The sequence below is a fragment of the Tachyglossus aculeatus genome, chromosome X1 (genome assembly GCF_015852505.1).
Source record: "Tachyglossus aculeatus isolate mTacAcu1 chromosome X1, mTacAcu1.pri, whole genome shotgun sequence".
Classification (NCBI taxonomy): domain Eukaryota; kingdom Metazoa; phylum Chordata; class Mammalia; order Monotremata; family Tachyglossidae; genus Tachyglossus; species Tachyglossus aculeatus.
The window spans coordinates 103,302,156-104,455,588 of record NC_052101.1 but is presented as its reverse complement, the minus strand read 5'-3'; the positions used below and the strand labels follow the sequence as shown (position 1 = coordinate 104,455,588).

The following is a 1,153,433-nucleotide window of genomic DNA, read 5'->3' as shown; positions in this document are numbered from 1 at the left end:
ATGCAATTCTATTCACTGTGAACACTGGTTAAGAATATAAGCCATAACATGCAACAAAAAAGTTTTGGATTTAGGGGATAAACTCAGCTCTCCCATAACATAGTGACTATGTTCCTAATTAACATTGTGTTGTGGAAAACTAGCCTGTCAGTCAATGGCATTTGAGTGCTTACTGTGTGCAGAGCGTTGTACTAAGCACTTGGGAGAGTACGATATAATAGTATGACAGAGTTGACAGACACATGCCCTCCCCCTAATATCTTGATTGGCATAAGCATGCACCCAATTGCTTCTTCCAAAACTCTTATTTTGCTCTATCCAGAGAACTGTGCCTTGTCAGAAGAATGTGCCCTGATCCCTAGTGGCATTCCGTCCTAAATGTGCAGTGAAAACACAGATTATGAGAGAGCTGGGTATATATAGTTTGCTAACCCTCTGTTAGGGCATGAATGGCCCTCTTAGTTGTGTAGGGCAAGCCACCAGTTTAATGGAAAGAGCATGGAAGCGTGTCAGGGTGACACCCTGCATGTCAAGAGACCTGAGTTCTCGTCTCAGCTTTGTCACTGGCCTGTTGTGTGACCTTGGACAATTCACTTAACCTTTCTGGGCCTCTGTTTCCTCATCTATATTATCCATGGGAATAATATACCTACACTACGTCTTAAACTGTGAGACAAGGACTAATCTGTACCTAATCTGATTATCTTCTCTCAACTTTTAATTTATTTTAATGCCTCTCTCTTCTGTTAAGCTCCTCAAGGGGAGAGAGCAGTTCTATCAACTATTTTGTACACTCCCGAGTGCTTAGTACAGTGATGTGCACAGAGTAAGCACTCAATAAATACTACTGAATGATTATTAATAAACTCTGCCTCCTCCTCCCTGTTATTTAATGTCTGTCTCACTCAGGGATCATGTCTATTAACTCTAGTACACTTCTACAATCATATTGAATCCAACATTATAAAATAAGCATCAACAATGTCATGGTTGACTCTTTAAATACAACCTAATTTACTCACTAATCACCACAGTAGTTTTCCCTAAAAATTTCCAGATCTTTGTTCATTTGCTAATTTTGAACTCTTGACCTGAAGAATGATATAGAGTCCTGATATAAATGGACTGGTCCCACTGGTCTTAGTTTGTCTTGTTCATTTTCTCTCTCTCTCTCTCTCTCACTCATATATATATATAGATATAGATATAGATCTATCTATATAACTACAATCAATGTTATTTATGGAGACACTGAATAAGGCACTGTACTAAGTGCTTGGGAAAGTATCAATCAGTCATATTTATTAAGCATGCACTGTTTGCAAAGCACTGTATTGAGCACTTGGGAGAGAGAATACAATACCACAGAGTCGGGAGATATGTCCCCAGCCCATAACAAGCTTACAGTAAAGAGGGGGAGGCAGATATTAATATAAGTAAGTTACAGATATGTACTTAAGTGCTGTGTGGCTGAGGGTGGGGTGAATAAAGGGTGCAAGGGCTGTGTAGAAAAGAGAAGAAGAAATGAGGGAAGGCTTAGAAAAGACCTCTTGGAGTTATGCCTTGAATAAGGCTTTGAAGGGAGGTAGAGTTATCGTCTGTCAGATATGAAGAGGGAGGGTGTTCCAGGCCAGAGACAGGATTTGCGAGAGATGTCAGCAATGAGATAGAAAGATCAAGGTTGTCATTAGCAGAGTGAAGTGTACGGACTGGGTTGTAGTAGAGAACACTGAGGCGAAGTGGAAGGGGGCAAGCTGATTGAGTGCTTCAAAGCCAAGGATAAGGAGTTTCTGTTTGATGCGGAGTTGGATGGTCGACCACAGGAGTGGGGAAACATGGACTGAGTGTAATTGAAAAATGATCTGGGCAGCAGAGTGAAGTATGGACTGGAGTAAGGAGAGACAGGAGGCAGGGAGGTCAGAAAGGAGGCTGTTAACAGTAATCAAGATGGGTTAGGATAAGTGCTTGAATTGACATGACAGACCCAGTGCCCCTGTGCCTCCACCCGTGGATTAATAGGGTGGTCGTGGGGGGAAGCCCCCTAACAGGACGGGGCGACCCTTCTCCCCCCTACACACACACAGCTCACACCCCCCTCTCCTGTCCAGAGCCCCCACGGGCCCGGCTCCCGCCCAGGTCCAGGACTCGCCGTTCCCAACCGCTCGCCACCTAGTGGCGCTATTCGGAATTGCTCTGGTGCCCCATTTTCATTCATTCATCCAATCGTATTTATTGAGCGCTTACTGTGTGCAGAGCACTGTACTAAGCGCTTGGGAAGTCCAAGTTGGTAACATACAGAGACGGTCCCTCCCCAACAACGGGCTCGCAGTCTAGAAGGGGGAGACAGACAACAAAAAATGATTTCTCTGCTGTTGGGCAGGCTGTGTGCCCCCGGGGAGGGAGGGGGTTGGGGGGAAGCGAGTGGCCTCATTAATCAATCAATCAATCAATCAATCAATCGTATTTATTGAGCGCTTACTGTGTGCAGAGCACTGTACTAAGCGCTTGGGAAGTACAAGTTGGCAACATATAGAGACAGTCCCTACGCAACAGTGGGCTCACAGTCTAAAAGGGGGAGACAGAGAACAAAACCAAACATACTAACAAAATAAAATAGAATAGATATGTACAAGTAAAATAAATAAATAAATAGAGCAATAAATATGTACAAACATATATGCATATATACAGGTGCTGTGGGGAAGGGAAGGAGGTAAGATGGGGGGTATGGAGAGGGGGACGAGGGGGAGAGAAAGGAAGGGGCTCAGTCTGGGAAGGCCTCCTGGAGGAGGTGAGCTCTCAGTAGGGCCTTGAAGGGAGGAAGAGAGCTAGCTTGGCGGGTGGGCAGAGGGAGGGCATTCCAGGCCCGGGGGATGACGTGGGCCGGGGGTCGATGGCGGGACAGGCGAGAACGAGGCCTAACGGTGAGGAGATTAGCAGCAGAGGAGCAGAGGGTGCAGGCTGGGCTGTAGAAGGAGAGAAGGGAGGTGAGGTAGAAGGGGGCGAGGTGATGGACAGCCTTGAAGCCCAGGGTGAGGAGTTTCTGCCTGATGCGCAGATTGGTAGCCACTGGAGATTTTTGAGGACTCATGTCATGTCCCCCCGTGCCCCCACCTCCCTATTTCTGGTCGGGGGGCGGTGGTGGTGGTGAAGTGTGTGTACCCTGCCCAGTGGCAGGGGTATGGGGGAGGTACCTTGCCCTGCCCTGCCCTGTGGCAGGGGGCTGGATCTCCAGTGGTTGCCTGTCAACCTTCGAATCAAGCAAATCTTCTCCCTCTCGGCTTTAAAACTCTCCATCACCTCGCCCCTTCCTACCTCACCTCCCTCCTTCCTACCTCACCTCCCTTCTCTCCTTCTCCAACCCAGCCCGCACTCTCCGCTCCTCTGCCACCGCTCACCTCCTCACTGGGCCTCCTTCTCGCCTGTCCCGCCGTCGACCCCTGGCTCACATCCCACCTCTGGCCTGGAATAGCCTCCCTCCACACAGCCGCAGAACTAGCTCCTTCCCTTCAAAGCCCTACTGAGAGTTCACCTCCTCCAGGAGGCTTTCCCACACTGAGCCCCCCCCCTTTTCCTCTTCTCCTCCCCTCCCCATTGCCCCCCTCCCTCCCTCTGCTCTGCTTCCTTCCCCGCCCCACAGCACTTGTGTATATTTGTACATATTTATTACTCTGTTATTAATGATGTGTACATAGCTATAATTCTATTTATTTTGATGGCATTGACACCTGTCTATGTGTTGCCAACTTGTACTTCCCAAGCGCTTAGTACAGTGCTCTGCACACAGTAAGCGCTCAATAAATATGATTGATTGATATTGATTGATCTGTTGTCTGTCTCCCTGCTTCTAGACTGTAAGCCCGTTGTTGGGTAGGGACTGTCTTGCTTTTTCCAGGTCAATCTGGACTTCCCCTGAAACAATGTCCCACGTTCAGGGTACATTTTCAAACTGCAATAAAGAATGATTCAAAGACTTCATGGTTAAAACTCAATTTAATGCCTTAGAGGAAAAAAAATGGTTAAGGGGATGTTAGTACCTTAAACTAAACTTCAGAGCATCTATTTAGCTACTGCGCCATTATACAGCTTGTCTTAGTGGAAAGAGCCCGGGCTTTGGAGGCAGAGGTCATGGGTTTGAATCCCGGCTCCACCACATGTCTGCTGTGTGACCTTGGGCAAGTCGTGTCACTTCTCTGAGCCTCAGTTCCCTCATCTGTAAAATGGGGATGAAGACTGTGAGCCCCACGTGGGACAACCTGATCACTTTGTAACCCCCCAGTGCTTAGAACAGTGCTTTGCACATAGTAAGCGCTTAACAAATGCCAACATTATTATTATTAAGAGCCCAGGCTTGGGAGTCAGCGGTCATGGGTTCTAATCCCAGCTCTGCTACTTGTCAGCTGTGTGACTTTGGGCAAGTCACTTAACTTCTCTGGGCCTCAGTTACCTCATCTGTAAAATGGGGATTAAGACTGTGAGCCCCACGTGGGACAACCTGATTATCTTGTGTCTACCCCAGCACTTAGAACAGTGCTTGACACATAGTAAGTGCTTAACAAATACCATCATTATTTAATATATGTTGCTGAATTGTACTTTCTAAGCACTTAGTACAGTGCAGAGCACCCAGTAAGCGCTCAATAAATGTGATTGAATGAATGAATGGAGATGAAAGGGTGGATTTTAGCGGTGTTGTGAAGGTTGAACTGACAGGATTTAGTCATAGATTGAATATACAGGTTGCCTGAGAGAGATGAGTCAAGAATAACACCAAGGTTACGGGCTTGTGAGATAGGAAGGATTGTGGTGCTGTCTACAGCGATGGGAAAATCAGGGGGAGCATGGGGTTGGTGTTGAAAGGTAAAGAGTTAAGAAGATAAGTACAATACAAAAAGATTGGCAGACTTGATCCCTGCCACAAAGATGTTACAGTCTTCGGGGGGGACAGACATTAAAATAAACTACAGCCAGGGGAAATAGTAGAGTATGAGTATATGTGCATAAGTGCTGTGGGAATGGGATAAGTATCAAAGTTCTTAAGGGGTACTAACCAACTGCAAATATGATGCAGAGGGGTGTGCAGATGGGGGAAATGAGGGCTAATGGAAGATTAATTATTTTGGTAAAAAGTGGGTTGGTCGGTTGCACTAAACCAAGAAACTGTAAACCTGGATCTTATTATCAGAGGAAATTAATACCATACCAAGTGTGGTGGTGGAGTTTTTTCTTCCGTGGTGTACTTGATACATTGTTCAATGTGCCAGCAGAGATAAAGCACAATTTACATGTCCCTTGAGTCTTGTTGTCTGTAGTAAATAATACTGATTGGACTATTCATCAAAAAAATCAAGGTTTATAACCTCTTGGCATTCATGCAGCTTGCTATGAATGAAAGATGAAAGGTTTTAAATCACAGATAACCACATTGAAAAATAAAATATGCAAGACCTATTTTCATTGGACAAAAGTGTACCCTATTTTGTTGTTTGGCCTTTTCTTAGCTTTCATCTTTATTGTGCAGTTGATAGGTGGCTCATGAATATCCTAATTTTCAAATGCATATTAATGATTTATTTTTGTCAGTGCTCTCGTATTTTTATCTACATATTTGGATATTTCTGCAAACCTTAAAAATCCAAATTTTGAAGTATATAGTAGGACAGTGATTTTTGCCTGGAAAAAATAGGAGTTTGTTCCTATATTATTAAAATCTATGAAGTATATTAAACCACATTAAAAATGAATACATTGGTTGACCGTTGCTCTGGACTCCAGATGAATTTTGATTTCCATTAAGGGAGTATCACTAGCTGTGCCTGGAATCCTCATGGATCCTCAAGGACTTTGGCCTGAGCATGAGCTGGGGTTTCCAGCAGTGCAAGTGCATTTTTTCCCAGTGCTCAATAAAGTGCTCTGCACACAATAAGCACTTAATAAATACTATTAGCATTACTACTACTACTGTCAACTTTTCTTTTTGAGCATGGGGCAGACTTGGAGATGGAGCTTTGAGAGTGCAGGACATTGAGGAGACTTGGGAGGAAGAAGTGGAAGGGAAGGGAGGGACTAGCAGAGGGAGGAAGAAAAGGGAAAGAGGAAGAAAGAGGGGAAGAGGCAATATAATATTAGAGAGGCAGCGTGGCTCAGTGGAAAGAGCCCGGGCTTTGGAGGCAGAGGTCATGGGTTCAAACCCCGGCTCTGCCAATTGTCAGCTGTGTGACTTTGGGCAAGTCACTTAACTTCTCTGTGCCTCAGTTACCCCATCTGTAAAATGGGGATTAAGACTGTGAGCCCCACGTGGGACAACCTGATCACCTTGTATCTACCCCAGCGCTTAGAACAGTGCTTTGCACATAGTAAGTGCTTAACAAATACCAACATTATTATTATTAATATAGGGTTCAAGAGGAGGTCCTCCTCCTTCACTACCACCTGGCCCAAGGTGGGAGATAGACATAGTCCCTGTCCCTTGGGAGGATTGAGGGGGCTCACAATCTAAAAATAAAAAAGAGGTAGGTGCAGAGGAAGACACCCTGAGAGCCACAATGGGGGATGGTCAGTACCTGGAGAGGGTCATGCAACTGTAGACTGTAAGCTCATTGTGGGCAGGGAACGTGCCTGCTATAGTCATATTGTACTCTCCCAGGCACTTAATACAGTGCTCTGCAAACAGTAAGCACCCAATAAATATGATTGTCTGTCCGGTGGGGAGGTCCAACCCGTGATCAGTCGCAGTTTAAGTCCATATGGGCAGCCTGTAGTGGGCAGAACATATTGGCAGCAGAGCCCCTAGAGCTGCGATGGAGAGCCAGCAAGCACTGGGAGGATGTCGGATGAAAGCTCCAAAATAGGGGAATGTTAGGGAATGTCAGAAGTACACTTGAATATTTATTCAAGCCACCTTGCACTTCACAGCACAAGAAATAAGTAATGTGGGGAATGCTTAGTTGAAAACTAGACAGTGATAATTAATAATGAAATCTATAAAATTAGATGAAATTCAAGTATCGTTTTTCACAGTTCATAATCTGTTGTCATGGTTCCCAGACTCATGCCAGACACCATACTGATGACCCTAATTAGGGAAAATGATAACTAAAGGCCTTATATGAGAATTTGGAGAGTGAAGTTATTTTCTAGATGAAAGAAAAATGAAAAGTTTAAATCACAAATAACCACATTGATAAAAAATATGCTAAGTCTAGTTTGTTGTTTGTCCTTATCTTTATTAATAATAATAATAATAATAATGTTGGTGCTTGCTAAGCGCTTACTATGTGCCAAGCACTGTTCTAAGTGCTGGGGTAGATACAAGTTAATCAGGTTCTACCACATGGGGCTCACAGTCTTCATCCTCATTTTACAGATGAGGTAACTGAAGCACAGAGAACTAAGTGACTTGCCCAAGGTCACACAGCTGATAAGCGGCGGAGCTGGGATTAGAGCCCATGACCTCTGACTCCCAAGCCCGGGCTCTTTCCACGAATCCATGCTGCTTCTATTATGTAGTTGATAGGTTACTCATGAATATCCTAAACTCCAAATGCATATTAATGATTTATTTATTAATGCTCCCACGTTTTTCTCTGCATATTTGGAAATTCCTATACACTTTAAAATCCATGTTTTGAAGTCAATCATGACAGAGATTTTGAGTGGGAGGAACTCACTACAGTGATTTCAAAGAGATAATTAAATGACTTCAAGTAGCATGCTAGGAACAGGAAAAACTATTCTGGGTTTGATTTTTCAGTCTGGGAGCAAATTGGAGTGCCTGATGTCTTGTCCATCTCAAACTTATCCACACCTGCTATAACTCTGCCCTCCTCCATCCAACAACAATACTTTTCAGTCCTTATTGACTCACATGCCCATTGCCCGTGCCTGCTGTTTGAGACTTCTAACACCCCTCCCCAAATGCCCTGTCCCCTGCCTCTAATTTCTCTTGCCACAATGACCTCACCATCTATTGCACAGATAAAATTGAAATCATCAGACATGATCACCCTAAATCTCCTCTGTACTCTTCGGTCCCACCCCGCTCCTGCCCTCTCCTCGATTCTCCCTTCCTTCCCAAGAATATGTCAAGAGGAGATCTCCTGCCTCTTATCAAAATCTACCCCCCCACACTTGTATGCTGACCCCATTTTTTCTCACTTTATTAAAATATTGGCTCCCTCCCTTCTTCTTTCCCTAACAGTCATCTTCAACCACTCATTTTCAAATAGCTCCTTCCCCACTGCTTTCATGTAACCTCTATCCTAAAAAATCCTCCTTTGACTCCATGGTTCCAGCCAGTTATCACTCCATCTCACTCCTACTATTCCTCTCTAAACTCCTTGAGCGAGTTGTCTACACCCGCTGTCTCCACTCTCTCTCATCCAATTTTCGCCTTGACTTCATCCAGTTCTTCTCCGAGTTCTCCACCTATCTCTCCGGCTGCTCCTTCTCCATCTCTTTTGCAGACTTCTCTTCTTCCTCCCACCCCCTAACTATGAAAGTGCCCCTTCACATCTGATAGACCACCATTCTTGCCACCTTCAAAAACCTTACTAAAATCCTGCCTCCTCCAAAAGGGCTTCCCTAACTAAGCCCTCGTTTCCCCATCTATTTTCCCTCCGTTCTGCTTCACCCATTTACTTGGGTTCGAAGTACTTTGATTCTCTCCCCACCCAACCCCCATAGTATTTAGGTATATATCACTGTACTCTGCTGTTTCCCCCATCTGTAATTTTAGTGTCCATTTCTCACGTGAGACTATAAGCCCCTTGAATGGAGGAATCATGTCTACCAACTCTGTTGTATTTTACTCTACCAAGCGCTTATTGCTCCTTACAGTAAGTGCTCAATAAGTACCATTGATTGCTTGATTGATTCATGAAAATAGCAAGTGGCTCTGGAAGTCAGGATTCCCAGGTTCTAATCCCATCTCTGCCACTGACCCGCTGTGTAAACTAAGACAAGATCAGAAAAAAGTTTTGTTATGCTCAAGGTAAACACAAATAATTAATTCACAATATTTTTCAAAAGCCTGCAAATATTGCCCTGAATTTGACCCTGTTGCTTTAGTAAAAAAAAAAAAAAAATGTTTTTAAAACTGTCCTCCATTTAAGTAACCACTTCAAAGTGAAGTTTCTGGGCACAGAGAAATGGAAAAATCATTTCAATCTTAAAAGTTTTCTTACTGCGGCCTGTACTTTTCCATGTAATAAAATACAAGCACCCATGAAAGAAAACATTCATTTTCTTTACTTCATTTTGCCCAAGTTGTAGGCACTTAATTCAGGAACTGAACCAAAATTCATCAAGTTATCTGGAAAATGTGTTTTGTGACCAGGAAATCTCAAATTGAAAGCTACAAGCTTTTAATTTATTTCAAAAATTGCTTGCCTCCTTAATCTTTCAATTACATGTGCCATTCTTTTTTGTGGTTTATGACATTGTTTTCCCTTCAAGCATTCTTTAGAACTTTTGCCTTCAACTTATTACAACTCACTGTTAAAACCAATGTTACTGCATGAAGTTCAACAGACAACTTATCATTCTTTCCTTTCTCGGGATTAGTTTATCACATCATAAATTTCATTCAATTTTGTAATTTGAAATCCTGCTGCAGTGGAAAGAACACTGCTCTGGCAATTGGGAGATTTGGGTTCTAATCCCTTTTCTGCCTCTGACTAGGGTGAGCAAAGATTGCACCTGCACTTCACAAAGCGCTGCACCCTTCCCCACCCATTTGTTCATTGTAAACCATGACCCACTGTGGTCAAGACCCCCTAGGGACAAAACAGTGTGCGTGGCACTGCACAAATCACTAGCACTGTAATCAATTCCTTCACACGGGTTCTTGATCCTGAATCCTTAAAATGGAAGCTCATTCATCATTTCTGAGGGGACACTACATCCACTCCTGACAAAATGCTATCCTTTGTCTGAAGTGCCTGTTGCCCAGAAGTTAACTCATCATTTACCCTGGGTATGGGTTTGCACTACTCCATCACCCTACCCCATTTAAACAGGGAGGTCAACAGCAGGATATAATGCAATCCCATCTCTCTTGATATGGAAACTTTGATAAAGTCTGTAATCCCAGTATTGGCAGGCACTTCCTGCAAAGCCCTCTGGGCTCAATTGTTTCCCTTTCTACTACCAATGAGAAAAGCAGGAATTTGGTGAATAATTGCTGGCCTGAAATAAATACAAGGTGAGCTAGAGGGTGGAAATGATTTTTTTTCCTCTTTCATGGCTTTACATTCAGAAACATGACTGCTACTTGGTAAACCTTGAGAGTAAACCTTGACACATTATTGGCAGGGTCTCTGGTTGTGTAAATGTTTAGGCCCCTACTGGAGGTAGAACTGAGGTGAAAGGACAGAGGAGGAAGTAGAAAACTTATTCTTGAAGGACATGCTGCCTGCTTATTACATTTACCAGAATTACCTGGAAGTGAGACCCAATCAACAAGCCAGGCAGTGCCTTCAAATTCAGAAGAGGGAAATTCCTTTCCCTTCTTTTTTTTTTCTCTCTCTCTCTCTCTCTCTCTCTTCCTCCCCCACCCCCCTTTACCACTCACGTCCTCCTCCCCTCCCCATCCTGGGAAACACGAGTAGTTTAGCTGTTCTTGTGCTTTTTGAATACACATGTTCAGAACTTTGTGTATATAAGGATGCTTGCTTATAGTCCCATCTAGACTCTATACTCCTCGTGAGCAGGAAACATGTAGTACAACTCTGTTGTACTATAGTCTCCCAAGTGTTTAGCGCAGTGCTCTGTACACCATAAGCACTCAATAAATACCATTAACTGATTGATTTCAAAGAGTTCCATATATATAGTAAATGGAGTCCTGTGGTTTGGAGTCATGATCCAAGTTATCTTAAAGAACTCTGAGAACAAAACACAAAAATCCTTTTGGAGGTGTGACTGTGATCAGGTCTAGTATTACACACAGCTGGTCATTCTCCCAAATCACAAAGGAACTGCTGCTAATCCCAAAAACATCAATTCACCTGTGTTCATAAGGGAGTGTTCTTCACAAGTGCCAAGAGGTGGGGGGGGGGGCAGGAATGAAATAGAAAGAATTTCATAAAATAGCATTTCTCAGCATTTCTTTGGACATATTGTTGGAGGAATTGACCTAGTGAAGGTAGAAAGCTATAAACATTTTCCCCAGAAAGGCAGCAGCCTAGAGCAGCCTCCAATAAACATTTTAGATGAATTGTAAAATAGGGGACATAAAGGTTGGATAAACTTCTAAAATGATAAAGGTCAGATGCAAGTTGCACAGAAAAGAGGTTTATATTTGAATGTGTTTCGATATGTTCAAATTCATCTGGAGATGCAAATAAAAATAATAAATGATATACCCACATTTAAATTCACTCCAAAAGTATTTTTTGGTGAAAACTAATGTTGCATAAAAATTATGCTTACAATTTTGGAAGCTGTCTGAGATCCTACAAAACAAGTGCATCCTAAATCTTAGCACTTGATTCTGAAATAGGGGTGAGAAATCTTATTAAAAGTAGCAAACCGCAATAGAGACTTTAAGCAAAGATAATTTCAGCTGCTTATAGAGGAATGACATAAAACTAGGTTACCAATTGATTTTATAAAAGGAGTACTTAATGAATAGCTGAATGTCTACTGCAACTGTGTAAAAGTAATCTATGCTTAACATGCACTAAGCAATAATGATGTTTGTCTTTAGGAAATTTTTTTCTGGCATTGATGCATTCAAAATGACATTCCCAACTGTGAATTGTTATTACCAACAAATGTAAAACAACCTTGGAAGTGTTTGCAGCATTAGGGAAAATAGTATCTGTCATTATGGTATATTATAAGCAAATCAATTATCTATGCTAGTTGAAGGGAGAAGGGCAAAGGAGTGGCATAGAAAACCCAAAATCTCTTGCTATGTTCAGATTCCATCTCTTGCCTGACCTGTCTTCACATGAGTGGCTAACATTCCTGAAATTGAATGAGTAGAATTACAGCCTTTATATCCTTTCCCTAATCCCTCTCTTTCCTATGTTCTCTGATGGGGGTGCTAACTAATCTTTGAAGGCTTCTCTCAAGGGCTGACACCAAAAGGAAAACAGAACAATTGTATAATAGATTAATCATCCTCCTCCTTCTCGATGGTATTTATTGAGCATTTACCATGTGCAGAGCACTGTACTAAGAACTTGGGAGAGTACAGTAAAACTGAGTTGGTAGACATGTTCCCTGCCCACAATGAGTTTACAGTCTGGAAGGTGAGAGACATAAATAGAAATGAATAATTTCTAATAACAGAATAACTCACTCCCTTGGTGACCTCATTTGCTCCCACGGCTTCAACTATCAACTCTACGCTGATGACACCCAAATCTATATCTCTGCCCCTGCTCTCTCTCCCTCCAGGCTTGCATCTCCTTCTGCCTTCAGGACATCTCCATCTGGATGTCTGCCTGCCACCTAAAACTCAACATGTCCAAGACTGAACTCCTTGTCTTCCCTCCCAAACCCTGCCCTCTCCCTGACTTTCCCATCACTGTTGATGGCACTACCATCCTTCCCATCTCACAAGGCCGCAATCTTGGTGTCATCCTCGACTCCGCTCTCTCATTCACCCCTCACATCCAAGCCGTCACCAAAACCTGCGGTCTCACCTCCGCAACATCGCCAAGATCTGCCCTTTCCTTTCCATCGAAACCGCTACCCTGCTCATTCAAGCTCTCATCCTATCCCATCTGGATTACTATATCAGCCTCCTCTCCCATCTCCCATCCTCCTGTCTCTCCCCTCTTCAATCCATACTTCACACCTCTGCCCACATACTTCACACCTCTGCCCAGATGGTCTTTGTCCAGAAATGCTCTGGGCATGTTACTCCCCTCCTCAAAAATCTCCAGTGGCTACCAATCAACCTACGCATCAGGCAGAAACTCCTCACCCTCGGCTTCAAGGCTGTCCATCACCTCGCCCCCTCCTACCTCACCTCCCTTCTCTCCTTCTACAGCCTAGCCTGCACCCTCTGCTCTTCTGCCGCTAATCTCCTCACTGTGCCTCGTTATCGCCTGTCCCGCCATCAACCCCCGGCCCACAACATCCCCCTGGCCTGGAATGCCCTCCCCCCGCACATCCGCCAAGCTAGCTCTCTTTCTCCCTTCAAGGCCCTACTGAAAGCTCACCTCCTCCAGGAGGCCTTCCCAGACTGAGCCCCCTCCTTCCTCTCCCCCTCTTCCCCCTCCCCATCCCCCCGCCTTACCTCCTTCCCTTCCCCACAGCACCTGTATATATGTCTGTATGTGTTTATTACTCTATTTTATTTGTACATATTTATTCTATTTATTTTATTTTGTTAACATGTTTTGTTTTGTTCTCTGTCTCCCCCTTCTAGACTGTGAGCCCACTGTTGGGTAGGGACCGTCTCTATATGTTGCCAACTTGTACTTCCCAAGCGCTTAGTACAGTGCTCTGCACACAGTAAGCACTCAATAAATACGATTGAATGAATGAATAATCAGCACCCAGATCATTGAAAATTGACTGTACAACTTTATCTTTCACTCCCTTGATCGTAGAAATTCTGGGACTTATCTGAGTCCATCAATCATGATATCGGTGGATATCAATTTGAAAATGAATACTTGCCACTAACAGTATTCATGGGGGATTAGGTAAAGAGAGTCCTGTTGCCTGACAGGAACAGCAGTGAGGTCTAGTGGATAGAGCATGGGCCTGGGAGTAAAAAGGACCTGGGTTCTTATCCTGGCTCCTCCACCTTCTGCTGTGTGACCTTGGGCAAATCACTTAACTTCTCTGGGCCTCAGTTCCTTCATCTGTAAAATGGGGATTAAGACTGAACCCCATGTGGGATAGGGACTGTGTCCAAATCACTTTGCTTGTATCTATCCCAGTGCTTAGTACAGTGCCTGGCACATAGTAAGCATTTAAAATATCATATTTATTATTATTATTGACAGCAGCTGCATTTAGAGCCCTAGAAAGTTTATCCAACTCACTGCTATCTGACTTTCCAGGATAGGGGTGAGGATAGTAGAGGGAAAGAAGGGGGATATGACCACTGAAGATATTGGGCAGTGGATGCCAGTGACTAAAGAGACAATATGCAGCAGGGATGGGTGGGGGGGCGGGGGGTTACCCAAAGGGCCATATATATGGGTAGAGCTATACAATAGCAGCAGGCACAATAGCAGCAAATTCCAATCATGAATATTTCTGACATCAAATCAATGAATTCATTCAGTTGTACTTATTGAGTGCTTACTGTGTGCAGAGCACTGTACTAAGTGCTTGAGAGACCACATGTATTTGCATCCTGTGGGAGTAACCTTGGGGGCTTACCCAAGAGCACTGATTGATTGGTTGAGAGGGACATTTGAAATGGGGTCTGGGGCAAAGAGGAAGAAGGAAGTGAAATAAAAAGGTAAAGAGGAGCGAGGGAGGAGGAAGAGGAAGAAATGGTACTCTACAGTGCTTCTCCCCTTCTTCCACAGCTGCTTTTGGGTCTTTGTTCTGTGCCGGGATTGGGAGCGGGTGGTATGGGGGAGAAGGATTGGAGGATGGGGCTCTGGGGCTGCCAGCACAAACCCAACTAAAAAACAGCCAGTTCTCATTCCCTGCTCTACGAATTCCAGTGTCCAGTTGTCAACATTCAGCCTGAAAGAACTGAAAAGAATTAAACTTAGGTTACGTTATGATAGTGGTGAATGCTTCCTGACTGGACCAGAGGGCTACCAAACTGACAACTGCTGCCAAGGATGCTGTCTCAAATTCCTCTCCTTCAATTCTCTCCTTGATCCCCTCCAATCTGGCTTCGGTCCCCTTCACTTCACAGAAACCGCCCTCTCAAAGGTCACCAATGATCTACTTCTTGCCAAATCCAACAGCGTCTATTCCATCCTAATCCTCTGACCTCTCAGCTGCCTTCGACAGTGTCGAACACCCTCTTCTCCTGGAAACATTATCCAAATTGGCTTCGCTAACTCTCTCTTCTCCTGATTCTCCTCTTACCTCTCTGGCTGTTCATTCTCAGTCTCTTCATGGGCTCCTCTTCTGTCTCCTATCCCCTAACTGGGGGGAACCCTCAAGGTTCAGTTCTGGGGCCCCTTCTATTCTCCATCTACACCAACTCCCTTGGAGAACTCATTTGCTCCCTTGGCTTCAACTACCCTCTCTACACAGATGACCCCCAAATCTATATCTCCAGCCCTGATCTCTCTCCCTCTCTCCAGTCTTGAATCTCCTCCTGCCTTCAAGACATCTCTACTTGGATGTCCTCCCATCAGCTCAAACTTAACATGTCCAAAACAAAGCTCGTTTTCTTCCCTCCCAAACCCTGTCCTCCCCATGACTTTCCCATCACCGTGGATGGCACCACTACCCTTGCTGACTCACAAGCCCGTAACCTTGGTGTTATCCTTGACTCGTCTCTCTCATTCAACCCACATATTCAATCTGTCACCAAATCCTGTCGCTCCCACCTTTACAATGTCACTAAAATCTGGCCTTTCTTCTCATTCACTCATTCATTCAATTGTATTTATTGAGCACTTACTGTGTGCAGAGCACTGTACTAAGCACTTGGAAAGTACAATTCAGCAACAGAGACAATCCCTACCCACCAACAGGCTCACAGTCTAGAAGGGGGAGACAGACAACAAAACAAAACAAGTAAACAGGCATCAATAGCATCAAAATAGATAAATGGAATTATAGATATATACACATCATTAATAAAATAAATAGAATAATACGTATGTACAAATATACACCATCCTAACTGCTACCATGTTAATACAATCACTCCCCCTATTCCACCTGGATTACTGCATCAGCCTCCTTGCTGACCTCCCAGTCTCCTGTCTCTCCCCACTCCAGTCCTTACTTCACTCTGCTGCCAGGATCATTTTTCTACAAAAGCATTCAAGACATGTCACCCTACTCCTCAAAAAACTCCAGGGGTTGCCCATCTACCTCGATATCAAACAAAAACTCCTCACCATTGGCTTTAAAGCACTCCATCATCTTGTCCCCTCCTACCTCACCTCACTCAGGCCACACACTTCGCTCCTCTAGTGCTAACCTTCTCATTGTACCTTGATCTTGCCTGTCTCATCACCTACCCCTGGCCCATGTCCTGCCTCTGGCCTGAAATGCCCTCCTTCCTCATATCCAACAGACAATTACTCTCCCCGCCCTCAAAGCTTTACTGAAGGCACAGCTCCTTCAAAGAGGCCTTCCCAGACTAAACCCCACTTTTCCTCATCTCTCACTCCCTTCTGTGTTGCCCTGACTTGCTCCATTTGCTCTTCCCCCTCTCAGCCCCACAGCACTTATGTACATATCTGTAATTTTTCTTATTTGTATTGATGTCTGTCTTTCCCCTTCTAGACTGTAAGGTCGTTGTGGGCAGGGAATGTCATTTTTTATTGTTGTATGTTCCCTAGCGATTAGTACAGTGCTCTGCATGTCTGCCTCCCCCTTCTAGACTGTGAGCCCGTTGTTGGGTAGGGAACGTCTCTATATGTTGCCGATTTGTACTTCCCAAGCACTTAGTACAGTGCTCTGCACACCGTAAGTGCTCAATAAATACGATAGATTGAATGAATGAAATACAATTGAATGAATGAATGAGTGCAGGAATTCTGCATTTCTCCTACCCCTCCCTCTTCCTGTCCACTTCCAGTGTTGGATAGACTCCCAGCAACTTGACAGTGAGATCCAAATCCATCCCATTAACACCCTCCCCACCATGACCAGAACTGTCAAGTCACAATCTCTCTTTGACTCAAGTCTTCCAACTACACAGAATGATGCTTTTCACATTTGAAGATGATGTTTGAAGACCTAATCAACTCGTATCTACCCCAGTGCTTAGAAAGGTGCTTGTCACATAGTAATCACTTGACAAAAAGCGGCATGACCCAATGGAAAGAACATAGGGCTGGGAGTCTGAGGACCTGGGTTCCAATCACAGCTCTGCCACTTGTCCGCTGTGTGACCATGGGCAAATCACACCACCTCTCTGGGGCTATGCTACCTCATCTGCAAAATGGGCATTAATACTGGGAGCCCCATGTGGGATATGCACTATGTCTAACCCGACCATCCTGTATCTAGCCCAGTTCTTAGAACAGTGCCTGCCACATAGTAAACAGAGTACCTGTAAAAAAAATCTAAAATAATTATTTTTCCATTGCTTTTTAAAATTACTTACAGATCGGTAAATTTGGTTGCAAATCACTAAACACCTAAAGGCATCTCACTGTTCCTAGGAATTTATAGGCATATATGCATTAAATACTGTATTTTTGAATATATGTTTGGATTTTTCATCATATTTTGGAAATAGATTTTGTTGCTAGATTTTTGTTATATTCATAAAAGCCTATGAAACAGGTCTTTCCTTCACAATTTTCCTCTTCCTCTGAGTAATTAACATCAATTACCATCCACCACATTGTCAATTAAGACTATTTCTTGCTGCTGTTCAAGTACTAATTATCTAATTGCCATCAATTTACTGCTCCAATTATATGGTCACATATTTGCCTTAAGGTATACCGAATTCATATGTTGATGTGAGGGGAAAGCAGATTTTACAGTTTTTTAATGATAAATATAAAAAGATGAATTGGTGTTATTGGGTCACACTTTTCGGTATGTTCCCAAATGCTGAAGTTCTTTTAAAGCTATGAAAAAACTTGCTGTAAAATGAGAAGCCATAAAACATTTCCATAAGAGGCTTCAAATCATAATTTACAGGCATTTAATGCTGATCATTGTTCCTCTCCACTCTCGAAGAGTGGGGAAAGGGAAGCGAGAGGAAGGAGAGAGAATCATAAATGACCCTTCAGCCCAGGATTCTAGGTTGTCTGGAGTAGGGAAGAATAGACCACCACATGCCTCTGGTCTCTCCTCAGTTTTGGAGGGCATGGAGGGCTAGGGAGTTGAGATTCTGCCGAAGTCCAGCCCTCAGGGAAACCAGCAACTTCATCCATTCACTTAAGAGAAAGCCCAAGAGGAGGAAAGTATTGGGTGGGTGGAGGTCGAGACTCCTGGGAATAATCAAATGTGGCCTAGTAGATAGAGCACAGGCCTGGGAGACAGAAGGACCCGAGTTCTAATCCCCGCTCCACCACTTGTCTGCTGTGTGGCTTTGGGCAACATACCTTCTCTGTGCCTCAGTTACCTCATCTGTAAAATGGGCATTAAGACTCAGTCCCAAGTGGGACAGGGACTGTGTCCAACCTGATTAGCTTGCATCTATCCCAATGCTTAGTACAGTGCCTGGCACATAAGTGCTTAACAAATACCACAATTATTATCATTATTATTATCATTTAATATTGCCGGTCTCTTTCTGAAGGAGGTAACTTTTATCATCCGTTATATTAGCTTGTAAACAGAAACATGAAGGCAAGTCTCAGGTTCCAAAATCCACCGTTGAAGTGATTACCTTTGCTGGTTTGTTTTATTCCATTATTTTGTTACCAACCTTTGATCAAGCAGCCTAGACCTTTTCTTTACTCAACCTCCTTTGGGAACTACAATGTTGCAAACCCCTAGAGTGGTAGTAAATCCCCTCATCAAATTTTCATCTACCATTTAGTCTGTGGATTTAACAGGAGAGCTACCATAGAAAGCACATAGTTTGATTTAAAAAAATGAACAGGCTTGCCTCTAGCCACCTGATAAATCCAACGGAGAAGCAGTGTGGCTTAGTGGAAAGAGCCTAGGCTTGGGAGGTCATGGGTCATGGGTTCTAATCCCACTCCTGCCACTTGTCAGCTGTGTGACTTTGGGAAAGTCACTTCACTTCTCTGGGCCTCAGTTCTCTCATCTGTAAAATGGGGATGAAGTCTGTGAGCCCTACTTGGAACACCCTGATTACCTTGTATCCCCCCAGTGCTTAGAACAGTGCTTTGCACATAGTAAGCACATAAAAAATGCCATTATTATTATTATTATTATTATTAACAGAGCTGGGAATAGAGTGTATAAAGTTACTGAATCCCAAAATTGTGGTAAAATCTCAATCTTGCAACAACAGTATGAAGTCAAGCATCTTTTGGAATCATTTAGCCATTAAGCTAAATGATTAAAGAGAAGCAGCTGTCAGTGTTCTAGTGGGTAGAACAGGGGCCTTGGAGTCAGAAGGACCTGGCTAATCCTGGCTTTTGTACTTGTCTGCTGTGTGACCTTGGGCAAGTTACTTCACTTCTCTGTGCCTCAGTTACCTCATTTGTAAAACGGGGATTAAGACCGTGAGACCCTTTGGAACAGGGACTGTGCCCAACCTGATTAACCTATATCTACCCCAGTTCTTAGAACAGTACTTGGCACATACTAAGCGCTCAACAAGTACAATAATAATAATAATTAGAATGTATCTACCCCAGCACTTAGAACAGTGCCTGGCACATAATAAGGACTCAACAAACACCGTAACAATACATTAAGAATCAGTAGTCAAAAAAAATGAAGCTCACTGTTGGCCTTCTCCATGGAAGTGGGTTATGCATTATTAGGATTTTTCTTCAACAGCTATTTAAGTGATGGAATCTTTTCTAGGAATTGTTCAAAGCAGCATACCCAGGAGATTCCACTCCTACAAGATTGTCCTGCAAGATGCCTGCTCTCACCAATGAGATTCCAAAGTCCCATCAGCTTTTTAGGTCAGTTTGAGCTGACCTTTGGCATAATGTGCAGACAAAATTACACAGATCAAGTGACTGAATGGAATCTGGGCAATTTAGCAGGCTTCCGTGTTGTTCCTCTCCAATGGCCCCTGTGCTTAGGTATAAAGCAGTACCAGCACTCCAGAGAGAACAGAGTGTAAGAGTGTGTGTTTGTGTGTAATAATGATGGTTTTTGTTAAGCACTTACTATGTGCCAAGCACTGTTCTAAGCGCTGGGGTAGAGACAAGGTAAACAACCAGGTTGTCCCACGTGGGGCTCACAGTCTTAATCCCCATTTTCCAGATGAAGTAACTGAGGCACAGAGAAGTTAAGTGACTTGCCCAAGGCCACACAGCAGACAAATGGCAGAGCAGGATTAGAATCCACATCCTCTACCTCCCAAACCCATGCACTTTCCACTGAGCAATGCTGTGTGTGTGTGTGTAGTAATTAATAATTGCATTTGTTAAGTGCTTCTAGACTATGAGCCCGTTGTGGCCAGGGATTGTCTCCATTTGTGGCTGAATTGTACTTTCCAAGTGCTAAGTACAGGGCTCTGCACACAGAAAGGGCTCAATAAATACAATTTAACTGAATGAAAGTGCTTACTATGTGCCCGTCACTGTGCTAAGCACCGGGGTAGGTACAAGATAATCAGGTTGGACACAGTCCCTGTTCTACATGGGGCTCACAGTCTTAATCCTCATTATACAGATGAGGAAACTGAGGCACAGAGAAGTGAAGTGACTTGCCCTAGGTCACACAGCAGACATGTGGCAGGGCTAGGATTAGAACCCAGATCCTTCTGACTCCCAGGCCTGCGCTGTTTCCACTAGGCCACACTGCTTCTCTAATGTGTGTGTGTGTGTGTGTGTGTGTGTGTGTGTGTACATACACATATGTGCGTACACACAACGCTCTGGGGCCTATAGCCAGTTTTGTGTTTCTCATTCCACCCCTGTAGCCTGTGAAGATATGCTCATATATGAAAATTATGCATAATATACCATTAAGCCCACTTACTATATCTGGCTATACTATTCTGTGTCTGCTCTGCTGACATTTTTGTAAGAGAGTGCATGTCCCATTAATCAACTCTTACAGTAGTAAATGATTCCTCTACTTCAGGGACTGCTTGAGGGAGAGAATATTAACAGACCTTTCAGTATTTGAAGTTTCCTTGTTGCCTGTTGATGGATCAAGAGCTAATTCCCAAGCTTTTTTCAAGGTAACCTGATAAGTAAACTGTGTTGACTCAACTGACATGAAACCGCTTGGCCTGGTTTCAAACAAGGAGGAAGCAGTAATGAAGAGGTTTTGTAATAAATTATGTTTTCTCCTAGTTCTTTAGGTCATTTCTATTTATCAACTGATAGAGGATAGGAAATAATTCTTTTCGAGAAGCACATGGGCTACTATTGGTTGTCTGGAATCTCTGCAAAACCAAAGAGAATCAGGCCTAAAAAACCTGCTTATTCCCACCATCCACTAGACTGTAAGTTCCTTGAGGGCAGGGATCATGTCTACCAGCTCTGTTGTATTGTACTCTACCAAGCACTTAGTACAGTGCTCTGCACTCAGCAAATGCTCAATAAATACCATCCAGTTGATAGATTCTTCCTCTCCACTCTCCCTATACCATGAAAAGAGTGACACGAGGCCTTTAACCATGAGCTTTCAGGGGCCCCTGGAGAGTGTTAATAATAATAATAATAATAGCATTTATTAAGCACTTTCTATGTGCAAAGCACTGTTAACTGCTTGAACTGAATTATTTCTGATGTTCTTTATTAGTTATTTTCTTATCATGGAATTTAGCAGTATTTGCTGAGGTTTGGACTTTTTTTGTTATGTGTGGTGTCCCGTCCCCCCCCGCCCCACTGTAGATTTTTTTTTCAGGACAGGGGCCGGTTCTACTAATCTTTGCTGTATTTTAAACAATGCCTAGTACTGTGCTAGATACATTATAGCATGCTTGATTAGTAGTAATTGTGATGTTGATGATGATTCTCCTTACAAGCCATGATTCTGGAACAGAATGGCAACGTAATCAGACAGAATTAATGCATGCTGCCTAGGAAAAATAATCTTCTGAGGCCATGTAAATAAGTCATAGAAGGTCTTTGTCTCACCAAGAAAGATAGGGGGAAAAGAGAGAGCTATGATTCTTTTGCAATTTAGTAGCTCTCTCTTGTGTGTGAACATGTTACCCTTCCATTTATTTAAAAAAATCCAAATCCATTTTCATGTATTACTAGGGAAAAATGTTGAACACTGGAACTCCCAACAGTTTCTGGTATTGATCTTTGCCTTAAAACTTCATTTGAATTTTTATTTTTTATGGTATTTGTTAAGTACTTACTAGGTGACAGCATTGTTCTGAGTGCTGGGGTAGATACCAGCTAATCAGCTTGGATGCAGTCCATTTCCCACAGAGGAGGTAATTGAGACAAAGAGCAGTTAAGTGATGTGTCTGAGGTCACAGAGAAAAGTTGCAGAGCTGGGATTAGAAAGCAGGTGCTCTGATTCCCAGGCCCATGGTCTTTCCACTAGGCCACACTGCTTCAAATTAACCCCAACTGTGCTTCATCTTCATCTTTATCATCATTAATATTTATTGAGGGCTTACTCTGATCAAAGCACTGCATTAGGTGCTTTGGAGACTGCACTTTTAGTGGAAGACAGTTTCTGCCCAGGAGGTGTTCACAATTTAATAGTATCTATTAAAAATGCTTAATAGAAAAATAGAAGAAAGGGTAAACGTAACCTTAAATGTGTGTCCCTCTGTTGTTGGCCCAGTGGAAAAAGCATGACTCTGGGAATGAGGAGAGATAGGTTTCTTTACAGCTCTGCGGGTAGAAGAATGTCTTTCATGGAGAGGATGCTAGTACCCTCATCTCCCCTCCCCCCGCCCCACACAAACTTCCTTAACCTTCCCATCTGCTTCCCCAGTCTATGCACCGGGGACTTGGGACTGCTATACGAGGATTCCCCCGCACCCCTTCATACCTGGTGAGCCCTGGGCCCCTTTAAAGAAGCAGGACTGTGATCTGAACTGGGGATGACCACGGAGAAAGCAGCTAGTTACACACCCATTAACAACTCAAGACTTGTTAGCCCACCCATTCACTTTGGACAGACACTATAATGACTGGCTAACATTTGCCCATTAGCAGGTAATGACTAGCTAACTTCACCCATTCCCTCTGGTGATCCCTCCTAGGTGGGAACTGCTGAGTCTCCACTTACTAGAGAAACCTGCTTTGGTCCTGGACTCTTTAGAGAAGCAGTGTGGCTCAGTGGAAAGAGCATGGGCTTTGGAGTCAGAGGTCATGGGTTCAAATCCCAGCTCCGCCAATTGTCAGCTGGGTGACTTTGGGCATGCCACTTAATTTCTCTGTGCCTTAGTTACCTAATCTGTAAAATGGGGATTAATACTGTGAGCCCCACATGGGACAACCTGATCACCTTGTAACCTCCCCAGCGCTTAGAACAGTGCTTTGCACATAGTACGTGCTTAACAAATACCATCATTATTATTATTTAAGTCAGCTGCTGCAGCGCTGGGATTTCTTTCTTGAATGCTCTAGTCCCCCCATGTCCCTTAGTCCCCCCCACATGTTTGCCCTGCCCCTGCCATCCCTGCCCAGCACCATTCATTCATTCAATCGTATTTATTGAGCACTAACTGTGTGCAGAGCATTGTACTAAGCGTTTGGGAAGTACAAGTCTGCAACACGTAGAGACGGTCCCTAACCAACAGTGGGCTCACAGTCTAGAAGGGGGAGACAGACAACAAAACAAAACATGTAGACAGGTGTCAAAACCATCAGAATAAATAGAATTATAGCTATATGCACATCATTAAGAAAATACATAGAATAGTAAATATGTACAAGTAAAATAGAGCAATAAATCTGTACAAACATATATAATCAATCAATCGTATTTATTGAGCGCTTACTGTGTGCAGAGCACTGTACTAAGCACTTGGGAAGTACAAGTTGGCAACATATAGAGACGGTCCCTACCCAACAGCGGGCTCACAGTCTAGAAGAGGGAGACAGAGAACAAAACAAAACATATTAACAAAATAAAATAAACAGAATAGATATGTACAAGTAAAATAGAGTAATAAATACGTACAAACATATACATTTATACAGGTGCTGAAGGGAAGGAGGTAAGGCGGGGGGTGGAGAGGGGGAGGAGGGGGAGAGGAAAAAGGGAGCTCAGTCTGGGAAGGCCTCCTGGAGAAGGTGAGCTCTCAGTAGGGCTTTGAAGGGAGGAAGAGCGCTAGTTTGGTGGATGTGTGGGGAGAGGGCATTCCAGCCAGGGGGATGACGTGGGCCGGGGGTCGACGGCTGGACAGGCGAGAACGAGGCAAAGTGAGGAGGTTAGCGGCAGAGGAGTGGAGGGTGCCGGCTGGGCTGTAGAAGTAGAGAAGGGAGGTGAGGTAGGAAGGGGCAAGGTGATGGACAGCCTTGAAGCCGAGAGTGAGGAGTCTTTGCTTGACTCGTAAGTTGACAGGCAACCACTGGAGATTTTCGAGGAGGGGAGTGACATGTCCAGAGCGTTTCTGTACAAAGATAATCCGGGCATTAGAGTGAAGTATAGACTGAAGCGGGGAGAGACAGGAGGATGGGAGAGCAGGGAGGAGGCTGATGCAGTAATCACCCTTCATTCTCCTCTCCACATGCTAACCCCCCCTCAGCTCACTCCCACCCAAACCCTCCCCATCCCTGTTATCCTATCCCAGCAATGTCCTTCATACACCTCCCCCACACCTGCCCCATCAACTCACTTCCATCCAATCCCTTCCTATCCCATTCGCTGTCCCCACCACCCACCCTATCCCCACAGCCTCAGCCAAATACAGCCTGTGGAACCCCCACTCCATCATGGGAAAGCTTATCTTCATCATTGACCTATTCCTGACCCAATCACTGCTCCTCCTTGCCATTATTTTTTTCTTTTCCCACTCCCTTATGTGTCACCCTTGCACGTGGATTTGCAACTTTTATTCACCCCCCCCTCAATCCCACAGTACTTATGTACATATCTGTAATTTATTTACATTAATGTCTGTCTTCCCCTTTAGACTGAAAGTTTGTTGTGGGCAGGGAGCATGTTTACCAACTCTGTTATATTGTACTCTCACAGAGTAAGCTCTCAAATACCACTGATTGATTTCTGAAACCTTGCTTGACCCAAATGATACCATCTCCCCTGCCCTCTCATCAGGGTTGGTGGTGGTGGAGGAGGGGGACTCATCTTCTCCCACTCCCCAAAACTCACTTGGAAATGGGGAGGAGTAGGCTTCCTTCTCATTCTCCAATTTAGCTTTCACACCATCTCTCCTCCCCCATCCCTCTCCTTCCCTTCCTTTGAAGCCTGTATCACCCACTTCAATTACTAGTAATGGTCATCTATCACTCCCCAGGTTCCTCCTAACTTTCTGAAACATTTTAATCTCTTTCTCACTTGCTTCTTATTCTCCATCCCTACATTGATTCTTGGGGACTTTAATATCCATGTAGATGTTCCTGATGATCCTTCCACTGTCCACCTCTTTACAATCCTCAACACTCATGACCTCCTGCTCCACCCCACGCCACACACTCACCAACGTGGGCACATACTTGTCTCATCATTTCTAATCATTATACAATCTCTACCCTCACTAACTCTGAAATTCCTCTATAAGACCACAGCCTACTCACCTGTTCTTTCCCCCCCACACACACCCCCACTCAAATCTGTCCCATTCCCCCACAGGGACCACTAATCTTTTGACCCTCCCTTTAATATTCTAAAGCTATCATGTCCCATTGGTCTCTATACCCAAATTACTTTCTCTTGACCCACAAATCAACATCCTCAACACCACCCTCACTACTGAACTGAATTCCCTCACTTCTCTGTCCCTCTGTTGATCTCATTTCACTAAGTCACAACCCTGGATCACCTCCTCAGTATACTTCCTCCTCTCCTGTGCTCGAGCTGCAGAGTACAGCTGGCAAAAATCCAGACATCTGTCTGACTTCATCTAAAATTCAGCCTCATGTGCCTTAATTCTGCCCTCCCCTCCACATGACAATACTTATCTTTCCCAATTAACTCCTATACCCACTGCCCCCACAGGCAGCTCCAGGCATTTAACTCCCTCCTCAAAGTTCTTGTCCTCCCATCCCCTGCTGCCCACCATCTGTTTCCCCTAATGACCTGACAATTTTTTTTTGTTGACAAAATAGAAGTCATCTAGCATGATCTCCCTAAAATCTCCCCTGCTTCTCTCAAGCCTCCCTGCCTCTACCCACTTCGATTCTCCCAGTATTCCCAGCAGTATCTCAAGAGATCTCTTGCCTCTTATCAAAATCCAACCCCTGACCCTATCCCTTCCTATCTTTTTAAAGCACTTTCCCCTTCTTTCTCCCTCCCTGACCACCATCTTCGAAAGTTCACTCCCCAATGACTTCCTCCCCACTGTTTTCAAATATGCTCACTTAACCCCTTATTCTAAAAAGAAACTTCCCTTGACCCCACTGCTCCCTCCAGTTATTGCCCCATTTCCCTCCTACCATTTCTCTCCAACCTCCTTGAGAGAGTTCTCTACACCTGCTGTCCCTACTGCCTCTCCTCCAACTTGGTTTCAAAGCTCTCCATCACCTTGCCCCTTCCTACCTCACCTCCCTTTTCTCCTTCTACAGCCCAGCCCACACACTCTGCTCCTCTACCGCCGCTTACCTCCTCACTGTGCCTCGTTCTCACCTGTCCCACCATCGACCCCTGGCCCACATCCTACCTGGGGAAGCAGCGTGGCTTAGTGGAAAGAGCCCAGGCTTGGGAGTCAGAGGTCATGAGTTCTAATCCCGGCACCACCACTTGTCAGCTGTGTGACTTTGGGCAAGTCACTTAACTTCTTTGTGCCTCAAATGCCTCATCTGTAAGACTGTGAGCCCCATGTGGGGCAACCTTGATTACCTTGTATCCCCCCAGCGCTTAGAACAGTGCTTGGCACATAGTAAGCACCTAACAAATACCAACATTATTATTATTATTACCTCTGGCCTGGAATGCCCTATCTCCTCACATCTGCCAAACTAGCTCGCTTCCCCCCTTCAAAGCCCTACTGAGAGCTCACCTCCTCCAGGAGGCATGCCTTCCAGGTCAAACCATCATTATTCTGTGGTCACTTCAGCTGGAAATGAGTCATTATGAAAACATCTTTCACTTGCACTTCAAAATGTGCTGCCCCCTCTGCTCATCTACTTACTAGCTGAACTCTGTGACTGAGAGGGATGAGAAAGTGCCAGTGGTGCTGCTCAAATCACAAGCATTATAATCAATTCCTCAGTGCAGATTCCTGGTTTAGGCTAAAGTCTGAGGACCAAAGCCGATCCATCAACCTTGATGGGAGACTCCATCAGCATCATCATACATAATATGCAACTTGAGAACTGTAAGCAGTATATCTTGGTTATGGTCCACTAGTTGATAGTACCTGGCATTGCTTGGAAATTCCAAGAAACCAAAAAGCTAAATTGATTTGTTACTGCTAACACATCTGCTCATTTGATAGTTCTGAATTTCATTAATAATAATAATGATGGCATTTATTAAGCACTTACTATGTGCAAAGCACTGCTGTAAGTGCTGGGAGGATACAAGGTGATCAGGTTGTCCCACGTGGGGTTTACAATCTTAATCCCCATTTTACAGATGAAGGAACTGAGGCACAGGGAAGTTAAGTGATTTGCCCAAGGTCACACAGCTGACAGCTGGCAGAGCCAGGATTTGAACCCCTGACCTCTGACTCCAAAGCCCGTGCTCTTTCCACTGAGCTATGCTGCTTCTCATTAGCTAGTGTTCCTCTTTCTAAACCCAGTACAGCCTGATCACTACCCTTATTTACATATTGGCAAGATGTGCTGATTAGATCTCACTGAAATTCAGTACTCAACATTAGCATATCCATGAAAAATCCATGAAAGCAATGGACACTATGCCACAAACTATCCATTTTCATTACAGTGTCTCTAAGTGTTAGTAATTGTCATCTTGATCAGACAAGTAGCATGGCTCAGTGGAAAGAGCACGGACTTGGGAGTCAGAGGTTATGGGTTCTAATCCCGGCTCTGCCATTTGTCTGCTGTGTGACTTTGGGCAAGTCATTTAACTTCCCTCGCCTTAGTTACCTCATCTGTAAAATGGGGATTAAGACTGTGAGCCCCATGTGGGACAACCTGATTACCTTGTATCCTCCCTAGCGCTTAGAGCAGCACCACTGGCACTTTCTCATCCCTCTCAGTCACAGAGTTCAGCTAGTAAGTAGATGGGCAGGGGGGCAGCACATTTTGAAGTGCAAGTGAAAGATTTTTTCATAATGACTCATTTCCAGCTGAAGTGACCACAGAATAATGATGGTACTGTGCCATACTACATTGACCTGGAAGGCACGCCTCCTGGAGGAGATGAGCTCTCAGTGGCTACCAATCAGTCTGCGCATCAGGCAGAAACTCCTCACCCTTGGCTTCAAGGCTGTCCATCACCTTGCCCCCTCCTACCTCACCTCCCTTCTCTCCTTCTACAGCCCAGCCTGCACCCTCCACTCCTCTGCCGCTAATCTCCTCACTGTGCCTCGTTCTCGCCTGTCCCGCCGTCGACCCCTGGCCCATGTCATCCCCCTGGCCTGGAATGCCCTCCTTCTGCCCATCCGCCAAGCTAGCTCTCTTCCTCCCTTCAAGGCCCTACTGAGAACTCACCTCCTCCAGGAGGCCTTCCCAGACTGAGCCCCCTCCTTCCTCTCCCCCTCGTCCCCCTCTCCATCCCCCCGGTCTTACCTCCTTCCCTTCCCCACAGCACCTGTATATATGTATACATGTTTGTACATATTTATTGCTCTATTTATTTACTTATTTTACTTGTACATATCTATTCTATTTATGTTATTTTGTTAATATGTTTGGTTTTGTTCTCTGTCTCCCCCTTTTAGACTGTGAGCCCACTGTTGGGTAGGGACTGTCTCTATATGTTGCCAACTTGTACTTCCCAAGTGCTTAGTACAGTGCTCTGCACACAGTAATTGCTCAATAAATACAATTGATTGATTGATTGATTAGAACAGTGCTTGGAACAGAGTAAGCGCTTAAGAAAAGCCATTATTATTATTATTCGAGTTTAAATACACCCACCCTCAAGTGTTTTCTTCCTGTGGGGAGGGTACCCATCTTCTCCAATCTGAGTTTCTGCTGGATTTTTGTAGGGTTTTTTTTTTGCCTGTTTTTCTTCCTACAAATAGAACTTAGATTGTCATCTCCTGTGGGAAGGGTCATGTCTATCGTGCTCTCCCAAGCACATAATACACTGCTCTGTACACAATAAGGCCTCAATAAATACCATTGATTGATTGGCTTTATGAGAACATATTTTTGACTGTCCCACTGAAAGATTCAGGAGCTTTATCAGGATCTGACAATTCTGGGCTGATAATAGTGTCAATTTGATTAGGTGTCATTTTTCTCTAAAAGCAGTTGAAAACATGTTTTCATGGCAGTCTTCTTTTTGACTGTGAATTAATTCCATCTTACCGCTGGTTGGTCTGGCACCTTGCCTTTTGTTATTGTATTCCTGAAATTAACCACCTTTAACTTGAAAACACTTACCATTAGATTGTGGTGATTATAATATTTTTGACCCAGAATTAGTTCTGTTTGAAATTTTGGCCAATTTGGATTGCAAGTAAATGTCACTAAAAAGCCAGACCTGCCATGGTTTCTGATGCATATCACGCTATCCTGTGTGTACTTGTGCAACTAGCGAAGCAGCGTGGCTCAGTGGAAAGAGCACGAATGTTAGAGTCAGAGGTCCTGGGTTCAAATCCCAGCTCTACCAATTGTCAGCTGTGTGACTTTGGACAAGTCACTTAACTTCTCTGTGCCTCAGTTACCTCATCTGTAAAATGGGGACTAAGACTGTGAGCCCCGCGTGGGACAACCTGATCACCTTGTAACCTCCCCAGCGCTTAGAACAGTGCTTTGCACATAGTAAGCGCTTAATAAATGCTATGAAAAAAACCAAAACTAGCATAGACTTCCATAGAGTAACGTGGAAGTCATGTGGCCTAGAGGAAAGAGCATTCATTCATTCATTGTCGTATTTATTGAGTGCTTACTGTGTGCAGAGCACTATACTAAGTGCTTGGGAAGTACAAGTGGGCAACATATAGAGATGGTCCCTACCCAACAACGGGCTCACAGTCTAGAAGGGGGAGACAGACAACAAAACAAAACATGTGGACAGGTGTCAAGTCACCAGAATAAATAGAAGTAAAGCTAGATGCACATCATTAACAAAATGAATAGAATAGTAAATATGTACAAGTAAAATAAATAGAGTAATAAATCTGTACAAACATATATACAGGTGCTGTGGGGAGGGGAAGGAGGTAGGACGGGGTGATGGGGAGGGGGAAAGGAAAGAGGGGGCTCAGTTTGGGAAGGCCTCCTGGAGGAGGTGAGCTCTCAGTAGGGCTTTGAAGGGAGGAAGAGAGCTAGCTTGGCAGATGTGCGGAGGGAGGGCAGTCCAGGCCAGGGGGAGGACGTGGGCCGGGGTCGATGGTGGGACAGGCGAGAACGAGGCACAGTGAGGAGGTTAGCGGCAGAGGAGCGGAGGGTGTGGGCTGGGCTGTGGAAGGAAAGAAGGGAGGTAAGGTAGGAGGGGGCGAGGTGATGGAGAACCTTGAAGCTGAGAATGAGGAGTTTTTGCCTGATGCGTAGGTTGACTGGTAGCCACTGGAGATTTTTGAGGAGGGGAGTAACATGTCCAGAGCGTTTCTGTAGAATGATGATCTGGGCAGCAGCATGAAGTATAGACTGAAGTGGGGAGAGACAGGAGGATGGGAGATCAGAGAGGAGGCTGATGCAGTAATCCAGTCAGGATAGGATGAGAGATTGAACCAGCAGGGTAGCTGTTTGGATGGAGAGGAAAGGGCGGATCTTGGTGATGTTGCAGAGGTGAGACCGGCAGGTTTTGGTGACGGATTGGATGTGAGGGGTGAACGAGAGAGCAGAGTCGAGGATGACACCAAGGTTGCGGGCTTGTGAGATGGGAAGGATGGTAGTGCCATCAAAAGTGATGGGAAAGTCAAGGAGAGGGCAGGATTTGGGAGGGAAGATAAGGAGTTCAGTCTTGGACATAGTGAGTTTTAGATGGCGGGCAGACATCCAGATGGAGATGTCCTGAAGGCAGGAGGAGACCCGAGCCTGAAGGGAGGGAGAGAGAGCAGGGGCAGAGATGGAGATTTGGGTGTCATCAGCGTAGAGATGATAGTTGAAGCCTTGGGAGCGAATGAGTTGTTGGGCCTGGAAATCAGAGGACCAAGGTTCTACTACTGACTCTGCCACTTTACTGCTGTGGGACTTTGGACAAGATACATAACTTCTCTCTGCCTTAGTTTCCTCATCTGTAAAATGGGAATTCAATACCTGTTCTCCCTTATACTTAGACTGCAAGCCACATTGTGGGGGCAGAGACTGTCTATTACTTGATTATTTTATATCTACCTTAGTGCTTAGCACATACTAAATGCTTAACAGATAACCCAGTTATTATTACTATATAGATGAGTGGAAGTATAACTAATTTTCTGTGGTTTCTTGCATCAGTCAGTTGAATGCAGTCACCCACTCTGTGTTACTTCTGGTTCTGATGTACAAACAGCAATCACTCACTTTAGATTTTGGCATACACATCCACTAAAATGGGTGACAGAGTTGATGGCATCAAAATCTGATTGAAGGTTTCATTTTGCAGTATCACCCTACATGCACAAACACTCATGCCAGAAACTTTCTTGTTTGCATTCCTATCACTGAATCAATCTGCCTGTTTATGAACTGATAACCATCTTCACCTTGCCAAAAGATGAGAGGGTATAATAATGCATCATAAGATCTGGGTCTCTCTGCTACTTTATGCAAGTGATTGTTTCTTTTTTTTTCAAACTTACACCACACCTTTCAAATTCATTACCGATAATGACCATGGCTACCTCATTTGTCACAGCTGAATTCAACTTTTCCCATGCTCTCCACTGGGTACTCTATCAGGTTAAATGACCACCAGGTACTTCTGAGGGCACATTTTTGAGAGCAGTCTTGACATTTTGGACACCTCAATTGTGAATAAGAAACATCCATTGCAATTCTACAATGATGTCTTCACAAAACCAGCCCTTTCCTCTCCATCTAAACAACTACCACGTTAATCCAAGCATTTATCCTATCCTACCTGATTACTGTGTCAGCCTCCTGGTTGACCTCCCTGTCTCCTGTCTCTCTCCCCTCTAGTCCATACTTCACTCTGCCGCCCAGATCATTTTTCACAAAAACATTCGGTCCATGTTTCTACACTCCTCAAAAACCTCCAGTGGTTGTTCATCCCCTCCACATCAAATTCCTTACCATAGACTTTAAAGCCCTCAATCACCTTGCTCTCCCCTAACTAACCTCCCTGATTTCTCTTCACTTCACTCCTCTAATGCCAACCTACTCACTGTACCTCAATCTCATCTATCTCACCACCTCTGGCCTGGAATGCCCTCCCTCTTCATATCTGACAGACGATTGTTCTCCCCACATCCAAAGCCTTATTGAACGGCTTCAAGAGGCCTTCCCCAACTAAGCCCTCATTTCCTCTTCTCTCACTCCTTTCCGAGTTGCCCTTGCAGTTGGATTTGCATTCTTTATCCACCCCTCCTTCAGCCCCACAGCACTTAGGAACATATCCTTAATTTAGTTATTCATAGTAATGTCTGTCTCTCCCTCTAGACTGTAAGCTCACTGTGGCCAGGGAACGTGTCTACCAACTCTGTTATATTGTACTCTCCCAAGTGCTTAGTCCAGTGCTCTGCACAGTAAGCACTTAATAAATATGGTCGATCTATTGATTTATACCAAAAATGTTGTTGGATTGTTGTGCTGCTGCTTGTTGTTTGGTGCCCATGAAATACATATGAAGGATCTCATGTTTTTCACTTGGAAGCAGTAGCAAGGAGCCAGCATGATGAGAGGCCTGTCTCTATACCTTAAACTTTGTTCTAAAGCACTAGAGATCTGTCATTATCTAATGCTGAATTGTAACAGGCTTTAAAGTCAGTTGAAATACTTGAGAGGTTGAGAAGGAAGGAAAGGGAGGTTAAACAACCAAGTTAATCTTTACAGTATTCTATCAAAGTGAGAAGGTGCTATAAGAAATCCTGGTGTTAAAATTCAGTAGCATTATTTCAAAAGGGCTATAAAAAAGAAATTTGTTATAATGGGAGAATTTTTGAACAGCTGTCCTCAGCACTTAAGTACATAATGATGACTGTCCTCTATTTATTTGCTTATTTAATCACCTAGCCCTTTCATTCATTCATTCAATCATATTTACTGAGTGCTTACTTTGTGCAGAACACTGTACTAAGCGCTTGGAAAGTACAATTCAGCAAGAAAGAGAGACAATCCTTGCCCACAGTGGGCTTACAGCCTAGAAGGAGGGGAGACAGACATCAAAACAAGTAAACGGGCATCAATAGCATCAATATAAACAAATAGAATTATAGATATATATACATAAGAACAAGTAAACAGATATTAATTAAATAGAATTATAGATATGTACATATATACACAGGTGCAGTGCGGGGGCCGGGGGCGGGGGAGGGTAGAGCAAAGGGAGCCAGTCGGGGAGGTGGGGAAGGGGAGGGAGAGCTGAGGAAAAGGGAGGCTTAGTCTGGGAAGGCCTCTTGGAGGAGGTGAGCCTTCAGTAGGGCTTTGAAGGAGGGGAAATGTGACCGTTTGGTGGGTTTGAGGAGGAAGGGCATTCCAGGCCAGAGGTAGGGCGTGGGCCAGGGGTTGATGGTGGGACAGGCAAGAACGAGGCACAGTGAAGAGATTAGCACCAGAGGAGCGGAGTGTGTGGGCTGGGCTCTAGAAGGAGAACAGGAGGGTGAGGTAAGAGGGGGCAAGGTGATGGAGAGCTTTGACACCAGTAGTGAGGAGTGTTTGCTTCATGCGAAGGTTGATAGGCAACCACTGGAGATTTTTGAGGAGGGAAGGGTGGCATGCCAAGAGCATTTCTGTAGAAAGATAATCCGGGCAGCAGAGTGAACTATAGACTGAAGTGGAGAGAGACAGGAGGTTAGGCGATCAAAAAGGAGGCTGATGCAGTAATCCAGGCGGGATAGGATGAGTGATTGTACCATCGCGGTAGCCCTGCTGTTGGTCCATTGGAAACATCAGTGTTCTGAGTTCTAATCCAGGTTCTGTCTGCCAACTCTGTTGTATTGTAGTAATAATAATAATAATAACAACAATGATGGTATTTGTTAAGCGCTTACTACGTGCCAAGCACTGTTCTAAGCAGTAGGGCAGATACAAGGTAATCAGGCTGTCCCATGTGGGGCTCACAGTCTTAATCCCCATTTTCCAGGTGAGGTAACTGAGGCACAGAGAAGTTGTGACTTGCCCAAGGTCACACAGCAGACAAGTGGCAGAGTCGGGATTAGAACCCACGACCTGACTCCCAAACCCGTGCTCTTCCCACTAAGCCATGCTGCTTCTCAGCATGTACTTTTCCAAGTGTTTAGTACAGTGCTCTGCACACAGTAGGTGCTCAATAAGCAGCAATGATGAGGATGATCAGGCCAACCTCAACTAAGTCTCCAAATGCACTTTGCAGTGTGCTACTCCTTGCCCCAATGGTAACCTGATTGACAGGGGTGAGAATGCATGAATAGCCTTGCTCAGTCCACTAGCACTATAATCAATTCCTCTGGGCAACTTCTTGGTCCTGAAGTCTCAAAGCTGAGGTATCATCATTAATAATGATGATGGTGGCGTTAAGACCTTACTATCTGCCAAGCACTGTACCAAGTGTTGGTGTAGATATAAACCAATCAAGTGGGACACAGTCTTTTCCCACACAGAGCTCACAACCTAAGTAGGAGGGAGAACAATAACAACAGTTTTACAGTTGAGGACACTGAGGCCCAGAGACATTAATGGACTTGCCCAAGGTCACACAGCAGGCAAATAGTGGAGGTGGGATTAGAACCTAGGTCCTCTGACTCCCAAATCTGTGCTCTTTACACTAGGCCCAACTGTCATTCCTGATAAGAGACTCCATCATCAGTCACTTATCCTTCTTTCCTGCTCCTGCTAATTGTAATCACTGGTGTCTATATTTAACATTATATTGATCCCTTCAAGGGCAGGGACCATGCTTCTTTTTTTAATTTTTTTTGCATCCATTGTACTGTCCCAACCCCTTAATATAGTGTTCTGCAAATAGTAGACTGTGAGCCCACTGTTGGGTAGGGACTGTCTCTATATGTTGCCAATTTGTACTTCCCAAGCGCTTAGTACAGTGCTCTGCACATAGTAAGTGCTCAATAAATACGATTGATGATGATGATAGTAGGTGCTCAAAAAATAACTGAATGATGGACTGATCAATACACTTTTAAACCCTCCCCTGTACCCATGGCTCCCTCCAGTTATCACCCCATCTCCCTCATACCATTCCTCTCCAAACTCCTTGAGCGAGTTGTCTACACCCACTGTCTCAAATTCCTCTCCTCCAGTTCTCTCCTTGACCCCCTCCAATCTGGCTTCTGTCCCCTTTACTCCACAGAAGCCGCCCTCTCAAAGATCACAAATAATCTCTTTCTACCCAAATTCAATAGCCTCTACTGTATCCTAATCCTCCTCGACCTCTCAGCTGCCTTGAACAGTGTCAACCACACCCTTCTCCTGGAAACCTTATCCAGCCATGGCTTCACTGGCTCTGTCCTCTCCTGGTTCTCATTTTATCTCTCTGGCTAGTCACTCTCAGTCTCCTTCATGGGCTCCTCCTCTGCCTCCCATCCCTTAACTGTGGGGATCCCTCAAGGTTCAGTTCTGGGTCCCCTTCTAGTCTCCAACTACACCCACTCCCTTGGAGAACTCATTCGCTGTCATAGCTTCAACTACATCTATGTGGATGATACCCAAATCTACATCTCCAAGCCCTGGTCTCTCTCCCTTTCTGCAGTCTCACATTTCCTCTTGCATTCAAAACATCTCTACCTGGATGTCCTCCTGTCACCACAAGCCTAACATATCCAAAACAGAACTCCTTATCTTCCCACCCAAACCCTCTCCTCCCTCTGACTAAACCATCATCGTAGACGGCACTGCCATCCTTCCAGTTTCACAAGCCCATAACCTTGGAGTTATCCTTGACTCCTCTCTCTCATTCAAACCACATATTCGAGCCATCATTAAATCCTGTCAGACCCAGCTTTACAACATCACTAAAATCTGGCCTTTCCTCTCCATCCAAACTGCTACCACATTAATAAAATCACTTATCTTAACCCTCCTGGATTACTGCATCAGCCTCCTTGCTGACCTCCCAGCCTCCTGTCTCTCCCTACTCCAATCCATACTTCACTCTACTGCCTGGATCATTTTTCCACAAAAGAGTTGAGGACATGTCCCTTCACTCCTCAAAAAACTCCAGTGGTTGCCCATCCACCTCCACATAAAACAAAAACTCCTCACCTTTGGCTTTAAAGCATTCCATCACCTTGCCTTCTCCTACCTTACCTCGCTACTCTCCTACAACCCAGCCCACACACTTCGCTCCTCTAATGATTACCTTCTCACAGTGCCTCGATCTGGCCTGCCTAGTCTCTGACCCCTAGCCCGTGTCCTGCCTCTGGCCTGGAATACCCTCCCTCCCCAAATCTGACAATTACCCTACCCCACTTCAAAGCCTTATTGAAGGCACATCTCCTTCAAAAGGCCTTCCCAGACTAGGCCCCGCTTTCCTCTTCTCCCAGTCACTTCTGCATCACCCTGACTTGCTCCCATTGTTTTCCCCCCTTCCCAGCACCACAGAACATATGTACATATCTGTAATTTCTTTATTTGTATTGATGTCTGTCTCCCCAACTGTAGAGTGTAAGTCTGTTGTGGACAGGGAATGTGTTTCTTTATTGTTGTACTTTCCCAAGCACTTAGTACAGTGCTCTGCACACAGTAAATGCTCAGTAAATAAGACTGAATGAATGAAACCCTTCTTCAATCCCCTATGATCATGCTGCTCTTCCCTAGGAAGTAGTGTGCTCAGTGATGCAAATGTTTACCACACCAATGGTGTTAATGCTACTTTTTTTAATAAACCAGACCTTTGTTTATAGAAAAAAGCCAGTGTCACCCCATCTCTTCCTAGTCATAGCTAACTCAGAAAAATCACTATTGAAATTACACATATAACAAGATAGAAAAAAATGAATTAATCTCTGATCATTATAAAGAACATCACTCCATTTACTAATCAGTTGGGGTGAACTTAGAGGATCCCAGGCATTGTGGGCAAGGAATGTGTCTGTTTATTGTTGTACTCTCCCAAGCACTTAGTACAGTGCTCTGCACAGAGTAAGCACTCAATAAATACATTTGAATGAAGGTAGGGAATTGCTACTAGTGCTGCGGCTGGGCTGTACTGACACAAGACTCTAGACTGTGAGCTTGTCATGGGCAGGGAACATTCTATCAACCAATAAATCAACGGTATTTATTGAGCACCTTTTATGTGTACAGCACTGTTCTAAACACTTGGGAGAATACAATACAAGAAAAATTAGCAGATACGTCCCCTGCCCATAATGAGCATACAGTCTAGAGTAAGACTATCAACTCTATTACATTGTACTCTCCCAATTGCTTAGTACACTGGTCTGAAATCAATCAATTAATTGTATTTATCAAGCGCTTACTGTGTGCATGGCACTGTACTAAGCGCTTGGGATAATAGAACACAACAATATAACAGTCACAGTCCTGTCTGCACACAGTAAGTTCTCAATAAATATGATTGATTGGTTGAGAGCATATTTTTTAATAACCATGAAAGTAATCATCCTTTGACCAATAGCAAACTCTCACTACATTTAAAAGCTCATTGGTTTTCAAACAGAATAACTAAACCACTTTCCTTTTGTTGGTTTTTTTTTTTGGTTTTTGGTATTTCTTACCCTTCCACTGAAATTCTTATCTGAATCCCATTTAAAAATCAGATTAACAAAACTAACATTGAAAGTGATACCCTCCCTCGTTGATGGATTAAGAATTAAAAAGCAGCTAGGCAAACCTGCCACTGACACAAATAGAGTTATGTGGTACAGTCCAGTGAGGACAGAGGTAATAATAATAATTACGGTATTTGTTAAGCACTTACTATGTGCCAGGAAAGCAGTGTGGCCTTGTGGAAAGAGCCGGGCCCGGAAGTCAGAAGTATCTGGTTTCTAATCCAGTCTGCCATTTGTCTGCTGTATGACCTTGGCAAGTCACTTCACTTCTCTGTGACTCAGTTTCCTCATTGGTGAAATGAGGATTAAAATTGTGAGCCCCATGTGGGACATGGACTTTGCCCAACCTGATTAGCTTGTACCTAACCCAATGCTTAGTACAGTACCTGGCACATGGTAAACACTTAATACCACAATTATTATCATTATTATTATTATTATTATTTTTACCTGACAGCAGTTGAATCCCCCCCACCCTCGCAAATATGGAAGCCTAGGTGGGTGAAAAACACTGTCCCAAAGTAAATTTTTTCACATGTGAAAACAAATGTTAATGCACTTGAGGAACAGGAATTTGAAAACTGGGTATTCAGATGGAGAGAGATCATAAAACTATCATAGTACTGAAGAGAATCTTTAGGTGATAATCAATTAATAGTATTTATTGATTGCTTACTCTTTGCAGAGCACTGTACTAAACACTTAGCACTGTGCAGGCACTGAATTGATAAAATGGCTACTTATCCTCCCCCACCAAATTCTCCTCATGGCCCAACTTCTTTGTAGCATGAGAAATAATATCTCCTGTTCCCTGAGGAAGAAATCTCAGTGAAGCAGCATGGTCTAGTGGAAAGAGCATGGGCCTGAGACTCAGAGGACCTGGGTTCTAATCCTGGCTCCACCACTTGTCTTTTGTGTGACTTTGGGCAAATCACTTAACTTCTCTGTACCTCAGTTCCCTCATTTGCAAAATGGGGATTCAGTACCTATTTTCCCTCCCACTTAGACTGTGAGCCCCATGTGGTACCTGATTATTTTGTATCTACCCCATCGCTTAGGACAGTGCTTGGCAGATAGTAAGTGCTTAACAAATGCCACAATCATTATTAGTAGTAGTATGATTGCTACTAATATTATTATTATTACTATTATCATTATGTTATACATATTTCCTTCAGACTGTCACCAGAACTGGACACCTCTTCTTTCCTAGCAGTTCTCTGTTATTTCATAGACAAAGTGTGCATAGAGATTCTCTCTCAAAGACACATCCATGGATGCAGTGTCATCTTGGAAATGAAGAAAAAGGCTGCTTTTAGAGAAGCAGCGTGGCTCAGTGGAAAGAGCACGGGCTTTGGAGTCAGAGGTCACGAGTTCAAACCCCTGCTCCGCCAATTGTCAGCTGTGTGACTTTGGGCAAGTCACTTCACTTCTTTGGGCCTCAGTTCCCTCATCTGTAAAATGGGAATTAAGACTGTGAGCCCTCTGCGGGACAACCTGATCACCTTGTAACCTCCCCAGCACTTAGAACAGTGCTTTGCACATAGTAAGCATTTAATAAATGCCATTATTATTATTATAAGAACAGCTCTACTCTTACATTTCCACCGACAACTTTCTTCCCTGGCTCTCAGTGAATACTAGTGCAAGTCCTAGTTAGCTTCCTAGTATATTCGAGTATCCACGCTACTGTCGGCTCAAGGTATGCATTCAGAATGCGAAAAATAAATAATGCAAGTACATAGGCCTTATTTATCTATGTTCTACCTTTGTACGTCTGCCTGTCTTGCTCTACTTAAAAATGAGCCGGACGTCCCAGTGCATTAGTGTCCTGCTGTTCTGGGAAACTTAATGCACCTCTCTGAACCCCCTATGTCTTCCAGGAAGGGATGTGAGCACTAGGGAGAGAAAAGCTCATTCATTTTTAACTTGTTCTCCTGCTGAAGTTTGTTTCTTGGGGAATTGTACATGTTTGTGCTTTTTTTTTTCTTTAAATGTGTAACTCTTGTTACTACCGGTCTGTGCTCATTCCACGAGGCCACACTGTTTGTCTCCTCTAGTAATGATCTATTTGGGATTGGAAATCCATAGTCTACAGACACTGTATTTGCACAATTTATACAACTCTGAGCACAGTGTTATATATAGGTGGGGATTTCCACATAGTAAGCGCTTAACAAATACCAACATTATTATTATTATTATTTAACACATCTAATTTGACGATGATGGTCTCAGGAAAAATTTGTAAATATTCAATGGCAACTAAAAATCCATAATACATTTTTCACAAATGAATAAGGAACACACATAGGGATGCACCTTCCCAAGTGGGTCTAGGAGGAAGGAGGCAGGATTGTAAACTCTTTATGGTCAGGGAATGTGTCTACTAACTCTATTGTATTGGACTCTCCCATATGCTTAGTACAGTGCTCTGCACCCAGGAAGCACTCAATATATACCATTGATAGACTGAGCCATGGACTCCAGGGAGAAAATATATTCTGCTCCTCTGGAGCGGGATACCAGGGAGGAAGTGGCAGGCTAACAGGTAGGGAGATGGCCAGAAGAGCAACGGGAGCTGTTGCTCTTTTTGTGACTTGCTGTAGCTGCTACTGCTAAGGAGAGCTTATCCTGAAACCTGGCTAGTCTTGGCCAACCCTTAAGGAGGGAACGTCTTTCTGCCCTGTAGTAGTGTTCTACTTGAATTAAAAATTTTGGTTTGCAGAATTTATGTTTACATTTAATTTGGCCTCAGTCATAATTTTTTCCTTGATTGCTGTTCACACATCCAAATGTATTCACCTATTGCTAATGAGTTACAGGAATGTGACTTAAGTGAGTATCTCAGTGTGCTAATGGGGTTTGCACCTCCTCCTTTATTCCAAGGGAAATCCAAGAAGCAGCATAGTCTACTGGAAAGAGCACCGGTCTGGGAATCAGAGGAACTGGGTTTTAGTCCTGGCTCTGCCACTTGTCTTCTGTGAGACTTTGGGCAAGTCAATTCATTCCTCTGTGCCTCAGTTACCTCATCCATAAAATGGGAATTAAGACTGTTAGCCCTATGTGGGATAGGGACTGTGTCCAACCCGATTATCTTGCATCTTATCCCAGCCTTTGGTACAGTATCTGGCACATAGTAAGTGCTTAACAAATAGCACAATTATTATTATTATTACTACCTTACTGCAGTTGAATACCCAAAATGAACCCAAGTCCCATAACATGCCTCTTCCAAAGAAGAAGGTTTCACGTAGGCAGCTGGGGGTGGGGGGTGGGGGGGCAGTGTACTGGATTGAAGTAATTGCTTAAAAGTGTTTGAAAGACACACTCCAAACTTCCAAGAAGTGATCCAAGTTGTTTCTCAGCTGTTTGCATTGTTATTACTAATTGGTGAATGGCATGTGGCTTGTTACCAACCCATCTATCCCATTGTTAAGGTAAATTGCTTCAGGTTGTAACAAACTCCATGGCTTTGTTTTGGAAGAGAATATTCATAATCTATGAAAAATATTTGACAGTATGCACTGAAGAAGTTTGATATGCAGATCCAGAGAAAATATGTGAAGATAGGAAATGAAATTGTATAGATTATGAACAGCTCAGCTTTGATTAAATGGAATGGAAATGCATTTTCTCTTTCATATTGAAAGAGGCTTAACATTAAAAAACTAATCTTTTCTAAGATAAAGTTCATTAACACAATGATTATTCATTTGCCTTTTATAATGATATTGCTGCTTAATCACCAGAACATTGCTTTCCGTGCTCTATGGGAGTCAGCAGGAAGTATTTGAAGAGCTAGAGATGGTGCTAATGTGACGGAGAGGGAATCCAGTCCTCACTGATCTTCATTTCCAAAGTACAGCACATTCCCATTCAGGAGGCTAAAACCACTCGTCAAACAGCGTGAGCTTTAAACTCCACATTAAACACAGGATAAAGTTATACAACCCTGTAGGCTGAATCTCTGCCTCAGGTTTCCTGGCTAGCTTACATATAATTTTTCTCATGGGTGTATTTCCATGTTAAACTAAAATTTGAGGGGATTTAATCTTGACTGTTGGAGATAATATTGAGCCTTGTTTGATGTCCGGTTTCGTGGCAGCTTAGATATTTTTCTTTATAGAGACGTGGTTGAAATGGATGGAGTTAATTCATGAATCTGTAAAAGCCCTTCTTTCTGGTGCAAAAGCATCACCTACAAGCTAAAGACATAGACCGACTGGTGCAACATACAGAACACATAAGAAATGAGATCAAGTTTTGTTACCAAATGAAGGATTTATTCAAAGATGGTAACTGAAATTCCTTTCATCATTAAGAAGGCAGAAAACATCACCGCTTAAAATGTGTTGTTCATCCCTGGTCACTCTACAGTCAGCCACTGGTATTTGTTGAGCACTTACTGTGTGCAGAGCACTGTATTAAGCAATCAATCAGTCAGTGATGTTTATTAAGTGCTTACTGTGTGCAGAGCACTGGACTGAGCATCTGGGAGAGTACGATACAACATAGTGGGTAGAACCATTCCCTGCCCACTAGGAGCTTACAATCTATAGGGGTAGGCAGATATTAAAATCAATTATGGATGTATTCGCAAGTGCTGCGAGGCTGAAGGTTGGGTAAATATCAAATGTTTAAAGGGAATAGATCCAAGTGCATAGGCAACACAGAGGGAGAGGGAGAAAGGGATATGAGGACTTAGGGAAGGCCCCTTGAAGAGGACGTGATTTTAGTAAGGCTCTGAAGGTGGGGGAGAGTGATAATCTGTCATACGTATGAAGGGAAAGGGAGTTCCAGGCCAGAGGGATGACACGGGCAAGGGTTCGGCAATGAGATAGATGAGATTGAGGTAGAATGAGTAGGTTGGTTTTGGAGGAGTGAAGGATTTGGACTGGGTTGCAGTAGGAAATCAGCAAGATAAGATGAGTGGGTGAGTTGATATAATGTTTGAAGGCCAATGGTAAGGAGTTTTTGTTTGATGTGGAGGTGGATGGGCAATTGCTGGAGATTTTTGAAAAGTGGGGAGTCAGAGCCTGAATGATTTTTTTTGAAAAATGATCTGGGCAGCAGAATGAAGTTAGGACTGGAGTGGGGAGGTCAGCTAGGAGGCTGATGTAGTAGTCAAAGCAAGATATGATAAGTGTTTGGATCAGCATAGTAGCAGTTTGGATGGGGAGGAAAGGGCAGATTTTAGTGATGGTGTGAAGGTAGAACTGACAAGATTTGGTAACAGATTGAATATGTGGGTTGGATGAGAGATATGAGTTAAGAGTAAAGGCAAGATTACGGGCTTGTGAGCCAGGGAGGATAGCTACATTCTCTCCAGGGGTGGGAAAGATATGGGGAGGATAGAGTTTTGGAGGAAAGATGAACTTGGCTTTGGACATGTTACATTTGAGGTGTCAAGGGGACATCCAAGTAGAGATGCCCTAAAGTTCAGGGGGAAATGCAAGACTGAGGCCAGAGCTGGAGAGGTAGATTTAGGAATCATCCATGAAGAGATGGTAGTAGAAGCTGTGGGAGAGCAAATGAGTTCTCCAAGGGTGTGGGTTTAGATGAAGAATAGAAGGGAACCAAAAGTGAGCCTTGAGAGCCTCCCACAAATAAATAATGGGAGGCACAGGAGGAACCTGCAAAATAGATTGAGAAGGAATGGCCAGAGAGATAGGAGGAGAACCAGGAGAAGACAGTTTTAGTGAAGCCAAGGTTGGAAACTGCGAGAAGGATTAGGATGGAATAGAGGCCATTGGGTTTGGCAAGAAGGATGTCACTGATGACCGTAGGGAGGACAGTTTCTGTGGAGTGAATGGGGCAGAAGACAGATTCAAGAGAGTTATGGAGAGAATTGGAGAAGAGGAAGTGGAGGCAGTAAGTGTACATAACTCACTCAAGGAGTCTGGAGAGGAATGGTAGGAGGAAGTTATGGGGTCAAAGGAATTTTTTTTAAGATAGGAGATACATTAGTGTGTTTGATAGCAATGGGGAAGAAGCTATTAGAAAGCGGGTAGTTGAAGATGGCCATCAGGGAAGAAAGAAGGGAGGGGACAATTTTTTTTGCTAAGGTGTGAAAGGATGTCTCCCCCTCTAGGCCGTGAGCTCTTTGTGGGAAGGGATTGTCACTATTGCTATTACTTTTACTACACTATTACTACACTATTACATGTATTGTACTTTCCCAAGTGTTTAGTACAGTGCTCTGCACACAGTAAGTGCTCAATAAATATGATTGAATGATGGGGTCAGAGGTGCAAGTAGAAGGAGTAGATTTTGAGAGGAGGCTGCAGGTCTCTTGAGATACTGCTAGGAAAAATAGGAGAGTCAAAGAAGGGGCAGGAGTAGTTGGGGACTGGAGAGGATCTGGGGGGATTTTAGGGAAATCACATCTGATGGTTTTAATTTCATAATTAAAGTACATGGTAAGATCATTAAGGAGCAAAAAAAAATGCAGGATGGAGGGACAGGGGTTTGAGAAGGGAGTTATACATCTGAACAGCTGGCATGGCCAACAGGCATGAGAGTTAATAAGGTTGGAGAAGAGTGTACAGAAACAAAACAGGCGAGGATGAAATTGGAATAGACAAGATCAGCCTAATGTCTGAATTTCTGTCTGCAGTGCTCTGCAGTTTGTACACAGGAGCAGAGGAAGCAGACTATGGAGGTAATCCAGGGCTGCAGGTTAGTGGTATGAAATCAATGGAGGAACAGAGGGTCAGATAGAGGGATTTCAGATTTGGTTAGCATAGAGACTTTACAGGGACTAAAGCTGATGAGATTGAGCATCTGTCAAAACTGGTAAGTGGTTGAAATGAGTTGGAGTGGTAGATCACTGACGTTGAGGACTGAGAGGAATTGGGCAGTGGAAGAGTCATCGGGAGCATCTACATGGATATTAAAGTCCCCAAGGATGGAGAAAGAAGGAATGTGAGAATCAAAATGGTTATATTTAAGGAATAGCAAGGGGAAGCTAAGGTAGAGAAATGGACCAGAAATGGATGGCACAGTTGGAAATGAAAGACTTAGAGAGCTCATCTGTGCCTCATAGAGGAAATTTTTGTTCTAGTCAGGAAAAAAGGAAAGTGCAAGGTTTCTGAAGGAAAGAGTCTAAGGAGAACATCAAAAGCTGAAGTCCAGAGACAGTAAGCTAGGCTTTCTGGATTTGATTAAAATCAAGGTGCTTCCACATTGCTCTCCTTGAGCCTCAACACATTTTGAATTTTGTACACAATAGAACACCAGGGAAATGTCCTTTCATTATGGTTTTCAATTTCATTATTTTATAAAACTCTGGTGAATATACCTGCCTCTCACAGAGACAGGATCTGAACATTCTGAGAGCTGGAAAATGAGATATAGCTTTGTCTAAATGGAGTTTACTGTTAGAATATGAGAAGCAATGTCAAAAATTTCTAAAATGTGCATGAAAATGATTTGTCATCATTTTTAAACCACAGTCTCTCAAAATATTTTGAAAGAAAGCACTAAAGCATACACCCCTAAATTATTTCTTTCATTTGTTATTCTTCATGTCTCCCTTTTCTTCTAAAGAGCACCTTTAAGCAAGAAACATTGTTCTAAAAAAACACAGTCACAGAGGTTTGGGAGCATCCAGTAGAGACTATACATTCTAAAGACTGGCTCAGATTTCCTAGAGGTAAATATTTTTGAATGGAAGTGTTGTCAAGAGAATGAAATGGCTGATTAGTGGTGGTAATACCAATCAATCAATCAATTGTATTTATTGAGCGCTTACTGTGTGCAGAGCACTGTACTAAGCGCTTGGGAAGTACAAGTCGGCAACATACAGAGATGGTCCCTACCCAACGGTGGGCTCACAGTCTAGAAGGGGGAGACAGAGAACAAAACCAAACATATTAACAAAATAAAATAGAATAGATATGTACAAGTAAAATAGAGTAACACATCCAATACCAATCCAAAATGTAGCATAGCCTAGCAAAAAGAGCATGGCCTGGGAGTCAGAGAACTTGGGTTTTCATATCCAGGCTCTGCCAGTTGCCTGTTGTGTGATCTTGGGCAAGTCACTAGACTTCTCTGTGACTCAGTATCCTCATCTGTAAAATGTTCTCCCTCCTACTTAGACTAGGAGCCCCATGTGGAACAGACACTGTGTCCAACCTGATTATCTTGTATCTACACCACTCTTAGAACAGTGCTAGACACATAGTAAGTGCTTAACAAATACCGTGATAATTAATATTATTAATAATAATAATAATAATCCAATTCAGTAGCTTAGCTAGCAGTCCTTCACTGCCTCCTGCCAACATTCCATCTCCATAGAGGTGCAATAAGCAATCTATCAATGGTATTTATTGAGTGCTTACTGTGTGCAGAGCATTGTACCAAGCACTTCGGAGAGTACATTATAACAGAGCTGGTAGACACGTACCCTGCCCACAAAGATATGCTGAGGTTAACATTTCCCGTTAGGAGTAGCCCGAGGGGTGTGAGACTGGGAAACTAAGTCAATGAGGGATATATTGTTCCAGAGGTGGGGAGGTGTTTACAGAGCAGGCATTCTGCCCTTAATATACCCCAACCCCAGACAACAATCCATAGTTGCCTCCTTACCACTCCTGATAGAATGCCCAACAGCCTCAGGAGCCGTGGAAAAGCACATCAGTACATGCAGCACTGAGTACAGACACAAAGTTGAGTTGCATGCCCGAGTCACTCCAGCCAGCATTCCATCTCCCTGTTTGCTGCCCTGGGCAACAATAGCTATCTGTAGAGACTCTCCCCAGGAGGACCAGCGGTTCCTAAAATTCTGTGGTCCAGGACAATTGCCCTCTTCTTCCAGCTCATTTAGGATTCATCAGCATTTCTCTCTATCTAATAGCATCCCAAATGGCAAGACAAGACTCGAAGCGATAAAACCTTGGAGCAATGCCAGTTTTCCAGTGTTGAAGTTATAGAGTTACAATTTAGCTCTTCTTGTCAGGATATATGAAAGGTTAGCTTCTGGGCAGATATCTAAGTAGCTTTATGGAGAGAGCTAAGGTAAGCAAAAGTTTAACAGGATGAACAGAAAATAATGTCAGAATGCATAGCTAGTGTCTTCTGAGAATTAATAGTGACAGACAAATTGACCTAGAATGAAGTACAGAGATAGGGTAAGTTAGGCCCGATGAGCCGAGACACATATGGAGGCAAGCCAGGTCATGGCTCAAGAGCTTAATACATTAACAATGAGCACTGAATAAATATCTGTTGAAGAAGGTAATAATTTGGTCATTATTGATCTTTCAGGCACACCCATCCATCCAGACAATAATATGGTCAGCAGTGGGTACTCACACGCATATGTATTTTCTATTTGTACAGCAACAAAGGTATGCCATACAATATATAGTATTGTGTTACCTAGTTTTATATGTGTGGTTCTTCGGCTGGATGAAAATGCCACTGATGGTGAAGTAACCAAAGGGGGTGTATGTGTGGCTGAAAAGGCAAATATGGGATCCACAGGTCCAACTACCCCCATGTGCACATAAAGACTGTCCTTTGTTGTGTTGTGGTAAGGCCCAGTTTTTATTTTTGTCTCTTTGGTCTCATTATCCCTTCAGAGCTTCTGCTCAAAAAGAACCACACCTTTCTAAACTGCAATGTATGTTTTCTGGTCTGCTTTCTGTAAATGTCTCCCAGGTAAGATGCGGTGTTGTTTTAGGTTTTGTTTCGCTGAATCTTTAACCTCTGCCCACCTTGTTTTCAGTTGCTGTTTCTGCTCACCTGACTTCGGGACTGAGTACCTGCTCAGAGCAATTACGTACAGCGCCACTGGCACTCTCTCTCCCCCTACCAGTCATGTTGCTGCTGGGGCATGGAGTGCAATGAGCAGTCAATGGGCAGGGGTGCAGCACTTTGGGATGTCATCACCAGGCAGAGCCAGCCACCAGGTAACTAGTGAGCTAGCAGATTGGAAGGTTGGAAATGCATTCACAGACTCGAGGGTTATGGGTCAAAGAAGCAGGTTTATTAAGATGATAGCACAAAGAATCCATGATAGGTAACCCTCAGGAGCAAGGCTATTCCTAGGCTAAGGAGCAATAAGTACACTGATCACCATGGTATCCAACTTGTAGCAGCTGGTAAAACTGGGAAGGAGACACCATTTATTTCCTTGAGCTACCTTTCAAAGTGACCCCAAATGGGCTACCTTTCACAATCACCTGGAGCTACCTTTCAGACCACCCCAACACGGGCTACCTTTCACAATCACCCGGGAGGTCAAGTTCCTAGCGAGGGGAATACTCACTTCTAGCTCCAGAGAGGAGGTCTGATTGGTCACTCAGCACCACACAGGGTCTGACAGAATGGGCGTCCCCAAATCTGGGTAGAGGTGACTCACCGCGTCAGTGTGACAAAGTTCCAACCTACTACAGAGAGTACACGGAGACCCCACCCCAGATATACCTTACTACTTCCAGATCCTCTTCCATTCCGTTGGCCATATTTGGGGTGAAAAAGGATAGTGTGACAAGACCCATAACAACTTTCTGATTCCGGTTCTAATTGTTCGGCTTATTGCTCACCCAGCCCCTCTGGGTTTGGTAGGCCCGGGAGCTGTGGGAAGTGTTAGTGCTTATCGCTCACTGCCAACTCCTTGGATGCTAATGAGCTAAACTTTTTAGCTTGGCCAGGGTGTGACCAGACACAGATATGCACGTGGAATTTTCACCCCCATGCAATACCCGGATTCAAACCTAGGTCCCCTCACTCGAAGAGGAATGCCCTTTCCACTGGGCCAAAAGCAGAACTGTTCACTTTATAGCAGCTCTTTGAGCATCCTACATTTATTTTCTTCACAGGACCCACCCAGCACAGCTGTGTTGAGGTGGGCAAAACTGCAGTGGAGCCAGATATGACATCTGTGGGGAGTCCAGGTGTCACAAAGATAGGTAAAATGGGACAGAGCTACAGCTTTGTAGTCTGTCAGTTTTCTACTTCTTTTCCTATTCTTGCATCATTGTTCAATGTGCTGCCCAGTTAACAGAATTCTATGACAGCGTCCACCTCTGGGTTGCCAGTATGGATTGTTAATTTTTTCTGCATTTCCTGGTCCTGCCTAATTTATTACCTCAATGCCTGGCTGATTTGGCAAAAGCATTTTACAGTCTTTTGGATGTCTTCATTGATTTGTGCCTCCGGAGTGCAGTCATCTTTCAATGTAATTCTTGTATTCTTGTTTGACTGTTATTAGGACTTTGGAGGAGGTTCAGAGTCTGTTGAGTTGGCAAAGTTGCCCTGAGGTACATTTTCTGACACTTGCATCCAGAACTCTAGTTGCATCTTCCAGCATGACTATGGGGAATCATTTTGAAGAAGATCAGATCCACTATACCTTCCTGCTTTAATAATAATAATAATAATAATGATAATGTTGGTATTTGTTAAGCGCTTACAATGTGCCAAGCACTGTTCCAAGTGCTGGCGTAGATACAAGGTAATCAGGTTGTCCCATGTGGGGCTCACAGTCTTCATCCCCATTTTACAGATGAGGTAACTGAGGCACAGAGAAGTTAAGTGACTTGCCCAAGGTCACATAGCTGATGAGTGGCAGAGCCGGGATTAGAACCCATGACCTCTGACTCCCAAGCCCAGGCTTTTTCCACTAAGCCATGCCGCTTTACCCAGTGTGCTAGGAAATGGATCAGACAGGGTATCTTAGACTGGCAGCACCAGTCTTGCCATCATGAAACAGTCTCAGAATCTTAATGAGCTCTTCACAGCAGTCAGATATACTATGTAGTTTCCAGAATCTAGGAATACTGATGGTGTAAATGTTTTTGTAAGGGCTCTGAAAACTGTAAAGGGTTCATATCCTTTATATTCTGCTGTGACCTGAATCCACATTGTGATTCTGGGTGCTCAATTAATGTTGTGAAGTGACTAGAGCATCTTTTTCTGCTCAGCAGGAATGCTGAAAAATATCAGGCTAACACAGGTGACAAAGACCACAGTGATTTCCAATAATAAGAATAATATTGGCTAAGCACTTACTAGAGAAGCAGCATGGCTCAGTGGAAAGAGCACGGGTTTGGGAGTCAGAGGTCATGGGTTCTAATCCCAGCTCTGCCACTTGTCAGCTGTGTGACTTTGGACAAGTCACTTAACTTCCCTGAGCCTCAGTTACCTCATCTGTAAAATGGGGATGAAGATTGTGAGCCCCACGTGGGACAACCTGATCACCTTGCATCCCCCCTAGCGCTTAGAACAGTGCTTTGCACACAGTAAGCACTTAACAAATGCCATCATGATTATTATTATTGTTATATCATCATCATCATCAATCGTATTTATTGAGCGCTTACTGCATGCAGAGCACTGCACTAACCGCTTGGGAAGTACAAGTTGGCAACATATAGAGACAGTCCCTACCCAACAGTGGGCTCACAGTCTAAAAGGGGGAGACAGAGAACAAAGCCAAACATACTAACAAAATAAAATAAATAGAATAGATATGTACAAGTAAAATAAATAAATAAATAAATAAATAAATAAATAGAGTAATAAATATGTACAAACATATATACATATATACAGGTGCTGTGGGGAAGGGAAGGAGGTAAAATGGGGGGATGGAGAGGGGGACGAGGGGGAGAGGAAGGAAGGGGCTCAGTCTGGGAAGGCCTCCTGGAGGAGGTGAGCTCTCAGTAGGGCCTTGTTATATGCCAAGCACTGTACTAAGCGCTGGGGTGGATAGAAGATAATCAGGTCCCACATGATGCTCGCAGTCTAAATTGGAGGAAGAACAGGTATTGAATCCCATTTTGCAGATTAGGGAACTGAAGCACAAAGAAGTGAAGTGACTTGCCCAAGGTCACACAGTAGACAAGTGGCAGGGCTGTGAGATTGGAACCCAGGTCCTCTGACTCCCAGACCCATGCTCTTTCCACCAGGCTACGCTGCTTCCCGAGGCATCCACCTGCCAGGCTATGGCTCTGTGGTACAGCACTGACACCAGTCTGCAGTCAGTTGGCCTGCAAATTAGTTCTGCGTGTAGAAAACCTCTGCTCGTGCTTCACAGTGTGCTGCCTCCTCTGCTGCCTCCTCACCTATTGCCCACCATGCCCCTGCAGGAGCACAATTAGCAGGGCAAAAGAGTGTGAGTGGCGCTGAGCAAGCTACTAGCACAACAGTGAATCCTTTCATACACATTTTTGTCTGAGGCCTGTCCACGGTTCTTGATGTGAGACTCCATTAGCAAATGTTTCAATCAGAACAACTCACTTGAGAGGTGTAGTGTTGATTTTCAGTTCCAGGAAGGTGGGTTTAGATTGGACATAAGGAAGATAATCCTGATCCTGATAATCAGAGTGCTTTAAACATGGGGCAGGCTACCCAGGAGATAATAATTATGATAAAAACAATAGTGGTATTTGTTAAACACTTACTGCGTACCAGACGCTGTACTAAGCGCTGGGGAAAATATGAAATAATCAGGTCAGACGGCCTCTGTCCCACAAAGGCTCACTCTAAGGTAGCAGGGAGGAAAAGTATTGAATCCCATTTTATGGAGGAGGAAACTGAGGCCCAAAAGTCACACGGCATGCAAGAGGATGAGTGAGGATTAGAACCCTGGTCCTCTGAGTCCCAGGCCTGTGCTCTTTCCATTATGCCAGGCTGCTTCTCTAAGACTTTCCATCTCTAGGGTAGGTTAAGAATAGGCCAGATGTTGGCCTGTGTTTGATGGTAAGAGGCAGATTATATGAAATAACCACTTGAGTTCCCTTCCAGCTTTAGGAGTCTTTGTACATTGTACAGCTTCTCTTCTCAGCAGAGAGCTATTTCCCACTATGGATTCCCAGGTTTAAAACTACTTCTGGCTAATATTACTCCAATCCCACTATGAATTATTAGACATTATTTTTTTCCTTTAGAACCATATAGATACATTAATCCAATGAATAATATTGACAGTGTAGCGAGGCTGATATAAAACATAGACGTGTAGTTAATGAACAGACTCCACAATGGATTTAATAGAATCTTTAAGCTACAGAAAGAGTTTTAACATTATCACTGGGCAAAGCTGTCAACTCTCCCCTTCCTGCCTGTGTCATTGTGTGGAATAAAAGTGAAAAATGAAAGGGTGAGTCACAGAGAAAAATAACAAGATATTTTGAAATCAGCAAATTAAAGGAACTACTTGAGTAACAGCTAACGGGTGTTTTTTTCGAAGTACAGCTCATGACCCCGTGGTGAGTCATGGACAATTTCCAAGGGAGTTGTGGATATTGCAAAAGAAACCATAGCTACAGAGCCCCAAATGGTTATGCGGTGAGAGCCAACTACCATTTGATAACAGTACAGTTGAGGGAACCAGTGTCCCTGAACAGGTTTGTACTTGGCCAGTATGTATATTTTTGCATGCTTTTTGTCTCTCACTCTCTCCCTTTTTTTCCTCCTCTCTCCATTTCTCTCTCACTATCTTGCTCTCTCCTCCACATTCCTATGATTCTACTATTATAAATCATATAATCATTGAATCATAAAGAGAGAAGCATATTCAAGAGTTTATCTAGCTTACTGTATCCTCTAGTCTTCAGGAAGGATCACATTTAGACCATCCTAGAAAATTACTTGGAAATGTTGATCTAGCTAGGTTTTAAAATAATTGATATCACACTGAGCATGGAATAAAGAGTTCAAGTAAATAGCTCTGTAAATAGCCTATGTTTAAAAAGTTAGCGAGAAGTGGTTTCCTATCTCAGATACCCATTCTAATATGCATCAGCCCTTACTGAAAATAAATTATTTCTTCCTCTAACTTAAAGCCTTCCTGCTGTGGTCTGAGCCAATTTTCCCTGCTTCTGACTTCAGTGAAATGAGAAGTCGCGAGGCTTAGTGAATAGAGATTGAGTCTAAAAGTCAGAAGGACTTGGGTTCTAATCCCAGATCTCCAACTTGTCTGCTGTGTGACCTTGAGGAAGTCACTTACCTTCTCTGTGCCTCAGTCACCTCATTTGTAAAATGGGGATTAAGAGTGTGATCCCCATGTGGGTCATGGACTGTGTCCAACCTGATTACCTTATATCTACCCTGGAGCTTAGAGCAGTGCCTGGCACATTGTAAGCATTTAACAAATACCATTAAAAAATGGAGAAAAATTGCTAACATTTATGTGTGTATGTAGAGGTACATTTTGTAGATCTATACAGAATGATGATGGAAAAATTATAAGATTCATGCACAGCTTCATAAGGATTTAATGCAAATAAAGACTAAGTTAACGAATATCTGCACTGCACCAATCAGGAAAGAGTAGCTCTTTCATTGTCAGTTTTAAGACCATTCAATAACTGAATGCATTTTATGGGGAATGTTTCAGGCAAAGAGGTGCAAAGGATTATTCAGCAATAAAAATGTGCTAATGTGGGACAGGATGAAATTGAGGAGTATATTTTTGCCTTAAAAAAAGACCATTTCCTCAAACTAAAGTGATACATGGTTTGAAGATCTGCATCTCTTCTATACATTCATTTTTGCTATAGCAAAGTAGTTGTATTCTTGAAGAGCCTTATTATAGGGTAATCACATTAAAATCACCATTGATTCAAAGGGAATTAATAGGTTAGGAAGTAGATGATTGGAATTTACCATCATAACTGATATTTTTCTTTACAAATTCCCATATTATTATATCGCTATTGTTATAATGCTTTAAACCCTCTGATTCATTATTTTACTATATTAAATAATGTAAAGTTGCCAGAACACAAATTACTGAACAGTACAGTAAATCTGAAGAAGCCCCTGGAAAACAAAGCAGTGTCATTCTAGTCTGTTGTTTTGTACTCCTCCAAGCACTTACAACAGTGTTCTGCTCACAGTAAGAACTCAATAAATCAATCAATCAATCAATCAATCGTATTTATTGAGCGCTTACTATGTGCAGAGCACTGTACTAAGCGCTTGGGAAGTACAAATTGGCATCACATAGAGACAGTCCCTACCCAACAGTGGGCTCACAGTCTAAAAGGGGGAGACAGAGAACAGAACCAAACATACCAACAAAATAAAATAAGTAGGATAGAAATGTACAAGTAAAATAAATAAATAAATAAATAAATAGAGTAATAAATATGTACAACCATATATACATATATACAGGTGCTGTGGGGAAGGGAAGGAGGCAAGACGGGGGGATGGAGAGGGGGACGAGGGGGAGAGGAAAGAAGGGGCTCAGTCTGGGAAGGCCTCCTGGAGGAGGTGAGCTCTCAGCAGGGCCTTGGGTATCAAGCAGGGTATCAATAAATACCATTGATTGATCACTCCTTGACTAACAAAACTTCTCTTGAGCACAACCATTTCTTCCTACACCAAATATTCTTGCACCAACTTGTAAATTGTATTATAGCAGACCAGACTCCTTTCAGGAAGAACGTTTCCTAATTCTTCCATCATGTAATACAACTTCTTTAGAAATTGTGTAATGAAAGCACATATTTTAACAGAACTAATTAGTTCAACTGAAGTGATACTCCAAAGGAATTTAAACATAATGTATATCTCGTCATCTACTCAATCAAAACCATTATCTTCTATTGAAATACAAGCAACAAGTGACTTTAAAGCATTCAATCACCTTGCCCTCTCCTACTTTACCTCGCTGCTTCCCTACTACAACCCAAACCACACACTCTGTTCCTGTAATTCATACCTGCTCACTGTACCTTGATCTCGTCTCTCTCGTCACTGACCTCTTGCCCACATCCTGCCTCTGGCCTGGAATGTCCTCCCTCTTCATAGTTGACAGATGATCACTCTCCCCACCTTCAAAGCCTTACTGAAGGCACATCTCCTCCAAGAAGCCTTCTCTGACTAATTATTATTATCATTGTACTTATTATTACTGAACTTGTTAAGTGCTTACTATGTGCCAAGCACTGTTCCACTGGGGTGGATACAAGTTAATCAGGTTGGACACAGTCACTGTCCCACATGAGGCTCACAGTCTAAGTTGGAGGAAGTAGGATTTAATCCCCATTTTACAGATGAATATCTGAGGCACAAAGAAGTCAAGTGACTTACCCAAGGTCACACAGCAGACACGTGGCAGAGCTGGGATTAGAACCCTGGTACTCTGACTTCCAAGCCTGGGTTCTTTCCATTAAGCCACGCTGCTTCTCCAAGCCCTCATTTCCTCTTCTCCCACTCCCTTCTGCATTGTCCTTGCACTTGAACCTTCACCTTTCATTCACTCCTCCCTCAGCCCACAGCTCTTATGTACATATCCATAAATTAATTATATTAATGTCTGTCTCCCCCCTAGACTGTATGCTCATCGTGTTTAGGGGACATTTCTACCAACTATGTTATATTGTAGTCTCCCAAGTGTTTAGTACAGTGTTCTGCACACAGTAAGCCTTCAATAAATACAATTATTTGACTGATGGATTGACTATAATGAAGTAGTAGTAGTGGTGGTAGTAAGCATTTACTGTGTACAGAGCAGCATACTAAGCACTGGGAAAGAATACTCAGGTGGTAATCAATCAATCGTATTTATTGAGTGCTTACTGTGTGCAGAGCACTGTACTAAGAGCTTGGAAAGTACAAGTCGGCAACACATAGAGACAGTCCCTACCCAACAGCGGGCTCACAGTCTAGTGGTTCCTGTCCCTGAGCGGGCTCAAAATCTAAAAGAAAAAAACAAACTAGTATACAATTTTAGAAACTAATGATATTTGAGTATTTTCTCTCTCTAGTTAAATTTGTACAAGAATTAAGGCAAAGCCCATTATTACAATGTGTAAATGCTAGAAAGCTGATAGCATCAGGAAATTACATAGAAGTAGTTGATATAGCTAAGTTCTGAAACAACTGATTTCACACTGAGCAGGGCTAAAGTGTTTAAGTAAATAACAGGGATTCTATTGCAGATGTGCTTTATATGAGCTGCTGTATGATCCTGTAGTGAAAAGTGAGAACTGCATGAGTCCAACTTCTAATTTAGCAATAGATTTTCTTCAAACAGTTCAGATAGAGTAGCAGAGATAATTCAAATATTGTGTAATTCATTTGAATATTTAAACGTTATAGTCCTAACACCTACAGAATGTAAATATTCATGTTCTTAATTCATATCCTGGAATTCAGGTTGTTTTTTCTCAAATTACTCAAGGTAAATAAAGCAAAAGTGAGACAAAAAGTTGCTTTTAAATAGAGGTGTGGAATCCAATCTTTAAAATACTTTTCACATTCTTTAGGCTAACAGAATTCTATTTGGCCTTTGATATTCGCTTACCCATACCCAAGTCCCTACCTGTCTTTCTCAAGTAGTTAATAATAAAAATAATTGGGGGACATGTCTACCAAATCTGTTATATTGCACTCTCCAAAGTGCTTAGTAAAGTGCTCTACACACAGTAAGCACTCAATAAATATGATTGATTGAGTTATTTGTTCCGCACTCATTATGTGTCAAGCACTGTACTAAGCGCTGGGTAGATGCAATGCAATCAGGTCAGACAGTCTCCATCCCACCTGAGGTTTTCAGTCTAAGGCAGGGCGGAAAGGAGAGAACAGATATTTCACCCTCATTTTACAGATGAGGTAACTGAGGCTCTGAGAAGTGAAGTAATTTGCCCAAGATCACACAACAATAAGTGGCACAGCAGAGATTAGAACCCTGGTCCTCTGACTCTCAGGCTTGTGCTCTAGCTGCTAAGTCATGCCTGCTTCTCCATGCTTCACTAGGTCCCTGACAAGATCTGACAGTTTCTAATCTGGATTGAAAAGACCCCAAATGATGGTTTTAATTAGTCAGTGGTAATTAATGTGTGCAGACTACTGTACTAAGTGCTTCAGAAAATACAATAGAGTTGTTAGACATAATTCCTGTGCTCAAGGAGTTTATGGTCTAGGGGCTTTCCTGCCTATTAGCTCTTTAAGCCCCATCCCCTCGCAGTCCTACCTCCTTTTCACTCCCAGTGTTCAAATTAAAAAGTCAGTACCTATGGTCAAGTGTGGTTTGTACCCAAACCTTTTGATCCAACTAGACCTGGGGCCAACCCTTGTATTGATTTCTCCCTTGTGTTATTATTTTTTCCAATGTCCTGTGCAAACATTTCCAGGGACTAGCCCTCTCTCAGTTCAAGAAAACATTGCAAAGTTTACCTTGGTTTACACACCTCCCTTCCCTATGTATTTTGACTGACTTTAACAGAGTGATATTAGTTACATTTTTTAGGGAAGGAAACTAAGGAAAGAGCAATACAGAGGAGTTCCCAAAGTTTCCAGATGAATATAGACATATTTAGCATAAATAGCATACTCATCTCTAGTATATTAGCATAAGTTGCCTTTTTGCTGAGTAGATTGTTGAATATAACACTTCAGCAAGGAAGAACAAGACCTCAATATACAACTGTTGGCGTTATGACAAATGGCAATATGACATCACTAAATTTATGCCCCATTTCTATTTTACTTCACTGAATGTGAATTGAATAGAGTGTTTATGAGTTCCATTTTTTAGGGATGGAAAGTGAGGTGAGAGAGATTAAGAGGTCCCTACTAGGCCACCAGGCAAAATGGACAGACCAAGCAGAACAGGGTTGTGGGGCTAATGGCAGCAGGAGTACAGGCAGCAGCAGCTGCTAGGCAGGAAGGGACAGTTGAGGGAAGGGGTAAACTCTGAGGATCTAAAACACATCAAACCATTTGCTGGATTTGGAAGCACAAACAACATATTTACACACTTGTAAATGAATGTAAATTAGTGGAGGAGAGAGGGTCAGCTTTGAATTAATACCTCTTCCTCCCAGTGAGAAAATCACCTGACTGACAGGACCTTTTGGCAGCAAGAAATGCTGCTACCCACCTCCTCCAGATTGGAGGGAGATGGGTGTCAGAGGAGGAGGGGATTACCCACCAATATCTCTAGAGGAGATCTGCCTTCTCTCAACCGCCCCCTCCCACCTGCACATCCAACCCCATTCCTTCACACCTTATTGAAACACTTGCCCCCTTCCTTCTTCCCTTCCTAGCTGCCATCTTCAACTGTTTGCTCTCCAATGGCTTCTTCCCCACTGCTTTCAAACACACCCATGTCTCCCTTATCCTAAAAAAAATCTCTTGACCCCACAGCTCCAAACAGTTATCACCCCACCTCCCTTCTACGTCCCTCTCCAAACTCCTTGAGCAAGTTGTCTACACCCACTGTCTCAAATTCCACTCCTCCAATTCTCTCCTTCACCCCCTTCACTCCACAGAAACCATCCTCTCAAAGGCCACAAATGATCTCCTCCTTGACAAATCCAGTGGCCTCTACTCCATCATAATCCTCCTAGACCTCTCAGCTGCCTTCAACACAGTCAACGACCCCCTTCTCCTGGAAACATTATCCAACCTAGGCTTCACTGACACTGTTTTCTCGTGGTTCTCCTCCTATCTCTCTTGCGACTCATTCTCAGTCTCTTTCATGGGCTTTTCCTCCATCTTCCACCTAGTAACTGTAGAGGTCCCTCAAGGTTCAGTTCTGGGTCCCCTTCTGTTCTCCATCTACACCTACAACCTTGGAAAACTCATTTGCTCACACGTCTTTAACTACCACCCCGATGTGAATAATACCCAAATCTACATGTCCAGCCCTGATCTCTCTCCCTCTCTGCAGTCTGCCTTCAAGACATCTCTACTTGGATGTTCTCTCATCACCTCAAACTTAACATGTCTAAAACAGAACTTATATTCCCACCCAAACCCTGTCATCCCCCTGGCTTTCCCATTGCTGTAGATGGCACCATCACCTTTCCTATCTCACAAGCCTGTACCTTTGACATTCTCCTTGACTCATCTCTCCCATTCAACCCACATATTGAATTCATCACTAAATCCTGTCAGTGTGACCTGTAAAGCATTGCTAAAATCTTCCCTTTCCTCTCCATCCCAACTGCTACCACAGTAATCAAATCATTTACCCTATCCCACCTTGAGTACTGTATCAGACTCCTTGCTGACCTGCCAGCCTCCTCTCCCTCCCCTTTGCAGTCCATACTTCACTCTGCTGCCTGGATCATTTTTTCTACAAAAGTATTCAGTCCATGTTTCCCCTCTCCTCAAGAACCTCCCCTTGTTGCCCATCCACCTCCACATCAAACAGAAACTCCTCACCATTGGCTTTAAAGGACTCAATCAACTTGCCCCCTCTTCCTTCACTTTGCTACTCTCGTACTACAACTCAGCCCACATACTTCGCTCCTCTAATGCTAACCTTCTCATTGTACCTCATTTCTGTCTATCTCACTGGTGACCTCTCTCCCATGTCCTGACTCTGGCCTGGAACATCCTCCCTCCTCATATCCGACAATTACTTTCCCCCACTTCAAAGCCTTATTGAAAGCACATCAGCCTTCTCTGACTAAGCCCTCTTTTCCTTTTCTTCAACTCCCTTCTGTGTCACCCTGACTTGCCCCTTTTATTCATCCCCCCCTCCCAGCCCCACAGCACTTATGTACATATCTGTAATTTCTTTATTTATATCAATGCCTGCCTCCCCCTCTAGACTGTAAACTCATTGTTGACAGGGAATGTGTCCATTTATTATTATATTGTACTCTCCCAGGAGCTTAGTACCGTGCTCTGCACAGAGTAAGCACTCAATAAGATTGACTAACTGATGACCTCTGCAGCTGCTGCTACTGATGATTCTACCATTCCAGTGGTGACAGGGATGGAAGGGACTGCATGCTAACCCTCCACTTAAAGCATTGTGCCTTAAGGCAAATTGAATTCTGACCTAACACTTCAACTAAAGACTCAGTTTTTAGGAACCAGTTGTGTCAGAGGACTTCCTGTAGTGCATTTGCATATATCCAAGTAAGAAAAAATTCAGCATTGGTCATAATCAGTACATATTTATATTGCTATTTGATCATGGAACTATATGATAGTTTTTTATTATAATTTTGTATTGCATTGTTTTGATCAGGTTTTTTGGATCTTGGGAATGTATTCATGCATTTGTTTTGTTGTCTGTCTCCCTCTTCTAGACTGTGAGCCTGCTGTTGGGTAGGGACCATCTCTATATGTTGCCAACTTGTACTTCTCAAGCGCTTAGTACAGTGCTCTGCACACAGTAAGCGCTCAATAAATACGATTGAATGAATGAATGAATGAATTTTACATTTTTCCTAAAGGGAACTATACTTTGTTTACAGCTCTATCACTTAGCATGAAACATCTAATCAAAGAAATTCTGCTGCTCCAATTCCCATGGCCCTCTATGCCATTCTCATGTTGATTAGGCAGGAAGCAAGTCAAAGCACTTGATAGTCACCCCACCTTCTTTCCCACAGCACTTATGTACATATCTGTAATTTATTTATTCATATTAATGTCTGTCTCTCCTCTAGACTGTAAGCTCCTTCTGGGCAGGGCAGGTGCCTACCAATTCTGTTTTATTGTACTCTCCCAAATGGTTAGTATAGTGCTCTGCACTCAGTAAGTGCTCAGTAAATGCCCTTGATTGACAGTGAGAAATAATGATATATGACAACCATCTGATACAGATGATTATTATTTATCTAAGCGCTCATTTCCACTACTCATTCTCCCTTCTGGGTCACTCTTACAATTGGGTCTGTACCCTTTAAGCACTTGATTTTTCACCCTACCCTCAGCTCCATGGTACTTATGCACACATCTGTAATTTATTTTAATGTCTGTCTCCCCGACTAGACTGTAAGCTCAATATGGGCAGGGGACGTGTCTACCATCTCTGTTATATTGTACTCCCCAAGTACTTAGTACAGTGCTCTGCACACAATAAACACTCAGTAAACATGATTAATTGATTGATTTTATAATGCTCATGGAAAATATGCAGGAAAAGCATAGAATGTAAGCTCTTTGTGGTCAAGTAATGCCCACACTTGCTAAATTTGTTCTTTCCAGGTGCTTGGAACAGTGCTTTACACCTAGAGCTTGGGCCTGGAATTCAGAAAGTCATGGGTTCTAGTCTCAGTTCCACCACTTGTCTGCTGTGTGGCCTTGGGCAAGTCGGTTCACTTCTTTGTGCCTCAGTTACTTCATCTGTAAAAGGGGGATGAAAACTGTGAGCCTCACATGGGACAGGGATTGGGTCCAACACAATTTGCTCTTACCCACCCCAGTGCTTAGTACAGTGTCTGGCACATAGTAAGTGCTTAAAAAATACCATTATTATTATTAGCAATAAATGCATCTAATACTATTACTAATAATAAGAGCTTTATATTTATGCCCTCAAGGAAAGCCTTATTCTACTGCCCCTAGGTTTCCAATGAAGTTTATTTTCAAAATCATAGAACTAGCTTCTACTCTGAGAATAGGAATGGAAATCACTCATGTTAATGAAGAAGAAATAAAGTGGGGGCCTCCAGATGGAGCCATATCTCCCGAAGGTGACCTGCTGTTTCTTTTCAATGCCTCCATCAGCTTCTGCACCCTGTTCAAGAGAGTGGAATAGCACTGATCATTCAAAAAGACTCATTTGTTTTGCACAGGTAACTTCACTCAAAGAAAAGCAGAGTGAACTGGGACCTGCTGACTCAAAAAGGTAGGAAAATCACTTCGTGTAATAGTCACAGAAATGAGAAATTGGGCTTTAATAATGTGGCTTTTTATAAAAAGCATTCTCCAATTAAAGCGTTCAATGAAAGGAAGACAATGTGGTAAGTGGCCTGCAAAGTAGCATCCCTGTTGCCTTAGGCATTGTAATGTGCTACCCTGATATAACATGATGCTAATATTCCAGCCTTCAGAAACTGGCTTCTGCCCAACCTCTGACCTCCTCCTACTATGACTTCAAAATTAATATTGCTTAGAGCCAGAGCAGTGAGTAATTGATGTATTTTAGAACATATTTTGTATTTGTATGCTGGAAATCCCTGGAATATTCACTGTAAATCACAGAATCCTTGAACCAAAAGATGAAGGTGCAGTTGCTGCAGCTACTCCTGCTCCTATTAATACAGATCTTTTCATTTCCGGCATGGATGACTGATGTGTAAAATACTGGTTCAAACTGACAGACTTGAGAGTTGGTCAGAATTCTCTGAACACAAATCACTTCAGTGCTTTAAAAGGCTTAAAAGACAGTGGCTTTCAGGAGTGGAAGACAGCTGGGAGAAAGGCCACAAGATTGTTCAGTGTTTTTAATTTTATTTTATTTGGGGGCATTCATCCACCCTGCTTCAGGCTAAATTTTGGTTAGAATAAGAGTAATGTGCAGAAGAGAGAGAAAACTGGTCAGTGGGCTTCCTCAGGGTTGTCAGGTATGAGATATCAAGATTGCAAATCCGATTTCTTACAGTTCAAGAGAAGACAGGTCTCAATTCACTTTTCTATTCTTCTGGCCTTTAACTCTTTCACTCTCATCTCAAAGCCCTCAAATAACCAATGCCAGACATACATTTTGTTAGCAGCGTGGCTCAATGGAAAGAGCCTGGGCTTTGGAGTCAGAGGTCATGGGTTCAAATCCCGGCTCTGCCAAGTGTCAGCTGTGTGACTTTGGGCAAGTCACTTAACTTCTCTGTGCCTCAGTTACCTCATCTGTAAAATGGGGATTAAGACTGTGAGCCCCCTGTGGGACAACCTGATCACCTTGTAACCTCCCCAGTGCTTAGAACAGTGCTTTGCATATAGTAAGCGCTTAATAAACGCCATTATTATTATTATTATTATTATTTTTAGTGTTGGCCAGCCAGTAGAATAATAATGATCATTATTATTATGGTACTCATTAAGTACTTATTATGTACCAAGCACTGGGGTAGATACAGTCCCTGTCCCACCTGGGGCTCACATTCTTAATCCCAATTTTACAGATGAGGGGACTGAGAGCCAAAGAAGTGAAGTGACTTGTTCAAGGTCACAAGGCAGACATGTGGCAGAGCCGGGATTAGAATGCAGGTCCTTCTGATTCCCAGGCCCATGCTCTATCCATTAAGTCATGCTGCTTTTGATAGTTGTATGGCTTGTCATATCTGTCCATCATTATATCACCCTCCTACCTAGACTGTCAGCTCTGTGTGGGACAGGGACTGTGTCCCATTTGATTAACTTGTGTTTTGTCTTATGCTGTCAAGTCATCTCTGACTCATAGCAATAGCACAAACACCTCTCTCTCAGATCGCCCCACCTCCATCTACAATTGTTCTGATTGTGTATCCATAGAGTTTTCTTGGTAAAAATACAGAAGTTGTTTACCATTGCCTTCTTCCTCACAGTAAACTTGAGTTTCTGCCCTCAACTCTCTCCCATGCCGCTGCTGCCCGGCACAGGGGAGTATTGACTTGTAGCAGATTGCCTTCCACTTGCTAGCCATTGCCCAAGCTAGGAATGGAATGGGTATGCCTCTGCTTGACTCTCCCTCCTGTAGTTTAAACTGGAAGAGTACTAGAAACTCCCCAGGTGCAACCTTGAGAAGGTAACTTGTGTCTACCCCAGTGCTTAATTCAGAACTTGGCACATACCACAATTATTGTTGCTTTTTAAAGTCCATTCATATTTCAGTTCTCTGTTTTACAACTGGGCAAGATTTGTGCTCAATTATCAAAAAGTCAATTTTTTGGAAAAATATTACATAGTTTATTGGAAGAGTTTGAAATTTCCCTCCAAACTGATTCATTGCCAAACCTATCTGAAAAGAAAACTGGAAGGTGTGCCTCAGGAAACCAGATGCAAACTTCAAGCCTCAGTGTTTCTAGGTTCCTATCTGACTCTCATGCTGACATTCTGGGGTGTCTGTAGTAGTTAAGCCTATCCTTCTGGGGCTCATGTTCTTTACCTCCTTGGGGCACCAACCATGTCATTGTAGAGTCCATTAAAAACATGTAGTGCCTCAGAGAAATGGAGTAATGCAGATAAGAAGGGACTTGCAATCCAAATGCCTCAGCATTCATTAAAAAACAGTAATTGTCTGATTGCATCTGCTTATTCTATAAAATTAATTTGCTCCAATCATTTACAGTTAAATTTTCCAAGAGAAGCCTTTCTCTGGACACAATTTTGTAGCTGTAATTAGCTACACACCAAACTAATTGCCCCTTAATTGGATAATTGTGGGTGCAGTTAGCCCATTCACCCTTTATTTTGAAGATGCAAGTGGCCAGGGCATGTGACAAATTGCAGATGTGAAGTGGTTTTGGCCAGAAAGGAGTTTAGTGCATATATCTTGGAAAAATATGTGACCCTGCAAGTCTGCTGGTCAACGAATAGAATTTGGTGCTGTGTATTCCAGTCACACACCCTGGTTGTTTTCTCTTTAAAATGAGTCATTTTCTCTCACAAACAACTGACTATCATTTAAAGTAAATCAGATATCTCCCAGGTGGAATCATCTCCTGAGAAAGGAGAAATGAGATTCGTCGAGAAAATGAAAATGTTTCATGTCTTTCTTTCATCTTCTGAAAGGTTACCTTTAAAAGTTAACTTCTGAATAGAAGCAGCTGTGTCCAGAAATTAAGTATTCAAAGCAACTCCAGGAGAAATCCACTGTATGCACTTCACAAACTGAGGAGGTATGATAACGCTTTCTATACTGAGAGAGGCAAACCCTGGGAAGAACATCTGTTTTCAGTATTTCAGGTCAGGTTGATCTTGGCATGCTGTGGTGTGTTAGGGCTGAACTTCTATTTGCTCCTATTTTCTTTTAGACATCTTTTGATAAATGTATAGATGAAATGTGGTTAATGTCCTGGATTTTGCAAGTATTAGGGAACTATTGCAAAAATATCTGCCTTTAACTCTAAAAATGTTTTTTTTTTTTCCCTCTTGGACCTAAACTAAGGTCCCTGTATGTAAAATCCAAAAAGATGAAAAATATATTGACTAAAAAAAAAAATATATACCACTTATTTATCTGAATGAGCAGTAAGTTCAAGCTCCTAAGAATTACAATATTAGAAAGCCACTAACCTATTAAATCACATAATTTAAACCACAATGTTTAAATTTGTCATTCATTTAACAAATCAATCAGTGGTGTTTATTGAGCAGTTATTATGTGCAGAGCCCTGTGAGAATACAGTGGAGCTGGTAGACATAATCTCTGCCCATGAGGAGTTTACAGTCTAGAGGGTTAGACAGACATTGAAATAAATTACAGGTAGGAGAAGCGGCAGAATGAAAGACTATGTACCTAAGTGTTGAGTGTCTGGAAGTGGGGTGAATATCAAGTGCTTAAGGGACACAGAAGGAAGTGCATATGTGATGCAGAAGGGAGGGTGACTAGAATGGGATAATGAGAAGTTGGTCAGGAAAGCCTTCTTGGAAATCTCCATTTCTTAACTGTAAACATCTCAACTATAAACATGATCTCAATTCTAATAAATTAGTCACATATATTCCTCCATATCTGGTTTTATCTTCAAAAATCACATAACAAATATAATGCTGTATCCCTATTTACCTTGTGATACCAGTTGGAAAGGGTAGTATAAAAGCAGATTATAGGTCAGATAAATTAGTTTTCAGGGATTTTTCTACTATATTCCATTCATTCAGTCATATTTACTGAGCGCTTACTGTGCGCAGAGCACAGTACTAAGTGCTTGGAAAGTACAGTACAGCAATAAAGAGAGACAATCCTTGTCCACACCCGATTTACAGTCTCTGGGGGAGACAGACATCAAAACAAATAAACAGGCATCAATATAAATAATTAGAATTATAGATATATACATATATACATAAGTGCTGTGGGGCTGGGGAGGGAGCAAAGGGAGCAAGTCACGGTAATGCGGAAGGGAGGATCATGGCTTTTTCCTGTGTGTGTTTACCCAAATATAAAGTCATTTATCTTAGATCTTTCCATTTGGGCAAATTCTCTTTTCAGGAATTTTTTCATGTGAGTGCGGCAGTTTTGAAGGGGAAATCTCTTTAAATTTACTGAGAACATGGAAAACCATTGTCTTCTCTCCTGAGTTCAACCCCACACTCAGACATGGCAGAGTCTAGCTGCCTCAGTGATGTTCTACCCCTGCAGTTCGGGAAAGTATATTAAGTAGGCAAGCCAAGGTGTCAAGAGAGAAATAAAGGATTAGGCCTTGTCCTATAAATGTCTATACATTTACAGGCAAGATTAAAAATATTTAGCTTGAAGATTTACATTTGCATTTGTCCTCCCCAGTGGCAAGGAAAGATATGCACAATAGAACATAGTCAAGTCATCAATCGAGATTTGGAAGTTTGAAAACAGTAACTCTTGGAAGCCTATAATTAAGTGGTGGGTAATTAGGGCAGTTAACCATTAATAGCCTTGCTGTTGTACTTGTGTGAAAGTGAGGTGGGAAACAGAAATTGCCCTTGCCTATTTTACTGAACTTTCCATATAAACAGGCTCTCTGTTTATCACAGTATAATCTTTTTCTATGCGTATTCCACATTTAAAATCTTTACTAAGAAGCACCTCAATTAATCTATGTGGAAATAACTCAATTGTTCCAGAGAACCTAAATGTCAGGTATGAAATAGCGGCTACCAATAATTTTCTTAATAATTGAAGAAAATGTTTCTGAATGGTTTTGAAGGCACAGAACCATTCTTACAGGGTAGACCAAATCACAGGGGTGGCAGTAATTGTGTGACTGTCTTCCCCACGCTCATGAGGGTCCTGAATGAGGTAATTCAGGAGCTAGAGCTGGAAGCGTGGCCGTTTGGACTGCTCAAAGGTGGGGTTGCATAGTTTATGTGCCGAAGGGCAAGCACTCCAGGTCACCCTAGTGTGTGGATGATCACGGGATAGGGACATGGCATTGCTCAGAGTTTTTGAGCCTAGTGAAAGGGTATAAGAACCTGGACGGACCCGGGGGTCCTTTGTAGGTGGTGCACAGAGAACATCAGCTGGTCTGGGCCAAGCACACCTGAGAGAAGCAGTGTGGCTCAGTGGAAAGAGCACGGGCTTGGGAGCCAGAGGTCATGGGTTCTAATCCTGCCTCCGCCACTTGTCAGTTGTGTGACTTTGGGCAAGTCACTTAACTTCTCTGGGCCTCAGTTACCTCATCTGTAAAATGGGGATTAAGACTGTGAGCCCCATGTGGGACAACCCGATTACCTTGTATCCCCCCCAGCGCTTAGAACAGTGTTTGGCACATAGTAGCGCTTAACAGATGCCATCACTATTATTATCTGGTGTGATAGGGGATGCCCTCACCGTGACCAGCCCCATCTAGAATGGAGAACTCAGGAGGTTCATAACTATCAGAGCCGTGAGTATTGAACTACTGGAATCGGTTTGCCCTGAGGCATGTGAAGGAATGGAAAGAGAAGCTTGTGGCTATATCAGTGTCGCATTTGTTGAGTGCTTACTGTGTGCAAAGCATTTTACTAAGTGCTTGTAGATTATACAATATAACAATCTACCAGATATATTCCTTGCCCCTATCTGACTAAATGCTAGCTACAGGGAACTCAATTGAAACGCTTTCCTGATTGTTTGTCTACTTTGATATTTGTGACCAATAAATGCTTATCCTTGGTACCACCCGGGGTGTCTTGTTCATTCTTGAGTCAGAATCCAAAATGAAGTCAGTCCTGACTCCTCCCCTTCAAAGTTGGTAGGTAACAAATTGGTTAAGCAGCATGGTTTAGTGGAATGAGCATGGGCTTGGGAGTCAGAGGAAGTGGGTTCTAATCCCAGCTCCGCCACTTGTCAACTCTGTGACCTTGAACAAGTCACTTAACTTCTCTGTGCCTCAGTTACCTCATCTGGAAAACGGGGATGAAGACTGTGAGCCCCACATGGGACAACTTGATTCCCTTGTATCTACCCCAGCACTTAGGACAGTGCTTGGTACATAGTAAGCGCTTAAGAAATACCAACATTATCATTATTATTATTAATAAATCTTGCAGATTGTCTATAAAGACTTCCTTGAAGAAAAACTTCAAGCAATAGACATTGGCTGTGTCTTCATGGAGAAAACAAAAACCTACTTGCCTCTAAGTGTTGTAAATAAATCAAATTCCATTTTGATTCAAATCAAAAAGGGGCTGGAAAACCATATGTGTTAAACTCCTTTGATGATTGCCTTAAAACTATTAGTTCTGTCTCATGACTTGATACTCCCACGCACTTTTTGATTGGCATTGGATTCCACCCAATTGACACAAATTGTCTGGGCAACCTAGGGACTTGGGACTGCTCCTTCCATCCCACTGCTAGCCACCTGTACATTAAGAATTTCTCAGAGGGTTCATGTGGTAAGAGTAAAACAGGACTTTCATTCATTTAGTCATTCATTTGTATTTATTGAGTGCTTACTGTGTGCAGAACACTGTACTAAGAACTTGGGAGAGTTCAAAATAAAAATAGACACATTCCCTGCCCATAACGAGCTTACAATCTAGAGGGAGAGACAGACATTAATTTACAGATATGTGCATAAGTTCCGTGGGGCTGGGAGTCAGGGGGTAAGTAAAAGGAGCAAGTCAGGCTGATGCAGAAGGGAGTGGGAGAAGAGGAAAGAAGGGCTTAGACAGGGAAGACCTCTTGGAGATGTGCCTTCAGTAAGGCTTTGAAGTGGAGGAAGACAATTGTCTGTCAGATTTGAGGAGGGAGGGCATTCTAGGCCAAAGGTGGGACATGGGTGAGGGGTCAGTGGTGAGATAGACAAGATCAAGGTACAGTGCAAAGGTTAGCATTAGAGGAGAAAAGTGTGTGGGCTGGTTTGTAGTAGGAGAGTAGTGTGGTGAGGTAGGATTGGGCAATAGGGATACAGACTAGAAAAGTTCCAAATCATCTCTGCCGCTCAGACAGACAGAACCTGTGTTTCGTGTGGAGTCTGCTTTATTTTCTTTCTAGACATTGATTTTGTCCCATACAGATGTGCTCAATATGTCACATTTGTTTGTTTTCAAGTAAGTTTTTTCAAAAGACCTGATCCTTCAGAGACTTTCTGAAATTCCAGGTCTTTCCCTAAATCACACCTGTTTAATTGGAAATAAAATGGATCTCTACCAACAATCTCCAGGAAGAGAAATACCTCAAATTCACTAATAATAATAATTATAATTATTATTATGGTATTTGTTAAGTACTTACTAATACCATTATTATTATATCCTAGACTGTGAGCCCATTGTTGGGTAGGGACCGTCTCTATATGTTGCCTATTTGTACTTCCCAAGTGCTTAGTGCAGTGCTCTGCACACAGTAAGTACTCAATAAATACTATTGAATGAATTATTGTATGCAATATAATCATGGCTTATATAAGAGCCACAACATGTGTTAGGAGAAGGGAAGGGGACAACAGGGTAAGAGGAGCCAATGTGGTAGTGGTGGTAAGGAAAGATGATTGTTCATTCATTCTTTCATTCATTCATTCAATTGTATTTATTGAGCACTTAGTGTGTGCAGATCACTGTAAGCACTTGAGAGAGTACAATACAACAATAAACAGACACGTTCCCTACCCACCCACAGTCTGGGTGGAAGGTGGGGAGAGACAGGCATTAATATAAATAAATTACAGATATGTACATAAGTGCTTGCCGGGGGCGGGGGGAGGAGAACAAAGGGAGCAAGTCAGGGTGATGCAGAAGGGAGTGGGAGAAGAGGAAAAGGGGGGCTAGTCAGGGAAGGCCTCTTGGAGGAGATGCAACTTCGAGGCTTTGAATTGGGGGACAGTAGTTGTCAAATTTGAGGAGGGAGAGTGTTCCAGGCCACAGAAAGGATGTGGGCAAGGGGTCAGTGGAGAGATAGAAGAGATCGAGGCACAGTGAAAAGGTTAGCATTAGAGGAATGAAGTGTGAGGGCTGGGTTGTAGTAGGAAAGTGGTGAGGTAGGAGGGGGCAAGGTGATTGACTACTTTAAAGCCAATGGTTAGGAGTTTTTGTTTGATGTGGCATTGGATGGGCAATCACCGGAGTCTTTTGAGGAGTGGGGAGACAGGTCATGAATGTTTTTGAAGAAAAATGGCCCAGGCAGCAGAGTGCAGTATGGAATGGAGTGGGAAGAGACAGAGGGCTGAGAGGTCAGCAAGGAGGCTGATGCAGTAATCCAGGTAGAATAAGATTAGTGTTTAGGAGAGAAATAATAATAATAATAATGATAACAATCATGGTATTTGTTTAAGCACTTTGTGTCAAGCACTGTTCTACGTGCTGGGGAAGATACAAGGGTAATCAGACATGGTCTCTGTCCCACACATGACGCTCACAGACATAGGAAGACTGATGAGAAAACTGGCTGTGAGAAGCTCAGCTCTGTTGATCTCCCTCTGGATCCTCACTGCCAATTATGATCCCTCCCTGACCATTCCATTTCTCCTTGGAGTGAACAGCAGGGCTGATACTGATCATTCAGAAACCCCTGGAATGTGTGCAGAAGTTTAGGATAACCAACCAACATTCTTGGTGCAGTTGTACAATATATTCATTGTGTGCCCTGGTTGTACCATATCTTTACTGGTTTTCGTTTACTACATACCATGTGCAAGCCAACATTAATGCCCCCCATATAGACATTCTTGGAGAACTGGAATCAAATCTGTTTAACTTTCCCATACAGCACCCACTGTCATAAAACAAATCACTTTTCTTGTTCAAAAAACTAGACAGAATTTCAGCTATATTACTAAATCAATCTTCAAAAAAGAGATCATAGTTATCTGAAGTAATACCTGACTTGAGATGTTACCTTTTAGATTTATGGTATGCTCACTTTGGGAATTACGCCATTTGACATCTTCAGTGAAATCATGGGAGCAATAAGATGTTCATGATACAATTGACAAAGCTGTGATAATGCACGGTATTTCTACTTTCATGCAGTGGAACAGAGGAGAGCAGTATTGCTTGGGGCAGGGCTTAAGGTTTTGGATCTGATTTTGAATTCTCTTTCTATTGCATGTTTTTAACTTGTATTTGTCTTTCTACCTCCATTGGGTTGCAATATTCCTCAGGGCAGGGCCCCTATCTTTCCCTTCAAATGTACGGTCCCAAATATCTAATACAGTGATCTGCACACAGCAGGTGCTCAGTAAATACCGATGATGATGATGATGATGATCGTAAAAAAACTCTCGTCACAGAGTGGGCTTAAAGGAGTTTATGAGTTAAGGAAGTGTTTGTTGTGTCCATGTCGTGTCCCCACCTGAAAATGCAAGGTGATCACTCATTCCTCAGTAGGCAGGGAGTTCGATTTTTGGGATCCATCTCATCTCCCAAAAAGTGTCTGAGAACTCCTTAAAATCATGCTTTCTGCTGGAGTGGCTGAAGGACTATGAGAGTGGAGTTGGAGCGATGAGAGCAAAGTTACTGCAGTTAAGTGCAAAAAAGTAAACTGCTGTGGTCCTACCCTCTTGTTTCTCTGCCTTCGCCTCCTCCTTTTCCTCTAGCACTGGTTTAGTGACCACCAGTGCTGTTTGTTGTTCCCTGGTGCCTTCCAGCATGGCTGGAGAAGTATGCACTTTGGTCATGCTGGAAAGTTCCAGGGAATAGCCTTGGCAACTCTAACTGCAACCAAGGAGAAAGATTTTGGAGTAATTGTTGGTGATTGAGTGAGTGCTTGTTTGTTTGTTTGTTGTTCGTTTACAGGTGTGTGGGTTGCTCCTGTATCTCCACCCATTCTCATTCTCTCTCCCTCTCCCCCTCCCTCTTTCCCTCCCTTCTTCCCTCTCTTCTTCTCTCCCTCTCCCTTCCTTCTTCCCTCTCTTCCTCTCTCCCTCTCCCACTCCTTCTTCCTCTCCCTCCCCCAAAGATATGGTCATCTTAATCACTAAGTCTAGTGTAATTTCACAAGCAGGTCACCTATTTTATTTAAACTGAGGTTTGGGGTTTTTTTTTAGGGTATTAAGCACTTACTATGTGTCATGCACTATACTAAGTGCTGGGATAGATACAAAATAACCAAGTTGGACACAGTCCCTGTCCCACATAGGGCTCACAGTCCCCACTCCCTGTCCTTTCACAATTTCTGCAGTATAGCCAGGTAGTGAAGCAGCATGGCCTAGTGGAAAGAGCAGGGGCCTGGGAGCCAGAGGACATGGGTTCTAATCTCAGCTCTGCCACTTGTCTGCTGCGTGACCTTCAGCAAGTCACTTCACTTCTCTGGGCCTCAGTTATCTCATCCATAAAATGGGGATTAAGACTGTGAGCCCCATGTGGGATAGGGACTGTGTCCAACCTGATTACCCTTTATCTGTCCTAGTGCTTAGAACAGTGCTTGGCACATAGTAAGTGCTTAACAAATATTATTATTACTGCATCCATGATGGAAGAGAGATGTGGCCCTATTATTGCAACTCCACATTACTGCATCCCAGTGTTTCTGGTCTTGCAGTCCTGGTATTACTGTCCACTTAGAGGAGAGTAACACTGCTTTCATTCATTCATTCAATCATATTTATTGAGCGCTTACTGTGTGCAGCGCATTGTACTAAGCACTTGGGAAGGACAAGTTGGCAACATATAGAGACGGTCCCTACCCAACAGCGGGCTCACAGTCTTGACGTAGAGCACAGTGCTACTATGAACACCTAATAATAATTGTGGTATTTGTTAAGCACTTAGTATTTGCAAATCACTGTACTAAGCACTGGGGTAAATACAAGATAACCAGATCTGACAAAATCTATGTCCCACATGAGGCTCAAAGTCTAAGTAGAAGGGAGAACAGGTATTGAATCCCCCCTTACAGATGAGGAAGCTAAGGCACAGAGAATTTAAGTAACTTGCCCAATGTCACACAGCAGGCACACAATGGAACCGCCATTAGAACCCAGGTCCTCTGCCTCCTAGGCCTGCACTCTTTCCAATCAATCAATCAATCAATCAATTGTAGTTATTGAGCACTTACTGTGTGCAGAGCACTGTACTAAGCGCTTGGGAAATACAAGTTGGCAGCATATAGAGACAGTCCCTACCCAACAGTGGGCTCACAGTCTAGAAGGGGGAGACAGAGAACAAAACCAAACATATTAACAAAATAAAATAAATAGAATAGATATGTACAAGTAAAACAAATAGAGTAATAAATATGTACATATATACATATATACAGGTGCTGTGGGGAAGGGAAGGAGGTAAGACGGGGGGATGGAGAGGGGGACGAGGGGGAGAGGAAGGAGGGGGCTCAGTCTGGGAAGGCCTCCTGGAGGAGGTGAGCTCTCAGTAGGGCCTTGAAGGGAGGAAGAGAGCTAGCTTGGCGGATGGGCAGAGGGAGGGCATCCAGGCCAGGGGGATGACGTGGGCCGGGGGTCGACGGCGGGACAGGTGAGAACGAGGCACGGTGAGGAGATTAGCGGTGGAGGAGCAGAGGGTGCGGGGTGGGCTGTAGAAGGAGAGAAGGGAGGTGAGGTAGGAGGGGGCGAGGTGATGGACAGCCTTGAAGCCGAGGGTGAGGAGTTTCTGCCTGATGCGCAGATTGATTGGTAGCCACTGGAGATTTTTGAGGAGAGGAGTAACATGCCCAGAGCGTTTCTGGACAAAGACAATCCGGGCAGCAGCATGAAGTATGGATTGAAGTGGGGAGAGACACGAGGATGGGAGATCAGAGAGAAGGCTGATGCAGTAGTCCAGACGGGATAGGATGAGAGCTTGAACGAGCAGGGTAGCGGTTTGGATGGAGAGGAAAGGGCGGATCTTGGCAATGTTGCGGACCTGAGACCGGCAGGTTTTGGTGACAGCTTGGATGTGAGGGGTGAACGAGAGAGTGGAGTCGAGGATGACACCAAGGTTGCGGGCTTGTGAGATGGGAAGGATGGTAGTGCTGTCAACAGTGATGAGAAAGGGAGAGGGCAGGGTTTGGGAGGGAAGACAAGGAGTCCAGTCTTGGACATGTTGAGTTTTAGGTGGCAGGCAGACATCCAAATGGAGATGTCCTGAAGGCAGGAGGAGATGCGAGCCTGGAGGGAGGGGGAGAGAACAGGGGAAGAGATGTAGATTTGGGTGTCATCAGCGTAGAGATGATAGTTGAAGCCGTGGGAGCGAATGAGGTTAGCAAGGGAGTGAGTGTAGATCGAGAACAGAAGGGGACCAAGAACTGAACCTTGGGGAACCCCCACAGTAAGGGGATGGGAGGGGGAGGAGGAACCTGCAAAAGAGACAGAGAGTGAACGACCGGAGAGATAAGAGGAGAACCAGGAGAGGACAGAGGCTGTGAAGCCAAGGTTGGATAGTGTGTTGAGGAGAAGGGGGTGATCCACAGTGTCGAAGGCAGCTGAGAGGTCGAGGAGGATTAGGATAAAGTATGAGCCATTGGATTTGGCAAGCAGGAGGTCATTGGTGACCTTTGAGAGGGCAGTTTCCGTGGAATGTAGGGGATGGAAGCCAGACTGGAGGGGGTCGAGGAGAGAGTTTGTGTTGAGGAATTCAAGGAATTGGTGTTGAGGAATTTCCACTAGGCCACACATTGAAACTTCCCTCGAACTTTCCATTTTCACTCTGGCAGGCCTTACATTCCCTTGCCCCATGGTAAATATCTAGTTTGAGGCAAATATCTTGTTATTTAAAAGAATAATTTGCTATATTCCAGGGTGGGTATGTAAGCCTGTAATTGAACTGTGCCATTTTTACTGGCTACATTTTTTTGGTATGTGATTTAGTAGAACAAGACAAATAGCATGGGTTAGCAAAGATTGCCGGCTCTATATGTATTCAATACCTGCACTAGGAGATGGCCTATCATTCATGACTTGCCACACTGATTCCATGGGATCATATGCCCATAAATAACATCCTGAAAATGAATCAATGCTTTTATTTTGTTCTTTTTAAAAGTTATACTTATGCACATTGGTCACAAATTTCATTCCACCAAGCTCATTTGAGCTAGTCTAAGTATGGATTTCATGTCTCTTAATAAAAGGGAAGCAGGTGGGGATCAGGGTGGAAGAGGAAGGCAGAGCGAGAGAAAGAGCAATCACGCCTCAACTGCCACTAACACTGTGACTCGAATCTTACGATAAATGCATTTCACCACTGTTAAAACAAAGATAATTTAACTCCTGAAAGGCCTGGTCTGACCATTACATGTTCATAAGTGCATACAAACATGCACAGACACACACACATACCCACAAACACAAACATAATTCCAATACTGGATTGGGCTAATTTACACAAGCAATGGCACACCCCATCCAGAGACACATATTCACTACCCATGCTCTATCCACTAGGCCATGCTGCTTCTCAAATTTATTGAGAATAATGCATCAATGGCAAGGAAAAAGTGATTTTCTGATCTTTATTGCAGATTTTCATCCCCAGGGGTGCCCAATGCCCAGGAATCAGCAAGAACCCCCATCACAGCAAGCCATGTTAGGGATCAAGACAGTCTTCTAGACTGTCAGCTCCTTGTGGGCAGGGGACATGTCTGCTAATTCTGTTGTATTGGACTCTCCCAAGCGCTTAGTACAGTGCTCTGCACATAGTAAATGCTCAATAAATGCCACTGATTGATTCTAAGCTCTCTCTGGCTGTATGGATACTGATATCAGTCTCAGGTAGACATCCATTTTTAATTGCTATTATTAATTATTATGCTATTTGTTCATCAATGGTATTTTTTGAGCGTGTACTCTATACTTACTAAGTGACAAGCATTTGTGTACTGACACACCCCTGTAACATTTATGTACATATCTTACATGCTCTATTACTTCCTCTTATCTGTAATTTATTTTAGTTTATGTCTCCCTCACTACATTATAAGATCCTTTTTGGGAAGGGGTCATGTCTACTAATATTATTGTACTCTCCCAAGTGCATAGCACAGTGTTCTGCACACAGTAAGTGCTCAATAAATACTCTTGATTGATTGATGTTTTAGGAAGATGATCCAGGCAGCAGAGTTAAGTATGGACTGGAGAAGGGAGAGACAGGAGGCAGGGAGGTCAATGATGAGGCTGATGCAGTAATCAAGATGGGAATGAAGCCAAGGGAGTGACGAGCTCCCCAAGGAAGAGTCTGTAAACTAAGAAGAGATGGGGCCCAGAACAAAGTTTTGAGTTTCACCCATAGTTAGGGGGCAGGAAGCAAAGGAAGGACAAGCAAAAGAGATTGAGAAGGATTGGACAGAGAGTTAATAGAAAAGCCAGAAGAGGCCTGTGTCAGTAGAACCTAGGTTAGCTAGGGTTTCCAGCAGAAGGGAATGGCCCACAGTGTTGAAGAAAGCCAAGGTCAAGAAAGATTAGAATAGAGTCGAGTCTCTTAGATTTGGGAAGGAAGAGGACGTCATTGGTGACCTCGGAGAGATTTCAGTGGAGCGAAGAGCATGGAAACTGGACTGTATCAATCGATTCTATTTATTGAGTGCTTACTGTGTGCAGAGCATTGTACTAAGCTCTTGGGGAAATACAATACAATGGAGTAGGTAGATGCATTCAGTGCCCATAACAAGCTTACAGTCTAGAGGGGGAGATGGACATTAAAATAAGTGTTGAGGGGCTGATGGTGGGATTGCAGTAATGAACAGGGCAGCAGTGAGAGGAGTAGGCAAGGAGAGATATTTTTAATGCTATCAAATAAGGAAAATCTTCTATTAAAAATAGCTCACACAAAGTTACATTTAAAAACTCTTCAATAACAAAGAGTTGCTGTATATTTCCTGCCTTTTTTTCCAACTCACCATTGCCCCCTTCAACTCCTGAAAATGCTGACAGTAGCAGATCCAGGGCCTACAACCATTTCTGAAGTTGGACAGGATGATGGATTAACAGTAAGTGAATGGCAGAAGGCAACCTATGACATCATTTGGCACATGCAGTGGGCTAATGGCTGCTTCGTTAAAGGCACAGGGGCATGCACCAGCAACTGTTTCGTTGCTTGTAGGAATTCCTGCCAAGGCACAGAAGCAACCTGCTCCCTGCCCCACCTCTGAATGACCCTGCACAAATTCTGACTGCAGCATGAGTATGTACGCAACTTTCAGAACCCTCAGACCTTCCTACTGGGGCCAGTTTATTTCTACCTTCTCCTGGAAATCCAAATACATTAGTGAAAAAGAGCTGAAAACTGTCCCTAAAATCTGTTACCTTGTCAGTACCCTATCCAACGAAGCACATATAGGTACAGAGCAAGCACACACATTCAGAGACATGGCACTTGTGGAAGTCAGCATGGCAGTCACTAGCCAATGATGCAATTTAGAAGAGCAGCACAATTTCTCAGAGATTACTCAACAGTGGGGTAGCGGTGGAGCACTCTGCTCCGGAGCAGACTAAAGGTACACAGAGATGTAATGTTTTCTAAACTTCTCTAGTGATAGCTGTGATGACAATCATATTAAGAGACCACAGGATGCAGTGCACTGTACTGTTTGATAGGTACAAAATGGAAAAGCAGTCTTGTCTAGTGGAAATAGCATGGGCCTAGGAATCAGGGGACCTTCAGTCAGTCATATTTATTGAGCACTTACTGTGTGTGAAGCACAGTTCTAAGCACTTGGGAAAGACCTGGGTTCTAACCCCAGCTTTGCCATGTCCTGCTGTATGACCTAGGGCAAGTCACTTAACTTCTCTCTGCCTTGGTTTCCTCATCTGCAAAATGGGGGTTCAGTACCCGTTATCCCTTCTGTTTAGGCTGTGAGCCCCATGTGGGACAAGCTTATCTTGTATCTACTCCAGCACTTAGCACTGTGCCTGGCACATAGTAAGTGCTTAACAAACACCACATTTATCATAATTATTAGAAGTGATTGGATCCCTGACTACAAGGAGCTTCCATTGTAATGGGAGAGTCAGACAAAAGTATTTACAAATGAAGTAATCAAAGTAATTGACCATACAATTGAATAAATATGTAAAAAGTGCTGAGGATGGCTATAAATAAATGCATATATGTTGGTGATGGCTGGTGGGTTTGTTCAACTTGGGGTACTGAGAACTAGTTGGAGAAAGCTTCTTTATATGGACTAGAGATGATTGATTGTTTTATAAGACTTACAGGGATCAGAATTAAACAGGGAAGGATTGTTGGAGGAGGTGGGATTTTCAAAGGGCATTGAGTGTGGGGAAAATTGTGGTCTGTTAGATTTGGGGATGGGGGAAGTTCCAAGTCCTGAAAACAGCATGAAGGGGCAGAGGTGAGAGAGTTGAGAACAAGGTACAGTTAGAAGTTTGGCTTGGAAGGAATGAAGAGAAGGAGCTGATGAATAGTGAGTGAAGAGGACTGATATGTAAGATGTGCCTTGAGAGCCTTGAAGTCAAGCATAAGGAGTTTTTGCTTGATGTTGAGGGACCCGGAAGCCAGTGGAGGGTTTGATGGGTGGAGAGGTGGGCCGACTGAGGTTTCAGGAAGATGATCCCTGCAGCAGCGCAGAATATAGAGTGCAGGGGGAAGAGTCTGGCAGCTGGGAGACCAGCAAGGAGGCTGATGTAATAATCTAGCCATGATAATAATAATAATAATAATAATAATAATGGCATTTATTAAGCACTTACTATGTGCAAAGCACTGTTCTAAGTGCTGGGGAGGTTACAAAGTGATCAGGTTGTCCCACGGGGGACTCACAGTCTTAATCCCCATTTTGCAGATGATATGACTGGAGCCTTAACCAGGCTGATAGTCATTTGAATGGAGGGGAAGAGCAGAGCCAGGTGATATTATGTCAGATGAATGGAAAGATTTGGCAGTGCATTGAATGTAAGAATTGAAAGACAGCAGCTATGAAACCTAAACGCCCCAGCAGTTATCACATCCTGGTCCTTGAGCAGTTCCATCAGTGTTCATTCAAAAAGCTTCACTTGCTGGAACATATGAGAAAGAATGATGATAGGATACTCAGGCAGCTGTTATAGGATCAGCTGAAAAAGGGCAACTGAAAACAAGGGAGAGATGGGAAATGTTTTCTCATTCACCCCACATATCCAATCCATCACTAAAACCTGACAGTCTCACCTTCACCACAGCACCAAGACCCGCCCTTTCCTCTCCATCCAAACCGCTATCAAGTTAGTACAATCACTCATCCTATCCCGACTGGATTACTGCATCAGCATCCTTTCTGACCTCCCAACCTCCTGTATCTCCCCACTTCAATCCATACTTCACTCTGCTGGCTGGATTATTCATTCATTCATTCAGTAGTATTTATTGAGCACTTACTGTGTGCAGAGCACTGTACTAAGTGCTTGGGAAGTCCAAGTTAGCAACATATAGAGATGGTCCCTACCCAACAATGGGCTTACAGTCTAGAAGGGGGAGACAGAGAACAAAACATATGGACAGGTGTCAAATCGTCAGAATAAATAGAATTGAAGCTAAATGCACATCATTAACAAAACAAATAGAATAGCAAAAAAACTATGTACAATTAAAATAGAGTAGTAGTTCTGTACAGACATATATACAGGTGCTGTGGAGAGGGGAAGGAGGTAGGGTCGGGGGGATGGGGAGGAGGAGAGGAAAAAGGGGGATTATCTTTCTACAGAAACATTCTGGGCATGTCACCCCCCTCCTCAAAAATCTCCAGTGGTTGTCTATCAACCTCCATATGAGAGAAAAAATCCTCACTATTGGCTTTAAAACTCTCCGTCATCTTGCCCCCTCCTACCTCACCTCCCTTCTCTCCTTCTACAGCCCAGCCCACACACTCTGCTCCTCTAGTGCTAACCTTCTCACTGTGCCTCATTCTCACCTGTCCTGCCATCGGCCCCTGGCCTGCATCCCATCTCTGGTCTGGAATACCCTCCCTCTCAAATCTGCCCAACAATTACACTTCCCCACTTCAAAGTCCTCCTGAAGGCTCAGCTCCTTCAAGAGGCCTTCCCAGACTAAACCCCCCTTTTCCTCAACTCCCTCCTCCCATTGCCATGACTCACTCCCTTTGCTCTACCCTCCACCCCACAGCACTTGTGTATTTATGCACATATCTATAATTTATTTATATTAATGTCTGTTTCCTTGTTTTGATGTGTATATATCTATAATTCTATTTATTTATATTGATGCCTGTTTACTTGTTTTGATGTCTGTCTCCCCCCTTCTAGACTGTAAACCCATTTTGGGCAGGGATTGTCTCTGTTGCTGACTTGTACTTTCCAAGTGCTTAGTACAGTGCTCTGCACACAGTAAGCACTCAATAAATATGATAAAATGAATGAATGAATGAAAAGATGCAGTAATGCCAAGACTTTGGCCATGTGGTACCTCAGTTGAAAGCTGTGACAACTGCAGCAGATGGACCAGCCTGATGCACTGCAATCAAGAGGTACTGGTACTTTTGCAAAGTTGAGAGAGAAAGAAGGAATAAGGACCAATCAGTCAGTCGTATTTATTGAGCACTTACTATGTGCAGAGTACTGTACTAAGTGCTTGGGATAGTAAAATGCAACAGAGTTGGTAGACACATTCCTTGACCACAACAAGCTCACGGTCTACGGGGGGGAGACAGACAATAATATAAATAAATTACAGATTCATTCATTCAATCAATCGTATTTATTGAGCGCTTACTGTGTGCAGAGCACTGTACTAAGTGCTTGGGAAGTACAAGTTGGCAACATATAGAGACTGTCCCTACCCAACAATGGGCTCACAGTCTAGAAGGGGGAGACAGACAACAAAACATATTAACAAAATAAAATAAATAGAATAGTAAATATATACAAGTAAAATAGAGTAATAAATCTGTACAAACATATATACAGGTGCTGTGGGGAAGGGAAGGAGGTGGGATGGGGGGATGGGGAGGGGGAGAGGAAGGAAGGGGCTCAGTCTGGGAAGGCCTCCTGGAGGAGGTGAGCTCTCAGTAGGGCTTTGAAGGGAGGAAGAGAGCTAGCTTGGCGGATGTGCGGAGGGAGGGCATTCCAGGCCAGGGGGAGGACGTGGGCCAGGGGTCGATGGCGGGACAGGCAAGAATGAGGCACAGTGAGGAGGTTAGTGGCAGAGGAGCCAAGGGTGCGGGCTGGGCTGTAGAAGGAAAGAAGGGAGGTGAGGTAGGAGGGGGTGAGGTGATGGAGAGCCTTGAAGCCGAGAATGAGGAGTTTTTGCCTGATGCGTTAGGTTGACTGGTAGCCCCTGGAGACTTTTGAGGAGGGGAGTAACATGCCCAGAGCATTTCTTCACAAAGATGATCTGGGCAGCAGCGTGAAGTATAGAGTGAAGTGGGGAGAGACAGGAGGATGGGAGATCAGAGAGGAGGCTGATACAGTTATCCAGTCAGGATAGGATGAGAGATTGAACCAGCAGGGTAGCGGTTTGGATGGAGAGGAAAGGGCGGATCTTGGCGATGTTGCGGAGGTGAGACTGGCAGGTTTTGGTGACGGACTGGGTGTGTGGGGTGAACGAGAGAGCACAGTCGAGGATGATACCAAGGTTGCGGGCTTGTGAGACGGGAAGGATGGTAGTGCCATCTACAGTGATGGGAAAGTCAGGGAGAGGGCAGGGTTTAACTGCATGTTAATTGTTAACTGCTCTCTGTGATGTCATCATCTGCTTATTTTATTATTCCCATCAAATGTTAATTGGTAAGTCTCTCGATGATGTCATCACCTGCTTATTTTACTGCCATCACATGTTAATTGTTAACTGCTGTCTGCGATGTCATCATCTGCTTATTTTTTGCCATCACATAGTAGTTATCTGCTCTCTGTGATATCATCTGTCTATTTTATTATTGCCATAGAATGTTAATTGTTAACTACCCTCTGTGATGTCATCACCTACTTATATCATCGCTACTGTGTTATTGCTACTGCATTTCAATTGTTAACCTCCCTCTGTGTGTCATTTACCTTACTGACCTCACCATGAACTACAGATGTGTACACAAGTTCTGTGGGGCTGAGGGAGGGTTGTATAAAGGGAGAAAAATAGGGTGATGCTGAAGGGAGTGGGAAAAGAGGAAATGAGGGCTTAGTCAGAGACAGCCTTTTGGAGAAGATGTGCCTTCAATGAGGTTTTGAAGGCGAGGAGAGTAATGGTCTGCCAGCTGTGAACAGGGAGGGCATTCCAGGACAGAGGCAGGATGTAGGCGAGAGGTTGGCAGTGAGATAGTCGAGATCGAGTTAAAATGAGTAGGTTGGCATTACAGGAGAGAAGTATTCAGGCTGGATTGTAGCAGGAGCGCAGAGAGGTGAGGTAGGAGGGGGCAAGGTGTTTCAGTGCTTTAAAGCCAAAGGGAAGGAGTTTCTGTTTGGTGTGGAGGTGGATGGGTAACCAATGGAGGTTCTTCAGGAGTGGGGAAACATAGATTGAACCATTTTGTAAAAAAATGATCCACACAGCAGAGCAAAATATGGACTGGAGTGGGGAGAGACAGGAGTCAGGGAGGTCAGCAAGGAATCTGATGCAGTAATCAAGGCTGGTTAGGATAAGTGCCTCGATTAAAATAATAGCAGTTTGGATGGAGAGGAAAGGGTGGATTTTAGTAATGTGAACGTTGAACCGACAGAATTTAGTGATAGATTGAATATGTGGGTTGAATGAGAGAGGTGAGTCAAAGATAATGCCAAAGTTATGGAACTGCTAGACAGGAAAGATGATGGTTCCTTCTACAGTGTTGGGAAAATCAGGGGTAGGACAGGGGAAGGTAAGTGGGGAAGGTAAGGAGTTCTGTTTTGGACATGTTAAGTTTGAGGTTTCAGTGCCTCATCCAAGTAAAAAATGTCTTGAAAGTCAGATGAAATGCAAGACTGCAGAGGAGAGACCAGGGCTAGAGATGTAGATTTGGGAATCGTAAGTATAAAGGTGGTAGTTGAGGCCATGGGAGTGAATGAGTTCTCTAAGGGAGTGGCCGTAGATGGAGAATAGAAGGGGACCCAAAACTGAGGCTTGAGGGAATCCCTCAGTTGGAGGATGGGAGGCAATGGAGGAGCCCATGAAAGAGACTGAGAATGAGCGATGAGAGGGATAGGAGAAGAACCGGGGAGGATGGTTGTCAATAAAGCCGAGGTTGGATAATGTTTCCAGGGGAAAGGGGTGATCAACAGTGTCAAAGGTAGCTGAGAGGTTGAGGAGGATTAGAGTGGAGTAGAGGCCATTGGATTTGGCAAAAAGGTGACCTCTGAGAGGGTCGTTTCTGTGGAGTGAAGGGGATGGAAGCCAGATTGAAGGGGGTCAAGGAGAGAATTGGAGGAGAGGAACTTGAGACAGCAGGTATAGACAACTCACTCAAGGAATTTGAAGAGACAGGAAATGGGGTGGTAACTGGAGGAAGCTGTAGGGTCAAGGGAGGGTTTTCTTTAGGATAGGTGAGGCATGGGCATGTTTGAAAGCAATGGGAGAGTGAACAATTGAAGGTAGTGGCCAGGGAGGGAAGAAGGGAAGGGGCAAATTTTTGATAAGGTGTGAAGGGTTGGGGTCAGAAGCACAAGTGGGGGGTGGATTTTGAGAGGAGTCAGGTAATCTCCACTTGAGATACTGCTGGAAAAGATGCAGGAGTTGAAGAAGGGGAAGGAGGAGGGAGGGACTGGAGAATAGCAGAGTGATTTTAGGGATAGCACACTTGATAGTTTCAATTGTCTCAATATCGTAGTTGACCAGGTCATTAGGGGCAAGAGAAAGGGGAGGCGGGGAGACCGGGGATTTTAGGAGAGACTTAAATGTCTACAATACCTGGTGAGGTCAATGGACATGGGTGTCAATAAAGATGGAGAAGTAATTTTGCCAGGAAGAGGAGAGGGCAGAGTTAAAACATGCTAGTTTAAACTTGAAGTGGATGAGGCCAGCCTAATATCTAGGTTTCCACCAGCAGCACTCTGTACCTCATGCACGGGAGCAATGGCATTGGACTGTGGATGTGATCCAGGGCTGTGGGTTAGTTTTACAAGATAAATGAAGGGATAGGGGAGTGACTTTGGTGAGTTCAGTAGAGAGGGTGGTGTTGAGAGCTTGAATTTGGTCATCAAGGAAATGTTAGTTTGGGTATGGAGGCTAAATAAGGCACTATGACCTGACAAAATTGGATGGGGTCAAAAGATCGGAGGTCTCTGTGGGGGAAGAGCACAGAATTGTGGGGATGTGTGTGGGAGACAGCAGTCGAGGTTGTGGTCAGATAGAGAGATTTCAGAGTTGGTGAAGGTAGAGGCTGTACAGTGACTAGAGATGATGAGATCAAGTGTGTGTCCAAGTTGATGAGTGGGCAAGCTGGGGTGGAGCAGGAGGTTAGTGGTGGTGAGGAGTGATAGAAAATGGGCAGCATTAGAGGGGTCATTAGGAACATCTAGGTGGATATTGAAGCACCAGGTGCTACGAACCTGAACTCCCAACAAAGGACAGTTTTGTGAGTCCCATATTGGCCTATTCAGCCTCCTAAGCATTCATAGATAAATCTTACCATTTGTGGTAGAGTCTCTTTGAGTTTTAAGAACAACTATATAAGGTACCAAAGGTGATTTCTTCCTTCTGGAATGAGTAACTATGCTACAGACCATATTCCATCTCAATCATGACATTCAGATTTCCAGTTAAAAAGCAAGCCTTTCATTTGAAATGAATTCCAACTATTTTGAAGGTCACAAAGGAAAACAAAGTCCAATAATCCAATATCTTCCAGATCTGTTGCAACATTTTAATTTGTGAGTTGGATTCATTCCCTCGCCTCCTTTCCTGACAGTATTTTGTGAAAGGTAAACAAGCTTTGAAAAGCATATTTGGCTCATAATACGGTCTTCCCTTCCTCATCTCCCTCATTTACTTAAAGTACGTTATTGCCAAGAAGATGGTCTCATACTTGCTTACCCATTTTCAGTTATTTTTCAAAAACATGTATTTTCGTATGTTTTTCCTGCTTCTCACATTAAATCAAATTTCTTTTTTAGTATGTGTGTTCTGGTCACCACCAAAAAGAACTTTAAGGTGGTGGAGGTAACACCACTCCTCCTCCTCATCATCAATCAATCAATCAGTTGAATTTATTAAGTGCTTACTGTGGGAAGAGCTCTGTGCTAAGTGCTCAGGAGAGTGCAGTGTAACAGTTGGTAGACACATTCCTTGCCCAAAGGAGTTTACAGTCTAGATGACAATCAATCAATATTTACTGAGCACGTAACTCTCAGAACATTATACTTAATGCATTGGGAGGATACATTCATTCATTCATATTTATTGAGTGCTTACTGTGTGCAGAGCACTGTACTAAGCGCTTGGGAAGTACAAGTCAGCAACAATAAAATACACAGTCCCTATCCTTATTAAATTTACAGTCTGATGGGAAACACAAGCAGATATTGAATACATTCAAATATAAATGAGTAAAAACATAGATTAAACTTGTAAAAACAAAAATAAGCAGAAATGAAAAAAAAGAATAAGTAAATGGAATACCGAAACAGTAGCGCTTAGAGAACAGTGCTTTGCATATAGTAAGCACCTAATAAATGCCATTAAACAAACATACAAATGAAAGCTAAAGGATGCTGATGGGATGACATGAACTGGGAGGTGGGGATTGACAAGGACTTTTTAGGAGGACTTTTCAGGTAGGAAAGGATGTGGTTTGGTGCATTAGAAGGAGAAGGAAATTCCATGCAATGGGAATGGCATGTGCCATGAGCCAGAGATGGGAGAGTCAAGAGTGAGGTGGTGCAGTTGTGAGTTTGAGCCACAAAGAGTGTATGTTGAGGTATAGCATGAGAAGAGTATGGAAGGCTAAGAAGAGGAAAGTTACTGGAGAGTATTAAAATCCACTGGTGACGATATAGAAAGAACTAGTTAGCTTTTGAAGGTTCAGGAGAAGGGACGTAATGCATCTTGAACGGCATTTTAGGATGAAGAGCAAGGCAGCTGAGTGTAGGAGAGACTGAAGAGAAGAGAAGTTGGAGTTAGGAAAACCAGGAACAAGGCTAATTCAGTAATCCATCCAGGAGGTGATGAAGGCTTGGACCAGGAGAGTGGCATTGGGATAGATACAATGTGAAAGGGCTGGCATGATTTAGATACAGGCTGAATGTTGGGGGTGGAAGAATGAGAGTCAAAGATGAATGGTATTTACTGAGTGCTTACTCTGCACAGAGCATTGTACTAAGTGCTTGAAAGAGTTCAATAGAATTAGTAGACATGATCCCTGGCCATAGGGGCTTATAATCTAGTTAACCCCAAGGTTGCCAGCTTTTGGTAATGGTGTTTACCTTCAAAGAATTAATTATATCATTAGTGTGATGGTGATCAGTCAATCAATCAGTGGTATTTATTCAGTATTTACTATGTGCAGAGCACTGTACTAAGCATTTGCAAGAGTACAAAACAATAGAATTAGCAGACATGTTCCCTGCCCATTATGAGCTTAGAGACTGAGAAAGTTAGGAAGAAGATAAGTGTAGAGGGAAAGTGAGGGGTTCAGTTCTTGCCATATTGAGTTTTAAGATGCAGGTAATCCATGTGGAGATGTTCTGGAAGTAAGAAGACATGTGACATTATAATAAGACGAAAAGGCCAGTCTGATGAGGTAGATTTAGGAGTCTTCTGCGTTGAAGCAGCGTGGCTCAGTGGAAAGAGCCCGGGCTTGGGAGTCAGAGGTCATGGGTTCTAGTCCCACCTTTGCCACTTGTCAGCTGTGTGACTTTGGGCAAGTCACTTAACTTCTCTATGCCTCAGTTTCCTCATCTGGAAAATAGGGATTAAGACTGTGAGCCCCACGTGGGACAACCTTGATTACCTTGTATCCCCCCCAGCACTTAGAACAGTGCTTGGCACATAGTAAGCACTTAATAAATGCCATCATTATTATTACTATTACAAAATAACAAAGTTATTTTTGTGCAGTTTTTAAACACATCTAAGAATTCAGAATAAATGTAATCCAGTGAACAAAGAGGCCAACACAATGAATAGCCTCCTACTACAAGACACATCTACTGTAAAAAGTGTTAATTCAACCTAGGTTCCTTTTTCATATTCACGGTCGTCCACTTGACCAGAAGTTGTATTAAATGGAAATTGAAGTAGAAGTTAAAGTAGAACAAGAAGAGTCAGTGTTTGGGATAAAACAGAGTGAGTAATGACAGAGTGCTGAAGTAATCCCTAACTGTCGAAAAAGACGTGATGTGTGTGAAAAAGTAGTCCACTATTTTATGCCTTGGATCAGACAGTTTGAATAGACACTCTTTCCTTCAAATGACTGATGTTATTTTGTGGACTTTGTCATCATTACCACCAGTATAACCTGGATTGGTTTTTTTTCCTCTGCTGTTCAGTGCACTATTCTCATTGCCTGGGCTACAGCAAAATGAGAGGATAGTGTATCACCAGATCAATCAACTGTTTGATGATGGAGCCCCATACTCTACTCCCTCCCATTCCCCCATCATCAATCTCAATTGTCCCAGGCAGGAAGGTGATGTTTGCCGCATTTTCTGCCACCTCAGTACTGCAGAAGAAGTAGCAGCTCGTTGAAGTAAATAGTTCAGTACGACGTGAGAAAGGTTTAGACTGGTAAATACAAATTGGGTGCATCTATGCATTACTTTTTGCAGAGAGAAAAATGCATGTTAACAATTCTCTTGAATTAAAAATACTTACTTTTCTGGATTTAAAATGTCACAATTCAATGCACCGTTGGAGTTTTATACCTTCCTTTGATATGTGCAATTTTTAACCAGAGAAGCTGTACACTTGCTCTAGCCTTTGTCCCTGCAATGGGTCTTCTTAATCAGATCTGAAGAAGAGAAGTCTGGTTGTAATTTGAATTAAAGTTTCAGATGCCTCCTAAACGTATAATTAAGTGTGCCGTATGGTATTTTTGACTGGAAGTTGGTGTGTAATTCAATGTTATTTTTCTTTTTCTGCAACAATTTTTTGGCCAGTTCTCAATCATGTTAATAACAAGAAAGCAATTACCATATCAGGCAATATTGAAAAATGATTCAAATATTTGCTTTCTCTGCTTGAAGATATGCTTTTATTTGGGACTATGTTTTGGAGTAAAAATCAAAACTTACCTGCTAGACTGGGCAACTGGCCCCTCAATTCCAAGTTCCACATTTCTCTTCTCATTTTCTTCTCTTTCTCAACTTATCTCTTTTTTTTGTCGTATTTGTTAAGCTCTTACTATGTATCAAACAATGTTCTAAATACTGGGGTAATACCGGTTTGTTAGGTTGGACACCGTCCCTGTCCCACCTGGGACTCACAGCCTTAGTCTCTCTCATTCAATCCACATATCCAATCTGTTAACAAACCCTGTCGATTCTACCTTCAGGGTATTGCTAAATCTGCCTTTTCCTCTCCATCCTAACTGCCATTATGCTAATCCAAGCAATTATTCTATCCCATCTTGATTACTGCATCAGCCTCTTAGCTGACTTTACTATGTGCTAAGCACTGTCCTAAGTGCTGGGGTAGATATAAAGTAATCAGGTTGTCCCACGTGGGGCTCACAGTCTTAATCCCCATTTTACAGATGAGAAAAGTGAGGTATAGAGAAGTTAAGGGACTTTCCCAAAGTCACACAGCAGACAAGTGGCAGAGCCGGGATTAGAACCCACAGCCTCTGTCTCCCAACCCCGTGTTCTTGCCACTAGGCCATGCTGAGCCTCACTGCTTGCTCACTGTACCTTGATCTTATCTCTCCTCCCACCCGGCCCACGTCCTCCCTCTGGTCTGGAATCCCCTTCCATTTTATATACAACAGAGCACCACTCTCCTTACCTTCCAAGCCTTATTAAAATCACATGTCCTCCAAGAGGCCTTCCCTTACTAAGCCCTCATTTCCTCCGCTCCCTCTCCCTTCTATGGTTCCTATGAACTTGGATCTGTACCCTTTAAGAATTTGATTTTCCCCCCAGTTTAAGCCCCATAAAGCACTTATGCATATAACCGCAATGTATTTTAATACCAAGTTCTATGCTGTAAGCACCTTGTGGGCAGGAAATGTGGTCTACCAACTATGTGCCAGGCACTGTATTCTCCCAAGTGCTTAGTACAGTGTTCTGCACACAGTAAGCACTCAATACCATTGAATGATTGATTGATCAATTGATTGTCCTATATTTTATTTCATTTGGATGTATTCTGAGGTCCAAGTGCCACTTTTTGTACATTGAGAGAAGATACACCTATGCCTCACTTCTTAGCTTCAGTTATCTTTAAAAAGTCTCATAAATAAGTTCATTCATTCAATTCATTCAACCGTATTTATTGATTACTGTGTGCAGAGTACTGTACTAAGAGCTTGGGAAGTACAAATCAGCAACATATAGAGACGGTTCCTACCCAACAATGGGCTCACAGTCTAGAAGACGGGCTCACAGTCTAGAAATTGCAAGTGAAAACTGATCTCTCATCTTAGATATATTTCCTGTTATCTCCTTTCCTAATTTAGGGAGAAAAATGTATGTACTTTTCTCTTTTTTTTTCCTTTTTTTGCAGAGCACGCAGCTAAAATTTAAAGAAATAGTCATGATAATCATGGAAAAGCATTGCTCAGCCAAATTGGCATTGATTCTAACCCTTCCCTCTCCCCTCTGCCCAAAACCTGCCTTCAAAACCATATCCACCACGTCAACATTCACTCATTCAATCATATTTATTGAGCACTTACTGTGTGCAGAGCACTGTACTAACATGATCTCTGCGAGAACTAGGCTAAGGAAACATAAAAGCTGCTTTTTTTTTCAGAGAATACTCCTTAATCACAAAAGTTTTGGTTCCTCAATCCATACACCGTTTAAGTGATACTGATACTAATTCCAAAGCAGAAGTTTTGAATGCATTAACTTTTCCTCCAACCTTCCACTGTCTCCACTTAGTAGAATACTCGAAATAGGATTTACTGAGCATTTGCTGTGTGCTCATTGTGGGTAGGGAATATGCCTGTTTATTGTTATATTGTATTCTCCCATGCACTTAATACAGTTCTCTGCACACAGTAAGTGCTCAATAAATATGATTGAATGAATGAATGAATGCAATGCATTTTACTAAGTGCTTGGGAAGTACAAATTGCATTTCCTGCATTTTACTTCTATTTATTCTGATGACTTGACACCTGTCCACATGTTTTGTTTTGTTGTCTTGTCTCCCCCTTCTAGACTGTGAGCCCATAGTTGGGTAGGGACCGTTTCTATATGTTGCCAACTTGTACTTCCCAAGCGCTTAGTACAGTGCTCTGCACACAGTAAGTGCTCAATAAATACAATTGAATGAATGAATGAATGAATTCCCTGCCCTCAAGGAGTTTGCCCTCTAATGGAGGAAACAAACACACATATATTTACAAATATAGTAAAAATATCTAATTGAATGTATAATTGACTATACATATATACATAAGTGCTGAGGATGTGTTCAAATAAGTACATAAGAGCAAAAAGCAAGCGGATGGATTGTCCTTTAGAAATTCGACTCCTCAATTTTCCAAATGTTCACACCTAAAATGAAGTTCAATAACGGGTTGAAAGATAATATAGGCATTTTGAAAGGAAACCTGTCTTGATTAGGTTTCACAGTTTTAATTTTGTTCCCCCTACCCCCATAAAAGATTTGATTAATGATGAATGGTATTGCTTACATTTTTTTTCAATGTCATTGGGCATATACACACAATAAGAGGTCTTTTGAAAACTGGAGTCCATTTTAAAGACTTTCAAATTCAGAAAAATCAAGAATATCCATTTGGAATAATCACCCAATGCACTGTCAAAATTGACAAATGTTTTGTGGAAGGGAAATACCACATACACTTCAAAATGTTTATTCATTTCATCAACCAGTCCTCTCTATTCTTCACCGAACACCCTATTCAAGTCTGCGTGTTCACTGAAACATGAGACTGTCCCCTGGCACCCAATGGCTTGTCAACTATGATCCTGATGGCTCCTAAATCGTTTTATAATTCATATTATCAGCTCCAGGAATTTGCCATACTGCCAGCCATATATTACCAAATGAGATAAGGAAATGGAAAAATCTAGTATATACTTTGTTAGGTGAAATGCAGAAAGAGAGGCATGTTTGCTGAACTTGAATGTATGGTTCAATGATCAAAAAGTCCCATAAATCCAAATAACTAGTACATTGTGCTAAAATGTCTTAAATATTATTTCCTATTTCTTATTATCATGTAACATATTGAATTTCCTTCACCTGCAGTGAAAGATTTCTGGACACAGCTATCTGTTCAACTGCACAAACACACAGCTTATGAACCAGTGCTTGCTTCCAGATTTACATATAATGAATACTTTTTTCCATAACTGATTTTTTTCAAATAGTCTAAAATTTCAATGATTTTAGTTGGTCTAAAAATAAAGCTCTATGAGCTTAAAAATATGACAAGTGGGTATAATGAAGCTGCTTATCCATCTCATCAACAAACAGACATTGAGTAATTTTAGTGATTAAAGGGCCTCACAAATCTCCAGCCATACACAGTGAAAGAACTAGATGAGAGAAAGCTCTTTAGTGTTATAATACAAACTATTAGGATTATAATGACTTGTGAAAATGTGACTCAATTTCACAGTTTTTTTTTTCAGAAATTGAAAGAATTCCAATAGGCCATTTCTTTTTCTTTTTTCTTATTTTTAAATAAATAAGACCAACATACTAGAGTTTCTCTCAATCCTACAAAAATATCATAACAAAAGGGTGATTAAATTACTGGAGTAAATGGAAACTGGTTTGTGAGTTGATTTAGGGCTCTTAGCCATTGGGAGTATACAAGGGAAACATGATGACTAATGAACAAAATAACCCCAAAAAAGGAAAACCTGTAAAATTCCTTGATTTGATTAGGTTGTTGAAAGTACCATAAATATGTCCTGCAAATCCACAAAGGCAGAGCTTATTTTCCAAAAGAAACTTTCTCATAAACTGAAATAGAAAAAAATCAAGCTCCTCACTGACCTCCCAGGCCACACTTCACTCTGCTGCCCGGATGATTTTTCTACAAAACCTTTTGGTTCATGTTTGCATGCTCCCCAAGAACCTCCAATGGTTGCCCATCTACCTCTGCTTCAAACAGAAATTTCTTAGCCTTGGCTTTAAAGCACTCAATTGCCTTGCCCCTTTTGACCTACCCCCCTGATTTCCTACTACAATCCAGCCCACAGGCTTCACTCTTCTAATTCCAGCCTCTATCTTCTCTATCTCTCTGCTAAGCTCTAGCCAAAGTTTTGCCTCTGGCCTGGAACACCCTCCCTCTTCTTATCTCATAGACATTTACTCTCCACACCTTCAAAGCCTTATCAACAATGATGGCATTTGTTAAGCGCTTAGTATGTGCAAAGCACTGTTCTAAGCGCTGGGGGGGGATACAAGGTGATCAGGTTGTCCCAAGTGGGGCTCACAGTCTTCATCCCCATTTTACAGATGAGGTAGCTGAGGCACAGAGAAGTGAAATGCCTTGCCCAAAGTCACACAGCTGACAAGTGGCAGAGCTGGGATTAGAACCCATGACCTCTGACTCCCAAGCCTGGGCTCTTTCCACAGAGCCACGAAACACATCTCCTCCAAGAGGCCTTTCCAGACTAAGCACTAATTTACTCTTCTCCCACTCCTTTCTGCATCACTCTTGCACTAGGATTTCATCCTTTATTCACCCCTCCCTTGGCCCCATTGCACTTATGTACACAGCCATAATTTTTTTTGTATTAATGTCTGGGTCCCTCTCTAGACAGTAAGCATGATGTGAGCAGGGAATATGTCTACCACCTCTGTGATATTGTACATTCCCAAGCGCTTAGTACATAGTAAGCACTCAATAAATATGATTGATTGATTTAAGAAGGAAAGTTCTAGCTTGAATGGACAAAATTGGTTGCCTTCACCGATCAAATTCACCTTAGAATTGATGTGTTCCCAACTTCCCTTTGCCTGCAAAGATAGATGCAAGTTGACACAACAAAATTAAATGAGCCAGGCATTGCTAAATGTAAAAGCAGTTAAGGCCCTACCAATTCATTTTTGCTAGGGGCCTGTGATCTTCAGGAAGTAATCTATAGAGAGCAGTTCTTTTCCTTCCAGGTGAATTTAAGATGGATCTGTTGAAAAGGGTCTTTCTTCATGTTAAGGAAAAATTAAGCATAATTACATTTAAGCTTCGCAAACTTTCGCCCCGGAGAAAGTAAGAAATGACTAAGGTGTGATTTCTTTGTTACCTGAAAAAAATGTTTTAAAGTAAGAAAATGGCAGCAATGAGGTATTTGATTTGCTTCCAAATGACTATAGAGAGACAGTTATTGGTGCTTTCTGTATTTTGGCCTAAGAATAGAATTAGTAAAGGAGTCTCATACTCAATTATTCTTGGCAGAGACAGAAGCTAAAATGTAAATGTAAATTCAATTTTTCTTTAAACTGTAAGTTGAACAATTTCAGAAATCCCACATACTCATTCACTCAAATGTTAGTGTCGATTTTACAGCTCACCCTCTGAGAGCAATGTCCCCTGCTATGCTATTTCTGCTGATGATTAGTTAGCTTCCTAGAAATCAAGAACTCAAAAAATTATACCTACCCTTTTCTTCCCATATCCTTGGGAACTTTTCCATTCGTTGAGTTAGAATACTAACATGTGGGAAATGGGTCATTTGTTTGCAGTTTAATAACCTATCTGCATTGTGTAGATTTATAACAAAAGACATGCAGGAAATTCATTTATGTCTAGATTCATGTTCCTGAATCAGGGGTAGGACCATGTGTATGTGTAAATAAATACTGTTATTTTGGCATTTCAGCATATCACTCAATATCCAACTCCCCATCAAACAGGAACTCCTTACCATTGTCTTCAAGGCACTCAGTCAGCTGTACCGCTCCTTACCCTACCTCACCTCACTGATTTCCTACTACAACCCAGCCCACACACTTCGCTTCCAACATAAATTCCACTCACCGTACCACGATCTTGTCTCCCTTGCCATCAATCTCTTCCTCATGTCCTCCCTATGTCCAGGAATTGCCTCACCCTTCATATCCAACAGACAACCACTCGCCCCACCTTCACCTCCTTCCTAAAAGCACATTTCCTTCAAGAGGCTTTCTCTGACTAAACCTTCATTTCCCCTTTTCACCCACCCTTATGCATTGCTTATTCACTTGAGTCTACCCCTAAGCACTTTGATATTCATACCACCCCAGTCCCACAGCACTTTTACACATAGCATTATGCTCTGCCATTTTCCCTATCTGCAGTTTATTTTCCTGCCTGTCTCCCCTCTAGTCTGCAAGCCCCATGTGGGCAGAGATTATGTCGACCAACGCTCTCCCAAGAGCTCAGTGCAATGCTCTGTGCACAGTAAGTGTTGAATAAATGCCACTGATTAATAATAATTATGGTATTTGCAAAGCACTTACTATGTGCCAAGCACTGTTCTAAGCACTGGGGTAGATACAAGGTAATCACGTTGGACACAGTCCCTGTCCTACATGGGGTTTACAGTCTTAATCTCCATTTTACAGATGAGGTAGCTGAGGCATAGAGAAGTTAAGTGACCTGCCCAAGGCCACACAGCAGATGAGTCGCAGAGCTGGGATTAGAAACTACATGCAGAGAAGCAGCATGGCTTAGTGGAAAGAGCATGGGTTTGGGAGTTGGAGGACATGGGTTCTAATCTTTGCTCTGCCACTTGTCTGCTGTGTGGCCTTGGGCAAGCCACTTAACTTCTCTGTGCCTCAGTTACCTCATCTGTGAAATGGGGGTTGAGACTGTGAGCCCCACGTGGGACAACCTGATTACCTTGTTTTTACCCCAGCACTTAGAACAATGCTTGGCACATATAGGTTAACAAATACCATTATTATTATTATTATAATCATTGTTATTCTCTGACTCTCAAGCCCGTGGTTTTACCAGTAGGCCATCCTGCTTCTCCAGCAGCATTGATGGACTAATTGAATAGGTTTTATTTGATGCACATTGAAGTAGCTTTGGTGAAGTAGCTTTCATTTATTTTTTGATCCTATTTGATTTCTTACCCTCTAAGATGTAAAATTTTTCGGTTTAAAGTTGTTTTTACAAATTAGCAGAAACCGACTGATACCTCAATTCTTCCATATTTGGAGGCACAAGTAAATCCATGGGGTTGAGTAAGGCAAAGATGATATATATTAGAATATAGTGGTGATTTCTGTGGTTTACAGCACTTGCTTCACACACCTGAATTTAAGCCCCCTATGAAGTATAGGAGCCTACCAATTTCACTTTTATAGGTATGGTGTAATTCAAATGGTGCCAAATTCCCCATATTGCTCAGTATTAAAAGTGTGTCGCAGCCTGTCTTAGTTATGTCCTCTTAGCTATAGTCTTCCATCTCAATGTGAAAATGGTCCAAAGATCAATTTCATTAATCCCCTTCCCAATTTTTAACAACTTAATTGGGTAATTCTGAAGGGGAGTCCAGGGAGGATCAGATCAATTTCCTTAGCCTTTCTTCCAAAGCCTAAACCACAGAAATATTCCTTCTCTCTGATTCTTTGTTCTGGGCTCTATCTTTTCAAAATCCATTTTGTTCTCCATAAGGTATTCCATTATGATCATTCAAATACCTACTCTAAACTGAGGTGTAGCTAGTAACCATATCATCTCTTATTATTTAATGGCTATTCCAAGAGGAAACATAGCACTTCCGTTCTTCACACTGCTAGTGGTATGGTTTGGACTGTGTGGCTTTGGCATTTTTCTACAAACCCTTTTTCTGGAAAACTTTTCATTTACCACTAATAATAATAATTGTGGTATTTGTTAAGTGCTTACTATGTGCCAAGTACTGTACTAAGCTCCAGGGTCTTGTCTTATGCTGACGAGTTTTCCCCAACCCATAGTGATTCCATGGACACATCTCTCCCAGAGCACCCAACCTCCATCTGCAATGATTCTGGTAGTGTACCCACATAGTTTTCTTGATAAAAATATGGAAATTGTTTACCATTACCTCCTTCTATGCAGTAAGCTTGAGTCTCCACCCTCAATTCTCTCCCATGCCGCTGCTGCCCAGCTCAGGTGAGTTTTGACTTGTAGCAGATTGACTTCCACTCACTAGCCAATGCCCAAACTAGGAATGGAATGGATATGTCTCAGTTTGACTCTCCCTTCCATAGCCGAAACTGATAAAGTACTGGAAACTCTCCAGATAAGATCCTGATAGGGAAAACTCCAGGGTAGATCAAAGATAATCAAGTCCCACATGGGGCTGATAGTCTAAGTAGGAGGGAGACCCAGTATTGAATCCCCATTTTGCTGATGAGGAAACTGAGGCACACAGAAGTTAAGTGAGGTGCCCAAGGTCACACAGCAGGTAAGTGATAGGGCTGGGATTGGAATTCAAACTCAATTTTACACAAAACCAACTATCATCAACTCAATTTTGAAATCTGTGTTCTGTCTCAAGCATGCATACAAATACATTCCAAATACATTTGGCAATTACTGAGCCAGCAATCGAGTCACATCAATCCAGGTATTATCAATCAGTCATATTTATTGAACACTTACTGTTTGTGGAGCACTGTACTAAACACTTGGGAGAGTACAATGTAACAATAAAACAGAGACACATTCTCTGCCCACAATGAGCTTACAGTCTAGAGGGGGAGACAGACATTGATATAAATAAATAGAAGTACAGAAATGTGCATTAGTGCTGTGGGGCTGGGAGAGGAGGATAAATAAAGGGAAGAAGTCAGGGTGATGCAGAAGGGAATGGAAGAAAAGGAAAAGAGAACTTAGGGAAGGACTCTTGGAGGAGAAGTGCCTTCAATAAGGCTTTGATGTGGGGGTGAGTAATTTTCTGTTGGATATGAAGAGGGAGGGCATTCCAGACCAGAGGCAGGACATAGGTGAGAGATTGGCAGCAAGATGTATAAGGTCAAGGTACAGTGAGTAGGTTGGCATTAGTGGAGCTAAGTGTGTCAACTGGGTTGTAGTAGGAGAGTAATAATAATAATAATAATAATAATAATAATAATAATAATGGCATTTGTTAAGCGCTTACTGTGTGCCAAGCACGGTTCTAAGCACTGGGGGAGGATACAAGATAATTAGGTTGTCCCACGTGGGGCTCACAGTCTTAATCCTCATTTTACAGATGAGGTAACTGAGGCACGGAGAAGTTAAGTGACTTGCCCAAAGTCAAACAGCAGACAAGTAGTGAGGAGAGGTGATTGAGTGCTTTAAAGCTGATAGTAAGGAGTTTCTGTTTGATGTGGAGGTGGATGGGCAACCACTGGAGGTTCTTGAGGAATGGGGAAACTTGGCCTGAGTGTTTCTGTAGAAAAATGATCTGGGCAGCAGAGTGAAGTATGGACTAAAGGTGGGAGAAACAGAAGTCAGGGAGGTCAGCAAGGAGGCTGGTACAGTAATCATGATGGTATAAGTGCTTGGGTTAATATGGCAGCAGTTTGGATGGAGAGGAAAGGGCAGATTTTGGCAGTATTTTGAAGGTTGAACAGACAGGATTTAGTGATGGATTGAATATGTGGGTTGAATGAGAGTGATGTGTCAAGGATAATGCCAAGGCTTTGGGCTTGTGAGACAGAAAGGATGGTGGTGTTGTCTACAGTGACGGGGAAGTCAGAGGAAGGACAGGGTTTGGGAGGGAAGATAAGTAGTTCTTTTTGGGACATGTCAAGTTTGAGGTGACAGCAGGACATCCAGGTAGAGATGTCTTGAAGGCAGGAAGTGATGCATTAGGAGGGACTATGATATAAAGTGAACAAAGACAGCAGAGTCTAACTGAAGGACAACAGGACTCTGAGTAGATGTCAGATCCAGTCCAGTTTCAGTTTCTGAATAGCTGTCTGGTCAATTCACTGAACCTCAGAATCTCACTTGGAGAGTTACAGAGTTTCCTTAGGGCTACATGTAGTTTGTTTCCAAATGGTAGTCAGTGAAAAAAGTTTATTTTTAAACCAACAATTTCTGGGAGCCCATAAATGAAGACTTAGCTTTCTATTTCAAGTTTCTCCAGGTCTGTTCTACAAAGCTTGAAGGTAGACCTTCACTTCAGAATTAATGAAAATATTCATTTTAGTGGCCTATATGTAAGTCTTCAAGCACAAAGATCTTACAATAAAGCAGATTATTTTAGAGCTGCTTCATTTCCTGCTGTCAGCAACTAAGGGAGGCTCCATACTCCAAAAGCCCAGCCTAAACTTCAGGTGTTCAAATCCTTATTCTTTCCTGACTCTCCCCATTAGGAGGCCCAAACGTTAATCCAGACAGACTAAGGCTTCAATCAAATCCATCAATACTATTTATTGCACATTACTGTGTGTCCTCCCCCTGTCTTTCCCGTTGTTGTAGACAACAACACTATTCTCCCTGTCTCACAAGCTCATAACTCCAGCATTATCCTCAAGTCATCTCTCTCATTCAACCACATATTCAATGTTACCATATCCTGTCTTTTCTACCATCACAATATTGCTAAAATGTTCCTTTTCCTCTATAATAATTGTGATATTAGTTAAGTGCTTACTATGTGTCAAGCTCTACTAAGCACTGGGGTAAATACAAGATAATCAGGTCCCACTGTGGGCTCAGAGTCTAAAAAGGAGGGAATACAGGTTTGAATCCCCATTTTGTAGATGAGGGAACTGAGGCACAGAGAGGTTAAGTGAGTTCCCAAGGTCACACAGTAGATAAGTGGTGGAGTTGGGATTAGAACCAAGTTCTTCTGACCCCCCAGGTCCATGCTTTTTGCAACAGGCCATGCTGCTTCACTTAGACAACACTGCTTCCCTGTCTAATAATAATAAATAATAATAATGATTGCATTTGTTAAGCGCTTACTATGTGCCAAGCACTGTTCTAAGGGCTGGGGGGATACAAGGTAATCAGGTTGTCCCAAGTGGGGCTCACAGTCTTAATACCCATTTTACAGATGAGGGAACTGAGGCACAGAGAAGTGAAGTGACTTGCCCAAGGTCACACAGCAGACAAGTGGCAGAGCTGAGATTTGAACCCATGACTTCTGAATCCAAAGCCCTTGCTCTTTCCACTGAGCCACGCTGCTTCTCTTGTCTATGTATTCTATTTCTGTCTATCCAAACTGTTACTACACTGTTTCAAGCACTTGTACTATCCCACCTTGACTACTGCATCAGCCTCCGTCCTGACCTTTGCTACTTCCTGTCTTTCCCCACTCCTGTCCATTTCTTTTTTTATGTGTGTGGAACTTATTAAGTGCTTTCTATATGCCAGGCACTGTACTAAGTGCTGCAGTAGGTACAAGATAATCAGGTTGGACACAGTTCCTGTCACACATGGGGCTCATAGACTAAGTCAGAGGGAGGAGCATTTAATCCTCATTTTAAAGATGAGGTAACCAAGTCACAGATAAATTAAATGACTTGGCTTAAGTAGCATAGAGAAGCAGCATGGTTCAGTGAGAAGAGCACGGGCTTGGGAGTCAGAGGTCATGGGTTCTAATCCTGGCTCCGCTACTTGTCAACTGTGTGACTTTGGGCAAGTCACTTCACTTCTCTGTGCGTCAGTTACCTCATCTGTAAAATAGGGATTAAAAGTGTGAGCCCCACATGGGAGAACCTGACTACCTTGTACCCCCCCAGCACTTAGACCAGTGCTTGCCACATAGTAAGTACTTAACAAATGCTATTATTATTATTATTATTATTATTATTATTATTATTATTATTATTATTATTATGAGCCTGGTTAAGAAGCCAGATCTTCTGACTCCCAGAACCATTATTTTTTCCACTAGGCCACACTGTTGCACGGATCATTTTTCTAAAAAAATGTTCAGTCCACATCTTCCCCACTCCTGAAGAACCTCCAGTGGTTGTCCACCCACCTTAACATCAAACAAAAACTCCTTACCATCAGCTTTAGAGCATTCAATTGACTCCCCCCCTCCTACCTCACCTCATTAATCTCTTACAGTCCAAGCCATACACTTCACTCCCCTAGTGCTAGCTTGTTTACTGTACCTTGATTTGGTCTATCTCACTGTCTATCTCATTGATCAAGTCAGTCAGTCATATTTATTGAGTGCTTACTGTGTGCAGACCACTGTACCAAGTGCTTCGGAGAGTACAATGCAACAATAAACAGACACATTTGTGGCCCACAATGAGCTTAAAGTCTAGAGGGAGAGATGCATATTGATATAAATAAATACATTACAGATATGTACATAAGTGCTGTGGGGCTGGGACGGGGGATGAATAAAGGGAGAATGTCAGGGCAATGCAGAAGGGAGTGGGAGAAGAGGAAAGGAGGCTTAATCAGGGAAGGCTTCTTGGACTAATCCTGGAACTCCCTCCCACTTCATATACAACAGAGCACCACTCTCCCCAAATTCAAAGCCTTATTAAAATTAAATCTCATCCAAGAGGCCTTCCCCCAACTATGCCCTCTTTTCCCCTACTCCTTCTCCTTCTGTGTCACTTATGTACTTAGATCTGTACCCTTTGAGAGATTGATATTCATCCCACCTGTGGGCCCACAGCACTTATGTACATATCCCTATTTTATTTATATTAATGTCTGTCTTCCCCTCTAGACGGTTAGCTCCTTGTGGGAAGAAAATGTATCTACCAACTCCGATGCATTGTGCTCTCCCAAGCATTTAGTACAGTGCTTTGCAGACAGTAGGCATTCAAAAAATACCATTGATTGATTGATCACTGTGTGCAGAGCACTCTTCCAAGGGCTTGAAAGAGGGATGAGGGTGTTTCCCATCAGAAATGATAGATGAGTAGCCCTGGGTCTTCAGGATCAAGAACCTGCAAAAAGGAATTAATTCTAGTGCTAGTGGCTTGCACAGCGCCACTCAAAGTCTCTTGTCTCTGCCCATCATATGCCCATTGGGGCACAGATTGAAACAAGCAAGTAGGTGGCCATAATTACTGTACAATGCAAAGTGCATATGCCCTCTCAAAGGTCACAAATGATAAAAATAATAATAATTATTGTGGTATTAAGCACCTACTATGTGTCAGGCACTGTATTAAGCGCTGGAGTGGATACAAGCAAATCAGATTGTACACAGTCCCTGGCCTGCATAAGGCCCACAGTCTTAATTCCCATTTTACAGATGAGGCACAGAGAAGTGAAGTGACTTGCCCAAGGCCACACAGCAGACAAGTGGCAGGGCTGGGATTAGAACCCTGGCCCAAGCTCTATCCACTACACCATGCTGCTTCCATGATCTCCTTCTTGCCAAATCCAATGGCCTTTATTCTACCCTAATCCTCTTCGACCTCTCAGTTGCCTTCAACACTGTGGACCACCCACTTTTCCTGGGAACATGATCTGATCTGGGATTCACTGATGTTCTCCTCCCCTGATTTTCCTCCTATCTCACTGGCTGGTCATTCTCAGTCTCTTTCGTGGGTTCCTTCTCTGCCTCTCATCCCCTATTCATTCATTCAATCGTATTTATTGAGCGCTTACTGTGTGCAGAGCACTGTACTAAGCACTTGGCAAGTACAAGTTGGCAACATATAGAGACGGTCCCTACCCAACAGTGGGCTCACAGTCTAGAAGGGGGAGACAGAGAACAAAACAAAACATATTAACAAAATAAAACAAATAGAATAAACATGTACAAATAAAATAAATAAATAAATAGAGTAATAAATATGTACAAACATATATACATATATACAGGTGCTGTGGGGATGGGGAGGGGGAGGAGGGGGAGAGGAAGGAGGGGGCTCAGTCTGGGAAGGCCTCCTGGAGGAGGTGAGCTCTCAGTAGGGCCTTGAAGGGAGGAAGAGAGCTAGCTTGGCGGATGTTGGGAGGGAGGGCATTCCAGGCCAAGGAGATGACGTGGGCCGGGGGTCAACGGCGGGACAGTTGAGAATGAGACACAGTGAGGAGATTAGCGGCAGAGGAGCAGAGGGTGTGGGCTGGGCTGTAGAAGGAGAGAAGAGAGGTGAGGGAGGAGGGGTCGAGGTGATGGAGAGCCTTGAAGCCGAGGGTGAGGAGTTTCTGCCTGATGCGTAGGTTGATTGGTAGCCACTAGAGATTTTTGAGGAGGGGAGTAACATGCCCAGAGCATTTCTGGACAAAGACAATCTGGGCAGCGGCGTATCCCCTATCTATGGGCATCCCTCAAAGTTCCATTATGGGTCCTCTGCTATTCTCTATCTACACCCACTCCCTTAGGAACTCATTTGCTCCCATGGCTTCAACTACCACCTCTACATGGATGATTCCCAAATCTACATCTTCAGCCCTGATCTTTCTCCTCCTCTGCAGTCACATATTTCCCGCTGCCTTCCAGACGTCTCTACTTGGATGTCCTGCTGATACTTCAAATTTAACATGTCCAAAGCAGAACTCCTCAGCTTCCCACCCAAACCTGGTCCTCTCCATGACTTTCCCATCATTGAAGACAGCACAAACACCCTCCCTGTCTCACAAGCCCATAATCTTGGCATTATCCTCGACTCAGCTCTCTCATTCAAACCACATATTCAGTCTGTCAGCAAATCCTATCAGTTCAACCTTCACAACATTCCTAAAATCCATCCTTACTTCTCCATTCCAAACTATTACTACACTGATCCAAACACTGATCCAATCCCACCTTGATTACTGCATCAGCCTCCTTGCTGACCTCCCTATGTCCTGTCTCTCCCCAGTCCAGTCCAAACTTCACTCTGCTGCCTGGATCATTTTTCTAAAAAGGCATTCAGTCCTTGTGCACTCCTCAAGAAATTTCTATGATTGCCCATCCACCTGCACACCAAACAGAAATCCCTCACCACTGGCTTTAAAGCATTCAGTCACCTTGCTCTCTCCTACCTTACCTCCCTGATTTCCTACCACCCAGCCTGCACATTTTGCTTCTCTAATGCTAACCTACTCTCCGTACCTCGACAGCATTTATCTCACTGCTGATCTCTCGCCCACATCCTACCTCTGGCTTGGAACTTCGTCTCCACTAGACCTCCACTCTCCCCACCTTCTCAGCCTTATTAGAATGACATTTCCTTCATGACATCTTCCCCAATTAAGCCCTCATTTCCTCTACTCCCTCTCCCTTTCCTTTCTGCATCACCCTTGCACTTGGAATTGAATTCTTTTTTCATCCCACACTCAGCCCCAAAGCACTTATATACAAATTCATAATTTATTTTAATGTCTGTCTTCCCCTTTAGACTGTAAGATCAAGGTGGGCAGGGAACATGTCTATAAATATTATATTGTACTCTCTGAGGCACTTAGTACAATGCTCTGCATGTATTAAGCACTCAATAAATGTGATTGATTTATTCCTTCCCTGATTCATCTCCCGTACACTTAGGTACATATTCTTATACTTCATTGCTTCTTTCTAGCTGTAATTAATTTTTACTTTTGTGTTTATCTTCCTCACTAGATGGTGCACTCCTTGAAGACAGGGACTATACTATATTGTATTTTCCCAAGTGCTTAGTACAGTCCTCTGAGTAGAGTAATTGTTCAGTGTGTTTGATGATGAGATGCAAGTGTCTAGCAAATCAACCTGGCAAAAGACAGTCTTTACATGTGCAAAGCATGGAATAATCATCGTGGACAAGTGAAAATAACAGAAGAATGGGAATCAGGAGAACTGAATTCAAGGCAGGATTGGAAGTCATAGTAATAATGATGATACTAATAGTGGTATTTGTTAAGTGCTAGCTAAATGTACTAAGTGCTGGGATAGATACAAGATAATCAGGTCTCACATAGGGCTCACACCCTAAGTAGGAGGGAGAACAGGTTGCCTAGTGGATAGAGCATGGGCCTGGGAATCGGAAGGACATTGGTTCTAATCCCAGCTCTGCCACTTGCCTGCTGTGTGACCTTGGGCATTTCTTAACCTCTCTATGCCTCAGTTATCTCATCTATAAAATGGGTATCAATCAGTCAATCATATTTATTGAGCACTTACTGTGTGCAGAATGCTGTACTAAGCTCTTGGGCAAGTATTAAGACTGTGAGCTGCGTGTGGGACATGGACTGTGTCCAACCTGATTATCTTGTTTATATAACCCAAATATTAGAACAGGGCCTAGCACATAGCGAGCACTTAACAAATACCAAAAAACAAAACAAACAAACAAACAAAAAGGCATCAAATCCCCATTTTGCAGATGAGGAACTGAGGTACAGAGAAGTTAAGTGACTTGCCCAAGGTCACACAGCAGACAGCTGACAGAACTGGGATTAGAACCCAGGGTCCCTGGCTCCCAGGCCTGTGCTTTTTCCACTCTATTCTTCTTCTCATGATGATGATGATGATGATGGTATTTGTTAAGCACTTACTATGTGCAAAGCACTGTTCTAAGCGCTGGAGGGGATACAAGGCGATCAGGTTGCCCCATGTGGAGCTCACAGTCAATTCCCATTTTACAGATGAGGGAACTGAGGCACAGAGAAGTTAAGTGACTTGCCCAAAGTCACACAGCTGACAATTGGCAGAGTCGGGATTTGAACCCATGACCTCTGACTCCAAAGCCCAAGCTCTTTACACTGAGCCACGCTGCTTCTCTGTAGCCCTGCTGCTTCTCATCTATGCAGAGGTGATAGTTGAGGCTATGGGAGGGGATGAGCTACCTGAGGGAGTGAGTATAATGTGAGAAGAGAAGGGGAACCAGAATAGTATCATTCCCCAATTATGGAATGGAAATTGAGAGTTAAAAGAAAGAGCTCCATTGGCCTTGATTTTTGAAGGGACACATTTTCCATCCACAGTCACTTGCAAGGTGAAATCTGTTTCAGGTAAAAAGCCAGACTAGTTCTCTTTGTCTTTGCCTATAGGCTTAGTTCTTTAGTTAAAATCCTAGTTGTATGGTTGATAAATGGCACCTATTCACCTCCCTTGAGCATAGAGATGAATACATCTACCTGAAGTCTAGGTGACGCATATAATCTGTGCTTTGAAAGGAAATTTATGACATTTAAAAACTTAGCCATGTCATTTCAAATTTGAGCTATAAATGAATATTTTGGATTTTGGTATTCCTATCACATAACTATTTGCTTTCTCTTACTGTGTGAGCTAGGTTGACAGTAATTAGTACAGTGGAGGCAATAGGGAAATATATGGAAATCAAAATGAGCATAAAGATTGACTGAAAGCTTCTTGGTCAATTGGCTATTATGACAGAATTGGTTTTTCAAAACAAAATGTGTTATGCTTCTTTTTAATGTACAGAATACATTCATCTCATCAGCTATCTTCTTAAATCTGTGCTATTTTTCATTTCATTAAAATAATCAAAAGGAATGTCAAAATTGTACTAGCTGTAGTGGGATTGTATAGCATTCACATGAAACTGCTTCCAATATCAAAAGCATTTTCAAAGCAATGTCATACTGAGTCTAAAACATCCTGATTTAGAATCACAGAGATAATTTCTCCATGCTTCAAATAAATCCACTTTGTGCCACTGAGCTGATTTTCACACTTTTTTGTCACTCAATTTTTCCCACACACAATTATTTTCTGATTACCCTTTGCTTTTCTGTTTCTTTTTGAATTTCATCTGGATTAACATCAATCAATCGATCAGTGGTATTTATTAAGAGCTTACTGTGCACAGAGAACTGTACTAAGCACATAACAATAACATATTCCAGATATATTTGTGGGCTACCTAGGTCAGGTTGTCAATTAGTTCCTCATATAATTCTCTTTGAGGGTCCCACCTAATCTTTTGAAGATCATTATTGAAGCAGGTAATATTGTAATTTGTATAATTAAGTCTTCGATTTGGCTGCAACTGATATCAGTTGACTGCACAGAAATATTGGTTTGACAGTTCTATATAGAAATGATGAATAGTAATTATTAATATCACCCTTTCATTTTCTTAGTCGATAAATATGCATTGGATCCAAAACTACCATGGAGGCCATGTTAATGGTTTATTTAGTCCTTCCAGACATCTTCTACAAAACCTCCGTCAAGGAGCTGAAGCTAGTACCTTCATCTATCCATCAATCAATGGTATTTATTGAGCACTTACTATAGAGTACAGTACTAAGCACTTGGGAGAGTCCAATAGAATTGGTAGACATGTTCCCTGCCCACAGTGAGCTGGGGCTGAGGGAGGAGTGAATAAAAGGTACAAATCCAAGAGTAAAGGCAATGCAGAAGGGAGTGGGAGAAGAGGAAATAAGGGCTTAGTTGGGGAAGGCCTCTTGGAGAAGCAGTGGCCCAATAGAGAGAACATGCACCTGGAAATCCGAAGGACCTGGGTTTTAATTCAGGCTCTGCCTCTTGTCTGCTGTGTGACCTTGGGCAAATCACTTAACTTTTCTGTCCCTCAGTTCCCTCATCTATCTATATAATGGGGATTGAGACTGTGAGCCCCATGTGAGACATGGACTAACGAATACCATTTTTTTTTTTTACAAAAAAGAGATGTGCTTTTAATAAGGCTTTGAATGTGGGCAGAGTGATAGACATCAAGAGTTCACTTCCAGCACTTGTTAGGTTCCCAGCTATATAGAATTGTGTAGGAGAGGATTTGAAGATGAAAATTAAAGTATGAAAAGAGCACACAGGAGATGGCAGAGAAATGATCAAAAATAAGGTAAAGCAGCATGTTTGTACTTTTATTCCTAACATCAGCATGTAGGTACCTATTTATGTAATCACTGAAAATTCACTTATATATTTATTTGTACATTCAATTATTTATTCAGCTATTTCATCCTGATATATTCATGCTATCACTTGGGATATCCATCAGACCAAAGCCCTCCTGAAAAACCACCTCTATCAAGATGCTAACCCAAATAATTCCCAGTATCCCAAATCATGTAAATCCATTAGCTACATATAGCATTTATAATCTTCCTTATACTTATCCTCGGCACTTTTGTATATATGTGTATTCAATTATACATTCAATATTTTATTTTGATTACTCTGTAAATGGTTTTCTATCTGTCTCTCCCATTGTTTTCTTTTTCCTCTCATATCCAACAGTCCACTGGTCTCTTTACCCTCAAAGCCTTATTAAAAACATATTTCCTGCAAGAGGCCTTCCCCGACTAAGCACCCATTTCCCCTACTCCTGCTCCGTTCTGTGTTGTCCTAGCACCTGGATTTATACCCTTTATTTACTCCCACCCTCAGCTCCACAGCATTTATGTACATATCTGTAATTTATTTTAATGTCTGTCTCCCCCTCTAAGTTCTAAGTTTCTTATGGGCAGGGAACATGTCTACCAACTCTGTTGTATTGTACTCTCAAAATCACTTAGTACAGTGCTCTGTATGCAGCAGTAAGCATTCAGTAAATGCTATGGATAAATTGATTGATTGATTGTATTTCCCAAGTGCTTAGTACAGTGCCATGCCCCCAGTGGGTGGTCAATAAATGCTATTGCTACTGTAGCCTTGTTCTTCCTCATGTTCCCACTATTCATAAATACTTTTTGTACTTTGCCTCCCTACATTAGATTATGAACTCCTGAAAGAGCATAGTTCTGGGAGTCAGAGGACCTGGGTTCTAGTCCTGGCTCTAGCACTGGTCTGCTGTTGACCTTGGGCAAATCACTTTATTTCTCTGAGCCTCAGTTACCTCATCTGTAAAATGGGGATTAAATCTTGCTCCCTTCTACTTAGACTGTGAACCCCATGTGGGACAGGGACTATGTCTAAACTGATTTTCTTGTAGCCACCCCAATGCTTAGAACAAGGCTTGACACATAGTTCTTAATAAATGCCATTGTTATTATTATTACTATATTTCTTGCTTCTCTTTTACTTGTACATATTTACTATTCTATTTATTTTGTTAATGATGTGTATCTACCTTTATTTTTATTTATTCTTGTGATTAGACACCTGTCCACATGTTTTGTGTTGTTGTGTGTCTCCCCCTTCTAGACTGTGAGCCTGTTGTTGGGTAGGGACTGTCTCTATATGTTGCCAACTTGTACTTCCGAAGCGCTTCGTACAGTGCTCTGCACACAATAAGCGCTCAAAAAATACGATTGAATGAATGAATGAATTCTCTTATACTCTCCCAAGTGGGTATTAGAGTGTCTAGTACTCAATGGACACTCATTAAATATGCCTAATTCATAAGCTATTTAAGGGTAATATTATTTTTGATCTTGCTTTTCTCCATCCTTTTTTTCAGTTCTGCTGTGTTCTTCTTAGGAGCAACCAGAATTGCTTTTGATATTCCAGGTGTGGATTTTTTTTCTATGATTTTAAATTGTACCAAAGCTCGACCTTTGTATTTATTTTAGTATCAGTGCTTTGTTGCTATTTTTGGCTTGTGCCTCATATTACGATAGTAATTCCAGTAATCATTAGTGGAGTCTTCATATATGTATGATGTTAGATGGTGAGGTCACAGCCAAACTGGTGTGCTTTAAACCCCTTTCAAACTGGCCAGGCCAAAAAGAAAAGAAGGACCTGACAAACTACAAAACCCAGGGAACAAAGGGGCTGGTTTTGTTTACACTCCCTGGACAGCACTGAACATTCTGGGAGAAGTCTGTCTTCTCTGCTAATAGTGAAAGAGGTTCATTCCCCTGGGGAGGGTGGAGTTTTCCCTCTGCGGGAACTTTGAATAAAAGCCTCTGTTTCATCTCTTGTGCTGTTCTTGCATGCTTCTCTCCCACAGCCCATCCAGAACAATAATTCTACAAAAAGAAAGTGAAAAGGAGATCATTAAGGCCATTTTAGTCTACAGCCATTTCCATCAACTCCCCCACCAAGAAAAGCCTTAGGGGTCCAGTGAATTTTCAACTTTTAATATCAGTCTGAAAACCTTAGTGCTTACATCTTCCATTGGAATTCTTTCTGGACTTTGACCAATTCTTTGGACTTTTCCCTTCTGTCTGGGAATCTGGTTCTCCTATGATCACTGGGGATTTCACAAAATCAACAAGATCCTGATTGGCATTTCTTGCTCCGAATATAAGTCCATTTTAGTCATGGTTCAGTTTTGCAAAGCTAAATTCCAATTCAATTTCATGAAGCAAAGACATCTGAGTCTAATGTATGTATGTATACCTGTGATCCAAAGGCAAACTCTTTTCCCTAAGTCATGACTAATACCCTTGAAGGCTATCATCAAATAATTGTACGTTGGATTCATTTTTTTCTAGACCCATTACCTTATATATGTTCACAATGTAACCCCTCTGCACATTCTTAAGATCTTCCTGCAGTGTATTCTCAACAGCATCGCCTTCCACTCGCCGAAAAAGTTGTCTGTAACCTTGTATCTTGTAGATCTCTCTGTTCACACCCTCCTCTATGTCATTTGTGAATATGTTCAATGAAACCAGTCAAAGAACTGATCTCTGGGAGAGCCTGTTATTTTTGCTCCTCCCTTAACCCTCTCTTCTCTATCCTGACAGACTATCCTCTCCAATTCCATGTTATTATTTTTGCTCATGTTGTTAGGCACTCACCTGTGCTGGGCAGCAGGGGCATGGGAGAAAGTCGAGGGCGGAGGCTCAGGTTTACTGCACGGAAGGAGGCAGTGGTAAACCGCTTCCATATTTTTACCAAGAAAACTCTATGGATACAATACTAGAACGATTGCAGGTGGAGGTGAGGCATTGCGGGAGAGATGTGTCCACAGCATCACTACGGGTTGGGCATGACTTGACAGCTTAAGACAACAACAACAACAAAGCTATGTTTTACTTTTCACTTGAAAGATGGCAACATTGGCGGCTCAGCCCTAAATCCTTTGTTTCACTAAGTCTTTATTTCAATACTTTTAGAAGAGTGCCACCTATTGAATCAATATCAGTTTTCCATTATCAGCAGTGTACTTTGGCTGACATGACTTTACCCTAGTAAATCTGTAACCATTAAGTAAATGTGAGTGTAAGTCAGTATGACTAGAGCTGACAATAGATGACCAATGGGAAAAAGTGTCTTTCAGTTACCTTCTGATACTTTGTGGAAGATTTGGTACATGTAGTTACGTGCACTTTTGATGATAGCTACCAGTCAGGCATGGAAATTATTTTAGCCAGAGAAAAAGGCATATGGTCAACATTTTAAGATATATCATATTTCCACCAGAAAAACCAAGTTGGCTGAAAACCAGAATAGTTCAAAATCCTTGTATGGAAATATCTTCTTATTGTTTTCATGATTTAGCCTCTGCCCTGTCTTGTCACCTCTTCAGTAATTTTAGCATTCTTCTGCACTGTTCTATGTGTATATTTCTTATTATTTTTCCATTCGTGTTCATTATTTATGTCTCTCCTCAAAATGTAGTCATGTATTTGGCATTTTATATTGGCCTGTCTCCCCATTGTATGTGCCTCAAGGGCAAGGAATCAGATCACAGTTCTTATGTAAGCATCTACTACAATGTTCTGCATACAGTAGGTAATCAATATACATTATTGATTAGGATGAAGTAATCTTATCATTGTTATTTCTACCCAGACCTGGACGCCATATCTTTCAATCAGAGTGATCTGTATTATTGAGTAGGAAAGATAGAAAATTTGGATTATTTGGACCCAAAACTCTACCTTTTCCTAAAATAATGCTACTACTACTACAAATAGTAATAATAATAATAGTAATAATATCTTGATATTGATACAGATTTTATTCTATTCCCAGAGTGCTTTCACATTACTTATCTCATATTTTAGTAGTTCAGACAAATGATCGTGTATTTTTTTTTCTGCCTTATTATTTCAGACACTGTGACTTGGTGGAATGGGCCTAAACCTGAATTTAGAACAATTTGATAGAAACCTTTTCTCTATACTACGCTTAATGACATTTTCTCAAAGCTTGTGGGCATGTCTCTGTCAAATAGTGGAAATCAGTATTTGTCACCTAGTCTGTTTCCTTTAAAGGATTTCATCAGTTCATATGATTTATTACGGTCTTTGGTTTTTATGGCTTCTAAAAAATGTGTAAAGAGTTTAAGACGTTCCCCCAAGTAATTATTAGTAAGGAAAGCATTTTTAAAAAGATTGACTTAAACAGTTTTGCCTGCCTCAACTTTTCATGATCATTGAGTTTTTAATTTAATGCTTAATTTAATGGGGGGGGTTTTCTTACTGTAGTTCAGCTGAAAATGAATGGGACAAATTGTATAAATTAGCAAAATATTTGAGAAACAATCATACTCATTCAAAAAAGTTAATATTTTGTTAAATGTAATTAATTCATTGAATTAAATAGGATTAAATATAAATAGTTGTTGCCACAACTTGTAATCTGAAGCATAAGCCATTTGATTGTGGAAGTGATTAAGAATTATATTTCATGCAGTTCTTTCATAATGGACAATACTTCTACAAATATATAATGTATGCTTATCAAAAGTTCCAGGCTGCTATCTATGCAGAATGTTACTAGTGGGCACTTTCTTTTTTAACATCTTCATTTAGTATACATTGTGGAAGAGATCGCCAGTCACAAACACACTGGCTTTATCAGCCACACTTGCACTGCACTGATAAATCTGTTAATAAAGTCACCTTTGAAATCAAATGAGAGAAGAGACAGACAGACAAAGAATGAATAAGAACAAGAAATGTGGTAAGGAGCAAAATAGGGGGATGATAAAAAAAATTTTAATCGAAAGTCAGTAATTCAAGGATTAGCAAGGGGAGATTTTGAATGTTGATCTTTGAATGCAGAAACCCATCACCAATGCCTAAATCTCTTTATAGTCCTCACCTTAACCATAGCACTGACCCTAATACTAACATTAATCCCAAACTATTCATAGCCTGACTGCTTATCCAATAAAAAGACCAGACTCCCAACTCTTGTCCTAACCCTAACAGTGTCCCTAACCCTCACCCTAATACTGACTGTACCCTTATTTTTGATGATGAGTGCTACCAGCATTTCATTGTCATGTTTAAGCTCCTTGTGGACAGAGATCTCTCAAGCTCTTAGTTTGTTGCTCTGCACACAGTAAGTGCTGCATAAATGCCATTGATTGATTAATTGATTGATAGATTGCATGTCTAGAAGTAGCAAGAGAGGAGCAAGCAAGGCAATTTTCCTAGCCAGTTCCCAAAGCGGGGTCCCCATCTTGTAAAGACCTTGATCACCTTCCCAGGTAATCTCCTTCCCTACCAGGGGAACTACTGTCAGTTTCTCCACTGCCATTGACTCCAGCTAGTGTGGGAATTAGCATGAGAAAGTGTGATTACATCAAATACTGGAGCCCTGCTTCACTCCTGAAGGTTTCCTCCCTGTGCTCTCTATCTCACTGTCCCGGCTCACATGTGTCCTGTGCGCTCTGCCACGGACCTTGCCCTGGATTTACCCTGAGACCAAATCCGTCTTAGAGCCTCCAGGTCAACTGAAAATGGGCCTATGTTAAATCTTGGTTGCTTAAATAGCGGTGATTTGGTGCTTGTGAACTAGAATGATAGACAATTTAGATCAATGCAAAACTCATGATTCAGATTGCTGCTGACCCACTTTTGCCTTTTCTTTCATGAATTCCACTTTTAAATTTGGTTGTCTTGGTTTAAATCTCATTCAACCAACAAATTCTCATTCAACCTACATACTCATTCTCTACATATTAGAGAAGCAGCGTGGCTCAGTGGAAAGAGCCTGGGCTTGGGAGTCAGAGGTCATGGGTTCTAATCCTGGCTCCCCCACACGTCTGCTGTGTGACCTTGGGCAAGTCACTTAACTTCTCTGAGCCTCAGTTACCACATCTGTAAAATGGGGATTAAGACTGTGAGCAATGTGATCACCTTGTATCCTCCCCAGTGCTTAGAACAGTGCTTCACACATAGTAAGCGCTTAACAAATGTCATTATTATTATTATTATTTATATTCAGTCTGACTCCAAGTCCTGTTGGTTCTACTTTCACGGCATTATTAAAATCCACACTTTCCTCCCCATTCAAACTTCTACTTGGCTGATCCAAACATTTTTCATATCCCACCTTAATAATTGCATCTGCCTCCTCACTGACCTCCCTGCCTCCTGTCTCTCCCCATTCTAGTTCATACTTCACTCATCTTCCCGGATCATTTTTCTCAAAAACATTCAGTTCACATCTCCCTACTCCCCACTCCCCACTCCTCAAGAATCTCCACATCAAAGAGAAACTCCTTACCATCAGCTCTAAAGCACTCAATCACCTCTCTCCCTCCTACCTTACCTCATTGATTTCCTACTACAATCCTGCTGGCACACTTCACTCATCTAATGCCAAACTACTCACTGAACCTCGATCATCTTTCTCACCACCTACCTCTTTCCTGCGTCCTCTCTCTCTCTCTTGGAACTCCCTCCTCCTTCATATCTGGTAAACCACCTCTCTTCCCCTCTTCCAAGCCTTATGAAAATCACACCCCCTCCAAGAGGCCTTCCCTGACTAAGCCTTCATTTCCCTATTTCCCATACTCCCTCTCCCTTCTGTGTTGCCTATACACTAAGATCTTGATCATCACTCATCCCTCAGCTGCATAGCACTTATGTACATATCCTTAATTTATTATAATGTCTGTCTCCATCTCTAGACTGTAAGCTCCTTGTTGAATTCTCCCAAGCTCTTAGTACAGTGCTCTGCACACGGTAAACATTCAGTAAATACCATTGCTTGGTTAATTGACTCAACTCCTTCTTTCTGGAAGAGAGCATACTTTCCTAAATTTCATTCTAAATTTGGTATATGTTCCTTCCAGAAAGCCTCCTTTGTAATTCACTGAACATTTCCCAAGCTATATATTCTAGTGTTGATTTCCTTTTCCTCTTAAAATAATTATTTTATTGAGCAGGAAGCAGAAAGGTGGCCATTAGGTTAAATTTGCTCTTTTCCAGACAAAGCAAAGAAGATGATTTTCTATCCTGGTAGACATTTTGTACCTCGAACTGTCATTTGAAAGAGAACATCTCTATCTGTTACAATGAATCTAGGCAGATAGAACCATCACTCCTAACGTTTTCATCTTCTCAATTAGATTTTGTTTAATAGAGAATTCCTTGTTTTTAATTAACTGTTTCTAAGCTCTTAGTGGTATAGAGTCTTGCTGTTAAAGTCATGTGGAATATGAAGAAATGTAACATTATTAAGTGTTCTGTCAGCTCTGCAAAGCTCCTAGAAGTCTTGCTTTAAGGGTACAAAATTATTTTTGGTAGTGTTTTCCTTCCTGCAGAATGCTATTTTAACTGAAGCAGTGGGTTTTCTTAAAATTCAAGTTTCTAAATAGAGTAAGGAAAGATTGACTGATTTCCAAGAATGAAGGAAATGGTTTTAGGTTCTGAACTGTTGGGCAGAGACAGTATTTAACTCAGGCATGATGATCAAACCATTTTGGCATTCAGTAAATGACAATAATAAATGTATGAGAATCCTTGATTTTATCAAATGCCAAAATGAAATATCCATTTGTAAACACCCTCTGCGTCATCTTTTAGACAACTTTCTGTCCTTGACAAAATATCCCTTTTCATCCTATAGTTCCGCAGTTTTAGCCTTAAGGTCTTTGCCTTGGGACCTTATCATAGGGCTTTCAAAACACTAAGTTATGTCCAATGATCTGCTTCTTCCCATATGTTTATAGACACCTTCAAAAAATTCCAAAAGATAGGTGAAGCACAATTTTCTCTTGTAAAAACCATGCTCTTTTCCCTCAACAGCTGGAATTTTTTTTATGTGCTCAAAGATCCTAAACCATTGTTTTACTGATTTGCCAAGTATGGAATAATAATAATAATGGAATTTATTAGGCACTTACTCTGTGCAAAGCACTGTTCTAAGCACTGGGGAGGTTACAAAGTGATCAGGTTGTCCCATGGTGAGGGGCTCACAGTTTTAATCCCCATTTTACAGATGAGGGAACTGAAGCACAGAGAAGTGAAGTGACTTGCCCAAAGTCACACAGCTGACAGTTGGTAGAGCTGGGACTTGAACCCATGATCTCTGACTCCAAAGCCCGGGCTCTTTCCACTGAGCCACGCTGCTTCTGGTAAGTGAGACTTACCAGTATATAATTACCAGGGTCATCTCTGGGAACCTTTCTTATATATGGAGATTACATTGACAGCCCAGCAGTTATCATTTGTAAAAATGGATTTCACACCCTCACCAGAAATTCTGCATCTTTTCTGTTGAGTTTCTTCAGAATTCCCAATGAAATCCTACATCTAGGGTTTGAATTTGGTCAAAAACATGGCTTGGATATGATGTAATATTTGAATAGCAATATCCAACTTGATCCAGTTCCTCTGACCTGTACCAAATCACAATTAGAGAGAGTGACAATCTATACAACTGTGCTCTGAGAAGGATGCAGTTTAAATGCCTTTCTGAAGAAAGAGTGAATGCAGAATTTCAGATGTCATTTCAATGAGAGAATAGAGATATTTTGCATTTGTAATGACTTTGAGCTTGTAAGTTTATTGTGACTATAATGTATTTCTACAGCCTTTCTTGAAAATATTTATAAATACAGTAAAAGACAGATCTATTTTCAAAGAATTCCATTATAGCTTTCCTTGGCAGCAGAACTTTTCGAGTAACGTGCAATTTGAAAATGAGTCGCCAGTGAGGGTCCTGGAAATCTTCACAGGTCTAATTTATTTGGACTTCTTCTTGATTACTTTCTGTTTTTGATAATGGTGCCATTCCTGACAATGCCAATATAGATCATATCTTCGATTTTCTAGAAAAGATAGGATCATTTACACGCAAAATTCAGAAAGGGAAAAGGGAAAATAGGCCTTCCCAGACTGAGCCCCCTCCTTCCTCTCCCCTTCCTCCCCATCCCCCCGACCTTACCTCCCTCCCCTCCCCACAGCACCTGTACATATGTTTGTACAGATTTATTACTCTATTTATTTTACTTGTACATATTTACTATTCTATTTATTTTATTTTGTTAATATGTTTTGTTATGTTGTCTGTCTCCCCCTTCTAGACTGTGAGCCCGCTGCTGGGTAGGAACCGTCTCTATATGTTGCCAACTTGTACTTCCCAAGCACTTAATACAGTGCTCTGCACACAGCAAGTGCTCAATAAATACAAATGAATGAATGAATGAAAGACAATGCCAACAATGTGACATTCAGTGCAGGGGGTCTCTGGAAACCTCATGTTTGTGTGAGGACTCCTGCCCTCCTGGAGTATGCCTGTGTAACAGGTGTTTATTTTCCCATGTATCCACATGAAGTCTACTAGATGACAAAACAGAAAAATAAAAAGGCTAACGTTGACCTTAGAAATGGTTAAATATTAATACAGAGCCTGTAGGCATGATCTATATACAGTACAAACATATGTATGTTATGGTGCCATGGAAAGTAATCTCATAGACTGTAGGATATTGACGTTCATTCATTCATTCAATCATATTTATTGAGCGCTTACTCTGTGCAGAGCACTGTACTAAGCACTTGGGAAGTACAAGTTGGCAACATATAGAGATGGTCTCTACCCAACAATGGGCTCACAGTCTAGAAGGGGGAGACAGACAACAAAATAAAATATATTAACAAAATAAAATAAATAGAATAGAAAATATGTACAAGTAAAATAGAGTAATAAATCTGTGCAAACATATATACAGGTGCTGTGGGGAGGGGAAGGAGGTATGGCAGGGGGGATGGGGAGGGGGAGAGGAAGGAGAGGGCTCCGTCTGGGAAGGCCTCCCGGAGGAGGTGAGCTCTCAGTAGGGCTTTGAAGGGAGGAAGAGAGCTAGCTTGGCGGATGTGCGGAGAGAGGGCATTCCAGGCCATCGGGAGGACATGGGCCGGGGGTCTACGGTGGGACAGGTGAGAACGAGGCACAGTGAGGAGATTAGCGGCAGAAGGAGTGGAGGGTGTGAGCTGGGCTGTAGAAGGAAAGAAGGGAGGTGAGGTAGGAGGGGGCGAGGTGATGGAGAACCTTGAAGCCGAGAGTGCGTAGGTTGACTGGTAGCCACTGGAGATTTTTGAGGAGGGGAGTAACATGCCCAGAGTATTGCTGCACAAAGATGATCCAGGCAGCAGCATGAAGTATAGATTGAAGTGGGAAGAGACAAAAGGATGGGAAATCAGAGAGGAGGCTGACACAGTAAGCCATTTAGGATAGGATGAGAGATTGAACCAGCAGGGTGGCGGTTTGGATAGAGAGGAAAGGGAGGATCTTGGCGATGTTACGGAGGTGAGACCGGCAGGTTTTGGTGATGGACTTGTTGTGAGGGGTGAACGAGAGAGCAGAGTTGAGGATGACACCAAGGTTGTGGGCTTGTGAGATGGGAAGGATGGTAGTGCCGTCAACAGTGATGGGAAAGTCAGGGAGAGGGCAGGGTTTGGGAAGGAACATACGGAGCTCAGTCTTGGACATATTGAGTTTTAGATGGTGGGCAGACATCCAGATGGAGATGTCCTGAAGGCAGGAGGAGATGTGAGCCTGGAGGGAGGGGGAGAGAGCAGGGGCAGAGATGTAGATTTGGGTGTCATCAGCGTAGAGATGATAGTTGAAGCCGTGGGAGCGAATGAGTTCACCAAGGGAATGAGTGTAGATAGAGAACAGAAGGGGACCAAGAACTGATCCTTGAGGAACCCCTACAGTGAGGGGATGGGAAGGGGAGGAGGAGCCCGTGAAGGAGACTGAGAATGAACAGCCAGAAAGATAAGAGGAGAACCAGGAGAGGACAGAGTCTGTGAAGCCAAGGTTGGATAGCGTGTTGAGGAGAAGGGGGTGATCCACAGTGACGAAAGCATCTGAGAGGTCGAGGAGGATTAGGATAGAGTAGGAGCCATTGGATTTGGCAAGCAGGAGGTCATTGGTGACCTTTGTGAGGGCAGTTTCGGTGGAATGTAGGGGACGGAAGCCAGATTGGAGGGGGTCGAGGAGAGAGTTGGCATTGAGGAATTCGAGGCAGTGGATGTAGACGACTCTTTCAAGGAGTTTGGAAAGGAATGGTAGGAGGGAGATAGGGCGATAACTAGAAGGTTCAGTTCAGACCCAACATAGTGTGGGGAACTAGTGAAGACAACCACGAGTGAGAGTAGCCTTGGGAAGGGAGTGGGGATGGTAACTGTGAACCATTTTCATCTATCTCCTCTGTTGGATTGTATGATTCCACAGGTATAGGAATTCAATTCTTTATGTCTATTGTACTCTCTTAAACAGCTAATACAGTGTTCCGCATGCAGTAGGCACTCAGTAAATACTAGAGATTGAAAATTATCTTTCTTTTTTTAAAAACTTCAACTTGAAACATAAAACAAAGATTCCTTTGGCCATTTATCCGTGGAATCCATGCCATGAAATTGACTAAGTGTGGCATAATTCTCCTTGGGTGCTAATCTCAAGGTGATTCCTCTTGAACTGCATAACAAATATAGAGAACAGAAGCAAAATTACAGTCTGAGGTATCTTAACCTGTCCATGTTGTCTTTGATTTATAAAGACAGCATACGTTATGTCTATACTCCACATGAGAAGTGTACATGAAATCTATAATTTAGTAGGGCATGCATCTTAATAGCCAATATTTACTAGTAAACATTAATGATATAATATAAAGATAGCAATTTCTTCCCAATCAGCAATTGAGCTGGCAAGAGAGTCAGGCAAGAAAATGACTTGTAGTACTTAGAGAGTGCAGCCAAAGTAGAAAGCATTGGATTATGAATGAAGATGTGGCTTGGTAACAAGCCCAGCAAGGGAAAAAGTACTTTCTAGAAGAATGCCACAGGCACAGTAACATGAACAGATTAAACAAAGTCACATGCGGCCTCACCCGATTTGATAATTTACTTATAAGCATCTTTGAAGTGACTTTCAGTTTCAAAATTCCAAGGAGGGCATGTCTAAGCAATGATTTATGTTACTTCCATTTTCAGGATAGGTAACTTTCAAGTGGTGATGTATATAGGCAGAGTATCGCAGTAAATCACAGCAGCCTCTATCTATGAGAAAGATCTTTGTTTTTATTATCCCACCATTCTCTTTGATGCATTTTTAGTAGGAGATGCCCTCATATTGGTTGAGATGTTATATTGACAGTAAATCATATAATGATTAGACAATTTATGGGGAGCAAATAAGAAAATCAATGGCACTTTTGCTTAAGCGCGGACTATGGAAGCTAATCTTAATGGACCTGTTATCTTTTAAATATGGAATAGGCTAATTAATGTTAATAGTCAATAGTTACTGTCCTGCTACATAACCCTGGATGGAAGGAATCACTAGACCAATGACCACCAGATGACACTGTGGAATTTTACAGGAACAAAGCAGGGCTTAAGTCACAACATCATGCTTTGATCAAGAGATTCAGCTTCTAGAGACGCAACATGGCCTAGCAGAAAGAGCGCAAGCCTGGCAGTCAGATGAACTAGGTTCTAATCTTGGCTCTGCCACTTCTCTGCTGTGTGACCTTGGGCAAGTCACTTAACTTCTCTGTGCCTCAGTTTCCTCATCTGTAAAATGGAGATTCAATCCTACTCCCTCCTACATAGACTGTGAGTCCTATATGGGACTGGGACGGTGTACAACTTAATCATCTTGTATCTACCCCAGCATTTAGTTCAGTGCTTGGCACATAGTAAGCGTTACAATTATTATTATTGTCATTTTTTATCATCATGTTGCTGTAACAGTGCAGAGTCATACTGAGTCAAGAACCTAAAGTTATCATATGTTATAGATTCTCTCCAGCTCATTATAGTTTCCTTAATGGGGACCCCAGGGAGTCCTAGCGACCCAGTTTTTGCAAGAAAAGTTCATAAAATGACAGGGGGAGAGCAGTGGAATACCATTTCAGTGTTCCTTTTGAGTTCCTCTATTTCCTTGCGTAATCACACAGCAGTGTGTCAGTCTTTGTGAGGCAAACTGATGGTGAGATACACAAGCAGTTGCTTGAATTGTGAGCTGAGCTGGGAGGACTGTAAACAACAGCTGCAGAATGCCCAGTTTGTGGCTTCTCTTTTTTATGGTAGAGGCTTCAGGAATATCTTGATAGCAAGAGGCAGAACTGAGAATAATTTCATGCATGCAAATATGAAGGAACATCGAAGGACAATCTTTATGTGTGCACACTGCAGCTGGAAATTCCAGTCATATACTGAATTTTTTAACCGCATACTTTTTTGTCTCTGTTTCTCTTGTGTGTGGCCTAACCAAGCTTGGAGGATATAACTGACAAACCCAATGCACACACAACAATTCATTTCATCTGTGGGGGAATTTCCCTACAGGTCTTGTCCCAGAATGGCAAATTTTAGTGGGATGGCATCAGTTTTCAAGAAAAGTATGTTGAAAAACCTAAAATGATTTATATTAATACAAGATACCTGTTCATATTTTATATTATTATTAATAATAATAGTAATTGTAATATTCATTTAGTGCTTACTATGTGCCAAGCATAGTGGATCTAAAATAATCTGATTCAGTGGTCTCTGTCCCACATGGGGCTAATACAATATGCCTGCACAATTTGGACCCTCCCAACTACATGAACATATTGCAATATACTAAGCAATATGTCAGGATTCCTTATAATATCTCAGCAATCTGGTAGTGAGTTTACCCTGTGAGTGATGCAGAGACAGGATGCTTTCATTCCTTTTTAAATAATAAGTGGGAAAAAAAGAGTAGCATGTCGCAACAGAAAGAACACAGGCCTGGGAGTCTGAGGACTAGGGTTCTAATTCCAGCTCTACAAGTTGTCTGCTGTGTGACCTTAGGCAAGTTACTTGGCTCCTCTGTGCCCATCTCCTCATCCATAAAATGAGGATGTGGGACAGGGGCTATGACCAACCTGATTAACTTGTTCCTACCGTAGCACTTAGAACACTGCTTGACACATAATAAGCACTTAACAAATATAAGGATAATTATAATAAAAAGTTGAGTGGAGCTCAGCATATAAAACCTAGCTGACGTAAAAAGTGATAAGAAAGGATGTGTCAACAGTCTCCTATTATGTATCAGTTTCTTTGCTCAAAAACAGAGAGGAATTTTTCTTTTTAAATTTCAACATAAGTTCATAATATGATAAACACTTTTATAACTATTTAAAATGCTCTAGGTGTCTGATTCAGATAATCTTGTCAAAATGTCTCAAATGAGTGTCAATTTCCCTACTCTACCGAGGCATACCCAGAGAAATTACAGTGCTCACAGATCTTTGAACACCTCTGAGAGTGGTTCTAAAGGAACCACGAACCCTCCAGTAAGCATGTCGAAAGGGTAAATATGTACAAACACAATATTAAGGGTAAATATGTACAAACACAATATTCACAAACAATAATTTAATCAGAAGAGGACTGGAATTAACAGAGAAAAGGAGGCATTGACAGAAAGCGTTCCACAAAAGAAAACTCTCTTTATGAATAGAGACCCTGCTATTTGGCAAAGCTGTTGAAGATAATCAGATAAAATGTGGAAGAACCTTGCCACCTCAGCCATAGTCTAAATCTCTTAAACTACATTAGTCACCAGTTTAGCAAGGGTGGGGGCAGAGCGGGAGAAGATCCAGGGTCAGAAATTCCAATGAGTCCCACTTCCTTTCCTCCCGGAGCAGCCTCATTTTTCCCTCCTTCCCCCTCTTCTCTTTCTGGACCAAGGACAGGGGCTAATGGAGGGGGAAATGAAGCTCAAGGGGCCACGGCAACAGTAGCAGCAGTGGTGGTAGTGATTCTCGGTACACAGCCAGGAGGGAGAGATGAGTTCGATGAAGCAGGAATTTTCAGGCGGGAGGAGATGAGTGTGGTAAGGAGGTGGGGCAGTGGGTCCAGGGAAGGGTACTGATTTTGATTTTTCAGAAACATTCTCTCTGACAATCAATCAATGATAAGTATTGAATGTTTACTGTGTACAGAGCACTGTCCTAAGTGCTTGAGAGAGTACAGTAGTGCACCTGTATATATGTTTGTACATATCTATTATTCTATTTTACTTGTACATATTTACTAGTCTATTTTATTTTATTAATATGTTTTGTTTTGTTGTCTGTCTCCCTCTTCTAGATTGTAAGCCTATTGTTGGGTAGGGACTATCTCTATATGTTGCCAACTTGTACTTCCCAAGTGCTTAGCACAGTGCTCTGCGCACAGTAAGTGCTCAATAAATACGATTGAATGAATGAATGAATGAATACAGTGGAGTTAATAGACAAGAGCCCTGCCCACAAGGAGTTCACAGTCTAGAGAAGGAGTCAGACATTAAAGTAAATTATGGATATGGACATAAGTGCTGTGATACTGAGGGTGGAGTGAATATCAAGTGCTTAAAGGTTACAGATCCAAGTGCATAGGTGATGCAGAAGGAAGAGGGAGTAGAGGAAATGAGGGCTTAGAAAGGAAGACCTCTTGGAGGAGATGTGACTTTAGTAAGACTTTGAATATGGGGATAGAGACAGTCTATCGGATATGAAGGAGGAGGGAGTTCCAAGGAAGAGGAAAGATGTGGGCAAAGGTCAGGTGTTGAGATCGAGGTACAGTGAGTAGTTTTAGGGGAGCAAAGAGTGAGCCGATTGTAGTAGGAAATCAACAAGGTAAAGTAGGAGGGGCAGAGGTGATTGAGTGGTTTAAAACTGATGGTTAGGAGTTCTGTTTATTTCTAACCCCAGTTCTGCTAGTTTTCTGCTGTGTGACATGGTACTGTGGTACCTCGGTTTCCACATCTGTGAAATGAAGATCCAATGCCTGTTCTCCCCCCTACTTAGACTGTGAGCCCCATGTCAGATAGGGACTGTGTTCAACCTGATTAACTTATATCTCCCGCAACGCGTAGAACAGTGCTATGGTAAATTCCACAGCACTGTAAAATTATAAATTGATTAATATTAAAATCTGTCTCCCCCTCTAGGCTGAAAGCTCGTTGTGAGCAAGGAACATGTCTGCCAACTCTGTTGTATTGTGCTCTTCCAAGCGCTTAGTACATTCATTCATTCAATTGTATTTATTGAGGGTTACTGTGTGCAGAGCACTGTACTAAACACTTGGGAAGTACAAGTTGGCAACATATAGAGACAGTCCCTACCCAACAGTGGGCTCACAGTCTAGAAGAGTGCTCTGCCCACATTAAGCGCTCAATAAATAACATTGATTGATTCATTGATTGATGTGGAGTTGATGGGCAACCACTGGAGGTTCCTGAGGAGTGGGAAGTTGTGGGCTGAAAATTTTTTTAGAAAAATGATCGAGGCAGCAGGGTGAGGTAGGGACTGGAGTGAGGAGAGAACCGAGGCTGGGAGGTCAGCGAGGAGGTGGATGCAGTAGTCAAGGAGGGATAGGATAAGTGCTTAGATCAGCATATTAGCAGTGTGGATGAAGTTGATAGGGTGGATTTTAACAGTGTTGTGAAGGTAGAACTAACAGAATGTGGTCTATTTTCCACTATGATCCCACTATTACCTGGGAGTGGGGGAGTTGGGGGGTGGGAGGGGGATTTTAATAAATAATAATAATAATGGTATTTGTTAAGCGCTTACTATGTGCCAAGCACTGTTCTAAGCGCTGGGGTAGATACAAGGTAATCAGGTTGTCCCTTGTGGGGCAAAGCAGCGTGGTTTAGTGGAAAGAGCCCAGGTTTGGGAGTCAGAGGTTGTGGGTTCTAATCCCGGCTCTGCCACTTGTCTGCTGTGTGACTTTGGGCAAGTCACTTAACTTCTCTATGCTTCAGTTACCTCATCTGTAAAATGGGGATTAAGACTGTGAGCCCTATGTGGGATAAACTGATTACCTTGTATTTCCCCCAGTGCTTACAACAGTGTTTGGCACATAGTAAGCACTTAACAAATGCCATCATTATTATTGCATTGTGGCTTAGTGAAAAGCAGTGTGGCTTAGTGGAAAGAGCACGGGCTTGGGAGTCAGAGGTCATGGGTTCTAATCCCAGCTCCGCCACTTGTCAGCTGTGTGACTTTGGGCAAGTCACTTAGCTTCTCTGGGCCTCAGTTCCCTCATCTGTAAAATGAGGATTAAGGCTGTGAGCCCCATGTGGGACAACCTGCTTTCCTTGTATCTATCCCAGCGCTTAAACAGTTTTTGGCACTAGTAAGCGCTTAACAAATGCTATAATAATTACAGTCTTAATCTCCACTTTACAGATGAGGTAACTGAGGCACAGAGAAGTTAAGTGACTTGCCTAAAGTCACACAGCTGATAAGTGGCAGATCTGGGATTAGAACCCCTGACCTCTGACTCCCAAGCCCATGTTTTTTCCACTAAGCTATTCAGCAATTGTAAACTGTGAAATATAAACTATGGAAGTCTCTCTCAGTCTCTATCTCTCTCTAATCAGGATTTATGGGTTCTTTTTGAGGCACACCCAAATCTTACTGCTGAGTTCCTATTTATCTTTGCTCATCTCCCATTACAACCCAGCCCATACCCTTTACTTCTCTAATACAAACCTACTCACTGTACCTCAATCTCGTCTGTCTCACCAGCCCCTTGCCCACATCCTCTCTCTGACCTGGAACACCCTCCCCAGTCATATCTGACAGACCACCACTCTCCCCATCTTCAAAGCCCTACTAAAATCACATCTTCTTCAGGAAGCCTTCTCTGTCAAACTTTTCATCTCCCCACCCTATTCTCCCTTCTGTGTTGCCTAAGCACTTGGGTTCATACTCCCTAGAACTTTGATATTCACTCCCCCCCCAGTACATTTATGTACACAGTCTTATACTCTGTTATTTTCCACATCTGTAATTTATTTTGTCTGTCTCTCCAATTAGATTTTAAGCTCCTCGTGGGCAAGGATTGTGTCTACTAACCACACTGTACTTTCCCAAGCATGTAGTTCAATACTCCACACACAGTAAGTACTCAATAAATGCCAATGACATATCAACTGATTGCCTAACCAAGACATGAAGGTTATTGTAAGTTCTTAGTTAAGATAAGGTGTTAAGATAATGTTGAAAACTATATAAAAACCTAATTTAATGTAGGCACCAGATCTGAGTGACCACTCTGGCAACCAAACACCTGAAACTCACCTGAAAGTTGGGCAAGTCATTTAATTTATCTGTCTCCTTTTCCTGTAATTTATTCTCAAATCTGTTTCCCCCACCAGATTGTAAGATCCCTGAAGGCAGGGATCATGTGTACTTATTCTATTGTACTCTCCTAAAGGCTTAGTACAGTGATCTGTAAGTGATCAATAAACAACATTGACCATAATGATGATAATGATTTATTGAGAGCTCTCTGAGTGCTTTGCAGACTGAAAAGAATGTGCCCTCACAAAGTTTGGATCATTTGTTAAAGCAGAGCAAATGCTTACTGTACTAAGTAAATGCTTGACCCATCAACCAAAGCTGGTGATGTCACAGTATTCTCAGTCTGTCAACTGGCAAACAGACATCCGATACAGCCGGGCTGTTCCCATTTGCTGTTGCAGCCAAGATGGAACAGCAACAAAATTCAGCTCTGCTCTCCAAGATACAAAGTTCTTAGTTAAGATAATGTCAGAAACTGAAGAAGCTCAAAAATTTACTTGGGCACCAGCTCTGGGTGATCATTCTAGTAACCAGTTAGGTGGAACTCACCATTAACATTATAGAAGCCAAGAGAAGTCTAACTTTGGTTTATCTAGGGTGTAGTGGAGTTTACTTAAGATTTAGGTGGGTAGATAAAAGATTAAGTGGAGGAAAAGGAAGGTAATTGCCCCCATAGGATTAGTACAGAGGAGTGTGAGCCCCACCTGGGACAGCCTGATCACCTTATATCCTCCCCAGCGCTCAGTACAGTGCAAAATATTGGTTTCAATTTTTGCCCCCTGTCAGCAAGTTACAGGCCCAATAACCTGTCAACTAAATGAGAAAATGCTAACCTAGGGCTACGGTAGCTCGCTTTGTAGCAACATCAGGACTGTCCTAGAGATGAAATTGACTGCTCTAATAATAATAATAAGAAGAAGAATTGTAGTATTTGTTAGGCACTTACTGTGTGCCAAACATGGCGCTAAGCACTGAGGTCGATATGCCGATTGCAAACTAAGGGGGAGGGAGAATGGGTATTTTAACCTAATTTTACAGATGAGGAAAATTGAGGCACAGAGAAGTTAAGTGACTTGCCATGGTCACACAGCAGGTGAATGGAAGATTTGGGTTTAGAACCCATGAGTCCTGACTTCTGGTCCTATGCCCTTTCCTCTCTACCTCCCTAAACCTCCCTCTAGTTACCCATTATGGACCACTGATATGACCCAGCAAAGGCATTGCCCCTGGGCTTATGTTCACACTTCCCTGCTGAAAGGTTTGTCCTGCAGTATTATTCCTGGAGAGAAAACTTTTTAGGGAAGAAGCATACCATAGTGGATAGAGCACTGGCCTGGGAGTCAGAAGGACCTGTGTTCTAATCCTGACTCTGCCACTTGTCTGCTGTGTGACCTAGGGCAAGTCATTTAACTTCTCTGCTTCAATTTTCCTCACCAGTAAAATGGGGATAAAGACTATGAGCCCCATGTGGGATGGACTCTTTCCAACCAGATTATTTTGTATCAACTCCAGCGCTTAGTACAATGCCTGGACATAGTAAATACCACAATTATTATTATTGTTATATTTCTCTGTGCTCTGTATGATCTTTCTGACAATATCTACCCCTCTAGAATGCTCTGATAGAAAATATTTGTACCCCCTAAAAGGAGTAAACTGTAATCCCAATGACTCCTGCATTAAACCAGAGAAGCAGCCATGGCCTAGTGGAAAGAGCATGAGCCTGAGAGTCAGAGGACCTAGGTTCTAATCCCAGCCCTGCCACTTGTCTGCTGTGTGACCTTGGGCAAGTTACTTAACTTATCTGTGCCTCAGTTATCTCATCTGTAAAATGGAGATGAAGACAGTGAACCCTATATGGGCCAGGAACTTTGTCCAACCCAATTACCTTGTGTTTACTCCAGAGGTTAATGCATAGTAAGAACTTGACAAGTACCACAATTATTATCATTATTTTTTGGTTGTTTATTTTATCAACTCTTTTTTCCTTCCATGCCTAAGAAAGGATTTTTGAAAAAGCTGGCTCGTAGGTTATTGTCCCGGCTTCAGTCATTGGGGAAAATGTAAATCTAGTTATCCATTCAATCATATTTATTGAGTAATTACTGTGTGCAAAGCACTGTACTTGCCGCTAATCTCCTCACCGTGCCTCGTTCTCGCCTGTCCCGCCGTCGACCCCCTGCCCACGTCATCCCTCTGGTCTGGAATGCCCTCCCTCTGCACATCCGCCAAGCTAGCTCTCTTCCTCCCTCCAAAGCCCTACTGAGAGCTCACCTCCTCCAGGAGGCCTTCCCGGACTGAGCCCCCTCCTTCCTCTCCCCCTCCTCCCCCTTTCCATCCCCCCACCTTACCTCCTTCCCTTCCCAACAGCACCTGTATATATGTGTATATGTTTGTATGTATTTATTACTCTATTTATTTTACTTGTACATATTTATTCTATTTATTTTATTCTGTTAATATGTTTTGTTTTGTTCTCTGTCTCCCCCTTCTAGACTGTGAGCCCGCTGTTGGGTAGGGACCGTCTCTATATGTTGCCAACTTGTACTTCCCAAGCGCTTAGTACAGTGCTCTGCACACAGTAAGCGCTCAATAAATACGATTGAGTGAACGAATGAATACTATTACTATATAGCATTAAACAGACACATTCCCTGCTCACAACGAGCTTACAGTCTAGAGTTAGACTTTGATATTTTATCATTGACAATCCGGTACTGAACCAGTGGTAAGCTTTTTTAGTCTGAGTAAAACAGATGCAATTAAATATACCCTGCTGGAATTCCTGAAAAAATTCATGCAAAGAAATTAATCTCCCATACTTTTTGTAAAGAATAGATATTATTAATGCATATTATTTAAGGTATATAATTGCCTAGATAATGGTATAATGACAATCATAACATAGAATCCTTTTGGTTAAGGGTTCACAACTTTTACTTCCTATTAAATACCATCTCATGTTGAAATTTGTTCTTGCATGTGTGGTTTTAAAATTAGGTATCATCATTTATGTGAAAAAAATGATGTTTTTTTTCATTTCACAGATTCATGAAAAGAAGCAGCGTTGTTCAGTGGAACGAGCACAGGCTTGGGAGTCAGAGGTCGTGGGTTCTAATCCCGGCTCCATCACTTGTCAGCTGTGTGACTTTGGGCAAGTCACTTCTCTGGGCTTTAGTTACCTCATCTGTAAAACGGGGATGAAGACGTGAGCCCCACGTGGGACAACCTGATTACCGTATATCTACCCCAGCGCTTAGAACAGTGCTTGGCACATCGTAAGTGCTTAAAAAATACCATCATTATTATTATTAAATACTTTAGTGTCAAAGTTGGAATTTCATTTTCTATCTTGTCTTTGTTAATGATTTTACATATAAGCTTCTAGAGGGCAAAGACTGTATAATAGGCAAAGTATTTATTAAGCCCATGTTGTGTGCAGAGCACTGTACTCAGTGCTGGAAAACAATACCCAGGTGGGAATTAGGTATGGTTCCTGTGCCTCCCGGGGTTTACAATCTATGAATAAAAAAGAGGAGAGGGGATTAACAATAGACCTGTATCATGTTTATTATATAAAAGTACTTTTGCATCAGTTACCTCATTTTAACTTCACAACATCCTTGTGAGGGAGGAAGAGGCAGGTATCATTATGCCCATTTTGCAGATGAGAAAACTAAGGTATTGAGAGGTTAAGTGATTTGCCCAATGTCACATACAGCAAGCCAGGTCTTCTGACTCCCAGCCCCATGTTTCTTTCCACCACACCATGCTGCCTCGAAGATTACTTAATAAATACCAGATGTATTTGCTGCCTCAAAGATTACTTAAGATCAGACTTACTTGATGACCGCTTACGCATATTGTACTTTTTTATTTTAAAAATCTAAATCTGCATAGTTGAGGCGGTTAACATTTCATATGTGATCCAGCTAAAAGCTGAATCTACCTTAGTGTCAAACTCCAGACAGGGGCTGGAGTAATCTTCTCCTACCACCTTCCTCCTAAACTCAGTAATAATAATGATGGCATTTATTAAGCACTTACTATGTGCAGAGCACTGTTCTAAGCGCTGAGGAGGTTACAAAATGATCAGGTTGTCCCACGGGGGACTCACAGTCTTAATCCCCATTTTACAGATGAGGGAACTGAGGCCCAGAGAAGTGAAGTGACTTGCCCAAAGTCACACAGCTGACAATAGGTGGAGCCGGGATTTGAGCCCATGACCTCTGACTCCAAAGCCTGTGCTCTTTCCACTGAGCCACGCTGCTTCTCAATGTGGGCAGGGAACGCTTTCAGCAATTCTGTGATACCGTACTCTCCCATTTGCTTAGTATAGTGCTCTGCACACAGTAAGCACTCAATAAATATGATCGAGTAAATGCAAATCTATTGATTCCAGCAATTCGACATACAATCAAATGTTAGCCTTCTTTTCCCGCATATATGCTGATTATAAAAGCTGTTAATGAATTGTTTTTCCAGTTTTGACTTAAAAAAATAAGGTGCCTGCAGTATGTCAATAAGGGCAGGATTTTGTTGTTAAATATAATGATGGTATTTGTTAAGTGCTTAGTATGTGCCAAGTACTGTACTGTTCTGGGATAGATACAAGATCATGAAGTTGGACAGAATCCCCGTCCCACATGGGGTTCAGTCTAAGTGGGAGGAAGAGCAGGTAAAGAATCCCTAGTTTTCAGATGAGGAAACTGAGGCACTGAGAAGTTAAGTGACTTGCCCAAGGTCACATTGCAGGCAAATGGCAAAGTCAGTATTAGAATCCAGATCCTCTGACTCTCAGGCCTGAGCTCTTTCTGCTAGGCCACATTGCTTCTCATGATGATGCCTCCCTTTTCAAAATGAAAATAGCAAAGTTTTTCACAGATCTTGGGACTAAATGGTTATACATTATATAGGACTATAGTTTGGGCATGGATGCTCTTACTGGGCAGGAAATGTGTCTACCAACTCTGTTATATTGTTATATTATACTTGCCCAAGTACTTAGCACAGTGCTCTGCACACAGTGAGTGCTCAATAAAATATGATTGATTGATTGAATTTAGGGTTTTCCCTAAGTAACCTGAATTGGACCTTACCTTCAAATAATTTTGTAATTAACATTAAACCTACCTCCCAGCCCCAAAATAATCCATACTTATCTATTTTAAAATGTGTGGTTTTTCTTAACATTGCCATTGCTGAAATGGGCTTATGTTGATTTGCACATTCACTGTAATTCTGTCACTGTCAGAATTTATGCATTTATGCATTTATGTGATGACGTGCCAATATTCCCACTTCTACCAGTAGAATCAGTGGAATTTGTTATCTGGGAGGTTAGGTAGTTTTGATATGCAGCATGAACACATCTTTCCTCATAATAATAATGAAGGCACTTGTTAAGCACTTATTATGTGCCATGCACTGTACTAAGAGCTGGGGTACGTTCAAGGTAATTAGGTTGGACACAGTCCCTGTCCCATATGGGGCTCACAATCTGTGTAGGAGGGAGTAGGATTATCAGAAAGACAATTACTCTTCCCCTCTTCAAAACCTTATTGAAGGCATATCTCCTCCAAGAGGCCTTCCCTGACTAAGCCTTCTTTTCTTTTTCTTCAACTCCCTTCTACGTCACCCTGATTTCCTCCCTTTATTCATCCCCACCCCCAGCCCCACAGCACTTATATATATATATATATATATATTTATATGTGAATATATATACCTATATATTTATATTAATGTCTGTCTCCCCCTCTAGATGTTAAGCTTGTTGTGGGCAGGGAATGTATCTGTTTATTGTTATATTATACTCTCCCAAGCTCTTAGTAGAGTGCTCTGTACACAGTTAGCACTCAGTGAGTACGATTGACTGACTGACTTGGATTTAATCCCCATTTTACAGGTGAGGAAACTGAGGCACAGAGAAGTTACATGACTTGTCCAAGGTCATACAGCAGACAAGTGGCAGAGATTGAATTAGAATCCAGGTCATCTGATGCCCAGACCCATGCTCTTTCCAGTAGGCCACATGGCTTCCCTATCCTGCTCTACATAAAGTATCTGAAGTTTCTTTACTTAACTGGCACCTATGATTATTTTTTTGCTTATATCATGTTCTTCTCTCTACATTTTAGAGCACTCACCTTACATCAATCAATAAATGCTATTTCTTGAGTGCTTACTGTGTGTCAAGTACTGCATACTAAGCACTTAGGAAAGTACGATGCAATAGAGTTCGTAGACATGACCCAAACTCACAAGAAGTTTATAGCCTACAAGGAGCTTACATTCTATAGTTTCAGCCAAGATCTGGATACTTATTAAGTTGGGTTAATTCCGGATTTGAATAGTTAAAATTAACCAAGGCTATTTATTCTAACAGGTATCTGTGATGTTGAGTGTTCATTTAGTCATTTATATTATTTGCAATGGCTGAAAGGAGTAATTGTGTGTGATTCATAGATATAAAAGCTAAAACAAAGCTCTATTTTGTAATTTAAACCTGGTTTGAACAAATAAAACCTTCTAGTTATCATTATTCCCCAGCTTATATGTTTTTAAACCCTCCAAAATGCCTGTCCTAAAGATATCCTAGTTCAAAATTTCTCCTCATGGGGTGTTTTTAAAGCCCTGTTTTCCTTTACTCTTTTCAGTCAGATCCCACCTGTAAGAACTTTTCTAATACCCCGTGTTGGAAATTAGAAAAGTGGGCACTGCATAAAGGAAATCCATGACTTAATTAAGGTCAGGGCTAGACAACATCAAATGAAATGGACTATTGGCAATCATGTGCAAATCTCATTCATGGTACAAAGTGCAGGTTTAGTCCTGAGTTATCTGGATTGCCTATTGGCACAGCTCAATTTCAACTAGTTGATCTGCAAAACTTCCACTTCACTTTGATTTCTTAATCCACAAAGGTTTCTATATTAGATCTCATTTATTCATATTAGATTTCTGGAATGAAAAGTTAACTTGCTGAAGAGAACTTTAAAACACGGATGGGAAGAGGATAATGAATGATCTCTGCCATCTTGAAAAATGTTCATTTCTAAATAAATTTCCTGAAAAGCAGGATAATCACACTTAAAGATTGACAAAGATGGAAAAATGCCCATTTTTTTTGATGTTCAGGGTCATTAGTTGATAAAGCACTTTGGGTGATAATGTTTTCAGACATTGCAAAAAAGAAAAAACAAAAAACATAATTTCCAATCTCTATTAGATTGCCAGTTCCCAATAGTTAAGTAAAATCCCACAGGTAGAAGTTATCATTTGTTAACCCCTTTCTACTAATAGAGATGCACCAGATATTGTGGTCTTTCAATGGAGCTTTAATGATTTGTTCTCAGGTATTTTCTAATTAAGCATATTTATAATAGCTATAGTTTGGGTTGATTGTGTGTGTGTTTTTTTAATTGCTGAGAATTTTATTTTTTTAATTAGCTTTATATGGCAGAACAGATGGGGTTGTGAATCCATGAGTGCTGTATCTATGTGATAATATATTTTCATTCTGGCTGAGAGGATTACTTTTTAACAAAATTTTCTCATTAAGTAGCATCTATATTTTTTTCTAAACCTCAACTTTTTTATTTTCCCATAGATGTTATATTATTTAACTTTTTCTGTAGTGCCCTTGGCAAAAAAACAAAGTAAAATCAAATATAAATTCATTACACCAAGAACTTCATTAAATTGCTAGTTTCGGGAACACTGTGAGGTATTTACAAATGGACAAAGCTCTGCTGCAAAACACTTTGACCCAAGCACTTAATATAGTGCATTTCCCCTAGTGGACTCTCAGTAAATACCATGACTATTGCTTATATAACCAATTACTAGGCCTGAAGACCTTTTACATATGGCTCACTTCATTTAGGAAAAGGTCACAGTATGAACAGATGATCATAAAATTACTCTTTATTTGTGTCATTTTTGCTCCTTCAGAACTAATGCTTCAGCTACCAGTCCATTTGATTTCCTATAAATGCGCTAAAAAAGTTTTCCTGATAGCATAAGTGAGTTTCATGGTTTGTAATGGATTTGAATGACACAACCATATAGTATTCTTTAATTATTTTTCTTTGTAGTAAAAGACTGTCTTCATGTGCTACATTTCTTCCTGCTCTCCGATACCTGCATTGAGACTAAACAGTAATACGTGTTTGGTTTCTGATCAACCTAAAGCATTTCAAAGCTTTCCAAAGCATTACTATGTATGAAATATTTCCAATAGCTTAATTTTAGACTGTGAGCCCACTGTTGGGTAGGGACTGTCTCTATATGTTGCCAACTTGTACTTCCCAAGCGCTTAGTACAGTGCTCTGCACACAGTAAGCGCTCAATAAATACAATTGATTGATTGATTGATTGGAAAGCATCTGAATGTGAACAATATTAGTAACATTAAGTGAATAATAAAATACAACTATTCATGAAGGAATAGTTTAATGTTTGCCATAAAGGAAACCACCTAAAGGGCCCATCTCATTAAAAAAACTCTTCAAAACATTCAGTGTGTGCATATGGAAGGAAGATTTTGTGACTTCTCCTCCACAACTTTGTTACATTTCATTTTGATCAATTTTCAAATGCTTTCTTTCTTTTAATAGGACAATAAAGTGGTTGAACAGGCAGTTTATTTTCTTTCTTAATGGCTGCTTCAACCTTTCCCCATCTTAATCGTTGGTATTGAGCCCCTACTGTGTGCAGAACACTGTACTAAGCCCTTGGAAGAGTCCAATAATAGAGCTAGAAAAAATGGTCCTGCACACTGTACAAAGCCCTTGGGAGAGCCCAATAATAAAGCTAGAAAAAACAGTCTTGCCTTCTCAAAGAGCCTCAGAAGACAACACACATGATTCTTCTTTCTCTTTTGTGAGGATCAGTGATCAGTAAGATGATTGCATTCTTCTCTTTTTAGAAAATAACATCTATTTTGTTTCCCTGAATTTCTTTGTCAAGCTCTCCTGAACCCATGGAATGAAGGTGGACCTAGAACCCTTGTGTGCTTTGTTTCAATTTAAAAGTCTGTAAATTTGTACTTTGGTACATTTCTAAGATGTTCGTTATATATGTTTTCTAAGTAGTTGCTCTGCTTGAGCAAATTTTGACAGGGTTCAGTGCAATTTAGAAAACTTAGTAGCAAAACTAGTGAACAAGCCCAAGAATCTAGTTTCCCTGTGTAGTAAGATAATTATTTTCTATCAATAGCTACTGGAAGTATTACTGCTTTGATGAAGCCAAGAAGCCATCAATTGATGAGCAATAAAACTATCAGAAGGTTTTGGAAGTGCTTCCTTCCTGCAGAGAGGATGTAAAACTTTTATGGTAGAATAATACATTCATCAACACCAATAAATATATCAACAGTAATATGTTGGTTGTTCCCACAAGCTCTTCAAAAGTTGGGAACCAACCTTTCAAAGACATCATATTGGCCTATCTGATTTAAGAAGTATAAACATTGATTATCTAGCAGATGGAGTCCATTATTTTTTTTAAATTGCAGATAAATTTGTTTTGTTTCTCCCAGTGGAGATTTTTGAGTATTTAATTAAAGGCCTCATTGCCCCATCATTAAATTCAAAGAAGCATACCTAATGTGAGCACTTAAATGTAATGTCACTCATTAGTCTTTAATGAAGAGAAACTTATTCTTTCTCTAAAGAACAGCTGTAAAAATAGTATCTGTCACCCACAAAATTATATATTCCAAAGATTATGAATGTGTATTTAATGACTTAAAAATATGCCTTTGCAGTGTATACTGTTCATTTTTCTTTTTCTTCAGCTTCATCTGTGAAAGAGGTTAATTAAAGCCAGGGCCTTAGGATTACTGAAGCACTGCAGGATGCTATTCTGAAGCAAGAGTAGATTCTACAAAATATTTATGACAGACAAAATGTGAAGCGGTCTGTTTCTCTACCTTGCAGAGTTCACTTATCATCCATTACTTTGTAGTTCGCTCACGATGTCTTAGCCATAAAATCAGTCATTAAACATAGAATTCACCTTAGCCTCTTTAGTCTGTGCTCTCACAAAAAACATGAAAATTGACTTAGATTATTGGTTACCCCTTGGCTGTGCAATGTGGAATGGTAAAACCAAGGTATATTCCTACCCAAACCCTGTCCTCCCCATGACTTTCCCATCACTGTAGATGGCACCCCCATCCTTCTGGACTGTGAGCCTGTTGTTGGGTAGGGATTGTCTCTGTTACTGAACTATACTTTCCAAGTGCTTAGTACAGTGCTCTGCGCACAGTAAATATGAATGAATGAATGAACAAGCCCATAACCTTGGCATTATCCTTGACTCCTCTTTCATTCAACTAACATATTCAATTCACCACTAAATTCTTTCAGCCTTGTCTTCACAACATAGCTAAGACCCACACTTTCCTCTACCACTTTAATGCCATGACTCATCCTTTCCCACCTGGATTACTGCATCAGCCTCCCTGCTGCCCTCCCAGCCTTCTGTCTCTCCCCACCCCAGTCCATACTTCACTCTGCTGCCCAGAGCATTTTTCTACAAAAACATTCAGGTCATGTCACCCCACTACTTAAAAAACTCCAGTGGTTGCCCATCCACCTCTGCATCAAACAAAGCTCCTCACCATTGGTTTTAAAGCACTCCATCACCTTGCCCCCTCTCATCTCACCTCGCTACTCTCCTTCTACAACCCAGCCCACACACTTTGCTCCTCTAGTGATAACCTTCTCACTGTGCCTCGATCTCACCTTTCTCGCAGCCAACCCATAGCCCACATCCTGCCTCTGTCCTGGAACACCCTCTCTCCTCAAATCTGACAGACAATTACTCTCCCCCCTCACTTCAAAGTCTTCTAGACTGTGAGCCCACTGTTGGGTAGGGACCGTCTCTATATGTTGCCAACTTGTACTTCCCAAGTGCTTGGTACAGTGCTCTGCACACAGTAAGCACTCAATAAATATGATGGATTGATTGATTGATTATTGAAGGCACGTCTCTTCCAAGAGGCCTTCCCTGACTAAGCCCCCCCTTTCCCCTTCTCCCACTCCTTTCTGTGTTGCCCTTACTCTTTTTGCTCTTGTCCCCTCCCAGCCCCAAAGCACTTAGGTACATAGCTGTAATTTATTTATTTGAATTGATGTCTGACTGTCCCTTGCTAGACTGTAAGCTTCTTGTGGGCAGGGATTGTGTCTGTTTATTATTGTATTGTACTCTTCCAAGCCCTTAGTACTGTGCTTTGCACACAGTAAGCGCTCAATAAATACGACTGAATGAAAAAGTGCTGTGGTGTGGGGAGAAGGGGAAAGAGCAAAAGGAGTGAGTTGAGGTGACATGGAAGGGAGGGGGAGCTGAGGAAAAGGGGGCTTAGTCTGGGAAGGCCTCTTGGAGGAGGTGAGCCTTCAGTAGGGCTTTGAAGGGGGGAAGAGTGATTGGCGGATTTGAGGAGGGAGGGCTTTCCAGGCAAGAGGTAGGACATGGGGCAGGGGTCGGAGGCAAGAGGGGTGAGATTGAGGCAGTGAGAAGGTTAGCACCAGAGGAGTGGAGTGTGCGCGCTGGGATGTAGAAGGAGAGAAGGGAGGTGAGGTAAGAAGGGGCAAGGTGATGGAGAGCTTTGAAGCCAATAGTTAGGAGTTCCCTCTGGCATGGAACTCCCTCCTCCTACGTATCCGCAGACAACCACTCTCCCCATCTTTGACACTTTATTAAAATCACATATTCTCCAAGAATCCTTCCCTAACTAACCTGTCGGCTCCTTACCCTAATCTCCCTTTGTTTTGCCTCACCTATTCACTTAGTTGTGCTATTTGCCAAGCACTGGACCAAGTACTGTGTTAGATACAAGATAATCAGGTCTCATTTGGGGCTCGCAGTCTAAGTAGGAGGGAGAACAGGTATTAAATCCCCATTTGCACATAAGGGAGCTGGGGCACAGAGAAGTTAAGTGACTTGCCCAAGATCACACACCAGGTACATGGTGGAACGGGGATTAGAATCCAGGTTCTCTGACTCCTAGGTCATTCTTTCCACTAGGACATACAGCTTCACTTGGGTCTGAACCTTGATACTCACCCAATCCCCAGCCCAACAGCTCTTATGTACTAAAACCCGGTCCTCGACTCTCAGACCCGTGTTCTTTCCACTAGGGTATGCTGCTTCCCTAATGTATTTCATAAATACAGTTATAATTCTGGTTTTCTGTAATTTGAAAAAGATACAGGTACTATGTATACACCCCTATACTCTGCTGCTTCCCCTATCTGTAACTTATTTTGTTGTTTGACTCCTCCACTAGATTGCAAGTACTCAATAAATACAATTCATTCCTTCATTCAATTCATTCAATCGTATTAAGCGCTTACTGTTTGCAGAACACTGTACTAAGCGCTTGGAAAGTACAATTCGGCAACAGAGACAATCCCTACCCAACAACGGGCTCACAGTCTAGAAGGGGGGAGACAGACAACAAAACAAAACAAAACCATTAAACGGGTATCAATAGCATCAATATAAATAAATAGAATTATAGATCTATATATACATCATCAATAAAATAAATAGAATAATAATTATGTACTATTTTCATATACATAAAATATATATGTGGGGAGGGTGGGGGTAGAGCAGAGGGAGGGAGTAGGAGCGATGGGGAGGGGAGGAAGAGCTGGATGTAGGACCCAGGTTTCCTGATTACCCAGTCTGAGCTCTTGTCACTGGGCCACAATAGTCATGCTATATGGTAATTTAAAATGTTATGCACGCCAGCAGGGTGGACAGAGCAAACCCTTGAAAGACATATTAAGCACAGACAAATAAAGTATAGGATAGGCAAGGACCCCAGCAAGTTCACTGTTGCCTCAGCCCTCTAACACTGAGCCTTAATGCCAGTGAAACCTTATTTCCCTTCCCCTTCATATCATTCTGGAGCTCTTTTCCTGACCTGCCTCCCAGAACCTTTGGAAGTCTGAATGCTGTTATGACTTCAGAAGTCTGGGCAGCCCAGTCTGAAATGTAAGGAGATGGAAAATGGTTCCCTCAGCCATAGTGTTCATGTGTTCTTATTGTGATCATTGTTTCCTTGCGTTGTTTTGTCTTTTTGAATTTGTTATGCACTTATTATGTGCCAAGCATTGTACTAAGTGCTGGGGTAGATACAAGATAAGCAAGTCCCACAGGGGGCTCACAGTCTAAGTAGGAGGGACAACAGGTATTGAATTCCCCATTTTGCAGATAAGCGAACTGAGGCCCAGTGAAGTTAAGTGACATGCCCAAGGTCACAGCAGATAAGTGGTGGAGCCGGAATTAAAACCCGGTCCTCTGACTCCCAGAACCGTGCTCTTTCCACTAGGATATGCTGCTTCCCTACTTACTCACTTATTAGCTAGCATAAGTATTTCATAAATACAGTCATAATTCTGGTTTTCTATAATTTAGAAAAGATACAGGTACTTCAATGACTGAATTTCATTCAGTACAGAGATGCGGGAAAGAATTACTTGAACAGTTAAAGAGAATTAAGTTGGTAATGTTGTCTCTTTTTCTTACAAAGATAATGGCCATACTAAATATGCTGAAAGCCAACTTATTTCAGATTGTCATGAAAAAAGATGCTACAAACATATATCCAAAGCAATTTCTATTTCATATAAGAGAGAATAGAACAAAGAGGTTTAGATGAATTCCATGTCTAATGATAGATTGCATAGCTGAGGCATTATGAAAGCTACAATCAAAATAAAGGACAGATAAGTGAACTTTGGTATGAAGAAACAGCAGATTTATTTTTTTACATTGGTGCTGCATAGAAATTCTACCCCACATGAAAATAGATACAGATAGATTTTATGCATCACTCTCTCTACATATGCATTTCTAAAATACTTCATTCACCAAATACAAATTGAGTAAACAAAAGAAAAGAAAATGCAATCAATCATTTAGAGAATGTTAGAAATCCCCAGGTAACTAAAGTGGGATAAAGGTTCCCTTCAGCTATTTTTTCAAACCTATAACTTGTTATATTTTTAAAACCTTGGTAACCTTTCTCTATTAGCTAGAGAGCAAATAACTCATGTGAAGAAATGATTAGTGTCTGCCTCCCCCTGCGCACTTTCTCTCCTCACATATGCACAGAAAAGAGGACTATATATAATATGATATATATATATATATATATATATGCTATGTATACCATGCTATAAGCATATGGTATTCAGAATTAAACAGACATCTCCTTCTCCCTCTCTCTCTCTCTCTCTCTCAAGTCTTTTCTGTTCATTTTAATCTTTGTGAGTACATATGGTGCCACTTCAAAAGGATTTATACATTTCATACAGTTTGCTAGAAATTTAAGTTGATACCTGATGTTTTGGTCTTGAAAGAAATTCTACAATTCTGAAGTTTTGTATCATATTTAATTGCTGTTTGTGATTAATTGATCTGTTTTAACCTTTGATAAACACCCATGGTGTGTTGCTATGGTACACAGCATGTAGAAAGTTTCCCACTCAAAAAGAAACACATTTTCTAAGAAACAAAGGCAAGTATACAAAAAAACTTCCATGTACATAATGTTTTTTCCAAAAATCACTTAGCTTTTTTTTTATTTTCAGCATATTTGAAGGATGAAAAGATGGAGGAGCAAAGAGGAGGGATTAGGAAATAGAACAAAAAATGAGAGAAGGAAAATCGGTTAAGTGAAGCAGGTGGAAGACTGAGGGGAGAAAGGATTATACTGAAGACTATGACCAGAAGAAGAGAGTCACATGAAAGGAAAGGTGTGGGCTGAAAAATGTTATACATGTTCTTTTCCTTTTTATCCCACATCTTTTTCCTTCAGCCTTCAGGATGGATGGTAATTCCTGAAACTTCAAACATCCAATCTGCACTCTCCCTCTGCTCCTGGTTTTCCTGCTTCCATTTGTCAAAACCAGTGTATTTGTTTATTGTAGGAAAAAAGGTAACCATTGTGATATTTGTCTACATGAGGCAACATGTATAATTATAAACTGAATCTTGTAGATTCATTCTTCAGCATCATACTAAGATTTACAAAAATGTTGAGAGTAAGGATCAAAGATTCATTTTTTAAAGAGCTCCCTAGGCATTCCAGTAGTTTAAGGATGATATTTACTTCAAGTTCTTCTGAATGGTTGATATCAGTAAGATTTGGAGTATTCAGTAAAACTTAAGTAATTTTCTTTGGGTCCGGACTATGACTTATTATCCAAATCTGCCCATGTTTCTTTCTTCCAGAACCACTTATTTACTGAATAAACTTGTCAGTTATACTTTATCTTGCTTTCTAGTTAAAACACACAGAAAGCCTTAACATTCAGAAGAGAGCTCCCCACAATTTGAGCTGTCTCCTTTTCTATTAATCCAAAGTTATCTTGAACTTGTTCAGATCCCTAAGTCAAATGGAAGTCAAGAATAGATGAGTGGAAAGAAGGAATCAGCTCATATTGAAACGGTTACTCATTGAACTAGCTTCTGAAAGTAGTTTTACTTTGGGAAGAATTTCCTTCTATGTAGACACACATATTACATTAACTGTGAATTTCTTGCAAATTATTTGACCCAGTTTTTAACCGTGTCTGTATATACACGAAACAAGCTGTGCTTTGGATGAATGATATTTTCAAATTCATATTTACATATGCAAAGCGCCAAAGATTTAGACACATATAGAGGAGAAGCCAAGAGAGTAAAATCGGTGGGTGGCATTGAAACGCTAGGAATTAATCTCAAGGATGTGGTATTACTCATGATCATCTATGTTTCCTGCAGAGTTTTAAATATTAATTACCAAAAATAGTCATCTATTTAGGTGGGGATACTGAATACATTGAGGGGGGGCGGGGGGTTCTTATGTTAGTGAGAACAAAACCAAAGCAATAACATCTTGGTGTTTTGCAATTTTATAGATGCAAACGTTTTTCTAAAAGGTTCCTTAAATTTTGTGATATACTGGTTTATTCCAAGTCAAAACAAGTTGGCATATAGTTTACATGAAATATGGTATTAGAAAGATATTCATTGACCTCATTGCATTAGGAATAGTATTTGAGGAAATGCAAGCTCAGGTCTTCTCAAAGAGGTCATATTTGGAGCAAAATTTAGAATCAAGTGTGTAAATCATTATTTTGGAAGGGTGACAAGAAAGTGGTACAGGAAAAATGATATATCCCAGCAATATTTACACATGGGCATACACTCACAGTGGTTTGTATCCAGGGGTTGCAGGAATTTTAGAACCATGTGAATATCACATAAGTGGTAGCAGAAGCCTTATACCAAGCTTCTGATTTTGTGATTGCAACAAGATAATCAAAGTGCAACATAGCTTACCTATATAAAATGTATTATAACAAATTTTATGTTTTTGTTGCATGCACAGTGCTCTGCACACAGTAAGTGCTCAATAAATATGATTGAATGAATGAATTTATGTTTGGTATTCATCTGCAGGGCCCCAAATCTTGGCCTTTAGTAGTTTGAAACTGCCTTATGAATGGTTCAGATCAGATCGGTTCAGGTGATATGTTGGCGACTTCAGTCCTGTACCTTGAAGGGGCACAGTTATTCCATTTCCAATATCCAGAGCCATGTACTCTATCAACAGTAAGCCCCCGCTATTGCCACTATCTGCATTCATACTTCACTCTGCTGCTCCTTCTCCCTGCAGTTGCTCTGGTGAGGTGGAAATGCATGGAAACCCTGGCGAATAGCAGGCAGGGAAAAAGAAACTTGGGAGAAATGGAGGAGAAAGTAGTAAACCCAATCTGCTTATAATGGACTTAAGCACTAAATCATCTTGCCCCATCCTTCTTCACCTCATTAATCTCCTAGTATAGCAGCCCAGCCCATACACTCAGCTCCCCAAACACCAGCTTACCCACTGGGCCCCAATCTAATCTATCTCACCGCTGATCCCTTTCCCTTCTCTCTGATCTCCCATCCTCGTGTCTCTCCCCACTTCAATCCATACTTCATGCTGCTGCCCGGATTGTCTTTGTCCAGAAACGCTCTGGGCATGTTACTCCCCTCCTCAAAAATCTCCAGTGGCTACCAATCAATCTGCGCATCAGGCAGAAACTCCTCACCCTGGGCTTCAAGGCTGTCCATCACCTCGCCCCCTCCTACCTCACCTCCCTTCTCTCCTTCTACAGCCCACCCCGCCCCCTCCACTCCTCTGCCACTAATCTCCTCACAGTGCCTCGTTCTCGCCTGTCCCGCCATCGACCCCCGGCCCACATCATCCCCCGGGCCTGGAATGCCCTCCCTCTGCCCATCCACCAAGCTAGCTCTCTTCCTCCCTTCAAGGCCCTACTGAGAGCTCACCTCCACCAGGTGGCCTTTCGAGACTGAGCCCCTTCCTTCCTCTCCCCCTCGTCCCCCTCTCCATCCCCCCCCATCTTACCTCCTTCCCTTCCCCACAGCACCTGTATATATGTATATATGTTTTTACATATTTATTACTCTATGTATTTATTTATCTTTCTTGTACATATCTATTCTATTTATTTTATTTTGTTAGTATGTTTGGTTTTGTTCTCTGTCTCCCCCTTCTAGACTTTGAGCCCGCTGTTGGATAGGGACTGTCTCTATGTGTTGCCGACTTGTACTTCCCAAGCGCTTAGTACAGTGCCCTGCACACAGTAAGCGCTCAATAAATACAATTGATTGATTGATTGATTGATTGATTCCCATGTCCTCTCCCTGGCCTGGAATGCCCTCGCTCTGCACGTCTGCCAAGCTAGCTCTCTTCCTCCCTTCAAAGCCCTACTGAGAGCTCACCTCCTCCAAGAGGCCTTCCCAGACTGAGCCCCCTCCTTCCTCTCCCCCTCCTTCCTCTCCCCCTCCTCCCCCTCCCCTTCCTCATCCCCCCGCCCTACCTCCTTCCCCTCCCCACAGCACCTGTATATATGTTTGTACATATTTATTACTCTATTTATTTTACTTGTACATATTTACTACTCTATTTATTTTATTTTGTTAATATGTTTTGTTTTGTTGTCTGTCTCCCCCTTCTAGACTGTGAGCCCGCTGTTGGGTAGGGACCATCACTATATGTTGCCAACTTGTACTTCCCAAGCGCTTAGTACAGTGCTCTGCACACAGTAAGTGCTCAATAAATACGATTGAATGAATGAATGAACTTACCCAATACACGGTAAGTGCTCAATAAATACATTGATTGATTGATATGTATTCAGTCAAGATGGTTGCCTCTGTGGAATTGCAGTGAGAAAAGAGAAGGTGGTGGCAGTGGATGGACTCTGGCATCCCCAACAGCCTCAGCTCCAAAAATTGTCAGTGCTGCACCCCCCAACTTTGGTTCTTCAGAAAGTCAGTGCAACTGGATGCTCATGTCAAAGGAAGGAAAAGGATGGAGAATGCTCTCTGTAGTTTATCTCCTCCCTGCCTTTGGAGTACTTTAGGGGAGGCAATCCCCGTAAGAGTAATACCTTTTGGCATTCTCTGCAAACTCCAGCAGAGGTAAAGAAAATGATGTATGGAAGAAAACAGCATCCAGCCAATTTTAGGGAGAGGACTCTTGGTGGTAAGTTTAGGGCTCAAACCAGAAACAACATTTTGAATAATTGGGTTGGAGAAGATGATTCTCTACCTGAAGTCACATAGAAGTACTTGATATTTTGCGGGTCGGGAGGAATAAAGGCATAAGGAGACTTATCATTCAAGATTAGTAAGAGGTAGACATTTGTGTGTTCAGGAGAAAACTGTCCTTGGCCACTGACCCAGCAAGGCTCATAATTATGGTATCTGTTAAGTGCTTACTATGTGACAAGCAAGGTTCTAAGCTTCAAGGTACATACAAGCTGATCAATCAATCAATCAATCAATCGTATTTATTGAGCGCTTACTATGTGCAGAGCACTGTACTAAGCGCTTGGGAAGTACAAATTGGCAACACATAGAGACAGTCCCTACCCAACAGTGGGCTCACAGTCTAAAAGGGGGAGACAGAGAACAGAACCAAACATACCAACAAAATAAAATAAATAGGATAGAAATGTACAAGTAAAATAAATAAATAAATAAATAAATAGAGTAATAAATATGTACAACCATATATACATATATACAGGTGCTGTGGGGAAGGGAAGGAGGTAAGATGGGGGGATGGAGAGGGGGACGAGGGGGAGAGGAGGGCAAATTTGATCAGGTCAAATACGGCCCCTGCCCCGCATGGGGCTCACAGCCTAAGGAGGGAGATCAGGTATTGAAGCCCCAATTTTACAAATGAAGAAACTGAGGCAAAGAGAAGTTAAGCGACTTGCCCAAGGTCACCCGGAAGGCAACTGACTACTTAAATAACCTGGACGATTCAAGTGAAAATGAGCCTTTTGCTTGAAGTACCTTGATTGGATATATGACTCGCTTCTATGCTTCATGTTGAAATTTGGTTTAAGAGTCATATGGCCTTAGATGGCTCTCTCCAGCATATTCTTGCTGCCATCTGCTACCAGAGTGGTCCAGGAGACCACTGGGTACAAAAGACGCCAGCTGCAAAATAAGTAGTAGCAGCAAAACAGTGTGCCAAGCCTGCATCAGTCCAGGACAGACAATTTGCAATTAGGTCATCTCTGGAATGGCTCATTCCTGGAAAGGTTTATAGACACAGGTCCTCGAGAAGTTGACTCTGCATCACCAAAAGGAGAAACTTCCTTACAAGAGTTCAGGCATCACTCAAGGAAAAGATCTTCCAAGAAGGGTTTCCACATACCAACCATCATCAAAATAAGGAGAAACCAGGACTGGCAAAAGAGGAATTTCCTCTGAAAAGGAGTTCACCCATAGCATCATTAAAACAAAGCAGGAACTTGCTTATCATGCAGGGTTCTTTGATGAACTAATGGGAGGGGTTTGGGAGACATTTGGCAATTTGGGGCTTCTTAAGATATAAAAGTCACAAGCTTTGCTGCCAAGCTAGTGTCTACCAGATAAGGCCAGGATGGTGTATGTGGAGCCAGTGGGATGTTTTAATAAAGAAGACCCTCCAGCAGCATGGCTCAGTGGAAAAAGCATGGGTTTGGGAATCAGAGGTCATGGGTTCTAATCCCGGTTCCGCCACTTGTCTGCTGTGTGACCTTGGGCAAGTCACTTAACTTCTCTGTGCCTCAGTTCCCTCATCTGTAAAATGGGGAGTACGACTGTGAGCCCCAAGAGGGACAACCTGATTACCTTGTATCTACCCCAGTGCTTAGAGCAGTGCTTGGCACAGAGTAAGCACTTAACAAATACCACCATTATTATTATTATTAAATAGAATCTTTACTTGTGACATATCAGTTCATCATGTGAGAATTCTGGGGCTAAATGAAAAAATCACATATAATGATGATATTTGTTAAGCGCTTATTATGTGCAAAGCACTAGTTCTAAGCACATATGTGATGGGTGTCGGCAAGGTAGCAAGATCAATTCATTGTTTGGAAAATAAAGAAGGAATCATTGAGGAATGATGGAACAATGTCTTGATTTGGGGATTTTTATAAATTGGTTTGATGTTTATCAATATTCAGCTCAACTTTCATCATGGTCTTCATCTTCTCGGCTCCTTTAGAGATGGAAAACAGAGCTACTGGGAAGGTCTAGAAAAGCTGTGTTACAAATGGTATTTATTGATTGCTTACTGTGTATACTGCCCTAAGCACTTGGAAGAGTACAATTTAACAGAGGTGGTAGACACATTCCTTTCCTACGATGGCTTGCAGTCGAGAGGAATGTGTCTTGATATGAATCTTAAAGGTTCCATTCATTCATTCAATCATATTTATTGAGCACTTACTGTGTGCAGAGCACTGTACTAAGCACTTGGGAAGTACAAGTCGGCAACACATAGAGACGGTCCCTACCCAACAGCGGGCTCACAGTCTAGAAGGGGAAGACAGACAACAAAACAAAACATATTAAAAAAATAAAATAAATAGAATAGTAAATATGTACAAGTAAAATAAATAGAGTAATAAATATGTACAAACATATATACAGGTGCTGTGGGGAGGGGAAGGAGGTAGGGCAGGGGGGATGGGGAGGGGGAGGAGGGGGAGAGGAAGGAGGGGGCTCAGTCTGGGAAGGCCTCCTGGAGGAGGTGAGCTCTCAGTAGGGCCCTGAAGGGAGGAAGAGAGCTAGCTTGGCGGATGTGCGGAGGGACGGCATTCCAGGCCATGGGGAGGACGTGGGCCGGGGGTCAACGGCGATAGGCGAGAACAAGGCACAGTGAGGAGGTTAGCAGCAGAGGAGCAAAGGGTGTGGGCTGGGCTGTTGAAGGAAAGAAGGAAGGTGAGGTAGGAGGGGGCGAGGTGATGGAGAGCCTTGAAGCCAAGAGTGAGGAGTTTTTGCCTGATGCGTAGGTTGATTGGTAGCCACTGGAGATTTTTGAGGAGGGGAGTAACATGCCCAGAGCGTTTCTGCACAGAGATGATCCGGGCAGCAGCGTGAAATATAGATTGAAGTGGGGAGAGACAGAACGATGGGAGATCAGAGAGGAGGCTGATGCAGTAATCCAGTTGGGATAGGATGAGAGATTGAACCAGCAGGGTAGCGGTTTGGATGGAGAGGAAAGGGCGGATCTTGGCAATGTTGCAGAGGTGAGACCGGCAGGTTTTGGTGATGGATTGGATGTGAGGGGTGAATGAGAGAGTGGAGTCGAGGATGACACCAAGGTTCCATTGCTCTGACCAAAGATCCTGTTCTCAAGAGTTTGCCATCTCTGTTTTTCGGTTTTAAAAACATCAGGAAAATAGCAAAATAACAATCTGGGGTCAATCCTGTCTTAAAATGTACTTGCTTCACACTCTCACAGTTATTAAGAGGCTTAAGTGTCAAAAGGGGCTCTTCTGGTTTTACACCATCTATGGTCTCTTCCTAGAAACTGGTTTATCATTCTGGAAACTCCATCCAAACCTTTTACCTTTACAGATGCCAGCGTTTCGCACCGATTTCATACCTGGCCTTTCTGCCGATCTGTTTTCTGGCATTTAGGACTTTGCCTGAATCCCCACTGATTTCATTTGTTTCTGACTTCTCATAGATTTAATGCAACAGCTGTTAGTCTGTCATTTGGAAATCTCAGCTAATTGCTACTTCAGTCCTCAACACTCTTCATTTCCAATTTTGGTTGTACTAACCATCAGTTTGAACAAAACCTGGTTTTTGTTGTTGCTTCTGTGGACACAAAAGAGCAGATACTGAGCAGGCCACCCAGGTCTCTCCAGGGTCATGGAAATACAACCCTTGGGGAAAAGCAGGGGAGCATGTATCCTTTCTGTGCCCCCCTGCAGTCTATCCGTGATACGCCTCTGGTCAAGGCCCGCTTCAAGGGCAGGATTCTCAGGGGGCAGGTTGTTCAGCATTCTCCCCTATGCTGTCTCCAAACACAGTCTGCTGGACCAGAATGACTGCAATCCTGCCAGAGGCTTGGAAAGACCCTTTTGCAACCCTTTTCCAAAGTCACAAGTGCCACCAGGAGTGATTGGGAGATCTGGTTTAGTGGTTTTCTTCCTTGATTGATGGATTTAGGACTGAGGAACAACTGAATTTGTCTGGATTCCCCTGACCTCCCTAAGGGTATCTCTTCCACCAAGGAGGCCTCGCGAAAACGGTCTGCACCTTCTGGTGGTATTAATTGAACACTTGCTTTGTGCAGAACACTGTACTATGTGCTTGGGAGCGTACGATACAACAGAACTGCAGCTACCAGGGCTAAGGGGTTCTGGTCCCTTGACATCCTAGCGAGGCACTCCAAAAGGACACATAGATGGAGATACTTATAAAATAATAATACTTCTGTGCCTATGCCTCATTTCTCTTTCCACATCCCTCCCTAAGAAACTTTATTTTCAGGAGCAGGGCCTCGTAGTTAATTATTTGACTACATTCTATGACCTCAATGCTAACGTCTTGCAATTTGATGTTAGGTGACGTGCAGGAAAATGCTCCAGTAGGTGAATCAATCAATCAGTCAATCAATCGTATTTATAGAGCACTTACTGTGTGCAGAGCACTGTACTAAGCGCTTGGGAAGTACAAGTTGGCAACATATAGAGACAGTCCCTACCCAACAGTGGGCTCACAGTCTAGAAGGGGGAGACAGAGAACAAAACCAAACATATTAACAAAATGAAATAAATAGAATAGATATGTACAAGTAAAATAAATAGAGTAATAAATATGTACAAACATATATACATATATACAGGTGCTGTGGGGAAGGGAAGGAGGTAAGACGGGGGGGATGGAGAGGGGGATGAGGGGAAGAGGAAGGAAGGGGCTCAGTCTGGGAAGGCCTCCTGGAGGAGGTGAGCTCTCAGTAGGGCCCTGAAGGGAAGAAGAGAGCTAGCTTGGTGGATGTTGGGAGGGAGGGCATCCCAGGCCAGGGGGATGACATGGCCCGGGGGTCGACGGTGGGACAGGCAAGAACGAGGCACGGTGAGGAGATTAGCGGCAGAGGAGCAGAGGGTGTGGGCTGGGCTGTAGAAGGAGAGAAGAGAGGTGAGGTAGGAGGGGGCGAGGTGATGGACAGCCTTGAAGCCAAGGGTGAGGAGTTTCTGCCTGATGCACAGATTGATTGGTAGCCACTGGAGATTTTTGAGGAGGGGAGTAACGTGCTCAGAGCGTTTCTGGACAAAGACAACCCGAGCAGCGGCGTGAAGTATGGATTGAAGTGGGGAGAGACACGAGCATGGGAGATCAGAGAGAAGGCTGATGCAGTAGTCCAGACGGGATAGGATGAGAGCTTGAATGAGCAAGGCAGCGGTTTGGATGGAGAGGAAAGGGTGGATCATGTCAATGTTGCAGAGCTGAGACCGGCAGGTTTTGGTGACGGCTTGGATGTGAGGGGTGAATGAGACAGCGGAGTCGAGGATGACACCAAGGTTGCGGGCCTGTGAGACGGGAAGGATGGTAGTGCTGTCAACAGTGATGGGAAAGTCAGGGAGAGGGCAGGGTTTGGGAGGGAAGACAAGGAGTTCAGTCTTGGACATGTTGAGTTTTAGGTGGTGGGCAGACATCCAGATGGAGATGTCCTGAAGGCAGGAGGAGATGTGAGCCTGGAGGGAGGGGGAGAGAGCAGGGGCAGAGATGTAGATCTGGGTGTCATCAGCGTAGAGATGATAGTTGAAGCTGTGGGAGCAAATGAGGTCACCAAGGGAGTGCATGTAGATCAAGAACAGAAGGGGACCAAGAACTGAACCTTGGGCAACCCCCACAGTAAGGGGATGGGAGGGGGAGGAGGAGCCTGCAAAAGAGACTGAGAAGGAACAGCCGCAGAGATAAGAGGAGAACCAGGACAGGATGGAGTCTGTGAAGCCAAGGTTGGATAGCATGTTGAGGAGAAGGGGGTGGTCCACAGTGTCAAAGGCAGCTGAGAGGTCGAGGAGGATTAGGATAGAGTATGAGCCGTTGGATTTGGCAAGCAGGAGGTCATTGGTGACCTTTGAGAGGGCAGTTTCTGTGTAATGTAGGGGACAGAAGCCAGATTAGAGGGGGTCGAGGAGAGAGTTGGTGTGGAGGAATTTGAGGCAGCGCATGTAGACAACTCGTTCAAGGAGTTTGGAAAGGAATGGTAAGAGGGAGATGGGGTGATAACTAGAAGGTGAGGTGGGGTCGAGAGGGTTTTTTTAGGATGGGAGAGACATGGGCATGTTTGAAGGCAGAGGGGAAGGAACGAGTGGTTCTTGTGTACAGAATGTGTCTTCTGTAGTAGATCCAGATCTTACAGTTATATAGATGGATGAATGCCACAAGGAGGGGTGAATATCAAAGTTCTTATGGGGCACAGACCCAAACACACAGGTGACACAGAAGCTAGGGCTTGGACAAACCATTAGCTTGATATGGGACTTGAGGGCCCTGCCAATTTGCCAAAATCCATGCTGACCTATCCCACATAAGGCTTACAGTCTTAATCCCCATTTTACAGATGAGGTAACTAAGGCATTACAGAGAAGTGAAGTGACTTGCTCAAGGTCACACAGCAGACAAGTGGTGGAGCCAAGATTAGAACCCAGGTCCTTCTGACTCCCAGGTTCGTGCTCTATCCACTAGACCATACTGCTTCTTGTCCAAGCCCTAGCTTCTGTGTCGCCTGTGCGTTTGGGTCTGTGCCCCATAAGAACTTTGATATTCACCCCTCCTCTAGCCCCACAGCACTTATGTATGTAATCGCAATTTATTTTTATTTCTATTTTTCCCTCTAGACTGTAAGCTCCTTGTGGGCAGGGATCACCTATACCAACTCTCTTGTACTTTCCCAGGTGCTTAGTACGGAGCTCTGTGCACAGTAAGCACTCAATAAATACCATTGATTGCTTGGTTAGACCAACTGTGGTTCTCCACTTGCTGTGCATCTTGCAGTGAAAAGCTAGATGATGTATGCTTGTTGGCTCATTTTTCCTGTCACATGGGGTTGCAGTGTGCTTCTGCTCCAATCCTGTGTGACAGACAATTACTCTTCCCCACTTCATAGCCTTATTGAAGGCCAAGAGGCCTTCCCTGACTTAAGCCCTCCTTTTCTCTTCTCCCTCTCCCTTCTGCATTGCCCTGACTTGCTCCCTTTATTCATCCCTCCTCCCAGCCCCACAGCACTTATCTACATATCTGTAATTTATTTATGTTAAAGTCTGTCTCCCCTTTTAGCCTTAAGCTCATTATGGCTAGGAAACATGTCTGTTGTATTGTTATATTGTACTCTCCCAAGTGCTTAGTACAGTGCCTTGAACACAGTAAGCACTCAAATACGATTAACTGACTGACTGGGCAGGGGAGCCAACGCCGCCACCCAGGTGGGACAGGCCAGAGGATGGGTGTGATACCTGGCACATGTTATTTATTGAGTGCTTACTGTATGGAGAGCACGAAACAACAGAGTTGGTAGACACATTCCCTGCCCACAGGAAACTAACAGTCCAGAAACGGAGACAGACATGAAAATAAATTACGGATACATACACAAGTGCTATCGAAGCTTCAGCGGCACAGACCCAAGTGCACCAGCAATACAGAAGGGAGGAGGATCAGAGAAATGAGGGCTTAGTCGGAGAAGACCTCTTGGAGGAGATGTGATTTTAATAAGGTTTTGAAGGTGGAGAGAGTGGCAGTCTTACAGGAATGAGAGACCACTGTGAAGGGGAAAGATGAAAATGATTATGAAATACTGTACGAAAACAGCAAATGCTATGCACTAACAGAAAGTGGATGGAGACCAAGGCTATGTACCAGCCTGCCCCTGGGGAGCCCTACAACAACCAAAACTGGAGATTTTCAATTGCCACATAATAATAATAATAATTATGGTATTTGTTAAGCGCTTACTATGTGCCAGGTACTGTACTAAACACTGGGGCTGATGCAAGCAAATCAGGTTGGACACAGTCCCTGTCCCTCATAGAGCTCACAGTCTTAATCCCCATTTCATAGATGAGGTAACTGAGGCACAGAGAAGTGAAGTGACTTGTCCAAGGTCACACAGCGGACAAGTGGCGGAACCAAGATTAGAACCCATGACCTTCTGACTCCCAGGCCCATGCTCTATCCACCACGTCATGCTGCTTCCCATAAACAGGATTGCTGAAATTCTGCTACCTAGGCAATGCATTTTCCATTAATAGATGGAGTGATGGAAGGAGAAAGTAAGGGGGAGAAAAAGAAAATGAGAGCCAGAAAGAGAAAGCATGAGCAAGAGCCACACTGTTGGATTGGGAAGATCATGTTGATTTTATATCTGTGGGTGTGGGTTTGGCAGGAGTGTGGAAATGTTGGCGTGGCTGATCAATCAATAAAACAAAGGTATTTATTGAGCACTTACTGTGGGCAGAGCACTAACCTCCAAATACAGTACAACAGAGGCTGATAAAACTGATGCCTGCCTGACAATTATAATAATAATAATGATGGTATTTGTTAAGGGCTTACTATGTGCAAAGCACTGTTCTAAGTGCGGGGGGGATACAGGGTGATCAGGTTGTCCCACGTGGGGCTCATAGTCTTAATCCCCATTTTACAAATGAGGGAACAGAGGCACAGAGAAGTTAAGTGACTTGACCAAAGTCACACAGCTGCCAGTTGGCAGAGTCGGGATTTGAACCCATGACCTCTGACTCCAATCAATCAATCAATCGTATTTATTGAGTGCTTACTGTGTGCAGAGTACTGTACTAAGCGCTTGGGAAGTACAAATTGGCAACATATACAGTCCCTACCCAACATTGGGCTCACAGTCTAGAAGGGGGAGACAGAGAACAAAACCAAACATTAACAAAATAAAATAAATAGACTAGATATGTACAAGTAAGATAAATAAATAGAGTAATAAATATGTACAAACATATATACATATATACAGGTGCTGTGGGGAGGGGAAGGAGGTAAGGCGGGGAGGGAGGAGGGGAAGAGGAAGGAAGGGGCTCAGTCTGGGAAGGCCTCCTGGAGGAGGTGAGCTCTCAGTAGGGCCTTGAAGGGAGGAAGAGAGCTAGCTTGGCAGATGTTGGGAGGAAGGGCATTCCAGGCCAGGGGGATGACGTGGCCCGGGGGTCAACGGCGTGACAGGTGAGAACGAGGCACAGTGAGGAGATTAGCGACAGAGGAGCGGAGGGTGCGGGCTGGGCTGTAGAAGGAGAGAAGGGAGGTGAGGTAGGAGGGGGCGAGGTGATGGACAGCCTTGAAGCCCAGGGTGAGGAGTTTCTGCCTGATGCGCATATTGATTGGTAGCAACTGGAGATTTTTGAGGAGGGGAGTAACATGCCCAGAGTGCTTCTGGACTAAAACAATCTGGGCAGCAGCATGAAGTATGGATTGAAGTGGGGAGATACACGAGCATGGGAGATCAGAGAGAAGGCTTATGCAGTAGTCCAGACAGGATAGGATGAGAGCTTGAACGAGCAGGGTAGCGGCTTGGATGGAGAGGAAAGGGCGGATCTTGGCAATGTTGCGGAGCTGAGACCGGCAGGTTTTGGTGACGGCTTGGATGTGAGGGGTGAATGAGACAGCGGAGTCGAGGATGACACCAAGGTTGTGGGCTTGTGAGACGGGAAGGATGGTAGTGCCATCAACAGTGATGGGAAAGTCAGGGAGAGGGCAGGGTTTGGGAGGGAAGACAAGGAGTTCAGTCTTGGACATGTTAAGTTTTAGGTGGCGGGCAGACATCCAGATGGAGATGTCCTGAAGGCAGGAGGAGATGCGAGCCTGGAGGGAGGGGGAGAGAGCAGGGGCAGAGATGTAGATCTGGGTGTCATCAGTGTAGAGATGATAGTTGAAGCCATGGGAGCGAATGAGGTCACCAAGGGAGTGAGTGTAGATAGAGAACAGAAGGGGACCAAGAACTGAACCTTGGGGAACCCCCACAGTAAGGGGATGGGAGGGGGAGGAGGAGCCTGCAAAAGAGACTGAGAATGAATGACTGGAGAGATAGGAGAACCAGGAGAGGACGAAGTCTGTGAAGCCAAGGTTGGATAGAGTGTTGAGGAGAAGGGGGTGGTCCACAGTGTCGAAGGCAGCTGAGAGGTCAAGGAGGATTAGGATAGAGTATGAGCCGTTGGATTTGGCAAGCAGGAGGTCATTGGTGACCTTTGAGAGGGCAGTTTCCGTGGAATGTAGGGGACGGAAGCCAGACTGGAGGGGGTCGAGGAGAGAGTTGGTGTTGAGGAATTCGAGGCAGCGCGTGTAGACAACTCATTCAGAATCCATCTGGTCATTCAGAATCCATCTGAACAGACTACTGACAGACTGCTAAAGACCATAGACGACAGAATGCTTGCTACCTGAATGTCAGTATGGCTTCAGAGCAAAATGCATCACAGCAGATAAGATCTTCACAACAGAACTGATACAAGGAAAGTGCAGTGAATAAATCAAATAATTTAGTATTGTTTTCCTGGAGCTTACAAAAGCATTTGGTTACCATCAGCCGATGAGGGCTTTGACCATTTCTCAATAAATTTGGCTGCCCTGAGAAGTTCACCAAGATCCTTAAGCAGTTCCATGACACGGTTGGCTGAGTGAGATCTGAAGGTGCCTTGTCTGACTTTGCCTCTATTACCATTAGAGTAAAGCAGGCCTGTAGAGTAGGTCCAGTCCTGTTCAACTTATTCTATGCCATCATGCTTGAGACTGAAAAAATAAGCAAAACTAATAATAATATGGACCAACCATCACCTTATTCAACACATTCCTAAGGAAAAGAAGGGGCAGAGAGTTTAGCCAAGATCTGTGTTTTAGCTATACAAAAGCCCTAGTAATCGTGACTGAACTAGGTTCTCAAACATAATAATGGTTAAAGTCAAGATTTCATCAGTATTACAAATTGGAAAGGAAGCAAACAGAAAGATTCGGAGGCTAAGATTTCCAACTATAGGGCCGAGGATTATCAAAGAAATACAGAAGACTTTTACGTGTGCTTGGAGCCAGATTTTCAGTGCACTTTGGCATCCTGAGCCTAAAGCCTTTCCAAGGGAAAGGTGGTAGAAAAGCTTTAAAACTGAGATAATCCCAAATTAGATCACTTTAGCCTCCTTTCCTCCCAATTACAGATTTAAAAGATTACCATTAAATTGAGAGACAGCAACCAAAATCGGGTCAGCCAGGAGAGCAACAATCAAGATCAGGGTGAATGCCTTGAAGAAGCTGCTTTGGGGTAGATCATGACTACCAGGAGTAAAAATGAAACTAGTATCAGTCACTGTGGGTAACATGGAACATTGCAGCAGGGAGAAATATTTTCAAGCACAAAGTGTGAAAGGAATTGTGCTGCCCTACAGCAGTCTCATCAAGCCATACCCCCAACCTGTTGATAAAAAAAAAATCTCACCACCAGTGTCATCTTTGAACTGGAAGGACAGCTATATGTCCTTCATGTCTATTTTCTCACTCTTAACTGTGGTATATTCATCACTTATGTCTACTATCGCTCTCATTAGATTGAAATCTCCTCTGTGCCCAACCAGATTGACTTATATCTACTCCAATGCTTAGAACAGTGCTTGGCAAATAGCACTTAACAAGTATTAAAATTATTATGAATCATTATTACAAATTAGGCCTTTTTTCTTGTTTTGTATGTCCACCACATGCTTTGTATAGTGCCCTGTGCCCAGTAAGCCCTCAGTAAATACTGTTGATACCTATGCTGCAAAACTTCACTAAAAATTAGGGGAGCTTCTGAATCTAAGACCTTTTAAAAAGAAAATCTGGTTCTAATTTTTTTTCCATTTTTTTTTCTTTTTTTTTGGCTGAGGAGGTGCAAGAGTCAGTGGATTCCCAGGTCCCCATTGAGACGCAGAAAGTCACTTACTGGAGAGCTGTAAATGTGACAAGGACAAACGAAAAACAGTGCACAGTGAAAGGGGAGAGGAGAGACCATGTTTAGCTAGGCTCTCCTTAAGTGGAAGTCAACACATAAAGGGCAAACACATGCAGAAAAATATAAGCCTGCCCTGGGCATAATTTATCTTTGTCAGGTATCAATGGATCTGGCCTTTATTTGAAAAGCAATTTAATTAATGAAATTACTGCTCCTGAAGTTCTTCAATGCTGAATAAAGGAATCTATATACCTTATGCCTTAGAAAGATTTTCATTCACTTTAATATACTTTTGAAATACCAATCATTGATCATTCAGTGGTCAGATTTTTTTTTAATGGGAAACATAGTTTTGGATTTTCAAAAGAAGCAAAAAAAGAGTAGACTGTGGTTGAAAATTAAATCGCATCAAGTTCTGTATTCCAGATTTGTTTTTCAAATGGGGAAAAAAATACAACAACCTACTCTGATTCTGTTCAAAGGCCTGAGGCAGTGTCTACCCCATTTGTTTTTTGGAATATTTTCAGCCCCATCTGTTTATTTTCTATTGAGCAATCGTAGCAGTGCAGATAGCCAGCCTATAAAGATCTGAGAGCAGGTGGGATTGAGAGATAATTTGTGAGACATAATGTTCTGTTCTGAGAATATAGCATCTCAGATTGGACGATTTGACTGGTTCCCTAATTTGCTTGGCTTTTGAAATTTTCTTTTTAAGTTTATACAGTCTATTTGTCACATTGAACCCTTATTTTTGGCCAACCAGTTCCGTGAAAGGGCCTGGGGTATCCAAATGGAACATAAGTAGAGAAAAGGAAATTCAGAGATAATAGCCAGGGACCAAAATTGCAGGTGGGTACAATAAGGGTAATTTACATATTGCCTGTAATTAAGCTCCAGGATATAAACCAGAAACCAAGAAATAATCTCAATCCTTTGTTACCAAACTATAACTGTAATTCCTAAACTACTTGGTTCTCATTAGATCAAGTAACAAAAAAATTGTTTAAATGTTATTTTCATTTTACTCTCACTGAACTCTCTCAGAGACTTTGAAAAATATATGTTTAAAGGGTATTTTTCTCCATAAGATGATAGTTGTATTGGCTAATTTTCTACTTATGTGAGTGGAAGCAAATCGGACTGTGTAATCCAAAGTAAATACTTGGGACTTCTCTGGACAAAGCACAAGGACAATGTAGTTTCTCAAGTCTCTGCTCAGCACATCTACAGAACAGTGATTATATCACAGGTCTGTACCCTTTCCCCTTTGCCTTCTTGAAGAGTACCAAAGCTGTTTACTCCCTATCAAATGAAGAAAAAGACATCCTGGATGTACCAGCAATCTTAATATTGTCATTATATGAACTATATTGTAGTGTGGCAGCGGGATTGGAGGGATGTGTGGATGTTGATGATGATAAGAACGGCATTTATTAAGCACTTACTATGTGCAAAGCACTGTTGCAGGAGCCATGTCTAGCTCACACTGACAATGCAGCCATTACGAGGAAAATTGCCCTTAAAACTGCCACAGTGACTCAATATTAGATTCCTGGAAAGCAAGGCTATGTGCAAGGATCTCTACAACAAAACTACAACAGCATTGTCAGAACAACAACAAAAAGCTTTTCTCCAATGGGATGCATAGAAGGTCCAATTCTATTCAATTTATTCTAGCTAGATTTGGACACAGGAGTTAAACTTTCAATCCTCTCTGGGAAACACTGTTGGCTCACAAGCTACAGGCATCATCAAAAGTGATGGCGACAGTCATCCAAGAGTTACTATTTGCAGATGGCTGTATCCTAGAAATACACACCCAAGAAGGTATGCAGAAGACAGTGAACTGCCTTACAGAGTAAGTCTGGCACTATGGAACAGTGATTAGTCCAATCTCTACCAAGGAAAGCTTACACTTGATCAAAAATTTTTATTGGCAACCCAGAATTATCATCACATAATTCATTCATTCATTCATTCATTCATTCATTCAATCTTATTTATTGAGCGCTTACTGTGTGCAGAGCACTGTACTAAGCACTTGGGAAGTACAAATCGGCAACATATAGAGACAGTCCCTACCCAACAATGGGCTCACAATCTAGAAGGGGGAGACAGACAACAAAACAAAACATGTAGACAGGTGTGAAAGCCGTCAGAATAAATAGAATTATAGCTATATGCACATCATTAATAAAATAGAGTAGTAAATATGTACAAGTAAAATAAATAAAGTAATAAATATGTACAAATATATGCAAGTGCTGTGGGGAGGGGAAGGAGGTGGGGGGGGTATGGGGAGGGGAGGAGGAAACGAAAAAGGGGGCTCCATCTGGGAAGGCCTCCTGGAGGAGGTGAGCTCTCATTAGGGCTTTGAAGGGAGGAAGACAGCTAGTTTGGCAGATGTGGGAAGGGAGGGCATTCCAGGCCAAGGGGAGGACGTGGGCCGGGGGTCGATGGCGGGACAGGTGTGAACGAGGCACAGTGAGGAGGTTAGCAGCAGATGAGTGGAGGGTGAGGGCTGGGCTGTAGAAAGAGAGAAGGGAGGTGAGGTAGGAGGGGGTGAGGTGACAGAGAGCCTTTAAGCTGAGAGTGAGGAGTTTTTACTTGATTGGAAGGTTGATAGGCAACCACTGGAGATTTTTGAGGAGGGGAGTGACATGCCCAGAGTGTTTCTATACAAAGATAATCCAGGCAGCAGAGTGAAGTAAAGACTGAAGTGGGAGAGATAGGAGGATGGGAGATCAGTGAGGAGGCTGATGTAGTAATCCAGTCAGGATAGGATGAGAGACTGAACCAGCAACGTAGCGGTTTGGATGGAGAGGAAAGGGTGGATCTTGGCGGTGTTATGAGATATGATATATATGATATATGTTATAATATAATTCTGTTACAAAGGCAGGACACTGTCCAGCAGTGCAGTGATAGAAGAGGAAATTGAAAATCAAATAAAAAAATAAATCAATCAAATTAATTGTTTACTTTGTGCATAGCACTGTACTAAGCACAGGGTTAGAGACAAGAAAATCAAGTTGGATACAGTGCATGTCCCGCAAGGGGATCACAGTCTTAATCCCCATTTTACAGATGAGGTAACTGAGGCACTCTCTGCTGTTTTCACCTGTCACTTGGCATCTTACACACTTCACTCCTTCCAGCTCACCATCCAACTTCATCTTATTTTTGACACTCTTATCTCTAAGCTCTCACTCGTGCTGTTTTTTGGGTCTGGAACTCTCATACCCCAAATCTGCCAAACTAAAGCTATCCCCATTTTCAAAGTACTCCTAAAATCCCTCCTTCTTCAAGAATCCTTCTCTGATCACCTGCCTGATGCGCATCAGGCAGAAACTGCGCATCAGGCAGAAACTCCTCACCCTCGGCTTCAAGGCTCTCCATCACCTCGCCCCCTCCTACCTCACCTCCCTTCTCTCCTTCTACAGCCCACCCTGTACCCTCCGCTCCTCTGCCACTAATCTCCTCGCCGTGCCTCGTTCTCGCCTGTCCCGCCATCGACCCCCGGCCCACGTCATCCCCCGGGCCTGGAATGCCCTCCCTCTGCCCATCTGCCAAGTTAGCTCTCTTCCTCCCTTCAAGGCCCTGCTGAGAGCTCACCTTCCCAGACTGAGCCCCTTCCTTCCTCTCCCCCTCATCCCCCTCTCCATCCCCCTCATCTTACCTCCTTCCCTTCCCCACAGCACCTGTATATATGTATATATGTTTGTACATATTTATTACTCTATTTATTTATTTTACTTGTACATATCTATTCTATTTATTTTATTTTGTTAGTGTGTTTGGTTTTGTTCTCTGTCTCCCCCTTTTAGACTGTGAGCCCACTGTTGGGTAGGGACTGTCTCTATATGTTGCCAACTTGTACTTCCCAAGCGCTTAGTACAGTGCTCTGCACACAGTAAGCGCTCAATAAATACAATTGATTGATTGATTGATCACCTCCCGGCATCCCAAGACACGTTAACCCCATGGCCACCCCAGCATTTAAGTGTTCATACCTATCCTTAAGCCTTATATAAATATGTATATTCAATTATTCATTAATATATTTCATCCACACATATTCTTACTGCTACCAGTTGCCTGCTTGTTCTTACTGTTGCTCCCACTCTCTGTAAATAATTTCTTTCTGCCTCTCTCTCCCATTAGATTGCAAGGTCTTTGGGGCAGGGAAGGGGTCTAGACTGTAAACTCCTTGTGGGCAGGGAATGTGTCTACCAACTCTGTTATATTTTACTCTCCCAAATGCTCAGTATTATTATAATTACCATCTTGTATGTCAATCAATTATATATATATATATATATACAGTAAGCACTCAATAAATATGATTGAATGAATATATATATATATTATACTCTCCCAAATGGTTAGTACAGTGCTCTGCACACAGTAAGGACTCAATATACATATTCATACTCATATATGTATATTGAGTCCTTACTGTGTGCAGAGCACTGTACTAACCATTTGGGAGAGTATAATATAACAGAGTTATACTGGAAGAAAGCAGCTTGGTCTAGTGGATAGAGCATAGGCATGGGAGTCAGAAGGACCTGGTTCTAATCCCAGCTCTGCTCTTGGCTGCTGTGTGACCTTGGGCAAGTCACTTATTTTTTCTGTGCCTCAGGTACCGCATCCATAAAATGAGGATTAAGACTCTGAGCCCTATGTGGGACAGGGGCTGTGTCCGATCTGATTAGCTTGTCTCTACCCCAGCATTTGGTACAGTGTCTGTCACATAATAAGTGCTTAAAAAATACTGTTTAAAAACCCCCCAAAACAGAGTTAGTATACAATCAATCAATCAATCAATAGTATTTATTGAGTGCTTACTGTGTGCAGAGCACTGTACTAAGCGCTTGGGAAGTACAAGTCGGCAACACATAGAGACAGTCTGCTCACAAGGAGTAAGTGCTTCATAAATGCTAATGTAGATGGATTTATTGATTTTAGAGAACTGAACGGGTTTTGTCTTTTGTACCCGTATCTGACTAGCATCCCCTCACACTAGCATTCATAACCAACCTGTATCCACAAAGAAGGTCTACTTACCCAACTTGTCCTCACATTGGCGATGGCAATTAAATCCCCAAACTGAGGTGCTAGACTTCCTAAATTGAACCTCTCCATTTTGAAAGTTTCTACCCAGGACAAATACATCAGCCCTCCATTTTATTTATTTCTGTTTTTGTTCAATTGAAAAAGAATGGATTTTTATCTTGGCTGTTATTTAGTGCATAATCGCTGCCCACTTTTTATCCGCACCCTACCTGTACCCACTTAGGAACAATCACCACCTGAGCCGATCTACCACTTTGTCACCGGTTGGATAATTTGAATCATGGGTATAAAGGTCTCTAATAGATTTATAGAAGTCCTGGAACAGAGTTAGTGTACTAGCATTTGAACTATGATCGCCTCAACACAATTTCACTGGGTGGGATTAGCCGGAAGAATGAATTGCAGGGGGTGAGCTGAAATGGGGCAGTGATAGTAATGAGAAGAGAAAACATTTTGAAAATTAGAGTGAAGTGCATCCGCAGACCATTTGGCATCTCAGCTAAAAGCTGAGACACAACTGCAATCACAAAAGGGAAGGCCTTTTGGAGGAGCAGTTTATAGAGTACTGTGTAACAGAAACAAAAAAATGACAAGGGGCTTCAACCAGTCCATAGAAACCCAACAGTGGACAGTTTTTGTGGTTCATGGGATAGTTAAGACCATCAGTCCCACACTGATATTTTCAACTATGCCCTCACCCATATATCCTTGCATACATTCTTCTCCCACTGTCACCTCAAATTGAATGGGACAGGTTGTAAATCTACAATTTGAATAGATTGTAAAATCCACTAAATTTTAATCCCCCTGAGGACAGGGATTGAGTCTACGCACTCTATTGTATTTTCCGAAATGTCGAGTTCAGTGCTGTGCACAAAGTAAGTGCCCAATAAGTGCCATCGATTCATTGATTGAGGAAACAGAAACATGAAAGCTGACCGGAAGCTTTAATTTTCCAGGGGGTCGTAATTTTGTAAGCCAAGTTGTCATGTACCACATCCATTCTCTCAGAAGATGCCTGGGGATTTAGCACAGGCTAAAAGTGGAACTTGATTAAATGTTTTGTTTTCTTCCCCGATCGTGTATCATGTCATACAGAACCATCCTTACTCCTGAACGTGGAGAAGAGGAAGGCATGCTACTTCTTTCTATAAACCCCTGGAGAGCTTGCCTTCAGTGCTTTTAAGACTGCCAGTTTTCTCATCTCCTCTCCATCCCCACAGGGAGAAATGGGATTCACTATAAAATAAATTATTTTCAATTATTGAGAATTAAATATCAGATCAAACCAAATCAATAACATTTAAAAGGCAGCTCCATATCTCATACTTGTATTTTTTTTTCATGATTTGTCCTTGAGACAGTTCCACTGGCAATTTACTTGGGATTAATAAAGAATACATGGAGTGCAAACGGAGTCCTATTAGAAGAAGATTATACTCCTACAATGATAAATCCTTTAAAGTGGGAGATCTTCATCAAGAGCATTCAATTCCTATATAAAAGCCTCCTGTGAAAGGGTGAACTTTACAAAACATGAACAGAATTGCTTTTGATGTCTTTTACAAACTATCTACCAAATGGACCCATGCTTTGTGTGGGTTTGACAAAAGTAAAAAAAAAAAATACATTAGAGGAAGAAAAAGAAGGAAACAGGGAGAGACAAGTGAAAACAGACAGAGGCAGAGACACCACAAGGGATTTCTAAGGAACACCACAGAGAACAAACAGGGGAATAGAGGCAAAGACTTCCCAGGAGAGACATAGAGTAGGCACAGAGATAGGAGACACACACATTCTCAGCCAAAAGCACACATATACATGCACACACAACCCACACATTCTCCCTTTCTCTAATTGTTATCCCCAAAGACTCTGCCAGCATATACATATATTCATTCACTCAGTCTTAAGTATACACACTGATTCAGACACTGCTGCCTCACAAGTCCTGACCTCTCCTTCTCTGCAATCTCACATTAGCTCCTGCCTTCAGAACATCTGTACATAGATGTGCTGCTGGCACCTCAATCTCAATATTTCCATATCTGTCTTCCTCTTTAGACTGTAAGCTCCTTGTAGACAAGAATCATGTCTACCATCTGTATTGTACTCTCCCAAACACTTTTAAAAAAAATAGTATTTGTTAGGCACTTACTAAGTGTCAAGCACTGTTCTAAGTGCTGGAATAGATAACAAGTTAATCAGGTTGTCCCATGCAGGGCTCACAGTCTTAATCCCCATTTTCCAGATGAGGTAACTGAGGCACAGAGAAGTGAAGTGACTTGCCCAAGGTCACACAGCAGATGAGTGGCAGAATGAGGAGCAGAACCCCAGATCCTCTGACTCCCAAGCCTAGGCTCTTGCCATTAGGCCATGCTGCTTCTTATTACAGTGCTCTGCACACGGTAAGCACTCAATAAATATCATTATTTGATTAATTCATTGATTGATCATTGAACTCACTTTCCCATCCAAATCTTCGCATCCATGTAATTTTCCATCACAGTTGATAACACCCCCATCCTACCTATCTCCCAAGCCTGTAGCCTTAGCATTATCTTTGACTCTTCCCTCTCTTTCAACCTCCATATTCAGCCAGTGACCAAATCCTTTTGTTTCTCCCTCCATAATATTTCCAGGACCTGTCCTTCCTCTCCATCCATTTTGCCACCACACTAGTCTAGGAATTTGTCCTGCCTTAATAGATCCCTTGCTGTTGCTCTGCCTCCAGTTTCTGTCTTCTCCCTTCACTCTACTGCTTGGATCATTTCTTAACATTTTGCATTCATCTCCCCACTCTTCAGAAGCCTTCAGTGGTTGTCCATTCTTCCCTGCATCAAGCAGTCAGTCAGTCATATTTAACTGAGTGCTTACTGTGTGCAGGGCACTGTACTACCACAGAGAAGCAGCATGGCTCAGAGGAAAAAGCCCGGGCTTTGGAGTCAGAGGTCATGGGTTCAAATCCCAGCTCTGCCAATTGTCAGCTGTGTGACTTTGGGCAAGTCATTTAACTTCTCTGTGCCTCAGTTACCTCATCTGTAAAACGAGGATTAAAACTGTGAGCCCTCCATGGGACAACCTGATCACCTTGTATCTCCCCAGTGCTTAGAACAGTTCTTTGCACATAATAAGTGCTTAATAAATGCCATCATTATTATTATTACTAATAATAATAATTATTATTATTATTATGGTATTTGTTAAGTGCTTACTAGGTGCCAAGCACTGTTCTAAGCGCTGGGGTAGAGAGAGGGTTGTCCCACGTGGAGCTCACATTTTTAATCCCCATTTCCCAGATGAGGTAGCTGAGGCACAGAGAAGTTAAGTGACTTAGCCAAGGTCACACAGCAGATAAGTGCTGGAGTCAGGATTAGAACCCACATCCTCTGACTCCCAAGCCCGTGCTCTTTCCAAGAAGCCACACTGCTACTCAAAACAGCTGGGGGAGTATAATATAATAATACAATAGGCACACTTCCTGCCCACAATAAACTTACAGTCTAGTTGGGGAAAACAGACATTTACATGAATAAATAAATGGCAGATATGTACATAAGTGCTGTGGGGCTGGGAGGGGGGTTGAATAAAGGGAGCAAGTCAGGGTGATGCAGAAGGGAGTTGAAGAAAAGAAAAAGAGGGCTAAGTCAACTGTATTTATTGAGCACTTACTGTGTGCAGAGCACTGTACTGTTTGGGAGAGTAACAATAGAACAGATATATTTTGTATCAACTTCCTTGCTGACCTCCCTGTCTCCTGTCTCTCTCCCCAAGAGTTAAAACAAACTACTGAGACCATGTCTCCAAACCTGTCAAATACCTCCAATGGTCACCCATCTACCTCCACATCAAACAGAAAAAATTTAGCAGTGGCTTTAAGGTAATAATAATAATGATGATATTTGTTAAGCGCTTACTATGTGCCAAGCACTGCTCTAAGCATTGGGGTGATCAGATAATCAGGTAATCAGGGTAATACAGGGTAATCAGGTTGTCCCACGTGGGGCTCGCATTTTTAATCCCCATTTTACAGATGAGGAAACTGAGGCATAGAGAAGTTAAGTGACTTGCCCAAGGTCACACAGCGGACAAATGGCAGAGCCGGGATTAGAACCCACATAATAATAATAATGGCATTTGTTAAACGCTTACTATGTGCAAAGCACTGTTCTAAGCGCTGGGGAGGATACAAGGTGATTAAGTTGTCCCACATGGGGCTCACAGTCTTAATCCCCATTCTACAGATGAGGGGACTGACGCACAGAGAAGTTAAGTGATTCACCCAAAGTCACACAGCTGACAAGTGGCGGAGCCAGGATTTGAACCCATAACCTCTGACTCCCAAGCCTGTGCTCTTTCCACTATGCCAAGGTACTCAGTCAGCCCTCCCCCTCATAACTTACCCCGCTGATTTCCTACTACATTTTAGCCTGCACATTTCACCCCTCCAATACCACCCTTCTTAACTGTACCTCAATCCCATCTGTCTTGCCCATGTCCTCCCTCTGGTCTGAAACTCCCTCTCCCTTCATATCTGGCAGATCACCACTCTCCCCACCTTCAAAGCCCAACCAAAATCATATTTCTTTCAACAGGCCTTCCCTAAGCCCTCATTTCCCCTATTCACCCTCCCTTTGGCATCACCTACGTGCTTGGATCTATACCCTTTAAGCACTTGACATCCATTCCACAGCACCTATGTACATATCCTTACACTTCCATTTCCACTATCTGTAATTTATATTACTGTCTGTCTCCCCATATAGACTGTAAGCTCCTTGTGGGCAAGGAGCATGTCTACCAACTCTCTTGTATTAGACTTTCCCAAGAGCTTAATATAGTGCTCTGCATACAGTAAGCATTCATTAAATACTAATGATTGATGGACTGATTGATTCTCCTTCACAGGATGAACCACAATTTCCTTAATCTTTCCTCATAGAACCTATTTTCCAGCTTTTCATTGTTTTGACACTCTTCTCTGGACTGCTTTAGTTTTTCTTCTTCATTTTAACATGTGGCACCCAAAATTGGACCCTGTCCCATTAAAAGAGTTTGCCCAAAGCAGAACACAGTGTAAAGATAGCTTCCCAAGTCTTGCATGTCATCCTCCCCTTGATGCATTTCAGTACCATGTAATCTTCTTCAATAACAGCATTATATTGTTGGATTTTTATTTAGTTTCTGGTCAACTGGTCTTCAGGCTTTTTTTCTGCAGTTTTTCTCCAGCCTATATTTGTGTTGCTTGGTTTTTATCCTTAAGTGCAATGCCTTGCAATTATCCCTATTGAATTTTCATCCTGTTTTTGTAGAACCATTTTTCCAATTTATCTAAGTCACTATTAATTCTATTCCTGACTTTCAAAGTGTTAGCAACTCTCCTCAATTTAATCTCTCTTTATATATGGCAGAGGAGAGGGTCACCATCTGGTTGCCACAGAGAGCTCTGATTGACTCACAGGTGATGTCAGACAGCAATCAACTGGGAGTGCACTGAAGGTCTAGCAGACTAGCCCCACACATAGATAAGAGGAAAAGAGGCAGAGAGTTTTAGAACAGAGAAACAACTAAATCTTCAGGACTCTCCTTCTGGGCAGGGATCACATCTACCAACTCTGATGTATAATACTTTCCCAAGCTCTTAGTAGCATGCTTTGTACTACAGTAGGGTCTCAATAAATACCATTGATTGATCCACCCTGCCCCACCCACAACAGAGGGAAAGCACTTTATGTGGGGTGTCAACCACTCAACTGGTGATAGCATCTGGAGCACAGCCAATTACAGGGGAAGATTGAGGCAGGCCCTGCCAAGGATCTTGGGAAAGTGGTGAAATCCCACCAGGAGAATGAGTTTCTGTCTAGTTTCCAAGAGGGAAGGAATTATCAAGCTGGTGTTCTCCAGGAGGGTTGAGAGTCATCAGGATGAACCAGTGGACTACCGGTCCAGAGAGGATCTGCTAAGGGAAGTATAAGGCTTGTTCAGGGGGATGTTAGCGGGGGATGTTAGCCTCTGGTGTAAATTAGGAAAATGTTCTAGATTAGGGTAAGGTGGTTTTTCCTTGATCTCATTCAAGATGCTGTTGTACAACTATTGTTGCTGTTGAAAACGTATTATTATTATTATTAATAATAACAATGGTATTTAGTATTACTTAAGTAATACTAACTCAAATCTAAAGAGAGTGTCTGAGTAGTTGATGTGTGTGGAATCTAATAATTAAGAGGCTCTATCACAGAGAGGGCTTGAGGCCTCTGGCATAATAATAACAATGATGGTATTTTTTAAAGTGCTTATTATGTGCCAAGCACTGTTTTAAGCACTGGGGTAGATATAAGTGAATCAGGTCAGACATAGTCCCTGTCCCTCATGGGGCTCATGGTCTAAGTGGAAGGGAGAGCAGGTATTGGTATTCCTCCAAACAGTAGCAGGAGTTAGTCCTTAGCAGCCTCAAATGCTTCCTTTTTGTCTTTTGGGGGAACCAAATCCAAGAGTCATGGGTTGAAACTAGCCACCTACTGAGGCAGTCTTGGGGTTCACTATCTAAACTCTCAATTGCCAGGGCCACTAGGGACTTGGTGCTGGAAACTGGAAATCAAACCTCAAATATGACCAGAAATATCAATGAGTTCCCAGCAGTCAATCAATCAATTGTATTTATTGAGCGCTTACTGTGTGCAGAGAACTGTACTAAGTGCTTGGGAAGTACAAGTTGGCAACATATAGAGACAGTCCCTACCCAACAGTGGGCTCACAGTCTAGAAGGGGGAGACAGAGAACAAAACAAAACATATTAACAAAATAAAATAAATTAAATAGAGTAATATGTACAAACATATACATATATACAGGTGCTGTGGGGAAGGAAAGGAGGTAAGACGGGGGGATGGACGGGGAGGAAGGGGAGTTGAAGGAGGGGGTTCAGTCTGGGAAGGCCTCCGGGAGGAGGTGAGCTCTCAGTAGGGCCTTGAAGGGAGGAAGAGAGCTAACTTGGCAGATGGGCAGAGGGAGGGCATTCCAGGCCAGGGGGATGACGTGGGCCGGGGGTCGACGGCGGGACAGGTGAGAATGAGCCACTGTTAGGAGATTAGTGCCAGAGGAGCAGAGGATGTGAGCTGGACTGTAGAAGGAGAGAAGGGAGGTGAGGTAGGAGGGGGCGAGGTGATGGAGAGCCTTGAAGCCGAGGGTGAGGAGTTTCTGCCTGATGCGCAGATTGGTTGGTAGCCACTGGAGATTTTTGAGGAGGGGAGTAACATGCCCAGAGCGTTTCTGGACAAAGACAATCTGGACAGCAGCATGAAGTATGGATTGAAGTGGGGAGAGACACAAGGATGGGAGGTCAGAGAGAAGGCTGATGCAGTAGTCCAGACAGGATAGGATGAGAGCTTGAACGAGCAGAGTAGCGGTTTGGATGGAGAGGAAAGGGCGGATCTTGGCAATGTTGCAGAGCTGGGACTGGCAGGTTTTGGTGACGGCTTGGATGTGAGGGGTGAATGAGAGAGCGGAGTTGAGGACGACACCAAGGTTGCGGGCTTGTGGGATGGGAAGGATGGTAGTGGCATCAACAGTGATGGGAAAGTCAGGGAGAGGGCAGGGTTTGGGAGGGAAGACAAGGAGTTCAGTCTTGGACATGTTGAGTTCTGCACTGCCTTAGCTTGTGGCACAGAGGCCCTGAGTCTGTAGCCTCATTAGCTCAGGAGGAATCAATTTCTAGATCCCTACCAAGCCACTGTCCCTCCCCCTTAGCCCTACCTCCCTCACAGGAAAAGGATCACTGTAGGCCTTCCCAGACTGAGTGCCCCCGTTTTCCTCTCCTCCTCTTTCCCTCCCCATCACCCCCTTCCCTCCCTCTGCCCTAAACCCTTCCCCTCCACACAGCACTTGTGTATATTTGTACATATGTATTACTCTATTTTATTAATGATGTATATATAGCTATAATTCTATTTATTTTGATGGTACTGACACCTGTCTATCTGTTTTGTTTTGCTGTCTGTCTCCCCCTTCTAGACTGTGAGCCCATTGTTTGGTAGGGACCATCTCTATATGTTGCTGATTTGTACTTTCCAAGCACTTAGTACAGTGCTCTGCACACAGTAAGCACTCAATAAATACGATTGAATGAATGAATGAATTGGAGAATTTCATGTAGCTCCTGCTTTAGGCCTTGGTGACCACTTTGGAAAGCTGGTGGAGCAACCCCAGGGATAAAAAGAGCCAGAGAAGGAAGTCAGCCTCCTGTCTCTTGTCTTTATTTTTCCTCCCCCACACTGTTTCAGCAACCCCACAAGCCTGCTCTCCCATGCACACACATTCTGACCTTCCTGCTTTTCCTCTCAGCCTGTTCCCAACTCGAATCACAGGTTTTGTCCTAGGCCTGTCCTATATCTTTTCCCAGCCCTTTTCTCATCCGAGTCCTTGTCCCAGCCCCAGATCTGCCCCTTTCCCAACTCCTGGTACAACTACAGTCCAATTCTGTCTTTACTTAATTTCAGTGACTTAACTTCTCTGTGCCTCAGTTTCTTCATCTGTAAAATGGGGATCCAAATCCTGTTCTCCCTCCTATTTAGACAAGGACTGTGTCTGATCTGATTATCTGATATCAACCACAGCATTTAGTAAAAAACCCCTCCCCCACAAATAGCAAGTGCTTAAAAAAAGTCACAACTATTTAAGAGCATTTTTTCTATCCTTAGTCACCTCAGTTATCCCCTTTCAGCTTCAGAAGACAAAATGTTGTGCTCCCCCCACACCCGAAATTTTAGACCCTCCCTTGAGCCCTAAGGGCTGCAGCCAGAACTCAGTCCCTGTTGAAACCACACTTCCCTCTCTGGGGCTCATATAGGCCCCAGAGTCCAGGCCCCCTCCAAACACAGGCTGCAGCTATGTGGGCATCTGAACAAAATAAAAAGAATCCATACTTCACGTTCCTGCCTGAATCACTTTTCTTCAAAAATGTTCGGGACGTATCTTCCCATTTCTCGAAAAACTCCAGTGGTTGCCCATCCAGTTCCACATCAAACAAAAACTCCTCACCAATGGCCTTAACACATGCAATCGCCTTTCCCCCTCATACCTCACCTCGTTACTCTCCTACTACAACCCAGCCTGCACACTTCGCTCCTCTGTTAACCTTCTCACTGTGCCTCGGTCTCTCATCTATCTCGCTGTGGACCCCTGGCCCACGTCCTGCCTCTGGCCTGAAATGCCCTCCCTCCCCCACTTCAAAGCCTTATCTCCTCCAAGAGGCCTTCCCTAGACTAAGCCCCCCTTTCTTCTTCTCCCACTCCCTTTTGTGTCACCCTGACTTATTCCTTTTGTTCTTCTCCCCTCCCAGCCCCACAGCACCCATGTACATATCTGAAATGTATTCATTTTTATTAATGTCTGTCTCCCCACCGCTATACTGTAAGCTCATTGTGGGCAGGGAATGTGTCTGTTTATTGTTGTATTGTACTCTCCCAAACACTTGGTACAGTGCTCTGCACAGAGTAAGTGCTCAAATACGGTTGAGTGAATGAATCCAAACAGATTCCACCTCCTGTTCAGTGGCTATTGTGATCTGAACTTGTTTTAAGTCGAACAAAAGGTGGCCTGGGCATTCATATTTTGGGTTGCGATTCAAGAGGCTTTCCCTAGACTAAGCCCCCCTTTCTTCTTCTCCCACTCCCTTTTGTGTCACCCTGACATACTCCCTTTGTTCTTCTCCCCTCCCAGCCCCACAGCACCTATGTACATATCTGAAATGTATTCATTTTTATTAATGTCTGTCTCCCCACCTCTATACTGTAAGCTCATTGTGGGCAGGGAATGTGTCTGTTTATTGTTGTATTGTACTCTCCCAAACACTTGGTACAGTGCTCTGCACAGAGTAAGTTCTCAAATATGATTGAGTGAATGAATCCAAACAGATTCCACCTCCTTTTCAGTGGCTATTGTGGTCTAAACTTGTTTTCAGTTGAACAAAAGGTGGCCTGGGCATTCATATTTAGGATTGCGATTCAGCACAATTTAACCCCCATGGTCTGAGCACATAGAAGCAAGGGAGCGGGATTGTGTCTTGTCCCTCCTAGTGGCTGTTTCTAGAGGGGAAATCCATACTATTGACAACTTCTATAGGGGGCTGCTGGTTGTGGACTATTCTCCTCATCCCAACCTGCCTGAAACTGCTTGAGACCACCCAAGCCAGCAGCTGGTGAAGAACATTAACAGAGGGATGGAAAAATCTAAAAATGAACTCTTCCACCCAGGAGGTATGGTGACATGAAGATTCTTGGATGGTCTCAAGGTGGGACTATTGGGGTGTGTGTCCCTAGCAGAGAACTAAGCCTGCACAGTCTGAAAACTATGTGTCTGAGTTTGGCACTGGTTGTTGGTCTTGCCCTGTATGGAATGATGGATAAAACCAATGTTTCTCTTGGAAAATTTCATTGGGAGTAATACTAATTAGTTGGGTAAGGGTGCTTGGAACATAGTAAGCGCTTAACAAATACCATTGCTATTATTATTATTGGAATGTACACAAAGTAGGGAGGCCAGCGGGAAAGTCCTAGAAAATCCTGGGGAACTACTGGGATCTGATCTCCAGATTGAATTACATAACAGGCAGGCTTGCAAGGAGGTTTGACTGCCACCTAGTGACTTACCTGAGGCCTCACTAGGGTAGCTTGTTTGGTTTGGCTCTTGAACACACCCTCTGATTTATTCAGTCAGATTTGTACCAGTCTCTGAGGTATTAATGAATCCATCAGTGCTATTTACTGAACCCTTACTGTGTACAGAGCACTGTACTATAAGCACTTGGGAGAGTACAATAGATTTGGCTAGACATGATTCGTGCCTGCTGTGTCTCCTTGGGCAAATCACTTCACTTCTCTGGGCCTCAGTTTCCTCTTTTTATGGCATTTGTTAAGCGCTTACTATAAATCAAGCAGTGTTCTAAGTGCTGATAATCAGCACAAGATAATCAGGTTGGACACAGTCCCTGTCCCACATGGGGCTCACGGTCTGTTTATTGTTGTATTGTACTCTCCCAAGTGTTTAGTACAGTGCTTTGCACATAGTATGTGCAATTCACTCATTCATTCAATCGTATTAAGTGCTTGGGAAAGTACAATACAACAATAAACAGTGATATTCCCTGCCCACAACGAGCTCACAGTCTAGAGGGGTGGAGACAGACATCAATGCAAATAAATAAAATTACAGGTGTATAAATAAGTGCTGTTGGGGCGGGGGGCAAAGGGAGCAAGTCATGGTGATGCAGAAGGGTATGGGAGATGAGGAAAAGTGGAGCTTAGTCGGGGAAGGCCTCTTGAAGGAGATGTGCCTTCAATAAGGCTTTGAAGTGGGGGGAGAGTAATTGTCTGGAGGACTTGAGGAGGGAGTGCATTCCAGGCCAGAGGCAGAACATGGGCTAGGGGTCGATGGCGAGACAGGTGAGATCGAGGCACAGTGAGAAGGTTAGCACTAGAGGAACAAAGTATGTGGGCTGGGTGGTAGAAGGAGAGAAGCAAGGTGAGGTAGGGGGCAGGGTGATGAAGTGCTTTAAAGACAATGGTGAGGAGTTTTTGTTTAATATGGAGGTGGATAGGCAATCACTGGAGATTTTTGAGAAGGGGGTGACATGTCCTGAATGTTTATGTAGAAAGATGATCCGGGAAGTGCAATAAATACAATTGAATGAATTAATTAATGAAGTCGGAGGAAGGATGATATAATCCCTGTTTTACAGATGAGGTAACTGAGGCACGGAGAAGTTATGTGACTTTGCCCATGGTCACACAACAGACATGTGGCAAAGCTGGGATTAGAACCCAGGTCCTCTGACTCTCAGGCCCACACTCTTTCTTCTAGGCCATGTGGCTTCCCACTTTGCAAAGTGGGGATTCAATACCTGTTCTTCCTCTCCCATAGACTGTGAACCTTGTGTAGGAAAGGGATTGTGTCCACCCTTATAACCCTGGGCTTCAAGGCTCTCCATCACCTCACCCCCTCCTACCTCACCTCCCTTCTCTCCTTCTACTGCCCAGCCCGCACCCTCCGCTCCTCCGCCACTAATCTCCTCACTGTACCTCGTTCTCGCCTGTCCCGCCATCGACCCCCGGCCCATGTCATCCCCCGGGCCTGGAATGCCCTCCCTCTGCCCATCCGCCAAGCTAGCTCTCTTTCTCCCTTCAAGGCCCTACTGAGAGCTCACCTCCTCCAGGAGGCCTTCCCAGACTGAGCCCCTTCCTTCCTCTCCCCCTCGCCCCCCTCTCCATCCCCCCCATCTTACCTCCTTCCCTGCCCCACAGCACCTGTATATATGTATATATGGTTGTACATATTTATTACTCTATTTATTTATTTTACTTGTACATATCTATTCTATTTATTTTATTTTGTTAGTATGTTTGGTTTTGTTCTCTGTCTCCCCCTTTTAGACTGTGAGCCCACTGTTGGGTAGGGACTGTCTCTATATGTTGCCAATTTGTACTTCCCAAGTGCTTAGTACAGTGCTCTGCACACAGTAAGCGCTCAATAAATACGATTGATGATGATGATGATGATTTTCTCAGTTCAGTGCTCTGCAGTCATAAAATATCATTGGTGGATTGATCTGGGGTGGGGGCAGTTGATGTGATTCTTCCTCCTAGGCAGCCCCTTCCTGGTTTGCCTTTAGGATTCCCATGCTCTGTGGATGGACAGCTCTTGGGGCAGGATCTGAGATGGTTTAAGGTTTAGATGCACTCCCTTAGAATTCCTCCAGAGAAATTGATTTTTTAACTCTAATTATGGAATATATTAAGGGCTTACTATGTGCCAAGTACTCTTCTAAGCAGTAGATGCAAAGTAATCAGGTTGGACACTGTCCCTGTCCCATGTTGGGTTCACAGTCCAAGTAGGAAGGAGTAGGATTTAATCCTCAATTTACTGATGAGGAAATTGAGGCACAGAGAAATTAAGTGACTTGCCCAAGGTCACACAGTAGGCAAGTGGCAGAGCTGGGATAATATAGACTGGTAAGCAAGCCCCCAAAATTTACAGCCCAAGAAAATATTTTACCAGCTTATTCTTCTTCAGGAATCCATCAGGTAGTAAATTAAATTAAATGCATATTATATTCTACTTGTCCAGGTCAAATTCTTTGCTGGCCAAGGGCAGTGAGAATGATTATTAGCAAGGCTAACATAATCAAACTTGGTTTTTAGACTTCAGCTTCCTATTTTGTTATCAGCTTACTAGATTCATCCAACCCTTCTCATATTCTAAATATCGTCGATTTGAGAAGACCAGGACAAATGTTGATCATGTTTACCCCCTAGGTATAATGTTATATGCAATAGTTCACTAACTGACACATGATTGAGATGGCATCTATGAATGAATTCTCATCCACTTTTAATATTTTGAATTCCATAAGAACATCTTAAAGTGTTTGGACCAAGTGTTTATCATAAGATAAACTTTCGCGACGTTTTCATCAACAAAGGGGTAAAACTGATTTTTGAAATATGTACATCAGAAACATTTCAAAGAGAGTGAAGATGTTGAGCACAGAAGCTCCATTTGACCTGTCCCCCTGCACCTTCCCCACTGACCTCTCCCACCCTAACTACCCCCATCCTGTGTTGCTTTTTAGAGTGTTCCTGCTTCTGTTATTAATAATAATTATTATTATTGTGGTATTTGTTAAGCACTTATTATTTTGTACCATTATTTGAAACACACCCACTGTTATCTGATCCTTTTTTTTTCTTGGTCTTCTGTTCCATAATAAAATATCCCGGGGGTGGAGGTGAGTCGGGGGAGAGGGTTTAGATTCTTCAGGTTATTTCTGTATGTGCCTTAATTAGGCAAAGGAGAAACTCCAATGGGTGTGGAGTTTTATGAGGGTAGGTGAATGATAAAGGGGTCTTCTTGCTTAATACTGGGAAATGCCATTCCTTGGGTCCAAGGCAAATTTGGTATCTACAAGTTTGTAAAACTGCAAACCTATTAGGGCTCAGGCCCAAAATTATTCCTGGGGCCTGACAGCCTCAGTGTATCACAAAAAAACTTGGAAAATTTTGCATGACATGATTGTCCACAAATGAAAAGTCTAAGCCATAAAAATTGCTTGTAATTCTTTGGAAATGAAGGGACTTCTAGGTGTCAGAGCATGTAATGAAAAATCACCATAAAGTAGATGTATGGGTTTGATTCAGATGTGATGAAATGGCAGTCTGCATTGTTCCCCAGTCATTCTTTCTGGTCCATTGAAGAGCAGCTGCTGCATATGGTAGTTTTGTTCTGTTAAAGATCTACTCACTGTCACAAACAGTAAATGTTTGCGTGTTCTATTTTGATACATCTCCCTGTGAGGTTTTCTTTCCACATTTAAATATGAATCTCATTCGGTAGGTTGGAATTGCCTTTTCTAGGTAGAGCATATGTCCAAGGAGACATAGTCTATATCACTGTTGCATTCCATATGGAACAAAATTTTTAATGGCAAATACATCCACAAAGAGATAAAGCATTACTCCTTCTTTTATATCAAAGTAGAGATTGGCCGCCCAGTGGAAGGGTTATTTAACTTGGAAAAATGGTGTAACTAGAAATATTTATCTTCCCATAGTGAGAGATCTTGTTGGTAGGAGGATTACTTTGGAACCTTGAAACAGCAAGGCCTACTGGATAGAGCACAGGAATGGGAGTCAGAAGGACCATGATTCTAATCTTGGCTCTGCCGCTTGTCTGCTGTGTGACTTTGGGCAAGTCACCTAACTTCCCTGTGCCTCAGTTACCTCATCTGTAAAATGGGGATTGAGACTGTGAGCCCCACGTGGGACAAGGACTGTGTCCAACCTGATTACCTTGTATTTACCCCAGTGCTTAGTACAATGCCTGGCACATGGTAAGTGCTTAACAAATACCATAAAAAAAACTTTGGTGTTCAATTCGAGGATATTGACTCCAAGCTCTAGGGTTTCAGTGAATAGTATTTATTGATCATCTCTTGTGTGCAGAGTGCTGAACTGAACACTTGGGAAAGTACAATCAGATCATTTTACATGATCTCTTTCCTCAAGGAGTTTACAATCCTACAGGAGAGATGGTTATTAAAATAAATGACAGGTAAGAGGAAGTAATAGAGTGTAAAGATATGGACATAAGTGCTTTGGGAGGTTGTGAGTAATTAAGTGGTTAGATGGAGTGGAAGGGCTGAAACAGCAATGGGGAGAGATTTGAAATCAATCAAAGAGGGTCTCCTGGAGAAAATGTGTTTTCAGAAGGGCTTTAAATATGGGAAGAGCAGTGGTCTGTCAGACACAAAAGGGGTGGGTTGTGAGCTCCAGTCAGGGGGTAGAGCAAGAGGTCTGTGGTGGGAGAGGCGAGAACAAGGCACACTGAGTTCCTAGCCACCTGCTGGAAATCCCACTTATGCCCATATCTCACTTTCCTCCTATTCCTGACCCGTTATTCCTCAGTTCTTTCTTACTGAGATTATTTCTATTCAAACAAAGATGTCTTGGCTGTGGATTTATCAGCCTTTTCTTCCCTGGAAGAGTATGAGCTCCTACGGTCAGATACGTGACTAGCCTTTCACACATCCCCAAGTGCCTAGCATAGAAGTATGCACCCAGTGGGAGCTCAAAAAAGAGTGATATCTGACTGGCTCAATCTCTCCATTCCCTGTGATTTATTTTCAGTATGACAGAAGAATATTTCATTAACTTCTCTGAGGAGATGAGCAGTCTTAGTTAGAAATTCCAAGGAATCCAGCCAATTTCTAACTGAGACAGTGGATGAATGCACATTCATATCCTCCATGGTAGAGTGTGGTAGACCAGCAGTCCAAGCTCCTTTTCTGGGATTTTCCTCCTTTCCCTCGCTATAGGGGTTTAAGTCCCATTTACAAACTTAAATGAGCAAGCCCAGACCCACTGTGGAATGTAATCAATAATCGTATTGGCTCAGCATTGTGAATGGGAGCAGAGGAAATGGTTTATTATCAAGGGCAAAATAGCGACAAAGGTACTGCAAGCCAGAGTTGTGTTTTGAATTTGATTAGGACATTACAGTAGAATCTTGTGGAATTAAGTTCCATTCATGTGTCCCTCCTGGAAGGCTCTGAGGATGGCACAATCAGTGGCAGCAACTACAGCCATCAAAAAAAACACTGTCATCTGTCCTGGAGAGGTCTCTGTCACCTACTGGAAAGAAGAACGGAACAGATTATTTTCTGCAATCAGTACTCCTGGCCTTCTCCCACAGTAATCAGAAACTCCTAACCATCAGCTATTAAGGGACTCATTCAACTCTGTCCCTTATCCTCAGCCCTGCTCCTCTCCCATTACACCTCACCTTGTATGGTTTGCACCAATCAGGCCAACCTACTCACTGTGCCCTGTTCTCATCTCTCCTCCCTCTGCTCTCTTGCTCACACCTCCCTTGTCCCTGGAACTTCTTCTCTCTCTACATCTGGCAGACCACTACTCTTCCCATCTTCAAGGCCTCCTGACTACACATCTCCTTCATAGTAATAATTGGCATTTGTTAAGCGCTTACTATGTGCAAAGCACTGTTCTAAGCACTGGGGGGGATACAGGGTGATCAGGTTGTCCCACGTGGAGCTCACAGTCTTAATCCCCATTTTACAGATGAGGTAACTGAGGCCCAGAGAAGTTAAGTGACTTGCCCAAGATCACACAGCAGGCATGTGGCAGAGTCGGGATTCGAACCCATGACCTCTGACTCCAAAGCCCGTACTCTTTCCACTGAGCCACGCTGCTTCTCTGAAGCCTTCCCTAAATTACCCCCTATTTCCTCTGTCTATATTCACCACACCTTCACTGCCACTTCAGCCCTTCTACATTACCTTAGAGCTTGGATATCTGCACACTCCCATGTAGCATTTAAGAACATATCTTTATGCCCTATTGTTTCCCCCTAGAGAAGCAGTATGATGTCGTGGATAGAGTCCATGCCTGGGAATCAGAAGGACCTGGGTTTTAATCCTGGCTCCACTGATTGTCTGCTGTGTGACCTTGGGCAAATCACTTAACTTCTCTGAGCCTCAGTTACCTCATCTGTAAAAAAAAAATGGGATTAAGAGTGTGAGCCCCATGCGGGATAGGGACTATGTCCAACATGATTGACATTTATCTACTCCAGAGTTGATAACAGTGCTTGGCACATAGTAAGTGCTTAAATACAATTATCATCATCATCATCATCATCATTATTATTATTTTTTTTTATTAACAAGTACCGTTATTATTACCTATTATTTAGTGACAATCTCTGCCACTAGACTGTAAGATCCTTGAGGGTAGGGCTTGTCTCTACTAATTCTGTTCTCCCAAAGGCTTACTGCAGTGCTCTGAAGCAGCATGGCATAATGGCTAGAGCATGGAGCTGGGAGTCATGAGGTCATGGGTTCTAATCCCAGCTTCAGCATTTGTCTACAGTGTGGCCTTGGGCAAGTCACTTCACTTCTCTATGCCTCAATTCCCTCATCTGCAAAATGGGGATTGAGACTGCGAGCCCCATGTGGGACAGAGACCATGTCTAACCCAATTTGCTTGTATCCACCCCAGTGCGTAGTACAGTGCCTGACCCACAGTAAGCACTTGATAAATAATAATGTTATCATAATTATCAATAATAATTATAAATGGTATTGATGGATTGATTCTTTCAAGCCTCACTCAGGAAGATAAAGATCAGTGAGCAGGTATGAGTTGCATGGAGGAGCTAAGGCCAAACATCCACTTTCCTGACCAGTCATTACCCAGAAGCAGACTCTAAATCTCCTTTGCCATTCTCATCCCACTGTCCCCCAGCAATGTCCTCTCTCAAAAGCCTGTGAAAATTCCCCTGATGAAAATGAAGAGTGCCGTTTGTGGGCCAGAACATTGGTCCACCCAGCTCAATGTTCTGACTCTGAATGTGGCAACAGGATCCTTGGAGGAATCATGTGATGGTTGCCCTCCTTGGAACCCATACTAATGTTTAGAGATGGACGATGTACCATCCTCAGTTTTTCTCTTTATATCTCTAGCTTCCTCTCTAATAGCCCATTAGAGACTACTCATCCATGAATTTATGTACTTTCCTCTTGAACTAGTTGAAATTTTCAGTTTGTACAACTTCCTGATTTAATGAAGTTCATATGCTTGTCAACCTCTGTGTAAAGAAATATTGTTTCAAACTTCAACAGGCTCCCCATGGTGCTGGTGTTGTGAAATATGTTGATCGATACATATAGTCAGTTTTCTGACAATATGGGGTTGTGTTCTTGGCAATCGCAAAGCTAAGAAAAGTTTCTTTTGTGGTATGAACACTTTAATGGAATGGTTCTTCTGACATTGCACGGCATTTCTGACATGCATTGTCAGAGAACTTTCCCAAATTCCCCAATGGCACTTGACCCAAAACACATAGTAGAAATGCATGTGAGGTATGTGTATGTGTGTCTTCATTTTCAAAGATGGATCCTATTTAGGGGAAGATTTTTATCCATGCCAGGCAATCAGTAAACAGTATTAATTGAGTGTTTACTGGGCACAGAAAGCACAAATCACTGTGGAAAGTACAATAAGGTTGGTAGACAGTAAGAACTCAATAAATACCACTGACAGATTTTCTGGCAACTTCTACAAGTACAAAGGAGAACTATTTTCAGTATAGATAAAAAAAAATTGTTCTAGTTCTTTTTCCTGGATTTAAAGAAGTCTTCATTCATTGTACTTGTGGACAATATTGCATTTTGGTGGCAGGCCATCATATTCAGTTTACATCTTACACATGAAGAAAATGCAATACAATATTTATGTCTACTTTATAATTTAAATGTAAAAGTTTTCTCACATGCTGATTTCAATGGGAAGAGAACTGCAGTAATTTTGGTAGCCAAGATGACAAGTGAGGCCTTACAACAAGTTTCTCTAGGGACTTCTCATTTTTTTGAATTAGACTGGAGTCGATCTTAATCACTACCAGTCCTGTTTCACTATTGAAACAGGGTGTTGGATCTCGAATAAGATAAATTGTGACAGTTAAAAGTCATCCCCCACTAACTCTCCATGGATTTTCCCTAATTCCTAGCATGTTTTGATTTTTTTTTGCACGCGGCTGAACAGTGTGTTTTCAAGGAAACTTTATCAAGTTTAATTAAGATTTTCCTTCCAGTAGTGGAAATATGTCATTTTAGTGATCAATTTATACAATAGTTTGTTCAAATGTAATATTTATACTTCTGCCAAAACATGTTTTCACTCCACATTTTGGATTGAATATGAAGGCAGAATTAATGAATGTCCCTTCCTGCAACATACAATGCAACACAGTACCAAAAGAAATGGCAGTAGATTTGTGTGCAGCAATTTTGGACCAAGTAGTACAATGTGAGTTTTTCTTAATGTGAGACACTAAATAATTTAACCTTCATTTTACGGGAGAACTTGGTGTATAGAAGAATGGGTTCTATATTACGGTATAGTAGAGAGAGTGTATATGTACTCATATAAAGTATAGCAGTATATATATATATGCCAGGAGTATGACAAAAAGATACTAGGAGTTTCAGTTCCCCCTCTAGACTGTAATCAATCTCCTTGTGGACAGGGAATGGGTCTACCAAGTCTATTATATACTCTCCCAAGTGCTTAGTACAGTGCTCCTCACAGAGCACTCAATTAATGAGTGATTGATTGCAACAGGCTGGTTGTCCAGCAGAACTATGACAGGTGTGGAGGGTTTTGTAAAAGCAGTGTGGGAGGTGAGGAAGGTGTCCGTGGTGAGCAAAAGTGACTCTATCTTGTAATGCAGAAGCCATTTTCTAAGAGACTATTCTTTGATCCAATGGGCAACAAGGTCAAAGGAAGAATTGGAGGAGAAACTGTATTATCTTGCTGAAAAGTGTTGCAGAAGACTTGAATGGCTGGGGAGAAATGAAATTGTTCTGCAGAGGGGCTTGAGGAGGAACTAAATTGTTCTGCTGGGCTGGAAAAAGACTGCTGGATGGGGCTATGCCCATGGGGATAAGCAAGCAGGGAGAGGTCACCATCCCCACTGGCTTACCCGAGAATGAGCTGAAGACAGTAGGCAATCCTGATCAGCCCCTGCTGCAACCCCCCCTGCAAAAAAAACTGATAAAAGGGGGAAATAACTGGTTCCAGCCACCCCCTCCCACAGTCCCTGAGCAGCGAAACCACCTAAGCCAAGACACCTACATTGTGGCCACAGCAACACCACCTAAGCCAGGCATTGAAACACCTCCTATGGCATCAGCCAGACCACCTACCACTTGAACCAGGACGACGAAACCACCCAGACCTAATCAGTTGTTCGCATATGGGTCTTTTCAATCATGGTCACGTTCATGGTAAGAATCTCACTATCAATAGTAGCATCTTGAAATATCAAGGATCCCTGGAGAAATCTATGGTGGTCTGCTAAGTGTTGTTCCAGGAATTTAAATATCGTGCCCCTGCACCTTGTTTCTCTGAACTTTCTCCACTACCTTCCACCAATTTTTATCAAGATTTCACCAATGCACTTGGTTAGTTTTAAGCATTGTAAGAAACCTTCCAGCAGGTCTGGTGTTATTTTGCTTCAATATAGGATTATTCAATGACTGTTTGAATAATCCAGTTTGTCTCTCCTATGAATCAACACCTCATCGTGACAGGAGAGTTTGTGTATGCTGATAAAGCTTAGAAGTACGACATATAGGGGTACCCACAATGAAAAGGTCTAAGCAGAAGCGTCAAAGTCTATTCACCTGTGCTAAGCAGCAGCAGTATGGGAAAGAGTCAAAGGCGGGTGGGTGATCAAGTTATCAAAATGTTGATCAAAGACAACAGCAGAGACTCAAGGTTTTACTGTGTGGAAGAAGGCAATGGTAAATCACTTCCATTTCTTCACCAAGAAAACTCTATGGATATACATATCAGAATGACTCTATGCCAGAAGATGGGATGTTCTGAAGAGGGCGTGTCCATGGAGTTACTAGGGCTTGGGAACGACTCCACGGCATTTGAAGAAAAAGATCCAGTTTGTGGATTCCCCATGCTCTGATTCTCCTCTTCCTTTCTGCTTCCTGCCTCTTAGCCATTTAATTGCTCACCAGCACTTCCACCAATAGTGGAGGGAAGGAAAGAAGAGGAATTTGTAACATATTAGTCTTTTTGTTACATGTTAGAAAGCAGGAGTGGAAGGAGATTAGAAACGAAAAGTCTAAATAGGGATGAACTGTGAATTTCATTTTTCCCTGCATCACTTTCCCTCATTAGCACAGATAATTAAGATTGGGCTTTATGTGAAAATCAAGTCAGCTATTAGAGAAAAATTACAATTGAGGACTGCATTAACATAGTGTGGTTTCCATAATTTAGTACAGGAATAATTAAAATGACTGTAGGCTACATCCACAAAGTTTCAGGTAGTGTGTAATATTGTTTTACTGATGGAAATTAATAGTCCATGTGCCTCCTTATTCTCAGTAACTGGAGCTATTTCATTGTCAAAACTGAATCTGTGCAAGATGCAAAAGAAGTTATAGTGTAAAATTAAGGGCAATTGGTAAAATGTGGATCCAAGAACTCCTCACTCTTGGCCTCAAGGCTGTCCATCACCTTGCTCCCTCCTACTTCACCTCCCTCCTCTCCTTCTACATCCTAGCCCACACCCTTCGCTCCTCTGCCGCTAACCTCCTCATTGTGCCTTGTTCTCGCTTGTCCCACCGTCGACCCCTGGCCACATCCCTCCCCTGGCCTGGAATGCCCTCCCTCCACACATCCGCCAAACTAGCTCTCTTCCTCCCTTCAAAGCCCTATTGAGAGCCCACCTCCTCCAGGAGGCCTTCCCAGACTTAGCCCCCTTTTCCCTCTCCTCCTCTCCTATAAATATATATATATATATATATATATATATATATATATACACATATTTATGTATGTATTTGTATAAATTTATTACTCTATTTTACTTGTACATATTTACTACTCTATTTTATTAATGATGTGCATATAGCTATAATTCTATTTATTCTGACAGTTTTGACACCTGTATACATGTTTTGTTTTGTTGTCTGTCTCCCCCTTCTAGACTGTGAGCCCATTGTTGGGTAGGGACCGTCTCTATATGTTGCCGACTTGTACTTCCCAAGCGCTTAGTACAGTGCTCTGCACACAGTAAGCACTCAATAAATATTATTGAATGAATGAATGTATACTTTTCTATTTGGTTCACAGTCAATCAGTGATATTTACTGAGCCCTTACTGTTTGCAAAGCACTGTACTAAGCACTTGAGAGAGTTCAGTTCAGCAGGAGACACAGTCCCTGCCCTCATGGCAGATTGACAGTCGTAAGATATTCACAAACCACTGATCCAGCATAGCGGAAAGTGACAGAAGGGCAGAGACTGTGTCTACTTACTCAGTTGTACTCTTCCCAGTGCTTAATAAAGTGATCTGCACACAGAAAGAGCTCAATAAATACCATGAATGGATTGACAAAAGCCATGACATTATGCGGCGACAAGATTTAGAAAGTTGGGAAGGCTGTTGGGTAGGGACCATCTCTATATGTTGCCAACTTGTACTTCCCTAGCACTTAGTACAGTGCTCTGTACACAGTAAGCGCTCAATAAATACGATTGAATGAATGAATGTTGCAGTGCCGTAGCTGTGGTAGTCATCTTTCCTCCTGTGCCGGTCACCAGCACCTGCTCTCCACTTTAATAATGATGGCATTTATTAAACGCTTACTATGTGCAAAAAGCACTGTTCTAAGCACTGGGGAGGTAACAAGGTGATCTGGTTGTTCCACGGGGGGCTCACAGTCTTAATCCCCATTTTACAGATGAGGTTACTGAGGCACAGAGAAGTTAAGTGACTTGCCCAAAGTCACACAACTGACAATTGGCGGAGCTGGGATTTGAACCCATGACCTCTGACTCCCAAGCCCGGGCTCTTTCCACTGAGCCATGCTGCTTTATTTCTTAGATTGTGAGGCCTTTGGGGCTAATTCTTACCTGTGTCTTTTTCCCAGAGCTTAGTACAAAGCTTTGCAAATGGTAAGTGCTTAATAAATAATATTACTACTGCTACTTAAAAAGGAATGAACGTTTTTCTTGTAGGATCTGAAAGCATTATGAAGAGGAAAATCTCCATTTCCTTCAGTATATTGATGTGTGAATGAATATGTGTTTGTTATGGGCAGCAGACAGAGAGCAGGTTCATTCATTCAATCATATTTATTGAGCGCTTACTGTGTGCAGAGCACTGTACTAAGCGGGTTGGGAGCAAAAGCCCAGGATGCCACTGGGTGAGGGTGGCAGGGCTTCCCAGCAGGTTTCACTTGGCAGAACGTTGGGTGAGATGCCGATAATAACTGTGGTATTTGTTAACTACTTAGATCGTAAGCCCTGTGTGGGAGGGGGACTGTGTCTGACCTGATTATCTTGTACCTTCCCCAGCACTTAGAACAGTGCTTGACACATAGTAAGTGCTTGACATATACCACAATTGCCATTATTATTATCTATGTGCCAAACACTGTTCTGGAAATATAATTATGATATTAAAGTAATTCATAATCATTTCCATGTCTTCTTGTCTGTGTGCCCCTAAAGCCCTGTTATCTGCATATTGCAGACCTTGTCTGTCTTAAAGGCATCTGGTGGGGTTCACAGCTTGCTGAACTGAGTTCCTTGATGGCTCAAAAGCATATTGTGACTAACTTAGAGATCCCTCACTGCATCCTAGATAGGCTACACAGGACTGAATCTAACAAACTGCCCTACTTCATTCTGAAGGTGATGAGGAAACAGTCAAACTTTGCATCTTTAGCTCTGTCTCAACCAACTATACTGACATGGAGCAGCCCAAGGATTTTAGTGAATTTCTCAGGACAACCAAATTTGCTTAGCAATTTCCAGAGCCCTAGTCTGTTGATGGTGCCAAATGATTTTGAAAGGTCAGTGAGCCCAGGTTTTGATATTGCTCGCTGCATTTTTCCGGTATCTGTCACACTGCAAGCATCGTATCTGTTTGTGCCCCATTTTGGTCTTAAGTCACACTGTACTCAGGGAGAGTTGTCCTTTTCTTCAAAGATGATGTAGTGCTTAGTTGACTATGTTCTTCAGCAGTCTGCTCGGGAAAATCCTCATTGATTCATTCGGTCGTATTTATTGAGCGCTTACTGGGTACACAGCATGGACTCTTACCAGAAATGGAAAACAGAGAGGTTCCCCAGGAGTTCCCACTTAATAATAATTGTTATTATTATTATTGTAGTAATAATAAATTTTGGTATTTAAGTGCTTGTGATGTACCAGGCACTGTACCTAGCACTGGGGTAGATACATGGTAATTGGGTTGGAGTCCCTGTCCCACATGGGGCTCACAGTCTTAATCCCCATTTTACAGATAACTGAGGCACAGAGAAGTGAAGTGACTTGCTCAAGGTAATACAGCAGACAAGTGGCGGAGCCGGGATTAGAACCCAGGTCCTTCTGACTCCTGGGCCTATGCTCTATCCACTAAGCCACACTGTTCTTGAAGATCATGATTATGGTGACATCATTGAAATACTGAGGGGACGCATCATAGCCTAGTGAAGAATGCAGGCCTGAGAGTCAGAGGATGAATGTATCTGTTACATTGTTATATCGTATTATCCTAAGTGCTTAATACAGTGCTCTGCACACAGTAAGTGCTCAATAGATACGATTGACTGACTGATCTGGGTTCTAATTCTGACTCTTTCCTCACTCAATCGATGCTGGCCGAGTACTGCTCCCTCCTAATGGCAAGAGTCCAGAAAAGGTACACTTTTCTATTTTCAGGAATGTGTGAAAATGATTCTGGAGACACTAAGACCAATGGATGTATGCCCATTATCAGCAACATGGTCTCCTAACAAGACAACTGTAGTCTTATCCTAGGGGACATTAAGTGCCAGGAGATGGAGGACGGTGGGGAGTGATGTCGGGGAAAGTTGGTGGGGTTGGGGGGCAGCAAAAGCATGGTTCCCCTGCCCTGGTTTCTGTACTTGCATGGGGTAGAGGGACATAACTTTGAGAAACAATAGCTCAGAAAGATCAGTATAGTGAATGCCATTCAGAAATTTGGTGGCTTCTTTTGAATGAAGGCCTCAGGAAGATCTAAGAAGCAAAATCAAAAACAGCCCCAGGCACAGCAAACAGCAAATGTGTCAGGGCAGCAAAGGTCAACCTTTACATGTGCACAGAGCAAAAGGAACTGTTGGTTACAGATTGTTCTTTTCAACCACCTCCACACTCATAGATGATGTCTACCATCTAGGGTTTCTTATTCCAACTCAAAGAACAACTAACTCTCCCTCTTCCTCTCCATTTCTCTGTCACTCATGGATCCATGAATATAGCAGATCTATCATTTTAAGACATAACTATACAACATAAATTTGTTGTTAGAATTAATAATAAAGATAATAATGATGGTATTTAAGTGCTTACTATGTGCAAAGCACTGTTCTAAGCACTGTGGAGGTTACAAGGTGATCAGGTTGTCCCACGGGGGGCTCACAGTTTTAATCCCCATTTTACAGATGAGGTAACTGAGGCACAGAGAAGTTAAGTGACTTGCCCAAAGTCACACAGCTGACAGTTGGCGGAGCTGGGATTTGAACCCATGACCTCTGACTCCAAAGCTTGTGCTCTTTCCACTGAGCCACACTGCTTCTCCAATTAATTAATGATTAGTACTGCCATATATGGAATTTACATGTTAATGACAACAAAAATACCTGCATATTGTGAGACTTCATCTGCAAAGTGGGGATTCAATGTCTGTTCGTTCATTCATTCATTCATTCATTCATTCAGTCATATTTATTGAGCACTTAATGTGTGCAGAGCACTGTACTAAGCGCTTGGGAAGTACAAATCGGCAACATTTAGAGATGGTCCCTACCCAACAACAGGCTCACAGTCTAGAAGGGGGAGACAGACAACAAAACATGTAGACAGGTGTCAAAATCATCAGAACAAATAGAATTCAAGCTATATGCACATAGCCCCATGTGTATCCTGATTATCTTGCATCTACCCCAGTGCTTAGTACAGTGCTTGACACATAGTAAGCACTTATTATTAATAATAATAATAATAATGGTATTTAAGTTCTTACTATGTGCCAAGCACTGTTCTAAGTGCTGGGGTAGATTCAAGGTAATGAGGTTGTCCCACATGGGGCTCACAGTCTTAATCCCCATTTTCCAGATGAGGTAACTGAGGCACAGAGAGCCATAATCATCATCATCATTATTATTATTGTTATTACTTCAGGACTAAGAATCTGCATTGATTTATGAATCTCCTAGTGATTCATGCAGATATGTGCCAAGATCTGCCAAGATCCGCCCTTTCCTCTCCATCCATACCGCTACCCTGCTCATTCAAACTCTCATCCTATCCCGTCTGGACTACTGCACCAGCCTTCTCTCTGATCTCCCATCCTCGTGCCTCTCTCCACTTCAATCCATACTTCATGCTGCTGCCCAGATTATCTTTGTCCAGAAATGCTCTGGGCATATTACTCCCCTCCTCAAAAATCTCCAGTGGCTACCAATCAATCTGCGCATCAGGCAGAAACTCCTCACCCTGGGCTTCAAGGCTCTCCATCACCTCGCCCCCTCCTACCTCACCTCCATTCTCTCCTTCTACAGCCCAGCCCGCACCCTCCGCTCCTCTGCTGCTAATCTCCGTACCTCGTTCTCGCCTGTCCCGCCATCGACCCCTGGCCCACGTCATCCCCCGGGCCTGGAATGCCCTCCCTCTGCCCATCCGCCAAGCTAGCTCTCTTCCTCCCTTCAAGGCCCTGCTGAGAGCTCACCTCCTCCAGGAGGCCTTCCCAGACTGAGCCCCTTCCTTCCTCTCCCCCTCGTCCCCCTCTCCATCCCCCCCATCTTACCTCCTTCCCTTCCCCACAGCACCTGTATATATGTACATATGTTTGTACATATTTATTACTCTATTTATTTATTTATTTATTTATTTGTTTGTTTTACTTGTACATATCTATCCTATTTATTTTATTTTGTTAGTATGTTTGGTTTTGTTCTCTGTCTCCCCCTTTTAGACTGTGAGCCCACTGTTGGGTAGGGACTGTCTCTATATGTTGCCAATTTGTACTTCCCAAGCGCTTAGTACAGTGCTCTGCACATAGTAAGCGCTCAATAAATACGATTGATGATGATGATGATATCAAGATTTTAACTGCTGCTTTGTCCTGTGCATGCTTTTGATCACCTGTCCTCCAGATGCCTTCTATGCTACACCAATGTCCCCGTTAGCCTCAATATTGGATGAAGCAGATTCCAGCCACCATCATTTGTTCATTCATTTGTTAGACCCAATAATTTCCCCTAGAACATACCTTCTTCCACTTAGGAAGAGAAAGTAGGCAGGTTGTCTTTCCCAGTTCAGACAAGGATCTTGGCCTCCAGGGGGTCTAGATTCTGAAGCAGCGTGGCTCAGTGGAAAGAGCATGTGCTTGGGAGTCAGAAGTCGTGGGTTCTAATCCTGGCTTCGGTGCATGTCAGCTGTGTGACCTTGGGCAAGTCACTTAACTTCTCTGGGCCTCAGTTACCTCATCTGTAAAATGGGGATTGACTGTGAGCTGCACATGGGACAACCTGATCACCTTGTATCTTCCCCAGCGCTTAGAACAGTGCTTTGCACATAGTAAGCGCTTAACAAATGCCATCATTATTATTATTATTATTGTATCACATTAGAGAGATTTTGTGGGGGTTGTTGTTTCTTAATAAAGATTGGTAGTTTTGTGGACAAATACTCTCTCCTAGTGGCATACAACAACATAATCCAAGTTATTAGCATTTGAACATCATTTTTTGAATTTTTTATGTGCGCCTCTGTAATGCTTTGGTGTTGTTAAATTGACTGTAGCTCATTATGATCTCAAGGCATAGCTAGAGCTTATATGGCATCCTTGAGCTGCAAGGATGCCATATAGCATGCAAAATAAAATATGCTGTTCTCAATTATTTAAAAATGTATTAATATAGCACAAATTATTAACTAGAAATACACTGTAAGATATATTTTGAAAATTAAATTTTACAAGATGTAGTTAAGGGTCCCTAAGTGCCTAATTATAGGGTCCCTAAAGAACCAAAAATCTTTCTTTTACTTTCTCCTACTCATAATCACATTGTCAGAGGTTTACCACCAGTCAGTAAGCTGCTCTGTGAGTATAATTTAGAACCCTTTAGAACCTGGATATTCCTTTCAGATTCCAAAGAACTATTTAGTACAGCATAACTGGAAGACTGAAAAGAATATTGCAGCACTAAATGATCCCAAATATACACCCAAAGAGCTATTGATACCTGGAGAATCTGGATCACTGTGACATAAAATCTGAAGTGATAGCGAAATAACGGATATTTTATTAGGATCTAGTTCTCATTTTAAGGAGACATTCTCCTTAACTGCAGGAATTTGTATAAATTAGTTTCTGTTTAATTACCGATTTTGTTTTTTCTATGGCATACATGTTGCCTGACCCTATATTATTATTATAGTATTCATTTTTTTCTGTTTTTTGTTTTTGTTTTATTTTAATGGTATTTGTTAAGCACCTACTATGTGCCAGGCACTGTACTAAGCAGTGAGGTAGATACAAGCTACTCAGATTGGACATAGTCTCCGTCCCACATGGAGCTCACAGTCTTAATCTCCATTTTACAAATGAGGTAACTGAGACATGGAGAAGTTAAGTGATTTGCCCAAGGTCACACAGCAGACAAGTGGTGGAGCCAGGATTAGAACCCAGATCCTCCAACTCCCAGGCCTATGCTTTTTCTACTATCAATCAATCAATCAATCATATTTATTGAGCACTTACTGTGTGCAGAGCACTGTACTAAGCACTTCGGAAGTACAAGTTGGCAACATATAGAGACAGTCCCTACCCAACAGTGGGCTCACAGTCTAGAAGTCTACTAGGTCACGCTGCTTCACCAATCTATAGTGTCTTGCTTTTTCAATAGCCTCCAGGCCCGCATGGCTAACTGACAAGATAAAATAAGTTATCAATCAATCAATCAATCGTATTTTATCAGAGGGTAAGAGTCATTCATAAAATAATGGAAAATTCATCTGAGTGTATGCCCAAAAAATCCACAATGAGTGGCTGGTCAAGTGCAAATCAGAAATACTGTTAATAATTAACATTAAGAGCTTAATATGTGCCAAGCAATCTACTGAGCACTGGGGTAGATGCAAGGCTAGACACAGTCCCTGTTTCACCTGGGGCTTACAGCCTAAATAAGAGGGAGAATAGGTATTTTACAAAACTTGAGGCACAGAGAAGCTAAATGACTTGTCCAAGGTCACACAGTTGGTAAGTCGCAGAGTCAAAATTAGAATCCAGGTCCTCTGACTCCCGGGCCTGTGCTCCTTCTACTAGGCCATGCTGCTTCTCTGTTGGCCCACTACTGTTTGCAGTACAACGGCTACATTATTGGAAGAACATAATACAGCCAGAGTAGGACTAGAGAAGCTCAATCAAGATGTTCAGGGGAGTAAAGAACTTTCCTTATGAGAGTAGACTGAAATTGTTAGGACTCTTTGTTCTCAAAAGACTCAGGCTAAGAGGGGACATGATTAAAGACAAGAGAATTAGGAAAGGTATGGCCAGAGTAAACGTAATCCCACAACACCAAAATGAAGAAGCACCTTTTGAGGGTTGAAGATTATTATTGCCCCATCATCTTCCTACCATTCCTTTCCCAATTCCTCAAGCAAGTTGTCTACACCCACTGCCTCCACTTCCTCTCCTCCAGTTCTCTCCTTGACCCCCTCCAATGTGGCTTCCACCCTCTCCACTCATTCAGTGGTATTTATCCATCAGTGGTTATTAATCAATGGTATTTTGAGCACTTATTGTGTGTAGAGCATTGTACTAAGCACTTGGGAGGGTACAATATAACAGAGTTGGCAGATACGATCCCAGCCCACAAGGACTTTCTATTGAGAAACTACCCCCTCTAGCATAACCAGTGACTTCCTTCTGGATGGGGGGCAGGAGGGCAGAGGGGAGGGAATTCCCCTTGACCATTACTTCCCAAATGGAAGAATTTACATTTTCTGTCACTGAGAAACAACATATTGACAGATTTTTTTTATTGTCCACTTCATTAATTCATGAATTCAATAGTATTTATGGAGCACTAACTATGTGCAGGGCACTTTACTAAGTGCTTGGGAGAATACAATAGAACAATAAACAGACACATTCCCTGCCCACAAGGAGTTTACAGTGGGGGGGTGGGGGGGAACAGACCTTATTATAAATAATTACAGATATGTACATAAGTGCTGTGGAGCTGGGAGAGGGGAAGAACAAAGGGAGCAAGTCAGGGTGGTGCAGAAGGGAGTGGGAGAGGAGGAAACAGGGGGCTTAGGGAAGGCCTCTTGGAGGAAATGTGCCTTCAGTAAGGCTTTGAAAGGGAGGAGAGTAATTGTCGGATTTGAGAAGGGAGTGCGTTCCAGGCCAGAGACAGGACATGGGCGAGGGGTCAGCAGCGAGATAGGTGAGATTGAGGCACGGTGAGAAGGTTAACATTAAAAGAGCAAAATAAGCCTCTTAAAGATTATTCAATGGAAAAATCTTGGAAGTTTCTAAATCAAAAAATAGATTTACCAGTAGCATGCAAAAATATGGAAAAGTTATTAAGAGTTTAATGCCTCTATTGTTTGGATTTCGCCAGTAAGGTAAAACCCAAATGTTAGATAAATTTAGTTGTCCCTGCAATTTGCTGCTCTAAATTACCTGCCTGGAAAATGGAGTCATCTTGCCCCCATATCAACAGATGTGTAATTTTTCAAAATGAAAAAGACAAGTATAATTAACTATGAGACCACAGACAAGTCGCTTTTCCCCCAGATGTAAATTAGGAGTTACACTGTTACCTATCCAGGCCCAACAGAAATAGATGGAGCCATTCAAAACCAGACTCCATGTAATTAATCCATGTTAATTCTCCTTAGAGAACATTATATAAGCGCATGTGTGTGTTTGTGCACATCTTAAAACCTCCAAATCCAGTAGTGAGAATAGTGCTTCTACAATACATCTCCTCATATAAAAGAGATCATGGAATTTTCTAGGTAATGACTAGCATATCAGGCAATTATCCCAGTCTTCTAGATAAGGAATTGAGGTTAAGTAGAGTACTTCATAGAAAACTGAGCCAGTAGAGTAGGGATTAGAAACAATATTCCTTTACTTGTGTCTAAATCTTAAGATTTTCATTTGTTTCTGCTGGTGTGTCAGTTCAGTTTGTATGCTTTTCTATCAATCAACAGTATTTACTGAGTACTTACTGTGTGCAGAGCTCTGTACTAAGCATTTGGGAATGTACGATTGAGTAAAATGCACCGTCCCTGTCCTCAAGAGGTTCCAATATCTACAAGCTTTCTTCATGTTTGTTCATCTTACTGGACACTGACTGGGTCCATCACCAAGTTACCCAGACACTACACTACATGAGCTTCTAACCAAAAGCAAACAGCAGTGCAATAGACAGACGTGTAGAAAGGGTTCCTTAAAGGATTATCATCCTTATTATAGGATGATAATAAGGCCCTGCTGGGAGCTCACCTCCTCCAAGAGGCCTTCCCAGACTGAGCCTCTTCCTTCCTCTCCCCCTCGTCCCCCTCTCCATCCCCCCATCTTACCTCCATCCCTTCCCCACAGCACCTGTATATATGTATATATGTTTGTACATATTTATTACTCTATTTATTTATTTATTTATTTTACGTGTACATATCTATTCTATTTATTTTATTTTGTTAGTATGTTTGGTTTTGTTCTCTGTCTCCCCCTTTTAGACTGTGAGCCTACTGTTGGGTAGGGACTGTCTCTATATGTTGCCAATTTGTACTTCCCAAGCGCTTAGTACAGTGCTCTGCACATAGTAAGCGCTCAATAAATACGATTGATTGATTGATTGATTGATTGATCCTTATTACCCTGGGTATGCCAGAAGACCAAGAGTTCATAGATTAGCAAAGGTGCGCCTGTATTGTGTACCCTCCAGGATATGTGGGTACTTAATTAACACTCTTTGGGGGGGTCTTTACTTTCCTTCAGTATACGCCCTAACAACAAGCAGAAGAGGAGGATCAAGGCAGCCTGCCAATAACTAATCGGTAGGCTTAATCCAGTGCTCTGCACCCAGTAAACCCTCAATAAATACCACTGATTTATAAAATATCATTGTTTATTGGCTCCCCACTTCCCTCCCAGAACTTCCAAAATTTGTCTAATTCCAACCAAGCTCTGGTGTCTGTCACCCCAGGTCCAGGACCGGTAATCAGAACCACCCTTCTTCCTCTCAGTAGCCCAGAACTTCTCCATGCTTCTCAGGAATCTTATGATCCATGGAGCACATAAATGCTACTGATAGATCGATCAGACCTAGTCAGGTACTGATAAACCCAGTCTTAGGTGTACCGTATAGGACACAAACATGTAAAAATTGATATTTGAGTTTGCTACAAAGTCTGATAATAAGTACTCAAGCTTATGATAGCAGCTATTGAAATACCTGTAACGTGGACCCAGAACAGAGTGACATTTGCATCCTGAGAACTCTACTCTGACACCTGAGCTTTGCAAAATCTTAGCCACTTTACATTTACGTTCCTCAAATCTCGGCGTAAATGAATCTGCAGTTTCTCAGAGTGTTTAGCATGAGGATGAAAGGCCTACAAGATTTAATTTTATTGGACTCCAAATTGCATTGTAAGTAATGAAGTGTAATGGTTGAATCATGGCAGAAAAAGTTATTTCACATGGCACAATGCCATTCCACTTCCATCGATCTAGTGTTAACTTGAATGACAGCCTCGCTTGGCAGTTCTTGCCACCTCAGATAATTCCTACCACTACTCTTGTTTAACTATTTTTATAGAGCCAAAAGAGTCCAAAGGATTTCCTAGTCATTGAAGCACAGTTTGCAGGTGCTCTTGGGCTATTTCAGTTTAACAGTATTCCACAGGCTTGTTACTTTGCATTCATTATGGTAGTTTGTATTTTCAAAACTGCTTTAGAGTTGTATTTTGTTATTACTTCTGGCATCCTCGGAAAGTAGGTCAGTTTGTTACTTTCTGCTCTCTACAGCTGAGGAAACAGAGACAAATACTCTAACTTCACCAGCCAATCAAAGTGAAGAAGCTACCTGCATCTAGTCTGAAATCCCTCTGAGGGAATTTAATGCTTCTCCCTGGCCCTCCACTGCTGCTACTAACATGCTTGGTTAGCCTGCTTGGGCAGCCTGTTCTGAAGAAGTTCTGCCCTGCAGATTTGCAAAATCACATCCTTATCCTTCTCCCAAACCCTTTTAAACATCCACCGCCTCCAAGAGTCATTCCTTAATTAATCCCTTCCCCCTCCAGCTCATGTCAAACTGTTAAGCCAATTTAGCAGTCATATATACCCTTACCTGTTTGTTTGTAACTGATTTGTTTATTCATTTAGGTGTGTTATTTATTGTCTGTTTTCATATTAGTTTACCTATTGTATATTCAATGATTTATATCTGAATTACCCACTAGATTGCAAGCTCCTCGAATCAATCAATCAATGGTATTTATCTAGCGCTTACATTATGTAGAACACTGTACTGAGTGCTTGGGAGAGTACATTACAATAGACATGATCCCTGCCCACAAGGAGCTTACAGACTTGAGGGGGAGACTTGCATGAAAATAAACTACATATGGATATGTACATAAGTGCCGAGGAGATAGGGTGAAAATCAAAGTGCTTAAGGGGTACAGATCCTGGTGACCCTTGAAGACACAGATCATGTCTTATACATCTGTGCATTCCCCCAAGAAGCTGTAACAGTGCTCTGTTCACAGTAGGGGCTTAGTAAATATTGCCGATACAGATACTGAATAGGCTTCTGGGAAAATGTGTTGGATTTCCACAGTGTGTCCCTTCAGCTTTGCCCTAAATGCACAGCTAGAATTTCTTGATTAGCTATTTAAATGTTTACAATGCTACTCAGACACATTTTATTTATAACCAAAATGTTTATAGCATAATTATTTGGAGAACTAAGTAAATTGGAGTCTGAAACTATGATCAAATGACACCTGTCCTAGATGGTGAACAAGTGGAGTAAGTTAAGAAGATCCTTCAAAATGAAATTTGTTGCCCAGTAGTCCCCCTCTCACCACCCACCTTCTTCAGAGGCAGATGAATATTCTCCAAGTAAGTCTCGGGGAATTCACTGAGGAAATTTCCTGACTCCTTCAGGGAATTTATAATGAATCAACATTATCCGTCAGTGATTTTGGAGTCCCAGCTTCACAACTCCTTTTAAGGCCTTTTCTGTCCATTTGTTTTCTTGGTGTTTTTCCTCCTATAGCTGGAGGCCACACAAAAAGCATAGATGATCTTGAACAAATCAAATGTAGTAAATAGTAAAATCTTCAAGGGTAGGTGGCCTTACTTTGACATCTTTGTAACTTTCCTTAGCCACTAGTTTTTGTTGTTTGTTTTTTGTAGGTATTTGTTGAGCACTTGCTATGTGCCAGCCACCGTACTCAGCGCTGGGGTAGATACAAGCTAATCCGTTTGGACATGGTCTTAAGAAGCAGCATAGCCTAGTGGATAGAGCATGGACCTGGGCATCAGGACCTGGGTTCTATTTGTCTGCTGTGTGACCTTGGCTAAGTCATTTAACTTATCTGTGCCTCAGTTACCTCATCTGTAAAATGGGGATTAAGACTGTGAGCCTCATTTGGAACTTGGATTCTGTCCCATCTGATTAGCTTGTATCTACCCCCAGCACTTAGTAAAGTAACTGGCCTGGAATGCCCTCCCTCCGCACATCTGCCAAGCTAGCTCTCTTCCTCCCTTCAAAGCCCTACTGAGAGCTCACCTCCTCCAGGAGGCCTTCCCAGACTGAGCCCCCTCCTTCCTCTCCCCCTCATCCCCCTCTCCATCCCCATCTCACCTCCTTCCCCTCCCCACAGCACTTGTATATATGTATATATGTTTGTACGTATTTATTACTCTATTTTATTTGTACATATTTATTCTATTTATTTTATTTTGTTAATATGTTTTGTTTTGTTCTCTGTCTCCCCCTTCTAGACTGTGAGCCCACTGTGGGGAAGGGACCGTCTCTATATGTTACCGACTTGTACTTCCCAGGCGCTTAGTACAGTGCTCTGCACACAGTAAGCACTCATATGAATGAATGAATGAATGAATGAACTGGCACATCGTAAGCACTTAACAAATACCAAAAAAATCCCCATTTTATAGATGATGCAACTGAGGCACAGAGAAGTTATGTGACTTATCCAAGGTCACACAGACTTGTGATGGAGCCAGGTTTTAAACCCAGATTCTCTGCTCTTCCACTAGACCATGCTGCCTCTCTAGTATAGTTCTTTGCTCAAAGATGCTCAATAAATACTGTTAGTGATGCTGATATGTGGTAATATGAAAATCACAGAGTAGCACCTCTCAGTATTAGACTGAGATTGTAAGCTCTTTGAGGTTAGGGATCATGTCTATTAATTCCATTGTAACATTTCCCCCCCCATACACACACACACACACACACACACACACACAAACAGTACATTGGTCTACACACAAGTGCTCAGTGATTGATAAGCTACTTACTGGACACAGAGGATTGTGAATTACTGGCCAGTTGTTGTCAAGGATGTTTCCCAGTATATCATGATTACCGTTACCCTAGATTCAAATATAACCTTTAGCTGATCTACTTGAAAAAATTGTGTGTGCTGGTCTTCAGAATTTCTCATTTTGTGCTCTGGTATGGTGTTTGATGACTACTCATTGAGTTGAATTAGAAACCAATAAAGAATGCTAGGTCAAGACCTCTTAAAGGGGTTGTATTTTTTTTTTTTTACTTCTGAAGGCCTGTAACCCATATTTTTCCATTTTTGCTTTTCTTTGACTTTTTTCCTTTGGCATTCATACTTAGCACCTTAAAAGACACACACACACACACATACGTTTTAAAGGTACAACTGCAAGTGAAAACTGTTTCAGGAGAAAAAAGATGAAGGAAGGGTGAAATGGCTTGTTTTGCAAGTGAGATTCACACATTGAAGCCAGTTGTGTCGCCAACAAACTATGGAAATTCACCTTTGGAGGTGAAAATATGATTTCTAGGAATGTGATAATGGTTTCTGTGTAGTGCGGAGAGGGCAGTTATTCCATTTTTCTCACTGGAATCCTTAGGAAATCAAAGCCAAGAGATTGTGCAAAACCTTGAAAATACCAGTAACTTTGAATCTCAAAGAGATTTTACCAATGCTAATCATAGAATTCCCTTAATGAAGTAAGTAAATATTAGTGTGCCCATCTCACAAATGAATAGTCTGATTCTCTAAGCAGGCTAAAACTTGTTGGTGATAATTTTATTGAATCAATGACCTATGGGACCAATCAATCAATCAGTGGTACTTATTAATAATAATAATAATAATAATGATGGCATTTGTTAAGCGCTTACTATGTGCAAAGCACTGTTCTAAGCACTGGGGAGGATACAAGATGATCAGGTTGTCCCACGTGGGGCTCACAGTCTTAATCCCCACTTTACAGATGAGGGAACTGAGGCACAGAGAAGTGAAGTGACTTGCCCCAAATCACAGAGCTGACAATGGGCGGAGCCGGGATTTGAACCCATGACCTCTGATTCCCAAGCTCGTGCTCTTTCCATTGAGCCACGCTGCTTCTCTATAATAATTTTATTATTTGTTAAGCGCTTACTATGTGCGATGAATGAAGGGAGCAAGTCAGGAAGATGCAGAAGGGTGTGGGAGAAGAGGAAAGAGCTCAGTCATGTCTTTTAGCTGTTCAGAAAAGCAGAGTTCCTGGAATAAGGTAACTGGAGTGTGAGATGTTCAAATGGGGATGTGGTGACTTGTTCAGTGAAAAGAGCACGGGCTTTGGAGTCAGAGGCCATGGGTTCAAAACCCCGGCTCCGCCAATTGTCAGCTGTGTGACTTTGGGCAAGTCACTTCACTTCTCTGTGCCTCAGTTCCCTCATCCGCAAAATGGGGATGAAGACTGCGAGCCCCCCGTGGGACAACCCGATCACCTCGTAACCTCCCCAGCGCTTAGAACAGTGCTTAATAAATGCTTATTGAGTGCTTATAGTATGCAGAGCACTCTACTAAGCACATAGCAGAGTACAATGCAACAGAGTTGGAAATTTTGAAGGCCAGCACACACTAATACCCCCAATAGACTGCAAAGTCAGTGTGGATGGGGGAGACAGATGTTAGTATAAATAAATAATTTATAATATATAAATTATAGACATGTGCATAAGTACTGTAGGGTTGAGGGTGGGGCAAATACCAAAAGCCCAAAGGTCATAGATCTAAGTGAAAGGTCACAGATCCAAATGCATGATAAAGATGTGAGAGATAATGTTTTGGCTGTGTCAGCAAGGGATCAATCTAACATTGAGTTGAAAAAATTTCCCAGATTCTCTCTGTGGTTAATAATACCTGGTTAATTAGGCAGCTAATAACATGGATATTTGCTACTAGCACTTTTTGTCACAATTCAGTACAGAAGGACTTATCCTCATGAAGTAGGAAATGTTGGCCATTGTTTATATTCTCATATTATCCCCTGATTAGCCCTGGAATCCACCCAATTACAGCTACTGCCCAGTGGGGTTGATACTACTCATTGCTCTTCACTTCATTGACTATTTGACCTTAGGCACTTCAAGAACTAATAAAGGGGCAAACCTCTCAAGAACCCAATAATGTACCTAAGGAAGTGGGGGAATATGTTGGGCCTCTTGCCCTGACCCCACTTCAGTGTATATGTGAGTGTGAAAGATTGCTGGCAAAGCATGTAAGTGGAAGTGGGGGAATATGCTGGGCCATTTGCCCTGACCCCACTTAAGTAAGTGTGAAAGTTGCCCCGAGGATCTGAATATTCATTCATTCATTCAATCGTATTTATTGAGTGCTTACTGTGTGCAGAGCACTGTGCTAAGCGCTTGGGAAGTACAAGTTAGCAACATATAAAGACGGTCCCTAAATCTCCACACCAGATCTGGGACTATACCACTAGTCAAGACGCCCAGATCCCGTCTGGTAACTATGGCCGTGACCAGCGGGACCTCTAATTTAAGTGGGCCACTGTGAACTCCGAAACCCCTGGTGACTGTGAGGGGCTGTTGGAAAACCAAGTGGGGACCTTTCATCTGGCTCCCCGGAGAAAGACTCCCTGCCGGCCCTTACCATAGGCCGCTAAAATCTCTTTATATGCCTAGACAATAACCCCTTTACCCTTCTTAATGATGTTTTTTCCTGTGTGGGAATTTTGTGTGTGTGTGATGGGGGCTCTGAAGTGATACCCCCTTATGGGCTAACCAGCTCAGTTTATTGTATTACCATTCTGGGCCTAAATGGTGTAACTATCTAGAGCCTTGGCATTGTTATACCAGGGATGATCCAGAGAAACAGTTTCCAGAGGAAGGATCCTTTGACTTAGGGAAAATAGTGCACTTACGAGGAAGGCGAGTAACGCAGTCACAGTGGGATGTCTTCTTCAACTGGTATGAGGAAGCATCTAAATGAAATTAAAATTCAGTTTTAAGAGGCCTCAGAGATTCTAATTCAAAACTTAGAAATTACAAGTAGTTAAATAAAGGGGGTTTTGACAGTCTCCTTTACCCCCATGAATATTGGTCCTCCCCAACTGCTCCCTTTTATCCTCAACTGCCAAGCCCAGTGGACAGTGAGGCCAAAGGCCAGGAAGATGTTCAGGAGGACACCATCTTGCTGAATCCACCTCCTCCTTATTCTAAACCCATGTCCTCTTCCTCCTCCTCATTCATTCATTCATTCAATCATATTTATTGAGTGTTTACTGTGTGCAGAGCACAGTTCTAAGCGCTTGGGAAGTACAAGTCAACAACATATAGAGACGGTCCCTACCCAACAGCAGGCTCACAGTCTAGAAGGGGGAGACAGACAACAAAGCAAAACATGTGGACAGGTGTCAAGTCATCAGAATAAATAGAAGTAAAGCTAGATGCACATTATTAACAAAAGAAATAGAAGAGTAAATATGTACAAGTAAAATAAATAGAGTAATAAATCTGTACAAATATATATACAAGTGCTGTGGGGAGGGGAAGGAGGTAGGGCAGGGGATGGGGAGGAAGAGAGGGAAAAGGGGGCTCAGTCTGGGAAGGCCTCTTGGAGGAGGTGAGCTCTCAGTAGGGCTTTGAAGGGAGGAAGAGAGCTAGCTTGGCAGATGTGTGGAGGGAGTGCTTTCCAGGCCAGGGGAAGGACGTGGGCTGGGGGTCGACGGCGGGACAGGTGAGAATGAGGTATAGTGAGGAGGTTAGCGGCAGAGGAGGGTGCAGGCTGGGTTATAGAAGGAGACAAAGGAGGTGAGGTAGGAGAGGGCAAGGTAATGGAGAGCCTTGAAGCCAAGAGTGAGGAGTTTTTGCTTGATACGTAGGTTGACAAGCAGCCACTGGAGATTTTTGAGGAGGGGAGTAACATGCCCAGAGTGTTTCTGCACAGAGATGATCTGGGCAGCAGCATGAAGTATAGACTGAAGTGGGGAGAGACAGGAGGGTGGGAGATCAGAGAGGAGGCTGATGCAGTAATCCAGTCAGGATAGGATGAGAGATTGAACCAGCAAGGTAGCGGTTTGGATGAAGAGAAAAGGACTGATCTAGGTGATGTTGCAGAGTTGAGACTGGCAGGTTTTGGTGACAGATTGGATGTGTGGGGTGAACGAGAGAACAGAGTCGAGGATGACACCAAGGTTGCTAGCTTGTGAGACGGGAAGGATGGTAGTGCCGTCTACAGTGATGGGAAAGTCAGGGAGAGGGCAGGGTTTGGGAGGGAAGATAAGGAGCTCAGTCTTGGACATATTGAGTTTTAGATGGCAGGCAGACATCCAGATGGAGATGTCCTAAAGGGAGGAGGAGATACGAGCCTGGGGGGAGGCAGAGAGAGAGAGCAGGGGCAGAGATGTAGATTTGGGTGTCATCAGCATAGAGATGATAGTTGAAGCCGTGGGAGCGAATGACTTCACCAAGGGAGTGAGTGTAGATAGAGAACAGAAGGGGACCAAGAACTGACCCTTGAGGAACCCCTACAGTAAGGGGATGGGAGGGGGAGGAGGAGCCCATGAAGGAGACTGAGAATGAACAGCCGGAGAGATAAGAGGAGAACCAGGAGAGGACAGAGTCTGTTAAGCCAAGGTTGAATAGCGTGTTGAGGAGAAGGGGGTGATCCACAGTGTCGAAGGCAGCTGAGAGGACGAGGATGATTAGGATAGAATAGGAGCCATTGGACTTGGCAAGAAGGAGGTCATTGGTGACTTCCCAAGCGCTTAGTACAGTGCTCTGCACACAGTAAGCACTCAATAAATATGATTGAATGAATGAATGCATTATTCTGCAAAATAGGCCGAGTTAGTTGCTCTTACTCGTATCTGCCTTCTGGCCTCTGGACAGAGCACAACAATCTATCCTGACTCCTGGTATGCATGATTTTGGTTCCCTCTGGCAACAACGAGGTTTCCTCACGGCTGCGGGAACCCATATCTGAAATAGACCCCTTGTTGTATCCCTTTTAAAAGCAATTTTGCTACCTGAATCTCTTGCTGTTGTGAAATGTGTGGTGCGTTCCTCCTCTCCCGACCCCTTGCCCAAGGGTAATGCCCATACGGATGTCATTGCATGAGAGGCAGCTCTACATTCCTCACAATATCCTGATGCCACCAGCTCTGTCACTCCCCCTTACTCCCTGGACTTCCCTCCAGGATTTGGTTTCGCTTCTGAAAGCAGGCTCTCCAGAGGAGGTAAAATACTGGTTAACACTTAACTGTTTTCAAACTCCTTTAAACTTTGGGGTTTGGGCCCCAACTACTTTCCTGTTTCACCCCGCACTGTATTGCCTTTCCTTGTCCGGCTGGTACATGGTCATACCCATATGGAAAAATGGGGAGTGGTGGACTTCTTTACGAGTCTCTGGTTTGCACCCAAGATAGGACAGCTAGCTAGTCAGTATGTCTCAAGATATGGTCAACGACAGAAAGTAGGGAAAACCATCAAGAACCTTATTAAAGAAGGAAATGCTGGCCACCTGCCTGGTTGCCCTAAAGAACCATATGGTTTTAGAAATGCTGCTCGCCCCTCAAGGTAGGGACTTTTGTGTTGTCATTGGTGCCCAATGTTGTAGATACACCCCTGCTAACTCTCTCAATCTACACCCCTAATAACTCTCTCAATCTTCCAGCTTTCAGAGTGGGGCTATCTCAATTAGCCAAGAGGCTACAGGAAGCACATGAAACCTCCCAGTATGGGGTAGAGTGCTGGTCTATTATCACGTTTTGTTTCCCCAGTGTGAAGGGCTGGGCTAAAAGCGTACTCCAACTCCTAGGTCTGGGAATCCTCATAGTCCTGATGGCCTGTTTTTTCTTGTTTGCGCGTTAAAGTATTGCTGTAAATGTATGCAAGGTCCTGGTAGGGATGGTTCCCACAAGCCCTCAAGAAAGAAAAGAACAAGGAAACAGCCATAGATAAAGAGATCCTAAGACTCATGCAGATACAGCCCCAAAGCCTGTCCCATGATCAAACCAAAGGGACATGTCCACTCAGCTACTCCATGACGGTAGGGCTCTGGTCAGATCGAGATCACGAGGAGGTAAGATGCCTGAGCTGAGGCACCATCCAGGTATGGATAGAAGGGAATTGAGTACAGAATTTTCTGTGTTGATGCCAGTGAGGCATCAAAGGGGGAAATGTGGGAACCAACTCTTAACCAGCCTTACTCCATTTTGCTTTCAGTCTCCATTTTTCATTAATCCACTTTGGTTTCCTAAATCATGCTTCAGCCACACCCTTCCCCTGTTGTCAATTTCAACCATACCTTCCCCTGCTGCCAATTTCGGCTACACCCTGTCATCAGTTAAGAAAACTGGAGCCAGACTAGATTGCATTCTGTTATTAGTATGAAGGAACACCACACTAACCACAGACTATTACTAGCTACCTCACCCACCTTTCAGTGATGCAGTTGAGCCTGTTTTTAGGACTGTCTGTCCCCACTCATAAAGATCTGTATTAAATATTGAAATAAAAACCCCTTGTGCTGTGTTGCTGCGACTTGTTTTTTTGTTGGACTCGACAGTAGTAGTGGCATTTATTGAACACCCATCGGGTGCAGTGCATTGGTACTTAGGAAGTACAAAAAAAAGAAAGTGGCACTTTCCTTGCCCACAAGGAGCTCATATTTGGAAGCTCCTCAAAAAAAGCTTGTAGGGGAAATATATGTAAAAATATTTACCGACTAATCCAAATATATCATTGAATGTACAATTGAACAATCATATATACCTAAGTGCTGAGGAACAGTATAAATAAGTATATAAGTGCTAGAGTCAGCTTATATGACTTATGATGCTGGGAATTAATTAATCGTTGGAAGAGGTAAGCTTTCAGGAAGGCTTTGACTACAGGGAGGGCGGTGGTCTGTCAAATTTGGGGAGGGTGGGAGTTCCAAGCTGGGGAAGCAGTATGAGTGAGGGAATGGAGGTGGGAGAGTCAAAACCAAGGCAAAGTTAGAAAGCTAGTTTTGGAGGAATGAAGAGAGTGGGATGGGGAGTGGTGGATTAAGAGAGCAGAGATAGATGAAGTGAGCTGGCGGAGATCATTGAAGCCAATCATGAAGAGTTTTTTGTTTGAGGTTGATGGACACGGAGAGACTGTGGAGGGTTTTGAGAAGTGGAGAGATGTGTGCTGAGTGACACTTTAGGAAGATGAATCATGCATGATTCCACATGCCCAGTAGTAATAATAATAATAATGGATTTATTGAGTGCTATGTGCCAAGCACTGTTCTAAGTGCTGGGGTAGATACAAGGTAATGAGGTTGTCCCACATGGAGCTCAGTTTTAATCCCCATTTTACAGATGAGGTAACTGAGGCACAGAGAAGTTAAGTGACTTGCCCAAGGTCACACATTAGACAAGTGGTGGAGCCAGGATTAGAACCCATGTCCTCTGACTCCCAAGCCCATGCTCTTGCCACTCAGCCATGCTGCTTCTCTGTAGTAGTAGTAGTTGTAGTACTTGTAGTTTTAGTAATAGTAGTAGTAGTGGAAACTATTAAGTGCTTACTATGGGCAAAGCAGAGTACTAAGCTCTGGGAACCTCTGCCATATGTGATCATTTGAATGATGATTATTGCAGTGGCACCTTAAGGTTCAAGAGTGGCTGGAATGCCAGGAAGGATGGCTTGGCAGATTTCCCTCAGGACTCACATCTGGGGCTTTTGCCTTTGTTTCTTTTTTCTTTTTCCTTTTTAGCAAAGAAATCTCTTGACCAACATAACCTTGAGAAATAATGATAATGAAGGCCCCACAACCACTGCCCTCCTCTGATTCTGTATTTGGCTTCCTTCAGCAATAATTTCATGCGTAGCTGAGAATGGGGGTGTTCAATCTTGTAGGCATGGAACAGAGATGTGTCTATATTCATCCTAGCTAAAGTAGATGTGTATAGTTGGGCTACATCTGAACTCTTAAGAAGCAGTAGCTGTAAATATCATTTGTTCCAATGTACACCCTTTGGAAAGGAACATATTCAGCCTAATTTGGTCATTCATTCCAATAAAAGAAGTCACTGAGGTACATTTTTAATCCAAATAGATTTCTCCTGAAACTACTTTCCAGAGACATGTTCTAATGGTCAAAACTAACAGAAATCTATAGCTAATTTGAGCATCTGTACACAGCACTATAAGAACTTAGGAACGTTCATTCAGCTTTTCTTTTCTACTTAAATGTATATGGGTGGGGGGGGGCGGGGGGATTGATTTTTTTCCCCAAACTTACAACTAATGTGAAGTCTTTTTCTAGGAAAAGTCATTGAGTTTGTTTCTCCCCTTCTAGACTAGAAGTATGCTTTCATCCTGGATTCCTCAAGGACTATTCAGTTATCTCAGCAACTGGTCTCTTGATTGCTATAGTCAGGAAGAACCTCCTCTGTGCCACAAACTTAGTACATTGCAATGTAGAGATAATGGGGGAGGGATGAAGGAATGAGAAACTGCTACCAGTGAACTGTGCTACCTAGTTCCGATTTTGCTCTTTCTCACCCGGTGCATGCCCTTCAGAGGAGCTGTTTCAACCTGGGCACCCACTCCGCAAAGGTACCAGGGAAAGCAGTATATCCCCAGCCCTGGGTAACCCCAGGGTACACAGGCTGGCTTCCAGCTCTACAGACAAGAGGGATAGTGAAAATCAGCTTCAATGTTATACTGACCAATAAATACTTATTTCTTCTGTCTGCGGAAGTAGTAAGAAATTTCTAGAATCACTAGAAATACTAAGAAAATTTCAGGTTCCTACCAGAAGGGGTAGTGTATTGGACTGGGAATCAGAAGATGGGTGTTTCTTCTGACTAGCTTTTCTTCCTCTGACAAGTCAAGATAATATATTAATATTATGCTCCAATTTCTCTAACTTGTAAAATGGAGATATGGTAATGTCTTCCCCAACCTATCTCATAGAAATGTTATGAAGATAAATGAGATTAGACCTCAAATTACCTTCACATTTCTGAAGTCACTATACAAATCCGGGGTAGGCTTACTCCTGTTTTTGTCATCTACACAAAATATCCAGCAATCTGATCTCTCTCACAGTGGACGGAACATTAAAAAGTGATGCACCTATTATATGGTATTTCAAGACAAACATATAGCATTATGAGTCTGGATTGATTTTTACAATGACGATCAGCAGAGAGTTAGTCTAGTTTTAACAACTTTTATGTTGTTAAAATTCTTACAATGCAATAAAGGCTTAGAGACTACCAAATGTGCTATATTTACAAGCACAAAATGCTGCTGCTAAAAACTGCCATTGGCTTTACTTCCAAAGGATGAAGGAGGGACATATTTTGTTCCTAGTTTTAGTCTTTATTGTTCAGTTGTGAAATAACTGGAATCAGTTACATGCATATGTCTTGGTAATTTGAATGTGCTATCTGTATTCAGGGTTCATTAGCATATTCTCACTGTCTGATGTTTGTGGAGATACTATAAATTACACTCTCCAGAAATTATCCAAGCATACTCTACAGAAAAAATATCACACAGAGTGGGGGAATGAAAAAGGTCAGCATACCTCAGACCCAAATGGAGCTTGAATATTTCAAAACTAAAACTTTCCAATGGCTAATTTAATTGAAAAAGCTAGAAAATAAATGTCTGTAATGCAGGCATGTTGATCAAATTATCTGATGATTGGCAATGCTGTGTAGCATGCAGATAAAATGTTTTTTATATATTATATATATATATATATACATAGTATAAATGTTATATAGGGTACATGTGTGTCTGTGTGTGTAATTTCAGTACTAAGCATAGTAAATATGCAGTTCTTTTTTCTGTGGTATATATGGACATACACACACAAAGACTATAAAGCTCTAGTAGTGCCCTTTGTTTGGAGAAATAGGCCCTTCCCTGTTCTCAGTTTCTCAGGCTCAGATTGGTATACTACCTCAAACTTCATCAGATTTAACATGAATCCATATAGGTATGCTGACTTGGAGAGGTTGACTAGTGAATACCATAGAAACTTGCAAATAGTTTTAAAAGTTATTAGGACTACCATAGTGTTATTGACCACTTTTACCAGTGGTGATTCATCTCTTCCTTAGTTATACCCACTCTCCTCCCTCTAAAGGAAGCCCACTCCTCATATCCCTATGTTCAGAAAATACAAGCAGTATACAGCTAATGTACCCTGAGTTGATCTTTGGAGACAAGAGTGCAATGAAAAGCAAATCCACAACCAAATCCACATCACTAGAGCTAGTGGGCTCTGCAAGAAGCTTAAAGGTTCGTGATATATTCAACTGATCTCTACTGAGGGTTATGGCATATAGGGTAGATGGAATGACCCTTGGAAGGTGAGGGTTAGACTTTGGGGTTTCCCTTTAAATAATGGCATATGCACAACCCATTGCCAGGTGTGAAAATCCTTTCCCCTCTTTTTAGTCTTAGAAAAATAGTTGGCGCAGTTCCCGGATTTGATTGAATCTGGGCTGTTATGATTCCAGGCCCCAGAGAGCTCCCCAGGGACTTTTTGTCCATCAATCAGAAATCTCCTCTGAGTACAATTGACAGATATCTCCCTGCCCATTTGAGAATACCTCCCTAGCCTAGAGGTAAAACTGAAGGGAATATCTGATGAGTCTCTCTGAATCCATCCTCAGAATTAATCATTCAGCACTCCCTAAGATCCAAGATGCTGCAGGTCAGATCTTCATGCTCCTGGGATTTAAATATTCATTTAGTCATATTGATTGAACACATACTGTGTTCAGAGCACTGTACTAAGCACTTGTGAGAGTACAATATAATAATAAACAGACAGTGCTTTACCCCTGACAGCATTTGGATAACAACTTCGTATCATGGAACAATTGTTAGAACATCAGAATTAGTTGTTTGGGGGAGTATTTACAAGTCAACCTCCCCCTCAAGATCTCATCCCAAGTTGTAGCAGATATTTCCTTGTTTGCCTCTTCTTCTTCTCTTTCAGCAGATTGTCTCGAGTCTCTCTTTCCCTAACTTCTGTTGCCAATTTGGTCATGTGTGAAGTAACACAGGCACTGCCTCTTGAATTTTGGTTCACTTTTTGACCTGTAGCTGAGGCTTTTTCATTTAACATACAATTCAACCATAAAATAATGTAGCTGAACACAACTTTCACCTACGCATTCCTGATCACAAAGCAACTGGTCAATAGTGATTGTAAAGGTACAAATATCTATGAAAGAGAGCCAGGCAAGTTGGGGCTAGGCCATCACAACCTAACGGTTCAAAGCAAATGAAAGGAAACAGTTGGGTGGAATCAGAAAAATATCACTGGGTTCAAGGACGGTTGAAATCAATCAATGGTATCTATTGAGTGCTTCCTGCATGCAGAACACTGTAAAAAGCACTTGGGACAGTCCAATATAACAGACTTGGTAGACACATGCCCTGCTCGCAATAAGTCAAACATTAGAGGAGATTTAGATTGAGTCTTGGAAAATAAATTCAAGCTGGGTTATTAGAGGGAAAAGTTAGGGATGCTAACATCCCTAACTGTGGGGATGTGTGCCAAAGTGGACAGCCATGGAAATATTACTCCAACTGCCCCTTGCCATAGTTGGAGACATAACATTGGGCTGGATGGATCAATCAATCAATCAATCAATCGTATTTATTGAGCACTTACTTTGTGCAGAGCACTGTACTAAGCGCTTGGGAAGTACAAGTTGGCAACATATAGAGACAGTCCCTACCCAACAGTGGGCTCACAGTCTAAAATGGATCATTGGTTTATTCCAGTTGGACATGCCTCATGATTTTTTTACTCTAATATAAATGATTTTTCATTTGTTCTTTTGCATAATTTTCATTAGGTCCACCCTGATTTTCCTGTGGGCAACAAACACACAAATGCACATGGACACAAGATGACGATCATTTATTCTCCCATTGATACCGACATATGATCCTTGGTCTTGAGACAAAGTCAAAGTAATATCATATGAGTCTAAGTCCTTAGAAATAGTGTCATGGGAGATATTACTTTCGCAATAGTATGCTGGTGTGGTTTGTTGTATTTAGAACATTTTCTTCAGGATGACCATTAAACAGGAACATTTAACTAAGAGTCAGAAACAAGCCATTATTTTCTCCATTTTTTACTAGAATAATGTACTTATGAGGAAATGTGAAAGTAGTTTCACATTTAAAATCAGGTTTATATATATGTCCAGCATGGGGCAAAATAACTAGACACTAGTGTGTGAAAAATTCCAAGGGGGGAGAATAGGGAAAATGTGGAAATTGTGTCAAAGTAAACTCTCCCCAGTGAAAGTGTTCTGGGTCTTGCCTTTGAAACATCAAAGTCTGGAAATGCTAACAGGAATATAAACATAATATAAATATAATATATAAATCATAATTTGTTGTTTTGAACATCTTCAAATGAGGACTTAGTACAGTGCTTTGCACACAGTAAGCACTCAATAAATCCTTATCATCATTGGTATTTATTGAGTGGCTTACTGTGTGTAGAGCACTGTACTACACAATTTTTTTAAATGGCATTTATTAAGTGCTTACTATGTGCAAAGCCCTGTTCTAAGCACTGGGGAGGTTACAAGGTGATCAGGTTGTCCCACGGGGGGCTCACAGTCTTCATCCCCATTTTACAGATGAGGTAACTGAGGCCAAGAGAAGTTAAGTGACTTGCCCAAAGTCACACAGCTGACAATTGGTGGAGCCAGAATTCGAACCCATGACCTCTGACTCCAAAGCCCATGCTCTTTCCACTGAGCCATGCTGCTTCTCTACTTGCAAGAGTACAATGCAACAGAGAGGGTAGCCTGCAATGAGATTACAGTCTAGAGGGGGAGATAGACATTAATATCATTTATAGATAATAAATACCCTTAATTCAAGTTTCAATCAATCAATCAATCAATCGTATTTATTGAGTGCTTACTGTGTCCAGAGCACTGTACTAAGCGCTTGGGAAGTACAAGTTGGCAACATATAGAGACAGTCCCTACCCAACAGTGGGCTCACAGTCTAGAAGGGGGAGACAGAGAACAAAACCAAACATATTAACAAAATAAAATAAATAGAATAGATATGTACAAGTAAAATAAATAGAGTAAAAAAAAATATGTACAAACATATATACATATATACAGGTGCTGTGGGGAAGGGAAGGAGGTAAGACGGGGGGATGGAGAGGGGGACAAGGGGGAGAGGAAGGAGGGGGCTCAGTCTGGGAAGGCCTCCTGGAGGAGGTGAGCTCTCAGCAGGGCCTTGAAGGGAGGAAGAGAGCTAGCTTGGCGGATGGGCAGAGGGAGGACATTCCAGGCCCGGGGGGTGACATGGGCCGGGGGTCGACGGCGGGACAGGCGAGAACGAGGCACGGTGAGGAGATTAGCAGCAGAAGAGCAGAGGGTGCGGGCTGGGCTGTAGAAGGGGAGAAGGGAGGTGAGGTAGGAGGGGGCGAGGGGATGTAGAAACTTGAAGCCGAGGGTGAGGAGTTTCTGCCTGATGCGCAGATTGATTGGTAGCCACTGGAGATTTTTGAGGAGGGGAGTAATATGCCCAGAGCATTTCTGGACAAAGACAATCCGGGAAGCAGCATGAAGTATGGATTGAAGTGGAGAGAGGCACGAGGATGGGAGATCAGAGAGAAGGCTGATGCAGTAGTCCAGACGGGATAGGATGAGAGCTTGAACGAGCAGGGTAGCGGTTTGGATGGAGAGGAAAGGGCGGATCGTGGCAATGTTGCGGAGCTGAGACCGGCAGGTTTTGGTGACGGCTTGGATGTGAGGGTTGAATGAGAGAGCGGAGTCGAGGATGACACCAAGGTTGCGGGCTTGTGAGACCTTCCTTCTCTTCCTGAGGAATTTGGTACTATTACTCTAGGCTCAGTTTTCTGGGATTTTATCTCACAGTTTAATTCAGACATTTTGAAGAGGTGAGGGACAGTCTGAGTGCGAGGACTTTTCGGCAATATGTAATCAATATAATAATTGTGGTATTTGTTAAGCACTTACTATGTGCCAAACACTGTTCTAAGCGCTGGGGTAGATACAAGGCAAATCAGGTTGGATGCAGTCCCTGTCCCACATGTGGCTCATAGTCTTAATCTCCATTTTAAAGGTGAAGTAATTGAGGCCCAGAGAAGTGAAGCGACTTGCCCAAGGTCACACAGCAGACATGTGGCAGTGACAGGATTAGAACCCACGTCCTCTGAATCCTAAGCCCGTGCTCTTTCCGCTAGGCCACGTTGCTTCTCTATATAATGACATCCCCACTTATTGTAGCTAACATCATATAATGCACGAATCCCCTAAGTCTAGTTCAGTGCTCTATAAACATTCATTTAGCTTCCAATGCCGTTTGGGTCTAGTACATTCATCCAGTGCCCAGACACTGAGGACCAGTTTAATGGCCTCTGTAGGGTTTTTTTTTCCCTAGATACTCTGGAGATTTGTGATAACCAGTAGGTCCAAAACATCCCCAGGCTATTCAGTCTGGCTGGCTCTGCCCAAGCTCAGCACCAAGCATTTTGTACCTTGTGCATATTTTGACACTGCTGTCACCCTTTACCTCTTCCATCATTATACGAATATTATGCAGGTATGACTTTATCAGTGATGGTTCACAAATTGCACTCAATAGAGGAAACTGTAAAATGTCTGGCCTTTTTTCAGTGGAGCCTTACACATCGTTGTAGATAAAATAAGTTAGAATACTGAGACTCTACCATTTCCTATAATGCTTTCAGGGTGTGTTTTAGTTGAATGTTTTAAGAATAATGACATTTATTAAGTGCTCACAAAGTACCAAACATTGTGCCAAGTGCTGGGGTATATGCAGCAATCCTCTCTCTCTCTCTCTCTCTCTCTCTCTCTCTCTCTCTCTCTCTCTCTCTCTCTCTCTCTCTCTCTTCTCTTTCTCCCTCTCTCTCCCTCTCCCTGTCCTTATGAGAGGATGGGGAGTGTAGGTATCTTATTATCATTTTAGATGAGGAAACTGAAGCACAGAGAGATTAAGTCTTTTGCCTTAGGTCACTTGGGCCAATGATGAAATTGGGGCTAAAATCCAGCTCTTCTGATTCCCAATCCTCGATGCTACCTCTTTATTGAACAAGGCTGCTCCTACCTGCTAATACATTTTTCTCTTTACAATGGATTGGCTGATGACCAGAATACATTTTACGACTGAGGTAGATGCAAAATGAACAGTTCAGCCAGAATTCCTATCAAGGGATTCACCATCTAAAGGGGGGGAAGAAGTACACATCGAAACCCAGCAATAAATTACAAGCAATTGGAACAACAGAAAACACAGAATGAAATAAATGAAGAGTATGATATAAGTACATAAAGCTATTGGAGGGGTCAATTGTCAGGGGCTTTTCTGTTCCAGACCATAGCAGGTGGGATTCTTCAGTTGGGAAGGCCTGTTTCTGGGTGCTCTGCTCCTCTGGCAGAGGTGAGGGAACACGTGTGTGTGTGTGTGTGCATGCGTGCACACGCGTGCAGGGGCAGGCAGGCTGTTCTAGTTACCGGGGGGCATCTGGGAAGTGCTAAGCTCTTAATGGTGAAAAGATGGAGAGGTGGCTCCAAATCTGTGGGTCTCCTCTTCTGAGTGCTCCACTAATCCTACAACAGTAGGGCTGATCTGGTTCCATTTGATCTGTGTACACACAACCAATGTGTACACACAACCAGGGCTGAAATACCTAATTTAACTGCCTGTATGGACAAACCTACACGTTGTCAAATCAGAGACATCTGTAGCTTTGGCCTCAGGGAGCGAGCCTCTCAGGGATCACTTCTACCATCTCTGTTGTATTGTACTCTCCTAAGCGCTTAGTTGAGTGCTCTGCACACAGTAACTGCTCAATAAATACCACTGAGTGATTGATTGCTGGAGGTCTTTGCAAGCAGTCGGTCAAAACAATTCATGGGTTTAAATCTTGTGTGATTTTGGGCCCAAACACTGGCTTTATAGGAAAATAAAATCTTCCTTATAATGAGGGCCAACTGGACATGTGAAGGAAGTAATTAAACTTCACAGAGTAGTATCATCATCATCTGTCACCATCTACATCTGTCTCCCCCTCTAGATTGTAAGCTCGTTGTGAGCAGGGAACATGTCTACCAACTCTGTTGTATTTTGCTCTCCCAAGTGCTTAGTACGGTGCTCTGCACACAATAAACACTCAATAAATACCACAATCATCATCCATATCACAATTCTCCCTCAACAACCCTGAGGATCCAGTGATGCATGCACTGGAGCCATGGAGAGAGAACAGGAGTCTAATGATGATGGAGTCTCCTGTAGGATAATGGATGAGCCTCAGTCCTGAGACTTCAGGATAAGAACCATGCAAACAAATTGAATAAAGTGATAGTGGTTTATGCAGTGCCACTTGTACTCTCTGATCTCTGCCAGTTAGGTTCCTGCTGGGGCGGAGTATGGTGAGCGAGTAGGCCAGCAGGGATGCAGCATATTGTGAAATGCATGCAAAATCTTTTCATTTTTGTTTTTGCTTTTACATACAGGACTCCCTTTATGGTCACAGTGACCCCAGAATACTGCTGATTCTGCAGGATAGTTCCACAACCCAGCAATTAATCAGTTAATGCTCTTTATTAAGCCTAGTGTATACAGAATACTGTACTAAGTGCTTAGGGAAGTACAGTACAATAGAGATGGTAGAAATTATCCCTGCCCACAAGGAACTTACCATCTAATTGGGGAGATGGATATTGAAATAAATTAACAGCGAGGGGAAGCAGCAAAGTATAAGGATATGTATATAAGTGCTGTGGGATGAGTATCAAAGAGCCTTAAGGGCTACAAACCTACTTGCACAGGCGATGCAGGGGGAGAGCTAATAGAGTGGGGAAATGAGGAGTTAGGAAAGACCTCTTGGAGGAAATATGATTTTAGTAGGACTTTAAGGATGAGGAGAGTAGTGGTCTGTTGGATAAGAAGTGGGAAGGAGATCCAGGCAAGCAGAAAGATCAAGGTTCAGTGGATAGGCTGGTGCTAGAGGAGCGAAGTGTGCAGGCTGGGTGGTTGTAGGAAATTAGAGCAGTCAGGTAAGAGGGGGAGATCTGATTGAGTGCCTTAAATCAATCAATCAGTGGCATTTATTAAGCGCTTTCTATGGGAAGAACACTGTACTAAGCACTTGGGAGAGTACAATACAAAGCCAATGGTAAGGAGTTTCTGTTTGATGTGGGAGAGGATGGGCAACCATTGGAAGGCTTCGAGGAGTGGGGAGAAGGTAGGGAATATCTTTAGAAAAATGATCTGGACAGCAGAGTGAGAATGAGCACCCATTGTTGGGTAGGGGCCGTCTCTATATGTTGCCAACTTGTACTTCCCAAGCGCTTAGTACTGTGCTCTGCACACAGTAAGGGCTCAAGTACAGTGCTCTGCACACAGTAAGGGCTCAATAAATGTGATTAAATGAGTTGTACTGGAGACAAGAGAGACTGAAGACAGGGAGGTCAGTGAGGAGACTAATGCAGTAGTTGAGATGGTGAGATGGGATATGATAAGTGCTTCATCTAGCATGATAGCAGTTTGGGTGGAGAGACAAGGGTAGATTCTGGAGATGTTGTGAAGCAGGACTGACAGGATTTAGTGACACACTGAACATGTGGGTTGAATGATAAATATGAGTCAGGGATAATGGCAAGTTTATAGGCTTGTAAAACGGGGAGGATGACGGTGTTGTCTACAGTGATGGGCAAGTCCGAAGGAGGACAGGGTTTGGGTGGGAAGATGACAAATTCTGTTATGCACGTGTTGAGTTCTGAGGTGTTGGTGGGACATCCCAAGTAGAGATGTCCTGAAGGCAGTAGGAAATGTGAGAATGCAGAGAGAGAGGTAGGGGCTGGAGAGGTAGATTTGGGAATCATTCGTGTTGAGATAGTAGGTGAAGCCATGGGAGTGAATGAGTACCCCAAGGGAGTGGGTGTAGATGGAGAATAGATCCAGAACTGAGCCTTGAGGCAACCCCACATTTGGTGGGGGGGGCTACAGAGAAGGAGCCAATGAAAGCGAGTAAGAAGGAGCGACCAGAAAGATAGGAGGAGAATCAGGAGAGGACAATGTCAGTGAAGCCAAGGCTAGATAGTTTTTCCAGGAGAAATGGATGATCCACAGTGTTGAACGCGCTTGCCTTGGTAACTGCTGTGGTCTTTTCTGTCCACGTTAACTAGCTGTTTTTCAGGATTCCTGCTGGGCCTGTCCACGAGACCTTAGGTGGCTATTGGTCCTGCTGGTATAGCTTCCTCAGGCATTCCCTAATTTCAGTGCTGGGAGTAGAGTTCAGGTTTCCTGATTCCCACAGCCAAGCTCTTTCCACTGAATCACAGGCACCTAATACATCCTTCAGAATTCTCTAGTTGATGGCCAGGCCGAAAGGCCCTTTGCTTTCCCGTGCCTCCAAGCACTGCAGTGAACCCAATGGTAGGTTGTTAGCGAGGGCAGCAACTGCAGTCCCTAGGTCTCACGATACTTGGGGAACCATGGGCCTGCCGGGAAATAAAGGAGGGGCTGTGCTGGAATTAATGTCTTCTTGTCATTAATGTCTTAATGACATTAATGTCTTAATGACTCCTTGTCTTCCCTCCCAAACCCTGCCCTCTCCCTGACTTTCCCATCTCTGTTGACGGCACTACCATCCTTCCCGTCTCACAAGCCCGCAACCTTGGTGTCATCCTTGACTCTGCCCTCTCATGCACCCCTCACATCCAAGCTGTCACCAAAACCTGCCAGTCTCAACTCCGCAACATTGCCAAGATCCGCCCTTTCCTCTCCATCCATACTGCTACCCTGCTTGTTCAAGCTCTCATCCTATCCCGTCTGGACTACTGCATCAGCCTTCTCTCTGATCTCCCATCCTCATGTCTCTCCCCACTTCAATCCATACTTCATGCTGCTGCCCGGATTGTCTTTGTCCAGAAACGCTCTGGGCATGTTACTCCCCTCCTCAAAAATCTCCAGTGGCTACCAATCAATCTGCGCATCAGGCAGAAACTCCTCACCCTGGGCTTCAAGGCTCTCCATCCCCTCACCCCCTCCTACCTCACCTCCCTTCTCTCCTTCTACAGCCCAGCCCGCACCCTCCATTCCTCTGCCGCTAATCTCCTCACCGTACCTCGTTCTCGCCTGTCCCGCTAACAACCCCCGGCCCATGTCATCCCCCGGGCCTGGAATGCCCTCCCACTGCCCATCCGCCAACCTACCTCTCTTCCTCCCCTCAAGGCCCTACTGAGAGCTCACCTCCTCCAGGAGGCCTTTCCAGACTGAGCCCCTTCCTTCCTCTCCCCCTCGTTCCCCTCTCCATCCCCCCATCTTACCTCCTTCCCTTCCCCACAGCACCTGTATATATGTATATACGTTTGTACATATTTATTACTCTATGTATTTATTTATTTTACTTGTACATATCTATTCTATTTATTTTATTAGTATGTTTGGTTTTGTTCTCTGTTTCCCCCTTTTAGACTGTGAGCCCACTGTTGGGTAGCGACTGTCTCTATATGTTACCAACTTGTACTTCCCAAGCGCTTAGTACAGTGCTCTGCACACAGTAAGCGCTCAATAAATACGATTGATGATGATGATGATGATGATGATGATGATGAGGCCCCAAGTGGGTCCATGTTACCATGAGGCCAAGGCTAAATAGTGTTTTCTGGAGAAAGGGATGGTCCACAGTGTTTAGAATTAGTGGAATTAATGAAACCCAATGTGGGTCTATATTACTGTGTAGCCAATGTACACAGGTTAGATGTCAGCAGAGTCGAGGGTGGTTGAGAGTTCAGCATAAGCATCAGCATGTGTGGTGAAGTGGCTATGGATTGTTTCAAGTAATGGTGTTGAGGAAAATGTCAGAATGGCACCCAATAAAATTGTGCAAAAATGCACTTGTGAGTTCTGAGTTCATTAAAAAAATACTTTGAGCTCTTCAGAAAAAGATGCTAAGATACAGCATTACAGAGTACTGTACTAAGCGCTTGGGAGAGTATGACACAACAATATCTAGACACACATCAGGCCTGTGAGCCACACTTGCCCACGCTCCTAAAAATCTGTTTGTCAGTAGCATCATTTTCAACTAAATAGTACAGAATAAATATCCTTCCATTTCAAACTAAATATTTAAAAAAAAATACTGATTTCAAGAGTATTTTAAGAGTCCTGGGTCACGACAAACAAATGCTCTAGAATAGATTGAAGCATTAATGTGGACTTTTTAAGCTTTCGTTGTGTCACGGGGAACGTGTGCTTCTGTAAAGTGCCTATTTGAAAACCATTTTCCAAGGAATCTATAAATGAAAACACCATGTGCAAAATAGGGCCTTAACCAGGAACATTTGCATTTGTGTATTAGTAATTGTATAACATCTTGGTTGAAAAACTGCACCAGCGTAGTCGAAAAATTCATGCTTTAAGTAACGTTTTGCTGTGCAGCCTTTCAACCTATATGTAGTAGTTGACTTATTATTAAAAATTTGACCCTAATTATACCCATAAAACCATAGCTTGCTTATTAAGTGTTCTTTTTTGTTCCTTTGTATGAGTGATAAAATGCATGTATGAGTTTTATTCTTCATATAGGCATGCATGGACTTGTCTTTATCTTTAATATTGACAGAATACTACTCTCCAGCAACTCACAGCAACCTATTATTACCTGAATGAGCCTTATCTGTTATTCATAAGCTTTCAAGTAGTAGTTTATTGTTTATTTTTTTTTTACTCTTCCTTGTCTGTAATTGCCTCTTAAAAGCCTTCAAACAAAATTTCTTTACGTATCATTTCCATTCCTTCCAGAGGTTTTCCCTTTAGCAGAGATGGGAGGACATACCTAACCTTTCTTTATTATTTGTGCAGGTCCAAGCATCTTCGACTATGAACCACACAATTCATTTCCCGTACTATTGGCCCTTTAAGGGTCTATTCAGTTTTAGAAAAAGGAGTACAACTGAATGAATATTTGTGACTCTGTAATAACCTTTTAACTTTGCCTTTCCAGGGCTGGAGACCAAGACCCACAAGAAATTAAATTAAAGCCAGTAGTCAACTTTCTTCACTTATGTCTAAATTTAAACTCCTCATCTTCTCTCCCATCCACTCTTCCATCTAACCTTTTCATCATAGTTGACAACACCTCCACCCTCTTTGTCCCAGAAGCCCACGACCTTCTTAATATCCTTGACGCCTTGCTGCCATTCAATTCACAAAGTCAATCACTAAATCCTGACAGTTTATCTTCCACATTTCCCTGATCCACCCCCTTCCTCTTTTTCTTCTGAACGGCCGCCATCGTGGTTCAGGCACTTGCCTTAACCTGACTAGACTCTTGCGGCATTCTCCTCATTGGCCTCCCTACAATGGTAATTAGTAGGACTGGAGTAGTACTATTACGTAGTAGACATAGGGATGAAAGTTAAAAAAAAGATTAATATTGGAATGGAGGGCAGGGCCTAAGCACCTCTGAATGCCTGGCCATTCTATTAAGACCAGGGGAAGGGGTGAGGGAGACACAAAATAATAAGGCAAATCACAGCAGTAGCATTGAGACTCGCATCTACTCTGAAGTTCTGTGAGGGCAGTGGAAATACCACAGGTCCCGGGTGGACCTAGAAGCCACATTCTGTCAGTGGATAGAGTAGGAGAAGTAGGAATGGGAGCCAGTTTTCCTCCATCCCCATCCTGGAGCCACCACCCCTTGTACCACTCAGAGTCATGCTAGGTCGCTGCGGGAGCCAACAGTACTTCTGGTGGCCGACTGGATGTCTGGCACACCTGAAGTTCAGGTCCCACATCACGGCATCTGGTTAGCAGTTGGTGCCGCAATCAATCGATCATATTTATTGAACAATTACTATGTGCAAAGCACTGTACCAAGTGCCAGGGAGAGTGTGATATAACAGAGTTGGTAGACATGTTCCCTGGCCACAACAAGCTGACAGTCTAGAGGGAGAGACAGACATTAACATGAATAAATTAAATTATGGATAGGCACATAAGGGCACTGGGGCTGTCAGCTCCTTGGCACACACTACAGTGAAGGCCAAGCTCCTGCACCACTGTGGAGCTCCAGTCCACTCAGCACTTAAATATATACATATATATATATATATATCCACTTTGAAATAATTCAAACTGGAACAGGTGATCTGGCACTCATTTTTTTCTTTTTTTACCGGTGCCCCATTCCAGATTGTTCCAGCTTTTTTCCACTCCTGGTAGTAATAGCAGTAGAAGTAGTAGTAGTAATCAATCAATCAATCACATTTGTTGAGTGCTTACTGTGTGCAGAGCACCGTACTGAGCGCTTGGGAAAGTACAATATAACAGAGTCATAGGCACATTCCCTGCTCCTAATGAGTTTACAGTCTAAAGGGGGAGACAGACATTAAAATAATTATGGATATGTACATAAATGCTGTGGGGGTGAGGTGAATAAATGGTGCAAATCAAGTGCGACTGTGATGCAGAAGGGAGAGAGAATAGGGAAAATGAGGGCTTAGGGAAAGCCTCTTGGTGGAGAGGTGATTTTAACAAGGCTGTGAAGGTGGGGAATGTTGGTTATGAAGCGCAAGGGAGTTCCAGGACAAAGGCAGGGTATGAGCAAGTGGTTGGCAGTGAGATAGACGAGATCTAAGTACAATGAATAGGTTGGCATTAGAGGAATAAAGTGAACGTACTGGGTTGAAGTAAGAAATTAGTGAGGTAAGATAGGAGGAAGCAAAGTGATTAAGTGTTTTAAAGTGTATGGTTAGGAATTTCTGTTTTGATGCAGATGTGGATGGGAAACTACTGGAAGTTCTTGAGGAGTGGGGAAGCCTGGACTGAACAGTTTGGTTTTTTTTTTTAGAAAAATGATCCAGACAGCAGAGTGAAGTATGGACTGGAGTCGGGGGAGACAGGAGGCATGGAGGCCAGGCAAGGAGGCTGATGCAATAGTCAAGGTGGGATAGGAAAAGTGCTTGTATCAACATGGTAGTAGTTTGAATGGAGAGGAAAGGGTGGATTTCAGCAATGTCATGAAGCTAGAATGGACAGGATTTGGTGACATATTGAATATGTGGTCTGAATGTGAGAGATGAGTCCAAGGTTAGTGGCTTGTGAGACAAGGAAGATAGTGGTGCTGTCTACAGTGATGGTAAAGTCAGGGAGGCCAGATGAGGGAAGATGAGGAGTTCTGTTTTGGACATATTATGTTGGATGTGTTGGCAGAACATCCAAATAGAGATGTTCTTAAAGCAGGAGGCAATATGAGATTGCAGAGGATGCGAGAGATCAGGGCTGGAGATGTGGATTTCAGGATCATCTTCATAGAGATGGTAGTTGAAGCCATGTTGTTGTTGTTGTTGTTGTAGTAGTAGTAGTAGTAGTAGTAGTAGTAGTAGTAGTAGTAGTAGTAGTAGTGGTATGGTATTTATTGAGCACCTACTGAGTGCAATACATTGTACTAAACCACCTTGTCATTTTGTGTGCTGGGGCAAAATGGGAGCAGGAATTTTAGAGGGGATGAAAACTAGGAGGGAACAAGCTTCATTCAGCTGACAAGAAAGCCACTATCCTGGGCCTTTTCAGTCTTGACTGCAGCCTTCAGAGCTGTGGGGGTTATCACTCCTACCCTTGCCCCATTGGAATGGGCACCTATGGTTACAGTCCTCTAGACTGCAAGCTCCTTTTGGGCAGGGATAATATTTATCTATTCTTTTGCATTAGGTTCTCCCAAGTGCTTAGTACAGTGCTCTCCTCACTGTGCCTCATTCTTGCCTGTCCCGCCGTCGACCCCCGGCCCACATCCTCCCCCTGGCCTGGAATGCCCTCCCTCCGCACATCAGCAAACTAGCTCTCTTCCTCCCTTCAAAGCCCTACTGAGAGCTCACCTCCTCCAGGAGGCCTTCCCAGACTGAGCCCCCTCCTTCCTCTCCCCCTCCCCATCACCCCCCACCCTACCTCCTTCCCCTCCCCACAGCACCTGTATATATGTTTGTACAGACTTATTACTCTATTTATTTTACTTGTACATATTTACATATTCTATTTATTTTATTTTGTTAATACGTTTTGTTTTGTTGTCTGTCTCCCCCTTCTAGGCTGTGAGCCCGCTGTTGGGTAGGGACCGTCTCTATATGTTGCCAACTTGTACTTCCCAAGCGCTTAGTACAGTGCTCTGCACAGAGTAAGCACTCAATAAATACAATTGATTGATTAGCAGCATTTCTCAAGAACATGCCACCCAAGTAGCAAGCATTTTTGATGGCCTCAATTGGCACACTATCAATGGATACCACCGAAATAGGTGCTGTGGGTTTTGATTGGGGCACTACTTCTGTCTTTTTCAGGCTGATTTTCAGCCCAAAGTGAACATATATTAGTTAGGTACTCACTTATTCACCTTTCCATCTTTTCATTATTTTTCCTTCCGATCTATAGATCACTTGATGTCGGCCTACCTCATTAGATTGCAAACTCGTTGAGCACAGGGATTGGGTCTCCTGCCTCTTTCATCCTTTCCCAAGCTCTTAATACAGTTCTTTGCATATAGTAGGTGCTAGTGATAGACTGAGCCCTACATTTGTTCATTTGAAAAAAAAAAGAGTTTGAAAAATAAAAAATAAAGTTTGCTTAGTATCACAGCCAACTGGTTCTCCTTATACCACAGAGGAAAGGATGGTGGTTGTGATTTAAGGGTTCCAAATTCAGGGACGATCCAAAGACGGAGGATTATCCTGGAGTCTCTTGCAAAACTGAGAGTAACATTGGAATGCTTTGTTTTTTCTTTCTTTTTTATGGTATTTCTTAAGGCCTTACTATGTGCCAAGTACAGTACTAAGCACTGGGATAGAAACAAGCTAATGAGGTTGGACACAATCCATATCCCACATGGGGTTCACAGTTTTAATCCCAATTTTACAGATGAGGTGACTGAGGCACAGAGAAGGCAACACTTGCTCAAGGTCACACAACAGACATGTGGCAGAGCTGGGATTAGAACCTAGATCCTTTGACTCTGAGGCCCATGTTCTATCCACTAGGCACACTGCTCCTCATAAACATAGAATAGAATAATTGTGGTAACTGCTCCTCTCCTCTGCCGCTAACCTCCTCACTGTGCCTGTCGCGCCATCGACCCCTGGCCCACGTCCTACCTCTGGCCTGGAATGCCCTCCCTCTGCCCATCCGCCAAGCTAGCTCTCTTCCTCCCTTCAAAGCCCTACTGAGAGCTCACCTCCTCCAGGAGGCCTTCCCAGCCTGAGCCCCCTTTTTCCTCTCTTCCTCCCCATCCCCTCCCCCAGCCCTACCCCCTTCCCCTCCCCACAGCACTTGTATATATTTGTACAGATTTATTACTCTACTTATTTTACTTGTACATATTTACTATATTTATTTTGTTAATGATGTACATATAGCTGTAATTCTATTTATTCTGACAGTTTTGACACCTGTCTACGTGTTTTGTTTTGTTGTCTGTCTCCCCCTTCTAGACTGTGAGGCTGTTGTTGGGTAGGGACCGTCTCTATATGCTGCCGACTTGTACTTCCCAAGCGCTTAGTACAGTGCTCTGCACACAGTAAGCGCTAAATATGAATGAATGAATGAATGAATGAATTTGTTAAGCACTTACTATGTGCCAAGCACTATTCTAAGCACTGGAGTAGATACAAGGTAATCAGGTCAGACACAGTTCCTGACCCACAGTCTTAATCCCCATTTTACAGATGAGGTAACTGAGGCCCAGAGAAGTGACTTGCCCAAGGTCACACAGCAGATATGTGGTGGAGTCAGAATTAGAACCCACCTCTCACTCCCAGACCCCTGGTCTTTCCACTAGGCCTTGCTGCTTGTTAATATATTTCATGTTATTCAAAGAAAGTGAAACAGACACAACCCCTGCCCTCTAGGAGCTGACATTCTGAGTCAAGGTAATATGTGTGTGTGTGTGTGTGTGTGTGTGTGTGTGTGTGTGTGTGTGTGCATGCATATGCACGCACACACGTGTGCACATAGGGTGATTAGTAGGAGATTGGCAAGGAACAGCTATTATCCACAAGGGCTATGGGTAGAGCATCTCATTGCATTTTTCAAGGACGTGAAGAACAGCTGTGGCCAAATAAATGCTACTGAATGAATGAGTACATCTGTTACCTTGACTCAGAATGTAAACGCCTGGAGGGCAGGGGCTGTGTCTGTTTCACTCACTTTGAATAGCATGAAGTGGAGTACCATGCTCAGGGAAGATACCTTTTTCATGTCCTTGAGTCCAGATACATAAATTTGTAGGTTTAAAAAAAAAAATGAACTGTCAAGATCTCATTGTGTCAATATGTTCTGAGTTCCATCTCTTTTCCCAATTTGTAACTTTTCTTCTTTATGTAAGGCATACCAAAAAAGTTTTAATAAGGCATTAAAGTACTTCTACTTTTTCGGTACATTTTCAATACATGTTACTTTAATAATTGGAACGAGGTGATTATTTTTCATCACAGTTTCAAGTTCACAGATAGATAATGAAGTTAAACATTAGTATTCTCCCCTAACTAAAACTTTTAAGGAGATGACTTCTTGGAATTTAAATCATGATTAAAAATGCTTTATATCCTTTGAACTGAAAAGCTTTATAGACTTCCTGTTATTTCTTAGATTGACTTCTCTTAGCCTATTAATCTTGACTGTTGATTAACAATTAAATACTGCATTAGCCTACATCAGTTCACAGGTGTCAACGTTTCATTTTGAAACTGAAAAGGCAAATGTGGGGTAGGGCTTTGGTGGTGGGGAAAGAGAGACCTAGAAAAACAGTGAAATAAGAGGAAAAAGACAAAGATGCTGAGAGGAGATTGCCTGCCTTTTATCAAAATCTACCCCCTCCACCTGCGCATTCGACCCCATCCCTTCACACCTCATCACAACCCAGACTGCACACTTCACTCCTCTAATGAGGATGCAGCGTGGCTCAGTGGAAAGAGCACAGGCTTTGGAGTCAGAGGTCATGGGTTTGAATCCCAGCTCCGCCGCTTGTCTGCTGTGTGATCTTGGACAAGTCACTTAACTTCTCAGAGCCTCAGTGACCTCATATGTAAAATGGGGATTAAGACTGTGAGCCCCACATGGGACAACCTTGTATCCCCCCCCCAGTGCTTAGAACAGTGCTTTGCACATAGTTAGTGCTTAACAAATGCCATTATTATTTCTAGACTGTGAGCCCACTGTTGGGTAGGGACCGTCTCTATATGTTGCCAACTTGTACTTCCCAAGTGCTTAGTACAGTGCTCTGCACACAGTAAGTGCTCAATAAATACGATTGAATGAATGAATAATGCTAACCTTCTCACTGTGCCTCCATCTCATCTATCTTGCCGCTGACCTCTTGCCCACATCCTACCTCTGGCCTGGAATGCCCCCTCTTCATAGCCAACAGACAATTGCTCTCCCCCGCTTTAAAGCCTTATCGAAGGCATTTCTCCTCCAAGAGGCCTTCTCTGACTAAGTCCTCCTTTCCAGTGCTTAGAATAGTGCTTGGCACATAGTAAGCATTTAACAAATACCAACATCATCATTATTATTATTTTCTTTTTTCCCACTACCTTCTGTGCTATCTTGACTTGCTCCCTTTATTCACCCCCCTCCCACCCCCACAACACTAATGTACGTAACTGTGATTTTATTTATATTAATGTATATCTCCCCCTCTAGACTGTAAGTCATTGTGAGCAGGAAATGTGGCTGTTACATTGTTATGCTGTACTCTCCCAAGCGCTTCGTACAGTACTCTGGACACAGTAAATGTTCAATAAATACTATTGACTAACTGAGAGGAGAGAAAGGACAGAGACGCAGACCTCACTTACCTAAATCTTCCTCCTGTCTTGAGTTAAAGGAACAAGCCACAGCAGGTCCATCCATGGCTTTGACCACTAGCTGAGCAGCTAGTTGACACGGCCCCACCATTTATTCATTCATTCATTCAATCGTATTTATTGAGCACTTACTGTGTGCAGAGCACCGTACTAAGCGCTTGGGAAGTACAAGTTGGCAACATATAGAGACGGTCCCTACCCAACAACGGGCTCATAGTCTAGATTGGGTCCACCAGCACCCAATCTCACCCAGCAAAATCCTCTTCGCAACCTGACTTCAGCTGGGAGGCAAGGCCCTTGCTCTGGTGACTGGACTGAGCAGGTGATGTGAAAAAGTCCCACCATCATGACTACAGAGCTGGGCAGGGAAGGCCTCTGTGCCGGCCACAGCTGGAAATGGGCAAAATGGCTCTTTGGCCATTGAAGCTTGATGTGGGGGAGTGGTGGGGAACCAGGCCTACCTCAGTGTGTTGAGAACTGAGGTCGGTAGTTAGGTAGGAGTCTAGCCATAAGCTGAGCTGCCATCTTCATGACTCAACTGGCCAAAGTCATTTTTATCCTGGTAGAGCAGATATTTGTATGACTGACCCTGCAGGTATATTCTTAAGAGGGTTAAATCTGGTCTGATTCACCACTGCTTCATAAACTATATTTTATAAATTATGATCATTCTTCATATTTATATATTGCCTCTCTTCCAAATGACTCCATTCTTACCAGATGAATCAGCTCACTTCTTCCTAAAATATGTCAAGAAGATAACAGTATCAATCAACTGATCAGTTAATTGATTGATAGTATTTGGGAACAACATGGTCTGGGAGTCGGAAGACCTGGGCTCTAGTCCCAGCTCTGCCTCTTTCCTGCTGTGTGCCTTTGGGCAAACCACAGAACTTTTCTGTGCCTGTTTTCTCAACTATAAAATATAGTTGCAATACCTATTCTCCCTCCCTCTTAGACCGTGAGCCCCATTCATGTGGGACAAAGACTGTGTTCGAACTGATCAGCTAGCATCTACCCCAGTGGTTGGTACAGTGCTTGACACACAGTGCGTGCTTAACAAATAACATCATTATTATTATCAATAATAATAATTCCTACTGTGTGAAGGACACTCTTCCAAGCACTTGAGAGGGTACGACAGAGGTAAAAGAATCGATCCCTTTCTGCAAGAAATTTACAGTCTAGTGTGGCATTGTTATCTACCAATTCACCACCCCCTCACCCCTATGTGGTTGGTGTATCCCACCTTCTCCCTCCACCGCACTTAGGCAAGTGTCTTGGCTACCTTCCCCTGTCAGTAATTTATTTTAGAATCTGCCTCCCCTGCTAGATTGTAAAGCTTCTCGAGGGCAGGGATCATCTCTACTAATATTGTGCTCTCCCAGGTGCTTAATGCAGGCCTTGATTGATTCTCAAAGGAAAAGGGGCCAGAATCTCTCAGGAAAGAATTGCAAGCAATGCAATGTAGGGTTAAAAAGAAGGATCTGAGATCAATCAGTGAATCAAGCAATAGTATTTATTGGACTCTGCGGAGAGCACTGGCATTAACCCGGGTCGTGGTTCTCTTTCAACAGTATAGAAGCTACACAGTTGTTTCTCTTTTTTAAAAAAATGGCATTTAAGTGGTAACTATGTGCCAGACACTGTACTAAGCGCTGGGGTAGATACAAGATGACTAGGTTGGACACAGTCCATGTCCCACATGAGGCTAACAGTCTTAAGCCCCATTTTACAGATGAGGTAACTGAGGCACAGAGAAGTTAAGTGACTTGCCCAAGGTCACAGAGCACATACATGGTGCAGCTGGGATTAGAACCCAGATCCTCTGACTTCCAGGCCCTTACTCCTTCCAGTGGGCCACACTGCGTCTCTGTACATGTGCTTTCTTTGTAAATTATAGTCGTTTTTTTTCTAAATGCTTCAGTGCAAGAACTGACATTCTGGATCTGTCCCCACCCCTAATTAAACAGTATAATTGCAATAGTCCATATCTTTTAGGTGCAACTGAGTCAGTGATAGGGATCAAAGAAAACAATCAACTGCGAAGTTATTGTGGGCAATACAATGCTTCTTTTTTCTAGCCCTCCGGGCTTAAACTCCCATGACCATCATTGTGGCTGGAATGTCAGCCTTTGCCGGACCTATCAGCCTGTATCAATCAATCAATCAATCAATTGTATTTATTGAGTGCCTACTGTGTGCAGAGCACTGTACTAAGAGCTTGGGAAGTACAAGTTGGCAACATATAGAGACAGTCCCTACCCAACAGTGGGCTCACAGTCTAGAAGGGGGAGACAGAAAACAAAACCAAACATATTAACAAAATAAAATAAATACAATAGATATGTACAAGTAAAATAAATAAATAAATAGAGTAATAAATATGTACAAACATATATACATATATACAGGTGCTGTGGGGAAGGGAAGGAGGTAAGACGGGGGGGATGGAGAGGAGGAGGGGGAGAGGAAGGAGGGGGCTCAGTCTGGGAAGGCCTCCTGGAGGAGGTGAGCTCTCAGTAGGGCCTTGAAGGGAGGAAGAGAGCTAGCTTGGCGGATGGGCAGAGGGAGGCATTCCAGGCCAGGGGGATGACGTGGGCCGGGGATCGATGGCGGGACAGGCGAGAACGAGGCACGGTGAGGACATTAGCGGCAGAGGAGCGGAGGGTGCGGGCTGGGCTGGAGAAGGAGAGAAGGGAGGTGAGGTAGGAGGGGGCGAGGTGATGGACAGCCTTGAAGCCGTGGGTGAGGAGTTTCTGCTTGATGTGCAGATTGATTGGTAGCCACTTAGGTTTCTGAGGAGGGGAGTAACATGACCAGAGCGTTTCTGGACAAGGACAATCTGGGCAGCGGCATGAAGTATGGACTGAAGTGGGGAGAGACACGAGGTTGGGAGATCAGAGAGGAGGTTGATGCAGTAGTCCAGACGGGATAGGATGAGAGCTTGAACGAGCAGGGTAGCGGTTTGGATGGAGAGGAAAGGGCGGATCTTGGCAATGTTGCGGAGCTGAGACGGGCAGGTTTTGGTGACGGCTTGGATGTGAGGGGTGAATGAGAGAACAGAGTCGAGGATGACACCAAGGTTGCGGCCTTGTGAGACAGGAAGGATGGTAGTGCCGTCTACAGTGATGGGCAAGTCAGGGAGAGGGCAGGGTTTGGGAGGGAAGACAAGGAGTTCAGTCTTGGACATGTTGAGTTTTAGGTAGTGGGCAGACATCCAGATGGAGATGTCCTGAAGGCAGGAGGAGATGCGAGCCTGGCGGGAGGGGGAGAGAGCATGGGCAGAGATGTAGATTTGGGTGTCATCAGCGTAGAGATGATAGTTGAAGCCGTGGGAGCGAATGAGGTCACCAAGGGAGTGAGTGTAGACCGAGAACAGAAGGGGACCAAGAACTGAACCTTGGGGAACCCCCACAGTAAGGGGATGGGAGGGGGAGGAGGAGCCTGCAAAAGAGACTGAGAATGAACGACCGGAGAGATAAGAGGAGAACCAGGAGAGGACGGAGTCTGTGAAGCCAAGGTTGGATAGCGTGTTGAGGAGAAGGGGGTGGTCCACAGTGTCGAAGGCAGCTGAGAGGTCGAGGAGGATTAGGATAGGGTATGAGCCTTATCACTACCTTCAGGGCATTTGGAGGCATATAGCTTTTTGTATGTTAATTATCATTAGCACAGTTTAACTATTTTTATTCCTATGCCCTGAATCTGCAGCAGAATTATCATCTAGCACAATTACATACTAATGCACTATTGAAGGCTGGTCAGCAGGACTTTAAAATCTGTGATGTTTTATCACTATTTCAACTGATCTTAAAACTGCCCACACCCATTTATCATCCCACCAAAAGGATATTTGAGGCAATTATCAAAACAAATGAAAAATCTGAATTTTGAGACTCACTCAGAGACTGTTTTAAGGGTCTGATCATTTTTTCATAAAATCCGATTTAATAAGGTGTATTTTGTCTGACTGATTTCCCCTCCTTTTGAATGACCTCATTTATGCGCTTATTTACAACAAAGAGGGTTTTGGTCCTTTTACTCCCACTGGATTGACACTGTACAGTAAAAATCGACCCAAATCCGATGTTGTCAAAAAAGCCATCTCTTTCCCGAACGACATTCCGTGGTCCCCTTCCTCCCCCAGCCCTTGGCTGACAACTTTTCAGCCCGGTACAACCGGGGTTGAGCGGTGGGAGGGGCAGAAAAGAGATCCTTCTCTCCCTCCCTGGATTTAGCAAAACTGTTGCATGCTGAGCCTGGCTGTAATGATGCATTCTGCCCATGCACCTTTGAAAAACTCGGACGCGTTTTCCGAGTTGATTTCCCTTAAGAGTTATTATGCCCGGTACGGATTTGCAGCGCAATATCACAATACCTGGATTTATGAGGTGACCTTGTGGGCGCAGAGGCTTCCCAGAGCAGAAGCGACCCGACTCTAAAACTTAAAATACCATTTTGGATTCTTCAGCAGCTCTCTGCTGCAACTCCGGCAGGCTGAAGCAGAGAGATGTTTATTATTATTATTATTATTATTATTTTTGCTTGCTCCCCCCCAACCTTGCGCCCTCCTCAATTGATCGGGAATGATAATTGTTTGCAAGTGCTCATGAGTGATTCATTCATGCACACTTTGGGCGTGGGCCTCGGTGCAGTGCTATTGAACTTGCTGCCGGCGGCGTTAATTGATTCTCTTGGAGCGTTTCCCTAGATCGAATCCCGATCTCGTGCTCCCCTGGCAAGAAGCTGACACGAGGCCAGGCCTCCGGATGTGAGGGGATCCACGTGTGCCGCTGTTTTCACATCAAGCCAGCCCTAGCTAAAACCCCAAGCTAAAAACAAACCATTCCCCCTCCGGGAGACTTGATTTCTACGCATCAACCTCCCCCCCACGGCTCCCTTTCGCTTTGGAAGCAGTCTTTGATGTCAAACTGATCTTCCCGCCGTTAGGATCTGCTCTCCATTGCCATTAGGAAAAAAAAAGGAATGGAGTTTAAGTGAATCTTCAACTAGACGCAACTCCCTGAGGAGGTGCTGATCAAATAGAGGAACTGAACAGTGGGCGCGGATGGGCAGTGGAAATTGGAACTGGATGCCCCAGTTTTTTTGATAAATATGATTTCCTGTACTAATGTTTAATCCCCCCCCCCCCCCCCATGGGGAATTTCTTCAATTACAAACTGGTAGCGACTAATAAGACTATTTCTTGGTTCCACATCTTCTCTGCTAATGTTAAACGTTCAAAGCTCGGTGGAAAGTGCTCTTCCTATGGGATAAACCTACGCAGTCCGTTTGGAAGGGTGGACGGTGTCTACAGGGGCTAACACGTAGACCGTATCCTATTCCTTGCACTTGTTGGTTGCTTGAACCTAAAACTACCCCCTCCCCAAATATCCCTCGTGGGTTCACAAATCGTCAGAGAATTTCCTGGAAACTTGTCTCAGACATTTTGCATTATGTAAAGTTTTCAAAATCATTATTGTAAATAGGAAAGTGGTATAGGCCCATTAATTAACCAGAAAAAGTTGGCCATTCTTTTAAGTAAAACCTGGTCGGTTATGTATTTTGCTTATTTAAAAAAATCACTCGTGTGTATTCCTTTCATTAGGTTCGTGATTTATACTGGAAACGGTGCCCCCTATGTTCTATTTCTGTCAACATGCCGCTCAGATTAGGCAAAAACCCTCGTTATCAAATTGAACTATCAAAAAAGAATCTCCTATTGTCACAGAATGAAAAAAATACCAAAAAAAATGCCGTCAGAAAAGTCAAAAAAGGTAAAAACTCTTCTAGAACATTAGCTTAATTTCAGAGGTCATAGGGTTGCAGTCGATGTATGCGCATGTTTCAATGCACGAAGATATCTGAATTTCCAAGTTCTAGGAGGAGGGAGAAATCGCCCCGGGTTAAATAAATGGCTGTTTTTATCTTGGGGGCATAAAGCACCAGATTGCCATTTTACATTATTTTTTGTTTTCATTTTAGCACTCTTCTCATCAACAGTGTGGAAATCAATCAATCAATCATATTTATTGAGCGCTTACAATGTGCAGAGCACTGTACTAAGCGCTTGGGAAGTACAAATTGGCAACATATAGAGACAGTCCCTCATGTCATAGCGTGTTGACTTGATCGTGTGAGTGTGTAGACTGCTGCATGCCTAAGGCAATACAGTAGACGGCAACGGATAGGGTTTAGCAAAAGCCTAGGTGCTTCTTCCCTTCAGACCTCCCAAGAGAGGACCTGGGGCTCCTCCTGGAGTTACCAAGAAGTCATCCCAGCAAGGCTTGGCTGTGGTGATTCTATTTTCTCACAGTCAGACTCTTGAGCCTCTGGTTAAACCCAAGAGAGTAGTTTGACAAAAATCAGCATTTCTACAGGGTGGTTTGGAGGGAGGAAAGTCCTGCGAAAAAGCAACGACCTTGCGCTTCCCCCTCCCCGCCTCCCGTACATTCATTCATTCACTTCCCCCATCGCATTTAGGCTGAAGCCATGGGCGTGCAGTATCTCCGGCCCACATGCTACGGAGTGCCAGGAGTGTTGGTAACTTATCAAACTACCGCTTCCCCCTCCAATTTAAAACCTTCTGGACCCCATTTGAAATCAAACTCAGTTACTAAAGACCGCAGGGCTGCAACCTTTGCCCGCCACGCTTTATGCCCCAACCCTTCGGTTTTCGCCGAGGAAAGCGTGCGACTCTTTAGCTATGGAGTTTTATTTGTACATATCTCTTCTATTTATTTTCTTTTGTTAGTCTGTTTGGGTTTGTTCTCTGTCTCCCCCTTTTAGACTGTGAGCCCACTGGTGGGTAGGGACTGGCTCTATAGGTTGCCAATTTGTACTTCCCAAGCGCTTGGTCCGGTGCTCTGCGCCTAGTAAGCGCTCAATAAATACGATTGATGATGATGATGATGATAGAGTCTTTCCGTCTCGCCAAGTTCCCTCCCCCTGATGCTCGGGACGGCCGGGGGCGACCGAGCCCGCCCAGCCCAACTCGCCCCCGGGAACGCTCAGCGGGCACCGCCTGCGTCGGAACCACGGGAAGGAAAGGGTTAAGCGGGCTTCTTCGCTCATCCTCCAGGCTCCCCGGGGCTCCAGGGGGTGGGGTTGCCCGGGTGGTCACAAATGGCCCCCGCCCCCGAAATCTCTGACGTTCCCCATTCCAGGCTACTCCCTGGGAACGGCGATCCCTCCCACGCCGCCACCAGCCAGATCTGGAAGGTGGGACTGTGGGCAACGACAACCGGCATAGAGGCGGTACCCTAGCCGCCTCCACCTAAAGGGGCCAGAGCGTGCTTCCCCCGCTCCTACTTAAGGCCCATCACCCCGCAGGTGCAGCGCATTTGCCTTCTGCTTGCGTCTCCCCGACTGGGCCTCCGACCGGCCCGAAGGGGTTGCCCGCCTTGGCTCGGCTGCTCCGGGTCTTCTGAGCAGCCGAGGAGGAGGGCGGGGAGCCGGGAGAGCGGCCGAGCCCCGGCTTCCACGCAGGGATTGGGCGCAAGTAGGGAGCTTTCCCGCTGCCCCGAAGCCCGGGGATCTGTCCGTGGTCCTGAACTGCTCGCCAAGGTAAGGCTCCAGGGGGAGGACGGCACCACTCAGTCAGTCCCCCCGCACCGGCCTCGGGGATGGGGCCGGGCTGGGAAGCGCTTCTTGGACTTGCACCGAGTCCCGGAGGAGAGAGGACCGTCGCCGGGAGGATGCCCCGAGCCTTGCGGTTTTCAGGGTTCAGCGCGGGCAGGCATGCGGGGCTGCCGCCGCCTCCTCTTCCTCCTCTCTTCCTCCTCCGCCCCAGGGGGGGGGAGCAGGGGCGAGCGGGTCTTTGGGGGGAGGAAAAAAAGAAGTTTGTCCCCTGGCAAGATGAAAAGGAGATGGGGAAAGCGGACCCAGGATGGTGCTCCAGAGGCAGTCACGCACCTCGCCCTTCCCGCGCGGCTCACGCCGACCAACTCGGACGAGCTTGGGGGATGGAGGCTTGTCCCGTGGCTGCCTCGATCGCAGCCGCTCTGCTAGCTGCCCTTTTCCTCGTAGGAACTCCCCAACACACACACACACACACACACACACACACACACACACACACACACACAGCTAGCAGACATGTGCCCACCAGGGCGAAGCAGGGCGGTATGGCACGGCAGGTTGCGGGCTGGGGCAGAAAACCCATAGTTGGCCAGCTCCCCGGGGGCCGGGGAAGGGTTTAAACGCTTCCTCTTTGGGCGGGAAGAGGCCAGAGGAACACCCCTTTTTGAAACACGAGGGGTCGGCCAAATCCCAACCTTTGGCATGGCTGGCAAGGCAGAAGGAGTTTGGCCAAAGGCTCCCAAGAGTGAAACCCCAAGGGGTGGGAGAACTCGCCCAGGCGGGGAGGTTACCCAACGAAAACGCACCCAGAGATGCAAGCAAGTCCTGCACCCAGAGATGCAAGCAAGTCCCATGCCTTTCGCCCAATGTTGGGTAGGGACTGTCTCTATATGTTGCCAATTTGTACTTCCCAAGCGCTTAGTACAGTGCTCTGCACATAGTAAGCGCTCAATACATATGATTGATTGATTGATTGATTTCGCGGCAAATCCCCGTCACCGAGAGAGAGAGCTTGGGATAGAGTTGAATTCCCAGACTTCCAGGGAGGCTGGGCGAACAGGCAGTGAAAAAATGCATGGAGAACTTTTCCTAATTTGCTCCTGGTGCCAAGAGGAAACTGGGGATTGGCTTAGCAGCTAGAGAGAAAAACGACTTTAGTATGTTTGGTTTTGTTCTCTGTCTCCCCCTTTTAGACTGTGAGCCCACTGTTGGGTAGGGACTGTCTCTATATGTTGCCAATTTGTACTTCCCAAGCGCTTAGTACAGTGCTCTGCACATAGTAAGCGCTCAATAAATATGATTGATGATGATGATGATGACTTCTCTTCCCTGCCCCAGGCTGCGGTAATTTTCGAGGGTAGGAGTTAGGTATCAACCTGGGTTTGATTTCTCGTTTGATATCTTCCAGATTGAAAAGACTTGCTACCTGCAGTATGTGACATAACATTCAGAACCTTTTTGCATTTTCCACTCCAGCATGAATGTGCACGCACAGATAATTATGCAGAATTAGATTTGGGGAAAAAAGCAGTGAAATCAGATTAAGCCTTGCAAAGTTGTTCCTTTTCCACAGGGGTGAAAGAGAGCAGTGGAACTACGGCAACGTTGACGTGATTCTCAGCCCTATCCATAATTCAGATTCCTATTTTGTCCTCAAACATGATTTTTTTCACTGCTATACTCGTATCTTTAGTTCAGGTCTTTCATATGGAGCAACAGAGGGAGGTCAAGGTAAGTCAAGAGTGGAAGCAAAAGGCAAGTTTTACATGAAGAACTCTGCATTCTTCTAAAACACAATGATTTTGGAATTCTTAATGTCCTCTTCCACTGCCATAGGAGTGCAGGACAGAACTCAAATTCCTAACCTGTTAACTGTTCAGTAGAAAACTGTTCATTTGATTCATCATCCATCAATAAACCTTTGCAGCCCTCCTATGTGCAGTGGAAGGGTTGAAGTCTAACATGCTTTAACTGACCTTTTTAATTAGGTGTTAGAATTGTATGAAAAATGGCATGGAAACAAGGCGGAGCAGAGGAGAAAATCTAAGAAATGATGTGTTGTGGTGTTTGGTGATTTAACCAGAACATCTCTCAACTCCTTTTACTTTTTGTCATCTGCTCTCTTTGGGTCACCAGAGCTTTTCTGTCATCCGTTTCTATTGCCAGGTGACTGAAAGTGACTGTTAAATACTTCTTTTGTGGCTCTGTCAACTTCTGTTGCCTCCTTCTTAAAAATCATTGTTTAGAGGTAAGTGTGCTAATTAAACTGAATGTCACATTCTATTGGACTGGGTTATTGGCGTTTTTCTCAGAACTTAGTTGAGCTAGCCAAATGGAAAACCATACAATAGGATTCTGGTACTTTTTTTCTAATTTGAATGAAACCATTTGTAATTTGGATGTGTTTTGTCATTCGGTGACATATGTACATTAGTTTAATAACATGTTGTGCTAATGAAATATTCTTTGTTATAGAAATGCTCTAGTAATATAAAAAGGCACAATACCAGGCAGGGTTAAAGAGGCAGTTATGAGGAGAGGTGGGGAGGGGAAGGAAAAGTGAGAAGTGGAGAGAAAGGGAGCTAGGAAAAGGGAGGAGGGGAGGGGGGAAAGGGAGGGAAAGGGAGGAGGGGGAGGGGGGAGAGGAGGAGGAGGGGGGGAAGGAGAGAGGGGGGAAAGGAGAGTGGAGGGGGGAAAGGAGAGTGGAGGGGGGAAAGGAGGGGGGGAAGGAGAGGAGGGGGAGAGGAGGAGGGGGAAGGAGAGAGGAGGAGGGGGAAAGGAGAGAGGAGGGAGAGAGGAGGAGGGGGGAAAGGAGAGTGAAGGGGGAAAGGAGAGAGGAGGGGGAGAGGAGGAGGGAAGGAGAGAGGAGGAGTGGGGAAGGAGAGAGGAGGGGAGAAAGGAGGGGGGAGGGCAGGAGGAGGAGGGAGGGGGGAAGGAGAGAGGAGGAGGAGGGGAGAAAGGAGAGGAGGAGGGGGAGAGGAGGAGGAGGGGGAGAGGAGGGGGAGAGGAGGAGGAGGGGAGGAGAGGAGGAGGGGAGGAGAGGAGGAGGGGAGAAAGGAGGGAGGAGGGGAGAAAGGAGGGAGGAGGGGAGGGAGAAAGGAGGGAGGAGGGGAAGGAGGGGGGGGAGGAAGGAGAGGAGGAGGGGAGAAAGGAGAGAGGAGAAGGAGGGAAGAAAGGAGGAGGAGGAGGGGAGAAAGGGAGGAGGAAGAGGGGAGAAAGGAGGGAGGAGGAAGAGGGGAGAAAGGAGGGAGGAGGAAGAGGGGAGAAAGGAGGGAGGAGGAAGAGGGGAGAAAGGAGGGAGGGGGAAGGAGAGAGGAGGAGGGGGAAAGGAGAGAGGAGGGAGAGAGGAGGAGGGGGGAAAGGAGAGTGAAGGGGGAAAGGAGAGAGGAGGGGGAGAGGAGGAGGGAAGGAGAGAGGAGGAGTGGGGAAGGAGAGAGGAGGGGAGAAAGGAGGGGGGAGGGCAGGAGGAGGAGGGAGGGGGGAAGGAGAGAGGAGGAGGAGGGGAGAAAGGAGAGGAGGAGGGGGAGAGGAGGAGGAGGGGGAGAGGAGGGGGAGAGGAGGAGGAGGGGAGGAGAGGAGGAGGGGAGGAGAGGAGGAGGGGAGAAAGGAGGGAGGAGGGGAGAAAGGAGGGAGGAGGGGAGGGAGAAAGGAGGGAGGAGGGGAAGGAGGGGGGGAGGAAGGAGAGGAGGAGGGGAGAAAGGAGAGAGGAGAAGGAGGGAAGAAAGGAGGAGGAGGAGGGGAGAAAGGGAGGAGGAAGAGGGGAGAAAGGAGGGAGGAGGAAGAGGGGAGAAAGGAGGGAGGAGGAAGAGGGGAGAAAGGAGGGAGGAGGAAGAGGGGAGAAAGGAGGGAGGAGGAAGAGGGGAGAAAGGAGGGAGGAGGAAGAGGGGAGAAAGGAGGGAGGAGGAAGGGGAGAAAGGAGGGAGGAGGAGGAGGGGAGAAAGGAGGGAGGAGGAGGAGGGGGAAAGGAGGGAGGGGGAGGGGGGAAGGAGAGGAGGCGGGGGGAAGGAGAGGAGGCGGGGAAGAAAGGAGAGAGGAGGAGGGGAGGAAAGGAGAGAGGAGGGGGGAAGGAGAGGAGGAGGGGGAAGGAGAGAAGGAGGGTGGAAGGAGAGGAGGAGGGGAGGAAAGGAGAGAGGAGGAGGGGAGGAAAGAGGGGGGAGGGGTAAAGGAGAGAGGAGGAGGGGGTAAAGGAGAGAGGAGTGAGGAAGGGGGGAAGAAGAGGGGCAGGGGGGAGGAGAGGAGGGGGGAAAGGAGAGAGGCATGAGGAAGGGGGGAAGAAGAGGGGTGGGGGGAAGAGAGGAGGGGGAAAGGGAGAGGAGGGGGAAAAGGGGAGAGGAGGGGGGAAGGGGAGAGGAGAAGGGTGGGGGGAGGGAGGACTGGATCAGATGGTGAGAGGAGAGAAGGGGAAAAAGGGTTTGGGGGAGGGGCAAGTGGCTGGAGGCTGAGAATGGAGGGGTTGAGGGGAAGAGAGTGGAAGAGGTGCAGGTGAGGGACCAGGGAGAGGACTATGGGTTTAATTGAAGGATCATATCTTTATGAATGGTTTCAGATATATCTCTTTGACATGTAATTTAACATTAATATATTATTAAACATATGTTACAAATTCCATAATACTTTTTTTGGATGTTAATTGAATTCAGACAAATCACCGAAGCTTAATGCAGTGAAGATTGCTTTGGAAGTATCAACCTTATGAGAGTGACAGTGTTGGAGAGTCCTGAGAAATGGACTCGCCACCCCCTGCCCCTTTACTTTTACTTTCTTGAAATTCAGACTTCAGTGAGCTGTTTGAATCAATATTTTTATGGAACTCCAAAGATGAGAGCTAGAGACCCAAGTGTTTTTTTTCCCTTGGGTGATGATCTAAGTAGAAGTCTTCAGGTATCGCAAAGCAGGTCCAAGCAGCAGTTAGAAGAAAGATCACCTCCCAAACAAATACATTTCACTGATCAGCTCTGTGAGGGGCATGTAGCGTTTCCTCATACTATTTTTGTAGGAGAGATGCCCTGTTGTAGTTTGAGTCCACGTGGGACTCAGAGCCCTGGGTAGGCAGAGGTGTAATGTTAGTTCAACCGCATCCCTCTTGTCCTGTCCAAGAGCCCATTCTGGAAATGTGGCACCAGTACATCCAGCTGACCAGTACAATTTGGGGCAGGATTCCCAAGGCAAATTTCCGGAAACTGATTGACTCCCTGGATTCCCTTGGAGGAATGAGTTATGGAAACTCCTTGTTTATGTTTTTCTAGAATAACTCATCTTTTAGGGGTGATCCTAGATGTCAAACAGTGGGTTTACATTTAAGTGAGACTTTTGGATAAAAAAATATTGGATGTTTTATGTAGCCTTGAAGATTTTCATAGCAACATCCAATAAATAGACATTGTATTTATGTTTTTGATGAGCATTGTTTTGCTTTGACAAGAAGGGGTTGACATATAAAGCAACATGAATCAAATCCCCATATATATTCTAAAGCTTACATCTAAGCAGTCTGCAGTCCTTTTGAGTTGTGTATTTTTTTTTTTTTTTTTGGCCACTTGGATTATGGTGGTTTCTCAAAAACAGCTTGACCTAGTGGAAAGCACATGGATCCTGGGAATCAACGAACCTAGGTTCTCGTCCTGGCTCCACCACTTGTCTGCTGTGTGACCTTGGGCAAGTCACTTAACTTTTCTTTGCTTTAATTACCCAATCTGAATATGGGGATTAAGACTGTGAGCCCTATGGGACAGGGACAACCTGTAAAACTCTGTACAACCTGGTTATCTTGCATCTACCCCAGTACTTAGTACAGTGCCTGGTGCCTAGTAAGTGCTTAACAACTACAATTTAAAAAATTAAACAAATATTAATGTTTTGTCATAAGTGATTAATTTATTACTTATTAGCTAGATATTGATTTCAGATTCCTTACTGAATATATTGAGAGTCTAAGCAGTTTTATAACTGAATTTAATAAAAGAAGACTAGGTAATATAGTTAAGGAAAGAGTAATCACATTTGCTACATATTTTATTCATGCAAACAAAAGGAATAGAATAAACTCATGTTGCTGTGCAAAGCGTCATGCAAATTAAGGTAGCAACTGTGTATTCAGTGGCCAATGATGAAAGTTCACTACTGTATAATGTAAAAGAACACTTTGTGTAAGCTTGTCTGAGACATCTTTTAGGAAAAGGAATGCTATCAGAGCTACTTATTACTAGATTCAGACAATCTAGTATTAATAAGTCCTCTAAAGACTTAGAAAATGGATCTGAGATACTTTTGGGTGGCCAGGGAAGCATTTTTATCAGAGAACAAAGAAACTGTTTGTGTTGTATTGTTTTACTGTGAACTGTTTGAGGAACTCACTGATACAGAACAAGGTAAGATTAGCAGTATTTGAAAAATCATTTTGAAGAAGTCATTGGTTATGGTCAAGAATTATGTTATGAAAAGAAATTAATTTGTATTCTTCCTTCCTCTCCTCCCCCAACCAAAATAAAAAGCAACCACTGACATCTGACAAGATAGGATTATAAATGTTTCAAACTGCAATCAGTCAAATGCTAACAAACACTTCTGGAAAATGAATTTCTATTTACTATAAAAATTACAAACACTTTATGGGCATCTTAGATTAAAAAACTCAGCAGTACCAACAATAATGATTGTGATATAAATATTAATAATGTATAATGGAAGAGCATTCTATTAAAGATCTAAAAGTTGATGCCATTTCCCATTATATTTTTTTTTGTATTTGTACTGGTGGTACAGAACCTGAATATTTACAAATGTGACTTGAATGTTCTTCTCCCAAAACACGTGTACAGGAACTTTAGATCAGAATAGTGACTCTTTGTTTTAGGGTTTTTTTGGTCACATTTCAACTTCTTGTTGTTTATGTACCCATCTTTTGAACATTCTGTGCTTTATTCTCATCCTTTCTACCTCATTTCAGCTCTGCTTTAGATGATCCACACAATGAGGACTTGCTAACTGGTACCATTCCCCTTTAGTGTTTTCGTTTTTCCTTCTTTCCTTTCCAGTGCTCTGTAACTTGATTTAAAGTCAGAGTAAGAAACTTTGGGAACCTCAGCCTCTTGTTAATATTCTACAGTGTTTAATTCGGGGTCTAGCAGTCTTTGTTGGGCTGACTGCAGTCTTCAAATTATGCACATCTGTGACTTCCTGGGGTCAGAACTCTTCCAGGATACTTGTGTGCCACTGATCTTCAGGAAGCTTTAAAGAATTCTAACAGCAATTATCCTAAAAGGAACTGTTACATTTGAAGAGGGTAGAGGCCAACCTGGGGAAGCGGCAGTGGAGCAGTAGCTGTCAACCTCCTCTGCCTTCACTTTGGCCAGCAGATTTTAGTTATATAACTAAAATCGATGAAACCTTTGAGCATGTGGGTTAAGATCAGTTTGGATTATGTTAGGTTCAAACCAGATGCCATTTTTGTTCATCAGGCCATTTTAGCTCTATAAGAGAATGGCAAGAGCAGAGAGAGGTGTCATGGAGCCAGTGAGACATAATAGTACAAAGTCGGTCATGGGCAAAGTGGGAGTTTGTGGCAACTATCTAGACAATTCAGGCTCTCCAAATCATTGAACTAGGGGAAAAGAGCACAGGCCTGGGAGTTAAAGGACCCGAGTTCTAATCCTGGCTCTACCACCTACCTGCTGGGTGATCTCAGGCAAGTTTCTTGTTTTCTCAGTTTCCTCTCCTGTAAAATGGGGATTTAATACCTGTGCTTTTACTGGGAGTCCCGTGTGGGACAGAAAATGTGTCTGACCTAATTATCTTGTAAGCAACCCCAGTGCTTAGTACAGGGCTGGGCATATAACAAACACCACTGTTATTCCTGTTATTAATTTCAGTTAACTGAACAGTAAGGGAAAAAGTCCATTTGGGGCCTAAATTACCTTGGTAATTGGCTCAGCAGTGGAGTAATGAATAAATTCTGGTTGAAGCCTTCAGAGATGTATTGTCCACAGCGTGGTTACTACCCAGAGTCCAAAACCAGGATGCCCTAAAGCCAGATATGTGTCTTGGATATTATATAACTAAAATCGATGAAACCTTTGAGCATGTGGGTTAAGATCAGTTTGGATTATGTTAGGTTCAAACCAGATGCCATTTTTGTTCATCAGGCCATTTTAGCTCTATAAGAGAATGGTGAGCTTGATGCAAAAATGTGCATTTTTATTTATATAAAATATTTATGCCTCCTGTACATATTTTATATTTAGACCCAATGTGGAAAGGGATTAATAAGTAATTTTGATTTTAAACTAAAAACATGAGCAAACAGCAAAGTTTATATATGCCCATTTAAAATAGCAACCATAGTAGCTACATCTACTCTAAGGATGCGAAGGACAACTCTTCAACTTTAATTTTTTAACGAGTAGCTTTTTGTTTTGGGGGAGTTATATTTTATTTAGAGAATGAGGCTACAATCAACCATTTTTGAGTTTAATCTAGATCATGCCATCCAAAATATTTACTGGTTGCAACATTTTTGCATTCAACTTCATTCTATGAAGGATGTGCAGTTCTTTTGTGATTGAAATAGTTATGATTACATATTATTCTCTTTAGGTGAAGTAAGAGAAAGTCTTTGTAGAGACTCGATGTGGACAGGGAAGATCCAGCATTTCATAGACATTTTGGGATGTTTCTCCATCTTAACCTGCTCCTTTTCAGTTCATTTGCATGAATTTTACTTAGATTTGAAAATGATATGGTTACTCTGTACATTTCTTTGTAGACAATGATTTTAAATTTAATAATCAACTTTTTTCTCCATTGACTTACATTCTCTGGTTCTCCCTATATAATTTCATGAAATTGAGTCAACAAACAAGAAAGATTAGAGGGTGTGGAAAAGAAAAGTAGGGAAGAGACAGATAAAATGTTTCTTCCCTTCCTAATTCAGCGGGAAGCCAGTCAGTTCAACGATATTTCTTTGGGGGACCTGCAGAGTGGGTGGATCAGTCAGTCAATCATATTTATTGAGAGTTTAGTGTGTGCAGAGCACTGTACTAAGCGCTTGGGAGAGTACAATATAACAATATAACAAGATAACAGACACATTCCCTGCCCACAACGAGGGAGCATAATACAGGCAATATGTGTGGAATGTTGAAGCTGACATCCTAAAGATCTGTGAGGAGGGGAGAGGGGTGAAGCCCAGGGATTGAAAATTTTTGGAATTTTTTTTGTCTTAAATCCTATCCACGTAATAGGAGGTGAGTCTCTTTTAGTTAATGAGACTCCTAGTGAATTCAAGCTATGGTAATAGTAATAATAGTAATTATTATTATCATTGATAAGCATTTTCTGTATGCTAAGCATTGGAGTAGATACAAAATAACGAGGTCTGACACAGTCCCTGTACCCCATGGGGTTCACAGTTTATAATAATAGTGATGATGGTATTTGTTAAGCGCTTATTATGTGCAAAGCACTGTTCTAAGCGCTGGCGAGGTTACCGGTGATCAGGTTGTCCCACGGGGGCTCACAGTTTTAATCCCCAATTTACAGATGAGGTAACTGAGGCACAGAGAAGTTAAGTGACTTGCCCAGAGTCACACAGCTGACAGTTGGCGGAGCCAGGATTTGAACCCATGACCTCTAACTCCTAAGCCCATGCTCTTTCCACTGAGCCATGCTGCTTCAGCTTCTCATAAACTTCTGAAGTTTGTGGGAGGGAGAACCATCCTTCCCATCTCACAAGCCCGCAACCTTGGTGTCATCCTTGACTCCGTTCTCTCATTCACCCCTCGTATCCAATCCATCACCAAACCCTGCCGGTCTCACCTTCACAACATCGCCGAGATCCGCCCTTTCCTCTCCAACCAAACTGCTACCACGTTAGTACAATCACTCATCCTATTCCGACTGGATTACTGTATCAGCCTCCTTTCTGACCTCCCAACCTCCTGTCTCTCCTCACTTCAGTCTAAACTTCACTCTGCTGCCCAGATTATCTTTCTACAGAAATGTTCTGGGCATGTCACCCCCGGCCTCAAAAATCTCCAGTGGTTGCCTGTCAACCTCGGTATGAAGCAAAAACTCCTCACTATTGTCTTTGAAGTTCTCCATCACCTTGTCCCCTCCTACCTCACCTCCCTTCTGTCCTTCTACATCCCAGCCCCCACACAGTAGTGAAGTAACTTGCCCAAGGCTACACAGCAGGCATGTGGCAGAAATAGGATTAGAATCCAGGTCCTCTGATTCCCAGGCCTGTGCTCATTCCACTAGGCCACTCTGCGTCTCCAACAAAGTGGAATGATATTACAATGCAGAGTACCGGGGTTTTTTTTACTATTTTTCATTCTCCCTTCACAAAAAAGAAAAAAAGTTGCTGAGAAATGTGCTGTTGAAATAACAGTTTAAAATTCTCCACTGTAGTTGAGGGAGGCTCAGAATGGCAATCGGGTTGGGTGGAGAGGGATGTTCAGAATTGTCAGTGAGGCTTTTAAAGCCACCATCTCTGTCATAACATCTCCTTCTTTCAGGTTGGGACTGACATTTGCCCATTGTGATCTCAGGGGCTGTTGTAGTTGTTGCCAAGAGCCAGGACTTTGTAGATACCCAGTCCCTGGCTTGTTAGCAAGTTGCTGTGCTTGTTGCTTTAAATAACTCTTTTGAACTCATTTCAGTTATGAGTTTGGGAGAACACTGCCAAAAATATGGGTTATGTAAATATGAGAAAAATGTTTGGCACTAGTATGAGCAGTATCTTTGCACACTTAATAGTCTTTGTATAGTTGAGCAGTTGGAGAGGAGTAGAATGATTTCCACTTTGTATAGCACAAAATGGAAATCATTACAACTTTCAGTGGAAAAGCATTTCAAATAGTTTCATCTCTTGGCAAATATGAGGAAAGATTTCAAACCAAGCCTAGATGTATACATGAATTTTTTGTAGACATTATATAGATTGGTAATTTGAGCATTGAAGTGATTTTGAATTACAATATTTTTCATTATTCTGAAAATATTTGCATGACCTCAGAGACGTTCATTGTATAAACAAGTTTGTGGTCCCAGAAAAATTTCCCAATGTTATTTTACGCGGTGCATTGGAAAAGACACAGGCTGCAAGATATGACCATATATTGTCAACAAAGAAGATGAATTAAGTCTGCCAGCAATAAAATGATCAAAAGATGATGTTTGTACAGACTCAATGTCTGTGAATTAGTTGCTTCAAGCAAGATGAGTAACTTGAAAATACATGCATTTACTCATTTTTCTTTAACATTCAGGAAACTTCACATTTGCTTTCCTTTCAACTAGTCACAGCAAGAAGCACGTACGCTACAATTATAAGCTTAAGAGCCCAGACCAGAATTTCTTTATGAGTTCCTGGAAATTTCTCCTATGCTTTTCAAAAAAGAGCCTTTTCCCTGCTGTCTTTGTCCATGGCGTTCCTGCCTTCCCATAGTTGTGTTATATTCTGAGGTGATAGAGACCAGCACCATCCATTGTGAGTTCTGGCCACAATTCTGCCAGATTCAGACAACTTTACAAATGTCAGGCAACATTTGGAAGAGAGTAGGAAGTTTCCCACAGAAGTTAATATTCCGAACTCAGATTCATTGAGTTCCCTCTTCAAGAATGTTTCAGTGGCCTTTACTTCAGCGCCATCAAAAAGAAATAGGAAGTAAACTTTTCTCAGGAAAATTAACGTCCCAAGAAAATAATCAGAAACAGCTTTCAAGTGGTAGCATTTTGGCGGGCGGGGGGGTGTTACCTTTTGAGCAAAATGATTCTCTAAGAATTCCCATGGGAGTAGACCTGGATAAAGTGTTTGCCCATTCAAGCATAGTTGATAGATTAAAATGGGGGATGAGTAATTGAACAGGCTTGCTTTGTATATATTTATTACTCTATTTATTTATTTATTTCATTTGTACATATCTATTCTATTATTTTATTTTGTTAGTATGTTTGGTTTTGTTCTCTGTCTCCCCCTTTTAGACTGTGAGCCCACTGTTGGGTAGGGACTGTCTCTATATGTTGCCAATTTGTACTTCCCAAGCACTTAGTACAGTGCTCTGCACATAGTAAGCGCTCAATAAATACGATTGATGATGATGATCAACCAATCATATTTATTGAGCACTTAGTGCATGCAGAGCGCTATACTAAGCACTTGGGAGAGCACACTATAGCAGAGTTGGTGGGCCTGTTCCTTGAGCTTGAGGACTAACATGCCTCTAGCCAGCAAGATGCAAGTGTGTCTTACCCTACATTTTTATAGATGGAGGGAGATTTGTACAGTATATATTCTCATCTCTGTGGGACAATTGAATTGTGATTCTACCTAAAGTTGACTGGGGAGTTGGAAACTAATAGATTATGGCTGGACCTTTGGCCCTATTCATTTCTGATTTGTGCAGTAGGAATATAACTCAGTTTTGATATATCATTCCCCTATAAAATCTAAGCTTTTATACATTTGTCTGAATATGGTCAGATGATCCTATTTCAGTTTTTCCGAGGATCAGAGTGATTTTCCAAATTGTTGAAGGGAGGACTTCTTAAAGTTACTGTGTGGATTTTCAATTATAATCACAGGTGACAAATTGAGCCTAATTTTTAATATGAAGCTACATTGTATTCAGTATTTCACAAATTAAAGGGAGAGTGAGAGTAGCAAGGGAGTGGGACCTGCTACTAGAATGATGCAGAGCTTGAATTCTTTTTATTTTGAATTAATCTTTCCATTGTTGTTGCAATAATTGCAAGGTATTTTCTTATCACCTGTATAACCCCTCTAGACTGTAAGCTCATTGTGGACAAGGAACGTGTCTGCCAACTTTATTGTATTATACTTGCCCAGGCACTTAGTACAGAGCTCTTTGTATATTAAGTGCTCAGTAAATACCATTGATGATAGTTGATGTATTGATTATTTAGAGATACCCTAAAATATTGATGCCCCTGAAGAGGTTATGTGTGTGTGTATCTGTGTGTAATGCTACTTTTGAATTTTTGGGTTTACTGCTGGTCAGCAAATATTTAAAACATCAGCCAATAATTGCTAATACTGTTTTCTGCCTCCCAAATAGAGAGGCATCATTGATCAGTACAGTGCTCAGCACACAGGAAGTGCTCAATAAGTATGATTGATTGATGCTCCCAAGATTTAAACAGTAGCATCTCACTCATTAATTCATTCATTGAATTGTATTTATTGAGTGCTTACTGTGTGCAGAGCACTGTACTAAGCGCTTGGGAGGGTACAATACAACAATAAGCCAACACATTAGCTGCCCACAACTAGCTTTGGGACTTGAAAGATGTATGGATCACATCATATACATCTCAGAAACAGTCAGCACCAGCTACATATCAGAACAATTTCTAAGCAAGTGCTGGTGTCCTGAGAAATTCTCCAAGATCCTTAGGCTGCTCCATAACAGTGTGGTTGCTTGAGTCCAAGTAGAAAGTGCCCCATCTGACACTTTTCTCATCACCATGAGAGTGAAGCAGGTTGTAGAGGAGGTCCAGTCCTATTGAACCTCTTCTCTGTCCCAAGACGTGAAGATGCATTGAGGCATCTAGAGGCTAGCATCATACTGCTTCTGAACCACTCAGCAACGCTTCCAACTCAATAGGTTTTTTCAATGGTGGTTTAAGAACTACTATATACAGATGACTGGAAAGGAAACAATTAATGATTGCAAATCACTTTGCAGATTCTGCCCAGTGCAATGGCCAACACGAAATAATTAATGATTGCAAATCGCTTTGCAGATTCTGCCCAGTGCAATGGCTAACACTAAGTCTGAAGGATATCAAAGTTATGTACCTGGGTGTAGGTGCCGATGGGTCAGGATGGTAAAGACTTTAAAGACCTACTGAAGTACAGACTCCAATAATGTAATGTAGCTGTGGACTATTTGGAGACCACTACAGTAGACTCACCAGCTCAAAAGAAGATGGGGTTGCTCTCCTTGGGAAGAGGGATGGCAAAGATGATTCTGAAATGTAGTCATGAAAATAAAGCAGAGACTGTCCTGGTTAATCTAAAAATAATTGTGGTGTTTGATGAAAGCTTAATACATGCCGGGCACTGGAAAAGTTACAAGATAATCAGGTTGGACACTATCCCTGTCCCGCATGGGGCTCAGCCTAAGAGGGAGAGAGAACAGGAATTTAATCCCCATTTTACAGATGAGGAAACTGAGGCACACAGAAGCTAAGTGACTTGCCCAGGGTTACTACAACAGCAGGCAAGTGGCAGAAATAGCATTAGAACCCAGGTCCTTTGGCTGTAGGCCTATGAGCTTTCCGCTAAGTCCTCATTGAGCATTGCCGAAACCCGTCATTTCCTCTCCATCCACACGGCTACTGTGCTGATCCCAGCACTTATCCTATCCCTCTTTGACTGCTACATCTTCCTCCTTGTTGACCTCCCTGCCTCCCTCCCGTCTCTCCCCACTCAATATCATACCTCACTCTGCTGCCCGGATTATTTTTCGAAAAACCCATTCAGTGCATGGGTCCCCACTCCTCAAGGACCTCCAGTGGTTGCCCGTCAAACAGAAACTCCATACCATCAACTTTAAAGCTTGCCCCCTCCTATCTGATCTCACCGATCTCCTACTGTCTGGCCCCCACACTATGCTCCTCTAGCTTCCTCACTGTTCTCTGATCGCATCTATCTTATCGCTGGCCCCTTTCCCACTTCCTCTTTCTGGCCTGGAAACCTCTCCCCCCCCACCCCCAGACAGTAAGCTTGTTGAGGTCAGGGAACGAAGCAGCGTGGCTTAGTGGTAAGGGCATGGGCTTGGGAATCAAAGGTTGTGGATTCCAGCTCCACCACTTATCAGCCATGTGACTTTAGGGAAGTCACTTAACTTCTCCGTGCCTCAGTTACCTCATCTGTAAAATGGGGATTAAGAATGTGAGCCCTATGTGGGACAACCTGATTACCTTTTATCTACCCCAGTGCTTAGATCAGTGCTTGGCACATAGTAAGTGCTTAGCAAATACCATCATTATTATTAACTGTGCTGCATTTTACTTTCCCAAGCACTTAGTACAGTGCTCTGCACACAATAAGTGCTTAATAAATATTAGAACTATGTCCCCCTCTGTATATGCCAGACCACCAATCTCCCTACCTTCAAAGCCTTATTTAGGGCACATCTCCAAGAGGGCTTCTCCTATTAGCGCTCCCCCTCCCCCCCACCTTTCCCATACACCCTCTCCCTTCTGCATCATCTATGCACTTGGATCTGTACTCTTTGGGCATTTGATATTCACCCCACCCCACCTTCAGTTTCACAGAACTTATGTATACATCTGTAAGTTATTTGTATTGATGTCTTCCTCCCTCCACTAGACTGTAAACTGACTGTGGGTAGAGAATGTGTCTACCAAGTCTGTTGTATTGTACTCTTCCAAGCGCTTAGTACAGAGCTCTGCACACAATAAAAGCTCAATAAAGACCACTGATTGATTGAGCAGTTGGAGTGGTGCACTGTATTAGATGTTTGGAAAATAGAGAATAAAAAAATTGACATGTTTCTTGCCCATGAGAAACTTATACTACCCTGGTTGCAAATGAGCCCCAGCATTCCCCTGGTTTCCTCTGGCCCCTGAATTGGATTAGAATCCACAACTACAGAGAATCCAGGGACCCTTCGGTCCCTCTTATGACCTTGGGGTGCAAGCCAAGGCAGCTGTCTTTCCAAGTTTATTCTGGGGCGTGCAAATGGCACTTGAATACCCCTTGGTTTTTCTGTGGCCCCAGTCACTTGAAGAGATGCAGGCTAAAAATTGATGTGCTAATCAGCCACATCAGTGGGTACTGTATTCTGTGACCACTCCCTCTAAGGGAATGTAGATGTTTTAGAGGCTTTGGAAGCCTATTTTAAAGGGAAAGCAGCTGTTGACTGAGAAGATGGAGATGTTTGTGAAGGAATGCTGAAGCTGAATCAGTTCTGTTTGGGCAGGGATGGCGGGGGCGGGGGTGGTAAATATAAGGACATCAGCAGTGCCATTCCTTGGCATTGGACCACCCCGTCCATTATTCTGGGTCTGACAGTTAACAGGATGCTCAGAGAAATTGTGATGGTTGACATCCATTCTAATGGTTAGAGTGGACCGTCTATCATCTCTAGCATGTTCTAACAGGTTTGGGAGGGTGAAATGGGAAGGCGAGGCCAGAGGTCTGGGTCAACCTCAGGTCATCCCTGATCTGAGTAGCCCAGAACTCTAGCCTCCTTCTCAATTCATCAATCAATCAGCAAATAGTACTTATTGAACACCTGCTGTATGCAGAAACAGTATTCCAAGAGCTTGGGAAAGTGCTGTAGAGTTAGGAGACGTGATCCTTGCCCTCAAGGAGCTTGCCATATAGTGGTGAGCTTACTATCTATAGATATATGCAGAAAGCTTCACCACTGCAACTGCCTATCCTGCTCCTGTTTTGTTAGATTGTGGAATTGGATGCTTCTGAAAGTGAAAGTATCAAGGTGCCCTTTTCTGTGCTCTGTTGACTTGGACAGAATGAAACTTGGGCTTGAAGGAGGTGTGTGTTCCTGAAGAGCCCATTGAGTGGGTTTCCCTCGAGACTGTAAGCTCCTTGTGAGCTGGGAATGTGTTTTACCAAGAAGCAGCGTGGCCTAGTGGATAGAGCATGGTCCTGAGAGTCAGAAGGACCTGGTTTCTAATCCCGGCTCTGCCACTTGTCAGTTGTGTGACTTTGGGCAAGTCACTTAACTTCTCTGTGCCTCAGTTACCTCATCTGTGAAATGGGGATTAAGACTGTGAGCCCTATGTGGGACAGGGATTGTGTCCAACCCATTTTGCTTGTATCTATGCCAGCACTTAGAACAGTGCCTGGTACATAGTAAGTGCTTAACAAATATCACAATTATTCAGTTGTTTTTGAGTGCTTATTGTGTGCAGAGCACTGTACTAAGCGCTTGGGATAGTAAAATATAACAGTAGTACAGTAGAACAATTATTATTACTCTCCCAATTGCTTGGTACAATGCTTGGTACACAGTAAGTTCTCAGTAAATACTATTGATTGATTTATTAATTGATTTAAACGTGGTTGGTACTCCACCATCCATTAACTTGGATACAGATGTGATGGCAACTTCAGTCTGAGCTAAGGGAAAGATTCTCAGCCAGGCAGTCAAAACTCTCATGAGTAGCCAGGTAACAATGGTGATAACCTTCTACCCACAGGAGACAAAAAAAAAATGGCTTTTATCATTGGAAAAGATGAAACCCACTGGGCATTTAGTGTTGTTCTGAAGGTAAGTCTTGAACAAACTTTAATGAAACAGGCCAAATCAAGCAGTCAGCCACAGAGTATCATTTGGCAGTCAACTTCCTTGTCGCATTTTGGATCAGAACCGCAACAGATGCTTCAGTGAGTGCTGAGCATGTCTCCTTTTTTCATTTGTTAAACTTTCGGACTCCTTATTGCCACTTAGATGAACAGTTAATTGTAGTGTGCATTTCGGTTCACTTTCAGCCTGTTGCATTTTCTGACACCTTATGACTAAACATTGTGGCATTTGGCCTTTCAGGATATCCTTCTAGTATACTGGAACCAATAATGTTTGATTAGTGAGTTGTTTTTCCTCACCCTGTTGTAAACCCTGCAGCAGGGAGACATGAATTAGTGGCTCAGGGGCTCTACCCGGTATTCCAAATGAATGGAGCTACAGATAAGACCATTTAGCACCACTCCTGTTTTCTCACCTGCTATCTTTATCCCCATTATCACTGGCCAAGGCTAATCCACCTACTGATTTGCGATGCCTGCAGGCAACTTCTGTTCCTACATTTTCCTCCCAATCTGAAGTAGGGTAATAGAGATGAGACAATGGAAGGTTATGTCAGAGAACTCTGGTGAGATCCTGCCCAGGATTTTCTGGATGAGCTGTGGTACAATACGGTATAATATTAGAGCTACAGAGAAAGGCTCTTCACCCAGATGTAGGCGATAACTCCTCTCCATCCAAACTGCCACCACGTTAATACAATCACTCATCCTATCCCACCTGGATTACTGCATCAGCCTCCTTGCTGATCTCCCAGCCCCACTCCAGTCCATACGTCATTCTGCTGCCGGATCATTTTTCTACAAAAGCGTTCAGGGCATGTCACACCACTTCTCAGAAAACTCCAGTGGTTGCCCATCCACCTCCACATCAAACAAAACTCCTCACCATTGGCTTTAAAGCACTCCACCACCTTGCCCCCTGCTACCTCACCTTGCTGCTCTCCTTCTACAACCCAGCCCACACAGTTCACTCCTCTAGTCCTAAATTTCTCACTGTGCCTTGATCTCGCCAATCTGGACAGCTGAGGCCTAGCCCACCTAGCCCTAGCCAGGCCTCTGGCCTGGAACACCCTCTCTCTTCAAATCCCACAGATAATTACTCTCCCCCCACTTCAAAGCCTTGTTGAAGGCACATCTCCTCCAAGAGACCATCCCAGACTAAGCCACCCCTTTCCTCTTCTCCCACTCCCTTCCATGTCTCCCTAACCTTCTCCCTTTACTCTTCCCCCCTCCCAGCCCCACAGCACTTATGTACATATCTATAGTTTATTTATTTGTATTGATGTCTGTCTCCCTTCCTCTAGACTGTAAGCTCATTTTGGGCAGGGAATGTGTTTATTGTTGTATTGTACTCTCCTACGTGCTTAGTACAATGTCCAGCACATGGTAAGTGCTCAGTTAATACGATTGAATGAATGAATAACTAGTAGGTCCCTTTTCTTCCTTCCCTACCCCCAAGCTTGTGTAGGTCCAGCTCACATCGTCCAATCCGATATCCAAGTTGGTCTGTTAGGAGCGCGAGTTGTTACTATCCTGGAAAAACAATGAGACAGCATAAGAATGTGATGCAGTCGTCTCCTCTGTCAATCACTTTTTAGGTTATAATAATAAACCAAATAATCTAATTTTTATTATTTAACTGCTTTCAAATCGTGTAGCTTCAACTATATGGCATTACTACAGATGAAATAGTACAATTCTCTGCACAGAGTAAGCATTCAAGAAATACCATTGATTTATTGGAATAGTAAAAATAATAATTATGGTATTTTTTAAGTACTTACTATGTGGCAAGCACTGTAATAATAATAATAATGATAGCATTTATTAAGCGCTTACTATGTGCAAAGCACTGTTCTAAGCACTGGGGAGGTTATAAGGTGATCAGGTTGTCCCATGGGGGGCTCACAGTCTTAATCACCATTTTACAGATGAGGTAACTGAGGCACAGAGAAGTTAAGTGACTTGCCCAGTGTCACACAGCTGACATTGGAGGAGTTGGGATTTGAACCCATGACCTCTGACTCCAAAGCCTGTACTCTGAACCAGTGTGGCTCAGTGGAAAGAGCATGGGCTTTGGAGTCAGAGGTCGTGGGTTCAGAGTCCGACTGCCAATTGTCAGCTGTGTGACTTTGGGCAAGTTACTTCACTTCTCTGGGCCTCAGTTACCTCATGTGTAAAATGGGGTTTAAGACTCTGAGCCCCCTGTGGGACAGCCTGATCACCTTGTAACCTCCCCAGCGCTTAGAACAGTGCTTTGCACATAGTAAACGCTTAATAAATGCCATCATTATTACTGTACTAAGCGCTGGAGTGGATACAAGCAAATCGGGTTGGATGCAGTCCCTGTCCCACGTGGGGCTTCACAGTCTCTATCCCCATTTTACTGATGAGTTAACTGAGGCACAGAGAAGTGAAGCGATTTGCCCAAGATCACACAGCAGGCAAGTGGTGGAGCTGGGATTAGAACCTAGCTCCTCTGGCTCTCAGTCTGTGCTTTATCCACTAGCCTATGCTACTTCTTTTATAATTATTACCATTTCAAACAATTTCAGTTACTACAGCTTCAGATGTTTAGCGAACTCCTCAGGCCCGCCCCCCCCACCCCATCTCTTGCCCCAATTACCTGGCCACGTACTTTACTGAGAAAATTGAAACCATTCGGCATGATCTCCCGAAAGTTTCCCCTGCCCCTTCCCAGTTCCTCCCTCCTCCTGCCCGTTCTTCAACACTCCCATCTTTTCCAGTAATATCTCAAGAGGAGATCACATGCTTCCTTTCAAAATGCACCCCCTCCACCTGCACCTCCGACCCCATCCCTAAGGCCATTATCAAAGCTCTTATCCCCTCCCCTCCTCTCTCACTGAACACCATCTTCAACAGTTCACTCTTGAGTGGCTTTTTCCCCACTGCTTTCAAACATGCTCCTGTCTCCCCTGTCCTAAAAAAAAAAAATCCTCCCTTGATGGCTCCTTCCAGTTATCACCCCATCTCCTTCCTACCATTCCTTTCCAAACTCCTTCAACAAGTTTTCTACACTCGCTGTCTCCAGTTCTTCTCCTCCAATTCTCTCCTCAACTCCCTGGCTTCCATCCCCTTCACTCCACAGAAACCACCTTCTCTAAGGTCACTGATAACTTCCTCCTTGCCAAATCCAACAGCCACTACTCCATCCTAATCCACCTGGCCCCCTCAGCTGCCTTCGATACTGTCAACCAACTCTTTTTCCTGGAAACATAATTCAACCTTGGCTTCACTTACATTGTCCTCTCCTCATTCTCCTCCTGTCTCTCTGGCTGCTCATTCTCAGTCTCTTTCATGTGCTCCTACTCTGCCTCAAACCCCCCTAATTGGAAGAGTGCCTCAAAGCTCAGTTCTGGGTCCCCATGTATTGTCTATTTATTGCCACTCCTTTGGGGAACTCATTCACTCCCTTGGCTTCAAATACCATCTCTGTGCAGATGATCCCCAAATCTATATCTCCATTCCTGATGTCTCTCCTTCTCTGCAGCCTCACATTTCCTCTTGCCTTCAGGACATCTCTACTTGGATGTTCTGCTGACATCTCAAACTTAACATGTCCAAAACAGAACTCCTTATTTTCCCACCCAAACCATCTCCTCCCCCTGATTTTCCCATCACTGTAGACAGTACAATTATCATCCTTGTCTCACAAGCCCGTAATCTTGGTGTTTCCCTTTATTTGTCTCTCTCATTCAACCCACATATTTAATCTTTCACCAAATCCTGACAGTTCAACCTTGACAACATTGCTAAAATCCATCCTCTCCTCCCCATCCAAACTGCTACCATTCTACACACACACAAACATGAGAGCAACCTTAATGCATGTTCATGCAATCTTTTCAACTCTTAAAACTGAACACTCTACCTATTCGCAATCTTATACAACTATGAGGGTGCACCCAATCCCAACACATTCATACAATCCTTTCAATATTAAAACAGAATGGAGATGTTCTCAGGTCATCATCAGGAACCTTTCTTCATTAGGGATGTTAAGTATCAGGTAACAGCAGTCTCATAGCAAAAGACAAGGCGTTCTCGACAAAACCTATCCATTGAGTCGCTATGAATCGGAAATGACTGGACAGCACTTGATAGTAATAATAACAGCAGTCTCAGACACTGATCTCTAGTGTGAGGCTAGTTTGATGCAGCGATGGGTGAGCAGCTATTGGATATTGCTTCTGTGGTCGCAGGTGCCATGAGCTGTTTTCCAGCTATGGCTGTTCTGAGCAGTGGCTGGGCTCTGGGACCCTTGCTCAGACTGTATCTGATATAATCCCTGCCCTCAAGGGCTTTATATTCCAATGGGAGAGACAGTGGACATAAATTGAAGAAGAGAATAGTTTTAAATGAATGAACAAATCACTAAAATAGTAAATAGACAACTCCATCCAACTGAAAAACAAAACAAATGGATTTTGGAGCAAATTAAGCCAAAGTGGTCTTTGGAAGGCCAAATAACTCGACTTCGATTACTATATTTTGGACACATAATCAGGAAAACTAATTCTCTGGAGAAGACACTAATGCTAGGAAAAGTCCAGGGAAAATGTGGAAGAGGCAGACCAGCAGCTAGATGAATAGAAACCATAAGAATATAATGGAAGAACTGTTAGCAAGGTCTCTGTTTATGGCAGAAGACAGGATGTTCTGGAGAAAATATGTCCATACAGTCACTATGAATTGGAAACAACTCGATGGCACTTGATAATAATAATAAATCCATCCATGCAGAGAAAGGGAGATGTTACTTTTTTTAGGTAGAAAAGCTTGAAAATAAATTAATTTGTTAAGTTTAGAGGTGTTGGATAATTCTCATGTAAAAAGGTGGTGAAAAATGGTGGATGCAGGAAGAGGAACAAGTAGCTTCTTCATTCAGTCAGTCATATTCATTGAGTGCTTATTGTGTGCAGAGCACTGTGCTAAGCACTTGGGAAAACACAATACAGCAATAAACAGTGACTTCGCTTATTTCCTATGGATTGGAGAAAAGCAACACACCTAATGCTTCCACATCAGAGATGTAAATAAAAGATGTAAATAATAATAATGATGGTAATTGTTAAGTGCTTACTATGTTCCAAGCACTGTTCTAAGTGCTGGAAAAAAGTAAAGTGGGAGGTGGGAAAAAGAAGGGGCCAGAACTGCAAGTGAATTTAGTTAGTTAATCCTGGGGATTAAAAAGAAGAGCATCATCATCGAGTGCTCACTATGTGCAGAGCACTGTACTAAGCGTTTGGGAGAGTACGATACAACAGAGTTGGCAGACATGTTCCATGCCCACAGTGAGCTCATCAATGAGTAGAAAGAGAGAATTGTTTCTCCTTCTTCTTCTTTCAGGCCCAATCTTAAATGACAGATGAATCCATAGCAGGCGGAGTGAGGACTGGGGCGAATGCATTTTAAGATTGGGAATTGATCATTAGTTCACAAAGAACCAGAGACATTAGTGATGAAGATGTGAGTTCAGGTGACTTGCATAGGAACAGTACGTGAAGAAAGCAAGAAAAGATCTCTGTACCTTGGAAGAAGAAAGTTACTCAAGAGAATGCAAACATTTTTCTATTTACTTGCTGAAATTGGGGTATTCTGACAAGGGGAGGTTGGAAGAACATATGTTAAGTCAAGAGAAGAGAAAATACAATTCATATTTACACACTGTATCAGCCTGAGCATGGAAGTAAAGTCATTTCTGTATTTTCATAATGAAAAAGGCAGCTAGGGCATGTGATTTTCAGGTAAGATATGAGTAGATTCTTTTCCAACAGTATCTCAAGAGGAGATCTCCTGCCTACTTCTAAAATCCACCCCCTCCACCTGCACCTCTGACCTCATCCTTTCGCACCTTATCAAAACACTTGCCCCCTCCCTTCTTCCCTCCCTGACCGCCATCTTCAACTTTTCACTTTCTAGTGGCTTCTTCCCCATTGCTTTCAAACATGCTTATCAATCAGTCAACCACTTTTATTTACTGAGCACTTACCATGTGCAGAGCACTGTACTAAGTACTTGTGATAGTACAACGGGGTTGGTAGACACATTACCTGCTCACAAGGAGCTTACAGTCTAGAGGAGAAATGCTCATGTATCCCTTATCCTAAAAAAAACCCTCCCTTGGCTCCATTGCTCCTTTCAGTTATCACCCTGTCTCCCCCCATCATTCCTCTCCAACCTCTTTGAGTGAGTTGTCTGCACCCGCTACCTCCACTTCCTCTCCACTGATTCTCTCTCCTCCCTCCTCCAATCTGGTTTCCATTCCCTTCATCCCATGGAAACTGCCAGCTACCTCTGACACTGTGGACCACCCCTTTCTCCTTGAAATGTTATCTAACCTTGGTTTCATTTGGTACCGTCCTTTCCTGGTTCTCCTCCTAGCTCTCGGACCACTCATTCTCAGTCTTTTCTGCTGGATCCTCCACTGCCTCCCACTCTAACTGTGGGAGTTCCTTAAGGCTCAGTTCTGGGTCCCCTTCTATTCTCCATCTACATCCACTCCCTTGGAGAATACATTCACTTCCACAGCTTTATCTACCATTTCTATGTGGATATTTCCCAAATCTACCTCTGCAGCCCTGACCTCCCTTCTTCTCTGCAGTCTTGCATTCCCTCATTCATTCATTCATTCATTCATTCAATCGTATTTATTGAGCACTCACTGTGTGCAGAGCACTGTACTAAGCACTTGGGAAGTACAAGTTGGCAACATATAGAGACGGTCCCAACAGCGGGCTCACAGTCTAGAAGGGGGAGACAGACAACAAAACAAAACATAGTAACAAAATAAAATAAATAGAATAAATATGTACAAGTAAAATAAATAGAGTAATAAATATGTACAAACATATATACATATATACAGGTGCTGTGGGGAGGGGAAGGAGGTAAGGCAGGGGGGAGAGGAAGAAGGGGGCTCAGTCTGGGAAGGCCTCCTGGAGGAGGTGAGCTCTCAGTAGGGCTTCGAAGGGAGGAAGAGAGCTAGCTTGGTGGATGTGCGGAGGGAGGGCATTCCAGGCCAGGGGGAGGACGTGGGCCAGGGGTCAACAGCGGGACAGGCGAGAACGAGGCACAGTGAGGAGGTAAGCGGCAGAGGAGCCGAGGGTGCGGGCTGGGCTGTAGAAGGAAAGAAGGGAGGTGAGGTAGGAGGGGGCGAGGTGATGGAGAGCAGGGCATCTCTACCTGAATGCCTCGCCAATAATTCAATTTTAACATGTCCAAAAAAGAACTCCTCCTCCACCCGAACCTGACCTCGTCTGTCTTTTCCATCACCGTAAGACAACACTAATATCTTCCCTGTCTCACAGGCCTATAACCTTGATATTATCCTCAAGTCATCCCTCTTATTCAACCCACATATTTAATCTGTTACCAAATCTTGTTGGTTCAACCTTTACAACAGAGGAGAAGGCCAAATTGAAGCAGGTAAGAATAAATTTAAGGTGGATGAGTTGAGAGAGATATCTGGATTTCCCTGAGCAGCATTCCATGGCTCAGGCACAGGAGTGGAGGAAGCGCACTGTGGAGGTGATCCAGGGCTGTGGGTTATTTTATAATATAATGCATAATAATATAAAATAGGTAAAATAATATTTTATATATTACTTTAATGTCTACCTCCCCTCTAGGCCTTAATACAACTTTTTGTGGGCAGGGATTGTGTCTACAAACTCTTGTTATATTGTCCTCCTTTCCTAAGCCCTTAGTACAGTGCTCTGCACACAGTAAGCACTCAATAAATATCATTGATCAATTGCTGTGTTCTGCTGTGATACTGCTGTGTCCTCATTTGCTTTCTGTGCTGTGTTGAGCATGGGCCTTCTGCTGTAAAATCCATTGGGGTCTTTGTAATTTTTTATGGTCTGGGTTTCGTTACACAAACTAAAGACTGAGTCTCAAGAGACAACGTGAGGTCATGGTTCATTGAGAAAATTGGCAGAAGGCTCTGCGTTGTCCATCGTTCACATAGTGAACCTGGTGTGCAATACCTGCTCTATTTCTGGGAGTCTTTCCCTTCAACCTGCGAAAATAGGCCCCTACGCTGACAGCACAGAGTAGCATTCACGATACGGCTCAGAGCAAGGTCTTGGCAGCAGCCTGGGCTGATTATTGTGCAAGGAGAGAGAGAGAGAGATTGAGATTTGTGTGTGTGTGTGTGTGTTTATGTTCGTTCATGTGCATGCTGCGTAAGTGCTTAAAAGGGCATTTACATTTAGAGTTATCTATTACAAGATTTATTCCACCTTGGCACACCAAAGTCATTTCGAAAGCCACACTGGTACAACTCACTAAGTACAGTACTGCAATGTTAAGAATTCTTTTACTTATAGAATTCTGGAGGTTTGGGTTCAATGAAGTTGCATTCATCATTGTTGTAGAACCCTGACAGTCTTTAAAAAGTGCTACAAGGAACTATAAGTCATGCAACAAATTAAAAGATTGCAAGCTCCACTTGTGTAGCCGAAAGCAAGTTCAAAGCCGAGTGGCATCAAACAGAGATTGAAGATACTTGACATTGAGTTTCATTCTGGCTTTAGACTGCTTTGATTTAGAAGCACAAGAAAACAATGGACATATGCGAAATTGCTATTTAAATATTTTCCCTGTCAAATTGAGGGGCTGTTGAGTACTGAGGCAGATTGAAGTGTTACAGATTTAATTGCAAGTGGAAATGTACCTGATCTATTGAATAATAAAGATTCTTAACATATATGTTTAAAGATAACCACATTCCATAATCTTTTAATTCAAGTTTTTTGTTTCAGCCCAGTTTTCCACATTCAGAGGATTTCAAATCTTAAAAATATATGCCTTCTAAAAATGGAATTCAAATCAGGCACTATGTAAGAGACTGTAGGGAGAAGCTGCAATGAGACAATGAGACAGCATAAGAATGTGATGCAGTCGTCTCCTCTGTCAATCACTTTTTAGGTTATAATAATAAACCAAATAATCTAATTTTTATTATTTAACTGCTTTCAAATCGTGTAGCTTCAACTATATGGCATTACTACAGATGAAATAGTACAATTCTCTGCACAGAGTAAGCATTCAAGAAATACCATTGATTTATTGGAATAGTAAAAATAATAATTATGGTATTTTTTAAGTACTTACTATGTGGCAAGCACTGTAATAATAATAATAATGATAGCATTTATTAAGCGCTTACTATGTGCAAAGCACTGTTCTAAGCACTGGGGAGGTTATAAGGTGATCAGGTTGTCCCATGGGGGGCTCACAGTCTTAATCACCATTTTACAGATGAGGTAACTGAGGCACAGAGAAGTTAAGTGACTTGCCCAGAGTCACACAGCTGACATTGGAGGAGTTGGGATTTGAACCCATGACCTCTGACTCCAAAGCCTGTACTCTGAACCAGTGTGGCTCAGTGGAAAGAGCATGGGCTTTGGAGTCAGAGGTCGTGGGTTCAGAGTCCGACTGCCAATTGTCAGCTGTGTGACTTTGGGCAAGTTACTTCACTTCTCTGGGCCTCAGTTACCTCATGTGTAAAATGGGGTTTAAGACTCTGAGCCCCCTGTGGGACAGCCTGATCACCTTGTAACCTCCCCAGCGCTTAGAACAGTGCTTTGCACATAGTAAACGCTTAATAAATGCCATCATTATTACTGTACTAAGCGCTGGAGTGGATACAAGCAAATCGGGTTGGATGCAGTCCCTGTCCCACGTGGGGCTTCACAGTCTCTATCCCCATTTTACTGATGAGTTAACTGAGGCACAGAGAAGTGAAGCGATTTGCCCAAGATCACACAGCAGGCAAGTGGTGGAGCTGGGATTAGAACCTAGCTCCTCTGGCTCTCAGTCTGTGCTTTATCCACTAGCCTATGCTACTTCTTTTATAATTATTACCATTTCAAACAATTTCAGTTACTACAGCTTCAGATGTTTAGCGAACTCCTCAGGCCCGCCCCCCCACCCCATCTCTTGCCCCAATTACCTGGCCACGTACTTTACTGAGAAAATTGAAACCATTCGGCATGATCTCCCGAAAGTTTCCCCTGCCCCTTCCCAGTTCCTCCCTCCTCCTGCCCGTTCTTCAACACTCCCATCTTTTCCAGTAATATCTCAAGAGGAGATCACATGCTTCCTTTCAAAATGCACCCCCTCCACCTGCACCTCCGACCCCATCCCTAAGGCCATTATCAAAGCTCTTATCCCCTCCCCTCCTCTCTCACTGAACACCATCTTCAACAGTTCACTCTTGAGTGGCTTTTTCCCCACTGCTTTCAAACATGCTCCTGTCTCCCCTGTCCTAAAAAAAAAAAATCCTCCCTTGATGGCTCCTTCCAGTTATCACCCCATCTCCTTCCTACCATTCCTTTCCAAACTCCTTCAACAAGTTTTCTACACTCGCTGTCTCCAGTTCTTCTCCTCCAATTCTCTCCTCGACTCCCTGGCTTCCATCCCCTTCACTCCACAGAAACCACCTTCTCTAAGGTCACTGATAACTTCCTCCTTGCCAAATCCAACAGCCACTACTCCATCCTAATCCACCTGGCCCCCTCAGCTGCCTTCGATACTGTCAACCAACTCTTTTTCCTGGAAACATAATTCAACCTTGGCTTCACTTACATTGTCCTCTCCTCATTCTCCTCCTGTCTCTCTGGCTGCTCATTCTCAGTCTCTTTCATGTGCTCCTACTCTGCCTCAAACCCCCCTAATTGGAAGAGTGCCTCAAAGCTCAGTTCTGGGTCCCCATGTATTGTCTATTTATTGCCACTCCTTTGGGGAACTCATTCACTCCCTTGGCTTCAAATACCATCTCTGTGCAGATGATCCCCAAATCTATATCTCCATTCCTGATGTCTCTCCTTCTCTGCAGCCTCACATTTCCTCTTGCCTTCAGGACATCTCTACTTGGATGTTCTGCTGACATCTCAAACTTAACATGTCCAAAACAGAACTCCTTATTTTCCCACCCAAACCATCTCCTCCCCCTGATTTTCCCATCACTGTAGACAGTACAATTATCATCCTTGTCTCACAAGCCCGTAATCTTGGTGTTTCCCTTTATTTGTCTCTCTCATTCAACCCACATATTTAATCTTTCACCAAATCCTGACAGTTCAACCTTGACAACATTGCTAAAATCCATCCTCTCCTCCCCATCCAAACTGCTACCATTCTACACACACACAAACATGAGAGCAACCTTAATGCATGTTCATGCAATCTTTTCAACTCTTAAAACTGAACACTCTACCTATTCGCAATCTTATACAACTATGAGGGTGCACCCAATCCCAACACATTCATACAATCCTTTCAATATTAAAACAGAATGGAGATGTTCTCAGGTCATCATCAGGAACCTTTCTTCATTAGGGATGTTAAGTATCAGGTAACAGCAGTCTCATAGCAAAAGACAAGGCGTTCTCGACAAAACCTGTCCATTGAGTCGCTATGAATCGGAAATGACTGGACAGCACTTGATAGTAATAATAACAGCAGTCTCAGACACTGATCTCTAGTGTGAGGCTAGTTTGATGCAGCGATGGGTGAGCAGCTATTGGATATTGCTTCTGTGGTCGCAGGTGCCATGAGCTGTTTTCCAGCTACGGCTGTTCTGAGCAGTGGCTGGGCTCTGGGACCCTTGCTCAGACTGTATCTGATATAATCCCTGCCCTCGAGGGCTTTATATTCCAATGGGAGAGACAGTGGACATAAATTGAAGAAGAGAATAGTTTTAAATGAATGAACAAATCACTAAAATAGTAAATAGACAACTCCATCCAACTGAAAAACAAAACAAATGGATTTTGGAGCAAATTAAGCCAAAGTGGTCTTTGGAAGGCCAAATAACTCGACTTAGATTACTATATTTTGGACACATAATCAGGAAGACTAATTCTCTGGAGAAGACACTAATGCTAGGAAAAGTCCAGGGAAAATGTGGAAGAGGCAGACCAGCAGCTAGATGAATAGAAACCATAAGAATATAATGGAAGAACTGTTAGCAAGGTCTCTGTTTATGGCAGAAGACAGGATGTTCTGGAGAAAATATGTCCATACAGTCACTATGAATTGGAAACGACTCAATGGCACTTGATAATAATAATAAATCCATCCATGCAGAGAAAGGGAGATGTTACTTTTTTTAGGTAGAAAAGCTTGAAAATAAATTAATTTGTTAAATTTAGAGGTGTTGGATAATTCTCATGTAAAAAGGTGGTGAAAAATGGTGGATGCTGGAAGAGGAACAAGTAGCTTCTTCATTCAGTCAGTCATATTCATTGAATGCTTATTGTGTGCAGAACACTGTGCTAAGCACTTGGGAAAACACAATACAGCAATAAACAGTGACTTCGCTTATTTCCTATGGATTGGAGAAAAGCAACACACCTAATGCTTCCACATCAGAGATGTAAATAAAAGATGTAAATAATAATGATGGTATTTGTTAAGTGCTTACTATGTTCCAAGCACTGTTCCAAGTGCTGGAAAAAAGTAAAGTGGGAGGTGGGAAGAAGAAGGGGCCAGAACTGCAAGTGAATTTAGTTAGTTAATCCTGGGGATTAAAAAGAAAAGCATCATCATCGAGTGCTCACTATGTGCAGAGCACTGTACTAAGCGTTTGGGAGAGTACAATACAACAGAGTTGGCAGACATGTTCCATGCCCACAATGAGCTCATCAATGAGTAGAAAGAGAGAATCGTTTCTCGTTCTTCTTCTTTCAGGCCCAATCTTAAATGACAGATGAATCCATAGCAGGTGGAGTGAGGACTGGGGCGAATGCATTTTAAGATTGGGAATTGATCATTAGTTCACAAAGAACCAGAGACATTAGTGATGAAGATGTGAGTTCAGGTGACTTGCATAGGAACAGTATGTGAAGAAAGCAAGAAAAGATCTCTGTACCTTGGAAGAAGAAAGTTACTCAAGAGAATGCAAACATTTTTCTATTTACTTGCTGAAATTGGGGTATTCTGACAAGGGGAGGTTGGAAGAACATATGTTAAGAGAAGAGAAAATACAATTCATATTTACACACCGTATCAGCCTGAGCATGGAAGTAAGGTCATTTCTGTATTTTCATAATGAAAAAGGCAGCTAGGGCATGTGATTTTCAGGTAAGATATGAGTAGATTCTTTTCCAACAGTATCTCAAGAGGAGATCTCCTGCCTACTTTTAAAATCCACCCCCTCCACCTGCACCTCTGACCTCATCCTTTTGCACCTTATCAAAACACTTGCCCCCTCCCTTCTTCCGTCCCTGACCACCATCTTCAACTTTTCACTTTCTAGTGGCTTCTTCCCCATTGCTTTCAAACATGCTTATCAATCAGTCAACCACTTTTATTTACTGAGCACTTACCATGTGCAGAGCACTGTACTAAGTACTTGTGATAGTACAACGGGGTTGGTAGACACATTACCTGCTCACAAGGAGCTTACAGTCTAGAGGAGAAATGCTCATGTATCCCTTATCCTAAAAAATACCCTCCCTTGGCTCCATTGCTCCTTTCAGTTATCACCCTGTCTCCCCCCATCATTCCTCTCCAACCTCTTTGAGTGAGTTGTCTGCACCCGCTACCTCCACTTCCTCTCCACTGATTCTCTCTCCTCCCTCCTCCAATCTGGTTTCCATTCCCTTCATCCCATGGAAACTGCCAGCTACCTCTGACACTGTGGACCACCCCTTTCTCCTTGAAATGTTATCTAACCTTGGTTTCATTTGGTACCGTCCTTTCCTGGTTCTCCTCCTAGCTCTCGGACCACTCATTCTCAGTCTTTTCTGCTGGATCCTCCACTGCCTCCCACTCTAACTGTGGGAGTTCCTTAAGGCTCAGTTCTGGGTCCCCTTCTATTCTCCATCTACATCCACTCCCTTGGAGAATACATTCACTTCCACAGCTTTATCTACCATTTCTATGTGGATAATTCCCAAATCTACCTCTGCAGCCCTGACCTCCCTTCTTCTCTGCAGTCTTGCATTCCTTCCTTCATTCATTCATTCAATCGTACTTATTGAGCACTCACTGTGTGCAGAGCACTGTACTAAGCACTTGGGAATTACAAGTTGGCAACATATAGAGACGGTCCCAACAGCGGGCTCACAGTCTAGAAGGGGGAGACAGACAACAAAACAAAACATAGTAACAAAATAAAATAAATAGAACAAATATGTACAAGTAAAATAAATAGAGTAATAAATATGTACAAACATATATACATATATACAGGTGCTGTGGGGAGGGGAAGGAGGTAAGGCGGGGGGAGAGGAAGAAGGGGGCTCAGTCTGGGAAGGCCTCCTGGAGGAGGTGAGCTCTCAGTAGGGCTTCGAAGGGAGGAAGAGAGCTAGCTTGGTGGATGTGCGGAGGGAGGGCATTCCAGGCCAGGGGGAGGACGTGGGCCAGGGGTCAACAGCGGGACAGGCGAGAACGAGGCACAGTGAGGAGGTAAGCGGCAGAGGAGCTGAGGGTGCGGGCTGGGCTGTAGAAGGAAAGAAGGGAGGTGAGGTAGGAGGGGGCGAGGTGATGGAGAGCAGGGCATCTCTACCTGAATGCCTCGCCAATAATTCAATTTTAACATGTCCAAAAAAGAACTCCTCCTCCACCCGAACCTGACCTCGTCTGTCTTTTCCATCACCGTAAGACAACACTAATATCTTCCCTGTCTCACAGGCCTATAACCTTGATATTATCCTCAAGTCATCCCTCTTATTCAACCCAAATATTTAATCTGTTACCAAATCTTGTTGGTTCAACCTTTACAACAGAGGAGAAGGCCAAATTGAAGCAGGTAAGAATGAATTTAAGGTGGATGAGTTGAGAGAGATATCTGGATTTCCCTGAGCAGCATTCCATGGCTCAGGCACAGGAGTGGAGGAAGCGCACTGTGGAGGTGATCCAGGGCTGTGGGTTATTTTATAATAAAATACATAGTAATATAAAATAGGTAAAATAATATTTTATATATTACTTTAATGTCTACCTCCCCTCTAGGCCTTAATACAACTCTTTGTGGGCAGGGATTGTGTCTACAAACTCTTGTTATATTGTCCTCCTTTCCTAAGCCCTTAGTACAGTGCTCTGCACACAGTAAGCACTCAATAAATATCATTGATCGATTGCTGTGTTCTGCTGTGATACTGCTGTGTCCTCATTTGCTTTCTGTGCTGTGTTGAGCATGGGCCTTCTGCTGTAAAATCCGTTGGGGTCTTTGTAATTTTTTATGGTCTGGGTTTCGTTACACAAACTAAAGACTGAGTCTCAAGAGACAACGTGAGGTCATGGTGCATTGAGAAAATTGGCAGAAGGCTCTGTGTTGTCCATCGTTCACATAGTGAACCTGGTGTGCAATACCTGCTCTATTTCTGGGAGTCTTTCCCTTCAACCTGCGAAAATAGGCCCCTACGCTGACAGCACAGAGTAGCATTCACGATACGGCTCAGAGCAAGGTCTTGGCAGCAGCCTGGGCTGATTATTGTGCAAGGAGAGAGAGAGAGAGAGAAAGATTGAGATTTGTGTGTGTGTTCATTCGTGTGCACGCTGCGTAAGTGCTTAAAAGGGCATTTACATTTAGAGTTATCTATTACAAGATTTATTCCACCTTGGCACACCAAAGTCATTTCGAAAGCCACACTGGTACAACTCACTAAGTACAGTACTGCAATGTTAAGAATTCTTTTACTTATAGAATTCTGGAGGTTTGGGTTCAATGAAGTTGCATTCATCATTGTTGTAGAACCCTGACAGTCTTTAAAAAGTGCTACAAGGAACTATAAGTCATGCAACAAATTAAAAGATTGCAAGCTCCACTTGTGTAGCCGAAAGCAAGTTCAAAGCCGAGTGGCATCAAACAGAGATTGAAGATACTTGACATTGAGTTTCATTCTGGCTTTAGACTGCTTTGATTTAGAAGCACAAGAAAACAATGGACATATGCGAAATTGCTATTTAAATATTTTCCCTGTCAAATTGAGGGGCTGTTGAGTACTGAGGCAGATTGAAGTGTTACAGATTTAATTGCAAGTGGAAATGTACCTGATCTATTGAATAATAAAGATTCTTAACATATATGTTTAAAGATAACCACATTCCATAATCTTTTAATTCAAGTTTTTTGTTTCAGCCCAGTTTTCCACATTCAGAGGATTTCAAATCTTAAAAATATATGCCTTCTAAAAATGGAATTCAAATCAGGCACTATGTAAGAGACTGTAGGGAGAAGCTGCAAGGAGTCAGTCCATGGTACTGTGGCATATATTGTAATGATTTCATGGATAGCCTTTTCTGTCACAACAAAGAAACATGTTTATAAAAAAAAGTCCTTCTCAAAAACACCTTCTGTTCAAAAAACAGTTACAATTAGAATTTTGAAAATCTCATGACAGAATAAAGAACATCAAAAGAGATATGATAACCAGAGTTCATCATATTGTTATCATTATACTGACTGATATTACGGTATATCAAACACTTATCAGAACCATTATGGTTTCCCAAGTCATTTTGATTTGAATCAAGTTCCTTCAGAGGTCTATGAATTGGAGTTCATGCTAAGTTTATCATCATTTTTATATTTCTCCAGCAGATCTATGTTGACTCTTTTTAGAGTATAATTTTAACCCTAGAGGAAAACATGCAGTATTTTAGTCTCGTCTATTTTTGTGAATCTCTGAACCATTAAAAGCTGAAACTGACAGTGTTAGCAAAAACAGTCCCTTGACAGCTTTGGAATTTATACCTCTGATATATTCAATTCTACATGAATAAGAAGATGCAATGTGGCTGAATAGCCACCCTCTGAGAAACCAAGAAGACTGTAACCAATAGTACTTGATTTAAGAAATAAAATATAGTTCATGAACTGGTAAATGAAGAAAGCAGAAAATGAAATTTCGGAATTACATAAACGTGTGATATTTGTGTGGCCAATTATTCGATTACATGAATTTGTTTCTGTGGAATTGTTTCTTGCATTGGTAATCTGGGCTTTGTGAAAAGTATTTACTTTTATGTTCATGGTCTTGCCTCTGTGTGCCAAGTTCTGGTTTGATGAACGGTTTTGTGTGTTTGAATGGTCTTCAATATCTTGGTCCATACCGATGATGTTTGTTAGCCAATCAATCAGTTGTATTTGTTGAGCACTCACTGTGTGCAGAGCACTGTACTAAGTGCTTGGGGGTGCTCACTATAACAATATAGCAGAGTGGTAGGCACATTACCTGCCCACAATGAGCTTACAGTCTAGAGCAAGGAGTTTACGGTCTGTCATAGATAGTAAGCACATTGAGGGTAGGACGTCTACTTGTGAATATGTGTCATATGGGATCCAGCATTCTCCCAAATGAATGTAGAAACTAAACAAATGTTATTCCTGCATGTCCGTCCAGCACAGTTTCGAGCATATGGGAGATAGCAGCAGACAGATTAGCCTTGCACGTGCCCGTCAAGTGAGGGGTAACTCTCCTTGAGGTGAACTTTTGGAGAGATTGGGACACTAAGGGGCTAACTGGAAAATAATAACAGGTGGCAGATGCAGCAACACAGGACTACTGTTCTGTGCATTGTTGGTTGGTCATGTCTAGGCCATTTCACTCACAGGTGCTTGCACGGGTTTAAGTTAATAGTAGTGGCATCTTTGAATATATGCTGGTAAAATGCTCGTTCTGGCCTCCATGCTTGTTGGGGGTTCCATTTCAGTTCATCACGTAGTAGCAGCTTGTGCCATCCCATGCTGGCAGCTCCAGATCGGGGCCACGTAAACCCACCTTCGGATCACCCAAGATCTTAGCTGCATAAACTGTGGGGGACAACATGGGGTCTCTATACAGCATTTGTAGACCATACAAAAGCATTTGAAACCCATCAGTAGACCTGAGGTCTATTTATTTTACTGGTACATATTTACTATTCTATTTATTTTGTTAATGATGTGCATCTATTTTTATTTCTATTTATTCTGATGATTTGACACCTGTCCACATGTTTTGTTTTGTTGTCTGTCTCCTCCTTCTAGACTGTGAGCCCGTTGTTGGGTAGGGACCGTCTCTATATGTTGCCAACTTGTACTTCCCAAGTGCTTAGTACAGTGCTCGGCACACGGTAGGCGCTCAATAAATACGATTGAATGAATGAATGAATGGTAACTCTTATAGAAGTCCCTGTGCTCTGATGATATGGCTGGTCGACTGAGAATTGGAGAGGTCTTGTCTGCTCATTTCCCAAGGGTTAAAGTAGGGCATTTTACTCCCCTGGATCGCTCACCTCAAAAGGCTGAGAACATTATCAGAACTCCTTAATCCAACCAGTTAGCAGTCTTCAGAGTTCTGGAAGATATTCCTAGAAATTTTCCAGTCTTTGCTTTCCTCTTTATGTGATCATGCAGTGTACGTTGTTGGACAGCCTCCACTAGACTGTGAGCCCATCCACTAGATTATAAGGTTTCCTCAGTAGATTGTTAGGTTTCCTCCTTAGGGAGTAATCTTCTTCACCAGATTTTAAGGTCCTTGAAGGCAGGGATCATGTCTACCAACCTTATTTTATCGAACTTTCCCAAGTGCTTCTGGGTTCTAATCCCTGCTCCACCACTTATTTGCTGCGTGACCCTAGGCAAATTGCTTCACTTCTCTGTGCCTCAGTTACCTCATCTGTAAAATGGGGTTTAAGACTGTGAGCCCCGTGTGGCTACATGGACTTCACCAACCCACATCCATCTGACTCCCAGCCCTGTGCTCTATCCACCAGGCCACACTGCTTCTCACTTTCAACTCTGACTTGGCCAGCCATAACATTGTGAAATAGCTTTAAAATCTTGATGACATTTCAGTGCAGCCAAATCTATTTTGTAATTGCTGGTGTCCAGGTGGTAGCAATTACTATATCCGCAATGGAAGCAGGACAACATATAGAATGAAAAGGTAAAACAAATTAAATGAACAAAGAATCAACCATTCAGCTCTCCAATAATAGAGGAGTGTCATCGAGTAGGGATAATGTAAAATGGTTGTTCATCAGCACTCCGGAGAGCTTGGATTAAAAAAAAAAAAGATTGGAAAAGCTCAACGGGACATGGAAACAAATGAGGCACTTCATAACTGAATATCAGAGCAATCAGAAAGGTGGGTTGTGTGGGAGGAGCTGGCAAGAAATATAAATACCAGGTGTTGGTTGGGGGCTGGAATACATAATAGATCTTGCTAGCTACTGCCTTGTAATTAACTCTGCCAGAGATTTTTTTTTTTTGTCCTATCCAGAAGGAAATCTAACCTGGTGTCTCTTCATTATATTTCTGCTATTTGGAATATAAAGGCCCTTTTTTGAGGTGTATTTTTCTCTGTAGTTTATCTTCCAAATTTATTTTCTGATGTCTTATTTTTATGTCTATTTATAAAAATTCCTTCAGCTTATCAATCAATCAATCAATCGTATTTATTGAGAACTTACTGTGTGCAGAGCACTGTACTAAGCACTTGGGAAGTACAAGTTGGCAACATATAGAGACAGTCCCTACCCAACAGGGGGCTCACAGTCTAGAAGGGGGAGACAGAGAACAAAACCAAACATATTAACAAAATAAAATAAATAGAATAGATATGTACAAGTAAAATAAATAAATAAATAGAGTAATAAATATGTACAAACATATATACATATATACAGGTGCTGTGGGGAAGGGAAGGAGGTAAGACGGGGGGATGGAGAGGGGGAGGGGGGGGAGAGGAAGGAGGGGGCTCAGTCTGGGAAGGCCTCCTGGTGGAGGTGAGCTCTCAGTAGGGCCTTGAAGGGAGGAAGAGAGCTAGCTTGGCGGATGGGCGGAGGGAGGGCATTCCAGGCCCGGGGGATGACGTGGGCCGGGGGTCGATGGCGGGACAGGCGAGAACGAGGTATGGTGAGGAGATTAGCGGCAGAGGAGCGGAGGGTGCGGGCTGGGCTGTAGAAGGAGAGAAGGGAGGTGAGGTAGGAGGGGGCGAGGTGATGGACAGCCTTGAAGCCGAGGGTGAGGAGTTTCTGCCTGATGCGCAGATTGATTGGTAGCCACTGGAGATTTTTGAGGAACCAAATCAACCCATTTCAAATTACCAATTCCATAACTGCTTTTAGTATACAAATATTTTCTCTTCTTCAGATATATTCACAGGACTGTTTGGATGTTTTAACCCCCTTTGGGGAAAAAACCTATTTTTCTGGGATTCCATTTTTTTACATGTTGTTTTTAACTCTTTAAATTCATTACTGAACTCATTGCATGATGTAAATTTCTCTGCCCTAAGTGGTGGCATGTAATTTCATCATAATTATTGAATCTTCAATCAGTCAACTTTCAGACTAAATACTTGGAAGTCAACTCATCAATCAACCAGTCGATGGTATTTATTGAGTGCGTACTATGTGCCCAGCACTGTACTAAACACTTGGGAGAGTGCAATAGATGTAAGAAACCTGATTCCTTCCTACAGGAATCTTACAATCTATCATTTTTCTGTCCTGGAAAAAGCTTAAACTTAACCTGTTGTTGGGTAGGGATTGTCTCTGTTGCCGAATTGTACTTTCCAAGCACTTAGTACAGTGCTCTGCACACAGTAAGCACTCAATAAATATGATTGAATGAATGAATAAGAAATAATTCACACACCACAGGGATTGGACAGAACAGAAAAAGATAAGATAGTGTTGAAAGCCTTTTCCACACAGTCATGATTTCTCTGGAATCCTGGCTTTAACAGCTCTGTCAACATTACAGGTGTGCATACAAAACTATACATAGAAGACTTTGGATGGTTTGGGTAGTATACAATATGCATAAAAATATTCTGATAGAATCACCAACCTGTTCAAAATATGTCATATAAGGATCCATAAAGCCCCTTATAATCATCTGTTCATCTAAATTGAAAATAGATACTATTAGAAATTTTCTTTTGAATCACATATTCTAAACAAGTCTTATTTTGAGGATTAAAATGTGAAAATATACTTTATGTGATGATTAGAAAATCAAAGGATTGTGTTTCATAGAGTGTGAACATTTTTGAAAGCTTGTAAGTTGCAGGTGTCTGGATTGCATACACCTGATGGTGGAAAAAAAATCTAAGAATAATTTGGAACACTGTTTCTCCATTATCAGTCAAGAATTGAAGTGAGTGAATTTCAGTAGTTTTATTGTTTAAAATGTGAGATGAGAAGGTAGATTGTATAGGTTATTTTCTGTAATGGTAAATTGCTTATAATTCTACTCAATTTGGTGTCCTTAATTGCTGTCATACAGCAGATGTAAGACCTCAGTGACATAGTAAATTGGATTTGTTCATGGGGAATTATCACAATGTCTAGTCATTGAATGAAGATACTTACATAGACCATCTTTAAAGTCCAGATATGACTAAGGTAAATCCTGTAGCCAGGGTTCAACAATGTTGACTTAGTTCACCAAACAAAAGCACTATTTTTCTATGCTTCTCGCAACTGCTTTCGTTTGGCTTACCTGTTTCTTTACTGGATTTTTATGTTTTTTTATTTATCTGTCACTCACTATGTAGGCTTAAGGCAACAGCTTGCCAAACAATTTAGGTTCTTTCTTTCATCACCAGTAGAGGAGAGCCCTGCCTGTAGTTGCAGTATCCATTGGTCAAAAATAAAATGCTGGGTCACACTTAAAATGGGACTCTGGAATCATCTGACTCTGAAATAGATGGGAGATATCAATTTTGTACACTGGATAAACACTTTGTATGGCTTTCCATTGTGTTGGTCTTGTCAATCAATCAATGATAGTTATTGAGCACTTACTGTGTGCAGAGCACCGAACTAAGTGTTTGGGAGACTACAATGCAAGAGTTGATAGACACATTCCCTGCCCAGAAAGAGTTTAAAGTCTAGATGGGAAGACACAATAATACAAATAAATCATTTATGATGTACACTTTATGCATGTGTACATTTGTGCTGTAGAGCTGAGGATGGGGTGAATACCAAATGCCCGAAGGTCACAGATCCAAGTGTGTAGATGACACAGAAGGGAGAGGGAGCCAGAGAAAAGAGAGCTTAATCGGGAAAGGCCTCTTGGAAGAGATATGTCTTTAATAAGGTTTTGAGGGTGGGGAGAGTGGTGGTCTGGTATAAATGGGGGGCGGGGGGGATTTCCAAGCCAGATGGAGGATGTGGGAAAGGGGTCAGCAGTGACATAGATGAGATCAGAGCACAGTGAGCAAGCAGCACTAGAGGAGTAGAGTGTGTGGACTGGTCTATAGTAAATCAGTGAGAAAAGTAAGCTCATTGTGGACAGGGAATGTTCCTAACAACTGTTGAACTGTACTCTTCCAATTGCTGAGTACAGTGCTCTGTACATAGGAAGTGCTCAATAAATATCATTAATGATGAAATGTAGGAGGGGGCAAGCTGATTGAGTGATAAGGGGTTTCTGTTTGATGCAGAGGTGGGTGGACAACCACTGGAGTTCCTTGAGGAGTGGGAAGATAGGGACTGAACTTTTTTTTAGAAAAATGATCTGTTCAGCATAGTGAAATATGGACTGAAGTAAGGGGAGACAGAAGTCAGAAGGAGTAATCAAGGTGAGACAGGATAAGTGCGTGGATCAGCCTAATAGTAGTTTGGATGGTGAGGAAATGACAGATTTGAGCAATGTTGTGAAGGTAGAATAGATGGGATTTGGTGACAAATTGAATATATGGGTTTAATAAGAGAGACGAGTTGAAAACAATGCCAAGATTATGGGCTTGTGAGATAGGAAGGATAGTGGTATTGCCTACAGTAATGGGGAATGGGGGTGAGGGCAAAGCTTGCTGGAAAGATATGGAGTTCAGTTTTGGACATGATTAGTTTGATGTGTCAGTGAGACATCAGGTTGGAGATGTCCAGAAGGCAGGAGGAAAGATGAGATTACATCGAAGGAGAGTGGTCAGGGCTGGAGATGTAGATTTGGGAATTATTCACATAGAGGTGGTACTTGAAGCCATGGGAATGAATGAGTTCTGCACAGAAGTGGGTGTAAATGAAGAATAGAAGGGGACCCAGAACTGAGCCTTGAGGGCCCCCCCCTCTGTCAGAAGGTGGGAAACAGAGGAGGAGCCTGCCATAGAGACTGAAAAGGAGAAGTCAGAGGGCCAGGAGGAGAACCAAGAGAGGACAGGGTCAGAGAAGCCAAGGTTGGGTAATATTTCAAGGAGAAAGGGGTGGTTGATAGTGTTGAAAGCAGCTGAGAGGTCTCCGAGGATTTGGATGGAGTCTTGTATGATGCTGTCATCTCTGACCCATAGCAACTTCATGGACACATAACAATAATAATGATAATAATGGTATTTGTTAAGCGCTTGCTTACTATGCTTGGCACTGTTCTAAGTGCCAGGATAGATAAAAGGTTATCAGGTTGTTCCACATGGGGCTCACAGTCTTAATCCCCATTTTGTAGATGAGGTAACTGAGGCACAGAGAAGTTAAGTGACTTTTCCAGTGTCACACAGCCAAGTGAAAGAGACAGGATTAGAACCCATGACCTCTGACTCCCAAGCCCGTGCTCTTTCCACTAAGCCATGCTGCTTCTCCCAGAACTCTGCACCTCCATTTGCAATCATTCTGGTAGTGTATCCATAGAGTTTTCTGGGTAAAAATACAGAAGTGGTTTACCATTGCCATCTTCTGCTCAGTAAACCTGAATATCTGCCCTCAACTCTCTCCCATGCCACTTCTGTCCAGCACTTGCTAGCCACTGCCCTAGCTAGGAATGGAATAGGAATGCCTCTACTTGACTCTCCCTACCATAGCCAAGACTGGTAGAGTACTGGAAACTCTCCAGTTGCAATCCTGAGAGGGGTTGGATAGAGTAGAGGCTATCAAGTTTGGCAAGAAGCAGGTCATTTGTTTCCTTAGGGTAGTTTCAGTGGAGTAACGGGTGTGGAAACCAGATTGGTGGGAATTAAGGAGGGAATTTGAGTAGAGGAAGTGGACAAAGTGGGTGTGGACAACTCTCAAGAAATTTGGAGTGGGAGATGGGGCAATAACTGGAGGGAACCACGGGGTCAGTGGAGGGTTTTTTTTGGATGGGGGATACATAAACATGTTTGAAAGTAGCAGGGAAGAAGTCATTGGCAAAGGAAGGGTTGAAGGTGGCAGTCAAGGAAGGAAGAAGGGAGAGGGCAAGTGTTTTAATAAGGTATGAACGGATGGTTCAAAAGCGTATGTGAAGGGGCTAGAGAGTGAAGTAGGAAGGAATGACTACAGAGGAGCAGAAATTTTAGGGAGATCGTGTCTGATGGTTTCAATTTAATTAATACTGTAAGTGGCCAGTTCATTAGGAGAAAGAGATGGAAGGGGGCGGGGGACAGTAGGTTTGAGGATGGAGTTAAATCCCTGCTGGGCGGGGTGACCATCCCCTGTGCTCAGTCCCCAGCCACCCACGGGGAGAGGGCGACCTTTCCCTCTGGGATGACCCCAGGCAGGTGACCAAGACCCTCCCCTTGATTCCGTCCTTGGCCCCTGTCCTGGCTTGCCCGAGGGCAACTCCAGCAACCATTCCCATTGGAGCAATTCTAGTGCCCCCCTACACCCCCCTCCCCCCCACCGTGGGCGGGGAGGGAAATGGGAGGGGTGCAGAGAGACGTTCCCCTTGCCTTAGTCCTTGGCCCCTGGCTTGCTGAAGGGCACTGGAGTGGTAAGTGACCATTCCCTCTAGTGCCATTCTAGGCCTTAGGTATGTGGAGGAGGGTCAAAGACCCTTTATGCACGGCACTGGTGGAGGTGTCCCACCTCAGGTAATCATAATAGTAGTGATGGTATTTGTTAAGCTCTGCACATAGTAAGCGCTCAATAAATACGATTGATTGATTAAGCAGTTACTCTGTGCCGGGTGCTGTACTAAGAGCTGGGGTGGATACAAGCAAATCAAGTTGGACACAGTCCCTGTTCCACGAGGGGCTCAAAGTCTCAATCCTCATTTTACAAATGAGGGAACTGAGGCACAGAGAAGTGAAGTGATTTACCCAAGGCCACACAACAGACAAGTGGCAGAGCCTGGAATTAGAGCTCATGACTTTCTGACTCCCAGCCTCTAGCCACTAAGCCATGCGGCTTCTCATGTCTCATATTCTCAGATCTCTGGGGCCATGGCCACTTCCTCTCACAGCCCTGCTGCCATTGCTGCCATCCTGTAATCAGACTTACCAGTAAGAAACACAGTCTTGAAGCGTCAATGAAATTATATCCCCATTGTAATTTGAGGAACCTTGTCACATTCGTATCTAAAAACGCCCTCAAACTAAATTTCCAGGAAGAGGTGATTTTTAAGAGAATGGACTTTGAAGGTTAGAAGGTGTTTTTGTAAACATGCTCCAAGTTACTAATCAGCAACGCATGCTAACTTTCAGCTCTGTGGGTATTTATGTGATTAATAATAAATTGCATCTTTAATCTGACCTTTGTATGAAGTCTACAAAGAATTTCAGTGAAGCATGATAAAGAACCAACAGACTAGAGTTTTACAAGTTGCTAGGCTCTGGAAAAGGTAGGCTGATGCAGTTGACAGGATTTCAAAGCTCGAACAACAGGGGCTGATGAAAATCTTGGATTTAAATTTTATAGGATTTGTCATTTAGACACTTATGCCACTCCCTTCAATGCTCCCTTTGAACTTGGATTTATACCCTTTATTCACCCTTCCCTCAGCCCCACAGCATTTATGTACATATCCATAATTTACTTATTTATAGTAATGTCTGCCTCCCCCTTTAGACTGTACACTCTTTGTAGGCAGGAGACATGTCTATCAACTCTATTATATTGTACTCTCCCAAGTGCTTAGTACAGTGTTCTGTACACAATAATTGCTCAATGAATATGATTGATTGATATTGCAGTTAGTGATGAAGGGTTCTCATCCTGCTGCCCCGCCCAGCAGGGATTTAACTCCATTCTCAAACCTACTAAGGATGAAGTAGAAAATATTCTACTTTCAAATAAGAATATTTACCAGTGAGCTTTTGATCAAAGATAGCTGGGACCCAATCAAGTAGGTTGTTATTCTCAGAACGTTCATCATCATCATCATCATCAATCGTATTTATTGAGCGCTTACTATGTGCAGAGCACTGTACTAAGCGCTTGGGAAGTACAAATTGGCAACATATAGAGACAGTCCCTACCCAACAGTGGGCTCACAGTCTAAAAGGGGGAGAAGTGTTCAAGTTCAAGTGTCAATGCTCATTGATAAAGGGGCACCAGTACTTGTTGAAGCTCATTATGGGCAGGGTATGTGTCTGATAATTGTGTTGTTGTACTCTCCAAAGTGCTTAGTATAGTGTTCTGCACATAGTAAACACTCAGTAAATACAATTGATTGAAGTCAGAGTATAATAATTATTATTATGGTATTTGTTAAGCGCTTACTATGTGCCAAGCACTGTTCTAAGCTCTGGGGTAGATGCAAGGTAATCGGGTTATCCCACGTGGGGCTCATAGTCTTAGTTCCCATTTTACAGATGAGGTAACAGGCACAGAGAAGTTAAGCGGTTTGCCCAAGGTCACACAATAGACAAATGGCAGGGGCCGGGATTAGAACCCAAGTCCTCTGACTCCCAAACCTGTGCTTTTTCCACTATGCCACACTGCTTCTCCAAGTCTAAAGCTCATGATCTATGACACTATAAATACATGCTGGTTCTACAAAGAGAAAACCTTTTGAGAAATCAGTGATATTAGTGCCTTGATTTGGGGATATGCTCTTATAATCATATTATAAAATTCATCCCTATTTTGATTTTATATGTCTCAGTTCAAATATTCTTTTCCTCTTCTGAATCTCCGTTGTTCTCTGATCTGTCTGATATAGCATTAATTTGTAATACTTGATTTTTGCCTGCAAAAATCCACAGTAGGCTTAATTTTGAAATCCTCTATAACATATGGTTCTTTCCAAAGATAAATCTCAAAATTGAAAGAAAAAAATAACTGCCCCAAAACGTCATAGATTTTGAAGAGCCCTAGAGACAAGGTTGAATTTATTTTCAGGTAGGACCAGTGTTTTAGTATTTGGGGGTTGGGGATGTTTTATCAGAATGGGTTGGGAAAATGCACCAGTACCTTTATGTGAATGAGAAGCTAAATTAAATAAAGGAATGCAGCACTGACCAGATGGACAGTGTAACATTCTTAGCTGTAGGAAAAAGAGGACGTGTGTGTGTGTGTGTGTGTGTGTGTGTGTGTGTGTGTGTGTGTGTGTGTGTGGCGGGGGGGGGGAGGGAGGGGGGCACTGACCCAACATCCTTTCATGTCCCATTGCTTCCCAAATGAGGCATGCATCTAGAAGGTGTTGATGACTGCAGCAAAGATCTTGAATAAACATAATTCCACACTATTTTTTTTAAAGTCCAAGGAAGGACCCACCAAAACTATCCCAGATAGATGATCATTTATTTCTTTTTTAAAAGGTCTTGAGAGAAGGAAATTCTACAGCCTCCCTTGATAACTCATTCCAATTTCTAACAATTCTTACTGTCAGAAAACCGTGTAAGGCAGTAAAATAAGAACTTGCAAAAGACAGTAAAATCTAACAACTAAAAGTACTGGTAGTGAAAAGGCCAGAGTGTTCATCAGATGATGGTAATGAGATAAATTATGTCACATTGTCTGACATACTTGGAGATCAGCAACATGAACATACTGTTTAAAATATTGTTCTTGCTTTTAGGATGCAGGGAAATATGTGTGTTAATTACCACTAGGACAGCTTTCATCATGAATATTTTTCATTGGGTGTACTGGCTTTGAAATGAGCATATTCACCTGTAAGGGGCCCAAATAACTTCTCTGTGCCTCAGTTACTTCATCTGTAAAATGGGAATTAAGACTGTGAGCCTATGTGGGACAGGGACTGTGTCCAACCTAATTAACTTGCCTCTACCTCAGTGATCAGCACAGTGTCTGACACATAGTAAGTGCTTAACAAATAAAGTTAAAAAATATTTGATATATCATGTCCCTTCATGAGAATATGGGGAGGTTGCGGGCAAAATCCCTATGAATAAAGGAAGCAGCCTGTGTAGTTGGCTTCCAATTCTCTGAAGGGGAAGTGTCGTGCTCTGCACACAGTAAGTGCTTAATAAATGAATGCCACTGATTGATAAAGAGCAATGCAGCACCTGAGGTAGTAGTAGAAATGTGGAATTCAGACTGCATCATATCCTATCTCCTAAATGAGGGATATTGAGCTGTTTGGAGGAAATCCATGGACTATAAATCCATGGGAAAATTATTTTTGTGTACTGTCTGAGAGAATAAATCCTTCCCTGAAAATATTGCACATCTAATGATGGTTGTAGAAACCTGTTTGAAACAGGGCCAGTGCTTCAGGTCTTCCAAACAGCGTTTATCAGCATGATGATACGTAGCTGGCACCCTTATCACTTCAGAAAAGAAGAAAAATTCAGCATGGGTGGTAGAAATCACCACCATCCGCACATGTATCCTTTAATTGATTAAATGATCAATTTAGAAGGCTTTGTAAACACTGTATGTTTCCACCTTTAATTTTTATAGGATAATAATTTCAAAATAATTCCATATGGTAAAACTTATTAAAGCCTATATGTAGGTGTTATTTTATGTAAACAAGTAAATAAATAACAGCATTCATTCAGTCATATTTATTGAGCGCTTACTATTTGCAGAGTACTGTGAAAATACAATGCAACAATAACAGTGACATTCCCTGCCCATATTACATTTGTTTTTGTGGAGGTTTTAACATTTTTCTTAGAAAGCCCAATGCCCACCTTCTCTTTTCTATGTGATCACTTTAACCCTGGGGTTAAAGGGAATAAACTGCTTGCACTCGTGAATAGAAAGGCAAGTGGTTCATTTCCTGTGTTTCCTTACCCATGTCCAGGTTGTAGGTAAATCACTACATACAGAGAAGCATCATGACCTAGTGGAAAGAGCATGAGCCTGGCCCACTGTTGGGTACGGACTGTCTCTATATGTTGTCAACTGTACTTCCCAAGCGCTTAGTACAGTGCTCTGCACACAGTAAGCACTCAATAAATACTATTGATGATGAGTCAGAGGACCTGGGTTCTAATCCAGGCTCTACCACATGCCTTATGTGTGACTTTAGACAAATCACTTAATTTCTCTGTGCCTCAGTTACCTCATCTGTAATCTCATTCACCCCACACATCCAATCTGTCACCAAAACCTGCTGGTCTCACCTTCACAACATCGCCAAGATCCGTCCTTTCCTCTCCATCCAAACTGCTACCTTGTTGGTACAATCTCTCATCCTATCCCGACTGGATTACTGCATCAGCCTCCTTTCTGATCTCCCAACCTCCTGTCTCTTCTTTCTGCTGCCCGGATTATCTTTCTATAGAAACTCTCTGGGCATGTCACCCCCCCCCTCCTCAAAAATCTCCAGTGGTTGCCTATCAACTGTCATATGAAGCAAAAACTCCTCACTATTGGGCTTCAAAGCTCTCCATCACCTTGCCCCCTCCTACCTCACCTCCCGTCTCTCCTTCTCTCCTTCTATAGCCCAGCCCACACACTTCGCTCCTCTGCCACTAACCTCACTGTGCCTCGTTCTCTCCTGTCCCTCGTCGACCCCTGGCCCACATCCTACCTCTGGCCTAGAATGCCCTCCCTCCTCACATCTGCCAAACTAGCTCTCCCCCCCCCCACTTCAAAGCCCTGCTGAGAGCTCACCTCCTCCAGGAGGCCTTCCCAGACTGAGCCCCCCTTTTGCTCTGTTCCTCCTCCTTTCCCCATCGCCCTGACTCCCTCCCTCTGCTCTACCTCCTTCCTTGCCCCACAGCACTTGTGTATATTTATACATATTTATTATTCTATTTATTTCATTAATGATGTGAATACATCTATGATTCTATTTATCTATTTTGATGCTATTGATGCCTACTTGTTTTGTTTTGTTGTCTGTCTCCCCCTTCTGGACTGTGCGCCCATTGTTGGGTAGGGATTGTCTCTATCTGTTGCCGAATTGTACTTTCCAAGCGCTTAGCACAGTGCTCTGCACACTGTAAGTGCTCAATAAATATGATTAATGAATGAATGAATGAATGAATAAAATGGGGATTAAGACTGTGAGCCCCTTGTGGGTCAGGGACTGTGTCCAACTTGATTAGCTTGTAGCTATCCCAGCACTTAGTACAGTGCCTGGCACATAGAAAGTGCTTAATAAGTACCAGGAAAAAAATGCATATCATCAGTTAAAACAGGCCCTGACTCCCTCCCTCTGCTCTACCCCCCACGCTGCCCCACAGCACTTGTGTATATATGTACACATTTATTATTCTATTTATTTTATTAATGAATCTAGAATTCTATTTCTTTATATTGATGCTATTGATGCCTGTTTACTTGTTTTGATGTCTGTCTCCCCCCTTCTATACTGTGAGCCCATTGTTGGGTAGGGATTGTCTCTGTTTGTTGCTTAGTATAGTGCTGTGCACACAGTAAGAGCTCAATAAATACAATTGAATGAATAAACACCTAGGTAAAATCAAGGAAGGAGGAGGGCTAGCTGCCTGCTCTTGCCACCACCAAATAGGTGATCAGAGTCCTCCAAGACCATCATTAAGGAGTAATTTTACCTCCTGAAGCCCAGTCTCTCAACCAGACTTGGACTTGGCAACCAGTAGTTCTAGGACTCACTTCAAACATTTGGAAAAATTTACCAACCCCATACTTTCTATTTGCCGTTATTACGTTATGCTGCATCCCTATTCATGTAGGTGCCCCTTCTGTCTTGGATGGGTGCTTTCAAATTTTAACCCTGACTGTTCACCCTGAGGTGGTTGCCTCACTCGCTTATGGTCAGAAACGGGCCCTGAACAATTCCAGGGAATTCTTTGGAAGTAACAAAAGCACTCATTGTAAAGTCGTGCTTAGATTGGTTCTGTGATGTTGTTGGTTTTTTTCCCCACAAGATTGCCATGTCTGAGTTGAGGTGACGGTTCAGATAATGCTTACTAAACCTTTTGAAGGTCACCTTTCACTCATCCAAATTTGAATAGAATAGTACTGGAGACAAACCATTTGTTAAATCACTAGGGTCTATGAGCTTCACTGTGGGCCATCTTTTAATATAAAGGAATAATACTTTGTATTTCTGCAACTGTTCTGCAAGAACCAGTATTCTCATTACAAATACTTTTATACTGTTTTCAGAGGCTGGGTCTTTCTTGAAGTGCTGAAAGCATTGCATATATTTTCATTTTCCATGTGGGGAAAGGGTATGAGCTGGATCATTTAATCTGATCTTTCTTCAACCACAAAATTACAACAGACACAAAAAATAGAATCAAGATTTCCTGATTTTAAAACCAGGTGTCACCAGGCATTGTTGCTGTTTACATGATGCTTAAAATGTCCTCCTGGACATAAAAAATGCTTAGCATTCACGGAGAAATTTTCAGACACAATTGCATGTTCAGTAGAAGTGACAATTTAACCAGTCACAGAGATCAACAAATCAGTCCTATTTATTGAGTGCTTACTGTGTGCAGAGCACTCTGTGTGCAGAGCTGCTCTGTACTAAGCAGTTGGGAGAGTACAATATAACAGAGTTGGGAGACACATTCCCTGGCCACAGTGAGCTTACAGTCTAGATTTGGTATATTGACATCATGTTTTCCCCCAAGATCTTTTTTTCTTGCTCCACTTTGAGCATTTAGCTACAGGAGTGCCTGGAGAGAGAAGTTTAAAAGAGCCTCAGAAAAGGCAGGGAGAGTGGGGACAGGGGCTGAGAAGCAGGGCGGGGAGGGCTTCAAAAGTAAATTGGCATAAAGTATGTATAAAGGCCTGCCTAGCTGACAGGAGGGGTTGCTGTATAAAGTTATATTCAGGGAGTGTCTGCTGGAAGCACATTTCCCCACCATGTGCACTTAGTACTGCCTCTAGTCAGAATTCCATCCTAGTGTGGAGGTAGTGCTGTATTTGTTAATGTGCCAAGCACTGTACTAAGCCCTGGGGTAGATACAAGCTAATCAGTCAGACATTCTCCCTGTTCCACATGGGGCTCACAGTCTAAGGAGGAGGTAGAACAGGTATTGAGTGTCCATTTTACAGATGAGGTAACTGAGGCACAGAAAAGTTAAGTGACTTACCCAGGGACACAAGGCAGGCAAGTGGCAGAGCTGGGATTAAAACCCAGGTCTTCTGACTCCCGGGCTGTTGCTCTTTCCACTAAGTCATGTTGCTTCCCATAGCAACATGGAGGTAGGCAAGTTGCCAAAGTGGCTGGTGGGCTTGGACTACCATTTGTCGCCCTAGGACAATGCTGCCTCTTGGCAGGAATCCATAAGAGGTAGCTGCAGAACTGCCCTGGGACTAGAGTAGGCACCTTGTCACCCACACTAAGATATGTGGGTCTCAGAGACTGGGGTCTCAGAGAGGTTACTCCACCTATTGCCTGCCCCTTTCTTCTCTTCCTTCATCCGCTTCCACCCCATCTCACCCCAGTCCTTCTCACTGAAAGTATATATTATTCTTCAAGCATTCCATGTGGGTTCTTCAAGTAAGAGTTTTATAGAGAAATTTTTTTTCTTAGTTTTTGAGTTTTTGTGGTCTGGCCTTTATTCTTTAATAAGAAAGTCAAATCATATTTTACATTTGCTCCTTTCTGAACACTAAAAAAACCAAATGAAAGTTCTGAGGCTATAACCTCTCGCTTTCTGTGTCACCCAACTAGATTCAAATGTATGTCTATGCTTTGTTCCTCTGTTGCATAAGCAGTTTATCTCAAGGTCATTCTTTCTCTTTCTAAGTACTATTGTCAATAGCTCTGTATTATACAGTTTACTGCAGTATAGACAAAAGCCTCCAAAACTGTCATATTTCCAGACTTCCTGAAAATCTAATGTGATAAAAAAATTCAAGAAGCATGTGTTTTACAGGCAGGTGCATCCGTTTTTCTTCATTTCTGGGAACCATTGTAGTAGTAGTAGTAGTAGTAGTAGTAGTAGTAGTAGTAGTAGTAGCAGTAGTAGTAGTAATAGTTTTGATATTTATTAAAGTAATTGTTTGTGAGGAGCACTGAACTAAGTCCTGGGAGACAAAATTCACAGGTGAAACTTTGACGTGGTCCCTGGCCTTCAAAGGGAATAAAGAACTATTGGGAGTAATGCTTCAATTAACTGTCATGATACTATTTTGACTTGCCCATCACAGACATTGGCAGGCACATTTTTAGATGTATGGGATAAGTCATGTAGAGATCTGAAATGTTTGAAGATTAGTTTTAATTTCAGATCTGAGCTGTCGGTTAAAAATGATCCAAACAGGAAATCTGGATTTTCTAGTGAGTTTGTGTTCTACTATGTACTTTAACATTTTGGTCAAACCAACTACCCAGCACAAAAGAGATTTTCCATAATCAATATGACACCATTTAAATGGTCTAAGTTAAATCTCATCATTTTTTGTGTGTGTAAGGTCTGTTTTCCAAATTATTTCACTCTGAGCATAGACCAGTTAAAAATTTGTGCTCAATAAATGCTGCTACTTCACCTGCTGCTGCTGTTGATGATGAGAAAAACCTTTCAAGTTTTCCCAAATGGCTGTGCATCCTGAATGGCCCCCATAACATCTGGAAGGGCCCTTGGGTAGCCATCAAGTGCTGTATCCTCCACTTAGATAATACGAACAGCAGCCAAGGTGAATTCTGTCATTCTGGAGGTTTAAAGCCCACAGCTCTTCCCTTCCTGTAGCCTAAGCTGCCAATTATGCTTTAACTAGTACATTCCAATGTAGGAACATGTATAATTGAAAGCCTCAAAATTAAAAAATGTGAGTGTTCATTAACTAATCAAATTCATTTTAAGACATAGGGTTTCAGTTGCTGAAAGTTACCTTGTATTTATTGGGAAGTAAGAAGTCTTAGGTTTATATCATTTCAGGAGCTCCATCCAGAATATCAAGCCCGTAATATATGTATTGAAAATTTCTTGGGTATATTATCTGTGATCTTGTTCAGTTGCTGTACTTTTTTTTTTTTTTACACAGTTTTATGGCAGAGAGATGGAAGCACCATGACCTACTAAAAAGAGCACAGGCCTGGGAGCCAGAGGACCTGGGTTCTAATCCCAAATCTGGTACTTGCCTGCTGTGTGCCTTTGGGCAAGTATCTTAACTTCTGTGCCTCAGTTTCCTCATCTGTAAAATGGGGATTCCATACCTGTTCTTCCTCCTCCTTGTCCCATGTGGGACAGGGACTGTTTCAACCTGATTATCTTCTATCTTCCCCTGCGCTTAGTACCATGCCTGGCACATAGCAAGTGCTTAACAAATACCATCCAAAAAAAAGGAGATAAAAGAAAGCTCTATAAAAGATCTTCCCCTTGGGCTCTAGGGACCTGTTGCTGCTGCTACTACTTCTAATAATTGTGGTATTTATGTGCTAAGCACTGAACTGAGCACTATGGTAGGTACAAGATAATCAGCTTGGACACAGTCTGTGTCCAACATAGCCTAATAATAATAATAATAATGATGATGTCATTTATTAAGCACTTACTATGTGCAAATCACTGTTCTAAGCGCTGGGGAGGTTACAAGGTGATCAGGCTGTCCCGGGGGTACTCACAGTTTTAATACCCATTTTACAGATGAGGTAACTGAGGCCCGGAGAAGTTAAGTGACTTGCCCAGAGTTACGCAGCTGACAAGCAGTGGAGCCGGGATTAGAACCCATGACCTCTGACTCCAAAGCCCGGGCTCTTTCCACTGAGCCACGAACTGATACATGCAACAATTAAAGTCTTACAATTAGCAAATGTGAAAATAGATTTGCTTCAAACGTTTTGAGTAGAATAGAAAATTCTTCTGAGTTGGGAGTCAACTTAATGGTGTGCCACCCTCTCTGATGGCTGTTTCCTCAGACATATACAAATGTTTCTTCTCTTTGAAAACTTCACTTTTCTTTCTGGCAGGTAGGAATGAAATTGGGCTAAAACGGTGAGTCCACGACCCACATCCGAAAAACTGGGCTCAGTTGATGCTATATCATATTAGGTTGGCTGTTATTTTGGTTTCTCCTGGAGATAATTCAATATTATACCATTTTTGTTTCCTAAAGAAGCCCACACATTTATCAGCCTAAAGCATTTGAACCCATATAGGAATTATTAAGGTAGAGTCGGGCTTTGGGCTTAGCAACTCTGCCTTTGTCACTCTGAATCTCTTCTCATACCTACTGCTACCATTATCCATCAGAATCAAGACAACTGAAAGCAGTGCCACTTTCAGGCTGAGAGATATTAGCATGAAGTACAGTAATGTGGCAAGTTTTTAGCTGTTTTTTTTTTTAAAAAATAGCTGAAAATGAGGACTTAAGAACAGAATAACTGGAACAAGCTAGGAAATAGGACAAGAGAAAAAAACGATGGAGGGGTTAGATTACCCCTCATGCAACTGTGTGTCAGGATCATTTGTCATAGGGTTAGTTTTTGTGCACATGACTTGAATTTTTGGTTAATTATCCTATAAATGATCAAATCAATGACTTTGTTGGTTAGTGTAATTAATCATACATAGGCCAATAATAGCACTCTAAAGCTTTGAACATAATCAGCTTTTGGCTTCGAATATCATTTGCACCACTTAAGTTAGTGAATTAGTAATTAAGAATTTTAAAACTAAACTAATATAGCATTTTTCTGTAAGTCAAAAGGAGAAACTTTACCTGCTAAGGTATTTTTGCATAGAGAAGTTGCTTTGTTTGGGTTTCAACTGCTGTGGTGTCTGCAATGTAAAGTTCCCTCATAAGGATTTTACACAATGCTGCTTCTGAATTTTCTTTGTATCTCCTGGAACAAATCAAAACAAAAAGACCAGTTTAGCAGTCTTCAAGATAAACACATCTGTAAGCTTTTATGTTTGAAAGATCACATATTGAAACCAGTATTATTTGCTTGTTTGAATTTCTCGTAGTTGAAAATCGTGATCACAAACATGTGAGAGAGTCCAAGCCTTGGACAGGGATACAGATGGGAGGGAGTGTTGGAGAACAATAGCAGTCAAGCTAAAGCAGCTCAGGACTTGATCTGCATTTAGTAAAGCTAGCAAGCCAGAAAGGGAGAGCCCGTAGCCTCCTGCATCATCAGCTGCATCTTCGGAGCTTTGCCCATTAGATCAGCTTGGCTCAGTGGAAAGAGCACGGGCTTTGGAGTCACAGGTCATGGGCTCAAATCCTGGCTCTGCCAATTGTCAGCTGTGTGATTTGGGGCAAGTCACTTAACTTCTCTGTGCCTCAGTTACCTCATCTGTAAAATGGGGATTAAGGCTGTGAGCCCCCGTGGGACAACCTGATCACTTTGTAACCTCCCCAGTACTTAAAACAGTGCTTTGCACATAGTAAGTGCTTAATAAATGTCATTATTATTATTATTATCTCGCATTGTCATGGATCTTGACCCTTTTCTTGAGCAGTCTTTGGACTGTCTCATGAATTGAGAACACCTCAACATCCTGGAGAAAGCCTGTTTGTGAAGGGATAACAGGGATATCCTTTCTCTTCCTAGAAGCAATGTTAAAATCCAGCACCCCCAGCAGCAAATCCATCTACAGTGGATTCCCAGTTGAAGTGTAACAGTTACAGCAGTCTTCGCTCCTCCTGCTCCTAGAAGGCAAGTTTGCAGTAAAGTACACCTAAATTCTTTTCACCTTTGTGACTTTCAGAAAAATAGCATTCTGCACTGGTACTGTATCCCTGTCTGGCATAGAGCTGCAGACCAGGTGAGCTGTCAGTAATTGTTGATTGATAATGGTGATTATTCATGACAGTAATCATTCTTTTCAGTTATTCTAATTTAATGCTTTCTGCATTTTCATATGCAAACACTTTATTTTTCAACTGTCCAGTAAAAGTCTTTAACACTTCTCCATCTCTGTCCTTTCTCTTCCCCAAGTTTTCTTCTTTCCATTCTGTACTGTCCTTTCTCTCTCTATCTATCAATCTTACTACATGTGAGAGACTGACTATGATAATGTTTTTGCTTGAAGCGAGAAACATCAGTCACTTCAGGAGAAAATTCTATTCTGTCAATCATTAAATCCAAAATAACTGAAAATTGATATTGTATATTTTACATTACACTTTAAGAAAACATCTCAGTATCAGTAAGTACATTTTCAGAGCATTCACGGTTTTCATTACTCTGCATGAGAAAATATTTCTTATGTAAAAAAGCCTGCAATTTTCTTTCAGGTTTGATTATAAATTTTGCGCTTTGCTTCTCTCCCCAGCGTTGTTGAATGTTGTTTACATGTAGTGCAGAATATCTCTATATATTTATACTTATTGAGGAGCATATCTGGATTTCATGTTTTTGTGTCTATTTGCCCTAGCCCTTGTAATTCCCAGAGACAGCCTGCCTTGCTCAAAAGCTTCCAAACTGTAGTTAATTTTCATTCCTAAATATTTCCTGCTTGTTAAATTGATACATTATTTCCATTTTGTAATCTATTGATTCTTCAGTGAATACTCTTAAGTGAATTAGATATTTTCTCCCAGTGTTTGATTAAATTTGCCTATTTAATTATGAGTCCTCCTTAAAATGGGAGCACAACAATATTGTGCGTTGTTATTTTCAGCAAAAAAATGCTTAACAATGGGTATGTCAGCTCAGAGCAAGGTGATTTTGGAAAAGAATAGAGGCCATGATTTTGTTTTTGTTTCCAGTGGGCACAAGAAAAAGCTTACTTCAAGTGTAAAATAGGGATTAACACTGTGAGCCCCATTGCAGGACAGGGACTGTGTCCAATCTGATTTTCTTGTTTCTACCCGGCACTTAGAATAGGGCTTGACACATAGTAAACACTTAACAAATACCATCATCATCATCACTTAGACTGTGAGCTCCATGCGGGACAGGGATTGTATCCAACCTAATTAACTTGTACCTACCCCAGAGCATGGCTCAGTGGCAAGAGCCTGGGCTTTGAGTCAGAGGTCCTGGGTTCAAATCCTGGCTCCGCCAATTGTCAGCTGTGCGACTTGGGGCAGCGTGGCTCAGTGGAAAGAGCACGGGCTTTGGAGTCAGAGGTCATGGGTTCAAATCCCAGCTCCACCACTTGTCAGCTGTGTGACTTTAGGCAAGTCACTTCACTTCTCTGTGCCTGTTACCTCATCTGTAAAATGGGGATTAAGAGTATGAGCCCTCTGTGGGACAACCTGATCACCTTGTAACCCCCCAGTGCTTAGAACAGTGCTTTGCACATAGTAAGTGCTTAAGAAATGCCATTATTATTATTATTATTATTTTCTGTGCTTCAGTTACCTCCTCTGTAAAATGGAGGATTAAGACTGTGAGCCCCCCGTGGGACAACCTGATCACCTTGTAACTTCCCCAGCGCTTAGAAACAGTGCTTGGCACATAGTAAGCACTTAACAAATGCCATCATTATTATTATTATTATTATTTAGAGCAGTGTTTGACACATAGTAAGTGCTTAAAAATACATTTTTTAAAAAAAAGGGAAACAAATACAACTAGGTAACTGTTAGGTGGCTAGATTAAGGAAGACTGTCATGGGGCATATCAATTGGATAAATGATCATGTTTCCACTTCAGTCGGATTTTGATCCAGCCAGTTAATCAGCAGTATTTGCTGAATGGTTTTTATGTACAGAAACAGTAGTAGAGGACATAGAGGGAGTCTACATAGTTCCCTGGATTCTAATCCCAGCTCTGCCACTTGCCTGATGTGTGACCTTAACCTCTCTGTGCCTCAGTCTCCTCATCTGTAAAATGGGGATTAAATGCCTGTTCTCCTTCTCCCTTAAAATCTGAGTCCTCTCTGGGACAGTGATGATGTCTAACCTGATTATTTTGTATGTACCCTAGTGTGTAGTACAGTGCTTGGCACATAGTACTTAAATACTACAATTATCATTATTATTACATGGCTTTAAAAGTGTTGAGTTACTCGGCAGCCTCTGCTAACATTAAGCATAGGTTCCATATAAGCTTGTGAAGTGATTTGTCCAAGATCACAAAGCAGACGAGCGGCAGAGCCGGGATTAGAACCCATGTCCTTTTGACTCCCGGGCCTGTGCTCTGTCCACTATGCCATGCTGCTTCTCATGTATGAGGGAGAACAGGTATCCCCATTTTACAGGTGAAGAAACTGAGGCACAGAGAAGTTAAGTGATTTGCCCTAGGTCACACTGCAAGAAGTTGGCAGAACAGGGATTAGAACCCAGGTCCTTTTGATTCCCAGGCGCATGCTCTCTCTACTAGGCCATGCTGCCTTTTCTCTTGTTTCCAGTGGATGCTTACTTTATTTTTGCCTGTGTCTGCCATTAGTTGCTAAACTCATTGAGGGCAGGGATTATTTTCCTACTTCGATTGTTTGCTCCCAGTAGCACACAGCATGCACTCAATAAATACCAGTGGTGATGATGATTATGAGGAACTGAAGTGGGATGTACACACACAGGTTGGGGCAAATATTTTAAAGATACATCTGTAAGGCATACTTTAAATGTGGCATAGGAGATGTCTTGTTAGGAAACAAAAGCAGCAGGTGGACCATTCTGGTATGCAGCAGTCATCACCAAAGGGTTGTTTTCCCTGATCAGAGACCTCAAAAAGATGAAGACTTTGGAAAGATACAGCTGAGAAAAATAGTGACAAGTGCTGCAGGTAATAAACATATCAGGGCAGCCAAAGACAGTCTCTATGTACCTACTGTGAGGAAAAGAATGTAAGTCATATATGGTTATTTTAGCCACACACACATATATATGCATGCAGGGATATAAAGGACAACTACATATGTATAGGTAGATGTGTGTATATATATATATATATACATATGTGTATATGCATATAGTTTGCATGCATATATTAAAATATTATGCAATTTGCCTTGTCTGATGTAAGTAACTATAAAACTACTCAAACTTCAATTTCACTTTAGCTCTGCAGAGCCAGCCACTGACTGTAATAACTATTTTGTATATCCCCACTGTGGCTCCTCAGCAGCTATGGGAAAAGAGCTGCATATCATCTATTAAACTGCATTTACGAGATAGAAACCCGTCTCCTGATAATTTGGGGAAGTGGGAATGAAAATATGTTTCATATTGTAGACAACCTTCAAATTACATTCTTAAAATGGACCCTTTTTTCTAGTAGTGTGGTAAGGAAATAGCTCTTTTGTAAAAAAACAAACAAACAAACTTCATTTGTTAAATAAGAAATTATGTTGCTTGAAATTGTATGGCTCCTGTTAAGATTACGTAAATGCATATACACATAGGTAGCTGGAAGGGACTGTAAAGTATGCATCTCTTTCATCCATGTTTATAAATGCAATTAGCAGCCCCATTAGTAAAAGCATTTTTGAACTGGAATAAAGATTTATACATTATTCAAGTTGCTATTAGAAATTATTCTGGGTAATATAAAATCATTATCTGTATGTTTAGCTTGGCTTCAAGGCAAATAAAGAAAAAACCCCCAGATGCCACACATGCACCCCCCCCCCCAAGATATGTATACATGTGTGTATATATATATATTTGAAATATATTCCACCACATTGACAATGGCGTGGGCCAGCCATGTAATGTGGGTAAGGGTCTTCTCATTGAAGGAGTCTAGGTTTCATAGTCAGTTGATACTGGCCAGAAGATATCATTGCCTTTCTACGTCTTAGCCCACACTTCATTGTACTCAAATGACTTCAGATGGTGAGGCAGCAAGTTTGAACTGGAAGACAGCTCTAATTCAAGAGGAGGTGGGGGTGGCAGTTTAGTTTTTTTTTGAATTTCTAAGTGAGAAAGAAAAGTGTACCATAGGAATTGTGAAAATAAAGCAACAAAATACTGCTGCATGGGCTCATATACATACCTTTATAATGCAAACTGTACTTTCTCTCTAACAAGCTGTGAAAGGCTTTTATATTTAATCTGCAGCATGTAACCTGTTTTCTATTCTTTCTACCTTAGTTCTGCTAAGTTCTATTTTAGTCAACCATTTTCAAGTTCTCTTGCTTACTCCAACCAGCTGTAATCAGAATTATATTTCTAGCAAGTGTGGGTGAAGACCTCCTGAGGTTTCTTTTTTTTTCCATTTGAAGAATGTTATCCACAATGCAAAAAAATTATTCCCCATGGGTCTAGTTATTTAGTCTGTATATTAGTCCTTTTAAGAGGTTCAGATAGAACAAATATGCATTCTTCTTAACTAATTTGATTGTCAGCACCTTCACCAGTGCTATTCTGTTGTTTTGCAGGATTATAACGTTATCCCAGATTTCATTTAATCGTTGGGAACAGCAAGTATTTGTTTAGTACATTTTATGCAAATTTTTAAATTGACAGAGATATGCAAATTAAACATTTAAATTAGCCTCAGAATCTCCTTCCATTTGGTGTACAAATCATTCCCCAAAACTTTTTCTCCACAGAAGTACAGCACACTTTAGTTCAAGAAAAACATTTTTCAACTTTCTAGGCCATGTTATTCAATGTCTGGTGACCTCTTAATAATGATAATTATGATATACGGTAAGCGCTTACTACGTCCCAAGCACTGTACTAAACGCTGGGGTAGATCATCATCATCATCATCAATCGTATTGAGCGCTTACTATGTGCAGAGCACTGTACTAAGCGCTTGGGAAGTACAAGTTGGCAACATATAGAGACAGTCCCTACCCAACAGTGGGCTCACAGTCTAAAAGGGGGAGACAGAGAACAAAACCAAACATACTAACAAAATAAAATAAATAGAATAGATATGTACAAGTAAAATAAATAAATAAATAGAGTAATAAATATGTACAAACATATATACATATATACAGGTGCTGTGGGGAAGGGAAGGAGGTAAGATGGGGGGGATGGAGTGGGGACGAGGGGGAGAGGAAGGAAGGGGCTCAGTCTGGGAAGGCCTCCTGGAGGAGGTGAGCTCTCAGCAGGGCCTTGAAGGGAGGAAGAGAGCTAACTTGGCGGATGGGCAGAGGGAGGGCATTCCAGGCCCAGGGGATGACGTGGGCCGGGGGTCGATGGCGGGACAGGCGAGAACGAGGTACGGTGAGGAGATTAGCGGCGGAGGAGCGGAGGGTGCGGGCTGGGCTGTAGAAGGAGAGAAGGGAGGTGAGGTAGGAGGGGGCGAGGTGATGGAGAGCCTTGAAGCCCAGGGTGAGGAGTTTCTGCCTGATGTGCAGATTGATTGGTAGCCACTGGAGATTTTTGAGGAGGGGAGTAATATGCCCAGAGCGTTTCTGGACAAAGATAATCCGGGCAGCAGCATGAAGTAAGGATTGAAGTGGAGAGAGACACGAGGATGGGAGATCAGAGAGAAGGCGATCAGAGATCAGAAGATACAAGATAATCAGACTGGACATGGTCCCTGTCTTAATGGGGTTGTGAGCAGTCTAAGAAGAGGAAAGGGCAGCCATTCAATCTCCCTTTTCCAGGTGAAGAAACTGAGGCACAGAGCAGTTAAGTGACTTTCCGGAGATCACACAACAGGCAAGTGGTGGAGCCATTAGAACCCAGGTCCTCTGACTCCTAGGCCTGTGCTCTTTCCACTAGACCATGCTGTTTCTCTTCCATATATCCATAACATGCTTCCTTCCCCTCCATTTCCTTCTGATTCTAATATTACTAGTATAGAAGAACAAATATCTTTTACAGGATTTTTCAGATTTACTGGTGGATTTTTATAAGTGGGGAATTGACACCAATAGAATTAAGCAATAATTTTATGCTTTTCATTTGTTAGGATCTTCCAGTTCCTTATTGTCTGGCTCCTTGTGTGCAGGGAATGTCTCCCAAGCTCTTAGTACAATGCTCTTCACACAGTAAATACCGTAGTTTAATTGATTACTTAATGAAATATATCATTGTATATACAGCTTAGGCTTTTTTTGTTCTTGTCCATCACTAATTTAAGACATTAATCTCCCATTTTCACCACGAGCAATTACCACAACCACCCAGGAATATATCATTTTCACCATTCATTTTTTTCCCCACTATTTGGACAAAGCCCCTCTCAGGGTCCCACCTGGAGAGTTTCCAGTACTCTACCAGTCTCAACTATGGGAGGGAGAGTCAAGCAGAGGCATATCCATTCCATTCCTAGCTTGACCAGTGGCTAGAGAGTAGAAGACAATCTGCTACAAGTCAAGACTCCCCTGTGCTGGACAGCAGCGGGATGGGAGAGAGTCGAGGGTGGAGACTCAAGTTTACTGTGCAGAAGGAGGCAGTGGTAAACCGTTTCTGTATTTTTACCAAGAAAACTCTCTGGATACACTACCAGAATAATTGCAGATGGAGGTGGGGTGTTCTGAGACAGATGTGTCCATGGTGTTGCTAGGGGTCAGAGATGACTCGACAGCATAAGACAAGACAAGATCTGGACAAAATTGCTTCCTCTCATCTTGGGCTCCAGTGCACAATGGAAACAGATTACACTTACCCACCCTTTAGATGCATCCTCTTCTGGACACGGCATTGCAGTTATGAACTGATTTCTAAAACTATTTTGTTGGAATGTAATGATCACAGGAATTATTAAGCCTGCCTACATGATGACCAAAAAAAAAAAGAAAAAAGATCGTAGTCTTTTAAAAGTCTAGGTCTTTGTTTAATGGCCCACCTAAAAGGGGATACCGCAATGACACTTTAGCATTTCAAAGTCTAGTGTTTGGTCACTGGTTTGGTATAAGTATGCTACTAGAAATTTGTGATCTACTGTTTTGCTTTTACCCAATGTGTCCCTGTGAAACAGCCAGAAGTCTCAAGTAGAGAGTCAGGTTTAACTCTCAGAACTCAAAACATATGGTATTTAATCATTCTGTGGTGATCACTGTGATTTAGGCAAGGAATAGACACGTTGAGACTGTGAAGTCATCTAAGCACTTTATTCAGAGCACACTTAAGGAAAGCAGTCATGCTCATAGTAATTGTACTTGATAGATGGCTAAAGCAACCTGCCCCAAATCTGACAGTACTGAAACATCTCTCATCATTTTTCTCTTCCTTTCTGTTTGGAGATCCTCCTTTCAAGATTTGAGAAGAATGTAACATGCCAGGAAACCAAAGATAATAGTCTTTTTATCTATTTTTTTTCTCCCAAGGATCTATTACAAGATAAAAAATGGCCAGTATTGCTACAAACCGAATGGAAAATAATGTTTTAACTTTTTAATATTGTTGTAATTAATAATAATGAGGAGGACAATGATAATAATTGTGGTCTTTAAGCACTATGTACCTAGCACTGTGATAGGCACTGTGGTAAATGCAGGATAATCAGATCAGACATAGTCTCTGTCCCACATGGAGCTCAGAGTCTAAGGGGGGAGGAAAACAGGTTCTCATTTTATAAATGAGGAAGATGAAGCCCAGAATTTAAGTGACTTGCCCAAGGTCACACAGCAGGAAAATGGCCATGATGTGATTTAAATTCTTTATGTTCCTATTAATGTTGAATGTCTTAAGGTTGAGAAGCAGCATGGTTTAGTGGAAAGAGCATGGGCTTGGGAGTCAGAGGTCTTGGGTTCTAATCCTGACTCTGCCACTTATCAGCTGTGTGACTTTAGGCCTCAGTTAACTCATCTGTAAAATGGGGATTAAGACTGTGTGCCCCACTTGGAACAACCTGATTTCCTTGTATCTACCCCACCACTTAGAACAGTACTTAGCACACAGTAACTGCTTAACAAATACCATTATTATTATTAATGAGGTACTTTCAATTGACTCTCCCAAAGCAATTAACTGATAGACTCAGATTCAGAACTGTGTAGTGGTTATATATAAAAGGTACTTCATCCAATAGGACATCCCAAGAAGTGAATGAGGTGGTAAGAATTAGAAAATATCAGAGCTAAGTAATTCATTATAAGAGGTGTCAGTACAAAACCTTGCACCTATGACATTTGTCCTTATCTCATCTGCATATCCACAAAATATAGGGCAATCTCAGGAAGGAAGGAATAACTACTTAAAAAGCATGGGGAAGCAGCGTGGCTCAGTGGAAAGGGCTAGGGAGTCAGAGGTCATGGGTTTTAATCCTGGCTCTGCCACATGTTTGCTGTGTGACCTTGGGCAAGTCACTTAACTTCTCTGAGCCTCAATTACCTCATCTGTAAAATGAGGATTAAGACTGTGAGCCCCACGTGGGACAACCTGATCACCTTGTATCCCCCCCAGCGCTTAGAACAGTGCTTTGCACATAGTAAGCACTTAACAAATGCCACCATTATTACTATTAGAGAAGCAGCGTGGCTCAGTGGAAAGAGCCCGGGATTGGGAGTCAGAGGTCATGGGTTCTAATCCCAGCTCCCCCACGTGTCTGCTGTGTGACCTTGGGCAAATCACTTCACTTCTCTGAGCCTCAATTCCCTTATCTGTAAAATGAGGATTAAGACTGTGAGCCCCACGTGGGACAACGTGATCACCTTGTATCCCCCCAGCGCTTAGAACAGTGCTTTGCACATAGTAAGCTCTTAACAAATGCCATCATTATTTTTATTATAGTTCTTCCAGTATAAGAAACACCTGGCAAAACAAAGCTTAAGCTGGTGCATCCCAACCAGAAGCAGGCTGTCAGTTAATAACAATAATAATAATAATAATAATAATAATGGCATTTATTAAGTGCTTACTATGTGCCAAGCACTGTTCTAAGCGCTGGTGAGGTTACAAGGTGATCAGGTTGTCCCACGGAAGGCTCACAGTCTTAATCCCCATTTTCTAGATGAGGTCACTGCGGCACAGAGAAGTGACTTGCCCAGAGTCACACAGCTGACAAGTGGCGGAGTCGGGATATGAACCCATGACCTCGGACTCCAAAGCCCATGCTCTTTCCACTGAGCCACACTGCTTCTCTGTATTAATCAGAGAATCTGTATTGTCAGTTATTAATCAATCAATCAGTGGTATTTATTGAACACTCACTATGTGCAGAGCAGTGTACCAAGCACTTGGAAGAGTATAATAGAACAGAATTAGTGGACACATTCCCTGCCCATAATGATCTTACAGTCTAGAGGGGGAGTTGTCATCTTCTAGACTGTGAGTCTGTTGTTGGGTAGGGACCGTCTCTGTATGTTGCCAACTTGTACTTCCCAAGCGCTTAGTAAAGTGCTCTGCACACAGTAAGCACTCAATAAATAAGATTGAATGAATGAATGAATGATAGACCAGCGTGGCACACTGCAATCAGGGGAGAATGGCTATATGGGAACAGAAGCTCTGTAAGGATCATAACATGAGGCAAAATCAATTAAATCAGTCAGTGGTATTTATTGAGCACTTACTGTGTGCAGAGGGGAGCAGCCTGGCTTAGTGGAAAGAGCACGGGCTTGGGAGTCAGAGGTCATGGGTTCTAATGCTGGCTCTGCCAATTGTCAGTTGTGTGACTTTGGTCAAGTCACTTAACTTCTCTGTGCCTCAGTTACGTCATCTGTAAAATGGGACTTAAGACTGTAAGCCCCACGAGGGACAACCCGATTACCTTATATCTACCCCAGTGCTTAGAACAGTGCTTGGCACATAATAAGCCCTTAACAAATACCATTCATTCAATCATTCATTCATTCATTCAATCCTATTTATTGAGTGCTTACTGTGTGCAGAGCACTGTACTAAGTGCTTGGAAAGTACAATTCGGCAACAGATAGAGACAATCCGTACCCAACAACGGGCTCACAGCCCAGAAGGGGGAGACACACCACAAAACAAAACAAGTAGACAGGTGTCAATACCATTAAAATAAATTTATTATTATTCAGCTCTTAGAACAGTGCCAGCTCTTAGAACAGTGCTTGGCATATAGTGAGCGCTTAATAAATACCATTATTATTATTATTATTACAGCAGAATTAGCAAAAACCCAAAGGGTGCCACAACCTCCAAATACCAAATGTGATAGCACAGCAAGAGACAGTCTTTGTATGTGCACCATGTGGTCTGTAGGCCCTGCATTGGACTTTTCAGACACACACGCACTAATAGATAGGGAAACTTCACCATCAGTAGCATCTTCTTTGAGTACGAAGGACAACTATAAATCAAAGAGCTGGAATGCTGTGTGTCGTTCAAGTCACCACATCCTAGAAGAAAGGACATCCTAGAGCTGGAGAATGATGGAGTAATTTCTTCATGAGAATAGACTGACAAGATTAAACCTTTTCAGAATCTCCATTCCCAGTCTCAATTTTTAGTTTTCTTGGCTAATGGGTGTGCCCACTGGGGCACCTGCTATTCTGTTCTTATTTCAAAAAAGTAAATTCCTTCTTCTGAACTCTGCCTCCTTTCTGTACCTTTCTGTAGAACTGCTCTGTGCTCTTTTTTTTGAATTAAAAAATCAAATGTATAAGGAGAGTATTTATCAATCAATCACTCAGTGGTATTTATTGAGTGCTTTCTGTGTTGGATAGAGCACAGGCCTAGGAGTCAGGATGTCGTGGGTTCTAATCCCGACTCTGCCACTTGTCTGCTGTGTGACCTTGGGCAAGTCACTTTACTTCTCTGCGCCTCAGTTGCCTCATCTGTAAAATGGGGATTGAGACTGTGAGCCCCATGTGGGACAGGGACTGTGTCCAACCATATTTCCTTGTATCTACCCCAACACTTAGTACAATGCCTGGCACATAGTAAGCACTTAACAAATACCATAATTATTATTATCATTATTATTATTAAGCACTTGGGAGAGTACAATACAACAGCAGTGTTACATAGCTCAAAATTAGATATTTTCAAGGTATGACCTCCAGACCATCAGCTCCTTGTGGGCAGGGAACATGTCTACCAACTGTGCTGTATTGTACTCTGTCAAATGCTTAATTCAGTGCTCTGCACACTGTAAACAGTGTAAACACTCCCTATGTCGTAGATGTTGGTAAAACCTGACATTAGAAGACGTTTATATTCCCCTTTATGAAATGTCAGTTCAATTCTAAAAGAGAGAAGAGATCACAATTGCATGAGATTGTTGGCTCCCCTACCTTCCCTATTAGAGGCGTCTCATTCTGAGCTCTGCTGATCAGATAGTAGACAGAGAACCTGACATGCATTCTAATGATCCGCCTCTTAGAGTCTTTGTCAGAGGATTATTGTACAGCCTTTCCAATAAGTATGTGCTGTATTCCTTCCATCTTCTCATCTGATTCAGAATTCTGTTAGAGGTGATTTGTAGTGTATAACTTTGAACATTGAGAAAATATCACATTTTATTTGGGAAACTTCTCAAAACTCACTACTGTTGGCCTCCTGTGAATTTTTTTTCCAGTGAAGAATAATAAGGTCATTTAGGTTCAGTCTGATGTTTCCATCAATTAGTTGACTCATTCTTCCTAACAAGCCTTAACTATCATTTATGTTTAACCTTGGATCACCTGACTCTTCTAGTTAGATAATTTACTAATTAGGGAGTGCCCTTTCCTCTCTTCTATTAGTTAACTACATACCCTACATTATATCCTCACTCATTAGTTTGCTTCTTTTTTTCACCATTCATCCATTCATCCATTCAATAACCCCATCCTTCTAAAAATCAATGGAATGTAATGATAATTATAGTATTTAAGTGCTTACTATATGCTAAGCACTGTGGTAGATACAGATGCAATCCATTCTGACACAGCTCCTGTCCTACACAGGGTTTACAGTCTAAGACGGAGGGGGAACAGGTAAATTGTCTGTATTTTGTCTTGTCTTGTGCCATCAAGTTGTTTCCACCCATAGCAACACCATGGACACATCTCTCCCAGAACGCCCTGTTCTCCATCTGCAATCATTCTGGTAGTGTATCCATAGAGTTTTCTTGGTGAAAATACGGAAGTGGTTTACCATCGCCGCCTTCCGCGCAGTAATCTTGAGCCTCCCCCCCTCTCTCCCATGCCGCTGCTGCCCAGCACAGGGGAGATTTGACTTGTAGCAGATTGCCTTCCACTCTCTAGCTACTGCCCAAGCTAGAAATGGAGTGGGTATGCCTCTGCTTGACTCTCCCTCCCATAGCTGAGAGTGGTAGAGTACTGGAAATTCCCCAGGTGAGTCACCCCGGAGAGGGGATGTCTGCATTTTACAGATGAGGAAACTGAGCCATGGAGAAGTTAAGCAAGAGGTGGAATCAGAACTAGATTCCAAGTTTCCTGACTCCCAGTCCTTTGTTTGAGACTCCTTATGTCAACCGTCTTGTAGTGTACTCTCCCAAATGCTTAGAAACAGTGGCCTGCACACAGTATGTGCTCAATAAATACCATTGATTGATATTCTCCTTACACATTTGATTTGTGAATTCAAGAAACAGCATGCAGCAGTTCTACAGAATGGAGGCAGAGTTCAGAATAGGGAATTTCCTTCTTTGAAATAAGAAGACAATAGCAGATCCTCAAATGGACACACTGTTACAATAAATTAACTCAAAATTGAGACTGGGAATGGAGAGTCTGAAAATTTTTAATCTTATCAGTCTATCCTCGTGCAGAAACTATCTATCCTTGTGCACAAACTACTCCATCTTGAGGGTCCATACCCTGAAAATATCATTGTTTTACAGTTTTTGTCTCGGTAGTGGGGCTCTGGCTTTTAAACATGTAGAGTGGAGTTGGGATGAGTATCAGAGGGCTTAGGGGGTGTGGATTTAAGTGAATAGGTGATGTAGAAGAGAGGTTAAGGGAGGTTAAGGTGGGGAAATGAGAGTTTAGTCATGGAGTTTCCAACCTGAGAAGGTAGGCATCTGAATAAACTATATTCCAAAAGTAGTGAAACAGTGTTCTCATTTTTGTGTTTCAAATAGGTGGACAAGGTGTAGTTGATAGCCAGTCTGTGTTATTGACACTGCTCCTCATTTTAGACTTAAATCGATCTTTGTTCTTTGAAAACCTATTGTCTCAATTAGTTTAACTGCAGATTGTTCAATTAGACAAGATAGACTAGATTCATCTTGAAAATTAAGGGGAATGAATGTCATTTATGCTAAAGAAATGATGCTTGCAACCTGGACCAGATTAACTCTTGATTTTTGGAGGGAGGATTCTAAGTATCTCTGCTCTGCAGCCCTTTTTGATAGTTGATAAGAAGAGAATAGGAGGTGTTTCAGTACATTGGAATATGCACTCTTGTAGAGTAATGGCAGGTTATTGAGAAGAGGCACTCAGTGAATAGTGCGTCTAAATGGTTGAGAGTATAGTGGCCAGTCGTGGGAACAGTAGGCTATTTGAAATTACAAAGCAGTATGAACTACCCTATGTCCTAAGAGTAATTTATTGTCATGCCGTACAGATACGGTAGATATTTTGCCTTGTCTGCCAAAAGCTTTGTTAACAACAGCTTATGTTTTTTCAAGACAAAAGTCACCTGCTTTTACGGCTGAGGTAACTTCCATTGGTAAAGGAATGTCTGTTCTACACAGAAAAAAAGACAGTGATCACACATGATATGTTTTGTAAACAAGGACAAACTAAAGAGTTGTTGAATCTAAGAGCTTGATCTTTTATCTCGAAGAACAGAGATTCTAGATTAGGTTTAGCATGCCATAGTGGTACTCCGACAGATACACAGGTTTGCAGAACATGCAAAAGCACAAAGATATCTATCAGCAGCAGTAATAGTAATAATGCCATTTTTTAAAGTGTTTTGCAGGTTGCATTGTGCAGGTTGTTGCTCTGGAGAAGCATGCAGAGAGTAATACAAATTATGCTCAACATGAGCACTAAGAGAAAAAATAAACATCGTTACAAGGTCAATATGGTGAAATTAGTCTCCTCACTGAATTATAAGAAAGTGGTGAGAAACATCTTAAGCCTCAAACTAAAGTCAATAGAAAATCAACAAAAAGCTGCTGCAGCCATCCTTTTGTCTAGCAAGAATCAGACAAAATATGAAGACCCCTGAATGGACATCCAAAAAACCTTATAAAGAGAAAAGGAGCTTCAAGGGAGATGGGGGGAATCATTCTCATCATTTTTTAAGCGGATCTTCAGATTCCTTCCTGAGAACAGGTCCTGGGTGGGAGTGTGTGTGAGAACTCCCACTAGGGAGTGCCCTCAATGACACTAATCACTAAACTGAGGACTGAACATTTGAAATGGAAGTTAACGAGAATATTATAGTACAAATGTCATAAAAGTGGCAAAAATAACCCAATTGAAGGCAGCACTAAACTATTTCCAATAATAAAAAATAAATTCAATTCAGCAGCGTAGCACACATCCAGGTCTCCTATCAAGTGGGGTTGTGTCCTTGCAGATCTCAACGTTGTACTCACTGCATTTGATGCCATACGCACAAATAGTCCCGACACCACATCATGCTGTACCCAGATAGGCAGCTCCTTGTGGATAGGGAATGTGTCCATTTATTTTTATATTGTATTCTCCCAAGCGCTTAATACAGTGCTCTGCATACAGTAAGCACTCAATAAATACCACTGAATGAATGAATGAATGAATGTTGGAAGAGGACTATTCCCTAATTCTCACGTGTTCTATCCAAATGTGGAGTGAAAACACACATTCTGGAATAACTGAGTTTAGCTGAATGAGAAGAAACAGGATACTATGTAAACATGACCACAGGCCTATCTTTTAACACAGAGGACAGAATGACATTTTAGAGGCATAACCTGACTTTTTGACATTTCACTTGGTGAATATCATTGCTTCTGATGTCATGCCATGTTGCACTTCTAATTTGTGCCTGGTATTCAAAGTATAATGAAGCTAATTTGCAATTGTAAATTTCCTGTTATCAATTAATTTACAGATCACAAGTAACCATCTGATTATCTTTTAACAAAGCTGCATTTGCCCAGTAATTATAGTGTAAGTAATTATCATGTAATTGTGCATATTTATAACTTCATCAAGTGTTGAAAATGTTAAAATATTTCTAGACAGATGAAAATTGTTAATGGATCTAAAGATTATGAAAGTATAAAACAGTAAGTGCCCTTTTCACTTTCCTCTGTTGATCTTGAACACATACAAGTTCTATCTAGTTGAAAGTTTCAGATAACTCCTTAAATAGGAGGAGTTTTTAGGGAGAGCAGAAACTTTTTGATTTCATTAATGGAATTCCTTGTACATAAGATGAGGTTGAGATATTAACCTCAACTTTTAGCATGGATGAATGCTTTCCTTGTAGTAGCTGTAACAAAAAATATTACCCTATTAAGGGTATACACTATGAATGTCATCAAGGGCAATGGTATTTTTAGTGTCCAAAGCCTGTAATAGGAGGTTTATTCCAATAGAGATCTTTTTTCCACAGTTCTGTTTCACAACTTTTAATATCCCAGTGCCATGAGTATGTCGAACTCACCAAGATTCCCTGTCTGAAGGTCAGAGTAGGTTACTCTGTTTATTCACAAGATTAACATTGTAATGCAAATTAAGTCTAGGCTGTGCAATCCTGATGTGTGAGTGCCCAGTTCAATATAATTATATGGTAGAAAAATCCTCCCTCATTTTGTATTCTTTCTAAAAATGAAGACAAGCTGCTCTAGGTCAGCCTGTCTGGTTGGGAGTCCCATCAGACTTTGTAGTAGTTGCCCCTGGCTTGTGAATGTCCCATTAAATATCCAGGAGATAGTCTATAAATATAAATGGAGCAAAGATTTGATTTGAGGAGAATCATCTTGCATTCAAGAATCAGCTGTGAATGTGACAAGTTCTATCAATGATACAGCTTGAATATCTAGTGATTTTAGTGCCAACAGTACTTTTAGCAGGAAAATTATTCAGCTTTTGGGGGTTACTACTTGTGATCAGGCTGTTTTTTACATTTAACATCTTAGTATAAGGAAGAAACTTACTGCCTAGAGTTTTTCGTAAGTGCCATTATGTAATATGTCCTGAAGGAATACCACAGTAGTTCGAAGATAATCAGAGTCTTCAAAAGGAAAAGTGGGGGAGATGACTGTTGAAACTATCAGGGTATCTAATTTTCTTTCAAAGCTGCCAAGATCAGAGCTAGAGACCTTTGGAAAGTCTATTGGAAAATACTGGTTGCTGTGAACTCCACTGTGGATTCAGATCAAAGCAATGAATCATTGATATTTATTGAGCCCTGACTGTGTGCAGAGCACTGTACTAAGCGCTTGGGAGAGTACAGCGCAACCCTTCGTAACATAATAGAGATAGAAAAGGTAAAGGGTGGATATAACTAACCTACTGGCTATATTCAAGTAACATTAAAGGTAATATATAAAGAGTTGTGGCTGATCAGACATATAAGAACTTATATAAAATCACAAGAGGTATCTGTTTTTTTTTTTCCAAACCCAACTGATATCTGCCTTGACAAGGAGAAAATGTACTACCAATGGCATTTCTCTGGCCTTCTACCATCACCTGATAAGTCCACTGTAGCTATAGTTTTATAGTATGTACAGTCCTGAGGCTAAAATATAAGGAAAATTGTTTCCACATTTTTATTGAGTGCTTACTATGTGCAGAGCCCTGTACTAAGCAGTTGGGAGAGAACAATACAACCAAATTAGCAGACGCGCTCCCTGTCCATAACAAGAGATGAGAACAAAACATAATAGAGGTAATGTTTTTATTTCTACCATCTTCAATTTGAGGAATAAAACTATCCAGCTGCTCCTCTCCCAAACAACAGTCACAGTAGAGAGAGAATGCAGAATATTAGAGTTCAAATGCTGGTTTTTTATGGTATTTAAGTGCTTGCCATGTGCTAGGCACCGTACTAAGCACTGGGGTAGAACAAGATAATCAGGTTGGACCCAGTCCAAGTCTCACATAGGGCTCACAATCTTAATCCCCATTTTACAGATGAGGTCATTTTACAGATGAGGTTGCTGTCTCCTAGATTGTAAGCTCCTTGAGAGTATGGATCTTGCCTACCTACTCTATTCCACTCTCCCAATTGTTTAACACAGGGCTATGCACATAGTAAGTCCTCAGTAAATACCACTGATTGACTGGTCTACTGTTTCCCCTATTTTTTCTACTATATTGAGTAACATTTTTGGAGAGCTGATTTTTTATGTTTAAGATCCTCAAACCACTTACTATTACTAATTACTATTACGATTATTAACTGTTTAACAATACTTAGCTAAATTATTTTTCACATGAGGCCACCAAGATATTATTTTAGGGAGGAACACAAAAATAATTAAATGATTTATGTAACCGGGATGTTCTTGCTGCCACCCAGTGGCCAATCCACAAGTCAGCTAAAGTAGCCAAACCAAATCGTCATCATCGTCATCAACATTTATTGAGCTCCTACTGTGAGCAGAAAGCACTGTATGAGATGCTTGGAAACATACAGTGGAAGCAAAAACCATGGCTGCTACACTTGAGAAGGTTGTCAGACTTAGTGTCATTTCCCTTTAGACTATGAGCCCACTGTTGGGTAGGGACTGTCTCTATATGATGCCAATTTGTACTTCCCAAGCGCTTAGTACAGTGCTCTGCACACAGTAAGCGCTCAATAAATACGATTGATGATGATGATGATAAAGGTCCTGTTTTACGTAATCCCACCTTATTTCTGTGGCTTCTGGATAGGAAATATTTGAGGCCACCTGGTCAATGTCCCTTCCCTCATCAACCCCAAATAATCTTCCCGGTAAAATGGGATGGTTGTAGCATATGGTAAAGAAAGGTCACCCCAAGCAAATCAAAAGAAGCAACATGGCCTCGTGGAAAGAGCACAGGCCTGGGAGTTTGAAGACCTGGGATCTAATCCTGGCTCCACCATTTGTAACTTCACTTCTCTTTGCCTCAGTTGTCTCATCTGTAAAATGGGGATTAAGCCTGTGAGCCCCTTGTGGGACGTGGACTGTGTCCAACCTTGTATCGACTTCAGCGTTTAGTACAGTACCTGGCATACTGTAAGTGCTTAAGAAGTACCATTTAAAAAAAAAAGAGAGAGGTATCCCACAAGAAAAATTAAAACTTCCTTTAAGGGTCTTTTCTTTGCTATTGCATTAGCACCTTGACAGTGGTAGACTAGTCAGCCGCATCCAGGATATTAGCTGGTTTAAACACAAAATCAATGCTTTGGTTCCCAAGCACTAAAAAATTGTGACATTTCTCCTGAGAAGTAGCTGACCTATGGGGAGGCAATATTTTCTGGTGACTAATAGAGCTATAGGTGGGAGGCACCCCAAAGCCCTTGTCAAAGAAAGGAACCTGGAAGTGCATGTCAATACATATTGCTGGTGAACTACTCCCACTGTGGAGTCTGGTGGTAGCTTCAGCCTCAGCGCTACTTGAAGAAGACTGCTACCGCAGCAGAAACTAGCAACAGGCCTCAATATCAGCTCAGGTGAGGAGCTGCCATTATAGAAACTAGTCACCGGTCCTTCCAGATGCATATCCAATGTAGATAGCAAGACTGAAGACTGGGAGGTGAGGAGAGCTGGCCAGTTACCCAGGGCTCCCATTTCACAATTTTCATAGGCAGAGATTTGGTGGTAATGAGTACTCTAAGGTTTGGGGGTGTTGGAATGTGAGGAGTTGGGAAATTCTTTCTAACAGGTTCTTGCAGCCATGTAATGCTACCATATTCGCTCGCATAATTGCCTCCATTGTATAATCCGCCCTCCTCCAAGTTTTTGTGAGGAAATAAAAGATTATTTTTTATAAGCAGTGATAGTGGGGCATGCCATGGTGGAAGCAGTGTGGCTCAGTGGAAAGAGCCTGGGTTTTGGAGTCTGGGGTCATGAGTTCAAATCCCGGCTCTGCCAATTATCAGCTGTGTGACTTTGGGTAAGTCACTTAACTTATCTGTGCCTCAGTTACCTCATCTGTAAAATGAGGATTAAGACTGTGACCCCCCCATGGGACAAGCTGATCACCTTGTTACCTGCGTTGCACATAGTAAGCACTTAATAAATACCATCATTATTATTGTAGGCTCAGAAAGCTGTGGATAAAAGCTCCCAGAGATGTGCAAGAAGCAGCGTGGCTCAGTGGAAAAAGCCCGGGACTGGGAGTCAGAGGTCATGGGTTCTAATCCCGACTCCGCCACTTGTCAGCTGTGTGATCTTGGGCAAATCACTTCACTTCTTTATGCCTCAGTTCCCTCACCTGTAAAATGGACAGTAAGACTGTGAGCCCCACGTGAGACAATCTGATTACCTTGTATCCCTTCCAGCGCGTAGAACAGTGCTTTGCACATAGCGCTTAAAAATACCATTATTATAATTATTATTTATTAAGAGAAGGGTCCTTCTGGTTTGGAATTCTCACCCTTCCCAAATGTGACGTATCACAGCACTTCCCACAGTCAAAGCCCTCGTGAAGTTCTACCTCTTCTATTAAGCTTTTCCTGATTAATTTCTCAGCACTCTATGCTGTAAAAGCCCATAAACCAATTCTAGCACTTGTGAACTTATTTATTCCTATCCTCAGCACTCCTGTATGAATGTCTATTTAATTGTGCATTCAGTTATTTATTTTGACCACTCCTGTAGATATAGTTTGTCTTCCCCATTAGATAAGATAAGTTAGAGATAAACTAAACCTGTCACTTCTTAATTCTGTACTTCCCAAGCACCTAGTACAGTGAACCACACTCAGTGGTTGTTCAATAAACACATTTAGTAACAGTGTGGCCTAGTGGATAGAGCACAGGCCTGGGAATCGGAAGAACCTGGGTTCTAATCCTAGTTCCGCTACTAATCTGCTGTGTGCCCTTGGACAAGTCACTTAACTTCTCTGTGCCTCAGTTACCTCATCTGTAAAATGGAGATGAAGACAATGAGCCCCATGTTGGACAGGAACTGTGTCAAACCCGATTAGATTGTAATAATGATAATAATAATAATGTTGGTATCTGTTAAGCGCCTACTATTTGCCAAGCACTGTTTAAGCGCTGGGGTAGATACAAGGTAATCAGGTTGTCCCACGTGGGGCTCACAGTCATAATCCCCATTTTACAGATGAGAGAACTGAGGCACAGAGAAGTTAAGTGATCCACCCAAAGTCACACAGCTGACAAGTGGTGGAGGCGGGATTAGAACCCATGACCTCTGACTCCCAAACCCATGTTCTCACCACTAAGCCACGCTGCTTCTCTAATTGTATCAGTGCTTAGTGCTTAGTACAGTGCCTGGCACATAGTAAGTGTGTAACAAATACCATAAAAAGATGACTAGTACTACTATTACTGCTGCGGCTGCTGCTGCTGCTGCTACTGAACCTTCTTCTTGGCATACTGGAGCGGAGCTGGACAGGACCCCCCCATGGATGGCACAGGAATTGAGTGGTGTTATTTCTGAGAGGCTAGCCTTTACACTCAGGTGGCAGAGTTGATACCAAAGCCACTGGTTGCTGCTGAACCTTCTTCCCATCCTACTCTCACTTCACGCAGTACTTTTATTTTCCAAAGCACAGATATCTCATTTCTGGCCTCACCAATTCCCTGGGGTCAGAGATAGGTAGATATCAATTTTACAAATAAGTAAGCAGAGGCCAGAGAAGTCAAGTGGCACACCTGAGGTCACCAAGCAGGAGTAGAACCCAGTATCCCTTTCCACTATGGTAAACCTAGACTGGATACAGTGCCATTTTGGAAACCAAATACCATAGCGACTCCATGAACACATCTCTCCCAAAACGCCCCACCTCCATCTGCAATCGTTCTGGTAGTGTATCCGTAGAGTTTTCTTGCTAAAAATACAGAAGTGGTTTACCATTGTCTTCTTCCACACAGTCAACTCGTGTCTCCACCCTCGACTCTCCCCATGCCGCTGCTGCCCAGCAAAGGTGAGTTTTGACTTATAGCAGATTGCCTTACACTCACCAGACACTGCCCAAGCTAGTAATGGAATGGGTATGCCTCTGCTTGACTCTCCCTCTTGTAGCTGAGAATGGTAGAGTACTGGCAACTCTCCAGGTGGGATACTGAGAGGAGAAATAGCAAGCTATTCCACAGTAAATAGCATAATTTGTGTTAGAGTTGAAATTGGTTAAGGAAATATGGAGGATTTTCATCAGTGCATGAAGCTTCCTGAAGAAGCAGTGCAACTGAAGTTAGTGTCACCACGTGGGCTTTCTGATTAGTGGAAAAATTTCACTGAACAATAAATCTTGCATACTGTCAGAAGAAGAGGAAGATTTATTGTACTGTTCTTGTTAATGACATTCTGTCTTGCTTTGGAAATTTTTGTGAGGCCTTCCCTGTCGCTTTAGGTGCTATCACTTTTATTATCATTCAGAATGCTCCGTTTTGTTTTTCTTGTTTCTTTTGCACAGTTACCCCAAGTTCAGTTCAAATAAAATACATATATAGGTGATTAATACAAGCGTTGCAATAGAACTAGCAGTGAGAATTAAACTAATGTAGGTTTTCAACTAGCTATTAGTGTTTCTTGGTCAGCATATGTTGATTATAATCTATTGAGGCCAAGCTCATTTTTAAATCAGGGATTTCAGTGGATGTATGGAGTTGGAAATCAGCCTGATCCAACATAACTAAAATTTCGGCAATTCAAGTAAGAAATAATTTTCTTGCATCTTAAAAAGGCCAAGTTATTTGGTATGTACAACTAACTGAACTTGAATGCAATTGGTCCCATAGTTCTACAACTTTGGGGGGAAAGCAGAGAACAAGAGCAAAAAAAAAAAAAGTCCAACAGGGATACACCTAATATAAACATGAGACAATACACTTCATTTAAAAATTCATTTCCAGGCTATTTTCTTTCCCAACTGAGCCATTACCTTTTATTTGAAAACCAGCCTTATCAATTTAGCCATTATTGTCACAGATTCCAAATTCTTAATATATGCAGATCATAAAAGATATGTTATGTTCTTGTTTCATTCAATGGCTGTTCCAATATCAGAGCCCCAGGCTACATTGACGACATTCAGCCCAGATGACAGCTTTTGTTTCACATGTGCCTAGAAAGAAATTAGCATGGAAGCTGAATCATCATCTCAGTCCCAAGAATAAAGGATAGTCCCTTCAGGTCATACGTGCTTTGGCCAAGAGATGTCAGAATGTCTACGCAAAGCACATAAGCACTGTAATTAGCCCACTGATAAAAATGCTTCTTTTTTCAACATTATTAATCCATAGTTCTTCGGGTACTAATAAATGAAAGAACCCTATAAAAGCAGAAATTTTGATTGCTTGCTATTTGCTGAAGCGCATTGTTCTTTATTATTTGTTTCAAAATGTTTCTAAATGATTCTCACAAGCACCTAACTGGTAAAAATAACCAACCTCTTTGTCCATTCTTGAAGGCTTATAATACCCTGGGGGTTGGAGGAGGAGAGAGGAGGAAATGAAATAAAACATGGTTCAGTTTTGACCTGACCTTCCTCTGCAGAGTGGTGTAGAAGAGGGAAAACACAGTCACACACACTCTCTGTTTCTCTCTCACTCCATCTCTTTCTCTTCTTTGGGAAAGGATTAGGCAAGAAAAAAATCTCAGTTTTGGTGGGAAGCTTTCATAAATTCACATTATGTTACAGAAATGCAATACAGATTAGAAAATTAAGTAGAAGTAAGCATTTCTTTTTTCTTTTGGAAGAGGAAGTGGGTGGGAGAATGTGACACTGGAAACCATTCTGCCTTTTTAATTGTGAAGTACAGAGGAGAATAATTAAAAAAAAAGGAAGAACAAAGGCATCCAAATGGAAAAACCATTTTGCCATTCCTCCCTTTTTAAAATGTCAGTCAAGGACACATATTGAGCCCCCCCACTTTGCAGAGCACTATGTTGGGAGTTAATGGGCATTACAAAGGATGGAGAGCTATGGTCCCTGATAGAGCTTAAAATATAATGGGGGGACTAGAAGAGCCCTGATTTTGGATTGTGCTATTGCTTCAGTATGGCAGCTGCATATTATATTAGATCCTAATATGAAATTCTCCTCAATTCATTACTTTAAAATAATCTTCATAAAAGTTTCAAATATTTAACTGGCAGTAACTTCTCAAGGGCAGTCAGCCCAAGTAGTGAGTGGCTAGAAGGGCACATGTTTTAGCTAGGAAAAAAAAGAACACCCACTAAATCAGTAATTCAAATACATAAGTAAGATTTGAATTTAGAATACACAGTAAATTTGATAGTCATCACAAAGCTCTCCCTTTCCAAATGATTACTTATTTTAAGATTTGTAGGGTGCTTCTAAATACATATATTAACTTAAAAAGCTCATGGCTTTCCTGAAAACAGCAGAAAAACTGAGAATGTTGGATTCTGATGTATCAAAACTGTGAATGGGTGTGAAGGTCACAGAATGCACATTGCATTGTTAAATCATTGGACATTACTTTTAATAATTTGTCAACTACTGTTTGCTGGATAGTAATAATTTGAATTCAAGGAGATGTCCGGGCTAAAATGAAAAGTGTGACTGTGGAAATATTGTTTCAAATTCAATTTTTTAAATGCAGATTTATGGAAGCTGTTTTTCTTCCTGTATTGTGTGTGTGTGTGTGTGTGTGTGTGTGTGTGAGAGAGAGAGTGTTTTGTGTATGATAAACTTAGACTTACCCTCAGGGTGTTGTATTGGCCTATTACTTTTTGACTGTCTTTAAATCTTCCAAAGGTAGCAAGAGAATCGTGTGCTTTGGGCCTTTCTTCCCAGCTTTTTGCTGCTGCTTACAGTGTAACGGCGGCTCTGTTAACCACGGTGGAGATAAAATAATTATTTCCTTAGATGAAGCAGGACATATTTGTGTAGTAACAGAGAGGGCAAAGAGAAGAATCAAGGTTTTGAATTATCATGAATTACAGATTAGTGGGGTTTAAATACTGTATGTATGTAGACCATTAGATTACTTCTTGCCCAATCTAACTCTTCTTTCTCAACTGCAATGGACCTGAAAAGTCATTTTTCACCTTCTTTGGTCCCAGTTAAATATCTTTCAAGGATCAAAATGCAGCAGGGATGGGTACTTCCAAAACTTACTTCATTTTATGAAAAAATCTTCTCTAGGGCATCTAGTCCAGTATCCTGCCAGGCTGGACTATTTCCTGTGGTGGATTTTCTAGAGCTTTTTATATAAATATAGATTTTGTTTTAGATGGGCCTCTTTCATTTCTTCCTCTAATTTCCATTGCCCTTTAACATTGCCTTCCTCTCAAAGAAAACATATAGATTCCTGTATATTCAGGTTCAGAAGAATAGACCTTTTTATTCTTGATACTCTGTACCCATTCCACAGCCCTAAATTTTCATACATATAGCACAATCATTTCCTTAATGTATCATCATTGCTCTTTATTTGGCTAGAGACCTTTCACATGTCAGTGTATCATGGAATCACTATCACTGAAAAATCAATTCTGTACTTTGAAGAATCCCTAAATACCCTGGGGTAAAAATGATGAGAATGCAGCTGATGTGGCTCCTTCCTATGTCTCCGCACATTACAGAAACAGTGTGGCTTAGCAGTGTGGCTTAGTGGAAAGAGAAAGGGCTTGGGAGCCAGAGGATGTGGGTTCTAATCCTGGCTCCGTCACTTGTCTGCTGTGTGACCTTGAGCAAATCACTTAATCTCTCTGTGCCTCAGTTGCCTCATCTGTAAAATGGGGATTAAAAGTGTGAGCCCCACGTGGGACAATCTGATAACCTTGTATGTACCCCAATGCTTAGAATAGTGCTTAGCACATAGTAAGCACTTAACAAATACCATCATTATTATTATTATTTCACCAGAGGACACCAGGAAGTAGGATATGAAAATCTCAGTCCCCCAACTCGGGTGGAGGGAGTTCGTTCTGAAATCAAGCTGATCCAGTCTAAAAATCTGACCCTTTAGATTGGAAAAATAATTCTGCAAAGCCACGCACATATTCATCAATCAGTAGTATTTCTTGAACATCCACTGTGTGCGGAGCATTGTACTAGCCTTATGGAAGATTGCAATAGAGATAGAAGATGTAATCCCTGCTCTCAAGGAGCGTATAGTCTTGTGGGATTTACTGTTCCTCGTGTTTTGAGACTAACCTCTGTCAATCTGTAAATCAGTCAACAGTATTTATTGAGCACTTACTGTGTGCAGAGCACTGTACTAAGCACTTGAAAGAGTAAAATGAAATAGAATTGGTAGTCACAATCCCTGCCGTCGAGGAGCCTGTGTGCAGTCACTCTTTTGGGATCTTTCTGTCTGTCTCAGGGTATCTTTTTCTCTCTTGGACTCCCTGGGCCGTTGTTGCTATTGTGTCTTGAACTGTGGCTGTATATTCCCTCACATGCCTAAACTGGGTGGAAAAATTCTTACTAAGAGACCCCTTATATTAAAGCTTGAAAGTGGACTAGGGTGTGATTTGGGGAGTAGTGATTTATCTAGCTACTGTATGGGCATCAAATAATATCTTAACCTTCTCAGTATACCAGTGGGCAAATGCCCCATCAGTGTGCCAGAATGAATGCTCACCCTCCTCTCTTCTCTAGTTAATCAATCCTGCTGATTGAGTATTTACCATGTGCAGAACACTGTGTCAGGCACTTGGGAGAGTACAGTATAACAGAGTTGGTAGACATATTCCCTGCCCACAAGGAGCTTACAGTCTAGAGGGGAACTTTAAAATAAATTATGGATATGTACATAAATGCTATGGAGCTGAGGGTGGAATAAATAAAGGGTGCAAATCCAAGTGCAAGGGTGTCTCCAAAGGAAGTGAGAGAAGAGGAAATGAAGACTTAGTTGGGGAAGGCCTCCTGGAGGAATGTGATTTTAATAAAGCTCTGAAGGTGGGAGAGTGATCATCTGTTGGATATGAAGGGGGAGGGAGTTCCAGGCCAGAGGAAGGAATGTGGATTAGGGTCGGCAGTGAGAAAGACAAGATTGAGGTACACTGAGTAGGTTGGTATTAGAGGAGCAAAGTGAGTGGGCGTTCTGGGAGAGATGTGTCCATGGCATCGCTTTGGGTCAGCAACGACTCGACAGCATAAGACAAGATTATATAGGATGGGGTAAGGTGATTGAGTGCCTCAAAACCAATTGTAAGGAGTTTGTGTTGATGCGGAGATGGATGGACAACCACTGGAGATTCTTGGAGTGGGGAAACATGGACTGAGTGGTTTTATAGAAGAATGATCCGGGCAGCAAAGTGAAGTGTGGACTGGCGTGAGGAGAGACAGGTGGCAGGGAGGTCATAATAATAATAATAATAAAAATAATAATAATAATAATAATAATGGCATTTATTAAGTGCTTACTATGTGCAAAGCACTGTTCTAAGTGCTGGGGAGGTTACAAGTTGATCAGGTTGTCCCACTGGGGCCTCACAGTCTTAATCCCCATTTTACAGATGAGGTAACTGAGGCATAGAGAAGTTAACTGACTTGCCCAAAGTCACACAGCAGACAATTGGCGGAGCTGGGATTTGAACCCATGACATCTGACTTCAAAGCCCATGCTCTTTGAGGTTGATGCTGCAATCAAGGTGGGATAGGGTAAATACTTAGATTAATGTGTTAACAGTATGGTGAAGAAAGGGCAGATTTTTGCGATGCTGTGAAAGAAGAACTGGCAGGATTTGGTGATAGATTGAATATTTGGGTTCAGTGAGAGAGCTGAGTCACGGCTAATGCCAAGGTTACGGGCTTGTGAGACAGGGAGGATGGTGGTGCAATCTACATTAATAGGAAGGTGAGGAGGATAGGATTTTGGTGGGAATATGAGGCATTCTGCTTTGGATATGTTTAATTTGAGGTGTTGACAGGAAGTCCAAGTAGGGATGTCCTGAAGGGAGTAGGAAATAGGAGACGGCGGAAAGAAGAGAGATCAGGGCTGGAGATGCAGCTTTGGGAACCATCCTCATAGAGATGGTAGTTAAAGCTGTGGGAGTGAATGACGTCTCCAAGGGAGTGGGTGTAGATGGAGACTAGAAGGGGACCAGAACTGAGTCTTGAGAGACTCCTATAGTTAGAGGGTGGGAGACAGAGGAGGAGCCCACGAAAGAGACTGAGAATGAGCAGCCAGAGAGATAGGAAGAGAACTAGGAGGGGACAATGTCAGTGAAGGCAAAGTTAGACAATGTTTTCAGGAGAAGGTGGTGGTTGTTAGTATTGAAGGCAGTTGAGAGGTCAAAAAGGATTAGGATGGAGTAGAGGCAACATTGGATTTGGCAAGAAGGAGATCTTTGGTGACCTTTGAGATGGCAGTTTCTGTGGAACAAAGAGGGGAGAAGCCAGATTGGTGGGGGTCAAGGAGAGAATTGGGGGAGAGGAAGTGGGGAGAGTGGGTGTATGTAACCCACAAGGATTTTGGAGAGGAATAATAGGAGGGAGATGGGGCAGTAGCTGGAGGGAGCCATGGGGTCGAGGAGGGAGGTGTTTAGGATAGAGGAGACATGAGCATGTTCCATTTTGAGAGCTATCAGTAGAATTTGTAAATTCCATTTTGAGAACTATCAGTAGAATTTGTAAAGAACCTTAAGTCGTTTCCATATAAGGAAAGGGAGAGTAGGTGAGGGAGCAACTAAAGGGTAGAGTATATACCAAATGCTTAATACAGTGCTGTGCACACAGTACACACCCATTAAAAAACACTGAATGATTGATTGATTGAGATGGGGTTCCTATGTTCTTCCTGGGCTGACGGGGGGTTGGAGAAGGGTTTATTTTGTTGGTTTCTTTGGCTGCAGGAAAGGAGGACTTTATTCCTGGAGAAGAGAGGAATAGGAAATGGGATGGTGAAGGGGTCAAGGATGGTGGATTACGGAGGTGGACAATGGAGCAGGACTAAAGGAGTTTTCAGGGACACCAAACTCTGGCAAATTTTAAAAGTCTGAGGTCTCACATTGGATTTTTTTAAATGCTGCTAAAGGCAGACCTTCTGTTTTAAGATACTAAAAATACGTTTTTTTTAAGCCCCAGAAAACCAAGGGGAAAAAAATCCTTGCAGTAGTTTAGAAGCAATATGGTACGTATACACTTTAAAAATTTAATGAGCATGAGGTTTGAAAGCAAGATAGTGTGAGTTCAGGGTTATTATACCATGGTCAATATATATAAGCTAATAAAGTGATAAATTTTCCTAGGAGGAAAAAGGAAGAAGAAGAAATAACATTCTCTGTAACTTGCAGTTTTTTTTTCTGAACAAGCAATTTTGTATTAATTCATCAACTTCATCTCTCAGATCCCGTCTATGTACCTGCGAATTGGAGAGCTCCCTTTGGAGTTTGGGTGGGAAGATGAGGGTTCTGTTTTGGACATATTATATTTGTTTTGTTGGCGAGATATCCAAGTAGAAATGCCCTGAAGGCAGGAGGAAATTTGAAACTGAAGAGAAGAAGAGAGGTCAGGACTGGTGAGGTAGATATGGAGATCATCTGTGTAGTGATTGTAGTTGAAACCATGGGAGCGAATGAGTTCTCAAAGGAAGTGGGTTTAGATGGAGAATAGAAGGGGACCCAGAACTTAGCCTAGAGGGTCTCCCACAATTAGAGGGTTGGGAGGCAGAGGATGAACCTGCAAAAGAGAGCAAGAATGAGCAGCCGGAGAGATAGGAGGAGAAACAGGACAGTGTCAATGAAGCCGAGGTTGGATAATGTTTCCAGGAGAAGGGGGTGGTCGACAGTGTTGAAGGCAGCTGAGAGATCCAGGAGGATTAGGATGGAGTAGAGGCCATTGGATTTGGCAAGAAAGAGATGATTGTATGTGTCGCCAAAGCTCAGCCATGAGCGTGAAGCACTTTCTGGATTACTGTCTCAAAGACATTTAATGAAATTCATGGCTTGATGAGTCCAAAAAACCTTCCTGGTAGTTTGGAAGTATATGTTCTGACACAAGCACCCGAGGTTCGTCACATCTACGAGCATGGTGACATAGAATAGGTTGAACAGGACTGAGCCTTTCATAATCAATCAATCAATGGTATTGATTGAATTCTTACTGTGTGCAGAGCACTGTACTAAGTGCTAGAGAGAGCACAGTTAAGTAGAGTTGATAGACATGATTCCTGCCCTCAAAGAGTTTATAATGTCTGATTCATTCAAACAACACATCTTCAATGCTAACTCAACAGGTCAAACCATGATCAATAGTCATGATAGTGATAGCATTTAATGAGCGTCCAACTGAATGCAATGCATTGTACTAAGTGCTTGGGAAGTATACAACAAGCAAATGTCGCATCTCTTGATCATAAGGAGTTTACATTCTAGCCTCAAAAGTGCAGTGAATTTCCCTAAGCAGTTAAATTTAATTACTAAATTCCAGGGGCCAGGTTTGCCGTTGGTGGCAAATGCTTTTGTGTGGTCTGTTAAAGTAGTAGAAAGGTTTGTAGCATTGCTCCCTATACCACCATCCCATATGTCTGCTGTGCTGTGTTTTCATGATGACGGTATTTGTTAAGTGCTTACTATGTGCCAAGCACTGTTCTCAGCACTGGTAGCTTTCATCTTTAGCTATCTTCTGATATAGGGAGGACAAGGATATTGTCTAAGATCTGTGGAGAGATGTGAGAAAACTCAATAATTTTCAGTCAGCTTTCCCACCTTTCTTCATGAAGGATAGTAACAGAGATGTGGGGTTTTAATTTTCTCTTGCTAAGTTGACATAGTATCATGCTATTTTTTTATTTCAGTTAAATTTTTGATATGCAATAGTAAGGACCTGGGAAACAATCACAGTATCTTTCTGTTCCTGTCTTCCCTGTCCCCACTATGTCTCCTTCTTGTCTTTTCCATAATGTTTTCAGACTGTGTCCATTATGCTTTTTCTCTATCTCTCTTCTCCTTATTGCATTTCTTGTAAGCCAGTTCTGCTATAATGCAGGTTTTTCATTGCACATGTTGGATGCCTGCTGTGTGACATTGGGCAAGGAACTTAATTTTTCTCTGCCTTAGTTAGTTTCCTCATCTGTAAAATTGGGATAAAATAACCGTTTTTTAAATGGTAGTTGTTAAGTGCTCACTACGTGCCAGTCACTGTACTAAGCACTGGGCTAGATACAAGCTAGTCAGGTTGGACACAGTCCATATCCTATTTGGGACTCACAGTATCAATCCCCATTTAACAGATGAAGTAACTGAAGCACAGAGAAGTTAAGTGACTTGCCCAAGATCACACAGCAGACAGGTCATGGAGCTGGATTTAGAACCCAGGTCCTTCTGACTCCCAGGCCCATGTTCATTCATTCAATCGTATTTATTGAGCACTTACTGTGTGCAGAGCTCTGTACTAAGTGCTTGGGAAGTACAAGGCTACACTGCTTCTTTATCTTAGACTGTGAGCCCTGTGTGGGACAGAGAGTGTGTCTACTTTGATTATCTTGTACCTGTTGCAGCACTTAGCACAGTGCTTGGCAAATACTAAATATCATCATGAGAGGACCATCATTATGAGAATTCTTCCCACAGTGCAAGTCTGTCTAGATACAGGGTGAGGCGTGTCAGGAGAAACGGTTCTGTACACACATGTAGCATCAGTCAAGGCCTTAGTACTAGTATGTGAGTTTTCTGCAATAATAATAATTATGATTATGGTATTTGTTGTGGCAGTAATAATAATTATAATAATTCTGGTATTTGTTAAGTGCTTATTGGGTGCCAGGCACTGTACTAAGCGCTGGGGTGGATACAAATAAGGCAGGACACAGTCCCTGTCTCACATGGGGCTCACAGTCTCAATCCCCATTTTACAGATGAGGGAACTGAGGCACAGAGAAGTGAAGTGACCTGCCCAGGGTCACAGCAGACAAGTGGTGAAGCCGGGATTAGAACCCACAACCTTCTGACTCCCAGGCCTGTGTTCTATCCACTACGCCAGATAATCAGATTAGACACATTCATTCATTCAGTCAATCGTATTTATTGAGTGCTTACTGTGTGCAGAGCAACAGCAAACAGACACATTCCCTGCCCACAGTGAGCTAACAGTCTAGAGGACTGTACAGGCTAGTGGGACAGTCCCTGTCCACTCAGGCCTCACAGTCTGAGAAAGGAGAACAGGTATTGAATCCCTATTTTACAGATGAGGTAACTGAGGTACAGACAAGTTAAGAGACTTGGCCCGAGGTCACCCCAGCAGGCACGTGGTAGAGTAACCCACTTTTTCCCAACTCGCTTTCCCTTCTGTGTCACCTAGGCACTTCAACCTGTGACCTTTGGACATTTGATATTCGCCCACCCCCAATCCCACAGCACTTAGGTACATAACTTTATATTATATATTATAAATAATTTATTCACATTAATGTCTGTCTCCCCCTCTAGGCTATAAGCTTGTCATAGACAGGGAAGGTATCTGCTAATTCTGTTGTATTCATTCCTTCATTCATTCAATCATATTTACTGAGAGCTTATTCTGTGCACAGAGTACTGTACTAAGCGCTTGGAAAAGTACAATATAGCAATAAATAAAGACAGTCCCTGCCATAACGAGCTCATAGTCTGGGCACGGGGGGCGGGGAGGGGGTGAGATTGTACTCTCCCAAGCACTTAGTACGGTGCTCTGCACATAGTAAGCACTCAGTAAGCACAGTTGATTGATTGATTCTTCCCAGATCATGAAGTCTAAACTGTCATTTCAGCAGTTTTGCAATAATCTCATTTGTACATATCGATTTATGAGTTGAGCAAGTCTTCCACCTATTTGTAAATTATTTTGAATTTGCTATGGTTAGTGGTTGTGTCTTCTACCTCCTTGTTCTCTCCTGAGCATTTAGTACAAGCCCCCTGCTCACAGTAGGTGCTCAGTAAATACTGAGTATTTACTATTAAATATTGAGTACTGTTGGTTGATTGAATCAATCGATCAATTGTATTTATTGAGAGCTTATTGTGTACTAAGCACTGTACTGAGCTCTTGGGAGAGTACAGTATTACAGAGTTGGCAGACATGCTACCTGCTCACAGTCTAGAGGGGGAGACAGACATTGATATAAATAAATAAATTATGGATATATGCATAAGTACTGTGTGACACTTATGGGGATTAAAGGGAGACACATGGCTTTTCAGATCAATTTAATAATAATTGTGGTATTTGTTAAGAGCTTCCTATGTGCCAAGAACTGTATTATGTGTGGGGTAGATACAGGATGATCAGGAAGGACACAGTCCCTGTCCCACATGGGTCTTACAGTCTAATGGGAAGAAAGAACGGGTTTTGAACTTGCATGCATAGACAAGTTCTCACTGACATTTGTACCACTTTTGAAAACTACATCATCTATATGCTCTTTCCATCTCTGTAACTATTTCCTCATCATGCTGTAGCCCTTCTCTTTTTCTCCTGATTTTGTCTTTCTCACTCTTCATTCATCCACTCAGTGTCCCTGTTCTCGCTATACTTCCCAATTTTAAGTGTCTCGTCTCTTTCCCATTACCCTCCATCTTTCTGTCACCTTAGGCATGGCCTAGTGGAAATAACATGGGCCTAAGAGTCAGAGGACCTGGGTTCTAATCCTGCCTTTCAGCCTCCAGATGGCCTCAGGTGGACTCAGTTGGACTCGAGAAGCAGCATGGCCTAGTGGATAGAGCTCGGGCTTGGGAATCAGAAGGACCTGGGTTCTAATCCCAGCTCCTCCACTTGTCTGATGTGTGACCTTAGCAAGTCACTTAACTGCTCTGTGTCTCAGTTACCTCATCTGTAAAACAAGAATGAAAACTGTGAGCCCCATGTGGGACATAGACTGTATCCAACCTGATTAGCTTTTATCTAGCTTAGTGCTTAGTATAGTTCCTGGCACGTAGTAAGTGCTTAACGAATACCATACAAAAAAAAAATAAGGTGTTGCCAGAGGTTCATAGTTCCCATATCATCCTTGACCTTCCCAGCTTTCTCAGGCCTGAAACAATGCTTGGTCCCACTGCTCAATTGAAACTCAGCTGTTTCTCTTCTAGATTTCAGGACTAGCCTGATGTGTATCAGTGACTTGGCCTCATGCCTAGATCCCAATGTCTTGACCCACTCTGTAAGTAGGACTCCATCACTTGGCTCTGCTTGGCTCTTCCTCAACTCACTGCTGGCTTTTAACAGTATGTCATTCATGTAGCCCCTCTCAGGGTCGCACCTGGGGAGTTTCCAGTACTCTACCACTCTTGGCTACAGGAGGGAGAGTCAAGCAGAGGCCCACCCATTCCATTCCTAGCTTGGCCAGTGGCTAGCGAGTGGAAGACAATCTGCTACAAGTCAAAACTCACCCATTCTGGGCAGCAGCGGCGTGGGAGAGAGTCGAGGGCGGAGACTCGAGTTTACTGCCCGGAAGGCAGCAGTGGTAAACTACTTCTGTATTTTTACCAAGAAAACTCTATGGATAAACTACCAAAACGATTGCAGATGGAGAGTGGGGAGTTTTGGGAGAGATGTGTCCGTGGTGTTGCTATGGGTCAAAAATGACTTGACAGCATAAGACAAGACATTCATGTAGGGACAAGATCCTACTGTATTTTCTTCATGTAACTTTTCCTAAAACTTGAAAAGCAGAGCGTGTCTCATTTTGTTTTTCTGCTTTCACTTTGAATAATAGGTGCATTTTTCCATAAGATTCAAGACATCAGAATTATTGTTATATTAGAATTTAGTGAAAAGCCTATTCAAATACCAGAAAAAAAGGCACTACATATAAGAAAGCATACCTTGGTATTTATTAAGTGCCTATTATGGGCTGAGCACTGGGGTAGATACAAGGTAATCAGATTGGACATGGTCCCTATCCCACATAATAGTGATAATAATTGTATTTAAGTGTTTATTATGTGCCAAGCTTTGTACTAACCACTGGGTTAGAGATAAGATAATAAGGTTGGGCACAGTCCCTGTCCCACATAGAACTCACAGTGTAAGTGAGAGAAGAGGTATTTAATTCCCAGTTTACATTTGAGGAAATTGAGGCACAGAGAAGTTCATGACTTGACCTAGGTTACACAGCAGGCAAGTGGGGGAACCAAGATTGGAACCCATGCACTCCACTGTGCCACACGTGAGCTTACAGTCTAAGTAGGAAGAGGAGGTAGCATAACCCCAGTTTACAGGTGAGGGAACTAAGGCACAGAGAGGTTATACAGTTGAAAGGCAACAGTGCAATAAACCTCTCAGATGCCCTGATTCATTCATTCATTCAATCGTATTTATTGAGTGCTTACTGTGTGCAGAACACTGTACTAAATGCTTGGGAAAGTACAATACAGCAATAAGGAGAGATGATCTCTGCCCAGAAAGAGCTCACATTCTGGAGGGGGAGGTTGCCAACAGTTCAGTTCCTGGACTAAAGGCTCCAGCAAGTGCATCCAGATTATCTTGTCTTGGAATATTGCAGACCTTACGGAGACCAAATGACAGCCAAAAATGAGTTCTCAGAAGGGATTCTCTATAATTTCAGTACAATTTTCTCTACCAGGGACTGAGCCTGGAAACTTCTGAGAGAATAACCCTCCAGCCACAGTGAATGTACGAGTGCTGGCCAGTCAAAAGCTGACTTCTGAAATCACAACACACATTCTACATTTTTAGCAAGTCATGTTATTTTTTACTCTCTGAAGCTTCGTTAAATAATCCATTGTAATGATGTATCCTATGCAAATAAGCAAAACACCTGAATTAGCAGTTCGTAGAGGCGAGGCTATCATTTTAAAGACATGCAAAACAATTGAATGCATTTCATTACACTGCATTTAAAATAGAAAGGTGATGAGCACTCCAAAATACTGTATGCAAACTGCATTACTTGGCAGTCATTTATTTTTACTGCCAGATGAGAACATTATTCTTGGGTGTTTGCTATGTAGAGAAGGGCTATTCCATTTCTGCTCTTTTTCTCCCTCTCCACCCCTCCTGCCACTTAATTTAGTCAATTGCACTTATTTTGAGGTAAAAAGCCCTCCTAACCCCTTCCCCCAACACTGAAGAAGATAGAAGTTTAAGGGTCAGAGCTAACATCTTCAATTTATGAAGGAGCCTGTACATCATGTCTAACTTTCTTTGACAGCATCTACAAAGACTTCTTGGGTCTAAGGATGATTTTATTGTCAATATGCAATCAGGCAGGTCAATGTTCATTTCATTTGTGAAGCAAACCGCATCAAGCAAATTTCATTATAAAACCTAAAAATCAATATACATTTGTGATCTTGTTCTCTAAATAATGAATGCAAGTACTTTGTTACCTGGAATAACAGTTTTAAGGACTTCATTTTCACTTTAAGGAGAAGCTGAATTCAAATTTTGCTTCGACAACACTTTTTATTTGATATTAAACAAAGACCTATGCAGGGCCTCTCCAGGAGTTTGACTTCATTTAATTTCTTTCTTTGGTCAGGTTCATTCTATTTACACAGTGTTTGCTACCAGCTGTGAACAATGTGTAGCTAAACAGTAACTTTCTCAAGGATTATCTAATTATCTTTTCCAAGCTGGTTGGATTGAAGAGTTCTTGATTGGTTACTGCCTCACTTTGTGATTTTACTGAAAGATTATTTTACTAGTCATTTCTCAACTAGCATCCAGATTTGAATGGATGTCAGCATGTTGTCATAACTGTTGTCAGCCACTTAACCATCTGGTCGCGCAGAGGCATGCCAAGTGGCTATTGGGGAGACAGCACCAATTTTTCAAACTTTGCTCTTTGCTATGCACTTTTGCCTTTGTGGTTTGTAATTCTGAAACCAATGACCTGGCTGGGAGGATGGCCTCTACCCAGACTTGCTTACCCAAAAACTAGTTTTTTGTGACTGAAACAGTGACTCCTCTGATCCCAGTGGCTCACTACTTTGCCCTAATTGGATTTGAAATCACAGGATGTCTTCTCTGTTCTTTCTATAGTAATAGGGCTGAAAGTGAACCTGAGAGGTTATCTAGGCCAACCTGCTACCTCCGGGCATGTTGCCTCCCTATCTTTAAAGCCCTATTGCCTCCTGGAAGCATTTCATCTCCCCATCTCACTCATTGCTTCACACCTGCCACTACTTATGTGTATATGGGTGTATTCCATTTATCATTCTTTTTTTCATTTTGGGAATGTTTATTTACTATTTTTATCTGTTTTCCCTTTCATTTCCATCGTGTGTATACTGTCACGTCACTTCTCTGGGCCTCAGTTTCTTCATCTATAAAATGGGGATGCAAAATGTGTTCTCCCTCCTACATATAATTTGAGCCCTGTGTGGGACTTGAATGAACTCTTCTCTATCCCAGCGCTTAGTACAGTGCGTGGCACATAATAAGTGCTTAACAAATACCACAACTATCTGTAGCCATCTGTCAGTCCCTCCCTGAGATTAAACAACTTTACTGTTACTTCCATTCACAAATGCCTAGAACAGTACTTAGTAGAGAAGCAGCGTGGCTCAGTGGAAAGAGCCCGGGCTTGGGAGTCAGAGGTCATGGGTTCTAATCCCTGCTCTGCCACCTATCAACCATGTGACTTTGGGTAAGTCACTTAACTTCTCTGGGCCTCAGTTACCTCATCTGTAAAATGGGGATTAAGACTGTGAGCCCCATGTGGGACAAGCTGATTACCTTGTATCTCCCCCAGCACTTAGAACAGTGCTTGGCACATAGTAAGCGCTTAACAAGTACCAAAGTTATTATTATTATTATTATTACTCAATAATCGCTCAATAAATACTGATGATTATGGCAACCATGCTTAAATTATTCCAGACTGTTTTGAAAGTCTTTCAGGACAGGAGATTCCACATGTTTCCTTGGTAACCCAGCTAGTATCTAACAACCTTTATTCACCAGGAAGCTTTTTTACTTAGATTTAAAAGAATTCTTTTGTGCTGTATAGTGCGAGCCCATGCCCTCTCTTTTTGTCTTTCGTGAAAAGGTTGAGCAGTTGGTCATTTCCCCCTATAGAATAAGCTTTGTTACACAAGAAGACTTTATTAAGTCACTTTGAAGCTCACTCTTCTATAGGTTAAACAATCAATCAATGAATCATATTTACTGAGTGCTTACTGTGTGCAGACCACTGAACGAAGCTCTTGGGAACAATCCCAACTCCTTTAGTGCTATCTAATAAGCCTTTATTTTCCACACATTTAGTCATTGTGGTTACTTTGGCTTCCTTGCATGGATTGTAGAAGTTTTTGAATATTCTTATGTATGATTATTAGACTATATCCAGGAACCTTATAGAATATTTTTAGGTCTTTTCCTTTACATATTTTACAATTTCCTCCATTTAGCTTTAAATTTAGTTTAAAAAATCATTTTTTTGACCTTAAGAGGAATGAACTCATGAGAACCATCCTTGAGCCAACCCAATGTCTTGCTATAGAGTTTTCTCAATGGAACTGAGCCTGCTGCATCTGGACCATGCCTAATAAATACATAATAAAAAAAACAATCTATTTTTATAGTGTTCCAAATGCTTCATTCTAATTACCTTTCACTAATGACTGTACAGTGAACAGATGTGCAAGTTTCAAGAAATGAAATCATGGAAGTAGGTTGTGGTATACACCTGTACTTTCTGCAGTGTTCCTTTGCTGAGAAGTAGCAATCAGCATTAATGTCTAAACTCAAGTTGCAGAGTTTAGAATTTAGCTGATGCAGAGTGCAATGTAAGGATTTCTGTTGCCAACAGATCAAATACTCTCTAGGCTCTCATCAGTACTCCCAGTTGCTAGTCACCAAAATGCTGTCTTTTCCTAAAAAGGTTCTATTTTTTGCAATTAAACAGTACATCAGTGAAATGAGGCAGTTTCTTTTTCATGGCTGCATGTGCTGTACATTTTCTATAAATAATCCCTTAAAATGAGTATTGTTTAGGTTTTTTTTTTAGATTCTTCCTAACTGGTAGACACAGTTTAGATAACAATATTTGGATGAAGTCCTTGGAAACTACACTGAAGGGATGTTGTTTTCTTTTACCTTTAAATGCTGTTTCCATCTGCATACTGCAGCTCATCATAATGTGCTGAAATGAGTATAGAAAATGCTATGAGACAACCTCAGTTCTCATTGTAATGCATTACAGACCGTTATCTAGGAAAATACTGTGTTTGTTTCACAGCGATTTTATAGTTATGCATTCTGGTATGTGCCCATCTGGGCATAAAGTAAGTGCTGAAGTTGATATGGAAGCTATGACAGATTTATTTTACAATAAAATTGCTTTGAGGTCGTTGCTGGAGGTACGATGGTAATGTGGTTTAAATACATTAGCCTTTCAAGTGTGGAAATATGGTTCAATGTGGTTTAAGGGGATATGAGTACAATTATTTTAATCGCAGTCTCAAATATGTGTCTGTTCTCAAGATACTATACAGTTTGGTTCAATTGGCATTCTCCACTCCATTTGAACTGGACAGGATTAAGGCTTATGGGCAAATTACAATAGGGAATTGTGAATGTTTTCCGCCTGGCAGCAAATCATGTTCTGGCAATTTTCAGAAGCCTGTGTTCCTGAACATCTAAATTGTGTAAATTTCTGCCTTTATCGCAAAAGAAGGACATTTTTTCTTTATTCATTTTCTCTTTCAAAGCACCACCAAAGAGTCTTAAAGAGTCTTTCAGCTACTCACTTGTTGGAGCTAGGAGGCCAGGAGGGAAGAATAATTGGATTTTAAGCATGGTGATATGATGGCATATGAATTCTTCTAGTTTCATTTCAAAGTGGCATCTTCTATCTAATCAAACAAGACCCAAAATATATACCTTTATAAAGGAATTAATCATGTAAAAAACTTACTGTTTGATAAGTATCGAACCTATTGTAATTGTTGTAGAGGAAAAATAAAATGGAAAAAGTACTTAATGATTGTAATTTGCCCGTGACAGAATCCATTAATTTACAATGTCAAGAACCAAGGGATACACGATAGGGGTGTGGTCTGCTAATCTAGGACTCCCTTGATAATGAATGACTTCCAGGAAACATTTGTTGTTCAGATTCTTTCAATTAAACCATTGGTTTATGATTTGCCCCTTCCACCCTTTTCCTCTGATTGATTCCCCTAGTCAGGATCTGATTCGTGAGCACATCTGCCTGTTGAGTACCCACCATGCCTAGGCCAGAGCTGATTGATGGGACTATGTGCATGTTCAATCCCCCGTGCCAATGAGGTAGTCCCCGCTGGTTGAGAAGTGGAAGAAGTGGGTGAGGTTGGAGGTGGGTGAGATTGGGGGCATGCAGTGGGTCCACTTATTCTGGCTCTCCGGCACCTCATTTTCTCATCTCATCTTGTGTCCGTTCTCATGCAGTGTCCCCTCACAAACTGCCAGCCAAGCTCCCTCTGCTACACATACCAAGACTTATTCCTGGCACTCAAGGTATCCTGCTTCTCATAGCAGTAGGGTGAGTGTGAGCCAAGTCACACTCACTCAGAAGCCAGGCTTCCAGCACCAGAAAAATGGGGAATATGTAAATGGGTGGTTTCAGGGGCAGAGTGTGTCTCTGTGTGTGTGTGTGTGTGTGTGTGTGTGTGTGTGAGAGAGAGAGAGAGAGAGAGAGAAAGAGAGAGAGAGAGAGAAGGGAGGCAGGGGGGAAGAAGGGCCTTGACCCTGACCATGTTCCCATCCACAAAGGTTTAGGAGAGTTTTCCTGGTGGCATTTATCACCACCCCCATGAAACCCACTCGTGTTTCTTCCTTGTTCGGGGTACAGCAGACAGAGACGAGAATCTTCCCAGCCTTCCAGCTCTAGGAATATTGGGGGTATAAGGGTGGTCTCTGGGGAAGTGAAGGTGATGTAAGGAGGAGGAACAACCCTGTGGCCGAGGGGGCAGGACTCTGTCCCGCCCTGCCAGCCCCGTATGTCCCACCTCCTACTAACCCACTTCCTCTTCGCTAGCAATGCCAAAATCGAGCGATTAGTTGAGAAAGGGCATAATTGCTTTGTAAAGCTGCCTCTAAGATGATCAATCTTGGGGAATTCACCAAACATGAGGATCTGTCTTTTAGACTGTGAGCCCACTGTTGGGTAGGTACTGTCTCTATATGTTGCCAATTTGTACTTCCCAAACGCTTAGTACAGTGCTCTGCACATAGTAAGCGCTCAATAAATACGATTCATGATGATGATCTGTCTGTAAAGTCAGATTATCCTCAGAAGTGATTGTATGTGACCATATGTTCTGGTTTAACCAGGATAGTCCCAATTTGGAGATTCTTAGCAAATATCCTTAAATAGGAAAGAAGCAGAGACAAAGGTGCAGAGTGGTGACTGAAGGTTCAGGCTGCAAACTAGCTGGCCCTAGATAGTTCTTTATGTAAGTGGGTGTGAGTGGTGCAGGAACACAGTACCCCTACCCTGACTCCGAGATATCTGTGGGAGCAGGAAGGATAGGCCTGTTTTTAGAAGCTTCAGTCTCTCTCAGAGAACAGAGAAATATGAAAGAAATTCTGAGCCCAAACAAGTGTTCTTAAAAGCTGTAATCCCAAATGTTGATGTTTTCACTCTGGGGACCACTGACGACACATGCGAATACCAGTGAGATACACCTGACTTCACAAATGCTCTGCAGCAAAACCTGATGACATCACATACACTAAACCAGAGCATTTTTTTAATGGTATTTGTTCAGCACTTAATATGTGCCAGGCACTGTACTAAGCACTGGTGTAGATTCAAGCTAATCAGGTTGGACACAGTCCATATCCCACATGGGGCTCATAGTCTAAATCCCCATTTTACAGATGAGGTAACTGAGGTACAGAGAAGTTATGTGACTTGGCCAAGGTCACCCAACAGATAAGTGGTGGAGCTGGAATTAGAACCCAGGTCCCCTCTGACTTCCAGCCCTGTGCTCTTTCTATTAGTCCACACTTCATTTCTACCCTGACTCCTCCAGGTGCTCCACAGCCCTTATGTCTGTGGGAATATGTCTACTAGTCAGTCATATTTATTGAGCGCTTACCGTGTGCAGAGCACTGTGCTAAGCATTTGGGATAGTACAGTATAACGATATAATGGACACATTCCCTGTCCACAATGAGCTTAGAGTCTAGAGGGGGAAACAGACATTAATATAAGTAAATAAAATTGCAGATATTCATTCATTCAATTGTATTCATTGAGCTCTTACTGTGTGCAGAGCACTGTACTAAGCTCTTGGGAAGTACAAGTTGGCAACATATAGAGATGGTCACTTCCCAACAACGGGCTCACAGTCTAGAAGACATGTACATTAGTGCTGTGCTGTACTCCTTCCGAACCATGGAATTTGGCAAAAGAAATTGAGGGTGAAGGAAGCTGGTGGAGGAAAATAAAAATACCAGACTTAAAGGAAGCCGGTGCCATAGCTGTACACATCTTTGTACTTCCCAAGCGCTTAGTACAGTGCTGTGCACATAGTAAGCGCTCAATAAATACAATTGATGATGATGATGATCAAGGGATAGACAGTAATAATACTAATAATTATAAGATATAATGATAATATATAATAATAGTAATATATAAGTGATTACTCTGTGCCCAGAGCTGTACTAAGCATGGGGTAGAGACGAGATAATCAGCTCACCTGAAAACTGGACTGTCCCTTAAAAGACAAATGACTGTCCCGACCCACCGGACAACTGTTCAGTGAAACGCTCCAGTCACTATAGCTTTTAGATGTCTTTAAATGATTAAACTATTTATAAGTGAGCCCATGTGAAGTCTATTGTATTTCTTCTACTTCCTGTACCATCTAGAACATTTTTCTTATAAAGGTATCCCAATATCATCCTCTTTTATAATGTAATATATACAATGTAATATGATATATTTAATAATGTACAATATAATCACAATTGTTATTTCATTCTTCTTGGCAGGTAGTAGATATAAACATTTCCTATTCCTCTGTCATCCATTTCTTTTGTGATTGAAGTTCCTATAATTTGGCCACCACTTTGTGCATTTGTTTGCCATTTGAATAAACTATCATAATTTAGGCCAATTATGAAAATGTCAATCATACCACAACTTTTGTTTTCTTATTTGATCCACCTCAACTAAATTGTGGTTATCCTCTGCCACATAGGTCTACTGTTTTCCATCAGCTTCATACGGCAACACGGCATTTTAATGTCAATATTTAAATCCAGTAATTTTCTATATGCCCACACATTTTTTTTTCCAATTACTGCTTGTTCCCTAATTAAAATGCCAAAACTATAGCTTTGACTTAAATTCTTCAGGGCTGTTAGGATGCAAATTTAAATCTGCCTTCTATCTTGCATGAAATTTGAATCTTTCCATTGTCTCAAAAGTCGTTAGTAAAAAGTAGTCCTAAAATATCTGGAATACCGGGTTATAATAGATTACCAAAAATCTAAAAGATTAAAAGCTATTGCAGTGAGATACTTTCTTCTGCTATATTTAGGAATCATGCAACTTTCCAGGGATCCTTTTTTAGATTCAATCCATTGGCTCTCAGGAATAAATCAAAATCTCATTTCCAGTTCTGTGCAGTTTTAAATTGCTTGGTGCTTTTAGCTGTTGCATGTCTAACTAGGGATTTTTCTTCACTCACCAATCTGCAAACTATATTCGTTTCATTCCTGGTCCCATACTGTGTGTGAACCTGTGCCAAGGTTTGCTCTCTGCTCTGCATTGCAGTACTTCCTGTATCCTTTACAGTCCTTTCTTAAAGATGTACTGTCCCAACACCCAGAGCATATACCGTGATGCCAGATCTTTTGCATTACTAGCATATGCTTTGAGTCAGACTAAGGAATCCTGGGCCTATTATGTTGTGGGACTGTACGTATCCAGAGCACTTAAGGGAACACAAATCCTCCCTCCTCTCATTATAGCTAAGGCATCAGAAAGTCTCAGAAGAGTTGCAGAAAATATTAATAATAATGATGGTGGTATTTGTTAAGCACTTACTATATGCCAAGCACTGTTCTAATCACTGGGGTAGATACAGGGTAATCAGGTTGTCCCATATGGGGCTCACAGTCTTAATCCCCATTTTACAGATGAGGTAACTGAGGCACAGAGAAGTTAAGTGGCTTACCCAAGGTCACACAGCAGACGAATGGTGGAACCGGGATTAGAACCCATGTCCTCTGACTCCCAAGCCAGGGCACTTTCCACCGGGCCAAGAGAAGTCATGTTGCTTCTGTTCAGAACCTTCATGGTCGGTCTTTACCCAGTTCAATCAATGGTATTTACTGAGTATCCACTGAGTAGAAAGCAGAGAATTAAAGGGTTGGGGAATACAAGAGAAGGAGGAGAAGAGGACCTTACCCTCAGGAGCTACATTCCCTGCTTCCCTTCATGTTGGTTTTTGATAGGCCTTGCAGATGGGTATCCCCCCAAAATATTACTAATTACAGCTGTCCACAAATCTACTACACTAATATTGATGGCATTTCTTAAGTCCTTTCAATGTGCTAAACACTGGGGTAGGTGCAAGATTAGAATAATAATAATAATAATTATGGTATTGGTAAATATGCCAAGTACTGGGCTGGATACAATTCAGTCAGGTTTTGAGATCGGACACAATACCTGTCCAATAAAGAGCTCATAATCTATCGCACCACCAATTCACAGATAAGAAAACCAAAGCCCAAAGAGAGTCAGTGACTGACCTAAGGTCACACAGGAGACCAGTGGCAGAAATGGGACTGCCTCCCATTTTAAACAATGCCATAGCAAGCACCTCCTGCCTATCTAAAATAGCACAGGCATATCCCAGAATTCTCCCACAAAACAAAGTTTCATATAAAATTAAAAAATAAAAAAGGGCAATGGACAGAAAATGCAAAATTTAGTCAAACATCATTAGACCTGGCACAGGATATCTGGGCTTGTTCTGATGTGCAGGGCTGAATTCAATTTTTGGAAAATCCTTAATTAAAAATGTTAAAACCAAATATGTATATAGTGCCTATTATCATAACACTCACCCACAGAGTATCAACCTGAAGTGTTCCTATTTCTCTTGAGAATAATGAATATTAAAACAACGGGGAGTACATTTGATGTCATTCAACATTATCCTTTAAATAATGCTCCCAATAAAAGGTCTTGCATTTTTTTCATTATGCCACACTAGTTGCGTTGCAGAGTCCTAAAGCAGTCCTCCCCAAAGCCATTTGCTTCTTAGTTAAGGCAAATTGTAGCATTTATTTCTCCATTTAGGGATTGCAGGTAGCTGAATTAGGAGGTGTGAAGAGCATCCATTAAAAGGAATGTAAGAATTGTTGAAGCCAAACATAGTAGAACTATTTAGCTCCTTTAGGTGTTTAAGATCTGCCCTGTAGGAGCGTATTACCCCCCAAAATTGTAAACTCATGCAAATCACTGCTATGTTCTTGTTTACAGTAACTTTTGCTTCACATAGCCCTGTGGTCTGGAACATAAAAGCTGTTACCGAGTGAAGAATATGATTGTTAGTGCTCCATTGCCTTCATTCTAATTCTAGGGTTGCTGAGTGTTTTGCAGACAAACTGGGAAGCAGCGGGGCCTAGTGGAAAACACACAGGCCTGGAAGTCGGAGGACCTTTGGTTCTAATCCCGGCTCCATCACTTGCCTGCTGTGTGACCTTGGGCAAGTCACTTCGCTTCTCTGTGCCTCAGTTTCCTCATCTGTAACAATGCCTATTCTCTGTACTACTTCAGCTGTGAGCCCCATGTGTGACAGGGATTGGATCTGAACTGATTATCTTGATACTACTCCAGGGCTTGGGATATAGTGCTTGACAAATACCATATTATTGCTATTATCATCATCACCATCATCTTTATTATTATTATTACTATTATTATTCTCATTGTTATTATGCCTGCTAGTGTTTCTTAAACTCCTATGAGATAGACAGATGATCGGGGGAGGACAGAGTTTGGGTGGGAAGATAGGGAATTCTGTTTTAGATATGTTACGTTTGAGGTGACGGCAGAACAGCCAAGTAGAGTTGTCTTGAAGGCAGGAGGAAACGCGAAACGTGTGTCAAAATTTCTGTGCCATTGTTTGTGTTCATCTTTATTATTCTGGATATGTTATCCTCTAAAATGGCAGTAAAGTACTTTCTGCCTAGAGCTTTGCAGTAATTTCTTTGTATTTTATTTTTTAGTACATTACTGGCAAATTCCTTAATCCATGCCCCAGTTTAACAATAACTGACAACAAAAAATGGGTATGGTTTTGTTTTTATTAAAACCACGGTAAATATACACAACGGCTCTGTTTAGTTAATCAGTACTTAGAGTTATTATTGACATTTCACTGTAATGGAAGGAGTATATTTATGGATTTCTTGGTCAGCATCCCAACTCATTAGATTTGACCAAGTGAAGGAGGTCAATATAGACATATAACTAGCTCTTATATGTGGCATCATAGTTTTACCCCAGCCCTGTTTCATGACTATTATTTTATAATCTTGTCAGAGCACATTGCACACATAACTTTATCTTCTCATCACTTCGTTGATAAACTGATATCGTTGTTGTCATTTAGGGAAGTGGAAGATGAGGCCCAGGGTGGTTAAATGACTTCTCCATCAGTGAGTACATCTCTCTGAAGTAATATTTTTAAAATATATTGCTTTTAGTAGAAAAATCCATTTGGGCCCATATCTGCCTCATGTTAGTTGTAGTAATAATAGTACTTATTAAGCACTAACTGTGTGCAGAGCACTGTACTTAGCCTTGGGAAAGAATACACAGGTGAGAATTAGATGTGGTTTCTGTCCCTTGGGGGACTTGCAGTCTAAAAAGGGGGGAGAGGGGACCAGTGACGAATACATAAGGAAAAATGAAAGAAAAACTGAACAACATTAAGACAAAAACAAAACTCAGGGAGGTACTGTGGCAGGAGGAGCAGAGTTTCAGCCTCCTCGCAATTCAGAGTCCACAGTCCCAACCGCAGCCTCAGTAATGCTCCAGCAGCAGCCGCCCCAGTCATTCTGAGGTTCTGTAGAAGCGACATCAGGTCACGGCTATATATTGCTATAGCAATATAGGTTAACCCTTTCCACTGTCTTCCTGGGTACTCACTACTTGAAGGTATGTCTGTTGGTAGAGGGTAGGTAACAGAGTGATTCTGCCATCACTTCTTTGTTCCTCATCCAACAACTCCCAAATAGCCAGCAATTGGGGAGGTCTTGAGTGGGATAGTGTGGCCTCCTCTAGAGTCCCCACAACAATTGCCAGCTGGACCTGTTTGCTACTGCTGTTCCACGAGGGAGTGGCAAGTTTACTAATGGTTTTAATTGCAATTGATTAGTGTAAGCCCACCAGAGCTACCTAGGATCAGCTGTTGATTGTAAAGACTTTCAGGACCATCAGGAGGCAATCATGAGAAAGCAATTTTACAACAAAAATACCTTGTCTCCATGAGCTCAATCTGGCATTTTTTAGGTCTGCTCTGCTGAATTACAACGAAAATATGCTAGCTACCTATCATAATCCTCCTCGACCTCTCAGCTGCCTTCAACACTGTGGACCACCCCCTTCTCCTCAACACGCTATCCAACCTTGGCTTCACAGACTCTGTCCTCTCCTGGTTCTCCTCTTACTTCTCCGGCCGTTCATTCTCAGTCTCTTTTGCGGGCTCCTCCTCCCCCTCCCATCCCCTTACTGTAGGGGTTCCTCAAGGGTCAGTTTTTGGTCCCCTTCTGTTCTCTATCTACACTCACTCCCTTGGTGAACTCGTTTGCTCCCACGGCTTCAACTATCATCTCTACGCTGATGACACCCAAATCTACATCTCTGCCCCTGCTCTCTCTCTCTCCCTTCAGGCTCGGGTCTCCTTCTGCCTTCAGGACATCTCCATCTGGATGTCTGCCTGCCATCTAAAACTCAATATGTCCAAGACTGAACTCCTTATCTTCCCTCCCAAACCCTGCCCTCTCCCTGACTTTCCCATCACTGTTGATGGGACTACCATCCTTCCTGTCTCACAAGCCCACAACCTTGGTGTCATCCTCGACTCCGCTCTCTCGTTCACCCCTCACATCCAATCCGTCACCAAAACCTGCCGGTCTCACCTCCGCAACATCGCCAAGATCCGTCTTTTCCTCTCCATCCAAACCGCTACCTTGCTGGTTCAATCTCTCATCCTATCCCGACTGGATTACTCCATCAGCCTCCTCTCTGATCTCCCATCCTCCTGTCTCTCCCCACTTCAGTCTATATTTCATGCTGCTGCCCGGATCATCTTTGTGCAGAAACGCTCTGGGCATGTGACTCCCCTCCTCAAAAATCTCCAGTGTCTACCAGTCAACCTACACATCAGGCAAAAACTCCTCACTCTCAATCAATCAATCAGTCGTATTTATTGAGCGCTTACTGTGTGCAGAGCACTGTACTAAGCACTTGGGAAGTACAAGTTAGCAACAGTCAGTTATACAGACAGTACAAGTTAGTTATACAGACAGTCCCTACCCAACAGTGGGCTCACTGTCTAAAAGGGGGAGACAGAGAACAAAACCAAACATATTAACAAAATAAAATAAATAGAATAGATATGTACAAGTAAAATAAATAAATAGAGTAATGAATATGTACAAACATATATACGTATATACAGGTGCTGTGGGGAAGGGAAGGAGGTAACATGGGGGGGATAGAGAGGGGGACGAGGGGGAGAGGAAGGAAGGGGCTCAGACTGGGAAGGCCTCCTGGAAGAGGTGAGCTCTCAGTAAGGCTCTCCATCACCTGGCCCCCTCCTACCTCACCTCCCTTCTCTCTTTCTCCTGCCCAGCTCGCACCCTCCGCTTCTCTGCCGCTAACCTCCTCACTGTACCTTATTCTCGCCTGTCCCGCCGTCGACCTCCTGCCCCTGTCCTTCCCCTGGCCTGGAATGTCCTCCCTCCACACATCCACCAAGCTAGCTCTCTTCCTCCCTTCAAAGCCCTACTGAGAGCTCACCTCCTCCAGGAGGCCTTCCCAGATTGAGCCCCCTTTTTCCTCTCCTCCTCCCCATCCCCCATGCCCTACCTCCTTCTCCTCCCCACAGCACCTATATATATGTTTGTACAGATTTATTACTCTATTTTACTTGTACATATTTAGTATTCTATTTATTTTCTTAATGATGTGCATCTAGCTTTATTTCTGTTTATTCTGATGACTTGACATCTGTCCACATGTTTTGTTTTGTTCTCTGTCTCCCCCTTCTAGACTGTGAGCCTGCTGTTGGGTAGGGACCATCTCTATATGTTGCCAACTTGTACTTCCCAAGCGCTTAGTACAGTGCTCTGCACACAGTAAGCACTCAATAAATAGGATTGAATGAATGAATAGGGGCTAATTATGTAGTAATTAGCAATAGCATTTGGTTGCCACCAAACTCCACGTACATTCAAACACCTCCATATAATAAATACAAACCTCCTCATAAACAATCGGGTGGATTGTGGTTAAAGTTGAAAGAGAGGTATCCTCTGTTATACTACTTAAATGCAAGATTAGTAGTGATTAAAAGATCATTTGACTTTTATAGTAGGAGGGAAAGTTAACCTTGCTTAAGTTTAAGGAACTCCCTTGAGAACTGAATAATAATAACAATAATAATGGTATTTGTTAAGTGCTTACTATGTGTCAGACACTATACTAAGAACTTGTCAAATATGATTTAGTGAAATTATGATTATTTTGAACATATTTATATACATATACATATGGATTTATGGATCTTTACTCATGGTTTAGTTAATGTAAATGTTTTCACTTCAAGATAACCCCAATGAATTGTTAAATCATATTATAAAGATAGAAGTCATTTTCCCCAATTTACAAGGAAAGTTAGGGGATCGGTAGAAATTAAAATACAGAGAAATGTATTTAGGTTCCTTCTTCTAGCCACCCAGAAAAAGACAGTGTAGTCTGGTGTAAAGAGCATAGGTCTGGGTGTCAGGAGACCTGGGTTCTAGCCCTATGTCCACCTCTGGCCTGTTCTGTAATTTACCTCTCTATGACTCAGTTTCCTTCTCCGTAAAATGGAGGTAATAAAGCCAGCTTCTCATTGTCTCACAGGAATGTTGTTAACATAAAATAATTAATATTAAAGCACTCTGGAAAAACAAGTGCTATGGAAAGTCAAAGCATTATTATTATTATCACTTAATTTGTTAGCTCCTCATGGCCATAAGGAAAGCTATTTTATGTTCCTCACTGCTGAACTTCTGGTTCCAAAGATAAGTCATTCTGATTGTGAAATTACTGGGGGATATAACTTTAATATCTCAGTTGAGAATCATCCCACTCCTGTGAAGAAAATCAAGAGATACTGAAGCTTTTGCAGATCTTTTAGAGTACTGAGAATGTCTCTTGGGAAGCCTTTAGAGTCCCAGTATACCTGTTAAAGAGGGGTCAATATTCAGCCCCTCAGAAGTATAATTCAGAGACAGTCAGATATTAACAGAAAGATTCAAATCTCCCAGTAGATGCTTAGTGACTGTTATTACTACTACCACTACAATTATCACTACTACTGCCTCTACTACTATCAATCAATCAATCATATTTATTGAGCACTTACTCTGTGCAGAGCACTGTATGAAGTGTTTGGAAGAGTACAGTATAATGGAGTTCATGGACTCATTACGTGCCCATAAGGAGCTTACAGTCTAGAGGGGGACCCAGACATTAATATAAGTAAATAAATTACAGCTACATACATAAGTGCTGTGGGGCTGAATTGGGGGTGGGGGGATGAGGGTGGGGAGTGAATAAAGGATACAAATCCAAGTACAAGGATAATGCAGAAGGGAGTGGTTAGAGAGGAAAAGAGGACTTAAGGAAGGCTTTTCGGAACAACATGAGCTTTTAATAAAGTTTCAAAAGTGGGGAGAGCAATTGTCTGTCAGATTTGAAGATGGAGGGCCTACCAGGCCAGAGGCAGGATGTGGGCGAGAGTGGGCAATGACATAGGCAAGGTGGAGGTAGAGTGAGTATGTTGGCATTAGAGGAACAAAGTGTGCGGACTAGGTTTTAGTAGGAAATCAGAGAGGTAAGGTTGGAGGGGGCAAGGGGATTGAGTGCTTTAATGCTAATAGTAAGGAGTTTCTCTCTGATGTGGAGTTGGATAGGCAACAACTGAGGTTCTTGAGGATCTGGGAAACATGGACTGAACTAATTGGTCTGGGAAGCAAAGTGAAGTGTGGACTGGAGTGGGGAAAAATAGGAGGCAGTGAGTTCAGCGAGGAGGCTGATGCAGTAATCAAGGTGGAATAGGATAGGATAAATGCTTGGATTAACGTGGTAGCAGTTTGGGTGGAGACGAATGGTGAATTTTAGTGATGTCACGAAGATTGTTAAACTGACAGGATTTAGTGATAGATTGAATATGTGGGTTGAATGAGAGAGATGAGTTGAGGATAACGCCAAGGTTACAGGCTTGTGAGACAGGGAGGATGGTGGTGCCGTCTACAATGATGGGAAAGTCAGTGGGAGGACAGAATAGGAAGATAAGGAGTTCTGTTTTGGACATGTTAAGTTTGAGGTGTTGGCAGGACATCCAAGTAGAGATGTCCTGAAGGCAAAAGGAAACTTGAGATTGCAGAGAAGGAGAGAGATCAGGGCTGGATGTGTAAATCTGGGAATCATTTGCATAGAGATTCATTAATTCATTCTTTCAATCATATTTATTGAGCACTTACTGTATGTAGAGCACTGTACTAAGCGCTTGGGAGAGTGTAGAGCACTGTACTAAGCGCTTGGGAGAGTACAGTACAACAATAAACAGTCACATTCCCTGTCCACAATGAGCTCACAGTCTAGAGTGGGGTAGACAAACAACAATACAAGTAAATAAAATTACATAGAGGTATAGAAGTACTGAGGGGCTGGGAGGGGGGAAGAGCAAAGGGAGCAAGTCAGGGCAATGCAGAAGGGAGTGGGAGATGAGGAAAGGGGATACTTAGTCTGGGAAGGCCTCTTCGAAGAGATGTGCCTTCAATAAGGCTTTGAAGTGGAGGAGAGTAATTGTCTGTCAGATTTGAGGAAGGAGGGCATTCCAGGCCAGAGGCAGGACATGGGTCAGGGGCCGGTGGTGAGACAGGCTAAATGGAGGCACAGTGAGAAGGTTAGCATTGGAAGAGCGAAGTGTGTGGGCTGTGAGCCCATTTTTAGACTGCGAGCCCACTGTTGGGTAGGGACTGTCTGTATATGTTGCCAACTTGTACTTCCCAAGCACTTAGTACAGTGCTCTGCACACAGTAAGCGTTCAATAAATATGATTGATTGATTGGGCTGGGTTGTAGAAGGAGAGAAGGAAGTTGAGGTAGGAGAAGGCAAGGTGGTGGAGTGCTTTAAAGCCAGTGGTGAAGAGCTTTTGTTTGATGCGGCGGTGGATGGGCAACTACTGGAGTTTTTTGAGGGACAGGTTGACGTCCTGAACGTTTTTGTAGAAAAATGATCTAGGCAGCAGAGTGAAGTATGGACTGGATTGGGGAGAGACAGGAGACTGGAAGGTCAGCAAGGAGGCTGAAGCTGTAATCTAGGCAGGATAGGGTGAGTGATTGTATTAGGGATGGTAGTTGAAGCCATGGGAGAGAATGAGTTCTCCAAGGGTGTGGCTATAAATAGAGAATAGAAGGGAACCCAGAATTTAGTCCTGTGGCCCTTCCACAGTTCCACAAAAGAGAATGAGAATTTGTGGCCAGAGAGATAGGAGGAGGACCTGGAGAGGACAGTATCAGTGAAGCCAAGGTTGGATAATGTTTTCAGGAGATGGGGGTGGTTGATAATGTCGAAGGCAACTGAGAGGTCGAGAAGGATTAAGACAGAGGAGAGACCATTGGATTTGGCAAGAAGGAGATCATTGGTGACCTTTTAGAGGGCAGAACCCACAGAATCCAGGGGGCAGGGGACAGAACCCAGATTAGAGGGGATCAAGGAGAGAATTGGAGGAGAGGAATTGGAGATAGCAGATGTAAGCAACTTGCTTAAGGAGTTTGAAGAGGAATTGTAGGAGGGAGATTGGGTGACAACTGGAGGGAACCATGGGGTCAAGGAGAGTCTTTTTAGGATAGGGGAGACATGAGCATGTTTGAAAGCAGTGGGGAAAAAGTCCCTGATGAGTGAACAGTTGAAGATGGTGGTCAGGGAGGGAAAAAGGAAGGTGGAAAGTGCTTAGATAAAGTGTGAATTAATGGGGTTGGAAACTCAGGTGGAGGGACTGGATTTTGAGAAGAGGCAGGAGATCTCCTCTTGAGATACTTTTGGGAAAGATGAAAGATGAAATTGAATCATAAAGGGGATGGAAAAGGCCAGCACAAAGTTGCTATTCCCCAAATCCTACATTAATAGGACTAGGGAACACCCACTGAAGCTTGAAGGTGATAGCTTCAAAACAAATAAAAGGCAGCACTTCATACAGGAAGTATTAAGTAAATGGAATTTGTTACCACAGAAATTGGGCAGACTGTTAATACCATAGATTCAAAAATGAGTTTGGATAAATTAATGGATGAGTGGTCCTTAGTGGATTACTGGAGATAAATTTAACGATACTAAGGGGTAAAAGTAGTGATGTTTGATGGTACATCATTAACCATTATGATGATTGTCGAAGAGGACAACCATTACAGTTTTTATTGAGTGTTTACTGTGTGCAGAGAACTGTGTTAAGCACTTGGGAGAGTACAGTATAGCAGAGTTGGTAGACATGTTCCCTGCCCACAAGGAGCTTGCATTCTAGAAGGGGAGTCAGACATTAAAATGAATTATGGATATATACATAAGTGCTGTTGGGCTGAGGGTGGAGTGAATAAAGGGTACAAATCCAAGTGCAAGAATGATGCAGAAGGAGGAGAAGGGAGAGGGAGTAGGGGAAATGAGGGCTTAGTCACATACAGTTCCACTAAGCATCTTACTGCACTGTCAGAGACATTATACTGGACTGGGTAGACTATGGGCCCAACTCAGTTGGTTTTCCTGTGTCTTTCATTCATTCATTCATTCATTCATTCATTCAATCGTATTTATTGAGCACTTACTGTGTGCAAAGCACTGTACTAAGCGTTTGGGAAGTACAAGTTGGTAACATATAGAGACGGTCCCTACCCAACAGTGGGCTCACAGTCTAGAAGGGGGAGACAGAGAACAAAACAAATTAAGAAAATAAAATAAGTAGAATAAATATGTACAAGTAAAATAAATAAATAAATAGAGTAATAAATACGTACAAACATATATACATATATACAGGTGCTGTGGGGAAGGGAAGGAGGTAAGGCAGGGGGGCTGGACGGGGGAGGAGGGGGAGAGGAAGGAGGGGGCTCAGTCTGGGAAGGCCTCCTGGAGGAGGTGAGCTCTCAGTAGGGCCTTGAAGGGAGGAAGAGAGCTAGCTTGGCGGATGTGGGGAGGGAGGGCATTCCAGGCCAGGGGGAGGACGTGGGCCGGGGGTCGATGGCGGAACAGGCGAGAACGAGGCACAGTGAGGAGATTAGCAGCAGAGGAGTGGAGGGTGCAGGCTGAGCTGTAGAAGGAGAGAAGGGAGGTGAGGTAGGAGGGGGCGAGGTGATGGAGAGAGAGCCTTGAAACCGAGGATGAGGAGTTTCTGCCTGATGCATAGAATGATTGGTAGCCACTGGAGATTTTTGAGGAGGGGAGTAACATGCCCAGAGTGTTTCTGGACAAAGACAATCCGGGCAGTGGCGTGAAGTATGGATTGAAGTGGGGAGAGACAGGAGGATGGGAGATCGGAGAGGAGGCTGATACAGTAATCCATACGGGATAGGATGAGAGCTTGAACGAGCAGGGTAGCGGTTTGGATGGAGAGGAAAGGGCAGATCTTGGCAATGTTGCGGAGGTGAGACCGGCAGGTTTTGGTGATGGCTTGGATGTGGAGGGTGAACGAGAGAGTGGAGTCGAGGATGACACCAAGGTCGCGGGCTTGTGAGACGGGAAGGATGGTATTGCCGTCAACAGTGATGGGAAAGTCAGGGAGAGGGCAGGGTTTGGGAGGGAAGACCAGGAGTTCAGTCTTGGACATGTTGAGTTTTAGGTGGCGGGAAGACATCCAGATGGAGATGTCCTGAAGGCAGGAGGAGATGCGAGCCTGGAGGGAGGGAAAGAGAGCAGGAGCAGAGATGTAGATTTGGGTGTCATCAGCGTAGAGATGATAGTTGAAGCCGTGGGAGCGAATGAGGACACCAAGGGAGTGAGTGTAGATCGAGAACAGAAGGGGACCAAGAACTGAACCTTGCGGAACCCCTACAGTAAGGGGATGGGAGGGGGAGGAGGATCCTGCAAAAGAACTGAGAATGAACGACCGGAGAGATAAGAGGAGAACCAGTAGAGGACGGAGTCTGTGAAGCCAAGGTTGGATAGCGTGTTGAGGAGAAGAGGGTGGTCCACAGTGTCGAAGGCAGCTGAGAGGTCGAGGAGGATTAGGATAGAGTATGAGCCGTTGGATTTGTCACGCAGGAGGTCATTGGTGACCTTTGAGAGGGCAGTTTCCATGGAATGTAGGGGATGGAAGCCAGATTGGAGGGGGTCGAGAAGAGAGTTGGCATTGAGGAATTCAAGGCAGCGCGTGTAGACGACTCGTTCAAGGAGTTTGGACAGGAATGGTAGGAGGGAGATGGGGCAATAACTAGAAGGTGAGGTGGGGTCAAGAGAGGTTTTTTTTAGGATGGGAGAGACATGGGCATGTTTGAAGGCAGAGGGGAAGGAACCAGTGGAGAGTGAGCGGTTGAAGATGGAAGTTAAGGAGGGGAGAAGGGATGGAGCGAGAGATTTCATGAGATGAGAGGGAATGGGGTCAGAAGCACAGGTGGCCGGAGTAGCACTTGAGAGGAGGGAGGAGAGCTCCTCTGAGGATACTGCTGGGAAGAATGGGAGAGTAGCGGAGAGCGTTGAGAGCCGGGGGGTTAGAGAAGGGGGAGGGGGAGTGACTTTGGGGAGGTCAGACTTGATGGATTTAATTTTATTAATGAAGTAGGAGGCCAGATCGTTAGGGGTGAGGGAAGGAGGTGGGGGAGGAACCGGGGACCTGAGAAGGGAGTTGAATGTACGGAAGATATGACGGGGATGATGGGCATGGGTGGCAATAAGGGAGGAGAAATAGTTTTGTCTTTCAGTAAATTGAGTTGATAAAGCCCTAAATGTGGCTTCTGCCCATATGAAATGTATCAGTATTTTCACTTGCTAGTTAGGTCCATTTGGACACTATTGAGGGCAGTCTCAATACATATCTTAAAAGGGATCAGTGGGTCACCCTTAAGAATATTTCCAACTTTATCAGTTCAGACAACTAAGCAGGGAGTCAAGTCAGGCTATTATTAAAAGTCGTTCAAATATGCAAAGAAAAAGTGTTTGTTTTATTGTTAGCCGTATTTGCTTTATTCTTATTTTGAGTTCAGCAGTGCATTTAAGGAAGATGCATAGATATTTGGGGTTTTGAAATCAGCTGATGGTGCTCTTGCTTTCAGACCTGAACAGAGCCACCTTAGGTTAGGGGATATTTAAAGTGATCTATCCTAGCCCTGGCTTTTGTCAGTCTGAATGACTTGGAGGTGATTACGACAATTCTGTCCTGTAAAAGGCCCAAGAAGGCAGGAATATTCTGGAAGTGTTGGACTAAAACAGACCCATCAGCAAGTCCTGGAGTGGACATTTCTCTGAGCTGAGGCCAGGTTGGTGTTCCAGGGCCACCTTGGAGTAGAATAGATCTTCTAGACTTCTCCTAGTGATGGAACATTATCTCACAAGCAAGATTTCATGTCAGTAGGTGGGGCAATGGCCAGTGGCCCATCTAACAGAGTAAATTCTACTTAGTGGCTAAGTTTGCATGATGCAAACTAACATCAGGATGAAAAAAAATGGAGAGAATCTAAATGTTTCTTATTGGTCCTGATGAACTATTTAACAGGCTGTTTTCCTGCAAAATTGTCCTGATCTTTGCCTCCTGTTTGACCAGAGTCAAACAGGAGACTAGGGCATCCTCTAGACTGTAAGCTCCACTTGGGGGCAGGGAACATGTCTACCAATTTTATTGTATTGCAGTTTTCCAAGTGCGTAGTACACTGCTCTGCACATGGTAAGCACTCAATAAATACCACTAATTGATTGAGAGCTGCCATTCAAGGATGCCAGGGAGCATCCCATCTCTTTCAGACTCTCTTCCATCTCTGTGGAAGAGAATGTTGCAAAACACAAAACATGTTTTAGTTCTTTCTGTGAGTGTTACACTGGGATTCTGACATCAGTTCTAGTAAAAAAAAAACTATATAACAACATATACTAATCTTTGCCCCCGTGTTGTTCACTTTTCCTATCAGTTACATAAAAGGCAATTTTTTAATATTTCCCCCATACTCCACTATCCCAAGAACAGAGAAGATTCTCTCTCTCCTTATCTCTTTCTCTCCCTCTCTCTTTCCCTCTTCTCCTACCTTTCTCCTCACCTCCTTTCCCTTGTTTCCTCTTTCTTCCTCTCCCCCCTTTTCACTCCCTCCCTTTCTTCCCCTCTCTTTCTCCCTCCCTGAAGCCTCTCAAGACACTGGAGACTGGTCTGAGGCCACCCTCATTCTCTAATGATTCATTCATTCATTCATTCAATCATATTTATTGAGCGCTTACTGTGTGCAGGGCACTGTACTAAGCACTGGAGAAGTACAAGTTGGCAACATATAGAGACGGTCCCTATCCAACAATGGGCTCACAGTCTAGAAGGGGGAGACAGACAACAAAACAAAACATGTGGACAGGTGCTGTCATCAGAATAAATAGAAGTAAAGCTAGATGCACATCATTAACAAAGTAAGCAGAATAGTAAATATGTACAAGTAAAATAAATAGAGTAATAAATCTGTACAAACATATATACAGGTGCTCTGGGGAGGGGAAGGAGGTAGGGCGGGGGGGGATGGGAAGGGGGAGAGGAAAGAGGGGGCTCAGTCTGGGAAGGCCTCCGGGAGGAGGTGAGCTCTCAGTAGGGCTTTGAAGGGAGGAAGAGAGCTAGCTTGGTGGATGTGCGGAGGGAGGGCATTCCAGGCCAGGGGGAGGACATGGGCTGGGGGTCGACAGCGGGACAGGCGAGAATGAGGCACAGTGAGGAGGTTAGCAGCAGAGGAGCGGAGGGTGCGGGCTGGGCTGTAGAAGGAGAGAAGGGAGGTGAGGTAGGAGGGGGCAAGGTGATGGACAGCCTTGAAGCCTAGTGAGGAGTTTTTGCCTGGTACCCTCAAGGGCCTGTATTCTAACCTTGCTCCCAGCCACAGCATCTTTAATCCATTTCTAGTGCTAGTGATAGTTTAGAAAAATGAAATCTAGAGGCACTGATCAAAATTTATTTGAACCATTAGTTTCTACTTTAACTAAATATTTTTTTTTACCAAACTAGCTAAAATATATCAAACAATTTGAAATTTACTTGGTCTCTCCATGCCATGAAGTAGAATGGTTTAATGAAGAGAGTAGTGCCAGTAGTCAGTAAACTCAGGTCCTAGCCCCAGCTCTGTTACTGACCTGAAGGTTGACCTTGGGCAAGTCATTTGCCCTCTCATTGCCTCAGTTTGGAAAACGGGTATTCCAATCACTGTTTCTCCGTACCTCATGGGATGTGGTGAGGATAAAAGGAAATGCTCAATGTGAAGGCACTTTGGAAAAATAAAAGTCTTAGAGGAATACAAAGTAATACTGTTAAAATTTTATTCTGCTAATCTTCTTGTAAGGTAATGCAGGTTAATCAGCAGAAGAGAGGAAGAAGGAGCCTAGTTAATCCACAAACAGGAAAATCATTCTGTATAACCAAGGACTGGTTGTAACTCCTTTTTATTTCTCACATTTAATGACTGCTCATTTTGCTAGGTATCTTAATAGAGCCACCTTGTTTTCTTCTACTCTCATCATTGGGGATCATTTCTCAAACAGTATTTGGCTTCTGAGGCAGTCTTACCATCTGGCAAGGAAACCTGCTGTTGATATGCACACACAATCTTCAGTGCTTCTGAATTGGGAATGGAAACTCCATCTACATCAGGGGTACCGTATATCTGCTGAATTACAGTTCTTTGTAGGGAACTGGTCACTCAAGGTCTAACTTTGTTCTAGCCTGTGACTTATCAAACTTTGATAGTGGTAATGTACTCTCCCAAGTACTTAGTACAGTGTACTGCACTCAGGAAGAGCTCAGTAAATATCGTGGATTGAGTGATTGATAAAATCAATACTATTTTGAAACACAATAATCTTAGAAGCCCAAATGACACTTGGCCAGCTAACAGTGGGGGTGACACACTATGTATTATTTCTCGTTGCCAGCTAGGAAGGTAGAGCTGAAAAGAACAAGTTGGGGTCATATGGGTTGTTGCCATGGGATTGTTTCTTATAGATTCCTCCTGATTGATGCTGGAACTTGTCCAAATTGATAGCTGGAAATGCTGGTGGCCCTGAACTTCTCCACCCTGACTTGATTGCTAGTATGCCTGCATTTTGGAAACTCCGATGAGCCATCCAAGCCACCTGTGGAATAAACAGGAACAGTATTTGGAAAATTCTGAAATTCTGTCTGTCAAGCAGGGTCATGGTAGTAATAATTGTGCTGTTTGTTAAGCGCTTACTGTGTGCCAGGCACTGTACTAAGCACAGGGGTGGATACAAGCAAATCGGATTGGACACAGGCCCCGTCTGGCATGGAGCTCACAGTCTTAATCCCCATTTTCCAGATGAGGTAACTGAGGCACAGAGAAGTGAAGTGATTTGCCCAATGCCACACAGCAGACAATTGATGGAGCCAGGATTAGAACCCATGAACTTCTGACTCCGAGGCCCCTGCTCTAACCACTATGCCATGCTGGATGGGGGTTTGATTTACTGGGGTGCGATCAATGAGGGGACTGGCGGCTGGCTCATCAAAATGCTTCAGTCTTATCTACGTGACCTAGCCTCCGTTACTGTTAAGTGTTTGCTGTGTGTCTTGCCTCTTGTGATTTCAAGGCAGAAATGTAATTTTGTCTCAAAAATGTTTCTTGAAGAAAATACATTTGCTCTGTTTAATTGCAGCAGGTATAGCTAGCTCATAGTGATTATCAAGAGAACTGAGCTTGTGGATATCATGGAGGACTGACAACATGGGGCCCTATAATTAGGGGGAATGTAGAAACATTTTCTTTAGGATGAGGTAGTTTGCTGATTTTTCTTTGACCTTGTTCTGTGTTGTGAAAAACATATTTTTTTGTCTTGTTTTCAAAGGAAACTCAGTTATTTGGTCCAAGTGATTCTTCATTCAAAGAGCATATTGTTTTTATCTTCCCTGTCTCCTCTGCACAACCTCCCTGCTTCCTCCACCTCCTCCCAACTCTCTTCTTGCATTCCTACTTGGATTAATCAAGGCCTCGGCCTCATATTGCCGTGTTTCTTATGCATGGTGCTAGCAGGATACTATCATTCCATTTTCCATTTCCAGCCAAATTGAATCTCCCTTTTGAGTACTGACAGGCCTTATAGATAAGGGAGAAACAATAGTGATGATCTTTCTGGACTACAGGAAGGCATTTGATTCCATCTCCAAAGACATTTCTTATCAACATGTTGGGACTCTATAGCTTTGAACAGAATACTATTAGGTGGGTACAGGGCTGGCTTAAGGGTTGTACAGGGTAGTTACCAGACTCAGCATCAAAGATGTATTGAGTGGGGTTTTTTAGTGGTATTTGTTAAGCGCTTACTCTGTGTCAAGCACTGTTCTATGATGGATATAAATCAATCAGATCAGGCACGGTTCCTATCCCACATGGGGCTCACAGTTTAAGTAGGAGGGAGAACAAGATTTGAATCCCAATTTTTACAGTTGAGGAACCTGAGGCACAGTGAAGTCAGATGACTTGCCCAAGGTCCCACAGTAGGCAAGTGGTGGAACTGGGATTAATACAGGTATTGGTCCTAGAACAGTTCTATTGAATATCTATCTTAATGATCTAGATGAAGGAATTGTAGAGTATGATCAATACATTTGAAGATGATTTTAAATTAGATGGGATTGTTTACCCTTAGGATGACAGGAAGAGAATTTTAAGTAACTTGGACACATTGGGAAAGCGGTCCTGCAAGTACAGGATAGAGCAAGTGTTTTCACTATCCAGTAGGGTATGTTCTTCCAACAACACCTGTCTGGTTAGAACCCGATGCGGAAGAGAGCATGGGCCTTGGTGTCAAGAGACTTTGGTTCTATTCCTAGTCCTGCCACTGGTCTGCTGGGTGTGACCTAATTTCTCTGGACCTCAGTTTCCTCATCTGTAAACAGGGATAAAATAGCTTCTCCCCCTATTTCTTTGATTGTAGGGACAAGGACTCTAACGGCGTGGCTCAGTGGAAAGAGCACACGTGGGCTTGGGAGTCAGAGGTCATGGTTTCTAATCCCGGCTCCGCCACATGTCTGCTGTGTGACCTTGGGCAAGTCACTTAACTTCTCTGACCCTCAGTTACCTCATCTGTAAAATGGGGATTAAGACTATGAGCCCCACGTGGGACAACGTGATCGCCTTGTACCCCCCCCAGTGCTTAGAACAGTGCTTTGCACATAATAAGTGCTTAACAAATGCCATTATTATTATCATTATTAGTATAAATTATTGTGCATTGACCCCAGTGCTTAGCACAATGCTTTGATGCCTAGTAAGCACTATAAATACCATAATTGATGCCGCTTCAGAATAACTGGTTCTGTGAATGTGCTAGATGTCAAGCACAGTGTGAGAATCATAATGTGACCTTTCTTTAACATGGGTTTCATCCAGAACATGGCTCCCGTGTTCTAGAAGAACTGACTGTAATGATAAGAAACAGACACTGTGACTATTGGTTGGTGAAATACTGGACAGACATGAAAAGCAGAAGACATTGGGGGGACAAAGGGTGGTCGTCATTGAATCTAGAAGTTGAATTTGAGTCAGCAGTGTGGTGCTCCTCTAGACTGTGCTCTCGTTATGCACAGGGAATGTGTCCACTAATTCTGATGTATTGTACTTTCCCAAGCACGTAGTACAGTGCTCTGCACAGAGTAAGCACGCAATAAATACTATTGATTGACTCTTAAAAATGCATCAACAGCAGTTAAGATGTATGTCAGGAAGTAATCCTTCCACCATATTGGCCCTGATAATCAGAGCTTTTGAGAATAATATGTCCAGTTTTGCTCACCACATTATAACAAGGATATGAGAAAACAGGAGACAGTCCAGAAAAGAGCGGCATAAGTAATAAAATGGTTGGAAAATCAATTCTATAAGGGGAGGTTAAAGGAATTGAGGTAGTTTAGCCTAGAAAAGAGAATAATAATAATAATGGCATTTGTTAAGTGCTTACTATGTGCCAAGCACTGGTGATACAAGGTAATTGGGTTGTCTCAGGTGGGGCTCACAGTCTTAATCCCCATTTTACAGATGAGGTAAATGAGGCACAGAGAAGTTAAGTGACTTGCCAAGAGTGAAGCCAGAAGGTTGATCTAATAACTGCCTTCAAGCCTATGAGGGATATTTTGAAGAAGTATACCAAGTACTGAGAACCAAAGAAGAAGAAAGGGACTTAAATTTTTTTAAAAAGGAGAAATTTGAAAAAAATGGAACAATTTCCAGGTGAACACAGTAATAAAACACAGGAATGAGAGAAGGAAGCTTGTGGAATCAATCAATCAATCAATGATAACAACAATAACAATAATTATTATTATTATTATGGTATTTGTTAAGCACTTACTATGTGCCAAGCACTGTTCTAAGCGATGGGGTAGATACAAGATAATCAGTTTGCCCCATGTGGGGCTCCAAGTGTTAATCCCCATTTTACAGATGAGGTAACTGAGGCACAGTGAAGTTAAGTGGGTTGCCCAAGGTCACACAGCAGACAAGTGGCAGAGCCAGGATTAGAACGCATGTCCTCTGACTCCCAAGCCCAGGCTCTTTCCACTAAGCCATGCTGCTTTGATAGTTTTTGAGTGCTTACTGCATGCATGGAGGGGACAATACAGCAGAGTTGGTAGAGCTGTTCCCTGCCCACAAGGAATTTATAGTCCTGAGGGGGAGAGCCTCCATCTTCAAAGAAAAAATTGACAGCCATCTGTCATGAATGGTTTGTTATTCACCTGCCCAGGGACAGAAGGTTGATCAAAATGATCTGTTGAGCTGGGTGAGTCAATCAGTTCTGTATTACCTGACTTGCCTAGATTGTAAGCTCCGTGCTAGATTGTTAGCTCCTTGAGGGTAGGGATGTGGCTCAGAGAGAAGCAGTGTGGCTCGGTGGAAGGAGCCCTGGCTTGGGAGTCAGAGGTCATAGGTTCTAATCCCGGCTCTGCCAATTGTCAGCTGTGTGACTTTGGGCAAGTCACTTAACTTCTCTGTGCCTCGGTTACCTCATCTGTAAAATGGGGATTAAGACTGAGAGCCCCACGTGGGACAACCTGATCACCTTGAATCCACCCCAGCACTTAGAACAGTGCTTTGCACATAGTAAGCACTTAACAAATGCCATTTTTATTATTATTATTATTATCACATCTTCACTCTCTAGTGTACCCTCCCAAGTGCTTAGTACAGTACTAACTGTGCTTAGTACAGTTCTCTGTACACAGTCAGTGCTCAATAAATACAAGTGATTGATTGTATTGATATGAAAAACAAGGTTTAATTTTCATCTGTAAATTGTTCTTTTCTTTGACTTTTAGCAGTGAGTGTATCTGTTCCCTTACTCCTAGCAGCTTGTTTACCTGACATTCCCTATTCAAAGACTTTCCATAGTTATTTGTAGAGGTTTAACTCATTTAAAAAGAAAAAAAAACTGAACAGACTTGGACCTGATACCATCCATTGGCCATATCTGCAAACTTTCAGGTATATTTTTTGAAAGAAATTTTGTAGTGGAAAATTACTTTTTTGATCTGAATCTTGTCTGAAAACTGAGCTGGATGGATCATTGGTCTGCCCCAGTAATAGAATTTTTTATGTTCTCATTTCTTAACATTAAGCACCAAGCTAACATCAACAAGAACTGCACCATACAGGGAAGACTAATGGTTTTGGAGATACCTACCACGAGTTCTGCATCAAAAACTGTCCTGAGTATTCAGGCCAGCTGCATTCTAGCCTTTTCCATCCCAGAGCTCTGTACTTGTGTCCTGCAGTCGTCTGAAGGGACTTAGGTCAGTCCCCAGAGTCAGGTGAATGAGTCGTCTATACGCGCTGCCTCGAATTCCTCAGCTCCAACTCTCTCTTCGACCCCCTCCAATCTGGCTTCCGTCCCCTACATTCCACGGAAACTCCCCTCTCAAAGGTCACCAATGACCTCCTGCTTGCCAAATCCAACGGCTCATCCTAATCCTCCTCGACCTCTCAGCTGCCTTCGACACTGTGAACCACCCCCTTCTCCTCAACACGCTATCCGACCTTGGCTTCACAGACTCCATCCTCTCCTGGTTCTCCTCTTATCTCTCCGGCCATTCATTCTCAGTCTCATTTGCAGGCTCCTCCTCCCCCTCCCATCCCCTTACTGTAGGGGTTCCTCAAGGGTCAGTTCTTGGTCCCCTTCTGTTCTCGATCTACACTCACTCACTTGGTGAACTCATTCGCTCACATGGCTTCAACTATCATCTCTACGGTGATGACACCCAAATCTACATCTCTGCCCCTGCTCTCTCTCCCTCCCTCCCTCCAGGCTCGCATCTCCTCCTGCCTTCAGGATATCTCCATCTGGATGTCTGCCTGCCATCTAAAACTCAGTATGTCCAAGACTGAACTCCTTGTCTTCCCTCCCAAACCCTGCCCTCTCCCTGACTTTCCCATTACTGTTGACGGCACTACCATCCTTCCCGTCTCACAAGCCCACAACCTTGGTGTCATCCTCGACTCTGCTCTCCCGTTCACCCCTCACATCCAATCTGTCTCCAAAACCTGCCGGTCTCACCACCGCAACATCGCCAAGATCCGCCCTTTCCTCTCCATTCAAGCCACTACGCTGCTTGTTCAAGCTCTCATCCTATCCCATCTGGATTACTGCTTCAGCCTCCTCTCCGATCTCCCATCCTCCTGTCTCTCCCCACTTCAATCCATACTTCACGCCGCTGCCCGGATCGTCTTTGTGCAGAAACACTTTGGGCATGTTACTGCCCTCCTCAAAAATCTCCAGTGGCTACCAATCAACTTACGCATCAGGCAGAAACTCCTCGCTCTCGGCTTCAAGGCTCTCCATCACCTAGCCCCCCCACCTCACCTCCCTTCTCTCCTTCTACAGCCCAGCCCTCACCCTCCGCGCCTCTGCTGCTAATCTCCACACCGTGCCTCGTTCTCGCCTGTCCTTCCGTCGACCCCCGGCCCACTTCATCCCCCTGGCCTGGAATGCCCTCCCCCCGCACATCCGCCAAGCTAGCTCTCTTCCTCCCTTCAAAGCCCTACTGAGAGCTCACCTCCTCCAGGAGGCCTTCCCAGACTGAGCCCCCTCCTTCCTGTCTCCTTCCTCCCCCTCCCCATCCCCCCCTTACCTCCTTCCCCTCCCCACAGCACCTGTATACATGTATATATGTTAGTACGTATTTATTACTCTGTTTATTTATTTATTTTATTTGTACATATTTATTCTATTTATTTTATTTTGTTAATATGTTTTGTTTTGTTCTCTGCCTCCCCCTTCGAGACTGTGAGCCCACTGTTGGGTAGGGACCATCTCTATATGTTGCCAACTTGTACTTCCCAAGCGCTTAGTACAGTGCTCTGCACACAGTAAGCACTCAATAAATACGATTGAATGAATGAAAAGGTAGGCTAGGCATGGGTGAAGGGAGCAGTATGGCTCCCGGCAAAATGAGAGAAGTTGTCAAATAATTGGGAGATGCACACAAAGACATAAATTTAGAGGTGAAAAGACCCTTATGATGTATCGAGTGCTTCCAGATGGACTAGTGATAGAAAATACCATAGTAATTCTTATTAGAGTTAACTAGTAATTAGTCTATTAGTGAAATTTATTCAGTGTTTACTGTGTACAGAGTACACTTGGATTAGTACACATGATCCCTGTCCTCAAAGAGTTTACAGTCTAATGGGAGAGACAGACACTGAAATAAATACAGGTAGGGGGAAGCAATAGAGAATAAGGATGTGTGTGTGTGTGTGTGTGTGTGTGTGTGTGTGTGTGTGTGTGTGTGTGTGTGTGTGTGTAGGGGTGAATACCCAAGTGCTCAAGTGATACAGAAGTGCTGAAGTGGGGCTATAGGGTGAGGAAATGAGGGATTATTTGGGGAATGATTTCTGGAGGATGTATAATTTCAGTGGGACGTGAAGATAGGGAGGGCAGTAGGGCAGTAGTCTGCCAGATGTGAAGAGGGAGGGGGTTCCAGGCAGAAGGGTGGGCACATGCAAGGGGTTGGCAGCAAGGGAAAAACAGTGTGGCACAGTGGAAAGAGCATGGGCCTGGAAATCAGAGGACCTGGGTTCTAAACCCAGCTCCTTCACTTGTCCGTTGTCTGACCTTGGACAGATCACATAACTTCTCTGGGTCTGTGACTTCAGCTGTAAAATGGGAATTCAATCCTCCTCTCTCTGACTTAGATTGTGAGCTCGTGTGGGACAGGGACTGTTTCCAACCTGATTATCTTCTATGTACCCTAGCTTTGAATACAGTGCCTGCCTGGAACATAGAAATGCTTTACAAGTACCATAGAAAGAGAGAACAAGGTACTGTGAGTAGGTTAGCTTGAGAGGAATGAAATGTGTGGACTGAGGTGTAGTGGAATAAGTAGAGGGGGCAAGAAAGCAGATTAATTGCCTTGAAGTTGGTGGTTAGGGGTTTCTGCTTGATGTGGAGACAAATGGACAACCATCGAAGACTTTTGGGGAACGGGGACGTTTGTGCCAAGTGTTTTAAACAAAGCACCTGGGAAGCAAGGTGAAGTATCAACTGGAGAGGAAAAAATTGGAGGTAGACTAGTTGCGGTATAGAAATTGTCTGGATGACAGATTTTGTTAAGGTTCTTAACAATGATTCCGAAAGTATTTTTTCAAACTGATGTCAAGTTTGCCCAATGCCGACTTGACCATAGAAACTAATTTGGTTTGCTTGTAACTGAAATAAGAAATCAGGGGAGCTCTGTAAATCTACAATTCAGAAACCAAAATTTTTCCTGCCTGTTCGTGCAGGGCACACACACATAGATCATACAAATCATGTGCTGAAGTTGTCCCCTAATAAATGATATTTTTATAAATTTTATAGTCATTACATTACCTATTTACTTTTTACCCAAATATATCCTGAAGAAAACATGTATTGAAAATTTGTTCTATGTTCATTAAGTTATTGCTGCAGCTTATATATAATTATGGATACAGAATGCTAAGAATGTATCATATTTCCAGAAATTGTTTTACTGATTGCTAAAGGAAGATCTCAATTTGATCTTCTCAGAGTGCTAGTAAATGCTCAAAAAGTTACCAAACCAAATTTTGAATATATTTTTCTTAAATATTGTTATTTTTCTCATTGACATCAGTTTCCACTTTTTCTATATTAACTTCTCTGACACATTCTTTCTCTTGGTAGATGATGTTTTAATGGAAGTAGAATGTGTTTGTAGATTTAGGCAAAATATGGACTATTCTATATTATAATTTTTCTCTTTGAAAAACAAGAATTGAGTCTCTTCAAAATCAACAGTAGCTCTGTGGAAAATCAGTGTATAAAGGTTTCAATATGCAGCATATGAATACTTAGGAATTAAAGTTAATTCTCAAATGTATATTCCTTGAAGCAGGCAGTTTACTTAGCAATGAAGGCAGAATAGTGATACTCATTGCCTTTGCCACCAGAGAAATCCTGATTAGAAATGTTTCAGACTGCCGCAGATTGGACTCAGAAACCTGGACAATAGAGTGAAAAGAGAAGTGGACTTGGCTTGCAATAGATTGATGTGACATGAATCAGTAGAGAATGGAAAGTCTTGTTTTAAAATATTTAAAAAAATAACTAAAGGTGTAAGAGAGAAAAAAATGGGTTGGATTTAGTATTTAAAGAGGGTTTGGGGTTCACAAAAGAGAAATATAAACAGAATGCAGTTAGCACATGTTTTGAATAAATTAAGATTTTCACTGTAATCTTTAGTACTTATTTTTATTATTCCCATGTAAATTTCAGCTGTCACTATTTGTGAAGTATAACAGCAAAACCAAACAGAATCCACAGGCCTGAATGGTTCATCAGCTGAAGACTGCTAGGAGACAACAGAGGCAATATTGATATAGTACTCTAAGACCAAAGCATCACTAGGCAACTACCTGAGGTTAAAAAATGCATAGTTCATTTTTTTCCCCATTATTTACACACTTGTGGCATAAATCTGGCCCAAGCTATAAACCTTTTTTTCTCAATAGAAACCAATCAGCAAAAACAACCAGGATACAAAGTACAACTTTAATCTGTAAACTCTTCCTCTAATCTGGAAGCTCCTCTTGGGGAGGGACCATGTCTACCAATTCATTCATTCAATCGTATTTATTGAGCACTTACTGTGTGCAGAGCACTGTACTAAGCACAATTCTGTTGTACTCTCCGAAGTACTCTCTGCACAGAGTAAGCTCTCAATAAATGTCAATGATTGACTGATTGATTACAGCTTTTCATAGTATTCTGAAATTTGCTGTATTTTGGGGATGAAGATGGTAGGTGATTAGAAAAAATGCCTGCAAATGTGTCAGCAATTTCTGACAAGTCGAAATCTGACCTGTAGCCCTTCCCCTCAGGGGGAAGCACAATGATCATGGAGAGTGACAGCTTGTGGGCTGGTGAAGGATATAGTCCTGAGGTTGTAGGTCCTGGCCACATCTCTCCATGACTTGTCAAGGAGTCTGGAAGAAGACCAAAGAACTCCCTATGGCTTCACTTTCCCCTGTCCTATTGGGGGTATCACCCCCTAACATTCATCAGGCCCTTAAAATACCGCTGTCCAGGTGTGGTCATACGTAAATCACAAATGTGTGCTGAATAGTGATTTTGAAGAAATGGAGACTGGCCAGCAAAGCCAAATGAAATGGAGAATTTAAGTGATTTTCTGAATAATGGAGGCCAAAATTGATCTATATGTAAAATGAATAGACTAAATTTGTGGCTTTACAAAACACCGTGAGAAATTGAAACTGTAATCTCAGGGAATGGTTATCACCATCAGTTTTGATTGATTAGAATTGTTTGGATAATTCACACAATTTCATTTTGGATTTAAATTATCCAGTGACTTGCATCCGTTCGATATTTTGCTTTGCTAATAGACCACTTATGTCCCATCCAAATCATTCCTTCATTCATTCATTCAATCGTATTTATTGAGGGCTTACTGTGTGCAGAGCACTGTACTAAGCGCTTGGGAAGTACAAGTTGGCAACATATAGAGACGGTCCCTACCCAACAGCAGGCTCACAGTCTAGAAGGGGGAGACAGACAACAAAACAAAACATATTAACAAAATAAAATAAATAGAATAGTAAATATGTACAAGTAAAATAAATAGAGTAATAAGTCTGTACAAACATATATACAGGTGCTGTGGGGAGGGGAAGGAGGTAGGGTGGGGGGGGATGGGGAGGGGGGAGAAGAAGGAGGGGGCTCAGTCTGGGAAGGCCTCCTGGAGGAGGTGAGCTCTCAGTAGGGCTTTGAAGGGAGGTAGAGAGCTAGCTTGGCGGATGGGCAGAGGGAGGGCATTCCAGGCCAGGGGGAGGACATGGGCCGGGGGTCGACAGCGGGACAGGCGGGAACGAGGCACAGTGAGGAGGTTAGCGGCAGAGGAGCGGAAGGTGCGGGCTGGGCTGTAGAAGGAAAGAAGGGAGGTGAGGTAGGAGGGGGCGAGGTGATGGACAGCCTTGAAGACGAGGGTGAGGAGTTTCTGCCTGATGCATTGGTTGACTGGTAGCCACTGGAGATTTTTGAGGAGGGGAGTAACATGCCCAGAGTGTTTCTGCACAAAGATTATCCGCGCAGCGGCATGAAGTATAGACTGAAGTGGGGAGAGACAGGTTGAGTGCAGACCAAGACATAGTGTAATGGAGATTTTTCAAGTAAAAATAGCAAATGGAAGGATCTAGACAGAGTAAGGGTTAAACTCAAATAATCCCAGGTAGATATTCTGAACTCAGATCCAATCTGAGATGCAAGTTGTGGGAAACTGTGGATAAACTAAAGCAGTTTGGCCTAGCATGGTCCTGGAAGTCAGAGGACCTGGGTTCTAATCCCAGCAGTGCCACTTGTCTTCTGTGTGACTTTGTGCAAGTCACTTAACTTGTGTATGCCTCAGTTACCTTATCTGTAAAGTGGGGACTCAATACCCCTTTTCTCTCCTGCTTAGACTGTGAACCCCATTGATTCAGCCATATTTATTGAGTGCTTGCTGTGTGCAAAGCACTGTACTAAGTGCTTGGGAGAGTACAGTATGACAACAGACACATTCCCTGCCCACAACAAGCTCACAGTCTAGAAGATGAGCTCATGTGGAACCTGATTATCTTCTATCTACCCCAGTGCATAGAACAGTGCTTAATAGAAAGTGCTTGACAAATGTCATCATTATTATTAACCTAAAATAATTTAAGACTGATATGAGTAATTGCTGCACAAATCTCAACTGTCAAAAATCATGTTGGGAATTGAGGAAATTACTCACTTCTTTTAGGCAAAGACTGCATCAGTACCTCCATTCTCTCAGCAGCAAAAATAACCTGGATTTTGTGGTGTAATAAGTGTTCAAAGTATAGATTGTGATCCCCTTTAGGGACAAGGTCCATGTCTAATTCCTACCTGTGTACGCTTTCTCAACATGTAGTACAGTGCACTGAACACAGTACGTGCTTAATAAAGGCAATCACTACTAAATGGTGGTGTGCCTAAAAAATGGAAAGAATGCTTTAGCTATTGTTATGTTTTTATAGCTATCTTTTTCTACTAGGTAATAATAATGATAATAATAATAATGATGGTATTTGTTAAGCAGTTACTATGTGCCAAGCACTGTTCTAAGCGCTGGGAAGGTGATCAGATTGTCCCACGGGGGGCTCACAGTCTTAATCCCCATTTTACAGATGAGGTAACTGAGGCAGAAAAGTGAAGTGACTTGCTCACAGCCACACAGTTGACAAGTGGCGGAGGGGGATTAGAACCCATGCCCTCTGACTTCCAAGCCCGGGCTCTTTCCACTAAGCCACGCTGCTTCCAGTTCGATTCGCATACGTCATTGAAAAATCTTTAAATCATGGATCCGAGAATGTGCCAATATTTCAAAAGACACAGTAGAAATGTTATGTACTATGCTTCCTTAACTATAAGGTGGAGAGTGAGCGATAATTACATTTACTTCTAAATCCAGGATCTCTCATAATTGTTTTTAAAAAGAATGGATGATAGCTGGATTCTCTAGCAGTTACTCTGTGGTGAAATGAAATTGGGCAGCCCAAAATAGAAAGTGCAGAACAAACATTTTAAAGATGTAGTGAAATATATTTCTAGCAATTCTGAATAACTGTAGAAAGTTGAGAAACAGCTGTAGCAGGTAGATTAGTTAATATGTGGCAGTAAGGAGATGGGAAGCACTTTTTTTTTTTAATGGCATTCGTTAAGCACTTACTGTGTGCCAGGCACTGTTCCAAGCACTGGGGTAGGTACAAGGTAATCAGGTTGGATACAGTCCATGTCACTCATGTCCCACATGGGGCTCACAGTCTTAATCTCCATTTTACAGATGAGGTAACTGAGGCACGTGGAAGTTAAGTGAGTTGCCCAAGGTCACACAGCAGACAAGTGGGCAGAGTCAAGATTAGAACCCAGGTCCTTCTGACTCCCAGTCCATTGATCTATCCACTAGACACACTGCTTCTCTTCTTGAGCAGAAACATCAGGAACACTGAGATACCAAGGCAGATTGTAAATTAGGGACAAACGTTACAAGTGTCAAACAGTGGTAAAAACATCAGGGTGGTAAAGGCCAATTTTTAGATGCATCGGTCACATATAGGGCTTTTCAGACACATCATCATCATCATCATCATCAATCGTATTTATTGAGCACTTACTATGTGCAGAGCACTGTACTAAGCGCTTGGGAAGTACAAATTGGCAACATAATCATCGTGCTTGGATAGAATCTCACTGTCAGTGACATCATCTTCAAATATGAAGGATAAGCATATACTCATAAAGTTCACCCATTGGGATTTTTTGTAGAATGGAGGATGTGCTAGTCATTTGCAAGATATACAATTTCATTTCATCATAGTTATTCCCTAGTTTTTTTGTCTGAAAAGGAGACCTTTATCCCTTTAAATCAAAGATGGGCAATTATTTGGGCCTATGGCTTCTTTTAAAAAACAGAAGCCACGTGACTTAGTGGCTAGAGCACAGGCCTCGGAGTCAGAAGGTCATGGGTTCTAATCCTGGCTCTGTCACATGTCTGCTGTGTGACCTTGGGCAAATCACTTCACTTCTCTGGGCTTCAGTTACCTCATCTGGAAAATGGGGATTAAGACTGTGAACCCCACGTGGGACAGGGACTGACTAACTTGTATCTACCCCCGTGCTTAAACAGTGCTTGCCACATAGTAACTGCTTAACAAGTACCATAATTATTATCATTATTATTATTATTATCACATCATTTATTTATTTTATTTTGTTAGTATGTTTGGTTTTGTTCTCTGTCTCCCCCTTTTAGACTGTGAGCCCACTGTTGGGCAGGGACTGTCTCTATATGTTGCCAATTTGTACTTCCCAAGCGCTTAGTACAGTGCTCTGCACACAGTAAGCGCTCAATAAATACGATTGATGATGATGATGATCATTGTAGTGTCATGCATAGTCTGATCCACAAGACTTTCCTACAGCACACAAAATTTGGGGGATTATCCCTCTATGATATTTGGTTACAGCCTGATTAAATTTTTGGTTCCTTGGATGCTGTTATACCCAGATTTTTCTGTATATTATCATTTTTTCTTGCTTTACCAAATTTTGATACATATCTGCATTGTCTTTGGCTATCTATCAGCTAACCGATTTTGTGATCAACAAAGATCTAATTTTCATGAGTTTTTTTTAAATAATGCAATTTTTGTCCATTTTTTTTAGGTGATGTTGAACTGATTTCAAGATGATGACCATGCATTAGGGCAAGTACTATTTTTAATTTGGGATTTTAAAAACTAAATGCATATTCAAATGCATAATGAGCTTCAGTATTTTAGATATGATTTATGTTTTAAAAATCTTTCAACAAGGAACCATACTGTGTTTACCTGAGGGAAAATATCATATTTTATTTTCAGAAATTAAATTTTATTTGTGACACATTTAATCCCTTTCTATAAATGTATTTGGAAAAACAACTTCACAGTTGTTAGTCGATCATTTCATTGGAATTTTTATTCAGTGGGTTATACTAAACCTTGTATCTGCCCCAGTGCTTAAAATAGTGCCTGGCACATAGTAAGTACTTAATAAATACCATTATTATTATTAGTTTCCTAAATATTGAACCTAATTATTTAAAGTTGAAAAGATTTAAGGTGGGGAGGGTTTCCTTGGGCTATGTTATTTGGCTTTAAATTTTGGCTGATTCTTAACTTTCAATTTTTTATAAATACTGCCCAGTCTTAATTAAATATTTTAGAAGCAGCCAGGCCTAGTGGAAATAGGGCAGGCCTGAGAAGTCAGAGGACCTGGGTTCTAACCCCAGCTCTGCCACTTGCATGCTGTGTGACCTTGGATGAGTGACTTAATTTCTCTGTGTCTCAGTTTCCTTGTCTGTAAAATGCGGGTTCAATACCTGTTCCCCCTCCTACTTAGACTGTGACTGTGAAACAGACACTATGTCCTATGCGTATACTACATTCACCCCAGGTCTTACTACAGTACTGGCACCGAGTAAGTGCTTAACAAATGCCACTATCATTAGTGTTATTATTGTTACTGTCATTATAATCGATATTATTACTACCCACTTTATAATTTAACATTTTATGATTATTTACATATAGTTTCTGAACATTCCAGTAGCCAGTCTGCTCTGTTTGTTGGGAAAATACTTAAATTTAAATGACTGTTGACAAAGCCTGGTAGTGAAAATTTTCAGGCCCATATTTGTGAGAGATCTGCATCAGGGGATTGAAGGGAACAGAAGAAATTAATTCTTGCAGCAGCTGTTGCCTGGGAACTACATTTCCCAGAATCCTTTGGGAATGAGACCTAATCAGTAAAGTGATGATTACCTTTTAATTCATGAAATAGAACTCTTGGTCTCTCCTTACCCGTGGAATTATGGTAACCTTGCTTGTTATCCTGATCCTGGTGTTTTGTGATTATACATGCTTAGAACTTCCAGCATCTAAAGAAATTCGCTTGTGTATTTATGGTAGTTTGTCTACGTATCAAATCGTAGTTGCGTGTAACCATTTGGACTTGGTTTAACCTGCCCTCTTTCTCCCTGTTCATCAAATTAATTTTGGTGGTACCAAATTCTGGAGGTACCATAAATTAATCTCTGGTTCCTCCATCCCTAATCTTGATAGTCCAACTTTCACTGAATACCACATTCATAGCAGCAACAGTCTTTTATCTTGGAACCTTGTTCTGAGACATTTTAGAGAGCTTAACACTTCATATCAACTTGATCTATTTGGTCAGTTTTAAAAGTCTCATTCTACACATTCCCCCCTCATTGAAGTACGTTCCCTTTTATTTTTAGAGGATATTTGTATGGACAATGCTGAAAAAACAAGTCCTGTATCGTGGTACATTTCTATGCAAATGAAATAGTTTACTGTGGATACAATCCAGTTAGTTTTAAAGAATAATGCTGACCATTTAGAATTTTGAAATCATTACTGTAATGTTTGATTCCCAAATATAAAAATATCTTTCTAGTCTCATGAAGTTCTTATTTAGTATCTGAAAACACAATCCAAATAATAGCAATTTTGGAAATCTAGTATGCATTTTGCTTGTTTGTTGGGATTTGGCTTTTCTATCTGAACAGGTTGCAAATTGAAAAACTAAAATATTTATTTTCTTGGTGATTTTATTTTCTGTATTTGAATAATTCAGTTTCTCCTGAGCTTCTTGCTGAAAGTGTTTTTATCTAGAATGCTAATTTTAGTTTTGCTTTGTTTGGAATTAGAAGAGAATTAAGTAAATTGAATTTTTCTAAACCATGAGCCCTAATGAAATGTAATCTTCTCTTCAATAAAATTGTCCTACTTCCTGTATATTCTATGACAAAATTTTCTTCTGAGACGTGAAACTTTTCTGTTATCTCTGCAAAAGTCAGTGGAGATAGTTCTATAATTCAACAACAGCTGTAGTTTAAATTGGTCTTGATTTTCCCCAACTTTCTTCTGAAGACAATTCTCCCTTTGTTATTCCTTTTGGAATCTGGAATGGGTCTTTTGCAGTGGGGGGGGGCAAAGAGAGAGAGAGAGAGAGAGAGAGAGTGTGTGCTCCCCTCCCCTCCTAAAAAGAATAATGGCCCAAAGCAGTTCATTCCCCTTGTAGCGTCCCTCGGTCGGTCTTTGATACCTCATCGAACCACAGGCTTACCTAGGTTTTCAGGCATGGGAATTCAAGCATCTCTTCCAAAGTGTTTTGCATTCTGTACTAGTACAGCTGACTTGAGAGCTTCACTGGTATGGAGCCCATTCAATTGTTATTTATTAAGCGCTTACAGCCCAGAAGATTCTTGTAAGCCAGGCAGTTTTTGCTTGCCTCACTTACTGAATTAAGGACGGGGGGAAGGGGAGCAGCAAAGTTATATACCTTTCTGCCTCCTCAGGGGCTGGATAAGAGGCTAAGTGCCCTCTCCGGAAATCTGTAGAGCTGGGTTGGATATTGCTATCAGTGAGACGTTACAGTGACCATAACAGAAGCGAGTTTATGTGCACCAGGTTTACTCAAGCTAGACAGACAGTGATACTCAATATGTTGAAAAGGTAAAGAACCGCAAATAAGTCAGTGCAGTTTGGCATCACATCCAGTTTTTTTTTTTGTTAGATTGCAGCTGTTCCTCTTGCAGGGAAGCAAATCTGTTTTCAAGACTTTTCATCTGGAATGCATCAATTTAAGAATGACAGAGAAAGGGAGATAATATACTCTCCCAAACACTTAGTACGGTGCTCTGAGCACACAGTAAGTGCCCAATAAATGCCACAGTGCATGCATCTTTCCTACAGTGTTGCTTAAACTATTTTCCTAAGGAAAATAAGGAAACCATTTTACCACCTAAAAGGAGATTTTTTTCCCTTGATTCAACGTACTCTTTCACATTCTTAATTGAATCTTGTTGGTACTGTGTCATGATATATTGTATCTCCCAAGCATTTAGTAGAGTGCTCTGAGCACATAGTATGTGCCCAGTAACTACCATAGATGATGAAATGAGGATAATTTCCACCAAATGCATCTTATAACATTCTTTCCACCATAGGGCATGCACCTTTCCTACAGTGTTGCTAAAACTATTTCCCTTAAGAAACCTAAAGGAGACATTCCCTTGATTCAACCTAATTTTTCACATTCTTAACTGAATCTTGTTGGTACTGCGTCATTAAAAATGCTATACCTCTCAGCTACCTGAACCAAGTGTCCTATCATTAATCATAACCTGTCCATCTATATTTGATTCATTTTTATTTTGCTTTAAAACAATCTCTCCAGCCCAGTAGTCATCATAGTTTCTGTTCCAATATGTTCTGGAATTTGAAAGTACTGAGCAAATACAGCATGCCAGTTTGTTCTCTTCATAGTCTGAAAGAGGGCTATTACTATCCTAGTATGTGCTATGCTCCTGTATTAGCCTACAAATGTACAAGCTTTTTAGGTGTTACTTCACCTTGCAATAAATCCAACTTACTATCTACTCTCTCTTTGCTTTATTATACTATTCCCTCCTAGCAAGCCCCCCTCCACTATAACTCTGTCTTTAGATGAATGTTCCTCAGTATATTGGTTTGCATTTTTCAAAGGTAAATCCCATGAGTTGTTTCTTGTCCAACTACTTTGGTAGTTTTCTTGAATAATGATGTTATTTTTATTGGTGTTTACCACATGTGGCTTCCATAGTCAGTATTTTTTACTTCTGGGTATGTTGGTAGAAGATGTGTCTGTCAGATGTGGATTTGATTTTGCAGCGTGAAAAACACTATAATCATAGGGTCAGATTTTTGAAAGAGCCTGCAGCCCACACTAAATGAAGAAAAGTGTCTTATTTATCTTAGGGCATCTATCAGAAGTAATGCACTAAAGATATAGTCCATAGCAGTCTATCTTTCCATGAAGGATTTTAACTAGCTTGAATAGATGCTATTACATTAATTGGTTTTGTTGTTAACAATATGCCTGATGTAGGGAATATAATTTTCTTGAGTTATACAGTCTTCACCAGCACTAATAGTGTTGAGTAGTCAAAACAACCCCTCAAGTATTATCACATGTCATTAAATGTTTACCAAATATGATGAAAACCAATATGCCTTTTGGTGTCAGGGCACTTTTCTGGACTTGGTTGATAGAAGAAGGGGAGGTCACCATGTTTTTTTAAGCAGGTTAAGACATCATCTAGTTAAAGAGGGACATAAAATAATTCTGCCAGTGCAACTGCCTCCAAGAATGATGATGATGATGATGATAGATTTAAATTTGATTTTGCAATGGCAATGTTGTATTTTTGTTTTGTCTTTTTTTTACCTTAGCTGCAATCATGTGACCGTAGAGATTTCTTGTCATATTAGGTATCTGTTTTGATTAAAAGGAAAATATGAATGTTCTGTGTCCTCTGTGTCAAAAGGGTACTAAGGCTTTGCTACAGGGTAAATTCTTATAAGTTACTATATACATTATTTGAGTGACAGCAGTTATCCCGGACATGAGAGGGTCACCCTGAATTGAATTGCTTTTCGATGACAAATGGCTAGTGACTCATATTTTGTAGGGGTGGAAGAAAATTGTTTTACTTTAAAGAAATCTGTTCATTACTAAGATAGATAAACAGTCCTTGAAGTGAATAATGAACTGTGAATCTGAGGGAAGGAGCGGCCCTGGTCACAGGTGTCTCAATTCTTTACCATCATCAGATTCTGGTACTAGCAATGAGCCCTGTTCTTAAGTTGACATCAGTAGTCATTTATCCCTCCCATTCCATTTTGTTAACTGTAGGCACCTGAGCTGAATATGATCTGGGATGGTTATTTTCAATAAGGAAAAAGGAAAAGTATTTTTTTAAAGGCCAATAACATTTGTATCTGTTGAGTAAACATAATCAATCAAAAGTCTACAAGCTTTCTATGGGCTGCTTTCTTAACAAATACGTTTATGCTCTGGCTATTCATCATATCTGGAAGTTTAGATGATAAGCTTGAGCACTTTCTTAGGTTAACACTGAAAATAGCCAGTTGGCAGTTTTGTAAAGGGAAAAACCTGTTAAGTGGAAGAACAAATATGTATTCTTCTGACAGGAGAAAAAGCATCTTGCAGCCTATTTATAGTAGGAGGCTGATGCAACATTCCCACTGAAATTTAATGGAGCTTGTTGAGGTAGTATGGCAGTTAGGCCATCGTTAGGAGAAGTCAAAGGATGCATATTTTGAGGACAAATCTTCAGCAACCATGAGACGAGGTTGTTGGTTGCTTTTTTTTTTTAAGTGGTTGGTGCAGAGAGCAAAGTCATCTACTGTGTGAGATAAAATACTTTTATTAAACGAAAAAGGGAGCGAACCTTAAATAACCAAGATATAGGTGGCTGCTGTCACAAACACTATTTAGAGGGAATGAAAAACTGTTTGAAGGGGGAAAAAAGACTGAATTGAAAAATGAAAAGTTGAATTACTGAAAGCAGGCATGTAATATCAGATCTAAAGGACATTGCCCAAACCAAGCCAGCCACAATCAGAGAGATTAAAATCATTTGGGGACCTGGGATAACAGATACTACATCAATCGTATGCTATCTCATGACTGGAGGACCTTTTTAAAGGGAATTTAGTGCTTGTGAAGGAGACTAGATTGACAGAGTTATACACCAAAAGTTCCATTTTAGTCTTGAGTTAGGAACCAAAAATTCTTCTAGCAATAGTTGTCTAAATGGTGGTGCCTTCATCAGCTCTTCTTCAAGGGTTGTTATTAGTTTAAAGTAAAGCACCCATCTCAAGATGCATCTAAGAGATGGAAAGTGAATTGGAAAGTAATAAAGGGATTTGAAAGAAACAAGAGAAAAGACCAGTGAGAGAGAGAAAATGTGTGTTTGTGTGTTTGTGTGTGACTTTGTAAGTCTTATTTGCTAAAACTGGGCTCAATCACGTTTCCTCCTCACAAGTGCTGGCCTGTCTTTCAGATCAAATAGCTATTTGGGAAGGGCCAAGATCAGCTCTTACAGGTAATCAGGATGGCTTGGGGAACCATGGGAACATGGTAGGAAGAGGAAAAGGAAGGAAGTTCAGATAGTTCCCCTTTTTCCTTTGCATACTCAACCAAACTAACAACTGTCCGAGGAAGGGCAACTAAAATCATCACTTCTTGACGGAGCCCAAGAACAGAGTCATAGGTAAGCTTCCCTCTCCCATTTTTTCCATATCCTTCTTCCTCCTTCTTCACTCTGTAAACCCACCGTCCTCCCTTTCCATTATCTTATTACTCTCTTCCCCCACCTTAATACAATAAAGGTAGATTCATGGAAAGCAAACCATAAAAGCCTTTTAAGTGTGTAATGGGGTTTTAGTGCATTAAACCAAAATCTCTTATTCTCTCTAATACGTATTCATTCATTCATTCAATCATATTTATTGAACACTTACTGTGTGCAGAGCACTTTACTAAGCACTTGGGAAGTACAAGTTGGCAACATATAGAGACTGTCCCTACCCAACAATGGGCTCACAGTCTAGAAGGGGAGACAGACAACAAAACAAAATGTTCAGGGCTAGAGAAGCTTCTAATTCATTGTGTAGTGCCTAGCATAGCAATACAAATGCACTTAATGGTTGTTAAGGAAAATATTTGCAGTGCCTTAACTCTTTTCTGCTATTAGGTTGGGCATCTCCGAGCATCATTGTAAGCTGCATTATGTCTTCTATGCCCCTAGATAAAAAAAAACTCAAAATACAAGCTTACGTCCCACCTCCAGAAAACAAATTTAAAAAGCCCAAGAAACAACTAGTCATGTACCAAGCATTTTTTTTTCTGAACCTCCAGTGCTGTTGTGGCAGCAGCTAGGTCTGAACGCTGAATTATTTGTACATGAAATTATTTTTGATATTGAAAAGAAGTCAGGGTGGTACTGTGGAAAATTGTAACGCAAAAGTTTACTTGGTACTGAACGAAGAGTTGAAAATTGAAGCTTCCTTTTGGCTGATGAAACACTTCTTCAATTGCACATATTAAACAGTGTAATAGTTCTCTAAGGATTCTGTGGGAGCTTGTAGGTAGTTTTATTGTAGGAGGCATACAGTACAAGAATTAAAGGGGTAGAGAATGAAGTATCAGTGCTATGCAAGAAAGGCCTCATAACCCTTTCTCTCTACAATTACCATATCAAAATAATTCCATCCCACCAGTGGACACATGCACCATTGTTAGTGTGCAGGAAATTATCAGTGACCACCTAGAGAGTTTTTAAAGTTCTCATGTTAACTGGGATTTATGTCAAGTATGGTTCTCAAAATAGGCCTGTTTTCAGGTTTAAGGAATCCTAACCATGCTCTATACTTAGTCTAAAAAAACCTGTTAATAGCAACTCGTTTTGTCTCGATTTACCAGGAGGTGACACTTTTATCAAATTATGAGCCTTATTCTCCCTTCTGGGGGGGAAGCAGGGAGGGAAGAAGAGGAGAAAATGGGTATTTCATGGGTGGTGGGCGAGAATGCCTACTCCCAAGCCACCTGCTTGAATATAGAGCTTGCATCCAAGTGCAAATCTATCTCATATGGCTGGGGTGTGTTGACAGAGGGATCAGCCAATCACTCTCAACCACTGATTTGTTGTTTATGCAGAATTATACTCTCTCAAGTGCATTGTACAGTGCTCTGCATACAGTAAGCGCTTAATAAAAACATTGATTAATTGGTCATCCATGTGATTCCCTGGTGGTGGTCATTTGAGCCACCATAAACCCCTCCTCTAAAAGTATCATGTGGTGTATTATCAGTTCCTATACATTTAACTCTTGGAGACTCCTTTTAGGGGTTGAGCATTATGGGATTTTTCACATCCTGCTGGGCCAACTAATTCTACTCTAACTCTACTCCTCTCTCCCACCCTCTTGAGCTACTGACCATTCTTTCTTTATCCCTTCAACCCCCTGTCATGGAGGCAAATGTGGGTTTTACATCGATAGCAGGGCATACATTCTTTCCAGGTTTTGACACTGCCTCCCCAATTTACTACCAAAATGGAAGCATGGCTAGAATGCACTAGGGGCCATATGCAAGTGGTGATTCTCCTGCTCAAGTTAGGGTCACTGCTCTACTCCTTAGCAGTTGCTTTGTGATGCTACCTTGTGAAGGTGAATTGCAAAGCTACTGTGTGTAGGCCTTCTCCTCTTGGGCTCAGGAGCTAAAGCAGACATTCTCTAACATTCTCCCTCCTACTTAGACTCCGAGCTCCACGTGGGGCAGAGACTGTGTCTGACCCGATTAACATGTTTCTATCCTGGGACTTCTCTTCCTACCTACTGCCTTTGTGTGTAACAAACCTGCATGAATATTTCGAGGATGTAGGTAGTAAACAGGTGGCATTGAGCTACGGTCTATGGACAGAGGAAACTGAAGGTCTTCTGACCCTGTCCTGGGCTCTGACCTATAGGCCATATACCTTGCTATAATGATAATGGTAATTTGGATACTTGCGGCTGCTGGAATGAGATAATTTTCAATGGACAGATTGCAAAAAAGCCTTCCTCATATGGGCAAACCTAAGTTCAGAAAGGAATGTGACCTAATGGAAAGAGCAGAGGAAGTCAAAGGACCTGAGTTCTAATCCTGACTCCACTTCTTGCCAGCCATGTGAACTTGTGCAAGTCATTTCACTTCTCTGGGCCTCTGTTTCCTCATCTGTACAATGGGGGGTTAAATACCTCTTCTTCCTCCTAGTTAGAGAAGCAGTGTGGCCTAGTGGATAGTCCATGCGCCTGGGAGTCAGAAGGACCTGGGTTCTAATCCCGGCTCTGCCACTTGTCTGTTGTGTGACCATGGGTAAGTAACTTAACTTCTCTGTGCCTCAGTTACCTCATCTGTAAAATGGGGATTAGGAATGTAAACTCCATGTGGGACAAGGACTATGTCCAACCATATTTGCTTGTATCTACCACAGCACTTACTACAGTGCATGGCATAAGGTAAGCACACAACAAATCACACAATTATTAGTATTACTTAGACTGTGAGCCCCATGTGGGACAGGGACTGTGTCTGCTCTGATTACCTTGAATCAGAAAAGCAGGATGGCGTAGTGGATAGAGCATGGGCCTGGGAGCTGCTGTGTGACGTTGGGCAAGTCACTTCTTCACTTCTCTGTGCCTCAGTTACCTCATTTGTAAAATGGGGATTGAGCCTGTGAATCCCACATGGGACAGGAATGGTGTCCAACCCTATTTTCTTCTATCCGCCCCAGTGCTTAGTACAGTGCCTGGCTCATAGTAAGCATTGACCAAATGCCACAGTTATCATTATTATTACCTGAGCGTATAGCCACCTGCTTGGCATGAAGTAAGTGATTAACAAACGCCAGTATTATTATTGTTGTTCGTAAAGTGAATATTGTTTTCCTTGCTAGTTTAATGAATTTTGTTCTTAATTTATCTGGCTTCGAAATAGGAACTGCCTCTTGACACGATTAGGGGGGTACTATGAAAGAGGTCATCCTGACGGATTATTGAAATGCTTTTCCTCTCCTATCTACTCTCCTCTTACCAATTGCCAGATAGACCTCGAGTATGCCACAAACAATTTGTATTAGAATCAATTAACATTTGGGAAGTTGAGCATGGCCACCTAGGATGTTGCACATTTGCTCCAGGAATGCTAATAGAGGGTACCGATGTTGCATTTTTACAGAGTCTGTAACAACAAAAGCAAAGGTGATAGCTACTAAACCTATGGAGAGGCAAACTGCATAGAGAGTTTCCCTTTGGCAGGCATGATTTTGCACCTGCATTGGATAATTGGCCCCTTTTCCTCTTGTTTTGAGTTCTTGGTGGCCATTTGTTAACTCATTTCTGGGGTTTGTGTCAATAAGCCCCGAGGGTCTCCGCCTAAAGATTTCACTTTAGGAAACCCAAAGTCCATTATACTGTAAAAGCCGATCTCTCTCTCCCAGATAGAGGGCTGTATCTCTGAGGAACAATGTACCCAGCTCACCATTCCCATTAGTGTTTGCATACATCTTCAATCTGTATATGCAAATCACAGCACATTACATAGGTTGAAAAGATCCTAATGGTATTCAGTGGGCAGTCTAGCTCGTTGGTCATTTGGCAGGATGCTGGGTTACTGAGCAACCCTATTTAGGAATGCACTACTCATCCCAAATGGGGAGGGTGACTAGAAAAAATATATTAGTTTAGGCATTAGCTATGTGCCAAGCACTGGGCTAAGTGCAGGGGTAGAAACAGCATGGTTTGTAGGAAGAGTGTGGGCCTGGGAATCAGAGGATCTGGGTTATATAGTAGTCTCCCAAGCGCTTTGTACAGTGCTCTCACACACAGTAAGCACTCAGTAAATATAATTGATTGATTCTAATCCCAGTTCTGCCACTTGACTGCTTGGGAAAGTCATTTAACTTGTCTGTACCTCAGTTTCCTCATCTGAAAAATTGGGTTTGAATACCCTCCTACACAGATGTGAGCCCCATGTGGGACAAGAATTGTATCTAACCTGATCATCTTGTATCTACCCCAGTGCTTAGTACAGTGCTTGGAACATAGTAAGTGCTTAAGTAGTCCAATCAATCATATTTATTGAGCACTCTCCTTGTGCAGAGCATTTTAGTAAATGCTTGGAAGAGTACACTATAACATGTTCCCTGCCCCACAAGGAGCATAGAGTCTACGGGGGAGATGGACATTAAAATAAATTACAGATATTCATTCATTCATTCAATCATATTTATTGAGCGCTTACTGTGTGCAGAGCACCGTACTAAGCGCTTGGGAAGTCTAAGTTGGCAACATATAGAGATGGTCCCTACCCAACAGTGGGCTCACAGTCTAGAAGGGGGTGACAGAGAACAAAACAAAACATATTAACAAAATAAAATAAATAGAATAAATATGTACAAATAAAATAAATAGAGTAATAAATATGTACAAAGATATATACATATATACAGGTGCTGTGGGGAGGGGAAGGAGGTAAGGTGGGAGGAATAGAGAGGGGGAGGAGGGGGAGAGGAAGGAGGGGGCTCAGTCTGGGAAGTCTGGGGGTTGGAGGGCGAGAGCAGACGAGGGCCCCACACAACGAAACAGGGCAGTGGTCATTCATTCATTCATTCATTCAGTCGTATTTATTGAGCGCTTACTGTGCGCAGAGCACTGTACCAAGCACTTGGAAAGTCCAAGTCGGCAACATATATGTGCATAAGAGCTGTGGGGCTGGTAGTGGGATGAATAAAGGATACGAATCAAGTGCAACAGTGACTCAGAAGCAAGAGGGAGTGAAGGAAATGAGGGCTTAGTCAGGCAAGGCTTCTTGGAGGAGATGTGATTTTAATCAGTCTTTGAAGGTGGGGAGATTGGTGTTCTATCATATACGAAGTGGGAGGGAGTTCCAAGCCAGAGGCAGGACATGGGTGAGGGGTCGGCCAGGAGAGAGGTGAGACTGAGGTACAGTGAGTAGGTTGGCATTAGAAGAGCAAAGTGAGCGTGCTAATTAGCGGGAGGAAATGGGCGAAATAAGTTAGGAGGGGGCAAGGTGATTGAATGCTTTAAAGCCAATGATAAGGTGTTTCTGTTTGATGTGGAGCACTAGAGGTTCTTGATGAGTGGGGAAATATGAACTGAATTTTTTTTTAGAAAAATGATCTGGGAGGCTGAGTGAAGTATGGACTGGCGTGGAGAGAGACAGGAGACAGGGAGGTCAGCGAGGAGCCTGATTCAGTAGTCAAAGTCTCTAAACTGTGAGCTCTTTGTGGGCGGGGAATGTGGCTGTTGTTATATTGTACTCTCCCAAGCACTTAGTACAGTGCTTTGCACACAGTAGCGCTCAATAAATACTATTGAATGAATGAATGAAAAGGTTATATTTGTATCCATAACCTTACATTCTGCCATTTCCCCTATTAGTAATTTATTTCAATGTCTGTCTTCCCCTGTAGCCTAGTAAGCCTTAAACGGGTGATTCAAAAATAAATAAAAACCTTTGAAGTGCACCAGGGTCATAGAACATCATGGTGAGAACAGCTACAACCCAGTAAGAAAATAATACTTGTTCCCACATCCACTACCAGAGCGATTGCGGATGGAGGTGGGGCATTCTGGGAGAGATGTATCCATGGAGTCACTAGGGGTTGGAGATGACCCAAAAGCATAAGGCAAGACTTATTGACCATGAATTAGCCAGAATCACCATGACAGAACCGATCAAAACAGTAAATGGCAAATGGATGCTGGATACACCTTTTTCAATTCGCAGTATTTTCTCTTGAGAAAAGAATCAGTCTCCAACTACCCTCATTATCTTCCAAAGCATCTCCTCTTGGAAAATAAAATTTGAATAAATCATCGAGAAATACATTTGAAGCCACCTTCAAGAACATGAGTTAATAGGGAACAACCAGCGTGACTGCCAGCAACGCCTAAGCACCTTTTCTAATAGAGCACCTCCGTAAGAAACTACAACTACATAGATCATCATCATCATCAATCGTATTTATTGAGCGCTTACTGTGTGCAGAGCACTGTACTAAGCGCTTGGGAAGTACAATTTGGCAACATATAGAGACAGTCCCTACCCGACAATGGGCTCACGCAAAGCTTTGACTCTGTACCACATGACACCCTCACTGACAAGCTGGGAAAGTATGGTCTTGGCTTATAATCTGTTGTTCTTCGTGCCTCTTGAGAATAAAAAGTGAATGGGAGGTTAGGGTTGGTTATAAGCAAGAATTTCTTAACTATCTGAATCAGTCGATGGCATTTATTGAGCACTTACTCTTTGCAGACCTCTGTTCTAAGCACTTGGGAAAGTAAACTAGAGTTAGTAGACACAATCTGTCATAGATAAAGTTAGTTGGATTGCTCTTGATTTCTATGGTGGCCAGTAACAGCAATAATATAGTATAGGCTTCTGTGTGTCAGCGTAAGAGGAGCATAAAGACACACCCTAAAATGTTCTTTGCAGAAATTTTCAATCCTGACCCCAGAGGAGCCATAGCATTTCCCTTCCCTGTTCCTTTAAACACGGACATTGCTTCTGGGCCATGGGAATTAAATGGAAAACCAGTGGTGGCTGTGGAGTTGTATCTTCATCCCTGGAGATTATTAAGATTGTTATGAACACTCAACCACTTCTCCTGGATAGATCGGTTATTCACTCGGGACCCCTCCCCGCCTTAGGATTTTAAGTTTCTAAAATACATTTCTAAATTGTTATAATTAGAGCTCTAGGATATTTGTGAAGTAAAATGCACTGTAATTTGTCTTTTTAAAGTAAAATAGTTTGGTACACCGCCACTCCCCTTGTATGATTTCTATTGAGATTTTTTTCCTGTCTTAGTTTCTAATTTTACCCACTATCCTTCCAAAATCACAGTTGGGTTGTTTTTAGACTCTTTGCTAATGTTTTGAATATTTATAGGTTTTTATTCCCCCCACTCACCTATTTATATCTTGTCTTCCTTTGTGAGGTATATGAAAAATTTCTATACGCTCATCACTTTTCTGTTTTATATGAGCAATTCCTATGTACTCATCATTTCTTTAAATTTTGCCAAGTTGGTGGCTTTGCTTTTTTGATAGAGGAATTATTGTCCTAGAATTAATAGTAGTAATATTATTTATTAAGCACTTAGTGTGTGCAGAGCACTGTACAAAGCACTGAGAACTAATACACAAGTGGGAATTAGAGGGGATTAGTGTTATAGAATGAATTTGTGCTGTATTACTAGAGTAAAAAAAAATGGTTCTGTGGGACTACAGTAACTTGCATGAAATACAACAAGCATAATCCAGGAAAAATAAATGTGATAATGTAGCACCCTTCCACAATCTAAGTCTTTTTAGTGTTTCCATTCTTTCCTTTAATAATTTCAGTCTTGAGAATTGTATTCAGTAGTTGTATTAATTTCATGAAAGTATTTCTTCGACTACAGTTTCCTACTATTACTTTCAACACTGATAATAATTCTGATCTTGTAATGATCATTTGCTCCGTAATGCCTTATTACTATCATGTTCTCAATTATTTCTTTATAGACAGTGAATGGTCTGTAACAATCTCACTCTTTGAGCCTTTCTATTAGAGTCTAGGATTTTATTTCTAACTTCCTTCTTAAAAAATATCTGGAAAGTTAAGCTACTCATGTGTTATACAGGATTTTTTCAGACTGGAGACACCTTTTGGAATCAGACCACCATTCTTTTATAGATGGAAAAAAAGAATTAAATCTTGATGGGAAAAACCTAAACTATTTCAAAGAGAAAATGAATCGTCTCCTTTTAATGTTTTTCTTTCTTGTTCTACTCCATTAAATATTTGTTTTAAAATGTTCTTTCATGTTTTTGTATGTATTTCAAAATCCTTTCATGTTGTCATCCTCATCATCATCATGATCAAACAGCATTTATTTAGTGCTTAATGTGTTTTGAGCATTGTATTAGGTACTTAGACATGCAATAGATGTCGAAATCATAGTCTCTGCCCTCAAGGAACTTCAGGACTAATGAGTGAGGCAGGCAAACACAAATTGGAACCATACAATAGAAGTAAGAGTTAAAATCAGTATTGTTATTTTATCTGTGTGCAACCTATCCCATCATCCCCAAATATTTCCTTTTTGTTCACCCCCAGCCCCTCATTTTTTCACCGCTCCCAACCATTCACTCAGTGGTATTTATTGAGGATCTACTCTGTGCAGAGCACTGTAGTAAATTCATTCATTCATTCAATCGTATTTATTGAGCGCTTACTGTGTGCAGAGCACTGTACTAAGCACTTGGGAAGTACAAGTCGGCAACATATAGAGACGGTCCCTACCCAACAACGGGCTCACAGTCTAGAAGTAATTGGGAGAGTACTTTCAAGTAGGTAGTCTGTGACCTGATTATCTTGTACCTACCCCAGTGCTTAGTACAGTACTTGGCACATAGTAAACCCTTAACAAGTACCGCAATTAATTAATTAGGCACAATCCCTGTTGTTAAAGAGCTTTTTTATGGTAAAGTGCTTACTATGCGCTAGGCACTGCACGAAGTGCTGGGGAGCTACTAGCTGATCAGTTGGTACACAGCCCATGTCCTATGTGGGGCTCACAGTCTTAATCCCTATTTATAGTTGAGTTTATTGAGGCACAGAGAAGTGAAGTGATTTGCCCAAGGTCACAGCAAACAAGTGGCAGAGCTAGGATTAGAATCCAGGTCCTTCTGACTTTTAGGCCAGTGCAGTATCCACTAGTCCATGCTCCTTCTCATTAGTTTACAATCTAATGGGGGAGACAAATATTAAAATAAATTACAAGTAGGGTGAAGCAACAGACTATAAGGATATGTACATAAATGCTTTGGGGGTGAGTGTGGGCTGCGTATCAAAGTGCTTAGAGAATACAGATTTAAGTGCACAGGTGATATAGAATAATAATGGCATTAAGTGCTTACTATGTGCAAAGCACTGTACTAAGCGCTGGGGAGGTTACAAGGTGATCAGGTTGTCCCAAGAGGGGGAGAAAGAGAGGGAGAGAGAAGGGAGGGAGAATAGGGTGGTGGATGGGAGATTAGTCAGGGGTGACACAGAAGGGAGGGAGAATAGGGTGGGGAGATAATAATAAAAATTATGGCACTTGTTAAGTTCTTACTCTGTGCCAAGCACTGTTCCAAACGCTGGGGTAGATAAAAGCTCATCAGGTTGGACACAGTCCCTGGGTTCCAGTCTTACTCCCTATTTTGCCGATGAGGTACCTGAGGACCAGAGAGGTGAAGTGACTTGCCCAAGGTCACACGGCAGACAAGTGGCAGAGCCAGAATTAGAACCCAGGTCTTTCTGACTCCCAGGCCTGTGCCCTATACACTAAGCCATGCTAAGGTCAATCTTCCTGGGGGAGATATGATTTTAAAAAGGTTTTGAAGATGGGAAAAATCATCGTTGGTTGAACATGAAGTGGGATGGAGTTCCAGGTAGCAGGAGAGACGAGCTTGAGGTAAAGTAAGTAGGTTGATGTTAGAGAAGGGAAGTGTGCAGACCAGATTGTAGTACGAGAGGAGCGGGGATACAATTTGCTTCTTTTTCCATCTTTTACTGAGTAGTTCTGGCTTGGGCCAAACAAAGATTGTTTTAAACACTGGTTTGGTACCTGCATTTGTCATCTGTGTATTTCATAACATTGTGCCTGCTCTTCTTATATTTTCCTCCCTTTCTTTTAATTAGAAATGTTTAGGGATGAAAAGGACCTTGAGACTCCAAAGGTTTTTTTTTAAAAAAAATTTTAGGTCACAGCACATTTTGCAATAGGCTTTGGGCAGCAACACAAACTATTAGCCACTATTACTAGTGAGGGGAGGGGCCTTCTCCCCATCAGTTTCTCCCTACCCACTGTAATCTGGACACCACTGTGGCCTTCATAACATGAGGATACTGACCCTCAGCAGCAAAAAAAGCTGATAGCTTCCCCTAGCCTTGGCAGAAAAAGAATCCTTACCAATAAGGGAAGCAGGTGGACTAGTAGAAAGAGCACAGGCCTGGGAATCAGAGGACCTGGGTTCTGCTTTATGACCTGGGTAAGTCATTTAACTTCTCTGGGCCTCCGTTACCTCATCTTTAAAATGGGTCTCAAGACTCTGAACCCTAGATGGAACAGGGACTGTGTCCAGAAAATTATCTTGTGTATACCCCAGTGCTTAGTATGGTTCCTGGCACATAGGAGGCACTTAAAAAATACTATTAAAAAAAATAAGACTCCACTGTCTGCACAAAACTCCCAGCCCCAGGGTATAACACGTATTTTCAACGGTCTCCAGGTGCTGTCCTTCCTGCCCACCACTCTTTGGACTGGATCATGAGGATTGTCCACTGGGTCATGAGGCAAAAAGACCTTGGGAAATCACTGATCTAGTTCATGTTCTTGCCTGAAGTGAGTACAGTAATGAGAATTAAACGTGTTGTTTAAAAGTCTCTGAAGAACGAAATTCCACCACCTTGCTCAGTAAGACATTCCAGTATATTCTCCTTTTATCTAACCTAAATTCCTGTTTTCTCTTTTTCTGTCCACTGAGATTATGACCAGCTGGTCACTATTCTCTTTTAGAGTCTTCTATCACCTCAGGCTTCATTGCTCTAGGCTGAACAATTTCTGGTCCTCCAGCCCAAAAGAGCATAGGCGTAGGAGTCCGAGCCCCTGCATCTAATCTGGCTCTGCCCCTTGTCTGCTGTGTGACTTCGGACAAGTCACTCATCTTACCTTGCCTCAGTTGTTTCATCTGTAAAATGGGGATTAAATCCTCCACCCTCCTACTTAGACTGTGAGCCCCATACGGGACAGGTACTGGGTTTGACCTGATTATCTTGTCACTACCCCAGTGCTTAGTAGAGTGTTTGGCACATAGTAAGTGCTTTACAAGTACTTGAAAAAAATGAAAAAATGTCTTATTGTTTCAGCAATGTATTCATATATGTGATTCTTTCCTGACCATTTGCCAACTTTTTTCTACATCTCTCTAGTTGGAGTTCCCATAACTGGGAAAAATATTACAGTATGAATCTGGGCTAGATGATAGAAGATCACTTTAAGCCCACCAAGACCACCATATAATTTTTCTTTCCATACTTTCCTAAAGCCAGCCTCTGTCTTGTATTTGTGTAGTTTGTTTTCTGGTGCACTATCAGATGCACTATCATGAACTTTTTCCATACTGACTTTGATTCTTTTTGATTCTGACCACTTCTCTGTAGTGAAACTACTCTGAATTTTGATCTCTTCTTCCATTAAACTGAAAGGGGTTTACAAATGGTAGAATTGAGGGAGGGGAGGGAAGGAGGAGTGTCTTTTATCCCACCAAGACATTTTAAGAAATTGCTTGTCCTCACCAGTCTTACATGCATGTGCAACAGTTCTCACTCAAAATTTCCAACTGCCTAATTCCCTTCTGAGCAAATATTTAATTACCTGTTGCTGTAAGAAGACTTACCATTATGGCACTAGAATTCCATTTATTTCTGAATATATTGCAGCATCTTTACTTTCATATGATGAATAACTAAAATCAAATTGTATCAGTGATATTTAGTAAGTGCCTACTCTAAACAGAGCCCTGTACTAAGCACTTGGGAGAGTACAATACAATACAAAAGAATTGGTAGACAATGCAATACGATATAACAGAATCATCAGAAGCAGCATGGCATAGTGGATAGAACATGGGCCTGGGATTCAGAAGGACCTGGGTTCTAATCCTGGTTCCTCCACATGTCTGCTGGGTGACCTTGGGTCAGCGCTTAGAACAATGCTCAGTGCTTAGAACAGTGCTTGGCACACAGTAAGCACTTAACAAATGCCATTATTATTATTATTAATATTATTATTAAGTCAACTTCTCCGAGCCTCAATTACCTCATCTGTAAAATGGGGATTAAGAGTGTGAGCCCCATGTGGGACAGGGACTGTGTCCAACCTGATTAACTTGTATCTATCTCAACACTTAGAACAGTAAGTGCATAACAAGAACAGAACACAGTAAGTGCTTAACAAGTACCATAATAATTGTTCTTATTATTAGACATTTTCCTTGCCCACTAAGGGCTTACTGTGTTTGTCAAAATAAATGAATGCAGTACATTTGGAGAGAAAGGAATCTTGATTTTTCTGCCTGTGTTTTTGCTATCCTTTCTGGAGTTATCTTTATGAACAATGATCTGAAAGGGTGTCAATTAGATTTGATTCAAAGACCTTGATGTCAATTTATCTAGCACTTACCTAGTAAAAGTCTGAAAGCTCCTGAAGTGTTCACTTTTCAAGAACATGTATAGTATCTGAGCATGTTATTGCCAACTTTACTGGGGTTTGAATACAGAATGTTATTAAAATGGCAGATAAATTATGTACTCAATTAGATGGGTTGATAGGGAGTGGAGGGGACTGCCTGAAGAGGATCTGAGTATCTTTCTTCTTTACAAAGATCTTTGCTATCTTATTTTAACTTAGTGCAGTTACCATCTAAGGGTAGCAGTCTGAATACCAACACCAGCTATTCCAGGCTGAAAAGATTTTCTTTGGAACAGCTTGAAAGTATTTGTATGGTCTTTTGCAAATAAAATGCAGACTGTCTTCACTGCTTCCTCCTTTTTGGAAACTGCTTGCTGTTCAGGTACAGAGGTTTGTTTAATTTCAGACAGAACTGAGTAACTTGTGGATGTCTGGACATTGTTCATTTCTGTTGTTTTTTTATTATTGTCAGATCTGATAAAATAGATCTGCATGAGTGTGTGAATGTGTGATGCATAATGAAGTTGATTTTATTTTACGCAGTGAACGCCAAACATGCTACCGTCTTCATTTTACTTTCATTTTCTTGTCTTCGATGCATTTTGCACCTTTCTTCACAAATCACATTGTCTCCACTTATTACCTACCTCCTTTTCCAGCTGACAAAATGCAGTTCCCTACCACTAAATTTGGCTTTTTCTTTGCTTATCCCTTGTGTTTTTCCATTCATGCTTTAATTTAACAATTGTGAATGTATTTCCAATCCCCCTGAGTGGTACATTATAATTCAGCTATTCAGTGAAAGTCCTCACTTAAAAAGTGATATTAAAGGCTCTCTAAATACTGCATTATTTTTCGGTTCTGTAGCCCGAGCCAGATACAATTTCCAGATGACTTTCATTTTTCTTTCTTTTCCATCTATATTAGATCATTCTGACTCTTAGAACTCTTCCCATACAGGGTCATTCTGGGATGTGGATCATTTTGGCTCAGGATATGTTACAGAATCCAACTTAGAATTTCTTACAACTACACATTGCCCTGAACCATCGACAAGGTCATAAACATATATTTTTAGCAGCAGAGAATGAAAGGTCACCTCCAAATCAATATTTAAGGAATTGCAAACACCTTGGCCCTTTAAAGTCAGACAATTCAGTGCCACTCTGAACTCTTTTCATCCGTCTCTGTTGCCTGCTCCTCCACCTCTGTCCCTGTAACTGGGGGCCTTTGAAGTCTGGCACAGCTGCATAGTCCTCCCTCACCTTGTCTAAGGATTAAATCATTGTTCCCAGCATGGCATGTGTAGGCAAACAAAGGAAGAGAAAAATGTTCTCTCCCCTTGTGCCCAGCAGGTAGAAAGAGTGACAGTAAATAGAGGTAATAAAGGAACCCTTCCATCCCTTCCTTTCTCCATTCTTAAAGAAAGGTGGAGCAGGAAGCAGGGCAGCTGTGCAGAGGCGGAGGACTCTTCAAGAAATAGCCAGAAACCCTTTGCTAGGTAAAATCATCTTTCCATCGTGCAACATCAAATTTTTGAGACTTGCCTTAAATGGATGACTGGTTTGGTTTTGGAGAAGTCTGGTATAAGAAGGAAACTGAAAATTTCCTTCAGGGGTTATACATAGATTCGATTCTCTCCAACCTTCTGTTAGCCTGCTTAGTGGGAGGGTGGGGAGTTTTCTGGAAGACTTGCTCATCCAAGACTCTAAAGATGTTTAACATAAACTTCATCTGAGTTTCTAAGCATAACAAAGTACAACTCATCTTACCACTAAGTAGACATAGATTGCTAGGGCCTCACCTTTCCAGAATGCTGTTTTTCTGGAAGAGAAAAGGATGTTCCCCTAAAGTGAGGGCAGATTTTGAAAGAGAAGGGTCTTTCTGGGTAGCCAATTTCCTGGGTTATAATATCAATCAATAGTATTTCTTGAGCGCTTAACTGTCTGAAGAAGACCGTTCTATGTGCTTGGGAGAGTCTGTCACCCGTCGCCCGGGGACGGGTTCGTTCAGGAATTGGCGTGGCAAGAGAGAGAGAGGCTGGTGATGGCAAGCCTGAGTTTTATATAAAATTCATTCCACGAGGCAAATTGAATTATTTAATGGTTTAGGTGCAATGAATTGAACTTCCCTTTCGGGAGGAATGTGATAAATTAGTAATATTAGAGCTTTCCTAATGGGAGGAACACATGTATTTCTTCCTTTCTTTCTTTCTTTCTTTCTTTCTTTCTTTCTTTCTTTTTCTCTCCTTTCTTTCTTTCTTTTTCTTTCTTTCTTTCTTTTCTTTCTTTCTTTCTTTCTTTCTTTCCTTCTTTCTTTCTTTCTTTCTTTTCTTTCTTTCTTTCTTTCTTTCTTTCTTTCTTTCTTTCTTTCTTTCTTTCTTTCCTTCTTTCTTTCTTTCTTTCTTTCTTTTTCTTTCTTTCTTTCTTTCTTTCTTACTTTCTTTCTTTCTTTCTTTCTTTCTTTCATTCTTTCTTTCTTCCTTTATTTCTATATTTCTTCCTTTCTTCCTTTCTTTCTTCCTTCCTTCCTTCCTTCCTTCCTTCCTTCCTTCCTTCCTTCCTTCCTTCCTTCCTTCCTTCCTTCCTTCCCTTCCTTCCCTTCCTTTCTTTCTTTCTTTCTTTTTCTTTCTTTCTTTTCTTTCTCTTTCCTCTCTCTCTCTCTCTCTCTCTCTCTCTCTCTCTCTCTCTCTCTCTAAAATGACTGTGGTATACAGAGGGAGGGAGAAGAAAGAAAGAAAGAAAAAGGAAGGAAGGAAGGGAGGGAGGGAGAGAGAGAGATGATCCAGAGAGACACACAGAAACTCTTCCATCATGGTCTGCTACAAATGGTTTTGGGGTCTGGGTGGCCTGTGGCTGCTTTTGTGGAGGGAAGGGCTAAGTCTAGCATCAACTACAGACATTTAGCCTTCTTGAGCTAGGAAAAAGAGTACTGTCACCCTCCTCCCATACTCATGCATATAACCCTGTGTGCCTTATAATAATAATAATGATGACATTTGTTAAGCGCTTACTATGTGCAATGCACTGTTCTAAGTGCTGGGGGGGATACAAGGTGATCAGGTAACTGATCACCCACGTGGGGCTCACAGTCTTAATCCCCATTTCACAGATGAGGTAACAGACTCAGAGAAGTTAAGTGACTTGCCCAAGGTCACACAGCAGACATGTCGCGGAGCTGGGATTAGAACCCATGACCTCTGACTCCCAAGCTTGGGCTCTTCCTGCTGAGCCACGCTGCTTCTCTTATGCCAGTCATGCAGTGTAAAGACATCATACAAAAGTCCCACCTGCACCCCTGAACCTAGGGGACCTCTGACTCCACCCCCTTGCTCTAGACTCATTTTTTTCCCTCCTAGTTCTCTAGTAACTGGCTCTGCTTCCAGCTTGGTTGGAGGAAGGTCTGGCACTTGTTCTTCCCAGGATGACCTTCCTGTGCCTTGTTTCCAACCTTCTTGCTTCTGATCCCTGGCTCACAGTCTTCCTCATGCGTGGCCACAGCTCTCCCCATCTTCAAAGCCCTTCTGAAATCCTACCTTCTCCAGGAAGCTTTCCCCTATGAATTTTTCTCCCCCTCCCTAAGCCCAGTTACCTCCTCCCATCTATCATCTAAGCACTTTTGCACTCACAGACTTTAATCAGTGGCACTTATTAATTAATTAATAATTAATAATGGAATTTGTTAAGCACTTACTATGTGCAAAGCACTGTTCTAAGCGCTGGGGGGATACAGGGTGATCAGGTTGTCCCACGTGGGGCTCACAGTCTTAATCCCCATTTTCAGATGAGGTAACTGAGGCTCAGAGAAGTTAAGTGACTTGCCCAAGGTCAAGCACTTATTGAGCACTTATTGGGTGCAGAGCACTCTACTGAGCAAAATCCTCAAAAATCTCCAGTGGCTACCAATCAATCTGCGCATCAGGCAGAAACTCCTCACCCTGGGCTTCAAGGCTCTCCATCACCTCGCCCCCTCCTACCTCACCTCCTTTCTCTCCTTCTACAGCCCACCCCACACCCTCCGCTCCTCTGCTGCTAATCTCCTCACCGTACCTCGTTCTCTCCTATCCCGCCATCGACCCCCGGCCCACGTCATCCCCCGGGCCTGGAATGCCCTCCCTCTGCCCATCCGCCAAGCTAGCTCTCTTCCTCCCTTCAAGGCCCTACTGAGAGCTCACCTCCTCCAGGAGGCCTTCCCAGACTGAGCCCCTTTCTTCCTCTCCCCCTCATCCCCCCTCCATCCCCCCCATCTTACCTCCTTCCCTTCCCCACAGCACCTGTATATATGTATATATGTTTGTACATATTTATTACTCTATTTATTTATTTATTTTACCTGTACATATCTATTCTATTTATTTTATTTTGTTAGTATGTTTGGTTTTGTCTCCCCATTTTAGACTGTGAGCCCACTGTTGGGTAGGTACTGTCTCTATATGTTGCCAATTTGTACTTCCCAAGCGCTTAGTACAGTGCTCTGCACACAGTAAGCGCTCAATAAATACGATTGATGATGATGATGATGATGATAATGATGAGCACTATAGAGAGTACAATATGAAAGAGTAGGTGTAATTTATCCATTGCACTCACAACCTTCTGTTGCATTTTTGCACTCAACATCCTATTACACTTTTGTACATATCGATTCTCGATTCACATACTCTACTATTTAAGTGTTCCTTCCTCCTATTTGTAATTTGGTTTCCGTGCAAGTACATAAAAAGGGTGTGAATTGCCTAAGGTGCATTTGATTGGATTACAGGGTGCCTGTCTCCCCCATATCTAATCATCCTCTACCAAGTTGAAGGGGTTGATTTATGACCCACTAATGAACCATGTTCCCTGATTGGTGTCTGCAGATGGGATCTGATTCATTTGGAACATTTGCCAGTCATGTGGGCAACTTCCCCAGGAGCCTCACACACAATTGCCCTCACACAACCCATGAACCTCACAGTGCTACTTCCTGGCCGCTTCTCTGGTCATCTTGAAGAATGTTGCCTAATAAATGGGGCATAGTTCAAAAGGACATGAATCCTTCATGGAACCTTTAGTGCCTGCCTCCCCTGCTGGACTGTAAGCTCCTTGGTGACATGAATCACATTTATTAACCTATTGTATTTTCCCAAAACATAGTGTGACAAAATTAGGTGCTCAATAAATACAATTGCCAGATTGATTTAAAGATTCAATTTTTAAATCACTGCTACCCCTCTCTCTTGCCATTTGAAGCTGGCCCTGAGTTGGCCCTCAGTGGCCTGATGGACAGATGCCAAATCCAAGAAGTGAGAGTGGGATATTCTGATCCTTGAGAATGCAGGAACCAGGACCCCAGCCCACCATCTGTGGTTTGGATCAGCAGTAGATGGAATCTGTCCACCACTGTGGCAATATCCAGCTTCCACTGTCCTACCAGCCAGTATCAAAGAGTTAGGTGGAGTAGCTACAGCTGGCTGCCTTGCCCTCAGAACTGGTGGTGAAGACATTGGCTTCACCCCTGGCCCAATTTTTGGGAGGAAAGATTATCCACGTTGATACATACCGTAGGCTAATAATAGTAATCATTTACTGAGATAATACTGCCCTCTGCTTAAAGAATACTATATTTCTCAAGAGTTGAGCTGAATATGTTTTCATAAAAATACTCTCCAAAGTGGGCGGTAGAATGTTTCAATATGCCACTTAAAAAAAATTCAGGCTGGAGACAAACTAACAATTTCACAGCTGGTTCGTGAAATCCTGAAATGATGCATACAAATCAAAACAGAATGAAAGCAATATTTGAATTTGATTCCAAGTCCTAATAGGATATTGTTTCATGTTTCCACAAGATGATAAAAATGCTGCATGTGTGTTGTGCATAAAACGTTGTGACAGTAAACATATGTCATAATTAGATAATACATGCATTACTGATGTCCTTGATTGGAAAAGGTCACTATACATAAGAATGTGGCTAATTTGCATCCATATTAGCATCAAAAGAAATAATCACAATTTATGTTATTACAATCAACACTGAAGAGGATTAGTAATTATTGGATCCACATTTGAAGTGGCCTAATAACATTCTTGGCTATAAATCTCCTTGAGAATTGTTTTTGGATGCTGATGTTGCATGGGTCCAGCAGTCCTAAAACAGGACTTTTATGACTGATACAAAACCATCGCCTCTGGCACTCACAACCCTGAACATCCTTCTCTCTCCCCTCCCTTCTCTCTCCATATTCATGAATGTGCTCAGATCCCTCCTGAAGCAGAAAGTCTAGACAGACTTAGGAGACAACTCCTCCTATTTCTTCCAAATTCTCTTGTCTCATGGATTCCCAAGTAACCTATTCCATGTGACCCAAACTAAAACAAGATAGGAAATCAAACCCAAAAATCAAAACAAAAAGTGAATATTAAGCATAAAATTATGCCAAGAATCTTCAAAAAACACCCCCCACTACTGTTTTGATTTTCCCCCTCACACTACTGGAGAATCGAATAACAGTTCAAAACCATGTGGGACTTTCAGTCTTGTTTTAAAGAGCCTTTTCAGTATTTCTGCATGTGTCAATGATATGCAGTATAAACATGCTCCTTACATCATATTTTCCCTTTCTGCCAGCATTTGAAGGAAAGAATGTGCCTAGAGTTATGCTCATACTCAAGGACAATCCAGAGAGGCACAATGTTATACTCTCTTGAATTTTTTAAATTTTAGTAAATATAGATTCATGACAACATACAATAGTGAGTTTTATATTGAACATCTGGTTTCTGTGCGGAGTGTGAAGGTATAAATTTACAGAAGGCTGTCTGTGAGAAAAGATCAGGTAAATTAAATTAGAAGTGTCTTAGAGGGAAATTTATTATTTTTTTAAAATACTCTTTAATTTTGTAGCCGAGGACTTTTTACAAACTTGCAAACTTTGTGTGGTGCATCCACCTTCTCCATAATTTCTTGACCCAAACAGAGTAATGTGAATAACTTTATGTTCAACTTGATGAAATGGATATACATAGGTGCCCTTTAAAAATTTGAAGAAGGCATCTATGGATCTTTGAGACCAAGCTGAGAAAATTTAATTCATGGCAAACAATCTTGAAAAGATTGAAAAGATCGTCCTTGCTACATTCGTTGCCATTTTTGCTACCTGGTACTGTTTGTGTTTCTTTATATTCTTGGGTCTCAGTCAATTAGTCAATGGCATTTCTAGAGCACTCACTGTGTGCAAAGCACTGTACTAAGTGCTTGAGAGAATACAAGAGAGTTGGTGGACGTGATCCCTGCCTGTAAGGAATTTACAGTCTAGCGGATCCATCGACTCTACAGCTAATCTTGGGACCAAGATTCACCCATTGTTCTCAACAGGAGACTCCACCGTGAGTGTGGTTTTGAAACACAGTCCTTGGCATAGAGGAGCCCCTGGTTAACTAGTATGAAGATCTTGCATGGTGCTTAGTCTTATGGCCTGGGTACTTGCAACAGGAGTAACAATACATGGCCCATGGCCCTGATGAGTTTGAAGTCTAATGGAGGGAACAAAAAGGCATATGTTGCCAAACGACTGAGAAGCAGCATGGTCTAGTGGAAGGAGCATGGCCCTGGGAGTCAGAGTACCTGGTGACTAATCCCAGCTCTGCCACTTGTCTGCTGTGTGACTTTGGGCAAGTCACTTCACTTCTCTGCGTCTCAGTTCTTCTGTTCCCCCTCACTTACACTGTGAACTTATCCATATTCATTCATTCATTCAATCTTATTTATGGGATAGGGACTGTGTCCAAACTAATTCACTTGAATCTACCCCAGTGCTTAGAACAGTGTTTGACACATGGTAAGTGCTTAACGAATGCCATAAAAAATGCAATACTTGAAGATTAAATATATATTCCAATGATAAAAACAAGAATAGAAACTAAATAATTAATAGTGAAGCTCCTTTTGGTCAGGGATCATGTCTACCAACTCTATTGCAGTGTACTCTCCCAAGCACTTAGTGCACTGCCCTAAACAGAGTAAGAGATTAAAAAATACCATTGGCGATAGATTGATTAATTGATAAGAACTTGAAAGCTAAGCTAATGACTAATGTGCCCTCTGTCTATTTGTTGCTGAATTGTACTCTCCAAGCGCTTACTACAGTGCTCTGCACACAGTAAGTGCTCAATAAATACGATTGAATGAATGAATGAATGATGACTTAGAGGGTGGGGATTAGTCAAAGAATGCCTCTTTTCAGTCCATGGTATTCATTGAGCTCTTACTGTGTGCTGCGAACTGTACTAAGCTCTTGGAAGAGTACAGTACAACAGAGTTGGTAGAGACATTCCCTGCCTACCAGGAGCTTACAGTTTAAAGGGAGAGACAGACATTAAAATCAATTACAGATATGTAATGTGGGGCCAAGGGTGCGGTGAATTTCAAGTACTTAAAGGGTATGGATCCAAGTACAAGATGAGATTTTGGACATGTAAAGTTTGATGTGTTGGCAGGACATCCAAGTAGAGATGTCCTGAAGGCAGGTGGAAATGTGAGACTGCAGAGAAAGAGAGAGGTCAGGGTTGAAGAAATAGATAGGGAATCAGGTGATGGCTTCTGAGGGGAGCTTTGAAGATGCTGAAGGGAGCTGGGTTTGGCAGATTTGAAGGGAGAAGAAATTCCTTGCAGGGGAAAGGGCCTGAGCAGTGGGGTCAGATATGGGAGAGTCATGACTGACTAGCTTGGGGAGAAAAACTAATGTGAGCTGGACTATGTCTTTGGACTTCAGTCATTTTTTTTCCTTTGTGTGCATTCGGAAAAAGCGGATTCTGATTTTGGAGCCACAAGCCAAAGTTTTCTCCTCTTATTGATCAGGTGCTGCCGGAATTTGGGGGCCCCTATGATTAATTTCAAGAAATCTGAGATTCTCTAGATGTCTGTAACAATTGGTGTCTGCCTTTCAAATAAACCCCCCAAATCAGCACTCTGCTGTGGTTAAGAATCTATTCTAGAGCTGTGATAGGGTTGGATACACAAACTAACAACATTTTTAAGGTGTGTTCTTTGAATGAAATGGAAAATGAAATTCCATATTAAAAGAATTAGTACTCTGAGGACTTCTATTTAATCAACAGTTAGCTTTGTGGTGATTGTAGAACCTCACCACATGAAGTTTAATCAGGGATGTTGTTCTAGCATGTGGGTGGCAAATGTACTGATTAATTCATTTATATTCTTGTAATGAGATATGTCCTCCCAGATGAATTTACACAGTTTGGAGACTTCACAGTATATATTTTAGCATTTCTAAATGGCTCCTTTGTTCACATTCTCAGAGCCAAGACAGAAATTGTGCTCAGCACTGTTTGCTGATTAGCTCCCAAGGCTAATGAAAAAAAGAAAATGGCACCTTTTTAATATACTGTTTAGGCAAAGACCTTAAAAATGGGTAATGAGATATATAAATAGGGCTACTCTCAGGCCCAGGAGAGCCGTCCGATTATCCATATGGAATATACTGAGATTAACTGTCATACCATTCTGCTATAATTGTCATGGAATTGATTATTGAAGTTGAGATTTGTGATTTGAATCCAAATTACATGAATGTAAATAGTTTTGATCACAAGAGCTCTTTTTTTAACATTTGGGAGAAAGACTACTACCTTTTCTAGCCTTAGCTATTCCAGCAGTACTATATTGAGTGCCTATATGATTTGCTCAAGATTTGTCAAAGATTTATGCAAAACAAATAAGCTTTGCATCTCCTTTTCAATCTGTGGTATTTATTAAGTGCTTACTGTGTGCAGACCACTCTATTAAGCCTTCAGAAGAGTACAAAATAACAGAGTTGGTAGACATGTTCCCTGCCCACAATGAGCTTATAGTGCTATGTGACCTTGGGCAAGCCACTTCACTTCTCTGGGCCTCAGTTACCTCATCTGGAAAATGGGGATTGAGACTGTGAGCCCCACATGGGACAGGGACGGTGTCCAACCCCATTTGCTTGTATCCACCCCAGTGCTTAGAACAGTGCCTGGTACATAGTAAGCGCTTAACAAATACCATTATTATTATTATAATAATGAGAAGCAGCGTGGCTCAGTGGAAGCAGCTAGGGCTTGGGAGTCAGAGGGTGTGGGTTCTAATTCTGACTCCGCCGCTTGTCAGCTGTGTGACTTTGGGCAAGTCACTTAACTTCTCTGTGCCTCAGTTACCTTATCTGTAAAATGGGGATTAAGACTGTGAGCCCCATGTGGGACAACCAGATCACCTTGTATCCCCCCAGTGCTCAGAACAGTGCTTTGCACATAGTAAGCGCTTAACAAATGCCATTATTTTTATTATTATTATTAGCGTTAGTTAGATCTCTAGAAGGAAAGAGGAAAATGTCCTGGAGCCACCGATCCAGTATGGTCTCTATCCATGGGTGATTTATGAACTGCCTGACATAGGTGTTTGGTTGTCATAGTGTCATGAATTCCTTGGTTCTTGAGTTGGTATGTTGAACTTTGTGCCCTCCTTGAATCACCATGTGATTTCAGGTACTCTGTGCTTTCCATACAGTAGATGCTCAATACTACTGATTGCTTCAGACCAAAATACATGACCAAATGCATGACCTTAGCAGTATAACAAAAACAGCAGTAGCGTAGGAAATAACCCCCAAAATTCTGTATTATAAAAATAGATTGTAAAAGAGTATTTGAGATTGTTTTGGGCAAGGGAACATGTCCGCTAATTCTGCCGTATTGTACTCTCCCAAGTACTTAGTACAGTGCTCTGAACATAGTAAGTGCTCAATAAATATGATTGATTAATTGATTTGACTCATTGAACTCTATTCTTGTTCAGAACACTGTGCTAAGTGTTTGGGAGAGCACAGTAGGGAATGAAGGAATGATACCTGCCCTCAAGGAGCTTGCAATCTAGCAGATGTCAACAGATAAACAGGAAAACCAACCTTGGCCAGAATTAATTCACAGGGCTAGAGAAACTTGAACATAAAAATCATGGGGGATTGTTGCATGCTCACAGCAATTTTTTGTTCTTTCCACAAATTTTCAGTTTGTGTTGCGCAGACGTGGTGTGTGTTTGCTAGAGACAGAGGGAATACTTTTGATGGTGGAGTGGGAGGTGCCGTTACTTGATGGTAAAAGACTGGCACAACTCAATTTCTAATCTGACACCTCAAACTATAAACAGGTAAATCAATCATATTTATTGAATGCTTAGGGAGAGTACAATACAACAGAGTTTATAGACACATTCCCTTCCCACAACGAGCTTACAATCTAGCGGTGAGTGTATCCAAAATAGAATTCCTTATCTTCCCACCCAAATTCTTTTCTCTCGCTGTCTTTCCCATCATTGTAGACAATATCATTCTCCTCCTTGTCTTACAAGCCCTTAGCCTTAGTATTGTACTGAACTCATCTCACATACAACCTACATAGTCTGGCAGCAAATCCTGTTGGTTCTACCTCACCATATTGCTAAAATCCACCCTTTCCTCTCCAATCAAACTGGTACTATGTTGATCCAGTCACTTATCATTTCCCCCTTGACTACTGCATCAGCTTCCTCACAGATCTCCTTGCCTCCTGTCTCCCCCCACTCCAGTCCATACTTCACTCTACTGCCCAGATCATTGTTCTAAAACAAGTTTAGTCCATGTCTCCCCAAGAACTCAAGAACTTCCAGTTGTTTCCCATCCATCCCCGCATCAAACAGAAACTATCATCAGCTTTAAAACTCTCAATCACCTTGCTCCCCCCTACCTTTCCTTACTGATCTCCTTCTACAGCCCATCCTGCAAACTTCACTTTTCTAGAACCAGCTTGCAGACTGTATCTTGATTTCATCTATGTTGCAGCTGATCCCTTTCCCACGTCCTTCTTCTGTCTTGGAACTCCGTCCCCATCTATAGACACAAGACCACCATTCTCGCCACCTTCAAAGCCTTATTAAGGTCATATCTCTTTAAAGAGGACTTCTCCAATTAAACCTTCTTTTCCCTGAATCCCTCTCCCTTCTGCATTGTCTGTGTACTTGGATCTGTACCCTTCGGACTTTTGGTATTCACCCCACAACACTTATGTGCATATCATTTGTATTATATTTGTCTATGCATATTATACATTGTATTTATACTCTTTATAAATTATTTATATTAATGTCCATCACCCCCTTTAAACTGTAAGCTCATTTTGGGCAGGAAACATGTTTGCCAACTCTGTTGTACTCACCCAAGTGTTTAGTACAGTGCTCTGCACACAGTAAGTCCTCAATAAATACCATTGATTGATTGATTAACTGATTAAGAATTTCACTAGGCTACTTCCCCCATACACAAAAGAAGCAAGCTACTGATTGAATTAAGTCCTTTGTCTCCCATTCACTGTTTTCATGATAGGTGGAGAAGGGATTTTGGTCAATTTCAAAACCTGAACCTCCTTCTTAGTTAAGTGAAGATAAAGTATAAACTCACTCTGCACAGCTCCAAATTCAGATAGTCTCACTGTCTCGATTTCCATCCTTATTTTATCAATTCCCATTCAATAATAATAATTATGGTATTTGTTAAGTGCTTACTATGTGCCAAGCACTCTCCATCCCCCCGTCTTACCTCCTTCCCTTCCCCACAGCACCTGTATATATGTATATATGTTTGTACATATTTATTACTCTATTTATTTATTTATTTTACTTGTACATATCTATTCTATTTATTTTATTTTGTTAATATGTTTGGTTTTGTTCTCTGTCTCCCCCTTCTAGACTGTGAGCCCACTGTTGGGTAGGGACTGTCTCTATATGTTGCCAACTTGTACTTCCCAAGCGCTTAGTACAGTACTCTGCACACAGTAAGCGCTCAATAAATATGATTGATTGATTGCTGGATATAGACTGGATACAGTCTTCTAGACTGTGAGCCCACTGTTGGGTAGGGACCGTCTCTATGTGTTGCCAACTTGTGCTTCCCAAGCGCTTAGTACAGTGCTCTGTACACAGTAAGGGCTCAATAAATACGATTGATTGATTGATTGATTGGGGTACATTAACTACCTTGCTAATTATATATGCAGTTTATTGCAGGGGCAGAGGAAGAGGGTGGCTAAACGTTTTGTAGACAAGAGAACCTGAATTGCAGAAAGGTACTTTCAATGCTGAGTACTGCCTCATCTCATCTGTGACTGAAATTTATTTGGCTTGGTTGATTTTTTTTCCAGTAAATCTCAGCATCAATATGCACTTTGATTTTGCTTACAGACTTGTTGACCGTTCTGTCACTGAGATTATACTGTAGCAGAAAGTGATACAATGGTTGATTGCAAGTTGCAATATTTCCATATTTTGTGGGTAGTCATTTTAGGCTTTGGCATGGAGTAGCAAACAGTTTTTTATTATGTTTCATATATCTATATGTGTATATATTAAATATACACAGATATATCTATCAGGTTACTATTGGTATAATTGAAAAGTTCTTAATACTTTGAATTAGGGTCTTCCTTGTTATATGTGGGCTTCTATGCAACCTGATGCACTGTAGATGTGAAAACTTCCTCCTTTAAACATCTCCTTTTTCTGTAATTGCTTTTTTAACATGCTACGGAAGGACAATTCTAAGTGGGTAAGACTGAAATATGACACATCTCTCCAGGCAACCTGCTTTTCAACTATTAACTTAATAAGGCTCTTCATCAAGAAATGTGTGACACACATTTTCCTTGCCTTGGCTGAGGTGTGCGCCATTAGACAATAACCGTCCACAGCTTGTCAGGAGAGGGAGATACTCATTAAAAACAAATCACTGCTGAGTGCCCTACCTATATACATATGAGGACCACGTATGAGGCCCTCATTTCCCCTTCTTTCACTCCCTTCTGAGTCACCCTTGTATTTGGATTTTCACCCTTTGTTCACCCCACCCTCAGCCGCACATCACTTACGTACATATCTGTAATTCATATTAATGTCCGTCTCCCCCTTTAGACTGTAAGCTCCTTGTAGGCAGGGAACGTATCTACCAACTCTGTTATATTTTGCTCTCTCAAGTGCTTAGTACAGTGCTCTGAACACAGTAAATGCTCAATAAATACAATTGATTGATGTGGCTAGTGAAAATACACTGAATGGGTGAATTTGTCCTTCTTTGTGGATTAATTTAACTAAACTGAAATTTTTTTCCCATGCCACAGAAGAGAATTGTTTAAAATAACATGCAAGTAGTGTCTTAAAATTGAGAAGAACATTTCTTTGACTTTCGGTTAGAGTCATGTCAGTTATTTGATAGTCAAGGGTAAGATGGAGTAGTACCTTAGAGGGTATCTACTAACAGTTATAAAAATTAAGAATCCTGCTTTTTGCTACTGTCTCAGTCTCCCAGACCAAAACTCCCTGCATCTATATCTCTACTGGGAAAGTGTATTTGGGAAAAAAATCACTTTTAGTAGAAAGCTTAATTTTTGACCAGCATCTGCACAGAATAAACTAAAGGTCAAGCCCCAATGTAATGTTGAAATTGTAGCTCAAAGAGAAGATTAACATTTTTGGATCCCCCTTTGAACCTGATATACCAAAACTTTCACCTCATTGACAGTCTGCATTTTGGCTTTTTCCACTTCTTATTCCACATACATTCCCTTCATTTAGACACATTCCCTTCATTCAATAATAATTATGATAGCATTTATTCAGCACTTACTACATGCAAAGCACTGTTCGAAGTGCTGGGGAGGTTACAAGGTGATCAGGTTGTCCCATGGGGGGGGCCTCACAGTCTTAATCCCCATTTTACAGATGAGGTAACTGAGGCCCAGAGAAGTTAAGTGACTTGCCCAAAGTCACACAGCTGGCAGAGTCGGGATTTGAACCCATGATCTCTGCCTCCAAAGCCCATGCTCTTTCCACTGAGCCACGCTGCTTCTCTAATTCAACAGCAGAGAATCTCCAGTTAGAAAGGGACTGACTTTGGAGGGGGAATATATCCAATTGGTGAGAGTCGGACTCCAACGAGAGAAAGATCCGAGACTGTTTCTGATTGGAGGGAGACTTCTTCAATTTGAGCCCATGCATGAAGTAGATGGTCTAAATCTAGCCTGCTACCTTCTCTGGATCTTAAGAGGCAGAGTAGTGGAGGGATGAGGAGAGAGAAGTGAAATGCTGCCAAGATCCTTGGATAACATCTGTTAATGAGTCAGACTCTCAGTCCAATTAAAAGGAAGGCAATCTCGTAAAAAAATTGTCTGTATGCACCAGGGTAAACTAATGCTTTTGAGCCCAACCATGGTGAATACCAACAAAAAATATTAGTATCACAGTCTCCTAACATTAAGTATCCAGTCGAATGGTGTATCTATTAAGGCATACGTGAGGCCATGCATTTTTTTCAACCTGCATTAGGTTTACCCACTGCAAATGGGGCCATTGTATAAGACTGCCATCTGCAAAGTGATGGTGATACTTAATTCATTTAAGCTCCTGTGGGAAAGAAGATAAAACTTTAAAACACTTTGTGAGAGAGGAGACGATAGAAAAGCATTTGGAGCCAGAAAACTATTTAGGATATAAATAATTACTTATTCCAAATTCCTTTAATGTATATCAGTAGTCAGGTGGACTACTATTATTAATAATAATAATATGTTCTCATATTATAATAATATGTTCTCATATTCCCCCTGGCCTGGAATGCCCTCCCTCCACACATCCGCCAAGCTAGCTCTCTTCCTCCCTTCAAAGCCCTACTGAGAGCTCACCTCCTCCAGGAGGCCTTCCCAGATTGAGCCCCCTCCTTCCTCTCCCCCTCCCCATCCCCACCGCCCTACCTCCTTCCCCTCCCCACAGCACCTGTATATATGTTTGTACAGATTTATTGCTCTATTTTACTTGTACATATTTACTATTCTATTTATTTTATTTTGTTAATATATTTTGTTTTGTTTTCTGTCTCCCCCTTCTAGACTGTGAGCCCGTTGTTGGGTAGGGACCATCTCTATATGTTGCCAACTTGTATTTCCCAAGTGTTTAGTACAGTGCTCTGCACACAGTAAGTGTTCAATAAATACGATTGAATGAATGAATAATAAATTTAATCACTTTTTTTTCAAGTCTTTTCTTTTTTTTTTCCTTTACAACTAGGTATATAGCTATTCAACCTGTTTCCTTTCATAACTGAGTGACTGGCAGTGATATTTGCGAGATTAACTGGGAGCTATAATCTATTAAAAACACTAGGAAGAGCAGTCTGACAATGCTGTGATCATTTAACAAAAAAGATTAGAATGGTAAGGACACAATAATTATGATTGTCATGTAATTTTATAAGATTGCAATCAATACATTAATACATTTTGCAAAATGATCAAATCTGTTACTGCTACATGCAAAAAATCCATAAATTTAATTAACAAAAACATTTCTATCGCTCTTTCTCTAACATAAAGATATCATGTTTATGTTGAAATCCCTTTTTAAAGTGGCCAGAAAACCCAATATGGCCTTTGAAATGAATTATAAAATGTAAATTGTTAATTTGTAACAATGTGAGATGAAAGAAGTGAACTTTTAGCCGACTTTAAAGAAACCACAGGAAATTGTATATTCAATCATGCTCCCTGCAAGAGCTAGGTAATGTGATTGTGTAAGGTATTTAATGTATCTAAATATGTAGTTATTTTGGTATTTTCTTACTAAGTAATAGTTTATTTCGGGAAGATTTCAGTCATGATTGAGAAGCAGCATGGCCTAATGGATAGAGCACAAGCCTGGGAGTCAGAAGGACCAGAGTTCTAATCCCAGCTCCCCCACTTGTCTGCTGTGTGACCTTGGGCAAATCACTTCACTTCTCTGTGCCTCACAGGGGATTAGGACTATGAGCCCATGTGGAACAGGGACTATGCCCGTGGTTGGGTAGGGACTGTCTCTATATGTTGCCGACTTGTACTTCCCAAGCGCTTAGTACAGTGCTCTGCACACAGTAAGCGCTCAATAAATATGATTGAATGAATGGATGATTAAATGATATCTACCCCAGTGCTTAAAACAGTGCTTGGCACATAGTAAACACTTAACAAGTACTATAATTATTATGATTATTTTACAGTTCTGCAGGAAAGATATACTCCTATATTAATCTGCAGTCAAGCCCAATAAAATCTTCGAATCACGCAAAAACTCTTCACTCTCGGCTTCAAGGCTGTCCATCATCTCGCCCCCTCCTACCTCACCTCCCTTCTCTCCTTCTACAGCCCAGCCGGTAGACTCCTTTCCTCTGCTGCTAACCTCCTTACTGTGCTTTGTTCTCGCCTGTCCTGTCGTCGACCCCTGGCCCATGTCCTTCCCCTGGCCTGGAATGCCCTCCCTCCACACATATGCCAAACTAGGTCTCTTCCTCCCTTCAAAGCCCTACTGAGAGCTCACCTCCTCCAGGAGGCCTTCTCTGGCTGAGCCCCCCCTTTTTTCCTCTCCTCCTCCTCCTCCCCTCCCCATCGCCCCCCTTCCCTCTGCCCTAACCCCTTCCTCTCCCCACAGCACTTGCATATATTTGTACATATTTATTACTCTATTTCATTTGTACATATTCACTATATTTATTTTATTAATGATGTGTATATAGCTATAATTCCATTTATTCTGGTGGTATTGACACATCTACTTTTTTTTTTTTGTCTGTCTCCCCCCTTCTAGACTGTGAGCCCGTTGTTGGGTAGGGACCGTCTATATATTGCCGATTTGTACTTCCCAAGCGCATAGTACAGTGCTCTGCCCACAGTAAGCGCTCAATAAATATGATTGAATGAATGAAAATGATTTTTCTCCTCATATTTTCCTTTTCCACATCTGTTGAAGCCATAGCTCAGGGAAATCAGGGACTTCCTGAAAGCCCTTAGCTGAGACCAAGCCATGTCATCTAAAGTGTGGCGTGGCAAGTTTTAATTAGTTACCCTAATTGATGGCAGGCAGGAAACAAGGTCAAGCCAGTTTATTGGGAGCAGCTGAAGAATTGGCCCAGCTTCTGGGTACCTTGAGCACACCTTCTCCCTCACTCCCACAAGCCCTTAAATTTAGCTAACAGCTCTGTATACCTGGAGCACTGGCTTCTTGATGGGCTGACATGAAGGCAGTTTTTTGTTTTGTTTTGTTTTTGGTGTGGCTGGCTCCGGCAACCTCATCTCCAATGAAGTTAGAGAAGGAAAGTTTGCTTTGGTCTAAATTACGGGAGAGGTAACGAGTAATATATTGTATCTTGAAATGTATATGAAAGTAGGACCAACTCAGTCTTCCTGTGACGGATGCCATCGTGAGGTGGAGCATAAAACAAAACCTCGGCTGAGGTCTACTCCTGTGTGACTACTTGGAGAAGCAAGGTCAGTCTCTTCAACCTATGTGAAGTCTCCTTTACTTTGGCTATGATGACCTGGCCTTTAGTTTTGCTGCTAATATGGTTGTGATGAGCCCACTTCTGGAGAATTTTACCAAGTACCCTGCTGAGACCTTTTCCTAATTAGTTAATCTCCTGCTGGTCTCACAAATGCCGTTTCCCATTCATTGCTTTTGAATCCTCATCTCTTTTTCCCACTGGTGTTAAATGCCATTATCTAGAACAAAAAGGTTCATCCCACCACTAGAAAGTGGCCCAGCTGCCAAAATGAATAGGTGAACTCTTAAGGTGAGGCTACAAACACAGATGTAGTTGAAAATACTTACACAATTTTTATTTCATACTGAAGAGGGCAGTATGAAGTATGAAAACAATTGAATGCCTTCTAGCCTATAAGTTACTATATCTTAAAACCCATATAGGAAGAGAGGATTTGCCTCTTCCATTTTCAGTTAAATGTAGTTTTTAGAAAGGGAAATGCCAGTCTATTTAAAGTATTCCAAATACTTTATGTTGTGAGAAATAAAATCCATACCAAACTATCTGCTATTCTGGGAAATTCTCAAACTAAGTCGATCAGTCAGTAGTATTTGAGTGCTTACCGTATGCAGACCACTGTACTAAGCACTTGGGAGAGTGCAGTACAGCAGTTGGTAGATGTGTTCCTTGTCCACAATGATCCCTTTCTCTCCCCACCCTAGATTGTAAGCTCATTGTGGGCAGGGAATGTGTCTGTTCATTGTTATATTGTACTCTCTTCTCGCCTGTCCCGCCATCGACCCCTGGCCCACGTCCTCCCCCGGGCCTGGAATGCCCTCCCTCTGCCCATCCGCCAAGCTAGCTCTCTGCCTCCCTTCAAGGCCCTACTGAGAGCTCACCTCCTCCAGGAGGCCTTCCCAGACTGAGCCCCTTCCTTCCTCTCCCCCTCATCCCCCTCTCCATCCCCCCATCTTACCTCCTTCCCTTCCCCACAGCACCTGTATGTATGTATATATGTTTGTACATATTTATTACTCTATTTATTTATCTTGTACATATCTATTCTATTTATTTTATTTTGTTAGTATGTTTGGTTTTGTTCTCTGTCTCCCCCTTCTAGACTGTGAGCCTGCTGTTGGGTAAGGACTGTCTCTATGTGTTGCCGACTTGTACTTCCCAAGCGCTTAGTACAGTGCTCTGCACATAGTAAGCGCTCAATAAATACGATTGATTGATCTGCATGCAGTAAGAGCTCAGTGAATATGATTAAATGAATACATGAAAACCATGTTATTTTTCTTAAGTTGAAATTTTATTAGAGTTACGAAACAGATGAAAATATACTATGATGAACGGAGAGATATGGTGCCGTGAAATGTAGAGTAAGAAGTTAATGTCAAGTAAAATCCAAGGCATCATGGCCTAGTGGGAAGAGCATGGAACTGGGAGTCAGGGACTGGGTTCTAATCCTGTTCCGCCCCTTGCCTGCTGTGTGACTTTGGATACGTCACTTAACTTGTCTGTGATTCAGTTTCCTTGTCTGTAAAATGGGGATTTAATATCTGTCCTCTCTCCCCTTTAGACTGTGAGCCTTATTTGGGACAGAGGCTGGAAGAGTTTCATTCATTCAATCGTACTTCTTAAGTGCTTACTGTGTGCAGAACACTGTACTAAGTGCTTAGCACTGTACTAAGTTTCCCAGTAGATCAGAAACATGTTCTGACTGCAGCTTCCAGGTCCTGTGCCACATCTTCAAACATTGCAGAATATAGTAGGTTGAACAGAACCGGGCCTACCTTATATCTCTGTGTAGCTCCCATGGGATGGATTAGGTCCAGGACCTTCAGCTTGGATTCTACTAGTCAGGCCATTGTTGGGAGTAGCCTTAGAAGCAGCGTGGCTCAGTGGAAAGAGCATGGGCTTGGGAGCCAGAGGTCATGGGTTCAAATCCCGGCTCCATCACTTGTCAGCTGTGTGGCCTTGGGCAAGCCACTTAACTTCTCTGTGCCTCAGTTACCTCATCTGTAAAATGGGGGTTAAGACTGTGACCCCCACGTGGGACAACCTGATCACCCTATATCCCCCCAGTGCTTCGCACATAGTAAGTGCTTAACAAATACCATCATAATTATTATTATAGATGAAGTTCTCTGTCCCAGGCCTTCTGATGGTGTCAAATACAGTATAGAAGCCTTGTGGTTGCTTTGTTCACTTTTGTTTCTTTTGGGCAGCAAAGATCATATTTGTCATCGGGTTGTGTTTTTGTCTGAAGCCCCAGTGCAATTCTGGGAGGTTGAGGGTTGAAGACTTCTGCAGGAGCCTGTTAGAAGTGTTAGGCCAAGAAGACAAGCAGTAGAGAGCAGGAAGAGACCCGAGTAGTTTTCTCAATCAAATCTCTCAAATTTCTTCTTGAAGATGGTGACATGCATGAAATTCTGTAGTATTTCTTCGACGTTCGATATTTTGAGAAATGGGGCGTACAGGTATCTAAGCATTAAATCCTGCTCTTAGAAATTTGTACTAAAATGCTATCAGATCTTGATTTTTGCCATTGTTCATCAGGGACTTCTTCAGAAGTTTCCCCTTCTAGACTGTAAAGCTTGTTGTGGGCAGGGAATGTGACTGTTTATCATTACATTCTACTCTCCCAATCGCTTAGAACAATGTTCTGCACACAGTAAGTGCTCAATAAATATGATTGAATGAACGAAATTAGAGTTAAGGACATTGCTTCTCAATTTGGCCAGAATTCTGTTACATAGAGCCTTGACCTCGGTGATAGAAAGCATATTTGGAAGTACTGTGCAGGGTCTTCAGTAGTCTTGTGGTAGTGTGTTCAGGACTGTAAAATATCCTTAGCAGTGAATAATAGCCTTTGGTTACGAACAATGCAATGTACACTAATTCCTCCGTAGGAAAATATAAGTCCTTATGTAGAAGCTAGACATTTCATATGGAAGGCTTTATGAATGAGTGCCAGAAGAAAATCTTTATATTCATAAAAATACCAAGTTTAACTCTTAAGTTTAAGTGCTTTGAACTGAATAGGCTTGTGCTCTTTTGAGTCCAGGGAGACAAAGTCTAGAAAGGAGGCAAGAGATTGAATATCTAAGTAGGCACTGTGGAATTTGTATACAGTCTGGCTATCTTGTGGTTTCTGCACATAGTCATTGTTGTGTGATAGGGATCTGTGTTGGCTTTATAGAAGATGCAGTGGATTTAAAATAGGGATATGAAGAAGGTAAATTGACTTCTGAGGAAGAGGAAATGCTTTCTGACCACCCAGAATGTAACAATTGCTTGCCTAGGCATTAGGGGTATGAGCATAATGACTTTACTGTTTTATTTAGAGAAGAAGCTGCATGGCCCAGAGGAAATAACCCGGGCTTGGGAGTCAGAGGACCTGGGTTCTAATCCTGGACCTGCCACATGCCTGCTGAGTTGTTAAGTGGCTTGCCTAAGGTCACACAACATCTTTCCTCTTGAAATATTGAATCCATCAATCACTTGAAATCATAACAACAGCTAAAAAGAGGGTATGACCAGAAAGGTTAGTTTGGGGTGAAGGGTCAAGTTTTGTGAAGCATAGATAAAAATTAAATATGCTTGCCTAACTAAACTCTGGTTTTAAAATGATTTTAATTTTGTGAAGGGCAGTGCTTGTGCTGCTGATCTTCTGAAAATACAGAACCACAGTCCAAGAGAAATTGAAACTCTGAACCAAAAATTGAATATTATGTTATTATCTGGGAAAACAAATCACATCTATGAAGCCTGGTAAGGAGAAACTTTCAAAACCTGAATAAAGGCCACTGGAGACTGAGCTATTGCAGGGGTCTTACAGTTGCAGGTTGAGATTCACCAGTGAGTCTGTTCTTGGCTCATAGGTGTGTTGGGATAGTTTATGGAAGTGACATATGAATCCTTGTTGGAATTGTCTAGGGAAGATCTTTAGAGTGACAGTGGCAATTGTTCAGAGTTGGCACTTCCTCGCTCTATCAGGGAAATGTTAAATTACTGAACCTTGATAGGATTTTCCTTTATGAAGAAGACAGAGAACTCTGGCAGAAAGACAAAACTATTCAACGTTAAAAGTTTTCCATGAACCAAGAAGCCAGATTAGAAAAGGTACTTGAAGTGATCAGTTGCAGATTTTAGAGAGTCTAGCATTTTAACATTAATATTACATACTATACATTGCTTAGGGTTATGATAAAATGAGCTGAGTAGTTTTTTCTTCTACCTTTCACTCATGCCAATGATACCAATGTGCATAATGAGTTTTATGCTGTCCTAAAATGAAAGTCTAGATTCAAATCTGTGAGAGTGCTTTAGCAAAGTTATTATAAACTTACACAAATCATCAGTGTGTCCCAATTTGACACTTTTGACTGTTCCATGTGCCTTGGCAAAAGACACAGATCTGGGAACCAGGAGATTTAGCTTCTAGTCCCAGCTCTGCCACATTGCACAGTTCAGGGCCTCAGTTTCCTCATCTGTAAAATGGGGATAAAACTCCTGCACTCCCTTCCTTTAATAATGTGAACCTCCTGTGGGACTGTCAGCTCTCATTACTTTAATAATAATAATGGCATTTATTAAGTGCTTACTATGTGCAAAGCACTGTTCTAAGCACTGGGGAAGTTACAAGGTGATCAGGTTGTCCCACAGGGGGCTCACAGTCTTCATCCCCATTTTACAGAGCTAGAACTTAGTAGTACTAATAGTATTTATTAAGTGCTCACTGTGTACAGAGCACTGTATTAAGCTCTAGATCTGGCTAAGCACTGCACTTAGCATAGTGGTTGGATGTAGAAGCACTTAATGAATGCCATTGTTGTTATTCTTACTAATGAAACATGGATGAATTGAGTTTATTGAAAGAGATCCCATGCCTTCAACATCAGCAGGCATGGTATCAGTCAGTCAATCATGTTTACTGAGTGCTTACTTTGTGCAGAGCACTGTACTAAGTGCTTGGGAGAGTATAATGTAACAATGAACAGACCTATTCCCTGCCCGCAACGAGCTTACAGACTAGAGGTCTACGGTCCAATGAAGGCTGAAGTTGTACCTGTATCCCACCTTTTATATTGGGATATTGTCCAAAAGATTCATTATACAGCACTTTACTTTGCAAGCATTTTAGTGATTTTTTTAATTCAAATTTGAGGTAGATGTTCCCTCAGTTTTTTTGCTCGAAAAACAGTGCATGCCTTGAACAGAGCTGTTTGAGTATTTTTGGAGAGCAGTTAATGCGCACGGTGCAAAGCGTGGGAAGAAATGGATGAGGTTCATACAAAGACTCCACAAAAATCCATTACCCTAATTCTCTGTTGGAAGGATTTAGCAACACAATCTCTCAGGCAAAGAGGAGAGACACTCCTTCCCTAATGCCCTTTCTTTGCCAGCTCAAAGGGCAATATTTTTGTAGCTGCTGAGGTTTTCACATTCTTTCAAACCATCTCCACCTGTTTGAACTGTCTGGCTTCTTCCCTCTCCTCCCTCTCTTCATTGTATCCAACAATATCACCATCAGCTTCTCGTTGGAGCAGTCTGTGTCCAGAGAAAGCTCTCCTCTTCTGCTGACACCCAAGAAGGCAATTTTCATATTTTTCACAGAAGGCTAGTTAGAAATTTGACTGAAAACTAGCTTTTTATACTGCATTTCATTTTGTCAGCCAGAATTTTGATGGCCACAGACATCTTAATAGCAAATGTTTTGAGAATGGTGGATTAGCTTACAAAGATTCTGACTTCTTGGAAGAAAGACACTCAATGCAAATGTTAGGCAGTTATGTAAATAACAAGAAACTGTTGTAGTTCTGGATGGATCCAGATGAAATATTTCTGGATAAGAAACAAGCAGGGAATTGACATTTCAAATCTACTCAAATGTTGAGTAGTACCAAATTTGAGGAATGGGTGTGTTAGTTAAAATAGAAAATAAGTAGTTTTTATCTTATTCAATTACCACTGATAAGTATATTTTTATGACAAGTTCATTACTTAGTTGCAGTATAATTTCACTATTGATGTATGTTTAAATTGCTGATGGGAAAGCATTTCTTTAAGGTATATCCTGGGGTTGCTATTTTATAAACTAGGAGCCTCACCATTTCCTGTCTTCCCTTCCCCATGATCATAAATCCTTGCAGGGTATCCACAAAGCCGGGAAGTAACTCTCTGAGACGATTAGCTCTCATAGGTAGGTGGGAATGTAGCCATTCAATACTTTCCCCACTTCTTATATTTCAACTAAATACAGACTTGGAAAAAAATGAATGACTCACTAATGAATTTGGATTGCTTCATCCTGTAAACTTAGTGTATGGCTACATAAACATGATGGGGGAAAAAAACAATAACTATATAAGGTGAGTTTGAATGCTTGATACAGTTCCTTATGAGCAGAAACAGGTCGGCCCATTGTTTAATGACTTCTCCAAGTACATATGTTCTTATGACAGCCTCAAGGTTTGCTGTATATAAATGGAGGGTAAATAATAATGTTGGTACTTGTTAAGCAGTTACTATGTGCCAAGCACTTCTCTAAGCATTGGAATAGGTACAAGGTTATTAGGTTGTCCCACTTGGGGCTCACAGTCTTCATCCCGGTTTTACAGATGAGGTGACTGAGGCACAGAGAAGTGAAGTGACTTGCCCAAAGGCACACAGCAGACAAGTGGTAGAGCCGGGATTAGAACCCACAACCTCTGACTCCCAAGCCTGGGCTCTTTCCACTAAGCCATGCTGCTTCTCTAAATGGACATGTGGAAAAGCAAGCACTGAACCAGGTGCCTGCCCTTCCACACCTCTTAATTATAAGGACTTTAAGACTGGATATAAAAGATAAGAGGGATTGAAAAACTTTCATATATGGTCTAGGTCCTGGGATCATCCCCCACAAAATCTGACCTTCTTAACACCATTTTGTTGCAAGGCCTGTAGTTAGGTAATATGAAAGAAGAAAATTTGGAGTCAGTACAAAATAATTGTAAAAACTTGTCTTATATTGACACACCATTACTTTGTAATGAATGATCTGATAGAACAGTTTTCGCCTAAAGAATTGACGTATTGAATTCTCTACTCCATGAATGTAGAAAATGACCCTGTATGTTATTCTTATATACCGTGGTCCATCTTTAATTAAAGATCAAAGTTTTGGCTACGGATGCATCATCAGTGGTATTTTTTGAGTGCTTTGGGGAGTAAGTAAACATAGACGACGTCGTCCTTGCCCTCAAAGAACATAATAATCATAATAATGTGTTACTATGTCCCAAGCACTGTACTAAGTGCTGGGGCAGATGCAAGATAATCAGGTCAAACCCTGTCTTACATGCATCTCGTAGTCTAAGTGGGAGGGAGAAGAGGGATTGAATTCCCATTTTACAAATGAGGAAACTGAGGAAAAGAGAAGTTAAGTCATTGACCCAAGATCACACAGCAGGCAGATGGCAGAGTCAGAATTAGAACCCAAGTCCACTGACTCTCAAATCCATGCTTTTTCCACTAGGTGACACTGCTTCTCGTGCTTACAATCTAATAATAATAATTATGGTATTTGTTAAGTGATTACTATGTGCCAAGCACTGTTCTAAGTGCTTGGGTAGATACAAGATAATCAGGTTGTCCCGCGTGGGGCTCACGGTCTTAATCCTCATTTTACCGATGAGGTAACTGAGGCACAGAGAAGTTAAATAACTTGCCCAAGGTCACACAGCAGACAAGTGGCAGAGTCAGGATTAGAACCCATACCCTCTGACTCCCAAGCCCATGCCCATTCCACCAAACCACGCTGCTTCTCAATAATAATAAGCGCTTACTATGTGTCAGGCACTGTACTAAGCACTAGAGTGGATACAAGCAAATTGGGTTGGATACAGCCCCTGTCCCATGTGGGGCTCACAGTCTCAACCCCCATTTTACGGATGAGGTAACTGAGGTGCAGAGAAGTAAAATGACTTGCCCAAGGTCACACAGCAGACAAGTGGTAGAGCTGGGATTAGAACCCATGACCTTCTGAATCCCAGGCCCGTGCTCTATGCACTGCACCATGCTGCTTCTCTACAATGTAAGGAATGAGAGGCAGAGTTGGAGCCAGTGGATGATTTGCAGGCTTTTTTTTTGTTCTTGAAAAATGCCCGTTGTTGGGTAGGGACTGTCTCTATTTGTTGCCAACTTGTACTTCCCAAGTGCTTAGTACAGTGCTCTGCACACAGTAAGCGCTCAATAAATACGATTGAATGAGTGAACACTGGCCATTTTTTCAAGCTGCCTTTCCTCCATTGGTTTTACAGGCAAGTGGCTAGTAGTTCCACAGTAACATCTATCAATTTTGTATGCATTCTGGGGTAAATATTATCAGACCCTGAAACAAATGCATTCCAATTTTTTAATGACAGAAACCTGTCAATCAGACAGGGTGGAATAGTGTTCTCAGGAAAAGGGAATGATCAACAGTGTCCTAGGCAGCCAAAGAGGTCTAGGGACAACAGTAGAAATTACCAGTGTGTACTTCCCCTCTATATAAAGGACTATTTCCTTTTGTTTATCTTGAATCTCCTGCCTTCCAGCTTCAATGAGTGGCACTCTGAGACTGAAGTTCAGGGCTTTGGTAAACATTAAGTCTGCTTTCATCCTGAAAGCTTCAGTCATGTTTCTTCTTAGCTTTTATCTAAGACTATTTTAAATTTCTTTTCATTTGGAAGATGACTTGTACTGATGATAATGACATTTACTAAGCACTTTATTCATCCATTCATTCAATCGTAATCATTGAGCACTTACTGTGTGCAAAGCACTGTACTGAGCGCTTAGGAGAATGCAATATAACCACAGACACATTCCTGCCCAGAATGAGCTCACAGTCTAGAGGGGGAGACAGACATTAATATAAATTAATAAATAAATAAATTACAGATATGTACATATGTGCTGTGGGGATGGGAGGGAGAATGAATGAAGGAACAAGTAAGAGTGGCACAGAAGGGAGTGAGGGAGAAGAGAGGAGGGCTTAGGGAAGGCTTCTTGGAGATGTGCCTTCAATAAGGTTTTGAAGTGTCTGCTTCACTTGTCCAGTTGTCTGCTGTGTAACTTTGGGCAAGTCACTTAACTTCACCGTGCCTCAGTTACCGCATCTTTAAAATGGGGATTAAGACTGTGAGCCCCACGTGGGACAACCTGATAGCCTTGTATCTACCCCAGTGCTTAGAACAGTGCTTGACACATAGAAAGTGCTTAACAAATACCATCATTGTTGTTATTATTATTATTATGTGAGGGAGAGCAATTATCTGTTTGATATGAAGAGGGAAGGCATTCCAGGCCAGAGGTAGGATGTGAGTGAAAGGTCGGTGGTGAGATAGGTGAGATCGAGGTACAGTGAGAAGGTTGGCATTAGGGGAACAAAGTGTACAGGCTGGGTTGTAGTGGAAGAGTAGTGAGGTGAGGTAGGAGGGGGCAAGTTGATGAAGTGCTTTAAAGCCAGTGATGATGAGTTTTGTTTTTTTTTTAATGCGGAGGTGGATGGGCAACCACTGGAGTTTCTTGAGGAATGGGGAAACGTGGTCTGAAAGTTTTTGAAGGAAAATGATTCGGGCAGCAGAATGGAGTATGGACTGTAGTGGAGAGAGGCAGGACTCTGGGAAGTCAGCAAGGAGGCTGATACAATAATCAAGGTGGGATAGGATAAGTGCTTGCATTAATGTGGTAACAGTTTGGACGGAGAGGAAGAGGTGGATTTTGGTGATATTGCGAAGGTAGAACTGACAGGATTTAGTGAGGGCTTGAATAAGTGGGTGGAATGGGAGAGAGGAGTCAAAGATAATGCCAAGGTTACAGGCTTGTGAGACAGGAAGGATGGTGGTGCCGTCAGCAGTGATGGAAAGGGAGTGGGAGGACAGAGTTTGGGTGGGAAGATAAGAAGCTCAGTTTTAGCCATATCAAGTTTGAAGTGATGGGAAGACATCCCAGTAAAGATGGCTTGAAGGCAGGAGGACATGCAAGCCTGCAGAGAGGGAGAGAGATCAGGGCTGGAGATGTATATTTGGGTGTCATCAGCATAGAGGTAACAGTTGAAGTCATGCGAGTGAATGAGTTCTCCAAAGGAGTGGGTGTACATGGAGAATAGAAGGGAACCCAGAACTGAACCTTGAGGGGCACCCACAGTTAGTGGATGGGAGGCAAAGGAGGAGCCCACGAAAGAGACTGAGAATGAGCAGCCAGAGAGATAGATGGAGAACCAGGGGAGTACAGAGATGGGGCAATAACTAAAGGGAGCCATGGGGTCAAGGGCGGGGATTTTTTAGGATAGGGGAGATATGAGCATGTTTAAAAGCAGTGGGGAAGAAGCCATTGGAGAGTGAACTATTGAAGATGGCATTTGCAGGGGAAGAAGGGAGGGGGTAAGTGTTTTTGATGAGGTACGAAGAAATGCGGTCAGATGCACAGGTGGAGGAGGTGGATTTTGAGAGAAGGCAGGAGATTTCCTCTGGAGATACTGCTGGGAAAGATGGGAGAGTTGAGGAAGGGGCAGGAGAAGGGAAGGACTGGAGATTTTCAGGAGATGACGCCTGATAGTGTCAATTTTGTTGATGAATTAAGTGGCCAGGTCATTGTGGGCAAGAAATGGGGGAGGTCAGGGGGCCTGAGGAGGGAATTAAATGTCTGGAATAACTGGTGAGGACAGTGGGCATGAGTGTCAATAAGGGTGGAGAAATGAAACCAGACACTGTTCCTGTCCCACCCAGGGCTCATAATCTCTTTAATTCCCATTTTATAGATGTGAAAACTGAGATCCAGAAAAGTTTTGACTTGCCCAAGGTGACCCAAGAAGCCAGTGGTGGAGCTGGAACTCCTAACTTCCAGTTCCATGTTCCTTCCACTAGGCCACATGATCTCATATCTCTGATCACTTAAAATTCCCTTTTGTGTATCATTTCCAGTTCTAATGTTTCCTCATATGACCTGTGACCAAAATTGCATGTAATACTCCTGATGCATATATCTATGCTTGCATATACTGCCAAAACTACTTTTTCTTTTGATATAGCTACCTTTTTTGATGATGACTAGAAATTTATTAGCTTTTGTGGCTGTTGCCACATTTTGGACCAATAGTTCGAGGTCAAAGTTGACCAGATATCCCTGACATTTTTTTTTCCTGAGTGTGACTAAGAGCTTACATCCCATCTTCACATAGATATGTATATAGTTTAGATTGTTTTTTCTCGATTCTTTATTGCATACTTATTCACTTTCAAACTCATCTGACACTTTTTATTGCATTCATCACCTAGAATAAATTAGTAGTCTTCCAGACTATTCATTAAATTAAGTAAACCAGCCCCAGCACCAATGATGGGGATCCCTGACATTTGTAGTTCTCCCTCCCAGAGAGTGGCCATTCATCCCTGTCCTTTTCATCCAATCATGTTTTTCAGTTTCTAGATAAACTAATCCAATCCCAGTATTATTCCATTTAGTGTGGCACTTTGTGAAAAGCTTTTTGAAAATCTAAATATAACATGTTCACTGGTTCCTGTAGATCTACATACTTAATGGCTCTTTTAAAGAGTTCCAGCAGATTAATAAGGCATGATTGCTGCTCACAAAAATGTTGCATGTCTCATAGTGGGTTGTATTTTTGTAAGTGCCTCTAGGTCTATATGCAGTCCTTCTCTTAATGATAGTTTTGAAAGATAGTTTTCAAGTAGCAAAAAGAAAGTAGTGCTTTTTTCCCCCAAAATTATCTTCAAGTATATTTCACAGATGTGGGTGTTAGCGCCACCTCAAAATTGATACTTTTCATGCTTGGTGTCCTGTATGTAGATCAGTATTCTTCAGTGGGGTCCAATTTACCAGGTGTAAAAGTGAGACTCATGAGTCTTTATTATTTGCTGTGTGACCTCTAAACCTCCTTCTGTAGATGGGATTTACAATGGCAGTTGATCAGTCCTCCAGGGCCTCTGGGTTTGTATCTCTAGATTTATTCTTTTTTTTTCCATATTTTCTTCTCTGAGTTCCTTTCAGAATTCATGGACACATACCATCTGGAACAGGCAATTTGTTGACATCTACTGTGTCAATTTGTTCTAAAACATTCTTTGAGTTTGACATAATTTGATCTAGGACAGTAGTTCTAACCTGCCTGCTTCAAAAACAACTTGGGTGAAGGGACCGCCCCACTATCTTCCTCAGTAAAGACTAAAGAATTCATTGAGCCCCTCGCTATCCCCTTTCCATCCAAGTGCACCTTTTACCCCATGATCATCTAGTGACCTTTCTGATTACTCTGTCTGCTTCCTGCTTTTGATGTATTCCAGTAATCTTTTATCACAAGCTCAGAGGTAAGGTTTTGGCATCCCCCTTTTCTTCTTTGCATCTTACCTGCCACTTTATGCACCGTCCTGGTTTTTCTTCACTTGGGTGAATTTTCCATTTATTTTACAGACTCATCTCTTTCCTCTGATCTATCTTACTTTGCCAGTTAGTGATACAGCACTCCTATTTGATCACCTGATCTTTTGCTCTTTGGCATACAGTTTACCTGGGCTTTTAGTATACTGTTTTCAAATGTTTCTCCTGTCTCCTTGAGGCTATTTTTTTAAAGCTACTGCTTTCAGCTTTTCTCAATTCATGTTGGCATTTAATCATATTTATGTCTTCTAAAATTAAAAATATTCCTTTAGGACTGAACTAAAGATTCATTGAACCTCAAATTCCCATCCCCAACTCCATCTCTGGAAACCTCTCCCACACAGCATGTTACTATCTGCTCCCAGCACTTATTTCTCTGTGCTTTGTAAAACATCCAATCCATCATGGCTAACCTCCCCTTCAACCTGGACTTGTTCCCGATTCAGTTATTTTTCCTCTCATCTCCATCACTAAGACTTGGCTAACAGCCAGTGACCTTGTGTCTCCCCATTGCTCTATCCAAATGAGGCCTCATCCTCTCTCACTTTCCCTGACACCTAGGGCAAGATGTCCTTGCATTCTGCCACCTCCAGTCAGTCAGCCAGTCATATTTATCGAGCACTTACTGTGTTCAGAGCACTGTACTATGCACTTGGGAGAGTAACAGACACATTTCCTGCCCTCAAGGAGGTTACAGGTAGAGGTAGAGACAGACATTAATATAAATAAATAAATTACAGATATATAAATAAGTATTGTGAGGCTGGGAAAGGGGATGAATAAAGGGATCAAGTCAAGGCAACACAGAAGGGAGTTGAAAAGGAAAAGAGGGTTTAGTCAGGGAAGGCCTCTTGGCGGAGGTGTGCCTTCAATAAGGCTTTGAAGGGGGGGAGGTAGTAATTGTCTGTTGGATATGATGAGGGAGGGCATTCCCCTCCAACACTTACCTTTTAATTATTTGAAGTGGCTTTCATCATCATGACTTTCTTCCACAAAAATCTCAGCAATGTCATTGAGAGGTCCATGGTAGTTGCCAAGCTGTCCAGTTCGTTCCTTTTTCCAGATTGTAGCATCAGTGAACAAGCTTTTGTTCAATTAATGAGTCAATCAGTAGTATTTATTGAGTGCTCACTCTGTGCAGAGCACTGCAATCAATCATTGGTATTTAGTGATGATGATGATGGCATTTGTTAAGCGCTTACTATGTTGGAAAGCACTGTTCTAAGCACTGGGGTGGATACAAGGTCATCAGGTAGTCCCATGTGGGGCTCACAGTCTTAATGTCCATTTTTACAGATGAGGGAACTGAGGCACAGAGAAGTTAAGTGACTTGCCCAAAGTCACCCAGCTGACAAGTGGCAGAGCTGGGATTAGAACCCACAACATTTGACTCCCAAGCCCGGGCTCTTGCCACTGAGCTTAGCTGCTTCTGCACTTACTATGTGCAGAGCACTGTACTAAGCACTTGGGAGAGTAGAATAAATCAGAATTAGCAGAAACCCTCCCTGCCCACAATGAGCTCGTGGTCTAGAGGGAGGAGTCAGACATTAAAATTAATTACAGGTATGTACATAGTTGCTGTGAAGTGAATATCAAGTGCTTAAAGGGTACAGAACCAAGAGCATAGGCAACACAGAAGGGAGCGACAGTAGGGGAGATGAGGGCTTAGTTGGGGAAGCATTTGTGTAGTTTGTGTTTTTTGGGGATTTGTTGAGGATGATGATGGTATTAAGTGCTTACTACTTGCCAAGCACTGTTCTAAGCGCTGAGGTAGATAGTGGCTTAGCGGAAACAGCACGGACTTGGGAGTCAGAGGTTGTGGGTTCTAATCCTGGCTCTGCCACTTGTCAGCTCTGTGACTTTGGGTAAGTCACTTAACTTCTCTGTGCCTCAGTTACCTCATCTGTAAAATGGGGATTAAGACCGTGAGCCCCATGTGGGACAACCTGATTACCTTGTATTTACCCCAGTGCTTAGGAGAGTGCTTGGCACATAGTAAGTGCATAACAAAAACTGTCATTATTATTATTAATCAGGTTGCCCCATGTGGGGCTCACAGTCTTAATCCTCATTTTACAGATGAGGTTACTGAGGCACAGAGCAGTTAAGTGACTTGCCCAAAATCACACAGCTGATAAGTAGTGGAGCCAGGATTAGAACCCATGACCTCTGACTCCCAAGCCCATGCTCTTTCCACTAAACCACGATGCTTGTTCGCAATTATCTCCTGATTATGGCTCAATCTTCATTGCCCATTCCTATCACATAATTTTTTTCCATCACTCTGTATTTTTATTAGTTTATTTGTTGAGGACAGCAAGCAACATCTCTGCCATCAGTTGAACAAGTGCTCTAATTAGCCACTTTTTACCTTTTTCATTTCTGTAAGAGCAAAAAGATAGGGTAGAAATGTATTCCTGGGACTAAGTTGAATCTCTCATTTTCTTGCCTCTTCCTGTAACCTACTGAAGATTGACATTAGGCAAAGTAACTACTATAGGGACGGTAACTTTCAGCTCACAAATTCCATAGCTATACCCACAGAATAAAAATTGTTTTCATTTCCAAGAAGCAGAATTTCGATCAGGATTTCTGCACGATATCCAATCGCAGGCTCCTCACTAAATGGAGGACTTGTTCCTTTCAGTACTCACCTATTTCATATTTTTCTTATTTTCTTAAACTTTCAAATGAAATAAAATCCTTTTATTTGGTCATATGAATCTTGTTGGCACCTCTCAGCATCCTGCAAATTGCAAGCTAACCTACCTATAGGGGTGACTCTTCCTCACTAATACTATTTCAGGCATCTTTAACAGTGTACATTTGAAGCACCTATGTGCAGTGCACTGTACCAGGTACTTAGAGAATGTACAGAAGGAGAATAGTACGTACCAAATAAATAATAAAATGGAATTGCAGTACTCCTCAGGATGTGCTTGTCTCCATTGTTCCATTACACTTAATGACCCACTCCCTCCCCCTGAAAAGAAACTCTTCCACAGAGTGCAGCACTTAGAACTGTTTGGCAAGCTTAAGGTTTTTATTGCTTCTCAGCAAAGTAATGGACTCTGGGTTCAAATTGTGACATGCATATTTCAGTGGACTGAATGCAAAAGCTAATGTTCAAGGTTCACCCTGACCCTCGGCGACAACTTTTTAGAAGGGCTCTTTGGAACCTTGAATACGGAGGGTGCCCGGATGATTGTGGAATGACTTTTCTCCTGGAAGCCAGATTAGGTGTCACTCACGGTCTCTGGTCCACCTTCCCAGGCCATCCCACACTGCCATTTTTTTAATGGCATTTGTTCATTGTTTACATCATGTTAAACACTTTTCTGAGCATTAGGGTAGATACAAGTTAATTAGGTTGGATTCAGTCAGTCCGTGTCTCACAAGGGGTTCACAGTCTTAGTAGGCCGAAGAGCAGACATTGAATCCTCATTAAGGGTTGTGTACTAGAACCATGCACAAGTGTAGCTGCTTCCCCCCTCTGCCCCCCAACCTGGCTCTGCTCATATCAGTGGGGGCAAACTATTTTCCCTCCTTCCATGCCAACAGAGATTTATATAAGCCCTATTTTCCCCCTGTGTGGGAAGGGAAGATAATTGACTCATTGGCTTGGGGCACCAGGCAAGCATATCTTCAGAGGCTATTTTTCATTTAAAAAAAATCCATTTTTGGCCTGAATTTGCACGAGGCTGACTGAATCTGCATGTTAAATGTCTGCCAACCTAAAGTCGGCAGGAATTGGGCAAAGCAGATAACATTTTAGGAGTCCCCAACTAATAATTCTGCCTTTGACTCTCTGAAATCAGCATCCCTGTCTAACAGAGAGGCAACGTTTCAGTCTTTTTCCACGGCTTCTCTTCCCCTGCACACCACCCCTTATTGTCCATGGCCTTTTTGCCACGAGGATGCAAGCATTCTGGAAATGAAGTTCTGGGGAAGTTCAGAGAGTGCAGATTCCTGGCACTCTTTGGCCACTGTTGACGTACAGTGTCTTATAGAAGACATACAGAAGGATATTACCAAATAAAAAACCTACCTCAGACTCTCAGTTTAGCATTTGCCAGTCCTTCTGTGCTAAATTTGTCGCCAAAAAGCACCAGTAACAAAATGCCCTCTCATTATGTGACTTCTGTGCAGTAAAAACATCTCTGCCATTATCTTTGATCAGCATTTCGATCACTTGATCATCCACCTTTGACTCTTTCCCATGCTGTTGCTGCCCAGAACAGGTGAATCAACTCTGTCTGGCGTTTTGGCTTAGACCCTACCATTATGGGTAAACCTAATGAGAGAATATCACTCAATGGCATAGCTCTAACCTTTATTAGTTTATGCTAACTCTCCTGCCATGGTAAGGCATTGATTCATTATCATTATTATTATTAACTGACAAGAGGGTGTCCTATTAAAAGTCTTTACCATGATGGAATCTACAAGCGGGAGAGGGTCAGCTGTCCTGCTGTCCTCTGCTATGGTGACCAATGGCTGATAAGACAGAACGTCATGTTTCTTGTGTTTTCAGTAAGTACTCCTGGGGACTTCCTGCTGGCATCCCTGAAATCCCCACTACCTCTGAATCATTAACAAGGCAGAGGCTTCTGCTGAGCTTTATAAGTCCCCTTTGCCCTAAATTCTGTTGGTGCAAAGTGAGCTCATCCATAAAGGTGATTCCCATAAAGTATTATGTATTGAGCAGCGGGGACTGCCCAACTGGGAAGCATGGAGTAGTGGTCTTTTAGACTGTGAGCCCATTGTTGGGTAGGGACTGTCTCTATATGTTGCCAACTTGTACTTCCCAAGCGCTTAGTACAGTGCTCTGCACACAGTAAGCACTCAATAAATATGATTGATTGATTGATTGGCCTGGGAGTCAGAAGTTCATGGGTTCTAATCCCGCTCCACCACTTGTCTGCTGTGTGACCTTGGGCAAGTCACTTCACTTCTCTGTGCCTCGGTTACCTCATCTATAAAGTGGGGATTGAGACTGTGAGTCCCACGTGGGACAGGGATTGTGTTCAACCCGATTTGCTTGTATCCGCCCTGATGCTTAGAACAGTGTGTGGCACATAGTAAGTGCTTAACAAATACCATAATAATCATTATTATTAACTGGGTGATTCTGATCCAGGAAAGTCCACATTGGAGCATCGGAATCTTACTCTCACCCCCAGAAATGCATCCTGGGGCATATCTTTTAAAATGAACACCTGATGTGTGAAATGGGTTGTGATCATCTGTCCTCTGCCAAACTGTGTCTGTTCCTGGGGACTAGAGCATAATTTCTTCCAGTCCTCCCTGGGATTCAGCCTACACTTATTACAGACCTGCTGGTGGAGGAGTCCTGATGCCTGTGGGACGAGGCCCTGGCTCTTCTTTGGACACAGGTCATGGCATACTGACCGGGTCAGCTCTGATCAATCCCAAGAAAGGACACACAGAACAGGGGTTCTTTGAGCAGAGTGGAGCTGAAGGAAGAGTGGAATTCCTACACTTGAAACCCCCATCCGGCTTCCAAGGAGATGTTTTAGTGATTGGGATGTTGGTATCAGCCTGCAGCACTCTGCCACCTCTCCTTGTACAAATTAAGCACTGCTGAAACTCACATTCTAATGGACCAAGAGCTAGAGGTTCAAGTCAGGACTACAGTATCACGAAACTGGAGTGAAGCCAGCGGCTGCTCCAAGTCTGTTTGACTTTCCCCAAATGATTAGGAATTGACCGTCTAAAGATACAAATGTCCCAGCTCGTTGTAGGCAGGGAATGTATCTGTTATATTGTTATGCTCTCCAAGTGCTTAGGACAGAGCTCTGCATACAGCAAGTGCTCATTAAATATGATTGATGGATGATTCTAATGACCCCCTTCTCTATACAACTCAGCTATAAAATCAGAGAAAAACAGCCCTATATGTGACTGCCGGGTCACCAAGGGTTCAGTATGTCAAACAGGTTGAACCACAGAAAAGTTAAATGGCTTGCCCAAGGTCATACAGCAGACAAGTGGAAGCGCCAGAATAAGAACTCAAGTCCTTCTAACTCCAAAGCCCATGCTCTATCTATTAGAACGTGTTGCTTCACGATTCTTCCCCCTCCAGTCCATCCTTTACTCTGCTGCCTGGATCACTTTTCTAAAAAAAGTGTTCAGTTCACACCTCCCCATTCCTCAAGAACCTCCAGTGGTTGCCCATCCACCTCCACATCAAACAGAAACTCCTTACTACCGGTTTTATAGCACTCAATCAGCTGGCTCCTGCCTATCTTACCTGACTGACTTCCTACTTCAACACACTCTGCACATTTTGCTCCTCTACCACCAATTTACTAATTGTATCTCAGTTTCATTTATCTCGCTGCTGATCGCTTGCCCACATCCTACCTCTGGGCTGGAACTCCCTCCCACTTCATGCATGAAAGACAACAAATCTCCCCACCTTCAAAGCCTTTTGAAATTCACATTTCTCCTAAGAGGCCTTTCCCGACTAAGCCCTCATTTCCCTTGGAGTGGAGTTGGAATGGGGACCACAGGTACCTACAACCTCAGGAGTCTAGAAGCTCGATGATCTAGAATCTCAGGAGGCAGTAACGCCCAAGAAACCAGAAACTTGGGAGCCAGGGACTTCAGGTACCTAGAACCTCAGCGATCTAAAAACCTCAGTGATCTAGAACCTCAGGAACTGAGAGCCTCTGGGTGCTGGAACTGTCTCGGAAACCTAGAGCCCCTGGGAGCAGAGCTGCCTCGGGAAACTAGAGCTTCTGGTCACTGGAGCTGCCTTGGGAACCTAGAGCCTTGGGGCGCCGAAGCCCCTGGATGCCGGAGCTGCCCCGGGAATCTAGAGTCTCAATGATCTAGAACTGCCCGAGTCTAGAACCTCGGTGATCTAGGCGCTAAGGCTGGGCATGGGAGGAACCTAGAGCTTTGGGGCGCTAGAGCTGTCTTGGGAACCTAGAGCCTCCGGGAGCTGGAGTTTAGTACCTCAGGTACCTAGAACTTCAATGCTGTAGAACCTCGGTGACTTAAAACCTTGGTGATCCAGAACCTTGGTGACCTAGAGCCGCCTGAGTCTAGAACCTTGATGATCTAGGTGCTAAGACTGGGTATGGGAGGAACCTAGAGCCTCGGGGCACCAGACCTGCCTTGTGAACCTAGGGCCTCTGGAAGCTGGAGTCTAGAAACTCAGGTACCCAGAACCTAGATGATCTAGACCCTCGGGGACCTAGAACCTCCCGAGTCTAGGACCTCGGTGATCTAGGTGCTAAGACTGGGCATGGGAGGAACCTAGAACCTTGGGGCATCAGAAACCCCCAGATGCCAGTGGCCTCGGGAACCTAGAGCCTCCGGCAGCTGGAGTCTAGAACCCAGAACCTCAATAATCTAGAACCTCAGGTAACTAGAGCCTCGATGATCTAGAGCCTCCCGAGCCTAGAGCTTCGGTGATCTAGGCTCTAAGACTGGGCACGGAAGGAACATAGGGGCTCCAGGCACTGGAGCCGCCTCGGGAAAATAGAGCCTCCGGGTGCTGGAGCCACTGGATGCCAGAACCGCCGAGGGAAACTAGAGCTTCAGGAACCTAGAGCTGCCTTAGGAACCTAGAGCCTTTGGGCGCCAGAGCCGCCTCGGGAACCTAGAGCCTGCGGGAGCTGGAGTGGGCAGCTTGGGCACTAGAACCTCGAGAGTCTAGACTGTGAGCCTGTTGTTGGGTAGGGATTGTCTCTATCTGTAGCCAAATTGTACTTTCCAAGCGCTTAATACAATGCTCTGCACACAGTAAGCTCTCTGTAAATACGACTGAATAAATAATGAATCAATCAATCAGTGGTATTTATTGAGCACTTACCATGTGCTCTGTACTGAGTCCTTGAGAGAGTACTGTACAACAGAGTTGGTAGACATGTTCCCTGCCCACAACGAGTTTTCAGTCTAGAGGGGAAGACAGACATCAATATAAATAAATCATTTGTGGATATTCATTCATTCAATCGTATTTATTGAGTGCTTACTGTGTGCAGAGCACTGTACTAAGCGCTTGGGAAGTACAAGTTGGCAACATATAGAGATGGTCCCTATCCAACAGCGGGCTCACAGTCTAGAAGGGGGAGACAAGCAACAAAACATATAAACTAAATAGAATAAATATGTTCAAATAAAATAGAGTAATAAATACATACAAACATATATACATATATACAGGTGCTGTGGGGAAGGGAAGGAGGTAAGACGGGGGGATGGAGAGGAGGATGAGGGGGAGAGGAAGGAGGGGGCTCAGTCTGGGAAGGCATCCTGGAGGAGGTGAGCTCTCAGTAGGGCCTTGAAGGGAGGAAGAGAGCTAGCTTGGCGGATTCCAGGCCAGGGGGATGACGTGGGCCGGAGGTTGACGGCGGGACAGGCGAGAATGAGGCACGGTGAGGAGATTAGCGGCAGAGGAGCGGAGGGTGCGGGCTGGGCTGTAGAAGGAGGGAAGGGAGGTGAGGTAGGAGGGGGCGAGGTGATGGACAGCCTTGAAGCCGAGGGGGAGGAGTTTTTGCCTGATTGGCTGTAGGTTGATTGGTAGCCACTGGAGATTTTTGAGGAGGGCAGTAACATGCCCAGAGTGTTTCTGCACAAAGACGATCTGGGCAGCGGCGTGAAGTATGGATTGAAGTGGGGAGAGACAGGAGGGTGGGAGATCAGAGAGGAGGCTGAGGCAGTAATCCAGTCGGGATAGGATGAGCGATTGAACGAGCAGGGTAGCGGTTTGGATGGAGAGGAAAGGGTGGATCTTGGCAATGTTGCGGAGGTGAGACCGGCAGGTTTTGGTGACGGATTGGATGTGAGGGGTGAACGAGAGAGCGGAGTCCAGGATGACACCAAGGTTGCGGGCTTGTGAGACGGGAAGGATGGAAGTGCCGTCAACAGTGTTGGGAAAGTCAGGGAGAGGGCAGGGTTTGGGAGGGAAGATTAGGAGTTTAGTCTTGGACATGTTGAGTTTTAGATGGTGGGCAGACATCCAGATGGAGATGTCCTGAAGGATATGTTCATGAAGCAGCGTGGCTTAGTGGAAAGAGCCCGGGCTTGGGAGTCAGAGGCCATGGGTTCTAATCCTGGCTCCACCACTTGCCAGCTGTGTGACTTTGGGTGAGGCACTTAGCTTCTCTGTGCCAGTTACCTCACCTGTAAAATGGGGATTAAGACTGTGAGCCCCCCATGGGACAACCTGCTTACCTTGTATCTACCCCAGCGCTTAGAACATTGCTGGCACATAGTAAGCGCTTAACAAATACTGTCATCATCAACATCAAATGCTGTGGGGCTGAGGGTGGGTGAATATCAAATGCCCAGAGTCCAAGTACATAGATGACACAGCAGAGAGGTATTGAGTGAGGTATTGGTTGGGTTGGTAAAGACACTAGTGGAATCAGTAACTTTTTTTTCATTCTGCCAGATCTAGACTTATAGCTTGTGTTTTTTCCATTTTAAATGAGCTTCTGAAAATATGGTGTGTTTTGTCAAATTGAAGTCCAATTCTTAATTCAGTATTGGTTCTTTGATTTGCTTCTTAAAATGTTTGACGAGTTGAACTCCTTGAACGAGTTGTCTACACGCGCTGCCTCGAATTCCTCAACACCACCTCTCTCCTCGACCCCCTCCAGTCTGGCTTCCGTCCCCTTCATTCCACGGAAACTGCGCTCTCAAAGGTCACCAATGACCTCCTGCTTGCCAAATCCAACGGCTCATACTCTGTCCTAATCCTCCTCGACCTCTCAGCTGCCTTTGACACTGTGGACCACCCCCTTCTCCTCCACACGTTATCTGACCTTGGCTTCACAGACTCCGTCCTCTCCTGGTTCTCCTCTTATCTCTCCGGTCGTTCTTTCTCAGTCTCTTTTGCAGGCTCCTCCTCCCCCTCCCATCCTCTTACGGTGGGGGTTCCCCAAGGTTCAGTACTTGGTCCCCTTCTGTTCTCAATATACACTCACTCCCTTGGTGACCTCATTCGCTCCCACGGCTTCAACTATCATCTCTACGCTGATGACACCCAGATCTACATCTCTGCCCCCGCTCTCTCCCCCTCCCTCCAGGCTCGCATCTCCTCCTGCCTTCAGGACATCTCCATCTGGATGTCCGCCCGCCACCTAAAGCTCAACATGTCGAAGACTGAGCTCCTTGTCTTCCCTCCCAAACCTTGTCCTCTCCCTGACTTTCCCATCTCTGTTGACGGCACTACCATCCTTCCCGTCTCACAAGCCCGCAACCTTGGTGTCATCCTCGACTCTGCTCTCTCATTCACCCCTCACATCCAAGCCGTCACCAAAACCTGCCGGTCTCAGCTCCGCAACATTGCCAAGATCCGCCCTTTCCTCTCCATCCAAACTGCTACCCTGCTCATTCAAGCTCTCATCCTATCCCGTCTGGACTACTGCACTAGCCTTCTCTCTGATCTCCCATCCTCGTGTCTCTCTCCACTTCAATCCATACTTCATGCTGCTGCCCGGATTATCTTTGTCCAGAAACGCTCTGGACATATTACTCCCCTCCTCAAAAACCTCCAATGGCTACCGATCAATCTGCGCATCAGGCAGAAACTCCTCACCCTGGGCTTCAAGGCTCTCCATCACCTCGCCCCCTCCTACCTCACCTCCCTTCTCTCCTTCTACTGCCCAGCCCGCACCCTCCGCTCCTCCACCGCTAATCTCCTCACTGTACCTCGCTCTCGCCTGTCCCGCCATCGACCCCCGGCCCACGTCATCCCCCGGGCCTGGAATGCCCTCCCTCTGCCCCTCCGCCAAGCTAGCTCTCTTCCTCCCTTCAAGGCCCTGCTGAGAGCTCACCTCCTCCAGGAGGCCTTCCCAGACTGAGCCCCTTCTTTCCTCTCCCCCTCGTCCCCCTCTCCATCCCCCCGTCTTACCTCCTTCCCTTCCCCACAGCACCTGTATATATGTATATATGGTTGTACATATTTATTACTCTATTTATTTATTTATTTTACTTGTACATTTCTATCCTACTTATTTTATTTTGTTGGTATGTTTGGTTCTGTTCTCTGTCTCCCCCTTTTAGACTGTGAGCCCACTGTTGGGTAGGGACTGTCTCTATGTGATGCCAATTTGTACTTCCCAAGCGCTTAGTACAGTGCTCTGCACATAGTAAGCGCTCAATAAATACGATTGATTGATTGATTGATTGACCAGAGTGGCCTTCAATCAATTATGTTTGATTACTGTATGCCCAGCACTGTACTATTTGCTTGGGAAAGTACAATATAACAGAGTTGGTAGACATGGTCCCTGCCCACAGTGAGCTTATAGTCTAGAGGGAAACTTGTTAAGTGCTTACTATGTGCCAGGCACTGCACTAACCACTGGGCTAGATACAAGCTAATCAGGTTGGACACAGTCCACATCTCACATGGAGTTCACAGTCCTAATCCCCATTTTGCAAATGAGGTAACTGAGGCACAGGGAAGTTAAGTGACCTGCCCAAGATCACTCAGCAAACGTGTCGGAGTGGTATTAGAACCCAGGTCCTCTGACTCCTAAGCCTGTGTTCCCTCCACTAGGACATGCTGATTAAAAATATTGAGCCCAATGTTGCCATTTCTTTCTGGAAGAACTGCAGCGTATAACCATCCACACCCCAGGCCCAGGGTGAAGATTCCTCCCTATTATTTCCTATTTCATGCCCTCCTTCTTTCTCCCATTTACTTGGGACCATGTGTGAGGAGAATCCCTTCCCCCTTGCTAACTGCCTCTGCCTCTCTGACACTTCCTGTAGGATGGGTGGGGTGACAGCAGCTGTTCAAGACTTGATGCTCCTGCGACTTTCAGCCAGAGCCACACTACTGTTCAGCATGTAGGTGTCTTTCCCCACTTCAAATGAAGACAGTGTAAAGGCCCAGAGAGTTTCTGAATAATTTTGGTTAGCCCCTTCAACTGTTCAGAGGAAGCAGCCTGATTTGGTTTCTAATTTCACATACTGAACTGATAGGGAGCTCTATCATATACAGTAGAAGTAAACCGACTGTATGGGGGATTTGCATTTCAACTAAACTGCTACTTACGAGAGGATGTTGTTGCACTAAACAGCAAAGAAATGTTTTCATAATGCTGAACTACAATTATTCTAAATTGCTTAAAGTCAATGGGCATAGCAGTTACTCTAATTTTTGTTTGTATTGCTTACTAAGATGTGTTTTAGGCATTTTAATAAAATATTTATTAATTGGATTTTTAAAAAATGTAGCCCAATAGTCTGGTATACCTAAAATGTTCCTTCAGTGCGTCCGAGTTATAAATGGTCCTGTACCAGAATTCAGATCTGAGTGCTAATTATGCTTAAAAGCTTTCTTTACTTTAAACATTTTTCAAGTACTTGTTAAGAATAGGTCATTCTTCATAGTAATCCTTACTAAGGTAGTCACTAAAGAGCATTAAAGTTTATCAGAAAGTACTGCTGACAAGGAGATGCACTGTCATATAAAAGCGATAGATATTTAAAAATGGAATCAAGAAGCTTAAAAGGTTTTAGATGGGTGTGGCAGACAAATTTGTCTCTAACAATGTAAATATAAATGTTACTATCTAAGTTTAATCAAATTGAAATGGAAAAACTAGCTTTGATATTTTAGTAGGGAGATAAAAGCAGAAGGAGGAAAAAATGGCTGTACAGATATTGTAGTTGACAGGCATTGTAAGCAGGAGTATGTTTGCTTAGTTTATACTATCACTTTTCCCCCTAAGAAGACTATAATTCCATTGAACTAGAAAATTGGAAAAATTCACCTTTCAGATGTGCTTGGTGATCTTCACTTCAGTTATTTACAAGGTTTGTGATTCTCAGTTGAGTTCATCTTAAACCAAATTCTTCCTCATTTTGTGAAAACTTAGGTTTTGGACTGTGGGTTGCAACTATGCTAAATAAGAGAAGCAGTGTGGCCAAGTGGAAAGAGCACAGACCTGAGAGTCAGACAACCTGGGTTCTAATCCCAGCTACACTACTTGTCTGTTGTGTGACCTTGGGCAAGTCACTTAACTTCCCGGTGCCTCAGTTATCTAATTTGTAAAATGGGGATTAAGACTTTGAACCCTATGTGGAATAGGGGCAGTGTCCAACCTGATTGTCTCGTATTTACCCCAGCACTTAGAACAATGGTTAGCACATAGTAAACATTTAAGTATCAATAATAATAACAATACTAAAACACAAAGTGAAGCTATATTACAATTATATGAATAATTTGGTCAAGAATCACCAAAATTATCTAGATTTGTTTTACATAGTCCAAAAGGATCAACCATCACTTGGATTTGACAACACTTATTCAATCGTATTTATTGAGCGCTTACTGTGTGCAGAGCACTTATGTATGTCCACATCCTTACACTCTGCCATGTCCCCTGTCTGTAATTTATTTTAATGTCTGTTTCCCCCTGTAGACGGTAAGCTCCTTGAGGGCAGGGGTGGTATCTATCAACTTTACTGCATTGTACTTTCCCCAGCAATTTGTGCAGTGTTCTGCCCACAGTAAGTGCTGGATTGATTTCAGTGATTACAATCCTTAAGGAGAAGAGTCAAGACTTGATTCTTGATTCCTTTTGTTGCTTTGATTAGATCTGTCAGGCCCAATAATGGTGTCTGAGAGTTCAAAATGCAAACATTTCCGTTACTCAAGGAGTAATATCAGTTTATCTGTAACGCCTTTTCAAGAATGGGTAGAGAACAGCTCTTATAGCAAATCTGGTGGTTTCCTGATCTTATTTACTCTTTAGCTGCATTTAATTCCTACTGACATCAATGGACATTTTGTTCATGTCTTCAGTGAATAATATTGAAATCAAATCATTCATATAGATCCAACACTGAATTATGTTTCATTGGGTTAAATATTTATAATCTCCACTAAATTAATTTCCCAAGAAAATTATGCAATTAACTTTTTTAATAGATAATTATCTATTCTGGGTGGCTTAGCTATTCACCTGTCTTCAGGCAGAGAGGATTACCAAATTATGGCTTGAGATCCCCTCCAGCTCCATTATTCTCTGATTCTAGATTATGTGGCCATAATTTTACACATATGAAACTCATGTTTTTTTAAGCTGAACTGAAAGAGAGCAGAAAGAGATATAGAATTCTGGTTTTAAGATGAATCCCATAAGGGAATTTTTCTTAAAAATTAACAGTCTTGAACTACAAACCCTCTCAGTTTAAAAGGATTTTTGAAACTCAACTATTCAGCTAGAAATGATACTGACAGTCACCTTAGAGGAGCAGAGTTGTCTTCAGCTTATCAGATAGCCTTGCATCAACCTAATATTAGTAATTTAATTGTCTTATTTTCAAATTTCATCCCACTTTTGCAGCTATGGTTACATATATTCAGTAATTGCATTATTATCATATACCAAAATTGGCGTGTTGATTTTTTTTTTATCTTCAGTACTTTGACATTTAATGCATTGTTGCACTAAATGCTCCCTTGTGGTCTTAAAGATGTAATATTCCTAGAATGCCTAACTACCATGGCCTGTGTTTAGGCATTGGGAGAAGAATCTAAAGCTATTAATTGGGTCTTCTTGGCAGCAAGAAAAGCCTAAGTAATCAGGAACCAATTTTTAAAAGTAACGTGATCCTTTCTATCACAGCTGCTGCTGTCACCTGAGGGAACAGACAGCAGAATTAGAGAATTTTCTTTGACAGTGAGAATCTGGACACAGCATGGTGTATTGTTGAAAGACACAGCTGTGTATGTGCGTAGGGCTTTAGACATGGGGGGAGTGGTTACAGCAGTAATTTTCCTTAACATTAGGTACTGCAAGAGCACAACCTCCATCCGTGCAGTGGGCCAGTGGCTAGGCTGGGATTGGAATCTGGGTCTTCTCCTCCCCAACTTGTGTTCTTTGCATTAGGTCACACCATCTTTGGTAAGAGGAGAATCCTCTTCCTGAATGGGGTCAGTGGTGTTTCTGCCAGCTAAGTAGGTGGCAATAGTGAGGGCAGTGGGTGAAGGAGGGCTGCCCCTGGTGGAAATTGCCTCCTGATTTCTCTCACAGATCTCTGGGAAATGGCTAGAAAATGTCCATTCCACCTTCAGTGGACACAGTGGAGGAGGCATTGATAAGCAGCTGATTAATAAACTGTCCACTAGCAGCCATCCCCTCCCTCCCTGTTGCTATTCTGGGTAGCATTCTCCACAGCTTGGGGAATCCCCTCCCGCCAACAGGATCCTAATGGGATTTTGAGGTGGTGGCATGGGGCCCCAAATTCATGACTGTCTTCCCCCATAGGGAAGATCAAAGTACAGTTACTACGTTGACCAAAGAGAAGCAAAGTGTGTGGGCTAAGTTGTAATAGGAAAGTAGAGAGGTAAAGTAAGAAGGACAAGGTGATTGAGTGCTTTAAAGCCAGGGGTAAGAAGTTTCTGTTTGATGTGGAGGTAGATAGGCAACCACTGGGGGTTCTGGAATCAGGAAAAATAGACTGAACATTTTTGTAGAAAAATTATCAGGGCAGCAGAGTGAAGTATAGACTGGAGTGGGAAGAGACAGAAGGCAGGGAGGCCAGCAAGGAGGCTAATGCAGTTGTCAAGGCAGGATATGATAAGCACTTGGCTCGGCATAATAGCAGTTTGGATGGAGAGGAAAGAGCGAATTTTAGCAATGTTGTGAAGGTTGAACTGAGAGGGTTTGGTGTTATTGAATGTGGGTTGAATGAGAGAGATGAGTCAAGGATAATGCCAAAGGCTTGTGGGCTTGTGAGGCAAGGAGGAAATGCAAGACAGGCGAGAAGGAGAGGTAGATTGGGAATTATCTGAGTAGATATGATAGTCGAAGCCTTGGATTCCAATGCATTTTCCAGGGGAGTGGGTGTACCTGGATAATAGAAGGTGATCCAGATCCGGAGGGATTCCCATTGTTAGGGGCTGGGAGGCAGAGGAAAGAGCCTGAGAAGGCGTGGTCAGAGTTAGGAGGAGAACCAGGAGAGGTCAATGTCAGTACAGTCAAGGTTAGATCATGTTTCATAGGAAAAGTCCTCAGTGTTGAAGGCAGCCAAAAGGTGGAGGAGGATTAGGATAAAAGAGTGTTATTGAATTAATTAAAATGGGAAGAAAATGTGATCTGATGTTAAAATGTACAGCCTGCATTCTGAACTCAGCCTGAGTATAAACCAAGAATGGTTTATAGTAATTCCTCTTTAAGCCACAAGGTTTCTTAAAAGCAATTTGGGATGTAGAAACCACTGCATTATAAAAGTAGTGTGACATTTGGTATCAAATCCATGATTTTGATAGATTATGATATTGAAATTTCCACATATCTAAACATCAAAAACAAAGCTACTGGTATGCCAGATACTGCTTAAAGCAATGACTAAAATAAAATTATCACGACAGTTTTAATTAATCTGCTCTTAGCATGATCCTTATTTGACTGCTCAAATCTCCAAAGAATGAGTTCCGGTGGAATTTGGCAACCATGTTCACACTCCAGAATCCACTGGTTCTGGATTTCTCAAGAAATCAGTCTTTTCCCTCCAACAATCCCGTTTTGCCCCCATTGCAGGCAGTTATGGCTAATGAGATATATACAGGGTGGTAGAAGACAGGGCTGTATGTAAAGCAGCGTGACTTAGTTGGACCCTGGTTCCAGGAGACATTGGGATTCAAACAGAGTTACGTTTTATAATTTTCAGTATTGTGAAGTCTGGGCCTTCAGGAACAAAATGTTAACATTTGTGTGAAAACACTTTCTAAAGATATTTGAAATGTTGTTGGTACATGTTTTTCATTCTGGGTTTGATAAACTATACTAGTAGTGGTATGAATGATGCTTGGATTGGAAATTTAGAGATCCTATTAGAAAATAAATATTGTGCAAGGTATGAGTGACTGAAACTTTGGTCGCTGGTTGCCCAAGGTCACACAGCAGACAACTGGCAGGGTCAAGATTAGAACACAGGTCTTCTGGCTCCCAGGCCTGTGCTCTTTCCACCAGACCATGCTGTTTCTTTAACAGCTGGTCACCCTTAGAGACAGCTAAGGCAACGGACCCTTCCGGGCCCGTAACAATCCTTCAGTTGTTCCTTTATTGGCCACCCATTAGCTGTCCTTGTTACAACATCTCACAGAGTTCTGGTAGTGTCCCTTCAGTAAACTCTTTGTCTGGTCCTTCATTTGGTTTCTTTTATTTTCTCTGAAATCTTTAATCCTTGGAGTCTGTATCGTCCACAAAGTCAAATCTACCGTCCTAATCAACTGGTTTTCATTGTGTTCCAGTTTATTGTATATTCATCTTTAGTGGAGTCGTTTATCTTCCTAATATCTGAACTTCTGCTAAAAATCCTTCATGTGTCCTTGTCCTTGTCAAATCCATTATGAGTTTGTGAATATACTAAAAACCGCTGTCCTGAAGTGGAATGTTGACTATGCTAAAGTGAATTAATTGTAAAATCTTGAAAGCATCCAGATGCAGTTTTAGCATCAGCTACTGTAGAGTAAAAACTTTAAGCAAACAATAATTACCCTGATGATGAGGAAGAAAACAAAAATCTATATCCATTTAGATTATTAGGCTCTACATTATTTTGCTTCATGAATAATCAGTTTGAGTCATTTATTCAGCTATAAATACATTTTTACAAATCTAGTTGGCATTTGGGTATTTTATTAAGCACAATAAATGCCAGAGAAAATTGAATTAAGAAAGCTTGTAATAAGCTTCCTACCAGTTTAAATGTGAGGGGGAGGGACTGTAAATGACTCTGTGCTGTATCAAGAATAAATCTGTTCCAAGTCTAAAAAGTAATTTTTTTCTCTTCCATTGCTGGAGGCCCTGACCTTTTTGTTGATAGCTGGTATTTAACAGCTTCATCTTACATTTTATTCCTTTTGATTCACAAGAAATTTGATTATCAGCCTTGAGCAGTAGTCATAATCACAGCAAGAGAAGGCAAGCCATATAGGGCATAATACAAAAATCCATTCAACGCCAATGAAGTCAGAGTTCTGCGGACTTTGAACAAAACTCAATTTCAATTCTAGTTTTTGACTTTGAGAATGGCTGTTTTTACATGAGCAAAAACGTCTTCTCTGCAGGTGAGGTTTCAAACTCGCTCTTGGCTCTTTAAAAAAATAGCATGCCAAACTCAGTTACCCTAAAAGCTGTGCCTCTCCCTCAACCCCCTCCCTGCCAACTCTATGTATACATTTTCTGTATTTATCAACAATATAGTCATTTTTCCTCCAAATTCTGAGAACTGCATTTAAATATTTAAGCCTTCAATTATATGACTTTTTGAATGTGTGATAGCTTATGAAAAGATTGACTTACTATTGCTTGACATGCAGACTTTTCATTTGAAAGGTGTAATGCATTTTAGTAACGTTCATTATAAAAAGCCTCTATTCCAAAATTGCACCCTTTTAAAAATGCATAGGAAGATAGAATTATCACACTTTCCTATTGCCAAAGGTATTTTTATTAACGTTATTTTGTGGATACACGTCCTATTTCCCAAATACTGCTGAACTACTCTGATCTATATGTTTAGTTCCACTTAATTATTTTTTCAAAGTGGGAAAAGTCTTAAAAAATTGCTTACCTGTCTCAGTGTGGATTAGATCATTTAATGAGCTCCCTGTGTGATCCTCGGATACATTATGGAGAAAGTTCCTTGTTATGGATCAGACTAGAATAATTTTCATTTCTTAGCTCTTCAATTTTTCCTCAGACCCCATTGTACTGAGGATTTATTTTTTGTTGTTAAACTCCTTGGACACCCTGTTTCAGAAACATAGTGTGCATTTTCTCATTTAAGGTCACGTGTATTATGGTTTCTCATTGAGGTTTTGTATATTATGATCAATGATAATGTTAAGTGCTTGCTACATTCCAAGCACTGTATTAAGAGTTGGAGTAGATACAGGATAATCTAATTGGGGACAGTCCCTGTCCCACATGGGGCTCACAGTCTAAGGGAAAATAATACTTAATGGTATTTGTTAGATGCTGACTCTGTGCCAAGCACTATACTAAGCACAGGGGTAGGTAATCAACCAATTTTATTTATTGAGCACGGTACTGAACACTTGGGAGAGTACAATATAACAGAGTTGGTAGACACGCTCCCTGCCCACAATGAGTTTACAGTCTAGATAGAAAATAATCAGGTTGGACACACAGTCCCTGCCCAGTCTGAGACTCACCACTTAAGTATGAGAGGGAATGGGTATTTTAATCCCCATTTTGCAGATTAGGAAATTTGAGACACAGAGAAGTTTAGTGACTTACTGCCGGTTGTGTGACCTTGGGCATGATTTGCAAGCTACATATAATCCTTTCGTGGGATTCCTAAGGTGGTCAGTGGATACTAGGAAAACAGAGGGCAACATTTGGGCCACTTAATCTGTATGTGAATGTGTAAAGGGAAGATAGAGTAGATGAGTCGGGGGAGTTAAATTAAAGCTGTGAGCTCCTATTAACAAAGGAGTTTTTCTTAATGTTAAGACTCTACATGATATGCCTATTAGATTTAATGATGAACACAAAATTAAACACTAATTACCTAATACTGCTAGTTTAGTTCCAATGCTCAATTCTCTACTTTAATAACTTACATTGGTAAAATTAAGAAATGAGATTAATTGCCCATCATAAATTTCTCATTGCAAAGTATTAATTGGACTATTAGTCTAAAATACAGAACACCGTTTGCTGTATGCTCTGTGAAATATGTTTTGAACCAGATTATATTAGGAATTTTTTTCATTAAATTGTACATAATCCTTGACATTGATTAAGATTAAAGATGGTATAAGGGGAGGAAAGGGGTGTTCTCTCACTTATGAGCAACACACTTAACAACTTCTCGCCTCAGTTCCCAACATAATTTAGATCCAAACACTGCAGGTCTCGGTAATTAGGAAAATAATGAAGTGGAAAAGTCAGCTTTATCATATCATGTGATTTGACCCAACAAGCGATCTGTCACATGTTAATATCTATTGCCAATATAGTCATTGCATGAAAGAGTAATGAACAGCATATTTGCCATATATTGTTGTTTACAGGTATTTGTACACATCAAAATGAGTTTATGGAACATTAAGTATTTCAACTGTTTCAAAGTTGTCAAGCCAACAACCACGGATTGTCCTATTTGAGTCTTTTATAGTAAAACAGACTTCTTTTTTCTCCCAGAGTTTAATGGAATGCTTCTACTACTAAAAAATACCACAGGAGACTAAGCATTCCCCACTGCTTTCAAACATGCTCAAGTCACCCTGTATTCTAAAAAAAAAACCTCCCATGTTTCCCTCCAAGTATCACCCCATGTCCTTCCTACCATTCCTCTCCAAACTCCCTGAGCAAATTGTCTACAACTGCTGTCTCCATTTCCAATCTTCCAATTCTCCTTGACCCCCTCCAATCTGGCTTCCACCCCTTTCATACCACAGAAACTGCCATCTCAGAGGTCACCAATGATCTCCTTGCCAAATCCAAAAGCCTCTTGTCTCATCTTATGCTGTTGAATTATCTCTGACCCATAGCAACTCCATGGACACGTCTTTCCCGGAACGCCCCATCTCCATCTGTAATCATTCTGGTAGTGTATCCATAGAGTTTTCTTGGTTAAAAATATGTAACTGGTTTACCATTTCCGTCTTCTGCACAGTAAATTTGAATCTCTGCCCTCGACTCTCTCCCATACCACTGCTGCCCAGCCCAGGTGAGTTTTGACTTGCCTTCCACTCGCTAGCCACTGCCCAAGCTAGGAATGGAACGGGTATGCCTCTGCTTGACTCTCCCTCCTGTAGAGAGGTGTGATCTCAGTCTCTGTAGAGGCCAAAGGCCTCGACTCCAACCTAATCCTCCTCGACCTCTAGCTGCCTTTGACACTGTCGACCACACCCTTCTCCTGGAAACATTATCCTATCTTGGCTTCACTGACACTGTCCTCTGACGGTTCTCCTCCTGTCTTTCTGGACACTCATTCTCTTTCTCAGTCTCTTTCTCAGGTTTCTCCTCTGCCTCCCACCTCCTAACACTTGGACGACCTCAAGGCTCGGTTCTGGCTCCCTTTCTATTCTCCATCTACACCCACTCCCTTGGGGAACTCATTCTCTCCCTTGGCTTCGACTACCATCTATATGTAAATTTTTACCAAATCTCCATCTCCAGCCCTGATCTCGCCTTCTTCTGTAGTCTGGCATTCCATCCTGCCTTCAGGACATCTCTACTTGGATGTCCTGAGGACACCTCAAACTAACATGTCTAAAGCAGAAATCCTTATCTTCCCACCCAAATCCTGACCGCCCCTTGACTTTCCCATCACTGTAGACAGCACCACCATCCTCCCTGCCGCACATGCCTGAAAACTTGGTCTTATCCTCAACTCGTCTCTCTCATTCAACCCACATATTCATTCATTCAATCACGTTTATTGAGCGCTTACTGTGTGCAGAGTACTGTACTAAGCGCTTGGAAAGTGCAACACAACAATAGAGACAATCCCTGCCCACCATGGGCTCACAGTCTAGAGGAGGAGAGAATTCAATCTGTCAGCAAATACTGTCGATTCTACCTTCACAACATCGCTAAAATCCACCCTTTCCTCTCCATCCAAACTGCTACTACAGTAATCCAATCATCCTCCATGTAGACCTCCCTGCCTCCTGTTTTCTTCCCATTCCAGTCCATACTTCACTCTGCTGCCTCGATCATTTTTCTACAAAACCATTCAGTCCATGTTTCCCCACTCCACAAGAACCTACCTGTTCACCTCCGCATCATTCATTCATTCATTCATTCAATCGTATTTATTGAGCACTTACTGTGTGCAGAACACTGTACTAAGTGCTTGGGAAGTACAAGTTGGCAACATATAGGGGCGGTCCCTACCCAACAACGGGCTCACAGTCTAGAAACTCATTATTAGCTTTGAAGCACTCAATCACTTTGCCCCCTCCTACCTTACCTCACTGCTTTCCTACTACAACCCTGTCCTCAGACTTCGCTCATCTAATGCCAACCTACTCGCTGTACCACGATCTCATCTGTCTCATCCTGACCTCCAGTTCACGTCCTTACTCTGGCCCGGAACTCCCTCTTCATATCGGACAGACGATCACTCACCCCACTTTCAAAGCCTTAGTAAAAGCACATCTCCATCAAGAGGCCTTCACCGACTAAGCCCTCATTTCTTCTTCTTCCGCTCCCTTCTCTATCACCTTGGTACTTGGATTTGCACCCTTTATTCATCCCTTTCTCAGCGCCACAGTACTTATGTACATATCTGTAATTTATTAATTTATTTTAATGTCTGTATCCTCCTCTAGACTGTAAACTCGTTGCAGGCACGAAACATGTCACCAACTCTATTAGAAGCAGCATGGCTTAGTGGAAAGAGCCCAGGCTTGGGAGTCAGAGGTCATGGGTTCTAATCCTGGCTCCCCCACTTGTCAGCTGTGACTTTGGGCAAGTCACTTCACTTCTCTGTGCCTCGTTCCCTCATCTGTAAAATGGGGATTAAGACTGTGAGCCCCACGTGGGACAACCTGACCACCTTGTATCCCCCCCAGTGCTTAGAACAGTGCTTGGCACATGGTAAGCACTTAACAAATACTATGATTATTATTATTACTCTCCCAGGCATTTAGTACAGTGCTCATACACAGTAAGCACTCAATAAATACAATTGATTGATTTTAAAAGCTTAATAAATATTATTGTTATTATTACTACTACCACCTTTGTAGGCCTCAAACAAAGACAATGGTTTTTCTTCACCATTTACAGGTAGCATACCAGCGTGTCAATAAATATCCTTATTATGCAGTAGGGGACATGTACTGCTTGTGAAGGAAGACAAGATTTTGCCTAGCTGAGACAACCAATTACTTCTAACTGAGAAGTGATTGACAAATACTTTTTTGCAGCACATGTGCTCCAGGCAACTTGACCACAGATTCATTTAATGCTTGGTGTGGTGTTATTTTTGGTTTGCTTTTATATGTATTGAATTTATTGGCTTAGGATCACAAGCTTAAACACCACAAGCAAGCCTAGTGAGAATTTTTAGGAGATCTTATGACAAGACTTCTTTCTGTTTAGCGGAGTTCCTTTCCAAGAAAGCAGTTTTTGAAGGGAAAACATGTGAAAGAAAAAAGAAGTCAATCATTTAATGGCATTTCTTGAGCTCTTACTTTCATTCATTCAGTTGTATTTATTGAGCGCTTACGGTGGCAGAGCACCATACTAAGCACTTGGGAGAGTACAATGCAACAATAAACAGACACATTCCCTGCCCACAGTGAGCTTACAGTGTGTAGCGCACTGTACTATGTTCTTGGGAGAGTACAATACAGCAGAGTTGTTAGACATGTTCTCTGCCCACAAGAAACATTGTGTTTTGACACAGACCTTGTAAAACCTTGGGTTCCAGGGTGAAGAGAATCAGTCATACTATCACCAATAATAACGACAATTGTGGTATTCAATGTGGCTACCAATCAATCTGCGCATCACGCAGAAACTCCTCACCCTGGGCTACAAGGCTGTCCATCACCTCGCCCCCTCTTACCTCACCTCCCTTCTCTCCTTCTACAGCCCAGCCCGCACCCTCCGCTCCTCTGCCGCTAATCTCCTCACCGTACCTTGTTCTCGCCTGTCCCGCCATCGACCCCCGGCCCACGTCATCCCCCGGGCCTGGAATGCCCTCCCTCTGCCCATCCGCCAAGCTAGCTCTCTTCCTCCCTTCAAGGCCCTTCTGAGAGCTCACCTCCTCCAGGAGGCCTTCCCAGACTGAGCCCCTTCCTTCCTCTCCCCCTCGTCTCCCTCTCCATCCCCCGCATCTTACCTCCTTCCCTTCCCCACAGCACCTGTATATATGTATATATATTTGTACATATTTATTACTCTATTTATTTATTTATTTATTTTACTTGTACATATCTATCCTATTTATTTTATTTTGTTAGTATGTTTGGTTTTGTTCTCTGTCTCCCCCTTTTAGACTGTGAGCCCACTGTTGGGTAGGGACTGTCTCTATATGTTGCCAATTTGTACTTCCCAAGCGCTTAGTACAGTGCTCTGCACATAGTAAGTGCTCAATAAATATGATTGATTGATTCATTATGTGCTTACTACCTGCTAAAAATTGTACTAAGCACTGGAGTAGAGATACAGTAGAATTGAATCAGCTACAGTCCCTTTCCCACATGGAGTACAGTGCTTTACACACTGTAAGTGCTCAATAAATGCGAATGAATTGAATGAACATGGAGCTCACGTTCTTATTAGGAGGGCGGTCACAGTTCTGGTCATAGTATAAAGTGTTTGTCATGCATTATTACTAAGAGTAGTACCATGTATGATTTGGGAGATATATTTATCCCAAAAGCATCATGACGATCACAGATTAACTGCAATGCACCAGATATCAGCACACATACTTTCCTTTCCTCAATTTTGCTTCTTATTTCAAGGCAGTTTTTTAAATGGTATTTGTTAAGCACTTACTATGTGCCAGGCACTGTACTAAGCACTGAGGTAGATACAAAATAATTGGGTTGGACACAGTCCCTGTCCCACAAAATGCTCATAGTCTTAATCCCCAATTTACAGATGAGGTAACTATGACTCAGAAAAGTTGTCACCAAAATCTGCCGGTCTCAGCTCCGCAACATTGCCAAGATCTGCCCTTTCCTCTCCATCCATACCGCTACCTTGCTCGTTCAAGCTCTCATCCTATCCCTTCTGGACTACTGCATCAACCTTCTCTCTGATCTCCCATCCTCGTGTCTCTCTCCACTTCAATCCATACTTCATGCTGCTGCCCGGATTGTCTGTCCAGAAACGCTCTAGGCATGTTACTCCCCTCCTCAAAAATCTCCAATGGCTAACAATCAATCTGCGCATCAGGCAGAAACTCCTCACCCTGGGCTTCAAGGCTGTCCATCACCTCACCCCCTCCTACCTCACCTCCCTTCTCTCCTTCTACAGCCCACCCCGCACCCTCCGCTCCTCTGCCGCTAATCTCCTCACCGTATCTCGTTCTCGCCTGTCCCGCCATCGACCCCCGGCCCACATCATCCCCTGGGCCTGGAATGCCCTCCCTCTGCCCATCCGCCAAGCTAGCTCTCTTCCTCCCTTCAAGACCCTACTGAGAGCTCACCTCCTCCAGGAGGCCTTCCCAGACTGAGCCCCTTCCTTCCTCTCCCCCTCGTCCCCCTCTCCATCCCCCATCTTACCTCCTTCCCTTCCCCACAGCACCTGTATATATGTATATATGTTTGTACATATTTATTACTCTATTTATTTATTTTACTTGTACATATCTATTCTATTTATTTTATTTTGTTAGTATGTTTGGTTTTGTTCTCTGTCTCCCCCTTTTAGACTGTGAGCCCACTGTTGGGTAGGGACTGTCTCTATATGTTGCCAACTTGTACTTCCCAAGCACTTAGTACAGTGCTCTGCACACAGTAAGTGCTCAATAAATACGATTGATTGATTGATTAAGTGACTTGCCTACAGTTACACAGTAAACAAAGTGGCGGAGCCAGGATTAGAACCCAGATCTTCTGACTCTCAGGCCCGTGCTCTTTCCATGAGGCCATGCTGCTTGCCAAGCACAAATTAACACAAGATCTAGATAACTTTTGAAATCACCACATACCCTGTCTCTGGTTGCCTTTGTAAAGTACTCAGTATGCTTTCCAAATGAAAAATGGCTCCTGTATAATGTATAGTATGTTTTGGGTATTTTGTTTTGCTTTTTCACTTGAAATACTACAGGTATGTGGGATTATGAAAGCTTTAACCCTTGTACTTCAGGGCTACTTTATTCACTGCCACCATAGGACAGAAATAAAACCAGTGCAATTTGAATAATGTGAAATGTTCTTGCTTCAAGTACTCAAGTGAACTAAATCTGGTAAATACTAAATGGTAACTATATTTTAAAATTATTTTATTTTGAAACTAAAAATTTCCTTTTGCCTGTTTCACACTTGTCACATTAAAAACCCAGGCAATACAGTCTGAAAGCAAAACTTCAAAAAAATAGAGCCAAACTAAAAAAAAAAAGCCACTGTCCTCTCTTGTAGTAGTAGTAGCATCAGTGCCATATTGAATGTGATGAAACTCAGTAATTTCTAAATGAAAACTGCCTCTCCCATAATTAATTCAACGGTCCCAACCTGTACTTGCAAAAATGACTCATACACCTCGGAGAGGCCAGAGCTGCAGATTGAATTAATGATGGAATTTTCACCCTAACTCGATATACTCTTCCTTCTGCTTTTTTGTCCATGCTGAATTAGTATTTTGATTTGTAATTTAATGTTGAATCTAAATTGCATCATTATTTTCCTGGTATAATTCAAGCCAAATATATAATAGGAAAATACATTCAACAACAAGAGGAGAATAAGTCGTTTACTGCTGCTATGAAAATGCTTATTTTTTTTCCTTGGGATTTTTAAAGAATGATTCGTTTGGTCCTTTTTCCTATTACATGAGAACTTGAGATGTTCCATTATTATTTGGAAAAAGTTCAGCAAACAAAACAGTATGTTGAGGTTAATTTGGAGAGGGTTTCAATTAATTTTCTTTAATGCCCAAGAGTGTTTATGATACTTTTAAGTATGGTGTTTGCATAATCTCTGTATTAGGCTTACTGTCATGCAAGGCATAGAAAAGATGTAGTACACAGACAGCCAAGAAGAGTCTGGGGGAAATTGCTTGGTGAAATCACATAAAGCAACTATTTGGCAGATGGAAATCTACCAACTGGCTGCTTTTCCTTCTCAGAATTAGGAGTCTAGAGTACAAAGGCTGAAGAGACTCTAAAGCTCATGAGCCCTAGGATAGCAGCAGCTTCCCTGGGCCACAGGCAAAACAAAATCCTGCCTCTGGAGTATTGCCAGCTGTTCGTGTCATGGGCAGGGTTTGCCATCATTTCCCCCACTATGATACAATGCTGCCCTACACACGTGGGGAATTGCTAAAATAGCCATTGAGACCTTTCCACTATTCCTGAGTGGAAAGAGTTCCACTCTTGGGTTAAGAAAAGACCCATCTTGAAGGGTGTTAGGTTGTGGGCCAGGCCAACAGATCAACCGATCAGTGGTATTTATTGAGGACTTTCTATGTGCAGAGCACTGTATTAAGCTCGTGGGAGAGGATAATACAATAGAGCTGGCAGGCACACTTCTTGCTCACAGTGAGGTTACAGTCTAGAGGGGGAAAATGTAAAACATCTGGGGAGGAGAAGCATCATTAAGTTCAAAGTAATTGAAACTTGCCAGCAGAGGACAGAAAAGCGTTCATTTTTCTGATCACTCAATGCTCAATGGAAGGTTAACTCCTGAGATGAGTACTAATGATTTTATCAAAGGGATTTCCTTGAAGGCAGGGATGATACTATCCTTGGGAACTCAGCTCTCATAGTTTTAGTTCCAGCTGTATGTGGATTACTCCCCAAACCAATATCCAGCCAGAATCCTTCACCTTGGTTATCCCACTGTCATCTAAAACGTACAAGTGGAAAATATGAACTTGCATGTTCCCCCTTAAAACCTCACTGTCTCCTAACGTTCCTGTCCTCAAATTTATGTGACTTTGGAGTCATCACACACTCTCCTATTAATCCATCCCCAAATCCTGTTTATCCTTGCTCAGTAATATTCCATAGATGCCCTTTTCATAACCTCACATGTGGATTGCTATCCTCATAGGTCTCTGTCTGCAGTGTCTCCCCAGTCCATCTAGTCAACACACAGAAGATTTAAGTCTCACTGTGATCAGGGAAGCTCACATGAATTTTCCAAGGAGTGTCCAAGTGTACTCATTGCTTCTGGGTGACAAATCCAGGTGGGGTAGGAGTGATGTGATTGTGGGGATTTTCTAAATATAAAGTTTCTTACAGGGATTTTTCTGGGGAAGCAGTCCTAGGAGAAAATATTTTAGAAAGACAATGAGGTACTTTATGCTCTATTTAACTTTGAAGTCATAGATTCAAATGACTGTGGCCTTGGAGAAAAAAGCAGCTCTTGTTCATCTTGCTTGTTGTCTGAGCTTAAAAAAACTCAAGATGATGGTGAAAATACTTTGGAAAGTGGATCCCCATATCACTGTCCCTCAGTTATATGGTTTTTCCATTCACTTGTTTAGTTGACATGTAAGGAATTAGTCATTGTTACCACTGATTTGGTAAGAGAACTGTCCCACTGGGTAACCATTACCCAAGAGACCACACACCCTAGAGTCACAGCTTATGACAAACCCTCTTAATGCCAAGGGAATTAGCATGGCCTGGTGGAAAGAGCATGGCCCTGTGGGCCTGTGATCTGCGATTTAATCCTGGCTCCACCACTTCCCTGCTGTGTGACCTTGGGCAAGTCACTTAACTTCTCTGTGCCTCAGTTCCCTCATCTGCAAAATGGAGATTCAATACCTTTTCTCCCTCCTACTTAGATTGTGATGTGGGACCTGATTGTCCTGTATCTTCCCCAGTGCTTCTTACAGCACTTGGCACATAGTAGGTGTTAAACAAATACCAATGTTATTATTTAGTGGATTAACCTACTCATAATCTGGTAGATACATACCTTACAAAAAGCTTGTGCTTTTTAGAGCCAAAGAAATCATCATCATCATCATCAATGGTATTTATTGAGCGCTTACTATGTGCAGAGCACTGTACTAAGCGTTTGGGAAGTACAAATTGGCAACATATAGAGACAGTCCCTACCCAACAGTGGGCTCACAGTCTAAAAGGGGAAGACAGAGAACAAAACCAAACATACTAACAAAATAAAATAAATAGAATAGATATGTACAAGTAAAATAAATAAATAAATAGAGTAATAAATATGTACAAACATATATACATATATATAGGTGCTGTGGGGAAGGGAAGGAGGTAAGAAGGGGGGATGGAGAGGGGGACGAGGGGGAGAGGAAGGAAGGGGCTCAGTCTGGGAAGGCCTCCTGGAGGAGGAAATCCAAACTATACAATATCCAGACTCTTCCTTGTAGTTCTATCAGTCAGTCAATCAGTGGTATTTATTGAGTGCTTACTAAGTGCTTGGGAGACTACAGTATAACAGATGTTCCTTGCCCACAAGGAGTTTACAATGTATCAAAGAGTCCTGCATGCCAAGAAAGTTCGTCCTTTCTTTTGACGATCATTTGCAGGACCACTTTGCAAGGAAATTCCCCTTCTGGTGATCTAAACAGTTCTGATATTGCCATCTTTTCTTGATGGAATGAGTGAGCATTTTCCTTGAGAGATCTTTGTTGTGATGCTAGTGATCTGTGAACCTTCTCCTCGAACAATTGCAGAGGTGACCGGATTGTCCGCCCTGAACTATTGCAGGCTCAGTGCAGGTATCTTGCTGCTGTTATTCTGCAGCTGGAACATCATTTACCCAGTGACCCTCCTGGCCCCCGGGTGACAGTTATTTAAAGACTAGGAGAAATATGGTTTGGGATTTGGAGTAGGTCCCGTCCCCTCCCTCCACCCCCATAAACACCCAAACTTCATAACTGGCCATTCTTAAACAGTGAATAGACCACATTATATTAAATTTCATTTTAACAAATCATTTGATTCAGGGGTAGGCAGTGGTATGTCAAGTTGCAGTTCACTGATGCTTTAAATAGTTGTGTTATAAACCATTCAAAAATGGGGATGTAATGGAATCTCTGACAGCCCTTCTACTAAAGCAACATTGCTAGGCAAAGTCATAATACACAAGTTAATGTAATGTCAGATGACCTATAAACAATGTAATAAAGAATGTTTCATATCCTGTCTGCTTAATAAGGTTAATATCATAACTACCCCTTGAAAGTCTTATTTTTTAGTGAATTATCTTTGAAATACAGCAGGGTTGAAAGTGTTTGAAATTTCAATTTAATCTTTTAATCTCTTTAGAGGTTGCTACATAAAACAAACATGCCAGTTTACTTATCAGTTTTGCTCAAGTACAAAACTTCTAGTGTTTAGATTAAAGTTAATATAAAAAAGATGGCATTTGTCAAGTGCTTACTATTTGCAAAGCACTGTTCTAAGCACTGGGGAGGATACAGGGTGATCAGGTTGTCCCACATGGGGCTCACAGTCTTAATCCCCATTTTACAGATGAGGTCACTGAGGCACAGAGGAGCTAAGTGACTTGCCCAAGGTCACACAGCTGACAATTGGCGGAGCTGGGATTTGAACCCATGACCTCTGACTCCCAAGCCCGTGCTCTTTCCGTCGAGCCATGCTGCTTCTCAGGTTTCCATTTAGTCTGGCATCATCAATTTCTGTTAAGACCAGATGTATTTTGTTTCCCAGTAGAAGTATGGCAGTTTGAGAATTCATCAAAATAAAAACTACAAATACCAAGGAAAATCAATAGATGCATTTCTACCCTAGGTCCTAGTCCTCACCTGAAAAATCTGTCAAGTAGAATGGCAAAGGTTGATTTGGTGGGTGTTTTTTATTTTCCAGGACCATTCTCCTACCTACTAGTTAGTGTCATATTTGCTCACCAAAACGTTTCTTAACATGTTATTTTTAGGATTGTAATTCAGGCCTATTGGGCAGTCATAGTTTCCAGCTACTTTGGAGGTTTTAGTCTCTTTAATCCATCAGTTTTTCTCACCCAGTCCTGCTGCTGTGAAAGAAATTGGAGTGGTTAAATTACGCACTTTGATACAGTTTGTAAGATGTAAGGTGGGAGACAGTAAACTGAGCACAGCATGCCAATAATTTCTTAAAATGGCTGATCTAACATCCCTGAGTCCATTTCTTTATGAGCTATTGGTCCTTCCTCTGAAAAGGTTGTTTAAATGGTACCATTTCATTTGCATCAGTATCAGGGTGAAATCCAGTACAGTGCTCAGGAGATTTATTTCAATCTTTTGTCTGCAATGCATTTTTCATTGTTCCCTATGTGGGATATAAAGACAAGATAAAGTCAATTTCATATTTTGGTTTGAGCTTAATCATAAAGTGATAGCCTAAGTGATTCAATATTTTAAACTGACACAATATTTTAAAACTGTGAGTGGTTTTGCACTATATCATAGTGCATAAGTGTGTAAATTACAGCCACATTTGCACACGTGGGTAGGACCTCATCATCAGTACTGTCATCTTTGAATATGAAGGGCAGCTATCTGTTCATGCCTACTAGCTTTCCAAAACTATTTCCTTTCTCGTTTTCAAATAAATCTAAACATTCTTCCCCAGATTCTGCATTCATTTTGTTCATATAAAATTTGGCACCTCATTTACATACCAGTAGATTTAGCAAATGAATTTACTAGGCAGATATAAACAAAAGAATCATGAAATAATGTGAAATATTACCACCTTGGAAATAGCCATTCATTCAGTCGTATTTATTGAGTGCTTACTGTGTGCACAGCACTGTACTAAGCGCTTGGAAAGTACAAATCAGGAGCAGATAGAGACAATACCTACCCAACAATGGTCTCACAGTGTAGAAGTGGGAGACAACAAAACAAGGCAAGTAGACGGTGTCACTACCATCAAAATAGATATTATCCTAAGGAATGTAATCATTTACCCAAGACAAGTAAAAATTCTGATTTTATCCATTTTAGTGTCTGTGTTTCTCCAAAAGGAGAGTAAACTAGCAATTTGATTGGGCTTTGAATGAGTGGATTTTCCCAAATGTATTGAAACAGGTCTTATATGTTTAAGAACAGGCAGTTAAAACCTATTACCGTAATAGGTTAACAATATTATAAACCTGAGCTATTGAGATGGAAATTTGAATGGAACCCTCCAGAAATATGTAAAAGATACATTGATTGCCCAAAATAAATTGAGGCAAAATTACCAACAAGTTGATGATGGCTTGATGCCTTTGTTATTTTCCCAAATATTGAGTCTAATGTATTATAGTATGTTTAGTCATTTTTCTCTCCTCCTCCCTTTAAGTCATTCACATCAGTATGACTTAACATAGTGATTACTTACCAACTAGGAAAAAAGGTGTATATCCAGAGTTTCTATCTAGTCTTGTAGATGACCTTCACAGTGTAATTTTATTGATATAGTTAAGGTTACTGACACATTAATTTTATATAAGACATCAGTCAATGTTCCATTTTAATTTGCAGTGTTTATAACTATTTGTATTCCAAGTTCCTTGTGTGGCTCTTTAGTGCCATAAATTATACTGAAGTAATTATCAATATGAATTTAGAAATGTGCATACTGCTGTGTTCTAAAATTATTAATGCTGTTGCTGAGGAAAAAATTGCATGGCTATAGAATTGATTGGCCATTTCTGTCCTCTTATTGAACAACAGAAGCATATTGCGCTTACTTGCTCTTAAGAGGAAAACTGCTTAATGAATTATGAATTTGAGCCTTATTAAAAAGATGTCTCCTGAAAAAGCAGACCTGCCGTTGGGCCGGGAGGATGCACCGTTCTTACTCTCATTCATCTCATTCTTATTTTTACCTCATCTATGTGCATAAACCGTAATTTTTCTCAAGAATTGCTTGATGGCTGAGACTATTTCTTTCAGCTTTTTCAACCCCTGAGAATCAACACAACGCTGCCGAAAATTAATTCTTTCAGTCGTATTCACTGAGTGCTTACTGTGTGCGGAGTGTACTCTGTACTCCCCATGATGGATTGGGGGTTCCACAGGCCACATTTGGCAGAAGCTGTGGAGGGGGCAATGGGAGAGGGAACAGCGGGAGAGGTGGAGAGGGTTTCATCTTCCCCCCCCCATTCCCATCCAAAAGGGTTGTGTACACCCACAGTCTCCACTTCCACTCCTCTCGATGTTGGACAAAGGCTGTGTCCAATGTGATTAATGTTCCAACACTTAGAACGGTGCTTGACACACAGTAAATGTGTAAATGCTCAAATCATCCAGTTCCTTTCTTGACCCTCTTCTCTCTGGTTTCCACCTCTATTAGAGAAGCAGCGTGGTATAGTGGAAAGAGCACAGGCTTGGGAGTCAGAGGTCACGGGTTCTAATCCTGGCTCCACCACTGATCATCTGTGTGACTTTGTGCAAGTCACTTCACTTCTCTGCGCCTCAGTTACCTCATCTATAAAATGGGGATTAAGGCTGTGAGCCCCACGTGGGACAACCTGATCACCTCGTATCTACCCCAGAACTTAGAACAGTGCTCAGCACATAGTAAGCGTGTAAAAAAAATGCCATCATCATCATCATCACCTCTATCACTTCACTAAGACCGTGTAGCTACTATACTTACTCTTTTATATTGTACACTCCTAAGTGGTTAGTACAATGCTCTGCAAACAGTAAGCTCTCAAATACCATTGATCTTTCTTCAGAGTCCAGCAACTACAGTAGCCACAGCCAAAGCTATCTTAACCCCAGTGTTCTAAAAGTGTGGAAAGGACGGGTATTCACTCGTGGGTCTTCCAGTGCTTAGAACAGTGCTTGGCACATAGTAAGCACTTAACAAATACCATTAGTATTATTATTATTCACCAACACATGCACCTTTGGTGTCGGGAAGCAGCATGGCATAGTGGATAGACCATGAGACTGGGAGTCAGAAGGTCATGAGTTCTAATGCCAGCTCCACCACTTGTCTGCTGCCTGACCTTGGGCAGGTCACTTCACTTCTCTGTGCCTCAGTTATGTCTTTTGTAAAATGGGGATTGAGACTGTGTGGGAAATGGGCTGTGTCCAACCTGATTTGCTTGTATCCATCCCAGCGCATAGTACAATGTGTGGCACATAGTAAGCGCTTAACAAATACCATAATCATTATTATTATTTGGATGAGAGTGAGTTGGTGGGGGCCGGCACGGGGGGAGGGTGATGAGGTAGGACGTTGGTACAGGAGGACAGGGATGGGATGGGGATGGGGTGGATGGAAGCAAGTTGATGGGGGGCCTGCGCAGGGGGAGGGGGACGGGGGTGGCACTGGAACACAGGGATTAATTACAGGGATGGGGCAAGGAGGAGGGGTGGCGGTGGCGCAAGGGAAGGAGTTGAGTGGCAGAGGGGTGGGAGGGGGGACTTGGGTGGGCTGACAGGAACACTGGATGGTGAGGTAAAGGACAGCAATAACAACTTAACCTGGTGATACCCAGAGGAGATGGTTGAATTGTCCTTGGGCCATTGAGTGTGAAAAGGCCAGTGTCTAGGGGAGCCCAGGAGCGATAGTTGAATTGTCCTTGGGGGGTGGAGAGTGTAGAGTCCAGTGTTTAGGGGAATCCTGAGAAGATGGTTAAATTGTGGTCAAGCAAAAACTCCTCACTATTGGCTTCAAAGCTCCCCATCGCCTTGCTCCCTCCTACTTCACCTCCCTTCTTTCCATCTAGATCCCAACCCGCACACTCCACTCCTTTGCCGCTAGCCTCCACACTGGGCCTCGTTCTCACCTGTCCCACCGTCAACCCCTGGCCCACGTCATACCTCTGGCCTGGAACGCCCTCTCTCCTCACATCCGCCAAACTAGCACACTTCCCCCAGTCAAAGCCCTACTGAAAGCTCACCTCCTCCAGGAGGCCTTCCCAGACTGAGCCCCCCCTTTTTCTCTGCTCCTCCTCCCCTCCCCATAGCCCTGACTCCCTCTCTCTGCTCTACCCTCCTCCCTGCCCCATAAATATGTACATATTTATTATATTAATGATGTGTATATATCTATAATTCTATTTATAATGGATGCCATTGATGCCTGTCTACTTGTTTTGTTGTCTGTCTCCCCCCTTCTAGACTGTGAGCCCGTTGTTGGGTAGGGATTGTCTCTGTTGCCGAATTGTACTTTCCAAGCACTTAGTACAGTGCTCTGCACACAGTAAGCACTCAATAAATATGATTGAATGAATTGTGGTTAAAGGTGAGTGAAGAGGCCAGAGAATAGGTGCAAATAGCCTGGGTTGGGCAGAGTAGGTTAGAAGGCAGGCAGCTTTTGAAATGTAATAATATACGAACCTGGGTCTTTGTCACCTGGGAAAGAGAGAAGGGGAAGAAAAGGGCCACCTCTCGGCGGGTGTTGGGGGCAGGTGGTAGGCAGTGGTTCCGATGGCTGATGTCCTGGACAGTCTAAGGCCGCTCCTTAGAGAGAGAGAGAGAAGTAAAGTGGGAGAAGTAAAGTGACTTGCCCAAGGTCACACAGCAGACAAGTGGCGGAGCCGGGATTAGAACCCATGTCCTCTGACTCCCAAGCCCGCACTCTTTCCATTAAGCCACGCCGTGAGTGCCTCCCAGAAGTCAGAGTGATGGCTTCTTGCCCACACAGTCTAGTGTGCAGGTTAGCGTGTGCTTTTATGCTGCATACAGGTGAGGCCACAGATCGCCTTTTCAGTAGTTAGCAAAGCCGGTTTCCAGCTGGCTCAGGTAAATTGTCCCTCCCATATTTCCTGAGGCATCCTGCCAGCTTTGTACACAAGATGTTTTGCTGTCATTATCTTGGGGATAATGGCAGTCCTCTATACTGTAAGCTCACTGAGGACAGGGAATGTGTCAGTTATACTGTCATGTTGTACTCTCCCAAGTGCTTGGTACAGTGCTCTGCAAACAGTAAGCACTCAATAAATAGGATTGGGGAGCTGACAACCTCCCCACCAGGGCCACCTCATTGTTAACATTTACGTTCCCCAACATAAACGCCACTGTGTGGTTAAGAGGTTAGAGGGGCCATGAACATCCCAGGGACATCACTTGGACTAACAAGATATTTGATTATCTATCCACTTAAAAGTTTTTTATTGGCAAGGTTGATTGTCAGACCACCTTGAAAAAAAAAAAAAGCAGGACAAAAATCCCTCAAATTATTTTCCTCATCCTTTTGATATTTACTGAGCATGTATTTGTTGAGTCTCCATGGGTAAAAATCAAGTATTTTGGAAAAAAATCATAGAATGTTTATTTTCTTAGAATCCTGCCACCCCGATGTTGCTGGCAGCAGGGATTGGTAGCAGAAGTAAGAGCAGCCACACCAGCCCAACCACTCCCGCCATCAGCCTACCTGCTGCCCTGAAGTGCTTACGGATGGCAATAGATCAAGGAGTTATGGCTGAAGAGTCAGGGGAAAGCCAGAAATACCATTTGTCAGCTGGACTGCTGATATTAGAATTACTGAGCTGGAATCCGAGATGTCTCATGGTGGGTGTTGCCTAGAAAACCAGTAACTGCTATAGGAGCTAATCTCTACTTCTTTTCACTTAGCACTAAAGTCTAGGTCAAAATGAGGTCTTTCATGGCTTTACGCTTCTTTGTGGTCCTGGCATTCTGTTGAATTAAAACATGATTGGGTCGTATCATCAATCGTATTTATTGAGCACTTACTGGGTGCAGAGCACTGTACTAAGCGCTTGGGAAGTACAAGTTGGCAACATATAGGGACAGTCCCTACCCAACAGTGGGCTCACAGTCTAAAAGACTGTATGTATATGTGATTGCACGGACAATATTGTTTTTTTTTTTTTTTTCAGAAGCCATTATCATTTCCTAAAATGAGTGAAGTGCGAAGGATCCTCAAAGGATAATAGATAGTATCAAAAATAATTAAATACACTTTACTTTGTGTGCCATACTGTAAATTCACATCAATCAGTGTTATTTATTGAGCGTTTAGTGTGTGCAGAGCACTGTGCTAAGCACTTGGGAAAGTACAGTACCATAGGGTTGGTAGATTCGATCCCTGCCCACAAAGAGCTTACAGTCTAAAGGGGGAGAAAGACATTGAAATAAATCACAGATAGGGGAAATGGCAGGGTATAAGGCTATGAACATAAGTGTTGGGGGTGAGGTGAGTATCAAAGTGCTGAAGGGGACCCAGACCAGAGGGCGTAGGTGACACAGAAGGGAGGGAGAACAGGGTGGGGAAATGAAGGGTCAGTGAAGGCCTCTTGGAGAAGATAGTATTATAATAAGGCTTTGAAGGTGGGGAGAATGGTGGTCGGTCAGATATGAAAGGGGAAAGAGTTCCAGGCCAGCGGGAGAATGTGGGCAAGGGATCAGCGGCAAGATAGGGAAGATTGAGGTAAAGTGAGCAGGAAATTAGGTTAGGTAGGAGAAGCAACAATTAGCTCACCATTTAATCTTTAAGGATAGGGACCATCTCTTCTCCTCATGATAGCATGTCCAGTGAAATAAACCCAGTGAATATGTTTTGATGATGATGCTGGCAGCAAAAGATTGACATTTCAAAGCCGATAAATACTTGGAAGATGTTTGATCAGATTGGTTTCTGTTTCCCTGAATTCCACATCATGAAGAATTCTCTAGAAGTGATTTTAGTCATTTCCGTCTCTCAATCACTTCTAAACTGATTATTTTTCTCCTTTGCCTATATTAGTTTGTTCTAAGAGTTTTCTGTAAATATCACCCAACATTTCAAGCAAATGTTAGGGGTTGTTTTAAAAAAAATCATTCCAAACATTGCAAATGTATTTTTTTACGTACATTAAACACTTCAACACAATTTGAGATGACACATTTCCTTTCTAGTGATGTATGTTTGTATTTTGATTTCAATCAGAAATATTTATTCAGCTCACACTGTGTGCAAAGCACACTGCAAAGCACTTGGGAGAGTACAGTAGAATTAGTAGACATGATTCCTGCCCTCAAAAATTTGAAGTTTAGTAGGAAAGGTAGACACTACAATAAAATACAGTTAGAAGTAATATAGTGTAAGAATGTGTAGATAACTTCTGTGGTGGGGGAGTGAGTTCTCAATTCCTTATTCATTCATTCAATCGTATTAGAGGACACAAGTGATGGAGCACGGTTGGGGGGTATATGGTGGGGAATCAATCGGTGATATTTATTGAATGCTTTTTTTTTTGGTATTTTTTAAGCACTCACTGTGTGGCAGGCACTGTACTAAGCGCTGGGGTAGATACTAATCAGATTTTGTCATGTCACACTAATCAGACATAGGGCACAGAGTCGTAATCTCCATTTTACAGATGAGGTGTACTAAGCGCTTGGGAGTGTGTAATACAACAGAGTTGGCAGACGTGTTTCCTACCTACAATAAGCTTACAGTCTAGAGGGGGAGACAGACATTAATATAAATAAATAACTTGCAGGTATGTTCTTAAGTGCTATGGGACTGAGGGTAGGTTGAACACCAAATGCCAAAGGGTACAGATCCAAGTACATAGGTGATGCAGAAGTGAGTCGGTGAAAGAAGGGCTTAATTGGGAAAGGCCTCTTGGAGGAGATGTGAAGCACTTAGTACAGTGCTCTGCACACAGTAAGCACTCAATAAATACGATTGAATGAATGAATGAATGTGATTTAAAAAGGGCTTTGAAGCAATATAGCCTACTGGAGAGAGCACAGAATTGATAGTAAGGAGACCCGAGTTCTAATTCCAACTATTAATGTGCTTGGTTTTGTTCTCTGTCTCCCCCTTCTAGACTGTGAGCCCACTGTTGGGTAGGGACTGTCTCTATATGTTGCCAACTTGTACTTCCCAAGGCTTAGTACAGTGCTCTGCACACAGTAAGCGCTCAATAAATATGATTGATGCCACTTCAATCAATCAATCAGTGGTATTTATTGAGGGCTTTCTATGTGCAAAGCACTGTACTAAGTGCTTGGGAGAGCACAACAGAATAAGCAGACATGTTCCCTGACCATAACGAGCTTACAGTCTAGTGGGGGAGGCAGATATTAATATAAATAAATAATTTGTAACATATTATTTAAAGATATTTACACAGGTTCTGTGGGGCTGAGGTGGGACAAATATCAAATGTCCAAAAGTCACAGATCGAAGTGCATAAGGACATAGACGGGAGAGCGAGCAGGGGAAAGAAGGCTTAATCCGGGAAGGCCTCTTGGGGAAGATGCGACCTTTAATAACGCTTTGAAGGTGGACAAAGTCATGGTTTGGCATATATGGATGGGGAGAGAGTTCCAGGCTAGGAGAAGGATGTGGGAAAGGAGTCAGAAATGAGATAGATGAAGTTGGGGCACAGAGAGTAAACTGGAGCTAGAGGAGTGGAGTATGTGGGCTGGGTTGTAGTAGGAGATCAGTGAGGTGGGATGGGGCAAGGTGATTGCGTGCTTTAAATCAATCAATCAATCATATTTATTGAGCGCTTACTGTCTGCAGAGCACTGTACTAAGCGCTTGGGAAGTACAAGTCGGCAACACACAGAGACGGTCGCTACCCAACAGTGGGCTCAAAGCCGATGCTAAGGAGTTTCTTTTTGATGCGGAGGATGGAAAGTCATTGGAGGTTCTTGAGGAGTGGGAAGGCATGGACTGAAGGTTTTTGTTAAAAAATGATCTGTGTAGCAGAGTGACAAGTGGACTGGAGTAGGGAGAGACGGGAGGCTGAGAGGTTAGCGAGGAGGCAGATGCAGTAGTCAAGGCAGGATATAAGTGCTTGGATCAGCGTGGGAGCCGTTTGGTTAGAGAGGAAAGGGCAGATTTTAGCAATGTTGTGAAGGTAGAACTGACAGGATTTGGTGACAGATTGAATATGAGGGTGGAATGAGAGAGATGAGTCAAACACAGCACCAAGGTTTCAGGCTCATGATATAGGGAGGATAGTGTTATTACTGCTTGCCTGCTGTTTGACCTTGGGCAAGTCATTTAATCAGTCAATCAATCAGTCGTATTTATTGAGCACTTACTGTGTACAGAGCACTGTACTAAGCGCTTGGGAAGTACAAGTTGGCAACATATAGAGACAGTCCCTACCCAACAGTGGGCTCACAGTCTAGAAGGGGGAGACAGAGAACAAAACCAAACATATTAACAAAATGAAATAAATAGAATAGATATGTACAAGTAAAATAAATAAATAAATAGAGTAATAAATATGTACAAACATATATACATATATATAACTCTGTGCTTCAATTTCCTCGTCTGTAAAATGGGGATTAAATACCTGTTCTGCTCCTTGCCTTAGATGGTGAGCCCCATGTGGGGCAGGGACTGTGATCCACCTGACTGTCTATAACATATCCCAGCATTTATCATGGTGCTTGGCACATAGTAAGCACTTCGCAGATGCTATTATTGTTATTGTTCTGGGAGGCAGCATGGCCTAGTGGAAAGAGCACGGGTTAGGGAGGTTTCATTTGCCTCTATGTAACCATGGGAAAGTAATTTAACTTCTCTGTGCCTCAGTTTCCTCAACTGTAAAATGGGAATTCAATACCTGCTCTATAAGCCCCATATGGGACAGGGACTGTGTCTGACCTGATTGATCTCTACCTACCCGAGTGCTTAGAACAGTGCTTGACACATGGTATGCACTTTATAAATATCATTAGAAATCACCACCATAATTAAGATGGGGAGAACAGTGGTCTGTCAGATGTGAAGAGGGAGGGAGTTCCAGGCAAAGTGGAGGATGAGAGTGAAAAAAATGTTGACGGCAGGAGGGATGAGAACAGGGCATAGTGAGTAGGTTATCAAGAAATAGGTATAGGACGTGCAGAATGAATTCAGTCATTTATTTGAGAGGTGAAATCCTCAACATACTTTCTGTAGCACTATTATTGAATCAATTGAAGCATTACATGCATTATTCTGAAGAATTAAATGCAGTCTTTCATGAAATTGATCAGTAGCTAATAGCCCAAATGTCATACCCTCTCGCAAAAGCAGCTCTGTATCTTATCTTATTGAGCTGCCTGCCTCAGGAATTTAGTAGTGCTGTTGTTTTTTCACCTTCAACTGCCAGTGTTTCTCCTAGCTCTTTTGGGATCGATGTCTCATACTACTAGAATAGGGAAGAGGGGAGAAAAGAGGTAGAGGAAGGATCTGAAAATAATTTTCTCCATCCACAAAATGTGTTAATTGAAGTGGGAGTGGCTTAGACAAGATATAAAGGAATAACATCCGGCCTAGAAAGGCTGATAGACCGTTATTTAGAGATACTAAAGACAGTCAGGCCCCACCTTTTTCCTGGGACATTTTTAAAACCATGAAATCTGGAATCAGTTCATTGTTGTTTAACCGTTAGTTCACCATCAAGTAGGTGGTTATAATTATGGGCAGGCTCAACAAAGCCACTGCCTGCCCATTAATTCAGTCAGTCCTATTTATTGAGCACTTACTGTGTGCAAAGCCCTGTACCAAGTGCTTGGGACAGTACAACACAACAACAAAAAGGCACATTCCCTGCCCATAACGAGTTAAACAGCAAACATCTGTGATGTCAGAGTCAGAAAATTATGTTATTCAGTTTCTTTTTTCCCCATCCTAAATCCATCAAACCTAAATCCATCCCTTTTGTCATAGGGGTTTGTAAAGAATCAATCAGTCAGTGGTATTATTGAACACTTTGTGCAGAACATGGTACTGAGGTCTTGGGAGATACAACCATAATAATAATTATAATGGTACTTGTTAAGTTTTTACTATATGTCAAGCATTGTTCTACGTCCTGGGGTAGATACAAGTTAGTTCAGACACATCCCTGTAACACATGAGGCTCACAGCCTCAGTAGGAGGGAGAGAACTCAATACAATAGAGTTGGTAGACAGGATCCCTGCCTTCTAGGAGTTTGCAATCTAGTGGGAGCTTATAAACTAGTCGATAATAATCGTGGTATTTATTCATCTCTTTCTATATGCCAAACCCTATACTAAGCACTGGGATAAATACATGACAGTTTTTTTTTATAATGGCATTTATTAAGTGCTTACTATGTGCAAAGCACTGTTCTAAGCACTGGGGAGGTTACAAGGTGGTCAGGTTGTCCCACGTGGGGCTCACAGTCTTAATCCCCATTTTACAGATGAGGTAATTGAGGCACAGAGAAGTTAAGTGACTTGCCCAAAGTCCCACAGCTGACAAGTGGCAGAGCCGGGATTTGAACCCATGACCTCTGACTCCAAAGCCCAGGATCTTTTCCACTGAGCCACGCTGCTTCTCTGGGTCGTGGGTCGTTGGGTCGTGGTCCCTCTCCCACATGGGGTTTACTGTCCAAGGGAGAAGAAGGACAGGTATTTAATCCCCATTTTACAGATTAGGAAACTAAGGCCCAGAAAAATCACACAACAGGCAAAACTGGGATTAGAACCCAAGTCTGTTGACTCTCGCCACTAAGCCACTTTGCTTTCAGAATCAGTACTGTTTATGTGCCCCCAAGACTGTAACAGAGGTATATGTTGGACTGGTAAATTCAATTGAATTTTGATCTCTGATTATACGCTACTAGGTTAAATTGTGTTATTTAAATATTCACGGTGAATTTCAGGTAATAATTATAGGATAGACTTCCAGATAACTAGGAGTGTTGGTGGTCCACAATGCTTTTTTAATGACATTTATTAAGTGCTTACTATGTGCAAAGCACTGTTCTAAGCGCTGGGGAGGTTACAAGGTGATCAGGTTGTCTCATAGGGGGCTCACAGTCTTAATCCCCATTTTACAGATGAGGTAACTGAGGCACAGAGAATCAATCAATCAATCCTATTTATTGAGTGCTTACTGTGTGCAGAACACTGTACTAAGCGCTTGGAAAGTACAAGTTGGCAACATATAGAGACAGTCCCTACCCAACAGTGGGCTCACAGTCTAGAAGGGGGAGACAGAGAACAAAACCAAACATATTAACAAAATAAAATAAATAGAATAGATACGTACAAGTAAAATAAATAAATATAGTAATAAATATGTACAAACATAAATACATATATACAGATGCTGTGGGGAAGGGAAGGAGGTAAGATGGGGGGATGGAGGGGGCGACGAGGGGGAGAGGAAGGAGGGGGCTCAGTCTGGGAAGGCCTCCTGGAGGAGGTGAGCTCTCAGTAGGGCCTTGAAGGGAGGAAGAGAGTTAGCTCGGCGGATGGGCAGAGGGAGGACATTCCAGGCCAGGGGGATGACGTGGGCCGGGGGTTGACAGGGGGACAGGCGAGAACGAGGCCTAACGGTGAGGAGATGAGCGGAGGGTGCGGGCTGGGCTGGAGAAGGAGAGAAGGGAGGTGAGGTAAGAGGGGGCGAGGTGATGGACAGCCTTGCAGCCGAGAATGAGGAGTTTTTGCCTGATGCGTAGGTTGACTGGTAGCCACTGGAGAACTGTGCCCCAATCTCGTCTATCTCGCCGCCAGCTCCTTTTCCACATCCTCCTCCTCAGCCTGGAATTCCCTCTCGCTCCATGTACGCCAGACCACGACTCTCTCCACTTTCAAAACATTATTAAGGTCACATCTTCTCCAAGAGGCTTTTCCTTAATTAAGCCCTCTTTTCCCCTGCCAGCTCCTTTTCCACATCCTCCTCCTAGCCTGGAATTCCCTCTCGCTCCATGTACGCCAGACCACGACTCTCTCCACTTTCAAAACATTATTAAGGTCACATCTTCTCCAAGAGGCTTTCCCCAATTAAGCCCTCTTTTCCCCAGCACCCTCTTCTGCATCGTCTATGCACTTCAATCTGTGAGCTTTGGACATTTGATATTCTCCCCACTCCCATCCCACAGCACTTATGTTTCTATCTTTAAATTGTATGTTATAAATTATTTATTCATATCAATGTCTGTCTCCCCTTCTAGACTGTAAACTCATTATGGGCAGGAAACATGTTGTCTAATTCTGTTGCATTGTGCTCTCCCAAGTGCTTGGTACAGTGCTCTGCACATAGTAGGTGTTCAGTAAATATGATTGAAGTTTTACAATTAGAATAAATTGGACCTTTAAAATTATTTCGTACTTCCTCTAGTTTACAATTTAGGAAAAGAGAAGAGGAGGATAAAGCAGAGCAGAAAGAACTAGTGGAAGGGGATTTAGAAGAATAGAGTGTTGGATTTTGTCCAGAAAGAGTTATATGTGTGTGGTGGGGTGTGTGCAAAGAGCTACTTGCTGTGTGACCTTGGGCAAGTCACTTAACTTCTCTATGCCTCAGTTACCTCATCTGTATAATGGGGATTAAGATTGTGAGCCCAGTGTGGGACCCGGACTGTATACAACCCCATTATCTTCATTCATTTATTCAATCTTATTTATTGAATGCTTACTGTATGCAGAGCACTGTACTGAGAAGCAGCGTGGCTCGGTGGAAAGAGCACGGGCTTTGGAGTCAGAGATCATGGGTTCAAATCCCGACTCTGTCAATTGTCAGCTGTGTGACTTTGGGCAAGTCACTTAACTTCTCTGTGCCTCAGTTACCTCATCTGTAAAATGAGGATTAAGACTGTGAGCCCCCCGTGGGACAACCTGATCACCTTGTAACCTCCCCAGCGCTTAGAACAGTGCTTTGCACATAGTAAGAGCTTAATAAATGCCATCATTATTATTATCGTTGTTACTAAGCGCTCAGGAGAGTATAATACAACAATAAACAGTGACATTTCCTGCCCACAATGAGTTCACACTCTAGAGTTGGGGAGACAGACATCAACACAAACAAATAAAATTACAGATATGTGCATAAGTGCTTTGGGGCTAGGAGGGGGGAAGAGAGCAAAGGGAGCAAGTCCGGGTGACAGAAGGGAGTGGGAGGAAAAGTGGGGCTTAGTATGGGAAGGCTTCCCAGACTAAAGCACAGGAGAGTTGTCTGTCAGACTAGAGACAACATACTGTACTTGTAGAGTACAGACTTGTAGAGTACAGACTAGAGACAACATACTCTTACTTGTACATATCTATTCTATTTATTTTATTTTGTTAGTATGTTTGGTTTTGTTCTCTGTCTCCCCCTTTTAGACTGTGAGCCCAATGTTGGGTAGGGACTGTCTCTATATGTTGCCAATTTGTACTTCCCCAGCGCTTAGTACAGTGCTCTGCACATAGTAAGCGCTCAATAAATATGATTGATTGATTGATAGAGGAGGGAGGGCATTTGAGGCCAGAGGCAGGATGTGGGCCAGGGATTGGAGGCGAAGCAGGTGAGATGGAGGCACAGCGAGGAGGTTAGTGGCAACAGAGGAGCGGAGTGTGCGGGCCGGGCTGGTGAAGGAGAGAAGCGAGGTGAAGGAGAGCTTTGAGGCCAATGGTTAGGAGTTTTTGTTTGATGCGGAGGTGGATGGGCAACCACTGGAGCTTTTTGAGGAGCGGGGTACTGAACGTTTTGGTAGAAAAATAATCCGGGCAGCAGAGTGAAATATGGATTGGAGTGGGGAAAGACAAGAGGCTGGGAGGCTGATGCAGTAATCCAGGCGGGATAGGATGAGTGATGGTATTAACGTGATAGTAGTTTGGATGGAGAGGAAAGGGTGTATTTTAGCGATCATCATCATCAATCGTATTTATTGAGCGCTTACTATGTGCAGAGCACTGTACTAAGCGCTTGGGAAGTACAAATTGGCAACATATAGAGACAGTCCCTACCCACCAGTGGGCTCACAGTCTAAAAGGGGGAGACAGAGAACAAAACCAAACATACTAACAAAATAAAATAAATAGAATAGATATGTACAAGTAAAATAAATAGAGTAATAAATATGTACAAACATATATACATATATGCAGGTGCTGCGGGGAAGGGAAGGAGGTAAGATGGAGAGGGGGATGAGGGGGAGAGGAAGGAAGGGGCTCAGTCTGGGAAGGCCTCCTGGAGGAGGTGAGCTCTCAGTAGGGCCTTGAAGGGAGGAAGAGAGCTAGCTTGGCGGATGGGCAGAGGGAGGGCATTCCAGGCCCGGGGTGATGACGTGGGCCGGGGTTAGCGATGTTGTGATGGATTGAATATGTGGGTTGAATGAAAGATAGGAGTCCAGGATAACGGCAAGGTCACGGGCTTTTGAGATCTTATATCCACCGCAGCGTTTAGTACAGTGCTTGGCATGTAGCCAGCACTTAAATTCCATTAAATAAAGGGAAGTGGGGTGAATTCATAGGGTTGAGAGCAAGACTGTAAACCCGGTGTGGGCAGGGATTATCTCTATTGCTTAATTGTACTTTCCAAGCGCTTAGTACAGTGCTCTGCACCCAGTATGCGCTCAAGAAATACTATTGAATACAACAGTGTTATGGTGATTCCTAAAAGCCATGCTGAATTAATATTTTAATCAGCAATTGGGATTTGGGACTTTGAAGGCACATATGCCTGTATATATGTATATACCTGTATATATGTATATATGCTTGTACATATTTATTACTCTATTTATTTTACTTGTATTCACTATTCTATTTATTTTATTTTGTTTGGTTTTTTTCTCTGTCTCCCCCTTCTAGACTGTGAGCCCACTGTTGGGTAGGGACTGTCTCTATATGTTGCCAACTTGTACTTCCCAAGCGCTTAGTACAGTGCTCTGCACACAGTAAGCGCTCAATAAATACGATTGATTGATTGAATGAATGATTGGGTCTCTATGAGTACCCCAGTGAGAGTATAACAATGGAGCTGACTTTAAGGCACCTGTGAGAGAAACTAATTTACATGTGTTAACCCACTCCCAGTCATGTCAACAAAGCAATTATCACCTTAACAAGGGCTTAATATAATCAACTACGCTTAAAGACAGCGGTGTGAGGCAACGCTGAGAAACTGTTAATAGTGACCAGAGCTGTTTAAAGTCTACCCAGAGGTTTAATTCATTTGTTCATTCAATCCTATTTATTGAGCGCTTACTGTGTGCAGAGCACTTATACTAAGCGCTTGGGAAGTACAAGTCAGCAACAAGTAGAAACAGCCCACAACGGGCTCACAGTCTGGAAGGGAGGAGAATTTGACACGAAAATGTCGGGCTTTTTATCCAGACTAGGACATTTAGAAACACCATGCAAAATATCAACATAAAATTAATCATTGTGCTGAGAACGAGTAACAAAATGAGTAAAAATAAAATCTAATACATGGCCGGTTCACTTGTACACTTGCCATCCACAGGGGTTTTTTAAATCCCCACAAAATATATCAAAAGAGGAAAATTAGTCGGTGCAATGACGAGAATGAATGAAAAATCTCGTGGGCAGGAATCATGTCTACTGATTTTGTTGTACTCTCACAAGGGCCTAGTACAGTGCTCAGTAAATCAATCAATCAATCGTATTTTTGAGTGCTTAGTGTATGCAGGACACTGTCCTAAGCATTGATTGATTGATTGATGAGAGAGTAATCAGAGAAGACTTCCTAATTTTAGTAGGGGTTTGAAGGTGCTTAGAGAGGTGGTTTTTTGGTTTTTTTTTTTTTTTACAAACATGTAGTATTTGTTAAGCACTTACTATGCACCAGGGTAGGTACAATCCAATCATCATCATCATCATCAATCGTATTTATTGAGCGCTTACTGTGTGCAGAGCACTGTACTAAGCGCTTGGGAAGTACAAGTTGGCAACATATAGAGACAGTCCCTACCCAGCAGTGGGCTCACAGTCTAAAAGGGGGAGACAGAGAACAAAACCAAACATACTAACAAAATAAAATAAATAGAATAGATATGTACAAGTAAAATAAATAAATGAATAGAGTAACAAATATGTACAAACATATATACATGGGGCTCACGGGGCGGGTAATGGGAAGGGAGCTGATAGAGTGCATGTCTTATTGGATCTGGGCCTCTAGGGCATAGTCATGTATATTCAATAATTCTCAAATGATGGTTTCTATGACTTTACATGAAGCATGACATCTGTTGAGTTGGAATTTGTTATCATTCAATCAGGCAAGCAAGTACTGGTATTTATTGCATCGTGTAGTGGATAGAGAATGTGCTTGGGAGTCAGAAGGTCATGGGTTCTAATGCCGGCTCCATCACTTGTCTGCTGTATGACTTTGGGCAAGTCACTTCACTTCCCTGTGCCTCAGTTACCTCATATGTAAAATGGGGATTGAGACTGTGAGCCCCACATGGTACAAGGGACTGTGTCCAACCCGATTTGCTTGTATCCACCCCAGTGCTTAGTACAGTGCCTGGTGCATAGTAAGCGCTTAACAAATCCCATAATTATTATTATTGTGACTGAGCACTTACTGTGTGCAGAGCACAGTACTAAACACTTGGGAAAATACAATACAATAAGAGTTAGGTGTGATCCCTGCCTACAAGCAGCGTGGCTCAGTGGAAAGAGCCCGGGCTTGAGAGTCAGAGGTCATGGGTTCTAATCCCGGCTCCGCCACTTTCATTCGTTCATTCAATCGTATTTATTGAGCGCTTACTGTGTGCAGAGCACTGTCAGCTGTGTGACTTTGGGCAAGTCACTTAACTTCTCTGTGCCTCAGTTACCTCATCTGTAAAATGGGGATTAAGACTGTGAGCCCCACGTGGGATAACCTTATTACCTTGTATCCCTCCAGCGCTTAGAACAGTGTTTTGCACATAGTAAGCACTTAACAAATGCCATTATTATTATTCAGTCAGTCAGTCGTATTTATTGAGCACTTACTGTGTGCAGAGCACTGTACTAAGCGCTTGGGAAGTACAAGTTGACAACATATAGAGACGGTCCCTACCCAACAGCGGGCTCGCAGTCTAGAAATTATTATTACAAGGAACCTGCAACCTATTATTATCATAAAATAGTGTTAAGTATTAAAATAGGATTCAACATATGTAGTCTTACATTGAAAAATGCATCTAAAAATCTAATTTTTAAAGTGGACTGTCTGACTGTTAAAACAAGTTTGGACAATGTGGGAATTGTAACCAACTTTCATCTTGAGGTGAAAATAATGCCTCGGGAAACAAAGATAGCTCAGCCTGATGCCAATCAATCAATCAATCGTATTTATTGAGCGCTTACTGTGTGCAGAGCACTGTACTAAGCGCTTGGGAAGTACAAGTTGGCAACATATAGAGATAGTCCCTACCCAACAGTGGGCTTACAGTCTAAAAAGGGGAGACAGAGAACAAAACCAAACATACTAACAAAATAAAATAAATAGAATAGATATGTACAAGTAAAATAAATAAATAGAGTAATAAATATGTACAAACATATATACATATATACAGGTGCTGTGGGGAAGGGAAGGAGGTAAGATGGGGGGGAAAACACACCTAAGAGTTTAACAACCAACATTTCATTTGAAATGCAAATGGCCATCATTCATTCATTCAGTCATATTTATTGAGCACTTACTGTGTGTAGAGCACTGTACCTAAGCACTTGGGAAAGTATAATACAACAATAAACAGTGACATTCCCTGCCCATAATGAGTTCACAGTCCAGAGTGGGGGAGACCAACATCAACACAAATAAATAAAATTACAGATATGTACATAAGTGCTTTGGGCCTGGGAGGGGTGAAGAGCAAAGGGAGCAAGTCGGGGCAATGAAGAAGGGAGTGGGAGTTGAGGAAAAATGGGGCTTAGTCTGGGATGGCTTCTTGGAGGAAATGCGCCTTTGATAAGGCTTCAAAGCGGGAGAGAGTGGTTGTCTGTCAGATTAGAGGAGGGAGACCATTCCAGGCCAGAGGTGGGACGTGGGTGAGATAATAATGATGGCATTTGTTAAGCGCTTACTATGTGCAAAGCACTGTTCTAAACGCTGAGGTGGATACAAGGTGATCAGGTTGTCCCACGTGGGTCTCACAATCTTAATCCCCATTTTACAGATGAGGTCACTGAGGTTCAGAGAAGTTAAGTGACTTGCCCAAGGTCACACAGCAGACATGTGGCAGAGTCGGGATTAGAATCCATGACCTCTGACTCCCAAGCCTGTGCTCTTTCTGCTGAGCCACGAGATCGAAGCACAGGTACCTGGGGCAAATGCACTCACTTTCAGCCAGAAATTTCTAGGCTTTACTAGGTGGGCAGGAGTCTCACCATCACCAAACTGCAAATGGCTCCATTCATGATGATGATGATCATCATTATCAATGCTGTTTATTGATCACTTACTCCGTGCAGAGCACTGTCCTAAGCATTTGGGAGAGTGCAAAACAACAAAGTCGGCAGACATATGACCTGCCCACAATGAGTTTACAGTCTCGAGGGCGAGACAGACATTAGTACAAATAAGTAATTTATTATATATAATTTCTGTCATAGTTCCCCAATAGAATATGACTAGAAACAAGGTAGGTCTATGTGACCACCCATTATGTCTGGGTCTATACGTATGTTTTCTGGCCCAAATTTGGAGAAGGGGAATGTGATTCTTTTGTGCTGAAGAACACACTTCTCCTTCTTGCTTTCAATCCCCTCCCAAGATCTCAGAGGAACAAATCAAACAATGTCACTCAGGAAAAAATCATTCTCATTTAGTTCCCTCACCTGAAAAATTCAGGATTTTCGTTTTGAATATTCATTTTTCTTGTGAAACGGATGCCACTGAATAGTAGTAAACATTATGTATGTAATGCACTACACTGAATTGATGCGTACAATTAATGCAATCTACAAAGTAAAACATTTAAGCCATAAAATCAACTATAGAAAAAAGGGTAACAGAAAGAGCCATGCCCTTTGACCAAGTGGATTAATTGAAAACGCCTTCACAGGAGGCCGTATTAGGCAGACACACAAGTAGATTTGGAAAGGATCTACAGCATAGTTTTGGGCTATTATTACCTTTATAAATACCAATTTTAAGCTACTTTGTACTCAGTTTTGCACAAATAATAATAGTGAGTATTTGTTAAGCGCTTACTATGTGCCAGGCACAAACAAGGAGTATGCACCAAAAGGAAGCATTAAAGTCAAACTACCCAATATATTTTTATATGAGCATCTCATACAGTAGCTTATTAAGCAGGTGTGGATTGTCAAAAATTGACAAAATATATGTCTTGGAGAAGGAGAGTGACAGGTTACTAATACATTCTGGACAAAAAATTTACAGCTATAGTGAAGTCAGCAATTTTTTTTCCCCTTGGATTTTCGGGTAGTTTACATTTTTGTATTTTCCTTAATGCAATAAAAATGCTTATTTTATGAAAAACATTAAGAAAAATTTCTGGGCACATCTGCTTTAGTCTCTGATTTTGGAATTGAAGAGAGATCTTTATTCCTCACTTGAATTCATTGAACTACAATTCTAATCAACAATTGGTACTGTTGGCAGATTGTGTGGAATGCAACTCAATCTGGTACTGTATTGATGTACAATATTGATGCATTGAGATACTGTATTGATTTATTAGAGAAGCAGCATGGCGCAGTGGAAAGAGCACAGGCTTTGGAGTCAGAGGTCATGGGTTCAAGTCCCGGCTCCGCCACTTGTCAGTTGTGTGACTGTGGGCAAGTCACTTAACTTCTCTGGGCCTCAGTTACCTCATCTGTAAAATGGGGATGAAGACTGTGAGCCCCCCGTTGGACAACCTGATCACCTTGTAACCTCACCAGCACTTAGAGCAGTGCTTTGCACATAGTAAGTGCTTAATAAAATGCCATTATTATCATTATTATGTGAATTGGCAATTTAAGTTCCTGCTTTTGAGTATCCTAGAATCATAAGACATGTAGGGACCTTGAGAAATCACTTAGTTTACAAAACGGAACTGCAGGTAAATCATTCATGACAGATATCTCCATTTTATTGATTTATTTATGGTATTTGTTAAGCACTTACTATATGCACTAAGCACTGGGGTAGATATAAGCTAATCAGGTTGGATACAGTCCATATCCCACATGAGACTCCCAGTCTTAACCCCCATTTTACAGATGGGGTAACTGAGGCACAAAAAAGTGAAGTGACTTGCCTGAGGTCTCACAGATGACAAGTGGCAGAAGCTGAGGCTTCTGACCCCCGGGCCCAAGCTCTATCCACTAAGCCATGCTGCTTCTCATTTTTTGGAAAAATGTCTATCAATCCAGAGTTTTTAGTCACCTTACAATCTGGATGGTTTTCGGAATGCTTGACCTATATCTATTCTGCCTTTCAAGCATTCTAGAAATGAAGACCAGGTGTTCCTATGTATGTAATACATATGAATACAGTCTTCTAGACTGTGAGCCCGCTGTTGGGTAGGGACCGTCTCTATATATTGCCAACTTATACTTCCCAAGTGCTTAGTACAGTGCTCTGCGCACAGTAAGCGCTCAATAAATGCGATTGAATGAATGAATACCCATACATCATCCTCCTTCATTCTTTTCTCTTTCAAGTGGGACAGCTTCATTTTCATAGGCTATCGCTCCCTCCTCTAGACTGTAAACTCATTGTGGGCAGGGAATGTGTCTACCAACTCTGTTGTATTATACTCTCCCAAATGCTTAGTACAGTACTCTGCACACACAGTAAGTGTTCAGTAAATAGCATTGACATTGATTGGTACAGGGGTCAAGCATAAGGGTCTGAACCCCTTACTGGTGGCTTCCGGTCGGCTTGAAAGAATGAAAACCCAGTAAATTTCATCATCAATCGTATTTATTGAGCGCTTACTGTGTGCAGAGCACTGTACTAACCGCTGTAAATTTCAACTAAGATATAGTTTATTCCTGTCCCATTTTCCAGAATGCAGAGTTTCTGATACTATTAATAATAATGAGGAAAATGATGGTATTTGTTAAGCGCTCACTATGTGCCAAGCACTGTTCTAAGTGCTGGGGTATGTACAAGGTAATCAGGTTGTCCCATGTGGGGCTCACAGTCTTAATCCCCATTTTACAGGTGAGGTAACTGAGACACAGAAAAGTTAAGTGATTTGCCCAAAGTCACACAGCTGATAAGTGGCGGAGCTGGAATTTGAACTCACGACCTCTGACTCCCAAGCCTGTACTTTTTCCACTAAGCCACGCTGCTGCTTCCCTATTAGGGCTGGTCTTAGCATAGGTCACTAACCTTGTTGGAAATAAGAATGAGATAAAAATGGTTGCAGTCAAAGTGGGTCTTTGAGCTCCCAGACAATATGCTGGGTCCCTTTGTGGGAAGAGGGCCTGGAACACCAGTGCCTTTTGTCCAGTGGTTCAAGTGACTCTAATGGTGATGCACCATTCCACCGCCCCCACCCTGACAATGAGTTGTAGTTGTTTTCTTATGCTGTCATTCCCTTTTAATTTGGAAAACTAACCTGCCAAACTCTGATCAATGTGTTTCTAGACTAGTAATTGCACACGACTGGAACTTAGTCCACCAATCCAATTGATCTGTGCTCTTCCCACTTCCTTAATAAGGTCATGAATCCGGGATCTATTAAGCTCCTCACCATCACTCTGTGCAAATAGTCTGCAACAGGATTATTTAACAGGCAAGATACAAAATGTCCATTATAACACATCACAAGCAACAAGCATTATACAGCAGCAGTGAGTATTTACAGGGTGCTGCCATTCAGTAGTCTAACTTGTCGACTTCATGTTTCATAGATACCCATTTCCTCCTTAGTAATGCTTTTGTCTTCCACACTATGACAATTGCAGGGACCTCTGTAATCGAGATATAACTTATTTGGGGTTTATGCTGCCAGTAAAAGTTCCAAGGATGTGATTATTTCTTAATAATGTTAAAGCCTGTTAAGCACTGTATTGTTGTTTATTTAAAGTGAGAGGAGAGAAAAAAAAAAAAACATTAGTAATCTCCAAGGCTGATATTATTCATTGTGATAATGAGGAAGGGATGAATAAAATGACCCTTTGTTTGGCTGTAGCCAAACAACATGATTAGAAGTTCATCGCACTTTACATTGAAAAATGAATTTAAATGTAATCTCTTTTGTACCTTATTTCAGTAACCCTGGATGTTAATACCAACTTATGTCAAGTAAAGTTAATGGAAATTCTGGAAATAAACATGGATAAGTTAAAGTCTACATAACCTTTACCGACCTGAGAAAATTCAAGTTGGTTTTCACCTGTCTGGGAGGAAGTGAAGACCTATTAGAAATTGCTAGTTATCTGTGGGAGAAAATGTCATCATATGACTTAGAAAATTAGAAATACCAAAAAAGAACCAAGGGAAATGTCCCGGAAGGCACTGGTCTCTTTGAACGTATTGTTTTATTTAGTATTCTTTGACATCAGCTTTACCACAGAAGTGCCACAGCCTGTTATACTTTTCTAGAATATGCAAATAGTCTATCTCAGTGATCTTTAGCAGACATAAATTACAGTGTCACTTAAGCCCAGTCATTATGAAATTTAGATTCTTGTTTTGCTGGGATATTTCTTCTGCATCTAGCATAAACCATACGAGCAGGGTTTGTTTGATTATAGGAAGTAGAATGCTGGCACATTCAAATGGATCTCATTGGATTACCATAATGTCACTGTGGGGGTTTGTGGATATTTGCTTGTAGTTTTATTGTGTGATTTTTCTTGTGAGTCCAGGCAAGATATTTAAAAGATCTAGCAGGCGATAGGCAAAGGCTACTCTCAAACATATGACTTGGCAATGTCTGATAGGCATATGAATTGCAAGAGAAGATTGACGTTTCCATAATTGCTTTCTTCCTTGAATGGTGAAAACCTCTTTGAGCTTTAGCAGTTGCTACAATGTACCTATTTTTAGTTTGGCAGCTCTCCCGGTCACAGTATGTTCACCAAATTTCTATCTATAGAACAGTATTTCTAAAAAATAATTTGCTACAGCCATTTGTGCAGCTTCCCCCCACCCCATTTTAATGAAAACCAGCAGAAACACATGAAATATTTGTGCTATTTTTAAAACTCCACTCACTTTCTCTCTTTAGTTGTCTTTATCTCATTTGATCTTGATCCATCTCTTTGTCTCTGTGTGTGTCTTTGTCTTTGTGTGTGACCAAAGAAAAATCTTCTTGTGACTGGGTGTAGCCATGATTGATACCTGTGAGAAATACTGATATGGATTTTAAACTCAGTTTGGGCCTTCACCAGCAAATTATTTAGACTGTTCAGGTCTAAATATATACCTTAGCTCTAATTATCTGACTATTTCATACCTGCAACATGAGAGCACACCCAGATCTCTTATTGTGTAAGGGTTGTGTTCTCGAAAAACCTAGCGTTAAAAGGAAACTTGTACTCTTTTATTCACCCTCTGTGACACCATTCTAGTAATGCAGCAAACAGGCTCATATTGTGAGAAAAATGATCCCCAATTCCCTAACAAGATTCTAGCCAAAATGCATTTTAAAAAGTAAGTGTTCTGGAAGAACTGAGGGCAGTGGAGACCTTTGAGCCTCAGGTTTGTTTATGAATAGACTCAGATTCAGGTGTTTTTTTTAAGAATAGCTCTGGAAAACTAGTGTCATAAATTTTCCCTTTTCAAGGTTTTCATTTGGAAATGCAGAGGACATGCAAACAAGTATGCAAGAGAAAGAAATCTGCTCTCTTAAAACAGTCATATGGTCTCTTATGTTTGATTACAACCATTTTAAAGCTGAAGAATTAGATAAGATAATATTTGTGGTTCTAATGTAAAATCTAAGAGATCCTTAATAATAGCAGAAATGATGGGCATTACAGTAATACTTGAATAACCAACAAATTATATTTGCAAATATCTTTGAGCTATCTTTGAGAAACCTAACTAGATTTCCAGGCCAAGACCATGATTAGTGTTGATCCATATACTAATGTCGGTGAAGCAATGCAAATTCATTATTTTAATTGCATTAATGAATGCACTGCATAACTTTTATTTGTGAGCTATTTTTTCTCTGCTTTAAAGTAATCCCCTTTAATTACGGTGGTGGAGTGCTTTTGACAGCATGCGTGCTGCAATTAAAGTCAGAGCTGCCAGCTAGCCCTGAGCCTTGTCAAGAGGCCAACATTGAGTCCCTCCTGCTGCGTTCAGACCGAGTGGCAAAGACTACACCGTAGAAATAAATGCCTCTGGGCATTGAAGCTGCACAGCAATGGATTCCATCTCCATTTTTGAGTCATCCATACTCAAAGCACATTTATAATGCTTCTCATAGTTCTTGCAAAATGAGATTCATTCTTCGCAGCATTATTATTAATGAGGATGATGATTTTGTATTAGCTTTGAACTTCTCATGGAACTTAAAAATCTGTCTGAATATTTCCTCTTCCTTTTTTAACCCTTAGAGATTCCATACCCTAATCTAATATTTAACCACTCATTCATTCGTATTTATTGAGCACTTACTGTGTGCAGAGTGCTGTACTAAGCACTTGGGAAGTACAAATCATGATTACAGTCAACATTTTTCACTATATGTTCCTTACATTCTTCATGCCACAGCTTCTGCCCTTCTCCTCTTATTCCATCCTGTATAGACCTAGGGTAGATAACCCGGGTGAGCCTTAAATAGGAATAAGATGTTATAATGGAAAATTGTTCACTTGCCTGACTCTGCACTCAGGAGATGTGAAGCTTGTGAGAAGACTGTTGTGCCAAGAGGGACATTTCTAGAACCACAATACATAGTCTCTGGTGTCCACCTTACTTCATGATAGTAATACTTTCATCTGACTGAGAGACTGCATAAAGGGATTTTTCTGGGGTCCAGTTTGTCTGGCCACCCCATCGTCACCTGGGGGGCATGGGGGCATTGGGACAGACTGGCAGAGGTAGAGTCCCATACGCTCCCAGGACTTCAGTGCGGAGAGCTGACAATGGGGCCGACTGCCAGGCGCAACACCAGGCAAGCAAGGGCACACACCCTTGTACCCAACAACCTGCATGGACCCAGACAAACAGGTTGGACCTGATCCTGAAATATTATGTCACATTTTCCATTTTGGTTGCAATGACAAGCGAATAATGCATGTATACGCCATGAAGACCTATCAAGGTTTAGAATTGATTTTGAAAACGAGCACGCTTGCAGGCTTTTTAGAACAGTAAAACACTGTTCCTCATGCAGTTTACCAACCCCTTGTATTCTTTCAGATTGTTACTGATTTATGTATTGATCTTTTGGTTTTCCAGGAATGACTGAGAGGCAGTAGCTCCACAGTATGAAACCAACCCAAAGATTATTGTGAAAGGTAAGTGTGACATCATTAGCCTTCTCCAGCCTATTGTTCTCTGCTACACCATGTATATTCCCCATCAAGGTATTGATGAGGCAAAGGTAAAGGCTACCAAACTACCCTGGTTTTGGTTTGTGCCTCTCAAACCCAAAGGTGTTACAACTCAGCCCTTCTCAGCTGCCAGATCATGAGATTTATTCCCAGGGCGAACTCAAGGTTTTGAATAGTTACTGAAAGAACGGAGCTCATGTACAGTGCTAGAGCTTAGAACAGTGCTTGGCACACAGTAAGCACTTAACAAATACCATAATTACTATTATTATTATTATTATGTACATCTCTCAAAGTCCCTGGGTTCCATCCACTAGGACAAATCTAGCATTTAGAGTTACCTGCTTTGGGGAGAGTGAGTCTTAAGCTTAGACTAAGTTTCTTTCAGCTTCTTCTACAATTTCCCTGCTTCACTTTTCCATGAAAGTGTTGGTCAATTATTTATAAGTGCTCAATAAATATGATTGACTGAGTAGTGGTTACTCATATCTTCACTTTAGCCATACTTTGTTTATTCATTTGGTTAACTCTTATTCTACCTTTAACCCCATGACTTGTAATGTAGTAAAGTTCTGTCACATATTTCAAAAAGCAGGGATCCTCCTGTCCTTCTTTCTCATCCATTAGTAGGAAGGGAAAATGGGACAACACTGACAATAGCCATGATCATTGTTGTTGATGTATAGATGATGGCTGTTGAATCTTCATGGTCTACTTTCATTCTCTACTAATCTTACCTGTTACCAAATGTCATCTCTGCCCATTACTCTGAGTCTTTAATCCACCTACACAATTTCTGCACGGTCATGAAAATATTTTAGCACAGATTGACTTGATCTCTCTTGGTTCCATATCAGTCTTGTTGTCGAAGTGATTTCCTCTTGGGTTACTATCCTTGCTGATTTGCCAGGTAAGTGACCCTCCCCACCCCCATCCACTCCTTAACTGATAATAATAATAATAATAATAATAATAATAATAATAATAATAATATTTGTTAAGCGCTTACTATGTGCCAAGCACTGTTCTAATCACTGGTAGAGATACAAGGTTGTCCTAGGTGGGGCTCACAGTTTTAATCCCCATTTTACAGATGAGGTAACTGAGGTGCAGAGAAGTTAAGTGCTTTGCCCAAAGTCACACAGCAAAGTGGTGGAGCCGGAATTAGAACCCATGACCTCTGACTCCCAAGCCCATGCTCTTTCCACTAAACCATGCTGCTCCTCTGATCCCTACCACCCTTCACCCCCTTCACCCCCAACAACCCCCTTGGGTTTTTCTATTTTTTAACCCTTTTATACTTTTAAACAGCCATTCCTGCCACTTTGCTGCTGCCAGCCCATCATGGCTCAGTGTCAAGAGCACGGCCCTGGGAGTCAGAGGTCATGGGTTCTAATTCCAGCTCTGCCATATATCTGCTGGGTGACCTTGGGCAAGTCACTTAACCTCTCTGAGCCTCAGCTGCCTCAGTTACCTCGTCTGTAAAATGGGGATTAAGACTGTGAGCCCCTTGTATTCCCCTCCAGAGGTTAGAACAGTGTTTCTCACATAGTAAGCACTAAAGAAATGCTATCATTATTATTATTATTATTATTATTATTATGGCTCCTGCCTTCCAGGACTACAAAGATGGAAGGCTCTAGACTAGCAGGTGGCAGTGGTGGACAGGCGGGGGTGGTAACAATCACCTCCCTGACTTCTTCCCCCTCCACTACCACTCTGGACTTACTCTCCTGTGGACTACTTCCTCCTCCACTGCTGCTGCCAACCCTTTCCCAGCTTGTGGTTTTGGCCTTCTGGGGTTGTGTAAAGCCAAGGGGCCGGGGCCGGATGGGGAGAAAGGCAATGGAGGAGGTGGAGTAGATGAGGAGGAGGCGGCCGACATGGAGCTCTCTCCCTACCCACCTTCTCCTCTCCCACAGCCTCTGTTGTTCCACCCAAGTACAACCGTGGTCACCTGGCTTTGCAGCCCCAGGAGGCAGACACCACAAGTCCAGTGTCAGTGGTGATGATAGCCGCATCAGGATCAGCAGTGGCAAAAGCTTTTTTTAAAAAAAATATTTCAGGGCTAATAGAATAGAAAAGGCACAGGGAAACTGGGAAGAGGGGGCAGGAAAGCCATTAGGTGGACTTTGTGTAAGGGCATGGAGGGGAGGGGGGGCTAGATTTATGTACCTCACCCTGAAAACAGTCATGTTCTTCATGCTTTGCCGTGCTTCGAGTGACTGCTGTATTTCGAAGGCCTTACTTTGACTTCACACTCGGAAACAAAATAATGTTGAAAGCATCAAGAAGGCATGTTGAGCACACACCGAACGGCATGGGATTTGACAGGATATTTGCTCCATTTTGGTCCCCTTAAAGTAAGCTTAATAAAAGCACCCTGTAAGAAAATAGGCATCTCATCGTATAATGTGTTTACTACCTTTTTAGATTTCTGACTTGTCATGTGCTGTGTGACTTGAATGCCCTGCCTGTGTGCCCCTGCTTTGACTTAAATATTTCTCTTTGTCAATCTTCTGAAGTCCTTTTACTATTACTTGTGTTGCCAGTGTCCAGTACTCAGGATTGAGTCACTTAGGATTGATTTAATGAGGACTCATTTGTTGGTTTTCAGGTCAACTCTTTGAGTTCATCCATGCAGTGAGGTTCCAAAATAGGAAAGGTGTACCTTATTGAAAATTCCATTTTATATATATATATATATATATATATATATATATATATATATATATATATATTAGTGACAATTATGACATTTTATTAGTTCAATATTATTCTTAATTACTTTATTAGTAGAACAAGTCAGGCATTTTTAGCCATATGAACATTGAACCCATGTGACAATTCTATTTTTTGCTGATAGTGGTGCTGCTACTGAATTAAAAAAAGTGAGGTCTTATACATTGGTAATTAGATTTCATTTTGCTTTGGGAGTCGAGACTATAAATTGGTAATTAGAGACTAAACTGACACTGTGGAAAGATAGATGGTTTCAACTTAAAACACCAAAATTTCCTATTGAATGTTTCAGGATGGCAGGTCTTAGCAACTAAACCAATGCAAAATGTCAGTTTAATTGAGGCTTAAAAGATCAAAGTTCTGAGTCCTTTTCAAGGATAAAGCACAAAAATGTCTTGGATAATTTACTTTAAGACTTACCTTGCCAAACTTAGAAGATAGTGCTTTTAGTTTTGCTTTGTGTCAGCACAAAACCATTTTTCTTTTGATAAAAGATATGGACAATTTATAAAGTGAGAATTGCATGTATGCCGATTCAAAAGAGAGATGAGGTGAAAAAGATTTAACAGTGACTAAATCTGCAAGGCATTCAGGGGAAAATGATACCCAATGAAAAGAAATTCGCTTTTATTGGCACTAAATAGGCCTAAACAGTTTTAAAGACATGTTAGATCAGAAGTTTGAATTTACACCAAGAAGGTATTTTGCAATTATTGGAGGAATTTTTGATAGGGGTAAATGTAACTGTATGATTTTAAACTTGTTAGGTCATTGATTTATAGTGTTCACTGGACTAAATCAGGAAAACCCTGTATTTCATTCTCAAAGTTCTACTTATCCTCTATGAATCATAATTTTTAGATAGAATAAATGCTGTAGTGAATCAATCAGTTGTATTGAGCCCTTACTGCCTGCAGAGCACTGTACTAAGCACTTGGGAGAGTACAATACAACAATAAACAGTGACATTCACTGCCCACAATGAGCTTACAGTCTAGAGAGGGGAAGACAGACAAATAAGTAAATAAATAAAATTGCAGGTAGGTACATAAATGCCGTGGAGCTGGGGGCGGGGGGAGAATAAAGGGAGCAAGTCAGGGTGACGCAGAAGGGTGTGGGAGATGAGGAAAAGTGGGGCTTAGTCTGGGAAGGCCGCTTGGAGGAGATATGCCTTTAATAAGGCATTAAAGGGGGAAGGAGAGTAATTGTCAGATTTGAGGAGGGAGGATATTTGAGGCTAGAGGCAGGATGTGGGTGAGGCAGATGCAATTCGAGGCACAGTGAGAAGGTTAGCATTAGAGGAGCAAAGTATTCAGGCTGGGTTGTAGGAGAGAAGTGAGGTGAGGTAGGAGGGGGCAAGTTGATGGAGTACTTTAAAATCAGTGGTGAGCTGCTTTTGTTTGCTGCAGAGATGGATGGGCAACCACTGGAGTTTTTTGAGGAGCGGAGTGACATGTCCTGAACATTTTTGTAGAAAAATGATCCAGGCAGCAGAGTGAAGAATGGATTGGAGTGGGGAGAGACAGGAGTCTAGGAGGTCAGCAAGAAGCCTGATGCAATAATCCAGGCGGGATAGGAGGAGTGATCATATTAACGTGGTAGCAGTTTGGATAGAGAGGAAAGGGTGGATTTTAGTGATTATGTGAAGGTGGGACCGACAGGATTTAGTGATGGGTTGAATGAGAGAGAGGAATCAAGGATAACGCCAAGGTTATGGGCTTGTGTGACAGGAAAGATGGTGGTGCCGTCTTCAGTGATGGGAAAGTCTGGGGGAGGAAAGAGTTTGGATGGGAAGATAAGGAGCCCTGTTTTGGACATATTAAGTTTGAGGTAATAGGAGAACATTCAAGTAGAGATGTCTTGAAGGCAGCAGAAGATGTGAGACTGGAGAGAGAGAGTGAGATCAGGTATGGGGATGTAGAATTGGGTATCATCCATATAGAGGTGGTAGTTGAATCCATGGGAGCGAATGAGCTCTCCAGGGGAGTGGGTGTAGATGAAGAATAGAAGGGGACCCAGAACTGAACCTTGAGGGAACTCTACAGTTAGCATATGGGATGCAGAGAAGGAGCCCGCGAAGCAGATTGAGAATGAATGGCCAGGAAGATATGAGGATCTCTTCATCTTTTGGATATGAAGAGAAAGGGCATTCCAGGCCAGAGGCAGGATGTGGGTGAGAGGTCAGCGGCAAGAAAAACGAGATTGAGGTATGGTGAGTAGGTTGGCAATAGAGGAATGAAATGTGCAGGCTGGGTTGTAATAGGCAATTCAGGAGGTAAGGTAGGAGGGGGGGCAAGGTGATGGAGTCCTCTAAAGTAGACTGTGAGCCAGTTGTGGGTAGGGATTGTCTTGGTTGCTGAATTGTACTTCCCAAGTGCTTAGGTCAGTGCTCTGCACACAATAAGTACTCAATAAATACGATTGAATAGATGAATAATTGTAAGGATTTCTGTTTGGGCGGAGGTTGATCGGCAGCTGAGTTACTGGAGGTTCTTGAGTAGTGGAGAAGTATGGACTTAATGGTTTTGTAGAAAAATGATCCAGGCAGCAGAGTGAAGTGTGGACTGGAGTTGGGATAGACAAGAGGCAGTGAGGTCAGCAAAGAGGCTGATGCAGTAATCAAGGCGGGATGGGATAAGGGGTTGGATTAAAGTGGTAGTTGTTTATATGGAGAAGAAAGGGCAGATTTTAGCGATGATGTGAAGGTTGAACTGACAGATTGAATGTATGAGTTGAATGAGAGAGATGAGTCAAGCCAAGGTTGCGGGCTTGTTCCCCAAGACTATACTTCTTGTCTCTTTAGAGCTTATGTTCTGCCCTCCTTGTTTGCATGTGGCCCCCTTTAGGTTCACCAGCTATTTGGGTTTCCTATTTTTTTTGTATTACCTAGCATAAGTCTATTGTGGTGAGCATTGCCTCAGTACTGGTGAACTTGCTGCATTTCAGGACTCCATTGTTAGTCATCTGGTCCTGCCTTTGGATACTGAGTATGGTTCTTAGGTTATACTGCTGAAACCTGTAAAGAAATTGAATGTATTTTATGTGATGGGTCCTGTCTCACAGCCATATAGGAGTTTGGACACCACTACAGATTTAAAAACCCTTCAATTTCTTGTGAGTGTGAATCTCCAGAAATCCAATGCCTATGTGACTGCAAAGCATTTATTTTTTTCCCCAAGGAAGAAATTGATGCCTAGAGGTAAGGGTATTTTGAAGCTAAACCATGCTATCATAATAGAAAGCAAGCAGAAAATCCTTAAGAAGAAAACTAATCTATATTATTCCTTGTATAAATTTTAAAGGAAAAATGATTGCCTCAATGACAAAGTTGTATGACAAAGATGCTTCCAGTAGTTATTCATAAATTGAAAACAGTGTATCTGGGGGAGATATATATATATCTCCCCCAGATAAACTATTTTCAATGTGTACACACGCACACACACACACACATACACCCCCCCCACACACACCCCTCCCAGTGTTACCCCTTGGAAACATAAATGCAAAGTGGAATAAAATTTCCACAGGTAGTACAAATTACATGAGTACATACAAATCAATGGAACTAGACTGAATCTGAATAAATTTGGAAAGCCAATCTGAGATCCAGAAATCTAATGAAACACAATATCATAGCCAGCTGATCCCAAAATTGATAAACTAGTCCTAATTCTCCTACCGTAAGAGTATCATGGATTTCTACTCTCAGTGCTATAATAAGTTAGAGGATAGATAGAAACTTGCCTGTCATGTCCAGCATTTGCATATATCCTAGAGAACGCCTTATGATGATGTTTACTTCTAATATCTTATTTCAAAGGGGAATAAATAAGTGAAATAAGAGTTTAAAAAGAAGAATGAGGGGTTTCGTTTTACTTTTTTTGTTTTTAAAGAGTAATAATTACTGTTATCTTCAAAGTTGGTTGCAACATACCTGGAGGAAATGCAAGATTAACAATGTTAGTAATAATGGAGCCCAAGGTGTTTGTACAGTGCATTAACAGCCTTGAAAGCCAAGGATCAGGAGAGCAGGTGGTGGGACGCAGCTGCTGAATAATCCTCTTAACCTCATCTATTCTCAACAGGGAGGGAAATGTAAAAACAAGTTGCTGATGTCGTTGGAACAAAAAGAACATCAAAAATACTCAGAGGATCCCCACTTGGAGGGAAATGTGGCCTGATATTGCTCATTCTATTTATAAAATAAGATACATTTACTATAGAATGCTGGGCAAATGGGCAACATACAAAAAACAGTAGTTGGGTTTGCAGAAAGAAACAAAGTTAAATAAAGTATAGAATAAAATCTTGGGTTCACTATTGGGCCACTGCTTTCTTCAATGGGTTTCTAAACCTGAAGGTTTGTTGTGGGCAGGGAATATTATTGCTGTACTGTACTCTCCCAAGCGCTTAGTTCAGTTCTCTGCACACAGTAAGCACTCAAATATGATTGAATGAAAGAATTAATGTGTAAATTTTGTCCAGTGCCCCTTCATTCATCTTCATTTCCTTTCACTCACAAATATGTATTGGGGTAAAGGAGCAGAACATAACTCCACCCCCATCTTCTACTCTCCCTACTAGGGGTTGAATGGGGCTGGGGGGAGATCTGGGGAACCAGGGGTTGCTCGCTCAGACTCATTGGAAACCTGGAAGTGGGGAATTGTGTTTCCAATTTGGCTTAGCCCCTTTGAATTTGCGGACTCACTAAATTCTGCAGTAACAGTGCTGGAGCCTTTTTATTTAGCATTACCTTTTCCATTCCTGGAGATTTGTATTGCTTCTGAACTACTGTCGGAAAAGGCAACTTGGGAAACAACACACAAATTTTGAAAATTCTTTTTTTGACTCAGACACATAGTATTTCCTCGTTATATGGTTTGAATTGTGAGCTATTAAGAGGTTAAATAAATGGAAAACTAAGAAGTATACCCAGCCAAGAGACAGACAAATCAAGAGCAGAGGGCATATAAGTAAGAATAGAGTGGTCCTTTTGAACAGTTCTGTGTTGTCAGGATAAGTTCATTGTGCCCCAAACTCTTAATGTCAGAAAGACAGGAATGAATAGGGACTTTTTTTCTGGAAAATCTGAATTTTAACACGAGAGAGTTTTGTTGTGTTGCTTTTAGATAGTGTTAGGGAAACATAACACTTGGCTGGAAAGAAGCTGTTGATTGCTTACATGGGTTTCCGTAGCATGCCAACTAGACTAGCCAACCTATGATTCTTTATCAAAGAGCTGGGAATTGCATGCAAGGTGAGACTTCCACTTGACAAGCAGAACAGAAGTCTCTTGGGATAAATACTAATTAGGATTTTCTTGGGTAGAAGCTAGGCTGTTACCGAGAAGTATTTTAGGGAAAAATAGTGTCAGATTGCAATAAGAGAGTTGGGAGAAGAGCACAATTAGCTGGAATCTCTCAATGTTTAAGATATTTTACAGGAGTAAATTCGATACTTGAGAGTAACTCTCAAGTCACCAGGAAACTATTTAGCTTACTAAAGCATCAGTTCAGAGTCTGCATGACGTACTTAGGAAGATAGAATAAAATTTAAAGACCTGATCCCTACTACAGTTGCCAGTTGTCTTGTTCTATAGCAAACAGTCCAGGTTTTCAGTTGCCCCCTCTCCCCCATCAAGTACTAGGCACTTCCGTCTGGGTTTTGATTTTCAGCAGCACCAAACCTCCTTCTCCTGGAGCTCCTTCTGCTGAGTTCTGTGGCTTGAACAATGGGCCAGATTTCACATGGACCTGAGAAGGGAAAAGGGTCTGGAGAAAGTGGGAATTTCCGGGATTCCTACTGGAAAAAAAGCTCTAAGCTTGCATTGAAATCCACATAGTCCTGTCAAATGGTAGATATGATGTCAACCCATGAGCGTGTTGCATGAGCCTCCTTGTCTAGTATACAGGAGGGCTGTCAATGGCCACCGTAGTGCCTGACCTTAAAGAGCTTTGAGTCTATATTACAGACATGGAAACTGAACCTTGGTCTCATTCATTGACTTGCCAAAGATGACTTGCTTTCCTTTTTATCTATAGAATTGACATGAAATGGGATCCGGCTGCAATCTCACATCAAAATGTGACTCAGGGTAAAGGAAAAACCAAGGTGAAGAATCACATTCAGCTTTCCATTTCTTACCCCCTGTTCAACTCTCCAGTCAGATCATGTGACAACATTGCAGTTTTCAGGGTTGGCAAAGATCTCAACTTCAGGTTAAAGATAATTGGAATTTTCTGTTCATCTTCTCGATCCATCATTTCCTCAGTAGCAATATCTCCTCCCTGTTTTTATTGATCATCAACAAGGTGTTTCTTGTGCTTTCTGGTTCTTAACACCAGATAGTAAAGTACATTTTTATGTAAGCAGATTGATACTCTTTAAGTATCGCAATGATGTACTCAAAATTCCAAGATTGGCAAAATACCTTTAAAGGATACAGATCCAAGTGAATGGGCACTTGGAGAAGCAGCGTGGCTCAGTGGAAAGAGCCTGGGCTTGGGAGTCAGAGGTCATGGATTTGAATCCTGGCTCTGCCACTTGTCAGCTGTGTGACCTTGGGCAAGCCACTTAGCTTCTCTGTGCCTCAGCTACCTCATCTGTACAATGGGGATTGAGACTGTGAGCCCCATGTGGGACAAGCTGATCATGTTGTATCCCCCCAGCGCTTAGAACAGTGCTTCACACATAGTAAGCACTTAATACCATCATTATTATTATCATTATTATTATTATTATGGGCAGTACAGAAGGGAATAGGGGAAATGAAGGCTTAGTTGGGGAAGGCCTCTGGGAGGAGAAGAGATTTTAGTAAGGCTTTGAAGGTGGGGAGAGTAATGATCTGTCATATATGAAGAGGGACAGAGTCCCAGGCAAAGGTTTGGTGATGAGATAGATGAGAGCAAGTAGGTTTGGCATTGGGGGAGCGAAGCATGCAGGCTGGGTTGTAGTACTTCAGTGTTTTTAAAAATCATAAAATCCCTGTACAAATAAACCTGTACAATTCAGTAATAAATTCTACTGAATCAAGGGTATAGTCATATTTTTACCACAATTCTCAGTTACAGAAAGAAGTCATGTATAAACATACACTGGGCATGCCCACACCAAGATCGCTCTTTCGTCTTTTCAGCCAAGTCTTTTGAAGCACAGCCCAGACTAAGGAAGCCTTTTTGACTGATACTAAAACGTTGACAGCTAAAAATATATTTCTAGCAACAAGCTTAGCAACTTTGGTGAAAGGGTTGCAATGAGTATGAAACTCAGGCATATTCATGGGCTTATTGTCGGAGGGGGAGAAGGTCTTGGTCCACTTTAACATGAAAATGAACAGAATGTGTGGTACTTAATCCAATGATACTACAGTTGGCAGTTTTGCTTTGAGTAGATTGAAGGTTTGGCTTCTATAAATTCCCAAGCATTTCTTTAAAACATCCTGATGCTAAGATGTCTTTTGGATGTAATACCAGAATATTTTATTCAACATCACTTCATAAATGTCCAGAACACATCTTAATCAATCATATTTATTGAGCGCTTACTGTGTGCAGAGCACTGTACTAAGCGCTTGGGAAGTACAAGCTGGCAACATATAGAGACAGTCCCTACCCAACAGGGGGCTCACAGTCTAGAGGCATACAATATGCCATTTAGCTTGTTCAAATAGTTATAACCCAGGCTTTTTGATCACATCAATTATAAAATAAAATAAAAAATAAATTACGTTATTTAAGCAAACACTTACTATGTGCCAGGCACTGTTCTAAGCACTGGGGTGGATGTAAGCACATCAGGTTGGACACAATCCCTTTCCCATGTGGGGCTCACAGTTTCGATCCCCATTTAACGGATGAGGTAACTAAGGCCCAGAGAAGTGAAGTGATTTGCCCAAGGTCACACTGCAGACAAGTAGTAGAGACAGAATTAGAACCCATGACCTTCTGATTCCCAGGACCGTGCTCTTTCCACTATGCCGTGCTTCTTCCACACACCTCCTCCTACCTCACCTCCCTTCTCTCCTTCTACAGCCCAGCCCGCACCCTCCGCTCCTCCGCCGCTAATCTCCTCACTGTACCTCGCTCTCGCCTGTCCCGCCATCGACCCCCGGCCCACGTCCTTCCCCTGGCATGGAATGTCCTCCCTCCACACATCTGCCAAACTAGCTCTCTTCCTCCCTTCAAAGCCCCACTGAGAGCTCACCTCCTCCAGGAGGCCTTCCCAGACTGATCCCCCTTTTTCCTCTCCTCCTCCCCATCCCCCCTGCCCTACCTTCTTCCCCTCCCCACAGCACTTGTATATATATTTGTACCGGTTTATTACTCTATTTTACTTGTACATATTTACTACTCTATTTATTTTGTTAATGATGTGCATATAGCTTTAATTCTATTTGTTCTGACAATTTTGACACCTGTCTACATGTTTTGTTTTGTTATCTGTTTCCCCTTCTAGACTGTGAGCCCGTTGTTGGGTAGGGACCATCTCTATATGTTGCTGACTTGTGCTTCTCAAGCACTCAGTACAGTGCTCTGCACACAGTAAGCACTCAATAAATACGATTGAATGAATGAATATGAATTATGAATATGCTCTTTGCTTTTTTTGAAATTAAGACCTCCTAATATGTACAATATGGTTTTTCTTAGGAAGGAGGTTGTACTTGGCAGAGGGAACTAGAATTATGGTACCCTATGAAAACTCTAAATTATCAATATGTTTAGGGAAATTGCTGCAGTTTGTCAAACAAAAAAACCCAACTAAACCTAACCTGTATGGAAATGTCATGCCCTTTGATTTCAGTATTATCTCTTGGTTAGGCTGTTTCTGGCACTTGGACTCCACATGATGCTCTTATGGATTTTGATAGCACTATTCCATTTATTAACACTTATGAACACTTAAACTTAGAAGTTTAATCAAAAATAAATCAAAACCTAAATGCATAGTCATTATTTTTCAAACTGTATTTGTAATTACTTTATTCGTATGTCAATATGCCTATTACTACTTCAGTGGCATATTTTATTCCTGCCATATAGAAAGCAGAGCTTAAGACTGTTGCTATATTTTGGAAAAAAAGTCTATATTTCCAAGGTACTAAGGAATACGTATTCATATATCGTGAATGCAGTAGTTCCCCTTCCATCAGATTTCAAATTCATCTTTTCTGACAGTCTTATTTTAATATGTACAACGGTTTACTCAACCTATGGTAGCCCTCTGCCACATAACACAAACATAACACATAACATAAAATTATGATTTGATTCTGTGCACAGAATCTATCGGATCTATACTATTGAAATGGCCTCAACTGAGTTTACAAGTTGAATTCACTGAACTTTTATCACCAGGTTCACTTTAGGAAAAAGAGTAATGCAAATAGAATCAGATTGGAGATGGTGTTCTGCAATTATATAATCAGGTTTAGGAAATGGTTCTGCCCTCTCATCTATTCATGTACCCTGAGAATTTATTTGGCATGTGTTACTGACAATCAGGATGCTGTAGCTTCTGCCGGATGTTCCTAGAATTTCCAAAGCTAGTGAGAAGTTTTTGTGATATTGCTAAATATTATTTTTTTGCTTAAATTGTATCACTTGACTATATTGTCTTAACTTCAAATAGAAAAAATATTAATCCAGCCTGATAACAAAAATGGTGGAGTTGCAAATTTAAGGATTTCTAATGTCAGTGTTCGTATTGTGCGCACAGAACTTTAGAATCAGAAATGAGGCTAGAAACAACCTTAAATAGTCATATTACCAATCCTTTCTAAACCAAGTTGGCATTTCCTTTGGTTCCATTTCACTTGAAATGGAAAATAGTTGTCTTTTATTCTCTGCATACGTATCTCATATACATTTGCACTCACTGCCTTCTTTGCTCTTCTGTGTTAAAGAAATACTTAATCCCCCTTAATCTGTCCATATAGGTGAAGCTTTCCAATGCTTCAATATGTTTGTTAATAATAATAATAATAATGGTATTTGTCAAGTGCTTACTATGTGCCAAGCACTGTTCTAAGCGCTGGGGTAGATACAAGGTTGTCCCATGTGGGACTTACAGTCTTTAATCCCCATTTTACAGATGAGGTAACTGAGGCACAGAGAAGTTAAGTAACTTCTCTCTTCTGCCAGACAAAACTATTTCTCCTCCCTTATTGACACCCATGCCCATCACCCCCGCCAGCTCTTCCGTACATTCAACTCCCTTCTCAGGCCCCCGGTTCCTCCCCCTCCTCCTTCCCTCACCCCCAACGATCTGGCCTCCTACTTCATTAACAAAATTAAATCCATCAGGTCCGACCTCCCCAAAGTCTCTTCCCCCCTTTCTCCATCCCCCCGGCTCTCAACACTCTCTGCTACTCTCCCATCCTTCCCAGCGGTATCCTCAGAGGAACTCTCCTCCCTCCTCTCAAGTGCTACTCCGGCCACCTGTGCTTCTGACCCCATTCCCTCTCATCTTATGAAATCTCTCGCTCCATCCCTTCTCCCCTCCTTAACTTCCATCTTCAACCGCTCACTCTCCACTGGTTCCTTCCCCTCTGCCTTCAAACATGCCCATGTCTCTCCCATCCTAAAAAAACCCTCTCTTGACCCCACCTCACCTTCTAGTTATCGTCCCATATCCCTCCTACCATTCCTTTCCAAACTCCTTGAACGAGTTGTCTACACGCGCTGCCTAGAATTCCTCAACAACAACTCTCTCCTCGACCCCCTCCAGTCTGGCTTCCGTCCCCTTCATTCCACGGAAACTGCCCTCTCAAAGGTCACCAATGACCTCCTGCTTGCCAAATCCAACGGCTCATATTCTGTCCTAATCCTCCTCGACCTCTCAGCTGCCTTTGACACTGTGGACCACCCCCTTCTCCTCAACACGCTATCTGACCTTGGCTTCACAGACTCCGTCCTCTCCTGGTTCTCCTCTTATCTCTCCGGTCGTTCTTTCTCAGTCTCTTTTGCAGGCTCCTCCTCCCCCTCCCATCCTCTTACTGTGGGGGTTCCCCAAGGTTCAGTGCTTGGTCCCCTTCTGTTCTCAATCTACACTCACTCCCTTGGTGACCTCATTCGCTCCCACGGCTTCAACTATCATCTCTACGCTGATGACACCCAGATCTACATCTCTGCCCCTGCTCTCTCCCCCTCCCTCCGGGCTCGCATCTCCTCCTGCCTTCAGGACATCTCCATCTGGATGTCCGCCCGCCACCTAAAGCTCAACATGTCGAAGACTGAGCTCCTTGTCTTCCCTCCCAAACCTTGTCCTCTCCCTGACTTTCCCATCTCTGTTGACGGCACTACCATCCTTCCCGTCTCACAAGCCCGCAACCTTGGTGTCATCCTCGACTCCGCTCTCTCATTCACCCCTCACATCCAAGCCGTCACCAAAACCTGCCGGTCTCAGCTCCGCAACATTGACAGGATCTGCCCTTTCCTCTCCATCCAAACTGCTACCCTGCTCATTCAAGCTCTCATCCTATCCCGTCTGGACTACTGCATCAGCCTTCTCTCTGATCTCCCATCCTCGTGTCTCTCTCCACTTCAATCCATACTTCATGCTGCTGCCCGGATTATCTTTGTCCAGAAACGCTCTGGGCATATTACTCCCCTCCTCAAAAATCTCCAGTGGCTACCGATCAATCTGCGCATCAGGCAGAAACTCCTCACCCTGGGCTTCAAGGCTCTCCATCACCTCGCCCCCTCCTACCTCACCTCCCTTCTCTCCTTCTACTGCCCAGCCCGCAACCTCCGCTCCTCCACCACTAATCTCCTCACTGTACCTCGTTCTCGCCTGTCCCGCCGTCGACCCCCGGCCCACGTCATCCCCCGGGCCTGGAATGCCCTCCCTCTGCCCCTCCGCCAAGCTAGCTCTCTTCCTCCCTTCAAGGCCCTGCTGAGAGCTCACCTCCTCCAGGAGGCCTTCCCAGACTGAGCCCCTTCTTTCCTCTCCCCCTCGTCCCCCTCTCCATCCCCCCATCTTACCTCCTTCCCTTCCCCACAGCACTTGTATATATGTATATATGGTTGTACATATTTATTACTCTATTTATTTATTTATTTATTTATTTTGCTTGTACATTTCTATCCTATTTATTTTATTTTGTTGGTATGTTTGGTTCTGTTCTCTGTCTCCCCCTTTTAGACTGTGAGCCCACTGTTGGGTAGGGACTGCCTCTATGTGTTGCCAATTTGTACTTCCCAAGCGCTTAGTACAGTGCTCTGCACATAGTAAGCGCTCAATAAATACGATTGATTGATTGATTGATTAAAATGACTAATGGTGATTGGAATGCTTATTTAGAAAAGTAACATCTAACCGAACGTATAGTTTATAATTTCTCAAAACTACAGGTTACATTGGATTTTAGAGCTAAAATGCCTGTCGTTTTAGACCTAGTACTGCAGCGCTCTAATGGACAAAGAGAAAGGGATTTGAAAACAATTTGAGTTGAGTTGAAAGTTCAGTTAAGCCTAGTGGAAAGAGCACAGGGCTAGAGCCAGAAGACCTGGGTTCTAATCCTTGAACTGCCTCTTGCCTGCTCTGTGACCTTGGGTAAGTCATTTGACTTCTCTGTGCCTCAGTTTCCTCATCTGTAAAATGGGGATACAATGCCTGTGCTTCCTCCTATTTTTTAAGGCATTTGTTAAGCACTTAGCATGTGCCAGGCACATTGCTAATCCCCATTTTACAGTTGAGGAAACTGAGGTACAGTGAAGTTAAGTAACATAATAAGCATGGTCACACAGTAAGCAATTGGCAAAGTGAAATTAAAACCCAGATCTCTAAGTTTTGGGTCTATGCTGTTTTTACTATGCCACATTAGACTTATTGTATGCCAGAAATAGAAACGAAAAGATCTTGTATAATAAGGGGAAAAATCCTGCAAAACCTGGCCTTATAAATCACTATGTCCTACTAATTGAAGGCCCCATTAGTGACTATAGCAAAGTTAGGGAAAGAATCCTGTTGTTATTCAGTATAAAGGACCAAACCTGATGGAGAATCTAGGACATTGCCATGACAATACCAAGCATTGCAATTAAATTTCCTTTTTGTGGTTTCTCTTCAACCTTGCTATCTATCTTCTTGGATCAAAAATAATATCATTAAGCATGTTACTTAAATTTATATATTGGGAAACTCTTTTTGCACTTGTTCCTACTCACCAAAGATGTAAAAATAATTATCCATTTAATGCAAGTCTTTAGCTGATGATTTAAAGGTATTTAACTTTGTTAATTATTAAAAGCCCCGACAGCGCCATGAGTTGAAAAGCTTTTTTTTAGAAAGTGACAGACATAGACTTAAATAAATGTGTTTCAAATCCTAAAGTCAGACCCCACTTGAATAAAATCAGGCATTGCAGAAGCTTGTTTGGCAAACAGACTCTCAATCAATGAATTGTATTTATTGAGTGCTTAACGTGTGCACAACAGCATACTAAGCGCTTGGGAGAGTACAATATAATAGAGCTGGTAGACATGTTCCCTGCCCAGAAACGAGCTTACAGTCTACAGGGGGGCTATAGACATTAATATAAATAAATTATAGATATGTACATAAGTACTGAGGGAAGGATGAATAAAAGGTGCAAATCCAAATGCAAGGGTGATGCAGAAAGGAGTGGGAGAAGAGGATATGAAAGCTTCATTGGGAACGACTTCTTGGAGGATATGTGTTTTTATTAAGGCACATCGAGATCTAGGTACAGCAAATGGGTTGACATTTAGAGGAGCAAAATGTGCAGACTAGGTCGTAGTAGGAAATCAGGGAGGTAAATTAGGAAGGGGCAAGGTGAGTGCTTTAAAGCTGATGGTAAGGAGTTTCTGTTTGATGCAGAGGTGAACAGGGGACCACTGGAGGTTCTTGAGGAGTGAGGAAACATGGACTGAATGTTTCTGTAGAAAAATGATCCAGGCAGCAGAGTGAAGTATGGACTGGAGTGGGGAGAGACAGGAGGCAAGTAGGGTGATGCAGTAACCAAGGCGGGATAGGATAAATTATTGGATTAACATGGCAGTAGTTTGGATGGAGAGTAAAGGGAAGATTTTAGTGATGTTGTGGAGGTTGAACTGACAGGATTTGGTGACATATTGACCCTGTAGGTTGAATAAGAGAGATGAGTCAAGAATAGTGCCAAGGTTATGGGCTTGTGAAACAGGGAGAACGGTGGTGCTGTCTAAAGTAATGGGAAGGTCAGGGGAAGGACAGGATTTGGGTGGGAAAATCAGGAATTCTGTTTGGACATGTTGAGGTGTCAATGGGACATCCAAGTAGAGATGTCCTGAAGGCAGGAGGAAATGTGACACTGCAGTGAAGGAGATCAGGGCTGGAGATGTCGATTTGGGATCATTTGCATAGAGGTGGTACTTGAAGCCATGGGAGATAATGAGTTCTCCAAGGGAGTGGGTATAGGTGAAGAATAGACGGGAACCCAAAACTGAACCTTGAAGGAATTCCACAGTTAGGGGTTGGGAAGCAGAGGAGGAGCCTGTAAAAGAGACTGAGTGGCCAGAGAGATAGGAGGAGAACCAGGAGAGGTCAGTGTCAGGGAAGCCAAGGTTGGATAATGTTTCCAGGAGAAGGGGGTGGTCAACTGTATCGAAAGCAGCTGAGAGGTTGAGGAGGATTAGAATGGAGTAGAGGCCATTAGATTTGGCAAAGAGGAGATAATTGGCGGCCTTTTGAGAGGGCAGTTTCTGTGGAGCGAAGGGGACGGAAGCCAGATTGGAGAGGATCGAGGAGAGAATTGGAGGAGAGGAAGTGGAGTCAGAGAGTGTAGACAACTAGTTTAAGGAGTTTGTAGAGGACTGGTAGGAGGGAGATGAGGTGATACCTGGAGGAAGCCATGGATCAAGGGAAGGTTTCTTTTAAGATCAGGGATACATGAGCATGTTTGAAAGCAGTGGGGAAAAGCTATCGGAAAATGAACAGTTGAAGATGACAGGGAGGGAAGAAGGGAAGGGGCAAGCATTTTGATAAGGTGTGAAGGGATGGGGTCAGAGCCACAGGTGGAGGGGATGGATTTTGAGAAAAGGCAGATCTCTTAAAATACTGCCGGAAAAGAAGGGAGAATTCAAGGAGGGGCAAGAGGAAGAAGGGACTGGAAAAGAGCAGAGGAGATTTTACAGAGATCACATCTGATGGTTTCAGTTTTCTCAATATAGTATGTGGCTAGGTCATTAGGGGCAAGAGATTGGGGAGATGGGTTGACGGGATTTGAAGACGGAGTTAAATGTCTGAAACAACTGGAGAGGGTGATGGTCAATAAGGGTGGACATACAGTGTTGCCGGGCAGAGTTAAAACAGACAAGAATCAACTTGAAGTGATTCAAGTCAGCCTGATATAATAATAATAATAATAATAATAATGGTATTTGTTAAGTGCTTACTGTGTGGCAAGCACTGTTCTAAGTGCTGGGGAAGATACAAGGTAATCTGATTGTCCCACATGGGGCTCATAGTTTTAATCCCCATTTTACAGATGAGAAAACTGAGGCACAGAGAAGTTAAATGATTTGTCCAAGGTCACAGAGCAGATAAATTGTGGAGCCGGGATTATAACCCATGACCTCTGACTCCCAAGCCCGTGCTCTCTCCACTAAGCCACACTGCTTCTACTGGATTTCCCCCAGCAACGCTTTGAGGCTTGTGCATAGGAGTGAAGGAAGCATACTGTGGTGGTGATCCAGGGCTGTGTTTTAGTGGTAAAAGATTGGTAAAGGGTTAGGAGAGCAAGTGAGTTGAGTTCAGTGGAGATGGTGGTGTTGAGAGTGTGAATTTGGTCATCAAGGGAAGGTAGTTTGGGTATGGAGACTAAATGGAGCATAATGACTTGAGAAAATTGGGTGAGACCAAAAGATCAGAGGTTTCTCTGGGGACACAGGACAGATTTGTGGGGAGGAGGTATGTGGTCAGAGGGATTTCAGATTTGGTGAGGGTAGAGATTGTACAGTGACAAGAAATGATGGCAACGAGTTGTGTGTCCACTTCATCTACTCACCAGTGTGGACATACTCTACATGTATGGGTGGGGGAGGGGGAATGGTGCAGAAGAGCGAGAAGGAAGCCAACTCCTTCCCCTTCCCAGTTAGTCTGGTAGAGTGGGAAAAGATGAGGCCCCCTCTGGGGAGAGAGCAGGAGGGTAGACAGTGTCATCTGGGGAGAGCAAGGTTGCAGTGATGGCAAGGAGGAGCAGTGACTGGGTCAGGAACAGTTCAGTACTGTAGAGAATCTTTCCCATAATGGAGTGGGGGCTCCGCAGGCCGCACTTAGGTGAGGCTGTGGCGGGGGAGGGATGAGGGGCTAGGGGCCAGCATGAGGGTTGTGGAGGGGTTGGATGGGAGTGAACTGATGGAGGCTGGTGTAGTGGGGAAGGGGATGAGAGGTGGCACGGGGACAGGATAACAGGGATGGGGGTGGGGAGGAGGTTTAGAGCAGCCCAAGGGGTGGGGAGGGATTGGTTGGAGGGGGATCATCATCATCATCATCAATCGTATTTATTGAGTGCTTACTATGTGCAGAGCACTGTACTAAGCGCTTGGGAAGTACAAATTGGCAACATATAGAGACAGTCCCTACCCAACAGTGGGCTCACAGTCTAAAAGGGGGAGACAGAGAACAAAACCAAACATACTAACAAAATAAAATAAATAGAATAGATATGTACAAGTAAAATAAATAGAGTAATAAATATGTACAAACATATATACATATATACAGGTGCTGTGGGGAAGGGAAGGAGGTAAGATGGGGGGATGGAGAGGGGGACGAGGGGGAGAGGAAGGAAGGGGCTCAGTCTGGGAAGGCCTCCTGGAGGAGGTGAGCTCTCAGCAGGGCCTTGAAGGGAGGAAGAGAGCTAGCGGATGAGCAGAGGGAGGGCATTCCAGGCCCGGGGGATGACGTGGGCCAGGGGTCGATGGCGGGACAGGCGAGAACGAGGTACGGTGAGGAGATTAGCGGCGGAGGAGTGGAGGGTGTGGGCTGGGCTGTAGAAGGAGAGAAGGGAGGAGAGGTAGGAGGGGGCGAGGTGATGGGCAGCCTTGAAGCCCAGGGTGAGGAGTTTCTGCCTGATGCGCAGATTGAATGGTAAGCCACTGGAGATTTTTGAGGAGGGGAGTAATATGCCCAGAGCATTTCTGGACAGATAATCCGGGCAGCAGCATGAAGTATGGATTGAAGTGGAGAGAGACACGAGGATGGGAGATCAGAGAGAAGGCTGATGCAGTAGTCCAGACGGGATAGGATGAGAGCTTGAATGAGCAGGGTAGCGGTATGGATGGAGAGGAAAGGGCGGATCTTGGCAATGTTGCGGAGCTGAGACTGGCAGGTTTTGGTGACGGCTTGGATGTGAGGGGTGAATGAGAGAGTGGAGTTGAGGATGACACCAAGGTTGCGGGCTTGTGAGACGGGAAGGATGGTAGTGCCGTCAATAGAGATGGGAAAGTCAGGGAGAGGGCAAGGTTTGGGAGAGAAGACAAGGAGTTCAGTCTTCGACATGTTGAGCTTTAGGTGGCGGGCAGACATCCAGATGGAGATGTCCTGAAGGCAGGAGGAGATGCGAGGAGATGAGAGGAGAGGCGAACAGCAAGGCCATTAAGGGTTCAGATGGGCTCTGACAAATCACCTTGCAACAATTAGAGGAGATTGTGACTCCTCTAAATGCCAAAAACTATGGTTTAGAGTTAGCAGGTCTTGAATTGCAATGGTTGTTGGTCTGGTGTGGGTTTCAACCAGATTAAATCTGTTTTGGGCCCTGAAATCTGAGTCATACCATGCTCGATCCAAAGAAATCCCTTCTCTATTAGGCACAGTTTAAAACCCAGCCAGATTTGCAGTGAAGTACATGTTGGATTGAACCAGGAACTGTCCCCCACTCCGTTCTCAAAGATCCTGCAAAGCAAATTCAGCTGAGGGCCCACATTTGATGAAACCACCTGTGTTCATCTTTAAAATTTCATTCATTAAATCATATCTGAGTGCTTACTGTGTGCAAAGCACCGTATTAAGCTCTTGGGGGAGTACAGTATAACAATAAAACAAACACATTCCCTGCCCACACTGAGTTTACAGTCTAGAGGAATAAATGGGTATCTGTAGAATTGAGAGGACTCTGAAAGGCCCCTCATTTCTGTTACAGCACATATTTTTATTACACAGATTGGATGTAACATGATGGAAAAATTGGGAATCATGTTGTTATACCAGAACAGACTTATGATGTCCGAAGAGCATTCCCTAAATTGGCCCAAGTAGATTCAATGTAGAAAGAATTTGTTCATGCAAATGATGTTGGTTGAGGTGTAATGTTGCTGAGCTTTAATGTTTGCAATTTCACAGCATTTATTAATAATAAGAATAATCATGATACTACTGCTGCTACCAATAATAATAATTGTGGTATTTATTAAGAGCTTACTATATGCCAAGCACTGTACGAAGCACTGGGGTTGATGCAAGATAATCAGGTCCCACATGGAGCTCACAGTCTAAGTAAGAGGAAGAACAGGTAATCTCCATTTTGCAGATGAGGGAACTCCACACAGAGAAGTGAAGTGACTTGCTCAAGGTAACACCACAGGTAAGTGGTGGAGCTAGAATTAGAACCCAGGTCCTCCGAGTCCCAGGCCCATACTCTTTCCACTAGGCCACAGTGAAATAACAATGAGAGGTAAGGGTATGAAACATTCCACTTGTGGTGGTCGTAACAATAATGTAGGCATTCATATTGAAAAATATCAGGCGTGGGGATATCTTTGAATCATTTATCCAGCCCATTAATTCCCATTGACTCAATGGTTACCCTAATGCAATTGTACCATAATAATTATGGTATTTCTTAAACACTATGTGCAGTCAGATCAGATACAGTCATAGGATTCATAATCTAAAGGGGGAGGGAGAAGAGATACTGAATCCCCAGTTTACAGATGAGGAACCCAACAGGCAAGTGGTGGAGCCAGGATTAGAACCCAGGTCTCCTGACTCCCGTAACACAAGGCTCTACAAGATTGCAGCCCTTGTGATATGGAAGAACCTTCTGTTCTGTAATTGGACCGATTCGGTCAGAGTAAATTATTCTGCATTAAATCGGGAATAGTAACTGGCTAAAATAGCACCCTCTTGGGCTGAAAGAGTTAATGATCATTCTAAATATGTAACTCTCTAGAGTAGAATTTCTCACTGGAGGAACATAAAATGCACCAAGTTATTGGAAATAACTTCTGCAAAGAATTTGCATAGGCTTTTTTTATTTCAATATTTGCATAGCAATGTACTTTTATTATGTATTTGTATTATGAAAGCTAGCTATGAGAAAAATAGGAGCAATAAAGTGTGCTTTGATTGATAAGGCAAATGCCTTATATTGATGCTGGGAATTTGCAACCCTCTTTGCTTGTGATTTTATTATAAACATATATCTTTGTTGACTGAATTCTGATGGCTTAATTATCTTTAATATCTAAGGCATGCTACATTGAAATATATTTCTACCATATTTATTTAATTGAAAAATGTGATTTTATGAAACTGGCACACATGGCATCGCCTTGTCAGCAACAAAATCATAGGTGGATTTAAGTTGTGGATACAAAAATTGTCTGATAGTCCTTCACACTGAAGACTAACATTCAATATATTGGTTATCTTCATCTTTTAGAACTTTATGGAAGAATGCCTCTAAAACATCCTAATGGGTGGAGGCTAAAAAACATTCAATAAGTGCTCAAAAAATGTTAACAGTCAACAGGGAGCAAACACCTAAGATAGAAGTAGAGAAGGTTGTGTCTTACATTTCCTCTTGTCTTCAAGCCATCTCTATGCAGATGTCCTACCATCACCTCAAACTTAACATGTTCAATCAATCAATCAGTCGTATTTATTGAGCGCTTACTGTGTGCAGAGCACTGTACTAAGCGCTTGGGAAGATGTTGAAAACATAGCTCCTTATCTTCCCACTCAAACCCAGTCCTTCCTGTCTCACAAGCCCGTAACCGTGGTGTTATCCTCTCTCTCATTCAACCCACATATTCAGTCCATCACTAAATCCTATCAGTTCCCCCTTCACAACATTGTTAGAATCCATCCTTTCCTCTCCATCTAAAATGCTACCACATTAATTCAAGCACTTGTCCTATCCTACCTCGATTACTATATCAGCCTCCTTGTTGACTTCCCTGCCTCCTGTCTCTCCCCTCTCCAGTCCATACTCCACTCTGTTGCCTGGATCGTTTTTTCTACAGAAACGTTAGGTCCATATTTCCCCACTCCTCAAGAACTTCCAGTGGATGCCCATCTACATCCACATCAAACAGAAACTCCTTACGATCAGTTTTAAAGCACTTGATCATGCCCCCTCATACCTCACCTCACTACTCTCCCACTACAACCTGCCCGCACACGTCCCTCTTCTAATGCCAACCTACTCACTATATCTCGATTTTGTCCATCTCACCACTGACCTATTGCCCACGTCCTGCCTCTGGCCTGGAATGCCCTCCTTTTTCATATCCAACAGACAATTACTATCCCCTGCTTCAAAGCCTTATTGAAGGCCCATCTCCTCTAAGAGGCCTTCCCTGATTAAGCCCTCATTTCCTCTTTTCCCATTCCCTTCTGTGTCACCCTGAGTTGCTGTCTTTCTTCACCATCCACCCGCCTCCAGCCCCACAGCACCGATGTACGTATCTATAATTCGTTTATATTAATATCTTTCTTCCCCTTTCGACTGTAAGCTTGTAGGCAGGGAATGTGTCTATTATATTGTTGTGTGGTACTCTCCCAAGCACTTAGTACAGTGACCTGCACATAGTAAGTGCCCAATAAATATGATTGATTTTTTTTTAATCAGTGTTCTGCCCTTGACACCTCAACAAAGCCGCTTAAAGCCCTTCCATCCCAGCTGCATAACTAATATTACTGAGAAATCTCCACCCTTTCAATTGAGATACAGCATGGCTTAGAGGAAAGAGCATGAGCTTGGGAGTCAGAGGACCTGGATTCTAATCCTGGCTCTGCCACTTGCCTGCTGTGTGACCTTGGTCAAGTCACTTAACTTCTCTGTAATTCAGTTTCCTCAACTGTAAAAATAGGGATTCAGTGAGTGTTCTCCTTCCTACTTAGACTGTGAGCCCCATGTAAGACAGGGATGGTGCCCACCCTGATTAACATGTAACTATCCCAGCTCTTAAAACAGTGCTTGACACATGGCAAACACTTACCAAATACAATAACAATAATGCTGACAATGATAATGATAAGCATATATTTATGTAATGCCAGTGGGCATCAGGAAATTGAGTTAGACAAGGCTATTATTATTATTATTATTATTATTATTATTATTATGTGCCATTGAGTCGTTTCCGATTCATAGCGACTCTTTGGATATTTTCTCCAGGCTGTCCTGTCTTCTGCCATAATCCGTAACTTTGCTAATGGTTTTTCCATTAGTGTTGTTATGGTTTCTATCCATCTAGCTGCTGGTCTGCCTCTTCTATTTTTTCCCTGGATTTTTTCTACCATTAGTGTCTTCTACAGAGAATTAGTCGTCCTGATTAAATGTCCAAAATATAATAATAATAATAATAATAATAATAATAATGATGGCATTTGTTAAGCGCTTACTATGTTCTTACACCGTTCTAAGCGCTGGGGAGGATACATGGTGATCAGGTTGTCCCACGTGGGGCTCACAGTCGTAATCCCCATGTTACAGAAGAGGTGACTGAGGCACAGAGAAGTTAAGTGACTTGCCCAAAGTCACATGGCTGACAAGCGGCAGAGCCAGGATTAGAACCCATGACCTCTGACTCCCAAGCCCGTGCTCTTTCCACTGAGCCATGCTGCCCCAATCTAAGGTGAGTCACTTGGCCTTCCAAAGACCACATTGGCCTAATTTGCTCCAAAACCCATTTGTTTGTTTCTTGGACAGTCCTTGGTATTCACATTATTTCATTCATTTTACCTTTCCTTCTCTTTTTAAGGGATGTTTTTTAAGATGGCCATTACTTGGATGGAGCAGGGAATTGATATCTAGATATCTACAGTGACCCAGAGGAACAGGGCAGGCTTCAAACATTTTTGGTGCCCTGAGGCAGAAAAAAATTGCATTCCCCCCTACCGCTTGCAGATAAAATCTCTAGAGTTACAGGTTTTTCCAATTTTCAACATTTGGTGCCCCCTTGACATGTACCCTGAGGCGACTGCCTCTCTTTTTTGCTGCCTGAGGCCAGTTAGGCCTTCAGAAAAGGATGCACATGCACGCAAACACTCTCCTGGACATCCGGAGAGAGGGTAAGAGAGTGCACATTAGAGAGACTGAGTATGAATAATTTTTTTCTATTTTGAAGCATCAGATTTTATATGTTCATCTTAAATCCGGGGTTGGATTGATTTCAGGAGCAGCGTGACGGTTAAAATATCATTATAACCAATTTTGCCTAGAAATTATCATGCAAATCTCTAAAAGTTGTTATGATCATGGGGTTCTTACAAGTTCCCATAGACTCTGGGAAATAAAAAAGGTGCAGCAAATGAATTGGCTAATTCTGAATTCCGTAAATAGACCCTCTTGCCCCCTCCCAAGTTAGGAGAGTTAGGCCATTTATCGCTTGCCCTTCTCTACTCTCAGTAGATGCAACAGTCTCTGCTGTTCCTTTATTCTTTAAAGCAAGATATTAATCTCTTTCCCACTTTTTCTTCCCACACTAACTCGTTGCTTATACTGTGGCCGCCATGGTAGATTGCTTGGCTGTTAGGAGCCTGTTGTCTCCATTGAAGGGATCCAGAGATATAAAGTATATTTTGTCCTCTAATAATTTTAAGCTATTTCAATGCAAAGTTAATAGATTTTCAGTCATTTTATGTACTTAACCCATCTTAAAATTATCTTAATGGTTTAAGAGTTTCATTTGGGCCGAGTGCTTAGAACAGTGCTTGGCACATAGTAATTGCTAGCAGATACCATAATTATTTTTTGTGGTATTTGTTAAATGCTTACTATGGGACAGGTTCTGTACTTAGCTCTGAGGTAGATACAAGCTAATCAGGTTGGACACAGTCCATGTCCCACATCGGGCTCACCTTCTTAATCTCCATTATACAGCTGCGGTAACTGAGGCACAGAGAAGTTAAGTGACTTGTCCAAGGTCACACAGCAGACAAGTGGCAGAGCCAGGATTAGAACTCAGGTCCTCTGACACTCAGGCCTGTACATTCATTCATTCAATTGTATTTATTGAGCACTTACTGTGTGCAGAGCACTGTACTAAGCACTTGGGAAGTACAAATTGGCAATGTATAGAGACAACCCTACCCAACAACGGGCTCACAGACTAGAATGGGGAGACAGACAGCAAAGCAAAACAAGTAGACAGGTGTCAATACCATCAGAATAAATAGAATTGTAGCTATATCATCATCATCATCAATTGTATTTATTGAGCACTTACTATGTGCAGAGCACTGTACTAAGCGCTTGGGAAGTACAAATTGGCAACATATAGAGACAGTCCCTACCCAACAGTGGGCTCACAGTCTAAAAGGGGAAGACAGAGAACAAAACCAAACATACTAACAAAATTAAATAGAATAGATATGTACAAAAAATAAATAAATAAATAGAGTAATAAATATGTACAAACATACATATATACAGGTGCTGTGGGGAAGGGAAGGAGGTAGGATGGGGGGATGGAGAGGGGGACGAGGGGGAGAGGAAGGAAGGGGCTCAGTCTGGGAAGGCCTCCTGGAGGAGGTGAGCTCTCAGTAGGGCCTTGAAGGGAGGAAGAGAGCTAGCTTGGCGGATGGGCAGAGGGAGGGCATTCCAGGCCCGGGGGATGACATGGGCCGGGGGTCGACGGCGGGACAGGCGAGAACGAGGCACGGTGAGGAGATTAGCAGCAGAAGAGCAGAGGGTGCGGGCTGGGCTGTAGAAGGGGAGAAGGGAGGTGAGGTAGGAGGGGGCGAGGTGATGGAGAGCTTTGAAGCCGATAGTGAGTAATGTGCAGTTTCCACTACAGCCATGGTGCTTCTCATGATTTGATATTCTGCCTTAGAGAAAAATTTAATGAGCATAGTAACAACTGAGCTGAGAATGAGGATGGTTGGGTGACATATGGAATATGGCTTTCCCTCCTGCAGGTTCTGACGCTGGTGGATTTGATGAGTGCTTAATGGCAGTGTGTGATTCAGCCACTGAATATTCCTCTAGTTGAAATTATGATTTTGAGTTGGGCGATACGGATGAGATGACATTTTTCTGACTGTTTATTACCAACACTTAAACTGAATCACTTAAAAAGCTTTGTGTGCTTGGTGCAAGCCCAAATTGTTGTTATAATAATAATGATGGCACTTGTTAAGTGCCTACTATGTGCAAAGCACTGTTCTAAGCGCTGGGGGGATACAAGATGATCAGGTTGTCCCACGTGGGGCTCACAGTCTCAATCCCCATTTTACAGATGAGGTAACTGATGCTCAGAGAAGTTAAGTGACTTGCCCAAGGTCACAAAGCAGACATGCGGCGGAGCCGGGATTCGAACCCATGACCTCTGACTCCCAAGCCCAGGCTCTTTCCACTGAGGCATGCTGTTATAAATTGGCTTTCCTTATTTAGTTATATGCTATGTATTAGCTTACACTATGTTGGCTGAAATGTGAATTTTCACTCCTCAAGTTTTGCAAAATAAAAAAAATTTCATTATGGTATTTTGATAGCTGCTCCTTTCTCCTCTCATACTGCCAGCAAGAAAGGGAACACCAGGATCGGGTTATGTAAATCAGCAGCAAAGAGGAAAAAAAGTTCAAAGTTCCATTGCAAAAACCTTTTTTTCTCTGCCTTTTGTAAATTTAGAAGTTCAAATCATTTAGAAGTTTAGTGTCATTTAGAAGTTTCTTCATTTAGAAGAAAAGAATTTTTCTTTGAAGGCATGAAACTGAGAGGACACTAGACAAATACCAGGCCTACACAATCTATACAGTAAGTAACTATCATGGGCCATATTTGAAAAAGTAACTAAAATCACCAAGTGTTTGTCTTCACAGCAGAAGGAAAACTATTATGGTTTCTGCTAAGCAATATGCCATGGCTGCTGGTTATTGGAAAGTACGTGGTTATATTATTTACCATGCAGCAGTTGGCCAAGTTTTGTAAATATACAAATATATTTTAATTGGAACAGTTAAGGCCAACATCTGATTACTTTGTGCCGTTTGGTTTGGATAAGAGCAATTTCATCTAATTTAAATAAGCAATTGTCTTTGTTTTGTAGAAATGATGATTCAAGCTTTGGTAGTAAGAGTTTATGTTCCTGCTTAGGGTAGGAAAATTGTGTATGTATGATAATTCTCTCAGTAATCTTTTGTTGCCCCCTCTGGGAGTAATGACATACTATTTGCTGAAGTTTTATATCAAGGACATATGCTGAAGGAGCTTAAAACTCCAAAGATTCAAATAGTATTATGAAAAACAACCAAATGATTTTGTGCAAGATGAACTCAAGGGAAAATACTCTTTTGAAAATGTGTTCTTTAGCTAGAAAAAAAATACATTTTATTCTGGAAATTACATATTATCTCATTTCAAAGATAAAGCGAAATCACTAATTTGGACTTGGAAACTGTCCTTGTGAAGCAGCCTGTAATCGCTTTCCCCATGTTCTGAGTTAGGATATCTATATACCATAGTGCAGTCCCCTGATTTAAGAGCTCAGGCATTCATTCATTCAATCATATTTATTGAGCGCTTACTGTGTGCAGAGCACTGTACTAAGCACTTGGGAAGTACAAGTCAGCAACATATAGAGATGGTCCCTACTCAACTTGAAGGCTTGGTTGTGGGGGTAGGGGCATGGTCATATGGTGCCCAGCAATGGTTAATCTTCTGTTCAGGGGCTCTCTATTTTGGGGTAGTCTCAGAAAGGGAAAAGGTTATGCTCACACAAGGCAGATACATCTTTCCCTTTCACACATACAAGTTTGCAGCACATCTCCTCTCCAGTCATATACATTCTTAGTTGGAGGAGAATTTGTGTAGGTAAATGGTGCATTGGACTACCACCATAATGGCAAAGCTCATTCCCATTCTCCCTCCTTCCTAATGCTCCCCCACCCCCCGCCCCAACAATTCCCAGTGGCAGATCTCAATTTCTGCAGTTGCCATGGAAAGTGGAGTTGGGTGGGGGCTGCTTTGCAGCAATCAGCCTTTCACTGTGGTTTCTGAAGATCTCACAGCACTTCCATTGACCAACCAATTGGGTCAGCTGAATGTTGTGTGTCGGCCAATCACAAGATGGGGGTCAGGGTGGGGGCAGGAGAGGAAGAAAGAAAGACAGACAGAAAGACAGACAAGCGGACAGACAGACAGACTGAGGGTAATAGGCAGGAAGACCAACACTAAGAGAAATGTGTGCAGAGGAGCCTAAGGGACTCGCAACCCAGGTTGCCCTTAGCAGGAGATAAAAGCTAAATTTTTCAGTACCTTTCCCCAAATTCTTACAAACAGGGAACAAGAAAAAAAAATATTCAAATGCTCAGAAATAATGTGAAGCACTTAATATCTTTGTTCAGAAGTAAGGTACTCACCTGTAAGCAATCAGCCGTGAACATATTCTTCGGGAAGGGCACTGTACTAAATGCTTAGGAGACTACTCTAGAAGAAGACACAATCCCTACCCTCAAGATGCTTACAATTTAACAGGGAAGCAAACAACATAATTTACTCATAAGAAAAAGAAGAGATTGAAAAGGTGGATTAGTAAGTGCTACAGGTGTATTTGAGTGCATAGGTTCTGAGTTGTGCATAAGTGCTGAAGTATTAGTTGGGAGGATAATTTCTGTCTGGGGAGAAAAAAATCCATGAGGGAAAGCCTCTTGGAGGAAATGGGATTCAGGAATGTTTTAAAGATGGGGAGAGCTATTGTCTGACAGATTTGAAAGGGGAGGGAGTTCCAGGCAGGTAGGAGGGAATGAGAAGTCAGGAATAATGCCAAGGTGGTGGACTTTGGAGACAGGCAGATGGAGCCATGATCCATTACGATCAGAGAGTTAAGTGGAGGAGTGGATTTGGGAGGGAAGATAAGGAGTTCAGTTAGACATTGATCTTAAGGTGCTGTTGGGACAGTCATGTGGAGTTGACCTGGGGGCAGTAGGAAATGTAAGATTGCAGGGGAGTTAAGAGGCTGAAGCTAGTGAGATAGATTTTGGAGTTATCCACTGAAGTCATGGAATGAGTGTATGAGCTCCCCAAGGGAGTGAATGTTAGTGAGAAGAAAAGAGGGTCCAGATGAGAGCTTCAGAAGTTCCCACAGGATGGGAGGCAGAAGAGGAGCCAGTGAAAGACTGAGAGAGAGTACCCAGAGAGGTAGGAGGAAAGCCAGGAGAAAAGTGTGTTGGAAAAAAAAGAAGGTGGGATAGTGTTTCCAGGAGAGCAGAGTGGTCCACAAGGCTAAAGGCAGCCAAGAGATCAAAGAAAATTAGGTTAGAGTAGTCAATTAGATTTTGCAAGGAACGAGTCATCGGTGACCTCTGAGGGTGCTGGCCTTGTGGAGTGAAGGGGTTGGAAACCAGATGGAAGTGAGTCAGTTGGAAGATGAAGAAGGGGAAGTGGTTGGTAGCTTGCATATGCAGCTAATTCAAGGTGTTTGGACAAGATCAGGAGCAGGGACGTGGGGTGATACTTCAGGAGTGCAGTAAGATCCAAGAAAGGCATTTTTAGTATGAGGGAGACTTGATCATGTTTGAAGGTAGTCGTATTTATTGAGCACTTACTGTGTGCAGAGCACTTGGGGGAGTACATTGTAGCAATATAACAGACACATTCCCTGCCCACAGTGAGCTTACAGTCAGAGGGGGAGACAGGCATTAATATCAATAAATAGAATTACAGATATGTACATAAGTGATGTGGGGCTGGGAGGGGGATGAAAAAAGGGAGCAAGTCAGGGCAACACAAAAGGGAGTTGAAGAAAAGGAAGAGGGCTTAGTCAGGAAAGGTCTCTTGTAGACGTTGTGCCTTCAATAAGGCTTTGAAGAGTGAGAGAATAATTGTCTGTTGGTTATGAAGAGGAAGGGAATTTCAGACCAGAGGCAAGACATAGGCGAGAGGAAGGTAGGGAGGAAGAAGACATTAGAGAGTGAATGGTTTGAAGATGACAAGGAGGGAAGAAGAGTCAAAGCAAATGTTTTTACAAGGTTCTAGGTGCACAGAGTGGTTAAATTTTTGAGAACAGGCCAGGGATCACCCCTTGAGAGGTCAATCAGTGGTATTTATTGAGTGCTTACTGTGAGCAGAGCATTGTACTAATCACTTAATAGCCTACACTTCAGTTGGTAGACACATTCCCTGCCCTCAAGGGAATCTTACAATCTAATGATAGGTGGGGGGTGGCTAAGATCAAAGGGTGGGAGGGAGTAGGAGAAGGTAAAAGTGGGATTTGGGGAGCTCACACCAGATGATTTCAGTTTGGTCAAAGTCACCTTGCCAAAGTTTGGCAAGATTACTGGGGAAAGTGATGGGGAACCTGGGGCACTGGAGGCTACAGGAGGGTGTTGAATGTTCTAGAATAGTGGGTGTGGGAATTGATGAAGGAGAAGAAATACTGTTTCTGAGCAGAAGAAATGACAGAGTTGTAGCAAGGGAGGGTGATTTTGAAGTGGTCAAATTTGGTCTGGTGCCTAGATTTCCACCAGTAGCATTCTGTAGCACGAGTAGAGGAAGCTTGGCCAAGCCAATCAATCAATCACTCAGTGGTACTCACTATGTGCAGAGCACTGTACTAAGTACTCGGGAGAGTACGATACTACAGAATTAGCAGTCATGTTCCCTGTCCAAAACGAGCTTACATCTAAGGATTCTCCTCAAAAGGGACAGTAAGTGGAGAAAAAAAACCCCAAAACAGTCATTTCAGCTGAACTGGAAGGCACAGGGTACAGACGCAGTACAGCAGACTGTCACACACTGACACTTGCTAGCACTTGAGAATTTTTAAAGAACAAGCAAATCCATTGAATTTCAAGTAGTGATTTCTGAGCCCCAGACCTGTTTCAGAGAGCAGGTTTTGTTTTCCCTCTTTGAAAACATAAATCACATAAAAACTTGAGTCAGGCTTGAAATCCAAAATGAGAGATAAGGCTCAGCAGGGGGAGTTGAGCAATGAAAAGGGAGGTGAAGAGAGATAGAAACAAAGTTAGTGCTCTTTGAGACAACAAGCGTGTCTTTTTGGAACTCCTCTCCCCAAATTTCCCCAAGATGGTGGAATCTTCAGAAGACATGATGGAACTTTCTACATTCTAGATGTGTGTCTGTGTGTTTCAATGGGTTAAGGGGAGTCTTCTTTCTCAGAGCCCATTCCAAAGGGAGTGGACTTTGTACAACTGCCCTGGCCAAACTCAGCATGTTTTGGACTTGGTAACAGGAAAGGGTGTTTTGCATGAAGAATTCAGGTAGGATTTCTCTTGCCTAACTCATTGCATTGTTCACAAGTTTATAAACAAGGTTTCTAGTGATTGGAGGCTCATGTATATCTCATTGCCCCCTTGGATACTCATGTATATGGTTATTTAATTGCTTCTGTTTTAGCACTCGTCCTTTATCCAGTACATACTTGGCAAGTTCTGTCTGCTTATCCTCTCCCTTTAGATTGTAAGCCCTTTGAGGAAGTGATCAATCAATCATATTTATTGAGTGCTTACTGTATGAAGAACACTGCACTAAGCATTTGGGTTAGTACATTAGAGCAGAGTTAGTAGACACGTTCCCTGTCCACAATGAACTTACAGTCTAGAGGCAAATCACATAATGATACTGTATGTTCCTCAAGTGCCTAATAATAATGATGGCATTTGTTAAGCGCTTACTATGTGCTGAGCACTGTTCTAAGCACTGGGGAGGATGCAAGGTGATCAGGTTGTCCCATGTGGGGCTCACAGTCTTAATCCCCATTTTACAGATGAGGGAACTGAGGCCCAGAGAAGTTAAGTGACTTTCCCAAAGTCACACAGCTGACAATTGGTAGTTCTCAGCACAGAATAGGCACCCAATAAATATGTCGATGGTGACGGTACGGAATCAACATCGAATCATTTTATTAGAGATATTCATTCAGCTTGTGAGCAGGGAAGGTGTCTACCAACTCTTATATTGTACTCTCCCAAGTGATTAGTACAGTGCTATGTGTTCAATAAAGATGATTGATTGATTGATTCCATTTTCAGAGAACCATACTAGGACCCTGGGAGAATACACTAAAAGTGAAGACACAGTGCCTACCTTTGGGGAGTTTACAATTTAATGGGGGAGATAGGCAGACTAGAATTATACATATATTATTCACACTTGGACTCAGAAAACCTTTTCTGGAAACAGAAATGTTTATGAAATATCCAAGATGAAAAAATGATGCCTCAGTGCCAAACAGGCATGTATTAAAAATAGAAACTGTTTACTGTATCCAAATTTGGCTGCAGAAGCCCCAAAGAGTACTGAGTGTTCAATACAAATATGTTGTGCTTTTCAAGCCTTCGTAATTATATTTGGGCACACAGGATTTTATACAAATAGTATACGAAAGCATTAAAAGTACTCCAATGCTTGTAAAGCTCTTTAAAGAGCAACCTAGTTAAGACAGTGTTTTTGAACTACTATAAAGCAGAATCTTGTAATGGAGACATGGCTCGAACTCACTCAGTGCCGGCCGTAAATCTGCTATTAGCAGGTCAAAGATGATTCCAGCGATGCAAGGCAGCACCCTGAGCCAGCACGTGCTAATCAGGCATTTTATTAGGGAAGAATGCTCACACCCCAAGTGCGAGTGCTGCATGGGGAAAACTCAGGACCGGCCGGCTGGTCGCCCATTGGTGAGTCTCCAAGGCACCCGATTGTGTGCACAAACTTTAGAGAGGTGCACAAACCACTCCGTCCATCCATCACCTCTCCCGTGACAGCCCTGTCCTTCGTGGTGGGTCAGCTCACCCCAGCTTCTTGATGAATTCCAAGGGGCCTCGTGAAGAAACTGAGGCAGGGAGAGGTGAATTAGAAAATCCCAGGTTTCCTCATTCCCAACTCAGCATATGGCCTTACCCATTGCTCTGGGATGACTTGGGTATGCTTAGAAATCTACTTGAAGGTCTTCTGGAGATTTCCTTCACCCTGATGTTCCATAAACAATGTAAAAATATGTAAACAATGAAAATATATGCTTCCTAGACTATGAGCATGTTGTGGGCAGGGATTTTCTCTGGGCCGTTCCCAGAGGCCATTGTATCCCACAAGTGGTGATGGCTCCTCTACCTGTCTGGGCTGTGTGCCGCTCCCTGACATCCACACAAATCTGTTGGTCAAGCACCACTACGACAAACCTCCTCGAAAATTCTTCCACGTTAGCCTCTTCAGATCTGTTCCTGGAAATTCATTGCAGCAGCAGAGCCTGGCGTTTCATTTAGAGGTTAAAAGCTTGATGGTTAATTTGGAAAGAAGAAATGTTTTTTTTTTGTTGTTTTAGTCCCTCATCTCTGATCAAAATGACATTTTAATCAATTGTAGTGATTTTTTTTGCCATGATTAAGAGAAATTTTGGTCTCCAGGACACGTAACGAGAATAAACAGGCAGCTATATTTACAAATTCATAAAAAAAGACTGCTGTACAGGTGAAGTGTTAAGAAAAAAGTTTCCCCTTAATTTTATATGTTCTTATTCATTTAATCGTATTTACTGATTGCTTACTGTGTGCAGAGCTCTATTCTAAGTGCTTGGGAAGTACAGTTCAGTAACAAATAGAGACAATCCCTGCCTACAACAGGCTCATAGTCTAGGAAGCATATGTTTTCATTGTTTACATATGCTTACATTGTTTAGGGAACATCAAGGTGAAAGAAATCTCCAGAAGACCTTCAAGTAGATTTCTAAGCATACCCAAGTCATCCCAGAGCAATGGGTAAAGCCATATGCTGAGTTGGGAATGAGGAAACCTGGGATTTTCCAATTCACCTCTCCCTGCCTCAGTTTCATCAAGTATAAAAATGAGGATAATAATATCTACCACATCCTAGCTCCCAGAGATACTGTGAGGATGAGATAAATATGAAAGCATTTTGAAAAATGCTGATCATCATCCAAAACAGCAATTACTGAACACCTACTATGTGCAGAACATTGTACTAAGCACTTGAGAACCATAGAAATAAAGTACATGATTCCTGCCCTGTGGGAGCTTACAGTCTAATAGATCACATCATAGCCTTAAGTGTTGTTATCAGCGGATACTGAGTCTAGCATGAAAATAGAGTTCCCAGAGAGTATGGATGGAAATGGAACAGAAGAGAAACATGAGGGAGAGAGGTGAGAACACACAGAACTAAAGCCTATTAGGGGTGAGAACAGGAACGATGAGAACAGTAGAGAAAGCCTAGAATGGTACACAAGATTATTAGAGGTGATCTTGGGCCGGAGGGAAAGAAGCTAAATAGAGGAAGTATACTGAGAAGAGCAAAAATGGCTGGAGAGAGAATGCTGGTTAAACCGATTTAGCCAGATCCTAAACTGCTCACAAATTTCATTTGGCTCCAGGTAGCCATAGACTCTTAAAACAGCAGTCAGGGAGGACATCCTTATGCCCAACCAAACATTTTTTTGTCAAAATTTAAGCCCTTTTTTCCCCCAGTTGTCTGTGGGCATCGGGGCTTTCCTCGTGAATTCCCTTCATACGACTACCAAGCAATCTGTTCTGCTACTAACTTGTCAAAATTAACTAACTTTTTTTTCTTTTTCTTGTGGTTATCACTTAACACTGTTTTATTGCACAAAATCTAAATTATGAAGTGAAAGGACATAATAAAATATAAAATCATAAATCATCCATATTGCTGAGCTGCTTGGAAATTTAAAATGCTTTGGGTTCAGTCCAGATGTTTAGCCCTAGTTGTGCCTGTCTTCCATACATCAATGGAAGAGAACAGCTGGTTCTGCAAAATCAGGATTTTATTCTTTCAACATAATGCTCATTCTCCCCCACTTCTGTTAACCTATTCTTATGAGAATCTAAAATACATACAATTGGACAGGACCAACTTTATCCTTCCAAGTGCATTCCCTGCAGAATATGAAAGCTTGGGTAACTTATAGGACGAGTACGGTACTTAATTTCATGTGATACGCTGGTATCCAGTGACAACAGGGTGTAGGTCACTGCAAAACACAAAATAGATCCAATTCAATCCGGGAGGCCCGTAGGGTATATTTGGAGGAGTCGGTCGATTCTGCCAAATAATGAGGATAGAATGTCATTTACAGAATTATGGAACATAGTTCTCTATGTAATACTATTAATCAAAATATTCCTACTGGTTATTGGATAAGGCAGTGAGGAAAACAGCCCTGTTTTCCTGCATTTCCACAGAGCAAAAGAACAAGGGGAAATAGCCATAGCGTCCTAGAGAAATGTGAAGTAGAGGTAATGAAGAACTGTCTGCCACCAGAGTTGTCAAACACTGAATCATCCTCCCAGAATGTCTGTAAAAATAGGCTAGTCAAATGTTGTCATAATAATAATTATGCTATTCGTTAAAAGCGCTTACTAGTGCCAACTGCTGTACTAAGTGCTGGGGTAGCTACAAGATTATCGGGTTGGATGCGATCCCTGTCCCACATGGGGCTCACAGTTTAAATAGCAGTTGTCTAGGACTGTTAAGATCACTGTGGGCAGAGAATGTATCTAGCAGCTCTGTTTATATTGTACAAGAGCTTAGTAAAGTGCTTTGCACTACAGTAAGTGCTCAACAAATATTATTGATGAGTTGCCAGAGTTATGTTTAGTCCTTGGAGGACCCTTTTAAAAAGATGTTTGTTAAACACTCACTATGTGCTAAGCCCTGGGGTGGATACATCTGTCTACATGGTTTTTGTTTTTTTTCTGTCTCCCCCTTACAGAGTGTAAGCCCGTTGTTGGATAGGGACCGTCTCTATATGTTGCTGACTTGTACTTCCCAAGCGCTTAGTACAGTGCTCTGCACACAGTAAGTGCTCAATAAATACTAATGAATGAATGAATGCAAGATAATTAGTTGGGAAAAGATCCCTGTCTCAATCAGTGGTATTTATTGAGTGCTTACTGTGAAGAGCACTGTACTAAGCGCTTGGGAGAGCTCTAGGCTTACATATGAGGTCAGGAAGCAGATCTTCATTTTGTAGGTGTGGAAACTGAGGCCAGGTAGGTTAAGTAACTTTCCCAAGGTGAATGGCGGAGTTGGTACTAGACTCCAGGTCTCCTGGATTGGGAGTCCCATGCTCTTTCCACTAGGCCACACTGCCTTCCCGTTTTACATTTCTGGGATTCATGGATGCTCCAGGTATCCCTTTTAGTTGTCCCATTTTTCAATGATGGATTTTCATTTTCTTAGCTAAAATTCCCACTTACTGCCATATTTACCTTTTCAACCCTGCTCTTCCTTTCTGGCTGCATTCTGTGTCCATGGTTCTGATTGTTGCCTCTGTCCTTGAACAATATTGATGTAAGTGCTAAATTGTTAGCTTAATGAAGTTTTTTAAAGTACTGTTGTAATGTTCAGAAACCAGATCCTCTATTTGCTAATTTTACATAGAAGTGAAAATAATTTAACTAGACGTCACGCCATCTGATGGACAACAAATTGATTGGACAACGTGGCTCAGTGGAAAGAGCATGGGCTTTGGAGTCAGATGTCATGGGTTCAAATCCCGGCTCCACCATTTGTCAGCTGTGTGACTTTGGGCAAGTCACTTAACTTCTCTGAGCCTCAGTTACCTCATCTGTAAAATGGGGATTAAGATTGTGAGCCCCACTGTGGGACAACCTGATCACCTTGTAACCTCCCCAGCGCTTAGAACAGTGCTTTGCACATAGTAAGTGCTTAATAAATGCCTTCATTATTATTATTATTATTATTATTATTATTATTATCTGAGATATAAATACAAAGTTGTGCTTCATTGCAGGATGTTCAGCAGGGCCTCTATCTACTTCAGCCACACATACGTGAGGAATGTTAAATTCCCATGGGATTGAGACATCTCTATGTGCTGTTGAACCTTTTCTCTTCAGAGATGAGATATCCTTGTCAGGAAGGTCTGTCAACTTGTTCTCTGAATTAGTTTTAAACTAGTTTAGACTGTAACCTTATCTTCTAGACTGTAAGCTTGTGTGGGCCGGGAATGTGTCTGTTATATTGTTACATTGAACTTTCCCAAGCTTAGCACAGTACTCGGCACACAGTAAGCACTCAATACATATGACTGATTGAAATTCGATTTTCTACAATGGAATGATGCGTGAGTTTCTCTGGAGCATAGAAAAGTGAGGCCGCCCAGTGCATTGGAAATATGGGCAGTTTATATATTTTAAAAGGAAAATAATGCTATGTAGAGAAGTATTACATATCCTTCATATTCTCATTAGGGGACATATATATATGGTCCTTCCCTTTTTAAAGCAAAATGAAAATTGGAGATTGGAACATTTATCCACAGATTGTGATGACTACAGACAGCCATGTTTCCACACTCCTCAAGAACCTCCAGTAGTTGCCCCATATCTCTACATCAATCTGAAACTCCTTTCCTTTTGCTTTAAAACACTAATTCACCCTTCCCCTTCCTACCTTACCTCTCTGATTTCCTGTTTCAGCCCAGCCCACACACTTTGCTCCTTTAATGCCAACCTACTCACTCTGTACCTCAATCTCATCTATTTCATCACCGACTCCTTGCTCATGTCATGGCCTCTGGCATGTAAATCCCTTCCCCTTCATATCCGACAGACTGTGACCTTTCCCCACCTTCAAAGCCTTCTTCATTATGCCCTCATTTCCTCTTCTCCCACTCCCTTCTGTGTCACCATTGCACTTGGATATGCCCCCTTTATTCACCCCATCCTAAACTCCACAGCACTTACGTGCATGTCCATAATTCATTTAAATTCATATCTGGCTCCCCATCTAGACTGTGAGCTTGCTGTGGGCAGGGAACGTGTTTACTAACTCAGTTATATTGTTTTCTCCCCGAAGTGCTTAGTACAGTGTTCTGCACACAGTAAATCCTCGGTAAATGTGAGTGATTGACAGCCAATCTGGATAATTTACTCTTAAAGCATTTATAGAAAAGCAGTATCATGGATTTTGTCATAATTGTCCACAAAGGTTAAAAAAACCCCAATAAGTCTTTATTGAAAAATTACTCCTTTTTAAAAAAGCAATGGAGAAAAAATTATTGCAACAGTTTCAGAACATATTACATGTTATTTTTTTAAACAGTTGTAGCCAGAGGTCTACACAGACTACACAAAATGAGGTGAAAAAGTGGAAGAGTTAATCAGGCACAATTAACTTCCATTTTCTGAGATTGTCAGGCACAAGCCTTTTAGGGGGCTGAATGATCTAAATGCTTTTACTTGCAAGTGTACATGTGACCTGAGACTTTCTGCAGAGACAAAATGAAGAGTTGAAAAAATCACTTACATGATTCAGGCCACCAAACCCACTCACTGCTTTATAATCTACATTGCCTAAATTGACCCAATTCTCCAAAAGTTTTAAAGCTTCATTTTGCCTGTGTAGACTTATCCTAACAGATGGGTAATGACTTGGCTGAAATTCAAGAAGTGTATGAATGGTGAAAAGCAGAGTGGCCTAGAGGGAAAAGTGTTGGTCTGGGAGTCAGGAGACTTAAATTCTAATCCCAACTCTGCCACTTCCCTGCTATATGACCTTGGGTAAGTCATTTAACTTCAGTTTCCTCATTTGTACATGTGGACTGTGAGCACCATGTTGGACAGGGGCTATGTCCAATCTCATCTTGTCATTTACCCCAGCATTTAGTACAGTGCTTGGCACATTGTAAGTAAAAAAACACCATTATTATTATTGTTGTTATTTGCCGTCTTGCACGGTATCCGTGCTGAAAGTAAAATGAAATTCTGATTAGTAGTACCATTACTACTACAGTGAAATACAAATTTTAACATGTGTATATTTGTGTGTGTATATGTCTGGGGTTCGAAATGCTATTACTGCTGTTGGATTTGGTATGTGCAAGTGTTGCACAATCCACAGTCTCTCCTACATCATCAACAAGTTAAGATTTGCCTTTGCTGCACTGTTGCATTGGTTGCCCACAGTGCCTGGTAGCACTTGTAATAATAATAATAATAATAATAATAATAGTATTTGTTAAGCGCTTTCTTTGTGCCAAGCACTGTTTTAAGTGCTGGGATAGATACAAGGTAATCAGGTTGTCCCATGTGGCACTCACAGTCTTAATCCTCATTTTACAGATTCGGGAATTGAGGCACAGAGAAGTTAAGTGATTTGCCCAAAGTCTCACAGCTGACAAATGACAGAGCCAGGATTAGAACCCACAAACTCTGATTCCCAAGCCCGTGCCCTTTCCAATAAGCCACACCGCACTTACGTTTGTCCCTCTTTCTGACAGTCTCCCCAAAGTTTCTGTTCCAGCACAGTAACCCCAATTCTAATTTTTGTGAGCTAGTTCGATCTATCTATTGCTGTTCTATCCCAGGTCCACTGGTCTGCCGCATTATTTGTTTTCCTTCTTTAAGTTTAAAATGTTACTTCTCCCCCTCTGGTCTGTAAACTCTGTGTGTGAAGGGATCATGTCTTTCAGCTCTATTGTATTGTACTCTCCTAAGTGTTTAGTACAGTGCTCTGCACACAGTAAGTGCTCAATAAATACCATTGATTGATAGATTCTGCCCAGTCTGTTTTCAACTCAGTTGTTTGTCTCCTGCTGTCCATTCTCTTCAATATTTTCTGCCCAGCATAAGGGTGATGTGTCATGCATTGCTTTAATTCTAGTGGTCTGCCTGTGTTCTAGGGCCAATGCCATTGTTTGTGATCCTGCCTTGCCATTTGATGTGTACTCCTAGTTGGTGTTGGTGAAACTGCTCTAGAAGTCAGATGTGTTCTCTGTAGCAAGTCCATTTAATCAGTTAGTGGTATTTATTGAGCACTTACCGTTTTCAGAGCACTGCACTAAGTGTTTGGGAGAGTACAACAGAGTTGCTAGATTGATTCCCTGCCTACAGGGAACTTAATGTGTAGAGAATAATAATAATGATAAACTTAAAGATTTGTGAGAAAGGAAGATAGTGATTTTTTTTAGTTTACTTGGGGCCAGGTTTTCAAAAACCTCCAAACTGTTTTCATGTGCCACTTGAGCATTGTGGGTACACTTCTTCACCAGCCATAAAATTGGGATTTGTCACTACACCTAGTGACTACAGTCAGAGGCTCTGAGTTTCAGAAGTTTGAGAAACAGTGTGGCCTGGTGGAAAGAGCATGGGCCTGGGATTCGGAGGATCTGGGTTCTAATGCCAGCTCTGCCACGTGTCTGCTGACCTTGGGCAAGTCACTTCACTTCTCTGTGCCTCAGTTTCCTCAAATGTGAAATGGGGATTAAGACTGTGAGCCCCAAGTGGGACAAGGACTGTGTTCTTGTATCTGATTAGCTTGTATCTAACCCAGCACTTAGTACAGTGCTTGGCACACAGTAAGTGCTTAACAAATACAACAATTATTTACTTTGGGGGTCTTTTTATTTCTGTTTTTCATTTTTTTGCAAGGGGGGGGGGAGAAAGAGCCATTAGATTGAATGTTTTGGATTGAGAGTAGACTAAGGTTGAAGAAAATGAAATGAAGCTATTTACTTTTATATAGCTTTGTGAAACAGGTGAGATTTTAGTGTTAATTTTTAAAGTAGCAACCCAACATTTATGTGGCACTTTATGTTTTCAGAACATTTTACAATCGTTTAAGTAGTTTATTGGCCCAACTCCTCAGTGAGGAAGGTAAACAGTCTAATTTTACAGCTGAGGAATCTGAAACGTAAGTGGCTGTTAAAGGCTTTTTTCCCCTTCATTGTCACCTGCTGTATTAGCTCCTCTTTTATCAAATGCTTCCATTTGACGGTCTTCTCATTTACGTATTAAACGTGTCTATTTTTATTCCACTTTTTTATATGCTTGAATTTTAGTCTGTTGATTGCCACTCATCTATTGAAATAATCCCTGTGGTTTAATATGTTATTTATCACCTCTATTCTCACCACCATATTTTATGCTATTCTGGTCTCTCTTTCTTCGTTTTCAGAAACAACTTTTTTCCATGTTCTTCTTTTATTCTCTTCCTTTCATTTACACCCAGTAATGATCCTCCTCACATTCTCTTGTTACTAGTTAAGACAAAGCCTATTAACGAAGGGGCTGGACATACCCTAATTTAAATGTGAGATAGTCAAACCACATCTCTTTAGAAGTATACATTATAGTTCAACATCCTGTGGATACACACACACACAAACAGACACACACTTATCATAGATCAAGCTACTGATTTTAAGATTGTTGTCAATTGTGAGAGTGTGGTTGGTGTACCGATGTACGAATGACTATTCCTTGCGGAATCATTTCATTTTCTAACATTTAGTAGACTCTATAAAGTGCAAAATGTAACGCAGTTATAGTGAAAGCTTTGCAGATTACTAACAAGTTTAAGATTTCTGACTCGAGTTCCATGATTTTTCACAACTTCAGTTTGACTTATGTCATCCCACTTAATTCTCCTAATTCTGTCCTCACTGCAGTAGGTTGGGATTGGTTTTTTATTTATATTATTTGTTAAGTGCTTACTATGTACCAGGTACTGTACTAAGAGCTGGGTAAATACAAGGTAATCAGGTTGGACATAGTCCCTGTCGCACATGGGGCTCACAGTCTTAATTTCCATTTTACAGACAGGGAAACTGAAACATAGAGAAGTAATCGAGGTTACATAGCAGGCAAGTGGGAGAGATGGGATTAGAACCCAGATCCTGCAGACTCCCAGGCTCTTGCTCTATCTGCTAGGCCATGCTGCTTCTCGTTGGGATGACAGACAACCCTGTGTAGGGCCTAAGAGTTTTCATTGTCTTTTCAAAATTTCATTTCAAAAAATAGGCCAAAGGGAAAACAGACAATTGTTCAGTCATTAATATAGTACATAATTTTTCTTTGCTGGTGAATGAAAGCTTTTTATGCTGTGTGCTGTTAGCTAGAAATATTGCATTATCACAGCCCACACACATGGCTGAACTTTACTATGCTCGATTCCTTTTCTTAGGTGGATTTTGTGAGAATGACTTTTACGTTTCACAGTGGCACAGACCTATCATAAATACTACTGACATTTCTCTAGCCACAATCCATCCTCTATGCATCTGTCATTCCTTCTGTTTTCAAATTATTGAAAATTTAGATTTGGAGAGGGGCAACAGGATTAGACCCAATATAAGTATATCAGATTGATTAATATACTCTCAAGAGGGGAGAAGATGTAGGAAGCAGCGTGGCTCAGTGGAAAGAGCCTGGGCTTTGGGAGTCAGAGGTCATGAGTTCTAATCCTGGCTCCACCACATGTCTGCTGTGTGACCTTGGGCAAGCCACTTAACTTCTCTGAGCCTCAGTTACCTCATCTGTAAAATGGGGATTAAGACTGTGAGCCCCACGTGGGACAACCTGATCACCTTGTAACCTCCCCAGCGCTTAGAACAGTGCTTTGCACGTAGTAAGTGCTTAACGAATACCATTATTATTATTATTATTATTATTATTATTAAATCAACTTTTGTCCTTATTCTTTGGTTGAAATTTGGAACATTGACATAAATGCTGTAACAACAATGTCATCAATAGTGTTTTTTGAATGCCACTATGTGCTGAGTAGTGTCATTTGGGAATATGTAAGAGAAATAAATTATGTCATCCTTGCTCTTCAGGAATGAAGGACTCTTACCCATTAATGATCTATAACCCTCAGATTCAACAGACAGTTGACACAGGTGAGATTGTGTGGGGTTTTTTCTTTTTGGCATCCAATAGAAACCTATGAGCCTCCAAACAGCATACTTCTCTAAATTGATGTCACCCCTGACATGACTGTGAGCTCTTTCTCACACAAATTAGCATTTATACCCAATGTGATGATTGTTGTGCTCAGTATTCCAATGAGCACAAGCACACAGATGTTTGCACCTTGTAGCCTTCTTTGTAGCTCTTATTCAGTGCAGATGGTCCTGGGACTTCCTTATGGTGAGTTCAGATTAATAGAAGCATCCTAGCGTTCAAATCCCTGGTCACAATTAATGATGAGAATTTTGAGCATTTGTCCAGGGACCAGGTTCCTGAGGGAAGGCTCTCTCAATCACCTCTGGAAGACACTACAAGAAGACTGAATCATCAGTTTCCATACAATACCTGGCGCTTCTTCAATCCTGCTCTTTCTGGATTTCTGGACTCCTCCCCAGACTCTTGGCTGGTCACCTCTGAATTTTCCTCAGATGTTAAGGGGTTTCTGAGTGCTTTAAGTTTGGCTTAGGGGCCCTAGCTGGACAGGGAAAAACTAATCAGAGACCATTTTTACTTTTCTTTAGAGAAAGGACCATGTGCTTCTTTCAAACACATCCCTCAGCTGGGGAGAGGAATGGACACAGATTGCCAAATATTTAATAGCTAAAAGATGGTATTGTGTCAGAGAGTAATAGATATTTAGTTTTCAAATGAATTTTATAGAGCTACATGGCTAACCTACTTTATATCCATTCTCTAGCATTCATCTGTCTCCTGGGAATTGGGTCATTTGAGTGTATGCATTTCTGGTGTATGACGTAGTGAACTCCCAGGCCAGAGGGCCCCATATGGTCCCATCGACAAACAGGGCAAAACCCATTAACTAGGGGCATCAGAAGGAAAACAGGGAATAACCGGTAGTGGTTCAGATGTTAGGATTGAATACTCAAGTGAAAAATACACAGCTTCATAAATGCTGATAGGAATAAAATACAAAAGTGCTAAGGGTAGCTGTTGGATAGATATTGGGTAGATAAAACTAATTTCCTCTGAATTAATTTAGCTTCTAAAGTAGTACTAGCATTTATTGAGCACCTGTTGGGTGCAGTGCACTGTACTAGGTGCTTGGGAAGTACAGAAAACAAAGTGACATGTTCCCTGCCCTCAAGGAGCTTACACTCTAATGGGAGGGGGGGGGGAGGCAGGAGGGGTTAGAACTAGAAACACCATCACCACTTATGAAAGGGAAGGATACCTACTTACCGTCCCAAAATATGCCCCTTACCATAGAAGCAGCGTGACTTAGTGGAAAGAGCACGGGCTTGGTAGTCAGAGGTCATGGGTTCTAATCCCCTCTCCGCTGCTTGTCAGCTGTGTGACCTTGGGCAAGTCACTTAACTTCTCTGTGCCTGTTACCTCATCTGTAAAATGGAGATTAAGACTCTGAGCCCCAGTGGTACAACCTGATTACCTTGTATCTACCCCAGCGCTTAGGAAAGTGCAAAAATCTCCAGTAGCTACCAATCAACCTACGCATCAGGCAAAAACTCCTCACCCTGGGCTTCAAGGCTGTCCATCACCTCGTCCCCTCCTACCTCACCTCCCTTCTCTCCTTCTACAGCCCAGCCCGCACCCTCCACTCCTCTGCCGCTAATCTCCTCACTGTGCCTCGTTCTCGCCTGTTCCGCCGTCGACCCCCGGCCCACGTCCTCCCCCTGGCCTGGAATGCCCCCCCTCCGCACATCCGCCAAGCTCGCTCTCTTCCTCCCTTCAAAGCCCTACTGAGAGCTCACCTCCTCCAGGAGGCCTTCCCAGACTGAGCCCCCTCCTTCCTCTCTCCCTCCTCCCCCTCCCCATCCCCCCACCTTACCTCCTTCCCTTCCCCACAGCACATGTATCTATGTTTGTACATATTTATTACTCTATTTTATTTGTACATATTTATTCTATCTATTTTATTTTGTTAATATGTTTTGTTGTCTGTCTCCCCCTTCCAGACTGTGAGCCCGCTGTTGGGGAGGGACCGTTTCTATATGTTGCCAACTTGTACTTCCCAAGTGCTTAGTACAATGCTCTGCACACAGTAAGCGCTCAATGAATACGATTGAATGAAAGCGCTTGACAAATACCAACATTATTATTATTAAGTGGCGGTAGAACACAAATGATAAGCTGACCCTTAGCTACACCTCTTAGGAGATGGCCATTTAGGTCAACATCATTGAACATCACACTAAAATTATACATTCTGAATATAAACTATCCACTTATGACTAGCTAAAATTGGATGTATTCTTCCATCAATAATTTCAACAAAATTATATTACAATTGGAGCAATTTGCCAGCAATAGTCAGTTTCTGGAAGTTTCTGATTTATAATCTGAAAATTAATTCTGACTGAATAACCAAGACTTCGTCAAGCCACTTTTGTTTCTAAATAATGATGTCTTATTTATTCCTCACTCTGAAAGATTTTTCTCGGAGAGTTGCCAAACCTCAGCTCTCAATTGAATGCCTTTTAAATAGCACAAGTTCCAAAGAGACATTATATTTTTACTGGAGAGATATTGTAGTTTAAGTACATTTTCCATCTTATAAAAATATAAAGTGCAAATCAGAAGTTTTAATGGTTAGCAGTAGGTTGCTATACCAGTTCGAATGGCCATCCTCGAATTGAGAAGTCAGAGTGAGCTTCACTGACCTTCAGTGATATACTTCCTGAGGGCATCCAGCTAACATGATAGAAAAGTTAACGTTGTAAGAATGCCTTTGTTTATGGAGCTGGATACCTGCCATATTTTCAAATAAAGTAACCAGTATCCAATCCAAAGTTACTGAAGCAGATAAGTGAAGTAGAGTACACAGTAGGAGTGTGTTACAGAGTCATTTAGTGTATGCTTATTTTAAACCCATTTTATTCCTTGTTTTCTGATTAAATCCATGGTATCCCCCTTTATGGCTATTTGCACAATTGTATTGTCCTAATCTTATGGCGATGTAAATCTTTACTGGCTTCAGTATTATTGGCCTTGACCATCCTCGGTTCAAAGTAAAGGAGAAAATTGTTCCTAGTTTTCTTCCACGGAGTGATGTAATGCCCTATTTCTATGGCCGGGCAAAGTCATAGACATTGACCCAGCTCCATCCCACCCCTCCACTTCTACTCAACAACCTTGGTGGCACAGGTGCTGACACAAACATCGGTATATGCTCAGGTTTGTGTGCATGTCCTCTGATCTCTTCCTCCCCCAGAGATGCAAGTCCCTGCTCCATTTAGGACTAGGATACAGCATAAGTCAGGCCCTGGGCTTCAAAGAGCATGGCAGGACCCTTCTGAGCACAGTCTTCTACCAGGTATAGTTTCCCTTTCCATCCACCTCGCAGCTGGCTCTTCTCCAGACGCCCTCGGATGTGTTGCCTCGGAAAGTGGGTGTAAGGGGTTGTGTCAGGGCCCATTGTCTACCTAGACCTAGGGGAGACAACGAGGGGCAGCTCTAGTGGTCTCGGGCTTGCATTGAGCCGATATGGCTGCGGCTGTCACTCTTCTCTGACAGTAATGGGGGAAGAAGGAAAGGAGAGCATGTTGAAAAGTGAAGACCCATAGTTAAAGTCATTTTATTAGTGGTGCCATGATTCTGGGGGTTGGAAATAAGCCCAGAACTTACTATTTTCCTTTTCCCCCTGCTTCAGTGGGAAAAAGAAGTGAGGAGCACTTAAGGCAGTAGATCTCTCTCTCTCTCTCTCTCTCTTTTTCTCTCTCTCTCTCTCTCTATATATATAGAGAGAGAGAGAGAGAGAGAGGGAGAGAGAAAATACTACATTTGATATTGAGATACTCATTCTTATGCATGGTTAGTACCCTCATCAGAAGTATTATATGGGAGAACATATGTGGAATTGGCCTATCAGTGCTAATTACAGGCACAAACTTCTGTTTCAAGTTCTTTGGACACAAACCAAGAAAGGACAAAGCCTGGGCCTTCACTCAAAAATGTTCAGTGTCAAACTGGGCGAGGCTAGGTCACAATTATAAGTTATGTTTACTTGCACGTTTGCATCTCTGACAAAAGTATGGAACCTGAGAATGAATATCTGCCACCTAATGCTTAGTCCTGAACATTTCCACATTAGTAACCAAATTCTTATGTAAACCTGGTACTTTTAGATCCCTAAACTGAGTTTATGTACCGAAAATGGTGCTTGGAGCTTTCTGTGACTATCTGTTCAAAGATGTCATTGCAAACACAGCACTGTGCTTCTTTGGCACGAACAAGATTGATTTTAAAACTCAAAAAGTCATTTTTTAAAAAACGCTAGGACCCTTCCATGCTGTCATACATAAATCAGTGGAATATGAAAGAACTAGTAAAAGTGGCCATCCTTCTGGGGCTGTAATTTGGCTCTATGAATTATTAATTACCAGACTAGTAGAGCATCAGCTTCTCAGACCCAATATAAATGTAAAAGGCTCACCTTATCAGTCATAATCTAAGAAGCAGCAGTAATGTAATTCTTACCATTTAGCACTTTGTGGTATGTTGAAAAGCAGTGGAATATTAGACCATTTAAACTTTTTGAGATGTAGCGCAAAGTGAGGCGTCTTTGTGCTATGTGAAATTCTGTACAAGCAATCCAATTCATGTGCCTCCTTCAAGGTTCTGGAATTGTGCAGAGGATGAAGTTGTTTCAAAAATGCAAAAGCAAATAACAGAGGATGAAAAAGCTGTGGTTGAAGAAAACTGTCTGAAAGTAAAGCGGTGAAACATCTTGCATCTGTAGCATTGGTAAGAAGGAAATAAATAATGCACCAAGGTTTGAAGTCATGCTAAAGCAAAGAATAGTATTTGTTGAAGGCAGACATCCGGGTAAAGTAAGTCTATTTTTTTTCCATGTTACAAATGTCTCTCTTATTCCTCAAAAAGTGGGGGCCTTAAATGTATAATGTAGCTTATTTTTGATGTATGATATTAATGATAATGACTCCAAACATAATGACCCCCCACTTTATTATAAATATCCTTCATCTTAAAATAGGTCTAAAGAGAGTATGAATACAAAAATCTGGCTCACATTTGAGACACAAAATTAAATGGATTTTCACATGAAAGTTGAATGTTTCTGAATATTTAAAAATATGTGATTCCCAAGGCTATCTACCTCTGCTTTTTTTTTTAATTTCAAACCAAGCAACAGAGCTACTTAGCTAAAATTCTAAATGATCTCTCCATACAAAAATTTAAATTGGGTAGACACAAATAGAAGTGTAAACTTTTGTTTTACAGTATTTTGCATGACAGGTTTTTCATTTATTACAAAAAATGATTAGTAGAAAATAATCAACACATGTGAACTAAAGGATTATAGTCCAATTTTAAGGTGTAATGTGGAAAAAATGACCAGATGTTAGATGTTTGGTAAATAACTTCAACACACAACTATTTTAGAAAATATTTCAATTTATAAAACCATATATAATTTTATAAAAATTACTTTAAATCAAGCAAGTATTTTGATTCAATTTTATTTGTAATAAACATATTGAATTAGTAACAAATAAAGGAATACAAATAGGTGAGTGGAATTGATACTATTTAAACTGATGACTAGAAACTTGATTCCATGAAGGATTTATAAAGTCTTGCTGTTTCCTGACATTTTTCCTGAAGATAAAAGATCATTAAGATAAAATTCAAAATAAGTACAGAAGACCCAAAATAATAATTTTCTTTATATATACTGCATTTTTTTTTTAGAGTCATGTTATGAAATTGAGTCAAAATTTGGCTAGGGTTTTAAGTCTGGTTAAGGAGCATTTGCCTTGTTCCTATATTTATTATTTAAAGAAAATAAAAGGGAGAAAAATTATAAAATATTTTGAAATTAAGAAAATTTAGGTGGAGAGTTTGTGTGGGACAAATCCCTTAGAATTATGGAGTGTGGTTAAGAGGGAACAAATAGATGGAAATGTTATAAAATGCTACCTATAAATAGTTATACAAATATTTAACTGTAGAATAGTCTTCTAAAATAATTATCAGAATTCTCATTACTTTCAAAAACAAGTGTTTGTAGTTAATGTAGTTGAAAAACTTTGTTAGGGGATATGCTTTAGAAAAATAATTCTAATGACACAATTATTTACATTATTGTTATTTAAATAATACTAAAATAATGTTGAATAATATTATTTCCCTCTCAAGGAAAATTATTGAATCATAATGAATAATCAATATATTGAATAATTGTTATAGGGTAAAGAATACAAGTAGTAATCTTAAAATGAGTTTTAAACGTTAGTTATTTCAAATAGGACAGGTGGGTGTGCATAAATGTGAATTGGCTAGGCCTTACATTGTATAAGGTAATTAGAAATCTGATCACCTTAGCTGGAGGGAATGGACCAAAAGTTTTGATAATGATAATAGTGCTCCTAATAACGGTATTTGCTAAGTACAGGGGTAGGTACAATATGGTCAGATCAGACACAGTTCTTGTCCAGTAAGGGGCCCCCTAGTCTAAGGGGGAAGGAGAACAGGTATTTATCTCCATTTTAAAGGTGAAGAAACCGAGGCACAGAGAAGTCAAGTGACTTAGAGCAAGAAAGTGGTGGAGCTGGAATTAGAAGCCAGATCTCCTGACTCCCAATCCCGTGCTCTTTCTGTTAGGCCACCCTGTTTCTCTAGGTTGGGGGTCATCGGGTCAAAGAAATGAGAAGGAAGGGAAGAGGAAGGAAAGGGGAAAGAGGTCAGTGGAGGAAGGGAAAGTGGTAATCTGGAGAAGGGAAAAAGAGGGAAATTCAGGGGCCTATGTCAGCACAGAATGGACATGCTACTGCCACGGTCTGGAGTGCCGTGCTCCCGTTGCCACAGCTCGGGTTGCAGCAGAACTCCAGATTCCTGGACCTGATGGTTGGGGAAGTCACGGGGCCCTGGACGAGAAGCAGCTCAGCCTAGTGGACCGAGCCCAGACCTGGGAGTAAGAAGGACCTGCATGCTTATCCCGGCCTCACCACCTGTCTATTGTGTAACCTTGGGCAAGTCACTTCTCTGTGCCTCGGTTCCCTCATCTGTTAAATGGGTGATTAAGACCGTGAGCCCCATATGGGGGAGGGACTGTGTCCAACTCAATTTGCTTGTATCCACCTCAGCGCTTTGCGCAGTACTTGGCACATAGAGAGAGAGAGTGCTTAACAAATACCACTATTATTGTTGCTATTATTAGTCTGGACTAGGACACCATAGCTGCCCCGAGAGCCAGATCTCCAGGGTGGCAGGCTCAGTTGGCTGCAGCCTCTCCTCTCTTCTCTTTCCCTCTTCCATCCCTACATAGGGAAGGGTATGCAAGGGCAATTTTTCCTTTAGGAAAACTTAAATGGGAAAAGACTTAAAGTGGAGTGGCGGGAACCTACCCTGACATTTCAAGACTCTCCTGCCTAAATTGAGACATATGGACACCCTAACCTAATATGGCGTTCTATACAAAGTTCAATAAATGATGTGATATTATGCCAGTATTTGTTTATGTGAGTGTATAGCCCTGATGTGCCCAGACCAAAGGGCCACATGCCACGTGATATAGTAGGGACCAAGAAGCTGTAGGGAATATGGGCGGCGGTATGGGCCACTGATACTGGCTTCCAAATAAGAGGTCATTTTCCTCTTCTAATGGGGCTTCCCTCTTTAGTGAACATTTCCAATAATAATAATAATTGTGGTACTTATTAAGCACTTACTGTGTGCCAGGCACTGGACTAAGCACTGCGATGGATACAAATTAGGCTGGACACAATCTCTGTCCCACATAGGGCTCACTATCTTAATCTCCATTTTACAGATGAGGTAACTGAGGCACAGAGAAGTTAAGTGACTTGCCCAAGGTTACACAGTGGACAAATGGTCAAGCCGGGATTAGAACTCAGGTCCTTCTGTCCCCATGACCTTGCCCTATCCATTAGGCCACTCAAGTCACTAGCAAGTCAGATTTCACTGACCATTTAAGAAAAGTGGATTCTCCTTTTCTTACCCTCTCCCCCCCGCCCCCCCTTTTAGACTGTGAGCCCACTGTTGGGTAGGGACTGTCTCTATATGTTGCCAACTTGTACTTCCCAAGTGCTTAGTACAGTGCTCTGCACACAGTAAGTGCTCAATAAATATGATTGATTGATTCTTACCCAGAATTAGTTCCATCTGGTCAGAAGAGCAGAAGTCTACCCTACCATATGCCTTCTCCCTATGACAGCCATTGACTGGACACTTTTTAAGCCTTTTACATTGTTACAGAGTCCATGTAACATCATCAATTTATTCTAAACACAATTCTTTTCATAATAGTTGCCCAGTTGGCTGTACTTCGCCATACAACCACTTGGTTAACAGAGAGGTAATGCTCAATTTTTTGCATGCCATAGCCTTTCCTCAGGTAGAAATTATTGTTACCATTGACCTCTACCTTTTCAATATGACAGTTCCTCATCTTCTTTGCATTGGAAGTTTTAAACTTTACTGTTGGCATTAGCTTCATCGGATTTAAAAGGCCTTTCAGTCCTGTCATTTGCATAGAATTTCATCTGGTGGTACTTGCACCTGTATAAATGTATCTTGGCTAGTTTTACTTTTCCCTTAAATTCTAAATCACTTTATTCAAGGAATTGTACAAACCTTCCTATTTTTTTTTCTCCGCTGTATCTTCTGAACTTCACCCTCAGTGGACCATATGTTTGGGGACTCAGCAAACTAACACCGCAAATATATATTTGGTTCCACCAACAACTGAGAGTTAAGCTTTTAGCTTCTTTGCTTCTAGGTAATACCAATTAAGCACCATATTCTGTCCAAAATCAACTGTACTTGTCTGAACCAATTTGCTCCTTCCCATATAATTGAGCCTTACAGTGTTTAGAGACAAGCAAGCATGGTCACTTTCCAAATTTGAGCTAGGCAGTCTTAAAACCCACCTAGTGAGACAATGAATAGATAACACTGGATCTGGCCAATTATCCTGAACACTTTCTGCTAGTGTCTGCCATTGAAATAATGTCCTAATTGCTTTACTATGTAAAAAATGATTTACAGATTACGTTTCCTATCTGCAAAGGTTGCTCAGCAAACACTCTGGTCTTGTTTTAGGGCTAGATAACCTCTCTGAAGTGTTTTGTGGTCCACATTCATTATTTAGTTTGGAACACAGAAAAGCCAATTACAGGAGAGTTCTATGCCAGGGTCAAAATCCAGGAAGAAACTTCCACAAAAGTCGACCAATTGTAAGAAGATCTATTTCTTCTTCTGTAACTCGTAAAGGTAGTATATTTCTAGATGTACTCCCCAACATATACAAGTTGCAAGTTACAGAAGAAGAAATAGAAAATAAAAACACACACATATGTGTGTGTGTGTGTGTGTGTGTATGTATAAATGCACACATATACATGCATACACACTCACACATACATATTTGCATAGATTGTAAGCTTGTTGTGTTCAGGGAATGTGTCTGGTTGTTGTTGTATTGTAGTCTTCCAAGCATTTAGTACAGTGCTTTGCACACAGTAAGTGCTCAAAAAATCTGAATGAATGTCTATGGCATGGGTTTTATTTAAATTCATATTCCCATTCTTCATGTTCAGAGATGATGTAACTGATTGTCATATCTATTGATGAATGCAACTGAAGCTGAAGCTTAAAGCTGAAGTCTTCTAGACTGTGAGCCCACTGTTGGGTAGGGACCGTCTCTATATGTTGCCAACTTGTACTTCCCAAGCGCTTAGTACAGTGAGCTGCACACGGTAAGCGCTCAATAAATACAATTGATTGATTGATTGAAAAGACATATGCTGCTGAAAATCCATTTCACATTGTGAAATTTGGGAGAAGGAGTGTGGCCTACTGGATAGATCACGGGCCTGGGAGTAAGAAAGACCTGGGTTCTAATTCCAGCTTTGCCACTTTTCTGCTGTGTGGCCTTGGGCAAGCCACTTAACTTCTCTGTGCCTCAGTTACCTCATCTGCAAAATGGGGATTAAGACTGTGAGCCTCATGTGGGACATGTCCAACACAATTTGCTTGTATGCACCACAGTGCTTAGTACAGTGCCTAGCACAAATACCACAATTATTATTATTAATATTGTGTACACATTAAGATGATACTTTGTTATTCTGATGTATTTTCTATTTTCAGTGCTTTCCAATGTCTTCAAATCCATCCCTTGGTATTCCAGTGTACCTGAATCCTCCGCTCAATAAGAAAAATTTCTCTCTCTGGGCTGCTTTGCTACTATGTCATATTGTTTGAGACTCTTCATTATTTAAAATGTTTGGTCGGCTTGTGCATTCTCTCTTTTAACTCTCTACTCAGCAGCTGCTTGGGCATCCTGCTGTCATAGAGAAGTACAGGCTTAAACAATATTCTGTAGTATTGTGAACTGAAGAAAAACAAATGCGGCAGACAGACCAGCCTGGCATGCAAAAATCAGGAGAGAAATAATTTCATCAGAGCCTTTGGGAAGATCAGAATACAAAGAGAATCCTTATTGAAAATAAAATAGGCATGGCAAGTGGCAGATGTATCAGTGAATTTTTGTCTGTACAAGGAACCTAATGTGAGATGTTGGTAGAGAACAGATAGATAACGCAAAGCCTTCTAATAGGGAGCCCTACTAGTTAGCAGTTACATATCTCTCTGAGCTATGTGGGCATGTATATTTGTCCTTATTTAGTATGTTTGTGTATTCATGTCCTTCCTGTCTCCCCCAGCTCCACACTAGGTTCCTATGTTCACCGAAATTCACAAAGATATCCCCCTTTATCGTATTTCAGATGGGGGTCCTCTGAGTCCCTTTTGGTTTGGGCTTTTAGTCCATCCCAAGCATCCACAGTTCCCAAGAACTCAGCTGCTTCCAGGTCACAATTCCTACCATGTAGAGGTAAAGGAAATGACATAGGGCTCAGAGTACCAGATTGATGACATTCCTTTCACTCTTTTTTTCCCTTAAAAATAGGCTTGGTATGTATTGTACCTTTGTATAATTTTTGCCTCATCAAAGTGGTCTTCAGATTGAAAAGGATAGGGATCACAAATAATAATAATAATGGCATTTGTTAAGCACTTACTATGTGTGAAGCACTGTTCTAAGCACTGGGGTAGATACAAGGTAATCAGGGTGTCCCATCACCCATCACCACAGGCTTCATCCCCATTTTACAGATGAGGGAACTGAGGCCCAGAGAACTTAAGTGACTTGCCCAAAGTCACACAGTTGAGAAGTGACAGAAGCGGAATTAGAATCCATGACCTCTGACTCCCAAGCCTGTACTCTTTCCACTAAGTCATCCTGCCCTGAAGTCTCTTAAAATTGTTTTTTACTCTCCATGGGATGAGCCATTTAATGGCATCGTTTAGTGAGCAAAAGAAACTCTAGGTCCATTGGTTAAAAGAAATAACATTCAAGCCATTGTTGGAGACCACCAGAGGAGAAATCTACTCTCCTGGTGGATTCCCTCAGGATCAGTTTGATCAGTTTTAGCAGCTTGGCTTGAACAAAGCTGACTAAAGTGAACTGTTGAGCAGTCATTGGGTGAATTTAGTCCATGAAGATGATAGATTTCAATTCAGGGAAAATGAAGCAGAATTTGGAAATTGAACTAATAAATAATTGTCTTAGTTCTTGGCTTCACTTTCTGTGGAAGTCAAGGGCTGGGGAGTTCCCAACAGTAATTATCAAGCAATTAATAGTATTTATTAAGCTCCTAATATGTGCTCTGCATATAATAGGTGCTCAATACATACCATTGATGATGATATTTGTAAAGCACTGTAATAAGTAGAGTAGAGGTAGAAGAAGTGATTCCTGCCCAAACGGTGCTGTCAATCTAATAAGAGAACTATTTGAACATATTAAATATTTCAGCTGTAATTAGGAAAGTGATTGCAGATGGGTAGGTAAATCTTGGCTCATCTTATTGAGTTCCTGTAATTAGACCAGATACCAACAATCAATCAATCAATCATTCATATTTATTGAGCGCTTATTGTGTGCAGAGCACTGTACTAAGCGCTTGGGAAGTGCAAGTTGGCAACATATAGAGACAGTCCCTACCCAACAGTGGGCTCACAGTCTAGAAGGGGGAGACAGAGAACAAAACAAAACATATTAACAAAATAAAATAAATAGAGTAGATATGTACAAGTAAAGTAAATAAATAAATAGAGTAATAAATACGTACAAAGATTCTATTCCAAGGGTTTTCAATAAGATTAATGATCATCATTGTCTGAATATTAGTCGAGTCTGAGTATTAGGAGTCATGTTCTGAACTGCTGAAAAAAATGTATATATAATATATATATATATATAAAATACAGTATTCCCTTGCAAAAAATAAAATAGCATCTTTATCACCAGTTTCATGCTTGAATGATTTAATTTTTGAATTGCAAAACTCACACTTGAGGAAGATTCACATGTGAACGGTTTGTCAAAAGAATGAAAATGTTTTTTGAATGTTTTTAAGATTCACAAGTAATTGAGAGTTTTTGATACTACCTGTATTGCCCTTGAAAAGCCAATTTGATGTATGTTGCTGAAATGTAGACTAACCAGCTACGTGTGGTATATTTATTGAATTTGAAAAGTGTGTTTGCTGTGGAGTATAATTCTATGTGATGTCATGCATCATGTTTAAAAGAAGCACATTGGCCTTAAAAAAGAGGGCATTAACTCCTTGAGCATATGTATGAGAGCAGTAGCAATTTGGATGGCAGGGATAGGAAACAGAAACCCTAAATCCAGTGTAACAACAGTTTTCAAATATCAATTTTGCTAATCTAGTTGAAGAACATATCTGTAGGCATTAGAGAGACTACTGTGTACTATCTCATAAAATGTTCAGAAATAGTTTGCTTTCATTTAGATATTCAGAATTAAATTATCAGATCAAGGTACATTATATGTACAATTTTCAGGATATTGCTTTTGAAAAAGAATAAAAATCACCAAATATATAGAAGCAGCACAGTTATGAAATACACATAAAGTAAAATGAGAATTTCATGACACTGTTCCATATTGGAATGAATTATTATCGGGTCTAGTGGAATGGAATCTTCTTTGAATGCATTTGATAATGTGATAGATCCTTTGTCTGTCAATTATGGTTTATGCTATCATCATTATCATCATCGTGCTCATCATCACACATTATTTCTTAACGGCCATCTGCATGCAGTGCTGCACTAAACCTTATCTAAAGTGAGTTTTAAAATATTATTCCTGCCTTCTTGGAGGTGACACTTTCAGTTAAATAACAATGATGGGGACAGAATGATTGAGTCCATATGAACAATTGAACAAATACATAAATCAAATAAGTAAAATTTTTACATTAACATGTTCAAGTATAAGGGCTAGTTCATTTAGTGAGTAGGGAATGCAGAAGTAGTTTGGGGAGTTTTGGTGGTTATGTGTCATAGTCAAGGGTTCTAATCCTGGCTCTGCCAATGATCATTCATTCATTCATTCATTCAATTGTATGTATTGAGCGCTTACTGTGTGCAGAGTACTGTACTAAGTGCTTGGGAAGTACAAGTTGGCAACATATAGAGACGGTCCCTGCCCAACAGCAGGCTCACAGTCTAGAAGGGGGAGACAGACAACAAAACAAAACATATTACCAAAATAAAATAAATAGAATAAATATGTACAAATAAAATACATAAATAGAGTAATAAAACAACTTCACTCTTATAGAACTACTGGATGATTTCCCGGAGGACTTTTTTTTTTTCCTGAACAAACCACCACTGTTGGTGAGAAGCAGTACACCCTTGGGGTAAAGATCCTGGGCTCTATTCCTAGTTGACCAATTCCCTTAGCCTTGTTAAGTCTGTTTCCCTGTTTGTAAAATAGGCCCATTGATGTGCCCTTCACCACTGCACAGGGTTGCTGAGGTGAGTGGTATGCAATTACGCCTAGTATCATCACCATCGATGGTATTTATTGAGCCTGTACTAAGCGCTTAATGCCCATGAAATGATATTATGCCACTTGGACAAAAGCGCACTTTATTCTTATTCACTTAATTACATTTAGAAAATTAAACATCCAGATCGTTTTTGTTGCTGAACTTAAGTTTTGCAAGAATACTTGCTAAAGCAACATCAGAGCCCGGTAACAATGGTTACGACTAAGGAAGCTCTAGATGAAATTTAGAGTTTAAAAACCATTTTTAAATGAAGAAGTAGATGATTACGGGGGAAAAAGAACACCTTACACTTCCAGGGCTTCTGTAAGCAGGTGAATAGAGTGAAATCATTTTGCATTGGAATCATTTGTTCTGTTCGGAAGTACACACGAATGCACCCTGCTCAGCTGTGTGACCTTGGGCAAGTCACTTGACTTCTCTGGGCCTCAGTTACCTCATCTGTAAAATGGGGATTAAGACTGTGAGCCCCACGTGGGACAACCTCATTACCTTGTATCTACCCCAGTGCTTCGAACAGTGCCTGGCACATAGTAAGCGCTTCAGAAATGTTATTATTATTATTATTAGTAGTAGTATGTGTGAAGAGATTCCCTGTCAGTCAACTAAGGAGTTTACTGAAGATTTCCCTCTCCTCAAACACACACACATACACACACACAGGCATAATCCCCCCACCCCCCCTGTCGTTTCCTTTTAGACTGTGAGCCCACTGGTGGGTAGGGACTGTCTCTATATGTTGCCAACTTGTACTTCCCAAGCGCTTAGTACAGTGCTCTGCACACAGTAAGCGCTCAATAAATACGATTGATGATGATGATGATTTCTATGCAGCCATTTGGTGATGGGGAGGGGTGGAAGGGTGTGGCAGGAGTGGAATTCTTGGGGTCGGGGCAGGGGTGCTTACTACATGGGTTAAAGGTGGGGCTAGTTTTATGTCATTTGACAGGAAAGGGGTCAAATACATAACTTCTGAGGCTCCTAAGCGAAATTCTCTCTGGTAATTTTTGAATGAACGGGACAGATAAGATGACCAATCAAGAGTCCTTTCCAGCTCTGTGATTCCATACTTGGCAAAAATGATTTGAAATTGAAACCCAATTGGTGTGTTGATATGTTACAGCCTTCATTCTATATACGATATGACTGGTATTTATGGAATCTGTACTTTTGCCAGAGAAGATGAGAAAAAAATATTTTTTGTCATTACTAACTCACCGCATAATCATGCTGTGGTGAGAAAACAACTTGTGAAGATAACCTCCCCATTTTTCTTCAAATGTAATCAATAAATGTGTGTGTTTTCATTAGTTCTGAAATGTTTCAAGGAGAAATATGTATGTATATAATAAGTGGCATAATTTAATGTGGCCAAAATAACTGAGAATAATTATGGGGTTTTATCCTCTTGAGGAATGGATTTTTTTATAACATTCTTATAGAAGGGAATAGGACCTTATGATTATCTCCAGTTCTGCTGATGGAAAAAAATCTGCATGACTGAGAATCTGTTCTTATGTTTTTTAATCTTTAATTTCATGAACTTTTTGTTTAACTCTGCAGAGACTATTTAAAAAAATTATTTTTGTAATTTAGTGGAATAATATGGTGCATGGCAGGCATCCAGTGGCATCCAGTGTGGCTCAGTGGAAAGAGCCCGGGCTTTAGAGTCAGAGGTCATGGGTTCAAATCCCGGCTCCACCAATTGTCAGCTGTGTGACTTTGGGCAAGTCACTTAACTTCTCTGTGCCTGTTACCTCATCTGTTAAATGGGGATTAAGACTGTGAAGCCCCCCATGGGACAACCTGATCACCTTGTAACCTCCCCAGCGCTTAGAATAGTGCTTTGCACATAGTAAGTGCTTAATAAAATGCCATCATTATTATTATTATCAAATCTATATCTCTGCCCCTGCTCTCTCTCCCTCCCTTCAGGCTCGTGTCTCCTCCTGCCTTCAAGACATCTCCATCTGGATGTCTTCCCGCCATCTAAACCTCAATATGTCCAAGACTGAACTCCTTATCTTCCATCCCAAACCCTGCCCTCTCCTTGACTTTCCCATCACTGTTGACGGCACTACCATCCTTCCCGCCTCACAAGCCCGCAACCTTGGTGTCATCCTCGACTCTGCTCTCTCGTTCACCCCTCACATCCAGTCTGTCACCAAAAACTGCCGGTCTCACCTCCGCAACATCTCCAAGATCCGCCCTTTCCTCTCCATCCAAATCGCTACCCTGCTGGTTCAATCTCTCATCCTATCCTGACTGGATTACTGCATCAGCCTCCTCTCTGATCTCCCATCCTCCTGTCTCTCCCCACTTCAATCTATACTTCACGCTGCTGCCCGGATCATCTTTGTGCAGAAACTCTGGGCATGTTACTCCCGTCCTCAAAAATCTCCAGTGGCTACCAATCAACCTACACATCAAGCAAAAACTCCTCACTCTTCAAGGCTTCAAGGCTCTCCAACACCTCGCCCCCTCCTACCTCACCTTCCTTCTTTCCTTCTACACCCTCCACTCCTCTGCCACTCACCTCCTCACTGTGCCTCGTTCTCACCTGTCCCGCCATCGGCCCTGGCCTGGAATGCCCTCCTTCCACACAACCGCCAAGCTAGCTCTCTTCCTCCATTCAGAGCCCTACTGAGAGCTCACCTCCTCCAAGAGGCCTTCCCAGACTGAGCCCCCTCCTCCCCCTCCCCATCCCCCCACCCTACCTCCTTACCCTCCCCACAGCACCTATATATATGTTTGTACAGATTTATTACTCTATTTTACTTGTACATATTTACTACTCTATTTTATTTTGTTAAAATGCTTTGTTTTGTTGTCTGTCTCCCCCTTCTAGACTGTGTGCCCACTGTTGGGTAGGGACCATCTCTATATGTTGCCAACTTGTACTTCCCAAGTGCTTAATACAGTGCTCTGCACACAGTAAGTGCTCAATAAATATGAATGAATGAATTCATCCCATCTGTCAGTGATTAAGATTAAGAAATCATAGAACCAAAGAAATGTATTTATATTAATGGGTCTCCCCCTCTAGACTTTAAGTTCCTTGTGGGTGGGGAATATGTCTACCATTCATTCATTCATTCAGTCGTATTTATTGAGTGCTTACTGTGTACAGAGCACTGTACTAAGCACTTGGGAAGTACAAGTTGGCAACACATAGAGACGGTCCCTACCCAACAACAGGCTCACAGTCTAGAATGGGGAGACAGACAACAAAACAAAACATGTGGACAGGTGTCAAGTCATCAGAATAAATAGAAATAAAGCTAGATGCACATCATTAACAAAATAAATAGAATAGTAAATATGTACAAGTAAAATAAATAGAGTAATAAATCTGTACAAACATACAGGTGCTATGGGGAGGGGAAGGAGGTAGGGCGTGGGGGATGGGGAGGAGGAAACGAGAAAGGGAAGGCCTGGGAAGGCCTGGCTCAGTCTGGGAAGGCCTCCTGGAGGAGGTGAGCCCTCAGTAGGGCTTTGAAGGGAGGAAGAGAGCTAGCTTGGCGGATGTGTGGAGGGAGGGCATTCCAGGCCGTGGTGGGGGGGGGGGGGTGGATGTGGGCTGGGGGTAGATGGCGGGACAGGTGAGAACGAGGTACAGTGAAGAGGTTAGCAGCAGAGGAGCAGAGGGTGCGGGCTGGGGTGTAGAAGGAGAGAAGGGAGGTGAGGTAGGAGGGGGCGAAGCTATGGAGAGCCTTGAAGCCGAGAGTGAGGAGTTTTTGCTTGATGTGTAGGTTGACTGGTAGCCACTGGAGATTTTTAAGGAGGGGAATAACATGCCCAGAGCATTTCTGCACAAAGATGATCCAGGCAGCAGCGTGAAGTATAGATTGAAGTGGGGAGAGACAGGAGGATGGGAGATCAGAGAGGAGGCTGATGCAGTAATCCAGTCGGGATAGGATGAGAGATTGAACCAGCAGGGTAGCGATTTGGATGGAGAGGAAAGGGCGGATCTTGGAGATGTTGTGGAGGTGAGACCGGCAGTTTTTGGTGACGGATTGGATGTGAGGGGTGAACGAGAGAGCAGAGTCGAGGATGACACCAAGGTTGCGGGCTTGTGAGACGGGAAGGATGGTAGTGCCGTCAACAGTGATGGGAAAGTCAGGGAGAGGGCAGGGTTTGGGATGGAAGATAAGGAGTTCAGTCTTGGACATATTGAGTTTTAGATGGCGGGCAGACATCCAGATGGAGATGTCCTGAAAGCAGAAGGAGACCCGAGCCTGATGGGAGGGAGAGAGAGCAGGGGCAGAGATGTAGAACTCTGTTGTATTGGTCCAAGTGCTTAGTACAGTGCCTTTTATTAATTTTACTAAACCCTCCAGTTTAGGTGGTGTCTCTCCTTTCCTTAAAATTCTCTGATTGAGACAACCCAATTCCCATTGGTAGCTCGCACCCAGTGCTTTATAACTCTGATAGTATGTACTAACAAAATCTCTCTCAACTTTTGAACTTGCTGCATCTCTTTCCAGCCTCAGTGGATATCAAGACCAACTGGTCGGCATACCAACCTTACAAACTCCCTCCTATGCATTTTATCCCTCCTCAGCCTTTTCTTCTCCAGGCTAAGGAAGACTGATTCCTTTGTTGCTTCTCAAAGGAATGGTTTTTCATCCTTTTTATCATTTTTCTATTAGATTGCAACTTTTTGAGGGCAAGAGAATGTGAGTCTGTACCCTGTTGAGAAGTTGTACTCTAGTGACATTTGGAAGTTTTCCAGATCCTTTAGGAGAAAATCAATTTTATTTTGAAGAATTCAAAAATCCTTCCTAAAAGAGGACGCAGAAATGCTTTTGAATTCTCACTGGTTTAGTTCTTTTCCTATTCTTCAAGATATTTTTGTTTCTGTATCAACAATTTATAATAAACTACAATTAAAATGTCCCCTCTCAGGGTTGCACCTGGAGAGTTTCTAATACCCTTGACTATAGGAGGGAGAGTCAAGCAGAAGCATATCCATTCCATTTTTAGCTTGGGCAGTGGCTAGTGAGTGGAAGGCAATCTGCTACTAGTCAAAACTCCCCTGTGTTGGGCAGCAGCAGCATGGGAGAGAATCGAGGGCGCGGACTCAAGGTAACTGCGTGAAAGGAGGCAATGGTAAACCACCTCCATATTTTTAACAAGAAAACTCTGGATATCCTAACAGAACGATTGCGGTTGGAGGGGGATCGTTCTGGGAGAGATGTGTCCATGACGTCGCTATGGGTCGGAGATGACTCGACAGCATAAGACAAGACGATTAAAATGTACCTCTAAAACCCCCATTCATTATATTGTTTAATGTTTGGTGAGCTAATTTATTTTCAGAAAGAGGTCTTAATTTGTTAGGCCTTATGCAACCCCTGTTACTGTCTGTTCACAAGCTGATGATAACTACACACTTAAGTATTCACAACCTCTTGTAACACTTTTGTACATGTTTTACAAATCTTATTATCCAAACACTGGGTCATTTATATGTTTTCATTTTGTTCTTCCTCCTATTTGTAATTTATTTTAGTGTCTGTCTCCACGCTAGATTGTAAGCTTCTTGATGTCAGGGATCATGTCTACTAATTCCATTGTTCTTTCCCAAGCGCCTAGTACAGTGATTTATACTCACAATAGGCTCAATAAATATTATTTAGTTATACAACAATAAAAGCTTATTCAGGGTGCTTCTTTTGAGATTCCAAATCTTTGTACTTCCCATATTTTCTAATTGGTTGTCCTTCATAGTAGAGGGATCAACAGTTCAACAAATCATTTTATCAGTTCCTTCACCATAGTCTATTCTCAAGAAAACTTTAACTGAAACTTCAGGCGATTTAATATTTGAATCACAGAAAAGCAAATTTGTTAGCCTGCAAAATGGTACCTGGATTTCTAGTTTTTCTCAGAGGAGTCAAGCATTGAATTTCAAATATTAGAACTCCTCTAAGGGCAAAGAACATCTGCTAGACTGTAATCTAATCAGCCAAATCAGCCAAAGATGAGGTCTTTGACACGTGCACTGTGGTAACTATACCTGAACAACTCCAGCAGATTTCTTTAGACATATGGTTAAAAGGAGCCGGAACATGTGGCAACAGCAGTAGCAAGGCAACTGTCATCTTCCTACAGAATTACCCTGTTTGAACTGAACCCCTTTGTGAACCAAAGTTAAATGTGCTTTATTACATCACATATAGTCAAAGGGCTGAGATTTTCTCCCATTTTTCTTCTGAATGTGGGCCCAGGGTTGAATTGGAGGGTATTCTAACAAGATTAGCCCTTAAAGCTAGGTGTCTTTGTATTATTGAATCAGTTCTTCTTTGAACCTAACTTCTGATTCCACTATAGTGCAATTTTTCTTTTCTGATTTACCCTCTCTGATTCATCCTCATTTGAAGTTTCCATTTTGCCGTCAGTGTTCTTTCCAAGTTTGCCTCTGCATATCTCTGTTCTACTTTGATCCAAAATTGCATCCATTATATTTCTTTACTTTATCAAATGCTCAATCAGTTTGCAACCACCTAGAAGACGTATCGTCCATGAAGCAACCAACGTGGTTTTTCGAAGAGGAAATTGTGCCAGATAAATTGAATCTTCTCCTTTTACGATAGTGATAAACCATATAGGCAAGGGAGATGCAATAGATGTAATATATCTAGGCTTCAGTAAAGCTTTTGATTTCATGCTACAATTTGTTAGGGACATATTTGATTTGAGGGTTATACTTCAAGGGTAGTCATCAATGACTTGGGCTCAAACTAGGATGAAGTTTCAAGAAGTGAACCAGAAGGATTGATGCTGGAACCAGTTGTGTTCGGTACCTATTGATGATCTAGACAAAGCCATTTGAAGACCTGCTCATTACCTTTTCAGATCATGCTAAATTGGTTGAAATTGCTAACTTGTTGGATGGCAGGAATAAAATTCAAAATGATTTAGACAAATTGGAAATATGGCCCTGTAAAAATCTGGATGAAAATCCCTAAGAAAAAATGCAGAGTAGTGTGGGCACCCAGATATAGGATGGCAAAATATTGGCCCAGCACAAGATCAGCAGAAAAAGAACTGGGGGTCATAGTTGACCGGAAGCAGCGTGGCTCAGTGGAAAGAGCCCGTGCCTGAGAGTCAGAGGTCATGGGTTCTAATCCTGGCTCTGCCACTTGTCTGCTGTGTGACTCTGGGCAAGTCGCTTAACTTCTCTGTGCCTCAGTTACCTCATCTGGAAAGTGGGCATTAAGACTGTGAGCCCTACGTGGGACAGCCTGATTACCTTGTATTCTCCACCCCCCACCCCGCCCCCAGCACTTAGAACAGTGCTTGGCACATAGTAAGCACTTAACAAATGGTAGTAGTATTATTATTATTATGTGTCAGTAATAGCATACTCTCATGGGAAAAATGCTAAATTGGACCTGGGATGTATCAACAAGAATAAGATATACAAGATTTAATAAGTAATCTTCCGGCCATATGCTGCCTGAGATTATTCTGCCCAGTTTTGGATAAAAGGAGAACAGAGATGTACAGCGGCAAACTTGGAAAGAACTGTCTTTATATGAAGGGGTTATATGGAGATGATACCATACACCCACACAACATTTGTTGTGGCACCAACATAATAATTGTGGGAATCACATTAGGAAGATAGGGGTAACATTTGGAGCCTTATAGCACTACTCTTGGGCCTGTCCCCCACCACACAGCACTTTGAAAATAGGTCATCTTCCAGATTGATGGTTGGTTGAGATTTCAGGCTTTTTAAGCTCCCGGCCATGCTCCTCCAGCCTTGCCACTGCCCTAGGACAGTGGGAAGTGGGGATGAAGGATAGGGATGGGTCTCAAGGCTATTCTGAGTATCCAGGTTTCCTGGCAGTAGTCTAAGGGGAGCAGCATCGTACTTCTAGCATCAGGTCTTAATCAGTTGATTACCAGGCTCATGTGAACATAGATAAAAAGCCCTGTCTCTATATGACCCCGACCTATTCTTATTTCCTCTTCTGTGTAACTTACAACAGAAACCATGAATTGCAAAGCTTTTGATGGGCTTGAAAACAAGGCTGCAACCAGGTGTACTAGACATCACTAAAAGACAGTTACTTTTAATTTTTCTTTTTGTACAGTCTTTGGCATTTTATTAATAGTTGATGAACCAGTTCAGATAGTTTTAGTCAATTTCATTTCTCCATTCATTCAATCATATTTATTGAGCGCTTACTGTGTGCAGAGCACTGTACTAAGTGCTTTGGAAGTACAAGTTGGCAACATATAGAAATGGTCCCTACCCAACAACGGGCTCACAGTCTAGAAGGGAGAGACAGACAGTAAAACAAAACATGTAGACAGCTAAGATGTCACATTTTGAAATATTAAGACAACATGACTTTAAAGCCATAAGTAGCATATTGGATTGAACCTCTGAGTTCTGGTCCCTGAAGTAGATTATCATTTTTAACAAAAAACAGATAATTATGATCCTATCATTCTAAAAATGCTTGTGTTCTGTTGGCTTTCAGAACTTACAATGTAAGACTGTGTAGAGTGTATAATTTAGGTTTTTCTTTGTAGAAAATTAGACAACAGATAGCTACTTGGTTATTCTGAGAATAATAGGAAGACAGTTATATGTGTCTCCATTTTATGGAAATATTTATTGCTGAAATGAATGTCCAAATAGGCAATGAGGAGCAATTATCCAGATATAACAAAATGAGAAAATAAAAGGTAATTTTAAGTGTCATGTAATTTTTAGAAGTCTTAGAGGTAGCTAAAGGAAATCTCTGAAAATTTCCAGGAGGAAGTATCTATGTGAATTGAGAGTAATCTTCTCCAGTGTAAATGATATCTTTCATTTGGCCTACAAATTCAGCTTAATAGTATCACTAAGTACATATAAGAAATGTTTTTGCTGTGCCAATCCAACCAATCAATGGAATTATCGAATGCCCACTGAGAGCAAAACACTGTACTAAATGCATGGGAGGGTACACTAGAAGTGAAATACATGTTTCCAGCTCTCAAGAAGCATACTATCTAGTGGAACTTGCATCTAGCCCAGTATTCTGCTTCTTTGAGTGGCCACAGATGGCTCTGGGGAATTATCTATTGTTGATCCTCCTCAATTTTCCTCTCAATATTTAAGGATATACCATCTAATATCTCTGCCTCTTGTAACTCACTGTGGACTGCTCAACCATGAACCTGCCCAACTTCTAAATTCCATATACTTACCAACCTCTGTGGGATGAAATGTTTTATTTTGTTTCTTCCTCTAGACTGTAAGCTCATTGTGGGCAGGGAACATGCCTACCAACTCTGTTGTATTGAACTCTCCCAAGCCCTTAGTACAGTGCTCTGCACACAGTAAGCACTCAATAAAAACGACTGATTAATTGATTCAAACATAGGTGCTTCAAGCTTCAGTGAATGCCCCCTCATCCTACCTCTGTGAGATTTGATGAACAATTCCACGAGTATATGTCCCCTCCCGGCCTGTGTCTGTCCAAACTAAAGAACCCTCCCTAACTCAATTTATAATAATTAATGTGGTATTGTTAAGCGCTTACTATGTGCTAGGCACTGTGCTAAGTGCTGGAGTGGATACAAGCAAATCAGGTTGGACACAGTCCCTGTCCCTCATGGGGCTCACAGTCTCAATCCCCATTTTACAGATGAGGTAACTGAGGCCTAGAGAAGTGAAGTGACTTGTCCAGGTCACACAGCAGACAAGTGGCGGAGGCAGGATTAGAACCCATGACTGCCTAACTTCCAGGCCTATTTTCTATCCACTACACCATGCTGCTTCTCTTATCACCTTACTCTAGGATTATCAATCAATCAATCATATTTATTGAGCGCTTACTGTGTTCAGAGCACTGTACTAAGCGCTTGGGAAGTAAAAGTTGGCAACATATAGAGACAGTCCCTACCCGACAGTGGGCTTGGTTGTTCTCTTGGGTTAATTCCCTAGCTCTGTTATGTCCATCTTAAAATGTGGTGACCTAAACTGCAAGCAGTAAATTATAGTGGCAAACCTCTACCTTTTATTTTGTTACATTGCATTTTGTTTATGTCCAGCATTTAGTTGGTCTTTTTGTCTGCTGCCCCCCTCCCCCCGGGACTAATGGTTGAAAGAATGTTCAACAGTGACTCTGAGATCTCTTTCTTGAGTTATAACCAGTAGCAAAGCCCATCACTACGCAGTTGCAATGACCTTGCATTTGCCCACATTGCAACTCCCCTACCATTTTTAAATTTTCAGTCACTCAGCTCTATGAAGTCTTCTTGGGAGACTCTCCTTGTCTGGGTGGCATTTAACCACCCAGAGATTAGTTACTTTCTGGAAAGTTTGAGATTTCATCGCAGATTTTCTCCTCCAGTTCACCTCTAGACTAAGTTCATTGTGGGCAGGGAAGGTGTGTACCAACTCTGTTATATTGTACTCTCCCAAGCGCTTAGTACAGTGCTCTGCACACAGTAAGCATTCAATAAATGCCATTGATTTTAAACAAAACCAGTCCTAATTTAGATCCGTAGGCACCCCACAAATAACATTTCTATTAATCCTTTGCTTCCTTTTAGCCAGATTTCTATTATGGACCTGTTGTTCATAATTTATCCAAAACCTTCTTGAATTTCATACAGTTTGTATGTAAAAAAGCACCAGTTGCTGTGAGAACATATTGGAAGAAAGTTTATTGAGATGAAAACTGCTAAGGAAGAATCATAGTCCAATACCATCATTATTGTTAATAATAATAATTATGGTATTTGTTAAGAACTTACTATGCCCCGGGCACTGTACTAAGAGCTGGGGTGGATACAAGCAAACCAGGTTGGACACCGTCCCTGTCCCACGTGGGGCTCACAGTCTCAATCCCCATTTTACAGATGAGGTAACTGAGGCCCTGAGCAGTAAAGTGACTTGCCCAAGGTCACCCAGCAGATAAATGGTGGAGCCGGGATTAGAACCCATGACCTCCTGATTTCCAGGCCCGTGCTCCCCATGGCTTTCCATTACGCCATGGAAAAATGCTAGACTGGCCGTCAGAAGACCTGCATTCCAATTCAGCCTCCCTCCGTGTTTGTTGTGTAACTTGCAGCAAACTGGTGCCAGTCTATAACCTATTGGGTAGGGACCGTCTCTATATGTTACCAACTTGTACTTCCCAAGTGCTTAGTACAGTGCTCTGCACACAGTAAGTGCTCAATAAATACGATTGAATGAATGTAATCTATGAAATGGAACGGTAATAATAATAATGGATTTCATTAAGCATTGACTATACACCAAGCTTTATCCTAAATGCTGGGAGAAGTACAGTATAATCAGATTGCGCAGCACAGAGTAATTAAGTGACTTGCTCAAGGTCACACAGCAGGTAAGTGGGGAGCTGGTATTAGAATCCATATTTCCTGAGTCCTTTGTTCTTTCCAATAGGCTGAACTTCTAATAATATCTGTCTCCATCCTTTCTGCATGAGGCTGTGTTGAAGATGAATGAAATAAATTGCTTTGACCTAATTGGAAGAAAGGTGCAATATAAAATATGATAAAATTAGGTGGCAGAAATTTTTTAATTAGCAGGTAATTGGCAAGCAAGCAGAAGAGGAATGCAAGTTGAAATGGACATTCTTGTCAAATCTTTTTTTATCATTATTAAGACAGAAGCTGTCATCCAGCCGGATGAGGTAACAGCAGGTATTTTTTATAAATTTTTCTCATCAGAAATAACAAAGAATAAAAACTATATACCAAAGTAATGATTTTTCTATGATTTTAGCAGATAGGTTGGGTTAGGGCATTTCTGTATCAATGTTCTTAGAATTACATATCCCTGGAGACCAATTACAAGGGTTCACAAGGTTGTTTTTATTTTCCCTGCTCTTGATGCCTTTTTAATGAGGCCTCCTAGTAAACAGCAAGCATTATGCTTTCCTGTTGTATTCCTGTCTGCCGCCTTCAAACATTTATTACTAATACATCTGGGAAATGATTTATAAATTAAATATTAGGAAAATGTACTTTAGAAAAAAACGTAGTTAGAGGGTATAATTTATCATTCTCATTTAGGGGAAAACCATGCCAACAGTTTGCTAATGGAAGTGCGATGGGAGTCACTTTTGAAACACTGTCGTGGTTTATGTAATAAATTGAGATAATAGAGGTAGGGAATTTACCGTGTGCATATTTGGGTGTGTGGTTCAGTCTAATAAAATGTGAACATAAAAGAGCTAATTTCTCTTTAGAATGACCCATGGAAAAACATGGAAGGAAGAAAATAACAGGGTGATATTGAAATATTAAGAGTCTGTTCATGCTTTCTGTCTTTTCACATGTGAAATGTGGTGGCTGACATGTTCCTGCCAATACCAATACCCAACTTCTTTGTTTTTTAGATGCCTTTACATCTAAGCTTCATAATAATAATAATTATGGTATTAAGTGCTTCATGTTGGACTGTGTGCTGTTTAAATTGACCTAGAGGTATTGCTGGAATAATATGCTTTGGTTTATATAGGACCTTTCATCCGTAATACCCTCTAGGCCTGATTCTCCCAGAGCTGTAGATAGAGGCATTACAGTGTTGCTCTGAAATCTAGACAGGCTTGTTGTTGTTTTAGCATCAAAACCCAAATCCTTGTCTTCAGAGCCTTGTTAACACTCTTGTTTGCCGGGCTTAATGGATTTCGCCTTGCTCCCCACTGTGACTTTGTGAGGATAGTGGAGTCATCTCCTCGGTTTAACAGATCAGAGCCCATCCCTGTACTGGCTCACAGTGTACCCAGGCATCACTCCCACTATCAATCCCTAATCTCCCATCATTGATAGGACTATTAACCATCTCTAATGGGGCTATTAGCATTTTGGCCCCTGGCAGTGTGGCTCTCTCACGTCTAGCTCCCTCCCGGCCAAGGATTTTGGGGGCTGCAGGAGAAGTCTGAATCTTTGTGAAAGCAGGAAGAACCAACAAATGATGGGAAAAAATCCAAAAAAAGATTTCAGAAAAAAAGGTGTCTTGTCCTGAATTACCTGCATTAGTGATCATCATCATCATCATCAATCGTATTTATTGAGCGCTTACTGTGTGCAGAGCACTGTATTAAGCGCTTGGGAAGTACAAATTGGCAACATAGTGATGCACATTGACCAAAGTCACCATGTAGTCGCTTAGGTTTCATTGCTCTTCGATTGTGTCCACAACTTAACTGGTGATGAATAATGTTTATTCGCTCGTTCATTCAATCGTATTTATTGAGCACTTACTGTGTGCACAGCACTGTACTAAGCGCTTGGAAAGTACAATTCGGCAACAAATAGAGGCAATCCCTGTCCAACGGGCTCACAGTCTAGAAGCAGCATGGCTTAGTGTGTAGAGCACAGGCCTGCGAGTCAAAAGGACTTGGGTTCTAATCCCGGCCTTGCCACTTGTCTGCTGGGTGACCCTGGGCAAGTCACTTCTCTGTGCCTCAGTTACCTCATCTGTAAAATGGGGACTGAGGTTGAGACTGTGAGCCCCATGTGGGACAGCGACTGTGCCCAACCCAATCTGCCTGTATCCATCCCAGCACTTAATACAGTGCCTGGCACATAGTAAGCTCTTAACAACTACCACAGTTAAATACCAAAATTATTAAATGTGTTCTACTGGCAGAATCAAACAGAAGTTGGTCTTGCTGCGGTCAGGGGTACTACTTAAAAGGTTGGGAGAGTCAGAGCACAGTATTCAAGTTTTGCTGTTATTCCCCATAATACTGCTCCAGTGCTCTCTAGCCACCATTACCTATCTCCCCACTCACCTCTGATGCTAGACAATTTATCCGAATGGTTGTCCTAAATCTCCATTTCACCTGCTTAGTTTAGACTGTATGTCAAGTGAAAGGCACTTAAAGAATTAGCGAATTGGGACAGTTTTAGTAGCACTAATTCCATTCTAGGCTCGTAATATACTCTTGAAATTTTATTTAGTAGTGTTATCTGAACTCCAATTTAAGGCATTATCTAACTTCCAAGGCCTTTATATGGATTGGTAAAATGTGAATGATTTTCTGCAATAATTTAAAAACATATAAAAATGGAATTACAGTTGATCCAACTTTGATTTTTCATGATTTTCATCGTAGTCTCAAGAGAAACTCAAGTTCTGTCATTTTTATGTGTGACCGAGTCATTTCTTTAGAGAGCATAGTTTCCTCAAATAAATTCAGCAGTCATTTTAGGGTGGGAAATATTATGCGGGAAATTCTCAAGATTTAGGGATTTGAAAGGATTAAAGAAAATCACGAGTACCATGGATTGTTAGATCAAAATGCTTGAAATCATGATTGCAATTATTGATTTCATCAAAAAATCTCAATAGATGGAGCCTAGAGGAGCTTCTAGGGGCCCAGAGATTGGGCCTGATATGACCTAACTTTTTATAAAAAAAAAAAATCCATAAATGTAATTGTAACAATATGAAATCCCTTCTCTATGATTGCCTTGATTTCTAACATATCTTCAGTGAAAACTATTCTTTGAATAGGTTTACTAGAAAACCATAGCACCCTAACAAAAATCCAACTTGATTCAAAAAAGCATTGCTATATAACCTATCCTGAATCTAATAATTCACAAGTACTATAGAGAGGAGCAGAAACATTACTGATTAATATTTATTATCAGGGAACATTTCAAAACAGATTAATGAGGCACATTTAATCATTCTTTCTCTAATTTGAAATCAAGGTGTCTTCTATAGTTGTTCTGCTTCAAAAAGAAACTTTTATAATAAATATCCTAAATTAACCTTGTTCTTTGAGAAGTACTTACAATGACACATGTCTCTGATTAATCCATTTTTATGACGTTTATGTAGGCAAATACCGTATGATATTTATGCACCTTTGAGATAAAAATTGCTACAGTAGTCGAACAATTCAAAACAATTTCCATTATAGAAAAATCTCTTGAAATTATTGAGTAAAAACAAAGGCCCCATACTCATCCATTCTTACCACATCAGGCAGTAGAAATAGAAAATGCAATAAAATTAATCCTTTTTTTTTTTGACAGTTGTACGATAATAACCTCCATTATCTTCTCAAACTACATTTGAGGTGGCTTTTTCTTCTCATATTTTCATAGTCTCTCATCATATCACATACTGCACAGCTAGTTTCACTGCTGGTGGTCAACATAAGTCTGGTCTACAAAACCAGCCTCGGTTATTAAGGTTTCTGAAGAATATATCAACAGTGAAAAACAATTCTAGCTAGATTTTTAATTTCATTGACCTGAAGTGTGTTTCCTTTACTGAGATACCACAAAATAAAGATTATATCAGTCAATCCATACGACATCCTTGTAGAGAAATTGCTGGCTCCTACTGATGTAACTGAAAATGGCTAAGAATATTGGTCAGTTATGGCTTTAAGCACTTAGGTTGCACCGAACACTGTGTGTGTGTGTGTGCATATTGGTTAGTTAGGGCTTTAAGCACTTACGTTGTGCCAAGCACTGTGTGGATGCTGGGGTGCATACAAGATAAATGGTTGAGATAATGGCCCTATCTCACACTCGGTTCACCATCTAGGGCAACAGAGACATAAAAAAGATGAATTACAAAGGGAGTATTTAAAAATATAAAAATCAAAACTAAAGGGCAATAGAGAAACAGTACTAGAAGGGAAGCAGTACTTCCGCTTCTCACGCTCCAGTTGTTGCTTCCAAACTGCAACATCTCATCATTCTAACAATTGGAAAAGTCAGCCGTTTCTGACCTCTGTCTCCCATCAGGAGGATTGGAAACTGGACTCTCATGATGACAGACCAGGGAGGGTGAGGTGGAGAGGCTGCTCTGAGCTGACCCGTGGGCCTCATCGTGACATACCAAGTCTCCACACACACGTCTTAGTACAAAACTATAGCAGAATTATTAATAGCCAATTTTTATTGTATTTGTTAAGTACTGACTACGTGCCATGCACTGTACTAAGCGCTTGGGTCGATACAAGCTAATTATGTTGGACACTATCCTTGTCCCACATGGGGCTCACAGTCTTGATCCCCATTTCGCAAATGAGGTAACTGAGGCACAGAGAAGTTAAGTGACTTACCCAAGGTCACCAAGCAGACAAGTGAGAAGCAGCGTGGCCCAGTGGATAGATCACAGGCTTGCGAGTCAGAAGGACCTGGGTTCTAATGCAGGCTCCATTGCTTGCCTGGTTTATGACCTTGAACAAGTCACTTAACTTCTTTGTGTCTCAGTTACCTCATCTGTATAATGGGGATTAAAACTGTGAGCCCCACGTAGGGCACGGACTGTGTCCAACCTGATTAGCTTATAGCTACCGCAGCACTTGGTACTGCGACTGGAACATAGTAAGCCTTTAACAAATACCATAAAAACATGGCAGAGTTGGGATTAGAACCCAGGTCCTTCTGACTCACATGTCCGTGCTCAGGCCCAAGACATGCTGCTATGTTACTGTGCAATGAAGAGTTTTGCTGGACACCGGTCTGATTTTGATGGGTTTTTTTGATATTTTAATATATTATCCATCCGTATGGGCCTGGGTATCTTGTTGTTATTACCAGTTGTGATATACCAGTGCCTACTAGTTGCTAAATCCTGGGGTAGATATGAGATAGGGAGGAAGAACAAGTATTGAATCCTCATTTTCCAGGTGAGGAAACTGAGGCACAGTGAAGTGACTTGGCCAGAGTCACATAGCAGACAACAGCGGAGCCAGGATTAGAACCAAGGTCCTCCAACTCCCAGGCTCTTTACTCTAGGCCACGCTGCTTCTCATCTATTGTAGCTGAATTCATGATTGCTCCTTATTGAGAACAATAATGCAGTCCACCTCCTCCTTGCTATCATTCAGACTCTCGACCAACAGACATGCATTGCCTGGAACATGGAACAGTTATGTTCAAGGGCACAGTCAACTGAGGTATCTTCATTTGAACTAATAAAATTCAAATTTAATGGCATTTTCCGAGAGGATTTAGTCTATTAGAAGAAGGATTCTGAAAGAGTAGCGGGAGTAGGTGATTGTCTAGTGCAGTCTCTTGAAATAGTTTTACAAAATTAAACTTGATTTTTTTTTAACTGAGTCCTTTAATCCACTGGTCTTTCATTCAGTGGCCCAGTGGATTGTGTTTTTTAGATAACTGAAGTCCAGTATGCCAAAAACTGAGTCCTTTAATCCACTGGTCTTTCATTCAATGGCCCAGTGGATTGTGTTTTTTAGATAACTGAAGTCCAGTATGCCAAAAACTTCATGGGACCTTTACACCATCAAATATGTGCACAAACTCAATCAATATCTGTACAGTCATAGTAAAAGACACCATCCTTGTATGAAAGCCAGCAAGGAACTAACCAAGGCATATGGGCAGGGCCATTTGATTCATGAAGTGGAAGCCATGCCTGACCTGTGAAGCATTTTATCAAAATGTTCATTTCAAAGTTGTGGGTTCTGCTGAGTTGAGGGGGGAAGTCTTCTGATTGGCTGCAGTAGAACTCTCAAGTCCCTTAACTCACCCTCGATAGCTCAAAATAGACAAACAGTACAGAGCCTATTGTTGGAAAATGCTTCATGTGTGGAAAGTGCAGCTGCCTCCTCTCTCAGGTAATGAAGGGAGAGCAGGAGGGGACACACTTTAGATGTAGCTGGACCATGACCCAAGGATTTCAAGTGTCAGGAGACTTCCAGACTATATGACCAATACTTGGTGGCTCTGTCTATGCCTCCTTTTCCCCAAGGTTTCTTTTGCAAAGCTCACTAATCTGATTTTAATAGAGGTTCCAAGATCAACTGGCAGTCTCTGTTTAGTTTCCTCGTGTATCCTATTTGTATTTCTGAAATAGATGGCCAACTCCCTGGGCTAGAGATTCTGCATTATACATTATGCATCAAGAAATAGAAGAACGCATCACAAACTCCAATTATACCTTAGGTACAGAATCTTTGTAGAGTACCCTAAAGTTAAGTGCTTGGAGTCAGGCATTTCTGATGTCTGGCCAGTTCTCTCTCTAACTTTGTGAAGCAGCAATTTTGGGGGAAATTTATATTCAATTACCTCTTAAAATACCTCTCCAAAAAGCAGCTTACCCTTAAGTAGTCCCAGGGGCATTCCTGACAATGTTATGAACCAGTGCAAAATAGAGCCTGTTGCTATTAATAAATGTTGCAGGAAAAATGATGAAAATCAAGTGACCTGTGTTGGGAAACCCTTCCAATACATCAGACTTGGAAAATAAACCCTTTTATGAAAGCTTTCCTTCCAACTTGTCAGCTACAAAGTGAATAGAGCATTAATGATTATCTATTTTGGGAACTCGTTTGACAGCCCCACTATTTTTAACTTTTGGATAGCGGATCGTGGCTTCTCGCTAGACATAGTAGAATGTCCATCTAGTCATACGTCATGTTGTTAAATGTACTCTTTTGATTCATTCTAGGAGAGTTGACTGTCTTCTCTAGCTTCTGATCTTTAACCTTCTCAGCAGGAATGACTATACAAGATATTGATTGTCTTTGACCAGATATTTGATGGTGTTCAGGCCCCAGGATGTTTTAGGTGTATTGCGCTCAATAAATACGAATGAATGAATGAATGAATGAATTGGACTTGAATGATCTAAACGAGAAGGTTATAATGTTCCGTAGTAATTTCCAGGAATTACCCAGAGCGGTAACTAATGGGTCACTGACTTTTTGAACTTCCCTTGGTTCTATTACTAATTGCAGTGGTTCATTATCACACTGATGCTGATTGGAACATGCTTTTCCTCTTTGGAAAATAGAAGGGGGGTGGGAAAGGCGAGGGGTGTGAGTATAAGCAGGCTTATCACCCCTGCCCTGGGGCCATGGGAAGTTCAGCCATCACCTGCAGGGTGAGGAGAAGCTGGAGGAGATTGGGCATGATTCACCACTGTTGGAAGAAACAAGGGGATTGGTGGGTAACTGGCATTGTGACTGAAGTGTTTAGAACCCAGTGGACTAGTCAATATCTATCAGTTTACATGAATGGGTTGAGTTCAGAATATGGAGTGTGTATGATTAATAGGTATTTCCTAGATTAGATTTTGATGTCTGTCTTCCCCTTTCTAGAGTGTAAGCCCGGTGTGGGCAGGGATTGTCTCTATTGCTGAATTGTACTTTCCAAGCACTTAGTGCAGTGCTCTGCAAAGTAAGCACTCAATAAATATGATTGAATGAATGAGCAAATGAGCTCTGTACAGAGTAGGTCCTCAATAAATATTGTTGAATGATTGAAGAGGGAGTTGATTTTAGGAGTAAAATTATGCTAGAGATTCTCAAAAATCACTCAGGTGCCCACGCTACTCACCGCCCCCCTCCCCCCCCCCCCAGATCATTGTCATCCTCTTGAAAGCATCATGAGTGTTATTCTAACTCCTCTCATTTTCTTTGACACCCTGACACTCTCTTTTGTCACTTAAGACTGACTCCTTTATGAACTCTGGAGGACCCTTACGCATTCCCAGACAACACTTTAGGAATTAGTGTTTTAAAGGGAGCATTTCAAGGTATTTCTTAGTGGGAACTAAAGTCTGAAGGCACCAAATGTGGCAGAGTTTGAAACTATCAAACTACAAAAGAGCAAAAACAGTCGCAGCACCTGCCTCTGGCTCTACACCCCAATGCCATTGGTTAAAAAGTTCCAAAGGCTGGGGATGCTGCAGGTCTCATCAGTGTCCCTAACTCTCTGTAATAATTAAGTGAATAGTGGCCAGGCTATTGTAGAAGTGTGAGACTCTCAAAGGAACTACTTGTATAGAGTAATATGGCAAACCATTTTTCTAAAACAACAAAAAATCCTATTTCTAGTTTTCTGTTAAGAGTCTTAGGTAGAAAGAGGCAGGGGACCTCCATGGAAAATTGTGAGGGCAGAAAGGCAGAAAACAGGGTATTTAATACCACCTTGGGCAGTGTATGTAGTCTTCTGATAAATTAGGTTTCTTCATCTGTGCCTTTGGTTCTGAGCTGTAAAATACCACCCAAACTCATTTTTTTTTCCAGATGATCTACAAATAGGACAGTAAGAACAGGTGATTTCATGAATTTTGAAGTGAGGCTGCAAACGATTTATGAAGGTGATTTAATTAGTGAAACTATGTAAAACTCACTGAGATCCTCAGATTAGGGGATTGGCCCCCAAATCTGACCGTTTTGACAACTGCCAGCCCAGATTATTGATGGCTCTGTGTAGTACTAGTAGTAGTTAGAGTATTTATTAAGGGATTATGGTGCACTGAGAGCACTGAACTAAGCACTAGGGAAGAATACACCGTGGGAATTGGACACAGACCCTGTCCCTTGAGGGACTCACAGTCATTTATTCATTCATTCAATTGTATTTATTGAGCGCTTACTGTGTGCAGATCACTGTACTAAGCACTTGGGAAGTACAAATCGGCAACATATAGAGACGGTCCCTACCCAACAACTGACTCACAGCCAAGGAAGTCTATGAATATAGGTAGGGGAGAGGACTGGAGACAGACACATCAGGAGCATTAAAACAACAAAACAACATAAGAGACAAGGGCAAATATTATTTGTCTGGATAAAGTAAATTATAGAGGCCTCAATCTATACTTTTTCCAAAAATATGTTGTATGGCATTTCAACACTAAAACCACATTTTCAGAGCCTGTGATTCATTTATTGTGATTTACAATTAACTGCCACAAATTTGTAATAAATTAATCACGTTGCTGTACAGTACACTGGAAAAAGAAAGGCAATCTTTTTATTGTGACTTCTAGACTGTGAGCCCACTGTTGGGTAGGGACCGTCTCTGTATGTTGCCAACTTGTACTTCCCAAACGTTTAGTACAGTGCTCTGCACACAGTATGCGCTCAATAAATACGATTGATTAATTGATTGTGATTAGAAATTGCAAGACTGATTTGGTGGGCAGGATTTCAGTATCCAATTGGCCACACCATAAAGCCAATGGTGTGCTGTTTTTCATTACACTTGGCTGATATGTGGATATGTTTATATAAGATATTATTGTCCAGACTACAGACTAATCACCAGATTATGGAATAGGACGATTCTGGAGAGTGACAGTATTTCCATAAATTATATTTTGATAGTCCCTCTCTGCAATCTGTTTTAGACTTGTGGTGTTGTGTCAGGGTTTTCTTGTACAATTGAAGTAGCCACTCAGAATTTAGTTTCCCACTTCAAGCATACTTGAGATGAAGTGCTAAGAAATCTCTGTTTTCATTAAACTGAACTTTGAATGAACTCAAAAAGCAAGGAACTGATAACCCGTGTAATAAATAATTGATTCTTCCAAGATAAACCTTACTCTTAGTGATAGTTTCTAGAATCTTATTTTCAACTGTTCTCTAAAAAGCTTTATGGGTTATTGCATTGCTTTTTTTTTCCAAATGCACTATTTTAGAAAAATTGACTCAAACTAAGGGCAGTCAAGTGTCAAATATCAGGTTGTAGATGTGTCAGCTGCATTTGGGAGCATACGCTCCATTTATTCATTATGAAAAGCTCAGATGCACAAACATTTGGGAATGTTTTCTGTACCTGTCATTTTGGTGTATTTAATGAACATTGATAATGTTCATCCAGGCTGTTTTTGAATAAAGGGAATAAATTTAAATCACCTCCTAAACGATCCTGGAAAAAAAACTCTTTCTTTGGGTAATATCACAGTGGATCCCATGGAATATTTCAACATGAATTATAGTCCACCAAAATTCTCGGTAAACGTTTCTCTTTAAAAATCCATCACAAAAGAGAAAATGGATGAAATTTGATCTGCCCTTTGTTAGATAAATCCATTTACACTAGTTTATGATTGAACTGTTTAAAAATGAAGATAGTTTTAATGGTTTAGTCACTCAGAATATTCATCATGATTTTATAAATTAAACTCCAAGAAACACTCGGATCTTTTTCTATTTTACTTTCAAAACCAAAATTAAGCAATGTATTCTGTTCAATAATTTCATCATCTGGTGCCAGATTGATTCATCTCAAGTCCTCCCTGCAACTTAGATTGTGAGCACCAGATGGGGCAGGGACTGTGTCTGACTTGATTATTTACCCCATTGCTTAGTACAGGGCTTTGCACATAGTATCTGCTCAAAAATTATTATTATATGATGATAATAATAAGAAGAAGGATTGCATATTCTGTTTTATAACATTTAATTTTTCTTCACAACAATTTCAGAAGAGGATTTGGTTCTTGTTATTAGATGTTACCTTCTTTGGATGAGTTTTCATATGGTTTTTCACTTACCAGGGACAAAAAAAATCCAAAACACTTTATATATTCATTTGCTCTCAATCTGCTAGAGGTATGTTGCATCTAGAAATTGTTTACTCTGAAATAGCTTTTGGGTGAGATAATAATAATAATTATGACATTTATTAAGCACTTACTATGTGCCAAGCACTGTACTGAGAATCTGGGTCGATACACGATAATCAGGTCCTGCATGGGGCTCACAGTCTCAGTAGGAGGGAGAGCAGATATTGTCTCCCCGTTTTGCAGATGAAGTAACTGAGACACAGAGAAGTTGTCACTCCCTTTAGGTTACACAGCAGACAAGTGGCAGAGCTGGGATTAGAACCCAGGTCCTTTGACTCTCAGGCCTGGGCTCTTTCCACTAGGCCACACTGCTTCTGAAAAGAGAAAGGATGTCCATTACTAGAATTATTTAACCCAGTCCAAAATTTTCCACTTGCTCTGATATGTTGGTACAGTTTTGGGGGATGACTTCAGAATCCTGTAACACCCAGTATCTGAAGTAGCAGATGTGATATTATCAAAGACCGACTCATCTAAATTATTGGTGGGTGTTTCAAGAACCTACCAGGAATTGGAGTTGGTTTGCATTGTCAAGTGATTCTCATTTCTTTCTGTGGACTTTGTCAGCCTTAGGGAATCTGTATTTTAGACGACTGAATAATTAACCAGAACCCCCGAGCGTAAAGCCTTTGAGACAAAATGGAAAAAAAAAAATCAGCGAATTTAAAGTAGCATAGAGAACAGATGTTAAAAAACTACATATTTTCAATAGAAAGACTTCTATAAGTCATCCTGATAGATCCAGTGGTGTAATGGTGATATCTGTCATGCTAATTACTATAAGTAATTGCAGCATTTCAGATAGTCCACTAGGCGATACCAATTCTGTGTTGCTTTGTGTTGAGGTGTGGTGGATTTCATTTGCTTGACTGAAAATATAAAATTAAACTAAATTGGACTTCTCGCCAGTCACTAAAGAAGAGGCAGTGGAAGAAGCAGGGTCATGGATAAATACATAATCACCAATGAAATCCCTGTCAGTGTGACAGATGAAGCAAAACAGGCATCAATAAGTAAAGACTTATTAGAGCATGAGTCAAAGCTATTCAAACATTTTCTGGGGAAGAGAAGCCTCTCACTTTAACAAAAAAAAATAGTAATCATCCACCCTTATTAAACCAATAGTGCAAGCTGCGTCAGAGCCAGAGAAAAACAAGTTGTCCTTTGAAGTATTGCAGTTCACAGAAGAAGAGTCTTTTTATCAAAGGAAATAGTAAAGCCAACAGAAAATATGACACAACTTTTTTTCCTGTTACATATTCATTTTTGAGAGAACATGATAAAGTATTATGCCAGATTTTCAGTCTAGATTCAATGTTTATTCCTGCAGTGATTTAACATGGCCTTCAAAATAGTCTTTTGCAGGTAAAAGACTAAATTGGGCCTGCAATGTGACAAATTCTTAGTAATTGCCTATTAAAAAGGGCTCTGAGAAAAATTTCTATCTGATCATCAACCTAAGACTCATGGCAACGTACTGACTTAGCCCATATCAAAAAGTCATGACACATATGCAACTTAGAGGGAGAATTAAGAATATACTTCAGGAATACTGTATTGGAACAACAAGGAAAAAGCTGTGCAAAGGAAGGCCAAGTGGAGAGGATTGGGAGAGGATTTTCTAATGGTAAATTCCTCTGGTGACCCGAGTCTGTCTAGGGCAAATTGTTTTGTGAATCCCAAACCAACTCTTACCATGGAAGTGCCATGAAGACTAAGGGAATATGGTTGAAGTTATCTCATCACTGGTCCTGGGTCATTAGCAACTCTGTGAAAACTAAAGTCAGTGTGTCCACCATGTTAACACAGGATCTGCCCCAAACCCCAATCCTGTCCTTGTTTCCGTAAACCCACCGCCTGACTGGGAAGCATCCGAGTCATCCCAGAGTCCAGAGAAGGTTGACAATATAAAGAATTGATATAAAGAATGGATCCTATGGGGCACCCAACACTCCCCTACGCTGCAGCTGACATTGGGGCAGACTCCTCGTTCAGTCAGGGGCCCCACAAGGTGACAAACAGTAACAGGCAATACTGCATTTCATCACAAGATGAACTCAGTGCTCTCAGATCAATCCCATAATTTTAGGACCAGATTCATTTGCCAGACACCCTATGCATAAGGCACGCTTGACCTTATATTAAATATCTGAATTTGGGAATTTTAACATTCTCTTTAAAATAAGGATGGATAATTTTATTCTGTTCTGTGCAACTCTATCTTGAATCGGAATTTATGCCGACACTAGCTGGATTTAGTAAAGAACTGCGTTTCTGCAAGTGTGTAGAACACAGAAAAATCGAACTATTCCCGAAACTGTGTGTGGCAAGAAAGGTTAAGCATGGAGAAACTCGGTGACCATTTTAAGAGGTTAAATTGAAAGGTTCTCAGGAAGATGTCAGTGACAGCTGGGTCATTTCAGTGATCATTTAGAATTGCTTTAGTGTCTAAAAGGATCATTAACTATGCAGTGGATTGCAAGACATATTTTCAATTAGAAGCAATATTGCATGCCTTTTAAAATTTTTGTTGAAATGGGAGGTTCTTAAAAATTTCATGAGAATTTTGAAATTTGTTTTTAACCAATATCACTACTTGAGCTAATATGCAAGATAAAAACTGGGATACAATCTTATGCTTTTATATGACTCCATTTCTCATATCAGAAAAGACAAGCCATAGTAATTCTCCTCTCAAGATCTTCCTGCTAAACATTTTAGAATGAAATTTAAATTAGAAACATAATCCTTTTGTGCCTCAAACTGTATAAATTTTATGCCCCCTGTTTGTCCCTACTCTGTTCCTTATTTTCCACTGTTGCCTGGATCATGGTTTTTTTTTTTTTTTTTAAAGTTCGGTCCACAGGGGACTGTCCTGGAACTTCCTGTCCTGCCCTTCATATGCAACAGACCACCACTCTCCCTACCTTTAAAGACCTATTAAAATCACATCTACTCCAAGAGTTTGGGTTCTGGCCAGGAAGGTTGTGGGGATTTGGTTCCAGGATAATCTTGTCTGGAGTGGTGAGGAGTCTGAAGACTGATTTCCTTGTTATTGAATTTGGTTTGGCTGAATTTACTGTGTTATTTCTTTTCTTGGGTATCTTCTCTGTACTGACCTTTAGGTTGTGAGCCCCACTGTGGGTCAGGGACTTTCTCTGAATCAATAAGTATTTGTTGCTGCTCTTATAAGTGTTTAACAAATCAATTATTTGTCCAAAATTCCAAATTGAACCTATTCTTTCAATGGCTCATCTCACGTCCACATTCTCCTGCATAGATCACAAACTCTTTAGTCAGTTTTTCCTTCTGTATTTTACATTAATATGGGACATTAAAACACATTTTCCAATTATTTGACTCCAGTTAGTAAAACCCCATATCCTTTAGGGTTTGACACTGGTCTTGATTAGTATGACCCCTGGTTATCCCTATGGCAGAGTTAAGAGTGTGTAGCTCCTATTTCTTTCCAATTTTGGATATTCGCACTGTGATTTGCATGCCATGTCCTCATAACAGGAGTTCTTAATTGTGTGAACCTGTATCCTAATTGCCCAAGTGGAAAATTCACAATTTACTAAATAATTAGACCTCAGGAAGGAAAATTCCCTTCTGGAGATAGTTTCCCCACCTCACTCTACTTAGCCTGCCTTCCATTCCTACTAATAGTTCCTGATAACACATTTATTTCTTGATTGCTTTGTTCTGCTGCTGTATAGCATTTTGCATGTTTTGGGAACTCGAATATGAAATGATAATGAACTGTGAAGTGTTGATGGCAAAGTGGGCTTAGAGATGGTTGTTTCAGAGTGTCTCAGGTGCCTTCTGTATGTTTCTTGTGCTCGTTTTTGTTTTGTTTTTCAATTTTAAAAAGTTTAACTTCAGATCATCTCACATTCCTGGTTGAGTATTTTCATTCTGCTCTGTGTTTCCAGTCAGTGCTTGTAATTCATCCTAGAGCGCCAACATTGACCATTTCAGTAATGCGTTAGTCACTCAGTAGTAGTAGTAGCCAAAAATCATAGATTCAAATGTAAAGTTTTAGCATTGTCACAAATGTCCCATCCTGTTCTCCCTTTCTTCCCATTTGTTCGTCTCATTTGTTTGACTCTGGTTAAGTATGAATCTTTATCCTCAGTTCAGCTCCCAACTGAAATGTCCACAATTGATGACACAAGTGGGAAGGAAGCGTGATGGAAAGTGGCATTTCTTCAAAATTCCTATTTTGAACAGTGAAAAGGAGATTAAAATCAATAATGATCAAGAATCAGAGAAGCACCGTGGCTCAGAGGAAAGAGCACGGGCTTTGGAGTCAGAGGTCATGGGTTCAAATCCTGGCTCCGCCAATCGTCAGCTGTGTGACTTTGGGCAAGTCACTTAACTTCTCTGTGCCTCAGTTACCTCATCTGTAAAATGGGGATTAAGATTGTGAGCCCCACGTGGGACAACCTGATCACCTTGTATCCCCCCAGTGCTTAGAACAGTGCTTTGCACATAGTAAGTGCTTAACAAATGCCATTATTATTATTATTATTCTTATTATTAAGAATCGCATTGATTAAGCACTGAAGCACTGTACTAACCACACTGGAGAATGAATGGACACTAATTGGACAGGCTGCCTGAAAGGGAGCTCTGGATTGGGTGTCTACTCTAGACTGTAAGCTCGTTGTGGGCAGGGAACATGCCTACCAACTCTGTTGTGTTATACTTTCCTAAGCACTTAGTTCAGTGATCTGCATACCATAAGTTCTCACTGATTGATTGGGTTTATTTTTGAAGATAAATGGCAAAAAATCAAAACCTGATATTACAGTGATAGAAATAGGGAACCAGGTTTCATTTGGGGATCTTATCTCTTTAAAAATATTGATGAATTCGATCTTCTCTCTGGATACCGGTTGACCCACCAAGTAGGAAGGAGGAAATGATGCAGTAAATTCCTGTTATAATGTAATTTATCATGCAGAATCAGTAGTTCCTTGCAAATGATGCAGTTTACATAAGCTTCCTTCCATTCTCCTCCGAATGCCTTTATCCTTATCTCTGTGGTTGTCTTCCTCCCCTATTAATCATTAGTCTAAGGCTGCATCTTAAAATATACTTTAAGGGTAACTACTTCGGTCCCTGAAACAGTGAGCTGAAATTGTTGAGAAAGCTCTTAAACAGAATGGACAAGAATGAATATCATTATTTCCAATACTGTTGTGTCGAGCATGGGGGCTATTCAGAAGAAGTATAAAATTTTATCTCTGCATTTGAGAATCTTAGAATCTGAGGAAGATAAATTGGACTAAATTGTCAAAAAATTCCACACTTAAAAGAACATGAGTAATTATAAGCACAGAGGGATAAAGCTATCAATCTGTAACAGGTAAGTAAATGGATTCAAGTCTAAGACTACCGAAGTGGCTGAGGAAATGGCATAATCTGGAAGGTGAGGGAGTTGATTAGGAAATGTCAGTTAGAAGCATTAATTATATAAGTTTTGGATAATGATAAAATACTAACATCAGGGTGAGAATTACCAATGCTGAATAAGTATCTAAAAAGAGTAACTTAAAGGCAAACATTGTGCCATAAAAGAATAAAAGGTCAAGATTCACCTTTTATCGATAAGCAGCCTAGCCTAGGGAAAGAGCACAGGCCTGGGAATCAGAAGACCTGGATTCTAATCCCAGCTCTGCCACTTGTCTGCTGTGTGAACTTGGGCAAGTCACTTAACTTCTTTGGGCCTCAGTGGCCTTATCTGTAAAATTGGGATTAAAGACTGTGAGTTGCACATGGTACTTAGACTGTATCCGCCCTCATTAGCTTATATACCCAAACCCTTAGTACAGTGCATTAACGAAAGTACATTAACAAATACCATTAAAATAAACAATTCACTTTTCCCAGAAATAAATCTGTTAACCGGTGCTTTAGAATTGACTTAAAAATAAGCTTCACTCACAACTACCATTTCCCTCAGTATTTTTGAACCCTACGTCCTGCAAAAATGTTCAACAGTCAGTCAAGGTATAATCAGGCTATCCACTGTCATGATAGTAAGCTTCAGAATCTTGAAGTTGTATAGTAGTACTTCAGTTGACTGCATTTTCCATTTTAAGTATCATTCTCAGTTGTTTACATCCTAATTCCTCTTGAATTCAGCTCAATTATTTTCAGGTCTTAAGGCCTGAGGGCTTATGTCTGTTTAAATGGTTGAGTTAATGTCAAACCCACTTTGTTATCGTTTGAAAGCACCCTTCATCTCTTCCTCAGTGACAATAATGAAAAAGAGGACCTATTATCCCTCTCAAGAAGCTTTTTACATATGTGCAATTATTATGACCCAGTATCTCTCCTTATTTCTTTATCTAATTTACCTTTTATGCTGGAAAGTGGAGAACAGCAACCAGATCCCACACAATTGAAGTGGCATATCTAGGCAAGGGCATTTAGCCTTTTTAAAAATAGATTTTTCATATGAAGAAATCTGAACCCTTCTCGGGTACTGTGCATCAGCAAATAGATTCAGATTTGAATAGTTAGAGGCCCTTTCCTGAAGCATCTAGCCTTATGTTTTATATTTGAAACACATCCACTCAAAGTTTTTATTTTTTTGTGGCCCAAAGCGAGCCAATTGGATGATGACCCAGGTGTGGAATAGGACTGCAAATCTCTCAGTCAATTGGATTTGATTGCTTACTGGGAGTAGATTACAATACTAAGCACTTGGGAAAGTTCAACGCTTAGAACAGTGCTTGGCACATAGTAAGCACTTAACAAATACCATCATTATTATTATTCAGTCGAATAGGTAGACACGATCCCTGCCTACAAGGATCCATTCTAGATAAAATGACTAAATCATTTATGGAATCAAGACAGGATTGACTCTGCAAAATTGATCGTAATCGTTTCCAGGTTTTTTTGGTGAATGCAGCTGCAGACAATAATAATTAACAATCAGCAGTTAATAGGTAATTGTTTCAGGCTTTTGAGGATGCCCATATCCTTTTTAGGAGGAAAATTTTCCACATGGATTGGAAACATGTTCTGACACCAGCTTCTAGGAATCTTTTTGCATTCTCAAGCTCATTAGCCTAGAATTGATTGAAGAGAGCTGTACTCTTGATGACCTCGCTGACTGTGTTGGTAAAATAGAAACTAACAGGCATAAACTTCCCAAAATCTCTCCATTACCTCCCTGTTACTCTAGTACCCTCTTCCTTCTCTCCAGCTGTTTCTCAAGAGGTCTCCCACCTGCTCTCTAAGTTTACCCTATCTACATGTGCCTCTGTCTCCATCCCACTGACCTCTTAAAAACAATTGCTCCCACTCACCTCTCCTCTCTTAGTACCATCTTTAAACCTCTCACTCTCCTATGGCTGCTTCCACTCTGCCATCAAGCATGCTTGTCTCTCCTCTACTAAAAAAAAAAAGCCTTCTCTAGATGCTGCAGCCCGCTCCAGGTATTACTAAATGGGCCCACTCCCATTACTGTGTATAATCCTTGAGTGGGTTTTGCACCCACCATATTCTCTTCCTCTCCTCCACCTACATAATGATGGTATTTGTTAAGCGTTTACTATGTCCCAAGCATCTTGTGGTCCCTCTAGAAGGTCAATTCGTTATGGACAGGGCACGTGTCCACTAATTCTGTTGTATTGTACTCTCCCAAGCACTTAGTACGGTGCTATGCACATAGTAAATACCGTTGGTTGATTGATTGACCCACTTCAATCAGATTTTTGCTCCATTGTGACAGCACTCTCCAAACTCACCAAAGACCTTCTTACAGTCAGGTCAGAGGGCTCTTCTCTGGACTAACTCTTCTCAACCTCTCTCCTGCCTTTAACACTGCCATACCTTCCTCCAACATTTTTAGACCTCGGTTTTGCTGAAACGATACTTGCCTGGTTCTCTTTCTTCACCGATTGTTCTTCCTCAGTCTCATTTGCTGGCTCCTTTCCCACCTCTCCTCCTCTAACTGTGGATGTCTCAAAGTTTCTCTTGTCATACCCACCCTGCCACTCTCCATGTATTCACTCCCTGGCGAGTTCATTGTTACCACTTCTAAGCAAATAACTCCCAAATCAATTTTTCCAGTCCCAAACTGAAACCTTATCTACAATCCTGCATTTCTTTTTGCCTTCGAGATGGCTCTACCTCAAATACAATGTTTGGGCGTCTCATCTTCCCTCATAAATCCACTCTTCCTAACTCTCTTGTCTCCGTCAACACCACCACCAACCTCCCTGTACCAAAAGCTGTTCTCAACTTTGGTGTCATCTTTGGCATCTCACTGTTTTTCAGCTCTCACATTCAATCAACTGGTTCTGCCCCAACATTTTCCACCCAAACAGGTACCACCCTGATCCAAGCTCTTGTCCTACCGTGGTTAAGCAACTGTTTCAGTCTCATCAGTGTTCTCCCTGCCTACATCCTACCCCCATGACTTCAGGCTATACTACATACTTCTGCACAGGTCAGAGAAGCAGCGTGACCTAGTGGAAAGAGCACAGGCTTGGGAGTCAGAGGTTGTGGGTTCTAATCCCGACTCCGCCACTTGTCTTCTGTGTGACTTTGGGCCAGTCACTTAACTTCTCTGGGCCTCAGTTACCTCATCTGTAAAATGGGACTGTGAGCCCCACGTGGGACAACCTGATAACCTTGTATCTATCCCAGCGCTCAAAACAGTGCTTGGTGCATAGTAAGCGCGTAACAAATACCATTATTGTTATTATTTATTGTTATTATTATTATTATCTTCTTGAAGCATCCTCCAATAACTACCCATCTCCCTTTGCATCACGAAGAACCTAGTCACAATGGCTTCTAGCTCCTTCAGGGCAGAGATTGTAGTAATAATAATAATAATAATAATAATAATAATAATGATGGCATTTGTTAAGCTCTATGTGCAGAGCACTGTTCTAAACACTGGATCCCTCAACACTATTGTATTCTACTCTCCCAGGCACTTTATGTACAGTTTTCTGCACACAGTAAGCACTTAGTAAATACCATTTGTTAATTTTAGGCTCTCTATCAACTCTTTCCATCTTACATATTGGCTTTTTTTTAATCAGTTAGTGTTATTAATTGACACTGTTCTAAGCGTTTGGGAGACAGAGTCCAACAGAGTTGGTAGACACGTTCCCTGCCCACAAGAAGCTTACATTCTTCTCAACTCATATTCATTGCTCACTTTCTAATTGTATTTCATTCACAGCTCTCTTGCCTTGGACCCATTGCTCACCCTGTTCTTCCCCCCGGGCCTGTAACTCCCTCTTCCCACAAAAATCTGCCAGATCATAGTTCTCCCTATTCTCAAAGCTATGCTAAAAGCCCACTTTGTACGATTAACTTTCACGATTAACTCACAACTCACTCATCCTGACAACCCAGCAGCCACCCTTATGCTTAATGTATTTAATTCCTCGTTTCAGCACTTAACTACATATTAATATTTATTTGCATATTCAATTATTTATTCAGCTTTCATCCTGATGTAGTTATGCTTTTACCTGATATAACCTTGTTCTTCCTCCTGTTCCCACTATTTCTGTCAATCAATCAATAAGTACCCTTGTGTTCAGGAATCATGTCTACCAACCCTATTATTCATTCATTCATTCATTCACTCCTATTTATTGAGTGCTTACTGTGTGCAGAGCACTGTACTAAGCACTTGAGAAGTACAAATCGGCAACATATAGAGATGGTCCCTACCCAACAATGGGCTCACAGTCTAGAAGGGGGGAGACAGACAAAAAAACAAAACAAGTAGATAGGTATCAATACCAGTAGATAGGTGTCAATACCAGTAGATAGGTGTCAATACCATTATACTATTATATTGTATACTGTGCTCTGCCCACAGAAAAGCCTCAATAAATACTGCTGATCGAGCGCAAAGCACTGTACTAAGTGCTTGGGAGAGTGAAAGAAAGTTAGTGGATGCAATTCCTGCTCTCAAGGAGGTTAGCAGAGGAGACAAACATTAAAATCAATCATTCAATCAAACAAGGGTATTTATTAAGCACTGACAGTGTGCAGAGCACTGTACTGAGTACTTGAGAATGTAGAATGCAATAGAGTTGGTAGGCACAATCTGTGCCCGCAAGGAACTTACAGTCTAGAGGGGGAGACAGACATTAAAATAAATTACAGATAGGGAAAAAATGGTAAGAATGTATTCTGTGCTTTAGGGGTACTTAAAATGAGAATCAGCATGGCCTAATAAATAGAATATGGGCCTGAAAGTCAAAAGGACCTGGGTTCTAGTTCCGGCTTTGCCATTTTCCTGCTGTGTGACCTTGGGCAAGTCACTTTTCACACAGTAAGCGCTCAATAAATATGATTGAATGAATGCACGAACTTGTTAGTCATTTGTATTTACTGAATGCTTTCTGTGTGCAGAGCACTATACTAATAATAATTATTATTACGGTACTTGTTAAGTGCTTACAATGTGCCAAGCACTGTTTTAAGCGCTAGGGTAATACAAGTTAATCAGGTTGGACACAGTCCCTGTCCCATATTGGGCTCACACTCTTAATCCCCATTTTTTGCAGGTGAAGTCACTGAGGCACAGAGAAGTGAAGTGACTTGCCCAAGGTCACACAGCAGACATGTGGTAGAGTCAGAATTAGAACCCATGACCTTCTGACTCTCAGGCCTGTGCTCTTTCCACTTTGCCATGCATCTTCCCTTAGTGCTTGGGAGAGTACAATATACCAACGTAGACATATTCCCTGACACATTGAGCTTACTGTTGAACTTCTCTGTGCCTCAGTTACCTCATCTGAAAAATGAGGATTAAGACTGTGAGTCCCATGTGGGACATGGACTGTGTCCAACCTGGATTACCTTGTACCTACACCAGAGCTCAGAACAGTGCCTGGCACATACTAAGTGCTTCACAAATACCATAATCAATCAATCAATCAATCATATTTATTGAGCACTTACTATGTGCAGAACACTGTACTAAGCGCTTGGGAAGTACAAATTGGCAACGTATAGAGACAGTCCCTACCCAACATTGGGCTCACAGTCTTAAAGGGGGAGACAGAGAAAAAAAAAACCAAACATACTAACAAAATAAAATAAATAGAATAGATATGTACAAGTAAAATAAATAAATAGAGTAATAAATATGTACAAACATATATACATATATACAGGTGCTGTGGGGAAGGGAAGGAGGTAAGATGGGGGGCGATGGAGAGGGGGACGAGGGGGAGAGGAAGGGAGGGGCTCAGTCTGGGAAGGCCTCCTGGAGGAGGTGAGCTCTCAGTAGGGCCCTGAAGGGAGGAAGAAAGCTAGCTTGGTGGATGGGCAGAGGGAGGGCATTCCAGGCCCGGGGGATGACGTGGGCCGGGGGTCGATGGCGGGACAGGCGAGAGCGAGGCCTAACGGTGAGGAGATTAGCGGCGGAGGAGTGGAGCGTGCGGGCTGGGCTGTAGAAGGAGAGAAGGGAGGTGAGGTAGGAGGGGGCGAGGTGATGGACAGCCTTGAAGCCCAGGGTGAGGAGTTTCTGCCTGATGCGCAGATTGATTGGTAGCCACTGGAGATTATTGAGGAGGGGAGTAATATGCCCAGAGCGTTTCTGGACAAAGATAATCCGGGCAGCAGCATGAAGTATGGATTGAAGTGGAGAGAGACACGAGGATGGGAGATCAGAGAGAAGGCTGATGCAGTAGTCCAGACGGGATAGGATGAGAGCTTGAACGAGCAGGGTAGCGGTTGGGATGGAGAGGAAAGGGCGGATCTTGGCAATGTTGCGGAGCTGAGACCAGCAGGTTTTGGTGACGGCTTGGATGTGAGGGGTGAATGAGAGAGCGGAGTCGAGGATGACACCAAGGTTGCGGGCTTGTGAGGCGGGAAGGATGGTAGTGCCGTCAATAGAGATGGGAAAGTCAGGGAGAGGGCAAGGTTTGGGAGGGAAAACAAAGAGTTCCGTCTTGGACATGTTGAGCTTTAGGTGGCAGGCAGACATCCAGATGGAGATGTCCTGAAGGCAGGAGGAGATGCGAGCCTGGAGGGCGGGGGAGAGAGCAGGGGCAGAGATGTAGAGCTGGGTGTCATCAGCGTAGAGATGATAGTTGAAGCCGTGGGAGCGAATGAGGTCACCAAGGGAGTGCGTGTAGATTGAGAACAGAAGGGGACCAAGTACTGAACCTTGGGGAACCCCCACAGTAAGAGGATGGGAGGGAGGAGGAGCCTGCAAAAGAGACTGAGAAAGAGTGATCGGAGAGATAAGAGGAGAAAAAAATGACAGGGGGAAGCAAAAGATTTTAAAGATATTTACCAAAGTACTGTGTGTGGGGGTGGGAGGAGAGTGAGGTCTTTGAGGGCAGAGAAGGTGCATTTTAATTCTGTGGTACTTAATACCCTTCAGCAGGCCCGTGGTGTTGTTTACAAGGGCACAGCGCTTCTTTAGTGATCAGTTATTAATCAGTGATCTGTGGTGACCTGCAGAGTCCTGTATCTCTTTGGCCTTGGCATCCCACCGTAGATCGTACAAGTTTCATTGTTTGATCTGCATTCCAAGCCTCAAAGTTTCTGTAGGCCTCCTGCCAAAGAGAGCCATCGAGAAGTTTTAATCAACGTTGTTTAAGTGATTTAGATATTCCCCAAAGTCATGTTTCGAGGACGGTAAGTGGGAACTGGCATATTATTTCTTTAAATTCTATTTCTGGAGTAGATTCCCATCATATTTTGCCTAGTGGCAGAATGAGCTGCTTGTGGAACATAACGGGAATGCTTCCTCGATCATTCTCTTTTAGTAAAGAAAGTCTTCAGGCTGTGTTCAAATAAAAGCCTGATATGCTGCCAAAATACTTCCCGTACAGAGTTTCTGTAAGGTGTTTCCCTAATGGTTTATAGTTTGTGTTGTTTTGCCTCTCCTTGACTTGCTTTGAAAAATAAGTTGTTTAGATCCTTCAAGATAATTATTTTGAAAGGTAAGATTTGACAGCTTGGAATATTAAAAAAAAAACACTTTGCTAATGTAAATTTGGCTAAAATGTGTCCTGCTGGGAAACTCCCTAGTTATGAATTCTGATTAGATTTGTCTGCTTCAGTGATGTCTACACTATGGTGTGTTTATGATCTTAAGTGGAGAAGCAGCGTGGGCCTGTGAGTCGGAGGACCTGGGTTCTAGTTCCAGCTCTGCCACTTGTCTGCTGTGTGACTTTGGGCAAGTCACTTAATTTCTGTGTGCTTCAGTTACCACATCTGTAAAATGGGAATTAAGACTGTGAGTCCCACGTGGGGCAGGAAATGGGTCCAACCTGATCATCTTGTATGCACCCCAATGCTTAGTACAGTGCCTAATATATAGTGTGTATATATATATATATGTGTGTGTGTGTGTGTGTGTGTGTATAGTGCCTAACAAATACCATTTATTTAAAAAAAGTGTAATAATAATAATGATGATGGTGTTTGTTGATAATGATGTATGTTTCTGTTGATAATTCTGCCCCTTGCTTTTCTGTAATTGGTTGTGATCTAGAAAATTCCTTGTGATTGTTTCTTGTTTACCTAAATAGTAATAATAATAATGATGGTATTTGTTAAGCACTTACTATGTGCCAGGCACTGTTCTAAGCACTGGGGGAGATACAAGGTAGTCCGGTTGTCCCACATGGGGCTCACAGTCTTAATCCCCATTTTACAGATGAGGTAAGTGAGGCACAGAGAAGTGAAGTGACTTGCCCAAAGTCACACAGCTGACAAGTGGCGGAACCGGGATTAGAACCCATGACCTCAGACTCCCAAGATATAATATCTTTCCACTAAGCCAAGCTGCTTCTCTAAAAGTATCACTCTTCCCCAATCACCCAATGCCATGAAGATACTATACAGTTATTTTCATGAACAATCTCTAGTTGCGATTTGGGAGGGAATGGAAAGTACCTATGGAGGATGAAGAGCTTGTCTCAGGATCTACTAAAAATGAGGCAGAATCTGGTGGATTAACTCACAACTCACTCATCCTGTCAACCCAGCAGCCACCCTTATGTTTAATGTATTTAATTCCTTGTTTCAGCACTTAACTACATATGAATATTTATTTGCATATTCAATTATTTATTCAGCTTTCATTGAACACTGGACTAGATCAGAAAACAAATGTTTGAAGTCTTTAAAATCACAAGCTCTTTAAAATCAGTATCCCCATCTGTTAAAGAAGGGGAACAATACCTCCCCAATCATGCACATCATTATAACCCTCATGAGGCAGTGAGTAGGTGAAGCACATCAATAGTGTCAGAAAAAAATGTAATCAATCAATCAATCCATTGCACTTAGTGCTTACTCTGTGCAGAGCATTGTATGAAGAATGTGGGAGAATACAGTAGAATTGGATGTTGTGGCCCTTGACTTATTTTTTTAAGCACAGCCCCTTCAAGATTGGCCTTTGCTCAAATGATGTTGGCTGAAGGGAGTATTTCAGTTTTAGAAATAATGTTATTCATAGTTTCATAGTTCTGTTTGTGGATTTGTCATTTAAATGAGTCCATAGGCCACACACCTTCACTTGGGGTCATCCATATGAAGGTCCCAAGTACCACTCCCTTAATCCTAAAGTTTCCCATCTGAAGGGGAGAAGGTTGGGATAGTCCTTTGGAAATCCAGGCTACTACAATAAAGAGAAGGTGAGTCTTGGCAAGTGTTCTATAGGGAACTCTCTGCAGCATAATAGTTCCCCTGGTGCTTGCGTAGGGGAGCTTTCATAACCTATGGATATCCAGGTCCCAGGGTATACTGCAAAATGGCAGAATGTGTGTAACAGGGGTGTGCCTATCTGTCTTTATGGTAGGCTACTCCCTCTCAATCCCTCAATGTTCCAGGGAGAGAAGGATGCTGTATGTAACTGATAAACTGGAAAATCAACTGTATAAGTTATCTAAAATCAAAATTATTGTTCTGTATAGGAGATTCTGTCATCATTTTCCATCTTCCTGGTTTTGTTTGCCAAAGTGAAGTAAAATCATCTTGCAGTGCACACTGAGGGTGGGGAATGTCTGTTTTTTGTCCTATTGTACTCTCCTAAGTGCTTAATACCTTGCTTTGCACACAGTAAGTGCTCAATAAATACGATTCAATGAATGAATGAATGAACATTATTCCTAGGTTTACACTTTCAATCTCCCTCATTTAAATGAAATCAGTATTTGATGTTGGATTTTCCTGCACATGTCAGCTATATTTTGGTTTTAAGTGAGCAGAGTTTGTTCAGGTTTGAAACATTATCCATTGATTTGATTTTCAGCATTTTCTTGTATTATTTGGAAGGGCGAGGAGTTTATCTTTGGGTGATAACTAGTGGAACTAGCTCTCCAATCAATTATACATTAACGTAAGAACATGAAATGTGCCCTTCTAGTAGTAGACACTTCTGTCTCTAAAAATGGCACTAGAGGATGTTTCAAGGAATCAGTCATCATCATCATCATCATCAATCATATTTATTAAGCGCCTACTGTGTGCAGAGTATTGTCCTAAGTGAGTTCAACATAACAGATTTGGTAGACGTGTTCCCTGCCCACAGGGATCTTGATTTTCACCCCAGCTCCACAGTCCTTATGTAAATATTCATACAATAATAGTAATTAGTATTATGGTATTTGTTAAGCACTTACTATATGCCAGGCACTCTTCTAAGTGCTGGGGTAGATATAAAATAATCTGGTTGGACACAGTCCCTGTCCCACATAGGGCTCACAGTCTAAATCCTATTTTGCTCAGAGAACTGAAGTGACTTTCCCAAGGTCTCAAAACAGACAAGGGGCAGAACCAGGATTAGAACCCAGGTCCTTCTGTCTCCCAGGCCCGTGCTCTATCCATTAGGCCATGCTGCTTTACTATTTCCCCTATCCATAATCTTTATTTATACCTTTCTCCCCCATAGGCTGTAAGTTCTTTGTGGGCAGGGGTCGTAAGATTGTAAGCTCCTCACAGGCAGTGGCCATGTCCTACGCTTGTATTGTGTGTCCCCAAGCCAGAGTACACTGCCCTGTAGCAATCGATGTTCCATAAATCCTATTTGTTACAAAAATGTTGCTGCTGCCAATAATCGTGGACCTGGAACACGCTGACCTTGTAGGTCCATAGAAGGTTTATGCTTTGATATGTAGCTACATATGCAGTTATAATACAAAGGAAGTGATAGCTGTCTCTCTCTTTTTTAAAGCTACTGTGGACTGAAAGAACATTGGCTTACACTTTGTAAGTGGCGTGTGCTAATGACATACATTTTTATTACAGGCTGTGCCAAGACCTAGCATCCACTGTATCAACCAAGAAAATGTTTTCATCAGGAAGGGCATGTAGCATTTAAAGAACTCTTTATGACTAGATTAAACAACAGATGAAAAGTGGGGCATTTGAGGCAGCACAAAAAACAACAATACTGAAAACAAGAAATTTTGTGCACCAGTTTGGTTTGTTTCGCTCCATGCAATTGGTTTCTGCAAATTAAGTGCACTTATGTACCAATAGTAAATTCAGCTTGCACCTCAATGGCAAAGTAAAATGCAATTCGAAAAATACTCTGACAAAAATTTAAGTGGTAGGATTAAAATACTATAAACAGTAACCAACTTGTGTTATTGTGTATTTTAAAGCAATTCAGACATGATATTAATGTGGGACCAACTTTGAGCACCTAAAAATATCCCTAGTTCTACTAAGAACATTGCACGAGCAATATCACTAATGTTTGAGATACACATTATTTCTTTGTTTGGATCAGTAACATAGCAAAGGTATAATAGTCAGAGGCTCAGTTACTGCCTGACTCTAGACTGTTAGCTCCTTAGGGGCAGGGGACAAGTCTACCAACTCTGTTATATTGTACTGTCCCAAGTACGGAGAGGAGAAGGAATCAACCAAAGACATGAATTAAGTGGGCAGAGATGTTGTAGGCTGGGAAGAAGAAGGTATTGACCAGGGAAAGGGAGGAAACAGTGTTGAAAATCATCCTTCATGAGAGAGAAGGTACAAAGTGCAGGTTAGAGTTGGAGAACTCCCATAGTCAGTCAATTGATGGCATTTATTGAGTGCTTACCGTGTACTGAGCACTGTACTAAGCACTGAAAGAGTACAATGCAAGAGAGTTGGTAGGCACGTTCCATGCCCACAAGTGCTTATAGTCTAGAGAGGGTGACAGATTTGAAAAGAAACTGTGAATATGTAAATAAGTACAGTGGGGCTGAGTGGGGGAGAATATCAAGTGGTTGGAGACAGAACTAAGTTCATAGGTGATGCAGAAGGGAGAGGGTAGAGGGTTTGGCCAGGGAAAGCCTCTTGGAGGAGATGTGATTTTAATAAGATTTTGAAGGTAGGGAGAGTAGTGGTATGTTGGATAAGAAGCGGGAGGGTGTTCCAGGCCAGAGGGAGGATGTAGATGAGGGGTTGGCCCCGAGATAGAGGAGATTGAGGTACAGTCAGTAGGTTGGTGTTAGAGGGATGAGGTGTGAGGGCAGGGATATAGTAGGAAGTCAGCAAGATAAGATAGGAGGAAGCGACCTGATTGAGTGTCTTATAGCCAATAAATCGGAGTTTCTATTTGATGCTGGGGAATGCGGAGGAAGATGGGCAACCACTAGCGGTTTTTGAGGATCAATCAATCAATAATAATAATAATAATGATGGCATTTATTAAGCGCTTACTATGTGCAAAGCACTGTTCTAAGCACTGGGGCGGATACAAGATGAATAGGTTGTCCCACATGGGGCTCACAGTCTTCATCCCCATTTTACAGATGAGGTAACTGAGGCAGAGAGAAGCTAAGTGACTTGCCCAAAGTCACACAGCTGACAATTGGCGGAGCCAGGATTTGAACCCATGACCTCTGACTCCAAAGCCCGTGCTCTTTTCCACTGAGCCACGCTGCTTCTCCAATATCAATGATATTTACTGAGTGTTTACTGTGTGCAGAATACTGAATTAGGCACTTGGGGGAGAGTACAGTGCAACAGAGTTGGTAGACATCTTCCCTGCCCAAGGTCCTCAGTGTTTGAAGGCAGTTGAAAGATCGAGGAAGATTTAGATGGAGTAGAGGCCACTGGATTTGGCACAAAGGAGAGCGTTGTTGACCTTAGAGAAGGCAGTTTATATGATGCAGAGGGGGTGAAAGCCTAATTGGAGGAGATCAAGGAAAGAATTAGTGGAGAGGAAATGGAGGCAGTGGGTGCAGATTACTCAATATTTCAAGGCAGTGATATACAGAGAACTGGAAACTAGGACTGTTTACATTTCGCTCAGGAACCAAAGCACTCACAACACACAAATTAGCAGTGATTCAGACTCTTACTTGAGCCATCAGTGGAAAATGAGTTAATCACCTAATTGTGTTCCTAGTGAAACTGGCACTGACTCGGGTGTTTTTACACCACAAGATTTCAACAAAGCATGCAGATATAAATACCTTCATCCCTGGCTGATGCTATTTTCGATTTGTGCTCCAGTGTACCGTAGCAGCATGGCCTAGTGGAAAGAGCACAGGCCTGAGAGTTTAGAGGATCTGGGTTCTAATTCCAGCTCTGCCATTTGCCTGCTGTGTGACCTTGGGCAAGTGACTTAGCTTCTCGGAGCCTCAGTTTCCTCATGTGTAAAATGGGGATTAAATCCTACTCCTCCTACTTCAACTCTGAGCCTCACGTGGAACGGGGACTGTGTCTGACCTGGTTATCTTGTATCTACTCCAGCACTTAGTAGAATAGTGCCTGGAATATAGTAAGCAGTTAACAGATACTGTGATTAAATTCTATAGTTAGTCTGGGTCTTGGCTTTTTTTTGATGTAGCTTTTATAAGAAAATCAACACGTTCAATGGAACGTGTTACATGACTCTAACTCCTTTGAGCTCTTTCCAGCCCCGTTTTGAGAGTATAGACATGTGGCAGGGAAACGAGGGAGCCCAGTAGTGGTCTAATCAGCCTCTGTGATGCAATGGGTGGGTAGAATGCAGAGAAGGTGAAGAGTAATAGACAAGCCCACTGTCATTTTCAGGATCATCACTTGAAAGATAGATTTGTCAAATCAAAGTGGTACATCAGCCTACAATAGTAGGGAATAGCTTATAGCTAATAAAGAAGGGGGTCTGCTCAGAGATCAGTTCAAGGGAAAGACATGGGGAACACAATATAGGGATGCAGCGATTGCAGTCAAAAGGGAGAGGGTCTGAATGTGGCACAAAACACTGAGACATAACCAGGTTAGAAGAGAAAGTTAATAATTTAATGTGTGTGTGTGTGTATATACACACGACACACATACACACATATAATATGCATTCTCACTGCTTCTTTCAGGTGCCAAACAAAATATTTACATGTGATTCCAACTTCCTTCACATGCCAAGCCATTCTATTTTATTAAATGTCAAGTGAAGGAAAATCCCTTTTTTAAGAACACAAAACTGCCTTTATAATTTCTTTCTTGGGATAGTACATTAGTTACATTTTAGGGAAAACAAAGGAACGTAATTTTGGGAATTTGATTAAATAATTATATTCATAGCAATGATAAAGAAAAATACTAAAGAAAGAAAATTAGAGTAACCTTGAATCCAGATATATTACTGCTACATGAATATTGTTTGACTTTAATTTTTATTAATGTAGATAATGGCTTACACAGGCCTTATGGCTGCATTACCAGCACTCTAAAATTTAATTAGATTTTTAGAGCTCCTATTAATGTCTTTTCAAGGATTCTACCATTCAGTGGCAATGCCAGCAAGCCTCACCCATTTCATTTCATTATGCATTGAAATAAACCGGAACGAGGCATTTTGTCTATGAAAACATCTTGGATTGTTGATCCCTATGTTAGAGAAAACCAGCTTAGAATTTATCAAAAGATACGATTTGAGTTGAAGAACACAAATTATTTTCTTTCTGTGAAATTGGAGAGGACAGTAGTGCTGCATTGCTTTTTATTACGTAACACAAATGCAATATGAAAACAGAGAAATCTCCATATGTACTGTTTCAAATGGTGTCTACAAGAAGCATATGAATTATATTGTAAGGCTCAAAATGTTTTCCTTCCATTTCATCTTACTTTGTCTACAAGAAGTTAGAGAGGGTATTGCAAAGAAGGTACTCTGGAGTAAACGAGGACATGGAAAAGAAGATATTCACCCATTCTTCTCTTTCCTCCCTTTTAAATGCCTTGTTCAGCTAGTTCACTTCGACTGGTAATTTCCTTCTTGTTGGGCTCCCAAACCTCCAGGCTCTTGCAGCCCTAAATATTTTGCACCCTGCAGCTAAAGGCATTTGTCACACCCACCGTATCAACCACCTTATTGTACAATTCACAGCACTACAGTGTTTTTCTATTACCGTAATCGACAGGGCCTAAGGGTGTAATTTTAAAAACAAGAGTTTTTTTATTACTGTGGGTGTTCTGCAAAGCTCTGTTCAGGTCCTCTTCTCTTCTCTTCCAAAACTTACCCTCTCGAGACACTTGATCGTTACGTGGCTTCAAGCTACCATTTCTGTGTGGACGACTCCCAAATCTACCTTTCTAGCCCTGACTTTTCATCTTGCTTTTCCATTTACCCCCAGAATATCTCCACCTAGCTGTCCAAGTAACATCTCAACATATCTATTCTATTTATTTTATTTTGTTAGTATGTTTGGTTTTGTTCTCTGTCTCCCCCTTTTAGACTGTGAGCCCACTGTTGGGTAGGGACTGTCTCTATATGTTGCCAATTTGTACTTCCCAAGCGCTTAGTACAGTGCTCTGCACATAGTAAGCGCTCAATAAATACGATTGATTGATTGATTGATCTCAAACTCAGAACTACTCGTCTTTCCCCCCCGCCCCACCCCCGCCAAGCCCACTCCTCCTCCAACTTTCTCATCTGTTGATCGAACACTTAGTCCAATGCCTTGCACACAGTAAATAGGGATTAAGACTGGTGAGCCCCATGTGGGATATGGTCTGTTTCCATCCTAATTACTTTGTCTCGGCCCGTTGTTGGGTAGGGGCCGTCTCTATATGTTGCCGATGTGTACTTCCCAAGTTCTTAGTACAGTGCTCTGCACACAGTAAGCGCTAAATAAATACGATTGAATGAATGAATAATACAGTGTCTGGCATATAGTAAGTGCTTAACAAATACCATAAATACCAATTACGATATCACAATACCATAGCAACTCCTCACCACTGGCTTTAAAGCACTCCATCTCCTTGCCCCCTGCGACCTCACTTTGCTTCTCTCCTTCTACAACCCAGCCCACACACTCTGTTCCTCTGGTGTTAACCTCACTGTGCCCCGATCTCACCTGTCTTGCTGCCAGTCCCTCTCCCACATCCTGGCTCTGGCCTGGAATGCTGTCCCTCCTCAAATCCAACAGACAATTACTCTCTCCCCCATCAAAGCCTTTTTGAAGGCTCATCTCCTCCAAGAGGCCTTCCCTGACTAAGCCCCACTTTTCTTTATTTTCTTCTCCCTTCTGCGTCACCCTGACTTGCTCCCTTTTCTCTTCCCCATCCCACCCCAGCCCCACAGCACTTATGTATATAACTGTAAATTTATTTACTTGTATTGATGTCTGTCTCCTCCCCTGTAAACTGTGAGTTCGTTGTGGGCAGGGAATGTCACTGTTTATTGTTGTGTTGTACTCTCCCAACTGCTTAGTACAGTGCTCTGCACACAGTAAGAGCTTAATGAATATGATTGAATGAACAAATTGAAAAAACTCAGTCACCCTTCCTTTTTTCAACTCTCAAAATGAATCTACTGCTAAATCTTGCCAGTGCTTCATAAACATTATCTCTCCTAGATTCTCCCCTTCCTCTCCTCCCAAACACCTACCACCCAGGTTCAAGTTCAATCATATTGTGACTAGGCTATTGTATCAGCCTCCTCGATGGTTTCCCTGCCTCCAGCTTCTCCCCACTCCAATAAATACTGTACACTACTTACACTGCTAACCAGGTAATCTGCTTGAAGTGTCGCTTAGCACACATCTCTCCAGTCCTCGAAACCCTCCACTGGCTTCCCTTGCCCCTCCACGTCAAAAAAAAAAAGGCTCCTGTCAAGGCTTTCCACCAACTCACGTCATCTTTCATATCTGCTCTCGATTTGCTTTCCCAATTCAACTTTCTAACTGTACTTCGTTTTCACATCTCCCACTGCTGTCCCTTTGCCCATGCTATTTCCCTGACCTGAAACTTCCTCCATCCCCAAATGCAAGAGATTCTAGTGCTCCCTTCATTGAATGCCCTCCTAAAAGGCCACCCCCTCCGACAAGTCTTCCCTGATTAATTCCCAACACCCAAGTGCTTTCTCACTGTATATGAAAGAAATGAGTTGCATAATCATTTATCTAAATGTAATCTAAAAAATTATCTTAAACATGTGCATTACTCCCTAATAATATGATGGGTGATTTAGGGAGGCCTATGAAATTTCAGACCATGAGGGTAGAGTCCATGCAGTAGTGTAGTCAGTCAATCGGTCAGTCAAGAAATGGCATTTACTAAGCACTTATGTGCAGAGCACTATCCTAAGTGCTTGGGAAACAACAATGCAATATAGTTGTTAGACAAGTTCCCTACCCACAAGGAGCTTACAGCTAGAAGGAGAGACAGGAATTGAGAGTAATACAGATAGGTGAAAAGGCAGGGTATAAGGATATATACATAAGTGCTGTGGGGCTGAAGGTCGAGTGAATATCAAGTGCTTACAGGGGACAGATCCAAGGCCAAGTAGGGGAAATGAGAACTTAGTTGGGGAAGGCCTCTTGGAGGAGATGTGATTTTAGGATGGCTTTGCAGATGGGGAGAGTGATCGTCTGGTCTGTTGGATATGAAGGAGAAGAGAGTTCCAGACCAGAGAGAAGATGTAGACGAGGATCAGTGGTGAGATAGATGAGATCGAGGTAGAGTGAGTAGGTTGGTTTGAGAGGAGTGAAGTGTGTGGGCTGGGTTGTAGTAGGAGATGAGCAAGGTAAGATAGGAGAGGAACAGCTGATTGAGTGCCTTAATGCTGATGGTAAGGAATTTTTATTTACTGCAGAGGTGGATGTGGAGGATTTTAAGGAGAGGAGAGAAAGGGGCTGAACTTTTTTTCTTTTTTTTTCATTTTGAAAAATGATACAGGCAGCAGAATGAATTGTGGACTGGAATGGGGAGAGACATGAGTCTGGGAGATCAGTGGGGAGGCTGATGCAGTAGTCTAGGTGGCGTGTGGTAGATAAGTGCTTGGATCAATGTGGTGGCAGTTTGGATGGAGAGGACAGGGTGGATCTAGAGATGTTGTGAAGGTAGAACTGATCAGATCTGGTGATAGATTATGCAGCCGTAATATGTTTAGTGTTTCACAAAGGGCTTGAAAAAGTGACTATGTCATTTGGTTCCCACAATAGCAGGGTCTAAATTTGTGACAATCATATTTTTAAAATGTCACACACGCTCCTAAGTTACCAAGGTATTGCCGGAGTGGGACAAGAGCAAGGTGAGTATTGGGCGTGACAATTATAAAATGGTTTAGTGGCATGATTTCATTTTTCTGGAATGATTCTTATTTTTGTGGGGCTTTTTTGATCTGGTCATTCATTCAATCATATTTATTGAGCACTTACTGGGTGCAGACCACTGTTCTTTGCGTTAATTGAGAATGTTCCTTTAGGTCGGTATACACTTATACACAAAGCCAATGTGCTTTGAAAATAAAGTAATGATAAATGACAGTGACCTAATGTGGAACAATCGTCTTGCATAAAATAATTTTCTAATTTGTAATTGTGTGATTAATTCACTAAGAAAAGAATCATCCCCTAATTTGTAATGATGTGATTAACTCAATAAGAAAAAGATCAATCATGGCAAAGTCATCAAATTATAAACATAAAAAGATTACCTTAGATTTTGAAATAAGGCTTTGAACTTCAGGAAATTTTCTCAATATCAAACTCCAGCAGCATTTATGTGTCAGAAGAAGGGAACTAATTTATTTGGTGGTAGAGCCAAAACAAAAGCAAGAGGAAAAATGCCAGTGACCCAGAGCAGTTATAGTAAGAGTCTTGAAAGGATGAGATTGCTGAAGGCTGTATTGATAATCCAGATTTGAAACGAATCTCCTAAAAGAATAGATTATGGATATGTCATGATGGCAGAAGATATTCATTCCTGGTTATGAGTCTGGGGTGATACTGATGCCTTACGTTGGACAAAGGGTAACAGTATGAAACATACTAGCCCTCAAGCACCCAAAGCATTGTAAAAGGAAAATTGGGGTAGGAAGGCTGGCCAAGACCAGCTGCTAGCTCTACCAAAAGCATTGGTAAACATGGCTGAAATGGTTTCCTCAAGAGAATGATGGTCAGCAATTATTGTTTCATCAATATCATAGTTGGGAAGATATACAACCAGGAGATTCATGGCTCAGTGGAAAGAGCCTGGGCTTTGGAGTCAGAGATCATGGGTTCAAATCCCGGCTCCGCCAATTGTCAGCTGTGTGACTTTGGGCAAGTCACTTAACTTCTCTGGCCCTCAGTTACCTCATCTGTAAAATGGGGATTAAGACTGTGAGCTCCCCGTGGGGCAACCTGATCACCTTGTAACCTCCCCAGTGCTTAGAACAGTGCTTTGTACATAGTAAGTGCTTAATAAATACCAAAATTATTATTATATTATTAAATATTTGCCATTGAAATTTCAAACCACAGCATGGCCTAGTGGATAGAGCATGGGGCTGGGAGTCAGAAAACCTGGGTTCTAATTCTGGCTCCGCCACTTGCCTGCTGTGTGACCATGGATCAAATTGATGATCCTTCTAGCCTATCAGTAGCAGCAATATTTATGTTCACCTCCTGGAATTAGGGAACTATACGAGGCACTTTGGGAACATACAAAATAAGTAAAATGATCTCTGCCCTCAAGGAGTTTACCATCCAGTTAAGAGTGAAATAATATAAACAAAAGACACAAGGGAGTTGTTGTTCATTAGGATGGCATGTCCAGTATATTGTTAAGGAAGAATTGATAAGTGATGTTAGAATGGATAAGGTCCAAATGAGTTTTAAGAAAATGAGCACAATATAGTCTAGTGGAAAGAGCACAGGACAGTGAGTCATGAAACTTAAAATGTAATCCTGGCTTTGCCTGCTGTGTGACCTCGGGCAAGTCTTTTAACTTCTCCGTGCCTCAGTTTCCTCATCTGTAAAATGGGAAGACCATACCTGTTCTCCGTGCCTCTTGGGACTGTGAGCCCTGTTTGATACAAGGATTGTGTCCAATCTGATTATCTTGACCTCAGTATTTACCCACAGTGCCTGGCACATAGTAAACACTTAATAAATCCAATCATAACTGTTCTTATTATTATGCTGAGCATGAGGAATGGGAGGGTATTAAGTTGCCATTAAAAGTCATGGGGAAGTCAGGAGGAGGTGAGAGTTTGGAGAGTCAATAAGAAAGCATCAAGTGAAAGTGGGTATTCCGGTAGAGATATTCTGGAGACAGGAGAACATTTGAGACTGTAGAGAAAGTCTAAAATGGGGCTTGGAAACATTTATCTGACCAGGAGAAGGTGAGAAGGAACAGTAGCATTGCTTTGATGAGGTTAAAGCAGATTTGTACAGGAAAGTGAAAATTTATAATGGCTTACATTGTGGAGTTCTTCTGGAATACTTACATTGTGGAATACTTCGCTATAAGGGGCCAAAGAAATAGACTCTGGGAGTTTGTGGGTTTAGTATGACAAGGAGGTAGGGAACAAGGGAGTCTAGAGAAGCGGTGAAACCAGTTGCAGAAACTAGGGAGAGAATAGGCAGAGGATATGGAGGAAATGTATAGTTTGGGTTGAGCGATCAGATGTCAAAAGAGTACAGGATTCCTCTATTATTCTTTGCCATAGGGTGTAGTGGCAAGCCGATTTGGAGAGGACAGAGTCTTTCAAAGATTTGTATAGGTTGAAGAGGGGCCTGAAAGTATGTGGGTGGAGACCAGCAGTGTTGGTTTCCCCTGGAAAAGCCACCCCCTCACTCTGTTTAACTTGTAAATTTTGAGAATCACCCACCCCTGAGCGTTGAAGGTGGAGGATGCCATATGTGTTAATAAGAGAAGTAGATAAACAGAATCTAAGATTTGTCTTATTTGATGAGTAGCTGATGTGAGGTGAAGGGTCAGGTCATTGGAGTGAAGAGTAGAGTAAAGAATAGGGAACCTGAAGTGATCAATGTTATGAATATTGAAGTTACTGACAACGGGTATGGACAATGAAGGGGAGATGAAAAGGGTGAACCAAAAACTGACATCATTTGGAATTTGGATGTAAGTTCAGGAGGTCAGTAGATGAGAGCAATATGAAATCATAGTTGGTGGTAGAAATAGATGGCATGAGAGGATTTGTTGAACTATTGCTAAAAAAAAAACCTCAAATAAAATTTTAAAGTCACAAACTTTTTTGATTTTTCATCTTTAGAAATAGAAAAGAATCCACTCCTATCTGTGCTTGAGTGGGATAAACAATTTTACTGGTATATTGAAAGGACAGTGATTGAGGTGCCATTATCAACAGGTTGAAGAAGGTCTTAGTTGGACCCAAGAGTGAGAGACCCATATTGGTTATTAAATGGAAAAGTTACAGATGGTAGTTATTGCTCCATAATTCTGAGAATAAATGCCAAGGGGATTTGTGATTTCACTGGTGTAGACAGGATTCTGGACCAGGGCTGAACTGATTCTGAAATCATTACCAGGAAATCCTGGCATCATTCATAAGGGATGGAGTAGGATGGAGGGGGTGTTGAGGAGAGAAAGCTCTTCTACCTTAGTCTCCTGTTCTTCTGACTGTTTCTGAGTATTTCCTTACCCTTTCCAAATCCCAAATAAGTAAGGACTGACTTGGAGCCAGACATGACCCAGAACAACTCATTTAGATTCCCAGGATTAGGTTAGGGTGAAGGAACAACCATTGGTGGGAGAGAGAGAGAAAGAACAACCATCTGAGAGGGAAAGAGAGAGAGAAAGAAAAAGAAAGAAATAGAGACAGAGAGACACTCTTCGGCATGTCTCATGTTTTTCTGCCCATAAGCCATTTGGAAATTTTAAAAAAGAGTGCGCATTGTATCATAAATATTTAAGAACTTGTTATGGGCTGGGAGTGTGTCTGCTAATTCTGTTGAACACTGTCAAGTGCTTAACACAGTGTTCTGCACATAGTAACAGCTCAATAAGTATGATTGATTGAGATGGGATAAATCACTACATATTGGCTGCATTGCAATGGACAGCAGTTCTAGACAAATATAAAACCTGTAAATACAATGTGGAAACAACTAATCATTATGCAATTACCCAGGAAAGAATATTTAGGAGACTGCAAAACTGGTGGGGATGATCTTCTCTACCATCTTCCAGGAAAGAAGCTCTGTTACAGCAAGCTGAATATGAAGAATGTACAATGGTACAGGAAGCAGCTAGCAAATTAAATATCAGTGAGGAAGGATCATCAACCAGTATTTTGCTTTATAATAACCATTACTCTTGATTTGGTATTATTGATTGTACTCAAGACCATGATAACCTACATAATGAACTGTTATGGCCATCCTGTGAATGCTGACTCTCCAGAATTGTCATTATGAAGAAACTATATAAATAGTTAAAGGGTTAAGAGTGCAGGGGAAGCAAGAAGTAGATGGAAGTCAAAAGGGTTCGTAGTCTTTCCTTTGAAATTTTAAAAACATCTTCCCTTAGACGGAACCTTCAGTTTCTATATCAGGAAGCCTCCCTCTGAGCAACTTATGCTGTATGCTCTATTGATGGTTGAGGATCAGTTTCCTCATTCTCAGCCTTGCTTTAATATTTTTCAGTTCTGGGCTGCAGGTACTACCTGTGATGGTGAGAAGTAGTCCTGGCAATTTCTCTCAGGTTTCTAGGAACGTGCCACCAAGTTAAAAGAAAAAGATATTCTAGGACAGGGATGAAGCTCGGCTCTAGCAGGGCTTGAGCTGTGGAGTTGGGAGAAGGTGGGTCCAGGGATAGGAGCTGGCTGCGGAGTGGTGTCTCCTGAGCTATTCTCTCCCTGGAGGAAGTGAGCTCCTCAAAGTCCCCATCCTTCCCAAACCTTGTCTCCCTCTCAGCATCTTTGTCCCCTCCCTCCTTCCCTCATTGCTGCACTAACAAGCCTTTGAACCAGGACTCCCCACTGAGGAATAGGTAACCCTCATCTCATAAAGATTGTGCTATTCAAAGTTTGGGTTTGTGTCTTATACCAGCGACTGAACAAAAACATTAAACAACATGAGGAGATTTGGGTTCTGACAATTACTTAGTAAATTGCCTTCCCTGCAGTCTCACATTTCCTGTTGCCTTTAGGACATCTTTCTACTTGGTTGTCCCTCTGACATGTCCAAACAGAACTCATCTTCCTACCCAAACCCTGTCATCTCCCTGTGTTTCCCATCTTTGTAGACAACACCACAATCAACCCTGTCTCCCAAGCCCATAACCTTGGCATTATCCTCCACACACATCTCTCATTCAACCCACATATTCTGTTTGTCACCAGATTCTGTCAGTTCTAACTTCACAACATCACTGGAATCTGCCTTTCCCCTCCAACTGAACTGCAGCGCTGAACCAAGCACTTATATCCTTCCTTGACTACTACATCAGCCTCCTCACTGATGTCCCTGCCTCCTGTCTCGCCCCACTCCAGTCCATACTTCAGCCTGCTGCGCTGATCATTTTTCTACAAAATGTTCAGTCAACATTTCCCAGCTCCTCAGGAACCTACAGTGGTTGCCCATCCACCTCCACGACCAATAGAAACTCCTTAACAACAGCTTTGAAGCACTCAATCAACTTGCCCCCTCCTACCTTACCTTCCTGATTTCCTGCTACAACCCAGTCTGCACAATTTGCTCCTCTAACCTCAACTTATTCACTATACCTCGATCTTATCTATCTTGCTGCCGACCCTTTACGCACATCCTGCCTCTGTCCTGGAACTCCCTCCCCCTCTATATCCATCAGATGATCATTCTTCCCACTTTCAAAGCCTTATTAAAATCACATCTCCTCAAAGAAGACTTCCCTAAGACCTCTTTTCCCCTACTCCCTGTTTCCTTCTGTATCACTTATGTGCTTGATCTGTACCCTTAAAGCACTTCATAGTTACCCCACCCTCAGCCCCACAACACTTACAAAAATATCTGTAATTTATCTTAATGTTTGTCCCCCCCCATCTAGCCTATAAACTCTTTATGGGCAGGGAACACATCTACCAACTCTATTGTACTGGACTCTCCCAAGTGCTTAGTATAATATTCTACACAGAGTAAGTGCTCAGTAAATCCCATTGACTGAATGATTTTTGGCTTCCATGAGAAGTTTACTGTATTCAAAAGGACACGTGCAGATATGAACTTCACTACAGTCAATGCTGTAGGGTCGTCTGACAGCAAGCCTGAAGAAGACCACGGCTGTGTCGTACTGCACCCAGGAAACCCTACACTTGATCAAAAATGTTCAGTGAGAGTGCAGAGCTAAATGTCACCAAATTCTGCTTCCTAAGCAGTACACTATCCAGTGATTCAGGGATAGACAAAGAAGTAGAAAAGTGTATTCTGAACACCAGTATTTCCACTGGGAGATTGACAGTGTGGTGGTAACAGGGCCCCAAACTTAATTTCTAACTAAAGGTTTTCAACTTTTTACGTGAATTGGACCTATCAAAGCACATATAGGAGCTTAGAATTCTAATGAGAGAGACAGGCCAGCATCAGTTATTTTTATATAGGGAAAGGAGAAAGAATAAAGGTATAACCATAGTAGTAGAAATGTCAGGATGTTTAAGAGTTGAATCAATGAGTAGATCAATCAGTTATATTTACTGAGTCCTTCTGTGTACAGAGCACTGTATTAAGTACCTGGAGAGTACAATAGAACAGAGTAAGTAGACATGACCCATGCCCTTGAGGAGCTTAAAATCTTGCTGGGGAGGTAGATTTACGGGAGGGCTCTAAAGATGGGGTTTTCAAGGTTTCTGGGATTACCCACAGTGAAGTAATGGAAAACAGTCAGTTTTCCTAAATGGAGCCATTGCTCATTGTAATTCAGCAGGCATGTCAAACTCATTCTTGTAGGTGGGCTGCATATGAGGTTATGCATCATACAGAGGCAGAACTTTCATAAAGCTGCAAATGACTAATAAAGCCTCTGTGAAATTATTATCCACCTCATATATTATTATTATTGTTACTATTCAATAAAACAGGAAATTAAGGTGCTGAGTAGAGGTACCATGATATTTTCTGGCAGATTCTGGGCTACTGAGTGGGCTTCTAAGGTGTTAGAGATGGGAAAAAGAAGGCAGAAGAAAGAGAGGGAGAGCAGAGAGATAATCAGATAACAGAGGGAGCACCAGAGATGAAATGACAGTGACTGAGGTGGAATGAGACAGGTGCAAGAGACAAAGTCGTATATGAAGAGACCAAGAAACAGATGACAATGGCGGAAACTGTTACAGAAACAGAGAGGAATGTTGGTGCAGGCAAACATACCCTTCATTACAAATGCTGATAATCTCTCTCAACTCACACCTTTAACTCACTCACCCAGATGGTTTTCCCCAAGAATAGTGACAGCAGCAGCAGCCCCTGTAGCCCAGAGCAAAGAGCCAGACTGCTCTTGAGTTGTAGTTGCCGGCATGGTGGGGTAGCATGCAGAGGCAGCCCAGAAACCCTGGAAACCTTGGAGATGGTTTCAGAGATAGGAGCCAGGATCCTTTTTCCAGAGGCCAAGGTTGGGGGACTCCCATTCTTTTTCCTCCTCTTGTTTCCTTTATGTGGCCAGCTGTCCTGCAGGCCACCCAGAATCTCACAGTAGACCATGAGTTTTATGGGCAATACAGCTTTGATGTGCAAAACACTTGAGGAGGAGAATGGAAGACAGCAGGAGGTCCAAGCAGCTGCTGAATGGCTGAATACAACTGGGCAAATGCAAGCAGTGATGGCAGAACAAATATTTTTTAGAACAGTAAAACATAGTGAACCCATTTGTTGGGTAGGGACTGTCTCTATTGTGTTGCCCAATTGTACTTTCCAAGTGTGTAGTACAGTGCTCTGCACACAGTAAACGCTCAATAAAAACGATTCATTCATTCATTTAATCATATTTATTGAGTGCTTACTGTGTGCAGAGCACTGTACTAAGTGCTTGGGAAGTACAAGTTGGCAACATAACGATTGAATGAATGAATAGTCTCCATAAGTTGGAGTAACAGCAAACTGCGGTGAGATAGTAGTGGACACACCAGCTTGGCATGTTGCAATCAGAAGAGGGGTTGCTCTTCAAAAGCAGAGGCACAAAAGGATGGGATGTCAAGACGCATGTAAATACGTAAATATGTATATACACTCTGGAATGGAATTTTGGTTATGCATAATCTTTTGAGCCAAACCCGTACACATGGATAGGAGTCCACTGTCGGTAAACTTCTCCTGAAATACATAGGATCAATCAGTCAGTCATATTAACTGAGCACTTACTCTGTGCAGTGCACTGTGCTAAGTGCTAGGGAGAGTGCAGTATAACCAAGTTGGTAAACATGTTCCCTGCCCACAGCGAGCTTACAGTTTAGAGGATATAATAATAATAATAATAGCTGTGGTATTTGTTGAGCACTTACTATGTGCGAAGCACTGTTCTAAGTGCTGGGGGGGGATACAAGGTGATCAGGTTGTCCCACATGGGGCTCACAGTCTTAATCCCCATTTTACAGATGAGGTAACTGAGGCATAGAGAGGTTAAGTGACTTGCCCAAAGTCACACAGCTGACAAGTGGCGGAACCGGGATTAGAACCCATAACCTCTGGCTCCCAAGCCCATGCTATTTCCACTGAGCCACACTGCTTCTCTCTCTCTCTCTCTCTCTCTCTCTCTCTCTCTCTCTCTCTCTCTCTCTCTCTCTCTCTCTCTCTCTCTCTCTCTCTCTCTCTCTCTCTCTCTCTCTCTCTCTCTCTCTCTCTCTCTCTCTCTCTCTTTCTCTCTCTTTATATATATATATATATATATATATTGTGCATGCACTGGGTACAATGCATCTAGTGCTTAGAACAGTGCTTGGCACATAATAAGCACTTAAATGCCATCATCATCATTGTACTAAGCAAGTGGGAAAGAGCCATATAAGCATGATCTCTGCCCACAAGGAGCTTACATTCTAATGGGGGAGGCAGATATGTAAATTTTACAAATAAATAGAATAAGCAAGCCAATGTAAAATTAAATAAGCATATAAACACAAGTGTGAGAAGCAGCATGGCCTAGTGGATAGAGCACGGGCCTGGGAATCAGAAGGACCTGGGTTCTAATTCCAGTTCTGTCACTTATCTGCTGGGTGATCTTGGGCAAGTCACTTAACTTCTCTGTGCCTCAGTTACCTCATCTGTAAAATGGGATTAAAACTATGTGTCCCATGTGGGACGTGAATGGTGTCTAACCTAATTAGCTTGTATTTACCCCGGTGGTTAGTACAGTGCCTGGCACATAGTGAGTCCTTAAAAATACCACAAAAATACCTTAAAAAAGAGTTGAGGATGGATATAAATGAACAATTTTTTAAGTGTTAGAGATAGCGGCTCAGTGACACTGTTCAGAACATGGGGAATTAATTGGTGAAAGCTGGTTTATATTGATGTTTATATATTGATTTATATATTTTTTATATAATGTAAATATAAATATTTTTATATTTTATATTTATGTATTGATTATATATATACACATACACACACACGCTTTTTTTATAAATATAATTGATTATGAAACAGACTACGTGGCTCTTGAGAGCAGGGACAGGGTTTCCTTCACATCAGTAACCCTTACAGCTCTTAGTACAGTTCCATTCCATCAGTAAGTACTCAATAAATATTTGCTGATGGTGGTCGCTAATGTAGATTGATGAAACAATTACAGACAGACCTGATGATGCCACTGGAGAAGAGCAGAGCCATTAGATCTCAGACTGCCCCAAGCCTTAGTTTTTGGCTTCCTTTCACCGTTCCACACTCTCCATCCCACTTAATTCTTTTCACTTTCTTCTATCTGCTCTCAACAGGAACCTATTTTCAGAGGAAATCGGTAGGAGGATGGGCTTTACTAAGCTTTTAAAAAGGGATTCAGTTAATGAGAAGGAGCATGTTGTACAGGCCCTTAAAAAAGAGAAGGAAACCAAAGAAAGATGGGAGATAAATATTTGTTCAGTTGCCATTGTGATAGAAAAAGGATTTAGAGGAATGATGGGTGGAAGTGGAACAGTTACATTTGGTACAGACTGATGAAAAGGACTGAAAGTAACTACAAAAATTGGAATTTGATGCAGAAGTCAAAGAGGAATAGTTTTCAGGAGAAGAATGGCATACTAGAAATAGTGGGAAATAATAATCCAGATTTTCCCAGTAGTATTTATTCTGTGCCTACTGGGTGCAATGTATGTTACTAGGTCAAAAAGTATTTACAAATACTTTAGTCAGAGTAATTTAATATTCAATTGAATAATTATGCATGCTAAAGTACTGCCAGTTGCTTGCTGTGTGACCTTGAGCAAGTCCCACCTTCTTTGTGCCTCAGTTTCCTTAACTGTAAAATGGAGATTCAAAAGCCTGTTCTCCCTCCTACTTAGATTCTACACCCCATGTGGGACAGGGACTGTGTCCAACCTGGTTAACGTGTGCTTAGGGCAATACTTGACAAATATTTAGTGCTTAACAAATAATAATAATAATACTAAGGATAAGTATAAATAAGCACTTAAGTGCTGGAAATGGCTGATGGGTTTGTCCAACTTGGGGTGCTGGGAAGGAAGGCCTGTTGGAGGGGGTAGAATTGGACAAAGTGGGCTATTAGGAGGGCTTTGAATGTGGGGAGTTCTGTGGGTGTTGGATGGGCCAGTTCACCTGAGGGCAGAATCACCATTTCTGCCTGGACTCAGGCAAAAACTCCTCACTACTGCCTTCAAAGCTTTCCATCCCCTTGCCCCCGTTTATTTCACCTCCCTTCTCTCCTTCTACATCCCAGCCTGCACACTCCACTCCTCTGCTGCCAACTGTGCCTCGTTCTCGCCTGTCCCGCCGTCGAACCCTGGCTCACGTCCTGTCTCTGTATTGTAGACTGTGAGCCCACTGTTGGGTAGGGACCGTCTCTATATGTTGACAACTTGTACTTCCCAAGCGCTTAGTACAGTGCTCTGCACACAGTAAGCGCTCAATAAATACGATTGATTGATTGATTGACTCTGTGGACCCAGGGTTTACTGGGTGGCCACAGCCACAAGGCCCCCAACCTACAAGTCTGGAATTAGCAGTCCTAGACCCATGCATCCTCTGAGCTGAGTGTTTTAATGCCCCTCCACCTCCGCATCAAACAGAAACTCTGCACCATTGACATTAAAGTATTCAGTCACCTTGCCGCCCTCCTACTTACCTTGCTGCTCTCCTACTGCAACCCAGCCAGTACACTTCACTCCTCTACGGCTAACCTTCTCACTGTATCTCCATCTCGTTTATCTCACCACTCACCCCTCACCCACATCCTGCCTCTGGCATGGAATGCCCTCCCTCCTCAGATCTGCTAAAATCTACCCCTTCCTTTCCATCCAAACTGCTACCACCCTAATGCAAGCACTTAATGAAGCAGCATGGCCCAGTGGCAAGAGCACGGGCTTAGGAGTCAGAGGTCGTCGGTTCTAAACCCGGCTTCGCCACCACTTATCAGCTGTGTGACTTTAAGGCAAGTCCCTGAACTTCTCTGTGCCTCAGTTACCTCATCTGTAAAATGGGGATTAAGACTGTGAACCCCATGTGGGACAACCTGATTACCTTGTATCTACCCCAGCGCTTAGAACAGTGCTTGGCACATAACAAACACCACCATTATTATTATTATTATCATCGTATTCTGTCTTGATTATTGTATCAGCCTCTTTGCTGACCTCCTTGCCTCCTTTCCCTACTTCAGTCCATACTCCATTTTGCTGCCAGGATTATTTTCCTTCAAAAACATTCAGACCATGTTTCCCCACTCCTCAAGAAACTCCAGTGGTTGCCCATCCACCTCCACATTAAACAAAAACTCGTTACCATTGGCTTTAAAGCACTTAATCACCTTGCCCCTCCTACCTCACCTCGCTACTCTCGTACTACCACCCAGCCCGCACACTTCGTTCCTCTAATGCTAACCTTCTTACTGCACCTTGGTCTCACCTGTGTTTCCATTGACCTCTGGCCCACATTCTATCTCTGGCCTGGAATGCCCTCCCACCTCATATCCAACCTGATTTTCTTGTATGCACCCTAGCACTTAGCATATTGCCTAGCATATAGTAAGTGCTTAACAAATACCACAATTATTATTATTATCAGACAGATAATTGCTCTCCCCCACTTCCAAGCCTTTTTGAAGGCACATCTCTTCCAAGAAGCCGTCCCTAAGCCCTCCTCTCTTCTCCCACTCCTTTCTGAGTCACCCTGACTTCCTCCCTTGATTCATCCTCCCTCCCATCCCCACAGGACATCAATCAATCAATCAATCAATCAATCGTATTTATTGAGCGCTTACTATGTGCAGAGCACTGTACTAAGCGCTTGGGAAGTACAAATTGGCATCACATAGAGACAGTCCCTACCCAACAGTGGGCTCACAGTCTAAAAGGGGGAGACAGAGAACAGAACCAAACATACCAACAAAATAAAATAAGTAGGATAGAAATGTACAAGTAAAATAAATAAATAAATAAATAAATAGAGTAATAAATATGTACAACCATATATACATATATACAGGTGCCGTGGGGAAGGGAAGGAGGTAAGACGGGGGGATGGAGAGGGGGACGAGGGGGAGAGGAAAGAAGGGGCTCAGTCTGGGAAGGCCTCCTGGAGGAGGTGAGCTCTCAGCAGGGCCTTGAAGGGAGGAAGAGAGCTAGCTTGGCGGATGGGCAGAGGGAGGGCATTCCAGGCCCGGGGGATGACGTGGGCCGGGGGTCGATGGCGGGACAGGCGAGAGGGAGGTACAGTGAGGAGATTAGCGGTGGAGGAGCGGAGGGTGCGGGCTGGGCAGTAGAAGGAGAGAAGGGAGGTGAGGTAGGAGGGGGCGAGGTGATGGAGAGCCTTGAAGCCCAGGGTGAGGAGTTTCTGCCTGATGCGCAGATTGATCGGTAGCCATTGGAGGTTTTTGAGGAGGGGAGTAATATGTCCAGAGCGTTTCTGGACAAAGATAATCCGGGCAGCAGCATGAAGTATGGATTGAAGTGGAGAGAGACACGAGGATGGGAGATCAGAGAGAAGGCTAGTGCAGTAGTCCAGACGGGATAGGATGAGAGCTTGAATGAGCAGGGTAGCAGTTTGGATGGAGAGGAAAGGGCGGATCTTGGCAATGTTGCGGAGCTGAGACCGGCAGGTTTTGGTGACGGCTTGGATGTGAGGGGTGAATGAGAGAGCAGAGTCGAGGATGACACCAAGGTTGCGGGCTTGTGAGACGGGAAGGATGGTAGTGCCGTCAACAGAGATGGGAAAGTCAGGGAGAGGACAAGGTTTGGGAGGGAAGACAAGGAGCTCAGTCTTCGACATGTTGAGCTTTAGGTGGCGGGCGGACATCCAGATGGAGATGTCCTGAAGGCAGGAGGAGATGCGAGCCTGGAGGGAGGGGGAGAGAGCGGGGGCAGAGATGTAGATCTGGGTGTCATCAGCGTAGACATATGTATTTATCTGTATATATCTGTAATTCATCCATTTATTAATTTATGTATATTAATGTCAGTTTCCCCCTCTAGACTGTTAGCTTATTGTGGGCAGGAATGTATCTGTTTTTGTATTGTACTCTCCCAAGCACTTAGTACAGTGATTTGCACACAGTAAGCACTCAGTAAATATGATTGAATGAATGAATGACAGACAATTACTCTCCCCATCTTCAAAGACTTATTGAAGGCACATCTCCTCTAAGAGGCTTTCCTTGAGTAAGCCTTCCTAGTCTCTTCTCCCACTCCCTTCTGCGTCGCCTTGATTTGCTCTCTTTATTCATCGCCCCCCAACCCAACCCCGCAGCACTTACTTACATATCTGTAATTTGTTTTTTATATTAATATCTGTCTCCCCCTATAGACTCTAAACTCATTGTGGGAAGGGAATGTGTCTGTTACATTGTAGTGTTATACTCCTCCAACCACTTTGTACAATGCTCTACACACAGTAAGTGCTCAATCAATAGGATTAACTGACTGACCGACTTTGTAGAGCAGCTCTGGCATCGTATCCATCAATGGTATTTATTAAGCACTTACTGTGTGTGGAGCACTGTACTAAGCGCTTGGGGAGTACAATCCAACACTGAAGAGACACATTCCCTGCCCACAACGAGTTTCCAGTCTAGAAATGAGATTCGTCTTTTCTGCTGTGACCCTAGGCAAGCCACTTCACTGATCCCTGCCTCAGTTTCTTCACCTGTAAAATGGGGATTTGTGTCCAGTTTGAACATCCTGTATTTATCCCAGTGCTTAGAACAGGGTTTGACACATCTAGTATGTGCTTAACAAGTTATTATTATTATTATTATCATTATTACCATTATTTCAGGGTGAGACAAATATTAAAAGAGATTACGGCTAGGGGAAATATTGAGTAATCCTGTGGGGCTGAGGTATATAATTGCTTAAGGGGTATGAAGCCAAGTGCAACCTCTGTTCCCCTACCTAGAACAGAAGATAGATCCCAACATGGACATGCATCTCCCTCCTTATAAAGGCCCTCCAGCAACATCTGATGCATACATTTTTCACCTGACCTTATTTTCTATAGGTTTTTCAAGTTGCAAATATGTTCCGCTGAACCTGAAGTGGGATGAGGGATAGAACCTGAAATTTCCATGATAACACAATTCTCTTGACTATCAGAACAGATTAAACAGTATAGTGTTTTGATGGACTCTGACACCTCAAGCTCAGAGATCTACAGATCACTGCGCAATAGAACAAGAACAAAGAAGTATATCTTTTTACTCAGCCAGGATTTCCTTTTCGCTTCTGTTAGAATGAAAACCCCTATCAGGTATATATATACTTAAGCTTTGATAGCTTCATTAAGTCTAAAGCTTTAGCAGCGTGGCTCAGTGGAAAGAGCCCAGGCTTGGGAGTCAGAGGTCATGGGTTCTAATCCCGGCTCCACCGCTTGTCAACTGTGTGACCTTGGGCAAATCACTTAACTTCTCTGTGCTTCAGTTCCCTCATCTGTAAAATGAGGATTAAAACTGTGAGCCCCACCTGGGACAACCTGATAACCTTGTATCCTCCCCAGCACTTAGAACAGTACTTTGCACATAGTAAATGCTTAACAAATGCCATTATTATTATTATCATCTCTTTCGCACCTCTTATGAGCTGTTTACAGTGGTCATTTGAGGTGGGCAGGCTTGTGAAACTTCTGCAGATTGATAATGAATTTTTTAAGAATTAATTTTCTCTGCCAAAACATCAACCATAAATTGTGGGGAATTCTCTTAGCAAGAGATTAAGGCAAGTTTAATGGCTTTCTTATTTATTAAGATTATTTTGTTCAAGCAAAGATTCTTCTTGACTGTCTTTATGAAGTAGACCCCTTTATGCCAAGTAAATGCAAATAACATGACACATTCATTGTGAGCCCAGTGAGCGTAATTTTCTGGTTTGGCTATTTAATCTCCCAAGTACACTTTCTTTCTGAGGGGGAAGTCTGTATTTTTGGAACTTTCATTTTGAAAATACTAAGTTTCTTAAGTTTAATTTTCTCCCCAATGTGTATACTGGCACTTAGAAAAAAATAAGGGTAACTGCTTTTTTCAGCTGAAGCAGTTAAGCAGTATCAGCATCAGACTTTTCCCTTTACCTATCAAATCTGATAAATGGATACCCTGTGGTTATGAAAATTACATACACTTAATACCTGAGGCAGATGGCTTGCAATCTCAGCAAAAGCTTAAATGATAAACCTGCCCCATGTAGATGCAAAAAGATAGGTTAACACTTTCCTGGTAGATATCATGAAGAGGGTTTAGCTGCATGCATGCGCACACACACACACACACACATCTAATTAACTCAACAATCCACTTAACTTTACAGAAAATATCCAGATATAGACATGACTTTGAAGTCTCTGGTGGCAGTAATAGAGCATTTTAAAGCTAGTAACATGGGAATCATTTTCCCGACTCCAACGTATGCAAGTTTGCACTTGCCTTAAAGCTCTCTTACCGTCATTCATTGTGGCTGTGCAGCACCTTAATAGGAAAATAGAATATGTGCAGAATCACTTGTGGCATTTCAAATAAAATATTTACTCAAAGAGTATGCTGCCATCGTAGATATCATTAATCTGATGCTGAGAGAAGCAGCGTGGCCTAATGGATAGAGTGTGGGCCCGGGAGTCCAAAGGACCTGGGTTATAATCCTGGTCCACCACTTGTTTTCTCTGTGACCTTGGGCAAGTCACTTCACTTACCTGTGCCTCAGTTACCTTGTTTGTAAAATGCAGATTAAGACTGTGAACCCTATGTGGGAAAGGGACTGTGTCCAACTTGATTTGCTTATATCTCCCCCCAGAGCTCAGTACAGTACCTGGCAAATAGTCAGTGCTTAATAATAATAATAATAATAATAATGTTGGTATTTGTTAAGCACTTACTATGTGCCAAGCACTGCTGGGGTAGATACAAGGTCATCAGGTTGTCCCACGTGGGACTCACAGTCTTCATCCCCATTTTCCAGATGAGGTAAGTGAGGCCGAGAGAAGTGAAGTGACTTGCCCAAAGTCACACAGCTGACAAGTGGTGGAGCCGGGATTAGAACCCATGACCTCTGACTCCCAAGCCCAGGCTCTTTCCACAGAGCCACGCTGCTGCTTAAGAAATACCGCAATTATTATTATTACTATCAATGTTATCATTATTTGCTATTACCATGAAGGCCTAGACTGACTTGAGCCTAGCTTTATTATAAATTATTTATTTATATCAACGTCAGTCTCCCTCTCTAAGCTGTAAACTCATTGTGGATAGGGCATGTGTCTGCTAATTCTGTTGTACTCTCCCAAGCGTACAGTGCTGTGCACATGGTAAGTGCTCAATAAATTGATCGATTTAGGGCTATTATTAAGCATATTGGGAGTCAGAAATGGGCTAGAGCAGGCTTAATGGCATGGGAGAGATAGGTGGGGTTACTTCCCCTACTGCTGCCCCTCCTCCTCTTAAAACCTCAGCTGCGCTTCTAAGACCTCAGAGTTATTTTTAATTTGAGTTCATTGATCCTGGAGGTGACAGATTGGGCATATGCAGGAATGCAGGACTGTGCACATTTTCAAACCTAAAGCACAAGAGTAGGGATGAGCATAAGGATGGTGAACAAAATCAATCAATCAATCAATCGTATTTATTGAGCGCTTACTATGTGCAGAGCACTGTACTAAGCGCTTGGGAAGAACAAATTGGCAACACATAGAGACAGTCCCTACCCAACAGTGGGCTCACAGTCTAAAAGAGTGGGCTCACAGTCTAAAAGAAAACACCAGCAGAACCTTAAGATGATTCATGGCCCGGTTCTGGGACGGGGATGCGATTCTCCTGATCCCAAGAAGGGGTTGAACTACGATCCAACAAGGTGATCTCTCCCTCCCCCGACCCCATTCATTCATTCATTCAATCGTATTTATTGAGCGCTTACTGTGTGCAGAGCACTGGACTAAGCGCTTGGGAAGTGCAAGTCGGCAACGTATAGAGACGGTCCCTACCCAACAATGGGCTCACAGTCTAGAAGGGGGAGACAGACAACAAAACAAAACATGTCATATCATCATCAATCGTACTTATTGAGCGCTTACAATGTGCAGAGCACTGTACTAAGCGCTTGGGAAGTACAAATTGGTAACATATCATATGGCACAGTCTGACATTGGGCTGAACAGTAGCTGCAGCAGAGCTGTCCGGTCTGGGGGTTGCCCCTGCCTCGGACTGTTGCTTGTCCCAGGGGATTTATTTTTGTCATTTTTTAAAATGAAAAGCACCAAACATGAGGCTTCTCATTTCTTCTCCTCCTCGCATCCAGTGGGAGCACAAACCCTCCCGAGGAGCTGGGACAGAGCCACTTGGGTTCCTGCTGCTTCCCTCCTTTGAGGTGAAAGTAAAGGGCTGATGAGTGGGGAGACTGCCTTCAGGATCAAAAAGGGGATGAACAGAGGAGGAGAGAATGAGGGACGTTGAAATGAACAGTAGCAGAGAGGGAGAGGGGATTAAAGGGGAAAGAAGGGAAAAGGAGAGGAGGGATAGGGAGAAGGAGCTAGAGACAGGGAAGTGGAAGGGGCCTCGATGAGCTGCCCTTCATGCTGTCTTTCTCCTTCTGTTCCTTTTACTGTGCCTTCAGAAGGCCAATGGGTGGGCTGGTAAAAATTTTTGAGACTGGTAACATTTTTGTTCTTATTAGCATGCTCCTCTAAAATCCCTGAGGATGAATATGTAATATGCACTTTTTAATAACCTGAAATCCTGTTCATGAAATAAAAATATGTTTCATAGAAGCAAACCACAACCAGCCCCAGTACTTTGCCTCAGGATGAAACGAAGCTCGTGCAGATTTCTCTCATTAAAGTTAAATGAGAAGCAGCACTTAGGATACTATATTGAAAGAAGACGATGAAGACTTTTGGAGGAAGAGGCATAAAAATAAAAACTGTTTATGCAAATTTCTTTCTTACGAAATGTTCACTTCATGAGAAAGTTCTTGTTTCCAAAACTGGTCTATGTTATCCACTTCATGCTTCTGATGGAAGGAGAAACAAAGAAACTTATCTATGCATCTAGAAAAAGTGGAAAATGAGTCTGTGTTTTCCGGCTGAGTCTTGGACCTGTTGGTATCGGATAGGGACCACATGGGCAACAAGAAAGAGAGAAGTGTGGCTTTACAGAAAGGAACTGGTTTAAGGGATGAGGGCGGTGGTTGGTAGGGCATGGGAAGCGAAGAAGCCCAGAAAATGGTTCCAGGAAGATGAATGCACAGAGACAGGACAGCTATAAAGGGAAGCAGTGGCGTAGTGGAAAGAGCACAGGCCTAGGAGTCCGAGGACCTGGGTTCTAATCCCAGCTCTGCAATTTGTCTGCTGTGTGACCTTGGGAGAGTCTCTTTACCTCTCTGTGCCTCAGTTCCCTTACCTGTAAAATGAGGATTCATTCATTCATTCATTCATATTTATTGAGCCCTTACTGTGTGCAGAGCACTGTACTAAGTGCTTGGGAAAGTACAATACAGTAATAAAGAGAGACAATCCCTTCCCACAATGAGCTTACAATCTAGAGATGGGGAGATGGATGGGATTCAATCCTACTCCCTCCTACTTAGACTGTGAGCCCTGTGTGAGACAGGGACTGTGTCCAGTCTGACTATCTTGTATCTACCCCAGTACTTAGTACAGTGCTTGGTGTATTGTAAGTGCTTAACAAGCACAATAAAAACAATTATAAGGGGGAGGAATGACCAGAGGATGATCAGGGAGTAGGAAGGGAGGGAGGAGAAGGAAGTGAGTTGTCGGGAGTAAGAAGGATGGAAAAAGCCAGTAGTCTTACAGAGGGTCACATTCATGGGTGGGTTAGGAAATTTGAAAGGAAAAAAATGTGCAGGAAAAGGGAAAATACAACAGAAATTCAAATCAAAGAGGAACTATATCTGAGAACTGCTAAAAATCCCCTGGGTTCTCATGTTGCCTAGGGATCAGGGCAAAGTACTGTCTCTCTGGGAGGTTTGGACAATTCAGCAGTGCTAGAAAAAATGGGAGAAAGTCAAATGACAAAAAGGAACCACCAACTCGCTAACAAACAAAAAACAGTCAAAGGTAAAGGGAAAAATCGTGAGGACATTCCACTGTGAGAAAGGCAGGAAGAAAGGGGAAGGTCAGGATAGAGAAGAATTGAGAAGAAAAATATCGTTTTCATAATCTGCTTGAAGAACTAGTAATTCCATCACTATTTTATTGCTCCTTTTGAAATTCAGTATTGTAATTAGCTACCCAGATTCCTCTCCCAGTTTAGAAAAGTGTCTCCTCCTTATTGAGAGATAATGTTTTAACATTAAAAATGATTCTTATTAAACATAATAGGTTCCCTAAATTTAAATTGTACTGCCACCAAATCAGATTTATGGTTTGGGGTTAATGTTTGCCCTGCTTTAAATATAGAGTGTGTATGCATGCTGTAGCAACTCAGTAAACATATTTTTAAATGATGACTATTGTGATAATGTTGGATATAAATAGAAGAATCGGGTCCCTTTGTAATATCTTATTTAACCAGAAGGTTAAATATCCAGGAAATAATACACTCCCAAAGCAATTTTCTGTAGATGACCACATAAAAATTTTCATTACTTCTGAAGGGGAGCTAGTTGATTATTGCAGAAATGGATCCTATAATTAAGTAACTGATGAGAGAACAGAGTGCTAAAATTCACTTAAAGGTGGAACAAATGATCTCACTGCAGGTTTGTTGGAGGGTTTTCCCCCATTTGAATTTGTTCAGATTACATCACTTCTCCCTCTTCCACTATTTCTATGTTTTGACCTTCCTGATTCCTAATAAAATTCTTTCATTCCCTATTGAGTTGGGGGAGAAGTGGAACTCCAAAAGACCTTTCACAGGTTTCAAGAAATTTTCTTTTATGAAAGTAGGTTTAGAGAAAAATCCTTGTCATTTGTTTTTTATCAAAGAATTTCAAGAGTTCATGAATGTCTGAATTACCCATGAGAGATTACTATGTTTCTTTCATCTGTTGTGATCAGGAGGCTCTGGCCAGTAACTTGTATCTGCATCAGTCTGAGAGGGAAGGACACTAGCAGAAGCAGCTAAGCCTAGTGGAAAGAGCACAGGCCTGGGACTCAGGAAACCTGGGTTCTTGTCCCAACTCTGACACTTGCCTGCAGTGTGACGTTAGGCAAGTTATTTCACCTCTCTGTGCCTCAGTTTCCTCATCTGTACAATGGGAATCCAATACAAATAACACCATTATTATAATTATTATTACACTGACCTCCGCTCCTCTGAGATGGATTTAGGAGCTCCAGGCCCTTCAGCTCCATACTGTCAGGGAGCAAGGATTATGGGAGTCCTTCTTCCCTGATAATTTCAGCCTCCCTCCCCCTGCAACAACTCTGTCTTCTTCTTCTCTCCCCTACCACTCCAGGTCTGGGAGCCTTCCCTGACTCCCTCCCCTTCCAGCCCTCCAGCTCCCCAGTCAATCAGTGGTATTGATTGAGCACTTACTATGTTAGGGCCCTGTACTAAGCACTTGGGAGAATACAATCCAACAGAATTAGCCGACAGTTCCCTGCCCAGAATGAGCTTACAGTCTAGAGAGGGAGACAGACATTAATACAAATAAAGCTCTCCTTCAGTGGGAGTGCTCTCTGCTTTCCCTGCCTTCTGCCTCCCGTAATCCCTGGCCACTGTCTCCCCATCTCTATAGCCCCGGCTCCATACTCCCCAGCAGAGGCAGCAGAAAACAATCAGTGAGTGAGTTATTCAAGAGAGTGGGTGTAGTTGCAGAATAGAAGGGGACTCAGAACTGAGCCCTGAGGGACTCTCATACCTGGGAGATGGGAGGCAAAGGAGGAGCCTGTTAAAAGGACTGAGGAACGGTCAGATTGATAGGAGAACCAGGAGAGGACAATGTCAGTGAAGCCAAGGTTAGGTGATATTTCCAGGAGAGAGGGGTGGTCCACGCTGTAGAAGGAAGGTGAGAGTTCGAGGGGGATTAGGTTGGAGTAGAGGCCATTGGATTTGGCAAGAAGGAAGTCACTGGTGACCTTAGAGCATTTTCTTTGGAGTGAAGGGAGCCTGAATCCAGATTGGAGGGGGTCCAAGAAGAGAATTGGAGGAGAGGAACTAGAGGCGGCAGATACAGACAATTCACTCAAGGAATTTGGTGAGAATGGTAGGAGGGAGATGGGGTAATAACTGGAGGAAGCGGTGGGGTCAAGGGAATGCTTTTGTTGTTCTTTTTCAGGATAGGGGATACGTGAGCATATTTGAAAGCAGTGGGGAAGAAGCCATTGGAAAAACAGTTGAAGATGGTGGTTGGGGAGGGAGTGGGCAGGGAACATGTCTACCTACTCTGTTATATTTTACTCTGCCAAGTGCTCAGTACGGTACTCTGCACACAGTAAACACTCAATAAATATGATTTATTGATTGATAATAAGGGATGGGGCAAGTATTTTGATAAGGTGAGTAGGGATGGGGTTGGAGGCACAGGTGGAAGGGGTGGATTATGAGAGGATGCAAGAGAACTTCTCTTGAGGTACTGCTAGAGAGGTGGGAGAGTCCAAGTTGAGTCAGGAGGAGGGAGAGCCTGAGGAGAAGCAGGGGAGAATTTAGGGAGATCATGCCAGATGGGCTAGAGGGTTTAATCAAAGAAGAAGGTAGCAGTAGCTCAGGCCGAAAAATCTTGCCCTCATTGCCTGATATTGGCTCTCCGCTGTGAAAGTTGAGCAGAGAATTGAGGCAATTATTGTAGTAATTTCATCCAAAGCCACCTTCGCGGCGATCTCAATTGCATCTATTTTCTACTCTGCTTTGGCTGTGGAGACCAGCCTGTGATTGCTTCACTTACCAAATTGCTGCCCACTCTGAAGGGCAGGGGGTACGTAGGACTCTTTGAAAGGCAAATTTCCTTTTCACCTTCCTTCCAAAGCTTAGTAGAGAGTAATATTTTGTCAGATCACCAAAAAGGGAAGAGGGTAGCACCCCAGTTATCTCCCTATGGTTGATTGATTATTAAGTGATTTAAAATGTTGTAGTCATGATCCATAATGAGCAGTTAAATGAATCTTAGACTTAATCCTTACATTAAACTTACCTCTTTTCTGAATTGGGATCACATTGAAAACCTGAAAAGAAAGTGATGATCCTTGTTTGATTTTTGAGTGAGCTGAAAGAGAAGATAAACATTTGGTATACTTTGAAGATTTAAGAGATTAATGAAAATAATCCTTCTGTCATGGATTTTGAAAATTTCCTCCTGAGAGGAATATATAGATTATTGTTGGAAAGTTTATTTTGTTATTGTTGTTGTTGTTTTGTATTTAATCATTTGAAAGGGACTTGGTACGTCCACTCCGATTTTGTTATGGCAAGGTCAAAAACATCAAGTGTGCGAGTACTTTGTAATTGGCTGTCTGTTGAAAACACCAGGGAATTCAATCTATTACATGCACTTGGATGCACTAAACCAACACTACATGAAGTCATCGGAGCATAGAATAGCCTCACTAATCTCCCTGCAGTAATTATTGCAGGTGTAACCTGGAAATGTAAAATGGGCATTCACCTTAGGATACACTCTCTGTTGAAATATTAAGTGATGATGGCATTTTTATTAAGGGAAAATTCACTTTGAGCTCAACATGCATGCCTGAGAAAAGGTACTTTAAAAGTCAAATGTGGTTTTCTAGGCCTATTTCCTTGTTCCACTAAACACTGTCTCTCTCTCTCTCTCTCTCTCACCCCCACCCCCCAGGACTCTATTATTCCCCTTGCCCTCAAAGCTCTCCATCACCTTACCCCTTCCTACCTCAGCTCCCTTCTCTACTTCTACATCTCAGCCCGCACATTCTGCTCCTGTGGTACTAACCTTCCCACTGTGCCCTGTTCTCATCTGTCCTGCTATGGACCCCTGGCCCACGTCCTACTTCTGGCCTGGAATGCCCTCCCTCCTCAAATCTGCCAAATGAGCACACGTTTCCCCTTCAAAGCCCTACTGAAAGCTCACCTCCTCCAGGAGGCCTTCCAAGACTAAGCCCCCCTTTTCTTCTGCTTCCCTTCCCCTGCCCATCACCCCGACTTGCTCCCTTTGCTCTACCCCCCTCCCCATCCCACAGCACTTGTGTATATATGTGCAAATTTATAATTATAATTCTATTTTTATTAATGGTGTGTATATATCTATAATTCTATTTATTTACAATGATGCTACTGATGCCTCTTTACCTGTTTTGATGTCTGTCTCTCCCCTTCTAGACTGTGAGCCCATTTTGGGCAGGGATTGTCCCTATTGGTTGCTGAATTGTACTATCCCAAGCACAGTGCTTTGCACACAGTAAGTGCTCAATAAATACAGTTGAATGAATTAATGAATGAATGTTTGTGTACTTTTTACTGAGACCAGTGAGAGTTATGTTCACATGCAGGGAAAATTTATTAGATTTCTCTGTTAAAAATGTAAGGTCATCACCCCAAAGGACAGAAGTCAGGGAATTTAAATTTAAAGACACCACTTTCTTTTCACTATTGTGAGGGAGGAAAGGAGAGGACTAAAAGCACATAAAGCAAACTCCACACAGTTCAAATTCTTAATCTACAGAGTCTCAATTTATTGGTTTGTGGCAAATGGCCTAGTTGCTATGGTATCCCATGATAAAACATACACCAATACCTGTCAAGAGATGTAATGGGTAATTTCAAATGCATATTCATTTTGAATTTCAATTAATATTTTGATGTGCAAGCCTATTGTTTTGGCATGTGTCCTTATTTACAATAAATTTATCATTTACTAAACATGTCATCCTACCCCAAAAAATTCTAGCATATGAACAAATGAAGATTTAAGGTATGAATTATTATGACTAGAAACAGAGTTGACAATCATCTTGACAGTTCAGGGAAATTTAGCCCTCATTCCCTTGCTAAAAAAAAATCCAATCACATTTCCAACTGCAAAAACACTCAATCGCTCTTCTAATTTCAGTCTTCATTCAATCGTATTTATTCATTCATTCATTCAATTATATTTATTGAGTGCTTACTGTGTGTAGAGCACTGTACTAAGTGCTTATACACCTGGAGTCTATGCCAGTTGCCTTCTTTTAAGAGTCTAAAAGTACTATTGATTAATTGAATCCTTCCCCACACCCTCAAGTGGACAACAGTTGACAGTCATGTTAATATTATTATTTATAATATATTTTAAAACATTTTAAACTCGGAGCAGCCCTGTGCCATGCTATAAGAATGAATATTAATGAGCTTCCTAAACTACCAAAGGGTAGTTTAGCGTGTTTCACTGTCTACAGCTCTCCCCATGGGCCTAGGTAGTTTTGGATTCTAATTCTGCTATAAGGCATTCATTGTCCCTGTGGTTTTGGCCAACTGTTTGCTTTTTTAAATTCATTATAATTTCCACAGGAATAATGAATCAGTATTATTCTCATAACTCTATAGACTTTAAGCTCATTGTGGACAGGGAAGAGGGGCAGAGACGTGAAAATAAATTACAGATAGGAGAAGCAGTGGACTATAACGATATATATCTAAATGCTTTGGGGTTGGGGGGTGATGTGAGTATCGAAGTTCTTAAGAAGAACAGACCCAAGTCCATAGGCAGTGCAGAAGGGAGGGTATGGAGATGAAAGCTTAGTCAGGGAGGGCTTCTTAGAGAAAATATGATTTTAGGGGGGCTTTGAAAATGGGAAGAGTGGTCTGTTAAATACCAGTCAATCAGTGGTATTCATTGAATTCTTATAGTTTCCTGAGCACTGTACTAGACACTTGGGAGAGAACAATGCAGTAGAGCTGGAAGACATGTTCCTTACCCCTTGCAGTCTAGAGGGGAAGACAGACATTTAATTTCTGATGGGGGAATGGGAAAGTATAGGGATATATACTTAAGCTGAGGGTGGTGGTAGGGTGAATATCAAGTGATTAGGGGGTACAGATCCTAATGCATAGGTGATACAGAAGGGAGGGCAAATGGGAGAAATGAGGGCCTCATCAGGAGAGGCCTCTTGGAGGAGATATGATTTTAGGAAAGCTTTGAAGCTGGGGAGAAACTTGATCTGTCTCATATTGATGAGGGAGTAGTGGGTTCCAGTTCAAAGGGAGCATGTGGGCAAAGGGTTGGTGGCAGGTCAGGAGATTGAGGTACACACAGTGAGTAGGTTGGCGTTAGAGGAGCCAAGTCTATGGATTGAGCTGTAGTGGGAGATCAGAAGTGTAAGGTAGGAGGGGGCCAATTGATTGAGTGCCATAATGCCAATGGTGAAGGGTTTCTGTTTGATGTGGAGGTGGATGGGCAACCATTGGTGGTTTTTAAAGAGTGGTGAAATGTGAGCAGAACTTTTTATGGAAAAATGATCCAGGCAGCAAATTGAAATATTCAGTCATATTTATTGAGCACTTACTGTCCAAATAGGTAATGTAGTAGTTGTCATAGTAGTAGCAAGGACATTTGTTACTCCTGCATGTGATTCTCATATTCTGTGGAGTCCCAATTTACTCTTGAGTCACCGAGTGAAAAGACATTTAAAGTTCTGAAAAATTGTCAGTGTTGCCATCTTTGGCTACAGACCGTTTGATTAATATTGAGAAAATTATTTCAGATAGCTGGGAAAAATCATATAAATACCTCGATGTCTGCTCACTTGCCCAACCTTGACACTTCTACTTGGAAAATCAGCTCAAAGAAGTGAAACTGCTAGAGTAAGATGTTGTTAAGGAAAAATAATCCCTTTCCCTTCCTATCCTCCTCTTTTCTTCTAGAACCATCGCAACCTTAGCTGTTCTTTTCAATGAAGGGACCACAGCATTATCAGCTTGAAAACTTGTGAAGAACTCTCTTCTAGACTCTCTCTAGCATTCAAACTCTTCTCTCTCTCTTTGTTCTTCTTCACCTTTCCCTCCTTTCCCCTTATCTTCTGATTGACCTTTTTTCTTCCCCATCTACCTTTTCTTGAACCCCTCCACCCTATCTTCCTTATCTCCCTTTTTCCTGTATGCCTCCCCCCTTCCTTCATTTTCCCTTACCCCTTTATTGTTTTTCCCTGTACCGTCTCTACCAGTGAATAGTATTTATTGAGTGCTTACTACTACTAATGATGATATGGTATTTGTTAAGCACTTACTATGTGCCAAGCACTGTTTTAAGCACTGGGGTAGATACAAGGTAATCAGGTTGTCCCACGTGGGACTCACAGTCTTAATCCCCATTTTACAGATGAGGTAACTGAGGCACAGAGAAATTAAGTGACTTGCCCAAAGTTACACAGCTAAGTGGTGGAGCAGGATTAGAACCCATGACCTGTGTACAGACTACTACACTAAGCCCTTGGAAGACACGATCCCTACCCTCAAGGAGTTTATAATCCATTGGACCTAACAGTTTAGCTTTCCCCATCCTCCTTGAATTTGTAGAGCACTTGGATTTTTCCAAAGCTCTCTCAAGCAGTATGCCTAGTAGAAAAAGCAGAGACCTGGGATCACGAGGACCTGGGTTCTAGTTCTGGTTGTGCCATTTGCCTGCCGGGTGACCTTGGGCCTGTTCATTCATTCATTCACTCATTCATTCATTCGGTTGTATTTATTGAGCAATTAATGTGTACAAAACACTGTACTAAGTGTACAGTATAGCAACAGACACATTCCCTGCCCTCAACAAGCTCACAGTCTAGAGGGGCAAGTCAGTTAACTCCTCTGTGCCTCAGTTGCCTCATCTAGAAAATGAGGATTAAATACCTGTTATCCCTCCCCCTTAGACTATAAACCTCATGTGGGACAGGGATTGTGTCTGACTTAATTATCTTGTATCATTTCAGTTCTTAGTTTAATGTTTGGTACATCTCTGTCTCCCCCTTTTAGACTGTGAGCCCACTGTTGGGTAGGGACTGTCTCTATATGTTGCCAATTTGTACTTCCCAAGCGCTTAGTACAGTGCTCTGCACATAGTAAACGCTCAATAAATACGATTGATGATGATGATATGAAGCACTTAACAAATACCACGATTATTATTATTTGTATTATTACCTCATTTCATCCTCACAGCATCCTTTTTGAATAGGTATCTGTACTGACATTTTACAGATGATGAAATTGAGGCACAAAGAGGTTAAATGACCTGGGCATGGTCACACTCTATGGCAATGGCAAAATTAATACTAGAACCCAAGACATCTGATGCCAAGGCAGTCATTGGCCAGTCGTAAATCCTACAACTTCCAAGCTCCCTTGAGTCCTCTGGTTTTTGTTGGTTTTCTCCAACGGTATTTGTTAAGCATTTACTGCGTGCCAGGAACTGCACTGTGTCGGAGTAGATACGGGCTAATCAGGTTGGACGTAATCCATGTCCTACGTGGGGCTCACAGTCTTAATCCTCATTCTACAGATGAGGGAACTGAGGCAAGGTCCCACAGCTGACAAGAGGCAGTGTCAGGATTAGTACCCAGGTCTTTCTGGCGCCCGGGCCCGCACGCTATCCATTAGGTCATGCAGGCCCTGCCGTGGCCCGCGTGCCTTCTCTGGATGGAGATCCTTCTGGGTCCAGAACCACCGGTTAGCCAGCCACATAGCCCCATTGGCTCCACGGTTTCTTAAGTTTTGGTCTCAGGAGGCCTGGTTTTCAATCGGCCACTTCCCACCATGCCAAGCTGGCCAACGTTCTTCCCTGTTGTGCCACCCTCGGCCAGCTCCAGCCCGTGGTGGGTAAAATAAAGTAGTACATATATAGAAATGCCTTGGATTGCCAGAGCTCCTTTCCAAGTGGGTACATCACCTCTAAAAGCGAGGATAGTTAGGCACGGAAAAGATAGGTGACCTGATCGTATATCAAGTCAGTAGCAGAGCTCAGTGAAGTTGGATGAAGTTTATAGATTTCCTGATGTTTTTTAGGCACTCAATCCATCTTATATATTTTTTTAACACAAAGTATAAGTCTGTTCCAAAGATGAAACTATTTCCTGATTTATCTGTGTAGTCCTAAAGTCCTCTTGGGCTGATGAAAAATTCTGAATTTTCCAGATTGCCTGTTGACACAGTTTACTGGATGTTCATTTTATGCTCTTAATATAGTAGGGTCCGTTAGTGCAGTCAGTCAGCACCTTTCCGCTGTCTCCGGGGAAACCATCCCCTCATTTTGAGTTTTTGTTCATTTATTCAAATGATCATTTGAATCCTTATTTGAACCCTTATCACTCAGATCTTAGTATCATTGTCATATCAGTGTGGGTGTTTTGTCTGGTGATTCAGCAAAAACACAAAAATCCAGAACTCTTGGGCTACAATTACAGCTGCGCAACAATCTATTTCATTGGGTAAGATATTACTTTTCACGGTGTCAACTTAACAGTTTGAGATAGAACTTGTCAACACTTGAGAGTTTTATTAGTGTTCATAATGACATTGAAATCATTGAATGAACGGTTTTTAATAATGGAATTATTATGACATTACTAATGGATTTATATTGGAAATAACATATGCACTCTTTTTCCATCCAACAACTTTATTTTCTGGTTCCCACCTTAGAAAATATTACATTGTAGTAAAACAGGTACTGGAACATGGCTTATCCCATATCATTCAGTCAGTCCATCAATGGTATTTACTGAGTGCTTACTGTGTACAGAGCACTGTACTAAGTGCTCGGAAGGGTAGCATAAAAAACAGAGCTGATAGCCACATTCCCTGCCCACACTTTATGCCATGCATTTAGGAGAAGCAGCATGGCCTAGTGGATAGAGCACGGGACTGGGAGTCAGAAGGATCTGGGTTCTAATTCTATCTTCTGGATGACCTTAGGCAAGTCGCTTCACTTCTCTGTGCCTCAGTTCCCTCATCTGTAAAATGGGTATTAAGACTCTGAGCCCTATGTGGGAGAGGGACTGTGTCCAACCCCCCTGCTTTGTATCTACCCCAGCACTTCGAACAGTGCCTTGCACATGGTAAGCGCTTAACAAATACCAGAATTATTATTATTATCATTATCATGATGTTTATCTTGTACTGAAGATGTGTGCATGTTGTGGTGCTATAAGTAGGCTCTAATTATACATGCCAGCTTTGCATTTTAAGGCCCAATGGTATGTCATGGGGAAGGGGAAGGGTGCTTCTAGGGGGAGGGCAAGCAGGATGGGCTTTGGGACTGGCCAGATAAGCTTTGAAGAGCTAATGGGTCAGAAAGACCTGATTCTGTGTCTTTGCGGCCCTGCTTGTGAACTCTCAGGTCTTATTAGAAACCTGGATTGAATGAGGTTGAGTGGAAAGTTCAGCCCCCCAAAGTGCCTGGGACGTTCTTCACCTGGAAGCTCATGGACAGTGAATCTCATCACAGTATTGGCACCTGTGTCCCAAATGAATTTATTCAATCATATTTATTCAATCTTTTATTATTTATTTATTTGTTTATTTATTTATTTATTTATTTATTTATTTGTTGTCTATTATTTATTTATTTATTTATTATTTATTCAATCTTTTAGACTGTGAACCCACTGTTGGGTAGGGACTGTCTCTATATGTTGCCCATTTGTACTTCCCAAGCGCTTAGTACAGTGCTCTGCACATAGTAAGCGCTCAATAAATACGATTGATGATGATGATGATATTTCTTGTGCGCTTACTGTGTGCAGAGCACAGTACTAAGCGCTTGGCCCTGTACAGCAGATACCCACACAAGTGCACTTCTCTTAGATTGTTACTCAATTTAAATGAAACTGGAGTTTCTTATCCCAGGGGAGTCTGGAGTGGAAGAGGCCTTTTGTTGTCGTCAGCAGTCTGCCCCAGGGCCAATAAACTAAAATGGAAATGCCGAGCCCATGTTCAAGTAGAGTGGCTTAGTGGAAAGAGCACAGGCTTGGGAGTCAAAGGTCCTGGGTTCTAATCCCGCCTTTGCCACTTGTCAGCTGTGTGACTTCGGGCAAGTCACCTTACTTCTCCTTGCCTCAGTTGCCTCATCTGTAAAATGAGAATGTAGCTTGTGAGCCCCACATAGGGCAACCTGATTACCTTGTATCTACCCCAGTGCTTAGAACAGTGCTTGGCACATAGTAAGCACTTAACAAATACAATCATCATCATCATCATCATCATCCACAGTAACCGTAATGATTGATAGCAGCTAATAGTAATAGCAAGGATAATAGTCATAGTATTTATTAAGTGGCTACTAAGTGCCAAGCACTGCACTAATTGGTGAGGTAGATATACGATAAGAGTAGACCACAACAGAGTGGGCTTGCAGAGTATTTCAGCTTCTTTTAAGTGCTACTTTGTTTTATCTGCTACCTCTTCCACTTAATTTTGTACATAATCACCATGCATCCTGATGTATAGGCACTTTTTCTAGCTTTCAGATATGAAATGGACAGACTTTTATTAAAATATCATTAGAGAGCAGGGTAAACCTCAGTTCACAAACTCATCCCAAGAAAGTAATTTTTTTTCCCTTAGACAGATACCAGGCAACCTTCCCTGACTTCAAAAGTCTTCTAAACTCTGCTGCGATTTCTCACTTTATCCTTCAGTGCCCTTTTTTGTTTTGTTTTGTTAGCTTCTCTCATATATCCTCTGGATTGTACCTAATTTTCTTGGGTCTCATCCCTAACATCCAGCAGCGTCCCTTAAAGAAACTGAGTTTCATTTGTGTTCTGTAAAGCTAAAAATTCCCTTCAAGTTTTTAAAATGGGGAGATTAAGAGATATCATATCACACCATGTTGTTTCTCACACTGAGGGATTTGCAAAATATATTTTCATTTTCTGCTGCCTCCTCTGTACATTAACTAGCAAATAGCATCCTGCTCTTAAAATAGTAATAACGGTAATGACACCCTTTTAAGAGTGTAGTTGCCTTCCTCAGATGTTAAGCATATTAGTCATTGTGGCTTCATTCCATTGGGGGCCATCTGGTTCTTTGAATTTAATCGAAGGTTTATCAGTTCACAGTGTTCCAAAATGAGAAGATCACGAAGTGTACCGGTAAGGTAGATTAGGAAATCCCTCATGTATGTTTTCATAACATTAGTGGGTCGCAGTGTCAAAATCATTTGCCACTGAAATCTTCATTAACCTTGCTTGAGTCAGATATTAGAGCATTAATAGTTGCCTTCTTGAAAAGTAAGTGTCTGACTCTAGAAGCAGTTGCCATATATGTTGCCAACTTGTACTTCCCAAGCGCTTAGTACAGTGCTCTGCACACAGTAAGCGCTCAATAAATACGATTGATTGATCGATTGCTACAGTAGGTGTAAAGATTCAAGATTTGAAATACATGAAGGATGCAAGGTATGCTTTGGGAGTTTTAGATGCCCAGCAAACATATACATCTAAAGTCTTCCGGTAGCGTTTAATGAGGTCCATTCAAGATTCTTTTGAGCCAATTTTGTGTCTGTATGTGGGAAGGAGAATTCTTGTTTTCCTCATTGCTCCAGACAGCCAATTGAAAGAGGGAATATTAAATTGTTGAAGGGATCACAAGGTTCTATAGAAATGGTAGAGTGAAACTAAAGTGATGAAGAGATTACGTGGATTAAGGGAGCAATAGTTAGCAGGAAGAGTTAGGAAAAAGGAGACAGGAGGAATGATCAGATTTGGAAGACCTGCAGAATAAAGAGAATAATATAAAAGATGCATGAGTCTTGAAATGAAAAAGAGTCCCAGGTTTTAATAAGAAGCAAAGTTGCCTTCACTGGACAAAAACCAACTCCAATTTATAATGCATGAGAATTGGATAGGAAACGACCATCTAAATATCATTCATTTCTGATACCATAGACAAACTGTTATCTTCCAAGAAAACTGGCTAGTAGAATATTTGCAGAAATGTGGACATCCTATTTAATTATATTTCTTTCATTTCTTAATAAAGCACAATTAATGCTGCCCACAGTAAGCTCTCAATAAATACTACTGAATTAGCATCATATTAACTAATTCCTTTCCCCCAAAAATGTTCAGCAGATTCCTGTGGATAGGGATAAAGGCATATTTCCCAACACATAGAAATTGAACTTTCAGAGAGAGAGTGCATATTTGTTTCAGAAAAGAGAGGCATTTGGGAAAACGTTAAGGCTTAGAAAACAGACATGAGCTACTGAATAAAGAAAGTTTTAAAGAGAGATAATGTCAAAGAGTGAAGAGTTCTAGCTCTGATAATATTACTACTACTACTAATAATAATAATAATCACTACAACAAGAACAATAATGATGATGATGATGATAATTGTGGTTTTTGTTAAGCATTTACTATCGGCCAAGCATATGAAGGTTGTTGCCAGGCATTTTAAAGTTGTAAACCCAAAGCCTGATGTTGAAAATTTTTTTTAACTTGCCTTCCAATAGGGTCAAAACTAAAAAGTACCAAGTGGTCTTGAAAAACTAGAAACAGATCTAGTATTTGTACTGACTGGCTTATGTGATTTTGAGTAAGAGTACCAACTCCAGGAAGATTGGAGCAGGGAGGGAGCCAGTAGCAACCGTGGCTGAAATGTTGTGGGAGTGAGGATAGTTTTTCCCTTCCCTGGAATTTCTCTGGTCCAGAAGGATGACTAATGTGGACAGCCTCTCTGCCTGGGACTGGGACTCCCGCACTCTACTTACCTAGTGGATAGAGCACGGGCCTGAGAGTAAGAAGGACCTGTCGTCTAATCCCGACTCCGCCACATGTCTGCTGTGTGACCTTGGGCAAGTCACTCAACTTCTCTGGGCCTCAGTTACCTCACCTGTAAAATGGGGGCTAAGACTGTGAGCCCCTTGAGGGACATGGACTGTGCCCAACCTTATTAGCCTGTATCTGCCCTAGAGCTTAGTACAGTGTCTGACCCATAGTAAGCACTTAACAAATACCACAAAAAAATCCATCATAATGAGCAGTGGACAGGGCCCTGACTCAACAGCCGTACTTAAGTGCTTACTGGGTGCAGGAAGATACAAGATAGGTAGGACACAGTCCCTGCGTCACATAGGACTCACAATCTAAGTGGGAGGGAGAACAGACATTTTTTCTTCATTTTATAAACGAGGAAATGGAGGCCCAGAAAAGGTCAGTGACTTACCCAAGGTCACACAGCACAGGCAAGAGACAGAGCTGGGATTAAAACTAGGGTCCTGTCAGTCCCAGGCTCATCCTTTTTCCAGTAGGCCACACTGCTTCCCAAAGAGGAAGCAGGTTGTGAGGGAAGAGGCTGCCTCACCGGAGACCACCCATTTACCCCCAGTTTTTCTGGAGCTGGAAGCTTGGGTCCTGAGAGAGTGCGACTCTGCTTAGGCTCTCCCTGCTCCCTTAAGAAGCAGGATACTGTGGGTGCCGAGTTTGATAGAGGGCAGACTGGGAATATATCCTGGTATGTGTATCTGAGGGAGGGAGCATGGCTGGAGGTTTGGGGGGACATGAGAGGAGAAAATGAGGTGCCAGGAACTCGGAATAAGTGAGTAATCATTTCACTCCTGCCACTCCACCAGAAAAGTTTGTTCCCTCACTGGCACGGGGGACTCAACAGGCAGATTTTCCCATTAATCCAATACATCTTAGGCATAGTGAGCACTCAATAGGTAGGTTTGTCCACCCTGCTGGGGTGACCAGTCAAAGGAGGGGGTGGGAGAGGTGGGTCATATACTAATTAGAAGATTAGAATTAGAAAAACAAAAGTTTCTCAGAAGCCATTCATTATGTAGGGAGTCATAGATGAGCAAACCACGCCCCTATTGTGGGTACCCATATATAAAGTACAGTTAGGAGGAAGTAATAGAGTGTAAAGATGTGTACATAAGTGCTTTGGGGATTATGCGTACTTAAGTGCTTAGGTGGCACAGAAATGATGATGTGGGAGCTGGGGGGAAATAAAGCGGGAAGATTAGAAATTAATCGGGGAGAGCCTCCCAAAGGAAACATGATTTCCTTAGAGGTTTGAAGATGGAGAGAGCTGTGGTCCGTATTTGGGATATGAAGGGTAAGGGAGTGAGCTAGGTAGGGATGAGTTGGAGGAACAAGAATTCTTGGTTTTACTATCTTACCATGTCTGTCTTTCTCCATGCTTTTCTGAGAGTCTCTCTTTCTGAACTATTTTTGTCCATCTCACTCTCTGTCCTTTTGGAGCTTATTTTTGCCTTTCCAAGCCGCCACCCCCTACCCTTCTCTCTCTCAAACATACCTTCCTCTTTCCTCCTCTTTCCTCTCATCTTTCCTCCTTCCTCTTTACCTTTCTCCTTCTCCCTTTTCCACTCTCCTTCCTCTCTTTCCGTATAAATACAAATAAATGTAATATACATTATAGTTCATATAATTTAGTTAATATCATTTGGGAACTACATATGTATATAGTATATGCTATAGTTCAATCGTATTTATTGAGCGCTTACTGTGTGCAGAGCACTGTACTAAGCGCTTGGGAAGTACAAGTTGGCAACATATAGAGAAGGTCCCTACCCAACAGTGGGCTCACAGTCTAGAAGGGGGAGACAGACAACAAAACAAAACATATTAACAAAATAAAATAAATAGAATAAATATGTACAAATAAAATAGAGTAATAAATACATACAAACATATATACAGGTGCTGTGGGGAGGGGAAGGAGGTAAGGCGGGAGAGATGGAGAGGGGGAGGAGGAGGAGAGGAAGGAGGGGGCTCAGTCTGGGAAGGCCTCCTGGAGGAGGTGAGCTCTCAGTAGGGCCTTGAAGGGAGGAAGAGAGCTAGCTTGGCGGATGTGTGGAGGGAGGGCATTGCAGGCCAGGGGGATGACGTGGGCCGGGGGTCGATGGCGGGACAGGCGAGAACGAGGTACGGTGAGGAGATTAGCGGCGGAGGAGCGGAGGGTGCGGGCTGGGCTGGAGAAGGAGAGAAGGGAGGTGAGGTAGGAGGGGGCGAGTTGATGGACAGCCTTGAAGCCCAGGGTGAGGAGTTTCTGCCTGATGCGTAGGTTGATTGGTAGCCACTGGAGATTTTTGAGGAGTATGTATATATGTGTATATATGTATTCGTATATATATATATATATACACGCACAAATATACATATTTAGTTACCAAATGATGCAAACTAAATTATTATGATTCCTTTGTGCTATTTCATGAAGAAATATACTGAATATTCCACAATCCTTCCTACTAATACCTGCTTGGGAATGTTCATTCCATCCTCACCTAAACTGATTTTTATTTTTTCACCTCAATAATATTTCATGTCCAAAATTCACCCATTCAAATAATGGAAAGTCAGGTTGAGACTGAACATAGAACTGTAGAAATAATACCATCACTGTAGAATGGACCTCAAAGAGTGAATGAAAAAAAATCATTCTGAACAGTGGCATATGTTTAAATCAAATTGGTCAACATTGCATTTACCAAGAGAAACAGGAAGTTTTAATGTAGATTTTGCTCTTAAAGCACCTGACACTCAGGGACTGCTTTGACAATGGAATTGTCTTCCTCATTTCTTCTTTCTTAAAATATAATGCTATATTAAGAAGTGTCACATATTGTCTGTCAAGAGAGTCTGTATCTTTCTTGGAATCATTCCTCTAGAGTATACTTAAAATATTTTACAATAGGACAGTAGTTTATCACTTGATAATGTTGGTGGTACTTGTTAAGTGCTTATTATATGCCACATGCACTGTACTAAGCATTGGGGTAGATACAAGATAATCAGGTTGGGTACAGTTCTGTCCCACATGGGGTTCAAATGAGCTAAGTAGGAGGGAGAAGGATTTAATCCCCTCTTTACAGATGAGGAAACTGGGACACAGAGAAGCTTAGTGACTTGCCCAAGGTCACACAGTAGACAAGTGGCAGAGCTGGAATTAGAATCCAGATCCTCTGACTCCCAAGCCTTTCCACCAGACCACACTGCTTCCCTATGCCACCCAATGAAACATTATAGTCCTAAATTTAAAACTGATATTAATCAGTGCACGAATTACTTAAATTCATGTTGATTTTGTGTGTTTTTTGAAAGAAAATGGACTTGATTTTCATATTATGTTTGGTTGGAGATTCTCTCTTCATGTGGATTATGCATATGTGGGTTATCCTAGTAGGAAAGAGTGCTCTGAAATCACACACAATCTTTTTATCTCCAATTTCATTATCAGCATAATGCAAAAGGGGTATATTTTTATACTAGGAGTGTCTGTCCTTTGTGTGTAGCATTTATAGCTATAATCAAGTCATGAATGAACATATAATGTAATATGAAAATCTTTCCCTTACATTGAAAATATTTTGTACAGATATTTTCTTCACATTTCTTGTTCAGTGATTCAGTCAATCATACGTATTGAACGCTTACTGTGTGCAGAACACTGAAGCAGCGTGGCTCAGTGGAAAGAGCACGGGCTTTGGAGTCAGAGGTCATGGATTCGAGTCCCGGCTCCGCCACATGTCTGCTGTGTGACCTTGGGCAAGTCACTTAACTTCTCGGAGCCTCAGTTACCTCATCTGTAAAATAGGGATGATGACTGTAGGCCCCACGTGGGACAACCTGATCACCTTGTATCCCCCCCAGCGCTTAGAACAGTGCTTTGCACATAGTAAGCACTTATCAAATGCCATCATTATTATTATTATTACTAAGCGCCTGGGAGAGCACAGTGTAACAGACATTCCCTGCCCACAGTGAGCTCTTTTAGACAGGTCAGTGCATGCCCTATAAGCCGCTGGCAGCCTGCAATCTGATTAATCCACTGCCAGGAGTGTAGAAGAGATTTACCTATCTCAAATTATTACTATTATTATTTTTGCTGACGTTGGGACAGCATGGTGTTCAACAGCTTGGGTTATCCTATGATCACATGATTTTGGAGACATGTGGTTTCTATGGTCGCAGGCTGATTGACTAGAGCAGCCCACTTGCCAGAAAGTTTCCCCAGTGCGGGTGGCAAACCCTGGTTTTTCCTCCACATCCGTGGTAGCTGTTTATCTGGACCCACTGGGCTTCTTGCTCCTTCCTTTTCCTGAATGGTGCCTGGAGACATTGATAGTGGGAGAGAACAAATTCCAGGCAAGGAAAAATCTGCAATTCTGGGCTACCGCTTAGGTATTTATTTTAATGTGGTGGAAGACAGAGCTGTTTTTAATCAGGAGTCATGTCACGGTGAAACATTCTATAGCAGTTCCTAATATATCATCAGCTCCATCAAGATCCAGTAACCGAAGGCCATGGTTTGAAAAGTCCATTCTTCTTTGAGGAAGAGTTATGACCTCCTGGAGCAGATTTTATTGCAGTATCAAATGGTAATTATCCATATATATCAAGTTTTCCAGCAATTAGAACAAAAACCTTTCCACGGATGCACGTATTTATTTGTTAGACTACTAAAATAATCTGAAGTCAGTATGCTATAAATTCTACCTAACCCATGTTCCTCAGTCTCATTCTACCCGTATTAAAGCAGACCTAGCATAGCCTTAAAGATTCCTTGAATGGGTTCTAGTCGAGTGTGGAATGCATTGCCTTGAGAGTCAGTAACTTAAGCAGGAAAAGCGAGCCACTGTTATTGTAGTCTTTTTAAATATATTGCCCTAGCACATTATCAATCAATGGTATTGTATACATTCATTGTGAACTAGTCATAAATAAATAGTTCAAATCTTAAATGATCTTTGACATATTTTTCTTTGTTTTAACCACTCCAAATATTTTAAACTGCCTATTCCAAACCAGCATGGTAAGTAGAAAAGGGGAGGGGGCAGATCTTTTAACCAGATAATTGCTTCCACTCCTAAGTTCACATTGCCTATCTAGACATAATAACAAAATTATCACATTCAATAGCATTCATAATAATAATAGTAGTAGTAGTAGTAGTAGTAGTAGTAGTAGTAGTAGTAGTAGTAGTAGTATTTATGTGCTTAGTATCTGCCAAGCACTGAGGTACATACAGGAAAATCCTATTGGACACAGCCCCTGTCCCACAATAGGCTAATTGTTTAGAGGGGAGGGAGGATAAGTATTGAATCCCCATTTAACAGATGAGGAAACTGAGGCCAGAGAAGTTAAGTGATTTGCCCAAGGTCACACAGCAGTCAAGTGGCGGAGGCTGGATTAGAAGCCAGGACTCTTGACTCCCGGTTCTCTGTTCTTTCCACTAGGCCTGGATGCTTTCTGTAGAATTTACTTACAGACCCCAACAAAAACTTGGTTCATGAATTCTGGAGCAATAGGGTGAAATAAGATGGGAAACTTCCCTCAGAACTTGTGTTACGATTGCTAAACTTTTAAGACATTTGAGGTGACTGTGTACCTTGTAATCAACAAAATCATTGAAAATGGTTATTTCCTCTTCCATATTATAGCAGCAACAACATTCTATGATGGCCAGAAAATAATTTTATATTTACTGAAACCTCTATATAACAATTTAGAGCATCCTCATCAGAAAGCATTGTGTATGTGAACACTTTGAGCTTTCAGCAGGTCTTTGAATAGGTTGGCCTCAGGCACCTTTCCCAGCTCACTCCTCTCATTCCCCATATCACTACCTTAAGAATTACTAATCTACCTCTATTTCAGATTTAGTCAGACTGTAGTCTACCCAGGCGAAGTGAAGGAGGGAACAAAGGCAATTATTTCTCATCATTTCTCATCAGTCTCTCATCCTGCCCCGTCTGGATTACTGTATCAGCTTCCTTTCTGATCTCCCAGCCTCCTGTCTCTCCCTGCTTCAGTCTATACTTCACTCTGCTGCCCGGATTATCTTTCTACAGAAGTGCTCTGGGCATGTCACTCCCCTCCTCAAAAATCTCCAGTGGTTGCCTATCAACCTTCGCATGAATTAGAAACTCCTCACTCTCAGCTTCAAAGCTCTCCATCACCTTGCTCCCTCCTACCTTACCTCCTTTCTCTCCTTCCACAGCCCAGCCCACACACTCCGCTCCTCTGCCGCTAACCTTCTCATTGGGCCTCGTTCTCGCCTGTCCCACCATCGACCCCTGGCCCACGTCCTACCTCTGGCCTGGAATGCCCTCCCTCCTCACATATCCCAAACTAGCTCTCTTCCCCTTTACAAAGCCCTACTGAGAGCTCACCTCCTCCAGGAGGCCTTCCCAGACTGACCCTCCCCTTTTCCTCTGTTCCTCCTCCCCTCCCCATCACCCCCACTCCCACCCTCTTCTCTGTCCCCTTCCCCTCCCCACAGCACTTGTGTATTTTTGAACATATTTATTACTCTATTTTATTAATGATGTGTATATATTTATAATTCTATTTATCTATTTTGATGGTATTGATGCCTGTTTTGTTGTCCGTCTCCCCCTTCTAGACTGTGAGCCCATTGTTGGGTAGGTATTGTCTCTATCTGTTGCCGAATTGTACTTTCCAAGTGCCTAGTACGGGGCTCTGCACACAGTAAGTGCTCAATAAATATGATTGAATGAATGAATGAATGAATTTTTGGGAAAAAACCCTACTGTTGAAGAAAAAGATGAGTTTTTTTCTGAATTACCCATATTGGTAGTTCACACTAGTTGAACCCACTATTCCACCCTATCTGTGAGGTTCTAATACGCAGTTCAGATATTAAGGGTCCCAGAATGAATGCATGCTTTTGAAAACCCTTAAAAAGATACAATAAAGGAGAGGCAGAATTTTTTTTCATTAATTTCTTCTGGGTTCACTGTCTGATTTTCTTAAGGGCTGCATTGATTTTATTTTAGAGCCTGGGGACATAGACCTAGGTCAGTTTGTACAGTTGTGTTTGAAATTGTACTAGAGAGTGCATTCTGATTTAAATGTTTGGATACAATTTGGCATGACCATTAGAGAGGAAGGAGGCTGCAAAACCCATAATTAAAACAAGACTAGACTAGGCTCCACCACTTGTCTTCTGTGGGACCCTGGGCAATCACTTCACTCCTCTGGGCCTCAGTTACCTCATCTGTACAAAATGGGGATTAAGATTGTGCCAATGTGGGACAGGGACTGGGTCCAACTTGATTTACTTGTATCTACCCCAGTGCTTAGAACAGTGCTTGGCACACAGTAAGCGCTTAACAAGTACCATTATAAGGCTTCCATATGTGCCCCTTATGACAATTCCCCAAGGTGCCTTCATTTCCTCTCTGGAGATTCTTGGTGTGAAGGAACAGAGAGAAAATGCAGTGACATGCAGTTTGAATTTATAGAATTTATAGACTAGAAAATATATCAAATATTTTTTTCTGAAACATAACTGTTTTCTGAATAACCTTGAGAAACTCTTGAGTATTATTCCCTATAGACTGTAAGCTCCTTGTGGGCAGCGAACATGTCTGCCAACTCTTTTTTACTCGCCCAAGAGCTTAGTGCAGTGCTCTGCACATACTGAGTGGTCAATAAATACTACTGATTTATGGATTGACATGGGAGATAATGATCAGCATTCAAAAAGTTATATATGGAACACACTCTACAATGAAATAGTAAAAACAACTTTTGTATGTGTTTGTACGTATGTGATGTTCAGTAATGTAATAAAGGGGGAAAGGGCAGTGGCTGTGTATTTACCATGTGAATGAGAAAAGTTGACTTGAAACATTTGGAATGGAAGGAAATCACAAAAATGAATTGTAAACATGGTCAAAAATACATTTAAGCCTGGCTAGCGTAGCAGAACAGATGCCATACACTTTTCACTGGTGGCCCAGGGTTCTTAGGAAAGATGGAATACCGTGAATCCATGGCAAGTGGAATGCTTACTAGCTCCTTGTGGGCAGGGATCATGTCTGCCAACTCTATTGTATTGTACTTTCCCGAGCACTTAGTACGGAGATCTGCACACAGTAAGCACTAAACAAATGCCATTGATTGATTGATTCAATACAATATTAAATACTAAAGAGGGGTTCAGCTCCAGCCCAAATGGAACAAGCTGTTCATTCTGCAGCCACTAAAACCAGGATCAGCATAGTTTTAGTGGCTGCAGTACGAGTGTGTCCCATATACGACATTTCAAATGCTGATCCTTGACACCCACGCCACCCACCTCCCCAACCCCAATCCCAGTGCATGTCTAAGAATGGATGGTGTTACCATGACTTTCTTCCATCCCATTGTTACAATAATTATGTGACTCCCTTCAAGGCTGTGCCTCCTTTTAAGCTGAAGTTTGCTATTTCGTGTCAGCAAAGACTTTAGTAAATGGCATGTGCATTATCAGGTTATAATCATTCATAAACACACACGTGCTGTGTTTTAAATTACATTTTTGCAAGCTCAATAGTGAATTTATAATATATTCAGTAAAACTCTGATTAGCAAATCTGAAGGTCAATCTAGACCTGAAAATACATTTAGTTTTGTCTTGTATCTCTTCCTGTCTGTACGTTGCCAATTACCAACCCAAAAGCAATTAAACGGTCTATAATTATCCCTAATTCTGAGTTACCTTCTTGAGCATTAGCCAAACTGCACATTTTACAATCACTTACACTTCAAATACAGCAATCAGTAATTATCCAGGATGCAGAGACTTAACAATTAACAAGTTCAAGTTCTCATTTACCGGAAAAAGTGAACTAAGTAAGCGCACACGTTAGTGACTCCGTCTTTTTCTCTTTTATGGTATTTGTTAAGCGCTTACTATGTGCCAGGTACTGTACTAGGTGCTTGGGTAGGTACAAGCTAATCAGTTTGGACACAGTCCATGTCCCACATGGGGCTCACGCTTTTAATCTCCATTCTACAGATGAGGTAATTGAGGCACAGAGAAGTTAAGTGACTTGCTCAAAGTCACATAGCAGAAAAGTGGCAGAGTTGGGATTAGAACCCAGGTCCTTCCGACTCCCAGGCCTGTTTCTATCCACTAGGATATTTTACTTCTCTGTCCTGGTATATGATAGATAGATGGTGGAAAGAATTCCAGCCTTGATAATCTATCATCCAATCAGTCGGCGCTTACTGAGTGCAAAGCACTGTACTGAGCACTCGGGTAAGTACAATAAAATAGAGTTGGTCGATGTAGGATCACCCTGCCCACAAGGAGGTTACAGTGTCTAGGGGAAGGCAGACATTTAAATAAGTTACAGATAGGGGAAATATAAGAGTTTAATTATATGTACGTAACAGCTAGTAATACTTTGCCAACATCATCTTCCATCGAGATGGACATCAAGAATGAGAGAAAACAATGATCACAATGCTATTTAAATTGAATGTAGGCTCCATTTTTGATAATGGATAGCTTAGAATCATATATTAAAAAGATGCACTAAATAGTAAAAAAAGAGTTCAAATTATTCATTTTTGCATCACCCGTCCAACTTCATGGAGTAGTTGATAGAGCACGGGCTTTGCCACTTGCCTGCTGTGTGGCCTTGGGCAAGTCACTTGACTTCCCTCTGCCTCAGTTACCACATACGTAAAATATGGATTGAGACTGTGAGCCCCATGTGGGACAGGGACTGTGTCCAACTCAATTTGCCTGTATCCATCCCAGCGATTAGTACAGTGCCTGGCACGTAGTAAGTGCTCAACAAATACCATTATTATTATTATTATTAGTGTTCTTTTTTTCTGGCATTGAGCCTTTCTTTTATGTCTACAGATTATTTCCCATGGCTTTTCCTTGTCATTGATGGAGTTTTAATTTATGATAAAATGATTCAACATTTTAATTAAGAAGTGTTTTTATTCCCCTGAATTTTTCCAGACTTTTATCCAGTCCTTCCTGAAGACAGTTGCTATCTTTGCTTAGGCTTGGGTGAGGGAGAAGATGGAAGATTCACATCTAGAGTCTTTCAGATGTTATCCCATTGAGTGCTTAGTCATCGACTCAAAAGAAAGTGAAAACCTTAACCAAAATGAATGAGGAGACTGGACCCTTGCCCTGCTTAAAGCTGTGATGCCCATGCAGAACCCAGAGTCTAAGACCTGAGACAAGACTGGCACTCCAAGATGGAGAAGAAGAGGGATGAAGGGCCCCTTCATGGGAAGCAGCATGGTGAAGTGGACAGAGCACGGGCTTGGGGGTCAGAAATTCATGGATTCTAATCCCACCTCCACCACTTGACTGCTGTGGGACCTTGGGCAATCACTTCACTCCTCTGGGCCTCAGTTACCTCATCTGTACAAAATGGGGATTAAGAGTGTGAGCCCAGTGTGGGACAGAGATTGGGTCCAACCTGATTTACTTGTATCTACCCCAGTGCTTAGAACAGTGCTTGGCACACAGTAAGCGCTTAACAAGTACCATTATAAGGCTTCCATATGTGCCCCTTATGACAATTCCCCAAGGTGCCTTCATCTCCTTTCTGGAGATTCTTGGAGTAAAGGAACAGAGAGAAAATGCAGTGATATGCAGTTTGAATGTTCGTAGTTGATCTCCCTGCCCCTGAACTAGCCAGGTGCATGTAAATGTTTCAGGTTGAATTTTTAATTTGTTTCACATTTTTACAAAACTGTTATTTAGAAAAAGTTCAATTAAAAACTAGAGGAATTTAAGTAAGTCAATGCCTTATTTTAACTGCTGTATAAGTGAACATATAACAACCTCACTTCTTTTAAAAGCAAATGTGTGAATAACCTTAATTCTTTTTCCACCAGCCCAGCTAGCGGTCTCTCGTATAAGGGAAGCTATAAAACTAAAAGACTGAATTAGTGAACCTGAAATGTGGCTTATCATTTAAATAGAAACCATTTATTTTACGTTTTTATTATTTTTTTAAACTTACTAAAATCATATCTACTGCAGGAGGTCTTTTCTGATTAATCTCTTGACTCCCCACCCTATTGCCCCCCACCAGTGTATCACTGATGCATAGGACTTAGGTACTCACCCCACCTCCTTCCTCAAATAGCACTTATATGCATATCTTTAAATTCTGTTGCTTCCCCCTATCTGTAATTTGTCTCCTCTGCTAGAATGTAAATTCTCTAAGGGCAGGGACCATGTCTACTAGCTTTTTTGTACTCTTCCAAGTGCTTAGTACAGTGATCTGCACAGAGTAACCACTCAGGAAATGAGATTTTTCAGTGTAATAAATGCATTAATAATAATAATAATAATGATGGCATTTATTAAGTGCTTACTATGTGCAAAGCACTGTTCTAAGCACTGAGGAGGTTACAAGGTGATCAGGTTGTCCCACAGGGGGCTCACAGTCTTAATCCCCATTTTACAGATGAGGTAACAGGCACAAAGAAGCTAAGGGACTTGCCCAAAGTCACACCACTGACAAGTGGCAGAGTCAGGATTTGAACCCGTGACCTCTGACTCCAAAGCCCGGGCTCTTTCCACTGACCCACGTTAGGCATGTATATGCCTACACATATAGGCACTCCTCATGGTACACCAGTAATATGTCCCTCAAAAATGCAGGTGTATCATGAATGGATATATTGTGCGGAACATTCTCCCATGGACTTACATGCAATTAGTTAGGCCCCATTCCTGAACCAGCCTTAACATTCCACCAAATACTACAGGCAAGTAAAAATTACACTGCCGATGTCTTCAATCAATCAGTCGTATTTATTGAGCGCTTATTGTGTGCAGAGCACTGCATTAAGCGCTTGCAAAGCACAATACAGCAAATAAAGAGAGACAATCCCTGCCCACATTGGGCTCACAGTCCAGATCTCTTCTCCCCTCATCTCTTCTCCATCATTATTCTCTGGGTCTTCCTTGACTCCTGAGCACCCTAAACGTGCAGTCACTACCCCTTGTCTCCCTAGCTGCTCTCCATCCCACCAAGTTTTTTGTTGTTGTTGTGCTTTCCTAAGCAAGGGCCTCCTGTGGTCCCCACTCAAGGCATGCACCATTGTTGCTACTAGGCAGGAAAATAATATCAGGTCCCAGCTGGAATTCCGATGGCCTGAGTTTTTTCCCTTCCTCTTACCCCATACAGTGGAGGGTCAGCTCATTTTAATCCAACTACATCCGCTCTCACAATTCTTTGTTGGTTCTCACTAACTCTGCATGCACCTCTGTCCCTGTTCATGTTGCCTATGGGCTCTCTGTCCAGTAGATAAGCCAGCCCTGTCACCATGGAGACATAACGCCATGTCACCATGGTGTGATGTTTATCCTGGAGCCATCCGCAGCTACGGAGGAGAGTCTTGAGAGGTTTGATCCAGGAACATGCCGCAGAGTCAGAGAGGTTGGGAGAGGCAGGTCGGCCTGAAAGAGAGCAGTCAATCAATCAATCAGTGGTATTTACTGAGTGCTTACCATGTGCCAAGGACCGTGCATGGGAGATAGAGTTGGTTGACACCTGTATATATGTATATGTTTGTACATATTTATTACTCTATCTATTTATTTATTTTACTTGTACATATCTATTCTATTTATTTTATTTTGTTAGTATGTTTGGTTTTGTTCTCTGTCTCCCCCTTTTAGACTGTGAGCTCAATGTTGGGTAGGGACTGTCTCTATATGTTGCCAATTTGTACTTCCCAAGCGCTTAGTACAGTGCTCTGCACATAGTAAGCGCTCAATAAATATGATTGATTGATTGATTGACACGTTCCCTGCCCATTAGAGGACACAGCTGTGTAAAATCGAGCCAGCTCCCCGCCACTTGAGTCAAGGTGGTAGAGCAAGGCTGTTTGGAGGGGGGCCAGAGCAAGGAACCAGGATGTCACTAATTAAAAAAAAAATATGTACTGGGGAGGGAGGTGGGACAAATAGGACTGGGTATAGAGAGGAGCAGCAGGGGCCACGTTTGGGGTCTTGAGGGGGCAGGAAAACTTATTGGAACAGGGGAGAGCAGGAATGGAGCACAAGAACGGAGGTGTGAAGGAAGGGAGACTTATCTGCCATGATTAGACAGAACTTCAGGGGCAGTGCTTATGGATCCTGGGTTATGTCAGCAATTAGTGGATTTTGCAACTGCTGGGTGGACGTAACCTGACAAGTGCCTGTTTGTATTGTATATGAGTGTGTGTGTATATATATATATATATATATATATTTGAAGGTGTTAATAAATAGGCTCAATATCCATACAGTTATGCAAATTTAATTTTATCAATATAAAAATTGTGTTACTTTGGGGGCATTAAAATACAGTGATTTTAGTAGTTTAATATTTCACTGGTGTAAATTGGTAGTTGGTAAACAATTATAGATTTTTGCTTTTAGGATTTGATGATTGAAATCATCGCTATTACAGGAAGAAACACTTTGTTTGAAGTAAGGATTTACCTTATAGAAATTGAACATGTTAGTAAGTCACAGAAATAAAGCATCAAGGATTTAAGCAAAAAGTGATCCTGATGTGTGGTGTTTGGGTTAGAGAAGAGACATAGATATAGATACCTGTTATTTCTTTGGAGTTGTTTCTTACTGTTATACAAGAATGGTACCTGTTTGGCAGCAGAAAGTACAGAAATGGTTGGGTTGAACTAGAATACAATTAGTAACTAGCAGCAGCAGCATGAAGTCAGGGAAGAGATATACCAGTTGGCCTTTCTTCCCTGGAGGAGCCCAGTTGGACGCACTTAACTGTTGTCATAATAACTCTTCTACCTATAGTTATTTTCCTCTGGGAAAATATAGAAGGGCTTTGGAGAGAGGCTTTTCTCCTGTTTGATCCCAAGAGGGCTTGTTCTCACATCAACCTGAGCAAAGCAGGGACAATCAAACGCAGTGATGCATTCTAGCCTCAGTTGAAATATACTTTCTGCTGCCAAACAAGTTACCATCCTTGTACAACAGAAATAAAGCAGCTGAAATAGAAAGCTGTCTTCCTAATGCACTTCTAGATACAAATAATTGAAGAATTGGAGTCCAGGTTTCTTGGTTAATATGCTTCTCAATGTATTATTTTGTCTGTAGAGATTAATATGTGCTGGGGCTGGTTGGGGCTCAGCCTTGGAACCTTTGGGAAGTGCCCTGATGCGATGAGTTGGAGCCACTATAGACCAGAGGCAGGAAGCAGCTCCAGAGCTATAGAACAGTGGAGATGGGCAGAAATAGCAAAGCTTCCAATAATCAACCAATCAATCGATCAATTACTGGTATTTATTGAGCACTTGCCCTTAGGAGAGTACACTCTCCCACGGCTCAGTGGTATTTATTGAGCCCTTGGGAGAGTACACTAGAGAAGGTAGACATGATCCCTGCCCTCAGAGGGTATGATCAATTATATTTATTGAGTGCTTCTGTGTGCAGTGCAATGTATTAAGTGCTTTTGAGAAAGTACAATAAGTGGAATTGGTAGACATGATCCCTGCCCCCAGGGAACTCACAATCTAGTTCCTCACCTTCACCCCCTACTCTCAAACTTCTCAGGTTAAGAAAGAGACATCTCAGTTCCAGCACCCCTTCTAGGTTAAATTAAGCACTGGTTATTATATTGCTGAAGCAGCGTGGCTCAGTGGAAAGAGCAGGGGCTTTGGAGTCCGAGGTCATGGGTTCGAATCCCGGCTCTGCCAACTGTCAGCTGTGGGACTTTGGGCAAGTCACTTAACTTCTCTGTGCCTCAGTTACCTCATTTGTAAAATGGGGATTAAAATTGTGAGCTCCCCGTGGACAACCTGATCACCTGGTAACCTCCCCAGCGCTTAGAACTGTGCTTTGCACATAGTAAGCACTTAACAAATACCACCATTATCATTATTATTATATATATATATATATATATATATATATCAAATCATTCCATGAGAGCTAAACACATACTTATAGAGAATTGGGAATAAGAAAAGATAGCAGAAATTTTAGTCCAGAAGATATTGGAAAATGCCAAAACCCTGAAAGGGCAGAAAATGACACCTAGAAGAAAAGTAGGAACATTTGTGGTATACTACAGCTCTCAAGTGCAGATATTCTCACTCGTCTTCCCTTGGCAGTTACCCAGACTGTGCAGGACACCCAGTGTTTGACAGAGAAAATAGCCCACAAGTGAGGAATGAATTGCCACCACCACTATCAACTGGTCAGTCAATGGTATTTATTGAGTGTTCACTGTGTGCAGAGCACTGTACTAAGCGCTTGGGAAAGTACAGCACAACCATTAGTAGATACGATCCCCAAACACAAGGAGCCTACAGTGAAGGGGGGAGACAGACAGGAAAATATGTTGAGGTTACACAGCCAACTGTGTAGTCGATGCAGAGGGGAGGGCAGATAATGGAAAATAAGGGCTTAGTCAGGGAAGATCTCTTAGAGGAGATATGATTTCAGTAGGGTTTTGAAGGTGGGGAGTTTGGGGATCTGTCCAACATGAAAGAAGAGGAAGTTCCAGGCCTGAGGAAGGATTGGGGTAGGAGTCAATGGTGGGATAGACAAAATTGAGGTACATAGAGGAGGTTAGTACTCTACTACTTTTCTGGATAATCATTGCCCTCTAAGCTGTGTGTTCAGAGTCTTTTTTTCATCCCCCAGGTTTATTTTTGAAAATTGGAGTTTTGGCACTGACTGTATGCATTTCAACTTGGAAGCTGGTCTAATGGAAAGAGCATGGGCCTACGAGTCAGAGGTCCAGTGTTATAATCCTGGCTTAGCCACTTACCTGCTGTGTGCCCTTGGACAAGTCACTTAAATTATCTGTTCCTCAGTTCCCTCATCTCTGCAAAATGGGGACTCAATGCCTGTTCTCTCTCCTACTTAAACTGTGAGCCCCATGTGGGACCCAGTTATCTTGTATCTACCCCAGTGCTTAGTACAGTGCTTGGCACATAGTAAGTGCTCAACATATACCACAATTATTACTCTTATTACTATTAGTTGTAGTAGTAGTGATGCTACGCTAGATATCTGCTGTTGTTTTTTTAAAGTAGGTGAATGAGGTGTCAGTCTACTCTTTTGCTTTTATACTGCTTTCCTAGATATTTCTTAGGGTGAACCCAACATTCACCTGGAATGTAGGTAGATTGAGGCTGACGATGAGACATCCAGTGGCACTTTATTTGTGAGAATATCCTTCCGGAAATATGTCTCTCTGGAGAGGAAAGTGTTTTTGATTTTTCCCCAGAGACCCAGGTAAAGTGATAGTAGCAGAACATTATTATTCAGACTTATCATGTCGCACATATTTTTCAGCTGGTATTACTACTGGTGCTAGTGGTACCAAAGTATCTATTTTAGACTTTGGGTTTCCGTTAGCTACTCCGATGCTGAAGGGTGAGATTGCGTTTTATTAAACTCAGATTGCTGGAGTCTTGAAGTTGGAGGCAGCTGATGAGTCCATTAAAACGTACATCAAGGTAATGCTTGTCAGTAGGGGGCAAAGAGAAAGTGCTACTTTGGACTGTTGAGAAATGGATTTGCAACAAATGGAGCATCTTTAAGAATCTGTTAGATAATTCAGGCCATGGAACTAGACCTACAATAGCCTGATGACATCTGGACATATAAATTGTATTTCTTTTATTGTTGATCATTCTAGCAGATTGTCCATTAGGAGTAATTTCCACTTTCAGATGTTTGTAACTTCATACTTTTGGAGTTAGTTGTTTGTCCTCGTAGGCAAAACATTCCAACTTGTAATTGTGGTCGTCAGGGTGAGGCTGGCCTGCTGAGATACTGAAAAACATTGTGGTGGGTCTATGTGGGCTACCTTGGCATCCAAGAGGGTCACATAAATTTGTTGACTTCCTCTGTACCTTCCTAACTGGCTCTGAGCCAAGGAGCTGCTTGAATCCAGGCAGAAGAGCAATACCAATCTGGTGAAAGTAAAGAACTCCCATTCCTTAACCTCCACTCAACAGCTGTGCTCTGGAAGGATGCAATTTTTAATCCTGCCTTGGCAACCAGAAAACACATGCTTTGTGATGGGGTATTGCATTTACTAATGAGACATTTTTTTGCGAGTGAATACAGGTTGATTCCATTCCAAATAAGGAACTTTATTAATCTAAGGTAGCTCCACCTCGAATCCTAAGCATCCCATTATTTTCTCCAATGCAGTATTCCCTTTGAAAAGAATCTCTCATTGGAGGTGATTTCCCTTTAAGAAGGAAAGACTAGTTGGAAAGCCCTCTGTGTAGAACACTAAAGAAGGCTTTTTGCATTTGATGTAAGCAATGCCAAAGAACAATAGCAAATGCCCCTGCCACCCTCTAATCTCCAGAGGCCATGAAAAGCCCCATAGCTATAGCACTACATTAGTAATAAAACTAGTTATAAATAATAAAGATCTTATGGATGATGAAAAATGCAGAAAACCTCTTTCCTGAGCCAGATACAATGATGCAGGAGATGCGAGAACAATGCATGAACTCCATAACGGAATTTGGGGTGGTAAGAAGCCATAATAAAGTTTTTTTTTTCTTCCTCAGCATTCTGAGATTGAAATGAATTGATTGCGTTAAGGACATGAAGTAAATTTAGCAAGCCATCAATAATCACCTTTATTAAGTGTGCAGTGGGCAAAAACACTAGACCACATGGCTGCGGCTAACTTAGTTCAAGCTGCCACAACCCTCCCAGTATTTTAATTTCCGACTCCTGTGTGGATCAGGGGCCTCACTCCCAGGGTTTCAGGGAGGAGCAGGGAAGCTTTCCTGGGTATTGGCCTGCCTATATGGATAGTAGAGCAATAAGAAATAGTAAAGCTATCTGAGCAGAGACTTTGAGATTATGATACCAAGAGGAAGAAACCATAGCGATTCCAGGAACTGTGTCTAGCAATAGCTAAGGTGCAGCAAAGAACTATCTTCACGGAGCAGCAGTGTGGCCTAGTGGATACAGCCCAGTCCTGGAAGTCAGGAGGACTTGGGTTCTAATCCCAGCCCTGCCACTTGTCTGCTGTGTGACCTGGGCAGGTTACTTCACTTCTCTGTGCCTCAGGTACCTCATCTGTAAAATGGGGATTAAGATTGTGAGCCCCATGTGGGATATGGACTGTGTCCAACCTGATTAGCTTGTATCTACCCCAGTACTCAGTATAGTGCTTGGCACGTGGTAAATGCTTAAATGTACCATTAAAAAAAATTACACAAGGTGCAGGAGGGAGCAAACTAAACTGTGTTTTGGTTTTCATCAGCCACTAACACACAAGTGGATAAATCTCTCCCTCTTACCAGTGCCATTTTCTATCACTGAAGGACGGTTAAATGTGTTTTGTGTGTGAACTTTTGAATAAATCCCATTTGGAAGCTTATTTGCATTAGAACCCAAACCTGCAGCAAATTTTCCTTTCAGATCTATCCTGCCTAGAGGAAACATCCGATTCAGCACCTCGAGATGGACAAAAGCCTATGTTTATCTGCCTAGGGACGTTTTAGCGGCAGAAAGGAAAAAAATGAAAAAAAATGTGTAGCTCAGAGACCATTGGCTTGCTGTTGTTTCTCGTTTTGGAGAGAAGAGAGCAGGTGTTCATTTTTCTGAGTTGTTTTTGGTTTCACTTCTATTTCCTCCCTGGCTCTCCTTTCTTCTGTTACCTCTTACTTGCCCCTGAAAGCTCCATAATGCCCGTAGCCCATTATTATTGAGTCAGATGAGAGCAGAAATATGTCTCTCTCTTGACATAGAAGATCAATGCACTTATTTTTTTCCCAAGCTCAGCGTGGTCACAGGAATTCTTGAGGATGGTGACAGTGGTAGTGATAAGGTCAGTCATGGAAGTTACTGGGTGCAAAACCTTGTTGCTGATAGACATCATGTTATGATACTTGTAACCATTATACCCGGGAAGCTGCCATTCAGGGGGAACTATGGCAGTCTTCCTGGTGTATTCAACCTAGCCATCCTTCAAACCCGCTCCCTCTCACCTCCCCATCCCATCCCCCAGCTCTGGGACAGCTGGGAAGCCTGAGTTCCTAGAGGTCTTCCCCAACTAAACCCTCATTTCCCTTACTCCCTCTCCCTTCTGCACTTGGATCTGTACCTTTTAAGCGCTTGATAGTCACCCCATCCTCTGCCACCAACACCTATGTACATATCCATCATTTATTTTAATGTCTGTCTTCCCCGCTAAACTGTGTGCTTCTTGTGGGCAGGGAACAAGTCTACCAACTCTGCTGTACTCTCCCAAACGCTTAGTACGCTGCTCTGCACACAGTTAACTCTTAATACATACCATTGATTGATTGATATTTAAAAGTTGAAGTTTTATTTTTAGCCTAGGGTGGTGGTTCTGCCAGAAAAATTCCCAGACGTACCTTTCAATTGCCAAAACACAACTACTCAGTTTTTCTATAATGTGAGGGTTTCAGTCTTGCCAAACCCCTCATTAGGGAAAAGTGAGATTGTAGAACCCACCAATTCCGGTGCTCTGAGCATGTACGCAGGCTGTTTCTTTCAGCACTGAAGTGCAATAATTCCAAACATGCCTGCCTGCAGCATGGCCTAGTGACATCATCATCATCAATCGTATTTATTGAGCACTTACTATGTGCAGAGCACTGTACTAAGCGCTTGGAAAGTACAAATTGGCAACATATAGGGACAGTCCCTACCCAACAGTGGGCTCACAGTCTAAAAGACAGAAATGTTGTGTAGAGAAGCAGCGTGGCTCAGTGGAAAGAGCACGGGCTTTGGTCATGGATTCAAATCCCGGCTTCGCCAATTGTCAGCTGTGTGACTTTGGGCAAGTCACTTAACTTCTCTGTGCCTCAGTTCCCTCATCTGTAAAATGGGGATTAAGACTGTGAGCCCCATGTGGGACAACCTGATCACCTTGTATCACCCCAGAGCTTAGAACAGTGCTTTGCACATAGTAAGCACTTAACAAATACCATCATCATCATTATTATTATTATTATAAATGGAATTATGTTTCCCAAATTGTGTGAATTCATCTATGTTCTCTATTATATTGACCAGTTGTTGGAGAGAAATCATGCTCCTAAGGAAATTGAAAGATCAGAGAGCATTTTAGTGAGGTGACACTTTTTTGAAATGCTTCCTGATTGGTTTGGGAAAAAAAAGTACATGATACTGCATTAAAGAGTTGCTTCTTCTTGATATCATTTTTGGTAAAGTAAGCCTACTGTTTGAGATTTTACTTCTTATCAGAGGGTGGACTTGAAAAGGAAAAGTTGATAATGTTGTAGATTCCTTCTCTGTGTGGAACAGACGGTCAAGGTTGTGTAATAACTTGAAAGATTGTGTAGGCATATATTTGGACTTTTTAATGGAAGTACTAAGGCTAGAAACTAGAGTAAATTATAGAAACTGATAAAGAAAATAAGTTCTTGCTGGTCTTGTAATTTACAGGGACTAATCCAGAACATTTAAAACTATCAGATCTCAACCTGTCAGTAAAGAAAACATTAATTTACCATTTTATAGCTGGGTAAACTGAGGCCCAGAAATGTTACCTACTTGCCTAATATTACACAGCACAGAAGGGGCAGCAGCTTCCGCATTTGGAGATTATTCTTCTAACTGATGCCAAAAAAATGCACTTTGGCTTGAATTATCTGGGGAGTTGAGGCAAATGATGTTTTATTTTTATTTTTTGGAAGAGGGGAGTGTAGGGGGCTTGGAGGGACAAAGGATGTCTTAAAGGCCACAGTTATATGGAAGTACACATAGACTGATGCAAAGTCAGAAATCAAGCCCACGGTTCATGCCTCTCGCATCAGCATTACTGTTATGTGACAGCAGAGACAGCCAGTAGAGCCTAAAGCACAGATGATATCCTGTCATTTTTAGCAATGTCAACCCAAACTAGATCTAGACAGTTTTGCTTTGCACATTTATTCTGAGACAGAATGCCAGCGTTTGCCATCTTTATGCATAAACTTTTCACAATGTACTAATCATGTTTTCCTTTTTCTTATGCTAATGGACCTATTTTGACATTAATGCCGACTTTGAGCCTAGGAGTAATTCAGTTGTTCAGTTGTAGCACAGCTTTAAGCTTTATTGTAAGTCACATTATTTTTGTAATGGTATGTGTGCGGCGGATAGATTCCTCAAAGAATTGATTGAAGGCAGAAAAATCTTAGTTACAAATTGTCGCCAAAAATTAGAAATGAGAGCGATGCACTTGATGAACAAATAAATCCACAGCATACCAGAATCAAAGATGAATTCAAATCATTATCAGAAAATCAAGGATTGAATGGGACTTAAAGCCAATTAAACTAATTCATCTGTACTACTGAAATGATTGGGGTATTTTAATTTCTTCACTTTTCATTTTTTTCAGCAATATGTTCACTGACTTTTTTATGGTAGTTGTTATGCACTTACCGTGTGCCAGGCACTGTGCTAGGCACTGGGGTAGACAAAAGCTAATCAGGTTGGATGCAGTCCATGACCCACGTGGGGCTCACAGTATTAATTCCCATTTTACAGATGAGGTAACTGAGGCTGAGAGAAGTGAAGTGACTTGCCCAAGGTCACACAGCAGACAAGTGGCAGAGCCGGGATTAGAACCAAGGTCCTTCTGACTCCCAGGCTAGAGCTCTATCCACTAGGACATGACTGAGATTCACAGTTGCTATTTAATTCATTTAATTTTGCCTGTATTTCACCCAGGTTAGGTGAAATAGATGTTGTTAAAGTATCAGTAATAATCATTATGAAAATAAAATAGGCATTAAATTCTTGCTAATCTGCTTTCAAGGTAACAGCAAATATTAACAATATGGAAAAGGATATGGTTGTGTTATTTTACCTAGGGTAAACCGATGATATTTTAGTACAGTCAGTTCTGGACATAAAACATTTTAAGTTACTCTGTATATAAATTTACATCTGCTCAGCTTTTCAGTGCATCAGTTTTGACTTTACAACGCTAGTCTCTTTCACAGCACTAGCTCCACAGGTACGGTGATGGGGCGGAGGGTATGAAGACAATGGGAAAACGGGAAAATCATTTTAAAAGGACAGGAAGGGGAAGAACGTTCCAAAAGAGAGCCGAGGTGGGGAGAGCTGCAGAGGCCGGGAGATTGGGGAGTGGATTACCCAAACACCTACCCTTTAGCTATGCTGGGTTGGTCATAGGAAGAGAATGAAGGCTAACAGAATACCCCAACAACTGCTGTATGGAGAACTGAAATTAGGAAAGCAAAAACAAGGAGGATAGAGGCCAAGTTTTAAGGGTACGGTAAAACAAGGCCTCAGACAATTCGGTGTCCCAGCTGAAAGCTGGAATCGGTTGCTGAGATTGGGCCAGTGTAATGCACTGCCGTCGAGAAAAGGAGTCGCTCCTTTTGAGCAAAAACGTCATAAAGGAACCAGAGACAAGAAGGCAAAATGGCCTTTCCACTCCCACGTTGACTCAAAAGATGAATTTCACCATCAGTTGTGTCTTCATTGACTACGAAGGACAGATCTATCACCTATATCACCTGATCACCAGGTGGAGACATCAGAGGGTCAACGTGTCCGCTCTATTTTTGATGAAGTAAATGCGGGTTACCCTACCGTGGAATATCTCATAGCTCAGTAGAAGTACATTAATATAGCTATGATACTCATTTACAATTGAGTACACAATTTAGTAAAAATAGGTTTAGGAGACAAGGTCCCATTTATCACATTGTTCTTATTCTACAATATTTCACAGTTTTCAGGAACCAATTTTACCTTACATCCAAGCACTGCAGGTAGAAAACATTGAATAAATACAGAATTATACAGAATTACTCTCAAAGGTCCGTGGTAAAATCCTTAGCCTTCTCCTTTTGATCTCCTACTCTGTCTTGTTCTCCTTCCTATTTATGCTCCTCTGTCTCTATTCTCACCCCACCTTCCATTGAATAGGAGTTATTCGATACCTTAATATTTTTTTACTATCTTTTGTGTGATAAATGTAAGTGATAAAAATGCTTTTCATTTTCTTCATTCAATCGTATTTATTGAGCGCTTACTGTGTGCAGAGCACTGTACTAAGCGCTTTTATTATAATAGGTGATTAGTTATTGTAATAGTAATAGTAGCATTGCAGTGTGGCCTAATGGAAAGAGCACAGGACTGGGAATCAGAAGACCTGAGTTCTAAATCCCAGCTCTACCACTTGCCTGCTGGGTGACCACAGCACTTGTGTATATTTGTACTTAGGTATTACTCTATTTATTTTATAAATGATGTGTACATAGCTATAATTCTATTTATTTTGATGGTATTGACACCTGTCTACTTGTTTTGTTTTGTTGTCTGTCTCTCCCTCCTAGACTGTGTTGAGAAGGGACCGTCTCTATAGGTTGCCAATTTGTACTTCCCAAGTGCTTAGTACAGTGCTCTGCACACAGTAAGCGCTCAATAAATATGATTGAATGAGTGAATTATCTTCTTTGTAATTAAATTGGGCACTATTGGCCACTTTGAAAGTACAGAATAAAAAATTGACATGTTCCCTGCCCACAAAGAGCTTACATTCTAATTGGACTATGATGAGACAAAATATATAACTTGGCGTGGCCCTTGTGACTAACGGTGACTTGGTTAGAAATCTATGAAAGTGTCACAAGGGGCACAATAATTATTATAATAATAACGATAATAAGGATATTTTTAAGCACCTACTATGTGCCAAGCACTGTACTAAGCACTGGGGTAGATACAAGAAAATCAGGTCAGACGCAGTTCCTGTCCCACATAGCACAGTCTAGTTAGGAGGGAGAGCATGCATTCAAACCCCCATTGTACAGCTGAGAAAACTGAGACACAGAGAAGCCCAAGGTCGCACCATAGGTATGCAATCAATATTATTGTCATATTGAATTCCCTATTTTATGGGCTGTAAAAAGCAAAGAAAGACCGTGTACCCTTCATTGGCTTGGGGCATAAGGGTTTTTTAATCTTTTTGAAGACCTTAAAGTCTGCTGAAAACCAATCTCTAACAGAAAAGTAGAAAACCAATCTTCACTATTTGTTCACATTTTTTTTTTCACCCCGATATACTTTGGGAATGTGGAGTACTGACGCCAAATATGCCATATATCTAAGAATCAGGTCTAGCAGGGAGTACCCAACAGATTGAGGAAAGTCCTTCCTGAAGCAGATCTGATCAGACTAGGAGATAATCTGACTCTTCAAGTCTCAGACTGAAGGTGGGTTGAAGTTGTTTGCTAATTAGATTAGCGGAGATTTTATGAAAAAGCTGTATATTTGGGAAAGACTTAAACATTATAGATGCCTTCTATAATGCAGTGCTCTGCACCCCAATGCTTAGACCAATTCTTGGCACATGGTAAGTGTTTCACTAATACCATAATTATCATTATTATTATTACCATTAATTGATCAATATGTCCACTTATTGAGCATTTACTTTGTGAAGCCTACTGTATTGAAACACTGAGAATAGAATACTGTAGCATTGGTAGAAACAATCCCTGCCCTCAAGGATCTTACAGTCAAGTGGGGAAGACAGACATTACAGACATGAGAAGCAGCGTGGCTCAGTGGAAAGAGCACAGGCTTGAGAGTCAGAGGTCATGGGTTCAAATCCCGGCCCCGCCAATTGTCAGCTGTGTGACTTTGGGCAAGTCACTTAACTTCTCTGTGCCTCAGTTACCTCATCTGTAAAATGGGGATTAAGACTGAGAGCCCCACGTGGGACAACCTGATCACCTTGTAACCTCCCCAGCGCTTAGAACAGTGCTTTGCACATAGTAAGGGCTTAATAAAATGCCATTATTATTATAGGGGAAGTGGCAGCGAACAATATCTACATAAGTGCTGTGGGGCTGCTACAGGATGCGTATTAAAGTGCAGAAGAAGTACAGACCCACGTGCATGGGTGATGCAGAAGGAAGGGTAAAAAGGATGGGTAAATAAGAGTTTATTCGGGGAAGATTTCTGGGAGTCTTCCAAATCCTGTCCTCATCCAGATTTTCCCATCACTGCAGATACCACCACCCCCCTCCCTGTCTCACAAGCCCATAACCTTGGCATTATCCTGAACTCATCTCTTTCATTCAACCTGCGTATTGAATCTGTCACCAAATCCTATTCTACCTTCACAATATTTCTAAAACCTGACCTGTCTTCTCCATCCAAACTGCTACCATGCTGTTTAAGCACTTTCCATATCCCGCCTTGGTTTACTGCATCAGCCTCCATGCTGAGCTCCCTACTCCCCTTCTCTCCCCATTCCAGACCATACTTTACACTGCTGCCAAAATGATTTTTCTAAACAACATATTCAGTCCACATCCCCCCACTCCTCAAGAACCTCCAGTGTTTCCCATCCAATTCCGCATCAAACAGTTATTCCTTACTGGCTTTAAAATACTTAAACTCACCCACTCCTATCTTACCTCGCTGATCTCCTTCTACAACATGCTTTGCTTCTCTAATGCCAATTTACTCACTGTACCACAATCTTTTCTGTCTTAATAATAATAATGATAATGGTATTTGTTAAGTGCTTACTATGTGCCAAGCACTGTTCTAAATGCTGAGGTAGATACAAGGTAATCAGGTTGTCCCATGTGGGGCTCACAGTCTTAATCCCCATTTTACAGATGAGGTAACTGAGGCACAGAGAAGTTAAGTGGCTTGCCCAAGGTCACACAGAAGACAGTTGGCAGAGCTGGGATTAATAATAATAATAATGATGGCATTTATTAAGCACTTACTATGTGCAAAGCACTGTTCTAAGTGCTGGGGAGGTTACAAGGTGATCAGGTAGTCCCACGGAGGGCTCACAGTCTTAATCCCCATTTTACAGATGAGGTAACTGAGGCACAGAGAAGTTAAGTGACTGGCCAACCCACGTCCTCTGCCACTGACTCCCTGCCCATATCCTCCCTTGATTTAGAACTCTTCTCCACTTTATATAGACCAGCCACCATTTTCTCCACTTTCAAATCCTTATTAAAATCACACCTCCTCCAAGATACCTTCCTTGACTAGGCCCTAATTCCCCAACTCGCCTTCCCTCCTGTGTCACCTATGCACTTGGCTTCATAGCCCTAAAGCATTTTATATTCACCCCATTCCCCCACAGCACTTATATGCATATCCTTACACTATTATTTTCCCTATCTGTAATTTATTTTAATGTCTGCCTCCCCCATCTAGTCTATAAGTTCCTTTTGGGCAAGGATCGAATCTACGAACTCTCTTGTTTTGTACTCTCCCAAGAGTGCAGTACAGTGCTGTGCATGTGGGCAGGAAATGTGTCTGTTTATTGTTATATTGTACTCTCCCAAGTGCTTAGTACAGTGCTGTGAGTGCTCAATAAATACAATGGAATGAATACAGTAAGTGCTCAATAAATATCATTGGTTGCAGTCAGATTGCATCTGACTGAAGTGTAAGTTGGATACCATCAGAACTCCTCATCCTAACAATAAATTTTAGCCCCTAATAATGTGTTGCCTAGATGAATCCCCCGTGTACAGTGCTTAGTACTAAGTGCTATGGAGAGTTACAATGGAAAAATTAGGCAGTCACAGACCTTAAAAAGTTAAAATTAAGAATTAAAAAAGTCAAATGAATAGTATCATCTCTACATCCAGAATCCCATCCCATCCCACAGGATTCAGTCCATGCCTTTAAAATGCAAATTTGCAGTCATCATCTCTTGAATATTCTACATGGCACCTAGCATATTATGGCATCTTGTTAAAAATTGTATCTGATCGAGGTGGCTTATATATAAATCTATATATCTAGCCTTCAAGTCCAAAGACGAGGGTAATGAAATCCTGGCCAGCATGTGAGTGCGGCTGAGAAGTTTGATGCTTGGTCACCATTCCTTTCCACACAGTGTGTACATGAAGATTGTTCTTTGCCATGCCGTTTGCTTGTCCCAGCTAGGGCCTGTCTCTCTTTTTGATTCTGCCTCTTAGTAGTAGTAGTAGTAGTAATAGAATTTATCAAGTGCTTACTGAATTCAGAGCACTGTAACATTAATAATTATAATCATGATATTTGTTAAGTGTTTACTATGTGGCAAGCATTGGTCTAGGCACTGGAAAAGATACATATAAATCAGATTGGACACACAGTCCCTGTACCACTTGGGGCTCACAGTCTAAGTAGCAGGGAAAAGTATTGAATCCCCATTTTGCAGATAAGAAAACTGAGACATAGAGAAGTGAAGTGACTTGCCCAAGGTCACACAATAGACATGTGGCAGAGCTGGGATTAGAATCCAGGTCCTCCGACTCCTAGGCCTGTGCTCTTTTCACTAGACTACACTGCCTCTAAGCACTGGGAGAGACTACACAAGTTGGAATTAAATACAGTCCTTGTCCTCTGTGGGACTCCCAGTCCAAAAGTTCACATGGGGATAGAAAGGATTGGAGACCGACACATCACGATTAATGAAACATTAAAGCACTCTGGTCCAGTGAATAGACCATAGTCCTGGGAGTCAGAAGAACCTGGGTTCTGATCCCAACTCTGCCAATTGTCTGCTGTGTGACCTTGGGCAAGTCACTTCACTGTGCCTCAGTAACCTCGTTTGTAAACCGGGGATAAAGACTGTGAGCCCCATGTGGGATAGGGACTGTGTCCAACCTGATTAGCTGCTATCTACCCCAGTGCTTAGACCAATGCTTGACACATAGTAAGTGTTTAACAAATACAATCATCATCAACACAAACAAGTGGATAAAACAGGCTCAGAGTATCAGTGGCAATGGAGGAGTCCGTGAGCAGGCAGGAGCAAGTCGGGAGCAGGGACTCTTGGTAGTGGGCAGAAAGGTGGCTGCTACCAAAGGGCTTTTCTCGGAAGTGATGAAAGAATCTGAGGCCATGTGGGACCAGTTTTGGCCCCCGCCCTGGCATGCACGGAGCATGCCAGGAGCGCGGAACCTCAGTCTCAGGAGGGAAGGCAGGAGTTACCATGATGCTTTTCTCGGTGGCGATGGAAGAGTCCAAGGGCATGCAGGGGCAGTTTTTATCCCTGTCCCAGTGCATGCTAAGAGTGGGGGGAGACTGCTCACGGAGAGTAACCCCTCTCCCACCTACTGCTCATCGGGCTGGTCTGCTATTGCCATGGTCTCCCAACAGTCCGTTGCTATTTTACCATCCAGTCATTTTGACTTTAAATCATATGTCCTGTCATCCTGGCTCTCAGTTCACTATGCAGCAGTTATTTGAGTATTCTGCTCTCATCCATTCCCCTCATGTATCCTGACCATTGAATCTGTTTTGCTGTGAGCACTGTATCAATGCTGGTGAGCTGACTCCATTCCAGGGCTTTGTTGTTGATAAGCTTTATAAACCTTTAACTTGGCAAGGAGTGAGAAGCCCTGTTGTCATCATCCTTGGTCTCCCAATCTGCTGAAATGATGTTGGCCTTTTAAATTTGGTTTTTAATGATATAGATTCAGCACCAACTGAATGCAAAGTATTGTGCCAAGGGCTTGGGAGAATAGAACAGAATCCAGGCACATATTCCCTACTGTCAAGGAACTGACAATCAAGAAGGAAAGACAGACAAAATTATTTACCAAGAGTGGGAGCAGGAAGAAGAACAAAGATCTAAATGTTTGAAGTAGAAGTATGTCAGGGTGAAATAGGTAAACAAATAGTTGAATGAACTAATTAATACACATATGCATAAGTGCAGAGGACAGGAATAAAAAACATAAAGGCTAACAGTGGAACTGGGGTTGATGCAGTGATTTAATGTGTGAATCAATCCAGGAAGGCTTCCTGGAGGAGGTGAGATTTTTTTAAGGTGGTCACTTAAAGACAGAGGCTGGAGGATCTGGAGGAAAAGGGTTTTCCTTTGCAGGAGGAACATTGTGAGTGAGGGGTCGGAAGCAGGAGATCTGAGTATGAGAAAGTTAGAAAGTGAGCTTAAGAGATGTTTCTGCATTTTTTGTCTATCCGGATTTCATTGTCTAGTGCAGTATATGTAGGCAAATTTATTGATAACATGAAGGTCTGTCTTTGTTAAAAGAAAGCCCTTGGTTGTGTGTGCCAGGTTTCCTGGATGTAGGCAGATAAATAACTTTGGTTGTCTACAGAATTTTCGGTCCAGTGCCCTGAGACTAATCTGCCAAGTGATTCATCGTCATTTGCAGCTCTCCCTGTGCCTGTGCCTCTAGAGCACTGTCATCTGCCTAGAGTTGATCCCGAATTATGGTGTCTCAGAGACTTTTGCTGATGTTCTTAGCCTGTTGAGCTGAAAGAGTGTCCCGGAGGCTCAGAAGCATATTATGATGCCAGCTTCCAAATTCCTTATTTCAGTCTCCAGCATGGGTGATGGTGATAATGACAATCAGAAAGGAGTGACAGATGTAATCCGAAGAGAAGGCTTTGGAGGAAGCTCAGATTATAGAAAGTTTTACTGCAACCTTTAATGGCTAATATCCTATCATCAGTTTCCTTTTTTTTGTACCAGGCACAGGGATGTAGGTCTCCTCTTATTTATTTTTCTCAGGCGGAACTTATTAAGGCTAATGAACTTCAGGAATAAAGAAAAGCACAGAGGAGTTTAAACTCAGTTATATTTTAAAAAAGTAAAAAATCCCATGTACTGTATCATATTCCCTGTGTTTAGAATAAACAGATGTACCTCTAATTCACCCTGCAGAAGGATTTCTTGGGTGAAATGGAACTGTCCCTGTAGGGTCTGGATTCAGCAAGCCTGAGCTCCCCAAAGATTAAACCTGTAAAGAATATAAATGTCATACAAAGCAAAGGGGAAAAATGATACTGCAGTGTATATACTTCTACGGAACAGTTAGAAAGAGCGGCAGAGAAGACCTGACACAGACTAGTCAGATGATAACGGTGTCCTGTCAGCGTATGCAAAACATCCAGTTTAATTATATTCTGTATATCGTGATTTATGTCACTGCCGGTTATACGCTCGTGGCGGCTGTGGGCGGGGGGGTGGATTTGAGTGCTAGTCTGAAACCTATTTTTAAGAGGTTCCACACACTTGATCAGGGAACAACATTGATTTCCTCATCAAAATCTCTGTCCAGATAGCCAGTTAAAGATGTGTGTGGCTCTCCCAGTGTGCGTCTTTGATTCATGTGCTAATTATGTAGGTCCTTTGGGCAAAACAGCAGCGAAGCAGTGTACTCCCTGATTAATGCTAGTGAGGAGACATGCGGCGCTCAGTGGATAGCAGTTAGGTTTCTCTAGTCCCAGCTGAGAATATGGTTCCATTATCTCCCAGCTGCATAGACCATCCATAAGGGCCTGTTCTGCCTGGTTGAGCAGGGTAGTGGAAGCAGTGACTTGGTGAGAGCCGAAATCTTTGTCTGATTTGCTGTACCATGTAAAGAGAAACTGGGACATTTTACTTTACAGTTCTGTAAGTACCAGTTTTTCTTACATAGCTGCATGTGAATGTGACTTTGCGGGCTGCATTTGATTTTCTGTTCCATTGCTCTTTGTTGAATCTAGCTGGTGAGACAGAAATAATCTGTTTCGAGCTTGCAGTTTGTGTCGATTCCTTTCTATATATATATAATTGATTCATTTGAGTAAATAAGCTGTTTTTCAAAATGCTTTTGTAGAAGTTAATGATCTATTCTGTTGGAGTAGCATTGTTGTGAAGTCAATTGTGCTTGGCACACTTAGAGTATATATTTATGCCTCCTACTATCCCTCTGGCCATAGCAAATGATAAAATAAGTGAAAATAAATGGCATTTTACAGAGATGACTGTAAATACCCATTATCCATTAGCATAAAGAAAATATGCGCTGATATTTCAGGAATGTTTTTCATAGGTACTGGTTTACAAAAGCCCATTAGAAAGGGCTCTCTAAAAAGGTAATCCAATGGGAATTCAGAAATAAGGGGGAAAAAAAAGTTTAGCTTTTTACTAAGTTTTCAGCTACGTGAAGCTTTTGAAACTTTTTTTAGTTCCAGGTACACATTGTCTGTTCGGTTCACGTGTCCTGATTAAATTCTTTTAGACTGTAAAATGACACTGGATGTGTAAGAGAAAGATAATCGGTATATTTCATGCTCGCTAATTTCTTCTGCTAACCTCACTTTCTGAGGAATGATATAAAGAAATCTATATGTCCCTTTATCTTTTTAAGCTAAAATGCAATATATCATGCTAATATCAGTTATTCATCCTAAAATGCATTCATCTTAAAAAATGATATTGTCATTTGATATAGTTAATACTCCTTGCACAGTGACTTTCCAATGATGAGTGTCCCAGTGAAATTAAAGATTAATATCATTGTCTAGTGGGATAGATGGGTTCCTTTTACAGCTCAGGGTTTCTTTAACTTAAAAATAACCTTTTAGTGTTCTATATTGAAATTCCACTTTGAATTTTAAATACAGCAACCTACCTCAGACCCCTTGACTCAATGATCAGAGCTAGTTTGGAGCCAAGTTAATGTGAAAATGCAGAAGAGCTGTAAACCTTGAACTAGATGCTGTAGTGTAGAAAGTACAGTACTTACAGGAGTGCAAATACAATTGTACTGAATTGGTAATAAGCCTCAAAGCAGAGGAAAAACCACAGCCTGTGAAGTATGAAAGTGTCTCACTGGTAAGGGCAGAGTATGTCCTCATTAGATTTGGATGAGGGGAAACGATACAAGGAAGGGAAGAATTACAATAGGTGATTGCCTACAGTGGCTAGCATAGATATTTTCAGAGCTTGAGATTTAGGAAGGAAAACAACGAAAAACATAATATTTGGAAAGAAAAAAGTGAAAGATTGCCCATACCTGTACTAAATGAAATGCTTTAAACGTATGGTGGGAGTTGTGTAGAAATATCTATTTCTGTGGAAAGATTGTGTGATTTTATTATGTTTTGTCGGCAGATTCCTTTTTGTTTAATCAGGTTCCTGTTCATTTTTCCTTAAAGGATTAGGAAAGTATTGTACCACTTTTCCAAACAAAGACTCCATCAGTGAATGATAGTTGTAGAAAAGGGTTATAAGTATCATAATATAATTCTCAGTGTTTCTATAATGAGTATAAGCAGATGCAGCATGGAATGTGATATTGTGCTAATATGTAGCACATTAGCTGAAACTGGTGTACTTAGTTAAATTCCAATAAGCTTTTACAAATGTTCACATTTTATACCAAATGCTTTATACTTGGTATAATGGGAGTTATCTTTAGTTAATTTTCACATGCATTCCACTAGACCTCATTTGCATACTTATCCTACATCAGAAAATGACTTTTTTGGCAAGGTCTGACTTTTACAAGGAAGTAGGGTTTGATTTTGCATTGTATTAAAATTCTGAGTGATTTTTCCCATTGGGGTCCCCATTACAATGAGCCACAAAGCTTTTTAAGACGTTTTGTGACTCTATTATTGTGATGAAGTATTGGCTGGAATAGCTCTATCTGTGAAAAATGGTTGTCAGATCATTGAACTACAGTTCATAAAGTCAGTATAGAGTGTGCCCTCTAGGTAGAACACCGTATCTAGTGACAATGGATCTAGTTTCAAGATGTGCATTACAAAAAAAAAAAGTGATGTGCAATACAAAAAAGAAACAGTGCTTTGATTTGACATTAGAATCGGTTTTTGTAAAGCTCACAGAAGGAAGCAGAAACACTGAAAGATGCTATTTGAATAGTATTTAAAATCCACAGTGTGTGTGTGTGTGTGTGTGTGTGTGTGTGTTTGACGGAGAGAGAGAGGAGAGAGAATAGCAGCTATTTAGGCTATTTTAAAAAGTTTGACTACCTGCTGCTACAGGCTTACACAGGCACCCAGGTCTATTAGCAAGGCTTGAAGCAGTGGGTAGCACCATATCACTGTAACTTGTGTACATCCATAACTGGGCCACAAAGAGAACTGGTAGAAGGATAGCACTTTAACTGAGCGATCTGAGGTGTTCACCATTTATGGAATGGTCGCCTCTACTAGATCCCTGACAAATGAACAAATGCTGTAAACTCCTTTTAGCCAGGGATTGTGTCTACCAACTCTCCCAAGTGCTTGGTAATAATAATAATACTAATGTGGCATTTGTTAAGTGCTTACTATGTGCACTGTTCAAGTGCTGGGGGGGGATCCAAGGTGATCAGGTTGTCCCATGTGGGGCTCGCAGTCTTAATCCCCATTTTACAGATGAGGTAACTGAGGCCCAGAGAAATTAAGTGACTTGCCCAAAGTCACACAGCTGACAAGTGGCGGAGCCGGGATTAGAATCCATGAGTTCTGGCTCCCAAGCCTGTGCTCTTTCCACTGAGCCACGCTGCTTCTCTAGTACAGTGGCCATCACACAGTAAGCACTCAATAAATTCAGTTGACTGTATAATGGATAAAGAAACTTTATTCTGGGGTAATATTTCATATTATTATAGGCAAGCCAGTTAACTGGTATTAGGTATGGAAGAAGAAATGTATCTCCATGGATGGAACCCCGTAAGCCTTTTTGCTTTGCTTTGTGTCAATGACAAGTGTAGAATGAAACAAATGAATGTCAACCATTTCTATTATGATCAAATCAAATGTGAATTTTGCTGCTAGTAATGAAGAAATAAAAATAAAATCTTTATAAAATCAAGTACAATTGGGTGTATGTACACATTTATACATATGCTGTTGTGTAAGTTTTTACAGCTGGTAGCAGATGTACATGCTTCACATTTTCAGTACTTGGCTCATGGCTGGTTTCTTGTTCAGCTCCTTCATTCGATGTTTTCTCAGGTCTTATTGGAGATATTCAGGAGGACCCTGGCTGCACTGCCTTGTATAAGTCTGTGTGTGTGCATGCATTTTATATGTGATATTTTGTAGAAATTAAGATTCCTGGGCCTTTGTTAATGGGGGAGGTGAAAAACACACAGTTGGTGTTGTACATTCCAAGGGTCAGATGAAATGATCAATTTAACTAAAGAAAGATAATAGGAGAAAGGAACCGCACCCCACCCCTCATACCAAACCCACAGTTCTTTCATCATGTTATTGTTCAGAATTTCTTGGTTCCATCCTCCCTCACCTCTGCCTCTCATCCTCCCTCAATTTCGCAGCCACACCCGGATCCCAAAGTCAAGTGTACAAATTAAAAGAATCACAGTATATAGTATATTTTAACATCATACCCTTCTAAGGTATCTTGGAACTAAGCAGGTAAGGAAATAATGTGGCTTCCTAAAGCTTAGTTTTCCTAAAGCTTTCATTGAAGACTGACAGAAGGCTCCACCTCTTGAAAACCGAGCACAGAGGACCGAGACAAAAACGTCGCACTACTAATTTTGCCAAAAGGTCATGAATATTGTTGCTCGGGGTTAAAAACAGGGCCCATTTATTCCTTTTTGAATGTTTGCCCATCATGACTTCTGTTTCCACTAAAGTCGTTTATTTCACCAAATGCTGAAATTAGAAAAGCTCTGATAAATAAACGGCATGGAGCCGGGCTGTGCCAGTTTCTCACCTGGGAAGTAGCAGACTGCCTTCTGAGATAGGGGTAAACATGGGGAGAGGAGAGAGGAAGGGAAGTAGCTTTCTGTGGTAGTTTTGTCAGTTTAATTCTTGGGGATTTGCTTCATGGTATGGCCTCTCAGGAGAAAATCCACAGAGAAAACCCCAGAGAACCTACTTTACATTTACGTGTGAACTATGGCAAGCCATATCTGACGAATTGTCAGGGATCCTGCTGACAGCGGTGTTTAATGTTCTATCTTGGTTACAAAGCATCTGAGCTAGAAATACTAAACCCAGAAAAAAGTTGACTAGGATTTTGAAGCTGCGAACCAAAACACAGACTCACTGTAATAACCCAGTAAGTATTGGTTCTTATAGGACTTGACCGCCATGTTGCATGGACCACATGCCCGCTTGTGGTGAAATTTTTAAAAGTGCAGCTTTTGAATAACAGAAATAGAATAAATAATTACAGTTTACTGTAGTGCACTTAACTGCTGACATCTTTAATTTTTCTAATGTACCGTGCTGTGGAATGCATGATGGACAATGTGATATCTTGATGAGAGTCTGACTGCGAAAGGACATATTTTACAGCTTAAGAGCAGGATATCTTTGCCTTAAGTACTGGGGATAATGTTTTGAAAGATTTTAAAAATGATCATTTTGTGGTCTCGATAAGTAACGGTCTTTAGTACTAAACATACACTTTTAGGGGAAAATGGAATATCGAGTTTACTATTTCAGGATTAAACAGTGCTAATATTGTTCCTGATTAAAGTTGTGGCCTGTATGGATATTGACTCATTTCAGGATGTGATTTGTGAGGATTGTAAAATAAAATTTCCAAATATTATAAATTTGGGTAGGAATCACAGCTTAGGGCCATGTGAATAATTTATAAATAAATATAATAATGTGAAAGGAGCTTTTTGTTTGTCTTACATCCTTATTTCAGTCCTTTGAAAAAAGTATTTTAATGCAAAAAAATGCAGAGGTTTTTTTTTTTACAATTTAAATCCATACCTATATTAGCTAGTGACTTCAGGAGCATTACATATTTGATTTTAAACCTACTAATCTGATAACTTTGGATTGTCAGTACAATATTGCCTAGTTAATTTTAGTGTATGATAAAGGCATAGCTATAATTGAGATAAGAAATGGTTGTACTTATTGTTCATGGCCTCTTCAGGTTCCATCATGTAACAATTAAAGGATCTTCTCTTCAAAGAATCCAAAGTTGCTTTACTTCTAGTGCATATGGCCCTTAGTAGTATCAGCCTATTGTTTCATCTGGAGAAAAGTGGTGATTTAATGTTGAGGAGAGCATTAGAAGGGCTGCAAAGAAATAAAGGATATCTTATGGCAAGATATAAAATTCAGAGCCGTAGATTTCAAAGGGGATGACAGAATTTACAGAAGCTGACTATCCCAGGCAGTTGGCAAAAGGGACTAAAGAGGACAGATTTAAGACTTGCCAGAAGGAAACCCTATATCAGTGGGAAGAAATTTGAGTGCCCTGCAAAGAAAATGTAAATAAGGCAGTTCCAGAGTAATGTGGTTGAAGGAAAGTAGGAAATAACATTATGCTGCAGAGAGATGATGTGGTATGTGTGGGAAACTATCAAGTTTAAGACCAATGGGACAAATTGAACAACAGCTGTCCTAGGTGCTGGTAAGTTACTGTGTAAATTATTATAACATTTGAATATATTTTAGTATGAAAAGAGGGGTATAGAGGCATTGCCCATTCCTGTCTTCCACTATAGATTTGTGGCAGTGAATTCACTGTACATTTTTTAAACTGCCTTGCAAAAAGGGGCTAGGTTGGAAATTGTTACATTATTTTATCGGTATTAACTTGAGGGTTCCTGGAGTATAATGGTGTCTGATCAGTGACTCCAGTAAGTGTGTGTGCAGTTCTGCCATCTACCCAACTCTGCTGGTTATTATTCAATCACATTCCGTGATTTGATTTTTATTTGCTATCTTATGTATTTAAAACCCACCCACAGATTCTCTGAATGACGGAATGAGATAGGATAAAAAGGTAATCCTTTTGAGAGACACCTAAATTGCCTTGGATGTATGTTTTTCTTAAGCGTGGCAGAGCACAAATACATACTGCTTTTTTTTTTGGTGGGGGGTGGGCGAGGAAGGAAACTTCTCAGTAGCATTTGAATTGCCTTTTTCTAGGCTGAAAATCAAAACCCAAGTGTTTAATCGTGGGTCATGGACATTTCAGAAAATGTCTTTTGGACGTAAGACTACTTAAAGGCCCAGGTCACTAATTAGATCCACTCATCTGAAAGCAGATTCTTTCTGCGCTGCTTTGGATTTTGCACATTTGTGTACCTTTCAAATTGAATGAATGTTCACCCAGGCACGACGCAAAGGCACTGCAGGAATCCTCAAGCTGCATTCAGAAAATAAAATGATCAAATAGGGTTTCTGGCACGTATGTGTTAAATGCAAATCCTGTCATTGAAGTTTGGGGTTCTGAGCCATGTCCAGTGGCATTATTATGAATAAAAAAAGGCTACAGTCTCAGGTCCAGCACTCTCATTGCTCTGAAAAGCTCCCTGCCTGTCCTTACAGAAGTCCCTGGGGAGTTCAGTTGATTGCTATTGTTAACCTCTCTCATAGTATTTTGTTTCTCGTGGAAAGTATTCAGTTTTTTTAAAAAAGCACTGGGGCTGTGAATGAAAAAAGTTGCTTTACTTTTAACTCCCGCATAATATGAACAGACTACGGATGCTACCTCATAGGCTGGTAGTGCATGATTTTCAGCACATAAGGGAACTATGTTTTGCTGATGTACAAGTACAGCATTTCCGTGTTCACTAATATTTACAGGGTGTCACTCCTGAATGGAGAAGGTGTTAACAGTATTTTTTGTTTGCAGGCAGTTTTCATTCCATAGGATAAAGGTGTGAAAATTGCAAACTGGTACACAGACCTAGATTTTTGTGTCAACTTTTTTTGCGTGTCGATGACTTTCAGGTATATGGCAATATTCTCCTTCAACAGTTGTTGTTGAGGTAGAATGGGTGTCCTGCTTTAAAATTTAGTTAAAAAAACGGCTGGGACAGCTTCTTGAATTTACCGTAGGAGCCAGACTAGGCAGCTGCAGTAGTAGTTCATGAAGCACTAGTGGGTCACCCCATAACTGTCAGAAAATGTTCATCAGACAGAATGGTGAAGAAATGACTTTAAAAGGTTAGTGAAAGAAGAAAAGGAGAGCTGCTGAGGTGAGCAAAATAAGTTGTATTATCCTGGAACCCCCAAATAGAAAGAGTACATAATTTCTTGTCTATTTCTTGGGGTTTCAGTAAGGATAAAAGTTAGCAAGTAGAAAATTGTCAAAACAGGAGATTGTGCTCCGTGTAAGCTTTGATTTGAAAGGTTTCAGTGCCTAGGGCGGTGTCCTGCACTTTGTTGGAACCCATAAATACACAATGATGATGTTGGCCTACATTACCTGGGTGGATGAAGTCTGACTAGTAGTCTGGATTTTGCTCAGCATGGGAGTGTACAGAGCACTACACTAACCGCCTGGAAGAGAACAATATAACAGAGTTGGTAGACACGTTCCCTACCCACAGTCTAGAGGAGTCACAGCTTCGGCCTATGGCGGCTCCTCTCCTCCCTACTCCAAGCCAGCAGCAGCTGCAGTTCAGCAGCGCGCGCGCGCACACACACACACACACACACACACACACCCTGACACACACCCTGCGTTCCATGAACCCCTAAAACAGTAACAGAGTGGGGTAACTCTCAGTGTTTTGCTCAGAACCAGGAACAAGCACAAGGGGCTACTCCCATGCTTTAAACCCTTCCCCTGAAGCAGCTTGTGGAGTAGGGGTAAATGGTCTGTCTCTGAATTCAGAGGTTGTCGGTTCAATCCTGGTGGTCGGTCTGTAAATATAATGTGTGTGTGTGTGTAGATGCACCTGTATAGAGATAAGTATTGTAAGGTGTGAATACAATGGTGTGTGTAAGCGTCTGCATAAAGTAAAATAAGGTTGTAAATGTACATGCACATCTGCCTTCACCTGCATAGTGTGTTTCTTCCCTATCTGTGTCAATTTAATAATAGAGTAAAATGCTCTGTCTGCAAAGGGCTGTGTACCAAAAAAAAAATGATATTTCTCTCTCTCTTTTTCCCTTTTAGACTGTGAGCCCACTGTTGGGTAGGGACTGTCTCTATGTGATGCCAATTTGTACTTCCCAAGCGCTTAGTACAGTGCTCTGCACATAGTAAGCGCTCAATAAATACGATTGATTGATTGATTGATTCCCCTATTACTGCCATGTTTTTCACTGTGGATCAGCCCTCATACCATTATGACATGATCTTTTGATGCAGACCATAACTATCATTCATCTCTGGCTTATGAAGATATAATTTGTGAATAAGTATTCAAAATGGAAGTGTTGGGTTTTCTATTGGATAAAAATGTGTAGTTGCAGTTTTGAGCTTCAGCATTTGCAGAGGCATATTCATTGGCTTTGCAAAAATTTACCGTATGTTAAATTGTGATTTTTTTCTGGAATCTTGGAATGTCTAGGATGAAAAGTTGTTGAAGAAAAAGAAGGCAGTGTCTGGGAAACTGAAATCTGGAGTTGAGGCAGTTATCCAAAATTCAGGCCCAAGTCTTGCCTTTGAAGAAGAAGAGTTTACAGTCAGAATAATCCATATTGGTTTTCCACATTGGTCCAATTCACCGGATAAGAGATCAGCTCCCCACTTCCCTTTGTCCATATGGTGATGATTTTGTCTTGCGTAATTAGACTGTTTTACTAGTTTTGTATGTTTGCATATAGAGCCCTACATGGTTTATCCTCTGATTATTCCTCTCATCCTGCCCCCCACCTTGACGTTTATTGTCATTGAAATCAACTGCACTATCCCTACTAAGAGGCTGTGTGCATTTGAAATTGGGAAGGATGTTTCCTGTGCAGAGGCCTGATCCCTGAAATTCGTTTCCTATCCTAATTTGATTGGGCTCATATTTAATTAATAAATCACTCGTATTTGAGAGCTAACTGTGTGCAGAGCACTGTACTAAGCATTTGGGAAAATACAATATAACAGAGTTGGGAGATACATTCCTTACCCACAAGGAGCTTACCTACTATCTTCCAATGCTACACCATCCTTCTCCTTAGGTCTGGTCATTTCAGTGGGAAATATGTCTTAAGTGCATACCTAGCCAAGCATCTTGCTCTGGGTTCACTTCGGTTTGCGTGTATTTCCCTGCCATTGTTGAACATACTAATGTGAGGAGGCACATCGAGCTTTGGGGCAGAAGGTGTTCTATAAGCATGAAGTATTATTACCATTAAAGAGAATAATTTAGAAGTAAATATTAGAGTAACTAAGTACACAAGATCTCTCACTCGACTATTTCCATTTCAATAACTAAAAAGAAAATTGCTACGAAAACATATAGTCTCTCAAACCTTGCAACTCTCCAAGGTCCGCTTATTTCCTATGTTCACTTTGGTAACCCAGAAACTTATATAAATTGTAAACTAGCTAGTGAGAAGGATTTACGGTGGCAGTGACAGCTTTGTCTCTTCTTTCTGTCTAGAGGCTAAGTACTTGTGAGAGATTAATTGTGCAGGCATCCCATCTCAGTGTCACCAGAAGTACAGGAGTAGCATTACTTATCACTACACGGGATTTTACCTGAACTTTGGCCAGGGTCTGGAATTAAATTAAATTAAAACCTTGTAGCAGTTGTTTTATATACCCCATGTGACTTCCCAATAATGTCATCTAATCAAGCCTTAGGGCAGTAGTATTTAGGGCCTTAGTTTACTCAGGTTAGGCAGGTTGACTATCATTAGCATCAGTGGGAATTTTGAATGCATAAAGACTTTAAAACTAGTATGAGAAAGCAAAACAAAACCACTTTAAAATTGCTGTTCATTTTCATACTAGCAACTTGTACAACCCTAGATTGAAACTGCTGTGCTCTGCTAAACTCCATGGGCTGGGGAAGCTAATTGATATAGTATTTTCAAGTTAAAGATCTATACACAGTATTAACAAGGTTGTTGCATTTTCCACAGAGACCCTTATAAATGGTGTAGTCTTAAATGTCAATTGATTCGGAATATCTTTTAATCTTACATCAATATTAAGGTTTTAGGGTAACTCACATGAGAAATCTAGTGTTTTGCACTTTGGATTAAATATGTACATGTTAAAGTAACAGCATATATTTTGTTGAGTTGTATTTTTGGCTCTTCACTTTCATTCATATTGAAGTTAATTAGGCTTTGTAGGTGCAGCAATTGAAGATGCATTTTTTAAATAGCAAAGCAAGCTGTACTTTAGAAATTGGAATTAGTGCATGAATATGTAATGTTTTAGACCTACATTTCAGAAAGACGTTTGAAGAACTCTACTTTTGTGCAGCTACTGCTTCAACTACGTATCATTTGGTAGATAACTGATGAAGAGAGAAAGGCTAATAGGACTGTCAACTATATTCCTTTGCCAACTTGGACAAAGGCAGCTCAAGTTATGGTCTTCACTCTAAATTGCAACACCCTTCTCCTTCGGCTCAAAATTTGAGCAGTACATCTTTGCCCGACCAATGGATTGTGAGGAATTTATTATTATTGAAAAGCCCCTCCTCCCCAACCCCCAGTGAAAAGATTTTAGGACTTTGCCATAGCGTAGATGTGTTTAACAAAGCCTACCGGAAAATAAGCCTCTATTGGAAATGGAATCCAGAGACATCGTAATTAAAATGCAACTAGTAGGGCCACTCTGGAATATTAAGAAAAGTTCATTTTTTATTTGGTTAATGTTAACTGAACATTAAGCTTTCTCTGCTTTGCATCATTGAATTCCCAGTGCAGTGCTTATTTTCCCACAGCAACATTGCATATTATGTTGCCGCTAGTGACAACTCTAGGGAATGTGAGAGAGAGGGAGGCAAGCAGGCTTACTTTAGTTTCTCTGGTTGCTGCATGATGACAGTTGTGATGAGAATGGAAAATGACAGTGTTTTTTTTGGTTCCAAAGTCCACCAAATGATGGTGAATCCTTTGCTATCAACTAATAAAAGTTGCTTTATGGGACGTCGGGTTTCTTTTTTCTTTTTTAAAAAAGTGTAGCGAGAAGTGTGTATGAGTGATTTAAGTATGGAGGAGCCTTTACTGAAAAATGTACACTTTGTAAATACATGTGAATTTTTTTGGATACAGCCATGGTGTAGAACTTCTGAAAGGTCCCTGCACAGCTGCCTTTTTAATAAAAAAACACATCCAGGGGGTAGGAGTTTATCAAATCTGAAAGGAGACAGAAAATAAGGAATAGAGCACTCGTGATTTGTTTCTTGGAAATGTAAATATCAGTTGCCTGGTAGGTCTTTATTTGCAAGGAAATAAATGTCTTCATTTTAAATTTATTGAAAACTATTACAAGCATGTGTGGGGAAGGAGCAAGTGAAAAATGTGTTAGCAATCAAAATTTCAGGTAAAATACAATGTTTAGGTCTTATTAGCAAAGCTGGTCTAACTACTCCAGCAATTACGATTGCAAAGCATAAATAAAGTAGGGAAAATGTCAGTATGTAAAAATGATCATGCAAATTTAGAGCTAACCTAATCTGGCTACTGCTTGAATGAATAGCCTCCTCGACACTGCCAAACCTGTAGGTGTTCAAAGATTTGAATAGCATGCAGCCACTATAACTGTTGCATCAAAAAGAAGATTGAGGAAAGGTGTGTGTTCTTCCTGCTTAGGAAAGAAAGAAAAATAAAAGGCATTTATAAACTGATTTAGAACACCAGAAGAAAGCCTCAAATCTCTTTGAATCCTATCTCAGCTATATTGAGCGTTTTCAAATATTTGTGTGACACTATGTGAAATCTTGTGTGACAGCCTGTTTTCATGAGATTTCTAACCCAGTTTTGCCAAACACAGAGATTCGGGTAAGTATTCAAACTATAAGATAAAGCCCAGAAAGAGAAAGAATTGAGTCTCTCCCTCCCTCAGTATTATTGGCAAAGAAAAAAAAAAAAACTGCATCTCAAATGACAGCATATAACTTAGAGCATCCCAATATTGAAATTGGATTTTGACTGTGTATCACAGAATATAACTATCTGTTTATCAAGGACTACTGGAAAGGAAGATTCAGGAGGCAAGCTCAATGCACTAGGGATAGTGAAGTTGTTCATGCAGTATGCGCCTTCCAGCACACTTTAGATTGTGTTTGATTACCACTCCTGTGTATTTGATGTTTTGCAAGTATTCCGTGGGGAAAATCTTTTCCTTTTCCTAATGAAAGTAGATGAGAGGCATGTTATGAGCATGTTAACTCTTTGAAAGGGAACAAGAGAGATATTTAAGGAATTTCTACAGTTATCCCCTTTGACTTGAATCTGTAATAGATGTGGATTCTGGTTGGAATAAAGAATGCCAATTATTTTTAGTAATTTGGGACTTGTGTTTTTTCTAAATTTTAAATAACTTCTGTGATAGTTTGGGTGTTTGATGTTTTCATGAAGCTAAGGGAAGTCATTTAAATATACATTTTTCAATGCTAGAACACAAAATAGAACCTGAAAGTATTACCTATACTTGAAAACTGTGCCTATGTTGTTTATTATCCTTCCTCTATTTGCCAGGGGTTGTCTTTTAACAAATGTTTTCACTAACAAATTTCCTGTGATGTGAAATCCAATCTGTAACATTGACTTTCTGTCCATGGGGTTTGAGGAAGAATGAGGCTGATTAAATGATTCAATAAGCAGAATAATGGAATAACGTTATTTCAGGAATTCTTTCAAAGTGGATGGTGGGAAATTGTTGGCCAAGTGTCACTTGAATTTAACGTGTGTATTTATGATATTCTGTTCCAACCCAATATTCAGTTATTTATGGAAGGGTAAAGTAGGCTAAACCAATAATAGTAATGATAAGTATGGTACTTGTTAAGTGCTTACTACTTACTATGTAGTGTACTAAATGCTGGGCTACATACAAGATAATCAGGTTGGACACAGTTGCTGTCCTTAAGTAGGAGGGATTAGGAGTTAACCCCCATTTTATTATTGAATAAAACTAATTCTCCTTATTTCCTCAGAATGGGCTTTAGAAATGATCCCAGGCATAAAACGACATGGAGCAGTGCCATGGGTAATTTAGGAATGGTCACTCAGTTATATGTGACTTACCTATAGGAACTCTGAGCAAAATAGACAATAGGCTTTATTTTCTCCAGTGCCAAAGTGCCTCATTAGTAACAAGTTAAGTGCTTAAGAGGGGGCATAAACTCTTGCCCTTTAGGGATCTTACCCTTCTCCATAGGCTAGGTTTCTGCAAGCATACTCCTCCTGGATCAGCTACTGAAGAATCAATGATGTTTACTCAGCACTTACAGTGTTTGAAGAGCTTTGGAGAGTACAATACAATAAAGTTGGTATTAATAGTAATTATTGTACTTGTGATGGTATTTTTAAGGGCTTACTATGTGCCAAGCACTGTATTCTTTCTTCAACCATATTTATTGAGCACTTATGTGCAGAGCACTTTACTAAGCACTTGGAAGAGTACAATGCAACAATAAACAGACACAACCTGACAGTCTAGAGGGTGCTGGGGTAGATACATGATAATCAGGTTGGACACAATCCCTGCCCCACATGGGGTTTACAATCTAAATAGGAGGGAGTAGGGTTTCATCCCCATTTTACAGGTGAGGAAGTTGGGCACCGAGAAGTTGTGAGTTGCCCAAGGTCACCCAGCAGACAGGTGGCAGAGCCAGGATTAGAACCCAGGTCCTCTGACTCCCAAGCCCATGGTCTTTCCACCTGGATATGCTATATTTCCCTGTTTGGTAGACTCGGTCCCTGCCCACGAGGAGAACACGGGTGGTCGTGTACTCCCAGAATCATAAAGTTATTTCAGACCACAGTGGAACACAGCAGACGTCATCTTTGGTGCACGTCAGATTCAAGAGAAGAACTGGTGTTTGGAAATTTTACAGAAGCATCAGGTGCCATCAGTAGACCTGAAACTCCCCAGAACTTTTGGCTGCCCCAAGAAGTTAAAATTCTAGAATTTCTATTTCCTTCATTCTTCATCACCAACAGAGTGAAAAACAAGGCTGTGCAAAGCATCATATCTGTTGATCATTCCATATAGCAGATATGATCTGTATTTGGTTTAGTAACACAGTAAGCACTCAATAAATATGATTGAATGAATGAAAAGAATTCAGCCCATAAATCTGAAGGGGCTCAACCACTATCAAAATAGCTAAATTTAGGTCTGGTGAGAAACTACTTCAATTACAATCAAGTAGCTATAGTGCCTCATAGTTGCTAATTAGATGACATTTCTAATTGGTTTATTTATTTGGACTCCAAAGTAAAGTGGAGCAGCCATTACAGATCGTCATTATCTGCCCCTGACCTTGGAAAGTGAAAATACTGTGCCGTAGATTTTACTCTTGTGCCTCCCTGCTTCGAATTTATAGTGATATATTACGGGCACTGGCATGGCCTAGTGGATAGAGCAAGGTCCTGGGAGTCAGAAGGTCATGGGTTCTAATTCTGGCTCTGCCACTTGTCTGCCATGTGATCTTGGGCAAGTCACTTCTCTGTGCCTCAGTTTCCTCATCTGTAAAGGAGAATTAAGACTGTGAGCCCTCTGTGGGACAGGAACTGCATCCAACCTGATTATCTTGTATCTACCCCAGCACTTAAAACCGTGCCTGGCACATAGTAAGTGCTTAACACATACCACCACAATAATAATAATAGTAATTTTTATTAGTAGTAATCCCAGGACTCTGCCCTCTATGCACTTGCTGTGTTCTCCATCTTATCTGCAACAGTTTGGAAATGTGATTTTTCATTTCTGAGTGTGCATCTTCTACTTCTGAAAATGGTGTGAGATCCAGAGATACTCCATTAGCTGAAAATTCTTCAAAACAGCAATAAAAAAGCAGCCATGGTCATCTTCTCATTTTCTACCAAATAAAAGATGTATGCAGTGTCCTTTGTATTTGCTGTCAAATTCCATCCTAATTCATCACCTGCTAGTCGGTGCTGGCCATCAGGCTACCACTATTGGCCTCTCAAATGGCATCACTTTGTTTTTTTATAAAGAGTATTTTTTCCCCCAAAATCCCTCAGGATATAATGCACACAACCTCTAGGCAAGTGATCTGAATGTGAACACTCAGATTCTACTTTGTCAATTCATTTGGGATTTATTGCCTTCAAAACAGGATAAATCCGGAGAAGCTGTGATGTTGTTTTTCTAATTAAGTTCTAAGCCTGTCATCTGTGTGAATTTTATCATTTATAAATTATTTTTAAAACACCAACAATGAAGATATACAACTATATTATGGCGGTTGCTCATGGCAATTTACTGTGTTTACTAAAGAAACTTAATAGAGATGTGTCTTGTAAAGATGTCAGAAAAAATAATTTGATCCTAGTAAAACCAAGAGTGATGTCAATAATCAAATTAAGAGGAGTCCAGGCAATTACTGCACTATCAAAGTGCAGTACACAGTACACCACACATAGTTAGGGCTCAGATACCATTGAATGATTGATCAAAGTGAAATGGACATCACATGGCTGGATAAACACCCCTTGAAAAAAAAAATGTGTGTTGCCTCAAATTTACAGAAGTAGAGCACAGTTTTCTGTAAGTGAAACATCAAAATCCAAACTGCTTATCTTTAGGATAAAGTGCAATCTAACTTTTCACTAGAGGTGGGAGCAAAGACCTGCAAGACAGGAATCTTGGGATTGCTGTCAAGAAAGGAATGGCTCTTTTCGAGCAAAGGCACGAAAAACCAGCGAAAACTACCCCAAGTGCTGCAAACATTAAACATGCCACATGACAAGTAGCACGACCTAGTGGAAAGAGCATGGGCCTGGGTGTCTGGGGACCTGATTTCTAAACCTGGCTCTGCCACTTGTCTGCCATGTGACCTTGGCCAAGTCACTTAACTTCTCCGAGCCTCAGTTTCCTCATCTGTAAAATTCATTCAATCATATTTATTGAGCGCTTATGGTGTGCAAAGCATTGTGCTAAGCATTTGGGAGAGTACAGTACAACAACAGACACATTCCCTGCCCACAATGAGCTCACAGTCTAATGGGGGAGACAGATGTTAATGTACATAAATTACAGATATGCTGTGGGGCTGGGAGTGGGGATGGATTAAGAGAGCAAGTCAGGGTGATGCAGAAGGGAGTGGGAGGTGAGGAGGGTTTAGGGAAGGCTTTAAGGAAGCGATGTGCCTTCAATAAGGCTTTGAAGTGGGGGAGAGCAATTATCTGTCTGGTATGAGAAGGAAGGGTGTTCCAGGCAAGAGCCAGGATGTGAGGAAGAGGTTGGCAGCAAGATGATCAAGATAGAGTGAGAAGGTTAGCACCAGAGGAACGAAGTGTGTGGGCTGGAACGTAGTAGGAGAGTATTGAGGTGAGATAGGAGAGAGCGAGGTGATTGAGTGCTTTAAAGTCAAAGGTGAGCAGTTTTTGTTTGATTCCGGGATGGAGGAGCAACCGCTCGAGTTTCTTGAGTTGGGGAAACATGGTCTGAACGTTTTTGAAGGAAAATGATCCAGGAAGCAGAGTGGAGTATGGACTGGAGTGAGGCGAGACAGGAGGCAGGGAGGTCAGCAAGGAGGCTGGTACAATAATTAAGGTAGAATAGGATATGTGCTTGTATTAATGTGGTAGGAGTTTAGATGGATTTGAAAGGGTGGATTTTAGCGATGTTGTGAATGTAGAACTCATAGGATTACCAATGGCTTGAGTAGAGAAGCAGTGTGGCTCAGTCAGTGGAAAGAGCCTGGGCTTTGGAATCAGAGGTCATGGGTTCGAATTCCAGCTCCACCACTTGTCAGCTGTGTGACTTAGGGCAAGTCACTTAACTTCTCTGAGCCTCAGTTACCTCATCTGTAAAATGGGGATTGACTGTGAGCCCCACGTGGGACAAACTGATCACCTTGTATCCCCCCCCAGTGCTTAGAACAGCGCTTTGCACATAATAAGCGCTTAACAAATGCCATCATTATTATTATTATTATTATGTGGGTTGAATGATGAATAAGAGTCAAGGATATGCCAAGGTTACAGCCTTGTGAGACAGGAAGGATGGTTGTGTCATCAACAATGATGGGAAAGGGAGTGGGAGGACAGGGTTTTGGTGGAAAGGTAAGTTCAGTTTTAGCCATAGTAAGTTTGAGGTGACGAGAGGACATCCTAGAAGAGATGTCTTGAAGGCAGGAGGAGATACGAGACTGCCCAGAGGGCGAGAGATCAGGACTGGAGATGTAGATTTGGGTGTCATCTGCATAGACATGGTAGTTGAATCCCCGTTCTCCTTCCTACTTAGACTGTGAGCCCCATGTGGGACAGGCACTGTCTTGTATCTATCCCAGCATACAGTAAGCCCTTAACAAGTACTACAATTATAATTATGTAACAACGGGCAATCTTTTTTTGTGTGCACAATATAGCCAGGACTGTGGCCTTTTCAGCCACACACATTCCCTCCTAGATGAATTTCACCATCTTGGAATACAAAGGGCAATTATATATCTGGGACTGCAGGGGCTCAAGATAGCTGATTGAGTAAAAACTATGTTTAGAAATAATAAACCATAGAGGGGAGTCTGGACTAGGAAAAGAGAAGCGAATGTCTCCTCTCCCTTCCTGCCTCTGATTCAATTTGAATCCTTTCATAAGTCTGGAATAGACTTTAAAGTGAACAGAATAGAATAATAAACTTTTGTTGTTTCTCTAGATGTTCAAAAAGGGCCATTTTCTATCAGTTTGTGTAGGCACATTTTTAGCTGACGTGCCTCCACATTTGTTTCAGAAATAACTCCCATTGATAAATGGGAGAAATCTAGTCTGTATTAGTTGAAAGTCTGAAATGTAATTTTTTACTCCACTACTGTGATGTTTGTCATTTCATACGACTTTGTCAAAACACAGGCAGATCTTCCTGATATCTGTCCTGGTCTGCTTCTTTAAATCTGCCATGGGTAGCTGGAGATTAGGAAATATCTTTCTCTTCCCCGCTGTGTCCTCCCTGCTGTTTCCACACATCTCCTGCCACTGACATCTTAAATGAGGCTCTGTGCACAGTGTATACCAAACACATCCTTCTGTAGATCAAACCCAGCCTTCCTTTACCAGTAATAGGGAGAGCTAAGGGAGAAAGCAGGGGGTCCAATTAATACAGATACTGGAATGTTTGGGGTGAAATTAATGTGCTTTTCCTGTAAATCCAAATCCTCTATAGTCCTATCTCTGATATGGAGAGCTGCTTGTGTCAAGATGAAATGCTGGATGCTCTCTCTCTTTTCAATCATCATCTGTACTGAGCTCCTTTCTTGTGCAGAGCACTGTACTAGATACATGGGAACAACACACAGTTTTTGTACTTGAGAATTTTACAACATAATTGAGGTGATAGACGGACATGGAGTTGAGCGAGCCTTTAGTGTTTGTTTTTTTTTTTTCCTAGAGGTATGTGTTAAGCACTTTCTATGTGCCAGGCACTGTACTAAGCACCGGGGTAGATATAAGAAAATCAGGTTAACAGTTTAATGAGAAGCAGAGTTGCCTAGTGGATAATGCATGGGCCTGATAGAAGTGAGTTGGATACAGTCCATGTCCCACATTGGGTTCACAGTCATAATCCCCATTTTACAGATGAGGTAATTGAGGCACCAAGGAGTTACGTGATTGCCCAAGGTCACATAGCAGAAATGTGGCGGAGCTGGGATTAGAACCCAGGTCATTTTACTCCTAGGCCTCTGCTCTTTCAATTAGGTCATGCTGCTTTTTTTGTCTTCATGTTCACACTGGGTTTGTCAACAGAATTTCACCTTATGGGGGGAAATGGATTTAAGGGATGGGACTGGATACAAAAGGGCTAAGAAATCATCTGTGAAGTCAGACCCAGATCCAGGCAGTGTGATGGCAAGGGAACGAGAAAAGTTATTTCTGTCTTTTGGTTTGCATGTCTTTTTTTTTTGGTGGGGGATGGAGCCGGGGGGTTCTGGAAGGTGTGATCCCCTAAAATAGGTTTGAGTTTTACTCTTTTTCATTTCACTCCTTTCAGTACACACAATCGGCACTCCCACATCCCTGGAAGGGGACTAGCCGAGTTGCAGTGTCTGGCACACAGTAAGTGCTTAACAAATACCATTAAAAAGAAAAAAAAAGAGATACTATTGTCTGGTCACAGACTGCACCCATGTTCTTGTTGGTCTCACAATGCATTCTGTTGGCTACAGGGGGACTGGGTGAGAGAATGTAGATGGCTCTGTACAAACTGTTACCAGCAAGTGCAAGTCCTTCCTGATAGTGGGATTCCTCATGCCTTAAAGCACCTTGTAACAAGTAGATGCTTCAAGATATGGGTCCCTCGGTTGCTGAAAAAGCAGTAATGCTGCTCAGAAACACCCTGGATGCCTGAGCCATCCAATTTAGGAGTGCTCCCCGAGTAGGAAAGGGAAATAGAAAAGGTGTCTTTAAAAACTACCCGCCTCACCCCAAATAAGCTTGGCTCACGGCTAAATCATGACTGGTCAGCTATACGCTTACTTGCAATGTGGAAACAAATGTCTTTGTTAAGAAGCTTTCTTTCAATTAGATTTTCCAATAAATGTGTGGTCCTTGCGGACAGGGTACATGAAACTTCTTTATTCTGTTCTTCCTAAGTGCCTAATGCATTGTACTGAACCAAGCAGGCACTCAGTAAATACTACTTACTATTGCTACATTTGAACAAAGATGGTCACAGAATATCGCTGAATACTATCAATCATATATATTGAGTGCTTACCATATGAAAAGCACTCTACTAAAGTGCTTGGTAGAGTACAATGTAACAGTTGGTAGACACATTCCCTGCCCACAACAAGCAAAAAGTCCTCCCCTGTAACGCAATGTGACGTGTAAAAGTCCTTAAGTGCTCCAAACTTTCACACATCAAAACCATACCTAGAAATTACAGCTTTTTGAGCGTATCCCACCCAAATCCATACTTTCCTAAGCACTTAGTACAGTGCTCTGCACATAGTAAGCACTCAATAAATACCATTGCTTGATTGATCTTAGCTTAATTTCAGTAAATTATCTAAATGTTTAGTAAGTTTTCATTGGATAAAAATGTGCCTTAATTTCTACTTTTGCTCAAGAGGGAGCTATGCTTTTGTATTACAAAATCATTTTTATAGTTTTTGCGATCCCCCTGCATTGAAGCACATCTACAGAGTTTTTTTCTAATTAGCAGACACCTCTGCAACATTGGAAAGGTTTGAGGGAAGCTTCTTGTAACATCAATTAAAAGTGCAAGATCAACCAACCGTTTACATTTGTCTCACTACCTAAAAGGTTGCTATTCATCTTGGAAAGTAATATATCAAGTATTCAATATACAGGCATACCTATGTGATAGGTTGATATGCTTGTATATTGAATACTTGAGCTACGCTCTTTTATCTGCCCCTGGTTCTCTAAAGTTATTTTGTTCTGATGCAAGAATCTTTTTCCCCCCCCCGCCCCCGATTCCAAATCTGGCTTTCTTATCATTTATTGCAGGCTTGCTTTTTTTAATGGTATTCATTAAACTCTTACTTTGTGCCAGGCACTGTACTAAATGCTGTGGCAGATACAAGATAATCAGGTTGGACATAGTCCATGTCCCACATGGGGCTCAGTCTTAATCCTCACTTTACAGATGAGTTAACTGGGGTACAGAGAAGAGAAGTCACATGGTAGATAAGTGGAGGAGTCAGGATTAGAACCCAGGTCTCAGACCTCAGATTCCCAGACCTGTCCTCCTTCCAATAGGCCATGCTTACTGCATGCAAAAAGTTGTGCTGAGCCCTTGGGTGAATACAACAAAAGCGAGACACACGATTCCTGACCTGTTTGTTTTAGTTGACTCTGGAAATTTCTGTGCTATTCCTAGAGCAATGTCTTGTCTTATTCCGTTGAGTCGTCTCTGATCCATAGTGACACCATGGACACATCTCTCCCAGAACACCCCACCTCCATCTGCAATAGTACTGGTAGTGTATCCATAGAGTTTTCTTGATAAAAGTACAGAAGGGGTTTACCATTACCTCCTTCCGCGCAATAAACTTGAGTCTCCATCCTTGAGTCTCTCCCATGCTGCTGCTGCCCAGCACGGGGGAGTTTTGACTTGTAGCATCATCATCATCATCATCAATCGTATTTATTGAACGCTTACTATGTGCAGAGCACTGTACTAAGCGCTTGGGAAGTACAAATTGGCAACATATAGAGACAGTCCCTACCCAACATTGGGCTCACAGTCTAAAAATGGGAGACAGAGAACAAAACCAAACATACTAACAAAATAAAATGAATAGAATAGCAGATGGCCAGTGGCTAAAGAGTGGAAGGCAAAGTTAGGAATGGAATGGGTATGCCTCTGCTTGACTCTCCCTCCCGTAGTCGAGACTGGTAGAGTACTGGAAACTCTCCAGGTGTGACCCTGAGAGGGGTCCTAAAACAATACCTTCTCTAAATTTTCATTCCTGCCTCTTTCACTAAAATTTCCCCAGAAACTAACTGGGGAGGGCAGACAGACAAAATTTCTTTGTAAATAGTGAGAGGATAATGTGCCACAGTAGGCTTATGGGGCAGGAGGGCAAAAACAGTCATTAATAATTGTGGCATTTGTTAAGCACTTACTATGCGCCAAACACTGTACTAAGCAGTGGGGTATATATGAGATAATCAGGTGGGACACAGTCCCTGTCCCACATGAGGCTCACAGTCTTAGAAAGAGGGATAAGTACTTAATTCCCATTTTACAGATGAGGAAACTGAGGCACAAAAGCGAAATAACTTGCCCATGGTCATATACCAGGCAAGTTTCAGAGCCAGGATTAGAACCTAGATCTCCTGGCTCCCAGTGCTGGGCTTTTCCCACTAGGCCACGCTGCTCCTCCGAAGTGGAGGGACGTTTGCTGAGGGATGACTCAAGAAGCTTATCTGTGCAGTGCCATGTAATGCAGCTTGAAGGGGGTTTAGGAGGAGATGAGACTGTTAGCAGGTAGACCAGCCAGGTGACTGACACAGTAGCTTAACCGTGATATGACAATAGCTTGGACCTGGGTGGTATCTGTTGAGGTGGAGAGGAGTGGGTGGATATGGGAATTGTTGTGTAGAAGAACAGACAGAATTTAGAAGTTGATTGAATGTGAGAGCTGAAAGACAGTGAGCCAAGGATGACAAAAATGTCCCAGGCTGCTGGGACAGGGAGGATGTTGGTGGTATTGACAGAGATGAGAAGTGCATTTAGGATGGAAGATGAGAAATTCAGTTTTAGACATACTGAGTTTGAAGTATCAGTGGGGATGTCATAAAGGCAAGAAGAGATGTGGAATTGTAAATTAGCCAAGAAGTTGTGGCTGGAAAGTAGATTTGGGAGTGGTGGCTCTGCTCGCTCCCTCCTTCCCTTCCTTCCTCCCTCTATCTCACTCAGGTTCTGTCTTTATTTCTTTCTCTCCTCATCTCCTCATTCCTTGGTTTCAATTTTCAGGTGTTGTTTTTTTAGTTGACCCTGGAGATTTCTATGCTCTTTCTAAAACAATGCCTTCTCTAAATTTTCATTCTTGCCTCTTCCACTCTCAGGTTCCATGCTCGCTCTGTCTCCCCTTCACCTCTCCTTTCTGCTTGTAGTACTTACTGAAACTGTTTCTCTTCCTTATTTGTGGCTCCATTCTTTGTTGCTGTGTTGTTTTCCCATCCGTGTAGTCTTCTCCTGAAAGGTTTTGAAGAGAAGTCATGCATCTTTGTGTACTCATCACTTTACATACTCCGTTTCATTACTTGCTTTTCTATTGATTCTCATCCCTCCAATTTTTTTCACCCTATCTGTAAATGTTTCTGTCTCCTCCACTAGATTTTTGAACTCCTTGAGGACAGGAAGTGTCTTTTTTACATCTGTTGTATTCTTTCAAAGGCTTAGTAAAGTGCTCCGCTCATAGATGCTTAATAAATACTATCAATTAATTGAAAAGGAAACATTTCTAGTTTCATTATTTGTAAGGCTGATGTACCTGCTGTTTTGTGTGTGTATGTTAGGTGCTTTGACTTTTATTAGGTACCAGAAGTATCTTATATCTTTACAAATCAGATTTAGGTAGCTTGTGTATTCTATGAAATTATTTTTAGAAATTGAAGACAGTGATCTAAGAAATCTCATTTCAGGTTTTGTGTTGAAATATTTGAATACCGTAATTGAAGCACATACATCAATCATCTGAGTAAACTTCTTTTCCAGTGCTGCTCTAGAGGTTACAATCCAAAAATGATTCCTTAAGATTTACTATTCATTCCAGTCAAGATTTTTTTAAAATATTTATTTTGAAAAGCAGCAAAAGGACAGAGTCTGGAACAGAAGCAGTTTTCCTTGGAATTGGGGCTATTTGAGTGATTCTCGGTGAGGGCCGATTTGAGAGTGAAACCAAATACCAAATAATACAAGGAAAAGAAAAAAAAGCTTACGGACCAAAGAATCATTGATACGGTTCAGATCTGTGAATGCCTTTCAAGGCTCCAGTTCACCTGGGTGAAAAATACATTGAAAGCTCTTTTCCATTCTCCTTTTTTTTTAAGTTTTAATCCTCTACCCTCAAGCCTGGCTTTGATTTCTAGATCCCAAATCATTATTATACTTCTCTAATGGCTTCCCCTATTTGGATTTTAAAGCTGAGATCCATTTAAAATAATTCAAGCTGGGTTTTAAACTGTAAGGCTCATAGAACACTAAGCAATTCTGTCCAGTGTTTCAAATATCAAATTTATTTTCGAAAACCCATCTTACAGAAATGCAATTTGAATAACTACCAGTCTTTGTCACTAGATAGATAGAAAGCGACCCATGGCAGAGAGAGGCAGACAGGAAGACTGACAGGCAGAGGAGAACAGCAGTGTTGCTGGGAGTCTGAACAGAAGAGCTATTTATAAACACTAGGTGAGCTCTGAGGGATGATGAGCACTCTTTGAGGAAATTACAGTGAAACTTTTTCTGAGTTACAGAGCAGAATGTCGACTCTCTTTTCAATATAAACTAATGCATCGGATGATATCCTTTAAGTACGAACGCTGAAATTCCTGGAATCTAGCAAACAATGCAACTGCTGTACTGTTCTTACAAAGCTGACAAGGGGATTCAGGAACCTTTCCTAAGGAGATATATATTTTAAGCACGGTGAGGGCTGCTTCTTGTGTGCCATGTTAAGAAAAGGCAAAAAAAAGTAAGAGAGAGAAAGAAAGCAGTGACACCCTGCTCACCCACATTGTGAAAGTAGTTAGGAGGTTGTTATTTTTTTATGGTGTTTGTTAAGTGCCTGGCACTGTACTATGCACTGGAGTGGACACAGTCCATGTCCCACATGGGGTGCACAGTCTTAATCCCCATTTTACAGATGCAGTAGTAGACAAGTGGCAGAGCCGGGATTAGAGCCCAAATCCTTCCAACTCCCAGGCCCGTGCTCTTTCCACTAGGCCACGATGCTTCTCCAGCACGCCCTTAGTTGTCTTTCTCTTGGAAAACAGGCTCACTGAATGACCTCTCCTGGTGGCAAGTTACAGTGCTATAGCCAACTGAAGGCTAAGCAATTGTAACAGAGAACATCAGAATACTATATAACAGTGATAATGGCAGGCATCCAGAAGGAAGCTACAAAATCTGTGGCCTCAGCACATTCAAGGGGTCTCAATTGGGGCAGAAGAACTGATCGAGAAGCTCCGCGTCAGTACCAATGACACACCTACTGTATGCAGAACAGAGTACTAGGTGCTTTGGAATACACCATAAAAGTTAAGAAACAAAGTCCTCATCCTCAAGGAGCTTACAAGTTAATGGTTTTCAGGCCTTCTGAAAAGTTCCCTCGTCGATTCTGAAAAAGGAGATTTGTCTGTATTTTCCTTTTTTATTAAATCACTGGGATAACATCATGATGGTATTTGTTAAATGCTGTTAAAAGCACTGTTCTAAGCGCTGGGTTAGATACAAGGTAATGAGGAGGTCCCATGTGGGGCTCACAGTCTTCATCCCCATTGTACAGATGAGGTTACTGAGGCACAGAGAAGTTAAGTGACTTGCCCAAAGTCACGCAGCTGATGAGTGACCTCTGACTCCCAAGCCCGTGCTCTTTCCACTATGCCACGTGCTTCGCTAATAAATTAGGGATATGTTAAGCCTGGGCTAGTTGCTGTCTCACCTGAGTTTGTGGCCCGTATTAATTGGCAGCTAGATTTAGACCCAGACAGATAGTCAAGGGGTGGCTACACTGTGGCTCTCAAACCACAGGCAGTTTTTCTTCACTGGGAAAAGCTAGCTCGCGTGTTCTCCACGACTCACTTTTCACTGCCCCGACGGACTGCAGTGTGATGCCCCACTCCCAGTCCCTGCCTCATCTGTTGCTTTGTTCATTACTCCCCCTTCCAAATCCCCTCAGAATACCTGCTTTCCACTGCATACCTGCTTTTCCTCCCCCACCCCCCATCCTAAGCTCCTGTTCATTAATTCCAGTTCAAGTAATTGTTTTCGATCTGCACCTCTTGGCTACGTGATGTTTTTGATTTGCAGCTCTTCAGCTGTAAGGCTTGGATACCCCTAAAATATGCCTACACAAAAAATGCTTAAATATTCCATTTATGACAGCCAAGGCTAGTTTTGGAATGCCTGAGGCTCCTGAAGATGGTAGGTTTCTGTAAATTTGAGCAGGGTAGCTTTACCATTTGGAAAAATGGCTCTGGCCCTTTTGGGGTCCCCAATGGCTGTCAAAGGGTACGTGCTGTCATTAGAGGGACTCATCTTGGTCATCCTTCATTTAGCTCTTCATGGACTGGATTTTCGAGGCCTGAGGGTCATTGACAAACTGGGGCCGCAGTACACAAGGATGCCAAATTTTAACATGTCTACTTGGCAGAAACCAAATTTAAAAAGAAGTGCAAACCTTTTTAATGCTTGCTAGTGTAAGGGTGTCTCTTGGCAGACTAGCATTGTCTCAGCTTCTGTGAAGTTAGTCCTCAACTGGTGGCAGCCAGTAAACAGACTCTGACATGTCAGCAAAGCTTCAAAACATGTGCTATTGCAGTGGACGATGGGCGACAGCAGGAGAAAATGGGTCAGCCTGGTTTATGCAGCAGTCAGAAATGGGGTGACTTTCTTGACAGAGACTCTTTGAGAAGATTGTGACAACAGGGGGGAGAAAGAAAAACCTGCATCTGGTACTGGTGTAGCAAATGGAACCGTGTATCAAAGAACAATCCTTATGTGTACATGAAGTGGAAGGGATTGTCACCTCAGTAGCCACAGCCCAGCCACTGATAACATCTCACCAGTATTAGTCATCTTCAAACCCAAATTTCAGCGTGTGTGTGTGTGAATTTGGTTTCATTCTCTCCCTTCTCTTCACTGGTTAGCCAAGCAGTGAGCAGGTATTATGGCCTAGTGGGTAGAGCTGAATAGAGCTTGGGCCTGGGCTTTGGAAGGACCTTGGTTCTAATCCCGGCTCTGCCACTTGTCTGCTGTGTGACCTTGGGCAAGTCACTTTACTTCTCTGGGCCTCAGTTCCCTCATCTGTGAAATGGGGATTAAGACCGTGACCCCTATCTGGGACAGGGACTGTGTCACCTGATTAACTTGTATCTATTTCAGTGCTTAGTACGGTGCTGGGCACAGAGCAAGCACTTAACAAATACCGTTAAAAAAAAAAGCTAGGTAAGTTATCAAAGTCTAGGCAGAACCCAACAGTATGTGGTTATCTGCAACCGCTACCCAGCCCCAAGGCTCATTTCCCACTGGACCCAAGGGCAGGGCCTATGTCAGAGAATGTGTCTGTTTATTGTTATACGGTACTCTCCCAAGCACTTAGTACAGTGCTTTGCACACAGTAAGAGCTCAATAAATATGATTGACTGACTAATGCACAGCTCTGTTGCCTCAATTATACCAATGCCCTTTACTTTTCCACTCCTCCTGCAAGCACGGCTGCTACTCTGACTACCAAGATGGAGAACGTGTACAGTGAGCATTAAGGATGCTTACCGGCTCCAGGGAGGTTGAGGCATAGTGGACTTTGGCCTCGGGCCCTACAGACTTTCACTATGGAAAGTCTACTAAATGCTTAAACTGGATAATGTCGCACTCTCAGGTACTAGTGGCTTGAATTACTCCTTAAATAACTGGGAATTTGGCTAGGTGACCACTTTAACTGGCCAGGAAGTATCGTGGATTCAGATATACTTGGTAAAGTTAAAGAGAGGCATCAATTTGGGTGCCAATTTTCCTTTTGCATGGCAGAGCGAGCAAGCTGGGTGGGAGGTTGGTGAGGCAGGCAGGGTTTAACGAGATAATGGGTCAGAAAGACCCAATACTGTATATCTCCCGATGAGGCCAAAAGCTGTCAGTCTTGTTTGGAAACCTAGGATAATGAGGCTGGGAGTCCAGCCCAAACAGCTGTTGGGAAAAATAGTGGCTCTGCCCCACAGCTGAAAGCCCAGGTTGGGTGATTGCGTGATGGTGTCTTTCATCCCCATGAAGTTAGCTCCAGTGGTGATAGTTTCAAAAAAAAATCTTATTTTTTCTTTGAAAAAATAATCCAGGAGATTTTGCTTCAAAGAGCATGAAACTGATGCATAAATCAACGATGCATTCAAATTTGCAGACATGATTTCTTTTCATCTGATTCATGTGCCATGTAATGAGTGAATTAATGTGATATCTAAACATATTCCCAAATTACCACCCAAGCATTCCTTCGTGAAGCAGAACTTCTGTACATTTGCCATCCCTGAATGTTACGTTGTCCACTGCAGAAAGGAATTTCTACTGCTATTTGGTCCTGAGATTTTTTTTTTCTTTGTACTACTCAAATAAAAGATATTCCAGACTAGGAAACAAATAGACTTCAGTTCCTCTCGTTTGCATACCACAGTCTGCTGCTGAGTTCCTAGCAGCTTGACTGCCTGGGGCTATGCAATAGTGCATAGTCATTCTTATTTTTTTCCTAGCAGGAGTCAATAATGAGTGCAGTAATGTCTTTAAACAAATACAGATCTTGTGTGAAAAATGAAAGACATAGAAGAAGTGATAATATCCCATAATCTATGTAGACAGCATGCAGGCAACTCATTGTAATCCTCTACGACTGCAAGGATGTAACAGAAAAATATTCAGTGCCATTATTGTGGGCAGGGAATGTGTCATTATTGTTGTGCTGTACTCTCCCAAGCACTGAATACAGTGCTCTGCACACAGTAAGTGCTTAATAAATGCAGTTGATTATATCAGACCAGTGATCCTTTCAGCGCAATGTAATCAATCAATCAATCATATTTATTGAGCGCTTACTGTGTGCAGAGCACTGTACTAAGCGCTTGGGAAGTACAAGTTGGCAACATATAGAGACGGTCCCTACCCAACAGTGGGCTCACAGTCTAGAAGGGGGAGATAGAGAACAAAACAAAACATCTTAAAATAAAATAAATAGAATAGATATGTACAAGTAAAATAAATAGAGTAATAAATACATACAAACAGATATACAGGTGCTGTGGGGAAGGGAAGGAGGTAAGGCGGGGGGGATGGAGGGGGGAGGAGGGGGAGAGGAAGGAGGGGGCTCAGTCTGGGAAGGCCTCCTGGAGGAGGTGAGCTCTCAGTAGGGCCTTGAAGGGAGGAAGAGAGCTAGCTTGGCGGATGTGGGGAGAGAGGGCATTCCAAGCCAGGGGGATGACGTGGGCAGGGGGTCGACGGCGGGACAAGGGAGAATGAGGCACGGTGAGGAGATTAGCGGCAGAGGAGCGGAGGGTGCGGGCTGGGCTGTAGAAGGAGAGAAGGGAGGAGAGGTAGGAGGGGGTGAGGTGATGGAGTGCCTTAAAGCTAAGGGTGAGGAGTTTCTGCCTGATGCGTAGGTTGATTGGTAACCACTGGAGATTTTTGAGGAGGGGAGTAACATGCCCAGAGCGTTTCTGGACAAAGACAATCTGGGCAGTGACGTGAAGTATGGATTGAAGTGGGGAGAGACAAGAGGATGGGAGATTGGAGAGGAGGCTGATGCAGTAGTCCAGACAGGATAGGATGAGAGCTTTAACGAGCAGGGTAGCGGTTTGGATGGAGAGGAAAGGGCGGATCTTGGCAATGTTGCAGAGCTGAAACCAGCAGGTTTTGTTGACGGCTTGGATGTGAGGGGTGAACGAGAGAGCAGAGTCGAGGATGACGCCAAGGTTGTGGGCTTGTGAGACGGGAAGGATGGTAGTGCCATCAACAGTGATGGTAAAGTCAGGGAGAGGGCAGGGTTTGGGAGGGAAGACGAGGAGTTCAGTCTTGGACATGTTGACATGTAATGTCTCTGACAGCAGCAGTGGAATGCTTGAGGGAACCAGTGAACATCCCTAACATTTCCCTCTGCATTACCCTCACTAACCCAGTTTGGATCCCCTCATCTGCGAATTTATCCAAACTCCTCTTAGATAAGTCCACTGCTACTGCCTCTGTGTTACAGCTTCCTGTGGTAACGGATTATGTATGCTCTTAGCTACTAATTTTGTACCTACCATCCTCAAACTTCAGTGGATGTCCCTCCCCACCCCTTCCTGGTATTGTGGGATTTGGTGAATAGCAATTCTGTCTTTGCCTTGTCCATATCCTCTGTGATTTTGTAGCCTTCAAAAATGTCCTGCATCTTTCAAGATTGAAGAGTCTTAACCCTTTTGGTAATAGTATTTATTAAGCCTGTGGTGTGTACAGAACACCATAGTAAATACTTGGAAAGAATGCCAGGTGGGAATTAGACCAGGTCTCTTCTCATAAAGAAGCTTCTCCATTCCCCTGATAATCTTGGTTGCCTTTGGCAGCTCTATTTTTTTTTCTTTCAAAAATGCAGTGACAAGAACCACACCGAGTATTTTATGTTTGGAGTAAGCCTAGTGTTATGTAGTGACAAAACTCTGGCTTTTATTTGCTTTGTAATGTTCTTCTTGAAGACATCCAGCATTTGGTTGGCCTTCTTTCTTCTGCCACACATTGGACCAACGATTTTAAAAAAGAAAACGTCAACAATGACTCTGAGATGCTGTGACCGATTGTAAGCTCCTTGGGGGCAGAGAACACTGCTGCCAATTCTGTCATATCATATTCTCCCAAGTGCTTAGTACAGTGCTCTGCAAACAGTAAACACCCAATACTGTTGATTGATTAGCTCCAAGACCATTGTCATGTATTTGTAATTTGAATGACTTTTCTCTTTTTGCATTACCCTTCTTGCTCACTTGGAAGCTCAGGCTCTCCTAAACCAAAGCATTGTGTCACAGTCATCTGAAAGCTGTGTTAATGTATTTTCCCTCACTTTGGAAGCTTATTGCTTTTATGTTCAGCAATTAACCTGAGGAAAAACGGGTTGTCTTTTGAAATGCCACTAAATCGTAGACAGGAGTTCAAGAAGTTGGATGAGGTTTTCAAACAATCAGTGGTATTTTTTGAGCACTTACTGTTATTGCTCTGTCCGGTCATCAAGCACCCCTGGCATCAGTGATTCTTGATCATTACTATTGTTACCTCCAAACAGGAGGGTGTGCAGCAGTACTTACATTGGAGTCCTTCTCTTCTCACTATCTATGGCTATCCGGGCCCTGCGGCGGAGGGTCCCCTAGGCATTGATCCTGTGGAAGTAGCCCAAGACCTCATTTGCCACCCACTGGCAGGGCAAAGGTGGAGGTGATTCTTGCTGCCCTTCCTCTTCAGTGGCAGCAGAAGTAGCTACTGCCACCATAGCCAGTGCCATCATCAACCCATTAAAGAGACCTCTCCTCGCTGGGGAGGAAAGTTACTGGCACAGTTGGGAAAACATAATCCAACCATCCTAGAAGGAGAATCCAGTTTGGGGGCAGCCAGGTACCCATGACGATAGCCTCCTTCTAGCCTGGGACAATCTGGAGGGGTTCCTCAGGCCATGTGTCAGGAAGGGGTAGTGAAAGTCTGAGCAGCTGTGGTGAAGGAGAAACATTGCTAAAAAGGGACAGACAAGTTGTCTTTCTCAGCTTTGCCAAGTGAAGGTTTCCCTTGCCAATACTGTGTGTGGGAGTTTGTACTCTCTCTCATACACCTTATCTTTCCCCCCATGTTTTTCCCCTTTTCTCTCTTTCCTCCTCTAGCTCTCTGTCTCTCCCTCACTCCTCATTCCTTCTCTCCCTCACTTCCTTTCTCCCTCTATTTTCAGTACACTGGTCGTGCCTCCCCATTCCATTTTGGGCTTTGGAAAATATGGTTACCTTTCTTGTGAGACTAGTGGAAAAGCACCATGTCGTAGTGGAAAGAACATGGGCTTCAGAATCAGAGGACCTGGGTTCTAATCGTGGTTCTGACACTTGTCTGCTGTGTGACTTTGGGCAAGTCACTTCACTTCTCTATGTCTCAGTTGCCTCCATCTGTAAAATGGGGATGAAGACTGTGAGCCCCATGTGGAACAAGGTCTTTGTCCAACCTGATTAGCTTGTATCTACCCCAGCACTTAGAAAAGTCACTGTTGCATGGTAAGCACTCAACAAATGCTTGCTCTGTGACCTTGGGCAAGTCATGAACTTTTCTGTGCCTCAGTTCTCCAGTCCTCCCTCCTACTTAGACTGTAAGCCCCATGTGGGACAGGAACTGGGTTCAACCTTATTCATTTGTATCTACTCCAGTGCTTAGAACAGTGTTTGACAAATAAGTGCTTAACAAATATTATTTTTTTAAGTCTCTGAGCAGTGCAAGGAACCCCTCGAAAGTGCTACGTAAAAATACAACTCATTTAGAATCCTTTTTAGTCTCACCATGTTTTCTCGCTAAGTAACTTCAAATAAAATGGGGGAAAGGGGAGGAGGGGCCTCTGCATTTTGGAGATTTTTTTTATTATATAGCACCATCTCAGTCAGTTAGTGGGCTGGAATTTTAGTTCCCACTTTCCAGATGTGATCAGTGGAAGCTATCAGTACGTAATGAGCTAACCTGGGTTATAAGGAAAGCACACTATTAGCACCTAGGACAGGGAAAAGTTGGGGGACCTTATGAATAATCCTACTTGTCTACAACCTCACTGACTTCACACTGCTGTAGATCCTCTCTTCCCACATAATTATGTGGTGGGGGGGAAATCTCTAGACCAGATAACAGCTCACTATTTTTGACACTGTTCATCCTATGTTTGTCAGATATAATTTTCGAAGAATACGTATCTTCTCCGAGCCACTTGGTGTAAAATTAATTGGCCGTCAGTGGCAGAGGGTAGAATCCCTATAGTATGCCGGAACAAGTGGAAAACAAGTCACCGTGGTACTTGTCAGGTAGAACAAAGGTAGCCTAGGCTTAAAAAAGCGTGCTGAGGAAGATTGCATTGACTGTACATAGTTGGAGAACTCCTTCAGCTCCTAATTGGCTTGGATCAAGGTGCGGAAGCATCTTGACTGTAGGTCTGTGATACTATTAGACAGGACCTGGCAGTGTTAAAATGTGTCCCTGCAACATTGTGCAGTAGAGAGCACAGAAAGAGAGTTTAGGTGTCCTCCAGTCTTCCTCTACCAGCTCATAGGAGAATGCAGAGCAGTATGGTGACCCAAACAAGAGGCTTTCCTAGAGACATAGGCATGTTTTCCCTCAGTAATATCATGCAGATTGTCCTCTAGTTGTCACCATGGCTGCTAGACTCTCTCTGTCTCTCTCTTTTTTTAAAAATTTTCAACTCGAAATTATCTGGTGGACTGTTCAGTCCGACACAATCAGCCCCAGAGCGATAAGCAAAGCTGCATGTTAAAAGCCGCAGCCAACTGCTCCGTCAGCCACCGGCTTCATCTCCCGGATCAATAGAAAGCCTGCAATTATATTCTGAGAATCTCTAATAATCGGGGAAACACAACATGCCATCCCTCGACCCAACTTAAAAGTCTGCTTGATTGTGTGACTTGATTTGAGACCCTGGGATTGTGGGTAATGAAAATAGGAGGATCTCTCTTTGAACTAACAGGATGAAATTGTTGGCAATGAAAAAAGTATGAACGTGAAATAAATCTCTCAAACCTGGCAGTTAAGCTTCTTTACTTTCACTGGATTTCAAACGTTTTGCCCAACCGTGGCTGATCCATGGCCATCTTCGTAGGATGTCAGTTTGAAAGCCACACTGGGTTGATTAAGGTACAGATATCTCAGGCTTAGCTCCAAGAAAAACAAAATCATTTCACATGAGATGTAGGGCATAGTTGACTTTCATGATTTTTTAAATTATGTGGCTAGTCGTTTAACTTCTCTGGGCTTCGGTTTCATCATCTGCTATATAATAAAATAATAATAATAATAATAATAATGGTATTTAAGTGCTTACTTTCTGCCAAGCACTGTTCTAAGCACTGGGGTAGATACAAGATAATTAGGTTGTCCCACGTGGGGCTCAGTCTTAATCCCCATTTTACAGATGAGGTAACTGAAGCACAGAGAAGTTGAGACTTGTCCAAGATCACACAGCAGACAAGTGGCAGAGCAGAGATTAGAACCCAAGTACTCTGACTCTTCTACTTAGACTGTGAGCCCCATGTGGGACAGGGACTGTGTCCAATCTGGCTTTTATCTACCCCAGAGCTTAGTACAGTGCCTGGTACATAGTAAGTACTTAACAAGTATCATTTTTTTTAAAAAAGTAGGCTGACTTCATTCCAGAGGTTTACCATCTGTAAATTATTTATATTAACGTCTATCTCCCCCTCTAGACTGTAAGCTCCCTGTGAGTAGGGAATGTGTCTACCAACTCTGCTGAAGCACTTAATACAGTGCTCTGCACACCTTGCTCAATAAATGTCATTGATTTGTTGTTCATAATCCTGTTTTGCTGCTCGATATTGACTATAGCGTGTAAGTCACGTTCATGGAAATGCTCAAAGAGACAAATGTGCATTTGAAACAGGTCCGTGTCTCCCAAACATGTCAAAGAATGGACCGAACTCCAGCTCTATAGACCTTTAGTTTTTCTTTGAAACCTGATGCCACATTGTTGCCACACTCTGTCTCTTGAGAAGCAGTATGGTCTAGTGGATAGAGCACGGGCTTGGGAGTCAGAGGGACCTGGGTTCTAATCCTGCATCTGCCACTTGTCTGCTGTGTGACCTTGGGCAAGTCACTTTACTTCTCTGTGCCTCAGTTACCTCATCTGTAAAATGGAGATTGAGATTGTGAGCCCCACGTGGGACAGCGACTCCATCCAACCTGATTTGCTTGTATCCACCCCAGTGCTTAGTCCAGTGCCTGGCATGTAGTAAGCACTTAACAAACATCATTATTATTATTACTATTATTTGCTGGCCTTCTTGAATTGAGTTTCCACTTCCTTCTCTATCTTTGTATTATTGGACATTGTGCTGCCTGTGTAACAGAATTCCATGCCACTATTCAGTTTTGTGTTACCAGTTCTTCAGTGTCTTTGGTTGGGTAGTTTCTCTGGTTCAGGTTGATTCACAGCGTGGGTGTCTTCAGACTTATTAATCTATACTGCCAGACTGACTACAAAAGAGTGAATACTCACTAGCCTGTCTTTGGGTTGCGTGCCTCTAGGGAATGCACATATACGAATAGCAACTCTCAAATAACTGTCTAGTATTTTTGATAAAATTCATGGCCTGTTTAACAATTTCCCCAAGAACTGGAAACCTACTGGAACATCAAAATGCAAATCTCCCTTTTTTTTTTACATCATCATCATCAATCGTATTTATTGAGCGCTTACTATGTGCAGAGCACTGTACTAAGCGCTTGGGAAGTACAATTTGGCAACATATAGAGACAGTCCCTACCCAACAGTGGGCTCACAGTCTAAAAGGGGGAGACAGAGAACAAAACCAAACATACTAACAAAATAAAATAAATAGAATAGATATGTACAAATAAATTAAATAAATAAATAGAGTAAAAAAAAAAAAACGTACCTTAGCATGTCTACATAGAATAAATTGAACAGGACTGGACTGATATTTGCAGCCGCATATTACCCCATTGACATTAGTCAATAATAGTTGTAGTATTAAGCACTTACTACGTGCAAAGCACTGTTCTAAACGCTGGGGTAGATAGAAGGAAATCAGGTTGGACACAGTCCCTGTCCCACACGGGGCTCACAGTCTTAATCCTCATTTTACAGATGAGGTAACTGAAGCACAGAGAAGTGAAGTGACTTGTCCAAGGTCACACAGCGGACACGCGGCAGAGCCGGGATTAGAACCCTCGTCCTCTGACCCCCACGTCTGTGCTCTTTCCACTAGACCATGCTGCTTCCCAGACACCCGCAGCCCTGACTCACTTCACTCTACCTTTGTGTAACAGTCTCAGAGTCTTGATTAGCATCTCAGGACAGCCAACTTTACTGTCTGCCACGGCACAGATCTAGTGATGGGGTCGATGCTTTAGTGAGGCTGTGGACCTTGAATAGGGGTCTCGGTATTGCTCCCTGAACTTCCCCTGCATCAGATGTGCTAAACGGGTCATGCCCATTGTGCCGTGCTGGGGTTTGAAGTCACGTTGGAGTTCCAAGAGTGAGGGGTCAGCGATAAGTGCCAATGTCATTGTTGAAGAGCAAGCATTGATATCTCGCTTTAAGAAGCCATTTCTTCCAATTCAGGTGTGGTAAATTGCTAGGGCAAAAACACACCAGGGGAGCAGCAGTGAGGACTCCAACAAGGTTAATTTTATGAAAAGTCACAGCCAGATTTGAACATGGTTATGCCAAAGGATGCACAAAGATAAATCCTCACTATTTACTTCGCTTTCCCCTTGCTCTGGGAAAACAATTTTAGTCAGAAACAGAAAATATATGGCTCACTGGTTGCCGTTAGTTTGAAAAATAAAGGAGGATTTTTTTTGTTGTTGGAAAAGAGTGGAACTCTAATGGCAGCCCAGCAGTAATAAAGCACTAAGCACCTAACCTTATGTTTGAAAAAATCACCTGCTGAAGACGGAATTGTTCACTTAGAGCACTCAGATCCCGAAGCAACATTATTTTAAAATAAAATGAAACCCTGAGGAAAAATATTTAGTAAAGAAATAATAAACTTTACTACAAATGATGCTTCTCTCTCCCCCCGACCACCCCACCCCACCACATGATATGGTAGTAGAAATTATAGTTGAAGTTTTCTGGATAGTAGATTTTTTTTCTTTTTTTTTAATTTAATTCAAAGCCCATTGGTGACATTTGGTAAACTGAGGGTTTTAGATGACCAAAATGAGTGAATGAATCAGTAGAGCCTCCTGCTTCCTAGGTATGAACCTCATTCAAGTGCCTAGTACAGTGCTCTGCACAAAGTAAGCGCTCAATAAATATGATTGAATGAATAAATGAATTAGTACAAGTGGAATGGGATTGGATGTAGTTCAACAGAGTAAGTCCGTGATTCTCCCGGACTGGAAGAAGTGCTTGAAGAAGCAAAGGGTTCCAGCAGCATGACTCAGTGGAAAGAGCCCGGGCTTGGGAGTCAGAGGTGATGGGTTCGAATCCTGGCTGCGCCAATTGTCAGCTGTGTGACTTTGGGCAAGTCACTTGACTTCTCTGTGCCTCAGTTACCTCATCTGTAAAATGGGGTTGAAGACTGTGAGCCAACGCGGGACAACCTGATCACCTTATATCCCCCTCAGTGCTTAGAACAGTGCTCCGCACATAGTAAGCGCTTAACAAATGCCATTATTATTATTATTATCTCCATTTAGTATCAAATCCTTGGCTTTTTCGTTTTGTGGGTGGGGTGGGCGGGGAAGGTCCTGACTGGAGCTAGCTCCTTTCGTAGCCACTAAAAACCAGAACCAACAACATATTTTATTGCTTAACATTTAAATAGAGGCACCACTTAAATAACATATGGCCAGGAGAAAGACGCTGGCCCACTGCATGCTCTTTCTGAGCCATCTCATTCTCTTGGAAGCATAAAATCAGAAATGACTGCCAGTTGACTGGTGTGTAAGCTTCTGTTTCTTCAGTGCTTTATCTGCTAAGCAGGGAAAGGCATCTCGCCACACATCCTCCTCCAGATTTAGACTGCATGCCTAATTTTGGCTTAGCTCACTCAGCTGCAGTGGAACCTTCGTGCCCTGCTGCTTCTTAAAAAGAAAATGCCAGAGATCAGGGGTAACATTGTGCAAATTCTGTTAAGTAGTTGGGGAGAATATCCTGCTGGCGATGTGACTGGCACTTACCGATGCTGATTGTGAATTATCCATGTTCTTTTTTTTTTCTGATCCCTAAACCAATCAGTGTAGTTCAGGGAGTGAATAAAGGCTGTACATGAGCAATATGTAATGTAAGTCAGACATGAGCATTTTGCCTATAGCCTGTAAAGCCCCAAATCTTTCTTAAATCCCTCCAAAAGTTATGAGGATTAAAGTCTGCCATTGCTGCAACAGAAGATTCTCAAACCTACTCTATGCTGCTGATGCTTCTTACAGTGATAAAGAACAGTCATTTATTTTAAGCATTCAAAAGGAACAAATTGACAGCCTTATTTTGAAGTTGGGAATTGTCGAAGGTCAGGGAGTAAGTAGATCCATTAGACGGTAAAGGTTTGCCAGCTTTCTGCAACTTTCTACCAGGGAGAGAAGAGATTAAGCTATAAAATTCCATCCAGTGAAGATGATAATGTCTACCTGAAAGGGTCTCAGTGATTGGTGGATATTCTAAATGTATTATTATTAATAATAATAACTACAGTGATTATGATATTAAGCACGGTGCTATACACTGGGGTAGATACAGCATAATCAAATTGGACGTAGTTCCTGTCCCATGAAAGGTTCCCAGTCTAAGGGGGAAAACAAGTATTTTCCACTTAAAAGGAAAAAACTTGTGATTTTCCCACATGAGAATTTTTTTTTTTGCTTCATCTGCCGGCTGCCCTCCCAAGGGAAGAAGGGAGCAGAGTCCCCCATTTCCCTTGCCCCTGTGCACTTTGCCGAAATGTTGGACTCCTGACTTTTTAAAGATGTCTTAGATCATGTTTTCAAGCCACAGGACTGCATAATGATGCCTGTGGAATACATAAACCAGTCCTTTGTTTTTCAAACCAGTACCAATGGTAAGATCCCGTGTGTGTGTGCAAGTGTGGATGAAAAGACCAGTGGGTGGTCAGCACACCACGTGGCATAGTTTCCACTTTTTTACGGTATCTGTTAAGCGTTTACTACGCGTCAAGCCCCGTTCTCTAAACTCCGGGGTAGGTGCAGGTTAATTAGGTCAGACACAGTCCCTGTCCTGCCTGGGGCTCGCGGTCTAAGGAGGAGGGCAAACAGGTATTTAAGCCCCATTTTGACAGTTGAGGGAACTGAGGCACAGAGATTAATTCTTTCCACTGAATTAATAGGTTTGTCCCAGCTAAGGCATGACTGTTTCCAAGCTAGCCTGGTGGCAACCCCTCTTCCAATGGCTGCACACCGGGCGTTTGTGTCCATTGTGGTGATCGTCCACCAGTTCACTGCCGTGTTGCCTTGTTTGTGACTGTGCTTCTCTGTCTTTAAATCATGCATTCTACCCTCCTGGTTTGGGTATCCTCCCTTTGAGTTCACTAAACAGTAGCTACTGTGTGATGAGAAGCAGCATAGCCTAGTGGAAAGACCAGGGGCCTGGCAGTCAGAGGACCTGGGTTTTAATTCTGGCTCTGCCAGTTGCTTGCTGGGTGACCCTGGACAAGTTCCTTAACCTCTCTGTGCCTCATTTTTTAAAACTGTAAAACGGGGATGAAATCCTACTCCCTCCTATTTAGTCTGTGAGCCCCATGTGGGACAGGGACTATGTCTAAACTGATAAGCTTGTACAATAATAATAATAATGTTGGTATTTAAGCGCTTACTATGTGCCTCACACTGTTCTAGCTCCAGTGGCTACCAATCAATCTGCGCATCAGGCAGAAACTCCTCACCCTGGGCTTCAAGGCTGTCCATCACCTCGCCCCCTCCTACCTCACCTCCCTTCTCTCCTTCTACTGCCCAGCCCGCAACCTCCGCTCCTCCACCGCTAATCTCCTCCCTGTACCTCGTTCTCGCCTGTCCCGCCATCGACCCCCGGCCCACGTCATCCCCCGGGCCTGGAATGCCCTCCCTCTGCCCCTCCGCCAAGCTAGCTCTCTTCCTCCCTTCAAGGCCCTGCTGAGAGCTCACCTCCTCCAGGAGGCCTTCCCAGACTGAGCCCCTTCCTTCCTCTCCCCCTCGTCCCCCTCTCCATCCCCCCATCTTACCTCCTTCCCTTCCCCACAGCACCTGTATATATGTATATATGGTTGTACATATTTATTACCCTATTTATTTATTTATTTATTTATTTTACTTGTACATTTCTATCCTATTTATTTTATTTTGTTGGTATGTTTGGTTCTGTTCTCTGTCTCCCCCTTTTAGACTGTGAGCCCACTGTTGGGTAGGGACTGTCTCTATGTGTTGCCAATTTGTACTTCCCAAGCGCTTAGTACAGTGCTCTGCACATAGTAAGCGCTCAATAAATATGATTGATTGATTGATTGATTTTAAACTGTGAGCCCACTGTTGGGTAGGGACTGTCTCTATATGTTGCCAACTTGTACTTCCCAAGCGCTTAGTACAGTGCTCTGCACACAGTAAGCGCTCAATAAATACGATTGATTGATTGACTGATTGATTGGGGGGATACAATGTAATCAAGGTTGTCCCACGTGGGGCTCACAATCTTAATCCCCATTTTACAGATGAGGGAACTGAGGCACAGAGAAGTTAAGTGACTTGCCCAAAGTCACGCAGCCGGGAAGTGGCAGAGCCGGGATTAGAACCCATAACCTCTGACCCCCAAGCCCGGGCTCTTTCCACTGAGCCACGCTACTTCACCTTGTATCTACTCCAGCGCTTAGAGAACGGCGCTTGATACGTAGTAGGCGCTTAACAAATACCATCAAAGAAAGTAGGGTTTGTAAGTGATGCTGGCGAAACTGTTCTAGAATCTGGATGTGTCTTCTCTAGTAGATCTGGGTCATACAGTCACACAGGAGGAAGTTTATTACAGCAGCCTTACGGACTTTCAACTTGGCCTGGCAATTGATTCCAGCACTTACTATAGTACCGCCCACATAGTAAGTGCTTAACAAATGCCACAATTATTTTTAGTATTATTCCCAGTTGATTCCCCAGAATGTTTGGCACTGGTAGCTGTTCTATCAGCATTATTCCGGAGGAACCTGAAAAGTGTTTATGGCCTAAGTAGGCACAGCAGTTTTATTATTAATAACACTAATAATGATGATTACTGTATTTGTTAAGCACTCACCATATGCCAAGCATTGTACAAAGCTCTGGTGTAGATACAAGTTAATCAGGTCGTCGCATACAGCTCCCAGTCTAAGGGAAGAGAAAGAGGAAATAGTAGAAAGCCACACCAAGCCCATTAATCAATCAATCAATCAATCAATCGTATTTATTGAGCGCTTACTATGTGCAGAGCACTGTACTAAGCACTTGGGAAGTACAAATTGGCAACACATAGAGACAGTCCCTACCCAACAGTGGGCTCACAGTCTAAAAGGGGGAGACAGAGAACAGAACCAAACATACCAACAAAATAAAATAAATAGGATAGAAATGTACAAGTAAAATAAATAAAATAAGTAAAATTAAACAGAAGCTCTTTGAAGGCAGGGATTGTGTCTACCAACTCTGTTGTTTTGTACTCTTCCAAGTGCTTAGTACAGTGTTCTGTACTCAGTAAGAACTAAATTATTGCCATTGATTGAAATCCAAATATCTACAAGAGCCTTTGATACAACCACATGAACTATGCTTAGTTCTCCTTAGTTCGGAGAAGCAGCCTGGCTCAGTGGAAAGAGCACGGGCTTTGGAGTCAGAGGTCATGAGTTCAAATCCCGGCTCTGCCAATTGTCAGCTGTGTGACTTTGGGCAAGTCACTTAACTTCTCTGTGCCTCAGTTACTTCATCTGTAAAATGGGGATTAAGACTGTGAGCCCCCAGTGGGACAACTTGATCACCTTGTAACCACCCCAGCGCTTAGAACAGCGCTTAATAATTGCTATCATTATTATTATTATTCTCCTATAATGTGGGAGTCATATTTTTGATGAACCGCACATTAAGAAAATGAAAGTTTAGTTGCCTTAACTTGCCATCTACACGCATGTAATCATTTTTTCCAACATTTTCTCGTGTTCCATTCAGAAAAATATGTGCTGTCGCAAGAATACTTTCTAATTCTCTGAAAGTGTTCTATGCAAAACAACATGGTTTTGAAAATGTGTTATGGAAGAACTGGGTGTACTTCTAAATATTCTAAATATAGTGTTTGGCGCATAGTAAGCGCTTAACAAATTATCAAGTGTCTACTGAGTACAGAGTATAATACCTGTACTGAATACAGTATCTACACTATACTAAGCAATTTAGCAAGAATAGCCTAGTGGAAACAGAATGGAGTCAGGAGTTCCAGGTTTGAACCCCTTCTGGGCGGGCATTTGCCTGCTAATTTGGATCCTTGATCCTGTTCACCCTAACAACTACACCATGGTAAACATTTGTGGTTGGATTATTGGTAAAAATTGTGGTGTTTGTTAAGCGCTTACTATGTGCCAAGCACTGTACTTACTAATCACTCAGGTGCAGACAAGCAAATCGGGTAAAGGCCTTTAAAAACATTATTTAAATAGAATCATGTGAAGAAGAGTTCTAAGTATGCGTATCATAACACACAGTGAAGGAAGAGGCCAAGTCAGAAGATTCATACTGTTTTTCTATGTCTTTCTCTAGGTAGGAGGAAGACCAAATGAGTTGCATGGTATACCTGTGGGGTCTTGGAAATTTTCAAATTTTGCTGCGTATATCTAGAAATAAACATGGACGTGTTGAATTTATCTTAGCTGAAGCTAGAGAAGCAGCGTGGCTTAGTGGAAAGAGCACAGGCTTGGGAGTCACAGGTCATGGGTTCTAATCCCGGCTCCACCACTTGTCAGCTGCGTGACCTTGGGCAAGTCACTTAACTTCTCTGTGCCTGTTACCTTACCTGTAAAATGGGGGTGAAGACTGTGAGCCCCACATGGGATAATTTGATTATCTTGTATGTATCCCAGCACTTAGAACAGTGCTTGGCACGTAGTAAGCGCTAAAACAAATACCAACATTATTATTATTATTACAAGCCATTATTGCAACTCAATTCAAATGTGAATATTTTTCTTAGCAGTAATAATTATCCTTTAACAACCTTGCAAGCTTAGGTGTACCTTAAGACTACGTAAGAGCATGGGTATATAGATAATTGCGTTTACTCCATCCTCCTTTCTCTTTGTTCACTTAAAATATGAATGGTTGTGGGATATATCCTCAATTGGAAATATGTTTCCCATAACACTTAGCTTATTACACCTCAGTACCTGTTTTCCCTCCTGCTTAAACATTGAGTCCCTGTGGGACAGGGACTGTGTCCAACCTGATTATCTTGGATCTCACACTGTTTAGTACAAGGCTTAGCACATTGTAAATGCTTAACAAATATCATTTTGTTGTGATTATGATGATGATTGTTATTACACAATATTACAATGATCAAGTCCAGCTAATTAAGATCCAAGAGATTGAAGCAGCTAAAGAAACTTGAGTCTTTAGGGAACTGAGAGCTAAAAAAGCTAGTTCTACCAATAAATACCTGAGAAGCAGCGTGGTATAGTGGAAAGAGCATCAGCCTGGGAGTCAGAGGACCTGGATCCTAATCCTGGCTCTGCCACATACCTGCTGTGTGACCTAGGGCAAGTCACATAACTTCTCTGTGCCTCAGTTACCTCATCTGTAAGACTGTGAGCCTCATGTGGGACAGGAACTGTGTTCAACCAGGTTATCCTGTATCTTCCCCAGTGCAGCTTAGTGTAGTGCCTTGCACATACCATTTAAAAAGTCTTAGACACTTTCTTCCACTTTTTGACATCCTGAAAAATAATTACTCAGGGTATTGTCCAAAAACCCAACTATTGAAATTATAGAATTTAATACCCAGGGCTTGTGCTCCTGAATTGTTTTCTTGAAGACTGTAAATAAAGTAGATCCACATTAAAAATGTTCCTGCTAATATGAGAGACTTTAGAATAAATAAAACCATCTTTCCCTTTCCTCTTCAAATGCTGAAGATTTCACATTTTTCTACCTCAGTAGTGATGGAGTCACATAATTTCATCTATACCCCAAGCAATTAGTTTGATGCTCCAGCACTCTCCAGAGCGAATGATAGCATAGTGAATTAGTTGAAAAAATTTTGCAAAGTTGATTACTTTGAGGCCGGGGTTTCAGCTGGAAAATCATGAACCACCTGTGGCGTTCACCGTGTACAAAATGCCAGGTATTATTAAATATCATGTGGAGCCAAAACGTGTGTCCCTTTGTCTAAAGATGAAAAAATAAGTTAGTATTTTTCTCTCCTTCCTGTTCAAATAGTTTGGGCTTTTCAAAGGCTTTTTTTTGCCATTGTTCCCTTTAACATTGATGCCAGAACATGACCTGCCATGCAGTCACAGAAGTGTTTTTGCAGTGAGAAATCTTTTATCAAGCTAATTTTCTCCAGGCTTAGTTCAAAGTACTCTCATGAAATTTCCAGCTGAGTGGTGGCAGGTGAGGGGTGTTGAGGTAATAAAATAAAAACTTGAACTATGTGTAGGCATGTACCTCCAACAGGCACAGAGCAATTTAATTTTCCTGAAGTAGTTGGAGCTATTTTGTTTTTGTTTTTCTCTTTTTAAAGTCCTTTTGCCTCATTTTCTAAGTGATTTGTTAGAAATGCAATTATAAATGACTTATTTTGCAACTAATTAGAGACTTATTCTGAAAGGAATGATTGCTTAGGTTTTTGCGTATAATTCAGATGTTGTATATACTCCACAGGTAATGAGTTACCAGATTTTCCTTCTGTGCAATATACCCACATTGCTAATTTAAGAAGGTAGGCTAGTGTCATGTTAGAAGTTGGAAAGGCAATATCACAGCTATTTCTTCTCCCTGTGTTCATTTTCCTGATTTTATCTTAATGAATGTTGTCTTTGCCTATCATCCTGTACAAAATTCAAATCCAGACAAATTTAGCAACTGAGAAAGTTTTAAACTATACGCACACACACACTCACTCTCTCTCTCTCTCTCTAATATTCTGGGAAAAAAAAGAACTTCATACATTCAGCAATCTAACTTTGAACAAATTGTGCTCTAGGAACAATATTAAATGTATCATGTGCACCTAGACAGTATTTCCTTTGGATATTGTTTTTCCTGGTTTCCAAACATTATTTTGAAGATTGTATACTCAAAAGGATGACTGCACCTGCACCAGCAGCATGCAACCACATTTGTTAAAGTTACAGCCCAGCATCAGAATAAAACTGAGAGAAATGAGAAATAGGCCACAAGCCTTATAGCTTTAAGCAGAGAAATGTTTAAACCTGATTCAAGTAATAATTTAGTCAATGGATCATAGTTCCACATGCCTTTTTTTCCACCATAAAATGAGAAGAAGAAAATCTGCCTAACTACATCTAAATGGGAAGTCACTTAAGTGAAAACCTCTGTGTACCTGGAAACCTGTTAGGAGCTACCCTAACCTACCAGAGGTCTCTAATGCCAGACTTGTGCCTGGGTTCAATACAGCACAAGATGCCAGAACCTATTTACGCTACCTGGGCAGAACCAAAAAAATGCAAAACTATATAGGTGTGTGTGTACACACACGCATGTGCTCTTTGTGCGGCCCGTTAGTCCTACTCAGGCTGCCCAATGGCAGAAACAGGCAATCTCTAAATGAGGGCTGCTACCAGAAACAATACACAACTGATTGAAAACTTCTCCCTTTTAATGTCTGTCTAATCCCTCTAGTCTGTAAGCTCTCTGTGGGCAGGGATCATGTCTACCAACTCTCTTGTACTGTACTCAAGTGCTTAGTACAATGCTTTGCACGCAATAATAATAATAAGAAGAACTGTGGCATTTGTTAAGCATTTAGAAGCTTAGTAGCTTGGCTTAGTGGAAAGAGTATGGGCTTGGTAGTCAGAAGGTCATAGGTTCTAAGCCCGGTTTTGCTGTGTGGCATTAGGCAAGTCAAGTCACTTCTCTCTGTGCCTCAGTTACCTCATCTGTAAAATGGAGATTGAGACCGTGAGCCCCACCTGGGATGGGGACTGTGCCCACCTCAATTTGTTGGAAGCAGCGTGACTTAGTGGAAAGAGCACGGGCTTGGGAATCAGGGGGCGTGGGTTCTAATCCCGGCTTCACCACTTCTCTGCTGTGTGACCTTGGGCAAGCCACTTCACTTCTCTGTGCCTCAGTTCCCTCAGCTGTAAAATGGGGATTAAGATGGTGAGTCCCACGTGGGACAACTTGATTACCTTGTATCTACCCCAGTGCTTAGAACAGTGCCTGGCACGTAGTGAGTGCTTAACAAATATCATCATCTGTTGCCAGGCACTGTACTAAGTGTTGGGGTGGATACAAGCAAATCAGGTTAGACAGAGTCCCTTTCTCACTTGGGGCTCACAGTCTTAATCCCCATTTTAAAGATGAGGGAACTAAGTGTCCTTTCTCTCTCCCATTTCCAGTCCTAGGTGGGCTTAGCCAGGGTCCCGGTTCTTTCCCTGACCATTCTTCATTTTCATCAATCTCTGTCTACCCTTATCCAATTGCCTCCTCGTCCCTGGAACTGCATTAAATCATCCGTACTGACTGTGCAGACAGACTCTCTCTGGAAACTCCAAATAGGGACTTTACAGCCACTTTGCTCTTCTACCTAGATCCTTTGAGTAACCAACTGTCCTTGACACATCAAAACTGCCCTTAAACTACTCTTGGCTATTTCCCTCTGGTTCACCAAATCTTACCTATAACTATCAATTAATCAGTGGCATATTTGACAGTGTTGCTTGGTGGGTAGAGCATGGGCTGGGAGTCAGAAGGACCTAGGTTCTAATCCTGGATCCACCCTTGTCTTCTCTGTGACCCAGGACAAGTCACTCAGTTCCCTCATCTGTAAAATGGGGATTAAGACTGTGACCCCCATGTGAGACAAGGACCGTGTCCAACCTGATTTGCTTAGTACACTTAGTACAGTACCTGGAAACATAGCAAGTGCTTAACAAATTCCATAGTTCTTTTTATTTATTATTATTACTGTGTGCAGAGCATTGTACTAAACACTTAAGAATACAGTTCGAGAGAGTTGGCAGACATGGTCCCTGCCCACAAGGGGTTTACAGACTAGAGGGAGGAGACAGACATTAAAATAAATTACAGTTGGCGTGTCTGTGGCATTTGAACTATTCCCCAGTAGAAGTCCATTGCCCAGACAATTGCCATAATAAATGTGGTATTAGTTAAGTGATTATGTGCTAGCACTGTACTAAGCACTGGTGTACATGCAAGATAACTAGGTTGGGCCCAGTAATCAATCAATCAATCAATAGTATTTATTGAGCGCTTACTATGTGCAGAGCACTGTACTAAGCGCTTGGGAAGTACAAATTGGCAACATATAGAGACAGTCCCTACCCAACAGTGGGCTCACAGTCTCAAAGGGGGAGACGGAGAACAAAACCAAACATACTAACAAAATAAAATAAATAGAATAGATATGTACAAGTAAAATAAATAAATAAATAGAGTAATAAATATGTACAAACATATATACATATATACAGGTGCTGTGGGGAAGGGAAGGAGGTAAGATGGGGGGGATGGAGAGGGGGACGAGGGGGAGAGGAAGGAAGGGGCTCAGTCTGGGAAGGCCTCTTGGAGGAGGTGAGCTCTCAGCAGGGCCTTGAAGGGAGGAAGAGAGCTAGCTTGGCGGATGGGCAGAGGGAGGGCATTCTAGGCCCGGGGGATGACGTGGGCCGGGGGTCGATGGCGGGACAGGCGAGAACGAGGTACGGTGAGGAGATTAGCGGCAGAGGAGCGGAGGGTGTGGGCTGGGCTGGAGAAGGAGAGAAGGGAGGTGAGGTAGGAGGGGGCGAGGTGATGGAGAGCCTTGAAGCCCAGGGTGAGGAGTTTCTGCCTGATGCGCAGATTGATTGGTAGCCACTGGAGATTTTTGAGGAGGGGAGTAATATGCCCAGAGCATTTCTGGACAAAGATAATGTCCAGAAGTGTGAGACAGTAATCTGTCCCACATGGGGCTCGCAGCCTAAATAGGAGGAGAACAGGTATTTAATCCCAATTTTGCAAATGAGGAAACTGAGGCACAGAACAGTTAAGTGATGCACCCAAGGTCAAACAACAAGCAAGTGGTGGAGCCGGTGTTAGACCCCAAGTCCCCTGATTCCCCAGCCTATACTCTTTCCACTATACCCTTCAACTACCCCTTGCACTTATGTACTTATTTATTTATGTCCAGCCTCAGAACTTGTGTGTAAATATATGCCTGTTCAATTGAGTGTTCATTTTTTTTTTTATATTCTGATTCGCTTTTGAATATTTCTATGTCTATCTCACCTATGAGAGTATAAGCTCTCTTTGGGCAGGGGGTGTATTTCGTGCATCTGTGGAACTTCTCCAACATTTAGCACAGTGCATTACACTCAGGTGTTCAATAAATAACATTACTCTCAGTACATTATTGGCATATGTATAGCTCACATTTAACACAAAGTAGGTATGTTGCTTGCATCAGAAAAAAAGTTCTGAGAATGTGTAGATATTTAACATCTAAGATTAAATTACAAATCTGCCATTGGTTCGGTTGTCAGGAAAGACCCTTAATTTCTCCTTCAATTCTTTTCTGTTAAATGTTTTTGAGGTCCTTAAAGGAAAAACATCACGAGATTAATGCAACATAGTGTTTTTATATGGGACTCACCTGATTTATTCAATCATTTATTAAGCACTTACTGTGTGAAGAGCCCTGTACAAAGTGCTTATAGTGTACTCAATTGTATTTATTGCCTGCTTACTGTGCGTGCAGAGCACTGTACTAAGTGCTTGGGAAAGCACAATCCAAGTTGTAACTGAAGTTCTGTGGAATCAATAGGCTTTTCTCACCTTTAGGGTTCCAAATGCTAAATCGTATTTTGGAACCTGCTGTGTATTTGGGGACTTGTTTCCTGAACCCTTTCTAGGCAATAATGTTTTTAGTTCTGAGGTTTGAACTATGGTTCTGCTTCTGGTGACTCTTTTAGGCTACTCTTCATCATGTGTGGCTGTGTGTTGGAAGATAGGCAGTCAGTTCATGATGATGAATATACTTCCAAGCATTTCGGCTCAGAACCAAACTAAAGTAAAAGCCCTGAAAGTCATAAGGTTCTTGCTACTTTAAATCTGACAACTAATGTATTAGGTATTAGAGTGTCTTGTGCTTACCTTTAGCTCTTCCTTAGTTTAGGTGATTAAAAATGCCTGTTGCTGTCTGTATGTGCAACATGCTTCATTAACGGTGATTTATTTTGGAGTTTAGTGGAATTGGCACTCTGTAGCACACCAATGGGCAGAAGAAAAACAAACGTGAGATGACTGCTAAGAAATCTTTATTTCCCGCTATTACTTTAGCTGGAAGCCCAAGGCATTTTGTAAAGTTTTCTTCAAAATACCCACTAAGCAGAGACCTCCATAGGACTGTTCCTGTGAAGTATTTTTTTATCAATGTCTTTGGCATTCTGTTACACAGTTGAAAAAGATATCACATCCACTAGTTCTCTTTTGGACAATTTGATCCCCCAGCCCGAATACCCAAAGAATACATTTCCAGATTGTGGCTTTGAAATATGTTTCCAAGCTCAAGGCTCTTTCACTAGATGTCCTCTAGTTTTTTTGTTTTTGTTCGTTTTTGGCCTTTGTTAAGTGCTTACTGTGTGTCAAACACTGTTCTAAGTGCTGGGGTAGATGCAAGTCAACCGGGTCGAACACGGTCCCCGTCCTGCATGGGACTCACAGTCTAAGCAGCATGGCCTAGTGGAGAGAGCATGGACCGGCTCTGCCACTTGTCTGCCGTGTGACCTTGGGCAAGTTGCTTCACTTTTCTGGGTCTCAGTTACCTCATCTGTAAAATGGGGATTGAGAATTTGAGCCCCATCTGGGACAGGGACTGTGTCCAACCCGATTTGCTTGTATCCACCACAGCACTTAGTACAGTGAAGCTGTGTAAATCTGTTTAGTTGCTGTTTTAGCATGAAAGAATATGAAAATCATCCTAAACTTGAAGCTACCGTGACACCAAGCCTCTAGGCATTTATGTTCATTAAAGATTTATACAGTGCTTAGAGAAGCAGTATGGCTCAGTGGAAAGAGCCTGGGCTTGGGATTCAGAGGTCATGGGTTCAAATCCTGGCTCCGCCACTTGTCAGCTGTGTGACTTTGGGCCAGTAACTTCACTTCTCTGAGCCTCAGTTGCCTCATCCGTAAAATGGGGATTAAGACTGTGAGCCCCACGTGGGACAACCTGATCACCTTGTATTCCCCCCCAGCACTTAGAACAGTACTTCACACATAGTAAGCGCTTAACAAATGCCATCATTATTATTACAGTGCCTGGCACATAGTAAGCGCTTAACAAATACCAGAAATATTATTATTACTTAACTTCTCTGTGCCTCAGTTACCGCACTTGTAAAATGGGGATTATGACCGGAAGCCCCATGTAGGACACGGACTGCGTCCAACCTGATTACCTTGTATCTACTCCAGGGGTTAGAACAGTGCCTGACACATAGCAAGTGCTTAACGAATACCATAAAAAGAAAAAAAGTTGAGGAAACTGAGGTCCCAAATATAATAGAATCCAATTCTAAACAAGGTACCTTTCAAAACAATTTGCTATGTATGGATGATATTACCAAACTAATTTTAGGAACCATCTGTATAGGTGGAACATTGGCAGGTACATACATGCCATCTGGGTAATAAGACTAAAAATTGTCTCCATTATATGATCTTGGCTATTTACATCATTTTTGAAACCAAAGAACAGCCATCCACATTTGTTTTATAAAGCACATGTGTAGTATTTATTTAAAAAAACCCTAAATATTTCCATGTTTTACTTCTAAATGTCATTTTGTTTTGATGGGTCTACCAAAAGCCTTTCCATTTTATCAGTAGTGTCTCTATAGTTCTTTGTCAGAGCTTAGAGCCACATCAAGAGTGCTGTTTTAGCATGAAAGAATATGAAAATCATCCTAAACATGAAGCTACATTGACACCAAGCCTCTAGGCATTTATGTTCATTAAAGATTTATGCAAACCCAATGCAAAGAGATCAATAATGTACATCCTCCTGAATATTATACTGGCTATATTTCTAAATCTCTTAGCAAGTCTGGTCCATGAAAGAATATTCTTGGGGTGAAGAAGGAGTTTGCTCACCATGCCCACACCATAGGGCAAGGGAATACCCATGGAAATGGAGGGAATTATGTTAAAAAATAAAAAAAAGGAAATGCTTCTTTACCCATTACAGTGGTAAACATATAGACTTGAGCCACACGTGGTGTTACGTAGGATGAAAATATCAGTCGGTTCAGGAGAGATTTAGATGAATTCTTGGATGAGTCAATCAATTAATCAATCATATTTATTGAGCGCTTTCTGTGTGCAGAATACTATACTAAGCGCTTGGGAGAGTACAGTATAACAGAGTTGGTAGACACATTCCCTGCCCACAATGAGTCATCTAGAGAAGCAGCATGGCTCAGTGGAAAGAGCCTGGGCTTGGGAGTCAGAGGTCATGGGTTCAAATCCCGGCTCTGCCGCTTGTCAGCTGTGTGACTTTGGACAAGTCACTTATTTCTCTGTGCCTCAGTTACCTCATCTGTAAAATGGGGATTAAGACTGTGAGCCATACGTGGGACAACCTGATCACCTTGTATCCTCCCCAGCACTTAGAACAGTGCTTTGCACATAGTAAGTGCTTAACAAATGCCATTATCATTATTATTATTATTACAAAGAGTTGCTAGAAAGAAAAGTAGAGATGTTTTTATCCCTAAACATTATCATCACCAAATATCAATGGTATTGATTGAGTGCTTAATGTACTAAGCACGTTTGGGAGCGTGCAATACTACAGAGTTGATAGACACATTCCCTGCCCACAAGGAGCTTGCAGTCTAGAGTCATCTCCAAAGAGTGACTAGAAAGAAAAGTAGAGATGGTTTTATCCCTAAACATTGTCATCATCAAATATCAATGGTGTTTGAGTGCTTACTATACTAAGCACACTTGGGAGAGTGCAGTACTACAGAGTTGGTAGACACATTCCCTGCCCACAAGGAGCAAAGGTGGCTGTCAAGAACGCCACTGTTAAATGATCCCTCCAGGCATCCTGTTGCTGCTGTAGGAGACAGAATTGTGCATTGGACAGATCATTGGTTTGCACCATAGAGTGAGGAATGACATTGCATGAGTATGTGCCCGTCAGTATTTTAGCTAGGATAAGCAGGTTGCCCTAATGGAAAGTTCACAGGCCTTAGAGCAGGAGACTTGTATCTGCCTGTTGTATGATTTTGGGCAAGTTCCTTCATTTCTCTAGACCTCAGTTTCCTCCCGTATAAAATGGGAATTAATTACCTGCTCTCCCTCCTACATAGACTGAGACCCATGAGGGACATGGCTTGTGTCCAACCATATTATCTTGTATCTACCCCAGCGTTTAGCACAGTGCTTGGCACGTAGTTTTATTTTCACCAAGTTTGGAAAATGAAATGAAAGTTTCTGTCCCAGTTTGGGGCCCCAAAAGTTTAAGAAATATCAAATAATTGGAGAAGGTAAAGAGAAGGATGGAATGATAATCAGGACTGGGCAAATGGTAAAAGGAATTGGGATTGTTTCATCTCAGGAAAGGAAAATATAGAAGGATGCCTAAACACCAGTCTTTAAGAATATTTATACTAGCATCTTGATGATTGTGAGCAGCTTCTCCATTTCCAAGGAGAAAATGAGTATAAATTGCAGCTGGGTGGCTTTAGACAGCAATATAAGGAAAGACCCACAAGTAGAAGTTGAGCCATTTGTTTTGGTAATCCAGGTGCAGTCTATTACTTCGCTCCCCACTTTCCCTGTCAAATCCTGATTTTTTGCCTTAGATTGCCTGCGGAAGGGCTAATGAATGCCTTAGGATCTGTATAGTTCAGGCAAAAGCAGGTTGTTTTGTTTTTTCTGAATTACCAGTACAATTTTTTTGCTTGGCCTTGGAATACATATATTCCACAGAGAAGCAGCATGGCTCCGTGGAAAGAGCACGGGCTTTGGAGTCAGAGGTCATGGGTTCAAATCCCAGTTCCGCCACTTGTCAGCTTTGTGACTTTGGGCAAGTCACTTAACTTCTCTGGGCCTCAGTTACCTCATCTGTAAAATGGGGATGAAGACTGTGAGCCCCCCGTGGGACAACCTGATCACCTAGTAACCTCCCCAGTGCTTAGAACAGTGCTTTGCACATAGTAAGCGCTTAATAAATGCCATTATTATTATTATTATTATTATTATTATTATTATTATTGAGGCAAATTTAAAAATGGAAAAAGCTAGACTTACTCTTTTTTGAGGTGGCATTTTTTCTGGCACCTGCAGCCAAGGTAGCAGTAAATTATGAGTCCTGAGTTTGGACCCTTTGAACGGCACAGTAATCTCAGGTGGAATGTGTAGATCTTCTGCTTTTGTTCAGAAATTGTGTGCTTTAGATGGTGTCTACAGTCCTACAAAATCACTGCGAATGACCCTATTACTTCTAATTAGTGAGGGTGAACTCTATCTGAATGTAAATAAATGGTATTATTTCCTGTAATCTCAAGACCTTTAAAAATCTGCAATCCTTGACAGAACATAGCCTACAAATGGTAGTCTACTCATTTTTTAAATCTTTATTGTCATTAGGTTTTTCCTAAGCCAATTTTAATTGCCACCCTACAAGAGACTGTTTAGCACTGTAGATCAATCCAAAGGTGCATGATGACATTTTCCTTATTAATTGTTAATACGTTGATCATTCGCTTAAGACATAATTAGTTTTCATTGATCAGCGCTTCACCTTTATTTAAATTCAAACTAATCACCATGTGTGTCAGAAGGATGTCTAAACATATCCAATTAGAACTTTTGCCCCCTTCCAGATACATCAGGAGATCAGGAGTTAAAGCATTCTTTCCCTCTTAGCAACACATTAAGCTTATCTTGATCAGATTGGCAATTTAAGCGCAGAAAGGAAAGCAGGATTCTCTAATGATGCTACTTCAGTTTCTATTAACTTTGGAGACTGGCTTGTAGACTTGAAGGCTTCTTAATTTCCACTCCTGAGACATACAAAGAAATGCCAAGAGTGCTTGATTAGCTAGCTTGGATCTTTATATTTTAAATATGGTATTTATAAATAAGCTACCTCTGTCAGTGCTTTCCTTGGGAACTTGGCCAAGCACTTAGTCACCAGATTGAAATGGCTAATAAATATTCTGTTTGGCTACTGGATCAAAAATCTGCCCATGGTCTCACTCCTTTCCATACCGGGCAATAAGAAAGGCTGCAATGACATATCCTGGTTGCTTGATGCCATCAAACTGATAGCCATGTGAATTGATCAATAATCAGTGGTGTTCACTGAACACTTACTGTTTCCGGAGCACTGTACTAAGCGCTTGGAAAAGGACAACACGACAGAGATGGTGGACCCGTTCTCTTCCCACAAGGAGTTTATAATCTACAGGTGAGACAGGTAGTAAAATAGATTTAAGGACAGGGAAAATAGTAGAGAACAATATTTACATGAGTCTGGTGGGGCTGGGTTGAGTATAAAAGTGCTTAAGGGGTACACAATCAAGTTCCTAGTCAACACAGAGGGGAGGGTAGATGGGGGAAGATACAAGATTTGGTCAGGGAATGGCTCTTGGAGTAGGTGTAATTTTTAGAGGTTTCAAAGGTAGGAAGGGTGGTGGATTGATAATAATAATAATATAATAATAATTATGGTATTTGTTAAGCACTTACTCTGTGCCAAGCACTGTTCTAAGCGCTGGGGTGGATACAAGGTAATCTGGTTGTCCCACGTGGGACTCACAGCCTTAATCCATGTTTTACAGATGAAGTAACTGAGGCACAGAGAAGTGAAGTGGCTTGCCCAAGATCACACAGCAGGGAAGTGGTGAAGCCGGGATTAGAACCCACGTCCTCTGCTTTCCAAGCCTGTGCTCTTTCCACTGAGCCGTGCTGCTTCTCGGTTGTCCAAGGGGAAGAGGGAAGGGAGTTCCAGGCCAGAGGGAGGATGTGGGCAAGGAGTGGATGGCAGGAGAGATAAGATGAAGGTACAGAGAGTAGGTTAGGGTTGGAGGAACAGAGTGGGTGCATTGGTTGTAGGAGGAATTCAGTAAAGTAAGGTATGAGAGGGAGCTGATTTGAGTGCCTTAAAGCCAATGGTGAGGAGTTTCCGCTTAATGTGGAAGTGGATGGGCAACGATTGGATATTTTTGAGGAGTAGGGAGATATTGACTGAAGAATTTAAAAAAAAAAAAATGATTCCATCAGCAGATAGAAGTAAGGACTAGAGAGGGAAAGGCAGGGAGGCGAGTGAGGAGGCTGATGGAGTCAAGGAGGGATTCATTAAATGAGTGCTTACTGTGTGTAGAGCACTTTACTAAGCACCTGGGAGAGTACAATACAATAGACACATTCCCTGCCCACAACGAGCTTACCGTCTAGAAGGGGGGAGATAGGCATTAATATAAATAAATCACAGATATGTACATAAGTGCTTTGGGGCTGGGAGTGGGGAAGAACAAAGGGAGCAAGTCAGGGTTATAAGGGCTTGGATCAGCTTGAGAAGCAGCATGGCTTAGTGGATAGAGCACAGGCCTAGAAGCCAGAAGGACCTGGGTTCTAATCCTGACTCTGCCACTTGTCTGTTGTGTGACCTTGGGCAAGTCACTTAACTTCTCTGGGCCTCAGTTACCTCATCTATAGAATGGGGATTAATATGTCTTCTAGACTTCTAGACTGTGAGCCCGTTGTTGGGTAGGGACCGTCTCTATAGGTTGCCAACTTGTACTTCCCAAGCAGTTAGTACAGTGCTCTGCACACAGTAAGCGCTCAATAAATACGATTGAATGAATGAATGAATGTCCTATGTGGGACAGGGACTCTGTCCAACCTAAATTGAATCTAACCCCAGCGCTTAGAACAGAGCTTGGTATATAGTAAGGGCTTAACAAATACCACAATCATTATGGTAGCAGTTTGGATGGAAAGGAAAGGGTGGAGTCTAGTAATGTTGTGAGGGCAGAACTAATAGAATTTCTTGACAGATTGAATGTGGGGGTTAAATGAGAGATGAGTTGAGCCTAATGCCAAGGTTACAGGTTTGAGAAGACAGGGAGGATTGTAGTACTATCTACGGTGATAGAAAGGTCACGGAGAGGACGGGTTTGGGATGGGAATATGAGGAGTTTGAACTACACTTTAGTTCTGTTTTGAACTACACTTTAACCAGGAACTCCTGCCCCTGCATAATACTGTGGGTTTCGTTCTTGGTTATAATGTCTTTCTCATTCCCCAGTGTATAGCCACTGAAATGGCGAGCTAGTTAGGAGCCCAAAAAATCAAGATGCCTTAAAAGAAACAAAGTCCAAGCACCTGGTATAGTTATTTGCTAATTCATTCCCATTCATAATTTTCAACAAGTTTCTTTTCTCCCATTTTATTGAAAAACAACACTTTTTTTTTCTGTTTCCCTTCAGGTGTGAATTTCATTTAGATTCCAGGGAAAGATAAAATCTCAAAGAACACATTGTGCGGTTATCCTGATGCCATTGTAATGTTTCTTTTTTCCACAGATTAAAGGTTGTATAAAACTTAAAAGAAGCAGCAATTCTATTCACTAGTTATTGGACTGGGACTCCTTTGACCTCGGGAAACTGAAAATGAGGTTGCTATGGGAACTACTGGTGCTGCAATCATTCATGTTGTGCCTTGCAGGTAAAGTATCATTTTAAAACTTTTTGATTTAAAAATTCTACAATATTTCACATTAATTTAAGCTGTCCTGTGCGTTAGATGCCAATGATAAAGTAGCAAATAGAAAGCCACTGTGACTGGCATTTGCTAATATTATTGAATATATCACATTGATCTTAACAACTCTTTTAATATTGACTGATAGTCCACAAGTAGATGCTTTCCCCTTTATAAGTTGTCTTAAGTCACTTTTTGGAAAGTTGTTTTCCTGTATGCTCAAGTAAACACTGACATTGTCCAGTAAAAAAAAAAAAAAGCTAAAAGATTGTCACCTGCAATGAAACCTTAGTATAAACAATAAGTACCAAGTGGTCTTAGCTTCTTGTTTTGTATATGGCATTCACGACCACCATGGACATGAGAGAGTTTGTAAGCAGACTATAGGCAGCCAACTTGGACTGTCATATTTGTAGGGCTCTGCTTTCCTAATTACCTATAAATCCTTCTTTAAATACATTAGGAATGCCACTACCTCTGTTTTGTTTGGCTGTATCCATGTTTTCCACTATCCATTCCCAATCAACAGCTCACCATGCCTGATAGAGCCACCTGCGGCATGGCACTTGCTCCCTGAGAAATAGAATCTTGTGCAGCTGGATCTCAAGTAAGCGTAGAAATGAGAGCCATTATTTTTAAAATTTTTTTGGCTCGAGCTGCATTTACGTTGTTTTTCATCATGTACTCGGGGACCGAGGTATTGTGGTGGTGGAAACCATTATTCTTCTAACAGACTTCATTTTAGAAATTAGGGTATTAAAAAAAAAAAACCTCAGGAAAGGCTGTGCAGTCGGTTCTCCGATAAAGTGGAGTTAGTTCTGAAGAACCTCCACATTAAGGAAAATGCACATCGTTCTGTAGAGCTGCCCTCAGTTTTTGAAGATGTTGCTGCTGGCAGCGTCCCTCTAGACTGAAAGCTTATCATGGGCAGGGAACATGTCTGCTAATTCTGTTGTACTGTACTCTCCCAAGCGCTTAGTACAGTGCTCTGCACATAGTAAGCTCTTAAGAAATACCATTGATTGATTGACAGCAAGATACCATCCTTATGGCTGAGTGTGGCTGAAAAGATTGATGTGTAATCAACTCACCTTGCCACACTGTTTACACTTGGAGATAGATTCTCAGTGCACTGATGGATTGGTCCTATACAGGGAAGTCCCTCTTCTCGAGCCTGCATCTTGGAAACACAATTGTTATAAAGCTTTCGCTCAAGAACAGCAATTCCTTTCCTAATTGCTGCCCACTAGACTGTTCTGTTTGCTGCAGTAATCTCCCAGTGGTCCACTCCTGTGTTTCATTGTTTAAGACTATGCTACACTCCGTCATTATATGTCCCTTTTTCTGTCCTCCTGACTTGCTTATGACCTATGACTTGCCTATAGACTGCTTAGGTATCCTGCTATCATCCATTTTTCTCACATGTCCTGGCCCATGAAGCTGTGTTCCTGTGAGCAGCACTGTACTAAGTGCACCTTGACCAATGGTACTTTCATGTGCATAACTGTTTCTTCCAGCACTGCATGCGGTTTTATCTAGACATATCAGACTTGAAAGGAAAATATTGCTTAATTCCCACAGTTTTCTATCCAAAATGTGGAGTAAAAACACACACACCCACTATATGCATCTTTATTATTTATTTAACGTGTTACAAGTATTGATTTTGCCCATCATGATTTTTCTGTCTTTCTCGTTATTCAATTCTGACTAAACAGTCAAACTCCAATGAAGTTTTTTTTTTTTGTTTTATTGTTCTTTTTTCCAACTGTACTAATTTACTGATACACTGGACTGTGACCTCTTTTCTTTGATCTGTTTATTATTGCTTCTGTTTCAAACAATCCTCACGCTTTTTGAGTCTCACTATTGGATTTTTTTTTCAATATTTGATAAAATACTTATAGATCCATTATATCAATTGCATTTTTAAGAGCCACTCTTCCTTAGAAGAAACATTTACAAAACAGGATAATGGTAGCACACACAAAGAATCAGAAATTTGGCCAAGTCAACCACTGACCTAGTAAGATTTTATTTATTTCTTTAATATTTTGCCAAACTATCATCAATAAATCCCCCTTCAGGGATGTTCCAAGTTTATTCTTCTCCAATCCAAAAAAAAAAAAAAGCACAGATCTTTTTTGGGTTAAGCAGCATTGGGTGGCTCCTTTTAAACTAGCACAGTTAATAGGAAATCATGAAATGCTGAGGTGAGCAGTGTCACCATTTTGGGATTTTATACATAAATAAAATACACACACACACACCCCCAACCCCGCACCACCACCCCCCCAGGGCTCCACATGAGTCATAATGATCTGAGAATCACTAAAGCTCTCAGACCTTCCATAGGGTAATTTAAAAACAACACTGAGATCTTGAAGCCAGGTTCTGAATTTTTTAGTGCCTTTTGGACATAGACTGGGAACAGGTTTGAGCCAAAACAGTCTGGTTTAAGTCCACAGGATTTAGGTCCCTGAAAGGTTCTACCCGCCTGTGAGTGAGCCACTTGAAGGATTTTTGTGGGTTCAAATTATCAGTCATTCAGAGTGCTCTGAAAGATTTACCGTTCCTTTCCAAATTCCCAAATTGCTCCCTGGCGGTACTGAATTGTACGGACTAGCAGGATCTGGCAAATAAGAACTAATGTGAGGTATTTCATTGTTCCCCATCATAATAAGCACAATCACCATCGATCTCCCTTTTTGAACTTATTTGCTGTATGAAATTGTTTTCAGTGCCTTGAGAATTTTCCAAAAAATAGCTGTTTACAATCAAGGGGGAAATGAGATACAGGACATAATCAAAAGCTCCTACAGGTAGGACATGCCAAAAAAGAACCCAATATCCAAAGTGAAATAGAAAGTTAAATGATTGTGATGTTAGTGTAAAACACTAAGCAGCATGAGGAATTCCAAATTTTATTTTGGTTCTCACCACGAGTGAGAGCACAGTTGGTAGGGTGGGTATTGGTCCAATTTTATAATGAAGTCAGGTTTTTGGCTGGCCGGTCCTCTGTCCGGTACTGAGAAAGCACTAGATTCCTCTATGCCCGGTATTGGCTTTTGCTGTCAGGTTTTATGGCCCAGAAACCAGCCCATGTTCACAGGAACCTGGGAGGGGAATGCTGCATCTCTAGAGCGATGGAGGGGATCAAAGGGCCACCTGTCAACATGCTGAGCAACTATAGAAATTTTGCAAAATTCCACAAAGAACGATGTCACGTGTGCCTTATGATGACATTACCATATGTCACTGACATTATGCAATATATACCATATACATGTCACAGTGTTTGTCTATTGCTTCTAGGTCATCAAAGGAGGGTCTCAGATATTCTTGAATGCCATTAGTGACCACCCTAATAGGTGGAGATTGTATTGTATTGTCTGAGGCCTGATAATGATGAGAACCCTAATCACAAAATCCTTTATTCATTCATTCATTCAGTCGTATTTCTTGAGCACTTACTGTGTGCAGAGCACTGTACTAAGCACTTGGGAAGTACACATCGGCAACATATAGAGACGGTCCCTACCCAACAGTGGGCTCACAGTCTAGAAGGGGGAGATAGACAACAAAACAAGTAGACAGGTATCAATACCATCAGAATATATAGAATTATAGCTATATACACATCATTAATAAAATAGAGTAATAAAATGTACAAATATACACAAGTGCTGTGGGGAGGAGAAGGGGGTAGGGCAGAGGGAGGGAGTGGAGGCGATAGGGAAGGGAAGAGAAGCAGAGGAAAAGGGGGGCTTTACATTAAATAAGCAATTGCTCTTTGTCTCCCTTCAAAATAAACTTTTGAAATGCTCAATCCCCTTCCTATTGCTTTGCATTAATATTAAGATTCCATTAAATATTTATTTCACTTTGAAGTTAGTTACTTTTTTTTCCCCACTTTTCTATAACCTCATCCTCATTTTTCTGGAGAGAGGAGAAAGTATTAGGGATATTTGGGAGACCAAATTCATTTCAGTAGTAAAAAATTTGATAGACAAGTTGGATATTGCACTAGCTTCTAGATACATTCACGCTCTGTTGTTCAATATTGGAAGAAAGGACAGTATATGCGTGTGCCTGCCTGCATGCTCATGTATGACTGGAGCCAAAAGAAGCTCTTGTTGATCGAAACTGTGAGCCCCATGAGGGACTGGGACTGTGTCCATCCTGATTTTCTTGTATCCACCCCAGCCCTTAGTACAGTGCCTGGCACATAGTGCTTAACAATTACCATCATCATCAATCATCATCATCATCATCATTATACATTGGCCTGATGGAGGTGAGAGAAAATGTGTCTGTGTTAAGAGTAGCAGCATACAAATTCTCTGATGGGTTTTTGGTTCCATCTGGACTATGTTTGCTTCCAGCTTGAAAATACAGTTTATCAATAATTAGCCATCTTTGAGGAACTCTGTTTTCCCCAAATACGAACATTTGGTCTCTGTTCTGCAAAAAAAAAAATCTGTGTCATTGTTATAAACACAACTGAGGAAAGGCTACTAAAGAGGGGCTGTGCAATTCAATCAAGGCATTCTCTGAGACACTTTTATAAATGAATGAATGAGGAGGCACCTCTTGTCTAAATAGCCATGATAAGGAAGCTTAATTATGAGGCCTGGTTAGGATGAGATAGGAGAATGGCAGGAAGGACCACACCTTGTCAAAGGTCTCATCTGTAGCTGCTGTAGCTGGGCTATTTGAAGTGGATACTAAAAGAAAAAAGCCCACCCACCAGTTTTTCTTTCTGTAAGCCTGATGATCCTTCTGTTATTTAGGTTTAATGTAGCACCTCGTGTAATTATAGACACCCATTGCCACTCAATAAGTCTTTATCCCTCTGTTAACCCCACAGCACTTATGAGAAGCAATGTGGCTTAGTGGATAGAGCATGAGCCTGAGAGTCAGAAGTACATGGATTCTAATCCCGGCTCCACCACCTGTCTGCTGTATGACCTTGGGCAAGTCACTTCACTTCTCTGGGCTTCAGTTGCCTCATCTGTAAAATGGGGATGGAGTGTGTAAACCCCATGTTGGACAGGGACTTTGTCCAACCTGTATCTTCTCCAGCGCTTAGAACAGGTGCTTAACAAGTAATAATAATAATGATGGTATTTGGTAAGTGCCTATTTATGTGCCAAGCACTGTTCTAAGCACTGGAGGGGATACAAGGTGATCAGGTTGTCCCACTTGGGGCTCACAGACTTATCTGCATTTTACAGATGAGGGAACTGAGGCACAGAGAAGTTAAGTGACTTGCCTAAAGCCACGCAGCTGACAAGCGGCAGAATCGGGATTAGAGCCCATGACCTCTAACTCCCAAGCCTGGGCTGTTTCCACTGAGCCATGCTGCTTCTCTGTACTGTACTGAAGTTTACTGTACTGTAATTTTTATTATTACTATTATTATGAACATATCTGTAGCTAATTTACGTTAATGTCTGTCTCCCCAATAAGCTCTTTGTGGGCAGGGAGTATGTCTACCAACTCGGTTGTACTGTACTCTCTCAAGATCTTAGAACAGTACTCTGCACACGGTAAGTGCTCAGTAAATACCATGGCTTTCTAGTTGAGGGTAAGGAAGGAACTCTTGGTGAGAGCAATTCCCTGTGATGGTGATAATCTTGCAAACTCAGCAACCACCACAAAATAGTCCTCTTGTCAAAAATATCTGTGACACCCGGAAGGATGGAGACAGGACTTAGAAAGTTAATTATGAAGCCCAGTGCAACAAGATACACTATTTCATTCTGAGAATTATTTATTTTTTTTCCTCCATGCCAGAGGGTTGAATATCATACTTGATAAATCTGGACAGATATTAGGCATAATACCATGTGTGTGCTTGAAAGAAAAAAATAAATATGCAATTAAAATCAAGGGAGTTGAGTAAATGTCAGTGTTCATAGTTACTGCAAAATTTGGTACTATAATAACCTCCTTTTTATTGTTTCTGGGAAACAGAAACTGCTCTACTGAGGCGTTCTAATCATATTCTGAAGTCTCCAGTAGTTAGATAAGCAGGAAGTAGGAAATCAGCTGTCTTGTCCCAACTGTGACCATGAAATGAAGCCAAAAATGGTAGAAAGATTTGGAAAGGAGATCACCTAACAAATAGGTGGAAAAAATTACATCTTGACTGATACAATTCTCAAAAAATGAGAGAATAACCCTAGAGAATAATTGTATAAAGAGTGAAAGGAAACAATTTCTGCCAATATTGATGACAGTGTTTGAGAAGCATTTGAGTGGGGAACCATTAAGGGGTAACATAATATGAGATTGCTGTCTTTTTTCTGTTAGCATAGAAATACAGTATTTTTTAAATTGTGAAATAGCAGATGATAGACCCCATATGGTGGAGACTCTTCAATTTTAGGCTTTCGATGAAGGGAAAAATCACTAATATGTTCATTAGATACACCCTGCCATGATGGAAATCAAACTATAACTACATGAAATTCTCTAAGCTCAGCATGTGTGGGTTCTGGAAAACCCAAGGGTGGCCTCTGGCAAATGAATCAAATTAGAAAAATTAAAGGAAAGGTGAGTTAAAATCAAAACCAAAGAGTTAATACGGGATCATAGAATTGGAAGGGTCTCTGAGAGGCCACTTGGTTCAGACCCTACCTCCAGGCAACTATGGAACACTCAGGACAGGGAGTTGCATATTCTGTTCGTTAACAATCTTCAGGAAAAGAAACTCTACAGCCTCCTTTGGTAACTCAGCAGCTCAATCTGGTATTTTATCACTTTAATGGTCAAGTTGTCCTTGGTGTCATGCTGAAATCCCCCCAGCTTTAATTTAAACTTATTTAGCATGGCTTAGTGGAAAGAGCCTGGAGTTGGGAGTCAGAGGATGTGGGTTCTAATGTCGGCTTCGCCACTTGGCTGCTGTGTGACCTTGGGCAAACCACTTAATTTCTCTTTGCCTCCGTTACCTAATCTGTAAAACGGGGATTAAGACTGTGAGCCCCACGTGGAACAATCTGATTACCTTGCATTTACCCCAGTGCTTAGAACAGTGAGCACTTTAAATACTATAATTATTATTGTTGTTGTTTCCACTTATTTGGCCAAGTAGGCTTGGAAACCACTGTCCCTGCTATTGCATTGCTGTCCTCAAAATAATAATAATGGTATTTTATAAGCGATTACTTTGTGCCAAGCACTGTGCTAAGGGCTGGGCTGAAAACAAGCAGATTAGGTTGGACAGAGTCACTGCCCCATGTGGGGCTCACAGTCTCAATCCCCGTTTTCGAGATGAGGTAAGCGAGACCCAGAGAAATTAAGTGACTTGCCCAAGGTCACACAGCAGACAAGTGGGGGAGCCAGGATTCCCTCCCTACATCCCCTCCCCACAGGGTTCCAGGGTGGGAGGAAGAGAACCCCCACTTACACCCCAAACCCTGCTCCAACCCAGATCCCTGTTCACTCCCAGGCCGGAAGCACGACTGCAGACTTCCTCACCGCCGCTGTGTTGGGGCGTTCCAGTCCAGGTCTCCCGGACACACGCCACCCTGTGATATTGGCTTAGTTGGTTTACATCCACCTGATGTCGGCTCTGATCCCTTATCCATCTCCCGTCTAAACAACCCTTTGTTCGGCAGCATTTTAGAAAGTAGGTAGGAGTGTGAAAAACGTTAAAGTATTGATATGCTTCTAATTATGGAAAGTAATGATACAAAACTAGTACAGACCTGACAACTTCTAAAATCAATTACTTTACCTGCGATCCTTCTATGTACAGAGCACTGTACCTAAGAGTTCAGGAGACTAGACCAGAAGCAAAAGATACAGCCCCTGCCCTCCAAGGACTTAAAATCTAATGTGGGAGGCAAGCCGTCTTAAATTATTCATAAAGAGTGGAGAATGAAGGAAGAACTAGGATATAGAAAATAGCATGGCTAGGTCAGGATGAATTAGTTGAATACATAATTGCATATATAGTGGAGTATAGGTTTATACAGAAGTGCTGACGATTGTATACACTGGAAAATATTTGAATGTTTCATTCCACTTTAGGATTAGCAGGGATCTGTATTAAGGAAATGGGATATAACTGAGAGGTGTGGGAGGGTTGTAAACATCAAGGAATTAAAGTGCTGAAAGAGGTGTGTGAGGAAGAGGTGGGCAGAGAGGAGATGTAGGTTCAAGATGGTTGAATCCTATAAAAAGAAAGTTCATATAAGATCGACTAGATGTTTTATGATAGTAGTAGTAGTGATAGTATTTAGTAAACATTGCGTGCAGAGCACTGTACTAAGTGCTGGGAAAGTGCACAAATGACAATTAAACACTCTCCCTGTTCCTTGGGAATATGTGTGTGGGGTGAGGGGGGGGCGGGGGGGGACAGGACTGAGAAGTAGCATGGCATAAGGAATAGAGCACGGGCTTGGGAGTCAGGGGGTCATGAGTTCTAATCCCGCCTTCATCACTTGTCTGCTGTGTGGCCTTGAGCAGGGCATTTCACTCCTCTGTGCCTCAGTTACCTCATCTGTGAAATGGGGATTGAGACTGTGAGCCCCATGTGGGATAGGGACTGTGTCCAACCTGATTTGCTTGAATCCACCCCAGTGCTTAGTACGGTGTCTGGTACATAGTAAGCGCTTAACAAATACTATGATTATTATCACGAGCAGTGAATGAAAACATTAAAACAATAGAAAAGACAAGGACATATAGACAAAATGAAAGCAACACTCAGAGGAGCAAAATGTCAGGCTGAGACTCTAAAGCCCAGCCGTAGCCACAGCAACCACTCCAGCAGCCAGCCACCAGTCTTCCCAAAGTTTTGTGGAGCCCTCGGGCTGGGAGTGCTTTTTCTCTTTCCCGCCGGAATGGTTGACAGCAAGATGGGATGGAGCGTTGGTGCCGGTTTTCAGGGAGACAGCGTGGGTGGCTGCCCTGCGAGGGGCTCAGCCGTGGCAGAGAGGGGCTGAGAATGCTCAGCAGCTGGTTTTATCCTCACAGTCTGGGAAGGTGTATCATCATCATCATCAATCATATTTATTGAGCGCTTACTGTGTGCAGAGCACTGTACTAAACACTTGGGAAGTACAAGTTGGCAACATATAGAGACAGTCCCTACCCAACAGTGGGCTCACAGTCTAAAAGGGGGAGAAGACCTCCTCTCAATCAATCAATGGTATTTATTGAGCACTTACTGTGTGCAGAGAACTGTACTAAGCACTTGGGAGAGTACAGTAGACTAGAGTTGGTAGACACGTTCCCTGCCCACAAGGAATTTACAGTCTAGAGGAGGCAGACATTCGAATAAATGATTGACATGTACATAAGTGCTGTGGGACAGAAGTGTCCGAACTGATTAACTTGCATCTACCCCAGTGTTTAGAACAGTACTTGATACAACAGAGTAAGGGCTTAACAAATATAATAATAATAATAATGGCATTTGTTAAGCACTTACTATGTGCCAAGCACTGTTCTAAGTGCTGGGGGGGAATACAAGATGATCAGGTTGTCCCACGTGGGGCTCACAGTCTTAATCCCCATTTTACAGATGAGGTAACTGAGGCTCAGAGAAGTTAAGTGACTTGCCCAAGCTCACACAGCAGACATGTGGTGGAGCCGGGATTAGAACCCATGACCTCTGTCTCCCAAGCCCGTGCTCTTTCCCCTGAGCCACGCTGCTTCTCTACAGTATCTTATTTGCTTCTTTACCATTACTATTATTTTTTATCCAAGCGCATCGACAACACAGAAGGGAGAGGGAGTAGGGGAAATGAGGGCTCAGTCGAGGAAAGCCTCTTGGAGGAGATTTGATTTTAATAAGGCTTTTAAAGTGGGAGAGTGGAGGTCTGCCGAATGTGAAAAGGAAGGGAGTCGTAGGCCGGACGGGGGCATGGGGTCGGCAGCTGGAAAGACAAGATGGAGGTACAGTCAGGAGGTTGACGTTGGAGGATTGAAGAACGCAGGCTGGGTTGTAGGAAATCAGTGAGGTGAGAGAGGAGAGGGTAAGCTGATTTAGTGCTTTAAAGCCGTTGGTAATGAGTTTTTGTCTGGTGGATAGGCAACCGCTGGAGAATTTTGAGGAGTGGGAAGATGTGGGCTGAATGTTGGTTTTTTTGGTTTAGAAAAATGATCTGGGCAGCAGAGTGAAGTAAGCACTGGAGTAGGGGGAGACAGGAGGCAGGAAGGTCAATGGTTCTAGTACCATCAGCCAAAGTAGCGGCAGAGATATAGGGAGTCTGTGGGCAGCTTTGGCAGTGGGGACGAGGAGGCTTTCTCCTTGGGGTGCGGGGAGGGAAGGAGGAGGAAGGGACATTTTAGGGGATGCCTCTCCTCCCTCCTTTCCCTCCACGTTTTGCTCTGTGGTTGCTCTTCTGAAAGACTGTGAGCCCACTGTTGGGTAGGGACTGTCTCTATATGTTGCCAATTTGTACTTCCCAAGCGCCTAGTACAGTGCTCTGCACATAGTAAGCGCTCAATAAATACGATTGATGATGAAAGGGAAGATGGCTGTGGGGCACGGGATGGAGAGGAATCCATCGATCGATCAATGGTATTGATTGAACGCTTTTACTGTGTGCAGAGCGCTGTACTCAATGCTGGGGAGAGTACAATACAGCAGAATTAGCAGACACTGTTCCTGCCCAAAACTAGTTTACAGTCTAGAGTCTTCCTACAGGTGAGGAGGACAGGTTTGGAGAGCTCCCCTGTCCCCCCTAGTCAAGTGACATCCAGACTATAGACACACACATACACACACACACACACACGCAAACGCACACAAGGAAATGTCACTTACACACAGGTTTAAGCAGCAAACAGGCTCTTCTCCTTTCTGTTCACTATCAGCTTAATGACCTCTCCCAACAAGGAATCAGCAAGATTTCTCCAGGAGATGAAAAGCTAGGGGAGAGCAGTGATAAACACTGGAGATTAGCACTTATTTGTGTTCATCATTAACAACCCCTCCCTATTGGGCTAATAGAGAAGAAGGTGGAGGAGGCTGAGGCAGAGCTGGTTCTAAGGAGCTCCTGGATCATGCAAGTTCCTCTCTTTTGCTCCCTCATTCCCAGCAATTTAAATCTGGATTTAAAACCCTCTGAGCCCCTGCATTAATCCTGCCCTGGGCACAGGTAGTGGCACGGATCAAAAATGAAGGGCTAGAAATGCTTAAGGTTAAAGATCTGAAGCTACTGCCCTGCACACAAATGAAAAATAATTTATGAGTTGCTGTCTTTTCTAACTTGATTTTTCAAGTTATGTATACTACAGTAAAATTCTTGTGAAAGAACAGTGATAAACCTTTGTGTTAGTATGACTGAAAACCTAACCCACAGAAATGCCATACACTGCTCAGAAATGACTTGAAATCTGGAAGAAATAAGATCCAACCCACAAGTTCCCAGAACCTCAGAACAGATGAATAAAAATGATCTCAGCCTAAAGTAAGGTCAGTTCCATCCACACGGAAAAACAAAATCCCAAATGGTATTCCTTGTATATCAAAAAAAGAAATGAATCCTCAAATAGAACTCGTGAACTTGCGTTACTGGGGTAAAAATACAAAATAAAAATGCAAAACTCCTGATTAAACCCTATCACTTCAACCTAAATGGCATCTTAGCAGTAGTAAATTAATGTGCTCTAAAGGCATCCCCACTGTTCGAGAAGAAATGAATGTCAAAACAAACCATCAGGGATAAACCTGAGTGGCAGAAAAAATGCACAATGCAGAGGCATAATTTTCATAGAGACTGAAAATTAGGATACAAGTTGGCAGAGCAACCAATTACACTGGCGTGATTGTTAACATTTAGTGAACAAAGAAACATACAAAACTACTGCCCAAGTTCAAAATGTAAGGTCACAAGTCAAGCGCTTAGTACAGGTGAGTTGATCATTTTCTTAATACAATGAGGTAATTTCTCGGTAGTTTCTGTCAACTTTTTTTATGGGAGGATATTGACCTGCCCAAAGTCACCAATTGTAAGCTGTGTGACTTTGGGCAAGTCACCTGACTTCTCTGTGCCCCAGTTACCTCATCTGTAAAATGGAGATTGACTGTGAACCCCCCATGGGACAACCTGATCACCTTGTAACCTCCCCAGTGCTTAGAACAGTGCTTTGCACATAGTGCTTAATAAATGCCATCATTATTATTACAGTGCTTTGCACACAGTAAGGGCTCAATAAATACGATTGAATGAATGAAAGATAACTCTCACCTACTCTGTCAAATCATGGCATGCTCCACGTGTATTTATTGGGATAAAGGTGAGTTGATCATTTTCTTATTAATACAATGAGGTAATTTCTTGGTGGTTTCTGTCAACCTTTTCTATGGGAGGATAATTGACCTGCTTCCATGGCTCAATATACTCTTTGGCATAGGAGGGAGGTGTGCAGGAGATGTATTTGATAGTCTTTCTCCCACCACCCTTTCCTCCTCCTATTAAAGCGGTTTCCTACTTTTTGTCTGCCAGGGTGGCTTTTTCTCTTCACATTTTCTACACTTCCTTCCTCTGCCTTAAAAAAAAAAAGTTCCAGTGGCAATCAGCAAAACTCTTCGAGAAAGAAAGTTGACTCCATTTTCATTTCCTCTTCCTAGCTCTTCTTCACACATGGCTCTTAGATATTATTGGAACTCTGTGCCTCAGAGAGATATGTCTGTCTTGGGGGACATAAGAATTAAATGTTAGAGACATTGTATGTAATTTAAAAGGTTAAAAATTTCCCAGTATAATGCCATTTTCTTATTTTTCGCACTTATTAATTTGTTTTTCATATATTGAATATGTCCTTTGGATATGGCCATAATTGTTTTTTGGGATCATTGCTCCTTTGTACAATGAATATTTTCTTGAATGGCATAGTAGAGAATGTTAAAATCTATAGGCCTAAATCTTTGGAAATTTCACACCAAAACTTACTTATTAGGGTGGTGGCTTGAATAAATGTACAACACTTTTAGCCTATACCCTCCTACATATAACTGGATTTAAGTCCATTTCAAAATCTGAAAGAAACCAGGTCAGTTATACCTACTGTATCAGTGTGTACTATTCTTTCCTTTATTCCATGGATGGTGTATGTTAAATTCTCAACAAAATGTGGCCTAATGAGAATTATGTTTTTCTCTTATCTAATACTAGCTGAATCCATCTACTTCAAAAGACAACCACAAAATAAACTCACCTTCTCTGTAAGATGAAATAAAATAACAAAAAGAACATAAATTGCCTGGATCAATGTATTTTTCCCTTGTAGAACTCTACTGGAAAGGTGTGTGAATTCCTCTTCCTTATAGTTCATGAGATGTACCCCTATAGAATTTTAGAAAGTTAAAACTGTCAAGGCAATTGAATATCTTCTTGTCTTCACAGAATAACACATGAGTGCACATAACTTCCAAAAATCATGTTTACTTGTGCATTTTTATGAGGATCTGTAAGATGGAACCATTAATTTTCAGGCATATGCCATGTCATGCTAGAATCTGCAATGGAAATTTTGTTTAAAATACATGAAGTTTTATTTATGGTTTCTTTGCTTTGAGGAACTTTTCACTGTGGCTGTGAAGCCATTTATTTGTTACAAATTAGGTAATATCTAACATTTATGATTTCATATTAGTACAATGACTAAGACCTATGCTTATTTTTGTCATAATGTCAGTAATAATAATAATAATGATGGTATTTGTTAACAGTGCCCAGCACTGTTCTAAGCGCTGGGGGGGATACAAGGTGATCAGGTTGCCCCACATAGGGCTCACAGTCTTAATCTCCATTTTACAAATGAGGTAACTGAGGCACAGAGAAGTTAAGTTGCTTGGTCACACAGCTGACAAGTGGCGGAGCCAGGATTCGAACCCATGACCTCTGATTCCCAAGCCCGTGCTCTTTCCACTGAGCCACGCTGCTTCTCTAGGGTCAGAGGTGATAAATATAGGATTTGAAATGTTCAATGAGAAGTTGCAGCAGTATTCCTATAATATTTGGCACGACTGTCCTTCATTACCATCAGGAGTGAACGTAATTCTAAAAATCCGATACAGAATTGTGTTGCATTTAAAAAAAGTATCAGTCCCTTATTCTCAATATTCCTTAAATCACCTCTTTTGCACCTTGATCTGTAACACATACAATTATTTTGCTATTATGTGGTTTCCATTGCCATTATCCTAATAAACACTTGCATTTTCAGAAGTGCATACATTCCACACTCCGTTCTTCTATAAACTGGTATGAGACAGGCATAATAGCAGGCTGAGCTTAAATGATTCTTCTCCAAAGATAATAACAGAGTTTTGCAGTCTTCAAAATAGACTTTGAAGCCACTTTGAAAGGATGTTTTTGATGCACGATTAACATAAAATGCTTAATTTTCAAAGTGAACATTTTCAGGCACTTAAACTTTAGACTTCAATTCATCGGATGGGTGAATCACAAATAGTCCAAATGTTGCCATATGGCACAAACATCTTTTGTAAAAATTATTTGCATCCTAAAATGCTCTTGTTTAATGGAGAAACTGGCTCTCATTCCTCCTCTGGCAGTCAATAATGGATATGGTTTCTAGATGGGGTGATCAGGAACTGCCAGTCAGATGGTAGGAAAGCCTGTGTGTATTGAACTTATTTCTAGTGGCCATTGCTCTAGGGTGCATAGATGAGAGAGATTGTATAAAGAGACCTGGGGAAAAATGGGAAATCTGTGTCTTTTGTTTAAAAAATACTTAATTACATTTGCCTGATTTTAATAATGATTTTCTTCTGAAGCAAATGGAGAATTTTAATCCCTATTTGGTTGTCAGGAGGGAAGCTATCTCATAACCATTCTAAAGTGGGGAAATAACCACTCTGCATTATATTTCATCTCCATCCTGTTTACAGTCTCCCCATTGGAGGTCAACATATAGCAGCTATTTGAATAGTCTTCCGTCATCCATTCTTGTCATATGTCCCGGTCCCCCCTCGGTGAAGTTGTAATGCGATGAGCCCTGCTTCAATACTAGTGGACAAACTGCATTGAATTTCCTCAAGATTTGTGGTCTTGTCTAGCCATCTGATATTAAGTATACCATGTTGGTAGCATTGGTTTCTGTATATATGTGTATATATATATATAGATATATGTATATGTGTATATATGTTTGTACATATTTGTTACTCTATTTATTTATTTATTTATTTATTTTACTTGTACATATCTATTCTATATATTTTATTTTGTTAGTATGTTTGGTTTTGTTCTCTGTCTCCCCCTTCTAGACTGTGAGCCCACTGTTGGGTAGAGACTGTCTCTATATGTTGCCAACTTGTACTTCCCAAGCGCTTAGTACAGTGCTCTGCACACAGTAAGCGCTCAATAAATACGATTGATTGGTCGAACTACTCTAGGAGTCGGATATGGTGTCTAGCCATAGGTGCCCGTCTCTCAAGTGGTTATACACAACAATTGCTTTATAGACTCAATGACTTTGATTCTTGATGCTAAGTTGGTGGCATACTCTGTCTGTCTCTGAAAGGACACGATAGCCTTCATGATTAGTTGTTTTACCTCTTTTTCTATACTGGCCTCATTGGTTAATATACTGCCTAAGTAGCAGAATTGGGAGAACGCATTTCAAATCTGTGTCACCAGTGGTGATCGTTAAAGCAATTTCAGTCACCTTTAGGCTAATTGACTATACATGGCATTTGCTAATCTGAAAAGCCCTTTCAATAACCTGATTTACATTTTCAGAGCAATCAAATGATAATGCAAGTATATATATATAAATTTCTAAGTATTTGCCAAGAGTTTGGTTCTCATCATGATCCTAACTGGCAGTGAATGAGATGGTAATTCCCTCTTCCCACCTTGGACTTTGTCTTTGTTTTATTATAGAAAGTTGAAATAGTAGATAAGTACCCTGGGGTGACGCTGCTGGATCCTTTACAAATGATGCAACACAGTCATTCACAGGGGGTTGCCTTGAATCCTCATGTGCAGGAAGACAGTTAGGTTGATGGATAACAGGCCTTGTTCCCAGTTGGAGGATTAAAGTTGTTTTTGCCTTGTGGCTCAGAGGACAGCCTGGCGAACTAATTGCCATGAACTGTGTGCAAGCGAATAAGAGAGCTAATTGTAATTTTCTACTAACCAATTCACCTGAGTTCCATAGCCTTAAGATCATTGGCAAAGCAATGTCCTCATTTGTGTACTTGGTGCTGGTTTTGCATCTGTTTTGACCTGAAATCATATGTTCTCTAAATTATATAGCTTTTTTGAGAATTGCATTATTTGTATATGAAATCTATTTCTATCAGAGGTAATATATTAATCTTTATTTCAAGAATGCGATACCCTGAAGGGCTTTATTTGATTTACGTTGGTCTAACATGCAGTGAAGCAACTTGGCTTACTTGTAAAAATCTACTACTCAATGTTTAGGCCTAATAAATTTCACATGAGCTAGATTAGGAGAAAAATACATTATTTTGCCTGTGGTGTTTATTGGTGTTGTGTGGTGTATTAATGAGGAAACTATTACTCGTTTGGAGCAATACTGAATAAGATGCATGAGAAATGATTTTGAAACGGAAAGCACTGATTAGGACAAGTACTGTGACTGCTAGACTGTGGTGAAAGAATAGAGGAGTACAAAAATCCAGCTGATCTGAGTAATTTGAGGCAGGGCAAACTATAGGAAAACCATTTTGAATGGTTTTCTCCAAATCAAATATCTAGATTCCCTCAAATTTCCCAAAATTCCATGCTACTTTATTTGTAAGACAGAGAAGGAAACAAAGCATGAAATAGCATCATAGATTTAGGGGATAATTGACTATATTCCAATTTACAGTAATGCTGAAATAGGTGATGACAAAAGAGAAAATATAGTAATTTAAATGACACATTAATTTGACAAAATTAGTTGATTTTAGAAAAATTAAAATGCAAAATGTAATTTTTCTGTGTGCATATATGTATATGTAAATATATATAAATGTATATACATTTTAATCTTTTTTTTATTGGAGAAGCGGCATGGCTCAGTGGAAAGAGCATGGGCTTTGGAGTCAGGGGTCATGGGTTCAAATCCCAGCACCGCCAACTGTCAGCTGTGTGACTTTGGGCAAGTCACTTAACATCTCTGGGCCTCAGTTCCCTCATCTGTAATATGGGGATTAAAACTGTGAGCCCCCCATGGGACAACCTGATCACCTCGTAACGTCCCCAGCACTTAGAACAGTGCTTTGCACATAATAAGCGCTTAACAAATACTATTATTATTATTATTATTATAGAGAGGGAGATGTAGAGAAAGCTGTCCTTAGCTTTTGAAGATTATGCTAATCATAGTACAATCTTATCCATGTATGAATGTTTGGCTGGAAAAACTGTTTCCCCAATGTTTGTACATATATAGATAATTCCTTGAGAATCAGCATGGTTTAGTGGAAAGAGCACAGGCTTGGGAGTCAGAGGCTGTGGGTTCCAATCCCGGCTCCACCACTTGTCAGCTGTTTGACTTTGGGCAAGCCACTTAACTTCTTTGTACCTCAGTTCCTTCATCTGTAAAATGGGGACTGAGACTGTGAGCCCCACGGTGGGACAACCTGATTACCTTGTATCTACCCCAGAGCTTAGAACAGTGCTTGGCACATAGCACTTAACAAATACCATTATTATTATTATTGCTGTGCTGATGAGTGTGTCCCATTTAGGACCTGCCCCTGTTTTTGAACTTGTGGCTTATTATCCTGATCTTCATAAAGCTTTTGCTCAAGGTCAGGAGCCCCTCCTTTGATTATTGCCCACCGGATGTGTCCATCTGGTCCACTGGTCCCTCAGCAGTGTACTACATTTGCCTTGTTTGAGGCTGTATTTCATTGTGACTTCCCATTATCTACTCTGCCCTCCCTGCTTAAGCTTTTGAAATTCGAGTTCACCAATTAGCAGCCACTGGGGTATTCTGTTGTTATCCATTTTTACTTGTTTTACTTGTACCACCCATTGAATCTGTTTTGCCCAGAACAATGACTCAGTGCTGGGGAGCTGACTGCATTCCAAGACCTGATTGGCAATCCTAATTTAACATTTGAGATCCAGTATGGTGTGTAAGTAACACTGGTGAAACAACAGCATGGTGTAGTGGATTGAGCACCAGCCTGGGAGTCAGAAAGTCATGAGTTCTAATCCTGCCTCCACCACTTGTCAGCTGTGTGGCCTTGGGCAAATCACTTCGCTTCTCAGTGCCTCACCTGGAAAATAGGGATTAAGACCCTGAGCCCCATGCGGGACAGGGACTGTGTCCAACCCAATTTGCTTGTATCCACTCATTCATTCATTCAATCACATTTATTGAGCGCTTTCTGTGTGCAGAGCACTGTACAAAGCTCTTGGAAGGTGCAATTCAGCAATAGAGACAATCGCTGCCCACAACGGGCTTTCAGTCTAGAAGGGAGGGGACAGACATCAAAACCAGTAAACAGACATCAATAACATCAATATAAATAAGTAGAATTATAGATATATACACATCAAAACAAGTAAACAGGAATTAATGTAAATAAATAGAATTATAGATATGTTCATATATACACAAGTGCTGTGGGGTGCGGAGCAGGGTACAGCAAGGGGAGTGTGCACTTAGTACAGTGCCTGACACATAGTAAGCACTTAACAAATATCACATTTAGTATTATCATTATTACTCAGGAAGCTGGATTTGTCTTCTGTAGTTTGTCCAGGCCTCCAGTCATATGGAAGGTGGCACACCATACCGGCCTCATAAGCCTTCAACTTGGAGTGAATCTTGATGTCCCATTGTTCCCACAGTCTGGCTTGCAGTTTGCTGAAAGCCATGCTGTATCTACTATTTTTATCGATCCAATCTTTGGTGGATACTGTACTTCTACTTAGCAGTATTTGGTGGCAGCATTACCTTCTGTTTTGCAGATGAAAATCTTTGGTTAGATGTAGGGTTTCCGGGGAGCAGGCTTGTCTATAACTCTAGTTTCCTTCAGTTATTGTCACTCTAAAGCATTCTGCAAAGCAATTCAAATCATATCCAGAATCTGCCCTTTCCTTTCCTTCCAAACTGTCACCACACTTATCATATCCCAACCAGACTATTGTGTCAGTGTCCTTGCTGACTTCCCTGCCTCCATTTTCTCTCCTCACCAGTCCATGATGCCCAAGTCATCTTTCTGAAACATCATTCTATGGATGATTCCCCATTCCTCAAAACCCTGCAATGGTTGCCCATCAAGCTGAAACCCCTGATCATCATCAGGTGGTAGAGCCGAGATTAGAACCCATGTCCTCTGACTCCCAAATCCGTGCTCTTTCCACTAAGCCACGTTACTTCTGTACATATCCACTCTTCTCTCCTACTTGTTCCTCTCAGGCCAACCTTCTCATTATGCCTCAGTCTCACATCTTTCTTCACTGACTTCTTGTTCCTGCCCTCCCACTTGCCTGGAACTCCCACCCCCTTCAGTGGCAGAACACTGTTCTCTCATCTTCAAGGCCCTTCTGGAATCATCATCATCATCATCAATCGTATTTATTGAGCGCTTACTGTGTGCAGAGCACTGTACTAAGCGCTTGGGAAGTACAAGTTGGCAACATCTTCAGGAGCCCTCTCCCTACTCCGTTTCCCCCAGCTCCCACTCCAGCACTCTAGTGTCACAAACACTTGGGCATTCAATTCCCCATATGTCTTGTCTGCATATATTTAATGCTTTTACATCTTTGGTTATCTTGGATTAGGGAGGGGAGGGGGAATAACATTAGCAAGGGGTTGGAGGAGGGAGAGTCAAGAGTGAGGTGCAGGTAGAAGGTAACCTTGGGAGGAATGAAGAGAGCGAGGTGGGGAATAGGGAGCAGATACGTAGGGTGGGGTGAGTTGGTGGACAGACCACCTTGAAGCTGATAACAAATGCTATCATTATCATTATTATTATTCAAAACCTTATTGAAGGCACATCTCCTCCAAGAAGATTTCACTAACTAGGCTCTCCGCTCCTCAAGAGCTTAGTACAGTGCTCTGCACACAGTAAGCGCTCAACAAGAAGGACTAGGGAAGTCATTGGAGGGTTTTGGCGAGTGGAGAGTTGCGTGCCGCATGACGATTTTAGTAGATGCATACAGCAGCAGGTTGTTTATATGTGAGCAGGGAGAGGGTGGCAGCAAGGAGGCTGTTATAATCGTCTTGTCACGATATGACTAGAGCTCGCCCCAGGGTGGTCCGTGTTATGTAGGATGAACTGGCAGGATTCGGCAATAGAATGTGAGAGTTCAAGGATGGCAAGTGTCAAAGACAACAGCGAGCTTGCAGGCTCTGAGGATAGGGAGGATTGTCGTGTTATCAAGTGGAATGGACATGTTAGGAGGAGAAGGGTGTGTAGGATTTTTTAAATTTTATTTTGTGGTATTTGCTTAACACTTACTATAAGCCAGGTACGGTACTAAGCACTGGGGTAGATATAAGATAATCAGGTTGGCTAATCCAAGCTAATCCAATCAGGTTGGACACAGTCCATGTTCTACATGGGGCTCACGGTCATAATCGCAGTAGTTGTATGTGTTTGTTTCAGCCATGCTGTGGGAACAAAAGTGAAAGAACAGATACAACTGGTAATTTGTGCCCATGACCAACGGCATCCCTCACCTCCCTTTTATTATTATTATAATTATTGTATTTGTTAAGCGCTTACTATGTGCCAAGCACTGTTCTGAGTGCCGGGGAGGTTACAAGGTCATCAGGTTGTACCATGTGGGGCTCACATCTTAATCCCCATTGGGATGAGGTAACTGAGGCCTAGAGAAGTTAAGTGACTTGCCCAAAGTCACACAGTTGACAATTGGCGGAGCCAGGATTTGAACCCATGACCTCTGACTCCAGATCCCGGGCTCTTTCCACTGAGCCACGCTGCTTCTCTAATGGTACTTAAGAGCTTACTCGGAAAAAGGCACTGCTAAACCACTTCCATATCTTTACCAAGAAAACTCTATGGAGACACATACCAGAATGACCTTAAGACAGAAGATGGGATGATCTGAAAAGGGTATGTCCATGGAATCTCAATGGGTCAGAAACAACTCAACAGCATTTAAAGAAGAGCTTACTATGTGCCAGATACTGTACTAAGTACTAGGATAGGTACATGCTAATCAGGTTGGACATAGTCCATTTCCCATATGGGGCTCACAGTCATAATCCTCACTTTACAGATAAGGTAACTGAGCCACAGAAAAGTGAAGTGATTTGCCCAAGTTCCCACAGACGACAAGTGGCAGAGGTGTGATTAGAACCCAGGTCTTCTGACTCCCAAGTCTGTGCACTTTAGGCCATTCTGCTTCTCTTCAATCACTCCCTCCCCTGACTCCACCTTTAGCATACACTACGAAAATTTTTAGGGGAGAGGGAAAAGTAAATGTAAGGCAGAGAGTGGGAGAGATGAATATCTGATGTTAGTGCTGATGTTTGTGATTTAACTTTTTCATTTAGTAACTCATGCAGAAAAACTAGATTACTATGTTTTCCATATTTTATTTTAAAAATGTGTTCTGTAGTATGGTTAAATTAGTGGTCCATTTATTTTATGATGTCCATGAGTTTGGAATCATTTAAAGATTAGGATAATCAGTACATTTTATGAAAAAAGGACTCAAGTACACATGGGCACAGGTGGTTTGCCCTGCTCTGAAACCTGTATTAAACATTGAGAGAAACTACCACTGGTGAGAATTACAGTCCCTGGCTCTCAAGGGGCTTGCAGTCTAAGAATGAAGGGAAGGGAAAGGACTCTGGGCAGACAGATAAAGAAAGATAAAAGCACACACACAAAAAAAAAAACACATAAAAGACAACAGTTTGGCCCAGAGCAGTACTTAGATGCTTCTAAATATCATTTTCGTAGCGCATGCCCAATATGCAGAAAGATATGGAAGCAGTGTGTTATAGTGGAAAGACCCCTTGGCATGGGAGTCAGAGGACCTGGGTTCTAATCCCAGCTCTGCCACTTGTCTGCTGTGTGAGCTTGGGCAAGTCACTCAACATCTCTGTGCCTCAGTTCCCTCACCTGCAGAATGGGGATTCAGAACCTGTTCTCCCTCCTACTTAGACTGTGAGCCCTAAATTGACCTTGTTATCTTGTATCTACTCCAGCACTTAATACAGTGCTTGGCACATAGTAAGTGCTTAACAAATATTACTCTGGAATATTTACGTAGGGTCAAGTATACAAATTCAACATTCTTGAGAAAGTACAAAATCATATGCATATTCATATAGAGACATTCACTTAAATTGATTCAGAAACAAATAACAATTCATTGGCCAATTTTCATATAGATCTCTAGACTCAGTCATGATTAAATTATATAGACATTTACTAAACCAGGCCAATAAGTACTCACTGTACTTTTTCAACTCTTGGTGAACATTTAAGCCAGGCATAGTTTGAGATTAGTAGCTTTGAAAAATAAAATTAGTCCATATGTTAAAATTTACGGTATTGTCTATGTCTAATCCCTCTAAATTTGCAGGTAGTATTGAGTGCTAAGAGGTAATCCGTGTTTAATAATAATTAAAGATTATGGTATTCATTAAACACTATGTGCCAAGCACTGTTCTAAGCACTTTACTGGATACAAATTAATCAGGTTGGACACAGCCCCTGTCCCACATGGGGCTCACCCTCTTAATCCCCGTTTTAGAGATGAGATAACTGAGGCCCAGAGAAGTTAAGTGACTTGCCCAAGGGCACACAGCAGACATGTAGGGGAGCCAGGATTAGAACTCAGGTCCTTCTGATTCCCAGTCCTGGCCTCTGTCCACTAAGCCACACTGCTTTTCTTTTAAAAGACATTAAATGCCATGTAGCATTAATTCAGGGATGAATCATTGTAAACAATCTTCTTGCATAGTGGGCCCCAGGTGAAAAATCAATCCCCAGACACCCTCGATTATGACTGCAGTGTAGCGCCTTTGGAAATGATGCAACACTATTTACGAATAATCCTTTTCCTGTTGCTGCTGTTTTACTGACCCCAAATGTGTGCTTTTCCCAGCCAGTAGTTTAGGGCCTGTTTTGAAAATAGACAAGGTCGATGCAATGTCATTAAATTGGGCAAAAGATCATATTCCCACCACAAAAGAAATTCATGCATTTAGAGCCAATTTAAACCATGTGAGATAAACGTTTGCACTTGAAATCTGGTTTTAGAAGCGTTGAGATACTTTAGGTAATGCATATTGTACGAGGTCAATGGGTGAGTTTATAAGAATACTAATAATATTAAGTCTTTTGAGCCCTGACAAGTAGGAAAATACTGAACATAGCATGGTGCAGCGGTAATCTCCCGTGATCAATCCACCAGTCATATTTATGGAGTGCTCACAGTGTGCAGAACACTGTACTAAGTGCTTGGGAGGGTCCAATACAAAAGAGTTGGTTGTTACATTCCCTGCCTACAAAGAGCTTACACTCTACTGGCAGGGGAGAAAGAGAAAGAATTAAAGGGCTTGGGAACTGGTAGATGACTTCTGGGTGGGTAATAGAATCCATATTCTAATAAGCTCTCCTTGTCTTTTCATCATCTGAAGAAGTCATTCATTCATTCAGTCATATTTATTGAGCGCTTACTGTGTGCAGAGCACTGTACTAAGCGCTTGGGAAGTACAAGTCGGTGACATATAGGGACGGTCCCTACCCAACAACGGGCTCACAGTCTAGAAGGGGGAGACGGACAACAAAACTAAACATGTAGACAGGTGTCAAAGCTGTATGCACATCATTAACAAAATAAAAAGGATAGTAAATATGTACAAGTAAAATAGAGTAATAAATCTGTACAAATATATCCAAGCGCTGTGGGGAGGGGAAAGAGGTAGGGTGGGGGGGATTGGGAGGAGGAAAGGAAAAAGGGGGCTCAGTCTGGGAAGGCCTCCTGGAGGAGGTGAGGTCTCAGTAGGACTTTGAAGGGAGGAAAAGAGCTAGCTTGGCTTGGCAGATGTGTGGAGGGAGGGCATTCCAGGTCAAGGGGAGGATGTGGGCCGGGAGTCGACGGAGGGACAGGCGAGAACGAGGCCCAGTGAGGAGGTTAGTATCAGAGGAGCGGAGGGTGCGGGCTGGGCTGGAGAAGGAGAGAAGGGAGGTGAGGTAGGAGGGGGTGAGGTGATGGACAGCCTTGAAGGCAAGAGTGAGGAGTTTTTGCTTGATGCGTAGGTTGACGGGCAGCCACTGGAGATTTTCAAGGAGGGGAGTAACATGCCCAGAGTGTTTCTGTACAGAGATAATCTGGGCAGCAGAGTGAAGTATAGACTGAAGTGGGGAGAGACAGGAGGATGGGAGATCAGAGAGGAGGCTGATGCAGTAATCCAGTTGGGCTAGGATGAGAGATTGAACCAGTAAGGTAGCAGTTTGGATGGAGAGGAAAGGGCGGATCTTGGCGATGTTGTGGAGGTGGTGGGATTCTCAATAGCTGCAGCAAGCATGACAGAAGTAGTAGCATGGCTTAGTGGATAGAGCACAGACCTCTGAGTCAGGAGGACCTGGGTTCTAATCCCAACTTTGCCACTTTTTTCCCCTCTAGACTGTAAAATCATAATAGGTAGGGAACGTGCCTGCTAATTCTGTTGTATTGTACTCACCGAAGGACTTAGTACAGTGCTCTCCACATTAATTAATTAATGATGGTATTTGTTAAGCGCTTACTATGTGTCAAGGACTGTTCTAAGTGCTGGAGTAGATACAAGGTAATCAGCTTGTCCCACGTGGGGCTCGCAGTCTTCATCCCCATTTTATAGATGAGGTAGCTGAGGCACAGAGAAGTTAAGTGACTTGTCCAAAGTCACACAGCCGATAAGTGGCGGAGCCTGGATTAGAACCCACGACCCCCAACTCCCAAGCCCATGCTCTTTCCACTAAGCCACGCTGCTTATCTGTAACAATATTAATAATAATTGTGGTATTTGCTAAGCGCTTACTATGTGTCAGGCACTGTACTAAGTGCTGGAATGGATACAAGCACATCGGGTTGGACACATAGTAAGCGCTCAGTAAATACCATTGGTTGATTGACTGCGAAATGCCCAGAAAGGTCAGATCCTGGGGAGTTTGGGGGAAGGAGCTATAACAGGGCCAATAAGAGGCCCAGACTCCTTTCCTCTCCCTGTCCAGCTGTGGAGAGACTAGCAGTGACCTGTTGGAAAAATCTTGGGCTTGGGAGTCAGGACACCTGGGTTTCAATCCCAGCTCCATCACTGACCTGCTGGGTGACCTTGGATAAGTCATTTAACCTCTCTGGACCTCAGTTTCCTCATCTATAAAATGGGGATAAAATAGATTATGGACCCCATGAGGGACAGGGAAGGGACTATGTCAGATCTGGTAGCTTTGTATCTACTCCAACGCTTAGCACAGAATAAGTGCTTAATGAATAGTAGTATTATTATCATCGCTAGAAAAGGACCTGATGGTCTCTCCTAGACTTACCAGTTCTAGGTGTTATCGTAAGGGAATTGTTAAGATGGTTGGTGATAGGCCTGAAAATATTAACACGTTGATGGGAATTGTTGAAAGTTGACCAACTACCTTGGTTTGTTCACCTAGTAAATGTGAAGCAAAAACAAAGTAGTAAAATTACCACAAAGCCATTATGTTTTCCACTTTCTTTTTAGCTATCCTCATCATGAATAGCATTGTTGGAAACCTATCCCCCCACAAATTAGCTGCTTAAACCTGGTTGTCTTCATTTTTTTGCATCCATCATTCAGGGTATCGAAATTCTTATTTGTGACTTGGTTACCTCACAAATTTAATTTGTAACTCTATTTTATAAGCTTTATCACAGGACTATTTTAAGGCTGCAACTCCCTTGTGGGAAGGGAACATGTCTACCAACGCTACTGTACTGTATTCTCCCAAGTGCTTAGTAGAGTGCACTGAACATAGTAAGCACTCAATAAATACCACTGATTGATTGATTCTGAATTTAGAAAGTGCTTTAGGTCTGTTGGCATCTTACTGCTCACTCTGGTTTTCCAATGATTCCCAATATCAAACATGATCATTCCTGTGATTTTAACTTTTTTTAGTCTTTGGTTCATTGAAGTATCTTGTTATTAATGCTTCCAAGCCTCATAATGATGGAAGGCTTGAGTGTTTCCAGCTCCTGTATTTATGGTAGTATTAGGAAGAACAATCACACATTCCACATCATCTTACTGCTATTACATATAAAGTCTTTTGGCTTTTTTTTTTTTTTTAGAAAATAAAGGTGGCTTTGAGGAATAAAACCAAAGCATGTTCAGTTTCTTCTGCCCAGTATAATCACAAAGGATTTGAATTTTCAGGGGCCAGTTTTAATCTTGCTATTACATACATTTCTATTTAAAATTGAAATCAGGATGAGAAAAATCTGTGTAATAGAGCTGCAATGAAGCTAGTGACACACACACGTATTATTTTCATATTTTAAAACATCCATTGAATAAATGGAGTAGGACATTAATATGGTTAAGCATGAGAGGCAACTACAAGCACTTGCCAGAAGCCCCTACATCAAACATTCAATTTGTTGATATATTTATTTGTGTTTATAATAGTGTGATGTTTATACAAAAGTTTCACACCTTTGGTACCTAGATATAAATGGAAAAACTCACACATGCCTTCTCCCCCTCACACCCCCCACACTTTATAAATGAGTTGAATTTCTTTAAGGTCTTAGCTATAGCAGCAGCTTCCAATGTTTGAGCACTTATTGGGGTAGAGCATGAGGGCTTCTTTACTCCTTTTCATTTTTTGAAATTATTAATACCCAAGATATAGGGACTGGGAAACCCATGCTAATTAAGCAGCCCATGTAATTCAGATGTAAAAAGGTATGCCCTACTTAAAATAAGCTACAATATGTGAAAATGGAAAGAAAGAAATCTTCTCAGGTGGTCAACTTGATAACCACCTGTATTGGTTGTAAACCTAAGGGACTGCTTCCCACCCCTCATGTGGAAATCATGATCCTAGGCCTGCAGAGAGAGAAACCCACTCCAGACATAGGGCAAAGACAGGAAGGCAGGTGCTCATTTAATAATGACAATTCTAGAACCTCTCTGCCTCCTTTCTAACAGCCTCCAAATGCATTGGAGAACGTCACACGCCCACTGTTAACCTAGAGAGGAGGAAGGGGCAGCAGTAGAACCACACTGTCAATCCAAAAATATAAAAAGAGGCTTTAGAATAAATGTTTTTTTTTTAAAGATCAGGTTGAGGGTTAGCAAAATATAAACCCAAGTTGAGTCCTGAGCAGAGTAATATATTTTTTTTTTTAACCAACTGTTATCCGGAGGATTGAAAGCATATTTTGAGATGAGAGTCTGGGTCCCATGTTGCATCCTGCAGATTGGCTCCCTAGGTAGACTACATTGAACAGGATAAGAGCTACAAATCGTGGTTTACCCCATTGGCAATGGGAAATGAGTCAGGCAGAACAGTCCCTTTGTGGAGCAGTAGTAGTAGCAGTAGTAGGATCCCTATTTCTTAGGCTGTAAGCCCTGTGTGAAACAGGAGCTCTATCTGATGTAAACTTTGAGACTGCAGGGGTGTGGTTTCTATGAGGACAGGTTCACAGGATGGAGAAGCAAAGCACAAATGGGAGGAGTGGAAGGACAGCTAGCTTCCCTGCTCCATAAAGATTGAATTAAGTTTTATCAAAGATGTACTTTCGTGTAAAATCTACTTTAAAAAAATGATATTTATCTTCAGAGTCTTGTTTAGACTTTAATGGGAATAATGACCAAGCTGGGTTATTTTACAATAGTAAATATGGCATTTATTATTATTAATAATAATAATAAGCAAAGCACTGTTCTAAGCTCTGGGGAGGTTACAGGGTGATCAGGTTGTCCCACGGGGGGCTCACAGCCAATCCCCATTTTACAGATGAGGTAACTGAGGCACAGAGAAGTGAAGTGACTTGCCCAAAGTCACACAGCTGACAATTGGTGGAGCAGGGATTTGAACCCATGACCTCTGACTCCAAAGCCCGGGCTCTTTTCACTGAGCCACGCTGCTTCTCTAAGAGGTTACTATGTGCGGAGCACTGGGGTAGAGAAAAGACAGTCAGGTTATACACAGTCCCTGTGCTACATAGGACACACAGTGCAAGAGGGAAGCTGGTATCTTATTCACATTTTACAGATGAGGGAACTGAGGCCCAGAAAAGTTAAGCAACTTGCACAATGTTACACAGCAGTCTAGTTACAGAGTTGGGACCCAAAGGTCTCCTAAATCCTCTGATTTCCAGACCCATGCTCTTTCCACCTCACCACAGTATTAAGAGAAAACTGGTGTGCATGTGAAGATATTCTCATTTTTATTTGAGACCCTTTTTGACCTTTTTTTCCAATAAACAGGATTCCCATACAATCTTATTTCAAACCTAGGCATTGTGAAAGGTTGTACTAGCCAATTGTCCTAAAGAATAGAATATAAAAGCCACTTACCAATACATTTTTCAACCAGCTCCCTGAATATGGCTCCCCTGTGCGTTGTTCGTAATTCCTGCATTTGCTTGGAAATTAGAAAGCAAGCCCAGAAACAACATTTCAGAGTTATAACATAGCCTGAAAACAATAGCAAATTATTCAGATAATTTATATTTTAAAAGAATCTAGATTTTTCAGAGCAAAAAGACCCTTTCACCTGAATTGTAAGTCTCCCCGAAAGTAGTTTCTTTTTTTTTTAAAAAGGAGAAAATGAGAAAGGTTAGCATGTCTGCTACAAACACACCATTCCAAAATTTCACAAAATAGGAAGAGTAGAATGCATAGAAATGAATCAATGCAACATTGTGAGGTGACAGATAACGCATTGTATGCCTACTCACATAAACTGGAATTTTCCATTTTACCTATTTCTGGAAATGTTTCTAATAGACAAAAACAGGTATGTATTTATATGTGTTGAGCCTTCATGTTGTTATTTTCAGTGCTTACTTTGAATAACCTGTCCAGTGTAATTCAGGAGTATTCAGTTGTTCGGCTTCTTAAGAAAGCATAAGCCCCTCCTTCTAGACTGTAAGCGCCTCTGGGCACAGAACACGCCTACCAACTCTGTTGTAGTTTACACTCCCAAGCATTTAGTACAATGTTCTGCACACAGTAAACACTCAATGCATCCCACTGATTGATTTTGAGCTTTCAAATGTCTATCTGGTTGACAGCTGCCAAAGGGAGTCCTAAAATGGTATTCTCTGAAAGCATGGCAGTTTTGTTTCTTTCGTAAATACCAGTGATCGACTGATTGATTTCATACTATTTGGTAGATGTAGAAAAAAGGCCCTAATGTGTATTTGTTCCTGTTGACTTTCTTAGGTCAGGAGCCAGGTGTGCCTCACCAAACAGGAATGTGGCAAATAAGAGAAAGACCCATGTGATTATTAATTGAATACAAGTAAATATACAATTGAGGCACTTCAAAATTGTTAAATATGTTTTTATTAAAATGTTTTTCACGAGTGTCATTAGCAACTGACTCCCAGAGAAATTAGCTGTTCACATATGATAGCCTGTAATGCTTTAGTGCTGAAAGTTCCAATCAATGGTATTTATTGATTGCTTACTGTGTGTAGAGTACTTTTCTAAGCACCTGTGAGAGTACAATACACCAGAGTTAGCAGACATATTCCCTGCCCACAACAAACTTAGTTTTCTTGATTTGTCAAATGTCAGAGCGGCAATTTGCTTGTGAAATGCGTTCTTACCTATCATCATTTTTGTTTAGCAATAAAATACACAGATTTTGCTTCATAAATCCAACAAGGACAGACTCGTTAAATAGTCTATATCATATTAATTAAGCTCTGAAACAAGGAAAGCTTTACAACCATTTAGAAGAGGGTACTGCCTAAGTTGCTAATTAACAAACCAACAGTCAGCATCTTGAGCAGAAGTTGGTGACTTTCAGCTTAATTAAACTTTGCAGGTGTCAGTGAAGATGTGAGAACATTTTTAGTCTGTTGATGTGTGTCAGTTCCTCTGGATCTCTTCACATCTTTATAGATTTTTAAAGCCAGAAGGGTTCTAATGAAGTAATTAGTCATCCTCCAGTAGGCTGGATGGTCAGGGTATTTTGGCCTCCATCCCATCATGCCAGTTATGGCCCCAGTGTCCCACTTTCCACTTAGGTGGTGGTGAGCAGCCACAGCGACCCCTTCCCCACCAGTAGCCAACAGTATAATATGGCATCATCATCATCATCATGAGAATTTAATGTTTACTGGGTGACGGGCACCGAATTAGGCACTCGGGAATATTCTATAAAAGAAGAAACAGTTCCAAACTTCAAAGAGCTTACAAGCACATTAGCAAGTGAGGGAAAGCGTTGATGCAACTTTTCCTGCTTCTTACCCAACAAATGCCACATTTCCCACTGACCGGATTCTCCTGGTATTCCCACTGAAACCACAGGAGGTGGTGGTGGCAAGAACATTGGAGCCCAGGCAGCAGGGAATATGGCAGAAGGGGAAGCATAGGTGAAGGCTTCATTCTGTGCCTTCGCTTCCCTTATCTGCCTCAAGCGCTTAGTACAGTGCTTTGCACACAGCAAGTGTGGCCCCTGGCCTGGAATGCCCTTCCTCCGCACATCTGCCAAGCTAACTCTCTTCCTCCCTTCAAAGCCCTACTGAGGGCTCACCTCCTCCAGGAGGCCTTCCCAGACTGAGCCCCCTCCTTCCTCTCCCCCTCCTCCCCCTCCCCCCCACCTTACCTCCTTCCCCTCCCCACAGCACCTGTATATATGTTTGTACATATTTATTTATTCCATTTATTTTATTTTGTTAATATGTTTTGTTTTGTTGTCTGTCTCCCCCTTCTAGACTGTGAGCCCGCTGTTGGGTAGGAACCATCTCTATATGTTGCCAACTTGTACTTCCCAAGTGCGTAGTACAGTGCTCTGCACACAGTAAGCGCTCAATAAATGCGATTGAATGAATAAATGAATGAAAGTGCTCAGTAAATATGATTGAATGTTTCTGTGCTCCCTCTACTGCTAGCAAGGCAGGGCTTTCTGCAGTCATTGTGGTGAATAGGCTGCGGTTATCTTTTGACCATGTGTTTCTGTTGTCTCTGTGTGCCTGCTCTTCTTTCATATTCTTACCTGAGTGTTCATACTCTCTCTTACAGTCTCTCCTTTTATTTCTCGCTCTGTCTCTTTTTCTGATCATTCATGAAGGACTTTGAAGATGGGGAGATGGGCAGATTTGAATTGAGAAGCAGTGCTAATCAAGAGGAACAATGTAAGCAAGGGTTTAGAGGTGGGAGAGTTGAGAGCGAGGCAGAGTAGGTTATCTTGAGAGAAATGAAGTGTGCGTGCTGGGTTGTAATGGGAGAAGGGACTGGATGAGTAAGAAAGAGAGAGCTGATGGAGTGCTTTAAAGCCAGTAGTCAGGAGGCTTTTTTAATGGCATTTATTAAGCACTCACTATGTGCAAAGCACTGTTCTAAGCACTGGGGAGGTTACAAGGCGATCAGGTTGTCCCAGAGGGGCTCACAGTCTTAATCCCCATTTTACAGATGAGGTCACTGAGGAACAGAGAAGTTAAGTGAGTTGCCCAAAGTCACACAGCTGACAATTGGCAGAGCCGGGATTTGAACCTGTGACCTCTGGCTCCAAAGCCCGGGCTCTTTCCACTGAGCAACACTGCTTCTCTTCTCTGCAACTCACTGAGTTGTTGCTCAGTGCTGAGAAGCAGCATGGTAAAATGGAAAGAGCACAGACCTGGGGGTTGGAGGACCTGGATTCTAATCCTGACTCTGTCAAGCGGGTTGTGTGACCTTGGACAAGTCATTTAACTTATCTGTGTTTCAATTTCCTCATCTGTTAAATGGAGATTCGATACCCGTTCTCCATCCTACTTAGTCTGTGAGCCCTGTGTGGAACAGGGACTGTCTGATGTGGTTATCTTGCATCTACCCCAGTGCCCAGTACAGTGCTTGGCACACTGGATGTGCTTAACAAATACCAGAATTATTGTTAATCATTAGGAATGGGAAAGAGAAATAAATTGGGCTATTGCAGTGGTATTCATTGAGCACTTTTGTTCAAAGCACTTGGGAGAGTACAGTGGAGTTTCCTGCAAGGAGCTGGCAATACTGCATCCAAGTATACTGCTGTTTGCAATTTAATTCTAAGTTATGCTTACAATGCTTGTGAATCATTTTCCCAGGTGCAATAAAAATGCAATACTAGCTTACGCTCATTTATATTGATACAATTCATTTGAGGCATGATGAAAAAAAGCCCGACAGTTCATCAGTGGATCCTGAAGCACTTTTCTGTTACAAATACTCACTATTCTCATGAGAACTAGGATGAACACTATTTGGTCTGCCTGATGATACAGATAGTGGAGGAACATCTTTTGGTAAATGGTTACAGGGGCTTAAGGTGAAAAGAATCCAAAAAGGACCCTGGAGAGCAAAAATAAGCCTCTTTAACCTTTTCCAAAATCTGAAGTGGGAAACATTGCCTTCCCTTTCTTCAGCAATGCTTAACCTTGCTTTTGGCAATCCATGACTCTGGAAACTGCAGGCATTATGATGAATTTGTGTAGCATTTTGGGAAATTTTCTGATTGGCATTTGCAAGTTTTCAAAAGACTTTTCAAAGCAGTGCTTGTCTGTTGCTTATTTTAATGTTTGAAGTTTTTCTTTACCCTTTCTCTAACATGTAACAGGAGTTCTCTCCTAGGAGGTAACAAAAGAATGATTTTTGTCATCACTACACTGAGCTAGCTATTCCACACTACTTTTCATCTAAATTATGTGAAAATTGGATCCGAGCCAGCCATTCATTTAGTCAGAATAAAATCTAATAATTGAAAGTGTTATAACATCAAACCCTTTAAGCTGTATTTTTTTAACCAACTGTTTAATGCTACTTGTATTTCAGCCACTCTTTTAGAACTGGAAAGTGATTCTGTAGTTTTTATCATTTGCCAAATATCCAGATGTTCAAGTAAATGTTAAGTCTGTACACCATCGGTTAAAGTTAGTACTAACTAAATGCTCTCATACTACAAATAGAGGTGCTGCTGCATGTAGTTAATACTACTTCAGGTTGGAATTTATCATGGAGAATTATTTGGATTTGATAGCCATTTAAAAGTGGAATAAGCAAGTAGAAAAGTGTTGCTCATAGAAGAAGGGTGAAATTAAAGAGAGCTGGAGGTTGCAAGTTTCTGCCTTAGCTGACAACATCTGTTCCACTTTAAAAGTGTTAGAAAAAAGAACTGTTCTTTGCATCAGAAAAAGACACATTTCTAAGATTGTCACTTTTTGCAATGTGTAAAAGCTAGAAAAAAATAATTGGTTGAACAGAAAACTCGAATTCTAACCCCCTCCTCCCCTGCCCGCCCCCCAACTCACCCAGCTCTCTCTCACCGTGCCAGGGGAAGGGGATACTGACCCCCATGCACCAAGAGGCAGGAACGCTGCCCTCTCCTCCTCCCCTCTCCGCCTTCGCCAGACTCCACACACCTAGATCCTGAGACAGCGCCCAAGGGGCAGGACACTGACCTGAATTTAAGATATCTCTACCTGGATAGCCCAAGGATACCTCAAACATAACATGTACAAAACGGAGCTCTTCATCTTCCCCCCACAAACCTCCCACAGGCTTTTTCATCACTATAGGTAACACCACCATTCTCCCTATCTCAAGCCCATAACCTTGACAGTATCCTTGACTTAACTCAGTCATATTCAGTTTGTCACCGAATCCTGCCATTACAACTTCTCAGCATCGTTAAAATCCTTACTTCTCCATCCAAACGGCTACTATACTGATTCAAATCATTATATCCTGCCTTGACTACTGCATCAACTTCCTTGCTGACCTCCCTGTTTCTAGTCTCCTCACTCCAGTTTTTACTTTACTCTCCTTCCTGGGTCTTTTTTCTAAAAAAGTATTCAGTTCACATCTAGCCCAGTCCTCAGGAACCTCCAGTGGTTGCCCATTCACCTCTGCATCAAACAGAAACTTCTTACCATTGGTTTTAAAGCACTCAATCAGCTCTCCCCATCCTACCTTACCTCACTGATCTCCTCCTACAACCCAGCCCCCAAGCTTTGCCCCTCTAATGCCAACTTACTTGTTGAACTTCGGTCTCATCTGTCTTGCTGCCAACCCCTTTTCCTCATCCTCCTTCTGGCCTGGAACTCCCTCCCCCTACATATACAACAGACCACCACTCTCCCCACCTTCAAAGCCTTATTAAAATCACACCTCCTTTAGGAGGCCCTCCCTGATTAAATCCTTTTTTCCCTTACTCTTCTTCCTTTCTGCGTAGCCTATGCACTTGGATCTGTACCCTTTAAGCACTTAATAGTCACCTCAGCCCCACCCACTTGTTTATTATTCATTTATTTATATTAATGTCTGTCTTTCCCTCTAGACTATGAACTCCTTGTAGACAGGGAACATGTCTACCAATTCAGTTGTACTCTCCCAAGGGCTTAGTACAGTGATTTGCGCACCGCAAGCACTCGGTAAATGCTACTTATTGTTTGAACCCAACTGAGGGATTTTTTTTCCTTTTACTGCTGTTTTCCAGGATTTCAATTTTGATTATTATGTTTTGTTACCAGCTTTTTTGCTCCTGGTTATGTCTATTGTCCACATGTGCTGTCATTTTAATTTCTCATTTAGAAGTACAAAAATCATTCCTCTATTTTATGGATTGCTTATCCAGTTTCTCCAATAGGAGGTTGTTAACCACTTCCTTTGGTTGGCCAGTTGTCCAGTTTCATACCGGACCGTCTGATGTTTCACCTAGTCTGGCCCTTGTTTGATACAGATTTGGCACCAGGTGCCTTTATTTTTATTGATTTATTTTTAATGGTATTTGCTAAGTGCTTTTTGTTTACCAAGCGCTGTTCTAAGCACTGGGGTAGATACAAGGTTACCAGCTAGGACACAATCTCTTTCCCATCTGGGGCTCACAGTCTAGGTGGGAGGGAGTAGGATATAATCCCCATTTTGCAGGTGAGGAACCTGAGGCACAGAAAAGTTAAGTGACTTGCCCTAAGGTCACATAGCAGACAAGTGGTGGAGCCAGGATTCGAACTTAGGTCCTCTGACTCCTAGGCCAATGCTCTGTCTTCTAGGCCATGCTGCTACTCCATCATGTGTTCGTATTTTTAGCAACGAACTTCCTTCTCCCGTGGCTCCTGCCACTGAGTTGTGCAACATGAAAGTGGCGGCCATTTTTTAGAAGAAGATGGGAGGGGAATTCACTGGTTCTGAAGCAATTGTTGAGAAGAAGAGGGGGCGAGCAGGGAGGAACATTCTCGGTATGAGTGATTTGGATGGACGTCTTCAAAAATAGCATCCATATAACATCACACTTCTCTAGTTGCCGGCATCCTGCATGGTGCATCGTGTTCATCTCAGGGTCTGGTTTTTATCAAGTGCCATTGCTGGTTACCCTGTACTTTCTGGCTACACCATAGTTTTACAGAAGATTTAGAAAATGCTAGCAGAAATGCCCAGTCTGAACCCAAGTTTACCTGATCCTACCCTCCCCCTCTGTGTGCTCCTGCTACTGCAGCAGTCCCTGCCTGTGTCCCAGTTCCCTGCCGTCCAGTTGGGTCTAAGCTCTTAGGCTTCAGCTAGCTTTCCTGCCTCCCCACCTCCCTTTCCTATTTACCACCGCTCTTCCTCCCTCTCTACTTCCTTCTTGCCCCTGCCACACCTCTGACCTCCCAGCTCATCCAGTTGGTGTTGTTGACTCCAAGTTGGAGTTTATATTGAACTGGATACCCCTTTAAAAGTGAAAATGGCAATGAGAAAGGATTAGTAGAGGGGTGAAATTAGAGTGCTTTCTGGGAGCCTTTTCTGAAGGCCCTGCAGCTGTGACCCAGATGGAAACAAATCCTAACATGTATATGTACTGTGTACTCTCGATTGAATGTAATTCACCCATCTTATGGACTAACTGTGCCACTCCCACTGTGTATCTAATGTGCCCAATTTACAAAAACTCTCACCTTTGCCAGGGAAGATATTTTCAGTTATCCATGGTTTTCATTTTTCTAGTTCACCTGTTAGTCCAGATAAATGAGAGTATACTAGGTGTGTACTCCTAGGACTTCTATTATGTGGAGTTTACATTCCTTACAAATTCTACATTAAAGAAAATTTGCGTTGTAGTACATATACACACACCTCTCCTGAATTCAGCACTGTGTCATGTTATATCCAGTTGGATGCACAATTTTGGAAGAGCATTCCCTAATACCTTTTAGACTGTGAGCCCACTGTTGGGTAGGGACTGTCTCTATAGGTTGCCAACTTGTACTTCCCAAGCAGTTAGTACAGTGCTCTGCACACAGTAAGCGCTCAATAAATACGATTGATGATGGTGATACCCCAACAGAGTTCTATCCATATATGTAGTGAAAACATGTGTTGTAGGAGAACTGAATATATATATATATATATATATATATATATATATATATACACATATATATAGTGTACTCTTCCAAGTGCTTAATAAAATGCTCTGCACAGTAAGTGCTCAATAAATACCATTGATGATGATATAAAAAGAAAGGGACAAAGAATCAATCAGTGATATTTTCGAGTGCTTACTAGTGCAGAGCACTGTACTAAGCACTTGGGAGAGTACAGTCCAACAGAGTTGGCAGATATGTTCCCTGCCCACAACAAGCTTACAGTCTAGAAGCAAAGAAAGGGAGATTTGTGGTGTGAGTTACTAAAATCTCAGTAGAGAAAACAGTCAAAAATTAGGCAAACATAAATCAGCTTTCCATAAACAATCATGATAGATGCTAGTCCCCTAAGAGTTCTACCTATTGTCAAACACATTAACAGTGAAGAAAATGTGCTCTGAATGATGTATTATAAACATTGTCCCTGGTGAAAGAGTAAGAATAGAAACAGCAGCAGTAACAAGATAACTGGGTTGTATCAGAGAGGTTTGGGAATATAGAGGGGAAAACCACTGTATCTTTATATCGACTGAATGAAACATTAAAAGGAGAACAACGGTATATGACGACTGGGGAAACGCAGGTCTCAGTCAAGCAAAGGTGAATAGATGCAAGAGAAGATACAGTAGATTATGAATTTAATATTAGATGATTTAATATTAGATAAAAGTATGTTCTCTGGGATTTATATTAATGTCAAGCATTTGCTGCTCCAAGTGGTGTCACTCTCAGAATTGGCTATTAACCAGATGGAACTGGGAAACCTGGGGAATTCTTGGCTACCTACTTTCTTGCTTTGCAGCCTATCCTGAATCAGTCTGGGTTTCCATTCTCCAGTGTTTCTAGTGGGGAAAGTAATAAGCTCAGCAGGAAGTATCCATAAAACCCTCCGTGTTCTTTGGAAAGCTGAAAAGCAGAAATCCAAGCCAAGAGGATCAGACAATAGATGGACACCTTGTACAGGAAGATGACTGATTTTTCAGGGCCACCATGTGGGACCTCCTCAGAATTCTCCCTCATATCTCAAGAGCTGGGGGAGGAAGAGGGGAGAGGTGATGGGGGTAGGTGCTTGACCCACTGATAAATAAATACCGCACGAAGCAGAGATGATTCATTTTAACTAGACTAATATCTAGCACGTAGCTTTCTTTAACGCAAATTACCCAGATGATAACCTAAATGATCTGGAATAAATCCTCATTTTGTGACAGATGCTTAATAATAATAATAATAAAATAATAATAATAATGATGATGGTATTTGTTAAGCGCTTGCTATTCATTCAGTCGTATTTATTGAGTGCTTACTATGTGCAAAGCACTGTTCTGAGCGCTGGGGGGGATACAAGGTGATCAGGTTGTCCCAAGTGGGGCTCACAGTCTTCATCCCCATTTTACAGATGAGGTCACTGAGGCTCAGAGAAGTGGAGTGACTTGCCCAAGGTCACACAGCAGACATGTGGTGGAGCCGGGATTCAAACCCATGACCTCTGACTCCAAAGCCTGTGCTCTTCCCACTGAGCCACGCCGCTTCTCTATGCTTGCTATGTGCCAACCACTGTTCTAAGCGCTGGGGGAGGTACAAGGTAATCAGGTTGTCCCACGTGGGGCTCACAGTCTTAATCCCCATTTTCCAGATGAGGTAACTGAGGCACAGAGAAGTGAAGTGACTTGCCCAAAGTCACACAGCCGATAAGTGGTGGAGCCTGAATTAGAACCCATGACCTCTGACTCCCAAGCCCGGGCTCTTTCCACTGAGCCATGCTGCTTCTCTGATGAGGCCTTGGACTGATAGTTATAAAGTAGTGCATCTTTTCTGATTAAGTAAAAATAGTGCTTTAAATGACTACTAATCAGTAATACATTTCTCATTTTACATTGAATACAGTGGCTTCTTCTCTGAGTTTTATATTCTTTCTTTTCTGGTTGTGACTGTCAAAGCAAAATTCCAAACTTCTTCATTAATTGGAGTCAGCCATCAGGGGCTAGGCAGATATTGAATGATAGTGGAGTAAGATCCTTGTTGGACCATTAGGTACAAATTCTTTACAATTTTGAAATAAGCAATTTTTAGCCTTTGATAAACCAGTTGGTTTCCCCCATGGCCTGTTCTGGCCTGTAATTGTAGACCGTTGTAAATTTTTGAATGAAATAATGTACTTTTAGAACAAAGAAGTAAAAGAAATATCCTGGGAGCAGGGTCATTTTAAGTAATTCCCTGGCCAGATGTTTACGAAAGTGACTTAATTCTCAAAACCTCTGCTTTGAGATCATAAAGCCTGTTCACTTTTGTAATTAACAGTGCTGCATTTTTTTATCAAACTGATAAAAGTAAGGATTTATTTCAGCAGCAGAAAAGAGAATATCCTCTGGGTGATTTAAGACGACAGTGGCAGCATATCTGTTACTCCTTGCTATAAAATAATTATTCAAATTAATTGCATTGTTTCAAAGTTTCCGATTTGATCATTTTCACAAAAAGCAAGTATGTACTTATATGACAGTGATTTAGTCTTGATTCAATCAGTGGTCAATGACTTCAGATTAGTGTTTGACTTCAGTGTGTGCTATGTCAAAATGTAACCTGGAAATGTTTTAAACAACAATATTGGCATTTGTTTAAGCACTTACTATGTGCCAAGCACTCTTCTAAGCGCTGGGGGAGATACAAGGTCATCAGGTTGTCCCACGCGGGGCTCACAGTCTTCATCCCCGTTTTACAGATGAGGGAACTGAGGCACAGAGAAGTGAAACGGCTTGCTAGAGGGATGAGGCGAGCCGGAGAGGACAGTGTCATTGAAGCCCAGATTAGATAGTGTTTCCAGGAGAAGGGGGTGATCTGCACCTGAGAGTTCGAGGAGGATTAGGATGGAGTAGAGGCAGTTGTGTCTGGCAAGAAGGAGGTCATTGGTGACCTTAGGAAGGGCAGTTTCTATAGAAGAAAGCCATATTGCAGGGGGTCGAGGAGAGGAAGCAGAGATCACTGATGTAGATAACTCGCTCGGAGGTTTGGAGTGGAAGGGTAGGAGGGAGATGGGGCAATAACCGGAGGGAGCTGTGGGGTCAAGGGAGGGTTTGTTAGGATAGGCGATACTTGAGCATGTTTGAAAGCAGCAGGAAAGTGAGCGGTTAAAGATGGTGGTTAGGTAGGGACGAAGGGAAGGGGCAAGTATTTTGATAAGATGAGAAGGGATGGGGTTAGAGGTGCAGGTGGAGGGACTAGGTGATCCCCATTCCTAAGCTAAATCACAACTAATACATACAGTTGAAAGTGAACACCCCATTAGATTGTTAGCTCCTTGACAACATTGTCTACATATTGTCTTGTACTCTCCCAAGTGCTTAGTACAGTGCTCTGCATGCAATATGTGTTGAATCAATACCCCCGGTGATGAAAACCAATCGCACGCAGGGATATCAAATTTACTAATATGTAGAGCTTCATTAAGGAGTTTATCAGTTTGTATATTGGTATCGATGGTGTGATCGTAATAAAAAGAACCTGGATTTTCCTTAAGGGAATCCTTTAGGGGTTCCAGTTATCTCTATTAAAAGATCACTGGCTTGAGAGATTGGAGTGGGGCATCATCATCATCAATCGTATTTATTGAGCGCTTACTGTGTGCAGAGCACTGTACTAAGCGCTTGGGAAGTACAAATTGGCAACATATAGAGACAGTCCCTACCCAACAGTGGGCTCACAGTCTAAAAGGATAGAAAGAAGAGAGAGGACCCCTTCACAGCCTGGAAAGTGCAAACTGAATTGGGCTTTAGCGTCTGACTGCTAAAGGGACCCGAGCGCCCCAGTAAGAAAGAAAAAAAAAAAAGATTTGGCTGCACCAGTTGTCATGAAGGGGAAGAAGAAATGAAGACACTCTGAGAGGGAGGATAGAGAAAACATGAATTTTTCACTCCCATGTGCCAATGGTCTTGGTCTTTGTTGATGTTGTAGATGGAGATGCTGACATATTCTGTACAAATGATGTCTTATCCTTTACAATCATTACTTTTTGTGAACTGGAGAATATAGTGGTTTAAAAACAATTGAAATGGTTTCTGAGTACTTCAGAAGATCTCATATAAATTCATTAGTAGCTCTTCATCCATGTTCTCTGCATTTAAGTAATGAAAAATGTATTAGCTTCACAATACAAATGTATTAGCATCCATTCTGTAGTTAAATGAAAAATGTTTTAGCCTTTACATATAAACATAATGCATGCTGTCTTGAAGTTAAATGTACTTATATAAAACTGCAATTGAATCAGCTCTGTAATACAAACATTGTAGTATGAGAAGTTTTCTTTGATTTCTTCTAAGTAGGATGAAGTATTTGTGCCTACAAGTGTTGTTTATTATAAGCAGTATTTTGGATTTAACTAAGGGCAAAGAATAATAATAATGATGGCATATATTAAGCGCTAACTATGTGCAAAGCACTGTTCTAAGCCCTGGGGAGGTTACAAGTTGATCAGGTTGTCCCACGGGGGCTCACAGTCTTAATCTCCATTTTACAGATGAGGTAACTGAGACACAGAGAAGTTAAGTGACTTGCCCAAAGTCACACAGCTGACAATTGGTGGAGCTGGGATTTGAACCCATGACCTCTGACTCCAAAGCCTGTGCTCTTTCCACTGAGTCACGCTGATGCATCTCCATTGTTTTGGAGGAGCCCAAACAAAGTTTAGCAGATTTATTACTTTGATGCTCCAACAAATGTATTGAGTTCAGTATTTTCGCTTAAAGTCAGTCCCCAAATTGTGTAAGGCTTTACGATTTGGGGAAGAAAAAGCACTCCATATTTAGAGATTTCAATGAACGATTTTACCTTCTAACAGGAAAGAATAATAATAATAATAATAATAATAATAATGGCATTTATTAAGGGCTTACTATGTGCAGAGCACTGTTCTAAGCGCTGGGGAATTTACAAGGTGATCAGGTTGTCCCCCATGGGGCTCACAGTGTTAATCCCCATTTTACAGATGAGGTAACTGAGGCCCAGAGAAGTTAATTGACTGGCCCAAAGTCACACAGCTGACGAGTGGCGGAGCCGGGATTTGAACCCATGACCTCTGACTCCAAAGCCCAGGTTCTTTCCACTGAGCCATGTGTCTCAAATATGTTTCCCTCCTCTGTATGACTGGATAATATTCTCCTAATTCAGGGTATGTACAGTAATCATTCTTGTATCCCTTAATATCTTTAATATTCTTTAATATCCATTCTTGTATCCTTTAATAACTAAACTACATGATAAAATAAGAGACAGTGTAACCTAGTCAAAAGGGTTTAGGTGTAGAAGTTAGGAAACCTGGGTTCTAGTCCCAGCTCTGTCATTAGCCTGCAGTGTGACATTGCTGTGTGGCTCGTGGAAAGAGCGCGGGCTTTGGAGCCAGTGGTCATGGGTTCAAATCCCAACTCCACCACTTGTCAGCTGTGTGACTTTGGGAAAGTCACTTAACTTCTCTGTGCCTTAGTTGCCTCATCTGTAAAATGGGGATTGACTGTGAGCCCCCTGTGGGACAGCCTGATCACCTTGAAGCCTCCCCAGTGCTTAGAGCAGTGCTTTGCACATAGTAAGCACTTAATAAATGCCATCATTATTATTATTATTATTGGTTAAGTCATTTAACCTCTCTGTGCCTCAATTCCCTAATCTGTGAAATGGGGATATGGTAACTTTTCATTCATTCATTGTCATAACTGCAACCACTCACTCTCTCTTAGATTGGGGCATCCCATGTGGGACAGGTACCATGTTTGATATAATTAGCTTGTTGTTGCCCCACCACTGGTGCATAATAAGTGTTTAATGAATATTCTAAGGATTATTTGACAGTAAAAATAATGAGATAGCAGATAAGATGATGACAGAAGAATCATACAAATTTGATACTAGAAAATATCTCAGGCAATTATAAAACAATATATGAATCCTAGAGCTAAAATGTATATATGCTAACCAACAGTAAAATAATATTTCACAAAGATTCAATATGTAATGTCTCACCATAGTTGAAACTTTCTGGAGTACCGACCAGGTCAGTCAACTCTGATTTGGATCAATCAATCAATCAATCATATTTATTGAGCACTTACTGTGTGCAGAGCACTGTACTAAGCGCTTGGGAAGTACAAGTTGGCAACATATAGAGATAGTCCCTACCCAACAGTGGGCTCACAGTCTAGAAGGGGGAGGCAGAGAACAAAACCAAACATATTAACAAAATAAAATAGAATAGATATGTACAAGTAAAAGAAGTAAATAAATAAATAGAGTAATAAATATGTACAAGCATATATACATATATACAGGTGATCATCATCATTATTGTCATATGTGTTAAGCACTTAATAATTAAAAATAATTGCGGTATTTGTTAAGCACTTACTATGAGCCAGGCACTGTTCTAGGTGCTGGGGTGGATACGAGCAAATCAGATTAGACAGATTCCCTCTCCCACATGGGGCTCACAGTCTTAATCCCCATTTTACAGATGTAGTAATTTAGGCACAGAGAAGTCTTGCCAAAGGTCACACAGCAGACAGGTGTCAGAGGTGGGATTAGAACCCAGGTCCTTCGGACTCCCAGGCCGGTGCTAAACCTGCTAGTTCGTGTGTCAAGCACTGTTCTAAGCGCTTAGTACAGTGCTCTGCACACAGTAAGCGCTCAATAAATAGGATTGATTGATTGATTCTAAGAGCTGGAGTAGGTACAAGGTAATCAGGTCAGACACAGTCTCTGTGCCACGTGGGGCTCACAGTCTAAGTAGGAGGGAGGACCGGTATTGAAACCCCATTTTACAGATGAGGAAACTGAAGAAAAGAGAAGTTAAGAGACTTGCCCAAGGTAACACCACTGGTAAGTGGCAGAGCTAAGATTAGAACCCAGGTCCTTTGACTCCCAGCCCTGTGCTCTTTTCTCTAGGCCGTGCTGTTTCCCTATGAGATTTTTCTTCTTCCTAAATATTGGGTATTTCATTGCAAAGATAAGCTAGCAATGGCTCAATCCTTATACCTAAAATTCTTAGGTCACACTATTAATGCTTTGAATAAATTGAGGTTTCTGGTGCCATTTGCCTCGGTGCACTGTTTGGGCATTTTACTTACACAAATTGCTTTTAATTGCAAATTTTTGCTCTATTCCTGGACAGGGTTCTTAGTCATAAAAGATGGCATTGTAGGTTTTTTTTAGTAAACGCTTTGTTTTCCAAACTTTGTTCTAACATATCTCCATTTATCCCCAGAAGACTTCACTTGTAGTTTGTGATCTTGCTCTTTTACTCAATCAATCATATTTATTGTTCAGCTACTCTGGGCAGAACACTGTACTAAGTGCTTGGGAGAGTATTCGTTCATTCATTCGAATTTATTGAGCGCTTACTGTGTGCAGAACACTGTACTAAGTGCTTGGAAAATACAATTCCTTCCAAGAAAGACTCTGTGGCTTTTGGAGAATATTTTGCCAGCCTATTTTATGACTATTAAACCTGAAATGCCAAACCTCTGACTCGGAATTTTGCTGAGTAGGAATTGTGCATCTTTAAACTTACCATCTAAAAAATTTGTCAGGGTAGTTTATTTAGTGAATCCTACCACTCCAAGCTATTTCAATGTATCTACCAACTCTGTTGTATTGTACTCTTCCAAGTGCTTAGTACAGTGCTCTGCACACAGAAGTGCATAATACATATGAGTGATTGATTTTCCTCTCAAACTGATTAACTTTAATTGGACTTTGGCAACTTGAAGGGTGTGTTATACCCTTGCTTGACACCTTTGACTGAAACCTGTGACATAAAAATATTTCACTTCATATTTGAATCTGTAAATGTTTTCCGCATATATTTGTAAGATTCCACTGCCTGACAAGATTGCTTGAAAATGAGTAGAATCCAGCTAATCAATGGTATTTATTGATAATAATAATAATGATGGTATTTCTTAAGCGCTTACTATGTGCTAAGCACTATTCTAAACGCTGGGGGAGATACAAGGTAATCAGGTTGTCCCACATTCATTCATTCAATCGTATTTATTGAGCGCTTACTGTGTGCAGAACACTGTACTAAGCACTTGGGAAGTATATAGAGACGGTCTCTACCCAACAACGGTCTCACAGTCTTAATCCCCATTTTACAGATGAGGTAACTGAGGCACAGAGAAGTCAAGTGTCTTGCCCAAAGTTACACAGCTGACAAGTGGCAGAGCCGGAATTAAAACCCACAGCCTCTGACTCCCAAACCCGTGCACTTTCCACTAAGCCGCACTACTCCTCTATTTATTGAGTGCTTACTAGGTGCAGAACATTGTACTAAGTGCTTGGGAGAGTACAGTGCAAGAACATTAGCAACCCATTATCCTTACAGCGCATCCTTCAGCACTTCCATTATCCTTCAGCGCTTAGAACAGTGCTTTGCACATAGTAAGTGCTTAATAAATGCCATTATTATTATTATTATTATTATTATTATTATTATTATTATTACAGTGCTGGTTGAATGCAATTAGCTATTAACAACTGGGCACCATTGGACATTAAAAGCATATAGCTTTAATTCTATTTGTTCTGACGATTTTGACACCTGTCTACATGTTTTGTTTTGTTGTCTATCTCCCCCTGCTAGACTGTGAGCCCGTTGTTGGGTAGGGACCATCTCTATATGTTGCTGACTTGTACTTCCCAAGCGCTTAGTGCAGTGCTCTGCACACAGTAAGCGCTCAATAATACGATTGAATGAATGAATTAACTAAAATATTGTTCATTAGCAAATATAATGCCAGTTGTTTCTTTTAAATGGCCCAACTTCTGCATTTTACCTGGGAAAAATCACAGGTGAAAAGTGATTCACTTATACCTATGTACAGTATATCTAAGGACAAGATGAACATCTGGATATTTTTAGTTTTTGTGGTATTGGAAGTGTTTCTCTTCTATCCATTTTTAGGCCTCTTCTTCCTCATTCATTCATTCAATCGTATTTATTGAGCACTTACTGTGTGCAGAGCACTGTACTAAGCGCTTGGGAAGTACCTTTCACTAACTTTCCTTCTCTCTCTGACACACATGTTGACACACACTCTCCCCTCTCCCAAACAAAGGGGAGGGCATGTAGTTCAGGTAAAGCTTTGCCAAAGAAGTCAAAGTGGGTAGGAAGATTCACTTGCTTAATTAGTGTGCTGTAATCTAAACTATAACTGGTAAGAAAAGCAACTCAGTTCTTTTATAAGCGACGGCTCTTAGGTTTCAAAGGAATAATTTTTTTTTAAAGTTTCTCAACAAAGCTGCAAATGTAAAGGGAGGTGTGTTATACCCTTCACTTTAAAATAATTAATTGTAATAATTGAACTAAAAATATTCACAGTTAACAGTAACAGCATTTACAAGTAAAACAAAATCTGGCTTTGTCTGGCTTGAGGGGAAGCTAGCTGGAGGCTAAAGGCTTACAGATGAGAAGACCAGTCTGACATTTTCTCCATCTTCATGAAAATCTTTTAACTCTAAAGCCTTTTGAAATATTCGAGGATTTTCTTCTATAAATTGAGGTGGCAGAGCATCGTAAGTTGAAATGTAACTGCCTTGATAAACAGAATTGCATCATATCAGGGGAAAAAAAGCAAGAAATGAAGAAAGATTTGAATCAGTCGGGGTTTTTTGTGAAAAGTGTGTGTGTGTGTTTAATGAGATTATTTACATCTGAGTGGGAGACTGGATTACTAGCATCTCTAGCCAATCGTTCTTAAGGCTTGGAATCATGTCACACTTTGCTTAGAAATAAGGAGGCTTTCTAGGAGCTGAAAGCCATTTTATAGAACTGAATGGCCCTTTCATGAGGACTCTGATTTCCTCTGACCTGCAGGCAGGCCTGGAGTCAGACGTTGGGCCAAGATGAGGTAGGGAAAAATTAGTCATCCTCTCCCATTCCATATGACACCATGTTATGCCATATGTGCACACACAGCTTTGTACATGATGTCACATGGAAGTTGGTTCAAATCCCTGATCCTAGATGACTGGAGGGTAGGCATGTGGGGCGGGGGGGCAATGTGAGGACCCCTGACCCTCCTCCTCCTCCTTGCTCCAGGGCCATTATCTTCCCTTTCTAGGTCCCCATTCACACTGGCACCACTTCAGTGTGGGGCAGATGCTTTTAAACTTTTGACTTTGCTCCACCCCTACTCACCCGATGGTGCAACCTGAGGTACCCCCCATCACACACCCCATTCCCTTATCATCTGAAGCAGTCGTTGTCTACAGGGACCAATCCTGACCCACTCATTTGGGAGAAAATTTGTTTCTTAAGGATCAACTTGGAAAGGTAGAGATGGGAAGGCATTAAAGGATTTGTAAGATCACCTTACGCAGTGCTGTGAGAGAGAGCTTGAGAAATGATTTAGAAACGATTCTGAATTGGGATAGCTATCACAAATGTATGAGAAAGGGCTAAAAAACAAAACAGTCTTACCAATGCGTGATTCCTCAGTGCAATTGGGTCTCTCTGAAAAATGTGGAAGGAAAATTGGATGCCAGGATCCATGTAAATGTTCAGCACACATCTAAGAAATCAAATTTCAGCCATTTATGGTTGAGGGGGGGATTAGAATGCTGCCAAACCCTCTAATCATTAACATATTATTTCATTATTGTCTTTAGTCGTTTCACCGGAGGAGCTGAAGTATTAAACTCATACTAATTTTATTGATTGGAATTGATTTGGTCGTGTTCTACTTATGTAGGCATTCATTCTTTAACAAATTCATTTTTCATACAGAGATGAAACAGGAAAATGTTTTATGTATCTAGAATTCAACCTCCGCATAGAAGGCCTGGATTTTTCCATTCCTCCCAGATTAGGGAAATTTGAATCAGCAGCTACCTGCACTGATGGGCAGCTTGGATATAGTAAAGTTCCCTTTGAAGATTGATAAAATGGCAGCCTAGTTGTTTTACTGCACTTCTCAGCCTTGCTTAGTAGACAGGTTCGTTTTACCTTTCCCACCTGGCACTTCCGAACTAATTAGTTTCAATACCCAAGACACTGGCTTTAAGTACACTCTCATTTTGTGGGTGTCACCCTAAAGTTGTTTCAGTGATTTAAGACACAGTAAAATGAATTATAAACTAGTTAGGTTGCCTAATGAGCAGGAAAAAGTGTTCTTTGCTCATTTTCCAGGGGTTGTTGGTGCCAGTGATAGAGAATTACTTTGTAACTGTGATGATATCTTAACTTGTCTCAGATAGAACATTACCCTCTGCTTGTAATCCGTTTTTCTTGTTACATTGGATATTTAGTTATATTTGAGCTTATCTTCGAAGAAACTGGAGGTAATTTAGCTGCAACATTGCATCTATTGAATTAAGGTCAAAAAGTAGGAGTAGTCAGAGAATAAAGCAGAAGGGGATCTTGAGAGGTGATCCTGTCCCTTGGCTCCATGCAGTTGAATAACGGAAGCATTCATGACCATTGAATGTCTATTTTTTTCTAAATATCTCCAAAGAGAGAAACTCCCAAATCTTCCTGAATACTTAGTCTGAGCCTTTATCACAGTGTGGCCTAGTGGAAAGAGCATGAGTCCGGGAGTCAGAGGACCTGGTTTCTAATCCCGGCTCTGCCGCTTGCCTGCTATGTGATCTTGGGCCAGTCACGTAACTTCACTGTGCCTCAGTTTCCTCTACTGTAAAATGGTGATTCAATCCCTGTTTTCCCTCCCCCTTAAACTGTGAGCACCATGTGGGATGGGGACTGTGTCTGACCTGATCAATTTATATCTATCCCAGCACTTAGAACAGTGCTTGACACATAGTAAGTCCTTAAAAAATATAATAACAATAATGATAATAATAATAAAAATAATAATAATAATAGTAGGAAGAAGGCCCTGGGTCACATTGTTGCAATTCCACCTTCTGCCTGGCCATCAATTGTATTCATTGAGTGCAGAGTCCTGGGCTAGGAGAGTATAGCAAATTTAGTAGACATGATCCCTGCCCTCTAGCTGGTAAGACAAACATTAAAATGAATTACAGATAGAAGGATGAAGGAAAAGGAGGTATGTGTATGAATAGTGCTTAATAAGGTATGTAGGATTTATTCAAAAATGCTACAGGAGGTTAGCAGTGCTTAAGTGGTTAGGTACAAAAGTGTTGAAGAGGCAGTAAGAGGAATATGATTAATGAAAATGAAATATGAAAATTAATCAGAGAAGACTTCCTGGAAGAGATGTGGTTTCAGGTGGGCTTTGAAATAGTACTAATAGTAATAATAGTGTTTATTAAGTGCTTAGCAGGTGCAGAGGAGTCTACCAAGTGCTGAGAGAGAATACACAAGTGGGAATTAGACATAATCCCTGCCCCTCAGGGGGCTCATAACCTAAGACTATAAGGGGGGGGGGCAGGAGACTGGAGAGAGACATAGCGGGAGAGATGAACCAATAAAACACTAAAACAGCATAAAAAACAAGGACACAAACAAAATAAAAGCAACACTCAGCAGGGTGCTGTGCCTAGAATGTCAGGCTCAGAGTCCAAAGCACAGCCATCATCACGGCAACGGCTCCAGTAGCCAGCCACCAGTCTTCTCCGGCGTTTCGTAGGGGCCTCGTGCTGTGGGTGGTTTTTCCCTTTCCCATCAGGATGCTTGGCTGCAGGATGGGGTGAAGACTCACAGATGGTGCAGAGGAGAACCAGTTGCAGTTTCTGGCTTTCCCAGAGTGTGTTGGGACCCAGGGCCCTCAGTGGCTGTAGGGAAGGAGGTAGTTACCACAGTTGCTTTGCTTGGCTGAGGTGGACAGAGCTATGGTCTGTAGAATATAAAAGGGGAGGGATTTCCAGTTTCACATGTGGGAATGAGCAAGAGGTGAATGGTAGGAGAGATGAGAACGAGACATAGTGAGTGGATTCGCTTGAAATTAAGGAAGAGTAAGAGCTGTGGTGTAGTAGGAGAAGAGAATGGACAGATAGGAGGGAGAGCGATGATTCTGTGCCATAAAGCCAGTGGGCAAGAGTTTCTGGTTGATACAGAGGATGGGTAACTGTTTGAGGAATGAGGATGTGTGTGCAGAACAACATTTTAGAGCACTTATCCCGGCAACAGAGTATGCAAAGTATGACTGGGGAGGAGAGAGACTGCCATTTACAAGCCTTACTAGTGGCAAGGTAAATCACAATAAAAGGAAGTCCTGTAATGCAATTGATCAGTCAGTCAATCAGTGGTAATTATTGAGTACTTACTGTGTGCAGAGCACTAAACTCAGCACTTGGGAGAAAAAATGCCACAGAGTTGGTAGACATGTTGTCTGCCCACTAGGAGCTTACAGTCTAGAGGAGGAGACAAATATTCAAATAAATTATGGATATGTATGTAAGTGCTGTGGGGCTGAGGGTGGGGTGAATATCAAGTGCTTAAAGGGTACAGATCCAAGTGCATATGCAATGCAGAAGGGAGAGCGAGTCTGGGAAATGAAGGCTTAGTCTTGGAAGGCCTCTTGGAAGAGATGTGATTTTTTAATATGGCTTTGAAAGTGGGGAGAGTCATGGTCTTTCGTATGTGAAGGGGGAGAGAATGCCAGGCAAGGGACAGGACTTGGGCAGGGTGGCAGCAGTGAGCTAGGTGCTTAGAACAGTGCTTTGCACATAGTAAGCGCTTAATAAATGCCATTATTATTATTATTATTATTGAAGTATAGCAAGTAGGTTGGCACTAAAGGAGTGAAGTGTGCAGGCTTGGTTGTAGGAAATTAGTGAGGTAAGGTTGGAGAAGACAAGCTGATTGAGCGCTTCAAAGCCAGTGGTAAGAAGCTTCTGTTTGATGTGGAGTTGGATAGGCAACCACTGGAGGTTCTTGAGGAGTGGGGAGACATGGACTGAACTTTTTTTTTTTAATAACATGATCCGGTGGTGTCTATTGTAATGGAAAAACTCAGGGAGGATAGAGCTTAGGTAGGACGATGAGGCGTTCTGTTTTGGAATGGTTAAGTTGGAGTTGGGATATCCAAGTAGAGATTTCTTGAAGGAAGGATGAAATATGAGACTTTAGGGAAAGAGGGAGCTAGGGCTTGGAGATTTGGGAATAATCAGCATAATGTGGGAGAGAATGTGTTCTCCAAGGGAGTGTGTGTAGACGGAGAATAGAAGGAGATCCAGAACTGAGCCTTGAGGGACTCCCACGCAGACAAGGTGGGAGGCAGAGGCAACATCAGAGTAGTTGTTGTCATATCACAGTTTCATTGGGTGGGATGTTAAAAGAGGATAGATGTCTTCCGGCATCCAAACAGATGCTTCCAGTGGGGGCAGTCGGGAAGAACCACAGGGCAGACAGAAGAAACATTTTTAGAATACAGTGGAACCAAACCTTAAACCATGTAACCTAGGAGAGTTGGTAGAAAGTAGTGAAAGATAAATTAGCCTTGTGTTCAGCAGTTCAAATCGAGGTGACTCCTTTAAACACGGATGTTTCAAGGACAACCACAACAGAAAGAGGTTGAACGGAAAGTGGTGGATAGCACTCTGGGAAACAAATACAAGAGTGTAGGAAGGACTCTCTGGACAGGCCATTAGATTGTAAGATCCTTGAGGTCAGAGGCCACATCTACTTTTATAGTATGGTTGCAAGCACCTAGTCCTCCTGTCCACATAGTAAGTGCTCAAAGAGCTCAAAGAACTAATAATGAAGGAGGGAGTACGCATGACTTCTAGACTGTGAGCCTGTTTTGGGCAGGGATTGTCTCTATTTGTTGTTGAATTGTACTTTCCAAGCGCTTAGTACAGTGCTCTGCACACAGTAAGCGCTCAATAAATATGACTCAAACAATGAATGTGGAAGGGTTTTGTCGGTTTAGGCATCCATTTTGCCACGTGCCTATTCACTTATAAAATCTTTCCATTAATAGTATTCAAATAGCAGCTATATCTAGTCACATAGATTGCTATCCTTCATATAGCTAGCTACCTAGATATTTATGTGATATCATCATTATTATTATATTTGTTAAATGCTTACTATGTACAAGCACTGATCTAAGTGCTGGAGTAAATATAAGTTAATAATAATAATAATGGCATTTGTTAAGTGCTTACTATGTGCAAAGCACTGTTCTAAGCGCTGGGGTGATACAAGGTGATCAGGTTGTCCCACATGGGTTTCACAGTCTTGATCCCCATTTTACAGATGAGGTAGCTGAGGCACAGAGATGTTAAGTGACTTGCCCAAAGTCACCCAGCTGACAAGTGGCGGAGCTGGGATTTGAACCCTTGACCTCCGACTCCCAAGCCCAGGCTCTTTCCACTGAGCCACGCTGCTTCTCCTGATCAGGTTGGACATAGTGCCTGTCCCACGTGAGGCTCACAGTCTAAGTAGGAGGAAGGACAAGTCTTAAATCCTTATTTTACAGATGAGAAAACTGGGGCACAGAGAAGTTAAGTGACTTGCTCTATGTCACACAGCAGGCAGGGGGTGGACCCGAGATTAGAACCCAGGCCATCTGACTTTCAGGCCCATGCCCTTTCCATTTGGCCATACTGCTTCCCACCTAAACGTCATATTTCTAGTCAGACTTTTACCTAATATGCTTGTATTTTTGAACTACATTGCTACATTGCAGAATCATGGCTAGCTGATCATAGATCTGAAGGAGAATTTTTCACTTTTCCTCCATAACTGGAAACATTTTGATGTGCTTCATTTGTTCCCAAGAAATAGGCTTTACAAACCAATACTCTGTTTTTTATTGATTTTTCTTAGTATTCAGTATAGGGAATCATAGCTGTTTTTGACCTTAACAAAGTGGCAAAAATCATTCTAAAGGCTGTTTATAAAAAAAGGTAGTACACCGAAAGCAGTGGATTATGCATATTTAGAAATTTGTATCCAAAATAATCAAGCTATATGCACGCCATCCATTATTTTTTCCTTAGATATCTCTCTTCTAAAAGTCAGACAGGAAAATCACCCAAGCTAAAAGTCTAGTCTATATGTAAAAGCATTAAGTGCTTCAAAAATCAACGCACTTTATCATGCATCAGGAACTGTATTACTTGTGACACTGTTTTCTCATGTACTGGAAATCTAACCATGCATTATTATAAATCAGAATTATAAGCAGGATTTCATAGTAAAGAGGTTCTTTCGACAAGATCTCGGGAAAAACACTGTGTTATTAATGTAGACTACTGCATTTAAAATATAGCTTTGCAAGGCACTTTGTTGTGCTACAGGTGGTTATTTAAGACAATCAATTTACAGAGAACAATTTATTCTTTTTTCATGCTGTTAAAGCAAATTGGTATGTAATTAGATTTATATACTGAATAATCTCATTTGCATATCCAATTAATTCTTCCTGTTTTAATTTGCTAGGGTTGAATTCACATTAGTAGTGAAAATAACACTTAAATTATCAAGGACTCAAATTTTCCTGTGCTGTAATTCGTTCAAGATGTTCCATTAAAAGTTGGTTCTCAGCATTCCTTCTGCTAAAAATGTAATGGAAAACACTAAAGATGTGACTGAAACCGCCTTTAGCCAAAGAACCCTAAATTGAGACTCTTCCTCTGCCCTGCACTAAAGAGGTGATAAATAGCGAAGCTTCCTGGTGCGGTGCTTCCTGCTTCATTAGATAATCATTTGGAAAACGGGTGAAGGTGCATTCTAACTTTTTCTTTTGCTCTCTTAGCACACTGCAAAAATGAGTATGCAGACATAATAATTAATGATGGCATTTGTTAAGCGCTTACTATGTGTGCAGCACTGTTGGGGGATGCACACACACACACACACACACACACACACACACACACACACTTAATTTTCCAAATAGTATTTAGTTTCTCTTTCATCCGAGCGTGATTTTGCCGTTGTTTAACGTAGAAAAATCCTTATGAAATAAATAATCGTTTTTACCTTGCCCGCTCCTACCTCACCTCACTGCTCTCCCACTACACCCCAGCCTCCACACTTCTCCTCCTGTAACGCTAACCTTCTCACTCTACCTGGGTCTCTTCTATCTTGCAACCGACCCCTCGCCCATGGGGAACACTCTCTATCTTCATATCCAACAGACAATTACTCTCCCCACCTTCAAAGCTTTACTGAATGCACATCTCCTCCAAGAAGCCTTCCCTGACTAAGCCCTCCTTTCCTCTTCTCCCACTCCCTTCTGCATCGCCTTGACTTGCTCCTTTTATTCATCCCCCCTCCCAGCCCCACAGCACTTATACATACCTATCTGTAATTTTATTTATTTCTATTAATGGCTGTCTACCCCTCTAGACTGTCAGCTCATTGTGGGCAGGAAATGTGTCTGTTATTAAATGCTTAATATAGTGCTCTGCACACATTAAGCGCTCAGTAAATAGGACTGATGGACTAAAAATGGTATTTGATTGATTTTATCATTGCATTTGCAGTCATGAATTTAGGCCAAAAGCCTAGCTCCATGTGTTCCTGCAGTGAAAATGTTCATTTCACACCACTACTGGGAGGTTTTCCACTCATGAAATTACTCTGCCTAAAGACTAAATATTATTTCAATATTACAGCTTTCATTTGTCATGTGAGGGCACTTGGGCCACTCTTAAGAAGCTTGCAGGCCTTGGAAATCTTTTCAGTGCATCCTATTTATGTCCGGTGTTTATCATTTAGACTTAGTAATTGAGTAAACAGTTGGTTGTGATGGAGGAATTGTGTATTATTTCAGAGGTACAACAGAAATCTGCATCTACATATGCCTGTGTAATTCTTTTACATGCAAAGTTGGTGCATAATGATAAATAATCTTTTCATCAAGGATCACAAGAAGCACCCGCCAGAAGTTGTTTCCCACAAAAGTGAAAAATTCAAATGCTGGAGAAATGTAATCATTGCTGGTAGTCAAAATGCTGCTGATTCATTATACCTTCTCATTACACTCTTTAAAATCTGCATTAATGAATTCAGTCTTGCAGATACTTTTCATAAATAACGAAATCCTCAAAAATTGTATTCAACTTGAAAAGTTTGCATTGGCTTGGCCTACCATTGGAAATGTCTCCTTTTCACAACTCCTTCCATCACCCCCTTGACACTTAAGAGAGCACAGTCATCTCTGCACATTGAGTTTCCGCCACAAGCCCATGTTTCTGGAAGTTCGATGTGCGGATTTAAAGGACAAGAAAGGACGCTGCATTTATCTTGGACCCCGTTGCCTTATTTCTTTAGATCCCCTCTGAAATGGTATGTCTTGGGCATATTCATTCATTTTAAAAAAAAACCCACAACCGACAAAAGGGGGAAAGAACTGGTCCTCCTGGGGCCATGGAACAAAGAAAAAAAAACTATCTAAGACCTGCACTGAGACACCTTATTGGGGCCAAGGCCAAAGCACCTAAGACTTGAACCAGGATGGCCTGCTGTGGGGGGCCAAAGTCCTTGAAATTCCTCTGACATGGGACTATCTCCTGGAAGCTTGGGGAAGCCGGTCAGATTGAATTGTCAGCCGTGTGACTTTGGGCAAGTTACTTCACTTCTCTGGGCCTCAGTTACCTCATCTGTAAAATGGGGAGTAAGACTGTGAGCCCCACGTGGGACAACCTGATCACCGGGTAACTTCCCCAACGCTTAGAACAGTGCTTTGCACATAGTAAGCGCTTAATAAATGCCATTATTATTATTATGAGGGAACTGAGGCACAGAGAAGTGAAGTGACTTGCCCAAGGTCACACAGCTGACAAGTGGTGGAGTCTGGATTGGAACCCACGACCTCTGACCCCCAGGCCCAGGCTCTTTCCACTGAGCCGGGCTGGTTCGGTGAGCATGTCGTCCAGGCGCGCTGGCCGGGCAGGTCAGGCTCGGTGGTTGTGGGCGGTGAGGGGCCATCGCCATGACAGCGGCCTCCCTCTGCCACAATATCCTGTAGGCTCAGTTCTGCTCTTTAAATTCCCCGCTGATTTCCGGGGGAACGCAGACCCCCGCAAGGTCAATCTGGGGTGGGAGCCCAGCCCGCCCACTCCACCCCTGTGCCGCTGCTCCGCTGTCCCGCCGTTGACCCCATGCCCACGTCCCACCTCCGTCCTGGAATGCCCTCCCTCCTCACCTCCGCCAAATTAGCTCTCTTCCTCCCTTCAAAGCCCTACTGAGAGCTCACCTCCTCCAGGAGGCCTTCCCAAACTGAGCCCCCCTTTTCCTCTGCTCCTCCTCCCCTCCCCATCGCCCATACTCCCTCCCTCTGCTCTACCCCCTTCTCTGCCCCACAGCACTTGTGGATATTTGTGCATATTTATTATTCTATTTATTTTATTAATAATAATAATGATGGCATTTGTTAAGCACTTACTATGTGCAAAGCACTGTTCTTAAAGCTGGGGGGGGATGCAAGGTGATCAGGTTGTCCCACGTGGGGCTCACAGTCTTAATCCCCATTTTACAGGTGAGGTAACTGAGGCGCAGAGAAGTGAAGTGACTTGCCCAGGGCCACACAGCAGACACGTGGAGGAGCTGGGATTCGAACCCATGACCTCTGACTCCAAAGCCTGGGCTCTTTTCACTGAGCCACGCTGCTTAATGATGTATATATAGCTATGATTCTATTCATCTGTTTTGGTGTCTGTCTCCCCCTTCTAGACTGTGAGCCCGTGTTGGGTAGGGATTGTCTCTGTTGCCGAATTGTACTTTTGAAGCGCTTAGTACAGTGCTGTGCATACAGTAAGCGCTCAATAAATACGATTGATGGAATGTATGAAGGAATTCATTCAACTGTATTGAGGGCTTACTGTGTGCAAAGCACTATACTAAGCACTTGGGAGAGTGCAATATAACAATAAATAGACACATTTCCTGCTCACAGTGAGTTTACAGACTAGAGGGGGAGACAGCCATTAATATGAATAAATAAATAAATAACAGATCAATTACAGATATGTACATTAAGTGCTGTGGGGCTGGGAGAGCCGATGAATGAAGGGAGCAGAGAAGAGAAGAGAGAGAAGAGGAAAGAAGGGCTTAGTCATGGTCTAGTGAAAAGAGCAAGGACCTGAGATTCAGAGGACCTGCGTTCTAATTCCGGCTCCATCACGTGCCCGCTGTGTGATCTTGGGAAAGTGACTTGACTTCTCTGTGCCTCAGAGACGCACCATGGCGTAGGGGATAGAGCACGAGCTTGGGAGTCAGAAGATCTTGGGTTCTAGCCCTGGCTCTGCCACTTGTCTGCTGTGAGATCTTGGGCAAGTCACTTCACTTCTCTGGGCCTCAGTTACCTCATCTGTAAAATGGGGATTGAGACTGTGAGCCCCATGTGGGACAGGAACTGTGTCCAACCTGATTATCTTGTATCTTCCACTGTGCTTAGCACAGTGCCTGGTACATAGTAAGTGCTTAACAAATACCATAATTATTGTCATTAGTTACCTTGCCTATAAAATGGAGATCCCTGTTCTCCCTCCTACTTAGATTGTGAGCCCTGTGTGGGACAGGGACCGTGTCTGACCTGATTATATTGTATCTACCCCAGCGCTTAGAACAGTGCTTGACACACAGTAAGCACTTAACAGATACCACCACCACCACAATATGTGTGTCTGTTTGCATGGCTGAATTTATTAGTCCAGCTATCCATCTGTGGATGGCAAACTAACAGTACTTCACACTTCCAGGATATCAATCAATCAATCGTATTTATCGATATGTTTTGTCCATTTAAAATGTAAGCTTGTTGTGGGCGGAGACTGTTTCATATAACTCCGTTACATTGTACTTACTCTCCCAAGTGATTAGTACAGTGCTCTACCCACAGTAACCACTCAATAAATACCACTGATTGATTGATAAACCCTCTCACTAACAAACATCCCTGGCCTCATTTACATGCTTGAGTTTATATCACTCTGCATGACATGGAAGCAACTTTGAAAAAGGACTCCTCCATTTTGCGCTCTTCCTTCTAATTTGCTCTTTAGATCATGTCTGCAATTTATTTTTCCATCTACGTGCCCTCAAGCTTGCTTCTGCCTTGCTATATTATCGTGGAGAGCGTGTTCCCAACCTTTACAAGGGATCAGATTCAACTATTCGTACCTCAGAGCACTTGCCATTTAGCATCTCCAAACCCTAACTGAATGAGCTGTTGGTTAACTCTTCTATTAACCTGTTTATGGTCTTTCTGGAACTTGAACTCTGCTTGCTTAAAGAGTTCCAAATTCTTTCATTGCTAGTAATAAAATGTGATGTTCCCAGAAACCTCCTTAGACATCCTATAAGGTTGAACAGACGATTAGGATAAATAAGAAATGACTGTAGCCACTTAAAACAAAAAACAAAAAATAAAGTTAGATTTCTCGTTGGTCCGCACCCACAACCTGGCAGTTTAGGTGAAGAAAACCTCAGGATGGTTCCAAGGCAGGATGGCACAGTTTTCACTCTGGCACATTATTCAAGGTGATATATCAGGTAATCAGTCAGTCCATCAATCATATGCATTGAGCACTTACTGTGTACTAAGCCCTTGGGAGAGTACAATGTAACAGAGTCGGTCGGCATGTTCCTTGCCCGCAATGACTTACAGTCTGGCGGGGGGAAAATGAGTTTACAGTGGTCTCGTATATCTTCCAAACAGTTTCTCTCCCACATCAAATTACTAGGTCGCCTGGTCTGGCGGACAGGAGAACAAGCGAAGGAAGAGGGAGGTGGGACTTTCCAAGAAGCTGGGAAGGAAAGAACCCAGGATGATCGCAGAAGCAAAGGCCGTTTCCTCCAAAACCAAAGCATATGTGGGTGAACATGGAGTTGGCCCTTGTGGCAGAGGGGACCCCACCTGGGCTGCCGCAACAGGCGGGAGGGGGGGATCCCACCTGGTGATGGAGAGCTTCCACCACTCTCAGGGCTGTGGGAGGTGGGGGAACTGGAGAGCTACTGTTACATCTACCCTAAATTAAAAAAAAAAAAATCCCCAGGTGCTGGGCTCCCCTGTCTGTGGATATGACTGGCCACAGGGAGGTAGCGGATATTCTTTTTATTTAAAAATAAAAAAATAAAGTAAACCCCCAGGTGCTGGTAAGCTCAGCTTCTACCCGGCTACCCCCGCCCTTCTCTGTCCCCCTCCTCAGCTCTGCATCCCAATAATAATAATAATAATGGCATTTATTGAGTGCTTACTATGTGCCAAGCACTGTTCTAAGCGCGGGGGAGGTTACAAGGTGATCCGGTTGTCCCACGGGGGGGGCTCACAGTCTTCATCCCCATTTTACAGATGAGGCAACTGAGGCACAGAGAAGTGAAGTGACTTGCCCAAAGTCACACAGCTGGCAATTGGCAGAGCTGGGATTTGAACCCATGACCTCTGACTCCAAAGCCCATGCTCTTTCCACTGAGCGATGCTGCTTCCCAAGATAGTGCTGGTGGCCCCAGCTCCCATGGGATATTTGTTGAGCTTGGCAAATCCTGGCTCCTCGATGCCCCCCTTCCACTACTCTGTACCCCGAGGAGCCGGGGTGGCTGTGGGCACTGAAAAGGGGCAGCCCCAACTTCAAACCCCTCTCATAGAAGGAGCGTTGGAACTGGATGCTGGTTGCTTGCTGTGTGACCTTGGGCAAGTCACTTAACTTCTCTGTGTTTCAGTTCTCCTGTTCTCCCTCCTACGTAAACTGTGAGCCCCTTTGGGGACAGGGACTGTGTCCAACCAAATTAACTTGTACGTACCCCAGCGCTTAAAACTGTGTTTAACACAAAGTAAGTGCTTAACAAATACCATTTTTTTAAGTGACAAAGATTTGTCAGTTACTGGATGCATAAAAGGTTAACTGTGCAGAAGAGGTTTTTTGGGGGGGGTTTTAGATAATGCCATTTAAAATGGGTGATTTACATATAGGATGCTCGGCATTTCTGGTTATGTTTATTTTGCGTGAAGATGCCCCACATGCTTTATTGTGTTGGCTTAGGAATACTTTTGAAAGGAACTTTTATCTGATGCTTGAAAAATGTACTGAAATAGAACTGTTTTTCCACAGGTGACTAATTTTGTACACAAATGGCCTAATTTAACTTTGATTTAGAGATGAAAGGGACATGTTGGCATATTGCGGCGATTTATATACGTTCCTTCCAAACTTCACTCCGAGGAGCCCAGAGATGGGTAGAAATTCTTTCTTTTTTCATGATACAAAAATAATTCATTTAGAAACAGCTCAAAATATTCACACTCAAAAATATTTTTCAAATTACAACACAGTTCCCTCCCTCCAAGATACCAATGCTTTTTCGATGATCTCCCATCAACTTTCAAGCTTTCTTCTGAAAACCCCCTCGTTTAGACTCCCATACAATGGACAAAATACCCATTGTGGTATCATTCAGTTGCATTTATTGAGCGCTTACTGTTTGCAGAGCATTGTACTAAGCGCTTGGGAAGTACAAGTCGGCAACGTATAGAGACGGTCCCTACCCGACAATGGGCTCACAGTCTAGAAGGGGGGAGGCAGAAAACAAAACAAAACAGGTACAAGTAAACAGGCTACCAGGTCTGGCCTTCCATTCTGATGCCATCGTGCAGCTTCTGATGGAAAGTTTAGGCTCCGTAGTTCTGGAATCCTTCACCCATTCTCTGCAGAAATCCTCCACCACTAGACATTCTGTTAACCAGTGTCTCTTATTTTTAAGGGTCTCTTTTTACTACTGAACATCCTGCCTTGGGGTACGTTTTAGCGATGCTTTCCAACCTTCATATGCAGTGGTGCCTTCAGACTTTCCAAGTGTCAGTAGCTAAAAAACGTCTCCATTTCCTGGTTAAGCTCAGTGCGTTTACATTCCAGAAAGTGTCTTTAGCTTATTCCTCTGTCCACCTTTACCTTTGTACTCACTGTCACTGATTCTTTAACATCTAGACTGTAAGCTCGTTATGGGCAGGGAATGTGTCTGTTGTTGTGTTGTACCCTCCCAAGGGCTTAGTGCAGTGCTCTGCAAATAGTAAGCACTAGATAAATACAGTTAATTGATTGATCTCCTTGTACAGATGCTTTACTCTCCTTGTGCTCCAGGTCTAACCTGGATATCCTCCACCTCCTCATTTTAAAGGCGACTTCTCAGTCTGTCGCCTTCTGAATAATAATAATAATCATAATGTTGGTTTTTGTTAAGCGCTTACTATGTGCAAAGCACCGTTCTAAGCGCTGGGGAGGTTACAAGGTGATCAGGTTGTCCCACGGGAGGCTCACAGTCTTCATCCCCATTTTACAGATGAGGTAACTGAGGCACAGAGAAGTGAAGTGACTTGCCCAAAGTCACACAGCTGACAATTGGCGAAGCCGGAATTTGAACCCATGGCCTCTGACCCCAAAGCCCAGGCTCTTTCCAATGAGCCACACTGCTTCTCTCACTTCCTAGAGAGAACTCACCTGTTCCACCTTAATTCATACTCTTCATTCCCCTCAAGCTAACCTATTCTCTGTGCCTGGTTCTCGTCTCTCCTGCCGCTGACCTCTTGCTCTCACCCTCCCTCCTGCCTAAAACTCCCTCCATTTTCAAGTCTGACACATCATCACATCTCCTCCGGTAGGTCTTCCCCAGTGAATTTCCACCTCTCCTCCCTAGGTCCCCACAACTGCCGCTTCACTACTTCTGTGCCACCTAATCATGATGGATCCTTAACCTCCCAGCACTTGTGTGCATATGTTCCATGCCAGATTGATAACACAATAATGATGATAGTGTGATTTATTAGATATTTCAACCCTACTAGCAGAAAATGAAGAATATTTGAAGGGTTTCTTATTAAAAGTTAAGGAACAGAGCAAAAGGATGGGCCTACATCTGAATGTCAAGAAAACAAAGATCATGAAAACTGGAAGTTTTAATGCATTTGTAGTAGGTGGAGAGAAGATTGAAATAGTTGACATTTTTTCTCTCCTGGGATCGATAATCGGTAATAAAGGAATTAGTAGCCAAGAAATACGCCGAAGATTAATGTTAGGGAGACTTGCTATGAAGATCCTGGAAAGAGTCATGAAATGTGCTGATGTAACAATTGCCACAAAAATACAAATTATCAACTCAGTGGTATTTCCAGTGATAATGTATGGAACCGAAAGCTGGACAATGAAGAAACAGGGTAGAAAGAACATTGATTCTTTTGAAATGTGGTGTTGGAGAAGGCTTTTGCGAATACCATGGACTGCCTGAAAAACAAACAAATGGTTTTTGGAAGGCCAAATAACTCGACTTAGATTGTCATATTTTGGACATATAATCAGGAAGATTAATTCTCTGGAGAAGACACTAATGCCAGGAAAATCCAGGGAAAACGTGGAAGAGGAAGACCAGCAGCTAGATGGATAGAAACCATAAAAACAATAGTGGAAGAACCGTTAGAAAAGTTGCGGATTATGGCAGAGGACAGGACATTCTGGAGAAAGTATATCCATCGAGTTGGTATGAATCGGAAATGACTCGATGGCACTTAATAATAATAATTAAACATGGTGCTATATACTGGAGTAGGTACAAAATAATTAGATTAGACGCAGTTCCTGTTCCCACGGGTCTAACAGTCCAGGTGGTAGGGAGGACTGGTATCTTATTCCCATTTTACAGACAAGGAAACTGATGTACAGAAAAGTTAAGTGACTTGCCCACACAACTGGCAAACTAGACTCCAGTTCTCCTCTCTCCCAGTCCCTTGCTCTTTCCACTGCCTCTCACTTCCCAATTACTTAAGCATTAACTTTTTTTCCTTCTTTTATCGGTACATTATTCTAGCGTCTATCTTCCCTGCTACATTGTAAGCTCCTGGATGTCAAGAATCATATCTACTTACTCTATTGTACTCTTCCAAGTGCTTAGTAAAGCTTTTTCATGCAGCAGGTGCTCTATAAATAATAATAATAATGATGATAATGGCACTTGTTAAGCGCTTACTATGTGCCAAGCACTGTTCCAAGCGCTGGGGGAGATACAAGCTAATCAGGTTGTCCCACGTGGAGTTCACAGTCTTAATCCCCGTTTTACAGCTGAGGTTACTGAGGCACAGAGAAGTGAAGTGACTTGCCCAAGGTCACACAGCTGACAAGTGGCTGAGCCAGGATTAGAACCCATGACCTCTGACTCCCAAGCACGGGCTCTTTCCACTGAGCCACGCTGATTGATTGATTACTTGATCATTAGGGGGTTTTTAAATGGTATTTAAGTGCTAATTATGTGCCACTCACTGTACTAAGCACCGGAGTATATGCAAGCTAATCATTCATTCATTCATATTTATTAAGCACTTACTGTGTACAGAGAACTGTACTAACTGCTTCAGAAAATACAATATAAAAATAAAGAGTGACAGTCTCTGCCTGCAATGAGTTCATAGTGTAGAGGGCGGGGGAACAATTTGGACACAGTCCCGATCTCACATAGGGCTCACCAGTCTTAATACCCATTTTACAGATGAGGTAACTGAGGCCCAGAGAAATGTAGTGACTTGCCCAAGGTCATACAGCAGACAAGTGGAAGAGCCAGGATTAGAACCTGGGTCCTTTGGACTCCCGGGCTCGTGCTTTTTCCAGTGAATACAATAACACGGACACCCTGAAATGTTCAGATTCAACCATTTTTCCAGAAATTTATTAGAGAAATCCTCTTTCTTCAAATAAGCTTTATGAAAGTTTCAGGAGGCTTTATGAATGGAAAGTTGTGATAAGATAGAGCTTGAACAGGGTGCTTGCTCTTACTGTAGGCCTTGACCCTTAAAGTGGCAAAGCTAGTTGGTAAAGAGATTGTAATTACAGGAGACAGATTGGCTTAGTGGAAAGACCTGATAACTGGGAGGTAGGAAACCTGGCCTGCTGTGTGACATTAGCTAAGTGACTTGGTCTCTCTGGGCTCCAGTTCCTTCATCTGTAAAGTAGGGTTACGATACCTGCTCTCTTAGATTGTGAATGCTGAATGGGGCACGGACTGTGTCGTATCTAATTTTTTTTGTATTTAACTGAGCATTTAGCCCATAGTAAACACTTAATGAATACCATAATTATTTTTAATTGCTTTTAGAATTAAAAGGGCACTTAGGTAGCAGGTTTCTAAAAGTAAAATAAAAGATATCTATATGCACACAGTAAATTGTGGAACTCTAAAAAGAGCAAAAAGCCTCTAGAGAAGAGATCATTATTCTTTTCAGTTCCTATCAAGGAATTATAATATTATAACAGGAAATGTCCTGAATTTCCTTGAAAATCACTAAACAGAGCAATAAGTTGTTCAGAGGTTTTGGATTAGTGAAAACCAATAGTTCCACTGTAAGAGATAGGATAAATCCTTTCTATTAAAGAAGTCGTATGCACTAGTGCATCATCTGATGTGTTCTAAGCCTTCTATTTTTAACATTTTTAATGACAACCTGTCTCCTCAGCTCGGTATGCCCTTCACCTTTGTCAGGATGAGATTGATGGTGAAAGTATCTCTCCTGTTCTCATAAAAGTTGAATTAAGGGTCTTGATTTCAGTTTAATGCACTGAAGTATTATCTCACATTCGTTTGACAGCATCTCTTCAGCTTCCCCCCACTCTGTAGTCTAACATTCAAAGCAGTTTTCATTTTTCTAAACTGTGAAGATGGTAAATGTCAACTGTCCTTAGAACAGGTAATTAATAACACAAAACATTAGTCTAAAGTTTAAAAACTGGTTTCCCCCCCTGCATACTGTAAGCTCGTCTGGAGCAGGGAACATGTCTACCAACTCTGTTTCATTGTACTGTCTCCAGCATTTAGTAATAATAATAATAATGATGACACTTATTAAGCGCTTACTATGTGCAAGGCACTGTTCTAAGTGCTAGGGGGATATAAGGCGATCAGGTTGTCCCATTTGGGGCTCACAGTCTTCATCCCCATTTTACAGATGAGGTAACTGAGGCCCAGAGAAGTGAAGTGACTTGCCCAAAGTCACACAGCTGACAAGTGGCAGAGGTGGGATTTGAACCCCATGTTCTATATCTAGTAAGTGCTCAATAAATGCCATCGATTGATTGATTCTGCATAAAAATGGATAGGAATCAAAGACTAATTAATCCAAAAAGAATAATAGTAGAAATGGTACGGTCATTGTAGAATTATGGATACTAATTTTGTATTTATACATTTGCTATCAAAATGTTTCAATCAACCAATCAATCAGTGGTATTCATTGCACACTTACTGTGTGCAGAGCACTGTGCTAAGCTCTTGGGAGAGTACCATACAACAGAGTTGATGGACATGTTCCCTGCCCACAAGGAACATTTGATATCAGTTTTTCAGATTGTCCAAATGATTGGAAAAAAAAGTAGTAAGATTGCATAGCTTGCTATATTTTCAGAATGATATTTCTACCCATTCATTCATTCATTCAACCGTATTTATTGAGCACTTACTGTGTGCAGAGCACTGTACTAAGCGCTTGGGAAGTACAACTTGGCAACATATAGAAACGGTCCCTACCCAACAGTGGGCTCACAGTCTAGAATCAATCAAAATTGTATTTATTGAGTGCTTACTGTGTGCAGAGCACTGTACTAAGCGCTTGGGAAGTCCAAGTTGGCAACATCTAGAGACGGTCCCTACCCAACAGTGGGCTCACAGTCTTGAAGGAGGAGACAGAGAACAAAACAAAACATATTAACAAAATAAAATAAGTAGAATAAATATGTACAAATAGAGTGATAAATACGTACAAACATATATACATATATACAGGTGCTGTGGGGAGGGGAAGGAGATAAGGAGGGGATGGGGAGGAGGGGGAGAGGAAGGAGGGGGCTCAGTCTGGGAAGGCCTCCTGGAGGAGGTGAGCTCTCCGTAGGGAAAATGGGGGATGATTCCCCCCCCAGGCCCAAGGCCTGAGGCCCACTCTACCCATCCTGATTGCATATTCATAAACTGTCCATTTCCCCCTAGAAAATTCTTCTCTGAATAGGCTAGCGATGACAAAATTTGCAAAGGATTCTGAAAAGTTTTCCTTTATCATTGCATTGATGTTGGATATTATAACTTGCATATGAGTTTGTTTCCTTTGGAAGCTATCTATCCTGCACTTCCATTTCCAGAATTGAAATAAACTGGACATCTGAGAGACCTATACTTAATGTAAAACATTATAAGTTTACAAAGGTGGTCTGGCTTGATCTGAATGCTTTATCCACTTCTCCTCAGTAATAAAAATAAAGTGCATAATGGGCCAGCAACTCTAATAGCTTGAGAAAAAAAATAGGTTAATGCTCAGAAGTACTTGCCCAAACGAACACATCTCTCTGATTCTACGGTCAGCAAAAGACTGTAAACAATCCTGCATGTCAGAAAACTAAGCCAAAATGACCTCTAGCTCTGAGGCACTTATTGAAAACCTATTTTAAATTGAATACACAAGCCGAGATAATACAGGCTGTTTGATAGGAAACATTAGAGAAATCCATAACATGAGGCTTTTTATTATAGGTTTATTACATCAATCTCTCCAGTGGGTAATGGAACTTGTAAATATACTCTTATGTAGGAGTCTCCTTGCGGGCTTTTTATTCATGCTGAAGTAAGCACAGCAAACTTATTTGCTGTCAGGGTACATTGAATTTAAGATTAGTATTTATTTTGGTTCTAAGGAGGTTTTGCTTTTGTGAATTGAGAGTTGGATCAGCCACATGAAGGCAAGATAGGACTACAGGGAATGCAGAAAGTAAATTAGTTTTTCTAAGTATATTGTAAACCTTTATACCTTTATATGCAGTGGGCCCATGCTAAATATGTTGTGTACATGCACATTCTTCAATGTGAGTCATATATATGTATGGGTTGGGTTATATATATGTGTGTGTGTGTGTGTGTGTGTGTGTGCACATATACAATATATACACACATATATGCATGTTTTATATACATTATACCATCCTTCAGGGTTAAAGATGGTTTTTAGGAGGATGAGATTGCATTTTTGTGTGTGAGTGTGGCTGAGAAAGCTCAAGTATGACTGACACCCCCTTCTACCTTTTTATGAATATAAAAATGATCTCTTGCTGTACTGTCAAATTTGCTACTTTCAGTGCTTGGTGCCATTTTAAAATCTGTCTCTTGGTGTTTTGATCTTCTTGAAACTTCTGCATTTTGAGAGTCCCTGGAGACCCCCATTTCATTCAATCATATTAATTAAGTGCTTACTATGTGCAGAGAACTGTACTAAGTTCTCTTTTTTTACTGGCATTTGTTAAGTGCTTATTATGTGGCAGGCACTGTACTAAGTGGTGGGGTAGATACAAGCTGATCAGCTCGGACACAGCCCCTGTCCCACATGGGGCTCGCAGTCTTAATCCCCATTTTACATATGTGGTAACTGAGGCTCAGACAAGTTAAGTGACTTGCCCAGGGTCACACAGCAGACAAGTGGTGGAGCTAGGATTAGAACCCAGGTCCTTCTGGCTCCCAGGCCTGTGCTCTATCCAGTAGGCCATGCTGCTTCCTGAGAGAGTACAGTAAAACTGTTTGGTAGACACGGTCCCTCAAAGAACATGGAGTAAGAACTCAATAAATATCATTGATTGATTGATTGATGGAATAGTGCCAGCAGTCATTCCACTAGTAGAGCCGATACTAGAACCCAGAACTCCCGATTGATTCCCTAAATCACACTCTCTCCCCTGGACAAACAGCAGTTTTCTCCCTCAATCTCCCTACAACCAACAAAATATGCTGCTAATAGCTGGTTGGGTTATGGATTGCCTCTGTGGTCAGAGGACAGAGCATCTAATAATAATAATAATAATAATAATAATAATAATAATGGCATTTATTAAGCGCTTACTATGTGCAAAGCACTGTTCTAAGCGGTGGGGAGGTTACAAGGTGATCAGGTTGTCCCATGTGGGACTCACAGTCTTAATCCCCATTTTACAGATGAGGTAACTGAGGCACAGAGAAGCGAAGTGACTTGTCCAAAGTCACACAGCTGACAATTGGCAGAGCCGGGATTTGAACCCATGACTTCTGACTCCAAAGCCCGTGCTCTTTCCACTGAGCCACGCTGCTTCTCTACTGACATCTCTACCAGCATCTCTGTCGGTTGTCTTCAGCAGTGGATATTACTATGACCTCACCACTTCAGACATTACTGTGGAGTGCACACTTTCACTCTATAAAACATAGCAGATCTGAACTACATCCATAAAACAGTGCTTCTCCAACAATCCAGTGTATCTCATAATAATAATGGTATTTGTTAAGTGCTTACTATGTGCCGAGCACTGTTCTAAGCGCTGGGGTAGATACATGGTAATCAAGTTGTCCCATGAGGGGCTCACCGTCTTAATCGACATTTTGCAAATGAGGTAACTGAGGCACAGAGAAGTTAAGGGGCTTGCCCGAGGTCACACAGCAGGCAAGTAGCAGAGCCAGGATTAGAACCCACATCCTCTGACTCTCAAGCCTGTGCTCCTTCCACTGAGCCATGCTGCTTCTCCAATGTTGTGACATTGATGAATGCAGGGACTGAAGGACACACTGTGTACACATTAATGTGGAGTTGGTTTGGAAAGGGGACTTTCAACATTAATGAAGGCTATTTCTGTTCTCAAAACTTTTTAACATTGGAGGAAAAACACTGTGTTAACTTGGAAATTCATTCATTCAATCAGTCGTATTTATTGAGCACTTACTGTGTGCAAAGCACTGTACTAAGCACTTGGGAGAGTACAACACAACAATAAACAGACACATTCCCTGCCGAAATTCTCAACTTGCTCTTCCAAAACCTTAAATTTCAGACTATCTGAGCATGGAAAAATGGCCTGCTCAATTCTGAAAAGTAATCTGGGACTATTCTGTAAATCTTAAAGAATAAACTATTTTCCAGTTTTCTCTGTTGTTTTAGTAGGATTTATTTGTAAAGCCTCAGAGGTGGCATTGACTTAGTCCAAAATAATATCAAGTAATATTTCAGTAGTACCAAGCTAACTATGGAAAACACTCACCTACTGGGTGTAATAAGCACCCATAGGATTAAGAATATTGATAATAGACTTGCTCCTGAGTACATTTCAGTTATCTTGAATTAATATTTGTTTTTAAGGAAATGTCATTAGAATGAATTCTTGTGTCAGACAGTTGTGCCCAAGGCAAGATGAGCATTTTCAGAATGAGGCCAATTCACATATTTAGTAGATCCAAACTGTGTAATGATGCATTGCTTTTTCTTGCTTTTTTAAAAAAGAATGGCTCAGTATGTGCTTCAGGATTCTATTTCCGTGCACCTTTGTGCCTGCAAACACCTGAACTGCATAGACATTTTGCAGTGATCCAGCTGCATTTGTTTAACAAACCAGTACACTGTAAGCTCCTTGAGGGCAGAGATCAAATGTATTGATTTCTCATTCATTCTATCGTATTTATTGAGCGCTTTCTGTGTGCAGAGCACTGTACTAAGTGCTTGGGAAGTACAAGTTGGCAACATATAGAGACAGTCCCTACCCAACAATGGGCTCACAGTCTAGAAAGGGAAGACAGACAACAAGACAGAACATGTAAGCAGATGTCAAAACCATCAGAATAAATAGAATTATAGCTATATGTACAGCATTAGTATAATAGAGTAGTAAATACATACAAGTAAAATAGAGTAATAAATCTGTACAAATATATACAAGTGCTGTGGGGAGGGGAAGGTGGTAGGGCGGGGGGGGCAATGGGGAGGAGGAGAGGAAAAAGGGGGCTTGGGTAATGCTCTGCATAGAGTAGGTGCTCAATAAATGCTTTTGATTTATTTTATTTTGAGTTCATATCGTACCATTATGTGAGTTCCACAAGTATAAAAGGATACAATGCCCTTTTCAAATGAATGACTGCTTGAAACTTGTCTGTCCGATTTATATAGTACACAGAACCATAGTCCTTTGTTTTTTGTCATTTATTTTCTTCTTTGAAAAAGTAATTGGTGCAAAAATAGTTGAGTTCTATTGAATCCCTATGTACCTATGACCAAAAGGACATACATTATTCTTAAATTAATGTGACTGGAAACAGTCCACATTTTGAATAGCCTAAACTCAGGCTGAAGCATCCCAGAATCAATCAATCAGTCAGTCATATTTATTGAATGCTTACAATGGGCAGAGCTTAACTGCTTCAGGAGAGTACAATGTAACAGAGTTGGTAGACATGTTCCCTGTCTACAGTGAGCTTACAGTCTAGAGGGGGACACAGACATTAATATGAATGAATTATGGGTATGTACATAAGTGCTGTGGGGCTGAGGAAGGGGTGAATAAAGGGTGCAAATCCAAGAGGAAGTGAGGGCTTAGTTGGGGAAGGGCTCTTGGGGGAGATTTACTTTCAATAAGGCTTTGAAGATGGGGAGAGTGATGGTCTTTTGGATATGACATGGGAGGACATTTCAGGCCAGAGGCAGGATGTGGGCAAGAGGTCTGTGATGGGATAGTGAGTCCCGTGGAGGGCGAAGGTGCACATGACGATCCCCGCAGATGCCCGGGGTTGGGGGGAGTTGGGGTGGGAGGAGGACTGGACCCTTTTGCCTGCAGCCAAATCCTCTAGACTGTGAGCTCGTTGTGGGCAGGAATGTGTCTGTTATACTTTCCCAAGTGCTTAGTACAATGCTTTGCAGACAGTAAGCGCTCAATAAATACAATTGAAGAAGTAGATAGACGAGATTGAGGTACAGTGAGTAGGTTGGCATTAGAGGAGCCAAGTGTAAAGCTGGATTGTAGTAGGAAATCAGGGAGGAGCGGCTAAGGTGATTGAGCGCTTTACAGCCTATGGTAAGGAGTTGCAGTTTGATACAAAGTCACATGAGAACCACTGGAGGTTCTTGAGAACTAGGACAACATGGACTGTATGGTTTTGTAGAGAAATGATCCGTGCAGCAGAGTGAAGTGTGGACTGGAGTAGAGAGAGACAGGAGGCAGGGAGCTCAGCAAGGAGGCTGATGCAGTAATCAAGATGGGTCAGGATGAGTGGTAGCAGTTTAGATGCAGATGCAAGGGTGGGTTTTAGCAATGTTGTGAAGGTTGAAATGACGGGATCTGGTGATAGATTGAATACGTGGGTTGAATGAGAGAGATGAGTCGAGGATAACACAAAAGTTACAGGCTTATAATAATAATGCCATTTATTAAGCGCTTACTATGTGCAAAGCACTGTTCTAAGCACTGGGAGACAGGGAGGGTGATGGTGCTGTCGACAGTGATGGGAAAGGAACAGGGAGGACAGGGTTTGGGTGGGAAGATAAGGAATTCTCCTTTGGACCAGTTAATTTTGAGTTGTCGGTGAGACGTGTTCAAGTAGAGATGTCCTGAAGGCTGGAGGAAATGTTAAACCACAGAGTAGGAGAGAGGTCAAGGCTGGAGATGTAGATTTGGGAATCATCTGCATAGAAGTGGTAGTACATATACTACCAAAATACACATACTTGTATTTTGAAAAAAAAAGTGTTTGCATTGTGAAAATGGTTTATTGATAATGGGGTTGTTGTATTTATTGGGTTGGAGTCAACTAATTGTATGGAGCGTGAAAAATCCAACAAATGTATCCCATGTGGAAAGTGGCCTATTGCAGAGATGTGATGGTTTTGAGTTTATAAGTGAATGTATCGGCAATTATATTTTAGATTATCAACAGTCCCTAGGGAGGTTAAACACTACCTAGGGTGTTTAAGATGTGTATTTGCCATTTCTGTTGTCAACAACGACCTTAGATCTAAACATAAAAAGTATGTTTATCTTCCTGTAGTATATGTGGGTCATAGTTTTATGTCCTCATTTATGTTTTGTAAGTATAGAACTGCATATAGATCCTTATTGAGCAGTTGGTGGGTATTTTTAATCAGATTGCCTTCGATGCCAAGTACAGTACCTGGCAGAGAGCAGGGAATTAATAAATATTCATTGAGGGTGATGATGTGATTTTCTAAAAAATCTCTGGTTTACAGATTTCTCCTTGACTATATGCCTTTTGCAAGCTCCTAGCCAGTTCTTTTGAAATTTCTGGATGAAGCACAATTCCAGAAGCAAGAGTTACGATGGTAGATTAAAAAGTACCAGATTTCTTTCCTTTTCCAGCTAGTGACTTTTTGTTCCGTTTTTTTCTCCCTGAACACTCAAAAAATAAGTAGCACATCTCTGAAATTGAGGTTTGACCCAATTTAAACTCCACCGTAGACAATGGCCTGAGGGAAAATTGACAACTGTGGACCGGTACCTGGTTGTTTTACAAAAGGGGTATTAACCAGAATTTCGGAGAAGTCCTTCTGTTGGCCCAGTGGAAAGAGCACCACTTTGGGTCCCAGAGCACCTGAGTTCTATTCCTGGTTCTACTTGCTGTTGGCTAATGTGGGTTACGGCCTCTTTGTAATGTGCTGCACTCATTCCCGCTCGCTCGTTGTACTGGCTGCAGAGATAATAATAATAATGGCATTTATTAAGTGCTTACTATCTGCAAATCACTGTTCTAAGCGCTGAGGTGGTTACAAGGTGATCAGGTTGTCCCCCAGGGGGCTCACAGTCTTAATCCCCATTTTACAGATGAGGTAACTGAGGCACAGAGAAGTGAAGTGACATGCCCAAAGTCACACAGCTGGCAGTTGGCGGAGCCGGGGTTTGAACCCATGACCTCGGGCTCCACAGCCCATGCTCTTTCCACTGGGCCACGCTACTTCTCCGATAAATAAAATAGCACCTTTAATTGATCTAATACCTTGGATTTCTGTGGTGCCTTTTGCTAAAAACTCAAAGTGCTGAGACTAGAACTCAGGACTTCTGACTCAAGGCCACTGCCCTTTTTCACTCATTTTAGTAGATGCTTTCAACCTCTTCTCCCAATTAACCTCCAACGGAGTTAGGTACTAAGTAGCTGGCTCAAACACAGACTGACTGATCGGAGATTCACCTCCTCTTCTTTGCCTGCCTTCTCTTTGGCAGGAAGGAGGAGAGCCAATGGCATGGATTGTCCACCAACTTGAGCAGCTGTGAGATTTGACAATTCTCTAACTGGGATTAGGAGCATCATTTCAACTGAATGTAGAGCACAAAATTTTCACTCAGTGGTGTGCAACTCTCTGGGATAATCTGTAAGTTTCAAGGTGGAGAGAATTTTAATTTTATTTGAATTGTAATAGAATAAATTGCTGAAGCAGCACACACATTCTCATTACCTCCTGTGCATTTTCCTTATTGAATGGAAAATGTTTTCTCTTGAATAGTCTGGCTTTCAGCTTTATGATTTGTGACTGTCTAGACTGTGAGCCCACTGTTGGGTAGGGACCGTCTCTATATGCTGCCAACTTGTACTTCCCAAGCGCTTAGTACAGTGCTCTGCACACAGTAAGTGCTCAATAAATACAATTGATTGATTGAAGTTTTGAAATATGTCAACTGTGACAGTGATCTTTAGTTATCACCTCAGTTTAGTATCACCAGGCATCCATTTTGAGAAGTATTGCAGCCAGCTGTGAATATGTAGGCCCTGCAAGGAGAGGAGGCATTAAAATCCAGCAACAGATAACATTTACTATGTTTAATTGAGATACTAGCCCACAACTTTTGTGTATTTGCTGTGAACACCTGAAATATCACAGGGTACATTATTTAGAAACCGGTTTGTTTTAGAAAGATCTTATCGATGTTATTAAAAATTGCATTGCTCAAAATGCAAAACATTGAGTTGATAAGTTGTTCTAAGGCAGAAGAATCTGATGATTGAAAGTTTCCCTGGAAGAAGTGTGCATCTTCTCTAGATTTGATTTGTGAATGGATTTGACTTTATTAATATTCGATTGTCTTTTAAATCTGCATGTCAGTTTTTATTGCAGTAGAACTTCCGTGGAACTTTTCCTTAAAAATACCAATAGCGTCACATTCTTCATTGCAACTTCAAAACAAGGGCTTTCTCAGGGGGGAAACTAACTATATTTCATCTCTGGAGATGCAATTATTTTCTGTTTATCCTTAATTCCTCAAGGGTGTGATGATGTAGGCTATTCTCCTTGCAGGATTATATTACCCAAGAAGCATCTGATTTGTCTGGGCTGTAAACAATAATTCAGAGCATCTTGCGTCATTCTTTGAAATAGTTTGTTATTAACGGATAAGTGCAAAAGTTCTGCTTTTTCATTAGTATAGTACAAAGTCCTTTGAAGAAGTGCTAGACAATTTATTTCCTTGCTCGTTTATATGCACTAGAGTAGTTTAGGGAGTAAAACATCTCTCATGTTGATGTGTTTTAAGTGCTTAAAGAAATTTTTCAGCAAATGATAGAATAAATCGGAATGAGGAAGGGAACTATGCATGGTTCCCTTTGAATTTCCACCATCATCACATATAGCAATAAAACTACAAATAGAAATTCAGAATAGCTCTCTCCTGAGATTGTTTTTGAGAAATGGAGCTTGGCATCTCTGAGGCACGTCTGACCCTTGTTCGTGTTCGTTGATAATTTTTTCTTTTCTCCGATTTGGGAGAGCCATGTGGAATAAATTGAAAGTGTCATTTTCAGTTTGTGAGGGGCCGAGATTCCTATCATTTATCACCCGAATGTATTGATGCTCATTGGCCATCTCAAGAGAGAAGCTAAAGTTATATGTGGGCATGAAGGCTTCCTCACTGCTTTGTGGCTCAAGAGGTCAAGCTGCCCAGTGAGGTTGCATTTGGAGAGTGAGGCAGTGTGAATTACGGCTAAGTGGATGGCTCCATTATCAGGTGTCTCGAATCTTGGCACTTTTAATGAACACTGACATATCATGGTGGGATTTTTAAATTCATGACAGCAGCGGTGCTACAAAAATCAGCTGTTTGAGTGCCTATAGTGCAAAGCACTGTAGTATTACACACTTGTAAAGAAGTGCTTGGAAGAGTATAATAGAGAGTGCAAGTGTTTTCCCACATGTAATATTGTAAACAATATGGTAAAAATCACATGTGGGTAAACAAGGTTGTAGTCTAGCTAAAGTATTTACCCCTTTGGACTCTTCATTATGTGGAGCTTCAGAAAGCGTTAAAAGGAGGTAGGATGATTTGGAAAGAGAAACCTGTATTTGGCAGCTTCTCCTTAATACTGAAGATCATACCGACTTGAAGTTACTGTTTTAATGATGATTTGTAGGAACAGAACGTATGTACACTAGCTAACTCCAGAAGCTTTGTTTCTTGTTACATGGACACTGCCCTATTGAAATACTATTTGGGAGGCAGTGCATCACTGAGAAAACACTGCGATGATCTTCATGCCTTTACCTATTTTCAGTCTCCAGTTTCCCCCATAACTGTCTCCCATTATTCTGTTGCGTATCAGAGTAGTGAAATTGTATCTGACATTTCATCACGGGAAGTGAGTTTTAGAGTGGGTTGGGAAATTGCAGAAAATGACCAACTTTTCTGAAATTCAAAGTTGGACAGAAAGTGGAGTTTCCAGGAGAGTGAGGCCAGTGATCCAAAATCAGGGAGAAGAAAAATACTGGGAAGGGAGAATTAACAGGGACAGAGGCAAACACACTCATAAACTCATACTCTTTCTCAAACAAACTTGAACTTTAACATTGAACTGCCTGTCCAGACAGTATCTTCAGCTCAGGAAAATATGCCTCAGGAACAGTGAGAGTGTGTGTTGGGGGGCGATAGGGGAGGGCGGGGAGAGAGAGAGGGAGAAGAAGATCCATAATTATGTTAATGTCTGTCTGCCCCTCTAGACTATAAGCTCCCTGTGGGCAGGGACTGGATCTGTCAACTCTATTGTACTGTTCCAATGCCTAGCATGGTGATCTGCACACGGTAAGCACACAATAAATACCATTGATTAATTGACTGAAAAAGGCAGAAGAAGGAAAGGAATGGAAAAGGAGGGAAAGCCAATCAAGGCACTTGCTGTCATTGCTTGTCGCTTAGAACAGCGCTTTGCACACAGTAAGCACTTAAAAAATACCATCATTATTATTGTCACCACCACCACACTGCAGCTTCCTTAAGCGATATCCTGGAGGTTTCCAGCACCACTGCCATTAAAGATGAAACAAATTTATGAAGCTCAAAATGTAACTGAAAGAGGAGTTTCTGGAGGATGGGTTCATGAGAAGCAGCGTGCAAGCACAGGCTTGGGAGTCAGGATACCTGGGTCCCAAACCTGGCTCTGAAACTTGCCTCCTGTGTGACTTCAGGCAAGTCACTTGACTGCTCTGTGCCTTGGTTTCCTCGTCTGTAAAATGGGGAAAGAGTAGGGCAGAGAGATGAAGGGAATTGTAGGGAGAGGGAGGGTAGAAAGAGATGGAGGAGAGATGGACAGAGAGAAGAAGGAGAGCATGTCCAGCATGACCCCAGGTTTTGTCCTGGAGGCTCCAATGAAAATATCTTGCAAAGCTGAGTTCAGCCAAAGGGAACATGTAGCAAAAGGGGAAGAGTGAGAAAGACAGCTCTATACATACATCTTGCCACGGATGCCCCTGTTACCCACTGTGATCTGCTGGCTGTAGCAGCGGCAGGGTTTCTGTCATAGCTATAGCCACAACTGCAAACACCACAGGAGTAATCAGTCACTCAACCATATTTATTGAGTGCCTATGGTGTGTAGAGCACTGGACGAAGCACTTGGGAGAAGACAGTGTAACAGAGTCGGTAGACACGTTCCGTACCCACAAGTAATATGTATAGTTCCTTGTACTATGTATTAAGTATGTATGTATTAATAGTACATATTAAGCACTCACTGTATGGAGAACACTATTCTAAGCACTAGGAAAGAGTAAATGGGTCCGAAGTAGACACAGATCCTGTCAGTCTTTGTACGTTGGGGACAGGACTGGAGACAGACGCATCAGGAGCGATGAAACAACAAAACATTAGAAGAATGATTGCGCAGCTATCACTCTAGCGAGAGAATTTTGATGCTTCCCTCCAGCCTTAGTTTGGGTGGCAGGACAGCGGTCAGAATGGAGTGGCCATTTTACCTTAATTAGGGACATGTGGTGACTGTGATTGTCTTGTTCACAGTCCCAGCTATATTGGAAATCTCTAGAAGCCAACAGTAGAAGGGGACACCAGTCCCAGAAGAAACCATGGCGTTGTGGGGGAGGGCTCCACTTGCCTGCTGCTTTGGCTGGTCTCCCTCCTGCCTCATGGCTGCATTTGATTCTTCATTTCTGCTCCTGCCATCCCAGCCAAAAGAGAGATGCTCAGAGGTCCTGCTGGCTATTTGTCAGACCCTCGGTCACCTTAACTCCCATTTAAGATGAGCGACGTACATCTTGGGTGGGCACTAGACTTTAGGGGTGCTGCTCATTTTGAAGTGAAGCTGCAGCCATGCGCAGCCTGAAGCTGGAGATACTTCTGAAAGAATGCCCCAGTTGAAATTAGGCAAGTACGACTGGGCACTGAAGCTTCCTCTTTTTGAACTCTCGTGGGTTGAATACCTGCAAAATGAAGCCACCCTTAAAGAATTATTTACTGAAGAGTGTGGGTGCTTTACTTCCCATTTCAATCGTCCATTTTCCTTCCCTAGTCTCTTTTCTGAATGTCTAACCATCCCCTAATCAAAAAGTAGTCTTAATTACAAAGTTTGTCCTTTATTTTGGACATAATTAAATTTCACGTTAATCACGTGGGATATTGTATTTATGCATACTTATTGTTTAATTATAGGAATACCTTGAGTTCTGTGGCATGGCAGGTTAGGGCATATTGATTTGCTTGGAGTCTGGTGTGAGGTGGTGCATACTGAAGAGAACAGTGACTTGGCTAGTCAGCGAAATGAAGCCGTTGGAAAGCCTTTTCTCTGCTTATGAAGTGCAGTAGCCAAATGAAGTTTGGGCTTTTGTTTGTAGATGCCTTGTTTGGGGCCAACTGTTTGGGACATCCAGTAATAATTGTATCATCAGTCATCTCAAAAACAGCAGTAGTGAAGTCATTTCGCAAGGATCCTTCAGAATCTACTGGGCTTCTACATGTAGAGGATGCACTCCTTGCTCATAGCCTCCCTCCTGTCTGGAACCCCCTCTCCCTTCATATAATAAATAATAATGATGACATTTATTAAGCACTTACTATGTGCAAAGCACTGTTCTAAGTGCTGGGGAGGTTACAAGGTGATCAGGTTGACCCATGGGGGGGGGGCTCACAGTCTTAATCCCCATTTTACAGGTGAGGTAACTGAGGCACAGGGAAGTTAAGTGACTTGCCCGAAGTCATACAGCTGACAGTTGGTGGAGATGGGATTTGAACACCTGACCTCTGACTCCAAAGCCCGTGCTCTTTCCATTGAGCCACGGACAGACTGCCACTCTCCCCACCTTCAAAGCCCTACTAAAAGCATATCTCCTCCAGGAAGCCTTCTCTGACTGACCTCTCATCTCCCCGCTATTCTCCCTCCCCTTTGTGTCACCTCTGCACTTGAGTCCTTTCCACCTAAGCACTTTTATACTCACTCCACCCCCACCACCTTTACATACATATCCTTGTACTCTTGTTGCTTCCCCGATCTGTCTCCCCGACTAAATTGTAAGCTCCTTGTATCCGCCAGTGCTAATGTATTGTACTCTCATGAAGGCTTAGTACAGTGCTCTGCATACAGTAAACACTCAGTAAACACTGTGATTTATGAATTGATTGACTTATGCAGGCACATCTGGCTGAGGGAGAAAATCGGTCTCCCCTAGTAGACTATAGGTTCCTTGTGGGCAGGGAACATGTGGTTAGCTTCTGTTGAATTGTAATTAGATTTTAAGTTGTCAAATTGTAAGCTCCTTGTAGGCAGAGATGATATTTTCAACCTCTGTCGTACTCTCTCAGGCACTTAGTACAGCGCCCTGCTGACAGGTGCTCAATAAATACGATTGATTGATTGTTGATCAGTGGCCATGTCTAAGTTTTGCGGCCACAGCTGAAAAAGCAAAGATGAAGCGCCTTCGAAAATGGAGCTTCTAGACTGTAAGCTCGTTGTGGGCAGGGACTGTGTCTGTCATTATGTTGTACCCTCCCAAGCTCTTAACACAGTGTTTTGCACACAGTAGGTGCTCAATAAATGCAGTTGAATGAATGGGTGAAATTAAGATGTTTGTAATGACTGGTTCTAAAACAAGTAACCCTGCCCTCCCCTTTTATCCAAAAATTCATTTGGTTACATCACTTTCTCCATTTTGCTGTTTATATAGTCCATCCTTTTTGTTAAATGGCAAATCCTGTAGAAATCGGCATGATCACCTCTACCATCATCATTATCCAAATCGGCAATGGTCTTTTTGAGCAAGCACCCAATTGAGTGCACATATCACTGTACTGAATTCGAGCAATGAGACTATATTTCTAGCATTATACGGCCGACTCACAAAACTTTGTAACTAGAGGGGCCTTTGCGTTTAATTCTCATTTCTCCCCGGCAGGGTCCCTCTCTTCCCTTAGAAGAAGGCCCAACCCCGTACACAGTGTCCCAAATCTTGTATCCTATAAATGTAATCAAAGAAAATTTGTACATGGGTAACTTTTAGTAATCCAGAGAGATGAAAGTGTTACAGAGTGCTGAGCATTTAATCCCCCCTCTCTGTTGACTTCTGTTACATTATATTAATGGCCACTCAGTGTTGTGGGTTTTCAGCCTTGCAATAAGCTTGTAGTTTCTTTTGGAATGACTTTTCTGTTTTCCCCTGATTCTGGTGGTGTAAATAAGTCATGAGCCGTTGGAGTACCTGAAGAAAAATATAAGAGCATCAAAATGGCTACAGGCATGGAAAATCAGAATCCTAAACTCTATTGTTGCCTTCATTGCTAACTCTTGGCACTTCTTACTGGGTTCCCACCTCCCCTGTCTGTAAGAAGGAGTTATTGATTTTGTTCGTGCTCCCTCGCCCGCTATTTGGAAGTCATTTGTGTTGGCTTTTCTCCTCCCCGTGAAATTGTAAATGGCGAATTGGTGAAGCAGCATGGCCTAGTGGCCAAAGTATGGGCTTGGGAGTCAGAGGTCCTGGATTCTAATCCCTGCTCTGCCACTTGTCTGCTGTGTGACCTTGGGCAAGGCACTTCACTTCTCTGTGCCTCAGTTGCCTCACTTGTAAAATGGGGATTGAGACTGAGAGCCCCATGTGGGACAGGGACTACGTCCAACCTGATTGCCTTGTATCTAGCCCAGTGCTTAAACAGTGTGTGGGATATAGTAAGCACTTAACAAATTAAATCATCATTATTATATTATTATTAAACTTCTTGAAGGCAGGGATAATGTCCTATACTGCTGCTGCTCTTGTCCAAGCCCTGTGCACGGTAAGTGCTCAAATAAGACTATTAGTCAGTTGATTTTAAACCTTAAGTTTTTATTGGAGTCAGAGGTCATGAGTTCAAATCCTGGCTCCACCAATTGTCAGCTGTGTGACTTTGGGCAAGTCACTTAACTTCTCTGTGCCTCAGTTCCCTCATCTGTAAAATGGGAATTAAGCCCCACATGGGACAACCTGATCACCTTGTATCTTCCCAGCACTTAGAACAGTGCCTTGCACATAGGAAGCGCTTAACAAATACCATCATCATTATTATTATTATTATTATTATTAACTGTTTTTTTAAATTATAGTGTTGATCCATTAAAGCATTTTAAAACACATAATAGAATTTGGAAACTGTATGTTATTAACCTAGTTCATTCTGAGGTACTTGTGTTCAGCATGTAAAGATACTTATCCTCAGTGACCCTGAGGCCATTCTTTGGAAAAACTTGTCTTTGATGTCAATAGCCAATGTAGGGATATTTTTAGTTTGCCAACTCAGTGTAATGATGATGATTGTATTTAAGCGCTTACTAGGTGTCAAGCACTGTTCTAAGAGCTGGGAAAGATACAAGGTTATCAGGTTGTCCCAGGTGGGGCTCAAAGTCTTCATCCCCATTTTCCAGATGAGGTAACTGAGGCACAGAGAAGTTAGGTGACTTGCCCAAAGTCACACAGCTGACAAGTATGGCTAGTGAGCCCACAGGCTCACTTGGTCTTTCTACCAAGCCACGCTGTGTAAGCCAAAACAATTCACCGCCATTCATTTTTATAGTATGTCCATCACCCAAAGTATTAAAAACCTCTTTACAGGAAGAAATGGAATAGAAAGAGGACATTTAACAGATGTGGGTACAGTTATTTTCAGCCTGGGAAGGAAAATGACAGGTGGAGCTGAAATGAAATAAAATGAAACCAGAAAAAGGCAGCTGAATTTAGCAGCAAGATTCTGAGGTTCTCACAACCTAAAATTAAACTTGTACTTTCCAAGCACTTAGTACAGTGCTCTGCACACAGTAAGCACTCAATAAATACAATTGATTGATTGAAGGAAACACTATTTTGGGGAGTATCGTGATAAAGGCAGTTTTCACCTAGAACATTGATTTTATGAATTGCATCAAATAATTCTACCATCCTACTGCTAGTATTCACAATTTGTATTTTTGCTGATGTCACAATTGCCACAAAAATACAAACTGTCAGTTCTAGCAGTGGGATGGTAGAATTGTCAATTCTGCGGTATTTACAGGGACAGTGTATGGATCTGAAAGCTGAACGGTGAAAAAACAGGATAGAAAGAGCATTGATTCTTTTTGAAATGTGGTGTTGGAGAACGCTTTTGCGAATACCATGGACTGCCTGAAAAACAAACAAATGGGTTTTGGAGCCAATTAAGTCAAAGTGGTCTTTGGAAGGCCAAATGATTCGACTTAGATTAGCATATTTTGTAATATTAATAATAATAATGATGGCATTTATTAAGCACTTACTATGTGCCAAGCACTGTTCTAAGAACTGGGGAGGTTACAAGGTGATCAGGTTGTTCCACGTGGGGCTCACAGTCTTCATCCCCATTTTACAGATGAGGGAACTGAGGCCCAGAGACGTTAAGTGACTTGCCCAAAGTCACACAGCTGACAATTGGCGGAGCTGGGATTTGAACCCATGACCTCTGACTCCAAAGCCCATGCTCTTTCCACTGAGCGACACTGCTTCTCTACGTCATCATTTTCTCTACGTCATCATTTTGTACACATCATCAGGAGGAATAATTCTCTGGAGAAGACACTAATGTTAGGAAAAGTCCAGGGAAAACTTGGAAGAGGCAGACCAGCCACTAGATGGATAGAAACCATAACAATCATCATCAATCGTATTTATTGAGCGCTTACTATGTGCAGAGCACTGTACTAAGCACTTGGGAAGTACAAATTGGCAACATATAGAGACAGTCCCTACCCAATAGTGGGCTCACAGTCTAAAAGGGGGAGACAGAGAACAAAACCAAACATACTAACAAAATAAAATAAATAGAATAGATATGTACAAGTAAAATAAATAAATAAATAAACAATGATGACGGAAGAACCACTATCCCCCTTTTAGACTGTGAGCCCACTGTTGGGTAGGGACTGTCTCTATATGTTGCCAACTTGTACTTCCCAAGCACTTAGTACAGTGCTCTGCACACAGTAAGCGCTCAATAAATAAATACGATTGATTAGCAAGGTTACGGGTTATAGCAGAAGACAGGACGTTGTGGATAAAATATATCCATAGAATTGCTATGAATCAGAAATGACTCAATGGCACTTGATAATAATAATACTGCTAGTATAATAATGATGATGGTATTTGTTAAGCACTTACTATGTGTCAAGCACTCTTCTTAAGTGCTGGGGTAGGTAAAAGGTGAACAGGTTGTCCCACACGGGGCTCATAGTCTTCATCCCCATTTTACAGATGAGAAAACTGAGGCCTAGAAAAGTTAAGTGGCTTGCCCAAGGTCACACAGCAGACAAGAAGCGGAACCGGGATTAGAACCCACATCCTCTGACTCCCAAGCCTGTGCTCTTGCCACTAAGCCACTCTGCTTCTCTATGGTTTAGGTCAGTTATATTTTCTTTAGTATGTTTCAGTTATTCATTCATTCAATCGTATTTACTGAGCACTAACTGTGTGCAAAGCGCTATACTAAGCGCTTGGGAAGTACAAGTTGGCAACATATAGAGACGGTCCCTACCCAACAGCGGGCTCACAGTCTAGAAGGGGGAGACAGACAACAAAACAAAACATATTAACAAAATAAAATAAATAGAACAGTAAATATGTACAAGAATAATGATGGCATTTGGTAAGCGCTTACTAGGTGCAAAGCACTGTTCTAAGCGCCGGGGAGGATACAAGGTGATCAGGTTGTCCCACGTGGGGCTCACAGTTTTAATCCCCATTTTACAGATGAGGGAACGAGGCACAGAGAAGTTAAGTGACTTACCCAAAGTCACACAGCTGACAATTGGCAGAGCCAGGATTTGAACCCATGACCTCTGACTCCAAATCCCGTACTCTTTCCACTGAGCCACTGTTAGGGTAGTAATGCAACCATGTGTTATGTTTCAGCGTGGCTCAGTGGAAAGAGCCCGGGCTTGGGGATCAGAGGTCTGGGTTCGAATCCCGGCTCCGCCACATGTCTGCTGTGTGACTTTGGGCAAGTCGCTTCACTTCTCTGGGCCTCAGTTCCCTCGTCTGAAAAATGGGGATTAAGACTGTGAGCCCCCCCCAGGGACAACCTGATCGCTTTGTAACCTCCTCAGCGCTTAGAACAGTGCTTTGCACATAGTAAGCGCTTAATAAATGCCATTATTATTATTATTAACTACCTGCACCTCTCCATTTGTGTGTATACATTATTTACACATTATGATATAATTTTATAGATTGTTAGGTTTTATAAAGCATGGTATTTTTCATGAGTAATGAAGAAAAAGCTATTGCTTTTCTCTATGACGTAAAGCCCCGAGTAGTCTGATTTCCTGGTTTCACTTCATGACTATCCATTCTATCTATCAATCAATCAGTCATCATCATCAATCATATTTATTGAGCGCTTACTATGTGCAGAGCACTGTACTAAGCGCTTGGGAAGTACAAATTGGCAACATATAGAGACAGTCCCTACCCAACAGTGGGCTCACAGTCTAAAAGGGGGAGACAGAGAACAAACCAAACATACTAACAAAATAAAATAAATAGGATAGATATGTACAAGTAAAATAAATAAATAGAGTAATAAATATGTATAAACATATATACAGGTGCTGTGGGGAAGGGAAGGAGGTAAGATGGGGGGGATGGAGAGGGGGACGAGGGGGAGAGGAAGGAAGGGGCTATTTATTGAGTCGTATTTATTGAGCACTTACTATGTGCAGAAGACTGTACTAAGCGATTGGGAGAGTACCAAATAACAGAGTTGGTAGACACATTCCCAGTCTACAAGAAGTTTACAGTCTAGAAGGGAACCTGGACCGTAAGCCGTGTTAGTGTAGATCGTTGAAAGGGTGGGATGAAGTTCAGGCTAGTTTATATCACCCCGCTTCATAGCTTCTCCTGCTGGAGAAGCAGCTCTGGAAAATAGCATTTGCCTGCCATATTACTCTGGGCAAATCACTTTCTCTCTTAATCAGTTTCTTCATCTGTGAAATGGGGATAAAACACTTGTTCTCCTTCTTAGACTGTGAGTTTTGTGTGGGCCAGGAACTGGGTCCAATCTGATTACCTCGTTGCTACCCAGTGCTTAGCACAGTTCTTGATGCAAGGGAAGGCTTAGGGAGTGCCAGCAGCCCACAGGGCTGATAATAATAATAATAATAGTATTTGTTAAGCGCTTACTATGTGCCAGGCACTGTACTACAACCAAAAGTGTCTGCCATAGTGTGCAAGGGAACTCCCACCCCACCCCAGAATGAGGCCAGATACCATCATGGATTCAGGTCTGATAGGAAACCACCCTCTGGGCATAATCTACAGTAAATTCCTCAGTTGCCACTGAATATTTTGCCAAACTGAGGAGACAAGGAACGGTCATTTGTTAAAGATGTCGTATGTTTTACTTAATGTTACTTAATGGGGTATATTTTCTTTATATTCATTGGTGCATTCATTTGGGGAAAGGAAGATAAAAAAGCGAAGAGAAATAGCAAAACTTAGGTAACATGGAAGGAGGGGAAAAAAGGAGGAGGAGACGTTAGAAGTTGAAGAATTGTGATATGGGAGGGTGGAATAAGAGGAGAAACTAAGCAATAAGAAGAGCCTCATTCAAGACCCTCATAAGCGCTTAGTACAGTGCTCTGCACATAGTAAGCGCTCAATAAATACGATTGATGATGACACCTGTCCACTTGTTTTGTTTTGTTGTCTGTCTCCCCCTTCTAGATTGTGAGCCCGTTGTTGGGTAGGGACCGTCTCTATATGTTGCCGATTTGTACTTCCGAAGCACTTAGTACAGTGCTCTGCACACAGTAAGCGCTCAATAATTACGATTGAATGAATGAAGACCCTATACGTATAGCCCATAGGTTTATGCCCACCCTTTTTGTTCACGGTCAATATGTATGTGTGTTTAAGGATACACATGCATATGTGAGTATCCGCACATATGGATACTTGGAGAAGCAACAGGGCCTAGTGGATAGAGCACGGGCCTTTGAGTCAGAAGGACCTGGGTTCTAATTCCATTTCCTCCACTTGTCTGCTGAGTGACCTTGGGAAAGTCACTTTGCTTCCCTGGGCCTCAGTTACCTCATCTGTAAAATGGGGATTAAGTCTGTGAGCCCCATGTAGGACATGGACTGTAGTCATCCTGAAATTGCTTGTATTTACCCCAGTGCTTAGTACAGTGCCTAGCCCATATTGAGCACTTAATGGATACCATACACATGCACCTCAATCAGCATTCTCTGCGTAAGAGATAAATTAGTAGTTCAAGGTAGAAATAGGGAACATTAAAAACAGGGTCATCATAAGCTTGGGTAAATCTTAGCTGTCCTTCGATTTTGAGGATGAGGCTACTGACAGTAAGGCCCTATTCAGGTGTGCGAGTTTGGCTGAAAAGACCCGTATGGAATTGTTAGTATCGAATGACTGAAGACAGATGCTAGAAAGTGTTCACTGCTAACAGAAAAAAAACACAGGTTAGAAAATCAAATCTTCCACATATCTTTTATTCCAGGACTGTTCTTGTGAGCCGATTTCTCCTAGGTGCCTCTATAACCGTTGCCTGACAGTTTTAGGCACCCTCAAGCAATGGGATAACGAATACCACTTACCCCCAGATACCAGAGGCAAGCACTGAGTGACTTTCCCCTCAGCTGCGTTGTTGTTTGACTTGGCTTGACACAAGTTTCCTATGACAAGCAGGTGTCTTTTTTCTGTCTCTGAACTTTTCACTGCCTATCTCTTCCTCATGCCACTTGCTTCAGGGAACCTCAGCTACCATTTCTTTGAATGAGGATCTACTTCTAAATTCCCTTTGAAGGAATACCTGGCCAGCTAGGGATTCTTCTCCCAGACAAGGCTCCTTTGTCTGAATGCTAAATGGTCATGGTAGAAGATCTGAACTTGCAGTTGGTTCTTGTTATAAATAACAAGCTGAAAACAAGTGTTGGTGGCATTGTTCATTTATTTATGAGTCATTTGGCATATAGTCATTGTTGAGTCATTCACCCTCTAGACTGGAAGCTCTTGTTGTGAGCAGCAAAAGTGTCTGCCAACTCTTTGGTGTTATACTCTCCCCAGCACTTAATACAGTGCTCTGCACATAATAAGTGCTCAATAAATACCGGTGATGATCATGATACCATATGACCTTATGTGGATATGGGCTTTTTTTTCTATATGAGGTGATTTTGTTGAATAGGCAATCATTGATATTCCTGTTCTGTGCTTTTCTCCCATTATGTTCTTACAGAGGGAATGTGTCATTCAGTGAGAACCATAACTTTGCTATTCATATCAGAATTTCTAGGTGTCTCTGCATGTATAGGAAACTTGCCACACTGTCCCCTGTTTTCTACCAGCAGGGTTGATCTAAGGTTACAGTTTGGAAAATTAGGGTCAGCACATGATGATGATGATGAAGATTAATACTACTATCCTGCTCTTTCTCAACAGTGACTAACACATCCTTCCCCCTTGTTTGCACTTAAAGCATGGATTTTCTTACTGCATGGATTTTTCCCATATAGGACTTATCTCTGTTCTTGAGCCTGTCTTGTCATATCCTGATCTTTGTAAAAGCCTTTGCTCAAAGAGAATGACCTCTCTCCCAATTGCTGCCCACCACGTTGATCTGTGCTGTAAGCTCTTAGTTCAGTGTTCTGCACACCGTAAGCACTCAATGATACCACTGATTGATCTTTCTACTGCAGAAGTTTCCTAACAGTCTACCAGAATTTCTCCCATTTTTTGCAACTGTGCTGTGCTATGTCTTTATATCAGTTATTCTGCCATCTTGGCTTGCATCCACCCCCTTTCAGTTCACCAAACAACAGCTGCTTAGGGATCCTGCTGGCTTCCATTCTTCTCCCATGCCTTGGAAATAGACGAGAGGCTACGAATGGAGTGGCGTCACCTAGAAGTGAAATTTTGAGGAACGGAAGGAAGTGAATTCTTGGATCACATTCACCACAGTTTCCACCATGCTTTTCTCAGAAAAAAGAATTTCCTCAGAGCATCTTAAAATCTAGGAATGCCTAGAATGGGTAGATCCTAGAGGAGACTGATGAAAGCATTCTGGCTCTTTTTCCCCTTCTACTTTTTCTCTAATTTTATTTGAATTCAGTAGGAAACTCTAAATTCCAATCTCTCTTTAGCAGCCTGTTTTCAATTAATTTAGATTTGGCCTTTCTCAACACAAGACTAATACAGATGAAAAGAATCTGTTAAAACTGTGCCTGTTTTGACAATTATCCAGATTTGGAGTTCAGAACTCTAGGTAAGCAGGTTAGGTCTACTTCACTGATTTAAATGTAAAAAAGAAAAAAAGAGAGAGAGCTAACAGTTGTTGTAGGGAGTTTTGTGTTACTGTCCAACAGATCCCTGAATCACAAAGCTGTTAAGCAGGCAAAACTCTCTGAAACTTTTTTTCCCTCCTCATACAGATTTAAGGCCTTAAATTTATGGGACTAACCATAGTAATCCTTTCAGCCTTTCCTCCTTTACTCCCATCTTTTAGTGAGGAGCCTCTGTATCATTGCCCAGTAGGTGATTTTATGTCTAGGTTGTTACCCATGTATCGCTTTATATCTCTCCAGATTCCCCTTCAAACAAATTGGGTCTTTAAAACCTAGTTTCACTACTGAAAGGTGTCCCATCTTGGCTGTTCTCTTTCCTGTGAAAATTCTTTTTTGTTCATCTGTTTTATTGTACGCTTTTTAAAGTAGATATAAGTTTTCAAGGTGACAATCCACTGGGCCGTGTTTCTTTGTGGGCTTCAGAAAGCTCAAAAATCAAGGCTCCTAATTTGAAATTTCAAGTTCATTTAGATGCTGTTTTCAACCAAAGGCCAAACTTGATTTCATTTGGGGGATTTGCTTTCAAAAATCTCCAGAAGCTTTTCAGAAAATGACTGCAAAAGCACAAATAGAAATCTCAAGGAGTAGCCCATAAGGGAAGGAGGAGCAGGAAAAAGGAAACAGATGATAACAAGCTAGCACAGTGCTCACTTCAAAGTCCTTACCTCTCCTCGGATGTCCTTGCAGACAGTACCATTTTTCTTGGACTCCTTATCAGATACTCTAGAATCAGTAGTATCATTTGACAACCAAAGTGGTAAAACAAGATGTCTTCCTTTTGGAGATATTTTCCCCCATATTTCAAATGAAGGCATTGAGGTGCAGAAATGAGAAGTGACTTAATCTGAATATTTTATGGGTAATGCAATTTCAATTGCACTGCGTGGCTTAACTTGAAAAAAAAAAAATGTCTCTCGCTCCTACTGATTGAAGCCATAGACTTTTGATCCATCACCTCACCCCCCTCCTACCTCACCTTCCTTCTTTCCTTCTAAAGCCCAGCCCGCACTCTCTGCTCCTCTGCTGCTAACCTCTTCACTGTGCCTCGTTCTTGCCTGTCCCACCGTCAACCCCCGGCCCACGTCCTCCCCCTGGCCTGGAATGCCCTCCCTCCGCACATCCGCCAAGCTAGCTCTCTTCTTCCCTTCAAAGCCCTACTGAGAGCTCACCTCCTCCAGAAGGCCTTCCCAGACTGAGCCTCCTCCTTCCTCTCCCCCTCCCCATCCCCCCGCCCTGCCTCCTTCCCCTCCCCACAGCACCTGCATATATGTTTGTACAGATTTATTACTCTATTTGTTTTACTTGTACATATTTACTATTCTATTTATTTTATTTTGTTAATATGTTTTGTTCTGTTGTCTGTCTCCCCCTTCTAGAGTGTGAGCCCGCTGTTGGGTAGGGACCGTCTCTATATGCTGCCAACTTGTACTTCTCAAGCGCTTAGTACAGTGCTCTGCACACAGTAAGCGCTCAATAAATACGGTTGAATGAAACCTCAGTTCTTACCATCGAAATGGGGAATGATAATGATACAAATGATTCAAATTTGTATACAGATTTGTTACACATACCTTTCCCCGACCAGTTAACATTTGCTACATGCTTAGCAGCAGGCTTTTGCATTGTGGCTAAAGCAGGGTTTTCTAGTGAAACTTCCAATCAGTAAAGACATCTTGCCTCATAAAGACCTGATGTGAAAGTGTAGGCGAAACCAGGATCTCTTTGCTCCTCACTGAGCAGTGAATCATGCCTCGTGTTATGCCTAATGTAGATGTAATAGGGCTGACCACGTTGGCAAAAAATGGGTTGTTCGGTTCCCTGTTAATCATTCCAAGAAAAAAAAGAGTCAGCTATAATAATGGAAATCACAGGGAGCCCATTTATCTGCAGTTGGAAAACACTCTGCTAGCACAGCCGTATCCTACCATTGATTTTATTTCCTGATTGATTTCACTGACACTTTTTGCATCCGGAACCAAGGCGGGCAAGCCCCTTGTGCTTTGATTGTTAGAAAGTCTCAGGCAGTGATACAATAATTCCACATATTTGACTGTAGCCCTTGGATCCATATGGTACTCTGACTAAAATAATATGAATTTGTAAAGTTAGATGTCACATCTGAACCACACCTACTTCTCTTGTGTTGGGTTTTTTTGTGATTTTGTTCCTGCATCTTTCACTCAGGCTTATTTTGCTGTAGTAGTTGTTTATTCAGGTAGCATTCTTTTTGGAATTTTACATAGAAATTTTTTTTTAATCTGCTGTGAAATCGCATTGTCAAAAAGTGAAAATACAGTAAGGAATTTTAGTATTTTTAATAAATTGCTCTGTAGCATTTAACTGTTGTAGGTTGAGACTCATGCTTCTGGGTATATGGCGTATTTCAACCCATTGAGAGAGAAGTGTCTATCTTCTCCGTTACTTTCTTTGAAATGCAAAAGATTCTGTCACAAAACAGTGTTTTCTTTCACAACACAGTACTGGTGAGTACGTGATCCTTCACATCCAACAGACCACTACTCTCCCCATCTTTCAAACCCTACAAAAATCATATTGCCTCCAAAAAGCCTTCCCTGACTAACCTCTTAATCTTCTCCCACCCTATTTTCCCTTCTTTCTGTATCACTTATGCACTTGGGTCCATACCCTCCAAGCACTTTGATAGTCGTCATCCCACTCCACAGCACTAATGTACATTTCCTTATACTTGGTTGCTTTCCCTACCTGTAATTTACTTATTCATACTAATGTCTGTCTCCCCTTCTAGACTGTCAGCTCCTTGAGGGCAAGGCAACGTTTCAACCAAGTCTGTTATATTGTACTCTCCCAAGCACTTAATATAGTGCTGTGCACACAGTAATTGCTCAATAAATACCAATGATCGACTGATAGATAAACCATTTTAAGTAGATGATAATTCTAGGATCTATTCTACTGATTACATATTACATATAAGAAGCAGCTTGGCTCTTAGTGGAAAGAGCACGGGCTTGGGAGTCAGAAGACATGGGTTCAAATCCTGGGCCCACCACTTGTCTGCTGTGTGACCTTGGGCAAGTCACTTAGCTTCTCTGTGCCTCAGTTACCTCATCTGTAAAATGGGGATTAGGACTGTGAGCCCCACATGGGACAACCTAATTACCTTTTATCTACCCCAGCGCTTAGAACAGTGCCTGGTGCATAATAAGCACTTAACAAATATCATAATAATATTATTATTATTATAATTATCAATCAATAAGAAGTAGCTTGGCCTAGTGGATAGAGCACAGGCCCAGGAGTTGAAGGACCTGTATTCTAATCCCGGCTCCACCACTTGTCTGCTATGTGATCTTGGGCACGTTACTTAACTTATCTGTGCCTCAGTTACCTCAACTGTATAAAGAAGATTAAGACTGTGAACCGCATATAATAATAATAATAACAATAATAATAATAATAATAATAACAATAGTAATAATAATAATAATAATAATACTGGCATTTTTTAAGGGCTTACTATGTGCAAAGCACTGTTTTAAGTGGGGGGGGGGGATACAAGGGGATCAGGTTGTCCCAAGAGGGGCTCACAGTCTTAATCCCCATTTTACAGATGAGGTAACTGAGGCCCAGAGAAGTGAAGTGACTTGCCCAAAGCCACACAGCTGACAAGTGGCAGTTGGTGGGATTAGAACCCATGACCTCTGGCTCCCAAGCCTGTGCTCTTTCCACTGAGCCCCGCTGCTTTGCTATGGGACAGGGACTGTGACCGACATGATTGGCTTGTATCTACTACCCCAACATTTAGAACAATGCCTGGCACATAGTAAACACTTAACAAATACTATTATTATCATTATTATTATTACCCCATCTGTATTTTAGCCTTAAGCATATGGGAGGTACACGCTCTCCTCTCTTGCTACCTTGCCTTACCTCATTCTCACATTCTGTCTTTCATTCTCTCTCACGTTTTGCCTTTGATTCTCCTCTCTCCCTCTCTCTCTCTGCCTCTCTGAGTGTGTGTGTGCACATGTGTGTATGTGTGGGTGTATGTAATCGCACACATCTGCATTTACTTGTGTGTTTGTGTCCTAGCTCCTTAAGGGTACAGATCATGTCTTCGAACACTATTGTACTGTACTCTCCCAACTGCTTAGTACAGTGCTCTGTACCCAGTAAGGGTTCAGTACCTGCCATTGACTGATCAAAAGGCGATGCTTACTGACTATGAGTTTCTAGCTGCGCTTCTCCCCCTCTAGACTGTAAGCTCCTTGTGGGCAGGGAACATGTTTACCAACTTTGTTGTATTATACTCTCCCAAGTGCTAATTACAGTAATAATAATAATAATGGTGGTATTTGTTAAGCACTTACTATGTGCAAAGCACTCTTCTAAGCACTGGGGAGATACAAGGTGATCACGTTGTCCCACGTGGGGCTCACAGTGTTAATCCCCATTTTACAGATGAAGTAACTGAGGCCCAGAGAAGTGAAGTGACTTGCCGAAAGTCACACAGCTGACAAGCGGTGGAGCCGGGATTAGAACCCATGACCTCTGACTCCCAAACCCGGGCTCTTTCCACTGAGCCACGCTGCTTCTCAGTACTGGGCCCACAGTAAGCACTCAAATACCGTCGATGGATTGGAAAGGCAGGAACCCTGTCTTTTACATCTATTGTAATCTGCTAAACACTTAGCTCAGTTCTCTGCCCACAGTAGGTGCTCAATAAGTCTGATGGCACGCCGTCCAACTCCGTGACCTTGTGATGATAGTAACTTGCTCCGATAATGTGTTTGCCACTGCTTGTTGTTTTCGAATGTGCCTGATCCTGATATTCAAAAATCTCTTCCAAAGGAGCATTACCCATCTCCGAAGTGTCTCGCATCACGTTGGTCTGTCTGCTACTGCCGTCTCTCAGCAATCTGCTCCTCTACTACAGTGATGGTGTACAGAGATGGTGCTTGTGTTTGTGTGTGCTCCAAATCAGTTGAGGATGTTACAGTTTCAGCAGAGAAGTGCAGGGAACAACGACTTGTACTTACCAGGCGCTTAGTACAGTGCTCTGCACGCAGTAAGCGCTCAATAAATACGATCGAATGAACACCTCTAATCTTAATAACCGATCATAATACTGACATTAAATTTTCCATTGAGAATAATTTGGCTGTTTCAGATATTCCCTACCTATTTCATACCTGGTTTCTTTCAGTCTTTATTCTTTTAGCAATAGCTATTGAATGGTCTACATATGTTTCTGTTAATACAGAAAGTAGAAATTGACTCCCCAGTCTTTAATGAATCCTCTCAAGCTGCCTATTACCATTGCTCAGGGAAAAACTAAAGATCCAAATTCAAAAGACAACAATCATAGCCCCTGATAGAAGAGCTTGAGTTTAGATGGTTCAGTGAACTATTAAGTTTTTCCTCTTTCCCGACAGTCTCCATTTCTGAGGTGAACTGTTAGGGCGATGGGTTTCCCAAAATATTTCTAGCAACAGGTTTCCGTAATTCTCCCTGATAACTCCATTTCTTTAGCAACTGGTGCGACTCCTACAGATGCCGTAAGCTTTTCTTAAGCTATTGTTTCAATAAGATGTCAGCCAATATGTTTTAGGAACAAGTAATGAGGATCAAAGAGAAGCCATTTTGAGTTGCATTAAACCTTAGCAAATCTGTGCACTCATAGAGAAACAAAATATCCACAAAAAGGTGAGGTTGGTGCATTTCTGCTGCAAGAGATAAAGGTACGTTCTAAGGTAACATAGTAAATTTAATATATGATTAGCTTTGGAGTCAGAAAATCAAAGTTCCACTCTGCTTAACCAAAACCAGCTCTGTAGTTCTTTCTTATGAACACTGAGAATTAAATAAATAGGCCCTACTGCTTGCTAAGTTCTTAGCTGTTAATATTTCATCATGCTATTTACTGGTAACGTATGCCCTTGAGAGAAACCATTAATTAGCACCTTTGCTGTCAACAGGGCTATGGTCCTTAAAGGAAAAAAAAGTGAATAGTATTTTGACCAAAGTGACTAACAAATCTAACGATCTCTAACAAAAATAAATGTAGATCTTCTTTCCTCGGGCTGGTAAATTGTGTAGCTTGCAGTGTATTCTCTTTTTTAAATATATCTTTCCAATTTTTTCTTAAGAAACAATAACTTGGGTTGTGCTATTTTCCATCATGAATATATTTATAATGTTTGCTACTTCATAAATGCTGTCTTGCAAAATCCTGCTAAATATCATATAGTGGCATACTATGCACACTCGGTGTGAAACATCCAAATATGACATGAGACTTTATGAAACCTTCAAACATTATTTTATGTTCCATTTTAGGCTGGGATAACATTATTTCAGTATTCGTGTCAGACGACAGAATTCAGCACAGATGACTTCTATTCAGTGCTGTGGCATAAATTAAATCTGAAGTTCTTAAATTAAAGTTAAGTGCCAGGCTGCATTTATCCAATCTCCCCCTGGACTGAGGAGAAGTATTAAATTTCTCACTAGGCCTTGGTAATTCTATCTGCTTATTCACAAATATTTGAGAATGGAATCCCTTGCCTAAGTCTTTATGTAAATAGCAAGATAAAAAGTTGGCAGGAAAAAGCTTCTCTTCTGCGAGGGTTTGATCACCATTTGGAAAAACAAAGCACAAGTTCTCTCCTTCCCTTTCTTCTAAGCCCACTTGTCTACCACTGCCCATTACCTCACTGCTGGGTGCAGCTGTGTACTCAAAGTCCACCTTCCCTTAAAAATACTTCAGTGGATTTTCACTTAAGTGAATGTTCACAAAAAAAATGTCACTTTATCTTTTTATTACAGGTTGCATCGTTTTTGGATTACTGTGATCTATTGCTCACTCATTTCATCTATTGTACACTAAATGTACATTGTTTTACTTAAGCAGTACAGCAAACTTTCCTGAGTTCTCCCTCTTACCCTAACATTAATCTAATTAATCATATATTCCCAAACAGTGGCCTTATAGTAGTGATGATAGTATTTGTTAAGCACTAACTATGTGTCAAGCACTGTACTAAGCGCTGGGTTAGATGCAAGATAATCAGGTCCCACATGGGACTCGTAGTCTAAGTGGGAGGGAGAACAGTTATTGAATGCCCATTTTGCAGATGAGGGAACTGAGGCTTAGAGAAGTTAAGTGATTCACCCAAAGCCACACAGCATACAAGTAGCGGAGCCAGGATTAGAACCCAGGTCTTCTGACACCTAGGCTCAAGCTGCTTTTCTAATTATTTATCAGTGTGACCTCCTAGAGAGAAGGTGAAAGGAGTGTGTGCAGCTATATTCATTTTCTATCATGGCATTCTTCATTCATGCAGATGTGGTTGAAAAGACCCATGGCGTGACCAACATCTTCCTCCACATTGTGTGCATGGAAAGATAATTCCTTATTGTGCTAAAGCATTTGCCTCAATCACTTGCATTTATTGAGGGCTTACTTTGCCTCTTTCCAGTGCACCTTATAGCAGCTGCTGGACAGTCTATACATTATTCATTCTCCTTGCATGTCCCACTTACTAAAGCTGTGTTACTTTGACCATCACCTAAGCATAAAAATAAAAATGATGATGGTATTTGTTAAGCGCTTACTATGTGCAAAGCACTGTTCTAAGCGCTGGGGAGGTTACAAGGTGATCAGGTTGTCCCACAGGGGAATCACAGTGTTAATCCCCATTTTACAAATGAGGTAATTGAGGCACAGAGAAGTGAAGTGACTTGCCCAAAGTCGCACAGCAGACAGTTGGCGGAGCCGGGATTTGAACCCACGACCTCTGACTCCAAAGCCCGGGCTCTTTCCACTGAGCAACACTGCTTCTCCTCCTCCTCCTCATCATCATCATCAATCATATTTATTGAGCGCTTACTGTGTGCAGAGCACTGTACTAAGCGCTTGGGAAGTACAAGTTGGTAACATCATACTACAACTCCTCATGTAGCTAATGCTGTGATGTTATGCTTTGAATTACTTTAAAAAGATTAAGCAATAATTGTGATGTTTAATGCAACAGTATGTAGTACCTGTAATGATTTTATAGTGTTTTCCCAGAGGTTTTGGAATAGATTTCAATTTATAACATGGAAGACAGTCAGGCAATAATATCTGGGAGAGTACAATAGAGTTAGCAGGATGATCCCTGCTATCAAGAAGCTTAAGAAAGGATGTCCCACAATACAACAGTTCATTATATGTCCACATTTTCAAGGAACATATCATGGCTGTATTGTGGGTTATACCTGTACCTCATAATGTTTGTGGTTATTGTTCAGTTTTAATTTCCAAAAGGTTCTGTCTTTTTCCACCTTTTTCCCTTCTTTCCATCCTCCCTCCCATGCCAAAAGTATCAAAAAGGTAGGAGGAGGCAAGGAGATTGTGTGCTCTAAGATCAGAGGTAATCAGGTTGGACACAGTCCCCGTCCCACATGGGGCTCACAATCTTAATCTCCGTTTTACAGATGAGGGAACTGAGGCCCAGGGAAGTGAAGTGACTTGACCAAGGTCACACAGCAGACAAGTGATGGAGCTGGGATAAGAACCCAAGTCCTCTGACTCCCATGCTCAGGCTCTATGCAACTACTTTCTTTAAGTGGCAGTTCAAGTGAAACCTTGAGACTAGAGCTGTACAAAATAATAATAATAATAATTTTGGTATTTGTTAAGTGCTTACTATGTGCAAAGCACTGTTCTAAGCGCTGGGGAGGATACAAGGTGATAAGATTGTCCCATGTGGGGCTCACAATCTTAATCCCCCTTTTACAGATGAGGTAACTGAGGCACAGAGAAGTTAAGTGATGTGCCCAAAGTCACACAGCTGACAAGCGGCAGAGTCGGGATTTGAACCCATGACCTCTGACTCCCAAGCCCGGGCTCTTTCCACTGAGCCACTCAAGATATAACAATTGTTGAAATCCCTGGAGCAAAGTCAGTCTTATTGAGGCAGTTAGAAAATTTTTATTCAAAGCATGAAATACTTAACAAAGATTGAAGTGATTAAAAAATCATTTTATTCTTTTCCAATTGGGGTGGCCTATCGGCTTTTGGAATTAGATGGATTAATTTATATGAAATCTGTAATACCTTTGGTTTCCTTGAAGACTGCTATATTACTCCATTTCTGTGAAATGAATCCATGTTTTAAATGCTTCGTAGTCTGATGTGTGACTTTCTCCTTGATTAATTTACAGTAGCACCTACAGGCACGGTTATGTTTAAGGGTCTGTCTGAGAGTTTTCTATTATAATCCCCAATTGTAAGAGATTTACTTCTCTGCTGTAAAAAGAAAGTAGCCCTGGGCTGAAATTTGACTTACAAGGTGACAGCTTCAGAGTGAGGCGTTGGTGTGATTTTTCAGAAAAATCCATTTGGCCATCTCTAGCCAAGGAAAGCAGAAATGAATAGTAATTGGAAAAGGGTGTTCCTAAGTAATTTTCTTTCAAAAGATGGAGTGGTGTTTTTGGATGGCTTTGATTTTTAGGCTATGAAAGAAAACAGTTTAAAACATTTCTATTTGCTTTCTTTGGCCAGGTATGTTTGTGTATACTTGTAGGTTTCCAAGAGTCCAAAAGAAATTGGACTTGATAATCATGATAGTAATAATAGGTATTGTTTTTGTTAGTATTATTTGACCTGATGTATCCCGCTGGGTCTTTTCTTTAGAAAATGCTTATTTATATCATCGGAAAGCTCTTCATTGATGACAAGGCATTTTCATGAACAACATTGGCCCCTCCAGGCTACCAGGGTCCCATTTAGCAAATTTTCTACTTAGCGTACTAAATATTTGGAATGGCTGTGATAGGATTGGGCTATGAAATGGGCAAAAAATATGGTGTATTGCCTTTAGCTCAATTCTCCCAAAATGTGAAGGCTGGTTAAATTTAGGATATGGGGTTGAGTGCAAAGGTGTACCACACCTTTGATCCTATAATTCTGCAGAACTAAACTTAGATACCCTCCAGAATATAAACAACTCAAGAGTTAGGGTGTTCAAGGTTAATCTTTCCAGTATATAGTAAAAAAAGAGTCCTGCCTGTAAGAGTTACGGCATCTTCCATAAATGCTTCAATTGCAGCCAGAGAGTGGGGGAAGCCCTCAGAGAGTTTGGCTCAGTGTAACATGACTCACCCCTGTCAGTCCCAGGAAAATCCATTATTCAACCTTATCAATCCGTCATTCAGTGATATTTATTGAGCACTCACTGTGTGCAGATTACTGTACTAAGTACCTAGGAGAGTATAATGCAATGAAGCTGACTGGATCCAATCCCAAAGGAGTTTACAGTCTACAAGGGGAGAGGGACATCAAAATAAATTACAGATGGGGGAAATAGTAGAGTATAAGGATATATAAATAAGGCTGTGGGACTGGAGCGTGTATCAAAGGGTTTAAGGGGTTTACTGCTAATTTCATGGTCAACAGAGAGGAGAGGTAGGAGAAATTAAGGGTGTAGTCTGGGAAGGCCTCTTGGAGGAAGTGTTATATTTGAGGAGGGGAGAGTGATGATCTGATAAGAAGGAGGAGGGAGTTCCAGGCCAGAGGGAGGATGTGGGCAAGGGTTCAGCAGTGAGATAGATGAGATCGAGGTACAGAGAGTAGGCTGGTGTTAGAGGAGTGATGTGTTCAGACTGGGTTGTAGGAGGAGATCAGCAGGAAAAGATAGGAGGGGGTTAGGTGATTGAATACCTTGAAGCAGATGGTAAGGAGTTTCTGTTTGAGGCAGAGGTGGATGGGCAACCATTGAGGGTTTTTGAGGAGTGCGGAGATTGGACTCAGTGGCATTTCATAAAAATTATCTGGGCAGGAGAATGAAGTATGGACTGGAGTGGGGAGACACAGAAGGCAGTGAAGTCAGCCCGGAGACTGATGCAGTAGTCAAAGCAGGAAATAAGTTCTTATACCGTGTAGTAACAGTTTGGATGGAGATAATAATAATAATAATAATGGCATTTGTTAAGCGCTTACTATGTGCAAAGCACTGTTCTAAGCGCTGGGGAGGATACAGGGTGATCAGGTTGTCCCACCTGGGGCTCACAGTTTCAATCCCCATTTTACAGATGAGAGAACTGAGGCACAGAGAATAATAATAATAATAATGGTATTTGTTAAGCGCTTACTATGTGCAAAGCACTGTTCTAAGTGCTGGGAACTTAAGTGACTTGCCCACAGTCACACAGCTCACAAGCGGCAGAGATGGGATTTGAACCCATGACCCCTGACTCCCAAGCCGTGCTCTTTCCACTGAGCCACAGAGCTTCTCTATTGAAGGGGATGATTCTAGAGGTTTTGTGAAGATAGAACCAACAGGATTTCATGACAGATTGTTGAATCTAGCACTCAGAACAGTGCTTGGCACATAGTAAGTGCTTAATAAATTCCATCATTATTATTATCTGTGGGTTGAATGAGGGCGATGAGTTGAGGATAATTCTATGGGCTTGTGCATCAGTGTGGATGGTAGTGTTGTCTACAGTGTGTGGGTGGGAATCAATCAATCAACGGCATTTATTAAGTGCATATTATGTGCAGAGCACTGTACTAAGTGCTTGGGCGAGTACCATGCAAGAGAATTAGCAAGCACATTGCCTGCCCACAACATGCTTACAGTCCAGTGGTCAGGAGGAGTTGGGGAGGGCAAATTTGAGGTGTTGGCAGGATATTTTTATTTTGTTAAGCATTTATTTTGTGTCAAGTGCGGTTCTGAGTGCTGGCATAGAAACAAGATAATCAGATTGGGTTCAATCCCTGTCCCACATAGGGCTCACAGTCCAAATTGGAGGGATTAGAATTGCATCCCCATTTTACATATATGGTAACTGAGGCACAGAGAAGTTGAGTGACTTGCCCAAAGTCACACAGCAGAAAAGTGGCAGAGTTGGAATTAGAACCCAGGTCTTTTGACTCCCAGGCGGATGTTCTTTCATTAGGCCATGCTGATTCGCAAGTAGAGATGTTCTGAAGGCAAGAGGAAATGTGAGACTGCAGAGAATGCGAGAGGTCAGGGCTGGAGGGCTAGATAGATTTGGGAGTCATCGGGGTAGTGGTGATAGTTGAAGCCATGGAAGTGAATGAGTTCTCCAAGGTAGTGAGTGTAGATGGTGAATAGAAGGGGACCCAGAACCGAGACTTGAAGGAACCCGATAGAGGGTAGGAGGCAGAGGAGGAGCCGATGAAAACTCCGAGAAGGAGCAACCAGAGAGATAGGAGGAGAACCAGGAGAGGACGATATCAGTGAAGCCAAGGGAAGATAACATTGCCAGGAGGAGGTGCTCCACAGTTTCAAAGGCAGCAGAAAGATGGAGGAGGATTAGGGTGGAGGGAGGCCATTGGATTTAGCAAGAAGGTTGATTACCACATCAGCCTCCTTTCTGATCTCCCATCCTCCTGTCTCTCCCCGTTTCAGTCTAAACTTCACCCTGCTGCCCAGATTATCTTTGTACAGAAACGCTCTGGGCATGTCACTCCCCTCCTCATAAATCTCCAGTGGTTGCCTATCAACCTTCGAATCAAGCAAAAACTCCTCACTCTCAGCTTCAAGGCTCTCCATCACCTCGCCCCCTCCTACCTCATCTCCCTTTTCTCCTTCTCCAGCCCAGCCCGCACACTCCACTCCTCTGCCACTAACCTCCTCACTGGGCCTTGTTCTCGCCTGTCCCGCCGTCGACCCCTGGCCCACGTCCAAACTCTGGCCTGGAATGCCCTCCATCCAAATATCCGCCAAACTAACTCTCTTCCTCCCTTCAAAGCCCTACTGAGAGCTCACCTCCTCCAAGAGGCCTTCCCAGAGTGAGCCCCCCCTTTTTCCTCTCCTCCTCCCCTTCCCCGCCCCACAGCACTTGTATATATTTGTACATATTTACTACTCTATTTTATTTGTACATATTTACTACTCTATTTTATTAATGATGTGTATATAGCTATAATGATGGTATTGATGCCTGTCTACTTGTTTTGTTTTGTTGCCTGTCTCCCCCTTCTAGACTGTGAGCCCATTGTTGGGTAGGGACCGTCTCTATAGGATGCCAATTTGTAGTTCCCAAGCACTTAATACAGTGCTCCGCACACAGTAAGCACTCAGTAAATATGATTGAATGAATAAATGAATGAAGAAGGAGGTCATTGGTGACCTTAGAGAGGGCAATTTCTGTGGAGTGAATGGGGTGGAAGCTAGATTGCAGGGAATCAAGGAGAGAGTTGGAGGAGAGGAAGTGAGGTGATGAGTGTAGGCAACTCACTCGAGGAGTTTGGGGAAGAATAGGAGGTGGGAAATGGGGCAAAAAGTGAAGGGAGTCGTAGGGTAAAGGGAGGGGGTTTTTTTAAGGATAGGGGATACATGAAAGCAGTGGAAAGTAGCCACTAGAAAACATGTGGTTGAATATGATGGGCAGGGAGAGAAGCAGGGAGGGGAAAAGTCTGATATGCAAATCATGAAGCTCTGACTTTCTAGATTACATTTTCCTGGGCTCTGAATGAGGGCTTCTTTCTGGTGTGTCTGGAAATTTCCACTCACTGTTGATCTGCATAAATAAATTGCCAGCTTATTTTTGCATTGGATTTGCACCTGGCATTTCCTCTCCTTTGCACTCAGATATTCCTAACACAGCTCCTTTCTGAATTAGCACCTGGATTTTCAAATACCACTTCAGAATGGTCTGTACTGCTAAAGTTGTGTGCAGCTTCATAAAAGAACTCTTCCTGACATTTTCAAGTGCATCGCACTTGAACTTATAAAAGTCAGGTAAAAATTGAGCATGGATCTACAACTCAACTTTTCAATTGAATCCAGTATTTATTTGGACCTGACGTTTTGAAAATAACTCAGTTGCACTCCTAATTATTCCCTTGCTCTCTCAACAGGAGGGGCAAGTGGCCGAAAGCAGTTAAAATTTGTTTTACGTAACAATAATAATTGTGGTAATTGTTAGGTACTTACTATGTGCCAGTCACTGTACCAAACGCTGGGGTAGATACCACATAATCAGCGTGGCACAGTGGAAAGAACACGGGCTTTGGAGTCAGTGGTCCTGGATTCAAATTCCCGCTCCGCCAATTGTCAGCTGTGTGACGTTGGGCAAGTCACTTAACTTCTCTGCGCCTCAGTTACCTCATCTGTAAAATGGGGATTGACTGCGAGCCCCCTGTGGGACAACCTGATCACCTTGTAACCTCCCCAGCACTTAGAACAGTGCTTTGCACATAGGAAGCGCTTAATAAATGCCATCCTTATTATTATTATAATCAGGTCCAACATAGTCCCTGTCCCATAGGGACTTAGATTCATTCATTATTCAATCATATTTATTGAGTGCTTACTGTGTGCAGAGCACTGTACTAAGCGCTTGGGAAGTACAAATCGGCAACATATAGGGATGGTCCCTACCCAACAACAGGCTCACAGTCTAGAAAATGGGCTTACAGTCTAAGGGAGAGGGAGAACAGGTTTTTAATACCCATTTTACAAATGAGGAAACTAAGGCAGAAATAAAGCAACTTGCCCAAGGGACAGAGCAGACAAGTGGCAGAGCTGGGATTAGTCTTTTAGACTGTGAGCCCACTGTTGGGTAGGGACTGTCTCTGTATGTTGCCAATTTGTACTTCCCAAGCACTTAGTACAGTGCTCTGCACATAGTAAGCGCTCAATAAATACGATTGATGATGATTAGTCAGGTCCCATGAATCTAGGCTCACGTTCTTTTCACTAGGCCATGTTGTTTCCCACCCAATTTGTACAGGACTCTCATTTTTCGTGACTCATAGCCCAGTTGTGAATGGAACAAGTCCACTAGGACTCTGACCGTTGGGCTCTTGGTTTTATTTTATTTGAACACGATCAGTAATTATTCTGCATTCATAGAAACTAATACTTGAATAATTAGGCTGATTAATCCGATCCCCTGTAGTGAAAGATTATCAGTGTCTCTGTAATGGCTGCTGCTGCTATTCAGATATTTTCAGTGGGCACAAACCCATTTGTAGGTGAGGTGTGATGGTAGCTCTCTCCTGCCAGGAGCCATAGTCAGACGGACGATAAAGTGTCAACTTAGTGACTTAAGCCATCATAACTCAATTTTATGTCTTGATTTCAGTATGAAATCCGGTGTGAAATGTGCTAAGACTGCAGTAGCCTCATCTTTAAATGACAGTTAATGGTCAATGGTACTTTTAACTCCGTCCTTCAAGCAACCTATTTTGACTGTTTCAATCCCTAAAAGGAATACATTCTGTGTAGTGGAAATACATTTTTGAACTCTGTTAAAAATTATTTGGCTCTGAATCACAAGGCTAAATAAAATAAATTCCCCAGCCACAAATAAGGAGGAATTTTAATAATAATAATAATGGTATTTGTTAAGTGCTTACTACGTGCCAAACACTGTTTTAAGTGCTGGGGTAGATACAAGGTAATCAGGTTGTCCCACGTGGGGCTCAGAGTCTTAATCCTCATTTTACAGATGAGGTAACTGAGGCACAGAGAAGTGGCTCGCCCAAGGTCACACAGCAGATGAGTGGCGGAGCAGAGATTAGAAATCACATCCTCTGATTCCCAAGCCCTTATTCTTTACACTAAGCCATGATGCTTCTCATTTTATCATTTACATGACATATATTCTAGAAGTATTCTTTGGTTTAGTTATTACTTTTCTGTACAGGGTAATAGATCTAATTAAGCCTTTCCTCAAATTGGTCAAAACTTTTCTTGAAATCTCCTGCCTCCTCTCAAGTGCCACCCCCTCCATATGCACATCGGACCCCTTTCCTTCTCACCTTATAAAAACTTTCACCCCTCCTTAATTACCATTTTCAACTGCGCACTCTCCAATGGCCTTTTCCCCACTGCCTTCAAACATGCCCACGTCTCCCCCATCCTAAAAAAAACCCTCCTTTGACCCCAAGGACCCCTCCAGTTATCGCCCCATCTCCCTCCTACCCTTCCTCTCCAAACTCCTGGAGCGAGTCATCTACACTCGCCTCAAATTCCTCTCCTCCAACTCTCTCCTGGACCCCTTCCAATGTGGCTTCCACCCCCTTCCACCCCCTTCACTTCACTGAAACCGCCCTCTCAAAGGTCACCAATGACCTCCTCCTTGACAAATCCAGTGGAGCTCTTACTCCATCCTAATCCTCCTCGAACTCTCAGCTGCCTTTGACACTGTGGACCATCCTCTTTTCCTCAATACATTATCCAACCTTAGCTTCACTGACTCTGTCCTCTCCTGGTTCTCCTCTTATCTCTCTGGTCACTCATTCTCAGTGTCCTTCATAAGCTCCTTCTCCCCCTCCCACCCCCTAGTTGTAGCGGTCCCTCATGGTTCAGTTCTTGGTCTCCATCTATACTCCCTTGGAGAACTCATTCGGTAAAACATGGCTGTCCTATTATATTTGAATATGAGGCTACTGCATAGCTCTTTAAATTTGAGATTGTTACAAAACGTTTATATTTCGGTGCATGCTACAACAGGCCTATCTAACTCTTTTGTTTCATCTTCCGAATATGATTCATGTAGGTAGGGAATAGGTCTGTTAATATTGTTATATTGTACTCTCCCTAAATAACTTGCTGCTAGCACATGCACCTAGAAGTTCATTGAGGGCATTTTAGAAGCTACATTTACACTTTGGACCACTGGGGACCATTGTAAATCATCCTGCATTCTTTTTTGGAAGATATGGGTTTAGATGCTAATGGTTTTAGAACAATTGCAGACACAGATTTCAATTGTAGAATTCAGCCCAACAGTTTCTTAAACCCAGGCCTTACTATCCTTAGTCATTTTAGTTGGATGACATTTATGGTTTTCCAACAGACTATATTGGGAAAAATATTAGCAGCTAATTGCCCATGTGGAGGAGAAAAACCAATATTGTTCGTATTTACAGTCCAGCTCCTCTAGACTGCAAGCTCATTGTGGGCAGGGAATGTGTCTGTTAAATTGTTACATTGTATTCTCCCAAGTGCTTAGTATAGTGCTCTTAATACAGCAAGCACTCATTAAATAAGATTGACTCACTAAATGACTTCTTTTACCTGATTCATACATCAAAATGTTAACCATAGAGTAGAACTGTGTAAGTGACGTTGTTAATGGCAGCTCACAATGCATGTGAGAGCTGTTACATCTTTAGATTATTGGATTTTTTTCATAAATTCTCTAAAGGTTCCTCACAATTAACTTCCTGGAAAATGAAAACTTTAACCTATCCAGCAGAGTATTTCCCTACCACTCTTCTTCCAAGAATAACACATTTAAAAAAGTGAAAGCAACATCTACGTCGTAGTTCATCCCTCACATGTATTGTTCGTGTGTGAAGTCAGATCCTAGGAGGAAGGCGGGCAAGGGGGAGTCAGAAGAGCCTAATTGGGGAGATGGCAGTGGGCAGACTAGGCTATCTGGGCCCGGAGATACAGTCCTCTAGACTATCAGCTCATTATGGACAGGGAATATATCAGCTAATCATTTTGTATTATAATAATAATGATGGTATTTGTTAAGCACTTACTATGTGCCAAGCACTGTTCTAAGTGCTGGGGTTGATACAAAGCTCACAATCTTAACCCCCCCCCCCCCATTTTACAGATGAGGTAACTGAGGCATCCCCTCTCAGGTTCGCACCTGGAGAGCTTCAAGTACTCTACCAGTCACGACTATGGGAGGGAGAGTCAAGCAGTGGAATATCCATTCCATTCCTAGCTTGGGCAGTGGCTAGTGAGTGGAAGGCAATGTGCTACAAGTCAAAACTCCCCTGTGCTGGGCAGAGCAGCATGGGAGAGTCGAAGGTGAAGACTCATTCACTGCGTGGAAGGAGGCCATGGTAAACCACTTCCATATTTTTACCAAGAAAACTCTACGGATACACTACCAGAATGATTGCAGATGGAAGTGGGGTGTTCTGGGAGAGATGTGTCTATGGCGTCGCTATGGGTCGGACACGACTCGACAGCATTAGACAACAACAACAACTGAGGCACAGAGAAGCTAAGTGACTTGCCCAAAGTCACACAGCTGATAAGTAGCGGAGCTGGGATTAGAACCCATGAACTCTTATTCCCAAGCCCATGCTCTTTCCACCAAGCCGAGCTGTTTCTCCTGTATACTCTCTCAAGTGCTTAATACAGTGCTCTGCACGTAGTAAGCGCTCAATAAATAGCATTGACTGATTGATTGAGAAGAGGGGGTTAGTGGGCGAGCAGCCACCCAGGAAAGAGCAGGCCAAAGCCAGAAACCATGGATGGGGACCATGGGGATAGAGGAACCCAGAGGAGTACATCAAAAGCAGAGATGGGGAGCAGGGCCCAGAGAACTCGCAAGGACGATAGAGGAGCTCAGTGGGAAGAACCAGGGCCCAAGTTGTCAACAGGGAAAGGACAAAGGCAGAGCAGTTAGCCTGGAGGTAGTGAGGAACTAAGAGGCCAGGAGATAAGCAGGGCTCATATCAATACAGAGCCAGCAAGAGTTCAGGTAAGGAGACCGAACAGGAGAGCAGACGGAGGCCAAAGAGGGCGGAAGTTGGAAGAGAAAGAGGAGAACGGTTGGGTCCGCGTTGATGGGACTTGAAGGGAACGGGCAGAGTCTGTTGGACCAATGGTAGGGGCTAGGACTGAAGGTAAGGCAAAGATGAGAGAAAGTCAAAGTGAGGGACAGGGAGAGGAGGAAACAAAAGTGGTTTGCCGTCAACGTGCATGCGTCTGCCTGGACAATCCACTGGGCAGATTCTTGATGATGCTAAAGCATGGATAATAAAAGTAATTGTGGTGTTGTGGACAGGGGAATGTGTCTGTTGTATTGTTATATTGTAGTCTCCCAAGTGCTTAGTACAGTGTTTTGCACACAGAAGGTGCTCAATAAGTACAATTGAGTGAATGAATGAAAAATATTTACTATATAATAATAATGATGATGGCATTTATTAAGTGCTTACTATGTGCAAAGCACTGTTCTAAGCGCCGGGGAGGTTACAAGGTGATCAGGTGTCCCACAGGGGGCTCACAGTCTCAATCCCCATTTTACAGATGAGGTAACTGAGGCACAGAGAAGTGAAGTGACTTGCCTTAAGTCACACAGCTGACAATTGGCGGAGCTGGGATTTGAACCCATGATCTCTGACTCCAAAGCCCAGGCTCTTTCCACTGAGCCATGCTGCTTCTCTACTATATGCCATACACCGTACTAAGCACTGAGGTAGATTGAAGATAATCAAATCCCTCATAGGGGGCTTGTAGTCTAAGTAGGAAGGAGAAAATGTATTGATTCCCCATTTTGTAAATGAGGGAACTGAGGCACAGAGAAGTTGAGTAACTTGCCCAAGTCACACAGCAGGTAAACTGCTAAACTGGGATTAGAACCCACGGCTTCTGACTCCCATGCCTGTGGAGAAAAGTCACAGAATTGGTGAACCAAACAGCTGTCATCTGCCTCTATTTAGTAAAAGCACCAAGCATCACCTCATGATCATCAACACTTCCTTCCATCTACTGTATAAGAAAAAAGCATCCAGGATGTATCTATCCAAGATCTCACCAATAACCTTTCACTGATTATATCATTATGCATCAGGGTGGTCTCAAGGATGTAGAACAGTGCTCTGCACATAGTAAACGCTCAATAAATACGATTGAATGAATGGGTCACTGCAGGTATGCATAGAGTTGAGTTTTTGTCTCTTAGCCACTAATTCTCACTGGGAACTCTGTCCCCCACAAGGAGTTCTGCAGCAACATCAAGCAGTCCTAACGGAACAAAAAAACACTCCTCCCAATTCTGTCAGCTATGACAGGCTGTGAGTACGATCAAAATTCTGGAAATAGTCATTCAAGAGGTACTGTGATAGCGATATCATTCCAGCTATAAGCCTGGATCTGAAATTTGGATGTCATCCCCATCTCACTGAGAGTAGATGGAGGTGGAGGGGGGTCGAAGAAGATTAAAGAAGGAAGGAGGGGGGACGGGAACTGAGGGCAGGAACCTAAACGTTGTAGGATAACTATGTGTTTCATAAAGCTGAGGGAGCTAAACTAAGTATTAAGCCAGCTCTAGTCCAGGCCTGGGAGTTCAGTGTTAAAGTGGAGCAAGAGCAGCTGCAGGATATACGAGGAAATCGACCAATTTTTATATACATCCATGTGGATAAGGAATAATAATAGTCATACTAATTGAATGCAGACACCAAATTTCTACTGTCAGGACAGCATACCACTCAATGAGGCACTGATAGAAAGGAAGTAGAAAACTGAATTAAGAAGAACTGTCACTCAGAAAGCATCAGTTACCCGACATCCCCCCCGTCTTACCTCCTTCCCTTCCCCACAGCACCTGTATATATGTATATATGTTTGTACATATTTATTACTCTATTTATTCATTTATTTTACTTGTACATATCTATTCTATTTATTTTATTTTGTTAGTATGTTTGGTTTTGTTCTCTGTCTCCCCCTTTTAGACTGTGAGCCCACTGTTGGGTAGGGACTGTCTCTATACGTTGCCAATTTGTACTTCCCAAGCGCTTAGTACAGTGCTCTGCACATAGTAAGCACTCAATAAATACGATTGATGATGATGATGATGATGACATCGAACTGTAGCTCAAAGCTGTAATGCTGTTATCATCTTCCATATGGTTGTGTGTCTAGGGCACACTCTAGACATTGCAACCAACCTTGCAATCTTACCTCCTTCCCTTCCCCACAGCACCTGTATATATGTATATATGTTTGTACGTATTTATTACTCTATTTTACTTGTACATATCTATTCTATTTATTTTATTTTGTTAGTATGTTTGGTTTTGTTTTCTGTCTCCCCCTTTTAGACTGTGAGCCCCACTGTTGGGTAGGGACTGTCTCTATCTGTTGCCAACTTGTACTTCCCAAGCGCTTAGTACAGTGCTCTGCACACAGTAAGCGCTCAATAAATACGATTGATTGATTGATTGATTGATTGAACCTTGTGTTATACTTACCATCCCAAAGGCAGGATCATAAACCATGAGGTACTGCAACTTAGTCCACCATCATTGAAACGGTGCTCACCTTCAAGCCACTTCCCTGGGTGAGACTGTGTAGGATGGATGATATCAGGAAATCTAAACTACTGTATTTTGAGCTAAATAAGGTGTCTGGAAGCAAGGCGGGGGACAAAAAAAAGTGCTTAAGGATAGGGCGAATTACAACTTCCTGCAGTGCAGCATGAGATCTTGATGTTGGGAGAGAATTTTGATACAGATCATCTTGGCCTCTTACAGTCTAGAAAGTGACACCTTTTGTTCATCAGAAGTTTCGAGAAAATATCAAGTCTAAAAGGCAAAACCTTAAACAGTGCCAGACACTGAAAAAAATGAACACATATTACAACAGGGTACAGTCTCTTTGCATGCATGTACTATGTGGGAAGTACTGTTGATTCACAGATTGTCCTTTTTAGCCACACCTTTACACGTAGCTGAACAACAAGTTTATGTGCATTACACACACACATCTTGCATAAATCATCACTTTCCCTAGACTAATGCCTAATCAATAAGAGCCAGATTAGACATATAAGAAGTAAAATTTTGATGTAGGCTACAGAGGTATTCCATTTTTGAAAGAGGGTCACATGTTTAAAGGCAAGCTATAGGGGAAATGAAAAAGAATTTAAAGGTCAGGGAGAAAATGGCCAAATGTATAATAGTCTAATATCATGTTTGAGGCATGTTAAGAAATGTTTCTTCATAGTTTAAAGTTGTATTCTAAAGAGGTCTGAACATGAGAGATTTAAAGATTGTTGGAGCCATTATATTTTTTGTTTCAAAATGCTGTGAGTGTGGTGAATATCAGGTGTTTAAAGGGTATAGGTCTAAGTGCATAGGCAGTGCAAAAAGGAGAGGGGAGTAGAGCTTAAGCAGAAATAATAATAGTAATAATAATAATGGTATTTGTTAAGTGCTATGTGCCAAGCTCTGTTCTTAGTGCTGGGGTAGATACAAGGTAATCAGGTTGTCCCATGTGGGGCTCACAGTCTTAATCCCCATTTTATAGATGAGGTAACTGAGATACAGAGAAGTTAAGTTACTTGCCCAAAGTCACACAGCTGATAAGTGGTGGAGCCGGGATTAGAACCCACAACCTCTGACTCCCAAGCCCATGCTCTTTCCACTAAGCTATGCTGCTTCTCGCACTTAGAACAGTGCTTTGCACATAGTAAGTGCTTAATAAATGCCATTTAAAAAAATGCTCAACCATTTTAGGTTTTTAAGGAATGGAGAGATATGAAACGAACATGTTTTGGTTTTTTTAAATGATCTAGGCAGCAGAGTGAAGTATGGACTGGAGAGGGGAGAGACAGGAGGAAGGGAGGTCATCGATTACTGCATCAGCCTCCTCTCTGATCTCCCATCCTCCTGTCTCTCACCACTTCAGTCTATACTTCACTGCTGCCTGGATCATCTTTGTGCAGAAACGCTCTGGGCATGTGACTCCCCTCCTCAAAAATGTCCAGTGGCTGCCAGTCAACCTTCGAATCAAGCAAAAACTCCTCACTCTCGGCTTCAAGGCTCTCCGTCACCTCGCCCCCTCCTACCTCACCGCCCTTCTCTCCTTCTACAGTCCAGCCCGCATCCTCCGCTCCTCTGCCGCTAACCTCCTCACTGTGCCTTGTTCTCACCTGTCCCGCCGTCGACCCCCGGCCCACATCCTTCCCCTGGCCTGGAATGCCCGCCTTTGGCACATCCGCCAAGCTAGCTCTTTCCCTCCCTTCAAAGCCCTATGGAGAGCTCACCTCCTCCAGGAGGCCTTCCCAGACTGAGCCCCCTTTTTCCTCTCCTCCTCCCCATCCCCCTGCCCTACCTCATTCCCCTCCCCACAGCATTTGTATATATCAATCAATCAATCAATCGTATTATTAATCAATAAATATGATTGATTGATTGATTGAGCACTTACTGTGTGCAGAGCACTGTCCTAAGCGCTTGGGAAGTACAAGTTGGCAACATATAGAGACAGTCCCTACCCAACAGTGGGCTCACAGTCTAGAAGGGGGAGACAGAGAACAAAACCAAACATATTAACAAAATAAAATAAATAGAATAGATATGTACAAGTAAAATAAATAAATAGAGTAACAAATATGTACAAACATATATACATATATATACAGGTGCTGTGGGGAAGGGAAGGAGGTAAGACGGGGGGATGGAGAGGGGGACGAGGGGGAGAAAAAGGAGGGGGCTCAGTCTGGGAAGGCCTCCTGGAGGAGGTGAGCTCTCAGTAGGGCCTTGAAGGGAGGAAGAGAGCTAGCTTGGCGGATGGGCAGAGGGAGAGCATTCCAGGCCCGGGGGATGATGTGGGCCGGGGGTCGATGGCGGGACAGGCGAGAACGAGGCCTAACGGTGAGGAGATTAGCGGCAGAGGAGCGGAGGGTGCCGGCTGGGCTGGAGAAGGAGAGAAGGGAGGTGAGGTAGGAGGGGGCGAGGTGATGGAGAGCCTTGAAGCCGAGGGTGAGGAGTTTCTGGCTGATGCACAGATTGATTGGTAGCCACTGGAGATTTTTGAGGAGGGGAGTACATGCCCAGAGCGTTTCTGGACAAAGACAATCTGGGCAGCAGCATGAAGTATGGATTGAAGTGGGGAGGGACACGAGGATGGGAGATCAGAGAGAACGCTGATGCAGTAGTCCAGACAGGATAGGATGAGAGCTTGAACGAGCAGGGTAGCGGTTTGGATGGAGAGGAAAGGGCGGATCTTGGCAATGTTGCGGAGCTGAGACCGGCAGGTTTTGGTGATGTCTTGGATGTGAGGGGTGAACGAGAGAGCGGAGTCGAGAATGACACCAAGGTTGCGGGCTTGTGAGACGGGAAGGATGGTAGTGCCGTCAACAGTGATGGGAAAGTCAGGGAGAGGGCAGGGTTTGGGAGGGAAGACAAGGAGTTCAGTCTCGGACATGTTGAGTTTTAGGTGGTGGGCAGACATCCACATGGAGATGTCCTGAAGGCAGGAGGAGATGCCAGCCTGGAGGGAGGGGGAGAGAGCAGGGGCAGAGATGTAGATCTGGGTGTCATCAACATAGAGATGATAGTTGAAGCCGTGGGAGCGAATGAGGTCACCAAGGGAGTGAGTGTAGATTGAGAACAGAAGTGGACCAAGAACTATTTATTACTCTATTTATTTTACTTGTACATATTTACTATTCTATTTATTTTATTAATGATATGCATATAGCTTTAATTCTATTTGTTCTGACGATTTTGACAGCTGTCTACATGTGTTGTTTTGTTGTCTGTCTCACTGTTCTAGACTGTGAGCCCGTTGTTGGGTAGGTACCGTCTCTATATGTTGCCAACTTGTACTTCCCAAGTGCTTAGTACAGTGCTCCGCACACAGTAAGTGCTCAATAAATACGATTGAATGAATGAAAAGAGGCATGTACAGTAATCAAGAAGCCCATAACCTTGGCTTTATCCTCAGCTCATCTCTCTCACTCAGTTCTCATAATCAATCTGGCACAAAATCCTGTCAATTCTACCTTCACAGCATCACTAAAATCCTCCCTTTCCTCTCCATCCAAACTGCTACTATGCTGATCCAGGCACTTATCCTATCCCACCTTGACTACTGCATCAGCCTCCTTGCTGATGTAGGATGAAACTCTTGATGTTTGTACAGCATTAACTGATTATAAAACCATTGGTAAAGCAAGGAAAAATGAAAACTAGTATTAATAACAGGAGAAGGGTGTTTGTATTTATTTAGAAACTTCTTTGCCAAGAAAAATCATTTTGATCAAAAGAGACAGGGTATCCAAAATAAATGTTAAGTTTTGCATACTACGTAAAACTAAAATCCCACACAGGAACATGTCTCTAGTTGATTCCCAAGGTAAAATTCAAGGATAAGAAAGTTGGTTATGAGCATATGATTAGTACCTTATCACGAAGAATAATTTTATGATTCTTTGTAATCTCATGAAATAATTGAAGAGATTTTAGCAGATAATTTTAATTCCTTCTTTATGGGACATATTTTGTTAATAACTGGAAAATATATTGAATGCTTAACAAACTACTCACTAAGAATAAAAATAATAAAAATGATGGTATTTAAGTGATTACTATGTGCCAAGCACTGTCCTAAACACTAGGGTGGTTACAAGATGATCACATCAGGCACAGTTCCTATCGCATGTAGGAGTCACATTCTAAATAGGCAGGAGGGTAAGTATTTAATCTCCATTTTACAGATGAGGAAACTGAGGCACAGAGAAATCAACTTGCCCAAAGTCACACAGCAGGCAAGTGGCAGAGGCAGGATTAAAACCCAGGCCCTCCAGTTTATATGCTAACAGGGATGGCACATAGAGATATTCCCTGTTGTTGCTGTTGTTTATGCTGTCGAGTCGTGTCCGACCTATAGCGATGCCATAGACGCATCTCTCCCGGAATGCCCCACCTCCATCTGCAGTCGTTCTGGTAGTGTATCCATAGAGTTTTCTTGGTAAAAATATGGAAGCAGTTTACCATTGCCTCCTTCCACCCAGTTAACCTGAGTCACCACCCTCGACTCTCTCCCATGCTGCTGCTGCCCAGCACAGGTGAGTTTTGACTTGTAACAGATTGCCTTCCACTCACTAGCCACTGCCCAAGCTAGGAATGCAATGGATATTCCTCTGCTTGATTCTCCCTCCCATAGTTGAGACTGGTAGAGTACTGGAAACTCTCCAGGTGCGACCCTGAGAGGTGGAAATGTTCCCTAGGCCCCCCTAAAATCCCAGTTCCTTCAATAAGCCTTATCCACATCTCAACAATGTGGATCCCTGAATGGAGGGGCTCCTTCCAACTTGATTCCATCTCTGATTTCTGTCTAAAGAGAAGGGACCTCAGTGGAGGAGGTACTGTTGACCTGAAAAGATGGACTGTATTTATACTGACCCTAACTGAACCAAGAGGGGCTGGTCGGAGCCAAATTTTCAACAATGTGAGTGGAAGCGGTTGGTTTGAACTCTGGAGGTTAAGGAATAAAACAATTAGTTGGTTTAGAAGGCTACCATATCAGAGTCCCTCCAGCTGGTTAAGCGGCTGGAGTAATGGAAAATGGCTCCAAAAATAATTCATCTAATTGCCCATACGACTCCTACTCTCGTTACCTTGTTGCTTTAGCAGATTGGTCTCATACAAGTATGGTCCCCATCCTGATTTTGCTTCCAGATGTATCTCTTCAAAAATGTGCTTCGTTCAGATAGTCATTCCGTAGTTATAAAAACATTACATTACAAAGGGAAGAGGGTCTTACAAATAGTTTCCATTAATTCATTCATTATGATTAGTATTATCCAAATGCAGTCATGTTTTCCTTCACTTAAAAACCACTACACTGTACGTGGTAGGATAAATATGTTCTAAAAAGAACTTGCTTACTTAGAGTTGGGATCTGTTACATGAAACATTAAATTATGAAGTAATTTTGTCCCTTTACCATGGATAGTAAAGCCAGTTTATAATTAGAAATAATGAAACTCTGTAGGAAATACAATAACTGTTGTAAAAATACCATATGGGTTCTTCCTTCCACGGAAAACTAGTACTGTACATTTTAGCGGGGTTTTTTTTTGAACCGTGAAATTCATTATTAAGTGGCCGGAACTCTAGAAGGCTCTGAATAATGCATAATTGTATGGCAGGCAGTCTGTATAGGATGAGAACTAAGCAGTTTATGGAATGCTTATCTTGGCTAGACACAAGTAGCAATTAGGGAGGGAGGGGGAAGAAACAGGAATAATTTTAATTGTGCATTATCAGAACACTTTTCTCTGCCTTTTGTTTTACTTCAATAGTGACAGCTGCACCCAAAATTTCTCATTTCCCTTAACTAATGCAATTTCCTCTTCCTAAAAGCCATACGTAGCACTAACCTGCTCCTTTGTTTTTCTTCTTTTGACTGAGAAAATCAATTTTTTTTTTGGTTAGACAGATAAAAGACAAATGTTAAAAGGTGTCAATTGTATGCATTTTTAATACAGGGAAAGCAACTACTCTAGTGGACTGTCGTCAAGTAATTTTAGATATGATTTGGTTTTTCTGGGCACCCGTGGACTTGTCACAAATTAATTAAATGGCTCATTTCTTTTATCTAATTGAAGCTGTTTCTGCTTCTGATGAACAATTCCATAAATTGTGTTTCAAAAGAAATGCTTTGTGAGTGATTGTTTATGCACATTATGTAGCACATGGCTCAATTGAATCCCTTGTTGCTTGAATAGGACCGCCCATTGGCTCCCATTGGTGATCTCCAAATTCAGAGAGGTTAGGCTCCATCTTTCTTTTACTTAAGGCAGGCAATGTGTTTCCAGTCCATTATCCTGAGGTAAATAGGTACATGAACCTTATAGGATGACAATATGTCTTCCTTCCTCTTACCTGAAAAGCTTAAATGAGACCCATTGAAGTCCCACCTTTGGCCTGAGGGCCAATCAATCAATCAATCGTATTTATTGAGCGCTTACTATGTGCAGAGCACTGTACTAAGCGCTTGGGAAGTACAAATTGGCATCACATAGAGACAGTCCCTACCCGATAGTGGGCTCACAGTCTAAAAGGGGGAGACAGAGAACAGAACCAAACATACCAACAAAATAAAATAAGTAGGATAGAAATGTACAAGTAAAATAAATAAATAAATAAATAAACAGAGTAATAAATATGTACAACCATATATACATATATACAGGTGCTGTGGGGAGGGGAAGGCGGTAAGGCGGGGGGATGGAGAGGGGGACGAGGGGGGAGAGGAAAGAAGGGGCTCAATCTGGGAAGGCCTCCTGGAGGAGGTGAGCTCTCAGCAGGGCCTTGAAGGGAGGAAGAGAGCTAGCTTGGCGGATGGGCAGAGGGAGGGCATTCCAGGCCCGGGGGATGACGTGGGCCGGGGGTCGATGGCGGGACAGGCGAGAGCGAGGTACAGTGAGGAGATTAGTGGTGGAGGAGTGGAGGGTGCGGGCTGGGCAGTAGAAGGAGAGAAGGGAGGTGAGGTAGGAGGGGGCGAGGTGATGGAGAGCCTTGAAGCCCAGGGTGAGGAGTTTCTGCCTGATGCGCAGATTGATCGGTAGCCATTGGAGGTTTTTGAGGAGGGGAGTGATATGTCCAGAGCGTTTCTGGACAAAGATAATCCGGGCAGCAGCATGAAGTATGGATTGAAGTGGAGAGAGACACGAGGATGGGAGATCAGAGAGAAGGCTAGTGCAGTAGTCCAGACGGGATAGGATGAGAGCTTGAATTAGCAGGGTAGCGGTTTGGATGGAGAGGAAAGGGCGGATCTTGGCAATGTTGCGGAGCTGAGACCGGCAGGTTTTGGTGACGGCTTGGATGTGAGGGGTGAATGAGAGAGCGGAGTCGAGGATGACACCAAGGTTGCGGGCTTGTGAGACGGGAAGGATGGTAGTGCCGTCAACAGAGATGGGAAAGTCAGGGAGAGGACAAGGTTTGGGAGGGAAGACAAGGAGCTCAGTCTTCAACATGTTGAGCTTTAGGTGGCGGGCGGACATCCAGATGGAGATGTCCTGAAGGCAGGAGGAGATGCGAGCCTGGAGGGAGGGGGAGAGAGCAGGGGCAGAGATGTAGATCTGGGTGTCATCAGCGTAGAGGTGATAGTTGAAGCCGTGGGAGCGAATGAGGTCACCAAGGGAGTGAGTGTAGATTGAGAACAGAAGGGGACCAAGCACTGAACCTTGGGGCCACTGTCTCACTCCCTGTTTCTGGCACAGTGACATCATCATCATCAATCGTATTTATTGAGCGCTTACTGTGTGCAGAGTGCTGTACTAAGCGCTTGGGAAGTACAAGTTGGCAACATATAGAGACAGTCCCTACCCAGTAGTGGGCTGACATTGATATGGGAGCAAGGAATAATAATAATAATAATCATGATTGCATTTATTAAGTACTTACTATGTGCAAAGCACTGTTCTAAGCACTGGGGAGGTTACAAGGTGATCAGGTTGTCCCATGGGGGGCTCACAGTCTTAATCCCCATTTTCCAGATGAGGTAACTGAGGCACAGAGAAGTTAAGTGACTTGCCCAAAGTCACACAGCTAATTGGCGGAGCCGAAATTTGATCCCATGACCTCTGACTCCAAAGCCCGTACTCTTTCCACTGAGCCACGCTGTTTCTCCTAGGAAGACACTGCACATACCTTTTCACCACCTTTTCTTCCTCCACTTCTTTCTCTTCAGGGGCAACAACAGCCACCATGGTTGTCACAGCCTTTGCTTATATGCTTTTTTAAGGTATTTGTTCAGTGCTTACTATGTGTCGAGTGCTCTAATCAATCAATCAATCAATCGTATTTATTGAGCGCTTACTGTGTGCAAAACACTCCCTTCCTCCTGTACCCTTTAAAGTGCAGCGGCAGATACAAGCTAATCAGGTTGGACACATGCCCCACATGAGGCTCGCAGTGGGGCTCAGATGAGGTCAGTGGGGCTCAGAGAAGTGAAGTGACTTGCCCAAGGTCCCACAGCAGACAAGTGGCAGAACTGGGATTAAAACCCAGGTCCTTCTGACTCCCATGACCACGCACTTTCCACGCTCTTACCTCCTTCCCTTCCCCACAGCACCTGTATATATGTATATATGTTTGTACATATTTATTACTGTATTTATTTATTTATTTATTTTACTTGTACATATCTATTCTATTTATTTTATTTTGTTAGTATGTTTGGTTTTGTTCTCTGTCTCCCCCTTTTAGACTGTGAGCCCAATGTTGGGTAGGGACTGTCTCCATATGTTGCCAATTTGTACTTCCCAAGCGCTTAGTACAGTGCTCTGCACATAGTAAGTGCTCAATAAATATGATTGATTGATTGATTGAGGCCAGACTGCTTCTTATACTTGAAGCTGCCATCTGGTACCCTTGAAGAAATGAGAGTTCCACCAGCAGTGGCTCTGGCCGAGCTGGCCCATCTTACAGAGAAGCAGCGTGGCTCAGTGGAAAGAGCCCGGGCTTTGGAGTCAGAGGTCATGGGTTCTAATCTCGGCTCCGCCAATTGTCAGCTGTGTGACTTTGGGCAATTCACTTCACTTCTCTGTGCCTCAGTTACCTCATCTGGAAAATGGGGATTAAGACTGTGAGCCCACTGTGGGGCAACCTGATCACCTTGTAACCTCCCCAGTGCTTAGAACAGTGCTTTGCACATAGTAAGTGCTTAATAATTGCCATCGTTATTATTATTATCTTGGGCCCTGCTGAGGCCAATGGGGCTGCCATCAGGTGGAAGTAGAGGCTGAAGCAGAGGTGTTGGCAGTGTGGGGTGAGTTTTGCTCACCCTTCTCCCTCCTCTCATTTCTTTTCTCCTATCTCCATTTTCCTTTTTGTCTCTTCTCTTTCCTAACCTTCCGCCCTGCATTGCCTTCCCCCATCTTCCTTTCCCCTCTTAATTTCCTCCCTTTGTCCTTTCCTCTCTATTTTGTCCCTTCTCCTCTTTACTCTTCAAATCCCCTCTGTATTTTAGGTTCCATCCTGACCCCCACCTAAGGTGACCAGAAATCTGGTCACCTTAAATGAGCATCACTATTTTGGGAGAAATTCAAACATAATCAAAATTACATGAACATTTCCCCTATCCCTAATCTCTTTTCATGCTTGTCTCCCACTATACACTGTAAGCTCTTTGTGGATAGGGATTACCGCCTCAGTTCAGTGGAAAGAGCCCGGGGTAGGGAGTCAGAGGTCATGGGTTCTAATCCTGGATCTACCACATGTCTGCTGTGTGACCTTGGGCAAGTCACTTCACTTCTCTGAGCCTCAGTTACCTTATCTGTAAAATGGGGATGATATCCGTGAGCCCCACGTGGACAACCCCACGGCGCTTAGAACAGTGCTTTGCACATAGTAAGCGCTTAACAAATGCCATCATTATTATTATTATGATTACTTTCCCAAGTGCTTAGTATGGTGCTCTGTCCACAGCAAATGCTCAATAAATACCATTGATGAATTGATCTATCTATCCACGGTATTTATTGAATTTATTGAATGCTTACTGTGTGCAGAGAGCACTAAGTGCAGAATAAATTAGCTTTGTCAGCCTGTTTTACAGGCTTGGCACATAGTAAGCGCTTTACAAATGCCATCATTATTATAAAGATGTGGACTGGAGATGACTTGCAGAGCCGAAAAGAGTGGTTTCCTAAGCAGCGTGGAACAGTGGAAAGAGCATGGGCTTTGGAGTCAGAGGTCGTGGGTTAAAATCCCGGCTCCACCAATTGTCAGCTGTGTGACTTTGGGCAAGTCACTTAACTTCTCTGTGCCTCAGTTACCTCATCTGTAAATTGAGGATGAAGACTGTGAGCTCCCCGTGTGACAACCTGATCATCTTGTAACCTCCCCAGAGCTTAGAACAGTGCTTTGCACATAGTAAGCACTTAATAAATGCCATCGTTATTATTACCTCTCTTTCAGCTAGAGTTGGGGCAATTGTCCCACTAGTCTTACCCTTGTTATGACACTGCCCTATTTGCTCTCCAGTGGTTAATGCTCACTCATATGTGAATATATAGATTTGATCTTCAACTTAGCCACAAACCCATAGTGATCACCAGAATTTGGGCTTATTTTGTCAGTCAGTGAATTGTATTTATTGAGCACTTGGTCATGGGTTCTAATCCCGCCTCCACCACTTGTCTGCTGTGTGACCTTGGGCAAGTCACTTCACTTCTCTGTGCCTCAGTTCCCTCATCTGTAAAATGGGGATTAAGATTGTGAGTCCCACGTGGGACAACCTGATTACCTGGTATCTACCCCAGCACTTAGAACAGTGCTTGACACATAGTAAGCGCTTAACAAAAACCATCAGCAGCAGCAGCAGGAGCACTTAACTGTGTGCACTTAGGTGCATTCCCCACCCACAACAAGTTTACAGTCTAGAGGGGGACAGACATTAATATAAATAAATAAATTACAGACATTTACATAAGTGCTGTGGGACTGGGAGGATCCCCAGATGAACAGATCACTTGATATTCACCTCACCTCAACATGCGCCACAGCATTTATGTGCCTACCTAGCCATAATTTATTTTAACATCTGTATCCCTCTGTGTCTAGACTGTAAACTAAGCTCCTTGAGGGTAAAGAACGAGTCTATCACTTCTGTTGTATTCTTCCCAGTGCTTAGCAAATGCTCTGCACACAGTAAGCACATTGACTGATGAATTGATTGATTGGAAATGAACCCTAATCAGTAAAGCTTCTATTCCCACTGAGTAGTGTCCTGAAAATGCATAAGCAGTAGGAAGCATAGAGTGGAATCCAGAAATGTTGAAACTTTAAAGATGAAAGTGGGGTGGTTTAGTCTGAAAAGAAGGCAATCATATGTTGATGGGGTAGGCTTGAGTGTTTCCCCATGGGCTTTCAGAAGCAGAAGCTTGAAAGAGAAAGGAGAATATTAAAGGTGGGCGTGGAATCTCAGTCACAGAAATGTGTTTGAATAGATTTGATGACCACCCATAATGTACGGGTCAGGCATTAACCAACTTATAAACTAAGGGCTACCCTCAAAGATTTCTTGAGTTCCCTTCCACCTCATTGATTTGATGATAATCAAAAGTAATTGTGCTGTATGACTTTAAATACAAATGTACAAATCAGTTGCCTCTCCTGTTTAGTCGTCTTTTTCTCCCCAGCTTTGGGGGTGAGTGGGAAGAACCACTTAAGTGTGGGTGTGTCAGGGATGGGGAAGAAAGAAAAGTTCAGAGGAAGAGATAATGTCATCCTTCCCCTAGACATGTCCAGAAGTTCTAGCCTTGTTTGGGGGACTCATCTGGTACCTAGGTGGTTGTGGCCTGTCCCTAGTGATTCTGCTATACAAAGAACAGCTCTGGTTCCTTGCCTTATCTGTGCCTTCTAACACTGACACGCTACAGTGAAACAGTGTGTCTCAGTGGAAAGAGCATGGGCTTTGGAGTCACAGGTCATGGGTTCAAATCCTAGCTCCACCACTTGTCAGCTGTGTGACTTTGGGCAAGTCACTTAACTTCTCTGTGCCTCAGTTACCTATCTGTAAAATGGGGATTAAGACTGTCAGCCCCCCGTGGGACAACCTGACAACCCCAGCGCTTAGAACAGTGCTTTGCACATAGTAAGCACTTAACAGATACCATCATTATTATCATTACAACCTGGTGTTCAGCAGTGGAGCAGATAAAGTTAACCGAGCCCTGCCAGAGAACGATTCTCCACCTAAAGAAAGCATCATCTGTTTTACATGGAGACCATGTGAGGGGTCAGAGGCCCTTTAGGGCTCAGCATTTCCAAGCTTAAGGAAAACTTAGATGGCAGAGTTGAGCTCATTGTTACTTTGTTGTTCAGGAGAACAGTACTCTCCAAACTTGTGTAAAACTTTGAATCTGAAAACTCACATCCAACTACAATTTAACTTTAAACTTTTGCAGTCATGTGGCAAAGTAAGTGTGTTCTTTGATGGATAGAGGAGGAGAAAATGTAGATGAGGTGTCTGTACCAGGGATCAGAATGAAGAAAGATCTCCCATATCCCCAAATGTTTTTCTTGAGGACATGCCTCATGCCTCTGCCTAAAGAAATGCAGAAAACAGTTTTAATCCTTTTGATAATCATGTGAATTCAAGTCAGTGACATTTTCTGCTGCTATTTATCTCTCAGCCTAATATTTTTTTGCTTCAAATTTGCCTAAAGCAGCATACATCCACTTTTAACTTGTGGCAGAATGACACAGGAAAGACAGCATGCCCAATAATTAGATGTAAATTCTATGTTTGTATCTTTGAAAGGTTATGAATTCCTTTATTCCAAAAGGCTTAAGTAGAAGGTATTTAGAAGAAAATATCTTGATGTACACTATGCTGGCAGTTAAAAAAATCTATATTTTGACAAATTTAACAACCAATATAGTTATTCAAATGGTTAGCCTAAGACAATTGACTTTCACTTGCTCTTTCTAAAACGAAAGGTTCAGGAAAGAAATACTGATAATCAAATCTTCCTTAATCCCAATGTGGATCTCACTCCTCCTTGGCCATTAGATTTGTAGAAAAGTGTGAAATTAATCTTGCCAACTCATCCCGGAGACAGGCGAGTCTTAGGGAGGATGGACCTCAGGGCAAAGTCATTTTTGCCCGTTATGGGAGGCTTTTCTGCAAACCATTTGCCAATTCATGGGACTTTGAGGTCCTGGTTGCAGATACAGGCTGCCAATAGCCATGATCTTTACCGGGGCCATTTTTCTTTTTAACACTCTGAACTAGGAGCAAATTGTTCTCCCGAGGTGGCTGTCTTTCACTGGTACTCAACTAAAAGTGTTCAATCGCTGGCCTGACTTGGCACCTCTATGTGCTAACAGATGAGTGAAAACCAGGCACAGGCTAGCCCTGTGCCTAAACTTTCTGCTACCATGTTCTTTCTGGAAATTTGAAATTTGAATCATTAGTCTGCACTATGCAGGGATTATTTTGGGGGGGATAGAAACATGCTATTGTTAATAGGGAAGGTTAAAAAAAATAGCAAATACCTGAGTGTTCACTCCTCACTACTATCACATCACGGTAGCTGACAGCTGCAACAGGAAACCAAAAAATAAAAAACTAAGCCAGGAAAAGATCAAGGAGGGAGACAGTTTTTTTGGTTGTGGCAAGTTTTTTTTTTTTTCTTTTGGAAGATACCTTGCCCTTCCTCTTATCATCACTAAACAGCAGCTCCACTTTCTCGGAATTTTAATCTTCCTGTCCTACCCGCTATCACAACCAGGCTTGGACTGAAAAGTGAACAGTCCAGGATATTTTGTGTAGAAAACTTGAGTTGGCCATACATCCTTATAATCAGGTTCCAAATAGAGAAGCAGGATGACCTAATGAAAAGAACATGGGCCTCAGAGTCAGTGGACCAGGTTTTTAATCCTGGTTTTACCACTTGCCTATTATGTGACCTTGGGCAAGTCACTTAATTTCTCTGTGCCTCAGTTTCCTCAACTGTAAAATGGGGCTTAAATACCCTTTCTCCATCCCCCATAGATGTGAGCCCCGACCTAATCACCTTATAGATATAAGTGCTTAATAATAATAATAATAATGGTATTTGTTAAGCGCTTACTATGTGCAAAGCACTGTTCTAAGCGCTGGGGGGGATACAAGGTGATCAGGTTGTTCCACGTGGGGCTCACGGTCTTAATCCCCATTTTACAGATGAGGGAACTGAGGCACAGAGAAGTGAAGTGACTTGCCCAAAGTCACAAAGCTGACAATTGGCAGAGCCTGGATTTGAACCCATGACCTGTACTCTGTTCCACTGAGCCATGCTGCTTGTCACTGGGCATGGGACATAATTAGTACTTAACAAATACCACAGTTGCTATTCTTATTGTAAATACAGCCACAAAAACCCCAAGTGGTGTATCTGAGCTGCCCATTTTAGGGTCCTTTCTGCAAGCAAGGTATTGTCTGGTTTTTTTGTTGAGTCATTTGCAGTTATTTTTTCCTTGGCGCGTCCTAGTGCTTATTGACAAACTCGGTATGTGCCAAATTAAAAATATTGAAACAGCTGAGAAAAGGCAGAAGTAGAACACATAAGCACTTTAGCTGCCAAAAAAACAGGTGCAAAAAGTTCACAGCTATTGCTTGAGAAGCCACCGTGCATGTAACATGAAAGTACCACCTGCAGGCATTCTGTGTTCAGGCAATTTCGTGTCAGGAAATGGCTGCAGGGAACAAAGTGAGTCACAGAGGAGTTAAAAACACCAGACGGTTGCCCTGAGTGAGAGGCTTAAACCAGATGGTCATGCTGAAAGTGTAAAGTTTTGTTTATGTGGGGAAAATGCAAACAGAAACCTTTCCTGCAGGTTAGTTCTTTAGTCTTGGTGTGGTTGTGCTTAGCAAAAGACAAGTTAATATACACTGAGTCATAATGTTGGTAGGAGGTGTTTCTTGAGAAGCTAGTGAGGAGCCTGTACTGGTGGTGGGCTTGAGGTAACAGGGCAGACACAGTGTGTGGGTTTGGGGACGGTGGGGAGAGCATCCCGAAGGGGTGGTAGGTGCTTGGAAGGGGGACTGTAGATTGACAGAAAAGATTTGGGAGAGTTTATGAGGGGTTCACAATGTAGTTGGGGGGCTTAACCAGGGAAGGCCTCTTGGAAGAGAGTGGTTTGAATAAGGTTATGAAGGTGGGGAGAGTGGTGGTTGTTGTATATAATAATAATGATAGCATTTGTTAAGTGCTTACTATGTTCCAAGCACTCTTCTAAGCATTGGGGGGGATACAGTGAAATCAGGTTGTCCCACATGGGGCTCACAGTCTTAACCCCCATTTTACAGATGAGAAAACAGGCCTAGAGAAGTTAAGTGACTTGCCCAAGATCACAAAGCTGACAAGTGGCGGAGCTGGGATTAGAACCCATGACCTCTGACTCTCAAGCCCGGGCTCTTTCCACTGAGCCACGCCACTTCTCAATTTGAAGGGGGAGGATAAAAATGGTTAGAAGAGAGTAACCGAAGTCAACAGGATGTTGGAGCCCCTGCATTTAAAGATAGACTCAAAGGATTAGGACTTTTCCTTGTGGAAAGACAAAATCCATTATGCGTGGTATTCCTAGATTCTTAAACACGATTTGATATCAACAGACACCATAGTTGAACATGGCTTTATGAATGGAATAAAGATGCATATGCCATCTTATTATTTCTTGAGCAAAATTTATACGAAAGTTCAGTTGTCAGTAACCAGGCTTATAATAACATTAGGTATATAATTAAAGGGTAAAGGGTCTGGATACTTAATACTTATGGTATTCAGTTCTTACTATATACCGAACAATGTGCTAAGTGGTGAGAAGATTAGTTTGTGTTGTTTTTTTAATATACTTAGTATTTTGCGTGGGTTTTTTTCCCTTGTATTTCAATGGTTTTAGCCTCTACCCTTCAGTATAGGATTATTTTCATTTTTGTAAAGAATAAAATAGACTATGAGCCCGTTGTTGGGTAGGGACCGTCTCTATATGTTGCCAACTTGTACTTCCCAAGTGCTTAGTACAGTGCGCTGCACACAGTAAGTGCTCAATAAATACGATTGAATGAATGAATACGGTTTTGAATGTTTTTGAACATGTGAATCTTCGACCTGTACATATTTCAATAATAAAATAATTGTGTCATTTGTTAGGCACTTAATATGTGCTGAACACTGTACTAAGCACTGGGGTAGGTAAAAGTCAATATGACCCCTTGCCCACATCCTCCTTCATATCTGACAGACCATCCCTCTCCCTATCATCAAAGCCCTACTAAAGTTGCATCTCCTCCAAGAGGCCTTCCCAGACTAAGCTCTCATTTCCCTGTCTTAGCCCTCCCTTCGGAGTAACCTAGTCACTTTCATTCATTCATTCAATCAATCGTATTTATTGAGCGCTTACTGTGTGCAGAGCACTGTACTAAGTGCTTGGGAAGTACAAGTTGGCAACATATAGAGACGGTCCCTACCCAACAACGGGCTCACAGTCTAGAGGGGGGAGACAGACAACAAAACAAAATATATTAACAAAATGAAATAAATAGAATAGTAAATATGTCCAAGTAAAATAGAGTAATAAATACGTACAAACATATATACAGGTGCTGTGGGGAGGGGAAGGAGGTAAGGCTGGGGAGAGGGGGAGGAGGAGGAGAGGAAGGAGGGGGCTCAGTCTGGGAAGGCCTCCTGGAGGAGGTGAGCTCTCAGTAGGGCTTGGAAGGGAGGAAGAGAGCTAGCTTGGCGGATGTGCGGAGGGAGGGCATTCCAGGCCAGGGGGAATGCCACTTCAACTTTCTCCTCTCACCCCACAGCCCTTAGTGTGCAGGTCCATCTGTAATTTATTTTAATGACCGTCTCCCCCTCTAGTCTGTCAGGGACTGTGGACAGGGATTGTCTATACGTACTCCTTTGTACCATACTCTCCTAGGCACTTAGTACGGTGCTCTGCGCACACTAAGCACTCGGTAAATACCACTGACTGATATGACTTGATTGATCAGCTCTGACCTGAACACAATCAATCAATCAATCAATGGTATTTATTGAGCGCTTACTGTGTGCCGAGCACTGTACTGAGCGCTTGGGAAGTACAAAATGGCAACATATAGAGACAGTCCCTACCCAACAGTGGGCTCACAGTCTAAAAGGGGGAGAGTCCCTATCCCACATGGGGCTCGCAGCCTAAGTTGGAGAGAGAACAGGTATTTAGCCCTCATTTTACAGATGATACAACAGGCACAGGGAAGTGAAGTGACTTGTCCAAGGTCACCCAGCAGGTAAGTGATGGAGCTGGAATTAGAAGCCTAATTAGAAGACTCCCAGGCTCCTGCTCTTTCCACTGGGCCACGCTGCATGGGCAGAAAGTATAATGCCTGACTCAGTCCCTGGAGTCTTCCCTCACCTGGTTTAGTTGAGCTAAATTCTGGGAGCTACACAAACTGCATCCAACTCAAGTATAGTCTCACTTCTGAGGGGCTGCGGCCACCCCTTGGTGAGCCCACTGTTGGGTAGGGACTGTCTCTATATGTTGCCGATTTGTACTTCCCAAGCGCTTAGTACAGTGCTCTGCACATAGTAAGCGCTCAATAAATACGATTGATTGATTGATTGGGTCCGATTGCTGCGGATGGGTCCGAGTGAGAATAGTTCTCAGGGCCTGGAGGGAAAAAAAAAGCACCTTGCCTGACTGGCAGTACCCCAGAGGCTACTCTATGGCCCCCAGTGGCATGGATCTGGTATGAAGCAGCGAGATCTAGTGATTAGAGCACGGGCCTGGGATCCAGAAGGCTCTGGGTTCTAATCCTGGCTCCACCATTTGCCTGCTCTGTGACCTTGGGAAAGTCACTTAACTTCTCTGTGCCTCAGCTACCTCACTTGTAAAATGGGAATGAAGACTGTGAGCCCCAAATGGGACAGGGACTGTGTCCAACTCAATTTGCTTGTATCCATCCCAGCGCTTAGTACAGTGCCTGTCACATAGTGAGTGCTCAACAAATACCACAGTTATTATTATAGACCCAGGGATTTCAGTTTGTGTTTCTGCTTGGTTACTGCATCCAGTACAAAATTAGGCCATAAATGCAAACCCCCATGAATTTCATGACAGTTGTGTGTAAAATTTAAACTATAATGTTTATTCTTCAAAGATAAAATTTGAGTACTTCATTTTTCTATCTCCACAGGGGAGAGTCACTAAGTTAATAACAGATGGAAAATATTTCCAGCAGAATAGATTTGCATTTTACTTATCCGCCGGCATGCTGACAAAAACAACCATCTCCCTCTTCCCCACATCATCCGTTAATGGCTGTAGAATGATACAAAATCAAGAGGCCTTGGCAATGAGTGGGGTTTTGATTTCTAAAAAGAGGCATTGGTAACAATTGTCTGTTTGTGCCACCTTTGACCTGTTTTTGCTCTGTTCCCAATTCATTTGTGTGATGTATTTACTTATTCCCTACTAGATGTGCAGAAGTGGACAAACGTGGGGATAGGACCATTAGAATGGAAGCTCCTTGTTGGCAAGAAACCTGCCTCATACATCTGTTGTACTTTCCAAGGGCTTAGTACTGTATTAAATTCAGCAGGTGCTCAATAAATACCATTATAAATATTACTCTCTTATGGCCATCTGGTTGGCCCTGAATAATTGGTGAAAATGAAAGGGAAAAGTTATCTAAAGGGTTGTTTGGAAGAATCAGTCCATCAGTGGTATTTATTGAGCACTTAACCTGTGCCGAACACTGTATTGAGGGCTTGGGAGAGTACAAGAGGTTAATAGACATTATCCCTCCCCTCAAGGATCTGAAAATGTAGTCAGCCACTAAAATGAATTACAGGTAGCAGAAAATAGTAGAGTACAAAGTTGAGAAGCAGTGTTGCCTAGTGGAAAGAGCCCGGGTCTGGGACTCAGAGGACCTGGGTTCTAATTCCGGCTCTGCCACTTACTGCTGTGTGACCTAGGACAAGTCACTTAATCAGTCAATCATCTTGCCTGCTGTCCCCTCCCGGCCCGCCATACCTCCCTGATTTCTTACTACAACCCAGCTCGCGCACTTTGCTCCTCTAAAGCCAACCTATTCACGTACCTCAATGTGCCTGTCAATCTGTCAATCCTATTTATTGTGCGCTTATTGTGTGCAGAGTACTGTACTGAGCACTGGGGAGAGTACAATATAACAGAATTGGTAGACACATTCCCTGGCCATCAACTTCTTGCCCGTTTCTTCTCTCTGGCCTGGAACACCCTCCCTCTTCACATCCCAGAGACTCTCCCCACCTTCAAAACCTCATTAAAAGCAAATCTCCTCCAAGTGGCCTTCCCTGACTAAACCCTCACTTCCTCTTCTCCCTCTCCCTTCTTTATGGCCCTTGCACTTGGATTTGAACCCTCATTCACACCTTCTTCAGCCCCACAATATGTACGTACATATCTGTAATTTATTTATATTAGTGTCTGTCTCCCCCTCTAGATTGTAAGATAGTTGTATGCAGGGAATCAATCAATCAATCAATCGTATTTATTGAGCACTTACTGTGTGCAGAGCACTGTACTAAGCACTTGGGAAGTACAAGCTGGCAACATATAGAGACGGTCCCTACCCAACAGTGGGCTCACAGTCTAGAAGGGGGAGACAGAGAACAAAACCAAACATACTAACAAAATAAAATAAATAGAATAGATAGGTACAAGCAAAATAAAAAAATAAATAGAGTAATAAATATGTACAAACGTATATACAGGTGCTGTGGGGAAGGGAAGGAGGTGAGATGTGGGGGATGGAGAGGGGGGCAAGGGGGAGAGGAAGGAAGGGGCTCAGTCTGGGAAGGCCTCCTGGAGGAGGTGAGCTCTCAGTAGGGAAAGTGTATTCTCTCAGGGAATGTGTATTCCAACTCTGTTACACTGTACTCTCCCAAGCACTTAGTACAGTGCTCTGCACACAATAAGTACTCAGTGGGACTGATTGATTCAGTTATCAGTCTAAGACTGGGAGCCTTATTTTTTTTTTAATGGTATTTTTTAAACGCTTATTATGTGCCAGACAGTATACTAAGTGCTGGTGTAGATGCAAGTTAATCACGTTGGCTATAGTCCACATGGGGCTCACAGTCTTAATCCCCATTTTACAGATTAAGTAACTGAGGCACAGACAAGTGAAGTGACTCATCCAAGGTCTCACAGCAGACAAGTGGCAGAGCCGGAATTATAGCCCAGGTTCTGACTCTTAGGCCCGTGTTCTATCCATTAGGCCATGCTGCTTTATGTGGGACGGAGATCATGTCCAACCTGATTATCTTGTATCTACCCCATCGCTAAGTACAGTGCCTGGCACATAGTAAGTACTTAACAAGTATCTTTAAAAAAAAAAAGTTATATATGTAAGTACAGCCGGAGTGTGTGGGTACCCAAGTGCTTAGGTGACACAGAAATAGGCGAGCAAATCCTCTGGGAATCTGCTACCCCCACATTATGTTCCCGTTGTCTTGCTTCTGGCATTCCCTGTGCCCCACAGCTCCCCTGCCTCTCTCTCTCCACCAGCCAAGCGAGTGCCACTTCTCACCACAATATTCAGGGCCCATGGCAGCCTCATTCATTCAATCGTATTTTTTGAGCGCTTTCTGTGTGCAGAGTACTGTACTAAGCACTTGGGAAGTACAAACCATCAACATATAGAGACGGTCGGTCCCTACCCAAGAACGGGCTACTGGACCTCCATGCTGCTTCCTCAGGACCTTGCATTGGGAACTTATCTAATTCCCATCTGGGTGTTTTTTTCCAAATGCTTAGTAAGCAATCAGTCAATCAAGCAATGGTATTTATTAAGTGCAGAGGGTGGGGGAGAATACAAGTTCTTAAGCAGTACAGATCCAAGCGCATGTGCGACTTGGAAGGGAGGGCAAATAGGGGAAATGAGGGCCAAGTCAGGAAGGCCTGTATTAATCATATTTATTGGGCACTTGCTTTGTGCAGAGTACTGTACTAAGTGCTTGGGATAGTAAAATATAACAGATTTGGTAAGGCAGCTCTACCCACAAGGAGCTTACAGTCTAGAGGGAGAGAAAGACATTAAATTACAGATAGGGGAAAAAAATCCCCTTGGATGTGATTTTAATAAGGCTTTAAAGATGGGGAGAGTGGTGGTCTGTCAGATATGAACAGAGAGGGTGTTCCAGGCCAGAGGGAGGACATAGACAAGGCATAGTAGCAAGATAGATGAGATAGCGGAACAATGAGTAGTTTGGTGGTGTGCAGGCTGGGTTGTATTAGGTGATTAGTGAGATAAGGTAGGAGGAGAGAGCTGATTGAGTGTTTTAAAACCAATGGTAAGGAGTTTCAGTGTGATGCGGAGGTGGATGGGCAACCACTGGAGGTTCTTGAGGAGTGGGGAGATGTGGACTGGATTTTTTTATAGAAAAGTAATCTAGGCCGAAGAATGAAGTATGGACTGGAGACAGGAGAGACAGGAGGTAGGGAGGTTAGAGAGGAAGCTGATGGGTGCAGTAATCAATGCAGGATAGAAGTGCTTGGATCAGGGTTTGAATGGATGGCAGTTTCTAGAGATAGTGTGAAGCTAGAACTGACAGGATTTGGTCACAGATTGAATATGCAGGTTGAATGAGAGTGATGATGGGTCAAGGATAAATGCCAAGGCTTGTGAGACAGGGCTGATGGTGGCGTTGCCTACAGTGATTTAAAAGTCTTGGGGAGGGTTTGGGTGGGAAGATGAGGAAGATATTTTGGACATGTTAAATGTGAAGTGTCAGAGGGACATCCAGGTAGAGAAGTTCTGAAGGCAGGAGGAAATGTGAGGCTGGAGAGGTAAATTTGGGAGCCATCGATGTAGCAATGGTAGTTGAAGCTATGGGAGTGAATGAGTACGGTGTTCTGCACATAATAAGCACTTAATAAATACCATTACTACTACTAACTACTATAGTTGGGAGAGATTAATCAGGAAGGCCTACTGGAGGCGATGTGATTTCTGAATGGCCTTGAAGATGGGGTGAGTAGTGTTCTACAGGATGTGAAGAGGAAAGGAGTTCCAGGTAAAAGGGAAGGCTTGTGAACAAGGGTCATTGATTGGTCTCTCCATCTGAGTCTTCCACTACTTCTTCAGTGAACTCTGCAAGTAACTCTACATCACTTTCCTGATCTGTAAATGGAGAGCATATGGCTCTCCTCTTATCTCACGAGGTTGATTTGAGAATTCGGGAGATTGATTTGGTGAAACCATTTGAGTGTGTCAATATTTTAAGGGACCTGGCACCCCTAGACCTTCTTTCTTCGTCCTGATCCACCTGGATTTGGGGAACTAAAGCATAAATACATACACATGCATCCTTCCCCCCGCCCCCCAGATTACTGTAATCCTTTTCTGTCCTCTTTATTTCGCTAGCCTGGTCCCTAAGATCTCCTGGACTAACCCCAGGAGACCTGATTCTGACCATGGGAATTTGGGAAATAACACCAAATTCACACAGGCCTCCTCTCAAAACTCAATCTTTGACTTTACCAAATAATAGCCAGACATCTTGGTTGTCCCCCAGGTCTGAGCAGCGAGACCTGAAGAATATCTTTATTACTGCTGCTATGTGGGATACTTGGTGCTGGCCTTATTGTTGCCCGACAGATTCCAAAATTTCACAACACAGTGGCAGTCAAACTAACAAAACAGCTGAATGTCAGACTCCTGAAGAATGAAATGATGGAGTATACTGTCAGGAAAAACAAATGAGCCTCAGGTCCTGAAGACTTCAAGACTAAGAACCTGAGCAGAGGAAATTACTGAAGTGCTTGTGGCATGTGCAGAACCACTCAAATTCTCTCATCCCTGCCAGTCAGAGTCCTACTGGGGCACGGAAGCAAGTGTGCAAAGTGCGTGTGGGATCTTTGCTCATGTTAGCTAGCTATAGAAGGAACCCGAACTAGAACCGAAGTCTTCCGATTCCCTCAGCAGTGTCTTTTCCACTGTAAGTGCTTAATACATGCCATTGATTCTCAGTCCTCTAAACTGTAAGCCTGTTGTGGGCAGGGATTATCTCTATTGCTGTATTGTACTTTCCAAGCACTTAGTACAGTGCTCTGCACACATTAAGCACTCAATAAATGATTGAATGAATGACGTAGTAAGTAGTAAGCATTCAATGAGTCAACCATTGATTGATCGATTGATTTCCACTGGATGAAAAGCAGCCTGGAAAATGAAATAGAAGTCAATGAGATTTGAACAACAAGAAATGGCCCCTTTGGACCAAGAAAGCCTATATACCTGTAACGACGTGATGGTTAATTAAATGTTCTGTAAGGGATACTGCCTTCAGGAGGCTTCCAGAAGAAAGCATCAGCATTGGTTTCATGAGAATGACTCCCAAATCTAGGAGCTATTTGTAGCTAATAATAACAATTATTATTATGATATTTGTTGAACACTTATGTGTCAAGCACTGGTCTATGTGCCGAGGTAGATAGAAGTTAATCATGTGAGACAAAGTCTCTGTGACACATGGGGCATTCAGTCTAAGTAAGAGGGAGATGCGTGAGAAGCAGTATGCCATAATGGATAGAACACGGGCCTGGGAGTAGGAAGATCATAGGGTCTAATCCCGGCTCTGCCGCTTGTCTGCTGTGTGACCTTGGGCAAGTCACTTCAGTTACCTCATCTGTAAATGGGGATTGAGACTGTGAGCCCCACACGGGACAGGGACTGCGTCCAACTCCATTTGCTTGTATCCACCCCAGCACTTAGTACAGTGCCTGGCACATAGTAAGTGCTTAACAGATATCATCATCATCATCAGATTAGTCATTGAATACCCATTTTACAGATGAGGAAACTGTGGCACAGGGAAGTTAAATGACTTGCTCAAGGTCACACAGCAGGTACATGATCGAGCTGGAATTAGAACCCAGGTTTCTAAATTCCAAGGCCTGTGCTCTCTCCAGTAGGCCACGCAAAACAAGCTACATTTTGACAACACCTTGCAGATCCTCACAACACAGTAAGGTATGCCTACTGAAGGCTGTGTCATCAACTACAGAATGGGTTTAGAAGCATGTGTGATAAGTGGTCGGCCATCAAGGCTGAAAAGATGCAAGGATACTTAGATTGAAACCAAACCAAGGACTTCTAAAAGAGCATATTGGCCCACATGGACCACCACAGCGCCACTGAAGACTAGGGATGGATCCAGCCTCAGCACAGATAAAAAAAGGAATCTTAGAGAGACTGTAACAACACTTTAATGATCACTGTAACTCTCCTGTACCAGGAGGAGCAGGGTGGCCTAGGAGAAAGAGCACGGCCCTAGGAGTCAGAGGACCCAGGTTCTAATCCTGGCCCACCTGCCTCCTATGCGACCTTGGTCAGGTCACCAAACTTCTCAGTGCCTCAGTTTCCTCATCTGTAAGATAGGGATCCAGAGAAGCAACGTGGTCCAGTGGAAAGATCGTGGGCCTAGGAGTCACAGGACCTGGGTTCTAATCCTAGCTCTGCCATTTGTCGGCTGTGTGGCTTTGGATGAGTCACGTAACTTCTCTGTGCCTCAGTTCCCTGATCTGAAAAATGGGGATTCAAAGCCTGTTCTCCCTCCTGCTTGGACTGCGAGTGCCAGGTGGGGCCTGATTATCTTGTATCTTCCCCAGTGCTAAGTACAATGCCTGACGTAGTAAGCACTTAACGAATACTACAATTATTATTCTTATTCCTTCCGCCATTAAGGAAGGTGCCCGATAAAGAATAGGTAGCTTACCATCATTTTCTAAGAGGTAATTGGTTTTATTCTCCCAGAAGACAGTGGATTTGTAGAAAAGAAGAGAGGGAGTTAGAGAAGCAGCGTAGCTCAGGGGCAAGAGCCCGGGCTTGGGATTCAGAGGTCATGGGTTCTAATCCCGGCTCCGTCGCATGTCTGCTGTGTGACCTTGGGCAAGTCACTTAACTTCTCTGGGCCTTAGTTCCCTCATCTGCAAAATGGGGATGAAGACTGTGAACCCCACGTGGGACAACCTGATCACCTTGTATCCCCCCAGCGCTTAGAGCAGTGCTTTGCACATAGTAAGCGCTTAATAAATGCCATCATTATTATTATTATCACCTTGTATCCCCCCCAGCGCTTAGAACAGTGCTTTGCACATAGTAAGCGCTTAACAAATGCCATCATTATTATTATTATTATCACCACTACCAGGTTTTCTCTACTGCAGCCACTTAGGTGTTTTCATCAAGCATTCTTCATGTTCGCAGCAATACTGTCCTCTCATAGAACATGCAAGTACTACTACTACTATCACCTAGCCGTTGTTCCTCTTTGGCCTATGTGACCTAGCTATGCACAGGTTTGAAAACTGCTTCATAATTGCATCGAGACTCTGTTAGGGGAGGAGGGCAGTAGTCACCTTTATAAACGGTCCTGTCTTCCCAAACCACTTTACGTTCGTTGAGGAGACTTAGGTCATGAACATTCTATACCTGAGAAGCCCCACAACAATCAAAGATTACCATTGCACCCAATAAGTGCTCAGTAAATACCAATGATTGATTTTCAACGCAGAAGAAAATGCCATCACCCAATTCTGCTACCAAGGCAGTGCCCACAGGATACACTAATAAAGGAATAGGAAACAGAAACAAGAAGTCCAGCATGGCTTTTAGGAGAGTTACAGAGTTTGGTGACAACAAACTGTCACGAGGCCCCGGCTCATGCCAAGCAGGACCTTCCTGGATCGGGTGAGCCTCGGTGACACTTAGTAAAGTCATACCACACCTCTGATCACCAAGGTTACTGTGAAAAGTTTTTTACTTAGTTTTACCAACATTCAGGGGAGTCACACACACTCACTCCACTTCACCAAAGGTCCAATACCAGTCTGCTGGTCAAAGGAGCCCGTTCTGCCAAGGCTGCTTCTTTCTCCTTCCAAGTGCTGCTGCCTTCTGCTGCTTTGGAGTGCTGCTCCTAAGTGCTTCTTCTTCTTCATGCCTCTCTGCTGCTTCTCTGCATCTGTGCCTCTGGGTGCCTTCTGTGTATCTCCTCGCGATTTAAAATGACCACCTTTTATCTGCCTTGGGCATCGCAGCTGGGGCTCTACTTGACAGTCAATGATTGGTCCAGTCCTGTTATCGGGTAGAACAGGGAGAGAAGGCCATACCTCCCTCCATGCTCTGCAACCACAGGCCAGCAATCCCCTGCCTCAGTGCCTTTGCGAGCCTCTTCCTTGTTGTTGTTCATGGGATCTCAGACAGTCACTAATAAGGCAGCTTGTTGTGGGCTCACCACGCAAACCATTGGATTTCAAACCAAATTGAAGGTCTATAAAGCTATAGGTGGTTCCCTGTCCCTACCATGGAAGGCTCACCCAGATTCTTGGACAGTTTCACAAGGATCAAGTCTGAACCATTTTCAATATTGAATGGTCTGGCAAAATTACCAACAATGAGGTCCTGGAATCCAGTCTGCTCACCACTGATGTTCATCATGAAACAGTTCACTAGGAGGGACATGTGATGAAAATGGATGATAGGATTCCCAAACAGCTGCTATATGAAGAACTGAAATGGAGCATACACAAGCGTGGAAGATAGAACAACATTTTAAAGTCCTTGTGAAGGACAATTTCTAGCAGTCTGATATAGCAGAGTTGGTTGAGGAAAAAAAAATTGCAATAGACAGTTCAACCTGGCTGCAGCAATCAAAAACAGTGTTCCCCTTGAGTGGAGGTTTGGGGAAGATCAGGGTACCCAGAGGCAGTCTGAAAAATAGCAACAGGCCTTGTAAGTGGAAAACATATCAGTACAGCATTCTGTTTCATCTTTATTGTGTTTTCTTTTTATTTGGAAAACTATTAACAGTCAGACTATTTTTCTCTGTGAAAATCTTATTGTATGGAATGCCATTGTTAGTTTATTTTTTTTTTCCTTTGGAGGTGGGGAAGGGAAAAAAGCAATCTTTAACTTTCCTCTGTAAAATAAAGTGTCAGTTGCATAGCAGTCTTTTCAGCCACATTACTGTCAGTAGTGTTGCCTTCAAAAACAAAGAAGCGAGAGGGGGAGAGAAAGAGAAATAGAGAGCGAAAGTGTGTCTATGTCTAATAGCTCATGTGTAGTAAAAGCCTCCTTCAGTATCTCCCCATAGCAGGCTGGAAGAAGGGAATATTTTCAGTAAGGAGGCCTTACTCTCAGTAGGGAGGCCCTCCAGGAGGCCTTCCCAGACTGAGCCCCCCTTTTCCTCTCCTCCTCCCCATCACCCCCCGTGCCCTACCTCCTTCCCCTCCCCACAGCACCTGCATATATTTATTACTCTATTTATTTTACTTGTACATTTTACTACTCTATTTTAGTACGATGTGCATATAGCTATAATTCTATTTATTCTGATGGTTTTGACACCTGTCTACCTGTTTTGTTGTCCGTCTCCCCCTTTGACACTGTGAGCCCGTTGTTGGGTAGGGACTGTCTCTGTATGTTGCCGACTTGTACTTCCCAAGCGCTTAGTGTAGTGCTCTGCACACAGTAAGCGCTTAACAAATATGATTGAATGAATGAATGAATACGGCTGAGACTATATGCATTTTTATTGTACTCTATGAATAAAATATAGTATTATAAAAATCTCGCATATGGAACTTTCAATTAGCTGGCATGAGAAAGTATGTCTTTGTGCCCTGTTGGCTACCTGTGGATAAATTTTCCTGACTTAAGCACTGTCACACTGTGTGATGACAAATAAGTTGCTGAACCTCTCTTTGCCTTTTCTACCCATAATGGGCACATAAAGGTTTGCTTCCTTAGGGGTTTTGTGAAACCAATAATTCATATCTGAAAATCCCATGGAATTCCTTGGGAGAAAATTGAAATTGTACTCCTCCTTATATGGTAATTGCCTTTTGCAGACATAAGTGAAGAGCAAATGAGCTCCTTAGAATGAAATGTGTCATTTCTGATAACTGCAAAGCATAATTATTGTCAATAGTTATTACCAAAAACTGCTTAGAAAGAAGTTTTTTTGTAATTAAAGAGTCATAATGGGTACATCAGAAAAGTGTGAATGTTACTCCATATCCCCTCCATAAACTCTATTGCTTTCTTTCTGAACTTTATTATGTTTTCTTCTAGTAAAAGACATATAAGAGTCTGACCATTTCTGACGGTGAAATTCATATCGCTGAAAGAATGCTATAGTTGTCACTTTCTCCTTTGGAGGTGGGGAATTTAAGAGAAAAATTGTTAACCTTTAGCTAAAAAAAGGTTTAGCTTCTGGACCAGTTATCCTATTAAGACCTATGTGTACTGGGGAAGCATAAGATGGACACAGATTTTCATTGCTGAATTGGACCAACTCCTAACTCCCTTTACTGTTTTAGAAACACTTGAAGTTTCCTGAAAAATTATTTTAAAATTTGAAATGAAATGAAAAAAATATTTGTGCCTTTTAGACTTTAATTTTCCATCTACTACAGTTCCTATGGAGAGAAATGGCAGATTATGTACTTCTTGTTAGAACTAAAACTCAGTAATTTTGTTCTCATTCATTCATTCAATCGTATTCATTGAGCACTTACTGTGTGCTGAGCACTGTACTAAGTGCTTGGAAAGTACAATTCAGCAACAAATAGAGACAATCCCTACCCTTCAACGGGCTCACAGTCTACAAGGGGGTCGACAGACAACAAAACAAGGACACTATGTGAATTCCTCATTGAAATGCCAGTTTAGCTGGTTCAAACTCACCGGACCATGTCCATTTCATCAATCAATCAATTTCTTCAGTGCTTACTCTGGGTTGAGAACTGTACTGCACGCTTGGGAAGTACAGTAGAATTTGTAGACACGATCCATTCCTTCAAGGAGTTAACAATCTAGCTGGGATGACAGACACAAAATAAATTGCAAGCAACAGAGTTTAAAGATAAGTGCATAACTTCTAATTGCAGGCATCGTACTGGCTGTTTTTTCACAAGCAAATTAGCTAAATGATTGAGACCCAAAATTTGCTTTGGCCTTAGTTTTAAGGATATTTCAGACTAAGCATTTTTTTAGTATTCATATCGCACCACAGAGTATTTTTGTAGTGGAAGTGTCCAGATTATTCGTCAGTGTTAACTCAGACTTTGAATTTGTATTTCCAGACTCAGAAGAAATTTGTTTCATAGTACATCAAAACTTCTTTTCCCTCTCATTTACATGTTCTCTGCACTAAAATAACATTGTACAAATTTCAGGAAAGACCATATCAAGAAAAGAAGCAGCCTGTCATCTCACAAAAGAACTTTTTTGTTGTTGTGACTAGGTAGAAATACAGAAATGTGAAGATGAAAATTAATTTTGACAAGGTGTGCCAATTTTTCAGATCAGTGGTATTTTTTGAGCCATTACTGTGTGCAGAGTCCTGTACTAAACACTTGGGAGAGTACACTATAATAGAGATGATGGACACATTCCCTGCCCACAACAAGTTTAATGCAGCCCTTCCTCCACCTGTACATTTTCATACCATCAATCATACTTTCATTTGTACAGAGGGAGGACCACTGTTGATGAATTTGTTGGGCAGTGATCATGTCTTCCACTCTATTGTACTGTATTCTCCTAAGCAGTCTGCTCTGCAAACAGTAGACACTCAATATCTGCCATTGATCGATCAATTAATGAATGGTACTTACTGGATGCAGAGCACTATATTAAGCACTTGGGAGAGTTGGTAGGCACATTCCCTGCCCTTCAGGAGATAAGCATTTGTTTCCTCTAGAAAGTTCAAAGACTTGCCCAGAGAACGTTTACCTTGCCACTTAAAGCCAGACACAGAAACAAACCATAAAGAAAAAATAGAGGGAAGGGGAAAAGTGAAAGAGTAATTGAGAAGAAAAAGTATCCGCTGGAAAAAGGAGGGACAGGGGATGGGGAGAGCAATTATAGTTGACAAACAGCAAGTTCATTTGTCAGTAGGAAAGAGAATAGTCTGTGTTCCTGTCTCACTATCATTCTATAGAACCAAACTGGGCTACTCCCCAGGAGACAGGTGCCTAACTCCTAACTACGGGCTTCAGTGATGTTTTCTTGTTCATAAATGTTTAAGTGTTTCATCCCATTTTGAAGGTGTGCTTAAATCACATTCAATATCATCTTCTCTTCTAATTTCAGATGACAGCACCCTGCATGGCCCAGTTTTCATCCAGGAACCAAGCAGCATTACTTTTCCCTTGGATCTTGAGGAGAAGAAAGTGAAGTTGAATTGTGATGTTAGGGGAAATCCCAAGCCAATTTTCAGGTTTGTGGTTTTATTGGAAATACTCGTTCCCAGTCTTGTGATGTCTGAGCTGAGTATAAGCCTGGGTACTCCAAGGTAGAGTAGGAGATGGTGCTGATGATATTTAGAGTGCTTCTTCAAGGGAGAATCAATCTTGAGGAAGCCAGAAGGAAGTTTCCAGGGATTGCCAGAAAGACAGCTAAGGAGGAAGGGTTTATACACTGTACAAATAAGCGGTGCGGGGGAGAGGAGGAGAGAATAGGTCATTTCAGGCATTCTAGTTTCTTTTCTATTGCTTCCAGTTACTTCTCTGCCTTTTGTACTAATTGGTGATTGTGAGGCATACTAGAAGAAATGAAACACACTGAAAAGGAAGAAATCACAAGTTCCCATATATTTCCTCTCCACCCGTCCTCCAACAAAAACATAAACAAAGTCCTTCTGCTTTTTGCCTGAATATAGCAATCATCAAGTTCATTCTACATATATGTGAATGAGACATTTCAGAGTCATTGACTCAGTAAGATTCTTCCAATTCAAATTTTCAACTGGCCAATTAGCTGGCCGCGTGTTGTATTGATACAGAGTTATTATCCTTGATTGGAGCTCACATTTTCATTGTCTCCATTCACTTGATTTTGAAAGTATGACATAGACCCAGAAAAGTCCAAAGAACTCTGATTCCAGCCAGTTTCACTTATATAGAAGTGTCTCAGAGCACATTTGACTTCGCTAACTGACTTTCTGTATTAGTTTCCTGCAATCACGTTAATCTTGTTGGTTTTAGTTCAAGGGATTGCAGCCTGCTGTGGTTGTATGCTCTGATGCAATTGAATCTGATACTACAAAGCGCATCATACAGGTTTTACATCATTTTAGGTTGAAATCTGTGAGGACAGGGGGCCTGACTGATAAAAAAAAAAAGCAATGCCCCCAGAGAATCTCTCTCCATTGGCGGCCTTAAGTGCACCAGCCAGAGTTTCGCATTACCACATATCCAGTAGGGCCCAAATCCTATCAGAGTGGCCTATGTGATGTTAACAGATTCCTCAGGGAAGAGATGAATATGCGCTTAAACTCTTGCAGTGAAGATGAAACTCGAGAAGTTTTACCTTTGCACCCAAAAGGGCATTATATCTGAGAGTAAATGCACAGTTGATGAAAATGCATGGAAAATAATGAGAGTTTAGATAATGTAGTTAAATGCAGTGGATATTCAGGTGAAATGAATGCTGCTTTCTCAAAGTGTAATTTACAGAAAATAGTTGATTTTGAAGTAAGCCTTGTTTGTTTAATTCTTTGTGTAAAAGTATCCATAATTGATTAGAGCTGTTGGATTGTACCTCCTTAACCAGACAGATGGATGTCAGATAGGCAACCATCACATTGTACTCTCTTTGTGACCACTGTTTTGGTTTTTTTCCTGGTTTTTCCTGATCTGAAGATCCTAAGTGAACTCTTCTGGTGAGGTTCCTTTACTAGAATATCCTGATTGGCTGTCAGTGGATCCAATTCCTTCTTGACATCTTTATTAGACCAGCAATATGGAGCTGGGAAAAGACAAATCAGGACTAAAAATAAATTCACTTTGAAAACGATTGCTTAGAATAGACCCAGGGAAGCAGCATGGCCTAGTGGAAAGAGCAGGGGGCCTAGGAGTCCGAGGACCAGGGTTCTAATTCTGTCTCTGCCACTTGTGGCCCCTTCTAGACTGTAAGCTCACTGTGGGCAGGGACTATGTCTGTTATATTGTCGTGTTGTACTCTCCCAAGCGCTTACAACAGTGCCCTGCATACAGTAAGTGCTCAATAAATATTATTGATTGCCTGCTGTGTGACATTGGGCAAATCACTTAACTCCTCTGTGCCTCAGCTTCCTCAACTTTGAAATGGGGACTCAGTACTTAGACTGTGAGCCCCATGTGGGACAGGGACTGTGTCTGATGTGATTAACTTGTATCTACCTCAATGCTCAGAAAAGTGTTTGACACATAGTGAGTGCTTAACAAATGCCATTAAAAAAATCCAGCCAAAGTGAGGAACAGTGTTGTCTAGTAGATAGAGCACAGGTCTGGGAATCAGAAGGACCTGGGTCCTAATCCTGGCTCTGCCACATGTTTGCTGTGTGACCTTGGGTGAGTCACTCCACTTCTCCGTTCCTCAGTTACTTCATCTGTAAAATGGGGATTAAGACAGTGAGCCCCATGTGGGACATTGACTGTGTTCAACCTGATTAATTGGTATCTACCCCAGAGCTTAGTACAGTGCCTGGCACCTGGAAAGCACTTAACAAATACCATAAAAAAAAATATTCTTCCAACAAATAGGCTATGTGAAATGACTCAGCCAATCTCCCAGATGAGTGTTTTCTCAGTACAGTCCACCTCAGTGTTAATGGGTCCAGTGAGGGTGTCATTCATTCATTCAGTCGGATTTGTTGAGCGCTTACTGTGTGCAGAGCACTGTACTAAGCACCTGGAAAGTACAATTCGGCAACAGAGACAATCCCTACCCAACAACGGGCTCACAGTCTAGAACTGTGTCATCTTGCTGCACCGTCACTCACCACTTTGTCTCAATGGGTTCCCCATGGGATGAATTGTATTTAATTTCCAATACAGCATCTTCTACCGATGTCAGTACCCTTTAGGTGGAGAGTTAAAATGGTGTCCCCAGCCCAGAGAGAGACACATTGTCCTTTTATGAAGAACTCCCTCCTGAGAGGTTATGAGAGGAACCTCCATCTTGTCTATTTCTAGGTATGCCCCATTTTCTTCCTTCCTGACACCAAGCCTTCCTCTTGAGAAGGAGAGAGTAGGAGAAGAAAATCCTGAGGGAAGATTAGGGAAGCAGCGTGGCTCAGTGGAAAGAGCCTGGGCTTGGGAGTCAGAGGTCATGGGTTCTAATCCTGGCTCCCCCACATGACTGCTGTGTGACCTTGGGCAAGTCACTTAGCTTCTCTGAGCCTCAGTTACCTCATCTGTAAAATGGGGATTGACTGTGAGCCCCAAGTGGGACAATGTGATCACCTTGTATCCTCCACAGTGCTTAGAACAGTGCTTTGCACATAGTAAGTGCTTAACAAATGCCATCATCATCATTATTATTATTAGCATGGGGATTGAGAAGAGTCTTGCCAAATCCAAATGGGGATTATCTTTGCCTTATCAAAGCCTCTTGTTGAGGAGGTTTGTCAGTTGCACAGGGGAGAAATTTCAGGAGTCTGCCATACCCCACTGAAACTTTTCACTCTTTTCCTTTGGGGCAGCATTTCCTTTCCCAGTAAGATTTCCAGGATAGAGAAAAGTTTGAAGAAACGTGAAGTGAAGCCAATAGATAGTTTTCTAAATTAAACATGAGCAGTCAGGCCAGGAGACAGCCAGGAGACAAGTGGTTGTCTTTTTTCCTTCTTTTAGAAGACTGTCATAAAAATATTATCTATGAATTATATTTTATCAATCATATTTATTAAACAATTACTATATGCAGAGCACTGTACTAAGCACTTGTGAGAATACAATGCAACAGAGTTGGCAGACACGTTCACTGTCCGAAATACTACTTTTCTTGAATCAGTTCATCAATCAGTGATATTCATTGAGTGCTTACTGTGTGCAGAACACTCTATTAAGCACTTGGGAATGTCCCAAAAGCTAGTTTTGATATGGATGTATATGTATCAGCTATATTTATATCTGCTCTTCATTTTTGAAGATGTTCCTACTGACAGTGAGATATTCGCCAAACTTTCACATGTGGCTCCAGTCCACGTCGGGCCATTAGCCACAGTCATGTACTTGCCTCTTGTGGCCCCTGTCACTGATTTAGAGTTTGCCTTTGGATCTTCCCGAAGTGTCCGCTCAAGGAGCTCTCTATTTCCCATATCTTTTTTAAAAAATAGTTTTCACTTGTCCATTCCCACGCACCGGTCTCCAAATTCTGTTTACATTGTTTTGCCATTTCTTTTTTTTTTTTCCCTTTTTTTTGGTAGGCAGATTTGTCATGTTGCATTGTTCCCCTCTTATTTGAAATGAGAACTATTGTAAAAACATTCTCAGCAGTTTCAGAAGAATGTGTCTAGTCAGCTAGCCACAGCGGCTGAAGATCTATGCCCAAATACTTACAGCTGCAGGAAAATAATACTTACTCCTTTCATGCCTGATGCCTCTGTCTTGCATTAGAATGCAGAGAGGAAGACTATCTGTTCTGAACAATATCAAGTGTGTTTTACAACTTCCAACCCCTTTCAATCAGACTTCAGCTACCAACTGGAAAATATATTGGGATTTCAGTCTCCCACATTTCTAAATTGAACATTCTGAAGCCTGAAGCTATTGGTGATGTGTGTGTATGGCCAACCTATATCCAGAGTGAAAAATGTTTCTTAATGGCCCGAACAATATTGACTCCTAGCTGACTGGCACCAGGGTGTTTGGGTACAAGTATTTTTGTTGCACTTTAGGTTTCAAGGCCTGGATGCATCCTTGCGTGACTTTTCTGTTCAGGCTACCGGGAATCTGTCCAGTTGGTTGCTGCTGCTTCAGAGTTCTGGTGCTGGCATAGTGGACAAAACACGGGCCTGGGCGTCAGAAGGTCATGGGTTCTAATCCTGGCTCTACCACCTGTCTGCTTGGTAGTCTTGGGCAAGTCACTTGACCTATCTGTGCCTCAGTTACCTCATATGTAAAATGGGGATTGAGACTGTGAGCCCTCTGCGAGACAGGGACTATGTCCAGCCCAATTTGCTTGTAGCCACCCCAGTGCTTAGTACAGTTCCTGGCCCATAGTAAGTGCTTAACAAATATAATAATAATGATTATAATAATAATAATTATTATTTTGTCTGTCCCCTTCATCTCATTGCCAGTCTGCCTGAACACTGGGGACTGCCCTGAGGCACCTCAGGGTTATAGTGGGTTTGGATAATAATGATAACGATGGTATTCGTTGAGCACTTACTATGTGCCAAGCACTGTTCTAAGCATTGGGGTAGAGTTGTCCCATGTGGGGCTCACTATCTTAATCCCCATTTTACAGATGAGGTAACTGAGGCACAGAGAAGTTTAGTAACTTGCCCAAAGTCACACAGCTGGCAGGTGGTGGAGTGGGGATTAGAACCCATGACCTCTGACTCCCAAGCCCGTGCTCTGTCCACTGAGCCATGCTGCTTCTCAGTGTAAAGGTTTGGGAATAAAAAAGGCTGATGTCTAATGTCAGGTTTCTTCCATACAGTTTGGGAACTAAATTGAATTTGAATCCTGAAAAATCGCTCTGCCTAAAATCTCATAACCCATGCAAACCCAACCTTGGAGTTATATCACGATCACATAAGCTCTGCCTCAAAGCATTATTGCCAAGTCTTTTGAGCGTCTAATGCCATAGATGGTCATATAATCATTTAAGGCCGAAGGGGTTAAAGTGAATTTCTGCAAAGAAGTTTCACCTCTATTTTGGTTTCTAGCAGCGATTAATTCTGTTGCTGAAATTGCACTAGGCTTTCTAAGGAATATGGTAAAAATATCATTGTGATCCAGGTCTGAGTAGTTCTAAATTCCCTGCAACCGAGGCCATTAAAAAAACAAAAACCAAGAGAACCCAAAAGTTGCAGTTAACTAAACTGTGATTATCCAAACTTCAAAATCAGTATTTAGAGTCTCTGGTTGGGGCTACTCCCTTTTCATCTGGAAGAGTAACAAGATTTGAAGCTAAATCTACTTTCCCTGTTAAGATAATTAATTACCTTTGTTTACTCTGTGGATCCTGCTGTTTGGTAAATTTTTTAGTCACAAACATTAAATAGTACAGTGTTTATTTTCACCCTGGATAAAAGCACAAAATAGCAGAAGAAAGAACATTTCATGGTCCCCTTGTGCTTTCTACATGTTTTAGACAGTGCAGAACTATTTAGTAATGGAACAAAGATTTATCTCCTGGAATTTTTATACTACAGGTGGAAGTTCAATGGAACAGATGTCGACACTGGTATGGATTTCCGCTATGATATAGTGGAAGGCAGCTTGTTGATCAATAATCCCAATAAAACCCAAGATTCTGGAACATACCAGTGCGTCGCAACAAACTCGTTTGGAACAATTGTTAGCAGAGAAGTCAAACTTCAGTTTGCTTGTAAGTAGCAATTTTATTTCATGGTAATCTGCATGCCGATATCATCATGCTGAGAAACTTTAAGGTTGTTTCTTTCTTTAGTTAGACATCCTTTGCTCAGCAGCTATCCTCAATTATAAAAATATCTTGATTTATAGGGTAAACTGTAAAATCTGAGGGGACGTTAAACTGTTCTATTTTTATTGGTACTGCGAGACTTTGAATGCATATTTAGAAGTGCAAAATGATTATGAATAGAGAGGGAGGAAAAATACCCAGTAGCTGAGAAGAATACATTCTGAAACCATTAAGCAATGACAGCGGTCAATATGTTTTTATGGAAAACAGGAGTTTTAAAGCTTTGAGAGGATTTGAAAGAAAATGATACTTGGAAATAGGAAATCAATCAATAGAGGCCAAAAGAAGCTACAGCAGATGTGCCCTTTATAACATAGGGTCTTGTGGGAACTGTAGATTAACTGCAATTTATAAAGCGTGGTTTTGTATGGAGGTGTATATCTGGCATAAAAATGAGAGATTCTTGTAGAAGTTAACTACAGATATAAATCTGGTTGAACTGTCTCATTTCTCATTAATAAAATTCTCCCAGGAGGCTCAATATCAAATATACCCAGTAGCCAATATTTAACCTAGTTTGCCATTTGGATGCATTTCCAAGTAATAATAATAATAATAATTGGCATTTATTAAGCGCTTACTATGTGCTAAGCACTGTTCTAGACAGGATGCAGAAGTGGAATTGCAGAATATTCTTCTGACAACCTGAGTCTGTACAGAATATGATACAGTGTCGGAAAAATAGTTTTATACGTGCATGCCACAACCAGTCATGGCGGGAATATGTATAGGGTGAGTTTTCCTAATCTCCATTCTTCAATAACATAATTCCTGTGTTATAGGAGAACTGATTTATTTGAGAAATGAATTTTTTAAGAAATACTAATATGTGGTTTCCAGGATTACATTATTTCTGAAATTTTGCTGAGATTAGCTATAAACAGCCTTTGGGGACCAGTAATAGGAGGAAAAGGGTTCTGATTGTGAAAGCCACCTAAGCATATTCCAAGCATTATCTGACATGTATAAAGTACATGGTTAAGTAGTAGTTATATGTGTGTGTGTATATATATATATATATATATAATGTATAATACTATACTATTATATACATATATATATAATAGTATAGTATTATGCATAATATAAGATACATCTGGTTTATTCCATTATCAACTTTGTTCATAATAGTAATTATGTTTATTGACAAGCTATTGCATCTAATGTTAGGTATATCATTTCTTGGTTAGTTTGTTATATCATTAACATTTCCTAGGGCATAATGTTGTGTACCTTAATTGTGCATAAATATGTGCTTGCAATTCTAATTTAATATGTTTCAGGTTCCTTAATGAGAATAATTAATAACTGTGTTTCTGCTATAAATGTTAAGATGCAAATCCCCAATTTATAGGCAACTCGGCTGCAATATTGACGTTTAATGATAAATAACTGTGGGTAGGTAAACTACTTATCCCAGAGCAGTAAATGGCATATTACCCATTTTCTTCCTCCCAAACCTGTGGCTGCTTTTTTTCCTTGTCGGAAAAAGATGCACTCTTACCGTGGATCATAATGAACAGCTTCCTGGAGAATAATCTAATAACTTCACATTTCAGCATGTCAAGGTGATTGCTTCATAAATATTGTTTTGGGCCTCCTTCAAAGAAGTTCAGCTGTTTTGCAACAGCCTAGATCATCCAAATCAAGGACTAATGCTATCCATCATGCTAAAGCTTAGAACTGTTATAATTCACAGCTAAGTACCTCCAAATTGCTTTGGTATAATCAAATCATTTAACAAAATCAAGTTACCTAACTGCCTTAGGAGGCCGAAGTCCTTGCCTATGAGGGGGGTTTGATTGGGTGGCTTCCCAGGTGAGCAGTGGCATGTAGACTAGACATTCTGATTTGCATTCCATGCTGACTTTCGCTAAACTCCTCAACAGATATTTTTTCCCCCACCTCCTGACTTCCCTTAGGTGTAAAATGGGGATCATTTTCACCAGTCGGTGAGGATTAATAATAGAAATGCTTGTATGGAGCTCTTTGCAAATGTAACTGATATAATCATCCTCAGCATCATCATCATCATCATCATCATCATCATAATAGTATCTGGAAGCCAATGAGTATATTAAACATGGCTATACTGCCATGGTTGCTGTGCAGCTGGGACAATAAAACAAGTTAATGAATTCATGACGTTATCATTAGAAGCACCAAAATTGTTTGGAGGGTAGTTATTATCATTATTGATAATAATAATGATAATGAATAATGGTATCCAAAATCTAATGAAAGTATTAGTTGTACTGAGACTGGGCAAAACTCTCACACCTTTGAATTCTGGTCAGCAAACTAGTCGAACTTTTTTTTGCAGTTTGACAAAACGATGCAGTTTAGCAGACTGTTCCCTGGGCCTATGCTTAGTAGATGTACAGTAGGTAAGGTTGACAGAGGTACCAAAACTGTTATGGAAACTGCATATCAAATCGATCAATCAGTGGTATTTATTGAGTACTTACTATGCACAGAGCAGTGTACTGAGCACTTGGGAGGCACATTCCCTACCCACAATGAGTTTATAGTCCAGAAATTAGGGTTAATTATCATCTCTGTGGCTTGGGTCTCTTTGTTTGCATATCCTCAGGAACTAGGATTCATTATACACTGTCTTCAGTTCACATGACAACCATTTTGGAAACCTGACCAGGATTTTTATCTTGACCACAGGTTATTACACTATATTTGGCCAGTTTTCATATTTTATCATGTGCCCTGATCAGATTAGTTTGAGAAATGAAAATCAATAAGAAGAACAACCATCACAATAATGAATACAACTCTCCCTCCTCTCTCAGGGAGAATAAGGCTGAGGTAAATCTGTAGACAAACCTCTCCAGGGATTTATGTGGAGGGAGAATAATTCATCTCAGGGAGAATAATTCATCTCCCCTATATGCCCAACACTACATGAAGTTCATGCAGAGGGTTCATCCTAGATGGTGTACGGAGACATTTTGGGGGTATGCATGAGGATTGTGTTGTTGACCTTGAGATGGATCCAGATCTGGAAGATTACTGATTTATTAGAGAGCATTTCTATGTATGGTGGGGGTGGTGGTGGTGGCGGGGAAAGGTGGGTATTGAGACAGCTAAAGGACCTAGTAGAGCTGTAGAGTAGAGATTGGAGAGATGTGTCCAGCAGCAGTGGGCAGGCATTGAGTTCAGGAGCTCAGGAGCAGGAAAGCTTCAGCTGGGAGAAGTTCTCTTCACTCTGTCAATGGGTTAGACCAATTCATTTTTCTTTCTGCGTCACTGATGAACTTGGATCGGTACCCTTTAAGCATTTGATATTCCCTTCTCCCTCAGCCTTAAAGCACTTATGTACATATCCCTAATTTATTTTAGTGTCTGTCTCCCCCTCTAGACTGTAAGCGCTTGGTGGGCAGTGAGTGTGTCTACCAATTCTGGTGTATTGTACTCTCCCAAGCTCTTAGTACACTGCTCTACACACAGTAAGCGCTCAATAAATATCATTGAATGATTGTAGAACAGCTAGATCATTTGAATGTTCTGGACGATGGGCGTTTTATTGGGGTTTTAAAGAAACCTGAAGGCTTGAGGTGATTCTCTCCCAAAATGTGTATGTACACACATGCACATATACATACCTCTGTGGCATTAAATGAGTCTACTGGCTGACATATAGTCTGATGCACATCTCTAAGCAGACATTTTCCAACTTGCATGGGAAACAGAAGAGTGAATAATAATAATTTTCCTCTGCTTCCTTTTCTTTTTCCTCCTTCTATTCCTTCAAATCATCATCATCATCATCATTTCAGGAAATTATTACTTCCATTTGCCGATCTTTAAAATATTCATTGCTTTTATAATTGAATAATCATTTTGTCTTGGCCAAAAATTGAGGGGAATAAATCTGGGTGAAAGCTGGAGTTTTGTTAGATAGGCAAATACAAGATTGGGTTGACTGATTTTTAATTAAGAAGGTTGCTTTAATAGGCAAAGTTTTGTGTCTTAGCAATAAAATGTTGATGGATGACTGTTTGGATAAATAAATTGCAAAAATTTAGATCAATTAAATTTTAATCAGGTTCAGAAGATTTTGATTGCAAAACCAAAAACATTTATCAATGGAAGTCTTTGATCTTCAGTATAATAGTAAATTATTCTCATTGGAGCTGATATAAGAGCTCAAACCCAAACTGGCTAGGTCCTAAAGTGCTATTTTTGTCACAGAATTTGTCACTAAAGCAGAACAAGAAGATTTAGAATTATGATAGTGATATGTTTAAGACCTTAAGAGATTCTTAATATAACCCATGCCATCAATTCCATGGTCTGGAGTGGTCCACTGAGAATACCTACTATCTATGGATTCATTGAAATCTATCTGCCTGACCCCCAATTCGGCCTCCTTCTACTTTCAGTGAGATCCTATCCATGCATGCAGATGTAGCTGAAAATATTGCATGAGTGACACCTTCTTTCACACTGTCTGTACCTTAAAGATAGTTCCTAGTGCACTGACCCATAAGCCTCTAGACTTTAAACTCATTATGGGCTGGGAATGTGTCTACCACCTCTGTTATATTGTACTCTCCCAAGCACTAAGTACAGTGCTCTGCACACGGTAAGTGCTCAAAAACTATCATTGATTGATTATTGTAGGCCTCCTCTGTCCCAGGTTCTGTACTGAAAACTTGGGAGAATCATAGACATTGATTCAAGCAAGGTCTTTGGCCCCCAGGGAGCTCACAAGAGGGCTACAGATGGGAGCGCAAACAAACAGGAAAAGATCAACGGATGAAATCCATCAAAAACAACAACAGTAAAAATGGCAGTTATTGCTGAGAGGAAATAGTCCTTGGACTCTTCTCAACCATAGACAGCCTAAACCGCCACAACCTTTCCAGTCTTCAGCAGACATTGCCTGATTAGTTTTCTTCTCCCCCATCATGTCATCTAAACTATTACCCAGGCATATATAAATTCACAGCTGTGTATAAACTGATTTATGTACCCTGCTGTCTAAAATTTAATCCCGTACCCGTCTTTCCAGTCTTTCTCTTCCTATAAATAACTTAATTAGTATCTGCCTCTCGTTGCATATAAATTTCTTGAGGACAGATATCATAACCTCTATTTCTAGTGTACTCTCCCAAGTGCTTAAGTATAGTGCTCTGCCACTGAAGGAATACAAATAAATGAGGAACCAGAATTAAGAGCATAGATGCAAATGATAAAAGCAAAGGTAGACAAATAAATACATTTAAACATGAGGATGACTGGTGGATGACATGATCAAATTATCTGCCTTGTGGAATATTGTCCCCCTCTCGACCATGTCACTCTATTTTGGAAAAATAATAATAACAGTAATAATAGTAATAATAATATTTGTTACTAAACCCTGTTGTAAGCCCTAGGGTGGATTCAAGAAAATGAAGTCAAATAGGATTCCTTACTCACACAGTCTGAGAGGGAGGGAGAACAAGAATTGAATTCCCATTTTACAGATGAGGAAACTGAGGCGTTGAGAAGTTTAAGTGACTTGCCCAATGTCACCCAGCCGACAAGTGGCAGAGCTGGGATTGGAACCCACGTCTCTTGGCTCCTCGATCCGTGGTCTTTCCACAAGGCCACGTTGCTTCATTACGCATGGAAAAAGAGAGAAAAGACGAAAGTCTTATCAGTCACATTTGCTACTCATTAATAGTTCAAGTGAAAAGCCAGGTGGGAGAGGCGATGGAAGCACTTGGATGAAACCGGAGGTTTGGATTATTTGTGGATTACCATTGATGTCTGTCTCCCACAGGCACAGACAATACAGTGCTATAGTTTTGTGTTATGATATGGTTCTATAAAATCAAATAATGAAAATCAGGAGATACTCTTGGGGCAAAATGGAAATGCTAACTCCAGTCATTCAAAAGCTAATCATTTTGATTTATCTTCTATATTTATCCTCCCTTTCATTATGGAACCAGTCTCTAGGCATCGTGCCCTGTAATAGCCCAACATGGTTCATGCTTCGGAAGCAGTTTGAAGTGGCTCAGATAAGCTAGTTTACCCTGGACTTCTGGGCTTCTTCCTTTCACTAGGTCATTTGCCCTGGATTTGACCCCTTTGTCAGGTACTCTTAAGACCAAGAAACGTACTATTATCACACTTAAAGTTTCTAACCTACCTGCAGCTCTAACAATTCAACTGTAGCCTCTCAAGCATTGTGACTATTACATTTTGTGCCATTTTTAGCTACAGAAAGCCCTTTTATTGTAGAGTCCAAGGCTCAGTTGTCTTACCAGTCAGCACCATTCACTGCTTTGGCTTTAATAGGAGCCATCCATTATTCTTCTGTCTGGCATGTGTTTTATGCTTTTTGATTTCCTAACTATAAATCTGAATTCTTTAGGGGAATAAAACCTGCTTTAAAGTTCAAAGGTTAAATTTTAAAACGAGGGTCCTCATAAAAAGCAGTTTATTAGAAGGTCTAAATTATTCTCATGTACCTTTTTCATTGTATATTAAATTTTGTAGCAGCGACTAAACTCCCTGTAGAGGTCAAGGGGGTGTCAGTAATTTATCCTGGAAATATGTATTTAGGTTACAAGCTTATTGTGATGAAAGTGTGAATATGCCCCCGCATACGTGTATGGCTGTGTATCATTAACATTGAAAATGTCTTTTTTCCCTTAACTTGCTAGTTGTCTTAGAAATTGAACACATTCATGAAATGTCAAAAATATGCTCATGTGACTCCATAGGTTTCAATTATAGACACTCTAAAACCCATATTTTTAATATTCCACGTTTACTAAAAATATTTTCAACATCTGATTTTGTTTTTCGTATTACCGAGACCTCTATTACTGTTCCAGTTTTAAAAACGATATAGGAATAACAGCTGACCATTGAATGAATAATAGATTAGCACTTTCCATACCAATGGAAGGAAGGATTATTTAACCATCTGAATCGCTTTTTCAGGAATTTGTGTGCCAAATGTGTTCGTGTTTTCTTAGTAGTGTTAATTGTATTTATTGAGTGCCCTGCATTCCCTGTCCTAAGTCCTTGAGAAGGTAGAATAGAAGCAGGAGACGGTTTCTCTGCCCACAGTTCAGAGCAGCGGTTATGCAGAACTTTTGGAAATAAACTTATCTGAATCAACTGCATGATTTATTGAACTTAAATATCCAGATTGTGTGGCTACACTGTCTGAATTCACCAGAAAATTATCAGCCTTTCCCTTCACTGTCCTGTGTATACTTGGCATTAGGAAGCATTCGTTTGTCACTTCTACTTCCCAAGCTCTTAGTACAGTGCTCTGCACACAGTAAGCGCTCAGTAAATACGATTGATTGATTGATTCTAATTTTGACATATCCTTGAACATCAATATTTATAGTAATAAATAATGGGGGCACTCCGCTCTTTCCCCGCTAATTAATCTCACTTCTCTGCTGCTACACCCCAGCCGGAACACTTCATTCCTCTCAAGCCGGTGTGTTCACTGGGCTTTTCTTGTCTTTCCCACCACAGACCTCTTGCTGTATCGAGACCTGTATCGAACTCTCTCCCCCATCACATCTAGCAGATCACTGCTCTCTCCATCTTCATGGGTTCGAATCCCGGCTCCACCACCTGTCTGCTGTGTGACCTTGGGCAAGTCACTTAGCTTCTCTGAGCCTCAGTTACCTCATCTGTAAAAATGGGGATTAAGACTGTGAGCCCCACGTGGGACAACCTGATCACTTTGTATCCCCCAAGCGCTTAGAACAGTGCTTTGCACGTAGTAAGCGCTTAACAAATGCCAACATTATTATTATTATTATTATTATTATTCAAGGCTCTCTGAAATCACATCTCCTCTGGGAGGCCTTCCCTGATTAATCGCCCATCTCCCAGCCCTATGTCCCCACTACTGCTACTTCAGCACTTCTGCATCACCGAAGCACTTGGGTAGTGGCCTCCAACCCTGTAACATTTATATACAGATCTTTAAACTCTGTCGTTTCCGTTGCTGTTGTTTTAGTGTCTTTCTCCTCATGCAAAATTTTAAACTCCTCGAAGGCTCTTTACCAATTAGTAACATTTATTGGGCACTTACTGTGGGGAGAGCACCGTACTAGTGTTTGGAAGAGAGATGCAATCCCTGCCCCCAAGGAGCTTGCAACCTATTATTATTACTATTATTAATTGTATTTATTGAGCGCTTACTGTGGCACTCAAGCACCCTGGCTCAGTGGAAAGAGCACGGACTTTGGAGTCAGAGGTCATGGGTTCAAATCCCAGCTCCGCCAATTGTCAGCTGTGTGACTTTGGACAAGTCACTTAACTTCTCCGTGCCTCAGTTACCTCATCTGTAAAATGGGGATTAAGACTGTGAGCCCCCCGTGGGACAACCTGATCACCTTGTAACCTCCCCAGCGCTTAGAACAGTGCTTTGCACATAGTAAGCACTTAATAAATGCAATCATGATGATGATGCAAAGCACTGTACTAAGCACTTGGGCGAGTACAGTGTAACATCAAACACTTTCCCTGCCCACAAGGAGCTCACAGTCTAAAGTCACAACCTGGAAAGGGAGGAATCACATCTACTCTCCCAAGCACTTAGTACAATGAAAGTTAAAGTGTAGGGGGAGTGTCTGTTCAGTTTTGGGTTGTTAATAATAACAATAATAATTATGGTATTTGTTAAGCACTTACTATGTGCCAGGCACTGTACTAAGCGCTTGGGTGGATACAAGCAAATTGGGTTGGACACAGTCTCTGTCCCACATGGGGCTCACAGTCTTAATCCCCATTTTACAGATGAGGGAACTGAGTCCCAGAGAAGTTAAGTGACTTGCCCCAGGTCACACAGCAGACAAGTGGCAGAGCCAGGATTAGAACCCATGACCTTCTGATTCACAGACCAGTGCTGTATCCACTACGCCATCTCTGCTGGGGTATACAGATTGGTTGAAAGCTGAGCATTTCTGGAAGAAAATTCTGTGGAGCATTTTCAGGGTGATGGAACATATAATAATAATAATAATAATAATAATAATAATGGTATTTATTTAGCACTTACTATGTGCAAAGCACTGTTCTAAGCACTGGGGAGATTATAAGGTGATCAGGTTGTCCCACGGGGGGGCTTACAGTTTTAATCCCCATTTGACAGATGAGGTCACTGAGGCACAGAGAAGTTAAGTGACTTGCCCAAAGTCACACAGCTGACAGTTGGCGGAGCCGGGATTTGAACCCATGACCTCTGACTCCAAAGGCCGGGCTCTTTCCACTGACCCACGCTGCTTCTCCAATCATCATATGTCGTGATGCATTCAAGGAAGCATAATTTGCTTCATTTCAGTCCATTCAGTGTATTGTACTTTTCCAAGAGCATAGTATAGTGCTCTGCACACAGTAAGAAGTCAATGAATACCATCGATTTATTATCAGCAAAAAAAATTGGGATTGTGTCTACCTAATGATGATGGTATTTATTAAGCGCTTACTGTGTGCCCAGCACTGTTCTAAGCGCTGGGTTGGATACAAGGTAATCAGGTTGTCCCACGTGGGGCTCACAGTCATAGTCCCCATTTTACAGATGAGGTAACTGAGGCACAGAGAAGTTAAGTGACTTGCCCAAAGTCACACAGCTGACAAGTGGCAGAGCCAGGATTAGAACCCCCCTTCTAGACTGTGAGCCCGCTGTTGGGTAGGGACCGTCTCTATATGTTGCCAACTTGGACTTCCCAAGTGCTTAGTACAGTGCTCTGCACACAGTAAGCGCTCAATAAATATGATTGAATGAATGAATGAACCCACGACCTCTGAACCCCAGGCCCGTGCTCTTTCCACTAAGCCACGCTGCTTCCCATGGTATTATGTCCACCCAAGGTCGTAGTACAAAGTTCTGCACACTATAAGCACTCACTAAATGTCATTGATTGATTTATTGATTCATTAACTAAGGGAAGCTAGCAAATGAAATTCAGTTTTTGGAGGTACCAGGTATTTCCAATTTAATGCTTTCAGTTTGGGTCTGCTCCAAAAGTTCTGTATCCCTTTTAAAACTTAAGTGATGCATCTTAGATGTCATGACTAACCACGCATGTGAAAAAATTCACGCAATGCAGATGTCTAAATCCCCCGCCCTAATTGAGAATCTGATAGAGATGTGGTTCCTTTAAATCACTATACCATACAATTGAGCATGGGAAAAAACTGAGACACAAAGATGACGTGCTGTGCTTTCTAAAGTGGTATTGATCCAAAGAAAAAATTCTATCATTACGACTTTGTTTCTTCTGTTATTAGATGACTGACAAGAGTTTAATCACTTTATCAGTTGGATGTTGGCACAATTGAATGACAGTTGTTCACCGTACTATTATTGAGCTGACACATCATGATTGATTTTTCAAATAGGCCTATTGTTTGCTTCTGCTAATCAGAGCCCAGTTTATGTATTCGTAAAAGCAGAAGTTTAATGAAGTGTCTTTGCCCTTCATGAATGAGCATTATTTTATTTGATTTTCTTATTGACTGATGATGATTATAACGATGAAGCTTTGTTGAAATACTATCAGCAGAAAATGGACACTCAGTGAACATCTTGTTTGGCCATCACAGACTCCATTCCTAGCTGAAATGCAACTATTTTGAGTAGCACTTCTTTAATGGATAGAGTGAAGACTTGGGATCGCAGAGGAAGTGGACAATTCTCACTGAAGCCTTTAAAGACCTCGAGGAAGGAGAAGTTAGTGGTAATAATAATAATGATGATGGCATTTGTTAAGCGCTTACTGTGTGCAAGGCACTGTTCTAAGCACTGGGGAGGTTACAAGGTGATCAGGTTGTCCCACGAGGGGCTCACAGTCTTAATCCCCATTTTTACAGATGAGGTAACTGAGGCACAGAGAGGTTAAGTGACTTGCCCAAAGTCACACAACTGACAAGTGGCAGAGCCGGGATTTGAACCCATGACCTCTGACTCCAAAGCCCGTGCTCTTTCCACTGAGCCAGCACCTTTGAAAAAACTCCCCAAATTTTAGAGGCCCTCGAAGTGGCCGTCTTATGTCATCAATCAGTCAATCATATTTATTGAGCACTTACTGAATGCAGACCACTGCTGAGCACTTGGGAGGGTTCGACACAACAGAATTGGAAAACGCATTCCCTGCCTACGAGTAGCTTACGGTCTTTACATATCTATTCTATTTATTTTATTTTGTTAATATGTTTGGTTTTGTTCTCTGTCTCCCCCTTCTAGACTGTGAGCCCACTGTTGGGTAGGGACTGTCTCTATATGTTGCCAGCTTGTACTTCCCAAGCGCTTAATACAGTGCTCTGCACACAGTAAGCGCTCAATAAATGTGATTGATTGATTGATTGATTCTAAAAAAAAAACTTCCCATGTTGACTTTGGTTCTGTCAGAATGTATGTTACTTCCCTGGGAATCAATTTGACAGATATGGAAGCTGAGGACACAATCTCATGGCAAAAATATCTTGTTTCCATGAACTAAACCTAATGTTTGTCTACCCTATCAGGTGGACTGGCCATTGAAAAGGAGAAAATCCCCCAGTTGCCTGAGTTAGATGCCATTATTAATGTTAAAGTGCTGGTGGAATCTGTAAAAGTATTTTACCTGCCATCAGGTTTCCTCACATACTGTAGACACCAGGTGCTCTTTGTGTCCACTGAAGGCAAGCAAGAGGAAATAGATGTAACTCTCAATGGGAGGAACTTGTTAGAGGCTTACAAAAAGTTTCTGTTTATAGGAGTTGAGAAACACTGGAACATGCTATCAAGGGAAGAGACAAAGGAATTTAATTCTTAGGTGTTTTTACATAAATGAGTGATGGCAATGGTGGGCTCTCCTGTCAAGAGTAATGGCCAAGTTTCAGTCCCGAAACTTAGATATAGTGATAATCGCTTGCACATCCCTGCAGACCATGTTCCTTGTTGCAGCACTGAGTGTGCAATGAGCAAGGTGGTGCACAGGGATGTAGCATATTGAGAAAGAGCAAGGAACTGTTTATCTTGGGTATGGAGGGGAGAGAAGCTAGTGGTATAGTGAGCGCCTCTAAATTTTCTGCTTTATTTTCCAGCTCTTTCATCCCTTGTTTACACTTCACACACAATTCCTTCTTTCTTTTCAAAGCCACTTCTGACCTTTCCAACTTTATCACTCTGCACAAAGACAGTAATGCTAATAATAATGGCATTTGTTAAGCACTTACTGTGTGCCAGGCACTATATACTAAGTGGGATGGTTAAAAAGCAAATCGGGTTGGACATAGTCCCTTTCCCATGTGGGGCTCACAGTCTCAATCCCCATTTTACAGATGAGGGAATTGAGGCCCAGAGAAGAGAAATGTCTTGTCCAAAGTCACACGGTAGATGAGCGACAGAGCCGCGATTAGAACTCATGACCTCCTGATTCCCAGGCCCATACTCTATCCACTATGCCATCCTGCTTCCATAGAAAAGTTATTTGAGTGGGGAGTGGGGAGAGACAAACGGCAGGGAGATCAGGGAGGAGGCTGATGCACTCCAGTGGAAAACCTACAAAATGGGAATGTAGATGAACTGTTTGAATGCCCAGTTCTGTTTCGGGTATGAATTTTGACTTCTTTACACATTTTGAGTTCTGTGGTGGGAAGACACTTGAAGGGTGATCTTTGATTTTTCTCAATACTACATGTATATATACTACACATGTATATATACTACACAGCACCTGTATATATGTTTGTACAGATTTATTACTCTATTTTACTTGTACATATTTACTATTCTATTTGTTTTGTTAATGATGTGCATCTAGCTTTACTTCTATTTATTCCGATGACTTGACACCTGTCCACATGTTTTGTTTTGTTGTCTGTCTCCCCGCTCTAGACTGTGAGCCCGTTGTTGGGTAGGGACCGTCTCTATATGTTGCCAACTTGTACTTCCCAAGTGCTTAGTACAGTGCTCTGCACACAGTAAGTGCTCAATAAATACGATTGAATGAATGAATATATATATATACAGTATATATTTAATATATGGAAGAAAATGATTTAATAGAATGAAATGAAATCATGGGATAAAGTCATGGCGTAGGTGCATGGATGTGTCTAAAAAATGTCTGATGTCTTTTAGACTGTGAGCCCACTGTTGGGTAGGGACTGTCTCTATATGTGGCCAATTTGTACTTCCCAAGCGCTTAGTACAGTGCTCTGCACATAGTAAGCGCTCAATAAATACGATTGATGATGTTGTCTGATTGCTCTCGATTAATCTCTTATATTTATAGAACACTTACTGTGTGCAGAGAACTGTATTAAATACTTGGGAAAGTACAATATAACAGATTTGGGAGATATGTCCCCTGCCCAGAAGGCACTTACATTCTAGGGTCATTAAAATCAATTATGCATATGAATATAAATGCTGTGGGGCTGAGGGTGGGGTGAATGAAGGATTAAAATCCAAGTGTAAGGGTGAAGCAGAAGGGAGAGAGAGTAAGGGAGATGAGGGCTTAGTTGGGGAAGGCCTCTGGGAAGAGATGGGATTTATATAAGGCTTTGAGGATGGGGATAAGGCTTTGAAGACGGGGAGATTTATTGTCTGTGGATTTGATAGGGGAGGGAGTTCCAGGCTAGAGGCAAGATGTGGGAAAGGGGTTGGCAGCAAAATAGATGAGATTGATGTACAGGGAGTAGGTGAGGTGAGGCAAGAGGGGACAAAGGTGGTTGAGTGCTTTAAAGGCAATGGAAAGGAGTTTCTGTTGGATGTGGAGGTGGATGGGCAACCACTGGAGGGTCCTGAGGAGTGGGGAAACATGGACTGAATGTTTTTGCAGAAAAATGATCCGGGCAGCAGAATTTTTGCTTGCCAACCCATTTTGTTTCTGAATGCTTAATAGAATTGACTGATAGGGGTCTAGTGCACCCCAAGCACTATGTACACTGGAACTGGTAATCTTACATTACTTTATACCTGGGGAGGGAATTACCTTACCTCCTTCCCCTCCCCACAGCACCTGTATATATGTATATATGTTTGTACATATTTATTACTCTATTTTACTTGTACATATTTATTCTATTTATTTTATTTTGTTAATATGTTTTGTTTTGTTGTCTGTCTCCCCCGTCTAGACTGTGAGCCCGCTGTTGGGTAGGGACCGTCTCTATATGTTGCCAACTTGTACTTCCCAAGTGCTTAGTACAGTGCTCTGCACACAGTAAGCGCTCAGTAAGTACGATTGAATGAATGAATGAATGAAAGTAAGTAGAAGCAGCATGGTTCAATGGAAAGAGCACGGGCTTTGGAGGAAGAGGTCATGGGTTCAAATCCCGGTTCCACCAACTGTCAGCTGTGTGACTTTGGACAAGTCACTTAACTTCTCTGGGCCTCAGTTCCCTCATCTGTAAAATGGGGATGAAGACTGTGAGCCCCCCATGGGACAACCTGATCACCTTGTAACCTCCCCAGCACTTAGAACAGTGCTTTACACATAGCGCCTAATAAATGCCATTATTATTATTATTAAGTAAGGACTGGAGTGGGGAGAGACAAAAGGCAGGGAGATCAGGGAGGAGGATGTAGTGCAAAAACTTACAAAATGGGAATGTAGATGAACTGTTTGAATGCCCAGTTCTGTTTTGGGTATGCTTGAACATGTTATTTTTTTTAGCATGGTGAACAACTGCCCCTCATGGTATTTTGAAAGTCTAATTGAGATCCTGTAACCAAAATTATTTTGTTCCTGGTGAAAAGAAAGCCAGGTGAAGTGAAGATGTAGTATAGTAGTGTATTTATAGAATGTTTTTTAATGTGACCATGCATATGCTCCCTAATTGTTCGTGCAGGAAAACATTGAAATAGAAATGCTAAATTTAATTGGCCTTTTTTTTTAATAGTGCTGGTAAAAATATGTCAGAATGAAAAGTAGCATGATAAAGTACTGGCACTTAGAGATCAAGGAATGGTAAATAGTCCCTTGCTCCTCTTCAATGTTCTGCATCCCACCAACTGAGATTTAGATTTTTTTTTAGTTAAGGTGTATATATACACACATTTATATATATATATATATATATATATATATATATATATATATATATAATCATGTGTATATGTATGTACACAAAGTTAATTATGGCAGAAAGTTTTTTTTAGAAGCCTCAAAAGATACCCTCAACAAAAAGCAGGCAGGCGAGGAACCTCTATAGTGAAGTGATTCCTTTGCCAAAGTTAATTCTTTTCCAATTAATGTTACCAAATAGGTGACTTTAAAAATTTGACTTACTAAAATGGAATATAGGGAAAATCTGTAACACAATCGGGGCATGACATAAAATCAGTTATAAGTATTTTAAAATGCTGTTCCATATACATATTAACTATGAAAATTAAGTTTAAAGCTGTTCGCTTGGCTCAACCAGCGAACTTCATAGTCAAATCAAGATTTACTTTGGGAATTGGTATTGTGTTGGCCATGATATGTTTTAATGTAGTTGTGCAGCAAATTACACAGAATTCTGTTTAAGGGTTAATCTATACTGTCAATCAACTTGGAAGAGTACCATTGATTTGCTCTTCTGGATGTAAGCTCCTTGTGGGCAGGGATCACATCTACTAATGCCATTGTATTGTACTCTCCCAAGTGCTTAGTACAGTGCTGTGCACAAAGTAAGCACTCAATAAATACCACTGATTGTTTGATCAATAGTAGACAAGATTCCTAACCTCAAGGAATTTGTAATGTAGCAAATTACAATTTTAGAATAATACCACCTTACTATTCAACAAAATACATTTTACTATTTACCTGTATTGGTCATACTATTTTTTTCATTTATTTAGAACTGTTTTCATTGGTGCAATAAACCTCAATAAAATTTGCCTAAAAATAATGATAAAAACAAAAATAATAGGTCACATGGATTTGGGAATCTGCAATCCCTCGTGGAAAGAACATGGGCTGGGGAATCAGATGGCCTGGGTTATAATCCTGGCTCTGCTACTTCTCTGCTGTGTTACCTTGGGCAAGCCACTAAACCTATCTGGGCCTCAGTTTTGTCATTTGTAAAATTGGGACTCAATACCCATTCTCTGTCCCTCATTAGACTATGAGCCCCATGTGGGACAGGGAATGTGACCAACCTGATGATCTTGTATTCATTCATTCATTCAGTCATATTTATTAAGCACTTACTGTGTGCAGAGCACTATACTAAGTGCTTGGGAAAGTACAGTACAACAATAAACAGTAGCAGTCCCTGCCCATAACGAGCTTAGAGTCTAGAGGCGAGGAGGAAGACATCAATACAAATAAATAAAATTACAGATACGTACATAAGTGCTGTGGGGATGGGAGAGGGGAAGAGCAAATGGAGCAAGTCAGGACAATGCAGAAGGGAGTGGGAGATGAGGAAAAGTGAGTCTTAGTCTGGAAAGGCTTTGAAGCGGGGGAGAGTGATTGTCTGTCAGATTTGAGGAGGGAGAATGTTCCAGGCCAGAGACAGGACACGGGCGAGACGGGCAAAATCGAAACACAGTGAGAAGGTTAGCACTAGAGGAGCAAAGTGTGCTTTCTGAGTTGTAGAAGGAGAGAACTGAGATGAGGTAAGAGGGGGCAAGGTGATGGACTGCTTTGAAGGCAATGCTGAGGAGTTTTTGTTTGGTGCGGAGGTGGATGGGCAATCACTGGAATTTTTTAGGGGGCAGGGGAGGGTGACATGACCTGAAAGATTTTGTAGAAAAATGATCTGGGCAGCAGAGTGAAGTATGAACTGGAGTGGGAAGAGGCAGGAGGTTGGGAGGTCAGCAAGGAGGTTGATGCAGTAATCTAGGCGGGGTAGGAGGAGTGTTTGTATTAACATGGTAATAATAATAATAATGGCATTTATTAAGCGCTTACTATGTGCAAAGCACTGTTCTAAGCGGTGGGAAGGATACACGGTAATCATGTTGTCCCACATGGGACTCACAGTATTAATCCCCATTTTACAGATGAGGTAACTGAGGCACAGAGTTAAGTGACTTGCCAAGTCACACAGCTGACAAGTGGCGCAGCCGGGGTTTGAACCCATGACCTCTGACTCCAAAGCCCTTGCTCTTTCCACTGAGCCACGCTGCTTCTCCAAAGAGCAGTGGTAGCAGTTTGGATGGAGAGGAAAGGATTTTAGCAGTGTTGTGAAGGTGGGATCGCCAGGATTTGGTGATGGATTGAATATGTGCATTGAATGACAGAGAGGAGTCAAAGATAATGCCAAGTTTACGGGCTTGTGAGACAGGAAGGATGGTGGTGCCATCCATAGTGATGGGAAAGTCACGGGGAGGAGAGGGTTTGGGTGGAAAGATAAGGAACTCTGTTTTGTACACGTTAAATTTGAGATTATGGGAGGACATCAAGGTAGGATTGTCTTGAAGTCAGGAGGAGTTGCAAGACTGGAGAGAGGTCAGTGCTGGAGATGTAGATTTGGTTATCATCAGCATAGAGGTGGTAGTTGAAGCCATGGGAGAAAATGAGTTCTCCAAGGGAGTGGGTGTTGATGGAGACTAGAAGGGGACCCAGAACTGAACCTTGAACAACCCCCACAGTTAGGGGGTGGGAAGCAGAGGAGGAGCCCACAAAGGAGACTGAGAATGAACTGCCAGAGAGATGAGGAAAACTAGGAAAAGACAAGAGTCAGTGAAGCCAAGGTTGGATAAGGACTGAGCTCAGTAAGGTGTTTGGCACATAGTTAACACTTAAATACCACTATTGTCATTATTTGTCCTCCAGTTGGGCTTGAATTATTTCTGCCTCCAAATTCAGAGAAAACTCAGTGGTATAGTACACAAATATGGGGTCATCTCTTCCCTTTAAACTGTAAGCTCCTGGTGGGCAGGGAACATGTTCTATCCACTAGGTCACACTGTTTACTCCATTTTGTAGGAAAACTGCACCCGTATTTATGTAAAACTACACTAGCAAAGCACTCGCTGGCTCCTTAGCACCCTGTTATTCAGCCAACTGCGAAGAGCTTGATATACTCCCATCCTCAACCCCACTGCATCTATGCATATATCCATACTTTATATTAATGTCTGTCTCCCCCTCCAGACTGTAAACTCCCTGTGGCAGGGAACACGTCTACCAACCCTGCTGTATTGCATTCTCCCAAGCAGTTAGTACAGTGCTCTACACAGAGTAAGCGCTCAATAAATACGATTGATTGATGGAGGAGGACTGGATGCTTTTTGACTCTCCCCGTTGACATAATCCCACTCTTTCTAACTTGCCCCAAATTTACAGATGCAATTTCTGCAAATTGGTCCATAGAAGTAGCCACTCCCACCTTTTCTCCCTTCTGGACTTATCCATCTTCTTTTACTCCTTTCTTTGTCAATCACCTAGTAAAGTACGAACATCCTCCTATTGCAAAACACCACAGCGTTACCCACCCACCCATGAAGACCATAAAATGGAGTAGAACGGAAAAGCAGAACATATTCGATTTCTTTTACATCCACTAACCTCTTTCTCTCAAGGTACATATCTTGATTTATTTTAGGCACTGGGCCCAGGGTTGGTGTTATTACTGGTGAACTGAAAAGAGGTTTCTTCTCCAACTTATCCTGTGAAGCTCCATAGCCAATTCGTGAAGGCTCCATCTCTACAGAAGGATATTTTGTTGATTTATGCGCACACACTCCTCCATCTGGGACCAAGCAAATCAGTGCCTTTGATCACTGGAGAGGAATCAAGATCCTAAATCCATCATCAGTTTGACCTGTCTGAAGAACATATAGTTTTTAAATCCATAGACATTCATAGACCACTCTTTCTCTGATGCTGCATCATTGCCTCATTACTCATTTAACACTGCAACAGCCCCTATGAATTGGAGAGGAGAAAAAATGGAAAGGCACCGACAGTGCAGACGGCCAGGTGAAATGCTCACAACAAAGGAGTTATAAAAACTAAGTGTCGTGTGAGTCAGAACCGCCGATTGAAAAGCCGATGCAGTGGGAATAGCAGGACTTTAAAAGCAGCACTTAGAGAATGGCAAAATGTTCTGAGAGACCTACATTACCATTCAGGCAAAGCCACAGGGACCATACTTGGTAACCTGGTCGTTGCAAGCATAGTGCCACACTGTAGTTTTGAACTGATTTTTTTTTTTATTCCAAAACATAAGACAATATATAATCACGAACAGAACTCCAAATGCAATGGAGCTGCATGCGTGAGGTTTACTCTCCTATGCTTTTCTCTTGCCATGCAGATATCTCCTCCTCTAGACTATAAGCTCATTGTGGGCAGGGAATGTGTCTTGTTACATTATACTCTCCCAAGGGCTTAGTACAGTGCTCTGCAGTAAGCACTCAATAAATACGATTGACTGACGGACTGACTGACCTCCTGGCTACTGGAGAAAAGTGTAGAAATGTATCCTCTTTCAGTAGAAAATGCCCCAAGGAAGGCAGAAAGAGCAGATTCCACCAGTACTGAGAGGCTTCTTGCTGGGATAAAGCCTGAATTACTCACTCCCATTTCTTCCACAGTAATAGGCTCATTGGTAGGTATTGCTACCTAATAATAATAATTGTGGCACTTATTACGCACTTACTATGTGCCAAGCACTGTCCTAAGTGCTGGGGTATATACAATTAACTAGACTGGAGACTGTCCAATCCTACTTGGGGCTTCCAATCTAAAATGGGAGGGAAAACAGGTTACTGAATCCCCATTTAACAGAGCAAACGGAGGCATGGAGAAGTTAAGTGACTTGTCCAAGGTCAAACAGCAGGCAAGTGATAGAGCTTGGATTAGAACCCAGGTCCTCTGACTCCCAGGCTTGCGTTCTTTCCACTAAGTATATGTATATGGGTAGCAGGCCCTCATCTCAACTTAAAAAATCTCGGATTTAAATTTAATAAAATGAAAAGCCTGGCAAATTGGAGAATTGGAAAAACCCTTCTATGCCGCTTTTTCTAAATTTATCATCTTCCTCCTCCTTTCTTATAATAATAATAATTATTATTATAATATTTTTAAGCACTTACTATGTGCCAAGCACTGTTCTAAGCACTAGGGTAGGTACAAGTTAATCAGGTCAGACACAGTCCCTTTCCCACATGGTGCTAACACTCATCCCCATTTTACAGATGAGGTAACAGGCACAGAGAAGTGAAGTGACTTGACCAAGGTCACACAGCAGGCATGTGGCAGAGCCGGGATTAGAACCCAGGTGCTTTTAACTCCAGGCCTGTTCTCTATCCACTTAAGCCACACTGCTTCTTCTGTCATACCCTTTAACCTTTACCTTTCCTTCTCCCTCTACCTCTATTTGTCTTCCTCTTTTAATCCCTCTCCCTCTTGCTCTTTTTTTAACTCCCTCTTTCCTTATCTTCCCCCCAGTAATCAATCATATTTATTGTGTGTTTACTATGTGTAGAGCACTTATAATAGTAATAATAATAATAATGATGGTATTTGTTAAGCACTTAGTATGTGCCAAGCACTGTTCGAAGTGCTGGCGTAGATACAAGGTAATCAGGTTGTCCCACCTGGGGCTCAGTCTTAATCCCCATTTTACAGACGAGGTAATTGAGGCACAGGGTATTTAAATGACTTGCCCAAAGTCACACAGCTGATAAATGGCAGAGCCGTGGTTAGAACCCACGACCTTTGACTCCCAAGCCCGTGCTCTTTCCAGTAAGAAACGCTGCTTCTCTACCCTCCCTGCTCAGAAACTCTGTAACTTCTGCCTTTCATCAGTGACATTTAGTCTGGCTGTCCATCCTGACACTGTTTTCTCTATGATATTTCCTAGATCTGCCCCTCCATTTACAGCCACCATCCAGGCCCAACCCTTTGTCATTTCCCCTTAACTTTTTCACGAGAGGCAGTGGTGCCTAGCAGAAACAGCACGAGCCAGAGAGTCAGCGGAACTGTGTTCTAAACCTGGCCCTGCCACTTGCCTGCTGTATGACCTTGGACAAGTCACTTCACTTCTCTGTGCCTCTGTTCCCTCATCTGCACAATGGGGATTCAATGACTGTTCTCCCTCATACTTAGATTGTGAGCCTCACGTGGAACCCGATTATCTTTTACCTACCCCAGCACTTAGTATAGTGATTGACACACTTAAGAACCACAACCATTATTAATTTTCACTCCCTTCCATCTGCCCATATGTATCTTATCTACATGCTCTGTTCTTGTTGAATCTAGACATAATGTCTCATATTTTCCAATCATGTCTTTTTTTTCCATGAGAGCTAAGCTCCCATTTGATTCACAGCTATATCCACATTAGAGAGGTACTGGGTAGAAAATATAGCCTTCGACTTTTACAGTGAAAGTTGTTGATGAAAAACATGTTTTGACTAATCCTTGAGAAGAATGTATGAGAAATCCAGAACCTGGAACTAGAACTTTCTGGGTTCCAATCCTGAATTTGACCAACAGCTATCTTTCCCTCTTCCAAACAACAGAACTAGGTAGACTCACCTTGTGAGTTTTAAAGACCTTAACATGAATAGGGATGGCCATTAATCACTGAAGGATTTGAGCATGAAATGCAGAGAGAATTGCCAAGCCCAAGGTGTTTTTGATTTCCTAAATATAAAAATGGGACACCTTAAAAATAGTCGTGCTGATGGCCATCTCCTGGTCCTCTTTCCCAATTGTCTATACATTTTCAATTGTGTTATGTCCACCAGAAAAAGGTCATTTAGTGTCTTCAACATGCATTTGTTGGTCTTCTGTATTTACTCCTAGTACTTTGGGCATTACACACTCTATATGGCTCATGTATTGCACACACATTTTAAAAACCCCCACAAAACTTTATATAATTTTTAGATGGAAAATCGAGTTTGTTGGAATAATATTATACTCTTCTAGGCAAGACAAATTAAATTCCGTGCTCAAACCGTGGGTCACAAATTTGATTTTTTGACGGCAACTACATAGCAGAGGAGTCCCAAGGCTTAGTCTAACAAATAGGCCCTCTCAACTATCATGGGCATTTTCTCCAATCTACAGTGTACACTGCCCTTCAAAATCCCCACTGCATTCACTCATAGCTATTATAAAAATTTTAATTTGCTCTAACCATGAATCAATTTGAGAAGTGCTATTTCAGACAGGAAATGGAACTGGTAGCACTGTGGACTCTGTTCTCCTAGTTTATTAAAGAAATTTGTTTCATTGAACTGACTCTTTTTAGTATATTATAATGCATGAAGTAACTGATATTGTTTCATTTAGTGTGATGCAAATGATGGCAGAAAGCACAGTAATAGCCAACTTTTAATGAGAATGCTTTAGGGCTTTAACCTAGCCAATCCAAAATAATTTATCTCGGATAGTAGTGAACGCAAATTATTCACAACATTATACAGTTAACGATTGTCGCAATATTCCCAGAGCTGTAATGTTTCCTCTTATACAAGTGCCAGAGTCTACTCCATAACTTTTATCATTAGTTGCTAAGAAACAAATTGCAATTGTAGCTCCAATTCTTTACTGTGGTAGTCATTTAATCTGCTGAAGTGCATTCATTTCTTTCTAATGATTAAATGATCAACAAAGTAATTCTTCCAAGAATAATTAATAATGGAAGTATTTGAGAAAGCCACCCAAGTTTGTAGGGTTTTTTTGAGGGGGGAGATAAACAAATTAATTGACACTATTGAATTAAACTGAATTGAGGATTTGAATACCTGAATGAAATGATTTCCATTTCTGAGGTGGTGACTGCAGTCTTTGATGAGTTATTTAATGAAGAGTAATTAAATGATCAAGCCTCTTGGAAATCATTCTTTTGAAGAATAAAAGAAGGGAAACTGGAAGTTAAGAATTCTATCACCCAACTGGCAATTTTGTGATTGTTTTCTGTTTACACAATTTAGGAAGGTTTGCCTTATTAAAATGAGCTCTCTTGTTTTATGAAGAATCACTGTAGGGCTCGTTCAGGTAATATATTCCCTTTAATTAGGCTCATATTAACACTCCACATACATTAGCAAAATACATAGTGACACGTTACTCATTTATTCATTTATTTGAAGATCCTGGTGACCATTATAACCTCATGATTAAATACAAAAGGATGAAAATTTAAAGTGGTGCATAGGCTCTTAGCCACAAAATTCCCTCCAACTTTAATGGAATTCATGTGGCCGAAACCTCTGAGCACTATCAAAAATGTTGGGGTGTAGGTTTATTTTATATTTTGAGCCAATGGTGCTCTAAATGGGAGCTAGATAAATCTAATTGTTCCATAAATCTATATTGTAAAGGCCAGTGGTAATACAATTTGGCCCTAGATGTTGTTAGCTGGGCTATTTTTAGGACTGGATGTCTACGATTAATGCCTCTGTGGTTCAGTCCATTTCATCCACTGCTGCCTGGCCTTACTTGATGCATCCTGCCATTCATAGCTATTATCCACTGTGAAATTCATCATCCAAAATCCTTAGCAAGTATAATAAACACAGAGCTAATTAAATAGACACTGTCACTACCCTCTAAAAGCCAAGGTTGGACTCTGATGAAGGTTGAAGTTCACTGGGGCCAGCCCACGCATCAAAATCTATGCCGAGTACATAAGTCTACCTCCTCCGACAATAGAAATGTTTTCAAAATCATGTTTTGTGATAATAATAATGATGGCATTTGTTAAGCGCTTACTATGTACCAAGCACTGTTCTAAGCACTGGGGGGATACAAGGTAATCAGGTTGTCCCACATGGGGCTCACAGTCTTAATCCCCATTTTACAGATGAGATAACTGAGGCACAGAGAAGTTAAGTGACTTGCCCAAAGTCACACAACTGACAAGTGGCGGAGCCAGGATCAGAACCCATGACCTCTGACTCCCAAGCCCGTGCTCTTTCCACTGAGCCATGCTGCTTCGTAGTTGCAGGGATCCCCGGGAAAATAAAAATATTATTAGCCCTAGAAAGAGAATACCTTCTCTGTCACCATGTTAAACCCAGCATCTCTGAAGTAAGAGCAGTCTTCGGAAGTAAAATATGATTAAAGATCATTCATCTTGATGAGGATCAAAGCCATGCAGGACCTCCTTCACCTCATTATCAGGTACTTAATATTAGTTTGGTTCAATTCCTCATGCCAGGAAAATTCTTGGTGTGTATGGTTGCGTGGCCACCTCCCCTCCCCTCTTTTCCCCCACTTCTTCAGCCAGGACTCTCTCTGTCATTTTAGTGTCTCACTCCCCTGCTAGATTGTAAACTCCTTGATGACAGGGATCATACCTACGTACTCTATTGTATTCTCCCAAGCACTTCATACAGTGTTTTGCCTACAGTAAGCACTCAATCAATCCTATTGATTGAGGAGGGAGGGTCAGAATTAAGCAGAGCCTTACAGGCACGTAACACTGTGCTGAACACTGATAATAATAACTGTGGTGTTTGTTAACTGCTTGCTAAGTACCAAGTACTGTGTAGATACAATATGATCAGGGCAGGCACGGCCAATGTCCTTCATAGGGCTCACAGTCTAAATGGGAGCGATTAATAGATATCGAATCCTCATTTTACAGACGAGGAAACTGAGACACAGCAAATTTAAATGATAATAATAATGATAATAATGATGGCATTTCTTAAGCACCTACTATGTGCTTAAGCACTGGGGTAGATACAAGGTAATGAGGTTGTCCCACGTGGGGCTCAGGGTCTTCATCCCATTTTACAGATGAGGGAACTGAGGCCCAGAGAAGTCAAATGATTTGCCCAAGGTCACACAGCTTATCAGTGGCGGAGCCGGGATTAGAACCCTCGACCTGTGACTCCCAAGCCTGGGATCTTGTCACTGAGCCACGCTGCTTCCCTTTGTGATTTGCCCAAGGTCCCACAGCAGGCGTGAAGCAGAGTCAGGATTAGAACCCAGGTCCTCTGATTTGCAGGTCCATGCTTTTTACACTAGCCCATGCTGCTTCGGCCTTATAAGAGCACAATCTAAAGTCCTCCCTGAAAGGATTTTATGTTGCCAACTTGTACTTCCCAAGCGCTTAGTACAGTGCTCTGCACACAGTAAGCACTCAGTAAATACAATTGAATGAGTGAATGAATGAAAGGACCCTCTCCAATACATGTGTACTGATCCCTTGTCGGTCTCCTGCGATAACTCAGTGTCTTCCCTGAGAATCCTGAAAGAGATAGGGCAGCTTCCCGAGCTGCTTCAGGAGTAAAGGTGGCCTAGATACTGGAAGCCAGGGACACTTTAGTTCGAAAACTGACTTTGATGCTTTTGATGCCTCCGTGGTCATGAACAGACCACTTCCTTTCTCCGTCTCCTTATCTATTTAATGGATAGTAAGGAAAGGAAAAATAAAGTACCACTCAGAGGGCCTGGTGAGCGGGACGGTACTTGATGTTTGTAAAGTGCTTTCAAGGGAGACCACAGACTTGTGGTTGAAGGGGATAATGGATCAATTTTCCATTCCTTCCAAGTGCCTCATGGATCCCAGTCAGCTTCTCTGTTCCAATTTCCTTGGATGAATGCAAAATGCAGCCTCCGTAGTCAAAGGAAAATAGGGACAAAAGTAATCACCTGGGTATTTTAGGCTAAAAATGCTTTCATATGCCTTATCCAGGTTAATGCCTCAATTTCTTTCCTCACCTTGGCTGTGGACTCTACAAACAGTTGTTATTACTGAGGGCCAGGAGAGTGATCCTGGTCACTGCAGTCCTAATATCAGATAGGCAGATTGTGCATAGTGCTCAGTATAAGAATTGTCTTCTCATTTGGATCTGGGCTTTACAAAACCACGTTCACTATCATCCTTTGTTGACCCAGGGTGGGAGAAGAGGAGATTTTAGGGTAGAACTTCTGCTCTTTAACCTGTCTCCCCATTCCATAAAATTCTACCACCACCTTCTCATCCTTCCCAAAGAGACTTCAAACAATCCAAGGACCTGCAATCTAGGAGATTTCATGAGTCATGCCCAGCCTGTCATCATGTATGGTCAATCCATCAATGATATTGATTGAGCTCTTATTGTGAGCAGAGCACTGTACTAAACACTTGGGAAAGAGTATAACAAAGTTAGTAGACACGATCCCTGCCCATGAGGAGTTTAAAGACTATAGGGGGAGCTGGATATTAAAAGAGATTACAGATAGGAGAAATAGTAGAGTACAAAATATATTTATATAAATACTGTGGGGTTGGGGTGAATATCAAAGTGCTTAAGGGATACACAGCCAAGTGCATAGTCAACACAGAGGGGAGTGCTTAGTCTGGGAAGGCCTCTTGGAGGAGGTGTGATTTTAGAAGGGCTTTGAAGGGAGTGAGAAGGTAGTGTGTTGGACTTGAAGAGGGGGAGAGTTCCAGGCCCAAGGTAGAACACGGGCGAGGGGTCAGTGGTGGGATAGCCGAGGTCAAGGTACAGAGAGTAGGTCAGTGTTAGGGGAGTGAAGTTTGTGGATTGAGTTGTCGTAGGAGATCAGCAAGGTAAAGTAGGAGGGGGAGGGCTGATAGAGTGCTTTAAAGTCACTCACTTAAAGTGCCTTAAGAGAAGCAGCTGGCTCAGTGGAAAGAGCCCGGGCTTTGGAGTCAGAGGTCATGGGTTCAAATCCCGGCTCCGCCAATTGTCAGCTGTGTGACTTTGGGCAAGTCACTTAACTTCCCTGTGCCTCAGTTACCTCATCTGTAAAATGGGGATAAAGACTGTGAGCCCCCAGTGGGACAACCTCATCACCAGTGCTTAGAACAGTGCTTTGCACATAATAAGCACTTAATAAATGCCATTATTATTATTAAGGTCAATGGTAAGGAATTTCTGTTTAATGCAGAGATGATTCTGCAACCATGGGAGGCTTTGGAGGAATGGGGAGATAGGAACTGAACATTTTTAGAAGAAAAATGGCCCAGACGTATGGATTGGAGAGGGGAGAGACAGGATGTGGGGAGGTCAACGAGGGGGTTGTTGCAGTAGTCAAGGAGGGATAGGATAAATGCTTGTATGTGAGGTGGAGAGAATAAAAATACAACCGGGAGTTGCAAGTGTCGAGTGGGCTGGAGCAACATGGACTAGTGGAAAGAGCATAGGCCTGCTAGTCAGAGGGCTTGGGTCTTAATCCCAACTTTGCCACTGGCCTGTTGTGTGACCTTGGGTAAGTCACTTAGCTTATCTTTGCCTGTTTCCTCACCTGTAAAATCAATCAATGGTATTTATTGAGCACTTATTATGTGCAGAGCACTGTACTAAATGACAAGAGCTTGAACCAGGGTGGTTGGTGGTGGTGCGCTCGGAGAGGAAGGGGCAGATTCAGGAAATTTTATGTAGAGATAAACGGGCAGGATGTGAAACTGAGGGAGAGAGCTAAAGGCCAGGGAGGAGTGGAAGATAGCACCAAGGTTGTGAATCATCATCATCATCAATCGTATTTATTGAGCGCTTACTGTGTGCAGAGCACTGTACTAAGCGCTTGGGAAGTACAAGTTGGCAACATATAGAGACAGTCCCTACCCAGCAGTGGGCTCACAGTCTAAAAGGGGGAGACAGAGAACAAAACCAAACATACTAACAAAAGAAAATAAATAGAATAGATATGTACAAGTAAAATAAATAAATAGCGTAATAAATATGTATAAAACATATATACAAGATGGTGCCAGCAGAAATGTAATGTGCTTCCTTTGCAGTAGTTAAAGTGGCTCTGCATACTATGGTGATTTTCTCCATAACTGGGAAATGTGGAAAAAGTCTTTCGCCAATTGGAAACTTTGCTATATTCAATAGTAACCCTTAGTGCAGTGCTCTGCACGCAGTAACAGCTGAATGAATATGATTGACTGATTGATTGGAGAGTGTGTTGAGGAGGATATTGAAGTGTTCTTGCCATCTATTCGGATTCCCACCTTGCCTGGATTGGTTCTCTTATTCCACCCTCATAGGGCGGTTGTTGTAGGCCTACAGATCAAATTAGCTATTTCCAGCAGTGGGGCCTTTTCTGACCTTGAGGCTCCAGGGCTTCTGAATTCATTTGGTTAATGTTTTAGTATTTTGCCTGCCGTGCTGATTGGCAATTACCGTGTAGAACATAGTGATGTGAACTGTATGCAAAACAGTATATCAGTCATGAGTCTTTTCAGCTTCAAATGTAAACGGTATAAGATTCTCACGATATCCCAAGATGGTAGTAGCCTTCCTTAATCAGTTTAACAGGTGATCCATATGGAACATCTAGGAATAGTTTCCACAACTTAATCTTGAAAGATCTATGGCTTTTGTCACTTTCTGTCTCATATGTTTCTAAATTATATGAATAGTAAATTTTGACCACATAGGTTTGGAAGCCAAAAAGCTCCTACTGAAGCCAGATGATGAGTGTAAGTTTTTTTGTTTTTTTTTTAACTTACTCATCTAAAGAACCCATCCATGCACTCCGGGACACATTTGCTCTTCAATAATATGGTAACATTTTATGGATTTTAAGGAGCCTGTGCTGATCATGACAAGAAATGAAAAAACAAACCTCGTTTTACTTTGTCTTCCAAACATCATATGATCTCGGAACTTAGGGATGTTTGTCACTTAAAAATGAATGATTTCTCAGCATTTTTAAATATCATTTGATCACCATAGGCTAATTACTATTGCTCTTAATCAGCCAGTTTGACATTTAATGAACACTAACTAATGAATCCTTTCGCCCATTCATTGGACTCTGCGTTTATGCTGCTTTAACTTTTTCTGCTGCACGATATTTATAAGAATTTACCTGTAATTCACCTAGGGAAGGTCAACCTGCTCTTCCCCATTTAGCACAGAATTGCCTAGATTTTTGGTGCCTTATCTGTGAGATCTCTTTTTCTTGTCATCTCATCCTTGCAGGCTTTCGGGGCTCGTTCTCAGAGCCTTCCCTTGGCAAAATCCTGAATTCGGCTGGGCTAACGCTAAAGTGAGATGCCCTTCCTGACCCCCAAGCCCCACCAGAAACCAACCTCGCTTGCAGGTGGAGTTGGGATTTTTCACAAGCTGAAAGCTTTCCTGGCTAAGCTGCTTGTGGGCGGAAAACATAGCTCATGCTTCTGGTGAACTTTCCCCAGCACATTGCAGACACTAGATGCTCAATCAATACCTTTCCTAGTACTTCTACTCCCCGCAGCATACGTATGCATGACAGTGCTGCAGATGCCACTATCCACCACCTTGCCAGAGGAAGCTCAAAATATGTAGGCTCGGGTAAACTCAACTCCCAACATTATCTGAGGTGGTCCGACTGACTCCTCTGGGCCAGGGTGAATCTGGGCAGAGCTCTACTATTTTTTAATCAAGCATGACCAAGGAAGCCAGCCTAGCCTAGTGGAAAGATTCTAATCCCAGCTCCACCACTTGCCTGCTGTGTTACCTTGGGCCAGTCGCTTAACTTCACCGTGCCTCAGTTTCCTGATCGGTAAAGTGGCGACCCGAAACTCCTCCAAAAATGGGGATTTAAAGGCATAGACGTCACCTGGAAGAGTAGACTGTGAGCCCACTTTTAGACTGTGAGCCCACTGTTGGGTAGGGACCGTCTCTATATGTTGCCAACTTGTACTTCCCAAGCGCTTAGTACAGTGTTCTGCACACAGTAAGCGCTCAATAAATACGATTGATTGATTGATTGATAGTCCAGGCTGGTAACACACAACCCGACCACCTCTCTTCCCAGACTGAGCCCCCTTTGTCCTCTCCTCCTCCCCATCGCCCCCCACCTCTGCTCTACCTCCTTCCCCTCCCCACAACACTTGTATATATTTGTACATATTTATTACTCTATTTACTTTATTAATGATGTATATATAGCTGTAATTCTATTTATTCTAACGGTTTTGACACCTGTCTACATGGTTTTTTTTCGTTGTCTGTCTCCCCCTTCTAGACTGTGAGCCCGTTGTTGGGTAGGGACCGTCTCTATATGTTGCCGATGTGTGCTTCCCAAGCGCTTAGTACAGTGCTCTGCACACAGTAAGCGCTCAATAAATACGATTGAATGAATGAATGAATGAACTACAGATCAGGAAGCAGCCCATTTGGAGACCAATACCGAAGGCTGTTGGTTGTGCCTTAGTGAGCTGTGGTGGGACAGCCAAAGATCTACACACACAGGTGGTGGCCACAGGCTTTGTGAGTCGCCAAAGTCACGGTAATGTGCCAACTGGTTTGTCCCTAGTATTTGGAAGCTCAGGGAAGAAAGATTAGGGCTGTTAGTAGGTTCAGAAATGGTTTGGATTTGGGGATAATAGGTCCAGATTGGTTATGTGAGGGAAAAATTTGTGATGTGTCTGGGGGTAGCCAGAGCCATGAGGATGGTTGTCGAGGAAGGCGGCCATCACAAGGTGCTTCCAAGCATCCAGTTGCTACTGTCAAAGGCAAAAGTTTGCCCTGGCTGGCCCTTGAAGTCTTGTAGTGGAATTTCTTATGCTTTGGGGCTTTCTTAAATGAGGTGAAAAATTCCATAATTCAATAAATGATGGTTGGAATATTTATTTTTCACTCCCTGGATAAATGGACTAGGGGAAAAACCGTAACTTTTAGCAACTGGTGTGCTGGCTAATCTATTTGCCAAAAATTGCAATGTTTGTTGGCAGATTCCAGTGCAATCTTATTTAGGAAAACTGTTTATTTTAGAAACTCTAAGTGCCATATCTCCAAACATATTAGGGAAAGAAAACCATCTGTACCACATATTTAATGTGAAAAACAAAATTATCCTCTTCATAGTATTTTTGAAAAATTACGAATCTCCTGAATTTTTTTTCTAATTGAATCCCAAGCAAAACTCCTGTTTTAAAGATCAAATTAATAATAATTAATAATAATAATAATAATAATAACAATAATAAGATTTGCTAAGTGCTTTCTATGTGTCAAATGCTGGGTTAGATACAAGATAATCATGTCAGACACACTTCCTGTCCCACATAGGACTCCCAGTCCAAGGAGGAGGGAGAGAGGTGATTCATCCCCATTTCACAGATGAGGAAACTGAGGCACAGAGACATTAAGTAACTTTCCTAAAGTCACATAGCAGGCAAGTGTTGGAGCTGGGATTAGAACCTAGGTCCCCTGACCCAGGGGCCCATGCTCTTTCCACCAGACCACACTGCTTCCTTCATCCCAAGATTTGTAAACTATTCAAATCAGTGGCTTTAAAATTAGAATCCCAGCTCTTAAATGAAAATGCCGTTAATCCCCATATTACAGACACTTTTATTTTTGAACTTCACAGATGGCTAGTCAGGCTGCAAGAACCGAGACTCCAGAACTCTGCCTTCATGGATTTGTGAGAGGAATGTCATGAAACCTTCTTTTTAGAAAGAAGCCACAAATTTTCTTTAGACAATGTTTGGAGATATTACAGTCATAAATACCAGGTTGTGAATCCTGCCAAGTATTTTGGGAACAAAAAGATTTTAATTCCAAGCACTCTGATAGAACATTCCTTCTACCTTCTATTTTTTGCCATCAAAGATTTCTTCTCAGTTTCAACCAGGATTAACTCGGTATAATGAGAGAGAGAAAGGGTTGTCCTTCCTATTAGGCATCACTGTGAAATTCTCCTGAGTGCATGTGTGATGATGATGATGATGGTATTTGTTAAGCACTTACTATGTGCCAAGCACTGTTCTAAGCGCTGGGGTAAATACAAGGTAATTAGATTGTCCCCCGTGGGGCTCACAGTCGTAATGGAGGCAGCATGGCTTAATGGAAAGAGCACGGGCTTGGGAGTAAGAGGTCGTGGGTTCTAATCCCAGCTCCACCACTTGTCAGCTGTGTGACTTTGGGCAAGTCACTTAACTTCTCTGTGCCTCAGTTACCTCATCTGTAAAATGGGAATCAAGACTGTGAGTTCTAAGTGGGATAACCTAATAGCCTTGTATCTATCCCAGCACTTAGAATGGTGTTTGGCACATAGTAAGCACTTGACAAATATCAACATTACTATTATTATTATTATTAATCCCCATTTTACAGATGAGGTAACTGAGGCAAAGAGAAGTTAAGTGACTTGCCCAAAGTCACACAGCAGATAAGTGATAGAGCTGGGATTAGAACCCACAGCCTCTGACTCCCAAGCCCGGCCAGGCTCCTTCCACTAAGCCATACTTCTTAGAGGCCAATTTAGGACCCATAGTCCTGGCCACATTATGCACACATAATAATAATAATAATTATGGTATTTGTTATGCACTTACTGTGTGCCAAGCACTGTTCTAAGCGCTGGGGCAGATACAGGGTAATCAGGTTGTCCCACGTGGGGCTCACACTTTTAATCCCCATTTTACAGGTGAGATAACTGAGGCACAGAGAAGTTAAGTGACTTGCCCAAGGTCACACAGAAGACAAGTAGCGGAGGCGGGATTAGAACCCACGTCCTCTGACTCCCAAGCTCGTGCTTTTTCCACTAAGTCATGCTACTTCAATCATTAAGGCTCCCCCTTGTAAAGTATTTGGTGTTGGCAATGCTTAACACTTTTCTGTCTTTTGCCTCCTTGCCTCTTGTTACTTGTGGTGCCTTTTTTTAAATAGTACTTATGAAGCACTTTGTGCCAAGCACTGTTCCTTAGAACTGGGGTAGATGCTTGATAATCAAGTAAGACACAATTCCTGTCCCATATGGGGCTCACGGTCTAATTAAGAGGCAGTAGGACTTAATCCCCATTTTACAGATGAGGAACCCGAGGTACAGAGTAGTGGAGTGACTTGCCCAAAGTCCCAGAACAGGCAATTGGAAGAGCTGGGATTAAAACCCAGGTTCTCTGAGGCCCAGGTCCGTGCTATTTCCATTGGGCCACACTGCTTTTTCTCAAAAGGAGCTGCTCCTTTTTTTGATGGCAATGCATCATGCTGATCTAGCCTCAGAAAGAGGATACACATTCTTGGTGGCCCCAATACAGACTCACCATCAAAGTCTCTGCTTGTGGAAATGAGCCATCCCATCTGAGTTGACTTATTTTGGAGCCAGTTTTCCATGACATCATCATCATCATCATCATCAATCGTATTTATTGAGTGCTTACTATGTGCAGAGCACTGTACTAAGCGCTTGGGAAGTACAAATTGGCAACATATAGAAACAGTCCCTACCCAACAGTGGGCTCACAGTGTAAAAGGGGGAGACAGAGAACAAAACCAAACATACTAACGAAATAAAATAAATAGAATAGATATGTACAAATGAAATAAATAGAGTAATAAATATGTACAAACATATATACATATATACAGGTGCTGTGGGGAAGGGAAGGAGGTAAGATGGGGGGATGGAGAGGGGGACGAGGGGGAGAGGAAGGAAGGGGTTCAGTCTGGGAAGGCCTCCTGGAGGAGGTGAGCTCTCAGCAGGGCCTTGAAGGGAGGAAGAGAGCGAGCTTGGCGGATGGGCAGAGGGAGGGCATGCCAGGCCCGGGGGATGACGTGGGCCGGGGGTCGATGGCGGGACAGGCGAGAGCGAGGTACGGTGAGGAGATTAGCGGCGGAGGAGCAGAGGGTGCTGGCTGGGCTGTAGAAGGAGTTAAAAAAAACTCCTTGACATGACATGACATGAGTTAAAAAAAAAAATGACTAGTCAGGAAATGATAGTAGTGAGAAAATACTCTAGGATAGGGATCTGGAGGTGGTATTGATGGGGATTGAAGGCTGTAGTGCCAAGGGTAAGAATCGGGGCCTAGGTTTATTTATAATTGAATGTAGAAAATGTAGTGCTTATTCCAGCCGAAGGTAATTCATTTGAAATACTTGAACAAATCCTTAGGAATTCAGGCCCTGCTATTTTTTTTTTAAGAATGTGCTCATCGGTGATGTGACTATCCTCCCAGCCTTTGTTGAATGGTATTTAAGTGCTGTGTTCCAAGCACCGTACTGAGTACTGGGGTAGAATCAAGATATTCAAATTGGACACAGGTCCCTGTCCTGCATGGAGTTCAAACGCTAAGTCGGAGGGAAAACAGATAATTTTATCCCCATTTTACAGATGAAGAAACTGAGGTACAGAGAAAGTTAAAGCAGCGTGGCGCAGTGGAAAGAGCACAGGCTTTGGAGTCAGAGGTCATGGGTTCAAATTCCGACTCAGCCACTTTGGGCAAGTCACTTAACTTCTCTGTGCCTCAGTTACCTCATCTGTAAAATGGGGATGAAGACTGTGAGCCCCCCGTGGGACAACCTGATCACCTTGTAACCTCCCCAGTGCTTAGAACAGTGCTTTGCACATAGTAAGCGCTTAATAAATGCCATCATTATTATTCAACTTGTACTTCCCAAGCGCTTAGTACAGTGCTCTGCACACAGTAAGCGCCCAATAAATACGATTGAATGAATGAATGAATGACTTCCCCGAAGTCACACAGCAGGCAGGTGACAGAGCTGGGATTCAAACCCATGTCCTCTGACTCCCAAGCTTATGATCTTGCTGTTAGACAAGAGAAGCAGTGTGTCTCAGTGGAAAGAGCCCGGGCTTTTGGACAAGTCACTTAACTTCTCTGTGCCTCAGTTACCTCATCTGTAAAATGGGAGTTAAGACTATAAGCCCCACATGGGACAACCTAATTACTTTGTATCTCCCTCAGCGCTTAGAACAGTGCTTGTTACATAGTAAGCGCATAACAAATACCATCAGCAGCATCATTAGACCACACGCCTTCTCCCCGCTTCAGTCCACTTTCCACGCTGTTCAGGATCCATTTTCGTGAAGCATTACACAGCACAAAGCAGACAGAGAAAAATATTTTGCTTCTCTCGGGGGTGTGAGTGTCCTTTGAAGCTATTTTTACTTGGCATATGATGACAGCCAAGCCTGGGTCCAAATGAGGAAAATTTCATACAGAAATATAGTGCCAGCGCTTAAAACAGTGCTGCACACATAATAAGCACTTAATAAATGCTATTATTATTATTATTATTATTGTTATTATTATGGGTGTGTGCATGTTTGAAAATTTTTTGCGAAAGTGTGTAGTCTCACCTTTTTGTCCCCCAACCTGTAAAATGGACAGCTTAAGGAAAAAAAAAATCCAGATTTGGGCAACCCAATTTATGGTAGCCTTATATGTGCTTTGATAATACATTTCCCATGTAAGTGTGATGTGAGGATCCTAGTAATGCTTAACTGAAGTTTCTTTATAAAGTATCATGGCGAGAAGTTAGCGACTTTTGCATAAAATAAAGCCAGACGAAACCACTGTGATATGGAGTGCATTACCACAGGAAATTGTGCAGGCAGAAAAATATCAATAAACCCAAGAAAAATTGCATCATTTCACAGGCTCTAGGTCCGTATGGAAGTATTAGAGAGAAATTGGAAGGTGGTCAAACCAACTGTGGTGGAAACAAGGTTTTAAGGTCCAGACTAAACTGAAAATCTACAGAGCTCTGGTGCTGTCCAACCTTCTCTATGGCTGTGAGACCAGGACCACGTAAAATGGCTGCATTCAAATCCTTGAGCTGTTCCATCAACACCATTTATAGTTTCTACTCAACACCAAAGGGCAAGTCAGAATGACAAACGATAAAGTTCCAGAATGAAGTCAGTCTCCTAGCATTGAAGCTATGCTCACTTCAATAAATAATAATGATCATAACGGTATTTGTTAAGTGCTTACTATGTGCCAAGCACTGTTCTAAGCACTGGGGTTTGTACAAGGTAATCAGGTTGTCCCACATGGGGCTCACAGTCTTAATCTCCATTTTACAGGTGAGGTAATTGAGGCACAGATAAGTTAAGTGAGTTGCCCAAAGTCACACAGCTGACAAATAGCAGAGAAGGGACTAGAACCCATGACCTTCTACTCCCAAACCCGTCCTCTTTCCACTAAACTCTGCTGCTTCTCATACTGTGGTGGGTGGGACTCATGAGGAGAAATCATGACACAGGGTATCCAAAGAACTGCTGTATAGTTAGTTGAAACTGGGAAACTGAAAGCAGGGGAGCAGAGGAAATAGTTTAGGCATGCAATTAAACTATGCCACAAACAATGCTTATTCCAGCTGAAAACTGGGAAGCAGCTGCTACAAATAAACTAGCATGGCATACTGTAATCAAGAAAGGAAGGGGCTCGTTTTGAGCCAAAGCTGCCAAAGGATTGAGAGACTAAGAAAGCCAAAGTGAGAAGCAGTAAGGCCTAGTGGAACGAGCATGAAACTGGGAGTCAAAGGACCTGGGTTCTAATCCCAGCTCTGCCACTTGTTTGCTGTGTGACCTTGACAAATCCCTTAGCTTTTCTGGGCCTCAAGTTTGTTCATCTGTAAAATGAGGATTAAACACTTCTTCTCCCTCTCCTGAGACTGTGAGCCCTAGGAGGGACAGGGATGGTATCTGACCTGTTTAGTGTGTATCAACCCCAGCTCTTGGTACAGTGTTTGATGAATGGTAAATGCTTAACAAATACCACAATTCATTCTAAGTGAAAATAGTGCCAGGCATGGCAAACTTTAAACATGATAGCAGAACAAAGAACATCTTTTGTATAGGCAAAAGTGCATCCAGGATTGCAGGCTCACATTGCCCATTTTCTTCTCATGTGTCCCCATGAAGGTCAACAGTATCTTAGAGGGACAAGTTAGAAATATTGAAAGGAACAGCCCCAACAATCTCTGCTGATTTTTCTGGGATTAGAGCTGGGGGGTGCTGTGAACAATTGTTTGGTGGCAGCAAGAGCAGGATACATTTTTTTAAAGAACGGTCTTCCTCCACTTGCCTATTTTTGGTGTTTGCTCTCTTGTTGTGCCTGTTAAGAACAGAAACTTCTACCATCAGCTATCGTCTATTCCTCCTCCTTCCTTCCCCTTCCAGCCAAAAGCAGGACCCTTAATGGGGTGGGACAGATCCTAAAAAGACTGACACCCTCATCCCCTAAAGGTAGGCTGCCTAATCACTTAAGCATGACTGGATGTGCTACCTGAGACCAGAGGGTAGGAAAGAAGATATGATTCCTCAATGGTATTTATTGAGCACTTACTGTGTGCAGAGCACTGTTTGTTCTAAGTGCTTGGGAGACTACAATACAATAGAGTTGGTGGACACATTCCTTCCCCACAAGGAGTTTACAGTGTAGAGGGGGAGACAGACATTGAATTAAGTTACAGACAGGGGAGATAGCAGAGTGAGGTGAGTATCACATTATTCATTCATTCATTCAATCGTATTTATCGGGCGCTTACTATGTGCAGAGCACTGTACTAAGCGCTTGGGAAGTACAAGTTGGCAACATATAGAGACGGTCCCTACCCAACAACGGGCTCACGGTCTAGAAGGGGGAGACAGGCAACAAAACAAAATATGTAGATAGGTGTCAAATCCCGGCTCTGCCAATTGTCAGCTGTGTGACTTTGGGCAAGTCACTCCACTTCTCTAGGCCTCAGTTCCCTCATCTGTAAAAATGGGGATGAAGACTGTGAGCTCCACGTGGGACAACCCGATCACCTTGCATCCCCCCAAGTGCTTAGAACAGCGCTTTGCACATAGCACTTAACAAATGCCATTATTACTATTATTATTAGTGACTCAGCCACGTGGTGCAGTGCCCACCAAACCCGATGGCTTTTATTGGACAAGGGCCCCTCTAGAAGGGCAGCGCGAGCAACCACTGAATAGCACAGAGGTTGAGCGAACACCTTCTGGGCACCGAGCACTGTACTGAGCACTCAGTGGAAGACAACCCAAGTAAAATACACGATTTGGGTCCGTAAGGAGCCACCTCAGCTCAGCGTCCCGGCTCAGCTTCCCTGACGAGGCATCTGCCTTAGCCATTGCAGCTGGGGCTCTACATGGCAGTCATTCCTTGGTCCAGGCCTGTTACTGGGTAGAACAGTGAGAGAAAGTCACACCTCTGTCCCTGCTCCACCCCCTGCAGTCACCTGTCTTAGAGCCCATCAGTGGCTTCACAAAGTCTCTTCCTTGTGGTCCTTCAAGGGATCACCAACAGTCATTAATAAGGCAGCTTGCTGTGGGCTCACCACACCAGGCATAGGGCTCTGCACACAATATTATAATATTATTATACACTTCAATCCATACTTCATGCTGCTGCCCGGATTATCTTTGTCCAGAAACGCTCTGGGCATATCACTCCCCTCCTCAAAAATCTCCAGTGGCTACCAATCAATCTGCGCATCAGGCAGAAACTCCTCACCCTGGGCTTCAAGGCTCTTCATCACCTCGCCCCCTCCTACCTCACCTCCCTTCTCTCCTTCTACAGCCCAGCCCGCACCCTCCGCTCCTCCACCGCTGATCTCCTCACCGTACCTCGCTCTCGCCTGTCCCGCCATCGACCCCCGGCCCACGTCATCCCTCGGGCCTGGAATGCACTCCCCCTGCCCATCCGCCAAGCTAGCTCTCTTCCTCCTTTCAAGGCCCTGCTGAGAGCTCACCTCCTCCAGGAGGCCTTCCCAGACTGAGCCCCTTCCTTCCTCTCCCCCTCGTCCCCCTCTCCATCCCCCCATCTTACCTCCTTCCCTTCCCCACAACACCTGTATATATGTATATATGTTTGTACATATTTTTTACTCTATTTATTTATTTATTTGATTTGTACATATCTATTCTATTTATTTTATTTTGTTAGTATGTTTGGTTTTGTTCTCTGTCTCCCCCTTTTAGACTGTGAGCCCACTGTTGGGTAGGGACTGTCTCTATATGTTGCCAATTTGTACTTCCCAAGCGCTTAGTACAGTGCTCTGCACATAGTAAGCGCTCAATAAATACGATTGATGATGATGATGATGATTATTATCAAGTGCTGTTGAGTTGTTTCCAATTCGAAGTGATTCTATGGATATCTTTTCTCCAGAACTGCACACAGTTAGTACTTAATAAATGCCATTGGTGATGATCTAAGTGCATACGGGACACCAAAGGGAGAGGGAATCGGGGAAATGAGGGTTTAGTCTGGGAAGGCCTCTTGGAGGAGATGTGATTTTAATAAGGGTTTGAAGGTGGGGATAGAGGTGGTCTTACTTGTACTATTTACGATTCTATCTACTATTACTATACTATTACTATATACTATTTACTATTCTATTTATTTTGTTAATGGTGTGCATCTAGCTTTATTTCTATTTATTCTGATGACTTGACACCTGTCCACATGCTTTGTTTTGTTGTCTGTCTCCCCCTTCTAGACTGTGAGCCCGTTGTTGGGTAGGGACCGTCTCTATATGTTGCCGCCTTACACTTCCCAAGTGCTTGGTACAGTGCTCTGCACACAGTCAGCACTCAATAAATACGATTGAATGAATGAATGGTCTGTCATGTATGAAGGGGGAGGGAGTTCCAGGTCAGAGGGTGGATGTGGATAAAGGGTTGGTGGTGAGATAGTTGAGATCAAGGTACAGCAAGTAGGATAACATTAGAGGAATGAAGCATGTGGGCTGACTTATAATAGGCAATCCCAGAGGTGATAGCTGGGCATAATGATAATAATAATAATAATAATCGTATTGTGTGCAACGCACTGTACTAAGCACTTGGGAGAGTACAGTATAACATCAGATATATTCCCTGCCCCCAACGAGTTAACAGTGTAGAAGGGGAGACAGACGTTAATAAAAATAAATAAGTAAATAAATAGATAAATTACAGATATATACATAGATCTCAGAACAGTTCTTTGGTGGTGGCAAACTCTGTGCAAATTTAAAAAAACCTTCTCACTCCCCTATTGCTTCTTAGTGTTTAATCGCCTGCTGTAACAATGTTTATTGAACACCTACTTCGGGATTTTTCACCTCTCCTATTAACAGAGGCAAGACTTCCTCCTTTTCCCAGAAATTTCTGAAGAAACAGGGCCCCATCGTTAGCTTAAACTTTCAAAAAGATCCAAAACAATGTGGAATCATTTTTTTTTCCTTTTTTTCCACCCAGGAAGTAAGTAGGATAATCTGCGATCCACTTCTTCACTAAAAATGAATCCAGTTTCAGTTCAATGAAGTTTATATAGTTGTTGATGAAAAAAATGAGTTAGGTGGGTTATAATGTAGTGTGCTACCTGGCTTGAATGAATTGAATTTTGGGACTTCCATTCTTTCTTCTTCCCACTACCACAAACACAGTTACTGAGAGATCTATATGGTGTTGCTGTATTTTGCAGTTTTTAAAACAAAATAAGCAAACTCTGGAATCATTTCTTACATGAATTAAGATCTCTGAAAGAGAATCAGATATTCTTTGGCAGCCCAAAAATCTAACTGTGTCTCAGGATAAATAGATCCTTCATAACTCTCTTTATAATCCATGGTATTGTTTTTCCCATACCTTTTTTCTATTAAAGAAATGGAAACAAGGGAGCCAGAATCTAAAAATATCATCTACTCTTTATACACAAGATAAATATATGCCAAGTGTTCTTGACTATTCAGTGAAATCTAATTTAGGCCGCAACCATGTTCTGAATAGAGATGAAAGAATATTATTCTGTTCACATTTGACTTGACTCCTTTCTCAGAGAATTACCAACACAAGTGTTAGTTGCTGAACTCCTCACGTAAGACTGTACGTGCTTTACAACCCAATACTGGGAGTACTGGTATTAATCTGCATCTACACTTGTATTAATGTCTCAGCAATATAAAAAGTTTAGGCAGTTTTCTTTTTCAGTTTCGACAACTTTTGGATGCTTAGTTTCTGGGTGCTTAAGTTTAAACTATCCTCTGTTATGGGCTTCCTCTTCCCTGAGTCTCTGAATGATGCTTTCAGGCTTCTCTAACATTCATCTACTTACTTCCCCTTGCCTTGTGTAGATTTCTGCACACTTAATGTACAAAATGAACTCCTCATTTTCCCTCCAAAATTCTCCCCTCCACTTAACTTTCCCGTCACAGTTGACAATTACAACATCTTACCTTTCTCTGAAGCCATAAAGCTTGGAGTTATCCTGCACTCCTCTCTCTTTCAACCCTCATATTCAGTCAGTCACCAATCATGTTCTTTCATTCATTCATTCAGTCGTATTTATTGGGCATTTACTGTGTGCAGAGTACTGTACTAAGCGCTTGGGAAGTACAAGCTGGCAACATATAGACATGGTCCCTACCCAACAACGGGCTCACAGTCTAGAATGGGGAGACAGACAAAAAACAAAACATGTGGACAGGTGTCAAGTCATCAGAACAAATAGAATTAAAGCTAAATGCACATCACAAGTAAAATAAATCTCTCTAGAATCCATGCTTTCTCCTCCATCCAAACTGTCACTACACAGATCCAAGCACTTTTCACATACTGACTCAATTATTATGTCAGCCCTGTCGCTGGCCTCCCTGCCTCTAGCCTCTCCCATCGCTAATCAATACTTTACACTCTTTCCTGGATCATAGTCCTGAAACACCATGCAGCCCACATCTCCCCATTCCCTCAAAAACCTCCAGTGGTCACGTATTTTTCTTCAAGTCAAGGAAAAACACCTGGCCATTGGCTTTAAGGCACGCAGTCAGCTGTCTCCTTCCTACCTATCATCACTCCTCTCCCACTTCACCCTAGTTTACGTGTTTCATTCCTCTCAAGGCAACCTACTCACTGTACTTCATTCCTGTTTCACTAGCTACTGACTTCTTGCTCACACCATCCCTTATGCCTGGTAGATTACTACCTTCCCCATTTTCAAGACCTTTCTGAAATCACATCGCCTCTAGTAGGCCTTTCAGTCAATCTGTGTTATTCTGTGTGCAGTGCATTGTATTACAAGATTATTTATTCTGTGTGCAGTGCATTGTATTACAAGATTATTTATTCTGTGTGCGGTGCATTGTATTACAAGATTATAAGAGGACAGTACAACAGAGCTGGTAGACATGTGTCCTGTCCACAAGGAGCATACAGTCTAGAGGGGTTGACAGACAGTAATGTAAATAAATTATACATATGTACATAAGTGCCATAGAGTTGAGGATGGGGTGACTATCAAGTGATCAAAGGGTACAGATCTAAGTGCATAGGGAAGGAGTTCCAGGCCAGAGGGAGGACGTGGGAAAAGGGTTGGGTTGGTGGTGACATAGAAGAGATGGAGACACAGTGGGCAAGCTGGTCTGAAGTAGGAAATGACTGAGGTAAGTTAGGGTGGGTGAGCTGATAGAGTGCTTTAAAGCCAATGGTAAGTAATTTCTGTTTGATGCAGAGGTGGATGGGCAACCACTGGAGGTTCTTGAGGAGTGGGAAAACATAGAATCAACATTTTTGTAGAAAAATGATCTGGGCAATCAAGTGAAGTATGGATTTGAGTGGGGAGAGACAGGAGGCAGGGAGGTCAGTGAGGAGGTATAGACATTAGTCAAGGCACTAGAAGATAAATGGTTGGATCAGTGTAGTAACAGCTTAGATAGAGAGGTAAGGGCAGGTTTTAGCGATGTTGTGAAGGTAGATCCAACAGGGTTTGATGACAGATTGAATATGTGGCTTGAATGAGAGAGATGAGTTGATGATAATACCAACTTTATGGGTTTCTGAGATAGAGAGGATAGTGGCATATTCTACAATGATGGGAAAGACAGGGAGGACAGGGTTTGGGTAGAAGATGAGTTTCATTTTGGACATGTGGTTTAAGGCGGTGGCAGAACATCCTGGTAGAGATGTCCTGAAGGCAGAAGGAAATGTGAGACTGCAGAGAAGAAGAGGTCAGGGCTGGAGAGGTAAATTAGAGACTCATCCGCATAGAGATGGTAGTTGAAGCCATGAGTTCTCTAAGGGAGTGGGTAAGATGGAGAATAGAAGGGGACCCAGAATTGAGCCTTGAGGAACCCCCACTGTCAGAGGGTGGAAGGCAGAGGACGATTCTGCATTAGAGACTGAGAAGGAGCAGTCAGAGAGATAGGAGGAGAACCAGGAGAGGGCAGTGCCATTGAAGCCAAGGTTGGACAATGTTTCCAGGAGAAGAGTGTAGTCCACAACATTGAAAGCAGTATATAGTTCAAGTAGGTTTAGTAAGGAGTTGAGGCCATCAGATTTGGCAAGAAGAATGTCATTGATTTCCGTAGAAAGAACTATTTCCATGGAGTGATGGGGATGGAAACCAGATTGAAGGGAATCAAGGAGATAATTGGAGGAGAGGAAGTGGAGACAGCGGGTGGAGACAACTCTCTTCAGAGTTTTTGTACAGCAGCAGCATGGTCTAGTGGATAGAGTACAGGCCTCGGAGACAGAAGGACCTGGGTTCTATTCCTGGCTCCACTACTTGTCTGCTGTGTGACCTTGGGTGAGTCAGTTAACTTCTTTGTGCCTCAGTTACCTCATTTGTCAAATGGGGATTAAGACTGTGAGTCCCATGTGGGACAGGGACTGTGTCCAACCTGATTTGCTTGTATCAATCCCAGCGCTTAGCAAATACTGAGTGCCTATGAAATACCGCTATTATTATTATTATTGCTATTATTATCTATTCCAGTGCTTAGTACAGTGCCTGGCACATAGTAAGCACTCAATAAATAGCATAAAAAAGATGTTTGGAGAGAAATGGTAGGTGGGATATTCGGTGATAACTGGAGGGAATCATGGGGTTAAGGGAGGGTTTTTTTAGGATGGGGATACATGATGGATGAGGTCAGCCAGGTATCTGGATTTCCACCAGCACTGCTCTGCAGCTCCTGCACAGAAATAGAGGAAGTGACTGTGGAGGTGATCCAGGGTTGCGGGTTGGTGGTACGAGATTGGTGAATGAGGAAACTGAGTTCAGTGGAGAGGGTGGGGTTGAGGGCATTGTTTTGTACATCAAGAGAAGGTAGTTTGGGTATGGAGACCAAATGGGGTATGATGACTTTAGAATATTGAAGAGGGTCAAAAGATTGGAGATCTCTATTGGGGAACTGGACAGATTTGGGGGAAGTTGGTGTTTGGGAGAGAGAGCAGATGAGGAGGCTGTAGTCAGAGAGAGAAATTTCAGAGTTGGTGAGGACAGAGATTGTACAGTGACTGGATAAGATGAGATTAAACCTGGGCCCAAGTCGGTGAGTGTGTGGGGTGGGGTGGAGCAGGAAGTCATTGGAGTTGAGGAGCGAGAGGAAGTGGATAGGGAAAGGTCACTGGGGATCCTTCCCTTTGGCATGATCCTACATCCTCTGGGTGTCAGGGAGGGGCAGGAGGACTCAGCATCTCTTCCCTCTGGCAAGGTCCCAGGCACTCCATGGGCCGGGAGGAGTGGTGAGGGCTCAGCAAACCTTTCCCTTGGTGCATGGCTCTGGAGGGGCTGCCCCCTGGCATCGCCCCCACTGCCTCTCAGATCCCTTCTGCCGTCGCCCCCATCAATCAGTTCATTCAATCATATTTACTGAGCACTTACTGTGTGCAAAACACTGTACGAAGAGCTTGGGAGAGTACAACACAACAATAGACACGTTCCCTGCCCACAATGAGCCTACAGTCTAGAGGACTGTCCCTGACTAATCTCTCACCTCCCCACTCTATTTCCCCCACAACTGCAAGAAGCAGCGTGGCTCAGTGGAAAGAGCCCGGGCTTTGGAGTCAGAGGTCATGGGTTCGAATCCCGCTCCACCACATGTCTGCTGTGTGACCTTGGGCAAGTCACTTAACTTCTCTGAGCCTCAGTTACCTCATCTGTAAAATGGGGATGAAGACTGTGAGCCCCCCGTGGGACAACTTGATCACCTTGTATCCCCCCAGCGCTTAGAACAGTGCTTTGCACATAGTAAGCACTTAATAAATGCCATTATTATTATTATTATTAACTGCCATTTCAACACTTTTGCCTCACCCCCGCCATTCTACATATGTACATAATTTTACACTTTATTGCTTACTCCTACCATGTGGGATAGTGACTCTCCTCAACCTATTATCTTATATCCACCCCAGCACTTAGTACAGTGCTTGGCACATTCATTCATTCGTTTGATCGTATTTATTGAGCACTTACTATGCACAAAGCACTTGGGAGAGAATGTAACAATAAATAGACACATTCCTTGCCCACAGTGAGCTTATGTTGTAATGGCATAACAAATACCACAATTATTATTATTAATTTATTGTAGTGTCTGTTCTCCCCATTAGATTGTAAGGTACTTGAGGCCTTACAACTTTCACATGCAACTCTATTGTACTGCATATCCCAAGTGCTTAGTACAAGGCTCTACACACAGTAATCACTCAAATAATATTATCGATTGATCTTCCTAAGACAAGAGGCTGGTCAGATGGTCTTTGAAGGGCCCTGATAGGGGCAAGATACTATGACTTTATCATAAAAGCAATGAGAAGAGTCAGAATTACTTCACTGGAAATGATAAAGATGTCTTTGCCGGGGATTCATTAAGGTAAAATTTTGTCTTGTCACATTTCATTAGTATTCATTTGTTAAAATAGTAACACTCAGGTTGAACATGTATTAATTAATTTGAAAATTTTAGGTTTATTTTGCTATTTACAATTGCTTTTCCATTCTGAAGCACAGAATTTTAGGAGTTGTCTTAAATTCCGGGACAACTGGGTCCATAACAATAAGTTGGTAATTGAGACAAGACCTATAGTCACATTTCCTATAGCATAAACACCCATGAAAAATTCAGATTTGAAGCTAATCAAAAATGATTGTTTTAATGTTTCAAGTTTTATTTTCGCCAATCATCAACATAACTCTGTTAGATCAGTGGAATTAAACACTGATTCAATCTCAGGCTTCTGATTTATCCATGTTCCATTTCATATCCATGAATACATTACACATTTTGTGAAGCAGAGTACACAGTTTATCGCAGCTTCAGGCTTGTCTAAATTTACTTGTAGAAAATTTGTGCAAATTTTATGTACCTCCCCAATTGCCATCTTCTTACACTTCATTTTAATTATAAATTCAAATTATTTTTATTTTCTTGGGCAACTAAATTGCTCAATCCCAGGAAAAGCTTCTTGTGCTGGATAACTCTAGGGAACTTTCTCGTTAGAGTGACAGATGAGAAATGAGATGATGCCAATCTTTTCTATTTTAGGAATTATCTTGATTCATGGTCATCTGTGTACAGGGAGATTTGGGTTTCATTTTGGTGTATTCTACAGGGTGACTCCCAGCTTTGAAATCTCATCCTGATATGGTCACTGACATATTATATTACTTCCCCTGCACACCATGTTAAAGTTTTTTTTGGTTTTGTTTTGGCGGGGGGTTCAGTGTTTGCTTTTATTTAAAGGGCATTGCCCTGGGCACTCTGGTGACAAATTGTGAATAAACTCATAGATCAATCAATCAATCGATCATATTTATTGAGTGCTTACTGTGTGCAGAGCACTGTACTAAGCGCTTGGGAAGTACAAGTTGGCAACATATAGAGACAGTCCCTATCCAACAGTGGGCTCACAGTCTAAAAGTGTGGGCTCACAGTCTAAAAGATCCGTACTGGCTAATGCACTTTTCCCAACAATGGAATTAAAAAATATAAGATTATAGGTACTGATGTGAATGGAATCCACCTTGTAACGGCTGCTCCTCTTCATTTGAGAAACTCATTTATAAAAAAGGAAAAAGAAAACTCATTAAATGTTCTAACCATTAGCCATCCAGATTGCTATCTAGTCCCTCCCAGGAATGTTCCACATAGATCAATGAAATGGAAATAGGAGAAATAGGCCAATATGATCCTTTGATTAAACAGGTCTGTGGCTTTTAAAGACTTTGATATCTGTAATCTAATGTGTGTCTCCCCTTCTAGTCTGTAAGCTCCTTGTGGCCAGGGTACATGTCTGTCAAACTCTGTTATATTACACTCTCCCAAGTACTTAATACAGTGCTCTGCACAAGTAAGCACTCAGTAAATGTGCTTGCTTGACTGATTGATGAATGGCTACATAGTTATAGTTCCCTCCTATCTTTGAAATTGAAGAACCCAAGCCTGGATGACATTTTCTCTATGAATCATCAATTCCAGTTTTATCAATTTCATTATCCAAAATGCAGTAAGCACTGAAAAATCTCCCAAGTGTTCTGGAGGGAAGATGTTGACTATCATTCCAGGAGTTTACGTTGTGAGCAGCATTATCTCAGTAAGTTCCAAGTTGTTTCAAGAGCATTCATCTCTACATTTAAATGAGGTGCCTTTTACTATCAGTTATCAAAATGTGTGCCAACCTTTCATTTTGAGGGCTGGGAAAAATGGTGATTGGGCATCTGAATAGGGTAGGGAGGGTTGGAGGGTACTTCTGTGTCCAAAGGGATAGGTGAGAGTGGGGAGAAAATTGTTATTATTGTTATTATTATTATTATCATCAAGTGCCCTCGAGTCATTTCTGATTCATTAGAGACTCTGTGGATATATTTTTTTTTCCAGAACATCCTGTCTTCTGCCATAATCCGTAACCTTGCTAACGGTTCTTCCGTTATCATTGTTATGGTTTCTATCCAACTAGCTGCTGGTCTGCCTCTTCCATGGCTTCCCTAGACTTTTCCTAACACTGGTGTCTTCTCCTGAGAATTAATCCTCCTGATGATGTGTTCAAAATATGCTAATCTAAGTCAAGTCATTTGGCCTTCCAAAGACCACTTTGGCTTAATTTGCTCAAAAACCCATTTGTTTGTTTTTCTGGCAGTCCATGGTATTTGCAAAAGCCTTCTCCAACACCACATTTCAAAAGAATCAATGCTCTTTCTATCCTGTTTTTTCACTGTCTAGCTTTCGGATCCATTCATTGTCACAGGAAACGCCATAGAACTGACAATTAGTATTTTTGTGGCAATTGTTACATCAGCACATTTCATAACTTTTTCCATGCCCTTCATAGAAAATCTTCTTAACATTAATCTTTGGCATATTTCTTGACTATTAGTTCCTTTATTATTCATTATAGATCCCAGGAGAGAAAAATTGTCAACCATATGCTATAAATGTGTTAAAACTTCCAGTTGTATTCTTGACATTCAAATATAAATCCATCTTTTTGCTCTGCTCCTTAATTTTTAATAGGAAAAAATTCCAGAGTTGCTGTCAAGAGTACCACAAAGCCAATCGGACTTTATGGACAGAGATACTTTTTTATGGTATTTGTTAAGCGCTTACTAAGTGCCAGACACTGTACTAAACACTGGGGTAGATAAATGTTATTCAGGTTGGGCACAGTCCCTGTCTGACAGAGGGCTCACAGTCTTAATCCCCATTTAACAGATGAGGTAACTGAGGCACAGAGAAGTTAAGTAATCATAAAAATATTAATAATTGTGGTATTGGTTAAGCGCTTACTGTGTGCCAAGATGGGTCCAAGCAAATTGGAGTGGACACAGTCCCTGTCCTACATGAGGCTGACAGTCCCCGTTTTACAGATGAGGGAACTGAGGCACAGAGAAGTGAAGTGACCTATCTGGTTTCCAGGCCTGTGCTTTATCCCTTAGGCCACACTGCTTCTCTTAAGATCCTCTTATTTAGCAAATTCTCTAAAGAATGACTTTTTTCAAGGCACCGCATCAAAGTAACTATACCTTATTTCAAATGACTAAGGTCAATTTTGGTGTTGCTACCATAGAGGGAGCAGAATGTGGGGGAGGAGGCAGGGTAGATCAGGGTCTTGCCTGGGATTTTTATGGATATTTATGGGCAAACAAGAGAAATTCTACAAGGAGAGCTCGTAGTTTCTCTCCCCCCACCCCCTCCCCAAGGCATGAGACAGCTCCCAGAGGCCAACAGATTTTTCTGGACCTGGAAGCTTAGATCCCAACTGCTCATCTTTCCCCACCTTGCTTCCAGCAAGGAAGAAATCTGCATTTTTTTGGCAGGAATTCAGGAGTCTGTTCAGACCCACTCTCCAGTCACCCGTGCCTATCAAAAGCCTCGAGGCCTTGGGTTGCGGGCTGGAAAACTTTTCTCTTTTCCCTCCCATTTGTTTGCAGTTATTGAACTTCAAAAGGCATTGAAACTCCACCAGGCTCTCCCTCCCTTTTACCGCAAATTCCTGTGACCACATCCAAGCTGGGGGGGGGATTTCCACCCCTTGCAGCTTCTGATTTCCCTTTTCCAGAGTTTTTTGTTTTTGCTATGGAAATAATAATAATAATAATATTGGCATTTATTAAGTGCTTACTATGTGCCAAGCACTGTTCTAAGCGCTGGGGAGGGTACAAAGTGATCAGGTTGTCCCATGGGGGGCTCACAGTCTTAATCCCCATTTTACAGATCATCATCATCAATCGTATTTATTGAGCGCTTACTATGTGCAGAGCACTGTACTAAGCGCTTGGGAAGTACAAATTGGCAACATATAGAGACAGTCCCTACCCAACAGTGGGCTCACAGTCTCAAAGAGGTATCTGAGGCCCAGAGAAGTTGTGACTTGCCCAATGTCACACAGCTGACATTTGGAGGAGCAGGATTTGAACCCAGGACCCAGAGGTCCAAAGCCCGGGCTCTTTCCACTGAGCCACGCTGAGAGCATGGTCGTTAGGAGACCTGGGAAACAAAGGGTCTGTTGCCGTGAAAAGCAAGATACAGTGGGTGCTGCATGTCTACCGTACCTACCCTCCCAAGTTCAGTCCTTAGGGACTCAACAGTCAGATTTTGCTACCATTCAGATTCAACTGGGGGAAACTGACTAGGGGAGGGGCACGTTGGAAACCAAGAATCCAAACAACCAAAGCCTTTCATTTCTTGTGGGAGTTGTAAATTAGCAAGCAGCAAACCTAGAATGTAACTCCACCAAGGACAAACACAGAGATGCACAGCCTGAGACAGAGACCACAACCAGGACATGAGAAAGAGAGAAAGAAAGAGAGAGAAGAAGGAAGGGAGGGAGGGAAAAAAATGAGTAGGACACATCATCCCAAAGAGAGAATAAGACAAAGAGGGAGACCTGCAGAGAGATAAGTAGTCATGAAGAGTCATAAAGATCTAGAGTCCTTGTTTCCTCCCCTCTACCTCTCCACCTCTGCCCAAGCTAGACAAGTGCTGTTAAAGGATGACTGATCCAGGGGATGTAACAACCACCATTGTGGTACAGTCTGACTCTTTTTTTTTTTTTAAATGGTGTTTGTTAAGTACTTACCATGTATCAAGCATTGTTCTAAGTGCTGACTCGGTCTGGTCTCTGTTGTTTTCCGCAGTCGATTTTAGAGAAGGGGAAGTAGGGCTTTCAGAGCATCTTGGACACCTGGGAACAAAACAAAATCCATAGGGGTCATCTTTCTCTTAGTCGCCAAAGGCAATCCGGGTCTCTGAAGAATGATCACAGATTAGAGAAGCAGCGTGGCTCAGTGGAAAGAGCACGGGCTTTAGAGTCAGAGGTCATGGGTTCAAATCCCGGCTCTGCCAACTGTCAGCTGTGTGACTTTGGGAAAGTCACTTAACTTCTCTGTGCCTCAGTTACCTCATCTGTAAAATGAGGATTAAGACTATGAGCCCCACGTGGGACAACCTGATCACCTTGTAACCTCCCCAGCACTTAGAACAGTGCTTTGCACATAGTAAGCGCTTAATAAATGCCGTTATTATTATAGACATGATCATGCAACATCTTTATGAGAGAGGAGAAGTAGGTATTGTTTCTCTTCCCCATTTCTTACCTGTAGGAAGAGGGCACACAAAGCCACTGAGTGCAGTGATCAACTAAAAGTATAACTAGTCATACTGGAGAAAGTGAGTCATGAAGGACAGAAACGTGTCCTGCTCTGATCTGCTTGGATGAAAGACATTTTTGCAGAAGATTGTGCAGCCAGTGATTACTCGTCTCCTGGGTTTGATCATGATCTATTCCCCACATAGCTCTATTTTATAATAAGCTTCCCAATCTCTTCTAGATTACATAGTGATGGCCTCTTGATGTTTGCCTTTTCAGAAATTTTAGAGAGGATATTTCTTTTTCTGTTGCTTTGCCCTGCAGGCCTGCATTTTCTTCGAGGGAAGCTTTTAAATTCAATCATAGTTGGCTAATTTTATTTATTTATTTTTTGTGGTGAAAAAGTTCTGGGCAGCCAGAATTTAATGGAGAATTATGCCTTAGAATGATCACCTCTTTTTATTTTTTCTCTCTCAGGCCTCCTGTAGTCCTTTGAGAATTAGTCTATACACCAAGAATGCAATGTCATGCTCAGTAGTCTTTTAAGTTATAAAATTCACATAGTAAAGGAAGTACCGATAATTGTTTGATACATCACTGACAGCCTAGGAAAGGTAGAATACCACTTGTAACTGTGCTGTTCTAAGCTTTATGTTTTATTCATCTTCAACACTACACATGATTTCAGTCCTTTTCCCTGAGAAGATCTGTTTAATGCACTGACTACATTAACATCTTCTGATTTTCTGAATTTTTTTAAAAAGTGGGTTAGGTTCATTCAGTCATATTTGAGTGCTCACTGTGTGCAGAGCTCTGTACTGAGCACTTAAGTGACCCAGTCTTTTTGTAGGTAATATTAACTCCAAGTTGAGCTATTCACTATTGCCTTTCAACAAAACTCTCATACCTCCTGACTCAGACAAGGATGTGCTCTGTCTCAAGGAGGTCTAAGCTAGTCAGTTACTTTGTCCTTGTGCCCTGTTAATGTGTGTAGCAGCAGGGTGGTTCTTTTGTGGCTCAATAAGATCTTGCTATATCCTCTTGTTTGTGTGCTCCCTCCTGACTATAGTGTTTGTTCTCTAGATGAGCGTTTGCATCCTGTTGTGTAGAGCAGAGGATCAAAGGGGCAGGATGCAATACACGAAGAAGACTGACCATTAAGTTTCCAAGCAAGGAGGAGATGGAAAAAAAAATCATTCATTCATTCATTCAATCGTATTTATTGAGCGCTTACTGTGTGCAGAGCACTGTACTAAGCGCTTGGGAAGCACAAGTTGGCAACATATAAAGATGGTCCCCACTCAACAGTGGGCTTACAGTCTAGAAGGGGAAACATGTAGACAGGTGTCAGAATCATCAGAACAAATAGAATTAAAGCTATAAGCACATCATTAACAAAATAAATAGAATAGTAAATATGTACAAGTAAAATAGAGTAATAAATCTGTACAAATATATATACAAGTCTTGTGGGGAGGGAAAGGAGGTAGGGTGGGGGGGATGGGGGGAGGAGAGGAAAAAGGGGACTCAGTCTGGGAAGGCCTCCTGGTGGAGGTGAGCTCTCAGTAGGGATTGAAGGGAGGAAGAGAGCTAGCTTGGCAGATGTGTGGAGGGAGGGCATTCCAGGCCAGGGGAAGAACGTGGGCCCGAGGTCGACAGCGGGACAGGCGAGAACGAGGTACAGTGAGGAGGTTTCCTGACGAGACACAATTCCGTAAAATAATAGCAACCGGAGAGACCGGGAGGAGCCAGCCCTCAACAGATAGTTGCAGGCTAGTGCTTAGAACAGTGCCTGGCACATAGTGAGCGCTTAACAAATGCCACAGAGGCAGCATTGCAGCAGGAGGGACAGTGGGAGGACAGTCAGGGAATAGTGGCAGGGAGTGGGTGGTTCAGGGCTTGAGAAACTGGGGATTCATTCATTCCATTGTATTTACTGAGCACTTACTGTGAGCAGAGCACTGTACCAAGCGCTTGGGAGTGTACAATACGAGAAAATCACTCCCTACCCGGATTCTGCTGCAGAGCTGCAACTTCTGACAATTCCACCTTTGGCGACCTATTACAACTGCGTAAACCCTCCTGGGCCCTCAGACTAATCCTCCCGCGGCACAAGGTTGGGGAGACTGAAGGAGACGGGTGACGGTTGGCCCGTCACAGCCCTGGCCCCGCAATCACATGGGCTTCTGATGCAGTCTATCAGTCCAGCATCCCCCAGACCAGGCTAACATACGTCTATGGCTTCCCCTAAACCATACTCTTGGCCATTACGGTACATCATCTAAAGAAAAAAGGATGATAATAATGGCTTCTATTTATGTGGTAACTTTCTCTGAAGGAGAACAAAATTGTTTACAGTGCTGCATCTCACTAATTATAATACCTCCTGGAGTTAGATAATATGTTTTTGTAGAATTTACTGCCAAGCAAAAACAGTTTGAATTGAGGTAGTCGTTGTCTCTTTACCTACTATACAAGGCCAGATAAACTAAGGTGCAGTGGAGAGTCTGGGAAAGAGACATAGAAATTAGGATAAGGGACTCTAGTTTAGAACAGTTTTAACAAGATGATAAAGGCCAAGGTTACATTTAATTCCTGTGAGAAGAAGAAGAAGAAGAAAGGTGGCCAGAGTCTTCAGTAGACAGTAATTCATACAGGAAAAGGAAACTGAAAGAGTAAAAGAAGAAAGGTACAATGGCAGAATAAGCACGATGATGGTTCTTAAATTAGTCATTTGTATTTCCGTGGTGCATCCTACAGCTGTACATTTGAGCAGAAGAATATGACAGGAAGTGATGCTTGGTGTGCTGAAACTCATTACTTCATGTAATTAATGTTGATTAGCTATTTCATAGAACATGTGTAGAGTGACTGGCATTGTGATTTTTGTAGAATTTCGAGGCATGATTTTGGACAGAAATGGTAATTCAATCTGTTTGTTTAAAGACACATATTTTCTAATAGCAAACCTGGAGGAAATCTGAGTTTCTCTGTGTTATATACCAACATTCTAAAAGAATAGTCCGAGCTATATATCTGTATCAGAAAGCAGGAAATAATCTCTGACAGGTGAGAAAAGCCAACAAATTGCTCTCCATTTGTTATTGAAGTTTAACTCATTTAGCCTGGTTTTGTAAATATGGACACAAATGTACCAATCTACATGCAAATCTGGCCTTGCAATTCAAGGCTCACTTGTTGCTCCCCGTAATCCTATCTGGCCATTTCAATACTGTTGCTGCCTAAAGTGGGTATCTGGACTATGAATAAAGTCTTGCCATTTATGGGGGGTGTGGGGAGACCCAGGTTAACATTTGGATGGGCCAGTGCTAGAGAAATAGGGCCTGAAGGGAATCTTGGTTTCACTAGAACTGTCAGAAGGGCAGGGCCATCACAAAGGCAGGGCTTCCGTTTAGTCGAAATGGGCCTATACTGGCAAGCCACTGTAAGGGTTGGGCCATATAGGCAACTACCCAGCCCATACGAAACCAGGAGGCATAAATACTCAATTGACACATTGTGGGCAAGGGAACGTGTCTACCAACTCTGTTATATTTCACTCTCTCATGTATTTAGTACAGTGCTCTGCAAACAGTAAGCGCTCAATAAGGTGAAGCGTCCCAATTCATACATCTCCAGGACAGCTCTGTAAGAGGCCCGCACCTCCCTGACAATTTCTGTTGCATCCCCCTGCCAGGAGCATTGCCCAGGCCCTGTCTTCATAACAAAGTTGCTTGGTTCTGCACAATAGCAGGTTGGTTGGAGAGAAAAGGGTGTATTTTAGTGATGTTGTGAAGGTAGAACGGACAGGATTTGATGGCATTTAATATGTGGGTTGAAGAAGATGAATCAAGGATAATGACGAGATTACAGACTTGTGAGACAGGTAGGATGGTGGTGATGTCTATCATGATGGGAAATTCTTGGGAGAACAGGGTTTGGGTGGGAAGATGAGTTCTGTTTTGAACATGCTAATTTTGCGGTGCCAGTGGAACATCCAAGCAGGAGGAAATACGAAACTGCAGAGAAGGAGAGAGATCAGGGCTGGACATGTAGATTTGAAAGCGGTGGGGAAGAAGCCATTGGAGAGTGGAGAGTTGAAGATGGTGGTCAAGGAGGGAAGAAAGGAGGGGGCAAGTGTTTTGTTAAGGTGCGAAGGAACGGGATCGGAGGCACAGATGGAGGGGTAAATTTTGAGAGGCCGTGAGAGATCGCCACTTGAAATATGTCTGAGAAAGATGGGAGAGTCAAAGAAGGGGCAGGAGGAGGGAGGGAAAGGAGAGGAGCAGTGGAGATTTTAGGGAGATCCCACCAGATGGTTTCAATTTTATCAACAAAGTATGTGCCCAGCTCAGTAGGGGCAAGAGATGGAGCCCGTTGTTGGGTAGGGACCGTCTCTATGTGTTGCCGACTTGTACTTCCCAAGCGCTTAGTACAGTGCTCTGCACACAGTAAGCGCTCAATAAATATGATTGAATGAATGAATGAAAGGAACAGTGGTTTGAGGTGGTTTGAGTGGTTTGAGGGGGTTTGAGGAAGGAGTTAAATGCCTGTCCTCACCAGTTGTTTCAGTGGGAAAGAGATAATGAACACCCCTGGATTAGAGTAAAATTGTCTGCTGCATCCATTTCTTCAAGGTGCGTGTGTGTGCACGTGTTTTGCAAAACCTGGGCTCTATTACCAGTCAGCAACTCCCAAGCAAATGACTTACCTTCAAGCCAGTTCTGGCTTCTTCTCCTTAATGTTCTGTATCCCATATCTGGCTTCCAGTTTTTTGTTTGAAAGTTGCATGGGGAGCCCCTTAGTTATGACCTAAAGAAATTACTCACTCTTTCTAAGTGTTGCTACTTCTCAAAAATTATTTTGTCTCCTTGGCCGCGTTTTCTCTAGACATCCGCACAGTTATCTTAAGAGGAGAAAAGAAAGGAGCTGTTTTTAACTGTTTGTTAACTATCTTTTCCCCAGCTCTAAACATTCAGTAACTTTTCAGTCAGGCAATAGATTCTTTTCCTCTAGTCCTCTCTGTGTTTTTACTCTGTGGTCTGCATTACGCATTTTAAATATATTAAAGTTTGTTTTTATCTTAGCCTGCAGCTTTTAGACCTTTATAAACTTTTCCTCCTTGAGGAATTCCACAAATAAATCACTTGGATATGCATGCTCTATTCTCTAATCTCTCTCAATAAGTTTCTAAAGGACACTATCTAAATGTGTTAAAAATAAAGAGTTGATAACATATTCTTTAGCATTGTTTATCATAGTAAAAGATATAACCGGAAAATATATCTGCCACAAAATTTTGCATTCTGTGGCATGTAATTGATGTTATTTCTACTACAAAGGTTAAAAATACAAAGGTTTAAAATGTTGTTCTGGAATAAAATGACCATTAAGAGACATTTATCCATTAACAAAACACACACACACACACACACACACACACACACACCCCACACACACACACCACACACACACACCCCCCCCCCAAGTACAAGAGAAAAAGTTCAAGGCAGAAAAATGTACCATTTCAAGGTAATAATAATAATGGTAATAATGGCATTTATTAAGCGCTTACTATGTGCAAAGCACTGTTCTAAGCTCTGGGGAGGTTACAAGGTGATCAGGGTGTCCCACGTGGGGCTCACAGTCTTCATCCCCATTTTACAGATGAGGTAACTGAGGCACAGAGAAGTGAAGTGACTTGCCCAAAGTCACACAGCTGACAAGTGGTAGAGCCAGAATTTGAACCCATGACCTCTGACTCCAAAGCCCATGCTCTTTCCACTGAGCCATGCTGCACCTAACTAGAAAATTGACTACTTTGAGAATAAATTATTTTGCATTAGACAGGCACTGAGTATTTCTCTGTGTTCTAAATACCTAGCAGTGAAGAACCCAAGGGAAATAAAATCTAAGTTTAACTTTCTTTTACTTTATAACAGTACTATAACAGGATAACTCTACTTTTCAGTATATTCACCTTCCACATTTCCCATCTTTATGCTACGATGATCCAATGACGATTATTCAGCTGCATTGAAAAGGAAAGGAACATAAGCTTGAAAGCAACTGACTGCATGAGAGAAAAGACTTCTGAGATTACTCTTTATAATTGAGCTCTGGCGTTAAAATCCCCATGCTACCTGCTCCAGCTAATCAATACTCAGTACCATGAGTCTCGACCCAAACTGTAACCTCCGCAATTAATAATATTGTATTTCTCAAATTTTTGTGCAAAGCCTCTGGCAAGGACACATTTTCAGAATATTTACTTTATAGGAAGAGTAAAAATGAAGTTAAGAACTGCAACCTATTTGATTAGCAATGAGACCAGCTCTGTATGACACAGGATTACAGCATTATTGTAGGAATACTGAGGCTCAGATCTCTCAATCCCCATCTCCACAGTTATTTTTATCTGTTACAGCAACCATCCAGGTTTCTCTGCTCTTTCCCAACTGCCCTTGCGTAGAATTACGTGGCATAAGGCTTTCAGTCATAGTCAGCATTGGGTATTTTCTGCCCCCCAGGCAGATTTTCATGGTTCATTTCCTACCTCTTCCTCCCCTCTCCCCCAAAACAATCCCCCCCACCGCAACCCCCTCCCCAGGGCCCCTCAGGAATTTTCCGTAACTCCCAGGAAACCATTTCTACTACCATAGACTGTAAAAACCAACCAACTAAACAAAAACCCTCCTACAGATCCAGCAAAAGAGATTCCACTGGCCCTTCTTCCCATCAAGAGGAAGACAGAGAAAGAGAGAGTCAAAGACTTGGACTGTGAAGATTTTTCTCAGCTAAAGTCAACCCACCCCAGAAGAGCTAGGTTCTAATCCCGGCTCTGCCATTTGCCTGCTGTGTGACAAGTCACTTAACTTCTCTGTGCCTCAGTTTTCTCAACTGTAAAATGGGGAATTAGTACCTGTTTTCCCTCCTAATTAGACTGTGAGTCCCATGTTGGTCAGGGACTTTGTCCTGTCTGATTATCTTGTATACATTCCAGCAGTTAGTACAGTGCTTGGCACCTAGTAAATGCTTGGCCAATACCCTTCTCATTACTATCAGACCTAATGCCCTGCCTGACCATGACCTGTACAGGCTAAGATTTCGCTCAACCTGAATTTGTCAATTTATGTATATCCACTGTTTTTAAGTTTTCACACACTTGAGGGATGTTTCCCATATAGAGAGGCACATACACTCCCTGCCATGACTTGATCTTTACATCTTAAAAACAGCTTTGGAAAGTAGCTGGATCTCACTGCCTAGCTAACAATAGAACTGGAAATATAGCAGCTCTCCTATGGGCTTTTTATCCCCTCCCTACAGGCGCAGGAAGACCTAAAGCATTAGGCACGCAGGTACTTTCTTTTATATAGAAAATAAATAAGCATTATTTACCAAAGCTAAAGATAGATTCAAGTAATCAATCAACGGTATTTATTGAGTGCTTACTATGTGCAGATTGTGAACCTGTTGTTGGGTAGGGACCGTCTCTATATGTTGCCGATTTGTACTTCCCAAGCGCGTAGTACAGTGCTCTGCACACAGTAAGCACTCAATAAATACAATTGAATGAACGAATGAAACACTTAGTAATTAGCTAAAGTCACCAATTTTAATCAGCTGTTACCAAGCCTCCAACAAACAATACAGTGATATCAATTACGTTCATTCAGGCATTCATAAAATAAAATTCAGTCACGGAACATATTTCTTTCTTCTAAACCTTTCCCGTACTTGGGTCCCACAACTTCAAATTTCAAGGCCTGGCCCATTCACTTCAGGCCTTTGGGGAATTCAAATTCTCATTCACCTGTTATAGTAATGTGCCCACTGTGAATGTACTGGGAAAGGACTTTATGAAACTGAGAGAGAGAGGAAGAAAACATGAATCATAAAGGAAGAGTGTGGTCAGGGAAATAGAGAATGAGACACATGAGAGAAACTGCAATTCTCTCTCCATTCAGCAGACCTCTTCTTCTCTTGACAAATATCCCCTCCCAGCATCACTTCAAAACTCCATTGCCTCTGCCCGTGATCCTCATTTCATTAGCAGCCACAACACTGAGAAAAAGCCCAGGCCTGGAAATCAGAGGACCTGGGTTCTACTCCTGGCTCTGCCACCTACCTGCCGTGTGACCTTGGGCAAGTCACTTAACTTCTTTGTGCCTCAATTTCCTCAACTGTAAAATGGGGATTCAGTTCCTGCTCCTCCTCCTTCTTAGACTGTGAACCCCATTTGGGATCAGTTTATCTTGAATCTACCCCAGTACAATGCTTGGCACATAGTAAGTGCTCAACAAGTGCCACAGTTAATTATCTTTTGGTTTTCTCCATCTTTGTTAATTCCCCCTTTCCACCTTCTTGGGTCCTCTTGGTGCTCTCCTATTTACTTTTGTTTCTCTCTCTTTCTCTTATGTCCCTACCACTTTTCTTACTCTCCCAGTGACAGGGAGTCTCAAATTTCTCCCCCTTTGTGGTATCACTTACTTCTTGGCTTGTCTGCTTTCTGTCTTTGTGGCTCTTTTCTCTGAATTACACCACTCAGCCCACATGGATCCCTCACCCTACTTAATAATTATGGCATTTGTTATGTGCTTACTATGTGATCAGAGATGGAATAGAAAGAAAGTTGTTGGTTGGGGACAATGCAAATTCTGCAAGCAAAACAAAATATTTGGAGGACTAACGTTCTTTGAAATCCATTTATGAGGTTGAAATAGATCAATTACTAAGAGGCTTTTCGTTTCCAAGTCCTGTTTTGTACACCTTTGAGAACTGAAATCATCATTTTCTGTGCTGCATTATTGGGTTTAAAAGTATAACCTTGTTTTTCTTCTTCTGTCTTTTTTTTCAACACCAGATCTTGAAAACTTCAAATCGAAAACCAGAAGTATCGTGTCCGTCCGACAAGGGCAAGGTATGGTGCTGCTGTGTGGGCCTCCGCCGCATTCTGGAGGTAAATATAAATTTGATGGCCATTTGCAATGAGCTGTAGCCATTAATCATCTTGTCTAATGATCTGACTGTCCTTCCAGCATTTGGGCCTGACCCAGGGGGTGCATAATTTAGAAGCATTTTGATGACTCCTCAGGGCAGAAGTGAAATTATTTTGGTTTTCAAATGCAGTCGGCATGAGAAAATGTCAGATTGTGAAAATGTTCCATCCCACGTAATTTCTACCTGGCATGAAAGGAAAGACACCTGGGTAAATCTCAATCATAAACATTTTTCTGAGTAGACTCATCACTAAAGCTGCCAGTATTTATTACAAGCCTTTTGGGAGTGTGGCTTTCTTTTGTCTGCTGGATTGGTCTAACTCACTGTGTGCAGGGATGGCATCTACCAAGTTGATTGTATTGTATTCTCCCAAGCACTTAATACAGTGTTCTGTACACAGTAAATGCTAAATAAATATGACTGATTGATTTAATGACTAGGAAGGGCAAGGTTTGTAAAAACTCATATCCCCAGCAGCCATGACCAATAGAGAGCTCATCATCACTGGCTTAAGATTGGCTGGGTAAAGACACACAAGAGTCACACACTTGAGACAGTAATGTAAATGCAAGTTGATACAGGAATGCAATACTTAGATGCTAGTTGTCTGTGAGGAAAGAAAAAGGTGGGTTTGAGGCAAGTATTTGGAAAACTCAGGCAAACAGAAAGTGAGATTTTGCCTGAACTGTCCAAATAACTGCCTTAGTGTTCTGCATTATGGACAGTTAATGTGTCTACCGATTCCATTACATTTACTCTCCCAAGGGCTCAGTACAGTGCTCTGCACACAGTAAACACTCAATAAATCTGATTGAATAATTGATTCTAATGTAGAACGAGCCCCATAAAGAAGTATATTCGTCCTTTGCAACTTCATTTAGTGTATCTCACCACATCCTTTGGGGGTGCTTAGGGGAGAACAGCATTTCTCCACCCCTCATGCATTCTTCATTTGGACCAGGATTTTTTGTCCCTTCTGTCCCAGTAGAGCATCACTGCCTAGACACCGATGACTTCCATAGCTGCGTGCAACAGAGCTCCCCATTAGGGGAGCGGAGCAGTATCCATTGTGCCATGACAGGATCCCTAGAAGCTCACAATTCCTGCCCTGACCTCAAAGGTTGCATGACTTGGGTGTGCACCAGGAATTAAATCCCTGTGTGTTTATATACACACACACACACACACACACACCCCAAAATAAGAAAAGCTTGAGCATCTTCCCTCTGTTACAAAGAGATGTAAAGAAAACTTTAGGGATAGGCTTACCTCTAAAATGTTTCATTCTTTGGGCTATACATACTGCTATGCAATCCTGCTCCTTGGGCTGTTTTACCATCCGTGACAACTGTATTGGCCAAAGACAAGTGAATAAATAGGCTCGTCCTGAGCTTCGTTAGAAATAGCCAGGCAAGTGATGTTGGCTGTGGACGGAAAGAATTTAACAGAAATTAATTTTTGAGGTCAAAAGAAAGTCATTCCTAAAATGGATGGTATTTTTAAGAGAGATAAGGAAAGCATTGTAAGAATTGTAAAATTGCTTTGAAAAGCATCCTCATGAATTGTGTAACAGAAATTTTACTATTGCCTTTGCAGTCCATGCATATCCTGGATACTGGCAGTGTTGCCATGAGTTACTGGATTGGTTGAGAGTTTTAGTACCAGCTTATGGCATCCCTGTTGCAACTGTAACTTGTCAAGCAGTGAAGAGAATATGACTCAGCCCTTTATTATATCAGGGTGATGCTGTATAATGTATGGAAACTATGGCAGCCAAGGCTATATGCCTAATTTCAACTGCTCTGGTAGACAACCTCAAAGCAATATAAAATTGAAAAAGCTATTTATCCATTTTGAAAAATGTCATTGGGCATTTCTGGTAATCTACCATTGTTCATTTTGTGTGTGTGTGTATATTATATATATATATGCACATATATTTATACTTTATAGAATATAGTATCATGATATTTCTTAAGTGCTTACAATATGTCAAGTACTGTTTAATATATTTTGATTTGGATTTTTGGTGTTAGATTTTGCTCTCAATTCTTGGTTTACCTATTCAGTTTAATAGCAAATCTCTAAAATCAATTCTATATGTCTATGATCGTTCCAATATAGGGAAGCACCACAGGACTTATTGAAACCAGGAATTGCTCATTGGTTTTTGTCCACCAGGCAGGGCACCTTTTCAAACCTGCAAGATTGTCTTGCCCTCTTTGCTTCGTAGTCCCCAATGGAATTTGAGAGAAAGAGAATTAAATAAAAGACTGTGGAAAGTCTTGCCCTTTCCCCTGATCCTGCAGGTTGACTGACATGTAAGATCCTCCAGAGCTCTTCATAAAGAAGGCTTGAATTCCACCACTCCTCGCATATGTCAGTTAGGTCAGGGAACATATCTACCAACTGTGTTGTATTGTACTCTCCCAAGTGCTTAGCACACAGTAAGCACTCAATAAATAACATTGATGATGAGGCTGATAATGACGTGATCTTCTGGAAGAGTTTCAGTTGCCCAGTACTATACGGTCTAAGTATTCCATGAAGATGTTCAGGCTTTTTAGGTTTGGCAGGTGTGAAAAATGTTCAGTATAAACTGCAAGGAGGTATCTTGAGGGAAAATGGATATTGGGTAACTTGCAAGGATGTTGAGAGTATAGAAATGCAACTGAAAGAAAGGAAATGGTGTTTTCTTCAGGAGAGGTGACTTGATCATTTAACGGTCAGTCTGAGTGTGTTCTGCAGAATGACCCTGAAAATGTTATGGCCAGTTTTATCCCATTTCCTGTCAGTACGGGGCTTTCATAACCAAACCAGGTCATCCTTGATCATCCAAGAAGTGATTTTGTGATAATAATAATGATAATTGTGGTATTTGTTAAGCACTTACTATGTGCCAGGCATTGTACTAAGCACTGGGGTGGACACAAGCAAATCAGATTGAACAGGGTCCCTGGCCCATGTGAGGCTCATGGTCTTAATCCCCATTTTACAGATGAGGGAATTGAGGCCCAGAGAAGAGAAGCAACTTGCCCAAGGTCACACAGCAGAAACGTGGCAGAGCTGGGATGAGAACCCAGGTCCTTCTGACTCCCTAGCTGGTGCTCTATTCACTATTCATTCATTCATTCAATCGTATTTATTGAGCCCTTACTGTGTGCAGAGCACTGTACTCAGTGCTTGGGAAGTACAAGTTGGCAACATATAGAGACGGTCCCTACCCAACAGTGGGCTCACAGTCTATAAGGGGGAGATAGAGAACAAAACAAAACATATTAACAAAATAAAGTAAATAGAATAAATATGTACAAATAAAATAAATAAATAAATAGCCACGCTGATTCTGAGATTGTCTACCAGATCAGAGAAGTCACCATCAAGCCACGCTTCCTAGTCACGAATTCACGCCCACTGTTGGGTAGGGACTGTCTCTATATGTTGCCAACTTGTACTTCCCAAGCGCTTAGTACAGTGCTCTGCACACAGTAAGCTCTCAATAAATACGATTGATTGATTGATTGATTGAACTAAGGCTGAGCCTATCCGATCAGCAAGGAGAAGGTGCTCGTGCTAAGCTATATCTAGCGGAAGTGTGAGCTACCATGTTCACTGGGAAGCAGCATGGCATAGCGGATAGTGCACGGGCCTGGGGATCAGAAGGTCATGGGTTCTAATCCTAGCTCTGCCACTTGTCTGCTGTGTGACCTTGGGCAAGTCACTTAACTTCTCTATGCCTCAGTTACCTCATCTGGAAAATGTGGTTTGAGACTGTGAGCCCCATGTGGGACAGGGACTTTGTCCAACCCAATTTGCTTGTATCCACCCCAGCGCTTAATATAGTGCCTGGCACATAGTAAGTGCTTAACAAATACCAGAGTTATTAATATCATTGTTATTATGTTCTGAAAGCCAGTGCCATATTGCTTCTAATGATGTGATTATTTCCATTGGTAGTTTTGTTATCAGTAGCATTTTGCTTGCCTGTTTTCCTCAGGTTTTCTCTTTTCTTGTGATGTCAAACTGTCTTGAGCCCATGATAGTTGGTTTGCCCTGTGGTCACTTAGGCAAACCACCTGATGGTAAATTTGGTGAAAGACCCCACTCTTCCCAAGAGGAAAGAGTTGCCTTTGGCCAACAAACTCCACCTCCACCGTCCCTCTCTGTCCATCCACCATGTTATCGCAGCTAACAACTCATCCTACCCATTCCTTAAGATTCACCCCCCACCCCCACCCCCAAACACTCCATCTAAGCAATGCGGCATCATGGAATTTATCGCACCAATTTACCTGACCCAGGACTCCACCAAATTTTCAAGCCATCGGTACCATAATCAGGTGAAGCCAAGACTTAAATTTTAAAACTTCTAACTAAAATTGGAAGGGTGAATAGATGCCATGCTATTGAGTTAAATACTGGAACACTAGAGCCCCTAGCAATCAGTTTCTGAAAACCCTGAATTCTACTTTTCTGTACAAGCCTCTTCATATCTGCACATCTTTCACTCTGTGAAATTGTGAGCCCAACTTCTTGAAAGCTAAAAGCATTTTCCTTTTTAGCTGCATCTCCACAATCTCAACACATCAGTAAGTTTTCTTGCCACACTAAGGTGCTGGATAACTGCTCTGTTGACCCAACCTTGCACTCGGCTGGTGAATTCACAAGGGAAGAGTAACAAAGATTTGGGAAACAAAGCTCTATTTCTATGCACAGCCCCAAATTCATCATCTTCATTGAAAACAATCAAAATGGACAGTTTGGACAGTCCCCTTGAAACTGAATAAGTGCAGTCACTTTGCTGTCACTCAACCAAATCATCTGGCAAATGAGGAAGTTCACTCTGAGCTGGGTGACTGGGAACTGCTTCAATAAATGGTTACAGCATCTTCAAAAGAACCAAAATGAAATGAATCGATTCCCTGAGGGGCTGTTTGGCACATTTAAAGAAACTCTTCTGAAAAGAGAAGCAGGTTTCACTCTTAGAACACCAGTAGACATACTGCTTTGTGGTTCAGGAAACAGGGGTAGACAATTAGCTGGTAAATGATGTATAAATATAATCTTCAGGTTTATCGGGTCATTTTAGCCTCTGTAGTTCTGGAATCAATTTAAAATCAGAGAAGTGCTTGTCTTCACAGACAAACGATACTTGATCTACATTCAGGTCACAAGTTTTAAATAGGCCAATGAGTTTCCGATGGATCTCTTGAGATATTCGTAAGAAATTTGCATCTATTATTAACTTGAAGAAGTCACTGTCTGGCACTGTTGGTTTGGAAAAAATGCTGATTAAGGTTTTCCGTAACATTTGGAGGTTGACTCTTAAAGACATAGCCTTACAGTTTCTTATAATTCAGTAAGCATTGTCTTTCTGTTCTGCACACTTTACTCCAATACAAATTTTCATTTTCTTTTCAGGCTGTTCTAGGGTACTCTATTGGTAACCTGGAAGTAGGAGACCTGGTGTATGTTGGCACATTCGTAGCGGTAGGAGCCTGTCTATATTCAGGTGACCATCTTAGTCCTCTTGCCCAACTTGTTTGATGGGGTTAGAAAGATTTAGAACAAAGAAAACTGAAATTACACTGAAGAAGAGGTCGGTTGTTTTAAAATAAACTCATGTATCAGCCCTACCGAAGAATTGATTTAATGGGAGATCAAGAATATTACAGGAGTTTTTTAAGAAGTCTGAAGATTTTTTTCTGTATGCACATGCACATCAATTTTACTGAGAACACCATCAGTAAGTGTGGTTACTTCCACCTTTTGTGGCTGACTGGGCAAACAAGCAAAAGGATGTATTGTGGGCTAGGAAACAGCCTGCTACTTATAATGTGAGAGACTGAGGTAAAGGCCATTTCCTCCATCACCCAACATCTCTGTAGTATGTTATTCCCCTCAGAGGAAGGTATTCTAGAATTGATGAAGAATGGAACGTGATGAGTAGTTGAAAGTCTGGCAAATCAACCGGCCTCACGGTCAATTTTATTTCTCCCACTCTTCCGACCATTTATCACATTTTTGCGATGTATCCCTGTCCGGCCTGAGGGTCTGACACGTTAGACCCTGGGAAAAATGACCACCCACCATTGGCATATCGTTCATCCAATTCTTGGACTGTGTAGGCCTGCCAGCAAACTTAAGAATGGACTTCTTGATGGTCAGCGTGATGTAACAGTGTAATAGGTCATCCTCTCTCCTCGGTGGTTCAGTTATTCACTAGAGGCAGGAGACTGGTCCAGGTGATCTTTTAATAGATTTCCAGCTTGGAACTCTCTCCCATGTTTGTCACCCCATTAGAATAAAATTCCTTGTGAGCAGTACCCATGCCACTTTGTTATTCTGTACTTCTCAAGCACCTAGTAGACTATACTTAGTCCAGTTGCCTTTCTTCTTGAAGGTATTTTGACTCTCCTGCCTCCAACCCACCATAATAATGATTGTGGTATTTGTTAAATGCTTACTATGTGCCCAGCACTGTTCCAAGTGCTGTGGTAGACACAAGTTAATCAGGCCAGACAAAGTCCCTGGCTCACATGGGGCTCAAAGTCTAAGTGGGAGGGAGAACAGGCATGGAATCCCCATTTTACAGATAGGGAAACTGAGGCACAGAGCTGTTAGGTGATTTGCCCAAGGTTATGCAGCAGGTAAGAGGTGGAGGCAGGATTATAAGCCAGTCCCAGGCCTATGCTCCTTCTATTAAAAGCAGCGTGGCTCAGTGGAAAGAGCACGGGCTTGGGAGTCAGAGGTCATGGGTTCGAATCCTGCTCCACCACATAATAATAATAATAATAATGGCATTTATTATGCATTTACTATGTGCAAAGCACTTGTCAGCTGTGTGACCTTGGGCAAGCCACTTAACTTCTCTGGGCCTCAGTTCCCTCATCTGTAAAATGGGGATGAAGACTGTGAGCCCCACCGGGGACAACCTGATCACCTTGTATCCCCCCAGCACTTAGAACAGTGCTTTGCACATAGTAAGCACTTAAAAATTCCATTATTATTATTATTATTATATCATGTTGCTTCTCCCTGGCTCTTACCCTCCTTCCTGCCTAGAACTCTCTCCTGTTTCAATCCTCTGCTTCCCCTGTTCATTCATTCAGTCGTATTTATTGAGCACTTACTGTGTGCAGAGCACTGTACTACATGCTGGGGAGAGTACAATATAACATCTTCACCCTCCTGAAATCTACCTACTCCAGGAGGTGTTCCTTGATTAATTCTTTCTTCTCCCTGTCACATCTTCCCTGCTACCATCTCAGTACCTTTGTTCTTCCTGAGCATCTTTGTTGTCACTACTTCACATTGAATTTTTGTGTACACTGGTTTACATATGCTATATTAGTACGTATTTCTGTTTGCACAAAGGAGGAGCAACATGGCCTAGTGGAAAGAGCATGAGCCCGGGAGTCAGAGGACCGGGGTTCTAATCCTACCCCCGCCACTTGTCTGCTGTGTGATCTTGGTCAAGTCACTTGACTTCTCGGGTGTCTCAGTTTCCTCGTCTGTAAAATGGGGATTAAATGCTACTCCCTCTTACTTAGACTGTGGGTCCCCCGTGAGCAGGAACTGTGTCCATCCTGATTATCTTGTACATATGCCAGCACTGAGCACAGTGCTTCGCCCATGGCAAGCATTTAACAATTATTGTTATTATTATTAGCCTTCTTACTGTTTTACATTTCCAGTTCTAGAGAAGCAGTGTGGCTCAGTGGAAAGAGCTCGGGCTTGGGAGTCAGAGGTCATGTGTCCAAGTCCCGGCTCCGCCAATTGTCAGCTGTGTGACTTTGGGCAAGTCACTTAACTTCTCTGTGTCTGTTACCTCATCTGTAAAATGGGGATTAAGACTGTGAGCCCCACATGGATTAACCTGATCACCTTGTATCCTCCCCAGCGCTTAGAACAGTGCTTTGCACATAGTAAGCACTTAACAAATGCCATTATTATTATTATTCTCCTGAAACTAGTTATTTTACTTACAGATGGCTTTAATGATCCACTTTCTCGCCTGACAGTTGTATCCTGGCACTACAATGATACATTCCCTACAAGTATATATGTTTTGTTCTCTGTCTCCCCCTTCTAGACTGTGAGCCCACTGTTGGGTAGGGACCGTCTCTATATGTTGCCAACTTGTACTTCCCAAGCGCTTAGTACAGTGCTCTGCACACAGTAAGCGCTCGATAAATACCATGGAATGAATGAATGAAAGTATATAGGTGGATATATAGATTTACCTGCAAGCTGTGCAGTTCTGTTATCTTAGAAAACATCAAAGTTGAAGAAATGACTTCCAGTTTTGATCCTTACAACAGAATGTGCATTGATCACTAAAAGGTGAGGGGCAAATACATTAGCACCAAAAGGAGATGACATTTGAAAAGTGAGATTTGATCCATAGAGCCAAACGATCAGTGCAAGCTGGGATCATTAAACCAAATTTCAACTGCATGGCGTGCTTTTACCTTTGGAGCAGTTTTAGCAGAGATAGCAGTGGAGGATTATATTGTATTGGATTACAGATGCTAGCTGGAAATGGAGGTGTCTGTAGATATGAAAAATCCATCACATATCCAGTAAAGCACTACTGATAATTTCCCCTATAATGAACCAAATGATTAACAAAGATTTTCAACGACATAAACCCGACAGTACAATTCCTAAATAACCCAAGGGACATGTCCTGCAGGATGCGTGTCGACCAGTCTTATTTTAACGCCTGTGAGAAATCTACTTTCTGAATCTGGCCTGTTTCAGCTGAAAAAAAGAAACGTGCAGTTCTTCGGATTCATTTTCAGCAGGGGATCAGTATTTTGTCAGGTCGGTGCATCACGGGTTACCTTGTGTTAAGCCACATAATGATGCGGTTTTCTGGGATGATGGAATGCTGCCTGGGTCCGGGAAATTTTGAAAAACCGGCGTTGTTTATGGTGAGCTCGGGGACGAACTGAAATGAAAAGCCAGGACAGAAATACATGGGTCATTCATTCATGTATGTTATATTTTCTGCCTGTGAAAGCTTTGACTGAGCATCTGTTTACCTTTTCTTTATGATCTAGGAAGTGTTTCCCTCCCTTCCTCTTTCCCCCCACCCCCTACTTCCCTGGGTTCTGAAGATGGGGGAGTTTAGAGCTTCCCTCCATCTGGGGCTGAGCCATTGGATGACCTGGGAATGGGGGTCGACGTTCAGCTATCCCCCTGCAGGGAAGGGGGACAGGTCCTGGGTGCATACAGGGTGGGATCTCAGGGCCCCCAAAAGAGTGCACCTCATTCTCCACCAACACAGATGCAATGGGGCAGGCAGGCCAAGGAAAGAGGATGACAGAGCGGTTGTTAGCCGGTGGCAGCGGTGGGGTGGGCAGAGGAAAGATGGGGCGCGCGGCGGTGGCTGGCAGTGAGAACGCTTCACATCGGGCTGAGGGTTAGGCTCATGTCCAGGGAGAATGAGACTGGAGTGAAAGTGGGGTCACCAGTGATCTGGAGGGGACCGTAGACCCACTGGCCCAGGCTCCCATGATGTAGAGAGAGGGTGGAAACCAGCAACCTCAACCTCCATCCCAAGGAAGCAAGCCCAGATCCCTGGAAGGGCAGGCCAGAGAGGGGCCAGTGCCCAACAGGGAACAGAGGGAGAGAAACAGAGAGAAGTAGGCTGCAGATATGGGTATGACCAGAGGAAAGTAGTGAAGGAGAAGGGCAGCGGGACTGACAGGACCAGTGTTAGGAGCCTCTGCTCTGAGGGCAACCCAGCAGATTTACCGGCATACACTGCTTGCTCTGAAACTGACAATGGGGATATGGACAACTCTGCAGCTCAACACAGGGTAGAATTGGTCTGAAAATTGCTGTTTTGCCATGTATACTTGTTTCCTCATAACCACCCATAGCATTACATAAGCATTAATTCAGGGACCATCTATATGTTGCCGATTTGTACTTCCCATGCACTTCGTACAGTGCTCTGCACACAGTAAGCACTCAATAAATACGATTGAATGAATGAATAAGCATTAATTCATACACAGGTCCAACTTGCCTTCTTCCTCCTTTTTGTAAATTATTTCAGTATCTGTTTCCCCCGCTAGATCGGAAACTCCATGAAGGCAGAGATTGTGTGCTTAGGACAATGTTCTGTCCACAGAAAACACTCCATATATATAATTCATTGATTGGTTGATTTCTACAATTACTAATTCCTTGTTCTTACCACCAGGCATGTGAACAGATTTTCTTTTGGCTTTTAACCTTCCCTCTTAAATATGCTTGTTGCCTGATTCTTCACACTCTGAAAATCATTTCCCAGTAGTTAACTTATATAAAAGCCAGGGCTCCTCCATGTCATATCATGCGTTTATGTGCTGCCAAAAATCCCCTCTACTCAGCCTTCCTTTTCCACTTCCACTTTCTCCTTTTTGTAGGTCCAACTCCCATTTTAAGTAGTCGTGGGCCTCTATCCAGTCCGATTAAGCCCGGCTCTGCCACTTGTCTTCTGTGTGACTTTGGGCAAGTCGCTTAACTTCTCTGGCCTCAGTTCCCTCATCTGTAAAATGGGGATTAAGACTGTGAGCCCCATGTGGGACAACTTAATCACCTTGTATCCCCCTAGCACTTAGAACAGTGCTTCATACGTAGTAAGTGCTTAACAAATACCATCTTTATTATTATTATTATTTTTCCTGCCCATTTCCCACAGTGAACTTGAGAGGAAAAAAAAAAATGAAAGAGTCCAAGTTGCACTATGTCGCCACTATTTAGCAATGGCCTGGATGTTCTTATGTATTGAGCACCTTATCATTTGAAACTGCCATACCATGCACATGTCTTGTATTAAGGTTCACGTGGAAATGAGATGGGCCGAGCTCAATGTATTGCCCTGTGTTGGAAAGTAAATGGCACTAACTTAGCTCTAATCAGCTTCATCTGGCCTGCCGTAGGCTTCTGAATCTCCAATGGCAAATCTTCCACTGTGTCAGTGGGGCATGTGTTTAGTTGTGTGGAGTCAGGGACGCCCTTCGGGTGACTCGACTTTCCACAGACGGAGAAAAAGCAAATAGCATCACCTTTCCCAAATGGCACTGAAGCCTAGTTAGGAGGACTGCTTCGGGAAGTGCACTGTGACAAGAAGCCAGTTCATTTTCAGGTTAAAGACCTTTAAATTCAAGTTGACATTCCTTCCATGTTCATTTTCACATGTTTAATATTAAAGCCATACTTATCTATGCTGGGGGAATATGGTATTTGGCTCTGAGAATCAGCCAGCAAAATAGCACAGGTCCAGAGCCTGCTTGTGCGCAGTGGCTGTGATCTGAGAAATGTTGTCTTTTATTTTGCAGCAAATACCATGCCAGATTTGTTTCCTACCGGTAGAACATCTCTTTGTTCTTTGTCAAAACCCTATACCCAGCATCAATCCTGTATCCACAAAACATAATTAACATAGGTTATCTCATTATGTACTTGCATTCCACATAGCCCATAAACAATGAATCACAATCAAAAGTCTGTGCTGAATTAAGTCAAGCATTGCAGGGTTAGGGATATTAGAGGAGGAAGAATTCTGTTCTAGTTGCCTGATGTATTGACAGCTGCTTCTGCTTATCAAATATATAAGCCTTTCTGGAAATGTAAAATCACACACAGAATGTTATTTTGAAATTGTAAATACCAATAGATTACATTAAAATGGCATATTTTCTATCCTGCCGCAGTCTTTCCTTCACTTATTAAGGACAAGATGCAAAAAGCTTCTCTGAAGTTGGAAATGGATGAAATTAAAATTACTCCTATCCAATTCTTGCTTTAAAAATTCCTGTTTTGAGAGAATGTAAATTGGTCAGCATTTTGAAAAATAGACCAAAAATGGGGAGAAGGGGGAATCTATTCGTCATTGCTTTCTCAAGTATCCCATTTCATTCCTGTTCCATATTGAACTGGAACACATTGAAGTCAAATTTAATGGATATGTTAATTTTATTTTCAGTCAAGAAACATTTATGTTTTAGGGATTTCCAGTGGTTGAACCAAAGACTCAATTGGCCTCTTATTACCCTGGACCTGTGCATGTGGAATTAAAAAGTCATCAATTGTCAGGTGGTCATGGTACAGATCATTTATGCAGGACTCTTGTAATCTGTTACCTCTTAATCATCCAGGAGCTCTTCAGGCAGACTAATGATCTCCTGCCGACTAGTTGCCCACTTGCAGTTCTGCCGTCTACACATCTGTCAGCACCATTTCCCAAGGGGACTATATTAAAGTTGGAAACTTTGACACATGTGCATTAAGTACACAGTGACTTTGCCCATTAATAATGGGCTGTACCATTGTGAGAGGTGAATTCCCTCCCAGACACCTACTTCTTTGCCTGTGTGCGCCGCTTGGACTGTCGTAAGATAACCAGTCAGAGAAAAGGCATCTGACATCTGTAACTCATGTGGGGGTCATAAAAACTAAAGCAGATAGAGTCATCTTTCAAATAAGTTTCCTGAAAATATTGTAAGAAGGATGAATGCACCACTAATGAAATTTTTCTGTCTTCGCTGTGACAGCCTCTAGCAGGTAATAAAAAAAAAAGCCCCAATTTTTATTGGAGACATATTTCTAATTTCCATATTGGATCCTTGCAGGTAGAGCCCAATTATTTTTTAAGCACTCTTTCTTTTTCCCAACTGCAGTGGAAATTAAAACATTAAGATGTGACAACTTAATAGATTGTCCAGAGCTAGTCTCCAGTAAATTGTTACAAGCATTCTCTAAAGTAAATCAGAGCTACCTTTGAGATTATCTCTTGGTTATTTGTTGCCTTCCTCCAGAAGTAGGTACAAGACTACATGCAGAAGTGATTTGGGATTTCAATGTAGGCTTGTTGGCAGGAGCAGTTTGTAGTATATTTTGTTATCATTCAGGAAAACTATAAAAGGACAACCACCCCATGATAATGTAGAAATACACCGAGTAAAGAAATTTATTGAGGAGCCACGCAATGAATAACAGATGGATGGCTTAATTCTCTCCTCTCCAGTTGTGTTTAGTATGTCTTTAATAATCTAGGATTTAGATCAGTAGTTCTGATTCTGATTCTGAATGCCCTCCCTCTGCCCATCCGCCAAGCTAGCTCTCTTCCTCCCTTCAAGGCCCTGCTGAGAGCTCACCTCCTCCAGGAGGCCTTCCCAGACTGAGCCCCTTCCTTCCTCTCCCCCTCGTCCCCCTCTCCATCCCCCCATCTTACCTCCTTCCCTTCCCCACAGCACCTGTATATATGTATATATGTTTGTACATATTTATTACTCTATTTATTTTATTTGTACACATCTATTCTATTTATTTTATTTTGTTAGTATGTTTGGTTTTGTTCTCTGTCTCCCCCTTTTAGACTGTGAGCCCACTGTTGGGTAGGGACTGTCTCTATGTGTTGCCAATTTGTACTTTCCAAGCGCTTAGTACAGTGCTCTGCACATAGTAAGCGCTCAATAAATACGATTGGTGATGATGATGATGATGATTCTGAAGTCTGGTCGGGCTGAAGTGGCCACTGACGTAAAGAAGACTCTGGGACTCGGTGGGTGAAGGGGGAATAAATCACCCATATCGTACCCACCCTGAGAGTGGCTATGTAGGAATCAGGTACCTGGACTTTGGGACTTTGGTCCAAAGTATCCCTTGAAAATGTAGCTAGAACCCCAGCTTGCTGGATCACAAATCACAAATGTATTCATTCTTTCATTATTAAAGCCATATCTCCTCCAAGAGGCCTTCTCCGATAAAGCCCCCTTTTCCCTGGCTCGCTCTCCCTTCTGCACCATCTGTGCCCTTGGATCTGTGACCCCTGGACACTTGATATTCACCCCACCCGCAACCTCACAGTACTTATGTACATATCTGTAAATTATATATCATAAATTACTCATTTTCTCATATTAATGTCAACTCCCCCTCTAGACTGTAAGCGCATTACGGGCAGGGAACGTTTCTGCTAATTCTGCTTATTATACCCTCCCAAGCACTCAGTACAGTGCGCTGCACATAGTAAGTGCTCAATAAGTACCATTGATTGATTCATCCAGGAAGTGTACTATGGTATTTGTTGAGTGATTACTCTACTGTACTGAGCGCTGGGGTGGATACAGGCAAATCAGATTGGACACAGTCACTGTCCGATCTGGGCCTCGTAGTCTCTATCCCCATTTTACAGATTCATTCATTCAATCGTATTTATTGAGCGCTTACTGTGTGCAGAGCACTGTACTAAGCGCTTGGGAAGTACAAGTCAGCAACATATAGAGACGGTCCCTACCCAACAACGGGCTCGCAGTCTAGAAGGGGCAGGTGAGGGAACTGAGCCACAAAGAAGTGAAGTACTTGTCCAAGGTCATGCAGCAGAGAAGTGGCAGAGCCGGAATGTGAAACCTCTAAATTTTCAGACGTATGAAGTTCCTCCTGCAACTTTCCATCCTATATGTCTTTGAAACTGGAAGGAAAAGGAGAGCTGAAGATGTATACTCAGTTTTCCTATTAGGTGGGAGTTATGTTCCTGACAAATTCAGTTTGCAGTATCCATACCTTAATTGGCTCCGTGCACATGTGCACAGTACTTTCTTCCAACAGTGCATCATTCATTCAGTTATATTTATTGAACGCTTACTGTGTGCAGAGCACTGTACTAAACGCTTAAAGCTCTTACTATGCCCCAAGCACTGTTCTAAGCACTGGGGAGGATACAAGGTAATCAGGTTGTCCCACGTGGGGCTCACAGTCTTAATCCCCATTTTACAGATGTGGTGACTGAGGCTCAGAGAAGTTAAGTGACTTGCCCAAAGTCACACAGCTGACAAGTGGCAGAGCCGGGATTTGAACCCATGACCTCTGACTCCTAAGCCCGGGCTCTTTCCACTGAGCCATGCTGCTTCTCTAATGTTCAATCTAGATAATAATAAGAATAATAATGATGGCATTTGTTAAGCGCTTACTATATGCGAAGCACTGTTCTAAGCGCTGTGGAAGGGTGATGTCAGAAGAATGATCTCTAATTACCAAGCAACTTTCTATCCAAAATGCCTAGTCAAAGCCCTGGTTACGGGAAAATCGATCGTATTTGCCGTCAACCTACTCACTGTGCCTTGATCTCATTTATCTTGCTGCCGCCCCCTCGCCCATGACTTCCCTCTGGCCTGGAGCTCCCTCCCACCTCATATCCGACAGACCACCTCTCTCCCCACTTCAAAGCTCTACTAAAGCTTTGCATCTCCTCCAAGAGACCTTCCCTGGTTAGTCACCCATTTCTCCTATTTGCCCCCGACACCCCTTCTGCATTGCCTATGCACTTGGATCTTAAGCACATGTTATTCACCCCACCCCCTGTCAATCAGTGGCGCTTATTGAGCACTTACTGTGTGCAGAGCACTGTACTAAGCAATAGGGAGAGTACAGTATAACATAGGTGGTAGACATGCTCCCTACGCACAAGGAACTTGCAGTCCAGAAGGCATCACCACAACACGCATGTATTTATCCCTATGCTCTCCCATTTCCCCTTGACTAGTTCATTTTAATGTCTGTCTTCCCCTATAGCCTGTAAGCTTCTTCATCATCATCATCATCAATCAATCAATCAATCGTATTTATTGAGCGCTTACTATGTGCAGAGCACTGTACTAAGTGCTTGGGAAGTACAAATTGGCAACACATAGAGACAGTCCCTACCCAACAGTGGGCTCACAGTCTAAAAGGGGGAGACAGAGAACAGAACCAAACATACCAACAAAATAAAATAAATAGGATAGAAATGTACAAGTAAAATAAATAAATAAATAGAGAAATAAATATGTACAACCATATATACATATATACAGGTGCTGTGGGGAAGGGAAGGAGGTAAGATGGGGGGATGGAGAGGGGGACGAGGGGGAGAGGAAGGAAAGTCATCATCATCATCATCATCGTATTTATTGAGTGCTTACTATGTGCAGAGCACTGTACTAAGCGCTTGGGAAGTACAAATTGGCAACATATAGAGACAGTCCCTACCCAACAGTGGGCTCACAGTCTAAAAGGGGGAGACAGAGAACAAAACCAAACATACTAACAAAATAAAATAAATAGAATAGATATGTACAAGTAAAATAAATGAATAGAGTAATATGTACAAACATATATACATATATACAGGTGCTGTTGGGAAGGGAAGGAGGTAATATGAGGGGGATGGAGAGGGGGACGAGGGGGAGAGGAAGGAAGGGGCTCAGTCTGGGAAGGCCTCCTGGAGGAGGTGAGCTCTCAGCAGGGCCTTGAAGGGAGGAAGAGAGCTAGCTTGTGGGCAGGGAATGTGTCTATCAACTCTACTTCATTGTTCTCTTCCAAGTGCCTAGTGATGTGCTCGTCACACAGAAAGCACTCAGTAAATCCCATTGATAGATTACCTTATGTTCTCCCTCCTACTTAGACTGCGAGCCCATGTGGGATAGGGACCAGGTCTGACCTGATTATTTTGTATCTATCCCAGCGTGCTTTACAGTGCTTGGCACATAGCTAACAAATACCACAGTTAATAGTATTAATTATTCTGGTAATTACAGCAGCGTGGCTCAGTGGAAAGAGCACGGGCTTTTGAGTCAGAGGTCATGGGTTCAAATCCCGGCTCCGCCAATATTCATTCATTCACTTGTATTTATTGAGCGCTTACTGTGTGCAGAGCACTGTACTAAGCACTTGGGAAGTACAAGTTGGCCACATATAGAGGTGGTCCCTATCCAACAGCGGGCTAATAGCTGTGTGACTTTGGGCAAGTCACTTAACTTCTCTGGGCCTCAGTTACCTCATCTGTAAAATGAGGATTAAGATTGTGAGCCCCACGTGGGACAACCTGATCACCTTGTAACCTCCCCAGTGCTTAGAACAGTGCTTTGCACATAGTAAGCGCTTAATAAATTCATTCATTCATTCAATCGTATTTATTGAGCACTTACTGTGTTCAGAACACTGTACTAAGCGCTTGGGAAGTACAAGTTGGCAACATATAGAGACGGTCCCTATCCAACAGTGGGCTCACAGTCTAGAATGGGGAGACAGACAACAAAACAAAGCATATTAACAAAATAAAATAAATAGAATAGTAAATATGTACAAGTAAAATAAATAGAGTAATAAATCTGTACAAACATATATACAGGTGCTGTGGGGAGGGGAAGGAGGTAGGGTATGGGGAGGGGGAGAGGAATGGGGGGGCTCAGTCTGGGAAGGCCTCCTGGAGGAGGTGAGCTCTCAGTAGGGCTTTGAAGGGAGGAAGAGAGCTAGCTTGGCGGATGTGCGGAGGGAGGGCATTCCAGGCCAGAGGGATGACGTGGGCCGGGGGTCGACGGCAGGACGGGCGAGAACAAGTCACGGTGAGGACATTAGCGGCAGAGGAGTGGAGGGCTTGGGCTGGGCTGTAGAAGAAGAGAAGGGAGGAGAGGTAGGAGGGGGCGAGGGGATGGACAGCCTTGAAGCTGAGAGTGAGGAGTTTTTGCCTGATGCGTAGGTTGATTGGTAGCCATTGGAGATTTTTGAGGAGGGGAGTAACATGCCCAGAGCGTTTCTGCACAAAGATGATCCGGGCAGCAGCGTGAAGTATAGATGGAAGTGGGGAGAGACAGGAGGATGGGAGATCAGAGAGGAGGCTGATGGAGTAATCCAGTCGGGATAGGATGAGAGCTTGAACGAGCAGGGTAGCAGTTTGGATGGAGAGGAAAGGGCGGATCTTGGTGATGTTGCAGAGGTGAGAGCAGCAGTTTTTGGTGACGGACTGGATGTGAGGAGTGAACGAGAGAGCAGAGTCGAGGATGACACCAAGGTTGCAGGCTTGTGAGACGGGAAGGACGGCTGTAATTATTATTACAGCTGTTTACACTGTGAGCCCCGTGTGGGACCTGATTATGTTGTATCTACCCCAGGGCTTAGTACAGTGCTTGATACATAGTAAGTGCCTAGCAAATACCATTATTATTATTATTTTAATTCAGATCTGGGCTGTGAATCCAATCTCTTGTTACCATCCAGTGAAATAGGAAAGGGAGTTCATCTCTTGGTCTCCTGGCATGCTTAATTGTAGCTGGGCATTGGTACAAAACCTACTTACACCTTCTTTTTTTAGTGGTTTTGTTGCAGTTCCAGAGAGTGCTCTGGACTAATTTGGTCCTCCCATCAGGTCAGCCATGGTAGTCATTGGAGAAGCAGCGTGGCTCAATGGAAAGAGCCCGGGCGTGGGAGTCAGAGGTCATGGGTTCGAATCCCGGCTCTGCCACATGTCTGCTCTGTGACCTTGGGCAACTCACTTAACTTCTCTGATCCTCAGTTACCTCATCTGTAAAATGGGGATTAAGACTGTGAGCCCCACGTGGGACAACCTGATCACCTTGTATTCCCCCAGTGCTTTGCACATAGTAAGTGCTTAACAGATGCCATCATTATTATTATTATTATTACCATTATTGAGGTAGTGGAGTAGGAGGAGCCCATCTATTTGTTGTGAAAAGTATAATATAGGTAAATGCTAGGGAATTGTGATTATAAGTAGTTCTTCCTTTGCTCCACCAAGGTCAGGCACCCAACTGCCAATGTATTATTAATAGGAATTTCAACTGTGTTGACCACCGTGATGGTTCCACACTGTACTTTGGCTATCTTGTCTGTAACCCAGCTTTAAGGTTCATCTGAATCTCTCTGTCAGCCTCAAAGCCCAGGATTTTCCTCAAATTGGAAAAGCAAGTATTTTTGTATATCAGCATCTCTAGCTCTCCGCTCAGTTGTGTGTTGTGGTCCCCAGTGGAACACCCCGATTTTATCACCATCGATAGTATTGAAGTGCCTTCTGGTGCCGAGCCTTGTACAATGGGAAAGTGAATATACCATAGGAGGAAAGGAAGATTTCTTGCCCTTCCCCCCCGCAAACCCCTTCAGTGAGTATGTTATCTAATGCGGAATATAGCAGACACCAGTTGATAAATATACCCTAGTTGAGAGTGAGACAATACAGATAAATAATAGAATCATGAATAAGTAAAATAACAAATGAACGTATAAATTCATGCGTGCTTGGGTGGCTTTTTAGGAAATTTTGAAAGAGGGGTGAGACATCATTTGGACACACTGAGGAGCAAGGGAATTCCAGATTGGGGAAAATAATGGGCTTGAGGGGAACGAAGAGACTAGCTAGGGGATCGTGGGAAAAGAGAAAGGATTTTACATAGTTTTAAAATTTAAACTTTTGCCATCATACGAAAATAATCCTCAACCTGGTATTACAACCAACTTGTCTAGTCCAAGATTTTTTAGTGGCAGGAATTCTGCCCCTTGCAGTCTTTTCTCTGTTTCTTTATGCTTGGATTTGTACCCCTTAAGGACTTCAATAATAATTGAGAAGCAGCGTGGCTCAGTGGAAAGAGCCCGGGCTTGGGAGTCAGAGGTCATGGGTTCGAATCCCAGCTCCGCCATAGGTCTGCTGTGTGACCTTGGGCAAGTCACTTAACTTCTCTGAGCCTCAGTTACCTCATCTGCAAAATGGGGACTAAGACTGTGAGCCCCCCCCCGTGGGACAACCTGATCACCTTGGAACCTCCCCAGCGCTTAGAACAGTGCTTTGCACATAGTAAGCACTTAATAAATGCCATTATTATTATTATTATTATTATTATTATTATTCAATATTCACCCCACCCTCAGCCAGTGTATATATCTGTATATCTGCCATTCCCACTATCTGTAAAGTAATTTAATGTCTGCCTCTCCCTCTAGACTGTAAGCACCTTGTGGGCAAGGATGGTTTCTACTAACTCTATTGCAGTGTACTACCCCAGTGCTGAGTACAGTATTCTGTAGTGGAGCAGCATGACCTAGTGGATAGAGCACAGGCTTGGGAGTCAGAAGGACCTGGGTTCTAATTCCGGCTCCGCCACTTGTCTGCTGTGTAAGCTTGGGCAAATCACTTCTCTGTGCCTCAGTTACCTCATCTGTAAAATGAGGATTGAGACCGTGAGCCCCACATGGGACAGAAACTGTGTCCAACCTAATTTTCTAGTTTCTACTCCAGCACTTAGTACAGTGCTTGGCATATAATAAGTGCTTAACAAATACCACAATTATTATTATTATGTTTTACACACAGCAAGCACTCAATAAACACCATTGATTGATTGAGTGATTCCTCCCAGGGGAACAAGCCCCCCACCCTATGTGTATATAGATGTGTATATAGATGTATTTAGATGTTGTTACATTGGTCATTGACACCTATTTCCCAGCAGCTCTGCCCTGTCCCAGACAAGGAGAAGCCAAAAGAAAAAGAGAAAAAGAAAACTTTGCTACAATTACAAAGTCCCATCTTTACCACATAGAATACAGCATAGGAAAGCACTTATCAAAGGATGTAAAAGAAATCATTTGGCAGGTCCATCACAGCCATAATATTAACACAGTTCACTTATTTTTGAAGGTTTGATCTAATCTTCAGTAGCCACAGTCGGAGGCTGATCAAAGGCAACAAAACCTTGGAATTAAAGGATTAGCTAGGTCACATTGAGTTTGGTTGGGTTTTTTTGTTGTTGTTTGTGGGTTTTTTTCCAAGCATAAGGGCCTTTTTCCTCTGAAAGAAAAATGCAAAAGCGGATTTTATTTTTTTTCTTAGCGAACACTTTCTGACTTTCAAACAGAAAACAACATGTAAGGAAAGGAGGATTCAACTGAAGTAGAAGGGATGCATGAATCTTCATTAATACCTAAGGGGCTTCTGTGACATGTATTAATTGAACATTCCTTAGGTTCCACAGCACTGAATCGCAGAGTAAGGTATGTGGTCTTAAAAACAAAACCCCCAAATGAACATCCCTAGAAACCACAAAGGTGCATGCAGAAGTCCCGTTCCTAATTCCGTTTTCCGTGGCCAGAAATTTGCCCTGTTAGCCTGGTGGATGCTGTCCTGGACAGGTGGGACTATAGGTGAGTTCATTTCCCTCCACTTCCCACCTTATATCCCACCTGTTTCAATAGGGATCCTTGTGGTCTCATTATGTCTGGGAAGAATACTAATATTCACAAATGTTTTCAGTGCACCTTTATTCTCTTTACATCTAGAAGCATGTGCAGATTACTTGCGTGGAACAAGACTATTCTGGGGGTGACCCTGTAACTGTGTCTAGTCCCATGCATAGCCTTAATCTTGTATTCCAGACTGCCTTTTTACAGTTTATTTTAGCTTCTTGCCTGACTCTCCCAGATAGCTAGTAGTGGAAGCAGTTTCTTTCTAATAACCAAATCGAACCCTCTGACTCTTGCACATGTATTCATTGAGGCTCATCAGAGTTGTTTGTAGTTTTCTGAGGACAGACAGACGCTGACCCACCACACCATGGGGTGAGGAAGAGAGTCTAAGAAACATAAACAAGAATTGTGAATTGAATATTTACATATCTATATGTCTATAGATATATTATATATATCATATAGTTTTATAGTTCAAAATACTAAATAAGATTAATAGAGAGTCTTTACTGAGTACTTAGAGTGATTGGCACCTGCTGAGCTGAAAAAGATGGGTTGGATTGGGGTGGCCTAGTGGATAGAGTACGGACTTGGGAGTCAGAAGGACCTAAACTCGAATCCCACTCTGCCACTTGTCTGCTGTGTGACCTTGGGCAAGTCACTTCACTTCTCTGTGCCTAAATTAACTCATCTGGAAAATAGGGATTAAGGTTCTGAGCCCCATGTGGGTCAGGGAATTTGTCCTACCTGATTAACTTGTATTTACCCAATGCTTAGAACAGTGCCTGGCACATAGTAAGCATTTAACAAGTACCAGAATTATTATTATCTAGCCCAGCATTTAGAACAGTGCCTGCCACATTGTAAGCACCTAATACCATAAGAAAAACCAAACAAACCATCTCCCTCCTTCAGCTTAGACTTCCTCAGACACCTCAGTAGCTGGAGTAGCCAGTCAATCACATTTATTGAGTGCTTACTGTGTGCAGAGCACTGTACTATGTGATTGGAAGAGTACAATATAACTGACACATTCCCTGCCCACAGCAAGTTTACAACCTAGAGAGGGAGATGGACATTAATACGAATAAATAAATTACAGATATAATGAATCACAGGAATCGTAGCTCCCAGCAAGCGTGGTGGCCATGACCCCACCATGCACAGTGCTGCAGACACAATGGGCAGCAGCATGGACTAGTGGAAAGAGCATGGGCCCGGGAGACAGAGGACTTGGGTTCTAATCCTGCTTTGCCTCGTACCTTTCATTCATTCCTTCAATCGTATTTATTAAGTGCTTACTGTGTGCAGACCACTGTACTAAGCACTTGGGGAAGTTATTATTATCATTAAGTGCCGTCGAGTCATTTCTGATTCATAGTGACTCCGTAGATATACTTTCTCCAGAACGTCCCGTCCTCTGCCATAATCTGCAACCTTTCTAATGGTTCTTCCATTATCATAGTTATGGTCTCTATCCATCTAGCTGCTGGTCTGCCTCTTCTATGTTTTCCCTGGCCTTTTCCTGCATTAGTATGTTCTCCAGAGAATTAGTCCTCCTGATGATGTGTCCAAAATATGCTAATCTAAGTTGAGTCATTTGACCTTCCGAAGACCAGTTGGGTTTAATTTGCTCCAAAATCCATTTGTTTGTTTTTTGGGCAGTCCATGGTATTTGCAAAAGCCTTCTCCAACACCATGTTTCAAAAGAATCGATGTTCTTTCTATCTTGTTTTTTTCACTTTCCAGCTTTCAGATCGATACATTGTCACTGGAAACACCACACAGTTGACAATTTGCATTTTTGTGGCAATTGCTTGGGGAAGTACAATACAGCAATAAAGAGTGACAATCCCTGCCCACAATGAGCTCAGAGTCTAGACGGGGGCAGACAGACATCAATATAAATAAATAAAATTACAGATATATACATAAGTGCTGTGGGTCGGGGGGTGGGGGGGGGAAGAGCAAGAGGGAGCAAGTCAGGGCGACGCAGAAGGGAGTGGGAGATGAGGAAAAGTGGGGCTTAGTCTGGGTAGGCCTCTTGGAGGAGATGTGCCTTCAATAAGGCTTTAAAAGCAGGGAGAGTAATTATCTGGCAGATTTGAGGAGGGAGGGCGTTCCAGGTCAGAGGTACGATGTGGGTCAGGGGTCGGCAGTGAGACAGGCGAGGTTGAGGCACAGTGAGAAGATTATCACTAGAGGAGCGAAGTGTGTGGACTGGGATGTAGAAGGAGAGAAGCAAGGTGAGGTAGGATGTGGCAAGGTGATAGAGTGCTTTAAAGCCAATAGTGAGGAGTTTTTGTTTGATACGGAGGTGGATAGGCAACCATTGGAGATTTTTGAGGAGGAGGGTGACATGTCCTGATCGTTTCTGCAGAAAGATGATCCGGGCAACGGAGTTAAGTATGGACTGGGGTGGGGAGAGGCAGGAGGTTGGGAAGTCAGCAAGGAAGCTGATGCGTTAATCTCGGTAGGATAGGATGAGTGATTGTATTAACGTGTTATTACCTGCTGTGTTACCTTGGACAAGTCACTTCACTTCTCTGTGACTAGGGACCCTGATCTGAAAAATGGGAATTCAATACCTGTTCTCCCTCCTACTTAGACTGTGAGCCCTGTGTGGGACCTGATTATCTTGTACCTGCCACAGTGCTTGGCATATAATAAGTGCTTAGAAAATACCACATACACCATCCTTTCCACCATCTGCACACCCCTGATAACCTGAACCCAGCAAGGCCCAGCCAAAAGGAAAATGGGTGTTGAGACAGGGGTATCAGATGTAAATCAGGCTCTGGAATTTTGGATAATGTAGGGTTTTATGTCAGGACACCACCTGGGCTGATTTCAGAGAATCTGGAGCCTAGGGCACTACCTCAGGCCAAGGCAATAATGAAGCTTGCTTCTCGGCCAGTACTATACCTATTTGTATTTAGGTCAAATTTAGCACATTTGTTTTCTTCTTCCCCACCCTGTCATACCAGCAACCACACTGTCAGGGCAGAGACTGCTGCCCAGTTGTGAGCGATTCTTCTCTAGCTCTGACATAGGTCTGGATAGTGGGAGAATAGTGGTGCAGAAGAGGAGGCTGTGAGTAGCTTTCCGTGACACTCATTCTGATTCCATGAGAGTATACTGTTGGTGCCTTGCAAGGGGGAGATTCATGCTCTACAACCCAATTATCTCCAGCATATGACTTCAAGCATCAGCTGCTCTGTAAACTCCCCCTCATCCCTCATGCCTTGACTCACAGCTTATCCAGATGAATTTTATATTCTCCTTTTCATTAAAGTAAGCAGGGTTTCTCTGCACTCCACAACTTATCTTCCTTTCTGTTAGTCTGATGGGAGAAAAAAAATCATTACCTATAAGAGGCTATAGAAATAGGTTTGTGTATTTAGCTGTAATAAATGCAATGACTAGGAAATTTCAATCATATATTTTCCATTTTCTAAGGATGGAGTCCTCCCTTACCCTCTCGAGGCCCCCACCAAACAATCCCCCCGCCCAACCCCCTCAGGGAAGTTTCAACTTAGAAACATGTTGAAATCCCCCTTGGCATGTTGGAATAATCATTAATGTTTACAGTTGCTATAGCAACTAGAATTCCTTGCAATTGACTAGGAAGGGAGCCTGAGTGAAGAAGATAAGCTGGGTCAATTATTGAACATCTGTCAAACATTTAACCACTTTAGATTGGCAGGAAAGAGAGAGCTAGAAAGCTGGAATTAGGTAAAATATAGTTTTGATGGGCACTCCGTTAATATAAGTACTGTATTGTTTTGGTTCCATGACAGAACTGTGGTTACCCTTATCTTCATTAATACAAAGATTGGAAAAAAAATTCAGTATCACACCCAAGTTTATATATATATAAACTTGGGTGTGATACTGAATATATGTATATATGTATGTATCTTGATTTAGAGGTTTTGCTAATTCAGGACAAAACTGTGCATAACTGTCTGAACCTTTAAAGTATTATTTATGTCAGATGTACCTTCTTCAAAACTTCTGAAAATTTCAATTGTTGTTAGATGTTAATTTTAAGTACTGTTCTATTCCTACTTAGGTATTCAGAGGTATACAGTTTTTATAATTAGACCTTTAGTGATTAATTTGAAACATATCCTTGATTTTTTTTTAAGTGGTGAGTCATGTAAGATCATATAGCCTTTTTAATCAGACAGATCATCTGCTTGGGATATATCATGTGTATCATATTCATATATCCTTGATCAGATAGTTTCTGGTTGGGCTCTGGGAGGGATTTTGAAGATCCAAACATTGGAAGTTGCATCTCATCTAGAATTTCTTGTACTATGTCCTATGTTCTGACTTGATTCAAACCTGAGCATTAGGTGCACATGCTCAATAGAAAGGACTGTGAGGGGTTTTGGGTTGGTTTTTGTTTTTAGGTATTTATTAAGTGCTTACTAAATGCCATTCACTATACTAAGTGCTGGGGTAGATACAAGCTAATTAGGATGGACACAGGACCTTTCCCAGATAGGGCTCACAGCCTTAACCCCTGTTTTACAGATGAGGTATCTGAGGCATAGAGAAATGAAGCGACTTTCCCAAGATCACACAGCAGACAAATGGCAGAGCTGGGATTAGAATCCTTGTCCTTCCGACTTCCAAGTCCATGCTCTATCCACTTTGAACTTTGAACACTTTGAACAGTGCTCAGCGCTTAGAACAGTGCTTGGCACATAGTAAGTGCTTAACAAATACCATTATTATTATTATTATTATATGTACAGAATTGCTGTGGGAATTCCAGGGGACCAGAGGGAGTTAGACCCAATTCTTCCCTTCCGTGCTAGCACTTCTCCTAGTTACCAAGAGTCCAAAGAACTCTGCAGTTTCCACAGAAGCTGTCAGCCCACTTAATCACCTCATTATCCCATAGAATATGTATGTAGTCTTATGTGGTGATTATGTTTTTAGCACGACTAGGAACTATATCTTTACACACCCATGGTGTCAGTCTTTTCAGCCACAGCCGTTCGGGTGGAAAGGATCTCACCCTCAGCGGCACCATCTTGAACTATGAAAGATAGCTAATTATTTTGCTTCAGAAGCTTTTTCCAGTTCCTCATATCGCTCACTGCTTTCAACTATCTGAAATGCAGACATATAAATCATTTAATCAGCATTTTTACGCCATAGGTCATATACTTGTTACTGACAGCACACTTTGCAAAAGGTTTGAAGACTGAGGGTTAAGTATTCAGCTTTTTGTGAAAAATATAAAAGTTTGCAGATTGGGGTAACAATGTGCTTAAGGGTTTGGAGCAGTGAGGAGAGATTTGTAATTCTCACATATCAACTTTCTCCTGGAATCTTTTGGGGGAGATTACCCTTCTGTTACTATTTGCCATTGTAGCACTTTGAAACTGGCATTTGTGTGGTTAATTCTCAAGAAACTCTTGCTTCTCAAGCCAGTTTTTCAGAGTTGAAGTGCCTATCAGAAGAAGGAGGAGAGGGGTGGAATATTTTGGACTAGTTTATCATGAAAATAAGGATGTAAGTAAACTTGGGAAAAGTTTAGGATTTCTGTTTAAGGAAGCATGAATAGGACATCTCCAACCCCATGTCCTTAGGCTAGACTACACTTAACCGACCTGAGTAAATGAATATTCTATTTTTAAAGATGTCTAGAGAAAATCCACAATTTCTTCTCATTCATTTGCTTGTTAGAGAACTCTCTGCCTTTCTCTAGGACCTCTCTGAGTGTTAAGGAGGGGGAAATGGATGAGACGTTTTGGTGGGATGGGGAGTACTTATGCCTTGATGAAATTGAATGAGTTACATTATGCTCACCATTTAAAAATAACTATTCATATTTTCGTAAATCACATTTTTAATTGAAGAGCAAGTGGAACAGTTAGTAATCTGATGGAAAGGCTGCAAATTTGTGACTTGAGTGGGAGCTAATTACATATTGCTAAGAAGCCTTTTTCAGTTAGTCACATCACTACTTTCCGACATTAAAACAAATAATTATAAATAATTTAATATGAATTTTTGCAGCATTAGAGCATATAAAACATTTGTAGGTGGCATCATGCTATGACAGAGGGTTTGAAGGATGAACTCTTCCATGAAGGTAGGGTAAAAATTGGAATAAAGGGTTTCTGACTTCTATCATTCTTCTGTTCTCGATGCCACCTGAGAAGGAGAAGAGCTTCTTTCTGGAACTCTGAATTGAAGAAAATATCATTGCTCTATCTTTGATGAGTATCTTTTGAAATTTTTATGCAGTCTCAAAGCAGTATCTTAGAACTCTAACATATTTTGAAATTGGTCATCAAACTGTACCCTACAGTAAAAGATTAATAGTTTTCAAATGAACTTTTAGCAGCATGAGTCTGAGCTCTTCACAAAAGCTGATGCCACTGACTTTCTCTGTGGAACCTTCACAAATAATTGATTTGAAGAAGCGTCTTCAGTCCCAATGAGCTGGGCATTTGTCTAAGCCATTGTAAATGACAGCCCTCTGAAGCTGCTTCTCTCTACTGGCCTTCCCGGCTTGATAACACAGATCCACTTTGACCATCCCTCAGCCATAGTCAAGAACAGCCCTCAGGGGAGCTTCATGCTGTTTCCCTGCCATCTTTTTCTTCATCTAGCATTGGATGGTTGATGTTTGAGTTCTCCAACAGCATTTTTACCTATCCTGAAGTATATAAATTAGACTCTATACTGCATGTAGTCTTATTTTTTCAGTGCTAGAGCCTTGATATGATGGAAATTAGGTTTCTTTCCCTCAGTGTGTGGGAAGTTTACTAATGCCCTAGCACATTTCCACATGCCGAGTGGATAGAGCACGGGCCTGGGATTCAGAAGGACCTGGGTTCTAATCCCGGCTCTGCCACTTGTCTGCCGTGTGATCTCTTGGGCAAGTCGCTTTACTTCTCTGTGCCTCAGTTATCTCATCTGTAAAATGGGGATTAATATTGTGAGCCCCATATGGAACATGGCCCTTGTCCAACCTATTAGTTTGTATCTACCCCAGTGCTTAGAACAGTGCCTGGCACATAGTAAGTACTCAACAAATACCATTTTTTAAAAAAGAGTGGAATCAGCAAATTCTCCTTGGTCATGGGTTTATGTACCCTGCACCTCTCTTTTGAAGCAATTCTTTTTCCTAAGCATCGGTGAATTGACCATCAGACATCACTGCACCGGGACAGTTACTACTTGACACTGGCTATCTTGAGAACACGATACATTAGAGAGGAGAATATTTATGAGGCACCTAAACCGTAGCTGCCATTTTAGCCTCAAGACTGCTGTGGACTCTTGTACCTACCAACACTGCTGGGGATAGCTTTAAGAGCTACTACTGCTGCTGACATTACCCATACCCAGGAGGAACCTTTATAGAAGTAAGGTTGCTGACAAAAGATTTTTGTTTTTGCATATCAAGTCAATCAATTGTATTTATTGAGCACTTACTATGTGCAGAGTACTGTACTAAGCGCTTAGGAGAGTATAATACAACAGGATTAGTGGACATGCTCCCTGCCCATAGCAAGCCTACAGTCTAGAGGACTGCGGTTTTAAGGGCCTAAACAGGTAAAGCCACAGATATATTTCCCCGGTGTATGTTTACAGCACCAAGACCCATTCTACACTTTGTGGAATAGAAATTAGGTGTGTTCTGTTTATACTGGAAAGTATATTTATTTGACTCAATCCAGGAATCAGTCAGTAGTATTTATTGAGCACCTACTGTGTGGCGAACACCATACCAAATGGTCAGGAGAGTACGAAAGAGAAGGATCTTATATTGTACTCTCCCAAGCGCTTAGTACAATGCTCTTCACACGGCATTCAATAAAAGTGGTTGATTGATTGATTATGGGCTAGTGGGGGGGGACAAGCTTAAATTAGAAATAGAGGAAGTAATAGCGTATAGAAGAGGTATATGTAGAAACTACAGCACTTGTGGTAACTTAAGTGTTTAAGTAGGGTCAGAGACATGAAGCAGCAATTGGGGGATATAAGATGGGGAGGTAAAAATCTGCCTTTTCCTCCCTGTCCCAACTGCTACCACATTGGTTCAAGCTCTTGACATTTCCCATCTTGATTACTACATCAGCTTTCTTGCTGACCTGCCTCCCTGCCTTCCGCCTCTCCACACACTCCAGTCCATACTTCACTCTGTTTCCCAGATAATTTTTCAAAAAATACCATTTCCTATTAATGTTTCCCCACTCCTCAAGAACCTCCAGCGGTTACCCATCCACCTGCACATCACCGTGCCTCTGTCCTGGAACACCCTCCCTCTTCATATCCAACAAACTCTCCCCATCTTCAAAACCTTATTAAAAACACATCTCCTCCAAGAGGCCTTGCCCGACAAAACCCTCATTTCCCCTACTCCCTTCTCCCTTCTGGATCACCCTTGTACTTGGATTTGCCCCCTTTGTTCACCCCACTCTCACGCCCACAGCACTTGATTGACTGGAGTCAATCAATGGCATTTCCCAAGTACTTGCTATGTGCAGAGCACTGTATGAAGCATTTGGGAGAGAGCAGTACAACAGAATTAGCAGAAACGTTCCTTGCTCATAACAAGTTTATGAGAGGCAAGGAGTAGGTTAGCTGGAGAGGATTGAAGCTTGCTGTCTGGGGTGTGTGGAAGAGAGTGGAAAAGTAGGAAGGAGAGAGCTGACTGAATGCTTTCAAATCAGTAATCAGGAATTTTTGCTTTCTACAGAGAGGACTGGGCAATCGTTTGAGATTTTTGAGGAGTGGGGAAACCTGGCTAGTATGACATTTTAGAAAAAAATGGTCTGGGCAGCAGAGGAATGCATAGATTGGAGAGGGGAAGAGATTGGAGACAGGGAGAGTAGTGAGGAGGCTTATGCAGCAGAAAATCAGAGTATGGCAAGTGTCTGGACTAGCTCGGTGGGCCATTTGGATGGAGAGGAAGAGATGGATTCTGGAAATATCTGAGTAACTTATTTCTGCCAGGTAGTGTTCCCAGTGCGGGAAACCTTCTGCAATCTGTTGTGAGGAAGGAAACATCTTTATGTTAAATATATTGAGCTGTTGTTGTTATTCCCTGAAAGGAAGTAGTAAATTAGACACCACTGGAATAATAATAATAATAATAATGGCATTTATTAAGTGCTTGCTATGTGCAAAGCACTGTTCTAAGTGCTTGGGAGGTTACAAGGTGATCAGGTTGTCCCATGGGGGGCTCACAGTCTTAATCCCCATTTTACAGATGAGGTAACTGAGGCCCAGAGAAGTGAAGTGACTTGCCCAAAGTCACACAGCTGACAATTGGCAGAGCCGGGGTTTGAACCCATGACCTCTGATGCCAAAGCCCATGCTCTTTCCACTGAGCCACACTGCTTCTCTAATACTCTAAGGTATCTAATAAGATACCTTAATTCATTCAAGGCACTATGGAACCATTTACAGTAATAAATTACTGCTTCATTGCACTAAATGGGGACTTAGAGTGAATGAAGTATCCCAATGTGCCTAACTTATAACCCGGGAGTAACTTGGGCCCTGAGTAAATCTTGCTCAATAAGTGTTCTAAATTGGAGGGATATTTGTTTTGTTTTTTATAACTTCACTTTTAAAAACAATGAATCTTTATTTTCCATTGGCCAAAGTTACTTGTTAAAACATAACCATTTTTAATGGTACTTGTTAAGTGTTTACTATGTGCCAAGAACTGGTATAGATACAAGCTAATCAGGTTGGACACATTCCCTGTCTCATGTGAGGGTTAAGACTGTGACCCCTATGTGTGACAGGGACTGTGTCCAACCCGATTATTTTGTATAATAATAATAATAAGAAGAAGAAGAAGAAGAAGAAGGATGGCATTTGTTAAGCATTTACTATGTGCAAGGCACTGTTCTAAGCGCTGGGGAGGATACAGGTGATCAGGTGGGCTCACAGGTGGGGCTCACAGTCTTAATCCCCATTTTACAGATGAGGTAACTGAGGCACAGAGAAGTTAAGTGACTTGTCTCTACCCCAGTGCTTAGTACAGTGCCTGACACATAGTAAGCGCTTAACAAATACCACAATTATTAGAAGGGAGTAGGATTTAATCTCCATTTTCAGGTGAGGAAACTGAGGCACAGAGAAATTAGGTGACTTGCCCAAGGTCCCACAGCAGGCAAGTGGTGGAGGCGGGATTAGAACCCAGGTCTTCTGACTCCCAGCCTCAGGCTCTTTCCCCTAGGTCACACTGCATTTGAACTAAAGCTTACTTAGTGAATGCTCCCAGCAGATCCAGAGTATGCAGTAACTAGGAAACTGTCTGTTGCTTTTCTACATGTTTTTGCCCTGGAAGGCACCTTGGTATAACTACAATCAGTTTTTCAATCAGGCGTCAGAATCACCAAAAGCTATTTCATATTGTAGTCTAAGTGTCTGTTTACTCAGTTGTTACAAATTGCCTATGGGACAGGAATGTCTGTCACTTCCAAAGCAATTAGCATGTGAAAACTTAGCAAAAGAAATCTGTTGAAATACTGCAAAGAAGTTCCCTAAGAATAAAGCAGAGGATTATATGTATTTGCATGTTTCAGCACATCAAAATTATTTTGGTTTTGTACGCTACTAACAGAATGTTTGTGGCATTTCATGAATTAATATTTCGGTCACGTAAATTCATTTTCATTTTTTTAAGGATTGTTCTGAAGGTCACTGTGCTCAGGGAATGTAATGTTTCTGAAACAGAACTTCTTATCTTCCCACCCAAACCCTGTCCTCCCTTTGACTTTCCTGTCACTGTAGACAATAGCACCACCATCCTTCTTGTCTCACAAGCTCATAACCTTGGCGTTATCTCTGACTCATCTCTCTCATTCAACCCACATATTCCATCTGCACTGACGCCTGTTGGTTCTGCCTTCACAATATCGCTAAAATCCACCCTTTCCACGGCATCCAAGCATTTATCCTTTAGACTGTGAGCCCACTGTTGGGTAGGGACTGTCTCTATATGTTACCAATTTGTACTTCCCAAGCGCTTAATACAGTGCTCTGCACACAGTAAGCGCTCAATAAATACGATTGATTGATTGATTGATTATCCTGTCATGACTTGATTACTACATCAGCCTCCTGCTCACCTGCCTCTCTGCCTCGTGTGTCTCCCCACTCCAGTTCATACTTTGTTGCCTGGATCATTTTTCTACAAAAATGTTCAGTCCATGTTTTCCCATTCCTCAAGGACCTCCGGTGGTTGCCCATCTACCTCTGCATCATACGGAAACTCCTTACCATCGGCTTTGGAGCACCCATTCACCTTGCCCCCTCTTACCTTACCTCACTGTTTTCCTACTACAACCCAGGCCTCACACTTCGCTCCTCTAATGCCAGCTAACTCACTTTACCTCGATCTGGTCACCAACCAGTCACCCATGTCCTGCCTCTAGTCGGGAATGCTTTCCCTCTTCATAGCCAACAGGCGATCACTTTTCCCACCTTCAAAGTGTTATTGAAGGCCCATCTCCTCCAAGAGGCCTTCCCCGACTAGGCCCTCATTTTCTCTTCTCTCACTCCCTTCTGCGTCACCCTTGCACTTGGATTTGCACTCTTTATTCACTCATCCCCACAGCACTTATTTATATTAATGTCTACCTCTCCCTCTAGACTATAAACTCATTGTGGGCAGGGAATTTATCAGCTCTGTTATATTGTACTCTCCCAAGCACTTAGTTCAGTGTTCCGCACAGTAGGTGCTTAGTAAATATCACAGATTGATTGAAGTATGGTTTCAGCGTAGTGTCATCCTCTTTAGTAATGGAAGTAAATGGAAGTAATGGAAGTAAAGCACTTCACTTATGTGCTTACTATGTGCGAAGTACCATGCTAAATCCTGGGGGCAATACAAAATAACAAATCAGACCCAATCCCACAAGGGGTTTATAATCTAGGTGGGAGAGGACAGACACGGAAAAGAGAAAAGAAAAAATAGAGAAAAGTTTCAAACACTGGGGGCATGTAAAAAGAACAAAGTAAAAGTAGAAAAGTAAAAAGTAGCATGGCCTAGTGGAAAGAATACAGATCTGGGAGTCAGAAGGACATGGGTTCGAATTCCAGCTCCACCACTCTGCTGTGTGACCTTGGGCAAGACACTTAACTTCTCTTGTGCCTTAGTTACCTCATCTGTTAAATGGGGATTAAAACTGTAAGCCCCATATGAGACAGGGAATGTGTCCAACCCAATTTGCTTGTATTCACCCCAGTGCTTAGTACAGTGACTGGAACATAGTAAGTGCTTAAAAAAATACCACAGTTATTAGTAGATCTGGCTTCTGACCCCTACATTCCACCGAAACTGCCCTATCAAAGGTCACCAATGACCTACTGCTTGCCAAATCCAATGGCTCCTACTCTATCCTAATCCTGCTCGAACTCTCAGCTGCCTTTGACACTGTGGACCACCCCCTTCTCCTCAACACGCTATCCAACCTTGGCTTCACAGACTCTGTCCTCTCCTGGTTCTCCTCTTATCTCTCCGGCAGTTCATTCTCAGTCGCTTTTGCGGGCTCCTCCTCCCCCTCCCATCCCCTTACTGTAGGGGTTCCTCAAGGGTCAGTTCTTGGTCCCCTTCTGTTCTCTACCTACACTCACTCCCTTGGTGAACTCATTTGCTCCCATGGCTTCAACTGCCATCTCTACGCTGATGACACCCAAATCTATATCTCTGACCCTGCTCTCTCTCCCTCCCTTCAGGCTCGTGTCTCCTCCTGCCTTCAAGACATCTCCATCTGGATGTCTGCCCGCCATCTAAAACTCAATATGTCCAAGACTGAACTCCTTATCTTCCCTCCCAAACCCTGCCCTCTCCCTGACTTTCCCATCACTGTTGAAGGCACTACCATTCTTCCCGTCTCACAAGCCCACAACCTTGGTGTCATCCTCGACTCCACTCTCTCGTTCACCCCTCACATCCAGTCTGTCACCAAAACCTGCCGGTTTCACCTCCACAACATCGCCAAGATCTGCCCTTTCCTCTCCATCCAAACCGCTGCCTTGCTGGTTCAGTCTCTCATCCTATCCCGACTGGATTACTGTGTCAGCCTCCTCTCCGATCTCCCATCCTCCTGTCTCTCCCCACTTCAATGTATACTTCACGCTACTGTCCAGATCATCTTTGTGCAGAAACGCTCTGGGCATGTTACTCCCCTCCTCAAAAATCTCCAGTGGCTACCAATCAACCTACGCATCAGGCAAAAACTCCTCATTCTCGACTTCAAGGCTCTCCATCACCTCGCCCCCCTCCTACCTCACCTCCCTTCTCTCCTGCTACAGCCCAGCCTGCACCCTCTGCTCCTCTGCCACTAACCTCCTCACTGTCCCTCCTTCTTGCTTGTCCTGCCGTCGCCCCCCCGCCCACGTCCTCCCTCTGGCCTAGAATGCCCTCCCTCCGCACATCCACCAAGCTAACTCTCTTCCCCCCTTCAAAGCCCTACTGAGAGCTCACCTCCTCCAGGAGGCCTTCCCAGACTGAGCCTCCTCCTTTCTCTCCCCCTCCTCCCCCTCCCCATCCCCCACCCCACCTCCTTCCCCTCCCCAAGCACCTATATATATGTTTGTACATATTTATTACTCTATTTTACTTGTACATATTTACTATTCTATTTATTTTATTTTGTTAATATGTTTTGTTTTGTTGTCTGTCTCCCCCTTCTAGACTGTGAACCCACTGTTGGGTAGGGACCGTCGCTATATGTTGCCGAGTTGTGCTTCCCAAGAGCTTAATACAGTGCTCTGCACACAGTAAGCGCTCAATAAATACAATTGAATGAATGAATGAATGAATGGGTCTGGGAATCAGAGTATCTGGGTTCTAGTCCTGGCTCTGCCCCTTGTCTGCTGTGTGACCTTGAGCATGTCACTTAACTTCTTTGGGCCTCAGTTTCCTCATCTGTAAAATGGGAATTCAAGGCCTGTTGCCCCTCCCCCTTATACTGTTAGCCCCATTAGGATAGGGACTGTGTCCAACTTGATTATCTTACATCTACCCCAATGCTAAATCACAGTGCTTGGTGCCGAGTAAGTACTTAACAAACTCTATTATCATTATTATTATTAAAATAATCAAAAATGAAGGGCAAAGAAAGGAAGATGAACAATCCTTGTTGGGCAGGGAATGTGTCTCCCAACTCTGTTCAGTTGTACTCTCCCAAGTGCGTAGTATAGTGTTCTGCATACAGTAAGCGCTCAATAAATATGATCAATTCATTGATTGATTGAGACAGTCTTGATCTTCCTCCCCAATCCATGCCACAGTCTTTAGTTGCAAACTTCCACAACGAGACCAGGAGTTCGTGGTGTCATGGTCATCCACTCCTGGCTTTTGAAGTCTCCCCGCTCCTACTGGGATATAGAGTTTTTGTTCCCATGCTCTCAGACACGGGCGAGAGCAGCCCATGGGGGACCCAGGACTCATGGTCACATGGTAACCTGATCTGCCTTTATTTATTTTCTTACTTTCAACTTTTGCTTCATGATTCATCTGCACTGATGTGCCATTGTTTTTGTCCAGATTACCACAAAGCTAGCAAATACAATTTGCTAAACAAGTGATTATCATCATCTCATCAATCAATCAATGGTATTTACTGAGTGCTTATTACATACGGAGGACTGTACTAAGTGCTTATCCTGCCAGGATATTTTGATCACCTGGTGTGCACAGTATGTTGTTCTCTGTACAGTATTAGGTCTTCAAGGAACTTGCAGTGTAATGGGTGAAAAGAGCAGATATGATTGTTAAATATAAAAGCATTTAAAAGAGTGTGAGCATTAAAACAAATGCTCAAAAACAAAAGTAAGAAATTAAGCAAGTAACAAATGAATAAAGAGATGCACATATAAATTCTAGGGTGGCTGATAAGTGGGGAGGGAGAAAGGTTGTCCTTGCCTTCTAGGAGCTTTTCATTTTAAATGAAAATGAAAAGCAGTGATAGGAAGGAAACCTGGAAGCTAGGATGAACTAAAAGCCTAAATGAGGGACTGTCTTCCAAGTTGACTTTAGTTCACGCTATTTTGGCAGAGTTCATAATTGGATCTTGGGATGGATTGTATAATTTATTGCCCTGAAGTCACTTCATTAAATCATCAAGGTTTTCCTTTGTTTTTGATAAGCCCTTTGGAAAGAAAAATTAAAAGCCTCTCACCGAAAATGCATTTTTCTTTAATACGTTCCATTTTTACAGTCTTCCATGAAAAAACTCAGTTCTGCAGTCTTCCAGTTAGCTATCTGCCCATGGTGACTGACAATTTAATCCAGATAAGTGGACAAGAATGCCGACTTCATTTATTTGATTCCTTGTAAACGCACTGGGGATAGTAAACAGGTCCATCCTTTGAGCTTCTTTTCAATGTTACAGTGTTACATACTTTACAGGTTCAACATACTTAATTCTTTACATGATTCTTGCGTATGGTACTTGAGTAACAATTACTGGCCAAGACTTTGCATCCCTTGCTCCAGATTTAGAAACATAGATCCAGAGAGATCATTCAGCCTACCCCAAGCCACTAAAAAGTCAATGAAGAGTCTTAAGCATAGACTGCACGTGTATAGTGTGCTATTCATTAGTCTCATTTACTTTCTCTACAGGCTTTTGGGAAGCTAATTTTTCCTCTAAGTAGTGTTGTTGGTATTTTTATTTTTCGCTCCCAAATTTAGATTCTTGAAGAAATAATAAGCTTGCCGAGACACATTACCTTATTTACTTTGAGTATCCTCTTGTCATCAGCATGGGGTTACTGATAATTAGATGCACATGTGTAAATAAAATGATTAGGTATTCTCATATAAACATAATTATATCTGCCAAAAATAGGGCATGCAGAAATGCTGTAATCTGGTAATACAAGAAAAAGCAATTTGCATCTCTCTTCCTTTGTGTGCAAACACGTAGAACATTAGGGTGGAGTGTGTTTCCTGCAATTCATTCACTTGTTGAGGTCGATTACAATTGTGACTCAAGGTATTTAAGTACAACTGTGCCTTTTGCCATAATTAGGGCTCCCCTTCTAAAGCTGAAGTGATCTTTCTGACTGATGTTCTTCAAGGACATCCAATAAACTTTGGTTCTCCCCATAGACAATGCACTAGGGCAATACTGCATTAACCTCAGTCGTAAATTCTGAAACCCCTTGCCGGGGCGTCTTGTTGCTTCCTATGGTCCTTGCAAAGATGAAATGGAACATATTGGTTAATTAGTGTCATGGAGATCATAATTACTCTGTAGCTTTGACAAATTGGAAGGTCATATTTAGAGAGGGAGGGAGCTAAATGGGAGACTGTAGTTGAGGAGGTCTCATTCACTGAAACTCACTTGGGCAAATTGGCTCACCTCCTGTCCTTCGTCTTCAGTGATGTTGAGAGGAATAATACTAATCAAAACTATGATACATTTGAACAACGCGAAAGGACAAAGGTCAAAAAAGACAGCTGATTTGGAGGGCGGGTTGACTTGTTGAAAACACTCTATGGGGTGCTCTGGAATCAGCGTGGCTCAGTGGAAAAAGCATGGGTTTGGGAGTCAGAGGTCATGGGTTCTAATCCCAGCTCTGCCGCTTATCAGCTGTGTGACTTTGGGCAAGTCACTTCACTACTCTGTGCCTCAGTTACCTCATCTGTAAAATGGGGATTAAGACTGTGAGCCCCACGTGGGACAACCTGATCACCTTGTATCTACCCCAGCGCTTAGAACAGTGCTTCGCACATAGTAAGCACTTAACAAATGCCATCATTATTATTTCTAGACTGTGAGCCCGTTGTTGGGTAGGGACCATCTCTACATGTTGCCGATCTGTACTTACCAAGCGCTTAGTATGGTTCTCTGCACACAGTAAGAGCTCAATAAATATGAATGAATGAATGGAATGAATATATTTAGGAGCACACTTAAGTAGTTAAATGCCCAAATAAGAAGCAGTGTGGCTCAGTGGCAAGAGCCCGGGCTTGGGAGTCAGAGGTCATGCGTTCTAATCCTGGCTGTGCCACTTGTCTGCTTTGTGACGTTGGCAAGTCACTTCACTTCTCTGTGCCTCAGTTACCTCATCTGTAAAATGGGGATTAAGACTGTGAGCCCCACGTGGGACAACCTGATCACCTTGTATCCCCCCCCCAAGCACTTAAAACAGTGCTTGGCACATTGTAAATGCTTAACAAATGCCATTATCATTATTATTATTATCATTTTGTGGGAAATGCAATTAAAATGACTCCAGTCACTTCTTTCAAGTACTGTTTCATGTGAAAAGGAAGAATCTCAGTTTTCACCGTTTAATTAAAATGTGTTTTGAAAGAGACCATTTAAAGCAGCTTTGTGAACTTGTCACTCTTTCGAGTAATGATTTATTTCAGGTGAAGAGTACAAAATCCTGCTCTCACTAGTTTTCCCTCCTCCCCTACATACTGCCTGATTTATGGGAGGGCCAGAGAAATTATTTTGTTAGGGGATAAAGTTTTTTTGAAACATATTTGAAAGGCTGATTCAAGTGGCCATTACATATCATTGTGAACAGTTGGTTCTTGCAAAGCCAGAAAGGAAAACTGTTTTGGTTTTGATGATTTTTGCAACACAAGTGGTGTGTCGCAGTGGATTCTTCAAGATAATGGTAACTCATGAAGTCTGCATTCTCATTGACCAGAGAAAAAGGGAAAAGCACCACAGAGAACTAGTCATGATTAATTACACATTGATTATCTTTTACTCTGGATTATTTCCGTTTAAAATGGGTGCCTCTACAGGGAGCTGTTTTCTGGACTGCTCCTGCTGGACTGTTATCAAACAAAAACTCCTTATCAAACAAAAACTCTTCACTATTGGCTTCAAAGCTCTCCTTCACCTTGCCCGTTCTTACCTCACCTCCCTTCTCTCTTTCTACATCCCAGCCCACACACTCCACTCCTCTGGGGCTAACCTTCTAACTGTGCCTTGATCTCGCCTGTCTCGCCATCAATCTCTGGCCTGGAACGCCCTTCCTCCTCAAATCCGCCAAACAATTACCGCCCCTTTCAAAGCCCCACGGAAGGCACACCTCCTCCAAGAGGCCTTCTCAGACTAAGCCCCCTTTTCCTCAGCTCCCCCTCCCTTCCGCGTCACCTTGACTCTCTCCCTTTGCTCTCCTCCTCCTCCCCACCACAGCACTTATGTATATATGTATATATTTATAATTCTATTTATTTATATTGATGCCTGTTTACTTGTTTTGTTGTCTGTCTTCTCCCCCACCCCCACCCCACTCTAGATTGTAAACCCGGTGTGGGCAGGGATTGTCTGTCTTTATTGCTGAATTGTACTTTCCAAGAGCTCAGTATAGTGCTCTGCACACAGTAAGCTCTCAGTAAATATGATTGAATGAATGAATGTATGGACTGAAAGCCTTTCTACTTGATGGAGCAAAGTATGGGAAGAAATTCCTTCAGTTGTTTAAGACATCATAATTATTTTAGGTCTCTTCTATTTTCGTTTTACTCTACTATAGGCTTTGCTCTGGCCGCAGGAGAGCCCTTGCTCTAAATCATTCCAGAGATGACTTTTAATGGTGAATTTAAAGGACAGCACTTACAGTCATGGTTAAGTGCTTCTCTTTCTAAAACATGTGGTGGCACAGAATTCCTGGGAATGATTCGCTTTTGAGCCTAGGGCTACAACTTCCTTGCTCCCTGCATCCTGTGGGGAGAAAAATCCCAATTAGAAGCACTCATACGCCATAGAATCTAGGAAAAGAGGATTACTTCAGATTGAAGATAACTACACCCTTCCAGGCAAGTGTAGAGGAGCCAGCTCAGTTTTTCGGGCTGAATTCCTGTAATTATCCACCAGCCAGTTCTTCTCTGATCTGTTCTGTACCTTTGCCCCCTGGCTTCAATGCATGGTAAAGGGAAAGCACAGCAAGCCAAGCCCTATTTTGAAATGCTTAGACAGAGGAATACTTTTTCTTCTCTTCCTTCTTCTGCCCTCCTGTCTCTCAGAACAAAAATGCTCAAGGTCAAGAGCCTTATGCAATGAGTTTATGTTGACCTCCTGGCCCTTAAGACTTGGAAACTTTGGGTTGCCTTGTATATTTTAATATTAGATGCATTTTCAGTTTATCCATCCATCTTTGATGGGAAGAAAAGAATGATAATGGTGATGGCATTTGTTAAGCACTTACTACATACAAAGTACTGTGCTAAGCACTGGGGGGATACCAGGTGATCAGGTTGTCGCACGTGGGGCTCACAATCTTAATCCCCATTTTACAGATGAGGTAACAGGTTCAGAGAAGTTAAGTGACTTGTCCAAGTCACACAGCAGACATGTGGCAGAGTCGGGATTTGAACCCATGATCTCTGACTCCCAAGCCCGGTCTCTTTCCACTGAGCCATGTTCAAACTTGTCCTGTTTCTTTCTCCCTAAATGCTTTTATTTTTGCTACTTTGTTGCTGAGCTTGGCCTTGAAATGTCTTCCTGGCACTGACATTGTGAAAAGAAGCTCATCTCTCACTTGAATTGCCCCAAAGCTCAGTGTTTTCTTACAGATACAGAATCCCAGCACAATGTCAGCAAGGTGGTGCATATGGTGATCAATCAATCAATCAATCGTATTTATTGAGTGCTTACTGTGTGCAGAGCACTGTACTAAGCACTTGGGAAGTACAAGTTCGCAACATATAGAGACGGTCCCTACCCAACATGCAGTCACTACTTCTACTTCTCAGAAATGTCAGCCATAAACTCTCTGCTCTGGTTCCATAAAAAATGACATGTGAATGAAGTCAGAGAAAATTGATTTGTTTCACAGAGAAGCAAGACACAAGAAATGATTAGCAAAATTATCTAAATATCCAGTTATTTATATTTCACCAAAAAAAGAGGATGCATGATCCCCAGTGAACCATTAGGTGACGGGGTTTTTGTAGGGGACAATTCAAGAGTCACCAGCCCAGTATTCATGCACAAGATAGTGCATCAGTGAAATCTCTATTTCTGTCCCATTGTCATCCCCCAACCTAGTAATCAGTAGAAGGTCTTGAAAGAAGAATCATGTACAGGAAAATGATCATGGAATGGTTTTCTCTTGGCCGTCAATCAAGGAGATATAAACATTTACCAAGCTTCTTGTATTATATTTGGATCGAGTTATTTCTGTGAAACTCTGCTTGCAACCTTCTGTTCTCTAAACAGTGGTCCCCAACCTTTCCAGTCTTACCATTTTGATGGAGCAAAAGATCATTTGTGCCATTTCTGATGGGGCAAAGAGTCCTAACCGTTACTCCGAGCTTGCCCCTTTTGGAATGAGAGTGAATGGCAACACAGCCCCATCCTAATAATAGCATCAGATGTGCTCTGTAGCCAAGGAAGGCACATTCTAGGAGGGGTTGCGAGCTATAGGAGGTTTCCCCTGATTGAGAAGGAAAAAAAAAATCTTTGGCCGCAATAGTGAAAGAGACACCTGGAGTTGCTGCTTCATGGACTCCCTAGGATCTGTGGACCAAAGTTTGAGAAACAGTGCACTGTGTATTGCTTAGGTCTATTTGGTCACCTGCAAACAATATACTTTATAACCAACAGATTTTGGAGTAGAGAATGAATTCACTGCCGTTGGCTAAGTATGAACCACTCTCTTGAGCGTTTCCAGACTGGCTAAAGTTTCCAGAGCCACATTAGTAATGATGAAACCTTTTACTTGCAGATCTGAGCTATGCCTGGATCTTCAATGAGTATCCATCATACCAGGATAACCGTCGCTTTGTTTCTCAAGTGACTGGAAATCTGTACATTGCCAAGGTGGAAAAATCAGATGTCGGCAATTACACCTGTGTGGTAACCAACACTGTTTCAAACCACAAAGTGCTGGGGCCACCTACACCTTTGATACTGAGGAATGATGGTGAGTTGTACTGTGTACTCGATCTTTTTTCACGTTGGGAGAATTGTGTGAGAACTGTCAGATTGATATTTTTACTTCAAGATCGCCTGTCAAAATTCCTGCTGCATCAGTCATGAAGTAGGAGAATTGAAAATTACTTCATACTATAAATATTAGTTGAGCTTTTAAAAAAGCTCTGTTTTCCTCATCACACAACATGATTTGTTGATCTCCAGGGGAACAGATAAGGAAACTCAGTGCACAAAGAAATGGCATTCATTTTTTCTGCATTTCGTTCATTCATTCACTCATTCGACATTTACTGAGCTGCCAAATGGTGCCCGGGACAGGTAATTGCATACAGTAAGGGGCGGCAATCATTTTCCCTCAGTTGATTGCAGCTCAGGTCTATGGTTTTGCAGATTTGACAGGAAACTCACCACACCCCCTACTCCACAGTAAGTCAGAGCATTATACTTAGGAGTGAAGAAAAGATTTAGAAGATGCCAATCCCTGTAGTCCAGACTACAGTCTAGTCCAGCTTTCCCTGGTTCCCATAACTTTTACGACTTTCCCAGATCTGATCCCCATATCCCAAACCCTCCCCTCTGTACCACTGGGATTTTGTTGCTTCTGCCATGACCACTTCCTTGGCTTGTAATCCTCACCTGCTGGAGTTGGAAAGTAGGGGAGCTAGAGCCAGATTGAGGTGAAATAGGGGGAGACAAGGCAGTGAAGGAAGAGGAGAAAGGAGGGCAAGGGGAAGATTCAAGGCTTTTCTCTGGCACACCTCCTTTTCTTCTGCTACCACCACCACTTTCTCTCCCTCACCCCTACAACAGTCTATGACTGCTCCTCAGCTTTGCAGCCCAGAAGGCAAGGATCACATGCCAAGGACAACCCTGGAGCAGGGTGAGAGGGGAATGATGGCAGAAACATCAAGTCCTCAAATGAGCCCTCCAAAGAGGGCTCAAGGGAACCAGGAAAACAGGGGGCAATTTCAAAGTGCAGGAATTGGGGGACAGGAAAGTTGAAAACTCTAAAGCAGATGGAGGATCAGAACGGGTTGAGTTTAAGTGTAGGCATCTCAGTGGGGACAGGGCTAGGTTGACAGGAAAGAGGTTGTGGTTCCCTTCTGAGCTTAGGCCAGTAAAATTCACTCCTCTGATGGGTAACTACCACATTTATTTGTTCTTGGCAACAGCTCATTACCACCCTTTTCTGTAATGGATCCAAATTCTTTTCCAAAGTTATTCTTATATGAAAGGCATATTAATGTAGTGTTTATTTTGTGCTTTAGACAAAGGTTGAATTATGAGAGAAAAGAAAGTGAGAGAACTTGTGAATCATTGCAGGAGGACCAACTGGCACAGATTTAGTCCCTTTAAGAGGACAAGATGCTTTTAAGTCCCCCTGAAAATTAGTGGCAGGGCATCCCACCCTTTCCAGCCCAGGAGTGCCAACTCCCTGAAAGTGAGGATGACAATTCCCTGCATGGGATTGGCACAAGGAGGGCAAAATAATTAGTTAATGAGAAGCAGCGTGGCCTAGTGGATACAGCAACAGGCCTGGAAGTCAAGGGGACCTGCGTTCTAATTCCGGCTCCTCCACTTGTCTGCTGTGTGACCTTGGGCAAGTCACTTCACTTTTCTCTGCCTCATTTGCCTCATCTGTAAAACAGGGATTAAGACCGTGAGCCCTACATGGGACAGGGACTGTGTCCTACCCGGTTATCTTGTATTTACCCCGATGCTTAATGCAGTGCCCGGCACATAGCAAGTGCTTAACATATTCCACAATACCACAGTTATTATTAGTTTTACCCTCCTCGCCCCTCTCACACGCACACTCAGCTTTTTGGACAGGAAAAAGAGCCATCACTGCCCCCCACCCCAATCCCTTAAAGCTGAATATGAACCAGGAGTGAAGCCAAGATGTTGGCCTTATTTCTCAGTCCCCGCTGCCAACCTGGGATCCAGTGGGGACTCTCACCCCTGCTAGGCTTCAGGACCGGCTTGTGGTTGACTCTCAGTCTTGGAGCCCAGGGAGGAGCTTTATGGTTGAGCTAGAGGCCCACTTTGCCCCTGGACCATACAGGCAGCCTGGGAGTTCTTTGGGGACAAGGTTGGTGTCTGGCTTCAAAAGCCATTGGAGCAGCTCTACACAGCAAAAAACAAATACCAAAAGTACCGTATGCCAAAAAAGCAAACAAACCAACCTCAGCTTGCAGAGCCCCCTCATGACTTTTGGCCCCAGAGCTGAGGCCACCCTCCTCTGCTACTATCTCCCAAGTGGCAGCACCCCCAGCTCAGCTGGCCCACTCTGAGCTGGGCATTGTAGTTACTACCACTTGGCTGGCAGCAGAAGCAGCTGACAGAAATGGTGTAGCAGCAGAAGGTGAATAGTCTTTCCCTATCCTCTCCCTTTTACCTTCTTTTTTCTTCCCCTCTCCTCCTCCATCCCTTCTTCTTTGCCCCTTCTTCCTCTCACTCCCTTCTTCCGTTCTTCTCCATTCCCTTTTCCCTTATCCCCCTTTTTCCTTTCTCCCTATTCTCTGCCTCTACCCTTGGAAGCCTGTGAAGCTAGAGCTCCGATATAATCCACTCTTCAGAAGCTCCTCCCCAGGTTCATTCCTGTGAACAAAATGAAAAATGGGCATCTTGGATTGAGCCCGACTTGAACAATGGATTTTAGCTTTAAGTCAAAGCAAAATTTTTTAAAAATCTGAAATATCTTGCTAAGTTAAAGAAAGAGGTAGTCAGGTTTGCCAGAGATATCATATTCTCTCCATAGTTCCAGAATTAGTAATGCCAGTTACTAAAGATGTTCTAAATTGGCATTTTTAAGTAATCATTTAGAATTCTCCAGCCTCGCCAGCTTCTACCAAAAAGACTTTATATCCAAAATGTCTATTCTGGGGTGGTTTCCATTTCAGTTTGTCATGTCCCAAAAGGATAATGCAGTATTGACTTTTCTGCACTGAGGCATCTGATGAGAGACATCTCAGCAGGACACAGTATTCCAGAAATGTAAGGGACAGAAATATAGAGAAATGCAAGCCACAAAATATTCATATTCTCTTCAATCTAGCAAATACCTCATGCTTGGCTCTTGAATTTGTATTGATTTGCTCAGTACATCTTCATCGATATGACAAATTATTTTCATTAGAATATTTTATCATAAAATTAGCAGACTAAGGACCTCATTCTTCAGCAGTTAATGCCTTATTTATATCTAATTTCCCTAAGAGTTACATGGTGAAAATTCATAAAATACCTTTCTCATTTAACTTTCAGTTCATAAAGCTGATATTCAAACTAGGTTACTAAGCATAACTTAGAATTATTTTTTTTTATTTGGAGGAAATTGAGGAAAAAAATTTAATGCAAATTTTAATGCTTTGTAAGAGCAGCAGCCTAATCCTCTCTGGACGGGACCTAACATTCATTCATTTAATTGTATTCATTGAGCGCTTACTGTGTGCAGAGCACTGTACTAAGCACTTGTGAAGTACAAGTTGGCAACATATAGAGACGGTACCTACCCAACAACGGGCTCACAGTCTAGAAGGGGGAAACAGACAACAAAACAAAACATGGTGCAGCTATCGAAATATGCCATGATCTATGCTGCAGAAGAAAATCAGGCAGCAAGCCTGAAATACATTTAATTTCCCGTACCTCTCCTTTCTATTTTATTTTGTCAAACTTTTCTTGGGTGTCTGGGTGAAGAAGTTATTTATTGAATCCAATGTAGGTTGGATTCAACCTACATTTGTGGAGACATAATAAAATGGGTATGGAGAAGTGGCCTGGCAAAATCTTCACTTACCGCTTTGAAAAAGCTGCAGGTCAAATTCAGAGATGCAGTGAGCTGAAACTGCAGCAGGTTTTCAGAATCCTTTCATTTTTTGTTACATATCCTGGTTATGCGTATAAAGCTAAGCAAACACTATTCTCCTCATTTTCTCTTCACACCTTGAAACCCTTATACCATTAAAAGGTACATAGAGTCTGACTTTGTCTCCCTTCTTTTTTCTTCTGGGTGGCAGCATGACCTGATCCCGGGTCCACCAGTTGTCTACTGTGTGACCCCGAGCATGCCACTTAACTTCTCTGTACCTCAGTTTCCTCATTGGTAACATGGGGATTAAGTACCTGTTCTCCCTCCCTCTTAGACTCTGAGTCTCATGTGGGACAGGAACTGTGTCCAATCTGATAATCTTGTATAACACAGAGCTGGGCACATAGTATGGACTTGATAAATAGCCTGTTGTTGGGTAGGGACTGTCTCTATATGTTGCCAATTTGTACTTCCCAAGCGCTTAGTATAGTATTCTGCACACAGTAAGCGCTCAATAAATATGATTGAATGAATGAGTGAATAAATACCATCACTATTATTATCCTTCCTTTTTTTTCCTAAAGTTATTCTTCTGGAGAACTAAGTATTAATTTATGTCTTCCATTCTGTTGTGCTAAAGAATTGTTCTCTATTTAGTAAATATTCAAGGATTATTCATGAATTCACATGGTCCCATGAGTATAATAACCAGGCTGCCTTCTCTCAGTAGAAAATTTAAGTAGAAGGAAATGAAATATGAAAACCAACATAGGTCTATAATAGAAAGAGCCTTGGGCTAAATTCAGGAGGCCTACATTCATGTCCTCTCAATGGCTTGTTCTTGGCTTTGGCCAAGCCATCTGAGCCCACTGGGCTCAGTTTGCACGTCTGTATAATGGAGATAATAATTCTTGCTTCTTTCCTACCGCAAAAGGAGATTGTGAGCATGAATTAATGTGGGTATGAAATCACTGGCAGAGCAATTTAAATTTATCATCATTATCAACAGTACACCCTGGAGCAGTATATCGATCAATGTTAACCCAATGGTTTGTCGTTGATATTAATGATGATGATGTGTCACTAAAAGACTTTCTCCCTAAGGAGCTTGCAGTAGCTTACACATTTTTTTCGAAATGGAAGGTAATCCTTCCAACACCTCTGTAGGATAGCTAGACTGCATTAATAATTAATAATAATTGTGGTATTCATTATGCATTTACTATGTGCCAAGCACTGTTCTAAGCACTGGGGTAGATAACAAGGTAACCAGTTGGACACGGTCCCTGTCCCTCATGGGGCTCACAGTGTTAATCCTCATTTTACAGATGAGGTAACCGAGGCACAAAGAAGTGGAGTGACTTGCCTAAGGTCACACATGAAATAAGCATTCTTCCTTTTTTTCCACCTTTTGGGGAGGAGCTTCTGAAGTTTGGGAGTTGTGGTCCAAGCATTCGGAGTTAATTTTACTATATTTAAGCTCCAAGCCCTCCTTTAAATGCTTGGAGATTGGCTTGGTGATGTACCAGTGGCCTTTGGAGAGCGTCTCAAGAGTTTGTTACTACCATCTCATGCAGTGGAGTCATCTCCGACCCATAGCGACGCCATGGACACATCTCTCCCTGAACACCCCACCTCCAACTGCAATCATTCTGGTAGTGTATCCATAGAGTTTTCTTGGTAAAAATACAGAAGTGGTTTATGATTGCCTCCTTCGGTGCAGTAAACTCGAGTCTCCTCCCTTGATTCTCTCCCATGACAGTGCTGCCCAGCATGGATGAGTTTTGACTCGTAGCAGATTGCCTTCCACTCACTAGCCACCGCCCAGGCTAGGAATGGAGTGGGTAGGCCTCTGCTTGACTCTCCCTCCTGTAGCTGAGACTGGTAGAGGATTGGAAACTCTCCAGGTGAGACCCTGAGAGGGGAAGCACTCGGGCAGGTACAAGTTAATCAGGTCAGACATAGTCTCTGTCCCCCATGGGGCTGTCAGTCTAAGCAGGAGGGAGAACAGGTATTGAATCCCTATTTTACAGATGAGGAAACTGAGCCACAGAGAAGTTAAGTAACTTGCCCAAGATCACACAGGAGGCTAGTAACAGCACCAGGATTAGAACCCAGGCCCCTGTTCTTTCCTCTAGGTCATGCTGTTTCTCTGCTTAACAAATACTACTAACTCTAGACTGTGAGCTCGCTGTGGGCAGGAAATGTGTCTGTCGTTATATTGTACTCTCCCAAGCGCTTAGTACAGTGCTTTGTACCCAGTGAGTGCTCAATAAGGATGACTGAATGAATGAATGAATACTAAAAATAAGAAATTTAGGTCATGGGGAGAAATCAAGGCTTTTTAAAGGAAACTTGCTCTCTGTGTCTCTGTCACAGCAGTCAGTGCTTGTTTTTATTCTTTGACATCACATTTGAAGATATTTAGGTTGTAAAAGACATATTATGAGCAGAAGAAACGACTTAGATTTAGAAATGAGAGCTATTTTGCCACACTGTCTCTGCTAATATGATTTAATAGTCTTCATAGCTGATGATATTCTGAACGTCCGATAGATTAGGAGCCCGGCAGTCAGTTACAGACCTTCACCTCTGTCAAATCTTGACTAGATGAATTGTGCCCAAAAGTTCTCCGCTGGCCAGTGGTGACCTGTAAATTAGTGAAAGGCCAAAAAAGACCACAACTGTCCATCTTTATTGGTCTCGATACTGTACATTCAGCAGGTCTTCACTGGCAAAGTGAAAACAAGAATTGAGGGAATTAGCTGAAATAGTTCTAATAATTCATATCAAAACCCCAATTTCAACTGTCCCATTTGGGCCTAAATTACCCAGATTATTGTGGCATTTTCCCACCTTGATTTGGCAGTGGTGAAAGGCACCATTTTTCCCTCTTGGACTTGATTCCTCTGAACCTGTAAAGAACTAGTCGTGGAGGGAATGGCTTCAACTGTGTGGCAAAAATAGAAATATTACAGTCATGACTCTTGCTTGCCAACAACATAAATAAGGGAAAAAGTTAAAAAGTGGGCAAACATCAATCAGTTAACCAGTACAAAACTCAATCAATCCAACTTGTAAAGTATTTTCTCCTGGGATATAGGCTTATTCCCTCTAACTTGAAATCTGTCACCATGAATCAGCCTCCAGGAAGATGTGGTCCTCTAGACTGTAAGCCCTCCTTGTGGGCAGAGAATATGTCTACCAACTCTGCTACATTGTCCTCTCCCAAGAGCATAGTACAGTGCTCTACACACAGTAAGCTTAAATAAATAAGATTGACTGATGGATGGATGGATGGACTAGGAGTCAGAAAGGTCTAATCCCAGCTCTGCCACATGTCTGCTGTGTGACTTTGGGTAAGTTACTTAACTTCTCTGTGCCTCAGTTACTTCATCTGCAAAATGGGGATGAAGAGTGGGAGTCCCACGTAGGACAGGGGCTGTGTCCAACCTGATCAACTTGTATCTACTCCAGCACTTAAAACGGTGCTTAGCACATAGTAAGTGCTTAACAAGTACCATAATTATTATTATTATATTTATTAGACAAGGAAACTGAATGGACATTATCCATGTGATTCCTATCCAGCTCTCTTAGGTCCTGAGTCCCTGAATTTTAAATGTCAGGCTTCTCACTAGAACCTTCCTAGTGCGGATAGCCCCTTTCCCATTTTGGGGAAAAACAAACCATGATTTTGACTGCTTTTAAGACTCATCCTACAGGATATGCTACATGCCTTTATCCAGACATGGTAGATATGTCCCTTCCCAGGAAAGCAAAAAGAAATTTGAGCCATTTATCTAAATAATTCAGATAAAAATGAAGAATTGTAGCCTAAATTTATCCAAATTCTTTCTCTACACATGATAATTGCTCAACCTGCAGTTAGACACAGGCATTTCATCCCAAACACTCCAGCTACTGCTTCAGTGTCATAGCCTTATAAAGTGCCCAAGAAAAAGGACTGTAAAAGGTATTAGATTCATTTCCTGTTTAGCCCCATTCAGTGGCCTCATCATTCCATGGTGCTTCATCAGGAACAGCTGTAGACCAGTTAAGTTCAAAAGAGTACAGGTGGTAAGTGGAATGACTTGTGAAAAATGCACTCCTGTTTAGGGGTTCTCATTTTTTAAAAGGTTACATCTCTTTAAATTTTATGCCAAACTAAGACAGAGAATAGTTGAAAGGAAAGAAATGAAGATACAGTGGAATAAAAACACATACAAGGCCAGATGTAGCCCAATTAAACTTAACAGTTCACAGGTGTTCATAGAAAAGGCCCATAATTTACCTAAAGACATTGGCTAGGGTTGAAATTCTGAGGATTTTAATTCAAAAACACATTGTTATATGTACATGGAGACACCTTTAAATCGTGATGTTGACATGCCACATTAATCTTGATCATTTACCTACCTTCAATAGGTAAATCATTAGCAGTATTAAAATATTGCCATATGATCACATAAGTATCCCACAGATGTCAAGTACTATAATAAAGATCTTAATTCATTGGAATTCCTGTCAGAGTTCCTTAAAATGGTCCAATAAGATAGAGAACATAACTGTTTTAATGTTTATTGCAAGTTTAATTGCATACCTGTTGCACCATTGTTTTTCCAACAAAACTTGAATTCACTGAAGCAGAACCTCAGATATTCATTTCCTACTCTTTTATGTCTAGCCTAAACAAGCACATGTATGAAATGCTTGAAGCAGGCTCTGGCAAAATAATCATATTACTTTTTAAGTCATTTGTAGCCAAGAGCTCCAACATCAACATTTCATTTCCCTCCATAAAATAAGGTGATTCAGAGCATATTGTCTTGATTCCCTGAAAAAAAATATTTTATTGCAAAACAATGATTTTTTTATTAGAATTACACTATGAGGATATGAACGCCCATAGTACTAGAAGGTGTTAACTGGTTAGCTGATCTAATATTCAGGCTACTAATATTTATGGGACAGTGACTGTAATGTCTGAGAACCTCATTTTGGAATAAGTGCACTGTAGTGTTTGTGTGTGAGTGGTAGCTGGTTGGTCATTAAACTTGCTCTATTCACCATCCCTTTGCTGTGGAAGTTTGATGCCTTTTGGCTGTCACATTATTGCAGGCTCTTAAAGGGTATACTGGCCTTTTTTATTCAGTTTTCTACCTCCTTTTCCCTTTGTCACCAGACCCAGTGCTTAGTACACAGTGTCGGACACATAGTAAGCACTTAATAAATGCCGTAATTATTATTATTATTACAATGTGCTGTCATGAATTCCACTACTTAAGCAGTATTCAACTCTACCTCGCTGATGTTGATCCTTGGTTGTATGTAAGACTTGTTATGTTCAGGCCTGCCATAACCTTGTTTGTCTTCAAAAGTATTGGCAATCCCGCGTTATCCATCTGTAGTACTATGGCAACTCTGAAAAGAAGTTTGGAGTCACTGGCATGTCTTCTTGGGTGTGTGCCTCTAGAGCATCAGCGGCAGCATAAAGGATCTCTTTTATCACTCAGTCAGTCGATCATTTATTGAGCGCTTACTCTGTGCACGTTTAAGGAAGGTGTAGTGCAAGGGTTTTCTATGACGTGTTAGCCTGTTGAGTTGGAAGGCTTTACTGAAGGAGACAAATCACATTTGACACCAGCTTCCAGATTTCTTGTTCCATCCTCAAATGTGACTGCATAGAACAGGTTGGACAAGACTGGACATTTCCTCCGCTGGTAATGGGGAGAGGATCGCCAACTTGTACTTCCCAAGTGCTTAGTACAGTGCTCTACACACAGTAAGCGCTCAATAAATACGATTGATGATGATGATGATGATCGCATAGTGCCCCTTCAATTCTGCATGACCAATTTGACGTGGCATCTCCTCTTTCTGTGATGCGACCATAAAGCTTCATAGGCCTTCCCAGGCTGAGCCCCCTCCTTCCTCTCCCCCTTCTCCCCCTCTCCACCCCCCCGCCTTACCTCCTTCCCTTCCCCACAGCACCTGTATATATGTATATATGTTTGTACGTATTTATTACTCTATTTATTTTGTACATATCTATTCTATTTATTTTATTTTGTTAATATGTTTTGTTTTGTTCTCTGTCTCCCCCTTCTAGACTGTGAGCCCACTGTTGAGTAGGGACCGTCTCTATATGTTGCCAACTTGTACTTCCCAAGCGCTTAGTACAGTGCTCTGCACACAGTAAGCACTCAATAAATACGATTGGTTGATTGATTGATAGCAAAAAAATGGCCACTTTAGGCTGGGCTTATTATTCAGATGATAACATAAGCAGTGTTCAGGTCCAGTCTTTTCAAAAATATCCAAGATTTTTTTTAATTTTTTAAACAGTACCATGAAAGTGAAAATACTTTATTTTTGAGAAGGACAAATTTTGCTTGAGGAAATATATCCAGAAATGTAATAGGAACATGGACCACAAATTGAGTGGGAACATGCTTAGAGTACGTGTTAGAAGTAGAATTGTCTTTGAACTTATACTTCTGAAACTTGCAGGCGTAAAAGGGCAGAGTTGTATCTGCATACTGATAGGAGTCTTTTCTTTTCACTGTCATGTTGTGTCACGTGTCCTTATGTGTTTCCCATTTTTGAGCAGCTCCTCTGTCTGATTTTCCACAGCAAGGGGAGTCTGTGCAAAAACAGAAATGGAAGCTCAGATTGCACTTGGTTTTCAAAAAGATGCACCAATATTATTTAGGAATATACGCAGCAACACCTTTGGCAACCTACATCACCAGTGCCACTGAAACAATCAGTTTTAGATCATTTGTTAAACGTAGCTGTAAAGTTTCCTCTGAGAAATGACATGACCTCCATTAAGCACTTACCATGTGCTTAGCGCTGGGGTTGATGCAAGGTTTCAAATTAGACACAGTCCTTGTCCCACATGGGGCTCACAATCTATTTTATCCCCGTTTTACAGGTGAGGAAACCGAGACTCAGAGAGGTGAGTGACTTGTCCAAGGTCACACAATAGACCTGAGGTGGAGCTGAGACTTGAACCTAGGTTTCCTGACTCCCAGTCCAATAGAACACACTGCCTCCTGGATTGGGCATAGTTTGAAACATTTGAACAGTAAAAGATTTAAGAGTGGTAGGATAAATGCTAAAATGAATGTCAAAAATAATCATCTTTGTCCAAGGAATAAGGGGAAAAAAAATAGAAGATCTAAAATCTTTACAGGTAAAGCTCAATGAGTTATCTTAGCAGGTTGTAACTGAAGAGCTCTTTCCCGTTTTATTAGAAAATGTGGCAGATTATGAGCTGCATGGTTCACTACTGGCCAAGAGGATATTCCTAGCTTTTAAAAGTTTTTTGCTTCCCATATTTAGCGTCTATTAATCTTTCCTTGATTTGATTTGTAATGTGAGACACTTATAGGCATTTAAAGGTATCAAAAGATAAGCAGTATGTGACTCATCAAAATTTGGTTTGAAGGTGGGAAGGGTGGTCATAAAATTGAAATTTCAGTAATCAATCACTTACGTGGTTGCTAAAACAATATTTTGATACCCTAATAAAAAGTCTAAGTCCCTGTCACGTCCACAAGTCCTTCAAGAAACAGTGTTGTTAATCGTTCTGCATTGTTTCCTCAAAAGTGGCAGTTCTGTTTGATTATTCTAGTAAGTGTTGTTGTTTTCAAGTTACCTGAAAAAGAATGGACACTTCAAAAGTGGAAAGTATGGATGCATGAAGAATTTAATCTTAGGCAGATGGTATGGAGCTGTGATGTAAATTTTCCTCTGGCAGTAACTGGGAAAAGAGCCACAATTCCCGGCTGTTAGAGACAGACACTTTTTCAAATGAACGGATTAATTGTGCAAGTAATGATGTATATAAGAGTCTGCATTAACATAGAAACACTTGAGAATGTTGTTTTGAGGGGGAAAAAAACACACCAAGATTTAGCTTCCATTATGTGTTTACAGGGGTGATGGGTGAATACGAGCCAAAGATAGAAGTGCAGTTTCCAGAAACAGTCCCATCTGCGAAAGGAACAACTGTGAAACTGGAATGCTTTGCCTTGGGAAAGTAAGTTTGGATTTGTTCTTCTTCCTTTAGCTTGTGAAGGTACGGAATTTGCTTCAAGGTCTAACAGTTACCGCTTCTTGCACGACTGACAAGTAACGGAGACTGTGAGTGTGACTCTGTTTTTACTATTTTTCTGAGCAGCGAAGTACTGAAACGGTGCCAGAAAGATTAAGCTGCCACGGCTGATGTAACCATAAAGATGGAAGCGAAAGGTTCTGAAATTATGTTTCGCTCTATTATTATTGCCTGTGAGGTGCCATATTGTCTAACCTGGTGTGACACAAAAACAACGACCTTCATTTTTAGCACATTAGAGTCAACTACTTACAGAAACCTGGGCTTTTACTATGGGCCTGAGTCTCAGAGGAGGCATCATGCTGTTTTTGAATTTTGTTTAAAATTACCAGGCTTTCTCAAACATTTGAATTTCCCTCGGTTCATCAGGCATGACGTGACATCGAGGGTTTCCATATAGATACATTAACATTGAAAATTCTTGGAGAGTAAAGTACTGCGTGCTCAGTCATTTTTTGCCCATCTAGCTAACTTTCAATTATTCAGTATGTGATTATTTCATTTGTGAATTATGCAGGCCCTTTGTTTTTTTCCCCTTTTCTTTCAGGCTGCCTGTGTTTGGGCCATTTATAGCTCAGTTCCAAGGGAAATAAAGGGAGATGAATCTCAGACGAATAATAACCCTGGACGCCTCCCAGCCCTAGTGACCTAAAGTCCAGTTAGCAGTACCAATCAATGATATTTATTGAGCACTTTCTATGTGCAGAGCACTGTATTAAGGGCTTGGGGAAGGACAGTACATTAGAATTAGCAGACAGGTTTGCCCATAACGATCTTACAGTCTAGTGGGGGAGAAAGACATTAATATGAATAAGTAATTTATAATATATAATTTAAAGATATGTACATAACTACTGTGGGGTTGGGGGTGCAGCGAATATCCAATGTCTAAAGGTCACAGATCCAAGTGCATAGATGACACAAAAGGAGAGCGAGTGGGGAAAAGAAGGCTTAAATGGGGAAGGCCTCTTGGTTAAGATGTGATCTTTATAATGCTTTGAAGGTGGAGAGAGTGGTGGTCTGGCACATATGGAAGGGAAAGGAGTTCCAGGCTAGGGGAAGAATGTGGGACAGGGGTCGGCAGTGAGCTAGACGAAGTCGGGGCAAAGTGAGTAAGTTTGTGCTAGAGGAGTGGAGTGTGCAGGCTGGGGTAGAGTAGGAATTAATGAGGTGATGTAGGATGGGGCAAGCTTATTGAGTGCTCTAAAGCCAATGGTAAGGAGTTTCTGTTTGATGTGGAGGTGGATGGCCAGCCATTGGAGATTCTGAAGGAGTGGGGAGACATGGACTGTTCTTTTTGGTTGATAAATGATCCATGCTTCACTCTGCTGGAATGGGGAGAGACAGATGGCTGGGAGGTAAGCAGGGAGGCAGATGCAGTAGTCGAGGTGGGATTGAATAAGTGCTTGGATCAGCAAGCTAGCAGTTTGAATCGAGAGGAAAGGGAAGGATTTTAGCAATGTTGTGAAGTTGGAACCAACAGGATTTGGTGAGAGATTGAACATGTGGGTGGCATGGGAGAGATGAGTCAAAGACAACATCAGGTTTACGGGCTTCTAAGTTAGGGAGGATAGCGGTGTGGTCTACAGTGATGGGAAAGATGTGGGGGGCAGGTTTTGTGTGGGAAGATGAGGAGTTTGGTTTTGGACATGTTTAATTTGAGGCGTCTGCAGGACATCCAAGGAAATATGTCTTGAAGGCAGGAGGAAAAGTGAGATTGCAGGGAAGGAGAGAGGTCAGGGCTGGAGATGTAGATTTAGGAACCATCTGCATAGAGATGGTAGTTGAAGCCATGGGATGTGAATGAGTTCTCCGAGGGAGTGGTGTAGAGGGAAAATAGAAGAGGACCCAGAACTGAGCCTTGAGAGACCCCCACTTTCAGAGGGTGGGAGACAGAGGAGGAGCCAGTAAAAGAGACTGAGGAGCAGTGAGAAAAAGGAGAACCAAGAAAGGACATTGTCAGTGAATCCAAGGTTGGATAAAGTTTCAAGGAGAAGAGGGTGGTCTACAGTGACAAAGGTGGCTGAGAGGTCTAGGAGGATTAGGAAGGAGTAGAGGCCATTAGATTTGGTGAGAAGAGGGTCATTGGTTACCTTAGAGGGGGCCGGTTCTGTGGATTGAAGGGGGTGGAAGCCAGAGTGGCAGAGATCTAGAGAGAATTAGACAATAGGAAGTGGAGACAGCTGGTGTAAACAACTCTCCCAAGAAGTTTGGATGGAAATGGTAGGAGGGAGATGGGGCAATAACTGGAAGGAGTCATGGGGTCAAGGGAGGGTTTATTTAGGATAGGGGATACATAACTTCTCTGTGCCTCAGTTACCTCATCTGTAAAATGGGGATTAAGACTGTGAGCCCCTCGTGGGACAATCTGATCACCTTGTAACCTCCCCAGTGCTTAGAATAGTGCTTTGCACATAGTAAGTGCTTAACAAATACCATCATTATTATTATAAGCATGTTTGAAAGCAGTGGGGAAGAAGCTGTTAGAAAATGAACAATTGAAGAGGGCAGCCAAGGAGAGAAGAAGGGAGGAGGCAAGTGTTTTAAAGAGGATAGGGTCAGAACACAGGTGGAAGGGTTAAGATTTAGAGAGGTGGCGAGAGATTTCATCTTGTGTTACTGCAGGCAATATAGGGAGAGTCGAAGAGGATGGAGAAGGGTGGAGAGTTTGGAGAGGAGCAGGGGAGAATTGAGGAAGGTCACGCCTAATGGTTTCAATTTTGTCAACAAATTACATGGCCCGGTCATCAGGGGAGAGAGATGGTGGGGGTAGGAGGACAGGAGGTTTGAGAAGTGAGTTAAATGTCAGGAACATTGGTGGGGGCAATGGGTACAGGAGTGAATTAGGAAGGAGAAGTATTGTTGTCGGACAGTGGGGAGGACTGAATTGAATCAAAAAAGAATGAATTTAAGGTGGACAAGGTCAGGGAGATGTCTGAATTTCCTCCAAAAGCACTCCACAGCTTGGGCACAGGAGCAGAGGACGCGTACTGTGGAGGCGATTCAGGGTTGTGTGCTAGTGGTGAAATATCGGTGGAGGGGCAGGGGAGCAAGGGAGTCCAGTTCAGTGGAGAGGGTGGTGTTGAGTGTTTCGATTTGTGCATCAGGAGAAGGTAGTTTGGGTATAAAGACTAAACTGGGTAAAATGGCTGTAGAATACTGGAGGGGGTCTCTATGGGGGGAAAGGACAGATTTGTGCAGGGTGGGTTTTTGGGGAGGACAGCAGGTGAGGAGGTTGTGATGAGAGAGAGGAATTTCAGAATTGGTGAGTTTAGAGATTATAAAATCAAGTATGTGCCCAAATTGGCGAGTGTGTGAGTATATTCCAAAATCAAATCTGGGGCAATATCAACTAATGAGTAGCATCATTTGGATTTGCATTCGAGGTTAGGAAACAGGTGTCAGCATTGCTCTGCACACAGTAAGCACTCAATAAATACGATTGAATGAATTGTTTGATTTGTCTAAAGGTGTTCTTTAAGCATTTAGTTTTCTCAATGAATCAACAGTATTTATTGAATGCTGACTGTGTGCAGAGCACTATACTAAGCACTTAGGAAAACACAATGCAGTACAATTGGTAGACGCACTCCCCGCCCAAAAGGAACTTAGAGTCTCCAAGGAGTGACAGATGGGGGAAATGGGAGAATATAAGGATGTGTACATAAATACTGTGGGGCTGAGGTGGGGTAAATATCAAGTACTTAATAATAATATTATAATTATGGTATTTGTTAGGCACTTACTATGTGACAAGAACTGTTCTAAGCACTGAGGTAGATACACGGTAATCAGGTTGTCCCTGGTAGGGCTCACAGTCTTCATCCCCATTTTACAGATGAGGTAACTGAGGCAGAGAGAAGTGAAGTGACTTGCCCAAGTTCAGACAGCAGACAAGTGGTGGAGCTAGGATTAGAACCCACATGCTTTGACTCCCAAGCCTGTGTTCTTGCCACTAAACCATGCTGCTAAGGGTTACAGATCTGAATGCATAGGTGACTGCATCTGTCTGCGATTCACCCTGTCCATTTTCTGCCGAGGTTGAAACCACAGCTAAAAAATAACTTGGGGTTTTCAGGGTGCCTTTCAATTAGATATCCTTCCCACTACTTGCCCCAGGTAATTGAGTATTTGGCTTACCACATTTTGCCATGCCTGCGTAATCTGGTCATCCCTCACTGGTCCATTCAGTTGATGAGATCGCGTTGGCTCTGTACACTGCGCCCTGGGCTGAGTGAAGCTGCAACTGACCCATCGCCTGCAAAGGAGACCAGTCTGGCCAAGTTAAAAAGCAGATGAATGTGTATTTTGGGATCTGTGTGAAATTCTGTAAAATAACACCTTCAACTCTCCTAAGGAGATAGAATCTAGCGAAAAAGCATATGTTGTTCACACTTCAAAGGGGACTCGGAATTAAATTCTATATGTGCTGCTTGATAAGGCTACATGTCTAACAAAGAACTCAAATTGAGCCTACTCAGTATAGACTGAAATGTTTGGGTATGAGTAATCAGCTGCCTTTCAACATCCTCATAAGCTACTTAGGAGTGAAGCAGAAAGATTGTGTCCCAGCTGTTCCAGAAGTTCGGAAACATGGGGAGGGAGAAGAGGGGGATTCAGAGTGGCGAGAGGAGGGAGACAAGGGCTTGGCAGTTCAGAGATTGGGTAAGTTTACCTCCCCTGAGCAGAGTTTGGTCTAGTGGGCCCACTCAGGATGCCGATTTCCGCCCCCACCGTGTTCCTGGTCTGCAGCCAGAGCTGCTGGCTTGGGTCCCACTACAGCAGTTCTTTCCTTGAATCATTCCATGGAAGTAAACAGAAACCCCTCTCTTTTGTTTGATCAAGAAGCAAGTCTTCATTCAAGCAATTGCAAGGGGGCTGGGGTGTGTGGAAGGACCACAGAGTGATCCCCTTTCACTATTCTCTCCCCCATGGAAGGAAGCAAGCAGGGAGCTTTCATACCCACGAACAAACAAGTCTTCCCACAGATAGTAGGTTAGAAGCGAAAAGAAGCAAACAATTACAAGGAAACGGGATACAGGTTCAGATAGTGAGAAGCAGCGGGGCTCAATGGAAAGAGCACGGGCTTTGGAATCAGACGTAAGGGGTTCAAATCCCGCCTCCACCAATTGTCAGCTGTGTGACTTTGGGCAAGTCACTTCACTTCTCTGTGCCTCCGTTACCTCATCTGTAAAATGGGGATTTAGACTGTGAGCCCCCCGTGGGACAACCTGATCACCTTGTAACCTCCCCAGTGCTTAGGACAGTGTTTTGCACATAGTAAGCGCTTAATAAATGCCATCATTATTATTATTATTGTTATTATAACAGACACAATAAAGATTGGGCCCCGTCATTGCTCATGTAGAACAATGGACAACTGGGGTGTGGAAAGACGAAATGGAGCTGGCTGAGACTTATATGCTTCTACATTATCTAGGGATGCCCCTCTCTTTTAGCTACCTCGATATAGTAGGTTCATCTGCCCTCAAATGGAAAGGCACAGCCCTTCCAGTTAATCAGTTAATGATATTTATTGAGTGTTCTCTGTTTGCAGAGTGCTGTACTAAGCACTTCCAGTGCTTTGATTTGTTAGATGCTTTCCCTAATACACTTCTATCCCTCAAAGAAAAATGCCTTATAGTAATTGAAATGATTTGAATTCTTAAAAAATGACCTTGAGTTTTATAGGGGAGATTTTGATACTCTATTGACTGTGAACATAAATAATCAGCCCCACAATTAGTTATCCCAGCAACTGCTAATTGGAAGACACAACTGAGTTTTCATGTTTGCATACTAGGATGTGTAATGTGTAATGTTGTGTAACAACAGAGGTGTAATCTGGTTTTCTGTAATATGGTGGTGCCATTCTTGTAGAACCTCACATTAAGAAAAACTTGTGCTCCAATACTTACACCTTAACTGACGCTACACGTGTGCTGACATCCATTTCTTCTGCCATCGCATGGTATTCTCTCCAGACAGACACACAGTGCCGCAACAGCTTTCTAAACAAAGTGTGTAATGAAAACACGTGAGAGAACCGACTGTATATTGTTCAAGTAAAAGGCATCAGCTTGTAAAATGGACTTCATTCCTTTTTCCTTTCAATAGCCCAGTTCCAACTATCACCTGGAGAAGAGCCGATGGAAAGCAAATAGCCAGGAAAGCCAGAAGACACAAATCCAATGGAGTTCTTGAAATCCCAAATTTCCAACAGGAAGATGCTGGCTTGTATGAATGCATAGCTGAAAATTCAAGAGGAAAAAATATGGCAAGAGGACAGTTGGTATTTTACGGTAAGGAGTGTGGAATAAGAAATTGCATGCAGCATTAAAAACAGATTTTTTAATTGTATCACAATGCTGTTTTTCCCCAACAGGAATTTTAGAACATTTGCCTTTATAAACTGTTAACTCTCCCTGATTGGAGGTCTGTTGATTAAAATTGAGCAGAGTTGAAGAAATTACATTAAAATGTTGCAGAAGAGCGATTGGTGTGAAAACACAAGGAAAGCACTAGAGTTTTTCCTCCACCCTAACCTGATGGAGGAGAAGATACTTTGTTGTTCCAGCTTCAGGTTTATATGAAGAGCTCTCTGCTTCACTTCTTCATTAGGAACTAGCTTTAATCATTCATCATTGCTCATATTTAATGGAGATTTTGAGAGGTACCCTTCAGAAAAATCATACTACCCATAACCACCTCAAAGACTTTGAGCTGTTTCTGTTCCAATCAAATCACTAGCATCAAACCATGCATATATAAATATAAATGTAAAAGCTCGAGCACGGGATCTTCCATTTAGTTCATCCAGGTTGTCCTGATCCCAGAGCTCTGTTGACCATTAGAAACCCAAAAAGTCTTCTTCATCCTCTCATTCCAATCAACATTTCTATCCCAAATTGCAAAACCGGGGACTAAATTGGAATGACTCAGGTTCGGATTGATGATGATGATGGAGAGAGCATCAACTGCCTTGTTAAAAATCATTTCCCCAGAATGAGTAATCTATGCTGATTCCATCTGCTTTCTTACCTAAGTAATGATGATGATGATGGTATTTGTTAAGTGCTTACTATGTGCCAAGCACTGTTCTAAGGGCTGGGGGAGATAAAAGGTAATCAGGTTGTCCCACGTGGGGCTCACAGTCTTAATCCCCATTTTACAGATGAGCTAACTGAGGGACAGAGAAGTTAAGTGACTTGCCCAAGGTCACACAGTAGGCAAGTGGTGGAGCTGGGATTAGAACTCATGTCCTCTGACTCCCAAGCCCGTGCTCTTTCCATTAAGCCACACTGCTTCTCTATAATGATGCTACTTGTTAAGTGCTTACTAGGTGCCAAGCACTGTTCTAAGCACTGGGGTAGATACAAAGTAATCAGGTTGCCCCACGTGGGGCTCACAGGCTTCATCCCCATTTTACAGATGAGGTAACTGAGGCACAGAGAAGTTAAGTGACTTGCCCAATGTCACACAGCTGACAAGTGTCAGAGGTGGGATTAGAACCCATGACCTCTAACTCCCAAGCCCGTGCTCTTTCCCTTAAGCCATGCTGCTTCTCCTAAGTGGAGGTCAGCCTGATTAAAAAAAAATGAGCTGACCCTCAGTATCTTTTCAGTTGCCAGGCTTCTTTCACGGTAAATGTTTGATAAAAAATGTGCTGTTAGATTTGTGGAGGGGGAGGACTTCCATAGATCTTTCAACCACCTCTTTATTTCCAATAGACACTCAAAACCTGTAAAGCTGCATATTTGGCTAACCCTTCTTCGAGCACGGAGGTTACGTTCTGAGATTTACCTGACAAGATTTATTCCTTAGTACTGTGAAATCATCCGATAGGTCGAAAAATCTGAGTTCATTTTCTCAAGCTCTCATCAGACTGCAGAGCAAATCAACCAAGATTAAGCAACAAAATTTAAATACTATTCAATAAAATATTTTGAGTCAGAACAGTAAAAGTTCAATGAACAGACTAATCATTCTTAGGCTACTGTCAAGGCATCCCCTTCTGCCACTGTGGCTTTCCATCCTCCTCTCCAGTCACAGCTCCCTTTGCTTGTCCTCTTTAGTGTTCTTCTTTTTTATTCCTCTTATTTTCCAGGAGCCACTCCATTCTCACTACTATCCCAACTGCTGCTCTCCCTCTGTTATTATGAGAAGCAGTGTGGCTTAGTGGAAAGAGCACGGGCTTGGGAGTCAGAGGTCCTGGGTTCTAATCCCGGCTCCACCACTTGTCAGCTGTGTGACTTTAGGCAAGTCACTTTGACTTCTCTGTGCCTCAGGTACCTCATCTGTAAAATGGGAATTAAGATTGTGAGCCCCACATGGGACAACCTGATCACCTGTATCTACCCTAGCGCTTAGAACAGTACATGGCACGTAGTAAGCTCTTAAAAAATACCATTACTATTATTATTATTATTATTATTCCGCCTTCTGCTTCTCTCATTCACCACTTTCCCCACCTTCAAAGCTTTATTGAAGTTACGTGGCCTCCAAGAGGCCTTCCCTGACTAAGCCCTCTTTCTCTGGCACCCTCTCCCTTCCGCGTCTTCTCTGCACTTAGATCTGTGACCTTTCGGCCCTACCCTCAGCCCCACAGCACTTACGTGCATATCTATAAAGGATATATTTTGAATTATTTATATTAATGTCTGTCACCCTCTGGACTGTAAGGTCGTTGTGGGCAGGGAACGTGTCTACCAACTCTTGTGTTGTACTCTCCCAAGCACTTCATACAGTGCTTAGTACTGCACACAGTAAGCACTCCATCAATACCATTGATAAATACCATTGATCATCTTTGCTGACCTTTTTCATCCTCTCCTTCTTTTCCTCCCTTACTTTCTCCTTCCCTCTTTCCTTTCTTTCACAATTCCTGTCCTTCGTCTTCCACAATTACTATCCTTCCCTGATCTCCTCTTGGTCCACTTTGGAACTGCGTAAATCCATCAGCAAAGCTTTGCAGGCAGGAATGGGCTCGGGCTGGTTATCAAAGACAGAATAAGAGGACAGTAGATAAACAGAAGCCACCGTAGCACCGGTAGAAGTGTGGGAGTTGTGACGGGTCCCTGAAAAGAAAAAGGAAGAATAGAAGAAAAGCAAGCCAATGTGGAGACCTATGCCTGTATTGGCAGCGAGTAGGGAAGTGAATCTTCCAGCCGTAACAGGAAGGGAATGACAATTATGGTATTGATATACACAACACTGGATTGTAAACTCCTTGAGGTCAGGGATAATGTCTGCCAACTCTCTCGTACTGTACTCTCCCAAGCATTTAATACAGTGCTGTGAACACAATAAATACAGGTAAATACCATTGAAAAATTGATTGTCAGTGAAAAGAACTCATAAGTATCATGATAAGTACTTCAGTCTGTCAGTTGATCAACCAATATTCACTGAGCCCCTACTACTGACTGGCTCCATTTGAAAATAATTAAGGAAAAGCCAACTGAGTATCTTACTATTCTCTTGCTCTTCATAAAGTATTTCATAATAAGAACAGAAACGTTGGCCTAATTAAATGACTGGTGATAAAAGACAAACATGAAAGTCATGTGCTAATTCCTCATGATAGCACACACTGCTTTAAACCTATTTGGGGATGACTTGGGGATCGCATTATTATTAATATTGATAATGGTGGTATCAAGCACTTATGGCGTGCCAAACACTATACCAAGTGCTTGGGTAGATACAAGATAATCAGAATGGATACAGTCCCTGTCCATATGAGGCTCACTGTCTAAGTGGGAGGGAGTAGGATATAATCGCCATTTTACAGAAGAGGAAACTGGGGCACGAAGAAGTGAAGTGACTTACCCAAGGTCACACAGCAGATAAGTAGCACAGTTGGGATTAGAACCCAGCTCCTGTGACCCCAAGGCCCGTGCTCTTTCCACTAGGCCATGCTGCTTCTCAGCACAGATATTGTTTGGGTGTATTGTTTTTTACATTTTCACTCTGAATTTCCCCATGATGTCAGGTGCGTCAAAGTCAGAAGCAACTTCTCGATATTCATTAAATGGCTAAAACTGAAGACATTTTTCTTTTAATTCTCTTTTTTAGCCTACTGCCTGGTTTTAATGAAATGCTGTATGCAGTACTCTCTACCTCTCTGTTGGCAGTTTTTCAGGCAGTTTCTAGTAGGTCATGGGTTCACATCCTTGAAAGGAATACCCCAGGGTTTTTTATATGGAGAATCAGACTTGTCACTAACTCACAGTCTTGCTCAATGAAATGTTCTATCACACTTCTTGCCCTAGAGATTCCAATCGGACTCTAACAGGGTTACTCTTTTAAACTGAGTTATCGGCACCGTGAATAGGGGGAAAAAAGGAAAATGAAATTTGCCTGTTCTCCAAAGATAACCCAGCCTTACCTTCTTTGTCAACCACTTTAGCTTTAAGATAATTACAGATCAACTGACTCGTATCATTTCACTGGTACATTGATGGGTTTTTTTCTGGCTGTTGTTTTTTACCTCAACTACCCTATCGGGGACATAGAAATCATTGAATTGTTTGCAGTGAAACTGGAAAGCTTAATTATACATCAGGACTAGTCTGTCATCTTTTTATTTTCCTTCTACTTTGTGATTGTCGTTCTACTTTGTGAGTTCCTATTACCCAGCTGCCACTTCCTATGATTTAAAAGTAAGAGTTATCATTAAAGTCACACTATACTTTCAAATAGGGAAAAAATACAGCTCAAGTAGTTTATCCATGAACCTTCTGTCTTTTTTGACGAGAGAAGCTCTTGTATCGTCCTGGCATTATCTATTTAGGGGATACAGGCTGTGTATTCAAGCTTGGAATCTGTTTCTCTTTTTGGTTTCTGTTTGTTGTAATGCCTCCAGCACCTTCCCACTTCAGAAACCACAGGTGTGCTATACTGAATTCCTGGCTTGAAGAAATAGCAAGCTGTTCACTGTAGAGCAGAACCCAATGAGCCTTCCTAGATAGGCCAGCAAGGGTATGATTTCTTTCCGTCTGCCTCTCCTGCCTTAAGACGCTGAGCAAATTGCCTCTGCAATGCAGTCAGTCTTCCAACCCTAGCCTCCCGGATGGTTGGAAAGTATAACAGCCAGAGCAGTGGATGAGCTGGGGTTGTTCAGGATCATGCTGTTTCATTGAGCTAAGAACATTTTGACCAAAGGTTTTGTCTATCAAACATCAGACTTTTTTTAAGTAGCCCAACTCTTACTCCAGTTCAAGTTTTAATCCTATCACTCAAATGTTTTCAATTCAATCATCCTCATAGAAACACATTTGCGGTCACCTAGAGGCAAAACACCATTCTGTGGGGAGTCACGATTGTTCTGCCGTGATGGAGAATAGTCAAATAGGTTCAAGAAAAAGGTTCCAAGTAGTGCATAGGTATTCCAAGAAATATGTTACTGTGCTGCCATTTCAGTCTTTAAGACTCTACCTACATGGACAAAATAGAGAGTTCATACAGTTTTCCTAAAGAGCCCAGGGGAATGGGAAGGAAGTTGAGAGAGAAGCTTTTATTGACAGAATGAGGTTCGCCTTAAATTATTGATTGGATTTACTGGGTAACTGTCCATTTTTGATAAAAAGTTGTATGAAAACTTTTATTTAAGACTGTTCAGCCCGGGATTCCCTTAGACCGTGAGTCCCGGGTGGTACAAAGACTGTGTTCAACCTGATAATCTGGTATCTAACCCAGTGCTCAGTACAGTGCTTGGCACCGAGAACCACTGTGATTGGTATTGTTTTTATTTGTTGCCCAGGTCTTCTTATTTGGCAAAATAATGCCCTAAAAATCATTTTACTTTAACAGTAAAATCATTTTACTTTAAAAGCTGTTAACCTGGAGGTAAATAGCATCCACATTCTTCTGTTATGTCAGGAACCCCTGGGCCATAATCAGTCAGTCAATAATAATTATTGAGTGCCGACCGCGTGCCAAGCACTGTACTAAGGGCCTGGGAGAGTACAGAAACATTAATAGACTGGATCCCTGCCCTCAAGGACCTAATCATTTATTGGAGGAGGCAGATGTGGGGTAATTTACAGGTAGGAGGAAGAAATGCTCCAAAGTAGAGTATTTCAATTGAAATCTACCAAGGTGCCAAGGGAGACTCCACAGGCAAAAGCCCTGAGATGATAGTTGGGAATATGTAATTGGAATGGCTTTCAATAGGGGCTATGTTTGGTGGGAAGTGTTTCAGGTCATTAAGGGCCACTTAGTAGGTTACTACAGCAGTGACGTGGTGATATTGAAAGTGCTAAAAATTTCATTCACATTTCATAGTACCTAACTTACTTCTGGAGGGAACTTACACACTGGAAGAATCTGACCAAGAGTGATTCTCTGTTCATTTGAACAAGGCAGGGTATGATAGACACTACATTGTAAATAACCATAAACAGTAGAAGCATGCAGACCAACAACTGAACCTACAACAGTTTCTGTCTTTAAAAATGAGTGAACAAAATGAGATAGGAGGATCAGCAAAAAAAAAGAGAAAAACAAAACAGTTAGTGAGGTATGATTTCTTAAAGTGGTATCAAATGGTCTGTGTTACAGTGATATAGATTTGGGTCCAAAGATTGTCATTCAATTAAAAGATAAGCTCAGTGAATGCCTCCTCACGGATATGCTTTCCCCATGTAGATGTTCACTCAGGTTTCCCGTAACAGGAGGTTTGCATTCTTGATGAACCCCACTTTAAGGAAAGTTGGTGTTATAGGGCACTTGCCTTAACCAACCCTGTAGGCATGCGCATAACTCCCCCAACATCACATCATGTTCTGTCGTGATAGACATGTGTCCTGGAAGAATGTGTTCCTTATTGACCCACCAGCATTCTTTCTGAAATGGGCAGTGAAAGCACATGTTATGGGAAAACTGACTGTATTCATTGACTATACAGAGGCTTCATACTTCAGTGTTTCCTGCTTGTGATTCCTGTTACTCCTCTTAGTCTGTATGGCCCCTACTAAAAGTACAGAGCTTCTGCATTTCCTACTGGCCACTAAAAACTTCAGAACATCAATAGAGACAATCACACATGTATATATGTGTGTACATAAATATGTGTGTGGGCATATGTGTTTGTGTGTATAGATGGAGATGTATGCATAAATGTATATAGGAGAAGCTCTGCCTGTCTAAATAATAATAATAATAATGATAGTATTTGTTAAGCACTTACTATGTGATGCACTGTTCTAAGCGCTGGGAGGGATGCAAGGTGATCATTCATTCATTCAATCATATTTATTGAGCACTTACTGTGTGCAGAGCACTTTACTAAGCACTTGGGAAGTACAATCAATCAATCAAATGATAGTATTTGTTAAGTGCTTACTATGTGATGCACTGTTCTAAGTGCTGGGGGGATACAAGGTGATCATTCATTCATTCAATCATATTTATTGAGCGCTTACTGTGTGCAGAGCACTTTACTAAGCACTTGGGAAGTACAATCAATCAATCAATCAATCATATTTATTGAGCGCTTGCTGTGTGCAGAGCACTGTACTAAGCGCTTGGGAAGTACAAGTTGGCAACATATAGAGACGGTCCCTACCCAACAATGGGCTCACAGTCTAGAAGGGGGAGGTGTCCCACATGGGGCTCACAGTCTTAATCCCCATTTTCCAGTTGAGGTAACTGAGGCATAGAGAAGTTAAGTGGCTTGCCCAAGGTCACACAGCTGACAAGTGGCGGAGCCAGGATTCGAACCCATGACCATGTCTACACAGCAAGTATGTCATATACACCATTGGGTTCTGTATGGCAACAGGGGAACTTTCTCTGCTGCTTTAAATCCTGGAAGGTCACTTTGTATGTAAAACTATATACATATAGAGATATATAGAGATATACATATATCTCTATAGTCTGTACACAGCCCCTGTCCCACATGGGGCTCACAGTCTAAGTAAGAGGGAGAACAGGTATTGAATCCTCATTTAACAGATGGGCAGACTTAATCACAAAGAAATTAAGTTCCCAGGGTCACCCAGCAAACAAGTGGCAGAGCTGGGATTAGAACCCAGGTCCTCTACAGATATGTATATATTTAAAAACACACACATTAAGGAATGTGTTTGTGTGTTTCATATAGTGCTCAAAGGGATCCAGTACATCATGTTTGTGTAATTCATCATGCCCTAGGAGGCACAGAACTCCTGATTCAAAGAAATTCACTTGCTTCTCACTAAAGCAGTGCCTTCCAGGACACATAAACACAAAGGCAGCAAATCTCCAATTAGAAAGAGAAGGATGGACAGCCCCTTCGATTGAGAAGGGTAATACCAGAGGCTTCTAGATGATAAAGATGGTTTCCTCCCTTTCCTTCAGTTAACCAGTCAATTAATAGTATGTATTGAGCCCCTACTCTATGCAGAGCATTGTACTAAGTGCTTTGGAGAGTACAATAGAACACATGATCCCTTTCTACAAGGAATTTATAGTTTAGAGGAGGAGACAGGCACTTTAATAAATTATACAGAGGAGGAAATATTAGGGTATAAAGATACACTCATGTGACCAAGCAGTGGTGTGAACGCTTAAATGCCCAGGGGGTGCGGTAATACTAAAGTGATAGTTGTGGGGATATACCGTGGGGAGATGAGAGGTTCATCAAGGAAGGCCTCCCGGAGGAATTGTAATTTCGGAAGGGCTTTGAAGATGAAGCAGCGTGGCCTAGTGGATAGACCACAGGTTTGGTTTCTAATTCCAGCTCTGCCACTTAGCTGCTGCGTGACCTCGGGTAAGTCACTTAACTTCTCTGTGCCTCAGTCACTTCATCTGAACAATGGGGATTAAGACTGTGAGCCCCATGTGGGACAGGGAATGTGTCCAACCTGATAAACCTGCATCTGTCCCAGAGCTTAGTACAATGCCTGGCACATAGTAAGCGCTTAACAAGTACCACGATTATTATTATTAAGCTGGAAAGAGCAGTGGCTGTCAGAAGTGAAAATGGAAGGACTTCCAGGTAGTGGGTGAGTGGGTGTGAGCTAGAGTTAGGTAGCAGGAGAGACAAGAACAGGACAGAATGTGTGAGTTAACTTGAGAGGAATGGTTAGGGTCATCTGGGGTGAAGGAGAAGAGAGAGAATGAGGAGGAAAAGAACTGATTGAGTCCTCAGGGCTGCTGAACTTCCACTCTATGCATATACTCAAGTGCTCAGAACAGTGCTTTGGACCAATACCCAATAAAGTACTACTATTACTCCTATTACTAATAAATATATTAGTATGTGCATACAGATCAATAAATCAATCCATTGTATTTATTGAGTGCTCACTGTGTGCAAAGCACTGTACTAAGTACTTGGGAAGAGCACAATAGAACAGAGTTGGTAAACATGTTTCCAGCCTATTTCATACTTCTCAAGAGGAAGAATGAAATTGTTCAGGTAAGCAGCCTGATATAGTGAAAAGAGCACAAGCCCGGGAGTCAGAGGACCTGGGTTCTAATTCTCTCTCCACCACTTGTCTGTTCTATGACTTTGGACAAGTCACTTAATTTATCTGTGCCTCAGCTACCTCGTCAGTAAAATGAGGATTTAGATGATGAGCCCATGTGGCACAGAGACTGTGTCCAACCTGATTAGCTTGTATCTACCCCGGTGCTTAGTACAGTGCCTTGCATCTAGTGAGTACCTAAGAGATACCATGTAAAATGTTCATACTGTATTAAGAAATTAAGCTAAAACCTCTTAAATTCAGAACTCAAAATTGGAGAGTTCTGAAAGCAGCCTTTACAGTCCTGGCCCTGCAGGAGAGATTAACTGCCCTCTCTTTGCTGATGTAGGCTTATTGTGTAGGATGCTGGATGAAGTCCCATTCCAAAAGAATAATTTTTCTTAGTGTGAGAATAGGAGGAGAACAGAAATCTTCTCTTGGGCAAATGACCCTCATACATCCATTCCTTCCAATAATTAATTATGATATTTGTAGGGCCCCAGTTGATTTAGATGGGTTACTTTGTTAAGAAAAATAAATATTGTTCTGTCAGTGATAGCTAAGGTTATTTAATCCAGCTAGTGAAAAATGTTCAGCTTTTCAGTAGGCTAGGAGAGTGAATAGAATATTTCCATTCTTCTACAAATATATTTCAAGGAATATCTACCACCAAAAAGAGGGATCTTTGAACTAACAGAACATAGTGAATGCTTCCCAGGTAATATATTTTAACTGTAAGAAATGTAGATATGGTAAAATCCTCTGATCAACAGGATATGAGAAATATAGATTTCAATAGTACAGAGATCACTGTTTCAACATTGCTTATACCCAGGATTATGGCTATTGATTTTAACAGACTTTTCTTATTAAAATTGCATTTTCAAATAGATATATACATATACACATATACATACACATATATATACGTACATACACATTTATATATATACATACACACACATATATATATAAACATACATACACATATTTAGAGAGAGAGAGAGAGACAGGTCTTTATTTGTGCCCTATGCAGGTACAATTTTTACAATTGAAGAAAAATGTGATTTTCCTTTTTCAGTAAATACTGGTAGAAAGAGAAAAATTAATTAATCTAGCCCAGTATATCTGAGTTCATCAATAAATGAACAACACAACAGAATACTAATTTCACCTTTGATGTGTTATGCAGGTGAAATGTGATCACCTGATAATCCGTGATGCAAAAAAGACATATGATATCAAAGATGCACAACTCAAGACGATTCCATATGTGAACTCCAATTCTATGAAAGTTCTAGCTGATGAATGCCCCTTCAAACACACTACATACTCGGATGCTTTAGTTATCATTAAGTTTTCTCTTTAGATGAACTACATATAATTGTGATATTGCAGCCTTGCAAATAGGTCCATATTTTGTTTTTCCATCGGTAAGACTTTCACCAACCTTTCTCATCTTTTCCAACAAGAACAAGTTGGTTGATCTAATTTGGGGGATTGTTAGATTTCAGCATTGAAAAAATGGGACACTGGTTAATCTACACTCCCTTCCTTTGGAGATTTGAGTCTTTTGCCTCTCAAATGTGGGACAGTTCTGCTTCTCCTATGAACAAGCAGAGTTGCCTAGTGGATAGAACATGGTCCTGGAAGATGGAAGAACCTGGGTTCTAATCCTGGCTCTGCCGCTTGTCTGCCATGTGACCTTTGGGCGAGTTACTTCACTTCTCTGTGCCTCAGTTACCTCATCTGTAAAATAGGGACTGTGTCCAACCTGATTAGCTTGGATCTACCCCAGAGATTAGTACTGTGCCTGGCACGTAATAAGTGCTTAACGAGTACCATTTAAAAAAACAAAAAATTGAACAAACGTTTCCAGGAAATAGGATAAGGCAAAGAAATAACAATCTATGATATTTTGGAAAGTTAATGGAATGGTTACTTGTCCTCAGTATGATTTCTATAAGAATTAACCGTATTCATTTTGGGCCTTGGAACTATAATCCAGTGCTAATTTGCATACAGAGTCATTTAATGTTAGAAACGTCTTCTTTGAAGGAAACAGGTCTTTCTGAAAGGCAGTGGCTATTGCAGGTTAGTACTTAAATTGTACTTGACCTACTAAGCCTGCACTGTAACTGTCTGTGACATAAATTGCTCCAAGATAAAAAGCTTAACCAGTTCAGATGGCTAGAACGGATGAACACAGACGTTATGGTTCAGGTCTGTATCTTGGAGTTAGTGAAACAGAGAACGAAAGTAATAGGTGGGTCATCAATGTACAGCGTTGACATCATATGTTTGTCTTGGTGCAACTGCATAAGTCTAGATTTTAGATTCATAACCTAAGAAAAGTAGGTAGAAAGGTTCAGATTTTCTAATAGGAAGATTTTCCTCCTTGTTCAGTTAGGTGAAAAGTGAAAAAATAAAGGATTTAGAAATATGTGTTCCTTTAATATAAAAAGCAATTTACATTTAACCCTCTTTCATTATAAAAGACCACACACACACACACGCATCATAAAGATTTATTTTCCCAAAAATTTCAAATGGAAATGTTTAACCACTACTTTGGCAGTGAACTTAAATGTGAAGTAACACATGTCATGTGCTATATAAAATAATGAAAACGATTGTGGAACACATTTATGTAGTTTCTCCTCTGCCTCATACAATTACTCCATGAGTCCTTTACTTTTAACATCACATGTTTGTTTATTTGAGAGGGTTTTTTTTAATTGCATCTTGCATTCAGTCAACTGACTGTGTTCTGGGTCACATGTATTGTCCATAAAAATGAAATTTCTCTCCCTCCTCTGTAAGAACATGTGTATTTGTTGTCCTTTAGTAGGAAATTGGCTCAAGTCATCAATGACCACTTCTGTTTTCAGAAGAGCCTTATGTTTCCTAAAGGATGAACTCAGTACTTGATGTTAGACAGCCATAGCTACTGCAGTGAATGCTTGCAAACAACCAGGAACACATTTTTTCTAGAGAGGAATAAGCATTTGGTTCCATTGGACAAGATTCTTTTTCAGTAAAATCTTAGTAACAATACTCACCTTCTCATATTTCAGTATGTTCTCTTGAACTTTTCATTTTTTGTCTGTACAACAAATGAGTCGGCTTGTTATATGAAATCTTCAATATTGAAAACGCTTCTGATCTTTCAGCTTTGTTTCCATTTCCTTTATTAAGCACTTACTATGTGCAGAGCACTGTACTAAGCCCTTGGGAAAATGTGATTACAGTAGAGTTAATAGACACGATCCCTGACCACAAGGAGCTTACAGTCTACAGGGGAGACAGGCATTCAGATAAATTACCAATAGGGGAATTGGGAGAGTATAAGGATATGTATTTCAGTGCTCTGGGGCTGTGGGTGGGATTTATGTCGGTTGTTTAAAGGGTACAGATCCAAATGCAAAGGTGACCCAGAAGGGAGGGCAAATAAGGATTTAGTCAGGAAAGGACTCCTGGAGGAGATGTGATTTTAGGAGGGCATTGAAGGTGGGGGAAGTGGAGCCCCCTCCTTCCTCTCCCCCTCCCCATCCCCCCGCCCTACCTCCTTCACCTCCCCACAGCACCTGTAATATATGTTTGTACAGATTTATTACTCTATTTTACTTGTACATATTTACTATTCTATTTATTTGATTTTTGTTAATATATTTTGTTTTGGTGTCTGTCTCCCCCTTCTAGACTGTGAGCCCACTGTTGGGTAGGGACCGTCTCTACATGTTGCCAACTTGTACTTCCCAAGCGCTTAGTACAGTGCTCTGCACACAGTAAGCGCTCAATGAATACGATTGAATGAAAGTGGAGGGTTGTGAGATATGAAGCGGGAGGGTGTTCCAGGCTAAAGCGAGGATGTGGGAAAAGGGTCAGCGGTGATAGAGATCAGGTTGCCTTTATATCATAAACTGTATTTACCCTTCCAATTTTTCTAGGTTCTTTTGAAAAATTCTATAGAGTAGTAGTGAATATTCTATAGGAATATGTGTGGCTTTTCGTGTTGGCTAGGTTTTTATAAACTCAGTGGGTGGGTGTAAATATTTTGTGGATTGCAGGAGAAATTAAGCTTCTACGGTCAGTCAGCATCTGCCATTACCCATAAATGCCCTCCATCTAATTCCCCAACCAGAATATTGAGTGGTGTCTGCCTTTTGAGCCTTGTTAGGATGAGCAGCAGGAACCCAACAAAGCACTGACAGGTTTAGGAATGTTTTAAGCGCAGTGATTGTAAGCTTCCATTCAAGTTAACATTTGTTTATGTTATTCCATTTTTTTGAAAGTTTGCCCTTTCAACCTTCTCTCTCTTATTTGCACTACATGCCAATCTGAAAGGGTTTAACAACTGTGTTTTGTTTTGTGCAAAATATGAAATTGGTTTATCTGTTTATAGAAGGAACATGATGAAAGTAACATTATTCGGGGGCCTGGGGACCTCTACTGGCAACATCAATTGTTAAATTCTTTGAAGTCATGTTTAACATTGGAAAAATAAGAATTCTGTTCTCCATGCCAAAGTTAGTATTTCCCCTTTAATTAAATTGGGTTGGGTTTCGAACCACACTAGAGAAGCTGAAACTGAGTAGAGCGAATGCCTACTAAAGAGTTCATGAAACAATCTTCAAAGTAAATCCAGAATACTCTTCTTATAAAACAGGTCTGGGGAGAGTGAGCCCCCTCCGTGCGTTGTAGCTTCGATGTGGTTTGAAAGAAAAAAGACCCAGGGGACCCATGCCACTCACCTGGGGACCCTAGCACTCTCACCAACCCATATGGGGTCCGTGGGTGGCAGAGGCATCGGTAGAAGCATCAGAAGAAGTGGTGGAAAGAGTAATGGAAAGGTGGCAGGGTCAGTGACAAAGGTCCCAGGTCACTGCAAACCTAGAATTTAATTGACAGTGCAGTGCCCACTGGTCTGTGACACTCCTATGGTAGGCTTCCCGTTTACTTTCCACCCAAGGTCCTCCCACTCTTAGAGATGGGAATGCCTCATGTTCAACCAGATGCTGCAGTACAGCTAGTGAGTGGTGTTATAGCAGCAGTCCACTCTCCTGGGGTCTTCTATTTGATTAACGGTCAGTCGATCCATCAGTCAAGCAGTGGTATTTATTGAGCCCTTACTATGCTCAGAGTACTGTATTAAGCACTTGGGAAGGTACAGTACAACAGAGTTGATAGACATGTTCCCTGCTCAAAATGAGCGTACAGTCCAGAGGGGGAGACAGACGTTAATATGAATAAATAAGTTACGGATCTGTAATAATAATGATGGCATTTATTAAGCGCATACTATGTGCAAAGCACTGTTCTAAGCACTGAGGAGGTACAAGGTGATCAGGTTGTCCCATGGTGGGGCTCATAGTCTTCATCCCCATTTTACAGATAAGGTAACTGTGTCACAGAGAAGTTAAGTGACTTGCCCAAAGTCACACAGCTGACAATGGGCAGAGTCGGGATTTGAACCCATGACCCCTGACTCCAAGCCCGTGCTCTTTCCACTACTTCTGTACCTAAGTGCTGTGGGGCTGAGGGTGGGGTGAGTATCCGGTGACTTTCAAATGTGTTGCATCATAGGACTAACGTAGGAACAATTCACAGTCCACCAAAATGGTGCTCATCATAGTCGGATTCCTATTCCAGAATTCCTCGAACTGAATGACAGAAACAGCTGCACAAATACAAATGTTATTTCTAGCCCTTAAAACATTTCTTAAAAGCTATCTTCAGATACACGAAGTTGTTTTTAAGAAAGATAGAACTGGCTCTTCTCCATCTCCAGTACAGACAAAAGATGAAAATGGGCTTAAATTGTAGTCGGAGAAATATAAGTTAGATAACATAGAAGAGCTTCTTGAATTTAAAAGCTGTAAAGAACTAAAGTGGAGTACTATCATAGATTGGTAAATCTTCATTGAAAATTCTTTTAAGGAATAGGATAGATCCTATTTTATACTGCAATCCTCCCTGAAGATTGAGAAAGTAAATGCGTATTATAGAGGTCATGAAATATAAACATAAAGTCCCTTCCATCCCCATGATTCTATATAAGAAGACTTTTTTCGGCAGGGTTGTCTCGTGTAGTGGGCTGACTCCGCTGCAGTCACTTTTGAAACTTTAGCCTGTAACTGGAACAAACCTGGATTTCTTTTACTTTTTGAACTACTGTAGCTCAACCGAACTGGATTCAAAAAATAACTGATACTCATGTGGCCATTGAAGAGAACCTTTCCTGGGAGTGCAAAGCCAGTGGGAGGCCCAAACCTACATACACCTGGCTAAAAAATGGCAAACCACTGGTCTCTCAGGTAAGAACAGCAATGACATGTGTGTGATAGCTAGATCTACTCCTGCCTTTCTTCTCTGTGAGCAGGAAATTAGCAGCAGTATATGTTCAAGGATCCGTCCGACACAACCGATATCGTGTACGTATAAGGCAGAAGAGAATCTTATTGATAAATAAAAAGCCGACAAGGAGTCAGTTCCACAGCCCTCATTTGGAGAAGCATGTTCTGCATTCAAGACTGTCAGTAAAGTCTGCGGAATTAAGTCCTTAGAAAACTTCAAGAGAGTTCAATAAAGAAAAGAAGGCAAAGAATGACCGTTTTCTTTTCCACTTGACTCTAATAGTTCGCCAAGAAATGAGTAATTGATGTGATAACATTTAGAATGGAGATCTAATTTTAAGGAAGCCCCTTGAAAAAAATCAGAATGTAGGATAGGCCTCGGGGAGAAAAACAATTGTCCCCAATTTAATTTTCCAGCTTATTTTTTTCAAGCCACGCTTCAAATGTTAACTGAAATTTGACATTTCCTCGGGTCCCAAAGAGTGATCCGATTTCTCATGCTTGAATTTCATCCAGCGCAAGCCACCCAAAGAGGCATCTGCTCTGAGCTATGGCATGAAGAACTGCCTACAGATAAATGAGTATGGTTTTGCCCTCCCTGTCACACAGACTTCTTCCTCTCACTAGAGAGAATCCTTTTAGTCCCATGATCCTCTCAATTATAAAGCCAAATGAAAACAAATTGCTAGAGTGTAGGTATCAAGGTAACTGGCATTTTTCTCTCTTCACTTAATGTGAGAGAACATGGCTGCCCAGATTTGATCAAAACCTAATAAAGTGTCCTCCCGCACTAAATTGCCACCCTGCAGCAAGTAAAAAGCCAATATCCCTTTATATTATTTATTTTTTGAAAATGGCGGCTCTCCTGGGGAAGGAAGAAACATTTTTTCTATACTTATTAAAATTGATAACATGAGTTCCTTATCCTCAGGCTGACAAACGAGAACAGAGGCTCTTGTTCCACACACTAATTTTACTTGTTTCATGTTGGCCACTAGCAGATGGTTTTGAACTTTAATCATGTTAGTGGCAGAAATAAAGTAAGAGACCATTAAATTATTAACATCCACATTTTTTAGTAAACCTTAGCTGATATTAAATGTTTCTCTCTGCACCATCTGAGATGATTACATTCTTATTAACCTTCAGAATAGTACCCTCTAATCATTCTAGTATTTTAAATGCTCTAAACGTGGTACAGGGTGCATTTTTTCTGTGGAAGTGCTGAGCCTGAGAATAGAAATGGATTTTAAATTTCAAGTTCATGATCTTGGAGGGGATATTAATCTGAGCGGCTTAGGTATTAAATCAATGAGAACTCAAGAGAGTACTACAATTTAAATTCCATTTACCAGCTGAAGTACTGGTTGTTCCATTTAGCATCCGACTTGACACAGATTTTAGCTGACAGACAAATAGATCATGCCATGTAAATTGCTTGTATGACTGCTATTTTGTTTCCATTTGGTCCCACGGGTATAAAATATTTCAAATTGTTCTTACGTATATGTTTTAAAGGGTTTTTATCTTGGTTGTTGTTTTTACAGGACAGAATTCAAATAGAGCATGGAACACTTAACATAACATTAGTGAGCCTCTCTGACGCAGGAATGTATCAGTGTATAGCAGAAAACAAGCATGGAGTTATTCTTGCCAGTGCAGAGCTAAGTGTTATTGGTGAGTCTCTTTCTTTAAACTGAAAACCTTCTCTAAACAAATACACGGTTTGCCAAGCTTAAGTGTTCAAGCCAACAAAAAAAAAGTGTACAAAAAATTCTGCAGGCAGAAGATGGTTTTTAGGACATGTAATAAAAAATACCAGCAAGGTAAACAGAGGATTTTCTAAATGATTCCCTGATGCCTGCTATGAGTAACACAGATTACTTTATTGCTCATTTTTATATCTAAATGGACCACACTCTACAAAATGGTGGCCCAAAACCAGTTGAGTATATTGCCTTAGCTTTGGCTTTAGGATAACTTTAGCTTGAAATGAAATTGTGTGGAAGAGATGACGTTGTGAAATAGACTCAGCTGTAAAATATGTGGCCTTCTTGAATATCAGCCTAGCATTTGCTACTTGTTCTGTAATTACCCAGGGTTTCCAATTAACTGGTAGATTCGGGAAGTGACGCCTTTTATAGAAATGTTAAAGACTCCAAGGACAATTCACTTCCATGAAACTGATGTGCCCCGGGTGTTTGTTTGTTTTTTATGCTATTTGTTAAGTGCTTACTATGTGTCTAGCACTGTTCTAAGCTCTGGGGTAGATACGTGTTTATCAGGTTTAATACAGTCCCTGTCCCCTATTGGGCTCACTGTCTAGGTAAGAGGGAGAAGGACTAAATTCCCATTTTACAGTTGAGGAAACTGAGGCCCAGAGAAGTGAAGTGACTTGCCGAAGGTCACGCAGCAAGCACTTGGCAGAGCCGGGATTACAACTCAGATCCTCCGACTCCCGGGCCCATACTCTTTCCACTTGGCCATGTTTGTTCCGATTTCCTGGGATAGGCTTTGGAAGCGCAGGGTCCTTAGCTTCCCCAGTTTGGAAGGAGGAGAAGAGGAAGAACCATCCTAATTCTCACTGCTCATTTAGCCATAGCCTACCTAGGACTACCACAAGGCCAATCAAGGTTACTGCAAGACCAGGAAAGGAATCTCGGGTCTCATATTGCCTTAATTCAGATCCCTTCCTAAAGCCCAAAATGTGGAGGCGGTGACGCTCCTATTCACCCTCATAATACTGGCCCAGTTTAGATGCCTACCTGTTGCTGATGTAATTTTTGTACCCCGGAAATGACCCCAGAATCCATAGGGATGATGGGCTGTGATGGCCCCCATAACTTTTTGAATTGGACTCACGGCCTCGTTCATTCCAGCTTTCTGACAAGACATGACAGTTTCCAATTGTGGATGACAAGACCAAAATGGTGACTTTCTTGCCTGTTATCTCTTTAAAGCCTGCCCCTTCCCAGATCCCGTCCATCTTAAGATATCTGACCCTTCACCGCCACATTCAAAACGGTTGACTTTGGGATCCAGATATGCTTGTTGTAGGCCGGGAGTGCCTCCATTATATAATTGTATTGGACTCTCCCAAGTGCTTAGTACAGTTTCCTGCACATAGCAAGCACTCAGTAAATATGATTGATAGATCTGAGAAATGAGAAAGAGGGTTGAGGGGAAAAATTCCTCAGTTATATTGGGTAGAGAAATGGGTGTTTGAACATCTAAACAAGCATGTCACGGAGGCTAAGCCTGGTAGGCTTTAGAACCACCTCCTCCACTTATCGTATTGTGCTAGATTGTAAGCTTCTTGAGGACAGGGAGCATGTCTACTTATTCTCTTGTACTCCCCCAAACACTTAATACAATGCTCTGCATAGTTAGTGCTTAATAAAATACAATTGATTTCTGAGCCCAGGAGCTTCAGTATTAGCTGTTGATGATTTTTTGAACACTTACTCCAAGCTTAACATGTCCAAATGAACAGAGAACCCTTATTATAATGGTGTTTAAGTGCTCACTGTACGCGCACTGTACTAAATGTGCTGGGGTACATACAAGACAATCAGGATTAACACAGTCCATGTCCCACATGGGGCTCCCTACTTTAATCCCCATTTTACAGTTGAGGAAACTGAGGCACAGAAAAGTTAAGCAGCTTGCCCAAGATCAAACAGCAGACAAGTGGCAGAGCCAAGATTATAACCTAGGTCCTCTACTCCCAGGCCTGGACTCTTTAATAATAATAATAAAGATGATGGTGTTTGTTAAATGCTTACTATGTGCCAAGCACTGTTCTAAACCCTGAGGTAAATCCAAGGTAATCGGGTTGTCCCACATGGGGCTCACAGTCTTAATCCCCATTTTACAGATGAGGTAACTGAGGCATAGAGAAGTGAAGTGACTTGCCCAAAGTCACACAGCTGACAAGTGGCGGAGCCGGGATTAAACCCACGACCTCTGACTCCCAAGCCCGTGCTCTTTCCACTAAGGCACGCTACTTCTCAATATTCTTTCAAAGCAAAATGCCCTGCCCTTCACCTATACAACTCTCACCAGAAGTTAATATATCCTCTTAAGAACAACAGTCAGGGCCCCGCCTACCAAGCAGTACGGGGAAAATTCTGTGGAATGGAATCAGCAACTCCAATCTAAATCACAGGCAAGAATTGTCTTGCCAAAGAAGAATTTTCTTTCAAATGGGGGGGATCCTTACTATGCAAGAGGACTTCTCTGTGATGCAGATATATTCGTGGAGGTCCTATCTGAATGTAGGAAAGAGCGTAAGAGAGTGGGAAGTGTGTCCCGAAGGATCTTGCCCACATATGTTTCAAACTTTCCGGCAATCTCCCCAGATTGTTTTTCCTCTGAATGAGCTAGGAACAAGTTAATTCTTTTATTAGGTAATTGTTAAATTCTCCAGAGATTTTCTGCAGAGAAACAAAACTTCCTGTGTTGTTTTTTTGCGGTACAACACCAGCAGATTTAACTGGATATTCCAGATTTGCAGTCTTCCTTTTCTCGCTCACTCCTCCCACAAAATTCAAATTAAACAATCTGAAGTGAATCAGAAGATAATTTATCATATGAAAGTAGATTAAATCTCGGGACGATTTCAGAGTGGGAAAGAGAAACTGATTTCTTTTCCTATGGAAAAAAACCAGAGTATCACTGTATTTGCGAACCAGTTCGGATAGATGGATTTGTAAAAGTATCTTAAATGTTGTTTTTTGGTCTTTGAAAACTCTCGTTCCTCCCATTACAAAGAAGGGGGTTAATATCAGATCTCAAGGGTGAAATGTGGAATTTATGCTTCTCTTTGGAATAAAGAAAAATATTTGAACAATAATTAATTTGATAAAAGTGACACTGGCTCCAGATATTAATGACACACCTGGATTTTTCAGAGTCAAAAAGGAAATTTTCTAATCCCACTACATTCCCAATGTCATGAATAAGATATCAGTAGGAAGCATGAATTTAATAGCCTTTTACCTTGGTCTTGTTTTATGTGTGCATCTGGATATTTAATGTGTATGTAACGTATCTATGTTTAATGGATTCAAACTGCCTGCTCTTAAATAATTAACTGGAGGGCACTGTGACTGAACAGATTGGCAACTGAGATAGGGATTCCTTCACTACTATGTAAGAGCTTTAGCTCAGCCTTAGTCATTAGTACAGTGACTGAAAATAGTTGACTTTTATCGAGGCGAATTGCCTATACAGAGCTTGGGCCTGAGAGTCATGGGTTCTAATCCCGGCTCTGCCGCTTGTCTGCTGTGTGACCTTGGGCAAGTTCTTTCACTTCTCTGTGCTTCAGTTACCTCATTTGTAAATTGGGGGTTTAGACTGTGAGTCCAAGGTGGGACAAGGACTGTATCGAACCTGATTTGCTTGTATCCACCCCAGCACCTAGTACAGTGGCCTGGCACATAGTAGGTGCTTAATAAATACCATGATAACTTAGTAGTAGTAGTAGTATATGAACTGAGTATTTATTAGTTCTGCAGGATAGTTGGCGAGCTGGGCAAATGCTCAGCCTAGTTGACTGGTCACCCTAGTTGACATTCGTATGGGAAGTTTTATCGTCCGTGAGTGACCTTGCACTCACATCATCTCATAAAGATAATCAAACACCCTTCTGGATAGATGGGTAACTCCAGCCCAGTCCTGCTCTCCAGCAGGAATAGGCCTAGACATGTTGACACCTGTACTTTTCTCGCCCCACAATGCTGGGGATGGACTGCTTTAGCAAATGGTCACTTGCTCCTCTCCATCAGACTGGTGTCCCTTCCTGTGAGCGTATTGCCTTCCCCCAGGACTGATCTTCACACTCAGCTCCCCAACTGAGCAAGAGTCTTCACAGAAGGGTTGATAGGAGGAGGAGGGGAGAATGTATCCCTGACACCCCCGCATTTCTCCCCGAGCACCCTCCCATCCCGGCAAATGACAAGGGAAAGGCCTTCAAATTAGCAGGTTGGCAGTGATGGGCCAGTGGAAAGAGCATGGCTTTGGAAATCAGGAGGCCTGAGTTTAGTCCCAGCTCTGCATGCAGGTGTGTGCCTGCTAGAGTTATGCCATCAGTTATTCCTCCCCCTTCTAGACTGTGAGCCCATTGTTGGGTAGGGACCGTCTCTATATGTTGCCGATTTGTACTTCTCAAGCACTTAGTACAGTGCTCTGCACACAGTAAGCGCTCAATAAATACAATTGAATGAATGAATGAATCAGTGAAGAACGTTTTTGACAAGAACCACGTAGGATGGTCTGCAAAGTTTTTTTTTTTATGGTTTTAAGTGCTTACTATGTGCCAGGCTCTGTACTAAGCACTGGGGTAGATCCAAACTAATCATGTTGGACACAGTCCCTATCCCTCATGGGGCTCAGAGTCTTCATCCCCATTTTACAGATGAGGTAACTGAGGCACAAAGACATGAAGTGACTTGCCCAGGATCACACAGCAGACAAGTGGTGGAGATGGGATTAGAACCCACGACCTTCTGACTCCCGGGTCTGTGCTCTATCCATTTGGCCATGTTGCGAGGTGGTCAGGCCCAGGAGGAATCCTACAAAAATAGCTGTGGGCCATGAAGACCTTGGAGCTACCATAGAGCTGGGGCTATGGCATGGCATTGGCACTATGCTATAGTCACTTTGGTTTTTTTAATGGTATCTTTTAAGCACTTACTATGTGCCAGGCACTGTTCTAGGAACTGGGGTAGATACAAGGTAATCAGGTTGGACACAGTCTATGTCCCACATGGGGTCCACAGGCTTAATCCCCATTTTAAAGATGAGGTCCAGAGAAGTAAAGTAACTTGCCTGAGGTCACACAGCAGACAAGTGATGGAGACAGGATTAGAACCCAAGTCATTAGACTGTGAGCCCACTGTTGGGTAGGGACTGTCTCTATATGTTGCCAATTTGTACCTCCCAAGTGCTTAGTACAGTGCTCTGCACATAGTAAGCGCTCAATACGATTGATGATGATGATGGTGAATGGGCTGCGTATGCAACAATCTTTGTGTGCACCTCATGATGATGATGATGATAATAATAATATGGTATTTGTTAAGCACTTACTATGTGCTAGGCACTGTATTAAGTGCTGGTGTGGATATAAGCAAATCAGGTTGGATACAGTCCCTGTCCCCCATGGGGCTCACAATTGAGAAGCAGCGTGGCTCAGTGGAAAGAGCACGGGCTTGGGAGTCAGACGTCATGGGCTCAAATCCCAGCTCCCCCACTTGTCAGCTGTGTGACTTTGGGCTAGTCACTTCACTTCTCTGTGCCTCAGTTACCTCATCTGTTAAATGGAGATTAAGACCGTGAGCCCCCCGTGGGACAACCTGATCACCTTGTAACCTCCCCAGCGCTTAGAACAGTGCTTTGCACATAGTAAGCGCTTAGTAAATGCCATCGTTATTATTAATCCCCATTTTCCAAATGAGGTAACTGAGGCTCAGAGAAGCGAAGTGACTTGCCTAAGGTCACACAGCAGAAAAGAGGTAGAGCTGGGATTTGAACCCTGGTCCTTCTGACCCCCAGGACCGGGCTCTATCCACTAGGCCATGCTGCCTCTGCTAGGCAACAATGCTGCCCCCCTGCCTGCTTGCTTGCTCTTTACAGTCCTTGTCCCAAGCAGGAGCACGATTGACAGGGACGACAAAGTGTGAGTCGTGCTGCACAAACTACCACTCTAATCACTTCCTTCTACAGGTTCTCAGTTCGGAAGTGTCAGGACTGAGACTTGTCCGTTCCTATCAGCAAAAGATTCCAAACAACCTCCATGCAGGGGGATATGATGGGAGCCTAGACTAGCGTGGTTGTTTGGATGGAGTTTCAGGGCTGCATCCTGGAAATACTGGGGAGGAAGAACCAACAGGATTTGGTGAAAGACTGACTATGGGAATTTTATCAAAGGGAAGAGTCATGTGAAGCAGCATGGCCTAATGGATACAGCACAGGCCTGGGATTCAGAAGGACCAGGGTTCTCATCCCAGCTCTGTCATTTGTCTGCTGGGTGACCTTGGGCAAGTCACTTCACTTCTCTGTGCTTCAGTTACCTCATCTGTAAAATGGGGGTTAAGACTGTGGGCCCCAAGGACAGGGACTGTGTCCAACCAGATTAGCTTGTATCTACCCCAGCACTTCAAAAAGTGCTTGACACATAGTAAGCATTTAATAAATACCATTATTATTATTACTACTAATAATAATAATAATGATGCCAGGAGTACAAACAGACTTGAGAGATAGAGAGGATGGTGGTATTGTTAAATGTGATGGGAAAGTTAGTTGGAGAAGATGATCTGGGAGGGAAGATGTGAGATTTTGTGTTGGTCGTATTTAAGCTTGAGGTTCATTCATTTTCATTCATTGTCGTATTTATTGAGCACTCACTGTGTGCAGAACACTGTACTAAGCACTTGGAAAGTACAATTTGGCAACAGATAGAGACAGTCCCTACCCAACAATGGGCTCACAGTCTAGAAGTTACGCAACCCCCCGAGCGGCCCGAGAGCTCACCTCCTCCAGGAGGCCTTCCCAGACTGAACCCCTTCCTTCCTCTCCCCCTCGTCCCCCTCTCCAATCCCCCCATCTTACCTCCTTCCCTTCCCCACAGCACCTGTATATATGTATATATGTTTGTACATATTTATTACTCTATTTATTTATTTATTTTGTACATATCTATTCTATTTATTTTATTTTGTTAGTATGTTTGGTTTTGTCTCCCCCTTTTAGACTGTGAGCCCACTGTTGGGTAGGGACTGTCTCTATATGTTGCCAATTTGTACTTCCCAAGCGCTTAGTACAGTGCTCTGCACACAGTAAGCGCTCAATAAATACGATTGATGATGACGATGATAGAAGGGGGGAGACAGACAACAAAACAAGTAGACAGGTGTCCCAACGAGGCATCCATGAGAAATGTCCTGGAGACAGGAGGAAATGGGAGATTACAGAGAAGGAAAGATTTCAAGGGGAGGGAGGTAAATTTGAGAGTCACCCACCCGCATGAGAGGTGGGTAATTAAATTCAGGACATCAGATGAGCTTCCCAAGGGAGTGAGTGAGTGAATGGAGAAGCGGATCCAGAACAGAGTGGAGGTGTATGTGGAGAGAACAATTTGCATGGAGGGAGAGTGTGGGAGAGAAGACAGGTTAGGAGGCTGTTGTTGGAGAGTGATAATTCAGAGCTGTTGAGGTTAGAAATGGTACAGTGACTAGTGATGATGAGACCCAGCATGTTGTTGTTATTATTAAGGTATTTGTTAGGTGCTTACTCTGTGTCAAGCACTGTTCTACACACTGGGATAGATTTGGCTTAATCGAGTTGGCCACAGACCCTGCCCAGCTTGATGGGGCTCACAGTTAAGTAGGAGGGAGAACAGGTATTGAATCCCCATTTTACAGTTGAGGAACCTGAGGCATAGAGACGTTGAGTGACTTGCCCAAGGTCACACAAAAAGCAGCTGGCAGACCCAGGATTAGATCCCAGATCCTCTGACTCCCAGGGCTGTACTTTTTTCACTAGGCCATGCTGCTTAGAGAAGGAAGCTAATATAACAATATCAATCATGCAAGGAGGATTCCCCAGAACATATATAGGTGAAAACTGGCTAGTGTGTCCAAGAGCAAGGAGACCCTTCAATGTAAAAATACTTTCCTTAAGATTTAGATTCATCAATCAATCAATCAATCATATTTATTGAGAGCTTACTGCGGACAGCTACGTGGGTTTCTTCTCCAGAGTGTGTAATATAGTATTTAAGTGCCAAGCACTCTCCGAAGCTGTGGGGAAGATGCAAGTTAATCAGGTTGTCTCACGTGGGGTTCACAGTCTTCATCCCCATTTTACAGATGAGGTAACTGAGGCACAGAGAAGTTAAGTGACTTGTCCAAGGTCACAGAGCAGACAAGTGGCAGAGCTGGGATTAGAACCCACATCCTCTGACTCCCAAGCCCGTGCTCTTTCCACTAAGCCACACTGCTTCTCTACAGGCAATTGCCATAAATGGGGGCCATTAAGATTAATTTGCTTCCCCCAGATTCTGGGCTGGCCTCCTCTGAGCTCCTCTAGATGTTAACTGGACTTTACTAGGTGTAATATCTGGGTTTCAGGGTCTTTTGCCGATCTCTTTACTCTCCTCTCTTTCCTCTCTTTCTCTTCATTATCTCTGGGAAAAAGGGCAGACCTTCTTTCCCTCAGATACATACATCCTCCATTCTCAGCAGCCTAAGAAACACAAAGCTGAGCAGGTCCTGAACGGACAGACTTAAGGGCTTTCACTGAGCGCTTACTGTGTGTACAGCACTGTACTAAGCACTTGGGAGAGAGTTGGTAGACATGATCCCTGCCCACAAGGAGCGTACAATCTAGGGGGGGACACAGTCATTGAAATAAATAATTGGTTAGGGAAAATAGTGGAGTATAAGGATATTTACATAAATACTGTGGGGCTGGGGTGAGGCTCAAAGTGCTTAAGGGGTTCACTACCAATGTTATGGTCAACATGGAGGGAAGAGCAGTTGGGGAAATAAGGGCACATTTGGGGAAATAAGGGCTTAGTCAGGGAAATCTCTTAAAGGAGATGTGCTTTTCAGAGGGTTTTAAAATGGGAAGAGTGGTGGACTGTCATGAAGGGGAGGGAGGACGTGGGCAAGGGGTCGTAGACAAGCTAGATGAGATCAAGTTACAGAGAATAGGTTGGCGTTAGAGGAAAGGAGTGTGGAGGTTGGGTTGTAGTAGGAGATCAGCAAGGTAAAGTAGGAGAATGGTGAGGTGTTCCGGTTTGATGCGGAGGTGGATGAGCGAACCACTGAGTGGTATTTCAGATGTATATGATCCAGGCAGCTGAGTGAAGTATGGACTGGAGAGAGGAGAGACCGGATGCAGGGAGGTCAGCGAGGAGGCTGATGCAGAAGTCGACATTGAGTATTGAATTCAATTTCCAAGATACAGTTCATAAACCAGCTATTTAATCCATCCTTTCTAGTTTTAAAATTTTAGCCAACAGTGGAAAAGGAACTTTTCACCAAAAGAGAACTGAGAACAATATCAATCATGCAAGGAGGAGTCCACAAAACGCATATTGCATGACTAGCATTCCAAATCTGGACTTTCACACAGTCAATTTAAGGTACAGTAGGTAGGCTTTGTTTTAGCCCAGCAGAAAGCAGTTTCATTTTCATAAATTCTGTTGAGTGAAAGAGAAAATGAGCCTGAGACAAAGGGGGTTGTCTTAGCATACATAACATTGCAAACACTGTGTATAATCCCCTTATTTATAGGGTGCAATGAACAACAAATCAATCACCACGAGGTTAAATAGCTTTAATCACAGTCCTAATATGTTTTGTTTTTATTCTGCATATGCCGTGCAGTGTATCAGAGTCTGCAAAGCCCTGCAATTAGTCCTTGCTAAAAATAACATAAATCCATGTGGGTGGAGGGCCCTGTACCCATATATGGCTAAATTCAAAGCTAATTCAGTGGTGGTTCAGTTTACAATTCAGTTGTCTGTTACGGGAGCCAACAAATGCCTTAGGTTAAAATAGACTACAGCAGCATCTCATTAGTATAGAAAAATCTTTGAACAAATATATTGTGGGTTTATTTTTATCCCATTTCATCAAAGTCCACGTGTGCCCAACCTGCTTTTATGTTCAACACCAAATCTGTCTACTGTGTCCACTTGCTGAGAGGAGAGATGGTAATATTGGGCCTCAACATTATTTCACAAAAATATTGTCAGGAGAAATGATATAGTCGGGCCCTCTTCTCCCCTGATCATTCAGGTGATCCTTCTTCTTTTAGGCCACCCTGACCTCTCATTCATCATGATATAAATCAATCAATGGTATTTATTGACCACTTCTTGTGTGCAGAGCACTGTACTAAGTGTTTGGGACAGACTGTTTTCTATTGTACTGCTTTTTTCCATTCGAAGTTCTGTAGCATCAAAATTAGGAGAGCTTTGCAAGAGCACTGTAGATGGTAATGCAGCCTTTGGCCAGTTTTAATTCATGAAAACAGTCCAAATAAACCTGCAGGATTCCCTTTCAAAGTGTAAGAGTCGAAAGGAAGGTAGGTAGGGAAAAGGTGAGGGCAAGGGAGATGAGAAGGCTTCAAATGCTGTCTATCACTGTGCTGATGTGCCGATTCCAGGTTACTTCAGGTGGGCCGGGAGGCAAGACTGGTGCACTAATCCTGTCCGCGGAGTACAATGGTCCTACACATATCCTCTATCCATTATTTTAGGACAAGTAACAGTGATGTTTTTCATTTTGCTTCCCATGAAAGGAGAAGACAGATTTAAAGTCATTGAAGTATAATAAATATGTGACTTTAGGCATATTGTCAAAATTAATTTTTGAATAATCGGGAATGATCAAGAATCACCAAGAATAGAAAAGTGTCATAAAAAGTCGTTAACAAAGTCAGCTGCCAACAGGACCAAACCTTTATTGTTAGGCCTTGAGTTAGGGAAGAAGTTAAGGGTTTGAGTAGGGTTGGGGCTTTTGTTTGGGGTGGTTTAAGCAATTATTGGCAAGTTGTTTATTTTACACTTGGAGGTGCCCTTTGTGGTCAGTGTTTTATTTTTGACCATTTGTCGTGATAGAAATGGATCGTTTACAAACCGTAATACAACATATGGACTCCATGCTCTAAATCTCTAGTGGTGTTAGTTTTCAATCAATCAGTGGTATTCACTGAGCGCTTACTGTGTGCGGAGTACTGTATGAAATGTTTGGGAGAAAAAAATAGAGTTGACCGACCCGGGAGTCAGAAGGTCATGGGTTCTAATCCCAGCTCCGCCACTTGTCTGCTGTGTCACCTTGGGCAAGTCATTTCACTTCTCTATGCCTCAGTTACCTCATCTGTAAAATGGGGATTGAGACTGTGAGCCCCACATGGGACAGGGACTATGTCCAACCCGATTTGCTTGTCTCCACCCCAGCGCTTATTACATTGCGTGGCATAGAGTAAGTGCTAAATACCATAATAATAATCATTATAACTAGACATAATCCCTGCCCTCAAGGAGATAATTTATCCCATTTATGAATCTGCCTAATGCTCAGTGGTAGTAATAATAGTATTTATTAAGTGCTTACTGGGTGCAGAGCACTGTACTAAGCGCTGTGAGAAAATACACAGTTAGGAATTACTTGGGGAGCTCAGAATCTAAAGAAATTGGTATTTGAAGCAACTCAAGACACGCTTCACACACAGCAAAGAAAGTTTACTTTTCTTGACTGTTTCCGTCTTTCCAAAATGATTGCTAAATTGATCTATTACTTTCTCTTCCAGCTGTGGGTCCAGACTTTTCCAAAGCCCTCGTGAAAAGGTTAACTCTTGTCAAAGTGGGTGGTGAAGTCGTCATAGAGTGTAAACCAAAAGCATCCCCCAAACCTGTCTACACTTGGAAGAAAGGAAAGGACATCTTAAGAGAAAATGAGAGGTAACTTTTTGAAGTAACGTACCATTAGTTTGCTTGGGAAACAAAATCCAGTTATCTGATAGGAGTGAAAAAGAAGCTATTCAACAGAAAGATGGATGGTTTCCCCTGGGTAAATGAATCTTTGTCAATGCTAAACCCTTCGGGTCCAAGTGCATGACTCATCCCTGTCTCATAAAGATATTTTTGTAAACAAATATGAGTGTGTGTATATATATATATATATACACGTATATATATGTATATATATATATACATATATATATACACACACACAAAATGTGTGAAATGTATGCACTGTCTATTCATGTATAGTCAAAAATTTTCATTTCAAAAATATTTTCATCAAATATACTTCGAAGTTATATCAGGGTTGCAGCAATGGCAGATATTTGGGGAACCTTATTCCTTGGGGAGGACAATCTTAGCTGCGATTAGTGCAAAACAACCTTCCCCATCAACTTTTTCTGTGAGTAACTCGATTAGTCTTTTGAAAATGGCATTTATTCGTATATCTCTGTCACAGGTAAGATAGCATATACCATCTGGGTAAATGATAATAATATTAATAATGAATAATTATGGTATTTGTTAGGGATTTGGTATGGCGTTTGTTACTATGTGCCAGGCACGGCATGACGCACTGGGGTGGATACAAGCAAATTGGGTTGGACACAGTCCCTGTCCCACATGGGCCTCACAGTCTCGATCCCCATTTTACAGATGAGGGAACTGAGGCACAGAGAAGTGAAGTGACTTGCCCAAGGTCACAGAGCAGACAAGTGGCAGAGCCTAGATTAGAGCCCAGTAGAGGCATGACCTTTTGACTCGCAGGCCCCTGCTCTATCCACTCCACCACGCTGCTTCTCTACGCCGTGCTGCTTCTCTAAATAGATATAAAAGTTTAACTGTTCATGGATCCAGCAAGGAAGCTTGTAAAAATTGTACACGTACCCTTACATCTGCATACCCCTATACTTGCAAATGCAAATTGGATAATTTGGTGTGATTTTGTTGTCCTTATTAATAGCTTTTGCCAACAAACCCGATGTAGTTGATGGCTGCGGTATTCACCCACCTGTCGAACACAAAATGCTGGTGAATCAGAGTATCATCATAGCTCTAAAAGTTCTGGTATTTCTAGAGTAATCTCAACCAAACAGGGAATTAAAGGGGTACTACTGTTATATTTCAGTCTCTGAATTTATGTTTTGTCTGTACTTCATATTAATCTCTGGAAGGTTTAACAAGTAAACATCTTGCCCTGTAGGAATTAGTAAATTTAATGAACTTAACCTCTCCCTTCTATGTCAGGAGAAGCAGTGTGGTTCAGTGGAAAGAGCCCAGGCTTTGGAGTCAGAGGTCATGGGTTCAAATCCCGGCTCCACCAACTGTCAGCTGTGTGACTCTCTGTGCCTCAGTTACCTGTAAAATGGGGATTAAAACTGTGAGCCCCCCATGGGACAACCTGATCACCTTGTAACCTCCCCAGCGCTTAGAACAGTGCTTTGCACATAGTAAGCGTTTAACAAATACCATCATTATTATGTCACCTATGCACTTGGATCTGTACCCTTTAGGACATGATATTCATCCTACCTTCAGCCCCACAGCAATTATGTATACGGCCGTAATTTTCTTCACTGTCTTTCTTCCCCTCTAGAGAGTAAGCTCTTTGTGATCCAGGAACATATCTAACACCTCTATTATTTTGTACTCTCACAGGTGCTTAGTACAGTGCTCTGTCTATAGTAAGCGCTCAATAAATACCGTTGATGATGATACCAAATCTGTTTTTGTTTTTTAATATTTGTTAAGCACTTGCTTTGTGCCAGCTACTGTATTAAGCGCTGGGATTGATACAATTAGTCATATTTATTGAGTGCTTACTGTGTGCAGAGTACTGTATTAAGCACTGGTGTAGATACAGTCAGTCGTATTGATTGAGCGCTTACTGTGTGCAGAGTACTGTATTAAGCACTGGGGTAGATACAATCAGTCGTATTGATTGAGCGCTTACTGTGTGCAGAGTACTGTACTAAGCACTTGGGAGAGTACAACAAAATAATATACCAGACATATTCCCTGACCACAATGAACTTACAGCCCAGAGAGGGAGACAGATGTTAATAAAAATTCATAAATTATGATATACATATAAATTTTGTGGGGCTGAGGGAAGGGTGAATAAAGGGTGCAAATCTAAGTGTGTGGGCAATGCAGAAGGGAGTGGGAAAAGAAGAAATGAGAGCTTTATTGAGGAAGGCCTCTTGGAGGAGGTGGTCCTTCAATAAGACTTTGAAGGTGAGGAGAGTAATTGTCTGTTGGATATGAAAAGGGAGGGCGTTCCAGGCCAGAGGCATGACCTGGGCAAGAGATCAGCGGTGAGAGAGATGAGATTGATGAGATTGAGGTACAGTGAGTAGGTTGGCATTAGAGGGGTGAAGTGTGTGGGCTGGGTTTTAGCAGGAGAATAGTGAGGTGAGGCAGGAAGGGGCAAGGTGATGGAGTGCTCTAAAGTTGGTGGTAAGGAGTTTCTGATTGATGGGGAGGTGGATAAGCAACCACTGGGGTTTCTGGAGATGTGAGGAAAAAGGGACTGAACGCTTTTGTGGAAAAGTGATCTGGGCAGCAGAGTGAAGTATGGACTGGAATGGGGGGAGACAGGAAGCAGGGAGGTCAGCAAGGAGGCTGATACAGGAATCAAGGTGCCATAGAATAACTGCCTGGATTAACATGGTAGCAGTTTGGATGGAGTGGAAAGGACAGATTTTAGCGATTTTGTGAAGGTTGGAACCTACAGGATTTAGTGATATATTGACTATGTGGGTTGAATGAGAGAGAGGAGTCAAAGATAACTCCAAGGTTATGGGCTAGCAAGACAGGAATGATGGTGCTGCTATCTACAGTGATGGGTAAGTCAGAGGAGGACAGGGTTTGGGTGGGAAGATAAAGGAGTTCTGTTTTGTACATGTTATGTTTGAGGTGTCAGCTGGGTATCCAAGTAGAGACGTCTTGAAGCTAGGAGGAAATGGGGAACTGCAGAGATGGAGAGAGATCAGTCAATCAATCAATCAGTCATATTTATTGAGTGCTTACTATGTGCAGAGCACTGTATTAAGAGCTTGAGAGAGTACAATACAATAGAATTAGCATACATGTTCCCGGTAGATAATGAGTTTACAGTCTAGAGGGGGAGACAGACATTAATATGAATAAATGCGTAATTTATAATACATAATTTAAGCATATGTACATAAGTGCTGTGAGGCTGGGGGTGAGGTGAATTGCAAAGGTCAGAAGGTTGGGTGAGCCGGGGAAAAGAGGGCTTAATCAGGGAGGGCCTCTTGGAGGAGATGTGACCTTAGTAATGCTTTGAAAATGGAGGGAGAGGTGATCTGGCGTGTATTGAAGGGGAGGGGGTTTTAGGCTAAGGGGAGGAGGTGGGAAAGGGGTTGGTGGTGAAATAGATGAGCTTGGGGCACAGTGAGTAAACGGGCCTTGGAGGAACATAGTGTGCAGGCTGGGTTGGAGATGCAGATTTGGGAATCATCTTCATAGAGGTGGTAACTGAAGCAATGGAAGCGATTGAGTTCTCCCAGGGAGTGCATGTTTGGACACAGTTGATGCCCCATATGGGGCTCACAGTCATAATCCCCATTTTACAGGTGAGGTAACTGAGGCCCAGAGCAGTTGACTTGCCCAAGGTCACAGAGCAGACAGGTTACAGAGCCAGGATTAGAACCCTGATCCTTTTGACTCCTGAGCCCATGTTCTATCCACTAGGCCATGCTGCTTCTCACTTGTCTGCTGTGTGACTTGGGGTAAGTCGCTTCACTTTTCTGTGCCTTAGTTACCTTATCTGTAAAATGTGGGTTAATACTTTGAGCCCCATGTGGGACATATACCATGTCCAACCTGATTAATTTTTTGAGTCTTCCCCAGTGCTCAGTACAGTGCCTGGCACATAGTAAGCACTTAACAAACACCATTTAAAAAAAGCTAGGACTAGTTTAGGGCTGGCAAACTGAGAAAGATCTTTTGCTTGTGATTCTGAAGACACCTTTCTTTGTTTACCATTCCTGGAGGTCTTTGAGAAATGGTCTCTCACGCTCTTCCCTAAATGATGAGACATAATCCAGGTCTTAACTAGCAAAGTGAAATCAGAACTTGCTGGAATGGATAATTTAGGTCCAAAAAATACTTGTGCTGAGATATCAATCAGTGGTGTTTATTAAGAGTTTAAGGGTGTGCAGTGCCCCGTACTAAGCACTTGGGAGAGCACAATGCAGTTGAGTTAGTAGACACGTTCCCTAACCACAGGGAGCTTACAGTCTAGAAGGGGATCATCATCATCACCTCCTCCGGGAGGCCTTCCCAGACTGAGCCCCTTCCTTCCTCTCCCCCTTGTCCCCCTCTCCATCCCCCCATCTTACCTCCTTCCCTTCCCCACAGCACCTGTATATATGTATATATGTTTGTATATATTTATTACTCCATTTATTTCTTTATTTTACTTGTACATATCTATTCTATTTATTTTATTTTGTTAGTATGCTTGGTTTTGTTCTCTGTCTCCCCCTTTTAGACTGTGAACCCACTGTTGGGTAGGGACTGTCTCTATATGTTGCCAACTTGTACTTCCCAAGCGCTTAGTACAGTGCTCTGCACACAGTAAGCGCTCAATAAATATGATTGATTGATTTATCATCATCATCATCAAACATCAATGGTATTTATTGAGCACTTACTGTATGTAGAGCACTATACTATGTGCTTGGGAGAGTACAATGTAACAGAGTTGGGAGACAGATTCCCTGACCACAACAAGCTTACAGTCTAGAGGGGGAGGCACATTAATATACATAGTATATAATTGTTTAAGTAATTTATTTATAAAATTTATATTGTCAAGATCAAGATCACTGAAGTGGCAGTAGGGTTTTTTTAGTCTAAAATATAATAATAATAATTTTAAAATTGCAGTATTTATTAATTGCTTATTATATCCTAAACACTGTACTAAGCACTGGGGTAGATGCAGCCCATGCAGATTGGACACAGTTCTTATCCCACATGGGCTCACAATCTAGTCTAGTCTACTACAAGCAGTCTGGGAAAATGGAATAAGTTCAAAGTTGAAATGCTATGTAAGCTCTCCTATTTCCTTAGCCAAATGTGTAACATTAAAATGACACAGTACTACTAATATTCGGTGCATCAGATTTATATAGAGTGCACCAGTACTGCTTTGATGCTATTTCGCCTCCAAGGCAGGATTTCCATTATTATGGAGATGAACTGCCTCTAATTATTGCAGTAACATAATTGTTCCCCAGGGCAAAATTCCTAATAACACAATTATATAGCACTGCAACAACAGCAAGAGATATCCTGAGGGCAGGTTTCTCATTAAGGCCCACACCATATAGCAACTCTGCCTCCGGAAAAGAAACAAGAAGCCTCAAGCAATAAAACTTTCTTTCCAGCTAAGATCTGCCTTATGGGCAAATGCCTGCCATCTCATTTGTCTTTGTCTCCTAGACTGCAGGTGATGCTGGAATAGAATTTTACACATCCAATATTGTATATTACAGCCCTTTGCCTAGAGACCAGCCCATCTATATTCAGGCCTTCAGGCAAGGACTCGACATAGTGACATGATGAAAGTTCAGTTGGAAGGCAGAATTCAGAGAGCTCTAGTTCACCTGACGCACAGACATCATTTTCAATCCACTCAGTACCTAAATAACTTCAGACTGAGAACCACCTACTCATTGCAAGCTTTGACAAGCTGAACTCTACTGTTGCCCTCCAATATTTTTTCCTCCTCAAACTCTTTGTGTACAATTGTACTTTCCAAGCACTCAGTACAGTGCTCTGCACACAATAAATACGATTGAATGAATAAATGAATCAGTGTTGCCAGAAAGGGTCCAAATGAGTAGGGGACGGTAGGAATCTGATCAGATTATGGCCTTTTAACAATCAATCAATGGTATACATTGAGCGCTTGTTGTAAGCAGAGCACTGCACTAAGTGCTTGGGAGAGTACATCATAACAGAGTTAATAGACATGTTCCCTGCCCACAAGGAGCTTACAGTCCGTAAGCATATCCGAATAAGATTCATTTCTCATCCCCACCACCGTATATCAGGTAGGAAACTTTTGTCAGTATGGCAAATCACCCAAAACAAACATTTTGATGAATTGAATACATATTGAAGTACAGTACAGCAATAAGGAGAGAGGATCTCTGCCCACAATGAGCTCCCAGTCTAGAGGCAGGGAGACAGACATCAATACTCTATTCTCCATCTACACCCACTCCCTTGGAGAACTCATTTGCTCCCGTGGCGTCAACTACCATTTCTGTGTGGATGATTCCCGAATCTATGTCTCTTGCCCTGATTTCTCTCCTCCTCTGCACTTTCTCATCTCCTCCTCCCTTCAGGACTACTTCACCAGCCTGTCCCTCAAACACCTCAAGCTGAATATGACCGGAATAGAACTCCTCACCTTCTCACCCAAATCCTGCCCTTCTTTTTCCTTTCTCTTCAATCTCGGCTTTATCCTCAACTCATCACTCCCATTCAACCCACATATTCAATCTGTCACCAAATCTTGTCGCTTCTGCCTTCATAACGTTGCTGAAATCCACCCTTTCCTCTCCAGACAAACTACTGGAGAAGCAGCGTGGCTCAGTGGTAAGAGCACGGGCTTTGGAGTCAGTGGTCATAGGTTCAAATCCCGGCTCCGCCAGTTGTCAGCTGTGTGACTTTGGGCAAGTCACTTAACTTCTCCGTGCCTCCGTTACCTCATCTGTAAAATGGGGATTGACTGTGAGCCCCCCGTGGGACCACCTGATCACCTAATCACTTGATCATCATCTAACCTCCCCAGCACTTAGAACAGTGCTTTGCACATAGTAAATGCTTAATAAATGCCATCATTATTATTATTATTATTATTATTATTATATTTGCAGTCATCAATCAGTCAATGGCATTTATTGAGCACTTACTGTGTGCCGAGCACTGTACTAGGCACCTGGGAGACGACAAAACAGTAGAATTGGTAGATATGATTCCAGCCTACAGGGAACTTAAAGTCATGGGAACATCTTCTAGAAAGATTCATTTCATACCTCCCCACCATGTATATTACCCCTTGAACTGCCATCTCAGACTTTCCAAGTCACCCAAGTGCTTGAGTGCTTACAGTCTAGAGGGGGAGGCACATTAATATACATAATATATAATTTTTTAAGTAATTTATTTATATAATTTGTATTGTCAAGATCACTGCAAAGATAAATTGTCAAACCCCTCCCCCTCCTAGTCTTATATACAAATCTTTATACTCTACTGCGATTTATTTCAGTGTCTGGCTCCCCTTTTAGACTAAAAACTTCTTCAGGGCAAGGATCATGTCTGTTCGTTGTATCGTACTCTCCTAAGTGCTCAGTTCATTCATTCATTCAATCGTATTTATTGAGTGCTTACTGTGTGCAGAGGACTGTACTAAGCACTTAAGTGCTCTGCACACAGTAGATGCTCAATGAATGCAATCGATCATATTGCTGTTTGTGCCCGGGGCAGAAGTAGACCTGTAATATTTAGATTTTATATTGTTTGGTGGGTTTGAAAATGCGGAAGCTTATTTAGACATTATTTGCGTCGTCTTAATTCATCCAGTGGACTGACACTCTGAGTTAAAGATGATGGGATTGGAAAATTCCATTACCTTGAAACAAAAACTTAACCATCCCCTTAAGATTCAGTGTAATCAATGGGCACTTGGATGCTTTGTTTTCTTTTCAAAAACAGGCAACTACTCAAATCAGAAGTAATTCATTCCTTCAGGAGTATTTACTGAGAATCCCCTGGGTGAAATGCACTGAGAAGTATAAAACAGAGAAGTGACTTTCCCTACCCACAAGAACTTTAAGCTCTGTACCAGATGGTTGGGAGGAATGCTGTGAAGTGACACAATTATGACATGATTGAGATGATAATTACAATTATAAAATGGGCTGAGCATTGCCCTTAATAATCTTATACCCCGGATTGTCATTCTCCAGGACAAAACAAACTCCAGAACCCAATTTATAATGAGAAAATGAAGTGCTGCTGTAGAAAACGGAACTTTGGGCACTCATTTCTGTTTGACAGAATCAGAGACGAACAGAGAGTGCATCAGAGACACTGAAAATTTAATCTTCTTTGTTGCAGTCTTTGTCAGCAAAACAAGTTTTCTCCATTGAAACACACTGCACAAACCCTATATACGATACAGCAATGCTAGTAGCTTGATCAAACATCATGTAGGATGTTGACCCTTCTGCCCAATTTACAAAGACTAGAGAAAATGAGAGTACTTCTCTCGTGGAACTAAAGTGACTGAGCAAAGAGAAGCAGTGTGGCTCAGCGGAAAGAGCACGGGCTTGGGAGTCAGAGGTCATGGATTCAAATCCCGGCACCGCCACTTGTCAGCTGTGTGACTTTGGGAAAGTCACTTCACTTCTCTGTGCCTCAGTTACCGCATCTGTAAAATGGGGATTAAGACTGTGAGCCCCACGTGGGACAACCTGATCACCTTGTATCCTCCCCAGCGCCTAGAACAGTGCTTTGTACATAGTAAGCGCTTAACAAATACCATCATTATTATTATTATTAATCAATCTATCTAGCAGTGATATTTATTGAGGACTTACTGTGTACAAAGCACAGTACTAAATGCTTGGGAGAGTACAGTGCAACACAATTGCACTGTATTGCACTGAGAAGCATTCATTCATTCAATGGTATTTATTGAGCGCTGACTGTGTGCAGAGCACTGTACTAAGAGCTTGGAAAGTACAATACAGCAATAAAAAGAGACAGTCCCTGCCCACAGTGGGCTTACAGACTGGCAGTGGGGGTGGGGGGGGAGAGACAGACATCAAAACAAGTAAACAGGCATCAGCATGGCCTAGTATATAGAGCAGAGGCCTGAGAGTCGCCACTTTTCTTCTGTGTGACCTTGGACAAGTCACTAAACTTCTCTGTGCCTCATTTACTTTATCTGTAAAATATGGATTAAGACTGTGACTCCCCTGTGGGACATGGACTGTATCCAGGGCTTCCTCCAGTTATTACCCCGTCTCCCTACTAACATTCCTCACCACAGTCCTTGAGCGAGTTGTCTATACCCACTGTCTCAAGTTCTCTCCTCCAATTCTCTTCTTGACCCTCTCCAAACCGGTTTCTATCCCCTACACTCGACAGAAACTGCCCTCTCAAAGGTCACAAGTGATCTCCTTCTTGCCGTATCCTATGGCCTCTACTCCATCCTCATCCTCCTCTACCTCTTAGTTGCCCTGAATGCTGTCAACCACCCCATTCTCCTGGAAACATTATCCTACCTTGGCTTCACTGACACTGTCCTCTTTTCATCATCATCAATCATATTTATTGAGCGCTTACTGTGTGCAGAGCACTGTACTAAGCGCTTGGGAAGTACAAGTTGGCAACATATAGAGACAGTCCCTACCCAACAGTGGGCTCACAGTCTAAAAGGGGGAGACAGAGAACAAAACCAAAGGTTCTCCTCCTATTTCTCTGGCTGCTCATTATCAGTCTCTTTCATGGCCTCCTCCTAATACTAATACTAAGGATGGTATTTGTTAAGTGCTTACTATGTGCAAAGCACTGTTCTAAGCGCTGAGGTAGATACAAGGTGGTTAGGTTGTCAATCAATCAGTCGTATTTATTGAGCGCTTACTGTGTGCAGAGCACTGTACTAAGCGCTTGGGAAGTACAAGATGGCAACATATAGAGACAGTCCCTACCCAACAGTGGGCTCACAGTCTAAAAGGGGGAGACAGAGAACAAAACCAAACATACTAACAAAATAAAATAGAATAGATATGTACAAGTAAAATAAATAAATAAATAAATAGAGTAATAAATATGTACATATATACAGGTGCTGTGGGTAAAGGAAGGAGGTAAGATGGGGGGGGGATGGAAAGGGGGGCGAGGGGGAGAGGAAGGAAGGGGCTCAGTCTGGGAAGGCCTCCTGGAGGAGGTGAGCTCTCAGTAGGGCTGTGAAGGGAGGAAGAGAGCTAGCTTGGCGGATGGGCAGAGGGAGGGCATTCCAGGCCCGGGGGATGACATGGGCCGGGGGTCGATGACGGGACAGGCGAGAACAAGGAATGAAGGGGTAGTAGTAGCTCTATGCTTTTCAGGGCTTTTAAAGGTAGATTTGAGAAGAGTGCAACATAGTTTTGTGGGGAAAAAAAATGGAGAAATGGAAGAAGAATCATCGGGAGCCATGAGAATGTTGTGGATAAGATAGATGAGTCCTTGAAATATTTAAGACCACTCTTTAGTCTTAGAAAATAATCAAGCATCATCAGATGGTTTTAGACGATCAGGAAAATGTTCGTTTGAAAGTAGCATATAATTAAGAATAAGAGTTGAAGTGATGCAGTTGGATACTAAATTAAAGAAAAAAGTAATAATGCCTGAAATATAAAATATTCATTCCTTTCATTATTTTAACCAATTATAAATTCTGACAAAACTATGTACTTATCTAGTGAATGTTGGATTCAGTCAAACACAGGACTGCAAACACTTAAAGGAAACTTACTGTCGTAGCGGAACTGGTCATTTGAGACATTTCTTGATTTCTGTCACTATGAAACCAACCAAGAATCATGTAATGACATTTTTAAAATCAAGGGTGATTGCTGTACCTCTACAGTGTTCTCTTGCCACTTCACAGTTCACATGTGAATACCTGCCAATGGTAAATCTGTACTAAGAAACATCCACGCCGACATGTCTACATCTTTTTTGCCAAATGTCCTAATTAGAGCAATGCTTGGCACCTCCATGTAATTACAGCATACAGTTCCTAGAGGTTACAAGGAGTAGAATTACAGGTGGCCTCATGGGAATTCCAGGTGGTGTATTAAGCAAAGTTGTTGTGCTTTTTCAATACAACCCCTCCTAACTATCCCTCTCCAGAATAAGAAATACAGTATAATTCAACTAAACTACCCACCCAGAACAACATGGGAATTCCAGGTGGTGTATTAAGCAAAGTTGTTGTGCTTTTTCAATACAACCCCTCCTAACTATCCCTCTCCAGAATAAGAAATGCAGTATAATTCAACTAAACTACCCACCCAGAACAACGTAATTATAAAGGAAACAGGTTTTTGAGGTAATTAAAAAAGAAAACAAATTGTCCATAAGTTTAGCAAAATTGTTTAACCCTCCCTGAAAATTCCTGAAGCAATTATAGCGTGAAACATGCCAATAAACCTCAGTGCAGCCCCTAGAAGCTAAATTATCATGGGGAAGGATTCAGCCAGCTAACATTATGATTATCTGAACATCTCTTTGCTATTGATGATTAAGAAATAATTGGCTTTTAACCAATCAGGCTGTAGGGTTTCCTAGTGCCATTTTTCAATCCGCACTGTACATACTAAACATTTTAATATGGACCCGATTGTGTGCTTATTTTCCCCCTAAATAGTCATGTTATTAGTGACATAAAGGCAAAGTGCCACATCTTTGATAATGAACTGTTCTAAATGCCATCGTTTACCTCACCGACATCACCATGACCCTTCAATCCCCCCGGCTCCTGTCTGCCCATCCCAGTCCTCACCTCCCCCAACCCCTCTGCCACCCAACTCCTCCCCTCCCCTTGCGCCGCCTCTACCCCTCCTCCGCACCCCTTCCCTGGAATCCCTCTGTCCCAGTGCCACCCCTCGTCCCCCTCCCCCTGTGCCAGCCCCCACCAACTCATTCCCATCCAAACCCTCCCTACCCCCTGCACCGTCCCCCCTCACTCCCCCCCCATCCACAGCTGCTGCCAAGTGTGGCCTATGGAATCCCCGCTCCATCATGGGGAAGCATCCCTTCATCCTTGTCCCACTCTCTCCTCCTCCTCGCCATCACTGAAGCCTGGCCCGCCCATGACGACACAGTCTCCCCTGCTGCTCTCTCCAGTGGAGGCCTCTTCTCCCACAGACTCACTGGGAAAGGAGGAGGAAGTGTTGGCTTCCTTCTTGCGCCCCAATGCCACTTTCGCACCATCCCTCCTCCCCCTTCCCTTTCTTTCCCCTCCTTTGAAGCCCTTATTATCCACCTCTACCACCCCCTCCAAATTCTTGTAGCGGTCATCTACCGTCCCCCAGGTCCCACCTCCAACTTATTTAAGCATTTTGACCCTTTCTTACCTTCCTTCTCTCTTTTTCGGTGTCCACTTTGATCCTTGGAGACTTCAACATCCACATAGATGTACCCGGTGACCCCTCTGCTGCCCGTCTTCCATCACCCCTCAACTCCACTGACCTTCTGTTCCACCCCACCTCCCCCCGCACCAGTTTGGACACACACTCGAGCTCATCATCTCTAACCACTGCACAGTCTCTATCCTCACTAACTATGAAATCCCTCTCTCTGACCACAACCTTCTCACTTGCCTCCTCCCCCATACTCCTCCTCTCCATAAATTTTTACTGTTCCCCACAGAGACCTCCGCTCTCTCAACCCCATCCCTCTCTCTTAGCGCATCACACCCCACCTAGCCTCCATACCCATGCTTCCCACTCCTGATGACAAAATAGATGATCTCAACACCACCTACTCTACTCAACTCACTCGCTGCCCTATCCCTTCGTTGTTCTTGCACCACTAACAAACAGCCTTGGATCACTGCCACTGTCCTCCTCCTTTGTTCTTATGCTTGAGCTGCTTGAGCTGCTGAACGCTGCTGGCGGGAATCTAAACATCAGGCCGACCTTGTCCACTTGAAGTTTGTCCTTTCTTGCCTTAACTCTGCCCTCTCCTCTGCCCACCAAACCCATTTATCTTCCCTTATTGACACCCATGCCCAACCCCCTCGTCAGTTGCTCCGCACATTCATTTCCCTCCTCAGGCCCCCGTCCCGTCCCATCCCTCCCCATCCCTTGCCCCCAGCATTCTGACCATCTACTTCGTTAAGAAAATTAACACCATCAGGTGTGAGCTCCCCAAAATCACCCCTTCCCCTCCTTCATCCCCCCATCTTCTTGGCCCCCTTTTCAACTTTCCTATCCTTCCCAGCAGTATCTTCAGAAGAGGTCTCCTGCCTCCTCTGAAATGCCACGCCATCCACATGCACACTGGACCCCATTCTTTCGCACCTTATAAAAACTCTCGGCCCTTCCCTCCATCCCTCCTTAACTACCATCTTCAACCACTCACTCTCCAGTGGCTTCTTCCCCATTGCCTTCAAACATGCCCACATCTCCCTGATTCTAAAAAAAAAAAAAAAACTCTCCCTTGACCCCACAGCCCCTTTCAGTTATAGCCCTATCTCCCTCCTACCCTTCCTTTCCAAACTCCTTGAGCGAGTCGTCTACACTTGTTGCCTCTAATTCCTCTCCTCCAGCTCTCTCCTGGACCCCCTCCAATCTGGCTTCCGCCCCCTTCATGTCACTGAAACTGTCCTCTCAAAGGTCACCAATGACCTCCTTCTTGCCAAATCCAACAACTCCTCCTCCATCCTAATCCCCCTCGGTCTCTCAGTGAAACTGCAGACCATCCCTTTCTCCTCTATACATTATCCAACCTTGGCATCTCCGACTCTGTCCTCTCCTGGTTCTCCTCTTATCTCTTTGGCCATTCATTCTCAGTCTCCTTCGCGGGCTCCTCCCCCCCCCCCATCCCCTAACTGTAGGGGTCCCTCAAGGTTCGATTCTTGGTCAATTCTCCATCTGTACCCACTCCCTTGAAGAACTCTTTCGTTTCCATTCCTTCAACTATCAACTATGTGGATAATAATAATAATAATAATGGCATTTGTAAAGCACTTATTATGTGCAAAGCACTGTTCTAAGTGCTGGGGAGGTTACAGGGTGATCATGTTGTCCCACAGGGGCTCACAGTCTTAATCCCCATTTTACAGATGAGGTAACTGAGGCACAGAGAAGTAAAGTGACTTGCCCAAAGTCACACAGCTGACAATTGGCAGAGCCAGGATTTGAACCCATGACCTCTGACTCCAAAGCCCGTGCTCTTTCCACTGAGCCACGCTGCTTCTCTGTATAACATGGATGACACCCAACTCTATATCTCCTCCCCTGTTCTCTTCCCCTCCCTCCAGGCTCGCATCTCCTGCTGCCTTCAGGACATCACTACCTGATATCCTCCCGCCACCTAAAACTCAACATGTCCAAGACAGAGCTCCTTATCTTCCTTCCCAAATCCCTTCCCCTCCTGAATTTTCCCATAACTGTGGACAGCATAACCATCCTTCCCGTCTCACAAGTCCGTAACCTTGGTGTCATCCTTTACTCCCCTCTCTCATTCACCCCACACATCCAATCCGTCACCAAATCCTGCTGGTCTCACCTTCACAACATCACCAAGATCTGCCCTTTCCTCTCCATCCAAACCGCTACCATGTTAGTACAGTCACTCATTCTATCCCTACTGGATTACTGCATCAGCCTCCTTTCTGACCTCCCAACCTCCTGCTTTTCCCCACTTCAGTCCGTACTTCACTCTGCTGACCAATTATCTTTCTACAGAAATGTTCAGGGCATGTCACTCCCTTCCTCAAAAATCTCCAGTGGTTGCCTATCAATCCCTGTATTAAACAAAAACTCCTCACGATTGGCTTCAAAGCTCTCCATCACCTTGCCCCTTCTCACCTCACCTCCCTTCTCTCCTTCTGCATCCCAGCCCGCACACTCTGCTCCTCTGGTGCTAACCTTCTCACTGTGCCTCTTTCTTGTCTGTCCCACCTTTGAGCCCAGGCCCACATCCTACTTCTGGCCTGAAATGCCCACCTTCCTCAAGTCCACCAAACAATCACTCTTCCCCCCTTCAAAGCCCTACTGAAGGCTCACCTCCTCCAAGCGGCCTTCCCAGACTAAGCCCCCCTTTTCCTCAGCTCCACCTCCCTTCCACATCACCAAGACTTACTCCCTTTGCTCTTCCCCACCACCCTACAGAACCTATATATATTTATAATATATAAATATAATTCTATTTATTTATATTGATGTCTGTTTACTTGTTTTGGTATCTGTCTCCCCCCTTCTAAACTGTAAGCCCGGCATGGGCAGGGATTGTGTCTCTTTATTGCTGAATTGCACTTGCCAAGCACTTAGTGCAGTGCTCTGCACACAGTAAGTGCTCAATAAATATGATTGAATGAATGAACTTCTATGTGTTCGGTCTTGTTACAGTGGAAAAAATGGAAAAAGCACAGAAGCCTGGGAGTCAGAGAAACTGAGTTCTAATCCCACTCTATCACATGCCTGCTGTAAAACCTGGGGCAAGTCACTTAACTTCTCTAGGCCTCAGTTTCCTCATGGGAATTAAATAAAATGGGGATTAAACACCTGCTTTTTCTCCCACTTAGATGGTGAGCCCCATGTGGGGCAGGGATTGTGTCCAATCTGTACATACTGTATCTTCCCCCTCACTTAGATACAGTGCTTGGCATATAGTGAGTGCTTAACAAATCCCACAATCATCGTCATTATTATCACTAATCACAGAGATATAAAATGCAATTTGAGCTAAGATATTTGAGGGCAGAGATCGTGTCTTCCGACTAGGGTTGTATTCTTCCAAGTGATTAGTACAGTGCTCGGCACTAAGTGTTCAATAAATACCATCGAGTGATTGAGTTCTTTGAGTGAAATTTACTGATATTGCTTTCTCTATTTCTTATACTTTAACATTGGGATAGCATGAGTCCTTTCTCCCTCATGGAGAACAGGGCTGCTTAAAAGAGCTCAAATCCACTATCTGAATGTAAGCAATGTTAAAAGTGGGGGGAGAAGGGAAAGCTGAGATGGTGCGCTGTGCACAGTAAACACTCAGTACATACAACTGATTGATTGATTAATTGAAGAGCCCCTTCTCCCCACTTGGTTGCATTGTTGACAGGGACATAACACTATCTCTGCACTGATTGTGAGCCCACTGTTGGGTAGGGACTGTCTCTATATGTTGCCGGCTTGTACTTCCCAAGCGCTTAGTACAGTGCTCTGCAGAAAGTAAGTGCTCAATAAATACGATTGATTGATTGATTGTAATCTCACTGTGCACAGGAAACATGTCCTCCAACTCTGTTGTATTGAACCCTCCAACGTGCTTAGTACTGTGCTCTGCGCATAGTAAGCACTCATTGAATACCATTGATGGATTAATATGACGTATCCCCTGTTGCTTCTGACAGATTGAAGTGCCACAGGAGGCTGGGTATGGGCACAAATCGGCAGGCCAAGTCTGCTATGTGACCTTGGGCAAGTCACTTAACTTCTCTGTGCCTCAGTTACCTCATCTGTAAAATGGGGAGTAACCCTGTGAGCCCCATGTGGGACAGGGACTGTGTCTGACCTGATTACCTTGTATCTACATCAGCACTTAGAGCAGTGCTTGACACATAGTAAATGCATAACAAATACCACAGTTTTTATTATTATTATTATTCTCTTGTCTTGCCCTCTCTTGGGCATATTTTAAGAGCCTTTAGGCACTCTGATTCCCAGGCAGGCATTTAATATCTGTGGAACTCGGACCAGCCTTGGGGAAATGGGGAAGGTCAGGATTGGAGAAGGGGACCTAGTTAAGAATCATGTCCATTATTATTCTGTAGACTGTAAGCTTATTAGGGACAGGGCCCATGTCTGCTTATTCTGTTGTACTCTCTCAAGTGCTCAGTATAGTGCTCTGCACATAGGGAGCACTCAATAAATACAATGGATTGATTGATGTTCTCCTTATTATGCTCACATCACCCAAATTTTAAAGTGTGTATTCATTCAGCTTTTAGACTGTGAGCCCACTGTTGGGTAGGGACTGTCTCTATATGTTGCCAACTTGTACTTCCCAAGCGCTTAGTACAGTGCTCTGCACACAGTAAGCGCTCAATAAATACGACTGATTGATTGACTGATTCAGCTATCCGGGGCAAAGTTGTAATCCAGAGTTTAATCATGAGGGCTTTGTCTTATGCAATCCTGCAAAGAGGAACTTACCCTATTCAATATATGGAAGAATTGATCCCCTTGTTACAAATGCATTGGCTATGTATAAAGGCATGTTTATGTCAAACTTGTTTTACATTTACTATGACACAAAAGAAAAACTGTAAGAGGAAAATTTTAAGTTTTAGAAAAGGTGGTCACCTCTTAGGGTCACACCTGGAGGGTTTCCAGGGCTCTACCAGTCTTGACTACAGAAGGGAGTCAAACAGAGGCATTTCCATTCCTAGCTTGGGCAGTGGCTAGCGAGTGGAAGGCAATCTGCTACAAGTCAAAACTCACCTGTGCTGGGCAGCAGGAGCATGGGAGAGAGTCGAGGCTGGAGACTCAGGTTTACTGTATGAAAGGAGGCAGTGGTAAACCACTTCCATATTTTTACCAAGAAAACAGTGGATACGCTACCAGAACGATTGCAGATGGAGGTGGGGCGTTCTGGGAGAGATGTGACCTTGGAGCTCCTGTGGGTCAGAGACAACTCAACAGCGTAAGACAAGAGAAGGTGATATTTGAACACTGAATAATTATTATTATTATGGTATTTGTTAAGCGCTTACTATGTGCCGAGCACTGTTCTAAGCGCTGGGGTAGATACAAGGTAATCAGGTCATCCCACATGGGGCTCACAGTCTTACTCCCCATTTTACAGATGAGGTAACTGAGGCACAAAGAAGCTAAGTGGCTTGCCCAAGGTCACACAGCAGACAAGTGGCGGAGGTGGGATTAGAACCCACATCCTCTGACTCCCAAGCCTGTGCTCTTTTCTACTAAGCCACGCTGCTTGACAAGGACTACTAGCTGTGAACAGCGCCTACCTTTGAAGCAGTTCAAATCGGAAGGTGTGAATGGAATGCAGCATTATGAGCATGTCCAAGAAAATCCATTTCTCATGTTAGATTTATCATTAAATAATTTAAGCTCCCTCGGACGAGATTGAGTCAAAGCTAATAAAACCTCTCCTTGCTTTGTAGCGTAAAGCTCTGTAGGAGGGAAGATCTGTGGAGAAATGGAAAACACCCTGTTGGGGCTTTGCTAGAGATTCCATCTGTTTTTGTCTTTGTTTCCCCTAATGCAATGGAGAGTGCCTCAGAAGCCTTATCAGGGTACTGTCAGTTATCCTTCCTCCCCACTTTACCTTAAAGAGTCGCATCCTTGGCAATGAGTATTTCAAATCACGCTAGCGAAATCTGGTGAGAGTTTCCAAGAGAGGCTGATTGGCAGTCAGATTTAATGCCTATCTTATTCTTCTGGTAAAACAGAATCAAACTTTCCTGCTTCGCTAAGAAAACACCTCGTTTAACCCAGTCTCGCTTACCTTAAACCGCAGCACTATTAAAGCTTTCCCTCTGAATGAATGTACTTTGAGTGCATTGTTTATTCAATTTAATCGTTGGAAAAATTCATAGAAAGGAAATAGTTGTTTGAACTGGATTTCGCCGGTAGCAAGCCATGTGAAAGAGTGTCCAATTAACAGCTTCTCTCTAGGACTTGTATAATAGTAACATCTGTTATCTTAATTAAACAGTTGCTATCCAAAGGGCCTTCATAGCTCACTTAGAGTGGGTTCTGACCTAGATACTCTAGACATCTAGGCCTGCTATCTTTGTGGGATTTTTCCCAGTTGGTCCCATTATACTGCAAAACTGACAAGTTCTGCGATATATGAATGTGTGCACACACAACCTTCACACAGTTCTAATGGCTCCATAGCTTTAATTCTGGAGTATAAACTGAAAACTAAAAATAAAAAAAGGCCCTAAGAAAAGGCATGGATTGGAATGGTACGCCTCTCTTCAATTCACCCTATTGTACCTCCAGTTTACCCTTCCTTGCCGGGGTGTTGTGACTGAGGTGAGGGGAGCACAATCCATTCATTTTACACATTTGTAACATGATGGGGAAAGTTATAGGCTCCTATTGTAAAGAAAAACGGCAATGCCCATAAGGGAGGGGAGAAGGGGGGTTTTCAGAAAAGAACGGATAAGTTTCCTTATTCCAAATTGTAGTTCCACATGAGAACATTGTATTCAGAAATGGGGGATGGGGTTTTCAATTTGTCTGAACATTTATAAATTAAATGGCATTCAAAAATAACTAAAATCCCTGAAATACACATAGATACAAATGAAGAGAAGTTGTTTTTTTCACTTGAATAGAACAGTCGTTGTGATGCTATTTCCGCTAGAAAAATCTCAAAGATGCCTACAAATACTGCATTGTGTTAATTGTGATAGCTGCATTTTCAGGAAAAAAAAATAAAATAAAGTAAGGCACCTGCACCATGTCTTCTGTGCCTCCAGCTAGATTGATTGTCAATAGCATAGTGGTTTTTCATTTCATCCTGCCTTAGCAGAGAGAAAAATGACATACCGTAAATAGCTTTCTGAAGTCTGAATTGACATTACAGTATTCATCTTGGTTCCCAGAGAGTTGCATAGGGTAGCTACCTTCTTCGAGCATCTGAAGTCACTTTTCTGTCCATTTATTTTGAGCAGCTTTTTTTTTTAACCAAGTGGATTGAAATTAACCCATTAACCACCTTATTGAATACACCTGATCCGGAACTAACAGAGAAGTCAAGCGTTTGGAAATGCAGGGAATCCTGTATTTAAAACGAGTAGGCCCTGGAGAGTATATGGGCTATAGAGTATGTGGATGTGCGTTCCAGGGGTACATGCTCAGCTTCCTAAATCTAATGTGTAAGTTTGTGTGGCTTCTTGGGTTAAACCCCTTGGCTGCCTCTGTACACAGACTCGTCACCTGGTATCTCTAGCCTATTAGGATGACTCATTGGTCTTCTGTGCTCCACTGAGCCTCACTGAAGGAGTTTGTGACAATGGGCCTTACCCAGCCAAATGAGGCTCTGATGCTACGCGACAACAGCCGCTTTGTCAGGTGAACATCTCGAGCTCTGCAGTTGTAACGTTGGCTGTCCCTCTCCATGAGCAGCAGGCTTCTTTCCCTGCAGTCGTCAAAATGCAATTCTCCATCCAAGCCAATACCGGTTTATGACGAATGAGCTTTTTATTTGTGATTAAGGAGGAACAAACGAGAAGATGGATCCAGTGTACAGGGCAAACCCATCCTTGGCATGACTCCAGAGTCCGAACTCCATTGAAATAGCTGGGGAAGGCTGTAGGCAGGGGAGCAGACAGTTGGAAAAAGAAAGGGTTTATTCCATTTTTAGACCATTTTCTTCCACTCTTCAATCAGTCAGTAGTATTTATTGTGTGCCGAACACTGAACTAAGGGCTTGGTAGAGTATGGTGTAAGAGTTGGAAGATGCATGTCTGTTATATGGTTATATTGTACTGTCCCAAGCACTTAGTACAATGCTCTGCACACAGTAAGGGCTTAATAAATATGATTGACCGACAGACCAACATTCCCTGTCCACAAGGAGCTTACAGTCTCTTCATATTTACACTCCTTTGTTAGCCCCCAAAACAGTCACTGTTCCACCATTGGATTGTAAACTCAAAGGTGAGGGCAGGGATTGTATCTTTCAAAGCTATCGTACTCTTCTACTCATTGTGTGTGCTCTAGCACAGCGTTCTGTACATAGTAGGTGCTCAATACATGCTATTGGTAGATTATCTTGGATGGACACAATTAAGAGAAGATGAAGCCCCACTAATTTCATCTGTTTTTTTATCCAGATGCCTTTGAAGTTAGTATGTTAAATGATTCTAAATACAGTGTCATTCATGGTAATGTAGCTTTTAGAAGGACTTTTGGAAGCAGGAATTTTGAGGGAACAGTATTTTCAGGCTTAGTATATGACTGCATTGTTATGTTTCTGATGAACAGATAGAGAACTGTTTGCTAATGTTACTTTCATTAGTGTCACATACATGGTGTGGTTAAAATTAAAAGGCAAGCCAGGATCACAAAGCACGTTGTCAACCAGCATCAAAATGATATTTGCTGAAATCCACCTTCACTGGCAGGCCATATGATCTAAATACATGACACCAGGATATTCAACCTGTTACTTGGTGTTGAGATGGAGGTGAGGGGGAGTTGGGGAGGGGAAGGGCTGGGTGTAGGGTAGGTCTGGGTGTAGGTGTAGAGGAGACTGTAAACCGAAATGGGGGAAGAAACGTGAAAAGATAGTGTCTCAAATGATAGGACATAGCAGAGACCTTATTAGAGATGTGATCCCGTTGTTGGGTAGGGACCATCTCAATATGTTGCCAATTTGTACTTCCCAAGCGCTTAGTACAGTGCTCTGCACATAGTAAGTGCTCAGTAAATACGATTGATGATGAATATGTTGTCCATTTGTACTTCCCAAGCGCTTATTACAGTGCTCTGCACACAGTATGTGCTCAATAAATACGATTGAATGAATGAACATTATTTTGCACAATGAACAGTGCTTTGCACATAGTAAGCACTTAATAAATGCCATTATATATAGCGAATAACATCGGCAGATAGACATTTCAGGCATAGAGCAATCCGGAGAGGGCCAACTGTTTTAAAGCAAAGGCTTTGGGCACACTGAATCAGAGGCAAAATTGAAGACAGTGGCAAAAACTTCAAATCGCACGTGCAACTCCTTAGCAAAGAAGATGGCCATCCAGTTTGTTAACCAGACATTCTGGTTTTCAGCCAGTCTGCCCCTTATTTAGTAAGGCTTTTATATCCAGTGTGTTTTCAACCCCCAGCTTCCCTCCACTTCCAAGTCCTGCCGCTGAGTTTAATAATAGTAATGGCAATTTTTAAGTGCTTACTATGTGCCAAGCACTGTTCTAAGCACTGGGGGCTACAAGGTAGTCAGGTTGTCCCACACGGGGCTCACACTTTTAATCCTCATTTTACAGATGAGGTAACAGAGGCCCAGAGAAGTTAAGTGACTTGCCCAAAGTCACACAGCTCACAAGTGGCGGAGCCAGGATTTGAACCCAGGACCTCTGACTCCAAAGCCCATGCTCTTTCCACTGAGCCACGCTGCTTCTCTGAGTTTCATGGCTCAGGAGCAGTGCTCATGTGAAGAGGGACCTGGGAGCGGGACACAATAGCTCTGGAGCAAGTAGGGGAGTCCCAGGTTCCCCCCGGGAGAGGTATCTAGTTTCAGATGGCCTCAAGAAAACGTCCAAAAAAATGGTGCTTAAGGCGACATTATGTTATACTGTGTGCCTGGCAGAATGTATTTGATGTCTGTGTTTTCCTTTGTCTGGTACCTCCATCTTCTCTTGGGCATTTCTGGCTGCAGTTTGAAATTCATCTTTTGTTTGTGTTAGGTCATTTGAAAAGCTTAAGAAAAAGCACCCCTAAATGTTGGCAAAGTCATCAGTTCAAAGAAAAAAATCCTCTACTTCAGATGTTCTCTGCCTTTGTCTCTGCTTAAGTTTAACTGTTTGTTGACTTGCTTTAACTAATTGAAGTCTTATCTCAACGATATTCTACCCTCCACACTGCTGGGTTTGCTGAGTTTTCCCTTCTCCACTGACAAGCAGGCAAATGTATTGGTTAAGCCTCATCCCAAGTGATGCAGCTGTGTGCGTGCAATGATTTTGCTCTTTATGAAATTTGTGGAGTACCATTTTGGAAGCACCAAGTAAATCTCCTAATTCTCCCTCAAAATAGTACTGTGGTGTTCAGAGTCCTTTCAAAATGCAAATCATTATTCTTCAAATTTCTATTTCCTATGCGGACAGCTGCCCCAAGATTCCTCGAATTGGTAAAATTCTACTAAAATTTGTATCAACAGCCCTCAAAGTAAGCAGATATCAGAGTATACATACCAAGACGCTTTCCTTCTTTTCCTACTAAGCCATGTTCAACCCAGGACTCTCTGTCCTTCCTGCCTCCTCATTGTTTCTACCCAAGTGTGACCTTGGCCCTTTCCCTCAGCCTGGCATTTCTTCAGCAAACCTCCACCCGGGAAACTCAGCCCATTCTCTCTTCCCAGGGACCAGGCCCATTGTGCTTTGCTTCATGTGCCTTTGGCCTCTTCTTTTTTTTTTTTCTCCTTTACTCCATCTAACATGTAGTGGAAACAACATGGACAGAGACCTGAGTTCCTAATTCCAGCTCTGCCACTGGTCTGCCGTGTGACCTTGGACAGGTTACAACCTCTTGGTGCCTTAGTTTCCTCATCCATAAAATGTGCGTAAGAAACTCTTAAGGTGCTTGTCTAGCTCTTAGATTATGAGCCCAATATGGGACAGCGACTGCGTCTTTGATTGCATCATGGACTGTCAGCAGGCTACGTGACAATGAGAGCACCATTTTCCAGAAATGGAAATTGGACATGAGCTTAGCCATCTTCTGACGAAGTCTTCCTTATTCTAGGGGGAGATCCATAGGCATAGACTTCACAACAGACAATCACTTGTTTTAAATCTACCATACTTGGCCATAGGAATTAGTAAGCATTAAAATGACTCCAAATTCACTTCTGAAAATGGAATTGCTAAATACTATGATTAGGCTATTATTCTGTGGGAACCTGGGACGTTAGAGACACCATCCCTAGTTTCTCTTTCCCTTTTGGCAACCAAGAGAGCATGAAAGAGGATAGTTAGGAAAAGAGGGAGGTGAAATTGTAGGTTAAAATCTCCCATCGTTCTTTGGTCATCTGTATTCAAAGTGCCAGAATGCTCAGGGACTTAAACTGAGGCCACATTGAGCCTGCTTCAGCCCAGACATTTAAGTCCAAGCATTTAAATTATGATAATAATAATGATGATGGCATTTGTTAAGCACTTACTCTGTGCAAAGCACTGTTCTAAGCGCTGGAGGGGGGATACAAGGTGATCAGGTTGTCCCACGTGGGGCTCACAGTCTTAATCCCCATTTTACAGATGAGGTAACTGAAGCACAGAGAAGTTAAGTGACTTGCCCAAGGTCACACAGCTGACAATTGGTGGAGCCAGGATTTGAACCAAGCCTGTGCTCTTTCCATTGAGCCACCCTGCTTCTCTTGTGATCCAGCAGCTGGCTGTTGGTTCAAGGTAGGCTGACCAGGATAGTATCAATTCCAGGACATTTGTGTATTTCTCTTATTTTGCCCTGGAACTGGCTTGCCTAAACTGGCATACAGGCTGCAGTTCTGTGACTATCGCCACCCCCATCCCCAGTGTGATTGGCAACAGTGAAAGAAAGATTCTGTAAGGATTAAGATAGAGTCATCATTACACTGCCAATATCAAATAAATTGATTGTCAGAGAAGATTTCTACCCATTTGAAGACAGTAATGCTGACATGTAGGGGCTACATATTGTGACCCACACAGGATTAAATTAATAGCCTACCCCCTAATCAGTGACTGTGTTAAGTATCAGCTTGTATGCCAAAAATGTAATATTTTATTTAACCCAATAAAAGAAAGATGTTAGATGTACTCCAGGTTTAAGTTAATTACAAGGTTTTGTTAATTACAAGCATAAATATCCAATCTGAACCCCAGTGCCCTGACGTTGTCCTTGTCCTCACCCCAGTCAGTGACAACTTCTACTTCATATGCTTAGAAGCACGCCCATCTCCCTGCCCACCCCAGGTTTTTGTCTGTGATTAATCCAGTAGGGACATTTTAGGAGCAAGGAACTTTTTTAGGAGCTTTGAGGCCATATGTATTGTAAGCTCCTTGTGGGCAGGATTGGATATCCCAATTCTTTTGTATTATACTTTCCCAAGCGCTGAGTAATAATAATAATAATGGTATTTAAGTGCTTACTATGCACCAAGCACTGTTCTAAGCGCTATAGTGTTCTGCACACAGTAAACAATACTATTTGATTGATGTAGAAGATATTGAGTGGCAGGGAGACCTGCAGGAGAGTAATATCACTACTGTTTTGCATAGTGCTTTTTGTTATGACCATTTCTTGGTACTTCTCAAACTCCCATGATATGAAAAGTGGGCTCCCAACCACCCAAAGAGCTGAATGTCAAACTTTTGGGGAAAAAAAGAGTCCTGCAAGAAACTTTAGAGCAGCGTCAGAGTAGCCCTACTAAAGCAAGAAACCCGATCTTCCTCTCCCAATGCAACCAGCAAACGGTTTTCCATCTTGTTAATTTGGGAGCTAATCGTCTAAATACATTCCAAATTAACTATATCATTGCTCCAGTTGTAAGCCACTGTTAGGAAAAAATTTAATGTGTTCTGTCCATGTCTTGGCAGTGCTTTTGCTGTCTGTCTCATTAGCCAGCTAACAGTTGGGGATTTGGTTGTAGTTTGTCACAAGTCAGCACAGTAGGGCTTAAAGGTGATCATTGTGCTCATGCAAAAAGGAATTTTTTTGCTGTGATTGCATTTTGCATCATGCCTATAAATTCACCTGGCATCTACTTGCGGACACCACTGTCTAGGTTCTGGCATTTCTGTGATCCTCTTTTCATATCACCAAACTGTCTAAATAATAATAATAAGGATAATAATAATCAATCATAATAATTAAGCGCTTACTATGTGACAAGTACTATACTAAATCCTGGGGTAGATACTAGGTCATCAGGCCAGACACAGTTCCTATCCCACATGGGACTCCCAGTCTGTGTGTGAAGAAGAGCAAGTAGCAAATCCTCATTTTCAGATGAGGAAACCGAGGCACCAAGAAATTAAATGATGTGCCCAAGGTTATGCAGCCGACAAATGACAGAACCATTAGTACAATGCTTTACACACAGTAAGAGCTCGATAGATACTACTGAATGAATGAATGCAAGAACCAGGATTAGAATCCCGGTCCTCCGGCTCCTGGGCCCATGCTCTTTCCACTAGGTCATGCTGCTGTGGAACAGCGCTTTGGCCTTCCAGCCCCACAGTAGGATTGGAGGGATGAGGGGTTGAAAAACCTTGAAATGCTCTCTGTCAATCAGTTCAATGGAATAAATCCTAGTTGCCAGAATGGCTTCCAAAAGGGACAAGTGGTTCATGACTCCCAGAGGATTGGCCCATGCTCCTGGTGACATGCCCTGGCCCTTAATAGTAGCTTTACTCCATACAGATTCTTGCCAAAAAGGATACTCCTAGCTTATGCAGATAATGCCTAGTTGTACACAACTCCGCACTGACTTAAGTGATTGGATTTTTTTCAGTGACCCAATAAAACTTTATTTCCTAAAAGCTGTAAAATGGCTTAGCACTTCAAAATTTTTTTTGTGGTTGAGGGGAGCAGAGAGACAGAGAGAGACAGAGAGACAGAGAGACAGAGGAAGAGAGCAAGAACAGGATCACTACTAGAATGAGTAAGGTCTTTCACCTTCTCCCTTCGGGTAGCAGTAAGAAGTGATTTACTGGGATTGTCCACCAAATCCAAGGGGAATTTTGAGGAAGATCAATTACTGGAGGTGGACAAAAGGTCTAGGCATTCAACCCCCTTCCCACATATTAAATTGTCACAATGTCAGATGTCTTGTCATCAAATAAGGTGCTTTGAGGAAATTGCAATTATATTTATCTGTTTTTTCCCTGACCTTGGATTTTATTCAGTCTTCAGAGAATCCCTCCAGGTGATTCTGAGAGCATATGTCATCCAAATCAATCTGGCCAACAGAGACTTGCTCTATGCCTCTTCCTTCTTATTCACCATATGGGACAGTGGTGTATTTACTGGAAGTAGGATTTTCTCTCTGTTCTGTTTGGAAAAGAGCTACTGATGAAGCACAATTAATCGTGGATTTTTCTAACCTTCTAGGCATGAAATCTGGAAAGCACTATCATGCTAAATATTAATTATTACAACACCAAATAGAATCTCCATTTTCCTTATAATTATACTTCATTTTGGGTGCATCAACAATTTATCTCTTCTAATTTCTTCAGTTCTAAAAATGTTTTTCTATTTTTGCCAGCACTGACATTTTCTCTACTCATAAGCCTGAGTCTCAGCTAGCAAATTAACAGGGTGTTTCAGGAGAGATTGGTTTGGGCCTGAAAAGTACTAATCATTAAATTTTAAGCTCCTTGAGGACAGGAATTGTATTTCTTTCTACTCTCCCAAGTGTTTGTCTTTATAAACAAGAAAATATAGTAGATGTATGATCTATGGTGTGGGGTAGAACAAGTCTATTTTGGCAGATAGCTCATATCTTATTAAGACAACTTCCTGATCATAATTATCCTGTGACAGAATCCAATCACGTGACCATTCTGATCACTTTCATTGGATCTAAGTACCTACTTAAAGTAAGTAGGCTATTTGACATAAAACTATATTCTACATGTTTTAAGACCAAAATGTTACCTTAGAACAGCTTTATGTTAATTCGAAAGCAAGTTTAGTACAACCAGAACAGTAGCCAGAACTGTGGCCATTCTGTTTGAAATTGGGAAATAGGCTCGCTTACAGGGATTCTACAGTATTTTATTGCCTCAGATCCACAGGAGAGTTCATCTAGCCCTGTTCGTAAAGAGCTCAGACACATTTATTTCAATCTTGAAATGGATTCAGAAAGTGCTCAGATTCATTAAGATACTGTATCAGATATTTGGACATGCACAAATTTCGTAGTCTTATCCTTTCCCTTGTGAGAAATTGTAAATTCCTCACCATTGGCTTTAAAGTACTCCATCACCTTGCCCCCTCCTCCCTCGCCTCGCTTCTCTCCTTCTACAACCCAGCTCTCATACTTCACTCCTCTAGTGCTAACTTTCTCCCTGTGCCTCGATCTTGCCTGTCTTGCTGCCGACCCCTGGCCCATGTCCTGCCTCTGGCCTGGAATGCCCACCCTCCTCTAATCCAACCGACAATTACTCTTCTCTCCCTTCAAAGCCTTATTTATGGCCAAGAGGCCTTCCCAGTCTAAGCCTCACTTTCCATCATCTCCCACTCCCTTCTGCATTACCCTGACTTGCTCCTCTTGCTCTTTTCCCCCACTCAGCCCCACAGCACTTATGTATATATCTGTAATTTCGTTTATTTGTATTGCTGTCTGTTCCCCCCGCCCCTCCGCCAGACTGTGAGCTCATTGCGGGCAGGGAATGTCACTTTTTATAGTTGTATTTTCCCAAGCGCTTTAGTACAGTGCTCTGCCCACAGTAAGTGCTTAATAAATATGATTGAATGAATGAGTGTTCCAGCAATGAATTTGGAGTCATACCCTTTTAGTAGACAACAAGCAGGAATGGTGAATATTCTTGATCATTTGTAACTTTTAGATTAATAAATAGTGATTGAGCCATGTGGTAAAAAAAAAACCCAATGTGAATAGAGCCACATGCCTCTAATTCCACTTTTGAACGCAGTCTGGAAAGATTTGATTGATGGAATTTACCAACCTCAGTCAGTCCCCGAAGTCTATGTAAGTCAACAGCTAGGTGAGGGTGTAGGACGAAGATACCAAAATCCCCCAGCACTAGCTGTCAATCATGTGTACTCTCTGGCCTCTCCACAGGCAGTTCCAAAATATAGACGCTTTGCCTTCATGGGTCCAACCTAACATTTTCCAGACCTAATGGGCCAAAGTGCATCAAAAATAAGTACAGGAAGTCCTTGACCTCAGATGTCTTGAGTTAAGTGATACAACCTTTTAAACTTTACACCCTGTTTCAGCTTTCCAACCTATCAGTTTGGATTTACAGCAGTAAGGCAAAGCAAATACTTCAGGGGCTCATGGGGTAGGGGAGGAGGCATAAAGGAGCCTTAGGGAAATAGGGAAAAGTTTTGAAAGCCGCAATGGGGCAGGGGGAAACATGGGGGGAAGAGTTTAAGGGGGAGGTGGGAGAGGGCAGGAGCTGGAAGAAGAAGGTTGCCAGACAAACTCACCAGGGAAGGTCAACACATGAGAAGCAGCATGGTATAATGGATAGAGCATGGGACTGGGAGCCAGAAGGTCATGGGTTCTAATCCCAGCTCCACCACTTGTCTGCTCTGTGACCTTGGGCAAGTCACTTGCCTTCTCCATGCCTCAGTTACGTCTCATCTGTAAAATGGGGATTGAGCCTGAGAGCCCCACGTGGGACAGGGACTGTGTCCGACCCGATTTGCTTGTATCCACCCCAGCACGTAGTACAGTGCTAGGCACCTAGTAAGCATTTAACAAATGCCACAGTTAGTATTATTATTACTATCCGTTTTACTTTCAGTGATGTAAAAGTCAATCAGCTACCATAATGTGGAGCCTCTCTCAGTCATTATATGAATGTAGTTACATTACTCATCTATAATTAAGTATACAATTTTGGGTAACTGGGGTAAAATTAGGATAACTGATCTTAGTTCAGGAACCAGTCCCTCATTTATAGCATGTTCCTATAAGAAAAACATTTCCAGTTTACAATGTTACCACTTGAGATGTTTCCCAGAGTTTTAGTTCAGTACTCCGCACACAATAAAGTGCTTAGTAAGTACTATAAAGAAAGAATTTTCAAGAACTATTATTCATCCGTGAATTTCCTGTCACTTCCAAACTCCTTTTCTTTAGGCTTAAAACAAGACTTGCAATATTGATACCATTAAGACATAAGCAGTTTCAGGCTGCCATCCAGTTCTCTAGATGTAGACCTGGCCTTTTTCAGTTTTTTAATTAGCTTTCACTTTGGAATGCTCTTCAAATGGTAACATTTCAAATTCAGCATTTCAAACCCGACTGCCAAGTCCAATCCTGCTGCAGTGTACTAAGTGGTCCTTTAGTATCCTGAAAGTGTAAATACATCTCTCTAAGCTCCTACCTAAAATTGGGAAGAATAGAGAATGAGGCATTCAGTCTGGTTGGTAGGCTCTTTGATTTGAGAAAATTCCGTCTGTTCCATTTGCCATTTCTGTGTGCTGTCAGGGCTTCAACAGGTACATTAGAAATTATCCACAGTGGTACCAAGAGTGTTCCTATAACAAATAATGATGACATTTACTGAGGGCATCCTTCGTTCAAAAACTCAAAGCAGAAAACAGGCTTTACAAGCAGAAGTACAAACTAAATTCAGCAATTGCTTTACCTTACGCTGAAACACAGCCATGTTGAAAGTGGCAAAGAGACATCTGTTCAGCCATGCAGAGCAACTCGGCTCTACAGAGACTACCATGACCAATTGAAACTAACAGAGAAGTGTGGGGTAAACGGAATGTAATTACCTGATCTGGAATCCAGCCAGGGTACCTTACCTTGGCAAAAACACTCACAGGAACTGTTAAGGAAAGAGGAGTTATGCCAAAGAATATGGCCTGATTTTACTTTTCAACATTTCATTCATCGGTGTCTATACTGAGGGTGTATCTTACCAACGTCAGTTTCTCCTCACCACAACTGGACTCTTCTAAATAGGGCCTCGTCTGAGTGGATTTAAAAACAAAAAGCACAAATCGTTGAGAACCGAATGGAGTATACTCAGGATCCCCTGTAATAGAGTCAGAATTGATTAATCATTTTTATTGAGAGCTTACTGAGAGCTCTCATATTTATTGAGAGCTTGAGAGTCAGTCTGAATTGAAGAGCACGGACTTTGGAGTCAGAGGTCATGGGTTCAAGTCCCGGCTCCGCCACTTGTCAGCTGTGTGACTTTGGGCAAGTCACTTCACTTCTCTGGGCCTCAGTTACCTCACCTGTAAAATGGGGATGAAGACTGTGAGCCCCACGTGGGACAACCTGATTACCATGTATCCCCCCAGCACTTAGAACAGTGCTTTGCAAATAGTAAGCGCTTAATAAATGCCATTATTATTATAATCATATTTATTGAGAGCTTACTGTGTGCAGAGCACTGTACTAAGCGTTTGGGAGAGCACAGTACAACAGTTGTTAGACACATTCCTTGTACTTCCCAAGCGCTTAGTACAGTGCTCTGCACACAGTAAGCGCTCAATAAATACGATTGATGATGATGATGATCAAGGGAGGTTGACTACATAGGCAAACTGAAGCAAGGACTCAAATACCTATCCAGTGAATTTAAAGCATCAAATCCTATTGGAAAGAACACTGGTCTGGGCATCGGAGGACCTGGGTTCTAATGTCGGCTCTGCCATTTATCTGCTCTGTGACCCTGGGCAAGTGACAGAGAAGTTCCTCGGTTTCCTCGTCTGCACAGTGGGGATTTAATACCTGTTCTCCCTCCTACTTAGACTGTGAGCTCCATGTTGGACCTGATTATTCATTCAGTCAATCATATTTATTGAGCGCTTACTGTGTGCAGAGCACTGTACTAAGCGCTTGGAAAGTACAATTCAGCAACATATAGAGACAGTCCCTACTCAACAACGGGTTCACAGTCTAGAAGGGGGAGAGAGACAGGAAAACAAAACAAGTAGACAGGTGTCAATACCATCAAAATAAATAGAATTATAGATATATACACATCATTAATAAAACAGAGTAATATGTATAAATATACACAAGTGCTGTGGGGAGGGGAAGGGGGTGGGGCAGAGGGAGGGAGTGGGGGCAATGGGGGGGAGCAGAGGATTATTTTCTGTCAACCCCAGTGATTGTACCCACCCTCTTCTAGACTGTAAATTCATTGTGGACAGGGAACATGTCTACCAACTCTGTTCATTCATTCAATCGTATTTATTGAGCACTTACTGTGTGCAGAGCACGATACTAAGCACTTGGGAAGTCCAAGTTGGCAACATATAGAGACGGTCCCTACCCAACAACGGGCTCACAGTCTAGAAGGGGGAGACAGACAACAAAACAAAACATGTGGACTATACTCTCCCAAATGCTTAGTACAGTGTACTGCTGACAATAAGCACTCAATAAATATGATTGATTAGTACAACGTCTGGCATATAGTAAGCGTTTAACAAATACCACAGTAATTATTACGGTTATTATTAAACAGTGTGGGCACTGCGTCTGGATGATTCCTCTCCCAAAGACTGTGCCTGGCAAGTGGGATTTTGCTTAGATTATCCAAAAAAGTACTTCAGTTCTTCAGGTTTTTCATGGTATTTGGTAAGAACTTACTATGTGCCAGGCGCTATACTAAGCACTGGGGCAGATGCAAACTAATCGGGTTGGGGACAGTCCATGTCCCACATGGGGCGCTCAGCTTTAATCCCCCTTTTACAGATGAGGTAACTGAGGCCCAGAGAAGTGAAGTGACTTGCCCAAGCTGGGATTAGAACCCATGACCTTCTGACTCCCGGGCTCGTGCTCTATCCACTAGGCTGTCCTACTTTCCCTTCAGGAAAGGACACACAGGCATATAGCAAATTTAACTTTGTTCAATGCAGACCTTCTCCCAGTTAATGATCAAATATACTGCTGCCCACACAGAGGGAGGTCAATAAATGTTACTAACAGAGGAATGGACTGACTGATACTTCATGATACTTTAGCTTCACGGTTAAGCAATGAGAAAGGTCGGTGGTGAGGTTTGAGAGTACACGAAAATATGTCGGGAAAGAGCAAAGCAATATTAAAGAACCCCTGTGAAGGTTCACGGTACACACTTGATATTTTTAATGAAAATTGAATTTATTTTCAAGTTGGAAAGTGGACTCCTATCTAGATGATCCAGGTAATGTCAATTCCAAGTGGAGAGGGTAATCTGTCTTTGTACTGTGGGCATTTTAGCGGAAGCTACGAAAGAAAAGTCTTATCTTAGAAAGACTGTGCCTTTGGGCTTCTGTTCAGATGGTATCAGCTGGAACAAATAAGCTGAGAGTGCATTTGCTGTTTCTGTACTAATCTCGAGAATGATTCCAAAAATGGATTGTGTCAGCAGCTGATTCCCATAGAAAATCTGTGTGCATGTACATATTTCTACTCAGAAGAAAATCACTTTTTGTAAGCTTCTCAGGAGTTGGTTACAGTGTCTCTCTCGTCAAAACCAAGATAGTAGCCAAATCCACCCTTTTACAGTTATATCTGAAGAAGTGCCCCGAATTTAATAGGAAGCAGAGAAGGTCTTTATAAACAAATGTGTATCCTCTGTGTGTGTAAGTGTGTGTGTGTACACACAAAGACATGTATAGATCGTGCAAAGATGCATGAGCACACATACACATTTAGGGCTGTCCTTTGGACTCAAATATACTATCCCTGAGATGAATTTTCATCGGCGTGCCCGAGTCCCTTCCACATTGCTTGCGTGCAAGGATTCCTTGCGGCACTGTAACATTTACTACCGACAGTGCTTGGTGCCATTTCATTTTTCCCTCTGGTTACCACAAGTCTCACAAAGCTTCTGTTCCAAGAACGTTATTCATTTCTAATTATTGTGCACCAGGGGGACAACTATTCAGGAATGAGCTCGGTGTGGGAGTTGAGGGATAGGATATGGAGAGACGGGATTGTGAACAGTCAGAAAAAAGGAGTGCAGGGAAAAGGGAGGGGGGAAAGAGAGGAGAGTCGATAGAGAAGCAAGATGAAGGAGAAAGGGAGTGTAGAAGAGGTGCAGAGGGAGGGGAATGTGAGTGGGAGAGAGAGGGACAGAAGGGAGAAGAAGGGAAAAGGGGAAGGAACAAGGGGGAGAGGATAGGGATTAAGAAAGGAGAGGAAGAGAAGGGTGTGCTCACCCCCGGCTCCTGTGGTGTCACCAAATCTGTGGCTGTTGCATTGATCGAGGACAGTTCAGCCAAGCTGCAGCTGCAGCAGCTGTGGCACAGAGTGATGGTGCCACATTGCAGGCAATGGTATTTGTTGAGTGCTTATGCTGTGCAGAGCACTGTACTAGGCACTTCGGAGAATCCCAAACAATAGAGTTGGAAGCAGTATGGCCTAGTGGAAAGAGCGTGGACCTGGGATTCAGAAGGATCTGGGTTCATTCACTCTTTCAGTCATATTTATTGAGCTCTTACTGTGTGCGGGGCACAGTACTAAGTGCTTGGGAGAGTACGATATCAAGAGAAGCAGCGTGGCTCAGTGGAAAGAGCACGGGCTTGGGAGCCAGAGGTCATGGGTTCTAATCCTGGCTCCGTCACTTAATAATAACAGTAATAATAATAATAATAATATTGGTATTTGTTCAGCGCTTACTATGTGCCAAGCACTGTTCTAAGCACTGGGTTAGATACAAAGTTATCAGGTTGCCCCACGTGGGGCTCACAGTCATCATCCCCATTTTACAGATGAGGTAACTGAGGCCCAGAGAAGTGAAGTGACTTGCCCAAAGTCACACAGCTGACAAGTGGCGGAGCTGGGATGAGAACCCACGACCTCTGACTCCCAAGCCCGGGATCTTTCCATTAAGCCACGCTGCTTCTCTTGTCAGCTGTGTGACTTTGGGCAAGGCACTTAACTTCTCTAGGCCTCAGTTACCTCATCTGTAAAATGGGGATTAAGGCCGTGAGCCCCACGTGGGACAACCTGATCACCTTGTATCCCCCCCAGTGCTTAGAACAGTGCTTCCCACATAGTAAGCGCTTAACAAGTGCCATCATTATTATTAACAAGAAACACATTTCCTGTCCACAACGAGTTTACAGAGAGGGGGAGACAGACATTAATATAACTAAATTATAGATATGCACACAAGTGCTGTGGGACTGGGAAGGGGTAAAAACAAAGAGAGTTAGCCAGGGCAACCCAGAAGGGAGGGGAAGAAGAAGAAATGGTGGGGCTTAGTCAGGGAAGGCCTCCTGGAGGAGATGTGCCTTCCATAAGACTTTGAAGGGAGGGAGGGTCTGTCGGATTTGAGGAGGGAGGACATCACAGGCCACAGGCAGGACGTGGGCGAGGTGAGATCGAGGCACAGTGAGAAGGTTAGCATTAGCGGAGCAAATGTTGTGGGCTGGGTTGTAGTAGGGTCCCAATCCCTGGTCTTCCACTTGTCTGCCGTGTGGCCTTGGGTAAGTCATTTCACTTCTCTGTGCCTCAGTTACCTCATCTTTAAAATGGGGATTAAGACTTTGAGCCCAATGGGGGACAGGGACAATTATCTTGTGTCTACCCCAGCGCTCGGTACAGTGCTTGTCACACAGTAAGCACTTTACAAAGACTACTATTATCATTGTTATACACAACCCTTGCCCTCAAGGAACGTAAGTAAGGGGCTCAGTAGTTGTTTAGGTTTAGTATGAGGGTTTACTTAACCACCAGAGCATCTCTTCTCAGAAGAATTAGCAAAGCAGGCTGGGTGCAGCTGGGGGTGAGGCAAGCATAAAGCTTGGACTCACTGAATCCCGGACTGGGCTCTCCCACATGTCTGCTGTGTGACCTTGGGCAAGTCACTTAACTTCTCTGAGCCTCAGTTACCTCATCTGTAAAATGGGGATTGACTAAGAGCCCACCGTGGGACAAATTGATCACCTTGTAACCTCCCCAGCGCTTAGAACAGTGCTTTGCACATAGCGCTTAACAAATGCCATCATTATTATAATTATTATAAGAAGAGACCACCTGGCCTGCCCACCACCAGCCCATAATGATAAGAACCACCTCTTCTGGTGCCAGCAGATTCAAGACCGTGGCTCTATTTCCAGCCCTTTTCAAGCTCCAAGAGACCTTCACGCTCTGCATAAAAGGCTCTGGTACTCTTTGTGCCCTAAAATCTGAGAGGGATTTATATTGATGGTTATTGAACTTTTGGGGGAGGGTCTGCAAAACACCATTCATTTTGCTTTTCTCACCCTGCTGTTCCTCCCCCGCTCTTCCCCTCCCCTCAAGATATTTCTGTTCCGATTGATTTCTTCTAAGACAGACGGAGTTACTGTTTAACTGTGACTCTGCCCATCCTTAAATAGCACAGCAAAAGATCTTTATCTTTATTGACTTTTTATCAAGATGGAGTTCTGGCATTACTGATTTGTCTTTGCAGCATGCCACTTCCCACGGTAACAGAGCTAGTCCCGGAGGGAACCTCCAAAACCTTGAGCATCTGCATCAGCCTTCTCTCTGATCTCCCATCCTCGTGTCTCTCCCCACTTCAGTCCATACTTCATGCTGCTGCCCAGGTTGTCTTTGTCCAGAAACGCTCTGGGCATGTTACTCCCCTCCTCAAAAATCTCCAATGGCTACCAATCAATCTGCGCATCAGGCGGAAACTCCTCACCCTGGGCTTCAAGGCTCTCCATCACCTCACCCCCTCCTACCTCACCTCCCTTCTCTCCTTCTCCAGCCCAGCCCGCACCCTCCGCTCATCTCCTCACCATGCCTCGTTCTCGCCTGGTCCGCCATCGGCCCCCGGCCCACGTCCTCCCCCGGGCCTGGAATGCCCTCCCTCTGCCCATCCGCCAAGCTAGCTCTCTTCCTCCCTTCAAGGCCCTACTGAGAGCTCACCTCCTCCAGGAGGCCTTCCCAGACTGAGCCCCTTCCTTCCTCTCCCCCTCGTCCCCCTCTCCATCCCCCCCATCTTACCTCCTTCCCTTCCCCACAGCACCTGTATATATGTATATATGTTTGTACATATTTATTACTCTATTTATTTTACTTGTACATATCTATTCTATTTTATTTTGTTAGTATGTTTGGTTTTGTTCTCTTTCTCCCCCTTTTAGACTGTGAGCCCACTGTTGGGTAGGGACTGTCTCTATATGTTGCCAACTTGTACTTCCCAAGCGCTTAGTACAGTGCTCTGCACACAGTAAGCGCTCAATAAATACGATTGATTGATTGATTGAGCGAGACCTGTACTCGCTCCCATTGTTCCTGGAAAGGCAGCCACAGTGCATCATCCCAGCCAAGGATGGCAAAAAAAACTGCACCCAACACCCTCTCACCACTGAGATTCTCTGACTTTAGTCAGCCTTAAGAGGATCCACTAGCCACCACCTTCCTGGGCTTCAGTCAGCAGCCTCCCCACCACGATCTTCCCCCGTACAGAGTTCGACTGTTTCCCCCCACCGCCGACCTCCACACACACCCTCACCAGCCCCACTCCAGGGAATTCCTCCCCCTTCCTGATTGGGATTCTTTGATGGACTCTGCACCTGCAGGTTTTCATGCATGGATGATAAAGTCCACCAGTGGTCTTCATGACTTTGCCCGGGACGACGGAAAGAACTGGGCTGTACAGTATTGAAAATTGCTGAGAATGACATTCCATTTTATGAATATTTTTGACTTCAGTAATAGCTTTTTGCTTCAAAATATTATTGCTTCATCCAAAATGCCCTTGCTAAACAGGAACACACAACATATTCCCTTCCCCAGCTTACCTATAGTGGGACTACTTAGAATGCTATAAAAAAGTGCAAATTGAGTAGTAAATAGCAAAAATGAAAATATAAGTCTTTAGGAGTACCTTTTAATGCACATTTTATATTATGCGGAAGATAGACAGATATTAAGAAATAAATATGAATGCTTCTATAAAAAGAGTCTAATTGCCTATTTTTCAAACACTAGTATAATTGTAGCTCAACTTTATTGCATGCTTTGTGGGAATGCTGATTAATTATACAGGCCTCCTGACATTTTATATTCTTTTCAACATTGGTTTTTTCCCCCTATTTGACCATTTCAAAACCAGCCTCACTAAATCACGTATTATTGAGGCTTGCTCATTTTTCTAACCGACATACACTGAAACACAGGAAAAGAAAATGTTAACGGCAACTCATAAATGTGAACGCATTCTTTTCCTTACTCATAACTGCTAAAAAGCACTCCTCCCGAGAGGGCTGTTATTGTATCCTTAAAAGACACTATTCCATAACAGCCAACGTGTATAAAGCAGTGAGAGTGAGCCACCCAAGAGGGTAAGTGGCCTAGCCCATGTACCTACATCCTGGTTGGCAAACATAGGCTTATAAGCACCAGGTGTGGACAGGGCATGTGTGCGATGTGATTACTTGGATCTACCCTCGCGTGTAATGGAAGGTACGTGCTTAAAGGATACCATCATACGTGGGATGGAGAAGGAAGGAATCAGTGTGGTTGGTGTGAGAACAACTGCTCAGTGTCCTCTGTCCTACCCATCTGCTTCTTTGGCCAAACAGGCCTAGAGGAGGGTGCTTGTTCTGTACCAGGCTGGTATAGAGTACATCTGGACATATATTTAGCATCACGTGGCATTTAGTAGTAGTAATGGGGCATCTGGACCATGGTAGGTCCAAGATGGCGGTGGTGGGAAGGGAGTGGTATTTGGTTGGATTACAAATGTGTCGGGGCGTCCTATCAACCCTACTAATCCCTAGTAGATGGGATTGAGCTACGAGCTTTCATGATGCCACCTGCCCCTGCCAGTCATAGATGATGCAAACTGATGCTGGCCTGGCGCCCGCCACTCCCCCCACACGCATCCATCTAGCAGCCATGGAGGAATGGGCGCAGCTCATCTGGGCTAGGCAGTGGCTGCAGTGTGCCCTAGTCCGGGAGTTGTTCCTGCCCCAGGGGATTTGCTTTTTGTAGTTATTTTAAAATAAAAGAAATGAACAGGAGGCTTCTCATTTAATAACAGTAATCATAATTATGGTATTTGTTAAGCATTTACTACGTGCCATGCACTGTTGTAAGCACTGGGGGAGATACAAGGTTATCAGGTTGTCCCACGTGGGGCTCACAGTCTTAATCCCCATTTTACAGATGAGGGAACTGAGGCCCAGAGAAGTGAAGTGACTTGCCTAAAGTCACACAGCAGACAAGTGGTGGAGCCGGGATTAGAACCCATGACCTCTGACTCCCAAATCCATGCTCTTCCCATTAAGCCATGCTGCTTCTGTTCTGGACACGGAACGTGTCTGCTAATTCTGTTGTAATGGACTCTCCCAAGTGCTTAGTTCAGTGCTCTGCACACAGTAAGCACTCAATAAATACCATTGATTGATAGTAGCACTCTCCTTGCTCTATAGGGTAGCACTAGGATTCGTAATGAAATGCCGGGAGATAAATAGCAAATGAGCATAGATTAATGTATGTAAATGATCCAGATAGTGGAGTACTAAAAGTACACTCTCATCACAATTCTCTGACTACTTCAAGGCAAAAAAAAAACAACCAAAAACATTTTTCTGAATCATCCAGAAATTTAGGCCAAGGTATTTTTGGAGACCTGAATTATCTGTAAACCAACAGAGTGTGATTTTTTAAAATTAGATGCTTAAAGGAATCGCCTTATTCAGCTGAATAATATATTAAGACAGGTTAGTCAAACAAGTACCCAGTGCTTAGAACAGTGTTTTGCACATAGTAAGTGTTTAATAAATGCCATTAAAAGAAAAGTACCAGAAAGTTTTACCAGCTTTATCAGCACCCCACCTCCTTCAGAAAGCACGCATCAGTCAATTAATAGTAATTATTAAGTGCTTATTCTGTGCAAAGCATTGTACTAAGTGCTTGGGAGAGTACAATAGAGTGCTTAGTACAGTGCTCTGCACACAGTAAGTGCTCAATAAATGCGATTGAATGGATAAACCCAATTCCTGCCTTCAAGGAGCCTACAATCTAGTAGGGAAGGCTAACACTAAAGGAAATTACAGGTACAGAAAAGTGACTGCGTTGAAAGATATGTACATTGTGCTGGAGGGAATGTGACTGTTTATTGTTATATTGTACTCTCCCAAGTACTTAGTACGGCACTCTGAACACAGTAAGTGCTCAATAAATACGATATATTGATTGATTCATCCAGGCCTTTTCTTTTGTTAGTAGTTTGTTCCATAATCTAATAAGATTTCTCAGTTGAGTAGATTTGCTTGTTTTCAGGAAAACAATGCAGCTTTCCCCAGTTAATTTTTCTTTTATCCAGGTTGCATTCCCCAACTCTCATTTTAGCAATTTTGCACCACTTTAGAACATTTGGACCCACAGCCTCCTAATTAATTATGGTTCTTATTAATTGCTTACCATGTGCCAAGAACTATACTAAGTGCTGGGGTAGATACAAGATCATCAGGTTGGACACGGTCCCTGTCCCATATAGGGCTCACAGTCTAAGTAGGAGGGAGTCCGATTTAATCTCCATTTTACAGATGAGGAAACAAGCACAGAGAAGTGAAGCGACTTGCCCAAGGTCACACAACAGACAAACAGTGGAGCTGGAATTAGTACCCAGATCCTCTCACTTCCAAGTCCATGTTTTTCCACTACGCCATGCAGCTTCTCTGTACTTGTTGCACTTTTGCAAAAGTATTACAAATGTTGCACGTTTGCAACTGTTGCACTTTTGTACATATCAATCTATATACTCTATTTAAGTGCTTCTTCCTCCTGTATCTAAATTAATATGCATCTGTCTCTCCCACTGTACTGTAAATTCCTCGAGGGTAGGGTTCACATCTCCATCATCCATTCTCACAAGAATTGTCTACTAGAACCTATTGTCTGTGTGACTTCACAGCTCTATTTAGGTGTTTCACAAATCAGATTTTGGGGTCCCATAAATCCACCAGGATTTTTCATGGTTACAAAGTGAGGTACTGGCAGATTAGGAGAAACTGAGGCACCAAAAGTCAGCAAGAGACAGTGAGTGGATTTTAACACACCATTAGTGTTTCAGTGGCTTCTGCTAGTTTTTTTTTAATTGTTAATCCACTTTTGAAATAACCATGCACCAAGAGGTTGAGTAAATGGACAAACAGGGTGACTGAGGATACCTCCTTCAGGTAAGGACTGTAGGAAATAGACTACTGAGAAATTACTCCTCTAGGAAAGAACCACTAGTATTTAGATATAGTTCTTTGCTGAGCTCTGTAGAAATCATTGGATGTAGCTTTTAAGCCACCTTAAATTGTTGATAATGCATCTTCTCTGTCTAGGATGAGAAGGTTAATGTATAAACAAATTAAGATTCATTTCAATGGCATGATAAAAATATCTGTGCCATCCTCCACCGTTTTGAAGTCTACTCTACTAAATCATATATTTTAATATTTGGCTTCCTTTTCAGTTTATTAATATTGTCTTTCAGTCATTTCAGTTACTTAGGGATAAATGAATCCTCTTGTGATTTCCCCTTGCAACAGTTTTGTATTTTTCAGCGTTACTTGTGCTTTCAAGAATTTGTATAAAGCAGAATGTATAAACTGTTACAGGAAGAACAATCAATGGTGATCAAGAATGAAATTAGTCTTCCATTTTAACAAAATGGTGATTGAATTTCAATGCAAAACTGACAAAATTCATATATAGCACTTTCTATTTCTGGTTTTCTTTCCCACTCTCCTTATATTGTTTAGACTAAATAGGGCCTAGCTCCATCAGAAGACAGTATCAAAGAAATACATAGCAAGACTTGGGGTGTGTGAAACTTGACTGATCTAGGGCTCATCCCTCCTGTCCGCCATTTCAGTGGCTGTTTTGAGTCTGAAGTCTTTCAGTTTGACTGTGCTATCAGTTATAGATAGCATGTTTGCTTAATTCTTTGTGTTGAACTGTACGTGAAATAAATGGAATGTGTAGAAATAGTGACAAGCCATTTAAGGAATGTGTTTATAATGCATTTTTTTTATTCCTTGCCCTTTTTGCCATAGTTTGTTCCTGCTTTGTCAATTGTGCAAATATGTCCAAAAAAATTACCAGCTCATCCTTCAGCATTCTCTATTACTCTCTGTTCATGCAAACTGACATGCAAATTTATTTCTGAAGTACATTTAATCTAACTCTTAAAACAGAAAGCAGACTCATTCTTAGAGAACTTTGTCACCAGGGTCTCTCTTCAGTAGCAGCATTGATTCTTCCACAAAGATCCTACATGGAAAGATTAATCAGAGTTTTATCTAAAATTGCCCTCAGAATTTATGTTTTGCCAAATGAGGTAAATTTACATTCTTGCACTGAGATATCCTCTTGTATGAGAAAAAGAATGATCTGCAAATCAGTTTGTTGGGAAACTTTCCAGAGGGAACTGAAATTAATAGCACTCAAGTGGTAGAGCACAATAGTTATCACTTTTAGGTGGCATTTCCTTTCCAAATATGAATGAGGATTTCTTTTACACCCAATCAAAGTTTGTGGGCCCAGTGTAGCTTGGCTTAAATATTATTCAATTAAATCAAAAACGTGAAGTGGAGAGTTGAGGTATTAGCCGAAACAGCCAGCTGTTTGGACAGGATAGGTCCCCATTTTTTTCCCCTTCAAGTACAGCTTTTAGGTGTACTTTTTTTCACCATTGGATTTGAAGTATGGGGGTAATTACTTCACACTTCACTCTGTGTGTGTGTGTGTGTGTGTAGAAAGATATCTATACCAAAGTAAGCCTCTCACATCTAGCTTTGTGAAACTATAATGACTGTTCTGAATAGTCCAGAATTTTGCTTGTGAAAAGCTATTATTACATCCCAATTATCTTTGGCTCAGGGAAAGAAAAAAGAACACCTTTCCTAAATTGCACTCCAAAGACATAAACTCAATAGGGAACTTCTTTTTCAATCAAAGACAGGTAAGGACATTCAAACATCTCACTGGCTGTTCAGCTCCCACATAAAAGCTGTCAGGAAAACAGTGTATGTATCCATTTTGGGATGGACCTCTTCTTTAGGGTGAGAGGAAATTGTGGAGTTGGCAGTTTTGTCATCTGCTTCCTGAGCCAAAAAATAAAAGTCAGCACTTTTAAAGGTCCTATGTCCCCAGTCTGGCTTTGATTTACAAGGCTGACAAGGTCAGTTCTTCAGTGGGTGCATTCCAAAGTCTCATTTTAAGAAACAGAGATTCAATTTATCTCATAATTCCAGATATGTTCCTATTCTCTGTGGATCTGAAATCTCCGGGTGACAGCAGGGCCCAACTGCTTTTGTAAGCTATAGATAATTTACTATGGTATGAATGAGATGACCTCTCTTTGAACAGGAAAAATGATGTGCTATGTCACTTCTTTATTTTTATCGCTTCATATTTTATCATCTTTGACTTTTCTATGATAATATCAGTGATTAAAAAACAGCCCATAGGTAGGTCAGCGTAATCTGTTCAAACTAGAGATTTACATTTTCATTTCTTCTTATCTAATACTGTCAGTATTTGGTGGTATTTACAAGGACTCAGAGTTTAATATCAGACTCATAGATACAGGTCAGTCAATAGTCTAGGGAACCTAAAAGTTTTTGTTGGTTGTTTTTTTTTTAAAAAAAAAAGAGGTTCCAGACAATCCAAGCTAGAAGACCCCATCTGGCAAAATTACTAAAAGAAAGCTTGTGATACAGTTAGCTTCTGACACCCATGAAAAATAGATGAAACATCTCAGTGTTCATATCTCCCCACTTTTTTGAGCAGGGAAGCACTGAAACTGAAAAGAAACTAGAATTGAAATATTCATGTTGGATGAAAAAGATCTCAGTTTAATTCAGTTAACACACAAAGCCAGATGTATCTCACCTCTCCCACTATTCCAAATAGCACTCTGCATTCAGTCTTCACGTGTTTCAAAAATCCCTTTCCTTTGGCATACCCTCTTCATTTTATTAGATTTAGTTGGTTTCAAACAGATTTCCCAGACTAATTTATACAAATCAATCAGTGGTATTTATTGAACACTACCGTGTGCAGAGCACTGAACTCACCAATGGTATTTATTGAGCACTTAGTGTGTGCAGAGCGCTGTGTCAAGCATGTGGGAAAATACACTACAGCAGAATTGGTAGACATGTTCCCTGTCCACAAGGAGCTACAAAGTTCATTAGAAGTATTAGAAGTAATGATGACAAAGGTGCCAACTTTTCATTTGAAGTGTGGGGGTGAAAAGGAGAAAGGTATTTTAGGGGATGTGAGTACTGTTAGATGCCAGGTTTTAAAGAGCCCTGATTCCAGCCAGCTACTATTTTGGGTCTTTTTGACACCGATTGGAGGTGTACCGTGAAGCCGACGTGACTTCACGGACAACGATCATCCCAGCAAGCTGAAGGCTAGCAAGTCACACCCCTTTCTTGTGCCCACTGGAAACTCTCAGATCTGGTCGAGTACCTGGGAGAAGCAAGTGAGTGAATCCAGTACACACAGTTTGGGGGGACCAGTAGCCCCTGTGGAGCGAGGAACCTACGGATCCCGATGATGGAAACTCCCTCAGTCCTGAGACGTCTTGATCTAGAAACTGCACAAAGAAATTCACTCTAGAGAAAGTGATTTGTGCAGCACTACTCGCCCTTTCTCGGGGCACGGAGGGCAACCCACAAGTAGGCAGGGAGGGATACGACTCATGAAGCGCACACAAAGTTTTGTATGTGAAGTTGCTAGAATTAATTTACTTATGAAGCGGTAAATTCCTGGGAGTCAAAGGGCCTGAGTTCTAATTCCAGCTCTGCCACCCATCTGCTGTGTGACCTTAGGGAAGTCACTTCACTTCTCTGTGCCTCAGTTCCCTCATCTTCAAAATGGGAATTTAATACCTGTTCTCCCTCATTCTTAGGCTATGAGCCCCTTGAGGGACCTGATGATCACGCTTACCACTTAGTAAGCGCTTAAATACCACAGTGATTCATTTTATGAAACATTCACTGTCTGAAAACAGTTAAAGCCCTTCCCAGTGTGCTTAAATATGTAAATTCCTTTAGCAGAAAGAGGGCAGACAGAAGTTGTACTGAAATGCTTGACCCCAAATCGTTTTTTCCCTTTGCCTTGTTTGACAAGAATCTAGAGAAACTATTAAAGATTAGCAGAGTTTGAATTTAATCAATCAATCAATCAATCATATTTATTGAGCGCTTACTGTGTGCAGAGCACTGTACTAAGCGCTTGGAAAGTACAAGTTGGCAACATATAGAGACAGTCCCTACCCAACAGTGGGCTCACAGTCTAAAAGGGGGGATTTAATGCGACTCATGACAACAGATCAGTAGGTGTTTTGCCAAATCCAGCCAGTTCTTCTTACACAACATATCCCAAATCCACCCCTTCCTCACCACCCACACAGCTACCACACCGGTACAGGCCCTGGTCGTATCTTGGTTAGATGATTGTATCAGCCTCCTCACTGTTCTCCCTCCTTCCAGCCTTTCCACCTCTAATCTATACTACACAAATCATCTTCCTGAAGTGTTCCTTGGCTCACATCTCTCCTCAAACCCTCCAATGGCTTCCCGTGTTCCTCCAGATCAAACACGGTAAGCGGTCAATAAAGACGATTGAATGAATCCAACACCACCTCATAATGGGCTTAAAGGCCCTCCTATCTTACATATCTGCTCTCTTCACCTGTTCCTAAGTGCACCTTGCTCTTTACTGTCCCTCCTCCATTGTCTCACTCACGATGTTCCCCCAGCTTGAATAACTTGAATAATCAAAAAGCTCACAACTCTCCCCACATTCAAAGCCCTCTTGAAATCCCACCTCCTCAACAAACTTTCCCCAATTAATTTCCAGCAGCCCAAGTCATATCAGCTATCTGTAGCACTTATAAACTTGTTTAATAATAATGGCATTTATTAAGCGCTTACTATGTGCAAAGCACTGGTCTAAGTACTGGGGAGGTTACAAGGTGATCACGTTGTCCCTCGTGGGGCTCACAGTCTTAATCCCCATTTTACAGATGAGGTAACTGAGGCACAGAGAGGTTAAATGACGTGCCCGAAGTCACACAGCTGACAATTGGTGGAGCTGTGATTTGAACCTATGACCTGACTCCCAAGCTTGTGCTCTTTCCACTGAGCCATGCTGCTTCTTTACACCCACACGTAGAGGTGTATATGCAATCAGTCATTTATTTTGACTACTCTACTTGTAATTATTTTTATGCCTGTCTACCCTGTTAGAGTGCAAGCTTTTTCTGAGCAGACTACATGTCACTTCTTTATTTTGTACTTCTCAAGTACGTAGTACAGTGCGTTGCACCAAGTGGGTGCTCAATAAATACAGAGAAGCAGCGTGGCATAGCGGATAGAGCACGGGCCCAGGAGTCAGAAGGTCATGGGTTCTAATCCCAGCTCAGCCACTTGTCTGCTGTGTGACCTTGGGCAAGTCACTTCACTTCTCTGTGTATCGGTTCCCTCATCTGTAAAATGGGGATTAAGAATATAAGCCCCATGTGGGACAGGGACGGTGTCCAACCCAGTTTGCTTGTATCCACCCCAGTGCTCAGTACAGTCCTGGCAACATAGTAAGCACTTAAATACCATAATTATTATTATCATTATTTCCTCTATGGAGCTGTGAAGGACTGGATATCAGATTAAAGGCCCTGAATATTTAAAAAGTATGCCAGCTCCACAAATGCAACATTTCAGTATTGTTTTGAAATGGTAACATTTCATTATTTATAGAGAATCATTTTATAAATAGAAATATGAGGATGTCTTTTAAAGGTATTTTTGCTTAGTGAAATAAAAGACATGAAAGCTTAGAATCATCTTTGAGGTAATTAGGATACGATCGCCCTTCTATTTTTGTTGGTGCATCTGCTCTGTAGAAAATGAGGTTTAAGACAATAATTGTTGGACAACTACTTGGGTAGTGTGTGAATGCCACCTGATCTGAAGGCATTCCCGCAGAAATTAAAAGCAAGAAAGAAGCAGCTGTCTGCGAGAGCTTTCTCTCATTCATTCATTCATTCAATCGTATTTATTGAGCGCTTACTGTGTGCAGAGCACTGTACTAAGCGCTTGGGAAGTACAAGTTGGCAACATATAGAGATGGTCCCTACCCAACAGCGGGCTCTCAGCATATGGAGCACTGAGAGAATGTCACAGGACTTCAAAATGCCATCACTCTCACCATTTTCGAGAAGGGAGGTGAGACTACTGACTGTGGAAAATACAGGAGTATCTCTGCTTTCCATTGACACAAGATTAGACAGAATCCTTCTGGACAGACTGCTGAAGAATATAGAGAACCATGAATTTGCCAGAATTGCAAGGTGGCTTCAGACAAATGTAGGACCACAAAGATGACCTTTGGAACACAACAGATACAGGAAAAGTGCAGACATCAAGGTCTTTTTACAGGTTTTATAATCCTTTTAAAGACTTTTTGACACCATTTATTGACCAAGGTACTGGCAACTCATAAGCAAATAGGATTGGCCTGAGAAGTTTAGAAGCAGTGCTGCCTAGTGGCTAGAGCGCAGGCTTGGGAGTCATAAGGATCTGGGTTCTAATCCTGGCTCCTCCACTTGTCTGGCTACTTGTCTGCTGTATGACCTTGGGCAAGTCATTGAACTTCTCTGTGCCTCAGTTACCTCATCTGTAAAATGGGGATGAAGACTGGGAGCCCCATGTAGGTTATGGAATGTGTATCTACCCCAGCACTTAATACGGTGCCTGGTATGTAGTAAGAGCTTAACTGTGAGCCCATTGTTGGGTAGGGATTGTCTCTATTTGTTTCCAAATAGTACTTTCCAAGCGCTTGATACAGTGCTCTCCACACAGTAAGCGCTCAATAAATACAATTGAATGAATGAATGAGTGAGCAAATACTGTCAAAAAATTCACCAGGATCCTTAGGGTACTTCCTTATGGTATGATCCATCGAGTCCTAATTGAATATGTCTGATCTTTCCCGTGGGAACCCTATATGGAACAGAGTCCTTGTCCAATCTGATTATTTTATATCTATCCCAGTGTTTAGCATAGTGCTTGGCACCTAGTAAATGCTCAACACCACATTATTGTTATTACTGATAACATCGGTAAAAGCGGGGGTGTGGCCATATTTTCCATCTTGCTTTGAGGATGCAGTGAAGGAAACTCTTCCTGTTCAGCATCATCTAAAGAGACAGTCATTCAGAACCTGCTTAATGTCAATGCTTATGCTCTATGCTCTTGAAGTGCACAGCCAAGCAGACGTGGAGGTGATTATGATAAATCACAGCAGATAAGCCAAAACAAGTGTTCTAGACTGCAAGCTCGTCGTGAGCAGGGAATGTGTCTATTTATTCTTGTATTGTACTTTCCCAAGCGGTTAGTAAAGTGCTCTGCACACATTAAGTGCTCAATAAATGCAATTGAATGAATGAAATGTTTTAAAGGCATTCTTTTAAACAGTGTAATATAACCGTGTGCTGTTGGGAGACCACTGCAGCAGACAGACCTATCTTGTGGGCAGCAAGTGGCAGACAGATTGTTTTGCTTAAATTAATCATTCATTCAGTCATATTTATTAAGCACTTACTGTGTGCTGAGCACTGTACTAAGCACTTGGGAAAGTACAATACAACAACAAACAGTGACATTCTCTGCCCACAACGAGTTTAGAGTCTAGAACGAGGGGGGGAGACAGACATCAATACAAATAAATAAGATTACAGATATATACGCAAGTAATTAGGGCTGGGCAGGGGGTGAAGAACAAAAGGAGCAAGTCAGGGCAATGCAGAAGGGAGTGGGAGATGAGGAGAAGTGGGACTTAATCTGGGAAGGCCTCTTGAAGGAGATGTGTCTTCAATAAGGCTTTGAAGGGAGGGGAGAGTAATTGTCTGTCAGATTGGAGGAGGGAGGGCATTCCTGGCCAGAGGCAGGATGTGGACCAGGGGTCAGCAGCAAGACAGGTGAGCTCAAGGCACAGTGAGGTTAGCACTAGAGGAGTGAAGTATGCAGGCTGGGTTGTAGAAGGAGAGAAGTGAGGTGAGATAGGAGGGAGCAAGGTGACAGAATACTCTAAAGCCATTGGTGAAGAGTTTTTGTTCGACAAGGAGGTGGAGATTTATCAAGACTTAAATGGAGGCCTTGTGAAAAACGGTATAACTCTGTTGCTTCCTGACCTATAATTGATTTTAATGTCCGTTTCCCCTGCTTGATTGTAAGCTCTTTGAGGGCAGAGGTCTACCTCCTCGATTATATTGTACTCTCCCAAGAACTTAGTGTACTGCTCTGCACACAGTAAACACTCAGTAAATACCGTTGCTAGATTAATTGATTAGCTACAGCACCCCACCCTTCCAAACCCCATTATGACTGGCACCTGTGCATTCTTGCAAACATTTTATTTATTTGGGGATTGAACTGGGTTTCCTTTGTCTTTTAATTGGACAAGTGTCCGAAGAAAGACTGGTTATCCTCAGAGATTCATTTGTGTTTATTGAGCGCTTACTGTGTGCAGAGCACTGTACTAAGCACTTGGAGAGTACAATTCGGTAGCAGATAGAGACAATCCCTACCCAACAATGGGCTCACAGTCTAGAAGGGGAAGACGTACAACAAAACAAAACAGGTAGTGTGACCCCCACCCTCCAGTCCCTCCTCTCTTTGGGCTGCAGGGTGGGGAGGGGGCTGGGGGAGATTGGAACTGAAGTGATTAGTACAGTGCTCTGCACATAGTAAGTGCTCAATAAATGCCATTGAACGAAGTGGCCACATAATAATAATAATAATAATGGCATTTATTAAACACTTACTATGTGCAAAGCACTGTTCTAAGCGCTGGGGAGACTTCAAGGTGATCAGGTTGTCCCATGGGGGGCTCACAGTCTTAATCCCCATTTTACAGATGAGGTAACCGAGGCACAGAGAAGTTAAGTGACTTGCCCCAAGTCACGCAGCTGACAAGTGGCAGAGCCAGGATTTGAACCCCTGACCTCTGACTCCAAAGCCCGTGCTCTTCCCACTAAGCCACGCTGCTTTTCTAATATAGTACTAACAATGTAGAGGATAACCATCCAAATGCTGCTTCACTATCAAAGAGCTACAGATTAATTTTTTGGCCAATGTTATCAAGACTGACTGCTCAAGGAGGTCAAAATAATTGAAAAATTGCCAATTTTCCTCTTTGCTTTGTGTTGTATACCTATACGATCAAGAGTATTTATTGATTATCTTCTGTGTAGAGAACACTGTACTAGACATCATGTGGGTGTTCAGTCAATATGAAAGAAAAACCTTTTGACTGAATCGCAGTCCATATTGCTTATTTTTTTTGTCTTGTGTGTGGCCCAGTTTTCAAACATGGCATTTCAACTCAAGCGAGGACACTATCACATTTCTTCAGGTTGTGGTGCCTTAATCTACATGAAAAGCTTCTAGTTTAAATCCACTTATTTTTCAGACTCTACATTTCATAATCAGTCATCGAACAATAAAGGACTTAATGAGTTCAGAGCACCATACTAAGCATTTGGGAGTTGGTAGACACATTCCCTACCCACTAGGAGATTACAGTCTAGAGGGAAAGAAAGACATAAGAATAAATGTTGCAGATATGTACATAACTTCTATGGGGCTGAGGATGGGGTGAATATCAAGTGCTTCCAGGGTACAAATCCAAGTGTGTAGGTGATGCATAAGGGAGAGTGAGTAGAGGAAGTAAGGGCTTAGTCAGGGAAGGCCACTGAGAGATGTGATTTTAATAGGCTTTGAATAATAATAATTATGGTATTTGTTAAGTGTTTACTATGGGCCAGGCACTGTACTAAGTGTTGGCGTGGATACTAGCAAATCGGGTTGGGCACAGCCCCTGTCCCACATGGGGCTCACAGTCTCAATCCCCATTTTAGAGATGAGGTAACAGGCACAGAGAAGTGAAGTGACTTGCCCAAGGTCACAGCAGACAAGTAGCACACAGCACGCAAGCAGACAAAACTATTTCTCTTCCCTTATTGACACCCATGCCCATCACCCTCATCAGTTGTTCCAGACATTTAACTCCCTCCTCGAGCCCTCCGTCCCCACCCCGCCTTCCCTCACCCCCAACAATCTGGCCATCTACTTCATTAAGGAAATGAACACCATCAGGTGTGAGCGCCCCCAAATCATCCCCTCCCCCTCCTGCATCCTCTCCTCTCAGCCCCCTTTTTAGTTTTCCCATCCTTCCCAGCAGTATCTTCAGGAGACCTCCTGCCTCCTCAAGTGCCACCCCCTCCACATGTGTGTTGGACCCCATTCCTTCACACTTTATAAAAACCTCTCGCCCCTTCGCTCCTTAAACTACCATATTCAACCGCTCACTCTCCAATGGCTTCTTCTCCACTGCCTTCAAACATGCCCACGTTTCTCCCATCCTAAAAAAACCCCTCCCTTGACCCCACAGCCCCTTCCAGTTATCGCCCCATCTCCCTCCAACCATCCCTCTCCAAACTCCTTGAGTAAAGTCGTCTACACTCGCTGCCTCGAATTCCTCTCCTCCAACCCTCTCCTGGACCCCTTCCAATCTGGCTTCCACCCCCTTCACTCCATTGAAACCACCCTCTCAAAGGTCACCAGTGACCTCCTACATGCCAAATCCAACAGCTCCTACTCCCATCGTGATCCTCCTCGACCACTCAGCTGCCTTTGACACTGTGGACCATGCTCTTTTCCTCAGTATGTTATCCAACCTTGGTTTCACTGACTTTGTCATCTCCTGGTTCTCATCTTCTCTCTCTGGTGGCTCATTCTCAGTCTCCTTCGCAAGCTCCTCCTCCCCCTCCCACCCCATAACTGTAGGGGTCCCTCAAGGTTCAGTCCTTGGTCCCCTTATATTCTCCATCTATACTCACTCCTTTGGAGAACTCATTCGCTCCCACGGCTTCACTATCACCTCTATGCAGATGACACCCAAATCTGTATCTCCTCTCCTGTTCTCTCTCCCTCCCTCCGGGCTTGTATCTCCTCCTGCCTTCAGGATGTCTCTAATTGTATGTCCTCCCACCACCTCAAAGTCAGCATGTCCAAGACAGAGTTCTTTATCTTCCCTCCCAAACTTTCCCGTCATTGTGGCCAACACAACCATCCTTCCCATCTCACAAGCCCATAACCTTGGTGTCATCCTTGACTCTGCTCTCTCATTCACCCCACATATCCAACCCGTCACCAAATCCTGCCGATCTCACCTTCACAACATCGCCAACATCCACCCTTTCCTCACCATCCAAACCACTACCACGTTAGTACAATCACTCATCCTATCCCAACTGGATTACTGCATCAGCCTCCTTTCTGACCTCCCGACTTCCTTCCTCTCTGCACTCCAGTCCATACTTCAGGAAGACCTGATTGAATGTTTTTAAAGGCAATGTTAAGGTGTTTCTGTTTGATACAAAGGTGGATGGGTAACCACTGGAGGTTCTTGAGAAGAGGGGAGACATGGACTGAACTCTTATTAGAAAAATGACCTAGGCAGAAGAGTGAAGAATGAACTAGAGGGGGGAGATACAAGAGGCAGGGAAGTCAGCAAGGAGGCCAATGCGGTAATCTAGGCGGGATATGGTGAGTGCTTGAATCAACCATAGTTGCAGTTTGGATGGAGAGAAAAGGGTAGATTTTAGTGGTGTTATGAAGGTAGAACTGACAGGATTTAATGACATTGAATATGTGGGTTATGTGAAAGACATGATTCAAGAATAATGCCAAGGTTACATGCATATCATAATAATGATGATATTTGTTAAGTGCTTACTATGTGCCAGGCACTGTACTAAGCACTGGAGTAGATACAAGCAAATTGGGTTGGACACAGTCCCTATCCCCATTTTCCAGATGAGGTAACTGAGGCCCAGAGAAGTAAAGTGACTTATCCGAGGTCACACAGCAGACAAGTGGCAGAGCCGGGATTAGAACCCACGACTGACTCCCAGGACCAATGCTTATCTGGAGAAGCAGCATGGCTCAGTGGAAAGAGCCCGGGCTTGGGAGTCAGAGGCCATGGAGTCTAATTCTGGCTCCACCACTTGTCAGCTGTGTGACTTTGGGTAAGTCACTTCACTCAGTTACCGCATCTGTAAAATGGGGATTAAGACTGTGAGCCCCACATGGGATAACCTGATCACCTTGTATGCCCCCCAGCGCTTAGAACAGTGCTTCAAACATAGTAAGCACTTAAATGCCATCATTATTATTAATATTGTTATCATTATTATTCACTACACCAATATGAAATAGGGAGGATAGTGATACTGTCAACAGTGATGGGAAAGGCAGAGTTTGAGTGGGAAGATAAGGAGTTCTATTTTAAACATGTATAAAAGTTTGAGGGATCCATGGGACGTTCGAGTAGAGATATCCTGAAGGCAGGAGGAAATGTGAGACTGTAGAGAGAGGTGAGTACTGAAGATTTAGATAGGGGAATCATCTGCATAAAAATTGGAGTTGAAGCTGTGGGAGCAAATGAATTCTCCAAGGAAGTGGTTGTAGATGGAGAATAGAAGGGGGCCCAGGACTGAGCCTTACTTCCACAGTTGGAGGATGGGAGGCAGAGGAAGAGCCTACAAAAGAGATTGAGAAGGAGCAGCCAGAGAGAGGAGATGAGGAGAGGACAGTGTCTGTGAAGCCAAGGTTAGATAATGTTTCTAAGAGGAGATGTTAGTGAAAAAACATTAATCATATTGTTGCAGGAGGAAAAAAGAGTGCAGAGTTAAAACTATCGAAATCTCCCCTGTACCTTCACCATGTTCATTTGCACACCATACCTACTACCTTAGACCTGAGTGTCAATTTGGTAGCATAAGAACAAGCAATTAGAAAGAAATGTATTAATTGAGTTTCACTTAGTCCATATCTATTCAGGGGCAATCATTTTAGACTTGAGTGGCATTTTCTTAATGAAGAACCAGATAACGTTCATCAAATCAGTTGTTTAAACTGGCCAGATACATCATTTATCTAAGAGCAAATGTACCAACAAAAAATTGAATGGGGATTAAGCATTTCTGGACAGCATGTTAAATTAGGGGATAATCAAACCATCCTTGCCTTCTCCCTGACTTCTGATTGTCTATTAATGGGGTACATATGTACATGGTAAGAATAATGAAGGACTGAAAGCAAAACAGACTGCACTAATGAAGATAGAGGTTTTGGTTGCTATCCAACCTTGGCTTCACAGACTCCGTCCTCTCCTGTTTCTCCTCTTATCTCTCCGGTCATTCATTCTCTTTTGCAGGCTCCTCCTCCCCCTCCCATCCCCTTACTGTAGGGGTTCCTCAAGGTTCAGTTCTTGGTCCCCTTCTGTTCTCGATCTACACTCACTCCCTTGGTGACCTCATTCGCTCCCATGGCTTCAACTATCATCTCTACGCTGATGACACCCAAATCTACATCTCTGCCCCTGCTCTCTCTCCCTCCCTCCAGGCTCGCATCTCCTCCTGCCTTCAGGACATCTCCATCTGGATGTCTGCCTGCCGCCTAAAACTCAACATGTCCAAGACTGAACTCCTTGTCTTCCCTCCCAAACCCTGCCCTCTCTCTGACTTTCCCATCACTGTTGATGGCACTACCATCCTTCCCATCTCACAAGCCCACAACCTTGGTGTCATCCTCAACTCCGCTCTCTCGTTCACCCCTCACATCCAAGCCGTCACCAAAACCTGCCGGTCTCAGCTCCGCAACATTGCCAAGATCGACCCTTTTCTGTCCATCCAAACTGTTACCCTGCTCGTTCAAGCTCTCATCCTATCCCATCTGGACTACTGTATCAGCCTCCTCTCCGATCTCCCATCCTCTTGTCTCTCCCCACTTCAATCCATACTTCACCCCGCTGCCCAGATTGTCTTTGTGCAGAAATGCTCTGGGCATGTTACTCCCCTCCTCAAAAATCTCCAGTGGCTACCAATCAACCTGCGCATCAGGCAGGAACTCCTCACCCTCGGCTTCAAGGCTGTCCATCACCTCGCCCCCTCCTACCTCACCTCCCTTCTGCCCTATCTCTAATTTGTTTTAATGTCTGTCTCTACCCTCTAGAGAGTAAGGTCCTTGTGGACAGGGAATGTGGCTACCAACTCTACTATAGGGTTCTCTCCCAGGCACTTATTCCAGTGCTCAGGACTCAACAAATTCCATTGATTGAAATGACAACTGAGGAGATAAGGTGGGGAAATTGATGAAAAATCAACTGGGAAAGGCTTCCTAAAGGAGATATGATTTCAGAAGGGCTGTGAAGATGGGGAGAGCAGTGGTCTGCCGGACAGAAAGGAAGAGGAAGTTTGAGGCAGGAGGGAGGGAGCAAATGGAGCCGGAAAGACAAGAACGGGGCACAATGAGTAGGTTAGCTTGAAAGGAATTAAGAATGTGAGCTGGGAAAAGAGAATGGATACGCAGGAGGTGTTCAGACCTGATAATTCTTCAGGCTATCAATTCCAAATATGCAATGGCTGTGTTGAACCCTGAATTTCGTACCTTAAGACAGAAAGGGTTTCTCGACATAGGTCTACATGGTATAAAGTGAAGGGGACAGCTGGTAATTATTTGGTGAGTTTGGATTACAGAATTAACCAGTTGTATTTATTAAGAGCTTATTGTGTACAGGGCACTGTAGTAAGTGCTTAGGAGAGTACAATACATTCTACAGGGACCAGACCAAACTGATTAGAGTCCCAAAATATTATTTGTCCTAAGTGCTACATTTTGTTGCCTAAAGGCCAGAATCACCAGATAATTGCCCCCCTTCTACTTGGTGAAGTAACCAGCACCTAAACCACATAGAGATTAAAAAGACTATTTTGGTGTACATAGATTAAGATGCAATCTCATATCACTGTATTCTAAAAACCTCCCTGTGATGATTACTTTTTAAAATTTGAAACATTTGTTAAGGACGATCTAACTTGAGAAGTGTAATCAACAGTCAACATTTGATATTCCATTAAAGTAACACATAATTATGGCACATTTTTACTTTATTTTAATAGCACTTCTTGCAACTCATTAAAAATGTATTGCCTGACATATTTCAGAACAAAAATATGCTTAATAATGCCTCATTTAATTTGAACTTCTCATCTAGAAGGAACATTTTCAATAAAAGTGCTTAAAGTGGTCAATCAAGGGCTTTTTTTAAGATATCCAATTAGCAGTTTTCAAGCCATCACTAATCTAAAATAAGCCTTCTCTTTGCTTAATGTGCATGCAGAAAAGTTGTGAACCAGTAATTACACTGGAAGTTATTCAAACTGTACTTTCTGACCCCTCTCTCTATAGGAGAGGTAACAATCCAGGCATCCATGGGAACTCACACCACTTGAGCTGCAAAGTACACAATGTCCAGTTTGGGGAAGAGGCTTCAGACAAATTACTGAGATATTTTCATCATCATCATCATCAATCGTATTTATTGAGTGCTTACTATGTGCAGAGCACTGTACTAAGCGCTTGGGAAGTACAAATTGGCAACAATTTTCAGCCTGGGAGGGGAGGGGGCAGTGGTCAATGGAAGATTTTTGGCAGCAAGTCTTCTTTCCTATGGGACTTCCCCTGCTTACCAATGGAAGAATTGTTCCTTTTAGCAGGCTGGGCTTTACTCTACCTGCAAGTCTGTGGGCCAAAAAAGAAATAAAAAAGTGGTATTTACTGAGCCCTTACTATATACAGAGTCCTGTAATAATAATAATAATGGTATTTGTTAAGTGCTTACTATGTGCCAAGCACGGTTCTAAGCACTGGGGTAGATGCAAGGTAATCAGGTTGTCCCACGTGGGGCTCACAGTCTTAATCCCCATTTTCCAGATGAGGCAACTGAGGCACAGAGAAGTGACTTGCCTAAAGTCACACAACTGACAAGTGGAGTCAGGATTAGAACCCACAACCTCTGGTTCCGAAGCCTGGGCTCTTTCCACTGAGCCATGCTCCTTCTCGACTGACCACTTGGGAGAGTATGTGTACAACAGAATTAGCAGATGTTCCCTGCCTATAGCAAGCTTACATCTGCTCAAAAAAATAAATAAATAAAAGAGTTACAATTTCCCCTATATCTTTTTGCAGAAACAGTGGGCAGTGTTTTTCTTTAAATTTCTACTTTCTGTCACAAGCACCTGATTGATACCAACCAGGACCTTCCTGGGCCAGGGAAGCCTCAGTGACACAGAGTTCAAACCACACCTCTGAGCACCAAAGTTAAAGTGGGAAGTTGTTTTTTTTTAAAAAAAACAAAAACTTAGCTTTACCAACATGCAAGGGAGTGACATGTATACACTCACTCCAAAAGTCCAATACCAGTCTGTGGTCAAAGGAGCCCAGTCTGCCAATGTTTATTCCTTCTACCTGCTGCTGCTTAGGAGTGCTACTCTCAACAGGCCTCCTTCTTGCTTCTCTGCATGCTTCTGCCTCAGTACTGCTTCTACGTACCCCTCAGATCAACTGCCTTTTATCTGCCGTAGGCATGGCAGCTGTGCCTCTACATGGTTGTCATTCACTGGTTCAGGCCCATTACTGGGTAGTAATAATAATAATGATGATGGTATTTGTTAAGCACTTACTGTGTGCCAAGCACTGTTCTAAGTGCTGGCGTGGAGACAAAGTAATCAGGTTATCCCACGTGGGGCTCACAGTCCCAATCCCCATTTTACAGATGAGGGAACAGAGGCACAGAGAAGTTAAGTGACTTGCCCAAGATCACACAGCTGACCAGTGGTGGAGCCGGGATTGGAACCCATGACCTCTGACTCCCAAGCCTGTGCTCTTTCCACTGAGCCACGCTGCTTCAGCGAGAGAAAGCCGGGCCTCCCTCCATGCCCCGTCCCCCACAGGCCGGCAATCACCCGTCTCAGGTCGAGCCCCTCAGTGCCTTTGCAAAGTCTCTCCCTTGGTGTAGTTTGTGGGATCACAAACAGTCACTAATAAGGCAGCTTTGTTGTGGGCTCACCACACCTTCAGTTTCATTGTGAACATGGCAATTAGGATTATTTACCTTAAATAACTAAAGTACTCATATTTATAAAGGTGTTTTTAGTGGGGGGGAGTTTTGACCACCATGTCAGATCTTTACCATGTCAGAGACCTGTTGTTAAAAGAGATATAAGGAAAAAGGAGGAGGTTGAGGTTGAAGTTCATACCAAACTGCAGACCAGAGATGTAGTTGCAATCAATTATAGGTGAAACTTCCTTTTAACAAGTATGACCCCTAGTGAGAATCTCATTATAAAGTGATTGTAATACACAACTATGTGATTATCTTTGGCTATAACGAGGACTCAATATAACAAGGGTTTGGGGGGATTTTGCAAACTCTCATTTTATTGGGTATCAGTATTGAGGAAACTCTATTATAATGCTTATCGGAGATCCCAATTCAGGTTTACAGGCAAAGGAGATGTATAGTGTGCCTTAAATTAACTTCAGATACAGGTAATTTCTTAGGATCAGAAAAATTTCCCCACCAATAGATGAGTGTTTCTGATGTTATAATTACAACTTAAAGAGACAGAATACAGCATCAGCCTCCTCTCTGATCTCCCATCCTCCTGTCTCTCCCCACTTCAGTCTATACTTCACGCTGCTGCCTAGATCACTGTTGTGCAGAAACGCTCTGGGCATGTTACTCCCCTCCTCAAAAATCTCCAGTGGCTACCAGTCAACCTATGCATCAGGCAAAAACTCCTCACTCTCGGCTTCAAGGCTCTACATCACCTCGCCCCCTCCTACCTCACCTCCCTTCTTTCCTTCTACAGCCCAGCCCACACCCTCCGCTCCTCTGCCGCTTACCTCCTCACTGTGCCTCATTCTCGCCTGTCGACCCCCGGCCCACGTCCTCCCCCTGGCCTGGAATGCCCTCCCTCCGCACATCTGCCAAGCTAGCTCTCTTCCTCCCTTCAAAGCCCTACTGAGAGCTCACCTCCTCCAGGAGGCCTTCCCAGACTGAGCCCCCTTTTTCCTCTCCTCCTCCCCATCCCCCCCACCCTACCGCCTTCCCCTCCCCACAGCACCTGTATATATGTTTGTACAAATTTATTACTCTATTTTACTTGTATATATTTACTATTCTATTTATTTTATTTTGTTAATATGGTTTTTTTTTGTTTGTCTCCCCCTTCTAGACTGTGAGCCCGTTGTTGGGTAGGGACCATCTCTATATGTTGCCAACTTGTACTTCCCAAGCGCTTAGTACAGTGCTCTGCACACAGTAAGTGCTCAATAAATACGATTGAATGAATGAATGAAAGGTAGAGTACAGGTCTGGCATTTGGAAGGAACTGAGTTCTAATCACAGCTCTGCCACTTGTCTGCTGTGTGAACTTGGACAAGTCACTTAACTTCTCTGTGCCTCAACTCCCTCGTCTGGAAAATGGGGATTAAGACTCTGAGCCCCTTGTGGGACAGGGACTGTGTCTAACCCAATTGTCTTGTATCTACCCCAGCACTTAGTACAGTGTCTGACACATAGTAAATGCTTAACAAATACCACAGTTATTATTATTATTTTCTATTATTTGCCTAATGGTGATACCTTTCAGAAAAGGTAAAAAGTAAGATTTAAAATATTTCTTTCAAACTTGCACTGAAACCAAGAAAAATACTTTTGTTGTCAAGTGGAGGGGCAATTTTAACATTAAATGGCATCTTTGTGTGTTTTAGCATTTTAGACTCATAGGACACATTTGATGGTGAAAATTGCATCTAAATCTTTTGAGCTCTGCCTGTAAACCTGAGCCTGCTCTCCAGAGGCTTTCTGTGCTTGAGATCATAGTAGGATCCGAATGCAGCAGTTACCATGATAATCAGTTGATAGAACTGAAGCTAACCTTAGCAACAAACCTATACGAGCTAACGGTGTGTAATTTAAGTAAAAATCCAGTGGATTTGTGCAAATGGTGAAGGCAAGTGTTATGAATTGACCCATAAAAATGTGTTTTCAATTGAATTCACCTCGGCAGTTGAAAAGACTACATTCTTTTGCAACTGAAAACAATATTAAAAGAATAATAACACGCTGCCTTGTAAAATATTTATTTCTGGTTTTTTTTCTCTTTCAGAATTAACGTTTTAGAAGATGGAAGCCTCCGAATTGCCAATGTGACAAAATTAGATGCAGGAAGTTACACCTGCATAGCAACAAACCATTTTGGGACAGCTAGCAGTACGGGAAATTTGATGGTAAAAGGTAATTACAATCCTTAAAATTTGTTACTAATCCACTGGTCCCTGTATCTAGTACTTTATCCTGTAATGTGTACCATAGTCTGTGGATGCAACTAAAATCAAAGATATTCTGATGAATAATCAAGCATGTCATGCTTAGAAATTGTTTTAGTAAAAGTTGGTGATGAATAATCTTGATAAAGACTCATCTGGTACAGTTTGGGGCAGAGGTAGCATTGCACCTAATAATATAATTTTCCTTTTAGTTAAATTTCTGTCTTTTCCTTGGAGAGCTGATGTTCATACATGGGGAATTTCCTGTAAGCAAATTGGAAAAGCCAAAAGTCAAATAATGGCCAGCATGAATGTGTACAAGTAGGATGGAATCCAGTGCTCTTCTCCTTCCCCTTCAGGAAAGACAGGGAGTTTAAGAAACTTATTCTGATGCGGTCTACCCAGTTTGTTTTCCTGTGGAAAGTGGACAGTGGGGAGGTTGGGAGAAGGGGGATCACTTTCACTACCTTGCAGAAGCAGAGCAGAACAGAGCAGGCCTCTGCTGGCCCACTCTTCCCATGCATGGCTTCTGGCGTGTGTATTCCAAAGGGGCAGGATAGAGTGCAGCTTAGGACATTTACAGGTCTATGTTTTGGGGTACATGTTCTTGGCTCCCACCTTGGCTTTCCTCACACACAAAGCTCGTGTGCATAAGGAAGACCCTCTTGCGAGCAGCCAAGGGCAGCCAGCAGATTCTCCCCTTCCCCCAAGTATAAGCGTGGGCAAATGAGTGCCTCTGGGCTGGGGGAATGGAAGAAGAACCCTCCCACTGGGGTGAGAGAATCAAGCCCACTAAGTGTACCAAATGACGGATACATTGAAAAATGTATGTTTCTTCTGATTAATTATTCTCAGCAACAGAGATGGATTATTGTTGTAGTAAAGTGTTTCTTACCATATACTAAATAGACATGAGATTCTAATGCTGCCCCCCTGTTGATTTGTAATAATCCTGCCCTTTCCATTTCCATTGGCGTAGCTTTGGGTAGACACTGGTCCGTGACAGTTTTACGCTGCCATATTCAGATCGCTTAGCCTATGAGCTTTATATTTAAGTGGCCTAGTGTGAGAGTGGATCCTTTCTGAGATCTTTTTGGAAATAGTGTATGATGTGGATTTACCAGGTTTGGGAAACTATTCCAGCCCCTGCCTGATTCGATTACTATATGGGTCCAGGGAATTCCTTTATTTTCTGTTTCATGTACATTCACATTTTAACTCAATGGAGACCTTTCCAATTCTGTTTCCTAGAGGATGCTTTACAAGGTTTTCCTGGTTCTGTGCATGGTACAACAGATGTATAATGTAACTTTCTGACACATTTGTAACCCCCTCTGTAAAAGTAGGCCAGTGAAACCCTATAAAGTGTTTTTCTTTCTCTCCAAAAAAGTATCCTTGTGTTGATTTCATTTAAAGAGCAAGTCTAAAGGAGTCTTTATTAGATATTTGAAGTTAATTGCAGGTAACAGAATCATTTCCTGTTTAGATAGACTTTTCCCATGAACATATTAGCCTACATAGACACAAAATCAAAGTTTAAATTTATAGGAAAATCTTTACTTGAGCTGCCTTTTGCTATGTTAAACCATTCATCCTTCTAGCAGAAAAACAGTTTATAAGAGTATATGTGTCATAAGACGTTTCCAAAAATAGAATTGCAACTACGCATCTTAATTCATGTGTTCAGTAAAATGATTTTTTTCTAGCTAAGAAAATTCTAGGTGGGAGACTTCAAAGAAAATACATTGCTCTTTTGATTAAAAATATATATGAAAATTTGACCTGATTAGAACAATACATTAAGAACTCTGATTCAAAATGTTATTAAAATATATCATGGTCCCCCATCACAGTACGAACCACAGATATCTAGCAAAGAAACATGTTAGGCTCAGAAACTTCTAATCTAGATGATAAAAAGAAAAACACACACACAAAAAACCACGATACGTTCCAAACATTTGCACATGCATATACACACACATGAATTAAGGATCAAAAAAGGGTAGTTTTTTTTTTAATGAATAAATGTCAAGGATTTCGGTACTCTTCTCCTGTTGGAAGTCTCTTTTTCATATTCTAGAGAGTTTGCCAAGAGGAACGCCTTTCAGCCCCCATTACTACTTCTATAAGCATTGTTCAGCCACACGGCTTGGCAGAACATATGTAAGAATAACTTGAGAAAAGTTATTAAGTTAAAGTTAAGTTAAAAGTTAAAAGTTGAATTAAGGATCAAAAAAAGGTAGTTTTTTTTAATGAATAAATGTCAAGTATTTCGGTACTCTTATCCTGTTGGAAGTCTCTGTTTCATATTCTAGAGAGTTTGCCAAGAGGAATGCCTTTCAGCCTCCATTACTACTTCTATAAGCATTGTTCAGCCACACGGCTTGGCAGAACATATGTACGAAAAAGTTGAGAAAAGTGTAGCATTTTGGAGATCAGAGAAGTATAAGTAGCATCCATCATCGCCAGGTATGGCTGAAACATTATGGGTGCAGTTAGGGATGCCAATTTGACATTTTGAATGCAGAATTGAAAAGGGAGGACCAAAACAGCGCAAAAAAACCCAAAAACTGTGAGGGCAAATGCTCTGCTCCCATTGAGCTGACACCTATGGTTGCAGTAGGGCCTGCCCTCAGTCAAAAATTAGAATCACTCACTGCTTTTCAAAGCACATATTTTACAGGCCATTTAGTGTAGGTTTTCATAAGGGCTAATTGGGAAAATGTACCATATATCAAAAAGTCTCTTTGTTAAATGAGTGTCTTTCCATGAAGCAAATCTTGCCTCACTTATTGATGGTAGATTTCTTTGGGGCTGTGTGTGAGGGTGGAGTGTTTACAGGTGAGCTTGTGTGTGAGGATGGAGTGTGTGCATGTGAACTCGTGTGGGTGGACTGGGTTGTGTCTCTGTGAGTGATGGGTTTGATTTATGCAGGCAAGATAGAAATAGATTTTTTAGGTTAAAGAAAATCTGCCTAGGCTCAACTTTTTTCTCAAGCTATTTGCGGGCTGAATTGAACTCACAAATGCACATTATATTTTTGTTCTGTTTGGCAAATGATGCTAAGTTAGAATCCCATTTTTCCACAAAGAAAAGCTAATTCCTCTTTTGTTATTTGAAGTGAAAAAGTGTCTTATCTGATCAGTATAGTCACATAAGTTAATAATTCTGTTACTTTGTGATAAGGTCATGAGAGATTTTAAAGAGCATTTATCTTTAAATGTTCTGCTTTAAGTCCCATTAACATTAATGGAAATTGCATATGTGCATTTGAGTAGAGAATTTACCTGTAGATTTAGGATAAGAACATTAACAGTAAACTGAGAAACACCATTTAAAGTCTATTCCCTTAAAAAGTAGAAAGTAGAAAAAAATCCATCCTGAACCGTAAATGAACTGTGCAAAGTATTGTATTGTACATTGACATCTTTGCATTTCTCTGCCTTTAGGAAAATGCAATGGTTTATTTAGAAATATGACTGAATGCAATGCTCTCATTCAACATTATAATCTACAAAAGGACTCATTTATCAGATGAGGTGTTCTGTGACTTTAAGTTAGGATTGTATTATTTTTGATCTCATCACATGTCATTTATTTTAAAACTATGAAGGTCATACTTCAGAAAACACCTTTTCTAACCTTTTTGTATTCTTGCATTAAGAACATTTTTTTCTCTACCCCCTTCATTTTTGGGACAGAACGCAGACATGTCAAAAATAGTGGCAGCAAGTAGGGGAAAGGAGGGACCATCTCTGTTATTACCATGTAGAAAAGGTTAAAAATAAATCACTGGCAAGCAAACAGAAAGTGAATAAATATTCATATATGCTTAAGTAGACTTCCAAAAATATAATATTCTGACAGGTGCCCATAGGGCTGTTTATCCATATGCCATTGTCAGAATCTCTGAATTTTACTGGGGTTTTTTCAAACCAATTACAATTTATTTGGGGTTTTGTTCACTGGTTAATTTTAAATATAGGGAATTTTCAACTTAGAGCCTCAGATGCTAACTTTGAATGCAACATGTGACATTTAAAGAAAGAGGTGCTTGATCTATAGGAAGAGAGATCTATTAGACATTACGAGGGACTGTGTCAAAAACAATTTGCATTTACAAGGGGAATCTAAATATTGATTTCTGTTTCCTCCCCTTCCTTGAGGCCAAGTATGCGTGACACAAAAAAATCTTATTCCTACAGTTTCCAAATATCAAGAAGTATGAATACCAGGCTTATTGAATAGCAGCTAGTTGGTATTTTATATACTCACCCCCCAAAATTTGGTATTTCTAGTTTGGACTTTGAAGATACAACTTATGCTTTTTACCCCAGTTGCTTATCACATCTAGAATATAAAGGGAAAGATTTGAAGGTAGGATAGGGAACCATCTAAAATGGCATAGCAGAAGCAGTGTTGCCTAGTGGAGAGAGCACGGACCTGGAGATCAAGGGATCTGGGTTCTAATCCTGCTCTGCTACTTAACTGCTGTGGGATCTTTGGCAAGTCACTCAACTTCTCTGTGCCTCAGTTCCTTCATCTGCAAAATGGGGACTCAATACCTGTTCTATTTCCTACTTAGATTGTGAGCCCCACATGGGACCTGATTATCTTCTATCATTTCATTCATTCATTCGATCGTATTTATTGAGTGCTTACTGTGTGCAGATCATCATCATCATCATCATCATCATCATCATCGTCAATCGTATTTATTGAGCGCTTACTATGTGCAGAGCACTGTACTAAGCGCTTGGGAAGTACAAATTGGCAACATATAGAGACAGTCCCTACCCAACAGTGGGCTCACAGTCTAAAAGGGGGAGACAGAGAACAAAACCAAACATACTAACAAAATAAAATAAATAGATAAATAGAATAGATACATACAAATAAAATAAATAAATAATAATTAGTTAATTAATTAATAATTAATAAATAAATAATAACAATACAGATCACTGTACTAAGCGCTTATGAAGTACAAGTTGGCAACATAACCCCATTGCTACCCCAGTGCTTAGTACTTCGCACTTAACAAATACCACAGTTATACTTAAGTCCACTTAGAAAGTCATAGAGAATAGTAGGCCATAGTTAGTGGCACAGAAAGCCATTTCTGGAGCACTCACTTCTGTAGCCTCACTAACCCTCAGGGCTCTGTGCCTCAGGAGTCCCCACAAGGTCTCGTAGTATCTAAGGCCAGTCCAGATGGTATAAAGGATCCTGAAGTTTCTTAAGAAAACTCACGTAGGGACACTTGGAGACTCAGTTTTGGTTTCCCCCATGAACTTCCTCAGTCCAGCTCCCAACTTTCCATTTCAGTTTTGTGATGTTCCACTTTCAGCGTAACAATACGTGGTACTACTGTGGCCACCATTTTAATTTGAAGGGTCATCTTCTACCACCTCATAGTACTCAGGGTCAGCCCCTCAGTGGGACTCATGAATTAAAAGTTTCTGAGAGAAGCAGCGTGGCTTAGTGGCAACAATATGGGCTTGGGAGTCAGAGGTCGTGGGTTCTAATCCCGGCTCAGCCACTTATCGGCTGTGTGACTTTGGACAAGTCACTTAACTTCTCTGGGCCTCAGTTACCTCATCTGGAAAATGGGGATTAAGACCGTGAGCCCCACTTGGGACAACCTGATTACCTTGTATCTGCCCCAGTGCTTAGAACAGTGCTTGGCACATCGTAAGCACTTAACAAATACCATCATTATTATTATTATTATTATTATTACCTATGTTATAGAAAGTTTCCTGATTAAACAATCAGTTGCATTTATGGAGCACTTACTGTTACTTACTAACTTGGGTTAGTACAATGTAACACTATAACAGGCACATTCCCTGCCCACAGTGAGCTTACAGTGTAGAGGGAGAGACAGATATTAATTTAGATAAATTACAGATAAATTTGTAAGTTCTGTGGGGCTGGGATGGGGGATGAATAAAGGGAACAAGTCAGGGGGATGCAGAAGTGAGTGGAAGAAAAGGAAAAGAGGGCTTAGTCAGGGAAGGCCTCTTGAAGATGTGCCTTCAGTAAGGCTTTGAATGAGAGGAGAATAATTGCCAGAGGCAGGAGGTGGACGAGAGTCGGTGGCACGATAGACGAGATCGAGGTACAGTGAGAAGGTTGGCATTAGATGAGCGAAGTGTGCAGGCTGAAATGTAGTAGGAGACTAGTGAGGCATGGTAGGAAGGGCAAGGTGATTCGGTGTTTTAAAACTGATGGGAAGGAGTTTCTGTTTGATGCGGAGACGGATGAGCAAACACCGGAGGTTCTTGAGAAGTGGGGAAACATGGACTGAATGTTTTTATAGAAAAGCGATTCGGGCCGCAGAACGAAGTGTGGACTGGAGTCGGGAGGGACAGGAGGCAGGGAGGTCAGCAAGGAGGCTGATACAGTAATCAAGGTGAGATAGGATAAGTGCTTGGATTAATGTGGTAGCAGTTTGGATGGAGGGGAAAGGGTGGATTTTCGTGATGTTCTGAAGGTTGAACCCACAGGATTTAGTGATAGATTGAATATGGGGGTTGGATGAGAGAGAATAGGGAAGGATAATGCCGAGGTTATGGGCTTGTGAGACAAGAAGGATGGTGGTGCTGTCTACAGTGATGGAAAAGTCAGGGGAAAGTCAGAGATTGGGTGGGAAGATAAGGGGTTCTGTTTTTGACATGCCAAGTTTTGCTGTGATGTCAGGATATCCAAGTAGAGATGTCTTGAAGGCAGGAGGAAATGTGAGACTGCAGAGATGGAGAGGTATAAGGGCTGGAGATGTAGACTTGGGAATCATCTGCATAGAGGTGATAGTTGAAGTAGTTGAAGTCTTGGGAGCAAATGAGTTCTCCAAGGGATTGGTGTAGATGAACAATAGAAGGAGACCCAGAACTGAACCCTGAGGGACACCCACAGTTACGGGTGGGAGTCAGAGGCGGAGCCCATGAAAGAGACCCAGAATGAGCCACCAGAGAGATAGGAGGAGAACCAGGAGAGGACAGTGTCAGGGAAGCCGAGGTTGGATAATGTTTCCAGGAGAAGGGGGTGGTTGACAGTGTCGAAGGCAGCTGCTAGGTCAAAGAAGATTGGGATGGAGTAGAGGCCGTTGGATTTGGCAAGAAGGAGATCATTTGTGATCTCTGAGAGGGCGGTTTCTGTGGAGTGAAGGGGATAGAAGCCAGATTGGAGTGGAGTCAAGGAGAGAATTGGAGGAGAAGAACTTAAGGCAGTGGGTGTAGACAACTTGCTGAAGGAATCTGGAGAGGAATGGTAGGAAGGAGATGGGGTGATAACTGGAGGGAGCTATGGGGTCACAAGGGAAGGTGTTTTTTTTTTTAGGATAGGGAAGACAAGGGCATGTTTGAATGCAATGAGTATGAGTATGTATCATTATTTTAGAGCTTAGCGAAGCAGCTTGGCTCAGTGGAAAGAGCACGGGCTTTGGAGTCAGAGGTCATGGGTTTGAATCCCTGCTCCGCCACATGTCTGCTGTGTGACCTTGGGCAAGTCACTTAACTTCTCTGAGCCTCAGTTCCTTCATCTGGAAAATGGGGATTAAGACTGTGAGCCCCACGTGGGACAACCTGATCACCTTGTATCCCCCCCAGCGCTTAGAACACTGCTTTGCACATAGTAAGCACTTAACAAATGCCATTATTATTATTATTATTTTTATTATTTTGTACCCTTCTTGTTAAGCAAGTCTGACCAATATAAGGAAGTAGCAAATTAATAAAACTTTTGCTTACACGAGAAAGTGTCGTGGTCTCTGGTAATAGTGGGCCCAGCAGGTGGCCCAGGCTAAAGGAATGTGTCTTTGTGGTAACTACAGTCTATTAGAATTCTTCTAAAGAGCCTGGAAGTATCCATTAATGTTAGATAGCTTCTCCCAGTCAGCTATATAATTCTGATGATGTCAGACTATTGGACAGAGCTTCCAAGGGCAGGGATTTTGGATTTGGTGCTTCCATGAATTGGTGACACCCCAGATGATGTCATTGAGGGTCGGGGTTAAGGACATAATGCAGGCAGGGCTTGGTGGCAGATCCCCAGTGAGCCCTCCTTCCACACTTGGTAAAAGTGAGCACTTGTCCGATAACCATTTGACATTTTCCCGATTTCCCATTGAGCTAGTCTGATGATGATGACCAGCTTACCTGTTGCTTCACTTCTGTTCATTCCTCTTGGCGGGATGCAGTTTTTAAATGGCAGAATCATCTTTCCTATCAGTGTCAAGTTCACTGTAAATATCAGTAAGATCAATGTTCAGTTCTAATTTTAGGTTCAGGAAAAATAGTAAAATTCCTACCTAGAGCATGACTAACATTATACTGCAGTTTTTCTCAATCTGAACTTCTTTCCAAACTGGGCTTCCTAGTCTTTGATTATCCCTAATTTTGTATGTAAAATTATTCAAGGCTCTCTCCTGATTTGACTCAGGATCAGTCAGAAATCAGTAACCAGCAGTGACATTTGGCTGCTGAACCACAGCAAAAGCTTTTAACATTGGGTCATTACAACAGAATACATTCCACCCTAATTAGACTTCTTCCACTGGAACCAATTATTTCTAGGTGATAATTAAGGGTCTTCTAATAGGATTAACTAGAATTCTGACCCAGGACATCAATGGTAAGAAAGAAATGTTTGGTGATAGAAGTGCTAAGCGCTAATCGTTATAGGTCGATAAAGCCGTTTTAGCCAGAATGTTTCAGCAGGAGGTCCTCAGAGCTTGTAAGGTATCTTTCATTGAAATAAAGGTACTGAAATACGATCTAAGATTCCCCAGTCTTTCATAATTGCAAGGTGTTGGAAAACACCTAGCAATACCTTTTCATAAAGACAGAAAGCCAGAGCCTTATTTCGCTGTAGAATTCTGCCCCGTGATGTTGGCAGAAAGACTGAGGTAGATGTGTAACCTGACACATTAGCTCCACTGGGTCCTTTCTCAACTGACTCTATCAATCAGTCAGTCAATCCTATTTATTGTATTTTTATGGTATTTATTAAGCACTCACTATGTGTCAAACACTGTCCTAAGCACAGAGAGAAGTGAATTAGGTTGGACACAGTCCCTGACCTTCATGAAGCTCACAGTCTAAGTAGGAAGGAGAAAATGGAGAATTGAGCGACAGAGAAATTGCCACACAACACACAGTTGACCGAGCGGGATTAGAAAGTTGGTACTCTGACTCCCAAACCTGTGTTCTTTCCACTGGGCCACACTGCTTCTCTGTTCATTCATTCATTCAGTGGTATTTATTGAGCGCTTACTGTGTGCAGAGCACTGTACTAAGCGCTGGGGAAGTACAAGTTGGCAACATATAGAGACGGTCCCTACCCAACAGCGGACTCACAGTCTAGAAGTTCTAGACTGTTCTAGAAGTTCTAGCTCTGTTCTTTAGCATTCTGGCTACAGCAGCTCTATTGAGGGACCTATAATAATTAGTGCTTACTGTGTGTAGAGCATTTTACTAAGTATTTGGGAGGGAATACTATAACAGAGTTGGTAGACACGTTCCCTGCCCACAATGAGCTTACAGTCTAGAGGGGGAGGCAGACATTAATAAAAACAAATGAATTACGATATATACATATATTCTGTGGGGCTGAGGGAAGGATGAATAATTGGTACAGATCTAAGTGCGAGGGCAATGTAGAAGTGAGTGGGAGAGGAGGAAATGGGGGTTTAGTTGGGGAAGGCCTCTTGAGGGAGATGTGCTTTGAAGAAGGTTGAAGCGAGGGAGAGTAATTGTCTGTTGGATATGAAGGGGGAGGGAGTTTCATGCCAGAGGCAGGATATGGATGAGGGGTCAGTGATGAGATAGACAAAATTGAGGTACAGTGAATGGGTTAGCGTCAGAGGAGCACAAAGTATGTTGGCTGGGTAATAGTAGGAAATCAGGGAGATAAGATAGAAGGGGGCAAAGTGATCTTTAAAGCCAACGGTAAGGAGTTTCTGTTTGATGTGGAGGTGGACAGGCAACCACTGGAGTTTCTTGAGGAGTGGGGAAATACCGACTGAATGTTTTTGTAGAAAAATGATGCGGGCAGAAGAGAGCGGTATGGACTGAAATGGGGAGAGACAGGAGGCAGGGAGGTCAGCAAGGCGGCTGATGTGGTCATCAAGGTGGAATAGGATAAATATTTGGATTAAGGTGGTAGCAGTTTGGATGGAGAGGAAAGAGTGGATTTTAGCGATGTTGTGAAGGTTGAACTGACAGGATTTTCTTGTCGGTCACTGATAGGATGATTCCAAACTGGTTGTGGCTTTTCCCGGCCCATCTGGTAAAAAGGATTTTTCACACGCTGCTGGTACAATTTTTAACTTAGGAGATGGCAGCTTCTTTCTCTTTTTAGTTTGCCTGTAATGAGAGAGGTTATTGCAAAATAACCTCTCCTCTCCGATCTCCCATCGTCCTGTCTCTCCCCACTTCAATCCATACTTCACGCCGCTGCCCGGATTGTCTTTGTCCAGAAACGCTCTGGGCATGTTACTCCCCTCCTCAAAAATCTCCAGTGGCTACCAATCAACCTACGCATCAGGCAGAAACTCCTCACCCTCGGCTTCAAGGCTTTCCATCACCTCGCCCCCTCCTACCTCACTTCCCTTCTCTCCTTCTACAGCCCAGCCCGCACCCTCCACTCCTCTGCCACTAATCTCCTCCCATGCCTCATTCTCGCCTGTCCCACCAGCGACCCCCGGCTCACATCATCCCCCTGGCCTGGAATGCCCTCCCTCCGCACATCCACCAAGCTAGCTCTCTTCCTCCCTTCAAGGCCCTACTGAGAGCTCACCTCCTCCAGGAGGCCTTCCCAGACTGAGCCCCCTCCTTCCTCTCCCCCCTCCTCCCCCTCTCCATCCCTCCTGCCTTACCTCCTTCCCCACCCCACAGCACCTGTATGTATATATATATGTTTGTACGTATTTATTACTCTATTTTATTTGTACATGTTTATTCTATTTATTTTATTTTGTTAATATGTTTTGTTCTCTGTCTCCCCCTTCTAGACTGTGAGCCCACTGTTGGGTAGGGACTGTCTCTATATGTTCCTAACTTGTACTTCCCAAGCACGTAGTACAGTGCTCTGCACACAGTAAGCACTCAATAAATACGATTGAATGAATGAATGAATGAAAATACAAATCCTTGTTTTCTGTATGCCAAATTCATTATCCCAAATTTGGTACTTCTACATAATGGTCTGGGATTTTCCTTCTAATTTTTGTATGCATAAACCTGTCTAAGTGAGGCCGATATTTTGAACAGATATGGTCCACACGCTGATATCCTCAAACTGGAAAAGACAGATTCCTTATCAGTTATAACGAATGAAAAATGTAAACATGATTGTTTGGCTTCATTAAATCTGTGGCATGCAGTTGATTTCTTTTCTGGAAATCAGAGGGTTTTGCATAGTGTTGTTTCATTTTAATTGAACATATTACCACAAGCAGATAATAAGAAGTATATTGAAGCTATCCATCTGGCTTATACTGAAAACTTCTCACGTTTCATTTTGTGTGGTTGTCAGAGGCCTTACTAATTGCCTTATTTTGGCTGTTAGTATGATTTAGCCATTAATGTGATAAAAGCCTTACTCGAGAGGCACCCTATATTAAAAAGCATAGATCTTTGCACTACCTGTAGTGCCAGTTTTGAACTATCTCCAGTATTATTAAAGTTTATATTTTGGAAAACATAAATAAGAATCCATCAAACCCTGCCAAATATTACTTTTGGTTCCCTTTGTCGTACTGCCACCAAGCATTTTGCTACTGATGAGTTGAGCATGTTGATATTGCAAGTTTGGTTCTTCAAATCCTAACTCGAAAGCAAGGGGCTCGGTTTGTTTTTCCCGTGTTCACATCTTCAGTAGCCGAAGTGAATTTGAACAGATAATTGCACAAATAAATAAGGAAGGAAGCCAAGCCAGGAGCTTTTATCTTCTCTTTCTAAATATTTGGGCCTTATTATATAAAACTGCCTTGAGAATTATGTTTTTCCAGAGAGCCTCGTTATTATGTTTACACACTCAGCAGGCAGACTGATTTTCATCATCATTGTATGTGTATATTTAGAGGTGGCCCCAGTAGGGCCTATCTAACACTAGTCCACAAAACCTGAAGGGGAGAGTTTTGTGCTATTTCAAACTCTAATGCTGTAAGGAGATTTGTTAGAATAGTTCCTGGAATGATTCACCACCTTTCTATCAAGGAGCGACTTTCCACGTTTGAGACAGGAGAGGTGTGCATCTCACTTGGGGTGTCCTGTCACCAATTCGTGATCGATCTAACTGACGCAAATGGAAGAGCAATTCTAAGAAAAATATTCAAAGGACAGAGGTGGCCTTTGAATTAAATAGAGAATCTGACCAAGATGAAAGCAAGTTAATTAATGTTTCCATCACCATGCTCTGATTTAGCTTAGCCTGATCCGTTTCTGAAAGGTTAAAATAGTTTTCTATTTTATGCCTCTGCTTGAAGTACTGAAAGTAGGTTTCTAGGTGTGGGAAGAAATATAAGTAAAACTTTTAGAAAAGCAGTAGCTTTATTCGTGATCTAATGACACTTCTATAATCCATGTACAAAAGTGAGAGATGAATTATTAAATTAAGATTAACAGTGTCTGCTTTGAAGATTTCCAGAACCTGGGATACATGTCTCTTGTCATTTTATTAACTTTTCTTGTTCCACTCTCAGTGATTAGACAAATTGGCTCCCATTTCAGAAGTGGAGCTTCTTTATAAATATGGGAACTCCAGTCAGAGAAGTGAGATGAGTGAAGGAGGAGATGAAAGGAAAGCGATGTCAGAGAGAGAAGAGTGAGATCATTCTGACACTGTGGGAACTATATCTTCTTGGATTTCTGCCACCGCTATGACTTACCCAAATGTCCTTTGCAGCATCAATCTGTTTTCTTGAGTTTTTTACCCTCACTGTCTCGAGAACAGAGGCAGACCTTGTAAGCTGAGAAGAGTGTTGCCTAATGGTTAGAGCACGGGTCTGGGTGACAGAAGGACCTGGGTTCTAATCCTGGCTCCACCACATGTCTGCCGTGTGACTTTAGGCAAGTCACCTCACTTCTCTGTGCTTCAGTTACCTCATCTGTAAAATGGAGATTGAGACTGTGACCCCAAGTGGCACAAGGACTGTGTCTAACCCAATTTACATGTATCCGCACAGTGCTTAGTACAGTGCCTGGCACATAGTAAGAGATTAACAAATACCAGAATTATTATTCTTCTTCTCTGTGCCTCAGTTCTTCTTCTTCAAATGCCGTCAAGTTGTTTCCGACCCACAGCATCTCCGTGGGCACGCCCTCTTCAGAACATCCCATTTTCTGTCATAAAGTCGTTCTGGTATGTGTATCCATAGAGTTTTCTTGGTAAAGATACGGAAGTGATTTGCCATTGCCTTCTTCCGCACAGTAAAAACTTGAGTCTCTGCCGTTGTCTTCGATCAACATTTTGATCACTTGATCAGCCGCCTTTGACTCTTTCCCATGCTGCTGCTGCCCAGCACAGGTGAATTGACTTTACTTCAGTTACCTCATCTGTAAAATGGGGATTAAGACTGTGAGCCCCATGTGAGACAGGGACTATGTCCAATGCGATTATCTTGTATCTACCACAGCTTTTAGTACAGTGCCTGTCACATAGTAAGTGCTTTACAAATATCCTAAAAAAAGGGGTAAGTGCATTAGCACAATAAGGATCTAAGTTTACATGCAGAATGGAGTGTCAGTTGTGTATTGGTCCCATATTCAACCACACATTTACATGCATGGATATGTAGCTCTCCTTTATTTTCTTCATAAACTCTATTTCTAAAGTCTTGTCATTAATGATGTCTTCTTGCAGTTTCATATTTTTTCCATACCTGTATATATGTATATATGTTTGTACGTATTTATTACTCTATTTATTTTATTTGTACATATTTATTCTATTTATTTTATTTTGTTAATATGTTTTGTTCTGTTGTCTGTCTCTCCCTTCTAGACTGTGAGCCCACTGTTGGGTAGGGACCGTCTCTATATGTTGCCAAGTTGTACTTCCCAAGTGCTTAGTACAGTGCTCTGCACACAGTAAGCGCTCAATAAATATGATTGAATGATTGAATGAATGAATGAATACCCCCTCTTGAGTTGAGATGGTCCAAAGTAATATAGACGTCAATTTATTCCCGGTTTCATTTCATTATAATTTCTTCAGTAGGTCAGAGTGTTAAAGTAGGCTTCATGAGTAAATTTTTTGAAAAACCAGCATTTAGATAACCATTTAAAAATGGTCAAATAGATTAAATAGATAAATAGGTCATGTTGTGCATAAGAAGTAGATTAACACCAGACAAAAGAGGAGGCATTCGGGAGTTTTGGTGTTTTTTTTTTTTAAATCCTATGCACACATTGATCTTTCCATTTCTCTCCCCTATCAGAACCAGAGGTTATCAGAAGAACAGAAACATAGTTATCTGGCTGAATGTTTGTCTTCCCTGGATCAGCCTGTGGTTAACTGGGACAAGAAAGCATAAGTCATTATCTTTAAAAACTCATAAGTAAATTGAGATAGGTTTGTCATCCCTTACCAGAAAATGAATTAATCCTGACTGAAACGAGAGGGCTTTCTGTGCAGTTGTTGCTATTTCTTGAATTTTGTTTATCAAGGTATCAAGAATACATGAGTGAATAGAAAGAAGTAGCTTTTCACATTTCTTTGCAAGTATTTTTCCCTTTCGACAGAATGCTTCCTCTTTTAATCTGATGATGTTTGAGTGAACATATTTTGGCTGTGAAATCAGTCTCTAGAAATTCAGGTTTGTATTTAACGGAACGCTGCACATACTGTGTCTGCCCCTTGGCAGAAGTAATTTACAAGCCGAATTTTGGGATGTGTTCCGCCTGTGAATAATCACAAATTAGAGCCAGGACAACTCTTATCCTTGGCTGACTTCATCTTTTTAAGCTCCTCGTGAGCCCTGGAAGGAATATAGCAAAGCTTTTTGTAAGAGATCGCTCACCAAGACGATGCTGTATTGTAACCGCGTGAGCCTGCTGCTGGGTGGAGAAATGTGAATCAACTTGGCCTACTTTCTGACCCTGAAAATGTTTCATCTGTAGAATACTGGTCTAGATGGAACATTGGTTTGATTCCAAATGGAATGTCTTACATTTTTATTGAGTTATTAGGGAGAAAAAGTTAGGGGCATTAGAGGGAAAAGTTAGGGTTTTTGGCATTAGTGAACAATTGGTCCATGTTGGGCTGAGGGGAAAATTAGAAATATTAGATGGTGTATCCCTAACCATAAGGGTGGATGTCAAAGAGGTCAACTGTCATACTCTTCCTCTGAGCATCCTTTGGGACCACTGTCAGATACAGAACTTGTACTTCCCAAGCGCTTAGTACAGTGCTCTGCACACAGTAAGCGCTCAATAAATATGAATGAATGAATGGGTACGCTCCAAGTCCAAATAATGGTATCCTACTGATTACAGCATTGTCCTGCAAAAGATACAGATTAAGCTCCTGATGGGCAGGGATAGTGTTTTCCAACTCTACTGTACTTTCCCAAGTGCTTAGTACAGTGTTTTTCACATAGCACTCAAGTAATATCACTGATTGATTATCACAGCATTTTGGCATGACAGTGAGCTTGAAGATGATCAGGGTTGGATACCAACCCTCACCTAGGAAAATCCGCACACAAAGATTTTTATCAACAGCACAGAACTAATTGATACCACCAAATTCTTCTACCTTAGGCAGTACGTTGTCCAAAAGAAGAAACCACATCCAGAAGACCATTATGTCCTTAGGGAGAAGCCTCATGATGTAGTGAATAGAGCACGGGCCTGGAAATCAGAAGGTCATGGATTCTAATCCCAGCTCCACCGCTTGTCTGCTGTGTGACCTTAGGCAAGTCACTTCACTTCTATGTGCCTCTGTTGCCTCATCCGGAAAATGGGGATTGAGACTGTGAGCCCCACGTGGGACAGGGACTGTGTCCAACCTGATTTGCTTGTATTCACCCCAGTGCTTAGTACAGTGCCTGACACACAGTGAGCGCTTAACAAATACCACAATTATTATGTGGCAACAGTGGGGGATTACCCCTCACACAAAGGCAAGGCCTACAAAATCTGTAATGTCCAACCTTCTCTGTGGTGGTGAGCCCTGGACCTACCACAGAGGCATGACTGGCATCTTGAAGTGGTTCATCAGCATCGCCAATAAGCCATTCTTAACATCATGTGGAAAGACAGATTTGCACGCAGTGAGGAAATGGGATGCAGTCAGTGGACAAACATTAAAACGGTACTTAACACAACCACAGCTTTGCTGGAAAGGGCCTCTGAGTTGAATGAGTGGCAACAGGTGCTGAAGGGAATCCATAGAGAGGAAGGCAAGAGAAATGTTTTGAAAACCAACTGATGCACAGGATAACGATACCAACGCGGGAGCCTGATCAGCCTGGCATGCAACAATTCAAAGTGGAAGTGATTCTTTTAGAGTAACAACTTCAAGAGATCGTGACACCAAGAATTGAAAGGTTGCGAGGTGCGGCTGGTAGCAAAAGTGACATCACAGCAAGGAACAATTTTACAGGAACTTGATGTGAAAGATGTCACTGGTCACATATTGGCCTAATCAGCCACACTCTCACACAGAGATAAAAATCTTAATAGTAGTAGCATCGTGTAGGTATCCTGAGGGGCAGTTATCAACACATATGTAGAGTAATGATAATAATAATGACATTTTTATTAAGCACTTACTATGTGCAAAGCAATGTTCTAAGCGCTGGGGAGTTTACAAGGTGATCAGGTTGTCCCGCGTGGGGCTCACAGTCTTAATCCCCATTTTACAGATGAGATAACTGAGGCACAGAGAAGTTAAGTGACATGCCCAAAGTCACACAGCTGACAAGTGGCGGCGCTGGGATTTGAACCGATGACCTCTGACTCCAAAGCCCGTGCTCTTTCCACTGAGCCATGCTGTATAGTTGTATATGTGGTGGGGTTTTTTATGTATTGCATTAAGACCCAGATTCCAATTTGGCTAGGGTACTGCAAATTGTAAAGAGATGAGGTTGATATTGTGTCGTTGCCGGTCACTTTTGAGGTCGGATGCACAGTTACGCCACTGGAATTCTAGTGCCTATGACAATTTACAGCTGAGGTAAGGACTCTCTTGGGACTCCGCAGTGGTTTTCCTGGATATTGCCCAGGAGTTTGCTGCCTCAATCCCATGAGTCTTAGATTAAGAACCCCCTAACAGGCATTTCTGGGTTTAGCCAGCCCTTCCCTCTGCTGAGATTTGGAGGAATGGCAGTGCCAGTGCACCCCAATCCCTCCTGTCTCTCCAGTTTTACAGGGTCTCTCTCTCTCTCTCTCTCTCTCACACACACACACACACACACACACACACACACACACGCACTCCAGTACCCTCTTTGTCAGCAGCATCTGTGATGTCCTAGGTAAGGCAAAGCATTAATATTGAACAGGATGCTTTATAAGTCAGGGTCTTAAACTCACTCTGGGAATATTTGCGTATCTCTGATCTGGCAGCTGAAAGCCAGGGGTTACCACCCCTTTAGCCCCACTGCTCGACTTTCCTTAGCACCTCTGTGATCATCCTGCTGATCCCCAGCCTTCCTAACAAACCCCAGCTCCCTATGTCTGTTCATTCGAACACCTTGCAAGGGACTTTCTATACTCAGGGCCTTGTAATTTCTCCCCAGTTTTTGTAGCCCCAGCCTCCTTGCCCAAATCCTCCCCTGTAATTGGCTGTGCTCCTACTGATGTCATCGGGTGAGTAGTTGACATTATTATTATTATTATTATTGGAGTGTGGCTAATAATAATAATACAATAATGGTATTAGGTAAGCACTTACTATGTGGCAAACACTGTTCTAAGCGCTCAGGTAGGTACAAGTTAATTAGGTCAGACAGAGTCCCTGTCCCACATGGAGCTCACAGTCTAGGTAGGAGGGAGAACAGGTTTAAGATCTGTTTTACAGTTGAATAACGTAAGTGACTCACCGAAGGTCACATAGCAAGCAATTAGAAGAGCTAGGATTAAAACCCAGGTCCTTCTGATTCCCAGATCCAGGGGGGTGATGGAAACCATCACCTCCGTGGAATTTGCACCGAGGGGGTGAAGCCATCAGCTTCGCCACCACAGCATTATGGGCGGGGTGGGAAACCGTGCCTGGATCGGCGTCGGAACCGCTGCCACGTGGCTGGTGATGGCAGTAATGGAAAAAGTGACAAGCCGGTGGCAAAGGGTAAGTACCTTCTCCCCTTTCTCTCCTCTTCCCCTTCCTGCCCTTTCCTCCTTGGCACTTTCATCCCCTCCTCCTTCTCCCTCTCTGTCTCCTCTTTCTCTTCCCTGCAACTGTATTAAGTACATGATCGTTGCCTTCAAGGAGCTTCAAGGTAGACTGCTCAAGCAGACAATAGGATTTCAAGATCGCCGTAGCGACCTCTGATTTCCTGGGCTCCTATTTTCAGCCTCAGGCGATAAATCTTGCAGAGCTTGGCATCCATCTGGAGAGTGCTTGCCATTGGCCTCTGCCAGCTGGCTTTAGCAATCAATCAATGGCATTTATTGAGTGTTCACTGTGTGCATAGCACTGTACTAAGCACTTGTGAGAGCACAGTACAACAGAGTTGGTAGACACATTCCCTGATCACAACAAGCATACAGACTAGAGGGGGAGACGACATTAATATAAATAAGTCTGTTATAAGTTACGGATATGTGTGTGAGTGGTGAGGGTGGGGTGGATACCAAGTGCCCAAAGGCTACAGATCCTAGTGTATAGATGACACTGAACGGAGAGGGAGTCAAGGAAAAGAGGGCTTAATCAGGGAAGGCCTCTTGGAGAAAATGTGACCTGAATAAGGCTTTGAAGGTGGGAATAGTGGCGGCCTGGCATATATGGGGGGCGAGGCGGGGGTAGTTCCAGGCCAGTGGGAGGACATTGGGAAAGGGGGCTGCAGTGAAGTAAACAAGATTGGGCACAGTGATCAGTTGGTGCTAGAGGAATGGAGTGTGTGGGCCGGGCTGTACTAAGAGATCAGTCAAGTAAAGTAGGAGGAGGTGAGGTGATGGAATGCTTTAAAGCCGATGATAAGGAGCTTTTGTTTGATGTAGAGGTGGATGAGCAACGACTGGAGGTTCTTGAGGAGTGGGGAGATATAGACTGTCCTGCTTTTTAGAAAAATGAGCCGAGCAGCAGAATGAAGTATGGAACGGAGTAGGGGGAGACAGGAGGCAGGGAGGTCAGCAAGGAGGCAGATGAAGTAGTCAGGGTGGGGAGGAAAGTAATATTGTCTACAGTAATGAAAAAGATGGGGGAGGACAGGGTTGTGTGGGAAGATAAGGCGTTCTGTTTTGGACATGTTTAGTTTGAGGTGTTGGTGGGACATTCAGGTAGAGATGTCCTGAAGGCAGGAGGAAATGTGAGACTCCAGAGATTGAGAGTGGTCAGGGCTGGAGAGGTAAATTGGGGAATCATCTGCAGAAAGATGGTAGTTGAAACTGTGGGAGCAAATGAGTGCTCTAAGGGAGTGGGTGTAGATAGAGAATTGAAGGAGACCCACAACTGGGGCTTGAGCGACCCCCGCTGTCAGAGGGTGGTCCCAGACATAGGAGAACTAAGAGAGGACAGTTTCATTGAGGCCAGAGTTAGATAATGTTTCAAGTAGAAGGGGGTGATCTACAGTGTCAAAGGAGGCTTAGAGGTCTAGGAGGATTAGAATGGAGAAGGAGCTGTCAGATTTGGTGAGAAGAAGGTCATTGGTGAACTGAGAAGCAGCGAGGCTCAGTGGAAAGATCACGGGCTTGGGAGTCGAAGGTCATGGGTTCTAATCCTGGCTCCACCACATGTCTGCTGTGTGACCTTGAGCAAGTCACTTAACTTCTCTGAGCCTCAGTTCCCTCATCTGGAAAATGGGGATTAAGACTGTGAGCCCCACGTGGGACAACCTGATCACCTTGTATCCCCCCAGCGCTTAGAACAGTGCTTTGCACATAGTAAGCACTTAACAAATGCCATTATTATTATCATTATTATTATTATTATTTTAGAGAGGGCTGTTTCCATGGAGTGAATGGAAAGGAAACCACACTGGAGGGGATCAAGGAAAGAATTGGAAGGAAGAAAGGGGAGGCAGTGGGTATTCTAGACTGTGAGCCCATTGTTGGGTAGGGACCGTTGGGTATGTTGCCGACTTGTACTTCCCAAGTGCTTAGTACAGTGCTCTGCCCACAGTAAGTGCTCAATAAATACGATTGAATGAATAAAGACAACTCTCCCCAAGAGTTTGGAAGGTGAGGGTGGGTGGGAGTGTTATAAGAATAAAGTTTTTTTAGGCTAGGGGGTACATGAGCATGTTTGAAGCAGTGGGGGAGAAGCCATTGGAGAGTGAACGGTTGAAGATGAAGGTAAGGGAGGAAAAAAGGGAGGGGGGAAGTGTTTTAATAAGGTATGAAGGAACAGGTTCAGAGGCTCAGGCGGAGGGAGTCGATTTGAGAGGAGGCGAGAGATCTCTTCTTGAGATGTTAGTGGGCTATTATTGGAAGAGATGAAGAGGGCAGAGGAAGATGGGAGGACTGGAGAGGAGCAGGGGAGATTTTAGGGTGATCATGCCTGATGATTTCAGTGTCTCTGCTCTGGGTTACCACCCTAATTTGAGGGTTCACCAAATGTTGACTGCCTTCCTATGACTCACCCCATTACCATAGTCATAACTGAATCCCAGGAGTACCATGACCCATTATCTCATGCCCTTTATCCAAGTCCTCCATCTCCAGGCATGGAGGTGGAAAGAAATCACTAAAGCTGCCATACCCTTGAAAGCAGAGGCCAATTACTGACTCCGTGTCAGCCAGGCTTCAAGGGAAGCAGCATGGCCACCTAGTAGAAAGAGCACGGCCCTGGGAATCAGAGATTCTGGGTTCTACCTGCTCTGCCAATTGCCTGCTGTGTGACTTCGGGCAAGTCACTTAGCTTCTCTGTACCACAGTTTCCTCATCTGCGAAATGGAGATCCAGTATCTGCTCTTCCACCCTCTCAGGCTGTGAGCCTCATGGGGGACAGGGACTGTGTCAGACCGGATTAGCCTGCATCTGCCCCAGCTCTTAGTATAATAATGATGGCATTTGTTAAGTGCTTACTATGTGCCAAGCACTGTTCTAAGCGCTGGGGAGGATACAAGGTAATCAGGTTGTCCCAAGTGGGGCTCACAGTCTTAATTACCATTTTACAGATCAGGTAACTGAGGCCCAGAGAAGTGACTTGCCCAAAGTCACACGGCTGCCAAGTGGCAGAGTCGGGATTTGAACCCATGACCTCTGATTCCCAAGCCCGTGCTCTCTCCACTGAGCGATGCTGCTTCTCTGAGTATAGTAAGTTCTTCAAAATGACCACAGTTGTTATTATTGTTCCTGGACTCCCTTATCCAGTGTTGTGAGCCTCCTCTACCATTTCAAGAATTCAGGAACTCCGTTACTGTCAGTCAATCAATCGATTAATCAATGGTATCTACTGAGTGCTTACTGTGTGCAGAGCACTGTACTAAGTGCTTGGGAGAGTACAATACAACAGAGATGGTAGGCATCTTCCCTGCCAACAAGGAGCTTTCAGTCTAGAGGGGGAGACAGACATAAATACAAATAAATAAATTATGGGTATGTACATAAGTGCTGTGGGGCTGAGGGTGAGTGAGTACTAAATGCCCAAAGGGGACTTGGTATTCACGAAGTATTCACCAAATGAATAACAAAATCTACATCATTGTCATCAATCGTATTTATTGAGCACTTACTATGTGCAGAGCACTGTACTAAGCGCTTGGGAAGTACAAATTGGCAACATATAGAGACAGTCCCTACCCAACAGTGGGCTCACAGTCTACAGGACTGGGCCAGGCTGCCACACCAGGATACCAGGGAAATGCCAGTGGGCCAGTGTGGGACATACTTGGTCTAAAGGCTCACAGAAGTTCTTTTCATCTTTCAGATGGAAGCCATTATTTAATCAATAGTAAAAGAGCCCCTGTTGTTCACCAGACTGGTCTGCCATTGTTGGGTCCAGTGAGGTCTTTAACCTCACGGTGGGGGATACTGCACCCAAGACTGCTTGAGGACAAGAAGGGGAAACTTTGGCTCATTGAGAGGACCCCATGACCCAGGAGGATATGGCTCATGGAGGGAACTCCGTCCCTAGCACAATCGGGAGAGTGAAGGGGATGTCCAGATTGGTGGAGCAAATGCCAGCCCTGGATATGCCTAAAAGTGTGGAGAGAGAGAGAGATAGCCCGAGAGAACCGAGAGAAGGAGGGAGAGAGAGAATCTAGACTCACAAAAGGTATCCAAAAAGGTGCCTTCCCGAAAAGATGCCCCAGCACATAGTAGATCCTGATTCTGAAGAGGCTGGGCCTGGTTAATGGAGCCCCAGTCCAGAAGACACTGGGATTCATGGAGGGAACCTTACAGAGACCAGAACATCTAGAGGTAACATCACTCTTGAAGAAGCTTCAGGGGCTGCTATAGTAAGGACAGCTGCCTTGGCGGCAAGAGAGTAGAAGCATTCTGTGGGTCTGATACCTTGGGAGGCCCTTTGATGAATGGCAAGAACTAGGCCTTTGATGAGCTCCCTTGAGAGCCTTGCATCAAAAATGAAACCTCAGCCCCATGAACAACCTCGGTCCCGATGAAAGATAGGAAGTAGCACAGAAGGAGACATCAGTCAATCAATCAATTGTATTTATGGAGTATTTACCGTGTGCAATACATTGTACTGTTTGGGAGAGTACAATATATCAAGAGTCGGTAACTGTTGTTCCCTGTCCACAACGAGCTTACAGTCTAGAGGGACTGTGCATGATGCCTGTGCCATCTCCAGCTTCACAGCCCCAGCCCAACCCTAAGAGAACTAATGTTTCCACTTGGGTATGAACAGCGAAGCAGCGTGGCTTAGTGGAAAGAGCCCGGGCTTGGGAGTCAGAGGCTGTGGGTTCTTATCCCGGCTCCGCTGCTTGTCAGCTGTGTGACTCTGGGCAAGCCACGTAACTTCTCTGTGCCTCAGTTACCTCATCTGTAAAATGGGGATTAAGACAGTGAGCCCCTCGTGGGAAAACCTGATTACCTTGTATCTACTCCAGTGCTTAGAACAGTGCTTGGCACATAGTAAGCACTTAACAAATACCATCATTATAAATAGTTCAAGATCTACTATGTGTAGAATAGTGCATTGGGCACTTGGGGGACCTACAGGTGTGATTCCTGACCTTGAAGAGCTTATAGTCTGATGGGAAAGACAAGCCGATGTAAAAAGATGAAACAATCGTTAACTGTGTGGATTCATTCATTCATTCAATCGTATTTATTGAGCACTTACTGTGTACAGAGCACTGTACTAAGTGCTTGGGAAGTACGAGTTGGCAACATATAGAGACGGTCCCTACCCAACAACAGGCTCACAGTCTAGAAGGGGGAGACAGACAACAAAACCAAACATGTGGACAGGTGTCAAGTCATCAGAATAAATAGAAAGAAAGCTAGATGCACATCATTAACAAAATAAATAGAATAGTAAATATGTACAAGTAGAATAAATAGAGCAATAAATCTGTACAAACATATATACAGGTGCTTTGGGGAGGGGAAGGAGGTAGGGCGGGGGTGATGGGGAGGGGGAGGAGGGGGAGAGGAAGGAGGGGGCTCAGTCTGGGAAGGCCTTCTGGAGGAGGTGAGCTCTCAGTAGGGCTTTGAAAGGAGAAAGAGAGCTAGCTTGGCGGATGTATGGAGGGAGGGCATTCCAGGCAAGGGAGAGGATGTGGGCCAGGGGTCGACGGCAGGACAGGTGAGAACGAGGTACAGTGAGGAGGTTAGCGGTGGCAGAGGAGTGGAGGGTGCGGGCTGGGCTGTAGGAGAGAAGGGAGGTGAGGTAGGAGGGGGCGAGGTGATGGACAGCCTTGAAGCCGAGAGTGAGGAGTTTTTGCCTGATGCGTAGGTTGATTGGTAGCCACTGGAGATTTTTGAGGAGGGGAGTAACCTGCCCAGAGTGTTTCTGCACAGAGATGATCCGGGCAGCAGCGTGAAGTATAGATTGAAGTGGGGAGAGACAGGAGGATGGGAGATCAGAGAGGAGGCTGATGCAGTAATCCAGTCGGGATAGGATGAGAGATTGAACCAGCAAGGTAGCAGTTTGGATGGAGAGGAAAGGGCGGATCGTGGATCAAGATACGTAATAAATGTTGATGGAGAACTAAATCAGTAACACACAAAGAAGCCTTTAAATGCATCAATGCATGTAATACATTGCATTTGAACGCAATGCAATTCATGGAATGAATAAATGCATTAGCTTGGCTGGCTGAAGGGATAGAAGCCAGAAGGGTGATGGGATTAATCAGGGAATCCTTCCTGGAGAAGGTGGCTTTTTAGAAGGGCTTGGTTACCAAGATGGGCTATAAAATGCTAGTAGATTGCTGGCTTGCACCTCTCATTGGCCATTTAAGCCTATTCTTTCAATCATATTCATTGAGCACTTACTGTGCAGAGCACTGTACTGAGCACTTGGGAGAGTACAATATAACACGAAACAGAAACATCCCCTACCCACAACGAGCTTACGGTCTAGAGGACGAGTTTACGCTCGGCCATTACTTGTACTGTATTTCTAACAACAGCTCAGTGCCTCGAGATATTCACGCTGGTTTCCTCAGTGGTCCAGGGGAACGCCTCATTTTGTGGTTCAGGTCTGGCCCAAATCTACGTGGAAATTCAGGCACTAGGCTCATCTTGGAGAGGATGGTGTAGTGACAGTGAGTGGGAGTGAGAGTGGTGGGTGCCAGAGATAGAAGAGCTTTCACACAGTTCCACTCTAGGTAAGCTCACAGGAGAGCTGTCTCCTCCCAAATAATGATAATGGTGCTGTTTATTAAGCACTTCTTCTGGGCCAAATGCTGTCGTAGATACCAGGTAATCAATCAGCGCTATTTACTGAGGGATTACTGCATGCAGAACACTGTACTGAGTGCTTGGGTGAATACAATGGAAGCAGCAAGGCATAGTAATAATAATAATAATAAGGTTGGTATTTGTTAAGTGCTTACTATGTGCAAAGCACTGTTCTAAGCGCCGGGGTAGATATAAGGTAATCAGGTTGTCCCACGTGGGGCTCACAGTCTTCATCCCCATTTTACAGATGAGGGAACTGAGGCCCAGAGAAGTTAAGTGACTTGCCCAAAGTCACACAGCTGACAAGTGGCGGAGCCGGGATTTGAACCCACGACCTCTGACTCCAAAGCCCGGGCACTTTCCACTGAGCCACGCTGCTTCAGCACCGGCCTGGGAGTCAGAAGGTCATGGGGTCTAATCCCAGCTCTGCCACTTGTCTGCTGTATGGCCTGGGGCAAGTCACTTCACTTCTCTGGGCCTCAGTTACCTCATCTGTGAAGTGGGGATTGAGACTGTGAGCCCCATGCAGGACAGGGACTATGTCCAAACCGATTTGCTTGTATCCACCCCAGCGCTTAGTACAGTGCCTAGCACATAGTAAGTGCTTAATCAATCAATCAATCAATTGTATTTATTGAGCGCTTGCTTACTTGCTTAATTGCTTAACCAATACCATTATCATCAGCATTAATAAAACATCTGGTAGACATGTTCCCTGCCCGCAAGGAGCTTACAGTTAAGAGGTTGTTGAACACAGTCCTTGGCCTTCATCGGGCTCACAGTCCAGAGTCTCCAAGATGGAGGGGAAGAACTGCAGCAGATTCCTGCAGAGGATTTGTACTTCCCAAGCGCTTAATGCAGTGCTCTGCACACAGTAAGCGCTCAGTAAATATGATTGATTGATTGAATGAATGAATGAATGAATGATGCTTGGCTGCTGGTCTAGAAAGGTCTACACGGCCTGCCCCAGGGCCCCCACGCCCAGCCCCAAGCTCGTTGGACTAAGGAAGGGGAAGCTGGGTGGTGGGAGTTTGGCTGTCTACTCTTGGCCTTACTCATGGTCAGGCCTCCCCTGACTAACCCCTCTTTTCTTTTTCTTCAGCTCCCTTCTGCGTCGCCCTGACTTGCTCCCTTTATTCATTCTCCCCTGCCAGCCCCTCGGCACTTCTATCCATATCTGTAATTTATTTATATTAATGCCTGTCTCCCCCTTTAGATTGTAAGCTCGTTGTGGGCAGGGAGTGTGTCTGTTATATTGTTATAGTGTACTCTCCCAAGTACTTAGTCCTTTGAATTTTTGCCTGATTTGTCTTTTTTTTTTAACTGAATAAGAAATGTGAACAGAGCATTTCTTACTCCAAAATAATATGGACACCTTCCATCTTTATAAAATCATATAGACACTTTTTATTCCTTCAGAATTATTTTCCAGTAGTCATTTTTCTTTGTAAAGTAGGTGTGTATGTTTCCACCTATTAAGTCAGGCTGTTTTTAGATTCCCTGGGTTGTTTTATTTTGTCTGCTTGCAGAGGTAAATATTTAATTGTCATTTCTTGATCTTTGGTGCGCTACTTTTCCTTCTTACCCATGCAACTAGGATTAGCTTCCTTCTATTTTTTCAATGCTTTTTAAATGATATGTACATGTGTTTGTACGCATTTATTGCTCTATTTTATTTGTACGTATTTATTCTATTTTGTTAATATGTTCTGTTTTGTTCTCTGTCTCCCTCTTCTAGACTGTGAGCCCACTGTTGGGTAGAGACCGTCTCTATATGTTGCCAGCTTGTACTTCCCAAGCGGTTAGTACAGTGCTCTGCACACAGTAAGCACTCAATAAATACGATTGAATGAATGAACTTAGTACAGTGCTCTGCACACAGTAAGCACTCAATAAATACAATTGACTGACTGACTGACTTGGGGCCGAAGAAACAGCTCTGGTGAGCCCAACCCCACCGGAGAGCTGAGGGGAAGAAGGATGCAGCCAATATCCAGATTTGTTCTGGCTGCCCTTGGAAGGAGGGCCTGTTTGGTTGCCTGTCAAGGCATGGTGGAAGGGGAATCAAAGTTCTGGTAAGCCACAGAGCTTTTCCTGCCCCACTCTGAGATGAGATAGCAGGCCAACCAGGAATCACTAGAACGCCAGGGGAACAATGGGGCTGATCTCCTGGGCTCCGAAGGTATTCTCCTGGAGCTGTGTAGGAGAAGCAGCCGCTGGTGCCACGGAGGCCATTGCTACCAGCACAGGAAGAACCCACAGGACACCAACATGCATGGTGACAGCTCTGCGCCTTCCCCCTTCCCTCTCCGCGCCCCCAGCACTCCAAAGTAGCTTCCAGTTGCTCTTAAGAAACCATTAAAAAAGCCACTGGTGCCATTTAAAAATAAAGCAGGACACTTGAGCTATGGAGAGAGGAAGTACATCCACCTGAACTGTGCTACTTATATGCAGTCTTCCCTCCATGAAATAGGGAAGGCGAAGCAAAGGGAAATGGAGGGCAAAGGCACAGGTGAATGAATCCTCGAGGAGAATGTGTACGAATGGATGCATTTTCAAAACTCATCCTACTGTGCCGTCAAAATGCAGAAATATGTGAAGTGCCTTTTAGTAACCGCATTTAGATCCTGCACGTTAGTCATTTTTCTTTCTCAGAAAATGTAAATCACTGCTCTGTATGTCCCTCCTATTTATGTTGTTTACCATTGCAAACGTAGTTTAAATACCACAAATCACCCAGCTCAGCAGGCTAAACTGTGCAAAGTGGCAAAGTGCCTTCCCATGCTGTGCACATGACAGCCAGGACAGGCTGTGCCATATTCCGTTTGTGCAGAAATTCTGTCTTGGATGACTAGGAACAGGGATTGATCCCTGAGTGACTTGTACTTTATCAAAGAGCAGATATGATTTCTCATGTATCTGATTAACCTTCCCTGTAAGGTGGCCATTATTTCTGTAATGCCAGTAGATTATTCCATACTTGAAAAGATGGATATCAGCTCATTTTAATCAATAGCCTACAAAAGGTGTCACCCGACATTCCCTCGGTTATCTGTAATGTCTGACACAAATGGTACTGTCGTTTGTCAAATACGCCGATATAATTTAAAGCACCTTGGAAGTGAACTAGCTCTTATTTTAGAATGGTATACAGGAAAGAAAATAGTTTAATCAAATGTGTGCTTGGCTTTTAGAGTGTAATCATCACAGGAGAGCTGGCAGCCAGGAAACCCAAAGGAAGGATGTCTACCAGTGACAGATTGATTGTCATTATTCAGATCCCATCACATACGATTTGCTTTGTCACACTTATATAGGTCTAGAGGGGGAACGCTCGACCATCCAAAATGGGGGCACGGATGACGTGTTGCCTTCTTTTGTTGGAGACAAAACATTTTCTGAAACCTTTATGGGAACCACCTTTTTGCGGGATGGCGGTGTCCATTCCTTCCTGGGATCTTTGGGGGCAATTCCTGTTTAATGTGTTTTCGGTTTCAAATTAACCTTCATTTTTTATTCAGCCACACAAAGAGTGCCTGTTTCAGTATGCAGAGACACTGGCTGGTGATTGACTGCTGAGTCCTTTGCTAGGACTTGGGAGGTGTTAATTCCTGGAAGGGATAATCTTACATCAAGCTTAGACAGTTTTCAATCTGTGCTAAGCTCTTTTTCAGTGTCAGTTTAAGAAATATGCTAATGCCTTGTACCAGAACTGTGCTTTAAGTATGTACTCAGCCAAGAAGAAAACTGTCATTCTTATAAATGAAGGAGGAGTAAAAAATCTGATAGGTAGCAGAACACCTGGTGCAGATGCTGCTAGAGAAAACAAATAGGATCCCCCAATATTTATGAGATAAAACACTCTAACAACTAGCCCAAGAGCATAATGCAAATTACAGAAATGGTGAAACAGTCTTCTATGATTGTTAGTCAGTCCCATGCCTGTCTCCCCCTCTAGACTGTAAACTCGTTGTGGGCAGGGAAAGTGTCTGCTACTTCCATTGAATTGTGCTCTCTGGATCGTTTAGTACAGTGCTCTGCAGATAGTAAGTGCTCAGTAAATGTAATAATAATGATGATGGCATTTGTTAAGCGCTTGCTATGTGCGAAGCACTGTTCTAAGTGCTGGGGTGGATGCAATACTAATAATTTTGGTATTTTGTTAAGCGCTTACTATGTGCCAGCACTGTTCTAAGCGCTGGGAGGATACAAGGTAATCAAGGTTGTCCCACGTGGGGCTCACAATCTTAATCCCTGTTTTACAGAGGAGGGAACTGAGGCCCAGAGAAGTTAAGTGACTTGCCCAAAGTCCCACAGCTGACAATTGGTGGAGCTGGGGTTGAACCCATGACCTCTGACTCCAAAGCCCAGGCTCTTTCCACTGAGCCACGCTGCTTCTCTACAAGGTGATCAGGTTGTCCCACGTGGGGCTCACAGTCTTAGTCCCCATTTTACAGATGAGGTAACTGAGGCCCAGAGAAGTGAAGTGACTTGCCCAAGGTCACACAGCGGACATGTAGCGGAGCCGGGATTAGAACCCAGGACCTCTGACTCTCAAGCCTGTGCTCTTTCCAGTGAGCCATGCTGCTTCTTCTATTGATTGATTTATTGACAAATAGAGCAACTACCATGTCAAGCGGCTATGTCTAACCACAAAAGGACAAGTGTTTGACGAATCTGGTCCCTCTTGGTAACCCATCTCCATCATTTATGCCCAAACTAACCTGTCTTTCTTCAATAGCAGAAAATCCAAACATCCAGATAGTCCTCTCAACCTTCCACTTTTCTTTGCCAGCGTGGACTCAACCAACATCTCATTTATAGTCACAATTCACCAGCAGACCTAGATAACCGGGTAAATGAGCCCCAACTGGTTGAGTCCAGCTCAAAGCCACCTTACTTGAATGACTGATGACATTTTGCTTTGGTGATTTGGCTTAACCTACAATTGGTCAGTGACCAAAATCAATCAGTCAATCAATCAATCACGTTTATTAAGTGCTTACTGTATGCAGAGCACTGTTCTAAGCACTTGGGAGGGAGTACAATATAACAGGGCTGGTAGACACACTCCCTGCCCACAAGGAGCCTACAGTTTACAGGGGAAGCTAGACTTTAATATAAATAAATAAATTACAGATATGCACCTAAGTGCTGTGGGACTGAGAGTGGGGTGAATAAAGGGTGCAAATCCAAGTTCAAGGTTGACACAAAAGCGAATAGGAGAAGATGAAATGAGGGCTTAGTCGCAGAAGGCCAGAATCAAGGACACCTGTACCTCGGCAAAGTGTGTTTTCTCCTGTCCCGGCTGTCTCCCACACAGGCAATTTCTAAAGGACAATTTGTGCTTCCCTTATGTTGTTCCTAGACCCACGGACACATTGGTAGGTCATGGCATTTCATAACCGGTGAATAACTAAACTAACTCATTGATAGTTTGCTATGCTAATTTCTACAGCTTTCTTAATGGATTATTTGAATAGTTTATGGGGCATGGCCAAAATTCATTCTATAGAGGAAAGGTTTGAATACTGTAGAAAACCCTAATACGCTTTGAGTGGTATTGAATAGTGGCAGTCAGACAATCACCCACAGACAGTAATAATTATGGTATTTGTTAAGTGCTCGTTATATGTCAAACACTTCTGAACGCTGGGGTAGATAAAAGTTAATCAGGTTGGATGCAGTCTCTGTACCACAGGGCACTCGCAGTCTAGTTAGGAGGGAGAACAGGTATCGAATCCCCATTTTACAGATGAAGAAACTGTGGCTCAGAGAACTGAAGTGACTTGTTCGAGGTCACACAAGCAGTAAATGCTTACCGTTGCAGAGCGCTGTACTAAGCACTTGGGAGAGTTCAAGATGACAGAGTTGGTAGACACGTTCCCTTCCCACAGCAGATTTTCGATGATGGACAAGTGGCAGAGCCGGGATTAGAACCCAGGTTCTCTGACTCCCAGGCTGGAGCTCTTTTCCCTAAGCTATGCTGCTGAGCCATGTTGAGACCTTGCTGTGAGCCTCTGTTCCCTATATTGCAAATAAACAGGATGCACAAGAGGAAAGCAGTAAGGCATTAAAAGAAAAGGTATCTCAAAGTAGAAGATATTGCTCAGATGAGCTCTACAGTATTCAAACCTTTCCTCTATAAAATGAATTTTGGCCATGCCCCATAAACTATTCAAATAATCCATTAAGAAGGCTGTAGAAATTAGCATAGCAAACTATCAATGAGTTAGTTTAGTTATTCACCGGTTATTAATCTTCTCAGTTCAGGGTCATATTTTCCTGTCTTCAGCATTTTTCACAGTACCCGATGATATCCAGAGAGTTAATGGAGGTCCCAGCATTTGTATTTTCAACAAACTCAATAATCCCTTGACTGGGAGTCTCTTAGAGGTTTGTTTGCAAACTTGGTTTATTGCCCTGGCAAATAAACAAGGAAAGGAGTGCTGGTAGAGCTTCTCTGGGTGTTGGTGCACTGTTCTAGCAAAATATGTCCGCAATAATTTCTACATAAAAGTCACAGCAAACGCAAAGTGATTCAAGCATCTGTTGCTAATTTTAACCCTTACAGTTTTCCCCTATTGTATTATTGCAAGGTTGGGGCTCCTAATTAGAGAGCAATTGTATTTCTTTTGAGACTGACTTGGCCCTTTGCTTGGGTTTTCTATACAAATGCGTTTTGCTTTTTATTCGTTTTCTTCCTTCCAAACCCACAGCAGGTATCCTGGGCTTATACATTTCAGGTTTTAGACGCGTGGGCTTTATTTAGGAAACTTGAGAAAGTTTCAGGGTCCTGGAAGTCTGTGCAGTCTGTTTTTTCTCAAGCCAAGCTTTTCAATCTGACTCCTCAGGAAATAGCAGAGTGTGAAAAACATCACCACCTGCGCAGGGAAAAAAATGCCATCAACTCAGGCGCATTTGAAAATAAAATCAACCAATGTGTCTGCTGACTCCATTGTAGCTTTCCCAGAACCGACTCTTACCTCTCCACTCACGGGGCTTTTTCCCACCTTGGGCTGCCGTTCTCCATCTGCTTCGTTTCTCTCCTTCCTTTTCAATCTGCCCCTTTGCCACCCACTTCCTCTGCCTTGACTACGTCAAGTACCTTTGGTTCCAGCACACCATCACACTTCTGTCAAAATAGAAAGAGAATTATGTAAATTCCATCAAAGCTAATTTAAACCTAAACATTGGCAGGCACCCAAACACCCCTTTCCCGGTGAATTAAAGTCAGCGCTGAACTGGATTAACGTTGGATAAAAAAGAACCATGGTGATATTTACGTGTCATAGATATTTGACCTGAAATCACGGTGGCCAGAGGAATACAGGCCCACTGTCTGCAAATACCTTTCTTTTCTGAGTTACCAATGCCCACCAGGTGTTGTTGTCCACAGCTTCCAATTTAATTACTTGAGTCAGTCAGCCAATCATATTTATTGAGGGCTTACTGTGTGCAGAGTACACAGTGTGCATGCAGTAAGTGCTCAATAAATATGATTGAATGAATTCAGAGTGCTGTACTAAGCATTTGGGAGAGTGCTTAGTATAATAATATAACAATAAACAGACACAGTCCCTGCCCATTTATGATGCCCATTGTAGATTATTATCCTTTCTCTCTTTCTGGTTATCTTTTGGTAAGACATTGTGTAATCCAAACTAAACATGCAAAGTGAAAATGGAAATTGGGCAATTATCAGGTTAACTTGAACCTATGGGAAGCTACTCTGAATGATTCAGGGCCCAAAGTGGAAAAGGGGAGTTATTCAATCTCTTGGGTGATTAACATGGATAAAGTGAATTCTCAACTCTTCATTTTATTTTGTGTGGGCTGACCTACAGCCAGATTCTCCCCTGGGGTAGGCTAGTGCATTCAGGTCACCGGAGAGCATTTAATCTAGTATAGCTGTGGAACAGGGTACTAAATAGGGCCCTGTTGGCAGACTGGCCTTGGAAAACTAGGACATCAAGACTTCCTTCCTAACTGGTCTTCCTCTTTTTTTTCCGTTCAAGCGTTGGGTTGCTCTGTCTTGCAAACCAACACTCAAACCTCTTTCGGATGTGGAGGTAAGGGATTGAGGAGAAGAAGAATCTTGATTAGAGGCTCCTCCCTAAGAAGACTACATTTGCCTACAGGGCACGGGACATTTCCCGTTCCTAAATAGGAATGGGAAATAGCAAAGCCTCCCTCAGGGATTATACTTTACAGCATGCATTTCCTTGCGCTTCCTATTTTGGGAGAGGGATCTTTGAAAGTAAGTCAAGGGGGCATGCGTGTGTCTCATCTTTTGACCTGGTGCCTAGGTGATGTCTGCTGGGAGTCGATTGCCTTTTTCTGTGGGACTTGGCTTCTCCACATGGGTGAATCGTCCCTTTTACCACCTTGTTCAGTTGGTAACTTTGGAGACTGAAGGTGATACATGGCAATAGGGAGTTTGGAACTTTCTCTTAGTGTCTCATTTTCTGTTAATTACTGTCCTTTTCTGAAGTAAGTTCCTGCTTTGAATATTGACCTTTCTTTAATATGCATTAACGAGACTCTCAATACCTACCAAGTAGTGTTTTCAGTACTCTAAAATATCTGCTAATACTTCATTATCAATTTGTGTCAGGGAAGTGGAGTATTGAGACTCACCCAAGTTATTATTACAGATTTTGTCACCCAACAGTTTGGTTTCCCTGGGTGGGTGGGAAGGTTTTTGAGGTGAGAGGAATATTTTTGAGAATGTGGTTGCCCAGGAAGTTAAATCAGGGCATGGAATCCTCGTAAGCCATGTAAATTAATAGCCAGGTATCTAGCTGGGAATGTTTGCTGATAATTTGGTAAGGAAAAATGAGGTAAGCAGAAATTTTGGCAACAATTCACTGTTATAGTTAATGTTCTCAAGTAAAGTCCAAGACAAAACTATTTTGTTCATCCACACCTTAGGTTTAGGCAGGCAAATTGTAATGAATATTCATTCATTCATTCAATCGTATTTATTGAGCACTTGCTGTGTGCAGAGCACTGTACTAAGCGCTTGGGAAGTACAAGTTGGCAACATATAGAGACGGTCCCTACCCAACATTGGGCTCACAGTCTAGAATAGTTGAAGTGATTATATGGGTAATTCAGTAAAAAAAAAAAAACAGAACACCCTCTGCTATTGAGGAAAGACATGTTTTTGACCTGGGTTATCTAGACCAGTCAGCTACATTGATTGATTCATCTAGATAACTATTCAAATCTCAAATTTGACCTTCCCTATGGAGAAGCAGGTATATACAGACTCTATTTTCCACCTGATAATAACACTCCCTTAAGGTTCACAAAGGGACACTATCAATCAAGCAGTAGTATTTATCGAGTGCTTACTATATGCAGAGCACTGTACAAAGCACTTGGGAGAGTACAGTACAACAGAACTAGCAGACAGGTTCCCTGCCTGTAACGAGCTTATAGTCTAGAGGGGGAGACGGACATTAATATGAATAAATAATTTATAATATATAATTTAAAGATATGTACACATGTGCTGTTGGGTTAGGGGTGGGGAAGATATCATACGTCAAAGTCACACATCCAAGTGCACAGATGGCGCAGAAGGGAGAGTGAGCCAGGGAAAAGAGGGCTTAATCGGAGAAGGCCTCTTGGAGGAGATGTGACCTTCATAATGCGTTGAAGGTGGAGAGAGTGGTTGTCTGGAATATATGGAAGGGGAGGGAGTTCCAGCCTAGGGGGAGGACATGGGAAAGGGGTCGGCAGTGAGATAGATGGGATTGAGGCATAGTGAGTAAGCCGGCACTAGAGGAGTGGAGTGTGTGGGCTGAGCTGTAATAGGCGATTAGTAAGGTGAGATAGGATGGGGCAAGCTGATTGAGTGCTTTAAAGCAAATGGTAAGGCATTTCTATTTGTTGTGGAGGTGAATGGGAAACCATTGGAGGCTTTTGTGGAGCGGGGAGGCGTGGACTGAACATTTTTTGAGAAATGTGATCCATGCAGCAGAGTGAAGTGGGGAGAGACAGGAGGCCGGGGGGGTCAACAAGGAGGTAGATTCAGTAGTCAAAGCAGGATAGGATAAGTCCTTGGGTCAACATGGGAGCGGTTTAAATGGAGAGGAAAGGGTGGATTTTAGCGATATCTTGAAGGTAGAACTGACAGGGTTTAGTGACAGATTGAACACCCTCCGCTCCTCTGCCGCTAACCTCCTCACTGTGCCTCCGTCTCGCCTGTCCCACCGCCAACCCCCGGCCCACGTCCTCCCCCTGGCCTGGAATGCCCTCCCTCTGCACATCCACCAAGCTAGCTCTCTTCCTCCCTTCAAAGCCCTATTGAGAGCTCTCCTCCTCCAGGAGGCATTCCCAGACTGAGCCCCCTCCTTCCTCTCCCCCTCCCCATCCCCCGCCCTACATCCTTCCCCTCCCCACAGCACCTGTATATATGTTTGTACAGATTTATTACTCTATTTATTTTACTTGTACATATTTACATATTCTATTTATTTGATTTTGTTAATATGTTTTGTTTTGTTGTCTGTCTCCCCCTTCTAGACTGTAAGCCTGCTGTTGGGTAGGGACCGTCTCTATGTGTTGCCAACTTGTACTTCCCAAGTGCTTAGTACAGTGCTCTGCACACAGTAAGCACTCAATAAATACGATTGAATGAATGAATGAATCAATCGTATTTATTGAGCGCTTACTGTGTGCAGAGCACTGTACTAAGCGCTTGGGAAGTACAAGTTGGCAACATATAGAGACAGTCCCTACCCAACAGTGGGCTCACAGTCTAGAAGGGAGAGACAGAGAACAAAACATATTAACAAAATAAAATAAATAGAATAGATATATACAAGTAAAATAAATAAATAGAGTAATAAATATGTACAAACATATATACATATATACAGGTGCTGTTGGGAAGGGAAGGAGGTAAGACGGGGGGATGGAGAGGGAGACAAGGGGGAGAGGAAGGAAGGGGCTCAGTCTGGGAAGGCCTCCTGGAGGAGGTGAGCTCTCAGTAGGGCTTTGAAGGGAGGAAGAGAGCTAGCTTGGCAGATGGGCAGAGGGAGGGCATTCCAGGCCTGGGGGATGACGTGGGCCAGGGGTCAACGGCGGGACAGGCGAGCACGAGGCACGGTGAGGAGATTAGCGGCAGAGGAGCGGAGGGTGCGGGCTGGGCTGTAGAAGGAGAGAAGGGAGGTGAGGTAGGAGGGGGCGAGGTGATGGAGAGCCTTGAAGCCGAGGGTGAGGAGTTTCTGCCTGATGCGCAGATTGATTGGTAGCCACTGGAGATTTTTGAGGAGGGGAGTAACATGCCCAGAGCGTTTCTGGACAAAGACAATCCGGGCAGCAGCATGAAGTATGGATTGAAGTGGGGAGAGACAAGAGGATGGGAGATCAGAGAGAAGGCTGATGCAGTAGTCTAGATGGGATAGGATGAGAGCTTGAACGAGCAGCGTAGCAGTTTGGATGGAGAGGAAAGGGCGGATCTTGGCAATGTTGCGGAGCTGAGACCGGCAGGTTTTGGTGATGGCTTGGATGTGAGGGGTGAACGAGAGAGCGGAGTCGAGGATGACACCAAGGTTGCGGGCTTGTGAGACGGGAAGGATGGTAGTGCCATCAACAGTAATGGGAAAGTCAGGGAGAGGGCAGGGTTTGGGAGGGAAGACAAGGAGTTCAGTCTTGGACATGTTGAGCTTTAAGTGGCAGGCAGACATCGAGATGGAGATGTCCTGAAGGCAGGAGGAGATGCGAGCCTGGAGGGAGGGGGAGAGAGCAGGGGCAGAGATGTAGGTTTGGGTGTCATCAGCGTAGAGATGATAGTTGAAGCCGTGGGAGCGAATGAGGTCACCAAGGGAGTGAGTGTAGATTGAGAACAGAAGGGGACCAAGAACTGAACCTTGAGGAGCCCCCACAGTAAGGGGATGGGAGGGGGAGGAGGAGCCTGCAAAAGAGACTGAGAATGAACGACCGGAGAGATAAGAGGAGAACCAGGAGAGGACGGAGTCTGTGAAGCCAAGGTCAGATAGCGTGTTGAGGAGAAGGGGGTGGTCCACAGTGTTGAAGGCAGCTGAGAGGTCGAGGAGGATTAGGATAGAATGAATGAATGAATATGGTTGGAGTGAGAGAAATGACTGGAGGACAATGCCAAGAATAAGGGATTGTGAGACAGGGCTGATAGTGGTGTTGTCTACAGTGATGGGAAAGATGGGGGAGGGCAGGGTTTAGATGGGACGATAAGGATTTCAGTTTTGGACATATTCAATTTGAAGTGTCAGCAGGACACCCAAGTTGATACATCTTGAAGGCAGGAGGAAATGCAAGATCGTCTTATTTATTTCTATCAATGTCTGTCTCCCCCTCTAGACTCATTATGGGTAGGGACTATGTCTGTTATATTGTTGTGTTGTACTCTCCCAAGTATTTAGTGTGGTGCCCTGTATACAGTAAGTGCTTAATAAATAAGATTGAATGATTGATTGCAGGAAAGGAGAGAGGACAGGGCTAGAGTGTAAGCTTGTTGTGGGCAGGGAACGTATCTGTTTATTGTTATAGCATACTCTCCCAAGCACTTAGTACAGTGCTCCGCACACAGTAAGTGCTCAATAAATACGATTGAATGAATGAATGAAAGATGTAGACTTGGGAATCATCTGCATAGAGATGGTTCAAGACATCTCCATCTGGATGTCTGCCCGCCATCTAAAACTCAATATGTCCAAGACTAAACTCCTTATCTTCCTTCCCAAACCCTGCCCTCTCCCCACTTCAGTCCATAATTCATGCTGCTGCCCAGATTGTCTTTGTCCAGAAACACTCTGGGCATGTTACTCCCCTCCTCAAAAATCTCCGGAGGCTACCAATCAATCTGCACATCAGGCAGAAACTCCTCACCCTTGGCTTCAAGGCTCTCCATCACCTCACCCCCTCCTACCTCACCTCCCTTCTCTCCTTCTACAGCCCACCCCACACCCTCTGCTCCTCTGCCGCTAATCTCCTCACCGTGCCTTGTTCTCACCTGTCCCACTGTCGACTCCCGGCCCATGTCATCCCCCTGGCCTGGAATGCCCTCCCTCCCCACATCTGCCAAGCTAGCTCTCTTCCTCCCTTCAAAGCCCTACTGAGAGCTCACCTCCTCCAGGAGGCCTTCCCAGACTGAGCCCCTTCCTTCCTCTCCCCCTCGTCCCCCTCTCCACCCCCCCATCTTACCTCCTTCCCTTCCCCACAGCACCTGTATATATGTATATATGTTTGTACATATTTATTACTCTGTTTATTTATTTATTTATTTTACTTGTACATATCTATTCTATTTTATTTTGTTAGTATGTTCGGTTTCTTCTCCATCTCCCCCTTCTAGACTGTGAGCCCACTGTTGGGTAGGGACCGTCTCTATATGTTGCCAACTTGTACTTCGCAAGCACTTAGTACAGTGCTCTGCACACAGTAAGTGCTCAGTAAATACAATTGATTGATTGATTGATAAGGACTATGAAGCAGCGTGGCTCAGGGGAAAGAGCACGGCTTTGGAGTCGGTGGTCATGGGTTCAAATCCCGGCTCTGCCAATTGTCAGCTGGGTGACTTTGGGCAAGTCACTTAACTTCTCTGTGCCTCAGTTACCTCATTTGTAAAATGGGGATTGACTGTGAGCCCCCCGTGGGACAACCTGATCACCTTGTATCCCCCCAGCGCTTAGAACAGTGCTTTGCACATAGTAAGTGCTTAATAAATGCCATCATTATTATTGTTATTATAAGATCAGCCTGGTGTCTGGATTTCCCCCAGCAGTGCTCCACAGCTTGAGCACAACAGCAGAGAAAGTGTACTGTGGACATGATCCAGGGCTGTGGGTTAGTGGTGCAAGACAGGACAGGGGAGCTAGGGAGTTAAGTTCAGTGGAGAAGGCAGTGTTGAAGGTGTGGATTTGTGTATCAAGAGAAGGTAAGTCGGGTATGAAGACCAAAGGGGAATGACGTCTTTGGAAAATTGGAGGAGTTCAAAAGGTCCTAGGTCTCTGGGTGGGGGAGAGAGGATTGATTTGTGGGGAGGGGATGTTTGGGAGAGAAAGCTTGTGAGGAGGTTGTGGTTGGAGAGTGGAATTTCAGAGTTGGTGAGGGTAGAGATTGTGCAGTGCCAGGAGATGATGAGATTGAGTGTGTGTCCAAGTTGGTGAGTGTGGAGCAGGAGGTTGGCAAGGTGAGGAATGAGAGGAAATAGGCAGCAGGAAGGTCATCAGGAACATCCCTGTGTTCATTCAAGTCCCCGGGAACAGTTTAGGGCCAGAGAAAGAGAGAAGGAAAGAGAGGAAAGGATCAAGTTGGTTAAGAAAGTTGAAGGTGGGGCTGGGGGGACAAGGGGAGGAGGATGAGGAGACGCGGAGGTAAATGAAAGTGACCAGTAGATAGAGGCATGCAAAGACAAGTTCTATATGTGCTCAACATGGAGAAGATTGCTGTACCTAGAAGGGTCTTTTCTGTTGCTCTAGCAGATATGCTACAACCTCACTGTCAAGAAAATTGTCTTTGAAACTAAAGTATAATGTATTATGTTGAACAAAATTCTCCCACACTTAGAAGTTCAGGTACATCATAGATAGTGAGGCAGTGCTGTCCTAAAATAGAACCGACAACCCCTCAGCTGAATTTTTTGTGGTATTTGTTAGGTTCCAGGCACTATACTAAGCACTGGGTTAGATACATGTTAGGTTGGACACAGTCCCTATCCCACATGGGGCTCATAGTCCTTATCACCGTTTTATAGATGAGATAACTTTGGCACAGAGAAGTTCATTGATTTGCCCAAGATCACACAGCAGAAAAGTGGCAGAGCCGGGATTAGAACCGAGATCCTTCTGATTCCCAGGCCCATGTTCTATCCACTTAGCTACTCTGCTTCACGCAGTTTCAAACCCTTCAAAAGGAGGAACAGTCAAGCTCATTGTCATGAATTCCCAGATTTTTTAATACCAAATAATTTCTGTTATTCTGAAACAGTCGATCATAACTTTAAAATATTCCATTTCAAAATTTTCTATCTTTGGATATAATGTTTTTTTGAGAGAAAAGATGATGAAAAAGAGTGATTGATTTTTGGTGATGAGTACACTCACAGTTTAGACCAAATGAATTTAAATCCCTAGCCTGCATCTACATAGTTGAAACTTTAAGGTGATTATCCAGATGACTCAGATGGAAAATCCCTTCTAGTCAGGAAAACATGGAATTTGTAGCCCAAACTATCTGAATTGGCTGGGTACACAGCACAGATGTACCAATACTTTAATTTAAACCCCAATTAAACATATAGGATCATAATGAAAAATTAATGCCTCCTAGAAGCTATATTGTTTGTTATTATGACCGAAGTCATTCTTAGTAATATTATCTGTGGTGTTTCACCATTTTCTGTCAACCTTGATAAATTGGCTTTGTGTTTTCCCTGCTGGTAGCACACCTACTTTTTCTAAATAAATCCGTAGATCTGTGTCATTGTTGGCCTGAAGCTGGCAGCTCTCATTTGCCAACCCGCTGTGTTCCAAAAACAATACTATAATCCTTTAGTGAAAATCTGGCACTTTTTGATATGGATCTATTTCATTTTGGTGCTTTAGAAACCAGAATCCCATAGGGTTGTTTGGTAGGTTGGAGAGTGTTCTTGGCATTCTTTGCTTTTGTCTTAGTTGCTTGAGTGAAGCATCTGGTCATTTTGAACATAAACCCCTTCACTTGAGCATTCATGCTTGAACCTGAAATTACCTTGTCATCGACACTGGCTTTTTATTAAAGTGCCAACAGCTGCCCTGGCATGCTCTGACAGTAATATTTGCTACAGAAAGTCAGCTCCTCTTTTTCTGAAATGGCCTTGGCTTTAGGGTGACATCATCCACTTAACGAAAAAAAAGTGTCCATTTTACCCATTAGCTAGCAAAAGCTCTGGCCAGTCTAGCCCGAATGATTCATTATTTCTCCCGTGAACAATAGGAATAGTCTTCACCAACTAAAGCAAGGCTATTTTGTTTTGTTTTGTTTTCTGGGGAAGCAGAATAGCTCTCCAAAACCCTTGCCTACTCTTTCCCTGAGGGGCTGAGAATTCAGCCTGCCTTTGACTGTCAACTACATTTTGAAGCTGACACCTTGGAATTGATAGCAGTTGACTGATTTTTTAAAATGTGCCTTTCTTCGAAGGTAGGTCTGATTTATTTCCTGGTGCACCTTTTCACGCTGCAGTAGCTTGTGTGCCACTGTGCTTTGCACTGCATATCAACATGACACAATGAAAACTTGGTAGGATCGAAATACTTATTGCAAGAAGAATCTCCCTTACCTGACAAAAGCTGGATAAAAACACACCGATTGATTCCGAACCAGAGTAACTGTTAACATTCACTATCGTATCTTCTTATTCTTACTCTGAATTATAACTCTGGTATGGGTAATTGGAAGCTTTGACAAATATACATTCCTGAAATGACACATGAATCCCAAATAACCAGAGGAAATGGGCTTTTAATCTGAAAAATTGGACAAATGAAGCTGCCTTCTCAGCATGCGTGTAATTTTCTGGCTCTTGCTTATTCATTCATTCATTCAATCGAATTTATTGAGTGCTCACTGTGTGCAGAGTACTTACTAAGCGCTTAAAAAGTACAGTTTGGCAACAGATAGAGACAATCATGCATTCTCACCCATTCTAGAGGGTAATAGGGAGACTTTTGTTTAAAATCACATACACCACAAGTCACAGCCCCAAAAACCAAACTAGAGAGAAATGGATTTAAGCCTAATTCTTTGCAATATGTCAATAAGATTAACCTGAAGAAAGCCTTAGATTCTCTTGGTAGGTGGTAATTTGTATAGTCTGCTTTAAAATCTAAGCTCCCCCAGGTGTTTTCACAATTTTGAAGGCAAACAAAGAAATATTGTGTTTAGAATAAGACATATTTCTGCTTCTTTCACATGATCTAAAGACCTAAATTTAGGTATCTGAATGCAGGTAGAAAATTGCTGACAGGAGTCGGGGAAAGAAAGCAGCCAACTACCAAGGCTTTCTCTTTCTACTGAGCTTCCAGTGACACCTACAGTCAAAAAAGCTAAACCTTTGTGTGGCTGTCTAGACAGAGGAGCACAGTACAAATTTAAATCTATATTTATGAATGTCACACGAGATTGTAAATTACAGTTAATTGCCATATCGTGGTTTGCCTTCTGACTACCATTGCCCTTGACATCCATTTCATTAATTTTATGTGTAAGCATACATGCAGTAAACGTGCAGATTTACAGACACATGTGAGACAAAGACTCTTTCACATGTATTTGCTTAATCAGTAGAGACCTGATTCCACCGCGCTAATTCATCGACTGTAATGGGATTTATGTGGGAACGTAGTATTAGGACCTCAGATGGTGGTTGCCTGTGAACAAATGCTAAAGGAATCGGACATTCAATTCCTTTTTCTCAAATGGAAAAGTAAAGTGATTTTTTTTTTGGATGATTTTTTTCACCCAGTGAAATGATACTGCCTTTTTCATGAATCATTCTTTCTTCTTGCCAGTGAGAGCCACAGGAATATCACTGAGCCATTTTAATTATCCTTCAGCTAGGAAACATGGCTTATTGAATTAGCCTGTGAAAAAGTCTTTTGCATTTATCATTTGTTTAAATCACAGCTGTGCATAGGAAAGCTTCAGGAAGAAATGAGAACTCGACTTGTGAAAACTTTAGTGTGACTTTTTGTCCCATTATTTCCTGGTACCTTAATAGAATCTTCCTCTTGATAAAGTGAACTTAGGTGCGATGCCCAAGGAGAATCTTTTGCCCTTGGAAAACATCATGGTTGAGGAGCAGAAATGGTAACTCCATTATGGTCCTGTGGTAAATAAAAGCAGAGATTCACTGTTCTTGTCTGGCAAATTGAAGCAATAGAAACTGAGTAGAAAATTCATTATCTTGAAACAAATTACAACCTGTATATAAGGCTTTTTTATTAATAGCTGTTACCAACTTGGAGATTTGAAAGCCAACCAGAACAATTTGGGCATCATTAGAGCAGTCTTCATAATTAAATAAGTGCTTTACGCCACGGATTTTGATCATGCAAATCTAATAACTTTGATTATCATTTGACTGCATGTTACCAAGGTACCTACACTTGATTGCCCTCAATTGGTTTTTGCAGAGCACTTCCCATTTGTAGAATCTGGCGTTATTAAACAGCTCCTTGTACTTTTTTCAGTCCTTGAAAATAGATTGGTAAGCATTCTGCTTGCGGTGATTTGTAAATTGCTTTATGGAGGGCTCACATCCATGCTAAATATGACTCGGGTCAGAGTCTGCCTCATGGTTTGCTCTAGCATCATTTGTCAAGTTACACAGGTTGTTCATAGAAATAGGTCATAAGACTACAAGGCATTGCTTTTTGGCATAAGTCGATTAAAACCTTGAATCATAAAAACGCTCCCCATCACTGATCTATGCTTTTTCCACTCTCTAAAAAGGTCAGGTTGTCAGGTTTCCAGAAAAAAGAAAAGTACTCTTTTTCTAACTTGTCCCCCTCTTCTTCAAAGATCAAAGTCATGATACCTCTTCTTTTTCAAAATATGGAGAGGATAGGCAAAGGACACCACAACAAAATAACTTGGTTCCACTCAAGAAATGCCCAATTTCCATATAGCTGTTTGCTTTCTAAATATGCCCCCTGGAAACTGGCTAATTGGTGAGCCAGTTCACTGGATTTAAGTTAGACACTGGAAAAAAACTGCTTCACAGGAAGTGTCATGAGGCACCCAAAAGCATTAGCAAGGTGGGTTATGGAGTCTCTTTACTAGAGATTGAAAAAGGATAATTAGCACTCTTTCACAGGTAATTTAGTGGGGTGGGGGTCGTTTGAAGACCTCCAGTGGACCTTTCTAGCCTATTTTTAGAAAGAAAATAGCACCTGACAGAGGCATCGCTTGAAGGAACAACCTCTGAATCAAATGCTGCTCATCACTTACAAAAGTCTGGGGCCATCCCTAGAATTATATAAAATTCACTAGCTCTGGGTGGCATGTTTGGGCTCACAGAGGCCAATACCTCACTTCCAGCCTCCATCTGGTAGTGAGGAGAACTGGGGGTTAGATTTACCTGCCAGTGCAGTGGTATCAGTCCGCCCCTAAACCCCAGCTAATTATAACAGTGATGAGTAATCATTGTGGTACTTTCATTCATTCATTCATTGTTATATTTATTGAGTGCCGACTGTGTGCAGAGCACTGTACTAAGTGCTTGGAAAGTACAATTCAGCCATAAAGAGAGACAATCCCTGCCCACACAGGGCTTACAGTCTAGAAGGGGGAGACAGACATCAAAGTAAGTAAATAGGCATCGATATAAATAAATAGAATTATAGATATATACACATCAAAACCAGTAAACAGGAATCAAATAAATAGAGTTATAGATATGTGCATATATATATATATATATATATACAAGTGCTGTGGGGTGGGGAGAGGGGGTTAGAGAAAAGGGAGCGAGGTGAGGCAATGAAGAGGGGAGGGGGAGCTGAGGAAAAGGGGGGCTTAATCTGGGAAGGCCTCTTGGAGAAGGTGAGTCTTCAGTAGGGCTTTGAAGGGGGGAAGTGTGATTGGCACATTTGAGGAGGGAGAGCGACCAAATGTGACCTTCTTGCCTAAAATGAGATATCTTCTCACCTTATTCCAAGAGTCTGACACTAGACAATTTTTTCCTGTCAGGTGGCCCTTTAAACTTGGTGGCCAAGGAGGACCATCACCGAACCCAACCAAACTGACTCTACTTACAGCCCAGGAGACAATGGCCTATTAAGCACTTCCTGTGTGCCAAACATTGTACTAAGTGCGGGGTAGATACAAGACCATCAGGTTGAGTACACAACACAGCCCCTGTCCCCTGTGAGGCTCACGATTTTAGTAGGAGGGAGTAGTCGCTTGAAACCCTCCCAATGAGAAGAAAGGCGAAGGAAACTCCTGAGATTGGGGATGGAGAGAGAGAGAGCTGCCTGAGAGATCTTGAACTCGACAAAGTTCAGCTTGGTGTTAGCTCAAGCTGTTCCCACAGGTATGGGATCCATGGGTCTAGTCAGTTGAGCCATGACTAGTCAATCTATAGTGGATAATCATTCCAACGCCTACTGCCAAACCCTTGACCACAGAAGCCAGGCAAGAGTTTGAGAGAGAAATTAACTGTTAAATGGGTATTTTGTGTTCATAAGGATTGCTTTCGGCCATTATTGGGTTCCCTACATTTAGTATACTGAATACCAGGCAGGATATTTTACTACCCTGCTAATGCTCAATACAACTTTTTTTAATAAGAAAACTGATATGTTCTCTGTTGGTTAAGATTCATTGTCAATAGACTTTTTAAATCTCATTCCTCTGTGACACATTTTTTAAAAACATGAGCATAAAAGACAAATAACTTTGGAAGCAAATGTAATTAGCAGGCACAGATGGAGAGCCAGAGCTTGCATAATATCAGGCTAATCTTTCGGTGCCAACCTCGTTCCTCCTGTTCAGCATTTTATGAGCAACTTGTAATAAATGATAAGAAACCTGAGACTACAAAGCCATCCAAATGCCAACAATCTCCAGGAACAGATCTCGACTCTCATCGAACACTAACGGTGCCATTCATAGTCATCATCTTGTCTGAAAAAGATAGCAATCCACCTGAAAAGCATCTTGTCATGGAGGCATTGTTGGCTCAGTACCTAAAAGATCTGGGTTCAGCTGAATAATAATGATGGCATTTATTAAGCGCTTACTATGTGCAAAGCACTGTTCTAAGCTGAATGATATCCAGTAGTGAGGGACAAGGGCAGCGCTAAGTCGACATTGAGAAGGACTAGGGCATCACCAAGAAAACCCCACCGAACTTTCCTTTCAAACTTGGTAGCCACCCAACCATGCAGAGGGGCCTTATCCCATCTAGTGTTGTTCCTCAAGCACAGAGAGCACCTCTTTTACTTCTTCTGTACAGCCCCAAGCATCTAGTACAGTGCTCTACCCACAGTACATGCTCAATCCATACTCCTGGTACTGATGAGACAAGGATTTCTCTATCCAGCAGTTAACCAAAGATGCTTCTACCCCAAAGATGGCACATTCCACTTCCCTTACTTTCAGCTCTTTGTCCATGATACCAAAATGGGGTATGCTTCTGCATAACCAGAAGTGGGGGAGCTGTATATCATACCTATAGGGCTCATCATGAACCCAAGAATTTCAGCCACAAATTGGCTCCTTGGGAGGAGCAATCCCAGGAGAAGCCAGGGTGGGCTTCCTAGTGTTAGGAGTAGGGAGGGAGGTCGAGGCTTTTCTCTTTAGAACAATCACTCTACTGGCCTTGCCTCTCTTTTTCTACTTCACCTGCTCCTTCATCCCTACATCCTACAAACCCCATGAAGCCAGGGGCCCCAGCCTCATTTATATTTCCACCTGGGATGATAAAATTGCTGATTCCTGAGAGTCAATCAATCAGTGGTATTTATTGAAGATTTACTGTGTGCAAATCACTGTATTAAGCACTTGGGAAAATACAGTACTGCAGAATTGGTATATATGTTTCCTACCCACAAAGAGCTTATAGTCTAGAGGGGCAGAGAGAGAATTCCGTGGGGCTGAGGGTGGGTTGAATATCAAATGCTTAAAGGTAGGGGTACAGATTCAAGTGCATAGGCGATGCAATGCACAACAGAGAGGGGCTAGGAGAACGAGGGATTATTCAGGAGAGGTCTATGGAGAGGATGTGATTTTTTTTTTTTAAGGCTTTGAAGGCGGGGAGAGTGGTGGTCTGTCACATATGAAGAGGGAGGGAGTTTCGGGCCTGAGGGAGGATGTAGGCAAGGGGTCAGTGGTGGGATTGACGAGATTGAAGAGCTGTGAATAGGTTGATGTTAGAGGACTGTAAGCTCACTGTGGGCAGGAAATGTGTCTACCAACTTCCTTAGCTTGTACTCTCCAAAGCACTTAGTACAGCCTTGCACAGAGTAAGTGGTCAATAAATACGATTGATTGATTGATTGAATGAAGTATGTGGGTGGAGTTTTAGTAGGCTAACAGTAGGGTTAGGTTGGAGGGGGTGAGATGATCGAGTGCTTTAAATCCGAAGGTAAGGAGTTTCAGTTTGATGTGGAGGTGGATGGGCAACCACTGAAAGTTCTTGAGGAGTGGGGTGACATGGCCTGAACGTTTTTTGTGGAAAAATAACCCAGACAACAGAATGAGGTATGGACTGGAGAGGGGAGAGACAGGAAGTAGGGAGGTCACTGAGGAGTTTGATGCAGTACTCCAGGCAGTAGATGATAAGTACTTGGATCAATGTGAAAGCTGTTTGGATCGGGTCAATTTGTCACAGAATTATCTAGGGCTCCAAACTAATAATGGTACCCAGCCTTTTTTACTCCTTGCTTAGAAACCTGGACACGTTAATGTACACATCTGTCACTGGTGGCACTCAATAAAATAGGAACATATGCCACCCCCTTTTTTTAAAGTCTGTCTAAATGTTATTACCGAGGAAGATGAAAATGATCGACTCCTGCATTCCATATATATCACAGTTTTCAAGAGGTAGTCTTTTATCCCTTTCAGTTACTACCCGTCAAATTCTCAATGTAATCTAGAAGTTGGAGCCCTCCTACTATGGAACAGTCATCAAAGGTGAGCCTAGCTCATTATCTCCAAGTTCCACTGCATCATTTAATAATGGCCAATTGTCAACTCTCATAACACCTCACCAAATTGTATCCTTCCCCTCCTTCAAAATTCGACTCAAACCAACTCCTACAAGAAGTCTTCCCTGATTCATTCTCTGCTAACCTCATCACACAATCAACCTCTGTATCCTAAGAATGTACATAGCGGTGTTGATTTATTATTTAGAGTTTGCTTGTCATGTGGATTAGATTGTAATTCCTTGAGGGTTATGAGACCTTGTTTCATAGTTCTCTTGTAACTTAATGTAGTATTTGGTATGGTGAATCCTGCAAAAATGCCTTCAGTAAATACTGCTGATGATAATGATGATGATGATGATGATGATAATGATAAACGGCCTGTTTACCGGAACACTTCTGGCTATGGGATTCTTTTCCATCGCAAATCAGACTGAACACATCCTAGATAAAGAGCTCTTGCTTTATGCTGGCCTGCTCTTACTGCAGCCACTAATGAGGCCACCCTCCGAGTGATCACCCTCAAGGAACATGTCACTTTAGAGAAGATGAATGTGCGCACTGAACAGAAAACTCATCCAACCAGCCTCCTGATTGACGTGAAATAAATTTGGTTGGCACTGGGAGATAAGGAGGAAGACCCACAAACTAGGATTTAAGGATGCCTACGCAGCTTGAGGACTGATCTGCCACTTGTCAGCTGTGTGACTTTGGGCAAGTCACTTAGCTTTTCTGTGCCTCAGTTACCTCATCTGTAAAATGGAGATTAAGACTGTGAGCCCCACGTGGGACAACCCAATTACCTTGTATCTACCCTAGCGCTTAGAACAGTGCGTGGCACATAGTAAACGCTTAACAAATGCTATCATTATTATCCCAATTCTTTCTTTTGTGCAGGGGATTACTGGCTGGCAACAACCTCAGCAAGGATGCCCTTTAGACTGTAAGGTCGTTGTGGGCTGGGAACCTGTCTACAAAGGCTGTTACATTGTACTCTCCCAAGTTCTTCTAGCTCCTAGCTCATGTTCTGCCTATGGCCTGGAACGCCCTCCCTCCTCAAATCCAACAGACAATTACTCTCCCCCCCTTCAAAGCCTTATTGAAGGCACATCTCCTCCAAGAAGCCTTCCCAGACTAAACCCCACTTTTCCTCATCTCCCACTCCCTTCTGCGTCGCCCTGACTTGCGCTCTTTGCTCTTCCGCACCCCCCCAGCCAACCCCACAGCACTAAATATACATATCTGTCATTTTATTTGTATTGATGCCTGTCTCCCCGCCTCTAGACTGTAAGCTCATTGTGGGCAGGGAATGTGACTGTTTAATGTTGCACTGTACTTTCCCAAGTGCTTAGTACAGTGCTCTGTGATCAATAAATACAAATGAATGAATGAATGGATGAATATCCACTAGGCCACATTGTTTCTCAAAGAAAGAATCAGAGAATGGACTAGGAGGACATTCATTTATTCAGTTGTATTTATTGTGTGCTTACTGTGTGCACAGCACTGTACTAAGCGCTTGGGAAGTACAAGTTGGCAACATATAGAGATGATCCCTACCCAATAGTGGGCATTCTTCTCCTCCCACATCCCCCCTCCACCACGCCCAACCATGGTTAAGGATGTTACTCCCCCCTAAATCACCAAGGGAGAATCAAGCTCACTGTGAAGGTAGACATATTCTTGTCATCACATAGTGGACTTATTTCTTACTGTTAACATTTATCCAGCAATTAGCTATGCTTATACTGAGCAGAACGTCTAAGTCTTAAGGCATTTCTAATAAGAAAGTGAAGATATACAACAAAAAAGGTTTGTAATGAGTAATTTTCCTAACACATGTGTATAATAACCCAGGCATTAATATGTGTATTCAAAATGGAGCCTTTTGCATAATTACAGTGATCTCTGAAGCAAAGTGTCTGAACAGATGTCATCAATTCATCATAGGCAGGAAAATAAATATTCTTTGACCTGTGACAAGTAATAGTTGTATAAACATGAAGCAAGGATTCTGTTAATATATCAACACATCTGTGCTTGAAATTTGTAAATACATGAAGAACAATCAAGCTGCTGACAAGGAAGGTTGGGATTGTGTTGATCGTACTTATTGTTGTTGTTTGAAGCAGCATAGCCAAGTGGATAGACCACAGGGCTGGGAGTCAGAAGGACCTGGGTTCTAATCCTGACTGTGCCACTTGTCTGCTGTGTGACCTTGGCAAGTCTGTGCTTCAATTCTCTGTGCCTCAGTTCCCTCATCTGTAAAATGGGGATTAAGACTGTGAGTACCATGTGGGACAGGGACTGTGTCCAACCTGATTACTTGTATCTACCCCAGCACTTAGTGCAGTGTCTGACACAAAGTAAGCACTTAACAAATACCGCAATTATTATTACTATTTAATTACAACCAAAGCCAACTCAGTCCCCCCCAAACTATATTTGAATTGCCTTTGAGAGTTGCATGTATAGAAAAGAGGCAGGGATATTCCGTGGCAAAGATTGTAAAAGCAAATTCTGCTCTATTTCTGAACTTAAACCAAAAAAGGAGGGTAGGTCTTGTTTTGTGAGACGCCTTATATTTGTGTATGATATTTGTGTTTAAATGTAAATTAATAATGTGGAAAATATCAGAATTCATAGCACATGGAACAGCAATACCGAGGCCATCTGCAACTGAAGAAAGCCAAATAACTGATGAGGTTTTGAACTTCTTTAGTTTAATCTCCTGTATTCACAAGAAAAACTCTCTGGTGTCTGTACAATATATTACTTGTTTTGCATTGATCTTTGCTGTTTTAGTATCCAGTGCGTGGATCACACAAGTGCTAAGCCAATGCATTAACAGCTGCTAGTACAGGAACTCCACTAGGATAGTACTTGATTTGGGGAATGAATCATTATTTTCTGAGTGTCCAGTTCATTGGCAATAAAAGTGTTTCCAGTATTCCTGGAAGTACCTACAGAGTTGAAGATTTTTCAGTAAAGATTTGTTGATTATAAATGGAAATCGGTGGTTTGATGCTTCCCACATTTCAAGTGTGTTGTGATTTCCTTTATTTTTATTTCTGGCATTTGTTCAGTGCTTACTTTGTACCAAGCACTTTTCTAAGCGTTGAGGAAAGGTACGAAGGTACTGATTCGGATATGATCCCTGAATAATAATATTGGTAATAATGATCATGGTATTTGTTAAGTGCTTACTCCGTGCCAAGTCCTGTACTGAGAGCTGGCGTAGATGCAAGATAATCGTGTTGGACAGAGTCCCCGTCCCATATGGCGCTCGTAGTCTAAGTAGGAGGGAGTTAGATTTAATCTAACTCTAACTCTAGGAGTTAAAGAAGCAACGTGGCTCGAGGGAAGAGCACAGGCTTGTGAGTCAGAGGTTGTGGGTTCTAATCCAGGCTCTGCCACTTGCCAGCTGTGTGACTCTGGGCAAGTCACTTAACTTCTCTGAGCCTCAGTTCCCTCATCTGTAAAATGGGATTAAGACTGTGAGCCCCACGTGGGACAACCTGACTACCTTGTATTCCCCCACCCCCCAGCGCTTAGAACAGTGCTTGACACATAGTAAGCACTTAACAAATGCCGTCATTATTATTGAATCCCCATTTTACAGATGTGGAAACTGAGCCACAGAGACTTAAGGTGACTTGCCCAAGGTCACACAGCAAGCACATGGCAGAACTGGGATGACCTTGGGCAAGTCATCTCTGGGGAGCTTAAGGAACGCACAATCTAAAGTGAGAGAGGACACACACACTGGGAAAGAAATAACTGGGCAAATTCATTTTAAAAACAAGAGTTCAGTAACAATCACAGCAAAAAAAAAATGGGCAGAGCCTTTCTATTGGGAGGGACTAGGCCCCAGCTAACAGTCATAGCCTTTGTCATATTCCCAATCAATTAATCAATCAGCCAGTCGTATTTATTGCTCTCTTACTGTGTGCAGAGCACTGTACTAAGCTCTTGGGAGAGTCTGAGAGAGTTGGTAGACACGTGCCTTGGGCTCAACGAACTTTCAGTCTAGAGGGAGAGACAGACATCAATATAAATAAATAAATTAAGGAATGTTGGGAAGAGCGTGGCCTAGTGGAATGAGCATGGGCCTGGAAGTTAGAGGACGTGGATTCTAATCCCGGTTCCACCACGTGTTGGCCGTGTGACCTTAGGAAAGTCACTTAACTTCTCTGGGCCTTAGGTCCTTCATTTGTAGAATGGGGATTAAGGCTGTGAGCTCCCCGTGGGACAGGGACTGTGTCCAAACCCATTATCTTGGATCTACCTCAGCGCTTAGAACAGTGCTCGGCACATAGTAAGTGCTTAACGAATACCACCATCGTCTTATAATTTTCTACCTGCCCTGCTGCAGCAAGACAGGTCTTCTCCCTGACTAGGGTTGACAGGGAGGAAGATGGGAAGGATCGCGGTCTTGAAGAACTTCACCTCACCCCCCAGAGCCCCGTTGATGGGGAGATCTGCACTATGGGAGGGCAGACTACTCCACAACAGCAATGTGTTGCCAGAGGTGTTGATCAGTGAAACCTTAGATTCACAGAAATTGTCTTACGATGGGGAGTCTAAATATATTTAAAGAGCCCCAAGGGGAATTTTGACTTCTTATCCACATTTTCGGGATGTTTGAGCTGAAGGATAGAGCTACTTTCTTACTTGCCTCAATTCACCCGCACATATGCCTGGGGTTACTGCTGTGACTTTGCATATGTTTGGCTGAATTGTCCCATTAGTCCTCAGTCCACGTATGGATGGTACGCAGGATGCAAATATAATTCCTGCCTCACTTCTGAAGTTAGGTAAGTTTGGGTTTAGAGGTTGTGACAGCAAAGGTATTGTTTATGAGAATATGCTGCTGAGAAGTATATGCCTGTTGTGCCTCTGCTTGGGCATTCCTTCAGAGCTAAACTTACTCACCATTCCAAAATAGGGGAGGATTGAATTCACAGGCTGCTAAATCAATGCTTTACTGTGTAAAATGGAGATTTTTTTTCATTTTTTTTCCATTTCATTGAGAAGCAGTATGGTCTAGTGGATGGAACATGGGCCTGGAAATCAGAAGGACCTAGGTTCTGATCCGGGCTCTACTGCTTGTCTGCTGTATGACCTTGGGCAAGTCGCTTCACTTCTTTGGGCCTCAGATACCTCATACATAATAATAATAATAATAATAATGGCATTTGTTAAGTGCTTACTATGTGCCAAGCACTGTTCTAAGCGCTGGGTGGGATACAAGGTAATCGGGTTGTCCCACATGGGACTCACAGTCTTAAACCCTATTTTCCAGATGAGGCAACTGAGGCACAGAGAAGTTAAGTGACTTGCCCAAAGTCACACAGCTGACAAGGGGCGGAGTCAGGATTTGAACCCATGACCTCTAACTCCCAAGCCCATGCTCTTTTCACTGAGCCACGCTGCTTCTCATACATCAGATGAGGATTAAGGCCGGGAACTCCATGTGGGACAGGGACAGTGTTCAACCTGATTACCTTGTATCTACTCCAGCGCTTAATACAGTGCCTGTCACATAGTAAGCACGTAACAAATGCCATAAAAAAATTTCCCCCACCTCCCAGGTCAATTGAAAGAACCAAATCCTTGGGGGGTGGGGGGAGTGTCAACACCCGAAGGGTGGACCCATGCCTTACGTGATGTGCCAGCCAAAATCAATAAGACTCACTCAGCCTCCTTGCTGGGCTGGGGGGTGTGGGCCAGAATTTGTTCACTGGCCCTATGGGTTTCTGGGACTGTAAGATCTATTGGGTGCATGTGACCTTCCCCATTCCTGGAATTCTTTTGCATTTGCGGTGGCACCGTCTTGACCGCACTTCCCAGGAGACTTTGCCCTTCAATCCCAGCTGGAGGAGATCTAAAATGGAGCTGTATTCATCAGCCCAAGTCTAGCCTGAGGCCCCTCTCCAATCTATTGCCTGGCCCTCGGAGGGCAGTTGCAATCCCAGCAAACAGCCATTTCCATTCTGTTTCAGGATCTACTCCCTAAACATTTCCCCATACCCGTCTACCTTCCTAAGTAGATGAGATCTTGAGCCTCTGTGTATAGAAAGCCTCAGTGGATCCAACCCATTCCTCATCAAGTGATGCCCCATTGTAACTTCCTAGAGATGAATAATAACAGGTGGGGTTTACTTTATAACAGGACGATAAAATCCAATCAAAGTCTGAACTTACATTATCACTGGAAAGGTTCACAGTGCATTTGAATTAATTTTCCGATTGCTGTGCATACGAGGTGTTGCCTTCCAGCTGACCTGGCAGCCGACATGTAAAGATCCTTTTAAGAGGCTCTTCCTACATTTTAGTGCTGGCTGGTGAGAAGCGGGTCACCCTAGAAATCCCATGAGGGAACCGCTTATCTCAGTTTCCAGTTGAATTCTGAGGCTTTTAAAGAAGTTCATATATTCATATTCTTTCATCCTTTAAGTGGTCATCTGAACTGCATTTGAAATTGCAAATTCTTTGAGGTTTACACATTGTTCTTTACAATAAATTACATGGTATTTTATCCATTCTTTGAAATCATTGAAATCCTCGCGGGTGACCTGCTTTCTGTTTTATTTGTAGACGCCACCCGAGTCATTGTCCCACCTTCCAGTATGGATGTTACCGTCGGAGAGAGCATCGTCCTGCCCTGCCAGGTCACTCATGATCACTCACTGGATGTCATGTTTACCTGGTTTTTCAATGGACAACTGATAGATTTTGACAAAGATGGGGACCACTTTGAAAGGGTCGGAGGAGTAAGTATTAACATGTTAATTGTTCCCCACTGGACGCTTGTAGTCCTCGAATGGATTCCGCTGGAGCTTTCCCTGTAGGTAAGCCTACAGGGATGTAACCATGGTTGTTTGTTGGGATCGAATTCAAAAGGTTCTAGTACCCACACTGTACTTATTGGAAACTGTGGCTTCATGTATTTGTGCAGCTGCTCATGAATATGTTTATGTACCATTTTGCATCAGTATCTCTAGAGCCAAATTAGGGAACTTCTTCACAATAGCATTCTCTGACAAGTATAGAGGTGATGAAACAGGGTGTGCAATCTACAATAATGTCATCTGATTACTGACGTTAGTACTATTAGAAGTCATATTGGAAAATCTATATTTATACCATTTATAAAGGAAGAAACAAAAGATATATGGAGGGAGGGAGAGAGAGAGAGAGCCATGCTTAATTTAATTTAATTTACCTTTATAAGGAAATTATTTCTTTTGCCAACCATATATACTAGTTATTTAAGAAAAAGCCTATTGTATTTTTGGGGGGTGTTGGGTGCATTATTTAAAAAGAAAGATGATCCTTAAAAGACATTCATGTAGATCATTAAGGTGCCTTTTTACTGAACTATTACCTTGGAGAGAAAAGGGCACAGTAGGGCAATGGGAAAGATAAGTTGGGATGAAGGCACTGATCCCAGTATCCAAGAGCTACTTTTCTTAAAGGCAGGCTAAGCAGCATTTTCTCAGGCGGCTCTTTGAAGCCACTTGTGGCTTCAGACAAAATCGAGGAGTTCCTGCAGGCTGTACACCTGATGATAGGGCTCTCCTGTACCCTGTTGGTGGTGGAGAGGAATAAAGAAAGGATGGTTAGGCTCGTTGAAAGGACTATTAGATGCATTCTTTGGGAGAATAAGCCCCTTGTGAGTAAGGAATCTGTCTTTTACCTCTTTTGTATTATATCATGATCAGTGGCATTTATTGAGTGCTTACTGTTTGCAGAGCACTGTACTAAGCACTTGGGAGAGTACAATATGAGTGGGTAGAAACAGTACACATTCCCTGCTTATAGTGGCCTTAGCATCTAGGAGGGAAGACAGACATTAATATGAATAAAGATTGTTTGCTATATCATTTATAGATATGTGCATAAGTGCTGTGGGGTTGAGAGTGGGGTGAATATCAAATGGCCAAAGGTCACAGGTCCAAGTGCATAGATGACCCAGAAGGGAGAGGGAGATGGGGGAAAGAGGGATTAATCAGGGAAGGCCTCTTGGAGGAGATGTGACCTTTAATATGGCTTTGAAAGTGGGTAGAGTGGGGATCTGGCATATATGGAGGGGGAGGGAGTTCCAGGCTAGGGGCAGGATATGGGAAAGAGTTTGATGGTGAAATAAATGAGATCAGGGCATAGTGGAAATAAGTGTGTGGGCTGAACTGTAGTAGGACATCGGTGAGGTAGGAGGAGGCGAGCTGATTGAGTGCTTTAAAGTCGATGGTAAGGAGTTTCTGTTCAATGCAGAGGTTGCTGGGCAGTCATTGGAGGTTCTGGAGGAGTGAGGAGACATGGACTGAACATTTTTTTAGAAAAATGATCCATGCAGCAGAGGGAAGTATGGACTGGAGAGACAGAGGGCAGGGAAGTCAACAAGAAGACATATGCAATAGTCAAGGTGGGATAAGGTGGGATTGTGCTCTCCCAACTGCTTAGTACAGTGAAGCAGCGTGGCTCAGTGGAAAAGAGCATGGGCTTTGGAGTCAGAGGGCATGGGCTCAAATCCTGGCTCCGCCACTTGTCAGCTGTGTGACTTTGGGCAAGTCACTTCACTTCTCTGGGCCTCAGTTCCCTCATCTGGAAAATGGGGATGAAGACTGTGAGCCCCACGTGGGACAACCTCATGACCTTGTATTCCCCCAGCGCTTAGAACAGTGCTTTGCACATAGTAAGTGCTTAATAAATGCCATTATTATTATTATTATTATTATTATTATTACAGTGCTCAGTACACAGTAACTGCTGAACAAATACCAAATGATTGATTGATTGATTAATTGGTTGACTGTGGGTGCAGGAGTATAGAGAGGAGGGCTGGGGTGAAAAGGGAAGCCATTATCCAAAAGGTACATTTAGTAAAGAAAGGCCAATGAATAAACAGACAAAAAAATCTATGCCTGCTAAATCTTAGTTTTCTTTGAAATCAATCGGTAATATTTATTGAGGGCTTACTGTGTGCAGAAGACAATCTGACAATGTAACAAGGTTGGTAGGCACTTGCCCTGCCCATAATGAGTTCTTTATCCATTTTCATATGGTTTTCTTTTCTGTTGTAGGTTTTGTGTTAATTTTATTTTAGTCTTTCACTGTTTGGGCAAGAATAGAAAAAGGCACCTCAACCTTTAATTCGTGGGCAGGGAATGCGTCTACCAACTCTGTTATACCGTACTCTCCCAAGCACTTAGTACAGCGCTCTGCACCCAGTAAGCGCTCGATAAATACGACTGATTAATTGATAACTAAGGCTAACCCAAGTACCATGCCTAACGATGGCTTACAACATGAGTGAGGGTACGGCAGTGTTTGCGTCTGTTGCTGAAGTCTCCCTTGTCTTGTCTTATGCCGTCGAGTCATTTCCGACCCATAGCATCACCACGGACACGTCTCTCCCAGAACGCCCCGCTCTTCATCTGTAATCGTCCTGGTAGTGTTATTCATAGAGTTTTCTTGGTAAAGATACAGAGGTGGTTTACCATTGCTGCTTTCCGCACAGTAAACTCGAGTCTCTGCCCTTGATCCTCTCCCATACTGCCGCTGCCCAGCATGGGTGAGTTTTGACTTGTAGCACATTGCCTTCCACTCACTAGCCAGTGGCCAAGCTAGGAATATAAGGGTTAGGCCTCTGCCTGACTCTCCCTCCCATAGCTGAAACTGGTAGGATACTGGAAACTCCCCAGGTGCGACCCTGAGAGGGGTGAAGTCTCCCAGAGACGTCTTATTCCTTGTGCACCCAGTATCTCAAAATGGAGAAAAAAACAATGGGCTTTAGAAACAGACTGAAAGTAATGGTTAAAATAGTGATAGTGGGAAGTCAAAGATGACGGACTTCTCTGACAGACGTCTGAGGTTTGCCCCCCACCCCCACCCCCCGCAGTGAGCTAAATCGGTCCAACTCCTGACAATAATGTAATAAGGGAAGTGACCTGAGATTTGATCTTAGTTCCGTAAGTCCCAGAGTGACACGACCACAGGACTTGAATTTTCATCTCCATATAATGAAAATGTTAGAAGATTCTGAAAGGGAGTTAGAGCTCAATTCTATTCTCCTTACACATTTAAGTCCCAAGAGGAGCTTTTTGATGTGAAGAGTTAGAATCAGGATTTCAGTCCTTTTTAGGAAAATGTATTAGAAAGAAACCATTCTTTCAACTGTATGAAAGCTTGTAGCAAGTGCATTTCAATTTTTAAATCATCTGTCTGATAAATTAGTTCTGTTTTTCTCCTATGTGAAATGGGAAGATTTAAGCTGTCCTTAGAATAGAGCAGAAGAGGCTGGTTTTCTCCAACCCAGGACATGCACCTTTGGGTATATACGCAAAGCTGTAGCTACCAAAGAAGTCTCGGGGTATCCAGGGGTAGGGGAAGTGGAGTCATTGTAGTCATTGTAACTCCTTGTAGCGATGTGTACCTGTGGGGCCCTCAGCATACCCTGTGGAGCGGCTCTGACAATAGTTGTTCAGTATTTGTTAAGTGCTATGTTCCCGGCACTATACCGAGACCTGGGATAGATGTAAGGTGATGACTAGGTTGGACACCGTCCCTGCCCCACATGGGGCTCACACTCTAAGTGGGAGGGCGAACAGGTATTCAGTCCCCATTTTACAGATGAGGAAACTGAGGCCCAGAAAAGTTAAGTGACTTACCCAAGGTCACCCAGCAGGCAAATGGCAAATCTGGGATTAGAACCTAGGTCCTCTGACTCCCAGATTCCCGTGCTCTTTCCACTTGACACGCTGCTTCAGAAGAAAGGAAAGCCCATCTTTGCTTGCAGGTGAAAGGTGATGGTTAGTTTTCCCGCATCTAACAGTCTGTCCTGGCATAGTGATCAATCAGTCAATCAATCAATCATATTTATTGAGCACTTACTGTGTGCAGAGCACTGAACTAAGCACTTGGGAAGTACAAGTTGGCAACATATAGAGACAGTCCCTACCCAACAGTGGGCTCACAGTCTAGAAGGGGGAGACAGAGAACAAAACCAAGCATATTAACAAAATAAAATAAATAGAATAGATATGTACAGGTAAAATAAATAAATAAATAGAGTAATAAATATGTACAAACATATATACATATATACAGGTGCTGTGGGGAAGGGAAGGAGGTAAGATGGGGGGATAGAAAGGGGGGGCGAGGGGGAGAAGAAGGAGGGGGCTCAGTCTGGAAAGGCCTCCTGGAGGAGGTGAGCTCTCAGTAGGGCCTTGAAGGGAGGAAGAGAGCTAGCTTGGCGGATGTGCGGAGGGAGGGCATTCCAGGCCCGGGGGATGACGTGGGCCAGGGGTCAACGGCGGGACAGGTGGAACGAGGCACGATGAGGAGTTTAGCGGCAGAGGAGCGGAGGGTGCGGGCTGGGCTGGAGAAGGAGAGAAGGGAGGTGAGGTAGGAGGGGGCGAGGTGATGGACAGCCTTGAAGCCCAGGGTGAGGAGTTTCTGCCTGATGTGCAGATTGATTGGTAGCCACTGGAGATTTTTGAGGAGGGGAGTAACATGCCCAGAGCGTTTCTGGACAAAGACAATCCGGGCAGCAGCATGAAGTATGGATTGAAGTGGGGAGAGGCACGAGGATGGGAGATCAGAGAGAAGGCTGATGCAGTAGTCCAGACGGGATAGGATGAGAGCTTGAACGAGCAGGGTAGCGGTTTGGATGGAGAGGAAAGGGCGGATCTTGGCGGTGTTGCGGAGCTGAGACCGGCAGGTCTTGGTGATGATCAAGGTGAGATGCAGAGCACTCAACACCCCTACATACCATGGAAGAAGCAAAGCGAAAGCTTAAATCACTTGAAAAAGCTTCAAAGTCATTTGCTTCTAAACCCTCCACATATGTTTCCTTTTGAATAATTCAGTTTGATTCAAAGAAAATCTCAGTCTGAAATTGGAGTTTGAGAACCATAAGCTCCTTATCTCTGTGGACCTGGTCCATGCTGCCAACTCTTATGGCATTCACTTCCCTTTCTGAAAAGGAATATTGGATTTAATTTCTGTTCTGACTTTAGCTCAAGTATGCCAGTATCCTCTGATCACAGGAAAAGCCCATCCAAGTAGCCAGACCCCAAATGTTCAGTCCTGAACTGGGGGATCTTTGTAGGTCAGAAGATTGTTCAGCTCTGGAAACTACCAAGAAGTTTTGGCTGCTCCAAGAACCGAGGACCTTTGTACAGGAATTGATAGAAATGACAGTTGTTTACTGCCAATTGTGTTCCTGCTGGGATGATATGACTGAAGACATCAAAATTTGAAGGGCTTTCCCCATCACTAACAGGAAAGCTGAGTTACGCCATTATTATCATAGACTCTAGACTGTAAGCTTGTTATGGACAGGGAACATGTCTACCGACTCTGTTATACTATGCTCTCCCAAACGCTTAGTAGTAATAATTATAATAATAATAATTTTGGTATTTGTTAAGTGCTTACTATGTGCCAGGCACTGTATGAAGCGGTGGGGTAAATACAAGCAAACTGGGTTGGACACAGTCCCTGTCTCCCACTTGGGGCTTGCAGTCTTAATGGCCATTTTATAGATGAGGGAACGGAGGCACAGAGAAGTGAAGTGACTTACCCAAGGTCACACAGCAGCTATGTGGCAAAGCTGGGATTAGCACCCAAGTTCTTCTGACTCCCGGGCCCAAGCTCTATCAACTGTGCTCTGCATACAGTAAGAGCTCAATAAATGTGATTGATTGATGGGCTATGAGCGAAGCAGTGTGGCTCCATGGAAAAAGCACAGGCTTGGGAGCCAGAGGTCATGGGTTCTAATCCCGGCTCTGCCACTTGTCAGCTGTGTGACTTTGGGCAAGTCACTTAACTTCTCTGGGCCTCAGTTACCTCATCTGTAAAATGGGGATTAAGAGTGTGAACCCTATTTGGGACAAGATCCGCCCTTTCCTCTCCATCCAAACCGCTGCCCTGCTCGTTCAATCTCTCCTCCTATCCTGACTGGATTACTGCATCAGCCTCCTCTCCGATCTCCCATCCTCCTGTCTCTCCCCACTTCAATCCGTACTTCGCGCCGCTGCCTGGATCGTCTTTGTGCAGAAACGCTCTGGACATGTTACTCCCCTCCTCAAAAATCTCCAGTGGCTACCAATCAACCTACGCATCAGGCAAAACTCCTCACCCTCGGCTTCAAGGCTCTCCAACACCTCGCCCCCTCCTACCTCACCTCCCTTCTCTCCTTCTACAGCCCAGCCTGCACCCTCCGTTCCTCTGCCGCTTATCTCCTCACTGTGCCTCGTTCTCACCTATCCCGCCGTCGACCCCCAGCCCACGTCCTCCCCCTGGCCTGGAGTGCCCTCCCTCAGCACGTCCGCCAAGCTAGCTCTCTTCCTCCCTTCAAAGCCCTACTGAGAGCTCACCTCTTCCAGGAGGCCTTCCCACACTGAGCCCCCTCCTTCCCCTACCCCTCTTCCCCCTCCCCATCCCCCGCCTTACCTCCTTCCCCTCCCCACAGCACCTCTATATATGTATATATGTTTGTATGTATTTATTACTCTATTTATTTTACTTGTACATATTTACATATTCTATTTATTTTATTTTGTTAATATGTTTTGTTTTGTGGTCTGTCTCCCCCTTCTAGACTGTGAGCCTGCTGTTGGGTAGGGACCATCTCTATATGTTGCCAACTTGTACTTCCCAAGCGCTTAGTACAGTGCTCTGCACACAGTAAGCACTCAATAGACACTGTGAAGGTAGAACCAACGGGAGTTGGTGGCATTCTGAATATGTGGGTTGAATAAGAGAGAGGAGTTGAGGATAATGCCACGATTATGGGCTTCTGAGACAGGGAGGGTGGTGGTATTGTCTACAGTGGTGGGAAAGAGTTGGGAAGAACAAGATTTGGGTGGAAAGATGAGGAGTTTTGTTCTGGGTATGTAAAATCTGAGGTGTCAGCAGGACACGCAAATAGAGAAGTGCTGATGGCAGAAGGAAATACAAGAGAGATGTCAGGGCTGGAGAGGTAGATTTGGGAATCACCTGTGTAGAGATGATAGGTGAAGCCATACGAGTGACTGAAGAATGAGTTCTCCAAGAGAATGGGTGTAAATAGAGAATAGAAGAGGACCCAGAACTGAGCCTTGAGCAACTCCTGCAGTTAGGGGGATATTTGGATGTTTTTGAGGAGGAGGGGAGTGATGCATTCTGAATGGCATTTTAGGAAGATGATTCAGGCACATGAATGTAGGTTGACTGAAAAAGAGGGGATGCAGGGAGACCAGTAAGAAGGCCAATGTAGTAATCCAGGCTGGAGGTAACAAGGGCAAGAACTAAGGTGATGTGGCCATAAGATTAGTTTTAGAGACAGAATGAATGTGGAAGGATAACATCAAGGTGTTCGTTTGGGAGACAGGGAGGATAGTGGATTTGTCAACCATGCTTTAGGGGATAAGATGAGTTCAGGTTTGCTATTTTGCATTTAAGATGCCAGTGGGTTTTCCATGTGAAGGAGCTTAGTACGGTGTTTTGCACACAGCAAGCTCTCAATAAATACAGTTGAATGAAGTGAGGTAGATTTGGAAGTTGCCCTCATTGAGGTGGTAACTGAAGCCATGGGAAAATATGAATGGGCTAGATCCTGTCTTCTTCACCCTCCCCTCTTACCTGTTGAGGTTGCCACAAGGAATCTTGATCTAATTCCCATCTTCTGGGAGACCCTTTCAAGTCCACAGACTGGATGCATCATGAAAGCCCTAGGAGCTGTCACTAGACTCTAAGCCCATTTCTCTTTCGTTACTCTGACTATACTTTTGTAGACAAAAGTCAACACTTGGAGCTGTACCCACCCTCAGTCCCCCAGCACTTGTGTACATACCTGTAAATTCTTTATATTAATATTCATTCATTCAGGAGTATTTATTGAGCACTTACTGTGTGCAGAGCACTGTACTGTCTCCCCTTCTAGACCGTAAGCCCATTGTGAGCATGGAACGTGTCTGCTAACTCTGTTGTATTGTACTCTCCCAAGCACTTAGTACAGGGCTCTGCACACAGTAGTAAATGTTCAATAAATGCCACTAATTGATTGATCCTCCACTAGACTGAAAGCTCCTTCATTACAGTGGTTACTCTTGTATTGTCATTATTACTGTTCTATACTTTAAGTGCTTTCTATGTGTCAGGAACTGTTCTAAGCGCTGGAGTAGATATTTGTTAATCAGGTTGGACACAGTTCTTGTCCCCCATGGAACTCACAGTCTAAATAGAAGGCAGGGATTATGTCTACCAACCCTGTTATATTCTCCCAAGTGCTTAGTACAGTGTTCTGCCTACAGTCAGCACTCAGTAGGTACCACTAATCATTTATTGATTGATGATGATGATGACGATGTCTCCTGTAGAGAAAAATAGATGAGCCTCAGTCCTGAAATACACTCACTTGTTCCTGCCAATTGTGTTCCCTCTGGAGCACCATGTGCCACAGGCAAATAGGTGGGCAGGGCTGCAGCTCATTTTGAAATGCACAGAAAGGTTTTTACAAGTAGGACTTGTTCATTTTTTACGGTGTTTGTTAAGCATTGACTGTGTGCCCACACTGTTCTAAGAGCCAGATAGATACGAGATCATTAATTTGGACACAGTCCCTGTTCCACATGGGACTCGTAGTCTTAATCCCCATTTTACAGCTGAGGTAACTGAGGTACAGAGAAGTTAATTGACTTGCCCAAGGTCACACAGCAGACAAGTGGCGATGCTGGGATTAGAGCCCAGGTCCTTCTGATTCCCAGGCCTGCGCTTTATCCATTAAGCCACGCTGCTTCAACTATATGGTTGAAGTGATAGCAGCATTGTGCTGAAGATATGCCATTCTGCCATGGACCAGCAGGTAGTTTCTTGGTAACATTCATTTATTCATTCAATCAATCATATTTCTTATCCTTCCTGGATTACTGCATCAGCCTCCTTGCTGACCTCCCAGCCTCCTATCTCTCCCCACTTCCAGTCCATACTTCACTCTGCTGATATTAATATAAAGAATTTACAGATATGTACATAAGTGCTGTGGGGCGGAGGGTGGGGCAAATAACAAATGACTGAAGGGTAAATCTCCAAGTATAGATTTTTGTCTACCAGAGTTAGAGTGACCAAAGAGGAATGGTAAGACACCTGGTACATCTGATGACAGTGTTCCAGTGTCATGATGACCAATTTGTCTCCCCCAGTTAGTGTGAGAAAGGGGTTCTGTTCTCTACGTCTTCCTGGACTAGTGAGTGAAGGTCCTCGAACTCCGACCCTGATACAAAAATGGGACTTAGGAAACTCCTATCACAGCAGCACCTTCAGAAATCAAAGGAGGCACTGAGCTATCTTCAGTTCCATTTAGAGATCTGCAGCTCATATTGTGATTTTGCTGAGATTTTTCAATAATCAGATGGGACAGCTGGGAAATCCTCCAAATGGAGACTTTTCAGCCAGATCATAAATTATGGTCACCCTGGGTGTAATAGTTATCAATAACTTTGAGCCCTGAGTACCTGCTCGTTTCTCCTTTACCTCCATTATCCTGCACAGCAACAGCTTTCCAGGAGGGGCAGGACACCATTGATTGATTGATTAAAGGGCCACAGAGGTGGGAAGCAAGGGAGGTCCTGGGTTTGGATGCACAACCACTCCCACCACTCATTCATTCATTCAATAGTATTTATTGAGCGCTTACTGTGTGCAGAGCACTGTACTAAGCGCTTGGGAGAGCACAGCATGACAATAAGAAGACACATTCCCTGCCCACAATGAGCTTACGATCTAGAGGGGGAGACAGACATTAATATGATTAAATAAATTACAGATATATACATAAGTGCTGTGGGGCTGTGGGGGGAGGTGGGGGGGAATGACTACAGGGAGCAAGTCAGGGTGACATAAAAGGGAATGGGAGAAGAGGAAAGGACGGCTTTGTCAGGGAAGGCCTTTTGGAGGAGATATGCCCTCAATGAGGCTCTCCTGCCCCCATGCAGAAGCACTTGCCAACAGTCCCATTTGCCAAGATGTGCAAAGCTTTCTAGGGTCCAGAGCCCAACTTTTTCCTGGTATCTGCTAAGTGCTTACTAAGTTCCAGGCGCCTGTACCAAGCGCTGGGGTAGATACAAGCTAATCAGGTTGGACACGGTCCATGTCCCACAGGACAGATGTGGTAACTGAGGCACAGAAAAGTTAAGTGACTTGCCCAAGGTCACACAGCAGACAAGTAGTGGAACCGGGATTAGAACCCAGGTCTTTCTGTCTCCCAGGCCCATGCTCTATCCACTAGACTGCACTGCTTCTCTACTTTGGGAGGGATCTGTGCCTACCCTCTTTAAGAACCACTTACGTCACAAAGCCCACACCCACAGAACCCCGGAAAATAATAATAGTACTAATAATAATGGTATTTGTTAAGCCCTTACTTTGTGCCAAGTACTGTTCTAAGCCCTGGGGTAGATACAAGGAAATAGGGTTGGATTCAGAGAAGCAGCGTGGCTCACTGGAAAGAGCCCGGGCTTGGAAGTCAGAGGCCATGGGCTCTAATCCCGCCTCTGCCACTTGTCAGCTGTGTGATTTTGGGGCCAGTCACTTAACTTCTCTGTGCCTCAGTTCCCTCATCTGTAAAATGGGGATGAAGACTGTGAGCCGCACGTGGGACAATCTTGATGACCTTGTATCCGCCCCAGTGCTTAGAACAGTGCTTGACACATAGTAAGCACTTAACAAATGCCAACATTATTATTATTATTATTATTATTATTATTTTTCAGTTCATGTCCCTCAAAAGGCTCATGATCTTGAGCCACATTTTACAGATGAGGTAACAGGCCCAGAGAAGTTAAGTGACTTGCCCAAGATCACATAGGAGATATGTGGGAGAGACAGGATTAGAACCTATGACCTCCGACTCCCAGTCCTGTGCTCTTTCCACTAGATCATGCTGCTTCTCATAAAAGCGGCATGAAAAGGTTGGGATTTATGACCTAGGGATGTAGGATCTTGGGCCTGCTGGTTGCTCCAGACCAATCTCCCTATCCAGTGGACAGATGACTTTTCCAATGAAGCATTTTTCCAGAAGGAGAGAGGGAAATGAAGTTGAAGCTGCTTCTCCCTTTTCTTATTGCTTCTGCTGTGTGGCAAAGGGGCTATCTGTGCCCCTGAGAGACTTCCTGCATTCCTCCTGGCTCACCCCTTTGCTGAACCCAGCCAAAAAGGCAGCGACAAGAAAAATAATGTGTGGTATTTGTTAAGTGCTTCATATCTGCCAAGCACTGTACTAAGCACTGGAGTAGGTACAAGAAAATCAGGTCAGACAGCGTCGCTGTCCCACATGAAACTCACAGTCTAAATAGGAAGGAGAAAAGGTATTGAGTCCCCATTTCACATATGGTGAAACCGAGGCACAGAGAATCAATCGTATTTATTGAGTGCTTACTGTGTGCAAAGCACTGTACTAAGTGCTTGGTACAGTTCAGTGAAGAGAAGTTCAGTGCCTTGCCTAAGGTCACACAGTGGACAAGTGGCAGAGCCACATTGAGAACCCAGGTCCTCTGGCACCCAGGCCCATGCACTTTCTCTTAGGCAACACTGCTTCTCATATTGAAACCATAAAAATAATAATAATAATAATGGTATTAAGCGCTTACTATGTGCCAAGCACCGTTCTGAGCACTGGGGTAGATACAAGGTGATCAAGTTGTCCCATGTGGGGCTTACAGTCTTAATCCCCATTTTCTAGATGAGGGAACTGAGGCACAGATAAGTGAAGTGACTTGCCCAAAGTCACGGCTGCTAAGTGGCGGAGCCAGGATTAGAACCCATGACCTCTGACCCCCAAGCCCGTACTCTTTCCACTAAGCACACTGCTTCTATTGAGACCATATAGAAGAGAGGGGGAGACAACTGTCCAACTGCCTCAAGCGATTGACCCAGCCCACATCCAGGACCCGGAAAATCTGGAGAAATGGGTTCTCGGGCAGTGGAATCCCAGCACAACCGACTGTAAGCAAAGCCCCTTTGGTAGCCGTAGGCACACTGAGACTTGGGCAATTGGAAGTCATTCATTCATTCATTCAATCGTATTTATTGAGCACTTACTGCGCGCAGAACACTGTACTATGCGCTTGGAAAGTACAGTTCCACGACAGAGACAATCCCTACCCAACAACGGGCTCACGGTCCAGAAGGTGAGAGACAGACAACAAAACAAAACAAGTAGAAAGGCAGTCAAACTCCACCTACTGTTGTCTTGCACCCCCTCCTCCCATGAAAGAAGTCCTTCTGTGGGGGCGAAGCAGCGAGGCTCAGTGGAAAGAGCGCGGGCTTTGGAGTCAGAGATCATGGGTTCAAATTCCGGCTCCGCCAATTGTCAGCTGTGTGACTTTGGGCAAGTCACTTCACTTCTCTGGGCCTCAGTTTCCTCATCTGTAAAATGGGGATTAAGACTGTGAGCCCCCCGTGGGAAAACCGGATCACTTTGTAACCTCCCCAGCGCTTAGAACAGTACTTTGCACATAGTAAGTGCTTAATAAATGCCATTATTATTATTATTATTATTATTATTATTAATGCCCAATCTATCCATGGGATTTATTGGGCACCTCCTGGGTGGAGAGTACTGTACTAAATGCTTCAGAAGTGCAATACAATAGAGAGGGTAGGCACATTCCCTGCCCACAGGGAGTTTACAGTCTACAGGGATGGATTTTATAAGCCAGACACTTTTGATACTTCTAGTTGATTCCATTCTTAATTTTTATAGTTTTATTTGCTGAAATAGAATCATGTAAAAATACTCATGTGACTCTAGAGATCGCATCCGCCCTTTCCTCTCCATCCAAACCACTACCTTGCTGGTTCAATCTCTCATCCTATCCCAACTAGATTACTGCATCAGCCTCCTCTCTGATCTCCCATCCTCCTGTCTCTCCCCACTTCAATCTATACTTCACGCTGCTGCCCAAATCATCTTTGTGCAGAAACGCTCTGGGCATGTTACTCCCCTCCTCAAAAATCTCCAGTGGTTACCAATCAACCTACGCATCAGGCAGAAACTCCTCACCCTGGGCTTCAAGGCTGTCCATCACCTCGCCTCCTCCTACCTCACCTCCCATCTTTCCTTCTACAGCCCAGCCCGCACCTTCTGCTCCTCTGCCACTAGCCTCCTCACTGTGCCTCGTTTTCGTCTGTCCCGACATCGAACCCCAGCCCACATCCTCCCCCTGGCCTGGAATGCCCTCCCTCTGCCCATCCGCCAAGCTAGCTCTCTTCCTCCCTTCAAAGCCCTACTGAGAGCTCACCTCCTCCAGGAGGCCTTCCCAGACTGAGCCCCCTTTTTCCCCTCCTCCTCCCCATCCCCCCCGCCCTATCTCCTTCCCCTCCCCACAGCACCTGTATATATGTTTGTACAGATTTATCACTCTATTTATTTTACTTGTACATATTTACTATTCTGTTTATTTTGTTAATGATGTCCATCTATTCATTCATTCATTCATTCAATCGTATTTATTGAGCGCTTACTGTGTGCAGAGCACTGTACTAAGCGCTTGGGAAGTACAAGTTGGCAACATATAGGGACGGTCCCTACCCAACAGTGGGCTCACAGTCTAGAAGGGGGAGACAGAGAACAAAACAAAACATATTAACAAAATAAAATGAATAGAATACATATGTACAAATAAAATAAATAGAGTAATAAATACGTACAAACATATATACATATATACAGGTGCTGTGGGGAGGGGAAGGAGGTAAGGCAGGGGGGATGGGGAGGGGGAGGAGGGGGAGAGGAAGGAGGGGGCTCAGTCTGGGAAGGCCTCCTGGAGGAGGTGAGCTCTCAGTAGGGCCTTAAAGGGAGGAAGAGTGCTAGCTTGGCGGATTTATTTATTTATTTTACTTATACCTATCTATTCTATTTATTTTATTTTGTTACTATGTTTGGTTTTGTTCTCTGTCTCCCCCTTCTAGACTGTGAGCCCACTGTTGGGTAGGGACTGTCTCCATATGTTGCTAGCTTGTACTTCCCAAGCGCTTAGTACAGTGCTCTGCACACAGTAAGCGCTCAATAAATACGATTGATTGATTGATTGATTGATGTGCGGAGGGAGGGCATTTCAGGCCGGGGGAGGATGTGGGCCGGGGGTCAATGGTGGGACAGGCGAGAACGAGGCACGGTGAGGAGATTAGCGGCAGAGGAGCAGAGGGTGCGGGCTGGGCTGGAGAAGGAGAGAAGGGAGGTGAGGTAGGAGGGGCGAGGTGATGGAGAGCCTTGAAGCCGAGGGTGAGGAGTTTTTGCCTGATGCGTAGGTTGATTGGTAGCCACTGGAGATCTAGCTTTACTTCTATTTATTCTGATGACTTGACACCTCTCCACATGTTTTGTTGTCTGTCTCCCCCTTCTAGACTGTGAGCCCCTTGTTGGGTAGGGACCGTCTCTATATGTTGCCAACTTGTACTTCCCAAGAGCTTAGTACAGTGTTCTGCACACAGTAAGCGCTCAATAAATACGACTGAATGAATGAGTGAAATCCAGGAATCATACACCTGCAAAAATTGTCAATATAGATTTCAGGAAACATAGTATGTATTACTTTAAAAGATTAAGCCTCAAATGAATACAATGGCCTATTTGTCTGGCTAAATGCTGCTTTAAAGTCAGTGTGTCAGTCATTCTCCCAGATTTGTGCACCCTGGCCCGGTGCAATTCAATAACCGAAAATGAGGGTGTTTAGCATTTACCTCCTGTTTGCTGTGAGTGAAAATCCCGGTGGACTTGGTGAGTTCATACTACAGAGCAGCATTTTACCACAGAGTTTAAATGCTTTTTAGCATATTACATGTTTATATCCCCCAACAGAGAGAAAATGAAATGTGATGCGAAAGTATAGAACAATAGTGCTAAAAAAAGCTGTGAATACAGAGACGATTAACAGCCAGACCGTGGATGGAATGTTAGCATTCCCTTGAGAACGCAGGTTAATTCTTCATTGGATCAGACTTTAACTTGGGCAATTTGATACAGTCTGCTGAGGATATAATCACTCATCCTATGCTGCCTGGATTACTGCATCGGCCTCCTTGCTGACCTCCCAGCCTCCTGTCTCAACCCACTCCGGTCCATACTTCACTCTGCTGCCCAGATCATTTTTCTACAAAAACATTCAGGACATGTCACCCTGCTCCTCAAAAAACTCCACGGGTTGTCCATCTACCTCCACAACAAACAAAAACTCCTCACCATTGGCTTTCAAGCAGTCCACCACCTTGCCCCCTCCTACCTCACCTTGCTTCTCTCCTTCTATAACCCAGCCCTCACACTTCGCTCCTCTAGTGCTAACCTTCTCACTGTGCCTCAATCTAGCCTGTGTCACTGCCGACCTCTAGCCCCTGTCTCTGGCCTGGAATGCCCTCCCTCTTCAAATCTGACAGACAGTTACTCTCCCTCCCTTCCAAACCTTATTGAAGGCACATCTCCTCCAAGAGGCCTTCCCAGACTATGCCCTACTTTTCCTCATCTCCCACTCCCTTCTGCATTGACTTGCTCCCTTTGCTCTTCCCCCTCCCAGCCCCACAGCACTATGTACTTATCTGTAATTTTATTTATTTGTATTGATGTCTGCCTCCCCCTCGTCTAAGACTGAAAGCTCGTTGTGAGCAGGGAATGTGTCCGTTTATTGTTGTATTGTAATAATAATGATGGCATTTACTAAGTGCTTACTATGTGCAAAGCACTGTTCTAAGCACTGGGGTGGTTACAGGGTGATCAGGTGTCCCACGGGGGGCTCACAGTCTTCATCCCCATTTTACAGATGAGGTCACTGAGGCCCAGAGAAGTGAAGTGACTTGCCCAAAGTCACACAGCTGACAATTGGCGGAGCCAGAATTTGAACCCATGACCTCTGACTCCAAAGCCCGTGCTCTTTCCATTGAGCCACTGTACTTTCCCAAGCTCTTAGTACAGTGCTCTGAGCACCGTAAGCTTTCAATGAATACAAATGAATGACTGGGTGATTGAATGAATATAATTTCACTGCTACAGAGGAAGGTTTCCTTGAGTTTTTACTTCCCCCTGAATGTGTTTTTCCCTGTCCATGTTTGTTGTAACAAGTTCAGTTAAACTCAGGAAGGAAAAAACTGAGTAAGAACTCTTCATAACTGTAGAGGGTGAGTGAAAGGATTTCTCATGAAGATTTTGTACATTGGCTAAACTCAAAGCCTCTACTGGACTTTTGAAAGGACAATGGTCTCTGCTTGATCTTCCCTAGGGAAGCTCAGGACCAAAAGATAAACATTATGGGACTTTCTGTCCATATATTTGGTGGCGATAAGGTATAATTTCTGCATCTGTACAGTCAGGTGTTTTATTATCATAATAGTTCTGAGTGTTCTACATGTACTAGAGCTAAAAAATGAAATTCTAAGCCTCAATAGTGAGCCTCAACAAAGATGCCTCAATCTCTCTCTCCCTCTCTCTCACACACACACAGATACCCCTCAGTCTATCTGTGGTATTTATTGAGTATTTACCAAGTGCAATACAATAAAGTTGGTACACCCAATCCCTGCCCTCAAGGTAAAAGAGGTAGAAGTAAAATTAGGAGAGACCTGGGCTAGATTTCCAGAAGAAGGGAGTGATCTAAAGTGTCAAAGGTGGCTGAGAGGTCAAGGAAGGATTAAACCATAAGATAAAATAAGGAAGAGGGCATTGGTGACCTTGGAGAGTTTGATCCCCCTGGATTGGAGTGGAAGTGGAAGCAGCAGATGTATTCAACCTGTTTGAGGAGCTTGAATGGGAATGGGAACAAGAAAATGGGGCACTAGCTGGAGGGTACAGTGAGATTGTCTAAGTACTGCAAGTTTCCACTCCTCACTGTAATGATTAAATGTTTTACCTGACCCAAATCAGACTCCTCTGTCCCTTGTCAAAGGCATAGTTTGGAAATGGTATAACTCTGACCTCCCAGGCAGGCACACATATTTTTAATAGGCCATGGCTTGCATAACTAATGTTTTCATCAGGCAGTGTAAAATAAATCCATTAGTCACAGTGTCCTTCATGTGATAATGATATTTAGAGCTCATTAAAAAGTAATTGTGGCTACTTTCACTACTTTATCAGCAGGATTCAGCTGGCGATTTGATGATCAGAAGCATCCAACTGAAGCATGCTGGGAAATATGTCTGCATGGCACAAACAAGTGTGGACAGGCTATCAGCCTTTGCAGACCTGATTGTGAGAGGTATGTGAATTATTTTTTTTAAGAAAAGTGTCCTTTTCAGTATCTTCTCCGGTATGTGGTTTCATAACTATCCATTAAAATCCCAACCACTCGTAATTACTGTAAACAGTAAGCTAAAACTCCCCATGCACCCAGTTTTTTAAGGAAGCATGTAACCGCACATAAAAATCTCTGTATATGTGTGCTTATCTTCATGTTTTCAAGACGGTATTTTCAGAAGCTGCCTGAAGCAAAAATCATTAATTTCTTTTACAACCGAAATATTTCCTGAGGATGCAATGTATCAACCTCTTAGAGTAAATATTGTCTTTCCGGATAGCCTTGCCTTAATAAAAACAACCGGGGTGAAGTGTGGCTATCAAGCAAGGCATTTAGATGCTCCAAAGGGGTTAAAGCAGTTGGTTTCAGATCACTAGTTCGAAATGGTTTCGGGTTAGTATTGACCAGTTTTGATTCAGATGCCCCTGGGAGATAAATGAGTTGGTTGCCTCCTGGTCAGCAACATTGTTCCCTTCATTTGTTAGACCTTTTTTCCTCTCGGATGGAGTAGATTTGGGGACTGGATATATTTCCATATTACCCATTTGCATGTGGGTTTTCTGGTGGCTAAATACTACCATCTGGGGAAAAAAGAGGAAGTGAGCGGAGAGGGTGTCTCAGGCCCGAGGAGGAAAATAGGAGGAGCTAGAAGCAGAGGAGTTGGGGGTGTAAGTAATGCTTTATTTTTGTCAGAGCTCAGCTCTGGGACCTGTTGGCCAGACCCCTTGGACCTGTTCCAGAGTCCCAGCGCCTTTGGACGGGGTGACCATTTGGTCCCAGAAAGAGTACTGACCCCTCCTCGGCAAGCCAAGAGCTGCAGAGCATGTAAGGACTCTCAGAGCCCCGGAGCTGAGTGTGAGTTGAGGCAGTCTGAAGAGCAGAGTTTCTCTGGCCCCTCAATATCCAGCTCCAGCTCTTCCAGTACAAATGGAGCAATACATGTAAGAGTATGGGCTTGGAAGTCAGAGGTTGTGAGTTCTAATCCCGCTCCGCCACTTGTCAGCTGTGTGACTTTGGGCAAGTCATTTAACTTCTCTGTGCTTCAGTTACCTCATCTGTAAAATGGGGATTAAGACTGTGAGCCCCACGTGGGACAGCCTGATAACCTTGTACCTAACCCAGCACTTAGAACAGTGCTTGGCACATAGTAAGTGCTTAACAAATACCATCATCATCATTATTATTATTATCAGGAGGGCAAGAGTTCTCCTTTTCTAGTTTCACTCAAGAGCTCTGCGTTCAATAGAGCAGTGTTGGCCAGGCTGTCGAAACTGATGTTAATCTGTTGCCTCATTTGAAGTGATGATGGCAGCTACAGGCTTGTAACAAACAAACCCCAGATTTCCAGAAAATTCTTAAGTATTCAAGCCCAAGTTGCCTGGTCCAAATTCATTCCATCTCCTCCGTCTCCCTTTAGCTGCCCACCTTTTAGCCGTTCCCCTGCAAGGGGAATCTCAAACCCACTGATTATGTTATTGATTAGCAGATCTAGTAAATGGTTTGGAGGGGTCAGATGTTAAAATGGGATTTTTATTTCTCTGTGAATTTTAATGATCTCTTCTATCCTAATAGTACAGATAACCAAGAGTTATCTGTATAAATGTGTGCAGAATTTGACTAGCCAAAGAAACCCGCAGCCCGGAAATCCATTCTTAGGATTGCTCTCTCCTATTTGAAGTTAAAGTGTTGCTACTACAGTAAAGCCAAGCTCAGACTGCTATTGCCAAGACTGTATTGATTTGGGAGTGATAGTCTTCAATTATTTACCTAGTCGTTCCACCATTTTAAGTGTTATTTTAAAGAAGAGAGAAAAGATTTGAAAATCCACAACTTGATATTTTTTGACAATTGGCATTTCTGACATGACAATAACTCTGAAGGTGTTCAAACTGTAATAAAGGCAGGGAAACTTCCCTAGCCTCTTACGGTATATAGATAAGCATCCCTACTTTATAGGCAATTCCAGGGAAAACATCTCTTTTAAGACAGCCTTGAAGTTAGCTCCTGGTCCACTTACTCAAGTAAGTCACAAAGTCAGTGAGCCATAGAGAATGCTGGTTTTTAGTTATCCGGGAATCATTTCGGCAAAGAATTGCTGAGATCGGTTAAATTGGGGGTGCTTATTTGCAAGCCGATTCCATGCAATTGGCTTTAACCAGGGTCTGTTTTCATTAGACTTCAGAATCTCTAACATGGGTTCACATGGTTCAGGGGGCAGGCGAGAAGATTGAGATCAAGCCTGGAAGAATCTGCCACAAGCTAACATATGGAAAATGATTATTGTCCATTTAAGAAAACAACCGTGGCTTGTCTGCTCCCCTCAGGGGCAAAATCATTCTGCTGCTGAGAATTTATCCTCCATTTAATTAGGATAATTTTCAAATCAGCAGTTTAAACACCAATAAATTAGACTAATAAATATTTAAATTCATAATACTTGAAGTTCTTAAATGATCCTGTATACCTCATTTCGCTGAAAATAACATTAAATACCAACATTAAATACCAAGAGGAATTTGCAAGCAGTAATCTAGAAGACTCTACAGTATAACCGGCTAAAAAACCCAATAAATTACTCTGCTCTCTGCCCTGTAATTTTAGATTTTATCATTCTCCGATAGCTTTAGCTTTGTCCCGCTATTTTTCCCACCACATGCGGGAAGGGAGTCTGTATCATTGATGGTTCATCTCCGTAAATCTATAGAAAGGCTAATGACAGATGCTCATCAAATGGCATGTGCCAGCTCAACCGAGCAGGCATCCTGTGAGGCATGTGGGAGGCAGAGACTCAGTAATTACTATAACTGAGATGGCTTTTCTTCTAGCAGAGTCTCTTAGCACTAGCTAGAGGGCTGGAGTTGACCCACCGGAGGCCTCTTTTCCAATATAATTGTTTGGTTTGGAGGATAAACATTTTCACACAAGCATTTCAAAATACGGTGCTCATCACAACATCAGTTGGGTAATTTCCTGAAAATAAGATTGGTAAACAGTCAAGAGCGGCGTGATCTTCACACGTGACAGACTGGCCTGGTGAGGAGAAGAATTGTCTCCCCAAGGTTGAATACCCAGCTGGACAGCCTGCCCCCTCCTTACCTTTCTGTGTTCTAGCCATGCCTATTGATTAAATCCCTTCTGGAGTTTTTTGAGCACACACTGCATTTCTCATTTCTAACTGAAAGGGTGTTACTTATCTTCTTAAAACTTCTGCACCAGAAATGTAAAGCACATAGAAACCACAGCAGTGAAGAAAGAGGTTTACAGAAGTACGGGAACATTGTGGTGCAGAAGCCGAAGAGGAAATAGAAAATAGTATATTGACGTTCTGGGGTTTACCGCTCTAATAAGGTCTCAAGGAAAGACCCAGGGGTTACCATGTCCCTATCTGAGTGACATTAAACTGACATTACTGAAATGTCACAGTGCCAAATTAATCAGAGCCAAGTCGAAGATTTCTAGGGATTCCAGGGAGAAATGAGATTGAGAGGATAAATTTTGCCTCACTGGATAGGGGCATACCTGAGTCTCTATAAAACTGCTTCTCTCCCTAAAGCAAGCTGAGTACAATGCTGCACATCCAAATGCAGGCATGTAGCCTTGTGTGTGTTCTTACTTCAGAATATCACCAATAGTTCTTCAAAACCCTATTCAGTGCCCTGTTTTTCCCTAAATGGTGTGACCTGTCCTCAGTGGCATTTTGGCAGTGGACTTGAAGACAAAGTGGGGGATTAGCAGGTTCTTGTGTAACCCCTGATCTTGATTCTGGTCTAGTATATTACGGATCAGCCTTGTTATTATGTACCCCTCATAAGCACCTGTTTTCCTGTGGTGTGCACCTGTGGTTTGTTGGAAAAGCATTAAACTGCTCTGTCGCGAGTCTTAGGCTTAAAATTGGTGCAGCTTTGTGTCTTTAGTATTTTCACTTTGCCTCCTAATCATTACAACAGCCCTCTGTTCTTTTATTTCAGTGTCATCAATTAAATCTAATTTTCTCCTTTAAATGGACTAAGTATCTAGGTGGAAATAATGAAATGGATAGAAATCAAGTTAAAATTTAAGGTATAGCATGCAGACAACTGTAAGGTGTGATCCTTTAGACTGTAGTCCTATTTGAAATTGTGATCTCCCCCTTTTAGACTGTGAGCCCACTGTTGGGTAGGGACTGTCTCTATATGTTGCCAACTTGTACTTCCCAAGCGCTTAGTACAGTGCTCTGCACACAGTAAGTGCTCAATAATTACGATTGATTGATTGATTGATTGAAAAAAAGCTTTCAATGACAGATGAGCCTGGAAAGTTTTCTCAGTCGGATCTCACGTACAAAAGTTGTGTAATGCTCTTCTTTTCATAAGTATGGCACAGTGAGAATATGCAGAGCATCTCATAGCTCTCCAAATTTTCATCCCTAAAATGTGATCAATCGATGATCTGATCAATCATGCATTGGACTTGCATTAGGTAGAATCAATGAGTCAGTCAGTGAGTTATGTATATACATATTCATTCATTCATTCATTCAATTGTATTTATTAAGCACTTACTGTGTGCAGAGCACTGTAGGAAGTGCTTGGAAAGTACAATTCGGCAACATATAGAGATAGTTCCTACCCAACAATGGGCTCACAGTCTAGAAGGAGGAGACAGACAACAAAATAAAACAAGTAGACACGTGTCAATGCCCTCAGAAGAGATAAATAGAATATATATATATATATATATATATAGAGAGAGAGAGAGAGAGAGAGAGAGAGCATTTTCCAAGTGTGAAGCACTGTACTAAGAGCTTGGGGCAGTACAACAGACATAAGATATACATTCTCTGTCCTTATGGAGTTCACAAATGAATCCAAATAGTGGGATTCTGAAGCTATGCACCAGTCCATTATCAGGTAAATCCACACACATAAGTAAGGACCAACATCAGTGAATACCACACTGTACAATGAGGCAAAGATACGACAAAGGGAAAACAGTATCAAGATGTCTAACGTATGCCTTGGCAGACTCAAAGATATTTTGTCACATTAAAATAGCGTGAAGATTCATACAAACCTGAGGTAAATGGGGAAATGGAACAGCCATCTTTTTGGCCAAGAGCCCTGTACCTAATGCAGATGCCACTTTCAACTTCTAGAGTAGATACAGCAACCCCACCTAGTGATATATTTAATATTAAATGGTGACAGAATTCATTCATTCATTCATTCAATCGTATTTATTGAGCGCTTACTGTGTGCAGAGCACAGTACTAAGCACTTGGGAAGTACAAGTTGGCAACATATAGAAACAGTCCCTACTCAACAACAGGCTCACAGTCTTGAAGGGGGAGACAGACAACAAAACAAAACATGTAGACAGGTGTCAAGTCATCAGAACAAATAGAATTAATCACAGAATCACAGACAGTGAAGTCCTGGAACTTAGGTAGGCCAGCAGCACTGAAATTCTCATCACATCATATCTTTGCTGAGTGGGATATGGGAGGAGAATGGATGAAAACAGCAGGGTACCCAAACAGTTTCTCTGTGCTGAGTTGAAATGGGGAAACTGTAAACTGGGTGGACAGAAGAAACACTTCAAAGACCCAATGAATACGAACCTCAAAAAATGTGACATATCAGTGAATAGTTGGGAGACAGAAAATGGATCAGCCTGGTGAACCTCAGAAGCATCATCTTTGAACCTGAAGTCCAGCTATATACATGGATTCATAGAGCTTTGCTTGTTCTTTTTCTTTAGGAGTCAAATCAAGGGTCAGAAAATAGTTTGGGCCAAACAACATGGTGATTTTTGAAAACTGTTACTTGAGAAGACATGGTCTCCAACAGACCGTTTCCTAATATGTCTAGTGACTATTGCTAAGACCTAACTAGCTAAGTGAAGTGAAGAATTGAGATAATTATTTGAATAATTCTAAACATAAAAAAACGTTCTCACCTGGAATACCTAGATGAATAAGTGTTTTTGTATTTTGAATTATCTGAGTCATTGCTTCTTCAGTTTTCCACTTCACTTGCTAGTGTTCACTTGACAGATTGCCCAATTCTGTGATATGAGATGATAATACTAATCGTAGTATTTGATAAGTGCTTACTCTGTGCCAAGCACTGTGCTAAGGGCTGGGTTAGAGACAATCACTTCAGGCCCCGTCCCTGTAGCACATGGGGCTCATAGTCTATGGGAGGGGAGCAGAGTGGCCTAGTAGATAGAACATGGGCCCAGAAGTCAGAAGGTCCTGGGTTCTAGTCCGGTTCTGCCATTTGTCCGCTGTGTGACCTTGGGCAAGTCACTTCACTTCTCTGTGCCTCAGTTACTTCATCTGTAAAATGGGGCTTAATACTGTGAGCCCCACGTGGGGACAGGGACTGGGTCCAACCTGATTACCTTGTATCTACCCCAGCACTTAGTGCCTGGCACTTAACAAATACCATAAAAAATATATTTATTGATTGCTTACTATGTGCAGAGAACACTGTACTGAGTGCTTGAGCAGATGTATTCCCTGCCCAGAACAGGGGATTTTTGGGTGTCAGTTTCCTCATCTGTAAAATGAGGATTCAGTACCTGTTCTGCCTTCTACTTAGACTGTGAGCCTATGGAGGACATGGATTGGGTCTGGCCTGGTTATCTTGTATCTCCCCCATCACTTGGCACATAGTAAGTACTTAATGAATACTACAATTACTATCATCAGAAGGTAGCGTAAGTATTGAATCCCCATTTTACAGATGAGGAAACTGAGGCACAGAGAAGTGACTTGCCCAAGGTCACACAGAGCAGGAAAATGGCAAAGCCAGGATTAAAACCCAGGTCTCCTGACTCCCAGTCTTGTGCGGTTTCCATTAGGCCAGACTGCTTCTCAAGCTCTTAGTACAGTGCTTGGCACACAGTAAGCACTCAATAAATACGATTGAATGCATAAATGAATGAATGAATGAGTAGCCAATCCATCAATCAATGGTATTTACTGTATGCAGAGTACTGTACTAAGCACCTGGGAGAGTACAGTTCCACAGAGTCGGTAGGCCTGTTCCCTGTTGACAAGGAGCTTACAGTCTAGATGATGTGCATTACCTCCTCAGTTATCAAAAGCCCCATGTTGGCTAGTAATTTCACCCTCATTTCTCACAAAATATTTTCCAGAGACTCTAGAAGTATCAGGAAGCAACAGAGAATTACTACTGTATTTTGGTACAAAAAGAACTACTTGTGGGAAAAATCTACCGTAGTGATTTCAAGTATTCCAGTTCTACCTGTTCTCACCATGGCTGGTTTCATTGTTCTGGTATTTCCTTTATCCAAGGTCCACCAGGTCCACCTGAGGCTGTGACAATAGATGAGATCACTGACAGTACAGCTCAGTTGTCCTGGAGGCCAGGAGCTGATAATCACAGCCCTATCACTATGTACGTAATTCAAGCGAGGACTCCATTTTCTGTGGGATGGCAAGCAGTGAATACAGGTAAGTGTACAAGTGGAACTGTCCATAACATTTTGCTGGAGTTTGAGGGGGGCACAGATATTCAAAGTAATACCTTCTAATCTAGATGAGGACCTGGCTGGCTCCTCAGTTATTGTGGTATTTGTTCTATTAAGAAGCCAGTCTTTGAAAGGAATGATTGTTGAGCGCTTATATTACTCACCGGGTATACTATGCTAGTGCTCCTGAGTGGGCCCAATTGGAACTGGAATTGGGCCCAATTTGCAGCATTGATATCAACAGAGCCTCTGAACCAGACGTTGGATGAAGGTACAGACCAAGCCAACTCAAGCACAGGGTGGTTGTTTAAATGATGATGATGATGGTATTTGTTAAGCACTTACTCTGTGCGAAGCACTGTTCTAAGTGCTGAAAAGTATTTGTTAAGTGCTTACTATGTGCCAAGCACAGTTCTAAGCACTGGGGTAGATTCAAAGTAATTAGGTTGTCCCACATGAGGCTCACAATCTTAATCCCCATTTTACAGATGAGGTAACTGAGGCACAGAGAAGTTAAGTGACTTGCCCAGAGTCACACAGCTGACAAGTGGCAGAGTCCGGATTAGAACCCATGACCTCTCACACCCAAGCCTGCGCTCTTTCCACTAAGCCACGCTGCTTCCCTAAAGATAAAGATGAAGAACTCACTCCCAAGAATTCTGACAGAATCGCTTAATTCACGCTTTCTCTCCTGAACTTTGTGGTCAGACCGTATTTTTAGAAATGATGGGTTTCTGGTTGGCAGAGAACATTGTGAAAAACTGAGCCGTAACTGACCGACCTATGGTGTCTTTCAGTTCCGGAGATCATTGACGGCAGGACATTCACAGCTACCGTGGTAGGGTTGAACCCGTGGGTTGAATATGAATTCCGTGCAGTAGCGGCCAACCTCATTGGCATTGGGGAACCAAGCCCCCCCTCAGAGAAAAGACGAACAGAAGAAGCTCGTAAGTATCGCCGTCTTAGGAATGTGGGTAGTCTACTGGCTGGCTGTTTCCCAAGAATATAATTCTGTGCATCCTTAAGCTTTACGAGGCATTTGCTCCCACTTTGTCATAAGAGATGATGATGCACAGAATTCAGGCTGTGTGGCCACCCGGCCAGACCTCTAAAGAGCTAATGTTATATCCATCCATGCACTAATGTCACCGGAATACGTGAACTGTTAAGAGCGGAACCTTGCTTTCCAACTGCAATCCCCTAGGACCAGCCTGTTCAATAAGATAGTACCTGGATGAATGGCAGGGAGAACTTCATCTGCATATTCACAGTTTCCAGGACACTGCCTGGCCTAAAGAGGGAATGAACCAGGGGAAAGGGGACAGGTTCACTGGAGCTGATCCAATAATCTCCGTTCAGGTCTTTGGGCAGGTGAGGGTATATATGAAATGCCAGGGGTCAGGATTTGAGGGGCTTTTTTTTTACAAAGTTTCAAATGCCATGAAGGTGAACTGCCAAGGATATCTGCTATGAAATAGCAGAGGGAAACCATGTGCAGAGGACAGATAAGTAACTTGGAAAGATTTGGGTACTTGCATTCCAGCTTTGGCAAGTGGTCTAGAATCAGGGAGATTTTGCATTTTCTCATCAGATTTGATTTTCTGCACCTTTAACCTTCTACTGATGCAACCTTGTAGTTACTGAAAACATGCACAAGTCTAATTGATCCTTATAATTTTACTTAATCCTTGAACGATTCTTTTGCAGGTCTAGTAAAATGCTTTTTAATCTTTTTTCTGATATGAAGACAGAAAGTCTCCGTGTTCTCAGAAGCCGCATCCGTTTTAGGGCCACACTCCTGGAAATGGGTTAAGTTACAGAAACTCCTTTCCAAGAACAGCTTGGCCAGATGGCTGAACCCTAAATTATTCCTATACAGTAATAGAAGTAGTAGTAGCGTGGGCAAGGAATGTGTCTGTTATATTGTTATATTGTACTCTCCCAAACACTTAGTATAGTGCTCTGCACACAGTAAGCACTCAATAAATATGTGACGGACTGCGTAGTAGTAGTAGTAGTAGTAATAGCAGTCATATTAGTAGTATTTATTGAGTGCCCTCTTGGCACAGTGCACTTTACTAGGCACTTGATAAATGCAGAATAAAGAAGGGACATGTCCCCTGCCCACAAGGAGCTTACACTCCAAGTGGGGAAGAGAAACATAAAAATATTAACAGGAGCAATAACGATTGAATGTATAATTGACTATAGGTATATGCATAAGTGCTGAGGATAGGTATATATAAATTCAATAAACCAATCAATAGTATTTATTGAGAACATTTGTGCAGAGCACTCTACTGAGCGGTTGGGAGAGCCAGTGGAGTTGGTAGATACGATCCCTCCCCACAAGGAAAATTCTAGAGTTGGCTGATGGGTTTATATGGGCCAACTTGTTCTTCCCAAGTGCTTAGTACAGTGCTCTGCACATAGTAAGCGCTCAATAAATACGATTGAAAGAATGAATAAGGTGCTAGGAAATTAATTGGGAAGGTTTGTTGGCAGAAGTCGGATTCAAGGAGAGCTTTGAACGTGGGGAGGGCTGTGGTCTGTCAGATTTGGGAAGGGGAGTCCCAGGCTGGGGGAACAGCATGAACGATGGGGTCAGAGACAGTCAGGAAAGCCCCTCCCCACCTTCCCTAAACAGCTAGCAACACAGACACCTTGTTACTCTCACTGCTCTCAGAATTCCTGTCTGTCTTCACTTGCTTCTGATGTGGTCTTGACCATATGAAAAACTAATTTGAAATTGAGGTCATCTCCTAAATGTCTCCAGCATCATACAATGACCATTCCTTGGAAAAACTAATGATACAAGATTGAGTGGATAAATTATTTCCCAGGAATGTTAGACATTATCTAAACCTACTTCTAAACTATCATTCTAAAAGTCTTTTTATCAGATAACTCATTCATCCATTAATTCATTCAGTAGAATTCCCTGAACACCCACTGTGCATTCTACTGGATACGGTGGAGACTTACAAAGTCTCTAGACTATAAGCTCATCTCTAAACTGTAAGCTCAATGTGGGCAGAGAACGTATCTACCAACTCTATTGTACAGTGCTCATAGTACAGTGCTCTGCACACAGTAAGTTTTCAGTAAATACCCTTGATTGATTGAAAAACAAGAAATATTCAAGGATCTTATCATTCAATAGGGGATACAGGATTTACCCAACTATATGATACATGTAAAAAACATAAACGAAAGTGACAAAACATTAAAAAAAATCCCAAGTGCAAGCAGCAGGCGAACATATGCATAATTTGCGGACACAGAGTACTGCAGTCAATGGACTGCTCAGTCAGGTGGAGTTAATACAGGAAGCCCTCTTGGAGGAGGTGGATCCTCAGCAGAGTTTTGAAGAAAGGGAAGGATATGGTTTGACTGGAAGTGGATGAATGGTCCAGGTAAAGGAAATAGCTTGAGCTTGGGGGCAGAAGAATAAAGTGTATATGAGATGTGAGCCATTTTGACTGGCTGTAGCAGAGTGCACAAACAGGTAAGTAAAGAGATGCCTGAGGAAAATGATTCATGCTTGGAAGATAGACCAGGGCAGGAGGAAGCTGAAGGCTAAGGAACCACCTTGCAGTAATCCAAGAAAAGGTTGCCATTTCCTAGATAATTACAGGGTGGAAATGAATGGGAAAGGGCAACTCAGAGCACTAAATAGCAACCTGGTGGTCTGAGAGACATCAATGAAGCTTCCAAAAGTAGTCTCTTTTTCTCCTGTTTCACCACACACTAATGTGATTGTGACGTTCTTAATCAATGAATCAATTGTATTTATTGAGCGCTTACTGTGTGCAGAGCACTGTACTAAGCGCTTGGGAAGTACAAGTGGGCAACATATAGAGACAGTCCCTACCCAACAGTGGGCTCACAGTCTAAAAGAAAAGAATAGAAAATATGTACTAAACGTTTTCCAATGGCTGTTAACACTGTCCAAATATTTCCTAACATAGTGCTCTTCCTAAACCTGGGGCTCCGCTGCTCTGCAAACCCGTTAATTCATCGGGGTATCTAATTAATTAATGATGGCATTTGTTAAGCGCTTTCTATGTGCCAAGCACTGTTCGAGGCACTGGGGGAATACAAGGTAATCATGTTGTCCCACGTGGGGCTTACAGTCTTAATCCCCATTTTCCGGATGAGGGAACTGAGGCCCAGAGAAGTGAAGTGACTTGCCCAAAGTCACACAGCTGACAAGTGGCGGAGCGGGATTAGAACCCATGACCTGTGACTCTCAAGCCCGGGCTCTTTCCTCTGAGCCGTGCTGCTTCTCCACTGTACTTCAATCAATCAATCAATCAATCGTATTTATTGAGCGCTTACTATGTGCAGAGCACTGTACTAAGCACTTGGGAAGTACAAATTGGCAACACATAGAGACAGTCCCTACCCAACAGTGGGCTCACAGTCTAAAAGGGGGAGACAGAGAACAGAACCAAACATACCAACAAAATAAAATAAATAGGATAGAAATGTACAAGTAAAATAAATAAATAAATAAATAAATAAATAGAGTAATAAATATGTACAACCATATATACATATATACAGGTGCTGTGGGGAAGGGAAGGAGGTAAGATGGGGGGATGGAGAGGGGGACGAGGGGGAGAGGAGGGAAGGGGCTCAGTCTGGGAAGGCCTCCTGGAGGAGGTGAGCTCTCAGCAGGGCCTTGAAGGGAGGAAGAGAGCTAGCTTGGCGGAGGGGCAGAGGGAGGGCATTCCAGGCCCGGGGGATGACGTGGGCCGGGGTTCGACGGCGGGACAGGCGAGAACGAGGTACAGTGAGGAGATTAGCGGTGGAGGAGTGGAGGGTGCAGGCTGGGCAGTAGAAGGAGAGAAGGGAGGTGAGGTAGGAGGGGGCGAGGTGATGGACAGCCTTGAAGCCCAGGGTGAGGAGTTTCTGCCTGATGCGCAGATTGATTGGTAGCCACTGGAGATTTTTGAGGAGGGGAGTAATATGCCCAGAGCATTTCTGGACAAAGATAATCCGGGCAGCAGCATGAAGTATGGATTGAAGTGGAGAGAGACACGAGGATGGGAGATCAGAGAGAAGACTGGTGCAGTAGTCCAGACGGGATAAGATGAGAGCTTGAATGAGCAGGGTAGCAGTTTGGATGGAGAGGAAAGGGCGGATCTTGGCAATGTTGCGGAGCTGAGACCGGCAGGTTTTGGTGACGGCTTGGATGTGAGGGGTGAATGAGAGAGCGGAGTCGAGGATGACACCAAGGTTGCGGGCTTGTGAGACGGGAAGGATGGTAGTGCCGTCAACAGAGATGGGAAAGTCAGGGAGAGGACAAGGTTTGGGAGGGAAGACAAGGAGCTCAGTCTTCGACATGTTGAGCTTTAGGTGGCGGGCGGACATCCAGATGGAGATGTCCTGAAGGCAGGAGGAGATGCGAGCCCGGAGGGAGGGGGAGAGAGCAGGGGCAGAGATGTAGATCTGGGTGTCATCAGCGTACTTCTTAATGGAAGTAAAGAAAGCACTGGATTTAAAAACAAAAGGTCATGGGTTCTAATCCCTACCCCGCCACTTGTCTGCTCTGTGACCTTGGGTGAGCCACTTCACTTTGCTGTGCCTCAGTTTCCTCATCTGTAAAATGGAAACTGAGACTGTGAGCCCCACGTGGGACAGGGACCGCTTCAATTGGATTTGCTTGTATCCACCCCAGAGCTTAGTACTGTGCTTGGCACATAGTAAGCACTTAACAAATATCATAATTATCATTAATATTATTATTATCTGCTTTTTCAGCCTGGGATGAGTCGCTCCCTTTCTGTGTCAGCATTTCTCCAGCTGTAGGGAGAAGATTGTTATAGTCACTTCTCATAGATGTGAAGCACTTTTTCGTCTAAAAAAATCCCAAATGCTCATGCTCGTTGTGGGCAGGGAATGTCACTGTTTATTGCTGGGTTGTACTTTCCCAAGTGCTTACTAGAGTGCTCCACACACCAGTAAGCACTCAATAATACGATTGAAGGAATAAATGGTCTTAAAGTGAATGGTCTTATTTGGCCTTAAAGTGAACATTCTCCTTCACTGGACTGTAGACTGTACATTTTCCCTCTAGGCTGTAAGCTCATTGTAGGCAGAGAATGTCTACCAACTCTGTTGTATTGTACTCTCCCAGCCACTTAGTACAGTGCTCTGCACATAAGCACTCAATAAATGCCATTGGTTGATACTAGGGGGAAAAGCTGTTAGACCTCGGAGAAATGTACCTTGTTAACTCCCCTTTTCTCAGCAACCACATGGGTTTTAATGAAAATTGTAATGAAAGTCAGTGAATGGGAAAGTGAAAAATACATTTAAGGCTATAATAATATTAAAATGTTCCTCATTTTGGATAATGAGCAAAGAAGGAGCCTGTGGGGCTTGATATGCAGTATCGGGAGCTAGAAGGACAATGAATGTCATCTTCTAACTAAATAAATAGCCCAGAAGAAAAATGCAGGGAACATAAAAATCTGTTTCCCTTTGTGGTTTAGGGTTTTGTTTGAAGTCTTTCACTCCCCCATGAACTGTAAAGAAGAGAGTAAAATATATCCCCAAGATAAAACAACTTATAGAAGTATATTTTGCTTTTCATCTGTTCTTTGTCTTGATCAGGATATTAAAGAACTAAAATACAGTCCCCGTCAAAAAAAAAAACTTTCTAAGTTTTCATTGATGATGCCTGTATCAAACTAACCACTCCCCTTACTAAAGGCCTCTCAAGTGCCTCCTCCCAACTCCAAAAACATGCATGAAAATAACAAAAGTTTCATGGACTAAAATTATATTTCTTAACCATGTCCTATGCATTCATGAGCATGGACTCCTTCAAAAGGAGTCAGTTAAAATCCAGCTTCATCTTTTGTCAATGCAACAATTTTCTGCCATTTTCTAACCACAGAATATGATCCCATACATCAGGCGTTAAGTCAACAGTTTGTTACAGCATAGTAATTACTATGGTCCTATGCACCGCTATATATTTGTATCACTAAAATAGAGGAAAGCCTAGTGATAGGATCAATGGATATTTTCTACCAACACTTAATAACTATCTGAAAATATTTATTCAATCGTATTTGGAGAACTATAGCTAGAGTTCGTTGCAAAAGATGACACTTCCTGTATTTGCTGACTGCTCTCAGGGAGATGAAGTCTGACTCTATAAGTGTACATGCTCAGCTTTCAGAAATTTGGAAAGTTGATCAGGGAACCCAAAGCTTTACGCAACATATGCGTATCCAGGCTTAGGTCTTTCCACAGCAGCAGCTATGTACTTAGTGCGGCCAGATTTCAGTGTGCAGAATCCCGGACCCTAGCTACAATCCACCTTCACCGGTCCTCTGTTCCTGCAGAGATGTGGGACCTGAGTCCCCTAATTATGGGTCTAGGGATCAAATATGTGATCTCACCTGACAAACCAGGAAATAGATTAAATTCATATAAGGGAAGTCTCACCATGGTCTGGGTTCAAGAAAATGTGCCTAAAGGGTTTGGGTTTTTTTCGCTAGCATTATCTGGGCTGAAATCTGGAGTTGCCAGCAATACATGGACAATACTTGAAGTCTTGAAAAGAGTCATTTTCATAAATAATGGTCTATATTCTCCTTGGGGTTTATGTCCCTTCATGACAGTAGTTTGTCACTGTGGGCAGTGCATTAATACTTTCAGGGCAATTGGGTTTGGTTGCTTTGTTTTTTGTGGTATTTGTTAAGCACTTGCTGTGCACCAAGCCCTGTACTAAACCCTAGGGTAGATACAAGATAATCAGGTTGGGCACAGTCCTTGTCCCACATAAGTCTCGCAGTCCAAGGGGTTCCATTTAGTGCATTTCTGCTCCCCTAGTACCAGAGGGTGGTGTGGGCACTGGGGGAGATCTGTTTCACAGATAAATGAAAAATATTATGTCCATATTGCTGATTGCTTTTCTTAAATGAATTGATTCATTCATTCAATCGTATTTATTGAGCGCTTACTGTGTGCAGAGCACTGTACTAAGCACTTGGGAAGTACAAGTTGGCAACATATAGAGACGGTCCCTACCCAACAGCGGGCTCACAGTCTCATAACGAGCTTACAGTCTAGTGGCTTAGAACAATTTACTCAGTACATTCAGTTCCCTCAGTGTAGCCCCTTGGATGAAGTTGTCACTCATCTTAATAGCCAAAGATCAAGAAGATTCCAGTATGTGTTCCAAGACAGTCAACTAGGCCAGGCTACCTTCATAGAGGACTTTATGTTTTCATTGTTACCTAACTATTTTTTGTCTTCCACACAGTCCCTGAAATCACCCCAGCCAACGTCAGCGGAGGTGGAGGCAGCAAATCTGAGTTGGTCATTACCTGGGAGGTAAATGAAGCCTAGTTCAAGGGGAAAATAAACTAATCTGGATTTTTTCAGACTATAAAGCATAAAGGAAAGGTTTCATCCTTTTCTTGGTTGAATGGGGAAAATCCACTTAGGACACTTAATTTCCTTACCAAAGAACAAATGGTCAGTAAGATGAGATGGGGCCTGCCAAATCAATTGCTCATGGAACTTTTAATTCAATTCATCATAGGAAAAACAATCACCAAAGAAAAGAAAATTCAAGAGAAAAATATTAAAAGAGGCAGGTTAAGAGAAAAACCTTTTTTTCTTTCCTTCTTACACTGTTGTTTGATGGATTGAATTAAAGTGTATGCTAGCTATAGATTTGGTGCACCAGTGCAATTTCCTGGCAATTTGCTATTGTGAAATTTAATGCTGCCTGAGCCATCATTTATGAACCATTTTTAAGCAACCTGGAGGAAGGTCTGTCACCAATATATTAAAAATTGATTTTTTTTTGTACTATAAAGGATTTTCACTGTTCTTGAAAGATTCCAGACAACGGCCCCAGACACTCAAGTCCTCTATCCAGCAGCCGCAGCACAAAGAGCAACCACAAATATCATTCTCCGCTTATCTGCTAGCCGTGTAACTCAACTCTGACCGAGAAGCCTCTAGAGCTAAGAGGACTATTTCTCCCCTTGATCCGTGCGGTTCTTGAACCCCCTCGGCCTGACAGCCTGGGTCAAGACGAGTGGTAGATGTGGTGGTGATAATTAGGACCCTGGGTCCTGATGAACTCATCTTCTTACTCCGAATGGGGGCCCATTTTTCTAAAGTGCCATTTGTGCCACCCATCAGAACAAACAATCTGAGGCTCCATTGTCCTGGGAATTTATCAAGCTCCTGGATCGTGTCATCCCCTGAGAATCCAGTTTTGTTTTGGATTTATGTTGCTGCTTCGACTTGCCAGATGACCGATACGCCATTTGGACCAAGGGAAGATGAAGTGCACACAGCAAAGTAGAGTAGGGTTTAGCATAAAATGCAGGGATCCATAGAGCACTCGAAAAGAGAGGCACCTCTTGAGGAATTGCACCCCTGCTCCACTCACTAGAGCAACTATTTCCTGTGCCCATTAACATTAAGCATTCAAGGGGGAAAAAGTCAATGAAAGGTATAAGGGGAAGGAAAAAATCTACATGTAACATTGGAAAGAACTGAGGCTGCTCCTGAGTGTCATCCGTTGCCTTGCAGACCGTCCCCGAAGAATTGCAGAACGGAGGAGGTTTTGGTTACGTGGTGGCATTTCGGCCTTTCGGTAAAGTGAGCTGGATGCAGACGGTGGTGGCATCTTCCGATGCCTCCAGATATGTGTTTCGAAATGAGACCTTGCCCCCATTTTCTCCCTATGAGGTGAAAGTGGGAGTCTACAACAATAAAGGAGAAGGTTCTTTCAGTCCCGTTACAGTGGTGTATTCCGCGGAAGAAGGTATGGTATGCTGTTTGGGTGGCTTCCCGGACAGGGTCTTAAAATCTGATGCATGAGCCATGATCCCTATTTTGGTAAGGGCCTATTTTTCATCTCCACAGCCTTGGATAGCAAATATTTGTTGCATTTTATGATAAAGGATGCGCTATGATGAATTCCTCTGATGTTCATTCAAATCACATGAATCATGATGAAATGTGAATCTAACCAATGATATCAAAGGAATTCCATTGAGATTTAGCGTTCATTATCAAGTCCACCGATTGGACTTTTCCCTTTGGGAGGGTAATCCCTAGTACGTGACAGCCCATTTTCAATTTATTAAGCCCCTTTTTGGTTTATTATTTGTCGCAGTTTAGAAAAAGAAAGTACTGAAAGAGCTTGGGGCTAGGTTCCGTGGGAACCATAGGTGCTTATCATCACCATTATGCTTGTCACATTATTGAGTCTTTCTTAACTCTGAAAGGCCACAAGATGCATGTGCCACCCAGCCTTACGTTTGGACACCCCAGATTTCTGTGGGGTGATCAGGTGTCTTCCATGACTTGAGCCATGTTGGGTGTCTCCTAGATTACAAAAAACAAGATGACAGCCTATTCCCTTTCAATAAGACCTCTTTCATGTACTCCCCAGAACCTTCCAGAGCACCGCCCAGCGTATTTGCAAGAAGTCTTTCTGCCACTGACATCGAGGTTTTCTGGGCCTCTCCACTGGACACACTGATCAAAGAACGGATTCAGGGTTATGAGGTACGAAAACACAGATATGCCTTGAGGCTGCATCAAAAATCAATACTTTTGAGTGAGAAGAAGAAATATAATGAAAGGTCACAGACTACCACTTGAATGTGCATCGTTTAGAGTCCCTACTTCTCACTGATCGTAAACCAAAGCTGTGAGATGTTCCATTGAGAGAATATTTTTTTTTCAGTGATGTCCCCTGGAAATGCTTTATAAAAACAAAATACAAGCAAGAGAGTTTATTTTATCCGTCATAAATAGCCAAGGCTTTCTATTTTGCCCACGAGCCAAAATAAAGCTGAGAAGAGTGGAATAAAGCTAGACATCGTGATCCTTTCATTGTGCCAGATTTTCCATCTTTGAATATATTTACAGTAATCAAAAACAATCACCTTTGGAGATACAGACAAAGTGTTGGCTATTTTTACTGGGGATAAATCTTAGGGGAAGAATAACTCCAGCTTCCACAATGCAGCCAAAATGTTGAGTTTAGGAAATTTCCACTTAGAGAATGAGGTCTCTTGGCCTATCTCCATGAGATCCTGCGCAGATAAAAACTACATTTTCAGTCCGATGTGTTGTCTAAAATGGGTGCAAATTCCAAGGTCCTGTCTTCTTGTTCCCCTAGGTTAAATACTGGAGACATGATGATAAGGAGGAGAATGCCAGAAAAATTAGAACAATCGGAAACAAAACCTCTACAAAAATCACCAATTTGAAAGGCAGTGCCCTTTACCATTTGTCCGTCAAAGCCTACAATACTGCAGGGACCGGCCCCTCCAGCGTAACTGTCAACGTAACTACCAAGAAGCCACGTAAGTCCTTACCTTTGTGCAAAGCTAAAATCAATACTGCACTGTTCATCTAATTCCACATTGCCCAGAGTTTGGTACACCATTTAAGGCAATTTTCTATTTAGACCATCAGAAGTCTGCAGATTTTTTAAAATTATTATTGTTTTGTTGCTTTCTCTTTTGCATGAGACTACTGGTGTGTATGGAGTTCTGTGCAAAATTCTTGGCTTTGTGAGCCCGTGAAATGTCCTCCTCTCATTTGGCAAGGCTACTTTTTCTAGAAAGAGATTTTGAACATCCAGCCGTATCTCTTTCCATTTGTAGTTCTCTATTGTGTCAGATTTTCTGTGACCTTGAAGACACTTATTAGTGCAACAGCCCATTAAATTGCCCCAGCTCCAGGATTCTGGTTAAGGAAGTCATTCATCAGAAGCCAGTGCAACCTCATAATCTAAGACTTGGTATATCTTCATTTTTAGCACCGAGTCAACCCCCTGGAAACATCATATGGAACTCATCTGACTCCAAGATTATACTGAATTGGGATCAAGTCAAAGCACTCGACAATGAATCAGAAGTAAAAGGATACAAAGTGGGTAACTGAACAAAGCTAACTGGAACTGCTATTAATTTGGGCTGTAGCTAACCTCTGACATAGATGGAGAACAAAGCCCTCATTCTGAAAACCTCCTATTACCTGTATTTAAACAAGGCTTCTGAATGCCCATGAACATTCAGAAGCTTCATTTCCTATGGCAAAAAGCTAGAGGAGCAAACCAATCATGGAAACGGGCCCTAGACCCCAGGGCAGACTAGAGAACCAATGAAAATCAGGTTTAATTGAAATTTAATAAAAGAAAGTGGGTTGGCTGCAGACAGATGCTTATATTCTCCCTTCCTATCTTTCTGGATAATCATAAACAGAAATGTGACTGGTAAAGGAATAGGAGCATGGCATAGGAATAGGAGAAACATATATTTCAATAAATACATGTTGCCGACTTGTACTTCCCAAGCACTTAGTACAGTGTTCTGCACACAGTAAGCACTCAATAAATACGAATGAATGGCTTAGTGGAAAGAGCACGGGCTTGGAAGTCAGAGGTCGTGAGTGCTAATCCCCGCTCCACCACTTCTCTGCTGCGTGACCTTGGGCTTGCCCCCTAACTTCTCTGTGCCTCAGCTACCTCATCTGTAAAATGGGGATTAAGACTGTGAGCCCCACATGGGACTACCTGATTAGCTTGTATCTACCCCAGCGCTTAGTACAGTGCTTGGCACCTAGTAAGCACTTAACAAATACCATAAATATTATTATTAAAGGGGAGAAAGTGGGGCCAGTGGAAATTTTGCATGCCCAATTATTTTTGAACACTATGTTCAGGGGTGATAAACTTGAGAAGTGAGAGCGAATATATATTGGAGATAGGTGAAAGTTAGAATAAAAGGGCAATCAGTCATATTTACTGAGTGCTCACTGTGTGCAGAGCACTGTACTAAGCACTTGGGAAAGGACAACACAACCGAGTTGGTAGACACGATCCCTGCCCATGAGGGGCTTACGATCTATAGGCCAAAGCCTTGGTCTTGCAGTAAAGTCCCATAAACCAATTCACTTCTATAAACCAATGGATACTAATTCTTCTATAGAAGAGAATACCTAGGTATTTTTGATTGCTGCAAATTCATCTTGGTTTATCTTGATGGTGACCATTGGACTTGGGGAGCCAAGACAGGACCAGTCTCCCTTTCTAGACTGTAAGCTCGTTGTGAGTAAAGAATGTGTCTGTTATATTGTTATGCTGTACTCTCCCAAGTGCTCAGTACAGTGCCCTGCACACACAGCATTCAATAAATATGGTTGATTGATTGATTGAAGCCAGCAAGTTTACGAGATAGCTGCCTTGTGTGTGTCTCCTGATTATCCTTGGAAAAAGCATGATTGACAGTGGCGGCCCAGGGTACAGATGGTACTGTCCTCCTCCACTCCACCTTATTGCCAGCCTGCCTGAATTCTGAACTAAAATAATAATAATTGTGGTATTTATTAGGTGCTTACTATGTGCCAGGCACTGTATGAAATGATGGGTTGGGTACAAGCAAAGCAGGTTGGACACAGTCCCTGTCCCACATGGGGCTCATTGTCTCGTTCCCCATTTTACAGATGAGGTAACTGAGGCCCAGAGAATAATAATAATAATGGTGGTAGTTGTTAAGTGCTTACTATGTGCCAAGCACCGTTCTAAGTGCTGGGGTAGATAGATACAAGGTAGTCAGGTTGTCCCACATGGGGCTCACAGTCTTAATCCCCATTTTACAGATGAGGGAACTGAGGCACAGAGAAGTGAAGTGACTTGCCCAAGGTCACACAGCAGACAGGTGGCAGAGCCGGGATCAGAACCCACGACCTCTGACTCCCAAACCCGGGCTCTTTCCACTGAGCCACGCTGCTTCTGGTCACAGAGCAGACCAGCGGTGGAGCTGGGATTAGAACCCATGACCTTCCGACTCCCAGCCCCATGCTCTGTCCACTGGACCGTACTTCCCAAGGCCCCTGGGGTGAAAGCAGAGTGGGAGGGGGACAGGGATGGGGCAGTGGAAAAGACGTAGTTACTCTAAGCCAACATGGTGACGTCAGGGTTGCTGTGACGGGCTTGACGATGGTGCTAGCGGTGCACGCCTCCTTACCGGATTGTCGCATCCTCAAAGCCGTAACCTAGTGGTTGTGATTTAGGCACCGCATCTTCGGCTCATCCCACATGAAATTGCGGCTCACGTGGGACTTTCTAAAAAAAAAATTTAGCTGGAAAAATTGCCAGTTCCTTGTTCAGACATGATAGAAGAATAAAGAATATGTACAGCCTCTGTTCTTTGTCCTCAACCTTCTGGGCCAAAGAAGGGATCGCTCACTATATTTTCCTCAGATGGGAACTAGACTGTGGTAGGGTGAAAGAACTGACCACTGAAACCACTGACCATGGGAAGGAGCACGGGCCTAGGAGAAAGATCACGGGCCTAGGAGTCAGAGGACTTGGGTTCTAATCCCAACTCTGCCATTTTCCTGCTGTGTGACCTTGGGCAAGTGCCTCAGTTTCCTCATCTGTAAAATGAGAATTAAATTGTACTTCCTCCTACTTAGACTGTGAGCCCCATGTGGGCCAGGGACTGTGTCCGACCTGATTATTTGGTAGCTACCCAGCACTTAGTACAGTGCTTGGCACATAATAAGTGCTTAATAAGTACTATAATTATTATTTGTAATAATGATAGTAATAGCAGCCAGCATGAAATAATAGCCTGTGTCTACCCCAGGAGAAGTGGATGGACTGTTGAACCAGTTACCCAGTGAATTAAATATTGTAGGTCAGCAATCTGGTTATTTTAGTCAAAGGCCACTTTTTCCTCAAAAATAGGATTTGTGGTGTGTTCTTCAGCCCAAATTATGTGGATAATTGACTCAGTTCTCCACTTCGTGTTTCCTGAATAGGCTGAGCTTCTAAGTAAGGAATTAAATTGTTATGTCTTTGCCTTCCTTCTGACTCCGTTGCAGTCATTCAGTATAGTGTGCTAATATGCAATGTGTGAGCCCTGACTTTTTCCCAGAAATGTTTCTTTTTTTGATAGGATTTATACTTTAAATTAGTTGGATTTCCCAATCTCTGAAAAGGACGGGAAGTAAATCAAAGAAGCAATTTATTCTGTGAAGCTGGATGTGACACTGAATCACATACCCAAGTCTATTTTTCTGAAGCACTGTAATAAGAAGTTTTGACACCTCTAAATAAGCCTCAGGATTTATTTTAGCTTGATCATTAGTAAGGACTCAGGTGACACTGAATTTGATGTCTGGGGTACCTAAAATGGAAGAAGGATGCCTATGAATCATGCCAACTTAAGGAAATGATATCCGGCACCTTGTGTTGAGAGGTATAAATTAAGGTAGTGGAATGCCAGGAAAAACAGAATGTAAAGCAGTTTCAGGGAAATTCATGGATCCGGGGAGGTTTATATCAGTCCGGTTTTGACTCCAATTGAAGGGTGATACTCTTTGTACCTGGATCTGATTTCAAGCCAAGCTAAGAAAATGTGGAACAGGATCAGATTTGGAGAAGAGCATGGCAACAGTGCTACACATTGTGTCCCAAGTGACATGGTCCACGTATGGAGGCTTTAAAATAAATCTAGAAGGAGTAGGGTGGGAGGGAATGGGGAGGCGAATGCCAAGAAACACAGCCCTGCTCAGGATTCAGCAATACCTAGATACCTCTTTGATAATATGGATAGCAAAGCTGAGGTGTATATAGTCATAGAAACGTGGACACACGCACGCATAAATTATTATCATTATTATTATTATGTTATTTGTTAAGCTCTTACTAAGTGTAAACCACGGCTCTAGGTGCCTGGGTATATACAGATAACTAGATTGGATGCAGTCCCTATCCCACATGGGGCTCACAGTCTAAAGGGGGAGGGAAAACAGGTATTGAATCCCCATTTTACACAGGAGGAAACTGAGGCACCGAGTAGTGAAGTGACTTGCCCAAGGTCACGCAGCAGGCAACTGGCAGTGTCAGGATTAGAACCCAGGCCCCCTGATTCCCAAGCCCATGCTCTTCCCACCGGCCCACGCTGCTCCTGTACATGATGCGAGCCTGGCTAGAGTCTGCCCGGGTAGAGAATGTGGAGACTTTCTCCCAGATGATGGTTGACATCCAAAACTCCTCCCGAGAGGAAAAGTCCATGCTGACAGCTGGGCCCTCCACACTGGCTCAGCAGGGGTTCTGCAGATTGGTTTCCAGAAAAAGGCAGAATCGTTTTGAGTTCTTTTCACCTTTAACCAAAAGTTCCAATGGCAAGCTTTCATTGCAGATGTGGCAAGTACCCCCAGAACTTCATATTGAAACCAGTGATATTTATTGAGCACTTATACGTGACTGGCTGAGATCAAGCAGTTGATCTTGACAGTGACCTTGCTTCAGAGGGATTAACTAAGTTGTTAGATTTCGAGTGGTTGGGGAACCCTGATTCAACAGTTGACCGCTTGTCATTCATATGCCACAGGTCTTATACAGATGGAACAGGCAAAGCAGTTCATCCGTAATAGAAACGAACAAAACATCCGTGGAACTCTCTCTGCCTTTTGATGAAGACTACATAATAGAAATAAAGCCATTTAGTGATGGAGGCGATGGCAGTAGCAGCGAACAAATCCGAATTCCAAAGATATCAAGTAAGAATGAGGACGTGTTTTTTACTAGCCATGCTGTGTATCTGTGAGAGCAGGCCTCTTTTTTTCCTGTAGGAACACAAAAGAATCATGCCTGTTAATGGGAGAGTTGAAAACTACAGAGTCACAAGAGAGCAAACAGTAGCTAGGCGAGGCAAAGAGAACTGGAGGAAGGAGGATCTCAAAGAGCTGCCCACCTCCTTCCACCACAGCTGATTTTAGCAACCCATCTCTCATTTGGGGGACCAGTGTTGTCAAGGAACCTTAACCCACCCCGCCAACCTCCTCAATCCCACCTAAAAATAAACAGTTCTGGGGCCTTTTGGGCTGAAAAGCACTTTGAGTATATTTACTTCATATTTTCTAGCCACACATGTGAACATCAGGTTGGGCCCTGAAGGAAATTTGGCCTAGCATGTTCAAATGGTGATAAAATTTGAGCATGCAGCCCGCTGTACTGTATTTCTTCATGCTACTGAGTTCAATGCTCTCAGGTACATCATCATTTTGATATTGGTCTGTGCAAGGAACAGAGGTGAAAAATTTACAAGCTGATAAATAGATTTTGGTCCAAGAGATTTTTTGGAACCAGTCTACACGGTCACTGTATCAAAAGTCTATGTACAAGATACTAGGTCTACTCACTGTGGCTTGGTCTAACTTCTAAAGTGATTCAGATATTTGGGCAGCGTGCTGAATTGTCTGATTGTGCCCACAGTATGTGTCCTTTAGCTATGGACTTTTCATATGGAAAAATAACCAAATGGGTGTGTAATCCGGATTGCTGTGGCAAAGCCTGTCTTTGCAGATGTCCGTTTGCCTGTCCACAGTACTCTAAAGATCAGTTGTTTTAAATTCAATGTAAATCCATTTGAAGCAAAATGTTGCTGTAACGTAGACACACCCCTGAGATGGATTGTTGGAAAGTGTCAGTATAGCTGTAGGAAGAGAAATCCACAATTAACTCGAGATATTTTTTGAGCCCATTTCCTCGTCCCTGCATCCCCACTCTCCTGGGAGATCAGAGGGAAAAGGAGTGCACTCAATTTAACCAATAAGCCAGTACAACCAGTACATGGTAACCTGGTGGAAGAATCACTCTCTCTTTGGAGAGGAGAGAATAAGGCCAAAGCTAGTGAGGTCATAGGCCAAACGTTGAGGGGGAGGTTGTCGCAGCAGCGGGGAACAGGAAGGGGATAGGAATGAATCCCACTGAATCATTGGCTTGGAGGAGATCTTTATGGTCATTTGGTTGGCCTCCCTGCCTCCATGCAGGATTTTGCCTAAATCATCCTAGGAAAATAATGGACAATTGGCCTATTCCTAAAATTTTCCAAGAAAGATTATCCTACAGATTCCCTTGGCAAGGTCAGGTTGGCATCTTCCTAAAAGATTCCCTCCATGAGATTTCATAGAGGAGGTTACCTTTCTTTAGTCTACAAGCTTCTCTTGTGCTTGCTATGGAGAAGGGGTCACCTCCAGCAACAATTCTACCAGGGCGCTTCTTTTCCTCTAGCCCATCCCAATAGATAGGAAACTAGTTCCAGTACCCAACAACCCTCATGGTCAAGGTGTTCTTCTTTCCATCTAACATAAATTTCTCCTGCTGCATATCAAGCTCATTTCCTCTTGTTTGGTCCTCGGTGGCCATAATGAACCTAGGGTCACTATCCTCTATGGTTTAGTATTTTTGAACACTGGAATCTCTCAAGTCATCTCTCTACCCTCTTCTTCCACAGTCCAGATAATCTCAGCTTCTTTGAGATTTTCTTATAGGACCTATTTTCCAAATTCCTAGACTGAGTTTCAATTGCAAGTCACTACTTGGGGTTGGCCCCATACCTTGTAGAAGTGTACTGAAATCCAAATTAATCTGCCATTAAGGGACCCCATCAGTTCAGATATGAACTCATGTGAACGAAGTGATAAAGTAACCCAGAAGAAACCTCAGTCTTCCATGCTGTCCTCTGTAGAAAGACACTCTCTTTTACCCGAGGTTTGGCTTCTTTCAGAAGCCCAAGAGTCGTTATCTTACCAACAGACAGTGCTTCATTTGTAAGGAAGGAAGTGCCAGAGCAAGTGTGAGCAGCAGGACATCTCTCCAGACACATAACGTACACTGCCAAACTTGGCAGTGTTGGTACTGTGAACGGCCAAACTAAGAAGTGCTGGAGCCATGAGCTGCCAAGCCCAGAGGTGCCAGGGCTATGAATTGCCAAGCCCAGAGCTGCCGGGACTATGAGCTGCCATACCCAGGGGTGCTGAGGCTATGAGTTGCCAAGTCCAGAGGTGCCCGGGCTATGCACTGCCGAGCCCAGAGGTGCCCGGGCTATGCTTTGCCAAGCCCTGAGGTGCCGGGGCTAGGAGCTGCCGAGCCCAGAGGTGCCCGGGCTGTACTCTGCCAAGCCCAGAGGTGCCGGGGCTATGTGCTGCCAAGCCCAGAGGTGCTGGGGCTACCAGCTGACGAGCCCAGAAGTATCAGGGCTGAACCCTGGAAAGACTGGCCCAAATTAAGTACCGCTGAAAGGCTATGAAGTAACGTTTCTTTCTGGCTCCCTTCCGCCACAGTCATCGACAAGAGGCAGGAGAGAGATAGAGATAGGCTCAACCACACCCTGCCCAGAGGTGCTTACATGAGTTGGCCATCCTTATCTCAGAACCACTGTAGCAGCACCAGCTGCGTCACACACTCTTTGGGGATTGCCAGACCCAAGGAACGCACAGGAGCATCCTTCCACCTGCAGGGGAGGGTCAGGTCACCTAACTACATACTGCCTCCCGGGCTCCAAGCTCCCCCCTGGTTGTGTCAGTTCTGCACTGTGGGAAGCTGTATTAATGCACAGCATTCACAGTGTATTCACAATGTTGCCTGATAATGTGAAAGAGCTAGTGGAGCTAGCCTAGGAGCGGTAATAATAATAATAATAATAATAATAGTAGTACCGAGCTCTGCCGTCCTCTTCGGAGTTCCCGAAGGTGCGACCACATAGCCTTGGCATCAGTAGAGGGGAAAGCATCCTCCCTCGGCCCTCTTTCTTATTCTCCATTAGAAACCCGAGTACTTCTGCTTCAAATGGAGAATCAGTCCCCGAGCAGCGGCAAGTGAGCCGCTTGCACGGCTGCCCGCTCCGCCACTCTCGACAATGTCCCTTTGAGGCCCATTGAGGACATGTGGCAGGGGGAGCGGAGCAGGGACAGCCATGCAGTTGGCCAGGAGTGCCAGCACATCGTCCTGCCCCAAGCCACACTGCACAGTGTTCTTGTGCTGGCACGGGGAGGGAGAAGTATTCTCTCCGACGCTCCCACATCCCACCGCAAACGGACCCAAGGCAGCCGTCCCTCTCACTGTTCAGAAGGCAGAATCAGGCTTGATAGCATTACCGCTTTGAATGTATCTCGTGCTTTTATTTTCCAAAAGCACTTCCTCATCAATTTTCTCCTTTATCCTCGGAACATCCCTTTGAGATCGGGTGGAGTGGGCCTTGTTAACTCTGCTTTACCCACGAGGAAATAGAGACCCAGAGAGCTCAAGCGTCCTGGCTGTGGTCACACAGCAGGTCATTGGTAGAGCCCAGACCAGAATCCTGATCTCCTGACTCCAGCCCTCTACTCTTTCCATTAGACGGCACTGGAAGACCCTGACTCTTGTTCAACAGATAGGACAAAGATAAGGAAAATGATAATACAGTGGAGGGAGGCCGTGCAAACTCCTTCCTTAGAGTTCATCAGACTGGGCTGCCGCGATTTTCAAAAGTGGGCCTCTTTATCGTGTGGTCCCCAAGAGAAACTGATCTCAGGGCTGTTTCTCAGGGCTGATCCTGGCAGTCCCATCAAAAGATCCAAAGAGTCAAAAGATCTCTGGGCCTTCTTCCAAATGCTAGCCTGGATGTTTGTCACCTGAACTCTGCCTGTTTCTGAGTGAATTTATTCTCCTCTCTTTTCAGATGCCTATGCGAGAGGATCTGGGGCTTCAACTTCTAATGCCTGTACTTTGTCAGCCATCAGTACAATAATGATCTCCCTCACAGCTAGATCCAGTTTATGACAAAAATTACATAAGGGACTCGCTGTTTATATTATAAGCAACATTTAGCTAGTTGTTTTGGAGACACCCAGTACTAAGTAAAATTGTTGTTCAAGTACATCTTATTACTGGAAAAATGTTTTATGCTTCTTTAGGAATGGCATTATACAGTACTTCTCAAAGCAGATATAGCTTTGTTTGAAGTTTCTTTGGAAACTCTGCAATGCACTGAAAACATCTGTGAAATGATGTTACCAAAGCAGTTTACATATGTCCTTATATGCATATTTTTATTATATATTTAGTGTTTTATAGAATTTTTTAAAGTTAACATATGATGTAGATATTAATTTTTCCTCTGCTGTAAAATGCTATGGGTAACACTATCATAAAAATATTATTTGAAAATGTTTCCTTTAGGACTGAGAGTTCAAAACCCTTCTCAGTAAATCAATTGCGAATTGATTGCACAGTTTTATGGAGATACACTGGCAGAACAGCTTAAGACTTGGTTTGTAACTCAAGGCTGCTGAATTTAAATAACAATTATGATGGTTAATGCATTAAATCAAGTGCTTTTGACAGGTAGAATTTTATCCAGGATGCATCAAATGAGTCAAGACAAAAGGCATCATTTTTTAGGAATAGTGGGGATTTCTAAAACGTAAACCTGCTGATGAAGTGAATATTATGTGCAATACATATATCCAGACTTCTCAATTGCACAATAAGATTTTCTTTTTACTATTCTAAATTAGTAATGGCTTCATAGAAACATTACCTTAGACATTCAAATCGAACTGCATATCCTGTAGTAACAGAGACCTAAAGTTGCTATAGTAAACCAAGTCTTTAAAGTTTTCAATTTCAAAAATGATAAATTTACTATCTTGAAATATATTCATTTTGAATGTAAATTTAAAATGCAACACCATGTTAATGATTCCATAATTTCTTTAGACATTTTCTTATAATATGTGTATCTATATCAAAAAATAACCCAGTTCCTTCTTTTGAACCAAGGTCATTAATGGAACTCGATGAAATTTCTCACATTCAGGCAACTAATTTTGTTTTCTTAATGCAGAAGATTCTTAATATGATTGTATGTTACCTTAATGATTCTATAGTTTTGTGATAGGCAGTCTTAGTTACATTTCAAGCTTTTCAAGTTGTAAAAATCAAGATGGAAGTATCAAGTGACAATATGAACAAATCATAGTCTCAAGAAAAGGCTGTTTGTTATTAAGGGAGAATTTTGTAAGCTGACACTGATGGATGGGGAAAAAAGGCAACTAAATTTTAAAGTTTAAATGCGCTGCTGCAGTTTTCTCTTTCTCTCATGAGAGCTTGAATATGCCTGTGACTTGTCATTTTTGCTTAAAATATAAGTAAACGTTTAAATCTTCTAATATATTTATTCAATAAGTCATAATCAGGATTCCACTTGTGTAAAAGTCAAGGGTGTTAACCAGAGAAAATATTGTCAGTATTTCAAACTGTGTTCCTTTCTTGGTTTGATATGGTTACTTCTATGTAAAAAAAAAAATTAAAAAAATAAAAAAACCTACAAAAAAATCCATAAAACAACAAAACGATACAAAAAAATGTAGTTTCTGTCCCCTAGTGTAAATGATATTTATCAGTGACCTAGCAGATGTAATCTTTTTTTAAAGGTATTGTTAATAAATATTCTGTCATTTGTAAAGATAATTGTCTTTTGGGAGTATTTTTTGCTGTCTGCCTGAATATCTCAAATTAGGGATTTCAGTAACTGACTGAACCTCAGGTTTCAAATTTGGGTCCTGGGTGCCTGACATCCTGGGAAATGTCTCATTGTATGCAGGGAGACAGAGCGGGGTAACATAGGGAACAGGCACCTAGTCTCTCCTTTGCATAATCAAAAGTCATTTTCCACGAGTCACTTGTCCTGGAGACACACTACCTTGCATGGCAGTCTCCCGAAAGCCAAATGCAAAGATCCAGGCTGGCACAATTCACGTTCATGGTGCTAAACCGTGTCAAGAAAGCCTGATTTCTCCCCGCAGAATTACCCATCCAAAGGGGCCATCAGGCAGTCAGTCTCTTCAATAGGGTTGTTGGATGACAACGCAGAGCAGTGGTTGCTGCAGTGGTCTTCACAAACTGCAAAATGGCCTTGCTGAATGGAGCGTGAATGGATCCTACAGGATCGATCAATCAATCAATCAGTCAATGGTATATTGAACATTTACTATGTGCAGAGCACTGTAGTAAGCGCTTGGAGAAGCAGAGTGGCTCCGTGGAAAGAGCTTGGGCTTTGGAATCAGAGGTCATAGGTTCAAATCCCAGCTCCCCCACTTGTCAGCTGTGTGACTTTGGGCAAGTCACTTAACTTCTCTGCGCCTCAGTTACCTCATCTGTAAAATGGGGATTAAGACTGTAAGCCCGCCGTGGGACAACCTGATCATCGTGTAACCTTCCCAGCGCTTAGAACAGTGCTTTGCACATAGTAAGTGCTTAATAAATGCTAGCATTATTATTGTTATCATTACAATACAGCAGAATTAGCAGACACATTCCCTGCCTGTAAGGAGCTTAGAGTCTAGAGGGGGAAGCGGTCATTAATACGGAGGCCAGAAGGCAGCCCATAGAACAAGGGTGTAGAGATCTCTATTTTTATACTGCTTTCCATTAGTTGGAACACCAAAGAGGGGTCTCAAATTCATAATTTTTCAGATAGGTCATTCATATCTTAAACATAAATATGAATACACGTTCATTTTATATGTGTATATATACACATATTTACACACACGCATTTATAAATATAAGCTGAACTGATGACACACTCCAATAGAAACCAGATTGTGTGGAATCTCAGGTAGGATAGGATTTCCACCGGGCCTACAATCGTAAATTGAGATTTTTTTTATATTGCTGTGTCGTACTCTCCCAAACACTTAGTACAGCGCTCTGCCAACAGTAAGAGCTCAATAATACGATTGATTGATTGATTGTTCATTTAGCCGCAGGTGGCCATCAGATTGGTATGGTCCTCTCTCCCCTCCAGGGTGTTTGGAATACTCTGGGGATGGACCAATAGGGTGAAAAGCTCCACCCTCCTAGGGCAGAGCTGAGTTCTAGAGGGGAGAGAGGAAAAGAGCTTGGATCCCTTTCATTCAGAGGAGTGGATGAAATAGGAGGCTTGGACTCCTGGCTTGAGAAACCAATGGCTTAATTCAGTGCACGTGGTAAGTTATTTCTCTCACGCTGAGCAACATTTGGGTTAACAAGGAAGGTTAGTGTGGGTTAACTTGGATAGAGGTGGTGTTGGTGGATAATTTCAGCTTAAGCCCAGGTTTGCAGGGATCAATCAAGCATCTCAGGCTTCCGTCCACATGGCCACCTGCTTAAGGCTGTTTTCTAGGTGGGTGGTTTGTTTAATTGGTCCTAAAATCCTGCAGGAGCTGCAGATAATTATCCTGTGAACCACTCCTCCAAAAGGCTCTGTTCAATTCTCTCTCTATTTATGTTCGGTATTAAATCCTGTTTGTAGCTCTCGCCTGTCGGTGGCTGCAACTCAATGAAAACCTCCTGAGTTTATTCAGCTTTCTTAATCGAGTCCTGGGTGGAATTTCTAGATCCATACCTGCCTTTGATCTTCCTAAACTTAGGAAGGCTGGGATTGGTCCTGATTTAAAAATCTATAGCGGTGTGGCCCCGAATTCTGTCCAGAGGGAACCCAGAGTCTTCTCGGGATTCTAAAGGAGATACATAGCCCAAATGTGTCAAACTCAATCCTGTGGATGAACTACACACACCGTTCAGTAGTAGGAGTAACGGTATTTATTAAGTGCTTACTGGGAACGAATATACAGGTGGGAATGTTTATTTTGAAATACGGGCTTTGTAAAATTATTAGCAACCTAATACACACTTAAATAGAACAAAAGGAAGTGAAATTAGTGACTAGCACTACCCCTATCATTTTCTTGCAGATGCAGCGCTAGTGGATAGGATTTCCAGAATGGCAGGCGCAGCAGACCGAGGTTAGGGAAGAGGAAAAAAAAATCAGGGAGGGAGACAGAGACACAGATGAAAGAGAAAGGTACACGCTCTTCACGTGTACACTTTCTCTCACTCTCACCCACACGGATGACTTTCCCTTCCAACAGCAGCAGCAGAAGAGAAATGAAGCAAAGGGTTTCCCTCCCTCTCCACTAAGCAGCCCAGCTCCACCGTCCAAGCTGGTGGGGCTACTGCTGCAGCTCCAGGATATCTGGTGTGGGAAGGGGAGAAGCGGCGCTCCTCTTACAGCAGCCCCGAAAGTCTAGAGCAGCCACGTCAGTCTGGGACAGAGGTGGGGAATCAACATCTTTGCGATATCTTTTTCACAGTGGACAGGGAACATGTGTACCAACTCTGTCGCATTGTTATATTGTCCTCTCCCAAGCACTTAAGAGAGATAGTAGTGGGTTTTGACTGGTGCACTCATTTGCCACTGCTCTAACTTGCCCCCTCCTCCTCCTCCTCCTGCTGCTGCTCTTGCTTCCAATTGTCTCCACCCTGCTGTAGGCTTCCCAGAACTCACTGCCATGGACACCATGGTCAAAAGGTGAACTCTGGCCTGGAACGCCCTCCCTCCTCATATCCGACAGACAATTACTCTTCCTCCCTTTCAAATCTTTATTGAAGGCACAACTCTGCTGAGAGGCCTTCCCGGACTAAACCCTCCTTTCATTTGTTCAATTGTATGTATTGAGCGCTTACTGTGTGCCAAGCACTGTACTAAGCACTTGGGAGAGTACAATACAATAAACAGACACATTCCCTGCCCACAATGAGCTTACAATCCTCTTCTCCCACTGCCTTCTGTATCGCCCTGACTTGCTCCCTTTATTCATCCCCCTCCCAGCCCCACGGCACTTACGTACATATCTGTAATTTATTTATTTTTATTATAGTCTGCCTCCCCCTCTAGACTGTAAGCTCACTGAGGGCAGGGAATGTGCCTGTTTATTGTTATATTGCCCTCTCCGAAGCACTTAGTACAGTGCTCTGCACACAGTAAACGCTCAATAAATACAGTTGATTGCCTGACTTTTGCCCAGCTTATTACTGCATGATGGTAATAAGGATGGACCGCCCCCCCCCACCCCACGCCCCACCATTTCCATTAGATAATTTAAAGGGAGCATTTAGGATGGTTCCAAAGTAAATCCACCAGAAATGCTGATTTGGGTGGGACAGATAAATGCATTTGGGTTTTTTTTTTTTCTCACCACTGTTACAAGTCCCACTTTACACCAGGGTGGCTGGAGAGAAACTCTCAGGCACCATAGTGACAACAGTGGCTGCTCTTAACTCACTGAAGAGCCACCACCCCCTCTCTCATTGCAGAATTGTCTCTTCTGGACTGTGGATAGGTTTCAGTGCAATGAGATACAGATTTCTGTCCATACGAGAAACTCCTCTTCTTGGATTGGTGGGCCAATTATGGCGCGGCAGAGCAGCCCTGATTTTGCTGCTGGTCCCCATCTACTATCTGCTCCTCTCCTCCTTGCCCAACCCTGGCAGGACTAGTGCAGCATCTGGCACATAGTAAGTGCTTAACAAGTGCCATTTAAAACAAAAGAATAGTTGGACACAGTCCTTGTCCCATGTGCAGCTCGTAGGCTAAGTTGGAGGGGGATTTAATCCCCATTTTACAGATGAGGAAACAGAGGGACGGAGAAGTTAAGTGACTTGCCCAAGGTCACACAGCAGACGAGTGGCAGTGTTAGGATTCGAATTCAGGTCTTCTGATTCCCAGACACACACTAGGTCACTCTGCTGCTCATTATATTCACTTGTAGAAAGTACTGCTTTCTGAAGTTTCTGTGGTATCTGATCTTGGGTAATGGTTCTCTATTTCAGGAGGGTAGATATCATCTGCTGTCCTAGTTTCTCTGTCCCACATATTCCAAAGGGAATACTGCTATTTTTAAAGCCGACGATTTATTGAACAGCATATGGAAATGAGTCAGGAGGCCTTTCTGTAGCCATTTATTCTCCTTGTGACCTTCTGCAAGATCCCACTAGTCCCCTATCTGTGTACATCAAATTCTCTGCCAGTAAAAGGAGAAAAGTCATTCTAGCCCTTTTCCCGCATTACGGATATGGACATATTGAATCAGCCAAACAGTAGTTGAACACGTCAAAGAGGTAATGCCCATTTGAAATGCTTTAATGGCCATTGAACATCATGTGGAATCCCCATAATCCGTGTGGAACCTAAATCCGCTTCTGAGGCCTTCGATTGAAGATGAATGTCAAGAATGGGGACCTGCTGTCCTGGAAAAGTTGAGTCTGAAGGACTATGATTTCTACCACCAAGAGCGATTGAGAGAAGGTACTATTGAGTTCTTATAACTGAGCAGGCTGGCCTGAATCTCCACGGACCTAAGTGGCGAGGGGGAAAACTACATTCCCTTGCTGTACTCGGGGTCCGTTTCCTGCCAAAATGGATACAGTCCCTGGGGACAGGCCTGGGGCAGGGTGACGTATGCACGTGGAAAATTGGCATTTTTCTGCCACTGGTCCCCGCTCAGCATGGCTCCCAGAGCACATGGTAGCAGGTGGGGGGAGGTAAAGAGGGCACGAAGGCCCAGCACTACCCACTGACCTGTTTAAAGAAGGTGTGGGCACATATGAGCTCATCACTGACATCCAAGGAAAGAAAGTTATCCTCATTCAAGAGAGATTGTTCTGCTGCTGAAACCCGCTGCCTGCCTTAAAAGGTCAGGAGGGAGAAAGAGCTCTGAAGGATATATCACTGGACTCCTAGGAAGTTCAGACTGAAGATTTGGGCTCAGTGCTTTAGGCATCTAGTTAGTAATAGTAGTAGGCCGTAAGCTTCTTGTGGGCAGGGATCATGTCTACCAACTCTGTTGTACTTTTCCAGAGGCTTAGTACAGTGCTCTGTACACAGTAAGCACTCAATAAATCATCATCATCATCATCAATCGTATTTATTTAGCGCTTACTATGTGCAGAGCACTCTACTAAGCGCTTGGGAAGTACAAATTGGCAACATATAGAGACAGTCCCTACCCAACAGTGGGCTCACAGTCTAAAAGAGTGGGCTCACAGTCTAAAAGCACTGATTGATGATAGTAGTAGTAGTAGTAGAAGACTTCCCTAACTTCCCACGGCTAGTAATCGAGCAATTAATCGATTAATCATGTTTATGACCACATACTGTGGGCAGAGCACTGTACTAAGTACTTGGGAGAGTACAACACAACAGTTTAACAGACACGTTCCCTGCCCATAATGAGCTTAGAGTCTGCAATTCATTATGGAGTTAGAGGGCTGGGACACAGAACAGGATTTAGCACAATAAGCCACAGTAAGTCAACAGTCCATCAAATGCCAGGGGGAAGCAGTGGGATACGAGAAGTAGGGAGTTGTTGAGGGGACAGGGAGCGATGACAGTTTCATCGGGGGTGATAGTAGTGGAGGCCCGAGAGAACTGGCATAGGTGATCTTGGGAGAAGAGTGACTAGGGGTTTGGGAGAGCAACTAGCACCCCCACTGTGGCTCTGTCTGGCACTATCATCCTTTGAAATCCAAAATCAAACTAAATGGGTATCAAAATGAAGAATATTTTCCTCAAAGAAGTTTTCTGGGTAAGTTCAGATGTGCTTTCACTATGAGATTCACAGGAGATAGACACAAAACTTGCTATAGTCACATGACTAACAATTAATAATATAATAATAATAATGATCGTATTTGTTCTGCGCTTACTATGTGCCAAGCACCGTTCTAAGCACTGGAGTAGATACAAGGTAGTCAGGTTGGACACAGTGCCTATCCCACATAGGGCTCACGCTCTTAATCCCCATCTTACGGATGAGGTAACTGAGGCCCAGAGAAGTGAAGTGACTTTCCCAAGGTCACACAGCAGACATGTGGCAGAGCTGGGATTAGAACCCATGACCTTCCGACTCCCAGGCCCAGCTCTGTCCACTAGGCCACACTGCTTCTTCACTTGATATTGACACTTCTAATCAGGCCCTTCCTCACTTTTACACATATGACAGTATATGTATGAAACTCTTTGTGATTCTTTATTCAGTCTGCCATATTTCTGCTTTTTCTTTAACAAATTAGCATTTGGAATTTTTCATTCCCCCCAATAGATGGCATTGATGCATATCTGTCTCACTATCCATTCATTTTTATTTAAATGAGGATTTTTTTTTCTCTTATACATTTCTCCCCACCTCCCAACTGCTTCTCCTCCAAGCTCTCCATTAGATATTATCGACCAGAAACTCCCGATTCCAGGATTATCTTATAACCAGCCAGCATTCTTGCTGGGCTCTTCTGCTCACTAGGTAGAGAGAACAACCTGAGGGCACAAGTCCATTTTCTAGGTATCTGGTTAGAACCCAGACTGAGCCCCCTCTCTTCTCCCCCCTCCCCATCCCCCTACCCTACCTCCTTCCCCTCCCCACAGCACCTGTATATATGTTTGTACAGATTTATTACTCTATTTTACTTATACATATTTACTATTCTATTTATTTTGTTAATGATGTGTATCTAGCTTTACCTCTATTTATTCTGATGACTTGACACCTGTCCACATGTTTTGTTGTCCGTCTCCCCCTTCTAGACTGTGAGCCCGTTGTTGGGTAGGGACCGTCTATATATGTTGCCAACTTGTACTTCCCAAGCGCTTAGTACAGTGCTCTGCACACAGTAAGCGCTCAATAAATATGATTGAATGAATCATATTGGCCTTCACTGGTTCCTCACTCAAGTCATTAGTACTTTTTCTATGTAAATGAATAGAGTCAGGCTCCATTTGTATTAATAAGGCAAAATCAATTTTCCCCCTCCAGGGAGTAAATCCTCCCGCCCCCTCTCCTTCCGCCCCACCTCCAACCCCTCCATTCCCACCGGGTCCTTGACATAGCTGTGGGGCGGTGTATGCCCTAACACATTACATTTGACATTGATTTTTTCCAGCCTGCCGGTAGGTGATTACACGATGCCTGTGATGCTGTCCATTTCAAAGGGGGCATGTTCTTTCTTCCTTGTGGTTAATGGACCTTGAAGATTAAATGTTCCAGTTCCATGACTAAAGTTTAAACCCACAATATTCAATTCTGTTCAAAATTTAGCCAAAACTCTCCCGTGTCCTTAATGGTCAATGATAGTTGGGGATTTCAGGCTTGTATGGCCTCATTAAAAGGCTGAATTTTCAGAAAGCTTGTTCAAAGATCAATTGGGTGTTACACAACTGCAAAATTGCTTATTTGTGCCTGAAATTCTGAAAAGCCATCACCAGAAGATTACCTCTGAAAACGTCCAGCTTCCTGGTGACAATTGTTACTATAATATAATAAGGGCCATGGATGGCTAGACTTCCAGTTTTTCAGTGTTAACTGTTCTGTGGCTTAAAATTACAGTGTGAACTGGTTCACTAGGTAAGGTGAACATAAGCGGTGCTTAAATCAGAAAAATCTCACAGGCCCTCCAGACTTGTTTCCATTACTGTCAACCCGTTAATAGGACTCAGCCACCATCACCAAAGGGACCACAAGCCCCAGGATCATGCGTACTGGCCTCATAAACCCAGCATATTCATTCATTCAACTGCATTTGAGTGCTTACTGTGTGCGGAGCACAATATAGTAATAGACACATTCCCTGCCCACAAAGAGCTCAAGGTCTAGATGCACACTGGCCCCACATGCCACGGTGCACCATCCCAGCATAGTCTGGTAGATGCACACCTCTGCAGCAAAGACTGGTGCCTTTTATAGCCTGAGCCAGTTTGTCCTTTCTTTTGAAGATAATGTGCAGGAACCTCTTCTTAACAGAAATTCCTCTTGTGATGATGCAAACGATGCTGATTGCTCTGCCTTTTGTTGGTAGTATGCTGGAACACTTTCCTTGAGAGAATTTTGTTTCGATGCTAGTGATGTGTGACCCTCTGTCACCCATCTCCCAGGGATGGGTTCAGGAATCGGTGCAGTGAGCGAGAGAGAACAGGGTCAGAAGGCTGAATTTATACCAAATTTATTCCGTGTGGCCAACTGAACTTCCCTTTTGGGAAGGATATAATTATTTCATTATTTTGGATGCAGTGAATTGAACTTCCCTTTTGGGAGGAATATGATGAATTATTTGGAAGCGGCAAATTGAACTTCCCTTTCGGGAGGAATATACCTATGGGTTATTCGCGTGTGGAGAAGCACCTCTCTCCCACCCACGAACAGTTCCCACTTGGGAGGAATACATTTATGCGTTGCACGCCCACGGCAAAACGCCCTAGCTTCCAGCCCCATGGATGTTCTGCGGGACACTCATCTATCCCACGGCTCCTCACTTGATGCAGACAGAGCGGGCATCCCACACTCTGGGCAGAGGTGACACATAGCCAGCTGCTGCAAGGCTCAATCTGCTACTCAGAAGGTCAGATTCCACAGGTATTTATTACCTGTGCCCCCAGGTCATTCCAGCTTCCAGCCTCATATTGTCATTCATTCATTCAATCGTATTTGTTGAGAGCTTACTGGGTGCAGAGCACTGTACTAAGCACTGTTCAATCCCCCCCCTCCCCGCCTCCTCCATATCCTATTGGGTTGGCCCAGGAACGAGGGACACCTTCTGTATTCCTGCCTGGGATGTCAATCTAGCAGTTTCGGTAGTTGGGGTGGTATCCCGTCTGCGCTTCTGATTTCCACTTTTCTGGCTCGGGCGGTCACAAAATAGCATTTGACCTCGAGATGGTGAGTACTCTGGTTCACCTTGAGACACCTTTCTCCTGGAGCGGTTCCAAAGGTGACCAGATTGTCCACCTTGGACTGATGCAGGCTCAGTGTGGGCATGTGGTTGCTATTACATGCATGTCCCTTCCACGCCACCACGACTCGCTCCCTTTGTTCTTCCCCCTCTCCCCAACACGCAACACTTATGTATATATGTACATATCTATACTTCTATTTATTTATATTGATGCCTGTTTACTTGTATTGATGTCTGCCTCCCCCCGCCCCCCCAGACTGTGTGCCTGTTGTGGGCAGGGATTGTTCTTCCTTATTGCTGTATTGTGCTTTCCAAGCACTTAGTACAGTGCTCTGCACACAGTAAGCACTCAATAAGTACAATTGATTGACTGATTGATGTACCCAGTGGCCTCCTGGTCCACTGATAACTGATTCATGCTCCTCTTCGGGGACCAAAGGAAGAAAGAACTGCACCTATTTTCTTAACTGGAATGATAGTGAGGGAGAGCTAAGGATTCTGTCATTGGCATCAGAAGCACAACTTCCCAAGACAGAATAAGGCAATTACTAGAGAAATACCCAAAAAGGAAGCAGAGTCTCCTGGAAACATGACTCTTCTTGTAATTGAATGTCTACAAATGAACACTGCATTATTCAAAAGCATATACCTTCCAGTGTTGACTGCATAATAATAAAAATAATAATTATGGTATTTGTTAAGTGCTTACTATGTCCCAAGCACTGTTCTATGCGCTGGGGTAGATACAAGGTAATCAGGTTGCCCCACGAGGGGCTCACAGTCTTCATCCCCATTTTACAGATTATGGAACGGAGGCCCAGAGAAGTGAAGTGACTTGCCCAAGGTCACACAGCTGATAAGTGGCTGCATATCAGCATGAAAATAAGCATTCATACAGATGTCCAGGAACCAACTCAAATAGGTTCAGGCTTGAGAAACACAGTACTTTGGGGCTCTCCTTTTTATTCCTTTTTGAAGGGGGACAAGAGGGTCATGATCATCGATTGGTGAATTCTTGATATGCTGAGAGCAGGCTGAGGCGATTTGCTCTTGCAATAGGAGGAGGTGGAGATGGCTTAAAGAGAATGGGCAGGCTCAAGGGACATTGCTAAAAGGGTAAGGTCAGTGCAAATTTTGCATCAGATTTAGTTCTGGAAACCGTTTGCCAATGTGGAGAGCATAGTGAATCCGATGAGCTCAAATTTTAAAATCGCAAGGTAGTGCTGCTCTCTCTGAAGATTGAAAAACCTAAACGTACAAATCCTCAGATATTACAGTTGATGATTGGTGAGTCTCGGGCCTGAGACTGCAGGACTGAGAAGCTGCACAGAATTGACTATAGGGCTAACACAGCTCCCACTCTCTTTTTCCTGCTCTGGCAACGCCATCGGCCCCACAGAAAGCCTTGATTTTACAAGTAGACATAAGCTGTATGAGGAGATGGAGTTATCTATGGGTTCTGGGGAAAGCAGTGTAATAGTCTTGTTGAACAACTTCCTGGAATTGTTTTTCTGCCAAGAGGGTCATCTAGCACAGTGTTGTCCCAGAGTGTAAAGCAGAATCTAGGAATCAATCAGTCTGTGATATTTATTGAGTGCTTACTGCGTGATAAGCACCTGGGAGAGAACAATACGGTAGAGTCAGTAGACAGAGGCCCCTGCCCACAAAGAGTTTGAGGATCTATACAAAAGGGCTGTGGGGCTGAGGGTGAGGTGAATATCAAGTGCTTAAAGGATACAGAGCCAAGTGCATAGGTGACACAGAAGGGAGAGCTAGTAGGGGAAATGAGGGATTAGTCAGGGAAGGCCTCCTGAAGGAGCTGTGATTTTAATAAAGCCTTGAAGGTGGGGAGAATGGTGGTCTGTTGATTAGGAAGTGGGAGGGAGTTCATTCATTCAGTCATTTATTGAGCGCATACTGTGTGCAGAGCACTGTACTAAGTGCTTAAGTTCCAGGCCAGAGGCATGATGTGGGTGAGGGGTCAGCGGTGGGATAGGTGAGATGGAGGTACAGTGAGTAGGTTGACGTTAGAGGAGCAAAATGTGCAGGCTGGGTTATAATAGCAGCATGGCTTAGTGGAAAGAGCCCGGGCTTGGGAGTCAGAGGTCGTGGGGTCTAACCCCGGCTCTGCCACTTATCAGCTGTGGGACTTTGGGCAAGTCACTTAACTTCTCTCCATCTCCTTCTCCATCCCCCCCATCTCCCTCTCCATCCCCCCCATCTTACCTCCTTCCCTTCCCCACAGCACCTGTATATATGTTTGTACATATTTATTACTCTATTTATTTATTTTACTTGTACATATCTATTCTATTTATTTTATTTTGTTAGTATGTTTGGTTTTGTTCTCTGTCTCCCCCTTCTAGACTGTGAGCCCACTGTTGGGTAGGGACTGTCTCTATATGTTGCCAACTTGTACTTCCCAAGTGCTTAGTACAGTGCCTGCACACAGTAAGCGCTCAATAAATATGATTGATTGATTGATTAATTCTCTGTGCCTCAGTTAATCTCATCTGTAAAATGGGGAGTAAGACCATTAGCCCCACGTGGGACAACCTGATTACCTTGTTTCTACCCCAGTGCTTAGAACAGTGCTTGGCACATAGGAAGCGCTTAACAAATGCCATCATTATAATAGGAGATCAATGAGTAGTTAGGAAGGGGAGAGCTGCTTGAGTACCTAAAAATCAATGGTAAAGTTAAACCTGGCTCTGCCACTTGTCTGCTGTGTGACTTCGGGCAAGTCACTTAACTTTCTGTGCCTCAGGAATCTCATCTGTAAAATGGGGAATAAGACTGCGAGCCCCATGTGGGCTCATTGTGGGTAGGAAATATGTCTGTTTATTGTTATATTATATTCTCCCAAGCACTTAGTACAGTGCTTTGCACACAGTAAGTGCTCAATAAATATGATTGAAGGAATGAATAAATGAATGAATGGCAGGGATTGTGTCCAGTTCGATAAGCTTGTATCTATCCCAGTACTTAGTACGATGCCTGGCACATAGTAAGCGCTA

The 1,153,433-nt window shown here is 42.3% G+C and overlaps 1 protein-coding gene and 7 non-coding genes across 8 annotated transcripts; 4 read left to right on the top strand and 4 right to left on the bottom strand.

Moving 5' to 3' along the window:
• Positions 1 to 63,121: 63,121 nt before the first annotated feature.
• Positions 63,122 to 63,259, bottom strand: LOC119920505. Its single transcript, XR_005448247.1, has one exon. It is a non-coding gene; the product is annotated as a small nucleolar RNA SNORA7 (small nucleolar RNA).
• Positions 63,260 to 95,667: 32,408 nt separating this feature from the next.
• LOC119920118 lies at positions 95,668 to 95,805 on the bottom strand. Its single transcript, XR_005447883.1, has one exon. It is a non-coding gene; the product is annotated as a small nucleolar RNA SNORA7 (small nucleolar RNA).
• Positions 95,806 to 230,632: 134,827 nt separating this feature from the next.
• On the top strand, positions 230,633 to 1,141,302 carry CNTN4 (contactin 4). Its single transcript, XM_038772663.1, has 24 exons — positions 230,633 to 231,095; positions 463,743 to 463,801; positions 686,564 to 686,705; positions 825,158 to 825,284; positions 831,213 to 831,388; positions 890,816 to 890,911; positions 932,671 to 932,868; positions 944,641 to 944,743; positions 950,936 to 951,120; positions 966,457 to 966,593; positions 968,180 to 968,309; positions 979,962 to 980,112; positions 1,039,451 to 1,039,578; positions 1,093,882 to 1,094,057; positions 1,111,394 to 1,111,511; positions 1,118,854 to 1,119,012; positions 1,119,827 to 1,119,976; positions 1,127,317 to 1,127,387; positions 1,128,606 to 1,128,840; positions 1,129,474 to 1,129,589; positions 1,130,209 to 1,130,395; positions 1,130,854 to 1,130,966; positions 1,135,439 to 1,135,607; positions 1,139,549 to 1,141,302. The coding sequence occupies exons 3-24, from the start codon at positions 686,651 to 686,653 to the stop codon at positions 1,139,647 to 1,139,649; spliced, it is 3,081 nt and encodes a 1,026-aa protein (XP_038628591.1). The 5' UTR covers positions 230,633 to 231,095; positions 463,743 to 463,801; positions 686,564 to 686,650; the 3' UTR covers positions 1,139,650 to 1,141,302.
• Positions 291,452 to 291,589, top strand: LOC119920372. Its single transcript, XR_005448123.1, has one exon. It is a non-coding gene; the product is annotated as a small nucleolar RNA SNORA7 (small nucleolar RNA).
• Positions 318,373 to 318,510, top strand: LOC119920212. Its single transcript, XR_005447970.1, has one exon. It is a non-coding gene; the product is annotated as a small nucleolar RNA SNORA7 (small nucleolar RNA).
• Positions 791,625 to 791,762, top strand: LOC119920518. The gene has a single exon (XR_005448259.1). It is a non-coding gene; the product is annotated as a small nucleolar RNA SNORA7 (small nucleolar RNA).
• On the bottom strand, positions 799,603 to 799,740 carry LOC119920352. Its single transcript, XR_005448105.1, has one exon. It is a non-coding gene; the product is annotated as a small nucleolar RNA SNORA7 (small nucleolar RNA).
• On the bottom strand, positions 938,481 to 938,618 carry LOC119920590. Its single transcript, XR_005448323.1, has one exon. It is a non-coding gene; the product is annotated as a small nucleolar RNA SNORA7 (small nucleolar RNA).
• Positions 1,141,303 to 1,153,433: the final 12,131 nt, after the last annotated feature.

Excerpts from the sequence above, each read along its gene's own strand:
- CNTN4 (XM_038772663.1), top strand. The coding sequence starts at position 686,651 with ATGAGGTTGCTATGGGAACTACTGGTGCTGCAATCATTCATGTTGTGC. Across the intron at positions 890,912-932,670 it reads GCCTCCGCCGCATTCTGGAG|ATCTGAGCTATGCCTGGATC; the intron begins GTAAATATAAAT and ends TTTTACTTGCAG. Across the intron at positions 1,129,590-1,130,208 it reads AACGGATTCAGGGTTATGAG|GTTAAATACTGGAGACATGA; the intron begins GTACGAAAACAC and ends TTGTTCCCCTAG.